The sequence below is a fragment of the Carcharhinus amblyrhynchos genome, chromosome 12, assembly GCF_965287045.1.
Source record: "Carcharhinus amblyrhynchos chromosome 12, sCarAmb.v2.hapA, whole genome shotgun sequence".
Lineage (NCBI taxonomy): Eukaryota > Metazoa > Chordata > Chondrichthyes > Carcharhiniformes > Carcharhinidae > Carcharhinus > Carcharhinus amblyrhynchos.
In genome coordinates, this window is record NC_137335.1 from 29,355,260 (window position 1) to 30,313,558 (window position 958,299).

At 43.1% G+C, this 958,299-nt stretch overlaps 5 protein-coding genes and 1 pseudogene across 17 annotated transcripts; 5 read left to right on the forward strand and 1 right to left on the reverse strand.

The window, feature by feature from the left end:
- Positions 1-5,625: 5,625 nt before the first annotated feature.
- On the forward strand, positions 5,626-202,865 carry LOC145350880 (zinc finger protein 292-like). 4 transcript variants are annotated; one of them, XM_080200293.1, is made up of 8 exons: positions 5,626-5,760; positions 70,460-70,614; positions 103,707-103,785; positions 132,912-133,047; positions 177,795-177,997; positions 180,645-180,781; positions 186,951-187,092; positions 195,626-202,865. In XM_080200293.1, the coding sequence occupies exons 1-8, from the start codon at positions 5,632-5,634 to the stop codon at positions 202,307-202,309; spliced, it is 7,665 nt and encodes a 2,554-aa protein (XP_080056419.1). In that variant the 5' UTR covers positions 5,626-5,631; the 3' UTR covers positions 202,310-202,865. The 4 variants fall into 4 exon arrangements, with proteins under 4 accessions (XP_080056419.1, XP_080056421.1, XP_080056420.1 ...); XM_080200295.1 differs by lacking the exons at positions 70,460-70,614; positions 177,795-177,997 and having other exon boundaries at positions 5,653-5,760; XM_080200294.1 differs by lacking the exons at positions 5,626-5,760; positions 177,795-177,997 and having other exon boundaries at positions 70,520-70,614.
- Positions 202,866-258,636: 55,771 nt separating this feature from the next.
- dop1a (DOP1 leucine zipper like protein A) lies at positions 258,637-555,602 on the forward strand. Of its 3 annotated transcripts, none has more exons than XM_080200297.1 (38): positions 258,637-258,799; positions 298,834-299,040; positions 302,568-302,749; positions 316,945-317,115; positions 332,062-332,251; positions 337,230-337,328; positions 339,265-339,364; positions 346,065-346,174; positions 352,274-352,385; positions 353,734-353,854; positions 357,545-357,664; positions 374,768-374,879; positions 379,304-379,333; positions 392,303-392,533; positions 394,991-395,600; positions 406,213-406,487; positions 408,669-408,821; positions 421,751-421,851; positions 423,196-423,455; positions 427,698-429,729; positions 454,147-454,258; positions 466,989-467,162; positions 474,381-474,506; positions 477,358-477,492; positions 478,682-478,737; positions 482,693-482,797; positions 491,734-491,800; positions 491,942-492,086; positions 493,597-493,676; positions 505,769-505,878; positions 507,665-507,814; positions 518,291-518,352; positions 529,401-529,553; positions 537,706-537,842; positions 540,938-540,993; positions 545,184-545,348; positions 548,629-548,758; positions 553,754-555,602. In XM_080200297.1, the coding sequence occupies exons 2-38, from the start codon at positions 298,903-298,905 to the stop codon at positions 554,060-554,062; spliced, it is 7,419 nt and encodes a 2,472-aa protein (XP_080056423.1). In that variant the 5' UTR covers positions 258,637-258,799; positions 298,834-298,902; the 3' UTR covers positions 554,063-555,602. The 3 variants fall into 3 exon arrangements, with proteins under 3 accessions (XP_080056423.1, XP_080056424.1, XP_080056425.1); XM_080200298.1 differs by having other exon boundaries at positions 346,092-346,174; XM_080200299.1 differs by lacking the exon at positions 379,304-379,333.
- On the forward strand, positions 399,127-399,416 carry LOC145350883 (large ribosomal subunit protein eL37-like; annotated as a pseudogene).
- Positions 555,603-558,505: 2,903 nt separating the features above from the next.
- pgm3 (phosphoglucomutase 3) lies at positions 558,506-686,948 on the reverse strand. 2 transcript variants are annotated; one of them, XM_080200308.1, is made up of 13 exons: positions 686,836-686,948; positions 669,164-669,372; positions 664,807-664,991; positions 639,907-639,974; positions 639,289-639,422; positions 630,484-630,679; positions 624,930-625,087; positions 619,856-619,939; positions 612,348-612,446; positions 592,162-592,281; positions 591,655-591,777; positions 582,972-583,145; positions 558,506-560,656 (listed from the first exon to the last, which is right to left on the reverse strand). In XM_080200308.1, exons 2-13 carry the CDS (start codon positions 669,368-669,370, stop codon positions 560,567-560,569), a joined length of 1,638 nt encoding a protein of 545 aa, XP_080056434.1. In that variant the 5' UTR covers positions 669,371-669,372; positions 686,836-686,948; the 3' UTR covers positions 558,506-560,566. The 2 variants fall into 2 exon arrangements, with proteins under 2 accessions (XP_080056434.1, XP_080056433.1); XM_080200307.1 differs by lacking the exon at positions 686,836-686,948 and adding an exon at positions 670,062-670,082.
- serac1 (serine active site containing 1) lies at positions 686,943-891,423 on the forward strand. Of its 6 annotated transcripts, none has more exons than XM_080200300.1 (16): positions 686,943-687,128; positions 699,290-699,326; positions 719,081-719,217; positions 747,358-747,447; positions 752,095-752,226; positions 769,796-769,914; positions 783,484-783,612; positions 791,575-791,688; positions 804,589-804,751; positions 805,039-805,189; positions 806,585-806,711; positions 811,748-811,848; positions 827,836-827,933; positions 857,350-857,532; positions 873,362-873,505; positions 890,756-891,423. In XM_080200300.1, exons 1-16 carry the CDS (start codon positions 687,038-687,040, stop codon positions 890,908-890,910), a joined length of 1,971 nt encoding a protein of 656 aa, XP_080056426.1. In that variant the 5' UTR covers positions 686,943-687,037; the 3' UTR covers positions 890,911-891,423. The 6 variants fall into 6 exon arrangements, with proteins under 6 accessions (XP_080056426.1, XP_080056428.1, XP_080056430.1 ...); XM_080200302.1 differs by having other exon boundaries at positions 719,084-719,217; XM_080200303.1 differs by lacking the exon at positions 719,081-719,217 and adding an exon at positions 698,836-698,954 and having other exon boundaries at positions 687,019-687,128.
- An 18,325-nt stretch (positions 891,424-909,748) lies between these two features.
- gtf2h5 (general transcription factor IIH, polypeptide 5) lies at positions 909,749-924,041 on the forward strand. Of its 2 annotated transcripts, none has more exons than XM_080199774.1 (3): positions 909,749-909,854; positions 920,402-920,524; positions 922,535-924,041. In XM_080199774.1, the coding sequence occupies exons 2-3, from the start codon at positions 920,490-920,492 to the stop codon at positions 922,713-922,715; spliced, it is 216 nt and encodes a 71-aa protein (XP_080055900.1). In that variant the 5' UTR covers positions 909,749-909,854; positions 920,402-920,489; the 3' UTR covers positions 922,716-924,041. The 2 variants fall into 2 exon arrangements, with proteins under 2 accessions (XP_080055900.1, XP_080055902.1); XM_080199776.1 differs by having other exon boundaries at positions 909,777-909,797.
- The last annotated feature ends 34,258 nt before the right edge of the window (positions 924,042-958,299 follow it).

Below are 958,299 nucleotides of genomic sequence, written 5' to 3' on the forward strand. Positions count from 1 at the left end.
GAAATGCTACTAGGGAAGCCCTTTGAGTCATTACTGATAGACTGGAGGAACTCAGGCTATATACTGGACAGAATAGGTGTGCACTTGATTACTTGCTGGCTAGATGGGGAGGGGTTTGTGCCATGGTAGAAGGAAAGTGTATATTGGGACTAGATGAGGTTACTATCAACCTGACCAACTATATAAATCAGATTGACCAGCAGTTGGGATCCATTAATGAGGGGAAAGGATGGGGACTATCTGGATGGCTTGGATGGTTAAAGCATGTGGGGCTGTATGTGATATTGATGAATATATGTATGTATGTATGAATTTATGTTCTTATGTATCTGTAGCGGAATCGGAGTTGTGAAATGTTTAATCGCTCAGATGATGACCGTACTGGGGACAGCAGGATTGAACTCAACCCACCGGATGATGCTGGCTAAAGACAAGGAAGAAGGGGACGAGGAATGTGAGCCGATGCTGGACGAGGAGGTAATGGCAGAAGCAAGGCAGGAAGTGGAAAGGGAGCTGAAGGATGAAGAAGATACACATGAACAATTGGACTTGGACTTAATGAGATTGCAATTGTAAATGGAATCGAGGAGCCTCAGCCAGCATCCATGGTTATCAGAGAGTGATAAAAGGGCGGAATGAGGATATAAAGGCCATAAGGTTTATGTATAGTTTGTAATCTCATGCTGTGAACATGCTGTCCTGCACGTATGCAGAAATGCAATTAATCACACTCTGTAGTCTCGCTGTACCTAATACCAAGTGTTCTAACTGTCATGTAAGGATTTATTGCGATGAAAGTGTGTACAGATTTGATTGGTTTTCAGAACATTATGAACTGTGCATGCAGCTATACTACTGCTCTATTGGTGTAAAAGAGTCAGGGACAAGTTGTAATAGGCTAATGCTCTGGAAGCCCGCCTACAGACTGGGATAAATGTTTGGAAAAGTAGAACAAAGGAGTTTAATTTTGCCTGGGTGTGCGGGACCACTGATGCCTGCCCACCCTAAGGAAAACTAGCTCCGATGTTGTGAAAGAATAAAGGTATAAATCTTCTATCCGGAGTTGACTTGATTATTATCAAACCAAGCCAAACGCAGAGCACCAAACCTTAGAAATTGTCAAGCCAGCTCTGCCATTTAATAAGATCATGGTGGATCTATTAGTAACCTCAAATCTGCATCCCACCTCCCGCGACAGTTTACCAAGAATCTGTTCACCACTTTAAAAATATTCAAAACCTCTATGTCCAGCAGTTTTTCAGAAAGACAATTCCAAAGACACTTGCCCCTCTGAATATAAAAATCACCTTATCTTCATTTTAAGTGGTGACCCCTTATTTTAAACATGACCCATAGTTCTAGATTCTCCAAGAGAAAACATTCTTTCCATATCCACCCTGTCAAAACTTCCCAGGGTCTCGATACTTTTTCAATCGAGTCACTTCTTACTCTTCTAAATTCCAGTGGATGTAAGTTTAACCTGCCCAATGTTTTTAGGTATTAGTCTGATAATTTTCTCTAAACTGTTTCCAATGCATTTATGTACTTCCTTAAAAAAGGTGACTAATACTGTACACAGTAATACAGATGTTGCTCAAATATATGGGTCAGATACTTTTTATACACTACACATAAAATATTCTATGCCCATTTTGAGCAAGAGGTCAGTGAGAACTGGCCTCCATCCTGGAAGCCTTGGCTGAACTTGTATCTGAGGTCACCACTGCAAATGTCAGAGCAGGTCAAAGGTCAACCAATGGAAAGCGACTGACCCGGATGGGGTAACCCAGACGAGCACTCAGATCCTGCACGGATCAACTGGCGGGGGTATTCGCTGACATCGTCAACCTCTCTTTACGACAATGCTTCAAGAGAACGACCACCATCCTAGTACCAAAGAAAAGCCAAGCAGCTTGCCTTAAAGACTATTGTCTAGTGGCTCTGACACCCATCATTATGAAGTGCTTCGAAAGACTAGTCATGGCACAAATCAATTCCAGTCTCCCTGACTGCTTGGATCCACTACAGTTCGCCTACCGCTGCACAAATCCACAGCAGACATCATCTTCTATGGCCCTGCGCTCAACCGTGGAACACTTAGATAACAAAGACTCTATGTCAGACCCCTATTTGTTGAGGACAGTTCAGCCTTCGACACCATTATTCCAATTAAAGTCATCTCCAAACTCCGTGGCCTCGGCTCCTCCTGCTGCATCTGGATCCTAATGTTCTAACCTACAGCTCACAATCAGTAAGGATAGGCAACAACATCTCCTCCATGATCATCCTCAACACCTGTGCTTCACAAAGCTGTGTACTCAGCCCCCTACTATACTCCTTACACACCTGTGACTGTGTGGCCAAATTCTCCTCCAACTCAATTTTCAAGTTTGCTGATGAGACAGCAGGTCGGATCTCAAACAATGACAAGACAGAGTACAGAGATGAGATAGAGAATCTGGTGAAGTGGTGCGGCAACAATAATCTCTCCCTCAATGTCAACAAAATGAAAAATTGACTTCAGGAAGTGTAGAGGAGATCATGCCCCGTCTACATCAATGGGAATGGAGTAGAAAGGGTCGAGAGCTTCAAGTCATTAGATGTCCAGATCACCAATAACCTGTCCTAGTCCTCCCATGTTGACACTATAGTTAAGAAGGTCTACCAATGCCTCTACTTTCTGAGAAGACTAAGGAAGTTTGGCATGTCAGCTACAACTCTCACCAACTTTTACAAATGCACCATAGAAAGTATTCTTTCTGGTTGTATCACAGCTTGGTATGGCTTCTGCTCTGCCCAAGTCCGCAAGGAACTACAAAAGGTTGTGAATGTAGCCCAACCTATCACGCAAACCAGCGTCCCATCCACTGACTCTGTCTATGCTTTCTGCTGCCTCAACAAAGCAGCCAGCATAATTAAGGACCCCATGTACCCCAGACATTCTCTCTTCTGCCTTCTTCCATCAGGAAAAAGATCCAAAAGTCTGAGGTCACGTGCCAAGCAACACAAGAACAGATTCTTTCCTGCTGCCATCAGACTTTTGAATGGACCTAGAATGCATTAAGTTGATCTTTCTCTCCACCCTAGCTATAACTGTAACACTACATTTTGCACTCTTTCATTTCCTTCTCAACGAATGGCATGCTTTGACTGTATAGCACGCAAGAAACAATACTGAATGCTAATACATGTGAAAATAGTAAATCAAAAGAAGTATTGGCCAGTTTGCCCACCAGGGAAATCTCTCTTGCTATTCTGGTGCTATGGCGTCCCTTAGATCAGCTCGAGAGGGCAAATGGACCTCAGTTTAATTTCAGACCGTTAGTGGGAGCAGGGAGTGCCCAGAGATCTGGCACTCAGAGGGATGTCAGAAACTAGGACTTTGCTGACTGCATATCAGATGACATGCCCCTGGGTTTGGTTGTCCCACAGTTGCTGGAGCTACATGAGCATCAGGAAGAAATGTCAGCATCCCTCTTTTGATTGTGAGGCCAACTGGAGGAATACTATTGCCTTCCTTCATAGGAAAAGGTGCCTTCGCTCTGAGGCAACCAGGCCAACTCTGCAAGGATAGTGTCCATAGGGGAGACCCTGGTGCAGGACATGCACCCCACAGCTGGGGAGTCCACTCCATGGATCAGGGCATTCACTTCATGGCTGAGGCATGAAGTGCAGGGCATCAATTGCAAGGCACAGGTGTGGCCATCCACTGCCTGAGACCATGGAACACATGTGATTCAATCCAAACTCATAAATATGAAGGAGGTATAACAGCAGTACACACCATCACCCGTGATGTAGTATCCTAGCTTGACCACCTTGATGTAAAATTATAATTGTTGCTCTAAACTCAACCATGCAAAAGAAGAAAGAAGACTGTTGATGTTGAAAACTTTCCCATCGAGTCGAAACTCAATCATGACCCCTTGTGGAAATTGATCAGAAATTAGTTTCATAATCAGGCTGTGGGAGATAGTGATGAGGGTTGGCACAGTCACTCAACTTTGTTTGATGTCCATTCAGATGCAAGAAAGCTCGGTCTCTGATCTATTGTAAATAATAGTTACTATCATACCATTATGCAAGTATGCAAGAGTTGTAGGAAAATAACAAATTTTGCTGGACATCCAAGTCTCGGAGGATTTCACAGAGTGGAATTGAGGTTCCTGTCAGATCAGTCATTATCTTATTATCATGATGGAGCGGACTTGAGAGGCCAAGTGGCCTAGTCCTGCTCCTATTTTAATAATTTGTACGTTCCAATGTACTTTCTAAAGGGCTTTACAATTGTTGAAGTCAAGAGCCTCTGACAGATCAATAAAGTCAAGTAGGAATCTGTTGGCTATCCAAAAATTGAGGATTACAACATATATGGGCAGGACAGCATTCCTGCAGAGATCAATAAAGCTAGTGGTTTACAAACATCTGGGAGAAAGACATCAACGGGGAGATGGGGACCCAGTGGTGTTATCATCAGACTAGTAATCCAGTGACGCAGTGTTCTGGGAACCTATATTAGAATCTCACCACGGCAGATGTGAAATTTTAATTCAATAAAAATTACGGAATTAAGAGTTTTTAATAATGACCATGAGACAATTGTCATTTGTTGTAAAAATCTATCTGGTTCACTAATGTTCTTATCTAGTCTGGCCTCCACACTGGTGACTCTAGACCCACAGCAATGTCGTGGACTCTTAAATGCCCTCAGAAATGTACGAGCAAGCCATTAAGTTCAAAGACAATTTGAGCAGTAAATACTGGCCCAGCTAGTGACGCCCACATCCCCTGAATGAATAAAAAAGACAGAATCTCCCGAATTTTTGACTGAGCTCGAACTTTATAAAAATCCACATTGCCGCTCAGATGAATATGCTGCTTTCGCAATACCACGAATACCAAGAATAGTGAATCAGTTTGTGGCAGAGGCAAACCATATATTGTGGGAAGATTCTCACGGAAAACCTTGAACTGCCATCTAGCCAACAACGAAGTCATACTTCCAGAGCCCAACGCGTTTGCCGATTTTCCGAGGGAGTTATAGGCACGACCTTTGCAGCTTGACAAATCCAAGCGTCCGGAACACAACGGTATAGCACTACCTGTGAAAAATAAAATATCCCATCCAAATTGTTGTTTTTGCAACCTGCTTCACTGATCTCACTATTTAAGTATCTCCCCACTATAACATTGCGAAGAATTATGTGCATTTGACAGATGTCATTCTTTTAGGGTGAACCCCAATCCATGTGGATGACAGGTATGGCCTAAATATGCATATTTAAAGTGCAACTACTGAAATGTAGGATAATTCAATCGGTTTATCACCTATTTGGAAATAAATCTGATCTCTGAAATTTAAGAGAAAAAAAACAGCTGTGTTAATATTACACACATTAACTCATGGCTGTCTTAGTCTATCAGACCTAGGTTACTGACCTTGCGCATTTCTCTTTCGCCGTCTTCGAACGAGCTCGCACCTGAGGAGAAGCCGCGCGCCAACTCACGTGATTCCGCCATCTTGACAGTTTATCCCGCCGCAACGTTCCAGGGAGACAAACCAATCAAAAGCGCGACGTCGCTTAGACGTCACTCAGTATGGCACGTAACGGGTATGAGCGCAGCAGCAAGATGGCGGACGAAGAGGTTGATGCGGACGTTAGAAACCTGACGGACAACCTCCGGGAGCTGGGCAACGAACTGCTGGAGCTTGGCGTGTCTGTGCAGTCGTCCGGGGATTACTGCCAGCGCTTCTGTCAGGTCAGTTGGCGTAGTCGGTGGGAGGGCCTTGGCGCCTTTAATTAGAGCAGTCTCCCCTCCTAATGTAGATGTATAAATCTATGCGGGCGGGTAGCGGCTCGCAGCATCGTCCCTCTTTGTTAATTACGGTGGGTTTTTTTTTGTCGACTGGCTTCTCGGAGTCGAGCTGCTGCTGCTTCTCTCGAATCCGCGCCTCTGATCTTCCTTTGTGTTTTCTTGAGGTGGCTATGTATGTTCGCTGTGCACGCAATGCCTTAAATATAAAAAAAGGCTGAAAACAGCAGAGTGTAAATATGGGAAGGGGGAGGGGAGGTGGTGGCGGCGGCGGCATGGGCTGGGCTGGAACACCGACAATACAGCTGATTGTATGTAACTCGTGGGTCCCAGAACCTCGCCCTCCCTTGCTTATCTGGCTTGGCCTATTTCTTTCCGGCGTGTTTAAAAAAAAATCGTATTGGTGTTACCTTGTAAAATTAGAGAAATGCATTTCATTTAGTGCTTTGATAACAGCCTAAGATTTTCCCGTCCCATTTTATTTATAATTCTGAAATAAGTTCCTGAACAGTAATATGCATTATTTAGTGTACTATCTTCTATCGGGCCATGTTAATTATTCCGTTACATAAGTGGTTAGAGAAGTATAATCTCAAATGTTTCAGCAATGGCAGCTGTATTTTTGAAGTGAAATGCCTCGATCTCCACGTACTTGATAAAATTTAAAATTGTGATATAATGTCTGTACAGTTAAGTAATGCGATTTTTATTTCATAACGGCTGTACTTTAGCCGTTTGTGCACTAGGTTATTTGGCCTGTATTGAAGATGTTTTGAAAAGTTTTCATATGTTGTCCAATAGTGGATTCCTAGAATGGTGTGATGAAGCTGTGTTTAATTTGAATCCTGTTTGAAATGATATGTCAATAGATGCAACTGTGAAAATTTGCTTTTTAAATCTCTGCTAGCCAGATGTGTATGAAATCACATTTTAAAGTTTTTGCGTAATAGAAACCAAGAAGTAATGAAACCTAAATGCTATGAGGTGTAAAGCATCATTTAGGTGAGAGAATGGTGCTGTTTCATTATAGACATTTTTAATGAACTATGTTAAAATAACCCATATGATTTTTTTCAAAAACCGAGAGCGCATCTGAACCATGCATTGAGTTGATTTATTGTCACATGTATTAACTATACAGTAAAATGTATTGTTTCTTGTGTGCTGTACAAAGCATACCGTTCACAGAAAAGGAAATGAGTGCAGAATGTAGTGTTACAGTCATAGCTAGGATGTAAAGATCAAATTAATGCAGGCTAGGTCCATTCAAAATCTGGCAGCAGGGAAGAAGCTGTTCTTGTGGTACTTGGTACATGACCTCAGACTTTTGACTTTTTCCCGATGGATGAAAGTGGAAGAGAGAATGTCCAGGGTGCATGGGGTTCTAAATTATGCTGGCTGCTTTGTCGAGGCAGCGGGAAGTATAGACAAAGTCAATGGTTGGGAGGCTGATTTGCATGATGGATTGGGCTACATTCATGATCTTTTGTAGTTCCTTGCAGTCTTGGGCAGAAAAGGAGCCATACCAAGCTGTGGTATGACCAGAAAGAATGCTTTTTATGCTGCATCTGTAAAAGTTGGTGAGTTGTAGCTGACATGCCAAATTTCTGTAATCTTAGAAAGTAGAAGCGTTGGTGGGCTTTCTTAACTGTTGTATTGGCATGGAGGGACATGGGCAGATTGTTGGTGATCTGGACACCTAAAACTTTGTCTCATTGATGTAGACAGGGGCATGTTTGCCAATGCTTCCTGAAGTTTGACAATCTCTTTTGTTTTGTTGACATTGAGGGAGAGATCATTTGTCACCGCACCAGATTCTCCTATCTGATTCCTGTATTTTGTCTCGTCATTGTTTGAGATCTGATGCAGTATGGTGATGATGTCAACAAACCTGAAAATCAAGTTGGAGGGCAATTTGGCCACGCTATCATAGGTGTATGAGGAGTACACTAGGGGGCTGAAACACAGCCTTCTGAGGCACCGGCATTGAGGATGATCGTGGAGGAGATATTGTTGCCGATCCTTACTGATTGTGGTAAGTGGTTTAGAAAGTTCTGGATCCAGTCACAGAGGTAGGAGCTGAGACCCAGACCACAGAGTTTGGAGATGGGTTTTATTGGGATAATGCTGAGTCATAAGAAATGGGAGCAGGAGTAGGCCATCTAGCCCTTCGAGCCTGCCCTGTCATTCAATAAGGTCATGGCTGATCTGAAGTGGATCAGTTCCACTTTCCTGCTTTCTCCCCATAACCCTTAATTCCCTTGTCTGTCAAAAACCTATGTACCTGTGACTTAAATATATTTAGCGAGGTAGCCTCCACCACTTCAACGGTGGAGGAATTCCAGAGATGCACCACCCTTTGAGTGAAGAAGTTGCTTCTCAACTCTGATCTAAACTGCCCTTATCTTGAGGCTGTGCCCTCTAGTCCTGCTATCCTTTCTAAGTGGGAAGAATCTCTCTACCTCTACCCTATCCATTCATTTCATTATCTTGTACGTTTCTATAAGATCCCCCTCATCCTTCTAAACTCCGAGTACAGACCCAGTCTATTTAGTCTCTCTTTATAGTCCAACCCCCTCCATCTCTGGTACCAGCCTAGTGAACCTCCTCTGCACTCCCTCCAAGGCCAAAGTAACCCGCGCAAGTGTGGCGACCAAAACTACCCACAGTACTCCAGCTGCAGCCTCACCAGCACCCTGTACAGTTGCAGCAAGACCTCCCTACTTTTATATTCTATCCCCCTCGCTATAAAGGCCAGCATTCCATTCGTCGTCTTGATCACCTGCACACTGGGTTTTTGCGACTCATGCACAAGGACCCCCAGGTCCCTCTGCATCGTAGCATGCTGCAGCTTTTCGACCTTTAAATAGTAATCCCTCCTCCTATTATTCCTGCCAAAGTGGATAACCTCACATTTGCTAACATACTCCATCTGCCAGGTCCTCGCCCACTTGCCCAACCTATCCAGATCCCTCTGCAGACTTTCCACACCCTCCGCGCAATTTGCTTTTCCACTCATCTTTGTGTCATAAATAGGAGTCTGACATGGGTGTCTTTGTTATCTCCGTATTCCAGGGTTGAATGCAGGGCCAGGAGGATGGCATCTGCTGTGGACCTGTTGCAGCGGTAGGCGAACTGTAGTGGATCCAGTCAGTCTGGGAGGCTGGAATTGATTCATGCCTTGGCTAGCCTTTCGAAGCACTACTAAATGATGGATGTCAGAACCACTGGAGGGTAGTCATTAAGGCACTCTGCTTGGCTTTTCTTTGGTACTAGGATGATGGTCATCGTCTTGAAGTAGTTAGGGACCTCAGATTGTTGTAAAGAGAGGTTGAAAATGTTTGTGAATAACCCTGCCAGCTGATCCATGTGGAATCTGAGTGCTTGTCTGGGTACCCCATCCGTTCTAGTTGCTTTCTTGGGTTGATCTTAGAAAGCTGCTCTGACCTCAGATACAGATTCATCCAAGGTTTCCAGGATGGAGGGCATCCTCTTTCTCAAAATGGGCATAGAATGCATTGAGCTCATCAGGAAAGGATGTATGGGAGCTGACAATTTTGTGCCTTCACCTTGTAGCTTGTCATGTCTTGCAGACCTTGCCATTGTTGGTGGAGGCCTGTGTGGCTAGCCTGGGACTCAGTCTTGGTCCAGTATTTTCTTTTGTTTAAAGCATTCATGCTTGTTGGAATTTTGAGTTGTTTTAGAACAGAACATTTTAGCACCAGCCAGAGAGCAAGCTATATTAGAGCTGGTAATATGCAATGAGACAGGGTTAATGAATGACCTCAGTGAACATGGAGCAATGATCATAGAATGATTGTATCCTGCTTCATTTTGAGGGAATGAGTATTTTAAACTTGACTAAGGGCAATTGAGGGCATGAAGACAGCATTGAATGAGAAATAAGGAAATCAGTTTAGAACAGTAAGTGATCTTATCAAAGCATACTAAATCCTGAGGGAATTTGACAGGACAGATGCTGAAAGGATGTTTAGCCTTGTAGCAGAAACTAGAACTGGGGAGCACAGTTTTTTTTAAAAAAAGTGTCTCCCATTTAAGATAGAGATGTGAATGTTTTTCTCTTGGGTAATGAATGAATGGAAGGGGGGGAGCTGTGGCAAAGGTAGATTATTGACTAATGAGTGTGTCAGGATTTGGTGGAATATGGAACTGAGGCTGCAGTCATATCAGCCATGATCTAATTCAGTGGCGGAGCGGGTTGAGGCCAAATGGCCTGCCAATTTATATGTTCACATTTAACGTGATAAAATATTTGACATCTGTATTTTAAGTGCAGGTGTAGGAAGTTTCGTGAGGTTTCATGTTGGGGAAAACTGCATTACATTCTCCCTTTATAGTATCATCCATATTTTGTCTCTGCTTTGTATCAGTTGTAAAATAGCCAAGATACTTGCTGTTTTTGTAGCAATTGCAGGATACGGTCCTCAAATGGCAGAAAATATCCATGTGATAAAATCAAATTTGACTTCTTTGGCCACTATAAACAGAAGTCTACTTTAAAATGGATGGAATTGTGGAATTCACTCCCCAAAACATTAAAGCTGGAATTCTGTGCAATAATATTTCTATATTCAGTCTTAAGAGTGACCTTGAGGTCTATACCTTCCCAGCGCAACTTGCAGCTATTATTCTGATATCAAGCGCTTGTTCCCTAACGACTGAAGTAGCTTTAATACTGAAAGAAGCACTGCACCATATATATTGGAAAGCAATTTATTGCAAGAAATGAAAGTGGAATTTGAATGTCAGATATGCAGCTGTGCCGAAAATCTGATGTTGCCCAGAATCGTGTGTATTTGTCAACCATTTATTGTATGATACATTATTTTTGTTCATCAGTATAAGGTTAACAATTCCAAGATACTTTATTAAAGAGAGAACTTTATTTTTTCTAAGCATTCATTTTATGGTTTAGGATACCATTAAAACATATATGCTGAATGGTTTAATAGATATTCCTTTATTTGAATACTCAGTCCATGTCATCTTCCCCCTTAGACTGAAATCAGTCAAGGGCATGCAAGTAGTCATTCACCGATGCAGGTCCCTCCATCCTTACCTATATGCAAAGAATTACCCAATTAATTTAGTTTTCTTTATTAGTTAATCCTTTCAGGACTGGATATCTTTTTAATACAGTTAATGGACTGGGGTAATCTATTTATTTAATGATACCACTGATCCACACACCAATCCGTTGGCTTAGTAAATTATGCACAGCCTCATAGACCAGATGAGGTCAACTCTTAAAAGCTCAAGAATCAGAAATTAAAGATTTGCAAAGTAAGTGTCCCGGGTCTTTTAGGCTACAACCCTGATTTTGAAAAAGGACACTGCTTCACTTAAGTACCTGCTTAAGTAAAAGCATACTCCAGTATAATCTAACATCCATTTTCAGCAGACCTATGACATACTTTGAATGGAAAAATGCTAAATGTCTTTTTTTTTAGTAGATGGCTACTAGTGTGGGAAACTGCAGTGTTCAATAATTTCAGTGAAATAGCATTTAGTAATTCCAGTGGTTTTCCTTCCATGAGAAAAGCACAATATCATGTGGCCATCACCTCAAGGTTACTACCATAGTCCATTTGACTGATGTTCATTTGCAGTCTGGCAATACCTCAGATTTGAAAACTTCATTCTTGTGTTCAAATTGCTGTTTGACTTGACAGTCACCGCCGTGTGCACCCCCCCCCCGCCTTTCTGTAACCTCCAGCTCTACAATCCTTTGAAATCTCTGCATCCTCTTGTTGTGCATCCCTGATTCCCAATACCCCAGATGCATTTTAGAACATAGAACATTACAGCGCAGTACAGGCCCTTCGGCCCTCGATGGTTCCACTGGTCGGCGCAACAATCTAATGACCCTCTAACCTAAACTATTCCAATGTTATTCATATGCCTATCCACTGACCATTTGAACGCCCTTAAAGTTGGCGAGTCCACAACTGCTGCAGGCAGGGCATTCCACGACCTTACTACCCTCTGAGTAAAGAACCTACCTCTGAAACCTGTCCTATAATTCCACCCCTTAATTTAAGGCTATGTCCCCTTGTGTTAGTCATCACTATCCGCGGTAAAAGGCTCTCACTGTCCACCCTATCCAATCCTTTGATCATCTTGTATGCCTCAATCAGGTCACCTCGTAACCTTCTTCTCTCCAATGAAAATAACCTCAAGTCCCTCAGCCTTTCCTCATAAGACCTTCCCACCATACCAGGCAACATCCTGGTCAACCTCCTCTGCACCTTTTCCAATGCCCCCATATCTTTCTTATAATGCGGCGACCAGAACTGCACGCAATACTCCAAGTGCGGCTGCACTAGAGTTTTGTACAGTTGTAACATGACCTCACAGCTCCAAAATTCAATCCCTCTACCAATAAAAGCTAACACATCGTACGCCTTCTTAACAACCTAATTTTCACCTGCCTGAGCTGAGTTCCCTCCCAAGACGCATTTGCGTCTGTTTCCTGCCCTCAAAATCTATCTCTTTGAGCAAGTTCCATTTAAGGAAATGCCCACAGGTATTTTTCATCACTGTCAACTCATTATAAAAATTGCAAAACAAATGACTTCAGGATAGTTCCTAATTGTATGGCATTCTGCAGGATTGCATTCCAAAAAAGAGCAAATTTTAGCTCGGTGGAAATCATTTGGGTTGCTTGCTCAGTGTGATTTCAAGCCAATTATAGTTTGTTTCCTTGCTTTTGTCATACTGGGATAGGAGCATAACAATTGATCTCATTATTTCAATAAAATATTTGAAATTATTCTACAGTAGATTTCATTGTTTGCCTATTCAAAAATAATCCACTTGGATAGGATGACTGAACATCCAATTTGTTAACAGGTCATATTTTGAAGCTGAGATCATCTTGATCTTGAGATGGCAAAATCACCAAACTTCATCCTAATTTTATGATTGTTACTGGAATTTCATAGAATCCCTATGGTGCAAAAAGAAGCCATTTGGTCCGTCTATGCTGCACCGTCGACAATCCCAATAGGTACTATCACCATAACCCCAAGTATTTACCCTGTTGATCCCCCTGACACTAAGGGATAATTGACCATGGTGAATCCACCTAACTCTCATCTTTGGACTGTTGGAGGAAACCCAATGCAGACATGGGAGAATGTGCAAACTCGCAGGCAGTTACCTGAGGTCAGAACTGAACCCTGGTCCCTGGCACTGGGACAGCTAACCACTGTGCTGTCATGTTGGCCATCGTAGTCTGACCTTTGTTTTTAAGCATGAATGCAGTGCAACAATTTTTCAGTGCTAGTGTGTATATTTCTCTACAGTTGCAAGGTTGGCCGATTGTTTAATTGATCCATTGGTAAGAGAGCTACTTGTTCTGTTTCTGTTGACTTGGTGTGAAAGATATCATAAACTGGTGCATATACCAGTCCTATGTTGAATGGATTTCAATATAAAATTTGATGCCATTATTCCTACAAGCAATGCTGGAGACTCTTGCTCAAAATTGTGTAAAGATAATACCAGCAACTGCAGGCCCATCAGTTTAACTTTGGGGAGTTCTCTAGAAATGGTAATTCAGGAGAAAATACAAGTCACTTGGGCAAATGCAGGTTAAGTAAGGAAAGACAGCATATTTTGTTAAAGACCAGTTGTATTTAACCTGCTTGAGTTTTGAGGAGGTAAGAAGATACTTGAAGGTAATGTGGCATATATGGACTTCCTAAAGAATTTGATACAGCACTGCAAAACAGACTTGACCAAAACTAGAGCTTACGGAATAAAAGGGGCAATAGCAACATGAATGAGATTGGCTAAATGACAGGAAAGAGAATAATGGTACATGATCGGACTGGGTGAAGGTTAATGCTGGAGTTCCCCAAGGTTCAGTGTTGGGACCCTGCTGTTGCTAACGTGTACAATTCAAAATTTGTAAATTGCATCTAATTTGGGAGAATTGTGAACTGAATTAGATAGTGTTAAATTTCAAAAGGAAATAGATTGGTGTAATGGACAGACAAGTGGCAGATATTTAATGCCGAGAAATTATTTTGCTTGAAAGCATAGAGAAATTATATATTTTTAAAAGGGATGCAGGACAGATTGAGCGTGTGGTTCATTCATACTGGTCCTCAGACTTTATAATTGGAAGCCTAGAGTACAAATAGCAGAAAATGATAAACCTGTATAGAATACTGTTTTCAGCTGGAATATTACCTCTAGTTCTGGGATTTTAGGCAGGACGTGCAGTCATCAGAGAGGCTGCAAAAAAGATCCGCAAGAATGAGGAACCTCAGTTACCCAAATAGATTGGAGAAACTGGGGCTATGCTCCTTGGAAAAGAGAAGGCTGAGGTATTCAAAATCATTAGGGTTATGAGCAGAGTTAATGGGGTCCAACTGTTCCCACTGGTGGAAAGATCGAGGACTAAAAATGAGGTATTGGCAAAAGAAGTAATAGTGACATGAGGAAAACCTTTTAACCAGTAAGCCATTAGGATCTGGAATGTATTATCTTTAGAATGTCGAGGATGCAGACACAATCATGGCTTCTAAAAAAAAATTTGGATTGTTATCTGAAAAGATTGTGGGGCTACAAGTCAAAGGCAGAGCAGTGGCACAAAGTGCATTGCTGTTGCAGAGAGCTGATACACACACTGCCTAGAGGGCAGTGACCACAATATGATAGAATTTACCTTGCAGTTTGAGAAGGGGGCATTGGAATTGGATATAACGGTGCTACAATTGAGTTAAGAAAACTACATGGCCATGAGGGAGTTGCTGGTCAGATTTGTTTGGAAAGGGAGCCTAGCAGGAAACGCTGTGGAGCAACAGTAGCAGGAGTTCTTGGGGATAATTCAGAAGGCACAACATAACGTGCTTCCTCTTCCTTGGAATGAATTTAGGGGGAGGATGAGGCAAGTCAGGAATAGCGCAAAAGCAAATGAAAGAACATTTTGAGAGGTGAGGAATAGTGGGAAGATTTTAAAAGCAAGCAGAAGACAACTGAAAACAATAAGGGTGGAAAAGATGAAATATGAGGGTAAGCTAGCTAATAGAAGATTGCTAGAGTTTTTTTTTTAAAGATATATGAAGGGCAAGAGTGGACATTGGACGGCTGGAAAATGAGGCAGGAGAACTAGTAATGGGGGACAAAGAAATGGCAGAGGAACTGAATGGGTACTTTGTAGCATCTTCACAATGGACGACGCTAGTAACATGTCAGAACTTCGAGAGTCGGGGGCAGAGATAAATGTAGTGACTATCATCAATGAAAAGGTGCTTAGGGAAGCTGAAAGATCTGAAGATGGATGAATCACCTGGACCAGAAAGACTACACCCCAGGATTCTGAAGGAGATAGCTGAGGAAATTGGGGAGGTATTGGTGATCTTTCAGGAATCCCGAGTCAGGGAAGGTCCCAGAGGACTGGAAAAAGGCTAGTCAAGATGGGAAATGATAAGCTAGTTAGCCTTCTGTCTAGGATCTTGGAGTCAATTATTAAGGATGAAGTTGCGGAGCATTTGAAAGTGCATGGTAAAATAGGGCTGAGTCAGCATGCCTTTATCAAAGGGAGGGTCATGTCTGACAAATCTGTTAGAATTCTTTGAGGGGATAATGAAATTAGACAAAGAAGAAACAATGGATGTGATTTATTTGGATTTCCAGAAAGCCTTTGACAAGGTCCCTTTATAGGATGCTGCTAAATAAGCTAAGAGCCAATGTTATTAGAGGCAAGGTACTGGCATAGATAGAAGTTTGGCTGACAGAAGGCAGAGAGTGGGGATAAGAGGGTCCTTTTCAGGATGGCAGCCGTGGTTAGGTGTTCCCCGGGGGTCAATGTTAGGACCACAACTTTTCACTATACACATTTAATGATCTGGAAGATGGAACTGAGGGCATGGCTGCTAAATTTGCAGACAATACAAAAATATGTAGAAGGACAGGTAGTGTTGAGAAAGAGGGAAGTCTGTAGAATGACTTGGAGGGGCTAGGAGAGTGGGCAAAGAAGTGGCAGATGGAATACAATATTGGCAAGTGTGAGATTATGCACTTTTCTAGGAAGAATAGAGCTGTAGACTATTTTCTAAGTGGGGAGAGGCTTCAGAAATCTGAGGCCCAAAGAGACAGGGAAGCCCTGGTTCAGGACTGTTGACCTTTAACATGCAGGTTCAGTTGGCAGTTAGGAAGGCAAATTCAATGTTAGCATTCATTTCTAGAGGGCTAGAATACAAGAGCAGTGATGCACTGCTGAGGCTGTACTCTGGTCAGACCCCATTTGGAATATTGTGAGCAGCTTTGGGCCCCATACCTTAGGGGGTCCAGAGGAGGTTCACAAGAATGATCCCTGGAATGAAGGGCTTATCATATAACAAGGGGTTGGTGACTCTGGAAACTCGGAGTTTAGAAGGATCGGGGGGGCGGATCTAAATGAAACTTAGAATACTTAGGTTTAAATAGAGTGGATGTGGAGAGGATGTTTCCAACAGTGCGAGGGACTAGAACTTGTGAGCAGAACTTCAGAGTAAAGGGACACTCCATTAAAACTGAGATGAGGAGGAATTTCAGCTGGAGGGTGGTGAATCTGTGGTGACCAGAGTGTTTTTAAGACAGATTCTTGATCAATAAGGGGATGAAGGCAAGGGGATGAAAATCTCATCAACCATGATTGAATGGCAGAGCAGACTTGATGGGCTAAATGAACTAATTCTGTTCCCATCTCTTATGAATCATAGAACCCTACAGTGCAGAAGAAAGTCGTTCAGCCCATCAATTCTGCACTGACCACAGGCCCTATCCCCATATGTTTACCCTAGCTAGTCTCCTGACACTCGGACAATTTAGCATGGCCAATCAACCTAACCTGTATATTTTGAGTGTAGGAGGAAACCCCCGCAGACACGGAGAATGTGCAAACTCCACACAGACAGTGACTGACCCCAGGTCCCTGGTGCTGTGGGTCAGCAGTGCTAACCACTGCCACCGTGCTGCCTCTGGTTATTGTTTTATGAAAGGCTGCCCTCTGTGTCATAGCCACTTTGATTTATGATTCTTTGATAAACATCCTCGTTTTCATAGTGCAGTTGAAATTCTATTTGACTGCTGATATATGGAGCTGGTTCTGTTTGATGCGGTGAAAATGTAATTATGATATTTTAGATTTTCATGCTAGAGCCTTTAGCAGTTTCCATGAACTGAAGCAGGTTTGTTAATTCTGTCCAGTCATTTGGAACTTTATTTCAAAAATGCATTTGAAAAGTTTTGCTCTCAATCTAAATTCCTATTCAAGTACCCTATTCAATAACTAGCAGTTATTGCACAAGTGTCTTATTTCACCTGTTGTTAAAAAAGTACAAATTGAGAGTAGGTCTTCTGAATAAATTAACCTGTTTGCTGCAGCATGGAAGAGGAAGATGGAAAGTGATGCAGAGAGTTGTGAATTTTACTTTGTGGTATTTTCTTGGATTCCACTTTAAATATTGCTGCTTATTATGAACACTGAATGATGTAATGAATGTTGTGTGAAATATAATTGAAGCCTGTGTGCTTGCAGTCGTTATTCAAACTTCCCTTCTATATAAAGGTATATGTATGTTTTATCGTTGGTATTTCAGAATCTCCAAGGGCAGGCGGTGGGTGGAGAGGGCGCAGGAAAGGAAAGAGGGAAGAGTAGAATTGCAGTAGTTCTAGGGATTTGTTTGTTCAAGGCATGAACTGATTTCAGAAAGATATGGTGCCTCCTTGCTTGAGTAATTGAAAATCACTGAGTGGTTGCAGGCTATTCTGTGAGGAAAAGATCAGCCAGTGTTTATGGTCCAGATTGGAACCGATGATGAGGGAGAAAATGTTGAGGTCTGTGAAGCAAAGTTTTGGAGTTAGGGATGGAAATTTTAAGAAACAAGGACCTCAATTTATTCTCTTCTTTACTACCAGTACCATGTGCTAGTGGGCATAGGTGCAGAAATATAGTGCAGGTGAATGAGGCTACAGAAGTGGTGCTTGAGTTAAGTTCTTAGGCAGAAAAGGACTCTCTGTACAAAATGGGCAGGTTGCATCTGATCAAAGCTGGTTCTCTTATATATACAAAAAACATGTGATGCATTGTGATGTCACTGCCAGGTGGTTTTTGTGGTTATGGATATATCCATGGTGCTGTTAAGGCATTCCAGTATTTGTGAAGGAATGGTATGTAACTTTGTGATGTTGCAAGGGGTGGTGTTCCTGTGTGATGCCTACCCTTGTCCTTCTGGATATTGGAGATCACAGGTTTAGAAGTTGCTGTCGAATAAACCTTGCTACAGTGCATCATGTAGATGATCTACACTGCTTTGTGGTGAAGGAAAGGCCAATCAAGCAGAGTGTTTTGTCCTTATTCAGGGTAGTGGAGAGTATTCCATCAGAAGAGAACAGGATGTTGGGAAAAACTCTCAGACCTGGCAGTATCTGTAACGAAAGAGAGAGTAAGAAGTCTCTCAACACCAGGTTTAAGTCCAACCAGTCTATTTGATAGTAATCCCACAAGCTTTCAGAAACGGTGTCCCTTCATCAGGTGCGTGGAAGGTTCTGATCAGAGAAGGGCATATAAAGTCTCTCACGGTTTACAAAATACTGATTAGAATGCAAGTTAACAAGCAGAGTTAACAGTCCTTGAACTAAAGGAGGGCAAATGTGTTAAATATTAAAATGAGAAATTGCAACAAAATGTGGCAATTTTAGAACAAATGATAGATGGCTTGATGTGGGAGGGGAATGGGAGTTTGGGTACTTTAAAAAGGGGTCGAAGATGGAAGAGAAAGGTCACAGTCTAAAGCTGCCAAACTCAATGTCATGTCCCAAGGCTCGCAATGTCCCTGGATCTGTAATATTTAGTTTTATTATTCTATCACGGTCCTCACTTGAGCCTTGTAGATAGTTATTGGACTTTGCGGAGTCGGAAGGTGAGTTACTGCAGAATGTCTAGGCTTTGAACTTGTAGCCAGTGTCTATAAGGCGAGTGTAGTTAAGTTTCTGGTTAGTGGTAGCACTTTTGATAGGGATTAGGTGATAATGCGGTCGTGTCCAGGGCATGTGGGTAGATTCTCTTGTTAGAGCACTACCTGGCACTTTGTTAGGAGGTTAATGAGTATGATTGGGTGAGGTGAAACTAATTTAGTTGGGAGAAGGGAACCAGAAAATAGTAGAAATGAAACCAGAGAATAGGGAGATGTGAACAGCAGTGTAATTCAAAATGTCCTAAAGTTGCAAGGATCAGATTAAGATAGCAAAAATGATGAAATATCAAATTGCATTTACAGTCTGTGATGTAACTGAAGTTGGTGAGCTACAGGCAAAAATTGCAGCATGGGATCATGATTAACTGACTGACTTGATTCAAGAAAGACCATGACAAGTTATCATCTATTCAGGAATGAGAGAGAAGATAAAAGGGGAAATAACAGTATTGATTTAAACATTACAATTCTAAATCATAAAGAAACCTGGTTTCAGTTGGAGAAAAGAAAAAGGGAAGCTACAGATTGCTGACAATTTTTTAAGTCTGAACAGTGAGACAAATGAATAAATATCAAAGATGTAACAAAAATGTTGTAATATCAAGATTAAGTGCCTTGATTTATGCTGGAGAATAAAGCAAGGTGCTGATGGTAGGGAAGAGAAGAATATTTGAACAAGGAGCACTTTCTCCCATCAGTGCATCCCCAACCCATCAAGGGGGGTAGCAGCTTTGAATCCCTGCCTGGAAATGAAATGGGCAAATGAAGTGTTACGGTAGGAAAACCTTTAGCTAATGATGCAGAAAGGGTGCAGAGGAGATTTACAAGGATGTTGCCTAGATTAGATAGCATGTCTTATGAGGATAGGTTGAGAGAGCTTGGTCTTTCCTCCTTGGAGAGACGAAGGATGAGGGATGACCTGGTAGAGGCGTATAAGATGTTGAGAGGTATTGATCGAGTGGATTCTCAGAGGCTTTTTCCCAGGGCTGAAATGATTGCAACAAGGGGACACAAGTTTAGGGTGTTAGGGAGTGGTACAGAGGAGATGTCAGGTATGTTTTTCACTCAGAGGCTGGTGGGTGAGTGGAATCGGCTGCTGGCAGTGGTGGTGGAAGCAGAGTTGATAAGGTGTTTTAAGAGACTTTTGGATAAGTACATGGAACTTAGAGGGTTATAGGTAAGCCTAGTAGGTAGGGACATGTTTGACGCAACTTGTGGGCCGAAGGGCTTGTTTGTGCTGTAGTGTTTCTGTATTTCTAAGAGCAGGCTCTGCATCCTGGAAGCCACTCATGAACCTGTATCTGAGGTCACCGTTGCAAATATCCAAGCAACCTTCGAAGGTCAACTTGTGGAAAGCGACTGGTTCAGATAGGGTACACAAACAAGCACTCAAATCCTGCTTGGACCAGCAGGTGGGGTATTTATAGACATCCTTAGCCCCTCTAAACCAATCTGAGGTCCCTATCTGCATCAAGAAGACATCATCCCAGTATCAAAAAAAAGCCAGGCAATGTGCCTTAATGATTATCACCCAGTGGCTCTGATATCCATCGTTATGAAGTGCTTCGAAAGGTTAGTCCTGGCATGAATCAATTCCAGCCTCCCAGGTTGTCTGGATCCACTGAAGTTTGCCTACTGCCACAACCCTGGAACACCTAGATAACAGTGACACCCATGCCAGACTCCTATTTATTGACTACAGCTCAGCCTTCAACACCATTATTCCAATGAAACCCATCCCCAAACTCCATGGCCTGGGGTTCAGCTAGATTCCTTCCTTTGAGACGGGATCCTGAACTTCCTAACCCACAGTTCACAATTCAATGTGCAACAGCACTGGTGCCCACAAGGCTGTGTCCTTAGCCCCTTTACTATACTGCTTGCATGTGTGACTGTGTAGTCAAATTCCCCTCCAACTCGATTTTCAAGTTTGCTGATGACATCACCATAGTGGGCCAGATCTCCAAACAGTGATGAGATGGAGATACAGGAATGAGAGAATCTGGTGAACTGGTGCGGCAACAATAATCTCTCCCTCAATGTCAACAAAGTGAAGCAGATGGTCATTGACTTATTGTTAAGCTCATTAATGCCTCTACTTTCTCAGAAGACTGAAGAAATTTGGCATGTCCACTGAGTCTGACTTTTACAGATGCACCATAGAAAATATTATTTCTTTTATTACAGCTCGGATATCACTCATCAGTCTCCCACCCACTGACATCTACATTTCCCACTGCCTTGGAAAAAAAACAGCCAGCATAATTAAGGACACCTGCACCCTGGGCTTTCTCTCTTCCACCATCTTCTCAAAAAAGATACAGAAGTCTGAGGTCATGTTCAAACCAACTCCAAGAACAGCTTCTTCCCTGCTGCTGTCAGACCTTTGAATAGACATACCTTGCATTATGTTCTTTCTCTGCATCCTAGCTGTGACTGTAAAACTAGATTCTGCACTCTCTCCTTCCTTCTAATGTACAGTGCACAAGAAATAATACTTTTCACTAATACATGTGACAATCAAAACAACTTTCTCTGGCAGCTTATTCCATAATATGCACTACCTTCTGCCTGAATAACTTAAAAGAATTTTTCCCTTTTTTTTTAAGTTTTCAATTCCTTTTTTCCCTAGGAAAAATCATAGAAACCCTACAATCAAAAAGTGGCCACTTGGCCCATCAAGTCTGCACCAACAACAATCCCGCCCTAGACCCTAGGCCCTATCCCTGTAACCCCAGATATTTACCCTGCTAATCCTTCTAACCTAAACATCCTGGAACACTAAGGAACAATTTAGCATAGTCAATATACCTAGCCTGCACATCTTTGGACTGGGAGGACGCGGAGGAAACCCATGCAGATATTGGGAGAATGTGCAAACTCCACACAGATGATGACCCCAGCTGGGAATCAAACCCAAGTTCCTGACGCTGAGGCAGCAGTGTTTGCCATCATGCCGCCCAACAGACTGTTCATCCTATCTTGTTTTCGGTTTCGGTCACCTTGCTATAGGAAAGATGCTAAACTGGAGAACACAGAAAAATTTACAAGGATGTTGCCAAGTTACAAGGGACTGAGTTATGAAGGGAGATTGGACAGTTTGGACTCTTGTGGGGTGATCTTTTGGAGGTGTATAAGATGAGAGGCATTGATAGGGTCAATGCACTCAGTCTTTTTCCTAGAGTTGGGAATCGAGGTACTCGAGGGCACAGGTTTAAGTTAAAAGGAGAAATTAATGGGAACCTGAGGAGCAACTTTTTTAAGTAGGCTGGTGTGTGTGTGGAATGAGCTGAGGCAGGGACATTGACAGCATTTCAAAAGATGTTTGGACAGATACGTGGATAGGGATGGTTTAGAGCAATATGGGCCAAATGCAGGCAAATGGAGTTAGCTTAGATGGGCATTTTGGTTGGCATGGAATACTTTGAGCTGAAGGGCCTGGCTCCATGTCTGTACACTTCAATAAGTTCACCCCTCATTCTATATTCCAAGGAATAAAGTCCTAGCCAAGAACAAGTACAGCACAGCACAGGAATGGGCTTTTTGGTCCTCCAGGCCTGTGCTGATCATGATGCCCTAACTAAACTTAAAATTATCCTTACTGGGTTCATATTCCTCCACTCCCTCCCTATTCATGTACCCACTCAGATGCCTCTTGTATGATGTGCCTGCTTCCACCACCACCTCTGGTAGCACTTTCCAGGCACCCACCACTTTCTGCATGCAATACTGCAAATGTGGCCTAACCAAGGTCTGCTCTGAGCCTCCATCTTTGCAGTGAAAACAATCCTAGTTTATTCAACACCCTCCTAGCCAACACTCTTGAGCAGGCAACATCCTGGTGAACCATATTTGAACTCTCAAGTTTCCACGTCCTCCTGATAGTATGGTGACCAGAACTCCAAATGCGGCCTAGCCAGGGTTTGATGCATTTGCAACATGATTTTTCAACTCCTGTACTCAATGCAGTAGCTGATGAAGGCAAGCATGACATATGCTTAATCACCTTGGCCACCTGTGATGCCACTTTTAAGGAACTTTGTGGACCTGCACACTCAGCACCTTCTGTTAATTTTTCTAAGGGTTCTATCATTTACAATATAATTCATACCTAAATCTCATACTCCAATTATGCATTAGCTTATATTTATCCAGATTAAACTCCATCTGTGCCCAAGTCTCCAATCTATCTATATCCTTTTGTATCCTCTGACAATCCCTAGCACGACCAGCAACTCCATCAATTTTCGTGTCATCTGCAAACTTCATAATCAGCCCACCCCTGCCAAAAACACACATTTCACTCCAAATTATTTATACATACTGTTTGTAGTAGAAGTCCCAGCACTGAGCCCTGTGGAACACCACCAGCTACAGATCTCCATTCTGCAAAACACCCTTCCACTGCTACTGTCTACTATAACGAAGCCAGTAGTGTATCCATCTAGCCAGCCCACCCCAAATCCTGTGATTTTAGTTTTTGTACCAGTCTGCCATGAGGCACCTTGTCAAATGCCTCAATAAAGTCCATGTAAACTGCATCCTCATCAATAATGTTTGTCACCTCTTCAAAAAAACTTAATCTTGTTGGTGGGAAATGACCTTCCCTGTACAAAACCATGCTGCTTGTCACTAACTAGTCCCTTTTCCTCCAAATGTGCACATATCCTGTCCCTCAGTGTCTTCTCCAAAAGATTCTCCACCATTGACATCAGGCTCACTGACCTATAATTTCCTGGATTATCCCTACTTGTTTTCTTAAATTAGGGAACAACTTTGAATATTCTCCAGTCCTCTGGAGCCTCACCTGTGGTCAGAGGATGTTGAAGTATCTGCTTCTTCCCCCACTGTTTCTTCCCTTGTCTCCCGCAGTAACCTTTGGATTGGTTCCATCCAGCCACATGAGCTTGTCTATCTTAATGCAATTTAGGATACTAACAGTTCCTCCTTCAATTATATTGATATTCTGTAGAGCGTCACACACCTAACCCGACTTCAGTATTCACTGTGTCCTTCTCCTTGTTGAATGCTGATACAAAGAACTCATTAAGGATTTGACCCACTTACCATGGCATAACTTCCCTCCATTCGTGTGCCCGCTGTTAGTCTTGCCCCTACTATATGCATAAAAAGCCTTGATTCTTCTTGACCCTGTTTGCTAAAGACATTTCATGGCCCCTTTTTAGCCCTACTAATTCCACATTGAAGTTATTTCCTACTTTCACTGTAGTCCTCACAGCTTTCAGTTTTTAGATACCTAGACGTATCATATGCCATAGACCTCTTTGATGTGCTTGCAATTTTCCTTGTCATCCATGGTTTCTGACTCCTGCCACTTCTATCCTTTTTTGCGGGACATCCTATACTGCAGTTCAATTAACTGGCCTTTAAAAGCCTCCCACGTGCCAGGTGTGGATTTGCCCTCAAATGGCCACTCCCAATTCCTGCCTAATTTGGATGTAACTGGCCCTTGCCCAATTAATCACTCTCATCTGAGGACCACTCTTGTCCTTATTAATGACTACCTGAAATTTTGTGGAATTATGGTCGCTAAGCCCAAAATGCTCCCCCTCTGAAACAGCTTGGCCAACCTCTATAACTCAGGCCCACTAGTCCTGGCCTGACCAAAACTGTACACAATACTGAAGTGCAGCCTCACTGACCATCTAAATAACATAATGTCTAACATATCTAACATAATGTCTCAACTCCTAAACTCAATGCCCTGACTGAAGGCCATTGTGCTAATCGCTTTAACACCCTGCCTACCTGTGACACTGCTTTCTACGAACTATGTATTTGTACTCCTGGGCCCCTCTGTTCCTCAACATTCCCCAGGGCCTTAACCATTCACTGAGTCTTACCCTGGTTTGACTTTCCAAAATGCACCACCTCACACTCGTCTGTATTGAAATCCATTTACCAATCCTCAGCTAATTTCCCTAACTGATCAAGATCCTCCTGTAATTTTTGATGACCTTTGCATCAATGATACCTCTTAATTTAGCATAATTCGCAAACTTACTAACCATGCCTTGTACTTTCACATACAAATCATTTGTATAATAAATACATTTTATTATATATAAGGGTCCCAACACCGATTCCCTGAGGCACACCATGCATCACAGGCCTCCAATCCGAGAAGCAACCATCGACCATCACCCTCTGCTTCCTACTATTTGAGCTAATTTTGAATCCAATTAGCTAGCTTTCCCTGGATGCTATGTAACCAAACCTTCCTGACTAGCTGCCACTTGAGGCCTTGCTAAAGGCCTTATAGACAACATCTACTACCCTATCTTCATCCATTCTTCTAAGAAGCAATACTACTTAGTTTTGGAGTTTAGAGCTTTGGAAAAGTTCAGACTGTTTTTGTGTTCAATGTCTCAAGTCCAAGACCCCATAAGGCAAAATAACATGTTGGAGGAAGAGACAATTAATAAGGAAGATTATGAAAAGTACAAAGGGAAATTAAAAAGTTGATGCAAGAGATGAAGAAGTTACAAGGAAAGATTAGTGGATGAGATAAAATCCTTTAGGGTTCAATTTAATAATCAATGTAAATGTCTTTTGAGAGAAAAAGTTAAACCCATTCAGGATGCGGAGAAATCTCGGCAGCAGAAATTAAAAGTATTAAATAAGAACTTTGTCCTCATAATGGAATTGGATGATATGAAGGTAATGAAGAAAATGTGCTAATCTCGTTAGTATTATTAAAAACGGCTTTTATGTGGTCTAGATGGAATGCATTCTAGGGTTGCTGAAGGAAGCAAGTTAAAAATATTGGAAGCATTAATCACAATCATCATTGGATGCACAGCTGGTTCAAGAGAGCTGGGTGTTTATTGATGACATGGAAAGAGAAACCTGGAAACCAGAGGCTATTCAGCCTAACTTTGGTTATGGGGAAGTTTTAAGAAGGTTATCAGAAACAAGAATATGCTTTCAGCTGCAAAGACATGGGTTAAGCAAGGAGGGCCAGCATGACAAGATGGACTATGTCTGACTAACTTGACTGAATTCTTTGAGGTAACAGTGGGGGTTGATCAAAAGTAATGTGTGTGTGTGTGCCATGCCAGTGTCTTTCATATCCCAAAAATATTTGGGAAAATAAAACTAAAATGTGTTGAAACATAACTGGTTTATTGGATAATACTCATATCCATCCATGTGATAAAAGTATTTACTCTGGGTAGTCTGCATTAACAAGGGGTCTGTGACGGAATAGGTAGGGTTCCTAACTCTACTCCAGAAGCTCTGAGTGCAAGTCTGAATTCAGTACTAGATGGACACTGAAGATAGGTTCATTAAGAGGCCAAAACAGATTTATTGTCAGCCTGTAAATCCTTCCAGTCTGATGGAAGGTGTTAAAAGCAAGAATGTTTTTTGGTCAGCCACACTGCAGAAAGCAGCTGTAAACCACTGCAATACTTCGCCACTCGTATGGGAGTCCATGGTTGCCAGTGCATGGTTTTGAAGGAGAAGGAGTTTGTATCAAAGGGCATGTGCAGGAGACAATATTGCTGCTAATTGTCTGAAATCTAGTGTAGAGTTACGACTAAACCAAAATTACATTCCTGCCACATGCTATACTTCAGTTATCTACATGGTAGAAACATTTCTTTTATGTTTTGCCTTTGTTTGTATGCTGTACCTTAATTGTTGTTGTCCAATTAAGCTTAGCGCTCAGCAAATCATTTCTGAATATCTAATTAGCCTGTTCACAGAGTTACTGAAGCACTTGAACCCTTCATTATTCTTGAAGCCCATTGATGTGTACTCACTAGTCACAGTGCATTTTGTTTAATTTGACCACAGCATAAGGGGTTCTAAAATCCCTTCAGGATTTTTTAAATGTCAAAATGGGTTATTTTTGTAGTTATAAAGTTTAGGGCTTGCAATAAATAGTTAAGAAAACTGATTGTAATTCCACTAAATTATTTGTGCATAACACCTAACGAAAAGGCTTGTGCAACTTCACTCTAAGCATGTAGGGAGTCATAAGACTCGAACTCAGAGGTTTTGAAAGAGTTGGCTGAGAGGGGACTTGATAAGTGTATTTGTCTAAGACTGTAAAACATATTAAAGAACAATATAATTGTGTACTGGGCTTCTGGCACAATGGTGGAAACACAAACCTGGAATTTGAACCTACTGAGTGGACAGTAGCATTTTCCTACATAGATGAGCGCGGGTAGACAAATGGTGTTTCTCGTTTTATATTTTGAATAAACATGTAAAAGAAAATATTTTCATCTTTTCCATTAATTGTTCTTGTGTAACCTGCTTGTAATTGAGGCAATTACTTGATTATTAGTTTGAGTATTGAGAGTTTCTGCTATCTTGTGAATGGGAACAAAATTTGTCTGATAGAATTTACTAATGCCCTATTTTATCAGACTGGTAGTGATAGTCCAGCTCATTGGCAAGTCATAAATTCAATGCATATTTGAGTTCATAAATGATCATTGGAAAAATATCAAACTGGGCTATTTTGTAGGACATTTTCACTATTGCTAATATTTTTTAAAATTCCATAAGTATAACTGCATATACAATGTTTGCACATGCATAATACTACCAGAGCTCGCCTGCAATCTCTCGTCACTGTCTCAATTTCAATTAGAATATGAGCCTAGTTAAGTCAAGCAATAAGACTATTAATGCATCATTAATAAGATTGGCATGTAAATATGAATAAAGTAATGGAAAATGAAAACCTAGCATGTAGCAGTGAATTAGTATTTTGAGAGCAAGGTTTCTTAACAAGTCAAGCAGTTATTTTACTGCAAAAACAAAAAATGCTAGAAAATCTCAGCAAGACTGCCAGCATCTGTGGGGAGAGAATGGAACCAATGTTTCGAGTCTAGATGACCCTTCATCAGAGTGTCTCAACTTGTCTCCTTCCAAACTTGCTGCACTTCGCTCTCTTGGGTCCAACCCTGACCTTGCATCAAACTTGCTGACGAGGGTGGTGCTGTTGCTATCTGGCGAATGGACTGCTACCTCGTAGATGCTGAGTGCCAACTCTCGGATGCTTCCTTCTACCTCCCCCTAGACCACGACCTGACTGCTGAATATCAAACCGCTGTTTCCAGGACAGCATGATCTCATCTGAGACCTTCCCTTTGTAGCCTCCAACCTCAATCTCCAAACCCTGGATAGCCTGTTTCTACCTCCTTCCCAAAATCCACAACCAGACTGCCCCAGTAGGCCCATGTCAATTTTGCTTCCAATTTCCACCCCTCTGTCACCTTCACGTGGAGCAAAAGGCTCTGACAAAGGGCCACCTAGACTCAACGTTGGCTTTATTCTCTCGACACAGATGCTGTCAGACCTGACATTTTCCAGCATTTCTTGTTTTTATTTCAGATTAAAAGTAAGTGTTTTACTTCTGTCTGTTTTAGTAGAGATGCAAGATGTCCTAAATCCTGCCCATGCAAACAAATTTTTGTTCAAGTAACCAATTGAATGTGGATCTAAGGTGGAGCAGTGTTTGAAGTCCGTTGTTGCTTAAACTGAAGTTTGTGGAGCATGTTTTGATAACATACACTAGAGTTTAGAAGAGTAAGGGACTTGATCGAAACCTTAAGATTTCTGTCTAGTATTATCTTCAAGATGGAGAGGATATTTCCTCTTGTTAGAATTTGGGGCCACTGTTTAAAAATAAGTGGTCACTCATTTAAGACACGTGAGGAGAAATTCTGAGGGTCATTAGTCTCTGGCACACTGTTCCTCAAAAGGGAGTGGAAGCAAAGTCTTTGATTAAGGCAAAAGTAGATAGATTCTTGATTAGCAAAGTGGTGAAAGGTTATAGGTAGGCAGGAATGTGGGTTTGAAGTTACAAGGATCAAAGCTGATCTATCAAGTGGTGGAGCAAGACGAGTGGTCTACTCTTCGTATTTTTATGTAACAAAATACTGGCATGCTCCAGTCAGTGAAGAGGAGAAAAAAGTTAATTTTTCAGCTCTGATCTTTTTCATCAAATAAGGAAAATTTAGAAATGGACTTTTTGATATGGAAAAGGAGAGGGGGAGAAGAAAATGGGGGAAAATCTGAAAGGTGGAGGCAGCAGAACTTGAATGACAAAGTTTTGTGGCTCAAAAGCCCAAGTGCACAAGAAATAGAAGCAGAATTAGGTCACCAGGTCCTTCTAGCCCATTGCACTATTCCGTACAATCACACCTGATCTGTGCCAGCACCAACTCCTTTTTGGTGCCATTTCCCCCATCACTCTCTTCCTTTATCTATCAAATACTTATCCATCTCTGCTTTGAATACTTCTAATGATCCAGCTTCCACACCTTTTTGGGGCAGCAAGTTAGAGATTCACCGTCAATGCAACTACGTTTTAAATGACCGCCCCTTTATCTTGTAGCTGTGTCCTCTTGTTCAAAACTCTTCCACTAATGAAAACATCTCTCAATCTACCCTGTCAAGCCCCATCAGGCTCTTATATGTTTGAAGAAGATCTTCCTAAACTCTCAAGGAATACAGACCCAGACTATTTTTAACCTGCCTTGATAGGACAACCCCCTCATCCCAGCATTACAACATTGTAATTGCCCTTATTGATGTTGAAGACACTGGTTATGGATCTATGGCATTCACCCTCACACTGTACCCTGAATTCTGTCATTGTGGTCACTACCCCCTAGGGGATCCTTGACCGCAAGATCCCTTGTTAATTTTTTTATTACAGAAAACCAAATCTAAAATTGCTTGTTCCCAAGTAGGTTCCACAACACAGTGCTCTAAAAAGCAATCCCTGATGCACTCCACAAATTCTCTTTCTGTACAACCCTTGCTGGTTTGATTTGTCTGCACAATATGCAGATTAAAATTTCCCATGATAATTGGAAATGGTAATGGATAAAGAAACAAAAGATGTGTCCAGATGATGTGTGAATGCGTTTGGCTAGATTGGAGCAGCTGCCCAATGTAAAGGGATTAAGAAGGAAACAACAAAAACCAAAGTAGTGAGGGGATATGATCTAGGTTTGTGAACTGAGTCCAGAAGGCACTAAATTGCCAGCATTAGGTATTGCTTCTCTTCTAAGCAATTCTTAAAGCTCTTAAAATCCAAGGTGCTCATTACTGAACAGGATATAAGAAACCATCTGTATGTTAACCAAGTAATGGTCAGTGTGATTTTAAACTATTTGCTATTGTACTGATGAGCAGCCTGAATGTCATGAGCTTAAGTTGCACCATGGCAAGTTACGAAATCAGTGAATTCTGCAATTTATATACTACACAAAGGAAGCTCTCTTTAAAATCTGTTATCTGCACCAGCAATAACACCAATATGAAAGTCCCAGACTGTTGATAAAATTCATCTTATACATAAATAGCTTCTGTGGGCTGAACCTGGCCTGTACGTGATTGCTGTGCCATTTTGGGTGAGTGACATTGTGTTGGTTTGGGGGGGGTCATGACTGCAAGCGTCACTTTAGGTTTTGTACCTCAATTTACATACTGTACGCTTTTCAAAATTCTCGAGTATAAAACTGCATACAAGTAGCAGTCTAAACTTTCATTGCCCTAAAGTAGATAAAATTCTGATAACAAGCTATGCTCACGTACCAGAGACTTACAAATCGTGGGCCTAGTTGAGAAAATAAAACTCGGAAATAATGCAAAATGTTGATTTTTTTTTTAAACTGTGTTGTAACTCTTGTCAAATCTAGAATTAAATGTCCATTTGTCACTGGAAATTCAAATCTCTACTCCGTCCTAAATGTAATAGGATTTGTACAACAGTTTATAGGGGAAGGGGAACAATCAGCTCTCGAGATGATGCATATGCATAAGGAGCCATAAGATGATGCAAAATTTATGTACCAGGCTTCATTCATCTCTGAAAAATTCTGAATAATTCAATCTATATTTTTCTCAAACTGCTGCTGTTGCCTTACAAATCCAGGGCTAATGTCTTTAGCGTAAGAGAAAAATGTCACTTATAGTACATTGAGTTAGTGACAGAAAAATAAGAATACTGATGTTGAATTAGCCATTGAATTGATTCGCAAATGTAGCGATTTCTTTAGTCAATTTCACAATACCAATTGTTTGTACTGATTATCCTTGGAGAATCACATGGAGCCATCTTTGCTGCAGTCATTCTACTGACTGCATGCAGGTGAAATGAAGGAGAGACAAAACCAGCTCTTCAATGTCCCAAAACATTTTACAGCTAATTAGTATTTTTTTGCCTACATTATACCAATGATTACAACTCAATGTTATCAAATGGCTCCTTATGCATATGTTTGTATAAGATGAGCTGGGCTTTGTCACCTATAATTATTTTGCAAACAGGGTGAAGAAATGACTGGAGTTTATTTTTGCAAATGGAAGTTGTAGTGGGGAATTCTATTTCGGTGGCCTGATTACTTTAGAAAAACTCAAAAGCAGCTTTATGTAAACTTTCACCAAGGTAAATGATTCAGTTATATTAAGCGTAATGAATTTATTTTGAAAAACTAGTTTATTAAAACATAGAAAATTCAAACATAACATGCTGAGATGAGGTTAAATATCGCATGCCACTGAGTAGATTTTTGAAATGACAAGCTTAAGACATCTGTGATTGATGAACTTACTCTAACAGTTCTCATTCTTTCAACATAACCGTATTACAACCTTAGATATGGTTAACCTGACGAGAACAAAGGGGCCTTGTGATTAGCTGTATTGTATCAGACTGCATGTGATCATAAGCATTGTAAAAGCTACATAAAGGGGGACTATCCTGTTGTTTGGCGCGCCTTTGCTACCTGACTCCCAGCACTGAGTAGAAGCTATGTAGCAAAAATTTGCCAGCTTGCATATGTAGGAATAAGAACTTTTTGAATCGGACAGCGGTTGGTGTTTGCCTTTGTAGCAAGGACGGAACAGTCTCGCGAAAATGAATCTAACAATACAGTTAGACGTACAAATTCTTCAGCCTCAGGGTGATCCAGGAGTCTAATGGCACAACGGTACCACAAAGCTATCTCCGTAGATCCCACTTTCTGTGCCAAAACACTAAACAATTATATACTTCTGATATCAAAAGTACAGCCCAGCAATTAGCTGCTTATGATTTTATTTTTCAGCATGTCAATCTGATCATGACAGTATTCTAAATCAAATTTGTGACCTGACACCTTAAATAATGGTTTGTCATTTGTTCATTTCTAACTATCAGAAGTTCATCCCTATCAAAAATGGCTTCCTGGTCACTAAGCAGTGCAAAACTTTGTTTGAATCAGCATTTCCCTAGCTTGTCAAGACTGTCTCGGGTCAGGCAAGGACCCTTTTCATCTGGCACTCTTCCCTGGCTGCAGTATGTTTAATTATGTTTCAAAAAAATGTTCCTTTTAATTGAAATATATCCTGAAGTAATGTGTGCATCTATTGTATTTCCAATACAAGTTGCACCTTTTTGTCAATGTTGCTGAGTCTTGTAATTTGTTGAAGCCACTGATAAAGGTAGACCTTGAGTTATAACACATTTCTTAAATTGTTTCATACTTTTAAATGATGTTTTTAACATTGTCAGCTATGTTTAATACATGCTAAACAAGTTAAACATGATTTCATTTAAACCTTAGAATGAGCTGTTTGTCCCTATGTTGGGTATGTTCAACTGTGTTCCTAACTGCTAAATTGTGCCTTTCTATCTCCTGGGTTGGCTGACTAATGTCTACATGTTCTATCTAAATTATTTCTTCACTAGTTTGCTGAGGAAGCTTCGTGGATGCAATTGACCAGGACAGAAGCACGCAAGGGGCTAATAATGAATTAATAACCTGTTTTTTTTTTAACATTTCTACATCTCTTCCACTAACTTCATCCTGTCCTTTTTTGTTTTCTTGCCTATTATTCCATTCTACCTTGGTGCTTGAGTTTTTTTTTTGCTGTAATATCGAGATAAAGTTGCGTTGTACAGTAGAAATTGAAAACGTGATGTAGTGAGACCAATAATCAGTAGTCTTCAGACTTGCTGCTCAAGAAAACATGTACAACTATGAACCATTTAGTCTTTATCGTTTTGGCCAAGTTGCATTGAACTCTTGACACTTCTCACTGACAGTGAAAGCTTGTTTGGTTCAATCATCCTTTTGAATTTTTGAATGGTCCTCGCATATATTAAGCTAATCTTTCTTTTCACCCTCTCAGTAACTGCAACCCTATATTCTATACTCCCTGCCTGGGGCTCAGCTCCTCCCTCTACAATTGAATCCTGAACTTCCTAACCTACAGACTACAGACTTCCTAACCTCAGTAAGAATAGGCAACATCTCCACAATCATCCTCAGCATTGGTGCCTCACAAGGCTCTGTCCTCAGCCCCTTACTATACTCCTTTTTATAGACCTATAACTGTGGCCAAATTCGTTCCCCCACCCCCCAAACTTGATTTTCAAGTTTGCTGATGACACCACTGTAGTGGGTCAGATCTCAAACAATGATGAGTCGGAGTACCGGAAAGAGAATCTGGTGAACTGGTGCAACACCAATAATTTCTCCCTCAATGTCAACAAAGCGAAGCAGATAGTCGTTGACTTCAGGAAGCATGAAGGACATGCCCCTGTTTACATCAATGGGGACGAAATACAAAATGTCAAGAGCATAAAGTTTTTAGGTGTCCAATTCTCCAACAACCCGTCCTGGTCCCCCTCATGCCGACACTATTGTTAAGAAAGCCCATTAATGCCTCTACTTTCTCAAGACTCAGGAGATTTGACATGCCCATTCTGACCCTTTCCAGCTTTTACAGATGCATCATAGGAAGCACTCTTTTTGGTTGTATCACAGTTTGGTGTGGCTCTTGCTCTATCCAAGACTGCAAGAAAGCATAAAGGGTTATGAATGAAGCTCAGTCCATCACTCAAACCTGCCTCACACCCTTTGACTCTGTCTACACTTACTGCTGCCTTGGAAAAGCAGCCAGCGTAATTAAGGACCCATGCACCTCAGTCATTCTCTCTTCTACATTCTTCCATTTGGGAAAAAGATACAAATACCTGAAGTCACATACCAACCAACTCGAGAACCGCTTCTTCCATGCTGCCTTCAGATCTTTGGACCTACCTTGTATTAAGTTGATCTTTCTCCAACAGCCTAGCTGTTACTGTAACACTACATTCTGCACTGTTTCCTTTTCTATGAATGGTATGCTTTGTATTGTGCACAAGAAACAATTCTTTTCATTGTACTCCAATGCACGTCACAAATCAAACCATCCACTTTGCTCAGGATAAAATAGAATCCAATTATTCTTAGAATCATGCCAGGGCAGCACAGCAGCACAGTGGTTAGCACTGCTGCTTCACAGCTCTGGGGACCTGGGTTCGATTCCAGGCTTGGGTCGCTGTCTGTGTGGAGTTTGCACATTCTCCTCATGTTTGCATGGATTTCCTCCGGGTGCTCTGGTTTCCTCCCACAGTCCAAAAATGTGTGGGTTAGGTTGATTGGCCATGCTAAAATTGCCCTTAGTGTCCTGAGATGTATAGGTTAGAGGGATTAGTTGGTAAATATGACAGGTAATGGGGGTAGGGCCTGGGTGGGATTGTGGTCAGTGCAGACTTGATGGGCTAAATGGCCTCTTTCTGTACTGTAGGGATTCTAAGTCATTGTCATACAGTGCAGAAGGAGGCCATTTGGCCCATTGAGTCTGCACCAACGACAATCGCAGCCAGACGTGTCCACGTAACCCCATGTATTTACCCTAGCTAGTCCTGCTGACGAGGGCAATTTTATCAGCAACCTGGCACTGTTAGTCACTGTGCCACCATGCTGTGCATGAAATAATATTGAATAATATCAAGCACCCAAGTAGTGAGTCTTCCAGAATGGAAAATATCTTGCACAGCTTACGTGGGTTACAAGCATTTCCCTTGGAGAGATCAGTAAGAGGGCATAGAATGAAAGTAATTAATTCAGTAGGATTACAGAGGAGCTGAGATATGTTTGTGTGTGATGGGGTCATAGAATTGTAGAAATCCTACAGTGTAGAAGGAGGCCATTGGGCTCACTGAGGTCTGCACTGATCACAATCCCATGCAGCCCCTATCCCCATAACCCCTGCACATTTACTGTACAAGGCTCCTTGACATTAAGTGGCAATTTAGCATAGCCAATCAACCTAACCTGCATATCTTTTAAACTGTTGGAGGAAACAGGAACACCCAGAGGAAACCCATGCAGACATGGGGAGAATGTGCAAACTCGTGTCATATGCTTACTGCCCTAAAAGGTGATAGAAGTCCAAATCCACTCATTGCGTTAAAAAAAACTTGGATATGCACTTGACATGCCATAACCTACAAGAGCTGAGCTTGAGTTTGAAAATGGAATTAATCTAGAAAGCTTTTTCAGCTGTCATACCATGAGCCGAATTGCTCCTGCTGCTTGTAAGTGAGTGTCCTTCCTCTGCAGCAAATATCTGACTTGGCATTAAACACGTGCTCTCCCCAGATCAGTGTTCATCTGGGAGACAGCAGTATTGAACAATTTGGTCATCTAAATTGTCCACAGATATGGGAATTTTTTTGATATGGTGCTAGACACTACGCAAACTATCATTCTTTGTAATTATCTCTCGGCCTTAAATTATCTGTTCTTGGGTCATTGCTTCACTTGTTATATAGCCTGTCAACACTTTGCACGCACTGAATTATACTTAACTGTTTGCATTTGTCTAATAGCACCTGTGATTACTTATAAAGACTTGTTATTCAACTGGCCTACACTGTCCATACTTTCGACACTCTTGATTACCTGTTAGTGTCGGGCTTTCATTACTCCGCCTTTATGTTCTGTGCCTGCGTGCTTCGTTCCACTTCACCTGACGAAGGAGCAGCACCCCCAAAAGCTTGTGATTTCAAATAAACCTGTTGGACTATAATCTGGTGTCATGTGACTTCTAATCTTATTAACAAAGTGGAAGGAGTCATCAACAGTTCATGAAGTGGCACTTAAACAGCTACAACCTGTTATTCACTGCTCAGTTTGAGTTTTGCCTGGGGCATTTGGCTCCTGACACCATTGCAACCATAGTCCAAACATAGATTAAAGGTGAGGTGATTAACCCTGGCATAATTGGTCATTCATGGGCCAGAAGGAGATCCATTTAGACTAACTCTATGCTGATTTTGTAGAGTAAACCAGTTGGTCCCATTCCCCTATGTTCTTCCTGTAGCTTTGCAGGTTGATTTTACTTGAGTGCCCATCCAGTTTGCTTTTTGAAATCACTGATTCTATGTTTCCACTACCATTGGCAGTAAGTTCTAAGTGCTCACTTAAATTAAGAAAAACCTCATTTTCCCCTCCATCTGTGTCCCTTGGACTTTGAAGCCTTAGAGGGGAGGGGAGGGAACAGTTTTCCTTGCCCACCTGATCTAAACTGGTCATAATTCTGTACGTCTCTGCCAAATCTTCCCTTGATTTCCTTGCTCCAATCCCAGCTTCTCCAATTTAACCTTGTAGCTAAAATGCCTTGCAAGTTTAAAAAGGTCTATTTTGATAAATTTAGACTCAATTTAATTTACAGAAAATGCTAGAAAATCAACAGGTCTGAAAACATTTGTGGAGAGAAAATAGAGCCAATGTCTTGAGTTTACTTGACCTGTCAGAGCTGACAGCAAAGAGAATCAGCAGAGATTCATAATTTGAAGGTTGGTGGGGAGGTGGGTGTGGAAGAGTACGAAGGGAATGTAAATGAGTATTCAGAGGACTGAGAAGGTGCTATTAAATAATCCAAATGTATAAATAGCAGAACAGGTGCAGCTTGTTAGGGGACTACATGGGAGAAGTGGGGGTGGTGGGTGCAGAAGGGGCGAGGAGAGCTGAAATGGAAAAAATGGAGGTGAGAAAGAAGGATGATGAAATGGATGAATAGAATGAAATGAAGTAAAATGGAAATGGATGAAGGAGGAGGGGAATGTTAGCAGTGGGTGGCACGGTAGCACAATGATTAGCACTGCTGCTTCACAGCCCCAGGGACCTCAGTTCGTTTCCTGGCTTGGGTCATTGTACATTCTCCTCGTGTCTGTGTGGCTTCCCTCTGGGTGCTCCGATTTCCTCTTTGTCCAAAGATGTGCGAATTAGGTTGATTGGCCATGCTAAAATTACCCCTTAGTGTTCTGAGATGCATAGGTTAGAGGGATTAGCAGGTAAATATGTAGTGATATGGAGACAGTGGGTGGGATTGTGGTCAGTACAGACTTAATGGGTCAAATGACCTCTTTCCACACTGTAGGGTTTCTATGATGAAAGTTCATGCTCTGAAGTTATTGACCTCCAAAGTTCAGTTCAGAAGGCTGTAAAAGTGCCCAATCGGAAGATGAGGTGCTGTTCCTTCAGTTTACTTTGGGGTTCTTTAGAACATTGCAAAAAGCCAAGGACGAACATGTGGGCAGGAGAGCAGGGAGTGAATTGAAGTGGTAAGTGACAGGAAGGGCAGGGTTCTGGTTGCAGATGGACCAAAGGTGTTCTGCAAAGCAGTCCCAGTCTAGGTTTGGTCTCCCTGGTGGAGAGTAGCCTGCATTGGGAGCAGTGAATGCAATAGACCAGGATGAAGGAGGTGTGTGTGAAGCACTGCTTCACCTGATAGGGGTGTTTCGGACCTGGGATGGTAAGCAGGAAGGAGGTAAAGGGGCAGGTGTTGCATAGAGTCAGAGGTTTCCATGCTGTACACACCTATGACTCTGCACCTTCCTGTGCAATCATAGAAGGTCAATCTGAGGCAGATGGTATGATAGAGGAGTGGACCAGGGTGTTTTGGAGAGAACAGTCCCAGAGGAATGCTGACAGGGATGAGGGGAAGATGCGTTGAGTCATGGTGTCATGCTCGAGATAGCTGAAATGGCAGAGGATAAGTTTTTAAAATGTGGGGACTGGTGGTGAAAAGTAAGGACTGGTTTTGGGAGGGGATGAGAGCAGTGGCCAGGGGGTGATTGGTTGAGAGCCCTGTCAACCACAGTGGGTGGAAAACCATAATCAAGGAAGATGCATCAGTAGCGCTGTTTTGGAAAGTGGCATCATCAGAATAAATGTGGCTGAGGCAGAGGAACTGAGAGAATGGGACAGGATCCTTACAGGATGTGTGAACAACCGTAGTCAAAGTAGTTGGGAGGAAGGTGGGAGCTGCTGGGCTTGTAATGGACAGTTTATCACCAGAAATGGAGATAGGTCACTTTGTTTCATCCTAGTCATTCATTATATCATCCATCTTTCTGGCTTACCACTTTTTCACTTTCAATTCCACTCTCCTTGCTGTCCCTCCGTCCCTCTCACAAACAATCTGCACTTCTGTTCTGCCATTCATGCATTCTGATCACTTAATGGATGCTTTTTTTAAGCAGCTTCTCAGCCCTCTACCTTCATTTTACATTCCCTTTATTGCAACCCCCCTCACCCATTCTCATGGTATATATCTCTGCTGATTCTCTTTGCTCCCAGCTCTGACAAAGAACCTAGACTTACCATTGGCTGTAATCTCTCCCCTTAGATGTTGTCAGACCTGCTGAGATTTTCTAGCATTTTCTGATTTTGTTTGATTCCAGTATCCAGTTTTTTACTTTTATCTTGATTTAATTTAGCTGTGCACAACCTAATTTCTGGTTCTTATTAACCCTTTTAACCTGCTTTCATTTGACAGAGCTGTAACCATCAGGCAAAGACTTGAGACACTGAATTAGAAAGTAATACCAAAGTGTATGCATTTATCGATTGCCTACAGCAAAAGAACAAAAATATGTGCTTCCCAACTAAATACTACAAAGTTTGCAACTTCAAACAGAACCCCCATACAGAAGAAGTGGAAAATCATCATCTCATGACAGGAATACTGTCCATGTCTTGGAAGGGCACTGCACTATCCATATCACTGTCCATATCAACGGGCATTTGATTTCTGTACTTGGATTCAATGCTACACTACTTGTTCTTGCATTGATAGGAATATTACCTCTACCTACAAGAGTTCACATTAGAGTCCATGATTACCAACATGATAGTTCCTGAAATCCTCTTTTATTACTCGTGCTAATATCACTCTGCATTTGATCTGAAGTTTTTATTCATGGCCAGTTGGTCACTAATATTATAAGAACATAAGAAATAGGAGCAGGAGTAGGCCATCTAGCCCTTCGAGCCTGCCCCGCCATTCAATAAGATCATGGCTGATCTGTTGTGACTCAGTTCCACATTCCCGCCCTCTCCCCATAACCCTTAATCCCCTTGCTTATCAAAAACCCATCAACCCGCGTCTTAAAAATATTTAGCGAGGCAGCCTCCACCACCTCAACGGGCAGAGAATTCCAGAGATTCACCACCCTTTTGAGTGAAGAAGTTCCTCCTCAACTTCGTTCTAAACCGTCCCCCCTTTATCTTGAGGCTGTGCCCTCTAGTCCTACTGTCCTTTCTGAGCAGGAAGAGTGTCTCCACCTCTATCCTATCCATCCCATTCGTCATCTTATATGTCTCAATGAGATCTCCCCTCATTCTTCTAAACTCTAACGAGTACAAGCCTAGTTTATTCAGCTTATTATATGGGTAAGTTTAATTGGACCTGGCCATTTGTGCACATTGGATTATTTCAAGGTATTGTCTTTATCTTGAACTAGACAGACTCCTTATTCATTAAAAAAACTTTACTGGACTGGCAGTGGACAGTGTGTTTTGATGGGGGCCTTGGTGGAATAATACAGTTGCTTCCCACAGAGATTCACCAGGTTTACTACTTAATTAGGTAGTTAATTGAGGTACTTCTAATAATCATCTGTTGCTGATTTGAGGTTATTTTTTTTAAAAGAATGCATAGTGTTACAAAATATTGTTAGTGGGTTTTCAAATCACAGACTTTAGATGAGGTATTATTACAAAATGTCAGCTTTATCTTGTTAGCCTTTTGCAGAAATACATGTGCTATAAAATCATTTAAAAATGGTTAAGTTAAATAGGATGACCTAAATCCTATTTAGAACCCATACCTGGCTACACCCTCATTTCTGCAAGCTTTATGATAAGTCTCCTATGTGCCCTGTCAAGGACCTGTCTTAAAGTAAGGTGACCAGAACTGGATGCAATATTCTAGTTGTGGCCAAACCAGAGAACTTTTAAGGTTCAGTATAAGACTTAATGCCTCTTTATAAAGCCAAGAACTTTCAACCATTGGATCTGGCATTGCTAGTTGGGCCAGCATTCATTTGCGTATTCCTAATTGCCCTGGAACTGAATAGCTTTCATAGGGCATATGGGTCAACCACCTGCTAAGGATAGCAGCTTTTCTTTCTTCAAGGGTATTAGTGAATTACACTAGTTGTTAGACATTTTAATTGACTTCAGATTTCACCATCTTCCATGGTGGAATTTGACCTTGGGTTTCTGGACTATTCATACAGTGGCAAGACCACTATGGCATCGCATCCCCATGATGATGCGTTTTACTAACTTCCAAGTCTTGCCACTTTTGAAAGATGTATGCACGTGCAACCTGAGGTCCTTCTGCCCTGGTAGTTCTTTAGAACTGTCATTTGAGATTTGCCTTTCCCTATACCTTCTGCCAAAATGTATCATTTTGTCCTCTGTATTAAATTCCAGCTGCCATTTGCCGGACTATACTAGTGCAATTAATTTCTAATGTCTTCACTGTTTGTTGCACCTCCCAGGCTTAGTATCAACAAATTTTACTGAATTCCAGTATTAATAAGTCTGACATCAAAAAGTAGTGGTACTATCACTGACACTTGGGGAGCACCACTATATTATCCAGTCTGAACAGCAATTATTTAAACAACATTGTTTACTGTCCTTAAGCCAATTGTGTTGCACACTGACTCTTCTGTTCCATGAGCCTCAATTTTATTAGCCAGCTTTTTGTGTGAAATTGTGTCGAACACTTTTTTTTAAATTCAGACAGCACACATTATGTTCCTGTCATCAACCTTCTGTTACTTTATATAAAAAAAATTCCCTTTAGCTGAGCACATTCCATCTTTTTACAAATCTGTGCTGGCTATCCTTAATGAATTTAAAACACCTCTGCCTTTTCATTCTCTCCACCTCTTTCCTCCTTCACCCCCCCGCCCCCAAAACCCTCCTACCAATTATTTCTAAAACCATGCCCACCATTGATAGAGTAACTGGCCTGCAGTTACACCCTCCTTAAACAGTGTCTCATTTGCCAATCTGCAATCCTCCGACATTTCCCCCATACTTAAGAAATACTGCAGTCTTCATTCTATTAGTGGCAGTCTGCATTCCTTCAGTGTGTTGTCACTTCGAGCAGTCACCAATTCAGGGTACCTATTTGAAAGCATACACATTCTGAAGACTACTATACTTCCTGTCTCTTCCTATTCTTACAGATGGCCATCATCTTCTATCCTGATTTGGGGTGCTTCCCTCCTAGAATGTATGATCCAGGAAACGCTCATCTTCCATGATACTTTGCAGTGACAGCAATTGCCTCATAAGCTTGAAAGCTACAGCTCTCAGATGCCCAACCCTTGGATGTCTGTCAAGGTGACATTTGACAGGCACCCAGAAGCTCTAACAAATTGAAATTAAAGGGAATCAGAAGACTCCACTGTTTGGAGCACCCCTGGCAAAAAAGAAAATGGTTGTATCCAATCTTGTGTGCCTCAACAGCCACACCTCTTTCAACTCAATACTCTACAGCTTTCTGGATTCAACATGAAGTTCAACAGCTTTGGACCATAACTGCTGCCTTTTTGCTTCTATGCAGACAGAGGCCATTTGGCCCATCGAGTCTGCACTAAAGAGCATCTTATCAAGGCCTGCCTTTGTAACCCTACACACTTAGCATGGCAAATCTACCCAACCTACATTGACAATAGCAGTGACTTGCTAACCACTTTCAATAGCAAGGATAGCATATGCCTATGAATGCCATGACCTGCAAGTTCTCCATACAGCACACCATCCTGGAACTATATAGCATCACTGTTTCCTGCCAACACAAGATGGTTGCAATACCTGTCTGTGCATATGCAGATATCTTATGAAAGCTGATCTTGTGCCCCCTCACTGGTGTGCTCTCCTCAAAGGATTTTGGGATGGTCCAGAACTACTGAGAAAGTTGATGCATTTTGGAAAGAACTAATGGATATTCTTCAGTTGGGTTTTTCCAATCTTAACTGTGACACTATAGGGTAATTTGCATTTATCCCATTGCTGCACCCAGCCTATCAAAATACTGTGGGTGTTTTGTCAAAAAAAAATTGGATTAAATTGAAAGCCAAGCCCAAAGTGAAAGCAAAAAAGGCTAAGAAAGCAGAGCAAGGAAAGAAGTGGAATAACCCCAAAGGCTCTTTTCAGAGCCACCCACGTCTTTGAGAAAAGAACTGGTCTTGTGATTGATACCTGTCCAGGCGCTGGGAGCAGATTTCAGATAGGGATGTTCTTTCCCTAACTCCATAATTCCTGATTCGCCACTATCTGTGCTACCCATGACCCCTCTCCCAATTTGCAATAGAACAGGTATATCTGTCTGTGTCTCTGGAAGTTGGTCCCCGTGCAGTCAAGTTTAACTTTTTCACAGATTCAGGGTAACGTGTTATGCTTGCCATTTTAGCTGGAAGGAAGTGTTGGTAAAATTCTCATATGTTTGGGAGGGGAGTTGCATGGGAATGGTTTTGAATTATTGTCACATGTATTAGCATACTGTGAAAAGTATTCTTGCATGCGATACAGGCAAAGCATACATACGTAAGGAAGGAAAGGAGCATGTACAGAATGTAGTATTATAATCATAGCTAGGGTGTAGAGAAAGATCAACTTAATGCGAAGTAAGTCCATTCAAAAGTCTTGACAGCAGAGAAAAGCTGTTCGAGTTGGTTGACACTTGTCCTCATTTGTATCTTTTCCCCAACAGAAGAAGGCAATATATGTCCGGGGTGCATTGGATTCTTAATTATGCTGGCTGCTTTTCCGAGGCAGTCGGAAGTGCAGACAGTGTCAGTGGGTGGGAGGCTGGTTTGCGTGATGGATTGGGCGACATTCACAATGTCTTTTGTAGTTTCTTGCAGTCTTGGACAGAGCAGGAGCCATACCAAGCCATGATACATCCAGAAAAAATGCTTTTTATGGTGCATCTGTAAAATTTGGTGGGAGTCATAGCTGACATACCACATTTCCTTTGTTTCCTGAGAAAGTAGAGGTGTTGGTGGGCCACTAACTATACTGTCTGTATGGAGGGATCAGGATGGATTGTTGATCTGGACACCTAAAAACCTGGAGCTTGTGGCCATTTCTATTTTGTCCCCATTGATGTTGACAGGCATGTCCTCCACTACGCTTCCTGAAGTCAATGACTATCTGCTTCGCTTTGTTGACATTGAGGGAAAGGTTATTGTCGTTGCACCAATTCACTAGATTCTCTATCTTTTTTCTGTACTCTGCCTTGTAATTGTTTGAGATCCAACCCCTACAGTGATGTCATTAGCAAACTTGAATCGAACTGGAGGGAAATTTGGCCATACGGTCAAATGTATGAAAATAAGGGGCTGGGGACATAGCCTTGTGGAGTACTGACACTGAGGGTGATTGTGGAGGTGGTGTTGTTGCCTATCCTTACTGTTTGTGGTCTGTAGGTTAGGAAGTCTAGGATCCAGTTGCAGAATGGAATAGAGGCTGGGATTGAAATGGAAGCGGGTGAGTTTGACCAGAGGAATAGAACTGTGCATGCATAGCGCTGGCAGCAAATGCAGCCCATCACCATTCATTTGCTGTTTGACTCAAAATCCTCTTACTCCCTGCCTAATAGCAGGTTTGGGTCGACATACACAATGTAGATGTTGAATTCAAATACCATTTTGGTTCCAGAGTTGTTCAAATTTGTCTCCACTGAGCATTGACTGCAAATGTGCTCTCCTTGTTTAAGTCCCTGAGGTGGACTTGGTTTTGTTGAGCTCTAGATCACCTTCGTTACAACTTGTACATAATGTTAGATTTCCAATGCTCTTTGTACCCACTATTTTTTGATGTTGCTGATTTTATGCTGGCTTGCTTCATTTTTTTAGCCATGAAGTTTCCAGACAATTAAAGCTTTACGTTTGCACTTGATTAGGTTCTGTATCTCTTGGTTTCGTTGAACAAGTCATAATGCTTCCTGATAGACACGAAGGACCCTTTGCAGGTCCTTGTTATGGCAGACTTTGAGTTCAACCAGAAACTATAGGCATAGTGTGGCAGCTGGTGGCTAGAGATTGGCAGTGAAAACATGTCTGAACTCGGCTACTTTGCTGGGATCTTGGGGGCTTGATGATTTTTCTCAGCCTTGCTGCTTTTTTGCCTTTATTGTTTTGGGGGCAAGCTGACTGAAGATTGGTACAGCAATCATCAGCGCCTTTCATGGCACAGGTAATGCAGTCTTTTGCTGAAACAGTAATGTGGTCAAGCAAATGCCAATGTTTTAAAAGTGGGTTTTGCCTTGAGGCATTGAGCTTGTCTCATAGAACAGGGTTTTGGTTAGCGTCACATTCTAGGTATTTCAAATGCATGAGGGCATGAGGGGCAAATGGTATGTTGGCCTTTAATGCAAAAGGGTTTGCATACCCGAGTAAGAATATATTGCTGCAGTTGTACAGAACAGTAGTGAGATTGCATGTAGAGTATTGTGTACTGCTTTTTGGTCTCTTTGCCTAAGAAAGGATATACTTACCACATAGGGTGTGCAACAAATGTTCACCAAATTGATTCCTGAGATTGCTGGTTTCTCCTAGAAGGAAAGATTGAGGCAACTGCATCTGTATTCTCCAGCGTTTAAGAGTAATATGTGATTTAATTGAAGCATGCAAAATCCTTAAAGGGCTCACCAGGGTTGATGCAGGGAGGATTTTTTTCCCCAAGCTGGGGGAGGTCATTGAGGAATTTCTTCAGGGTGATGAAACTTTGGAATTTTCTACTTCAGAGGACTGTGGAGGCTCTGTTTGAGTATGTATGTTTAAGACCTACACCAGAAGGTCTACAGTAGTTCAAGAAGGCAGGTCTTTGCCACCTTAAGGGCAGTTGAAAATGGGCGATCAATGTGACCAAGCCAGTGATGTCACATCCCTTCCAAAATGAAAAACTTGTGCAACAAAGGGAATGCACACAGTAATTCTGCAGCTCCAAGCTGATGATTGGGTAACAAATGGTTTCATTTTACAGACCCTTCACGTTTGTGATTTTGTTTTGTAGAATCATGGAGTTTGAAGATGAGTTTTTTTAGGAATAATGGTGTTAAAGGCTGAGCTATAGTCAATATAGGAATCTGACATAGGTGTCTTTGTTCTCTAGATGTTCTAGGGTTGAGTGCAGGACCAGGAAGATGGCATCAGCTGTGGACCTGCTGCTGAGGCAGTAGTCTAACTGCAGTGGGATCCAGGCAGTCCAGGAGACTAGAATTGATTAATGTCATGATCAGCCTTTCAAAGCACTTGATAATGAACCACCAGATGACAGTCATTAAGGCATGCTGCTTTAATACTGAGACGCTTATCATCTTCTTGAAGCAGTTAGGGATCTCAGATTGTTGTAAAGAGAGGTTGAAGATATCTGCACATTCTCCTGCCAGCTGATCCATGCAGGATCTGAGTGTTTGTCCGAGTACCCCATCTGGGCAGTCGCTTTCTGTGGATTTATCTTGAAGAAAGTTGCTCTGACATCTACGCTGGTGACCTCAGATACAGATTCAACCAAGGTTGTTGGGTAGTCGGGGGGGGGGGGGGGGGGGGGGGGGGAAACATGCTTTCACTTGACCCCTTGCTCAAAACAGGCATAGAATGCATTGAGCTCATTGGGGATGGATGAATTGGAGCCAGCAGTTTTTACATGTCTTCATCTTATAGCCTGTTGTGTCTTGCAGACCTCGTCATAGTCGGCGGGGGTCAGTGTGGCTAGTCTGGGACTCTAGCTTGGTCAGGATCATATCTGGCTTCCTTGAATAGGCCAGGGCCACTTGTATGCCTTAAACCTAGACTTCAAGAGTGGATATCCCCTTTTTCGTCCATGGTTTCCGGTTGGGAAATACATGGATTTGCTTCTTTTGACAGTTTTCTACACTCTTACTAATTAAGTCAGTTACTGTAGTAGCGTACTCGGGCTGGTCAGAGTTTTTAAAATATTGACCAGTCTACTGACTCCAAGCAGATCATCCAATTCCTCAGACCAACATTGCATGACTTTGTCAAGTATGTTTTCTTTTTATGCTTTTCTGTAACATTTGCCGGGTATGAAAACTGTGACAAGGCACAGTAATATTTTGCACTTTGATTTGTTTTAGTTGGGATTGAGGTTGGAGCAGTCAAAAAGAGGTGATGTGAACGTGGTTGCAGAAATAATTCAGCATTTCTAAAAACTTCTGGTCTTGCTATCCCCTACCTAGATCTGTTGGTTATAATTTTCTCCTTTTTACTACAGTAAATCACTAGAATATTAAGATGACTACAAATCTTGATTCAATATAAGCAAAACAACACTTGAAATGTGGTCCCCTTTTGGCTGATTTTGGAGTGCCAAAGAATTTTGTTTACACCAGGAAGCATTAGGGAACTGATCCTTCAGGAAACATACTAAAAATTTGGCATCAGAGGTGCTTTTTTCAAATTCACTTCCCAGACAGACATTAGAATTTAAATTTGAGAATTTGATCCCTCTTTATGTACTCTTGATGTATGTATCTCACAAATGGATGAGCAAGTTAAGTCACTCCTAGTGATGCGGTTGAATTCATTTTCTTTTTAAACAGAATTTGCTCTCTGTAAATGTAATTGCTTTTTTCATATTTTTGAAGTGGATGCTTTTAACCACATAATTTGGGAATTTGATTCCATTTTGTCTTGCAGTGACTCTGAATTTGAATTTTAAACTGAGGCAATTTATATAACTGGAGGATCATTTTTAGATTTTCCATTCTTCTGTGGATGGAAAATCTGGCATTGTTGAAGAATAGAGCAGATTAGTCATAAAATCAGAATAGATATTAATGAGGGTTTCTTAATTTTTACTGTTAATGATAAATATTACTTTTTGACTACATTAATCTGTACAAGCGTACAGAGAAATAAGAACCTATTCATCCCCTCAAGTCCCTCAAGTCTCCTTTGCCAATCAGATGGCTGGTCTGTTTCTTAACTCCACCTTGGTTCCTTCAACTTAATAAGGAAAACTTTAAAAATAGTAACGTTGTGTTTGAACACATGCCAGTGCAGAGATTCTTGTGCATAATTTTTGGCATGAACGTACTGCATATTTGGCAAAACGATGAATAACTCGAGCATTGTGCAAGCATTCCTCCAATGATAGTTATGGTTTTTAGCCCTGGACATTGTTGTGGGAGTTCCCCATGTAGTGTCCTAGCCATAATCATTTTCAGCTACTTCATCAATGACCTCCTTTCCGTCAGAAGTGAGGAACTATGGTAATGATTCCAGTGTTCCATTTGCAACTTTTCAAACTGAAAGATTCTGTACCTGCATGCAGAAAGAGCTGAGCAATATTCATACTTGGACTGATAAATGCTAAGTTTCACCATGCCACACAAGTGCCAGGCATTGACCATTCCCAGCAAGGGAAAAATGAACCAGATCTCCTTTGTATTCAATGGCATTACTATCACTGAAACCCCCTCCATTAACATCCTGAAGGTAACTATTGACTAGAAACTGAACTGGATAAGCCATATAAATATGGTGGCGACAAGAATAAATCAGAGGCTGAGTGTGGTGAGTAACTCATCTAGAGTGTACTGGAATACGCTGCACTTGCCTGGGTGAGTGCCGTTCCAGCAACACTGAAGAAACTCTACACCATCCAAGTTGAAGCAGCCAGGTCGGTTAGCACCCCATCCACAATCTTAGATATTCACTCCTTCCACCGTGGTGTTATGAACCCCACTGATACCCGCTCAGCTGTCCTCAAGGATAACTATAAACATTGGTTCTTATGTATATTTGTTTGGAATACAACCCTGTGTGGAACCAGTCCAATTGTTGTACAAACAATTAATAATATTTATTGAAAGAAAAAAATTACATGAAAGACTTGTCATTGTGCTTATTAAAGAACTAAACATACTGTTTTATCTGAAATTGCCTCGTTTCCAAAATATACCCATGTTCCCTGAACTGTGACCCATGTTCCCAAACAACCAATTTAGTAAATCTAAGTCAAATCTAGCTAATAGTTGGCACACACTACAGCTGAGATGACTAAGTCTTGGAAAATGTATTTTTCTGGTTCAGTGAAGGTATGAAACTGTATTTTGAGGACAATATCTGCAATCTGCTGTGGCTCTAAAGGACAGTTGGAAATGGCCACTGAAGATTAGATGAAGGTGGCTTGTCTGGATGGAAAACTTGCCTGCTATGCCAATGAGGGTACAAGCAGTTATTCTGTTTCAGTCAGTTTGATATTCCACCCCGTGGATTCGGCTGTCTACATCTCTCAGATTCCTTGCTCTTAAGTATCATTTGTATGGCCCTACAAATCTAGAACATAGAACAGTACAGCACAGTACTGGCCCATTGGCCCTTTTAATGTTGTGCTGAGCTATGTCCAAACCCAAGATGAAGCTATCCTACTCCCTATAATTCTGTGCTCCATGTGCCTCCTACATTAACTGTTTGAAAGTTCCTGAAGTGTCCGACTTCACTATCACACCAGACAGTGCATTCCACACCCCAACAACTGAGCGAATAATCTACCTCAGACATCCCTCCTATATCTCCCACCATGAACCTTTTATAGTTATGTTCCCTAGTAACAGCTACATCCACCCGAGGGAAATAGTCTCTGCACGTCGACTCTATTTATCCACCTCATCTTATAAACCTCTAAGTTGCCTCTCATCATCCTCTGCTTTAAAGAGAAAAGCCCCAGCTCCCTCAACCTTTCCTCATAAGATCTACCCTCCAAATCAGGCAGCATCCTGGTAAATCTCCTCTGTGCACTCTCCAATGCTTCCACATCCACCTTTATAGTGAGGTGACCAGAACTGAACACAATATTCCAAATGTGGTCTCACCAACATCCAGTATAGTTGCAGCATAACCCCACAGCTCTTAAACTCAAACCCCCTGTTAATAAACACTAACACACTCTAAGCCTTCTTCATGGCTCTGTTCACTTGAGTGGCAACCTTCAGAGATCTATAGAACATAGAACATTACAGCGCAGAACAGGCCCTTTGGCCCATGATGTTGCGCCGACCAGTTAAAAAGCAATGACCCTCTAACCTAAACCAATCCCTTTCCATCCATAAACCTATCCACGGATCTCTTAAACGCCCCCAAACTAGGCGCATCCACAACTGCAGCAGGCAGGGCATTCCAATCCCTCACCACCCTCTGGGTAAAGAACCTACCTCTGACATCCGTCCGATATCTACCCCCCCTTAATTTAAAGCCATGCCCCCTCGTGCTAGCTTTCTCCATCCGAGGAAAAAGGCTATCACTGTTCACCCCATCTAAACCTCTAATCATCTTGTATGTTTCAATAAGATCCCCTCTTAGCCGCCTTCTTTCTAGCAAAAACAACCCCAAATCCCTCAGTCTCTCCTCATAGGACCTCCCCTCCATACCAGGCAACATCCTGGTAAACCTCCCCTGCACCCTCTCCAAAGTCTCCACATCCTTCCTATAATGTGGGGACCAGAACTGCACACAATACTCCAAGTGCGGCCGCACCAGAGTTTTGTACAGTTGCAACATGACGCTGCAGCTCCTAAATTCAATCCCCCTACCAATAAACGCCAAGACACCGTATGCCTTCCTAACAACCCTATCTACTTGATTCCCAATTTTCAGGGATCTATGTACACATACACCTAGATCCCTCTGTTCATCCACACTATTCAGAGTCCTACCGTTAGCCCTATACTCTACACATGGGCTGAATGGCCTTCTGCACTCCAGGGACTCCACGACCCACAAGACTGACCGCCCGCTCTGGAAGGCCCCAACAGAGACCACAAGAACAAAAAAAAAATCCACCCCCATCCCTGCGGATGGTGGCTGTTGATACTTCAGAGGGTATTACAAGCTTCACATTACCATTCCGGCTGGGGGAGTCAGTTCATTGTTAGTTCTCTGGTATTATGATGATATTGTGGTTTTACAATGGGGTATCAGATTCCGCAAGGATGGGGGTGGATCCCTCCCCTGTTCCTGCAATCTCCACTGGAACCCCCCAGAACAAACAGCCAATCCCGTGGGCCACAGAATCCCCAAAGTACAGAAGGCCATTCAGCTCATTGAGTCTAGGCAGACCACAATCCCATAGAACACTACAGCACAAACAGGCCCTTCGGCCCACAAGTTGCACTGATCATATCCCTACCTACCAGGCCTAGCTATAACTCTCAATCCCATTAAATCCCATGTACTCATCCAGAAGTCTCTTAAAAGACCCCAGCGAGTTCGCCTCCACCACCACCGACGGCAGCCGATTCCATTCACTCACCACCCTCTGAGTGAAAAACTTACCCCTGACATCTCCTCTGTACCTACTCCCCAGCACCTTAAACCTGTGCCCTCTCCTAGCGACCATTTCAGCCCTGGGAAATAGCCCCCAAGAATCCACCCTATCTACGCCTCTCAACATCTTATAAACCTCTATCAGGTCGCCTCTCAATCTTCGTCTCTCCAGGGAGAAGAGACCGAGCTCCCTCAACCTATCTTCATAAGGCATGCCTCCCAATCCAGGCAACATCCTTGTAAATCCTTTTTGTTCTTGTAATCTCTATTGAAACCCTCCAGAACAAACAGTTAATCTTGTGTATCATAGAATCCCTAAAGTATGGAAGGAGGCCATTCAGCCCATTGAGTCTAGACAGGCCACAATCCCACCAGGCCCTATTCCTGCAATCCCACACATTTACCCTGCTAATCCCCTTAAATTGACACCAGGGTCAATTTAGCATAGCCAATCAACCGAACCCATACGTCTTTGGACTGTGGGAGGAAACTGGAGCATCCGGAGGAAACCCAGGCAAACACAAGGATAATGTGCATATAGTGACCCGAGGTCAGAATTGAACGTGGGTCCCTGGCACTGTGAGGCAGCAGTACTAACCACTGTGCCACCCTGTAGCAAGTAACCTGTAGCAGCCATTTTTTGGTTAGGCAGGCATTAATTTTAGCAAATGAATAAAGTTTTGAAACATTTTGGATTTCTTTTCCATAGAATAGAACCATAGAACCCTACAGTGCAGAAGGAGGCCCCTTGGCCCATCAAGTCTGCACTGACCACAATCCCACCCAGGCCCTACCCCCACATATTATTACCCACTAATCCCTCTAACCTACGCATCCCTGGACACTAAGGGGCAATTTTAGCATGGCCAATCAACCTAACCCCCACATCATTGGACTGTGGATATGAACCCCAAGATTTCTGTTCCTTCACATTCCTCAGAACCCTTTTGCAACTTTTATAAGACCCTTGTCAGACCCCCCTTGGAGTACTGTGTGCAGTTCTGGTTGCCTCACTACAGGGAAGGATGTGGAGGTTATTGAGAGGGTGCAGAGGAGATTTACAAGGATGTTGCCTGGATTGGGAGGCATGCCTTAGGTTGGGGGAGCTAGGTCTCTTCTCCCTGGAGAGATGAATGTTGAGAGGTGACCTGATAGAGCTTTATAAAATGTTGCGAGGAATAGATAGGGTGGATTCTTGGCTATTTCCCAGGGCTGAAATGGTCACAGGACACAGGTTTAAGGTGCTGGGAAGCAAGTACAGAGGAGATGTTAGGGGTAAGTTTTTCACTCAGGGTGGCGAGTGAGTCGAATCAGCTGCCGTCAGTGGTGGTAGAGGCAAACTCACTGGGGTCTTTTAAAAGACTTCTGGATGAGTATATGGGATTGGGAGATACAGATAGTTCTATGGTTTAGTCGGTATGGATGTGATCAGTGCAACTTGTGGGCCGAAGGGCCTGTTTGTGCTGTAGTGTTCTATGTTAACCCTGCCATTGACCCTGTAACCTGCATTCAAGTTTGTCCTACCAAAATGAATCGCCTCTCACTTATTAGGGTTAAACTCCATCTGCCACTTTTCGGCCCAGCTCTGCATCCTATCAATGTCTCTTTGCAGCCTGCGAGAGCCCTCTGTCTCATCCACTACTCCACCAATCTTGGTGTCATCAGCAAATTTACTAACCCACCCATTAATCCCCTATTCCAAGTCATTGATAAAAATCACAAATAGCAGAGGACCCAGCACTGATCCCTGTGGTACACTGGTGACTGGCCTCCAGTCTGAAAATTTTTCCTTCCACCACCACCCTCTGTCTTCTATGAGACACAGTAAAAAGTCTGACAACACCAGGTTTTAGTCCAACCTATTTATTTGATCAAATAAATAGGTTGGACTAAAACCTGGTGTTGTCAGACTTTTTACTGTGTTTACGCCAGTCCAACGCCGACATACCCACATCATGACTTCTATGAGACAGCCAGTTACTCACCCAATTGGCCAAATTTCCTTCTTTCCCATACCTTATCTTCGTGAGCCTACTGGGGGAACCTTGCCAAACGCCTTATTAAAATCATGTATATGACATCAATTGCTCTACCTTTGTCTACACACTTAGTTACCACCTCAAAGAATTCAATCAAATTCATGAGGCAGGACCTACCCCCCTCAAAACCGTGCTGACTATCCCAGATCATTCCAAATAGAATGATCTATGGTAAGCAATATTTCTGTTTGGGCAATTCACACAATTTCTCCTTATCTTGTTTCTTGCCTATTATTTCATTTTCATCGGAAGTTCACCTATTAACCGTAATTTCCCAAATTTCTAACAGGCAGCACTGCATTAATTGCAAGGTGCACTGCAGCAACTCTCAGGCCTCCATTAGCTCCTTGTACATCCTCGGCCTATACTACTGAGCAGAACAAGGACAGCAGAGACATGGACCACCACGTATGTGTTCCCCTCCAAGTCACATGCCATTCTGCCTTGGAATAACATCAGTTTCTTCACTATCACTGAAAATCCTGGAGCTCTTTCATTAGCATTTAAGCCTGCAGCAGTCATGAAGCTGGCTCACCACTGCCACCCCTAGGTCAATTAGAGATGAGCAATAAATGCTGGCATTGCTTGTAATGATGTGGAGATGCCAGTGTTGGACTGGGGTAAGAACAGCAAGAAGTCTCAACACCAGGTTAAAGTCCAACAGGTTTATTTGGTAGCACTGAGTGAAACAAGATAAGGAGAAATTGTGTGAATTGCCAAAACAGAAACATTGCTTACCATAGATCTTTCCATTTGGAAAGATCCAGGATAGTCACAAGCTTTGAGTGCTGCTCCTTCAGGTGAGTGGGAGTTCTGTCCACAAACAAAGCATATAAAGACACAATTCACAAAATAATGGTTGGAATGCGAGTCTTTACAGGTGATCAAGGTACAGACAGGCAATGTGAGTGGAGAGAGTCTTAAATATAGGTTAGAGAGATGTGTATTGTCTCTAGCCAAGACAGTTAGTGAGATTTTGCAAGCCCAGGCAAGTCGTGGGGGTTATAGATAGTGTGACATGAACCCAAGATCTGGGTTGAAGCCGCCCTCGTGTGCGGAACTTGCCTATCAGTTTCTGCTCAGCAATCCTGCGTCGTGTTGTGAAGTCGCCTTATAGAACTAAGTTAATTTGGGAACGTACTGCACTCGAGCAGAAAAGCTACAACATCTTCTCTGGAGCCTTCAACATGTCATCGATGAAGACAAACCATGGCCATCTCCACGACTTGCCTTCAAACAATTACACAACCTCAAACCATTGTCTGCAGCAAACTACCCAGCCTTCAGGAGAACAGAGACCATGACACCACACAACCCTGCCACAGCAACCTCTGCAAGACACGTACATACTCTTGCAACTTGGCCAACCTTGTTGACTGGATACGCTGCAGGAAAGGATGTCCTGAGGCATGGTATGTTGGGGAGAACATGCAGACACTATAACAACGGATGAATGAAAGCTGCTTGACAATCACCAGGCAAGAGTGTTCCCTTCCTGCTGGGAACATTTCAGCAGTCGCAGGCATTCAGCCTCTGATCTTCGGGTAAGCGTTCTCCAAGGTGGCCTTCACAACACATGACAATGCAGAATTGCTGAGCAGAAACTGTTAGCCAAGTTTCTCACATGCAGATGGCCTTAACCAGGATCTTGGGTTCATGACATGCTATCTGTAACCCCCACAATTTGCCTGGGCTTGCAAATTCTCTCAACTGTCTCTGGCTGGAGACAATACATGTCCCTTCAACCTGTGCATAACCCCCTCTCCAGTCACATTGTACTGTTTAGACTTGATTACCTGTAAAGATTTGCACTCCAACCATTTTGTAAATTGTCTTTATATGCCCTGTTTGTGAACAGAACTCCCACTCACCTGATGAAGGGGCAGCACTCTGAAAGCTTGTGGCTTGTGCTACCAAATAAACTGAACTTTACCCCAGTGTTGTGAGACTTCTTACACTGCTAGTTAATGCCATCTCTGAAATTTGAATTGGCATTGCATTTCATGTGGCCTCATCACAGTAATCAATGGCACCAAAATTCTTTTAAACTTGCAATCTTTGGTCAGACACCAGGTTGTACTGGCAGATGCAGTTTGGGAGCAATAACAATTTGTTTAAAGTAGACAAGTTTTGATATTTAAGGCACTAACGAAGTGACTAAAGCTGCAAGGTTCCACAGATTTGGATCAAATGAAAATAAAGTTTACAAGTTCAGAGAGTAAACCACTTACCCTGAATGTTGAAGTGTGAGCTATCCATGAATTAACAGGCAATTTGTGGTTGACCACACCATGTTGCAGAATAAATGGCAGATGTGACCTCAAACTCAATTCTGTGGGTTTCTCAACAACCCCCAAGACATTTGTCTCAGTGAGTCACCAACCTCACTGAAACTTAATCTTGAGAATTTCTAATCTCCACACTTTGCGTTTTCTCAAAGTCACTCCCACTCAGATGGCTTCAAAACACAACCCACTACGAAAGGTTTCAATCTCTCATTCCCAAGGTTCCTTGAGCATCTTCTGCAAACACAATTTCAAAACTTAGGTTATGCCAAGCAGAGCGCTGCTCCCTTGGTCATAACCTGATCTGAAATGTGATTGATCAGGTAATCTGACAATTTTATTGCGCTGTTCTCATTTTCTGCACTCACGCAGAGGGCTAATCCTCGACTGCAGAACATAAAATATGATGTGGAGATGTCAGTATTGGACTGCGGTAAGCGCAGCAAGAAGTCACACAACTTTAACCTGGTGTTGTGAGACTTCTTTCTGGGACATTAAAATCCCAGACTGCAAGTGCAGCTAGTTCTTGACTGGGGCATGTGCATGATTCATCAGGAATCAAGTCCTTGACCTCCAACTCAGCAAATTAAGTTTAGCTTTCATAAACTGAACTTTCCTACTACAGAGTGGCAAATCTCGGTTATGTTGCCAAGCATTTTAAAACACCACTATTGCATATAAGTGAGATTAATAGAACTGCATTAGAGGCAAAGAATTGATTGTGTTTCAAGTATGAATCCCATGATGTCATTCTATCCATTCCATTTACAAGTAGATGTAAAGTTGCCTGTCAACCAATGTTTATAAGTTCATTATTACATATGCTTGTTTTTGCCCAATATCCATTGATAAGTTTGGGTAATACAGATCTATCAATGTTAATTTTAAAATTAATCATAGATCTAGTGTGTAGTCTGCTTATCCCAATCTGTATGGAAGTTAAAATCCTCCATTAAAAGCATACTGCTATTGCTGCATGTTTGTCCAATCTCAACATTTATGCAAGCCATACATAGGGAGCCTATATATAACTCAGTCTTAAATGATTTTTCTACTTCAGTTCTACCCATAAAGTCACCACTGTCTGCTAATACCTCATTATTGTGGGCTTTAATGTCAGCCTTTTTAATTAATCACAACTTTACCCTTTTGAGTAACCAGACAAATGAGTTTCCTTAAATAGGTGTTTGAATACAACCTCCAGAGAGGACCATGGGAAGCTACGGTTCATATCCCTCTAGCTAGCCACAATGGCATACTCCAAGATACAAAGGCAATTAAAGTTTTCAAAATCGATGGTTTATGCTAATTGTAAATCTGAAAGAACTTCATAGTACAACTCATTTCTGTACTTGTGTATCACTCCCATTTTCCAGTTACAGATGTCTGCTTTATATGCTTAAGACAGACCAAGGCCATTAGTCTAGCAGTGAAAGCTCTTATAAGAAGACCTTTGCTCAGTCTGTGATTTTTTTTTAAACTTGTGATTATAAGCCCTTTCACTCATTGTATCATGTTATGGTGAAAATTATTTCATCCTTGATCACAAAGGCAGCTACACCCCCTCTATTTTTCCTTCTTTCCTATAGACTTTATAACATGGTATATTTAGTTATAGCCATGTTTCAGTAATAGAGGAACACTTTTCAGCTGATTGTCTCTTCTAAAACAACTCTAACTGCAACCAAACAGAAAATGAAATCTTAAACTCACTGGAAAGGACAAAAAACCTGTTCAAAGACCCATGACTGCCCTTCTAACAATGCAGGGCCATAAAAGTAAAAACAAGCAGCAATAAAAGGACATCTCCAGTCAAGCTGACAACAAATGACATCAGCTGAAGCTGAGAGCTGCAGAAATCATGATTTTTTTTTTGAAACCTTTCTTAATGGTATACTAACATCACACTAATCAAGATGTCAGCCAGCAATATGCATCAAAAGAGCATTATAACTATGTTCATTAAAAATTCTGCAGCAAAATAAAATAGATGAGAATGCAGGCAGTGAAGAGGATATAAAGATTTTACTGACGGATATAGGTAGGCTAGGAGAATAAATGCCATTTGCCAGATTTTGGCCCAGTGTAGATATGAAGTTGTCCATTTTAGTATTTAATAAAGGCAAATTATTGGCCTATGTAAATGGAAAGCAGTCTCAAAGCATCTGGGTGGCTATGTTCATGAATCAAAGTTGGTATGCAGGTGCAGGATGTGATGTTGGCAGTTATTGCAAAGGGACTGGAGTATAAAAGTGAAGAGTTGTTGCAATTATAGGATGTTGGTGAGACCATATCTGGAGTTGGTCTCCTTATTTGACAAAGGATATGATGGCATTGGAGGCAGTTTGGAGGACGTTTACCAGATTGATTCTGGGGATGAAAGCATTGACACATGAGGAAAAATTAAACAGTTTGAGCTTATACTTGAGTTTCAAACGATGAGGGGATCTGACTTAAAATTCCATATATTTAAAAGGGATTGATAAAGTAAATGTAGACCAAAAGTGCCCTCTTATGGGGCAAGCTGGAACAAGGTCACAGGTATGGGTCACAGGTATAGGTTGCAAGGCAGTAGATTTAAAACTGAAGGGGGAACTACTACTTTGCAGAGGGTGGTGAATTTGTGGAACTTTGTTGTACCATAGTGCAGTAAAGCCTGAATCGTTGAATGGTTTCAAGATGTTGAGTATATTTCTAATAATAAGCACTAATTAGTAGATAGGGCTTTAACCTAATTAGTGGGGGGGAGGGTGCAGGGGTAGGGGGAATTACAAAACCTGAAGTAAAGGAGAAGGTACGAGTGCAAGTTAATGTTGAGGACATTCCACTAATTAAAGGAGTAGGGGCACAGGAGAGGTTAGTAGCATTTCTACAAATAGAGTCCAGATAAAGGCTGGCATAAAGACACTTTACCTGAATTCACAAAGCATTTGAAACAAAGTGAATGAGCTGATGGCACAAATGGGTATGATCTAGTGGCCATTACAGAAATGTGGTTGCAGGGTGACCGGGACTGGGAACTGAATATCCAGGGGTATCAGAAATTTAGGAAGGATAGACAGGAGGAAAAAGGAGGTGGGGTAGCACTGTTAATAAAGGATAATATCAGGGCAGTAGTAAGAGAAGATATAGGGTCCAAAGAGCAAAACATGGAAGTGTTGTGGGTGGAGATAGTCACTGGTGGGTGTGGTCTATAGGTCCCCAAATAATTTTGAGGTGGGGTGAGCTATAAACGAGCAATAATTGCATGCAAAAACGGAACGGCGATAATTATGGGAGATTTTAATCTGCATATTGATTGACTCAAGTCGCATGCAGTGGGCTTGAAGAGTTCTTGGAATGCTGTGGGGAAAGGTTCCGTTACATAACGTTCAAGGAAACTATCTTAGATCTGGTACTCTGTATCGAGGCAGGTAGAATTAGGGATCTTCTTGTGAGGAATCTTCTTGGGATGAGTGATCACAATATGGTTGAATTTCTGATGCAGATTGAGGGTGAGAAAGTAGGGTCCCAAACCAGTGTCCTCTGCTTGAACAGAGGGGAGTATGATAAGATGAAGGTGGAATTAGCTAAAGTAGATTGGAGGCGCAGATTGGTTGGTAGGACAGCTGAGGAACAGTGGAGGATTTTTAAGGAGATATTTTTCGGTACTCAGCAGAAATATATTCCGATGGTAAAGAAGGACCCTAAGAAAAGGGATAACCAGCTGTGGATATCGAAGGAAGTAAAGGAGAGTATTAAATTAAAAACCAATGCATACAGAGTGGCTAAAAATAGTGGGGAATTAGATTGGGAAAGATTTTTAAAAAACAAAATGATTAAGAAAGCAATAAAGAAAGGAAAGAGTATGAAGCTAAACTAGCTCTAAATATAAAAAAGATAGTAAAAGTCTTTACAAATATATAAAGAGGAGGAGACTGGACCTTGGAGGACGAGGGGGGGATTTAACGATGGGTAACGAGGAAATGGCTGAGACTAAGTTTTTTTTTGTCTGCCTTCATGGAGGAGGACACAAGTAGCTTACCGAATATTAAAGAGAGGGGGTTAGCAGGAGATGAGGCCCTTAATACAATTACTGTTACTAGAGAGGTAGCGCTTGGTAGACTAACGGGACTGAAGGTAGACAAGTCCCCAGGACCGGATGGAATGCATCCCAGGGTTCGGAAAGAAATGGCAGAAGTAATAGCAGTTTTCTTAGTAATTATTTATTAAAATTCGCTGGACTCTGGGGACGTGCCAGTGGATTGGAAAATAGCTAATGTTACGCCGCTGTTTAAAAAAGGTAGCAGACAAAAGGCAGGGAACTACAGACCGGTTAGCTTAACGTCCATAATTGGAAAAATGCTAGAATCCATCATCAAAGAACAAATACCAGGACACCTAGAAAAGAACGATCTGATCAAACAGACGCAGCATGGATTCGTGAAGGGGAAGTCGTGTTTAACAAATTTATTGGATTTCTATGAAGATGTGACTAGTGAGACAGAGGGAAGCTGGTGGATGTGGTGTTTTTAGATTTCCAGAAGGTGTTCAATAAGGTGTGTCACAAAAGGTTGCTGCAGAAGGTTAGGGTACACGGAGTTGAGGGTAAAGTGTTAACATGGATTGAGGATTGGTTATCTAACAGGAAGCAGAGTTGGAATCAACAGATGCTTTTTGGGTTGGCAGTTGGTGACTAGTGGAGTGCCACAGGGATCGGTGCTGGGGCTTCAACTGTTTACCATATACGTAGACGATCTGGAGGAGAGGGCTGAATGTAGGGTAACAAAATTTGCTGATGACACGAAGATGAGTGGAAAGGCGAATTGCGTGGAGGACGCAGAAAGACTGCAGAGAGATCTGGATAGGCTGAGTGAGTGGGCAAGGACCTGGCAGATGGAGTATAACATTAGCAAATGTGAGGTTATCCACTTTGGTACAAATAGTAGTAGGAAGGAATAATATTTAAAGGGTGAAAAGCTGCAGCATGCTACTGTGCAGAGGGACCTGGGGGTCCTTGTGCACAAATCGCAAAAACTCAGTCTGCAGGTGCAGCAGGTGATCAAGAAGGCGAATGGGATGTTGGCCTTTATCACGAGAGGGATAGAATATAAAAGCAGGGAGGTCTTGCTGCAACTGTACAGGGCACTGGTGAGGCTGCAACTGGAGTACTGTGTGCAGTTTTGGTCCCCTCATTTGCGTAAGGATATATTGGCCTTGCAGAGAAGTTTCACCAGGCTGATACTGGAGATGAAGGGGTTAGCTTACAAGGAGAGATTGAATAGACTGGGCCTGTACTCGTTGGAGTTTAGAAGACTGATGGGGGGATCTTATAGAGACTTGCAAGGTAATGAAGGGGCTAGATAGGGTAGAGGTAGAGAGATTCTTTCCGCTTAGGAAAGGAAAACAACTAGAGGGCACAGTCTCAAAACAAGGGGGGTGCCGTTTAGAATGGAGTTGAGGAACTTCTTCACTCAAAGGGTGGTGAATCTCTGGAATTCTTTGCCCATTGAAGTGGTGGAGGCTACCTCGTTGAATATATTTAAGTCACGGGTAGATAGATTTCTGATAGACAAGTGAATTAAGGGTTATGAGGAGAAAACAGGAAAGTGGAACTGATCCACTTCAGATCAGGCATGATCTTATTGAATGGCGGGGCAGGCTTGAGGGGCTAGATGGCCTACTCCTGCTCTATTTCCTAGTTCTTATGTTCTAATTTTAAAAAAAAGGGGATGGGGCACCGGGCTGAGAGGTGGATTTTAGAAGGCTGAGGGGTGATCTTATAGAGACATAAGATAATGAAGGGGCTAGACAGGGCAGAGGCAGAGAGATTTTTTCCACTTAGAAAGGAAACAAGAACTAGAGGACACAGCCTCAAAGTAAGGGGGAGTCAGTTTAGAACAGAGTTGAGGAGGAACTTCTCTCTGAGGGTAGTAAATATAAGGGAATTAAGGGTGATGGGAAGCAGTTGGGTAAGTGGAACTGAACCACTTTTAGATCAGCCATAATCTTATTGAATGATGGGGCAGGCTCAAGCAACTAGCTGGCCTACTTCTATTTCTTATGTTCTTATGGATTTGAGATCAAGGAGAGATCAGCCTTGATCCGATTAAATAGCAGAGCAGGCTCTCAAGGTTGAATTTGCCTACCTCTCCTAATTTCTATATTCATGTTATACCTTATACCTTTATTGTTTCTTAACTCAGTGCATTTGCATATAGAATGTTTAACTTATCCTTCTGTTCTAGTGTTTTGCTTGTTTCCAATTTTTTTGCACACTGCTGATTTAATTACTTCATGTCATATTTAGTTTCTCTTCTTCCTGCAGTGCTTAAAGCACAAATACTAGCTGCACTCTACTTGCCCCTCTAGTTAGTGGTTTGAAAACAAATACCATTTATCCACCTGATTTCCCCTAATGAACAGTTTAAAGTCTTTGCCACATTTATCCTTTCTGCTAGGGTGCTAGTCCCAGCCTGATTCAGGCAAAGCCTGCATCAGGACACATCTTTCACATCATGTTCTGGTGCCAGTTTCCCATGAAACAGCTTTTCCAATCAATTCTTCTGTCCCTGATCTGCTTATTCCCCCTGCCAGTTTGCACACAGCAAGGGGAACAATTAGATTTAAACTGCTTATCCTGTTTTTAAATTAGCTCCTAGTTAGTGCTGTTTGGATCTTAGTGGTGATTCTGACATGGACCATAACCACCGATCTGGTCACTATCTAACTTGGAACTTCCAAGCACAAAATGGCTAGAACATTTCCTGTGTACAATAGTGATTATTCTTGTCTGCAGGCGGTGTAAACCTAATTAGCACTAATGCTGTGAACAACAAATTCCTGGAATGTATAAGGGACTTTTCTGGAGTAGTATGTTGAGGAACCAACTTGAAAAGGGGTAATTTTTGATTTGGTACTGTACAATGAGAAAAGGCTAAAAGAGTCTGTAGGGAAGAATACCCATATGAAATTTTACTTTGTACGTGATTTAGTTCAATCCAAAACTAGCAGCTTAAATCTAAATATTAGAAACTACAAAGGCATGAGAGACTAATTAGTTATGCTAGGTTTGGAAACCAGATTTAAAGGTATGATGATAGACAGGCAACGGTGGTATTTAAATAATTAATACATGGTTTACAAGAAATTCCCATTCCTTTGAGGCACTGAAACCTAGCAAGAAAGGTGATCCAACTATTGCTAACAAGGGAAGTTGTTTTACACTGGCAACTTTATATGCCTCTGCCCCCAAACTGTAATAAACTTGAAGGCTGGAAGCACTTTAGAATTCAGCAACGGATGACCTAGAAACTGATGGAGAAAATAGAATGTGGAGGTATACTAGTTACATACCTATAGAAATTTTTACAATCCACAAGTATTTTGGGGTTGTTGTGTTGCACAGTCACTTAGTCCAGTTGCATGTACAATTTGTGACAAAGATGTGCAGGTTAGGTTGATTAGTCATGCTAAATTGCCCCTTAGTGTCCTGAGAGGTGTAGGTTAAAGGTAAATATGTAGGGATATGGGGGTAGGGCCTGGGTGGAATTGTGGTCAGTGCAGACTTGATGGGCCAAATGGCCTCCTTCTGCACTATGGTGTTTCAATCTAGATCAAGCCTTTTGTAGAATTAACAGCTATTCGATAAACCTGCCTTGTATGCATCCAGCCATCCCCGTGGACTGCAACTCCACACTCTTATCCTGAAAGTGCAGTACATAACAGGATTTGAGATTTCACTTGGTAGTGTGGTCCCATCAACAATAAACAGCTGAGAGGAGCTGGTTGGCTAAGGACCATAGGCTATCCTGACAGACTCATCGAAGCACTTAATGTCATTTTTGTCAGCATAGGCTTGTATTTTATCTGACTCTTTGCTCTTGTCCTGCATCTCTCTCTCTGCATTGGACTGTGCTGTGGATGTTATAAGCAGGTTTTTTTGGCTGTGAACTTGTCATTTATATATGCTCTGTGTAACCTGTATCTTCAAGAAGTGCTCGATCTGTGTTTTCGTCAAACTAGTCCTGGTGCTTGCAATTGGTGGAACCGAGTATCTAGTACTACCCTGACAATTCTAAATCTTGGAATTTTGAGTTGCCAATCCAGCCCCTCCCTCAACTACGTCTGACTAGTATATCACAATTCCATGTATCAGTCATCACCCTTAACTCAACTGTTTTACTTGCAATACTCCTAGCATTAAAGTAGAGGCCGTCCAGCCTGGCTTTACTCTTGAGATGTAATACAGCTACACTCCCTCTCTAATTGTTTAGTTAGAACCATAGACAATTACAGCTCAAACAGGCCTTTTCGCCCTTCTTGTCTGTGCCAAACCATTTTTTTTTTGCCTAGTCCCACTGACCTGCAGTTGGACCATATCCCTCCACACCCCTCTCATCCATGAACCTGTCCAAGTTTTTCTTAAATGTTAAAAGTGACCCGCATTTACCACTTTATCTGGCAGCTCATTCCACACTCCCACCACTCTATGTAGAAGCCCCCCTAATATTCCCTTAAACTTTTCTACTTTCACCCTTAACGTATGCCCTCTGGTTTTTTCTCCCCTAGCCTCAGTGGAAAAAGCCAGCTTGCATTCACTCTATACCCATCAAAATCTTATACACCTCTCAAATCTCCAGGGAATGAAGTCCTAACCTATTCAATCTGTCTCTGTAACTCAGCTTCTCAAGTCCCGGCAACGTCCTTGTGAACCTTCTCTGCACTTTTCAACCTTATTTACATCCTTCCTGTAACTAGGTGACCAAAACTGTACACAATACTCTAAATTCAGCCTCACCAATGCCTTATACAACCTTACCATAAGACTTCAACTTTTATACTCGACACTCCAATTTATAAAGGCCAATGTAGCAAAAGCACTCTTTATGACCCTATTCACCTGTGCCACTTTTTGGGAACTCTGTACCTGTATTCCCAGATCCCTCTGTTCAACTGCACTCTTCAGAGTCCTACCACTTAACCTGTACGTTCTACTTTTGGTTTGTCCTTCCAAAGTGCAATACCTCTCAATTGTCTGCGTTAAATTCCATTTGCCATTTTACATACCTATAGAAGCTCTTTTGGATTTTCCTTCACACTGTCTGCCAAAGCAACCTCATGTCTTTTAGCCCTCCTGATTTCCCTCAAGTAGCTTCTTGCACTTTTTATGAGCATCTGATCTGTTCCTTGCTGCCTGTACATTTCATACAACTCTCTTCCTCTTAATCATTGTTACAATCTCCCTGGAGAACCGAGGTTCCTTATTCCTATTTACTTTGCCTTTAATCCTGACAGGAACATACAAATTCTGCATTCTCAAAATTTCTCCTTTTGAAGGCCTCCCACTTTCCATTTACATCCTTACCAGAGAATAGCCTGTGCCAATCCATGTTTCCCAGATACCTTCTCATTTCATCAAATTTGGTCTTTTTCCTGTTCAGAACTTCAACCGAGGACCAGATCTATCTTTATCCACGGTGAGGTTGAAACTAATGGCATTATGATCACTGGATCCAAAGTGTTCCCTCACATTCGCATCCATCACCTGCCCTATCTCATTTCCCAATAGGAGGTCCAATATCGCATCCTCTCTAGTTGGCATCTCTATATACTGATATAGAAAATTTTCCTGAATACGTTTTACAAACTCTACCCCATCTAAACTGTTAACAGTATGCGAGTCCCAATCTTTACGTATGATGATCAGTTGTATGATGCTGTGTCCCCTCCCCCAGCCGAATTAGTTTAAACTCCTCCCAAGAGCATGAGCAAAACATCCCACCAGGATGTTAATCCTACTGTAGCTTAGATGTTGCCCATCCCACTTCTTGGTCCATTCTTCTCCAGGAATGGTCCCAGTGATCCAGGAATCCCTCCAGCATTTGAAGCCATACATTCATCTGCACTATATTCTCCCATTTTTGTACTCGCTAACATCGCATGGAGTATCCAGGGATTACAACCCAAAAGGTCATTTTTTTTTTAAATCTACTGCCTAACACCCTGAATTCTTGATGCAAGATCTTATCCCTTTTTTTTTTCTTCCTGCATCAAGATGGATTGTGATATAGTTGATTCTGAGACCAGGGTCCTCAATCTCAATAAAGGTAACTATAATGCTATGATGCATGATGGACTGGGAAACATTACTGAAATGAAAGACAGTAGACAGGCATTTAAAGAATGAATAGCCGAACTACAGAAGTTTTGTTTCTATTTGATGGAAGAGTGGTAAGGAAATTGTGGCCACACGATGGCTTACAAGCAAAATTAGAGATGGTATCAGATTCGAGGGGGGAAAAGACATGCAAATTGGCAAGAAAAAGCAATAGACCTGAGGATTGGCAGCAGTTTAAAATTGAGGAAAGGAGGACAATGGGACTGATTAAGAAAGTAAAAATAGAGTATGAAAGTAAGCTAGTGGGGAACATAAAAACTGACTAAAAAATTTCTATAGCTATGTGAAGAGAAAATGATTAACAAAAATGAATGTAGGCCCCTTGCAGTCAAACAGAATTCATAATGGGGAATAAAGAAATGGTCAAGGAGTTAAATTTGTACTTTGGTCTTCTCAAAAGACATGAATAATGTACAGATGCTCAAAGTGAGGAGCTAAAGAAAATGAGCATTAGTAGAGAGATGGTTTTGCAGAAATTGTTGAGTTTGAAGGTGGATAAATCTCCAGGTCCTGATGGTCCCAGAGTATGTAAGTAAGTAGCCCTGGAAATAATAGATCCATTGGTGGTTATTTCCAAAATTGTTTGGACAGTGGACTGGCTCCTACAGATTGGAGGGTAGCTAATATAAGCCTGTTGTTTAAAAAGGAAGAAGAGGGAAAACTGGGACCTATAGTCCAGTGAGCTTAATGTCGATACTGGGAAGTTGGTCGAGTCCATTATCAAAGATTTCATAACTCGGCATTTGGAAGGTAGTGTTACATTTGGAAAAGGTCAGCATGGATTTATAAAAAGGGAAATTTGTGCTTGACGAATCCAGTGGAATTCTTTGAGGATGTAACTGGTAGAGTTGACTGAGGAGAGCCAATGGGTATGGTTTACTTAGACTTTCAGATGGCTTTCGACAAGGTCTCGCGTAATGGTCGACTATATAAAATTAAAGCATATGGGATTGCAGGTAATGTCTTAAGATGGATAGAAAGCTGGTTAGGAAGCAGAGAGTTGGCATAAATGGGCCATTTTCTGATTAGCAGTCAGTGATCAGTGTGGATCTGTGCTAGGACCCCAACTGTTAATCATTTATTAATGATTTAAAAGAGGGAACTGAATGATCATCTCTTAATTTGCAGATGATACAAAGTTGGGTGGGAGGGTGAGCTGAGGGAAAGATGCAGAGATGCTTCAGCATGATCCAGACAGGCTGTCTGTGTGGGCATATGCATGTTAGATGCAGTATAATGTATGGTTATCCAGTTTGGTAGCAATAATAGGGAAACAAATTATTACTTGAATAGATGTAAACAGAAGTTTACAGCATGGAAACACTCCTTTGGCCCAACTTCTCCGTGCCACCCTTTTCTTTAAAAACCCCTAAGCTAATCCCAATTGCCTGCATTTAGCCCATATCCCTCTATATCCATCGTACCCATGTAACTATCTAAATGGTTTTAAAAAGATAAAATTGTACCTGCCTCTACTACTACCTATAGCAGTTTGTTTCAGACATTCACCACTCTGTGGAAAAAATTGCCCCTCTGGACACTTTTTTTTTTGTATCACTCTCCTCTCTCCTTTTTAAACCTATGCCTTCTAGTTTTAGACTGCCCTACCTTTGGGAAAAAATATTGACTATCTATTTTGTCTACACCCCTCATTATTTTATAGAACTTTATAAGGTCACCTCTCAGCCTCCTGTGCTCCAGAGAGAAAAGTCCCAGTCTATTCAGCCTCCTCTTGTAACTCAATCCATCAAGTCCCGGTAGCATCCTAGTAAATATTTTCTGCACTCTTTCTAGTTTAATAATATCCTTCCTATAATAGGGTGACCAGAATTGTACACCAGTATTCCAAGTGTGGCCGTACCAATGTCTTGTACAACTTCAAGATGTCTCAACTCCTGTATTCAATGTTCTGACTGATTAAAAACCAAGCATGCCGAATGCCACCTTCACCACTCTGTCCACCTCAGCAGATACTCAGCAAGATCTTGGTGTCCTTGTGCATCAATCTCTCCAAAGGTAAGCATGCAGTAAAGAAGGCAAATGCTATATTGGCCTTCATAGCAAGAGGATTTGAGTATACAGAGAGGCATGTTTTGCTGCAATTGTATAGGGCACTGGTGAGGCCATACTTGGAGTACTGTGTGTAGTTTTAGTTTCCTTATCTGAGAAAGGATGTCCTTGCCTAAGAAGTTTTACCAGGCTGATTCTGAGGTGGCAGATCTGTCATATGAGGAGAGACACAGTAAGAAGTGTCACAACACCAGGTTAAAGTCCAACAGGTTTATTTAGTAGCACAACCCACTAGCTTTCAGAGTGCTGTCCCTTCATCAGGTGAGTGGGCATTCTGTTCCCAAACAGGGCACATAAAGTCACACACTCCACTTACAAAATTTCGGTTGGAATGCGAGTCTTTATAGGTAATTAAGTCTTGTAAAGTGAGTTTGTCTTTATGCCCGGTTAGTGAACACAACTCCCACTCACCTGACGAAGGGGCAGTGCTCCGAAAGCTAGTGGATTGTGTTACCAAATAAACCTGTTGGACTTTAACCTGGTGTTGTGAAACTTCTTACTGTGTTTAACCCAGTCCAATACCGGCATCCCCTCATCATATGAGGAGAGACCAAGCCAATTAGGATTTCTATTCAGTGGAGTTTACAAGAGTGAGGGGGGCATCTCATGAATCTTAAAAATATAACAGGGTTAGACAGGATAAATTCAGAAAGACTGTTCCTGATGGTAGGGGAGTCCAGAACTAGAGGTCATAGTTTGAGGGTAAGAGTTAAACCTTTTTACATAAGAACATAAATAGGAGCACTAGTAGGCCAACTAGCCCTTCGAGCCTGCCCCGCCATTCAATAAGATCATGGCTGATCTGTCGTGGCTCAGTTCCACATTCCCGCCCTCTCCCCATAACCCTTAATCCCCACTGTTATCAAAAACCCATCAACCCGTGTCTTAAAAATATTTAGACTGAAGTGAGAAAAAAATTCTTCCAGAGGGTAGTGATTGTGTGGGATTCACTATCATAGAATGCACTTGAGGCCAAAGCATTGTCTGATTTCAAGAAGAAATCCTATATAGCTCTTGGGGCTAAAGGAATTGGGGATATGGGTGTGGAAGAGGGGATCAGGATATTGAATCTGATCAGCCATGATCAAAATGAATGGTGGAGCAGGCTGAAGGGTTGAATGCTGAATGGCCTACTGCTAGTTTGTCATTGGTAACAACATGTACCACAATCTCTGCCCTTTTTCAATACCAGCAGAAGTCAGATCTGGCTCTTTAGCCTTGTCTTTACCGGGGACAGGCCCTTCAGCCCTCCAAGCCTGCAGCCAACCATTCCCTTCTGGGGACCGAATCCTTCTATTCCCATTCATGTATTTGTCCAGACGCCCCTGAAAACTGATTATCATATCTGCTTCCACTACCCCACCCCACCGCTGCAGTGAGTTCTAGGCACCCACCACCCTCTGTTTAAAAAAAAACCTCATACACCTTTAAACCTTGCCCATTGCATCTTAAACTTATGCCCCATACTAATTGACTCTTCCACCCTAGGAAAAAGCTTCTGACTATCAACTCTGTCCGTGCCCCTCAATCGTGTAGACTTCTATCGGGTCAGCTCTCAACCTCTGTCGTTCCAATGCGAACAAACCAAGTTTCTCCAGTCTTTACTCATAGCTAATGCCCTCCATACCATGCAACATTCTGGTAAGTCTTTTCTGTACCCTCTCCAAATCCTTCTAGTAGTGTGGTGGCCAGAATTGAACACTATATTCCAAGTGTGGCCTGACTGAGGTTCTATAAAGCTGCAACATGATATGCCAATTTTTAAACTCAGTGCCCCAGCCAAGGCAAACATGCTATTTGGATGAAGAAAGATTACAAATAAAGTACATTTAGAACTGAATGTAACTGATTTTGATATTCTAAGAGATATTGATTCTACTGTTTATGGACAGAATTTCCAAAAAAGATCCCTTGTTATAAGCAACGTCATGAAATTCTACAGACTACTAGCATTTAGATTGTAGCTTTTGATTTTGACAGGTGTTCAATTTCATCATGAGTGCTCTCTTTGAACAAATGACAGCTGCTGTAATAAATTTTGGGGGAAAATTGTTTTCTACTATCTTCATGGTAGATGCTGGAAATTCTATAGTGGTTCAGACAATGAAGGACTCCATGATTTCTGATTCTGAATAGCAGCAAGAGTCCACTCAGCCGTTTGTAAAGGAGAAATTGCTTGAAGACGTCCTGAAGTCAGTTGTACTTCAAATAGATTTATGGATCAAAGTGGAAAGCAAAATTGGGGTGGTGATCAACTGCAGATGAATCTCAGAAATAATGGAGAATTATTATAGTGCAAGGTGTTTCTGTAGTGACTCTAAATATCACCATGGAAAGAATTGTCCAAATATCAGGAATCCAGTATTTACAGCAACTCAAAGACGGTTCTGATGAGGATGAATGGCAAGAAAATATTGTTTTAATGACAGAAAATTAAGTTGACCTATGAGTATCTTGGTTGCTGATTTATTCAGTTGTGCTGACTGGATAATGATTGCACCTCAGCAGTGACGTCAGTTAGCTAAACTGTTATTTGGAAACCCTAGACAAAAACAAAAATAGTCAGAATATGAAAACACTATCTGCTTTTGATTCCAGAGTCATATTGTGAGATTGTGGGGTGGCCATGATAGTGGGACAAAGTCTCTGGGCAAATATAAAATTTGGCTAAATGTCCAAGATGAGGAACGATGATACAATGGTTAGCACTGCTGCCTCACAGCATCAGGACCCAGATTCAATTCTGACTGGGGTCACTGGTTGTGTGAAGTTTGTGCATTCTCCCGATACCTGTATGGGTTTCTTCCAATGCTCCGGTTTCCTCCCACAGTCCGAAGATGTGTGGGTTAGGTTGATTGGCCATGGTAAATTGCTTTAGTGTCAGGGGACTAGCAGGATGAACATGGGGGGATTGTGGTCAGTGCAGACGCAATGGGCTGCCTTTTAAATTCTTACCCCACTCGAGTAAAGACATTTCTCTTGAATCACCCATTGGATTAATTAGTGACTAGCTTATGCTTATGGCATCTTTTTGGTGACCCATAAGTGGAAACATTTTCTCTACCTTTTTGCCCTTTTTATAATCTCTCAGATGTTTATCAGATCACCCCTCAGTCTTTTCTTGAAAATCCCCATTTGTTCTCAGTCTTTCCTGATGAGTATAACATCTCAGATCAGATATTCTTGAATTTTTTTTACACCTTTTCCTCTATATAGCCTTTTCTATAACATGGTCACCAAATTTGTGCACAATACTTTCAGATATGACCTAACCAGGCTGTAAAGTTATTACCGCATGGAAGGAGGTCATTTTGTCCATTGGGACCATGTTGTAGAACAATCCAGTAAATCCCACTCCCCTGTTCTATTCTTGTAGCCCTGCAGTGTCCATCCAATTCCTTTCATCTCTGCTCCCACCATCCTGGTAGGTTACAAATTTGAAGCTATGACACTTATTGCGTTTTCCTAAAACAAAAATGAGATATGCATTTTGTATTTCTCTTATCTGTTGTGCAAATCAGACTTGTTGAAAGACATGTTTGAATTGTCAGAACATAACAGCTGATGTTGACGACTTCTATACCACAATGCCCTAAAATCACTTAAATTTTAACCTTTCATTACAGACACTCGTACAGTATGCTGGGAAGTGGAAAATCTCTGATGATCCTTTGCCTTTGTTGGAAGTATACACTGTGGCTATACAGAATTATTCCAAAGCACGGCCTTGTCTCACAGCTGAGTGTGAAAATGTATGCTTTGTACTTGATCGACTAGCATTGTAAGTTTTACCAGCAACTTAATTCTATGAAGGAAATTATGTAACTCATATTTGATGCATCGTATATGGGTAGAAAACTTTGGCTGAAATTTTATTCATTATGTTGAAAAGTCTTTGATTTTCCATTTTTGAACAACTTGGTTCTATGAAACATAATTTATACAAGAATGGGATATTTAGGATGAGAAAATGCGTGAGTCACCAGGTGTTGTACTTATACGCACGGTATGCTGCCCAAGAACATCCCATTTGACCCAACAGATTCAAGCCATTGTTCATGCTTCACACAAGCCACCTCCCATCCTTTCACTAAATTTTGCATTGTAACTGTTCTTCAGTTCCTGCTTGGGTCACTGTCTGTGTGGAGTTTGCACGTTCTCCCCGTGTCTGCATAAGTTTCCTCCGGGTGCTCCTGTATCGTCCCATTCTCCAAAAATGTGCAGGTTAGGTGGATTGGCCATGCTAAATTGTGCCTTGGTGTCAGGGGAACTGGCTGGGTTAAGTGCATGGGGTTGTGGGGATGGGGCCTAGGTGGGATTGTGTTTGGTGCTAAATGGCCTCCTGCACTGTAGGATTCTGATTTGCTTCAGCCACTCCGTGATACTGAGTTCCATGTTCTTATAATTTAATGTTTCTACTGAATTCCCTATCAAATTTCTTAGTGATAGCTTTATATTGGTGGATTCTAGTTATAATTCTCCGTAAGCATTTGCTTTCTTAGTCTATCAAAATCTTTCTCAATTTTAAAGACACCTGTTAGGTTACCATTTAGCCTCTTTTTCCTTGAGAGAAGATACCCAGCTTATCAATGCTTTCCTAAAATGTATATGTGCATTTCTGGTATCATCTGTGTAAATATTCTCTACACCATCACCTATGCCAATGTATTTTCATAATCTAGCGGCTAGAGCCTATTTGTTTAGCGTCACAAGTAGGCTTGCATTAACACTACAATGAAGTTGCTGTAAAAATCCCCTAGTCACCACACTCCAGCGCCTGTTTGGGTGCTGCATGCACTGTTATAACCAAGATTCCATTCAGGTGTATCATAACTTCCTTTCTTTTCAATTCTAACAAAGCGCATAGTTTTTTTTCACGGCCTTGCTAATCTTTTTGATGCATTTGAGTACTTTCACAAAACTGGTATGCAAGAATGTAACAATGATGACCAAAATTCAAATTCATTAAAACAAGCAAATAGCTTTAATTCTTCAACCTCCTAACAAACAGCAAAAACATTTTTTCAATGTAATGTTTACAACTTCATTGTAGCACCCTGTATTGTGTAACATTTCATCACTTGATGTGACCTTGAGCATTAAAATATTCAATTTTTCTAAAAGGCTTCTATGCTGATAGAACGCTGTTTGGAACTGTACCATGAACTGTACCATAAACTATCCTTATCTGATGTTAAATAAACATCTTTAAAAAATGTGCAATGCATGCATTATTCTAATAAGGGTGACATCAAGTGTCTTCCTCTTTTTTTGTGTTCATTAATTGGGTGTCATTATACTTCACTTTGCAAAATACTTCCAAAATTCAAATATCAGCTTGTGCATGCAACTTCAAGGCAATGTTCAGGATAGCATGCAAAAAATATAAAGTGATCTTAACTTTGATCAAATCGCATTATAATCATCTGAATGGAAATGCTCTCTAAAGGATGATGAGTCACTACTTTTAAAGGGAAGTAAACAGGGATAGTGGAGGATTCATTTTCACTCCTAGCTGATCCAATGACAACTGCACTAGGACACTGGCTGCAATGACTTATTATGGTTTGCCAGTCTTGTACCTTGTGTCACAAAAAACTGACTCCCTTTTTTCCCAAGATTATTGATTACCCTCTAGCCACATGGTTTTCCTATCCGATTGTTTCTTCTATCTTCTAATGAATTGTCATTATTGCATTAGAAGCTGTAGGAGTTTTTCAGAGACCTATGTATTATGCTGGCTCTCGTGAGAGATTTCTCTTTAATTACAGCTCAGCAAATACAAAGAACTCATGGAGACAGTAATTCTGGTTGAAGATTTGCCCAGATCCAGTTCACACCTGTGGGAGAATGGTCTTGGGGCAGCCCAAAAGTATTGTAAATTGCATGAATATCAGTATTGCAATTGTACATTTTTCAGAAATAATTTGCCCACCTACACTCTTCACCCTGACTGGATGAGCTAATGTTATAATGAATTATTTACCTAGGCCAATAACATTCTATGCTCTGGCAACATGAAAGTATGTAGGACAATAGAGTACAGAAGTTCTTGCCCACTGTCTCATAGCAACCTCGAATACTCAAGTCCATAGAGTTCAAAAGTTCCTTTTATCTATTGAGAAAATTTGATCACTCTATTCATTTGGCTGTTTTGGAATCCCTGGAACTGAGGCCCATGTTGACAGTCTTTTTCTACTTCACTTTAGTGGCGGTATTGTTTTCAAGAAGTATGGTTCTTTTTACTGAGCTATATCCCACCATGCCTTGGGGCAGTGTGTATTTGGCAAAGGTGTAGAGAATATTCAAAAATATGCAAATTCTTTAAGTGGCTGTGTTTCTGTGCAACAGTACCTTTGCAACTCCAGGTACTTCGTACTTTCTCCATACTATATTCACTCTCTAAATTAGTTTTGTCTTCATCTATTAGTCTTTTAATCCCAAGTTATCCTAAACCCTTCCAACAGAAGTTAATTTTTAAATGTCACATGGACATCTTTCTTTGGTAATTGTTGCAGTCTAGTTTTCAACACCAGAATATTGCTTCAGCGTGTGTAATATTATAGAATCATAGAAATCCTACAATGCAGAAAGAGGCCATTTGGCCCATTGAGTCAGCACCAACCACAACCCCACCCAGGCCCTACCCCCCCATATGTTTACCTGTTAATTTTAGCATAGCCAATCAACCTAACCTATATATCTTTGGACTGTGGGAGGAAACTGGAGTACCTGGAGGAAACCCACGCAGACACAAGGAATCTTATTTTGGAATACACAATATAACTATAAAATCATTAAAACAATGCTAATATATTTTACTCCATAGCAGATCCGTTTTAAATATAACCACTAAAATTTCTCCAATATTGCAAAATGTCCTTTTGTATTCTTGAGCTCCCTTTGTTCCTCTACTCTACCTTGAGTTGTATCTTCCAAGTAGTAATCCAAAATATACTAACTCAAATTTGTTAATATTCTTTGCTATTTGTCCATTCTGCAACTTGATTATTGTTCTGCTGTCATTTCTTGCAGTCCTTTTCACTCTAGACAATCGGACCCCACCACCAATTTGATGTAATCTGTAAATTTAGAAATTGTGTACTTTGATTCCAAAGTCCATGCAAGTTGAGAATAGCTGTGATCCAACACTGATTCTGTATGACACCACTTCCTAGCTGCTTCCATTCTGCATGATAATCCTTTATTCCCACTCAGCTAGCATACCATTCTGCTGTTTCAATCCTCTCTGCATTCTCTGACCTTATTTATTAGTGTATTTGGCCAATTTACTGGCAATCTTTTTGAAAATCCATTCAACTCCCATCAATCATCTTTTCCTACCTTAAAATCCAATTTTTCCCTTTTTGAAATCTACATTGATTTATTTATTTTTCTTTGAGATGTTTTATTATGTATTTAAGATTTGTTATTTTTTTCCTACCAGTGATATCACTGAATTACAATTCTGAGCCTAAAACTAGAAGCAGGAATAAATGCCTTGCGCCAGCCCCACCATTTAATAAGATCATGGCTGATCTGTTGCAACCTCAATTCCACATACCCACCTATCCCAAATAACTTTAAAATCCTTTTCACATCAGGAATTTATTTGGTCCTGCCTTAAATATATTCTAAGATTTGTTTCTACCACCATTGGAGGAAGAGTTCGAAAGACGCATGAGCTTTGAGTGAACATTTCTCCTTATCTTTGTCAATGACCCCTTATTTTAAAGTATGATGCCTACTTCCAGATTCCCCCACAAGAGGAAACATCCTTTCCACTTTCACCATATCTCAATGGTCCAGGATCTTGCCTGTTTCAATCAAGTCACCTTTTTTTTGCTCTAACCATTCAACCTGACCTGTGCAACCATTCTTTGTGAGACTATTCTACTTAGTGTAGTAAATCTTCTCTGAACTGCTTCCAAAGTATTTATATCCTTTAAATAGACCAATTCTATACACAGTGATGTGGAGTCATTAATGCCCTATATAAAAGAAAAGCCTCTCTACTTTTTGTATTCAATTCCCTAGCAATACAAAATGCTAGCTTTCCCAGTTGTTTGCTGTACTTGTATACCAATTTTTTTGATTCATGCACGAGGACATGCAGATTCCTGTGTTGGCATTCTAAACCAAACTTTTGACCCCTTCATCCAAGTCCTTAATATGAATTGTAAAAAAAAATTGAAGCCCCAGCACTGATCCCTGTGGTGCTCTGCCCATCAGGTTGTCAACCAGAAGATGACCCACTTTTGCCAATTGTTTCCTATTGTGCAAATGTTTTACAGCTACTCCATGCGCTTGTGTTTTCTACAATAGCCTTTGTGCCTTCTATAACTTCAATACACCTACTGGTTTCTCTTTATCCACAACACATTACTTGTTCAAAGAATTCCAATAAATTGGAAATGATTTCTCCCCCTCCGAAACAATGCTAACTCTACCTGATTATCTTGACTTCATCCTTGAATTATGCCCTACTGTAATAGTTTCTAACCTTTTTCCTATGACAGGTGTTGGCTAACTAACCTGCAATTTCTGGGGGTTTTTTGTCTGTCTCCCTTTTTGAATAAAGGATTACATTTGCTATTTCCAGTCAAATGGAATCTTCCCTGAATCTAGGGAATTTTGCAAAATTAAATATTAAATTTGATGAATCTCAAGCTGTTTCCAAGTGCCTAAGATGAAGTCTTATCAGGAGTCCCTCCCCACAACTTCTGATTCCTTTGTATCTTGTATAAGGAAGACTGATGCCAAATACTTCCATTTATCTGCCATCCCTCTATTTTCCATTATTAATTCCCCAGACTTTCTATAGATCCAAGGCTCACTTTTAACTTATTAAAAAATATCCATAGAAACTTGCCACTATTATGTTCTTCTCATTACTATTTGGCGTTCTTTATATTGCTTCTAATCTTCCAATCTGCCATCCAGCCTTGCACAGTCATTTGCGTTAAGTTTTTTCTATTCATTCATGAGATGTGGGTGTCATTGATGCATTCTAATTGCTCTTGAGAAGGTGGCAGTGAGCTATTGTCTTGTACCACTATTGTCTTGCAGTTCATGCAGAAAGATAATGAGTTGGAGGTCATGGTGCATGTTGGTGCCAACAATATAGGTGAAGTAAGGAATGAAGCTTTGCTTCAAGAGTTCAGCAGTAGACTAAAAAGCAGAACTTCAAAGGCTGCATTCCCTGTGGATTACTCCTGGTGCCACGATCTAACAAGTATAGAAATAGGAAAATAGGGCAGATGAATATGTGGCTTGAGTTGGTGCAGGAGGGAGTGTTTTAGATTCCTGCATTACTTGTATAATTTCTGGGGAAGGAGGGACATGCACAAATGTCTGCACCTGAAACATATTGGGGCCAACATCCTTACAGGTAGGTTTGCTGGTGCTGTTGAGAGGAGTTTAAACTAGTCTGGCATAGGAGGGACGCAGCATTGGTAAAATAGAGACACGTCATGCTATAGTAAAGGGGCAATTTTAGCATGTCCAATCAACCTAACCAGCACATCTGTGGGAGAAAACCAGAGCACCTGGCAGAAACCCACGTAGACACGAGGGGAATGTGCAAACTCCACACAGACAGAGACCCAAGCCGGGAATTGAACCCAGGTCCCTGGAGCTGTGAAGCAGTAGTGCTAAACACTGCTACTGTGCCGCCGTGCTGTAGTAAAGGAAACAAGTCAGAGTTCAGCTATGTTGAGTGTTGACAGCAAGGTAAGATTGGATGGCCTTTAATGCTAGGAGTGTAATATGCAAGACTGAGTTAAGGGTAGGGATGGACACATGGAAGTGTGATATTGTTGCCATCACAAACATATTGAAGGAAGAGCAGGACTAGCATCTCAACATTCCAAGGTATAAAATCTTTAGGTGAGACAGAGGAGGGTGTAAAAAAGGGAGTTGATGTAGCACTATTAATTAAGGAGTCAATGACAGAATAAGGAGAGATATCTTGGAGGGGTCTTCAAATGAGGCTTTTATGGGTGAAACTTATGAATATAAAGGAGACGAGCACCTTACAGGAATGTATCATAGACTCCCAAAGAGTCAGTGAGAAATAGAGGAGCAGATGTGTAGACAATTCTCTAAGAATAATTCTTACACAGATTCACAACCCTTTTGGGTGAAGAAATTCCTCCTCAACTTGGTCCAAATCTGCGCTCCCTTATTTTGAGGCTAGCCCCCTAATTCTAATTTCGCCCACCAGTGGAAACAACCTCCCTGCTTCTATCTTATCTATTCCCTTCATAATCTCAAATGTTTCTATAAGATCCCTCCTCGTTCTTCTAAATTCCAATGAGTATAGTCCCAGTCTCATCAATCTCTCCTCATTAGTAGAGATTTCAATTTCCCCAATGTAAATTGGGATAGTCATACTGTAAAGGGTTTGGAGGAGGTGGGAATTTTTAAATGTATTTTGGGGAATTTTTGTATCATGTGTAGAAGACCCAACAAGAGATGGTGCAGTGCTGGAACTGGTTCTGGCAAGCAGAACCAGACAATTGTTCAACATGGCAGGGGGAAAGCATCTTAACGATAACAACTACAATATGGTATGGTTCAAGTTTGTTATGGACAAGGAGAAAGACAGCTTTAGATTTGGGGGAGGCAGATTTTATTAAAATAAGGTGGGATCTGGCCAAAGTTGACTGGGAACAGCTTGTGGGAAAAGTCGACAGCAGAGCAGAGGTGGTGGGGGGGTATTCAAGAAGGAACTGGGGAGTGTACAGGTCCAGCATGCTCCTACATTTCCCATTATAGGGAACAAATTCAGGGGACCCTGGATGTCTGGGACAATTCAGAGCTGGATTAGGAAGAAGAGCAAGGTTCTTAGCAAGTCCAAAGGGAGCAATTCAGCTCTAACTCTAGAATAAAGGAAGTGGATGAGGGAACTTAAAGCAATTAGAGCAAAAAGGAGCATGAAAAAGGACTTGTGAACAAGATTAGGGACAATCCCAAGATATTCTCTAAATACATTAAGGGGAAGAGATTAACCAGGGAAAGAATAGGGCCCATAAGAGACAAAGGGGGCAATCTTGTGTGTGAACCGACAAGACATTGGAAGGGTGTTAAATGAAGACTTTGCATTGGTCATCACTCAGGAAAAGAAGAAAGTAGGTATAGAATTCAGGAAAAGAGACTGAGGGGAACTTACACAATTTGACATAAGAAATGAGGTATTGAAGACACTGAAGGGCTTAAAAATGGACAAATCTCCTGGCCTGGACAAATTGCATCCCAGGCTGCTGCGGGAGGCGAGGCAGGAAATTGCAGAGGCCCTGACATAATGTGAAGTACCAGAAGACTGGAGGGTGGCTACTTTTCAAGAAGGGTGGTAGAAATGAATCAGGAATTTACAATCCAGTGAGTCTCATGTCAGTGGTAGGGAAACAATTGGATAAAATTCTGAAATAGAAAATTAACCTCTACTTGGAAAGGCATGAGTTAATTAGGGATAGTCAACCTGGCTTTGTCAGAGGGGTTTGAGACAAATTTGAGAGAATTATTTTGAAAATATGATCGAGTGTTTGGATGGGGGAAGTGTAGTTGATGTAGTTTATATGGATGTTAGTAAAGCATTTGACATGGTCCCAAATGGGAGACTAATTGGGAAGGTTGAAGCACCTGGAATTTGGGGGAACTTGACAAGATGGATCGAAAATTGGCTTAGTAATGGGATACAAATGGAGGTGGTAGAAGGATGTTTTGGAGGCTGGTGTCCAGTGGCAAACCACAAGATTCAGTGCTGGAACTCTTGTTTGTTGTATACATAAATGATATAGGGCACTGGTGAGGCCGCAGCTGGAGTACTGTGTGCAGTTTTGGTCGCCGCACTTATGCAAGGATATTTTGGCCTTGGAGGGAGTGCAGAGGAGGTTTACTAGGCTGATGCCGGAGTTGAGGGGGTTGAACTATGAGGAGAAGCTGAATAAACTGGGCTTGTACTCGTTAGAGTTTAGAGGAATGAGGGGAGATCTCATTGAGACATATAAGATGATGAATGGGATGGATAGGATAGAGGTGGAGAGACACTTCCCGCTCAAAGGACAATAGACTAGGGGGCACAGCCTCAAGATAAAGTGGGGGAGCGGTTTAGAACGGAGTTGAGGAGGAACTTCTTCACTCAAAGGGTGGTGAATCTCTGGAATTCTCTGCCCATTGAAGTGGTGGAGGCTGCCTCGCTAAATATTTTTAAGACGCGGGTTGATGGGTTTTTGATAAGCGAGGGGATTAAGGGTTATGGGGAGAGGGCAGGAAAGTGGAACTGAGCCACAACAGATCAGCCATGATCTTATTGAATGGCGGGGCAGGCTCAAAGGGCTAGATGGCCCACTCCTGCTCCTATTTCTTATGTTCTTATATAGTGATAATGTGGGGAGAACAATAAAAGACATTAGAACTAGGAGCAGGAGTAGGCCATCTAGCCCCTTGGTGTCTGGATTACTAGTCCAGGGGCAATACCATTATGCCACCACATTCCCTTAAAGGTCCTATTCTGTTTATATTGTTCCTCAATCAATTAATTTCATTATTCCTCTTTGCCTTCCTAGTGTTTTTGCTGCTTTCCTAATCCAGAATTGCTCCCTTATGTTTTTGTTCGTCTATCCATGGAGTCCAATTAGTGTTTAATTTGTTCTTTCCATCACAGAGTACTTTTTTTTTCTCTAATCAGGGAAACATTTAAAAAGATGCTTTTTGTTCTACATTGTTGTTACCCATTTTATTTCCTCAGGTTCTAATCTCAGCCCTGAGCATTTCTCCAATCTGATTTTTGTCACATATATGCCTTCTTCTATCTTCCTCTTAAACATGCTAAATTATGGTGCTAATTTCTTGATTTTTTTTCCCTATGCTTATTTCTCTTAACTGCTCTGGCTCATTCTCCCATTCCTAGATCTAACAGCAAATCTTACCTTTTGTTGGACATCTTGCATACTTGGTTAGAAAGGAATTGATGCCCTTCGGCAACTCAGTTTCCCAGCTGCTCTTTCTGATTTAATATTGGGGAATCTCCTGAGTAATTTTTTTCTCTCATATTACACATCTGGTTTCTATTTTGTCACACTGACAGCTGCATTCCTTTTCCCATTGCCATTTTTATCCATAATAAGTATGGTGACTGTACTGTTTACCCTCTCTTTTTTTCTAGACGTGTTATACCTTGCAATACTTAATTCATACCCTAATTTTTCTGTAGCCATGTCTCAGTAATCTACTGTTATGTTCCCCAAATGAAAGATTGCCTCCAGCTCCCCTGTTTTGTTACGGACATAATAGACATTTCACTAATAGTATTTTCTTTTGCTTTGATTAATCAACTTTTTGAACTCCACTGTACTGATTTACATGGCATTAATGTTATCCCTTCCTATATTCTCTACCCTTGTTTTGTTTATATTTAAGATGCTTATGTTTTTTAATCCCTCCCCACTTACAGCACAATACTAACTTTTCCACCTCTCCCTTTACCTTTCTTCTTGGACATGGGATCTATCCTGGTTCAGCTGAGTCCATCCTACTGCTATGACTCCTTCCTGTCCCAGAATGGATACTAGTGTCCCATGAAAATACACCCCTGTTTCCCACACCTTTGTTCACTTGTTAATTTTTCTGATCTGTCTGCTTCCTTGCCAAATTTGCACGCAAACTGAGACAGTGAGCCATAGATTACACTGCCTTATTTTATTTGGGAGCCTAAATCCTAATATCCTTTCATCAGGACTTCCTCCCATTCCTACCTGTCCAACATAGATTGTTTGTTTCAGGATGGACCATGACAACTGTATTTATGGCACAACACCACCCCTCCACCCAAAATTCTCCTCCAGCCACCATGTTGTATTCCTTGGCATCAGTTAGGCAACACAGCTTTCAAGATTCTCATTCTTGTCTGCTGCAAATGCTTTTTGTCTCCCTGATTATAGAGATCCCTTTAACGACAACATTTTTGTTCTCTTCCCCAGTCTGGACAGTGTTCTGAGCCATTGGTGCTTTGGTTTGCAATATGTTGTCTTCCCTCTGCTCTCTCTTATCCTCACAGGTGGCGAGTACATTGTTCGTATTGTACAAGGCCAGTATCTATCCTCAAACTCTCCTTGAGCCTTGCTACCCAGCTCCCTGTTAGTCACTCTTGGACCTATGTTTCTTCTGCCTATATTCTGGATAAAATTGTCCAGAAATTACTCCCCCTCCCCTGTGTCAGTCTCCCTCCAATTTGTACTCCAGCTCGATGACTGAGCAGCAGGGATAAGAGACAGGGGCATCTGTAGATGTGTTGGCTTCATGCAAATTTTCACATTCTGCAATCCAAACAATCTGCTGGGCCATTTCTTAGATTAGCTTTATTTTAGTGAATTAAAGTATTTGTATTTATATTGAAGTAGCTTTAAATGGTTATGCTGTAAATTTTTTAATCTCAACAATGCAGAAGGAGGCCATTCAGCCTATCAAGTCTGCTCCAACTTTCCAACAGAGCATCGTACTCAGCACCCCACCCCACCCCACCCAAGCCCATGCATTTACCCCACTAATCCCCCTAACCCGACACACCCTGGGATACAATGGGACAATGTAGTATGGCTAATCCGCCTAACCTGTACATCTGTTTGGATTGTGGATGGAAACTGGAGCACTTGGAGGAAACCCATGCTGACACAGGGAATATATGTGTACTTCAAAGATACAGCAGCTCCCCCCTTAAAAAAGCTGGAATCGAACCAAGGTTCCTGGCATTGGGAGGAAGTGGTGCTAACTATTGTGCCACCATGGACCTGGTTTAAAATACTGCCCTACCTTAGAGGAAAAAAGATTTAAAACTTTAACTCACAATCCAATCACTTTCCTGCATTTAATTTTGCAAAATACATGCAAACTATTTCTTTCATATACCATCAGTTCTGTTAGTCAGGATGTTTATAAACTTGTATTGCCAGTATTTTCCATTTTTGAAATTTTTTTCAGCTGCATAACAAGCAGTGTTTTTTGGAAAATCTATGCATTTGCCATACCACTCTCAAACTTTTGCATAATATCTTGTCTCACCATGAGTAATGACACTAGTGTTACCAAAATAAGCATGGGCAATGTTCTGGCATTAGCAACTGATTGCATCTGCGTCCAGGCTGGATGGAATAACAGACCCCACAAGGTGGTGAAGGTGGGATGGGGCACGCAGTCAGGAAAAACAAAGCTCTGAAATAAAAGCAGACGTACTGGAAATGTGCCACATACAGGTCCAATAGAAATAAACATTTTGGACCTAACACTTTATCAGGGCTGTACAAAGGATTGTGCTATAGCGATTAGTATTCTTTAAAAAACTGATTTGCTCTATAATCTCTTGAAATTTGCAATTGTCACTTTATCGCCTGTTCTATCTTAAACTGGGTCAAATTACAGTGGGTCGGTATGTGCAATGCAATCTGTGTAGCTTGGCTAGGCTGCTGTACAACAATAGGGGAACTATTCTATCCCATCAGAATTTAAGATCAAAATCCACAAATGGTGGTTTTATTTGTTACATAATTGGAGTGAAACTGACACTCAGGGTTGGAAGCTAGGATCTATTTCTTGTTTTATGGCCCAGGTTAGTCATTTTAATTGTGATTTTGGAAAAAAATCTATTTTTATCAGCAAGTTGTTATTGCTGCTGTTCACAGTCTGGTAACACTGTTAGAAATTAGCTAATGCTAATTATAACTTTCTTTTCAGCCCCTCTTTTATATCCAATATGTTGGCTTGATATAACCAGCTCATAATATTTCTCAATGCCATTATTGCCTTAACTTTGTAGAGAGTTGTTTTGTGCAGAACAATCTTTAATTTAATCCACGGTTTGATATTAAAAAAATTGAGTATTAAAAACTCGACAGCCTGAAAGTTTTTAAAAGCATGATCTTGATTGTTTCATCATAATCTGGATGATCTTCAAAGCAATTATGTAAGGAATAAAATTTGGCTTTATTAAAGACAGCTGTTCAGCATATCCTAACAAAATCGAAATTTATTGTACAGAATTGCTGGCTAGTTAAATGCTGAATTACAAAGATTGAATCACAGTATGCATGACTTTTTAAACAAAAATGTAAAAGATAATTTTAACAGTTAACAGATTCTAGTATGTTCTCAACTTTTTTAAAAGAATGGACCTTGTATTAGGACTCAATTGCCACATCTCATTGTAGATTAATTTTGCATGTCACTTACACATTTGTAGTAGGTTTCTATGGAACGCAAATATGTCATAGATGGAGAGAGAAACCTTTTCCTTGCCATCATTGTATTTGAATACATGGTAGGAGTTGACCAGCATAGGGTTTATGTGTAAGAGTCCAATGTCAACAAAGATAATTGTACTTTAATAAATCTAAGCTTGCAGATTCTCCTCCTCTCCCTCATTTAACTTCCACTTTTAAACCATACCCTGTTTCAATTTACTTTAAAAATCTGGGACTTTTCGGAGTGAATGTAAAGTATTATTGTGCTTTTTAAGTTCTAGTTTCAATGGAAACTAGTCTGGTGATTGTTGCAGTTGGAGCCATTTCTTACACAACGTCATTCCACTGGCATAGATTGCGCAACATATTTGAATATCTGGTTACACACCATATTTGAAAAATGTTGCCTTTCCTCCAACTGTATACATATTCCTGCTTTTTAACTAAATTTTAGTCTGTTATGGTGTAGGAGGTATCAGTTTCAACTTCTGACTAAGTTGCTTAGTTTGTAAAGCCTTGATTTGAATTTAAAATTTTTAGAAACATAGATGATTTGTACGATATCGTTTGTCACCCAACCCTTTTGTTAGTTGGTCTCATGGACCCATCGTGCTTAAAACTACATGCTGGGCTACTTACAGCCTCAGTTTCAGTAACCCCTGTCACTCCTGGAAGTATGCTCTAAGCTCAGCTAATCCATTCACTGCAATTTGTTTCCAGGGTTTCATTTTCTTCCTCCTCAAGCTCCCTTCTCTTGGCCATGACCCACCGTTCATTTTCCCATTCTGCTTTCTTGCCCTTGTGCAAACCTCTGTTTCAATTTCATGCTCAGTGTTGCAAGGTGACATGCAATAGCTCTCACCGACTAATCCCAAAATGTTTTGCATCTATTTGCCTTTTGCATTTTACATGTCAAAGATAAAGGACAACTGTAGAAGTATGCCAATGATGTCATGTGTAAGAAACCTTGCAGATGATCAGCGAAAGAAACAAAAGAGAGGACTTACTGATGAGTAAAGCAATGAGACTGAGATGCAGACTTCACAAGGCGAACCACGTAGGAGATTCATGCAGAGATTTGGCATGCCTATTGGACAATGTAAAATAATTGGAAGACTGTAGCTTAAATGTACTGTTATCCAAGATGAAGATTATTTATTTATGATGGGGCTTTTCCCATGCAAACTTGGGCTAAAGGGGTTGACTTAAGATGCCTTCAAGATTTAAAGGGCTTTGAGCTAAATAGCATTGGATTGGTATGACCATACGAGGGGTCTCAAGTGTAAGATGTAGTGCAAGTGAAGAGGAGCCATTGAATGTAGATTTCAGCCAAATGGTTTGTTTGGTGCTCCACATTGGAACAGTAAATGTTTTGGGGATTTATTCAATATTGTTAACTTATTATTTCTAAAAGTGAGATGCTTGAAAGTGAGCCAGAGAGGAATAAAATGTGGGTGTGGTAGGAGAATAGACCATGGCCCAGAGAAGGGAGTAATGGCCATCTGAATCAAAATCCATGTAAAGACTGGGATTCCTGTGTTCAGACATGACTCTAGGAATGGCCGGGGCCAGAGGATGCAAAGAAGAAAGCAATCCAGAATATAGTTCCAGGTGCAGATGGTCAATTTTCAAAATCTTTGCCAGTGCTATCTTCACTAATTGAACATTCTACAGTTGTTTGGTAGGACAGAAATACAAAAAGAATTGGCCCATATTGTGTGGATGCTGATTAGAAATATCACCTACCCACCATCATATTTTACTGATTTTTTTAAAATTTGATTTATTGTCATGTGAAAAATATTATTTTTGCACACTATAAAAACAGAGCATGCTGTTCATATAGTACATGGGGAGAAGAAAAGAAGTGGGTGCAGAATGTAGTGTTACAGTCATAGCTTGGGTGTAGCGAAAGATCAAAATGCGAGGTAGGTCCATTCAAACATCTGGCAAAATGGAAGAAGTTGTTCTTGAGTCTGTTAATACGTGATCTCAGACTTTTCATCATCCAAATGGAAGAGAGTATGTTCGGAGTGTGTGGAGTCCTTGATTATGGTTTGATAAAGGCTTGGATACCAAAACATTTTGTATAATGGATTTATTACAATGGAGAATAAATTTTGGATACCAAAACATTTTGTATAATACAAAATTGTATCTTGGGGGCAGCATGGTAGCACAGTGGCTAGCACTGCTGCGTCATAGCTCCAGGGTCCTGGGGTCGATTCCCAGCTCGGGTCACTGTCTGTGTGGAGTTTGCACATTCTCCTCATGTCTGCATGGGTTTCCTCCCACAGTCCAAAGATGTGCGGGTTAAGTTAATTGGCCATGCTAAATTGCCCCTTAGTGTCCTGGGTTGTATAGGTTAGAGGGATTAGTTGGTAATATATGGGGGTAGGGCCTGGGTGGGATTGTGGTTGGTGCAGACTCGATGGGCTGAATGGCCTCCTTTCTGCAGTGTAGATTTCTATGATCTTTCTAATTCATTGTACTAGCTACGTTTCTAAAATTCCTGGTGATCATTTTATCCCTAGTTTTTTTTTCTCCTCAACCTCGCAGATATGGGTTTGAAGGAAAGAGCACTTTTCACGATGGCTGCATATCCCAATGTACTTTGTAGCCTATTCAGTGCTTTTGAATTGTAATCACTTGTGTAAGTAACAATTGGATCAGAGGACACTGGGAAAGCTGCCCTGAATAGGCTGTGGAGTCAGGTGTAGTCTTATCCCATCCAAAATAGAATGTACCTTCCCAGCACTGCACTGGATTGTGAGCTGAAGTCTTAGATTGAATCTTTGTTTGAAATTGAGACTCATGTCTGGTAATGCAAAGAGACAAACTGATTAAGCCCTGCTTGAGGAGGTGTATTGAATATTTTAATTGGGGGAAAACTAGGTTTAAGTTATCATTGTGTCTTGACCTCTTGAGATTGTAATTTGGTTGTGCTTCATGAAAATCTTTTGACCTCCAAAAAAAAGTTACTGGATCTAGAATTAGGGGATGCTATGGAGAAACATTTTAGAAAACAAATGCACAGAATTCAGTTAGGGTGGTTGAAGGTGGTTAAAATTCAGCTATAAATTTGGAATTCTGCTCATTTTGCCAGTGACAGTACTGATTTTTAATCAGTGAACAATGTAATATCTAAAATCTAAGCTGAGTATGGACAAAAGCTGAAAGCTTTCTGTGGTATATAGGTTAACCAGTGATATTCTGCATGACAGGACCATGTGGAACTCTGCAGATATAAAGTAGCTTCGATCATTTCCATCCATCTGCCCATGATGTCAGAGCTAAAGAGACATTAGGATACAGCATTTGCGAGTGATGGATTCTTTATTGCCTTCTCATCGAGAAGGAGAGGCAAACTGAAGAATTCCTAAGGTTTCTTCAGGTTGCTCTGCTCAATTGTGTACGTGATGTGGAGATGCTGGCATTGGACTGAAGTAAACACAGTAAGAAGTCTCAACACCAGGTTAAAGTCCAACAAGTTTACTTGATAGTAAACCCACAAGCTTTCGGAGACAACTTTCCACTCACCTGACAAAGGGGCAAACCCCGAAAGCTTGTGGGTTTACTATCAAATAAACTATTGGACTTTAACCTGGTACTGTGAGACTTTCTACAATTGAGTACAATCAGCCTTTTTGAAGGTATTTACAACTTCTAGCTAAGATAACTGTTTCTAGTCACGCACACCAGTAAATTATTTGCATATGATTAAGAAGTAGGCCCTAGACAATAGCTGTTTAATCATGTCCCGTCAGTAATGTCATAATCTTTAGTGGTAGATGGATGGAATGTCTGTTCAAACAATGGTCACAATTATGTCATTATTACATTTTTGGTGCTGTTAATAAGGACATTCAGCTGTGTCCTGTTGATAGATTATAGTGAAACATTCCCTTTGTGCTATCTGTTTCATGCACATGCAGAGACAGCCTGTCTACATTGAAAGTGCTGTTGCTGAGTGCTAATTTTCCTGGTCACCTGAATGGCCCTTGCTGAGCTCAGTTCTTGTCTCCCACAATAAAGCAGATCGCTGTTGAAATTTTGGATTTTGTTCAATACCTGTGTGCAAAATGAACTTGAACCAAATTAATTAAAGCCGTTGTGACATGTTGCATTTTATTCCTGGAATAAGACTCTAAGATTAGATTATATGGGATTTCAGTTCCATACACATGAACTTGCTGCATTTCCAAAATTAGATTACTAATTGCACGAGATATTTTGCTTCAAAATGCAAATTATGCTGAAAATTGTGGCATTGCATAACTGATACTGACTAAGTAGAGTAAATGGTGAATGAAAGGGAAAGCTCATAGAATCACTTTTTGTAAATTAGAGGAGTTGCTGGTAGTAGAGACGTTAAACTTTCCTACTTAACATCAGGGAGGATAAATTGATAACGTGCCCCTAAGATTTGTCTTCAGTTGCTTGACTTGTATTATTTTGAATGTAGTTGTCAACCTCAGATGCCACACACTCGCCTCACTGATAGGACTAAAACCATCTCATCACACCGCATAAATGTTCAACCCCTTTCCCTGTGCACCTCCCCCAAAATGCTGACTGTTCTGACATCGGTAAGACTGGAGCCAGGAATTCTGGAAGGGTGGCTGGGAAGGGGAGTGCAGGAGTAGATGAATACTATCCGTGGTGTTCACGGAGGTTGAAAATGGTTCCCCACCACACTGTCCCCCAACCCCCATACACTTTTGTGGGTTACAGAGTGCTTTGGCATTGTAGCTGGTTTTATACCTAATTTAAAAATCTAGTAAGTCTGTGGGGGGAAAAAAGACCATCATTCTGGTACAAAAGAAAAGCCAAACAGCGTGCCTTAACGATTTTTGTCTCATGGCCCTGATGTCCACCATTATGAAGTGCTTCAAAAGGTCAGTCATGGCACAAATCAATTCCAGCCTGGATCCACTATAGTTTGCCTACCAACGGAACAGGCCTACAAACGAACGCCATTTCCCTGGCCGTGCACCTGGAACACCTAGATAACAAAGACATCGGTATCACACTGATTTATTGACTACAGCTCAGCCCTCAGCACCATTATTCCTGTGAAACTCAACTCCAAACTTCGTGGCCTGGGCCTCGGCTCCTCCCTCTGCAACTAGATCCTGAACTTGCTAACCCACAGCCACAATCAGTAAGGATAGGCAATAGCACCTCCTCCACAATCATCCTCAACACTGGTACTCCAGAAGGTATGTCCTAAGCCCCCCTACTATACATGGTGGCATAGTGGTTAGCACTGCTGCCTCACAACACCAGGGACCTGGGTTGGTGTCCCAGCTTGGATCATTGTCTGTGTGGAGTTTGCACATTCTCCCAGTGTCTGTGTAGGTTTCCTCCAGGTGCTCCAGTTTCCTCCTACCTTCCAAAAATGTGACGGTTAGGTGAATTGGCCATGATGAATTCTCCCTCAGTGTACCTGAACAGGCGCGGGGGTATGGCAACTAGGGAATTTTCACAGTAACTTTGCAGTGTTAATGTAAACCTACTTGTAACTAAGAAATAAACTTTTTAACACCTATGACTATGTGGCCAAATTCCCCTCCACATGAATTTTCAAGTTTGCTGGTGACACCACGTAGTGGGTCGGATCTCCAATAATGATGAGACAGAGTAAAGGAATGAGAGAATCTGGTGAACTGGTGCGATGACAATAATATCTCCCTCAGTGTCACAAAATGAAGCAGATACTCATTGACTTCAAGAAGCATAGTGGAGAACATTCCCCTGTCTACATCAATGGGGATGAAGTAGAAATGGTCGAGAACTTCAAGTTTTTAGATGTCCAGATCACCAGGAACCTGTCTGGGCCCCTCCATGCCATAGTTAAGAAAGCCCACCAATGCCTCTACCTTCTCAGAGGACTAAGGAAATTTGGCATGTGAGCTACGACTCTCCAACTTTTACAGGTACGCCATAGAAAGCATTCTTTCTGGTTGTATCACAGCTTGGTATGGCTCCTGCTCTGCCCAAAATTGCAAGAAACTACAAAAAATCGTGAATGTCGCTCAATCCATTATGCAAACCAGCCGCCATTGACTCTGTCTACACTTCCCACTGCCTCGGAAAAGCAGCTAGCTTAATTAGGGACCCCATGCACCCCGGACATTCTCTCTTCCACCTTCTTCCGTTGAGAAAAAGATACAAAAGTCCAGGTCACGTGCCAACTGACTCTAGAACAGCTTCTTCCCTGTTGCCATCAGACTTCTGAATGGACTACCTCGCGTTAAGCTGATCTTTTTCTACATCTTAGCTATGACTGTAACACTACATTCTGCACTCTCATTTCCTTTCTTTATGGACAGTATTCTTTGTTTAGCATGCAAGAAACAATACTTTTCACTGTATGTAATACATGTGATAAATCAAAGGATGTGTGCAATGTAAACAGCCCTAATTTCCCTTGTTCTTGTCATCTGATTCTAGCTATCTGTATTGGAATCACCAGAGCAGTCTGAACAGAATAAAACTAGCAATGTACTGATGTGCATACATCAGAACTTCCCAAAGTCCTTAGGTGCATCAGCGACAAATTGAGTCTGAGGCCTCTCACCATACTGGAAGTGCATCTGGATTGCATGAAATGAGAATGAAAATTTTAAATATAGCTACTGAAAATAAACCAGAATGATAAAAATCACAGCTCAAAAGTTTTAGTTGGGAACGGTCAAGTATTGATTGCCAACAACGCTACATAGTGATGGAGAAACGTGGTACATTGTTGGTTGGGTTTTGAAGGACGGAAGTTGTGTTGAAGCACAGAACTTTGAAAGCTTTAATGTTTATCTATTACCAACAAACTTAGCTGCCTTAATTTCCTGAAATCCATTGTGGATAACTTACTTCAGGAAATATGTACTTGTGCATTAATGCATATTTACTTGTATTATTACAGATTATGTAATTTTAAATGAGGGGAACTAATATTTTAAAACATTGTACATGTGGGGTGATGTCTCCTCCTGAGACAAACCAAAATGTACTTGGTTATATCCTTTTTCCTCACATGGAAACATAGAAAATAGGAACAGGAGTAGGCCATTCAGCCTTTCGAGACTGCTCACCATTCATTTTGATTATGGCTGATCACCTAACTCAGTAACCTGATACCACCTTCCTCCCAAATCCTTTGATCCTCTTCACCCCAAAAGCTATGTCTAACTCATTCTTGAAAGTGTACAATGTTTTGGCCTCATCTTTGTGCTGGAAGCACTGGGTCAAAGCACTTTACAACAAATTAAGTGTAATCATATTGAATTGTAATAACTGTTGCAATTTGTGTACAACAGTTTGATAACCAGATAATCTGGTAGTAGATAAACCTTAAAATTATGATGTTAAGTATGGGATAAATATTGTCCTGGATATAAGCGATCACTCCACTGCTCTTCAAAATAGTGATGTGGAGATGCCGGTGTTGGACTGGGGTAAACACAGTAAGAGGTCTGAACGCCAGGTTTAAGTCAAAATAATGCCGTGGCGTTTTTTGCATCCATCCAAGCAGGCAACTGGGACCTTGGTTTAACATTTCACCGAAAACGTGACCTCACCAATGCAGTACTCTCTCAGCATTGCACATCAATGTTCAGGCCACCTTGATTTTTGTGCTCAAGTCCTGGAATGGAACTTGACCCCTGGGACTCAAGGTGAGAGTGCATATTTACTGACCCACAGTTAACACAAGTGCAGACGTTGTGAATTTGCGCACTTGAGCAAAAACATATCTTCATGCAACAAGTGAAGTATATCGTAAATCCAATCTCCTTTGAATTCTTCAGTTCTTCAATATTTAGTTTCATTTTGTTACAATCCCCATAGAGATTGTTAATAAGAACATAATAAGAACATAATAAATAGGAGCAGGAGTAGGCCATCTAGCCCTTCGAGCCTGCCCCGCCATTCAATAAGATCATGGCTGACCTGTCGTGGCTCAGTTCCACATTCCCGCCCTCTCCCCATAACCCTTAATCCCCTCTAATATTGAAAGAGAAATGTGAAATCCTTGTTATTTACTAAAAGGTTCCTCTGTTTAAAACAAATTTAATTTTATGATGAAAAGTCAAAAGTAAAGCCTACATTACTGAATAAATATTGTCTTGGGTGATACTGAAAAACGCAATAAAACATAGCTACAGATACTTCACATTAAGATCCTGAAACTCACCTCTTTTCCATTGTGACTTGCCCAGAAAGAATTTGGCCATTTAACAAGTTAATGCTTAACTTTCTTGGGACGAGCACCAAACATCTCTACAACTATCTTGAGATGTGGGACTTTTTTGTTTGAACTTCACTCAAATTGTGCTTTGTCTTAAAAAGAACATTAGAAACCCCCCTCGTTTCTAATAGTTCTGTTCTTCTGGTTGCAGCTGCTGCAAAATTCCTGGCAGATTTCTTTTCTCTGCCTAATTCTAAGGTGAGTGATTTTTCACTTTGAGATGTCGTCTTCTAGCTCCAAACTAGGCAATCTTCCAGCCTCCCCCTCCCTTGAATCCTATCCAAACTGAGTGAGTTACACCTGTATCCTGTGTGGTGAATAGTAGTTAGTATTTTCTCAGATTTAAGTGCAGGCCTAGCTAAGATTTATCTCTTTCATTCCCTCCTCCTGAGTGCTACAACTGTTTCCAAATTGCCTGCTTCAGTGATCAAGCGTACGGGTAAACTCCAGTTCTAAGACCTTATCTCAATGGTAGTGTGGAATACCTGGATGTTCCAGCCTAAAATCCACATTGATTAATTCTTAGCCAGACCTTTTGATTCTGAGACTCACATGAATAATTTAAATTTCTAATGGAGTCCAGGCAATTCTTCTGAAATTTACTGGCTCCACCCAGAAACTCCCTTTTTTAGAAACGTGTTTTTAGTTTCTTAATTCAGGGACTACATGACAAATTTAAATCCTTGTGAAGACAATTCAGCCAGAATAGAAATAGAACAGTGAGGCATCATGTGGAGTATTGTCTTGTTTCTATTCTATTCTATTAAAGTGGACACAGTTCTCCAGATGAGCCCTCACTAGTGTCTAATGCCCTACTAATAAAGCCCAAGATACAATATTTGATTTATTAACTGCTTTCTCAACACATCCTGCCACCTTCAGTGTCTTGTATATGAGTAGTCATAATGTGGAGATGCCAGCATTGGATTGGGGTAAACACAGTAAGAAGTCATACAGTACCAGGTTAAAGTCCAATAGGTTTATTTGGTAGCAAAAGCCACTAGCTTTCGGGGCTCTGCCCCTTCGTCAGGTGAGTGGGGAGTTCCGATCACAAGCAGGGTGTATAAAGACACGCACTCAGTTTACAGAATACTGATTAGAATGCGAGTCTTTACAGCTGATCAAGTCTTAAAGGTGCAGACAATGCGGGTGGAGATAGCATTAAGCACAGGTTAAAGAGATGTGTATTATCTCCAGACAGGACAGTAAGTGAGATATTGCAAGGACAGTAAGTGAGATTTTGCAAGCCCAGGCAAGTCATGGGGGTTACAAATAGTGTGACATGAACCTGAGACCCCAGTCAAGGCTGTCCTCATGTGGAACTTGGCTATCAGTCTCTGCTCAGCAACTCTGCGCTGTCATGTGTCGTGAAGGCCGCCTTGGAGAACACTTACCTGAAGATCAGAGGCTGAATGTCTGTGACTGCTGAATTGTTCGCCAACAGGAAGAGAACAGTCTTGCCTGGTGATTATCGAGCAGTGTTCATTCATCTGTTGTCTTGGCATCTGCGTGTTCTCCCTAGTGTACCATGCCATGGGACATCCTTTCCTGCAGTGTATCAGGTAGACAACGTTGGCCGAGTTGCAAGGGTATGTACCATGTACCTGGTGGATGGTGTTCTCACGTGAGATGATGGCATCCATGTCAATGATCCGGCGTGTCTTGCAGAGGTTGCTGAGGCAGGGTTGTGTGGTGTCATGGTCACTGTTCTCCTGAAGGCTGGGTAGTTTGCTGTGGACAGTGGTCTGTTTGAGGTTATGCGGTTGTTTTGAAGGCAAGAAGTGGGGCCTTGTTGAGATGTTCGTCTTCATCAATGACGTTGAAGACTCCGGAGATGATGTACCTTCTGAGGAGGTTGGTGCGGTTTTTCGCGTAGTGCGTCAGAACTGTCGATCGATGAGTCAAGCACCATCGTGAGGAGGGAGGGGGAATGGTATGCAAACCCCCAGATAACCTCAGGATGCTCCACTTCTCCAGCTTCCACCCTAAACACATTAAAGAAGCCATCCCCTGTGGACAAGCCCTGTCACAGGATCTGCTCAGATGAAGAGGATCACAACAGATATCTCCAGATGCTGAAAGATGCCCTCAGAAGAACAGGATATGGTGCTCATCAGTCGACAGTTCCGACACACCACAGTGAAAAACCGCACCAACCTCCTCAGAAGACAAACACGGGACATGGACAGAGTACCCTTCATCGTCCAGTACTTCCCCAGAGTGGAGAAGCTCCAACGTCTTCTCTGGAGTCTTCAACATATCATTGATGAAGACGAATGTCTCGAGGCCTCCACACCCCCCACTTCTTGCCTTCAAACAACTGCACAACATCAAACAGACCATTGTCCGCAGCAAACTACCCAGCCTTCAGAACAGTGACCACGACACCACACAACCCTGTCGCAGCAACCTCTGCAAGACATGCTGGAATCATCGACACGGATGCCGTCATCTTGCGTGAGAACACCATCCACCAGGTACACGGCACATACTCTTGCAACTCAGCCAACATTGTCTACCTGATACGTTGCAGGAAAGGATGTCCCAAGGCATGGTATGTTGGGGTAAACACACAGATGCTAAGACAATGGGTGAATGAACACCACTTGAAAATCACCAGACAAGCCTGTTCTCTTCCTGCTGAGGAACACTTCAGCGGTCACGGGCATTTGACCTTTGATCTTTGGGTAAGAGTTTTCCAAGGTAGCCTTCACGACACACGACAGCGCAGAGTCGCTGAGCAGAGACTGATAGCCAAGTTCCGCACACGAGGATGGCCTCAACCGGGATCTCGGGTTCATGTCACTATTTGTAACCCCCATGACTTGCCTAGGCTTGCAGAGTCTCGCTTATGGTCCTGTCTGGAGACAATACACATCTCTTTAACCTATGCTTAATGCTACCTCCACTTGCATTGCCTGTACCTTTAAGATTTGATTAGCTGCAGACTCGCACTGTAATCAGTATTCTGTAAACTGAGTGTATCCCTTTTATATGTCCTGTTTGTGATCAGAACTCCCCACTCACTTGACGAAGGGGCAGAGCCCCAAAAGCTGGTGGCATTTGCTACCAAATAAACCTGTTGGACTTTAACCTGGTGTTATGAGATTTCTTATATGTATATTTACACAAAGGTCCTCTGTTCCTGCACCTCTTAGAGTTTCTGCTTTTATACTTTCTCTCCATGTTCTTCTCTGCTTTGAACTTCATCTGCTACTTGTCTGCCCAACTCACCAACATGTTTTGAAGTTTTCAAGACTTTCCTCATCACAATTAACAACATTTCCAATCTTTGTATTATCTGCAAAATTTAAAATCATTCCTTGAATGTCACAGTCTAGGTCACTGACCCTAGTTGTGACTACTTTAAATTATCAAGTTGTTGTAAAATCAGTTTGTTTTAACCCTTATACAGTGGACAAATAACTGAGTAGACGTCTTATTAGAACAAACAATATTTATTTAAACCCACACAATCAATAGTCACCCATCCAACCAACAATAAGTTATCTTACAGAAAATACAAGACCTTGACTTGACTTTGTGACTGACAAGTACCCAAACAGATATTGGCCTTTATCTGTGTGCTGGTCTTGGTAGTTGTCTGTGTAGTTTGGTCCTTTGGTCTGGCATTCTGGCTGTCGTCTTTCTTCCTCCTTTCTTGGGTGTGGTGGCTCTCCTCTTGCTGGCGATGTTCACCATTGTTGTAGCTCGTTCGTGGGGTCAGAGAGAGATTCCTGGTTGTGCAGCGCCCTTTATACCCCATTTGGTTTCACACCCCTTTTTGGCCACTGCCAATCAATCAATCAGGTCTTGATCACCCTGATCGATAAAGAGTCCAATCAGGTGCTACCTCACTGATCTCTGGATGTGTCCCCAGCGGCCATGCCTGTAGGTGTTGTAGGCACATAGTCACATACCTTCCTCCTAAATAAGGATTCACGGTGCCCCTATGTCTGGCACACAACCCAGTGTGACCAGAAAGTCTCTTTCATCTTGGAGATGGCCCATATCCTGTTTATTCACTCACCAGGGTTGCAGCCTGTTTGTCTCTGTCTGTCTTTAAACTGCAGCCTGTCGGTTTAGTTTCTTGCCCAATTGTCCCAGAGTGCTTTACAAAACGCCATTTTAGCTGTCTCGTTTGGCTACAAAGTGACTATTGATTTTGTTGGAAATTATAGTTTACAGTAGTTTCTCTGTTACTGAAGTCAAATTAGCATGTAGTTGCCAGCTTAATCCTTGCACCCCTTTTGAAAAAGGGTGTAACATTGGCAAATCTCCAGTCCTCTGCACAACTCCTGTATCTAACGAAAACTGGAAGATAATTACTAGTGCCTTGGCAATTTCCACTGTCACATTGCTCAATATATCCCTCTGCATCTCATCTGGCCCTGGTACCTTATCGTTATAAATAAGAGTCTTTCTAACACCAACTCCTTCTCAATTGTAAATCCTTTGAGCGTACACTTTCCTCTGTCCCCTCTGCCTGGGTAGCATCCTCTTCCTTTGTAAAGACGGATGCAAAGTACTCACCTAAACCTCCGCTGTTTCTCCTGCCTCTATGAACAAATCCACTTTTTTATCTCTATATCTTTTTGCCACCCCCTTATTAGTTACATGCTTATAGAACATTTTTGTTTGCTCTCCTTGCTTTTTTTTACTTCACCTTTAGTCCTTCTATATTCAGTCTGATTCTCCAAAGTATTTTCTCTCTGACATCAGTCGTACGTGCACTTGTTCCCTTTCATCATCTCTCTCATCATGCATTGCGCTCTGGATTTTTGTACTACCCTTCCCCTTCAAGGCAATATACCTTGAAGTTGCCTGTAATTTTTTTTTGCTGAAAGGACATTTTTTTTCTGCCAATGCTAGATTCCAGTTCACTTGGTTTGGATGTAATCTCATTGCATTGAAGCTGGATTTGCCCCAATTAATTACCCTTGCTCTGGACTATTCCTTTCATTTCCAGTGGCCAACCTCAACCTTACTATCCCCTAAATGCTCTCCTACTGATACTTAATCCACTTGGGCCAACTCATTCCACAGAACCAGGTCCACCAGTCTTCTCAAACTGGAACTTTTTGGAATATGTTTTAATTCTTGCCCATTTTATAGTGTACTTGCAGGATTGTTCAGATCTGTAAATTCTAAGTATATATGCAAAGAATTTTACTATTTGACCTTTTCACCATCGACATAATAGAAAGTGACAGCTGCTGCCAGAAAAATAAAGCACGTGCTTGCTTCTGGCAGCATATCATATTCATTTTCTTCATGAAAGTCTTTTATGCTGGAATGTGAGTTTTCCCACAAATACGTACACACCTTGCACTCTGAAATACAGTAATAGCAAAATATGCCTTTTACTACTAAAGCAAAATATTTAGAACGTAAGAACTAGGAGCAGGAGTAGGCCAACTGGCCCCTCGAGCCTGCTCTGCCATTCAATAAAATCATGACTGATCTTTTCGTGGACTCAGCTCCACTTACCCGCCTGCTCACCATAACCCTTAATTCCTTTACTGTTCAAAAATTTATCTATCCTTGCCTTAAAAACATTCAATGAGGTAGCCTCAGCTGCTTCACTGTACAGGGAATCCCAGATTCGCAACCCTTTGTGTGAAGAAGTTTCTCCTCAACTCGGTCCTAAATCTGCTCCCCCTTATTTTGAGGCCATGCCACTTAGTTCTAGTTTCACCTGCCAGTGGAAACAACTTCCTTTCCTAATCTTACCTATTCCCTTCATAATCTTATATGTTTCCATAAGATCTCCCCTCATTCTTCTGAATTTCAATGAGTATAGCCCCAGTCTACTCGGTCTGTCTTCATAAGCCAACCCCCTCAACTCTGGAATCAACCGAGTGAATCTCCTCTGCACCCCCTTCAGTGCCAGTATATCCTTTCTCAAATAAGGAGACCAAAACTGTGCACAGTACTCAGAGACCTCACCAGCACCTTATACAGCTGCAACATAACCTCGCTGTTTTTAAACTCCGTCCCTCTAGCAATGAAGGACAAAATTCCTTTTGCCTTCTTAATTACCTGCTGCACCTGCAAACCAACTCCTTGTGATTCTTGCACAAGGACATCCAGGTCCTTCTGCATAGCAACATGCTGCAGTTTTTTACCATTTAAATAATTGTCCATTTTGCTGTTACTATTACTAAAATGGATGACCTCACATTTACCAACATTTTACTCCATCTGCCAGACCCTGACTCACTCACTTAAACTATCTGTATCCCTTTGCACACTTTCGGTGTCTTCTACACACTCTGCTCTGCCATTTGTTTTAGTATCACCTGCAAATTTTGACACACTACACTTAGTCCCCAACTTCAAATCATCTATGTAAATCGTAAACAATTGTGGTCCCAACACTGATCTCTGAGGCACACCACTAGTCACTGGCAACCAGAAAACGTCCATTTACCCCCACTCTTTGCATTCTGTTATTTAATCAATCCTCTGCCTATGCTAATACATTATAATACTGTGCATCTTTATCTTATGAGGCAGTCTTTGGTGCAGCACCTTGACAAATAAGGATCACTTGCAAGACTTCTTGAGAAAGTGAGAGGGCATGGGATCCAAGGGGCTGTTGCCTTGTAGATCCAGAACTGGCTTGACTGCAGAAGGCAGAGTGTGGTTGTAGAGTATTTTTCTGCATGGAGGTCGGCCACCAGTGGAGTGCCCCAGGGATCTGTTCTGGGACCCTTGCTGTTTATAATATTCATTAATGACCTTGATGAGGAAGTGGAGGGATGGGTTAGTGCTAACGACATGAAGGTTGGTGGTATTGTGGATAGTTTAGAGGGATGTCAGAAGTTGCAGTGTGACATAGATAGGATACAAGGCTGGGTGGAGAAGTGGCAGATGGACTTCAACCCAGATAAATGTGTAGTGGTCCATTTTGCCAGATCAAATGGGGTGAAAGAGTATAATATCAAGAGGAAGGCTCTTAGCAGTGTAGAGAATCAGAACGACCTTGGGGTCCGCGTCCATATAACTCTTAAATCGGCCTCAGAAGATGTGGTTAAGAAGTCATATGGTGTACTGGCCTTCATCAATCGAGGGATTGAGTTTAGGAGTCGGGAGAAAATACTGCAGCTTTATAAGACCCTAGTCAGACCCCTCATGGAGTACTGTGCTCAGTTCTGGTCGTCTCATTACAGGAAGGATGTGGAAGCTATTGAAAGGGTGCAGAGGAGATTTACAAGGATGTTGCCTGGATTGGGTGGCATGCCTTACATGGATAGGTTGCGGGAGCTCGGTCTTTTCTCCTTAGAGAGACGAAGGACGAGAGGTGACCTGATAGGAGTGTATGAGATGTTGAGTGGTATAGATCGGGTGGATTCTTAGAGGCTTTTTCCAAGGGCTGGAATGGTTGCTACAAGAGGACACAGGTTTAAAGTTCTTGGGAGTAGGTACAGAGGAGATATCGGGTAAGTTTTTCAGTCAGGCGGTAGTGGGTGAGTGGAATTGGCTGCCCTCGGTGGTGGAGGCAAAGTGGATGAGGTCTTTTAAGAGATTTCTGGATGAGTACGTGGGACTTAATAGGTTTGAGGGTTATAGGTAAGCCTGGTAGGTAGGGATATGATACGTGCAACTTGTGGGCTGAAGGGCCTCTTTGTGTTGTAGTTTTTCTATGTTCTAAATGCCTTCTAGAAATCCAGATACACTACATCGACAGGTTCCCCAGTGTCCACTGCGCATGTAATATTCTCAAAGAATTCCACCAAATTAGTCAAACATAACCTGCCCTTCATGAACCCGTGCTGCTTGTTTCCAGTGGGACAACTTATATCCAGATGTATCGCTATTTCTTCCTTGATGATAGATTCAAGCATTTCTCCTACTACAGAAGTTAAGCTAATCGGCCTGTGGTTACCCACCTTTTGTCTACCTCCATTTTTAAACAGTGGCGTCACATTTGCTGTTTTCCAATCTGTGGGAACCACCCTAGAGCCAGTGAATTTTGGTAAATCACTACTAGTGCATTTGCTATTTCCCCTGCCTTCGGATGCATTCCATCATGGCCGGGAGACTTGTCTACCTTTAGCCCCATTAGCTTGCCTGACTACCCCTCTCGTGATAGTAGTAATTTCTAAGTCCTCACCTGCCATAGCCGCCTTGTCGTCAATTTTTGGCATGTTATTTGTGTTTTCCACTGTGAAGATCGACACAGAATATCTCAGCCATTTTCTCATTTCCAGTTATTACACCCCTCTTCTCATCCTCTAAAGAATCAATATTTACTTTGGCCACTTTTTTTTCATTTTATGTATTTGTAGAAACTTTTGCTATCTTTTTGTATTCTGAGCTAGTTTACACTCATAATCCATTTTACTTTTCTTTATAGCATTTTTCTGTGGCTTTCTGTTGACCTTTAAAGGTTTCCCAATCCTCTAGTTTCCCACTAATGTTAGCACTTTGCATTTTCTTTCCATTTGATACCTTTATTTCCTTAGATATCCATGGCTGATTATCTCTTTTTCTACAGTCTTTCCTTATCACTGGCATATACATTTGCTGAGGACTGTGAAACATCACTTTGAAAGAACAAAGAACAACAAAAATTACAGCACTGGAACAGGTTCTTCAGCGTCCCAAGCCTGCACTGACCATGCTGTCCGACTGAACTAGACGCCCCTATCCTTCTGAGGACTATATGCCTCTATTCCCATCTTATTCTGAGATCCTGAAACCCCCCTATCCTTATTATGGGATCCTGAGTAGCAGGGATGAAAGTGAGGGGGGCATAGATGGGAACTGCAATGCACGGCATCGTGGGGGTGGAGCAGAGCAGGGTTTGAAATGCGTATACTTTAATGCGAGGAGTATTCGCAATAAAGTGGATGAACTTGCAGCGTGGATCAGTACCTGGAACTTTGATGTTGTGGCCATTTCAGAGACATGGATAGAGCAGGGACAGGAATGGTTGTTGCAGGTTCTGGGGTTCAAATGCTTCAGTCGGAGTAGAGAAGAAGGTGGGGGGGGGGAGGGGTAGCATTATTAGTCAAGGATTGTATCACAGTGTCAGAGAGGAAGTTTGATGAGGACTTGTCTGTTGAGGTAGTATGGGCTGAGATTAGAAATAGGAGAGGAGAGGTCACCCTGTTGGGAGTCTTTTATAGACCTCCTAAAAGTTCTAGAGAGGTTGAGGAAAGGATTGCGGAGACGATCCTGGATAGGAGTGAAAGTAATAGGGTAATTGTTATGGGGGACTTTAACTTTACTAATATTGATTGGAACAGCTATAGTTCTAGCTCATTAGAGGGGTCAGTTTTTGCACAAAGCGTGCAGGAAGGTTTTTTGACTCAGTATGTAGATAGGCCAACTAGACGTGAGGCTATATTGGATTTGGTGCTGGGAAATGAGCCAGACCAGGTGTTCGACTTGGAAGTTGGTGTGCATTTTGGTGATAGTGACCACAATTCGGTTACGTTCGCCTTAGTGATGGAAAGGGATACGCATGAACCTTGGGTCAGTAGTTTTAGCTGGGGGAAGGATAATTATGAGGCTATTAGGAGAGAATTAGGAAGCATAGGTTGGACTAGGAGACTACAAGGTCTGGGAATGTCCGAAATGTGGAGTTTTTTCAAGGAGCAGCTACTGCGAGTCCTTGATATGCATGTCCCTGTCAGGCAAGGAGGAAATGGTCGAGCTAGGGAACCGTGGTGCACTAAAAAAGTTGATTTGCTGGTTAAAAGGAAAAAGGAGGCTTATGTCAGGATGAGACTTGAGGGCTCAGGTAGTGCACTGGAAAGCTTTAGATTGGCTAGGAGGGAGTTAAAGAGTGAGTTAAGAAGAGCTAAAAGAGGGAACGAGAAGACTTTGGCTGATAGGATTAAGGAGAATCCTAAGGCGTTCTATAGATATGTTAAGAACAGAAGATTGGTTAGGGCAAGATTAGGGCCAGTTAGAGACAGCAGTGGGAAGTTGTGTGGAACCGGAAGAGATTGAAGAGGCATTGAACCAATATTTTTCTTCGGTATTCACGCAGGGAGACATAAATGTAGCAGTGGAGAACACTGGGTTACAGGGTTGTAAACTGGATAGTATTGCAGTTGATAAGGAGGATGTGCTAGATATTCTTGAGGGTTTGAAAATAGATAAGTCCCCTGGGCCGGACGGGATTTACCCTAGGATTCTCTGGGAGGCAAGAGAGGCGATTGCAGAGCCTCTGGCTCTGATCTTCAGGTCGTCGTTGGTCACAGGTGTAGTGCCAGAAGATTGGAGGATAGCGAATGTTGCTCCATTGTTTAAGAAGGGGAACAGACTTCCCCGGGAATTATACACCGGTGAGTCTTTCTTCTGTTGTGGGCAAGGTTTTAGAAAAAATTATTAGGGATAGGATTTATAGTTATTTGGAGAGTAATGAATTGATTGGAGATAGTCAGCATGGTTTTGTGGCGGGTAGGTCGTGTCTTACTAACCTTATTGAGTTTTTTGAGAAAGTGACCAAAGAGGTGGATGGGGGTAAGGCAGTTGACGTGGTATATATGGACTTTAGTAAGGCGTTTGATAAGGTTCACCATGGAAGGCTTCTGCAGAAAATGCAGATGTATGGGATTGAGGGTGATTTAGTTAATTGGATCAGGAATTGGCTAGCAGATAGGAGACAGAGGGTGGTGGTTGATGGTAAGTATTCATCATGGAGTTCGGTTACAAGTGGTGTGCCTCAGGGATCTGTTTTGGGGCCACTGCTGTTTGTAATTTTTATAAATGATCTGGATGAGGGTATAGTTGGGTGGATTAGTAAATTTGCTGATGACACCAAAGTCGGAGGTGTGGTAGATAGTGAGGAGGGGTGTCATAGTTTGCAGAGAGACTTGGACAAGTTGCAGAGCTGGGCCGAGAGGTGGCGGGTGGAGTTTAATGCGGAAAAGTGTGAGGTAATTCACTTTGGCAGGAATAACAGATGTGTAGAGTATAGGGCTAATGGTAGGACTCTGAATAGTGTGGATGAACGGAGGGATCTAGGTGTATGTGTACATAGATCCCTGAAAGTTGGGAATCAAGTAGATAAGGTTGTTAAGAAGGCATACGGTGTCTTGGCGTTTATTGGTAGGGGGATTGAATTTAGGAGCCGCAGTGTCATGTTGCAACTGTACAAAACTCTGGTGCGGCCGCACTTGGAGTATTGTGTGCAGTTCTGGTCCCCACATTATAGGAAGGATGTGGAGGCTTTGGAGAGGGTGCAGAGGAGGTTTACCAGGATGTTGCCTGGTATGGAGGGGAGGTCCTATGAGGAGAGACTGAGGGATTTGAGGTTGTTTTCGTTAGAAAGAAGGTGGCTAAGAGGGGACCTTATTGAAACATATAAGATGATTAGAGGTTTAGATAGGGTGGACAGTGATGACCTTTTTCCTCGGATGGAGAAAGCTAGCACGAGGGGGCATAGCTTTAAATTAAGGGGTGGTAGTTATAGGACGGATGTCAGAGGTAGGTTCTTTACCCAGAGGGTGGTGAGGGATTGGAATGCCCTGCCTGCTGCAGTTGTAAATGCGCCTAGTTTGGGGGCATTTAAGAGATCCGTGGATAGGTTTATGGATGGAAAGGGATTGGTTTAGGTTAGAGGGTCATTGCTTTTTAACTGGTCGGTGCAACATCGTGGGCCAAAGGGCCTGTTCTGCGCTGTAATGTTCTATGTTCTGTTCATGCATTTGTCAAGACGCCCCTTAAAAGTCACCACCGTATCCCCTTCCACTACCTCCCCGGCAACGAGTTCCAGGCAACCACCCTTTATAGTCTCCTTTGTTTAAGCATATGACACTGGAATTGATTTTACCTCCTTACGTTCCATCTGTATTTTAAATTCAACCATATTGTGATCGCTTCTTCCAAGAGTTCTCTAACTGTGAGTTCATTAATTATTCCTGTCTCATTACACAGGACCAGATCTAGGTTAGCTTGCTCCCTCGTAGGTTCCGTTACATAGTGTTCAAGGAAGCTATCATGGATACATTCTATGAACTCCATCTCAAGGCTGCATTGACCGACCTGGTTTGACCAATTGATATGTAGATTAAAATCCCCCATAATTGCAATACCATTTTAACATGCATCAGTTATTTCTTTGTTTATTTTATCCAATCTCAATAGAATGTCTTGTTAATAGCATTGTAGACAATTTATGCTTTTAATTGGGTATGACAGCAAGTGTCAATTTAGTGCATAAATCTTGAAGTATATAATTTATTCAAGGAACTTGGCATTAGTCGCTGCGTCTTTGGATTGTCACTATACACGATTTTTGTACGATAACTGCAGAAATAAGTTCAGAGCTGAGTGTTTTTGATGTATATGCAAAAATTTATCACAGCAGATTCTGTTGTATGAAATACATTTTAAAATTGTAATATTGTTATCCTTTATCCATTTCAGGAGCTGTACAGAGCTTTTGCTTTGCTTGCCTGATGAAGTGCCAGCCACACTGTGGGAACAGTTTCAAGCTTGTGTGCAGGTAAGTTGAACAATGTGACATGAAAGTAAGTGTTATTCATCCAACAGTCCAATATGTTTATTCCTGACAAAAACTGAGTGTAATGTCCACCCACCTATCTCAAAGTTTGCATGAGCAAGAGTGAAAACATAGAACAAAAATAGAAAATACTGAAAAACTCAGTAGGTATGGCAGCATCTGTGGAGAGAGCAAATAGAGTTAAGGTTTTGAGTCTGTGACTCTTCAAAGCTAAAGAAAAGCCACACTTGTGCAGTGATTGCTGCAAAGTGTAGTTTGATGGTTTCCCAATGTTTTAACACAGTAAGTCTCGGAACACCAGACTAAAGCTCAATAGGTTTATTTGGAATCACAAGCTTTCGAAGCACTATTCCTTCATCAGGTGATCACTGACACCTTGTCAGTAAATTGTAAGAGTTTATTAGGAATTCATTCAAACTATACACCAGCTTTTCAGTTTTGTTTGTCCTCTCTCCTCTTTCTCTGTGGGCCTTGCAGTCAAGATGTTGCCAGCTTTCCTTTCTGCAGATGTCTCCAGTCTTCCTGCCAATCTCTCTAGTCTATCTGCTGTTACACAGCAGTATTATTATTCCTAGAGTACGCCATTTATATCAATTGGCTAATTAAAAACATCACAAGGTAGCCAACACAATTGTTTCTAACCTCTGATCATGCAATGTGCACGAATTCATGTGGCCTTTGTCAAAGTTAGCTGAGAGCTGGGAATGTGCGTAACACATTCACTTTGTAATGTTGTAACATGATAAGCTTTCAGCAGGGTTCTTGTTGACACTTTATGGAAGAAGAATTAAGGAAGCAAAAGCTTATATTGCAAAATTATTTCCATCTATCTTTGGCCTCTTCCATCTCGGGAAGCAAGGTAGCTGGATTGACTGGACTTCCTCCTTTGACCTCAACATTAGGCACTTCCATTACCATCGTCCATCTTGGTGCGGTGACCTGAGAGACCCGGTTCATAGCTGATGAAGTACAAACCGCATAAGGGCATTTGATGATAAGCTTCTGACCCAAGACTGCACATGCTGTTGCCATGACAGTCATGCATGTAGCCTACACGGCCCTCATTTTTCCATTTACCTCAGTCTATCACTATGGCCTTGCGTGAGTAAACTGGTCATATATCGTCCTTTTTATGCACAAGCAAGATAAAGGGTCTTCCATTATCAGGGATTTGTCATGCTGGAGCAGTGCACAAGGCCTCTTTTCATTGCTGAAAAGCCTGTTTTTGTCCCTCATTCAGTTCTATTCCTTCCTTCGAATCCCATTTCGCTTTAAGGAGACCAGTGAATGGTTGTGCCAATTATGTGTATGAATCTACCCATAATTGCAGAGATCCAAAAATGTTCGTAATTCCTGAACCATGGTGGACTGTTTGGCAGCTCAAATAACGTCAGTATGGCCTTGAGTTACCTCCCTTTTGCCCAGAGATTTTAGTTTTAGTGACACAAGTAGCTTACATTAACACTGCAATTAAGTTATTGTGAAAATCCCCAAGTCGCCACACTCTGGCGCCTGTTGGGGTACACTGAAGGAGAATTTAGCACGGCCAGTGCACATAACCTGCACGTCTTTTGGGCTGTGGGAGAGAATCAGAGAACCAGGAGGAAACCCGTGCAGATACGGGGAGAACATGCAGACTTCTCACAGTCAGTGACCCAAGCTGGGAATTGAACCCGTGTCCCTGGCACTGTGAGGCAGCAAAGCCAACCACTGTGCTGCCCACCTATCCTCTGACCCAGATAAACAGCTTCCTCCTGAGCAATTTGGGCTTTACAAATGCTGCCTTATGGCCCTTCTGGTGCAAGTAGCCCAACAAAGGCTTCATGTCGCTCTTGTGCTGTTCTTCGGTCTCAGAGGCTAATAAGATATCATCTACACATTGACTAATCTGGTTATTATCCAATGGCATTTCTGAGGTGGTTTTTGCAATGCCATACCATTTGACTTGATTTATTATTGTCACATGTATTGCCATATAGTGATAAGTATTATTTCTTGCATGCTATACAGACAAAGCATACTGTTTCAAAAGGAAATGAGAGAGAGCAGAACTTAGTGTTACAGCTAGGGTGCAGAGGAAGATCAACTTAATACATGGTAAGTCCATTCAAAAGTCTGATGGCAGCAGGAAAGAAGCTGTTCTTGAGTCAGTTGGTACATGACCTCAGACTTTTGTACCTTTTTCCCGACAGAAGAAATCGGAAGAGAGAACGTCCGGGGTGCGTGAGGTCCTTAATTATGCTGGCTGCTTTGCCGAGGCAGAGGGAAGTGTGGGTAGAGTTAGTGGATGGGAGGCTGGTTTGCATGATGGATTGGGCGACATTTATGACCTTTTGTAATTTCTTGCGGTCTTGGACAGAACAGGAGCCATACCAATGATGCAACCAGAAGAATGCTTTCTATGGAGCATCTCTAAAAGTTGGTGAGAGTCGTAGCTGACGTGCCACATTTCTTTAGTCTTCTGAAAACGTAGAGGCATTGGCGGGCTTTCTTAACTTTGGTGTCGGCTTGGGAGCCTAGGACAGGTGGTTGGTGATCTGGATACCTAAAAACTTGAAGCTCTCAACCCTTTCTATTTTGTCCCTGTTGATGTAGAAATGTTTTCCTCTACGCTTCCTGAAGTCAATGACAATCTCCTTCATTTTGTTGACATTGAGGGAGAGATTATTGTCGTCCCACCAGTTCACCAGATTCTCTCTCATTCCTGTACTCTGTCTTGTCATTGTTTGAGATCTGTCCCACTATGATGGTGTTGTCAGCAAACTTGAAAATCGAATTGGAGGGGATTTTGGCCACAGTCATGGGTGTAAAAGAAGGATAGTAGGGGGCTGAGAACTCAGTCTTGTGGGCACTGATGTTGAGGATGATTGTGGAGCTGGTGTTGCCATATCCTTACTGATATGATAGACAGTTGGGGCTGTTGTGGAATCCCTGAGGGAGCCTAGTCCGTGTGTACTGTTGTTGCTCTATTGTAAAGGCAAACCAAGGCTGAATCTTAAGTGCAAAGGGAGCAGACCAAAAACCATAATAATTAACGAAAACCAGTAATATGACATTAAAGATGGTAGAAGGTTCGGCAGCCAAAGAGATTAATTTATCTATTTATTGATTAGCATTCATGTAATCTATCGTCAACCTTCAGGTTCTGTTGGCTTTCTTCACCAGCCATACAGAACTGTTGGATACACTGAGTTGTAATCAATATTCCTATCTCACCTAACTGATTCAGGATGAGCAGATTTCCATCTATAGATGTCTGGCTAATGAGATACTGGGAGGAGGAGTCCCAGTAAAGATTACTGAATCCATTTGTAACAGACCACAGTTATTTTTGTCCTTAGCCCAAACTGGTGTTCCTTCAGTTCGTCTTTCTCCAGGAGCCTGATATTCCAAGCGACTTTTCCCTTAGAGAAGCATAAAGCCAAATCCACCTGGGTGAGCACATCCATTCCCAGGGATGCCTGTGTGACTGATCCTACCCATACAGATGTCTCAATTCTGTGGTCCCAGCTGTAATGTCAGGGGAATTGTCTCTCACGTGTATCTGTTTCCCAGTTGCCCTCTTGCCCACATTTTATGATGTGGAGATGCCGGGGTTGAACTGGGGTGGGCACAGTAAGAAGTCTCATTACTCACCTGGTGAAGGAGGGGAGCGAAAAGTTCATGATTTCAAATTAAACTGCTGTTGAGACTACTTATCGTGCCCGCATTTTATTGCCACAGGAAAACCTGTGGTAACTCATCCCTGGATATTACTGTTAATTCTGCTCTTGTGTCCAATAAGCAATCCACTGATTCTTCACTTATCTTCACATTCACAAAGGCTGTTGGCTCGTTGTTGCAAGAGGGCCAACAGTGGTAAAGTGAGAGTAGGGGCTACTTGTTTTTTTTTTTGCTGCTTGCAAGGCATTGAGCTGTTTAAACTGCTCTATTAACTCATTTGGTTCGTCTTTAGTATTCTCTTCAGAAGTTGCGTTCTGCTTTCCCTTGCCTCTTCCCCGTGGTCGACATGTCTTTGCTCAATGATCTTCCTTTCCACAATTATGACATCAACCTGGGCATCTGTCATTGGTTGAATACACTGTCACTTGTGCAGCTCTAACATTCATAGCCATATCCATTCTAGCCGACTAAGGTTTGTAACTAGCTGAGTGTAAGTAGTATCTTCCTTTTCCCAAGCGGGTTTGTTAACTCTCAGCATTTTGGATGATTCTGATTTCTGGCCAGCTACAAACACTGATTATGAACACCATTAACACATTTCCATCTGTATTCTCTGGAGTTACTCCCCGAGTGCCTGAGTGCTCAAGCCAAGTTGTTCCAAGCTATTTTTCATAATCAGGTATTTGCTCACTTTCTGCTGACATGACGCTATTTTACTCCAGTCTGTTTTCCTTGGCATGTGCAGCATATACCACAATCTAATCTTATCTTCCCTCTAGATTCTCAGTCTTGACCCAATCTTCCCTCTACATCAATCAGTAAGTCCCACTCTTTCTGTCTGGAACCATAGAAGATAATATCTGCACGCCATCCAATGGATGAAGCCCATTAATTACTTTCAAGAGTTTCAACACATCCCACGTTTTTGCTCCACTTTTCTTGAGGTGAAGTATCTCCTTCATCCATTTATCAATCTTTTCAGTTGTCTTTTCTGCATCTGTTGTCCTTTTGAGAGTCAATCTTTACCCTCTTATACATCAAGGGAAATATATTCTTAGGTGTTTCCTCCTCTTCATTCTGAGTCCACCAAGGAAGAAGGCCCATCTCCCTTAAACGTCCCTTAGTTGTCTTGCCCCCCTGTTCTGTTCGTTCCAGAATAGGATACTGTTGTAGGTAAAATGATACCTCAGACTGTTAGTGAGTTAAAATACGGTGGTTTTTATTTCAAAACTGTGGTGTACGTTCCAGAATTTTGGGAGAAGTAGGACTATCAGACTTTTCATAGAACACAACACAAATGGGCATTTATACATCATGAGTCTTAGTGTCAATCGTGATTCCAAGTTTCCCATTCCGGCCAGAACTCTGGGTCTTCCTTGGTCGTGATACAGCCCCAATTTTAATCACAATTCACAGTCCAGCTGGCAGCTGCAGTCATGACATACGGTCACGATTCAAAACCTTTCTACAGCTGTACCGGCATCCCTGTCTTTGAAGGTACTTGTGCGATCGCGGCTATCCCAGCGGGAGTCTTCCTGTTAAAAGCCGGTATCGCGATCTGTCATCAGCGGTTGTCAAAAGCCGGTATCATAAACTACCAACTGTGTAACGATGTCTAACACAAGTAGGTAAGATTTACAAAGTCTACAAAATAACAGCTATATTAAATTATCTGTCTTTGTACAAATGAGAGTTAAAGCATGTAAGACATGAACAAATAACTTATATTAATGCCAGGAACAGTATAAGCTAAAAGCGATCAGCCATGAGGAAGGGTTATGTTTGTGACATATTCTAGGTACAAAATCTGTTCACCCTTTCCCTACTTCAGTACATTCTGGGAATAGATATTGATAGAGATTTACTGTGCTTCGTGATCACCAATCTTGTCTGCTAGTTTCTGACACTTCCCTCCTTCAGAGGGGTACATATTGCAGCTAATTGACCCTGGAATCCCTTAACCCTTCATTCTGATTCTGCACGACCTACAGTTTAGTTTTTCTGTCAAAGTTGACTCATCATGGTGAGGGATCAACGAATAGGGTCCTTTGTCGGGTAATCTTTTAGCTTTTCCTTATGCTTGCTTAATATCCAAGGTCCGCTGTCCATTGAAGGTCCCGTACTTCTGTTCAATTTTAGCGAATGTTTTTGGTAAATCAAAGTGCTGTTCTACAAACTCTTTCAGATGGTGCATCATTTCTTGTTCTGTTACCTCTGGAGGGGCAATGTCGCCTTTTCCATAGTAGGTAAGTGATTTTTACTATTCTTTCCTGTCATCTTTAACTCCGAGTAGTGGACTTAAAACGTTTGGGGTCAGAAGTGACTGTGGGCTAAACCTTAACTGAAAAGTGCATTTGGCATGGGGCCTCGAGCCAAAAGTCTGGATAAGATGTTCAGAGAAAATGGAATCACGCGAACTGCTGACTTAGTCACGTAACGGAGAAGAACCTTTGATAAGAGGAGTTCTTACCCCTCAGATGGGTCCGTGGGTGCTCCTCGATCAAGATCCGATCAGTGATCCTGCCGACCATGTCAGAATTGTTAGGTTCAAGAATTCACTGACACCTCATCAGTAAATCGTAAGAGTTTATTAGGAGTTCATCCAAAATGTACACCAGCTTTTCAGTTTTGTTTGCTTTCTTTGTCTCTCTCTCTCTCCGCCCCCCCCCTCTCTCTCTCTCCGCCCCCCCCTCTCTCTCTCTCCGCCCCCCCCCTCTCTCTCTCTCCGCCCCCCCCTCTCTCTCTCTCCGCCCCCCCCTCTCTCTCTCTCCGCCCCCCCTCTCTCTCTCCGCCCCCCCTCTCTCTCTCTCCGCCCCCCCTCTCTCTCTCTCCGCCCCCCCTCTCTCTCTCTCCGCCCCCCCTCTCTCTCTCTCCGCCCCCCCTCTCTCTCTCTCCGCCCCCCCTCTCTCTCTCTCCGCCCCCCCTCTCTCTCTCTCCGCCCCCCCTCTCTCTCTCTCCGCCCCCCCTCTCTCTCTCTCCGCCCCCCCTCTCTCTCTCTCCGCCCCCCCTCTCTCTCTCTCCGCCCCCCCTCTCTCTCTCTCCGCCCCCCCTCTCTCTCTCTCCGCCCCCCCTCTCTCTCTCTCCGCCCCCCCTCTCTCTCTCTCCGCCCCCCCTCTCTCTCTCTCCGCCCCCCCTCTCTCTCTCTCCGCCCCCCCTCTCTCTCTCTCCGCCCCCCCTCTCTCTCTCTCTCCGCCCCCCCTCTCTCTCTCTCCGCCCCCCCTCTCTCTCTCTCCGCCCCCCCTCTCTCTCTCTCCGCCCCCCCCTCTCTCTCTCCGCCCCCCCTCTCTCTCTCTCCGCCCCCCCTCTCTCTCTCTCCGCCCCCCCTCTCTCTCTCTCCGCCCCCCCTCTCTCTCTCTCCGCCCCCCCCTCTCTCTCTCCGCCCCCCCTCTCTCTCTCTCCGCCCCCCCTCTCTCTCTCTCCGCCCCCCCTCTCTCTCTCTCCGCCCCCCCTCTCTCTCTCTCCGCCCCCCCTCTCTCTCTCTCCGCCCCCCTCTCTCTCTCTCTCTCCGCCCCCCTCTCTCTCTCTCTCTCCGCCCCCCTCTCTCTCTCTCTCTCCGCCCCCCTCTCTCTCTCTCTCCGCCCCCCTCTCTCTCTCTCTCTCTCCGCCCCCCTCTCTCTCTCTCTCTCTCTCCGCCCCCCTCTCTCTCTCTCTCTCCGCCCCTCTCTCTCTCTCTCTCTCCGCCCCCCTCTCTCTCTCTCTCTCTCTCCGCCCCCCTCTCTCTCTCTCTCTCTCCGCCCCCCTCTCTCTCTCTCTCTCTCCGCCCCCCTCTCTCTCTCTCTCTCTCCGCCCCCCTCTCTCTCTCTCTCTCTCCGCCCCCCTCTCTCTCTCTCTCTCTCCGCCCCCCTCTCTCTCTCTCTCTCTCCGCCCCCCTCTCTCTCTCTCTCTCTCCGCCCCCCTCTCTCTCTCTCTCTCTCCGCCCCCCTCTCTCTCTCTCTCTCTCTCCGCCCCCCTCTCTCTCTCTCTCTCTCCGCCCCCCTCTCTCTCTCTCTCTCTCCGCCCCCCTCTCTCTCTCTCTCTCTCTCTCTCCGCCCACAAAACATAGAGACTAGCTGTAGTATAATCCAAAGTTCCCAACCTTTTCTATTCAAGGCATGCTTTTGTACTAGATCTTGAAGCTCACCACCTGTTTCTGAAATCCTACTAAAATTCATCAAAGCAATGTCTAATACAATTTTCATAAGTTTAAGTCCACAATGCAAGTCTCATCACCAGTTGCAAGTCAATACAATTTCTTTCCCTTAAAGATTTCAATTGTCTTCAGTTTTAAGTCTGCATTTCTCAATGTGCAAGTTCATACATGAAGTACTCTGAAAAGTAAACCAAAAATGTTAATGTGACGCTTGGGCCTGCCATTTGTGAGTAGAGTGTCTTGGGCAGGAATTTGTTACAAGACAACTCACTGGTCATGCTGCACTCACAGGTGCTTACTCCTTTTGCTTTTTTATACAGCCAGTTTGGAGAACACCAGTTGGCATAAGTAGGTTATGGGAAATGGTAAGAGTACTGCTATAACACAATCTGAAATAAATGGATACCAAATGTGTCCAGTGGCATCTCTACAAACTTCATTCTCAGTGTACAATCCGTCCAGAGCACTGCAAATTCCTCTTTTCTTTTAATAATTTCTTTGATTCAAAAGAACTAAATGGATCGCCTACCCAGTCAAAGTCTTCCATACTCATGGAGGGGAAGTAGCATTCAAACTTCTTGTATTTTAAGATGTGTGCAGATGTGGTTGTTTATGGTTTTGCCAGCAGCATTTGCCCATGCTAGCTTGACGTCTCAATCAACACAATGGCCACTTTTTTTTTCCAAAGAGCTGGTTTTGATCTGAAGCCCTGAGGTTTATTTGTGGCAGTCAATCTTCTCGTTTTCAGCTCGTTGAGATGACTGAATATATCTGAAAGATATGTAAGCATAGTGCACCAAGAATCCTATATTAAATCTTTTCTTGGCAATTTGAGCAGAGCCAAAAACTGTTATGGATTGCCTAAACACGAGAGGATCATTCACTGAGATAACCTCACACTTGTGTGTGCATGAGGAAACCTGGTACTCTGCTCCCATCTCTTCCACAAAATAATAAATAAGCATGATTTTGAAGGATGCGATTTTACATAATTCATAATTTTCACTATTGCTGTAGTTAAGTCAAACAACATTGTTTTAGCAAAAATGATTTCACAGTGCAGGATAATGGCTGACCTGGATATCAGGATTCTGTTCTTTCACTTTACTCATGAACCCTTTGACTTTTCCTGTTTGGAAGCTGTTCCATCAATGCTGATGGTATTGCACTTGGTCCAGTTAAGATTGCATTCCTCCAGATGAGATGAGTGGTTAAGGCAAAAGATTTCCTCTCTGGTCACATGACCAGGCAATTCTTGCAAAAGAAGAAATCCTCTTTGATAGAACCCCTGTCAACAAACATGATATTGGCTAAGAACTGGCAGGGTCTGCTAATATCTGTGGAATCATCAATGTGCAGGGCACATTTTCCACTCGTTTCTAATTTCATCTGTTCAATTTCAACTGACATTTCATCAGTGTGCTATTTTATTGTCAGGAAGAGGAACTTACTCGATTTCCTTAGCAGCACCAGCTCCCAGACTTACAGTGCTTTTGCGTGCCAGCAGAGTTAGGGTTCAGCAATGGTGTGCACTTTCTTTGATTTCACTGTGAATTCCCACCAGGCAATTCACCACCTGTGCATTATCCCTGAAACCTGTGCGTGCACAATCATTCATTGATTTTGCTTTGTGTTTTGTGTTCCAAGGTGCTTGAAGCATTGTATATCATTGCTGGAGAGTGAACAGTTTTGTAATCAAATGGAGCTTCAATGTACCTGCTGCCATTGCAATTTTGAAAGCTTCTTCCTGTAAATTGGGCATTCTGGAACAGGGCAAGAGGCATCACCAGTCCACTAAAGTCAAAGGCCAAATAGCTGTTGCTGTACAGTCTGTATGAACCTCACTTTTTTCTCATCAGGTTCTGTTGTTTCAACCATATCTGAATCAGGGCAGGATCCTTTCCTTTTCAAGAACTTAACCCATGGCAAACTGTAGATGAATACACCACCACACTACACAATAAATACTGTCAAGCATCAAAAGCACAATTTCAACTCTTTGGCCTTGTCAGCCAGAATACTGCTCAAAGGTATACCCTTGCTCCAATGTCCCACAACAGAGTTCTAACCTTCAGTTGCCTTCTCTGATCTTGGGGTTTCTTTGGAGATCTCATTGGTCACTAGGGCTTCTCCCAGCCTCATGTCACTTAAGGCTGCTCTTCACAGCACTTTCTCTAATTGGAACCTGTTTCTCCTCTTGGCTACAGTTTCTTAGCCCATTGTCTTCCCTGAACTTTTTTTTACTTTTACTGTGTCTCTCTCTCTTCTGGCCCCTTTCTCCCTCATCTTCCTGGGCTTTCATGCCCCTTTTGATGTTTGACTCTTTGCACAGGAGCACAGGACCTTTATCCTCAACTCTGAAGTTAGCAATGCCCAAGTTTTGATGAATTTCTGGCCTGTGCATGTACTAGCTGGAAACAGACTATATGTGTGCAGTTTGAAGCTTTTATGTTCATCAGGCCCAAAAGCAAATGAGTTGGTGAGGTTGATTGAGAAAAATTAATTCCAATGAAATGAGAAGCCCATAATCTTGAAATACAAGCTGGGCTGTTCAGGGGTGACATCAAAGGTACTTTACGTTATGGGGCAGTGAAAATCTGCAAAGTTCTCTCCCAGAAGGTGGTTGAGGCTAAATTAGTTGACTATTTCAAAACGGATCAATAGTTTTTTTTTTTGGCCAGGATATTGAGAATGACAGAATCAAGATAAGTAGATAGAGTAAAGTTCCAATAACCTAATTGAATGGTATTGATTAATTTGAGTCTACGATTGTCCCTTATTTACAGGATACCTGTAAAACTGAGTACTAGATTTAGTTTTATTTATAAAACACCTTACTATATACTTGCTGACTGGAGCGTAGGAACAGGAGTAGGTCATTCAGTCCCGTGAGGTTTTGCTCAATTAGATGATGACTGATTTGTATCTCATTTACCTAATTTGCCCCATATCCCTTGATACCTTTTGTGAAAATGTGCTTCCTGATTTCATTCCTAAATTACCTTGTTCTAATTTTAATGTTGTAGCCCCTTGTTCTGGATTCCCTCACGGACAGTGGGTATCATGGTGCCCTCACACTGCCAGAGACCCAGGTTTGATTCCGGCCTTGGGTGACTGTATGGAGTTTACACATTCTCCTCTTGTCTTTGGTTTCCTCTGGGTGCCTGGTTTCTTCCCACAATCCAAAGATATACAGGTTAGGTGGATTGGCCATGATTAATGTGCAGGGTTAGGACAGGGGATCAGGCCTTTGGTAGAGTGCTCTTTTGGAGGGTCAGTAGACCAAATGGCTCTTACCTATTGATGGGCCAAATGGCTCTTATCTATTGTAGCAATTCTATGAATAGATTATCTGTAGCTACTCTATCAAATTTCTTTAACATTTTAATGATCTCAGTTAGCTCACCTTCAACCTCCTAAATGTAAGAAAATGCAAGCCAACTTATGCAACCTGTCTTATAATGCAGCGCTTTGAGTTCCTGTATTATTCTGAAGAATCTGCACTAGTTCCACCACAAAGCCAGTACATCCTCCTTCAGTACTGTATTCGTTCTAGGGAATCCTGCATTGGTACAACTGAAACATCGTTTCGCTAGTTTTTAGTGATGTACATGAACACCTAAATCCTTTTCTTCCACAGTTCCTAGTTTCTCATAACAGCTACATTGCTTCAAATCCAGCTATCCAAAAATTGGCTGCCCAAAACCTGGTCTTTATTTTTAAAATGTGCCATGCGAGAATGTTAAGTACTATTAAACGAGCGAAAAAAATTTGCTTCAGGGAATCGCTGCATCTGTGCTGTGAGTGTGCCAGGTAATTATCGGCTTTGCCTGCCTGTCATTTCTTGCACTTGAATGGAGAGATGATGGGCGTGACCTTCACCTAACTCAGCTTGGAAACTTTCTCTTCAGTACTTTGGTGCTTCGGTGACCCGAAGTGATCAAAGTTGCTAAAGTAAAGGCTTTAGTGTGGCTGCCTTAGATTTCAACTTGATTGCTGTCAATCTTTATCTAATTGTATCGCAGCTATTGTGATATGCCTTGGGAGCTTTTTGCAAAAACTGGACTTAGTTTTGAGACATACTGCCTGTATTAGGAAATTATTCCAATTTGTCTGCCTTGTATCCAAAAGGGATGAAATCAAGCTTTCCCAAATTGATTTTCCATCTGCCAAAGTGTGCATGGTTTTAAATAAACACCAACTTAATGCTAGTCCAAAATACTACCCACAGCTTTTGATACATCACATCCATTTAGAACATCAAACATCAGACATCTTTGTGTGGGGTGGCAGTGGATGAACAAACAGCATTTGAGTAATCTGGTCCTTTACCCTCCATACGTTACACAGTGGGCTTAAATGCTTTCACTAGTCTGTCACGTGGTTATCGGAATTGCTCTGCCACTAGAGATGCTGGATAGAGAATTTTCCATAACACAAACCTGGATACCCATCTTGAGATGGGATGGGGGGAGGTAGCGGAGGAGGAGTAGCGTCTCCATGTTTGGGTGGGAGGAAAGAGAATTTGGAATGGTAGGAGGATTTCTAGAACTTGTTGAGGGTTGGCAGGCTCAAATCATATGGTATGGTGGTGACAGTGCTGGAATCATAGGCTCAGGAGTGGGGCTGGAAAGGAGATTTGGAAATGGGGATGGAGAGAATGGCATTTTCGATTCATCTGGTATTAACAGGTGGTGATGGCCTAGTGGCATTATCCTAGACTATTAATCCAGAAACTCAATTAATGTTCTGGGAATGTGGGTTTGAATCCTACCATGGCAGATGGCGGAATTTAAATTCAATAAAAAGCATCTAGCATTAAGAATATATTTAGGACCATGAAACCATTGTCAGTTGTCATTTAAAAAAAAAACCCATCTGGTTGCGAATGTTCATCTGGTTTGCTAATCTGCCATACTTACCTGGCCTGCATATGACTCCAGGGTCACAGCAATGTGGTTGACTCTCAACTGTCCCTCGTGAACAACTAGGGATGGGCAATAAATGCAGGCTGACCAGTGACCCCATGAATTAATGTTTTTTTGAAGTTGCCCTGCTAGTTCTAAGAACTAACAGTTCCACCTCCAGCAGTTGTTGGTCCAAAACTACAACTAAATATGCTGAACCACAGGAGTCCCACCTTTAAGGTAAAAATTACAACATATATTGAAGTTTATGGACATTCATTTCCACTGTGAGCACAAACATTAAAGTTTATTTATTAGTCACAAGTAATGCTTAGATTAATACTGCAATGAAGTTATTGTGAAATTCCTGTGAACATCTGAGCAAACCTCCTTGGATGCATCTGACCACAGTTGGCAACCCTATTCACAGTACATCAGTTACTGATGAACTACTAACAGATCCCTGCCAACCCACCCCTCCCTCCAGCAGCTGGATCATACATCCACATAGGGCCTCAAGATGCTTCACACGAGTGTTACCAACAAAATTTGGCAGTGAGCTGCATAGGAGATATTGGGGCATATGACCAAAAGCTTGGTCAAAGAGAAGCATCAAGGCTCTCTTAAAGGAGGATTAGAAACAGATTTTGAGGAAAAAATTCCAGAGCTAGGAACGAAAGCAGTTGAAGGCAGGAATATCAGTGATGGAGTATTTGAAATTGGATATGCATGAGACCAAGCTTGGAGTTATCACAGCAGTTTATGGAGCTAAAAAAGGGACAAAGTCATAGGAATTCAAAATGGATGAGAATTTTACAGTGCAGCATAATCATCTAGCGAGCAGAGGCTGAGAGTAAGAATACAAGCTGCATAGTTCAGATGTTAGCAATTGTAGGACATGGCAATAGGATCTCTGGAAAGGGATGTGCAGAAAATTCTACCTCAGTGAGATCTGCCTGACGCAGGTTCTGCAATTGCCATGTGCACATAAATTTAATCATAGAACAAGTGTAATAATGTGCGGTTTTAATCATCTAATAATTGAATAAATCAAATTAGCAAAGATGGCCTGAAAGATCAGTTCATTGTGTGCTTTTAAAACAAATATTCAGATTAATGCATTCTAGAGCCAAACAGGGAGCAGAAGGCCTGGTAATGTGTAATGAGACGGGATGAATTAATGACCTTCTAGTAAAGGAGTCTCTAGATAACAGTGATCATAAAAGATCACTTTCACATTCAGTGAGAAATCTGTTTTAAAGGCTAGCATCTTGAGCTTAAATAAAGACAATTGTAGGTTTTTTAAAAATTTTTGGGACGTGGGCATCGTCGGCTGACTGGCCAGCATTTATTGCCCATCCCTAGTTGCCAAAGGGCAGTTGAGAGTCAACCACAGTGCTGTGGCCCTGGAGTGATATGTAGGCCAGGCCAGGTAAGGATGGCCAATTTCCTTCCCTAAAGGACATTAGTGAACCAGATGGGTTTTTCCAACAATCGACAATGGTTTCATGGTTATAGTAGATTCTTAATTCTGGATATTTTTTATTTCAATTCACATTTTACCATCTGCCTTGGCAGGACTTGAACCAGGGTCCCCAGAACATTCGCTGAGTTTCTGAATTAATAGTCTAGCGATAATACCAGTAGGCCATGGTTTCCCCTTAATATGAAAACAGAATTGGCTAAGGTGGACTGTGAAGTTAGGTTTAAAAAGCAGGAACGTGAAGAAGCAATGGCAGGCATTTATATGGAGGTGTTTCTTTGAGAGTTATTCAATTGATAGGCTCTGAAAAGAATGCATCATCCATGTCTAAACAAGGGATCTGAGGATACAATGCAGTTGAAAGGCATGGTGCTTAGCACTGCTGCTTCACAGCACCAAGGACACCGGTGCAATTACAGCCTTAGATGATTGTCTAATTTGCACATTCTCCCCGTGTCAGTGTGAGCTTCCTCCCACAGTCGTCCTTTCTGTAGGTTTAGTAAATGCATGGAGTTATGTAAGTGGTGGTGGGTGGGCTTGGGTAAGTTACTCTTTCGGAGACTCGGTGCAAACTCGAGTTGAATGGCTGCCTTCTGCACTGGAGGGATTCTGTGGTTCTAAACAAAATTCATACTGAGAAGATCAGTACTCATCGAAAGAGGCTGGCACACCAGTTACACTATTGCCTCAAAGTGTAAGGGATCCGGGTTCAATTCTGGCCTGTGTGGCATTTGCACGTTCTCCCTGTGTCTGCGTGGGTTTCCTCCGGGTGCTCCAGTTTCTTCCCAGTCAGAAGGTGTACAGGGTAAGGTGGATTAACCATATTAGATTGTTCCTTTGTGTCCTAAAGTGTGTAGATTAGATGGAATAGCCATGGTGAATGTGTGGTGTTGCAGGGATATGGTGGGGCAGAGGGCATGAGTCAGTGTCATCTCGATAGGTTGGATGGCCATCTACTGAACTGCAGGGATTCTATTATTGGACAGATTTTACACCAGGTTAAAGTCCAACAGGTTTATTTGGTAGCAAAAGCCACTAGCTTTCGGAGCACTTGCCCCTTTGTCGGGTGAATGGGAGTTCTGTTCACAAACAGGGCATATAAAGACATAAACTCGATTTACAAAATAATGGTTGGAATGCAAATCTTTACAGGTAATTCAAGTCTTGGAGAGAGTGTTAAGCACAGGTTAAAGAGATGTGTATTGTCTCCAGACAGGACAGTAAGTGAGGTTTTGCAAGTCCAGGAAAGTCATGGGGGTTACAGTTGGTGTGACATGAACCCAAGAACCTGGTTGAGGCCTTCCCCGTGTGTGGAACTTGGCTATCAGTCTCTGCTCAGCGACTCTGCGCTGTCCTGTGTCGTGAAGGCGGCCTTGAGAACGCTTACCCGAAGATCAGAGGCCGAGCGCCCATGACTGCTGAAGTGTTTGCCAACAGAAAGAGAACAGTCTTGCCTGGTGATTGTCAAGCAGTGTTCGTTCATCCGTTGTCGTAGCATCAACATACACTACGAAGAACTTTAAAACAATCACTAGAGAAGTAATAATAAGAAAACAAATGGGTTGAAGGCTGACTGCTGGACCTGAAGGCTTAGGGTCTTAAAAGAAGGCCTTGCAGATACAATGGATACATTCGTTGTAATATTCCTAAATTCCCTGGGTTCTGGAAAGATTGGAAAACTGCAAATGTAGCACCTTTTCTCAAGAAAGGTGAGAGGTCGAAAACAGAAAACTAGAGGCCAATTAGCTTTATAATCTGTCATTGGAATATTTAGAAAGCCACATTACAATCAGCATGTTCTTATAAGAACATAAGAAACAGGAGCAGGAGTAGGCCATCTAGCCCCTCGAGCCTGCCCCGCCATTCAATAAGATCATGGCTGATCTGTCGAGGCTCAGTTCCACATTCCCGCCCTCTCCCCATAACCCTTAATCCCCTCGCTTATCAAAAACCCGTCAACCCGCGTCTTAAAAATATTTAGCGAGGAAGCCTCCACCACTTCAACGGGCCTTGAAAGAAAAAGCACATTTGTTGGGCAGTGCAGACCTGGAGAGTTGAAAGGCCTGTTCCTGTGCTGTAATTTCCTTTGTTCTTTGTTCTATATTTGACTAACTTATTAGTTCTTTGAGAAAGTAAGAAGTGGATAATAGGGAACCAGTGGATGAGGTTTTCAGATTTCCAAAAAGTATAAGTAAGGTGCCACGTAAAGTATCATGCAGTGTGTTAACACTTGCCGGGCTCCCGTAATTGGGGCAACAACTGCCACGTACTTGTGACTGTTAATGGGGCCTCGGATGGAATGTCTGCCCTAAACCACAGAGCCTTCCCAACTAAGAGGTGGCAGAGTGGAAGCTGCGACATCACTGAGATATGGGTCTAGTTCAGTTTTGGAAGCCCAGTCAGCAAGTTGGGCCATTGGGCCTGCTTCTGTGCTGTATATCCCTTTCCCTATGACTCTAAAAGCTCAGAGTGTTGGGGATAACATATTAAGATGGATCGAGTATTGTTTAGCTAACAAAGCAGAGAGTTAGGATAAATGGGTCATTCTTCAGATAGACAAACTCTACTTATGGAGTGCCACTGGGATTAATTCTGGGGCTTCAATTATTTGCACTATATTTGGAAGAATGGCAGCTAAATCTGATGATGATATAAAGATAGGCAAGCAAGTTGTGAAAAGGATATGGGTCTACAAAGGGATATAGGTTCATGAGTGGGCAAAAAATTAGTAGAAAGTGTGAAAATGTGAGCTTATCTACATTGGCAGGAAGAAAGGAAAAACAAAATATTTAATTGGAGAGACTGCAGAAATATGTGATACAGAGAAATCTGGGTGCCCTGCTACATGAATCTCAAAGCTAACATGCAGATACAGCAAATATTAAAGAGGCCAGTGGAATGTTACCCTTAATGTTAGCATAAAGGTAGGGAAATGTTGCTAAGCTGTACAAGGCCCTCATGAGACCACATCTGGAGTACTATGTGCAGTTTTGGCATCCTTACTTGAGGGATATAATTGCATTGGAGACAATTCAACGAAGGTTCACTAGGCTGATACCTGGCATTGAGGGGTTTGTCTTGTAAGGTAAGGTTGAGCATGTTAGGCCTATTCCCATTAGAAATTAGAAAAATGAAACATGATATTTTGAAACATGTAATCCTGACAAGGTGGATGTTGGGAAGATCTCCCTCTTATGGGAGAATCGATAAAGAGGGGCCGTTATTTTAAAAATAAGGGGTGTCCCGTTTAAGACGGATGAGGAGAACGGTCTTCCTGTCTGGGCCAATATACTTTAGAATTTGCATCCCTGAAAAGCTGTGGAGGCTGGGTCATTGAAAATGTTCAAAGCTGGGTAAGACAGACTTCTGATTGACGCAGGAGTCGGGGGTTTGGAGAACAGACAGAAAAAAGGAGTTATAGGCACAATTATATCAGCTGTGATCTTAATGGATGACGTTGTAGGCCGAATGGTCTGCTATATCTTATGACAAGGCCTTTTCAGCTACAGCATGGCAAGTGCATTGGTCAGTAATTATATAGTTATATTCTCTCTGTTATTAAAATTATACATGAATGATTTGTTAGTTTCCAATGAATAATCACAGTACAGATTGCTTCCATAATCATTTTGACTTGATTACAAAATCATTTGGCAATACAAACTATAACAGCTCATTTTAAGATGTAATCAGTGGAACAGCCTTTTGAGGGGGCTAAAGGCTCTAATATTATGTTCCTAACACAATTTTGTAATTTAACTGGAGTTAAATGGTACCTCTTTTCCACACTTCTTTGTAGTTTTTGATATATTTGTAAAGGATGCAGCTATTGCAACTTGCTCTTGTGTTGATGTGACCGCTAATTGTTTTAACACTGTCTCCTGTCAATGCATGATGGCCTCTGATCTGCACGTGTAGAAAACCAATGACATTATTTGCAATAGACGGTACTGATTGATCTTATTCGGATCCTGGATTACAACTTCCATCTACAGCATTTGCAGCTGTGGGGCTTCCTGGTGACAAGCTCAGGTTAATGAGAAGAGGCTTTGGGTCAGGGCGGCTCAGAAACTAAAACTCCAAAGACAGGATGTGGAGGTTGTAATCCAGAATCATGGCCATTAGCAGCGTCCCCTTCCTGATGCTGATGCCGCCCCCGCCCCCCAACTCACCCTCACCCCCACCCCCCCCACCCCCCAAATCGACTCAGAAAAGATGAGGTTTTTTTAATCACTGTCTTTATTAACTGTTTGATAAGTATCTCTGCTCCTGACAGCTGCCTACTCCATTGCTCACATTGACACTGGAATAAAACAGACCAATTGCTTAATTGGCCATTGATTTAGTATTTTGTACCATTTAAGTAACAACCATGTGAGAGAGGGCAGTTGCAATAAGAAAGTGCAAGCTGTGAAACTGCTTTCAATTCTCTACTAAAAAGGGCACAAACATGTTGCTACAAGTTGTATAAACCTATTTTTCACAAAATAGATGGCATTAAATTTGACTAAGTTAGTTAAAGACTCACTGTTGGGGAGTGTTGTTTGTTCAACATTTTTTTTTATAACAATGTTTTTTGTATTGGTGAAATGTTAATTTCTCTGCTTGTAGATCAGCAGCATTGCTTAAAATTGCCAACTAAAAGCATTGATTCATTTTTAAAAATTTGTCCTTTAGGAGTAATTTAGTTGATCGCCTTTGTCCTAAAAGTCCATTATAATTGAATCATATGGTCTAGAGAAGATGCAAAGTAATTTTGAGAAAAAGACACCCTTTGCAGGTGCTATGTGTTCTATTATAGCTCTATGCAGAATAATTACAGCAATCTGTGTTTCCAGACAACGGAAGTAGCAGCTGTATCCTGTTGCTATCAGGCAGCCAATGTATACTGCTGTTGGCATTTTAATCAGTTTCAAACCATTTTCTTCCATGTGTTTGATTAGATTTGTATGTTTCAGGCTGGAGATTTTGCTCCTATTGATGTATCTATTATTTATTACATATTGTCTGTTGTCTTGTGACTTGTTTAGCATTCAAAACTATCTTATCAATATTAGAATTTATAAATCAAAACCTTGTTTTGCATAATTAAGTGGTCTATGATAATTGTGATTGTGGGATTTTCCATTTTTACCATTGGCAGTAATGCTGATTTAATTTAATTGGCTTCCTGTTTGATATTACAGCCTTTATTTACTGTTTGGGAGTCGAACCAAAGCCACTACACTGAAAGCTATGCAGCTTGTAGAAGCAGGAGATTAACCCTTGTTCAATGAATACTGCAGGAGGGCATCCCAGGAGTGGCACTAGATGTGTCTAAAAATGAAGTGGTTACATTGTGCATTGTGGTTCTAGTGACATGTCTGCAATTGTGGCCAAGCTTACCCTGAATGCAGCAAAGGTTCTGAATAATAGTTGTTGTAACTGCTTCATGGAATAAAATGTATAGAGTTGCAGCAGAAAATCACAGCTGCTCAAACTACCAAACAACCTTCATGCCAAAATGAAGCGTTTACAGCGACAACAGCAGAAAATAAGCATCCATTTTGTCATAACAACAGAAACACCTATGGTAGTTTTCAAACATAGAACCATGCAGTTCCCTACAATAGTCTGTATACATATCCATGGCAACATAGATGATCTGGAGGAGAGGGCTGAGTGTAGGGTAACAAAATTTGCTGATGCCATGAAGATGAGTGGAAAAGCAAATTGCGTGGAAGGCGCAGAAAGTCTGCAGAGAGATCTGGATAGGCTAAGTGAGTAGGCGAGGCCCTGGCAGATAGAGGATAACATTAGCAATTGTGAGGTTATCCACTTTGCTAGAAATAATAATAGGAGGGATTATTATTTAAAGGGTGAAAAGCTGCAGCATGCTACAGTGCAGAGGGACCTGGGGATCCTTGTGCACGAATCGCAAAAACCCAGTTTGCAGGTGCAGCAGGTGATCAAGAAGGCGGTCTTTATAGTGAGGGGGATAGAATATAAAAGTAGGGAGGTCTTGCTGCAACTATACAGGGCACTGGTGAGGCCGCAACTGGAGTATTGTGTGCAGTTTTGGTCCCCGCATTTGCGAAAGGATATATTGGCCTTGGAGGGAGTACAGAGAAGGTTCACCAGGCTGATACCGGAGATGAGGGGGTTAGCTTATGAAGAGAGATTGACCAGACTGGGTCTGTACTCATTGCAGTTTAGAAGGCTGATGGGGGGGATCTTACAGAGACTTACAAGATAATGAAGGGGCTAGATAGGGTAGAGGTAGAGAGATTCTTCCCGCTTAGAAAGGATAGCAGAACTAGAGGGCACAGCCTCAGAATAAAGGGGCACTGTTTAGAATGGAGTTGAGGAACTTGTTCACTCAAAGGTTGGTGAATCTTTGGAATTCTCTGCCCATTGAAGTGGTGGAGGCTACCTCGTTGAATATATTTAAGTCACGGGTAGATAGATTACTGATAGACAAGAGAATTAAGGGGTTATGAGGAGAAAGCGGGAAAGTGGAACTGATTCACTTCAGATCAGCCATGATCTTACTGAATGGTGGGGCAGGCTTGAAGGGCTAGATGGCCTACTCCTGCTCCTAGTTCTTATGTTCTTATGCAACAGTTGGATGGAGTGAAACTGTGAATCGATGTGTGGAATAGGCATCCCAGCAACCCACATACACAGCTTATTGGTGTAGGGCATGTTCAGATCCCGTATGACCAGTAATTGAGGTGCTTGCGAAGAAATGGCAGCCAACTTGCAGTTATACCAGAAATCTAATGTCCTGATTTCTTTGCTTGTGTCTCAACAAACTATTCAAGGATCATGTTCACGCAAGATGGGTGTAGAAAAAACATTGAGTGGAAATATGCATGCTACCCCACTTAGTGTTTTGTCATTAAATTGTGAGATGCTATTGACACACAACTATCATCCATTTCTTGGAAAATGTGAATATCCAATTCAGTGGATGGAGAGGATGGTAATTTGTTGTGGAGAATGATTCTGAAACTGAAAGCATCACGTTTGATTCAGAGTGGGATTCTTTTGAATATACCAAAGTCAAGAGTGACACAAGATACGTTTGATGAATTCTTTCTGTTGGATTCTGAAGATGCTGAATTTTAAGCTTTTATGAAGTTGTAATTGTAAATTAATGAATTCCCTCATTACTAAAATGTGATGCATTAATTTGAATAAGTGGTGTTACACACTTTTTCACCATTCAAAATGGCACCAGCAGTCCACATTTAATACTGTGAACAAACTGACCCCTATTTCTGCAAGGATTTTTTTTCAGGCCTCAGAAGGTCAACTTAAATGCCTTGCTCTATGATGTTTATTTATTAAATTTTTTTATTCCATTCTTAAAGCTATAAAGCCAATGCGTAGTGTGGATTAGGCAAGCCTAAATCTATTCCCTCACTTGCTCCAAAAATCAAATTCAAATTGAATCCAATTAATGATTTCCACAAGAGAGACTTAGAAGATCCAAGCTGACAAGAAAAGACATTGCAGCTGATCTTGAGTTGATCTGTCTTTTACTAAGATCAAGCCTGTGATCATTGACTCTCCCCTGCTAGGCATTTATATTGCTGCTCAGGATTTTTTCCAATAAATGGACCAGTACCAAGCTAATTGACCTGTAATTACTTGTTTAATGGTGAAGGAATAAACCCTGGTACAATGCTAGCAATCCTCTAGTTATTTGGCACTGTACGCAACTAAAGCGGATTGGAAAATGATGGTCAGAGTTTCTGGTTTTCCTTCTGTTGTTTCTCTTAGCAGTCTCAAATGTCTTTTATTCAGGACTGATGATTTGTCTACTTTCAAGGATGTTAAACCCTGTAATGTTTTGCTCTCTTTCCCCCTCTCCATTTTTACACCACCCAATATTTCACACTCCTCAATGAAAAACATACATTTATTTCCAGTCTTTTTGAAGATGAAATGTTCAATGAATACTTATGTTCTTATGTTCTTAACTGTTACAGAGATGTTGGTGTGCAGCCTTTTTGTTTGTTACAATTGCTCCTTTCAAGTCACCAGGCCAAGCTTGAGTTCTAAATCAGCTGTTTATTACTAGCAAGGAGCCCAGTATGCCAAATGGTGGTGAGCCAAAGCCCTGAGTACAATTAAAAGGGTTGCATTTGTATAGGAGTTAGTTATGTCCACTCACACCTATTGTGGTTAAAAACCAATTTTGAACATCTGCATAATTATAATATCCCATCAGTGTAAAGGTTTGAATATGCCAGCTGATCTAATTTATTATCCTTCCAAGTTGTCCTTAACATCCCAGCTTGTGCCTATGTTTGTAGATGCAAATTATCTCTCCCATGTCCTGATGTCTGATTGAATGAATTCTTTGAGACTAGGAGTTTTTGTTAAATGAACAAACCTATATTCTGGGATTGTCTCCCTTGTCACTAGGCCTTGATGCTTATCTGGTTCTGCTTAATAAAGACTTGTAGTTTTTCTCATTTGCAGCTTGTGTGATTATTAATCTTTTCAGCAATCATGTCCACATCTTCCACTTCCCCACACAAGTTACCATTTTGGTCTCTAATTGACTCATCTGAATGATTACATTCAGATTCTTATGCTGTTTATTTGGATGTACTGTTCCCTGATCATGTTTAGCTGCAAGCAACAGCAGGAAATCTACTTTGAATTTGCCATCAGTTGCATCTTAAAGTAGCTGATGGGAGTTATCCAAACAAATCAATGATGGTTGTCACCAGCGTTTTCTTCTGTCACGGTGGGGGATCTACTGGAGATTTACTTGGTATTTGTCTGAAGTATTTCCAACAAAAGCACAATGTGACACTAAAATACTGAGCTTATGTTCTCAGCTGCATTTTTAAGTTGCTGAATATAAATATCTGGCCTACCAATCCATGAGACTCCAATCATCTTCAATGTGTTATAGTTAGAGATATGTGTAATAATGCAATAGACTGATACATTGCAGAATGATGAACAGGGAGCTACCAATTAGTTATGCAGTCAAGTATTCCCAATCTTTTGCATTCCATCAATGGATGGTAAGTAGATGCCAAGAAGGGAGGAACTCTTGACAATAATTCCATCTGCTATGATCACACTCATTGATAGCTGATTAAAGATTACCATTGCAATAGTGTGGGAGCAGGTTGCATGTTCATCTACTCACTGTTATTAGGATGTTGCATTGGAAAGAGCTAAAGGGAAGTAAGAGTTAATTTAAACAATGAAAGGCAAATGATGTATGCTAATACCCTTTAAAGCCCAAGAGCAGGTGAGGCTTAACATGTAATCGCGGTTCTCCATATATAGAAGCATTTTAAAAAGATTGCGAACATCCAGAGGAAATTCTGCTTGGTTTTTGAGAATAATCATAAACATGAAGTAATGTGAAAGCTAATGGGTACAGCTAATCCCACACTTTGCTATCACCATAGTAACGTTGATCATTTCAGAGATAATGTTGCCCTCAAGGTTATATTTTTACTAGTTCTTGCAGACTCAATGATTTCTTGGCCCCGTGAATATAGCTATTACTAAAATAATGGATTCTTTAAATCAGTGATTTTAATTTACCATGAATTCCCATGATGTTTGGTCTAAAAAGATATAATTTTTCAGACACTTTGTAAAGGTTTTTTGGAAAACAAACCGATGTGATTAATTATGTACTAGTAATTACTATGGTTCATTAATTCAAAGGCATCAGCGGGATTCTTTAGACTACATCTGTCAATTCTAATGGCCATTTCCTAGCCAGTCAACTGGCAAATGTGTGCCAAATGATCAATCATAATTTCGAGGAAGAATAACAAGCACATAACTCAATTTAAACTGGAAAAAAGTAGCAGAGTGGATTAATGGGCATCAGCAAAAATTGTCATTCTATCATCACCCACAAAGCCACCAGACTCTCCAGGCAGTGTTTTACGGCCTCGCTCCTCAAAACCGTAAAATCCTGCCTGAGGTCAACGGCCATTCCATGGTCCGCCCCTTGCCAGTACAAAGGCAAATTTAGTATTCTATCTGAAGATGAAAATTTGTGTTTGCCACCTGAATTAGACAATTAACATCACCCTTTTGTCACCTATAATGAAAAAAGAATGCGTGTAGATTGGTCTCAAATGGATAAAACAATGATGAAGTTTGACATACTAGCAATCAAACCATTACCAAGATTGCTTTATAACTGTCCTTATAAAGACCACTGTACATGAATTGATAGTTCACTGTTGTTCCATCTTGTATGGTGGATGTAACGAGATTAAAGCACAAAGCTCTCCCTAGAGCGAAGTTTCAGAACTGTGTTGTCATCCATACAAATGAACGTGGCTGCAAGAATTAACACAAGGTATGGAATTTGAGACCAAGAGGACTCTTGGGTGGTATGGTGGCACAATAGTTAGCACTGCTGTCTCACAGTACCAGAGATCATGGATCATCCTGCCCTTGAGTGACTTTGGAGTTCGCACGTTCTTCCTCGTATCTACATGGGTTTCCTCCAGTTGCTTCAGTTTCCACCCACAGTCCAAAGACATGCAAGTTAAGTTGATTAGCCGTGCTAAAAATTGCCTCCTGGAGTCACAAGATGTGTAGGTTAGCAGGTAAATACCTGGGGATACAACAATAGGGCCTGGTTAAGATGGTATGTCAGTGTCAGTGTAAACGCGATGGTCCGAGTGCCAGTTCCTGCACTGTAGGGATTCTATTCTATGACTGTATTTGTCTAGGACATGTTCAAATCCCATTTCATCAATGATGTAGTCAAGTGATGCAAGATTGGCCAACTCCATGGCAGTAATCCCCAGCAATCTTAATGTTTACCCCTTGGTTGTGTGTATATAAATGTCAAAGCCAGTATTTGAAAGATGCTGACCAACTGGATGTTGGAAGCAAAAAAAAAATTCAGAAGGGCAGAAATATGTCGGCACCCTCACTAGTAACTTGTGTTGATGAGCCATAGATGCACAAATTTCACATTATCAAAAATTCATTTCATTAACTAGGAAGATCTAAACAATGTTCTATATCCTGGTGACTGAGACCAGTTACTCCATGGTTCAGATGGTGATCAGTGATTTTGAAGAATTTTAATATAAAGTATTAATTTGTTATATGGTTTGTAATGTTTAAAAATGATAAATGTTACTGGCCAACAAGGGTTACCTGCTTTACATACTCTTGATTCAGCTCAACAGCCCAACAATTAATGGTTAGCATACTCTGAAATTCAGAAATGATGTCCCTAACTAGCTCTTGTGAAGAAATATCTTAGTTAAGAATGTGGGGGGGATAGAATTAGACTTAATATAAAAATGGCTTTATACAGTGAGCAATACTTTAAAACAGTTCAAAAGATCTTAACTGCCTTCAAAGCTAACCTTCCCCTTTTCTGCTGAACAATTTATGATATATTTTAAACTTTATAAAATGCCAGTAATCCTACACAATGTTTTGCTTTCTCTTGGTGTGTACTGAGATTGAAAACAGCTGGTTCTTTAGGCCTGGCTTTGTTCACATTGTTTTCTGGGAGTTCTAACTAGCTATTGCTGCCTTCTGCTGGGAAATCCAAACATGGATTTAAAAAAAAACTTACAAATATATCCCTCACATAGGTTTCAATCTCTCTTTAAATACATTCTTTGATCTCTCAATTGTCACCCAGTCTGCATCAGAATGCTGATTCTGAGAATACATTTTTTTAACTTTAGCCCTTAGTGAGTTTACTTTTTTAAATCTTTTCTTTACTTGTACCATTTTTACAACCTGCATATATTCTCCTTTACCCAAAACAACCTAATCAGATCTATTCCTGTTATTATCTCATGTAAACCTCTGAAGTCCTTTCTAGTCCATTACCATATAGTTTAGATTCTATCACACTCTCTTACTCATTGCCATACAAATTGCTTAAGAAATATGACAAGATATCATCAACAGAAAAATATTAGTTTTTGTTTTAATACACAGAATACATCTATTTCAAACTCAAAGCAAGTTGGGATTAAATTGAATTGTGGTTGAAACACTAAGATTATAAGTTTGAAAAATAAGGTCAGTCACAGAGGTATACAGGACAGAAAAGGACCTTTGGCGCATCATGTCCACGCAGATCAAAAGCAACATCTAACTATTCAATCCCATTTTTCAGCACTTGGCCCACAGCCTTGTATGCCTTGGCATCGCAAGTGTACGTCTATATACCAAAATGTCTGAACAAAATAGATGGAGAGAAACTGTTCCATTAGCAGAATGGTCAAGAACCAGAGGGTACTGATTTAAGGTAAATGGCAAAAAAATTAAACCTCTATCTCCAAGGAGATTGAAGGCAGTAGGCACAATGGAAACCACCACCTGCAAGGTGGCATGAGGAAAAGCATATTTTATATAGTGCGTAGATAATATCTGGGATGCAATGCCAAAAAGAGATTCAGGTAGATTCAATCGTGTCTTTCAAATAAGCATTAGATTAGAGATGGATAGAATCCCTACGGTGCTAAAGGAAGCAATTCGGCACATTGCATCTGCACCAACTCTCTGAAAAAGCGCTTCACTGAGGCCTAATCCACTGCCATGTCTTTGCAACCTCATGCATTGATCATCGCCAGTCCACCTACCTGCACATTTTTGGACACAAAGGGGCAATTTATAATGGCCAATCCACCCAACGTGCAAATCTTTGTACTGTGGGAGGATACTGGAAGCTCTGGAAGAAATCCATGCAGATGCTGAGAGAATCCCACACACCTGAGTCTCTGGTGCTGTGAGGCAGGTTGAATAATTACCTAAGACAATTGGCAAAACTATGGGGAAAACGATGTTGTGTAGAGCCAGCATGGACACTGAGCCAAATGGCATTCTGTGCTTAACCAAAGAGCAATTTTGCCCTTTAGTAACCTCAGTAAACATTGCAACTTTGAACACTTGTACTTTTGAATAATCTACCCATCAAAGAAACAGAAACCAATCACAATATTGAGATGATGTGTGATAAACATTAGAATTTATTACTTTTGGAGTAGTTTGAGGGGAGGTCTTCAAATGAACCTAGTTCCTTTAACATGTTAATTTTTGCCAGGTGGTTATTTCTTCTGGTATACTTAAGCAAGTTGCAGGTACATTAGCATGGTGATTGTTACTGTACGAGTAATCCAGAGCTGTGGGCTAAGATCCAGAGACATGAGTACAAATCCTACCACAACAGCTGTGAAGTTTAAATTTAGTCAAATAGATCGGGAATCAAAATCTAGTACTGTAATTGTGGCCATAAAACCACAAGACTTAGTTTTATTTCACTAATGTCTTGTAGGGAAGGAAATCTGCTGTCATTGCCTATTTTGGCCTCTGTGTCCAGAGCCACAGCTATGTGATTGACTCTTAGCTATCTTCTGAAATGACCGAGCAAGTTACTCAATAGTAGCAAACCACTACAAAAACATCTAAAGACCAGACAGACTACCTTGCATCAATATAATTATCAGGCACAGTAAAATCACACATCCAGGCATCCCTGCAGAATCCTCGCTGCTAAAATTTGGGACTATGCCAAAATTGGGAGAGTTTTAAGCCAATGTTCTAAATTCCTCCATTACCATCTTTGTGCATGCCCTGTCGCACCAAAGGGCCAGGTCACCAAAAGTGATGACATGTTACCTGTATTTGCCACTGCCTAAGCATCAGTAAACCCTCTGGGTGTTGGTTTAGTGGTAATGTCATTGGAATAATAATTCAGAGGCCTAGATTAATATTCTGGGAACATGGATTCAAATAACACCAAGACAGCTGCTGGAATTTAAATTCAGTTAATAAGTCTGGAATAAAAAAATAGTCTCAGTATTAATAATCATAAAACCATTATTGATCGTCATAAAACCTCAGCCACTATTGTCCTTTAAGGAAGGAAATCTGTCATCCTTACCTGGTCAGGCCTATATGTGACTCCAGAGCCACAGCAATGTGGTTGACTCTCAAATGCCCCCTGAAATGGAGGGCAATTAGGGATGGGCAATAAGTGCTGGTCCAGCCAGCGATGCCTAAGCTGTAAAAATGAATGAAAAGATAAATAGCCTAGCAAGCCACACGATTGTATCAAAGTCACTATAAAGTCTACAAAAAGGAATGAAACTAGACAAGTCATCTGCATCGATCTGGGCACCAGAAATGACAACTCCAAATCCAGCCCTGTTGTCCCTACAAAGTCCTTGCTGACCTCTGCATGCTTGTGCCAAAATTGGGAGAGCTCCCTCATAGACTAGTCAAGCAACAGCCTGACATAGTTACAATCACTGAATTGTACCTTGCAAATAATGGCCCAATGACAGGGCAGACCCATCAAAAGTGGTGCCATAATACTATACAGTCGTAAGAAATTGTGCTCCATGGCAGTTTGTAACATTCATTCTGATCCCTGCGGGGTAAAACATGGGTGAGGAAACCTCCTGCTGATTACCGCCTATAGTGCATGACTTTCCTCCTCCATTCGCTGCAATCTACCTGTTGCAGATGCATCTGTCCATAACAGTGTTGATCCTCTGCTCAGTCCTTGTGGAGACAAAGTTTTGTTTTCACATTGAGGATACCCTCCATTATGTTCGGTGGCACCACCACTGTGCTAAATGGAATAGGTTAGAACAGATACCACAACTCAAAACTGGGCATCCATGAGGTGTTGTGGGCCATCGGCAGCAAAATTCTACCTAACCACAACCTGTAACCTCGTCCTGATGTATCCCCTACCCTACCATTACCGTCAAGTCATGGGAATTAATCCTGGCTCAATGAAGAGTGCAGGAACAACACCAGGCATACCTAAAAATGAGTCGGTCTGGTGAAGCTATAACAGAGGACTGCTTGCGTGCTACATAGCAAACCACTTAATTTGCACCCCATCCATGGTTTTTCAGTATCACTTTACAAATATTATGAATTGTTTTTACAGGCAGCCCATAAAGTACTATCAGAATATGGGAACCCAGAACTTCAAATGCTTGCTGTACTTGCCCAGGAGGGTAGGGTATGGAAGAGCTCTGTACTTGACAGCATTTTCTCCCAGCAACCATTGGAACAGGAAAAAGGTAGGATATCAATGAAATAAACCTTGTAACTTAATTTTAATTTGCACCATGTTTTTCTAATTTGTTTACTGTGATGTGGTTTATTTGGTTAAAAACCATTAACTTGCCATCCAAAGGTTACCTTTGATAACTCGGTAACATTTGTAGTGTTTTCTTTGATTTTTGTGCTCATTGGTTTTTAAGTTTAAGATAATTTTAGTGTCACAAATAGGCTTACAGTAACTTCATTGCAGTGTTAATGTAAAAATCGCCTAGTCGCCACACTTCAGCATCTGTTTGGGTACATTGAAGGAGAATTTAGCATGGACAATGCACCTAACCAGAATTTCTTTCGAGCTGTGGGAGGAAACCGGCATTCCTGGAGGAAACCAATGTGCAGAATCTGCACAGTGACCCAAACCGGGAATCAAACCTAGGTCTGTGGCACTGAGGCAGCAGGGCTAACCACTGTGCTACTATGCCAGGGAAGGGGAAATAAAATACTTGATCATCAGCTTTGGAAGCTGAGTGTTTGCAAGCAAAGTACTTGGATCACAGGAAATTTGTTTGCAGATATAATGAGCAACAGGAGGGCAAATAACAACTCCTTACAAAGGAGTTGAAGCTAAAGAGTAAAGAAATATTACTAGAACAAAGAAAATTACCCCACAGGAACAGGCCCTTCAGCCCTCCAAGCCTGCGCACACTATGCTGCCGACTGAACTAAAACCCTTTACCCTTCCAGGGATCATACCCCTCTATTCCCATCCTATTCTTGTATTTGTCAAGACGTCCCTTAAAGTCACTACTATATCTGCTTTCACTACCTCCCCAACAAGTTCCAGGCACCCACTACTCTCTATGTAAAAAAAAACTGCCTCGTGCATCTCCTTTAAAACTTGCCCCTTGCACCTTAAACCTGTGCCCCCTAATAATTGACTCTTCCACCCTGGGAGAAACCTTCTGACTATCCACTCTGTCCAAGCTTCACATGATCTTGTAGACTTCTATCAGGTCGCTTCTCAACCTCCGAAGTTCCAGTGAGAACAAACCACGTTTCTCCAACCTCTCCTGATAGCTAATGCCCTCCATGCTAGGCAACATCCTGGTAAATCTTTTCTGTACTCTCTCTAAAGCCTCCATGTCCTTCTGGTAGTGTGGCGACCAGAATTGAACACTGTATTCCAAGTGCAGCCTAAGGTTCTATAAAGCTGCAACATGACTTGCCAATTTTTAAACTCAGTGCCCTGGCCGATGAAGGCAAGCATGCCATATGCCTTCTTGACTACGTTCTCCATTTGTGTTGCCACTTTCAGTGACCTGTGTATCTGTACACCTATCAATACTCTTAAGGGTTATGCCATTTACTGTATATTTCCTATCTGTATGAGACCTTCCAGAATTATTCATGTCCTTGGTGAGATCATACATGGGATGCATATAGCTTTGGACTCCTTAAATAAGGAAAGACATTCTTGCCCTGGAGGGATTACAAAAAGTTTCAATAGACTGGTTTCTGGAATGAGGGGTTTGTCCTATGTGGAGAAATTAGATAGACCTGCGAAAGCACTGAAATGCTGACTCCATGGAAATTTCCTAGGAAGTTTGAACTACCGCTGGGCAATCTTCCTCCTACATGGGGCCCACTGCAAAAGCCTCTGACTCTGATACGAGTTGGAGAATTTGTACTAGTCCATGTGAATTATCTGAATTGTTAACCAGGAAATGTTAGACAGTAAAATCATCCTAGTCTAACTCCTGAGTAAATTAAATTACCTTTGATCAGTAACACTATCCCACCTGACTACTGTACCTACCCGTAACCCTGCACACTTACCATGGATAATCCACCTAACCTACACATCTTTGCGCACTAAAGGACAATTTAGCATGGCCAATCTATCTAACCTGCATACCTTTGGACTGTGGGACGAAGCGGCCGGAGGAAATCCACACAGACCTGGAAGAATGTACAAACTCCACTCAGATAATCACCCAAGGCCAGAATTCCACCTTGCGTCCCTGGGTGCCACCACGCTTTTCAATTGCATAATGTCCTCAACTTCCTTAATTAGTCATGGATGATGTGCTCTTCTTAGAGCCTTTCTTTATCAATTGATTAATTCACAGTGAAAAATCTCCTTAAACATCTGCCATTGATTCTCTACCTTCCTACCCTTAACCTCTTTACAGTCCACTTTAGCCAACCCTGTTTTCACATTCCAGTAATTATCTTCATTTTAGCTCAAGACACTAGTTTTTAGACCAGATTTCTCATCCTCAAACTGAATGTGAAAATGATCTGTTATGATCACTGTCGTATTCAATTTTTTTGGTAAGTTCAAACTCACTGTTCTGATATCATTATCTTTCTAACTCTATTTTGCGTCTACTCTTGCATCCCCCTTATAATAGAGTGGAATTTTGCGCCATTCCTAGTGCACTGTCCCTAATTTCCATACAAGTTTAATATAGATTTGTTTGAAATCTATCTGGAATTGAACCCTGGAGACACTTGCTGTATGTTTTTTTTAATGGCTTTGTTACCTACATTAATTTCATTTTTTGAGATTTGTGTATTTCTATCTCTAAATTCTTTTAGTCATATACCACATTTAAACTCCTGTTTTCCAAGGAGAATGCAACCTGTTAATTTTTGCAACCAAATGCAATCTTACACTTTGCATATTAAAAATAATTTGCCAATTGTTAAGATATCAGAGCAGAAACTGCAAAGTATGTTACGAAGCCCGACTAGACCCCAACAGTTTTTCTATTTTGATATTGATGTGAGGATGAGATTTTCATCCCCAATTGTGATTCTAATGGCACATAGTTTTTATCAAAACAAATTTTATTTTAACTATAGTTTACACATAACAAATGAGTTGTAGAATCATAGACTCATACAGTGCTGAAGAAGGCCATTCGGCCCATTGTGTCTGCACCCAGTCCCAGCCAGGCACTATCCCCATAAGCCTGACACTAAGGGGCATTTTGGTGTGGCCAATCTGTGTAACCCACACACATTTGGACTGTGGGAGGAAACTCACGCAGACATGGGGAGAACGTGTAAACTCCACATAGTTAGTGATTCAAGCCGGGAATCGAACCCAGGTCCCTGGCACTGTGGGGCTGCAGTGCTAACCACTGTGCCACCATGAATTAGCTTAATTTTTACTAATTGAAATACTTAAACATGACAAGTTACTATTTTTGACTGCTAACCCATCTCTCTTAGTTCCAATTCAAGGAATATCCCTCTTAGACTTAAACTCTTCTTTAAAATCAGTTAGCAACACACTTACACTTGTGCTGGTAGATGGGCTACCAGTTTTTGAGCCTCCAGAAGATCTCTGGAGAGAGAGAGAGACTTATTTATTTTAGCAGGTACCAAACAGCAGCTTCCAGAGAGACAGAGACATCTTGCTACTTTCAGAATGAGGCAGAAACTGATTACTTTTTTCCCTGTAATTTTAGTTCCTTCCATTAACACATGACTGTCTCTGTTAATCAGTCTAATCAGAGCCTACTCTGAAAGCCCAGGGGAAGAACCAAAATAAATAAAGTTGCATTTACTCAGATTAAAACAAGCATTTCATTAGCTAAGATCAATTACTAGCTTGCATTCTCGGCATATGAGCTGCTGGTATGGACAAATTAGCACCATGTCAAACAACTGAATTTTAAACATACCTCCTACAATAAACATGATATAAATACATTTCTTAAAGCATGGTATCCTCTCTCCTCCCACCTTTTAAAAAAAATCAACCAACAATATGTAAGGGTGGCTTCATATTTTAAAAATCTATAATTCTCAAACCTCTGTATATTTCACATTTTATTAAATCCAAGCATACAAATGTAACAATAGTGTGATCCAGTTCAGTGTTTCTCTTCCAACATTGAACATTCCTTTTTCTTTGATCAACATTATAATAAATTAACAGCAACCACATTCTTTTTTTTTCTTGAGACACTGCTGTTGTTCAGCTGGTGCCTCTTTCTTTTCAGAGGTGAGCTTCAGTTCTTGATTCTGCTTTGATTCCAGGTTCGAGCTCAATTTTGTTGCCATAATTGTAAATTAATTCTGGTAATGTCCTCAGAGTTAGACAGGATTTGCAGGATAAAACTTTATGTTCAATGCAAACTGGCACAAATCACTTTGGATTTGCTTTTAATTGCCTTAGCTGAGTCCAACCAGCTCTTTTCATTTTGAGTCCCAAAATATCAAAATCTTTTGCAGAAGATTGAAACGCTCACAGACTTTGTCAAAGAGAGCACGTGTTCAGGGCCATCCAGAAGGGTCATTTTATCCCTGCTGCCTTTCTTGTTAACTGGCTTTAGTCCTTCTGTCAACTCCAACTCTTGCAAAATGGTATGCACAAAATTATTTTCCACGTCTTCCATTGTACATCTTTCTGTCCTAACGTGGTTTTTTAATTCCTTTTTGTTCTGGATCATCATAATCATTTCCTGCCTATTCTTTGGCAAAGATATATAGCAGATTGGCTTCTTTGGTGTCAGGATTTGTCATAATTATGGTTTTAGCGGTCATTTGGCAGTTGTGCTGTTGTGAAAACCACTGTAATTTACTTGAACAACAGCTATGAACAGTACTGTTTCTCTGGGTGTCCATGTCTATGCAAGCTGTTCAGATTCATTATCCCAGCAGTTAATTTGGAATGATGGTACAGGTTCATTAAACAATCTTACTCCATGTCATTGCCCTTTTCTTCTGCTTCTGGTAGTAAAATGCTTCTGATCCACGGTCTCCATCTTGAAATCACATATGACTGCTGACTGATCTACATTTTTCCTCTTGTAGATGTTAAGCTGTTGTTGACGGTCCTGCAGTTTATGCTCAGGTAATTTCAACAACTCAGGAACAGGCTTCAAACCAGGAGCTTTTCTTGCAACTGTCTCCACTTTCCTTATTCATATCCTCCTCCTGCTTTCCTTTCTTATCAAAATATCATTTGAGCATACTAACATAGGACACTGAGTTTTCCTTCCATCTAGTGTTCTTTATCAAAAATTCACCTCGCTCAATTTTCTTTTGATTTGATAAGGCCCACTAAAACTTCACTAAAGGTTCACCTACCACTGGTGATAAAATACTAATACCCTATCTCTGCTAACATAGCTACAAATTTTTTATTTCTTATCCGCTTCTTTTTCATAACTTGCCACTTTTAAATGCTGTCTAGACAACTCAGCAACACTAGTTAATCTCCCTAAAGGTTGACACAGTCCAACAATGTGGTCCCAGAATGCTGACTCACCAATTCCTCCTTGAACAATTTACATGGGCCTTTTAACTCATGACCAAAAGTCAATTCAAATGGACTGATTTTAGTCGGTTGATTAGGCACACCTCTAATTTCAAAGAGTACAAATTGAATTCCTTTATCCCAATCCTCTGAAGAATATTAACTATAAGCCCTTAACCTGGTACTTAAAGTTTGTTGCCACCGTTGCAATGCTGCCTACAATTCTGGATGGTATGCTGTTGATTTAAATTGCTTTACTCCTAAGCTATCCATAACTTCCCTGAATAACTTCAACATCAAAGTTGATCCTTGACTTGATTGGATTTCTATGGGTAGTCAGTGTATGGTAAAAAATTAAGTAATTCCTCTGCAATCCTTTGAGCTGTAATACTAGGTAATGGAGTAAGAACATAAGAAACGGGAGCAGGAGTCGGCCATCTAGCCCTTCGAGCCTGCCCCACCATTCAATAAGATCGTGGCTGATCTGAAGCGCATCAGTTCCACTTTCCCGCTTTCTCCCCATAACCCTTAGGTTTCCGATAGACAGGGGAATTATCTACCCGTGACTTAAATATATTCAGCGAGGTAGCCTCCACCACTTCAACGAGCAGAGAATTCCAGAGATTCACAACCCTTTGAAGAAGTTCTTCCTCAACTCTGATCTAAACTGCCCCCCCCCGCCAATCTTGCGGCTATGCCTTCTAGTTCTGCTACCCTTTCTAAGCGGGAAGAATCTCTACCTCTACCCTATCTATCCCCTTCATTATCTTATATGTCTCTATAAGATCCCCCCTCATCCTTCTAAACTCCAATGAGTAGAGACCCAGTCTATTTAGTCTCCCTTCATAGGCTAACCGCCTCATCTTCGGTATCAGCCTAGTGAACCTTCTCTGCACTCCCTCCTATATCCTTCTGCAAATGCAGCGACCAAAACTGCTCACGGTACTTCAGCTGCGGCCTCACCCGTACCCTGTACAGCTGCAGCAAGACCTCCCTGCTTTTATATTCTGTCCCCCTCGCTATAAAGGCCAACATTCCATTCGCCGCCTTGATCACCTGCTGCGCCTGCGGACTGGGTTTTTGTGACTCATGCACAAGGACCCCCAGGTTCCTCTGCACCGTAGCATGCTGCAGCTTTTCGCCTTTTAAATAATAATCCCTCCTACTATTATTTCTGCCAAAGTGGATAACCTCATACTTGCTAACATTATACTCCATCTGCCAGGTCCTTGCCCACTCGCTCAGCCTATCCAGATTCTCATCTGAATCTAGTAGATACATCCATTATGGTCAACAAATACTGATTCCTATTTTTTGTTTTAGGGAGAGTTGCCACTCAATCAAATAGGACCCTCATAAAAGATTCTTCAAATGCCAGAATGGGTATTAAGGGTGCTGGCTTGATTACTGCTTGAGGTTTTCATATTACTTGATGTGTGACATGTATGGCAAAATTCAACTACAGCCTTATGCAGTCCAGGCTAATAAAAATGTTTCTATATTTTTGCTTGAGTTTTCCTTATTTCTAAATAACCATATATACTACTGCAACATTACTTTTCTATAACCCACCGTTAATACAATTTAATGAATTTCTTCCCATTTTTCATCTACCTAAATACATAAAGGTCTTCAGTTCCTTTTAAGACATTGTTTTTAATTTAATAACACTCTGGTATGCATTGAGATTCTTCTTCTTGTATGCTTATTGGTGCAAATGCTTTATCTCTATTCCTTTCTGTTGTAATCCTGCCAACTTTCCCGAACTAACCTTGAGTGACTGTTTATGCAGAGTTTGCACATTCTCCCTGTGTCTGCATGGGTTTCTCCAAAGGCTCTGGTTTCTTCCCACAGTCCAGAGATGTGAGAGTTAGGTTGATTGGCCATACTAAATTGCTGCTTTGTGTCAGGGGGACTAGCTCGGGTAAATACATGAGGTTATGGGGATAGGATCTGAGTGGGATTGTGGTCAGTGCAAACTCAATGGGCCAAATGGCGCCTTCTGCACTGTAGGGTTCTGTTGTTCTATATTCACTTCATTCTCCATCTGTACTTGTTCTTTACCAACTATTTGGTTAAAAAAAAGGTTTCAGATAACTGAACCTCAGTGTCCTTATCTTTACTCTTTGATTTCTCCTGACTCAACCTGTGGCTTTGTCACCTTGTTTTCATACAGTTGGGATGATTTCTTTAGCACTTTGGTTTGATTTTCTGCTAACATTTCAACTACAGTAGGCATCACTCCCACCTGTTGTTATCCAGGATAAACTGTATCCCTAACAAAGGTAATTTCTCGATTACTCCTACCATCACTTAACTTTTCAATGGACTCTCCAAACTTATCTTACATCATGGAAAACTACTCTTCTCCATGTATGCAACACACTACCACCTTTTCTGGTAATATTCCTTCCAAACTGTATACTCTTCATCCCCATAACTCTTAAAATCTTCTCTTCTTGTACATATGAGTAAACCTTACCCACACAAATAACTCCTTTAAAGAGATCTGGTACTTGCTTATCAACCAATCCCTGACCAAGCTGTACATTCTTTTGTACTTCTTTGGCTTCAACCATAGTTTCCTTTGCTACTTTAACAAACCCCACTGGCTTATCCTGTTTTACCGCTCTGTCTTCCCAGTGCTTTTCTGAAGCCATCAACACTGTGATTTTATGTCCAACTTTATTACAATGAAAATATCTGAGGTTTTTTGTTTCTCTTCCACCTTCATATGTTTACTTTTTAATCTGAGATAAACTAACCTTACTATCCCCGAGATCCCCTTTTGCCACCTGAAAATTTCTCTATCCCAAGTTTCTGGCCTCACAGATTGAAATTGATGTTGAAATCCAAACCTTGATTTATGAACTAATTCATAATCATTTGCTATTTTTGCTGCTACTCTTACAGTTTTACTCTTTTGCACTTCTAATATTTCAAATTGCAATTTTCTTTCCAATTCTTGAAACTCTAATTCTCTGCCTTTATTGCTTTTACTTCTAATTCAAACTGTTTCATTTCCTTTTTCTTTTTTCCCTTGCCTTTACCTCTAATTCAAGTTAGAAATATTTCTTGTTGCAATTTAAACTGTTTCAATTTTAGTTGCATTCTGGCCAATTCCAATTCAGTGTATGTTTCTGGCATTTTTAAATGCCGAGCTATCGCTGCAATTATCTTGTCCTTCCTCACCCTTTCAGACAAATTCAACTTAAGCTTACTTGCAATCCAAAAGCTTTGTTAAACCTTTTGTTAAACCACTCTGAGTGACTTCTTCCACGCCAGGAAAACTTTAGCCATGGCAAGAGCCATTATTCCTATTTTAACTTACCGAATGCGACATCTGAAAAAAAAACACCCAGTGCTCAACACCAACTGTCTTGAGCTCAATAATCGTAAACCAAACGGAATTATAGTTTTTAATCCCATAAGAGCCCCCACATTTTGTTAGGGTACCAGAGCAGAAACCCCAAAAGCCTGACTCGACCACAACAGTTTTCCTATTTTAGCATTAGTGTGAGGATGAGGTGTTTCATTCCAGTTGTGATTCTATTAACACACTACGAAGCTTTTATTAAAAACTTTATTTTAATAATACAGTTTAACTATAATGAATGAATTAGCTAAACTTTTACCAATTGAAATACTTAAGAACATAAGAACATAAGAAATAGGAGCAGGAGTAGGCCATCTAGCCCTTCGAGCCTGCCCCGCCATTCAATAAGATCATGGCTGATCTGTTGTGGCTCAGTTCCACTTTCCCGCCCTCTCCCCATAACCCTTAATCCCCTCTCTTATCAAGAACCCATCAACCCGCTTCTTAAAAATATTTAGCGAGGCAGCCTCCACCACTTCAACGGGCAGAGAATTCCAGAGATTCACCACCCTTTGAGTGAAGAAGTTCCTCCTCAACTCCGTTCTAAACCGCCTCCCCTTTATCTTGAGGCTGTGCCCCCTAGTCCTACTGTCTTTTTTGAGCGGGAAGAGTCTCTCCACCTCTATCCTATCCATCCCATTCATCATCTTATACATCTCAATGAGATCTCCCCTCATTCTTCTAAACTCTAACGAGTACAAGCCTAGTTTATTCAGCCTCTCCTCATAGCTCAATCCCCTCAACTCCGGTATCAGCCTAGTAAACCTCCTCTGCACTCCCTCCAGGGCCAAAATATCCTTGCGCAGGTGCGGCGCCCAAAACATGATCATGATCAGTTACAATTTTTAATTGCTAACCCCTCTCTATTAGTTCCAATTCAAGCAATATTTCTCCTATAGACTTCAGCACATCTTCAAGATCAGTTAGCAACACACATGCTTATGTGCTAGTACATGGGCTACAGTCCTTGAATCTCCAGAGGACTACCGGAGAGGGACACTTATTTCTCTTAGCAGGTCCCAAACAGCAGCCTCCTGAGAGAGACAGAAACACCTCTTCTTTCAGGACCAGTCAGACTCACTACTTTTTTCCTTATAAGCTTAGCTTCCCCCCATTAACGCATGACTGCCTCTGTCAATCAACTTAATCAAAAGTCTACGCTGAAAGCCCAGGTGAAAAATCCAAATAAACAAAAATGTATTTACTCAGATTAAAACAAGCACCCCATTAGTTAAGATCAATTATCAGCCTGCATTCTTAGCATGTGAGCTGCCTAGTTCAGACAAATTGGCACCATGTCAAACAGCTGCATTTTAAACATATCCCTTACAAGAAACATGATTATAAATACATTTCTGAAAGGCACGGTATCATCACACGATGTATGTGCTTTGTATACTTTAGAATAAAGAAAATTACAGCACAGGAACAGGCCCTTCAGCCCTCCAAGCCTGCACCAACCATGTTAAAAACCCCTATTCTTCCAGAAAGAACAATAAAAAAGCTTCGGGTGTTATATGAAAGCTGCTTTTAAATGCAGGATTAATCGCTGTTAATATCTAATTTCGTGCTCCCAAGTAGCCTGTACTGAAGTGGTTAATTTTAACCAAAGTTTCTATGTCTAAAGTTGCAAATTACGATTACGTTTCCATTTTTGACCTTGTGCTTCAACAGTGACAGCAAATTCACCAGTAACAAATAGTTTATACAACAACCAAACAATGAGCACTTGAAATTCATTCCGAAGCAATACTGCAATCAGGTTTACAAGGCCTTCCCAAATTGCAGCATACCAGTTTAAAAAGATGTTTTTAAAATTTAGTTAATCTGTTTTCTTCAAATTGCTAAGTACTTTTATGATGGACTTGTATCATTAAAAACATTCTGTTCCAAGCTAGATTGGTTATAATTTTATGCATACATGGCAAAATTTTGCTCTACAACATTCCTCACGGTTCCCATCGGAAATCCTTCAGAAAGTGTGAAACTTTGATCAGTTGCTTTCCAGAATTTAGCATTTTGAATTTTAGAAAGCTCAGCAATTAACTGGTTTGTAATGCAACAAGTAGTTTTCAAATCACTCATCACCACCCACCCCTCCCCAATCACTGCAATGCACCTCAGTATCTACTCCACAATTGGGCATCATCTGCAAATTTTCAAGTTATACTTCAAATTACTGAGTCCAAATGTTTATGCACATAGTGAACAGTGAATGTTAATTAACATTTGCACATTTTCTGGGTGTGACGTGGTTCGCACCATTTAAAAGGGACCAGGAAGATTGCACACTGTTTTGTACTGGGTGCAAATCGGATTTTTAGCTTTGTACGCTATTTTCCTTGCTCACCACCATTTGCACCAGGCATGGTGAGGTCGTAAAATTCCACCCAATATCTTTAGACTGCCTGATGAAATGAAATGCAGCAACTAGTGTAAAATAGGGAAATCAACAGATCACCTAATATTGAAATGGAAGTGAAGCAAGCAATATGTAGCAAGATCTACACTGAGTGTAATACATAGAAAAATCATGGGAGCGTTCAATTTCTTCTAAATAAACTGGCAAAAAATTGGGAAAGGGATAAAGGGGAAAGGGAAACTTGAGTCTTCACAGTGTAAATAGGACTCTTAATATTTAAGCAAGGAATCACTAGGAAATGAATCATGGCAGATAGATGTTCCTCTAGGCCTTATCTATATAATAGTAATCACAACATAGTATGGGTTAAGATAAATTTTGAGGCATAAAAAACATAGGTTGGTAAAAAAGCTAATTTTGAGTGGATGAGAACAGAAAGAGACAAGATAAACAAAAAAAAAGCAGTGGAGGATACATAAGCAGAATGTATTTCTCAATCATCTTTTTAAGAACCAACTAGCCAATAATGAAACATCGCAGATGAATTAAGTGATAAGGATGAAAATGAAACTGATGCAAAGGGTTCACTCCAAGTATATAAACACAAGCGATGATGGCGAAAGGAAATATTAAGTGTTAGGAAAGGAGTTTTATAAAATGAAAAGGAAAGCATTATGAAAATAAATGAACCCCAAGCTTCTTGTGCACGCCACTGGCTGGGAAAAGGCTGCACACACGCAATTAAGCTTTTTTCGGGCTGGGTTCAGCCTTGCATGCCTGCTCAAACAAATGTTGGTCAGGCGATCTGATACACAGTACCTTTGCAGTGAATGTGCTCCAGGGAGCAAGACAAGGGAGGAGGAAAGGGATGTTATTCCAAACCAGGGAAGGGGACACAGAGGGGTTCCAGAAAAAAGTCCCAGGTGAAGGATAAAGGCAGAACACAGGAATAGGTTTAAAAAAACTCTGAATTCAAGAAAACTCTGCATGGTGCAGTATTTAAATGAAGCTGCCAGACCTGCTGAGACTTTCTCCTTGGGCATGAGAAAAGCTCTGTAAATCTGAGATGGAAGCCAAAGGTGATGATGCTGTTCTGAGGAAAGTTGGGGAAAAATACCCCTTTAGAGCAATGCTGTTCTGCCTAGCATGACCCAAAGATTTGCAATTGTGCGAGAAGAGTTTTTTTTAATTCACTTGTGGGACATGTGCATTGCTGGCTGGCCAGCATTTATTGCCCATTCTTGGTTGCCTGAGGGCAATGTGGAGTCAACCACATTGCTTGGCTATGGAGTCACTTGCAAGCCAGACCAGGTAAGGACTGCAGATTTCCTTGAAATGGTTTTATTGTCATCAGTAGATTCTTGATTCCAGATTTTTTTATGTTTTGAATTTAAATTCCACCATCTGGATTTGAACCCAGGTCCCTAGGACATTAGCTGAGTTTCTGGAATAATAGTCTATAATACCGCTAGGCCATTGCTTCCCCTCACGCTTAGTGTGAGATTAACTGGATTTCCATATCTTTAGTGAGCTTGGCATGCCACCACCCCCCTCCCCCTCCCGGAGGCTTCCCACCTCGCCACGTAACTTTGCGCCGGTGCCAATTAGTACAGGTCTAAGTGTGGCTCAGGCACAGCAGTAGCAAAGGAGAGTTAGGAGGTGAGTACTACTGAGTACCAACTCCAGTGGGGGAAGGGGTCAACTACTGCCATGGGGTGGGGGGATTGCATGGCCACAGGGGTTTGGGAGCTTGGGCTTGTCTGGGGGTCCACAGGTCTTGAGCCATGGCTGGCTTGGGGCTCATGTTGTGTGCATTCCCCCTGGCCGCTGAATGACCTCCAAGGGGTTGCATACGAGGTTGAGTCAAGTTCCAATTCACTAATGCCACATGGTTACCCTGACATTTATCTGCTGGACAGGCTAGATGTTTTATTGTGAGCATTCCATCCCAGGCCCATTCACAGGAACAAGCACCAAGTCTGGTAGCTGTCGTCCTTGTAGTGTTGACACCACTCTTCAGACTACATGAACTCTGCAGTGCTCCCTACAAGGCCACCTGTCACATGAAAGTCATGAGAGTGCTTCTTCAACTGTCATTCCCAGAAGCCAGACATCCAGGTGGGTGCATGCAAGTCTGAGCTTCAAGGGTTCCTAATAGGAACCCTCGCAGCCATCCTTATGCTCTATATGAACGCCTGAGTGTGGTCCCCAGTCAGTCACAGGCTGCAGGCAAAGGCCTGGGATCTCGGGGGTCCACACCTTGAGGTGAGGAGGACTATCCATCTGGAGGGGCAGACTCACGCCACACTAGTAAGACAAACAAGGCCAACCCAGGCTTGGGGCCACAGCAGGAGGTGAGGGGGCTGCTGGTTGGGGCCAGGATCCAGCCACCCATCAGCCTAAGGTGAGGGCCAGAGGACCTCAGAGACAGAGACCCGATTCTACGGGGCACACATGTCCTTCAGTGGGCTGCTGGACTCCATGTGCCGCTGCAGGAAACAGTGCAGCACTTGTGCCAAATTAGACTTGTGAAATGCTTGGTTTCATTGGTCAGAAATTGGAATGTCTTGTTGAAGTTATACGTGACATTGGTACGGCCATACTTGGAACACTGTGTGCAAGTCTAGTCACCCTATTATAGAAAAAATATTATTAAACTAGAAAGAGTGCAGAAAAGATTTACGAGGATGCTACTGGGATTTGATGGGTTGAGTTACAAGGAGAGGCTGGATCGACCATAAAACATTAGATAGAGGTCATGGATAGAGAGGTGGACTGGTGGTGTTGAGATGGCGGCGCGGGCTCGTTGGGCCGAAGGGCCTGTTTCCCGGGCTGATTTTGTTCTTTGACTGGGACTTTTTTCTCTGGAGCGTGGACGGTTGAGAGATGATCTTATAGAGGTCTATAAAATAATGAGGGGCACAGATCAGCTAGATAGTCAATATCTTTTTCCAAGGGTAGGGGAGTCTAAAACTAGAGGCATTGGTATAAGGAGAGAGGGGAGAGATGCAAAAGTGTCCAGAGGGATAATTTTTCTGGAGTGTGGTGAGTGTCTGGAACAAGCTGCCAGAGGTGGTAGTAGAGGCAGATACAGTTTTGTTTTTTAAAAAACTTTTAGATAGTTACATGGGTATAGAGGGATATGGGCCAAATGCGGGCAATTGGGATTAGTTTAGGGGTTTTAAGAAAAAAGCGGCATGGACAAGTTGGGTCGACAGGCCTGTTTCCATGCTGTAAATCTTTATGACTATGATTATAAATCCTTGCGGACCTAGCACCCCATTGCCATGAAAGTAATGGCAGCCCTAAACCTGTGTGTCCGGGTACTTCTAGGGCTCGAGCCAGGTCTACTGTGTCATCTTGTGGTCATCATTGGCATGCTTTTCGACGTGGACCAGGCCCAACAGGATGCCTGGGCTGCAGGCTTTTGCCGCTGTCACCAAGATGCCCCATGTGCAGGGGACTGTGGATGGCATGCATGTCGCCCTGAGGGCCCCATGGAATCAGTGAGTGCCCTTTATTAACAGGAAGGAACTCCACTCCATGAACGCCCAGATATTCTGTGACCACCTGCTGAATATCATGCATGTGTGCGCACACCACCCACTCGGGGATTGTGCACGATAGTTATACCTTCTAGAGCTTGGACATCACTGTGGTTTTGAGAACCACCCCAGGTTACAGAATGGTTCATGTTGGACAAGGGCTACCCGTTGCAGTCATGGCAGATGGCACTAATGTGAAGGCCTGAGACCAAGATAGAGACCTGTTAATATGAGGCCTATGCTGCCATCCAGTCCGTCGTTGAGCAGTGCATTGGGCTCCTGAAAAGATACAGTTCTGCTGCCTAGACCGCTCTGGCAGCGCTCTCCAGTTCAGTCCCGGAGGTTCTCCTGCATTGTCGTGGACTGCTGTACACTCCATAACCTGGCGCAGTAGCTAGGCGGAAAGGTGGATGCCCCTGCAGAGGAGAGGAACCATCAGAATGTGGAGGACAAAGCCAAGAAAGAGCTGAAGGGTGGAGGACAGGTGGCGGGAAGTGTTCAGAGGGCAGAACGGTGAGGGAGGCCATCATTACGGCAAAGTTCATACACTAGGAGGCATGGTGTCCTGCAGTTCCAATCCCCACCCCTGAAATAAAGCATGAAACCTGGCAGACCATGTGATGTGAACATAAGAAATAGGAGCAGGAGTAGGCCATCTAGCCCTTCGAGCCTGCCCCGCCATTCAGTAAGATCATGGCTGATCTGTCGTGGCTCAGCCATGATCTTATTGAATGGTGGGGCAGGCTGTGATTAATGTGACCTAGGCATTGAAAACAACAACAGCAAAATCAACCCTGTCAACCTATAAAGCCCTCCCTAGGTCTGGGATCTTGTGCCAAAATTGGGAGAGCTATCTCACAGACTAACCAAACAACAAATCAAGCACAGAGGGTGGTTACTGGGCAACAACGGGAACGTGCTTTATACACTCACAGTTCAGTTCCACAGCCCAGCTACCCAACCACACAGTCAACATGTTCTGAAATCCAGAAATTTATGTCCTCACCATCTTCTCGGGGGCAATTAGGAATAGACAATTAATGCTAGTCTAACCAGCTATATCCATATCCCATGAATCAATAAAAAAAATCCAAAAAGCCAGTTGCTGAAAGATAGAGTTCAAGAGCATTTCATAAGGTGCTAGATTAAAGATAGTTACAGAAAATAAAAGATGTAGGAGGTAACATTGCATGGATAGAAGATTGGCTAACTAACAGAAAAGAGTGGGCATCTGATAGCTGGGTAGCTCTTTTGGGAGCCAGGGTAGACACAATGGGCCAAATGGCCTCCTACTCTGCTGTAAAATTCTATGGTTCTATAAATGGGTCTTTTGCTGGCAGGAGGTAACAAAGTGTTCCACATGGGTCAGTGCATTTCAGCTTATTACAGCTTATACAAATGACTTGGATGATAAATTGTGAAGAGCACAAGGCTACAAAGGACTATAGAGAAGTTAAGTGAGTGGCCAAAGATCTGGCAAACGGAGTGTAATTTGGAAAATATGAAATGGTCCATTTTGGCAGAAAGAATAAAAAGTAATGTGAGAATCAGAGGGATCTGAGTGAGTGCATAAATCACAAAGCAGATTTATCAAATAATTAGGAAAACTAATAGAATATTATATTTTATTGTGAGGGGAATTAATTACCAAAGTAGAGAGGTTCTGCTTCAGTTATACAGGGTTCTGGTGAGTCTGTGTACAGGATTGGTCTCCTTATTTAAGAATATAATTTGGGAGGCACAGTGGTTAGCACTGCTGCCTCACAACGCCAGGGACCAGGTTCAATTTCTGGCTTGAGTCATTGTCTGTGTGGAATGTGCACTTTATCCCTTCGTCTGCATGGGTTTCCTACAGGTGCTCTGGTTTCCTTCCACAGTCCAATGATGTGTGGGTTAGGTTGATTAGACATGCTAAATTGCCCCTTCGTGTTGGGGGATTAGCAGGGTAAATGCTGGGTTTAAGAGGGATAGTGCCTGGGTGGGATTGTTGTCAGTGCAGACTCGATGGGCCGAATGGCCTCCTTCTGCACTGTGGGGATTCTATGACGATTCTGTGATGAAAAGTTGTCGATGTATAAGACTTCTAAGATCACTCCTAAGCTCCTAGGGAATAAAGCCCAAGTCTATCCTGCCTCCCCTTATAACTCAAATCATCAAGTCTCAGTAGCATCCTAGTAAATCTTATCAGCACTCTTTCTAGTTGTTTCCTCTTTGGTGGGAAAGTAGATTGTGTCTGAATGTCCACTTGTTCTCTACTCCTTTTGTTCTGAGTCTGTATCCAATAACATCAGAGGGAATCTTAACCTCTGAAAATGTGCACTTTATTTCTGCCATTTTCACAATAGCTACTAAAAAATTTATTAGCTTCTGGCCTTCACCTTTTGGCAATCATTCTCTGCAAGCGTTTTCTATTCCAGAAAATCAGTTGGTAAAGGAAAAAAGAGTCAATTTTTACATACTTTTCATCAGTATTTATTCAAATTTAGACAACAGTAATAGGCTGGAATTTTACCAGCCCACCTGATATGGGAATCCAAGAAAGCGAGGGGCGGAGCATGGGAAGTTCTGTTAACCTTGGGCGGGATTTTACAGTTTCAGGACAAGCAAAGCTATAAAATCCCACACAGAGTCAATTAAAGTTTCAAATTTATTTATTAATGTCACAAGTAGGCTTACATTAACACTGCAGTCTCCTAGGCACCATACTCGGGTGCCTGTTCGGGTACATCAAGGGAGAATTTAGTGTTTGATTATTGTCACACGTATTAACACACAGTAAAAAGTATTATTTCTTGCATGCTATACAGACAAAACATACCGTTCATAGAGAAGGAAACAGAGTGCAGAATGTAGGCGTACAGTCAGAGCTAGGGTGTAGAGAAAGATCAAATTAGTGCAAAGTAAGTCCATTCAAAAGTTTGACAGCAGCAGGGTAGAAGTTGTTCTTGAGTCGGTTGGTACATGACCTGAGACTTTTGTATCTTCCTACCAAAAGAAGAAGGTGGAAGAGAATGTGTGGGGCCCGTAATTATGCTGGCTGCTTTGCCAAGGCAGCAGGAAATGTAGACAGAGTCAATGATGGGAGGCTGGTTTGCATGATGGATTGGGCTACATTTCATGACCCCTTGCGGTCCTGGGCAGAGTAGGAGCCTTATCAAGAAAGAGTGCTTTCTATGGTGCATCTGTAAAAGTTGGTGAGAGTTGTAGCTGACATGCCAAATTTCCCTTGCCTTCTTAGAAAGTAAAGGTGTTAGTGGGCTTTCTTAACTATAGTGTCTTCATTGGGGGACTAAGACAGGTTGTTGGTGATCTGTGCACCTTAAAAACCCTTTCTACTTCGTGCCCCTGTCTATATCAATGGGGACATTCTCCTTAATTCTTCCTGAAGTCGATGACAATCTCCTTCGTTTTGTTGACATTGAGAGAGATTATTGTTGCCATACCAGTTCACCAGATTTTCTGTCTCATTCCTGTACTCTGTCTCCTCATTGTTTGAGATCCAACCCACTACTGTGGTGTTGTCAGCAAACTTAAATCAAATTGATGGGGAATTTGGCCACACAGTCATAGGTGTATAACGAGTGTAGTAGGGGGCTGAGAACACAGCCTTGTAGGGCAATGTTGAGGCTGATTATGGAGGAGGTGTTGTTGCCTTTCCTTACTGATTGTGATCTGTGAGTTAGGAAGTTCAGGATCCAGTCACAGAGGGAGGTGTTGAGGCCCAGGCAATGGAGTTTGGAGATGAGTTTTGAGAGAATAATAATGTTGAAGGCTGAGCTGTAGTCAATAAATAGGAGTCTAGGTGTTATCGAGGTGTTCCAGGGTTGAGTGCAGAGCCAGGGAAATGGCATCTGCTGCGGACCTGTTGCAGTGGTAGACAAACTGTAAATGGGTCCAGGCAGCCTGGGAGGCTGGAATTGATTCGTGCTATGACTAATCTTTCGAAGCACTTAAGAATGATGGATGTCAGAGCCACCGGCTGATAGTCATTAAGGCACGCTGCATGGTTTTTCTTAAGTACCAGGGTGATAGTCGTCGTCTTGAAGCAAATCGGGATCACAGATTGTTGTAGAGAGAGGTTGAAGATGTCTGTGAATATTTCCGCCAGCTGATCTGTGCAGGATCTGAGTGCATGTCCAGGTACCCCATCCGCGCCAGTTGCTTTCCATGAGTTGACCTTCAAGAAAGCTGGTCTGACAGCCTGCAGTGGTGACCCCAGATACAGGTTCGTCCAAGGTGGAGGGCATGCTCTTGCTGACCTCTTGCTCAAAATGAGTATAGAATGCATTGAGCTCATCAGAAATTGAGCTGTCAATTTTATATGCCTTCATTTTGTAGCCTGTTATGTCTTGCAGACCTCGCCATAGTTGGGGGCGGGGGCCAGTGTGGCTAGCCTGGGACTCTAGCTTGGTCTGGTATTGTCTTTTGGCATCTTTGGATCTCCTTGTATCATATCTGGCTTTCTTGTATAGGTCAGTGTTGCCTGACGTGAACACCTCAGACCTGGACTTGAGCAAGCAGTGGATATCCCTGTTCGTCCATGGTTTTTGGTTGGGGAACATACGTATTTGCTACTGCTACACACTTACTAATGAAGTCAGTTACCTTAATGGTGTACTCATTTAGGCTGGTTGCAGAGTTTTTAAATATTGACCAGTCCACTGACTCCAAGCTGCCCTGTAGGAGATCATCCGATTCCTCAGACCAACATTGCATGACTCTCTTTGGACTCTCCTGCTTTTGTTTCTGCCTGTCAGCTGGGAGCAGGAGCACACACTTGCCAAAGTGTGGGTGGGCAGTAGAGCAGTAGGCATGTTTGATATTTGTGTAGCAGTGGTCTAGGATGTTTGGGCATCTGGTGGAGCAGGAGACATGGTGGTGATAACTTGGTAGTATGCTCTTGAGCTTGGCCTGATTGAAGTCCCCGGCCACGATGAACAAGACCTCAGGATGTTTCATCTCAAGGCTATTCGTAGTGGTGTATATTTCATCCAGCGCGATCTTCACATCCACGTGGGGTGGGATGTAAATTGCCACCTGGATAATGGAGGTGAACTCCTATGGAAGGTAGTAGGGGCGGCATTTTAGCATAAAATATTCTAGGTACGGGGAGCAGAAAGTTGCCAGTGTTGCTAATCTAGGCACCACAAGTTGTTGATTAGGAAGCAGATCCCACCTCTAGCCTTGTTTGAGGCTGCTGTACGGTCCATTCGATGGATTGAGAAGCCGTCTGATTGGAGGGCACTGTCCGGTAAAGCAGGAGTGAGCCACATCGCCATGAAACAGAGTACACAGCAGTCCCTCAGTTCTCTTAGAACGTGAGTCTGGCTTTGAGTTCATTGAGCTTGTTTTCCAGCGACTGGACATTTACAAGGAGTAAGCTGGGGAGGGGGGGCTTTGGGACCACATTATTTCACTCTCACCTGCAGGCACGCATGTTTTCCACGCTACCTGGAGTGTCTGCTTCTTTCCGAGCCTGGGAGACGGTGAGAGTGGCTTGCAGTGTTGAGGATATGGCTGTGTCCAGTGAGTTTCTTCACTCTGGTTCGTGTGCGAATGGAGGATTTGTTGCCTTGCTTGCAGTTCGTGCGTTGGTAGGAACTGCAAGCCAATGCACCTAACCAGCACGACTTTCAGACTGAGAGGAAACCGGGGCACTCGGAGGAAACCCGCGCAAACAAAGGGAGAACACACAAACTCCACAGTCACCTGGGTCCCTGGCGCTGTGAGGCAGCAGTGCTAACCACTGTGCCAAGAAGGCTGTTCAGCCCTTTGAGTCCATGCTGGCCCTTTCTAAAGTGAGTGTGCATCTTCTAACTCCACCAAAACCACAGTTTGTCTGTCTATTTATACCTCTTGTTGCTGTGTCTATTTATAAGTTATGACCCAGAAGCAGTACACTCAGGAAATAGGTCCAGGGTAGGTCGAGACCAATGCTTTGTTCCTTTACTACCATTCCCACTCTCTTTGCTTTTTGTTTTATGACATCTTTGTAATTTAATCGCTGCTCCCCGCCTCCCCCCCCCCCCCACCCCACTCTCTATCCTATCTGTCATCTTCCCCTTCTGCTACACTTGACCTTCTTCCCTTTCTCAACTCCATAAAACCCACATACTTCTGCCTCTCTTCAGTTCCAAAGAATCATAACTGAGTGGACTCAAAACATTAACCTTGTTTCTATCGCACAGATTAGTTTTTTCAGCACTATTTTTATTTCAGATCTCCAGCATCCATATTATTTTGCTTTTATCTGACTAATCCAATGTTACCCTGGTCAATCTCCCATCCATCGTAAATTTCCAAAACCTTACTGCCACTATCCTGTTCTGAACCAAGTCTTCAGTCCATCATTCCCGCTTGTGCTTGTATTGATGTCTGATTCCTCAGAGCCTCAGATTTGAAATTCATATTCTTGTGTTTAACTTGACCATGGCCATGAACTGCCTTTCTATGTGACTACTTATGAGCATTCCACTTTCTCTCCCTACTTCCCCTCCCTCTGAGGTGTCTGCCTATGACCACTCTTGCATCACTCTTTCTTCACTCCACCATTGGCAGTGTACTTTTAGCTGACTAGATTCTCTATTCTGGTCTTCCACTTCTATACACTTCTTTGCCTTTGAATGTCAATCATGGCTCAGTTGGTAGCACGTCTGCCTGACTAATTCAAGTGCCATTCCAGGACCAAAACATCAAAATCTAACCTGGGACTCCAGCAGAGTATTAAAGGAGTACAGCACTATTGGAGGTGCCATCCCTTGGATGAAACTTCAAACCAAGGCGCTCTCTGCCCTTTCAGGTAAACGTGAAAGATCCCATGGCAATATTGCTGGCCAATGTTTATCACTCGATCAGTATCACAAAATGGATTATCTGGTCATTGCCACATAGTTTTTTGTGGGACCTGGATGTGTGCAAATTGATTGCCAGTTCCCACATAACAATTGTGACCACGTTTCAAAAGTACTTATTTGGTACTGAAGTTCTAATGGTTGAGAAGGCATTTTATGAATATTTGTCTTTAAAATCAACAACTTTGACAAATTTTGGAAGCTGTTTCTCATCTTTTGATCTTCGGTTTGGCCTCTCTAAGATATCATCTCTGAAATAGCAGGACTATTTTTGTAAATTAAATATATTTTAAGTATAAGTTGTCATTATCACCATTGATAGGCTCAAGTGAATGTTGGTAAATCACCATAGTTGCCATGCATTTCACAGGCAGATGGAAATTACTGGATGAAAATTGTGGGGAATGGCCAAGTCTTAAAAGAATACTTGTATGACATCCTTTTATAGTTGTACATCTGTCACATCACCATTTAAACCCTTTTTAAAAGTGTGACATTCAAGACATTGCACTTCTAAGTATGTTGTCTATAGAACAAAAAATTGTGACAAACTCAAATTAATAACTTATCTGTTATGGATTGTTGACTGGGCTGTGTATTGCTAAAATTTAAGCTAAATACATGACTCGTGAACTGTGTCCTGGTTCAAAGACATGACTTTTTTGACCAATTGATTGATATTAGATGGCTCAGCACCCCACTAGAAGGCTCTGACAAACCCAATACCACTCTGAAATACCAATGCCTCCATAAGACCAATTGTATATTTCTCAAAAACTTATTACCCACCTTTCCAATCTAGTAATCATAAATCAATCAATAACCATTCCTGTCACCAACTGCAGCCAATAACAGCTTACATCTTGACCTCATGGGATCTTATTTGTCCTTAGTTTTAGATGTTACCTCCCTCAGTTGCCCAGCAACGTAGCAAAAGGTTAGACAATATTCCCACAGACTTTCTCAGGATTTTCAGGTTTTCTCAGGGTTCTACTAGAAAATCCTTATTGTCTATCTTGCACCTGTGTTATCAGCTTTGAGCTATGTAGTCCTATTCATTGAGCTGGCATTAGAGCCATTTTGTTCCTAACATCTACTCATAATGTCCACATTCGATAGTCCATTATTCCTCAAAAACGTGGTTTCTTTTGGAATGCCTAATCCCATCAGACCTTGCTGTACCATGCCATTGGCTGAAGTTTTACAAAATACACTTTAAGAAATAATATGTTTAAATGAGTGTTATACAGCTTTAATTTAAACACTTTCCAAGCATCCCAGTTTAGTGAGACAAACAAGGACAGTAATTCAATTATTTCTTTACTTAACACTTCTAGTGTCAACTCAAACGTAAACAATTGCAACTCATGAATTCTTTACTGAACTTTAACTGAACATCAACTTTCAACTGAACTTTAACTCTTAAACTGCCTGTGAACTCTAACTGAACATCAATTTTAACTGTTTAACTGAAAATAGATACGACCGAGTTAGGAAAATCTTAACCAAGAAATAGCCTCTCTGTAGAATCAATTTTCTTCTCTCTGAAGTGTTCTTCAGGGTACAAGCTTTGTTGTGATGGTTAGTTTGTTCTGAGTCATTGCTGCCAAACAATGAACCAACGTGTTTAAAAAGGGTAGCAGGCAAAAGGCAGGGAATTATAGGCCGGTTAGTTTAACGTCTGTTGTAGGAAAAATGCTTGAATCCGTCTTCAAAGAAGAAATAGCGAGGCATCTTGAGAAGAATTGTTTGATAGAGCAGACACAGCACGGATTTGTTAAGGGGAAGTCGTGTCTGACGAATTTATTGGAATTCTATGAGGATGTGTCTAGTGTGGTGGACGGAGAGGAACGGGTAGATCTGGTGTTTCTCGATTTTCAGAAGGCGTTTGATAAGGTGCTGCACAAAAGGTTGTTACAGAAGGTTAGGGGGCATGGAGTTGGGGGTAAGGTGTCAGTGCGGATAGAGGATTGGCTGTCACATAGGAGGCAGAGAGTGGGTGTCAATGAGTGCTATTCGGATTGGCGGTTGGTGACCAGTGGAGTGCCCCAGGGATCGGTGCTGGGGCCTCAGCTATTTACCATTTACATAGATGATCCGGAGGAGGGAGCTGAGTGTAAGGTGTCGAAATTTGCTGATGACACAAAGATAAGTGGAAAAGCAAATTGTGCAGAGGGTGTAGAAAGTCTGCAGAGGGATCTAGATAGGCTGAGCGAGTGGGCGAGGACCTGGCAGATGGAATACAATGTTGGCAAGTGTGAGGTTATCCACTTTGGCAGGAATAATAGTAGGAAGGACTACTACTTACAGGGCAAAAAGCTGCAGCATGCCTCAGTGCAGAGGGACCTGGGGGTCCTTGTGCATGAGTCGCAGAAACCCAGCCTACAGGTGCAGCAGGTGGTCAGGAAGGCAAATGGGATGCTGGCCTTCATAGCGAGGGGGATTGAATATAAAAGTAGGGAGGTCTTGCTGCAACTGTACAGGGCACTAGTGAGGCCGCAGCTGGAATACTGTGTGCAGTTTTGGTCGCCGCACTTGGGCAAGGATATTTTGGCCTTGGAGGGAGTGCAGAGGAGGTTCACTAGGCTGATACCGGAGTTGAGGGGGTTGAGCTACGAGGAGAGGCTGAATAGACTGGGCTTGTACTCATTGGAGTTTAGAAAGATGAGGGGGAAATCTTATTGAGACATATAAGATGATGAAAGGGATGGATAGGGTAGAGGTGGAGAGGTTCTTCCCGCTCAGAAAGGACAGCTGGACTAGAGGGCACAGCCTCAAGATAAGGGGGGGGTTGCAGTTTAGAACAGAGTTGAGGAGGAACTTCTGCACTCAAAAGGTGGTGAATCTCTGGAATTCTCTGCCCGTTGAAGTGGTGGAGGCTACCTCGCTAAATATATTTAAGATGCGGGTAGGTAGGTTTTTGGTAGGCAAGGGAATTAAGGGTCCTGGGGAGAAAGCAGGAAAGTGGAACTGAGTCACTTCAGATCAGCCATGATCTTATTGAATGGCGGGGCAGGCTCGAAGGGCTAGATGGCCTACTCCTGCTCCTATTTCTTATGTTCTTATGTCTTTTATCCACGATTCTCCACTTGCTTCCAGAAGATTCTCTGTCATCCAGCCAACTGTGTAACCAGAAATCAATCACCTGGCTCAAACATCCAGTGAACCTACTTTTGAACGAAGCCATGATGCTAGGTTTATTATACATGTCCCATACATAGCAGCCATAAATTGGAACCATGATGTCTCAGTTAATGTAAGCAACTTCCCTGATCTGACCAACACAGGAAACTTCAGATCACAGCTCCCAGACCACAGCCTCTTTATGACCCGGTTTTAACCTATAAGTTGACCAAAATTCCCAGCATGCTTCACTCTCAGCCAGAATAGCCATTTTAAAGCTATTATTGCTATTGTTAAATCATTGTTGTAGCCATTATTTCTCTGTCCACAAGGACAATATTGTTATTTCAACAAACTGCCTTTTTACACTGACAGTCTCTTATTAGTACATTCTTTAATCTAAGATCATTCGCTCCATGTCAGTATTGTGTTAGTGTTTTAAACTCGTGATTATACATGTTTTCATTAGTGTAATTTGACCCCCTACAACATGAGCTTCATACCTGATGCTGTGAGGCAGCAATGCTAACCGCTGTGCCACTCTTGACTGAAATCATTTGCTTCAGTAAGTTGCTGTATTGCATCAATGGATAAAGCACTGTTATAGGGGATCATCAGTTGTCTTCATTCAATCCTAAATTGCCAGCCCTTTATTAAAAGACTATATGTGAAAGAATCAGAAGTAGCAGAAAATATAATGAAATAAAGAACAAGTAGAAAAATAAGCAATTGTGTTTCTTGATTTTCTTTTATAATGCTATCATTGATGAATTAAGTACTAATTTTACTGTCAAATTGATTAAATAATTAGGGTGATGAGAGTTGTAACTTACCCTACCATGTTATAATTATGGGGAGATGCCTGCAATAAAATTCCAAAAAACTAATATCAGTATGTTATTTAGTGTATGAAAAATAAACTTTTTTTTAGTGATCAGATAGCTTTTTTGTGCAAATGAGTATTACGGTCAACCACTGAGTTATAGAGCCATAACAGCATGAAATGAGGCTGTTGAGCTCGTCAAGTCCATGCCAGCTTTCTGTAGAGCAACCTAGTCAGTAGCCAAAGGGAGGTGGTGATGATTTGTCTCTCAAACTTGGAGCTAATATGGCATTCTAAGCTTTGTTGATTACTAGAGGCATTGTGGTGGTAAATTCCTCCCTTGACAGTGCTGCACCAACTATGACTTCAACAAGAGTTATTTACGTTTTAGGAAGTAGAGTATGTTTTTAAGAAGGAGTCTTTTTATAACTGAGATAAAGGAGGAAAGAAAATTGTATCTTTAACAAATAACTGGGAGGTAAATATTTTCTGACGCAAATGCGTGTTTTTTTATATTTTTATAACATGTTCTCAGGATGTTCCAAAGAACTTTGTTGCCAAACAGCTATTACTTTGAAATATAGCCACTGTTCTAATATGCCAAAATAATAAGGAATCTGATGTTAAAGTGGGTATGTTAGAATTACTTGAATCTTGAGCATGTTTTATAAAACAACAAATGTTACGTCAAGTCTCTTTACCAGTGAGAAGGGCAATATATTGACTTAGAATCATAGAAGTCCTACAGTGCCACAGCAAGCCATTCAGCCCATTGAGTTCTCCGACAGAGCATCCCACTGAGACCCTATCTCTGTAACCCCACATATTTACCCCACATATTTACCCCGCTAGCCTCCACTAACCTACACATCTTGGGACACTAAAGGGCATTTTAGCAAGGCCAATCCATCTAATCTGCACATCTTTAGATTGTGGGAGGAAACCATAGCACGAGGAAGAAACCCACACAGACACTGGGAGAACGTGCAGACTTAACATAGTCACCCAGGGCTGGAATTGAACCTAGGTCCCTGGCACTGAGAGGCAGCAGTGCTAACCACTCTGCCACTCTTGTTTGAAATCATTTGTTTCGGTAAATTGCTGAATTGCGTAAATGGATGAAGCACTGTCAAATTTAGGCTGCCAAGAAACTATGGTGAAACCATACTCTAACTTGATTGCTGTGAATATCTCCTGGGCAAATCATACATAAAAATACAAATGACTGTTTAGGGAATTATGTTGAGCAGGCAGGATAGTTGTGACAAAGCCCATTAATGAACAATAAGAAGCAGAGATGAAAACTACCAATGGAAAATCAGGAACTGCTGACCAGAGATGACTACAAAAGAAAAATATTGAATATTATCAAAATATTTTTGAAAATCGCACCTGTTGCTATCTTTGTTAATCATTCAAATATCTCATACAAGCCATATTTAAAAAATTCTCAAAAAACTTTTCAATTTAATTTTATGCCATTGCAAAAATGTAGATAATACTAGTTTAGAGATTGAACTCAACTCGTTCAGTTTACTTGGGTATATGATATTCTCACAACACTACCTGCTTGACTTTGGGAACAGTAGAATAAACACTATCAATGTGGTTAGGGTCATAAAATAAGAAGCAGACTGATAAATAAAGTGGACTAATAATTGATTTATAGTAATTACAGTCTTTACTAATTTTCCTTAATGTAGAAAATTTACGTTGTTAAAACATTGCAATCCAGGGCTTTTGAAAGCAGATCCTAGGTTGGATGGTGAATTGGCTGCATTCTCAGACAGGTGGTTGTCATTTAGTGCTTGTGACGCTTTGTAGGAAATGGTTACCAGTACAGCCCTGCAAGAACTGCTGTTCCGGTTGTTTCTCTTCATTTAATACCAATGATCAGGACAAAAGCCTTAATCCAGAAATTCATAAAAGATGAAAATTTGTTCTAAATCAGAACATTTGATAAAAGTAAATAAAAATGTGACCTAAGTGTGATGTAGAATTGAGCTTCCATCTGGCAGAAGATATTTAATGTAAATAAATGTAATATGATGAATTGTTTAGGGCTAACACCAAGCATGCATACCCTTGTAGCTCTGATTGATGCCTGCTGAGAAGGGGTAAACACTCCAACGTTATTATGTACAGGTCTCTACAGGCTCATGAGATTGTTGAGAGACTGTAGAGAAAAAAGTTGTAAAATCAAGGTACATAGCCAACATGATCCAATATAAAACAAAGAGCATCATAGTGGGCTTGTAGAAGAATGCATAAGTCTTGAATGCTGTATACAGGTCTGATTCAGAGAGAGAAGCTCAAATAGTCATAGAGGTTTACAGCATGAAAACAGGCCCTTTAGCCCAACTTGTCCATTCTGCCCATTTTTTTAACTACTAAGTTGGTCCCAATTGCCTGTGTTTGGCCCATATCCCTCTATACCCATCTTACCCACATAACTGTCTAAATGCTTTTTAAAAGACAAAATTGTACCCACCTTTACGACTACCTCTGGCAGCTTGTTCCAGTCACTCATCACCCTCTGTGTGAAAAAATTGCCCCTCTGGACACTTTTGTATCTTTCCCCTCTAACCTTAAACCTATGACCTCTAGTTTTTAGACCCCCCTAACTTTGGGAAAAGATGTTGACTATCCAGCTGATCTATGTTGCTCATTATTTTATAGACCTCTATAAGCTCTCACCTAAGCCTCCTATGCTCCAGGAAAAAAAGGTGCCAGTCTCTCCAGCCTCTCCTTTATAACTCAAACCATCACGACCCAATAGCATCCTAGTAAATTTTTTCTGCACTCTTTCTCGTTTAATAATATCCTTTCAATAATAGGATGACTAGAACTGTCTATTATATTCCAAATGTGGCCTTATTAATGTCTTGTACAACTTCAACAACATTCCAACTCCTGCATTCAGTGTTCTGACCAATAAAACCAAGCATGCTGAATGCCGCCTTCACCACTCTGTCCATCTGTGATTCCACTTTCAAGGAGCTGTGAACCTATATTCCTAGTTCTCTTTGTTCTATAACTCTCCCCAGTGCCCCATCATTAACAGGGTAAGTCTTGCCTTGATTCGATCTACCAAAATGTATCACCTCACATTTATCTAAATTAAACTGCATTTGGCCCACTGGCCCAATTGATCAAGATCCTGTTGCAAAGCTAAATAATCTTCTTCACTGTGCCACTAATCTTGATGTCATCTGCAAATTTACTAATCATGTCTCCTAAATTCTCATCCAAATTATTAATATAAATAACAAATAACAGTGGACCCAGCACCAATTCCTGAAGCACACTACTGGTCACAGGCCTCCAGTTCGAAAAACAACCCTCTATGATCACCCTGTCTTCTGTCATTAAGCCAATTTTGTATCCATTTGGCTACCCTGAATCCCATGAGATTTAATTTGATGCAACAACCTACCATGCAGGTGGTACCTTTTTAAAAGGCCTTGCTATAGTCCATGTAGACAACATCAACTGCACTGCCCTCATCTATCTTCTTGGTTACCCCTTTGAAATACTCAATCAAATTTGTGAGACATGATCTTCCACTCACAAAGCCATGCTGACTGTCCTTAATCAGTCCTTGTCTCTTAAATGCCTGTAGATCCTATCTCTCAACAACTTCTAACAACTTATCCACTACAGATGTTAGACTCACCAGCTTGTTGTTCCCAGGTTTTTCCCTGCAGTCATTCTTAAACAAAGGCACAACATTTGCCACCCTCCAATCTTCAGGCACCTCACCTGTGGCTGTCGATGATTCAAATATCTCTGCTAGGGAACCTGCAATTTCCTCCGCAGCCTCCCACAATGTACTGGGATTCACTTCTTCAGATCCTGGGGATTTATCTAGCTTGATGTGCTTTAAGACTTCCAGCGCCCTTTTTTCCTTAAGGCATCATTATTTATTTCCCCAAGTTCCCTAAAATCCATGCCTAATAATGGTTCAGAGGAGGGCCACCAGATTAAGGAACAGTCTTTGACCTGAAACTCTGTTTCTGTACACAGATGTTACCAGACTTGCTGAGTAATTTGAACATTTTCTGTTATTTAAGATTTCCAGCAGCTGTGCAGTATTTTACTTTTGTAACATCAGATTAATAGCTGATATAAACTAACTAACGGTGGTACAGTGGTTAGCACTGCTGCCCCACAGCGCAAAGGATCCAGGTTCAATTTTGGCCTCGGTTGCCGTCTGTGTGAAGTTTGCACATTCTTCCCATGTCTGTGTGGGTTTCCTCCAGGTGCTCCGGTTTCCCCTCAATCTAAAGTTATGTAGGTTAGGTGGATTGCCAATGCTAAATTGACCCTAGTGTCAGGAGCTTAGTGGGGTAAATATATGGGGTTATGGCATAGGGACTCGGTGGGATTGTGGTCGGTGCAGACTACGTGGGCTGAATGGCCTCCTTCTGCACTGGAGGATTCGATTCTGTTCTATGAAAATAATGCCTGTATCTTTCAGTATTTGCGAGCTGTGTAATGTTAAACTTGTCAGTTGAATGATCTCAGTAAATTTGCTGTGTTGCACCCATCAATGCTGGACAGCATTAGGTATTGGAAATCATACTTTAAATCCCAAATTACTCAGGAATGGTGCCAGAGGAAACCATAGAATCAATTTACTGTATAAAATACACCATATGTCTTTCAAGTCTACATCAGCATGGTCTTCGCAGTTGGTTTCTGATCTTAATTACCCTTCTGTTTGTTTCCATTTCCTTTTAATATTACTCTTTTTCAAGCAACTACTGAAATGCAGCTGTGACTCACCACTGAGAAACTTGTAGCTGCAGTGGGATTTAAAGACAATGATGTAAATTGCAAATTCCAGATGGTTCCAACTGTCTTCCCAGAATAGTTACCAGGAAAAATTAAAAGAACTAAAACCAGTTCTAACTCTAGGGAAACTAGTGCTGATTCTTATCTCTCACCTGTGACTGCCTGCCCCACAGGACTTCCCAACCCCCACTCTGACCCCACCCAACTGACAGCCTAACCATCCCCACCCCCTCCACTGACCATCTGACCTCAATACATTTACATTACTAAACATACCTTCTCCCTGGTTTCTCTGACCTTTAAATTTATCTACTATAAATTAGCTAGTGGTATTAAAAAAAGAGGGTGTGCCTGACTTGCTGTTGACTCTGCTGCCCTTAAGACAAGGCCTCAGGAACTTGCTGCTCTGAACATGCTTGCCCATGCTGAGTTAAAAGGTAAGGTGAGAAAGGAGTTCTGGAATTCCAGATAAATTAGGAGTGGATTGGTAATCCAACTCTCCCACTCTATGGACATTCAGGGCCAGTAAGGCGTTTACGTTAACCAAACCTACTGAACGGTAGAGATGCTGAAGTAAAGTTATTACTCTTTGGACAGCTGGGGCAGTATGCTCCCCACTGCATCTTTTGAAATAAGGATCTAAATAAGACAAGGATGATAAATTGTGAATGAATAAAGTAATTGGGTAGACTTTAAAATACAGACTAATTGGAGTCTAGTGATGCAAGAGAATCATAATTCTGTTTCTGAAAACAAATATTGGACTTGTCCAAAACAAGGTGGCCGGGGGGAGGGGTTGCTTAGCCCAACTGTTCATCAGTAAGCTGGCTGCCTTGAACTAAGAATATAATCAGCACATTGTTAGTGTTTTGTCTACAAGTAGTTATTCCAGTCACTTGGTTGAGTGCTGAGGCAGACTAAATAAAGTGGACATGTATGCAGCACCGCAGAGTGAATAGAATGGGGCACTTACACCAGTCGTTTCAATATACATTTCTAAAAGTTTAGTACTCCACCTTTTGGTAAGAAATGAGAATTGCAACAATATAAAACCGAAGAATTTGTTCCTGCTCAAACTCTGGCCAGCAGAATTTTGAATTCTTGTAAGATGAAGCTAAAGAGGGCCAGATGATTGTTGGTCTAATAACTCTAGAAATATCTGAGCAGATATGTGATCACCATATTGCTTGAAACTACACGAACAAGTTAAAACAGCCAATTAATGATCTGGCCAATGAATCAGACACCACCCTTTCAAGCAGTCCATTCCAGATTATAACAGTCTGCTGCATAAAGAAATACCCTCAATCTCCCCTTTGAGTGAAGTGGTACCACGGTGTAAAGTCTTAATTGACTAATTCTCTTTTAAAAATGATAGTGCTCTGTAGTCTCTTTCAGCCAGTAGCTTTATAGAACATAGAACATAGAACATTACAGCGCAGAACAGGCCCTTTGTTGTAGTCCATAATACAATAGTGCTATAAAAGTGCTATGTAAAGTTAATCAGGCTTGTTTTTTTGAGGCAGGGTTGAAGAGATTTGGTTTAAAACTAGAGTGTAGATGAATAGGAGGTGACTTGATCAAAGCCTAAGATCCAGAGGGGTATGGAAAGGTGGATTTTACAGTCAGCTGTTTACAGCATGGAAAAAGGCCCTTCGGTCCAACTTGTCAGTGCCGTCCTTTCCTTAAACCCCTAAGCCCGCCCCACTTGCCTGCATTTGGCCATATCCTTCTATACCCATCTTACTCATGTAACTGTCTAAATGCTTTTTAAAAGACAAAATTGTAACTGCCTCTACTGCTACCTCTGGCAGCTTGTTCCAGACACTCACCATCCTCTGTGTGAAAAAATTGCTGCTCATTTTTGGAGAGGATGTCTTTTATCAGAAAATCCAGAATGAAGGATGACTCATTTAAGTCAAGAAGAAATTGTTTCTCTGAGAGACGGGTCTCCAGAACTCTTCCTCAAAAGGCAGTGGAAGCAGACTCTGAATATTTTAAGGCAGAACTGGATAGATTCTGAATTACCGGGGGGCGGGGGGGGGGGGGGGGGGGGGCGGTGGTAAAAGGTTATCGGGGTTAAAATCATAGAAACCCTACAGTGCAGAAAGAGGCCCTTTGGCCCATCAAGTCTGCACCAACCACAATCCCACCCAGGCCCTACCCCAAATCCCTACATATTTTACCCACTAATCCCTCTAACCTATGCATCTCAGGACACTAATAGGCAATTTAACATGGCCAATCAACCTAACCGGCACATCATTGGACCTGGGAGAAAACTGGAGCACCCGGAGGAAACCCACGCAGACACGAGGAGCATGTGCAAACTCCACACAGATAGTGACCTGAGCCGGGAATCAAACCCAGATCCCTGGAGCTGTGAAGCAGCAGTGCTAACCACTGTGCTACCATGCCGCCCACAGAATATGGAATGGAAATTACATCATATCAGTCATGAAATTATTGAATGGTAGAGCAGGCTCTAGGGGTCACGTGGCCTGTTCCTGCTTCTAATTATGTTCCCATATGGCAAATGGCCAAAAGCTTGGTCAAAGCAATAGGATTTTTAAAAGGAGGAAGGAAATCAAGCAATGGAGAGGCTTAGGGAAGGAATTGAAGAGATAAGGGCCGTGACAACTGAAGGCAAGGCCACAGTGTTGGATTAATTAAGGGCAAACATGCTCAGAAGGCCAGAATTGGAGTTTTGTGGGTCTGGAGGAGATTACAGCAATAGGGATGGACTTGAAGGCAAGAAGGATATTTTAAAATTTAGGTATTGATTGATTGGGAGCCTGTGTAGGTCAGCAAGAAGTGTCGCAACACCAGGTTAAAGTCCAACAGGTTTATTTGGTAGCAAAAGCCACTAGCTTTTGGAGCACTTGCTGCTCCTTCGTCAGGTAAGTGGGAGTTGTGTTCACAAACAGGGCATATAAAGACAAAAATTCAATTTACAAAATAATGGTTGGAATGCGAGTCTTTACAGACAATGAGAATGGAGAGAGTTGAGCACAAAGGACGTGTATTGTCTCCAGCCAGAACAGTTAGTGAGATTTTGCAAGCCCATGCAAGTCGTGGGGGTTACAGATCGCAAGACATGAACCCAGGATCCCAGTTGAGGCCATCCTCGTGTGCGGAACTTGGCTATCAGTCTCTGCTCAGCGACTCTGCGTTGTCGTGTGTCATGAAGGTCGCCTTGGTGAACACTTACCCAAAGATCAGAGGCTGAATGCCCATGACCACTGAAATGTTCCCCAACAGGAAGAGAAAATTCCTGCCTGGTGATTGTCGAGCAATGTTCATTCATCCATTGTCGTAGCATCTGCATGGTCTGCCCAATGAACCATGCCTCAGGTCACACTAGCTGTAACCCCCACGACTTGCCTGGCCTTGCAAAATCTCATTAACTGTTCTATCTAGAGACAATACACATCTCTTTAACCTATGCTTAACTCTCTCTCTGCTCACATTGTCTGTACCTTTTAAGAGTTGATTACCTATAAAGACTTGCATTTCAATCATTATTTTGAAGATCAAGTTTATGTCTTTACATGCTCTGTCTGTGAATAGAACTCGCACTTACCTGACAAAGGAGCCGTGTTCTGAAAGCTAGTGGCTTTTGCTACCAAATAAACCTGTTGTACTTTAATCTGGTGTTGTGAGATTTCTTACTGTGCTTATCCCAGTCCAACGCCAACACCTCCACATTAGGTCAGCAAGCATAGGGGTGATGGGTGAATGGGACATGCCACAAGTAAGTTTTTGATGATCTTACATTCCATATGGTAGAATGTGGTAGACCGGCCGTAAATGCATTGGAGTAGTCAAGTTAAGAATTGACAAAGGCATAGACAAGTATTTCAGTAGCAGATGAACTGAGGTAGAAGTGAAATGAAACCATTATTCCTGTGCACTCAGGCCTCACCTTTTTTCCATTACACTGACTGTTACTGTTGTTTTCTGCTCTCATCTTTAATTTGAAATTACAAATTACTTTCAATTTCTGCCATTCTCTTACCTTGGTATGATCTGCTATCAATACACTATTGATCAGTGTGTGGCGATCATCTGAAGAGAATTGCTAGTTAATCATGTGACATTGATTGTACTATAAATAGAGACAGTTGGAACACTTTGAGGTCAGTGCATCTTGTAGGTTAGTACCACCGAGGATATGTTATGCAATAAACATGCTTGATTCTGAAAGATCTGACCATATTGATTCTTCCTCTATATCCCTTACTGTGAATCACTTCTGACTCTTCCTTTCCTTGAGTTATCTGTCTCCATTTCTGAGATAAGCTATCAAATAATATTCACTATGAACCCCCTGAATCCCAAAACCACCTCAATGTAAAGTCCAGAAGAATAAAGGAGCTGAATGTTATTTGAATGCAAAAAGCAGCAGCACAGAGGGATTTGGGAATCCATATGAATAAAACAAAGCTAAGTGATAGGAAAGGTAAATTAAATGTCAGCTTTTATTTCAAAAGGAATGGAATATAAAAATCGGGAAGTCTTGCTAAAACTAGTTAGACCACGTCTGGAATATTGTGGACAGTTTTGGTCTCCTTATCTAAGGAAAGATACACTGGCATTGGAGGCAATCCAGAAAGTTCACTGTCTGACCCTGAGTATGGAGGGATTTTCTTATGAGGAGAGATTGAGTAGGTTGGGCTTGTAATAGACAAATTTTTAATCAGTAAGGGAGGCCAGAGTTATGGGGATAAGGTGGAGAAATGGAGTTGAGGATAATCATCAGACTAGTCATGATTTTATTGAATGGCAGATCAGACTCCACTGCCCAAATGGCCTATTTCTGCTCCTACATTTTATGGTAACTGCACTTCCTCAGACTGTGGAAGCGTTCATTTACATTCTTTAAGTTTCTACATCTCTGTTGCATCTGTTCTAATGCTGCAGTCTTCCCTGCAAGCATTTGATCTTTCTTCCTTTTTCCTCAACCAAGCATTCACTCCTATCCTGATGCATAGGACCCCCAGTTATTTCTGTTCCATCCATGCACTTCTACTTTCATCCTCTCCCTCTTTCTAGTTCACTTGATTGATTGATTCAGGGATGAAGTTCTTGATGGAAGAGTGATGAAGCAGTTTAGGTCTATACTCACTTCATTTCAGAAGAACGAGAGGAGATCTAATTGAGATATATAAGATTGTTGCCCCTCGGATGCAGGATCAATTGATGTTACAGACAAAGACACTCAAACTCTCATTATCGTAAAACAATCTCCTTTATTTATTTACCTTACTTTTGTGGTAACTTAGTATCAAAACTCCACAATAAAAAGTATCAAAACTTCATTACATAATGTATTGAACCTTTTGTCTTACTTTTATTATGCAAAGTATCTAACCTCTAACCTACTTCATAATACAAAATGTATCCAAAAGGTATCAAAAGCTTCACAAAAAATATCCAAACTTATGACTTGACCGTGGTGAGGTGAAGTGATCAGACTCCCTCGGGATGAGTTTTATTCCAATGGCTCCAAGTCACAGGGCAGATTTTCTGGCTGCGCTTGCCCCAAAATTAGAAAATCCCATCCAAGGTCAACGGACCTTTTCATGGTCCGTATCCCACCCGCTACCGTCCTCACAGCACAGTGGTTCGCAGTGGTGCCTCACAGCATCAGGGACCTGGGTTCAATTCTGGCTTTGGGTCACTGTCTGTCTGGAGTTTGCATGTTCTCCCTGTGTCTGCATGGGTTTCCTCCAGGTGCTCTGATCTCCTCCCACAATCCAAAGATGTGCTGGTTAAGTTGATTGGCCACACTAAATTGCTGGGTTTTTTTCAGGGGGATTAGCAGGGTAAATACGTGGGGTTATGGGGATGAGCCCTGGGTTGGATTGTTATTGGTGCAGGCTAAATGGCTTCCTTCTGCATTGAATGGATTCTGTGATCTGCTGTGGCGGGCAGGGTAGAAAAATTCTGCCCCAGACTTAAGAATGGGGTCAAAAGTTATAGAGAAAAAGCAGGATTAGGCTACTCAGTTGGATGGTCAGCCATGGTTGTAACGAATAGCAAAACAGGCTCTAAGGGCCAAATGGCCTCTTCCTGTTCCTATCTTCTATGTTTCTATAAGAACATGAGAACTAGGAGCAGGAATAGGAGTAGGCAATTTAGCTCCTTGAACCTACGATTCAATACATGGCTGATCTCATCTTGGCCTCATCTCTAGCTTCTCCACTAAGCTTCTCCTGTAGTGGTAAGTCCTGCAGGTTATCACTCCCGATGTCTCTTTGACTTTACTAGCGCTGATCATGTTTCCAATCGTGTATTTGCAGGACAGGCACTAACCAACCTTTTTGGTCACAAATGCTCACTTGTGTCTCTCTCAGGGTCATATTTCTGTCAGGAACACAACGCATGGGTCTGTGTTCAATCACTGCCTGTTCAAGGCATAGTAACAGCCACTGTCCAATTAACTCCTGAGCCTGTTCTTTGATGATACGGAGGTAGCTTTTGTTTAACTGTCAGGGTACAAGATGTTAAGGGGAATGACAGGGTAGATGTAAGTAGGTGTTCCCTCTTGTTGGACATTCTAGAACGAGAGGCCATAGCTTTAGGCTTAGGAGTAGCAGACTTAAAGCAGAAAAGAGAGGAATTGCTTATTCAAAGGGTAGTGCTTCTCTGGAATTCTCTACTGGAGAATACAGTGGATGCCAGAACGCTAAACAAATTTGAGGACATAGGTTTATAATTAGTAGTGGGATGAAGGATTATGGGCAGGAGTGTGGAGATGAGGCCAAGATGAGATCAGCCATGTATTGAATCGTAGGTTCAAGGAGCTAAATTGCCTACTCCTACTCCTAGTTCTCATGTTCTTATAGAAACATAGAAGATAGGAGCAGGAAGAGGCCATTTGGCCCTTAGAGCCTATTTTGCTATTCATTACGGCCATGACTGATCATCCAATTGAGTAGCCTAATCCTGCTTTTTCTCCATAACCTTTGGCCCCATTCGCCACAAGTGCTATATCCACCTGCCTCTTGAATACATTCAATGTTTTGGCATCAACTACTTCCCATAGTAATGAATTCCACAGGCTCATCACTCTTTGGGCAAAGAAATGTCTTTTCACCTCCACCCTGAATGGTCTACTCCAGATTCTCAGACTGTGACTCCTGGTTCTGGACACACCCACCATCAGGAATATCCTCCCTGCATCTGCCTTGTCTAGTTCTGTTAGAATTTTATAAGTCTCTATCAGATCCTCCTCTTTCATCTGAACACGAACAAAAACAATCCTAACCTCGTCAATCTCTCCTCCATAGATCAGTTCTGCCATCCCCGGAATCAGCCTGCTAAACCTTCACTGTACTCCCTCAAGAGCAAGAACATCCTTCCTCAGAAAAGGAAACTAAAACTGCACACAACACTCTAGGTATGGCCTCACCAAAGCCCTCTATAATTGCAACAACAACGTCCCTGTTCCTGTATTCTATCTCTCGCAGTGAAGGCCAACATGCCATTTGCCACCTTTACTGCCTGCTGCACCTTTGTGCTTACCTTCAGTGACTGATGCACAAGAACACCTAGGTCCCGCTGCATACTTCCCTCTCCCAATTTACAGCCATTCAGGTAGTAATCTGCCTCCTTGTTTTTGCTTCCAAAGTGATTAACCTCACATTTATCTAAATTACACTGCATCTGCCATTGATTTGCCCACTCGCCTAATCTGTCCAGATCACTCTGAAGGATCCCTGCATCCTCGTCACAGTTCACCCTCCCACCCAACTTGGTATCATCTGCAAACTTTGAGATGTTACATTTTGTTTCCTCATCCAAATCATTAATATATATTGTGAATAGCTAGAGTCCCAGCACCAATTCCTGTGGCATCCCACTGGTTACTTACTGCCTGCCAATTTGAAAAGCACCCATTAATTCCTACTTTGTTTCCTCTCTGCTAACCAGTTTTCTATCCATTTCAGTACTCTTTCCCCCAATCCCATGCACTTTAATTTTGCACATATGTAACCATGATGGTGTTCCTTTATCCTTACCTTCCACCCCACCTGTCTATACATCTGATAGTCCATCCACTGCCATTTTTGCCATCTCAAGCATGATGCCGCCACCAAATGTACCTTTTCAGCATTCCATTGGGAACTGTCACTCTGTGACACCCTGCTGCTCTGCTCATCAAATCATCCCCTGCACCCCCTCTCCTTCCGATGAATCCTTCCATTCAAATGCAGGAGTTGCAACATCTAAACATTTGTCTCCTCCCTCAAGTCCTCCCTCATCATCAATCAAGGCCCTATACTCCTTCCAGATGAAACAGTTATTTACTTGTACTACTTCCTTTGTTAGTGTACTGTAGTCACTGCTCACAATGTGGCATACTCTACATTTGGGAGACCAAACACAGATTAAGTGACCACTTTGCTGAACACCCCAATTCCCTCTGCAAGCAAGACCTTCGGATTCCAGTTGCCTTTTGTTTTAATTTTCCACTTCAATTTGGCACTTCACACCTTCCAGACTCAACATTGAACTCAGTAGTTTCAAGTCATAACCACTGAATCCATTTTGTTTACTTTTTCTTTTGTATTGATAACAAAAGAAACATCAAAGTTTTTCATCTCGCAAACATGAAGACACTATGCAAAAGCACTAGTATAAGGGGAAAAGAACAATTTATAAGAATGCTGAGTGGTTGGCAAGTGGATCGCTAAAAGCGTGGGCATGGAGAATGCTCCAGGCAGTGCTTACTGACAACATGTGTGATTGGACAACATTTCCGAACTATTCCTCAGTGTGCTCAGAATTACGCTGACAATCAATTTAAGATGGTCAGTTGGGCTCAGTGTGGTGCATTACATGTATTGGAAGCTACATGTTAACACACAGGACCAAGTTCTTTGCAGACAAAAAGAACATGTGCGCACCTTACACTTGCTGAAGTAAGTGACAGCCATTTGCTGATTTCATTCTGAAGGCAATGCCTGAACCAATCTGGGTCAGCTACCTGGTTTAAATTTCAAACAATGCTTGGCAGTTAACTGTCAGTTCGGAGAGGATTGATGGCAACAGAATTAAAGGAGCGAGGCACAGAGCCCTATTTTACCATTTTGATTCTAAGTGCTGGACGAACTTGAAACTGGGAGTGTTTCCGATCTGACTTTAAGACCCGCCCTCAGGCACCTCCGTATGCACTCTGCCTGAAAAAATATTATTAGTGATTCCGAATTGTGCTGCACAAGCCTGTGGGCGGGGCTTAATGCATCTGAAATCCTGCAACTCCAATCGGCGCCACGAATTGCGCTTGTGCAGAAAAAAGTTAGAATGTGACTCCGCTGCCACATCATTCCCGGGCTGGATATTGCCTCCCCCTGGCCGTCCCAGACATTGCCCCACCCCCACAACATTAATGACCCCCTTATTCCCCACCCCCTCTGCCACCTAGACTGATCACATGCCCTTCCCCCTCACTGATCTCAGACAGAGTGGCAGCAGATCCTGCCCCCCCCTTCTCCCTCACTGATCTCGGGCAGAATGGCAGTGGACCCCTCGCTTCTTCCTCAGATGCTCAGCACTTATATCCTCACTAACTGGAGCGCCCGAATTGGACTTTTGTAGTGCATGGTCTGTTTCACTCCAATTCTGAATGGGCAAAGTGGTGGTAAAGGGGGAAAGGTTAAGTTGGGCGTGCAGCCCATTAAGTCAATTTAAATGAATGCAGTGTGGATAGTCACTGACTTAACTCAGCAACTACTCCATTCCAGTTCTGCACCTGTTTTGGATGCAGTCCCAATCATGGCTATTTTCAGGCCTTGGTAAAGGGGGAACTGGTGCAGAGGCTGGCGTGGATCAATCTACTCACCTTACACCCGACTTTATCAAGTTTTCGCACTCAAAGGGGCGCAGCTTGATGGTAAAATCAGGCCCACGTATCTTCGAGCTAACCTGGGGACCTGAAGGGTAAGTTAGTGGTCAGAAATTTAGTGGAATAGGGTAGAGGAAGTAAAGGTGGAACTTATGACTCTAATGCGCTCGGTGGGGACATAAAGGGAGAAAGGAGAAAATCCAGAGAAAGATGCAAGTCTAATTTTCAAAATACATTCCCTGATTGTACTTCAGGATGAAACTCTCCATTGGTTGGAATCATAGCTAGCACAGAGGAAGATTGTGGTTGTTGGTCAATCATCTCAGCTCTAGGACATTACTGCAGGGGTTCTTCAGTGTAGTGTCCTAGGCCCAACTATATTCAGCTGCTTCATCAATGACCTTACTTCCATTATAAGGTCAGAAGTGGGGATATTTGCGATCACTGTACAATGTTCAGCACCATTCGCCACTCCTCAATACTGAAGCAGTCCATGTACAAATGCAGCAAGACCTGGACAATATTCAGGTTTAAGCTGACAAGAGGCAAGTATCATTTGGGCCACACATGTGCCAGGCAATGCACACCTTCAACAAGGGAGAGATTCAAACCAACTCTCCTTGACATTCAATGGCACAACCATTGCAAAATTCCCCACTATCAGAATCCAGATGGCTACCATTTGAGCAGAAACTGAACTGGACTAGCCATATAAATATTGTGACTACAAGAGCAGGTCAGAAGGAAGACTCTTGCAGTGAGTAACTCACCTGATTCCTCAAAACCTGTCCACAATTTACAAAGCAGAAATCAGTATGTCTTAAAGCACTCTATAGGAAACAAATATTGCCTGGAAGAGAGCAACTCCAACTACTGTTCAAGCCAAAGCAGCCTATTTGATTGACATCCCATCCACAAACAGTCAGTCTTTCCCTTGATGCACAGTAGTGTGTAGCATCTACCAGATGCACTGCAGGAACTCTCAAGATTCCTTAGGCAGTACCTTCTAAACCCACAACAGTACCATTTAGAAGAGCCTATCCAACATACAGCCTACTCAGCCTTGTTACCCAGCCCATGTATTCAAAATGTCAGTAAGTGAACTTGAAAATTTTCCAAAGAACTGCCCCTCCAATCACAGTTTCCGGTGCCAGTTGCAGGGCTGCTGAGCGGGAATGGAGTGATTGCTGAGTGGAGTGAAGTCAGTGGCTATCGAACAGGGGAAGAGACCGACTGTTAATGGGAGAGGGGACTAGCAACTGGTTGGAGATGAAGACTAGCTGTTGATGGTGGAGGAAGACTGGCAGCTGGTGGGAGAGTGAGACTGGCTGCTGATTGGAGACTGAGACTCACTGTCACTCGTGGTGGGGGTGTGGAAGGAAAGAGATGCTGGCTGCTGGCATGTGAGAGAGGAAAGAGATCCCCAGTCTTAGGATTCACACACTCACTCACTGTCATACACCAACATGCTCACACAGTAGGTGAAGATAAATTAATGAGTACCAAGTGTGAGCTGGAAAAACATTGTTTGGCCCTCTTGTACTCTAATGGTCGTGTTTATTAATTACTCAATATTTTAAATGACCAATTTATTGTTTTGACATTGCTATATTTTGGCTGAGGATGTTTTTTTTTCCTTCATACCTCAACATTTTATTGATATTCATGTTTAATGTTGCACCAAACTTTAACTTTTTGAAATTTGCTCATTGGCCTCTTGAGTGGTTAAAAAAAATTGAAATGTGGCCCCTTGCAGAAGAAGGTTGAACAAACCTACCTAGAACGACAAGATCAGCAGACACCATCCCCTCCTAGCCTCTCACCATCCTGACGGTCATATATTGCCCCCTCTTCACTGTAAATGGGTCAAAATCCTTGAATTTCCTCCCTCACACTTCCATGGGTGTACCTACACCATGTGGACTGCAGCTGTTCAAGAAGGTAGCTCACCGCCACCACCTCGAGGGCAACTAGAGATGGGTAATAAATGCTGTCCTAGCCAGTGATTTACATCCCTTGAATGAATAAACAAATTTAAAAGTGCATTAAAATGAGCTCAGGAAGATGTAATTTTGATGCAGTGGATTAATATTAAATAAATCCCATCCTTAATGGCAGATCATTTAATATACAGCAGTGCTAATATAATGCTAACTGTCAGGGTTGGCTCAATGGCACCACTCATATTTTTGAGTCAGAAGATCATGTGAGCAAGCGCTCCTAATGAAGCTGTAATTTTCCATGGATAACTAAGGGCATACTGTCTTGTCAACAGTGTAATCCTGTGTGTGAGATGCTAAACAGAGGTCATGGCTGCACATTCAGATAGACACAGAGGGCTCCATGATGCTATTTGCTATTTTTGCCTACATAACACAATGACTATACTTGAAAGATATTTGTTTGCTACAAAGTGCTTTAAGACATACTGGTATAATGAAAAGTGCTATATAACTGCAAGTTTGTTATTCCTTTTCTGACTTTAATGTGTGACAGATGAGATTTCTCATCATACAATCATAAAATTCCTACAGTACAATAGGTGGCCCTTCAGCCCATCAGTCCTGCACTAATAACAATCCCAACCTATCCCCATAACCCCATATATTTACCCAGCTAATCCCCCTGAAACTAGAGTCAGTTTAGCATGTCCAGTCAGCCTAACCCATGCATCTTTGGACTGTAAGAAGAAACCCAAGCAGTGGTGGAGAGAACATGCAAACTCCACGTAGACAGTGACTCAAGCCGGGAATGCAGTCCAGGTCCTGGCACTGAGGCCAGTGCCGATATGTGCCACCATGCTGCCTTACTCGTCTACTCATGTTATGGCATTTACCTATTGAATTGCATCATCTTCAGTACTGTCACTCTGAGCAAGATCCTTGGCTGGTAGCTTTTTCTTTTCCAGCAGGTGGCTGTGTTATTACATTAGCTTCACCTACGTTATGCCTAACCAGCTTTTCCAGTGGCTGGTTCACATCAGATTAATGAATTTTTCTTCCTCAAATGAATTGGGCTCCAGTTTGTCATGTCAGTTTGGATTCTCTCAGGAAGCTTTTAAAATTGTTGAACACTTGTGCCAACCATCAAGACTAGGCCTGGGCCCTGTAAAGAAATGGCTGCCTTCTTTCATGCCTAAGGTTTCAGAGGGACATAGAATGATGAAATGGACAGAGACATGGATAATTAAATTTAATACAAAGCGTGAAATAATGCATTTGCTCAAAGATTGAGAGGCAATAGAAACTAAGTTGTACAATTTAATGGAGTGCAGGAATTGGGACTTGAGAGTTCATTTCCATAAATCTTTGAAGGTGATAGGGCCAGTTTAAAAGTCTGTTTCTGAGAAGGAAAGAGCACATGGAATCCTTGGCTTTATCAGGTGGAGTGCAAAACTGGAAAATAATGCTAACTCTAAAAGATTGGCTAGATTTGAATATTCTGCTCTGAAATATTCTGTTGAATTCAGGGCACCACACTATGGAAAGGATGTCCAGGTTTTAAAAATAGCGTAGCAGAGATTTGCTAGAATCGTGCCATGGGTGAAGTGATTCAATTATGTGAATGACTAGAGATACTGGGATTATTCTCCAGAGCGGACAAAGTTAAAAGGAGATTTGATAGAGGTGGTTAAAATTACAAAGGGTTTTTATAGAGTAATTAAGGTAAACTGTTTCCAATGTTAGAAGTGAAGATTGATAAAGGGAACGCAGTGGATGGTGTCTGTATAGTTTTTAAGAAAGCCTTGATGAAGTACCACATAAAAAGGCTAGTTAAAAAAACTGTCATGGAATAGGAGGGTTAGTGTCAGCTTAGGTTTTTGGACATGAGATGCAGGGGGTTAGAACAAAGAAAATTACAGCACAGAACAGGCCCTTCGACCTTCCAACCTTGCACAGACCATGCTGCCTGACATAACTAAAACCCCCTACCCTTCTGGGGACCATATCTCTCTATTCGTATCTTATTCATGTACTTGTCAAGACACCCCTTAAAAGTCACTACTGTTAAGGGAAATAAACTTGCACGATGACAAAGATAGAATGGAAGGATGTAACTGACTGGATTGCTCTGCAGAAAACCAGAATGGATTTGACGGGCCTAATGCCTCATCTGTCTTGCATGACTCTGAGAAGGGTCTAATTATAAGAAACAGATCTAAGGTGATTGACAAAAGGATCAGAGGCAACATGAGTTAGTGACTAATGATGACCTGAAATGCATGACCTGAAAGGGTAGTGAAAGCAGATTAACTACTTACTTTCAAAAGAGAAATGAATAAATACACGAAGGGAGAAAAAGCTACAGGGTTATGAGGAAAGGATAGGGATTAATTGAATACCTCTCGCAAAGAATTGGGACGTGTACGATGGGCCTTCAGTACTGTATCACAACGTGCTCGTGTTACAGGTTGGTTGTTGGTCTTTTGAATCATTTGACCATGCAAGCAGAATGTGTATTTAATTGCTTATTGTTAAAAGTAAAGAAACTGCATTTCTAACATGCTCTAGATTGATTATGTGTAAACTTATATTCCTTCTAATTTGTCAGTTATGCTGGACTCCAGCTTTTGATGTTTCATACAATTTTCCTGGTTACACTGCTTCAGGCATAGTATAGAAGAATGTAGATGGGTGGTTCAGCTGCAGACTAGGAGCTTGTAAAGGTGAGATGACAATAGTTTCAGAAACTTGTAGTCTATAAAATCATGTAAGTAAAAAAAAAATCTTTGAGGGTATTGATAGATTTATGATCTTTGCAGTGAATGAATTTCTGGTACAGGAAGGTCCTGCCCTCCTTGAAATGCGAATCCGACACCTCGTCAAAGGAAAGAGAATTGATCAGGCTACAAAGTTGGCAAAAGTTTGTGCAGAACATCCAGAAATTGGTACAAAGAGTATTTTTAAACAGATCTATCTTACCTGTCTCTGTACTGCATCATCCAGCGACATATTAATGGAAGAGGTAAGCATGGTCCAATTATTGATTCTGTTATGGTTTTGACAAAGTAAAGCTAGCCTAGTAATTTTATGAAAGATCTTTTTAAATGAAAACTGTATCTATGTTCTTTCAGGGACTTCCACATCTAGCAGTATTATTTCCAAACAGAATTTCAGTTGTGAGATATCTGCAGGCTGTCAACTAACAGTGGATGCTCTGATCATAATTTTCAAATCCTCACTGGATGAGGATTATTTAGAGAAATGCTAATGCTGTACCTTTGTTTAAAAATGAAGCAAGGAATAGACAGGATGGTATAGACCAATCAGTCTGTTCTCAGGAGGAGGCAAATGATTGAAATCAGTTCTGAGTGATTAGATAAACTGTTACTTCGGTACTGAATAATCAAGTACAGTTAGCATGGACTTGTTAAGGGAAGATAGTATCTGATCAACTTCATTGAAATTTTTGAGAAGGCTCCATCAAGTGCAATTGATGTGGACTGCATATATTTTAACAGCTTTTGACAAGATTCCACATGGTTTAAAAAAAACAAGACAGTGGGATCCAGAGGAATGTAAGCTGGCTTGATAGAAAATTGGCTGTGTTGCAGGAAAGAAAGGGTAATAGTTGACAGGTACTTTTGTGACCGGAAAACTGTTTCCGGTGGGGTTCTGCAGGGATCAGCATTATGTCCTCTGCTTTTTGTGGTATGTATTAGTGATTTGGACTTAAATGTAGGGGGCATAATCAAGTAGCCATTGATGATACAAAAATTGGCCACATGGTTGATGGGATATTAATGTACAGGTCAGGTGGGCAGAAAAGTGACAATGGAAATCAACTTGGTGATGCATTTGGGGATGTCAAGCAAGGCAAAGGAATACACAATAAATGTGAAAATATTTACGGTAATGAGGGGTTATTTTCCTTGGAACAGGGAGAGGTGGGGTATTATGGGGAGATTTGATTGAGATGTACAGAATGCTGAGGGGCCTGGACAGAGGAAGGGTCTGTTTACTTTAGTAGAGAGGTCAGGGAACATAGATTTAAGGCAATTGGTTGAAGGATTAGAATGAAACTGGGGATTTTTTTTTTCACCTAGAGGGTGGTATGCTCTGGAACTTCCTAACTGAAAGGCTAGGAGAGGTGCAAATCCTAAACTCATTTAAAAGGTATCTGTAACTTTCAGGAATCTACAGATCAGGTGCTTGAAAATGTGATTAGGCTGGGCAGCCCATTTTTCAGTAGGCACAGATGTGATGGGCAGAGTGGCCTCTTTCTACGCTATCAATTTTTCTACATTACCTAAAAATCTGAAAAGGATACATAGGGATGTGGGGAAAGTGAGGGAGTGGCAATATGTGAATTGCTCCTTAATGGGGCTGGCATAGACACAGTATCCAAATGGCTGCCTTTGATGGTATAATGGTTCCATTCTATGATATTTATTTTGAAGTTTAATACTAATGTTTATGTAAATAAAACTCAGCTGGCTGAGAAAAGGGCCCAGAGAAAGTAAGGGTCAGTAAATCATATACCTTTCCAGACAACTGTCATTCTCTGCAGCAAAGACTGCCATGCCAACTTCTGAGTCACACTGTGTGATGCATAATACAGAACTGACCACAACAGCATAAACCATCATCTTGCAAGGCTGTCACCCAGAAGTTAATTTTACATTGTTTCACCTCAAATAAAAGACCAAACAGAGTTCAACTACCAGAATCAATTAACAGTCAATTTGGCTTTTCCTACGTTGAGTTTTGTAGAGTACAATTGATGTATCTGAAAAAAAATGCCTGTGATGAAGGTTAGCTGTATCAGCACATCAAAAAAATGTTATTGTGATGTCTGCTCCCACTAGTGGATTTGGTCATCCTGGTTAGGTCAGGAATGTTCTCTCTCCTCCTGTCGTAATCTTCTCACAATAGATAGAGCTTTTCAAATCTTAATGCAATAGTAGAGTTTCATAATTGAAATGTGACAAAAGCAACTAAACCTCTGATATCTTCTACTAATGAAAATTAAACAAAGTCTAACACGAAGATGTCGAGGAACATAAGATGCCCTGCATGAGCTCACTGTGAAGCAAACTGTATGAACTGGAAGTGGACACAATACTATATTTTTTATTTTACCTTCTGAATGTGGTTATGATTCTGGGGAATGATTCCATGAATGACAGCGACTCTTCAGAACTCTTTGTGTGAATCAATTACCAAAATGCTATCGTTATAGCCAAGGCCAATATGAGACTGATGCTGGCCTTGCATGGTTCAGTCAGTGAGATGGAAATCACACTAAAGGTGTTCAGTGAGTCACGAAGAAAGTGGATTCATTGGCAGAGATAACATAGATTATCCACCTTAACTCTGTAATCTTGTATGTGTTCATTCTCTGCTCTTGAATGTCTCCTTCTACTCCACCCATGAACGTTGACTTCAGCTATCTTGGTCTGACGTTTTGCACTGTGTTCCTAAATTTATCCACCTTTTATAAGTGCGTTCAGAGGTGTCCCATAAGCCAATCTGTTTGATCTTAGTTGCCATCTTCTCCATCATGTTCAGTGGTGTTCCAGAATTTTGAAGATTTGTCTGTTCCTTTGCCTTGTTAGTCACTCCAGAAAATGTATTTTAATTGTAGTCTGCAAATTGTGTTTGTGTTTAAGATCTCAGCAGTTGACTGCAAGGATGCATTGGAGATGATATGCAACCTGGAGTCTGATGGCGAGGAGAACTTAGCCCTCATCTTATGCACAGCTTTCCTCACACGGCAGCTTCAGGAGGGAGATGTATACTGTGCATGGTGAGTCACCCTTCTCACCTGCTGGAGGTGAATTATGTGTTATTACAAGAGCATTTGCTAAACTAATCCGATTTTGTGTGGAGATTCACCTTGGGAGTATATGGTTCTCAAGCTACAACTGGAAGAAAGCTGATTTTTCATTTCCAGATGTCTGAACTTCTCAAAATTGTTTATGGAGATGCAGTCCCCTTTCTGTTGATGTTTTAGCAATGTCAGTATAACGGGGCTAACACTGTTATAATTTTCCTTTGATAACTATTGTGCTTGTTTGATGTGTGAACACTGAGAAAAGACATTTTTTCCATTTTAAATGTTCAGAATCAGCATCAAACACACTCTAGCATACTCAGATATAATGTCCTTACTCAGCTACAGCAGTGTGCCTTAGCTATCCTTAGAAGAACATTCCAAATCCACCATTGTGCACTATTCTTATGACTTCTCTGAGTGATGCTGCAGCAGCCTGCACCATAGTGTATAGTTTAATGCTATAAGCTGGATCACCCCCCACCAGAAGTGGTTAAAGACTTTCCAAACTCTCATCCATTTAGGCTTTGAGTCTAAGAAAAGCAACTACATGCTATCCCACTGTTTCACCAAGTTCTTGAACAGATCAAAACAAATGTGTGCAATTGACAAAAGGATAATTGATAGTATTGCAAGAGCAAAAGGGCATGATAATTAAAATGGTAGGTACGTTTTGAGGTCCTACAAGGAGTTTTGTTGAGACTTTTTGCTTTATATCAAATATATTTTCTTCAAAATATTCTAAATTAAAACTTTTGGTACTAACTTTCAGAAATTTGCTTTAGAGCCAGTTGTTAAAATAGTGATTTAATGTGATTTTGCTGTGTTTAATTTGTTCGTAAGCATTGGCTGGTTAACAGAAAAATGAATATTATTGGTACAGTTAAGTAGCTGAGTGTATCTGTGTAAAGAATTGCTTGTTAAGGATAACTTTGTAATAATGGAATTGTGCTGAGGTTTTGGGGCACAAGGAGTTGTGTCACTATCTCTGAGTTAGAAGTTCCAGGTTAAAGATCTACTCCAGGACTCAACCATGTTCAAAACATGGTTGAGTATCAACAATCCTTCCACCAATGGCATGTGGCAAGACCAAGATTCCTGGTCAGCCATATGATGAAAAGGAATCGGAGTTTCTATACCAGAGGTACTCAGACTGGGTTTTGCGACTGGGATTCTAAGTCTTGTATGTGTGCATTAATTATTCTGTCATTCAGCAAATACTTCCGAGTCTTAACTTTTTGTTATTGTTAATAGGAGCCCGCACTCAGAGACACTCCCTTATCTACTCTCACCTGCAGTTGACTGGTCTGAGTGGGCCCCAAGAAGAGCCAAAGGTTGGGGGGTGAGTGAGGCTGCAAGAGCCAAGGGCTGAAGAAGGGCAGGGGGTAGTCAGTGGAGAGCCAAGGCCAGGGGCATGGGTGGGGAGGTGATGTGGGACCGTGGGAGTTGGGATTTGGGGGGTGGGGGGGTTGGGGTTTGTGGAGGTGAAGAGCTGGAGCCCGCATGGCTGAGAGTTGGCTGCAGGAGGGTGGTGGTGTGGCTCGGTTAGGAAGAAGAGTCAGGTGAGAGTGGGCAAGGGAATGTATTTGAGCAATGTTGCCATTAAAAATGACGAAGAAGTAAGTCTTTGAAGTATTTGTTTATTTATTATTCATTTATTGTAATAAAGTAAGACGTAGCAGCATCTTTTTAAGTTTTTAAGTATGTTCGTACCTATTGCACAATTTTTTTTTGTGGTTTGGTTCTTCAATGTAATCAGGGTGTTGTCACAGGTCCCTTCAGTACTTTTTGGAGGTCAGAAGTATTCTGTGGCTTGAAAAGTTTGGGAAACTCTACACCGTCACTATCGAGGATGGTGGTGGAGGGAAAATTTTCAGGCCGGAGGCCTGTTACCAGCAGTGTACCACAGGGATCAGTGCTGGGTCCTCTGCTATTTGTGATTGTTTTTTGTCAGTGACTTGGAAGAGGGGACTGAAGGATGGGTTACTAAGTTTGCTGATGACACCAAGATTGGTGGAGTAGTGGATGAGACAGAGAGCTCTTGTAGGCTGCAAAGAGACATTGATAGGATGCAGAGCTGGTCCGAAAAGTGGCAGATGGAGTTTAAACCTGAAGTACGAGGCAGGACAAACTTGAATACAGATTACAGGGTCAATGGCAGGGTTCTGAGGAATGTAGAGGAACAGAGAGATCTTGGGGTTCATATCCACAGATCTCTGAAGGTTGCCACTCAAATGGATAGAACCGTGAAGAAGGCTTATATTATGTTAGCGTTTATTAATAGGGGGTTTGAGTTTTAAGAGCTGTGGGGTTATGCTGCATCTATACAGGACCTTGGTGAGACCACATTTGGAATATTGTTCTGGTCACCTCACTATAAGATGGACGTGGAAGCACTGGAGAGAGTGCAGAGGAGATTTACCAGGATGCTGCCTGGTTTGGAGGGTAGGTCTTATGAGGAAAGGTTGAGCGAGCTGGGGCTTTTCTCTTTAGAGCAGAGGAGGATGAGAGGTGACTTAATAGACGTTTATAAGATGATGAGGGGGATAGATACAGTGGACGTGCAGAAACTATTTCCTCGGGTGGATGTAGCTGTTATTGGGGGGCATAACTATAAGGTTCATGGTTCGGGATATAGGAGGCATGTCCAAGGTAGATTCTTCACTGAGTGGTTGAGGGGTGGAATGCACTGCCTGCTGTGATAGTGGAGTCGGACTCTTTAGGAACTTTCAAGCAGTTATTGGATAGGCACATGGAGCACACCAGAATGATGGGGAGTGGGATAGCTTGTTCTTGGGTTTGGACATAGCTCGGCACAACATCGAGGGCCGAAGGTGGGATAGCTTGATCTTGGGTTTGGACATAGCTCGGCACAACATCGAGGGCCAAAGGGCCTGTACTGTTCCATGTTCTATGTTTATCCATACCTCAGGCTACAATGTACATGTAGTTTACAGCAACTCAGTCTCTTTGGGGAGCTGTTGGGCTCAGTTGGTTGGACAGCCAGTTTGGGCCAGATTGATGCCAACAACATGGGAATTGATCTCTATTCTTACTGGGGTGGTTAAAAGACCTGCCTCTTTGCCCAACCCATAGTACAGAACAGAATGTTGTTCATCAGACTTAGCTCGAGCAGAAAACTGAAGAAGAATAATGCAAATGATTTGGTAGTGTTTAAGTGTGTTATACTAACACATGGGGAGGCAATCTTACTGCCTCGTCCCACTGGTTGATCGGGGTGGCAAGTTAAATTGGGTAAGAAGCAAAAAATCAAGTTTGTGCCTGGTTCTCATCTCTCATGATCTTGCTGGTCCTGTTTCAATGTGCATTAGCACATTTAAATGTAATTACGCCCATTGTGAGATGCATGATCAGCATGACCTGATCAGGGTAGCCATTATCCCACACAAAGTACTAATTTGCCCTAATTTGGCATCAAGCTTGCTGGCTCTGGACTAGTTAAGAGTTTGCCAATAAGGTCAATCTTCTAGCATGTGGAGATGTGCATTGCGATGCTGATATTGACTAGTGAGGATAGGCTTGAGTAGATTCCTCACATAACCAGTCAAGAAAAGGGAGCTCATTAGACTGTTCAATTTTACATGGGAATTTGAGTGCAGGATGAAGTACCTTTAAGATAATGAAGCTCTTGCGTGCAGTTGCAGATTCAAAGACAGCAAACATATCATCCATGTGTTGAAATATGGACAGGGTCCATTGACTTTTCATGAAAACATTTCCTGTGGAAACCAACAGAAATGTTAGCAAGAGCTCAGCCTAGAGGAGATCCCATGGCAGCACCCTCTATTTGAGCTTATATGGTGTGTTTAAAGCTGAACTCAATTGTAAGAGTTTCCAAGTTCATAAATTCAATAAATACAGATTCAGAAATGGCATTGTCTAGATTGCCAAAATATAAGAGCATCATGCAAATATCTATGGCTTCCTTGAATGGCACATTGGTGAGCAGGTTTGAAATATTGAACGAGCACATGAACACGACATTGCTATCGACATGCATGTTGTATCTAGATTTCACAAAGGTTAAGGAATCTTTCACTGTGAAAACTGATCCAGAACTGATTGCAGCAACTCACTCAACCATTTGGCTAATTCACAGATAAAATGGGGCACAATGGGGTATCACCTGTGTGTGCCTTGGGCCTCCATATCTGTCCTTTAGACATTGGAATATGTCTGGGCATTGTACCTTGCTTTAAAGTAAACAAAAGCATTGGAGACAGTAGTGCTCCATGGCAACGCCTCAAGTAATCTGTCTACTGCAAACTATCAACACTTTGCAATATAAATTGTTACTCCCATTCAAATTTAGTATTCTTCTGTCTGTCTTGAGTGAAAGACAAAAAACTTTTTTCCAGCAATTTCAATGTTGATAAATGTGCGGTCGCATATTTGAAGACTAAGGTGTTCACATATTGTTTGAATAAGAGTCAATAGGGTAGAGGAATAAGGTGATCCAGGGTAAAGATACGTATGATCTAAATTGTGACAGAAAGAACATAAAAAAGCAAAGCAAACCACTCGAGTTCATTACCAGATAAATTTGTGTATCTGTTGGTGAGACCACCCTTGGGAGTCCTGTGCACAGCTCAAGTCTCCATATAATATAAAGCGTACAGAATCTAGCTCCAAGAAGGTTTACAAGGATGATACCAGAACTAAGAGAATATCCGTGATAGGACAAATTGGGACACCTGTCTAGAAAAGATGCGGCTGAGGACTGAGTTGATAGTGACTTTTAAGATTATGAAAGGATTTAATACAGTAGAAAAATTGTTTCCACTTACATTTCTGCTAAAGGTCATGATTATAAAAATATCCTTAACAGAAATTTCAAGAGAGACTTCTTTACTTGGAGAGATGACAATATGGAATACACTACCACAAAGAGTAGTTGAACTGCATAGCATTGGTCAAGGGAGGATTTGTTACAGGTGTTCAAAATCATGAATAGTTCTGATAGAGTGATTGAAGAGAAATTGATAAAATGTTACTGACCAGAGGACTCAAATTTAAATTGACAAAAGAATTAGAGGTAACAAGTAGAAGCATTTTTTAAAAGAGAAGTACAGCAAGTTGATTTGATGCCTGGAAGTGTGGCAGAAACAGATCCAATAGGGAACCTCCAAAGGAAAATTGGGTAATATTTGAAAATAAGAGTACAGGGCTTTGGGGAATGAGCAGGGGATTAATAGCATAGATTTGCCAAAGAACACTGGGTTGAATGGCCTACTTCTGTGCTGCATCATTCTATAATTTCAAGGTGCATTTAAGGGAAAGTTACGTAAGCGCATGAAGGAAAAAGGAATAGAAAGATATGTAGATAGGATTAGAGGAATAGGGGTGGATGGAGGTTTGTGTAGCACATTCCAGTTTGATTGAATGGCCTGTTTTTTAATGCTACTGATGTTATGCAACCCAACTTAAGAACATAAATAGGAGCAGTAGGCCATTCAGCCTGCTCTACCACTTAATAAGATCGTGACTAATATGTTTATGGCCCTTAATTCCACATCCTGCCTCTGCTCCTGCCATATAACCCTAGACTTCATTGTGCCATTTTTAATTTGAAACAAATGATAGGGGGCAACAATCTCCATGGCTCACCTTGACCAGGGTCCACTTGCCAACAGCTCAGTTCCCTTTTCCCATGCATTATAAGTTGTTGCTCCCTCTGAAATTTGGCATTCTTGTGTCTGTCTTGATGAGTGCAAGATGAAAACTTTGGCCAGCATGTCTCTTTTTCCAACAATATTCCAAATCTGTAATTAATTAGCAACTATTTCTATTTGAAATTAATTTGGTAATTATTCAACCATTGAGTAATTTTATTAATGTCTTGTTAAATGTTGTCACATTCTTCCTCAGTGTAAACTACACCCTGCAATTTGGTGTCCACAAATTTTTTGTGATATTTCTGATTCCAGAGTCCAAATTTTTTAACCATATTGTAAAAAAAACTTTGGTCCCAATACTAATCCACTTTTGCAGCAATTGCTATCCTGAGTAGCCACTCTCTTCTGTTTTGTAGCCAATATGCTATCCATGTTCCTAGTTGTCCCCTGACTCCACATGGTCTGAACTTGTGAAATCAGTAACAGCTAAATACTTTTGATTTCAGGGAACTGACACTCTTCTGGAGCAAACTGCAGCAACGGGTGGAGTCTTCCACACAGATCTTTCTGGAGTGCTGTCGGCAGTTCTCTATGTTGTCCAAAACAGTTTATCATATTTTCTTTCTTATTAAAGTCATACAATCAGAGGTAGGAATAATCCTTTGTGCAAAGTTCCATTGCATGCTATGTTTGAGAACTAATTGTAACACATTTCTGATTTGAATGTATAACAGGGCAAGTATAGAAGTATGAGAGGAAAGAGCAAATCCTGGTGCTGTAAACTTGCCCATAATATCAACAGCTGAACATTTTTTTATTTCTGTCATGGGATGTGGGTGTCACTGGCTAAGCTAGCATTCATTGCCCACCTTGGCCTCGAAAAAGAGATCTTATATTCGTGCAAATGAGAGAATGTAATTAGAGGAAAGAGCTTACATTGATATAACACCTTTCACATTCTCAGGATTCCCCACAGCTAATGAATTTCTTTTGAAAGATTGTCACTTATTTTGTAAATATGTGCACACAGCAAGATCCCATAAGCAGCAATCTAGGTAAATGACCAATTTGGTGATTAATTCAGTTCTCAATTTGATAAATGTTGGTCAGAATACTGGGAAAACCTCACTGCTGTTCTTAAAAATCACAACTGGCCCTTTTTTAGTACATCTGGAGGGTAGCTAGGCTGATACTTTGACATCTGTTGGCTCCTGCAGTGCAGATCTCTCAGTACTGCACTGAAGTATCAGCTTAGACTGTGTTCCAATCCTAATGTAAGTTTTGAATCCACAGCCTGTAACTCAGGCTACCGTATTACCAAAGTTAACGCCAGACAGTCAACTACAAAATTGATTTTTCCCTTGTGAAGTTCATCACACTAATGATTAGGTAGGTTACCATAGTTTTGATCTGTTGTACTTGATATTACTGTTCAAAGTCAATAATTCCTCCTTAATTACCCTTGGAGATAATGGCTAACAAATAATAACTTCTGTTGCTATCACGGTGTGACAGTCACTGCAGTAGAAGCTGAGAAATGTTCAGCTTTTTAGTAAATCAAATTATAGATTTACTGGTATCAGAAACATTACATATATTAGTTCTGGGTTTGGATAAAAAAGGCAATATAACAACAAAGGCCCTTTGATCAATAAAGTATCTCACTATGAAACAATAAAGAGAAATCTGCAGTATTGCAAATCTCAGATATATGTTGAAGTACAAGGTGATACCATCAGCCTAAATAAGAGATTATTTATCAGAACCATTGAAGGGTGTACATGTACATTGGGCCCTAACTTCACTTAATGGCAATCAGCACCAGATTGCCACTCCATACCCACTTACCGTGCCAAATTTTGTCCATACCTGTCTCATCCAACCTTCTTGACTCAGGCTGGACAAGATCTAGGCAGCACAGAGATCACCAGGGCCCAGCATTATAGTGTAAAAGAATCGGAGAGAAGGCGTAGGTGCCCCCTTTTTTTAAGGCACTATAAATTACTCAACCTCAAGTTTCTCTCCAACTCCCATGTAAAATTCCACCATCTTTTCATGCAAAGTGTTCCAGATCCTGACAGTCTGTGATTAAGATCATAGTTCTTGGTCTTCCTTCCAGGTACTTTGCCAATGATTTTAAATTGGAGTGGCAGTCACTGTCCAATTGCTACTCTTCTCCTGCTTGTTTTTTTTAACACAGTGCCAGAGCTCTGCATTTCTCATCCGGATTTCTAAACCAGGCCTGTTCAGAAATATTGAGCATACTTGTTCCCCGAGCCCTCCTTCACAGTTCAGGATAATCAGGCAAAGCTTAGCTGCACCCCTTTTTTTAATGGTTCTAGCTGCATATTTTGGCAAGTTCTTTTTCTCACTAATACATTTAAATAACCTTTCACTGTGTTAGTGAATGAGTGTGAAGGAGGTAAGTAACTAAGTGGTAGAGTTCGATGGTAAGCCTAGGATATCAGCTGGGTGGGGTGATAGGATTGGGGTGGGGGAGGATGGTATTGGGGCGGCGGGATCACGAATGTCATTTGTATAGTTACCCAGGAGTTTTTTTTAAAGCTAATGTTTATTAGTCACAAGTAAAGCTTACATTAACACTGCAATGAAGCTACTGTGAAATTCCCCTAGTTGCCACAGCCCAGCACCTGTTCAAGTCAATGCACCTAACCAGCACGTCTTTCAGAATGTGAGAGGAAACCTGAGCACCTGGAGGTGCTCAGACATGGGGAGAATATGCAAACTCCACATAGACATTGACCCAAGCCAGGAATCGAACCCGGTTCCTGGTGCTGTGAAGCAGCAGTGCTAACCTGTGTTCTACCATGCCACCCCACTATGCTACCGTGCCGCCTCAGTCAAATATACAAAAAAACAAAGAAAAGTAAGCACAGGCACAGGCCCTTCAGCCCCCCAAACTTGTGCCGATTATGATGCCTGCCTATACTAAAACCATATGCATTATATCCTCCTATTCCTACCCTGTTCATGTATTCGTCCAGTTGCGCCTTTAAATGACGTTATTGTACCTACTCCCACCACCTCCCCAGGCAGTGCGTTCCAGATATTCACCACCCTTTGTGTAAAAAAAACTTACCTTGCGCATCTCCTCTGAACTTTACCCAAGCACTTTAAACCTATATCCCTTAGTATTTGACTTTTCTACCCTAGAAATGACTACCTGCTCTGTCCATGCCACTCATAATCTTGTAAACCTCTATCAGTTCAGCCCTCAAACTCCATTGTTCCAATGAGAACAAACCAAGTTTATCCAACTTCCCTCATAGCTAATACCTTCCAGACCAGTCAACATCCTCGTAAACCTCCTCTGTACCCCCTCCAAAGCATCCACATCCTTCTGGTAGTGAGCTGACCAGAATTGAACACAGTATTCTAAATGAAGTCTAACTAAGACTCTGTACAGCTGCAACATATTCCACCAATTTTTATACTCAATGCCCCAACCAATGAAGGCAAGCATGCCATTTGCTTTCTTGACTACCTTATCCACCTTCGTTGCCACTTTCAGTGATCAGTGAACATGTACGCCCAGATCTCTCTGCTGTCAACATTCCTAAGGTTTCTACCATTTACTGTATAATTCCTACATACATTGGACTTTCCAAAATGCATTATTTCACACTTGTCTGGATTAACCTCCATTTGCCATTTCTCCACCCAAGTCTGCAGCTGGTTTATATCTTGCTGTATCCTCTGACAATCCTCTTCACTATCCGCAACTCCATCAATTTTTGTGTTGTCTTCGAACTTATTAACCAGACCAGCTACGTTTTCCTTCAAATCATTTATATATACTACGAACAACAAAGGTTCCAGAATTGACCCTGTGGAACTACAAAGACATCATGAACACCGCTAGTCAGAACCTTCCATTCAGAAAAGCACTCTTCTTCTGCTACCCTCTGTTTTTTGTGGCCAAGATGTGGGTATGCCGGCGTTGGACTGGCGTAAACACAGTAAAAAGTCTGACAACACCAGGTTTTAGTCCAACCTATTTATTTGATAATATTCTCACAAGCTTTCGAGGGGTTGCCCTCTTCGTCAGGTGAATGGAGAGTTCTGGCCTCAGACAGAGCATATAAAGCACAGACAGTTTAGAGATTACTGATTAAAATGCGAATCCTTACACCTAACCTGCTGTTCAAGACCTGAAGTGGCTGACAATGTGAGTGGTAGGAGCACTGATCACAGTTTAAAGAGATGTGTATTGTCTCCAGACAGTACAGTAAGTGAGGTTTTAAGAAAGGATGTCCCGAAGCATGGTACATTGGGGAGACCATGCAGACGCTACGACAACAGATGAATGAACATCGCTCGACAGTCACCAGGCAAGACTGTTCCCTTCCTGTTGGCGAACACTTCAGTGGTCATGGGCATTCAGCCTCTGACCTTCGGGTAAGCATTCTCCAAGGCGGCCTTCACGACACACGACAGCGCAGAGTTGCTGAGCAGAGACTGATAGCCAAGTTCCGCACACATGAGGACGGTCTCAACAGGGATCTTGGGTTCATGTCGCACTATCTGTAACCCCCGTGACTTGCCTGGGTTTGCAAAACCTCACTTACTGTACTGTCTGGAGACAATACACATCTCTTTAAACTGTGATCAGTGCTCCTACCACTCACATTGTCAGCCACTTCAGGTCTTGAACAGCAGGTTAGGTGTAAGGATTCGCATTTTAATCAGTAATCTCTAAACTGTCTGTGCTTTATATGCTCTGTCTGAGGCCAGAACTCTCCATTCACCTGACGAAGAGGGCAACCCCTCGAAAGCTTGTGAGAATATTATCAAATAAATAGGTTGGACTAAAACCTGGTGTTGTCAGACTTTTTACTTTATTTTGTGGCCAAGCCAGTTCTGTATCCATCTTGCCAGGTCTCCTCTATTCCATGTGACTTCACCTTTAGTCCTAGTCTACCATAAGGTACCTTGTCAAAGGCTTTGCTGGAGTTTATGTATACAACATCCACTGCCTTTCCCTCATCTATCATCTTCATCACTTACTCAAAAAACACAACCTCCCCTTCACAAAACCATGCTGTCTATCACTAATAAGTCTATTTATTTCCAAATGTGAGTAAATCCTGTCCCTGAGAATCTTTTCCAATAATTGCCTGCCACTGACGTAAGGCTCACCAGCCTATAATTTCCTGGATTATCCCTGCTGCCCCTTTTAAACAATAGAACAACATTGGCTATCCTCCAGTCCTCTGTAACTTCATCTGTAGCCTTCTATCAAGGCTCCAGCAATCTGTACCCTTTCCTCTCTGTATTCTGGGTAGATCCAGTCAGGCCCTGGGAACTTATCTACTTTAATGTTTTTTAAGTCACCCAATACCACTACCTTTTTGATATTGACATGACCCAGAATATCCACATACCCTACCCTAGGCCCCTCATCCATCAAGCCCCTGTCTTTGGTGAATACTGAGGCAAAGTGTTCAGTTTAGTGTCTCGCCCATTTCCTCTGGTTCTATGCATAGATTACCTCCACTATCTTTGAGTGGACCAACCCTTTCCCAGGCTACCCTCTTGCCTTTAATGTCTCTGTTTATAAGCGAAAGAGATCACATTGCATAGTTTATTCCTCTCTAGATCCTCCTGAAAAACTTCTGGTAAGTGAGTCAGAACCTCAAGTCTCTGGGCAGAATTTTCCCTTCCCGCCAGCCACAGGGATCTTAGCAGGCAGGACCCGGACCACGCAAAGGTCCATTGATCTCAGGCAAGGTCTTGGGGCAAGCGCAGCTGGGAAATCCAACTCTTTAACACAGACTTGGATGCAGGGGAATAGCCCATCAGAAGTTGTAACTTCTCATGCAATTCCCATGGCTTACTTACCTTGGGACTTCCAATGCATCTGCCAGTTAAGCTTTGGGAAACAGCCATCCGGAGACCAGAATATCTGGGCCATGATGTCTAGTTACTGACCGCTTGGCAGAAGGAATAAGGTAGGGTCCTAACTTTTCCAAACTCTCTTCATAATTGAAATCCTTCATGCCCTGACGGCATTGTGATATATTTTCTGTCTAAGACTTTGCATCCTTATGGCCCAGTTGAGGCTGAACTCAGATTTATGATGTTCTTACGTGATCTCTTTGTGTTTATAAAGAGATATTAAATATTAAAACAATGATATTTCAGCCATCTTAACAACTTGCCCTGCCACCTTCAATGTCTTTTTGCTCATTTGCACTTTTCAGAACTGTACTATTGATATTATATTGTCTTTTCATGTTAGTATCCCAAAATGCATCACTTCATACAACTCTGCATTGAAATCCTTCTGCCATTTTGTTTTGCCCATGTTACCATCCCACCTTTGTCATTCTGAAGTTTAGATCAAATACTAGTGCAAATCACCTCCTGATCTGGAAAACATCCATTTGCCACCATGCCCTGCTTTCTGTTACTGACTCAATTTCATATTCATACCACTACATTCATTCTTAATTAATACCTTGTGTGGTGCTTTGTTGATGCCTTCCAGAAGACATATTTACAAATCTACTTTAATCAATAACAGTATTTATTACCTCGTAATAATACAATGAAATCAGCTAGGCACAATTTACCCTTCAATAAATGCATTTAGCCTATACTTGACTAACACTTGCTTTTCAAGGAGATGGTTTCTGAAAACTTGCTACCGCTGATGTTGGGCTGATGTCCTGACAGTTTCCTGGTTTATCCTACTCCCCTTTTCATCTCATTGCCAAATAAAGTCATTATCGGGTGAGAGATTTGCTCTAGTCTTGAAGTGATATTAATTTTACAGATTTGCCCATCAGCCATGAACAAATGGAGAGTAATTACTTTCAGTTTGGACGATCACTCCATAAATGATTTCCCCATGTTCCATATACAAGAAGGAATACTGTTGAATAAAGGTTTTTTCTATTAATAAATGTCTAACATTTTTTAAATGTTCAGTGAAATCAATTATAAGCATAGTTCAAACTGTTTTTACCTTTATGTGCCTTTTCAGAATGAGGGAGATAATGGCCTAATGACTTAACCACTAGACTATTAATCCATATTAATCCAAAAACTCAGCTAATGTTTTGAGGACCTGTTATCAAATCCTGCCATGGCAGGTGGTGGAATTTAAATTCAGTTTTTAAAAAAACTAGAATTAAGAATCTACTGATGACATTGAAACCATTGTCAATTGTCATAAAAACAGACCTTGTTCACCAATGTCCCTTAAGGAAGGAAATCTGCTGTCCTTACCCAGTCTAGCCTACATGTGACTGCAAGGCCACAGCAACGTTGTTAACTCTCAGTTGCCTTCTGGCAAGTAAGGATGGGCAATAAATGCTGACCGGCCAGCCATAACTTGTGTCCCACGATAAAAAATGGAAGTGAAATTTTTTTACTCATTAGCAAGTATACAACATTGATCATGGGTGAAAAGTAAATAGTGCTGACTGGAAGTTTTATACAGACTGTATGGAAAGGCACACACTAGTACAATGCATGGTAATCTTGAAAGAACTAGTGCCCTCGAAGATATAGTATACAAATCTCGCTGGTACTAAATCATTAACCGTGCCTGTAGAGGCTTTAAAAGAATGAGAAATCATGAATTGTGTACAGTTTTCATAAATTTGGATTGTATTTTCTTTGAATTTAAAAATGTGTGGAGAGAAGTTGGTTTAGCCTGGTTTTGTGCCATGAATTGACAGCAATAGCAATGCAATTGATAAGTTTATAAAAAGTTAAAGTGATGTGAGGACAACATTTTATCCAGGGCATGGTTGGGGTCTGGAACGAACTTTCCAAGGATGGTGGAGGCAAGTTTGATTGAGGTATTAAAAAAGGAATTGGATTGCAATCTGAAAAAAGAGAATGTGCAAAGTTATGGGGATAAGGCAGAGAAGTGGGACTAGAGAAAATGCTCATTTAGAGAGCCAGTGGCAGCCTCCTGCACTGTAAAGATTCTGTGATAATCAATGTGAACAGTAGCCCAAATGATCAGTAGAGTTGATTGAACAGGTACTTCCTGGTTTCTGGTGTTTGATATTCACCTGCACTTTAAACAATTGGCCTTTGAACAACTAGTTAGTTAGGTCTTCAGACCCTACTGCTCAGTGGACAGATTCTACTACCCCAGCTACTCAGAGTCTTAGTAATTTTATTTTTCCATTTATTTTCGTCCTAAAACCAATGTTCCTGAGCACACACTAATGCTTAAAAAGGCTAAGCTGCTCTGTGTGCTAGTTTAGGGCTGAAAATGAAGGGGAGGATTCAAGCACTAATGTTCTCAGCAGACTAACAGTGAGGATAATCTGGGTAGTACTTCGGCAGAGGTGATGTTGAGCTGCTGATGAATCGAATGTTCTGATCAACTGTTACAAAGTTTCCATGAGTCTTGAGCATTGTCTATTAGTACAGTCACTTGAGTTACACTAATTCCTACAGATTAATGATTAATAACCGAGACAGTTTCTTTCAACAAAGGGGATAATAACTAAAATGATTACTAAAATTAAAATGCACAGGCCACTAAAAAATGCAGTAATTTGATAATATACTTGAAAAAAGAAATAGTTGCAGAGTTATGGGGATGGGGAATTAACTGGCTAGCTCTGTCAACGAATCAAAAATGATATGCTCAGCCAAATGACCTCAGTGTGTGCAATGTGCTTCTGATCTAATATATAGCAGTGCAATGCAATAAATGGGCCATGTGCCACCAGCGTTCCCTATAACATGTGCCCACACAATAATCTTGACTGCCATGTAAAAAAAAAGTGCAAGATGCATATTCGTCGATGGCAGTTTTGACCACTCAGCATTGCTTACTTATTTGCATTTCTAACTGGTCCCAGTCTCAATGAACTGGATACAATAGTAGCCTCTAAGACCCAAGAATAAATGAGGACTTGCTACTACAGGCACAAGGAAAATTCAGTTTATATTACTAACTGTTGCCATGCTTTTGATATTGATTGTAGTTTTTGAATATACAAATTTGTTTTTGGACAGCATTTTGATTATTTTAAGCAGCTAATCACTATAAAACTGTACTAAGTTCATGCAAACAAGGTAAAAACTTAAATTTGTTTTCATCCATGAGTTCACATCCTGGTTATTATATCAAACCTGAGCAATGATTTATATTTAAGATATGATATCTTTATGTTTTACTTTACAGGCAGGGGAGGCTGGTCTTTCAGCTTGTATCGAACTCTGTGTAAGAGCACTGCGCATGGAATCAAATGAAAGTCCCACGGTGAAGACTTCAATTTGCAAGACAGTATCATGCTTGTTACCTGATTATTTAGAAGTCAGACGTGCATGCCAGCTTACCGAATTCCTGTTGGAACCTACAGTGGAAGCTTATTATGCAGTTGAGACTTTATACAACCAGCCAGACCAGAAGTATGATGATGAAAATGGTCCAATCCCTAACTCTCTGAGATGCGAACTCTTGCTCGTTTTAAAAACACATTGGCCCTTTGATCCTGAATTTTGGGATTGGAAGACTCTGAAACGCCACTGTCTTGCATTGATGGGAGAGGAAGCATCTATTGTGTCTTCCATAGATGAACTTAATGACAGTGACCTCTTTGATGAAAACAACGAGAACCATCTTGATGTTGCTACAAAAGAACATTCACTGAATGGACTCCCTAAGTTTTACAGTGATGTGATGAAAGTGCAAAACACTTCGTCTGCAGAAATTGGAATGAAGGTAAAAGATAAAATTGAGAAAGGTGTGGTATCTGCCAGATTTAAGAACTGGCAAGCCTATATGCAGTATTGTGTATTATGTGACCGAGAGTTTCTGGGACACCGAATTATCCGTCATGCTCAAACACACGTGAAGGAGGGAAACTATTACTGCCCTATATGTGCCAAAAGCTTTAAGAAAAAGGAGATTTTTGTTCCACATGTTACATTTCATATTAAGCAATCTTGTAAAGAACGACTAGCTTCTATCAAACCAAAAAGGAGAGTTGGAAGACCACCTAAGAACTTGCCTGACAGTATTGCAGGAAAAAAGCTGGCTGAAATAGACAAGCAGGAACATCGTCCAATTAAAAGGAACAGCCTATACAGTCAGGATTTTATAGTCTTCAGTGATAGTGATGGCTCTGATGATGAAGGCAAAGATAAATCTTACAAACCTGCAATCATGACGACACAAAAAGTGGACTGCACTGAAGATCACACCTGTCCTGTAACACACTGTACCAAATCTTTTAAATATTTTAAAAACTTAATTGCACATGTGAAAGGTCATGGTAATGATGAAGAAGCAAAGCAGTTCCTTAAAATGCAAAGTAATAAAGTTGTTTGTCAGTATTGTAGGAGACGCTTTGTTAGTGTTTCTCACCTTAATGAACATTTGCAAATTCATTGCGGCCCTAAACCCTATGTCTGTATACAACTGGAGTGTAATGCAAGCTTTGGTACATACTCTGAATTGGTAGGACACAGGAAAGAGCATGTACTGTTCAAAGCTAAATGCATGTTTCAGAACTGTGGAAGAATTTTTACTGAGTCCTATTTGTTGTACGATCATGAAGCACAGCATTATCACAATTCCTCATACACTTGCAAATTCTCAAACTGTGGAAATGTTTACTACTCCCAGAGTGAACTGCAAAAGCATGAGGTTGATCATGTCACACATGCTTGTGTGAAAATTGAAGTTGAAAATAGTTTACCTTTTGAAACAAGCCAGCTTGATGCCAATAGAGATGATCAGGTTAATCAATTATTACAAATAAAGATGAAAGATGAGCCATGCAATCAGCCTGACACTTACCAGAATGGCTTTGCTGTTGATTATGTTGCAAGTGAAACTGTTAAATCCAAATCCTCCATGTCTGAAGAATTAAATGCCTTACCATCTAGCGGAGAACAGAGTCATCTTCTTAAAGACACGTACTTTGGAGTAACTGTGAAGAGCGAAGGAGAGATGAGCATGAGTCTGACTCATGGTGTTTTGCCAAAAACGATGTTTAAAGGGGAGGGTACCCTTATTCCACCACAACCTTTAGAAACAAAACCAGGTGAAGCAACAAAAATGGTCCAAATGTTCGGTTGTAAGGTTCCTGGCTGTAATCGAAGCTATACTTCATCACGTAGTGTCAGCAAACACATCAAGGCTACTCACCCTGACTACTACGAAACACTGAAAAAACAGCGGAACACGTCAAAAGTCCAACGGGTTAAAAATCCTTTGAAATGTCAAAATCAGGAAGACTCTTCAAACCCATTGTGTTTTTCAAATGAGGAAAGCTTAAGCATGACACCTGAAAGCACCTTGAACACAGTAGATGCTATTTATCAGCAACCTGTTCCCAGTGTTTTAACTATTGAAAATGGAAATGTATCTCAATCCAGGAAGAAAAAACACACACACAATAAGCGTGCAAAATGGCCTGCAATCATTAAAGGTGACAAATTTATCTGTAGTAGGTGCTATAGGGAATTTACTAACCCCAAATCTCTTGGAGGTCATTTGTCACGACGTGCCATCTGTAAACCTTATGATAAAAAGGAAAGTTCTTCAGTTGTGAAGCAGAAGACTGGGCAGGCTTTATACAAAACAGAAAAGATTCTTTCACCGAGTTCATTTGTCCCTCAGGAACCTGACCCTCCCTGTGTCCCAGATACATTCTTGACTGGCGAAACATTCCTTCAATCATTGGAAATGGGGGACAGTGCAGCTTCATTTGCTGCTCATGAGCTTTTTCCACCAACACAGGAGAACAACTATAGTTCTGCTGTATTTGATCCAAACAAGACTCCCCAGGTCACTAGCCTTCCTGGGACATTTGAGACTGAAGTAATTCAGCAGACCTTTCAACCCAGATTTGGAACGGATGCTGTGGAGGACCACACAGCCAATATAACTATATCACAGGCACTAACAACTGTGTGTAGCCCAGGATCATTTGTGGCTGGTGAAGACATGTCACTCAGCACTGAGGTTCCACCAATATTAGATGCTGTTAAAAGCTCAAATACCTATTCGTCTTGTGAGCCCTTGCAGCAGGCTCTTGAATCCAGTTTTTGTACAGGAACAAGTTTTGTTGGCAATGAGATTCACCCTCAAAATTTGGAAAGCAGCTGTGAGCCAACTATATATTTTACCAATGGCACCCTGCCAGAGATTGATAGCAATCATAATTCATCTCACTCTGCAGACTTCAAGACACGAGATATAAGCATAGCTGAACTTTTGTTGGGCTTGCAAAATCTGAATTTGGAATATGATGAGAAGCTTTGCAGAAGTGGTGCACTGTGTCCTACTTCAAGTTCAGGGACACCAGCTGCTTCTATGAACATCTTGACACACACGCCAATGACTAATTGCACCAATAGTCCAAATATAATCAATCAGGGTTTGACAGATACGCAAACAAGTACATCACTGCAGGCTTCTGAAAATGACAAAGAACTGAAACTGAATCTCATTAAACCATTTATCTGTCAGGAAGGTGGTTGCATCTATAGTGCAATGACTAAAGACGCCCTGACCAATCATTATGTTAAAGTTCATCAGTATTCTAAAGAGCAGATAATGGAAATAAAGATGTATCAGACTAGATTTGCTCCATTTAGATGCCATGTTCCTAACTGCCAAAAAACATTTACAAGAAACTCTAATCTCCGAGCCCACTACCAATCGATGCATCAGGTAACACGGGAGGAGCTGGTAAAACTAAGAATTAAAAGAGCATACTGCAGAAAATCAGATGGTCATTATAAAGCTGTGGATACTGTTCCACCAATGCAGGAAATCAATTCTCAACCTAGAATGAATGGGTCACAAGAGAACGAATCCACAGAACTGCACAAATTGCAGCCAATAACTTCAGGACCTAATGAGATTAACTCAGAAATCAGTCTTCATTTGCATAGCACTCAGAACTCAAAGACTATACTGTATAATCATGGAATGTCACAGAGTGGCTCAGAGCTACTGGTGGGCCTGCAGAATTGCTCAGCATTACCAGCACAACTCCAAAATGATTTGGCCCAATCGGTAGTGCCACCGGATGCTTTGGTGCCAGCACCAGGGTCCCAGGATACCCGATTGCTACTGGCAGGGCCTCAGGATGCCTCTGTGTTGGCAGTTGAGCCGCACAGTGGCCTTGCGCCATCAGCAGGGTTGCAATCTGTCTCACCACTATTGGCATGGCCACATAATGTCTTGCTGCAATCGGTGAGGCCCCAAAATGTATCACCTATACCAGACGGGCTACAGGATGTGTCTCTGCTGTCAACAGTGCAACGATGTGTATCACCGTTACCATCAATGTCACAGGCTGTCTTGCTCCCAGAGGCTCAGGGTATCTCACCGTTAGTGTCAGGGCCACCGAATATTTCACTACTATCGTCAGGGCTGCAGGATGTCTCAATTGTGGCATTAGGGTCACAAGCCATCTCTGAAGTAGCAACCAAGTCAGCAGATAGCTCACTACTGCAGGGTCCCTCATCTGTGCCAGTAGTGATGAATGGCGCCTCGCCAGTGGCAGCAGGGCCGTGCGGCGCCTCGCCAGTGGCAGCAGGGCCGTGCGGCGCCTCGCCAGTGGCAGCAGGGCCGTGCGGCGCCTCGCCAGTGGCAGCAGGGCCGTGCGGCGCCTCGCCAGTGGCAGCAGGGCCGTGCGGCGCCTCGCCAGTGGCAGCAGGGCCACGTGACATCTCACTCCCTGCAGAATCACAAAAGGTTTTAGTATCTGAAGAAAGAACAAAAGATTCCTCTCTAGACCCACAAAGACCAGAAGGTGTCTTGGAGATGTCACCAGATGCATCAATGCAGAGAAGGAAAAGTGAAGATTTGAAGCAAGCTAAAAATGCTGCAGATACAGGAGAAAGAAAGTACAGGAAATCAATTACAAAAATAAAAACTGAATGTAAATTCAATAAATTTCACAAGCCTTACAGGTGTGTTCACAAGGGTTGCTCTGCAGCTTTCGCTATTCAACAAAACTTAATACTGCACTATCGAGCTGTGCACCAGTCTGACCAACAGCTGCTTCACACGCAGATCAAACAAGAAACCACCAAAAATGTCAATGTCCAAGTCAGAGAGTTCCGATGTCAGCTCGATGATTGCTGTAGAATTTTCCAAGGACTCACAGACCTAATTAAACACTATTCTGAACTTCACAGTCTCACTTTAGATGAAATGGGGAAAATAGTATCTTCCACCAGTGAGGGGAAGTTTAATTGTGACCAGGCTGATTGTGTATCTTCATTTACAGTTTTCTGGAGTTTTATTAAACACCTTCTGGTAGCTCATGGCTTAGATGTGGAAAGTCAGCAAAGCGATATGGATGCGACTTGTTTTAAATGTGATTGTGAAGGCTGTGATCGTACCTATGCCACTAGATCTAACCTTTTAAGACACATCTTTACAAAGCACAGAGAACTTCATCAATCTTATTTGATGAGACCCAGAAAAATCATAACAGACCAAGAAAACATTCCAAGAACAGCCAATTACGATGATCTGTCTGACGAAAAGAGCTATTTTGGACTTGAAGAAGTTAGTGAAAATGAAGACATCATAAACCAGGGTAAATCTAAACCCATATCAAAGGAATGTTTCACATCAGATAGCAAAGTTGTGAAAAGCAGTGAAATTGATGGGAATAAGTCTTGCAGCCCTAGAAAAGTTGCTAAGTGTACTCTTAAAAGTAAGGCTCAAGCCTTGGCCATATGTAGCAACAATTCTGCGAGAGAGCAATATCCATGCATGTTTCAGAATTGTTCATCAGTTGTTACCAGTGAACGCAGTCTAGTAAAACATTATAGGATTCATCACAAAATTTCCAATACATTTGTAAGTCAGTACCACGGTCATCTGATAACTTGCAGAAAATCTGCAAGTGTGCAAGGTAAAGCATCGAGTGAGTACGTAACCAAGCATGAAGAGGGATTGGTAGACAATGCTGTCAATGGTGTAGTGATTCAACAGCAGACCAAGCTAAGTGAAACTGAAGTTTTCAACGAGAAACTTGAGAATGATGACTCCTTCAAGACCACTGAAGGATTTTCAGAATTGTTTAATGCTAAACTGATTGATACCAGTACTTCTGCCTGCATTCAAACTGAACAGGAGGAGACAGTAGAGATGATTGCTGAGAGTAAAGTAACTGATGTAAGTAACTATCAGTCTTGTAAGAAAAGGCCAAATGGTCACCTGATCCTCACAGACACAGAAAAAGAATGCATACAGAGTAAAAAGAAAAGGAATTTAATGGAAAATCCTGAGCAGCTGTCGGAAGTTAATTCAGTCCAAATTCTTGATGAGAAAGAGGCTTCAACTCCAGTGCACATCTCATGTCCACACAAGACTCACCATCAAAAGCCTTTTGATTTGAGCACATTTAAACCCATGGGATTTGAATTCTCATTCCTAAAATTCCTTGAGGAATCTGCTCTAAAGCAAAAGAAAAAAGCTTTGTCTGATAAAGGTCCTTCTCACAGTCATACTGAAAAAAGAGCAGATCCTGGATTAACCTCGAGTGTAGTGTTAGGTGACAGGAACAGCTCATCAGCAAACCATCCTGTGAAAGATGACAAAACTTTAAGAGTTCCTATTGACCACATCAAACAGCCAGCTGAAGGTAGATTGAGCATGGGAACTACTGATCATCAAGCCCTTACTGATTTTGCTACTCCCTTGTCTCTCCACATTTTTAAAAACATAAAAATAATAATGGACAAGTCACATTCTGATTGTGTTGAGCTTGCTGAGAAGCAACTTCAACATATGCAACCCACAGTGGTGCTTAGTCGAGTAAAAGTAGACTTTAATATGCTGGCCCAAGTTAAAAGTGTAAAGGAAAGAATTGCTGTAAAGAGTACATAACTCTGTAACATCTACTGTATATATTGAAATAAGTAAGGGTAATTAGAAGCTTTATTTTGCTTTCATTTGGTCCTTGCTAGTAATCAAACCAAAAGGATGCCTTGTACATTTTAACAAAAGCATGTTTGTAAATGTCTAGTTTTTTTAGTTCTTTTTTTAAAAAACAAAAACTAATATGGCAGTAGCCATGTCCACTATATTCTACAGAATCCCTATGGGACAAAATTGTGGCACAGAACAATTGCTCTGTTTATGTAAAACAAATATGATAATCTGATGTCATACAGTTGTATATGGAAGAGGGGCTATTCTGATCTGATAGGCTGACTGTTATGGACGTATGTACATTCTGTTATTGACTTGGTAGATCAGCATTGCTGAAGCATGCTGCTGAAGATGCTGTACGATATAGCTTGACCTGTACTTTATCATTGTCTATATATTTAAAGAGATTGTATCCCGTTTACTACAAATTCTATCTACTACCGATCCATAAATATAAATTCTTTACAACATTGGACATCAGTATAATAAAAACATCTTGCAAAGCTCCAAATTGTTTTTATTTATTTCGTTAACCAAATTATGCAAAAGTTCGCCATCAGTTTTGGCACAACTTTGTAAACAATACTTGAATTGCATTTGTTTTTGGAGTGGGGTGGAGGAAATGTGTAGATATTTTGTATATAATTCATTATGTACTCCATGGGATACTCTCTCTCCTTACAACAACCCTTGAGAGTTTTAAGAACAAGCTCCAGGTAAACATTGTATAATAGCTAGGCTCTTTAACCTTTTGAAGAAATATCTAGTGAAGAAAACATTGCTTTTAAATAAATTCCTACTGAAAGATGCTCCCTAAGTAATCTTTTTCCAATGATGAAACAAAGACAGTGTTGGTACTGAGCCCCTTATTTATGCATTCAATATGATACTGTTGAAAACATTAAAAAAAAACTCTAAAGACATTTGATAGTTAAAGCTGAGGGCATAACTTTTGTGTAGAGTCAGTGCTGAAGACTAGATATACAGATATTTATATATTGACAACTTATGTGAAAAAAATGAATTCAGTTATAAAGATTAAAGTTTCACACTTTCAAATGTTGCTCTGCAATGGGAATTAGTTGACCTTTTGTGGGCACTGTTGTATATACAGTTTTATTGCTCTAGAGCTTTGTTAATGAAGTGCGTACATTTGAAGTTAATTGTTTTGCTTCTGAACTTAACCACCAGTATTCAGTGTCTGAATAATCATCAGTAGCAACTCAAGATATTAACCTGGCCGGTGTGAATTCGCACAGTTTTAATTGGTCAGTCTAGTATACATTGGAAACCAGCAGTGTGACAGCACACAGTCCATTTCATCAAACCAGAAGACTGTCTTTACTTGTACAACTGTACAATGCACCTTGCCAAAGGTTTATTCAAAACATAAACATGATACCCATTTTTTGTATTATGACAAAGTCTGTAATTGTGGGGAAACATTCCTTTCTTTTGTATACCAGTCTGTATAGTCTTCATTTATAGATTTGAATACAGTATTATTGTAAATACTGAAGTACGGTATTAATTTTAATTAGCATTTACATGAACCACTAGAATATAAAATTAGATGTCAATCTGAATAATGCTTTTGTTTTATTAAATTAATATAAAAACACAAAATAAATCTGTTTTAAAAAATAAGTTTAATATTGTTCTCCATTGTCAGATATTGATTTTTCTACTTGAAGTGCCAAAAAGGTCTTGATGTTTTAATTTGATACTTCATCATAAAAGGTTAATATTGCAGGTATGGCAAATGATTAGGAAAGCAAATTGAATGTTGTTGTTTATTGCAAGGGTGATGGAATATAAAAATAGGGAATTTTAGCTACAATTGTATAAGATGCTTGTGAGACAACATCTGGAGTACTATGCACATTTTTGGTCTCCTTACTTGAGAGAGGATATAATAGCATTGGAGCAGTCCATTTGACTGATTCCTGAAATGAAAGCATTTTCTTTTGAGGAAAGATTGGACAGATTGAGCTTGTATCCACTGGAGTTTGGAAGACAATCTTATTGAAGCACTGACGGAGTGGATACTGTAAGGATATTTTCCCTTGTAGTGGAAACTAGAACTGGGGGAGACAGCTTAAAATAGGGGGTCTCCCATTTAAGAGGGGGCTGAGGAGATTTTTTTTTTGAGGGTCGTTGGCCTGAGGAATTCTTTTCATCAGAGAGTGGTGGAGGTAAGGTCATTGAATATTTTTAAGGCTCAGAGATTCTTGATTGACAAGGAAGTTGTCATATATTGGGCAGACAGGAAATTGGAATTCAGCCATGTATGATTAAATGGCAGAGCAGGCTTGAGCAACTGATTCCTAGTTCATATGTTTATACTCTTTTACCTCTGACACAAACTTCCAAGAAATCAAACGAAGTCAAGAAGATTTGGTCTTAGCTACGGCTGCTTTGCAAGTTAAGTTGTACAAAATAAGATTGTTCAGTTCTTGAACAAGTCTTCATCTGGAATATATTACAGCATGCTGATTCAAATGAAATCATACAATCCCTACAGTACAGAAGAACACCACTGGCCCATTGACTGCACTGACTCTCTGACAATATTTATGCAGGCCCTATCTTTTTAACCCCACATATTTAACCTGCTAATCTCTTAACCTATACATCATGGGCAATTTAACACGGCCAATCCACCTAACCTGCTCATCTTTGGACTCATGGAGGAAACTGGAGCACCTGGAAGAAACCCATGCAGACATAGGGAGAACATGCAAACTCCGCATGGAATCAAACCCAGGTCACTGGCTCTGAGGCAGCAGTGCTAGCTACTGTGCCACCATGCTGCCCTGTCTACTCAGACAAAAATATGTGCCAGCTGAGTATGAATCAAAAATAATAGAAAAGGCCATGATCTGTATGTTCTCCACTCTTAAATTTTTTTGCCGCATTACTGCTGATATTACCAATATGTAAGGCTACCATTGTCATTAATAGTACAATCTGTGATACAGCTGACAAACCAGTCTAGTGTTCACCATTTTCCAGAAACCATACATCCTTACAAAGACACCTTAATTTGAAAGAATTAATTAAGGTGACAGATTGAAAATGATTTTGAAAGAGAGCAGTGACCAAGTTGAAGTACACATACAGGGTAACAAGAGTTTCAGTATTGCCAATTTGAAAAGTTTAGATTGACTTTACTCAAAATAACTTTAACAATTCCTCCAAACGTTTTCATGAAAGCAAAATTCTGGAGATGCTAGAAATACTCCTCCTAACCCTGATGAAAGGTCATCAACCTGAAACATCAACTGTTTCTCTTCACAGATATTGCCAGACGTGCTGGGTACTCAGCATTTTCAGATTTGTTTCTCTAAACTCTGTAATCACTAACAGTATGGTTCTCTTTCAGTTGGCTCTTTGTGATTGTGCTCACAACCCCTGGCATCACCTGCCCCAAAAATTTTAAGAACAATCATGCAACTACTCAAAAAGCCAGAAGAATAGCTTCTAATAGGCCTGAAATTGGATACTAGCAGGTGCTACTGAGAATTCAAAGCAGCAAAATTAAGTAATCAGAGGTGTGTGAATGGCGGCAGCGTAATGCGAGATGAGGACTTACCATCTGCCCTCCACCCAATTACAGACATGCTTTTTTTTTCCCCTTGGCCTTGTCTGTCTGAAAGCTGAAACATCTTGTAAGATCTTTCAGTCATTGGCCTGAAAGGTTAGTATTATGTTTCTTTTCTATTCCTCTCTGCACAGATGCTATCCAATTAGCTGGGCGTTTTTATTTGATTTATGACACCTGCAATGTTGTGCTTTCTGTTTTAACAATCACAGAGGTTGACTCTTAAATGATCAGGCAAACCACCTAGTTGTACAAGTCCCTATAAAGTCAACTGAACAGACACCCAATATCAACCTAGGCCAGCAATGACATTCCCAGTTATGTTGACTCTGCAAAGCCCATCTTAATACTGGGGGACTTGGAAGAGTTGTCCCACAGAGTGGCGAAGCAACAGCTTGATGTCTCAGATGCCAGTGTCACCTTTCTGGGCATGTCATGTGTCGCAGGCATAATGATGAACATCTACTTCCCTCCCTCGGCTGATGAAACAGCACTTTCCCATCTTGAGCACCAATTGGAAGAAACAGAGTGTGGTAAGATCACAGAATGTACTCTGGTTAGGGGACTTCAATGTGTATCACCAGAGGTGGCTTGGTAGCATCACTACTGACTGAGCTTGCCAAGTCCTGAATGACATAGCTATTGCGTCAGTGGTCAGTGGTGAAGGAATGAATGAAGGGAAAAGCTACTTGTCCTTGTCCTCACCAATTAGCCTGCTGCAAATGCATATCCATTGGTAATAGGAGTCACCACTAAACGGTCCTTTTCGAGGCAAACTCCCATTTTTGAATTAAGGATACATTCCACCATGAGTACTACTCGCGTTGTGCTAAATGAAATAAATTTTGAACAGACCTAGCAATTCAAAATTGGGCATCTGTGAGGCATAATGGACCATCAACAGCCGTAGCAGAACTGTATTCAGCCACAATCCATAACCTCATTCCCCACCATATTCTGTCTAAGACTACCATTACCATCAAGCCAGGAGATCAACCTGGTTCAATGAATTGATTTCAATAAATTAATTTTTAAAATTTAGTGTCACAAGTAGGCTTATATTAACACTGCAATGAAGTTACTGTGAAAATCCCCTGGTCGCCACACTTCGGCACCCGTCCGGGTACGCTGAGGAAGAATTTAATATGGCCCGTGCACCTGCATGGCCAGCATGTCTTTTGGACTGTGGGAAGAAATCGGAGCACCTGGAGGAAATGCATGCAGACATGGGAAGAACATGCAGACTTAGCACAGGCAACGACCCAAAGCGGAATTCGGATCTAGCTCCCTAGCTCTGTGAGGCAGCATCACCCATAAAAGGGCAGCAGGGGCACCAGGCATACCTAAAAATCTGGTGAAGGTAGAACATAGGTCTACTTGCACACTAAACAGCAGAAGCAGCTTGCAATAGAAAGAGCTACATGATCCCACAACCAAAGGATCAAATCTAAACTGTGCAGTCCTGCCACATCAGGTTGTGAATGGTGGTGGACATTAAACAGCTAACTGGGGGCGGAGGCTTCACAAATATCTCCATCAATAATCCCCCATTAGCAGTGCAAAAGACAAAGGTGAAGCTTTTGCAGCTATCTTCAGCCATATGTGCCATGTGGATGTTTCATCTCAGCTTCCTCCTGAGGTTCCCAAATATTACGACTTTGTTTCCCTTTGAGCAATTCCAAGAAATGTACTGTAGCCACAGTACCTATATGGTCTCATGTAGTTTCATGTCAATGATAGTCACCTCTGTTGCCCCCCCCCCCCACCCCAACAACTACAAAGAAATTGATAGTGGAAGATACAGGACACTACAAAGGTTATAGGCTGATGACATTCTGGTAGCAGTACTGAAGCTTTGTGCTCCAGAACTAACTGCACCCCTAGGCAAACTGTTCTGTGGCAGCCACAACACTGGCACCTAAACATCTATGTGGGAAAATTGCCTGGGTATGTCTTGTCCACAAAATGCATGACTAATCCAACTCTGCCAATTACTGCTCCATCAGTCCACTTGCAGTCACCAGCAAAGTGCTTACTTGCATTCAGTTTGAGTTCCACCAGGAATACTCAGCTCTTGACCTACTGCAGCTGTCGGCCAAACATGGACATAAAACTCAACTGGAGAGGTGAGAATGACTGCCCTTGGCATTAAGACAACAAACAGTGTGGCATCAAGGAACCCAAGTAAAACTGGAGCCAAAGGGGATCAGAAGAAACTCTCCACTAGTAGCAATCATTGCCTAGTACAAAGGAAGATGGTTGTGATTGTTGGAGGTCAATCATCTTGATTGACTGCAGGCATGGTGTCCTAGACCCAGGGGTGGTGTCCAAGGTCCAACCATATTCAGCTGCTGCTGCTTTAGTGACCTTGCCATTATAAGATCAGAAGTGGGGATGTTTGCTGAGGGTTGTGAAATGTTCAATACCGTTTACAATAGCTCAGACACTGAAATAGTATGTGTCCATAATGACCATCTCCCAGTAAGTGAGAATCTAACTACATTCCCTTTAATATTCAATGGCATCACCTTTGCTGAATCCCCATTATTAACACCCTGGGGGTTACTATTGACCAGAAACTGTACTAGACTAGCCATACAGATCCTGTTCTATAGGCACAGGTCAGAGGGTATGAATCCTTCAGTGAGTAACTCACTTCCTGATTCCCCAAAGCTGGCCTGAGCAGTGTTGTCCACTTCTCCAGTTTAATGCTCCTTCTGATGTCAAGTCCTGACTGGCACTGAATGCTGTCTTGCTACCATCAAATTTACCTCAACCTCTATAGAAAGCAAGTTTTACCACTAACTTCCAGTGCTTGCCTCAAACCTGAATCATTTTGGGTGGAATTAGATCCAAGCTGTCACCAGTCTTAATAAGAACATAAGAACATAAGAAATAGGAGCAGGAGTAGGCCATCTGGCCCTTCGAGCCTGCCCCGCCATTCAATAAGATCATGGCTGATCTGTCGTGGCTCAGTTCCACTTTCCCGCCCTCTCCCCATAACCCTTAATCCCCTCTCTTATCAAAAACCCATCAACCCGCTTCTTAAAAATATTTAGCGAGGCAGCCTCCACCACTTCAACGGGCAGAGAATTCCAGAGATTCACCACCCTTTGAGTGAAGAAGTTCCTCCTCAACTCCGTTCTGAACTGCCCCCCCTTTATCTTGAGGCTGTGCCCCCTAGTCCTACTGTCTTTTTTGAGCGGGAAGAGTCTTTCCACCTCTATCCTATCCATCCCATTCATCATCTTATACGTCTCAATGAGATCTCCCCTCATTCTTCTAAACTCTAACGAGTACAAGCCTAGTTTATTCAGCCTCTCCTCATAGCTCAACCCCCTCAACTCCGGTATCAGCCTAGTAAACCTCCTCTGCACTCCCTCCAAGGCCAAAATATCCTTGCGCAGGTGCGGCGCCCAAAACTGCACACAGTACTCCAGCTGCGGCCTCACCAATGCCCTATACAGCTGCAGCAAGACCTCCCTACTTTTATATTCAATCCCCCTCGCTATGAAGGCCAGCATCCCATTCGCCTTCCTGACCACCTGCTGCACCTGCAGGCTGGGTTTTTGCGACTCATGCACAAGGACCCCGAGGTCCCTCTGCACCGTCGCCTGCTGCAGTTTTTCGCCACGTAAGTAATAGTCCTTCCTACCATTCTTCCTACCAAAGTGGACCACCTCACACTTGCCAACATTAAATTCCATTTGCCATTTCCTGGCCCATTCGCCCAGCCTATCTAGATCCTTCTGCAGACTCTCCACACCCTCCGCACAATTTGCCTTTCCCCCAATCTTGGTGTCATCAGCAAATTTCGACAGATTAATGTTTCAAAGGTGATGTATGCCAAAGACACAACAGCACCACACCACCTCTGCGTATCTACTGGTTCAGGCTTTTGTAAGACCAGCTCTGATTGCGAATTTCAGATGAAAGTGTAAGCACTGGCACCTGTGGAGAATGCCATTGGATCATTCCAAATTTCTTGTTAATTCAAGATTGCTTATGACTTTAGACTACAAATTCTCATCTTTTTGGTCTGAGGAACTCTCATCATGTTAGGAACATTTCAAAGGCCTGAACCTTTGGCCTCCACCATCCTAATGTGCCCGCTGACTCCGACAGAAACAATACCAATTTATGCTGTTCATAGAATCAGCCCACTGAACCTGCACTGACAACAATCCCACTCGAGCTCTATCCCCAAAATCTCATGTATTTACCCTGCCACTTAGGTTGATTGGCCATGCTAAATTAACCCTAACATCGATCAAGTGTTGATTGGCAGCAGGTAGGATGAATGGAAGACCCATCTTGGAGAGCTGCTAGCCAATAAGATTTGTCAGCAGTCTCCAGTGGCCACCATTGCAGTAGCCATAAAAGGCACAACGGTAACAAGCCTAGGTCTAAGTCACTGAATCACAGACTTATTACGGCACAGAAGGAAGCCATTTAGCTCAGTCCTGCACCAGCTCTCCAAATCAGTATGATAATCTGGTGCCATTTCCTTGCCTTTGTTCTATTCACCATTTACATTGTTTCTATTCAATTAATTATCTCGTCCTCTTGAATATCTCAATTGAACCTGTCTCTACCATATTTCCAGGCAGTGTATTCTCGACCCAAACCACTCATGTAAAAGCTTGTTCCTGCATCACATTTGCTTCTTTTGCAAATCGTTTTAAATCTGTTCTTGATCCTTTTACAACTGGAAACAATTTATCCCTGAGTACTCTAGACCAGCCCCCTCATAATCTTCTTCTCTCCAAAGAGATCAGTCCCAACCTCTCCAATCTATCCTCATGACTGAAGTTTCTCATCCCATTCCTGAACCATTAGATCTCTTCTGCACTCTCTTCAATGCATTCACATTCTTACAATATTCCAGTTGAGGTTTAGGTAGTGTCTTCTATAAGTTCAGCATAACTTCCTTACTCATGTAGTCTATGCCCCTATTAATAAAGCCCAGAATACCATATGCTTTATGAACTACACCCTCCATCTGTCCTGCCACCTTCAATGATTTATGCACATCCCTCTACTGAAACATCTTAACAATTGTACTCTTTGTCTCTCAATGTTTTTCCTACCAAAATGCATCACCTCACATTTTTCCACATTGAATTTTGTCTGCCAGCTTTCTCCTACTCCATAGAATCCCTACAGTACAACTAATTTGTCTATTTTTTTTTTAAGTTTTGCACTGTCGTCTTCACAGTTTACAATGCTTCCAAGTTTTGAGTCATCTCTAAACTTTGAAATTGTCACCTGCATCTATCATCAATCTATATCAGGGAAAGCAAGGTTCCCAATACTGACCTCTGGGTCATTACCATTATAAACTGACCCGAAAAATACTGACCATTACTTTTTTAAAATAAGTTTTTCATCATTCATGGAATGCGGGCAAATGAATGTGACTAACTTCAGAGGGCATTTAAGATTAACCACATCACTGTGGATCTGAGTCACATGCAAGCCAGACCATGTAAGGATGGCAGATTTCCTTCCCTAAAGGACATTCGTGAACATGATGATTTTTAACAGCAATCACCAGGTTTTTATTGAATTCAAATTTCACCATCTGCCGTGATGGGATTCGAACCAAGGTCCCTGGACTTTTGTATTAGTCCAGTGAAAATACCACTACACCATTGCCTCCCGCACTCTCGTTCCTGTTCTTCAGCCACTTTTTTCTTTGTTCTTTGCTACTTTTGCATCCGCATTGCTACAGTCCCTTTTATTCCATGAGTTGTAACTTTTTTCACAAGTCCGTTGCATCAGGACAAGGAGGCCAGGTAAGTGGCAGAGATCCTGGAAGCAGAGGGTGGCGCATCCTACCCTTGGGAAATAGGGCAGGGCAAGTGACTGAGGTGAGGTGGGTGACCACTTTGGAACCAGTGACCATAGTTCTAATATTTTTAAATAGTTATGGAAAGTGGTCCACAGGTGCAAGTTCTAAATTGGGGCAAAATGAATTTTGATGGAATTAGGCAGGAGCTTGCAAAGGTTGACTGGAGTAGCTTGTTTGAGGGCAAAGGGACCCCCCCCCCCCCCAAACCTTCTGCGAATGGGAGGCTTTCAAAAGTGAAATAGCTAGAGTTCAGAGTCTATATGTTCCTGTTAGAGTGAAGGGCAAGGCCGTCAGGAGTCGGGAACCCTGGATGACAAAACATATTGAGGTTTTGGCCAGGAAAAAGGAGGCATGGCTCAGGTACAAGCAACTGGAATCAAGGGATCTCCTGGAGTTGTACAGGGGATACAAGAGCATACTCGAGAAGGAAATTGGGAGGGCAAAAAGGAGACATAAGATAGTTCGGCTGAGAGGATTACAGTGAATCCAAGAATAACTAGAGAGAGAGTAGATCTCTCAAGGACCAAAGTGGACACGTGATAGGTTGAGGGAGCTGGGAATCTTCTCCCTGGAGAGACAGGTTGAGAGGCGACGTGATAGAGGTTTATAAGATGTTGAGAGGAATAGATAGGGTGGATTCTCAGAGGCTATTTCCCAGGGATGAAATGGTCGCTACGAGAGGACACAGCTTTAAGGTGCGGGGAGGAAAGTACAGAAGTGATGTTAGTGGTAAGTTTTTCACTCAGAGGGTGGTGAGTGAATGGAATCGGCTGCCGTCGGTGGTGGTGGAGGCGAACTCGCTGGGGTCTTTTAAAAGACTTCTGGATGAGTACATGGGATCTAATGGGATTGGGGGTTATAGATAGGTCTATGGCTTAGTAGGTATAGAAGTGATCGGTGCAACTAGTGGGCCGAAGGGCCTGTTTGGGCTGTAGTGTTCTATGTTCAGGAGATGGGTGAGATTCTCAATGAATATTTCTCCTCTGTGATTACCGTGGAGAAAGACATGAAGGCTTGAGAACCTGGGAAAGTTAGTGGCGTATATTGGGGACTGGTCGCATAACAGTAAAAGAGGTATGGACGTATTAAAATATGAGAGTGGATGAATCTCCTGGCCCTGATCAGGTATATCCAGTAGCACTGCGTAAGGCTAGAGAAGAAATTGCGGGACCCCTGACTGAGTTATTTGCATCATCATTAGCCACAGCTGAGGTACCAGAAGACTGGAGGGTAGCAAATGTTGTGCACTTGTTTAAGAAGGGCTGCAAAGAAAAACCTGGGAATTATAGACTGATAAGCCTAACATCTGTGGTGGGTAAACTACTAGAGAGGATTCTGAGGGATAAGATATACAGGCATGTGGAAAGATAGGGTTTGATTAGGAGTAGTCAGCACACTTTGTGCAGGAGAGATCATGCCTTACAAATTTGTTGGAGCTCTTTGATGAAGTAACCAGGAAGGTTGATAAGGGAAAGATGGTAGATGTAGTCTATATAGACTTCAGTAAGGCTTTGATAAAGTTCCACATGGTAGGCTGTTCTGGAAGGTTAGATCACATGGAATCCAGGGAAAGCTGGCAAATTGGACATACAATTGGCTTGATGATGGAAAGCAGAGCGTTATGGTGGAAGAATGCTTATCGGATTGGAGGCCTGTGACTAGTGGTGTGCCTCAGCGGTCAACTCTGGGCCCGTTGCTGTTTGTTATCTCTATCAGCGATTTGGATGAGAATAAACAAGGCATGATCAGTAAGTTTGCAGATGACACTAAAATAGGTGGAATTGTAAACAGTGAGGAAGGTTATCAAAAATTGTAGCAGAATCTTGATCAACTGGGGAAGTGGACCAAGGAGTGGCAAATGGGGTTCAATACAGATAAATGTGAGGTGTCACATTTTGGAAAGTCAAATCATGGTGAATGGTAGGACCTTAGGAAGTATCATGGAACAGAGGGATCTTGGAGTTCAGGTGCACAGTTCTCTAAACGTGGAGTCACAGATCGGGCAGTGAAGAAGGCTTTTGGCACGCTAGCCTTCACCAGTCAGGGCATTGAGTGTAGAAGTTGGGAAGTTATGTTGCAGTTGTATGGGACATTGGTGAGGCTGCACATGGAGTATTGTGTTCAGTTTTAGTCACCTTGCTATAGGAAAGATGCAGAAGAGATTTACAAGGACGTTGCCAGGATTCAAGGGACTGAGTTATAGGGAGAGATTGGACAAGCTGGGACTTTTTTCTTTGGAGCGTAGGAGACTGTGGGGTGATCTTACAGAGGTGTATAAAATCATGAGAGGTGTAGATAGGGTGAATGCACGCAGTCTTTATCCCAGGACTGGGAAATCAAGAACTAGAGGGCGTAGGTTTAAGTTAAGAGGGGAAAGAATTAATGGTAACCTGAGGAACAACTTTTTTACACAGAGGGTGGTGCATATGTGGAATGAGCTGCCAGAGGAGGTGGTTGAGGCACAGACATTGACAACATTTAAACGGCATTTGGACAGATACACGGAAAGGAAAGATTTAGAGGGATATGGGCCAAATGTAGGCAAATAGGGTTAGCTTAGATGGGCTTTATGGTCGGCATGAACCAATTTGGACCAAAGGGCCTGTCTCTGTGCTATTCTCTGATTCTGTGAAGTGACGAAGGAGATGATGACATAGAAACATGGAACGTTGCAGCACAGTACAGGCCCTTTGGCCCTCAATGTTGTGCCGAGCTATGTCCAAACCCAAGATCCAGCTATCCCACTCCCTATCATTCTGGTGTGCTCCATGTGCTTATCCAATAACCGCTTGAACGTTCCTAAAGTGTCTGACTCCACTATCACAGCAGGCAGTCTATTCCACACCCCAACCACTCTCTGAGTGAAGAATCTACCTCGGACATCCCTCCTATATCTCCCACCATGAACCTTATGGTTATGTCCCGTAGTAACAGCTACATCCACCCGAGCAAATAGTCTCTGCATGTCCACTCTATCACTCTCTCTCATCATCTTATAAACCTCTATTAAGTTGCCTCTCATCCTCCTCCGCTCTAAGGAGAAAAGCCCCAGCTCCCTCAACCTTTCCTCATAAGACCTACCCTCCAAACCAGGCAGCATCCTGGTAAATCTCCTCTGCACTCTCTCCAATGCTTCCACATCCTTCTTATAGTGAGGTGACCAGAACAATATTCCAAATGTGGTCTCACCAACGTCCTGTATAGTTGCAGCATAACCCCACAGCTCTTAAACTCAAACCCCTGTTAATAAACGCAAACACACTTATAAGCCTTCTTCACGGCTCTATACACTTGAGTGGCAACCTTCAGAGATCTGTGGATATGAACCCCAAGATCTCTCAGTTCCTCCACATTCTTCAGAACCCTGCCGTTGACCCTGTAATCTGTATTCAAGTTTGTCCTACCAAAATGAATCACCTCGCCCTTATCAGGGTTAAACTCCATTTGCCACTTTTCGGCCCAGCTCTGCATCCTATCAATGTCTCTTTGCAGCCTGCAAGAGCCCTCCACCTCATCCACTACTCCAGAATCTTGGTGTCATCAGCAAATTTAGTCCCCTCTTCAGCCCCCTCTTCCAAGTCATTGATAAAAATTTCAAATTGCAGAGGACCCAGCACTGATCCCTGTGGTACACCGCTGGTAACTGGCCTCTAGTCTGAAATTTTTCCTCCACCACCACCCTCTGTCTTCTATGATACAGCCAGTTACTTATCCAATTGGCCAAATTCCCCTCTATCCCACACCTCCTTATCTTCTTCATGAACCTACCATGGGGAACCTTATCAAACGCCCTACTAAAATCCATCAACTGCTCTACCTTTGTCCACACACTTAGTTACCTTCTCAAAGAATTCAATCAAACTTGTGAGGCAGGACTTACCCCTCATGAAACCGTGCTGACTATCCCGGTAAGTCCTGACATAATCGTCCTGTCACTGAACTAGGAATCCAGATGCCTAGGCAAATCCTGTGGAAGCATGGGTTCAGAGCACACCGTGGCAGCAGGTGGAATTCAAATTCAATTAATAAAATCTTGAATATAAAGTTATGATAGTGATAACTGTAACCATGAAGCTATCATTGATTGTTATAAAAACCCATCTGATTCACTAATATCCTTTAGGGAAGGAAATCTGCCAGCCATGCCTGATCTGGCTTATATGTGACTCTAGACAAGCAATCTTAATTGCCTTCTGAAATGGCTTTGCAAGTCACTCAGTTCAAGGGAAATTAGGGTTGGGTAACAAATACTGGCCTTGTCAGCAACATCCGCATGAACAAATTATAAAAAGGTGGTGTAGCAGTCCTGATTAGGATAGACATTGTACTGTTGGAAAGAGGATGTCCTTTTGAGTGTTGGGATGGAGGCCATAGTTTAGAGAAACAAGAAACGGATGATCACCCAGTTGGTGGTTTTCTGTAGGCCTCTAAATAATGTGATGGAGGAACAAATCCACAGGGAAATCAGAGCTGTGCAACACCTATTTATTTTATTGAGGGAATAACATAAAGGGTAAAGAGGGGAAGGAATTACTGAAATGTGTTCAGTATGTTTTCAATCCAACTAGAAAGGAGGCATTGCTAGATCTGCTGCAGGGGAATGAAGTGGGTCAGCAGTCTGAGAGGGAACATTTAGGTAAGGGTGGTCATCATATTGTAAGCTTTAAACGAAGACTGCAGAAAAGCAATGAGCAATCTAAAGTGGAAGAGTAATAAGTTCAATAGAATGAGAAGAGATCTAGATGGGAAAAAAATGGAGCCAAAGGCTGACAGGAACAATGTAGCAGGACAATGAGTGATCATTAAAGAGATGTTTCAGGTACAGGTTAGGTACATTCCAGCAAAGATGAAAGATAGACAAACTAAAGCCAGAGCCCAAAGAGAAAATTTTTGGAAAATCTTATCACGCCTGGCAGCATCTGTAAGGAGAGAAAAGAGCTGATGTTTCGAGTCCAGAGTCTCTCCTTACAGATGCTGCCAGACCTGCTGAGATTTTCCAGCATTTTCTCTTTTGGTTTCAGGTTCCAGCATCCACAGTAATTTGATTTTATTAAAGCCAGAGCCCTTTGAATGATCAGGGCGATACAAATTATGATTAAACAAAAAGTGTATGAGACATATCAGGTGAGTTCTTCAAAGGAAAACCAAGGCAAATACAATAGGTTGAGAGGGAAAGTAAAGGGAAAAAAAACAAATGGCTAAAAGAAAAGCTAATAGAATGTCAATATGAAAGGGAAAAAAAATTCTACCAGCAGGTAAGCACTATGTGGATAGTAGGAGGTGGATTGGATTTTATAAGGGACAAAGAAGTTAATATATGCTTCCGGATGCAGGGAAAAGACTAGGATACTTGAGGAGTACTTTGTATTGATGTTTACTAAGGAAGAGGATGTTGACAAAATATCAGCAGAAACAGATGGTAGAGATAATGGCCCTGATTTTAATGACACAACCACCCGAGGCTCATAAGATCGAGCTCAAGGCCAACGGGGAGTGCCATTCTGTGAGCCTTACCCACCCTGATTTTGGAGTGGCCGTGCCAGTAAAATCAGGGCCAATGATTAGGGTGGAAATTGAAGGAGTAGGTACTGGAAAAGATGGCTATTCTCAGATTGGTGATGCTGCCTGGTTCAAATGGCTTGCATCTCAGGTTGCTGTCAGAATTGGAGATGGAGATGGTAGAAGGGCTTGCCGTAATTTTCTAATTTTTTCATATGCAGGGAGGTGCCAGAATGTTGGAGAGAGGAAATGTTGACACCATTATTGTAAGAAAGGACAGTTCTAGTCACCACAGACTCGTCAGTTTAACTTCAGTGGTGGGGAGGGTTTATTAACAATAAGCAAAGCAAAAGTCAGCAGGCAATTGAGTTAGTTGATTGGAGAGCCAACATGGATTTGCAAAAGACAAATTGTTCTTTACTAATCTAATTTTGATGAAGGCAGTGCATTGGATGCTTATATACATTTTAAGAAAGTGCCTGATAAAATATCACATGAAAGATTTGTTAACAAAGTTGTGGCTTTCGAAATAGGAGGACTCGCATCAGCTTGGATTTTAAAAATTAACTTGGGGCCATAAAACAGCAATTTATGAACCATAGAACCCCTACAGTGGAGAAGGAGGCCATTCAGCCTATCAAGCCTGCACCAACAACACCACTCAGGCCCTATCCCCTCAACCTATCTATTATCTATTTAATTATAGCTAAAGTGGTACTTGCTATGTTTTTCCTGTACTATAATGCTCATGTGAAGCCTACTGAAATGCTTCATTATGTTACAGGGCGGTACAAAAATATAAATTATTGATGGGAGAGGTTGGGAAACTTTGCAGCTTTTATTGATGTATAAAATGACTTAATATTGGAATGCAGACTTTACCCATGATACCAAACTTGGAGGAGTTGCAAATTGTGTGTATAATACAAATCACTCGGGAGGATTTAAACTAGTTTGGCAGGGGAAGTGGGACCCAAAACAGTAGGGAGATAGAAGAGAAGTTGAGGTCAGCGCAGAAGTTAAAGAGAGTACGTTGATTAGTAAAGACAGTATCAATAATCCTAATACTACACAGATCTGGCAAAAGCAAGGGAGAGATCTAGGGAAGTCCAGATTAAACTGCATTTATTTAAATACAAGAAGTCTGATGGACAAGGCAGATGAATTCAGGGCATGGATGGGTACGTGAGACTGGGATATTATAGCAATTACTGAAACATGGCTAAGGGAGGGACAGGACTGGCAGCTCAATGTCCCAGGGTACAGATAGTACAGAAAAGATAGAACAGGAGGGGGGGAGATGCACTTTTGATTAAGGAAAACATCATGGCAGTACTGAGAGGGGGTATATTCAAGGGTTCGCCCACTGAATCTATATGGGTAGAACTGAGAAATAAGAAGAGGAAATCACTTTGATGTTGTACTATAGGCCCCCAAATAGTCAGCAGGAAATTGAGGAGCAAATATGTAAGGAGATTACAAAAATCTCCATGAAAAATAAGGTGGGGAAAAGTAGTAGGGGATTTTAACTTTCCCAACATTGACTGGGACAGCTAATATATTAGCAGGTTGGATGGTGAGAAATATTGTTGAGTGTATTCAGGAGGAATTTCTCATTAAGAATGTGAATAGCCCAACTAAAGAGGGGGCAAAACTTGACCTCCTCTTAGGAAATAAGAAAAGGCAGGTGACACAAGTGTTGGTGAGGGATCACTTTGGGATCAGGGGCCATAATTCTATTAGTTTTAAGATAGCTATGGACTGTGATAGATCTGGCCCAAAAGTTAAAATTCTAAATTGGGGCAAGGCCAATTTTGATTATGTCAGGCAGGAACTTCCAATAGTAAATTAGGGCAGTCTCTGGGAAGGCAAAGGGACATCTGTTAAGTGGGAGGCTTTCAAAAGTGTGTTAATCAGGGTTCAGAGTAAGCACGTTCTTCTTCGAGTGAAAGACAAGGCTGGTAGAAGCAGGAAACCCTGGATATTTGAGTTATTGAGGCCCTGGTCAAGAAGAAGGAGGCATATGACATGCATAAGCGGCTGGGATCAAGTGATCCCTTGAAGAGTTAAGAGGGTGTAGGAGTAGAGTTAAGGGAGAAATCAGGAGGGCAAAAAGGGTCACAAGATTGTTTTGGCAGATAAGGCAAAGAGAATCCAAAGAGTTTCTACAAATATATAAAGGACAAAAGAGTAACGAGGGAGAGAATAGGGCCTCTTATGGATCAACAAGGTCAGCTGTGAGTGAATCCAAAAGAGATGGGTGAGATTCTAAATGAATATTTCTCATTGGTATTTACTGTTAAGAAAGGCATGGATGTTAGGGAACTTGGGGAAGTAGTGATATCTTGAGGAGTGTACGTATTACAGAGAAGGAGGTGCTCAAAGTCTTAAAGCGCATCAAGATGGATAAATCCTCAGAACCTGATGAAGTGTACCCCAGGACATTGTGGGAGGCTAGGGAGGAAATAGTAGGTCCCTAGCAGAGATATTTGAATCATTGATAGTCACAGGTGAGGTGCCTGAAGACTGGAGGCTGGTAAATGTTGTGCCTTTGTTTAAGAAGAGCTGAGGGAAAAACCTGGTGAGCCTCACATCTGTATTGGGTAAATTGTTAGAAGATATTTTGAGAGACAGGATCTACAGGCATTTAGAGATGCAAGGATTGATTAGGGACAGTTGGCATGGCTTTGTGAGTGGAAAATCATGTCTCACAAATTTGATTGCATGTTTTGAAGGGATAACCAAGAAGGTAGATCAGAATAGTGCAGTTGGACTTTAGCAAGGCATTTGACAACATACCACATCGTAGATTGTTGCACAAGGTTAAATTTCACAGGATCCAGGGTGAGGTAGCCAAATGGATTCAAAATTAGCTTGATGACAAAAGTGGTTGTGGAGGGTTGTTTTTCAAACTGGAGGCCTGTGGCCTCAGGGATCAGTGCTGGGCCCACCACCACTGTTATTTGTCTTTTATATTAATGATTTGGATGAGAATTTAGTAGGCGTGGTTAGTAAGTTTGCAAATGACACCAAGATTGGTGGCACAGTGAACAGTGAAGAAGGTTATCTAGGATTGCAATGGGATCTTGATCAATTGGGCCAGTGGGCTGACAAATGGCAGGGATGAAGTTTAATTTAGATAAGTGCGAGATGATGCATTTTGGTAAATTGAACCAGGGCAGTATTTACTCAGCTAATGGTAACATGTTGGGGAAAGTTATCAAACAAAGGGATCTCAGTGTACATGTTCACAGTTGCTTGAAAGTGGAGTCACAGGTGGAAAGAGTGGTAAAGAAGGCATTTGGCATGCTTGATTCCATCATTCAGAATTTTGAATACAGGAGTTGGGACACCTTGTTGAAGTTGTACAGTAAAAAGTCTGACAACACCAGGTTTTAGTCCAACCAATTTATTTGATAGTAAACTCACAGGCTTTCAAGGTTTCCCTCTTTGTCAGGTGAATGGAGAGTTCTGGCCTCGGATATTCACCTGACTCTCCATTCACCTGACGAAGAGGGAAACCCCGAAAGCTTGTGAGTTAACTATCAAATAAATCGGTTGGACTAAAACCTGGTGTTGTCAGACTTTTTACTGTGTTTACCCCAGTCCAACGCCGGCACATCCACATCATGACTACTATCGAAGTTGTACAAGACATTGGTAAAGTCACACTTGTGTACAGTTCTGGTCACTATTATAGAAAGAAATTTTTGAAATTCTTTCATGGGATATTGGTGTCGCTGGCTGACCAGCATTTATTGTCCATCCTAGTTTCCTTTGAGATGGCTGTGGTGAACTGCCTTCTTGAATTGCTGCAGTCCATGTTCTGCCGGTTGACCCACAATGCCATTAGGGAGGGAATTCCAGGATTTTGACCCAGTGACTGCAAAAGAATGGCAATATATTTCCAAGTCAGTCTGGTGAGTGGCTTGGAGGGGTACTGGCAGATGGTGGTATTCCCGTTTATCTGCTGCCCTTGTCCTTCTAGATGCAAGTGGTCATCTGACCTGCTCTTGTAACCACTGTGTTTATGTGGTGAGTCCAGTTGAGTTTCTGGTCAATAGTAACCTCAAGGATATTGACGGTGGGGGATTCAGTGATGGTTACACCATTGAATGTTAAGGGATCTCTTATTGGTGATGGTCATTGCCTGGCATTTGTGTGGCGCGAATGTTATTTGTTAGTGCAGGCTCAATGGGCCAAATGGCCTCCTCCTCCAGTGTAGGATTCTTTCATTCTACGAACAAGGTTTGCCAGAGGGAAATATATGAGATTTTATGTTCTACCTGGTAGCAGTCATTCCTTATTATTCCCATGAACATCTAAGAAGAATAGTTACGTTCAATTATGATGCTTCACGCAGTAGTCATGTAGCAGAGGATTATAAATAAATTTATCCTAAATGTGCGGGTTAGGTTGATTGGCCATGCTAAGAAATTGCCCCTTAGTGTGCAGGGTAGCGGGATTAGTGGTATAATATGTAGGGATATAGGGGTAGGGCCTGGGTGGGATTGTTTGGCTCAGACTTGATGGGTCGAAAGGCCTCTTTCTGCACTGTAGGGTTCTATGATTCTATAAGTTTTATTCAGAGGAATATGCTGCTGTATTTTTGATGGCACATTTAGTCTATTCCTAACTATGAAGTTATAATTATTGCTATTGTCAATTGGTAAGATTTGATTAGTTAAGTGATAATAATGCATAATCAAGTACTGAATTTTGTGTAATGTCATAACATAACAAAGGGTCCTCCCAAACTGGGTCAGTGAGATTATCAGGCTTAACTCACTGGAGCTTCTGAATCCGAGGTTTGTGGACTCAAGCTCATTTCAATACTTGAGAGCGTAATCTGGGCTGGCAGTTCAGGGTAGTACTGGGAACCTGCCACATTGCTGAAGGTGCAGTCTGTCAGATGTTTATTTTATTTATTATTGTCACAAGTAGGCTTACATTAATACTGAAATTAAGTTACTGTGAAAATCGCCTTGTCCCCCCACTCTGGGGCTTGTTCGGGTACATTGAGGGAGAATATAGCACGGCCAATGCATCTAACCAGCACATCGTTTGGAATGTGAAGCACCTGGAAGAATCCATGCAGACACTGGGAGAATGTGCAAACTCCACACAGACAGGGACCCAAGCTGGGAATCGAACCCAGGCCCCTGGTGCTGTAAGACAGCAGTGCTAACCATTGTGCTGCCCATGTAGGACATTAAACTAAGATTTGATTGCCCACTTAGATGGATGGAAAGGCACTTATTTGAAGAAGAAAATGGACGAGATTCTGTGGCCTTGTATGTGGCACTTATTTGAAGAAGAAAATGGACGAGATTCTGTGGCCTTGTATGTCCTGAAACCATAAAATCCCACCCAAGGCCAACAGACCTCCTATGCTAACTGTTGCAGTTCACTCACCCATGCGCAGTTTGAACGTTTGCCATTATTTATCCACCGTCATCCCTTTAAGTAATGTTTCTGGTTCTTGTCTTAATAATTTATAACTAATGGGGAACAACTGAAATCTTACTAGACTTACTGGCTCCATCAATAAACTAAAGGGGACCGTCTGTTTTTTTCAATGCCTCCATATCTATATTTCTAACCTCTAAGTAAACATGGAACAGCCTTTAAATTTTAATTATTTCGTGGGTGTTTGCCAAATTCTCAAATCCAGGTTGCTTGCTTGCTTTTTTCATATCTTGCAATTAAAAATTAAATTCTCAATCTAAAAGTTGTGATGTATTTTCATTCCCAACCTCTAAAATGTGACAACTTACAACATGGTAAGCATTTTAATAATTATCTTATCACATGCAATCCACATAACAGTCTCCCTATGGTTCACTAATCTGTTCATCTTGACAAGATTATATTGTTGAACCTGTAACTAGGAGTCATGATTCACTTGTGCTGTTTCCTAACCAATTCCTTCTCACAATTGTAATTCAAAGATTTTCTTATTCACAGAGGTTGGCAGGTTAAGAACTGATGCTGTAGCGTTCACTTTTCCAGTGCAGCTGATTTCACATGATGAGAGAGACGCATGGAGATTATTCAATCTCATAGGCGGTAGTGCAGAAGTCCAGCAGAAACAGCATAGCTGGGGTCAGGTTGTCAGCCTGGGCAGAGACCCTTTTCTGTACCGCTGCTGGGTGATGGTAAAGATGGTAGAATGAGGGTTTTTTCCAATACAACAAGGCAATATGACTGGTTATACAAGTCAGAGGATTCCATCTCACTTGACCCCATCTCTTCAAGGTGTCTTTGATAAGGGGGTGTATTCCCCATCAGTTGGCCTCTATCTACTTTCCTTTGAACTTGGTCTCTGCAGCCAATATGGGCTGTTAGTGCCACTTCAGAGATAACAATATGAGTTTCTGCGATACTCTCATATTAGCACTTACCCCCAAAGGGTACAGACAGACACGGCTTCAGCCATTTAACAGGGTCTTTGTCCAGTTTTATTTTTAATTTTAGAAACATTTAATGGTTTAGCCCCTGACTGAGAAGTGAGCACAAAGTGTATATTTAAAAGCACTTAATAGATTAATGTAGCTTTGATTTGCTTTTTGGTTTTGCAAGATAGTCATTTTAAACTTCAACTTATTAGTTTTTATGAAAAGTTAAATTAACTCTCATATAGTTTTGTTTCACCACTTTTCTCATTTCCTCACTGAAGAGACTGGTCCTTGCTGAGGTCTGGTGCCATGAGTGTAGGCAATTCAAGATGTCAACCTCGGAATCTCTGCAATGGCATTGTAATACACTAAAGAGTTTGGTAACCTACTGGAATGGTTATACATAACGTCTATATTTTAAAAATCTAGCATCTGTGAGTGTATTCGATCATCGTTTTACGTCATAAATTCCTGGAATCACATTTATAATTGTGCCAGGGATGTGGGACTTCAGTTAAGTGGGAAGGTGAGAAGTCTGAGGCTGTTCTCTTTGGAGCAGAGAAAGATGTATCTTCTGTTCCTGCTAGAGGTTCAGCTCGAGTCTAGAATTTTTAGAAGGATGACGATGATAAACGTAATAGAAAATGAAAAGTCTATGGCTTCAGGTTAAGGATTTGTGTTTTAAGAAAACTGTAAATTAGGAACATGTTTCCTAATAGGCATGGAATGATCTGCTTGGACATACTCAAACTTTACAATAGAATCCTAACAGTGCAGAAGGAGGCTGTTCGGCCCATTGACCCTGCACCTTTAGAAAGAACCTCAGCCTGACCCTCCCTTCTGCTCTATCCAGTAGCCCTTGCATTTACTGTGGCTAATCCACCCAACCTATACATCTTGGGACACTAAGGGGCAATTTAGCATGACCAATCCACCTAACCTGCATACCTTTGGACTATGGAAGGAAATTGGAGCACCAGAAGAAACCCACAGAGAACGTGCAAACCCCACACAGATGGTCACCTAAAGCCGGTATCAAATCATTGGCATTGCGAGGCAGCAGTGCTGACAAGCTTATGTGCCCAGGTCTTTGGGGTGGCACCTGAACCCAGAACAATCTGACACAAAGACAAAAATATCACTGTGTCTATGTTGAGACAACAAAACAAACAATATGTGGAAAGTGTGAAAAAACAGAAGTGTTAATGGAGAAGGGTGAAATGTCCTGGAACTTCATGCACCTTGACATCCCATATAGTCAAGAAATGTGTGTTCCTGTCTGGCAGTTGCTTTTCCTGGTCATATCGAATAAGCCGAGCAATAAGTGCGAGACTCTAGCCCACTTAACCAAACATGTGTCTTGGTGGTCGAACCTATAAGCTTAAGTGTCTCTCACTGTGTAGTTGTTGTGGGCACATTGCTCTCGACTCAATGTATGAATTCAGTGCTGTCCATTCTCTTACCCAACCGTTGGCCACTGTCATGAATGCTGCATCTGAATGGTCATGTGGTGGGCCATAGATCTGTTGAGCATGATTGGTAAGCAGTGTGATCTGCACTTCAGCAATTTCTAGTGATTAAATACAAAATAAATCCCTGACAGTTTCTCTAAAATCAACAAGTAACAATTTATTTATCTAACTAACACTGAACAAATTAACTAAACTATTAACAAACCAAATAAATCCCTTCTATTAATTATTCCTGAATAAAACAAGATTCTAATGGTATGTTGTTCCAATAAATCCAATTCACAGTCACTAACAAAAAATAGAATTTAGTTACTCTCTAAATTACAACCAGGTTTTGTGTTTTCTGGAATATTCTGGGCCTTCCCTGTCAATTCTTCTGTTTGGAACTTCTTTCTTTTTTGGTACCTTTGCTGTCTAGCTGGTGCTTTGAGCTGAGAGCTGTGACCTGTGGAAGATGGCAGTTGCTCTCACCTTTTTGTCCCACTGCCCTCTTCTTTTATAACTGCGATGATTATATTAATATTTCCCACAATAGGATGGGTCCTATGTTGTCAAAACCTTGATTTTGTCAGATTTAATTTAAATAGGTTCTTGGTCTCTAAGTACCTAATTCAAATTGATTAGCTAAATTCAATAAAAATCAAAAGTCTATTGGTAACACTGCTGCTTGGCCTTTTGCTACAAATGTTTCAGTTTGGAGCTCCTTAACTACTTGCAAAAAGCACCACCTTTTAAAGGGACCACACGATTCTTTTCCCCTTGCATTTTACAAACATCGATCTACAATTACTCTGATGAACTTACAACACTACACGCAACACTGAGGGCTTCATGGTGTCAGAGATTCCTCAATTCGCCAGGGTCAGCACTTCCCATGAGGCACAGTGACTGCATTACAGAGGGAACATGTCAATGGCTGGCACACAATTATTGTAATGTTCTCATCCTCAGGTTGTCCACGTCCATAGTGAGGTGACAAGTCATGAAGGCCACCATTCCTGAGTAAGACAGCCAGGTATCGTGGCTGAATGGCCTGCAGAGATTTACCTTTTAATATGCTGAAAGATCTTCACTTAAACAAACCTGATGTTTGAAGTTGTTTTTTCACAATGCTGAGATTTCCTGTGGCCAAGCTGGCCTGGAAACTATCAAAGGTATTAGGGGCAACGGCTTGTCTTCAACAGAAAGGAGTTGTTCATAGACTTTCTGAGTCAGTCTTCCTTATATGGGCATTGGAATCTAAACAATACGCACGTAAGGCTAAACATAATGGAGTCTGGCGTGACGAGTATTCAATGAATGGTAGAACACTGGGGAAGTTCTGTGGAACAAAGGAACTTTGGCATGTTTTGCCTACTCCTGCTCTTATGTTCTTAAGTAGTCAGCTTTACAATATTGCAGAGGCCCAAACAAGATCAACCTCTGTGCAAGGCCTTTTTCTGTCTTGCCTTTGATTCTGCCAACTACGAGGGATTGTGGAACATCCTCATCAGAAATTCATCACCATTCTCCATCTGCCCCATGATAACAGGCAAGCTGTCTCACCACAGACCCAATATCAGTACAAACTGGGGTGAAACAGGGCTGCCTTTTTCATCTTCCTCGCAGCAACACTCCATCCCATCACCTTGAACCTCCCCACTGGAGTGGAACAAACCTACTGGACAAGCCTAAACTGTTCAACTGCCAATGCCTCCAGGCCAGAACCAATACCACCCCAATATCATTGCACTGCAGTACGCAGACAACGGCTGTGTGTGTGTCCACTTAGAAAATGAACTACAACTATTGTTGATGCATTCACCAAGGCACATGAGAGAATGGGCCTCAGACTAAACAATTGGAAAACAAAGATTATCGACCAGCCCACTCCTGCCACACAAAACTAGCCACAACTATCAAGACTAACAGTGAGCTACTGGACAATGTGGATCATTTTCCACATGTCGGGAGCTCCCGCTCGGTGCTATGAGATCTCGACGGTGAAATCCAGCATCAATTTCAATGCACCAGTGCAGTCTTCAGACATCTGAGGCACAGAATATTCAAAGATTGAGATCTCAAATCCAGCACCACGTCCATGTTCTACAGAGTAGCCATGATCTCCACCTTCCTGTATGCTCAGAAACACAGGCATTAAACTGCAAATATCTCAAAATCTTGGATATCTCACTATCAATGTTGCCCCAGACCAATCCTGCAAATCCACTGACAGGATAGGTATAACAATGTGAGCATCCTCTCCCAGGCCAATATCTCCAGCACTGAGGCATTGGTAGTGCTGGACTAGCTGCAACGAGTGGGCCACATTGTCCGTATGCCCGACACAAGACTCCAGAATCTCTACACTGAGTTCCATAATGACATGCAATCACTAGGAGGGCAGAAGAAATGCTACAAGGGCACTCTGAAAGCCTCCCTAAATAAATGTAACATTCCCATCGACATGTGGGAATCTCTTGCCTTAGAAGGCAAAAATTGGAGAAGAAGCATCTGCACAGGTGCCAATCACCTCGAGTGTCACCAGGGGAGCATGGAAAGGCCAAGCATAAACAGCAAAAAGAGCATGCAGAATCCAGAGCACCCCATCCACATACCTCATCAAGCATCACATGCCAAACCTGTGGCAGAGTCTGTGGCAATAGTCCACAATTGGACCATTCAGCCACTGTAGTACCCACCTACCTAGAGTGGAGGCATCTTATCCTCAATCTTGAAAGACTGCCAAAGAAGAAGATTGTTGTTTAATGTGTCTTTCAGTTCAGGGGAAACTCTGAGCCTGTATGTCACAGCAGTTATTGCATTTAGATAAACCTCTGGGACCAGGCAGGGGTTATTGGCGTAGAGTTGTGGCCAAGACAGACCTTTGTATCTGTTTTGTCCAGGCGCTGTCCCAGAGCAGCAGTTCAATGACATCAGTAACCGAGGAGTCATAGAAATTTACAGCATGGAAACAGGCCCTTTGGCCCAACTTGTCCATGCCGCCCTTATTTTTTTTTTTCAAAACCTATAAGCCACTCCCAATTGCCTGCATTTGGCCCATATCCCCCTATACCCATCGTACCCATGTAACTATCTAAATGCTTTTTCAAAGATAAAATTGTACCTGTCTCTACGACTACCTCTGGCAGCTTGTTCTAGACACTCACACCCTATTTGGAAACAGTTTTCCTTTTTCTACCTTATCTAAGCCTGTCATAATCTTGACTACCTTTGTTAATTCTCCATGCAATATCCTTTGCTTCAAGGAGAATAATCCCAGCTTTTAAAAACCAAACCTTGCAGCTAAAATTCCTCAATTTTGGAACCATTCTGGTGAATTGCTCTGCGCTCTCTCATGGACGTGCACATCCATCCTAAAGTATGGTGATCAGAACTGGGCACAATTCTCTATTTATGATCTAACCAGAGCTTTAAGGGCTCAGCATAATTTACCTGTTTGTGTACTCCAGGGATACTCAAACTGAGGTCTACAGGGAAAACTATTTTAAGCGCATATGAACAAGTGCCAGAAGCCTACAGACAGACTTTTAGAAATCTCAGGAAGGCACCAGATCAGACATATATAGAATTTGAAAGAATCAAATAAATTAACTTTGATAGGTGGATAAAGCATTGAAAATAGACCAAACATGTGACGTTGCTAGTGAAACAGTTATTGTAGAAGAATTTAAAAAATCACTTCCCGAAGAAATGAGAACTCATGTGGGAGAGCAAAGCTGCAAATCCAGCAGGAGATTTTGTATTCATTCATCAATCAAGGTTTGGTTTTCAACATAAATTTCAATCATTGAGGGATAGAAACTGGGGAAAAGGGAAATCTGCGGGTGGTGAAGGCAAATTGGGTCTCGTTGGAGATAGTAAGAATAATTTGTCTCAGATTAAAAAGGAAATGTTTTAATTGCACTAAGGGTGGACACACCAAGTTGCAGTGTTGGCAGTTTAAGAGAAGCACTGGGAAGACAGACATGTTAAAGTGGGGTAAGTCAGCAAGATTTGTTAATTGGCAAAAGAAACAATGGTTAAAGCTGAAGAGGTGCAAAAGAATATACAGCCTATTCAGAGGTTGGTTGATAAGCAGGTTTCTGATACTTTCAAAGATTTTGTGGATATGATTTAGTCATTTAGTGGTGAAAGGAGTGGTGTTCTGTTCATAGAACATAGAACATTACAATGCAGAACAGGCCCTTCGGCCCACGATGTTGCGCCGACCAGTTAAAAAACCAATCCCTTTTCGTCCATAAACCTATCCACGGATCTCTTAAACGCCCCCAAACTAGTCGCATTTACAACTGCAGCAGGCAGGGCATTCCAATCCCTCACCACCCTCTGGGTAAAGAACCTACCCCTGACATCCGTCCTATAACTACCCCCCCTTAATTTAAAGCCATGCCCCCTCGTGCTAGCTTTCTCCATCCGAGGAAAAAGGCAAGGTAATGTTAGGCTGTCCAAAGTGGTTGGAGGAGTGAAAGAGAAATTACTTTTCTCAGGGATACAGTTTATACTGGATAATGATATAGCTGGATTACAGGTGGAAGTGATGCCTGCTGTGATTCCTGACTGTGTGATAACAAGATCACAGAGCCACAAGTTGAGACAGGAGGAGGAGAAATCAAGGAGTAAAGATAAGGTAATCTCAGTTATCAGAAACAATCTTTGATCAGGCGGCTGATAAAGAGCAAGAACAGGTGGAGGATGAAGCGAATAATTTTAGTTCAGAAAAGTTGGCAGAGTTATAACATAAAGACAAAGGTAAAGCAGTTGTATCAGAAAGCATGTAGAGAATGAGAATCAATGTTACTACTTTAGAAATAATGCCTTAATGAGGAAGTGGAGACCTTTACGTATTTAGGCAGATGAAAAATGGGCAAAAGTTCATCAAGTTGTATTATAGATAGGTTATAGAAAGCCAAATCCATATAAACTCAATCACGAAAGTTGGCGGAGGTTCATAAGGAGATTGAAAGCCTGCTTAAAAACAAGTAGGTTGCAGATAGCACATGATGTTCCAGTGGGAGGTTATTTAGGAGCAAAAATGCAAAAATGTTTTTATTGGCCTGGATTGCAAAAGGATGTGGTTGAATTTTGCCATACATGTCACATCAGGTAATAGGAAAACCTCAACCATTAATAAAACCAGCATCCTTATACCCATTCTGGCATTTCAGGAACCTCTTACTAGGATCCTAATTGGTTGTGTGTGACCGCCTGCCTAAAACAAAAAAAGGTATCAGTATTTGTTGACCATAATGATGTATCTACTAGATTTCCGTATTTTGCATTCCATTATGTAATATTACAGCTAAGAGGATTATAGAAGAGTTATATAGATTTTCTTTTACCAGATATGGACTGCCCACAGAAATCCAATCAGATTAAGGATCAAATTTTATATCACAGTTATTCAAGGAAGTTATAGATAGCTTAGGAGTAAAGCAATTTGAATCAACTGCTTATAATCCAGAATCACAAGGAGCATTGGAACATTGGCATCAAATGTTAAAGACCATTTTGAGGGTCTATAATCAGGATTATCCAGAGGATTGGGATAAATTAATTCCATTTGTACTTACTACAATTTGGAATGTACCAAATGGAACAACTAATTCAGTTCATTCAAATTGATTTTTGGTCATGGAATAAGAGGACGACTTAAATTAGTCAAGAGAAAATTGGTGAGTCAGCGTTCCAAGACTACATTGTTGGATTGTGCGTCAAGCTTTTGGGAGAGATTAACTACAGCTGGTGAATTGGCTAGGCAGCATTTAAAAGTGGCACAGCACGTGGTGAAAAAAGTAGATAAGAAATCAAAAATTTGTAGTTTCATTAGTGGGGAGAAAGTATTAATATTATTATCACTGCTTTATGAAACATTAAAAGCATGGTTTGTGGGCCTTATCAGATTGAGAGAAAATTAAGGAAGGTGAATTATTTGACATGAATACCAGATAGAAGGAAAACTCAGTGTATCATGTGAATATGATCAAATGGTATTTTGATAGGGAACGAAAGCAGAAGCAGGATGTGTTAATTGCTACACCTCAGAGTGAAGAAACAAATCCATATGATTCTAAATTTTACTTTCTCCAAATTACATGGACAATGAGGAAGTAATCAGAAATTGGAATAAATTACAGAGTTACTTTATGGAGGAAAATTGAAATGACCTAAAAGGTTATTGCAACACATAGAACTAATTACCCAAAGTAATTGTGTATGATATAGATATAGAAAATGTTGTTCCAATTAAGCAATGTCCATTAAAGTTGGTGGAGGTTCAGAAGGAGAATGAAAGTATGCTTAAAAATAACACAGAAGTACATTGCAGTGGTTGGAGTTCACCCATAATGATGGTGAAGTAGGGAAAGGGTTAATGAATTTTGTACCTAGAATATACCTCAAACATAACATTTCATCATGGCTGATCTTCCCAGGCTTATATTGCTCCTGGCATTAATATAAATTACTTGTTCATGTCTTTCGTTCTTTAACTCTCAAAAACAAATGGTCAGATGTGAATATAGATGGCCAGATGTGAATATAGATGGTCAAATGTGAATATAGATGGCCAGATGTGAATATAGATAGTCAGATGTGAATATACAGACAGATGGTCAGGTGTGAATGTTATTTGGCAGACATTGCAAGCCTTGCCTGTTTATGTTAATCATACAAGTAACTTCAAGGACAGAGATGCCGCAGCAGTTGTAGGCGTGGTAATTGAAGAAGGAAGATCAAAGATTTTGCCCGGAATTGGAAGTTTATGTCATACTTGTTACTAAGACTTATGATGTATAAATACCCACTTGTATTTGTGTTCCATGAGAAGTCTGATAGTCCATTCTGAAGAACCAGTTCTCCCAAAGTTCTGGAATAAAAACCAGAGCTTTGAAATGAAAACCACTGTGTTTTGACTCACTAGCAATCTCAGAGGTATTATTTTACCTACAACAATGGTACCAATATCAGATGGTACACAATGATTATGTGCGGATTATAGAAAAATCAATGCGATTACAAAGTCAAATTCATATCCTATTCCTCAACTGGAAGACTATATTGAAAAGGTGGGACAAGCAAACTTTATCACCAAACTGTATTTACTTAAAGGATACTGGCAAATATCTTCATCAGCGAAAGTAAAGGAAACTTTGCCTTTCATGACACTAAATGGTCTGTATCAATTTAAAGTCATGCCGTTTGGAATGAAGAGTGCACAAGCAACGTTCCCAAGGTCCTTTCTGGACTAAATAATTGTGCAGTATACATAGATGATTTGGTGGTTTTCAGTCAGATGTGTATGGAGATTTTGGAACATTTTAAAGAATTGTTTGTTCGACTCCAGGAGGTGGGCTTGGTGGTAAGACATGACTAAAAGTGAATGCAAAAGACACTCTTAAACCATAATATTAGATATAGACAGATGGCCCCACAGAATGTGTAGACAAAGGTTATCACAGAGTTCATAATACCATCAATGAGAAGTATTGAGATTTCTTGGCATGAGTGATTTATTTTTTTACAGGAAATTCATGCCAAATTTTCACAGTGTAGTTGCTCCACTGACTGAATGCTGAAAAAAACACAAACTTTCAGAAGATGTCTGAATGTCAGGAGACATTTGACAATCTATAAAATGTGCTGACCATTGCACTAATTTTGGTGACGCTGAATTGTGCAAAGAAATTCAAGATGGCCATTAGTGCATTGATGTGGATGTTGTGCTGTACTGTTACAAGAAAACAAAGGAAGAAAAGAAAGGCGTACAAAAGGTTCAGAGTGCTAGGAGATGTTAAGGATCTAGGGGAATATACAGGTTGTAGGAAGGAGCTTAAAAGGGAAATTAGGAGAGCCAGAAGGGGTCATGAGAAGGCCTTGGCGGGTAAGATTAAGGAGAATCCCAAGGCGTTCTACAAATATGTGAAGAGTAGAAGGATGAGAAGAGAAGGGGTAGGACCTATAAAAGGTGAAGGGGGAAAAGTCTGTGTGGAACTGGAAGAAATGGCAGAGGTGCTTAATGAATACTTTGCCTCGGTATTCACGGTGGAAAGTGATCTGGGAGGTTGTACTACAGGTTTGCAGTGGACTGAAAGGATTGAGTATGTGAGCGTTAAGAAAGGGGATGTGTTGGAACTTTTAAATTCTATCGAGATAGATAAGTCACCAGGACCGGATGGGATGTACCCCAGGTTACTGTGGGAGGTGAGGGAAGACGTTGCAGAGCCCCTGGCGATGGAGACGGGAGAGGTTCCGGAAGTTTGGAGGATTGCGGATGTGTTTCCTATTTTCAAGAAAGGGAACAGGGATAGCCCGGGAAATTACCGACCGGTGAGTCTAACCTCAGTGGTTAGTGAGTTGACGGAGAGGATACTGAGGGACAAGATTTATGAACATTTAGAGAAGTTTAGTATGATCAGAAATAGTCAGCACGGCTTTGTCAAGGGCAGGTCGTGCCTTACAAGCCTGAAAATGTGACTGAACACATTGACAAAGGAAGAGCGGTGGATGTGGTTTACATGGACTTCAGCAAGGCGTTTGATAAGGTCCCCCATGCAAGACTTCTTGAAAAGGTGAGAGGGCATGGGATCCGAGGGGCTGTTGCCTTGTGGATCCAGAACTGGCTTGCCTGCAGAAGGCAGAGAGTGGTTGTGGATGGGTCTTTTTCTGCATGGAGGTCAGTCACCAGTGGAGTGCCCCAGGGATCTGTTCTAGGACCCTTGCTGTTTGTCATTTTCATAAATGACCTGGATGAGGAAGTGGAGGGATCAGTTAGTAAGTTTGCCGACCACACGAAAGTTGGTGGTGTTGTGGATAGTCTGGAGGGATGTCAGAAGTTGCAGCGAGACATAGATAAGATGCAAGACTGGACGGAGAAGAGGCAGATGGACTTCAACATGGATAACTGTGTAGTTGTCCATTTTGGCAGGTCCAATGGGATGAAGGAGTACAATATCTAGGGTAGGACTTTTAGCAGTGTTGAGGGGCAGAAGGACCTTGGGGTCCGGGTCCATAGGACTCTTAAATTGGCCACGCAGGTGGAGAATGTGGTCAAGAAGGCATATGGTGTACTGGCCTTCATTAATCGAGGGATTGAGTTTAGGAGTCGGGAGGTAATGCTGCAACTTTATAGGACCCTTGTCAGACCCCACTTGAAGTATCATGTGCAGGTCTGGTCGCCTCACCACAAGAAGGATGTGGAAGCTATTGAGAGGGTGCAGAGGAGATCTACAAGGATGTTGCCTGGATTGGGAGGCATGCCTTATGAAGATAGGTTGAGGGAGCTAGGTCTCTTCTCCCTGGAGAGACGAAGATTGAGAGGCGACCTGATAGAGGTTTATAAAATGTTGAGAGGAATAGATAGGGTGGATTTTCAGAGGCTATTTCTCAGGGCTGAAATGGTCGCTACGAGAGGACACAGGTTTAAGGTGCTGGGGAGCAGGTACAGAGGAAATGTTAGTGGTAAGTTTTTCACTCAGAGGGTGGTGAGTGAGTGGAATCGGCTGCTGTTGGTGGTGGTAGAGGCGAACTCGCTGGGGTCTAGACTTCTGGATGAGTATATGGGATCTAATAGGATTGGGAGTTACAAATAGTTCTATGGCTTGGTAGGTATGGATATGATCAGCGCAACTTGTGGGCTGAAGGGCCTATTAGTGCTGTAGTGTTCTATGTTCTAAAACAAAAGGCTAATTTAAATATTTTTCAGAAGAAATATTTGACCATCAAGGAGGAGACATTGAGTTTGATATTAATATTGCAACATTTTAACATGCATGTTGCCAGTAATTAATCAGGGACAATTGTTTACACTGACCATAATCCACTGAAGTTTCTGGAGAAATTTAAAGATTATCCAGCCCACGCCCTATCACCTTAATCCCACATATTTACCCTGTTAATCTCCCTGATGCGAAGGAGCAATTGAGCATGGCCAATCAACCTAACTTGCATTTCTTTGGACTGTGGGAGGAAATAGTATAGGCATGTATAGGCAACAGGGAACAAATAAAATGCTTGAGGAGTATGAAGAGTGCAAGAAACTACTTAAGAAGGAAATCAGGAGGGCTAAAAGAAGATATGAGGTTACTTTAGCAGTCAAGGTGAAGGATGATCCTAAGAGCAAAAGGATAGTAAGGGATAAAATTTCACCTCTTGAAGATCAGAGTGGTTGGCTTTGTATGGAATCAAAAGAAATGGGGGAGATATTAAATGGGTTTTTTGCATCCGTATTTACTAAGGAAACTGGCATGGAGTCTACGGAAATAAGGCAAATAAGTAGGGAGGTCATGGAACCTATACAGATTAAAGGGGCTTGCTGTCTAGAGGTAAATCAGGGTCGATTAAATCCCCAGGACCAGACAGGGTATTTCCTAAGACCTTGAAGGGGACTAGTGTTGAAATTGCAGGGGCCTTGGCAGATATATTTAAAACCACGGGTGAGATGCCAGCTGATTGGAGAATAGCTTATGTTGTTCCATTGTTTAAAAAAGGCTCAAAAATCTGGGAAATTGTAGGCCAGTAAGTTTGACGTCAGTAGTATGTAAATTATTGGAAGGAGTACTAAGGGATAGGATCTACAAATACTTGGATGGACAAGGACTTGTTAGGGAGAGTCAACATGGCTTTGTGTGTGGTAGGTTTAACCAATCTATTAGAGTTTTTCGAGGAGGTTACCAGGAAAGTGGATGTTGTCTACATGGACTTCAGTAAGGCATTTGACAAGGTCCTGCATGGGAAGTTAATTAGGAAGGTTTAGTCGCTAGGTATACATGGAGAGGTAGTAAATTGGATTAGACACTGGCTCAATGGAAGAAGCCAGAGAGTGGTAGTGGCAGATTGCCTCTGAGTGGAGGCCTGTGATTAGTGGTGTGCCACAGGGATCAGTGCTGGGTCCATTGTTGATTGTCATCTATATCAATGATCTGGATGATAATGTGGTAAATTGGATCAGCAAATTTGCTGATGATACAAAGATTGGAAGTGTAGTGGGCAGAGAGAAAGGTTTTCAAAGCTTGCAGAGGGATTTGGACCAGCTAGAAAAATGGGCTGAAAAATAGCAGATGGAGTTTAAAGCAGACAAGTGTGAGGTATTGCACTTTGGAAGGACAAACCAAGGTAGAACATACAAGGTAAACGGTAGGACACTCAAGAGTGTCGTAGAACAGAGAGATCTGGGAATAGATACATAATTCCCTAAAAGTGGCGTCACAGGTAGATAGGGTCGTAAAGAGTGCTTTAGGAACATTGGCCTTTATAAATCAAAGTATTGAGTATAAGAGTTGGAACGTTATGGTGAGATTCTATAAGACATTGATGAGGCTGAATTCAGAGTATTGTGTACAGATTTGGTCACCTAATTACAGGTAGGATATCAATAAAGTAGAAAGAATGCAGAGAAGGTTTACAAGGATGTTGACAGGACTTGAGAAACTGAGTTACAGAGCAAGGTTGAATAGGTTTAGGACTTTATTCCCTGGAGCGTAGAAGAATGAGGGGTGATTTGATAGAGATGTATAAAATTATGATTGGCATAGATAGAGTGAATGCAGCAGGCTTTTTCCACTGAGACTAGGGGAGAAAAAAACTTGAGGACACGGGGTTGAGGGTGAAGGGGAAAACTTTAAAGGAAATATTGCGGGGGGGCGGTGGTTCTTTACACAGAAAGTGGTGGGAATGTGGAATAAGCTGCCAGATGAAGTGGTAAATGCGGGCTCACTTTTAACATTTAAGGACAGGTACATGGATGAGAGGGGTGTGGACGGATATGGTCCAGGTGCAGGTCAGTGGGACTAGGCAGAAAAATGGTTTGGCACAGCCAAGAAAGGCCAAAAGGCCTGTTTCTGTGCTGTAGTGTTCTATGGTTCTATGGAAACTGGAGCACCTGAAGGAAACCCACACAGACATGGGGAGAACATGCAAACTCCACACAGAGTCACCCAAGGCTAGAATTGAATATAGGCCCCTGGCGCTGTGAGACAGCAGTGTTAACCACTGTGCTACTATGCCACTCCACATTTACCGGTTCACATATATATTCAATTTAATATTAAAGATCTAGCAGCAATTCAGCTCAGGGATCCTGAAGTAGTGGTGATAGAATACATGTCTGGCATAGACAAGTTCAGGGCTTTCACTGGAAGTCCACATTGGCCCAATACAGACAGTACATACAGAAGGTCAACTTAATGGCTGAGGTCTCCAGTGGTCGCGGTGAAAACCTGATGGCTTCTGTGTACACAACAAACAACCATGAATATAAAAAATGTAATAGTATGTAAATGTTGCATAAACTCATTACTTCACTATAGCATTGAGTGAGATCTTTTTTTATTTACACATATATGTACATCTACATACATACATACACTCCAAGTGACCCATTCAGTTTTGAAGCAACACAGTGTCTGAAGAATGCATACAGTGCTATAGAGTGTTCCCCTTGTTGCCTTGACAGAGGTGGAGGCAGCCATCATTGCTTATCTGGCTATGAGGACCATAGCAGTTTACTTCCTCATAAGGCACCCATGGGAACACTCCCCACTCCATGCAGTAACTCTGCAGAGTCAGCCATTATGAATGAGTCCTGGACCACACATCATTCATCTGACAGAAAGATGGAGGATGGAGATATTCCTTCAGGAGCATCCTCAGCCCTTGTTGCGCATCCTCTCCAGTTACCTTTGGGCTATCTGTAGCAGTGTTCTTTTCATGTTCCACTGGTCTCTCAAACTCCACAGCTATCAGTACATGGGTTCAGCATTGTCTGTTCTTGGCTCTGAGTTGAATGGTCCACCCAGTACAGGACCCCACGCACCTCAGACATTCTCTCTTCCACCTTCTTCTATTGGGAAAAAAGCAAAAAGTCTGAGGTCACGTACCAGTCAACAGCTTCCCTGCTGCTGTCAAACTTTTGAATGGACCTACCTCACATTAAGTTGGACTTTCTCTACACCCTAGCTATGACTATAACACTACATTCTGCGCTGTCTTGTTTCTTTCCCTATGAACATTATGCTTTGTCTGTAGAGTGTACAAGTAACACTGTTGGACAATATGTGTGACAATGCCTTGAGACCATAGCTGTGCTGTTCTGAAACATTTGTAGAGCCTCAGGGAAGTTTGTAGGTGACCACACATCTCTTACTACAGGCCCAAATACTGATCCCTACCCAAACTGTGACTCCTGATGTCCTTCACTCAGGTCATCTCTTTAACTGTCCTCCCCCTCCAAGGAGGAATGTCCACAGATACCTCTGACTCAGGCACCTCCTCCAGCACACTAATGCTGTCTTCACCCAGTATCCCAAATCTAAAACTGAGCATGGAAGCACTGAAGTGCATTGGTGTCTGATGAGCTAGTCTGGGTATTTTGCTACTAACTCATAAATGCTTCTTCTTCCTGTTGCCTGAAGCACTGTGCAGCTCCAGGGGCTTTTATGCCTTGGCTAACTAACAGGAAGCAGGGAGTAGCAAAAAAGGGTTTTTTTTCTCAGATTGGAGGGCAGTAACTGCTGGAGTGCCACAGGGATCAGGTATGGAGGGGCTGCCAAATGAGGGAAGATTAAACACGTTGGGTCTGTGCTCATTGAGTTCAAAAGAATGAGAGACGATATGATTGAAATGTATAAGATTCTTCGGAGATTAGACAGGGTAAATGTTGGTCGGATATTTCCATTCATTCTAGAGTATAGGACCAGAGGGCATAGTCACAGAATAAATTGGTACTCATTTATGACAGATTTGTGAAAGAATTTCTTCTCTCAAAGAGTGGTGAATCTTTGTAATTCTTTACTCCAGGAAGCTGTGGAGTTTGAGTCCTTGAATATTTCAAGCTGAGATTGATAGGTCCTAGATCAGTAGGAGAGTTAAGGATTACTGAGGCAGAAAGGTTGACTCCGTGAGACCAGCCATGATCTTAACAAATGACAGAGTGGGATTGAAGGGCTGAATGGCCTACGCCTATTCCTATTTCTCATGGTCTTATGGTAAGACTGGGAATGGCCAGATGATTGCCCAATGTTTGGTCTCCTCTGGTCATGTTACAGGAAGAACAAAGAACAAAGAAAATTCCAGCACAGGAACAGGTTCTATAAACCTCAAACATGACTTGCTAATTTTTAAACTCAATGCCCCGGCTGATGAAGGCAAGCATGCCATGTGCCTTCTTGACTACCTTCTCCACCTGCATTGCCACTTTCAGTGACCTGTGTACTGTACACCCAGATTCCTCTGCCCATCAATACTCTTAAGGGTTCTGCCATTCACTGTATATTTCCTCTCTGTATTAGATCTTCCAAAATGCATTACCTCACATTTGTCCAGATTAAACTCAATCTGCCTTCTGCCTAAGTCTCCAACTGATCTATATCCTGCTGTATCCTCTGAGGAGCTTTAAAGTTTACTTATTTATTAAAGTGTCACAAGTAGGCTTACATTACACTGTAACGAAGTTACTGTGAAAATCCCCTTGTCACACTCTGGTGCCTGTTCGGGTACATTGAGGGAGAATTTGGTATAGCCAATGCACCAGCACTTTTTTCTGACTGTGGGAGGAAACTGGAGCACCCAGAGGAAACCCACGCAGAAATGGTGGGAACGTGCAGTCTCCACACTGATAGTGACCCACGCTGGGAATCAAACCCAGGTCCCTGGCACTATGAGGAGCAGTGCTAACCGTTGTGTGCTGTGCCACCCTCACTAATGCTTACTTAATAATGTCTGATTATAGTAAAAGGAGTCACAAGTGGACAGGCCAAACCTTAAACCAAATCCTTCAGTTTCATGTTCCATCCTCAACCCCAATGTATTTCAGAGTGCATTATCATTACTATTTCACTCAGCCTTCAAGATTCTAGGGGACTGTAGAGTTGAAGCCTGAGAGTGGGGAGTGCTGTTGAGCTGGGCTGCTGTGTCCACTTGTGGAGCTGTGCTGTGACCTGCTGCCTGCTCACTTAGCAGAATGCAATCAATTGCAGGACAGTATGGAGAGAGTTTAGTCCAGCATATTCCCCAGAATTGAGTCTTCGTGGGCAACAGATGAGGACAGCAATGGATTACACAATGGATTGGGGACTCATTGAGGATATTTTGCAGACTGTGCTGATTTTCCAGTGCAACAGTCTATTAGTCAATGATAACATCAGCAATGACAATGACAATATACTCTCACAGGTCAAAGCTCAGCCAACTGCTCATCACCTCACGAAGCATCTCTCAAACTCTCGTGGTATTAAGATCATGCTGGAGGCAGACCTTTATCAGCCCTAAGAATTGGATGGACCTACCTATGCACCCAACTCTATTTCTGCCACCAATTACGTCTCTACTCTGCTTTGAGAGACAGAAACTCTGACTGCAGCCCTGTCCAACTCATTGCAATCACATTCACTCAGGGAATGCGATTGCAATGTCAGGAAATGGCATGACTCCCTTATCTAGTTCTAAGCTGAAAATGTTCCCCTCCAAGCCGTATACCATCCCGACATGGGAGTATATCACCGTTCCTTCACTGGGTCAAAATCCTGGAACTGCTCCTTAACAGCACCATGGGCATACCTACACTAAATGGACTGTAGTAGTTTATGAAGGCAGCTCACCACCACCTACCCAAGGAAATTGGAATAGGGAAATAAATGCTGGTCTAGACAACGGTGCACATACTCCATGAACAAAAAAAGAAACAAAATCTGGCAAGTAATGTTTCTCCTGAATCTGATCAGCTCTGTCATTGACCTCCAGGAAGGTGTTGATGAACCTTGAGATGGGGATGCCATAGTATGACTGATTGTCAAATCACAGCAATGATAGGCTGTTCCCTCAGGGCTGATTGTCTTTGGTTCCTTGCACTTTAAAGGCTGGCAGGCCGCTTCTATCTCTTGCTGTACACTCTTACTCACCATCCATAATTGAATGGATATTGCGGAAGCAACTAACTAAATGGTCAGCTCTCACAGGGTCAGCATTACGTGATGATGTGCCACCGAGATCAGGAAAAGCCAGCACTTAGAATTAGGAATTCAGACATTTGAGTCTATTCCAGATGCAGTTATATCATATATCTTAACTCTTTCTACTCACTTGATTCCATATTCCTTAAGATTCTTACCTAAGTAAAATCTACTACTCTTTTCAACTGACAAATCTTCAACAAATTTCCACTTTTCTTCCTCTGTTGACTGCTTCCTGACATTGTGGTTTAGCTCTAATTTTAAGGTTAAGGTTAAGGTTACAAACACACAAAAGCAATACCATGACAAATACTTATATGAACAACACACAGGTAAAATGAAATACTTACAAACACAAGTACATTTACAAATAATACACAATGTAAACATATTGGTAAGTAATATGCAACTGCTCAGAAAGAACATAAAACATATAGAACATAGAACAGTATAGGCCCTTTGGCCCTCAATGTTGTGCCGAGCTATGTCCAAACCCAAGATCAAGCTATCCCACTCCCTATCATTCTGGTGTGCTCCATGTGCCTATCCAATAACCGCTTGAAAGCTCCTAAAGTGTCCGACTCCATTATCACAGCAGGCAATCTATTCCACACCCCAACCACTCTGAGTGAAGAATCTACCTTGGACATCCCTCCTATATCTCCCACCATGAACTTTATAGTTATCCCCCTAGAAACAACTGCATCTACCCAAGGAAATAGTGTCTGCACGTCCACTGTATCCATCCCCCTCATCATCTTGTAAACCTCTATTAAGTCACCTCTCATCCTCCTCCACTCTAAAGAGAAAAGATCCAGCTCCCTCAACCTTTCCTCATAAGACCTACCCTGCAAACCAGGCAGCATCCTGGTAAATCTCCTCTGCACTCTCTCCAATGCTTCCACATCCTTCTTATAGTGAGGTGACCAGAACTGAACACAATATTCCAAATGTGGTCTCAGCAACATCCAGTATGGTTGCAGCATAACCCCACGGCTCTTAAACTCAAGCCCCCTTTTAATAAACGCTAAAACATTATAAGCATTCTTCACGGCTCTATCCACTTGAGTGACAGCCTTCAGAGATCTGTGGATATGAACCCTAAGATCTCTCTGTCCCTCTACATTCCTCAGAACTCTGCCATTGACCCTGTAATCCGTATTCAAGTTTGTCCTACCAAAATGAATCACTTCGTACTTATCAGGGTTAAACTCCATCTGCCAATTTTCGGCCCAATTCTGCATCTTATCAATGTCTCTTTGCAGCCTACAACAGCCCTCCACCTCATCCACTACTCCACCAATCTTGGTGTCATCAGCAAATTTACTAACCCACTCTTCAGCCCCCTCTTCCAAGTCATTGATAAAAATCACAAATAGCAGAGGACCCAGCACTGATCCCTGTGGTACACCACTGGTAACTGGCCTCCAGTCTGAAAATTTTCCCTCCAACACCACGCTCTGTCTTCTATGAGACAGCCAGTTACTTATCCAGTCGGCCAAGTTTCCTTCTATCCCACACCTCCTTATCTTCTTCATGAGCCTCCCATGGGGAACCTTATCAAACGCCTTATTAAAATCCATGTACACGACAACAACTGCTCTACCTTCGTCTACACACTTAGTTACCTCCTCAAAGAATTCAATCAAATTTGTGAGGCAGGACGTACTCTTCACGAAACCATGCTGACTATCCCAGATTAAACTGCATCTTTCCAAATGATCACAAATCCTATCTCTCAGGACCCTTTCCATTAACTTACCGACAACCGAATTAAGACCAACTGCCTATAATTACCAGGGTCATTCCTATTTCCTTTCTTGAAGGGAGAAACAACATTTGCCACTCTCCAGTCCTCTGGCACAATCCCTGTGGGCAGTGATGACCCAAAGATCAAAGCTAAAGGCTCCGCAATCTCATCCTTTGCCTCCCATAGTATCCATCTGGCCCGGGGACTTATCCAACCTTAGCTTTTTCAAATTGCTAATACATCTTCCCTCAGAACCTCTACCCCCTCCATCCTATCAGCCTGTATCACACTCTCATCCTCAAAAACATGGCCTCTCTCCTTAGTGAACAATGAAGAAAAGTATTCATTCAACGCCTCACCTATCTCTTCTGACTCCATGCACAAGTTCCCACTACTATCCTTGACTGGCCCTAACCTCACCCTGGTCATTCTTTTATTTCTCACATAAGAGTAAAAAGCCTTGGGGTTTTCTTTTATCCGACCCGCCAAGGACTTCTCATGCCTCTTTCAAGCTCTCCTAAGCCCTTTCTTTAACTCATTCCTAGCTACCTTGTAACCCTCAAGCAATCCAACTGAACCTTGTTTTTTCATCCTTACATATGCTTCCTTTTTCCTCTTAACAAAACATTTAACCTCCTTTGTGAACATGGTTCCCTCACTCGGCCATTTCCTCCCTGCCTGCCAGGGACATACCTATCAAGGACTCGCAGTATTTGTTCCTTGAAAAAGATCCACTTTTCATTTGTGCCCATTCCTGACAGTTTCTATTCCCATCTTATGCTCCCTAATTGCATCATAATTACCCTTGCCCTGTCATGTGACCCTATCCCTCTCCATTGCAATAATGAAGGACACTGAATCGTGGTCACTATCTCCAAAGTGCTCTCCCACAAACAATTCTAACACTTGGCCCGGTTCATTACACAGTGCCAAGTCCAATGTGGCCCCACCGCTTGTCGGCTTATCCACATATTGTGTCAGGAAACTCTCCTGCACACACTGTACAAAAAGTGCCCCATCCAAACTATTCGACCTATAAAGGTTCCAATCAATATTTGGAAAGTTACAGTCACCCATGATAACTGTCCTGCAACCTCCACACCTATCCATAATCTGCTTTTGCCATTTCCTTCTCCACATCTCTATTACTATTTGGGGGCCTATAGAAAAGTCCTAACAACGTGACCGATACCCTTTCCTATCTCTAACTTCAGCCCATATTCTCTTCCTTTAACAACAAATGCCAAGATTCTATTTACCTTCCTTATTACTTGCTGGATCTGTATACTACATTTCTGTGATTCATGCACAAGAACACCCAGATCCTCCTGCAATAAAGCACTATTAAGTTTCTCTCCATTTAGATCATAATTTGCCTTTATATTTTTCCTACCAAAATGGATAATCTCATGCTTATCCATGTTAAACTCCATCTGTCAAATGTTGCCACATTCACTTAATCTATCCATATCCATTTTTAACTTTTTTATTTCATTATCGCAACTCATTATCCCACTTATTTTAGTGTCATCTTCAAATTTGGCTATGATATGTACTATCTCCATCCAAGTCATTCATATAGATTGTAAATAATTGGGCCCAAGGACCAAACTCTGTGGCTGATCCACTAGTTACATCTTGCCAACCTGAGAAAGAACCATTTATCCCATCCCAACTCGCTGCTTTCTGCAGTCCTCTATGCAAGCTAATAAATTGACTTAATCCCATGTGAACTAACCTTGTGTATTAACCTTTTGTGTAGCACCTTATCAAATGCCCTCTGGAAGTCCAGATACATGACATCAATAGGATCCCCATTATCCACTTCGCTTGTTACATCTTCAAAGAACTCAAGCAAATTAGTCAAACATGACTTACCTTCATTAAATCATGCTGACTCTGATGGATTGCATTTTGCCTTTCTAAATGTCTTACTAATACTTCTTGCTAATGGATTATAGCAATTTCCAAAAACAGATGTTAAACTAAATGGCTACAGTTTCCTATATTTCGCTCCCTCTCTTTTTGAATAAGGGCATTATTTAGTATTTTTCCTGCATCCATGGAATTTTGGAATATTGTAAACAATGGAACCAGTATCTCCAATGTCATTTCCTTTAAGACTCTGAGTTGTAGGCCATCAGGCCCTGAGAACTTGCCCGCTTTCAATCTCTATTGTTTACTCAGAACATTTTCCCTACTGACGATGAAGGGGAAGTCGTGTTTAACGAATTTATTGGATTTCTATGAGGATGTGACTAGTATGGTAGACAGAGGGGAACCGGTGGATGTGCTGTTTTTAGATTTCCAGAAGGCGTTCGATAAGGTGCCTCACAAAAGGTTGCTGCAAAAGGTTAGGGTGCACGGAGTGGGGGGTAAAGTGTTAGCATGGATTGAGGATTGGTTATCTAACAGGAAGCAGAGAGTTGGAATCAATGGGTGCTATTCTGGTTGGCAGTTGGTGACTAGTGGAGTGCCGCAGGGATCGGTGCTGGGGCCTCAACTGTTTACTATTTACATAGACGATCTGGAGGAGGGGGCTGAGTGTAGGGTAACAAAATTTGCTGATGACATGAAGATGAGTGGAAAAGCAAATTGCGTGGAAGGTGCAGAAAGTCTGCAGAGAGATCTGGATAGGCTGAGTGAGTGGGCGAGGACCTGGCAGATGGAGTATAACGTTAGCAAATGTGAGGTTATCCACTTTGGTAGAAATAATAATAGGAGGGATTATTATTTAAAGGGCAAAAAGCTGCAGCATGCTACTGTGCAGAGGGACCTGGGGGTCCTTGTGCACGAATCGCAAAAACCCAGTCTGCAGGTGCAGCAGGTGATCAAGAAGGCGAATGGAATGTTGGCCTTTATCGCGAGGGGGATAGAATATAAAAGCAGGGAGGTCTTGCTGCAACTGTACAGGGCACTGGTGAGGCCGCAGCTGGAGTACTGTGTGCGGTTTTGGTCCCCTTATTTGCGTAAGGATATATTGGCCTTGGAGGGAGTGCAGAGAAGGTTCACCAGGCTGATACCGGAGATGAGGGGGTTAGCTTATGAGGAGAGATTGAATAGACTGGGCCTGTACTCATTGGAGTTTAGAAGGCTGAGGGGGGGGGGATCTTATCGAGACTTACAAGATAATGAAGGGGCTAGATAGGGTAGAGGTAGAGACATTCTTCCTGCTTAGAAAGGATAGCAGAACTAGAGGGCACAGCCTCAAAATAAGGGGGGGATGCAGTTTAGAACAGAGTTGAGGAGGAACCTCTTCACTCAAAGGGTGGTGAATCTCTGGAATTCTCTGCCAATGGAAGTGGTGGAGGCTGCCTCGCTGAATGTATTTAAGTCAAGGGTAGATAGGTTTCTGATAGACAGGGGAATTAAGGGTTATGAGGAGAAAGCGGGAAAGTGGAACTGATCCACCTCAGATCAGCCATGATCTTATTGAATGGCGGGGCAGGCTCGAAGGGCTAGATGGCCTACTCCTGCTCCTATTTCTTATGTTCTTATGACAGTTCTAAGTTTCTCCCTTTCTGTAACCTTTGCATTTTCCGTTACTATTGGGGTAATACTCACGTCCTCCGCCTTAAAAACTGAGACAAAATAGTGATTTATGACATGGCTGCATCAGTTAACATGATTCTTTAACAGCTGTATCCTTAAAAGTTCAGTCAATATCAACTGGAGAATTCATGTTTAGAATTACAAATTTACAAAGGAGAGAAAAATTTTATAATTGGACATGTGTCGGTTCTAGTGACATACAAGGAGCAATGTGCAAAAATCATTGTAGTGAAGGGTTAAAAAGCAGCCTTCTTAGGAAGAAACTGTTAATAGCACTTAAGTAGCACTAAAGTTAGAATGAGCTTTCTCGTGTTGAAGTTGACAAACTGAGTCAAGGATACAGGTGAGTGAATGGGTTTAAAGAAACATGACCAGATTATTTCAGACTATGTCTTGTGTCCTGTGCTTTAAAGGAGAATGTAGAGCAAGAGCTGAAAAGACTAGAGACTGAGAACATTATCACTAAAGTAATCTACAGAGTAATTGAGCTACAGTACCAAGTCAGATGATTATAAAGGTAATAATTATAAATTATTAGGTACCAGAATGTAATCCATCTGATACTTTACCAAACATGTAGGATCTGTTTCGATTGTTGTCAGGAAGCATTTTTTTTCAAGTTAGATCTGACAGATGCCGATCTGCAACCTGATTTAGACAATGGGCCAAATATTATACGCTGAAAATGGGCCTGAACTGCACCCATGCTGATGTATTATTAGACACAATGGGTGGGATTTTCCCTACACTTGCTCCCAAAACTGGAAAATCCCACCCGAAGTCAACAGACCTATGCATAGTCCGCTCCCCCCAACCCCACCGCCCCGCCGCACCCCCCCCCCCCCCCCCCCCCGGCAGAAAATTGACCCTTTCCATGACATCAGCAGTTCCGACTGTTGTAAATGTTATCAGTCACTATTGGAAGTTATGGTTCTAAGTATATATCTTGCTGTTTTATAGATCAAATGAGTTTTTAGAAGTGTGCTTCATCTGCACTTCAGCCTGTTTGGTTTTAAGAAAATGGCATTAGTGTTCTCTGTGGAAGAAAATCTTCCAGTGGAGAGAGGACTTTGAGAAGCAGAGGGAGAAGGCTAGATCGTCAGGGGCAGGATGCATTGGAGATACATGGGGATGACAAACATGCGCAGACAAAGGAGCTAATGAAGGCAGGGCACAACAATCATGGAAGCACAGAACAAAATCTTATGCTTCCAATCAAATATTTAGGCAGAGAATGATTCATCTGCAAATGTATGAGACACAATGCTGAAGAACAGAGTCACAGTCTCTCTGTGAAATGCTGGCATGGGTGATAGCTTCCAACTACATGGGTGGCCACTCAGTGCCAATAATCATCAAGATCACTGTGGCGCTGAATTTCTTTATGATTGGGTCCTTTCAGGCTGCCTGTAGAGCCCTTAGTGACATTAGGCAATCTGCTGCACACTGCTATATTAAGGTCTTTACCATTGCAATGTCCCAAAGGGCAAGTCAGTATAATATATTCTCCATCGGCCGTCTCAGTCAATTTGAATGACTCAGAGGCTTTGCAGCTATTATGTAAGATTTCCCCAAGGATCAAAGAACAATAGCTGCACTCACATTGCCTGAAAGTAGCTTATAAAGAAGACAAATAATGTGTTGGCCTTCATAGCAAGAGGATTTGAGCACAGGAACAGGGATGCCTTGTTGCAATTATACAGGGTCTTGGTGAGATCACACCTGAAATATTGTGTGGAGCTTTGGTCTCCTTATCTAAGGAAGGATCTTCTTGCTATGGAGGGATGCAGAGAAGGTTTACCAGACTGATTCCTGGGATGGTGGGATTGACCTATGGGGAGGGATTGAATTGGTTAGGAGTATATTCACTAGAGGTTAGCAGGATGAGGCAGGAGATCACATTGAAAGTATAAAATTCTAACAGAACTAGACTGGGTAGATGCAAGAAGGACATTGCTGATGGTGGAGTGTCCAGAACTAAGGGTCACTGTCTAAGGATATAAGATAAACTATTTAGGATTGAGATAAGGAGAAATTTCTTCTCCCAAAGAATTTATTCTCACCTGCAGAATTCCCTACTACAGAAAGCAGCTGAAGCCTAAACATTAAGATAAATGCAAAATATGGCGGAGATTGGAATCTGAAATAAAAATAAAAAATGCTGGAAAATCTCAGCAGGTCTGACCGCATCTGTGGAGAGAGAATAGAGCCAATGTTTAGAGCCTGGATGACCCTTCTTTAGATCTAAAGACAAAGAGAATAGGACGAGATTTGTGTGAGCGTGAGGGAGAGATTGTGGGGGCTCAAATTGGTAGGAATGGCATGGACAAAAGGAATGTGAATGGTGATGATAAAAGCTGAGAATGGTGCTAAGAGCATCCATTAAGAGATTAGAATGTATGAATGGCAGAGCAAAGGTGCAGAGTTTCAAAGGATAACCTGAGGAATGTGACAATTGGCCCTGTTGGGTGGAGGGTGACTTGGAAGACAAGATGGAGAGCAAGATTACAGAAGTGGATAAACAAAAATAAGAATATAAAGTGGATGAATAAGATGAAAAGAAGAAATGAAATAAATAAATCATTCTGTGTGGGTGCAAGTTAAGTCCTTTTAACTCTCGCTAATCGAAGCTGATCTCGCCAGCACAACAGGGTTGTGAGGATAGCAAAGTGCTTTGCGTTTTATCCTCGCCCGCGATCTTCCCAGCTCACCACACTGATTGATTGGCAGTAAGATGAGGCCTTTTCAAGAAGCAGCTAGAGATAGCACTTGGGGCAAAGGGGATCAAAAAATACAGGGGAAAGGCAGGATCAGGCTATTGAATTGGGTGATCAGCCATGATCATAATGAATAGCGTTGCGGGCTCAAAGGGCCAAATGGACTCCATCTACTCCTATTTTCTATGTTTCAATGTTTCTTTCTCTGTCTGAATTGCTGATTCTGCTGTCAATTTCAATGTTTTTACCTGTTCAGTTAATTTTTCATTGCCAAGCTTCCCTTTTTTAAATTCTTATTCTCATGATTCAATTCTTCACAAGAGTTGCTCTTATTTTCCAATTGCTTTTTCATGGAGTTCAGCGTATTCTGCATTGTCTCATTACGTTCTCCTTCTTCACCCCATTTTGTCAATTTTTACCACTTTTTGTGTCAGTCATTAAGTTTGCTGTCAGTCATTTCATCTTGTTGTCTTAATGTCTTCTCTAATGCTTTAATTCTCTTTCTGATTCCTCTTTATGTTCAATAGTTCCTAGTTTATTTCCAAGACTTTAATTTATGTGCTTCCTCTGAGGAGAAATCATTATGTTCTTACTGTACATATACATTTCACAAGTGGAATCTTCATTTCTACTTACCTTAACTTCAGGCAAACCATTTTGTCTTCATTGTTGGTCAGGTCTGTCTCCCACGAAGTGTTGAGTTAGAATCATAGAACCCTACAGTGCAGAAAGAGGCCCTTTGGCCTATTAAGTCTGCACTGACCACAATCCCACGCAGGCCCTACCCCCATATCCTTACATATTTTAACTGCTAATCCCTCTAACCTATGCATCTCAGGACACCACGGGGCGATTTTAGCATAGTCAATCAACCTAACCCGCACATCTTTGGACTGCAGGAGGAAACTGGAGCACCCAGAGGAAACCCACACAGACACAAGGAGAATGTGCAAACTCCACAGAGGCAGTGACCCGAGCTGGTAATTGAACCCAGGTCCCTGGAGCTGTGAAGCCTCAGTGCTAACCACTGTGCGACCATGCCACCCCAATTGCCACCCCAGTTGTTTCCATTCTGAGATTCTCTTCCCGTAGGATCTTTCATCTCCCTCCTTCTGGAATCTTTCATTGCCTGTTCCTTCAGATTTTCATTGCTTATGGACTTTTTGAGAGTTTTCCTCTATCTGCAGTCTTCTCCAATTTTCCTGTCTGTAGCTATTTATTCCTTCTAGTCGTTGCCACTTTGCATGTATCACTTTGAATGAATTGCAGCTTTAATACATCTTTTTCACTCAGTTGTCAACAGCTGCTGACTTTCTCTCCGTGTTCTTTCCTGTACTTCTGGAGTTTTGGCGTGAATTTTTTGAATTTTTAAGACTTTCACTTTGGATGAAGGGAAGCCTTTTTAGCAATCTCTGGAGTTATTTTTTTCTTCTGGTCATTTGGAGAGTTCATTTTTTTCTTCATTTTCTTTTGTTTGATGTGCCAGTTTTATGTTGATTTCACTTGGAGATGTGCTCAAGGTCCCAAAGGACATTGTTTTTAAACTTGTTAACATGTCCTTTTTTAAAAAGGTTGAAAATTTCAGCTCTTTTGATTGAAGTCCATCAGAACAGCGATTACTGCCATGGATCCCTGCAGGTTTGCCCCTTTCCCCTGACATCGGGAACTTGTCATTTTAACTCCTTGATTTTCCTGTGCTTCAGGACACCACACTGCAGCTCTCTTGGGGCATTTTTTTTTAATTTGAAGTACTGCTTTCTGTGTTCTCTTTTATTTTTAATCAAACTTTGCAGTAGTTCTTTGCTTTTTAATTTCAGTTCTTTTTTTTACAATTAAAGACACAGCTTTTTCTTCGTAGAATTCTTTTTTCTTTTTTTCTACATGTTTTTTTCTTAACTTTTGACTGTACTGATCAATTAAGTCCCTTTCACCCGTTCCAACCTCTCCCCTTCCTAACTTTCTGCCCTTCGCTCCCTAACCCTGACATTGTCATCAAAGCTGCTGACAAAGGCATCTGTTGTCATCTGGTGGACTGACCTCTACCTCACAGAGGCTGAGCACCAACTCTCAGATACTTTCTCCTACCTCCCCCTGGACCATGACCACACCACTGAACATCAAGCCATTATCTTCAACACCATCACCGATCTCATTTCCTCTGGATGCCTTCCCACCAAATTCATAGTCTCCCAACCCTGGACAGCTCGCTTCTACCTACTTCCCAAAATCCACAAAAAGCACTGTCCTGGTAGGCCCATTGTGTCAGCACGCTGCTGCCCCACTGAACTTATTTCCCCTTACCTTGACTCCATCCTCGCTCCTTTGATCCATTCCCTCCCCACAAACACCCAGGATTCCTCTGATGCCCTGATGCTCTGATGCCATGCCCATATTGATAGCTTCCAGTTTGCAGACCCTAACCACCTCCTCTCTATTCACCACAGATGTGCTGTCTCTCTATACCTCCGTTTCACACCAGGATGGCCTGAGAGCTCTTTCTTGAAAAGAGGTCTGAACAATTCCCATCCACCACCACTCTCCTCCACCTGATTGAACTTGTGCTATCTCTCAACAACTTTTCCTTTAACTTATCCCACATTCTCCAAATCGAAGGGGTAGCAATGGGTGCCCCCATGGGTTCTAGCTACACTGACTTTTTATGGGGTACGTGGAACATTCCTTGTTCCAGGCCTACCCAGGTCCTCTCCCACAACTCCTTTACCGGTACATCGATGACTATTTTGATGCCACTTCACGCTCTCATCCAGACCTTGAAAAATTCATCAACTTTGCTTTGTTTCCACCCCTCCATCGCCTTCACCCAGTCTATCTCAGATCATTCCTTTACCTTCCTTGAACTTTCTGCCTCCATTTCCAGCAACAGACTATCTACCAATATCTATTACAAGCCCACTGACAGCTATCTGGACTACAGCTTTCCTTACGTCCTGTAAGGACTCCATCCCTTTCTTTCAGCTCCTTCACCTCCATCGCATTTGTTCCGAAGATGCCACCTTCCAAAGTGGTGCTTCTAATATGTGCTCCTTTTTTCTCAGCACTGGATTCCCACCTACAGTTGTCGACTGGGCCCTCAACAGCGTGTGGTCCATCTCCTGTGCCATGATCATCTTCCCCCCCCTCCCCCCCAGAACAAGAATAGAGTCCCTCTTGTTCTCACATTTCACCCCACCAGCCTCCGCATGCAAAGCATAATCCTCCACCATTTTTGCCAACTCCGGCATGATGCCACCATCAAACACATCTTCCCTTCACTCCCTCTGTCAGCATTCTGCAGAGACCGTTCCCCTGGGATAACCTAGTTCACTCCTTCACAATACTCAACACTTCTCCTGTCACTCATGGCACCTTCCCATGCAATCACAGAAGGTGTAACACCTGTCCCTTTACCTCTTCTATTCTCACCATCCAAGGTCCAAAACATTCATTCCAGGTTAAGCAGTGTTTCACTTGCACCCCTTTCAATTTGATGTGTTTGTATTCGCTGTTCCAAATGTTGCCTCCTCTATGGTGGAGAAACCAAGCTTGTACTGGGAGATCGCTTTGCTGAGCATCTTTGGTCCGTGCCATTTTAACACACAACGCTGCTCCCATACCCACATGTCTGTCCTTGGCCTGCTGCAATATTCCAGTGAAGCTCAACGCAAACTCGAGTAACAGCATCTCCTCTTCTGGCTATATACTTAGCAGCATTCCAATCCAACATTGAAGTCAATAACTTCAGATGATTTGCTCTACCCACCTCGTCCCCTTTGTTTTCGTTCTATTTTATTTAATTTTTTACTGTTCTCTACCTTCTTTTCCTTTACTGTCTTTCTTCATTTTTCTTTCCCCCAACTGTTTCCCCCTACTTATCTCCCTTCCCTTACCTTTTCTCGACCTTTGCTTCTCCTTTTCTAAACCTTACCTCTGTCCCATCCATCCCCCACCGCCCCCCCAACCCCCCCAAACATCTTCATTTTAGCTTATCTGCCATTTGGTCATTCACAACCTTTATTCTCTCTGAGGACAGTTATTAGCGATCTTTTCCCCTGGTTTCTGTGGCTATGACTCATCTTTTATTCCCTCATCCTGCAGTATAAATATCTCTCATTTTCTATGCCTTTCAACTTTGATAAAGGGTCATCTGGATTCGAAACATCAGTTCTTTTCTCTCCTTACAGATGCTGCCAGACCTGCCGAGATTTTTCAGCATTTTCTCATTTGGTTACCGATCAATTCAGGTTTGTTCCACATTCGTTCCTCAGTCTTTTCAATGTACTGAGCCACCAGGCTCATCTCTGAGTTTACAAGGTAAGTGGAGGTATGTTTTTTCATTTTGCCCACCTTTCTTGTGGATTCTGACCTGGGGCCTTACTGTGCTCTCTTTGTTGCCCACACATTTTATAACCGTCCGACTTTTCTGATTCTGGCAATATCTCAGTATTTCAAATGGAACTATTCACCTAAAGAAAGGCATTTTGGTGAGTACTTTTTTTCAGACTTTGATTAAACTAGAATACTCAAAGGCCAGAGGCAGTCTCATGATAATTTTACCCTCATTGCTAAATGTAATAATGCGCTTTCAGAGACTTCATTAGTAAAAGAAAAAGGATTCATTCATAAGAATTGTTCAGCAGTCTACTGCTGCATTTCCCCATTTAGGTCCCCACAAGTCTCTCTGCCAAAGAGAGGACTCCACCCTGTGGTGATTACCAACTCTGAGTCCCAGTTGGTCCCCCAAGCCAGGTGATCCTTACTCTGCTGTGTTGCCCGTAAAGGGCCAATCACCACAAATCATCACGAAAAGGATGAATTGTCAATTGATAAAGGCTGTGTTTTGTGGGAAACCTGAATGGTAGTTTCTGAAAGATACAGGTCACAATTTATGATCTTCAAGATCAATACTTAAGGATGTGTTTGACAAAGTGTCTCGCAAGAACTTATCTTTAGCGGCCAGGATTAGGTAAGGATATAGAAGACACAGTGAGTTAAAGTAGAATATTGTCAAGCGGTAGAAAAGGAGGTACCATTAGTATCTTAGCAATTATTGAAATGACCTGCTAGAGTATGCAAGAGAGTGAATAAAAATTCACAGAATTTGAAGACAACAGCTATTCATTGTGATAAGTAGGCATTCAAATTATGTTGACGGCTATGTTGAGGGGTTTGAGATTAATTGAACAACAGTTAGCAAAACTCTACATATCTTGCCTAATTTCTTTGCTGCTTATGACTTCCCTGAGGAAATTGTGTCCAATAACAGATCTCAGTTTTATTGAGGAGGGTTTAGTAAAGTTCATGAGAATGAACGGGGTAAAAGCGAGAGCTCCATCTATTAGCCTGCTTCAAATGGAACAGCAGAGCACATAGTACAAATTGTTAAGCCTTCTCTTGTTTAGAAAATGCTAGATACAAAGTTGAAGGACATCATGTTGTTGAATCGCCAAAACGGTGAAATTTTGTTTATTGTAATGCCTCGCTCATTCACACGGCAGAACACCAGCTGAATTGTTTTCTGAGAAGACAGTCAAGAGTAATGTTTCATAATTACTGAAGAGTTGAGTGGGAGAAAGAAGTCTATAGTTGAACCAGAAGGTTAAATTGAAAGATCATCACTGTAATAGCCTTGCCAAAGCCAATTCTCCAGTACAATACTGCTTTATTAAAGAAAAAGAAAGGCTGCATCTGTGGCTTATAACAAATCAAGACCTGTGCTCTGGACCTACATAATTTGCAGTCCAGACTGAGTATGGGTTTTAGCTCCCACCACTCAACAGGGAAACTTGTATTCATCAAAACCCACTGTGAGATCTACTAATGATGCCCTGTGTCCTTTGTTGAGTATAATGTCTCTCTTCCTGAAGGTCATTCAAAAGGGAAACTTGAATTCTATGAAGTCCATGGGGAGATCTATTAATGACACGTGTGTCCTTTGTGGCCACTATAACAATCATCATAAATGGAGCTATCCAGAAAAGTTGTGAAAATATATGGGCCTCTCACATATTTGGTCAAGATGTTCGTAGTGAAAAGGTTGGGTTTCTAGATATAGATCATGTTTAACTTCAAAAGTTCATAATCTTTGAGTTGAAAAGAATCAAATGGGTTGGATGATCTGATAGTGGGGGGTATGAGTGGCATATCAAGTAACCACAACACATAAAACCGGCTTGGATCCAAATCAGAGTCAGACAGACATGACTGAGGAAGTAGAAAATTCAATTATGTTCAAGGTCCTTGTCTAAGTTTTGGAAGTAGGGCTTTAGGAATAGGAAACAAGTGGTTAAGTTGAATTTGTAAATAAACGTAAAACAAAAACATGTAAATTGTATGGAATTTGAACATTGTGTAATGTTTTCATTAAGGAGCAAAGAGTGTAATAACACCCTCCTGAGGCCACTTGTATATGTATGCATATAAATCAAAATCAATATAAACATAAGAACATAAGAAATAGGAGCAGGAGTAGGCCATCGAGCCCTTCGAGCCTGCCCCGCCATTCAATAAGATCATGGCTGATCTGTCGTGTCTCAGTTCCACATTCCCGCCCTCTCCCCATAACCCTTAATCCCCTTGCCTATCAAAAACCTATCAACCCGCGTCTTAAAAATATTGAGCAAGGCAGCCTCCACCACTTCAACGGGCAGAGAATTCCAGAGATTCACCACCCTTTGAGTGAAGAAGTTCCTCCTCAACTCCATTCTAAACCACCCCCCCCTTATCTTGAGGCTGTGCCCTCTAGTCCTACTGTCCTTTCTGAGCGGGAAGAGCCTCTCCAACTCTATCCTATCCATCCCATTCAACATCTTATATGTCTCAATGAGATCTCCCCTCATTCTTCTAAACTCTAACGAGTACAAGCCTAGTTTATTCAGCCTCTCCTCATAGTTCAACCCCCTCAACTCCGGTATCAGCCTAGTAAACCTCCTCTGGACTCCCTCCAAGGCCAAAATATCCTTGTGTAAGTGCGGCGACCAAAACTGCACACAGTACTCCAGCTGCGGTCTCACCAGTGCCCTATACAGCTGCAGCAAGACCTTCCTACTTTTATATTCAATCCCCCTCGCTATGAAGGCCAGCATCCCATTTGCCTTCCTGACCACCTGCTGCACCTGTAGGCTGGGTTTTTGCGACTCATGCACAAGGACCCCGAGGTCCCTCTGCACCGTCGCATGCTGCAGTTTTTCGCCATGTAAGTAATAGTCCTTCCTACCATTATTCCTATCAAAGTGGACAACCTCACATTTGCCAACATTAAATTCCATTTGCCAGTTCCTGGCCCATTCGCCCAGCCTATCTAGATCCTTCTGCAGACTCTCCACACCCTCCGCACAATTTGCCGTTCCACCAATCTTGGTGTCATCAGCAAATTTCGACACTATACACTCAGTTCCCTCCTCCAGATCATCTATATAAATGGTAAATAGCTGAGGCCCCAGCACCGACCCCTGGGGCACTCCACTAGTCACCAACCACCAATCTGAATAGCACCCATTGACCCTGACTCTCTGCCTCCTATTTGACAGCCAATCCTCTATCCACACTAACACCCTACCCCCAACTCCATGTCCCCTGACCTTCTGTAATAACCTCTTGTGAGGCACCTTGTCAAACGCCTTCTGAAAATCAAGAAACACCACATCCACCGGCTCTCCTCTATCCACCGCCCTAGACACATCCTCATAGAACGCCAATAAATTTGTCAGACACGACTTCCCCTTAACGAAACCATGCTGCGTCTGCTCTATCAAACAATTCTCCTCAAGATGCCTCGTTATTTTCTCCTTGATCACGGATTCTAACATTTTACCTACAACAGATGTTAAACTAACCGGCCTATAATTCCCTGCCTTTTGCCTGCCACCCTTCTTAAACAACGGCGTAACATTAGCCGTTTTCCAATCTTCCGGCACTTCCCCGGAATCCAGCGACGTTTGGAAAATAATCACCATGGCATCCACTTTCACCTCCGCCATTTCTTTCAGAACCCTCGGATGCATTCCATCCGGTCCTGGGGACTTGTCCACAATCAGTCCCTCCAGTCTGTCGCGCGCTGCCTCTCTAGTAACAATAATGTCATTCAGGCCCTCCACTCCTACCATCTTTCCATCGCTAACACCCGGCAAATTATTCACGTCCTCCTCCGTGAAGACCAAAACAAAAAAGTTATTCAGGGCCTCAGCCATTTCCCCATCCCCTACCACTAAGTCCCCCCTCTCATCCTCTAAGGGTCCAACGTTCACCCTAGCCAGCCTCTTCCTTTTTATATATTTATACAAACTCTTGCTATCCTTTTTTATATTAAGCGCTAGCCCAGCTTCATAGTTTATCCTACCCTTCTTTATCAACTTCTTTGTCATTCTTTGTTGACATTTAAACCTCTCCCAATCCTCTTCTCGCCCACTACTCTTAGCTACTCTAAATGCATCCGCTTTCAATTTAACACTTTCCTTTACCTCCTTCGTTATCCACGGCTGATTATCTCTCCTCCGATCCTTTTTAACCATCGGAATAAATTTCTGCTGAGCACCAAGAAAGATCTCCTTAAAGATCCTCCACTGTTCCTCAGCAGACCTACCTTCCAACGCGCTCCCCCAGTCAACATTCGTCAATTCCTCTCTCATCCTATCGTACTCCCCTCTGTTCAGACAAAGGACACATGTCCGGGAACCCACTTTCTCCTCCTTCATCTGCATCAGAAACTCCACCATACAGTGATCACTCTTCCCAAGAGGATCCTTCACCACAAGGTCCCTAATTCTACCCGCCTCATTACATAACACCAGATCCAAGATAGCTCGCTCCCTCGTCGGCTCCAACACACACTGTTCAAGGAAACTATCCCGGCAGCATTCCAAGAACTCTTCCTCAAGCCCACCGCGTCCAGCATGGGTCGACCAATCAATATGTAGATTGAAATCCCCCATAATTATCGCTGTCCCATTCCTGCACGCCGCATTTATTTGCGCGTTAACAGCCCGCCCCACCTCCAGATCATTATTTGGGGGTCTATAGACGACACCCACCAGCGTCTTCCTCCCTTTGCTGTTCCTAATCTCCACCCACAACGATTCCATTTCCAGTTCAGTTGGGTACCAGAACTTAGTATGTCTGATTTGCCAAGATATCATTTTTTAAAATAGTTTGACTCATGATTTATTAAATGATCAGCTTGGCATTATGTTAATGTTACGAATTACTATTAAATGAAACACATTTATTTAAAGTAACAACCTGATTTTATTTTTGCGTGTTGTTCTTTTGTGATGAGGGAGGAATATGAGTTATTCTGTACTCAATGTGAATTATTCTGCTGCAGAATACTGTAGGAGGAAGAAACAACACCAAGCGGGTTTGTGCACCTTTCTCTCTCGGAACCAATGTTGAGATGCGAGTATTTGTGGGGATGCGGCGGCAGGAGGACAAGGGGGACGAGAGAGAGAGGTGTACATTGTCGCACTGGATGCTGGGTAGTTAAACTGAAGGCGGAATCGGGGAGAGGGAGCAGTCGGATTTCAGCCGGTTCTGGCTCCTCACTGCCTGCGATTTAATTCAGGAAGGAAGAGACAGCGTCTCCGCTTGTTATCATTGCAGTGGAGTAATGTTCCCGAGTGACAGACACATTTAGGAGCAACGGGCTGGTTATCAGCGGCAGGTAGTGAGCATTCCACTGTCAACAACTTGTCTTTATGGAGAGCCTTTAACGTCCCAAGGCGCTTCTTAAGAGCGTTCCTCTTCCCGTTCTTGCTGTGGTGTGGACATATAATAAAAGTTGGTCCTGGGCATCTTTCCTCATTGGTTCCTGCCTTCTGTATTCATCTAGTCTGCAAAGTTGGGACTTTGTAGTAATGCTGCATGCTATCCCTACAACAGCCCGCAACTCAAGATGTTAGCCCTGTCACGGCACTTGTGGGGTAAGGTGCTCCTTTGGGCAGGTGTGCTGGAAACGTGCAGATTCGGTGGATCATGACATTACGTAGCCTTCAATGCTGATTTATCACTGTCTGCCATTTTGGACCGTACAAGTCCTGTTATTGTCATCATCTCATTGCTCTCATCAGCTGCAGGATCGATCGCTTACCCTGCCCCATCTTCTTTGCCCCCAGTTAGCATTATTTCAAAGGATTGAAACCTTCAGTTGAGGCTATTGATATTCTTTTACTGATGCAGAATTAGTGGAACTACTGTGTTGATTATTACTGGAGGAGTTTGGCAAACTCACTGTGTTTGCAATAAAGTGGTACTAGATTTTGGCAAAGAGTCAGAGGAGTTATATGGCCTGTTATGTGAAAATCTGCTTCAGTAATGGGTATAGTTGTGTCCCTCAGGCTTCAGCACGACTTGGTTATAGATGGGCTATAGATACCAATTAGGAGAATCTGCATGCAGAGTGGAGTGCTCTCAAATGAAGAATCTCCCCATATAAGATCTTTAGAGAGCACTTACTGCTGTTGTATGAAGTGGAGGTGTATATGAGGTTGCCTCTGTTTCACTGAGGAGGAGAATGACTGAATTGTGCAACTTTGTAGCAGGGTATTCTGATCATCAAGACCACTGTGATTCTTAAGTTTCCACGTCAGCAGACTGTTCCAGTGGGAGTAGATGATATTGGCAACATTTCTGAATTCACTGTTAGTCACTGCATATCAAAATTTCTCATCTAATTCTTGGTGTTTTTTAAAGTTACTGAACTCTGGTTAATTTCAGACATTGAAAAATGCAGTAGTTTAGTTTGTGTCAATTTTTTTAAAGCTTTTGGCTTTGCTGGTTTAGCTCTTTAATTTGATCCCATCAATGACCAATTTAAAAACCAAATCATTACAAAATTTTGTTTTTCTGTGGTATTTTTGAGGAAGTGCTGGCGTTGCAATCTTTTTGACCAACCAAATAAACTAAAGCAAATTAGAAAGGGCAGCTCCCAAAAGAAGGGGAACCACCCGAAACACAGAACAAAGTAGAAAGGAAACTTGAAATATGAAATTAAAATGTGATTAAAGGGATTGATAATGCACCTCAGTGCTCTGAATGCACCCCAGCAGGCACGGAAGGTGTTAACAATGCCCTTGGACACTGCGTGCCCCCTCTCCAGATACACCCGGCCTCAAATATAGCTGTAGTAGAAGGACAGACAGTCGGGTTGGATAATCCCCTTGGTCACAGCCTGAATCTGTTTATAGCGAAATTTGCCAGGCATAAGAGCAGGTTCGTAGATCAGGACTGTGGGACTTAAGTGCAAACAAGTCATCAATAAAAGATTTTTGAGAAAACGAAAAAGGTTGTGCAGTCTAGTGCTGGTGACATCAGAATGTCTCAGTAAATTACTAAACTGAGCCATGTCAGGAGGGATCTTGGTTACCATGCATATTTAAGCAGCAAGATGGTTGAAGGACTTTCAGTTAATGACTGCATGTATGGCCTGCAATTAAAGCTTGAATCATTTGATTCAGAACTAGAATTTAATATTAGATCATCAATGTTAAAACTCTTAACCTCTGTTCAGAACTTTTAATGTGTTGCAATACAAGCATGACTTAATATTCTTACTGAGTTACATTTGTCTGTCTAATACTTGGAAAAGACTTGAATAACTGGACAAGATACCTATTCTATGAAACTACATAATTTCCTACTTGATGTTCTATTGTTTGAGCTGCACATTATATTGAAGCAACTCAATATAATGTTCTATAGACATGACCTTTCAGCAAAACAAAAGCACATTGGATTTTTCCTGAAGTTGCAATGGTAATTGCTTTAAATAGGCTTTTGAATATTTTTCATGAAGTATAGGTTAAGTTACATTCATTTACTTCCTTATGAGTCATTTAATTTTGTGTTGATTTGATTTGATTTGACTTGATCCTTATCTCTCTGCCATTAAGTATGAATTCTCATTAGGTGTAACTGGACTGTAGTATTATTTTGTGTTTAATTCATTCTAATGATTGCAGTTGATGATAGCATTGAAAAATTATTTTATCTTTTATTTTTGTGTTGGTGGTTATGAAAAGATAACAATTTCTAAGTAGGAAGAGTAGATTATTTATTCTAAGCAGCATCAGTTCTAGTATCAGTCACTTATTGTGATCCACTGGATAGGAAGATGATTTATGTCTAAACTGTGAAAATCCTGTTCGAATGTTACTAAATCATATACAACAGTAGCTAAAGGTGATATCACCTGCTTCTGCTACCCATTTTCTTTTTAATTGGTTCATGAAAAATGGACATACCTGACATTTGTTATCCAATCCCTAATTGCATGAGAAGGTGGTGGTGAGCTGAAACCTTGAACTACTGCAGTCCCAAGTTTCAGGACTTTGTCCCAACGACAAGTGAGGGAGTGGCAATATGGTTCCATGTCAGGATGGTGTGTGATTTGGAGGGGTACTCGCAAGTCGTGGTGTTCCAATGCATCTGCTGCTCTTGTTCTTCCAGATAGTAGAGGTCACAAGTTTGGAAGGTGTTGTCACAGGAGCTTTGGTAAATTGCCGCAATGCATCTTGTGTATAGTACACGTTGCTATTACTTTGGGCGTAGGATTACAGTTCTAGTTGTCCATAAATCAAAGATCAGATTAAACATTAACAGCATGGCTAACATATTACATTGGAACACCAATGTTTTCTTTCGGCTAATTATTTGTTTGGAATACTCCTTTTTCATTTGAGTCCTTTCAGAAAAGAGGATTATTGTTTAGTTTCCTATTCAGGTAAATAATTTTTGAAATTTACAGCTCTCTTCAGATTACATTTGAGAATGTTATATAATCCTTGAGTAGTAGATCTTGAACTTCAGTGGTTATCTTGGTATTGTTGGGCATTGTCCTCTAGTGAGCTGGCATACTCGTCATCCTTTTCTCTGGCCTGGTTGCAGCTTACTCGTGTCTGGTGACTCACCTTGTGAAATCCCATCTCTACAGTGTTCTCTAAAGTACATGCAGTGCTATTATGTGAGCTGGTGACAGCAAGTGTTATATTAGGTTACAGATGAAGAAATCAGAGGCTTGGTGTGACACTCTTCTTTCATGCTGAAGTTTCAGTGGCTGGCCAGGCGGCAACTCCTAGGTATCTGAAAGGGGAGAGTCGATGTGAGGGGAGGATTTGAAAGCTAGAAGTCCTCGGTCAAACCATCTGCAGCTTGCACTATATACCAGATCATTGGAAGAGCTTGGTGTGGGACTTCAGAAGGAGATAAAGAAGGAATGTACCATCTTAGTGTTCTTGGCAATGCAAGACTCAGTTACAGCTACAGCAAGGCACCATCTTCGCTAGAGGACTCAGGAAATGTAGTTTGCCTGTATCCTGCTGGCATCCTATTGTCCCCTGAGATTGCATATAAACTTTTCCTGCAAGAGAGAAAAGAATCTAAGCAAATCAATGAGCATGTTGCATTATATTTGGATAATGCACCTACCCTGGCTGTAAGACTGGCAGCATTGGTTAGTGTTTGAGGTTGAAGTAGAACATCTGATTGTTAGGCCTGAGCCCAGTTGCTGGTGGATGAATTACAATGCTGTGAGGCATTGAGCAGTGAGTAAGAATAGTGCTATGATGGGTAGGAAATGTCATGTGAAGATGCATTCACTGATAAAGGATAAAAAGAAAATTACAGCACAGGAACGGACACTTCGGCATGCCAAGCCTGCATCAACTATGCTGCCTGACTGAACTAAAACCCCCTATCCTTCTGGGGACCATATCTGTCTATTCCCATCCTGTTCACGTATTTGTCAAGATGCCCTTTACAAGTCACTATCATATCTGCTTCCAGCACGTCCCCCAGCAGAGAGTTCCAGGTACCTACCACCCTCTGTGTAAAAAAAAAACTTGTCTCGTACACCTCCTTTAAACCTTGTCCCTCACACCTTAAACTTGCCCTCGATCATTGAACTTCTTATGGCACAGCTGCCAGGTCTATGGGTGAGACACCAACAACTGACCTCCATGGTCACGTGCTCTCCAATTCCGTTCTCGCAGTGTGCCTCAAGGGCTTTCTGGTGCTCCCATCTTGTTATCCACTTCCATCACTAGTGCTTATGTCACAGCAGAAAATTTGGGAGCCTCTCTCTCATGTGTTGCCCCATTTGCTTTATTTGTCTGTTTAGCCTGCAGAATTATAGTAGCTGCTGCTGCATGCATTCAGCTCCTCAAGAGACAGGCTGCCTTTAAGATGTGTAGGCTAGCTTGCATATGTGCTAACCACATTTGCTCCTGCTGCTTCCATTGGTGCACTCTGAACCAGTCAGCAATGTGGGTTGTGCTTGGTTAGAGGCCAACATTTTGAGAGGAACCAGAGTTAAGTTTGTATGTAGACTGGACCAGGTAGCAGCTGCTTGTACTATGCTTTCCCCATGTCCAGGAACAGGCTTTCACAGAATTTTTCCATCGTTTTAATTGGTCTTGAAATGTGAAGGCTGAGGAGCTCTTATTTATCTCAGGAATTTGTATTTTTTTCTAACATTGGTGACAACGGTTCAGTTAAATTTGTAGAGTCAAGTTTAATAGAAACTATGGCGGGATGGTTAACAGTGAGGTTGCGTGTCCTGGTCACAGGAAGATATAAACGAGGTGGTCAAATGAGCAGATAAATGGCAGATGAAATTTAACCCTGAAAAATGTGAGGTGATACACTTAGGAATGAGTAATTTGAAATAGATGTACACTAGGAAATTCCGAAGAACAAAGGAACCTTGGTGTGATTGTCCATAGACTCTGAAGGCAGAAAGGCAGGTTAATAGGGTGGTGGAAAAGGCATATGGCACACTGGCCTATATCAGTTGGGATATGGATTACAAAAGCAGAGTGGTCATGATGGAATTGTATGGAAATTTGGTGAGACCACAGCTGGAGTACTGTGTGCAGTTTTGGTCACCACATTATAGGAAGGATATAATCGCACTGGAAGGGGTGCAGAGGAGATTTTTCAGGATGCTGCCTGGGATGGAACATTTAAGTTATAAAGAGAGGTTGGATAGGCTTGGGCTGTTTACTTTAGAGCAGAAAAGACTGAGGGCCGACCTGTCTGAGGTATTCAAGATTGAGAGGCATGAATAGGGAGCAGCTGAGCCCTATAGTTGAAGGGTCAGTTACAAGAAGACACAAGTTAAAAGTGAGGGATGGGAGTTTAGGGGGATTTGAGGAAAAATATTTTTACCCAGAGGATGGTATGGTCTGGAATGCACTGCAAGGGAGGACGGTGGAGGCGGGATGCCTCACATCCTTTAAAAAAGTATCTGGATGAGCGTATGGCACACCATAACATTCAAGGCTATGGGCCAAGTGCTGGCAAGTGGGATAAAGTGGGCAGATCAGGTCCTTTTATGCATTGATGCAGACTGGATGGCCGAAGGGCTCTTCTGCAATGCGGTATTCTGTGATACCTGTAATATTTTGCTGTGATTTGAAGTTTTTTTTGGGCTTGCTTTGCTCTTGATAATCTTGAAACATCTCTTTTTCTAATGTCTCTATTCTGTTTGAATTTTTTAAACTGTGAAATCAACTAACTATTTCCCATTGTTTTGTTTCTAAACTAATCATTGATACTGGTCTTTGATCTATTAGTTATTTTTGAACAAATTGGCTGTTTCAACACCAGATTACAAGGATGATACAAGAAGGTGTCATTCTGGGTTGAGAATTTTTTGGGACATGAGGGATTTCAGGAGAAGAATCTAATCTCCTAGTGGAATCTTGAATATCCAAAGTCCTGTTCTAACTGCTATAACCAGAAGTGACACAAAATAGCATGGATAAAATTAGTTGGCGTATGTCCTCTGAGAATTTCCTGAGCATACAAAAAATCAAGTCTGCGACTGGTATTCCATTGTAGTACAAAGGGAATATTGCAATGTCAGAGATTTAAGCAAACATTTAAGAACATAAGAAATAGGAGCAGGAGTAGGCCATCTGGCCCTTCAAGCCCGCCCCGCCATTCAATAAGATCATGGCTGATCTGTCGTGGCTCAGTTCCACTTTCCGGCCCTCTCCCCATAACCCTTAATCTCCTCTACTATCAAGAACCCATCAACCCGCTTCTTGAAAATATTTAGCGAGGCAGCCTCCACCACTTCAACGGGTAGAGAATTCCAGAGATTCACCACCCTTTGAGTGAAGAAGTTCCTCCTCAACTCCGTTCTAAAACGCCCCCCCTTTATCTTGAGGCTGTGCCCCCTAGTCCTACTGTCTTTTTTGAGCGGGAAGAGTCTCTCCACCTCTATCCTATCCATCCCATTCATCATCTTATACGTCTCAATGAGATCTCCCCTCATTCTTCTAAACTCCAACGAGTACAAGCCTAGTTTATTCAGCCTCTCCTCATAGCTCAACCCCCTCAACTCCGGTATCACTCCTCTGCACTCCCTCCAAGGCCAAAATATCTTTGCGCAGGTGCGGCGCCCAAAACCTGAGGATTGCACCTAGGTTGGATTTTGTATGAAAGGACCTGTCATAAACATTCAAGAATCAAACAGTTAAAACTAAGGTAACTTTGAGTACCAATAAACATAAAACATTTCTGATAATTATACCATCATAATAATACATTGCAATAATTAAACCAATGTACCCCCTTTTTCACCCTCCTCGTTTAATGTGAACAACACAGTTTGTCATCCCTACCATACAATGGCATCTAGTCTGGTATCTTTCTTGTGGAAATCCACAATAAGTAGTTAAGATGCTGGTCACTTAGCAAGGGTCAGAAGTAAGATTTATTGCAATTTAGTAGTGAAGATGTTTGTATGCACACAAGGTGAAGCCAAAAATGCAAATATTTTCTGTGTCGTCTTGTGGATATTTGAAAACTTAGTTACATTCACAGAAACAAAAAACTCATCAATTTTTCTTGAAGTTAATAGCTTAGAAATGTTCTGTTATTGGGTGATAGATTCATACAGCACAGAAACTTGCCCTTCAGTCCACCATGTCTATGCCATCCATCAAGTACCAATCCAGACTAATTCCATTTACTAGCGCTTGGATATGTTTTCCATTTTCATGATTATAGAGTGTTATAGGAACAATGGGTTGCAGTCAGGAAAGATTAAGTGCAACAAAGAATGAGCCTGGAAATTGATGTAGTTAATCAGGACTGTACATGACAGGCAAAACAGCATTTGATGTTCTGACCTTACTAAGTATTTGAATCTGAAAGGTGCCTGCAGCAATGCAGCATTCTCTCAGTACTGCACTGGAGCCTCGACTTTAGTTTCTCAAGTGGGATTTGAAATTGGAACCACCTGAGACAAAGTGTCACCAATAGAGCTGCAGCTGTCACAGGATTTCTGTTTTCCCATCCACCCTTGACAATGAGTGCCAGTGTTTAAAATGCACAGTTTGCTAGGATGCATTCATTAAGGTGGAAGGATCTGTTGAAAGAACACTAAGATTTCTTGTAGAACTCTCCAATCGTACATATCTTAGTATATACATCATTGCAGGGATTACAAGTTTTTTAATAGGTTATAGATGGATAATCATTCTAGTGGATAAAGACATTCTTTACTGTCTTAATATGTCAGTGCAGAACAGAAAATCCCCGGTTCAAATCTTGCTTTGTGCTGTTTGCTGCTCCAAACCAGGACAGCAGCAAGTTCTATATGTTACTTTCCTCAGAGTTATTAGAAGGAAAAGGAAGAAAGCTGGTGATTGAAAATGTGCATTGATTCTGGTTAGGACAGCAGCTGGCTAAAATGTGAAAAAACATTTAATATGCCAGCTTGCACATGAAGATTAGCCTACTTGAAACAAAATACTGAACGACCGCCAGTATAGTCATAGAGGTTTACAGCATGGAACCAGGCCCTTTGGCCCAACTTATCCATGCGCCCCTTTGTTTTTAATCACCTAGCTAATTCCAATTGCCCGTATTTGGCCCATATCCTTCTATACGCAATCTTACCCATGTAACTGTCTAAATGCTTTTTAAAAGACAAAATTGTACCCGCTTCTACTACCACCTCTGGCAGCTTGTTCCAGGCACTCACCACTGTCTGTTTGGAAAAAATTGCCCCTCTGGACCCTTTTGCATTTCTCCCCTCTCACCTTAAAGCTACGCCCTCTAGTTTTAGACTCCCCTACTTTTGGGAAAAGATACTGATTATCTTAAAATAAAATGGGCAGCACGGTAGCACAGTGGTTAGCACTGCTGCTTCACAGCTCCAGGGTCCTGGGTTCGATTCCCGGCTCGGGTCATTGTCTGTGTGGAGTTTGCACATTCTCCTTCTGTTTGCATGGGTTTCCTCTGGGTACTCCGGTTTCCTCCCACAGTCCAAAGATGTGCGGGTTAGGTTGATTGGCCATGCTCAGAAATTGCCCCTTAATGTCTAGGCATGTGTAGGTTAGCGGGATTAGTGGGTATAATGTGTATGGATATCGGGGTAGGCCCTGGGTGGGATTTTGTTCAGAGCAGACTCGATGGGCCGAAGGGCCTCTTTCTGCACTGTAGGGTTCTATGATTCTATCTAGCTGATCTGTGCCCCTCATTATTTTATACACCTCTGTAAGATCACCCCTTGGCCTCCTACGCTCCAGAGAAAAAAATCCCAGTCTATCCAACCCTTCCTCGAAACTCAAACCATCAAATCCCAGTAGTAACCTATAAATCTTTTCTGCGCTTTCTAGTTTAATGATATACTTCCTATAATAGGGTGACCAGAACTGTACACAGCATTCCAAGTGTGGTCTTATGATGTCTTGTACAACTTCAACAAGATATCCCAACTCCTGTATTGGATAGGTATATGGATAATATTGGAATAGTTTAGGTTAGAGGGTCATTAGATTGGTTCTACCGGTCGATGCAACATCGAGGGCCGAAGGGCCTGTACTGCACTGTAAGGTTCTATGTTCTATGTATTCAGTGTTCTGACCAATGAAACCAAGCATGCTGAATGCCTTTTTCATCACTCTGTCCACCTGTGACTCCGCTTTCAAGGAGCTATGAACCTGTACCCCTTGATCTCTTTGTTCTATAAGTCTCCCCAGTGCTCTACCATTAACTAAATCCTGCCCTAGTTCGATGTACCACAGTGCATCACCTCACATTTATCTAAATTAAACTCCATCTGCCATTCATCAGCCCACTGGCCCAAATGATCAAGATTCCGCTGCAATCCTCGATAACATCTGCCCACTATGCCACCATTAGCCAGTAGCTCTCAGCCAGAATCAATATCTTCAGGTAAGGAGATGAGAAAAGCGGGGAAACGTACAAGTTGACTTGGCTTTTCAAAAAGAAATTTGAAGCCCAAATCAAATGTAAGTTGAAGTTTTGAATTTCACTATATATGCTTGGAAAACTAAAATGCAAATTGAAACAGCAGTAATCTAGTAAGTATTCCTGAATGCACAGTTGAGCTGTGTTTCTCTCCATGCACCTCTACCTGTGCATTCCCATTCTTCAGGTGAACTGTGCATGATAAATGTTGTGGCAGGCTGAAGTGACATGCATGGACTCAGTTCTTTACCTTGAAGTCTGGCAGGAGCACTGTAGTTTTGTGTCAGAAGTGTGGCCCTTGTATATGAGGGAGTAAGGGAAAAGGGCCATGTGTTTCAGTGAAGCAAACCTGAACATTTTGTGTGTCCGTGGCTGGAGATGGAAGGGTTATTTAGATACTTCTGACAGTGGGATCATAAGGTAATTACTACCTTTGTAAGAATCAGGAGGAGGCCATTCGGTTCTTTAAGCCTGCTCCACCATTCGATAACAATCATAGCCTCCTTCTGCACTGTAGGATTCTATTTGGCCCATCGAGTCTGCAGCAGCCACAATCCCACCCAGGCCCTACCCCAATTACCCTATGCATTTACCCTAGCTAGTCCCCCTGAAACTAAGGGGCAATTTAGCATGGCCAATCCACTTAGAACATAGAACATAGAACATAGAACATTACAGCGCAGAACAGGCCCTTCGGCCCACGATGTTGCGCCGACCAGTTACAAAAACAATGACCCACTAGCCTATACCAATCCCTTTTCGTCCATAAACCTATCCAGAGATCTCTTAAACGCCCCCAAACTAGACGCATCTACAACTGCAGCAGGCAGGGCATTCCAATCCCTCACCACCCGCTGGGTAAAGAACCTACCCCTGACATCCGTCCTGTAGCTACCCCCCCTTAATTTAAAGTCATGCCCCCTCGTGCTAGCTTTCTCCATCCGAGGAAAAAGGCTATCACTATCCACCCTATCTAAACCCCTAATCATCTTATATGTTTCAATAAGATCCCCTCTTAGCCGCCTTCTTCCCAACGAAAACAACCCTAGATCCCTCAGTCTCTCCTCATAGGACCTCCCCACCATACCAGGCAACATCCTAGTAAACCTCCTCTGCACCCTCTCCAACGCCTCCACATCCTTCTTGTAATGCGGGGACCAGAACTGCACACAGTACTCCAAGTGCGGCCGCACTAGAGTAGTGTACAGTTGCAACATTACACTGCGACTCCTAAATTCAATCCCCCTACCAATAAACGCCAAGACACCGTACGCCTTCTTGACAACCTTATCTACTTGATTCCCAACTTTCAGGGATCTATGTACACACACACCTAGATCCCTCTGTTCATCCACACTATTCAAAGTCCTCCCGTTAGCCCTATACTCGACACATCTGTTGCTCCTACCAAAGTGAATTACCTCACACTTCTCCGCATTAAATTCCATCCGCCACCTCTCGGCCCAGCTCTGCAACCTATCTAAGTCTCCCTGCAGACTATGACACCCTTCCTCACAATCTACCACACCTCCAACTTTGGTGTCATCAGCAAATTTACTAATCCACCCAACTATACCCTCATCCAGATCATTAATAAAAATTACAAACAACAGTGGCCCCAAAACAGATCCCTGAGGCACACCACTCGTAACTGCACTCCATGATGAATATTTACCATCCACCACCACCCTCTGTCTCCTATCTGATAGCCAATTCCTGATCCAACTTCCTAGATTACCCACAATCCCATACATCTGCATTTTCTGCAGAAGCCTACCATGGTGAACCTTATCGAACGCCTTACTAAAATCCATGTATACCACGTCAACTGCCTTACCCCCATCCACCTCTTTGGTCACCTTCTCAAAAAACTCAATAAGGTTAGTAAGGCACGACCTACCTGCTACAAAACCATGCTGACTATTTCTAATCAATTCATTACACTCCAAATAACTATAAATCCTATCCCTAATAATTTTTTCTAAAACCTTGCCCACAACAGAAGTAAGACTCACCGGTCTATAATTCCCGGCAAAGTCTCTGTTCCCCTTCTTAAACAATGGGACAACATTCGCTATCCTCCAATCCTCCGGGACTACACCAGAGACCAATGACGACCTGAAGATCTGAGCCAGAGGCTCTGCAATCACTTAGCCCTTTGGACCATGGGAAGAAACTGGAGCATCCGTAGGAAACCCATGCAAACATGGGGAGAGTTTGCAAACTCTACACAGATAGTGATCCAAGCTGGGAATCGAACCCAGGTCCCTGTTGCTGAGGCAACTGTGTTAACCACTGTGCCACTGTACCATCCATTATGGTTGACCTCATTATGGTCTCAACTCCACTTTTCTGTTGTCCCCTCCCCCATGCCAGTGGTGTAGCTGCAGGCTGGATCAGTAATTTTGTGGGCAGACGTGGCCCACAGGCATTGCTTGCTTACATTGATATTAAGCCAAGGCCTCATCTTGTTAAGGTGGATGTAGAAGATTCCATGCCCAATATTTATCCCTCTATCAACATCACAAAAACAGGATATCTGGTTATTTCCACATTACTGTTTGTGGGAATTTGCTAAGCACAAATTATTTGCCATATTTCTTGAATTATGACAGTGACGAACATCAAAACTAATTCAGAATGTCCCAAAGAGCAAATGAAACATTTTTGAAGTGCATTCACAGTTGTAAGTTATAGAAGATGTGACAGTCTATTTGCAAACAAGGCCATAAAAATATCATTTCGCACATAGGGCCCTGTCCTTAGCAGACAGAAGGACATGTCCGTGCACTGGGCCTTTGTAAATCCAATCTTTCTTTCCCTTTCTGTATTTCGGTTTCTGTACCTGATTTGGTGTTGAATTCACCATTCTAATTTACACTTCCTTTTTCACATACTATACAGTTAATTTCACAATGCTTCAGTTTAGGACATACAGCTGTTGATCTATTCACATAGCAGGGATACACTGTTTCTATTTCATACTTCGAGCAATTTGGCATGGAGATTGATTATGTCTAACCAGTGGTGGACCAGTTACAGGAATTTTTGGACCAGTATTATTTACAAAAATGAAATAAAGTCCATCGAATTCTTGATTTTTATTTACAAATTCAGTGTTCTCAATGCGTTTGAAGATGTTTTTGTGATGTTCTGTATCTCACTTTATTTATCAAATTCAAAGAGTCGTTCTGATATTGTAGAGCTTGGGAAACATTTTTGATGTGACTTCTTCAGGTGTCACATTTAAATTTCTGTCTTTTTAACAAATTATACCAAAAGAGGCATTTTCTCATTTCTTTTTGAGTTTAGGGTTTATTTATCCTTGGAATTTGTTTGAGTTGTTGATTTTTGACTGACTTCAGAAAGGTATAGCCAGTAAATTAAAGATTTACTGCACTTTGACATAGCATTTTGAGTATTATGTGATGTAATGCATGCTGGTGTTTGATTAAAAGAGTATCTTCTGAATTTCCATGAAAAATGTCATTGAGAAAACTTAGATAAGAAGCAGGAGGAGGAGTTGGTAATTCAGTCATAGTCATTAAGCCTGCTCTGCCATTCATCCAATCATAGCTGATCCTCTACCTCAACTCCACCACTACCTTCTTGTGTCATCCCCATATCTCTTAATCCTCTGAATATTAAAAAATATGTGGATCTCAGTCATTGAGTATGGTCAAAAGAGAATGCGTGTCCACAGCTTTCTGAAGCAAACAATTCCAAAGATTCCCAACCCTTATTTATAAGTTTGCAAGTCTAGCTGAGATAGAACAAAAAGGGATCTCGAGTGCAAATACACCAATCACTAAATGTTGCATCACAGGAAGTTTAAAATGAAACTTAAAATAAAATGGGCGGCATGGTAGCACAGTGGTTAGCACTGTTGCTTTGCAGCTCCAGGGACCTGATTCGATTCCCAGCTCGCGTCACTGCCTGTGTGGAGTTTGCACATTCTCCTCATGTATGTGTGGGTTTAGAACATAGAACACTACAGCACAAACAGGCCCTTCGGCCCACGAGTTGCACCGATCACATCAACACCTATCTATAACCCCCAATCCCATAAAACCCCATATACTCATCCAGAAGTCTTTTAAAAGACCCCAGCGAGTTCGCCTCCACCACCACTGATGGCAGCCGATTCCACTCACTCACCACCCTCTGAGTGAAAAACTTACCCCTAACATCATTTCTGTTCTTTCCTCCCCGCACCTTAAATCTGTGTCCTCTCGTAGCGACCATTTCAACCCAGGGAAATAGCCTCTGAGAATCCACCCTATCCATTCCTCTCAACATTTTATAAACCTCTATCAGGTCGCCTCTCAACCTTCGTCTCTCCAGGGAAAAGAGACCCAGCTCCCTCAACCTAACTTCATAAGGCATGCCTCCCAGTCCAGGCAACATCCTTGTAAATCTCCTCTGTACCCTTTCAATAGCTTCTACGTCTTTCCTATAGTGAGGCGATCAGAACTGCGCACAGTACTCCAAATGAGGCCTGACAAGGGTCTTATAAAGTTGCAGCATTACCTCCCGACTCCTAAACTCAATCCCTCGATTAATGAAGGCCAGTACACCATACGCCTTCTTGACCACCTCTTCCACCTGCGAGGCCGATTTAAGAGTCCTGTGGACCCGGACCCCAAGATCCTTCTGCTCTTCAACACTTCTAAGACTCCTGCCCTTGATAGTGTACTCGTTCATCCCGTTGGTTCTGCCAAAATGGACGACTATGCATTTATCCGCGTTGAAGTCCATCTGCCACTTCTCCGCCCAGTCCTGCATCCTATCTATGTCCTGCTGCAACTTTTGACATCCTTCCAGACCATCCACAACACCACCGACCTTCGTGTCATCAGCGAACTTACTTACCCATCCCTCCACTTCCTCATCCAGGTCATTTACGAAAATGACAAACAGCAAGGGTCCTAGAACAGATCCCTGGGGCACTCCACTGGTGACTGACCTCCATTCAGAAAAAGACCCATCCCCAACCACTCTCTGCCTTCTGCAGGCAAGCCAGTTCTGGATCCACAAGGCCAAAGGCCCTTGGATCCCATGCCCTCTCACCTTCTCAAGAAGTCATGCATGGGGGACCTTATCAAACGCCTTGCTGAAGTCCATGTACACCACGTCCACGGCACTTCCTTCGTCAATGTGTTCAGTCACATTATCGAAGAACTCAACTAGGCTTGTAAGGCACGACCTGCCTTACAAGCAAGTTTCCTCCTGGTGCTCCGGTTTCCTCCCACAGTCCAAAGATGTGCGGGTTAGGTTGATTGGCCATGCTAAATTGCTCCTTAGTATCCTGAGATGCGTAGGTTAGAGGGATTAATGGGTAAAATATTTAGGGATATGGGGGTAGGGCCTGGGTGGGATTGTGGTTGGTGCAGACTCGATGGGCCTCTAACTGCACTGTAGGATTCTATAATTCTATGATTCTATGAAAACACTAGACCTTTGTTTCTAGAGGGATAGAATTAAAAAGTAGGGAAATTATGCTATTGTGTATCAAACCATATTTAGACCACACTTTAGATAATTCCCTGTAGATCTAGTCACCATAGAACATAGAACAGCACAGGCCTTTCGGCCCTCGATGTTGTGCCGAGCTACGTCCGAACCCAAGATCAAGCTATCCCACTCCCTATCATTCTGGTGTGCTCCATGTGCCTATCCAATAACCGCTTGAAAGTTCCTGAAGTGTCCAACTCCACCATCACAGCAGGCAGTGCGTTCCGCACCCCAACCACTCTGAGTAAAGAAATTACCTTGGACATCCCTCCTATATCTCCCACCATGAACCTTATAGTTGTGCCCCCTAGTAACAGCCACCTGAGGAAATAGTCTCTGCACGTCCATTCTATCTATCCCCCTCATCATCTTATAAACCTCTATTAAGTCACCTCTCATCCTCCTTTGCTCTAAAGAGAAAAGCCCCAGCTCCCTCAACCTTTCCTCATAAGACCTGCTTCCCAAACCATGCAGCGTCGTGGTAAATCTCCTCTGCATCCTCTCCAATGCTTCCACGTCCTCCTTATAGTGAGGTGACCAGAATTGCACACAATATTCCAAATGTGGTCACACCAAGGTCCTGTATAATTGCAGCATAACCCACGACTCTTAAACTCCAACCCCCTGTTAATACTTCAGTGGTCACGGGCATTCAGCCTCTGACCTTCGGGTAAGCGTTCTCCAAGGCGGCCTTCACGACACACGACAGCGCAGAGTGCTGAGCAGAGACTGATAGCCAAGTTCCACACACATGAGGACGGTCTCAACAGGGATCTTGGGTTCATGTCACACTATCTGTAACCCCCGTGACTTGCCTGGGTTTGCAAAACCTCACTCACTGTGCTGTCTGGAGACAATACACATCTCTTTAACCTGTGATCAGTGCTCCTTCCACACACATTGTCAGCCACTTTAGGACTTGAACAGCAGGTTAGGTGTAAAGATTCGCATTCTAATCAGTAATCTCTAAACTGTCTGTGCTTTATATGCTCTGTCCGAGGCCAGAACTCTCCATTCACCTGACAAAGAGGGAAACCTCGAAAGCTTGTGCATTTACTATCAAATAAATCGGTTGGACTAAAACCTGGTGTTGTCAGACTTTTTACAATAAATGCTAACACACTATAAGCCTTCTTCACGGCTCTATCCACTTCAGTGGCAACCTTCAGAGATCTGTAGATATGAATCCCAAGATCTCTGCTCCTCCACATTCCTCAGAACCCTGCCATGACCCTGTCATCCTTGACTGGCCCTAACCATCCTTGACTGGCCCTAACCATCCTTGACTGGCCCTAACCATCCTTGACTGGCCCTAACCATCCTTGACTGGCCCTAACCATGTTTTGAGAAAGATATAAAGCTACTGAAGAGGGCACAGAGTATTTACAAGGATGATACCAGAGCTGTGTTGTAGATGTCAGGAAAGGATTGATAGACTGGGTCTCTTTTTTTGACTTAAATGTGAGAATTTTAATCCTTGAAGAATACTCTGAGTTAAACTTAGAAAGCTACTTGAGAATTATCGTTATCCAATCAATCAGGATTCAGATGTGACAAATATGGTGGGATGTTGAGTTTTAACAAGAGTTTAAGATAGTGTATAACATTACTAATTATACTGCATCATCATGATGAGCAGCGAGCGCTGGTCCACATTAGGTAAGACAGCTAGCATGCACAAACAGCTGTTTCTCTTCAACTTCTCAATGCTTAGGTCCTCTCAACATCTGGAACCCCTCAGGAATATTTAACTGAAGTCTTCCTTCAGAGCCCTTGTCCACCAGCTACTGCACTGAACTATCCTAAAACTCCTTATTTTCAGGTGTGCAAGCCTGGATAGATTATTTACAAGGACTTTTGTTCCTATTTATATTTTAAAATAATCTTATCTGGTGTCAAGTTCTTTGTCCACATTTTGAGTTAACCTTTGGTGCCATTCAATCATTCATTAGTCCCTTAGGCCTTACTCACTTATTCTGGACTATTCTTCTTGTACCACTTCCTTATCCTTCAAGCTGTCTTTCCAAGACTAGTTCCATTCACTCAACATTCCATCTCTGGTGCCAGGTAACTCCATTACCTTTTAGAGAATGTTTGTCTCACCGACATTTACAATGACCATTCAGTGCAACTGTTATTACCCCGACCTGTCTGGTGGAATGAGCTATTCACTGCAGTTATGGTTAATTTTTGCACAAACTACTGGATATATGTACTTCAGCAAACACCTTGGGGCTCTTTCTTCAAATTAAGGGAAAATACTGGAATTGATTGTTAATAAAATTTTAGAATGGCACTTAGAAAATTTCAGCACAATCAGGCAGAGTCAATATGGTTTTGTGAAAAGGAAATCATGTTTGACTAATTTATTGAAATTCTGTGAGGACGCATGAATTGGCTTTAGGGGAACCTGTGAATGTGGTGTATTTAGATTTCTAGAAAATCCCTGATGCTACATCAAAAGTTATTACAAAATGTAAGAACTCATGGTGCAAGGGGTAACATATTAGCGTGGATAAAGGAGTGGTTTGCTAATTGAAAACAGAGCAGGCATAAGTGGTCCAAGATTTACCGTGAAGGGATCAATGCTGGGCCTCAATTATTTACAGTCTGTGACTGGGATGATGGGACTAAATGAATGATGGCTAATTTTCTGATGACAAAGATAGAAAGGAAAGTAGGTTGTGAACAGGATGTAAGGAGCCTACAAAGGAATAGCTAGGTTAAGTGGGCAAAAATTTGGCACAGTAAAATGTGGGAAAGTGTGAATTTGTCCACTTTGGCCAGAAGAATACAAGGGCATTATATTATCTAAGAGGGAGAGATTGCAGTACCCAGAGATATGGAAGGATCTGGGTGTTCTGCTATGTGAATCACAAAATGTTATTAAGCTGGTACACTAGTTGATTAGGAAGGCAAATGGAACAAGTTGTTTATTACAAGAAGAATAGAATACAAAAGTAGAGATGTTTTGCTGCTGTTGTATAGGGTATTGGTGAGACCACATGTGGGTTAACGTGTACAATATTGATTTCCTCTTTCAAGAAAGGGTGGCACCGCTGCCTCACAGTGCCAGGGACCCGGGTTCGATCCTGGCTTGGGTCATTGTGTGGAGTTTGCACATTCTTCCCATGTCTGTGTGGGTTTCCTCCCGTAGTCCAAAGATGTGTGGGTTGAGTGGATTGCCCATGCTAAATATCCCCTTGGAATCAGGGGAACTAGCTAGAGCAAATGCATGGGGTAATTGGGATAGGGCCTGGGTGGGATTGTGGTTGGTGCAGATTCGATGGGCTGAATGACCTCCTCCTGCACTATAGGGATTCTATGAACATAACTGTATTAAAAGTAGTTCAGAAAAGATTTACTTGACTGATTTCTGGGATGAGGGCTTTTCCTAAGAGGAGAGATTTGTGTATCCATTGGAGTTTAGAACATTGAAATATATAAAATCTTGAGATTTGACAAGGTGAATGCTCAAAGGATGTTTCCTCTTGTGGGACAGAGCTTACAAACAAGGGGTCTCCCATTTAAGAATGAGAATAGGAGGGTTTTTTCCCTGAAGGTCATGAATCTCTGGAGGCAGGGACATTTAATTTTTTTAAGGCTGAGTTATGTTCTTGATTGACAAGATGGTCAGAGGGTGTAAGGAATAGAAAGAAAAGTGAAATGGAGGCCATAATCAGACCAGCCATGATCTTACTGATTGGTGAAGTAGTTTCCAGAGGCCATATGACCTAATCCTGCTTCTAATTTGTGTGATTTCTCTAGCCTGGTTTTCATTATTTCCAGTAAAAATAAACTTAAAACACTAATCCAGACCTTCACCTATTTCAAGCTAATTTTATATGCACACATACATAATGGGCATAGACAGATTGCCCATTTGACATGGAGAAAAATCTTTTGACCACTCACTTTTAACCTTCTGTTAACCATGTCAGTTCTAGGTTATTGGTTTAATTGTTCAGTTGGGGGGAGGATGAGGTGGTGGGAAGAGGAGTTGTCCTGGGGGGGGGTGGGGGGGTAGAAGAGAGACAGGAGGAGTTCTCGGGGGAGGAGGAGAGGAGTTGTTCTAGTTCCAGTTGTATGGGGGGCTGGGTAAGGAATGGGGTTGGATATTTTACATTTTAATCTTTTTCCAAATTCAACTTGTCTCATACCTACCAACTTTGCTTTGTTTAGGCTTAAGACCACCATTTTGATCTTGAAATGTAACATTGTATCATATGACCATTCTTCCATAGAATTTGCCAGCATTTGTAATTAACAAAACAAGAATTGAAACTTAAATTTTGAGGCAAAGTAGTTGTTTCATTGTGTAACACTGAAGCTTCCGCTGCCCTTTTCAACTTTAAGCCTTGCTATTTAGCTTTTTCTAATTGTCACATCCCACCATATCCACAATTTCTGCTTCACCTCTGCTCTCTGTCTCTTCAGTTAAACTCCTGAGCATCTGCTTTCTGCTTCTTAGCATAATACAACATCAAAACCTCCTTCTATCCTCAAACTATTAATGCTGTTAGTCCAGTTAGGGAGAATCAAAAATCCCTGAAGTGCTCGTTTTTGACAAACGTTCACACCCATCCTCAAATGAGTTATTGCATTGCAACTATGCCTCCAACTGTTTATTTGAGACCTTTCAACCCGGTTTGTTCGCAACTGTAGCAGCCAGACTGCTCTATTGGAAATTATATCATATCGGATATCCTTCTTGATCTCTTTGTGGGCTTTGATACTGTTAAGCATTTCATTTACCTGCTCAGCAGTTCACATTCTAGGCACTTGTAACTCTTGGTTCTGCAACAAAGTCATTAAAACATTTCCAGTAGTTGTTTCTCTCTTGTCTGCAAGCCCACTTCTGCTGCAGCCCAAGCCTCTAAGCTTGGTTCCTTTCTCTATCACTTTTAGAAGCTACTGTTGGTATTGCCATCCAGAAACTTGGGGTCAGCTTTCAATTTCTGGCAATGTTGTCAGTCTTAATATTTTTACTTCATCCATTAACCTCAAAGCTGTTGTTACGATCTCTAATTGTCTGTCTGATGTTAATGTATTGTTAAACTTGAAGCAATCTTCTTTGGATCCTACCAGTTGGGTGTCTCTGGCTTTAACACAACTTGTCACATCCTGCATCGTCACTTGCACATATGATGTCCTTACTGAGTTTTGATTCCTTATGCAATAGGAGATTAGCTTTAAGATCCTGGGATCCTTATCCTTGCTTTCAAATCTTTATATGATTTTATCTCATCCTATCCTGGTCACCTATACATCATTTGTTCCTGCGACACTTACACCTGTTTTCTAAATTCTATTTTTGAGAGCCCCTTGACCTGTGGAATTTTCTACCTAAATCTGAGCTAGCTTCCTGCTTTCCATATCTTAATAACCCTCTGACAAATACATCTTGGATGGACTCCAAATTACCACTCTCCATAAATGAAAACACAACAATAATTTTATTGCCTGTATTCTAACTCATGCCATGTTCCCTCATCTATCACCCTTGTCCTCGCTGACATACATTGGTTCCTGGTTTGGTAATGCTTTTATTTTAAAAATTCTCATTCTTGTTTTCAAGTCCCATGGCTTTCCCTCTCCCCATCTCTGTAATCTCTTTCATCTCTACAATGATCCTAGATTTCTGTGCTCTTTCAGTTGCACACTTGAGTGCGTTTCCAATTTCTTTCACTCCACCAGTGGCAGTGCTCGGCCTGGATGATGGAATTTCCTCTGTAAATCTTTCCTCTCTAACTCACCTTTTTGGAGACTCCATAAAACCATTTCTTATCAAGCCTTTAATAACCTTTTCTCATATCATTATAATGCTCAATGTCATATTTTATCTGAAAATTCCTGTGACATTTAAACACATGTGCTCTATAAATGCAAGTTGTACTTTAGGCACTGGCTCTTTTTTTTCCGCTAAGCATCCTTTTTTACACTAATCATAAAACACTGTAACATCTTTTTTGTGAGTTTTCTCCATTCTCCTGTTTTTAACTGAAAACATATTTTTCTGGAAATGTTATGCAGGTTTGCACGTTAATACTTTTAGAATATCAATGTTTAATTATCTGACTTTGAAGCTTCTGTTGTCTGGCAGTTTCATTGCTATGTGGTAATTGCTGTCTGGTCTCAAATTATACAAAGAAGCCACAAACTAAAGAATTTGAAATGTTCCTACTGACCTGAAATAATGAGATCACAGTTTCACAATAAATGAACTTCCCTCTGCAAACTATTAGACAGTGGGCCATAACTTACAGCTAGCATTGGAAAGCGACGGTCCTGTATCAGTTAGAAGACTTTAATGCACACTTACTTGAAAACTGCACTGAAACTTCCATTCGCCAGAGCTACTTGGGATCTGCATCTGAAGTCCTTGTAGGCCCCCAGTGGAGTTCAGCTCTGGTGGATTTGAGGAGGCCACACTCTTTTCCTATTCTACTAGCTGCATATACTTTCCTACTATACTAGCTTGAAGAGGAGAGGAGGGCCTACCCCTCCATAGTCCTAACTTGAAAGTTATGGCCCAGTGTTTTCTTAGTTCTGTGTTGCAGGATAATAGGTGGTTTCAAAGAAAGAAAAGTCTCTGCTTGCAAGCCATTTTGGAGATCCACTCATCTGTGAGGGGTTAAGAATAACTTTTTTTGTCCATGAAAGCCTACAGCTGAAAGCAAATTGCTGCACAGAAACTGAAGTGCAAGGAAGCTGTTGTTTGGAGATTGTTGCACAGTACGCTGTTTTAATAAACTGGTTTGGATTGTGATTACTTCTGATGGGATTCAGCATTCATTTGTAAGTGATATTAGAATTTAGAGTCTAGTATTACATGAGTTTTCCTTTTCAAATGTTTTTATAATTTGGAATAAAAACCCTATGACAGATACATTTTGGGTGGATTCCTAATCACCACTCTCCATAAATGAAAACTCAACCATAATTTTATTGCCTGTATTCCAACTTGCACCATGCTCCCTTCTTCTATCACCCCTTTCCTCGCTGACTTGCATTGGCTCCTGGTCTCGTAATGCTTTTACTTTTCAAATTCTCGTCCTTGATTTCAAGTCTCCATGGCTTTCCCTCTCCCCATCTCTGTAACCTCTTTGACCTCCACAACCATCCTAGATCTATGTGCTTTCTCAATTCCATGTTCTAATATACTTCCGATTTCCTTCACTCCACTTGTGACAGTGCGAGGCTTGGGTGTTGGAATTTTCTCTGTAAACCTCTCCTCCTCTCTCATCCACCTTTTCAGAGACTCATAAAAACAAATAATGGAATAAACAGAATAAAAACCATTGATTTGTTTTAATAGCTGCATTGTCTCTGAAATTTGTTTTTGATCTACGGTATTTGTTCATATCTACGCAATGCAGTGGGTTATTTTGTGATGTCTGCATAAATTGCAAATGCTTTCAAGTGTGGGATCAGGTATCAGGTGCTATGATTAGTATGCATAATCTATCACCAACTGTTCCATTACTATCGTGACATATTGTGTTAAAATTGTAAGCAACGTTTAAACTACTCACCAAATGTTGCTACTGAGACCTTTTCTGATGTAGGTGGTTAGCCATAGTGGTAGCAGGAGTAGTGTGTGGTAGACTTTTTGGATGGTGTAAGACTGACTTGGTTAATACCTGATCCCGTCTGGTGTCAGATTCAGATGCAGTTTTGATGTTCTTCTCTCTGTTTTTGCTGTGATTGTGGAGTGCAATGGGGGTTTGAGGATTATCAGAAACTGTAAATGGAGTACACCAGTTCCATTATCAGAGTAAATGCTCAAATATCCTTTATCCATGATATGTTGCCATTTAAAGGTTTGGCCAACAGATGACGTAGGTAAGATTAATAGAAATAATAGGATGAAGTTGAGGTATGTGTACTGGCAGTGTTTTCAAAAGCAAACATTTCAAGATTGAGAAGTCTTGATTCTGTTGTTCATTTCCTGTATTGTGTGTGGCACGAGAGAGAGAAGAGCTGGAGGTGTTAGACGATATTCTGCATAATTTCAAATCGTTTGTCCACTTTTAGAATCATAAAAATGCAACACTGAAGGAGACCCTCTTGTGCCTGAGCCGCTTTTTTAATAGATTTATTATATAATCCAGAAAGCTAGTTGGTGAGGAATGGAATTGTTTTTTACACACTTATTTATTTGCTAAGGTATGTATTTCAAATACCTCCACCTTCTAACAGTTAGTCTGTTTCTATTTATAGTCCATTTTTATTTATTGGGGGGATGAGTGAATCTGCTGTTAATCTCCACCACTTGCAAACAATCAATATACAACTAACATAGCTGTGTAATTAATTTTATTCCCCTGCTTTTCCCCTATAGGCCTGCAAATTTTCTCCAAGTATTTATCTAATTCCCTCTCTTTCAAGCAGTGCATTCCACATCACAACAATATGTTGCTTCTGGTTCTTTAGTCAGCCATCTTGTATTCACTATGAAAGATTAACTTTTCCAACTGGTACTATTTTTTTCTGCTTAATCAGTGGAACAGCCTGAGGGTTTACTGAACCTGCCAGTATATAGAAGCTAAATTAATCTTGCTTAATATCATGCTGTTAATAAAGTCTGTGCTCCTCAGTCATTTTCCAAATTTGTTAATTCATCCCGCTTGCGGTGTCGGCAGCAGTTGTCCTCTGGTGAGTTAAGTTACTTGAAGCAGAAATTGAGTGGAAATATGCTGAGGTTATTTTTCTTTTAATTTGTTTGCTAATGGAGAAGGACAGTGACCATCAGAATTCCATTAAGTCACAATGTTCTGAAATTGAAATATATTCTCTCAGTTAATAATAAAAATGAACCTTAAATTTTAAGAGATAATACCTGATCATGTTTTACAGCAAATCTTCAGAATAATCCATTTTAAAAAGCCTTTTTGTTTTATTTTTATGCTGAAAAATGCATTTGATGCCTCTCAATTAAAATACAGTTCTATTGAAAATGCTTTACTCCTGGCGTATTGTCTGCAGGATGAAAGTCTGGGTATGTTGATGTAGTAAAAAGTCTGACAACACCAGGTTTTAGTCCAACCTATTTATTTGATAATATACTCGCAAGCTTTCGAGGGGTTACCCTCTTCGTCAGGTGAATGGAGAGTTCTGGCCTCAGACAGAGCATATAAAGCACAGACAGTTTAGAGATTACTGATTAAAATGCGAATCCTTACACCTAACCTGCTGTTCAAGACCTGAAGTGGCTGATAATGTGAGTGGTAGGAGCACTGATCACAGTTTAAAGAGATGTGTATTGTCTCCAGACAGTACAGTAAGTGAGGTTTTGCAAACCCAGGCAAGTCACGGGGGTTACAGATAGTGCGACATGAACCCAAGATCCCTGTTGAGACCGTCCTCATGTGTGCAGAACTTGGCTATCAGTCTCTGCTCAGCGACTCTGCGCTGTCGTGTGTTGTGAAGGCCGCCTTGGAGAATGCTTACCCGAAGGTCAGAGGCTGAATGCCCGTGACCACTGAAGTGTTCGCCAACAGGAAGGGAACAGTCTTGCCTGGTGACTGTCGAGCGATGTTCATTCATCCGTTGTCGTAGCGTCTGCATGGTCTCCCCAATGTACCATGCTTCGGGACATCCTTTCTTGCAACGTATCAGGTAGACAATGTTGGCCGAGTTGCAAGAGTATTTACCATGTACCTGGTGGATGGTATTCTCACGTGTGATGATGGTATCCATGTCGATGATCCGGCATGTCTTGCAGAGGTTGCTGTGACAGGGTTGTGTGGTATTGTGGTCACTGTTCTCCTGAAGGCTGGGTAGTTTGCTGCGAACAATGGTCTGTTTGAGGTTGTGTGGTTGTCTGAAAGCAAGAAGTGGGGGTGTGGGGAGGGCCCTGGCGAGATGTTCGTCTTCATCAATGATATGTTAAAGACTCCGGAGAAGATGCCCTCCCCACACACCCCCACTTCTTGCTTTCAGACAACCACACAACCTCAAACAGACCATTGTTCGCAGCAAACTACCCAGCCTTCAGGAGAACAGTGACCACAATACCACACAACCCTGTCACAGCAACCTCTGCAAGACATGCCGGATCATCGACATGGATACCATCATCACACGTGAGAATACCATCCACCAGGTACATGGTAAATACTCTTGCAACTCGGCCAACATTGTCTACCTGATACGTTGCAAGAAAGGATGTCCCGAAGCATGGTACATTGGGGAGACCATGCAGACGCTACGACAACGGATGAATGAACATCGCTCGACAGTCACCAGGCAAGACTGTTCCCTTCTGTTGGCGAACACTTCAGTGGTCACGGGCATTCAGCCTCTGACCTTCGGGTAAGCATTCTCCAAGGCGGCCTTCACAACACACGACAGCGCAGAGTCGCTGAGCAGAGACTGATAGCCAAGTTCTGCACACATGAGGACGGTCTCAACAGGGATCTTGGGTTCATGTCGCACTATCTGTAACCCCCGTGACTTGCCTGGGTTTGCAAAACCTCACTTACTGTACTGTCTGGAGACAATACACATCTCTTTAAACTGTGATCAGTGCTCCTACCACTCACATTATCAGCCACTTCAGGTCTTGAACAGCAGGTTAGGTGTAAGGATTCGCATTTTAATCAGTAATCTCTAAACTGTCTGTGCTTTATATGCTCTGTCTGAGGCCAGAACTCTCCATTCACCTGACGAAGAGGGTAACCCCTCGAAAGCTTGCGAGTATATTATCAAATAAATAGGTTGGACTAAAACCTGGTGTTGTCAGACTTTTTTACTGTGTTTACGCCAGTCCAACGCCGGCATACCCACATTATGTTGATGTACCCAGCAGTGTGCTAAAGGGCATTTTAAAAGCTGTTCTGTTAGCCTCATTAAAATGCTATTGAAATATTTGAGCTGGGGAGCTCTTCCCCTGAACTGGCTCTCTAAATGTTTCATTGTCCCCAAAACCGAATGACTTTCTACTCCATTGTCTTCTCTTGCACACATAACTGCCCTGAGCTCATTGTAGAAAGATTAATTAATTTATAAATAAACCTGTGCAGGTTTTTTTTTGCTTTCATGTGTTTACAATTTGCATTTATACACTACCATTAGTACAGTACAACACTCTAACAAGCTTCAATGGTGATAATTAGACAAAATTAACACTGAGCTAAATAATGAGAAGTGGCAAAAAATGTGTTGAATACAGCTTTCTCCTCAATTTCTGCATCCAGTCCAGGCCATGAGAAAATATTTCCTTCATGCATATGACTGCAAGGCCCTCATGGAATTTCTCTAACACCTGCTTCCTCAAAGGTGGTGAAATGATCACTCTGAGCTCCTATACAAGGCATCCTGACTGTATTGAAAACTCCAATCTCCTGGAGTAGTAGGGTTTCAGATTTGGTATTAGTTCTGAAGTCTTTCCTCGTAAAATCAAATCCATCACTTCTGTAAGTGCCTTCGTAGCACATGTGAAAGTTTTCTTTTCTTATTCTGACTGTCCCTTGGTTAATTTCTTCTTTCCAGGTGACTAGCAAGCATGTGACTGTAGTCCTAATATCCAGTTTTTAGTTGTGCGTTGGAGGCCTGATACAAGGGATTGCTCACCTACCTAGAAGTGACGTGTGTTGTCTGCTTTTTCAAAGTAGAAGATATTCCCATTTGAGCAGTCTAACAAACTGCCTGTTAGTGACGATCTTGAAAGTCCATCTGTGTTACAATGTAGATTTGGTACATAATGTGTAAGTATGTGCAGACAAAAGCGATATTCACTTTTGCATTGCATTTGCTGTAAATGATGGAATTCCCATGTATGATCAAAAATGGTAGTGAGCAATCAATAATGTAAACTCTCTTCCATACGCATTCAATTGTGGGCTTCCTTTCAAGCGAGTTCCACAGAAATGGTGATTTCAATGACCTTCAGCGGAGTAGGATTATTATTCTCAATTAACAGACATTTTGTGTTGCTTCACTATGAGACCGCAAACAAATCTGTCCCAAATAGTCATTCAGCATGCTCCCAAACTCAATATTCTGCAAGTCTTTTGAGCACTGGCATGAAGTGCATGGTTGACTCTCTCTCTCTCTCTCTTCTCCCCCCCCCCCCCCCCCCCCCAACACACACACACACACACACACACACACATACACACACACACACACACAGTGAAAATGTGCTTGTAGAATGTGCGCAATTGGCTTGTATATTTTAGTGCCAGGTCTATCAGGTTGCACTAAACTGTGGAGGAGATTAAAGGTTTTCCTGTCATCATGCTCAGGAAAATAGAGATTATAGTATCTTGAGCTGTTTTGTTTTCTGGTATAAAATAGTTAAAACACACAGTATAAAAGCTCCATCACTTCACATTTTCATCAAAAGGCCCCACAGTGCCAAAAACACCTGCCATTTTCTCACTTAAGCAGGTTTTCTGTACCCATGCTTCGCAATTTTCTAGCAGCAACTTCAATTTTCTTACACAGAAGGTACCTATTTAAGCTTCAGCCTGTTATTTATCATGGCAGAACTATCATTTGCTTGTATAGTTTGCTCACATGCCTGTTAGCCTCCTTAGCACGTAGGCAAGTATTTTTTATTCTGATCTTTCCTTGGTTAATTTCTTCTTTTTCAGGCGACTAGCAAGTACACATCTGTAGTCCTTGTTGCCAATTTTTGTTGTGCGTTGGAGATTGATACATGAGATACACTTGGTTGAAAATGAATGGAGCTTTATTAATAGTGTGTAACCTTTTCCATGGTTGCTGCTTCTCTCTGTTTCCCGCATCAGGTCTATTACATCACTTCTGGTGCATACGTTAATACAGCAGAGCTCCAGTGAGCTCTGGATAAATAAAAATAAATACAAATACATAACAGGTCTGAAACTGGAGTCCTTGTGCAGTTCTGGTCATCTCACTATAGGAAGGGTGTGCTTCCAAAGAGGAAATCAGAGCAGATTCACCAGGATCTCCAAATTTGAGGATGATACAAAGTTGGGTGGGAGGGTGAGCCATGAGGACAATGCACAGATGCTTCAGTGTGATCTGGACAGGCTGAGTGAGTTGACATATACATGGCAGATGCAGTATAATGTGGATAAATGTGAAGTCATCCACTTTGGTAGCAATAATTGGAAGGCAGATTATTATTTGAATGGGTATAAATTGAGAGAGGTGGATACTCAGTGAGACCTTGGTGTCCTCATGGATCAGTCATTGAAAGTAAGCTGTAGTACAGCAGGCAGCGAATAAAGCAAATGGTATGTAGGCCTTTATAGCGAGAGGATTTGAGTACAGGAATAGGAATGTTTTACTGCAATTGTATAGGGTGTTGGTGAGGCCACACCTAGAGTATTGTGTATAATTTTGGTGTCCTTATCTAAGGAAGAATGTCCTTGCTAAAGAGGGAATACAGCAAAGATTTACCTGGCTGATTCCTGGGATGGCAGGTCTGTCATATGAGCAGAGTCTAAGTCAGTTAGAATTATATTCACTGGAATTTAGACGAATGAGAGGAGATTTCATAGAAACTTAGAGAATTCTAAAAGGATTAGGCAGGGTGGATTCGGAAAGAATGTTCCTGATGTTTTGGGGGGGGGGGGGGCGGTGTGGTGGAGAGGAGGAGTCCAGAAGTAGGGGTTGTAGTTTGAGGATAAGGGGTAAATCTTTAAATCTGAGGTGAGGAGAAATTTCTTTGCCCAGAGAATGGTCAATGTGTGGAATTCAGAAAGTAGTTGAGGCCAAAATATTGGGTGTTTCAAGAAGAAATTAGATATAGCTCTTAGGGCTAAAGGGATATGGAGGGGTTGTGGGGGGGAGGGGGTGGTGGGAGGCAAGATCAGGATATTGGAATTGATGATCAGTCATGATCAAAATGAAAGATGGAGCAGGCTCAAATGGCTTACTCCTACTGTTTCCTATGTTGCCTGGAATGGTGCATTTGAACTATGAGGAGACTGGATAAGTTTGGATTGTTTTCTTTAGGCAGAGAAGACTGAGGGGGGGGGGCATGGACAGGGTGAGTAGAGTTCGAGGGGGCATAATTTTTGGGTAAAGGGCAGGGAATTTAAGAATAAAATCAATGAGGATGGTGAGAATCTGGAATACACCGCTTGGGAAGGGAGTGGAGACTGGAAATCTTTAAAATATATTTGGATGAGCACTTGAAACACGATAACATTCAAAGACATGGGACAAATGCTGGAAAATGGCATAAGCACTAGTGGTAGTTATTGTTGGTGCAGACTCGATGGGCTGAAGGCTCTTTTCTGCACTGTGCAACTGATCTTTGCCTATGACATATGCCAGAGTTGGAGGCATGCAGAATTGTCAAGCTGGAGAAGGTTGCAGATGGATATGAATATGAGACTGAGAATTTTGAAGTTGAGGCCTATAAGGATTAGAAGTCAGTGTAGGTCACAGACTACAATCATAGAATCCATACAGTGCAGAAAGACGCCATTCGATCCATCAAGTCTGCACTGACCACAATCCCACCCAGACCCTATTCTTGTAACCCCACATTTTTACCCTGCTAATCCCCAACACTAGGGTCAATTTAGCATGGCCATTCAACCTAACCTGCACATCTTTGGACTGTGGGAGGAAACCCCAGAGCACTCGGGGGAAACTCACCCAAACATGGGGAGAATGTGCAAACTCCACAAAGTGATCTGAAGCTGGAATTGAACCTGAAGAAAGCCTCAGTGGTTTGTGCAAATGATGATTTGTATCTATGCTCATTGGGAAAACATGTCCTTCTGCTCAGTGTGGAGAATGGGGTGCCCTGTGCTGAGGGTTACAGGCCTGACTCGGTGTGTGGGTCCAGGCACAGGGCGTACGGAGATTCCCTGATGCTGTGATACAGCAGTGCTAACCACTGTGCCAGCCTGCTGCTCAAATCAAAATAGGAACAGCAGGTTGTTGATTTGATTTATTATTGTCGCGTGTATTGAGATACAGTGAAAGTATCATTTCTTGCTCGCTGTACAGTCAAAACATGCTGTTCATAGAGCACATAGGAGAGAAGGAAAGTATAGGGTACAGGATATAATGTTGCAATTACAGATCGGATGAATGCACAGATAAGCTTAATATATAATAGGACCATTCAAAAGTCAGACACCAGGGAAGAAGCTGGTCTTGAGTTTGGTACGTGTTTTAAGATTCTTGCGTCTTTTTCTCGATAGAAGAAGGTGGAAGACAGTATGTATGGAATGCATGGGGTCCTTGATTATGCTGGCTTGATTTTTCCGAGGGAAGTGTAGATGCAGTCAATGGATGGGAGGCTGGTTTGTGCGATGGACTGGGTGTGTTCACAACTATTTGGAATTTCTTGCGGTCTTGGTCAGAGCAGAAGCCATACCAAGCTGTGATACATCCGGAAGGGATGCTTTCCATGATGCATCAGTAAAAATTGGTGAGAGTCATCGTAGACTCTCACCAATAGAGTCATAGGGTGGCAGAAGGGGTGGTGGAGTGGCACTGTTGATCAGGGATAGTGTCATGGCTACAGAGAAAGAGGATGTCGTGGAGGGATTGTCTACAGAATCTCTGTGGGTGGAAGTTAGGAACAGCAAAGGATCAAAAACTTTGCTGGGTGTATTCTATAGGCCGCCCAATAGTGACAGGGAAGTTGAAGTGCAAATAGGGAAACAGATTCTGGAGAGATGTTTTAATAACAGAGTTGTCGTGATGGGAGACTTCAATTTCCCAAACATCGACTGGAATATCCCTAGGGTAAGGGGTATAGATGGGGAGGAGTTTGTTAGGTGTGTTCAGGAAGGTTTCCTGACGCAGTATGTGGACAAGCCTACGAGGGGAGAGGCTGTACTTGACCTGGTACTGGCGAATGAACCAGGGCAGGTGATGGATCTTTCGGTAGGTGAGCATCTTGGAAATGGTGACCATAATTCTATCTCCTTCACAATTGCGTTGGAACGAGATAGGATCAGGCAGGCTAGGAAGGTGTTTGTCTGGGGTAAGGGGAGATACGAAGAAGTCAGGAAGTTACTTGGACAAATAAACTGGAAGGAGGCGTTCTTAGGGAAAAGTACCGAAGGAAGGTGGCAGATATTCAAGGAATGTGTGTCTGGAGCTCTGAATGACAACGTTCCGATGAGACGAGGGGGTTTTGGTGGGTCGAGGGAACCGTGGTGCACAAAGGAAGTGTTGAACCTAGTCAGGAAGAAAAGGAAGGTGTACAAGAGGTTCAGGGAATTAGGAGATGTTAAAGATCTTGAGGAGTATAAGGACTGTAGGAGGGAACTTAAAAGGGAAATTAGGAGAGCCAGAAGGGGTCATGAGAAGACCTTGGCGGGTAAGATTAAGGAGAATCCCAAGGCCTTCTATAAATATGTGAAAGGTAAAAGGATAAGAAGAGAAGGGATAGGACCTATAAAAGGTGAGGGGGGAAAGGTTTGTGTGGAACCAGAAGAAATGGCGGAGGTGCTTAACGAGTACTTCGCCTCAGTATTCACAGTGGAAGCCGATCTGGGAGATTTTGTTATGGATTTGCAGCAGAAGGAAAGGATTGAGTACGTGAATATTAAGGAGGAGGATGTGTTGGAACTTTTGAATTCTATCAAGGTAGATAAGTCGCCGGGACCAGATGGGATGTACCCCAGGATACTGTGGGAGGCGAGGGAAGAGATTGCAGAGCCCCTGGCGATGATCTTTGCGTTGTCAATGGAGACGGGAGAGGTTCCAGAGGATTGGAGGATTGCGGATGTAGTTCCTATTTTCAAGAAAGGGAACAGAGATAGCCCGGGAAATTACCGACCGGTGAGTCTGACCTCAGTGGTTCGTAAGCTGATGGAGAGGCTTCTGAGGGACAAGATTTACGAACATTTGGAGAGGTTTGACATGATCAGGAATAGTCAGCATGGATTTGTCAAGGGCAGGTCGTGCCTTACAAGCCTAGTTGAGTTCTTCGATAATGTGACTGAACACATTGACGAAGGAAGTGCCGTGGACGTAGTGTACATGGACTTCAGCAAGGCGTTTGATAAGGTCCCCCATGCAAGACTTCTTGAGAAGGTGAGAGGGCATGGGATCCAAGGGCCTTTGGCCTTTTGGATCCAGAACTGGCTTGCCTGCAGAAGGCAGAGAGTGGTTGTGGATGGGGCTTTTTCTGAATGGAGGTCAGTCAACAGCGGAGTGCCTCAAGGATCTGTTCTGGGACCCTTGTTGTTTGTCATTTTCATAAATGACCTGGATGAGGAAGCGGAGGGATGGGTAAGTAAGTTCGCTGATGACACAAAGGTCGGTGGTGTTGTGGATGATCTGGAAGGATGTCAAAAGTTGCAGCAGGACATAGATAGGATGCAGGACTGGGCGGAGAAGTGGCAGATGGACTTCAACGCGGATAGATGTGTAGTCGTCCATTTTGGCAGAACCAACGGGATGAACGAGTACACTATCAAGGGCAGAAGTCTGAGTAGTGTTGAGGAGCAGAAGGATCTTGGGGTCCGGGTCCACAGGACTCTTAAATCAGCCTCGCAGGTGGAGGAGGTGGTCAAGAAGGCGTATGGTGTACTGGCCTTCATTAATCGAGGGATTGAGTTTAGGAGTCGGGAGGTAATGCTGGAACTTTATAAGACCCTTGTCAGGCCTCATTTAGAGTATTGTGTGCAGTTCTGGTCGCCTCACTATAGGAAAGATGTAGAAGCTATTGAAAGGGTACAGAGGAGATTTACAAGGATGTTGCCTGGACTGGGAGGCATGCCTTATGAAGTTAGGTTGAGGGAGCTGGGACTCTTTTCCCTGGAGAGACGAAGGTTGAGAGGCGACCTGATAGAAGTTTACAAAATGTTGAGAGGAATAGATAGGGTGGACTCTCAGAGGCTATTTCCCCGGGTTGAAATGGTCGCTACGAGAGGACACAGATTTAAGGTGCGGGGAGGGAGGTTCAGAAGTGATGTTAGGGGTAAGTTTTTCACTCAGAGGGTGGTGAGTGAATGGAATCGGCTGCCGTCAGTGGTGGTGGAGGCGAACTCGCTGGGGTCTTTTAAAAGACTCCTGGATGAGTATATGGGGTTTAATGAGATTGAGGGTTATAGATAGGTCTGTAGGTTGGTAGGTGATGATGTGATCGGCGCAACTTGTGGGCCGAAGGGCCTGTTTGTGCTGTAGTGTTCTATGTTCTATGTTCTAGACATGCCAAATTTCCTTAGCCTTCTGAGAAAGTAGAGGCGTTGGTGGACTTCCTTAACTGTAGTGTTGGTATGGAGGGATCAGGGCAGATTGGTGATTTGAACATCTCAAAACCTGAAGCTGTCAACCATCGCCATTTCATCAGCATCAGAATGTAAACCACCACATTTGCTGAGGTCAATAACTATCTCCTTCACATTTTTACTCACATTGAGGGAGAGATTATTGTCGTTGTGCCACTTCAGTAGGTTCTCTCTCTTTCCTGTACTCTTTCATCATTGTTTGAGATCCGACCCACTACAGTGGTATCATCAGAAAATCTGTATATGGAGTTGGGGCAGAATTTGATCACGTAGTCATAAGTGTGTAAGGCGTATGGTAAAGGACTGAGGACACAGCTTATGGAGCTTAAGTTTATGGAGTGACCATCCTCAGGGATTCCTGTAAACATAGCTTAAAGGAAAAGACTTGGGTTCAGCAAGTCAATGCTGGGAAGGGCTTAGAGTAAGCTATGTTTATAGATAAATAGAATTTTGAGAGTATAAATCAGGATCTAAGTTGATTTAGATTTCAGATTGGTGACTGAAGTTAATCTTGTCACTTATGTCCAAATATAGATTTGCAAATGGTATGTTTAATATTCCAAACTGTTATCAAAGATGGTAAAAGCTTATGAATTTGGCATCTATATTCCTAAACTCAGTATAAACTTCTATTTTGTTGTAGCTATTGTTGCTGCTTTGATATACTGTACCAGTACTTTGTGTATAACAATAATGTCGAAGAATGAGTTTTGTGAACAAAATATTTTTTTCTAGCATGTTTTATAATTTATAGTTGGATACGACAGCAGTACTGTTGTAATAAGCTGATGGAATGTAGGTTTTGTTTAATCAGCAGCAACAAATAGTCCTACCTAGGCATTTAGCATTGCACACAGCTAAATCCCACAAACACCAATGTTGTGGTCATTTTTCCTCATACCAGTGACTGTTTCAAAAGTACCATTAGCTATGAAGCACTTTGGAACTTCTTGAAGTAATGAAGGACATCATATAGTTATAAATTTATAGAAGTGTTGGTGTATCAATAAGTAAGCAAGAAAATTATAAGTTGTACAGAAGAGATTTCTTCACAAAAATACAGCTGTGCTTTAAGCATTTCTGGACTTCTGATCTTTAACCAACTAGATATTGACTAGGATTTTATTCCTCATGTAAATCATATTTCAACTGTACAAATTATTTAAAAACTTTCATAACGGTGCAATTTGTTCCTGACATTGCGGATCTATTGGGACTAAAAGGAATTTATGAATAAGGTCTGTTCTACTCATTTTACTCGTATAGAACTTTGTGGATATATTACTGTGACTGTTTCATTACTTGATTGTGTGCCAAGCTGTATTAAGAAGGTGATGCACTTTTGTGAATTGTGATTGTGGACTAAACTGTCTGAAAATCAGAGGTTACAATAAAATTAAAAACAAAAATAAGCAAAAGTTTCTTGATTTTATGCTTTGAGGATGTTGAACATGTCGGCACTTAATGTAAAATCACTAGGGACTACAAACGAAGTAGGCAAAATGCTAAATTTATACAACCAGGTATTTAAAATATCTGTGTCTTGTTAGAATTGTTCAATGCGTGTACCATGTCCTTGAGTATTGTTTTTTCAGTTTTAATAACCAAAGATTGAAGGATGCAGAGAAAAACCGAGGCAGGTCTCTCAAGCTGAAAGGTAGAATTATAATGAAAGATTGAAGAGCTTTAGCTTTGGAAGGAGGCAACTGACATGTGACCTTGGAGAAGTTGGCAACAGCAGCTACTTGCATAGTACCTTCAATGTAATTAAATGGCCCAAATGCTTCACAACAGTAAACAAAAAGTATAACCCTGAACCAAACGAGGAGACATTAGGTCAGATGACCAAAACCTTGGTCAAAAAGTAGATTTAAAGGCATACTTTAAAAGAGGAAGACAAGATAGAGAGATAGAAGGAGGATATTCCAGAGCTTGAGACTGAGCCATTTGAAGGCATGGCCACCTGTGGTGGAACCATTAAAATTGGGGATGCAACTGTTAGCTTCAGGCTTGAGAATAAGGGGGCATGTGCTCAAGCTGGTGAAGACTAAATTTAAATATGACTTTGCACAAAGTGATCAGATAGACTGGGTTTTCAGATCATTTAGTGTAAACTAAAAGATCTTAGCATGTACAAGAAAATTGTAATTTGGCCTGGTGGAGAAGCAGAAAGCAAGTGTATTGCTATTCTGGATGTACGAGTATGCACAATTCTGGTTTCTATATATAAAAGCAGTGTAGAAGCACTGGAAAATAGTAGCCATGATGTCCGTTGAATGCAAAAAATCTAACAGCCTTGATTTTGCTCAATGATTGAACATTCAAAGCCCTCTATGGTAAAGAATTCTAAATAGTTGCCACCCTCCAAGTGGAAAAAATTCTCTTCACCTCAGTCCTAAATGAACAACACATTATCCAGAGACTAGGGTCCAGGATTTCCATGGAGTGGCAGTCGCCATCATGGGTTTCTTTAATGAGTGGCGTGGCAGCTCTCAGAGTCCTTTCTGTGCAGGGCAGCAGCATTAAAGGAAGAGAAACCACATCTCTCTTTACGGCATTGGTTGTCATAAAGCTGTAAGTTTAAAGGTCCCAGTCCTTGGAAAAGCCAGAAGGAGAAAAGTGGGTGAGGAGTTAGAGTGGTCAGCGGTGGGAGTCAGGTGGGGGGAGGGGGTAAAGTGGTTGGTCTGTCAGGTGAGTAGTTAGGTGGTGTGGGAGTAGTCAAGGGGTCAGGATGAACATAAGAACATAAGAAATAGGAGCAGGAGTAGGCCGTCTAGCCCTTCGAGTCTGCCCCGCCGCTCAATAAGATCATGGCTGATCTGAAGTGGCTCAGTTCCACTTTCCCGCTTTCTCCCCATAACCCTTAATCCCCTTGCCTACCAAAAACCTATCTACCCGCGTCTTAAATATATTTAGTGAGGTAGCCTCCATCACTTCAACTGGCAGAGAACTGGTTGGGATAGTAACTGGCAGAGAACTGGGTGGGATTGCAGTTGGGAATAGGATGAAGGTCAGTGCGGGTAGTCAGCAAGGCTGTGGGGGTTGTCTGAGAGTGGGGTGGAAGTTGGCAGGATGCCAACTTGAAGATGTAGTTGGAATGCAAGTTGGCCACATAGGCCAAAGGAACCTTGATTTGTTGTAGTGCATCTTGTAGATGGCATACACTGCTGCTACTGTGTGCTGGTGGTGGAGGGAGCGAATGTTTAAATTAGTGCTGAGATGTTGATCGGGATGTCTTGGATGGTGTTGAGTTTCTTGTGTTGTTGGAGCTGCATTTACCCAGATAAATGAGTATTCTATCACACTCCTGACTTTAGCATGAACATTAGTTGAAAATTGTCAGACTTTGGGGAGACAGGATGTGAGCCACTCATCTTGAGCTCTGACCAAGGGTCATCTAGACTCGAAACATTGGCTCTGTTCTCTCCCCACAGATGCTGCCAGGCATGCTGAGATATTCCAGCATTTTCTGGTTTTATGTGTGTGAACCACACATGTCAGGTTTCCCAATGCCTGACCTGCTTTTGTGGCCACAGTTCTTATGTGACTGGTCCAGTTCAATTTCTGGTCAAATGTAAACCTCAAGATGCTGGCAATTGGAAATTCAGCAATAGTAATGTCATTGTCATGAGGAGATGATTAGATTTCCCTGGAATTCGTCATTGCCTGGCACTTGTGTGATATGAATGTTATTTGCTACTGATCAGTCCAAGCCTGAATGTTGTCTAGGCCTTGCTGCATATGGACATGACTGCACAGTATCTGAGGAGTCACAAGTAGTGCTGAACATTGTGCAAACATCCTCACTTTTGACCTTCTGATAGAGGGAAGGTCAGTGATGAATCAGCTGAAGATGGTCAGGCTTAAGATATTCCCCTGAAGAACTTTTGCAATAATGTCCTGGGACTGAGATGATTGACCTCCAAAAACCACAGCCATCTTTCTTTGTGCTAGGTAGGACCTTAATCAAGTAGTGTGTTTTCTCCCTGATTGCCATTGACTCCAGTTTTGCCAGGGGTCTTTGCCACATTTGGTCAAACATTGCCTTGATTTCAAGGACAGATGGGATGAGTTCAGCTCTTTTATTCGTGTTTGGTTCAAGGTTGTAATGAGGCTGGTAATGGAGTGACCCAGGCAGAATCCAAACTGAGTATCAGTGGGCAGATTATTGCTGATCAAATGTTACTTGATCGCACTGTTGATGGAATGGAACCCAGGTCCTTGGAGCTGTGAGGCAGCAGTGCTAACCACTGTCTCGCCGAGTTGCCCCACATATAGTTCCCAGATGAAAATAAACTAAAGTTGGTCAACAAGGGTTGTGTGGGGAGGTTGCATTTAGGAGGGAATGGAGGTTGCATGGGGTGGGGGGGGGTGCGTGGGGATGGAGGTTGAAAGTTGTGTAGGGGGGGGAGATGAAAAGTTGAGTTGGGTGGGGAAATTTGTGTGGGGATGGAGGAAGGAGGAGAGTTGTGGGGGGGTGGGGGAGGTTATGGGGAGTGAAGGGGGAGGGTGTAGGGGGAGATTCCATAGAATCCGTACAGTGCTGAAAGAGGCCATTCGGCCATTGAGTCTGCATCAACTCTCCAAAAGAGCATCCCATTCAGATCCTTCCCTCCATCCAAACCTCATAACACCATGTCCCTGGTGCTTTGAGGCAGCCATGCTACCCATTGTGCCACCATGAGTTGGGGATGGAGGTAGGGAGATGGAAGATGAGAGGGGAAAAGGGCAAGAAATTGGGTAGGGAGAGTTGGGTGGGGAGGGAGTGCTGGGTGGAAGGCATAATTAAGGGGGAGGAGGGAGAGATAATTGGGGGTGGGGTGGGGAGGGTGGGATAGGTATTATCAAGGTTGGGGGATGACCCTTGAGAGAGGGGTTTTGGGGGATGAGGGTGAGACCCCTAAAGGTGTGGGGGCTTGGGTGTTTGGTGGTTGGTGTGCGATTGCTTTGATAACCTTGCAGCAGAGTTCTGAGAGTGGTTCTCCAGTGCATCTTTGGGCTGCTATCCCTGATTCGGTGTTGGAGAGCTTGGAAGTTATGGAGGAAAAATAATAAAAATCTGCCTAGCTCAAAGCAAGGGGTAAGACATCTATAGTGCTTGTAGGCAGTTAACTTGGAAGCAATCAATTTGGAACAGATAGCAAGAAAGCAACTGCCAAGACTGGGAATTAACTGTGGAACCAGCAACTCAGTAAGAGGCCTCACAACGCCAGGTTAAAGTCCAACAGGTTTATTTGGTAGCAAAATCCACTAGCTTTTGGAGTGCTGCTCCTTCGTCAGGTTCTCGTTACAAACAGGGCATATAAAGACTCAAACTCAATTTACAAAATAATGGTTGGAATGCGAATCTTTACAGGTAATCGAGTCTTAAAGATATAGACAGTGTGACTGGAGAGAGCGTTAAGCACAGATTAAAGAGATGTGTATAGTCTCCAAACAAGACAATTAGTGAGATTTTGCAAGCCCAGGCAAGTCATGGGGGTTACAAATAGTGTGACTGGAAATCCTTCCCTTCCCCCCCCCCCCCCCCCCCCCCAAATGCAACCTCCATCCCCTCCTAAATGCAACCTCCCTACACAACCCTTGTTGACCAACTTTAATTTATTTTGATCTGGGAACTATATGTGGGGCAACTCGGCAAGGCCGTCCTCATGTGCAGAACTTGACTATCAGTCTCTGCTCAGCGACTCTGCGTTGTCGCGTGTCACGAACTCTGCCTTGGAGAATGCTTACCCGAAGATCAGAGGCCAAATGCCCGTGACCATTGAAGTGTTCCCCAACAGGAAGAGGATAGTCTTGTCTGGTGGTTGTTGAGTGGTGTTCATTCATCTGTTGTTGTAGTGTCTGCACATCTCTTTAACCTGTGCTTAACGCTCTCTCCACTCACATTATCTGTACCTTTAAGACTTGATCACCCATGAAGATTCGCATTCCAACCGTTATTTTGTAAATTGAGTTTGTCTTTATATGCCCTGTTTGTGAACAGAACTCCCACTTACCTGATGAAGGAGCTGCGCTCCAAATTTTGCTACCAAATAAACCTGTTGGATTTTAACCTGGTGTTGTGAGACCTCTTGCTGTGTTTACCCCACTCCAACACCAGCATCTCCACATCATGAGAACCAACAACTGTGCAGAGGTTGTGGGAGCCTGAAGAGCCATTAGGAAGTCGGGGTATTACTGATGTTTAAATCTCCGTTCAAGAAGAAGGCTAAGTTTGAGCTGAGAACTTCACGGTCATGAGGTTTTGAAGAACATTTGGAGGATCACTTATCCAAAAAGCTGATGGAAGATCCTCGTGAAATTTCATATCTTGGAGAATAGTGGAACACTGAAGAGTAATCAGTAACTTCTAACATGTAGGTTTCCTCTGGGTGCTCCGGTTTCCTCCCACAGTCCAAAAATGTGCGGGTTTGGTTAATTGGCCAGGCTAAATTGCCCCTTAGTATCCTGAGATGCATAGGTAAGAGGGATTAATGGGTAAATATGTAGGGATGCAGGGGTGGGGCCAGCGTGGGATTGTGGTTGGTGTGGACTCAATGGGTCAAATGGCCTCTTTCTGCACTGTGGAGTTTCTATGATTCTAGGAGGCTGTCACGTAACTTGAATGGGTCACTAAAGGAGTAAAAGAACGTTTTAAGATTCTTGTAAATTGTTATCTTTGTGTCTAATTTTCAGATATGTATTAAATTTAAAACTGGGTTTTTCTTGCATTTACAAAATTGTGATTTTTTTTTCTTTTTCTCATCAGAGACTGATTTTTAAAAAAAATCAGGTAAATGATCTTTGAGTTTGGTCATCAGCTGCATGTTTAAGAAGGATGAACACGGAGGAACTGGAGTTACTGGGTGACTCCAAGTACAGAAATTACATAGCAGCGGTGGATAAAGCATTGAAAAGCTTCGAGTATTCCAGTGAATGGGCAGATCTAATATCAGCACTGGGTAAACTTAACAAGGTAATTGCAGAAAATGGGAATTCCTACAATTAAGTTAAATAAAAAGGGAATATTACTGCTCTGTATTTAAAATGCCTCTAATTTTACTGTTGAATATTACCTTGATGCATGTTAAAATATTACATAGTAAATCACCCAAGTTATGTGTGTTTCATATACTACAGAGCTTCACTATTCTACTAATTGGTTTGCTTCACCACTTTGTTCTGAAAATAACTTTTTTATTGGTCATTTACCAATATTTCTAAATGATCTATTCACCTAGGAGGCAAGTGTCTAAACCATGCACAGCATAATAAATGGGTTTAATTGGCTGATCTCTACAGTTTAATTAGAACTCCTTTTAATGTTAATCAGTATTAAAAAGGATTGTTGTAGTCATTTGAACAGGTTGTGTGCTGGCAGTTTGCTGAAGAGTGTAAGGCAAATACTATTCTGGGTTAACCAAAATTATGACATAACAACAGGATTTTCTAAATAATTGGGGAAAATGCATACTTGAATTACAAATTCAGTTTATGCTAATAAATTAGAAGTGGGTTGGGTACAATATTTCCTGTTTTTAAGGCAGGTACGCACCAAGGTCGTATTGCATCTAAAACAGACTTTTTGAAAGACTATTCCCTGGCCTATTTTCAGAAATATTGATGAGTGAATTCCAAAACTGGAGTTTTAAAAGTGAGATCAGTTAACATCTTGTGATTAAACTGATCATCAAACCTGATAGATCTTAGGGGGGATCTTATAGAGACATACAAGGTAATGAAGGGGATAGATAGGGTAGAGGTAGAGAGATTCTTCCCGCTTAGAAAGGATAGCAGGACTAGAGGGCACAGCCTCAAGATAAGGCGGGGGGGGGGAGGGAGTAGTTTAGAACGGAGTTGAGGAGGAACTTCTTCACTCAAAGGGTGGTGAATCTCTGGAATTCTCTGCCCATTGAAGTGGTGGAGGCTACCTCGCTAAATATATTTAAGTCACAGGTAGATAGGTTTCTGATAGACAGGGGAATTAAGGGTTATGGGGAGAAAGCGGGAAAGTGGAACTGATCCACTTCAGATCAGCCATGATCTTATTGAATGGTGGGGCAGGCTCGAAGGGCTAGATGGCCTACTCCGGCTCCTATTTCTTGTGTTCTTTTGTTCTTAAATTGCAACTACTGAAGTGTCTTGTATTTAAACTAACCTGCAAGCAGAGTAGTGATGTGGTAATTAGAAGAAAAAATAATGATTCTATCACTAATATTTTTTCAAGGGGCAAAACTTCCATCAAGGCTACATTACCATCGTCAATCATTATATTTATTTATCTGTGTATCTTATTAGAAACTTTAAGTGCATGCATATTTATTGTTCGTAACATTTTGTCCAATAGTAGTAAGTGTGTATTTTTAAAACCAAGTGTATAAAGAAACCAAGACAATCATTTAAACTATTTTGGGATAAACCAATTAAACAACTGAAGGACAAATTAAAGGAGCAGCCCCATACAGGGATACTGCATCAAACAAAAACAAATTTCAAAGGAAACTTAAAATGTTCAATCAAAACATGATTAAAGGGGTTGATAAACACCCAGCCCCCACAGTACCTACTGGACATGGAAAACCTCAGTGGTGGAGGCAAGTACTGCACGCACTGTCTCTCGAGACACCTAGCTGTGGATATAGCTGCAGTAGAGAGAAGACAGTTGTGGCTAACGATGCTGTTGATCGCCCACTATCTGGATCTGTTTATTGCAAGTTTGGCCAGTTGCAGGAGTTGGTTCATGAAGAGGTCCTTGTCCTTCCCCGCCCCTCTCCTCTCAGGGTAGCTGTAGATTAGGGGCATGGGACAGAAGTACAAACAAAATTGTAATAAAAGGTTTCCAAATAACTGATAAGGGGATGCGGTCTGTTACACCTTATGTAGACATGGTCCATGAATTCCATAAGGCTGCAAAAACTTAGATATGTGAACATACCTATGAGCAAACTTAAGCCATTTGGCCACTCAGACGCGCTCTGCCATTCAACAAGATCATTACTGATCTCTTCACCTTTGGACTTCATGAATGGACACATCTGTGGTTATATGGGACTGCTGTGTGACACCCTCCACCCTAGATCCCCCTTAATAATGGGGAGGACTCCTGCATAGAGAGACCACTACTGGTGAACTTTGCCACTGGGTGCTAAATGCCAACATGCTGAGGCTTGTCCAGACAACAGGCAGGGAAGTGAAGGGTATGCAGCAGCAGCCCACGCAAGAATCCCCTCTGTGATCCTCAGGGTGTGGAAGGAATTTATGCAAGGTGGTTTGAGGCCGATTTGAGATTCTGTCCAAGCAGGAGTGACAGTCATTTATGACATGCACTTCTGGGAGCAAAAAATAAACTGCCTTGCCACAATTTAGATTGTTTAGTCACAAAGGGGCACCCAGCAACACTTCATAGAACATAATGCCTTACGTAGCTGATCTTCATTTATTGTACTCAAGCTCAGTAAGCAATATCACAACTGATTGCCTTTGTCCCAAGTGGTTGTCTTTCCCTTTTTATGCAGCTGCTGAAGATCAGACCCAAATGCGCAGATGGCTGAGATAAAATTTTAGATATTATTTAAGAAGCGTAATGTGATACAATACCTTAATTTAGTGCTTATGTTGCAGGATGTAAATACCAATGAAGAGTAAAGTTTTTTTTTATTGTGCTCATTTATACCAAAAATTGTATCAAAGAAAGGGTTAGGTTGATTGGCCGTGCTAAATTGCCCCTTAGCGCCAGGGGATTGGCAGGATGAATACGTGGGGCTATGGGAATAGGGCATAGGTAAGTATCTGCCATCCCTTGCTTTGTTTGACCTGATTTCAGACCTGCACACTACATACAATAGAAGGGTCTTGCTGAGAACAGCTTTTAGTTTACTTTTGTTTTTAATCACATTGAAGCGTTTGAATTCTGTTTTGAATGTGCCTGTTGAAATCAAAAAGAGAAGATTAAACATGCATCTTTCATACTTTTAAGAAAACCAAGGATAGCTGCTTGGGGGAATGGATTTTGGGACAGAAAGATATTTGGTTTGCTAAAAATAATGGGGAAATCTATTCTTGAATTAGAAATTCAGTTTATGCTAGTGAATCAAATGGATTGGGTACATTACATCTTGTTTTAAGGCAAAAGATCTTATTGTATTAAAAAACTGCTTTTTAAAAACTGCTCTGTGGCCGGTTAATATGTGCCAAACCGGTATTCATTTCAAATTTGTTCACGTTGCTGCAAGTTTTATATCATTATATCTGTATCTGAAGGCACGTTGTCCATTGCCACTAGTCTCTTCTGCCAATGCCTCTGTTTCATTTTAAACACATTTTTTGCAACTTTCCCTAGTGATCTGCCCAACTTCTGAATTGTGAAGCATTATTGCGGTTTTTTTTAAATGTTGTGCAACCAAAGAAACAGCACTCAGCCTAGTCATTTGGATTTTGAAGCCCAGATTGCAGTCTGGGTATATAATATTCTGTAACTGATTATTAATTTTCATTTAATTACAGGTTTTACAGAATAATGCAAAGTACCAAGTTGTCCCGAAGAAGCTGACTATTGGTAAGCGGTTAGCCCAGTGTCTTCATCCAGCACTGCCCAGTGGTGTTCATCGAAAAGCGCTTGAAACCTATGAAATCATCTTTAAGATCATTGGCTCCAAAAGGCTGGCCAAAGACCTCTTCTTGTACAGGTGGGTTCTTTCTTAGTTACTTCTTAGAAAAAAATCATAGATGCATGTTTGAAAGCTACAATTGTATGAACAAAGTCACCAGATATCAAAAATTCCCCGCCGCCCCCGGCCCAATCCCCTCCTCGAAACAACGTTTTGGCCTCCACTACTTGCTGTGGTAGTGAATTCCACACATTCACCACTCTGGGTTAATACATTTCTCCTCACCTCAGTTCTAAACGGTTCACTGCTTATCCTGGAACTAAGACCCCTGTACTCGATTCCCACACCGTTCGGAATTCTCTTTCCAAATCTGCCCTGCATAATCCTGTTAGTCTTTTATAAGTTTCGATGAAATTTTCTTCAGTCTTCTAAGCTCCAATGAATATAATCCTAACTGACTTAGTCTCTCCTTATATGACAGTCCTGCCATCCCAGGAATCAGCCTAGTAAACCTCCTCAGCACTCCCTCTATAGTAAGGCCATCATCTTTCCTCAGATAAGAACACCAAAACTGCACATTGTACTCCAGGAGTGGCCTCGTCAATGCCCAGTACAATTGCAGTAAAACATCCCTGTTTCTATACTCAAATCCTTTCTCTATAAAGGCCAATACACCACTTCTCGTCTTTACTGCCTCCTGCCCAATTGACCATTCCATCTATATTTTGTAGCCTCACTGTTGATCACTTGGCCAATCTTGGTATCTTTTGCAAATTTACTAATCCTACCTCCCCATGTAGTCATCTATATTGTTTTGAATAATAGGGAACCTAGCACAGATCTTCTGGTATGCCACTGGATACTGGCTTCCAGTCGCTAACGCAGTCTTTTTCCATAGAGTTTACAGCATGGAAACAGGCCCTTTGGCCCAATTTGTCCATGTCACTCATATTTTACCATTAAGCTAGTCCCAATTGCCTGCATTTGGCCTATATCCCGCTTAACCAATCTTACCCTTGTAACTGCCTAAATGCTTTTTAAAAGACAAAATTGTACGCGCCTCTACTACTACCTCTAGGAGCTCGTTCCAGACACTCATCACCTTCTGTGTGGAAAATTGCCCCTTGGACCCTTTTGTATCTCTCCCCTATCACCTTAAACATATGTCATCTATTTTCAGATTCTCTTACCTTTGGGGAAAAGATGTTGACTTTCTACTTCATCTATGCCCCTTATTATTTCTTAGACATCAATAAGATCACCCCTTACCCTCCTACGCTCCAGGAAAAAGGTCTCGGTCTGTTGAGCTTTTTCCTATAACTCAAACTATCAAGTTCCAATAGCATCCTAGTAAATCTTTTCTGCATTCTTTCTAGTTTAATAATATTCTTTCTGTAATAGGGTGACCAGAACTGTATACAGTATTCCAAGTATGGCCTTACAATGTCTTGTGCAACTTCAACAAGACGTCCCAACTCCTGTATTCAAAACAAATCAATCAAATTCGTGAGATATGATTTTCCAGTCTCAAAGCCATTCTGACATTCCCTAATCAGCCCTTGTCTCTGACTCCTACAACTAAGCCAATTTTGAATCAACTTTTATAAAATGATCCTGTCTCCCATGAGCATTTGCCTTCTTTATAAATCTTCCATATGGAACCTTGTCAAAAGCTTTGCTGAAATCCATATAAACTACATCAACTGCACTATCCTTATCTATGCATCCAGTCATCTCCTAAAAAAAAATTCAATCAAATTGATTAGACATGACTTCCCTCTGACAAAGCCATGTTGGCTATCCCTAATCAAACCTTCCAGCAGGATATAGATAGGCTGGAAAATTGGGCGGAGAAATGGCAGATGGAATTTAATCCAGATAAATGTGAAGTGATGCATTTTGGTAGATCTAATGTAGGGGGGAGCTATACAATAAGTGGCAGAACCATCAGGAGTATAGACACACAGAGGGACCTGGGTGTGTAAGTCCACAGGTCCTTAAAGGTAGCAGCACAGGTGGAGAGGGTGGTGAAGAAAGCATATGGCATGCTTGCCTTTATTGGACGGGGCATAGAGTATAAAAGTTGGCGTATGATGTTGTAGCTATATAGAATGTTGGTTAGGCCACATTTGGAATACTGCATCCAGTTCTGGTCGCCACACTACCAGAAGGACATATAGGCTTTGGAGAGTGTACAGAAAAGGTTTACCAGGATGTTGCCTGGTATGGAGGGTCTTAGCTATGAGGAGAGATTGGGTAAACTGGGTTGTTCTCCCTGGGAAGAAGGAGGATGAGGGGCGACCTAATAGAGGTGTATAAAATTATGCAGGGCATAGATAGGGTGAGCAATGGGAAGCTTTTTCCCAGGTCGGCGGTGACAAGCACAAGGGGTCACAAGTTCAAGGTGAGGGGGGCAAGGTTCAACACAGATGTCAGGGGGACTTATTTTACACAGGGTGGTGGGAGCCTGGAATGCACTGCCAAGCAAGGTAGTTGAGGCGGACACGCTGGGATTGTTTAAGACTTATCTAGATAGCCACATGAACTGACTGGGAATAGAGGGATACAAACAAATGGTCTAGTTGGGCTCATGAGCGGCGCAGGCTTGTGGGGCCAAAGGGCCTGTTCCTGTGCTCTATTGTTCTTTGTTCTTGCCTCGCCAAGTGGAGACAGGTTCTCTCCTTCAGAATTTTCTCCAATTGTTTACCTATCACTGACCTGAGGTTCACTAGTCACTAGTTCCCTGGCTTGTACGTACAATAAAAAATCTCTCAACACCAGGTTAAAGTCCAACAGGTTTACTTGGTAGCACAAGCCACTAGCTTTCAGAGCGCTGCCCCTTCGTTAGGTGAGTGGGAGTTCTATTTACAAACAGGGCATATAAAAACACAAACTCAATTTACAAAATAATGGTTGGAATGCAAGTCTTTACAGGAAATCAAGTCTTAAAGGTACAGACAATGTGAGTGGAGAGAGGGTTAAGCCCAGGTTAAAGAGATGTGTATTGTCTCCAGCCAGGACAGTCAATGAGATTTTGCAAGCTCAGGCAAGTCGTGGGGGTTACAGGTAGTGTGACATGAACCCAAGATCCCAGTTGAGGCTGTTCTTGTGTGTGGAACTTGGCTATCGCTCTCTGCTCAGCGACTCTGTGCTGTCATGTGTTGTGAAGGCCGCCTTGGAGAACACTTACCTGACGATCAGAAGCCGAATGCCTGTGACTGCTGAGGTTTTCAACACTCTTGCCTGGTGATTGACGAGCACTATTCATTCATCCATTGTCGTAGCGTCTGCATGGTCTCCCCAATGTACCATGCCTCAGGACAACCTTTCCTGTATCAGGTAGACAACGTTGGCCGAGTTGCAAGTGTATGTATCGCGTACCTGGTGGATGGTGTACTCGTGAGATGATGGCGTCTGTGTTGATGATCCGGCATGTCTTGCAGAGGTTGCTGTGGCAGGGTTGCATGGTTTCGTGGTCACTGTTCTGAAGGCTGGGTAGTTTGCTGCGGACAATGGTCTGTTTGAGGTTGTGCAGTTGTTTGAAGGCCAGAAGTAGGGATAGCCTCAGCAAGATGTTCGTCTTCATCAATGACATGTTGAAGGCTCTGGAGAAGATGCTGTAGCTTCTCCACTCTGGGGAAGTACTGGATGACGAAGGATCCTCTGTCCGCCATGTCCCGTGTTTGTCTTCTGAGGGGGTCAGTGCAGTTTTTCGCTGTGGCACGTCAGAACAACCGATGAGTTAAGCGCCATATCCTGTTCTTATGAGGGCATCTTTCAGCATCTGGAGGTGTCTGTTGTGGTCCTCCTCATCTGAGTAGATTCTGTGTATACGGAGGGCTTGTCCATAGGGGATTGCTTCTTTAACGTGTTTACGGTGGAAGCTGGAGAAGTGGAGAATTGTGAGGTTATCCAGGGGCTTGCTGAGGTGACATCCTTGATGGGATGGGTGTGTTCAAGAATGTAACTGATTCTGGAGAGTAGTCCATGGTGAGTCTGATGATAGGGTGGAACTTGTTGATGTCATCATATAGTTTTTTTTCAGTGATTGTTCACCATAAGTCCAAAGGAAGGAAACATCATCGATGTATCTCGTATATAGCATCGGTTGAAGGTCCTGTGCAGTGAAGACGTCTTGTTCAAACCTGTGCATGAAGATGTTGGCATATTGAGGTGCAAATTTGGTTCCCATGGCTGCTCTGTGTGTCTGGATGAAGAACTGGTTGTTGAAGGTGAAGACATTGTGGTCCAGGATGAAGTGGATGAGTTTTAAAATTGCATCTGGAGATTAGCAGTTGCCGGCATTGAATACTGAGGCAGTTGTAGCAATGCCATTGTCGTGGGGGATGCTAGTGTAGAGTCCCGAGATATCCATTGTAACGAGGAGTGTTTCTGGTTCAGTTACTCCATGTGTGCTGAGTTTCTGTAGGAGGTCCATAGTGTCGTGACAAAAGCCTGGGGTTCTTTGTACACTGGATTTCAGGATGCCCTCAATGTAGCCGGAGAGGTTCTCACACAGGGTCCCATTGCCCGATACGAAGGGACGGCCGGGTGTGTTTCTCTTCTGTATCTTCGGGAGGCTGTAGAGATTCCAATGTGGGGAGTACGTGGGATGAGAGCACGGAGGGTGCTCTGAAGATCTGGATCAAAGGTCTTGATCTGCCTGAATTGACAGGTGCGTTCTTTGGTTGGATCTGCGGTTAGCTGCCTGTATTGTTCCCCATTGTTCAGTTGTCGGTACACTACTATGCAGTAATCCATTCTGTTCAGTTTGACAATGGGCTATCCTTTGTCTGCTGGTTTGATGACAATGTTGTGATCGGTCTTAAGAGCACAGGTGACGCTGCATTGTGCTTGGGTGATGTTCGGTGCTGTCTTGTGAGTGCGGCTGATGAATTTGGCATTGACGCACCTCCTGATGGCTTGGGCATACATGTCAAGTCAGGGTAATTGCTATCATGAGGAGTCCAATTCGACTCTTTCCTCTTCGGTTGCTGCACCGCGGATCTCTCTGTTGGCTGTTCCAGTTCATTGGCTGTCTCATTGTGTTCGCTGTTGGCCTCTTGGGGTTTGAGGAAGAACTCGCGCAGCCTCATTCGCCTGATGAATTCCTCCGTGCCTGCTGTGAGACTGATGGGATCTATTTTGGTGGTGGAGCAGAAACTGAGCCCTCAGCTGAGAATTTCGATTTCGTCTGGTTGAAGTGTGTAGTCAGACAAGTGAGTGTTCATTCACGTTGTCTGTACCTTTAAGACTTGATTACCTGTAAAGACTCGCATTCCAACCATTATTTTGTAAATTGAGTTTGTATCTTTATATGCCCTGTTTGTGAATAGAACTCCCACTCGCCTGATGAAGGGGCAACGCTCTGAAAGCTAGTGGCTTGTGCTACCAAATAAACCTGTCGGACTTTAACCTGGTATTGTGAGACTTCTGGCTGTGTTTACCCCAGTCCAAGTCTGGCATCTCCATTTATACTTGTTGTTCGTCCATCATCGTCAATGAGGACCACAACACCGTTAGTAATTCTGAGGCTCGATGTGATATGTCTGATGATGACTGATCAGGCCAATTCGGGCATGGAATGCCCTGGCACATGTTGGACAGACTAGTGTAGGCACTGTCGTTGTTGTGCTGGATGGCTCTGGACTTGCACAACTCGCCCTTAAATTGTGCTTCAGCAATGCACTTTGCTTCATAAGCTTGGCAGCGCCAGGTAGGGCGGTTTTATGCCAGCATTTCCCAGGTGGTCATGTCTATGTCAGGTGACTTCAGGGAGGCCTTAAGTTTGTCTTTGTAATGTTTGTTCTGCACGCCACACGAGCGTCTTCCAGCAGAGAGTTCCTCAAAAAGGAGCTGCTTGGGTATGCGCTCATCTGACATACGGATGATATGACCTGCCCACCGGGTCTGTGCTCTCATCAGCACACGTGTGGCCTGATGGTAGACTTGCTCTAGAGAGAATTTCAGTGTCTGGTACTTTGTCTTGCCATCTGATGTGAATTATTCTGTGAAGACAAGTCATGTGGAAATGATTGAGCTGTTTTGCATGCCTTCGATACACATTCCACGTTTCACAAGCATGCAGTAGGGTACTGAGTACCACGGTGCTGTAGACCTTCAGTTTTGTTGCTGGGCTGATTCCTTGCCTTTGCTATTCTGCAGTTAACTTCTGTATCAATAGTCAATGCTTGGGAGAGGGTGCTGCCAAGATAAGTGAACTGGTCTACTGCCTGTAGTTTTTGCCCTTTGATTGTGATTATGGGTTCTGTGTACGGCGCATGAGGAGCGGGCTGGTGTATTGACTTTGATCTTTTTAATGTTGATGGTGAGTCCAAAGTTGTTACAAGCCGTGGAAAATTTGTTCATACTGACTTGACAGCATATAGGGCGCAGTCATCGGCAAAGAGGAAGTCTCTCAGAACAGTCTCCTTCACTCTGGTAATAGCTTGAAGTCTCCTCAGGTTGAAGAGCTTCCCATCCACTCTGTACTTGAGGCTGACTCCAGCAACACTGTCCTGGAAGGCATCATTCAGCATGGCAGTAAACATCATGCTGAACAGCGTGGGTGTGAGCACACAGCCCTTGTCTGACACCATTGGTGACTGGGAATGCCTCAGAGGATTCTCCACCATCCAATACTTTGACCATCATGGAACTGGCGTACCATCTGAATGAATTTGGGGGGGCAGCCGAACTTTGACATGATCCTCCACAGGCCTTCTCGGCTGACAATGTCAAAGGCTTTCGCGAGGTCAACAAAGGTTGTGTAAAGCTCTTGATTCTGCTCCTGATCCTTCTCCTGAAGTTACTGCGCAGCAAAAATCATGTCAGTAATCCCTTGACCTTTGTGGAAGCCACACTGTGACTCTGGAAGCAGGTCCAGCTCCAGATGAGTGACCAGACGATTTAGCAGGACTCTTGCGAGGGTTTTTCCTGTGATGGAGAGCAGCGAGATTCCTCGGTGGTTGTCACATACTTGCCAATTGCCCTTCCTCTTGTAGAGGTTTACATTGGAAGTATCTTTAAGTTCCTCAGGAATGGATCCTTGCTTCCAAAAGGACTGGAACAACTCGGTGAGCTTCACGATAAATACAGGTTTATAGATCTCTGCGGGTATGGTATCTGCCCCTGGGGTTTTGCCACTGGATAGCTGGCTGACAGCTTTCATGACTTCGGCTACTACCGGTGGGTCATCCATGGCGCTGTTGATATCAACCTGGGGAACCCTGTCTATTGCCTCATCGTTAATAGATGACGGTCAGTTGAGGATGACTTCAAAGTGTTCAGCCCATCTCTGCAGGATCTGAGCCCTCTCTGTAATGAGAGTTGTACTGTCTGTACATCTTGGGGGATCTCGCAAGAGATTGAGGTCCGTAGAGAGCGTTGAGGGCTTCATAGAACCATTTCAAGTTGTTTCTGTCAGCGTATCCCTATATTTCATCCGCCTTGACGCTCAGCCAGGCATCCTGCATTTTACACAGTTTATTCTGGACTGCCCTGCAAGCATTTTTCTTGGCAGCTGATGCTGGGTCGTTCTGACAGGCCCGATGAAGACGGTGCTTTTCAACAAGTAGAGCCTCTATCTCCTCATCATACCAGTCATACTGCTTGTGGGTAGAGGGCCCAAGCATCTTCAGTGCAAATGAATGGACTGCATCCCTGAAGCATTCCCAGTTGTCCTCAGTGCTGCCTGCGAGATTTTGGTCAGCAAGCTTGATTTCTAAGTCTTCAGCCAGCTATGCTGGGGTTTTTTAGCTTGGCCGCATTGATTCCTTTCATAACCTTGCTTCCTTGTGGTCGCCTCTTGGGTCTGATGTGGAGCCTCATTTTGGAGTCTGTGATCTGTCCAGCAGTCAGCATCACACATGACCTTGGTCACTCTGACATCCTGCCTGTCTTTTCTCCTGACAATGACATAGTTGATAAGAAGCCAATGCTTATACGTACGACCCTTCTTAAATAGCAGAACCATATTAGCTGTTCTTCAGTCCTCTGGCATCTCTCCCATGGCGAGAGAGGAATTAAAAATTTGGGTAGGGGTTTCTCCAATATCCTTCCTTGCCTCCCCCAGCAGCTTGGGACACAATTAATCCGGCTTGGAGATTTGTCCACTTTCAAGCCTGTCAACACCTCTGATATCTCTTCACTCCCTATGTTAATTTGCTCAAGAACCTTGCAATTTCTTTTACTAAGTTAAATTTCTTCATCCTCATTCTCTTGGGTGAATGTGATATGAAGTATTCCATCAACACTGTACCATTCTCTGGCTCCACCCATAGATTTTCCACTTGGCCCCTAATTGGTCCTACCCTTCCCCTGGTTAACCACTTCCCATTGATGTACGTGTTGAATATCTTGGGATTTTCCCCACCTTTACCAGCTAGAGCTTTCTTATATGCCCACTTTGCTCTCCTAATTGCTTTCTTAAGCTCGCCCTGTACTTTCGTACTTCACTATGGACTCTGCTAATTCGCTCCCCTTGTACCTGCTCAAAGCTCCTTTTTCCTTCTCATCCTTTCCTGAATATCTCTGGTCTTCCATGGTTTTCTGGGCTTGATACTTCTTTCTATTAGCCTAGAGGGAGCATGTTGGGCCTGTACCCTTCCCACAAGTAGCTGTTCCTAGTCTACCGTGGCCAGATCCTGCTTATTTTACCAAAATCTTTTTTGTAACTTGTCTATTTCTTTTTCCATAACAACCTTCAATTGTACTATGCTGTATGCTATGATTACAATCAATAAAATGCCCCCCCACCACCACCACCCGAACCTTTGAATCTATCATCAAGGGAGAAATAGCAAAACACCGGGATAGAAATTGTCTCATTTGGCAGATACAGCATGGGTTCATGAAAGACAGATCATGTTTAAGTAATTTACTGGAATTCTTTGAGGTCATTATGAGCGCCTTGGACAACGGGGAATCAGTGGATGTGGCGTACCTGTATTTCCAGTACGCATTCGACAAGGTGCCACTTCAAAGGCTACTACCTAAGATAAAGGTGTATGGCATTACGGGTAATATATTAGCATGGATAGAGAATTGGTTAATTAACAAAAAGCAAAGAACGGAGATAAATGAGTGTTTTTCTGATTGGCAATCAGTGACTAGCGGTGTCCCTAATGGATCAGTGTTGGGATTGTTTACAATTTACATAGATAATTTGGAGTTGGGGACCAAGTGTAGTATGTCAAAGTTCACAGATGACACTAAGATGGTTGGTAAAGCAAAGTGTGTAGAGGACACCGAAAGTCTGCAGAAGGATATGGATTAAGTGAGTGGGCAATGGTCGGCAGCTAGAGTTCAGTGTTAGTAAGTATGAGGTCATCCGTTTTGGTAGGAGTAACAGCAAAATAGACTTTATTTAAATGGTAAAAAAATTTGCAGCATGCTGCTGTGCAGAAGGACCTGGGTGTCCTCCTGCATGAATCGCAAAAGTTGGTTTGCAGGTGCAGCAGGTAATTAAGAAAGCAAATGGAATTTTGTCTTTCATTGCTAGAGGGATGGAGTTTAAAAACAGAGAGGTTAAGTTGCAGCTGTTTAAGATGCTGGTGAGACCGTACCTGGAGTACTGTGTACTGTTTTGGTCTCCTTATTTGAGAAAGGATGTAATGACACTGGAGGGAGCGCAGAGGAGATTCACTAGACTGATTCCAGAGCTGAGAGAGTTGACTTATGAGGAGAGACTGAATAGACTGCAACTGTACTCGTTGGAATTTAGAAGAATGAGGGGGGATCTTTTAGAAAATATAAAATTATGAAGGGAATAGGTAAGATACAAGCAGGGAGGTTATTTCCACTGGTGGGTGAAATTAGAACTAGGGGGTAAAGCCTCAAAATAAGGGAGAGCAGATTTAGGACTGAGTTGAGGAGGAACTTCTTCACCCAAAGGATTGTGAATCTCTGAAATTCCCCGCTTCGTGAAGTAGTTGAGGCTACCTCATTGAATGTTTTAAAGCAAAGAGAAATCTTTGAACAATAACGGAGTTAAGGGTTATGGTGAGCGGGTGGATAAGTGGAGCTGAGTCCATGAAAAGATCAGCCATGATCTTATTTAATGGCGGAGCAGGCTCAAGGTGCCAGATGGCCTACTTCTGCTCCTCGGTCTTATGAAGCACCTGTCCTGTTTCATTCCCCAGTGTTGGGTCCAGCAATGTCCTGTCCCTTGTTAGACCCTCTACATATTGACCTAAAAAGTTCTCCTGTACACATTTCAAGAAACTCTTAACACTTGGACACAAAATTGGCTTGATGACAGAAGCCAGAGTGTAGTTTTCAAACTGGAGGCCTATGATCAGCGGTGTGCCTTAGGGATCAGTGCTGGGTCCACTGTTATTTGTCATTTATATTAATGATTTTGATGAGAATATAGAAGGTATGGTTAGTAAGTTTGCAAATGACACCAAGATTGGTGGCATAGTGGAGAGTGAAGAAGGTTATCTTGGATTGCAATGGGATCTTGATCAAGTGAGCCAGTGGGCTGACGAATGGCAGAGTTTAATTTACGTAACTGCAAGGTGATGCGTTTTGGTAGATTGAACCAGGGCAGGGCTTACTCAGTTAATGGTAGGTTGCTGGGGAGAGTTACAGAATGAAGAGATCTAGGGGTACATGTTCACAGCTCCTTAAAAGTAGAGTCACAGGTGGACAGTGTGATGAAGAAGGCATTCGGCATGCTTGGTTCTATTGGTCAGAACATTGAATACAGGAGTTGGGGCGTCTTGTTGAAGTTGTACAAGACATTGGTAAGGCCACACTTGGAATACTGTGGCACCCTATTATAGAAAGGATATTATTAAACTAGAAAGACTACAGAAAAGATTTACTAGGATGCTACCGGGACTTGATGGTTTGAGTTATAAGGAGAGGCTGGATAGACTGGGACTTTTCTCTCTGGAGCGTAGAAGACTGAGGGGGTGACCTTCTAGCAGTCTATAAAACAATGAGGGGCACAGATCAGCTAGATAGTCAATATCTTTTCCCAAAGATAGGGGAGTCTAAAACTAGAGGGCATAGACTTAAGGTGAGAGGGGAGGGATACAAAAGTGTCCAGAGGTGCAATTGTTTCACACACAGGGTGGTGAGTGTCTGGGAACAAGCTGCTGGAGGTAGTAGTAGAGGCGGGTACAATTTTGACTTTTAAAAAGCATTTAGACAGTTACATGGGTAAGATGGGTACAGAGGGATATGGGCCAAAGGTGGGCAATTGGGACTAGCTTTGGGGTTTAAAAAAAAGGGCAGCATGGATAAGTTGAGCGAAAGGACCTGTTTCCACGTTGTCAATCTCTGTGACTCTATGACTGTAAAACTATGTCGATCCCAATTAATGTCACAGAAAGTTAAAATCATCTAATATAATTACCCTATTCCTAATGTTTTTACACACCTCTGCAAATCCTGCACATATTACTCAATTTCCTGCTGACTGCCTGGGAATCTGTAATAAATGCTGAGCAATTTATTCCCTGTTTTTATTCCTAAGCTCTATCCACAAAGCTTCCTTTGATTTCCCCCACCAAAATATCATCCCTTTACTGCAGTAATTGATTCCTTAATTAAGAATGCAATGCCTCTTCCCACTTTGCCCCTTCTTCCCTGTCTCGCCTGAATATTCTACATCCTGGAATGTTGAGCTGCCAGTCCCATCCCGCCCTCAACCACATCTCTGCGATGGCGACTATATCACAATTTCCAGTGTGAATCCTCACTCTTAACTCATCTGTTTTATCTGTAATACTCTTGGCATTAAAGAAGAAGCCATCCTGCCGTGTCTTATTCTCTTGGAACTTAGGACAGTAGTACCCCCTCTAACTTGATTTGTTTTACTGTAAGATGCTCTTACCCTATTCTGCTAACAGTCTATATCACCCTCCACTTCCAAATTAGTTTAAGCTCCTTCCAAAAGCACCAGTAAATTCACTGCCAAGGATGTTAATCCTGCTACGGTTCAGATGTAGACTGTCCTGCTTGAACAAGTGCCGCCTTCCCCAGAATCGATCCCAGTGATCTAGGTATCTAAAACCCTCCCACCTGCACCAACTCTTAAGCCAGCATTCAGCTCTGCTGTTCTCCTATTTCTGTGCTTGTTAACAAATGCACTAATCTTAGAATTACAACCTGAATAGTCCTTTTTAGTCAACAGCCTAAATCCCTGAATTCTTGATGCAAGACCTCATCACTCTTTCCATCTATGTCACTGGTACCAACATGCACCATGACCTCTGCCTTATCACACTCTCCCCTCAGGATGCTCTGGGGCCATTCAGTAACATCCCTGACCCTGGCAGTTGAGGGCCAGAGTAGCACCTGTCTGTTCCCCTGACTATAGAGTCGTCTATTATTAGCTCTATTATGCCCTTTCTGTATGACAGGCTGCTTATGGTGCCAGAAGTTTGGCTTTGTCTGCACTCCTTGGAGGAACCAGTGTCTTCCAACATGGAGTACTGATTTGTGAGCGGGACTCCTAAACTACCTGCCTATTTCTCTTGGACTGCCTGGTGGTCACCTATTCCTTTCCTTCCTCAGCTGTGATGTAACCACCTCTCTAAATGTGTTATCCATAATGCTCTCACACTTACAATTGCTCCACCTGTCACCAGCTGCCATTCCAGCTCTGAAATCCAAGCTTCTGGGAGTTGTAGCTGAACGGACTTCCCGTACACATGTTGGTCCTGGACTCTGGAAATGTGCCCAGATTCCCACATTTTCTTCTATAATTGTTTAAAATTTGGTATTTGCTTTTGTTCTGATGAGTGCATGATTTTTTTTATCAATAACTAGTATATTAAACAAGTAATTTGAGTGTAAAATGTTGCATGTGATACATTGTTGCATCTGGTCTTATCAAAGTTGATTATTTAACACTACATAATCACCTAATTTTGGCTCATTTTAAAATTATAATAGTTGTGAGAATGATGATGTACTGTTTCTGAAACTCTGCCAGCAGCCAGTGGTTGCACATAGTACCAGGAAACAATGTTTACAGCATAGAAAGATGCCTTCAACCCATTGTGTCCATGCCAGCTCTCTGCAAGAGCAATTCAACTAATCCCTCTATCTGCTTTTTCTCCATAGCCCTCCAATTGTTTTTTTTTCTCTTCAGGTAATTAATCAGTTTACTTTTCAAAGTCACAATTGATTCTGCCTCCATCACTATAATTGCATTCTAATTCTAACCATTTGTTAGCGCATCAGCAATTTCCACCCATTTGTTCCTCAGTATCCTTGATCTAAATTAAGCCAGATTATAAAAGCCAATGCTGTTTATAGCCTAGAAAGTTTAAGTTTATTTATTAGTGTCCCAAGTAGCTTTACATTAACATTCAAATGAAGTTACGAGGAAATTCCCCAGTTGCCACACGCCGGCACCTGTTTCTCCTGAGAAAGAATTTAGCATGGCCACTGTACCTAGCCAGCAAATCTTTCAGACTGTGGGAGGAAACTGGATCACCCGGAGGAAACCCACCAGACACTGGGAGAATTTGCAAATTCCGTGCAGTGACCCAAATGGAATGAAACCTAGGTCCCTGGTGCTGTAAGGCAGCCGTGCTTGCCACTGTGCTGCCCTGTTGGTGAATGATTTAGCAAATCTTTACTGGAGTAAATCTGTATTTTACACAGTGATGTTACATGGAGACTCCACCTAATCTCATAACCATCATTTAACTTGGTGCCTTTTAAAAGGTACAAATGAATTGTCAGTTCATGCCCACCAGCTGCTTACAATCAAACAATTGCAGTATAATTAACAACTGCAATGTCTTAAAAATCCAGTTGATTCATTTGGGAAGGAATCTGATATTGCGACCCAGTCAAACCCAAATATAATTCCAGTTCCATATGATGCAGTTGGTTCTTGATGGCCTCTGAAGCCACTCGCGCAAAAACAGCTGCTATCAAGAAAAAGATCTTTTCAGCACAACTGAGTGATCGGAAGTAAATACAGCATTGGCAACACCACCCACAACATTCATTCAATGCGATCAATTAGAATTAGATCAATTTTCCAGCTGTGGGTTCCTACCAACAAAAAGTATTCTTGTGTGGATGCTCATTTCACATTCTGATTGATTGTAACACCCTTTACATTGAAGTAACCTGGTGGTATTCTGTTTCTATGCTCCCTAATGAAATTTGGTTGTATAATAGAAGCGCAGAAAGGTGGAAGGTGGCTGTAGAAACTGTATTTCTAGCAGGAGTTGGTGCCTTCAGGAGACGGGTGAAAAATTGATTCTGAATGTCTGAAAATTATTTTATTCTTTCCTCAGTTCTGGCCTTTTCCCTCTGCTTGCCAATGCAGCCATGTCTGTTAAACCTGTGCTGTTGAGCTTGTATGAAGTCTATTTCTTGCCTCTGGGTAAAACTCTGAAGCCAGGACTGCAAGGACTACTGACTGGAGTGTTGCCTGGCTTGGAAGAAGGTTCTGAGTACTATGACAGGTGAGTAGACAGTTGTTTGCTGCATGTATGTATCTGTAATTCAGGGGGACAAAAACCTTGGAGATGAACAGTGAAGGTATTTGCAAGTTGCCGGTTTAGTCACATTGAGTTATTCAAGTTCATTTTGGAAGCTTTTTAATAGTAAATAAACGCTAAACATATAATCAGTATAGATCATTACATGTCATTAATTGTGACTTTTGTATGATAAGTTGTATTAATATTTTAGTATTTGGAGTAAATTTATTTTTAAGACTATATAAGCTAAAGTATAATTTGATGAGCAGTAACTGTAAATAAATATTGCAACTTCCATTTTAAATTTAACAGTGAATTTTATCACTTCATTGTTGGTTAAGTTTCCTATCAATTTAAAAGACATTAGGCTAATCTCTAACCTCTGCAGGGGTCTGTTTAATCTCAGGAGAGAGAGACACTGTGCCTCCACATTTCCAAGAAATAGTGTAGATTCACGTTTGAATATAGATTTTTTTTAATTTCTCTGGATGTGGGCAATGCTGTTTATTGGTCATTCCTAGTTGTCTTAAGGAGGAGGAGTTAGATCACATTCCATTACGTTCCCACTAAGGATGGCAGGGAGCCATCAAAGTGCTAACAACATATTTCCTAAAGAGAGTTCTATGGAGTAGTAAAATTGTGCACACTTGATTGATGTTTCCTTGTGTTGACAGGAGGTGATGCTAATAGAAGTTTCAATGTTTATTATGGTTCTTTGTCACCACTGTTTCTGCTTTTTATTCCCCCCCCCCCCACTACAGTAGAATAGTGGCTATGTTAGTGGACAATCCAAAAGATGCTGGAATCATTCAGCAGATCTAGCAACATCTGTAGTGTTATAAAGAGTTATTGTTTCAGGTCAACAATCTTTAATCAGGATTGTAATCCAGAGGTCTGGACTAATAATCCAGAAAAGTAAATTCAAATTCTATTAGAATTGAATTCCGTTTTCAGTTGCTTTGTAAGTAGGCGTGACAATGAAGCTGTCGGGATTATCATAAAATTCCTATTGCTTTCAAGGGAAGGAAACCTATTGTCCTTCTCTAGCCAGGCTGTAGATCTGGATCAGTCTGATTGACTCTTAACTGTTCTCTGAAATGGCCAACCGAACCACTCTAATCCATTGATCTGATCGTCAGTGAAAATGGCTTGTGTTTGAATCACTGCTCTTTGAGCTAACCAAGTCCTGAAGGACATAGTTGTCAGACTGGGCAGGCAGCGAGAGAACTAATATGTGGGAAAAATTCACTTAACCTCTATCTTGGCAATCTATCTGTCATAGATGCATTTGTCATGCCAATTTGGGTAGGCTTCATCAGAGGATCTCCCATGTCTTAGATTAGTATGCTTTTAGCCAGTGTTGCCTACCGGTTGCTTCTGGTTGAGAAACCAACCACTTTTTCAGTTTCTCGTAGGACAGTTTTCAACTATTCCTATTGGATTAATATCACTGTCCAGACTGCTTTGACAAAGGGTCATCTGGACTCGAAACATCAGCTCTTTTCTCTCCTTGCAGATGCTGCCAGGCCTGCTGAGATTTTCTAGCATGTTCTTTTTTGGTTTCACTGCCCAGAGTAGTTCCCTGTCTTCAAGCTTGTTCTGGCATCCTCTTTTTACTCCTGATAGAGCCTATGGATTTGTTAGTGGGCTTTTTCTTTTATGTTGGCCCCAAAGATATATTCTATAAGGTGCCAGTGCTGTGGGCATGGATATCTTGAGGTATCTTAAATTTAGCTTTATGCTGCAGTAGGAATTAGTGATGCTCTGCAGAATTCTAACAGAAGTTAACCACTGTTGTTAACAATTATCAATGCTGTGTCTGTTTAAGACCGCTTGCCAATGCCCTTGATTGTGCCCAAATCTTTTGTTGAAATATCCAGTTATGATGAGCTTATACTTTGCATCAACCTTCAGTAGAAGCCTTTTTTAGTTACTATTGTACACTTGGGAGGAAGATGTATGCTAATAATGGTGGAGAACTGGTTGTTCTGGATTGGTAGCTGTTGAGATGGGAGTTGATTAGGAAAATCAATGGGGCAGAATGGAGTCTTTGATCATGAGTCCAAACCTGAGAAGTGTCATTCATATTTATCTTTTACTGACCAAAGTACATGACTTGTTCCATGTTCTGCCAGTTATCCTTGGTCTATGAAATGAACATCACTTTCTGACAGAATACAAATGGGAGACGGGATCCTTCTGCACCATCGTTGAGATCTGAATATGAAATTGTAGGCACCCCTAAAATTTTTAGATGGCGCAGCAGTGATCATAAATCAAAAAGTCCATCCAGAACCAATATCCTGAGCACTTTGGTCTTACTGTTATCCTCAAGGGAACGGCAGTGCAGTATCAACCATGATTATGATGAAATTATAATCCATCACAGATCAGCATTGACAGCAACACTCTCTCAATACAGTAGAACAGTTTTCCTATCCGGGTGGCATTGTCTCAAATGATGCCATTGTTAACAAAGACAAATAGTTGACTATCAAGCCTACTGCTTTTTTGGCTGCTTCTCAAAGTGTGCCTGGCAAAACCATTCAGTATGCATCACTACCAAAGCTCAAGCCGACAGAGTGGTTGTCATTACCATCTTCTTGTAGGGATCAGAATCATGGGTTCTGTGAAGAAAACAAATGTGACTGCTCAAGGACTTCCATCTGTGCTGTCTTAAATCCATCATAAACATCAGTTGGCAGGTTTTTAAAAAAATTATTCAATGGAATGTGGGCGTTACTGACTAGGCCAGCATTTATTACTCATCCCTAATTGCCTCTGAGAAAGTGATGATGAGCCACCACCTTGAACCACTGAATTCATGCAGTGTAATGACATCCACAATGAAGGGAGTTCCACAATTTTGACTCAGTGACAGTGAAGGAGTTTTGATATACTTCTGTGGTAATGTGTGGTTTGGAGGGGAACTTACAGGTGGTAGTGTTCCTATGTATTTGGTCTTTGAGGTGGTAGAGATCACAAGTTTGGAAGGTGCTGTTAAAGGAGCCTTGGTGAGCTGCTGCAGTGCATCTTGTAGACGGTACACGCTGCTGCCACCCTGTCAGTGCTGGGGGGAGTGAATGTTGAAAGTGTGGATAAGAACATAAGAACATAAGAAATAGGAGCAGGAGTAGGCCATCTGGCCCTTCGAGCCTGCCCCGCCATTCAATAAGATCATGGCTGATCTGTCGTGGCTCAGTTCCACTTTCCCGCCCTCTCCCCATAACCCTTAATCCCCTCTCTTATCAAAAACCCATCAACCCGCTTCTTAAAAATATTTAGCGAGGCAGCCTCCACCACTTCAACGGGCAGAGAATTCCAGAGATTCACCACCCTTTGAGTGAAGAAGTTCCTCCTCAACTCCGTTCTGAACTGCCCCCCCTTTATCTTGAGGCTGTGCCCCCTAGTCCTACTGTCTTTTTTGAGCGGGAAGAGTCTTTCCACCTCTATCCTATCCATCCCATTCATCATCTTATACGTCTCAATGAGATCTCCCCTCATTCTTCTAAACTCTAACGAGTACAAGCCTAGTTTATTCAGCCTCTCCTCATAGCTCAACCCCCTCAACTCCGGTATCAGCCTAGTAAACCTCCTCTGCACTCCCTCCAAGGCCAAAATATCCTTGCGCAGGTGCGGCGCCCAAAACTGCACACAGTACTCCAGCTGCGGCCTCACCAATGCCCTATACAGCTGCAGCAAGACCTCCCTACTTTTATATTCAATCCCCCTCGCTATGAAGGCCAGCATCCCATTCGCCTTCCTGACCACCTGCTGCACCTGCAGGCTGGGTTTTTGCGACTCATGCACAAGGACTCCGAGGTCCCTCTGCACCGTCGCCTGCTGCAGTTTTTCGCCACGTAAGTAATAGTCCTTCCTACCATTCTTCCTACCAAAGTGGACCACCTCACACTTGCCAACATTAAATTCCATTTGCCATTTCCTGGCCCATTCGCCCAGCCTATCTAGATCCTTCTGCAGACTCTCCACACCCTCCGCACAATTTGCCTTTCCCCCAATCTTGGTGTCATCAGCAAATTTTGACACCCTACACTCGGTTCCCTCCTCCAGATCATCTATATAAATGGTAAATAGCTGAGGCCCCAGCACCGACCCCTGGGGCACCCCACTAGTCACCAACCGCCAATCCGAATAGCACCCATTGACCCCCACTCTCTGCCTCCTATTTGACAACCAATCCTCTATCCACGCTAACACCCTACCCCCAACTCCATGTCCTCTGACCTTCTGCAGTAACCTCTTGTGAGGTACCTTATCAAACGCCTTCTGAAAATCCAGAAAGACCACATCCACCGGCTCTCCTCTATCCACCGCCCTAGACACATCCTCATAGAACTCCAGTAAATTGGTCAGACACGACTTCCCTTTAATGAAACCGTGTTGCGTCTGCCCTATCAAGCAATTCCCTTCAAGATGCCTCGCAATTTCCTCCTTAATGACGGATTCTAACATTTTACCTACCACAGACGTTAAACTAACCGGCCTGTAATTCCCCGCCTTTTGCCTGGCACCCTTCTTAAACAACGGCGTAACATTAGCCGTTTTCCAATCCTCCGGCACTTCCCGGAATCCAGCGACGTCTGGAAAATAACCACCAAGGCATCCACTATCACCTCCGCCATTTCTTTCAGAACCCTCGGATGCATTCCATCCGGTCCTGGGGACTTGTCCACAATCAGCCCCTCCAGTCTGTCGCGCACCACCTCTCTAGTAACAGTAATGTCATTAAGACCCTCCAGTCCTACCACCTTTCCATCGCTAACACCCGGCAAATTATTCACGTCCTCCTCCGTGAAGACAGAAACAAAAAAGTTATTTAAGACCTTAGCCATATCCCCATCCCCTACCACTAGGTCCCCTTTCTCATCCGCTAAGGGACCAACGTTCACCCTAGCCAGCCTCTTCCTTTTTATATATTTATAAAAACTCTTGCTATCCTTTTTTATATTAAGTGCTAGCCCAGCTTCATAGCTTCTTCTACCCTCCTTTATCAACTTTTTTGTCAATCTTTGTTGACATTTAAACCTTTCCCAATCCTCTTCTCGCCCACTGCTCTTAGCTACTCTAAATTCCTCCGCTTTTAATTTAACACTTTCCTTCACCTCCTTCGTTATCCACGGCTTATTACCTCTCTTCCTACTGTCCTTTTTAACCATCGGAATAAATTTCTGCTGAGCACCAAGAAAGATCTCCTTAAAGATCCTCCACTGCTCCTCAGCAGACCTACCTTCCAACGCGCTCCCCCAGTCCACATTCGCCAATTCTTCTCTCATCCTACCATACTCCCCTCTATTCAAACAAAGGACACGTGTCCGGGAACCCACTTTCTCCTCCTCCATCTGCACCAGAAACTCCACCATACAATGATCACTCTCTCCAAGAGGATCCTTCACCTCAAGGTCCCTAATTCTACCCGCCTCATTACATAGCACCAGATCCAAGATAGCTCGCTAATGGGGTGCTAATAAAGCAGGATGCTTTCTCTTGGATGGTGGAGCTGCTTTCATCCAGGCAAGTGGAAAGTATTCTATCACACATCTTGTAGTTGACCAGGCCTTAAGATCAAGAGATGAGTTACTGAGTGCCAAATTCCCAGCCTCTGACCTGCTCTTGTAGCCACAGAATTTATATGGTTGTCCACTTTAGTTTCTGGGCACCAGTAATGCCATGCTGTTGATAGTGGAGGATTCAGTGTTGGTAATATCAATGACTGTCAAGGTGAGATGTTTGGATTCTCTCCTGTTGTAGAGGATCATTGCCCGGCACTTGTGTGGTGCGAATGTTGCTTGCCACTTAAGTCCTTAGCAGAATCGATCTTCCCAACATTGAATATCTTCTAATGCAATATCAATTAAGCGGGCAGGACACGCGTCATGCATGGAGGATTCCAGAATGCCAAAAGCCTTGCTTTATGGTAATCTATGATCGGTGCTCCCACCAGTGGATCCGGGCCGTGCTCCCACCAGTGGATCCGGGCCCTGCTCCCACCAGTGGATCCGGGCAATCCTGTGCAGGACTGCCAAATCTAATTGAAAAGTGTGGTGTGCAGTTTATCAACAAGTGGAAAGAGGCTTCTTAAAAGCTCTCATTCTCAATGATGGTGGAACCTACTTTGAGCGCATAAGTCTAATCTGAGGTGTTTGCAACCATCTTCAGCTGAGAAAATGATGCATCTTGACCTCCACCGCCATCACAGATGCCTATCTTCAACCAATTTGATTCCCCATCTGATTTGAAGAAATGGCTAAGCATGCGGAAACAAAGACTATGAGCTCCAATAACATCTCAACTTATGCTTCGGACTAGCTGTCCCTCCGGCCAAACTTCTGGTATAGCTCTGACATTGGCATCTATCCAACCGTGGAAAATTGCTCAGGTATTTTGTTCACAAGTAGCAGGGCAAGTCCAATTTGACTAATTACCATCCCATCAGCCTGCCCACAATAATCAGCAAAGTGATAGGAAGTTGTTTTAACAGTGCTATCAAGCTTCACTTATCAATAACAAACTGTGCACTGTGTTCAGTTGGGTACCAACAGGACTACTTGGTTCAAATATGAACAAAAGTGCTGAATTCCAGAGATGTGAGCTGAGACCCATCAATGCAACATTTGACTTCATACGACATCAAGGAATTCTATTAAAACTGAAGTCAGTTGGGATTGGGGAAAACTCCTTACTGGTTGGAGTCATATTTAACACAAGGGAAGATGGTTGTTGAAGGCTGATCAGTTCAGCCCCAAGGCATACTGCAGATGTTTCTTGGCCAATGACAAGCCCAATCATCCTTGGATGCTTCATCAATGATGTTACACAGTCAGAAGCGAAGAAATTGCTTATGTGTTCAGATCTACTCATGATTCCTCACATGATGAACTAGTTCATTTTCTCATGGAACAGGGTATGAATAACTTCCAGATTTTGGACTGCTTACCAATGACAATCAGTCAAACCATCTTCTTGTGCTTGTTTTACCTAAATTCAAGCTAGCTTCTTCACCATGTCTAGATACAAGATTCTCTTCAGAAATGCAATTCTCCATGCGCTTGCTTTCAATATAAAAATAATATAGCATCAATGTCTAATTTGGCTCTCAGCAATATATGTATATTTTCTCAAAATATCCTTGTTCAATCAATTGCACTGTAGTGAGCCAGTAGTTCTGATTTTTCAATGGCATTACTATCGTCAAATCCACCACCATCAATGTTCTGGGTCACTATTGGTCAGGACCCAAAAGGATCGACCACATGAATACTTTGGCTACAGAAGTAAATCAGAGGCTGATTCCCTAAAGCGTTTCATAGCACAGGATTAGGTCACATAGCCTTGCAAACCTATCCCACCATTTACAGCAAAAATGTTTGATCTGACTCCTAATTCCATCTATATGGATAACAAAATGTATCAAGTTCAAATTTAAAACTTACACTTTTGTTGTCTGGAAATTAGACACTGACCAGTTTGCACTAAAACTCATTTACCCAGGTGCTATTACTTGTGAAACAAACAAAGGACAAGAATCGATTTGCAGTTACTCAATTTTATTAATAAATGCTTATCATGAAAACTCTACAAAAACAGCTCTCAGATCTCACAATAACTTAATGCTTTCTGCTATCTGTTTGAGATTTCTGGTACTACTCATGTCAATGAACTTGACCGAGCTGCTGAGTTCTGTTGTCTCTCGGGCTCAGGGTAATGTTCGCGAAGATTGGTCTCATATGTCATCTTCCATCACCACTGGGTTTCTGCCTAGTCTTCGTTGTAGGTTGAGTTGCGTTTTCGCTGGGGTGGCCTCCAGATGTTGCCTTCTCTTTGCGCCCTTCTGGAAGGTTTGCTTGCTTCCAGCCAATGAAGCTACTGGGTGTTGTCACAGCACATAATGGAATTGCCGATTCCATATATGGAAGACGCCAGCCCCCTTTGTGTCCATCTTTGGGTGCCCAGGGTGCACATAGCCCCTTTCTATTTAAGGCAACACTAGGAATCCGAGGCGCCAGAGAGTTTGACCGGTACTGGGGAATACACAAATACTATCCTTATTTGGTAGGGCTAAGCACCTCCACCTCCAGCTTCCAGGACAAGGTCAGAATTGCCCTTGCTCAGCTTTGACCTGTGTTTGTGTTCAAACTTGGCTTGTCTGAATCCCCGTCAGGCCTGGCTGTGGCAGCTGTTGAGTGCTGTTTAATTTGGATTGTCTAATTCTGTCGCAGGCCCAATTGCTCAGGCCATTGGCCACTTGGCACGGTTTGATCTGGTATCAATTGCAGTTTGTGGAAATGAGTTCCAAACATCATCTACTATTATGTGATGCAGTGTTTCCTAATGTTACTTCTGAGAGATCTGATCCTAATTTTTAAAGAATGCTCCCAAGTCTTGGACTCCCCAATCAGTGGAAATAGATTGTTTTCTCTGTGCTAGCTGTTCCCTTTGATAGCTTCAAAGCTTCTATTAAATCCACCTTGAATTTTCAAATTCTAGGGAATTCTGGTTTACATAAACTTATAGTTTACCTCATGGAATCCAAATTACATTCTGGTAAACCAATGATGCACTGTCACAAATTCCACTATATTCCACCCACGGCATGTTGCCCAGAATTTCTCGTCATGCTACCAGGTGTGGTCCACAAAGTTCCATGAACATAGTACAAATCTAAAAAAGGTTAGTGGTCGAAGATTGGACAGATTTTAGGAGTCGGCAAATAATGACAACAACAATAAAACTCACGAAAGTAGTCATAAAAGTTTTACAGCACAGCAAGAAGCCCTTTGGCCGATCATATCTGTTCCAATCATCAAGCATCTATGTATTCTAATCCCGTTCCACAGCCATGTAGCCATGGTATTTCAAGTGCTTGTCTAACTGCTTCTTTCTCACAAGTTGAATTTTAAAATAAAAAAGGAAATCTCAGATTATCTGTACATATTTTTTGATAGGAAATGTCATTGTTATCTGTGTGATAACAAAAGGAGGGAATCTTTATTCTGAGGTTCAGTCTTTTTGTAAGTACAAGTTATGCTGAGTTTTGGGAAAAAAGAATATGATACATTTAGGCTGATTTGAGTGATGGGGAGTGAAGGAAGAAGGATACAAAGTTAATTAGAAATTCCAAAATAGAAATTTTTGGGTAGCAATGGGAGTGAGAGGTACCCACTGGTTCCTAATATTTTAAAGAGTATGTTGGCATGCATTTCTTGTTTCCATCATATTTTACACACAATGCTCAGCTTATCACTTAAGTACAGGCACAATTAAACAAATTTATTCTGAGAAAATTTCTGGCAGCAAACTGCCAAGAACAATCATTACAAATAGTGAAATTCAAAATAATTGATTGTACGTAGAAAACTGGCATATTGGCATATAGGCAATGGAGCAACCTTAAAACACTAGATACTTCTGAGTTGTGAACTGAACAGTACGTTCTACAATTTCTTGTGCAAATAATAATTAAATTCTGATCCTCTTATGCCTTTAAGGGATATGGGAATAGTGCAGGAAATTGGGATCAAAATATACAGGAAGGGCAGATGAGTATCGAGAGCCCCCCAAAAATTCCGGAAAATTCAATCATGGATTGAAGTCATGAAAGAAAGTTTGCTCCACCTCAGTAAATGGGAGAAGCAGAGGGTAGGATTTTCCCAAAAAATTCTTAAGTATCAAATTCGCATAAAAACTGGAGTAAAGCAAGCTGGCTTTTTCAGTGAGAGTTTCAAAATGAATCTCCCACACTCTGTACACCAGTGTGATTCACTCCAAAAACCAGTGGGCGGGACTTATTCCTGCTGGAGAGTCCAACAGCATACTGCTAAGTACGCCACTGCGCATGCACTGATCTTTCAGCACCAAGATCGGCTCATGTGCACTAGCTCCTGCCTGCCAGCCTCCTAATTGCTGGCCAGCCCCCCACAACTCCAGCATCACCAGCCATGCAATGAACCCCCCCCCCCCCCCCCCCCCCCCCATTGACGCAATTGCTGGCCTCCCTCCCTCCCCCACTGATCCCAACTGCAGTGTGGCAGCAGGACCAGCCCACTGCACCCATTAGGCACTGCCTCATGCCTGGCAGGCATTGCCAAGATGGCACTTTGCCCCTTCAGCAGTGCTGGGACCACAGGCCAGCATTGCCAATGTAGCAATGCCCAGGGAGCACCTCCTATTTGCCCGACCCTCTTGGGGGGGCCTCGATTTTCCGCCTTTTCTCCACCTTCACTCCAGTGGGAGTAAACTCCTGGTTTTGTGTATGTGTGTGTGTGTGTGTGTGTGTGTGTGTGTGTGTGTGTGTGTGTGTGTGTGTGTGTGTCGGTGGGGGGTGGGGGGGGTGGAATGGGGGGCAGGTGAGCGGTGGTGGATAGAAGAGGCTAACGGGCCCCGAGGTTTCAGTCCCGGGCCTGCTAATGCTATCTAAATAGCATATCACTGAGCTGCTACGAGCTGATGGTGCCAGAAATCGGCACTGGAAGATGCATGGAGGCGCAGATGCCCAGCCTAAATCGGCCACAGCTAGAGTCTCCTGGCCCACTGAAAAAGCAGCACAGTGGGATGGGAGAATCACCTCCAAAATCTATGAGAAGCTGCTGCTCCTCCAGTCACAGATTCAGTCTCGCCTGATCTTACTGCTCCTCCAGAAATAGAGTCTGTGTTTTGAGACAGCGGCAAGGGTGGGAGACCCAGGAGAATAGTTTCCCAAACTATTGCTCAGTGGGAACAGAGGATTCTGGCAAAAGTCAGCAGGCCTGGTAGTATCTGTAGGGTGAGAAAACAAGAGTTAATGTTTCAAGTCCAGTTGGTTCTTCAGCAGAAGTGTTCTGTGGAAAAGCCAAATGGTCTCGAAACATTAACTCTGGTTTCTCTCCCTGCAGATACTGCTAGACTTGCTGGCTTTTTCCAGCATCCTCTGTTCTTGCCCAGATTCCAGCGTCCACGGAATTTTGCTTATTTTGTTGCTCAATGGGGAGAAGTTTCTAGGGAAATACTGTCTCATCGAGCAACCATTTGGGGAAAAGAAATTGCAGTCTGGAGCCTGGGTGGACCAGAATGCAATTGAGACAGTTAACTGAAAACACAAGTGAATCTGTCAGTCAATCTGTTGCAATAACTCCATCTCTGATTGTCTGTGACTGTGAACAGCCTTATCACAGATTGGTGGGTAGCTCTGAAAAGAGCCTTTGGATTATTAAATTTATATTTTGTTCACTCTATGCTGGGCTAGCTACATTTGCAGTAAGAAAGCACCTTTACCTTCCTCTGGACCTGGCTTGGACCCCTTGCTCTCACTCTGGTAACTCCCAATCTGGACCCTGTCCCTGGGAGAAACTCTAGGTGGGATATCCCAAGCTCAAGCCCCCACTTCTATCTCAACCTCAACTCCCAAGTCCTGAATGAATGAATTAACTGTGGGAGTGATTGCAACAGCTTTGCAAAAAGGCCCAAGTACCAAGGCTTTGCATGCCTAGCAGAATCTGTGTAGCTGGTCTGCACAATGGTTGGAGTCAAACTTAACCACTTTTAAAATAAATCATCATTATTTTACTGGTGCATTTACAGTTGGGTAAAAAAAAATGCACAGGAAGAAAATGAATCACTGGAAATGATTATTCTTATTTATTCAAATTATACATTTAGATTTTGTAATGGTAGATCTTGCTAAATTCATGAAAATGGAAAGTGACAGAAGATGAGAAGGACTGCACTACCATATGGGGATGGGATTGAAAAAGTTATTGAGTGAAGTGCCTTGGAGTCACACAGATAATCTACACAGATAATCTGGATTGAGTTTTGGTGCTAGTGAACTAAGTTTAAAGATGGGGGACCAGAAGGTATTGTTAGGAGGCTTCAAAGACTTAGCAACAAAGCAGTATTTAGATCAGAGTAACTTGATTCATTACAATAACCTAAATAAACATTGCGTTTTTAACATAGTCAAATGTTCCAAGGCTCTTCAGAGGAGCATTTAATATGTGAGCCACAGAACAGGTTGTAGGTCAAATGGCCAAAATCTTGGTGAAAGAAAAGAGAAAATGATGGAAAATCTCAGCAGTTTGGCAGCATCTGTAAGGAGAGACAAGAGCTGATGTTTCGAGTCCAGATGACCCATTGTCAAAGCTTTGACTCAAAATGTCAGCTCTTTTCTCTCCTTACAGATGCTGCCAAACCTGATGAGATTTTCCAGCATTTTCTCTTTTGGTTTCAGATTCCAGCATCCGCAGTAATTTGCTTTTTAGCTTAATGAGAGAGGCAGATTTTAACAAGTGTCTTAAAGAGAGAAAGTGAGGCAGAAAAGCAGAGAGGTGCAGGGAGTGTCTTTCAGAACTTAGGGTTTAGCCAACTGAAAGCATTGCCACCAGTGGTGGAACAGTTAAAATTGGGGAGTTTAAAATGAAACTTTTAAAATCAAGACAGGTGCCGGAGTGTGGCGACGAGGGAATTTTCACAGAAACTTCATTACAGTTTAATGTAAGCCGACTTGTGACACTAATAAATAAACTTAAATGATGCTCGTTTGGGAGCCAGTGTAGATCAGTGTGATGGGTAATGGAAAAAGAAACTTTCTGTGAGTTGAGGCATGAGCAGCAGACTTTTGGATGATCTAAAGTTTACAGAGCGTAGAATACAAGAGACCAGCCAGGACTATGTTGTATTAGTCAAGTCTGCATCTAATGAAGCATTAGTGAGGATTGTTTCTTAGTTAAAAGATTCAATAATATACATCTTATCGTATTCATCTAAAGAAGGAATACACAAAAATAAATTTCAACATAATTAAAGACAATACAAAAATTCAACATACACGGCTACACCACCTAATAAATGAATTGGTGAGAATGGAAAAGGTAAAATGAAAACCAAAAGGAGCCACCAAAAAACAAAAAGTAATCACAAAAAAATCTCAAGAAGAGTCCTCAGGGAAATCATTGACCCACAGCAAAAAGGAAGAGTTGAGAAAGAAAGTCTGCAAATATCTTGTGAATGACCTCCCTACTCTAGAAAATCTGCAAATATCTTGTAGAATGACCTACTCTAGTGTCCTTTGGTTCTCCATTTAATTAATGAATGGCTGTGGCCTTGAAAGGTCACATCCTGAAGGATAAATCATTCTTTTTTACATGCAGTCACCCTCTTGTATTTACAAAACAGTATATTAACTGGTCTAACATGAGAGGGGCCATGGAAGATCTTAAGCCACTGCAATTCCATTTTTATGATGGGGTGAGGAATATTGAATGCTCCCTGTATATGGCCATGATAAAGTATTTATTGAAAATTTTTTGCAGTCCATTCAGTGAAAAGTACTTCTATCACTTTGTTATTCTCATTTCGTATTGCACTGGCAGGATTAAGGAGGGCAAAAAGGGGTCACGAAAAATTATTCACCAGCAGGATTAAGGAAAATCCCAAGGCTTTTTATACATGTATAAAGAGCAAGAGCATAGCCAGGGAGAGAGTTGGCTCACTCAAGAACACGGGAGGGAATCTATACATGGAGCCAGAGGAAATTGCAAGGTATTAAATGAATACTTTCATTATTCACCAAAGAGAAGGACTTGGTGAATATGAATCTGGGAATTGATGTGTAGGTAATCTGAGTCATGTCGAGATCAAGAAGGAGGAGATATTGGGGTTCTTGAGAAACATTAAGATATACAAGACCCCAGGGCCCGAGGGAACATACCCCAAAATACTGAGACAAGGGAGGAAATTTCTGGGGCCTTGAGAGAAATCTTTGTATCCTGACTGGCTACAGGGGAGGTCCCAGAGGCTTGGAGAATAGCCAATGTTTAGCCTTTGTTTAAGAAAGGTAGCAAAGAATATTCCAGGTAATTACAGGCCGCTGAGCCTTACATCATAGAATCCTACAGTGCGGAAGGATGCCATTCTACCATCGAGTCTGCACCGACCACAATCCCACCCAGGCCCCATCCCATAACCCCATATATTTACCCAGGCTAGTCCCCTAACACCAAGGGTCAATTTAGCATGGCCAATCCACCTAACCTGCACATCTTTAGACTGTGGGACAAAACCCACGCAAACACGGGGAGAATGTGCAGACTCCACACGGATGGTGACCCAAGCTGGGAATCGAACTCTGGTCCCTGGCTCTGTGAGGCACCAGTGCTAGTCACTGTGCCACCATGAAATTATTGGAAAGGATCCTTCGAGACAGGATTTACTCCTACTTGGAAATAAGTGGATGTATTAGCAAGAGGCAACATGGTTTTTTGAAGGGGGGGAGTCATGTCTCACTAACTTGTTCGAGTTTTTTGGGGAAGTGACGAAGATGATTGAGGGTAGGGCAGAGGATGTTATCTATGTGGACTTCAGTAAGGCCTTTGACAAGATCCCTCATGGCAGACTGGTGCAGAAGGTGAAGTTGCATAGGTTCGGAGGTGAGCTGGCAAAATATGTACAGAACTGGCTCGGTTATAGAACAATAAGAAGTCTCACAACACCAGGTTAAAGTCCAACAGGTTTATTTGGTAGCACAAGCTACAAGCTTTTGGAGCATCGCCCCCTCATCAGGTGAGTGGGTGTTCTGTTCACAAACAGGGCATATATAGATACAAACTCAACTTACAAGATAATGGCAAATCTCATCTGTTCTCTTTGGCTATCACTCCAAATCTCTGTTCATAAGTTACAGTGATGATGTGGATGTGCCGGCGTTGGACTGGGGTAAACACAGTAAAAAGTCTGACAACACCAGGTTTAGTTGGACTAAAACCTGGTGTTGTCAGACTTTTTACATAAGTTACAGAACAAATTAGATTTATCTAGTTGTGTCCAATAACATTTCTAGAAAGAGTTATGAACTAAAAAGTTTGGTTACTTTTGATGAATAAAATTGTTGAAAGGAACGTATATAAAATTATTTAAATTGTATTTCTTTGTATACAGAGCAAACACATTGCTGGAGAAAGTTGCAGCTGCAGTGGAGCAGTCTGCATTTTACAGTGCCCTTTGGGGGAGTATTCTGACCAGCCCTACTGTGCGGTTACCAGGGATCACCTATGTTCTTGCCCATCTGAATCGGAAACTTTCTATGGAGGACCAACTTTATATTATTGGCAGTGACATTGAACTGATGGTACTGAGCTTTTTATATTAGTATGTAAATCCTTCTCTACTTAAATCAGTTAATCTAATCAAATGAAGTTTAAAACCTAAAGTAAGTATATTTAGTTTCAAGATGAGTATTTGCTGTAACTTTTCTCAAACTTTCTGCCATGAATTCTCTTTTAAATCTCTTATGTGAAACCTGTGAAATTATATGTGAGAAATTGGATACCCTGAAAAGGTAATTGGAATAGCATTCTTTTGGGCAGCACAGTGACACGATGGTTAGCACTGTTGCCTCACAGAATCAGGGACTTGGGTTCAATTCTGGGTGACTGTCTGTGTGGAGTTTGCACATTCTCCCCGTATCTGCATGGTTTTCTTCCAGGTGCTCAGGTTTCCTCGCACAGTCCAGAAATGTGCGGGTTGGGTGGATTGGCTATAGTAAAATTGTCCCTTTAGTGTCCTAAAATGTGTAGGTTAAATAGATTAGTCATAGCAAATGTGTGATAAATGGAAATAAGATGGCGGTGAGGGCCTGGTTAAGATATTCTGTCAGAAAGTTTGTGCAGACTTCATGGGCTGAATGGCCTCCTTCTGCATTGTAGGGATTCTGTGATTACTTTTATAAGGAAGAAGCATGGCATATGGGCGGCATGGTAGCACAGTGGTTAGCACTGCTGCTTCACAGCTCCAGGGACCTGGGTTCGATTCCTGGCTTGGGTCACTGTCTGTGTGGAGTTTGCACATTCCCTTCATGTCTGCGTGGGTTTACTCCGGTTTCTTCCCACAGTCCAAAGATGTGCGGGTTAGGTTGATTAGCCATGCTAATAAAATTGCCCCTTAGTGTCCTGAGATACCAGGTTAGAGGGATTAATGGGTAAAATATTAGGGATATGGGGGTAGGGCCTGGGTGGGATTGTGGTCAGTGCAGACTTGATGGGCCGAATGGCCTTTTCCTGTACTGTAGGGCTTCTATGATTTCTATGAAGAACTTGCAACTTGCTTGCAGCTATCAGAATTAAAATACCTTTATTCTGATGAGAATTGCTCATTGAGCAATGGGGCTTGTTACCATAGAACAGTATAGCACAGAAGCAAGCTGTTTGGTCTGTTGTGCCGTTGCAACTCTCTGAAAGAGCTACTAATTAATTTTACTTTGCTAATTTTTTCAGAGTACTGCAATCCTTCCTGTACAAGTATATATCTATTCCTTTTTGGAAGTTGTTCTTCAATCTCCTTCCACCAATCTTTCATGCAGCACATTCCAGATCATAACATATAAACAAAATTCTCTATCTCCCACAGTTAAGAGACTTCAAAAATGCAGTTGTCCATCTATATTCAACCTCCCCATGATACATTGTAATCTGTGGTTAGAATGTGTCAGCGTCATTTGGGTGCAGACTCCTCCCTCAAAGCCTTGTGTTCTGCCTTTTAACTGCTTCAGCAATCTTTGACCATTTTGTTCTGAGAGATTTGCCTCCTTTTTCGTTTATTAATTGTTGCTAGCCAGAAGTCTGCTGGTGTCTAAGCTTCTTGGAGCCCCACAATGATGTTTGCTCATTGCAGTCATTGATGTTAAATTCACTAAATCCAAAATGGATTATTAATGTTCACCCATTAGTCCAGCTCAGTGGTAAACTATGGTGCACAAGAATTGACACTCGAGAATAATGGGACTTTATTGCAGAATAGAAGTATTGATATGAAAGAAAAATATAATTTTATGGCAGTGCAGGAATTGTTAGAAGAACAATGGAGGGAGATGAAATTCCATGCAGGGGCTTTGGGATACAATATCATAGTACATGAGCAATGGTACAAAAAGACAATGGAGGTGCAACATCATAGTGTATTGTGATATTGTTCCCTTCTTCCTAGTGCTGTGGATGTCTGTACTTAAAGCAGTTACAGAATATTGCATAACGTTCTGAAAAAGGCTTCCTTTCTTTGGATATAGCATAGTAAGTGTGAGGTGACCAAATATCTTTAAAATATTTTCGTAATATTATTGACTAAGTGAATCATGAATGACTCCAGGAGTAATGTTTTAAGTAGTGAAATTATGATAAATAATTGTATCAAGCATTTACTGTGAAAATATTTTGGATGGGTTGATTTGTATGACTAGGGATGATAAGTTCCAGCCTGGGCACAATTTTGAAGTCTGTTTTAGTGATCTGATCACTCTGTTTAGAGGTACTTAACCATACTTAGATTTAGCAGGGGTACTTCAATCAATAACAACTTGTATTTAATGTAATGAAATGTCCCGAGATCTCCACAAGGGCTATATAAAGATAAAATATGAAACCATACTCTGAAAGGAGATACTAGGGCAAATAACTAAACACTTAGTTTTGAGGAGCATTTTAAAGGAAGAAAGTTTAGAGAGAGAATTCCAGAGTTTAGGGCATGGGCGGCGAAAGCGCAGCCACCAATAGTGGAATGATTAAAATAGGAGATGCTAAGGAGGCCAGGATTAAGAGAGTGTTATTATCTTGGAGGGTTTGGGGCTAAAGGAGCTTACAGAAATAGGGAGAAATAGAGTTGTACTGTACAGAAAAGGCCCATCGGCCCATTGAATCCACAATAAGCATAACTTCCACTGAAGCCACGCTAATCCCATTTTCCATTGCTTGTGCTTGAATGTTATGATATTTCAATTGCTTGTTGAAATACTGGTTGTAAGGTTTCTGGCATCCGCTACCTTCCCAGGCAATGATTCCAGGTTCTCACCACGAGTGAAAACATTTTTCTCAAATCCCCTCTGAATCTAATGCCCCTCACTTTAAAACTATGTCCCCTCGTGATTGACCCCTCATCCAAGGGGAGAGCAAGACCATGAAGGAATGCTCAAACAAAGCTTGAGAACTCAGGAGGCATAGTTAGTAAGTTGCAGATGACATCAAGATCAGCGGCATCGTGGATAGTGAAAAGATAATCTAGGATTGTGATGGGATCTTGATCAATTGGACCAACAGACTGACAACTGGTAGATGGAGTTTAACTTAGATAAATGTGAGGTGATTATTTTGGTAGATCAAATCAGAACATATTTAATGGCAGGGCATCGGGGAGAGTTGTAGAACAAAGAGATCTCGGGGTACAGGTTCATAGCTGCTTGAAAAGTGGATTCACAGGTGGATAGGGTGGTGAAGATGGCACAGGCCATGCTTATTTTCATTGGTCAGAACATTGAATACAGGATTTGAAATTGTTAAAGTTGTACAAGACATTGGAAAGGCCACACTTGGAATACTGTGGCACCCTATTATAGAAAGGATATTATTAAACTAGAAAGAGTGCAGAAAAAAAGGATGCTATCAGGACTAGATGGTTTGAGTTATAAGGAGAGGCTCGATAGGCTGGGACTTTTTTCTCTGGAGCGTAGGAGGCTTAGGGCTGATCTTGTAGAGGTCTATAAAATAATGACGGGCACAGGTCAGCTAGATAGTCAATATCTTTTCCCAAAAGTAGGGAAGCCTAAAACTAGAGGTTTAAGGTGAGAGGGAAGAGATACAAAAGGATCCAGAGGGGCATTTTTTTTCTGTCAAAGGGTGGTGAGTGTCTGAAACAAACTACCAGAGGTAGTAGTAGAGGTGGGTATAATTTTATCTTTGGTTGAAGTCATTAGGTTACATTTTAGCTTCATTTGGAGCAATTTTTAACAGCGGCATCTTCGCCTTTTGGCTAAGATGCAAACGAGATCAAGCCTTGGAGGAGGAGCCATGCCTAACTCCAATCAGCTTGAATCATGTAGATCAAGCTCAAGACAGGAGATGAGAGCCCTGTCTTGTCAGCTTGGTTCGGGAGTGTCTCAACTTGTTGAACTCTGAATTGGACTTGATTTGATTGAATTGGAATTTTAAAAAAATAATTTAGACAGCTGTATGGGTAAGATGGTATAGAGGGATATGGGCCAAACATGGGCAATAAGGACTGGCTTAGTGGTTAAAAAGAAGGGCGGCATGGACAAGTTGGACCGAAGGGCCTGTTTCCATACAGTAAACCCGTATGACTCTATAACTTTATAAGATGGAGCTATTGTAGCTCTATGAGCACAAGGATGATAGGTAAATGGAATTTTGGTACAATTTAGGATATAGATAAGTGTTTTGGATAATTTCAAATTTACAGAGGATGGAATGTAAGAGGTTGGATAGGAGTGCTTTAGGATAGATGTGGAGAAGTAAATGAAAAACATGGGTGAGGGTTTCAGCGGTAGATGAAATGAGGTGCGGATGGAAAGTTGGCATGAATACGTGGTTGACCTTTCATCTTATGGTCAAGTGTGAATACTCTAGTTCAACTTCACATTTGCCAGGGAAGAGAATAGGATTGGTGGCCAGGGCTTCCCCAATATTTCATTGGAGGAAATTTCAGCTCATCCAGTACCAGATGTCAAAGTTGTCTGAAATGTGGAAACAATGGAATGATCAGTGAAGCGATTGAAGAGCTGGGTGTCAGCAGCGTTAAACAGTTTCATATTTTCAAACTCAAGTGATTTTGGAGCAGCAAGTAGATGTGAAGTTTTTAGGGGACTGTTCATAGGTCCTTGGGGAACATGAAAGTTAAATGCGTGGAAACGGAAGAGAAATCATTGTAAACAATCCCCTGGTTATGGTTAAATAAATAAAACTGGAACCAGGTAAGTGGAGTTCCACCCATCTGGCAGATAGGCGAAACGTTTTGGGGGTGTGATGAAACATGTCAAAAATGGTAGACTGGTTGAGGAGAACTTGTTCTCCTTGCTTAGGAAGAATCTGGAATGGTCTGGCTGAGATGAAGAACTGAGCATTAAGTGAAAAACTGTTGTGAATCCAGACTATGACACTCCTTGTGGCAGTTTGATTGGTGTGTAGGACAGGTCAGCTTTGATTTCTGAATATTTTGGCAGTTGGCTTCATTTATCGGAACCTAGTTGATTTTTAATCCAGATTGGCTTAGAATGTTTTAACTTAAAAGGCTCCACTAATCTATCTGTTCTTTGTTAAATTTTGTAGGTTGAAGCAGTCAGTGTTTCAGTCCAGGACTCCAGTGCCCTGGTGCAGAGGAGCACCTTGGATCTCATTCTATTCTGCTTCCCTTTTCATCTCTTTCAGGTATAAACACTATACTGAAAAATCTAGAAATTTAACCTATGCAGTCTTGCACATAGTTGTAACATGAAGGATATTCAGCTTGCATCATAGAACTTCACAGAAAAATATATTTGACCAGCACGCAAAGCACGATGTACTTAGACTCATTACCCTGCCCTTTTCCTATATTCTTTTTAAAAAGAGACTGTTACTTGTAAACGAGGAAACCTCTAAGTGATGTGGGTTTATTACTATTTGACAGAGTAGAAGTGAAATATTAGTATTATTTTCATGAACCTAAAATTTGTTGCCCTGAATAAAATGGTTCTAAATGATGCCCCATCATGCAAAATTTCATTTTGATTGGTTTAGTGATTCCCTGGACTGTGGCACCCAGTGCTGTTGAATTAGGGTAATGGATGTCATGTTGGAATAAAAATAATTGGTAACAATGTTTTGCAGCTTATAATTCCATCATTCTAGGCCAAAGACATGCAAGAAACAAATTAAACAAATACAAAAAGTGCTGATAAATCTTATTGTGGATACTGTGTATGCTAAAAAGGATAAAATCTCTAACCCAGATGGATTGCATCCACAAATATTGAAAGAAGTTAGGAAAGATAGTAAAGGCACTATTATATATCTGTAGAGACTCATAAGAAAGGGACTAATGGCAGGGCACTGGCAAAGAGCTTATGTGATTACTATAATTAAAGAAGAAATTAGATATAGCTCTTGGGGCTAAAGGGATCAAGAGATATGGAAAGGAGGAGGGATCAGAATATTGAATTTAATTATGTAAGTTAATGGCAGAATTGGCTCAAAGGGCTGAATGGCCTACTCCTTGTTTCAATGTTTCTGTGTTACTATAATTAAAATGGAAGATGACACAAGCCTAGGGAATTTTATAGCTTAACCTTGGGTGATAGGAAAGATACTGGGAGGTTTACTCAAAGATGTAATGTAAAAACATCTGGAAGATGTAAATAAAGTAATTACACTGCTTGACCAACCCTACTGTATTCCTTGAAAAAGTAACAAAGAGCACAAATACAGAAATTAAAGAAGTGTGTAACCAACTTTAACATAGATTGGGAGAGGCAGACAAGGAACTGTGGAGTGTTTCTGAGATAATTTCCTTCAGTAATATGTCCTGGAAGCAACAAGGCAACAATCAATATTATATCCATGTCAGAATAGAGAAAGCTGAATGGTAACTGAGAGATTGGAAATACAAGATAGCTACTAACAATTCAATGGGGAGTTTGGTGGAAATTTATTTCTCCAGAAGGTTAAGAACGTGCAACAAGCTACCACAAGGAGTGGTCTAGGTAAATTGCTGATTCACTTAATAGGAAGTTAGATAAATGCAAGAGGAAGAAAAGAATAGAATATGTTTGAATGCACATGGGCAAGAGAAAACTTGTGTAGCAGTGACCAGTTGGTTGAATGGCCTCTTCTTGTGCCATAGACATGTAGTAGTTTGGATTTTGATTTTCTTAAACTTTGAAATGCAGTCAGTGTTTTGGAGGTCATAGCGGGTTACTTTGCAATTGGCCAAGTCCCACAAACAACAATTAGACTCCACAATCATTAGATTTGCTTGTTAAGGCTGAGAAAAGATTTTTTGACAAGAATAGTGTCATCAGATCTTGAATATTTACCTGAGCTGGCAAAGAGGGCCAGTTAATGTATCATCTGAAGAACAGAACCTCCAAAAATTCTAATTTCCAGTTTTTCAACAGAATGTTATCCTAGATTAAGTGCTCAGGCTTAAACATGCAGCCAAGATCATGAGAGTCAATTAGTAGGAGAAAGAAATCTGTAAAGATAGCAACATGGATACAAAAAAAATCTTTTGAGCCCTTTGAATTTGAAGCTAGGTCTGGGAAAGCCACAACCATCTTGTAGCATCCCTTCCAGGTTCAATAAAAATGTTTCTTCTAATTTTTAGGTCACTCGCCCAGATATGATACAGATCCTGTCTGCAGCTTTACATGTAGTACTACGGCGAGATATGTCTCTCAACCGTAGACTTTATGCATGGCTTCTTGGTGAGTTAGGATCATTCTAATATGCACATACTTAAAATGGCAAATGCATTTAGCTCACATGCTAGTTTAAATTCATATAGAGATATAATGCTTATTGAGGGAAAAGTTTGTAGTTCAAGGAATATTTCATTACTCGAATAATCCATTCTTAAAGCACTCTATCATAGTTTTGCCTTTTATGACACCGAAGCAGGCCATTCAACTCATTGAGTCCATGCTGACTCCCCATGGAACAATCCAGTCAGTCCTTCTCTCCTTTTCTCATTCTCAGTAACTCCTGTGAGTTTATTTTCTTCAAGTGGCCATCTAATTCCCTTTCAAAATTATTGATTGTTTCTGCATCCACCCTTGTGGACAGAGCTCCAGGTTAATTTGCTGCATAAAAAAAGTCCCTCCAATAACCCTGCATCTCTTACTCAAACTTTATTCCCTAGTTATTGTACTATCAGCTAATGGAATCAGTATTTCCGTATCTACCTTAATTAAGCATACCTTTTCCACACATCTATCAATTCTCTCTTCAATCCACTTTGTTCCAAGGAGAACAACCCCAGCTTTCAAATCTAACCTTGCAATTAAAATTCCCCCATCCCTGGAATTATTCCGGTAATTTTCCTCTGCACCCTCTTGAGGATCTCACTAAAGTGTGGAGACCAGAATTGGGTGTGATAGTTGTGGCCTAACCAGATCTTTACAAATGTTCATCATAAGTTTCCTGGTTTTTGTACTCAGTGAAACTCAAAATCCTATATGCTTTGCTAACCGTTCTTTTAATATGCCTTGTCACCTTCAAAGATCGATAAACATTCACTCTCAGATCACTTTGTCTCTGCACACACTCTTTTGGACTATGCCGTTAATGTTGAATTACAAGGTTTACGATGCAGTTTGTTTGCCTAAATGTAGCAAATGCATATCTGGAATATATTGTACAATACAGCATATACCTCTTAAGTGGAAAGTTTGTCGTGCACAATGGTAAGGTTTTTGAATGGTATGTATAGTAGCTGTAATTAACTTGAGCAAGATTTTCTCAGTTCTTGCCTCTGACCATAATTAGAATGTTACCTATAAACTTAGTTAAAAGATGTCCACAACTTTGTTCAGAAAATGACTGATACCCAACACACAGAAGTTTTAATGTATTATATGGACTGTAGTCTATTTGTGAAGACAATGTTATAACTGTGTGTCTCTCGCACACTTATCTCTGTTGGTCCTCTGAGGACCTATCCTTGGCTCCTTTCTATTTCTTATCTGAAAATACATGTATACTAATGGAAAAAGAGAAAATGCTGGAAAATCTCAGCAGATCTGGCAGCATCTGTAAGGAGAGAAAAGAGCTGACATTTTGAGTCCAGATGACCCTTTGTCAAAGCAATGGCACCCAGCCCTACCTTAGGCAGCACCTCTCAACTCATTCACCTGAGTCCAAATTGTAGGACTGCTTGTATGACACCCATTATAAGATATCTTCAGTTTTTTGGAAGACCAGAACCAAATGTTGGTGTGTGCCATAAATTTTGTTGCCTACCCAGGACTCCATCCCTCTCCCTGGTATCTGTTTGAGGCTGAACCAGATTTTCACAACCTTGTTATGTTTGAATTCAATGAGCTTCTGACAAGATATTTGTACAAACATTGAGACCACTTATTTCAACCCCAATAGCCGTCTGAGACCTCCAGCTCATCATCTGCTTCCATTACTTCTATATTGACTATTCCAGTATTCCTGGCCCGCCTCCCACATTCTACCCCTTGCAATTTGATGTAATCTTAAATTTTGCTCCCACTTCCTAACTGGTACCAAATCCTGTTTAGCTGCTTATGTGGCTTTTGCTTAAGCAATACCTTAAACTTTCAAATCCTGAAACTTTTTTCCAAATCCATCTGTGGCTCTCCCGTTCCAATCTCTGTACTCTCCTCCAGCACCACATCTTTCCAGGATATTTGCGTTCCTCTAATTCTGGCCTATTGGGCATCCCCAATTTTAGTCCTCTGCCATTGGTGGTCACATTTTCAGTTATCTAGGCCCTTAGGTCTGGAATTCTGTCCATATACCTTGCCATTTCTCTATCATGCTTTCTCCTTCAAGACGCTCCTTAAAACCTATCTCTCATAAAGCTTCTGATAATCAATGTGGCTCATTGATATTTTATTGTATAGAGATCCTGTGAAGTACCTTGAGACATTTAATCATGCTAAAGGTGCCATTGTTATGATCCCCATGAAGTTCAACAAGTCAAATGGACCAAATTTACTGATATGATCCCAAAGAAAACCAATGGATAAAATTTCACTTTTTTATAATTGTAGCAACCAAACCAAAATCATCATAAAGTAAACATGAATTAACATGCAAATCACAATGAATATATTATAAGTTATGCATTAAATAACGGATATAATAAAGATAGTTCTCAGGTTTATAGAACAAACAAAGAACAATACAGCACAGGAAACAGGCCCTCGGCCCTCCAAGCCTGTGCCGATCATTGATCCAACTAGACCATTCGTTTGTATCCCTCCTCTCCCAATCTGTTCATGTGGCTATCCAGATAAGTCTTAAACAATCCCAGCGTGTCCACCTCCATCACCCTGCTTGGCAGTGCATTCCAGGCCCTCACCACCCTCTGTGTAAAATACGTCCCTCTGATATCTGAGTTAAACCTCGCCCCCCTCACCTTGAACTTGTGATCCCTTGTGTTCGTCGCCTCCGACCTGGGAAAAATCTTCCCACTGTTCACCCTATCTATGACCTTCATAATTTTATACACCTCTTATTATGTCTCCTCTCATTCTGTGTCTTTCCAGGGTGAACAACCCCAGTTTACCCAATCTCTCCTCATAGCTAAGACCCTCCATACCAGGCAACAGCCTGGTAAACCTTTTCTATACTCTCTCCAAAGCCTCCACGTCCTTCTGGTAGTGTGGTGACCAGAACTGGACGCAGTATTCCGAATGTGGCCTAACCAACGTTCTATACAGCTGTAACATCAGACGCCAATTTGTATACTCTATGCCCCATCTATAAAGGCAAGCATGCCATATGCCTTCTTCACCACCTTCTCCACCTATGATGCCACCTTCAAGGATCTGTGGACTTGCACACCCAGGTCCCTCTGTGTGTCTATACTCTTGATGGTTCTGCCGTTTATTGTATAGCTCCCCCCTACAATAGTTATACCAAAATGCATCACTTCACATTTATCTGGATTAAATTCCATCTGCCATTTCTCCACCCAATTTTTCAGCCTATCTATATCCTGCTGTATTCTCTGACAATGTTCATTGCTGTCTTCAAGTCCAGCCAACTTTGTGTTGTCCGTAAACTTACAGATCACACCTTCTTCCAAATCATTTATGTATATCACAAATAGCAGAGGTCCCAGTACAGAGCCCTGCGGAACACCACTAGTCACAGAACCCCCAGCTGGAAAAAGACCCTTCCACTGCTACCCTCTGTCTTCTGTGGCAAAGCCAGTTCTCCACCCATCTAGCCACCCCTCCTTTTATCCCATGAGATTTAACCTTTTGCACCAACCTGCCATGAAGGACTTTGTCAAACGCTTTACTAAAATCCATATAGACGACATCCATGGCTCTTCCCTTGTCAACCATTTTTGTCAGCTCTCAAAAACCTCCACCAAATTTGTGGGGCATGACCTCCTCCTTACAAAACCATGCTGTCTGTCACTAATGAGGCAGTACACAGCACAATACTGAAAGAGGCAAGGGAAGAAATTGCTGAGGCCTTGAGAGAAATCTTTGTATCCTCACTGGCCACAGGGGAGGTCACACAGTAAGACGAAGGAGCAGTGAGTGCTCCGAAAGCTAGTGGCTTTTGCTATCGAATAAACCTGTTGGACTTTAACCTAGTGTTGTGAGACTTCTTACTGTGTTTACCTCAGTCCAATGCCAGCATCTCCACTACAGGGGAGGTCTCAGAAGATTGGAGAATAGTCAATGTTGTTCTTTTTGTTTAAGAAGGGTAGCAAGAATGATCCAGGTAATTATAGGCCGGTGAGCCTTACATTGGTGGTAGGGAAATTATTGGAGAAGGTTCTTCAAAACAGGATTTATTCCCACTTGGAAGTAAGTGAGAGGCAACATTATTTTGTGAAGGGGAGTTTGTGTCACACGAACTTGATTGAGCTTTTTGAGGAAGTGACGAAGATGATTAAGGGAAGGGCAGTGTATGTTGTCTACGTGGAGTTCAGTAAGGTCTTTTGACAAGGTCCCTCATGGCAGACTGGTGCAGAAGGTGAAGTCGCATGGGATCAGAGGTGAGCTGGCAAGGTGGATACAAAACTGGCTCAGTCAAAGAAGACAGAGGGTAACAGTGGAAGGGTGCGTTTCTGAATGGAGGGCTATGACAAGTGGTGTTCCTCAGGGATCAGTGCTGAGACCTTTGGTGTTTGGAATATATATATATATATATATATATATAAATGATTTGGAGGAAAACGTAACTGGATTGATTAAGTTTGTGGATGAAACAAAGGTTAGTGGATTTGCAGATAGTGATGAGGACCATCAGAGGATACAGAATATAGATCAGTTGGAGACTTGGGCGGAGAGATAGCAGATGGAGTTTAATCCGGACAAATGTGAGGTAATGAATTTTGGAAGGCCTAATACAGATAGGAAATATACAGCAAATGGCATTGATAGACAAAGGGATCTGGGTGTACAGGGTCACTGAAAGTGGCAATGCAGGTGGAGAAGGTAGTCAAGAAGGCATATGGCATGCTTGCCTTCATCTGCCGGGATATTGAGTTTAAAAATTGGCAAATCATGTTGCAGCTTTATAGAACCTTAGTTAGGCCGCATTTGGAATATAGTGTTCAATTCTGGTAGCCACATGACCAGAAGAATGTGGAGGCTTTGGAGAGGGTATAGAAAAGACTTAACAGGATGTTGCCTGTTATGGAGGGCATTAGCTATGAGGAGAGGTTGGAGAAACTTGGTTTGTTCTCACTGGAGCAATGGAGGTTGAAGGAAGACTGATAGAAGTCTACAAGATTATGAGAGGCAAGAACAGAGTGGATAGTCAGAAGCTTTTTCCCAGGGTGGAAGAGTCAATTACTAAGGGGCATGGGTTTAAGGTGCGAGGGGCAAGGTTTAAAGGAGAGGTACAAGCCAGATTTTTTACACAGAGTAGTGGGCGCCTGGACTCATTGCCAGGGGAGGTAGTGGAAGTGGATGTGGTAGTGACTTTTAAGGGGCATCTTTTCAAGTACATGAAAGGATGGGAATAGAGGGATATGATCCATGGGAGGGGAGGGGGTTTTAGTTAAGTCAGGTGGTGTGGTCGGTGCAGGCTTGGAGGGCCGAAGGGCCTGTTCCTGTGCTGTAATTTTCTTTGTTCTTTATGTGGCCTTTAATGTTAAAATCCTTCAAAACTCTGACCTTCCTCGGGTAGAATTCCAGTTCCATTCCTTCACAGATTTAGCCACCAATTCTCATCAGACAGCAACACATCTCCAACTGACTTCCATGGGTGCAATCTTCAACAAAATGGCACATTTATCCAGAACCTCTTCACCTCTGCTTGTGATGGTCTTGATGGTGTGGATCCACCAACTTTTACCTTTATCCAAACCTTCTGTGACACACCTGGTTCTGGTCAGTTAGTTACGTAGCAACCTAATTTTTGTCTAATGTCCACTCCCAGATCTAGTAATTGTGTTGTTCTCCAAATAGGCTCTCAACTAGAGAAGCTAGCCTCAGATTGGATGAGCTGGAAACAGCACAAAACTCAAACTTCTATAGATCAGCAGGACCTACTGTGGAATCCCTGGAAGGCTGAAACCCAGTTTGAGAATATCTGAAATAGATGTTAATTGTATAATATGCGCAACTGCTTTTATGCAATTTATTTTAATGCCTATAAAGATAATGAATGTTTTACCGCAGAAGAGTAGTAAATGTAAATAATTAATGTTTACTATCTTGTCTCCATGATAGTTAGCCACCTCATTGTTTTTAAACTTGTTGCAGTGGTTATATCTTGCATTCAGGCTGAAAGTTTCTCATTTTTTTGTAACCATTGAGTGTGCATATTATGTTTAATTTTTTTATATATTGAAAGATTTGCGTAGTACCTTTCACGACCTCCAGATATCTCAATGTGCCTTGCATACAATGAAGTACTTTGCTGTTGTAGTGTAGGAAATGTAGCAGCACTCAAAAACAGTAATTGGATAATAACCCAGATAATCTACTTTGCCTATAATGTTGTTTGAGAAATAAATATTGTCCAGGAGACTCCAGTTCTAAGAAAACAGTGCCATGAGACCTTTTATGTCCACCTGAAGACCAGAAGTTCTATTTGGAAGATGGCTCCTCTGACAGTGGAGCACATCTTCAGTACAGTGCTTCCTCAGTCTTGATTTTTGTGCTGAAGTTCTGGGGTAGGACCCATTCAAGGCACATGTGCTATCAATTGAGCCATGGTCAATGACTGAAAACGCAGAGTGAGTTTCAATGTTATTTTAATTTGTAAAAAGCCAAAATTTGTGTAAAATAGATTATTATTGATTAACAAAATATTTGTGACTCCTCTTTTGCTTTCTTTAAATGGATTATCATTTGGTAAGTAAAAAAAAATTGAAAAATAGTTAAGTGCAATAATAGCCAACTAAATACAGATTTTGTTTGAGTGCATGTTCAAATCTGTGTTTTTCAATTTATTTAGGATTCGATAACAATGGTTGTGTCATAGGCCCCAGAAGCACCAGGCATAGCAATCCTGAAGAACATGCAATCTATTATTTTAATACCTTTTCCAAGAATCTCCTGATTCAGGTACACTAGTTATTCCAATCTTTGTAGATTTTTGTCACTCTATAGTTTTCTGCATTAAGATTTGTAACTGGCTGACTTTATCTGGTAAAGGTAATTTGGGGTCATTCAAATAATTTGTGGTTAAAATGTAACATTCTTGGAAGCATGTTCAACAAAGGAATGATCCAGCTATGATTAAATGTTCAAAGCAAATTAGCAACCTAAAGATAAGTGAACATTTAGAAAGTAATGACCAAAATTTAACAAGGTTCATGTTGAAATTGGATGGGAAAATGTTATATCAAAAATCAAGGTGTTCAATTGGGAATTAATAGTTTCATAGTGGACCAGAAGTAAGAAAGGTTTAAATAAAGTACAGATTTGAAAGAAGCATCTACTGGAAGTCGAGGGATTGCATTAAAGCATAAACTTCCATGAATAGAGATGAGAACAAAATTGGCATTAAAGAAAAGCCTATGATAGATGTGTGGAGAATGAGGGTGGTGGGTGATGATAGAAAACCGAAGCAACGTAAATACGTGTGGAAATGGGAAATCAAGAAAAGATTAGAGGCCAGGTGTGAATAGCAAGGCATAGAAAAGAATTAAGGATCTAGGTAATATTTGCAATCTTATCCTAGATCTTAAGAGACTTGTGTGCATCATCACATTTAACACTTCCTGGTGCTGTCTTTTGGTTCAGATATCAAATCAATGTCTCATTTCTTAGGTATGTGCGTGAAGGTTTATGATGTGGAGATGCCGGCGTTGGACTGGGGTAAACACAGTAAAAAGTCACAGAACACTAGGTTAAAGTCCAACAAGTTTATTTGGTAGCACAAGCCACTAGCTTTGAGTGCTGTCCCTTCATTGGGTGAATGGGAGTTCTATTCACAAACAGGGCATATAAAGACACAAACTCAATTTACAAAATAATGGTTGGTATGCGAGCCGTTACAGGTAATCAAGTCAATGTACAGGCAATGTGAGTGAACACAATGAAAATAGGTGGGAGGAGGGTCCATATTCTCAACTTGTGCTCAGGATGCAGACAGCTGTGAAACTCTGCCAAGCAGACGAGACAGAGGAACTATGCCATCTACATGCACACCAAGAACAGGAAACTTGAGAAACTCAGCATCACTGTCAGCAGCAACCAAGCCCCCCGATACCATAGTAGAAAACAGCACCACTGCAGGGAAGTCTATTTTCAACTTGTCAGGTTGCACACTTCAGCCAGGTGAAATCGAAGTTCTCAGCCAAGGGTTCAATTTCTGCCCCACCACCAAAATAGACCCCATCAGTCTTGCAGCAGGCACAGAGGAATTTATCAGGCGAATGAGGCTGCGGGAATTCTTCCACAAACCCCAACAGGCCAACAGCGAACACAATGAGACAGCCAGTGAACTGGCACAGCCGACAGATGTGCGGTGCAGCAACCGAAGAGGCAAGAGTTGAATTGGACTCCTCTGGAAGGCCGCTGCTTTCGACTTGATATGTACATCTAAGCCATCAGGAGGTACATCAATGCCAGAATCATCAGCTGCACTCACAAGGCAGCTCTGAACATCACCCAAGCACAACGCAACACCATCCGCACTGTCAAGACTAACCGCAGCATTGTCTTCAAGCCAGCACACAAAGGAGAGGCCGTTGTCACACTGAACAGAATGGATTACTGCAATGAAGTGTACCGATAACTGAACAACGAAGAACATTGCAGACAATTCCAATCAAAGAACACACCCTTTAACTCAACAGAGCCTTGATCCTGACCTTCAAAGCACCCTTCGTGGTCTCATCTGACGTATTCCCTGCATTGGAGATTTCTATTGCCTCCTGAAGATACACAAGGCAAACACATCCGGCCGTCCCATTGTATCGGGCAATGGACCCTGTGGAAGAATCTCTCCGGCTACGACGAGGGCATCCTGAAACCCATTGCACAAAGTGCCCCCAGCTTTTGTCACGACGCTACGGACTTCTTACAGAAACTCAGCATTCCTCGTTACAGTGGATGTCTTGGCACTCTACACTAGCATTCCCCATGATGATGGCATTGCTGTAACTGCCTCAGTACTCAACGCCGACAACTGCCAATCTCCAGATGCAATTTTACAACTCATCCGCTTCATCCTGGACCACAATGTCTTCACTTTCAACAAGCAGATGCACGGACAGCCATAGGTATCAAATTTGCACCTCAATATGCCAGCATCTTCTCGTACAGGTTAGAACAAGACCTCTTCACTCCAGAGGACCGATGCTATACTCTAGATACATCGATGATGTTTTCTTCCTTTGGACTCATGGTGAACAATCACTGAAAAATACTATATGATAACGTCAACAAGTTCCATTCCACCATCAGACTCACCATGAACTACTCTCTGGAATCGGTTGCACATATTCCTGGACATGCATCTCCATCAAGGACTGTCACCTCAGCAAGCCCATGGATAACCTCACAATGCTCCACTTCTCCAGCTTCCACCCTAAAAACGTTAAGGAAGCCATCCCCTACAGACAAGCTCTCCGTATACTCAGGACCTGCTCAGATGAGGAGGATCGCAACTGACACCTCCAGACGTTAAAGATGCAGAACAGGATATGGCACTTGACTCATTGATCGACAGTTCTGACATGCCATGACGAAAAACTGCACCAACCACCTCAGAAGACAAACATGGGACACAGTGGGCAGAGTACCCTCCATCATCCAGTACTTCCCCAGAGCTGAGAAACTACGACATCTTCTCCAGAACCTTCAACATGTCATCGATGAAGACGAACATCTTGCCAAGGCCATCCCCACACCCCCACTTCTTGCCTCCAAACAACCACACAACCCCAAACAGACCATTGTCCGCGGCAAACTACCCAGCCTTCAGGAGAACAGTGATCACGACACCACACAACACTGCCACAGCAACCTCTGCAAGACGTGCCATATCATCGACAGGATGCCATCATCTCACATGAGAACACCATTCACCTGGTACACACTACATACACTTGCAACTAGGCCAATGTTGTCTACCTGATACGTTGCAGAGAAATATGTCCCGAGGCATGGTACACTGGGGAGACCATGCAGATGTTACGACAACGGATGAATGAACACCGCTTGATGATCACTAGGCAGGAGTGTTCTCTTCCCGTTGGGGAACACTTCAGCGCCACGGGCATTCGGCCTCTGATCTTTGGAAAAGCATTCTCCAAGGCAGCCTTCAGGACACACGACAGCGCAGAGTCGCTGAGCAGGGACTGATAGCCAAGTTCCACACACATGAGGACAGCCTCAACCAGGATCTTGGGTTCATGTCACACTATCTGTAACCCCCACGATTTGCCTGGACTTGCAAAATCTGACTAACTGCTCTGGCTGGAAGCAATACACATCTCTTTAACCTGTGCTTAACGCTCTCTCCACTCACATTGTCTGTACCTTTTAAGACTTCTTTACCTGTAAAGACTCACATTCCAACCATTATTTTGTGAATTGAGTTTGTGTCATTATATGCTTTGTGGGAATAGAACTCCCACTCAACTGATGAAGGGGCAGCGCTCTGAAAACTAGTGGCTTGTGCTAACAAATTAACCCTTTTGACTTTAACCTGGTGTTGTGAGACTTTTAACTGTGTCAAGGTTTACACAGCACTAATAAAAAAAGAGGATTTCTCCCAATATCTGAGCTAACATCACTAAAACACATTATCCGACCATGTATCTGACAGTTGGTTGTGGGACCATACTATGTGCAAATTGGCTGCTGTGTTTCCCCATATTACAATAGACATTACAACTGAGGTGTGTTTGAAGTGGGGTTGGGGAGGGGAATGTTGGGACAGAATTCCACAAGAACCTGGAGTCTGTGGCAATTTAATCCCACCACCCAGTTAGAATGAAACTTCTGGGTTTGGTGTAAATGTGCGACAATAGGCATGCAACTAACCTATATGAGACAATCGCGATGCCAATCCAAGGACAAGACTTTGGAGAAATGAACACATCAAACTGAGAGGATGATGTTTCAACACAATTGAGGACCGTTCCTTGATTTAATGATCCATTGCTTGATGCACTTCTGTGTGCAGTTAGGCATTTGTATGTGCAATAAGGCATCAGAATGAGGTACTTCTCCCCAGCAACGAGAGGAAGAAATGTGTTCCTGCAACAAAGAAGCTGCAGCTAGATATGGCCGAGGATATAACAGTAGGAGCGTAGTGCCGTGCTCTCTACATCAATGCAGGAAGCACTCAGGTGAGGCATATACAGTTGAGTTTTACCTGTTGTGCGCATGACCTCCTCCACTTCCCCAACCATTACCACCACTGCCCCATAGCCTGTCCTGTCACTTGTCATGTCACTCCTCCCATCTACTTAGTTTACAATGCACAAATCACTGTTCAATTCTTTCACGTTCCCATGTATCCATTCACTGTTGCCACTGACTTTGATGTTTTTACAATTTCCCAGTCACCATTCACTCATGAGAAAATCAGTGACATTTAGCACCCGTGATTGTTGGAGTCAGCTACCTGGTGACAAAATTAAGTATCAGAGACCCACATGCCATACACCACTCAGTCATGTTGACTTTGTTTTACCAATAAGTGAAATATGATTGTCTTCATAATGGTGAAGTTGCCTTATTAATGTAAATTCATATTTTTATCTTATCTAGGGTCTTCATCTGTAAAGCAACAGTTGTTGGACCTCCTGAATGTGAATCCTCAGAGGAACTGATTTTTTCTGAGTGTACACTCTTGCAAGACTTGTATTTACCATGCACCCGCAGAGATATTTGCACTTCACTCTGTTCACATATACAAATGGTTTGAGATGGGGAGGGAGGGGGCTGTTTACCTAGTGATTCACAGTTTGCAAGTGAGCAAGAAAAGACAGGGCTGGTAAGGTCAGCTGTGGAGAGCATAGGTGGGATTTTCTGGAAATTCCCACCTGAGGTCAACATGGTCCACTCCCCACTCACTACGATTCCCTTGGCGGACGGGAAAATTCTGGTTTATGTGTCAAATGGTGCAGACCTCTGTGTCTGCAGGAGGGTGAATTTATTCAGTTCTGAACAGTTAAATAACTTAAGGCAACTTTCGAACCGCTTAGGGTAATTGCATCAATGGATGCAATTTATAAGGCTATTGGAAAAGAGTGGGTTATTTTCAAAACTGTCTTACTTATTGTGATTGGCCTCCATTGAATCCACGTTATCAGAAGCTGCCAGGAGAGACTTTGCAGCAGCTTTTCACCATAGTCCTGATTTCACCTGATTTGAACCAGAATCATGCCAGTGAAGCTCCATGAATTCCGTTTAAATTAAATAAAGTACTTGAATTTCAATTTTATTTAAAAAGTACTCTTATGTTGGTGATTCATCTTTCATTTAACACACATTTATACTGAAGTGTGTCATCTGTGACCATATAATAGCTTTTGCTCTGATTACGAGAGTTCAGTGGATAAGTGTAATTAGGTCTGAAGCACATAACTTATTACTCCAGGCACAAGGTTCCTGAGTTTGAATTATATGAAGTCCACCGATAGAATCCTCATGGTGAGCGTGAACAAAGTGTTTTGAAGAAATCTGAACAGGTAGTTACAATCACAGCAACTAGGGGTAGACAATAAATATTACGTTGTCAGTGACACCTACACCCCACCCCATCTGTCAAGTTAATGTGCTTCAAAACCACTAGAGTCATAGATTCATACAGTGCAGAAAAGGCCCTTTGGCCCATCAAGCCTGTATCGACAATAAGTACCACTAAGGGCAGGCTAATTCAATTTTCCTGCACTTAACCCATATCTTGACCTCCATAGTTATTCCTGAAAAAATTTTGCTTAAATATTGTTTTGGCTGTTGAAACTTAACAAAGCGAACAAATCTGCGTCTGTCATAGTTAATTTTCCCAGAATTGAATATTAAAGCTTACGTTTCAAATTGAGGCCGAGCTTGCAACTGTTCCTTGGCTTTTTTTAACCTGTTCTCATTAACTACCCAGTTTTTAGCTTTTATAGAAAAACCTGTATTCAGCATTTTTACCATACAAGTTGAATCAATTAATTTTATTTCTTCCCCTTCCTTTTCACTGCCTTTCCTTAGGCTATGGTGGGAATTTTACAAGGAAAAGGATGTGGAGAAGAAGAAAGGACACCATTACATGATCTGAAACCTTTTCGCATTCTCATTAGTCTTCTGGACAAACCAGAATTAGGTACAGTATGATGGACGGAAAAACTATTGCATTGTTAGACAGGTAGGGGTGGGAGCAAGAGCAAGACTGGTGGTAGTTGGGGGAAACACAATAAGAAGATTTCTTACTGTGCTTACTCCAGTCCATCACTGGCATCTCCACACACATGGTGACTAGGGGGCACAGTGGAATGGGAGAGGCAATCAGCAGAGTAGAGGTTGAAGGACTCCAGCTTCTCCTGGCCAATAAGGAGTGCTGTTCTTGAGCTGACAGCTTTCTGGCGTACCATTAAACTGATTCTGTGGCAGTTTCAAATTAAGTTGAGCTCCAATTTGCACCTGATTTGAATATCATAGAATCCTACAGTGCACAAGGAGGCCATTCGGCCCATTGATTCTACACTGACCACATGTGCATGAATATGTTAATGAAGTGCCTCATATTTTAACATGATACTTGCACAACACATAACAATGAATGCATGAATGCCAGCTTGAAGAGTTTTCCAGTTCTTTTGAAAGAACAAATCCATATCCCCACTGTTTGCCTGTAAACCCTGCAAGTTCCTCACCTTCAAGTACCGGCATAAACTCCTGTGGAATTGTTTATGCAATCAAGTTCTACCATCTTTTCAGGTGGAGCACTCCAGATTCTAATAACAATTTGAGTGAAAGTATTTCTTCTTCAAATCTTTTGCCAATGTTTTTAAATGTGTAGTTTAAAACTTCTAGTAACTGCTCCACTTACAAGGATGGCTAAATTTTCTGTGTGTTCTATCAAAATCTCTTGTGATCTTGAAAATTTCTGTTAGGTCATGTCTTAACTTTCTCTGCTCCAAGGAGAACAGTCCAACATGTTTGGACTAGCTGATTTTTTTTTTCTAATCTGTTTTGAGAAGATTTCTTGATCAACATTTCTTGATCAACTACTGCATTATTATGTAATAGTAACTGACATCAAAGTCTGGCAAGTCTTGCAATTTTAAAATTTGTCTGCATTTCCATGTTATATATAAACTTAAAATTTTAAAGTTGTTGAAATAGCTAAATATATTGCTGCCAGCACACTTGTGCAAGTGCCTACCGCAAAAGGATGCTTATGAAGAAAAAGCTTTTTATTCTATGCCTTCTTCCTTAGAACTGGTGCTTTGGACTTCTACCCTCCATGGTGTAACCAATATTTTCTATGTGGTAATGCACTGTTGTTATGTAGTCTGATGTACTGCATAGGTTAAAATGATTCCACAGTTACTGCCATTTTACATCTGCGAATGGTACAGTAAGCTATTTTTTCAACAGGCATTGTTTCCTCCCTAATAATATACTTCTCATAATTAGTTGAGAATTTAGAGTTGATATTGTCATTCTAGGACCAGCAATCTTGGAGGATGTACTTATAGAAGTTTTCAGAACATTGCATTCACAGTGCAAAGCTGAACTGAATCTGAAAACTCAACCTTCTTACTGCAAAGACCACACCCAGTTAAGCAGGTATATTAACTTAATTCTATTTTTATTATCTAAAGGAAGAGAGATGTAATTATTATTTCGTACTCCTCTATACTTGAGATGTATTGTGGAGCATAAAATTTCAGTTTTTGCCTGTTGGAGATGCAATACACCTACTACCTTGCAATTGCATGCTTTTCAAATACAGCACTATACAGAATAATTAATCATGTCCATTTACACCTAATTCACATACTCGATTTTTTAATCAAGCCAAGTGTAATAATTTGGTGTTTGAATGATAGGTAGATAAGCTAGTGGTAATTTTACCACTAGGCCTAGCAAGTTACTCAATTGAACGACATTAAAGAATGGGCAATACATCCTGGCTTTGCCAACGATACCCTATAAAATAAACTTGGGTTTTGTTATGTTGAATTAGAGAGTAAAATTACATTAAGGTCCGAATCTTCCTAGCAGTGGAAATGCTCTCGATCCTTCATTGCCATATGTATCTTCCAGGATTTTCTGACCCCGGCAGTTACAGAAATGCAAATGGCAGAGTCACCTAGTGAAGTTCGTCAGACCATAGTAGAATTGGGGGAACGATAAGACATATCCCCTTTTTACTACAATAACTGCCATGTTTTGCGTGGTAAGTTTCAAGATCTTTGAATATGGGTTGAAAATGAGTGAGTTGGGGAGGAGGTACGTCGATGAGGGTAGTAGTATCTAAGGGTTAGTTTGATCAGGGGTATGAAGGGAAGAAATCAATTCTGGTGGGGGAGGAAGGAATCATGTGGTTAGGTTGGTGGCATAGTTGAGTCTGGTTAGGTGGGTAGTCTGAAGATGGTCAGGGCAGAGCTATTTGGGTGTTCAGGGTGGGTAGGGTCAGGTTTAGTCAAGGAATAGTTGGGTGGTTGAGGTTTATTGGATTGAGTTGCAGGGATTAGTTGGATTCAATCTGGGGGGAAGGGCAGAGCAGGGTTGGGGATTGGGGAGGGTGTTGGTCTGGGTTGGGTGCTAGTCACGTCAGGCTTTTGGGGCAGGATGATGACGGGGGGGTGGTGTTCAATTTGGAGTTACCTAGGTGTTAGACTAGGGTAATTATCCAGCTAAGTACTATGGATGTCTTTCTAGTCTCTGTTCCAAATGGCCCCAGACAGCAGATGAATTGTCCATCAGAAGTTTCAACTTCTTCGTTCATCAATTCTAAGTCCGGTCTCCAATGATCTGGGGATCAGAAGATTTGTCTTTATGTATCCTAATATGTTTAAACTGCCACTGAGTCTACTGCTGCTTTTGAAGAAAAATGTAATTCATAAGTGTGCAAAACTCAACAGCACAGTAAATAGTCTAGGACATGGGTCTGCAGCTTGTGGCTCCATAAGGACTCATTGCAACTGATCTTGAAAAGTCAAACCCGTTTTGTTGTTAATTAACTGGCATGTTTTGTCATTTTAAACTTCTGTTAACATTTTACTTGCCGAAGTATCGTTCTATTAACAATTTTTTTATGATAACCTTATTAAAATTTTATTGAAATGTGTCTCTGCCATATTTTTTAATATTATTGGCATTGAGGGGTAGCAGCGTTACAGCTCTTTAGATGTTACTTTTTTGACTGACTAAATTTAGAAAATGTTATTCAGGTCCATACTCTAAAAAGTATATTGGTACAATGTTAACAGGAATATCTTGAGGCAACATTCACCATACATTTTGTATATATCTCCACTTCAAATGTTTAGAACATGGATGGAGAACTTCTGGCGAAGTATCAAATTGAGTTGAGCCCCAGGGCCTAGGACCCTTGCTGTTTGTCATTTTCGTAAATGACCTGGATGAGGAAGTGGAGGGATGGGTTGGTAAGTTTGCCAACAGCACGAAGGTTGGTGGTGTTGTAGATAGTCTGGAGGGATGTCAGAAGTTGCAGCGATACATGGATAGGATGCAAGACTGGGCGGAGAAGTGGCAGATGGACTTCAACGTGGATAAATGTGTAGTGGTCCATTTTGGCAGGTCCAGTGGGATGAAGGGGTATAATATCAAGGGTAGGACTCTTAGCAGTGTAGAGGATCAGGTCCATAGGACTTTTAAATCAGCCTTGCAGGTGGAGGATATGGATAAGAAGGCGTATGGTGTACTAGCCTTCATTAATAGAGGGATTGAGTTTAGAAGTCGGGAGGTAATGCTGCAACTTTATAAGACCCTTGTCAGACCCCACTTGGTGTACTGTGTGCAGTTCTGGTTGCCTCACTACAAGAAGGATGTGGAAGCTATTGAAAGGGTACAGAGGAGATTTACAAGGATGTTGCCTGGATTGGGTGGCATGCCTTATGAGGATAGGTTGAGGGAGCTAGGTCTTCCTGGAGAGACAAAGGACGAGAGGCGACCTGTTAGAGGTTTATAAGATGTTGAGAGGTATAGATAGGGTGGATTCTCTGAGGCTATGTCCCAGGGCTGAATTGGTCACTACGAGAGGACACAGGTTTAAGGTGCTGGGGAGTAGGTACAGAGGAGATGTCAGGGGTAGGTTTTTCACTGAGGGTGGTGGGTGAGTGGAATTGGCTGCCATTGGTGGTGTGTGGAGGCAAACTCGCTGGGGTCTTTTAAGAGACTTCTGGATGAGTACATGGGATTTAATGGGATTGAGGGTTATAGATAGGACTGGTAGGTAGGGACATGATCGGCGCAACTTGTGGGCTGAAGGGCTTGTTTGTGCTGTGGTGTTCTATGTTCTTAATAATTTCTATGAATTTCTCACCTTGCATACTCGATGCATTTGCACACTTCACAACCTATTAGGTAAATTGTGTCCTGTGTTCTGAATCTGAATTGTGTCAATAGAACATCAGGCTCTCAAATTTTCTGAAAATTCCTTTTATAAATGATTTGAAGATTAGGGAGTTTTAAACAAGCCTCAAGTCAATAGTTGTCAGTTGACAGCATGCAGATTCAGTGCAATGTGGATTCTATTCCAGCTCAAGGACGTGAAATATCTAGTAGAAATATCCTAAGGTACTTCACAGGAGCATTATCAAACAAAATTTGACATGAAGCCAAATGACTTATTAGTAACATAAAACTTGTCCCAAAAGTTAGGTTTTAAGGACCACCTGAAGGAGGCAAGGGTGGTAGAGAGATTAGAGGAGAAATTTCAGGTTTTAATATCTAGGCAACTGAAGCCACATCCATCAGTGACAAAGTAATTCAAAATTGGGGGTGTGTAGAAAACCAGATTTGGAGGAGTGCAGGGATCTCCAGAGGGTTGCAGATTTGGAAGTGAATGGTGACTGTGGGGCCGTGTTAAGTGAGACATGCGGTAATTTGAAAACAGGAATGAGAATTTTAAATTTTAAAACATTGTTATTAGCGCAGGGTGAACAGGACCTGTTGTTAATTAAGATACAAACAATCCATGTAATAAGTTACAGTGCACCATTCCTTCAGGTCTAAAATTTAGATTCAGATCTAACCGATCCCTTCATGCATTTATCCTGTATCGGAGAATATCCTGTTGATTCCTATCTGGTATCATCACTGTTGGATGAAAGCTTTGAAATATAATTTTAACTGACAAGTGTAATTTTTTGATTATAATGCAAGTTAGAAATAAAATGGTTTTTTGTTATAAATTTTCAAAATAATAAGATATAAAACATTTACATTTTTCAATAATATGACCTTTTCAAACCAGGCACAATATTGATTATTTTGCTTTTTTTTCAGTAAAATGCGAGAGAACAAGAAGACTTCAGAGCTAATTAAAACTGCAAATCTTCTCTTCAATTCTTTTGAACCATATTATATGTGGGATTATATAGCTCGTTGGTTTGAGGAATGTTGTAGGTAAGTGATACTGCCTTGCATTAATCATATTGCAGTAATTCTTGAAACAGGTAGGCCAGTTTTTGAGCAATTTTTAAGACTTGGCAGCTTTTTGAGAATGTAGGATTTTATGTATAGTCTACTAAATGTTATTTGACACATTTTTCAAATGTTGTTAAGATAGGCAAATAATTGGATCCTTCAATTTTTTGAAATGCAAAATCATAGAGTCATAGAGTTTACAGAATGGAAACAGGCCTTTTGGGCCAACTTATCCATGCTGCCCTTTTTTAAACCCCAAAGCTAGTCCCAATTGCCAGCATTTGGCCCATATCCCTCTCTACCCATCGTACCTATGTAACTATATAAATGCTTTTTAAAAGACAAAATTGTACCCGCCTCTACTACTGCCCCTGGCAGCTTGTTCCAGATACCCTCCACCTTCTGTATGAAAAGATTGCCCCTCTGGACATTTTTGTATCCCTCCCCTGTTATCCTTATCCCTCTAGTTTTAGATTCCCTTACCTTTGGGGAAATATATTGACTATCTGGCTGATCTATGCCTCTCATTATGTTATAGACCTCTGTAAGATTACCCCTCAGCCTTCTACGCTCCAGAGGAAAAATGTCCCCGTCTATACAGCCCCTCCTTATAACTCAAACCATCAAGTCCTGGGAGCATCCTAGTAAATCTCTTCTGTACTCTTTCTAGCTCAATAATGTCCTTTCTGTAATAGGGTGACCAGAACTATACACAGTATTCCAAGTGTGGCTGTACCAATGTCTTGTACAATTTCAACAAGGTGTCCCAACTCCTGTATTCAATGTTCTGACCAATGAAACCAAGCAGTGATTTAATAACAACTGATGTGAGATAACCTATTGGAAATTATTTACCTATTACTACTGCATTTCATAAAATCGTAGGATGATTATAGCACAGAAGTAGGCTATTCAATCTGTTGAGTCCATGTTGATTGTCTGCAAGAGCATTTTAGCCAGAACCACTCCTCTGCCCTTTTCCCACAATCCTGCAAAAAATGTTTTCTGTTCAAGTATTTGCCTCATCCCCTTTTGAAAATGCTGGGGTTCTGGACCAGAAGCACAAATCATGTTAGGAAGCAATTCTGGACCGCAGGAAGTTTTCTATTTTGGCATAAACGTGGGTATAGGATGCTTAAGTCCAGGAGTAGTCCTGCTAGCAAATTAGGATCTTTTATGGTGAAACAAACTTAATTTAATAACACAGTTTAAGTACAACTAACAAATGAAGCGGCTTAACTAACAGTTGAACAACAGCTAAAAAGTGAAAGGAAATAACTTAATTTCTAATTTATCACTATGTCTATTCCAAATAAGCAACATTCTCTTATAGATTTAAGATTACACTTAAAGTTAGCAACCATAAATGTACTTGCTATGAGGCGTGTAGATAGTCTTGAAACTGTGTGAGAGAGTCTTTGAGTTTCAGAGAAGCTTGCAGACCTCTGTGTAGAGCAAACCCCAGCCAGAACTGAGAACTATTTCTCTTCTACAAACCTCGCACTTCCCCTTAGTCACATCATCACACGACTCTGTCAGTCAACCTAATTAAAAACTTCAGGGGAAATCTTCACCTACAAACAAAAGTTCATTAACACTGTTCTAGGTGGTTACATGGCTAAAATGAGAAATTATTCTACTCTCCCAACATTTGAGCTGCATTTCTCCCGGATATACTGATTGCCTGTAAAACAAACATTCCCCTTAAACATTAAAAAAAACAAGATATTTATCTATAGCAAGTACTATCATCACAAAAGTCATGATTGAATCTACCTCCACTAACCTTCCAGGCAGTGCATTCCAAATCATAATCACTCTCTTCCTAAGAAAGTTTCCTCATTTTGTCTTTTAGCTCTTGCTAGTTACTTTAAACATGCATCGTGTTTTTGACTGTGAATGAGAACTGTTTTTATCTACTCTGTCTAGACTCCTCACTATTTTAAATACCTCTCCTATCAACCTTCACTGCTCGAAGAAGAAAAACTAGATCCTCCAATCTATTTGTGCAACAGGAGTCACTCATCCTTGGAACCATTCTTGTAAATCTTTTCTGCATCCTTTTTAGAGACTTTACACACTTCCTAAAATATGATGTCTTGAATTGGACACACTATTCCATTTGAGGCCAATGTTTTATAAAAGTTCTTTGTAACTTCTTCTTTTGTACTTTATGCCACTGTTTATAAAGCCCATGAATCCAGCATGCTTCTTTAACCACTTTATCAACCTGTCCTGCCACCATTAGTAATTATTGCACCTTTACCCATAGATTGCTTTGTTTCAGCACCTCTTATTTAGAATTGTACCCTTTGTTAAATTCATTTATGGGATGTGGGCATCGCTAACTAGACCAGCATTTATTGCCCATCCCATTTGCCCTTTAGAAGGTAGGGTGAGCTACCTTCCTGAACTGCTGCAGTTCCCGAAGTGCACGTACTACCACAGTACTGTTAAGGATGGAGCTCCAGGATTTTGACTAACTACAGTGAAGGATCAGTGATAGATTTCCAAGTCAGGATGGTGACAGACTTGGAGGGCAATCTCCAGATGGTGATGTTCCTAGGTATCTGCTGCTCTGTCCTTCTAGATGGTTGTGGGTTTGGAAGGTGCTGCCAGTTCCTGCAGTGCACCTTGTATATAGTACACATGGTTGCCACTCTTTGTCGGTGATGGAGGGATCCAATGTTTGTGGAAGGAGCAGCAATGAAGTGGGCTATTTTGTCCTGAATGGTGTCAACATTCTTTGTTGGAGCTTATATTGCATCTCCATTTTCCTCTGCATGAAATTTCATCTGTCATATGCCTGCCAATTTTACAAGTTTTTGTCCTCTTAAAAAAGACTTTTGTCTTCCTCACTGCTTAATATGTTTCCAAGTTTGGTGAAATTGTTTGCTGCATACCCAAGTCTGGATCATTAATATTGTGCTCAAAAAGAGCAGCAGTTTTAACTTTGACTCTGGGAAATCCCACTATACATCTTCTGAAAACAACTATTCACCTTTATTCTCTGTTTCCTGTTCTTCAGTTAATTTTGTATTCATGTTCACGGCTTCTTTTATTCCATGGGCTTCGACTTTGCCGACACACTTATTACATGCTGACACACTTATTACGTGCTGACACACTTATTACATTCCAACATCAAATGCGTTTTGGAAATCAATAAATATTGCACCAACTACACTGCCCTTATCAACTCTCTTTGTTGCTTCGTCAAAAAGCTCAGCTAAGTTTTCAATTTGATTGAAGTCTGTGCTTCTTAATTCACACTAGACCAAATAATTGCTAGTCTTGTTTTTGATTACTGTTTCTAAAAGCTACTGCATTACCATAGTTAAATTGATCGGCCTTAATTGCTAGATTTACTGTTGCATCCAGTTTTTGAACATTAGTAATTCTTTAGATGCACTCCTATTTCCATGGAGGGTTGGAATATTATGACCAATAAAATTTCAGACCCTAGTTTCCCTCCAAAAACCCAGGATTTATTTCATTTGCACTTGGTGACTAATTTACTTTAACTATAGCCAGTTCAGAATCTTATCTATCAATTCTTTGCCCTACCAGTATCTCAACTACCTCCTCTTCCACAGTAACTTTGGCAGTATCTTCTTCCTTGGAAAAGGCCAGTTTGAAATACAAATTTAGTATCCCCACTGCCTCCATGTCTAGACCTCCTTTACAACTCCACAGCACCTCTGATTACCCACCTACTAGACACAACTTTTACCCCTGTTATAAAGGGTGCAAGGGATAAGCCAGAAAACTGAGTCAATTCAGAAGATATGGGCAGGGTTTCAATGTGTCCTTTGTCTCTGTCTTCTCCAAGGAGAGGAATGATGCAGATATTCTAGTTGAAGAGGAGGAATGTAAAATATAAGATATAATAAGCTTGGTGAGAGAGGACATATTGGAAGGACAGGTCCCCTTGAAGATGGATAAATCACCAGGACTAGATAGATTGTATCCCAGGCTGTTGAAGGAAGTCAGGGGGGAAATAGAGGATGCTCTGAGGATTATTTTCCAAGCCTTACTAGATACAGTGAGGTACCAAAAGATTGAAGGTCTAAGAGCGTTATCATTATTTAAAAAGGGTGCGAGGGATAAACCAGAAAACTGAAGGCTGGTTCATCTGAATTCAGTATTGGCCAAGCTATTGAAAGTAATTTTGAGAAACAGGATAAACTGTCACTCAGACACAGATTGATCAGAGATAATCAGCATGGTTTTGTTAGGGCAAGATTATATCTTATTAACTTGATTGAATTTTTTGAGGAAGTAACAAGGAGGATTGGTGAAGGTAGAGCAGTGGTTATTGTCTACATGCATATTTAGTAAGGCATTTTACAAGGTCTTGCATGGCAGACTAGTCAGAAAAGTGAAATTTCATGGGATACAAGGGAAGTTGGCAGTTGGATCCAAAATTGACTCATTGACAGGCAACAAAGAGTGATGGTCGATGGAAGTTTTTGCAAATGGAAAACAGTTTCCAATGGTCTTCCACAGGGCTCAGTGTAGGGACCCTTGTTGTTTGTTATATAAATTAAAGATTTTAAACATAAGTGTAGGTGTATGACTGGGAATTTTACAGGTAACACAAAATCGACTGTGTAGTCAACTCCAGAATGTTTTGGTTGGAATGGGCAGAAAAATGGCAAATGGAATTCAGTCTGGAAAAGTATGAAATAATGCATTTAGGGAGAGCAAAGGAAAACTGGATAAACAAGAAGATATTGAGAGGGATTGAGGCAATAAATTCATGTCTTACCACCTTCAACGACCTGTGGACAAGAAAGCATATGAAATGCTTTCCTTTATTAGGTGAGATATTTAATACAAAAGCAGGGATATAATGGTGGAACTGTAAAAATGTCAGGTCACAGCTGGAATTGTGTGTACAGTTCTGGTCACCACATTCTAGGAAGGACATAATTACTCTGGAGAGAGTGCAGAGGAGATTTACAAGAATGTTGCAAGAGCTTGAAAATTGCAACTATGTGGAAAGTTTGGGAGAGCTGGGATTGTTCTCCTTAGAACAGGAGGGACTAAGACAGGACCTAATTGAGCTGTAGAAGATTGTGAGGGGCCTAAACAGGGTAGACAGGAAAGATTCATTTCCCTTAACTGAGGGGCCAGTTATCAGGTGACATAGATTTAAGGTGATTGGTAGAGGGATTAGAGGGAAATGAAGAAAACCTGTTTCACACAGAGGGCAGTGGGCGCCTGGAATTCACTGCCTAAGTTGGTGTTTGAGGCTGAAATGCTCAACTCATTTGAAAGGATCTGAATCTGAAGTGCTATAAACTGCAAAGTTATGGGTCAGGTGCTGGACAACGGGATTAAAATGAGTGGCTAGTTTATTTTTTTTGGCTGGCACAGACAATGGGATGAATGGCCTCTTTCTGCACCATAACCTTTCTGTGGTTCTATGGTTTAGATCCACAGACTTTCCTAGTGCTCTCTTATTGCCCCTTTAATTTTCATCTTCACTTTTGTTTTGAACTTTCTGTATTTGGCTTGGTTTTCACTTGATCAACCGGACATCAGCCACACACTTATTTTTCTTTTTGTCTTGGTATGTATCTATTTGACATCCAGGTGGCACTGGTTTTGGTTTCCCCCTCATGACCTAAACTGCCCCCAAACCAATTGGTGTCTCTGCCAATCTTTGACCCCGCCTTACCTGTGTGAAATCTGCACTCTTCTTGCTGAAGTAGGCCCTCCTTCAGTTTTTTTAACTCTAGATTGCCCCTTGCCCTTTCTCACAATTAATTGAAACCTCATGCTACTATGATCACAGTTCCCTAAATGTACCTGTATTGGCACTTGCTCTACTTTATTCATGTGTGGGGTGTCAGGGTGGGAGAACCTGTCGTGTTCTTTTCAGGGCAATTTGTCCACCCTTTGTCCCCACCTGGCATCAGCCCTCATCGGTGGCTCCCCACAGCTGTTTGCATGCGACAGCGGCCACACCCCAGGCAATGGCTTCGACAAGCCAGCTAAACCAGGTGAGGATAGGGAGATGTCTATCCCAGCATGTGAAGACAGACTCCAGCGGATTGAGCGGACGGGACCAATGGAAAGCCCAACAGTCAAGAAGGCGGTCTCTGCAAGCGTTGTGGAACGCCAAGGGCAGGACAAGACACAGAAGACGTATTGGTCATCTACTGCGCCTAGTTCCATCTCCAGCCATCTTGACTCTTGTCTTGCCGCTGGATCCAGATGGGAATTGGGAAGAGAGAGTGAGGCTGAGGCTGACGCTGTGCAACTCTCCCTCACTTCACGCCAAGTCAAGCGCTAGTCTCGACACCATCATCATCATTGTCCTGTTCAACCCTTGAAGTCCTGTGGCAATGGGCGAGCGATGAAGCAGCAGGTACGGATATATTGTGAGCTGTAGTCATGGACCTGCACATAGGTGACTCAGTTCTAATGGTTGTTTTCCGCTGACCGAAGCAGCAGTGAAACAGCATCTACCTGGGCGACTGAGCAGTCCTCTTCAGGAACGTACTGCTCACCTCCGTAGAATGAGGAAGGGGCCAGAAAAGGTGCCCTAAACATTACCTGCTTCACTACACACTGGCCAGTTTACTGCGGCTGGCAGGAATCCCACCTTGCAGTCGAACAAACAAAATAGAACAAGGTGATCCTGCTCACCATTGGCACTTGGAATGTGCACACGCTTTTGGACAACCCTACAGCAGACATACCAGAGAGAAGAACAGCCTTAGTTGCCAGAGAGCTTGCAAGATATAATATTGATATTGACATAGAAACCCTACAGTGAAGAAAGAGGCCATTTGACCCACCGAGTCTGCACCGACAACAATCCCACCCAGGCCCTATCCCCGTACCCCTACATTTTTACCTGCTAATCCCTCTAAGCTATGCATCCCAGGGCATTAAGGGGCAATTTAGCTTGGTCGATCCACCTAACACTCACATCTTTGGACTGTGGGAGGAAACGGGAGCACCTGGAGGAAACCCAGGCAGACATGGGGAGAATGTGCAAATTCCGCACAGATAGACCTGAGCCGGGAATTGAACCCAGGTCCCTGGAACTGTAAAGTAACAGTGCTAACTACTATGCTACCATGCTGCCCTGAGTGAAACTTGTCTTGCCAACGTAGGTCAATTGACTGAAACTGGAGGTGGATACACTTTTTTCTGGAGCGGTTGTGGCAGCGATGAGCGTCGTGATGCTGGAGTTGGATTTGCCGTCAGGAGACACATTGTTCGGAAACTTGCTAGTCTACCCAAGGGTGTGAACAACTGGCTTATGACATTACAGCTTCTGCTACAGAACAGAAGTCCAGCCACCCTGATCAGCGCCTATGCCCCAACAGTGAACAACCCGGATAAGATGAAAGACAAGTCCTACGAAGAAGTAGACGCCCTACTATCAGCAGTGAGCAGTACCGACAAGCTGATCTTGGCGATTTCGGCGCAAGAGTAAGGTGTGACTCTGCAATCTGGCAGGGAGTCATTGGGAGGCATGGAGTGGGCAACTGTAACAGTAACAGCCTGCTCTTAGTGAAGACCTGTGCAGCACATGACTTCCTCATCACCAACACAACCTTCCGTCTGGAGGAGGGAACCGAGTGTATGGTGTCGAAATTTGCTGATGACACCAAGATTGGTGGAACGGCAAATTGTGCGGAGGGTGTGGAAAGTCTGCAGAAGGATCTAGATAGGCTGGGCGAATGGGCCAGGAACTGGCAAATGGAATTTAATGTTGGCAAGTGTGAAGTTGTCCACTTTGGTAGGAATAATGGTAGGAAGGACTATTACTTACATGGCGAAAAACTGCAGCAGGCGACGGTGCAGAGGGACCTCGGGGTCCTTGTGCATGAGTCGCAAAAACCCAGCCTGCAGGTGCAGCAGGTGGTCAGGAAGGCGAATGGGATGCTGGCCTTCATAGCGAGGGGGATTGATTATAAAAGTAGGGAGGTCTTGCTGCAACTGTACAGGGCACTGGTGAGGCCACAGCTGGAGTACTGTGTGCAGTTTTGGTTGCCGCACTTACGCAAGGATATTTTGGCCTTGGAGGGAGTGCAGAGGAGGTTTACTAGGCTGATACCAGAGTTGAGGGGGTTGAACTATGAGGAGAGGCTGAATAAACTAGGCTTGTACTCGTTGGAGTTTAGAAGAATGAGGGGAGATCTCATTGAGACATATAAGATGATGAATGGGATGGATAGGTTAGAGGTGGAGAGGCTCTTCCCGCTCAGAAAAGACAGTAGGACTAGAGGGCACAGCCTCAAGATAAGGGGGGGGCGGTTTAGAATGGAGTTGAGGAGGAACTTCTTCACTCAAAGGGTGGTGAATCTCTGGAATTCTCTGCCCGTTGAGGTGGTGGAGGCTGCCTCGCTAAATATATTTAAGACGCGGGTTGATAGGTTTTTGATAGGCAAGGGGATTAAGGGTTATGGGGAGAGGGCGGGAATGTGGAACTGAGACACGACAGATCAGCCATGATCTTATTGAATGGCGGGGCAGGCTCGAAGGGCTAGATGGCCTACTCCTGCTCCTATTTCTTATGTACTTATGTCTGCCTATCCGTAACAAGACCTACTGGATGCACCCACCCACCCCCCCCAGCAATGGCAGCATGTCGACTATGTCATTGTCAGGAGAAAAGACAGGCAGGATGTCAGAGTGACCAAGGCCATGTGTGGTGCTGACCACTGGACAGATCACGGGCTCATTGTTTCCAAAATGACGCTCCGCATCAGACCCAAGAGGCAACCGCAAGAAAGCAAGGTTATGAAAAGAATCAATAGAATCAGTGCGGCCATGCTAAGGAACCCCAGCATAGCTTCAGCACTGGCTGAAGACTTAGAAATCAAGCTTGCTGACCTACCCCTCGCAGGCAACACTGAGGACGACTGGGAATGCTTCAGGGATGCTGTCCATCATCTGCACTGAAGATGATGGACAGCCCTCTACCCGCAAGCAACGTGACTGGTTTGATGAGAATGATGAGGAGAGATACAGGCTCTACTTGTTGAAGAGCACCACCTTCATCGGACCGGTCAGAACGACCCATCATCAGCTGCCAAGAAAAATGCTTTTACCAGTGCTCGTAGGACAGTCCAGAATAAACTCTGTAAAATGCAGGATGCCTGGCTGAGTACCAAGGCAGATGAAAAACAAGGGTACACTGACAGAAATGACTTGAAATGGTTCTATGAAGTCCTCAACACTCTCTACAGACCTCAATCTCTCAGGGGTTACCCCCTCCTGAGTACAGATGGTATAACTCTCATTACGGAGAGGGCTGAGATCCTACAGAGATGGGCTGAACACTTTGAAGCCATCCTCAACCAACCATCATCTATTAACGATGAGGCAATAGACAGGATTCCTCAAATAGATATTGACAGCGCCATGGATGACCCACTGGTAGTAGCCGAAGTCACGAAAGCTGTCAGCCAGCTATCCAGTGGCAAAGCCCCAGGGACAGATGCCATACCCACAGAGATCTACAAAGCTGCTGGTCCTGTACTTACCAAGAAGTTCACCGAGTTGTTCCAGTTCTTTCGGAAGCAAGGATCCATTCTTCAGGAACTTAGATGTTTCTATCGTACATCTCTAGAAGAGGAAGGGCAATTGGCAAGTATGCGACAACCACTGAGGAATTTTGCTACTCTCCATCACAGGAAAAACTCTCGCAAGAGTCCTGCTAAATCGTCTGGTCACTCATCAGGAGCTGGGCCCGCTTCCAATGTGGCTTCTGTAACGGTCGAGGGACTATTGACATGATTTTTGCTGCGCGCCAACTTCAGGAGAAGTGTCAGGAGCAGAATCACGAGCTGTACGCAACTTCTTCACCTTGTGAATCAAGTCAAGTTTGGTTGGCCCCCCCCCCCAACCCTGTTCATTCAGATGGTACGCCAGTTCCATGATGGCCAGAGTACTGGATGGCAGAGAATCCTCTGAGGCATTCCCAGTCGCCAATGGTGTCAAACAGGGCTGTGTGCTCGCACCCACTCTGTTCAGCATGATGTTTACTGCCATGCTGAATGATGCCTTCCAGGACAGGGTTGCTGGAATCAGCCTCAAGTACAGAGTGGATGGGAAGCTCTTCAACCTGAGGAGACTTCAAGCAATTATCAAAGTGAAGGAGACTGTTCTGAGAGACTTCCTCTTTGCCGAACACTGTGCCCTGTATGCGGAGATGCAAGTCAGTATGGACAAATTTTCCACAGGTTGTGACAACTTTGGACACACCATCAACATCAAAAAGACCGAAGTCATGCACCGTACACAGAACCCATAATCACAGAGGGCAACACCCTCTCCCAAGCAGTGACTATTGATATCGAAGTTAACTGCAGAATAGCAAAGGCAAGTTCTACTTTTGGTAGACCGCACTCCTCTGTATGGGAACGTCGAGGAATCAGCTCAGCAACAAAACAAAGTCTACAGTGCCGCGGCACTCACTCCCCTCCTGTATGGCTGTGAAGTGTGGACTGTGTATCGAGGGCATGCAGAACAGCTCAATCATTTCCACATGACTTGTCGTCGCAGAATAATTCGCATCAGATGGCAAGACAAAGTACCAGACACTGAAGCTCTCTCTAGAGCAAGTCTACTATCAGTCCACACACTGCTGATGAGAGCAGTGGGCGGGTCATGTCATCCGTATGTCAGATGAGCGCATACCCAAGCAGCTCCTTTTTGGGGAACTCTCTGCTGGAAGATGCTCACGTGGAAGGCAGAAGAAACTTTACAAAGACACACTCGAGGCCTCCCTGAAGTCGCCTGACATAGACATGACCATCTGGGAAACACTGACACAAAACCGCCCTACCTGGCGCTGCCTCATCGACAAGGGCTACCAAGCTTACGAAACAAGGTGTATTGCTGAAGCACAACTTAAGTGTGAGCTACACAAGTCCAGAGCCACCAGCACAACAACTACAGTGCCTACACAAGTCTGCCCAATATGTGCCGGGATATTCTGTGCCCGAATTGCCCTGATCAGTCATCTGCGGACATACCGCATCCAGCCTCAAAATGACTAATGGTGTCGATGTCCTCATCAATGATGGACGAACAATAACAAATTTATTCATCTCATTCCCCAGGATCAAGTCCAGTGAGGCTCCTTGCCTCGTTGGGCTAGAAATTTACTGATCAAAAATGGTCTGACAATACCTCAGGAATTCTCTCTCCTCTCTTCCCACCCCCAATTTCGTGCTAATTTATTCATTAATTATGCATTGGCAAATTTCTCTCCAAATTATGTGGCAGGTTGGGAACTAATTTGTCCGCCCTCCTGTCACCCAGTGGGCTCCAGAGTTAGGGTGTCATATTTAAATGCAACTGCCTAAAACTAATGCTGAAACTGTGCTGCTTTAAGTTGGTAATTAAGCACTGCTGTCCCCAGTTGGGGAAGGATTAGGAAATCATTATAAACCAGGTCACGCTGGGCGTCTGGGAGGAAGTGGGAGAGTCTGACTTTACTTTGATGTCTTGAAAATAAATTTGTTTTAAAGAACAGAGTAGCTTCAGTCTCATTTTCCCTCAACATACAATTACTGGATTTATCGCTTGAAACATACTGCAGTGCAGGAAGAGGATGAATGATGTCATCCGCTCTGCAAGGGTAAGTCAACCTTCTGCTCACTCCAATCTCTCATTCTGGCATCATGCATTCAAAGAGCTGCACTGCTCAAGGATCTCGCACAATATTAGTGGGGGGAGCAAATCACTACTGATTGTTTATGGCACTTTAGCATTACCAGCATTTCATCTATCATGCTGCACAAACTCTATTCCCAGCCCAATTTTCAGACTGGAGGCCAGTTACCAGTGGTGTATCACAGGGATCAGTGCTGGATCCTCTTATATTTGTGATTTTTATCAATGACTTGGAAGAGGGGGCTGAAGGGTGGGTTACTAAATTTGCTGATGACACCAAGATTGGTGGAGTAGTGGATGAGGTGGAGGGCTCTTACACGCTGCAAAGAGACATTGATAGGATGCAAAGTTGGGCCGAAAAGTGGCAGATGGAGTTTAACCCTGTTAAGAGCGGTGATTCATTTTGGTAGGACAAACTTGAATGCGGATTACAGGGTCAATGGCAGGATTCTGAGGAATGTGGAGGAACAGAGAGATCTTGGGGTACGTATCCACAGATCTCTGAAGGCTGTCACTCAAGTGGATAGAGCCGTGAAGAAGGCTTGCAGTGTGTTAGCATTTATTAACGGGGTTTGAGTTTAAGAGCCGTGGGGTTATGCTGCAACTATACCGGATGTTGGTGAGACCACATTTGGAATATTGTGTTCAGTTCTGGTCACCTCACTATAAGAAGGATGTGGAAGCATTGGAGAGAGTGCAGAGGAGACTTACCAGGATGCTGCCTGGTTTGCAGGGTAGGTCTTATGAGGAAAGGTTGAGGGAACTGGGGCTTTTCTCTTCAGAGCAGAGGAGGATGAGAGGTGGCTTAATAGAGCTTTATAAGATGATGAGGGGGATAGATAGAGTGGACGTGCACAAACTATTTCCTCGGGTGGATGTAGGTGTTACTAGGGGGCATAACTATAAGGTTCGTGGTGGGAGATATAGGAGGGATGTCCGAGGTAGATTCTTTACTCAGAGTGGTTGGAGTGTGGAATGCACTGCCTGCTGTGATAGTGGAGTTGGACACTTTAGGAACTTTATAGCGGTTATTGGATAGGCACATGGAGCACACCAGAATGATAGGGAGTGGGATAGCTTGATCTTGGGTTTGGACATAGCTCAGCACAGCATTGAGGGCTGAAGGGCCTGTACTGTGCTGTACTGTTCTGTTTTCTATGATATGTTTCTATGTTTCATACTGGGGAGGGCACAGCACACAGTTGACATGCATTCCTCCCATCTTCTTCCCCCATCTGTTCTCACCCAGCAGAGCTCCAAGTGCTTCTCTATCCAGGCCAAATTTGTGCATAACAAGAGGGAGAGATCCTAGACCAGAGGAGGGAGAGCAGATATTGTGGACCTCACTAAATTCGGGGCAGATGCCACCAAGTTGACAGAGGACAGGGACCGCTCCTCTGGGGAAGGCGAGATCAGCCTTTCCCAGCAAGCCCATATGGATGAGCTGTCAATGCGTACATCCCGTCCTGATATTGTCAGTGAGCGAGTTACAATGTTATATTCAATCTGTTTGTGAGCGAAATCGATCTGCTGAATCCTCCTGGCACTAGCAGGTCCATGAGCACACGGGAGCACACGCATGCACACACATGCACATTGAGATGCAAAATAAGCCCCTGTTTCCAAGCAACTTCAGACCAGAAAGCTGAAGATCCATTCGAAGTAGACCTTTCACTGTATTCACCTGCACTCTAGGCGGGTTCTACTTGTAGTGTAAGCTCAATATCACATTACGAGGAACACCTCGCCAACCTGTCTCCACAGCAGTCAGAGGCAATAGCAGCCCAGGTCTTGAGCATGCAGAGGTCTGTTAGAGAACTGGCACCCATTGAGTCAGATGATGTGCCTTGGGAAATGACCATGTCAAAGATGCTGGAGATGCAATGCAAAATCAGGTAGAGTTGCGAGGGGAAGTTAGTAGACCAGAGCAAAGGGTAGAGGAATCCGTCTGTGCTCTGTTTGATGCTGTGGCTTTGACAGGCAACTGTTTCGAAGTCCCCTTGGGAAGACGGTGATTGGTTCAGATACTTGCGCTCTGGCCTGCACTCCATCATTATTGGCATTGATCAGCCCCATCAGTGGCTAGGTGGGGTGAGACCGGCAGCCGGACATCTTGGGCCAACTACCTAAGGGACCCAGTATGTTCAGGCAATTCCAATCCCCTCTGCCTATGACCCCATCATCTCCAGCTGTACAGGCTGAGGACGGTGCACATCAGGACACTAAAGTAGGCCAGAGTACCCCAGCTCCCGACTCTCTGGAGACAGCTGCCAGGATCATCAGAGGCAACAGGACTTGCTATTCAGCAGGCTGCCTTCACCTCTGCTACAAATGTCAGGGATGCATCTGGGTGAAAAAGTTACAAAGTTTTGGCAACACTGTGGTGGCGGGTGATCAATTAATGTAAATACCATGCACCTTTGTGAATATATTAGCTGTCCATAAGAATGATGTTTTCATTTGAAAGCGTCATGCATGTGCATCTATATGCCCTCTTTATTGCAGGGGTGGTCCATGTTCCCACTTGGTGTTCACCTCCCTTTGTGAGCCACACATTCACATTGTGTAGCTGACTGTTTCTCTATCCTTGTGTTATGTCAGGGAAATGTAACAAATCTTTACTGAAGCACCTGCAAAATGCACTAGCAACCATAATCCTTACAAGACAACATGGAGTTAGGCAACCTCAGTAGCCTTGACAGGTTAGCTATAATTGTCTCACCAAATGAGAAGGCTGTCTTCATTGGTAGTGCCAAAGCATAGGACCTACAACCAGGATGCTTCTCCAACCATCAGTGTCCACGGATGGTGACCATTGCATCAAGTCTATTGATGCAGTGTCTCCGCTGCTATGGCAACTATCATTTCCGAGAGCATATCACTGACCTTTCCAATGAATAGAGCCTAGTGATTCATAAAGTTTAAAGATGCAAGGTTGAATACTGAGATTGCTGTTGTTTGCATTGGTTGTAAAGGCCTTTCAGTACTAGCATAGCAATAAGGACAGAAAGCATGTAAATGTGTCCCATTGCCTGCAATCGTGTGACTATCAGTATGTCACAGGAACATTTTCCAAGTTATATTTGAAGGCATTCTCATGTGAAAGCAGGCCCTCATCTTCCTCTTCAGATTCATGCTGCTCTTCGTCCAAGGAGTTCTCAGACTCTTTTGTGCCCTCTTTTGAAATGTCAGGTTGTGAAAGGCACAACACACCATGATGATACAGGACACCCTCTCTGGAGAGTACTGCAGAGACCCACCTGAAGCTCCGTGCATCAGAAGCACGTCTTCAGGATGCCAGTGGTTTGCTCTTTGGATCTTGTTGCCTTATGCGCTTCATTATATCCTCTGACTTAAGAGGATGACACATTGGTGTGATGAGCCATTGTTTGAGTCAGTACTCCTGATTTCCAAACAGCCAACACTAGATTCACTAGACCTTTCTAATATGAGGCCTCTGAAGGAGTGCCTCGGATGTATGAGCCAGAGTACCTGGCACAAACATGCATGATGTGCTTCTAATTGCACACCAGTTGAATGTTGGAGTGGAACCTTTTCCTATTAATAAACACCAGGTGTTGCATGGTGCTGTGTGCGCAATTGATTGCTTTCTGTAGCATGGCTCACAACCCAAGGACTGATTTTGTCCTTGCATCTTGACTATCAGGTGTACTAAGCCTTACCACTGACTTCAGTCTCACTCACTGGCTACTTGGCCCAGACCAGGATCTATGATTGTCTTTCTCTTAATTCTCCCTTTCCTTTTTGATTACTGACGACACCGTATTTCTCTCCTCTCCCCTTCCATTAGTCTCTGTGCAACCCCATCCCTCATTTGTAAGCCTTTCCCACGCCCTGCCCTTCATGACTCTGTGCAAGCCTTACCCTCTTGTGCCACACTAATTCAGCCTTCCCTCCTAGCACACAGTCTACGTACATCCCTTCCAATTGTATTCCTGTTCCACCCACTATTGTATTTGTGTTCCAGTCTTTAAGGCTCCAGCTTCCCCATCCTCATTTTCCCCTCTGCTGACATTGTTTTCCACCATTGCTCATTGCCCCTCTGCATTTCTCTTCTCCCCCCCCCCCCCCCCCCCCCCCGACCTCCTGAGTATTTCTAGCATTTTCTATTTTATTTCAGATTTCCAGCATCTGCAGTGTTTTGCCTTTGCTCTTCCATATCTGTCCCACTAGTAAGTGGACTATAAAATATACCCAGTGGTGTTACTGCACCTCATTTTTATTTCTTAGCTATAATCAAACTGATTCTGTCCTTCATCACTTCTGGACATGTGCTTCTCCAGCACTGCAATATTCTTAATCAACACTGCCAATTCTCCCCTTTTTCCTTCCTTCCCATATTTTCCTGAACACCCTAAATCCATGATTGTTTAGTGCCAGGTATCAGTTATCATATGCTGATATGACTATTTGTGCCTATAGCTTACCAACTTTATTTACCACACTTCCTGCAAACTTACTTTTAGATCTTTTTGAATTCCCTCTTCATCTAATCCCACCTAATACCATATTTCTCATTCCAGTGCTCTTTGTGTAACTTTGTATAGCTTGTTTCCTCATACTGTTGCTACTTGTGCCTGTACTCTGCCAAATTAGATGAAACGTTTGTGCTGGGTTTTAATCAGCAAATGAAAATTATTACATAATTTTTATGTACAGCATCCTGAAAAAGTACTTTCAAAATCTGACTTTTTCATGAATACCAGGATAAAGGAAAAATATGAGCAAGTGGTGCAATCTTAAGATTATCTTAAGAAATTACTCATTTTATTTTGTTACGAAAAAGCAAATCATTGACTTTTAATAAGTGCAGCAGAAATTATGTATCTTGGAGTATGATAGGTTACATTGTGTAGTACTGAATCATAGAATCATAGAACCCTACAGTGCATAAAGAGGCCCATCGAGTCTGCACCAAACATAGAACATTACAGTGCAGAACAGGCCCTTCGGCCCACGATGTTGCGCCGACCAGTTAAAAAACAATGACCCTCTAACCTAAACCAATCCCTTTCCATCCATAAACCTATCCACGGATCTCTTAAACGCCCCCAAACTAGGCGATCCCACACAGGCCCTACCCCCATATCCCTACATATTATACCCTCTGATCCCTCTAACCTATGCATCCCTGGACACTAAGGGGCAATTTCTTGCTGCTAATTTACTACTAATTATGTACAGAGTCATTTTGTGCAATTCCGTAGTTTTCATTAAAATAACTTAAAAATTGGTTGGAAAGGATATTCTCGACGAGAGAGAGTTCTTGGAATTAACAAGGCTTCAGATTTGTGGAAAACTACCCATATGTTTTATTTAGTTGTTTATAACTGACTATGCCGAAAGTTTGTGAAAATCAACCTGACATTCATGTAGACTGCTATATTATATATTTTCCTTCCTCATTAGGAGAACACTGAATGCAAGATTGCAGGCTTCACCTCAAGGCAAGGAAATGTCAGAGTACTCTCTGCCTGAATTCTGTCTCTTAGTTGACTTCCTATTGGACATTGTGTCATTGGTAAGGATTTTCCCCAATTAGTCTCAGTAATTGACAGTTACCATCTGAGCAAAGAATGATAAAGATTACAAACATTGTACATTGTAACCTCATGACTTGAGGAAAAGAACACTTTTTGGGTTTTTCATCGAGGAGTATTCCTCTAAGTTTTAGTAACATCAATGTAGTTAATTCTGTCCAAAGTTCAACATTATGATCTTAGTGACTAAAAACATTGGATTTTCCTCAATAAATTGTCAATAATTGGTGGATGAAAAAGAAGTTTAAGAAAAATATGCATTTGAATCATGATCTGTCGAAAAACGTTAAATTCAGACTTCAATAAATTATAAATGGCAAATGCGAAGGTTTAAATTTGGTAGCATGTGATAAACCTTTCTGAATTAGCAGAAACTGCTCAAGAAGAATGGATGATGTTTGTTTCAACAAATGGAAATAATTGAAGGTATGATTGCAAGGTATCAATTATAGATAAAGTATGCAAGAGAGAGAAGGTGGCAGGTATTCGTGGTATTGTTTCCAAAAATATCTGCAACCTTCTCTTTCTTTTATATTTTGACTTGATAAATGATTTACACTTTAAATGCTGCTGTTCCAGAAACCAAGTATAACAAAACTTTGCCATTCAGCGCACTACTGTTGCCAAGAATGGTGATATGGAAGATAACCCAAATCACAAAGCTGTAGTCGCATGTTACTGTTTTTATAACATAATGGGAGCATTTTATTTTGATTGCTTATTTTGAATATCCCAATTGTACAAATTGCTGATAACAAAGAGCAAAGAGTGCAATTTTGTTGAGTTACATATGATTTTCAATGGCATTCTGCTGTGTTCATTTGTGCATTGCACCAAGCCAAGTAAAGAAAGTATGAACCAAGTGTTATTAGAAAACATGATTACTTACTTTGTGGATGATTATTTGAAGATCTTGTGAACAAGGTTGTACTAGAGAGAATAATGGGTAACAGTTATTTTATGCACTGGAAGGCAATAGCAGTGGGGATAAGTAGCAATATTTTCCTTGATCTGTATTAATGATCTAGATTTGGGTATGGATGGTATTGTGATGACTGTGAACTGTCTGGAGAACAGTGATAGACTTCTAAAGGGTTTGGCAGGCTGGTGGAATGGGTGGACATGTGGCAGATGAAATTTAATACAATAAAATGTGAATTTATATATTTTAAGAGGAAGGGCAATAAAAGGCAATATACAATAAAGGATGCAAGTCTAAAGAGAGTGCAAGAACAGAGACCTGGGGTGTATGCACAAACTAGTAAAGGTGGCAGGGAGGGTTGAGAAAGCATACAGACTTTAATAATAAATGCCCAGGGTACAAGAGTAAGGAGTATACGGTGAACTTTTATGAAATACTGGTTTGGCATCAACTGGAATTATGTCCAATTTTGGGCTCCACAATTAGGAATGATTTGAAGGCATTTCAGAGAGCGGAGAAAGGGAGTATAGTGTGGAGCAGACTAAACTGTAGCTTTCAGAGGGAATTTGATAATTAACTGAAAGATTTGCAGAGCTTTGTGAAAAAGATGAGTGTTGAACTGGCTACTTTGGTACTGAAGAGAGCTGGTACGGACATGAAGGAACAAATGGCCATCTCCCCTTCTCTTCCCATTCTTTTATTCAAAGTCATTGCTGGAAAAAGAGACATTCTGTTGGAGCATTTCATCTTTCACTCATCAGGCCAGATTTCAGAATGGCAAATTCCAAAGGGAACAATTAGTTATGTGGCACAAGAAAAATCTGCTGATTTGTTGGCAAGTTGACTCTGGTCAAGACAATGCCACAGCAAATGCATGAGGGAACTACTGCCCCCTATGCTTCTGTTTATTCAAAAAATGTACAACACCTGGATATATTTTTTTCCCTGCAGAGCACAAGTCTCTGAATATGTAACTTCTAATAAGCACCAATGAGATATATTAGGAGTTTGACTGATTTATGTAGTAGTTAGAAATTTACAGTAACATTCTGTTGGTGGAAAACACCACTTATGTTGCCACTGCATGGTAGCGGTATGAAATGTCTAGCTTCACTTGTCGCTCAAATATTTGAGAAAATTTACCCATCCAGAATAATTTGAGATCGATTGGCCAGTTTTCATGTGGTGGCCTTTGTTCCATTCATGAGTATACACGATATGTGATGAGCAATGATCTGATTGGGATAGCCATCAGGATATTCTGCCTGTAATACAAATGAGTAATATGCTATGTGAATTTCTGTGCTGGTGTGATGTCAGACACATAAGACATATATCCCAGCAACTGGAGCAGTGACAAACAGCACATCATGTCAGCTGTTTGCAATAAATGGAGAGTACTGATTCTACTTGACCAATCTGTGCTTTCAAAATTCAGAACATAATGCCTATCGTTAGATGTAATTTTGTGATTGAGTAGCAGTTGCTGGACAGTCCTGAATGTGCTCAGAAGCACTAACAACCAATTTGATTGTTGGGTTGCAACGTATCCAGTTTGATTGCTAGAAACCATATATATTTATATGTGGGGACCTTCCCTTTGCAGGCAAAAGAAATATGTCCAGATATTGCACCTTTTTCAAAAGGGGACAGTAGCTCCTTGGTGCATTTGCCATGGCAGCATTTTGAACAATCGGAGCTGACTTACCGACCTCTGTTATCACGCAGTATACATTTTTGTTTCCTTTTGAAATTTGGCATTATTATGTCTGTCCTGATGAGTGCATGCCAGCATGTTCTAAACCACCAAAATTCTAAGTTAGCTGAACATGATTAGCTTTTAAGAAAACTGCTGACTTTCCTTGATTAATCCACACTCGTCCAGATGATTTGTATCTGGGGTTGTCATTTTTGAAAGCTTTCCAGCTATTGAGATTAAACTGACTTGGCCTACAGTTATTGGGTTTATCTTTACACCTTTCTGATTGATCAAGGGTGCAATATTTTGGAATTCTGCAGTCCAACTGCACCATAAGGTGATTCAGAAGATAACTAGTAACGCTTCTCTAATTTCTTTCCTTCCCTCAGTGCTCTTAGATGCATCCCATATGCTCCTGCTGATGTATAAGTTCAAGTATAACCAGTTTATTCTAATGCCTCCTTCCATCAATTTTAGCCAGTCCAGTATTTTAACTATCTTCTCTTTCATCATAGTTTGAGCTTAGTAAAGACCGATATGAGGTACTTGTTTACTACCTCAGTCTGTCTTCTTGGCGATAGCCCCTTTGCAATCCCTAATCAGTTTCATCCCTCCTGTTACTATCCTTTCCTATGGCCTACAGAAGACTTTTGGATTACCTTTTTATGTCAACTGCATGTCTTTTTTAATCTCTTCTTATGCCTCTCGTTTCTTTTTCCATATCCGTCATTTCTTCTTCCACATCCCCTCTGAGACTTCTATATTCAGCCAGGTTCTCGCTTGCATCATCAACCTCCTGGCACCTTCATAAGCACCTTATGCTTTCTTTTTCGTCATCAAGGGAGCTCTGGCTTTATTCACTCTATCTGTTCCTTTTGGGATTATAGCTTGACTGTACCTATATCATCTCCTCCTTAAAGGCAGCCCACTGTTCCTTTACTGTTTTGCTTGGCAAACTTTGATTCATATGCCAAATCTGTTCTCATTCTACTGAAAGTGATCCTGAATATTGTTACTCCAGATTGATCCTTGCCCTTTTCCATAACTAGCCATAAAATTAAGATTCTATGGTCACTGTTCCCCAAGTGTTTCCCTACTGACAATTGATCCAGTTAACCCAGCGTATTCCCACCCTTACCAGAACAGAAGTGCTGCCTAGCTCATTGGGCAGGAAACATTCTGATCAAGAAAATTCTTTCAAACCCACCCTTGAAGATGTTGACTCCTAGTTTGGATGTTTCCATGATAATGATTTAATTGTGCTACCCTGGCCTATTCCCCACTATTCATATATATACCTTGACAGTGAGCGTGAGAAGGTTAATCCAATAATCAAATTAAAATTGACAGGAATATGATTATTTTTGATTGGGAATCGAGCATTAAGGGAAAAGTGCATTTAAAGATGTATCACTCAGATATTTATCATGTATTTGCTTTTTTGGCACCTTCATTTTGTTGTAGCACAATATATATTTGCACAATATAGCAAAGGGCTTTTCTGTCTATTTTTAATACCTCCTTCACATCTGCAACTAATGACTGCTGATTTTTCTAAATCAGTCAGAATTAAATGTGTTCTTGTGTGTCATAGGATATCAGAGATAAGAGTGCATGGCACAATACTGACTTTGAAAGTGGAATGAGTTCAAGGGAGGGGCAAGAGAGGAAGCAAGAAGTGCAAATTGCAGGGAGTTGTTCAGGAGTGCTTCAAATTTCTATTCCCTTGCTGTCCTCGAAGTGTGACAACTTTTTTTGTAAACCTCTGCTTTCTTTTTTTAAAGCCTACTCGAAGTATGAGAGTACTTTGTCAGGTATGGGATTCAAATTGTCATATCACATCATCTAATCTTTCTGCTTGCTCATTTAATAAAACAGTTATACCATTGCATGCATTTCTGGAATGAGTTTGGGGGATCCAACATATTCAAGAACTATGTGCCATTCAATTTATTTTTATCTGTACAATATACTAGCTTTTTATTTTCACCAACAGCCACTTGCATATATATAGTGCCTTTTAAATTAAGGTGTCCCAAGGTGCAAAGCAAGCATTGTTATAAAATACATTCTTGATGCCAAGCCACGGAAAGGGTTACCAGAGCATGTGAACATAAGCTTGGTTGAAGAGCAATTTAAAGGAAGAGAGCAAGATTGGAATCGAAAGTTCAACATAGCTGTTCCAATTGTAAGCAACCAAAATCAGAGTGATGCAAGAGACTAGAATTTGTGGAGAGCTGAAATCTCAGAAGCTTTTATGTAGCTGAAAAAAGGTTAGATTTGGAAGGAGTGAATCCATGAAGGAATTTGAAAACAAGGATGAGTATATCTAAATTGAGGTATTGTTATACAGAGATCCAATGTAGGCCACAAAACACATGGGTAATGACAGTAACAAGAGTTGAAATATGGACAGCAGAATTTTGGATCAGCACACACTTATGCCAGGTGGAATTTGGGATGCCAGCAACAAGAGCATTGTCACATCTAGAGGTAACAGTGATGTGTGTGATAGATGAGCAGGTCAGAGGCTGGGAATTCTATGGCAAGTAATTCACTCCTGACTTCCCAAAGTCTGTCCACTGCCTACAAGACACAAGTCAGGAATATGGTGGAATACTTTCCATTTGCTTGGATGGGTGCAGGTCCAACGACACTCAAGAAACTCTACACTATGCAAAGCAAAGCAGCTTGCTTGATGAGCACTCTACCCACTGCCATAATTATTCATTGTCTCCATCATCAGTACGCTGTGGCAAAAAGATTTACAAGATGCTTTGCAACAACATGCCAAAGATTCTTTGACAGCACCTTCCAAACTCTCAACCTCTATCACCTGAAAGCTTCCAATCACATATATACATCACCAAAGTTGACTACTTATAACTCCGTAACACTACCTTTTTTTTTCTAAGTTCATCAGGAGGTTCCAGGTGTTTGACCCAGCTACAGTGAAAGAATGGAAACGCCATCACTTTCAAATCCCCTTCCAAGACACATAGCATCCTGACATGGAACTAGGCTGTCACTGAGTCAAAAACTTGAAACGTTGTTCCTTGTGGCATTTTTGGTGTACCTACACCATTTGGACTTCAGTGGTTGAAGAAGACGGCTTGCACCACATCCCAAGGGAAATTAAGAAACTTTGGCCAGGGAGCAAAGTTTGTGGCAGGAGCCAAACCTGCCAATCGTTTTTCTATTTAGTTGCTGGAAATTTCTGCTGATGCATTATTAGATGTCAGGCAAGCAGTGTGCTGAATCAGCGACAGTGGAGGAGCCAAGCAAGGTCGTGGTGAAATAAAGCTTAGTGATGTCAGGATAAATGCAGAACCTGATGTTATGGTTTCAGATTATATCAGAACGGGGCAGCATGAATATGAGAAATAGGAGGTAGCCAAGTGATTGAAAGATAGATATTCAGGAGGCTGAAGTGGTGAATTTAATGAAACTATGTTGCTCAGTTGCTATTGAGTTTGCTTGCAAAACCAATTTGTTTGTGTAATTGTTTAAGATAGTATTTGCAGGTATGTACCAATATTAGTTCCAAACGTAATAGATTTAAAATAACATCTTATTAATCAGACTTGGTAATAGAAAAATACACGCTTACAGCGAGTTTAGTATTTTTCTGGAGTTTAAAAAAGCGTGGCCTTCATTTACACGTTTTTGAAATGAAAGTTGAGCTTCAGTAACCTTTCTCTATGCCAAATCTCTCATTTATACAAGCATTGTTGATTGCTTTGAGCTGATTTTTATGCTGCTTATAGCATGCCTTCAAAAGTTTTTCATCTTAATGTAAATGTATTGCTTTCCTGTTGCTTAAGGCATCTTTAAGAAAATTTATAATGATTTTCATATGGCTACATCCTATCTCACCCCAGTGGAAAATCTCATACTTTATTGATCTCTTTTGATAATGCTTGTAATTTATAAATATATATACTTGGCCATTTCTAAGGTTTGTGAAGAGTCGATAATCATCAATGACTAACATACTTGAGAACTCTGATGTGTTATGTCAGTATTGTATATTTTTGTATTGTACAAAAATAAATCCAATGTACTATGGAATCTCATTGCAACAAACTAGCCCAATGTAAACAATTTTGGAACTAATCTATGACCTTAACTTTGTAAATTTCTTGAAATGTGCACAGGAGAACTTTTTAGAGCAACATGTAGAGGGCCTAACAAGGGAAGGAGCTGTACTGGATCTAATTCTGGGGAATGAAGTCAGACAGCTGATTGAGATGGTGGGAGCGGAACACTTTAGTGATAGCAACACAATGTAGGCCAATTAAGCTTGTTATGGACAAAGAAATAGACAAGTCACAAAATAAATGTTTTGGACTTGGGGGAGAGCAGGAGCCGGCCAAGGTAGACTGGGAACAGCTACTGGTGGGGGAATCCACTGAAGAGCAGTGGGGGGGCATCCAAAAAGGAAATGGAGAGGGTACCAGCCTAGTATGTTCCCTTTAAGGTGATAGGAAGGAGCAACAAGTCCAAAGAACCATGAATGACCAAGAGAAGGAAACGAAAGTTGTTTGCAGATACAAGGGGAGAAAAACAACAGAGACATTAGTGAAGTACAGAAGGTACAGGATGGAGCTTAAGAAAGCAAAACATTTAAGGGACATCTTGACAAATACATGAAGGTGTTTGACAAGGTGTCTCACAAGAGGTTATTACAGAAGGTCAGGGGGCATGGAGTTGGGGGTGGGGTGTTAGCGTGGATAGAGGATTGGCTGTCAAATAGGAGGCAGAGAGTGGGGGTCAATGGGTGCTATTCGGATTGGCGGTTGGTGACTAGTGGAGTGCCCCAGGGGTCGGTGCTGGGGCCTCAGCTATTTACCATTTATACAGATGATCTGGAGGAGGGAACCGAGTGTATGGTGTCGAAATTTGCAGGTGACACCAAGATTGGTGGAACGGCAAATTGTGCAGAGGGTGTGGAGAGTCTGCAGAAGGATCTAGATAGGCTGGGCGAATGGGCCAGGAACTGGCAAATGGAATTTAATGTTGGCAAATGTGAGGGTGTCCACTTTGGTAGGAAGGACTATTACTTATGTGGCGAAAAACTGCAGCATGCGACGATGCAGAGGGACCTTGGGGTCCTTGTGCATGAGTTGCAAAAACCCAGCCTACAGGTACAGCAGGTGGTCAGGAAGGCGAATGGGATGCTGGCCTTCATAGCGAGGGGGATTGAATATAAAAGTAGGGAGGTCTTGCTGCAGCTGTATAGGGCACTGGTGAGGCCGCAGCTGGAGTACTGTGTGCAGTTTTGGTTGCCGCACTTACGCAAGGATATTTTGGCCTTGGAGGGAGTGCAGAGGAGGTTTACTAGGCTGATTCCGGAGTTGAGGGGGTTGAACTATGAAGAGAGGCTGAATAAACTAGGCTTGTACTCGTTAGAGTTTAGAAGAATGAGGGGAGATCTCAGTGGGACATATAAGATGTTGAATGGGATGGATAGGATAGAGGTGGAGAGGCTCTTCCCGCTCAGAAAGGACAGTAGGACCAGAGGGCACAGCCTCAAGATAAAGGAGGGGGGGGGGGGGTTTAGAACGGAGTTGAGGAGGAACTTCTTCACTCAAAGGGTGGTGAATCTCTGGAATTCTCTGCCCGTTGAAGTGGTGGAGGCTGCCTCGCTCAATATTTTTAAGACGCAGGTTGATAGGTTTTTGATAGGATTAAGGGTTATGGGGAGAGGGCGGGAATGTGGAACTGAGCCACGACAGATCAGCCATGATCTTATTGAATGGCGGGGCAGGCTCGAAGGGCTAGATGGCCTACTCCTGCTCCTATTTCTTATGTTCTTATGAGTAGAGGGATATGGTGCCCAAAAGAGAGTAGGGGTTTTAGTTCGGACAGGCAGCATGGTCAATGCAGGCCAAAAGGCCTGTTCCTGTGCTGTAATTTTCTTCGTTCTTTGTAATTAGGAGAGCAGAGAGGAGATATGAGAAAGCACTGGCAAATCCTAAGAGTTTCCACAAGTATATCAATGGGAAGAGGATAACTAGGGAAAGAATGGGGTCCATTAAAGACTAAGGGGCAATTGGTGGGTGGAGCCAGAGGACAGTGTTAAACAAATACTTCACATCTGTTTTCACCCAAGAGAATGATAATGAAGGTATTGAATTCAGGGAGAGAGTGCAAGGTTCTTGAGTAAATTGACACGGGGAAGGACAAGATATCGGAGTTGTCAGCAAGCTTAAAAGTGGACAAATCTCCGTGTCCAGATGAATCGTGTCCCAGGCTGCCGTGGGAGCCAAGGGTGGAGATTGCAGGGATTCTGACACAAAAATTTTTAATTCCTCTTTGGCCGTGGGGGAAATGTCAGAGAACTGAAGAACAGCTAATATGGGTCCGCTTTTTAAGAAGGGTTGTAAAGATAAGCCAAGGAACTACAGACCAGTGAGTCTCATGTCAGTGGTAGGGAAAGTATTGGAGAAAATTCTGAAGGAGACCATCTATCTCTACTATAGTCAGCATGACTTTGTCAGAGGGAGCTAATTAATTTGATTGAATGTTTGAAGAAGTGACCAGGTGTGTAGTTGAGGATAGATCAGTTGATGTCGTCTATATGGATTTCAGTAAAACCTTTTGAGAAGGTTCCACATGGGAGACTGGTAAATAAGGCAAATGTACATGGTATACAGGGTAATTTGATTGGCTCAATTATGGGAGACAAAGTGATGACAAAAGATTATTTTAGTGACTGGAAGCCAGCGTCCAGTGGTGTATAGCATGGAAACAGGCCCTTCGGCTCAACTTGTCCGTGTTGCCTTTTTTTAAAACCCCTAAGATGGTCCCAATTGCCTGCATTTGGTTCATATCCCTCTATACCCATCTTATCCATTTAACTGTCTAAATGCATTTTAAAAGACAAAATTGTACCCACTACTATTACTACCTCTGGCAGCTTGTTCCAGACACTCACCACCCTCTGTGTGAAAAAATTGCCCCTCTGGACACTTTTGTATCTCTCCCCTCTCACCTTAAATCTATGCCTTCTAGTTTTAGACTTCTCTACCTTTGGGAAAAGATATTGATTATCTAGCTGATCTGTGCCCCTCGTTATGTTATAGACCTCTATAAGATCACCCCTCAGCCTTCTACGCTCCAGAGAAAAAAGTCCCAGTCTATCCAGCCTCTCCATATAACTCAAATCATCAAGACCTGGTAGCATCCTAGTAAATCTTTTCTGCACTCTTTCTAGTTTAATAATATCCTTTCTATAATAGGGTGACCAGAACTGTACATAGTATTCCAAGCGTGGTTGTACCAATGTGTTGTACAATTTCAAGATGACGCCCCAACTCCTGTATTTAATGTTCTGACCAATGAAACAAGCATGTTGAATGTCTTCTGCACCTGTGACTCCACTTTTAAGGAGCTATGAACATGTAACCCTAGATCTCTTTGTTCTGTAACTCTGCCCAACGCCCTACCATTAAGTGAGTAAGTCCTGCCCTGGTTCAATCTACCAAAATGCTTCACCTCACATTTATCTAAATTAAACTCCATCTGCCCGTCATTCGTCAGCCTGCTAACCCAATTGATCAAGGCCCCATTGCAATTGGAGATAATCTTCTTCACTGTCCACTATGCCACCAATCTTGGTGTCATCTGCAAACTTACTAACCATGCCTCCTATATTCTCATTCAATTCATTAATATATATGACAAATAACAGTGGACCCAGCACTGATCCCGGAGGCACATCGCTGGTCTCAGGCCTCCAGTTCGAAAAACAACCCTCTACAACCACTTTCTGGCTTCTATCATCTTCATGCTGGCATCTCCACATTCTGTCATCAAACCAATTTTATATCCATTTAGCTACCTCACCCTGGATCCCGTGAGATCGGAACAAAGTGAATGAGCTGGTGGCGCAGATCAGCACAAATGGATATGATCTGGTGGCCATTACAGAGACGTGGTTGCAGGGTGACAGGGACTGGGAGCTGAATGTCCAGGGGTATCAAGTGTTTAGGGAGGATAGACAGGAGGAAAAAGGGGGAGGGGTAGCTCTGCTGATTTAAGGATAGTATCAGGGTGGTAGTAAGGGAAGATATAGGCGCCAAAGAGCAGAACGTGGAATCGTTGTGGGTGGAGGTAAGGAACAGCAAGGGAAGATGCTGGTGGGTGTGGTCTATGGGCCCCCAAATAATGACCTGGAGGTGGGGCGGGCTATAAATACACAAATAAATGATGCGTGCAGGAATGGAATGGTGATAATTATGGGGGATTTCAATCTACATATTGATTGGTTGACCCATGTTGGACATGGTGGGCTTGAGGAAGAGTTTTGGAATGCTGCCGGGATAGTTTCCTTGAACAGTGTGTGCTGGAGCCGACAAGGGAGCGAGCTATCTTAGATCTGGCGTTACGTAATGAGGCAGGTAGAATTAGGGACCTTGTTGTGAGGGATCCGCTTGGGAAGAGTGACCATTGTATGCTGGAGTTTTTGATGCAGATGGAGGATGAAAAAGTAGGATCCCAGACCTGTGTCCTTTGTTTGAACAGAGGGGAGTACGATAGGATGAGAGAGGAATTGGCGAATGTAGATTGGGGGAGCGGATTGGGCGGTAGGACTGCTGAGGAACAGTGGAGGATCTTTAAGGAGATCTTTCTTGGTGCTCAGCAGAAATTTATTCCGATGGTAAAGAAGGATCGTAGGAAAAGAGATAATCAGCCGTGGATAACGAAGGAGATAAAGGAGAGTATTAAATTAAAAGCTGATGCGTTTAGAGTGGCTAAAAGTAGTGGGCGAATAGAGGATTGGGAGAGGTTTAAATATCAACAAAGAATGACAAAGAAGTTGATAAAGAAAGGAAGGATAGACTATGAATCTAAGCTAGCGCTAAATATAAAAAAGGATAGTAAGAGTTTTTATAAATATATAAAGAGGAGGAGGCTGGCTAGGGTGAATGTTGGACCCTTAGAGAATGAGAGGGGGGATTTAGTGGTGGGGGATGAGGAAATGGCTGAGGCCTTGAATAAGTTTTTTTGCTTTGATCTTCACGGAGGAGGACGCGAATAGTTTGCTGGGTATTAACGATGGAAAGATGGTAGGAGTTGAGGACTTGAATGAGATCATTGTCACTAGAGAGGTAGTGCTTGACAGACTAGAGGGACTGATGGTGGACAAGTCCCCAGGACCGGATGGAATGCATCCCAGGGTTCTGAAGGAAATGGCGGAGGTGATAGTGGATGTCTTGGTGATTATTTTCCAAACCTCGCTGGATTCCGGGGAAGTGCCAGAAGATTGGAAAATGGCTAATGTTACGCCGCTGTTTAAAAAGGGTAGCAGACAAAAGGCAGGGAATTATAGGCTGGTTAGTTTAACGTCTGTTGTTGGAAAAATGCTTGAATCCGTCATCAAAGAAGAAATAGCGAGGCATCTTGAGAAGAATTGTTTGATAGAGCAGACACAGTACGGATTCATTAAGGGGAAGTCGTGTCTGATGAACATTGGAATTCTATGAGGATGTGTCTAGTGCGGTGGACGGAGGAGAACCGGTGGATGTGGTGTTTCTCGATTTTCAGAAGGCGTTTGATAAGGTGCTGCACAAAAGGTTGTTACAGAAGGTTAGGGGGCATGGAGTTGGGGGTAAGGTGTTAGCGTGGATAGAGAATTGGCTGTCAAATAGGAGGCAGAGAGTGGGTGTCAATGGGTGCTATTTGGATTGGCGGTTGGTGACTAGTGGAGTGCCCAAGGGATCGGTGCTGGGGCCTCAGCTATTTATCATTTATATAGATGATCTGGAGGAGGGAGCTGAGTGTAAGGTGTCGAAATTTGCTGATGACACAAAGATAAGTGGAAAAGCAAATTGTGCGGAGGGTGTAGAAAGTCTGCAGAGGGATCTAGATAGGCTGAGCGAGTGGGTGAGGACCTGGCAGATGGAATACAAGGTTGGCAAGTGTGAGGTTATCCACTTTGGCAGGAATAATAGTAGGAAGGACTACTACTTACAGGGCGAAAAGCTGCAGCATGCTACGGTGCAGAGGGACCTGGGGGTCCTTGTGCATGAGTCGCAAAAACCCAGCCTACAGGTGCCGCAGGTGGTCAGGAAGGCAAATGGGATGCTGGCCTTCATAGCGAGGGGGATTGAATATAAAAGTAGGGAGGCCTTGCTGCAACTGTACAGGGTACTGGTGAGGCCGCAGCTGGAGTACTGTGTGCAGTTTTGGTCGCCGCACTTGGGCAAGGATATTTTGGCCTTGGAGGGAGTGCAGAGGAGGTTCACTAGGCTGATACCGGAGTTGAGGGGGTTGAGCTATGAAGAGAGGCTGAATAGACTGGGCTTGTACTCGTTGGAGTTTAGAAGGATGAGGGGGGTATCTTATTGAGACATATAAGATGATGAAGGGGATGGATAGGGTAGAAGTGGAGAGGTTCTTCCCGCTCAGAAAGGACAGCAGGACTAGAGGGCACAGCCTCAAGATAAGGGGGGTGCAGTTTAGAACAGAGTTGAGGAGGAACTTCTTCACTCAAAGGGTGGTGAATCTCTGGAATTCTCTGCCTGTTGAAGTGGTGGAGGCTACCTTGTTAAATATATTTAAGATGCGGGTAGATAGGTTTTTGGTAGGCAAGGGAATTAAGGGTTATGGGGAGAAAGCGGGAAAGTGGAACTGAGCCACTTCAGATCAGCCATGATCTTGTTGAATGGCGGGGCAGGCTCAAAGGGCTAGATGGCCTACTCCTGCTCCTATTTCTTATGTTCTTATTTGACCTTATGCAACAATCCACCATGCGGTACCTTGTCAAAGAGCTTGCTAGAATCCACGTAGGCAACGTCGGACTGCACTGCCCTCATCTACCTTCTTGGTTACCCCTTCAAAAAACTCAGTTAAATTTGTGAGACATGATTTTCCACTCACAAAGCCATGCTGCCTGTCCTTAATCAGTCCTTGCATCTCTGAATGCCTGGAGATCCTGTCTTTCAAAATACCTTCCAACAACTTACCCACTACAGATGTGAGGCTCACTGGCTTGTAATTCCAAGGCTTTTCTCTGCAGCCCTTTTTAAACAAAGGCACAACATTTGTCATCCTCCAATCTTCAAGCATGTTACCTGTGACTATCAATGATCCAAACATCACTGCTGGGGGACCTGCGATTTCCTCCCTGGCCACCCACAATGTCCTGGGATACACTTCATCAGGTCCCAGGGATTTATCTACCTTGATGTGCTTTAAGACTTCCAGCACCTCCTTTTCTGTAATATGTACACTTCTCAAGACATCACTATTTCCCCAAGTTCACTAACACCCTTGCTTTTCTCAACAGTAAATACTGATGAGAAATATTCATTTAGAATCTTGCTCATCTCTTGTAGATCCGCACACAGATGACCTTGTTGACCCTCAAGAGGCCCTATTCTCTCCCTCGTTACTCTTTTTCCCTTTATATATTTGTAGAAGCTCTTTGGATTCTCCTTTGCCTTATCTGCCAAAACAATCTTGTGTCCCCTTTTTGCCCTTCTGATTTCTCTTTTAACTCTACTCCTACACCCCCTATACTCTTCAAGGAATTCACTTGATCCCAACTGCCCCTATGCATGTCATATGCCTCCTTATTCTTCTTGACCAGGGCCTCAGTATCCTGAGTCATCCAGGGTTCCCTACTTTTACCAGCCTTGTCCTTCACTCTAACAGGAATGTAGTTACCCTGAACCTTGGTTAACACACTTTTGAAAGCCTTCCACTTACCAGATGTCCCTTTGCCTTCCCACAAACTTCCCCAATTAACTTTTGAAAGTTCCTGCCTGATACCATCAAAATTGGCATTGCCCCAGTTTAGAATTTTAACTTTTGGGCCAGACCTATCATTCCCCAAATCTATCTTAAAATTAATAGAATTATGGTCATTGGTCCCAAAGTGATCCCTCACTAACACTTCTGTCACCTGTCCTTCCTTATTTCTCAAGAGGAGGTCAAGTTTTTTCCCCCTCTCTCGTCAGGCCACCACATGCTGAATGAGAAATTCCCCCTGAATACACTCAACAAATTTCTCTCCACCCAATCACAGGGATCTGTGCTGGGTCTATTACTCGTAATTTATATAAAGAATAAGGAGGCATATGACATGCATAGGGGCAGTTGGGATCAAGTGAATTCCTTGAAGAGTATAGGGGGTGTAGGAGTAGAGTTAAGAGAGAAATCAGAAGGGCAAAAAGGGGACACAAGATTGTTTTGGCAGATAAGGCAAAGGAGAATCCAAAGAGCTTCTACAAATATATAAAGGGAAAAAGAGTAACGAGGGAGAGAATAGGGCCTCTTGAGGGTCAACAAGGTCATCTGTGTGCGGATCTACAAGAGATGAGCAAGATTCTAAATGAATATTTCTCATCAGTATTTACTGTTGAGAAAAGCAAGGGTGTTAGTGAACTTGGGGAAATAGTGATGTCTTGAGAAGTGTACATATTACAGAAAAGGAGGTGCTGGAAGTCTTAAAGCACATCAAGGTAGATAAATCCCTGGGACCTGATGACTCTGTGGAGGATAGGATTACTAAGTTTGCAGATGACACAAAGATTGGCCAGGTGGTTAACAGTTGACTTGGGCTATAAGAAGATATAGACGGAATAGCCAAATGGACAGATAAGTAGCAGATGAAATTTAACCCTGAAAAGTGTGAGCTGATACACTTTGGAATGAGTAATTTGACACAGAAGTATTCAACGAACCATATGACAAGTTCTGTGCAGCAAAGGGACTTTGGTGTATTTATCCATAGATCTCTGAAGACAGAAAAACATGTTAGGATAGGGAAATAGGCAAATGGGGCACTTGCCTTTATCAACTGAGGCATAGATTACGGAAGAAGGGAGCCATGTTGGAGTTGTGTAGAACCACAGTTTCTAGGCCACAGCTGGAAAAGAGTGTGCAGTTCTGGTTGGCACATTATAGGAAGGATGTGATTACACCGGAGGGGCTGCAGAGGAGATTCACCAGGATGCTGCCTGGGATGGAACATTTGAGTTAGGAAGAAAGATTGTATAGACTTGGGTTAATTTTATTGGAAAAGATGGGGGCGACCTGATCAAGGTGCACAAGTTTGAGCGGCATGGGCACAATGGATAAGATGCAGCTATTCCCCTTATTTTAAGGGCCAGTCACAAAGGGGACAAAGTTCAAAGTGAGGGGCAGGAAGTTTTTTAGGGGGGGGGTGGGTTGCGAGGAAAAACTACTTTTACCCAGAGGGTGGTAACAGTCTGGAATGCATTACCTGGGAGGGTGTTCAAGGCTAGTTACCTCTCATCCTTTAAAAGTACCTCAATGAGCACTTGCCATGTTATAATATTCAAAGCTATGGGCTCAGTGCTGGTAAATTGGATTAGGTGGGAGGTTTGCAGACTCAATGGACCGAACGGCCTCTCTTGCATTGCATGATTCTATGGTTTCAAAACCCAATGAGAATTAGTTTCATTTGCACAAGGGCTTTGGTGATCTCCCAAAGATTAGTAATTGATGCTTTTGACCCTTGATTGTCCAGCTGTGTAGACTTTAGTTGTCTTTAAGGTGACCCATATTTATGATAGCCTGAATTCTTGAGGAACATTGATATTCACGAGTGTTTACTACATGCTTATGTGAACATAATTTGTTTTACAAGCTTGTTATAAGGAACTTGAGTTCTATGGACATTGACTGTCATGGCGAGTGCTAGAGTTGTGTAGTACCTTTATTTTACTTCCAAGATTGATGTAAAGTGCAACAGTTTGTTTGTGAAGACTTGAAGTAATGGCCCTTTTAAAGTTTATTACTTTCTGATACTGGAATAGTTCTGCACCAAAAACATGCTACTGGTTTATCTGGGATGTAGAATTAAGACCATTTCTCTAAACAATCTCCTTGCCCAATACCTCTGCCATTTGAAGATGATAAAGATTTGATATACTCTAAATGTTTGGGATCTCTGTTTAACGTAGGATCTATCTTGGTTGAAAAGTTCTCATGGAAGGCCATTGACCTAAAATGATGGGCATGATCTTATCAGCTCACTATCCCGATCAACTGGTGCAGTGAACTGGTAAGATTGCATGTGAGGCTAAAATCCAGTTCATGCTGGGCACAGGCCAATTGGCTTCGCCGGCCCTGTTTTGCTGGTGATGCAAAGCTGATTTGCATGGGATTGAATATATCGCTCTGGCGAGAATCACTGCTGGTCTCCACCCGCAGAGACCAGGCGTGATGGCCTGGTGGGGGGAATTGGAGGCCATTGTAGCCCCAGGTGGTCAGGAGCATATCTGGGCAGTGTCCACCTGGCACCCTGGCAGTACCTGTTGGGCACCATAAATATGCCAGGGCAGTGTTATGGGTGTGAGCTGAGTGCAGGTGGGGTTATGACTGGGGTTGGGTTGGATATGCACAGTGTTTATGCAGGAGGAGTTTGCAAAGTGGAGGGGCATAAGGAGTCCACCAAGGGACTCATTAGAAGTGTACTGTTGCACCGATGCTGGTGATCCCTTTATTGTTAACGGGAGAGAACACTTAAAATTTGTTCGGGAAAATTCCACCTGTTAATTCTTATTCTCTCCTCATAAATGCTGCCAGCCTTGCTGAGTATTTCCAGCATTTCAGTTCATAATTTAATATATTTATAGTTGCATTTGCTAATTGCATTTATTTTGGAGATAAAATCAGTATTCCTGTTTAAAACAGCAACTATTAATCCACCAGTTTGTTTCTGCTATGTCTGCATAGTCAGTTTGAATGCAAAAAGACCTTGAGGGTAATATTACTTTTGCCTGTGTTGCACTTATTCCCATTAGGAGACCTACATTGAGATTCAAACTGAACATTTGCCCCAGTTGTTGCTACGGATGATATCTGGTCTGACAAGCCATCTACAGGCTTTATGTCTCTCTGAACTCACTGACTGCTTAAAACTGTGCTCGAAAATACTGAGTAGAGTGCAGCCACCCTTGTTGTCACCTGGGGCAGAGTGCAAATTGCATTTTCCAGGAAATGCCAGCTTTGTCCAACAGAAGGAAGAGAAAAAGGTACACTTTTCTTTTGTGATTTGATGTAGTGTTAATTAAGTGTTACTTTGTTTTTAATTCATTTAGTGGATATGGATGTCGCTGACTATGCCAGCATTTATTGCCCATCTCCTTTTACCATTGAGAAAGAGGTAGTGAGCTGCCACCTTGAACTGTGGTATAAGTACATCCACAGGGCTGTTAGGGAGGAAGTTCCAGGATTTTGACCCAGCAACAATGAAGGATTGGCCAAATATTTCCAGGTCTGGGTGATGAGGGGAACTTGCAAGTAATGGTGTGTCCAATGCCCTTGTCTGTTTAGATGGAAGCAATCATGAGTTTGGATGGTATTGTCTAAGGAGCATTGGTGAGTTCCTTCAGTGCCTCTTGTAGATGGTACACACTGCTGCCGCTGTTCAGCAGTGGTGGAGGGAATGTGGCACCCCATTCATAAACAATCAAGTGGGCTGCTTTGTCCTGGATGGTGCAGATCTTCTTGAGTGTTGTTGGAGCTGCACTCATCCAAACAAGTGGAGAACATGCCATCACGCTTCTGACTTGCGCCTTGTAGGCTTTGGAGAATTTGGAGGTGACTTAGGGTGAATCCCTACCATCTGACCTGCTCTTGTATCCTCAGTATTTATATGATTAATCCAATTCAATTTCTGATCAAATGTTGGAGATTTTACCTTTTTTTCCATTTCGTGACCCCATTATCCAAAACAAATACAAGACATGTCATGGTTAGATACTGAACTATGAGCAGGATTAAACTAAGGACCGTGGTCAACTCCCTGACATTAAAAATTCTACAAATGATATTTCAAACTAACTAAATAGAACATTTACACCTTAAGATTTTCTTACCAATTTTCAGGAACAGAGCAGGAATCCAAATGGTTTCCCTTTTGCAACCAACCAAACTGGCAGTGGGGCTGATGGTAGCAAACTTCATAGAATCAAAGAAGAATCAAAGAACCCTACAGTGCAGAAAGAGGCCCTTCGGCCCATCGAGTCTGCATCGAACACAATCCCACTCAGGCCCTACCCCTATATCCCTACATATTTTACCCATTAATCCCTCTAACGTACGCATCCCATGACACTAAGGGGCAATTTCTTAACGTGGCCCATCAACCTACCCGCACATCTTTGGACTGTGGGAGGAAACCGGAGTACCCACAGGAAACCCACACGGACACGAAGAGAATGTACAAACTCCACAGAGACAGTGGCCCGAGCCGGGAATCAAATCCAGGTCCCTGGAGCTGTGAAGCAGCAGTGCTAACCACTGTGCTACCGTGCTGCCACCCTTCTTGCTCTCCCAGTTGAGAGATTTAATACCTCAGAATTTTCCTCCTGGTTGGATAGATCAGCAACTGAGTAAAGCTGTTAAGCTCTAAAGAAACCACAAGGTATCTTTCTATGATTTCTTTGTTTTATTTAAGGGCAGGGTATATCTGGAAGGAGCTTCTATTTTTGTTAACACATTTTTATTGGAAGAGATAAAATATTTGACAGAATTTCTTTCATGGGTTATGTCCCAGATCGTCATAGAAAACATTGCAGAGGGTGATGCGGGAGGGGAGGAAAGGATAAGAAGGAGAATGGAACATGTGATTTTGGAATAGTTTGGTACACCAGCTGGGAAACCAAATTTTAGGTTCAAAGTTAAAATACTGCAACTTTTTAAAAAATTCATTCATAGGACATGGGCATCAATGGTTGGCCAGCATTTATTGCCCATTCCTATTTGCCCTTGAGAAGGTGGTGGTGAGCTGCCTTCTTGAAATACTGATGCAACTAAGTGGCTTGCTAGGCCATTTCACAGGGCAGTTGAGAGGCAACCACATTGCTCTGGCTCTGGAGTCACATGTAGGCCAGACTAGGTAAGGACGGCAGATTTCTTTCCCTAAAGGATATGAGTGAACCGGATGGGTTTTTCTGACAATCAACAATGGTTTCATGATCATCAATAGATTCTTAATTCAAATTCAAATTCCACCACTGGGATTCGAACCAGGGTCTCCAGAACATTAATTGAGTTTTTGGATTAATTAATACTACTAGGCCATCACCTAGCTGCCTCAAGTCTGAAATATAAACAAAAACTGCTGAAAATACTGAACAGAACGCTGCCATTTTTTGCTCAAGTTATTATTTATTTGTCAATTATACTGGTGTGGTTCTGTTTGCATCGTTTCCATGTGGGCAAAACCAAGAAAGAACATGCTGATGCATATAATTATTTGTATAAATGGAAGCACTTCAAGGAAAAATGCCATCTTGTCCCTTTAAGATCTTAGCTGTATAACTTTTGCAGTGACATGTCTCATCTTGATACAGTTGAAGTATCTTCCAATGAACTCTTGCGTTTCAGAAATGGGGTTTTAGAATATTAATTTTCATTGCAGAGTTGAATCAATTGGAATCATTACCGTTTTTCTTAGGATTTTCATCTTTCGTCTTTTTAATTAGGTTTCATCAGTCAACCTTGGGGCTTCTGGTGATGTGTTTGAAGATGGTGAAAATCCTCCTAGCAGTCAGTCGTCTGAAAGTGGTTTCACGGAATTTGTGCAGTATCAGGCAGACAAAATTGATGATATTGACAAAGTGCTAGGTGAGGGTCAGGATTCAGGGTCATTGCCACAGGGCAGCACTTCTTCAGAAGTAGAAACTGCTTCCACTATTGGGTCAGAGGACACTGTGGTATCGATATCACAAGCAGGTAAAGTGGCTGTGCCTGCGGGGACTTCTGCTCAAAAGACAACAATGCAGTACTGCCTGGAATACTTTGAACAGTTTTTGACACAGTTTATAATTCTTTATATCATTCCCAATGAAGTTATTTGCCAGGCATTTGCAGTAGGATTCCATATGGACCTGTGCAGAAGCCAGGTGGAGGACCATGAACTTAGCGGCAAAGGCGATGCAACATTTCAGGCAACAGAGCAACTGCAGAATTCTAAAGATCACAATCATGCATTCGCTGCTGCCTGTCAACTTTTTTTTGAGTGTTCCAGCTTTCCTGTTTACTTTGCGGAGGGAAATCTAGCCTCTTCACCTCAAGGCAACAAATCAGAAACTGGTAAGTTCTCATGCATGCAAAGTGAGAATATGTTTTTATGCTATTCGACTATTGTACGAAAATGTTCCTTCTGAGTAGTGAACTTTCACCTAATTGTTTCCAATTGTATAAACTGCAATTAGTGTTTGATTCAAAGTGTTAACTCTACATCACTTAAGAGGAGATTAGAAAATTTTCAATTGTGGAATTGTTACAGTGCAGGAGGAGGCCATTTAGCCCATCGTCTCTGCAAGGCTTTCTGCAAGAGTAGTTCACGTAGTGCCATTTCCCTGCTTTTCCAGGTAGCCATTTCCTCTTGAGATAATAATTGAGTCCTCATTTGAAAGCTACAATTGAAACAGTTTCCATAACACTCAGCCAGTGCATTTCTGATCCTGATGACTTGTGTAAATCGTCATCCTCAGGTTCTCTATCCTCCCAACAATGGGAATGGTTTTTCACTATCTACCCTGTTCAGTACACAAAATTGATTTGTTTGTGCATTCAGTGCACCTTGACTGTAACTTAGTAAATAAGCTCATCTGTTTCTACCCAAAATAAATGGAATCAGTTAGGACAATATTACAGGCAATTTTGAAATTAACATTAATACAAACAGTTAGCATTTTGGACCCATTTATGTCTGTTTCAAATATGGTTATTTTAAGTGGCAATGACTATATGAGACAAAATGCATTCTGTATTTCAATTATTACTGTTATTCCTTCAGGTGGTGACTGTGAGCGCTGGATTGCTCATGTTTGAGTTATTTATAGCTGAGATTCAATTTACATTATTGCTGAATAATTTCAATTCTCCAAAAAGGCACAAGGTCTGTAAGATCAGATAGATAAAACAATGTAATATCTAACCAAATGTAATTTTTCTAGAACATATTTGTGAAGAAATATTTTCTGCTGATTGTCATAATTTTATTTGTTGAAAACATTCACTGATTACACTGTGATTTTCTGTTTAGTTAAGCTGCTTGCAATACATTCAACAACTTAATTAAAATAGAGCAGCTTGAATTTTAGGCAAGTGCAGTAAACAAACTTTGAAGTGCAACAGAACTTCAGTTTGCACGAATATTCAATTTCATTAAAGTTGTTAGGGAGATGGTAGTCATATATTTGGTTATGTTATCTGATTATAAGTATCCATGTGCCTATCTTATTTGTGCATTTAACTTCTTGCTTTTGCTGTTATATTTCTCTTTTCATGTCTCATCTGAACACACTGTCATAACACTGCTCAGGCAGAGTGCTCTGTAGCAAACGTATGAAAATTGTGAAAGTAACTGCAGCATCAAGAGATTCACTAATGCACAGGAACCATATGCACAACCCTTAATGCAGCAATTAAAAGAAACCTGATGTAGATAAATGAACTCTGAATTTTTAAACCCCAACCGGCGTATTCCAATGATGAGTCGAAACAACCAATGTCGAGCAACATAGAAACATGGTTAATAAACTTCCAGCCAATCTAATTTTCAAAAATATAGGGGAAAGCTGTCAACTGAAGATATGCTGCTGCCATCAATTTGAAAAACCCAGCAGGGCTGTAGACGAGGAGTAACTATTCCCTCTCTATTCTAATGTGAGAAGTCACTAATTCTTTAGAAACCATGGCAATTAATGCTGACCTGTTACTACCGAATGAATCAATTAAAACAAGTGGTATTGATCCTGCCTCCAAAAAGAGATCTCATACTTGGCAACAGATGGTGTAATATTTTAGGAATATTGGATTAATAAAGTGGCACATAACATATACATATAACATGAGAATAATCACACACAGGTCCCTTATCCCTGTATGCACTGTGCTGATCAAATGAAGGTTAAAATCTTTTTTTAATTTAGTTTATTAGTGTCATAAGTAGGCTTACATTAACCCTACAATGAAGTTACTGTGAAAATCCCCTAGTTGCCACACTCTGGCACCTGTTCAAGTACATTGACGGAGAATTTAGCATAGCCAATGCACCTAACCAGCGCATCTTTTGGATTGTGGGAGGAAACCGGAGCACCCAGAGGAAACCCACACAGACATAGAGAGAACGTGCAGACTCTGCACAGAAAGTGTCCCAAGCTGGGAATTGAACCCGGATCCCTGGCACGTTGAGGCAGCAATGCTAATCACTGTGTCACCATGCCACAGTGTTCATTTGTTCATGGAATTTGAGAGTCATTGACAACACCATTGCTGTTCATCTCTAATGGCCCTTCAAAGGGCGGTGGTGAAAGAAAATCTTGAATTGTGCAGTTCATGTGACGTAGGGTCATGCATAGTGCTGTTAGGTAGGGAGTACCAGGATTTTGACCCAGCAACACTGAAAAGAAACAGTGATATATTTTCAACTCAGGATGGTGGTAGACTAAGTGGAACTTTCAGCTGTGATTGTGTTCCTGTGCACTTGCTGTCCTTGTTCTTCTAGGTTGGATGTTGCTGTTGAAGAAGCCATGGTGTTTTGTAGGTAGAACTCTCAGATGCTACAGTATACAATTATGAGTAAACGAAGGTCTAAAATGGTAGGTGGGGCACTAAGCAAGCATTTTGCTTTTCCTTGCATTTTGTTGGACTTCTAGAATTTTGTTGGAGTTACATTCAAGATAAGTGGATCACATCCTGACATGCATCTTTTAAATGGTGGAAAGGCTTTGGGGAGTTAGGAGTTGAGTTACACATTACCAAATAACTAGTTTCTGACTTGCTTTTGTAGTCACTGTATTTATCTGGTAGGTTTCTCACTTGTGGTGACCTTTAGGATGTTGATGGTGGAGGATTTGGTGATGCCAATGCCATTGAATGTCAAGGGGTGGTAATTAGAGTCCCTCTTGTTGCTGATGTTTGGCGCTAAGTCACTGCCCTGAGGATTTCCTGAAGTTATGTCCACAAAGAACAGAGAGCTCGATAATTGCTGAATTTCAAGATCATCCAGACTCTGGATATAGGCATCAGTACAATGAAAAAGTTAAAGATAGCAAGAATGAAGATGAAAGCACTCAGCAGAAGACAGGATTGGAACAGTAATAATGGCAAATGAACTGAAGGAATGCCAGGAGCTTCAGGTGTGACTCAAAACATCTTCTTCATATGATGAACTGCCCAGAGCCTAAAAGCAGGTCTTCAAAGTGATACATAACATGCACAATTGTGAGGCTAAAGAAGGTGACAACAATCAATCAGAAGGGTACTAGTCGCAAGGAGCTTTAGTTTGGCGATTGCGTGTCTCAGATGCAGACTCATTGAACTGTGTAATTGCTTGTATATTGACAATATGTGGAACAAAATAAAAACAGAAAATGCAGGATAAACTCAGGTCCGGCAGCATCTGCGGAGAGAGAGAGACAGAATTAAAGCCTTAGCTCATATTGACTTTTTATTTTATATATCCATGTTATCTTGCTTTAATTGGATGTGGAACAGCTTGGTTAAAATGTTACCTTCATTCACTTAGTAGTGAGGATCAAAGCAATATTGAAGGGTGTGGAAGTCTGCTAGTTTTAGGTTTGGTGTTGACAACAAATTAAAGGTGTTAATGACAAAGGGAACATCTTCATTTGGTAAAAGGCAGAACAAGACCCCCACCCTTTCTCAGCGATGTGGGGCTAAAGCATTTCATCTACAGAAAACAACCTGCAATAAATGTGCCTATCTTGCTAAGGGAGGAAGTGTAACTGAAGTACTAAGACCACAAGGAGAGAAACAACTGGTATAGTCTGCATGAGGTGCCTGAAGGTTGTGTACTACCAATTCAGGAATGGATTTGGCGAAGGGACCACCCTGAAGCCCCAATGTCCCACAGTGGCTTCTTCCTGCAATGCATAAACTACCACCATATCTACACAAGTAAAGCTATGGTTTGGATATATTAAAAAAGAGTAGTGATTCCATACAAAATAGCTGGAGCAAACCACTTTATATCAGTACTGCTGTAATCTGCAGTGAGTTAACCTTGCTGACGAGTAAGTCTTTTATAAAAAAAAGGCACAAACGGAACTGGGCGTGGAACATGGTAAGATAATTGTTTCTGGAAAGTCAGTGGATCTGCAGTTTATTCGATCATGCATTCCTCTAACAGTGCCTGATATTTCTGATTAGCATATTAGGGAAATAAAAGTGACATCAGGTGATAATCAGAGAAGAAAAAATTGCCTTAAAGGTATAGACTATTTGCTCACCATTCTTGTCAAAGATTAATATTCCTGCTAAAAAATTTGGGCATGGTTGGTGAATAGTAAATGAGATTCATAGAAGAGATTAATGCAAAGTGTGAAATCTGTGAGAAGCATTGGAGGATGACACCACATTCTAATATAAGCCTTCCATTGGCGTGTGACTTTGGGTTGCGATCATGCTTTAGTTTCTGACCACCCATGTAGAGTTGCAATGACATTATGAATATGTTTTAGAGAAATTCAATGCAAGCCACCAAGTGCTACAGTAGTCCGTCAACTTTGTCACATTTTAAAGGGTCTGAGCCAAGGCGCAGAAGGATGGGGCTTGTGTGGCACAAGAGATGTCAAGCGTGGATGAAATTACGAGGTGTAGTTGTTAAGCAGTTAATTTGCTATGTATTGAACAGCATTGGGGATAGCACTTAACCCTATTATAGTCTGTTGGCCAGTCTTCTCCAAGCATTTTTCCCTAGTCTGAGATGGATTCCAAATCATTTGTAGCACAGGAACGTTTCAACAACTGAGCTCACCCAGCTCTAAGCGTAGACCAGCGTGCCACACTTGTGAAGTCAAGCAACACCACACATATCTTTGTTCTTTTGGAAGCCGTTTTTGATATAGATATAGCTGAGTGCCAGAACTAGATCATGTGCTGTGCCCCTTGTGGAAACCAGCTTGGTTGACATTCAAGATAGTCTCCACCTCCAGAGATATACATTGCAGAATAATTTGTACAAAGATCTTGAAAGTAGTGAAATTGGTTGATAGTTAGTCGCTAGTGTGAGATTTTTTCTGGGTTTTGGTATGGCACAACGTTAGGAGTGAATTTGAGATAATGATTTTTGTGTAGAACTGAACCAGCCAGGCGCAAGCACAAGGGCCAGATTGTTTCATGACTTCTGGTGCAATGATGTCATATCCCACTGCTTTACTACATTTCATGTTGGGCTGCTCCAAGGCAGCAGATCAGGTTCCAACACTTCTGACTGGAATGAATGAAATTGAGCCTTGCATTGTTTCCTCCCATCTGGCATGACATACAGCATTGAAAGGCTTGATGAAGTAGTCTGCAATGGCAGAGTTAAGAACATAAGAACATAAGAAATAGGAGCAGGAGTAGGCCATCTAGCCCTTCGAGCCTGCCCCGCCATTCAATAAGATCATGGCTGATCTGTCGTGGCTCAGTTCCACCTTCCCGCCCTCTCCCCATAACCCTTAATCCCCTCTCTTATCAAAAACCCATCAACCCGCGTCTTAAAAATATTTAGCGAGGTAGCCTCCACCACTTCAACGGGCAGAGAATTCCAGAGATTCACCACCCTTTGAGTGAAGAAGTTGTTGCCCAGCATCTGGTCCAGTTTAAGCGTACACTAACGACATGAAGCACTAGGCTACTCTCGAACATCCAAGAGCAGCCATTGTACGACCCATCGCGTGTATGCCCCTCGTTGGACAACAAGGCGGACTAACTTAAAACCTGTGAATTAAAAGAAAAAAACATTAGTATCATTCCACATCCTTATACATTACCAGGGACGTCCCAATGCTAATGAACCTTATTTAAAACAATCTCCTATATCCTCCCATCTCCGACCCACTCATGTGCCTGTCTAAGTAACTCTTAAACAACTCCAGCGTGCCTGCCTCCACCACCTTGCTTGGCAGAGCATTCCATACCCCCACTACCCTCTGTGAAAAACCTCCCTCTAATTGTAGCTGTACCTCCCTCTAATTTATAAACCTCCCTCTGTTATACCTCTCCCCCCTCACCCTAAGCCCGTGGCCCCTCATACTGTGCGTTTCTAACATAGGAAATAGCTTACCTCTGTTTAGTCTATCTATACCCTTCATAATCTTCTATACCTCTATTAGATCCCCCCTCAGTCACCGTCTTTCAAGGGAAAACAGCCCCAATTTGCTCAATCTTTCCTTATAACCCAGTCCTTCCATACCAGGCAACATCCTGGTAAACCACCTCTGCACTCTCTCCAGGGTCTCCACATCCTTCCGGTAGTAAGGCGACCAGAACTGGACACAGTACTCCAAATGCGGCCTAACCAACGTTCTATACAACTGCAACATTAGACTCCAGCTCTTACACTCTATACCCCTTTCTATAAAGGCTATACCACAGGCTTTCTTCACAACCTTCTCCACCTGTACTGCCACCTTCAAAGACTTGTGCACTTGCACCCCCAGGTCCTGCTGTGTTTCTGTACTCTTTATAGGCTTACCCTTTATCATATAACTCCCCCCTACATTATTCTGGCCAAAATGCATCACCTCACATTTATCCGGATTAAACTCCATTTGCCATATATCTGCCCAATATACCAGCCTGTGTATATCCTGTTGTATTGCCAGACACTGCTCCTCACTGCCCGCCAATCCAGCCATCTTAGTGTCATCTGCAAATTTGCTGATCACACCACTTACTCCCTCTTCCAAGTCATTTATATATACTACAAAAAGAAGAGGTCCCACTACTGAGCCCTGCGGCACACCACTAGTGACAGACCTCCAGCTAGAAAAGGACCCTTCCACTACTACTCTGTCTCCTCTTAGCAAGCCAGTTCTCAACCCATCTAGATACCTGGCCTTGTATCCCATGAGCCTTAATCTTTTCAACCAACCTACCATGAGGGACTTTGTCAAACGCCTTACTGAAATCCATATAGACGACATAAGAACATAAGAACATAAGAAATAGGAGCAGGAGTAGGCCATCCAGCCCTTCGAGCCTGCCCCGCCATTCAATAAGATCATGGCTGATCTGTCGCTGCTCAGTTCCACTTTCCCGCCCTCTCCCCATAACCCTTAATCCCCTCTCCTATCAAAAACCCATCAACGGCTCATCCTTCGTCGACTGTTTTTGTCACCTCCTCAAAAAATTCTACCAGATTCGTAAGGCAAGACTTCCCCTTTACAAAGCCATGCTGCATATCCCTAATCAGATCGCAACGCTCTAAGTACTCATTCATCCTATCCCTAAGAATCCTCTCCATCAACTTGCCTACCACTGACGTCATACTCACCGGCCTATAGTTACCAGGGTTATCCCTCCTACCCTTTTTAAACAACAGTACCACGTTCGCTATCCTCCAGTCCTCTGGGACCTCACCTGTGTCCAAAGAAGAGACAAAAATTTGCGTCAGAGGCCCAGCAATTTCATCTCTCGCCTCCTTAAGCAGCCTAGGATAAATGCCATCGGGCCCCAGAGATTTATCAGTTTTAATGCTATCTAAAAGCCCAAACACTTCCTCCCTCGTAATGGATCATTCCTTCAACTGGTCTACAGCTCCCTCGAAGACTGTACCAGACATCAAGCCCCTCTCCTTCGTGAATACCGATGAAAAGTATTCATTCAGGATGTCCCCCGTTCCCTCGGACTCTAAGCACAATTCCCCTCCTCTGTCCCTGAGAGGACCGATTTTTTTTTTTCCCCTAGCCACCCTTTTGTTCCTAACATAGGAGTAAAATGCCTTTGGATTTTCCTTAATCCTACCTGCCAAAGCCATTTCATGCCCCCTTTTTGCCCTCCTAACTTCCCTTTTGAGATCCCTCCTACTGTCTCTGTACTCCTCCACCGCTCCCTCTGTTCCCAGTTGCTTAGACCTAACATACGCCTCTCGTTTCTTCCTGACCAAGTTCTCAATATCTCTAGTAATCCACGGCTCTCTAATCCTACCTTTCCCATCCTTCCTCTTAACCGGTACGTGTCTTTCCTGCAACCATTTCAGTTTTCCCTTGAAAGATTCCCACATGCCTAACGTGGACTTGCCCTCCAACAGCCTACCCCAGTCTGTATCCCTAAGCTCCTGCCTAATCTGGCTGTATCTAGCCTTCCCCCAATTTAGCACCCTCCCCTTAGGGCAGCACTCATCCCTTTTCATTAGTATCCTAAATTAGACAGACTTGTGGTCACTATTAGCCACATGTTCACCTACTGCAACCTCAACCACCTGACCTGGCTCATTGCCCAAAACTAAATCCAGTATAGCCCCCTCTCTAGTCGGGCTATCTACATACTGGTCCAAGGACCCTTCCAGCACACATCTTACGAATTCCTCCCCGTCGGAAACCCCAGCTCTAGGCACCTTCCAATCCACCCCAGGGAGATTAAAATCTCCCACTGCAACAACCCTGTTCTTCCTACACTTATCCAAAATGTCTCACGTATACCCTCTTCCACTGCCTGCAGGCTGTCGGGCGGTCTGTAGTACACCCCTAGCATAGTAATCGCTCCCTTCCTATTCCTCAACTCCACCCACAGAGACTCAATTCCTAACCCCTCTACATTATCCTCCCTCTGCACCGCTGTGATCTGCTCCCTAACTAACAGCGCCACTCCCCCTCCCTGTTTTCGACCCTCCCCTGTCATACCTAAAACACTTATACCCAGGAATATTTAGTTGCCAGTCCTGTCCTTCCTTTAACCACGTCTCCGTCACTGCCACCACATCTAAATTCCTTGCAAGCATTAAGGCCTTAAGTTCATCCGCTTTACCCGCCACACTCCTCGCATTAAAACAGATGCACTGAAGACCCACAGGCCCACTCGGATCATCCTCCTCCTGGGAGATTTTTGTCTCATCTAGACTTGCCCTGTCACCCAACTTGCTCCTAATCCCAGTGCCTGTTGAGCTATCTGTCTCCTCCCCACCCCGCCTCCATATTAGTTTAAACCCTGCTGAAACACTCCAGCTAACCTCCCAGCTAAAATATTTGTGCCCTTCCCATTTAAATGTTCCCCATCCCACTTGTACAGGTGCCCTTCCCTCACAAAGACTTCCCAATGTTCTACAAAAGTAAAACCCTCTGTCCTGTACCAACCCTTCAGCCACACATTCAGCTGTAGCATCTCGTTATTCTTAGCTCCGCTATTACTGGGCATTGGCAGCAGCCCAGAGAATGCCACCCTGGAGGCCCTGCATCTCAGCCTGGCCCCCAACTCCCTGAACTGCCTACGTATATTCCCCCCCTGCTCTTCCTTCCCACGTCCTTCTCTCCTGTGTGTATAATTACATCAGCCTGGGTCCCTTGGCCCTTCAAAATTCCCTCTACCCTCTCCGACACATCCTGTACCCCTGCTCCAGGGAGGCAGACTACCATCCCGCTTTTGCCCACAGAACCGCCTATCAATTCCTTTAACCCTCCCATTCCCCCACCACTATCTCACATCCAGCCCCCTTCCTTCCCCTCTGAGGCATTCTGGTCTTCCTCTCTTGCCCTTTCTACTCCAGCTGTCACCTTACCCCTGATATTTTGGGAGACTACCTCTGGGGTAGTCTTAGTACCATGACTCCTCTTTTTCCCCTTCCTAACAGTAACCCACCCATCTCCCCACAAGGCTCTGGGATCTCCACGTGACCATGGTTCCTATTCGTTATTGCCTTGTTCTCCCTGACTGAAAATAAATCTTCCAGACGCAGCTCTAATTGCCTAACCTGGGCCCTCAAATGTTGCAACTCCAAACATTTGGTACACGTGGACTTTCGGGAGAAGGATGGGGGTGTTAGTTAAGTCGGGCAGCATAGTCGGTGCAGGTTTGGAGGGCCGAAGGGCCTGCCCCTGTGCTGTAATTTTCTTTGTTTTTTGTTCTAATGTATAAATTCTGCTAGTAATCATCATGAATATAAGAAGTCACTTTATCTTGTCATAAAATGCATTTTCATTGTAAATCTAAAATCATTGAACCGTAGATCACCACAGCACAGAAACAGCCTTTTGGCCCATCTTGGCTGTGCTGGACCATTTTTCTGCCTAGTCCCCTGGACCATATCCCTCCATACCCCTCTCATGCATGTACCTGTCCAAGTTTTTCTTAGAAGTGAGCCCGCATTCACCACTTTGGCTTAAAAGATACTTAAAAGGTATTAAAAGAATCAGGAAGCACCAAATGGCTGTGGTGCTGGGCCAAGCGAAGCTTTCAAGACAGAGTTTTGTTGTGTTGTAATCTTACTCTTAAAGATCTAAGAACTAATTGTTATGTGAATCTATGGTGCCACATTCATGGTAGTGCTGGAGTCATGTAACCATATATCCATTTATCAATGCACTTGCCTCATGGCGAATTGTGAGAAATACATTTGATGAAGCTTCAACATTTTGAGTCTAGAAGCCAAAGCATAGATTTATGTTAAATAAGGTCATTCAGGGGTTTGGAGCTAAGATGATGTTTCAGAGGAATGTTAATATCTTTATGCTGATTTTGCGTAAGTAGCACACTTTAAGTATATTACTTGTACATTGCATATTATTTCTCTGCAGAAGGGAGAAACTCTAATATTACCTGGCCAATTGTAGGTGAACAAGATTACTTGTTCCTCGTTGTATTAGCATCACATGAACAGTTAAGATAATGTACCTGACAACTTGTTGTGTCATCTTTCAGTTTTTACATCATTCATTTGGTAATCTTAAAATTTTAATTTTGATTTCTTTAGATTTTGATCAGGTAAAGCCCCCAATCTGGCTCCAGACTCTCATGACTGCCTGCTGTTTTGCCAGTGATTTCAGCATTCAGAGTATTGCCATTTCACTGGTGCTAGACTTAGTTGGTTTAACTCAGTCAGTTGCTGCTGTTAGTGGAGAAAACCTGAACCATCTTGAGCCAGCACAGCCCAGGAGTCCAAGCCAGGGAACAGTGGCTGTCGTCATCATGCCACCACTTACACAAGGAAACCTCAAGTATATGACTCAAAATACCGAATTTTTCAAGGTGAGTACAGTAAATACAAGGTGAGAACTAGTTTTGGTAAAAGGTCACAACCTGAAACAGTGACTCAGTTTCTCGCTCCACAATGATGCATTAGGTTGGCTGCTGAATATTTCCATCATTTTCTGTGTTTATTACTTAACAATACACTATTACTTTTGCATATGTGGATAAATATATTCTACAGATTGTAAAATGGATTCACAAATGAGCAGCTACCGTTTTTTCCTAATTTGAAAATCTTGTTAGAGTCTGGATAATTGGTTAATGCCTTGAACCTATAAATGTTAGGAAATTACTGCCTTGCATCTCTTTCTGGCTGTGAACAGTGAGACACAGAACACAGTAATACAGATGCTTTCTGTAAAGTAGTGGGGCAATAAATGTCTGCAAGAAACTTGGGGGGGATTCTCACATCCTGCTGCACGGATTGTGTAGCACAGTGGGCTGGGAGACTCGAGCAGAGGCCGATTTGCGTATTCCCCGCTGGGAGCCATTGCTTCCGTGAGTCTCCAGCAGCTGGATTTCTGACACTGTCAGCTCCATGCCAGAAATCGCCATGGAGCTGGGTCGGGCACCAGCGGATGAGGGGTGCCCCCTAGGCATTGCCAGCCTGGGGGTATCAGCCTTGGCCCCTGGCATTATCCAAGGGGCAAAGTGCCAATGCTCAGGGAGCACCTTGGCACTGCTCACCAGGTAGTGCCAAAGAGGTAGGGTCTCTGGGAGACCGATTGGTGTGGGTGGGGGTGGGTACCGCTGCCATTTTGCACTCAGGCTGAGTGTCAGAGGGAGGGAGATCAGCGGTCGGGGCTGGATATCAGATGGTGGGAGGGGATTCAGCCTGCTGGCCGGGTTGGGGCTGTGGGGAGGGTGGTTGGGGCTACCAGGAACAGTTTTAGGGGAGGTGGGCACCTCCAGGTGGGCCAGGGGTGGGGGCAGTGGGGGGGAACGATGCAAGTGTTGGGCTGGCCAACGATGGGGGGGCCGACAGTGTGGCCTACTGCGCATTCACGAATCTCGGCACTGACAGATTGGTACGTGCACAATGGCCCGCTCAACACTATGCTGCTGGCCTCACTTGCGGAAATAGGCCCTGCCCACTGACTTTCAGTGTGATTTACATCGTGCACTAAAGTGAAGCTCCCACTGAAAAAACCTAGTGTGCTTTACTCCAGATTTTACATGAATCTGACACTTAGAATTTTTATCCCCCACTGGAGTGCAGCATTGAACAGTTGCAAATTGTCCAGTAAGCTAGCCCATTGATTTGGAGAGCTTATCCAGTTGAACTTTTGAATTGAAATAGTCTGGTCATAACTGCTTTTGTTATGTTCACCTTAATGTGAAAAACAGCTTAACAATTCATATTTGGCATTATTTCATGAGTTTGTGGAGCTTGCTATCAAGGAAGCATTGGTGTGAACGACATGAATATCTTGTCTAAATTACAAAGGAATGCTATTGTGCATTCCTGGGAGTTGTAACTACAAGGCATAGGACAGCAAAAATTGGCTCGTGTATAGATAATCCTGTTCTGATAACTTTTAGATGTGGCTAAGATGGCTGGATCCAACACAGCATCTATGAAAAATACAAATTTATAACTGAAATTAAAAGAAATTTGAGTCTAAGGATGCATTATCATTAATAGCTATTGACATTGATGCAGATTCTAGCAAGGAATTTATGTATATAGTCACAGTATTGGTTATGTGCAAGCAAATTGATTTATGGCGAGGTGGAGACAGAGAGGTGTAGTGGTAATGACTAGTAATTCAGAGGTAGGACTGTGCTCTGAGGGCATAGTTCAATCCTGCCATAGCAGCTGGTGGGATTTTAATTAATAAATTCAAAGAATAGATCAGCTCAGTACCTTTTTGAGGCCAATTAGAAATGGACAGCAAAAGTTATCGTTGCCTGCAATGCCTACATTCCATGAAAGAATATATTTTAAAAATTGAATAGTGCCACTGGGGCAGGGCTAGCAGCAATGAAATGGAATAAATAATCTCATCTCCAGAAATTTCTGTACATATGATCCTACTGTGAAGTTAATTTCAAAAATAGTGTACTGCACCAACCATGCTTACGCTGTGAACATCCAGTCAAAAGAGAGTGTTAATTTTGTGCACAAAATTAATAATTAGAATATAATTATCAATTTTTTGTTTCCTTCTATTAAAGCAAGTGGCAGTGATACTTTGGAACCAGCTTGGAGATAAAACTCCACAGCATTATCAGAGAAGTGTGGAACTATTTTACCAACTGCATAATCTCGTCCCATCTTCTACCATCTGCGAAGATGTCATTAGTCAGCAACTCTTGCACAAAGATAAGGTATGAGCATATGTGTAGCGAATTGGGAATTTTTATTGTTGTCAGACATGCATGAGATAATCATATGCCCTATACGGAGCTCACCACTACAGAATTTGCTGCTTTTGAAAATCCATGGCCAAAACAGTATTGTGAACTAGAAATTGGACTTTTTTTAATCAGATACAATATTAAAGTCTTCAAAATGGTGGGTGGGATGTGTGCGCACGGTTCCAATAGGAACAGCAGTACTTATTATATTGGTCAAGATAAAAATACACTCTTTACCCATATCTAAAGGAGAAGATTTATTCTTTGCATTTTAAAATAAAGAGCTAATGCTTGCTTGAGACCTCTGCTCAAACATTAGTTTGTCTTGAGGCAACTGGTACCACAAAACAACTACAGTAAAAAAGGCATGGTTTAGCTGAATGTGGATCTGGGAAGAGTAATTTCTAGACCTGTACCTTGATTATTTATAATATATTTTAATAGAGGGAGGTAATGATGTAGTGGTAAAGTCAATGGGCTAGTAACCCAGAGGCCCAGAAAAATGCCCTGGGACAATCCCACCACAATAGTTGGTGGAAATTAAATTCAATTAATAAATCTGGAATTTTTTTTAAAAAAAGCTGGTCTCAGTTAACCTCATGGTGACCATGAAACCATCATCAAGTGTCTTCTATCTTTACCTGGCTTGGTCTACATGTGAGTCCAGACCAACAGACTCTTAAAGTCCTCTGAAATGGCCTGTCAAGCCACTGAATTGTATTAAACTACCAAAAAGGAATGAATCAACCTAGGGACCGGGAATAGCACATCCAGCCTTGCCGACCCTGCAAAGTCCTCCTTAATAACATCTGGGAATTGTACCAAAGTTGAGAGAGCTGTCGCCCAGACGAGTCACGCAGCAGCCTGACATAGTCTTACTCATCCACAGAGACAACGTCCCACATACCACCACATACGAGAATCCTCAACATTGAGTCTGGAATCTCTGAAATCTCATGGCATCAGGTCAGATGTGGGCGAGGAAACGCCTTACTGATTACAACCTATTTCACCCCCCATCCCTGTATCAGCACTCCTCCCTATTGAGCATTAATTGGAAGAAACATGGAGGGTGCAAAAGGCACAGAATGTAGTACACTGGATTGGGAACTTAAATGTGCATCACTGAGAGTGATTCAGCAGCAACGCTGTTTGAGTCCTGAAGAGCATAGCTGGTAGACTAGGTCTGCGGCGGGTGATGAGAGAAACAACAAGAGGGAACAACCCACTTGACCTCATGTTCAGTAATCTTCCTTTCTCATGTGCATCTGTCCATGAAAGTAATGATAGGACTAACTTCTGCACAGTTCTTGTAGAGACGAAGTCCTGTCACGTTGAAAATATCCTCCATCGTGTTGTATGGCACTACAACCATGCTAAATGGTATAGATTTTGAACAAATCTAGCAACTCTAAATTGGGAATTTCTGAGTTGCTTTTGGCTATCATCATTGGTAATCAAATTTGTATTCAGCCACAATCTATAACCTCGTGACCTGGCATATTCCACTACCATTACCATTAAATTGGGGGATCAACCCTAGTTTAACGCAGTGTGCAGAAGGGCATGCCAGGAGTAGAACAAGGCATACCTAAAAATGAGACAGCAACCAGAATACAGGGCTACTTGCAAGCAAAACAGCATGCAATACACGGAGCTAAGCAATCTCAACTAACAAATCAGAACTAAACTTTGCGGTCCTGTCACATCCAGTTGTGAATGTTGGTGGACAATTGAACAATGAATCAGGGGATGAGGCTCCACAAATATCTTCATCCTCCATGATGGGGGAGCCCAGCACATCTGTGCAAATAACAAGCCTGAAGCATTTTCAGCAATCTTCAGCCAGAAAGGATGATCCATCTTGGTGGTCTCCTTGGGATCTCAGCATTACGTATGCCAGTTTTCAGCCGATTTGATTCACTCCATGTGACATCAAAAAATGGCTGATGGCACTGAATGCTGCAAAAGTTGTGGACCGTGCCAACAATTTGTGTCAAGTCCTTGCCCCTAACCAAGCTATTCCAGTAAAGCTATAACACTGGCTTTTACCTGACAATGTGAAAAATTGCTCAGGCAGGTTCTGTCCACAAAAAGCAGGAGAAATCCAAACTGGCCAAGTTCCACTGCATCAGCCTGGACTTAGTGTCAGCTAAGTAATGGAAGGGGTCATCCACTTGATTCCTGATCTCATCACAGCCTTTGTCCAAACATGGACAAATGAGCTGGGCTCAAGAGCAGAGGTGAAAATTCTGTCTTAACATCAACGCAACTTTTGACCAAATGTGGCATCAAGCAGCCCTTGCAAAACTGAAAACAATGAGAATCAAGGGAAATTGCTCTACAAATGTGGGCAGCATGGTGACAGTGGTTAGCACTGCTGCCTCTCAGCGCCAGGAACCTGTGTTTAATTCCGGCCTTGGGTGACTGTCTGTGTGGAGTCTGCATATTCTCCCCATGTCTGCGTTTTCTCTGGTTTCCTCCCACCGTTCAAACATGTGCAGGTTAAGTTGATTGGCTGTTCTAAATTCCCCTTTAGTGTCAGGGGGATGGCCAGAATAAATACATAGTGTTATGGGGATAGGGTGTGGGTGGGGTTACGTCAATGCAGGTTTGTTGGGCCAAATGGCCTCCTCCTCTGAAGGGATTTTATGATTCTATGGTTGTGGTTGTTTGAGGTCAATCAACTCAGTCTCAGAACATCATTCTAGGGCTACTATCTTTAACTACGTCATCATGATGTCAGATGTGGGGATGTTTGCTGATCATTCATGACTCCTCCAATTCTGAATTCTTAGAAAGGAAAACAAAACTAGAGGGCACAGCCTCAAAATAAGGGTGGGGGTGGCAGGTTAGAACAGAGCTGAGGAGGAACTTCTTCACTTAAAGGGTTGTGAATCTTTGGAATTCTCTGCCCATTAAAGTGGTGGAGGTTACCTCGTTGAATATATTTAAGTCATGGGTAGATAGATTTCTGATAGATGAGGGAATTAAGGGTTATGGGGAGAAAGCGGGAAAGTGGAACTGATCCACTTCAGATCAGCCATGATCTTGTTGAATGGTGGGGCAGGCTCGAAGGGCTAGATGGCCTACTTCTGCTCCTATTTCTTACGTTCTTATGTTCTGAAGTATTCCATGTCCATATGAAGTAAGACCTAGACCAGATTCAGTTATGTGCTGATGTGGCAAGTAACATTTATGCCATACAAGTGCCAAGCAATGACCACCTTCAACAAAGAATTTTAACAATCTCGTCTTGACATTTTAGTGGCATTATCATCGCTGAATCCGTTGCTATCAACATGGGGGGGGGGAACGCCGGGAGTCATTGATCAGAAACTGAACTGGACCACCATGTATATGTTGTGGCTACAAGTGCAGGTCAGAGGCTGGGAACTTGGTGGTGAGTAACCCACCTCTGATTCAGCAAAGCTAGTCCAGATGTCAAGAGTGCAATGCAATACTCACCACTTCCCTGGGTGGGAGCTGCCCAGCAATATTTTTGAAGCTTGGTGTTATCCAGGACAGAGCGGCCAGCTTGATTGGCATCCCATCCACTACTTAAAATTTCTCCACCACAGCGCATAGTGGTGGCAGTGTGTACCAACTTACAAGATGCTTTACAGTAACTCCCCAAGGCTCCTTCAGCAGCACCTTCCCAATAGTGCAACCTCTATCACTAGAAGGACAAAGACACAGGAACATCAAGACCTGTAAGTTTCCTTTCAAGCCACACACTATCCTGACTTGGAACTATATTGCTGTTCCTTCACTGTTGCTGGGTCAAAATCCTGGAACTTGCTTTCTAACAGCACTGTGGGTGTACCTGCAATGCATGTGCTGCAGTGACTCAAAAAGGAGGCTCACCACCACTTTTTTTGAGGGAAAGCTGGACTGGTCAATGAAGTCCATGTCCTGTGAAAGAGTGGGGAAAAAGATGGTTTTACAATAAAAATGCACATTGCTTGCTGAATCTTCAGATGCCTATCTTTGGAAGTTGGTCCCTTCCTAAGAGTAATAGGTCAGTTTTCTGAATAAAAAATTGTGAAATTTCAAGAAATGCTTAAATCATAGTGTTTTACACCACAGAAAGAGGCCATTCAGTCTGTCCTATTCCTCATGGAGCAGCCCAGTCAGTCCATTTCCCTGATCTAATCCCCAGCCCTGTAAGTTTATTTGCTTCATCCAGTTTCCTTTTGTAAGTATTGATTGTCTACACTTTCACAGAATAGAGTCTCTACAGTACAGAAGGAGGCCATTTCGCCCATCAAATCTGCACCGATCACAATCCCACTCGGGATCCCCATAACCCCTCTTATTTACCCTGCTAATCCAATTTATCAAGAGTCAATTTATCATGGCCAATCCACCTAACCTGCACATCTTTGCAGCGTGGGAGGAAACTGGAGCACCCAGAGGAAACCCACGCAGACAGGGAGAATGTGCAGGTTCCACACAGACAGTCACCTGAGACAGGAATTGAATCCAGATCCCTAATACTGAGTGGCAGCAGTACATAACATAAGAACATAAGAAATAGGAGCAGGAGTAGGCCATCTAGCCCCTCAAGCCTGCCCCGCCATTCAGTAAGATCATGGCTGATCTGAAGTGCCTCAGTTCCACTTTCCCGCTTTCTCCCCATAACCCTTTATCCCCTTGCCTACCAAAAACCTATCTACCCCTGTCTTTAATATATTTAGCGAGGTAGCCTCCACCACTTCAACGGGCAGAGAATTCCAGAGATTCACCACCCTTTGAGTGAAGAAGTTCCTCCTTAACTCTGTTCTAAACTGCACCCCCCCCCCCCCCCATCTTGAGGCTGTGCCCTCTAGTCCTGCTATCATTTCTGAGCGGGAAGACTCTCTCTACCTCTACCCTATCCATCCCCTTCATCATCATCTACGTCTCTATAAGATCCCCCCTCATCCTTCTAAACTCCAACGAGTATAAGCCCAGTCTATTCAGCCTCTCTTCATAGTTCAACCCCCTCAACTCCAGTATCAGCCTAGTGAACCTCCTCTGCACTCCCTCCAAGGCCAAAATATCCTCGTGCAAGTGCGGCGACCAAAACTGCACACAGTACTCCAGCTGCGGCCTCACCAGTGCCCTGTACAGTTGCAGCAAGACCTCCCTGCTTTTATATTCAGTCCCCCTTGCTATGAAGGCCAGCATCCCATTTGCCTTCCTGATCACCTGCTGCACCTGTAGGCTGGGTTTTTGCGACTCATGCACAAGGACCCCCAGGTCCTTCTGCACTGTAGCATGCTGCAGCTTTTCGCCCTTTAAATAGTAATCCTACCTACTATTATTCCTGCCAAAGTGGATAACCTCACTTGCTAACATTATACTCCATCTGCCAGGTCCTCGCCCACTCGCTCAGCCTATCTAGATCCCTCTGCAGACTTTCCACACCCTCCGCACAATTTGCTTTTCCACTTATCTTTGTGTCATCCAGTGTGCAACCATGCTGACCCATTCCTTGTGGGCAGTGAATTCGAGGTGATTAACATTCACTGTGTAGAGAAGTTCTTTCTCACATCCTCCCTGCCTCTCTTGCCAAAAGCCTTGCATCTCTGTCCCTAGTCCCAGTATCATCCGTTAATGTGAACAAGTCAATATTATCTAAACCTCTTATAAGTTTTGCATCTCATCAAAACTCTGTCTCCTGTGCTCCATGGGGAGCAACTCCAGTTCCTCCAGCCTAACTTGGTAGCTAAAATCCCCCATTACTGAACTGTTTTGGTGAATCTCCTCCAAACTCTGTCATGAACCCTGACAGAACTAAAAATAATATTTTATTTGTTGTCTAACCATAGCTTTTTCCAGGCTCAACTTAACCACCTTTCTTTTGTGTTCATTCCTCTTATTTATGAGACACGCAATCCCATGAATTTTGCTAACTGCTCTTGATGTGTCCTGACACCTGCAAAAATTTATGCCCATGCAACCCCAGGACCCCTTGTCTCTGAACAGTCTTTAGAATTATGTGATTAAGCCTGTATTGCTTCTCCCTATTATTTCAGTCAAAATGCCATATACTTTATATTAAATTCCATCTGCTGTTTGTCTGCCCATTCTGCTAGCCAATTTATGGTTTGCTACTGTATCTAGGCTTGTACTCGTTAGAGTTTAGAAGAATGAGGGGAGATCTCATTGAGACGTATAAGATGATGAATGGGATGGATAGGATAGAGGTGGAAAGACTCTTCCCGCTCAAAAAAGACAGTAGGACTAGGGGGCACAGCCTCAAGATAAAGGGGGGGCGGTTCAGAACGGAGTTGAGGAGGAACTTCTTCACTCAAAGGGTGGTGAATCTCTGGAATTCTCTGCCCGTTGAAGTGGTGGAGGCTGCCTCGCTAAATATTTTTAAGAAGCGGGTTGATGGGTTTTTGATAAGAGAGGGGATTAAGGGTTATGGGGAGAGGGCGGGAAAGTGGAACTGAGCCACGACAGATCAGCCATGATCTTATTGAATGGCGGGGCAGGCTCGAAGGGCCAGATGGCCTACTCCTGCTCCTATTTCTTATGTTCTTATGTTCTTATCATTGGCAATTTTTGATGTATTACTCTATATTCCAATATCCAACTCATTTTTATCAAAGCAGCAGCAGTTCTTGCACCTATCATTCTTGCACCTCACTCTTAAGGAGCACCACTGCCTGCAATCATCCACTCTGGGGAAAAAAAAACATTAATTACCACTCATTGATTTCATAAAAAAGATCCTTTCTACCCTTCAAGCCTGCTCCACCATTGAATATGATCATGGCTGATCCTCTATCTCAATTCTACATTCCCACACTCTCCTAATACCCCTTGATGTCTTTAGAGTCTAGAAATCTATCGTTAAATACATTTAGTGACTTGGTCTCAACAGCCTTCTGTGGTACAGAATTCCACAGTTTCAGCAGCCTCTGTGTGAAGACATTTCTCCTCATCTCAGTTCTAAGTGGCTTACCCTGTATCCTGAAACCATTTTCTAGTATCCTGAAACTTTTCTTGGTCCTCCGCTGTCAGATGAGACAACATCCCTGCATCCAATCTGTCCAGCCCTCTCAGAATTTCAGTGGGATCTCTCATTTTTCTAAACTATAGTGAATTCAGGCTCAGTTGACCCAATGTCTCCTCATATGACAATCGTACCATTCCAGGAATCAGCCTGCTGAACTATTGCTGTACTCCCTCTCTGGCAGATATATCCTTTCTTGGATAAGGAGACCAAAATTGCAGACAGTACTCAGGCGTGGTCTCCCAAGGCCCTGTAGGCTGTAATAAGACATCCATGCTCCTGTACTCAGGTCCTCTTGCAATGAAAGCCAACATACCATTTGCCTAACTGTTTGCAGCAGCTTCATGCTTTCTTTCAGTGATTGGTATGAGGGCACCTTTTCTGCAGCAACATTTCCCAATCTATCATCATTTAAATAATACCCTACGTTTTTGTTTTTCCTTCTGAAGTAGGCAATTTCCCATTTATCCATGTTATACCGCTTCTGCCTTGTATTTGTCCACTCACTTGTCAAAACTATCTTGAAGCCTCTTAAAATTCTCAGCATTTACATTCCCACCAAGTTTTCATCTCAAAGCTAATTTTTTATTGAAGCTGAAACTGACCCTCCAATTCCATGAGCCAAAATTTTGGTGACCAACTTTTATGTTATGTTGTCAAGTGCTTTCTTAAACTTTAATTAGATTAATCAAGCATGACCTGGCTTTTATAGATTCATGTTGGCTCTCCTTAATTAACTCAAATCTCTCCATGTGCCCTTTGATACTTATTTCCCTTATTATTGTTTTGAATACCTTGCTCACTTCTGATGTTAAAGTTGCGGGGACTGCCTTTACACTTTTCTTGATTAAGGGTATCAGTCGCCACAAGGATCAGTTCTGGAATCACTGGAAAGGTAAGTTGTGGGGAGGACACAGAGGCTGCAAAGAGATACATCAGCTTAAGTGAATGGGCAGCAAGATGGTAGATTTTTTGATTTGATTTATTATTGTCACATGTATTAACATTCAATGAAAAGTACTGTGTTGTGCGCTATACAGACAAAACATACCATTCATAGAGGAGGAAATGAGAGTGCAGAATGCAGTATAACAGTCATAGCTAGGGTAGAGAGAAAAATCAACTTAATGCAAAGTAAGTCCATTCAAAAGTTCGACAACAGCAAGGAAGAAGCTGTTCTTGAGTCGGTTGGTACGTGACCCCAGACTTTTGTGTCTTTTTCCCCGAAGGAAGAAGATGGAAGAGAGAATGTCCAGGGTGCGTAGGGTCCTTAATAATGCTGGCTGCTTTGTCGAGGCAATGGGAAGTGTAAATAGAGTCAGTGGATTGGGCCACATTCAGTACCTTTTGTAGTTCCTTGTGGTCCTTGCAGTGCAGGAGCCATACCAAGCTGTGATACGATCCAGAAAGAATACTTTCTATGGTGCATTTGTAAAATTTGGTGAGAGTTATAGCTGACATGCCAAATATCCTTAGTCTTCTGAGAAAATAAAGGCATTGGTGGGCTTTCTTAACTATAGTGTAGGACAGGTTGTTGGTGATCTGGACACTCGAAGTTCTCAATCTGTTCTATTTCATCCCCACTGATGTAGACAGGGGCACGTTCTCCTTTACACTTCCTGAAGTTGATGACAATCTCCTTTGTTTTGTTAACATTTGAGGGAAGGATTATTAAGGGAGAGATGGAGTATAATGTAGGGAAATGTGAAGTTATTCATTTTGATAATACAAGTGCAATTATATTGTTTTTCTTCTTGTTTAAGAGAATTGTTTAAATTTTTGGATTTGTTATGCAGGCAGCCAGTATGTCATGAAAACATTTAACTCGAGTGTGAAAGCAAGTTAAGAACTAATTTTCAGCTAGGAATTTGTTACTTAGAGCTAATGGACTTTTGTGCGTACAAGAAGTTTCCTAGGATTTCTAATTAAAGCTAATAGAATCATGTGAGAAACTGGGTTATAGCAGAAAGAAAGGAACTTTTGCAGTTCTAGCTGAGAGTCTGCTGAAGACTGAGGTCCACAAGTAGCGTTGTGACAAGTGGCGTTCCTCGGGGATCAGTGCTGGGACCTTTGCTGTTTGTAATATATGTAAATGATTTGGAGGAAAATATAACTGCTTTGATTAGTAAGTTTGCTAATAACACAAAGGTTGGTGGATTTACGGGTAGTGCTGAGGACGACCAGAGGATGTAGCAGGATATAGACCGGTTGGAGACTTGGGCAGAGAGATGGCAGATGGAGATTAATCCAGACGAATATGAGGTAATGCATTTTGGAAGGTCTAATGCAGATAGGAAATATAGTAAATGGCAGAATCCTTAAGAGGATTCAGAGAGATCTGGGTGTACAGGTGCACAGGTCACTGAAAATGGCAATGCAGGTGGAGAAGGTAGTCAAGAAGGCATACAGCATGCTTCCTTTCATCGGCCAGAGCATTGAGTTTAAAAATTGGCATGTCATGTAGAAGCTTTATAGAACCTTAGTTAGGCCGCGCTTGGAATATAGTGTTCAATTCTGGTCGCCACCCTACCAGAAGGATGTGGAGGCTTTGGAGAGGGTACAGAAAAGACTTACCAGGATGTTGCCTGGTATGGAGGGCATTAACTATGAGGAGAAGTTGGAGAAACTTGATTTGTTCTCACTGCAACGATGGAGGTTGAGGGGCGACCCTGAATGAAGTCTACAAGATGATGAGAGGCATGGACAGAGTGGATAGTCAGAAGCCTTTTCTCAGTTACTAGGGGGCACAGCTTTAAGGTGCGAAGGGCAATGTTTAAAGGAGATGTATGAGGCAGATATTTTACGCAGTGGTGGGTGTCTGAAACTTCCTGCCGGGGAGATAGTGGAAGTGGATACAATGGTGGCTTTTAAGAGGTGTCTTGACAAATATGTGAATAGAATAGGAATAGAGGGATGTAGTCCCTGGAAGGGTAGGAGGTTTTAGTTAAGTCAGACAGTATGGTCAGTACTGGGTTGGAGAGCTGAAGGGCCTCTTCCTGTGCTGTAGGTTTCTTTGTTCTTTGTACAAGCTGCTCTAAAACTAATTTTCTCTCTGAAAGCTTCAATACTGTTAACAGAATTTATAGCAAGTATATTTAACTATATTTTACAGTTGCTAACTATTTAAAATGGCATTTAAGTCTCTCGGAGGAACATTGTTTGTTTGGAACCAAAGCAGTTACAAAGTAGAAAGTAAACTTGCTTTCTTTTATTTTTACATATTGGTCATTTGTTAATAGTTAAGCTACTTCATTTGTTAGTTATATTTAAACTGTTATTAAATAAAGTTTGTTTTACAATAAAAGATCCCTAATTTGTCAGTGGAATCATTCCTGGCAGGAAGTATCCTTTCCTCACATTTATGTCAAAATCGAAAAATGATTGGGGACTAGTCTGGTATCCTAATATAGCTTGGGGTTCTGGTCCAGCACCCTAACAATGTCCAGAGAGACTTGGGTGTGTTCATACAAGAAATGCATAAAGTTACATACAGGTATAACAAGCAATTAGAAAGGCAAATGGAATGATGGCCTTTATTGCGAAGGGCTTGGATTTGATGAATAAAGTTTTGCTAGAATTGTACAGGATTTTGGTGGGATCACATTTGGAATATCATATGTAGTTTTGGTCTCTATTTTTAAGAAAATATGCACTTGCATTGGAGGTGATACAATGAATGTCACAAGACAATCTAAGAACAGTTGGTCTGTTTTTGCAGGAGTTTAGAAGAAAGAGAAGTGATCTCATCGAAATCTGAGAAATTCTGAAAGGGCTTCATAGGGTAGATACTAAGTGATTGTTTCTACAGGTTCGGGAAACTGAAAAGCAAGAACACGCCCTCAGGATAAAGAACCAATCCATTAGGACTGAGATGAAGAGAAATTACTTCACTAAAAGAGCTGTAAATCTTTGGAGTTCTCCATCTCAGAGGGTTGTGGGTGCTTGATATTGAATAAACATAAAACTGGGATGAACAGATTTTGGTGTCTCAAGGAATCAAGGGATATGAGAAACAGCAAGAAAAAAGAGTCCATGATAAGCCATGATTGTGTAGAATGGTGGAGCATGCACTCCCACCCCCTCACTTTGTCTCTGTCTGTCTGTCTCTCTCTCATCCACAAATGCAGCGCACGCATGCACATGTGTGCACACACAGTCCATGGATGTACATACGCACACAGACTCACTGCATGTATCGCCCTACATGCACCCCTCACCACGTGGAAGCATTCCTGTGCATGCCTCTCCTGCATGTGCATACCCCACCCATGAACATGAGCTCACCTCTCCCCCCCCACCCCAAGACTCTCACTCCATCCACACAGACTCATACACACGTACCCCATCCCCCCACACGCACACAATCCATAGGAAATGGGCAGAAGTAGGGCATTCAGCACTTCAAATCTGCTCCAATGTTCATTTGCTGTCTGTTTGTGTTTCGAGCTCTGTATTCCCATCTACTCCCCAATAACCTTTCGATTCCATTGCTTAGACATAATCAATCTACTGCTGCCTTAAAAATATTCAATGAACCCACTTCCACCATCTTGTGAGGCAGAGTTCCAAAGTCACACAACCCTTTGAGAGAAAAAAAAATCTCATCTTCGTCCTACAAGAATGACTCCTAATTTTAAAACAATACCCCCTAATTCTGAACACACCCACAAGAGGAAACATCCTTTCCACTTGTCAAGTCCATTCAGGACCTTGTATATTCCAATCAAGTCATCTCTTACTCTTCTAAATTGCAGTGGAAACAAGCCCAGGCTGTCCAACCTATCATTAGACAGCCCAGTCATTCCAGGTATCAATGTAATAAACCACCTATGAACTGTCTTCAATGCATTTACATCCTTCGTTAAATAAGGAGACCAAAATTGCGCATACAATTTGAGATGTGGTCATACACCAATGTACTATATAACTAAGACATAACATCCTTATTTTTATGTTCAATTCATCTTGTAATAAAAGAGAGAATTCCATTAGCTGCCTTGACAACATGCTGTATCTGTACACTAGCTTTTTGTGATGCATTCACTAGATTCCCAAGTCCCTCTGCACCTCAGAATTCTGCAGTCAGTGTCCGTTTAAGTAATATTATGCTTTTTATTCTTCCTGCCAAAGTGAATAATTTCACATTTTTCCACACTGTATTCCCCTCCCCCCCAGCTCATATATGCAGGACTCTGCTTGTTGCCTACTTCCTGTTTTCTGCCAGCCAATCTTCTATCCAGGCTGATATGTTGTGCACTACGCTGAGCTTTTATTTTTAGCAATAACCTTTGATGTGGCACCTTATCCAATGCCTTCTGGAATCAAAGTACTGTACATCTACAGGCTCCCCTTTGTCCATAGCACATTGTTCCTTCAAAGAATTCTAATAATTACTGGACATTATGGAAATTGTTCGGTGGTGTTTTTGACCATTCCTTCCCCTGCTTAAAATTCTGGTGGACATTGTTGGCTTCAATGAGAGAAAATATTCATTTTCTCATGCAAATTTTTAGTTTAACTAATACTTTTTCCAGTCCAGTGTTGAAGCATTAAGAATACAACCAAAACTAAATGTCTGATTTGAATTGTATAAGATCCTGAATGGACTTGAGAGGGTAGATGCAGGAATTTTTTTCTGAGAGTCATTAGACTATGGAATTTTCAGAGAGTGGGGAAGTCTGATTTGTTTAATTTGTTTTGATAGACAAGACTCAAGGTTATGGGTTATTGTGGACAGGGGATGGAGGGAGATACAAAGTGGAATTAAAATTGAAGCTACAAGATCAGCCACGATATTGAATGGCAGAACAGTCTGAAAGGCTAATTGGCCCACTCCTGTTACTAAGTCTTCTGTTCCTATGTTTGAAATTGTGCTCGTCTTTTATTGTAGAAAATGCGTATGGAGGCACATGTCAATTTTTCAGTACTTTGGCACATTACTCGAGACCTTCTTATCAACAAGTCTTCCTCTTTTAATCGCACTTTTGACAGGTATGTTGTGCAATAAATCTTCTGAAGCCTGATTTGATACATTTGTGGAACAGTGAAAGACTTTTCGGAATATTCCTTGAGATTTAATACAACGGGCACAGATGAGTTCTGTTCGATCTCTGAAAGGAATAATCTTGATAATTTTTTGTATTTTTTTTAAAATAGTCATTTCTCGTTCCAAATTTATTTTTTGAAATGGAGTTTAGAATTATTGATGTTTGTGGTTTGTAATTTAAGGGCTGGTATTTGTTATACTCAGGCTTTCACAAAACTAAATGTGTTACTAAATTTTGATGTTCACGCAGAGGCTGGGATTCTCCAGCTCTCTATGATTGGCTTTCTGGTGATGGAGGCAAGTTGCTCTTGACACCAATGAGATCTTCTGGTCCCACTGAAGTCATTGGCCATTTGTGTTGTTTGCTAGTGCACTGCAGGGGAACCCGCCACCTGATGGCAGACCTGCCTGTCACCAGAAAACTTGTCTTTGAAAGTACTTGGACCAAAACCAGTTGTGAATGTTTTCTTTTACGAGGAGTCTTTCACTGGAATTTTTGCTGTACAACAGGAATGATAACTTGGGGATAAACTTTGTTGAAGCTAGATCTCAGAAAATTTGCTCAGCTGTACAGAGTTCATTACCTGCCATGGTTGAGTTGTAGATAGGCAAGCAGTTGCTACAGAAACCAGTTAGAAATTGTGGTGTATTGTCAAAAGGATAGTAATAATACAATTGCAATTTACTTGGGAGTTGAGGAAAACCTAGCATTTGACTACTATAAGTAGTATTTAGAGATGTTTGTGTATTGTTAAAAGGATGAGCAAGGACCACTATCCTTGGGGAGACATAGTAAGCATTAATTTGCTTACTAGAATAGAAAGTTGTTCAAGATTTCATGAGAATTCAGCACAGCCAATCCACCTAACCAGCACGTCTTTGGAGTGTGGGAGGAAACTGAAGCACCCGGAGGATGTCCACACAAACACAGCGAATGTGCAGACTCCTCACAGTGACCCAAGCTGGGAATCGATCCCAGCTTCCTGGCGCTGTGAGGTAGCAGTCCTAACCACTGATCGTAATCTCTCAGTGCATAAAGAAATCGTTCCTCATGACACCTTAGCTTCTTATACCAATTATGTCAAATCTATGCCCTCTGTTCTCCACCCTTCCACCAACAGGAACAGTTTCTTCCTTAATTACAACATCCTTTTTGGTGAGAGCTGGCCATTAGCTATGACTTGCAGCTGGATTCTAAGTCATTTTTAAATCTCTGACGGTCACTGGACCATTTGGATGTTTGCAAGGTATAACTATGTTTAAATTTCTGTGAATTGTTGTTTTTGCAGGTCTCTTTTCATAATGCTTGATAGCCTGAGCAGCATGGATGGCTCCATCTGTTCAGTGGCTCAGGCTTGGCTGAACCAATGTATCCAGAGACATGACATTGCAAGGATCCTTGAGCCACTGCTTCTACTGCTGCTCCATCCAAAAACTCAGCGTATCTCTGTGCAACGAATGCAAGTAGAGAGGCACATAAGTAAATCCAAAAGTACACCTATTGAAGATGATGCCGTTAATTACTTGCGAGGAATTAATGGGGTAGATGGTGAGTAAATATCCAGTTATTGAAAAGTCAGATTATTGACATACTTTGAATTTTATTTAATTCTGTCACTATTAGTGATAGTGACCTTTTGTGCTGGGTGAATTCAAACTATTCTGAAGTGTAAGCTAATCCCTGCTTGCATTAAAATCCCCTTGAAACCCCTCTCTCTAATGTTACCTGAGGTGCTTTCCTGTAATCCTATGCTTGCTCAGGTTTAATTCGCAACTGTGAAGCTTTTTAGCACTTTTTCTTCTGAAAAGAAAGGCTTGGTGCCTGACTCATCAGAACAGATGCAAAAATACCAAATTTCATAGTCAGCCACAGTTTATATTACGTGAAAAAAACAATGGTGATTGGTTGGCAAGTCAATGCTGGTCAAGACATTATTACAATGGAAGAATGCACTAGGGAGATATTGCCTTCCACGCTTTTGTTCAATTCAAAGGTGCAATATCTGGACATGTTTCTGTTGCCTGCAGAGGACAGGACATGATGTTCCCTTTGAAATTAACATTACATGCATCTGTCTTGATGAGTGCAAGATGAACAATTTTAACAGCGTTTTTCAGCAATACTCAAGTTCTGTATCTTCTGTTTAGTGGTATTTGTGATGTAGCGATGCCGGCATTGGATTGGGGTAACATAAGAACTAGGAGCAGGAGTAGGCCATCTAGCCCTTCGAGCCTGCCCCACCATTCAATAAGATCATGGCTGATCTGTCGTGGCTCAGTTCCACATTCCCGCCCTCTCCCCATAACCCTTAATCCCCTCGCTTATCAAAAACCCATCAACCCGCGTCTTAAAAATATTTAGCGAGGCAGCCTCCACCACTTCAACGGGCAGAGAATTCCAGAGATTCACCACCCTTCGAGTGAAGAAGTTCCTCCTCAACTCCGTTCTAAACTGCCCCCCCTTTATCTTGAGGCTGTAGCCCCTAGTCCTACTGTCCTTTCTGAGCGGGAAGAGTCTCTCCACCTCTATCCTATCCATCCCATTCATCATCTTATATGTCTCAATGAGATCTCCCCTCATTCTTCTAAACTCTAACGAGTACAAGTCTCACAACACCATGTTAGAGTCCAACTAGTTTATTTGATAGTAATCTTACAAGCTTTTGGAAATGGTGTCCCTTCATCAGGTGTGTGGAAGGTTGTGATCAGAGAAGGGCATATAAAGTCACACACAGTTTACAGAATACTGATTAGAATGCAAGTCTTTACAGCTAACCTGCTATTCGAGTCTTAAAGATGCAGACAATGTGAGTGGAGATAGTATTAGCATAGGTTAAAGAGATGTGTATTGTCTCCAGACAGGACAGTAAGTGAGATTTTTACAAGCCCAGGCAAGTCATGGGGGTTACAGATAGTGTGACATGAGGCTGTGCTCATGTGTGCGGAACTTGGCTATCAGTCTCTGCTCAGCAACTCTGCGCTGCTGTGCGTCGTGAAAGCCGCATTGGAGAACGCTTACCCGAAGATCAGAGACCGAATGCCCGTGACTGCTGAAGTGTTCGCCAACAGGATGGGAACAGTCTTGCCTGGTGATTGTCGAGTGATGTTCATTCATCTGTTGTCGTAGCATCTGCATGGTCTCCCCAGTGTACCATGCTTCAGGACATCCTTTCCTGCAGCGTATTAAGTAGACTTCTCCAAGGCAGCCTTCACGACACACGACAGCACAGAGTCGCTGAGCAGAGACTGATAGCCAAGTTCCACACACATGAGCACGGCCTCAACCGGAATCTTGGGCTCATGTCGCACTATCTGTAACCCCCATGACTTGCCTGGACTTGTAAAATCTCACTTACTGTACTGTCTGGAGACAATACACATCTCTTTAACTTATGCCTACTGCTTTCTCCACTCACATTGCAACTTTAAGACTTGAATAGCAGGTTAGCTGTAAAGACTTGCATTCTAATCAGTATTCTGTAAACTGTGTGTGACTTTATATGCCCTTCTCTGATCAGAACCTTGCACACACCTGATGAAGGAACACTGTTTCCGAAAGCTTGTAAGATTACTATCACATAAACTGGTTGGACTCTGACCTGGTGTTGTGAGACTTCTGAAAGTGGTATTTAGAACATAGAACACTACAGCACAAACAGGCCCTTCGGCCCACTAGTTGCGCCGATCACTTCTATACCTACTAAGCCATTGACCTATCTATAACCCCCAATCCCATTAGATCCCATATACTCACCCAGAAGTCTTTTAAAAGACCCCAGCGAGTTCGCCTCCACCACCACCGACGGCAGCCGATTCCATTCACTCACCACTCTGAGTGAAAAAGTTACCCCTAACACCTCCTCTGTACTGGCTTCCCTGCACCTTAAATCTGTGTCCTCTCGTAGCGACCATTTCAGCCCTGGGAAATAGCCTCCGAGAATCCACCCTATCTATTCCTCTCAATGTCTTATAAACCTCTATCAGGTCGCCTCTCAACCTTCGTCTCTCCAGGGAGAAGAGTCCCAGCTCCCTCAACCTACCTTCATAAGGCATGCCTCCCAATCCAGGCAACATCCTTGTAAATCTCCTCTGCACCCTTTCAATAGCTTCCACGTCCTTCCTATAGTGAGGCGACCAGAACGGCACACAGTACTCCAAGTGGGGTCTGACAAGGGTCCTATAAAGTTGCAGCATTACCTCCCGACTCCTAAACTCAGTCCCTCAATTAATGAAGGCCAGTACACCATACGCCTTCTTGACCACACCCTCCACCTGCGAGGCCGATTTAAGAGTCCTATGGACCCGGACCCCAAGATCCCTCTGCTCTTCAACACAGCTAAGACTCCTACCCTTGATATTGTATTCCTTCATCCCATTGGTCCTGCCAAAATGGACCACTACACATTTCTCTGCGTTGAAGTCCATCTGCCACTTCTCTGCCCAGTCTTGCATCCTATCTAAGTCCCGCTGCAACTTCTGACATCCCTCCAGACTGTCCACAACACCACCAACCTTCGTATCGTCTGCGAACTTGCTAACCCATCCCTCCACTTCCTCATCCAGGTCATTTATGAAAATGACAAACAGCAAGGGTCCTAGAACAGATCCCTGGGGCACTCCACTGGTGACCGACCTCCATGCAGAAAAAGACCCATCCACAACCACTCTCTGCCTTCTGCAGGCAAGCCAGTTCTGGATCCACAAGGCCAAAGCCCCCTGGATCCCATGCCCTCTCACCTTCTCAATAAGTCTTGCATGGGGGACCTTATCAAACGCCCTATTGAAGTCCATGTAAACCACGTCTACCGGTCTTTCTTCATCAATGTGCTCAGTCACATTGTCAAAGAACTCAACTAGGCTCGTGAGGCACGATCTGCCTTTGACAAAACCATGTTGACTATTTCTGATCATTCTAAACTACTCCAAATGCTCATAAATCTTGTCCCTCAGAAGCCTCTCCATCAACTTACCAACCACTGAGGTCAGACTCACCGGTCGGTAATTTCCCGGGCTATCCGTGTTCCCTTTCTTGAAAATAGGAACCACATCTGCAATCCTCTGGAACCTCTCCCGCCTCCATCGACGACGCAAAGATCATCGCCAGGGGCTCTGCAATCACTTCCCTCACCTCCCACAGTAACCTGGGGTACATCCCATCTGGTCCCGGCAACTTGTCTATCTTGATAGAGTTTAAAAGTTCTAACACATCCTCTTCCTTAACATCCACATACTCAATCTTTTCAGACTGCCGCAAACCTGTAGTACAACCTCCCAGATCACTTTCCACCGTGAATACCGAGGCAAAGTACTCATTAAGCACCTCTGCCATTTCTTCCGGTTCCACACAGACTTCTCCCCCTTCACCTTTTATAGGTCCTACCCCTTCTCTTCTCATCCTTTTACTTTTTACATATTTGTAGAAAGCCTTGGGATTCTCCTTAATCTTACCTGCCAAGGCCTTCTCATGACCCCTTCTGGCTCTCCTAATTCCCTTTTTCCTTTTTCGTTCAGAATGAAAGGGCTAAGCAGGGAAAAATACTTTCAAAAATCTGAAGGTTTCTCCCAGTTGGTTATCACACACTTTACAGTTGAAGATTGTTATCTATTTTTGTCTGAGGTGTTCAGTTTGCAGACAAAAAATAAACCTAATTTGTTGGAATTGGCAAGGATTCAATAATAATTCTAATGGGTAGTATTTGTATTCCTAAATTATTATTAGTGTTAGAGCTTGTTAACAACCTTGACTTAAGAAAATCATGGTTAACTTTCTTTTTGGTATCATTTATCCCAGTTTTTGGACACCTATTCTTTGACTCTGGAAAACACCCAACTTCTAAAGGAACTATTAGTAAACATTTAGGTGCAGAAGAAATGGAGAACTTCAGTTTTACAGTAAACCCTCTGAGTGACAGGTTGTCTATGCTGAGCACAAGTAGTGAAACCCTACCATTTGGAGTTTCAGACTTCGACCTACAGGAGCAACACACAGAAATCCTACATAGTTCAGAATCTGGCTGTTCCCAGTCCTCAACAGGAGATAACAGCAGTTATGAGGCAGAACCATTAGGTATGGGCAGACCTACGACTAATGTGAATTCACAGATTTGGTCAGAAGATTCAGTGGATGTTATTGTGCAGCAAGTGGTTTCACATTTGATCAACAGTGTTGTGGATGGACTGAAAGACAAGTCTGAATCTCTAGTGTGTCAGGTTCCAGCTGAGAGTGAAACCAATGTACTCGGGTCAAGTGTCAGCATACCATCAGTAGAGTGTTCTTTTCAAAATGAAAGTAAAAGCCTGCATGTTAGAAGTTCCATGAATGGAATGATTAAGTGTAACAGTCCTGAAAGTGTGTTATCTTCAACTGATGATGGCATTGGGACCATGTCTGGAAGCTTAAGTAGACCCAAATCTTCACCATCAATTACAATATCTGAAGATCCTTCATCTAAATACAGTCTCTCTGCAGAAGAGATGCAGTCATTAAAGAAAAGCCCTACTGGTAACCATTTAGGACTCCAAGGCAAAATGATGGAGAAACCACCTGACAAAGAACTTGGTATCAAAGATTTTCCTAAACCACCTGGTGCAAAGCCCAAAGTAAAAGTAAACAAAAAGAAGGAAGATGATAAGAAGAAGGCACAGAATGAAAAAATGAAACCACCTAATGTGTCATTTGGTGATAGCTTGGACCTAGAGAACTGGTACAGCTGTGGTGAAGGTGAAATTTCCGAAATTGAGAGTGATATTGGATCTCCAGGAATCTGGAAAACTTCAAAATTTCATATTCATCCTTTATACCAGCATGTTTTGCTTTATCTTCAAGTGTGTGACTCCACAAGGGCTTTACATGCTCTGTCTGCTATTGAATCTATCTTGAAAGCAAATCCAGTTGGATTTGTGAGTGCCATTTCCACCACTAGTGTAAATAATACCTACACTCCACAGCTCTCTCTACTCCAGAATCTGATGGCCAGGCACCGAATTTCTGTCATGGGCAGGGACTTTTACAGTCACATTCCGCTTGATTCTAGCCATGCTTTCCGTAGTTCAATGTACATAGAAATTATTATCTCTCTCTGCTTGTACTTTATGAGAAGCTATTATCCAGCCCATGTAAAAGTGACTCAACAGGACCTTTCTGGAAATCAAAATTTACAGATTGTGAGCATACAGATCCTCACCTTACTTTTTACTGAATTGGCAAAAGTGACTGAAAGTTCAGCCAAAGGCTTTGCCAGCTTTATCTCTGACATGTTGCTGAAATGCAAAGTTCAGAAGGTAGTCCTTCATTGCTTGCTTTCCTCTGTCTTCAGCGCACAGAAGTGGCACTATCTGAGAACAGCTGGAAAGAATGTAATGGCCATCGAAGAGGGGTTATCTGAGGATAGTATCATCAACTTTTCAGCAGATGAAATTGACAATTGCAACACATTGCAGGCTCAGTTGCTAAAGCTGGTGCAGCGTTTGATTGTCTTGGAGCACAGAGTGATGGTTGCATCTGAAGATAGTGAGACAGGATATGAATTTGTCACCTCTGACCTAGAGAATAGTAATCCACAACAGCCTTTAACTTCCTTACAGTATCTGCACTCCCAACCAATTACTTCTCAGGGAATGTTCATCTCTGCTGTAATTAAGGCATTAAATCAACCCTTTTCCTGTAAAATGGACTCTCAGTGGATTGGGTTGATAACATCAACCCTTCCATATATGGGAAAAGTACTGCAAAAGATGGTGACAGCTGTGACATTACAACTTTGCCGAAATTTGGACAATCTAATCCATCAGTATAAATATGAATCTGGAATGTCGAACAGCAGGTATGTACTGTTAAAATTCTTGACTTGTTTTGTTATGTTTAATTACTTCTGGTAAGCATCAGTCTTTATTCCGCACATTGTGAATTCAGTTTAGTAGGTTCTGGTGAAAACTACCTGCTGAGCACAAAAATTAAAATGCTGCCCTATAAGGGTAGATGTTGCGTAAAGCCACCTTATCCAATTTACCAGTTCATTTTTTATTCAGTTAAGAATTATAATTACATTCAGAGTATTAGACATTGAAGACAAAGTCTAATTTTTGTAATAAACAGAAAATGCCGAAAATACTTAACAGATTAGGTAGCATTAGCAGAAAGAGAAGCAGTCAATGTTCTGGGTCCGTAATGCTTCATTAGTAATGGAACATGTTGTGGATGTTAGGATTTTAAACAAGTACAGAGGTAAAGAAGAGGTAGGAGTTAGAATATTACTTAAATGAAGATCAGAATCATTATCAAAATCGCTTTCTGGAAAAAATGGGAGCTGTGGTTATGATCTGAAGTTGTACAACTCGATGTTGATTCTGGAATGTTATGAAATTCCTAATTGAAAAATGATTGTAGCAGAAGTGTGAGAACAGGAGTAGACTGATTCATCCCTCAAGCCTTACCTTGTCTTTTCACACTCCTGTACTGTTCCCTCTGGTGTTCCCCAATGATGTCCTTCGTCCCCTGCTTTTTCTCATCTGCATATTGCCCTTCCACATACAATCCCAGTTGATGTTATAAGTGGACAGGAAGATCCCAGAATAGAATCCTGGCTCAAAAGACTGTAACTTTTACTTTTGTTAGAAAACATGGAAGAGTCACTGGACTGAAATAGAAACAGCATTGTGGCCTGGCAGCATTTGTGGTGAGAGAAACAGAATTAATGTTTCAAGTCTAATGTGATTTTTGTTCAGAACTGGGGAGTGGTTAAAACATGATGGGTTTTATTTTTCTTTTATTTATTCATGGGACATGGGTGTCTCTGGCTGGGCCAGCATTTTTTGCCCATCCCTAATTACCCTTGAAGGGACAGTTAAGAGTCAGCTACGTTGCTGTAGACTGGAATCATGCGTAAGCCAGTTCAGGTAAGGATAGCAGATTTCCTCCCTTAAAGGACAGTAGTGAACCACATGGGTTTTTTGACAATCAACAATAGTTTTGTGGTCACCATTAGATTTTTAATTCCAAATTTCACAACCTGCAATTGCAGAACTTGAACCTGGGACCCCAAGCATTACCTTTAGTATCTGGATTACTAGTCCAGTGACAATACCACTATGCCACCACCTCCCCTATGCTGTTGAAAAGGGGGAGAGGGACACATGAAGCAAAGAGAAGGTTGGCGATCTGTTGGAGGTGTGTGGGCTGTTTGTTGTACCTGTAAAACCTCATATATTTTTGCCCAATTTACTTAGTCAAAAGTTTACCGCAGTGCCCTTATTTGCAAAATGGACAAAGTAAAGGTTCAATAAGTTTATTAATAATAATGCTATTAACCCTTAAAATACCCACATAAAACATGAGGATGCCTCAGATTCAAGTGTGCTACCTGCAGAGATGATTTGGTTGAACTGCAGGCCTGATTCTCCGAGTCCCTCTGGTCCATCGTCACGAGGGTGAGTCGCGATGCTTTCTCCTTCTCTTCCGGATGGTCAAGATTGCCTTCCTTGCTGAGTCTTTGCTCCTGGTGTGTCTGAGATGTGTACCTTTATCCCCCTCCCTCCCTGCCTTTCCAGAAACTTCTCTGGCTTCCAGCCAATGAGTTCTCGGGGTGAGGGGGAAGTGCTCCAATAGAGTCACAGAGGTCGACAACGTGGAAACAGGCCCTTTGGCTCAATTTGTACATGCTGCCCTTTTTATTTAAAACCCTGAAGCTGGTTCCAGTTGTCCGCAATTGGCTTATATCCCTCTATACCCATTTTACCCCTATAACTCTCCAAATGCTTTTTAAAAGATAAAGTTGTACCTGCCTCTACTACTACCTCTGGCAGTTTATTCCAGACACTCACCACCTTCTGTGTGAAAAAATTGCCCCTCTGGGCACTTTTGTATCTCTCCCCTTAAACCTATGCCCTCTAGTTTTAGACTCCCCTATCTTTGGGAAAAGATATTGACTATCTGGCTGATCTATGCCCCTTAATTTATAGACCTCTACATGCCCAGCTCAAGCTTCTATGCTCCAGAGAAAAAAATCCCAGTCTATCCAGCCTCTCCTTATAACTCAAACCATCAAATCCTGTAGCTCCCTAGTAAATCTTTTCTGCACTCTTTCTAGCTTAATAACTAGACCAGAACTGTACACAGTATTCCAAGTGTGGCCGTACCAATGTCTTGTACAACTTTAACAAGACGTCTCAACTCCTGTGTTCGACGTTCTGACCAATGAAACCAAGCATGCTGAATGCCTTCTTCACCACTCTGCCCACCTGTGACTCCACTTTCAAGGAGCTATGAACCTGTACCCGTAGACCTCTTTGTTCTGTAACTCTCCCCAACGCCCTACCATTAACTGAGTTAGTCCTGCCTTAGTTCAATCTACCGAAATGCATTACCTCGCATTTATCTAAATTAAATTCCATCCGCCATTCTTCAGCCCACTGGCCCAATTGATCAAGACCCTGTTGCAATCGGAGAAACCTTTCTCACTGTCCATTATGCCACCAATCTTGGTGTCATCTGCAAACTTACTAACTATGCCTCCTACATTCTCACCCAAATCATTAATATAAATAACAAATAACAGTGGGCCCAGCACTGACCCCTGAGGCACACTGCTGGTCACGGGCCTCCAATTTGAAAACCCAGTGGGTTTCTTGATATCTGCCTGATAGGACACCAGGGCCTGCCCCCCAGGTGTCCACCTCCATGGTGGTGTTTACATGTAACATATTGCAATGTAAGATAACTGCAGGAAGCCTGGCCCAATCTAGGCTTCTAACATCATCTTCTAACAATAGGCCAGTGCATTTCAGTGGGTTGTGATGATCTCCTGCTGGATCTCAATGGAGTGCAGGATCTTTGGGTGATTTATGGAACAGGCCGAGACCTGTTTCTGTGTCTTTGTATATTTGACCTTAGTCAAGTCTGACCTACCTGAGCTTTAACTGTGTTTGATTTTAATATGCTCAATGCTTTAATTTGGGATATCCAATTGGCTTAAAGCTAGGCCCTGATTATATCACCGCAGTGTGGCAAGTGGGTGTGAGCATGGGCACAGCGAGTGAGTGCATGTGCGCACGGTATTTGATTTGATTTATTATTGTCATGTATTAACATACAATGAAAAGTATTGTTTCTTGCGTGCTATACAGACAAAACATACCGTTCATAGAGAAGGAAACAAGAGAGTGCAGAATGTAGTGTTACAGTCATAGCTAGGATGTAGAGAAAGATCAACTTAATGCAAGGTAAGTCCGTTCAAAAGTCTGACAGCAGCTGGGAAGAAGCTGTTCAAGTTGGTTGGTACGTGACCTCAGACTTTTGTATCTTTTTCCCGAATGAAGAAGGTGGAAGAGAGAATGTCTGGAGTCCGTGGTCCTTAATTATGCTGGCTGCTTTTCTGAGGCAGTGGGAAGCGTGGACAGAGTCAATAGATGGGAAGGTGGTTTGCATGATGGATTGGGCTACATTCACGACCTTTTATAGTTCTTTGCGGTCTTGCATTGCAGGAGCCGTACCAAGTTGTGATACAACCAGAAAGAATGCTTTCTATGGTGCATCTGTAAACGTTGGTGAGAGTTGTAGCTGACATGCCAAATTTCCTTAGTCTTCTGAGAAAGTAGAGGCGTTTGTGGGCTTTCTTAACTATAGTGTCAGCATGGGGGGAATCAAGACAGGTTGTTGGTGATTTGGACACCTAAAAACTTGAAGCTCTCGACCCTTTCTACTTTATCCCCATTGATGTAGACAGGAGCATGTTCTCCTTTACACTTCCTGAAGTTGCAGGAGCATGTTGTCCTTTACACTTCCTGAAGTTGATGACAATCTCCTTTGTTTAGTTGACATTGAGGGAGAGATTACCGTTGCTGCACCTGTTCACCAAAATTTCTATTTCATTCTTGTACTCTGTCTCGTCGTTGTTTGAGATCTGACCCACTGCAGTGGTATCGTCAGCAAACTTGAAAATCGAATTGAAGGGGAATTTGGCTGCATAGGCATGTAAGGAGAATAGTAGGGGGCTGAGAACACAGCCTTGTGGGGCATCAGTGTTGAGGATGATTGTGGAGGAGGTGTTGTTGCCTATCCTTACTGATTGTGGTCTGTGAGTTAGGAAGTTCAGGATCCAGTTGCAGAGGGAGGAGCCGAGGCCTAGGCCACGGAGATTGGAGATAAGTTTCGTGGGAACAAACGTGTTGAAGGCTGAGCTGTAGCCAATAAATAGGAGTCTGACATAGGTGTCCTTGTTATCTAGGCATTCCAGGGTTGAGGGCAGGGCCAGGGAAATGGCATCTGTTCTGGACCTGTTGACGTAGTAGGCAATCTGTAGTGGATCCATGTAGTCCAGGAGGCTGAAGTTGATTCATGCCATGACTAACCTTTCAAACAACTTCATAATAATGGATGTCAGAGCCACTGGTCAGTAGTCATTAAGACACGCTGCTTGGTTTTCCTTAGATACCAGGATGATGGTTGCCTTCTTGAAGCAAATAGGGATCTCAGATTGTTGTAAAAAGAGATTAAAGATGTCTGTGAATACCTCCCAGCTGATCCACGCAGGACATGAATGCACGTCTGGGTACCTCATCTAGGCTAATTGCTTTCTATGGTTTGGCCTTCAAGAAAGCTGCTCTGACATCTGCAGTGGTAACCCCAGATGCAGGTTTATCCCGGGCTTCCAGGGTGGAGGGCATGATCTCGCTGACCACTTGCTCAAAATGGGCTTGGAATATATTGAGCTCATCAGGGAGGGGTGCGTTGAAGCTGGTGATTTTATATGCCTTCATCTTGTAGCCTGTTATGTCTTGTAGACCTTGCCATAGTCGGTGGGGATCTTGGTGGCTAGCCTGGGACTCTAGCTTGGTCTGGTATTGTCTTTTGGCATCTTTGATGGATCTACTTGGATTGTATCTGGCTTCCTTGTATAGCTGTGCCACCTAACATGAGTGCCTCAGATCTGGACTTCAGGAAACAGTGAATATTCCCTGTTCATCCATGGTTTCCGATTGGGGAACAGATGGATTTTGCTTCTTCGGTACACAGTCTTCTACACATTTAACTAAAGAAGTCAGTTACTGTCATGGCATGCTCGTTCAGGCTGGTTGCAGAGTTTTAAATACTGACCAGTCCACTGACTCCAAGCAGCTCTGTAGGAGATCGTCCAATTCCTCAGACCAACATTGCACGATTCTCTTTGATGGATCCTCCCAGTTCAGCTTTTGCTTGTCAGCTGGGAGCAGGAGCACAGCCTTGTGGTCTGATTTGCCAAAGTGTGGGTGGGCAATTAAGTGGTAAGCATGTTTGATATTTATGTGGCAATGGTCTAGGATGTTTGGACCTCTGGTGGAGCAGGAAATGTTAGTGATAACATGGTAGTATTCTCTTGAGCTTGGCCTAATTGAAGACCCTGCCACAATGTCTCAAGGCTATTCGTAGTGGTATATATTTTGTCCAGCGCAATCTCCACATCCGCATGGGGTGGGATGTAAAGGGCCATCAGGATAACAGTGGTGAAATCTGTTAGGTAGGTAGGGGCGGCATTTTAGCGTCAGGTATTCTAGATCTGGCGAGCAGAAAGTTCAGTAAGAAGTCTCTCAACACCAGGTTAAAGTCCAACAAGTTTATTTGATAGTAAACCCACAAGCTTTCGGAACACTGTTCCTTCGTCAGGTGAGTGGAAAGTTCTGATCAGGGCATATAAAGGCACACACAGTTTACAGAATACTGATTAGAATGCGAGTCTTTACAGCTAATGTGCTATTCAAGTCAAACACACAGTGTGAGTGGAGATAGCATTAAGCATAGGTTAAAGAGATGTGTATTGTCTCCAGACAGGACAGTAAGTGAGATGTTACAAGTTCAGGCAAGTCATGGGGGTTACAGATTGTGTGACATGAACCCAAGATCCCGGTTGAGGCTGTCCTCGTGTTCGGAACTTGGCTGACAGTCTCTGCTCAGTGACTCTGCGCTGTCGTGTGTCATGAAGGCCGAGTTGGAGAACGCTTACTGAAGATCAAAGGCCGAATGTCTGTGACTGCTGAAGTGTTTGCCAACAGGAAGGGAACAGTCTTGCCTGGTGATTGGTGAGCGGTGTTTGTTCATCCGTTGTCGTAGAGCCTGCATGGTCTCCCCAGTGTACCATGCTTCGGGACATCCTTTCCTGCAGTGTATTAGGTAAACAATGTTGGCCGAGTTGCAAGAGTATGTGCCGTGTACCTGGTGGATAGTGTTCTCACGGGAGATGATGTCATCCATGTTGACGATCCGCATGTCTTGCAAAGGTTGCTGTTGCAATGTTGTGTGGTGTTGTGGTCACTGTTCTCCTGAAGTCTGGGTAGTTTGCTGCGAACAATGGTCTGTTTGGGGTTGTGCAGTTGTTTGAAGGCAAGAAGTGGGGGTGTGGAGGTGGCCCTGGCAAGATGCAATGACATGTTGAAGACTCCAGAGAAGATGTTGTAGCTTCTCCGCTCCAGGGAAGTACTGGACGACGAAGGATACTCTGTCCATTGTGTCCTGTGTTTGTCTTCTGAGGAGGTCGGTGTGGCACATCGGAAATGTCGATCTATGAGTCGAGCGCCATATCTTGTTCTTATGAGAGCATCTTTCAGCGCCTGGAGGTGTCTGTTGCGATCCTCCTCATCTGACCAGATCCTGTGTATGTGGCGGGCTTGTCCATAGGGGATGTCTTCTTTAATGTGTTTAGGATGGAAGTTGGAGAAGTGGAGCATCGTGAGGTTATCTGTGGGCTTGCGGTATGGTGAGGTGCTGAGATGACTGTCCTTGATGGAGATGCGTGTATCCAAGAATGCAACCGATTCCGGAGAATAGTCCATGGTGAGTCTGATGGTGGGATGGAACTTGTTGATGTCATCATATAGTTGTTTTAGTAATTGTTCATCATGAGTTCAAAGAAAGAAAATGTCTTCAATGTATCTAGTATATAGCATCAGTTGAAGGTCCTGTGCTGTGAAGAAGTCTCGTTTGAACCTGTGCATGAAGATGTTGGCATATTGAGGTGTGAATTTAGTCCCCATGGCTATTCCATGTCTGTGGTCCCCATGGCTGTGGGAGTTCTTCCACAAACCCCAAGAGGCCAACAGCAAACACAATGAGGCAGCCAACGATCTGGAACAGCCGACAGAGATCCGCAATGCAGCAGCCAAAGAGGAAAGAGTCCATTTGGACCAAATTCGCACCATCAGATGAGGAGGATCGCAACAGACACCCCTAAATGCTGAAAGATGCCCTCATAAGATCAGGAAATGGTGCTCGACTCATCGATCGACAGTTCCAATGCGCCACAGCGAAAAACCGCAGCGACCTCCTCAGAAGACAAACACGGGACACGGTGGCCAGAGTATCCTTCATCGTCCAGTAATTCCCCGGAGCGGGGAAGCTACGACATCTTCTCTGGAGTCTTCAACATGTCATCGATGAAGGCGAACATCTCGCCAGGGCCATCCCCACACCCCCACTTCTTGCCTTCAAACAACCACGCAACCTCAAACAGGCCATTGTTCGCAGCAAACTACCCAGCCTTAAGGAGAACAGTGACCATGAAACCACACAACCCTGCCACAGCAACCTCTGCAAGACAAGCCGGATCGTCAACATGGATGACATCATCTCCCGTGAGAACACCATCCACCAGGTACACGGTGCATACTCTTGCAACTTGGCCAACGTTGTTTACCTAATATGCTGCTGGAAAGGCTGTCCCAGAGCATGGTACACTGGGGAGACCATGCAGATGCTACGACAATGGATGAATGAACACCGCTCAACAATCACCAGGCAAGACCAAGTGTTCCTTTCCTGTTGGCGAACACTTCAGCGGTCATTGGCATTCGGCCTCTGATCTTCAGGTAAGAGTTCTCCCAGGCAGCCTTCACGACACACAACAGCACAGGGTCACTGAGCAGAGACTGATAGCCAAGTTCCGAACACATGAGGACGGCCTCAACCGGGATCTTGGGTTCATATCACACAACCTGTAACCCCCATGACTTGTCTGAACTTGTAACATCTCACTTACTGTCCTGCCTGGAGACAATACACATCTCTTTAACCTATGCTTAATGCTATCTCCACTCACATTATCTGCGTCTTTAATAGACTTGAATAAGACTTTAGTCTTATTCTTGAATAGAATTGAATAGAATAAGACTTTAATAAGACTTGAATAGCAGATTAGCTGTAAAGACTCACTTTCTAGTCAGTATTCTGTAAACTGTGTGTACCTTTATATGCCCTGAACAGAACCTTCCACTCGCCTGACAAAGGAACAGCGTTCTGAAAGCTTGTGGGTTTACTATCCAATAAACTTGTTAAACTTTAACCTGATGTTGTGAGTCTTAGTGTGTTTACCTCAGTCCAATGCCAGCATCTCCGCGCACGTGTGTGTGTGTGTGTGTGTGTGTGTGTGTCCGTGTTAAGGGGTTCCGTGATCAGAAACACTTTTGGGAAACACTGGGTTGAGATTGAAAGCAGATAGTTACTCTGTTGTCAAGAAGAGTAGCAAGCCTGAAAACTGGAATGAGTTCACTAAGAAAGAAGAAATACAAATTCAAGTTAATAGAGCTTCTGTAAGTATGTAAAAAGGAAGACGGCAGTGGAAATATGCATGAGTGAATTAGAGGCTTAGAAAGGAAAATTATAAAGAGAAAGAATGGAAAAGGCAAGTGCAAATACCTTTTATCTGTCTTCACATTAGACATTGGGAAATCAGAAATTATGGGGAACAAGAAACCCAGTGCAGTGATGGGCAATCTGGACTAGTGAGAGGATCGCCTGAGTAGCCCTCCTTCAACTCAGTGGGCCGCAAGATTGAAATCGGGCTTGTTCATTAACCATGACCCCGTGAATAAGATTAAGTATATTTAATACATGCCAAAAATTTCATAAGTTTGAAAAAATGCTTAATCATTTATATCTTAATCGTACTATCATGAACTTCAAATCATTAAAAACAAAACATATACTTATGCTTTGGATGCAATGGGAACGCAAGCCTCTCTCAGTCCAGGTTGTGCAAAATTAGTATGCACCACACTTCACTTGCCCTTGCTTTTACATGCGAATTGTTTCAGTCATACCAATTATAAAAAAAATTACACAGTTGGAATAACTGGAATGTGGCAAACCTCTGCATAGGCAGTGGTCAACAAATTGTTGCATGGGTCACACTGGGAACCCAAATGGGCCACATGTGGCCCCTAGGCAGCAGGTTGTCTATCACTGGACTAGTGAAAATGAGGAGCTTGAAATAAATGATATAAGAAAAGAAATTGTACTGAAGAAATTAAATATCCTTGAAAAATCCCAAGAACATGATGGCCTGCACTGTAAAGTTTTAAAAGTAGTTGCTGCAGAGAAATTTGGTTGTGATTGCCCAAATTTCCTAGATTCTGGAAAGGAGAAAAGGAACAGGGAACTGCAGACTATAGTTAGCTTGATACAATCATTGAATTGTTATGGCTCATTATGTCTGTCCAAAAGAGCATCAATGCTTAGTGTCACTCTCCTGTCTTTTCCCTGTATCCCTATCCATTGTTTTTATTCAAATTACCTAATGCCGTCTTAAATGCCTCGATTTAACTTGCTTCCACAATACTTCCTGGCAGTGCATTACAGATTTAAATCACTCACTGTGTGAAGAAGTTTTTTTCTCAATCGTGTTTGCTTATTTTGCATATCACTTTAAATCTGTGCTCTCTTGTTCTTGATCCTTTTACATGCTGGAACAGTTCTCCCTATCTATTGTGTCCTGCTCCATCATGATCTCTATCAGATTTCCTCTTGGCTACCTTCTCTCCAAGCAGAGCAGTCCAAACTTCACCAATCCTCAACTGAAATTTTTCATCCATGGAACCTTCTTGTAGGCCTCTTGTGCACTCTCCAGTATATTCACATCCTTCCTGTAGTGTGGAACCCAGAACTGTGCATACTATTCCAGCTGAGGTCTATCTAGTGACTTGAATAAGTTCACCATAACCTCCTAGTTCTTCTATATCCCTACTAATAAAGTCCAGAAGATTAACTATATCCTTCACTAATAAATCTCTGCACCTGTCCTACTACCTTCAGTGAGCTAAGCATATGTATGGCCAGGTCCTCTGCTCCTCCATCTCCTTAAGAATTTATTTTATTTTATTTTGTTTGTCCATGTTCTTCCTACCAAGTTGCACCATCCCATATTTCTTTGTCGTGAACTTCATCTGCCCATTCCATCAATTTGTTTGCGCCTTCTTGCGGTTCTACACATCTTCACAGTTTACAGTGTTGCACGTTTCATGTTATCCGTGAACTTTGAAATTGTCCACTGTAAACCAAGGTCTAGATCATTAATATGTAACAGGAAAAGCAAGAGTCCCAACATTGAACTGTGGGGGACTCCACCACAAACCTTCTTTCAACCTGAAAAATATCCATTGATCATTGCTGCTATTTTCCTATTACTCCACTAATTTTTTAACCATGTTGCTACTGTCCCTGTATCAGAAAAAAATTGGATTTCATTATCAAGAGAGTAGTAACAGGGCAATAAGAAAATCATCATATGATTCAGCCGAGTTAGTGTAATTTAACGAGAGAGAAATCAAATTTAAATTACTTCTTGAGGGTGTAACTAGCAGGGTGGTTAACTGGGAACAAGTAGATTTAGTATATTTGGATTTTCAAAAGAATCTGATCAGTTGAGTTCTACATTATATTGGTTCTATTAAATACAAACTTGGTGGTTTGGTGAGTGAGGAATTATGCAATGAAGGAAGAGATGCCTTCCTGATGTGCTTTAAAAAAGCTGTCTGAGAGAGGCACCGAGTGTAAGTGAGAGCTCAAGTCCAGGAAAATTAATTAAATTTAATAATTTGAATTTGATTTTTTCTTAACGAATGGACAAACAGCTGAAAGCTGTTGCTTGCAATTCCTATACCATCTGAGAATTTCACAGCACGGTGTCTTAGAGGACCATGTGTAGGAAATGTCTCCAGCATTTTTAAGCTCCAACTCAGCATTTTCTAACTCGAGGGGCAGCTGCAGTCACAGCATGAAGTGGGCTTTAAGATCCTTGGACTGTAGTTTCCAGTAGGTGTCCATCACACAGGAAGTGACAGTTCAGAAAGTAAGTACAGAATGTATGCCTCTTGAACATTTGAGACTTCTTGAAAATTTGAGACTTCTTGAAATGTAGTCCAAATCATGGCAAAAATCGGCAAGGGACTGCATGGGATCAAACTGCAGACTAGTTATTTTGGAGATTCCATATCTGCGGGACAGGTAGGTGTATCTGTAACTGTCATTTTCAGTCCCACGTTGAATGTTATCTGTCTGGTGCTAGAGTAAAGGATATTGTGCAGAGGATACAGAACATTTTGCAGGTATGAGGGAGTGAGCCAGAAGCCATGGTAGTGGGGACCAGCAAACTGGTGACGGGTAGGTATCAAAGTCCCATGGTCAGACTTTAAGGAACAAGTTTAATAGTACCCCTAAAGTCATCCACAAAAATGAGCAGAAGTACAAAGAGAGGCTTAATGTATAAGAACATAAGAAATAGGAGCAGGAGTAGGCCATCTGGCCCTTCGAGCCTGCCCCGCCATTCAGTAAGGTCATGGCTGATCTGTCGTGGCTCAGTTCCACATTCCCGCCCTCTCCCCATAACCCTTAATCCCCTCTCTTATCAAAAACCCATCAACCCGCATCTTAAAAGTATTTAGCGAGGTAGCCTCCACCACTTCAACGGGCAGAGAATTCCAGAGATTCACCACCCTTTGAGTGAAGAAGTTCTTCCTCAACTCCGTTCTAAACCGCCCCCCCTTTATTTTGAGGCTGTGCCCCCTAGTCCTACTGTCCTTTCTGAGCAGGAAGAGCCTCTCCACCTCTATCCTATCCATCCCATTCATCATCTTATACATCTCAATGAGATCTCCCCTCATTCTTCTAAACTCTAACGAGTACAAGCCTAGTTTATTCAGCCTCTCCTCATAGCTCAACCCCCTCAACTCCGGCATCAGCCTAGTAAACCTCCTCTGCACTCCCTCCAAGGCCAAAATATCCTTGCGTAAGTACGGCGCCCAAAACTGCACACAGTACTCCAGCTGCGGCCTCACCAATGCCCTATATAGCCGCAGCAAGACCTCCCTACTTTTATATTCAATCCCCCTCGCTATGAAGGCCAGCACCCCATTCGCCTTCCTGACCACCTGCTGCACCTGAAAGTTGGGTTTTTGCAACTCATGCACAAGGACCCCGAGGTCCCTCTGCACCGTCGCCTGCTGCAGTTTTTCTCCACGTAAGTAATAATCCTTCCTACCATTATTCCTGTGGCTTCAAGCTTGGTGTAATAGGAGGGGTTTTGCACTTTTAGATGTATTGAGACCAGTCCTGGGGCAGTCGGCAATAATTTGAAGAGGAGACATTGCATTCAACAGAGCTAGGATCACTGCCGTCAAGCGGTTGACTGGTGAGTTCACTGAGTTAAGTTTAAACTAGAGTGACAGATGGTGTTGCAGCAATATATGAGTAGAAAGGAGGAATAAAGTGGGTGTTGACTAGAAAAGGAAGTAGTACCATAAAGGAGCAGACTAAGAAGGATTACGAGAAATATAAAGGAGATTTGAATGCATGTATGCAAATACACATATTGCAGTGAATTTAGAAACAGAAAAAAAGACAAGGAGTCAACAACTTGGCTCTTCGAGTCTGCCTTCTCATTCATTAAGATCATGGCTAATCATCCAACTCAAAAGCAAGATCCTTTGACTCCCTTGGCTCAAGAGCTGTATTTAACCCCTTGAAAACATACATTGTTTCGGTTTCACCTGTTTCCTGTGATGGCGAATTCCACAGGCTCACCACTTTGTGGGTGAAAAGATTTCTCTTCATTTCAGTTCTAAAAGGGCTATGTCCTTAGTCTCTGATCCCTGGTTCTGGATTTCCCTGAACTCCAGCAAATATAATCCTAATCGACTCAGTCTCTCCTCATACTTCAGTCAGGTAAACCTTCACTGAACTACCTCTACAGCAAGAGCATTCTTCCTCAGATAAGGAGATCAAAACTGCACTCCATGTTCCAGTTGGGCCCTATATAATTGGAGCAAGACATCCCTGCTCTTGTATTTGAATCCTCTCGCTATAAATGCCAACATACCATTTAGTGGCTTTACCACCTGCTGCACCCACATCTTATCTCCAGGGACTGGTGTATGAGGACACCTAGGTCTTGTTGCACATTCTTCTCTCAATTTATAGCCCAAAAGGAGAAGAGGTGGAGCAGAATAGGTCAGGAGAGATTAAATGATTAAATGACAAAACTTTTATGGAACACAAAATAGTGATAATGTGGTATTAAAAATAAAGCTTTGGTCCAGAGTAAGTGCTAATAGTAACAGTTTGTCTTGTATTCCGTAACATTTTTATCATTTAATCTCTCCTGCTCTCTAACCTTCCCTTTGACCTACTTTGCTTCACCTACCTCTGTGGCCCCCATTTTTCAACAGCATAAAGCCTGTCACATTGCTACCTATCTCCTGCTCTGAAGAAAAGTCATAATTAACTTTGGTATTTTCCAGACCTTCCTGCTGACAAATCTGACAGGTTCTGCCGAAGGCGATGCTCCCTTCCACCATATCAGGTTCCCTGGCTTCATAGCCATTGACTTCGGGACCAGAAGATCCTGCCAGCAGCCAATGGCAAGCTACCACTGGAACATCTGCTGCAGTGGAGTTGGAAAATCCCAGCCCCTCTTTCTCTTTCCATAGATGCTAAAAGAGCTGCTGAATTTTTCAAAACCTTGTTTTTATTACAATTCATTAACTTAGTATAAGGACTAAGGGGAGTAAAATTAAGTATTTTGATCAAATAAAAACAGGAAAACAAAGCTTAAAATTAAGCCAGAATGAAAGCAAAACACTGTGCTGGAGATCTGACATTAAAGACATTAAATGCTGGAAAAACTCACAGGCCTACAGCATCTAGGGAGAATATCAGCGATATGGCTTCAAGTCTGTATGACTTTTCAGAGCTTAAAGTGGTCAAAACGTGGATTTTATACTGCTTAAGAGCAGGTGGAGCAAAATAGAAAGTCAGGGATAGGTGGGAGTGAGGAGAGAATTAACAAAGATGTCATGGAGCATAAGCCAAGGGGAGTGTTAATGGTCACCCTCCCTTCCTGTCACTTACCATTTGAACTCTGTCTTGCTTTCATGCCAACAAGCCTGTCATTGGACTGCCGCAATGTTCCAATGAAGCCCAACACAAAATGGAGGAAGAGCGCTTCCTCTTCCGATCATAGACTTTGCAGCCTTCTGGACTTAACGTTGAGTACAATAACTTGAGGCCATAAAATCTCTTACCCCATCTTGGGCCCATGTTTGAATCCAGTTTTTTGTCCCAATGTTTTCCCCCGTTCCTTCACAAGGCCATTTGTCACTTGTTCCTAAGTTATGAATTCAGAGCGCTGACCTTGTTCTGCTATTAACCTATTTTGCTCTTTTACCTTTACACCACTATCAGCACCTTCTTTAGTCTTTAACACTACCATTAACATTTGTGTTCCTTGGCATTTTTGTGAAATTGCTCATCCCCCATGATCTATCCATGACCTTTTGTTTTGCTCCACCTGTTTCATTCCCTCTTAAATACTAAAAATTGAATCACATTTCTCGTTAACTCTGAAGAAACGTCGTACAGACTCATGACTGTAAGTCTCTCTCTCCACAGGTGCTGCCACACCTGAGTAATTCCAGCATTTTCTCTTTTTATTTAAACTTAAGCCAATTTTTGACAGTTATTAACAGAACAAAGTCAATGTATAATTCTTCTTGTTGGAACCCTTAACAAGTTGAACAAAAACAGAATCTCCACCTGTCCTTGTGCAAATTCATCAGCATATGTATTCAGAGAGAAAGTTGTTTGTGTAGCACCTCCTTAAGCTCCAGAAGCTATGTTGATACCCTGGAGGCAGACAATAGTGCTGCCCAATTTGCATGACCTCCATGTGTTTCTACAGTGATAACTTGCAGAGGGGCAGGTAATGGCTTGCACCACTGCCTGCCCAGGGGCATTGAAGTAAGTCTGTTATGGAAACAAATTTCTCCCACTTAGTGCAAAATGTGGGACCTCACTACAATGTTGCCTTTGTTGAGTCATGATGTTTAACCATAGAATAAAAGCATAGAACTCTTACAATGCAGAAGGAGGCCATCTGGCCTACTCAGTCTGCATCAACTCAGGCTCTCACACCCAGGCTCTCCTCTTCATCCTATCCTCTTAACTCCACACATTTATCATGGCTAATCCACTGAAGTTGCACATCTTTGGACTACAGTAGGTAACAGGAGCACCTGAAGGAAACTACAAATATATAAAGGGCAAAAGAGTAACTAGGGAGAGAGTAGGACCTCTTAAGGATCAACAAGGTCATCTATGTACTGATCCACAAGAGATGGGTGAGATCCTAAATGAATATTGCTCACCAGTATTTACTGTTGAGAAAAGCATGGATGTTAGGGTACTTGGAGAAATAAATAGTGATGTCTTGTACACATTACAGAGAAGGAGGCGCTGGCACATCAAGGTAGATATATCCCCGGGACCGGATAAAATGTATTGCAGGGCATTGTGGGAGGCTAGGGAGGAAATTGTGGGTCCCCAACACAACAATGACAGCCACATTTGAGATGCCTGAAGATTGGAGGGCAGCAAATATTATGCCTTTGTTTAAGAAGGACTGCACGCAAAAGCCTGGGAATTACAGGCTGCTGAGCCTTGTAGTGTGTACGTTGTTAAAAGGCATTCTGAGAGAAAGATCTGCAGGCATCTAGTGAGGCAAGAACTGATTAGGACAGTCAGCATGGCTTTGTGAGTGGAAAATCATACCTCTCAAATATGGTTGACTTTTTTGAGGGATAACCAAGAAGGTACATGAGTGCAGTGCAGTTGACGTTGTCTGCATGGACTTTAGCAAGGCCTTTGACAAGGTACCACATGGTAGGTTGCTGCATAAGGTTAAATCTCACGGGATCCAGGATGAGGTAGCCAATTGGATACGAAATTGGCTTGATGACAAAAGACAGGATAGTTGTAGGGGGTTGTTTTTCAAACTAGAGGCCTGCGACCAGCAGTGTGCCTCAGGGATTGGTGCTGGGTCCACTGTTGTTTGTTATTTATATTAGTGATTTTGATGAGAATTTAGGAGGCATGGTTAGTAAATTTGGAGATGACACCAAGCTTGGTGGCATAGTGGACAGTGAAGAAGGTCACCTAGGATTGCAACGGGATCTTGATCAATTGGGTAGATGATTGGTAGATCGAATTCAAATTAGATGAATGTGAGGTGATACATTTTGGTAGATTGAATCAGGGCAGGACCTACCCAGTTAATGGTAGGGTGCTGGGGAGAACTAGAAAACAAAAAGATCTAGGGGTACAGGTTCATAGCTGATTGAAAATGGAGTTCACAGGTGGATAGGGTGGTGAAGATGGCATAAGACGTGCTTGTTTTCTTTGGTCAGAACATTGAATACAGGAATTGGGACATGTTGTTGAAGTTGTACAAGAGACTAGTAAGGCCACACTTGGAATACTGTGTACAGTTCTGGTCACCTTATTATGGAAAGGATATTGTTAAACTAGAAAGAGTGCAGAAAAGATTTACTATTACTGGGACTTGATGGTTTGAGTTACAAGGCTGGATAGAAACAAAGAACATTACAGGACAGGAACAGGCCCTTTGGCCCTCAGTATAGTGCCGAGCTACGTCCAATCCCAAGATCAAGCTATCCCACTCCCTATAATTCTGGTGTGCTCCATGTGCCTGTCCAATAACTGCTTGAAAGTTCCTAAAGCGTCTGACTCCACTATCACAGCAGGCAATCCATTCCACACCCCAACCACTCTCTGAGTAAAGAATCTACCTCAGACATCCCTCCTATATCTCCCACCTTATAGCTATGGGACCTAGTAACAGCTGCATCCACCTGAGGAAATAGTCTCTGCACACTATCAATCTCTCTCATCATCTTATAAACCTCTATCAAGTAGCTTCTCATCCTCCTCCGCTCCAAAGAGAAAAGCCCCAGCTCCTTCAACCTCTCCTCCAAACCAGGCAGCATCCTGGTAAATCTCCTCTGCAATCTCGCCAATGCTTCCACATCCTCCATATAGTGAGGTGACCAGAACTGCACATAATATTCCAAATGTGGTCTCACCAACGTCCGGTATAGATGCAGCATAACACCACGGCTCTTAAACTCAAACCCCCTGTTAATAATCGCTAACATGCTATAAGCCGCCTTCACGGCTCTATCCACTTGAGTGGCAATCTTCAGAGATCTGTGGATATGAACCCCAAGATCTCTCTGTCCCTCCACATTCCTCAGAACCCTGCCATTGACCCTGTAATCTGCATTCAAGTTTGTCCTACCAAAATGAATCACTTTACACTTATCAGAGTTAAACTCCATCTGCCACTTTTCGGCCCAGCTCTGCATCCTGTCAATGTCTCTTTGCAACCTGCAAGAGCCCTCCACCTCATCCACTACTCCACCAATCTTGGTGTCATCAGCAAATTATTAATCCACCCTTTAGTCCCCTCTTCCAAGTCATTGATAAAAATCACAAATAGCAGAGGACCTAGCACTGATCCCTGTGGTACACTGCTGGTAACTGGCCTCCAGCCTGAAAATTTTCCTTTCACCACCACCCTCTGTCTTCTATGATACAGCCAGTTACTTATCCAATCGGCCAAATTTCCTTCTATCCCACACATCCATATTTTCTTCATGAGCCCACCATGGGGAACCTTATCAAACACCTTACTAAAATCCATGTATACAACATCAACTGCTCTACCTTCGTCCACACACTTAGTTACCTCCTCAAAGAATTCAATCAAATTTATGAGGCAGGACTTACCCCCCACAAAACTATGCTGACTATCCCGGATTAAACTGCATCTTTCCAAATGGTCATAAAACCTATCTCTCAGGACCCTTTCCATTAACTTACCGACCACTGAAGTAAGACTAACTGGCCTATAATTACCAGGGTCATTCCTATTTCCTCTCTTGAAGAGAGGAACAACATTTGCCACTCTCCAGTCCTCTGGCACGATCCCCGTGGACAGCGAGGACCCAAAGATCAAAGCTAAAGTCTCCGCAATCTCATCCCTTGCTGCCTCAGATACATCCTAGGATGTATCCCATCTGGCTCAGGGGACTTATCCACCCTCAGGTTTTTCAAAACCGCTAATACAACTTCCCTCAGAACATCTACCTCCTCCATCCTATCAACCTGTATCATGCACTCCTCAAAAACATGGCCCCTCCTTAGTGAACACTGAAGAAAAGTATTCATTCAATGCCTTACCTATCTCTTCTTACTCCATGCACAAGTTCCCTCTACTTTCCTTGACTGGCCCTAACCTCACCCTGGTCATTCTTTTATTTCTCACATAAAAGTAAAAAGCCTTGGGTTTTTTATCTGACCCGCCAAGGACTTCTTATGCCCCCTCCTATCTCTCCTAAGCCCTTTCTTTAACTTATTCCCCCGCATATCTGTATTGAATCTTGACTCCCTTACCTTGAGCTTGTGACCCCTTGTGTTTGTCATTTCTGTCCTGGGAAAAAGCTTCCAACTGTTCACCCTATCTGTGTCCTTCATAATTATATAAACTTCTATTAGGTCGCCCCCTCACCCTCCATCTTTCCAGGGAGAACAACTCTAGTTTACTCAGTCTCACCTCATAGCTAATACCTTCTATACCAGGCAACATCCTGGTAAACCTTTTTTGCCCTCTCTCCAAAGCCTTCACATCCTTCTGGTAGTGTGGCAACCAGAACTGGACACAGTATTCCAATTGTGGCCTAATCAATGTTCTATATAACTGCAACATCATATGCTAACTTTTATACTCTATGCCCTGTCCAATAAAGACAAGCAGGCCATGTGCCTTCTTCACCAGCTTTTCCACCTGTGCTGCCACGTTTAAGGATTTGTGGACTTGCACACCCAAATCCCTCTGTGTGTCTATACTCCTGATGGTTCTGCATTAGATCTACCAAAATGCATCACTTTGCATTTATCTGGATTAAATTCCATCTGCCATTTCTCTGCCCAATTTTCCAGCCTATCTATATCCTGCTGTAATTTCTGACAATGTTCATCACTATCTGCAACTCCAGCAATCTTTGTGTCATCCACAAACTTACTAATCAGACGAGCTACATCATCTTTCAAATCATTTATATATATATATATCTCAACAGCAGAGGCTCCAATACAGAGCCCTGTGGAACACCACAAGTCACAGACCTCCAATCAGAAAAAGACCCCTCCACTGCTACCCTCTGTCTTCTGTGGCCAAGCCAGTTCTGTACCCATCTAGCTAGTTCACCTTTGATCCCATGAGATTTGGCCTCTTGCACCAGGCTGCCATGAGGGACCTTTAGAACATAGAACACTACAGCACAAACAGGCCCTTCGGCCCACGAGTTGCGCCGAACACATCAACACCTACCAACCTACAGACCTATCTATAACCCTCAATCTCATTAAACCCCATATACTCATCCAGAAGTCTTTTAAAAGACCCCAGCGAGTTCGCCTCCACCACCACTGATGGCAGCCGATTCCATTCACTCACCACCCTCTGAGTGAAAAACTTACCCCTAACATCACTTCTGAACTTCCCTCCTTGCACCTTAAATCTGTGTCCTCTCGTAACAACCATTTCAACCCGGGGAAATAGCCTCTGAGAGTCCACCCTATCTATTCCTCTCAACATTTTGTAAACTTGAATCAGGTCGCCTCTCAACCTTCGTCTCTCCAGGGAAAAGAGTCCCAGCTCCCTCAACCTAACTTCATAAGGCATGCCTCCCAGTCCAGGCAACATCCTTGTAAATCTCCTCTGTACCCTCTCAATAGCTTCTACATCTTTCCTATAGTGAGGCGACCAGAACTGCGCACAATACTCTAAATGAGGCCTGACAAGGGTCTTATAAAGTTGCAGCATTACCTCCCGACTCCTAAACTCAATCCCTCGATTAATGAAGGCCAGTACACCATACGCCTTCTTGACCACCTCCTCCACCTGCGAGGCCGATTTAAGAGTCCTGTGGACCCGGACCCCTAGATCCTTCTGCTCTTCAACACTACTCAGACTTCTGCCCTTGATAGTGTACTCGTTCATCCCGTTGGTTCTGCCAAAATGGACGACTACACATTTATCCGCGTTGAGGTCCATCTGCCACTTCTCCGCCCAGTCCTGCATCCTATCTATGTCCTGCTGCAACTTTTTCCATCCTTCCAGACCATCCACAACACCACCGACCTTAGTGTCATCAGCGAACTTACTTACCCATCCCTCCACTTCCTCATCCAGGTCATTTATGAAAATGACAAACAACAAGGGTCCCAGAACAGATCCTTGAGGCACTCCGCTGGTGACTGACCTCCATTCAGAAAAAGCCCCATCCACAACCACTCTCTGCCTTCTGCAGGCAAGCCGATTCTGGATCCACAAGGCCAAAGGCCCTTGGATCCCATGCCCTCTCACCTTCTCAAGAAGTCTTGCATGGGGGACCTTATCAAACGCCTTGCTGAAGTCCATGTACACTACGTCCACGGCACTTCCTTCGTCAATGTGTTCAGTCACATTATCGAAGAACTCAACTAGGCTTGTAAGGCACGACCTGCCCTTGACAAATCCATGCTGACTATTCCTGATCATGTCAAACCTCTCCAAATGTTCGTACTGTTTAGACTGACAAATGTTTAGACTGACATCTTTTTCCCTGGAGCATAGGAGGCTTAGGGGCGACCTTAGGACTTTGAATCCTTGCAGTATAGAAAGAGGACATTCGGCCCATCGAGTCTGCACTGACCACAATCCCATCCAGGCCTTACCCCCATATCCCCCTACTAATCCCTCTAATCTGTGCATCTCAGGACACTAAGGAGCAATTTTAGCATAGCCAATCAATCTAACCTGCACATCTTTGGACTGTGGGAGGAAACTGGAGCACCCAGAGGAAATCCATGCAGACACGAGGAGAATGTGCAAACTCCACACAGACAGTGACCCAAGCCGTGAATTGAGCCCAGGTCCCTGGAGCTGTGAAGCAGCAGTGCTAACCACTGTGCTGCCGTGCCGCCCTTATAGAGGTCTCTAAAATAATGAGTGGCATAGATAAGGTAGATTGTCAACATTCTTTCCTAAAGGTAGGGGAATCTAAAACTGGAGGGCATAGGTTTAAGGTGAGAGGGAAAAGACACAAAAGGGTCCAGAGGGGCAATTTTTTTACTCAGACAATGGTGAGTGTCTGGAATGAGCTGCCAGAGGTAGGTAGTAGAAGCAGGTACGGTTTTGTCTTTTAAAAAGCAGTTGGACAGTTACATAGGTAACACGAGTATAGCGAGGTATAGGCCAAATATGGGCAATTGGGACTAGCTTAGCAGTAAAAACTGAGTGGCGTGGACAAGTTGGGCTGAACAGCCTTTTTCCATGTTGTAAACCTCTATGACTCAGAAAACCCACGCAGACAATGCTACACACAATCAGTGAAATCACACAGGGTCTGAGATACCAATCTAACAACTTGCCCCCTGCATATCTGATGAACAGAGGCACATTCCAGATAATGGCAACAGTCAGAAGGTCACCTGAGAGCAGATGAAAAAAGATGTACAAGTGTGAAGCTTCAAAGTAATGAAGTCCGAGGAAAGAATTTGTTAAAAATAAGAAAGGGAGATTGGAAATTTGCTTTCAGCACGAAGGTGAAGCAGGTAAAAGGAAGTGTGCGAAGAGGTATCGGGTATTCGGATGGAACAAGAAAATTGAGATAATGATGACAATTGGTGTAGTTGATGGACTGGAGAATGAAAGGTTAGAAGTAAGCTAAAAACTTTTTTCTTTGGATCCAATCATGGAGGGTGCCAAAAGTCAAGAACTGCTGAGGGGAAAACATTTATTTGATATGAGAAAACAGAGGGATCCAGGTGGGGGAAGCAGCTTCAGCATCATGGATGATCTGATGTGTCTGTGGTGCTTTGGATGTTGGATCATTTAGAGTTTGTCATTAGGAAGGAGAGTTTTAGAATTATTATCACTCACTAGCTTTTTGTCAGGGACTGGTTTTAATCTTGTTTCAACTATAAGTAGGGTTTCTTCCCAAATACAATTAAATTCTAAAGCGCTTTCTAACACCAGATGTGGTGAGACCGCTCCAGATGCGAACAGTACCTAATGCTGATCAAAGATTTGAGAAAAGAGGCTGCACTTGCACTGTGTGCTGTCGATGCAAAAAAAAACATTCTGGATACTTGGCAGGGGGATAGGAACTAAGCAAACATGAGAGAGTAAAAGAAGGTGCACATAAACTGGAGGAGGCATATACCACTAGAGGAGGAAATAGTTAAATACCAGGTAGGATCAGTGGAAGCCGGAATGCAATAACGTTTGCTGTGCATCTGATGAATGCATGGAGTATGATCAAGAAGTTTGATAAGCTCCAGGTACAAATGGCCACAAATAGGATGTTGTAGTGATAACAGAGACCTGATTGAATGATCAGCAGGAAGCAGAGAATAGGGATAATTGTGCATTTTCAAGTTGGCACTGCAACTCGTGTAACATTGCTGTGCCTCAGTTATTTAGAATCTTAATTAATTGGATGAAAAGACCAAGGGTATTGTATCCATTTTCACTGACAATACAAAGCTAGCTGAAAATAAGTTACGAGAAAGACGCAGATGTTTCAAAGAAGCTAACTGAGCAAGAAAAAAGATAATCATTTAGGACTGAAATGAGGAGAAATTTCTTCATTTAGAGGATGGTGTATCTTTGAAATTGTCTGGCCCAGAAGGTTGTGAATGCTTCATTGCTTAATGTATTTAAGGCTGAAATATTTATTTGGTCTCTCACAGAATCAAAGAATATGAGGAATGGGCTGGAAAGTGGAGTTGAGGCAGAAGATCAGAATGATCATATTGAATAGAGGAGCAGGCTCGTATGATCCACTATTACCTCATTTCTTGAAATTATATGTCAATAAGTGCAGAGTACTATCAAGACTGAAAGTGAGATAAAAGTTTATGGCTACATCATAAAATCCCTACAGTGCAGAAAGAGGTTATTCGGCCTATCAAATTTGCACCAACAGAGCATCCCAGCCAGGCCCTATTCCTGTAACCCCATGTATTTACCTGCTAATCCCCCCAACCCACACATCTCTGAACACTAAGGGGCAATTTAGCATGGTCAATCCATCTAACCTGCCGATCTTTTGGACTGTGGGAGGAAACCAGAGCACCTGGAGGAACCTACGAGGACATGGGAGAACTTACAAACTCCACACAGTCACCCACGGTTGAAATTGAACCCGGGTGTCTGGCACTGTGAGGTAGCCACAGTGCCAGCCATGATCCCTTGCTTTGATTTTAAAAATCTTTGGATTGTCAAACCAATTGAATAATCAAAGAGTAGAGGAGGTCCATATTTGAGAAATGCCAAAATCTTAAATTTAGAATAGAAGAGATATATGTTTTCCACCAGCTTCATTATTGCACAAATGCGTTGCACAAAGTTAGTAAGATGTGGGGAACAAACTTCTTAATGTAACAACTTTCACATATGTGACCCTTGGGGGAAAAAAACTTACCTAGCAATGGATCTTGATTTCAAAAGAGGATATAAGTCATGGGTCGGAGGGGTATGCTTGGAGCAGTGGAATAATGAGTGAAGTTCAAAGTCATGAGCATAGCTGTAGCAATAGATAATTCAAAAATTTAGCTATTATAAAAGCTGACTTACTCTGGATGACTTTTCTCTGACAAAGAGTCATCCAGACTTGATACGTTGGTTCTATTCTCTCTCCACAGATGCTGTCAAACCTGCTGAGATTTTCTAGCATCTTCTGTTTTTGTTTCAAATCCCAGGTTCTGCAGTGAATTGCTTTTATCTTTATTTATGTTCAGTTCCTTGGGTTGTAGCAAAAACAAGATATCATTTGTATCTTAGTTACTGAAATATTTACTAAATGTAATGGATTGAAATTAAGATCTACTACTAGATATTGATACATTTCCAAAACTAAAGTAACAATTGGGCTGGGATTGAATATCAGCAGCCAATGAGTGTAGTGTCATAACAACCCCAGTGTAACCTGATACTGATTCAAGCTTGTAATTTAGTACAATTGTAGCAGTGTTTGTCTTGGTGTTTTCGAAGTAGTAGCCCACAATAAACTTTTAATCCATTTTTTCTGATTTTATAAAGGCCCATTTGGATGGCTGTGAGCATTGGCCCAGACATGATCCTCACTCTTCTTGAAGGAATGACCACAATTATTCACTACTGTTTGTTAGATCCTTCCATACAATACCACCAGGTGAGTTACAGATTCAGTTACTGGTGTTTTGTAAGCATGCAAAAAAGAGTTATTGGCACAAAATGGAGAAAAAAATGGGGCACTAGAGATTGGGATTAAAAATATGAAGGCAAAGAAAAAAATGGAGCCCGAAATACAGGGAAAGAAAATGGCAGTGTTAAGAATTGCAGGAAACTGATGTTTTCTTGGCGGCATGAGTTCGATTTCAGTGTTGGGTAATTATATGGAGTCTGCACATTCACCCCATGTTTGCATGGGTTTCCTTTGAGTGCTTTGGTTTCCTTCCACAGTCCAAAGATATGCAGGTTGGATGGATTGGCTGTTTAATTTCCCCTTTGTGATAAGATGATGTGTACATCAGGTGGATTGGCCACTATAAATGCGTGGGGTTATGGGGATAGGGCAGAAGGATGGGCCTACATGGAATGTTCTTTTGGAGAACTGGTGCAGACTTGATGGGCCGGGTGGCTTCCTTCTGCACTGTTGGGATTCTGTGGTTCAATTTTTACTTGCATCTAGACAAAGTTTGAGTACCAAAGCATTATTTTACTATCTAACTAGTTTGGGAGCACATTTCTTTTCATATTTCTAAGTTTATTTAGAGAAATACTCCATTGAAGAGGGAGTATTAACTCAAACAGTAGGATCCTTGAACTTGTTGATCTTTTCTTTCCTTGATGTTATCAGAATCAGGGTGTGAAATTCAGGTAGCGACACTACAGAAGCCAGTTGCCCTCCTGGGCATGCGCATGATGCCATCAATCACTTCTGGCACATTCTTGAAATGGGTACTTGCATAGGCATCTCCTGTGCTCACTGGAAGCATTGGAACTGATGATATTATGATGCAGTGCCACTGATGGTTGTCACCTCCTTCAACTCGCCCTTAAGCCCCACAGCACAGAGAGGGCAACCTGACCAGTGGCCGTAGAGGTCAATTTTTACACTTTTGGGTCCTTCCATGTGGGAGCAGGAACAGCAGCAACAATATAGAACACAGAACACTACGGCACAAACAGGCCCTTCGGCCCACAAGTTGCGCTGATCATATCCCTACCTACTAGGCTTACCTATAACCCTCAATCCTATTAAGTCCCATGTACTCATCCAGAAGTCTCTTAAAAGACCCTATCGAATTTGTCTCCACCACCACTGACGGCAGCCGATTCCACTCACCCGCCACCCTCAGTGAAAAACTTACCCCTGACATCTCCTCTGTACCTACTCCCCACCACCTCAAACCTGTGTCCTCTCGTAGCAACCATTTCAGCTGTGGGAAAAAGCCTCTGAGAATCCACCCGATCTATACCTCTCATCATCTTATACGTGTCTATCAGGTCACCTCTCATCCTTCGTCTCTCCGAGGAGAAAAGACTGAGCTCCCTCAACCTATCCTCATAAGGCAAGCCACCCAATCCAGGCAACATCCATGTAAATCTCCTCTGCACCCTTTTAATAGCTTCCACATCCCTCCTGTAATGAGGCGACCAGAACTGAGCACACTACTCCAAGCGGGGTCTGACTAGGGTCTTTATAAAGCTGCAGCATTATAAAGCTCCTAAACTCAATCCCTCGATTGATGAAGGCCAGTACACCATACGCCTTCTTAATCACATCCTCTACCTGCGAGGCCGATTTAAGAGTCCTGTGGGCCCGGATCCCAAGGTCCTTCTGTTCCTCTACACTGCTAAGAGTCTTACCCTTGATATTATACTCCTTCATCCCGTTTGACGTGACAAAATGGACCAGTACACACTTATCCAGGTTGAAGTCCATCTGCCACTTCTCTGCCAGTCTTGCATCCTATCTATGTCACGCTGCAACTTCTGACATCCCTCCAAACTATCCACATCACCACCAACCTTTGTGTCGTTGGCAAACTTACCAACCCATCCCTCCACTTCCTCATCCAGGTCATTTATGAAAATTACAAACAGCAAGGGTCCCAGAACAGATCCCTGGGGCACTCCACTGGTGACCAACCACCATGCAGAAAAAGACCCATCTACAACCACTCTCTGCCTTCTGCGGGCAAGCCAGTTCTGGATCTACAAGGCAACAGCCCCTTGGATCCCATGCCCTTTTACTTTCTCAAGAAGCCTTGCATGGAGGACCTTATTGAATGCCTTGTTGAAGTCCATATAAACCACATCTACTGCTCTTCCTTTGTCAATGTGTTTAGTCACATTTTCAAAGAACTCAACCAGGCTCGTAAGGCATGATCTGCCTTTGATGAAGCTGTGCTGACTATTTTTGAGCATACTGAACTTCTCTAAATGTTCATAAATCCAGTCCCTCAGGATCTTCTCCATCAGCTTACCAACCACTGAGGTTAGACTCACTGGTTGGTAACTTCCTGGGCTATCTCTATTTCCTTTCTTGAATATAGGAACTACATCCGCAATCCTCCGGAACCTCTCCCATCTCCATTGATAACACAAAGATCATCGCCAGGGGCTCTGCAATCTCTTCCCTCGTCTCCCACAGTAACCTGGGGTACATCCCATCTGGTCCCGGCGACTTATCTATCTTGTTGCTTTAAAACAATATGCTTTCCATTGCAGCATCTGGGAGGTCATCTACTCCTGAAGAGGGCAGTTCATTGTCATTTCACTAAGGAAGGACAAACAGGATGAAAAGGCTCAGATAGTGAGATTTCTCTTGGTGCAGAGTAGCAGGAACAGCATAAGAAATAGTGATAGGAGTAGGCTATTCAGCCTCTCGAACCTGCTCCGCCCAGCATACAAAAGGATCATGGTTGATCCGACATTTCTCACATCCGTTTTCATGCCTTTTCCCTGTAACCCTTGATTCCCTTGCTATTCAAAAATCTATCTATCTCAATCTTAAATATACACAAGGACTCTGACCCCGTTGCTCTCTGTGGCAAGGAGTTCCGAAGAGAAGACTCTGAACCTTCTGAGAGAAATTCCTCCTCATCTCAGTCTTAAATTGGCCCCTTTTATTCTGAGATTATGCCCTCTGGTCCTAGACTGTCCCATGAAGAGAAACATCCCCTCAGCGTTTACCTGTCAAGCCCCTTAAGAATCCTGTATGTTTGAATGAGATCACCTCTTATCCTTCTAAATTTCAATGAGCAGTGTCCTAACCTCAAGAAAATTCCTCCATACTGGGGAATCATCTGAATGAACCTTCTCTGATCTGCTTCTGTTGTTGGGGGGTTTTCTTTTGAGGTTGTGTATTGCTAAAACTTAAGCTAAATACAAAGACTCGCAAACTCAGTATCCTCATTCAAAGATGTGTCTTTGTTTGACCAATAGATATTGGGAAAGAGATGCAGAAAGAATTCCAACTTCTTAAGTTACATCACATGAGCACTGTTGATGTACCATTTTCAAAGCTTTGTATTCCCTGCCCAATCTGTCATACAGACTGGATGGTTCAGTTACAATAATACTCATCATTTACCTTGGCCAAAAGCATTCTATCTCTTGGCATAATTAGGAATTCATTATCTAATTGGACCCAGAAACCCTTCCTTTATCGCTTAGCAACCTACTTATGCACATCAGACTGATGTCAGAGCATAACACTTGATAAGGAGTCATTTTTCTTGTCTGGCCGGCCATTCCTTTATCAGCAAAAGCTAAATACTTCCATTTGTTGCAATTGCACTTGAACATTCTAATCACTTATTATCTCAGCAATTCTCCAGTTGATTTCACTTGTCTGATTTCACTTTTCCCCGTTACGCCGAGGGGCAATTGCTTTTGACCAAGGCTCACAAATATCTGTAAAACTACATTTCAAAGTTACAACACTTGTTAAAATCCATTACTGTGGTTAATGAACAATACCTTTGCATAATTTATGAAGGAGGCACATCATGATACCTTTGGCATATATAAGGCACATTATAGTCCCTAACTAATCTATTTTGGCTTAAAAATCCCTTCAGCAGGGATTTCAGTATCCTCTGCTACAGCCTCCAATGAAATAAGGCGACCCAAACTGCTCACAGTATTCCAGATGTGGTCACACGAGTACCTTGTACAATTGCAGCAAGACTTCCCTTGTCTTGTATTCCAACCACTTTGAATAAGGGCCAGCAATTCATTAGGCTTTCTGTTTACCTGTCGCACCAGTGTGCTAATTTTCTGTGTTTTGTGCACAAGTACTCCCAAGTCTCTTTGTGTTCCAGTTTTTCTCCAATTAAATAATATTGTTCTTTTATTGTCTCTTCCAAATGAGTAATGCTAGTATATGAGCTGATCCATGTAAATGTTAGATCCAACAATGGTGCTTCCATGTATGGGATTGCAGTCCCTCTTCCTCTTGGGTTTTTTCCAGCTTGGCCTTGGCTGACTATTTGTGTGGAGTTTGCAGATTCCCCCGGTGTCTGCATGGGTTTGAAGAAACAAGTGGGCCCTCTGCGGCTGTTTATAGGGCCACGTGCAGATGAGGTGTTTTTAACTTATTTGACAGGCGTACTGTGTGCAGTTTTGGTCGCCGCACTTACGCAAGGATATTTTGGCCTAGGAGGGAGCGCAGAGGAGGTTTACTAGGCTGATACCGGAGTTGAGGGGGTTGAGCTATGAGGAGAGGCTGAATAAACTAGGCTTGTACTCGTTAGAGTTTAGAAGAATGAGGGGAGATCTCATTGAGACATGTAAGATGATGAATGGGATGGATAGGATAGAAGTGGAGAGACTCTTCCCGCTCAGAAAGAACAGTAGGATTAGGGGGCACAGCCTCAAGATAAAGGGGGGGGTGGTTTAGAACGGAGTTGAGGAGGAACTTCTTCACTGAAAGGTTGGTGAATCTCTGGAATTCTCTGCCCGTTGAAGTGGTGAAGGCTGCCTCGCTAAATATTTTTAAGACACGGGTTGATGGGTTTTTGATAAGCGAGGGGATTAAGGGTTATGGGGAGAGGGCGGGAATGTGGAACTGAGCCACGACAGATCAGCCATGATCTTATTGAATGGCGGGGCAGGCTCAAAGGGCTAGATGGCCTACTCCTGCTCCTATTTCTTATGTTCTTATATTAGAGTAATACTAGAATGCACAAAACCGTGGGAGTGACAGATACCACTAGAATAGAAAACAGTAAGTTAACGGAAAGAGTCGAAATAAGGCAAAAAATAATGAATTCTAAGTTAGACTTTTACTGGGGAGGTGCCAGAGGACTGGAGAATTGCAAATGTTGTGCCTTTGATCCAAAAAGGTTATGAAGATAAACACTAGCAACTACAGGCCAGTCAATTTAACTTCAGTGGTGGGTGAGCTTCTAGAAACAATTAGATAGAATAGAATTAATGATCACATGGAAAAATGTGGGTTGATTAGGAAGAGCTTGGAAAATAATGTTCAACTAATTTGCTGAAGTTTTTTGAGGAGTTAACTGAAATGGCCAATGAAGGTAATACTGCTCATGTGGTGTACATGGACTTTCAGAAGGCATTCAATACAGTACCACACAACTGACTTATGACAAAAGTTATAGCTCATAGAATAAAGGGAACAATAGGTAAGTGCGTACAGAATTGACTGTGTAATTGAAAACAATATTAATCAATGTTACTATGCTTCTTTGATTTGTTTTCGTTAGCATTTGCGCTCTCAGTAATTTTCAAGAGTTTTTTACATATTTGGTCGTGGGATGTGGGCATTACTGACAAAGCCACCATTTATTGCACAACCCTAATTACCCTTGAAGGTGATGATGAATTAAAATGGAGTTACGTTGGAAAATAGTTTGCAGCATGTTGTTATAATCCCTAGGTAGTTTCACATACATAATCCAGCAAGGTCACATTCTGTTATTCATGTGGACTTCACTCTGTAATACAGACACTAACTGCATTACAGACACTAACCCCCTAATACAGAAGGACTGGAAGAAACTATTTGGTTTAGAGACTTTGCATTCGCTAAATTAAAAAAAATCCAGAAAAGCTAAAATACTGAGGTCACTTTTGTGATTTTATACAAATACGTTGGTCCACAACCTTGATGTAATAGAATGTAAGCAAAGTGAAAATTAATGTGAGTAATTATTACTCACATTAATTTTGAGGAATTATTATTTACCATTTATATAGATGATCTGGAGGAGGGAACCGAGTGCAGGGTGTCGAAATTTGCTGATGACACCAAGATTGGGGGAAAGGCAAATTGTGCGGAGGGTGTGGAGAGTCTGCAGAAGGATCTAGATAGGCTGGGCGAATGGGCCAGGAAATGGCAAATGGAATTTAATGTTGGCAAGTGTGAGGTGGTCCACTTTGGTAGGAAGAATGGTAGGAAGGACTATTACTTACGTGGCGAAAAACTGCAGCAGGCGACGGTGCAGAGGGACCTCGGGGTCCTTGTGCATGAGTCGCAAAAACCCAGCTTGCAGGTGCAGCAGGTGGTCAGGAAGGCGAATGGGATGCTGGCCTTCATAGCGAGGGGGATTGAATATAAAAGTAGGGAGGTCTTGCTGCAGCTGTATAGGGCATTGGTGAGGCCGCAGCTGGAGTACTGTGTGCAGTTTTGGGCGCCGCACCTGCGCAAGGATATTTTGGCCCTGGAGGGAGTGCAGAGGAGGTTTACTAGGCTGATACCGGAGTTGAGGGGATTGAGCTATGAGGAGAGGCTGAATAAACTAGGCTTGTACTCGTTAGAGTTTAGAAGAATGAGGGGAGATCTCATTGAGACGTATAAGATGATGAATGGGATGGATAGGATAGAGGTTGAGAGACTCTTCCCGCTCAAAAAAGACAGTAGGACTAGGGGGCACAGCCTCAAGATAAAGGGGAGGCGGTTTAGAACGGAGTTGAGGGGGAACTTCTTCACTCAAAGGGTGGTGAATCTCTGGAATTCTCTGCCCGTTGAAGTGGTGGAGGCTGCCTCGCTAAATATTTTTAAGAAGCGGGTTGATGGGTTCTTGATAAGAGAGGGGATTAAGGGTTATGGGGAGAGGGCAGGAAAGTGGAACTGAGCCACAACAGATCAGCCATGATCTTATTGAATGGCGGGGCAGGCTCGAAGGGCTAGATGGCCTACTCCTGCTCCTATTTCTTATGTTCTTATGTACTCAAACCATTTGAGTAATAATTCCACCTATTTACAGTGCCCTGTAATTATTTGCATTTCACTACAGTTCGTTAAAGTGCTCAAATTACACAATGCCTTGTCACCAAATGTTTTCAGACTTTTTTGTGTTAAGCCACTCCAATTGTTGATTATTTATTGAGAAAGTGTTAGCGAAAGGGGTAAGAAGGAGGAGGAATTTCTGAAATGTGTTTAGACAACACACCAGCATGTTCCTGTTCCATCTAGAAATCGAGCATTGCTGCATTTGGTACTGGAGAATGAAGTGGATCAAATTGACCAGGTGTTGATGGGGGAACACCTGCTCATAGAATTCCTCAGTGCAGAAGGAGCTGTTTGGCCCATCAAGTCTGCACCAACTCTCTGAAAGAGAATCTTACCCCTGCCCTATCCCCGTAACCCCATGCGGTTACCATTGCTAATCCACCTAACCTTCACACCTCTGGACTGTGGGAAAAATGTGTAAACTGTTTACAGACAATCGCCCAAGGCCAGAATTGAATCTGGGACCCTGGCGCTGTGAGGCAGCAGTGCTGCCACCATGCTGCCCTGGGCTGACATAGGTAAGATTAAATTGGAGAAATGTAACTGTGCGGGAAAATGTAAACAGGCCATCAGAGTGATAGGATAAATGGCGAATTAATTTCCTGTGGCAAAAATTTTGACTCGAAAAATTACAAGTTTTAGTGCTGAATATTCTGAGATAAAATATGCCCGGGGTTGGCCGTTTGAATTTGCATAATATTACAGCCCTGGATTGTATCATAAAATTGAGGCTGCTAATTCGAAAGTGTAAGAACAATTTAAAATCAGTTGTCTAAATTGGAAGAGGGTTAATTTCAATGGGATGAGGAAGATCCAAGCAGGATAAAATGAAACCAAAAATTGTAAAGGACCAAAGGTAGGGAAGTCTTAAACTAGAGGGCATAAGTTTAAGGTGAGAGGGGAGAGATACAAAAGAGTCCAGAGGGGCAATTTTTTTCACACAGACAGTGTTAAGTCTCTGGAACGAGCTGCCAGAGGTTGTAGTAGAGATGGGTACAATTTTGTCTGTTAAAAATCATTTAGACAGTTACATAGGTAACATGGATATAGAGGGATGTGGGCCAAAAGCAGACAATTGGGACTAGCTTAGGGGTTTAAAGAAAAATACCATGGACAAGTTGAGCTGAAGGGCCTGTTTTCAGGCTGTAAACCTCTGTGACTCTAATAATGGGCGATTTTTAAGGAAGGGATGGTTCAGATATATTCTGGGTGCATTCTAGTAAGGGCAAAAGGACAACAAATCCAGGTATTCTTTGATGACAAGGAAGATGAAGAATATGATGAAACAAAAAAGTCTGATGCATGCCAGGTGGATTCTTCAAGCAAGTATCATGTCAAATGCAATAGTTGAGAGGATAAGGAAAATAAAACTGGCAGAGAATGTAAAAATATGATAGCAGTTAACTTCAAAGGGAACCCTAAGTTATTTTGCTAGCATGTAAGTAATAGTACAAAGAGTAATTGTAATAGGACAAAGAGTGAAATATGCTTGGGGGTGCAAGATAATGCTGAAATATTTAATAAGCACATTGTGTTAGTGTTTACTAAATACTAAAAAGAGCTAAATATAAATTCCAAGTTAATGGTGTGGTTGAGGAATGGGTTCCTAGAATCACACTCATGTACTGCAGTGTGACAGTGGCATGAAGGAGCACTGCAGAAGCACCTCTGCATCATTTGAATGCAAAAGAGGACCAGCAAACAAATGCGTGTCCTTTTTGAAGCTAGTTCCACAAGCATTCAGGCAAAAGCTCTGTAAAATCAACTTTGGTCGCTGAACAGTGTCTGGTTATTGCCCCTGCCAAGCCCTGTTTTCTCGGTTCTTAAATGGCCAATATTTCAGAGGAAGGCAAAGAAAATGCTGCAAAGGTTCTATAGCTCTCCTTGAAGTACAGTAGCATTAATTGGGGAGAAGCTTGCTACCAATCATTCAGAGTGTCAACAGCTTTTCCGTTGAGCTGCATTATGTTTTGAGTTGTAACCGTGCCGACACTATGGTTAAGAAAGACCACGAACACCTCTACTTTCTCAGAAGACGAAGGGTATTTGGCATGTCAGTTACGACTCTCACCAACTTTTATAGATGCACCATAGAAAGCATTCTTTCTGGTTGTATCATGGCTTGGCATGACTCCTGCTCTACCCAAGACGGCAAGAAACTACGAAAGGTCATGATTATATTCATGAATGAATGAATTCATCATGCAAACCAGTCTCCCATCCATTGACACTATCTACACTTCCCACTGCCTCAGCAAAGCAGCGAGCATAATTGAGGACCCCATGCACCCTGGACGTTCTGTCTTCCACCTTCTTCCGTTGGGAGAAAGATACAAAAGTCTGAGGTCATGCTGTTGTTTGTCCATCGTCATCGATGAGGACCTCGACACCATTAGTCATTTTGAGGCTGGTTGCGGTGTGCCTGAAGATGACTGATCAGGCCAATTCGGGCACAGAATGTCCTGGCACATATTGGACAGACTTGTGTAGACACTGTAGTTGTTGTGCTGGTGGCTCTGGACTTGCGCAGCTCGCGCTTAAGTTGTGCTTCAGCAATGCACCTTGCTTCGTGAGCTTGATGGCCTTTGTGGATGAGGCAGCGCCAGGTAGGGCAGTTTTGTGCCAGCGTTTCCCAGGTGGTCGTGTCAATGTCAAGCAACTTCAGGGAGGCTTTGAGTGTGTCTTTGAAATGTTTCTTCTGCCGTCCATGTGAGCGTCTTCCAGCAGAGAGTTCCCCAAAAAGGAGCTGCTTGGATATGAGCTCATCTGACATACGGATGACATGAATTGCCCACTGGGTCTGCGCTCTTATCAGCAGTGTGTGGACTGATGGTAGACTTGCTCTAGAGAGAACTTCAGTGTCTGGTACTTTGTCTTGCCACCTGATGCGTAATGTTCTGCGTAGACAAGTCATGTGGAAATGATTGAGCTGTCTTGCATGCCTTCGATACACAGCCCACATTTCACAGGCATACAGGAGGATAGTGAGTACCACGGTGCTGTAGACCTTCAGTTTTGTTGCTGGGCTGATTCCTCGACGTTCTCATACAGTGGAGCATCTACCAAAAGCAGAACTTGCCTTTGGGGCGTCTATGGGGTGTCAGGGAGGGGTAATAGCTTTGGTGGGGGAACGTGCTGCGCCCTTTCAGGGCAATTTGTCCATCCTTTGTCTCCACCTGGCACTCAGCTCTCACCTGTGGCTCCCAGTAGCTGTTTGCATGCGACAGCGGCCACACCCTGGGCAACGGCCTCGACAAGCCAGCTAAACCTGGTGAGGGTAGCAGACAGGTCTCAACCCTCAGTGAGATGGGGAGATGCCTATCCCAGCATGTGAAGACAGAGTCCGGCGGATTGAGCAGAAGAGACCAATGGAAGGTCCAATGGTCAAGAAGGCGGTCTTTGCAAGCGTCGTGGAACACGAAGAGCAGGACAAGACACAGAAGACATCCTGGTCATCCACTGCGCCTAGTCCCACCTCCAGCCATCTTGACTCTTGTCTTGCCACTGGGTCTAGATGGGAATTGGGAAGAGTGAGTGAGGCTGAGCTGGGCAACTCTCCCTGAGGTCATGTACCAGCCAACTCAAGAACAGTTTCCCTGCTGCCATCAGATTTTTGAATGGACCTACCTTGCATTAAGTTGATTTTTCTCTGCACTTTAGCTATAACTATAACACTACATTCTGCACTCTGTTATTTCCTCCTCTATGAATGGTATGCTTTGTCTGAATGGCATCCAAAGAACAATATTTTTCTCTATGTGGTAATATATGTGACAATAATAAATCAAAAACCTCAATAATGAGGCAGAGTAGTGGCAGGAAAGAAGAAAAAGGAAGCAAATACAGCACTCTGGATCCCACCATCTCTTGGGACGTTCTGCCCAATGTACTGAAAGATATACAGATTGAGAATCGGCTTATGACGCTTATGGCAGAAGCTTACAACCCTGAGTAGATGTCATCCTTGAATCATGGGAAGCTTTGTGGTATAGGAAATACTGGGAAATCTGGCTATAATTAAAGTGGATAAGTTGCCTGGTCCAGATTGCTTGCGTCCCAGGTTTCCAAATGAAGTGAAGTTGAGATAATCGAAAGGCTTTCTATATTATTCCAATCTTTCCTCGATGAAGGGCAGGTGCCTGAGAATTGAAGAGTGACAAATGTGACATCCTTATCAAGAAGGGCCATAATGATGTTCTAGTAACTACAGGCCAGTTAGTTTAACATCTGTAGTGGGTAAAACTGTAGAAACAATATTCCAGTTTTAAAAAAAATCAGCAGGCACTCTGAGTTTAGGGAGAGCCAGCATGAATTTATAAAAGGCGGATTGATGCTGAAAATTAATGAAAGAAATTTAAAGAATATTGTTTATATGTATTTTAAAAGATCTTTTAACAAAAGTAGCACATGCAAGGCTAGAATTATAGCTCATGAAGTAAGAGTGTCACTGTCTGCTTGGATTAAAAAATTAGCCTTAAAACAGAAAATTAGTTGTGGTAAATAGTTATTTTTCAGATGGTGGCCAGTAGAGTTTCCCAAGGAGTAGGAGCACAGTTGTCAGCAATCAAGAAGGAATGGTAAAGCAAAGAGAAAGACAATCATAGTCCCTGGTCTGGGGCCAAGTCGTCAGCATTCCAGAATGAAGTCAGTCCTGATGCTTTGTGGTTCATGCTACAGGACTTTGCATGGTATGCATGTTGTAGTCCAGCTCCAGGAGGGACAATGGTTGTGTGACCTGTTGGGAGAAGGCACAGCTTAGTGTGCAGAGTGTGGTCACAGGCTTAAAGTTGCAACCATGGTCTTTTCTGTCTTGGTACTGGACTTCAGATGGGGTGGTCAAGCTAAGGAGAAGCATCTGTAGCTTGTAAAGGGCAAGAGGTAATGCAGAGGAGGTATGTGAAACTTTCCTCAGTATGTGTCCGTGCATATAGCCTCGATGTAAGAAGAGATAAAGTCCACATTGGGCAGAAGGATATCTACGGTAATGGGTTCAGGTGGCAGGATTGGAATATTGATCACAATGACCATGGAATCCAGATTATTGGAAGAGGCTGGAGAATAATGGGAAGCATCTCTATCTGCTCTTTGGAATGGTCCAGGAAGTTTGGAGGAACAGTGAACATTACGGAGGGAGAGTCAGAGTAAAATCTGAGCACCACCACCTTGTAAAGTTGAAATTATGGTCCAGCCAGAAACAAAACTAGAAATGAAAATATATGTTAATCAAACTGATCATCTCCTAAAAAAATAGATAATCTCGTTTTAAAAAATTATGCAATAAACTAATTAATTTGCTGTGACATTGGATGTAAGATTGATTACCAGGTGACTCAGATGAGAGGCAGCTTATCAGAACCAAGGTCTGCAAACTTGATCCAGTTCCCATTCCAAAACTAATTCCAGTATAAACTTGTATATCCATATTTATAATCAAAATTGCCCAAGTCAACTTACACCCTCTTACCATTGACAGTTCTGCATACCTCCACCAGGGAGGAGAGAGTGTTACAGCAAGATAGGTTTGTGCTGGCAATTGTAATTATAAATATGATCATAAGAATTTATAATGCCAAGTGTGCATGAACATTTTTAATTTATTTAATTGATAATTATCAATATTCCCTATTTTCAGCTGATGGTTACGGTGGACCAGAAATATTTGTCTGAAGCGAGAAATGGAATTCTTTTTATCTTGTGTACCATCATGTCTTCTGTGAGCCTGCTATGGGGAATTTTACAGGTTGCAGACTCAACTGAGAGAACCATAGCTGCGTCTGCTGTTACTATCAACCTGGGTTCCACAAAGGTAAGTGCTGAATTTCCAATGCCATTATGAAAAGAGGCAGCCAAAACAGGAGCAAGCCGATTTTTGTGTCGGCAGCATGTATTGATTAGAGTTAAATGACCCTATGAAATGGTAATTATGGAAAAGTCTGTAGTTTAGCTTCTTACAAAATTTATAGATTCTGTTCACTTACCTAGAAGCATATATTTTGTATGTTTGTCTTTTGATTTGATGACTGTCACATGTATTGGGATACCATGAAAAGTATTGTTGTGTTATACAGACAAAATGTACCTTACTGTACATGAGGAGAAGGAAAGGATACAGAATATAGTGTTACATTCACAGCTGGAGTGCAGAGAAAAATCAGCTTACTTTATGGTAGGTCCATTTAACAGCCTGATGGCAGCAGTGAAGAAGCTGTTCTTGAGTCGGTTGGTACATTATCTCAAACTGATGGGAGAAAGGTGGAAGAGAGTATGCCTGTGGTGCGTGGAGTCCTTGATTATGTTGGCTGCTTTTCCAAGGCAGCAGGAAGTATAGATAGAGTCATAGAGGTTTACGGCATGGAAACAACCCTTCAGCCTGACTTGTCCATGCTGCCCTCTTTTTTTTTAAACCCTTAAGCTACTCCCAGTTGCCCCCATTTGCCCCACATCCCTCCATACCCATCTTATCCATGTAACTATCTAAATGCTTCTTAAAAGACAAAATTGTAACATATGGCCATTCCGGAGACATGGATGGAGTAGGGAAAGGAATGTTGCAGGTTCCAGGGTTTAGATATTTCAGTAAGATAAGAGTAGGTGGTAAAAGAGGGGAAGGTGTGGCACTGTTAGTCAGGACAGTATTATGGTGGCAGAAAGGACGTTTGATGAGGACTCGTCTACTGAGGTAGTATGGGCTGAGGTTAGAAACAGAAAAGGAAAGGTCACCCTATTGGGAGTTTTCTGTAGGTCTCCGAAAAGTTCCAGAGATGTAGAGGAAAGGATTGCAAAGATGATTCTTGATAGGAGTGAAAGTCACAGGATAGTTGTTATGGGGGATTTTAACTTTACAAATATTGACTGGAAAAGCTATAGCTTGAGTACTTTAGATGGGTCAGTTTTTGTCCAATGTGTGCAGGAGGGTTTCCTGACACAGTATGTAGATAGACCAACAAGAGGCGATGCCACATTGGATTTGGTACTGGCTAATGAACCAGGCTGGGTGTTAGATTTGGAAGTAGGTGAGCACTTTGGTGATAGCAACCATAATTCGATTACATTTACTTTAGCGATGGAAAGGGATAGATATATACCACAGGGCAAGAGTTATAGCTGGGGGAAAGGAAAATATGATGCGATTAGGCAAGATTTAGGATGCATAGGATGGGGAAGAAATCTGCAGGGGATGGGTACAATTGAAATGTGGAGCTTGTTCAAGGAACAACTACTGCTTGTCCTTGAGAAATATGTACCTGTCAGACAGGGAGCAAGTGTCCGAGCGAGGGAACTGTGGTTTACTAAAGAAGTTGAATCTCTTGTGAAGAGGAAGAAGGGGACTTACGTCAAGGTGAGACATGATGGCTCAGTTAGGGCGCTTGAGACTTACAAGTTAACCAGGAAGGACCTAAAGAGAGAGCTAAGAAAAACCGGGAGGAAACATGAGAAGTTTTTAGCAGGTAGGATTAAGGAAAACCCTAATGCTTTCTATAGGTATGTCAGGAATAAAAGAATGACTACGGGTAAGATTTAGGGCCAGTCAAGGATAGTAGTAGGAAGTTGTGCATGGAGTCCAAAGAGATAGGAGAGGTGCTAAATAAATATCTTTTTGTCAGTATTCACACAGGAAAAAGACAATGTTTTTGAAGAGAATACTGAGATACAGGCTATGAGAGCAGACGGAATTGAGGTTATAAGGAGGAATTCTGGAAAGTGTGAAAATAGATAAGTCCTCTGGGTCAGATTCTCTGGGGAACTAGGGAGTCCATCAACATTTTCCATTCTATCTGCCATCTTGTTTTTCCTGTCAAAGTGGATAACTTCCCTCTTATCCACATTATCATAGGATCTCTACTACACAGAAGAGGACCATTTGGCCCATTGAGTCTGCACCAATTCTCTAACAGAGCATCTTATGCAGGCCCTAACTGCGTAACCCCACATATTTACCCTGCTAATTTTCCTAGCCTATACCGCCATCCTAGCATCGCCAATCCGCCTAACTCACACATCTTCGGACTGTGGGATGAAACCGGAGCATCTGAAGGAAAACAGGATGGCAGATAGAATGGAAAATGTTGATGTTCAAAGGGAGCTGAATGTTATTGCACACCAATCACTGAAAGCAAGCATGCATGTGCAACAAGTGGTTAGGAAGGCAAATGGTATGTTGGCCTTCACAACAAGAGGATTTGAGCATGAGCACAGATGTCTTACACAGACATGGGGAGAACTTGCAAACTCCATTCAGATAGTCACCCGAGGCCAGAACTGAATCTGAGTCTCGGGCACTGTGGCGCCGTGCCACCCTTAATGTTGAGAAAATGGGACCTGCATGAATAATCTCAGCCAGTATGGGAATTAAACCTGCACTGTTGCCATTGCTCTGCATCACAAAGCAGCTGTCCATCCAACTGAGATAACCAACCCCATCATATTATGTGTATAATTGCATCTGCCATATTTTTTGCCCACTCGCTCCAATTGCCTTGAAGCTCATTAATATCCTCCTCACCATTCGCACTCCCACCAAGTTTTGTGTCCTCAGCGAACTTCGAAATATCACATTTGGTTCCCTCATCCAAATCATTAATGTATGTTATGAATAGCTGGAGCCTAAGCACTGATCTCTGCGGTATCCAATTAGCCATTCTGAGAAAGATCAATTAACTCCTACTTTCTGTTTCCTGTCTGCCAACGAATTCTGAGTCCATGCCAGTATATTACCCCCAATCCCATGTGTTTTAATTTTGCACACTAATCATTTCTGTGGGACTTTACCAGAAGCTTTCTAGAAATTCAAATGCATGCATCCACTGGTTTACCATTTCTACTAGTTGCATCCTCAAAAAATTCCAGTAGATTTGTCAAGCATGATTTCCCTTTCATAAATCCATGTTACTTTGTCTAATCCTGTTGATGTTGTCTATGTGTCCTATTACCACATCCTTTATAATAGACCCAGCACTTGCCCCACTTCTGAGTTTGAATGTGGGTGGGGGCTGAGTTGCTTTTTAGAAGGTGTAACTGTAGGTAAGGTTGATAGGAATTTGGAATGGGAAGGTAGTTGGATTAGGCAGTTTGATTTGATTTATTATTGTCACATGTATTAACATACAGTGAAAAGTATTGTTTCTTGCATGCTATACAGACAAAACATAGAGAAGGAAATGAGAGTATGCAGAACGTAGTGTTACAGTCATAGCTAGGGTGTAGAGAAAGATCAAGTTAATGCAAGATAAGTCCATTCAAAAGTCTGACAGCAGCAGCAGCTGTTCTTGAATCGGTTGATAGGTGACCTCAGACTTCTGTATCTTTTTCCCAAAGAAAGAAGGTGGAAGAGAGAATACCCAGGGTGTGTGAGGTTTGTAATTACGCTGTCTGCTTTGCTGAGGCAGTGGGAAGTATAGACCGAGTCAGTGGATGGGAGGCTGGTTTGCATGATGATTGGGCTACATTCACGACTTTTGTAGTTTGTGGTCTTGATTAGAGCAGGAGCCCATATCAAGTTGTTATAAAGACAGAAAGAATGCTTTCTATGGTGCAACTGTAAAAGTTGGTGAGAGTTACAGCTGAAATGTCAAATTTCTTTAGCCTTCTGAGAAAGTAAAGGCGTTGGTGGGCTTTCTAACTATAGTGTCGGCATGGTTATTGGTAATCTAGGTACCTAAAAACTTGAAGCTCTCGACCTTTTCTACTTTGTCATCAACTTCAGGAAGCATAAAGGAGAACATGCTCCTGTCTACATCAATGGGGACATTCTCCTTCGTTTTGTTGATCCAGTTCACCAGATTCTCTATCTCATTCCTGTGCTGTCTCATCATTATTTGAGATCCGTCTCGCTATGGTGATGTTGTCAGCAAACTTGAAAATCGAATTGGAGGGAAATTTGGCCACACAGTCATAGGTGTATAAGTATAGTAGGGGACTGAGAACGCAGCCGTCTAGGACACTGGTGTTGAGGATGATCATGGAGGAAATGTTATTGCCAATTTTTACTGATTCTGGTCTGTGAGTTAGGAAGTTCAGGATCCAGTTGCAGAGGGAGGAGCTGAGGCCCAGGCCACGGACTTTGGAGGTGAGTTTTGTGGAAATAATAGTGTTGAAGGCTGAGCAGTAGTCAATAAATAGAAGTCTGACATAGGTGAAATTCCTATTGTGAGACCCAGCACAGTTCAGTCGGGGGCATGGGTAGTGTTGTGAAGTTGGGTAGAATAATTGTAGATTGGTGTTTGTAAAATTGTAAAAAGCTCGGAAGAAAGCATTGCATAGTCTCTTTAAAAGGTGGTGCTTTTTCTGTGTTTAGAGCTTAGAGTTAAAACAAAATGCAAGCATTCAAGAGCCCCAAACTGACACATTTGTATCGAAAAGCCAAGCAGCAGTTTTTAATAAGACAGCAGGCTTTTGAATTTAACCAATCATTGTGAATTAGGCACTTAGACGCCAAGAACTTATTAAATTTAAATCTGATGGTTTGACAATCTAGGACCAATCCTAGGAAATATTGATGTGTCATCACAGGTATGAAAGAAGAGGGCAGTGGGACAAAAAGGAAAGAGCAACTGCCACATTCCTCAGCTCCAGTTCAAAGCACCATCTAGATAGCAAAGGTACTAAAGAAGAAAGAAGTTCCAGTCTCAAGAATCAACAGGGAAGGCCCAGAATGTGCCGGAAGACACAAAACATAGTTGCAATTTAAAGAGTAACTAAATTCTATATTTTAATGATTGGGATTGTATTTATTGGAACACCATACCATTAGAATCTTGTTTAATTCAGTTTGTTAATAGTTTAGTTGATTTGTTCACGGTTAGTTAGATAAATTGTGTTGATTTTAGAGCGTCAGGGACTTATTTTGTATTTAACCACGAGAAGTTGCTGAAGCGCAGTGACACGACCTGACGTACTTTCTACAGATTACTTCCGTTTGGGCGTTTTGGTGTTATTTCTCAGAGGGGGAATCAACCTCCGCTTTATGCAGTAGTCAGATTGGGGGTGTGGGTGGCCAGGATAGAAGTTAGGTGAGGGGATGGCAATGTGGATTCTGCTGCTAATCAATTATCTAGACCAAACATTAAACAGTAGGACCATATTAGAATCAATATCTGAGTAAGTATTATGCATCTAGCTCAAACCTCTGACCCCAAGAAAAGCATCAGAGAAATTCTCATAGGCTGATCGGAAATTTCCTGGACAATTATCATATGGGTAAGAACTTCCAATGGGTCCCAAAGCAGAACAGTAACATGCAAATGATCAACATTCACTAACGTTGGCACTGTAAGATCGAGGCCAACATGTTTGGGAATGATTGGATTTAAGTGACTGAATAGGAATAGTGCAGAGGATTTATTTTTGACAAGGGACCTTTTTTTACAATTTTGATTCAAAATGCCGAGCGGATTTGAAACTGGGAGTGTTTCAAATCCGACTTTTAGACCTGTTCTCAAGCGGTCCCACACACACTCTGCCTGAAAAAGTATCAACATTTTCAAATCATGCTGCACAAGCCTGTGGGTGGGGCTAATGTGCCCAGAAACCTGCAGCTCTGATCAGTGCCTCCAACTGTGCATGCACAGGGTAAAAAAACATAGAATGCGGCTCCCCTGCCACATCAAACTCGGGCTGGATAATACCTCCCCTGGCCCCCACAGACAATGCCCCACCCCCACAACATTACTGACCTCCTTATCCACACCCCCATCACCCAGACTGATCGTGCTCCCCCCCCCCCCTCCCCCCCCGCCCTTGCCCCTCTGATCACAGGCAGAGTGGCAGCGGATGCCCCCTTTCCTCCTCACTGATCTCAGGCAGAGTGGCGGTGGATCCCCCCGTCCCCAACCGGTCCCTGTTTCGGCCGCAGTTCCGATCACAGCCATTTTCTGGGCTTGATGAAGGAGGAACTAGCACGGAGGTGGTCTCGGGTTGTGCTACTTGCCTCTCAGATCGCGCTTCTTGCCAAAAGCTGGCGCAACCTGATGGTAAAATCAGGCCCAAAGTAAATGATAAGGATTTGGCAGACAGTGATGAGCAAATTACATTAGTCATTCATTACTGTAACACTTGCCACAGACCTTTTGTGAGCTTTTGCACTAGAACTTGTAGTGATTAAAATCCAGAATAGTGCAGCTTCCTCAACAGCAGATATTGGACCTTTACATACAGGGATTGTTCATCTATTTAACAATTGGATTGAAGAATCCTTGCTGAGATAGTTGGAATCTAAACCAGGAAATGTAAATTACAAGTGCAAGTTAAATCAAACATGTATTGAAACTAAAATAAAGTAAAGAAAGATGGAATTGAGAGGCAGAAAAAATGTGAGATAAAAATTGATCATTTTAAACATTTTTAACTAAAAGCGAGACTCCATTGTCTGCTAATTTTCAGTGCCAAAGAAGTTGTTTAGCAATAATTAAGACTTAATTACATTCTTAAAAATTCACTTAAAGTAGACTGGGCAAGCTCTTTTTTTCTAATGAGTTCAATAGATTTTAATATCTTGTGGGTAAGTCCTTCAGCTGTACATAATTGTGCATGTTTCGTTGTCAAGTTTCTCAACAAGATACTCACTTCTGGCTTTTGGAGAAGCAGGGTAGCATCTTTGTGTTTTAAAAATGTTTTTTATTCTGTCATGGAATATTAGTGTCACTGACGAGACTAGCATTTGTTGCCCGTTACTTAATGTGCAATTGATTTATTCTTTAATATAAGTTTTGTAAACCTTACTATTGTGTTGAATCTGCCATGATTGCAGTTTGCAGCACTAGCTTTTAACTGTACTTAACTGGCCTGCATTTTAACGCTTCTCTCTGGTATTTTCCAAATGTTTAATCTTGTAACTTTTATAAAGCTAAAATAAATGGCTATAGACGAAAATGAAATGAATATCTGATGAACTTTGCTCTTTTTTCACAATATATAATCAATTCAGAAATGCAGGATCATTCAGTTGTTTCAGATATCTGATTGTGATTTGTTTCCTTGTATTGATTATTATTAGTCAAATCTCTGTTCTTCATTCCTCCCTGACCAGAGTCTTCGACAACAGATTTTAGAGCTCTTGGGTCCCATCTCAATGAACCATGGTGTACACTTCATGGCTGCTATTGCTTTTGTCTGGAATGAGAGGAGAGGGAACACGAGCACCACCAGAAACAAAGTAAGGTTCATCTCCTTTGCGGAGTGATGTTTGCAGTGGAATTATGTTTTCTGTATTTGGTTGTCAAAACTACTGAATGCCATTCCCACCAAGATGGACTTCATCGTCATTGGCTAATTGTTACAAACAGAATTCGAGAACATAAATAGAACAGAAGTATACCATTTAGCCCATTGAGTCTGTTCTGCCACTCGATAAGATTGTGACCAATCTGTTATGGTCTTAATGCCAGTTCCTTGTCTGTACTCCATTACTCTTGATTCTCTTGTTAATAAAAAATCAGTCTAACTCAGCTTTGAATATATTCAATGACCCAGTCTCCTCTGATCTCTGTGGAAGAAAATTCCAAAGGTTAACAATCTTTTGAGAGAAGAAACTGCCCCCCTGACCATGTGTCTATCATTTAAGACATTCAAACTGTGCTCCCTAGTTCTAAATTCTCCCATGAGAGGAAATTTTCTCTCAACGTTTACCCTGTCAAGTCTGCTCAGAATTTTACATATTTCAGTAAAATCACTTCTCATTCTTCTAAACTCCAAGAAGTATACACAATTCCTTCATCCCAGGAGTCAGCCAAGTGAACCTTCTCAGCTTCCAATGCAAATACATCCTTCCTTAAGTAAGGAGACCAAAACTGTACACAGTGCTGAAGTGCAGTCTTGCCACTGCACTAAGATTTCCCTACATTTATCTTTGAGTCCCCTTGCAATAAAGGCTAACATTCCATTTGTCTTTCTAATAACCTGCCATGCCTGATGTACTTGTACAGCAAAGCTCTTAATTACCTGTGAGTGTTGAGCTATCGTCACTGTACCTATATATTCTGTGCCTGCGCGTCTCTCTCCACTTCACCTGGCGAAGGAGCAGCACTCTGACAGCTTGTGATTTCAAATAAACGTGTTGGACTATAACCTGGTGTCATGTGACCTGTCATCTTGTCCACCCCAGTCCAACACCGGCATCTCCACATATTGAAAATCCATATACACCACATCAACTGTATTACCCTTATTAACCTTCTCTGTTACTTCCTCAAAAAACTCCAGCAAGTTAGTTAAACATGGCTTTTCCTTAATAAATCCATGCTGGCTTTCCTTAATTATCATAGTGACTATTGAGTTTATCCTGAACTGTAGTTTCCAGAAATTTCCCTACCGTCGATGTCAAACAAACTGGCCTGTAGCTGCTGACATTATCCTTGCACCCCATTTTGAACAAGGGGTGTAACATTTGCAGTTCTCCAGTCTTCTGGCTCCATGCCCTAAGGAAGACTGGAATTATCACTGGTGCTCTCTAATTTCTACTCTCACTTCCCTCAGTAGCCCTGAATGCATTTATTACTTTCAGGAAAGAGAGCCTTTCTAACACCACCTCCCTCTCCATTGTAAATCTTCTAGTGTGCCAGTTACCTTCTCTCTCATTTTGGCCTGGGTAGCATCTTCTTCCTTTGTAAAAACAGTTCATTCAATAATATTCTGCTTTTCTGTTCTTCTTGCACATCTGGGCAGCCTTGCATTTGCCACATTATTTCACCTATCTGTGTCCATTTGCAAGCTCTGTACCCTCCCCACAGCTTGCTTTCCTACGTACCATTGTATCATCTGAAAATTTGGCCACAACAGTTTATCCCTTATTGAAGTCGTCAATATACATCATAAATAGTTGAGGTCCTAACTCTGCTCCCTGCTGCACTCCACTGAATACAGTTTGTCAACTGTAAAATTATCTATTTATCCTCACTCTCTGGTTCCTGTTAGTTAGCCAATCCTCTATTCATGTTAATATATCACTCCCAACACCATGAGCTTTGAGCTGGAATTCTCCCGTCTCACATGTCCTGCTACTGGCAAGACCGGACAATATGGCAATCAACTAAATCCCCATTCACAACAGTGGGATCAAGAATCCCAGCTGCAGGCGAGGTAGGCAAATTCTGCTCTTGTCTTTTGCATGGCACTTCATTGAATCCTCTTGGAATCCAGTACATTTGGTGCATTGGAATCGGCAACCTTTGGTCTATTATGTTCCTTATTTTTGTCATCCTGTGTGTTTTGTCATAGGTTCAAAAGGTTACTGCACCATTTTAAAATTTGCACAGTATGCTGCACTGATCAATAAAAGGAAAAGTGATCATGATTATTTTAAGTTCTCTTCCATCCCCACCTGCTTTTCTACCATTCTTGGGCCTGCTTTTTATATCTTCTACTGTTAAGACAGATACAAAATTCTTGTTCAAAGCCTGTGCACCATTTTAAAATTTACACGATAAATTATATATTGCACTGATCAATAAGGGGATCAAGAAAATGGCAATGACTTTTTTGGACTTGTGAGAAAATGTTCTCAAGCAGCCAACATGAGACCTGCCAAATGTTTGCCTAAAAAAATCAGTTTGGTCACGTGACAGTTTAAAAACATTGCCCTGCTCATGTAGCGATCTGAACATTAGTATCTTAAAAACAGGAGCCAATTCATCAAAGAGAAACTTTAAATCATTTACGTCAAGTTGATTGGCTTTGTTGTTTAACTGATTCTAGAGACTGAGGAGCCTTGTTGCACAATTTGTGAAATGCTTACCAAACATCCCAAAATGGCATGCAGTTGATGGGCACTTGTCATGTTGTTTTCTCTTGTTTGCCCTAAACTATAACTTCACTCTGGCCAGTGTATTATTCTGATTTCATTTCAATTAGAATGTGCCCGATTTCCTTTGCTTGTTAAATTCAGTAAGCACCATACCTTTGGTTGAATGGTATCTTGTCAAGCTATACTGTGGTGATTGGTTTTCTGTAAGATTGATTTATTTAAGAGCATTTGAAGATCAAGTATTGACGTTACAATTTATTTAAAGGTTATTCCTGTACCCTGTCCTGAACAGTTGTTGTTGGTGGAACTAGTGCGCTCTATTAGTGTAATGAGGGCAGAGACTGTTATGCAGACAGTGAAGGAAGTGTTGAAACAGCCACCAGCCTCAACCAAAGAAAAGGTATGTTGAGTATCAATTGCAAAAGAGTTAGTACTGTTTAATTGTTATTTATTTTGTTACTGTTTGCGTCTAATTTGAACCATTACTTGTACCATGTTTTAATATCAATCAGAAACTGGCTATAGTCAAAAACCATAGCCATCATATCAGTACTTTGGATTAATGAAACATTTATTTATTATTAATGAAACATTAATGAAGACATTTATTTTTCTCTGACTACATGTGAATTTTGTCACCTTAAATGACACAACTACCTATTCTTTGCCTTCCCTTACAAGATAACCAATAGCAATCCTTATAAAATTGAAATCATGTGCACATAGTGTGCAGTCTTATTCACAGTAATCCTAATTAGTTATTCTTTTGTGCTTATAAAAGACCTCTGAGATGTGTTCCTTTCCATTAAAGGTTTTAAATGGCTTGAAGTTTTTAGTAAGATGTCTGTTGATCCTTTCACATTTCACTCTGTTTGATAGTTCTTTGTGAATTCTGAAGCATACATCATACCAAAAACACACAATGTTCGACATGCTCAGCAGGCAGTATCTGTGAATTGAGAAACTGAGTTAATATTTCACATCAGTAACTTTTCATCAGAACTGGATGTTGGAGATTTAAATGTTTTCGGACAAATACTGAGACAAATATGGGGTGAGGGTATGGTGGAAGATGGGAGTGATTAGATTGTGAAAGGGATCATCACATAAGGAAAAACAGTGGTGATGAAAGAAGTAAAAAAAAAGGTCTCAAGAAACTCTTAATGACAACAGAACCATTTCCAGCTTCTGTTATCCAAAAAGAAACCGTGATTCGGAAACAGAAAAGTGATTGGTTGGTGAATATTTCTCTCTTTTCTCTCTCTCTGAACTGCAGAATTTGCTTAAACTAAGGGACATGACGTTATATTTTCAATGGATAATAGTGAATTAATAATCAGAATTTAAGCCCAAAGCATGTCCAGAGACATTAAAAGAAATAGATTCTTTTTCTTATCTGCATGGAGATTCTTTAGTAATTGAGTGCAGTGTGCTACTCTCCTGTATAGTGGAGCACCTGTGGGCACTGCAGACAATGTAAAAACATGTGACAGTCAGTGTGTGGTGATGACCAAAGATTACTTGTTAAAAATATAAGAACATTCTATTTAAAATTAAACAATTTGTCTTACAAGTACTTTATGTTTCAGAAACAGCTCCCACTGGAAGTTTGTATGCTGCAGTTTTTCTATGCATATGTACAAAGGTAAGCTGCTTTAATTGTGCTGTGTATGTAATATCCAGAACGTCCCATCACAGTCGGTGGCATGCAAATCAGTTTGCCTGTTGCAAAACTTTAATCCAGTCTGATTAAGCCATATGAAAATCAAGAGTTTTAAAAAGATAAAGCAATAAAAGCAATGTATCTGGATTATGTGTCTGAATATGGTGACATCATGATCATGTTAATAGATCAGTAGTTCTGGGAAATTCAAATTCAATTGATAACATAAAATCTGGCATAAAAATGTGGTTCAGTTACAATAATCATGAAACCTATCCAGTTCAATATTCTCCTTTAGAGAAGGAAATCTGCTGTACTCATCTGATTGTGCCTCTCTAACTCTAGAACCAGAGCAAAACTATTGACTTTTAACTGCTTTCTGAAATTGTCTGACAAGCCATCATATTCAAGAGTGGCTGAGCATCACCTTCTCAAGGGCAATTAAGGATGAGCAATAAATGCCAGCAGCACCTATATCAACAATATATTTAATTTTTAAATAAACACAAAATGCTCAAAAAACTCAGCTGGTCTGGCAGCAGCTGTGGAGAGAGAAGCAGAGTTAACACTTTTGAGTCTGTATGACTCTTCAGAGCTAAAAAGGGGAAGAAATGTGATGGATTTTATACTGTTAAGAGGAGTGGAGCAGTTGGAGCTAAATAGAAGGTCATGATTCAATGTTAGGTCCAAAAGGCTGTAAAGCCTGATTGGAAGATGCAGTACTGTTCCTCCAGTCTGCAATGGACTTCACTTGAACAATGTGTGGATGTGAGCGCAAAATTGAAAGTTGAACTGGCAAGCAACAGGGTCATGCTAATGTAGTATAAAAGTGTGTGTGTGTGTGTGTGTGTGTGTGTGTGTGTGTGTGTGTGTGTGTGTGTGAGTGAGAGAGAGAGGGGGGGGTGGTGGGGGGAGGGCAGTTTGAAAGGGATTTCAGCAAAGAGAGGGGTTAAAAGTACCCCTCAAAAATTTTCAAAAAATGAATAAAATTTATTGATGATACTAGAAGTGTAGTGGTCCATTTTGGCAGGACCAATGGGATGCAGGAGTACAATATCAAGGGTAGGAGTCTTAGATGTGTTGAAGAGCAGAAGGATCTTGGGGTCCGGGTCCACAGGACTCTTAAATCGGCCTCACAGGTGGAGGATGTGGTCAAGAAGGCGTATGGTGTACTGGCCTTCATTAATCGAGGGATTGAGTTTAGGAGTCGAGAGGTAATGCTGCAACTTTATAAGACCCTGGTCAGACCCCACTTGGAGTACTGTGCGCCGTTCTGGTCGCCTCAGAATGGACGTGGAAGATATTGAGAGGGTGCAAGGATGTGGAAGCTATTGAGAGGGTGCAGAGGCGATTTACAAGGATGTTGCCTGGATTGGGAGGCATGCCTTATGAATATAGGTTGAGGGAGCTAGGTCTCTTCTCCCTGGAGAGACGAAGGTTGAGAGGCGATCTGATAGAGGTTTATAAAATGTTAAGAGGAATAGATAGGGTGGATTCTCGGAGGCTATTTCCCAGGGCTGAAATGGTCGCTACGAGAGGATACAGGTTTAAGGTGCAGGGAAGCAAGTACAGAGGAGATGTTAGGGGTAAGTTTTTCACTCAGAGGGTGGTGAATGAGTGGAATCAGCTGCCGTCGGTGGTGGTGGAGGCGAACTCGCTGCGGTCTTTTAAAAGACTTCTGGATGAGTACATGGGATCTAATGGGATTGGGAGTTACAGATAGTTCTGTGGCTTGGTAGGCATAGATGCGATCGGTGCAACTTGTGGGCCGAAGGGCCTGTTTGTGCTGTAGTGTTCTATGTTCTAAATGTGAGATGTTACATTTTACTAAAACAATAGGGACAGGAAAGGTACACTACAAGGCACAGGTCAGAAGCATGTAGAGGACAGGAGGACGTGAGGGTTCAAACGAAGAGAATAGTTAGTAAAGCATATAGGATCTTGAGCTTCATTAACAGTGGCTTTGAGTACAATGCAGGGAAGTTAAGATGAACATTTATAAAGTTTTGATCAGGCCATCACTAGAATATTCCATCCAGTTTTCATCATCACACTTTAAGAAGGATGCAAGGATCCTGGTGCAGAGGAGATTTATCAGAATAGTTCTAGGGATGAAAAACTTTAGGTACAAGGTTAGGTTTGTGAAGTTGGGGTTATTTTCCCTGAAACAAAGCTGATCAAGGAGAGATGTGATAGAGGTGTACAAAATTTCGACAGGTTCAGATAGGGTGAATGAGGAAAACTTGTTCTATTAGCTGATCATACAAGGGCTAGGAACAGATTTCAGATTTTGGGCAAGAAATGTGAGGGAGATGTGAGAAAGAACATTTTTGTGCAGTGTGTGGTAATCACCTGAAACTTGCTACCTGAGAGTGTGGTGGTAGTGGAGACAATGAATGATTTCAAAGGGAAATTGGAAGGCAGTTGAAAGAAAAAAAACTTATGGATGTAGAGCAGTGGATTGGGATAATTTGGATTGTTCTGCAGAGATCTTTCGAAGACTCAATGATTATAGATAGGGTGAGCAGTAGGAAGCTTTTTCCCAGAGCAGAAATGACAATTACAAGGAGGCACATGTTCAAGCTAATGGGGGAAAGGCCCAGTTGAGATGTGCAGGGGGAAATTTTTTACACAGTGGATGGTGGGGGCCTGAAATGCATTGCCAAGTGAAGTGGTTGAGGCAGACACATTAGCGCCATTGAAGACCTATCTGAATAGGCACATGAACAGACAGGGAATAGAGGGATTTCAGTAGTTGGCCTAGATAGGGCAATGTGATCGGCGCAGGCTTGGAGGGCCGAAGGACCTGCTCCTGTGCTATATTCTTCTTTGTTCAAATGGCCTTTTGTGCTATAATAATGGATACTCTATACTCCAAGAATATCCAAAGATTTATTTTTATAGAAACATACAGCAAAAGGATAACTGAAGAAATATCAGGACCAAGTGGGGACCATAAGGGTAACCTGTATGTGGTGGCAAAAGACGTATGTATGGATCTCAATGAAAACTTTGAGCCTAGTTTCACAAATGAGAGTGATGATACAAAAATTGGAATGTGGGAGGGGAATTATGAAATCTGATTAAATTAGCATAATGAGGGAGGGAATATTAAGACATAACATCTTTGAAAGTGGATAAATCCGAGACCTGGTTGAAACATACCTTGTGCTGTTAAGGGTCGCCAGTGAAGATTTAGCAGAACCCCAACCGTCATTTTTGAACCCTGCCTTTGCCAGAAGACTGGAGGGCTGTTAATATTCCCATTATTGTTATAATTTCTGTAGAGACTGCTAATATTTAGAAAGGGATTTGAATTTTTAGCATTCATAGTCGATTGGTGTTTTTGTGACTGGAGAACTATAAGTTTTAAGTGTTTAATCTAAAAGGTTTTGGACCAAGAATCAGAAAGTGGGATTAGGCTGGATTGCTCCTTGTCAATAAGTGTTGAAACAATGTGGGAAATATCTTCCTTTCATGATCTAATTTTTTTATGATTCTATTGAAGAGAAGTGTTTCTTATGTAACAGTCAGTGGAGATACCCATGCAGAAAATAAATGAAGTATCTGATGATTGCTATTTGTATGGTTTTACAATCAGTACTGTGTGACAGTGGATCATAATTTGGCTACCGATTGTCTTTGCATGTCTGTTGCTGCCTTATTACAGATGTTTTACTGAAAAGAATCAGTAACTGAAGGCTGGGTAATTCCAGTAGGAGGGAAGGAAAATATATGTTGTTGCTGCTGTCTGTTAATCTGCTAACAGCACTGATACAGGTTGTCTAATATTTCTTGGCAGCTGGTAAGACCCTACTGGGAAAAGGAGGGAAGTTATCCCATGTAAAGTTCAACATAAAATAGGAATATTTTTTGATTATAAACTGTACTGTTTTAAAAAAAAAGCTTTCTTACTTGACTGGCCTTCTTTTCACAGGATTTCAGTGCAGAATTTGGTAGACAGCTGGCCATCTCTTTTGACGTTGCTGAAAGATTCTGTTCAATTGTATCTACCACCACCTGCACAATTCCTCATCCTTGGGTAAGAAGGCTACTGAAATTCTTAAGGGCAGGAGGAGCAGAGAGGCAGAATCTGTATTCTTATGATGGAATAATTCAACATGGACTTTAAGGTTGTTTATAAATGCAGTGTATTAGAGTGCAGTGACTACAGGCTTCTGACACATGAAGTGGAATTGTCCGTTTTTTTTTCTAAATATGGCGGTGGGTGCTCCTGGTGGTGTCATTCCCAAAATGGTGTGAAATTGTGTTCAATTCAGCACTTGATGCCTCATTAATTATGCACGAGCAAATATCCTTCTGGTGGGTTTGAAGGTCCAGGTGCTATGTTTTATACATCAGTGTAACACGCTCATATCACTGTCTCCAGCCCACTTGTCTTCATGAGACATTGCAAGGTGCCAGTAACCGAGAGATAAAAGGCTAGCAGTCTGGAAGAAGTCTGCGCCCTCTTGCAACCACACCACGATTCAAGGTATCTCAGTGCAAAAGCATGCTCTGTACCCCAAGGAGGCTTCGGGAAGCACAGCATCCTCACCTCCCAAGCCTTGGAGGCTGTTTCCCTGGAAATCAGTACGGCTGGCAGATCAGAAGTGCTGTGCAGTGCAGGAGGTGTATAAACTCATCTGTACTGCCAGTTCTCCCCAAATGCCCTCCAGCGTCAGACACTTAGCATGGCATCATGTACCCAAGCAGCTACTGTCTTCTTGCAACTCTCACAACCACTAGCGGGAAACACATATCAACATTCTTGGAGAATTTCACGTCAACATCCCATCTATCACATTGCCCATGCTCCATCTTCTAGCCCTTTTTGTGGAGGACTCACCACACACAGGGGACATATGTTTCACCCAATTTCTGCTCTGATCGCATGTCATTTTTTTCATTTTCATGCAGGGCAAGCTGGCACACAACTAACGTGAGCAAGCTCAGATTGGGGAGGGGATGGCAGAGATCATTGTCCTCACAGAATTCGAGGAGAGTCCAGCCAAATTGCCTGGGGAGGAGAGGAATCATTTCTGTGCCAGCGCAGAGATTGGTCTCTTTTAACAGTCTAGTAGTACTGATCTCAGCCCCATAACTACATTAAATCCTCAAATTAATAGTGAGTCAAATGGACTTTGAAACAGCTTCAATTCATCCACTCAAACTGTCATTTAGTTCTCACAGACACAAACAAATTGAGGCCATTTATTGCAGCTGAACAACATACCAAGTCCCCCAGAATATGACTGAAAACGAAAGCTCACAAGGAACTGTCACAGCACTCACCCACACCCACACCCACACGCACCAGCACATAAATGGGAACAAATTGGATTGGTTATACCTGGGCAGGACTGGGACTGATGTCCTAGGGGGAGTGTTCGCTAGAGCGGTTGGGGAGGGTTTAAACTAATATGCCAGGGGGTCGGAACCTACGTAAGGGGTCCGTGAACAAGGGAGCAAGGACAAAATGTGGGGAAAAGCTTCCAATTACATTAAAAATCAAGAAAAAAGTTAAAAGGAAGAACTCAGGAGATGTTATTAATGGTAGTGTTACAGTTCAAAAAGAAGGTACAAAAATTAGCATAAGAGCACTTTATCTGAATGCTCATGGCATTCGAAACAACATAAATGAGTTGACAGAACAAATCATTGCAAACAAGTATGATTTGGTGGCCATTACAGAGACATGGTTGCAGGATGGTCACGACTGGGAATTAAACATCCAGGGGTATCAGACTGTTCGGAGGGACTGACAGGAAGGTAAAGGAGGTGGTGTAGCTCTGATATTTAAGGATAACATCAGGACGAGATGATATAGGTTCTAGTGAGAGATGATATAGTTTCTATGGGGAAAAAAAGGTTGAATCCATTTGGGTGGAAATTAGAAATAGCAAGGAGAAAGTCACTGATAGGAGTAGTCTATAGGCCACCAAATAATGATATCATGGTGGGGTGAGAAATAAAGAAATGACTGCATGTAAAAATGGTACGGCAGTTATCATGGGGGATTTTAATCTACATATCAATTGGCCAAGGCAGCCTTGAGGAGACGTTGATAGAATGTATCCGTGATAACTTCCTTGAACAGTATGTAATGGATGTGGAAGCTATTGAGAGGGTGCAAGGATGTGGAAGCTATTGAGAGGGTGCAGAGGAGATTTACAAGGATGTTGCCTGGATTGGGAGGCATGCCTTATGAAGATAGGTTGAGGGAACTAGGTCTCTTGTCCCTGGAGAGACGAAGATTGAGAGGCGACCTGATAGAGGTTTATAAAATGTTGAGAGGAATAGATAGGGTGGATTCTCGGAGGCTATTTCCCAGGGCTGAAATGGTCGCTACGAGACGACACAGGTTTAAGGTGCTGGGAAACAAGTGCAGAGGCGGTTAGGGGTAAGTTTTTCACTCAGAGGGTGGTGAGCAAGTGGAATTGGCTGCCGTCGGTGGTGGTAGAGGCAAACTCACTGCGGTCTTTTAAAAGACTTCTGGATGAGTATATGGGATCTAATGGCATCGGAAGTTACAGATAGTTCTGTAGCTTGATAGGTATAAATGGGATTGGCGCAACTTGTGGGCTGAAGGGCCTGTTTGTGCTGTAGTGTTCTATGTTCTATGGAACCGATAGGGGAGCAAGCTATCCTAGATCTGGTCCTGTATAATGAGACAGGAATAATTAATGATCGTGCAGTTACAGATCCTCTTGGAAGAAGCGATTACAGTATGGTTGAATTTAAAATACAGATGGAGCATGAGAAAGTAAAATCCAATACCATTATCTTGTGCTTAAACAAAGGAGACTATAAAGGGATGAGGGAGGAGTTGGCTAAGGTAGACTGGGAACATAAACTTTATGATGGGACAATTGAGGAACAGTGGAGGATTTTCAAAGTGATGTTTCACAGTGCTCAGCAAAAATATATACCAGTGATAAGGAAGGACTGTAGAAAAAGAGATAATCAGCCATGGATATCTAAGGAAATAAAGCAGGATATCAAATTGAAAGAAAATGCATACAAAGTGGCAAGGATTAGTGGGAACCTAGAGGACTGAAATCTTTAAAGATCAGCAGCTAGCCACGAAAAAGGCTATAAAGAAAGGTAATAAGGATTATGAGAGTAAACTAGCTCAGAATATAAAAACAGCAAAATTTTCTACAAATATATAAAACGAAAAAGAGTGGCAAAAGTAAACATTGGTCCTTTAGAGGACATGAAGGGGGACGTAGTGACTGGAAATGAGAAAATGGCTGAGGTATTGAACAGATATTGTATCAGACTTCACAGTGGAAGACACAAATAACATGCCAAAAATTGATGACAGGAAGGCTATGGCAGGTGAGAACCTAGAAACTTGTTATCAAGAAAGAGGTAGTGTTGGACACGTTAATGGGGCTAAAGATAGACAAGTCTCCTGGTCCTGATGGAATGCATCCCAGGATACTAAATGAGAGATGGTGGGAGAAATAGCAAATGCACTAGTGGTAATTTACCAAAGTTCGCTGGACCCTGGGGTGGTTCCCGCAGATTGGAAAACAGCAAGTGTGATGCCATTGTTTAAAAAAGGAGGTAGACAAAAGGCAGGTAACTATAGGCTAGTTAGCTTAACTTCTGTAGTAGAGAAAATGCTTGAATTATCATCAAGGAAGAAATAGCGAGATATCTGGATATAAGTTAGGGGTGAGTTTTTCACTCAGAGGGTGGTGAGTGAGTGGAATTGGCTGCCGTCGGTGGTGGTAGAGGCGAACTTGCTGGGGTCTTTTAAAAGACTTCTGGATGAGTATATGGGATCTAATGGCATTGGGAGTTACAGATAGTTCTGTGGCTTGGTAGGTATGGATGTGATTGGCGCAACTTGTGGGCCGAAGGGCCTGTTTGTGCTGTAGTGTTCTATGTTCTAAATTGTCCCATTGGTAAGACACAGCTTGGGTTCATGAAGGGAAGGTCATGTTTGACTAATTTGGTGGAATTCTTTGAGAACATTACATGTGCAGTGGACAGTGGGGAACTTGTGGATGTGGTGTATCTGGATTTCCAAAAGGCATTTGACAAGGTGCCCTGCCAAAGACTGCTATATAAGAAAAAGGTGCACAGTGTTATAGGTAATGTATTAGCATGAGTAGAAGATTGGTTAACTAACAAAGCAAAGAGTGGGAGTAAATGCGTTTTTTCTGGTTGATGATTAGTCACTCGTGGTGTGCCTCAGGGATCAGCGTTGGGATCGCAACTGTTTACGATTTACATAGATGATTTGGAGTTGGGGACCAAGTGTAGTGTGTCAAAACTCGCAGATGACATTAAGATGGGTGGAAGAGCAAAGTGTGCAGAGGACGCTGGAAGTCTGCAAAGGGATATAGATAATCTAAGTGAGTGGGTGAGGGTCTGGCAGATGGAGTACAATATTGGTAAATGTGAGGTCATCCGTTTTTGTAGGAATAACAGCAAAATGGACTATTATTTAAATGGTAAAAAATTGCAGCATGTTGCTGTGCAGAGGGACCTGGGTATCCTTGTGCAGGAATCTCAAGGAGTTTGTTTGCAGATGCAGCAGGTAATTAAGAAGGCAAATGGAATGTTGTCCTTCATTGCTAGAGGGATGGAGTTTAAAAACAGCGAGACTATGTTGCAGCTGTATAAGGTGCTGGTGACGCCATACCTGGAATACCGTGTATGTTTTGGCCTCCTTACTTCAGAAAGGATATACTGGCAATGGAGGGGGTGCAGAGGAGATTCACTGGGTTGATTCCGGAGTTGAGAGGGTTGGCTTATGAGGACAGCCTGAGTAGATTGGACTACACTCATTGGAATTCAGAAGAATGAAGGGAGATCTTAGGGAATAGATAGGATAGAAACAGGGAAGTTGTTTCCACTGGCGGGTGAAGCTAGAACTAGGGGGCATAGCCTCAAAATAAGGGGAAGCAGATTTAGGACTCCTTCACAGAAAGAGTTGTGAATCTGTGGAATTTCCTGCCCAGTGAAGCAGTTGAGGCTACCTCATTGAATGTTTTTAAGGCAAGAATAGATAAATTTTTGAACTGTAATGGTTATGGTGAGTGGACAGGTAAGTGGAGCTGAGTTCACAAAAAGATCAGCCATGATCTTATTGAATGGCAGAGCAGGCTCGAGGGACCAAATGGCCTACTCCTGCTCCAATTTCTTAATGTGCTTATGTTCTTATAGTTAGACACCTTGGTGTGGCTGAGCTCTAGATTAGATTTGGGGTCACTTACTGGAGAACACCACACAGCCCCATCCTCCCAGCAGTTATAGGCAGGCACAGCCCAGGTATCTGGCACTTGGAGGGCTACTGGAGACCAACCACCTGCTCAGTACTAGTCAGCCTCTGGAAGTGGAGGATCACTGTGGAGATTCAGTGGCATGCAACCTGGAACATCAGGTAGAGATTCAAGTTACTCAGCCTACCAGAGTGAAAGGTGGAGGAATCCATCTGCATTCTGTCTGGTGTTGCGACCTGTTAAAAAGCTATGAGATTATGAGGGGCATGGACAAAGTGGATAGTCAGGATGGAAGAGTCAGTTACTAGAGGAAACAGGTTTAAGGTGCGAGGGGCTAGGTTTAAGGGAGATGTACGAGGCAGATTTTTTACACAGTGTAGAGGGTGCCTGGAACTCGTTGCCAGAGGGGTAGTGGAAGTGGATATGGTAGTGATTTTTGAGGGGTGTCTTAACAAATACATGAATAGGATGGAAATAGAGGCATGTGGTCCCCGGAAGGTAGGGGTTTTAGTTAAGTCGGACAGCATGGTCGATGCAGTCTTGGAAGGCTGAAGGGCCTGTGCTGTAATTTTCTTTGTTCTTTGTTCTAACGGTGCAGAAGGAGGCCATTTGGCCCATCGTGTCTGCACTGGCTCCCCAACAGAGCATCCCATCTGACCTTTTGCCTGTAACCCACATATTTACCCCGCTAATCCAATCGTCCCAATCTACACATTCTGGGATATTGACAGGCAATTTAGCATGGCCAGTTCACCTAATCTGCACATCTATGGACTGTGGGAAGACCAAGATCATCCAGAAGAAACTCATGCAGACAAGGGGAGAATATGCAAACTCCACAGTCACCCAAGGCTGGGATTAAACCTGACTCCCTGGCATTGTGGAGCAGCAGTACTACCTACTGAGCTACCATGCCACCTTGTTGGGATCCAGCTTCCCAGCCTCTGATTTCCTTCTGCTTTCCAGCGTGTCTGTTCATCCTTTTCCCAATGCCTTGCACAGTTCTCATTCCACATTGTCCCCCTTGTGTTTGCTCTTCAACGCCCCCACCACTGCCCTTGCATAGCCCTCCAACTACCTTATACCCCTTGAGGGGAAGATTATTGTTATTTGCTCTTCAACGCCCCCACCACTGCCCTTGCATAGCCCTCCAACTACCTTATACCCCTTGAGGGGAAGATTATTGTTATTTGCTCTTCAACGCCCCCACCACTGCCCTTGCATAGCCCTCCAACTACCTTATACCCCTTGTCTTCATCAAACACCCCCTAACCTGCACCCCACTCTCAATTGAACTTTGGTCCCTGGCGGAGCTCTGTAGCTGTCCATAAGGGTAATGGTATATGGCACTGAGAAGAGAAGACCCTTGCACTCCTCAACCCCAGGGATAGTACTGATTTGATTTGATTTATTATTGTCACAGGTATTAACATATAACGAAAAGTATTGTTTCTTGCCCACTGTACAGACAAAACATACCGTTCATAGAGAAGAAAATGAAAGTGCAGAATGTAGTGTTACAATCATAGCTAGGGTGTAGAGAAAGGTCAGCTTACTGTAAGATGAGTCCATTCAAAAGTCTGACAGGAACAGGGAAGAAGCTGTTCTTGGGTCAATTGGTACGTGACCTTAGGCTTTTGTATCTTTTTCCCAGCGGAAGAAAGTGGAAGAGGGAATGTCCAGGGTGCATGAGGTCCTTAATTATGCTGGCTGCTTTGCCGAGGCACTGAGACGTATAGACAGAGTTAATGAATGAGAGGCTGGTTTGCGTGATGGATTGGGCTACGTTTACGATCTTTTGGAGTTCCTTGCGGTCTTGGGCAGAGCAGGAGCCATACCAAACTGTGATAGAACCAGAAAGAATACTTCCTATGGTGCATCTGTAAAAGTTAGCGAAAATTGTAACTGACATGCCAAGTTTCCTTAGTCTTCTGAAAAAGTAGAGGTGTTGGTGGGCTTTCAAAACTACAGTGTTAGCATGGGGGGACCAGGACAGGTTATTGGTGATTTGGACACCTAAAAACTTGAAGCTCTGAACCCTTCTACTTCGTCCCCAATGGTGTAGACAGGGGCGTGTTCTCCTTTACGCTTCTTGAAGTCAATCATAATTTCCTTTGTTTGTTGACATTGAGGGGAAGATTATTGTTGCCGCACCAGTTCACCAGATTCTCTATCTCATTCCTGTACTCTATCTCATCATTGTTTGCAATCTGACCCACTACAGTGGTGTCGTCAGCAAACTTGAAAATTGAATTGAAGGGGAATTTGGCCGCACAGTCATAGGTATATAAGGATTGTAGCAGGGCACTGAGAACACAGCCTTGTGTACTGTTCCGAGTCAATGAAACAGGGGAGTCCATGAGTCCAGTAGCACACAACTGTATGTCAAGTCCAGTTTGCATAGTCCTGGAGGACACGATCCAGTCCGCACCAGCAGATTGGCATTCAACAGAACAGGAGCAAAAGTATTATGGCAGGTAGGTTATCTATGTTACGAACTGAGGTCAGACTTGTGCACACCATTCGTTCGAAAGTGAGTTTGACCGGCATAATTTCCTGCTGGCTTGACTCATGATTGGCAGGCCTGACGTGATTCTGGTGAGCAGCTGTTTCAATGAGTATTCATGAGGCGCAAATGGCATTCACACCACCAGGCAGTGGGAAAACTGACCTGCCATTTAACCTACTACTTGCAAATTGTTTTTACGCCAGGGTTTTTTGACTTTTGGGCTCCCACCCCCACCAACCCACATAGCAGAATTTCATTCATTGTTATTTTGGAGTTGCTGTCTGCCTGAAAGCAATGGAGTAAGAAGTCTCACAAACCAGGTTAAAGTCCAACTGGTTTATTTGGTAGTAAACGCCTAGCTTTCAGAACTCTGTTCCTTCGTCAGGAGCAGAACTCTCCACTCACCTGACGAAGGAACAGCATTCCAAAAGCTAGTGGCGTTTACTAACAAATAAACCTGTTGGACTTTACCCTGGTGTTGTGAGACTTCTTACTGTGTTTACTCCAGTTCAACGCCAACATCTCCACATCCTGAAAGCAATGGACCCAGAGCTGGCAACTGAGCATTCATTTCATTGCTTAACTGTTTGGCTCAGGCTGTCAATTATTCAGAAAAATTGTTGGGGAAGGGAGAATAGTGTGAAATCAAACCATCCAGAGGTGACTACTATTCAAATGCTATGTGAATTGGGGAATTATAAACTAGTTAGGTTCAGCTCAGTGACATAGGAAATGCTTGACCCTGCTTTCGATGCTCATCTAAATGATGTGGAAGACATAAGAGCTAATCAAATTGTTCAAAAGCAATTGTATGCCTCGCAATTTCATCGTGATTCTTTGAAGCGGTAACTAATCTATCGCTTTAGATCTGTTACATCTGTTAGATATAGAGTCATAATGTATTTATAAGGTGTTTATACTCTATTATCAAATTTATAAAGGTAAAATAGCAAGTTAGAATGAAAAAATTATCAAAAATACAGTCCTTACAATTCCAGAGAAGAATTACAGGTGATATATGTAGCTGCTATTGAAGATCGATCTCTTAAACAACCAAGGCAAATTAATTGACTATTCAACCTACTTATTAGACCTTGGTTTTTTCCCTTCCCTACAATAAAAAAAACTACATATCAAAAATAATTGAATAGCTGCCAAATTCTTTTGGATTTTCCATTGATATGGAAGCATTTTTAACACTAGTTTGTTCTTGACTTGTGACTTCAGAGTACTTAATGAGTTCATCATGAAAAATCCCAACCTGGAAAACAAAAAGGACCAAAGAGACCTTCAGGTAAGAGTAATTTTATTTGATAAATCTGCTTTGTTCTCTATCAATTATTTACTTGATGAATGAATGATAAATCAGTCTTATTGCATTTATATTATGCTAATGAGTGACATGTGTGGCCTATTCATGTCTTTCATTTTCTAGGATATCACCCATAAGATAGTGGAGGCCATTGGCACCATTGCAGGCTCCTCTTTGGAGCAAACCACTTGGCTAAGGAGGAACCTAGAAGTGAAGGCTTCTCCACAAATTCTAGTAGAAGGAAGCAACATGGAAAGAGATGTTGAAGGTGAGACTCATTCTAATAGCTATGTGAAGGCACCTACCAAAACCATTATTGGAACAGAAATTTTAAAGTAGTGTTTGGATAAAATGCTTATCATGCTTAACTAGGGAGGCATTAAACACTGTAAAAATAGCTTTTACCAGCTCTCCTATAAGTAGGAAGTAATCTTCAGTGTCTACTGAAGAACCTGCCTACTAACATAACCGTATTGCATAAAATGGATTCCAACCATGTCATGTTCATAAATAAGTGTACCTTTCATCTCCAAGAGTAAAATGGTTATTCTCAACTTGGAACTAAATTAGTTTGAGATACTTTTTTAAAATTAATTTGTGGGGTGCAGGCGTTGATGGCTAGGTCAATATTTATTGCAATGTAATTCAAATGTAAGTAATGTCCTTTAAATATGAAAATTATTTTAAGCAATGAAATAAATAAATTTTGCAATCAATGATGAACTAACCATGCCAGCCATTCAGCCTGCATACAGCTGCCCACAGACTTTGTAGCTTTTTCCAATGCATAGGTCATAAAGGATTTGGAAGTGGACATTATATAAATGATTTGGATGTGGTGACCAAATGTAATATTTTTAAATTTGCTGATGACACAAAACTAGGTGTGAATATAAGTTGTGATGAGGATGTAAGGAGGCATCAATGGACTTGGATAGTCTAAATGAATGAGCAAGAACGTGGCAGATGGAATATAACATCAGTGTGAAATAATCCACTTTGGTAGAAAAAAAACAGGTCGAGTATTTCTTAAATATGAGCGTTTGGGAAATGTTGATGTTCAAAGGTTGTCCTTGTTCGTGAGTCACAAAAACTAGCAAGCAGTTGGGAAGGCAAATGACATATTGGCCTCATCGCAAGGGGATTTGAGCTCTGGAGTAAAGATATCTTGTTGCACTTGCATAGAGCATTTTAAGACTATACCTTGAGCATTGTGTACAGTCTCCATATCTAAGGAAGGATGTATTTACCAAGTAGAAATGTAATAGAGGTTCACAAGACTAATCCCTGGAATGGCAGGATTGTTTTATGAGGAGAGATTGGGGGGGTTTAATAAAGGTTGAATATTAATGAATAAATTCATTAGCTCTTCTAATAATATCCATGATTGTGACCACTGCAGTGCACAGAGCGTGGGAGATTTGGGTTTGAACTTACACTGGAAAAACAACTGTGATTACACCATACAGGGAATTGTGATCAAAAGAAGCCGCAACATATCTCTGTAATCAATTGCATTGGAGAATTACTACCGAGACAGGCAGTCTAAACCAGAGCGTGTAAATTAGAATGTTTATTTCAGTATAAGGTCATGCACAGAAAGCAAAATAGAGAAATAAACAAATCCTTGCAGCTAAAATGATACTGAATGTCAATAAATAAATTAAAAATACTAGAGGAAATCCTACAGTATTTACTGGTTTTAATTGTGTTTCATTAAATTCTCAACCCAAAAGATTTTCTAGTTGTTAATCATTTGATCTTTTTGACCTATCCAGATATGTTAACCCCTGTGATTGAGACGGCCAGTATCACACCTTCTGTGTACAGTGTACATGCACTGACCTTATTAGCGGAGGTATGGAAACTCTACACATTACTTAAATATTTGTTCTCTTCACGACTTACATATTCCATTAACAGTTGGATCATAGTATAAATACTCATGGAGTCATTGCAGAGGCTCCTGCTGTCTGACAAATTTACTGGAGTTCTATGAGGATGTGTCTAGGGCGGTGGATAGAGGAGAGCCGGTGGATGTGGTCTTTCTGGATTTTCAGAAGGCGTTTGATAAGGTACCTCACAAGAGGTTACTGCAGAAGGTCAGAGGACATGGAGTTGGGGGTAGGGTGTTAGCGTGGATAGAGGATTGGTTGTCAAATAGGAAGCAGAGAGTGGGGGTCAATGGGTGCTATTCGGATTGGCGGTTGGTGACTAGTGGGGTGCCCCAGGGGTCGGTGCTGGGGCCTCAGCTATTTACAATTTATATAGATGATCTGGAGGAGGGAACCGAGTGTAGGGTGTCGAAATTTGCTGATGACACCAAGATTGGGGGAAAGGCAAATTGTGCGGAGGGTGTGGAGAGTCTGCAGAAGGATCTAGATAGGCTGGGCGAATGGGCCAGGAAATGGCAAATGGAATTTAATGTTGGCAAGTGTGAGGTGGTCCACTTTGGTAGGAAGAATGGTAGGAAGGACTATTACTTACGTGGCGAAAAACTGCAGCAGGCGACGGTGCAGAGGGACCTCGGGGTCCTTGTGCATGAGTCGCAAAAACCCAGCCTGCAGGTGCAGCAGGTGGTCGGGAAGGCGAATGGGATGCTGGCCTTCATAGCGAGGGGGATTGAATATAAAAGTAGGGAGGTCTTGCTGCAGCTGTGTAGGGCATTGGTGAGGCCGCAGCTGGAGTACTGTGTGCAGTTTTGGGCGCCGCACCTGCGCAAGGATATTTTGGCCTTGGAGGGAGTGCAGAGGAGGTTTACTAGGCTGATACCGGAGTTGAGGGGGTTGAGCTATGAGGAGAGGCTGAATAAACTAGGCTTGTACTCGTTAGAGTTTAGAAGAATGAGGGGAGATCTCATTGAGACGTATAAGATGATGAATGGATGGATAGGATAGAGGTGGAGAGACTCTTCCTGCTCAAAAAAGACAGTAGGATTAGGGGGCACAGCCTCAAGATAAAGGGGGGGCGGTTTAGAACGGAGTTGAGGAGGAACTTCTTCACTCAAAGGGTGGTGAATCTCTGGAATTCTCTGCCCGTTGAAGTGGTGGAGGCTGCCTCGCTAAATATTTTTAAGAAGCGGGTTGATGGGTTTTTGATAAGAGAGGGGATTAAGGGTTATGGGGAGAGGGCGGGAAAGTGGAACTGAGCCACGACAGATCAGCCAATATCTTATTGAATGGCGGGGCAGGCTCGAAGGGCCAGATGGCCTACTCCTGCTCCTATTTCTTATGTTCTTATGTTATTTATCTTTTACCGATTTTGCACAATGGACTAAATCTTAAGATGTCCAAAGCAGAGAAATTTAGACTTAAATCAGTGATGAACATCGGGACTCTGCGGAACTCCTGATATTTTGATTGTTTTTTTTTTAAGTTTGACCCCGGTTTGACCCCGGAAGTAGTTGCGAGGGCACTCGGGTCGCGTTTTTTTTTACCCGACTATAAATTAGACCGGAGGGGTTTCCCGATACTCTACACGGGTAGAGTATCCCAGCCCTCCCCCCTCCCCTAACCTAAAAAAAAGAGAGAGAGAGAGGGGCTCTGTCTGAGAGCTGGTAAGACTGCTTTTGTTTTTGTGTGTGCTGTAAGTGCTTTGGCTCACAGGGCCAAAGAGATAAGGTAAGTTGTAAGTTTTTTTTTTCCTTTTTTCCTTTGGGTTGCTATAAGGGGTAAATATGAGTGTGAGACCTGTATGTTGTTGCCAATGCAACATGTGGGAGGTCTTGGAGGCTCCTGGCCTGCCAGACATCCACACCTGTGCTCGGTGTGTGGAGTTGCAGGCCCTACGAAACCAGGTTAAGGAGCTGCAAATGCAGCTCGAGGACCTTCGGCTAGTTAGGGAGAGTGAGGACGTTATAGAAAGGAGCTACCAGCAGGTAGTCACACCAGGGCAACGGGATGAGGGCACTTGGGTTACCATTAGGAAGGGGAAAACACGGGTGATGGGGAGCACTCCGGTGGATGTCCCCCTTCAAAATAAGTACTCTGGCCTGAGTACTACTGGGGGGGACAGCTCATCTGAGGGAGGAAGCGATGGCCAGCTCTCTGGAGCTGAGCCAGTGAGCCAAAAAATCAAAAAGGGAAGCAGAAAGGTAGTATTAATAGGGGACTCCACAGTGAGGGGCGCAGACAGGCGTTTTTGTGGACGTAGAAGGGAGTCGCGGATGGTGGTTTGTCTCCCTGGGGCTGGGATCCAGGATGTCTCTGGGCGGGTCCCAGACATCCTGAAAGGGGAGGGTGAGGAACCGGAGGTAGTAGTACATATAGGTACTACTGATGTAGGTAAGAAGAGGGAGGCACTTGTGAAAAAGGACTATAGGGAACTGGGTAGGCAGCTGAGGAAGAGAAAAGCGAAGGTAGTAATCTCAGGATTGCTGCCTGTGCCAAGGGAGAATGAGGGAAGAAATGAAATGAGGTGGAGGGTGAATGCGTGGCTGAGGGACTGGTGTAGAGGGCAGGGATTTCGGTTCCTAGATCACTGGGACCTCTTTAGGGGTAGGTGGGACCTCTATAGTAGGGACGGGTGGCACTTAAATACCAGGGGGACTAGTATCTTGGCGGGAAGACTGGCTAAGGCTACCGGGGGGACTTTAAACTAGAAAGGATGGGGGGAGGGAACTGTGTTGGGGAAACTGGGACGGAGGAGGTTCGCTCCCAGGTAGGGGAGGACCGCAGGCAGTATGCGAGGGAGGTTAGACAGGTGGTGGAGATGGGAAATGCCCAGACTGAGGGGCTGAAGTGTATATATTTTAATGCAAGGAGTATAGTGAATAAGGTAGATGAGCTTAGGGCGTGGATAGCTGTTTGGGATTGTGATGTGGTGGCCATTACGGAGACTTGGATGTCTCAGGGACAGGACTGGGTACTTCAGGTGCCAGGCTTCAGGTGCTTCAGGAAGGACAGGGAGGGTGGCAGAAGGGATGGTGGCGTGGCACTGTTGATCAGGGATAGTGTCATGGCTACAGAGAAAGAGGATGTCGTGGAGGGATTGTCTACAGAATCTCTGTGGGTGGAAGTTAGGAACAGCAAAGGGTCGAAAACTTTGCTGGGTGTAATCTATAGGCCGCCCAATAGTGACAGGGAAGTTGAAGTGCAAATAGGGAAACAGATTCTGGAGAGATGTTTTAATAACAGAGTTGTCGTGATGGGAGACTTCAATTTCCCAAACATCGACTGGAATATCCCTAGGGTAAGGGGTATAGATGGGGAGGAGTTTGTTAGGTGTGTTCAGGAGGGTTTCCTGACGCAGTATGTGGACAAGCCTACGAGGGGAGAGGCTGTACTTGACCTGGTACTGGCGAATGAACCAGGGCAGGTGACGGATCTTTCGGTAGGAGAGCATCTTGGATATGGTGACCATAATTCTATCTCCTTCACAATTGCGTTGGAACGAGATAGGATCAGGCAGGCTAGGAAGGTGTTTGTCTGGGGTAAGGGGAGATACGAAGAAGTCAGGAAGTTACTTGGACAAATAAACTGGAAGGAGGCGTTCTTAGGGAAAAGTACCGAAGGAAGGTGGCAGATATTCAAGGAATGTGTGTCTGGAGCTCTGAATGACAACGTTCCGATGAGACGAGGGGGTTTTGGTGGGTCGAGGGAACCGTGGTGCACAAAGGATGTGTTGAACCTAGTCAGGAAGAAAAGGAAGGTGTACAAGAGGTTCAGGGAATTAGGAGATGTTAAAGATCTTGAGGAGTATAAGGACTGTAGGAGGGAACTTAAAAGGGAAATTAGGAGAGCCAGAAGGGGTCATGAGAAGACCTTGGCGAGTAAGATTAAGGAGAATCCCAAGGCCTTCTATAAATATGTGAAAGGTAAAAGGATAAGAAGAGAAGGGATAGGACCGATAAAAGGTGAGGGGGGAAAGGTTTGTGTGGAACCAGAAGAAATGGCGGAGGTGCTTAACGAGTACTTCGCCTCAGTATTCACGGTGGAAGCCGATCTGGGAGATTTTGTTATGGATTTGCAGCAGATGGAAAGGATTGAGTACGTGAATATTAAGGAGGAGGATGTGTTGGAACTTTTGAATTCTATCAAGGTAGATAAGTCGCCGGGACCAGATGGGATGTACCCCAGGATACTGTGGGAGGCGAGGGAAGAGATTGCAGAACCCCTGGCGATGATCTTTGCGTCGTCAATGGAGACGGGAGAGGTTCCAGAGGATTGGAGGATTGCGGATGTAGTTCCTATTTTTAAGAAAGGGAACAGAGATAGCCCGGGAAATTACCGACCGGTGAGTCTGACCTCAGTGGTTGGTAAGCTGATGGAGAGGCTTCTGAGGGACAAGATTTACGAACATTTGGAGAGGTTTGACATGATCAGGAATAGTCAGCATGGATTTGTCAAGGGCAGGTCGTGCCTTACAAGCCTAGTTGAGTTCTTCGATAATGTGACTGAACACATTGACGAAGGAAGTGCCGTGGACGTAGTGTACATGGACTTCAGCAAGGCGTTTGATAAGGTCCCCCATGCAAGACTTCTTGAGAAGGTGAGAGGGCATGGGATCCAAGGGCCTTTGGCCTTGTGGATCCAGAACTGGCTTGCCTGCAGAAGGCAGAGAGTGGTTGTGGATGGGGCTTTTTCTGAATGGAGGTCAGTCACCAGCGGAGTGCCTCAAGGATCTGTTCTGGGACCCTTGTTGTTTGTCATTTTCATAAATGACCTGGATGAGGAAGTGGAGGGATGGGTAAGTAAGTTCGCTGATGACACGAAGGTCGGTGGTGTTGTGGATGATCTGGAAGGATGGCAAAAGTTGCAGCAGGACATAGATAGGATGCAGGACTGGGCGGAGAAGTGGCAGATGGACTTCAACGCGGATAAATGTGTTGTCGTCCATTTTGGCAGAACCAACGGGATGAACGAGTACACTATTAAGGGCAGAAGTCTGAGTAGTGTTGAGGAGCAGAAGGATCTTGGGGTCCGGGTCCACAGGACTCTTAAATCGGCCTCGCAGGTGGAGGAGGTGGTCAAGAAGGCGTATGGTGTACTGGCCTTCATTAATCGAGGGATTGAGTTTAGGAGTCGGGAGGTAATGCTGGAACTTTATAAGACCCTTGTCAGGCCTCATTTGGAGTATTGTGCGCAGTTCTGGTCGCCTCACTATAGGAAAGATGTAGAAGCTATTGAAAGGGTGCAGAGGAGATTTACAAGGATGTTGCCTGGACTGGGAGGCATGCCTTATGAAGTTAGGTTGAGGGAGCTGGGACTCTTTTCCCTGGAGAGACGAAGGTTGAGAGGCGACCTGATAGAAGTTTACAAAATGTTGAGAGGAATAGATAGGGTGGACTCTCAGAGGCTATTTCCCCGGTTTGAAATGGTCGCTACGAGAGGACACAGATTTAAGGTGCGGGGAGGGAGGTTCAGAAGTGATGTTAGGGGTAAGTTTTTCACTCAGAGGGTGGTGAGTGAATGGAATCGGCTGCCGTCAGTGGTGGTGGAGGCGAACTCGCTGGGGTCTTTTAAAAGACTTCTGGATGAGTATATGGGGTTTAATGAGATTGAGGGTTATAGATAGGTCTGTAGGTTGGTAGGTGATGTGGTCGGCGCAACTTGTGGGCCGAAGGGCCTGTTTGTGCTGTAGTGTTCTATGTTCTATGTTCTATGTTCTATGTGCAGCACATGAACTGAAATTGCCTGGGAAGTATAAATTTTCAATACCTCACTGACTGTGCTACCTAGAACCCTCCTCAAAATTCTCCATCATTGAGCTCAGGGTTGATGGGACAGATAAATGGGATATGTCTGCATCTAAAGCCGCTACCTGAATGCATGTAGAATTTGATACAAAACAGATGAAATCATAGCTCAAATGAGAAATAAATTATTACAATCTGATAGCCATTGCAGAGACATGCCTGTGGAATGACGTAGATTGGGCTCTGAATATTGAAAGGTATAGGACGTTTAGGAAGGTCAGAAATCTAGGAATAGGTAAAGGGATGGCTCTGTTAGTTAACGTATTAGTTCCATGGAGATGATGACCTAAGTTCAGGAAACTAGGATGTAGAAATGGTTTGGGTTGAGATGAGAAATTATAAAGGTGAGAAGTCACTTGTTGTCATGATGTACTGATACAATGGGACAGATTAGAAAGGAAGAAACAATGGGTGTTCGTTAGAAGTGTATGGGGATTATCATGGGAGATTTTAACCTACAGAGTGGAAATATCATATGGGCAAAGGTAGCCTTGAATTTTTTTGGGATAGCTTCTTAAAACATCAGGCACGAACCAGGAAACAAGCTATACCAGACCTGGTATTGAACAATGATAGAGGATTAATTAATGATCTCATAGTGAAGGTGTCCCTAGGTAGCAGTGATCACAATACGATTGAACTTTATATTCAGTTTGAGGGAGAGAAGTGTGTGTCTATGACTAGTATTTTAAATTTAAAGAAGGGCAATTATGAGGGCCTGAAAACAAAGCTAGCTATAATGAACTGGCAAATTAGATTAATGGATGGTTCAATAGAACTGCAGTAGCAGATAGTTAAAGGGATATTTCAGAATATACAAAATAGATATATTCTAATAAAGAAATGTTCCAAAAGGAGCACTCGCCATCTGTGGTTAACTAAACAAGTTAAAGATAGTATCAAATTCATGTAAGGATGGGTAGCAGATCAGAAGATTGGACAGAATATAAAAAATAGCGAATGATTAAAAGATTAATAAGAGAAAAAATAGAGTACGAGAGAAGGCTGGCTGAAAATATGAAGTCTGAGAGTAAGAGTTGAGAAAGGTTTGAACTAAAATGACAGGAGGATGGGAACCTATGCAAAGAGTCAGAGAAGGGTAAAACAAGGATAAGAACAAAAGACAGAATAGGGAATAAAAAAAAGATAGAGAAATCAAGGGCCAGAATCAAACTGGACCATAGTGAAAAATAATGGAAACAGGACATTGTTAAAATGAGGAGCTTTAAGTTTTTGTGCCTAAATGGATGGAGGCTTTGCAATAAAATAGATGAATAAATTCAGCAAATAGATGTTAAAGGGTATGATATAGTTGGGATTACAAAGGTATGGCTGCAGGGTGACCAGGGATGGGAAATGAACATTCACGGATATTCAGTATTTAGGAAGGTCAGACAAAAAGGAAAAAGTGATGGACTTGCACTGCTGGTTAAATAGGAAATTAACACAAAGGATATTAGGTCCAACAATGTGGAATCGGTATGGATAGAGCTTACAAACATTAAGGGGCAAAAAACAATAGTGGAGATTGTAAATAGACACTTGAACTGTGGTAATGTTAGGTGTGCCATTAAACAGGAGATTAGAGACACATGCGATCAAGGAGTATCTGTAATTATTGATTAATCTGCATATAGATTGGGCAAATCAAATTAATAACAATATCATTGAGGAGGAATTTCTGGATTGAGTACTGGATGGTTCCTTGGACTAATACATTGAGGAACCAACTAGAGGACAGGCCATCCTCGACTGGGTATTGTGTAATGAGAAAGTAATAATTGGCAATCTAGTTGTACGAGGCCCTTGGGGGATGAGTGAAGATAATGTAATAGAATTCTTTATGAACATGGAGAGTAATGTAGTAGATTGAGATTCCTGAATCTAAGTAAACAAAAGACTGATTGTATGAGGCAGAGTTGGTTATGATGGATTGGTGAATGTTACTTAAAGGCACAGTGGTTAGTATGCTTCCTGACAACACCAGGGACCCAGATTCAATTCCAGAATTGGGTGACTGTCTTTGTGGACTTTGCACATTCCCCCTGTGCCTGTGTGAGTTTTCTCTGGGTGCTCCAGTTTCCTCCCACAGTCCAAAAATGTGCAAGTTAGGTGGTTTGACCGTGGTAAATTGTCCTTTAGCATCCCAACATTATGTAGGTTAGATGGATTAGCCATGATAAATATGTGGGGATAGAGTTGGGGAGAGGGCCTGGGTAACATACTCTGTCAGAGAGTTGGTGCAGACTCGGTGGGTTGAATGGTCTCCTTCTTCACTGTATGGATACAATAGATTTTAAAAGGATGATGGTGGAAAGGCAATGGCAAACAATCAAAAGGAGCGTGGATGAACTGCAACAATTATACATTTCTGTCACGTGCATAAGTAAACCTGGAAAGATGGCCAAACCATGGCTTACAAAGGAAATTAGAGATGGTATTATATTTAAGAAAGAGGCATACAAATTGACCAGAAAAAAAAACAGACCTGAGGATTGGGAGTACTTTAGAATTTATCAAAGGAGGACCAAGGGATTGGTTGAGATGGGGAAAATAGAAAATAAGCTCGCAGGGAACATAAAATTGACTGTAAAAGTATGTCAAGAGAAAAAGATTGGTGAAGACAAATATGGGCTCCTTACAGTCAGAAACGGGAATTTACAATGGGGAACAAAGAATGCTGACCAACTAAATACATACTTTGGTTCGATCTTCACAAAGGAAGACACAAATAACATACCAGAAATGTTGGGGAACACGATGAGAGGGAGGAACTGAAGGAAATCAGCATTAATAGGGAAATGGTGTTTAAGAAATTGATGGGATTGAAGGCCAATAATCCCCAAGGCTTGATAATCTACATCCCAGAGTACTTAAAGAAATAGCGGATGCATTGTGGTCATCTTCTAAGATTCTGTAGACTCTGGAATGGTTCCTTCAGAATGTATAATTGTAGCTAATGTAACCCCATAATTTAAAAAGGGAGATAGAGAGAAAACAGGAAAACATAGACCAGTCAGTGTGACATTGATAATGGGAAAAATACTCAAGTCCATTATAAAAGATTTAATATTAGAGCACTTGAAAAACGGTGGTAGAATCAGACAGAGTCAGCATAGATTTACGAAAAGGAAATGATTAGTGATCATCTTCCAAGATTCTATAGACTCCAGAACAGTTCCTACAGATTGGAAGGTAGCTAATGTAATCCCATAATTTAAAAAGGGAGAGAGAGAGAGAAAACAGGGAATTATAGACTCGTCAGCCTGGCTTTGGTAGTGCGGCAAAATGCTACCATCCATTATAAATGACTTGATAACAGAGCACTTGGAAAATAGTGGTAGAATCAGATAGAGTCAGCATGAATTTAAGAAAGGCTACCATCATTTGGTAGCAAAAAAGGAAAGCAGCTTATTATCTGAATGACTGACTATGGATTGAGGGGAATGTCATTGCTTGCCACTTGGAAAAAGACCCGTTTATTCTTACTCTTTGTTTCCTGTCTGTCAACCAGTTTTCTAACCACTTCAATATCTACTATCCCCCCCCACCCCCAGTCTCATGAGCTTTAATTTTATATGCTAATTTCTTATATGGGACCTTACTATAAGCCTTCTGAAAATCCAAATAAGCCATTTCTACTGGCTCCCTAATCAACTTCTACTAGTTTTATCCTCCAAGAACTCCATTGCATCTAGAGTCTTTATCTAGCCCCTTCCAGTAAACAATGTGTTATCACTTCCATATGAGGTTTTCATGCAGCCTTGTCGGAGTCGAGTTTCCCTTTGCCTTCATTTGTTATTCATCTGCACCCGCCTCCTGGCCCTTTTGCGTGCCATTGCAAGCCCTCACCCATTGTCCCTTCCTTTTTTTTTACATGGCCTTTTTTCCACATTGCCACATTGTCCTCAGTTGGCTGGTTGATAGAATTCCACTCATTGAAACTGAAAGCTACCCACCCACCAAACTTGTAGCAGCTCATTCTGCTTACAATCTGCACTCCATTTTCTCATATTGGCAGTGGATCAGTTCACCTATCTTGGCAGCACCCTCTCCCAAGCAGTGACTGTTGATACAGAAGTTAACTGCAGAATAGCACAGACAAGTTCTGCATTTGGTAGACTGCGCCCCACCGAATGGGAACGTTGAGGAATCAGCCCAGCAACAAAACTGAAGATCTACAACGTCGTGGTACTCGCTACCCTCCTGTACGCCTGTGAAACGTGGACTGTATTTTGAAGGCATGCAAGACAGCTCAATCATTTTCACGTGACTTGCCTTCGCAGAATATTACTCATTAGATGGCAAGACAAAGTACCAGACACTGAAGTTCTCTCCAGAGCAAGTCCACCATCAGTCCACACACTGCTGATGAGAGTGCAGACCCGGTGCACAGGTCATGTCATCCGTATGTCAGACGAGTGCATACCCAAGCAGCTCCTTTTTGGGGAACTCTCTGCTGGAAGACGCTCGCGTGGAGGGCAGAATAAACGTTACAAAGACGCACTTGAGGCCTCCCTGAAGTTGCTTGACATTGACACGACCGCCTGGGAAACGCTGGCACAAAATTGTCCTACCTGGCGCTGCCTCATCCACAAAGGCTGGTCAAGCTTACGAAGCAAGGTGCATTGCTGAAGCACCTCCAGCAAGCAGCTGCGCAAGTCCAGAGTCACTAGCACAACAACTACACTGTCTACACAAGTCTGTCCAATATGTGCCAGGACATTCCGACCCGAATTGGCCTGATCAGCCATCTTCGGACACACCGTATCCAGCCTCAAAATGACTAATGATGTCAAGGTCATCATTGACAACGATGGATGAACAACAACTAGAGCTCATTCTGCTTACAATCTGCACTCCATTTTCTCATATTGCTTCTGGTCCTTCCATCACTTTAAATCTGTGTGGTATGGTTATTGACCCTTCAGGCATTGAAAAAGGCTTTTTATTTATTCAATCTAAAGTCACTGTGATTTTCAACATTTTTATCACATCTCTTCTGTTCCAAAGAAACAGCCACAGCTTGCCCAGTTTAACATATAGCTGTATTCCCTCATTCCTGGATCCATTCTCATAAATCTTTTTATACCCTTTCCATATCCTTTCTGTCTTTCCTAAAGTGGTGCCCAGTTTTGTTGTGGCTGAACTACTGTTTTATGAAAGTTTAGCATAACTTCCTGGTTTTTCTATTCTATGCCTCCAAAAGCCAAAGATCCCATATACTTTATTAACTGTTTTGTTAACTTGTCCTGTACTCTTCAGAATTTTGACTGTAAATTTCCCAGAGTTCTGTTTCTTCTTGCATACCCTCTAAAATTGTACCATTTAGCAATCTTCCTACTAAAACGTATTACTTCTCACTCTTCTACATTGACTATTCCCTTTTCCAACACAGAATGCTCAGGCCAATTATCTACAATCATCATAGAATCCCCACAGTGCATACGGAGACCGTCCAACCTATCGAGTCTGCACTGGCCACAATCTTATCTAGGCCCTAGCCCCACATATTCACTGTGCTAATCCCCTGACACTATGGTCAAATTAGCATGGCCAATCAACCTAACACTCATATCTTTGGTGTGTGGGAGGAAAGCGGAGCACCAAGAAGAAACCCACAGAGACATGGCGAGAATGTGCAAACTCCACACAGACAATAACCTGAGGTCAGAATTGAACCGGGTCCCTGGCACTGTGCGGTAGCAGTGCTAACTGTGCCAATCGTGGAACTAACTCAGTGCAGAACAATCTTGAAACTTAGTGGCCTCTTTGGCTGTGTTATTGACTGCATCAGCTTACTCAGCTACCAGTGGAGCTCCAAAGAAACATCAATTAAACAAATATTATTAGCAATATTTGAAACCTTTCCAAAAATTAGTGGATACTCTTGGATAAATACAACTTGGAATCTCAATGTAATTGTCTGGGAAGTGCCTTAATGTCTGGATTTCCTGGTTGTCTTCATTTATTTGGCCTCTTCAAAACCTGGCGAAATTCTCAATGAATATTTCCCTCGATGCATGGTACTTTAAATCCCCACTTTACTGAGAATTTAAATCATTGGAGCAATGTAGAATGTATTTAAATGTTTTATTTTTAAATTTTTCAAAATATATTTTGTTATATTTTTATTCCGTTGACATGAAGAGAATCCACTTTTTTGGGCTGTTCTGAAATCTGGTATTTAATGGAATTTTGATGAAACATTACGGTGTACTTTAGTGAAGTGTGCATGTTCCCCTCTCATTTAGGTTTTGGCTCACCTTTTGGACATGGTATTCCACAGTGATGAAAAGGAAAAAGTTATTCCATTACTTGTTAACATTATGTATTACGTGGTGCCTTACCTTCGCAATCACAGGTAGTTGACAAACTCTACTTTGGAATGTAATTTCAATTTTATTCCTTACATTTAAAATGTATGACTAGATTGCTTTGTGCAGTTCTATTCCAAATGCGAAGCATTGCACTGCTGGAAATCTGAAATAAATCTGTTGGAAATACACAGCAGGTCTGATAGCATCTGTGGAGAGAGAGAAACAGTCAATATTTCAAGTCAGTGATCCTTTACAGACAGATCCCCATTCCTATTCAATTCTGCCTAGAAAAAACTCAACTTCTGCAAGACTTGCACCACGCAAAGCAAATATTTCACCTTCTGTGTATGTTGAAGGAGAGATTTAAGAACGTGTTGAGTACTTCCCATACATTATTCAACTTATGGCAGCAGATTTCTGAAGAAAAGGGCCTCCTTAATTCAACACAAGTCTTAGGGATGGATTTTCCAGGAGTTGGAGATACTCCACAGATATTTAAAAATGGTGGCTAGAGCCCAGTTCTGGAATTCCTGGAGCCATTACAAGATGGTCGTGGTGACTTCTTGTAAGCTGTTCCTGCTTGTAAAAGAATCAAGAATGAGAGGATATAGATTTTAAGTGATTTGCAAAAGAAACAAAAAGAATGTGAGGAAAATCCTTTTCATAGAACTAGTGTTTCGGGTTTGGAATGCACTACCTGGAAGTGTGGTGGAGGCAGGTTTAATCAAGATATTCAAAAGGGCTTTAGATGATTATTTGAGTAGAAATCATGAACAGGAGTACAAGAAAATGGCAATTGAATGGCACTAAGTCATGATGCTTAACTACAGAGCTGATGTAGACATGCTTTCACTCATTCCACTCTGTAACGATTCTGTGAAGTTCAAAATAGACCTGCTGCCCATTTCCCATATTCACTATTTTTAGTGAGTCACTCATAGGAATTAAACTTAGAATTAGTATTTTATAGATTCTGAAATATGTCAGGTAGATTTTGTAGTTTTTATGTAAACTCTGAAGCCATTTTTCTTTGGTGGTTGAATGAGGCTAAAATTCCTATTCTTTGTAAGTTTTTGTTTCCTTCTTCTGCACACTGGAAGAATAAACTGCCTGATTGTTCTTTAGACATGCTGCACAGTCAGCCAATTGAAAGCTGTGCTGGACTAATCCTTCATTTGTCTTCTGTTTCATGTCCAGCATGACAGCACATTTAGGTTTGGAAACTCAGTGTGTCGATTACAGATATGCACTACTAATCCAGTGTCCAATGCTGCAAGTCTTTGTGTTTCACTGTGCTGCCAAAATATCTAAAAATAAAGTTAGATTTATGTGTATTAAGGACTTGGTTGAAAGATGCTTGCATGTTATTTGCAAGCTTTCTGCTTAGCAACAGTTTGTGTTAAGTTTAACTCAGTGCATTCAAAAAAAATCAATTTTTAGTAAAATTCAGATATGCTTAAATTTACATGTGTAATTGTTACAACACATGCAATAATTACCTTGTTTTCTTTAGGTAAAGTGTCCCTAAGAATTGCCTTTTTATTGTCAAATATTTGACTCTGACACCGGCACAGCCTCGATGATCACTTGTTTCACTTTTATTCTGTATGTATTGAAATCTGTACAATTTGAACTGGAATTCAGTACATTTAATTAATTCTGTTTGGTCTTGAAGACAAGATCGAGCAAGACAGCTGGTGATTGTCCTGGTGTTATTGGAATCTCTGTTAGAAATCCCTATCTTTTCTATGGCTGCCTCTAAAATGAGATTTTCTGTTTTATTCAGTAAAAGCTATTAGACAGCTTTGCTAAAATGTGCTTTTCTTCTAGTGCCCACAATGCTCCAAGTTACCGAGCATGTGTACAATTGGTAAGCAGTCTGAGTGGCTACCAATATACCAGACGGGCTTGGAAAAAAGAAGCATTTGATCTTTTTATGGACCCTAACTTCTTCCATATGGATGCATCTTGCGTTAGTCAGTAAGTTGTTTATGTGGCTAGCAGTTTATTTATCATATTTCTGGAAGAACAAAATCTATTCTGTTGTTACCAAGTTAGTTCTTATAGCAAGAATATACTTTAGCAGGAAAGGAAAAGCAGGTTGAGTTGAATGGTGTGGCCTAGTTGATGATTTCCAGCCTATGTAGATAACTTAATTAGTTAATTTTAGCAAGTTATTCGTTGGTTCTTAAAATTCCAGCGATCAGTTTAAAAATAGGGGAGCTGGAAGTTAGATGAAAAACAGATTCTAACAAAGGGTAATATTCCATGGCATATATTATCAGGAAAACCAGTAAAACAAGGTTGAGAACCATGTTCAGGGGATGGTCTTTTCAATTTCTGGAGAGAGGCGAAATCGAGGTATATAAAGAACTGTGTGTTGAAGGATAAACGAAGTTCTTACTGGATCAGTTGCAAGTTGGAAAAAAGGTTGTATTCATGTCAAATTATTACCCTTCTGAATTGGTAGGGTGGTTGGTTGGGCATTGCAAATTGAAAGATAAACTGAAGTTTCTTTTCTGATTCATTGCAGATATTTGGTGAACAGTGTACAGAACCACAAGTAGAATTTTCAGGCTATGAAATGTCAGTCAAATTTATAGGAAACTTCATTATTTTGGGGTTGGTAAAAGTGATGTGGGCTACATCTCAACCATGCAGCATCGTGAGAAAAGCTATTTATAAAGAGGCAGATTATTTTAAACTAGCTGTTAGGAGGGAGAAATCAACTTGAACTTTAGATGATCAAAAGTTAGACAGTAGAAAGTGAAAGCAACATAGTGTAAATCCAGATAAATTAACCAAACATAGAGACAAAATAAAGGAAGAAAGGTAGGTCCTGTTAACTGCTGACGCCTGAATGTTTGAGACGTTTAGAATATATCGGATCATACAGTCATTACGGTGCAACAGGAGGCCATTCAGCCCATTGCGACCACCCAAGTCTCTGTAGAGCAGTTCAGACAACCCCATTCCCCTGTTTACTTGAGTAAGAAGTATCAAAATTGGCATGAAGAGTACAATTCACCTCAGACGATGAGAATTAATTTAAAATTCAAGAATGCAAATGGGAATTGATTAAAAATACACAAATGTTTGAGAATGATAGGAAGGAGACTAGTGTATGCCAGGATCCTGCTTAAGCTAACTTGTGTCTAGACCTGGGTCTTGTAAACAAGTAGTGTAAGATCTAGGGCCTTGAGATAAGTAAATTTACAAGTAAATTTGAAACAGTTTATCAATCTTTTGAAGATGGAAATTTCAAAGGAATAGGGAGTGAACAATAAAGAATAACAGGGAAATAAGGCTAAGCTATCACGATTGGAGAAAATGGAACTAATTTAAAGCTTTAATGTGGAGGAAGCACAATCTTAAAAAGTTGGCTCCAAAATGGAAGAGTTACTCAGTTAAAAAAGCAATAAAGATTATACAAAATCCACAGGGAGAAGGAAGGGCTGTTCTGTATCAAAAATTATATATATTAGTTAAATAAGCTAAAAGAATATCAAGACATTTATAATTAAGTTGTTGGGAAAGTGAGTGGAATGTTATCACTCATTGCAAGGGAATTGAATACAATAGAGAGGTTATGCTCCAGTTATACAGAGTACTGATGAGATCACATCTGGAGTATTGTGTACATCATTGGTCACCCTACTTAAGGAAGGATGTTGGAAGTCCAGAGAGGATTTATCAAACTAATTCTTGCAATGGGTGTGTTTCCTTGTGAGGAAAGGTTGGAAAGTTAGATGATCTGGAGGAGGGAACCGAGTGTAGGGTGTCGAAATTTGCTGATGACACCAAGATTGGGGGAAAGGCAAATTGTGTGGAGGGTGTGGAGAGTCTGCAGAAGGATCTAGATAGGCTGGGCGAATGGGCCAGGAAATGGCAAATGGAATTTAATGTTGGCAAGTGTGAGGTGGTCCACTTTGGTAGGAAGAATGGTAGGAAGGACTATTACTTACGTGGCAAAAAACTGCAGCAGGCGACGGTGCAGAGGGACCTCGGGGTCCTTGTGCATGAGTCGCAAAAACCCAGCCTGCAGGTGCAGCAGGTGGTCAGGAAGGCGAATGGGATGCTGGCCTTCATAGCGAGGGGGATTGAATATAAAAGTAGGGAGGTCTTGCTGCAGCTGTATAGGGCATTGGTGAGGCCGCAGCTGGAGTACTGTGTGCAGTTTTGGGCGCCGCACCTGCGCAAGGATATTTTGGCCTTGGAGGGAGTGCAGAGGAGGTTTACTAGGCTGATACCGGAGTTGAGGGGGTTGAGCTATGAGGAGAGGCTGAATAAACTAGGCTTGTACTCGTTAGAGTTTAGAAGAATGAGGGGAGATCTCATTGAGACGTATAAGATGATGAATGGGATGGATAGGATAGAGGTGGAAAGACTCTTCCCGCTCAAAAAAGACAGTAGGACTAGGGGGCACAGCCTCAAGATAAAGGGGGGGCGGTTCAGAACGGAGTTGAGGAGGAACTTCTTCACTCAAAGGGTGGTGAATCTCTGGAATTCTCTGCCCGTTGAAGTGGTGGAGGCTGCCTCGCTAAATATTTTTAAGAAGCGGGTTGATGGGTTTTTGATAAGAGAGGGGATTAAGGGTTATGGGGAGAGGGCGGGAAAGTGGAACTGAGCCACGACAGATCAGCCATGATCTTATTGAATGGCGGGGCAGGCTCGAAGGGCCAGATGGCCTACTCCTGCTCCTATTTCTTATGTTCTTATGTTCTTATGAAAGGTTAGAACATAGAACAGTACAGCACAATACAGGCCTTCGGCCCTCGATGTTGTGCCGTGCTATGACCAAACCGAAAATCAAACTATCCCACTCCCTATCACTCTGGTGTACTCTGTGCCTATCCAATAACTGCTTGAAAGTTCCTAAAGTGTCCGACTCCACTATCACAGCAGGCAGTGCATTCCACGCCCCAGCCACTCTCTGAGTAAAGAGTCTACCTTGGACATCCCTCCTATGTCTTCCACCATGAACATTATAGTTATTCCTCCTAGTAATAGCTACATCCACTTGAGAAAATAATCTCTGCAACCCCTCATCGTCTTTTAAACCTCTATTAAGTCGCCTCTTATCCTCCTCCACTCCAAAGAGAAAAGCCCCAGCTCCCTCAACCTTTCCTCATAAGACCTACGCTCCAAATCAGGCAGCATCCTGGTAAATCTCCTCTGCACTCTCTCCAATGCTTCCACATCCTCCTTAAAGTGAGGTGACCAGAACTGCACGCAATATTCCAAATGTGGTCTCACCAATGTCCGGTATAGTTGCAGCATAACCCCTTGACTCTTAAACTCAAACCCCCTGTTTATAAACGCTAACATACTATAAGCCTTCTTCACGGTTCTATCCACTTCAGGCAACCTTCAGAAATTTGTGGATATGAACTGCAAGATCTCTCTGCTCCTCCACATTTCTCAGAACCCTATCATTGACTCTGTAATCCACATTCAAGTTTGTCCTACCAAAATGAGTCTCTTCGCACTTATCAGGGTTAAACTCCATCTGCCACTTTTTTGCCCAGCTCTGCATGCTATCAATGTCTCTTTGCAGCCTACAAGAGCCCGCCACCTCATCCACTACTCCATCAATCTTGGTGTCATCAGCAAATTTACTAACCTCCCCTTCAGCCCCCTCTTCCATCACAAATAGCAGAGGACCCAGCACTGATCCCTGTGGTACACTGCTGGTAACTGGCCTCCAGTTCAAAATTTTCCTTCTGTCTTCTATGAGACAGTCAGTTTCTTATCCAATTGGCCAAATTTCCTTCTATCTCACACCACCTTACTTTCTTCATGAGCATACCCTGGGGAACCTTATTAAACGCCTTACTAAAATCCATGTGTATGACATCAACTGCTCTACCTTCATCCATACACTTAGTTACCTCCTCAAAGAATTCAATGAAATTTGTGAGACAGGACTTACCCCTCATGAAACCTTGCTGACTATCCCTGATTAAACTGCATCTTTCCAAATGGTCATAAATCCTATCTCTCAGGACCCTTTCCATTAACTTACCAACCACAGAAGTAAGACTAACTGGCCTATAATTACCAAGGCCGTTCCTATTTCCTTTCTTGAAGAGAAGAACAACATTGGGGGCGGCATGATAGCACGGTGGTTAGCACTGCTGCTTCACAGCTCCAGGGACCAATTCCTGGCTCATGTCACTGCCTGTGCGGAGTTTGCACATTCTTCTCGTGTCTGAGTGGGTTTCCTCCAGGTGCTCTGGTTTGCTCCCACAGTCCAAAGATGTGCGGGTTAGGTTGATTGGCGATGCTAAAAAATTGCCCCTTAGTGTACTAGGATGCTTGGGTTAGAGGGATTAGTGGGTAAAATATGTAAGGATATGGGGGTAACGCTGGGTGGGATTGTGGTCGGTGCAGACTTGATGGGCCGAAGGGCCTCTTTCTGCACTGCAGGGTTCTATGATTCGCCACTCTCCAGTCCTCTGGCATAATCCCCATGGACAGTGAGGATCCAAAAATCAAAGCTAAAGGCTCTGCAATCTCATCCCTTGCCTCCCAAAGTATCCTAGGATGCATCCCATCTAGCCCAGGAGACTTATCGACCCTCAGGTTTTTCAAAATTGCTAACACATCTTCCCTCAGAATATCTACTTTCTCCATTCTATCAGCCTGTATCACTCACTCATCCTCAAAAACATGGCCCCTCTCCTTAGTGAACAATGAAGAAAAGCATTCATTCAACGCCCCACCTATCTCCTCTGACTCCATGCGCAGGTTGCCATCACTATCCTTGACTGGCCCTAACCTCACCCTGGTCATTCTTTTACTTCTCATAAGAGTAAAAAGCCTTGGGGTTTTCTTTTATATGACCCGCCAAGGACTTCTCATGCCCTCTCCTAGCTCTCCTAAGCTCTTTTTTTAAACTTATTCCTAACTACCTTGTAACCCTCAAGCGACCCAACTGAACCTTGTTTTTTCATCCTTACATATGCTTCCTTTTTCCTCTTGACAAGTCATTCAACATCCTTTGTGTACCATGGTTCCCTCACTTCGCCATTTCCTCCCTGCCTACCAGGGACATACCTATCAAGGACATGCAGTATTTGTTCCTTGAAAAAGATCCACTTTTCATTTGTGCCCATTCCTGACAGTTTCTATTCCTATCTTATGCTCTCCAATTCTTGTCTAATTGCATCATAATTACCCCTGCCCCAATTATAAACCTTGCCCTGTCGTGTGACCCTATCCCTCTCCATTGCAATAAGGAAGGACACTGAATTGTGGTCACTATCTCCAAAGTGCTCTTCCACAAACAAATCTAACGCTTGGCCCGGTTCATTACACAGTGCCAAGTCCAATGTGGCCCCACCTCTTGTCGGCTTATCCGCATATTGTCAGGAAACTCTCCTGCACACAGTGTACAAAAAGTGTCCCATCTGAACTATTTGACCTATAAAGGTTCCAATCAATATTTGGAAAGTTAAAGTCACCCATGATAACTACCCTGTGACCTCCACACCTATCCATAATCTGCTTTTGCCATTTCCTCTTCCACATCTCTGTTACTATTTGGGGGCCTATAGAAAACTCCTAACAACGTGACCGATACCCTTTCCTATCTCTCACTTTAGCCCATATTACCTCAATAGGTAGATCGCCCTTGAAATGCCTTTTAGCAGCTGTTAAACTATTAACAATGCTACTCCTCCACCCCTTTTACCACCTTCCCTACTCTTACTGAAACATCTATATCCCGGAACAGCCAACAACCATTCCTGTCCTTGTTCTAACCATAGAACCATAGAAAATTACAGCTCAGAAACAGGCCTTTTGGCCCTTCTTGTCCGTGCTGAACCATTTTTTTTTGCCTAGTCCCACTGACCTGCACTTGGACCATATCCCTCCACACCCCTCTCATCCATGAATCCATCCAAGTTTTTCTTAAACGTTAAAAGTGACCTCGCATTTACCACTGTATTCGGCAGCTCATTCCACACTCCCACCACACTCTGCGTGAAGAAGCCCCCACACCACCGCCCCCCCATATTCCTTTTAAACTTTTCTCCTTTCACCCTTAACCCATGCCCTCTGGTTTTTATTCTCCTCTAGCCTCAGTGGAAAAAGCCTGCTTGCGTTCACTCTATCTATACCCATCAAAATCTTATACGCCTCTATCAAATCTCGCCTCATTCTTCTACGCTCCAGGGAATAAAGTCCTAACCTATTCAATCTCTCTCTGTAACTCAGCTTCTCAAGTCCCGGCAACATCCTTGTGAACCTTCTCTGCACTCTTTGAACCTTGTTTACATCCTTCCTGTAACAAGGTGACCAAAACTGTACGCAATACTCTAAATTCGGCCTCATCAATGCCTTATTTAACCGTACCATAACACTCCAACTTTTACACTCGATACTCCAATTTTTAAAGGCCAGTGTACCAAAAGCACTCTTTATGACTCTATCCACCTGTGACATCACTTTTAGGGAATTCTGTATTCCCAGATCCCTCTGTTCAACTTCACTCTTCAGAGTCCTACCATTTAGCCTGTACGTTCTACTTTGGTTTGTCCTTCCAAAGTGCAATACCTCACACTTATCTGCGATAAATTCCATTTGCCATTTTTCAGCCCATTTTTCTAGTTGGTCCAAGTCCCTCTGCAAGCTTTGAAAACCTTCCTCATTGTCCACTACACCTCCAACCTTTGTAACATCAGCAAATTTGCTGACCCAATTTACCACATTATCATCCAGATCATTGATATAGATGACAAACAACAATGGACCCAACACCGATCTCTGTGGCACTCCACTAGTCACAGGCCTCCACTCAGAGAAGCAATCCTCCACAACTGCTCCCTGGCTTCTTCCATTGAGCCACTGTCTAATCCAATTTACAGCCTCCCCATCTATACCTAGCGACTGAACCTCCCTAACTAACCTCCCATGAGGGACCTTGTCAAAGGCCTTGCTGAAATCTAGGTAGACAACATACACCGCCTTCCCTTCATCCACTTTCCTGGCGACCTCCTCAAAAAACTCTAATAGATTGGTCAAACATGACCTACCACACACAAAGCCATGTTGACTCTCCCTAATAAGTCCCTGTCTATCCAAATATTTGTAGATCCTATCCCTTATCACACCTTCCAATAACTTGCCAACCACCGACGTCAAACTTACTGGCCTGTAATTTCCAGGATTTCTCTTGGAACCTTTTTTAAACAACGGAACAACATGAGCCACCCTCCAATCATCCGGCACCTCCCCTGTGAAATTGACTACGTCTCCATAATGGCCACAACATCATAGTCCCAAGTACCAATCCATGCTCCAAGTTCACCTACCGTATTCCTGATGCTCCTTGCATTGAAGTAGATACACTTCAACCCACCATCCTGTCGGCTTGTAAACTTCTGTGACCTTGATACCCTCCTCAGTACCCCATGACCCTCACTGGCTTTTGGACTACAGTTCATTTTTCCATCCCCCTGACAAATTAGTTTAAACCCCCCAAATTTCCGTCCCAGGATATTGGTGCCCCTCTGGTTTAGGTGCAAGCCGTCCTGTTAGTACAGGTCCCACCTTCCCCAGAATGTGCTCCAATTATCCAAGTAAATGAAACACTCTCTCCTACACCATCCCTGCCACCACATGTTAACCTGCACTCTCTCCCTGTTCCTCAACTCACTAGCACGTGGCACCGGCAACAAACCAGAGATGACAACATGCTTTGTCCTGGCTCTCAGCTTTCCATCCTAGCTCCCTAAATTCCTGTTTTAAATTCCCATCCCTTCTCCTACCTGGGATGGGATGTACCCCAGGTTACTGTGGGAGGTGAGGGAAGTGATTGCAGGCCCCTGGCGATGATCTTTGCGTCGTCGATGGAGACGGGAGAGTTCCGGAGGATTGTGGATGTGGTTCCTATTTTCAAGAAAGGGAACAGGGATAGCCCAGGAAATTACCGACTGGTGAGTCTGACCTCAGTGGTTGGTAAGTTGATGGAGAGGATTCTGAGGGACAAGATTTATGAGCATTTAGAGAAGTTTAGAATGATCAGAAATAGTCAGCACGGCTTTGTCAAGAGCAGGTTGTGCCTTACAAGCTGACTTGAGTTATTTGAAAATGTGACTGAACACGTTGACGAAGGAAGAGCGGTGGATGTGGTTTACATGGGCTTCAGCAAGGCGTTTGATAAGGTCCCCCATGTAAGACTTCTTGAGAAGGTGAGAGGGCATGGTATCCAAGGGGCTTTGGCCTTGTGGATCCAGAACTGGCTTGCCTGCAGAAGGCAGAGAGTGGTTGTGGATGGGTCTTTTTCTGCATGGAGGTCAGTCACCAGTGGAGTGCCCCAGGGATCTGTTCTAGGACTCTTGCTGTTTGTCATTTCCATAAATGACCTGGATGAGGAAGTGGAGGGATGGGTTAGCAAGTTCGCCGACGATACGAAGGTTGGTGGTGTTGTGGATAGTCTGGAGGGAAGTCAGAAGTTGCAGCGTGACATAGATAAGATGCAAGACTGGGCGGAGAAGTGGCAGATGGACTTCAACACGGATAAATGTGTAGTGGTCCATTTTGGCAGGACCAATGGGATGAAGGAGTACAATATCAAGGGTGGGAGTCTTAGCTGTGTTGAAGAGCAGAAGGATCTTGGGATCTGGGTCCATAGGACTCTTAAATCGGCCTCGCAGGTGGAGGATGTGGTCAAGAAGGCGTATGGTGTACTGGCCTTCGTTAATCAAGGGATTGAGTTTAGGAGTCGGGAGGTAATGCTGCAACTTTATAAGACCCTTGTCAGACCCCACTTGGAGTACCGTGCGCAGTTCTGGTCGCCTCACTACAGGAAGGATGTGGAAGCTATTGAGAGGGTGCAGAGGAGATTTACAAGGATGTTGCCTGGATTGGGAGGCATGCCTTATGAAGATAGGTTGAGGGAGCTAGGTCTCTTCTGCCTGGAGAGACGAAGATTGAGAGGCGACCTGATAGAGGTTTATAAAATGTTGAGAGGAATAGATAGGGTGGATTCTCGGAGGCTATTTCCCAGGGCTGAAATGGTCGCTACGAGAGGACACAGGTTTAAGGTGCTGGGAAGCAAGTACAGAGGAGATGTTAGGGGTAAGTTTTTCACTCAGAGGGTGGTGAGTGAGTGGAATCGGCTGCCGTCGGTGGTGGTAGAGGCGAACTCGCTGGGGTCTTCTAAAAGACTTTGGGATGAGTATATGGGATTTAATGGAGTTACAGATAGTTCTAGGTATAGACGTGATCGGTGCAACTTCTGGGCCAAAGGGCCTGTTTGTGCTGCAATGTTCTATGTACCTACGTCATTGGTACCGATGTGCACCGCAACCTGCGACTGATCCCCCTCCCCCTTCAGGATCTTGAAAACATGGTCTGAGACATCACGGACTGTTGCACCCAGGAGGTAACATGCCATCCGTGAGTCTCTGTTGCTGCCGCGGAATCTCCTAACTGTCCCCCTAACCATCGTGTCCCCAGTCACGATTGTTCTCCTGCTCTCCCCCTTTCCCTTCTCGGGTACAGGGATGGACTTAGTGCTGGAGATCTGGTCGCTCTGGCCTACCAGAGTGACTGGATACCAGGATGGTAACTGCTAGAATTTAGAAGAGTAAGAGGTGTCTTGATTAAAACCACATGAGATCCTGCAGGGTCTTTACAGGTTGAATGTGGAAAGGATTTTTCCTCTTGTGGAGAATCTAGAACTAGAGGTTACTGTTTAAAAATAAGGAGTCACCCATTTAGAACAGAAATGAGACAAAATTCTTTCACTCGAGGGACATGAATCTTTGGAACACTCTTCCTGAAAAGATATGGAAGCAGAGTCTTTGAATATTTTAAAGACAGAGGAGGTTTGATTCTTGGTAACTGGGATTCTATGCTTCCCGCTGACTCGGCAAAGCAGCCAGCATAATTTACTTGTAAGTTTACTTGTCTAGAGGCCGTAGATCTTACACTAGTTGTTTACAAGATCAGGCCTAGACACAAATTAGCCTGAGCAGGATCCTGGTATACAGTAGTCTCTTTTCTACCATTCTCAAAAATTTGTGTATTTTTAATCAACTCCCATTTGCATTCTTGAACTCATGTGGTTTTCATCAAGTTACCTGTTACTCTTCTAATTCTAGCAGATACCATCCTAACCTTTCCAACCTTTCATCACAAGGCAACACACCCATTGCAGGAATTAGTCTGATAAATCCTCTCTGGACTTCTAACATCCTTCCTTAAGTAGGGTGATAGGTTATCAGCAGTAGGCAATTGGCAGGAAGTAGATTTGAAGTTACCATCAGATCAGACTTGATTTTATCTCAAGGTGGAGCAGACTTGAGGGACTGAATGGCCTACTCATGCTCTTTTGTATGTTTGTATTTTATCTTGTTGTGTTGATTAAATGGTATCTGACCTCAACTCTAGGATCTTTTATTCATCAGTAGGTTTACTAGATTTTGTGTTTCAAACCTGCAGTTGGAGAGCCATCATAGATCACTTGATGACCCATGACAAAACCACGTTCAGGGATCTCATGAGTAAGTATTGGTATCCGTTACTATTTCTGTCCATTCCTACGTGCATACTTGTTTGCTTTTGTTTGACTAGTTTTAGTTGTCACAGCCTTACTGTATCTATTGCAAATATTTTTGTATTCCATAAAATGGTTTTAAGGCATGCTGAACAAAGTGTTGTTAGTTAACGAGTTAATATGATTTTTGATTTGATTTATTGTCACATGTACTAACATACAGTGAAAAATATTGTTTCTTGCGCACTATACAGACAAAGCATACTGTTCATAGAGGAGGAAATGAGAGAGTGCAGAATGTAGTGTTATAGTCATAGATAGGGTGTAGAGAAAGATCAACTTAATGCAAGATAGGTCCATTCAAGATTCTGATTGCAGCAGGGAAGAAGCTGTTCTTGAGTCGATTGGTACATGACCTCAGACTTTTGTATCCTTTTCCTGAAGGAAGAAGATGAAAGAGAGAATGTCTGCGGTGCGTGAGGTCCTTAATTATGCTGGGTGCTTTGCTAAGCAGCGGCAAGTGTAGACAGAGTCAATGTATGGGAGGTTGGTTTGTGTGATGGATTCAATGGAATCTATGTCCATGACCTTTAGTAGTTCCTAGCAGTCTTGGGCAGAGCAGGAGCCATACCAAGCTGTGGTGCAACTTGGTGCATCTGTAAAAGTTGGTGAGAGTTGTAACTGATGTGTCAAATTTCCTTAGTCTTCTGAAAAAGTAGAGGCGATGGTGGGCTTTCTTAATTGGCATGGGGGGACTAGGGCAGGTTATTGGTGATCTGGACACCTAAAAACTTGAAGCTCTCGAATCGTTTCTATTTCGCCCCTGTTGATGTATACAGGGACCTGTTCTCTACTATGCTTCCTGAAGTCAATGACAATCTGCTTCATTTTGTTGACATTCAGGCAGAGATTATTATCGTTGCACCAGTTCACCGGATTCTCTATCTTATTCCTGCACTCCCCTCATTGTTTGAGATCCGATCCGTTACGGTGGTGTCATCAGCAAACTTGCAAATTGAATTATTAGAGGAGAACGCCTCCTCCACAATCATGCTCGATACCAGTGCCCCACAAGGCTGTGTTCTCAACCCCCTACTATACTTAGACACCTATGATTGTGTGGTCAAATTCCCCTCTAATTCAATTTTCAAGTTTGCGTGATGACACCACCGTAATGGGTCGGATCTCAAACAACGAGACAGAATACAGGAATGAGATAGAGAATCTGGTTAACCGATGCGGCAACAATGATCTCTCCCTCAATGTCAACAAATGAAGGAGATTGTCATCAACTTCAGGAATCATAAAGGAGAACACGCCACGTCATTGAGGACGAAGTAGAAAGGGTCGAGAGCTTCAAGTTTTTAGGTGCCCAGATCACCAATAACCTTCTAGTCCCCCCATGCCATCACTGTAGTTAAGAAAGCCCGCCATCGCTTCTACTTTCTCAGAAGACTAAGGAAATTTGGCATGTCAGCTATGACTCTCGCCAACTTTTACAGATGCACCATAGAAAGCATTCCTTCTGGTTGTATCATAGCTTAGTATGGCTCTGCTCTCAAGACCGCAAGGAACTACAAAAGGTTGTGAATGTAGCCCAATCCATCACGCAAACCAGGTTCCCATCCATTGACTTTATCTTCACTTCCCATTGCCTCAGCAAAGCAGCCAGCGTAATTAAGGACCCCATGCACCCCTGACATTGTCTTTTCCACCTTTTTCCGTTAGGAAGAAGATACAAAATTCTGAGGTCATGTACCAACTGACTCAAGAACGGCTTCTTCCCTGCTGCTGTCAGACCTTTGAATGGACTTATCTTGCATTAAGTTGATCTTTCTCCACACCCTAGTTATGACTGTAACACTACATTCTGCACTCTCTTGATTCCTTCTCTATGAACGGTATATTTTGTATAGCACATAAAAAAAAATACTTTTCACTGTATGTTAATACATATGACGATAATAAATCAAATCAAAAAAAAAAATTTGGCCACACATTCATAGGTATATAAGGAGTATAGTAGGGGGCTGAGAACACAGCCTTGTGGAGCAGCAGTGTTGAGGATAATTGTGGAGGAGCTGTTGTTGCCTGTCCTTTTGATTGTGATCTGTGAGTTAGGAAGTTCAGGATCCAGTTGCAAAGGGAGGAGCCAAGGCCCAGGCCATAGAGTTTGAAGGTGTGTTTTGTAGGAATAATGGGGTTGAAGGCTGAGCTGTAGCCAATAAATAGGAGTCTGACATAAGTGTCTTTGTTATCTGGGTGTTCCAGGGTTGAGTGCAGGGCTAGGGAAATGGCATCTGCTGTGGCCCTGTTGCGGTGGTAGGTGAACTGTAGTGGATCCAGGCAGTCCTGGGGGTCTGGAATTGATTCATGTCATGACTAACCTTTCAAAGCACTTCAGAATGATGGATGTCAGCCACTGGACGATAGTCATTAAGGCACGCTGCTAGGCTTTTCTTTGGTACTGGGATGATGGTCATTTTTTTTTGAAGCAGATAGGGACCTCAGATTGTTATAAAGAGAGGTTGAAGATGTCTGCAAATACCCCTGCTAGCTGATCCTTGCAGGATCTGAGTGCTTACCAGGGTAACCCATCCAGGCCAGTCGCTTTCTGTGAGTTGACCTTTGAGAAAGTTGCTCTGATATCTGCAATGATGACCTCAGACACAGATTCATCCAAGGTTTCCAGGGTGGAGGGCATGCTCTTGCTGATCTCATGCTCAAAACGGGCATAGAATACATTAAGCTCATCAGAGAAGGGTATGTTGGAGTTGGCAATTTTACGTGCCTTCAACTTGCAGCCTGTAATGTCTTGCAGACCTAGCTATAGTCAGCGGGGGTCTGTGTGGCTAGCCTGGGACTCTAGCTTGGCCCGGTATTGTCTTTTGGCATCTTTGATGGATCTCTTTAGATCGCATCTGGCTTTCTTGTATAGGTCAGGGTCACCTGACTTGAATGCCTCAGACCTGGACTTCAGCAAGCAGTGAATATCCCTGATAATCCATGGTTTCCGGTTGGGAAACATGCGTATTTGCTTTTTCAGCAGGCAGTCTTCTACACGTTTACTAATGAATTCAGTACAGTAGTGGTGTACTCATTCAGGCTGGTCACAGAGTTTTTAAATACTGACCAGTCCACTGACTCTAAGCAGTCCCATAGGAGATCATCTGATTCCTCAGACCAACATTGCACAACTTCCTTTGATGGATTCTCCCACTTCAGTTTTTGCTTGTAAGCTGAGAGCAGGAGCACAGCCTTGTGGTCTGATTTGTCAAAGTGTGGGTGGGCAATAGAGCGGTAGGTATGTTTGATATTTGTGTAGCAGTGGTGTAGGATATTTGGGTTTCTGGTAGTAAGCTGTAGAGCTTGGCCTGATTGTGGCTGGGGACTTCAATGAACAAAACCTCGGGACATTTCGTCTCAAGGCTATTAATAGTGGTCTGCGACATGTTCCCCCACCAGAGGTACTTCCCCTCCCTGACACCCCATGCCCCCAGTATGGACAAATTTTCCACGGCTTGTGACAACTTTGGACTCACCATCAACATTAAAAAGACCGAAGTCATGCACCAGCCTGCTCATCATGCACCGTACACAGAACCCATAATCACAATCAAAGGGCAGAAACTAAAGGCAGTGGACCAGTTCACTTATCTTGGCAGCACCCTCTCCCAAGCAGTGACTCTTGATACAGAAGTTAACTGTAGAATAGCAAAGGCAAGTTCTTTTGGTAGACTGCGCTCCGCTGTATGGGAACGTTGAGGAATCAGCCCAGCAACAAAACTGAAGGTCTACAGCACCATGGTACTCACTACCCTCTTGTATGCCTGTGAAACGTGGACTGTGTATCGAAGGCATGCAAGACAGCTCAATCATTTCCACATGACTTGTCTTCACAGACTATTGCGCATCAGATGGCAAGACGAAGTACCAGACACTGAAGTTCTCTCTGGAGCAAGTGCACACGCTGCTGATGAGAGCGCAGACCCGTGGGCAGGTCATATCATCCGTGTGCCAGATGAGCGCATACCCAAGCAGCTCTTTTTTTGGGGAACTCTCTGCTGGAAGACACTCGCATAGAGGGCAGAAGAAACATTACAAAGACACACTCGAGGCCTCCCTGAAGTCGCTTAACATAGACATGACCACCTGGGAAACGCTGGCGCAAAACTGTCCTACCTGGCGTTGCCTCATCCACAAGGGCTGTCAAACTTATGAAGCAAGGTGTATTGCTGAAGCACAACTTAAGCACAAGCTGCGCAAGTCCAGAGCCACCAGCACAACAACTACAGTGCTTACACAAGTCTGTCCAATATGTGCCAGGACGTTCCACGCTCAAATTGGCTTGATCAGTCATCTTCGGACAGATCGCATCCAGCCTCAAAATGACTAATAGTGTCGAGGTCCTCATCGATGATGATGGATAACCATATTTCGTCCAGCTCAATCTTCACGTCCGCATGGGGTGGGATGTAAACTGCCGTCAGGATAATGGAGGTGAACTCCCATGGAAGGTAGTAGGGGCATTTTAGCATCAGGTATTCTCGGTCCAGGGAGATGAAACTCATCAGTGTTGCTATGTTTAAGCATCACGAGGTGAGTTAATATTAGCGCAAGATACAACTATATTTTTTCTTATCTGAATATGTAGATTTTATGATGAGCAGCTTTTAAGAAATTTGAACAAAGTAATGTTAATGAAGTTTGGCGTTAGTTATCTTGACTGTTTAATTTGAAATTCTTATTCTATTATATGTACAATTTTGATTGTCATTTTTGAAATTGTTATTGGGCCTATAGTTTGTGGATCTGAGCCTTAGGCCAGGTGAGATTTTCTTGGTGTTTGTACCTTGCCTCCTTTTTTTACACATCTGTAAATGTTGATCTCTATTCCATTTTGTCTTTTAATTTGCCTTTTTTGCCCTCTCTGTCTATATTACACTTCCAGTGGTGCTTTTTCTCTCCAATTTTCCAGGCTGAGTTTTGTTATCAATAGATCTCTGCGCTGAAGCTGACACTCCAATATCAGATAGCACTTGCAGTAAGGAGCTTACCTTTTCCAATATTGAGGGAGACTTTTGTCAGTCAAATATGGAATGATTAGAACATAAATGCAACTGCTAGAAAATGTTAATTTCTAATGCTAACAAAGAGACCATTTGAAATTGTTTTTGTTAATTCCTGTAAGATCCTATATGCTAATATCTGCTGTCACATTTTAGGACCTTTGCATGTGAGCACCAAGGTGGTACATTTTGGTTAGAGGATTAAGATGAATGTGCAGATATTTGGATAATAAGAGTTTAAAAGATGTAGAAAAACAAAGGTATCCAGCAATATAGGTACACAGAACACTAGGAATGGTGATGCAAGTTAATATTATAAAAAATCAAAGCATTGGGTTGAAATACTCAAGCAGATCTGGCAGCACCTGTGCAGAGAGCAATGCCTGGGATTCTCAGCCTTTGGTTTGAGCGGGCTGGAAAGCCAATGTGGGGTGAGAATCCAACAGGAGTCCACACCAATGACATAATGGGATTCCCACCATGAAAGTTCAGGAACTCCATTACCATATTTTTGCATCTCATTTGTGGGCTTCCCCTCCCTGATCCCCTCACCAATCTCCTCCCCAATTTTAGGATCTCCCTCCCCAGCAGGGTTTACAATAGGTCTGGACCAACAAGGACCTGGCAAATGACCCCCACTGAGAGCACAGTGTTCACTACAGGCCCAGGGGGAAGAGGATCATCCCTGTATCATAGTATCATAGCAGTGTCCAGGCACTGGCCAACATGATATCATGGGACCCCATCTAAGACTTTTTTCACTGGCAGGTAAAGACAGCAGTGGAACGCCAGTTTTCCTATCTGAGTTGATACTTAGTCAAAATATAACATTCTGCCCACCATTTCAAATTGAGTATGACTTCTTTAGAAGCCAGAATTTATATTAACCTTGGAAGAACCTTGGTTTAGACTATACTTTAGTACAATACAAAGCAGATTTCTAGGACTGCATTTTAATTGGGGTCAGGAATTGGACTTGAGGATTCGTTCCACGTCTCAATCATACAAGGCTTGCTTTAGACACGTCCATTTCAAAGCTGCAGTCAATTAGAGGTCAAGGATGGCTTGCCATTCAATCATACAAGCTGTCAATGATGGAGGCCCTCTAACTTTCTCAAATTGGCATTCAATATGAGGATAGAGATGGAGAGAAGCGCAAGAAGTTAGTTTTATTCTTAAAAATGACATAGCTGTCAGGCCATAATTTTCAAGGGGCAAACCCTCCTGGGTCACCGCAACTGCCAGCAAGCATTATGGATCTGAAGGGGTGGATATGGGTTCCCTCAGTTGGTCCATTGTGCTTTCTGCCTGAGCCCACAACAACATGGTCCAGACGACTATGGGCTGTCTGCATAGCTGACTGGAAATTCCAGTTTGTGTGCAATGAGGCTTCTATTGGCCCTTTAATTAAATCTAATTGGCTGCTTGCTGATGGTGGGCAATCAGTCTGATCCTGAGCCAGCCTCTTCGAAAATGACTTGAGATAGGGGTTTTACCAGTGGACTGGCATGGAGCGGACACCAAATTGCACACCACTTCCCTCCAATCTGGACCCTCTTTTCAAAGTCCAGCTCCAAGTTGCCATACTACGAAAAGGATATAAGACACAGAAGAAGATACAGAAAGATTAAAGAGTTTGGGGCTCTTTTCTCAAAAATGCAGGAGACTGAAGAATGATGTATTAGAGGTATTCAAAATTAGGAAGGAATTTGATAGGACAGGCATTGCATGGGAGTCTAAAATTAGGGGCCTTAAATCTAGGGCGATCACTACTAAATCTACTAAGGGCGGCATGGTGGCATAGTAGTTGGCACTGCTGCCTCACAGCACCAGGGATCCAGGTTTGATTCCAGCTCAGGTAACCATATGGAGTTTGCACATTCTTCCCATGTCTGCATGGATTCCTCTGGGTGCTCAGGTTTCCAACCACAGTCCAAAGATGTGCAGGGTAGATGGATTGCTCATGCTGAATTGCCTTAGTGTCCCAAGATGTGTAGGTTAGAGATGGATGAGCCATGGTAAGTGCATGGGGTTACATGGGTAGGGCAAGGCAGAATGCCTTGATAAGATACTCTGTCAGAGTTGGTGCAGACCCAATGGGCTGAATGGCCTTTTCTGGACTGTAGGGATTCTATGACTCTATGTAGTATGCTCAGTACACTCAGTAACACCCTTAGCTATGTGTTAGAACATAGAACATAGAACATTACAGCGCAGAACAGGCCCTTCGGCCCACGATGTTGCGTCGACCAGCTTTTTAAAAAAAAACAACACTAACCCACTAATCTAAACCAATCCCATTTCGTCCATAAACCTATCCACAGATCTCTTAAACGCCCCCAAACTAGGCGCATTTACAACTGCAGCTGGCAGGGCATTCCAGTCCCTCACCACCCTCTGGGTAAAGAACCTACCCCTGACATCAGTCCTATAACTACCCCCCCTTAATTTAAAGCCGTGCCCCCTCGTGCTAGCTTTCTCCATCCTAGGAAAAAGGCTATCACTATCCACCCTGTCTAAACCTCTAATCATCTTATATGTTTCAATAAGGTCCCCTCTTAGCCGCCTTCTTTCCAGCGAAAACAACCCCAAATCTCTCAGTCTCTCCTCATAGGATCTCCCCTCCATACCAGGCAACATCCTGGTAAACCTCCTCTGCACCCTCTCCAAAGCCTCTACATCCTTCCTGTGATGTGGGGACCAGAACTGCACACAATACTCCAAGTGCGGCCGCACCAGAGTTGTGTACAGTTGCATCATGACGCTGCATCTGTGTTGGATTCTGGAAGCAGAAGCAGCTTATGTACTTGATGTTGTTGGTTGCATTCCCCAAGTCTGTTTAACAAACTTCTCTTACTACTGATGCTGTTGTAATGCAGCAGAGTGCAGAAGCAAACTGTGTCCTTAAGTTCATCATTAGCTAAAATGTGGAGATGCCAGTGTTGGTTTGGGGTGGACAAGATGACAGATCACACGACACCAGGTTATAGTCCAACAGGTTTGTTTGAAATCACAAGTTTTCGAGAGCCGCTCCTTTGTCAGCCCCTTTACCTGACAAAGGAGTGGCGCTGCAAAAGCTTATGATTGCAAATAAAACTGTTGGACTATAACCTGGTGTTGTGCGACGTCTCGGCTAAAATGTGAGCATTGATTAAGTTCATTAATGGATAAGGTAAAAGTAACAGATGAAGACCTAAATACCTTATAAACAAGAACTATTGAAGCAAACTACATTACCTAAGGCCTGAAAATCTCTTGTTTTTTCCTTTTACGTCAAGCATTCAAAATAAATCCATTCAATAAGATCATGGTTGATCTGTCGTGTCTCAGTTCCACATTCCCGCCCTCTCCCCATAACCCTTAATCCCCTTGCCTATCAAAAACCTATCAACCTGCGTCTTAAATATATTTAGCGAGGCAGCCTCCACCACTTCAACGGGCAGAGAATTCCAGAGATTCACCACCCTTTGAGTGAAGAAGTTCCTCCTCAACTCCGTTCTAAACCGCCCCCTCTTTATCTTGAGGCCGTGCCCCCTAGTCCTACTGTCCTTTCTGAGCGGGAAGAGTCTCTCCACCTCTATCCTATCCATCCCATTCATCATCTTATATGTCTCAATGAGATCTCCCCTCATTTTTCTAAACTCTAACAAATACAAGCCTAGTTTATTCAGCCTCTCCTCATAGTTCAACCCCCTCAACTCTGGTATCAGCCTAGTAAACCTCCTCTGCACTCCCTTCAAGGCCAAAATATCCTTGTGTAAGTGCGGCGACCAAAACTGCACACAGTACTCCAGCTGCGGCCTCACCAGTGCCCCATACAGCTGCAGCAAGACCTCCCTACTTTTATATTCAATCCCCCTCGCTATGAAGGCCAGCATCCCATTCGCCTTCCTGACCACCTGCTGCACCTGTAGGCTGGGTTTTTGCGACTCATGCACAAGGACCCCAAGGTCCCTCTGCACCGTCACATGCTGCAGTTTTTCGCCATGTAAGTAGTAGTCCTTCCTACCATTATTCCTACCAAAGTGGACAACCTCACATTTGCCAACATTAAATTCCATTTGCCAGTTCCTGGCCCATTCGCCCAGCCTACCTAGATCCTTCTGCGGACTCTCCACACCCTCTGCACAATTTGCCGTTCCACCAATCTTGGTGTCATCAGCAAATTCCGACACCATACACTCGGTTCCCTCCTCCAGATCATCTATATAAATGGTGAATAGCTGAGGCCCCAGCACCGACCCCTGGGGCACTCCACTAGTCACCAACCGCCAATCCGAACAGCACCCATTGACCCCCACTCTCTGCCTCCTATTTGACAGCCAATCCTCTATCCACGCTAACACCCTACCCCCAACTCCATGCCCCTTGACCTTCTGTAACAACCTCTTGTGAGGCACCTTGTCAAACGCCTTCTGAAAATCAAGAAACACCACATCCACTGGCTCTCCTCTATCCACCGCCCTAGACACATCCTCATAGAACTCCAATAAATTCGTCAGACACGACTTCCCCTTAACGAAACCGTGCTGCGTCTGCTCTATCAAACAATTCTCTTCAAGATGCCTCGCTATTTTCTCCTTGATCACGGATTCTAACATTTTACCTACAACAGACGTTAAACTAACCAGCCTATAATTCCCTGCCTTTTGCTTGCCACCCTTCTTAAACAATGGCGTAACTTTAGCCGTTTTCCAATCTTCCGGCACTTCCCCGGAATCCGGCGATGTTTGGAAAATAATCACCAAGGCATCCACTATCACCTCCGCCATTTCTTTCAGAACCCTCGGATGCATTCCATCCGGTCCTGGTGACTTGTCCACAATCAGTCCCTCCAGTCAGTCGAGCACCGCCTCTCTAGTAACAATAATGTCATTCAGGCCCTCCACTCCTACCATCTTTCCATCGCTAACCCGTCAAATTATTCAAGGCCTCAGCCATTTCCCCATCCCCTACCACTAAGTCCCCCCTCTCATCCTTTAAGGGTCCAACGTTCACCCTAGCCAGCCTTTTCCTTTTTATATATTTATAAAAACTCTTGCTATCCTTTTTTATATTAAGCGCTAGCCCAGCTTCATAGTTTATCCTACCCTTCTTTACCAACTTCTTTGTCATTCTTTGTTGACATTTCAACCTCTCCCAATCCTCGTCTTGCCCACTACTCTTATCTACTCTAAACGCATCCGCTTTTAATTTAACACTTTCCTTTACCTCCTTCGTTATCCACGGCTGATTAACCATCGGAATAAATTTCTGCTGAGCACCAAGAAAGATCTCCTTAAAGATCCTCCACTGTTCCTCAGCAGACCTACCTTCCAACATGCTCCCCCAATCAACATTCGCCAATTCCTCTCTCATCCTACTGTACTCCCCTCTGTTCAAACAAAGGACACGTGTCCAGGAACCCACTTCCTCCTCCTCCATCTGCATCAGAAACTCCAACATACAATGATCACTCTTCCCAAGAGGATCCTTCACCACAAGGTCCCTAATTCTACCCGCCTCATTACATAACACCAGATCCAAGATAGCTCGCTCCCTCGTCGGTTCCAACACACACTGTTCAAGGAAACTATCCCGGCAGCAATTTGTTGATAAAACTGGATGTTGAAAACTGTGGTTTCTTTTTACAAAAGTAATAAGAGTTAGTTTTAAAGATATTTAGTTACCAAGAAGTGGAAGAAAATAATGATATTTCAGTGAAACAGGATCTGAAGTTGCACCACGTTCTTGTTGATAAGAGCACTTTAGCTGTTAGTGAAATGGACATAGATTGATGAACTAATATAAATTGTTAGCAATATTCAGCAGTCAGAGCAAGGAACAAAGTTAATATTTTGGATCAATAACCTTTCATCAGGACTCAGAAGCTGATGAAAGTTAATGACATAAAACTTTAAGCAAACATCTGAATAAACATTGGTGTAGGGACTTGTAATGTATCTGAGACATTTTCTTGACCTGGTTCTGGTTTTCACTCCGACAGCTCGAGTTGCTGTTGCACAGAGCAGCTCACTCAACCTGTTTGCTAGCCGTGAGGCAGAACTGGAACAGCGCGCAATGCTTCTAAAAAGACTGGCCTTTGCTATTTTTAGCAGTGAAGTGGATCAGTACCAGAAGTATCTGCCAGACATACAAGGTTGGTAACACCATTTAAATGTGTAGTCATGGTCAGGCAGCTTGCACAGAAAATGTCAACCCAGTAAAACATCTATGATTATCAGTCAACCTCATAAACCCTGTTAAAAGAAGTCCATGCTCCTGGTGATTAGTTGAAACGTTTTAATTCAAATGATGTGTAACTATGGGAATAACTGCCCTTCTAACATTACAAAGCAGAAGAAAGTGTTATTTAAGACACTGAAGTAGGCTATTTTGACCAAAAGACCCAGGTCAGGCATTGTAGTACTCCTGAGCACCTTCAGTCCTTTTCCTTCTAACCTGATCACCACCAACATCCACCCTCCGCCCCCCCGGCATTCTTCCATACCTTAGTCCTTCACATGCTTATCTGGTGTCCCTATTCGCCTCAACAACTCTCTCAGGTAGCAGTATCCTCTTTCTATCTACTCACTGTGTAGTTTCTCCTGAATTTCCTATTTAATTTATTAGTGATTAACTTATATTTATGATCATGCTTTGAAATAACAATGCCTCCATGTCAACCTTATTTCACTTTCACAATCTCTAATCATGTCACCCTCCTCTAGAAAAAAGAGCACCAGCTATATCCAAACTTTCCTAACTGCTATAATCTGGATCTAGCATAATTCCTCTGCATATTTTTGCAGTTTCTCCATTAGCTCCATATTACTTTTTCTAATATTTTTCACTTTTATTTTTGCAGAATTGAACAGCAGTGCTGTCTGTGGTTACTTTCTGCCTTATTAACTTGCATCACTGCTTTCAGTGAGCTGTATTTGTATCTATACTTCCAGATCTTTCAGTTCCTTCATTATTGTTTTCAAAGAATATGCAATTTCTTTTCACCAAAATGTATTTCTTTGCATTTATTATATAAAAGTCCATTTGTCAATTAAATTCTGCAAGTTTATTGCTATGTTTTGTCACAGTCATTCTATATATTAACCACACACTCCAGTCAACATTTTAAAATGTTCCCAACTGCTATTCCGTCGCTTTATCAGTATTATTTTCTAGTTTATTCCCCTTGTTCCATTCTCATCCCCTTTAGTATCAATATTTTCTTCCAATTTCTCACATTAGTCTTTAATCTTTATCTTACACTTTATTCTGCATTGTTGAAAAAAGAGACTCATTGTCAAAGATTTTTGGCATATAGAGTTATAGGGTTGTACGGCACAGAAGAGACCCTTTGGCCCATCAAGTCTGCACTGACAATAATTGCAGTAAGAAGTCTCACAACACCAGGTTAAAATCCAACAGGTTTGTTTGGTAGCACAAGCCACTAGCTTTCAGAGCGCTGCTCCTTCATCAGGTGAATGGGATTTCAATTCACAAACAGGGCAATATAAAGACACAAACTCAATTTACAAAATAATGGTTAGAATGCGAGTCTTTACAGGTCATCACGTCTTAAAGGTACAGACAATGTGAGTGGAGAGAGGGTTAAACACAAGTTAACGAGATGTGTATTGTCTCCAGCCAGGACAGTAGTGAGATTTTGCAAGCCCAGGCAAGTTGTAGGGGTTACAGATAGTCTGACATGAACCCAAGATCCTGGTCGAGGCTATCCTCGTGTGCGGAACTTGGCTATCAGTTTCTGCTCAGTGATTCTGTGTTGTCGCGTGTCATGAAGGCCACCTTGCAGAACGTTTACCCGAAGATCAAAGGCTGAATGCCCGTGACTGCTGAAGTGTTCCCTGACAGGAAGAGAACACTCCTGCCTGGTGATCGTTGAGCGGTGTTCATTCATCCGTCGTTGTAGCATCTGCATGGTCTCCCCAGTGTACCATGCCTCGGGACATCCTTTCCTACAGCGTATCATGTAGACAATGTTGGCCGAGTCGCAAGATAAACACAGGATCTGCTGAGATGAGGAGGACTGCAACAGACACCTACAGATTCCGAAAGACGTCCTCATAAGAACAGGATATGGCGCTCGACTCATTGATCAACTTGCACGATAACCTCTTGCGTGTGACTTTGTCAAAAGCTTTCTGAAAGTTCAAATATGTCAAAGATACAAAGAACAACACAGCACGGGAAACAGGCCCTTCGGCCCAACGAGCCCGCGCCGCCGTCCTACTATCTCAGTGACCTATTCATGATTTTAGTCTACGCCTAACGTGCGAGGATCAGGGAGGTCCAATTTAGGGACAATTTTAGTACCCAATCAATCAGCCTAAAAGCACATCTTTGGGGGATGTGGGAGGAAACCGGAGCACCCGGAGGAAACCCACGCAACCACGGGGAGAACGTGCAAACTCCCACAGACACAGGCCCAAATCCATGTGTCCGCACAGCAACAGAGATAGTCTCTGAGCTGTCATGTTGCCCTCGAGATGGTCCAGTTTAAGCACACTAACGACATGAAGCAATAGGCAACTCCCGAAGCAACATCCAAGAGCAGCCCACTACAACCTGCCGCCTGCATGCCCCTTGCTGGACTTAAATGCCTGTGGAGACAAAAAAATTCATTATTAAACAGGCAAAGACTAACATTCCTGAGGCAAAACGTATTCCCAAGCCTACAATGTTCAGTAAGGCCTACTATATCCCCCTATATGTAGCCCGCTCATATGGCTGTCTAAGTGACTCTTAAACAACCCTAGCGTGCCTGCTTCCACCACCTTACTCGGCAGTGCATTCCACACCCCCACTACCCTTTGCGTGAAAAACTGCCCTCTAATATTTGTCTTATACCTAGCCCCCCTCACCCTAAGCCCGTGACCCCTCGTTCTATCCATTTCTTGTAGCGGAAAAAGCTTACCACCATTTACTCTATCTATCCCCTTCATAATCTTATAAACCTCTATTAGATCCCCCCTCAGCCGACGTCTCTCAAGGGAAAACAGCCCAAGTTCATCCAATCTTTCCTCGTAAGACAGCCCTTCCATACCAGGCAACATCCTGGTAAATCTCCTCTGCACTCTCTCCAGGATCTCTACATCCTTCCGGTAGTACGGCGACCAGAACTGGACGCAGTACTCCAAGTGAGGCCTAACCAACGTTCTATACAACTGCAACATCAAACTCCTACTCTTATATTCTATACCTCTTCCTATGAAGGCTAACATACCATACGCTTTCCTCATCACATTCTGCACCTGTACCGACACCTTCAGGGACTTATGCACTTGCACCCCCAGGTCTCTCTGCGTATCTATACTCCGGATAGTTCTACCTTTTATCGTATAACTCCCCTCCACATTATTCCGGCCAAAGTGCATCACCTCGCATTTCTCCGGATTAAATTCCATTTGCCATCTATCTGCCCAATCTACCAGCCTGTCTATGTCCTGTTGCATTGCCAGGCACTGCTCCTCAGTACCCGCCAATCCAACCATCTTGGTGTCATCAGCAAATTTGCTGATCACACCACCTACCCCCTCTTCCAAGTCATTAATATATACCACAAATAGAAGAGGTCCAAGTACCGAGCCCTGCGGCACACCACTGGTGACAGGCCTCCAATTGGAAAAGGAGCCTTCCACTACTACTCGCTGTCTCCTCCTCCCAAGCCAGTTCTCCACCCATCTACATACCTGGCCTTGTATCCCATGAGCCTTCACCTTTTCTATCAGCCTACCATGAGGGACCTTGTCAAACGCCTTACTGAAATCCATATAGACAACATCAACGGCTTGTCCTTCGTCAACCGTTTTTGTCACCTCTTCAAAAAATTCCACTAGATTCGTAAGGCATGACCTCCCTGTAACGAAGCCATGCTGCGTATCCCTGATCAGATTGCAGCGCTCCAGATGTTCATACATCCTATCCTTGAGGATCCTCTCCATTAGCTTGCCTATAACTGAAGTCAAGCTCACCGGCCTATAATTCCCTGGGTTATCCCTCTGACCCTTCTTAAACAACGGTACTACATTTGCAATGCGCCAATCCTCTGGGACCTCACCTGTGTCCAAAGAAGAGACAAAGATTTGCGTCAGAGGCCCAGCAATTTCATCCCTCACCTCCCTTAACAGCCTGGGATAGATGCCATCAGGCCCTGGAGATTTATCCGTCTTTATACTGTCTAAGAGTCCCAACACTTCTTCCCTCGTGATGACTATATCCCTCAACGGATCCTCAAACTCCTCAAGCACAGCACCAGACATCAGGCCCCTCTCCTGCGTGAATACCGACGCAAAGTATTCATTCAGGATCTCCCCCATTCCCCCAGGCTCCAAGCATAGTTCCCCTCCTCTGTCCCTGAGAGGGCCAATCTTCCCTCTAACCATCCTTTTATTTCTAACATAGGAGTAAAATGCCTTAGGATTTTCTTTAATCCTACCCACCAAAGCCATTTCATGGCCCCTTTTTGCCTTTCTGATGCCCCTTTTAAGTTCTCTCCTACATTCTCTGTATTCTTCTAACGCTATCTCTGTCCTCAAATGCCTAGATCTAATGTACGCCTCCCTCTTCCTCCTGACCAGGTCCTCAATATCCCTAGTTACCCACGGCTCTCTAATCCTACCCTTCCCATCCTTCCTCTTGACTGGCACGTGCCTTTCCTGCAAAGATTTTAGTTTTCCCTTGAGAGACTCCCACATACCCAGCGTCGACCTGCCATCAAGCAGCTTACCCCAGTCCGTATCTTTAAGATCCTGCCTAATCCGGTTGTATCTAGCCCTCCCCCAGTTTAACACCCTCCCCTTAGGACAGGCTTCATCTTTATCCATTAATATCTTAAACCAGACAGAGTTGTGGTCACTGTTAGCCACCTGCTCTCCTACTTCAACGTCAACCACCTGCCCAGGCTCATTCCCCAGAACCAAGTCCAGTATAGCCCCCTCCCTGGTCGGGCTATCCACATACTGCTCCAGGGATCCTTCCATTACACACTGTACAAATTCCTCCCCGTCAGCACCCTCTGATCTTGGCACCTTCCAGTCTACCCCGGGGAGATTAAAATCTCCCACTACCACCACCCTATTCTTCCTGCACTTATCTAGAATGTCCCTGCTTATCCCTTCTTCCACAGCCCTCAGGCTGTTGGGCGGTCTGTAGTACACACCCAACATAGTAACATCTCCCTTCCTATTCCTCAACTCCACCCATAGTGACTCGATTCCTATATCCTCTATTCCTCCCTCCCTCTGCACTGCTATGATGCAATCCTTAACTAACAACGCCACTCCCCCACCTCTCTGCGACCCTCCCCTATCACGCCTGAAGCACTTATACCCGGGAACATTCAACTGCCAGTCCTGCCCTTCCTTTAACCAAGTCTCTGTCACCGCCACCACTTCCAACTTCCTTTCGAACATTATTGCCTTCAGTTCATCTGTTTTGCCAGTCACACTCCTAGCATTGAAACACATGCACCGAAGACACTCAGAAACAATCTGATCCTTCTTCCTACCCTCCGGGCTTACCCTATCCCCAATCCCAGTTCCGTCCACATCCCCACCCCCCCTCCATATTAGTTTAAACACTGCCGAAACACTCCAGCTAACCTTCCAGCTAAGATATGCACACCCTTCCCAGTTAACTGTACCCCATCCCTCTTATATATTTGCCCCTCTTTCATAAAGACTTCCCAATGGTCTACGAATCTAAAACCCTCTGCCCTACACCAACCCTTCAACCACGCATTGAGTTGGAGTATCTCATTATTTCTAGCCCTGCTAGCCCCAGGCACCGGCAGCAGCCCAGAGAACGCCACCCTGGAGGCCCTACATTTCAGCCTAGCCCCCAACTCCCTGAACTGCCTACGTATGCCCCCCCTGCACTTTGTTCCTACATCCTTCTCTCCTATGTGCACTATCACATCAGACTTGGTCCCTCCACCCTTCAAAATTCCCTCTACCCTTTCTGAAACATCCTGTACCCCTGCCCCAGGGAGGCAGACTACCATCCTGGATTCCCGCTTTTGCCCACAGAACCGCCTGTCAATCCCTTTGACTCTCCCATCCCCCACCACTATCTCACACCCTGCACTCTTCCCTTCCTCCGAGGTATTCTGATCTCCCTCCCTTGCCTTCTCTACCCCAGCTGTCACCCCACCCTTGATATTCCGGGATAATTCCTCTGGGGCGGTCCTAGTGCCACGACTCCTTTTCTTTTTGCTCTTCCTAACTGTGACCCATCCGTCTCTCCTCCCAGGTCCTGGTATCTGCTCAGTGTTACTGTCCCTATCCATTATTTCCTCATTTTCCCTAACTAAAAACATATCCTCCAGCCTCAGTTCCAACTGCCTCACCCGGGCCCTTAATCTCTGCACCTCTAGACATTTCCCGCATATGTGGGCTTTCGGGAGATGCGCTGTCTCCAGAAATGTCCACATATGACAACGAACACAGTGAACACGTGTAACCCTAGACCCTGCCATTATGTTTGCCCCCTATTAAGTTGTCCTATTAATTCCTGTTACCAAGCCTACTCTCGCCCAAGCCCAGTGAGCTTAAGCCCTTTTACCTCTCACTCTGCTTCCCGCCTCACTCCGCTGCCCGCTCCCGACGCTGCCCGCTATCTACCTTGGCCTTCTTTTTATACTCCCGCTCTCCCTTCCCAGCAGCCCCCGCGCCTATCTCCCGCTACGGAGCGCCAAAATAATCAAAAAACCCTCTCGAACTAGAATTAAGTCAAAATATAGTAATTACAATGCAGCACACTCACCAAAAGGCAGCCACTCGTCGAAATCACAGCTCCAGAGAACAGTGAGGTGGATCGACTGACTCCCTTTGTCAACTCTATTAGTTATATCTTCAAAGAATTCTAGAAGATTTGTCAGGCATGATTTCCCCTTCATAAATCCATGATGACTCTACCTGGTCCTGCCCCTGCTTTCTAAATGTTCTGCTATAATGGATTTGAGAATTTTTCCCACTACCTACGTTAGACTTAGGGTCTATAATTTTCTGTTTTCTCTCTACCTTCTTTTTGAATATTGGAGTGACATTAGCTACCCTCCAATCTGCAGGGGCTATTCCAGAGTCTAGAGAGCCCTGGAAGATGATCACCAATACATCCACTATTTCTAGAGCCATTTCCTTAAGTACTCTGGGATGTAGATTATCAGCCCTGGGGATTTATCCACCTTCAATCCCATTAATTTTCCCAGCACAATTTCTCTTCACCGCAATTCTGAAAGGTTTACCCCTTATCCTCAGACTATGACCTCTAGTTTTGGACAGTCATTCAGACTGGTAAGATAAAATGCTCTGGGTGTGGAGATGCCGGCGTTGGACTGGGGTAAACACAGTAAGAAGTCTTACAATACCAGGTTAAAGTCCAACAGGTTTATTTAGTAGCAAAAGCCACTAGCTTTTGGAGTGCTGCTTCTTCGTCAGGTAACTGGGAGTTCTGTTCACAAACGGGGCATATAAAGACACAAATTCAATTTGCAGAATAATGGTTGGAATGCGAGTCTTTACAGGTAATTAAGTCTTAAAAGTACAGACAATGTGAGTGGAGAGAGCATTAAGCACTGGTTAGAGATATGTATTGTCTCCAGACAGGACAATTAATGAGATTTTGCAAGCCCAGGCAAGTTGTGGGGGTTTCAGATAGTGCGACATGAACCCAAGATCCCAGTTGGGGCCACCCTCGTGTGCAGAACTTGGCTCTCAGTTTCTGCTCAGCAACTCAGCGTTGTTGTGTGTCATGAACGCTTACCCGAAGATCAGAGGCTGAATGCCTGTGACCGCTGAAGTGTTCCCCAATGGAAACAGGACACTCTTGTCGAGCAGTGTTCAGTCATCTGTTGTTGTAGCGTCTGCATGGTCTCCCCAAGATACCATGCTTCGGGACATCTTTTCTGCAGCATATCAGGTAGACAATGTTGTGGCTTTTGCTGCCAAATAAATCTGTTGGACTTTAACCTGGTGTTGTGAGACTCCTTACTAATGCCCTGGGGACATGAATTTAAATCCCACTAAAGTTGAAGGTGAAATTTAAATACAATTATTAATAAATCTGAAATTGAAAGTTAGTCTCAGTAATGGTGACCATGAAACTATCATTGATTATTATAAAAACCCCATCTGGTTCAGTGACAGGACCCAGGGAAGGAAATCTGCTGTCCTTCCTGGTCTGGCAAATGCTTCGTACTAAACAAATTATCCTATAGATGATAAATATTTGGTGTATGTAAATCATAAATTTGTGGGGTTTTTAATTGATCTTTTCATTTTTCACCATTTCAGAACGTCTGGTAGAAAGTCTGCGTCTACCACAGGTTCCCACACTTCATGCTCAGGTGTTCCTCTTTTTCCGGGTGTTGTTGTTACGGATGTCTCCACGCCATCTCACCTCATTATGGCCCACTATGATCACAGAACTGGTAAGCTGACTAGAGGTCATCCATCTAAGTTTTTTGGGTTGTATTGGGTATAATTGCCATTGCTCAGTTTACATTAATCTTGTCAAAACGTAATTTTAAAAGAATCCAGCGTCTGATTTCCTCCAAACCATACACCACCCTGATTTTGAATGGTATCACCACTATTATTGGACCAGAATCCTAGGACTCTATTTCTAACAGGGCTGTAAATGGTTCTAGAAAGTGACTCGCCACCACCATAAGAGAAGTTGAAAATGGGCAACAAATTGCCAACAATGCCAACATCCATGGAAGGAAAAAATTCTATGCTCCTTGAATTTTTAGAATTCTCCCACAGGATTTGAGTATCACTGGCCAGGTCACCATTTATTGTCCATGCCTTTCCAAGATATTGACTTTGTGACAGTGAAGGAATGGCAATGTAGTTCCAAGTCAGGATGATGTTTGGCTTGGAAGGGAACATGAAGGTGTTGATGTTCCCATGCATCTGCTGTCTTCCTCTAGGTGGTAGAGGTCATGGGTTCGGAAGGTGCTGTAGTAAGAGCTTTGATGAGTTGCTGAGTGCATCTTGTAAATGGTACACAGTATTGTGTTGTGGGCCTGTGGTGGAGAGAGCAGATATTGAAGTGGGCTATTTTGCCCAGATGATATTCAAACTTATTGAATGTTACTGATTCATTCAGGAAAGAAATCTCTCAACACCAGGTTAAAGTAAAACTGGTGTATTTGATAGCATGAGCTTTCGGAGCGCTGCCCCTTCATCAGTTGAGTGGAGGATTGGGTTCACAAACAGGGTATATAGAGAGACAGACTCAATTTACAAGATAATGGTTGGAATGCAAGTCTTAACATGTAATCAAGTCTTTACAGGTGCAGACAATGCGAGTGGAGAGGGTTAAGTACAGGTTAAAGAGATGTGAATTGTCTCAACCCAGGACAGTTTGTTAAAATTTGCAAGCCCAGAAAGTCGTGGGGGTCACAGGTAGCGTGACATGAATCCAAGATCCCAGTTGAGGCCATCCTCGTGTGCAGAACTTGGCTATTAGTTCCTGCTCGGCGATTCTGCATTGTCATGTGTCTTGAGGACACTTACCCGAAGATCAGAGGCTGAATGCCCTTGACTGCTGAAATGTTCCCCAACTCCTTCCTGATGCCCGAGCAGAAACAGATTAGGACAAATGTTGCCCTTGCCAGCATCATCCACATCCCATGAAAGAATAAAAGACTGTCTTCTCCGTTGTTTAAGAAGGGTGCCAGGCAAAAGGCAGGGAATTATAGGCCGGTTAGTTTAACGTCTGTGGTAGGTAAAATGTTAGAATCCGTCATTAAGGAGGAAATTGCGAGGCATCTTGAAGGGAATTGCTTGATAGGGCAGACGCAACACGGTTTCATTAAAGGGAAGTCGTGTCTGACAAATTTACTGGAGTTCTATGAGGATGTGTCTAGGGCAGTGGATAGAGGAGAGCCGGTGGATGTGGTCTTTCTGGATTTTCAGAAGGCGTTTGACAAGGTACCTCACAAGAGGTTATTGCAGAAGGTCAGGGGACATGGAGTTGGGGGTAGGGTGTTAGCGTGGATAGAGGATTGGTTGTCAAATAGGAGGCAGAGAGTGGGGGTCAATGGGTGCTATTCGGATTGGCGGTTGGTGACTAGCGGGGTGCCCCAGGGGTCGGTGCTGGGGCCTCAGCTATGTACCATTTATATAGATGATCTGGAGGAGGGAACCGAGTGTAGGGTGTCGAAATTTGCTGATGACACCAAGATTGGGGGAAAGGCAAATTGTGCGGAGGGTGTGGAGAGTCTGCAGAAGGATCTAGATAGGCTGGGCGAATGGGCCAGGAAATGGCAAATGGAATTTAATGTTGGCAAGTGTGAGGTGGTCCACTTTGGTAGGAAGAATGGTAGGAAGGACTATTACTTACGTGGCGAAAAACTGCAGCAGGCGACGGTGCAGAGGGACCTCGGGGTCCTTGTGCATGAGTCACAAAAACCCAGCTTGCAGGTGCAGCAGGTGGTCAGGAAGGCGAATGGGATGCTGGCCTTCATAGCGAGGGGGATTGAATATAAAAGTAGGGAGGTCTTGCTGCAACTGTACAGGGCATTGGTGAGGCCGCAGCTGGAGTACTGTGTGCAGTTTTGGGCGCCGCACCTGCGCAAGGATATTTTGGCCCTGGAGGGAGTGCAGAGGAGGTTTACTAGGCTGATACCGGAGTTGAGGGGGTTGAGCTATGCGGAGAGGCTGAATAAACTAGGCTTGTACTCGTTAGAGTTTAGAAGAATGAGGGGAGATCTCATTGAGATGTATGAGATGATGAATGGGATGGATAGGATAGAGGTGGAGAGACTCTTCCCGCTCAAAAAAGACAGTAGGACTAGGGGGCACAGCCTCAAGATAAAGGGGAGGCGGTTTAGAACGGAGTTGAGGAGGAACTTCTTCACTCAAAGGGTGGTGAATCTCTGGAATTCTCTGCCCGTTGAAGTGGTGGAGGCTGCCTCGCTAAATATTTTTAAGAAGCGGGTTGATGGGTTCTTGATAAGAGAGGGGATTAAGGGTTATGGGGAGAGGGCGGGAAAGTGGAACTGAGCCACGACAGATCAGCCATGATCTTATTGAATGGCGGGGCAGGCTCGAAGGGCTAGATGGCCTACTCCTCCTATTTCTTATGTTCATATATAGTATAATGTCATGGTGAGAACCTATCTGTGAATGCCTCTGCTCTGACTGCATATTTTTGTCTCAATTTTCGATCCTTTCTCTCTAATTAAAGAGAAAAGCCTGCAGTGCTTTGTGAAGGAGAGATGCTTCTTCTTCTATGCTCATCCTGTGTTGAATGCAAACCCTCCTCCTCTCTTTATCATGAGGTATTTCTGCTGCGTAGTGACTTGCCGGCAGGGTGTGTTGTTTCAATGACTAATCAGGAATCTCCCATTCTTAAGGTTAGCAGATTGATTATCATGTCTGTTTCATGAACATCTGGCTCAGAGCTGGAGCACTACCTACTGAGGCACAGCACTTCCCTTGGGAAGATAGCAATGTGTTTTATCTATTCGATTTTAAGTAATTACACTGACTGTCGTCTTCTCATTTCCTAAAGGTGCAAGTATTTTTGCTGATTGAACAGGAATTGACGGCAGATGAAGACATGTCAAGGTAAAGGGTTCCTCAGACCATCATTGCAAAGTAGCTGCAATTTCCCAAATTGAGTTCCTGATCTCTCTTGTTGGGGGAATGGGCTGTTTGTTTTTCCATTGGGACAGTGGGAAAACATAGCATGCATGGGCTGTTTTTGCTCAGTTCAAATTGAACATGTGACACTGAAGCACTTTGCTGCAAGAATGCCTTGAAATAAGAAATATCAGCTTCAGCTTTCAACCTTTTATGCACTGATCCCTTCGGAATTGCTTTACTGAACTTTCAAACTCTGTGTCTGGAACTTTCCCACTTGTGTGAACTTTGATTTGGACTTTACTAGTGATTAGTGCTGAATTACTTGAATTGAAAATCCAAGTTCACAGAATCGAGGAATTGTTACAACGCAGAACGAGGCCTTTTGGCCCATTATGGAGTTAAGAAGGGCTAGAAGAGGGCATGAGATGACTTTGGCTGATAGGATTAAGGAGAATCCTAAGGCGTTCTATAGGTATGTCAAGAACAGAAGGTTGGTTAGGGCAAAATTAGGGCCAGTTACAGACAGTAGGGGGAAGTTGTGTGTGGAACCGGAAGAGATTGGAGAGGCATTGAACCATTATTTCTCTTCGGTGTTCACGCAGGACGATATGAATGTAGCTGAGGAGGTCACTGGGGTGAAGGGGTGTAAAATAGAAAGTATTGCAGTTGATACAGAGGATGTGTTGGATATTCTAGAAGGGTTAAAAATAGATAAGTCCCCTGGTCCAGACGGGATTTACCCTAGGATTCTATGGGAGGCAAGAGAGGTGATTGCAGAGCCACTGGCTCTGATCTTCAGGTCGTCGTTGGTCTCTGGTATAGTACCGGAAGATTGGAGGACAGCGAATGTTGTCCCATTGTTTAAGAAGGGGAACAGAGACTTCCCTGGGAATTATAGACCAGTGAGTCTTACTTCTGTAGTGGGCAAGGTTTTAGAAAGAATTATTAGGGATAGGATTTATAGTTATTTGGAGAGTAATGAATTGATTAGAGATAGTCAGCATGGTTTTGTAGCGGGAAGGTCGTGCCTTACTAACCTTATTGAGTTCTTTGAGAAGGTGACCAAAGAGGTGGATGGGGGTAAGGCAGTAGACGTGGTATATGTGGATTTTAGTAAGGCGTTTGATAAGGTTCACCATGGTATGCTTCTGCAGAAAATGCAGATGTATGGGATTGGTGGTAATTTAGGTACTTGGATCAGGAATTGGTTAGCAGATAGGAGACAGAGGGTGGTGGTTGATGGTAATTATTCATCATGGAGTTCGGTTACAAGCGGTGTGCCTCAGGGATCTGTTTTGGGGCCACTGCTGTTTGTAATCTTTATTAATGATCTGGATGAGGGTATAGTTGGGTGGATTAGTAAGTTTGCTGATGACACCAAAGTCGGAGGTGTGGTAGATTGTGAGGAAGGGTGTCGAAGTTTGCAGGGTGACTTGGACAGGTTGCAGAGCTGGGCCGCGAGGTGGCGGATGGAGTTTAATGCGGAGAAGTGTGAGGTAATCCATTTCGGTAGGAATAACAGATGTGTTGAGTATAGGGCTAACGGGAGGACTTTGAATAGAGTGGAGGAGCAGAGGGATCTAGGTGTATGTGTACATAGATCCCTGAAAGTTGGGAATCAAGTAGATAAGGTTGTTAAGAAGGCGTACGGTGTCTTGGCATTTATTGGTAGGGGGATTGAATTTCGGAGTCGCAGCGTCATGTTGCAACTGTACACAACTCTGGTGCGGCCGCACTTGGAGTACTGTGTGCAGTTCTGGTCCCCACATTACAGGAAGGATGTGGAGGCTTTGGAGAGGGTGCAGAGGAGGTTTACCAGGATGTTGCCTGGTATGCAGGGGAGGTCCTATGAGGAGAGACTGAGGGATTTGGGGTTGTTTTCACTGGAAAGAAGGCGGCTAAGAGGGGATCTTATAGAAACATATAAGATGATTAGAGGTTTAGATAGGGTGGATGGTGATAGCCTGTTTCCTCGGATGGAGAAAGCTAGCACGAGGGGGCATGGCTTTAAATTAAGGGGGGGTAGTTATAGGGCGGATGTCAGGGGCAGGTTCTTTACCCAGAGGGTGGTGAGGGACTGGAATGCCCTGCCTGCTGCAGTTGTAAATGCGCCTAGTTTGGGGGCGTTTAAGAGATTGGTGGATAGGTTTATGGACGAAAAGGGATTGGTTTAGATTAGTGGGTCAATGTTTTTTTTTAAAAATAAGACTGGTCGGCGCAACATTGTGGGCCGAAGGGCCTGTTCCGCGCTGTAATGTTCTATGTTCTATGTCTGCACCAGCTCTCTAAATAAGCACCATGGCTGATGCCATCCCACCCTGCCTTTTCCCCATATTCCTGCACATCGTTTTATTCAAGTGAGCATCTAATGCCCACTTGAGTGCCTGAATTGAGCCTGCCTCCACCAGACTTCCAGACAGTTTTTTCCAGACCTGAACCACTCGCTGTCTGAAAACGATTTTTCTCGCTTCACATTTGCTTCCTTTGCAATTCACTTTAAATCTGTGCACGTCGTTCTTTATCCTTTTATACGTGGGAACACGTTCTCTCTATTTAATCTGTCCAGCCCCCTCATGACTTTGATTATCTCTATCAAATCTCCTCTTAACTGCCTTGTCTTCAAGGAGAACAGTCCCAACCTTTCAACCTATCTTCATGACAGAAGTTTTTCATCCCTGGAACCATTCTTATAATATAACCTCTTCCGCACTCTATTACGTTTACGTTCCCCCATAGTTTGGCATCCAGAGCTGGACACACTACCCATCTGTGGTCTAACTAATGTCTCAAGTTCAGCATAACCTCCTTGCCCCTATTAATTACGCCCAGAATGCTATACACTTTATTAACTGCTGTTTTTAGCTAGCCTGTCACCTTCAATGATCGATGTACATCTACATCCAAGCTCCTCTGCTCCTGCACCCCTCTAAGAATTGTACTATTTATTTTATATGGTCTTTCCATGTTCTTCCTACCAAAATGCATCACCTCACACTTCTCTGCATTCAACTTCACCTGCTACCTGTCTGCTCACTCCACCAACTTGTCAGTCCTTTGGAAATTCTACACTATCCTCTTCACAATTTACAATGCTTCCAAGTTTTGTGCCATCCAAAATCTTTTAAATTGTCCCCTGCATATTGAGGTCTAGATCATTAATGTATATCAGGAAAAGCACGGGTCCCAAAACCAACCCCAAGTTCATCAGAACCTCAAATTCCAAATTTCTCTCAGTCAAATCTTATACTACATAATTTGTCAGCCCCTACTAAATTTGACTGAAGTGCCCTTAGTGTTAGCAAGAATTTTTTAAATAATTGAACTTTAACTGCACAAGCTGCAGACTCACTCCCACACTAGGCCTTGTTTGCACTTTGTCTCCTCTTTCTAAGTATGGACTGTATTTACACTTATGGGTCCTGCAATCAGCAATAATATTTTCCTTAAATTCCAAGACCAAAGTTTTCTAGAAAAAAAAACAAAAATTAATGGAGAAACCATTTATCCTCTTATTATTTTGGAAGAAGCCATGTTTAAAAAACAGAATGTGAATCACATTGTTCAGAACCACTTTAGAGGTGATTTTATATAAGTTTTGTTTTTCTTTAAGTAACAAAGCAGGATTTGATTAAGGGAAAGTTCCAGAATGAGGACCATCCCACCAGAATTTCACCATTTGGTTACCATCCCTGGTTGGTGCAGCCATTGTGGTTTCCGAATATGACTCTTCATCTGGGGCCTCAGTTGAATACAGACCAGAATGACTAATGTGCTAGTCCTGTATTAGAAGTACTGGAAAAATCTGTATCTGGTTCCTCATGGGCATGTAGCACGATGGTGGCACCAGTTGGGTGTAAATTGACAATCTTAAGACTGGCTATTTAAAATTTCAAGGTATATATGCGGTAGTAGATATGGCTTTAAGGTTGAAGTAACAGCTAACATTGAGCACAGCAAGTGGATGTTTTACTCTTTAGTCACACTGTGCTCGAATGCTTCATGTCCACACTGAGTGACGTGTTTGCTTTTTTAAAAAGCCTCTAAATACGTAGCACTGGATGTATAGGCCAGCACTTTCTCAAAAGGCCCTTATCTACAAACTTTTACTTACAAATAATGTACCAAAATACAGAGTAAGCATTTACCATTGTTAACCGACTTATCCATTTCAGAACTGCTGGACCATCAGTCTCTGGCTTGGAAACGACCTACATGGGAGGTAATGGGTTCTCCACCTCCTACAACAACCAACGGTGGCTTGGCCTGTACCTATCTGCATGCAAATTCCTGGATTTGGCTTTGACCTTGCCGTCTGAAAACCTTCCCCAATTTCAGATGTAAGTGAAAGGAGATGTTGTTTCCACCAAACATAGAATCTAGTCTGAAGTTGCTACTGTTATTGTGGTGATTTCTCAGTGTTCTTTTCCAGATCAAGAAAGAGGAGAAAAACATTGAAAATATTTGAGTGCAAGACATCATTCTTTAATCATTGTTTTTTGACAAATGTTGTAGGTAAGGTATCTTGTATACAAGGAGTTCTCACTTAAAGTTGTGAATTGCATTCTTAAAAATCACAACTTTATGTGAAGCAACTTTAAATGAATGATGGATTCCAACTGGAATCAATGTTAAAGCCAGAGTTAGATTCCTGTGGACATTTGTCACCCGGAAAAACTAATGTACAAATTGAAAAACACAGTGTGTAGTACTCTGAATTCCTAGCTTAAATAAATCATTAAATATAAAAGAAATACAATACATGGTATAATTTAAAAAATTATGCTCACCTCAGTCATTTTAGATTGACCAGGTTCCATCTCATGGCAGAAGATGGTTGGTGCAGGAAGCTGCTTAAAGCCTGGGATTATGACTAACCTTCTGCCATAGATGAAGTCAGGAGCTTCAGTTCAGAGCTGGAACCAGGATTGGAACAGCTGAAAATAGAACCTGGTAAGAACCAAGGGTGAGAGACAGAGCTGGCAAGCAATGCTGGCAGGAGCAGGCAGGGGAGCAATGCTAAAAACAAGAGGGGGAGCAGAAATGGCCAGAGAGTAACATTTGTGAGGAAGGCAGGCCAGAGAGCAGTGTTGATGAGGGAGGCAGGCCAGAGAAACAGGGCATTTAAAGACACAAACTCAATTTACAAAATAATGGTTGGTTCCAATCATTATTTTGTAAATTGAGTTTGTATCTTTATGTGCCTTGTTTGTGAACAGAACTCCCACTCACCTGATGAAGGGGCAGCGCTCTGAAACCTACTGGCTTGTGCTACCAAATAAACCTGTTGAACTTTAACCTGGTGTTGTGAGACTTCGTACAGTGGGAGGGAGGCCATAGTCTGTCTTGTGCATGTTTTGCCTCTTTTTTTAAACACTCCCTTTGTGTGCAGTTTTGGGCGCCGTACTTACGCAAGGATATTTTGGTCTTGGAGGGAGTGCAGAGGAGGTTTACTAGGCTGATGCCAGAGTTGAAGGGGTTGAGCTATGAGGAGAGGCTGAATAAACTAGGCTTGTACTCGTTAGAGCTTAGAAGAATGAGGGGAGATCTCATTGAGACATATAAGATGATGAATGGGATGGATAGGATAGAGGTGAAGAGACTCTTCCCGCTCAGAAAGGACAGTAGGACTAGGGGGCACAGCCTCAAGATAAAGGGGAGGGGGGGTGCGGTTTAGAACGGAGTTGAGGAAGAACTTCTTCACTCAAAGGGTGGTGAATCTCTGGAATTCTCTGCCCGTTGAAGTGGTGGAGGCTACCTCGCTAAATATTTTTAAGACGCGGGTTGATGGGTTTTTGATAAGAGAGGGGATTAAGGGTTATGGGGAGAGGACGGGAATGTGGAACTGAGCCACGACAGATCAGCCATGATCTTATTGAATGGCGGGGCAGGCTCGAAGGGCTAGATGGCCTACTCCTGCTCCTATTTCTTATGTTAAACATATAAGATGATTAGAGGTTTAGATAGGGTGGATAGTGATAGCCTTTTTCCTCTGATGGAGAAATCTAGCACGAGGGGGCATGGCTTTAAATTAAGGGGTGGTAGTTATAGGACGGATGTCAGGGGTAGGTTCTTTACCCAGAGGGTGGTGAGGGATTGGAATGCCCTGCCTGCTGCAGTTGTAAATGCACCTAGTTTGGGGGCGTTTAAGAGATCCGTGGATAGGTTTATGGACGAGAAGGGATTGGTTTAGGTTAGTGGGTCATTGTTTTGTAACTGGTCGGCGCAACATCGTGGGCCGAAGGGCCTGTTCTGCGCTGTAATGTTCTATGTTCTATGTTCTTATGTTCTGTTTACATCTTTATCGCTATGGTTAAAGTTTTTTGAAAAATGAATCAAAATTAAGTAAGGGCTTAAACAAACAGAAAATGCTGGAAAATCTCAGCAGCTCTGACAGCATCTGTGGAAAGAGGCGGGGATGGTGCAAGGAGAACTGGAATGGAGAAAGAAGGATGATGAAAATGAATGAATGAGATGAAAAGAAAAAAGAAAATGAAATTAAAAAATGGAAATGGGGTGAAAATACAGGAAAGAGTTTGTGCTCTGAAGTTGTTGAACTCAATGTTCAATCCAGAGGGCTGTAAAGTACCCAATCAGAAAAATGAGGTGCTGTTCCTCCAGTTTGCGTTGGGGTTCACTGGAACATTGCAGAAGGACAACGATGGACATGTGGACAGGAGAGCAGGATGGTGTGTTGAAGCGACAAGAGAGAGAAATATTTGGGTCCTGCTTGTGGATAGACCAAAGGTGTTCACCAAAGCAGTCACTCAATCTGCGTTTGGTGTCTTTGATGCAGAGCAGACCGCATTGGGATCAGTGAACGCAATACATCAGATTGAAGGAGGTGCATAGAATCCTGCAGTGCAGAAGGAAGCCGTTTGGCCCATCGAGTCTGCACAACCCCACCCAGGCCCTATCCCCATAACCCCATGCATTTACCCTAGCTAGTCCCCTTGACACAAAGGGGCAATTTAGCATGGCCAATCCACCTAACCCACACATCTTTGGATAGGTGCATGTGAAGCGCTGCTTTACCTGAAAGGGGTGTTTAGGATCTGGGATGGTAAGCAGGGAGGACGTAAAGGGGCAGGTGTTGCACTTTTTAGGATTGCACGGAAAGGAACCATGAGCAGGGCGTGAGGTACAAAGAACAACACAGCATGGGAAACAGACCCTTCGGCCCAACAAGCCCGCGCTGTCATTTCAACATTGTGAGTCCCCTCTCCACCCATGACCCTTGTCTACGCTTATGGCACTCCACATTGGAGACCAGATTGAGGGGAGACTAAGTTAGGGACAATTTGGGACAGTTAGAAAAGCAGAATATTTTTTGCATGGTGAAAGTTTAGGAAATGTTGATATTAAGGGATCTGGGCCCCTTGCAAATGAATCCAGAAAGTTAACATTCATGTACGGCAAGCAATTGTGAAGTATTTAGTATGTGAGTCTTTATTAAAATTGAGTTGACGTATAAGAGAAAGGTGATTACTGGAATTGTGTTGGGCTTTGGTGAGGTGACACTGAAAATATTGTCTTTGACTTGGTGGATGCTTTTGAAACATGTTTAAAGTATTGCAACTGCATAAAAACAACAAACTTAAAATCACTCTATATGTTTAGGTATCGTTGGGCTTTCATTCCAGAAGTTTCTGATGATTCAGGGCTGGAGGTTCGCAGACAAGGAACACATCAAAGAGAATTTAAGCCTTATGTAGTTCGGTTGGCCAAACTGCTGAGGAAACGAACAAAGGTATTTTCTTTCCTCTGTCTCTAATTGCCTCTTTACTCCAACTTTCTCAAATGAAGAAAGGTATTTTCTTTGTCTCCACTTGCCACTTTACTCCAACTTTCTCAAAGGCATTGACTTCTTGCCTGGGTATATTTCAATAGACAGTAGCTCAGACAAATGGTCAATATTCATATGTGACTATCAGTAGACTAGTTAGTCGCCAGGCTTGAGTACCATCCAGGTTCAAGGCTGAGTGAACTAGTAAATTCACTGAGCTATCTGGGAACCCAAATCCAACGGTCTTGCACGCAGTCTTCCAGTTTGCAGATATACGATGATCAATTATTTTAACCTACAGTCTATAATGTTTCAAAGATGTAGCTTCATGAGTGTCATAATAGGGAGAAGGTGTCAGAGAAACTAAAGATGAGAAGAATTGACAAAAGTTATTGATCAACTGCTATGTGAAATTTAAACAGCTACATGGGTACAGAACATTGTGGCTGCAGATTACATAGTGTTTACAATACAGAAAAGTGATTAATATTCAGCAAACAATAACTTGCAGTTATACAAGAATTTTCACATAGTTGTTAAAATAACAAGGTGCTTCACTGTGGCAAAATTTAAAAATAGATACCAAGCCAAAGGTATTAGAAGCAGTATTTGCAAGCATGGGGGCCAGGAAAACAAACTGAAGACACAACCACTAATGGTAGGACAAAGGAAGTGAGAGAATGCAATAAAGGCTGGAGTCAGAGAAACTGGGAGTAACCAGATGGGAGAGAGTAATTAATGTATTATTCAGGGCAAGAGCCTCAAAACGTGGAGGTGAGGAGGTGGTTGAGTAAATCAACTACGGAATGGCCACCACATAAGCGTTGTGGGGACTTCATATTGAGGACACCTCCATCATATTAAGTGGTGATATCACCTTGCTAAATGGGAGAGATTCAGAACAGATATGGCAGCTCACAACTGGGCATCCATGACATGCAGTAGGCCACCAGCAGTTGCAGAATTGTATTTAGCCACAGTCTGTAAGCTTGTGGCCTGGCATAGCCCTCATTTCTACAATTACCATCAAGCCAGGGATCTCACTCAGATTCAATGAATAGTTCAGAAAGCCATGCCAGGCACACCTAAAAATGAGGTGCCAGCCATACAAAGCTACAATCAGGATTACATGCATTCTGAAGAACACAAGCAGCATGTTATAGAAAAATCTAAATAATTGTATAACTAATGGATTAGATCAAAGCCACATCTAACTGGGAATCCACAAACATCCCCATCTTAATAATGATGGAACCCAGCATGTGAGTACAAAAGACAAAATTGTTCAACCACCTTCAGCCAGAAGTGATAAGGGGATGATCCGTCTTTGCTTCCTACTGCAGTATCCAGCAACACTTTGCAAATATTCAGTTAATTTGATTAACTGCAAATGATGTCATAACAGCTGAAAGGCTATGCAACCCGACAACAACCAGCTGTAGTACTGCAAATTTGACTCCAGTCAGTGTAGCTACAACTCTAGCAACTACCTGGAAAACAGCCTCGACCATAAAAAAACAGCAATCCATTCTGGCCAATTACTGCCCCATCAGTCCATTCTCAAATCAGTAGGCAAAGTGAGGGAAGGTGATATCAACACTGCTATTTAGTAGCACTTACACAGCAATAATTTGTTCTTCAGTGCTCAGTTTGAATTGCACCAGAACCACTCAGCTTCAGCCCTCATTAAAAACGTATTCCAAATGTGGACAAAAGAGGTGAGGCAATTTCAGTGAGAAAAGTGTGACTGGAATAACAGAATATTTTAGAAAATAAAAAAGAGAGGAGCAATGGCTGCACAGTAAACTAGCAGTACACCACTGCTATGCAGTTTGGTTACATATGGGCCAGAATTTTCAGGTGTGAAATCAGAAAACATTTTGACACAGGATAATTGAAATTTGGAATTCTTTTGCACAAAGAACAATTAACACTGAATTATAAATTTCCGATCTGAGATTGATTTTCTTTTGTTATGCAAAGGGATATGGGGCAAAGGTGAGTGCATGGAGAAGTTGTAGATCAGCCATTAGGCCGCACTTGGAGTGCAGTTCTGGTCCACGCATTACAAGAAGGATGTGGAGGCGTTGGAGAGGGTGCAGAGGAGGTTTACTAGGATGTTGCCTGGTATGGTGGGGAGGTCCTATGAGGAGAGACTGAGGGATCTAGGGTTGTTTTCGTTGGAAAGAAGGCGGCTAAGAGGGGATCTTATTGAAACATATAAGATGATTAGAGGTTTAGATAGGGTGGATAGTGATAGCCTTTTTCCTCGGATGGAGAAAGCTAGCACGAGGGGGCATGGCTTTAAATTAAGGGGGGGTAGCTACAGGACGGATGTCAGGGGTAGGTTCTTTACCCAGCGGGTGGTGAGGGATTGGAATGCCCTGCCTGCTGCAGTTGTAAATGCGTCTAGTTTGGGGGCGTTTAAGAGATCTCTGGATAGGTTTATGGACGAAAAGGGATTGGTATAGGCTAGTGGGTCATTGTTTTTGTAACTGGTCGGCGCAACATCGTGGGCCGAAGGGCCTGTTCTGCGCTGTAATGTTCTATGTTCTATATGTTCTATAATCTCATTGACTGGAAGCAAACAAGCTTGGAGTTTTCTGATTTCTTTGCTCCTGTTGTAGGAAAGTTGTTGGAAAAAATTCTTAGGGATAGGATGTATATGCATTTGGAGCGTTGCAATCTGAATAGGGATACACAACATGGCTTTAAGGGGAGGTCTTGCCTTACGAATCTGGTCGAATTTTTTGAGGAGGTGACAAAAACGGTTGACGATGGACGAGCCGTTGATGTCGTCTATATGTATTTCAGTAAGGCGTTTGACAAAGTCCCTCACGGTAGGCTGGTATAAAAGGTTAAGGCTCATGGGATACAGGGACAGGTATCTAGATGGATTGAAAACTGGCTAGGCAACAGGAGACAGAGTAGTAGTGGAAGGGTCCTTTTCTAGCTGGAGGTCTGTCACCAGTGGTGTGCCGCAGGGCTCAGTACTGGGACCTCTTCTATTCGTAATATATAAACGACTTGGAAGAGGGCTACGTGGTGTGATCAGCAAGTTTGGAGATGACACAAAGATGGTAGGATTGGCGGATAGTGAGGAGGAGTGTCAGGTGACACAGCAGGATATAGATAGGCTGGTATATTGGGCAGATAGATGGCAGATGGAATTTAATCCTGATAAATGCGAGGTGATGCATTTTGGAAGGAATAATGTAGAGAGGAGTTGCATGATAAAGGGTAGACCAATTAAGAGTATAGAAATGCAGAGGGACCTGGGAGTGCAAGTGCACAAGTCTCTGAAGGTGGCAACCCAGGTGGAGAAGGTTGTGAAGAAAGCTTATGGTATGCTAGCCTTTATAGGAATGGGTATAGAGTGTAAGAGCTGGCGTCTAATGCTACAGTTGTACAGAACACATTTGTTAGACCACATTTGGAGTACTGCGTCCAGTTCTAGTCACCTTACTACCGGAAGGATGTGGAGACCCTGGAGAGAGTGCAGAGGAGGTTTACCAGGGTGCTGCCTGGTATGGAAGGACTGGGTTATGAGGAAAGATTGGGTAAACTGGGGCTCTTTTCCTTAGAAAGACGGAGATTAAGGGGGGATCGGATAGAGGTGTATAAAATAATGAAGGGTATAGATCGAGTAAACAGTGGCAGGCTTTTTCCTAGATTGGAGACAAATATCACGAGGGGCCACGAGCTTAGGGTGAGGGGGGCGAGGTATAATTTGGATGCTAGAGGGAGGTTTTTCACACAGAGGGTCGTGGGGGTATGGAATGCACTACCAAGTAAGGTGGTAGAGGCAGGCACGCTGGACTTGTTTAAGGTTTACTTAGATAGGCACGTGAGTGAAACAGGGATAGAGGGTTATAGGAGACAGTTTTAAATAAGGATCAGAGCCTCGGGACGTTCCTGGAAATCTAATGCTACATGTGTTGATGTTTTGTCTCTTTTACTCTGCAGGTACGTCGGTCCACCTTGTTGTCTAATGAGGGGCATGCACACAGTGGGTTGTGCATGGGCTGCTCTTGGATGTTTTGAGAGTGGCCTAGTACTTCGCATCGTTTGTGCATGCTTAAAACTGGACCAGCAGATGGGCACCACAACAGCTCAGTGACTATCACTGCTAGCTGTGCAGATACATGGATTTGGGCCAGTGTCTGTGGGAGTTTGCGCATTCTCCCTGTGGTTATGTGGGTTTCCTCCGGGTGCTCTGGTTTCCTCCCACACCCCAAAGATGTGCTCTTAGGCTGATTGGTGTAACAAATTGTCTCTAAATTATTCTTCCCTTAATCTGGTTTTCAAGGGGGGTACCATAAGCATAGACATAGGTCAAGAGTGGAGTAGGAAAAACACATGGTGGCGCGGGCTCATTGGGCCCAAGAGCCTGTTTCCCGTGCTGTGTTGTTCTTTGTTGTTTGACACATTGAACTTTAGCCTAGCAGAAATGAGCAAACTGTGTGCTAACTTGCACCAAATCCCATTCTTCTATCTCCCTTTTGCTTGTTGACCTACATTGAGAATTTTAAAATCAAGTGTTTTTTAACCAACTAGTGTTGTTTTCAGTTTCCTCCCTATCTGTGCAATTTCCTCCTGCCCTACAACTCTTTTAGCTCTCTGTACTCCTCCAATTCTGGCCTTCAGAGCAACTCTTGCTATTTGACTCACTCCAACATTGGGTTCTATAATTTCAGTTGCCTAAGTCTTAAGCTCTGGAGTTCCCTCTCTCTTCCTCTGTTAAGGCATTCCTTCAATCCTAGGACTTTGACCAAGATTTCAATCATAGGCCCTTAATATGTGCTTCTGTGGCACAGTGTGAATATTGTTATGAAACTTATGAAATACAATTCAAAATTCAATATCTGCATTCTGGAAAAGTTCGATTGTTGTATTTGTCAATCTTAATCATGAATAACTGGTATCTAATTCATGGCAGAATTTTGTGTTTGTTTACAGAAAAATCCAGAGGATGACAACTCAGGGAGGACACTAGTTTGGGAACCAGGTCATCTGCTGCTGACGGTTTACACCATTCGCAGTATCGAACAACTGCTTCCTTTCTTTAACGTACTTAGTCAGTTTTTCTCCAACAAAATCTCCAGCAGGTTTACTGGATCATCCGGGAGCCCAGTCCTGCACATAAACTCATTTTCAAACAAAGACTTGAAAACTGAGAACCAGAAAACATTCTGGAGCAAAGCCAGGCAAAAAATAGAGGAAGTGCTTGAGAAAGATTTCCTGGAAGGAGTTATAAAAACACAATAGTATCCCAGTGAACGTAGTGTCACTCGAGCAAATCTTCTGCAATATGTACATTTTTGTTTGTATTTAAATAAGGAACTCATTTCAAGGATGTAATTATATTAAATTTTATTTCTACAGATTGTGTCCTGAATACTGAATTTGGTTTTGTCAGGTATTGTTGGCTCATATTGATTATGGTGCCTAAAATGTATTATTCTATTTGGTTCTAAATAACTGCATTCATGATAAATTCTAATGTGATGACCCATTATTAAATGTTGCAGTAGTTATTATGTGTATCGTTGGTGTACAATGTAATCCATTGCAGTGAAGCAGAACAGAATGGGTCTTGAGCCAGCATGTTCTTTGTAATGTGAAAGGTGTGGTGAGAAGGCAAAAAAAAAAGCAAAAGGAGTGAAGATGGAGGTTCAAGGCACTCAGTGAAATGTTAAGATCTTGTTTAATCTTTCATGGAAGCATTTATTCCCCATCTCTAATTGCCCTTCTTGAGTTACTGCAGTTCCAGTGCTTTGGGTACACCCAAAGTGCATATTAGATAGAGGATTCCAGGATTTTGACCCAGGAAGAAAACCTAATCTCTGAGCTCCAGGATTCCCAGCACCCCACCCCTCTGACCACACTCCCTTCTGACTGAGCCTGACTACCACTGGACTCTCCACTGAACACCCAACCAGTCCCAAATACCCAAACCCCTGATCACCTGAACCATCTTCAGCAAACATTCCCGCTTGTGACCATATGGCGAGGTCATTGATGAAGCAAAACTGATAAGTGACACTACCCTGAGGAACACCAGCGATAATTTTATTCACTTGTACAAACTCCATGATACGTTTTATTCATTAAAAGGTCTTGTAGGCAGAAGTGACTAAAGACTAACTGTCTTCCCAGTACTCCCCTTTTACCCTGGAGACCAATAACTTGATGCATTTTTTTTTCAAACAACCCCAGCTGTACAGCAAGGCATCCATTTTTTCAAATATATCAGATATTGCCTGGAATTTCACCCTCTCCGATCAAAAAAAACCCTTTTAAAACTAGAGGGCTTTTTACTTGCTTGTCTTCCTGCACCAGCACTTCAGTCTCTAATTCTGTTGTTGCTTTACTCCAGCCTTTTCATATTCCAAATGTGAGAATCCACTATGGACTTTTTCTCCTACATTGTGTCCTTACAAAACAAAATCCTGACTTGCTGCCAATTTTCTTCCTGTAATAACCCATCTTTGGTGGGGATTTTTACAAAAAAAGTTTCCACATGTAGATCATAGAACCTTACAGTGCAGAAAGAGACCCTTCAGTCCATTGAGTCTGCACTGAGCACAATCCCATCCAGGCCCTATCCCATATCCCTACATGTTATACCCACTAATCCCTAACCTACGCATCCCTGGACACTTAAGGGGCAATTTCTTAGCATAGCCAATCAACCTAACCCACACATCTTTGGACTGTGGAAGGAAACCAGTGTACCTGGAGGAAACCCACACAGACATGAGGAGAATGTGCAAGTAGACACAGTGACCCAAGCCAGGAATCAAAGCCAGGAATCAAACCCAGGACCCTCGAGCTGTGACGCAGCAGTGCTACTGTGCCGCCCCTAGATTTAAACTAACAAGTTCTATTGAAAATCTTTTCTGCTCAGAGAACAAAGTAAAACAGCAGTCTCTGCAAACAGCTGAATGACATTACCATCAAATCATGTGATTAGTTCTTAAAGCAACCTGCAACCATTTTAAATCTACAACAGCTTTCAAAATTGTTCCTTAGAACAGTGCGAGTATTATGTAATGTTACAAGATTAATGACCTTAGTGTAAAGGCCTGCTAGGTAGCAGTGATTGAATGTTGCATCTAGTTTGAAAGGAAGAAGTGCGTCTAAGGCTGCTATTTTGAATCTGAATAAGGGCAACTATGTGGGCATGAAAGCTGAACTGAACTGGAAAATTAGGTGAAGGAACAGGTCAAAAGAAAAACAGTGGTGGATATTTTAGAAAAGTCACCATCCGTGGTTAACTAAATAAAAGCATTGAACTGAAGGAAAAAACGTAACTGTTCAAAGATGAATGATTGGAAGGTTAATCAAGAGAATGAGGAAGCTAGCTAGAAGTGTAAAAGATAGCAAGCATTTCTACAGGTATTTAAACAGGAGAAGAGTAAGGAAAGTTAGGAAATAGAGCATGCATGATTGGCAGGAAGGCATGGTTTCTAAATTTGCAAACGATGTAAAGATAGGTAGAGAAGTATGTTGAGAAGTATGTTGTGAAGCTTATCAGTTGCCTCTTGCAGGCAATCAGAATAGGCAGGAGATTAAACTTAGCAGAGATGGGTGGTGATAGTCTATTCCTTCTGTCAAATGCATCAGTATTAGGGGGAACTAAAGGGCAGGGAGATTCATGTACATAGATCTTGGAAGGAGTCAGACATATATTGAGAAAGTAGAAAGCGTATGGAATTCAGGCTTCTTGGGAAGAAGTATTGAACACCTACATAGGCAAATTCCACTAAACCCTCAATAAAATTATGGCCTAATCACAACTTAAGTATTGTGCGTAAGTCTGTTCATCACTTTAGGGAGAATATGAAGGTCCTTGAGACAGTGTAGCGACCTGAATAGTTCCAGTGATGAGGGATCATGGAAAGGAGATTTAATAGCAGTGTATCAGGGAATGAAATGTTTAGATAAGGAGGATGGGGAAAATATATTCCTATTTGCTGAGGAACTAGAAAAAAAACAAATCTAAGGTCTTGACTCTGGAAATGTGTACACTAAAGTTTTTTTAGGCAACAAGTGGTAGTGATCTAGACGTTGCTACCTATGAGGATTGTGGATCAGCACAAGGGAAATAAACTTGCAAGGCTTTCGGGAGAGTGGGGTGCATGGTAATGATTGGACTACCTTCTCTCTCCATTTTATATTATTTAATGCTGAACTGTGATTCGTTATCACGCTCAAGGCGTCTTTGTCCTGGATTCATTAAAGCAATAAAATCCCTATAGTCTAGGAGGCCATTTGGCCCATCAACAATCCCACCCAGGCCCTAGCCTCAAAGTTCACATATTTACCCCTGCTAATGCCCCAGACACTAAGGGGCAACTTAGCATAGCCAAGCTGCCTAACCTGTATAGCTTTGCAATCTGGAAGGACACGTACACAGAATGTGCAAAACTTTAATTGTGTCAAGCTTTACATGAGTTTTTCCCCAGTTGCAGTTATGCAAGCAAGTGGAGAGTATTCCTTTACACAGCTGACTTGTATAGATAGTGGACAGGTTCTGTGGAGTCAGATGAATTATTTGCCGCAGAATTCCAACTATCTGACCTAGTCCTGTAGCCACAGTACAACTGGTCCATTGAGTTCTGATCAGTTTGGCAATGGTAATGCTGTGGAATAACAAAGCATTCTCATCTGGGAGAGAACTTGTATAGCATGAATGTTATACAAGTTCTCTGTCAGATGAGAATGCTTTGTTTTTCCACAGCATTACCATCAGTTTCAGCCCAAGCGTGAATATGGGCTAGGTCTTGTTGTTGTATGTGGAAATGACTTGCTTTATCTAAGAAATCACAAAACATACTGAACACTGTGTAAACCCATCAGTGAACATCTCCACCTCTCACCTTACGAGAATTAGGAAAATCATTGAAGAAGATGGTTGAGTACAACGCAGGGCAGCTCCTACAGCAAATGTTGAGATAGTCATTGTGGTTTACAGCATGGAAACAGGCCCTTTGGCCCAACTTGTCCATGCCGCTCTTTCTTTTTTAAAACCCCTAAGCTAATCCCAATTGCCTGCATTTGGCCCAAATCCCTCTATACCCATGTAATAATCTAAATGCTTTTTAAAAGACAAAATTGTAACTGCATCTACTACTACCTCTGGCAGCTTGTTCCAAATACTCAACACCCTCTGTGAAAACTCCCCTCTCACCTTAAACTTGCCTTCTAGTTTTAGACTCCCCCACCCTTGGGGAAAAGATGATCAGCTTCAAACAATCACAACAATCCCTTTATGCTTTGTAAGAATCCAAGTAATGGTGATCTCTCACCCCTACTCAATTCTCATAGAATTCAATTTTTCTAGCATTGCTTGATGAAATGCGATCTTTATGTCCATGGCACATTAACCTCACTTCTGGTCTAGAACTTGAGGGTGAGCAGGTGCTTCTTAATAGATTTGTTGGTGAACACTAGTGATGGTGGTAATTGTCCACAAAAAAACAGTAATTTGCGTAGGTGATTTTCCACATTGTCAGCTAGATGCCACTTAGTGTAGTGAAATAACTTCTTTATCATATATTCACTTTGTGTTTGTTGACAGTACATCATACAAGAGTAACCTAAGATTTTCATTGTTTATAATCAGATTAAATGGGTTAAAACAAAAGTCCTCTGTAACACTTTGCAGAACAACAGAACCTCAAACAAATATAGCCTTCTACAATGTCCTGATAATCATCTCTTTAATAGCAGGTCTGCAACAAATTTAAATCACAATTTCATGATGAGATTACATTAATGTGGAAGGAGAATATAAGCTGATGTGCAAAACTTTCAACAAACTTTTTAACTCTCAGTTACATTAATTAATGAACATTCATTAGTGACAATTAGCTTATCTGCTAAGCAGATAGATGACTGATGAGCTTTTGAAATGTGACAGAGACAAAACAGAAAATAATTAGAAACTACAATTATTTCTGTGTACCAGGTCTGAAAAAATTAAACTTGTTGGGCAAAGATGATCATATTCATTCTCAATCTTTGCCCCTGACCAACTGGTGACAAACATTAATTTACCATTTGTTAAGTAGCTAGAAAATGTACATACAATAAACAGTTTACAGAATTCGTTTTACGCTCTGTTTTGCTAGAGTTTTTACGTTGTATGAATTTCTCTCCCCACCTCCTTCCTAACAGTGTTATCAACATATAAAAATGATCTGCATCAACTGGCAAAATAAATCCGATGGCACTTTGTTTTAATTATGCATGTAGTGCAAATATATTCATTGTTCAAAGCAAGACTTTCATCTATACCTCTGTTCTACCATTCATACACAGATGCTCTGACCACCTTTCTCAGCTTTCATCATCACCATTTACATTCTCTTTGTACAATTAAAGCCCCCACCCACCTAGTATAAATCTTGTCTAGTTTGCTTTCAGTTCTGACAGTCATCCAGACTCAATGTTAGCTCTATTCTCTCTCCATAGATGTTGTCAGAGCTGCTGAGTTTTTCCAGCATTTTCTGATTTTCTTTAATTCACATAACTTAGTGCTGTTTGTGGAAATTTGACTACATTACAACAATACTCAAAGTACTGTGATAAGGGTCAGATTTCTTTTTGTGATAGCAATTTAATAATAAATATTAGCCAGGACACAATCACCACATACCTGCATGTTTAGTAAAGTAAAATTCCGAGTTTGCAAGTTAAGGAGTATCTTTTCAGGTGAGTCTCGTGCAAAAATCAGAGCACCTAGGTCTTGTAACATTTCAGGTATCATATTTACCTTGAGGTAGTTGTTTCAGCAACCCCTGAACCCTTCATAACAAAAAACTGCAGCTAACAGACACCACCCCCTTCCATGAGGCAAGCAAGAAAGCAGGGCCTGGAGAAGCTGGTACAGCCTGCTTGACCAATAATTGGTCGCTTGTAGACTGCCAGAACAGCAGCAATGAACAAAACCTTCTCTGGACACGTGAAGCAGAGCAAACAGTAATGCTGGTGGGGGATTGTAGTGGATATTAGGAAAATCATTAGGAAGAATTCCAATCCTTTTCAAAGTCAAAAAAAGTCTCATCCTCAACTTTACAAGATTCCAGGGCTTTTTTCAATGGCTTTGAGCCTTTGATGGAAAATTCCATGACATTCCAGTTTTTCCGCAGCCTGCAAGAACCTGGCTAACTCACCTGCTCTCCTTTAAAATTGTGTAGACATGATGCTAGAATTGTGAAGGGGAACCTTTCAATAAGGATAGTGTCTCTTAATTTAACATGCCATCCAAAATATGACACAGTGCCACACTCCCTCAGCTCTGCACTGCAGTTCAGTTTCTGACTTGTGTTCAAGTCCCGGAATAGACTTAAAACTACAACCTCCTAACTCTCAGATTTGAGTGGGTGATTAACATCTCAAGCATGGATATATTGTTACTTTACAAGACCATTCAAACTGCAGCTAATTACATTAAATAAATCCACAAAATATTGTGAAACTTTGCAGCACATAATGCTTATTGTGCATCCTGCTTTTGCTTAGTGTTTTTTCATTAGCTGCATTCATATTCAGTTCACAAAAAACTATTGATCAATATCAAATTTCAAAATCGGCACTTCTCAATAGTGAAAACTATTACTACTTGTTTGCATGTTAAGCTTTAAAGAAATACAAATTCCAGTCACCAATCCCCAATGCCACCACAAAAGTGTCTTGAATGTAGTCTTAATTTAAGGCCCAAAGATTCCACATGGACACATTCACCATTTGTTTTGTTTTTCCTTAACAAAACAACTTCGGTTCCTCTCCTACTCCTCCAGCCAATTTGTACACAACAAGGCTGACTTCATGTGCCAGAGTATCTGCATTAGCCTGCAAAACAAATAAACTGCATTTAACAAGCTGTAAAAATAATTCATTCAATTTATAATTTGTAACTTCCATATCTGATAGAATAAGTGCATTATGTACATTACGGTGACTGAAATATATTGAAACTTTCTTCAGGCTCTAAGTATAGGCAGCAACAGGACATCCACTGTAATCAATCATTCTCAAATTGAGTCAATTGTACATGATTGCTCCAAAAAAATAGGGTGATAATAGTAGGAGAACATAACTTTCCCAATATTGGCCACACAGTCAAACGAGCCATCTAAAATGGCGATTTGTAAAGCACTCTGGGACAACTGGACAAGAACTAAGATGACAAGCTGCAGCCTAAAAGAGTAACAGGTTGCAACCTAGTTGAATGAAACACAAGATATGGATCATCTCCAGGACAAAAGAGACTTTTTGGTCAAACTGGGTTGTTTACCAGACATCAGAACGCCGTAACCCCTTATTTGGGAGGGAGGTGTGAACCCTACGTGCCTCCAGCACCTGCAGACATGGTCTCCCCCTGACCCCATGAACGAGCTACAACAATTGTGACCATCACCAGCGATGACCAGCACGAGGAGAGCCACCACACCTGAGAAGCAAGGAAGACCAGAGCCAGAGTGCCAAACCAGACCAAAGGACCAGACTATGCAGAGGACGACCAAGACAAGCACACAGATAAAGGCCAACATCTGCTTGGGTTCTTGCCAGTCACGCAAAGTTAAGTCAGGGTCTTGTATTGAACTTGAACTCTCGTATTTTCTGTAAAGAAAACTTATTGTTGGTTGGGTGGGTGATTATTGTCTTAAATAAATATTGTAGTAACAAAATGTCTACTCGTAGTTATTTGTCCACTGTATAAGGATTAAAATAGACCGTGTGGCAGACACAACAATTGGCAACTCTGCCAGGACATCGACAAGAAGCAACTCTGTTGCTCCAATATCAAATCCCGCAGAATCTAGAGCCAACAGGTGTAAACTCCTTTGGATAAATAACTGCTTTCCAGAAGCTGTTTATTGTGCACGCATTGTCACTAACAAGGAGGATAGGGTAAACTCCGCAGGTTTACATTAGGATCTGGAGGGATTAGGACCGGAACATAGCCCAATGCTGTACCCACAGTCCAATCAACTCCCTACTCTTTGTTGTTGAATATAGAATGGCAGGAAACTGCACAGAGACAGTGTCCCATATGGGAAGCAAAAATCAGAGAATTTATTAAGAAAGGGTGGCCTGTATGGGCACAATCTTGTGCCAATACTAAGACGGGACCGGGATCCCTAAGGCAGAAGTATTGGGATGATCTAAGGAAAGTTCAGGGAAAATGGGCAGCTAAAAGTGAGAAAGAAATTGCCATTGTGAGTTGCTTAGGATAGCTGCTAGGAACACAGTTCGTAAGGAACTGGAGGAATTGAAGTGAGAACAGGAGAAAAAGGATAAGGAGATTAAGAAACTAAAGGAACAACAGGAGAGGATGGAGCAGATAAGAGTCAAAAAGGACGGAGAGATGGATGAATTAAGGAGAGCCAACCAGACAAATTTATTACACCTGGGCAATTTTCAAACCCAGTATGAGAAAGCCTACCAAGTCATCCTGCGCGCTGTCTTGGCCAAAGGTGAAGCTGAGCAGGCAGTAGCACAACTAGAAGCTAAGTGCACTGATCTGCAGGTGCAATAAAGACGTTACATCAAGCCAGTAAAGAACAGACAGGCAACCGCTGACCACTCCAAACGCCAACGAGAAATTTCACGGCTGGAATCCCTATTATCAGTTCAGAACAGATTTGTGTGTACCTTTAGGATGGTAGAAGCAGAGGAGATAGAGAATGCGGATTGGGGAGAGTTAAAGGAGAATGCTAGACTTCACGTCACACAAATCGAGGGTTGGGTCCACCACCATCTTTCCCAGGGGAAATCATACCCACTACACCCCCAGATTCACCTCCAGTACTGAGGCATCCAGCGACAACTGAATGTCAGGTAGGAGAGTCTCAGGCCCCAGCTGTTACATATACAACCCTGTTTATGGTGGCACAATTGGCCAAAATCGCAAATAAGATCACAACCTTTAAGCCATCAGTTGATCCACACAGTTTCTGAGAGGATGTTGGGCAGCAGAAGATAAAGCATGGGCTAGATAAAAGGGAAGAGGTGAAGCTGATAGTCATGTGCTTAAGCAAGTCTGTACAGTCTGCCCTGCCAGCCCCTCAAAATGTCGGGGAAGGAACCTTAAACAAAATTAAGGAAGCGATACTGACCGCGATAGGGTTTAATAAAAGGGATCCTGTAGATGGGTTAAATAAATGTAGACAGCGGAAAGGGGAACATCCGACTGCCTTTGCTGGTCGTTTATGGATCCACTTCATGGGAGTATATGGGGAATTACATCGGGCTAGATTGAATGAAGTTGATTCATCCAAATGGGCTAGCATATTAGTCTTGCACACCACAGAGGAAGGCAAGATAGCCTGCGCTAATTTTGACCCCGCAGAGACCACACACAATGAAGCATGGGTTCTCTGACACTTAGCTCGAGTCTAGGAACTGGAAGTTCAGCAAGCCCCAATGTCACAGTCAGAGAGGGAGGCGAGAATGCTTCTGGTGAGGGCTAGCCAGGGTCCAGTATGGAGAAACAAGGGTAGAGGAGATCACCAATACCAGAGAAATACAGCTCCACCTTTCACAGCAGCCCCCGGGAGAGACAGAGGACATGTTTTAATTGTGGGCAGCCAGGACACTTCGTTTGAGATTGTAGGAGACCGCCACCACCATATACACTTTCCCCGAGACGACCAGGACCACCGATTCCACTAATTAGGGCAGCTCCTAGGTACGAGAGAGAACACCGCCCGCCACCGATGGAAGGTCCCGGTCACCCCATGCATACCATAAGCACGAGCCCATCACTGTATCCAACTGCCCCGCCTATGGAACCCTAGATTGACGGTGCAAGGCCTCCCCAACCTGGATCTATATCAGCAGATGGGATAGTGTAGGGAGACCCTTAGTTAACAGAATTCTTTTGGGATACCGGAGGCTCCCGAACTATCTTAAATGTAAAAACGGACATCCCTTGGCCAACGACAGGCACAATTACGCTCAGCAGATTCACAGGACACATGCAGTGGGGATGCATTACAAGTCCTGTACAGGTCCATCTAGGTAACAGGGTGCAAAACCATCTGGTAGTGTTAGTTGACCTTCCCCCAAGCGCTGAACACATCCTGGGGTCCGATTATATGAATAAATGTAATCTTTCATTCAATCCAACTAATCGATGCATTTGGCAGATGGCTACAATTAGCAGAGCACCAATCATCCCAGTCGGGACCTATGCTAATAGAGTCAGCACAATAGGGGAATTCTGGTTTGATCCCTTAATGATTAGCAGTGATCCAGCCATCAGGGAGGTGCTTCAAAGAAACAATGGGGTGTTCGCGCAGCATAAACATGGTTGTGGCCAGATACCTGGGGAGGTGTTAATTGAAGGGTCGGATCCGAAACCACAGAGACAATACAGTTTCTGCAGACAGGCAGAGGGGGAGGTAGCCAAAGTAACTGATAGTCTATTACAGCAGCGGGTGTTGAGATGAGTGGATTCCACTAATAATGCGCCGATGCGGCCTGTGAAGAAGGTAGATGGATCATAGAGGTTAACAGTTGGCTACCGGAAATTAAATAAGGTTACCCTTCTCAAGGCCCCCACAGTAGCCACAAGTCCCGTCATCACGATGAGACAGGGAGTCCAGAGAAAGTTTTTCATGGTACTAGATATTAGTAATAGCTTCTGGTCCATCCCTTTAAACTGGTGTTGCCAGTACAAGTTTGCCTTTACCTTCCAAGGACAGCAATACACTTGGACTTGCTTACCACAGGGTTTCCATAATTCTCCGTCCATCTTTCACAGGCGACTAGCTACCAGACTAGAAAAGTTTTCCCGACCCGAGTGCTTGGTCCAATATATAGATGATTTATTGTTACCGACTAACACCAAAGAGGAGCATATAACATTGCTGGATGAATTACTCGCACTGCTCCACTCATTAGGCTGCAAAGTCAAACTGAAAAAGACCCAAATTTTGCAACCCCAGTTTATATACCTAGGAACAGTGATTACGCATAGGAAGAGGGAGATTGAACAGAAAAGGCCAGACTCCATAGTGCACCTTCCACTACCCCGAGATGGGAGTGCCCTCCGATCTTTCCTAGGTCTAATAGGATACTGTCGGAACCAAACTTCACCACCAAGGCAGCCCCACTTTCCGAATTGCTAAAGAAAAACACAACTTGGAAGTGGACTGTGCAGCTTCCAGCTGCAGTAACTGAATTAAAACGTGCCCTCACCACAGTGCCAGCCTTACTAATCCCAGACCCACTACATGCCTTAGAAGTTGCAGTTACCAACCCCACACTTTCAGCAGTATTATTACAAGAAACATATGGTAGACCAGGCCCAGTAGTCTATGTCTTATTAGACGCAGTCAAACAAGGCTTCTCCGGGTGTGAACGACACCTGCTTGCGATATTTTGGGCCATGCAGCACTTCGCCTATATCACCGGACTGAACTCAATAGCCGTCCTCACTGAACACACCCCAACCCAGCTTCTGCTGGATGGCCGTCTAAAAGATGGCTCAGTAAGCCAGGTCCTCGCTGCCTGTTGGACACTACTACTGCAGGGTAGGGACATCACTGTAAAGCGAACTAAAGTGCCCATGTTCCTGGAAGATAATTTAAATTATGGGGGAGATTCGCATGAGTGTCAGGTTATAGCCACAAAGGACCCCACAAGTTCGTTTATTTCAAAACGACAGGAGAGACGATCAGGGACAAAACAAACAGTTACCCAATGGACAGACTCAGCCATGAGAATCTACGTAGACCAGAACCACAGGATGTGGCCTTTATGTAGAACATCAACAGGGACTAATAGAACTCATCCTCAAACTACCCAGCCATTTGAGTGCTCAAGCTGCCGAACTAGCAGCAGTCGCATATGTAGTGAGTCACCCAGACCTATTTCCAACCCCTGACAACATACATTCTGATAGTACGTATGTGTGCAACAGCCTGACTGAGTTCCTACCATTATGGGAAGCCAGAGGCTTCGTATCTGCAGACGGAAAGCCTCAATCATCAGCCCCCTTATTAAAATAGGTTCTGCAGGCCACCAAAGGGCGCACATATGGTATCATTAGCCCAGCGGGTGTTTACATGATAGGGTCTTCCCCGCAGCATAGAGTCCGACCAAGGGATGTATTTCACCGGGCTGGTGATGCAGAACATTATGGCTATGTTTGGCATCAAGCAGAAATTCCATATCATCTACCATCCACAATCCAGTGGAATTGTAGAGTGCATGAACTGCACACTTAAAGGGATCATTTGAAAGACAGTGCAGCAAAACAAAACATGGGATACAGTGCATCCCTTTGCCCTCATGATGGTATGTAACACCGTTTCCAGTTCTACAGGATTCACCCCCATATATTAAATGACTGGCCGACCTATGAGGGGAGCTGAATATTTATTGGGGTTGACTTAACTGAACCCGCTGTCACAGCGCTCATCCACGAGAAAGCCATCCAGCAGATAACCAAAAACATTAAAGCAGCCCAGTTAGCTGTGGCTGTCCGATTAGGAGTTAAAAAGAAACACAGCAAGGCAATATTTCGATAAAAGGGTATACCCAGTAGAATATACAGTTGGCCAGCAGGTGATGATTTCCCTCTACAACCCCAGTTCTTTCTTGTCCCCGAGATATGCAGGTCTGCACACCACCATTGACAAAATAAACCCCTCAATGTATAAAGTCCTAATTGCCAATGGGAAAACGGGTTGGTTCCATGTCAATCGACTGAAAGCTTACGGGACTCAGAATAATCACTTCCACTATCTCTCATTAGAGATGGGGAGGGTGACACTAGACCTCACCCAGGAAATATATTTCCCCAGACACCTTCTCATCCACTTTCAGGTTCAGACTAGACCCTTACCCCCACCACACTACAGCTCAAGCCTTGTGCACACCTAAAGTGCCCCTAGGGTTACTGATCAACCCAGTCATAACAGGAGACTTGCGCACCCTAGAGGATTGGCACAATTCACCAGATATTGCTCTCGCAGCATTATGGACTCTCCCATACACATAAGACTCAACAGCCCCAGACCCAACAGCGAGGCTCTGACTGAACAACACTGGGTTATTTTGATGGGGAAATCCAATGCTGCATCCTCCACATGGATAAGGGACCAGACACATAGGTTAATTAGACTGAGACGCGAGGATAAAGGACCCCTGAACCTTGATTCAAATGTAAACCCCAAAGTGCAGTCCACAAACAGTCACAGGTATGGAAACCAGGTGAGGAGATAATGATAGAGCCCCATGAGACAAATGATTCAAAAGATGAGTCTCTGTTGGGCAACGGGTTAACAAAAATGCTGAATGAAGGAGTCTAAGATGCTCCAGATTTTGACATTCAGCTTACAAGTACAGACTGATGTAAAGTACAAGAATCTCTGATGGAAGCACCAGTCTACAAGCATACTGCTAGTACGATTAACCAGGTTACTTATATAATTCGATGCCAATTCTTTCACCAGTTTTCTCCAGTTAAGACAACATTGAGCAAATTATACATATCTTTGGGCAGCTACACTACATTTTAAAATCTTTGAGGCAGATCTGCTAAATTTTAACATTCAAGACAGTTATGCTAAATTTTAATGTCATTGAGGGAGCTGTGCTAAATTTTAAAATCTTCAAGGCGATTGACCTACATTCTCAACAGGAAATGAAATAAACAAAACTCTTACAGTGCAAAAGCCTGGTACAATATGCGGCTGCTCTGCATTCCAAGTGACAATGAGGATTTTATTTCCAGTGTTCTAATAACAGAAGAACCATCTCTTTATCCCTAATGTTAAAGGGACACATTTTCAACTCTTAGAAGCATTTTTTACACATGGCTCGCTTTCAAACTCCAACACGCTTATAGAACAGACACTTCTTTAGGTCCTTACAGACTGACTCCAGTGCTGTTTGAATCCCTATAGTTAATGATGACAGCTGCTAGACTAAAACTGGCTGACTTGATTTTGCTGGCCAGTTAAATAAGCTCTTTCTGACAACCCCACGACTCATCTATTCATCGATCTGAACAAAAAATTGCTCCATAGTGCTCCACAATTAGAATTTAAAAAATTACGACATACAAGCCACACTTGAGATACCCGGGTCCTCCTGACCACACCGCTCTCAAATAAGTGTTCAAAGAAAAAGGGGGGAGAAGTGGACACTTTAAATATATGTATATACATCAAATATTAGATGCAGTAACAGCAGAAAATACATTGATTTTCTCAGGACAGTGATGGACGACAACAGAGATGCAACCTACGATCCATCTCATCGGACTTATGGGAATAAGCACATACGGCACTCCAAACAAGGTGAACTTGTGGTATCCAGGTTATTTATGGTTTGCCCTACCTGATGTGGAGGAAGGTGAGGAGGGTGTATTATGGGTGCACCCCAGGAAGAGTATAATGTTTGGGTGTAACAACCAGTGACTGGTATACAAAAAACCAAATGGCAGTTCAACTGAATATTATCTGAGTGTCACCATAGCAGGGGATTGGTGGGGATTTTCAAATAATGGGTGCCCTGAAATTGGATGTCTGGCCAACAGCCCAGAAAAAGGATTAGAGCTCAGGCAGCAGTGCCCCGGGACACTCAGAGGAGAACTTTGCATTGTATGAAATAAGAACTGGGTGGAAGCCAACCCCAGAGCAATCCCACTCAATTTGTCCTGAAGCCTGGACCACAGAATGGATTGATATTAAAACACACAGGGAAAATCTTGTATGACATAATTCACCATAAATTGGTACCTGTGGTGGTGGATAGAGCTGGGATCCAACTGCCAGAGTGGTGCTCTCCCCAATTTAAGAAATTATATCTCCACTTAACTCACAGTCTGTTAGAATGCAAGGTAGGAATGGATGAAAGACAGGAAAGATCCAGGAGGGAGTTAGTCAATGACATGGCCACAGCATATGGGGCAGGGGAGCAAACATCAACGCCCCTGATTTAGCTGATTTGGACAATAAACTTAGTGTCTGTTTAACCTGTTGGGTCAGAACTCTAAGTTCCATCAAACGAGGACAATCAGCAAGATGCTGAAGGGGAACTGACTGGGAACACAGCCAGCAGCTACATGGTAGCTGTCTTAGAAGGACATGCCAAGACAATCAATCAAATTATCAGGGAAAAATTAGGAGGATGATGACCAACAGAACCAGACTTTATGTAGTTCATACGGACAGTGAATGATAGAACAGCTAAGGAAAAACCTAGAGCAGTGGACAGGTTCCGTCTTGGATTAGTGATGAACAGATGGAACATTTATTTATGGGTAAAAAATACCGAGTTATCTGGCTGCCAGATGATCAAAAGTCTGGTTCAATGACGACTGCAAAGGAACTCCAGGGAAAGCCCTGGGAATGATATTAGGGTTCCCCATACTCACTGGCGACAAGGTTGGACTGAGGGTCTTTGAAGTGGAGAATACAGGGATTATCCATGAGGATATCTGGATAGGGTACAATAGCACTTTACCGTACGCAGTGGAGAAAGGAGGAAGGCTCATAGGCACTACTCTGGACAGATGTTAGCAAATTGACGAAATAATTGTATGTCCGTACCCAGTTTACTTAAATCAGCATGCACTGTGTGGCTTCAGAACACACAATGACCTAAATTGCTCAGTAGAAGCTCGTGGCCTGGACACAGACATAACTCAGTATCTCCTTGCTTCCTTGTAAGCTACCTGTCTCACCACCTCCCTGAAACAATATCAGTATGGCACGGCACATTGTAAAATTACTAACACTACATTCTGCATCAAACCAGACATACCAGCCAGGGTGGACCTCATTCAACTAATAGACATTCATAAGAAGAAGAGAGTAGATTTTAATGCCACTGCCGAGCTCCGAAAGACTTTAGGGGAGTACCATGAGAAATAGGACACAAGCCTAAAACTCCAGCCAGAGGAATTGAACCTGATTCAGGCAAAATTGGCTACAGCCCACAGAACCTTCACCAAAGTAGTACAGCCTAGGGCTGAGGGTCTGGACGGGGAGGAATTTGTAAGATGTGGACTGGAAGGGTCTTTGGAGCAGTATGTAGCTAGCCCGACTAGAGAGGGGGCTATACTGGATTTAGTTCTGGGAAATGAGCCTGGTCAGGTGATCGAGGTTGCAGTAGATGAACATGTGGCAAACATGTCTACTTCAGGATACTAATGGGAAAAGATGAGTACTGTCCAAAGGGGAGGGTGCTAAATTGGGGGAAGGCTAGATACAGCCAGATTAGCCAGGAATTTACAGATACTGATTGGGAGGAGGTTGTTTGAGGGTAAATCCATGTTCGGCATGTGGGAGTCTTTTAAGGGACAGTTGAAACGGGTGCAAGAGAGACATATGCCGGTTAAGAGGAGGGATGGGAAAGGTGGGATCAGGGAGCCATGGATAACTAGGGAGATTGAGGACTTGGTCAGGAGGAAAAGAGAGGCGTATGTTAGGTCTAAGCAACTGGGAACAGAGAGAGCATTGGAGGAATACAGAGAGAGTAGGAGGGAGCTTAAAATGGGGAGTTAGAAGGGCAAAAAGAGGGCATGAAATGGTCTTGGCAGACAGGATCAAGGAAAATCCAAAAACATTTTACTCCTATGTCAGGAATAAAAGGGTGGTTAGAGGAAAAATTGGTCCTCTTAGGGACAGAGGAGGGGAACTATGCCTAGAATCCGAGGGAATGGGGGAGATCCTGAATGAATACTTTGCGTCAGTATTCACGAAGGAGAGGGACCTGTTGTCAGGTACTGTCTTGGAGGGAGTTGTAGACCCGTTAGAGGAAATATCTATTACAAGGGAGGAAGTGTTAGGGTTTTTAGGTAGTATTAAAACTGATTAATCTCCGGGACCTGATGGCATTTATCCTAGGCTGCTTAGGGAGACGAGGGATGAAATTGCTGGGCCTCTGACGCAAATCTTTGTCTCTTCTTTGGACACAGGTGAGGTCCCAGAGGACTGGAGGACAGCGAATGTGGTACTGTTGTTTAAAAAGGGTAGTAGGGATAACCTGGGTAATCATAGGCCAGTGAGTTTGACGTCAGTGGTAGGGAAGTTGTTGGAAAGGATTCTTAGCGATAGGATGTATAAGCATTTAGACTGTGGCAACTTGATTAGTGACAGGCAGCATGGATTTGTTAAGGGGAGGTCGTGCCTTGCGAATCCGGTAGAACTTTTTTTGAGGAGGTGACAAAAACGGTCAACGAAGGACGAGCCATGGATGTCGTCTACATGGATTTCAGTAAGGCGTTTGACAAAGTCCCTCATGGTAGGTTGGTGGAAAGGGTTAAGGCTCATGGGATACAAGGACAGATATCTAGATGGATTAAGAACTGGCTTGGTAATAGGAGACACAGAGTAGTAGTGGAAGGGTCCTTTTCTAGCTGGAGGTCTGTTACTAATGGTGTGCTGCAGGGCTCAGTACTGGGACCTTTGTTATTTGTAATATACATAAATGACTTGGAAGAGGGAGTAGGTGGTGTAATCAGCAAGTTTGCAGGTGATACGAAGATGGCTGGACTTGCTGATAGTGAGGAGCAGTGTCAGGCAATACAGCAGGATATAGATAGGCTGGTATATTGGGCAGAAAAAATGGCAGATGGAATTTAATCCAGATAAATGCGAGGTGATGCATTTCGGAACAAAGAATGTAGGGGGGAGTTACACGATAAATGGTAGGCCTATTAAGAGTACAGAAACACAGAGGGACGAGTCCTTGAAGGTGGCAGTACAGGTGGAGAAGGTGACGAAGAAGGCCTATGGTATGCTTGCCTTTATAGGGAGGGGTATAGAATTATAAAAGCTGGTGTCTAATGTTGCAGTTGGTTCGCCCGCATTTGGAGTACTGCATCCAGTTCTGGTCGCCTTACTACCAGAAGGACGTGGAGACCCTGGAGAGGGTGCAGAGGAGGTTTACCAGGATGTTGCCTGGTATGGAAGGCCTGAGCTACGAGGAAATATTGGGCAAACTGGGGCTGTTCTCCTTAGAAAGGCAGAGGATGAGGGGAGATCTAATAGAGGTGTACAAGTTTATGAAGGGTATAGATAAAGTGAACGGTGGTAAGCTTTTTCCTAGGTTGGGTACAATAACTACGAGGGGCCACGGGCTTAGGTTTGGGGGGGCGGGCACAAGGTATAACTCGGATGTTAGAGGGAGGTTTTTCCTCACAGAGGGTGGTGGGGGCTTGGAATGCACTGCCCAGTAGGGTGGTGGAGGCAGGCATGCTGGGGTTGTTTAAGGCTTACTTAGACAGGCACACAAGCGGACTAGCGATGGAGGGATACAGGAGACTTTTCTAAATAAAGATCAAGAGCTTTGGGACGTCCCTGGGAATCAACTGATTCCTATGGACCTTCCAAAATATTTCATGGCTCACTTGCTTTATTTCTGCACTTCTGGGGATTCCGTAAATGTCTAAGTTTTGCATGTTTATTGATGTCTTTTCTTTCACTTCACAGGTGATTCGATCCACCTTGCTGACCAACAAGAGGCATACACGCGGTGGGTCGTGTGATGGCTGCTCTTGGATGTTGCATCGAGAATTGCCTAGTGCTTCATGTCGTTCGTGTACACTTAAACTGGACCATCTGACAGGCAACACGACAGCTCAGTGACTATCACTGTTTGCTGTGCAGATACATGGATTTGGGCCGGTGTCTGTGCGAGTTTGCACATTTTCCCCGTGATTGCATGGGTTTTCTCCGGGTGCTCCGGTTTCCTCCCACATCACAAAAAACGTGCTCTTAGGCTGATTGGTGTAACAAATTGTCCCTAAATTAGTCTTCCCTCAATCTTCCCCAATAGGTGTAGACAAAGATCATGGGTAGAGGAGGGCACTCAATGTTAAAATGGCGGCACGGGCTCGTTGGGCCGAAGGGCCTGTTTCCCGCGCTATGTTGTTCTTTGTTCTTAGACCCAAGAGGTGAAAAGGCGGATTAAAGAAATTAAAGTCATCTCTTGGTGGGATGACCATTGGAACTAGGGTCAAACATCCAAATCCACCCATTTGTTCGTATAACGTCACACCTGGCGGTAGTACTGATTTGTTCACCCTGGTATACCTAATCATCCTCACAGACCAATTCAGCCGATGGAAAAAGAGATCACCCGGAGGCAGAAAGTATGGTCCGCCCTTGAACCATGGTCCCCTCTAATTCAGTAGAGCAATGTTGACAAGAAGCCTGCCATTTTGCGATTTGTACTAATGAGCCATTGAAAAGAAATGTGCCTCAGATCTGTGAATACTTAATTCCAATGTTTGCTTGAATATTGGTTTATAATTAGCTTATTGTAGTAATGGTGTTTGAAATATCTGATTGTCTGTATTTGTGGGTAATTAGCTTATTATAATAATGGAGTTTAGAATATGTGGTTGTTTGTATTTGTAGATGACTATAGCTTCTGGAATATGTTGTAGGAATGTATTATTACTCTGCATGTCAATGCCTGGGCCTTACTTGACTGTTGTGTGACTGGGGAATTCCTGACAGATACTGGTCCTGAATTTGTGATCCATCACGTTTCGCGTTCAGGATCAAAAGGGGGGACTGTGGCCAAACAGGCCATCTAAAATGGCAATTTGTAAAACACTCGGACTCTTTTGTACAGAAAGTTGGTTAGGCCGCATTTGGAGTACTGCGTCCAGTTCTGGTCGCCTTACTACCGGAAGAACGTGGAGACTCTGGAGAGAGTGCAGAGGAGGTTTACCAGGATGTTGCCTGGTATGGAAGGACTGGGGTATGAGGAAAGATTGAAGAAATTGGGGCTCTTTTCCCTTGAAAGACGCTGACTGAGGGGGGGATCTAATAGAGGTATATAAGATTATGAAGGGTATAGATAGAGTAAACAGAGGTAAGCTATTTCCTGTGATAGAGACACGTAGGACAAGGGGCCATGGACTTAAGGTGAGGAGGGAGAGGTACAACACAAATATTAGAGTGAGGTTTTTCACACAGAGGGTAGTGGGGGTATGGAATGCTCTGCCAAGTAAGGTGGTGGAGGCAAACACACTAGAGTCATTTAAGAGTAACTTAGACAGGCACATGACTGGGTTGAAGATGGGTGGATATAGGAGATTGTTTTAAATAAGGGTCATTAGCATTGGGGCATCCCTGGTAATGTAAATGGATATGGTATGATAATTTTTTTTCTCTTTTCATTCACAGGTTTTAAGTCGGTCCGCCTCATGTCCAACGAGGGGCATACACGCGATGGATCGTACTGGGGCTGTTCGAGATTGGCCTAGTGCTTCATGTCGTTAGTGTGTGCCTAAACTGGACAAGGTACAGGGCAAGACGACAGCTCAGTGACTATCGCTGATTGCTGTGCAGACACATGGATTTGGGCCGGTGTCTGTGGGAGTTCGCGCATTCTCCCCGTGCTTGTGTGGGTTTTCTCCGGGTGCTCCGGTTTCCTCCCACACCCCAAAGATGTGCTGTTAGGCTGATTGGCAGGAATAAATTGTCCCTAAATCAGATTCCCTCAATCTGGATGGCCATGAAACATTAGACAGGGGTCGTGGGTGGAGGGGGGGACTGGTGGTGTTGAGATGGCAGCGTGGGCTCGTTGGGCCAAAGGGCCTGTTTCCCGGGCTGATTTTGTTCTTTGACAACTGGGCAAGAACTAAAATGACAGGCTGCAACCCAAATGAGTGAATACACAGGATATGGGTCATCTCCAGGCCAAAAGAGACTTTATGGTCAAACTGGGTTGTTTACCAGACATAAGGGCACCGTAACCCCTTATTTGGGAGGGAGGTGTGAATCCTACGTGCCCCCAACACCAGTAGACATGGCCATTGGGAACACACCCAGAGATTGGTGTGGCAGCAGCCAATTGGACTTTATCGATCAAGGTGATCAAGTCCTGATCGATTGATTGGCAATGGCCAAAAGGAGCACAAAACCCAATGGGGTATAAAGGGTGCTGCACAACCAAGAATCTTTCTCCCTGACCCCACAAATGAGCTACAGCACTGGTGACCATCGCCAGCAACGATCAGCACAAGGAGAGCCACCACACCTAAGAAGGAAGGAAGACCAGAGCCAGAGTGCCAGATCCAAGGACCAGACTACACAGAGGACGACCGAGATCATTGCACAGATAAAAGCCAATATCTGCTTGGGTACTCGCCAGTCACACAAAGTTAAATCAAGGTCTTGTATCGGACTCTCGTATTTTCTGTAAAGATAACTTATTGTTGGTTGGGTGGGTGATTATTGATTGTGTGTCTTAAATAAAACTTGGTTGTACTAACAACACATCTACTTGTAGTTACTTGTCCACCGTATAAGGATTAAAACAGACTGTGCAGCAGGCACAACAACTGGGACAGCCATAGTATTAGGGGCTTGGATGGAGAAAAATTTGTTGAGTGCATTCAGGAGGAATTTCTCATTTAGTATTTGAATGGCCCAACTAGAAAGGGTGCAAACCTTGACCACCTTTTGGGAAATAAGGAAAGGCAGGTGACAGAAGTGTTAGTGAGGAATCATTTTGGTACCAGTGACCATAGTTCCATTAGCTTTAAGATAGCTATAGAGAATGACGGTTCTGGCCCAAATGTAAAAATTCTAAATTGGGGAAAGGCCAATTTTGACGTATTAGACAGGAGCTTTCATAAGTTGACTGGGGAGTCCGTTGGCAGGTAAAGGGATGTCTGGTAAGTGGTAGGCTTTCAAAACTGTGTTAATTATGGTTCAAGGTAAGTACATTTCTGCAAGTCTGGTAGAAGTTGGGAACTCTGGATGATTTGGGATATTGAGGCTCTGGTCACGGAGAACAAGGAGGAGGCATATGACATGCATAGGCAGCTGGGATTAAGTGGATCCCTTGAAGAGTATAGAAGCTGTCAGATAGAGTTAAGGGAGAAATCAGGAGGGCAGAAAGGTACACGAGATTGCTTTGGCAGATAAGCTAAAGGAGGATCCAGAGCTTCAACAAATACATAAAGGGCAAAAGAGTAACTAGGGAAAGAATAGGACCTCTTAAGGATCAACAAGGTCATCTATGTGCAAAGCCATGAGGCCCTAAATAAATATTTCTTATTGTATTTACTGTTGAGAAAAGCATGGATGTCAGGGAACTTGGGGAAATAAACAGTGATGTACATATTACAAAGGTAAGTTGTGCTGCAAGTTTTAAAGTGCACCAAGGTAGATAAATCCCCAGGATCTGATGAAGTGTATTCAAGGATGTTGTGGGGAGCTGGAGAGGAAATTGCAGATCCCCTACCAGAGATATTGGAATCGACAGCCACAGGTGAGGTGCCTGAAGATTGGAGGGTGGCAAATATTGAACCTTTGTTTAAGAAGGGCTGCATGAAAAGGCTTGGGACTACAGGCCTGTGAGCCTCATATGTGTAGTGGGCAAGTTGTTAGGAGGTATTCTAAGAGACAGAATCTACAGGCATTTAGAGTGGCAAGGATTGATTAGGGACAGTCAGCATGGCTTTGAGTGGGAGACTATGTCTCACGAATTTGATTTGAGTTCTTTTTTGAAGGGGTAACCAAGAAGGTGGCTGAGGGCAGTGTCGTCAACTTTGTCTACAAGGACTTTAGCTAGGCCTTTGACAGGGTACCGCATGGTAGGTTGTTGCATAAGGTTAAATCTCATGGGATCCAGGGTGTGGTAGCCAATTGGATATAAAATTGGCTTAATGAAAAAAGACTGTGTGGTTGTAGAGGGTTGTTTTTCAACTGGAGTCCTGTGACAAGTGGTATGCCTCAGGGATCGGTGTTGGGTCCACTGTTATTTGTCATTTATGTTAATGATTATATTAATGAATTTAGGAGGCAGTAAGTTTGCAGATGACACCAAAATTGGTAGCATAGTGGGCAATAAAGAAGGTTATCTGGGATTGTAATGTGATCTTGATCAATTGGGCCAGTGGGCTGCTGAATGGTAGATGGAGTTTAATTTAGATAACTGTGAGGTGATGCATTTTGGCAGATAAACTAGGGCAGGACTTATTCAGCTAATAGTAGAACACTGGGGACAGTTATAAACAACGAGATCTAGGGGTACAGGTTTATATTTCCTTAAAGGGGAATCACAGGTGGACAGGATGGTGAAGGCAGCATTCGGCATGCTTGGTTTCACTGGTCAGAACATTGAACACAGGTGTTGAACATCTTGTTAAAGTTGTACAATGATGTGGATATGCCGGCATTGGACTGGGATAAACATAGTAAAAACACAGTGATTCACCTGAAGAAGGGGGAAACCTCGAAAGCTAGTGAGTTTACTATCAAGTAAATCGGTTGGACTTAAACCTGGTGTTGTCAGACTTTTTACAAAGTTGTACAAGACATGGGTGAGGCCACGCTTGGAATACTGTGTACAGTTGTGTGCTATTAAGGAAAGGATATTAAACCAGAAAGAGTGCAGAAAAGATTTACTAAGATGCTACTGGAACTTGATGGTTTACATTATAAGGAGAGGCTAGATAGACTGGGGCTTTTTTTTCCCTGGAGTGTAGGAGGCTTAGGGGTGATCTTAGAGGTCTGTAAAATAATGAGGGGCAAACTAGACAGCATAAGTTTAAGATGAGAAGGGAGAAATACAAATGGATTCACAGAAACAATTTCTTCACACAGGGGGTGGTGGTGAGTGTCTGGAATGAGCTGCCAGAGGTAGTAGTAAAGGCAGGTACAATTTTGTCTTTTAAAAAGCGTTTAAACAGTTACATGGGTAAAATTGGTATAGGGGATATGGGCTAAATGCAGGCAGTTGGGGCTAGCTTAATAGTAAACACTGGTAGCATGGACAAGTTGGGCTGAAGTGTCGCTTTCTACACTGTAAACCTCTGTGACTAAGTTATTTCTGCAGATCCACAAATAAAATGCAAACACCACACTCTGGATTATGAAGAATCCACACAACTTGCAATGTAGCCCTCATGCAGATCATATGAAAACACTGCTCCAAAATCAAATGAATTGTTCAGTACATACGGATATTTCCTCAGCTCACTCGGGTGTTAAAAAATAGTTGACAGAACGGAGGAATGGGGCATAATGACAAGGTAATATGCATTTCCCTTTGCTCCATGAGGTTTAATTTAAGCATATTTTCATTATTTTTCCTGTCTGTCAACTAATATCTTGTGTCTATAAGTGCAAACGCATATGATTTTGTTCATAAAACTTTGAGAAATACCCAGAAGCTGATTTCAGAAGGATGCTGTGGTAACAGACCCCAACACCTCTGCCTGCCCTGATGCTACTCGTGCTGGCAGAGAAACAAATCGCTCAGGTAAGGGAGCTGCCTAAGCATGAAGATGTTTACAGAGGCACTGGACTAGCTCAAGAATATCATTGTTAAGTTGACCCATAGAATTGGAATACAATTCAGACACCACGGGATTTTCAGAGTAATTTCATTACAGTGTGAATGTAGGTCTACTTGTGACTAATAAATAAACTTTAAACTTTATTTTAATTTGGCTCGCAAACATTTTTTTTCATGCTGTCCCCACTTTTAGCAAACCATTCCTTTCTTCCCTCTATCTTGGATGGAGCTTTCAATCTGTGGCATTAAAACACAAAGATCGATATGTTGATGACATCTTTGCATCATTTCAATCGATTATGAAAAGATTGCCGCCCCAAACCACCCCACCAACTTTTTCAGATACTTTGCATTTTTAAATTTGTGGAACAGGTACATCGCTGGTTGGCCAGCATTCATTGCCTACCCCTAGTTGTCCTTGAGAAGGTAGTGGTGAGCTGCCTTCTTGAAACACTGATACAACTGAGTGGCTTGGTAGGCCTTTTTAGAGGGCAATTGAGGGTCAATCATATTGCTGTAGCTCTAGGATTACATGTAGATCAGACCAGGTAAGGACAGCAGATTTCCTTCTCTAAAGGACATATATTCATCATGGAGTACAGTTACGAGTGGTGTGCCTCAGGGATCTGTTTTGGGGCCACTGTTGTTTGTGATTTTTATTAATGATCTGGATGAGGGTATAGTTGGGTGGATTAGTAAATTTGCTGATGACACCAAAGTTGGAGGTGTGGTAGATTGTGAGGAAGGGTGTCATAGTCTGCAGGGAGACTTAGATAGGTTGCAGAGCTGGGCCTAGAGGTGGCGGATGGAATTTAATGCGGAGAAGTGTGAGGTAATTCACTTTGGTAGGAGCAACAGATGTGTCGAGTATAGGGCTAACGGGAGGACTTTGAATAGTGTGGATGAACAGAGGGATCTAGGTGTGTGTGTACATAGATCCCTGAAAGTTGGGAATCAAGTAGATAAGGTTGTTAAGAAGGCGTACGGTGTCTTGGCGTTTATTGGTAGGGGGATTGAATTTAGGAGTCGCAGTGTAATGTTGCAACTGTACACTACTCTAGTGCGGCCGCACTTGGAGTACTGTGTGCAGTTCTGGTCCCCGCATTACAAGAAGGATGTGGAGGCGTTGGAGAGGGTGCAGAGGAGGTTTACTAGGATGTTGCCTGGTATGGTGGGGAGGTCCTATGAGGAGAGACTGAGGGATTTAGGGTTGTTTTCGTTGGAAAGAAGGCGGCTAAGAGGGGATCTTATTGAAACATATAAGATGATTAGAGGTTTAGATAGGGTGGATAGTGATAGCCTTTTTCCTCGGATGGAGAAAGCTAGCACGAGGGGGCACGGCTTTAAATTAAGGGGGGGTAGCTACAGGACGGATGTCAGGGGTAGGTTCTTTACCCAGCGGGTGGTGAGGGATTGGAATGCCCTGCTTGCTGCAGTTGTAAATGCGTCTAGTTTGGGGGCGTTTAAGAGATCTCTGGATAGGTTTATGGACGAAAAGGGATTGGTATAGGCTAGTGGGTCATTGTTTTTGTAACTGGTCGGCGCAACATCGTGGGCCGAAGGGCCTGTTCTGCGCTGTAATGTTCTATGTTCTATGTTCTATAGTGAACCAGATGGGCTTTTCCTGACAACTGACAATGGTTTCATGGTCATCACTAGGTTCTTAATTCTAGGTATATTTTATTGAAATAATATCCACCTCTACAGCGGTGGGATTCGAACTCGGTTCCCCAGAACATTAGCTGACTTTCTGGTTTAATAGTCTAGCAATAATGCCACTAGGCCATCGCTTCCCCTTATATGCTTCTGAGTGGAGGCCTGTGACTAGTGGTGTGCCGCAGGGATTGGTGTTGGGTCCATTGTTGTCTGTCATCTATATCAATGATCTGGATGATAATGTGGCAAACTGGATCAGCAAATTTGCTGATGATACAAAGATTGGAGGTGTAGTGAACAGTGAGGAAGGTTTTCAAAGCTTGCAGAGGGATTTGGACCAAGTAGAAAAATGGGCTGAAAAATGGCAAATGGAATTTAACGCAGGCAAGTGTGAGGTATTGCACTTTGGAAGGACAATCTGTATGGCCATAAAACATTAGACAGGGGTCGTGGGTAGAGAGGTGGACTGGTGGTGTTGGGGTGGCGGCGCGGTCTCGTTGGGCCGAAGGGCCTGTTTCCCGGGCTGATCTTTGTTCAAACCAAAGTAGAACGTACAGGCTAAATGGTAGGACTCTGAAGAGTGCAGATGAACAGAGGGATCTGGGAATACAGGTACAGAATTCCCTAAATGTGACGTCATAGGTGTATGAGGGTCGTAAAGAGTGCTTTTGGTACACTGGCCTTAATAAATCGGAGTATCGAGTATAAAAGTTGGAGTGTTATGGTAAGGTTATATAAGGCATTGGTGAGACCAAATTTAGAGTACTGTGTACAAGTTTTGGTCACCTAGTTACAGGAAGGATGTAAATAAGGTTGAAAGAGTGCAGAGAAGGTTCATGAGGATGTTGCTGGGACTTGAGAAGCTGAGTTACAAACAGAGATTGAATAGGTTAGGATTTTATTCCCTGGAGCATAGAAGAATAAGGGGAGATTTGATAGAGGTGTATAAGATTTTGATGGGTATAGATAGAGTGAATGCAAGCAGGCTTTTTCCACTGAAGCTAGGGGAGAAAAAAAACTAGAGCACATAGGTTAAGGGTGAAAGGAGAAAAGTTTAAAGGGAATATTAAGGGGGGCTTCTTCACGCAGAGAGTGGTGGGAGTGTGGAATGAGCTGCCAGATAAAGTGGTAAATGCGGGGTCACTTTTAACATTTAAGAAAAACTTGGACAGGTTCATGGATGAGAGGGGTGTGGAGGGACATGGTCCAAATGCAGGTCAGTGGGACTAGGCAAAAAATGGTTCAGCACAGACAAAAAAGGCCTGTTTCTGAGCTGTAAATTTTCTATGGTTCTATATGACCCTCAGTTCCCTGCACTTCCCTTACACTCATCTATTGATGCATTTTTGACTCCAGCCCCAACTATGAAAGGAGTTATATTTATTTTGCATGATAAAATTCGCTCTTTATAGTCCTGTTACCAACTGTAAAGACCTTATGGGAGCAAGTCTTAAGTGAGGAATTCACAGATGAGACTGGGATACAGAATTATATTGCATTCATTCCTCATTCAACAATGTGTAACTTAATGCAACATACTCAGCTGACTAAAGCATATAAGATTTATCAAGATACTGATCCCACCTGTGACAGGTGTCATCAGGCCTCTACCACCGTGATACTTACTTGTTGGTCTTGCCCATCCTTATAGTTACTGGACTGACATCTTTAAAATTATTTCTGAAATATTACAAACATCCACTGACACAGTTCCACAGTACTTTTTGGTGCATTTCCAACAACCCTTCCATTGGCCAAATAAAGAACTGATTTCATAGCCGTGTGACTCTTCTGACAAGATGTTTAATTTTACTTAGATGGAAGTTGGGCGCTCCTCCACCCCACTCCCACTACATTAAATTGGAACAAATAAGGTGCACACAACATGGCCCTACCACAAAATCTTACAAGATTTGGCTACCATTCTTAGCACATGCCGAGACATTACAACTCACCATAGTAGATAAGCCTGTTGCTTTCTTTTTACATCAAAAATTCTTACTGTTTCTCCTGCCTCCCATTCTATTTCTGTTTACTAAAATTAACTTGTGTTGATTTGGAGGGGACATTGTACACAAAGTTGATTCTTCTCTGTGATCATTGGCTTTATATTGTTCTCTCTCATCTCTGCATCACAAGACATTATTACAAACTGATCTTTATATTTTGCATTTTTCTCTGGAAAATCTTAACATAACAAAAATATTGACAGCTATACTCAAAGTTGAAATATATCTATTTGATGTATAGATCAAATCCCAATTTAAACTTGGGATAAGTTTAAATCCCGATTTAATCTTCACTGGCGAGAGTTAGAGTTATATTCCCTACCAGTTACATTCTTTTGGTTTTACTATCCAAATGGAGTGAATATCTGAAGGCTCCAGAGATTGAACTAAATTTCATTCAGTTTCACTCTAAATTTCACTCAGAAGGTGGTGGGTGAGCGGAATCAGCTGCCTTCGGTGGCGGTGGAGGCGAATTCATTAGGGTCTTTTAAGAGACTTCTGGATGAGTACATGGGATTTAATAGGATTCAGGGTTATAGGTAGGCCTAGTAGGTAGGGATATGATCAGCGCAACTTGTGGGCTGAAGGGCCTGTTTGTGCTGCAGTTTTTCTATGTTCTACGTTCTGTTTTCATGCATAAGTTTGTATAACAGATGGTGGACCTGAGTTAGCAGAAAAGAGGGAGTTTTCAAAATGTTGCATCTTCTTGTATATTGAGCAGGTATAACAACGGATTTCGAATCAGGTCAAATCTGTGTTGATTTTCTGCTACAGTTTCACATTCAACAAACTTGATTGGTAGTTTATTATCTCATTTGAATAGCCTGTTTCATCCTTCTACCCAGGATTAAGTGGACAAGTGCGAACTCGAGCGAGCCATGTGAATTTCAGTAAGTCAGTCAGAACCAACCTGCTCTCCACAACCAAGTGATGCTATATAACCTAATGTTGTATAGAAAATCACAACTTGGTTTGCAGGCAATGAAGGCTTACCTGTGAGTATGACTCCTGACAGGAAACATGAGAACTATCTGATAAAGTCTGAAATTGTACTACACCTTCCAATGGAGTTGAGTAGTGGTCAGACACACCTGGGTGACCTAGGTGGCTCTAACTAAAGCAACGGCAGAATGACATTTCTCTTACCGTCATCCATAACTAGGGTTACAGATATTTAAACTGAAGCAATTGATTTTCAGCGTCTTACTCACCTGTGTGTCAGCTTCAGCATACACTCTGACCACATCTTCTGTGCCCGATGGACGCACAAATGCTCGAGACAGATTATATTTCTTCACCAGAGCATCAATGTTTTGCTGCAGCCCTGCAGGGGACACTGTTCGCCTTTCAGCATCCACCGTGACAATGGCTTGTCTATCAGCCACCTAGTACAAACATTAACAAAAAGGAATGTTTGGACCACATACATTTTTGTGAAATAGGGCTCAATTCTTTTAAGCACACATCTTAAGTTCAAGTAAAAAAACGCTTCGTTAAAGTTAGAGAAAATAACTTCTACGTTTTGACAAAGGTATGATACAAAGCTCAGACATTTTAAAATCAATTACAATTTACCCTCAATAACTCTCAATCTTGTCATAAAATTATGACGAATCTAGGAGTTCTAAGATGACATTTTCAGAGCCTAGTTAAACTAATATGTTAATATATATGTTGTTGGGTAAGTTGATCAGTGAGGTTCAGTAGTAACATTGATTCAAAGTCATGGGTTCGAGTCACATTGTAGGAATTGAGCACAATGCTGGATGACCCAAGACGCTAAATTGTCAAAAGCATTTTTGTTTTAAATGAGACATAACATTATATGTAAAGGTGGTTTAAAAAAATGATCCCATGTTCTATTTGAAGAGAAGCAGGAAGCTCTTGTAAAGTTTTGGCCAATATTTCTTCTTAACAAAACAAACAGATTAATTAGTAATTTTGTTCATTGTCATTTGTGGGGGCCTTACCATGCATTGTACTTTACTTACATATCAATGATGACCGCAGTTTTTTTAAAAGTAAATCATTGATTGTACAATGCTTTGGGTCATTCAGATAATATTAATTATGTAATGAGCATTGGATTCAGTAAATTCATGATCTATGGCATCCATTCTTTCTCCAAATAAAAGTCTAATTCCACTGAAATCACAACCTAAGTTACAGCTAAAAGGAAATGATATTCATACATAGTCTCTTTGGTTGCTCAGAAGTGTCTGCAAGCACTTTCCAACATAGCAAGCTGGGAAGATAGTGCCCAAATCTGGGAGAGGGTGTGTAGATTGTTTGAGTCATATTGAGATCAAAAGTGATGTGGTATTGGGGTTCTGAGAAATATTAAGGTAGACAAGTTCTCCAGGATCTGATGAGACATACCCCAAAGTACTGAGAGGAGCAAGGGAGGAAACTGCTGGGGCTTTGAGAGAAATCTTCGTATCCTCACTAGCTATAGGGAAGACCCCGGAGGATTGGAGAATATCCAATGTTGTTCCTTTGTTTAAGAACATAAGAAACAGGAAGGTAACAAGGGTAATGAAGGTAACAAGAATAATCCAGGTAATTACAGGCCGGTGAGCCTTACATCAGTGGTAGGGAAATTATTGGAGGATTCTTCAAGACAGGATTTACTCCCACTTGGAAATAAGTGAACGTATTAGTGAGTGGTAACATGGCTTTGTGAAGGGGAATCCTGTCTCACTAACTTGATGATTGATGAAGGAAGGGCAGTGCATGTTGTCTACATGGACTTCAATAAGGCCTTTGACAAGGTTCCTCATGGCAGACTAGTGCAGAAGGTGAAGTTGCATAGGATCAAGGTGAGTTGGCAAAGTGGATACAGAACTGGCTCAGTCATAGAAGATAGAGGGTAACAGATATGTTTCTGAATGGAGGGCTGTGACAAGTGACATTCCTCAGCGATCAGTGCTGGGAACTTGCTGTTTATATATACATACATACACGTGATTTGGACGAAAATGTAACTGGTTTGATTAGTAAGTTGCAGATGACACAAAGGTTGGCGGATTTGCAGATAACAATGAGGACCATCAGAGGATACAGCAGGATATAGATCAGTTGGAGGCTTGGGCGGAGAGACAGCAGATGAAGTTTAATCCGACAAATGTGAGGTAATGCATTTTGGAAGGTCTAATACAGATAGGAAATGTACAATAAATGGGAGAACAGGTACACAGGTCATTGAAACTGGTAATGCAGGTGAAGAAGGTAGTCAAGAAGGCATATGGCATGCTTGCCTTCATTGGCCAGAGCAATGAGTTTAAAAATTGGCAAGTCATGTTGCAGCTTTATAGAACTTTAGTTAGTCCACACTTGGAACATAGCGTTCAATTCGCCACACTACGAGAAAGATATGGAGGCTTTGGAGAGAGTACAGAAAAGATTTATCAGGATGTTGCCTGGTATGGAGGGTATTAGTTACGAGGAGAGGTTGGAGAAACTTGGTTTGTTCTCACTGGAACAATGGAGGTTGAGGGGCGACCTGACAAAAGTCTACAAGATTATGAAGGGCACGGACTGAGTGGATAGTCAGTAGCTTTTTCCCAGGATGGAAGAATCAATTACCAGGGGGCATAGATTTAAACTGCGAGGGGCAAAGTTTAAAGGAGATGCACGTGGCAAGTTTTTTTACATGCTGAGTGCTGAGTGCCTGGAACTCGCTGCCAGGGGAGGTAGTAGAATCAGATACGAGAGTGAGTTTTAAAGGGTGTCTGGACAAATACATGAATAGGATGGGAATAGAGGGATATGACCCCTGAAAGGGTAGGGGGTTTTAGTTCAGTGGGGCAGCATAGTTGGTGCAGACTTGGAAGGCCAAAGGTCCTGTTCCTGTGGTGTAATTTTATTTTTCTTTGTCGAGGGGTAGAATTCCAGAGCTTCAGCCCTTGATGTAAGGGGAAGCTGATGCAATTTTTTGAGAAAGCGGGCTGACAGAGCGGGAAATCGAGAAGTGAAATATGCTGTATAAACGCTTTGCAGGGGCAGGTGCTTAAAAACAAGTATGAAATCAGTTGCTCGCAGTCAAAGTAGTCATGGGTTGGGTATGATAAAGAAACGGTTACTGCGAACCGTAAAAAGGAGGAATAGGCGCCAAAGATAGAACAAGGGAAGAGAGATGTAGGAGGGTGAAGCTAGCTGAGCAGTTCACGATAAGGGAGCGTGGAAACCAAGGACAGAACTAGCTGAGTAGTTCACGATAAGGAAGCGCGGCACAGGAGCCAATTAGCAAGGGAAGGGAGATGTATGATAAACTGCATGGGCATATAAGGCAGAATCATGTATTGTGTGTGTGTGTGTACCTGCGGGACTGCACCCTTTCTTGCAAGATTGAATAAACTGACGTAGAATGACTCCGCCGTGTCTTTGATTTCAAGAGCAGGGGGGGAAAGGGAAGTGGGATCGGTGTCCCCAGAGGTGTCTCTTTGGATGGGCTCGACGGTTGAAACCTAACGGTGACAACTAAGCCGATCGAGTTCCCCCCCAAGGATTGAGTCAGTTGCTCGGGTGTAATCCATACAAACTGACTGGCCTCGGGTTGGGTACCTCCTACTTCTCACACATTGAGAGCTGAAGCCAAAACCATCAATGGTGGAGTAATTAAAACTGAAGAATGCTGAAGAGACCAGACCCAAGTGCTTTAGAAGATCACAGAGATAGAAAGGGTTAAGGCTTCGATGGGATGTGAAAACAAGGAGAATTATTTCATAATCAACCTATTGCTTAATGAGGATCCAATGTAGATCAGTGAGCACAGGGGTGATAAATGGTAAACAGGGCTTGGTATGAATTAAGATACATTTGCGCTGCAGAAGTTTGCATAGCCTCAAGATTTGAACATAAGAAATAGAAGCAGGAGTATGCCATCTAGCCCTTCGAGCCTGCCCCACCATTCAATAAGATCATGGCTGATCTGAAGTGGATCAGTTCCACTTTCCCGCTTTCTCCCCATAACTCAATTCACTTGTCTATCAGAGATCTATCTACCTGTGACTTAAATATATTCAGCGAGGTAGCCTCCACCACTTCAATGGGCAGAGAATTCCAGAGATTCACCACCCTTTGAGTGAAGAAGTTCCTCCTCAACTCTGTTCTAAACTGTCCTCCCCCCCAACTTATTTTGAGGCTGTGCCCTCTAGTTCTGCTATCCTTTCTAAGCGGGAAGAATCTCTCTACCTCTACCCTATCTAGCCCCTTCATTACCTTGTAAGTCTCTATAAGATCCTCCCTCAGCCTTCTAAACTCTAACGAGTACAGACCCAGTCTATTCAATCTCTCTTCATAAGCTAACCCCCTCATTTCTGGTATCAGCCTGGTGAACCTTCTCTGTACTCCCTCCAAGGCCAATATATCCTTTCGCAAATGCAGGGACCAAAACTGCACTCAGTACTCCAGTTGCAGCCTCACCAGTACCCTGTACAGTTGCAGCAAGACCTCCCTGCTTTTATATTCTATCCCCCTCGCTATAAAGGCCAACATTCCATTTGCCTTCTTGATCACCTGCTGCACCCGCAGACTGAGTTTTTGTGACTCGTGCACAAGGACCCCCAGGTCCCTCTGCACTGTAATATGCTGCAGCTTTTCACCCTTTAAATAATAATCCCTCCTACTATTATTTCTATCAAAATGGATAACCTCACATTTGCTAACGTTATACTCCATCTGTCAGGTCCTCGCTCATTCACTCAGCCTATTCAGATCTCTCTGTAGACTTTTCGCGCCTTCCACGCAATTCGCTTTTCCACTCATCTTCATGTCATCAGCAAATTTTGTTCCCCTACACTCAGCCCCCTCCTACAGATTGTCTATGTAAATGGTAAACAGTTGAGGCCCCAGCACCGATCCCTGCGGCACTCCACTAGTCACCAACTGCCAACCAGAAAAGCACCCATTGATTCCAACTCTCTGCTTCCTGTTAGCCAACCAATCCTTTATCCGCGCTAACACCTTACCCCCAACTCCATGCAACCTAACCTTTTGCAGCAACCTTTTGTGAGCCACCTTATCAAACGCCTTCTGGAAATCTAAGAACAGCACATCCACCGGTTCTCCTCTGTCTACCATACTAGTCACATGCTCAGAAATCCAATAAAATTCATTGAACACAACTTCCCCTTCACGAATCCATGCTGCATCTGCTTGATCAAACCATTCTTTTCTAGGTGTCTTGCTATTTCTTCTTTGATGATGGATTCTAGCATTTTTCCAACTACGGACGTTAAGCTAACTGGCCTATAATTCCCTGCCTTTCGTCTGCTACCTTTTTTAAACAGCAGCGTAACATTAGCCGTTTTCCAATATTCTGGCACTTCCCCAGAGTCCAGCGAATTTTGATAAATAATTACTAAGGCATCTGCTATCACCTCTGCCATTTCTTTCAGAACCCTGGAATACATTCCATCCGGTCCCAGGGACTTGTCTACCTTCAGTCCTGTTAGTCTACCAAGCACTACCTCTCTAGTGACAGCAATGGTATTAAGGACCTCATCTCCTACCATCCTCCTATCTTTAATACTCGGCAAGCTATTTGTATCCTCCTCCATGAAGACCGACACAAAAAACTGATTTAAAGCCTCAGCCATTTCCTCGTTACCCAGTGCTAAATCCCCCCTCTCGTCCTCCAAGGGTCCAACATTCGGACAGTGGATCACAGAAGGTCAGCAAATAGAATAGTCATGTCCATAGGTAACTAAGAGAGGATAACTATTTCAACAGCAAATGAACTGAGGCAGGGACACAGTTGTGCAATAATACAGAAATTGATATATTTGATATTAGTGGTATGGTGGGAGACTCAGAATCCCTACAGTGCAGAAAAAGACCAGTCTGTTGAGTCTGTACCAACTCTTCGACAGAGCATCTTACCCCGCCGTATTCCCAAAACTCCATGTATTTACCCTGATAATCCTCCTAACCTAAACATCCTGGGAACAGGGGCAATTTAGTGTGGCCAATGCACCTAACCTGCACATTTTTGGACTGTGGCAGGAAACCGGAGTACCTGAAGGAAACTCACACAGACATGGGAAGAACACGCAAACTTAAAACAGACGGTCACCCAAGGCCAGATTTGAATACTGCAGCAGAACTAACAGTGCCGCTCATCTCAGAATCAAATATGACACCAAGTTTGTGAACCTGGTTCAGCATCATAAGGATGAAGTTGTTGGCTAGGAATACAACTTGTGACAAATATCAAAGGCAACATCTTCAATCTTTCCAATGCTTGGGATAGAATTTCTGTTCATCTAATACAGCATGTCAGAACTGAGTGTCAGCAGCATACATGTGGAAATTGGCCCCTAGTTTTGATATTGTCGTCAAGGGGCAACATCAACTATGAGGCACAAATAGGCAAGGATAGAGTTGAGAACCTTACTAAAGGGACTGATGAGAGAATAGGCATATTTGAAGAACATGTGCATGAACTGCAACAATTATTCAATCCTGTCTGGCACAAAAATAAACAAGGAAAGATGGCTCAATTTTGGTCTACCAAAGATAATACTAAATTAAAAGAGGAGGCATATAAAATGTCAGAAAAAGTAGCAAGCCTGAGGGTTGGGAATGTTTTTGAATTTAGCAAAAGAGAACAAAAAAAAATTGATCATGCGGGGGAAATAAGAGCATGAGAGTAAAATTGCAGGGAACTTGGCAAGAAATGACAGAATTGAATAAATAGTTTGGCTGTTTTCACAAAATTGGCATAAATAACCTCCCGGAAACGTTAGAGAACTAAGGGAACTAGTGAGAGGGCAGAATTGAAGGAAATCAGTATTAATAAGAAAATGGTGCTGGGGAAATTAATGGCATTTAGGGTTGACAAATCACCAGGGCCTGATAATCAACATCCCAGAATATTAAAGGAAATGGCACTGGAAACACTGGATACATTGGTGGTCATCCTCCAAAATTCTATAGAATCTGGAACAGTTTCTACAGATTGGATGGTGATGAATGTAACCCTACTATTTAAAAAAGGGAGAGGAAAAGGGAGAATTACAGGCCATTTAACCTGACATCTGTAGTGGGGAAGATGCTAGAGTCCATTATAAAACATAAAATCACAGCATTTGGAAAGAACTAATGGAATTGGACAAAGCCAGTCTGGTTTTATAAAAGGCAAATCACGTTTAACAAATTTACGGGAGTTTTCTGAGGATGTAATTAGTACAACAGATAAGGGAGGACCAGTTCATGTGGCGTACTGGACTTTCAGAAGATTTGATAAGGTTCTTCAGAGATTAGTGGACAAAATAAAAGCAAATGGGGTAAAGAGCAGTGTATTGGCATGGATCAAGAATTGTTTGGCAGACAGGAAACACGGAGGGGGAATAAATGGGTCTTTTTCCGAGTGGCAAGCAGCAATTAATGGGGTACCGCAGGGATCAGTGCTTGGGCTCCAGCTGTTCACAACATATACAAATAACGTGGTGAGGGAACCAGGTACAACATTTCAAACTTTGCTGACAACACAGAACTGGGCAAAATTAAAAGTTTTGAGCAGAAAGCAAGGAGGCTTAAAGGGGATTTAGACAAGTTGAGTGAGTGGGCAAACTCATGGCAGATGCAATATCAAGTGGCTAAATGTGAAGTTATATACTTCAGTGTGAAAAACAGAAGAGTATTGTTTAAAGGTGATATATTGGGAAGTGCAGATATACAAAAGGGATCCAGATGTCCTTGTACATAAGTAAATGAAAATGTAGAGACAGGTGCAGCAAGCAATTACGGAGTCAAGTGATATGTTGGCTTTCACTGCAACAGAATGAATCCAGAATTAGCAATGTCGTACTGCAGTTATACAGGGCCTTGGTGAGACCACACCCAGAGTATTGTATGCAGTTTGCAATGTACAATATACAGGATATACTTGCCATAGAGGGGGTGCAGCGAAGGTTCACTAGGCTGATACCAGGATTGGTGAGACTGTCCTATGAGGAGAATAAGGTTCGACTAGACCTGTGGTCACTAGAGTTCAGAAGGATGAAAGGGAATCTGATTGAACATATATAATTCTAACAGAGCTGACAGACTAGATGTAGGGAGGATGTTGTCCCTGGTTGGGGAATCTAGGACCAGGATACAGTTTCAGGCTACTGCGCAGACTATTTAGGACTGAGGAGGAAAAACGTCTTCACTCAGTGTAGAGAACGTGTGGAATTCTCTACCACAGAAGGCTGCAGAGATTAAGGCACAAATGTATTCAAGAAAGAGACAGGTAAGTTTTTCAGATTTTAATGACTTTGGGGAGAAAATAGGAATAAGGCATTGAGGTAGAGGATCAGCCATGACCATACTAAATGATGGAGCAGACTTGAAGGGTCAAATGGCCTATTCCTACTCATAGTTGCTATGTTTTTAACATAAGAAATAAGAGGCGGTCGAGAATAAATTCTTGGGAGGATACAGATCAAACATATAGCCTCTTTCACAACCTCTTTATGTCTTAAAACGAACTAAGAACTTTCAAGTAAATGCAGTCTTAATGTAGCAAAATGCTGCAGTCAATTTGTGCAAAGCTGTATGAAAAGTAATGAGATAATGACTAAATAGTCTGTTCAAATGGACATTATGCAACCTCTTCTGATCTTGTTGTCCATCTGAGGTGGCAGAGATTTAACCTCTCATCTACAAAAAGTGCAGTATTCCTTCAATGTTGCACTGATTGGTGAGAACCTAGATTTTGCACTCCAGTTTGTGAAATGAATCTTGAACCCACAACATTCAAATTTATAGCTGACAGTAGCTACCACAGTCGTGATGGACACAACGAGGTATGTAGATTCAACCCTCTACCACCGCTTCCCACCTTTTGAATGGTTGCTTCAAAGCTTCTAATCTTGTACGTGACTGTGTAAAAAAAAATTGGCTCACCTTCACTTTCAGCTGCCGGTTGGGAAGGTCAGTGTAAATGAAATCCCACTGCTGGATAGTGAAGCCCTTAATGGACAAGATGGCCTCTATTGTCAGCAAGTCTGACAGAGCATCCCCCACAGTCTGTAAATTCAGAATTAAAGTTCAAAATAAACGCAGTGTGTAATGGATCTGCCTGCTTAATCCTGTAGATTTTCCCAAAGGAAAGCATGGTCGAGAATATCCCTTTATACTTATATTATTAGCATTAGTCACTTTCCATAGGAATTAATGAAAATCTCTAGCTATACCAAACTAGATTTCATCAACAGCTGACACTCATTGAACTCTTTAATAGCCTAATGGGGAGTATCATATGAATATCAGTAACTTCTGCTGAGAGTCAGTCCAGGTTTCTCTTTTGCTCAAGTACTAATAAGGAGCAGATTATTATTATGCTGTCCATCAAGAGGTATTAGAAAGGTGTACTGATGAATTTGTTAAGCAGTGCGCACACACTTTACCCACCTGGTTGATTAGATCAATTGTATTTTCAAGCATTTTAGCTGCATTGCTTTTCTCTCCCAGTTGGTTTTTGTCCTGAGCCAGCTGTCTGATTTTATTCTCAGCTGTCTTACTGAAGAGTACCTTAAAAAGGGGAAAAATAGGGACAGGCATTTTCAGGTTTACAATATGGTATTCTCAACTCCAAGAATAAAATTTTAAAGACATGATTTCTACCAGTCAACTGAGGGATGTCCTTCCAATCACTAGTATTTCTCAATTTCTCCCCAAAATGATGCAAGGACTAGTTTTTATAAACTTAACCTCCTGTTGCTTATAAAATGCTGATTTAGGTCACCAGCAAAAACAAAACTCATTTTTCTTCGTTAATTACATTTTTATTGATGAATTCTTCATTTCATACAAAAAACAACAAATTCTCAAAGACTGGTACAGTAGAGTCATGGAGGTATATAGCACAGAAAAAGGCCTTTCAGCCTGTTGCGTCTTCACCCAAGACAAAGCACCCAACCATTCTAATCCCAATTTCCAGGATTTGATACATAACCTTGCATGCATCACATCGCAAATGCACATCTAAATATTTCTTAAATGTTATGAGTGTCTCTGCCTCCACGACCCTTTCAGACAATGAGTTCCAGCTCCTGCCACTCTCTGGATGAAGAAGTTTTTCTTCAAATCCGCTCTAAACTTCCAGCCCCCAACCTTAAATCTGTGCTCCCTGGTCATTGATCCCTCCACCAAAAAGAAAGGTTTCTTCTTGTCTTATCTATTCGCCTCAATTTTATACATCTCAATTACGTCCCCTCTGCTGCTAGGAAAACAACCCCAAACTATCCAATCACTATTCATAATTAAAACTCTCCAGCTCAGGCAACATCCAGATAAATCTCCTCTACACCCTTTCTAATGCTACCATGTCCCTCCTAGAATGCGGATTCCAGAATACAGAATTCTCTAGCTGTGGCCTAACCAATGTTTTACATAATTCCAGAATAACTCCCTATTTTTAAATTCTATGCCTTGGTTAATAAAGACAAGTATACCATATGCCTTCTTAACACTTTATCCACTCGTCCTACCACCTTTGTGTACATGCACACCAAAGTCCCTCTGATCCATCCCACGGTCCTGTCATTCATCATGTATTCCCTTGGCTTGTTTGTCTTGCCCAAGTGCATCAGCTCATACTTATTTGGATTGAATTCCATTTATCAGCTCAGCTCGTCAATTTCCCTCTGTAATCTCAGTCTATCCTCATCACTATTTACCATCCTACCAACTTTTGTATCACCTGTGATCTTACTAATCAATCCTCCTACGTTCAAGTCTAAATCGTTTATATAAGCCACAAACAGCAAGGGCCCCAAAACTGATCCCTGTGGGACCTCACAGGATCTTCCAGTCAGAAAAACTCCCCTCAACCGTCACCCTTTGCTTCCTGCCACTCAACCAATTCTGGATTTCTAGAGTCATGGAGATTTACAGCATCAAAAGAGGCCCTTCCGCCCACTTGTCCATGCCACCAAGTTGTTACCATTAAGGTAGTCCCAATTGCCTGGGTTTGGTCCATATCACTCTATACCAATCTAACCCATGTAACTGTCTAGAGTCAGAGGTTTACAGCATGAAAACAGGCCCTTCAGCTCAAATTGTCCATGTCACCCTTTTTTAAAATGACCAAGCTAGTCCCAATTTCCCACACTTGGCCCATATCCCTCGATAGCCACCTTACTCATGTAACTGTTCAAATACTTTTTAAAAGACAAAATTGTACCTGCCTCTAGCAGCTTGTTCCAGATACTCACCACCCTATGTGTGAAAGAATTGCCCTCTGGACCCTTTAATATCCCTCCCCTCTGATCTTAAACCTATGTTCTCTAGTTTTAGTCTCCCACCTTTGGGAAAAGATATTGATTATCTAGCTAATCTATGCCCCTCATGATTTTGTAGGCCTCTATAAGATTACCTCTAAGCTTTCTATGATCTACAGAAAAAAGTCCCAGTATATCCAGCCTCTCCTTACAACTCACACCAAATCCTGGTAGCATCCCAGTAAATCTTTTCTGCAATCTTTCTAGTTTAATAATATCATTTCTACAATAGGTTGACCAGACTGTACACAGTATTCCAAGTGTGGCCTTACCAATGTCTTGTACAACTTCAAAAAGACATCTCAACTCCTGTATTCAATGCCCTGACCAATGAAACCAAGCATGCCAAATGCTGCCTTCACCTCTCTGTCTACCTGTGACTCCACTTTCAATGAACTATGAACATGTAACCCTAGATCTCTTTGTTCTACAAATCTCCCCAACAACCTGCCATTAACTGTGTAAGTCCTGCCCTGGTTCAATTTTCCAAAATGCATCACATTGCCTTCATTCAAATTAAACTCAATCTGCCATTTGTCAGCCCACTGGCCCAATTGATCAAGATCCCGTTGCAATCTCAGATAACCTTCCTCACTGTCCACTATGCCACCAATCTTGATGTCATCTGCCAACTTACTAACCATGCCTCCTTTGTTCTCATCCAAATCATTAATATAAATTACAAATAACATTGGACCCAACAACGATCCCTGAGGCACACTGCTAGTCACAGGCTTCCAGTTTTAAAAACAACCTTCTACAAGCACCCTCTGTCGTCTGTCATCAAGCTAATTTTGTCTCCATTTGGCTACATCACCCTGGATCCTGTGAGTTTGAATCTTATGCAACACCCTACCATGCGGTAGGTTGTCAAAGGCCTTGCTAAAGACCATGTAGACAACATCAACCGCACTGCCCTCATCTACCTTCTTCGTCACCCCTTCAAAAAACTTAATCAAATTTGTGAGACATGATTTTCCGCTCACAAAGCCATGCTGATTGTCCCTAATCAGTCCTTGCCTCTCTAAATGCCTGTAGATTATGTCTCTCAGAATATCTTCTAACAACTTACCCACTACACATATGAGGCCCACTGGCCTGGAGTTCCCAGGTTTTTCCCTGCAGCCCTTTTTAAACAAAGGCACAACGATGCCATCCTCCAATCTTCAGGCATCTCACCTGTAGCTGTCGATGACTCAAATATCTCTGCTAGGGCACCTGCAAATTCCTTCCTACCTCCCACAACGTCCTGATGAAATACATTTCATCAGGTCCCAGGGATGTATCTACCTTTATGCGCTTTAAGACTTTCAGCACCTCCTTCTCTGTTATATATACATTCCTCAAGGCATCACTACTTCCTTCCCCAACAACCATGCCTTTCTCAACAGTAAATGCTGTTCAGAAATTTAGGATCTCACCCATCTCTTGTGGTTCCGCACACAGATGACCTTGTTGCTCATTAAGAGGCCCTACTCTCTCCCTTGTTACTCTTTTGCCTTTTATGTATTTGTAGAATCTCTTTGGATTATCCTTTGCCTTATCTGCCAAAGATGTCCCCTTTCTGCCCTCCTGATTTCTCTCAACTCTATTTCTATACCCTCTAAACTCTTCAAGGGATCCACTTGATCCCAGCTGCCAATGAATGTTATGTGCCTCCTTCTTCTTCTTGACCAGGGCCTCGATACCCCGAGTCATCCAGGATTCGCTGCTTTTACCAGCCTTGTCGTTCACTCCAGGAGGAATGTGCTTACCCTGAATCCTGGTTAACAGAGTTTTGAAAGTCTCCCACTTACCAGACATCCCTTTGCTTGCTAACAGATTCCTTCCAAATAACTTCTGAAAGTTCCTGTCTGATACCATCAAAATGCCATTGGCCTTACCCCAATTTAGAATTTTAACTTTTGGGCCAGACCTATTGTTCTTAGCTATCTTAAAGCTAATGGAATATGGCCAAAGTGATCCCTCACTAACATTTTTGTCACCTGATCTTCTTTATTTCCCAACAGGAAGTCAAGTTTTGCCCCCTCTCTAGTCGGACCATCCACACACTGAATGGGAAATTCCTCCCGAATACATTCAACAAATTTCTTTCCACCCAACCTTCTAATACTATGGATGTCCCAGTCAATGTTGGGAAAGTTAAAATCCGCTTCTATTACCATTCTACTTTTCTTAGAGATATATGTAATCTCCTTACATATTTGCTCCTCAATTTCCCACTATTTGGCAGCCTAAAGTACAACTCTATTAAAGTGATTCCCCCCTTCTTATTTCTCAGTTCTACCCATATAGACTTAGTGGGCGAACCCTCGGATATATCTCCTTTCAGTACTGCCGTGATGTTTTCCCTAATCAAAAGTGCATCTCCCCCTCCCCTCTTACCTGCTGTTCTATCTTTCCTGTTGCATCTCTACCCTGGAATATTGAGCTGCCAGTCCTGTCCCTCCCTTAGTCATGTTTCAGTAATAGCTATAATATCCCAGTCCCATGAACCCAACAATGCCCTGAATTCAGCTGCCTTGCCCCTAGGGCCCCTTGCAATGAAATAAATGCAGTTTAATCTGGACTTCCCTTGCTCTCTGCTCTGCTTTTGCCTGACTTGTCAAAATAGTGTCAGTAATCCAAATGCTAGACTATTTAGTGTGCTCTCTTTAACTTGTGTGCTGTCTTCAACCTTCTCTTCCATCTCCCGACTGCTTTGGGTCTCACCTCCCTACCAAACTAATTCAAACCCTCAAGTGGCTCTAACAAATCTCCCTGCCAGGGTGTTAGACCCCTCCAGTTCAAGTGTAACTCATCCCTCTTGAACAGGTCACTTCTTCCCCAGAAGAGATCCCAATGATCCACAAATCTATATCCCTGTCCCCTGCACCAGCTCTCAATCCACGCATTTATCTACCTAATCCTCTTATTCCTACTCTCACTAGCACATAGCACCTACACTAGTCCAGAAATTACTTCCTTTAAGGTCCTGCACTTTAGCCTTCTGCCTAACTCTCAATATCCACTCTTCAGGACCTCATCTCTTTCCTGATCTATGTCGTTGGTACCAATATGTAGAATGACTTCTGGCTGCTCACCCTCCCCCCTAAAGAATGTCCTGCAACCACTCAGATGTTCTTGACCCTGACACCAGGGAAGCAACACACCATTCTGGTGTCTCGATTGCAACCACAGAAACGTCTGTCTGTGCCTCCATCTAGCGAGTCCCCTATTACTAGTGCTCGCTTGCTCTTTGTCCAACCCTGCTCAATAAAAGAACCAGGTGTGATATCACAGGCCTGGCTGCTGCTGGTTTCTTCCCGAGAGGCTATCCCCCTCAACAGTATCCGAAATGATATACCTGCTTGAAAGTGGAATAGCCACAGGAGACTCCTGCACTACCTTCATGCCTCTCCTGGTAGTCACCCGTCTACCTGACTGAACTTTAGGTATAACAACCTCCCCGTAACTATCATACTCTCTGCCCCCTTTAGTGCCGCAGTGTGTCCATCTGCTGCTCCAACCAAACAAGGTGATCTGTGAAGAGCTGCAGCTAGACACACTTCCTAGAGACAAAATTGTCAGGGAGACTAGATTGCTTTCCTGATTTCCTACATCTGACAGGAGGCAGAGGTGATAGTAGATGCCTTAGTGATTATTTACCAAACTTCGCTGGGGAAGTGCCAGAAGATTGGAAAACGGCTAATGTTACGCCCCTGTTTAAAAAAGGTAGCAGGCAAAAGGCAGAGAATTATAGGCCAGTTAGTTTAATGTCAGTAGTTGGAAAAATGCTTGAATCCGTCATCAAAGAAGAAATAGCGAGGCACCTAGAAAAGAATGGTTTGATAGAGCAGGCGCAGCATGGATTCGTTAAGGGGAAGTCGTGTTTCACGAATTTATTGGATTTCTATGAGGATGTGACTAGTGCAGTAGACAGAGGGGAACCAATGGATGTGGTGTTTCTCGATTTTCAAAAGGCGTTTGATAAGGTGCCTCACAAAAGGTTGCTACAGAAGGTTAGAGGACATGGAGTTGGGGGTAAGGTGTTAGCGTGGATAGAGGATTGGTTGTCTAATAGGAAGCAGAGAGTTGGTATCAATGGGTGCTATTCTGATTGGCGGTTGGTGACTAGTGGAGTGCTGCAGGGATCGATGCTGGCGCCTCAGCTATTTACCATTTACATAGATGATCTTGAGGAGGGGGCTGAGTGTAGGGTAACGAAATTTGCTGATGACACAAAGATGAGTGGAAAAGCAAATTGCGTGGAGGGTGTGGAAAGTCTGCAGAGGGATCTGGATAGGCTGAGCGAGTGGGCGAGGACCTGGCAGATGGAGTATAATGTTAGCAAGTGTGAGGTTATCCACTTTGGCAGAAATAATAGTAGGAGGGATTACTATTTAAAGGGCGAAAAGCTGCAGCATGCTACGGTGCAGAGGGACCTGGGGGTCGTTGTGCATGAGTCACAAAAACCCAGTCTGCAGGTGCAGCAGGTGATCAAGAAGGCAAATGGAACGCTGGCCTTTATAGCGAGGGGGATAGAATATAAAAGCAGGGAGGTCTTGCTGCAACCGTACAGGGTACTGGTGAGGCCGCAGCTGGAGTACTGTGTGCAGTTTTGGTCGCCGCACTTGCGCAAGGATATTTTGGCCTTGGAGGGAGTGCAGAGGAGGTTCACTAGGCTGATACTGGAGATGAGGGTGTTGGACTATGAAGAGACTAAATAGACTGGGTCTGTACTCGTCGGAGTTTAGAAGGATGAGGGGGGATCTTATAAAGACGTATAAGACAATGAAAGGGATGGATAGGGTGGAGGTAGAGAGATTCTTCCCACTCAGAAAGGACAGCAGGACTAGAGGGCACAACCTCAAGATAAGGGGGGGAGCAGTTTAGAACGGAGTTGAGGAGGAACTTCTTCGCTCGAAGGGTGGTGAATCTCTGCCCATTGAAGTGGTAGAGGCTACCTCGCTAAATATATTTAAGTCATGGGTAGATAGGTCTTTGACAGACAAGGGAATTAAGGGTTATGGGGAGAAAGCGGGAAAGTGGAACTGATCCACTTCAGATCAGCCATGATCTTATTGAACGGCGGGGCAGGCTCAAAGGGCTAGATGGCCTACTCCTGCTCCTATTTCTTATGTTCTTAGGAGGAGCATACCATACATTGATAAGGGCAGTATGAAAGGTAAGGGGATACCTTTATCCCCTTACCTCAACTCACCCTTCCCTTAGTTTGTGGTCCTCACTGTGACTTTTTTTAATTCCAATTCAATCCAATCAAGTCCAATTCAGAGTCTCAACAAGTTGAGACATTCCCGATCCAAGCTGACAAGACAGGACTCTCACCTCCTGTCTTGGGCTTGATCTACATGACCCAAGCTAATTGGAGTAGACATAGCTCCTCCTCCAAGGCTTGATCTCATTTGCATCCTAGCCAAAAGGCCCAGATGCCGCTTTTAAAAATTGCTTCAAATGAAGCTGAAATGTAATTTAATGACTTCAACCAAACACACCAACCCTAGTTTCTAGGGTTTAGCTGTCCCTTTACAACAGCTCCTCCACAGCCCACCTTCTGATAGCAGTGACTGCGCCTATGCAAATCTTCCCTGGAACAGCCAGTGTTGCCATTCTACTATCCTCTGCTTGACGGTTGCCTTCATTTGAACACCCTCTGTGTCTTCCAGATGTCCATCTTCTAGGAGCAGTTACTGCACCAACGCAAATCTTCCCTGCAACAACCAATCAGCATTGCCACTCTACTGGATGGTTGCCTTCACTCGAATACAGAGGGTGTCTTCTGGAATTCCACCTTTTGGTATCAGTGCTCTTCAAAAGACAAAATTATATCCAATTCTAGTACTATCTCTGGCAACTCGTTCAAGACTCTTACCACCCTCGGAGTGAAAAAATCGTCCTTCAGGATCTTTCCCCTCTCACCTTAAAACTATGCCCTCTAGTTTTGGATTCCCCTACCGGTAGGAAAAGATGTTGACTATCTACCTTATCTATCCCCTCATTATTTTATACAACTCTACAAGATCATCCCCAAGTCTCCAACGCTCAAGGAAAAAAGTCCCAGTCCTTCCAGCCTCTCCTTATGACTCAAGTCCTGGTAGCATCTTAGTAAATCTTTTCCGCACTCTCTCTGGTTTAATTATTTTTTTAATAGGGTGACAAGAATTGTGCAAAGTATTCCGAGTGTCTTCTGCAACTTCAAAAAGATGTCCCAACTCCTGTATTCAATGTTCTGACCAATGAAACCAAGCATACGAATTCCTTCTTCACCACCCTATTCAACTGTGACTCCAATTTCAAAGAGCTATGAACCTGTACCGAGAGATCTTTTTGTTCTATGACTTTCCCCAACGCCCTACTATTAACAAAGTAAGTCCTACCTGGTTCAATCTACCAAAATGCATCACCTTGCCTTTATCTAAATTAAACTCCATCTGTCATTCATCAGCTCACTGGCGCAATGGCACTCAACTCTGGAACACCTAGATAATAAGGACACCTATGTCAGACTTCCATTTACTGACTACAGCTCAGCTTTCAACACCACTACTACAAAATTCATCTTCAAACTCTATGACCTGGAGCTTGGCTCCTCCCTCTGTGACTGAATCCTGAACTTCCTAACCTACAGACCGCAATCACTAACGACAGTCAACAACACCTTCTCCACAGTCATCCTCAACACCAGTGGCCCACAAGGCTGTGTTCTCAGCCCCCTTCTATACTTCTTATACACCTATAACTGTGTGGCCAAATTCCCTTCCAACTCGATTTTCAAGTTTGCTGATGACACCATCGTAGTGGGCCAGATCTCAAACAATGGCAAGACGGAGTACAGGAATGCGATAGAGAATCTGGTGAACTGATGGGGCGACAATAATCACTCTCTCAATGTCAACAAAACGAAGGAGATTGTCATTGACTTCAGGGAGTGTAGAGGAGAACGTGCCACCGACTACATTAGTGGGGACGAAGTAGAAATAGTCAAGAGCTTCAAGTTCTTAGGTGCCCAGATCATCAACAACCTGTCCTGGTCCCTCCATGCCAACACTATAATTGAGAAAGCCCACCTAGCCTCTACTGTCTCAGAAGACTAAGGAAATTTGGCATGTGCAATACAACTCTCACCAACTTAGTTGTATTACAGCTTGGCATGGCTCATGCTCTATCCAAGACTGCAAGAAACTACAAAGGGTTGTGAATGAAGCCCAGTTCGTCACACAAACTAGCCTACCATCCATTGACTCTGTCTACAATTCCTGCTGCCTCGAAAAAGCAGCCAGCATAATCAAAGACCCCATGCATCCCGAACATACTCTCTTTCATGTTCTTCCACCGGGAAAAAGTTACAGAAGTCCAAGGGCATGTATCAACCGACTCAGCTTCTTCCCATAGAAGCATAAAAAATTACAGCTCAAGAACAGGCTTTTTAGCCCTTCTTGTCTGTGCCGAGCCATTTTTTGTCTCATCCCACTGACCTGCACTTGGACCATATCCTTCCACACACCTCTCATCCATGTATCCGTCCAAGTTTTTCTGAAATGTTAAAAGTGACCCCGCATTTACCACTTTATCCGGCGGCTCATTCCACACTCCCACCACTCTCTGCAAGAAGCAGCCCCCTAGTATTCCCTTTAAACTTTTCTCCTTTCACCCTTAACCCATGCCCTCTGGTTTTTTTCTCCCCTAGCCTCAGTAGAAAAAGCCTTGCTTCCCTGTTGCCTTCAGATTTTTGAATGTACCTACCTTGCACTAAGTTGATCTTTCGCTAAACCTTAGGCATGACTGTAGCAATACATTCTGCACTCTTCTTCCTTCTCTATGAACAGATGCCGCGTCTGTGTAGCGTGCAAGAAACAATACTTTTCACTGTATACTAATACATGAGACAATAATAAATTAAATTAAAGATCCTATTGCAATCCAAGATAAGGTTCTTCACTGTCCATTATGCCACCAATCTTGATGTCATCTGCAAACCATTAACCATGCCTCCTAAATTCTCACCCAAATCATTAATATAAATGACAAGTAAGTGGACCCAGCACTGATCCATGAAGCACACTGCTGGTAACAGGCTTCCAGTTGGAAAAACAACCCCCTACAACCATTCTCTGTCTTCTGTCATCTAGCTAATTTTGTATCCAATTGGCTATCTCACCCTGGATCCCGTGAGTTTTAATCTAATGCAACAACCTACCAATCTGTGGTCGGTACCTTGTCAAAGGCTTTGCTAAAGTCCACGTAGACAACATCGGACTGCACTGCCCTCATCTACCTTCTTGGTTACCCCTCCAAAAGACAAAATCAAATTCGTGAGACATGATCTCCCACTCAAAGCCTTGCCGACTGTCCCTAATCAGTCCTTGCCTCTCTGAATGCCTGTAGATCCTGTCTCTCAGAATACCTTCTAACAATTTACTCACTACAGACGTTAGGCTCACCAGCCTGTAGATCCACTCTCCAACCTTCAGGCACCTCACCTGTGGCTGTCGATGATTCAAAGTCTCTGCGAGGGGACCCACAATTTGCTGCCTAGCCTCCCACAATGTCTTGGGATACACTTCATCGGGTCCCAGGGATTTATCTACCTTGATGTGCTTTCAGACTTCCAGCATCTCCTTCTCTGCAGGATGTACATTCTTCAAGACATCACTATTTATTTCCCCAAGTTCTCTAACATCCATGCCTTTCCCAACAGTAAATACTAATGAGAAATATTCATTTAGGATCTCACCTATCTCTTGTTGATCCACACATAGATGACCTTGTTGATCCTTAAGAGGTTCTATTCTTTCCCTAGTTACTTTTTCGCCTTTTATGTATTTGGAGAAGCTTTTTGGATTCTCTTTTGCCTTATCTGCAAAGCAATCTCATGTCCTATTTTTGCCCTCCTGATTTCTTTCTCAAGACTACTGTGACACCCCTGACATTCTTCATGGGATCTACTTGATCCCAGATGCGTATGCATGTCACATGGCTCCTTCTTCTTTTTGACCAGGGCCTCAACATCCTGAGTCATCCAGGGTTCCCTACTTCTACAAGGGTTGCCCTTCACTCTAAAAGGAATGTGCTTACTCTGAAACCTCGTTAACACAGATTTGAAAGCCTCCCACTTATCAGGTGTCCCTGTGCCTGCCAACAGACTCCCCCAATGAATGTTCCTGTCTAATACCATTAAAATGGGCTTTGCCAGAATTTAGAATTTTAACTTTTGGGTAAGACCTGTCATTCTCCATAGCTAGCTTAAAACTAATGGAATTATGGTCACCGGTCCCAAAGTGATCCCTCACCAACACTTCCGTCACCTACTTTTCCTAATTTCCCAAGGAGGGAAGTTTTGCCCCCTCTCTGGTTAGACCATCCACATACTGAATAAGAAATTCCTCCTGAATACACTCAACAGATGTCTCTCCATCCAAGCCTCAAATGCCAGAGTTGTCCCAGTCGATATTGAGGAAATTTAAGTCCCCTACTATTACCAAACCATTTTTCTTGGAGTTATCTGTAATCCAATTTACCACAGTTGTGTGTGCCTTTATATGTCTTTCTCTGATCAGAACCTTCCACACACCTGACGAAGGAACACCGTTTCCGAAAGCTTGTGGGATTACTATCAAATAAACTGGTTGGACTTAAACCTGGTGTTGTGAGACTTCTTACTGTGGCAGACAGGAAGCAGAGAATGGGAATAAATGTGTCCTTTTCAGATTGGTAGGAGTGATTAGTGGGGTACAGCAGGGTTCAGTGCTGGGACCAGAGTTATTCACACTACACATTAATGACTTGGACGAAGAAACTGAATGCAATATCTCCAAATCTGCAGACGGTGCTAAGATGGGTGGCAGCATGTACTATGAGGAGGATGTTAAAAGGCTACAGAGTGGCTTGGACAGGCTGGTTGAGTGGACAAATTTTTGGCAAATGCAATATAATGTGGATAATTGTAAAGTTATCCACTTTGGTGGCAAGAACCGGAAGGAAGGTTATTATCTGAATGGTGGCAGTTTAGGAAAAGAAACAGTGCAATATGACCTGGATGTTGTGGTGGAACAGTCGCTGAAGGTTGGCATGCTGGTACAGCAGGCGGTGAGGAAAGCCAACGGCACGTTGGCCTTCATAGCAAGAGGATTCAAATATAGGAGTAAGGATGTCTTGCTACAGTTATACAGGGCCTTGGTGAAGCCACACCTTGAGTATTGTGTGCAGTTTTGAGGAAAGACATTCTTGCTATTGAGGGGATCCAGCTAAGGTTCACCAGACTGATTCCTGGAATGGCAGGAGTGACATAAGACAGACTGGGTCAACTGGGCTTGTACTCACTGGAATTTAGAAGAATGAGGAGGAATTTCATAGAAACATATAAAATATGTTTTATATGTTGGGTATGAAACATATGTTTTATGTTGAGTACTACCCGAGATGGTAACGTACATAGGCACAACGGCTTTGTCTCCCAAAACTATTATGTTAGTTCTAGGCCTGTTCACTTAGAGAGGACGGGCAAACATATTCTACAGCCGTCAAGCAGTTCTGGATATTGGACTGAATGCACACAACTTGCATTCAAGCAGGAATGATCTAATCTCTGACAAAGCCAGATCACCAGGACCAGTGTTGCTAACATGCCCAGCCAGAAGTCGACGCAGATCGCGATGAGAACGTAAACAAAAATGGGGTAAGTGAGCTGGCTAAAAAGTGCTCCTCAGAAAACCTTCCAAGTGTTTTCCTGACCGACGTTCGGTCACTGGTAAATAAAATGGATGAGATCAGTCTAAGACTCACCTCACAGAAAAGGATAAAAGGACTGCTGTGTTATGATCTTCACGGAGACCTGGCTAAAAAACAATATCCCCGATGCTGCTATCAAACTAGCTGGACTTATAGTCTATCGCTCCGATCGAACAGTTGACTCCGGTAAGTGCAAAGGTGGTGGATTGTGCACTTATATTAACAATGCTTGGTACACAAACTCGAGATGCTGTTCTGCTGATCTGGAATTCCTCATGGTGAAATGTAGGGCTTTCTACTCGGTTATGGAATTTACAGTTATCATCACCGTGGTGTATATTCCACCACATGCTAATGCTAAATTAGCACTGAAAGACCTACACAGTGCCATTAACAAATTACAAACCACACACCCAGACAGAGCATTCATTGTGGCAGGAGACTTTAATCAAGCCAATCTCAAGACTGTGCTGCCAAAATTCCACCAGAATATCTCCTGCAAGAGGTGTGAACACACTGAACCATGTTTATACTAACATGGTGGACACATATAAGGCCATACTCTGCCGCCATCTTGGGCAGTTGGACCACCTTTCTTTGCTCCTAGTCCCTGCATCTAAACTTCTCATTAAACAAATTAAATCATCTGTGGGGACAGTCAAAGTATGGCCACAGGGTGCCTTCAACAAACTTCAGAACTGCTCTGAACACACTGACTGGAATATGTTTGCTCGGGAAGCCACACTGGACTCTCACAAAGGCATTAAGAGCATGTATCCAGAGTCTTACTCTGCATAAAAGCAATACCCCCGATTGTGAGAGAATGTCATATCTCACAAGAACATTCCAACATTCTCCAACCAAAAACCTTGAACGAATGGGGAAGTCCATTTGCTGCTGAAAACACACGATATAGCATTCAAATCTGGCGACGTTGTGGCCATAATGTAGAGATGCCGGCGTTGGACTGGGGTAAACACAGTAAGAAGTCTCACAACACCAGATTAAAGTCCAACCAATTTATTTGATAGTAATCCTATCACTATCACTGGATTACTATCAAATAAATTGGTTGGACTTTAACCTGGTGTTGAGAGACTTCTTACAACATTGTGGCCTACCATGCAGCTAGGTCTAATCTGAAAATAAGCGTCAGGTATGCCAAATGTAACCACAAACTACAGGCTGAGGACCATTTCCACAACAATACAGACCCCGGTGCACGTGGGAAGGCATTCAATCCATCGCAGATTACGAAAGCAAATACATTCGCCCCCTGACCAACGATGCCTCCCTCCCTCATGAGCTCAACAACCTCTATCTCCGCTTTGACATGGATAACAAGGAACTAGCCACTAAGGCCTCACTACCACCAGATAACCAGGTGCTCACTGTCTACTTCCGATATAAGGGTTACTCTATGCAGAGTGAGCACTTGCAAGGCTGCTGGCCCAGATGGCATTCCTGGATGGATAATCAGAGCATATGCTGATCAGTTGGCTGAGGTTATTACTGACATCTTCAACCTGTCACTGGCCCAGGCAATGGTCCCCATATGCTTCAAATGCACACCCATTGTTCCCATGCCAATTGAATGTGACGAGCTTGAATGACTACCACCCTATTGTAGTCATCCTCATAATAATGAACTGCTTCGAGAGATTGGTCCTGGCTCATGTAAAAGCCCATGTTCCTGCCAACCTCAACTAGCACCAGTTTGCCTATCATGCAAACAGGTCAACGGAAGATGCTTTTTCTTTTCACTCTGACCCATTTGGAAGGCAAGAGCACCTATGTTAGAATGCTATTCGTTGTCGACAACTCAGCATTTAACATCATCATCCCCACCACACTTGTCCACAAACTCCATAGCCTACGAGTCAACACCTTCCTCTGTAATTGGATCCTGGACTTCCTAAGCAACAGGCCTCAGTCAGTTAGGATAGATAACCTCACTTCCCCCACCCTAATCCTGAGTACTGGGCTCCACAAGGATGTATGCTGAGCCCCATTCTCTACTCCCTCATCACCTGCGACTGCGTGCTTGTCCATGACACCAATACCATCATCAAGTTCGCAAACACTATGATGGTAAGTTTGATCACTAATAACAACCAGTCAGCCTACAGGGAGGAGATCCAACATCTGGCAATGTGGGATGCTGGATACAACCTGGTCCTCAACACTAAAACCACCAAAGAACTCATTGTAGACTTCAGGAAGTCCAGAGGCAGCACACACACACCCCCATTTACATCAATTGGGGTAGAGGTGGAAAGGGTCTGCAGCTTCAAGTTCCTGAGCATCCACATCACAAAGAACCTCTCATGGTCTCTCAACTCCACCTCCCTGGTGGAGAAAGCTCAACAGCCTGAGGAGGCAAAAGAGAGCCAATCTGTGCCCCCAGCTTCTCTCAAATTTCTACTGCTGCAAAATAAAGGGCATCTTGTCAAACCGCATTATGGTGTGGTATGACAGTTGCTCCATTTCTGACTGGAAAGCTTTGCAGCAAGTAGTCAAAACAGCCTATTACGTCATCAGCACTCGGCTACCTGCCATCCAGGACATTTATCACAAACACTGTCTGTGGAGATCTCTTAGCATCACCAGAGATCCCACCCATCCTAGCCACAGATTGTTTGCCGTCCCCCCACACTGTCATCTGGGAGGCGCTACAGATGCATTTGAGCCTGTACGACCAGACTCAAGAACAGCTTTTTCCCAGAACTGTTCCCTATCTGAACTCCATCCTTTAAAGTATTCCCAGGCGATGGTCATTGTGCAATATGCATGTATACACTTAATGAGTATTGGCACTATTTATGACTACTGCATTTGTGTTTTTTTTTGCATCTTGGAAGCCTGCAAGCTCACTTTTCATTGTATAATGCACAAATACAAATACAATGACAAAAAGATGAATTGAATTGAAAAAATCCTGATGTGACTGGACAGCCTAGATGCAGGAAGAATGTTCCTGATGTTGGGGAAGTCCAGAACTAGGGGTCACAGTCTAAGAATAAGGGATAAACCATTCAGGACTGAGATGAGGAAGAACTTCTTCAGTCTAGACTTGTGAACCTGTGGAATTCTCTACCACAGAAACCTGTTCGGGCCAGTTCATTAGATATGTTCAAAAGGGAGCTGGACATGGCCCTTGTGGCTAAAGGGATCAAGGGGTATAGAGAGAAAGCGGGAGTGGGATATTGAAAGTATCCATGATCATATTGAATGGTGGTGCAGGCTCAAAAGGACTGAATGGCCTACTCTTATTTCCTGCTTTTCAAAAGATTGGCTACCACTGATAACGTTTGCAGTGATCTCCTGCCTTCAAGAGCACCAGGTCCAGGGACTACTCTCCAAGCACATCACCATGTTGAAGGCCCAGCTCAAACCTGGGTGCTTCCAAATGTACTTTTTCAGAATCATAGAGGTTTATAGTATGGAAACAGGCCCTTCGGCCCAACTTGTCCACGCCACTTTTTTTTTAAAACCCCAAAGCTAATCCCAATTGCCTGCATTTGACTCATATCCCTCTATATCCATCTTACCCATGTAACTGTCTAAACGCTTTTTAAAAGACAAAATTGTACCTGTCTCTACTACTACCTCTGGCAGCTTGTTCCAGATACTCACCACCCTCAGTGTGAAAAACTGCCTCTCCGGACACTTTTGTATCTCTCCCCTCTCACCTTAAACCTATGCCCTCTAGTTTTAGACTTCCCTATCTTTGGGAAAAGATACTGACTATCTAGCTGATCTATGTCCCTCATTATTTTATAGGCCTCTATAAGATCAACTCTGTTTTCTACGCTCCAGAAAAAAAAGTCCCAGTCTATCCAGCCTCTCCTTATAACTCAAGCCATCAAGTCCCAGTGGCATCCTAGTAAATCTTTTGATTCTTTCTAGTTTAATAATATCCTTTCTATAACAGCGTAACCAAAACTGTACACAGTATTCCAATGTGGCCTTACCAATGTCTTGTACAACTCCAACAAGATGTCCCAACTCATGTATTCAATGCTCTGACCAACGAAACCAAGCGTGCTGAATGCCTTCTTTACCACTCTGTCCACTTGTGACTCCACTTATGAACATACCACTAGATCTCCCTGTCTGTAATTCTCATGATGTGGATATGCTGGCGTTGGACTGGGGTAAACACAGTAAAAAGTCTGACAACACCAGGTTTCAGTCCAACCAATTTATTTGATAGTAAATTCGCTAGCTTTCGGGTTAGCCCCTTTGTCAGGTGAATGGAGAGTTCTGGCCTCAGACAGAGCATATAAAGCACAGACAGTTTACAGATTACTGATTAGAATGCGAATCTTTACACCTAACCTGCTGTTCAAGTCTTAAAGTGGCTAACAATGTGTGTGGAAGGAGCACTGATCACAGGTTAAAGAGATGTGTATTGTCTCCAGACAGTAGAACATAGAACATTACAGCGCAGAACAGGCCCTTCAGCCCACGATGTTGCGCTGACCAGCTTTTTAAAAAAAAAACACTAACCCACTAATCTAAACCAATCCCATTTCGTCCATAAGCCTATCCACAGATCTCTTAAACACGCCCAAACTAGGCGCATTTACAACTGCAGCTGGCAGGGCATTCCAGTCCCTCACCACCCTCTGGGTAAAGAACCTACCCCTGACATCAGTCCTATAACTACCCCCCCTTAATTTAAAGCCGTGCCCCCTCGTGCTAGCTTTCTCCATCCTAGGAAAAAGGCTATCACTATCCACCCTGTCTAAACCTCTAATCATCTTATATGTTTCAATAAGGTCCCCTCTTAGCCGCCTTCTTTCCAGCGAAAACAACCCCAAATCTCTCAGTCTCTCCTCATAGGATCTCCCCTCCATACCATAGTGTGAGGTTTTGCAAAGCCAGGCAAGTCACGAGGGTTACAGATAGTGCGACATGAACCCAAGATCCCTGTTGAGACCGTCCTCATGTGTGCAGAACTTGGCCATCAGTCTCTGTTCAGCGACTCTGTGCTGTCGTGTGTCGTGAAGGCCGCCTTGGAGAATGCTTACCCGAAGGTCAGAGGCTGAATGCCCATGACCACTGAAGTGTTCGCCAACAGGAAGGGAACAGTCTTGCCTGGTGATTGTCAAGCGACGTCCATTCATCCGTTGTCGTAGCGTCTGCATGGTCTCCCCAATGTACCATGCTTCGGGACATCCTTTCCTGCAACGTATCGTGTAGACAATGTTGGCCGAGTTGCAAGAGTATTTACCACGTACCTGGTGGATGGTATTCTCACGTGTGATGACAGCATCCATGTGAGAATACCATCCACCAGGCACACGGTAAATACTCTTGCAACTCGACCAACATTGTCTACCTGATACGTTGCCGGAAAGGATGTCCCGAAGCATGGTACATTGGGGAGACCATGCAGACGCTACGACAACGGATGAACGAACATCGCTCGACAATCACCAGGCAAGACTGTTCCCTTCCTGTTGGCGAACACTTCAGTGGTCACGGGCATTCAGCCTCTGACCTTCGGGTAAGCATTCTCTGAGGTGGCCTTCACAACACACGACAGCGCAGAGTCGCTGAGCAGAGACTGATTGCCAAGTTCCGCACACATGAGGACAGTCTCAACAGGGATCTTGGGTTCATGTCGCACTATCTGTAACCCCCGTGACTTGCCTGGCTTTGCAAAACCTCACTCACTGTACTGTCTGGAGACAATACACATCTCTTTAACCTGTGATCAGTGCTCCTTCCACACACATTGTTAGCCACTTTAAGACTTGAACAGCAGGTCAGGTGTAAAGATCCGCATTCTAATCAGTAATCTGTAAACGGTCTGTGCTTTATATGCTCTGTCTGAGGCCAGAACTCTCCATTCACCTGACGGAGGGGCTAACCCGAAAGCTAGTGAATTTACTACCAAATAAATCGGTTGGACTGAAACCTGGTGTTGTCAGACTTTTTTCTGTAATTCTCCCCAGCGCCTTACCTTTAACTAAGTCCTGCCCTGGTTCAATCTACCATAATGCATCACCTCATATTTCTTTAAACTCCATCTACAATTTGTCAGCCCACTAGCTCAATTGATCAAGAGGAGCATTTATTGAGGACTTTTCAGATACTCCTTGGCATTCTGTCATCAGTATTTACCAAAAATGAATTCACATTACAGGAGGGATGTGATAGCATTGGAAAGAATGCAGAAGATATTGAATGGGCTGGAAAGTTTTAGTTGTGAACAGAGATTGGATAGGGTTGTTTTGCTTGGCGTAGGGGGAGACATGATTGAAATGTATAAAATAATTTGGGGCATAGAGAGACAGGAAGAAAATTCCCTCTTGGTAGAGGGATCAATTACTCGGAGGAATAAATCAAGGTAAAGGGCAGGAAGTTTAGAGGATACTTGAAAAAAATCTTTTTCACCCAGAGGATGGTGAAGTCTGGAACGCACTGCCTGAAGGGTGGTGGAGGCAGAGACACTCGTAACATTTTAGTATTTAGGTGTGCACTTACAATGCCAAGGGTAAAAGACTATGGGCCAAATGCTGGAAAATGGGATTAGAATAGTTAGGTGGCTTGTCTTTTTCCAGCACAGACACAAAGGGTTAATGGACCTTTTTACTGTGCTGTATACTCTATGACATAGCACAGAGTATATATTTCAGTATAAAGTGATAATGAGACATTTATCAGGATTAAAAAAAGGATTTACAAACAAGCAGTGCCAGAGTTCATGGAAACACAACTATTCCTGCGCTCACATCACTAGATCGCCACACTAATTTTTCTATTGAGTTTGAATATCTTTTATATTGTTACAAAGAAATACTACATCTTCATGTCTTCAAAGCATCCAACTGAAAATGGGATTAAATTAATAATGGTAGATTCCACAATGATTAAATGCACCTTTCTGTGAGTGTTACAATATTATCTGAGAAAAAGTTAACCCAGAGACTTGCATATGACATCTAGTGATTTCAAGATTTTTCATTATCTTCAACTGCCTCTGCCATCTGATAGGTTGCTAAGGTAAATAAACATGTTATTTCTATTTCCACTATAAATACAGAATGCAGTGAATATGTCTTACGTCACAGCAAGCTGATTAAATTAAAATTTAAAATATTAAAATTTCAAATACAAAAAACTAATCTCCACAAGGTATACAGAGGACATATGACCTTCTTTGGGAATGCATTGTCATGTACTTGCTGCTAACAGGTAAAGTGCTTTGTCCTTTATCACCTCACCCTAACCATGACCAAACCACAGATAAATGAGCAGTCAGGCATCCAAGCTCTAGGACTAGGCAATGTTTCCCTGACTACTAAAGAAAAGTCCTGTATAAAGAACAGTCCTGCTAACTGTTTCCAATATTTTTCTCTGGAAGAATGCACTCTTTTCACTTCAACCAAATAAACAATAATTTGGGGAAAGTAGCAAAAAAAAAACAGAACGTGTGATGTCAACCTATATGGCTACAATTTAAATCTTATTTATTTCATAAATTCAATCTTTAATCAATAGCAAAGATAGTCTTTCAAAATATCATGAATACTTCACTAAAACAGACCAGCAGACATTCAAACTGTCACTCACTGTGCCATGGCCGTTTGCTTCAAAATAAACCCCAACATCAAATTCCTGAGCTTTATGGTGCAAATATTTCACTCCCGTATTCACACAGTACACAGGAACCTAAGAAAAACAATAACAAACATTAGAAATCAGACAACAGATGCAGGCATGTCAATATTGTATTGTCAATACAAACACTTCATTTGTTTGCTGATACTTAAGTGCCATACAACACAGAAATAGGCCCTTTGGTCCACCATGTCTACGCCAACCATCAAATACGAATCTATACTAATCCTATTTACAAGCACTTAGGGCTATCTACATACTGGCACAAAAAGCTCTCTGGAAGCACTTTAAAAATTCCAACCTGACTATTTTTTCACACAAAGGCGATTCCAGTTAATATTGGTGAAGTTAAAATCCCCTACTACTACAACCCTATTCCTGTTAAACCTCTGGATTTGCCTTCATATCTGCTCCTCTATTTCCATCTGATTGCTGGGAGACCTGTAGTATAATCCCAAAGTGATTACACCTTTTTTATTTTTAAGCTCCATCCATATGGCCTCATTTGAAGAGTCTTCTAAAATATCCTCCCTCATTACTGCAATGACTCTTATCAATAATGCAATGCTACCTCCACTCTTAACATAGAATGTGAAGATTTCTTATCAGATATCTTCATAATCTCATTGACCACAAGCAAGGTTCTAGAGGACTGGAGAATAATCACTGATGGTCCCTTGTTTAAGAAAGCAAGCAGGGATAACCCAGGAAATCAGAGGCTGGTGAGTCTGACGTCACGGGTGGGGAAGATACTGAGGGACAGGATACGTACACATTTGGAAGAAAACGGACTCGTTAGTGACAGGCAACATGATTTTATAGGGGAAGGTCATGTCTCACCAACTTGGTTAAGTTTTTTTTGAAGAGTTGACAAAGATAATTGATGAGGGAAGGGCTGTGAATGTAGTTTACATGGACTTTAAGGCATTTGACAAGGTACCACATGGCAGACTGGTACAAAAATTTAAGTCACATGGGTTTCAGGGTAGGATCACTAGATGAATACAAAACTGGTTTGGTCATAGAAAAGACAACAGCGGTGGAAGGGTGTTTTTCAGAATGGAGATCTGACGCTAATGGTGTTCCACAGGGATCAGTACTGGGACCGCTATTGTTTGTAGTATATATAAACTATCTGGAGGAAAATGTGGAGGGTCTGATCTGTTAAGTTTGCAGATGACACAAAGATTGGAGGAGTTGCTGATAGTGCTGGAGATTGCCAGTGGATACACAAGATTACAGATAAATTGGAGAATCGGACATTGAATTGGCAGATGGAGTTTAATCCGGACAAAACGGCTAATGTTACGCTGTTGTTTAAGAAGGGAGGCAGGCAAAAAGCAGGGAATCATAGGCCGGTTAGTTTAACGTCTGTTGTAGGTAAAATGTTAGAATCCGTGATCAAGGACAAAATAGCGAGGCATCTTGAGGAGAATTGTTTGATAGAGCAGACGCAGCACGGTTTCGTTAAGGGGAAGTCGTGTCTGACAAATTTATTGGAGTTCTATGAGGATGTGTCTAGGGCGGTGGATAGAGGAGAGCCGGTAGATGTGATGTTTCTTGATTTTCAGAAGGCGTTTGATAAGGTACCTCTCAAGAGGTTATTACAGAAGGTTAGGGGGCATGGAGTTGGGGGTAGGGTGTTAGTGTGGATAGGGGATTGGCTGTCAAATAGGAGGCAGAGAGTGGGGGTCAATGGGTGCTATTCGGATTGGCGGTTGGTGACTAGTGGAGTGCCCCAGGGATCGGTGCTGGGGCCTCAGCTATTTACCATTTATATAGATGATCTGGAGGAGGGAACCGAGCGTATGGTGTCGAAATTTGCTGATGACACCAAGATTGGTGGAACGGCAAATTGTGCGGAGGGTGTGGAAAGACTGCAGAAGGATCTAGATAGGCTGGGCGAATGGGCCAGGAACTGGCAAATGGAATTTAACGTTAGCAAGTGTGAAGTTGTCCACTTTGGTAGGAAGAATGGTAGGAAGGACTATTATTTACATGGCGAGAAACTGCGGCATGCAACGGTGCAGAGGGACCTCGGGGTCCTGGTGCATGAGTCGCAAAAATCCAGCCTACAGGTGCAGCAGGTGGTCAGGAAGGCAAATTGGATGCTGGCCTTTATAGCGAGGGAGATTGAATATAAAAGTAGGGAGGTCTTGCTGCAACTGTACAGGGCACTGGTGAGGCCGCAGCTGGAGTACTGTGTGCAGTTTTGGTCGCCGCACTTACGCAAGGATATTTTGGCCTTGGAGGGAGTGCAGAGGAGGTTTACTAGGCTGATATCGGAGTTGAGGGGGTTGAACTATGAGGAGAGGCTGAATAAACTAGGCTTGTACTCGTTAGAGTTTAGAAGAATGAGGGGAGATCTCATTGAGACATATAAGATGATGAATGGGATGGTTAGGATAGAGGTGGGGAGGCTCTTCCCGCTCAGAAAGGATAGTAGGACTAGAGGGCACAGCCTCAAGATGGCGGGGGGGGGGGGTGCGGTTTAGAACAGAGTTGAGGAGGAACTTCTTCACTCAAAGGGTGGTGAATCTCTGGAATTCTCTGCCCGTTGAACTGGTGCTGGCTGCCTCGCTAAATATATTTAAGATGCGGGTTGATAGGTTTTTGATAGGCAAGAGGATTAAGGGGAGAGGGCGGGAAAGTGGAACTGAGCCACGACAGATCAGCCATGATCTTATTGAATGGCGGGGCAGGCTCGAAGGGCTAGATGGCCTACTCCTGCTCCTATTTCTCATGTTCTTAAATGCAAGTTGGTGGACTTTGAAGGACCAAATTTAGGTGTAAATTATACTGTAAATTGCAGAACCCTTATGAACATTAACATACAAAGGAATCTGGAAATGCAGGTCCACAATTCCCTACAAGTGCAGCTCAGATGGCAAGGTGATTTCGAAGACGTATGGCATGCTTGTCTTTGTTAGCCAGGGCACCGAGTGCAAGAGTTGGGAAATCATATTGCAGCTATAGAAAACCTTGGTTAGGCCATATTTGGAGTAATGCACTTCTGGTCACCACACTACCAGAAGTGGAACCTTTGCAGAGAGTGCAAAGAAGGTTCACCAAGATGTTGCCTGGTCTTGAGGGTGTTGGCTATAAGGACAGGTTGAATAAAGTAAGATTGTTTTCACTGGAAAGATGGAGACTGAGGAAAGACCTGATAGAAGTCTACAAAATTATGAGAGGCATAGACAGGGTGGATAGTCAGAGGCTTTTCCGTAGGGTGGAACTGTCAATTACAAGGGGGCACAGAGCAAGGTAAGAGGGAGAAGTTTAAAGGGGGATGTGCAGGGAAGGTTTTTCCACGCAGAGAGTGGTGGCTGAGTGGAACACGCCCACCAAAAGGTGCTAGTGGAAACAGGTACATTAGCAACATTTAAGTGGCATCTGGATGGGTACATGAATAGTGAAGGAATAAGGGGATACAGCCTGAGTAAGGGAAGGTTTTTTTTTAAGTTTAATTAGGGTGCTATGAGTGGCACAGGCTTGGAGGGCTAGAGGGCCTATTTCTGTGCTGTACTTTGTGTGTTCTTACATCCCTCCCAGCACACCTGAAACTTCTATACTTTGGAAAATTAAGTTGCCAGTCTTGTCATTCTTGCACCATGTCTCCATGATTGCAACAATATCATACTTCCACACACTGATCTATGCTCGTAAGTTCATCTGCCTTACCAGAGAGTCTCCTACCATTAAAATAGATTGTTTAGCCTTCCAATCCTCCCTTGCATCTTATCATGCCCATATCTTCTCTGCCTGTTGGACTGACCTAGCTTTCCTTAATATTTGACTGAACTTCACTCCCAACTGTCCATCCATTCTGTGCCCCATCCTCCTGCCAAAATAGTTTAGAACCTCCCTGATAGCATGATCAAATCTCCCAGCAACGATACTGAACCTGCTCTGGTTCAGGTACAAACCATCCAGAAAGTGTCCCAATGATCCAAAAATCTAAAGCCCTCCCACCTACATCATCCCTTTAGCCATGCATTCTTCTGACCCATTTTCCTGTTCATGTATTCAGTAGTGTGTGGTACTGTAAGTAATCCAGAGATTACAACATTAGCAGTCCTGTTCTCTATTCTACTATAGAACTCCCCAAATTCCTGTTGCAGGACTTCATTCCTTTCTCTACCCACATTGTTGGTGCCACAGCCACTGGCCGTTCACTCTCCCCCTTCAGAATGCTCTGCAGCCACTCAGACATCCCTGACCCTGGCACTAGGGGGGCAGCTTACCATTCAAGAGTCTCGTTTGCAGTCACAGAAACGCATGTTGGCTCCTCTTAAAATCGAGTCACCGATCACTAAAGCTCTCCCGGTGTTTTTCCTTTCGAGTAGGTGAAATCAACTTTCCCAACATTAACTGGGATAGACACAGCATTAAGGGCTTGTATGGAGTGGATTTCTTGAAAAGTGTGCTGGCAAACTTATTAGGCCAAAATGCAGATGGTCCAACAAGGAAAGAAGCTGTGCTAGACCTAATTCTGAGGAATGAAGCCAGGCAGGTGATTGTAGGGGAACATTTTAGTGACCACAAGATGGTAGATTTAAGCTTTTTTAAAAAATTATTTTACCCCATCCTTAAAGATACAAAGCCAATGCTCAGAATGGATCAGGCAAATCCAAATCCATTACATGCTTGCTCCAAAAAACAGATTCAAAATTCCAACTGAATCCAATTCATCGTCCCCATAAGACAGATAAACAAGATCCAAGCTGACAAGATAAGGCATTGCCATCTTGGGCTTGACCTGACGCTCGATCTTAGCCAAACGGCTGAGAAATGGATCTGGCCAAGGTAGAGTGGGAACAACTACCAGTGAGTGGGGAAATCTACAAAAGAGCAATGGGGACACATTCAAAAAGAAAATGGAGAGGATACAAGCCCAGCATGTTCCCTCCAGGGAGATAGGAAGGAGTAATGAATCTAGAGAACCATGGATGACCAAAGACATTCAAAATTCGATGAGAAGAAAAAGAAAGGCTTTTAGTAGGTACAAGGGGAGAAATGCGGAGGCACTAGTAAAGTACAGGGTAGAACTTAAGAAAGCAATTACAAAAGCAGAGAAGGGATAGGAGAAAGCTCTGGCTGTAAAAATAGGGAAAATCGCAAGATCTTCTCAAGTATATCAATGGGAAGAGGATAAATAGAGGAGATGGGCCCATCAGGGACCAAGGGGGCAATCTGTGGAGCTAAAGGACAGTGATAGAGTGTTGAATGATTACTTCACATCCGTCTTCATCCAAGATAATGACAATGAATGTATGGAATTCAGGGAAAGAGCCTGCAAGGTTCTACAGCAAATTGACATAGGGAAGGACATTGGAGGTGTTGGCAGACTTAAAAAGTAGACAAAATCTCAAGGTCCAGATAAATTGTGCCACAGGCTGCTGTGGAAGGCAAGGAAGGAGATTGCAGGGGCTCTGACGCTATTTTTTAAATTCCTCTCTGGCTAAGAGGGAGGTAAGAAGTCTCACACCAGGTTAAAGTCCAACAGGTTTATTTGGTAGTAAACACCACTAGCTTTCGGTACGCTGTTCCTTCGTCAGATGAGCGGAGAGTTCTCCACTCACCTGACAAAGGAACAACATTCCGAAAGCTTGTGGCATTTACTACCAAATAAACCTGTTGGACTTTAACCTGGTGTTGTGAAACTTCTTACTGTGTTTACCCCAGTCCAATGCCAGCTTCTCCACATTAACAGGGAGATGCCAGAGGAAAGGAGAACAGCTAATGAGATTCTGCTATTTAAGTAGGGCTGTAGAGATAAGCCAGGGAGCTACAGACCAGTGAGTCTAATGTCAATGGTAGGGAAACTATAGGAGAAAATTCTAAAGGAGAGCATCTATCTCCACTTAAAGAGGCTGGGCTTGATCAGGGATAGTCAGCGTGGCTTCATCTGAGGGAGGTCATGCCAAAAAAAACTGACTCAATTTTTTGAGGAGGTGACCAGTGTAATATATGTAAATAATGTTTGTTGGAGTTTGGGGTGCGTACTGCCCCTTTAAAAATGCAGGTCAGGTGACTGCACCTGCACAAGCTTACCTTGTGGTTCAGTAGGCACTGTAAGTTGATAGGTATATACATAACAACCAGCCGTACAGATGAGGGCAGTTGATGTAGTTTATAAAGGATTTCAGCAAAGCCTTTGACAAGGTCCCACATGGCAGACTTATAAAGATGCACATGGAATATAGGATAATTTGGTACAATGGATTCAAAATTGGCTCAGTTGTAGGAAAAAGTGAGGGTGACGACAGAAGGCTGGTTTGATGACTGAAAGTCCAGTGGCATACCACAGGGATCTTTGCTGGGTCCCCTATTATTCATTATTTATATAACCAACATGTGTGGGGTAGGATTAGTAAATTTGCTGATGACACAAAGATTGGCTGGTGGCTAACAACGAATGCCTTAAAGGTACAAGAAGATATAGACGGGATGGTCAAGTGGGCAGGTAAGTGACAGATGGAATTTAACCCTGTGAGTATGAGGTGATACACTTTGGAAGGCGTAATTTTACATGGGAGTATTCAATGAACAGTAGGACACTAAGAAGTGCAGTGGAATAAAGGGACCTTGGTGTATTTGTCTATAGATCTCTAAAGGCACAAGGGATGTTAGTAAGGTAGTGAAAGGCATATAGGGCCTTTATCAAAGGAGGCATAGATTACAAAAGCAAGAAATCATGTTGGAAGTTGCAAAGAACCTATTTGTGGCCACAGCTAGAATACTGTGTGCAGTTCTGGTGACCAATGATAGGAAGAATGTGATTGCACTGGAGTTGGTGTAAAGGAGATGCACCAGAATGCTGCCTGGAATGGAACATTTAAGTTATGAAGAAAGGTTCAATAAGATTGAGTTGTTTTCACTGGAGCAGAGAAGACTGAGGGCGACCTGATGCAGGTGTGCAAGATTATGAGAGATATGAACAGGGTGGATAGAGAGCAGCTGTTCCCCTTCATTGAAAGGTTAGTCACTAGGGACATAGGTTTAAGGTGAGGGGCAAGAGGTTTAGGGTGGATGAGTGGAAAAACCATTTTACCCAGAGGGTGGTGGCAGTCTAGAATGTGCTGCCTGTGAGGGTGGTGGAGGCAAATTGCCTCACATCCTTTAAAAAGCACCTAGATGAGCACTTGGTATATCACAACATTCAAGGCTATGGACCAAGTGTTGGTAAATGCGATTAGATGGAAGGTCAGCTGTTTCTCACATATTGATGCGCACTCAATCACCAAAGGGCCTCTTCTGCACAGTATCATTCTTTGTTGTGCAGCAAAGCCAATCATGGTGCCACAAACTTAACTTGCTTTGTGCTGTTCATGGCTACACTGATTATTGGAACTCTGTCCAGTAAAGTTACACATTAAGATAATTAAATATAAAATATGTCATAAGCAACTTTTGAAACTATTAAAAATCATAAAATAATTCAGTCTCAATTGTACTACCTTCATGACCTCTTCCATGTACTTTGTTGAGCTTCCATTAGCATAGGCAGTCTGCACTACTGCTATCTGCAAGTCCAAATCTGCCTAAGCAATAAAAGGACAACAATTAGGTGCACCTGAGAGACAATTCAAGAGATTTGTTCACTGCTCATAATCACTGCTTTGTTCCACTGTTGGATGAGCCCTTTAATCACACCATGTTTAATTTACAGGACAAGGGCATTGATGCTACAGTTCTAGCACAAATATATACCATTTACTTGGTAATTCTTGAAGCAAAAGAAAAAGTCAAAATTAACAACAATAAATCTTGGAATGACAATGTCATGGACAAGGGAAAAACATTTTCTGCTAGCAATATTCTACCCAAGTAGGATCTTAAACGAAAAAGGCCTTTGACTTCTTTACTGCAAAGCAGCTTTGGAAAGTCTTCCAGAGATTTTGACGTCCAGCAAAATTTGTTTCTATCTTATGACTCCAGTATTTTGGGACGACAACAAAACCGTCCTTTGCAATCATAGAATCTTACAGAGCAGGAGACAGCCATTCACCCCATCAAGGCTGCACCGACTACAGTCCCACCCTGGCCCTATCCCCATAATCCCAAGCATTTACCCGAGCTGGTTGCCTTGACGCCAAGGGGAAATTTAGCATGGCCAATCCACCTAACCCATCCATCTTTGAATAGTGGGAGGAAACCAAAGCACCTGGAGGAAACCCATGCAGACACAGGGAAAACGTGCAAACTCCAAACAGACAGTGATCCAAGGCTGGAACTGAACCTGGGTTCTTGATGCTGTGAGACAGCAGTGCTAGCCACTGTGCCACCCCAAACAGTAAACTCGATATGGCTCTTCGCCCCTATCATTTTTGTAAAGCAGGTACCAAAAGCATCAGTCTGAACTGGTTTGGGTTACACAGGAAATGGTTACTTAAATAAAATAATGGAATCAGACACAATCACAGACAAGCTGGTGAGTCACCCTAGTCCTGGCTCTCCTCTTGTTGAGATTGAAAAACCTGCTGCCGAGTCAATATTCAATCATGATCCTTGGGGAATTTGGTCACAAATGAGTTCCACGACCACACAGACAGCTGAGGTAGATAGCGAACAGAGTTGGTACAATCATACATCTTTGCTTGACACCTGTCTGGGTACAGGACAGCTCAAACACCAATCCATTATCCAAAATCAAACCAAGTCCAAAGATGTGCAGGTTAGATTGATTGGCCATGTTAAATTGCCCCTTAGTGTCAGGGGCACTGGCTGGGGTAAATGCATGGGGTTATGGAGATAGGGTCTGGGTGGGATTGAGGTCAGTGCAGACTAGATGGGCTGAATGGTCTCCTTCTACACTGCAGAATTCTTTGATTCTATGATTAAAAAGTCAGACTGAAATACTGGAGTCACAAGATAGAAACAAGTTTTGCTGGATATCAAAATCTCTGGAAGACTTTCTGATGCTGCTTTACATAAAGCCTTTGACAGATCAATAAAAGGCTATGTATTGCTCTTTGCGCTGTACCAGGCCCTTTCTTATTCCACAAATCTAAAGGAAAAGATCAAAAAAAAAGGACTCTCCTGGATGGCCAAAGACCACATTGGATTTTGGGAAAGACTTCTTCACTGACTTGCAGGAAGCACTTCAGAAAGGTTCATGTGAGAATCTTTCCGTAGTGGTCAGAAGGGATCTACCTCCATAGATCAATAAAGTGATTCATTACACTTCTTGAGAGGTGAAACAATGATGCTACTGTGGAAGTCAGCAGCGTGTATCTCTTCTCCCCAGTTACTGTTAAAAGCTCTGAGACTTTGAGCAAGCGTTCAGGCCAGCTTTATAGATCTCAGCAGGAATGCTGGCTGGACCACATAATGGAATTAGGCAAACTTAACAGGACAAATGGCTCAAGTGAATACAATGGAAAGATTTTATGCCACAGAAATCAGACTAAATGAAATGGAAATTATAGGGCCTCTTAAAAGTGACACTGAGGATGACAAATTCACTCTTTAAGTATGAACCAGAGCCCTCTGTGCAGAACGTTTGTGTGCATTGGCCAAGAAAATACATCAGTGGAATGCAAAAATAACTCGTTTAACACCTTTAACCCAAGTTCCAAATCAGCCCAGATGCAAAAAAGATATACATATATTAAAAAAAATTATCCTTTCATGGGATATGAATTTATTGCTCGGCCCTAATTGCCCTAGAACTAAGTCGCTTGCTAGGCCATTCAGAGGGTAGTTATCACGCTACTATGGAACTGGAGTTATAAATCGGCCAGATCAGGTAAGGATGAGAGATTGCCTTCCCTAAAAAGACATTAGTTAACCAGATGGATTTTTACAATAATTGATGATAGTTTCATGGCCAATATTACTGAGACTAGCTTTTAATTCCAGACTTTTAATTGAATTTAAATTGCACCACAGTGGGATTTTAACCTGTGTTTTCTAGGGCATTAACCTGGGCCGCTGAATTGCTAGCAGACTACGTTACCTCTACACCATTGTGTTCCCCCTAATTGCAAATATTGAGAACAGTGATGGGGACTTCAAGAGGACATGATATTATAGCATGGTTAAAGCACAGAAGGGGGCCATTCAACATGCTGTGTTTATGCTGGCTCTCTACAAGAGCAACTCACCAAGTCCCACTTCCCTGCTATTTCCCTTGTAATGTGGAGATGCCGGCATTGGACTGGGGTAAGCACAGTATCAAGTCTCACAATACCAGGTTAAAGTCCGACAGGTTTATTTGGCAGCACTAGCTTTTGGAGTCTCAGGTTCCTTCATCAGCTGGATGTTCACAAACAGGGCATATATAAACACAAATTCAAGTCACAAGATAATGGTTGGAATGCGAGTCTTTACAGGTAATCAAGTCTTTACAGGTGCAGACAATGCAACTCATCAACAAGTTCCATGCCACCATCAGACTCACCATGGACTACTCTCCGGAATCGGTTGCACTCTTGGACACACATCTCCATCAAGGATGGTCACTCCAGCACTTCACTGTACTGTGAGCCCACAGATAACTTCATGATGCTCCACTTCTCTAGCTTCCATCCCAAACACGTTAATGAAGTCATCCCCTACAGACAAGCCCTCTGTACACACAGGGTCTGCTCAGATGAGGAGGATCGCAGCAGCCACCTATAGACGCTGAAAGGCGCCCTCATTAGAGCAGGATATGGCACTCAACTCATCGATCAACAATTCCAACATGCCACAACGAAAAATTGCACCAACTTCCTCAGAAGACAAACATGAGACACAGCGAACAAGGTACCCTTCGTTGTGCAGTACTTCCCCGAAGAGGAGAAGCTATGACATCTTCTCCGGGGCCTTCAACATGTCATTGATGAAGACAAACATCTCGCCAAGGTCATCCCCTACACCCCGACTTCTTGCTTTCAAACAACCGCACAATCTCAAACAGACCATTGTCCGCAGCAAACTACCCAGCCTTCAGGAGAAGGGTGACCATGGCACCACACAACCCTGCCACAGTAACCTCTGTAAGACATGCCGAATCATCAACATGGATGCCATCATCTCATGTGAGATCACCATCCACCAAGTACATATTCTTGCGAATTGGGTAACGTTGTCTACCTGATACGCTGCAGGAAAGGATGTCCCGAGGCATGGTACATTGAGGAGACCATGCAGAGACTCCAACAACGGATAAATGAACACCGCTTGACAATCACCAGGAAGGAGTGTTCCCTTCCAGTCAGAAAACACTTCAGCAGTCATCAGCATTCAGCCTCTGATCTTCAGTTAAGCATTCTCCAAGGCGGCCTTCACAACACACAACGCAGAATCACAGCAGAAACTGATAGCCAAGTTCCACACACGAGGACGGCCTCAACCGGAATCTTGGATTCATGTCCCACCACCTGTAACCCCCCACAACTTGCCTGGGCTTGCAAAATCTCTAACTGTCCTGGCTGGAGACAATACACCCCTCCTTAAGCTGTGCTTGGCCCTCTCTCCACTCACAATATCAGTACCTTTAAGACTTCGATTACCTGTAAAGACACGCATTCCAACCATTATCTTGTAAATTGAATTTGTATCTGTTTATGCCCTGTTTGTGAACACAGCTCTTCACTCACCTGATAAATGAACCTGAGACTCCAAAAGCTAGTGCTGCCAAATAAACCTGTTGGATTTTAACCTAGTGTTGTGAGACTTCTTACTATGATTTTCCCTGTAGTCCTGCAGGTCATTGCAATGGGGAACACGGTAGCACAATGGTTAGCACTGCTGCCTCAGGCCAGGGACCTGGGTTCGATTCAGCTTCAGGTGACTATGTGGAGTTTGCAAGTTCTCCCCATGTCTGTATAGGTTTCTTCTGGGTGCTCAGGTTTCCTCCTACAGTCTAAAGATGTGCAGGTTAGGTTGATTGGCCATGCTAACTGGACCCTTAGTATCCAAAGATGTTTTATGTTAAGGGGATTGGCAGAGTAAATATGCAGGGTGTTGGTGCAGACTCAAGTGGGCCAAATGACCTCCCTCTGCACTATAGGGACCCTATGATTTTATGTAGGAGATTAATTTTATTGTAGAGAAGGATGAAACAATTCATTTTGGTAGGAGAACAAAGAGTGGCAATGTAAAATAAAGGAGGTGCACGAACAGAGACCTGGAGTTGTATGCTGAAGGTTGCAATGCAGGTTCAGAAAGTGGCTAAAAATTTGTATTTTAAAAAATTATATTGTATGCATTTATAAATTGGAAGCATAGGATACAAAGACAAGGAAGTTATGATTAATCTTTACACAGCCTTGGTTTGGCCTCAACTGCAGTAACATGTCCAACTCAGGACATCACATTTTAGTTAGGAAGAATGTGTCGGCTTAGAGAGGGTGCGGAGAATAGTTCGAGGAATTTGCTTCTTTCACCAATTACTTTGATATTTTAGGTGTAGATCTTTCTAACAGACAATCCTGATGAAGGGCCCACACAAACATGAACACGTCTGCTCTCTCCACAGATGCTGATTTTCCCAGTGATATTTATTATATCAACATGGTAAGATGACATATAGGAACATTTTACCTTGGCAAGAAGCTCCTTTAGAAATATAGTAATTAAAGTTGCAATCTTATCTCCGTCAAGAAGATGAAAACATCCAGATTCATTGATGTAATAGTACACAATTCTGTCTGCATCACCATCAAACGAGCAGCTACGTTCATTTACTTTCATGTGTAAGCCTGCAGCAATTGAGAATGTGGTTATTATTTTCCTGATTATTAGGGTAGCAAATAAGCAGAAACTACCCTTTTCAATTGCAATGCAGCCTATAAAGGCTATCAACAAAACGCAACCACCTTTTCGTAAAACTCAAGCTGAAATAAAAACAGAAAATGCTAGAAATACTCAGCAGGTCTGGCAGCACCTGTGGAGTTAGAAACAAAGTTAACATTTCAGGTCAAGGAACTTTCTTCAGAACTTCAGGTCAAGAATAGTTCTCCGGGATATTGTTGTTCAGACAAGACACTTTCTTTTTCCTAGAAATTCAATATGCCCTGAGAAGCAGAATTTGTTTCTAATAATGGAGTTGAAGCAAAGTCAACACAAAGTAGGAACATGTTGAAGTTTAACAAGTAAGCTTTCAAAGTGTCACAACCAAGCTAGTAGCAGCTCATAAGTGAGAGCTCATCTTAGTTTATGCGAACACTATGTAAATAATATGAACTGCCAGTTCTGCAGACATGCATGCTGAACCTGCAATCAACTAACCTCATTGAATGTTTTTAAGGCAAGCATAGATAAAGGAAATAAGGGTTGTAGTGAGCGGGCAGATAAGTGGAGCTGAGTCCACAAAAAGATCAGCCATGATCTTACTGAATGGCGCAGCAATCTTGAGGGCCTATGCCTGCTCCTAGTTTTTATGTTCTTGGATTCCTCAGTCATATCAGGACCCAGAGAAGATGACACACTGGACAAACTCAAACTCTGAATTTAGTTTACTCATACAAGTAGCAAAAGGAATAAAAGTTATATGCTGTTCTCCTTGCATCACGGATAGTCACTAAAGCAGAAATGATCTTGGATAACTCATTACTGGAAGATTATAGAAAAAGTTCTCCAAGATGACATTGGGGATGGAAAACAATACTTATGAAGAAAGACTGGACGTGTTGGGTCTATTTCCATGGACGAGAGAGGGAGGTGGAAAGGATAATCATGAGCATTAGGGTGAATAGGGAAAGTTTACTTCCTCTGATTTGGGAATTAGCAATGTCACACACTTGTTACAGCACAGAAGGAGGTAATTCCGCCAATTGCCCTAGACACCCCCACCACCAGGAACATCCTTCTTGCACCTACGCTGTTCAATCCTGTTAGAATTTTCTAGGTTTCTATGAGATCCCCTTCATTCCTCTGAACTCAAGCTAATATCATTCTAACTGACTCAATCTCTCTTCATATATCAGTCCTGCCATTCCAGGAATCATCTGGTAAACCTTCTTTGCATTCCCTCTAAAGCAATACATTCTTCCTCAGATAAGGAGGCCAAAACTACATACAATATTCCAGGTGTGGTCTCACCAAGCCCAGTATAATTGCAGCAAGACATAGAATCATAAAATCTCTATAGTGCAGAAGCAGCTCATTCAGCCCATCAAGCCTGCACTGGCAACAATCCCACCCAGGCCCAGGCCCACATATTTACCCTGCTAATTCTCTTGACACTAAGCGTCAATTTAGCATGGCCAATTAACCCAACCTGCACATCTTTGGACTGTGGAAGGAAATCAGAACACCCGGAGGAAACCCACGCAGACATGGGGAGAACATGCAAACTCCACATAGACCCAAGACCGGACCTGAAGTTGAGTTGCTGGCCTGTGAAGCAGCAGTACTGCCCTGTGCGGCACCAGTCCTGCTCCTGCACTTGAATCCTCTCACTATGAAGGCTAACATACAACTTGCTTTTTTTACTGTCCACTGCAACTATATGCTTATGCCCAGTGACTGGTGTCCAGGGGCACCCAAGGCTTGTTGCACATTCCCCTGTCCTAATTTATGGCCAAATAGTAATCTGCTTTCTCATTTTTGCTACCAAAGGGGATAGCCTCACATTTATCCAAATTATATGCATTTGCCATTCATTTGCCCACTCAACTTATCCATATCACACTGAAGGATCTCTGCATCCTCTTCACAGCTCACCCTCCCACTCAGCTTTGTGTTAACTGCAAATTTGGAGACATTTCATTTAGTTCCCTCAGCTAAATCATTAACATGTATAGTGAATAGCTAGGGTCTCAGCACTGACCCCTGCGGTACCCCACTAGTCACTGACTGCCATTTGAAAAAATGGCCGTTTATTCCTACTCTGTTTCCTGCCTGTCAACCAGTTTTCTATCCATCTCAGTACATCACCCCAATCCCAGGCGCTTTAATTTTACACTAATCTCTAATGTGGGTCTCTGCTGAAAGCCATCATAGGAATTAGGAGCAGATAGTCGGCAAATTCAACCCTTCGCGCCTGCTCTGCCATTCAATCAGATCATGACTGGTCTCTCCCTGCTCTCAAATCCACCTCCCCACCTGTTCTCCATATCCCTTTTTTTTTAAATTAGAAATATCTTCTTGAAACCATTCAACAATTGCCACACTAGGGGGCAGCGAATTCACCAGCCTGTGACAGAAGTAGTTCCTCCTCATCTCAGTTTTAAATCTACTGCCCCTCAACCTAGTGAATAGCTGGGGTCCTCCTGTTGACCTCTTCGACAAGGTGACCTCTTGTTCAAAATCGCCCCGCAAAAGGAAGCATTTGGTCTACATTTACTTTATCAATCCTTTTAAAATTTTATATACCTCGTTCAGACCCCCTCTCATTCTTTTAAACGCCAGAAAGTAAGAACCCAAAGTGTTTAATCTCTCCTAATTTGTCAACTCTTTCATCCCTGGAATCAAGTTGGTGAACATCCTCTGAACTGCCTCCAATGCTACCTCATCCTTCTTCAAATAAGGAGAAGGAAACTGAACACAGTACTTGAGGTGTGGTCTCACCAATATTCTGTACAACTGTAACAGCACTTATCTATTCTTGTACTCCAATCCCTTTGCAATAAATGCCAACATTCCATTTGCCTTTTTAATACATACTGCACCTACATACCAACTTTTCGCAATTCATGAACATGGACACCCGGACCCCTCTGCCTGGATGCATTTTGAAGCTGTTTTCTATTTAGGTAATAAATTTGCCTTTATTTTTTTTCTGCCAAAATGTATAATCTCACACTTTTCCACATTAAACTCCATCTGTAAAATTTTGACACATTCTCTTAGCCTATCTATAGCCAACTGTAAAGTCTTTATATTCTCTTCACTGCCTGCTTTTCCACCTATTTTTTGCACCATCCACAAATTTGGCTGTGTTACACTCTATCCCTGCTTGCAGATCATTTATATAGATTGTAAACAGTTGCGGTCTGAGGACTGACCCCTCTGGCACTCCGCTAGTTACATTTCACCAGCATTTATCCTGTCCCTCTGCTTTTTGTCGGTCAGTGACTCCTCAATCCAATCTAGTACGCTACATCCAATCCCCTGCAATCTCAGCTTCTGGATCACCCTTTTATGTGGCACCTTGTCAAATGCCTTCTGGAAATCCAGATATACCATATCCACAACTTTCCCCACTATCCACCTTGCTGATTATGTCCTCAAAAGGACTCAAGCAAATTTGTCAATCATGACTTACCCTTCATAAAACCATGCTGACAGTGGTGGATTGAGCTTTGTCTTTCCAAATGCTCATTCATCTCCTTCTTAATGATTTATTTCTGCAACTTCCCCACCACAGATGTCACAGTAACATCCCATACTTTCCTATTTTTTTGCCCCTCTCCCTTTTTGAATAGGGTATCACATCAGCATGTTTTCAATCCACCAGAACTTGCTAGAATCCAAGGAATTCTGAAATATCACAACCAACATATCCACTATCTCTGTAGGCAGCTCATAGGGTGCAAGCCATCAGGTCCTGGAGACTATCTGCCTTTAATTCCACTAGTTTATTCAATACCTTCTCCCTAGTGATAACTATTGCACCAAGTTCCTCTGCATTAACTAGTTTTTAGAAAATCTTCATTATTCTCGACTGTGGAGAGGAGCAAAATATTGGTTCAATGCTCCCCACGGAAACCTCACCAGTATTGTCCTGAGCTCTAAGGGGCCAACATTTACTTTAGCTATTCTCTTCCTCTTTATATACTTACAAAAGCTTTTGACTTCTATGTTTTGCCAAAGTTCTGCTTTCACAAAGGGTCATCTGGACTTGAAACGTCAGCTCTTTCCTCTTCTTATAGATGCTACCAGACCTGCAGAAATTTTCCGCATTTTCTCTTTTGACTTCTGCGTTTTGCTTTTTAGTAGTTTCCTTTCATGGTTCACCTTTTGATATATTCTTTGTAGCCTTTTGCTGAACTTCAAAATTCCCCCACTCCTCAAGCTTACAACTAGCTGTTGCAGTTTAGTATACCCTAGTTTTTGCCTTTATGTCCTTGCTGACTTCCTTGTCTAGCCATGGAATGTTTTTCTTGCTTTTACAATTTCTCTTCCTCTCAGGAATACACTTTAATTGAGAGGTATTTAATATCTCCCTGAACATCTGTCATTGTTCCTCAACTGTCCTGCTCTCAATTATTTATGCCCAGTTTACTTGGGTCAACTCTTTCCTCAGGCATGAATAATTACCTCTGTCCAATGCTAAAACTCTAGTATGGCATTCTGTCTTCTCTCGCTCAATCCGAATCTGAAATTCTAGCATGCTGTGATCACTGTTGAAGAAGATCTTTAACAACAAGACTATTTATCAATCCTTCTTCATTACATCATTCTAAATCTAAAACAGTCTGCTGCTTGGTTGGTTCAATAACATATTGCTCTAAGAAACAATCTCTCATGCACTCTATGAAATCTCCCTCAAGGCTACCTTTGCCAATTTGATTAATCCAGTCAAAATACATATTAAAATCATCCATTACTCCCACTGTGCCCTTCTCATAAGCCCTTATTATGTTGTGGTTTATACTATGTCCCACTTCGGAAGCAGTGCTCGGGGGCCTGTAAATTACTCTTATCAAGATTTTTTTTCCTTGGGTTTTTATCATTAACTCTACTAGTTAAATCTTCACAGATTTCAAGTAGATTGGTCAAACATGAGTTTCCCTTCATAAATCCATGCTCTGTCTGACCCTGTCACTGTTTAAGTCTTTTGCTATAAAACCTTTGATGACAGATTCTAAAATTTTTCCCACTACTATCATCAGGCTTACCAATCTATAATTCTGTTCTCTCAGAAACTCAATAATATTTAAGAAGCATTTAAATATTCACTGGAAAATTTGATTAATATAGTCAAATCTTTGTTGACCAGAGTGGACACAATGGGCCAAAGGGCCTCCTCTGAGCTATAAATGCCTATGAAGCTCTGAATTTAAAGGAAAATGACAACAAGTCTTTCAATCCAAGAAATATTGCATGGTTAGAAAACAGGGCACAAGCATGTGTAGCTAAATGTCCTCTTCCGCTGTAAAACTGTAATGATTCATTAAATTTAATATAAGCTTTCCATTCCATTACTTGCCTTGTGGTGGCTTCTGTTGAACCTTAACAAAATCTGCTCCACAGAGGTGGTTGAGTTTGCCACTTGTACCATCATTATACACCTTCAACAGCAGCTTCTTCTCAAGGTAAAGCTCCAATTCCTGAAGCTTCAGTGCGCCAATACCATTTGCACCATCCACATTTAATTGTCGCAATTCCTCTGGATGGCAAGTTGACTGTGGAAAGAGAGAATACCAAATCACATCGGTAGAAAGTGTTTGAGGTAGATTACATACAAACACGTTTAAGCAACAATATCAATACAGTCTTGGTCCTTATCAATAATCCTCACTGAAATATGTGCAGTAAATTAATCACGTCTTCAACATCATTTTAAATTGTTAAATCATTAACAGCTGGGATGATAAGAACATAAGAACATAAGAACATAAGAAATAGGAGCAGGAGTAGGCCATCTAGCCCTTCGAGCCTGCCCCGCCATTCAATAAGATCATGGCTGATCTGTCGTGGCTCAGTTCCACTTTCCCGCCCTCTCCCCATAACCCTTAATCCCTTCTCTTATCAAAAACCCATCAACCCGCTTCTTAAAAATATTTAGCGAGGCAGCCTCCACCACTTCAACGGGCAGAGAATTCCAGAGATTCACCACCCTTTGAGTGAAGAAGTTCCTCCTCAACTCCGTTCTAAACCGCCTCCCCTTTATCTTGAGGCTGTGCCCCCTAGTCCTACTGTCTTTTTTGAGCGGGAAGAGTCTCTCCACCTCTATCCTATCCATCCCATTCATCATCTTATACGTCTCAATGAGATCTCCCCTCATTCTTCTAAACTCTAACGAGTACAAGCCTAGTTTATTCAGCCTCTCCTCATAGCTCAATCCCCTCAACTCCGGTATCAGCCTAGTAAACCTCCTCTGCACTCCCTCCAGGGCCAAAATATCCTTGCGCAGGTGCGGCGCCCAAAACTGAAATCACATCATGCTTAAACAGCAACTAATGTATAGCTGAACACTGAGAAGGGAATTTTAGTCTGTTGTCTGTCGACACTCAAAGTCATGACCAGTGTTCAACATTCATATTATATCACTTAATGCAGCCATTCACGAAAAAGCTGATGAGCGTCCTGGACAGTTTGTGCATCATATGGATGAAATATCTCTTGCAACAAGAGTTGAGTGAGACTGGCCGGGAATAAAGGCTGGGAAGCAAAGCAAGCCTGGGGCCAGCTGCCAAAGTCAGGAGTCAATAAAACGAAGGAGGGATAAAGAGCTTGGTGGATCAGAACAGATTGCCCACATTGGAAAAAGCAGAAAAAAATTGAAACTGAGAAAGTAGGTAAATGACTGATCGGTGAGTATTTCTCTTTTTACTCTCTCTAAATGAGGGCTTTTATTTAAACTAGAAGATGGAAAATTTAACATATTTAATCAGTCTAAGTGAAATACTAGAAAGAGTATTGATCGAGCATTCAAGCATTGATCGAAATTAATAGCTTAAATAAGATACTGGGCATGATCTTACAGCCAGCCAAATCTCTGTTCACTGAGCAGGATGAGAAAATTCCACCAGTGTGATCAGTGGTAAGATTCTGGCCATTAATGAGATTCCAGACAACCAAAACCTGTGCTTCTGGGATAGATGTGGTTCCCCCCCCAAAGGCACAGCATAAAGAATGCTTCCAGCAGCATAAGCTCAAGATATCTATCAAGGAAGCTGGGAATTTCCTGGATTCTACTCTCAAACCAGAACTTAATCTGTTATTGCAGGTTTATCTTGAGATTCACTGCCTTCTTATTCTAGAAAGAGATCTTGCTGGATGCAGTGATATTTTGTTCAAAAACATTTTTTCTTTATAAGTAATCAGCATGTGCACAAGACCAAGACATGGCTGGAGCCACTCCAAAACATTTCACAATAATTTCCTCTCAGTGAGTTACATCACTGTAGCATGGTTTCTTATGCACATACTTAGTAGCTATCATTAGAATTAGTCCTTTACATTCTAATATACACACTTGCTCCTACACTTTCGCCCAAAGTCTCTTTTTACTAGGGAAAGTCTCTTTATTAGTTTCACCTGTCCTCCCAAATGAGTGCAAGCTCCTTCTGAGGTAGATGGGAATCCTGTTGCTCAGAGGTCAATTCATAGAGGCTGTCATTCCTGGTTTGCCTCGTTTGTACGTCTGCAGATATAACACTGTCTTTAATGTTCGGAGTATCTTACCTATGCTCTTAATGGTTCTCTGTCCATTGAAATTAAGGTAGAGCCGGTCCTTCAAATTATGCCTAACTGTGCCTTGACCAAATACATCTAAATTTCTGTAACTTCTCGACTACCATACTTGTAGAGTTCTGGTATCTGATACATAATCTCTCTCTCTCCTCAAAGAATCTTTGAGCACAATGCCTCTGGTTAAATGTGCAAACTTGACTCCCTCGATAGGCTACCTCCCAACTCAATCATGGTCTCCCACTGTGACATTAAAAGAAAGTTGGGTCATTAGTCCACAGCCCATTTGAAGCTCACATGTAATGGTGTGGAGTGATAGCCAAGTAGAGCTGGCTCAAATTCACCATTCTTCCTTAGTGGAGCTTTTGCAGCACACGCTTCTCACTCAGGCACAGGGTATTTTGGGAGCTTGTGGTATGCACAAATCTATACAACACTGCAAATGATTGGAAGCATCCTTTGGCAAATTCTTGATCATTATTAAGATGACAACATCTGGAATCCTAAGTGTGGAGGACATTTTCTTTAAGAGGTAATAACAAGTCATAGGTGAAGTATGTAGCTTTTGCAGGTGTACCCAGCAGGAATAATAGTCAACTTAAAGAAGTACTTTCCCTTTCTAGTCAAACAAATCCATGCCAAGGCATTCCCAAGGGCTTGAGCAGAAAGGAGAGAAGTAGTAGATTTTTCTGCTCCTGTATGTGAATGGCATACGTGACAAAGTTAGAGACCATCCATTCAATAGTGTGTAATATTCCTGGACACCATAATGACTACTGTGCCCTGGCTCAACACTTGGTTATGCTAAGATGCACGACGTCTTTGATGGGTCTTCGGGAGCACTTTCAGACAGACAGCTATCAGCACCACAATCTTTGCATTATATACCAGGGGGTCATTTAAGATGCTAAAATGGTGACGCAGTTTGAAATATTTCAAGATGGGGTTGCTTGGAATGTATTTTAACCAACCATAAAGGCAGTACGTACAAATCTACATGTAGCATGAGTGAATCTAGAATTCACCTTCATCTTCATGGGTAGAGAGGTGGTGTTGATATGGCGTTGAGATGGCAGCGTGGGCTTGTTAGGCCGAAGGGCCTGTTTCCCAGGCTGATTTTGTTCTTTGTATCTTCCCTTTGAGCCATACATAAATTGAGCAATTTCTGATCCACTGCCAATGAATATTTGACAGTAAAAGCCATGAAGGCTTCAATTTCTGCTATTAAAGTTTTATTCACCTGTAGTGGTTAAGTAGTGGGTATCCTGGATAAAAATTGGCCAGAGTCTGAAATTTACCCTGTATGTACTCAGTGATAGCATCACATCACACAAAAGTCACTGAAGCCTGGATGGCATCTTTGCAATTTATTGTGTGTGCAGCAGGGTTACTAATGGCTTATGATCAATCTTAAACAGTACATAATCAGAGAATTTTTCACATGCCAAACTGCTGCAAGATCTTCCTTTTCGATAAACACATAGCACTGTTAAGTCTCAGTTAAATGACCTGGAGTCATAGTAGACAGGTTTTTTGCTTACCGCTACTATGGACCAGGAATTGCACTACACCCAGCCCCACTGCAGATACATTAGTTGCCACAACTGTGGGATCATAGTCAGCTAAGATCTCTGAAATGTTAGCATCATTTTGACAGTTTGAATAACTGCTGCAAGATTTCAGTGGTGACCAGGGCCATTAAAGTTGAGAGATTTCAGCAGAAAGTAGGCTGTTAAGGAAAGGGAGTGTGCTCAGGTATAAGCCAGATACATTCCAAGAAGGGTGAAAAGTAAGGGGAAACCAAAGACACAATTCCTTGATGTGTGTGTGTGTGTGTGTGTGTGTGTGTGTGTGTGTGTGTGTGAGAGAGAATGAGAATATGATGAAGCAAGAAAGGTGAATTTAAGACTGAGATGGTAAATGAAGGGATAAACATAACTGGCAAGGAAAGAATACAGGAATAGAATAGAATAGAATCATAGAAACCCTACAATACAGAAAGAGGCCACTCAGCCCATCGAGTCTGCACGACCACAATCCCAACCAGGTCCTACCCCACATTCCTACATATTTACCCACTAATCCCTCTAACCTATACGTCTCAGGATACGAAGGGCAACTTTAGCATGGCCAGTCAACCTAACCTGCACATCTTTGGACTGCAATTAACATAAAAGAAAATCCAAAAATCTTCCACAGGCATGTAAATAGTAAACAAGCAATATATGTTTAGTGGTGTAGGACATGGCTAGAATACCTAATGAACATTTTATACACATTTACTCAGGAATTGCATATTGAAAATGCTGATAGAAATAAGATAATGGGGAAGAGAAAATTGATAGGCAGGGTGTATAAGAAAGACTTGTTATCCTTAGAATGGATAAATTCTCTGGCATTCAGAATAAAGTCTAAAATTTGACAATGATACCAAACTTGGAGGTGTGACAAACAATAAGATACCAACTGACTACAACAGGACATAGTTAGGCCAGTAGAATGACTGCCACCAGGCAGATGGAATTTAATGTAGAGTAATGGGAGGTGATGGTTACTGTGCAAAGGGATAGAGGCAATTTGGAACTAATGTCACAGTTCTGAAGGGCAAGCAGAGCCAGAGGGGCACAAGAATCATGTGCATAGATCACTAAAGGCAAGAGAGACTATTTAGCAAAGCATTTGGATCTTGGGCTTCATAAAAATAAAAAGATGGAGGTTATGCAAATGCTTGCAAAGCACCGGTTAGTCCACAACTAGAGTACTGTGTTTTCTGGTCACATTTTTTATAACAAATGTGAGGAATCTTGAGAAAAAATTTTACAGGATGAGGGATTTAAATGATAAGATTTCATAGGACAGTTATATTGGTTTTCCTTAGAGCAAAGGATAGAGGTACACAAGATTTTGACAGGTTTAGATAAGGCAGAGAGTGAAGCTGCTCTCGTTAGCTGATGGTACAAAGACTAAGGCAAAGACTGGGGGAGTGGGGTTGGGGCAAGAGATGTTATGTAGTCACATTTTGCACAGGAGACCTCCATTTGGCTTGTCAACTCTATGCTGCCTCTCTGGTAATGGTCATGAGGGGATTTTGGTGTACAATTTTTGCATAAAAATTTTCCTCCTCAAATCTCCACTGCAGGAGGCATAACTTCTAAAAAAACACAAGTGGCAGTAGTTAGGTTCTCTCTTACTGGAGATGGTCTTTTTACACATGCATGGAGATGAGCGCACAAGACACTGAACATTTTTAAGTTTATTTTTGTATGTTTGTATCTGCTAAATTTTTTTGTGGTTTAACTCTTCAATATGATAATTTTTCTTAGGGATTTCATCAATACTCTTGGGAGATCACAATAATTCTGTACCTGGAAATGTTTGCAAAATCCTGTCTTTACTATAATCAATAAAACACAAATATAACTTTTTCATCTCTATGGTTCATTACAAAGCACGTATAGCATAACTGTTCCTAAATCTTCTATAAAGCCACATAGTGAAGGGCTGAAATTTTTGATATTTTCTCATTCCTGACCCTTTTTATCAGTACTCAAAGATCAACCTCAGTTAACACCACTCATCAGGCTGATTATTGAACGTGTAATGGAGTTCACATTCAATGCCCCTGGGGTTTTGGTGTCCATTCATCTGCGCGACAATCGCCAGGCAGAAGTGTTCCCTGAACACTTCAGCAGTCAAGGGCATTTAGCCTCCTATCTTTGGGTCAGTGTTCTCCAAGGCGGCCTTCAAGACACACGACAATGCAGAATTGCCAAGCAGAAACTGATACCCAAGTTCCACTGCCTGAGGACAGCCTCAACTGGGATCTTAGGTTCATGTCAAACTACACCATTTGGCCTGGGCTTGCAAAATCCTACTCATTGTCTTGACCTGAGACAATTCACACCTCTTTAACCTGTGATTATCCTTCTCTCATCTCACACTGCCTGTACCTGTTAAGACTTGATTACCTGAGAAGACTTGCATTCCAACCATTATCTTGCAATTATCTTTGTCTACACATGCCATGTTTGTGAAACCTACCTCTCCACTCATCTCATGAAAGAACAGCGCGCCAAAAACTCATGATTCCAAATAAACCTGTTGGACTTTAACCTTGTGTTGTGAGACTTCTTACTGTTCTCAAATAAACTTATGTATTCAGCCAATCCTGCAAGCTCTTGGTCCCTTTCCATAACTTCCCTGTGTTTCCCTTTGATGAATCTGCAGACTTTTCCTTTCAAGCCCTTAATGTCTTTATGCATTGTTCTCGAGTCTGTTTTTCAGTTCCTTCACATCCTTTGTTCAACCTTTTCCCTTCAACATATTTGTTTTCTTTTTCCAATCATCTATTATATACCAGATTAATATTGACTCCAGCCTTTTGCTATTCCAAAGCTTGCCCATAACGCTCACAGTCCATTAAGTTACTGAAGCACAAACATGTGCAGAAACATGAAATAACAATTGTCATTCCAACTGGATAATATACTTGATCATTCTAGCCAAAGAGAATGCATGTGCCAGTATACCTACAATTGATTGTTATTCTAGCCTTTGCTTGGCATAATCTCCTGTACTGCAGTTTGCTGAAAAGTTTAACAATTATTTCAGTGTTGCACAATTCCAGATGCAAAGTGACATATTTATACACAGTGCCAGAAATTTTCAAGATCCAGTCAGATGCTATTGAGGAGACAATTGTTCTGGTTTCTGAAAAACTAGCTTGATTATGTTAAGATTAATGGAAACCAAATGTTTATACATTTCTTCAAAAGGTTTTTAGGAGAAACACCTGCATAATTATAAAGCAATTTCTGCTTCTCTATACCACAAGAATAATCATTTCAGGCAAGTCCAGAATCAGTTCCCAAACTGATTTTGTCTGTATCCCTGAGATACCAAGTGGAGCACATATACACAGCAATTTGGGATCTATTAACTGTTATCTTAATGCTGAGAAAGTGGATGCTTCCATTCATTCTGAAAACTTAAAAAAATGTACATGAGTGCACAATGTGTATCCATGTTTAATGCAGACAAGTGTGAGGTATTGCACTTTGGAAAGACAAACCAAAGTAGAACATACAGGCTAAAATGGTAGGACACTCAAGAGTGTAGTGGAACAGAGGGATCTGGGAACACAGATACATGGTTCCCTAAAAGTGGTGTCACAGGTAGATAGGGTTGTAAAGAGTGCTTTTGGAACATCGGCTTTTATAAATCAAAGTATTGAGTATAAGAGTTGGAATGTTATGGTGAGGTTGTGTAAGACATTGGTGAGGCCAAATTTAGAGTATTGTGTACAGTTTTGGTCACCTAATTACAGGAAGGATATTAATTAGGTTGAAAGAGTGCAGAGAAGGTTTACAAAGGATGTTGCTGGGACTTGAGAAACTGAGTTACAGAGAAAGGTTGAAAAGGTTACGACTTTATTCCCTGGAGCATAGAAGAACGAGGGGAGATTTGATAAAGGTGTATAAAATTATGATGGGTATTGATAGAATGAATGCAAACAGGCATTTTTTCACTGAGGCTAGGGGAGAAAAAAAACTAGAGGACATGGGTTAAGGGTGAAGGAGGAAAAGTTTAAAAGGAATATTGGGGGGGGGGGGCTTCTTCACACAGAGTGGTGGGAGTGTGGAATGAGCTGCCACATGACGTGGTAAATGCAGGCTCACTTTTAACATTTAAGAAAAACTTGGACAGGTACATGGATGAGAGGGGTGTGGAGGGATATGGTCCAGGTGCAGGTCAGTGGGACTAGGTAAAAAAATGGTTCGGCACAGCCAAGAAAGGCCAAAGGGCCTGTTTCTGTGCTGTAGTATTTTATGGTTCTATATTAGTAGAGTATGATATTTTTAAAAATTAATTCCCGAAAGAACATTTTATGACTAATTGACAATGGTTTCATGGTTATCATTAATTAGACTTTTAATTCTAGACTCTCTTTTACTGAATTCAAATTTCACCATCTGCTGTGGTGGAATTTAAACCCACGTTCCCAGACCATTGCCCTGAATCTTGGATTACCAGTCCAACAAAAATAATACCACCATGACACCACCTTCCCCTAAGTTAGGTAGATATTAGAACAGGTATCTTACAGCTCTGAATGAAACATAAATTGATAGCACAGTGTAACCAAAGCCAAGGGAGAGTCATATTGGCTTTAGAATGCTGTCTGTTTCCCTTTTCACAAGACGTTCCAGACCAGATGAATTTTTCCAGAATTTTGTCAACCAAAGCAGTACTATTCCATGACATGTTGATTATACTGGACCAGTAAAGGTCATATTCTTTGACATTATGCACTGTTATTGCAAATCAAAACAAACTGCTATTGATCAGAAAAGCAGGGATAGTGTCATTTGGCCTTTTTTTTTAAGGACAGATGTTGGCCTCTTTTAAGGATAATGTCACTTGGGAACAGCACTAGATTAAGTAATAATTGATTTATATTGAGCAAATTGTTACAACACCTGCATGATTGTTAAAGGATAATCCTTCCTGTGTAGTACAGAATTTAGTTTTTTCTGATGTCTCCAATACGGTATTCTTTTTAGCCTCAAAATTGTCTTCCTATAGATAATAAATATACCTGCTTAGTCAAGGCAATAAAAGCCTGAGAAAGTTTCCGATAGTATCCTTCAACTGTAGCAGTCCCATATTGCTCCATGGTATTACAACAGCAGACCATATAATGCAGCTGTGGGGTGCTTACAAGGCCATAGTCTACAACAAAAAATCATATAATTTAACATTAACACCTCAGTAATATCATCCTCCCGATTTTAGCTTTGTCACTTGCTGGGAAATTCAAGATCACAACACAAGATGGCTCCCCATGTAAAATTGAGATAGCATAACATGATCCCAATTGCTTTTTAGAAGGGACTTTGAAACAAACTGACAATAGTATTTACAAAGAACAGTGTGATTGGTTGAATGTTTTATATGAATCTCAAGTAACAGCAGCCATAACCAGTTGGGATATTATCAAATTCTGACACTCAAGCGTGTCAACCACTGTGTGTCAACATTGTGAATGATACACAAGTATTTGCACCTTTAAGTCATTATACAGTGTATACACATGTTCATTGGTATGCTAGTGCTAAACTTTAGTATAAACATTCCTCGTGTTTGGATACCAGTAAATACAGGCATCAAGATCAGTTTCCGAAAATACAGTTGCTATCCTGATTTTGGCACGTACCTTGATAAGTTCCACCTAAGGCAGTCACCCCATCAATAACAGCCTGGACAAGTTTTAGACTACTGGGCCTGAAATTAAAATACATACAGAGTACAAAATTACAGGTTCTGAACAGTGACACACAAACAATATGCATAATACCCAGCAATACCTTGCATTGAAGATGCTAACCATTTAAAGCTTCTGAAAACACACTTTTTTTATTGCCACACAATGAGACAAAAAATTATTAATTGTTTACAAAATAATGCATTGTAGAGATGAATTCAGCACAAATCCAATAAAGGGCGTCCTTGCTGCTATGATACCTGCTGGAGCATTACAATCTCACAACACCAAATCGTGTTAGCAGAGGTCAACAGATGCCTTTACACTGCAAGCTCAGTGCAGTGGAGAGGGGTTGAACATGGATTGCACATGCACTTGTAAGCTATGGGGGATACATACACAGAGGCTCGGTCGGTGGGAGGATTTGCTTGTGCTTTTAGACTCAGTCAGGGATCGATTGCGGGGACAGCACACTCCTACATTTGCAGCAGTCAGGAGCACACACACTCTCAAAGGTTCAGTTTTTTTAAAAAAAATTAATTTACAGGAACTAAGTGCACCTAAGCCACCATTTCCCATAGACAAAAGACCCTTTTCAGAGGTTTAACACAGCACAGACTAATGCTCACGTGATACTGGGATTGAGGTTGTTTGTTGAATTCTGCAGTCCAACGCTCTTGAGACTCAGAACAGTTTGAAGATGAAGATTTGAAAACAGTTTCCCTAAACACCAGAGAAACTCTGGCCCAGTCCCCGACAACAGCTGATTTTTTCTTCATGAAGGCAATTTTTTCACAAAGAGGGTGGTGAGTGTCTGGAACAAGCTACCAGAGGTAGTAGTAGAGGTGGGTACAGTTTTGTCTTTTAAAAAGCATTTAGACAGTTACATGGATAAGAGGTTTTTAGGAATATGGGCCAAACATAGGCAATTGGGACTAGCTTAGGGGCTTAAAAAAAAGGCGGCATGGACATGTTGGGCCAAAGGGCCTGTTTCCATGCTGTGGATCTCTATGACTGTATGACTCTAAGACAAAACCTTGCTTTATTTGTTGTCCATCCTCCAATTTGTTTTAAATTCAATCGTGGGATGTAAGTGTTGCTGGCTGGGCCAGCATTTACCCTTGAACTGAGTGGCTTGCTACATCATTTCAACAGGCACTTTAAGAGTCAACCACATTGCTGTGGCTCTGGAGTCACATGCAAGCCAGGCCAAATTAAGATGGCAGATTTCTTTCCCTGAAGGACATTAGTGAACCAGATAGATTTTTATGACAATCAGCAGTGATTTGATTATTAGACTTTAATTCCATATTTTTACTGAATTCAAATTTCAACATCTGCTGTGTTGGGATTCGAAACTTGATCCTTGGAGCATCGCCTGGGTATCTTGAATTATCGCTAGTCCAATGACTCAGGGTAGGTGGTGGCACAGTGGTATTTTCACTACAATTTTCATTAGCGAAGCAGTTGTTTTTTTAATGTCCTTTAGGGGAAGAAATCTTAACTGGTCTGGCCTGCACGTGACTCCAGATCCACAGCAACGTGGTTGACTCTCAAATGCCTTCTAAAACGGGCAATGGGGTGGCCCAGCCAGCAATGCTGCTGCCCAGTAAATGATTTTGTCAAAACGTACTAATACTGGTATGCCATGAAGCATCTTCTTGAAGCACTGCAGTTCCTGTGGTGTAGACACATGCACAATACTTTTAAGGAGGGAATTCCAAGGTTTTGGCCCACTTTCGACAGTGAAAGGATGGTAATGTTGGATGGTGGGTGACATGTGGGTGGGGGGCAATTTCTAGGTGGTGCTGTGCCAATGCATCTGATGCCTTTGTCCTTCTAGATCCATTTGTTTACTAATGGAGAAGGATGATGTAGGGATAAAAAGCAGAGAGGGGGAACTATGAATTAGCATTGAGGCAGAGGTTTTAGCGGGTTTAAAAATGGATAAATCTCCCAGCCCAGGTGAGATGCATCCTAGAAAGACTGACTGATCAAGGTAAGAGCCCATGGAATTTGACAAATTGGATCCAACATTAGCTTACTGACAGGGGGTGATGGTTGAAGGCTGTTTTTGTGACTGGAAGCCTATGTCCATTGCTGAGTCCCTTGCTGTTTGTAATGTATATGATGATCCAGATGGGAATGTGGGAGGGAATGATCAGTAAATTTGCAGGTGACACGAAAATTGGTAGTGTGGTAAATAGCAAGGAGGAAAGCCTTAGATTACAAGGCGCTGAAAGCTGGTCAGATGTGCTGAACCATGGGAAATGGAATTTAATCCTGTTAAGTGTGAAGTGATGCATTTTGAAAGGACTAGAACATAATAAGAACATAAGAACATAAGAAATAGGAGCAGGAGTAAGCCATCTAGACCTTCGAGCCTGCCCCGCCATTCAATAAGATCATGGCTGATCTGTCATGGCTCAGTTCCACATTCCCGCCCTCTCCCCACAACCCTTAATCCCCTCGTTCATCAAAAACCCATCAACCCGCGTCTTAAAAATATTGAGCGAGGCAGCCTCCACCACTTCAACGGGCAGAGAATTCCAGAGATTCACCACCCTTTCAGTGAAGAAGTTCTTCCTCAACTCCGTTCTAAACTGCCCCCCCTTCATCTTGAGGCTGTGCCCCCTAGTCCTACTGTCCTTTCTGAGCGGGAAGAGCCTCTCCACCTCTATCCTATCCATCCCATTCATCATCTTATACGTCTCAATGAGATCTCCCCTCACTAACGAGTACAAGCTTAGTTTATTCAGCCTCTCCTCATAGCTCAATCCCCTCAACTCTGGTATCAGCCTAGTAAACCTCCTCTGCACTCCCTCCAAGGCCAAAATATCCTTGCGTAAGTGCGGCGACCAAAACTGCACACAGTACTCCAGCTGCAGCCTCACCAATGCCCTATACAGCTGCAGCAAGACCTCCCTACTTTTATATTCAATCCCCCTCGCTATGAAGGCCAGCATCCCATTCGCCTTCCTGACCACCTGCTGCACCTGCAGGCTGGGTTTTTGCGACTCATGCACAAGGACCCCGAGGTCCCTCTGCACCGTCGCCTGCTGCAGTTTTTCACCCCGTAAGTAAGTCCTTCCTACCATTATTCCTACCAAAGTGGACCACCTCGCACTTGCCAACATTAAATTCCATTTGCCAGTTCCTGGCCCATTCGCCCAGCCTATCTAGATCCTTCTGCAGACTCTCCACACCCTCTGCGCAATTTGCCGTTCCACCAATCTTGGTGTCATCAGCAAATTTCGACACCATACACTCGGTTCCCTCCTCCAGATCATCTATATAAATGGTAAATAGCTGAGGCCCCAGCACCGACCCCTGGGGCACTCCACCAGTCACCAACCGCCAATCCGATTGGCACCCATTAATCCCCACTCTAACAAGGCAAAAGAATACACAATGAATGTAGGACAACAGGAAGTACAGAGGACAAGGTGGTACAGGTCCAAAAATCCCTGAAGGCTGCAGGACAGATAGATAAGGTGGTTAAAAAGGCATATGAGATACTTGCCTTTATCAACTGAGGCATGGAACATCAGAACAGGGAGGCTATGATGGAATTAGACTACAGTGTACAGTTCGGGTACCCAGACTGCAGGAAAGAAGTGATTGCACTAGAAAGGGTGCAGAGGACATTCACCAAGATGTTGCCTGGGCTGAAATGTTTCAGCTATGAAGAGGCTGGTTATGTTGGGTTGATCTCCTTAGAGCAGAGAAAGCTGAGGGCTGACCTAATTGAGGTGTACAAAATTATGAGGGACATAGATAGAGTAAATAGGAAGAAACTTTTCCCCTTTCTGCTTCATGGCACTACATAAATAGTCATTTTATGCAAGTCCAGAGTCATAGTTTCCAAACTGATTTTGTATGTATTCCTGAGACACTAAGTGAAGCACACATCCACAGCAATTTGAGATCTATTAACTTGCTTTATGTGGTCTCAGTGCTGAGAAAGTGAATGCTTCCATTAACACTCTGAAAACTTAAAAAATCTGCATGCGTGCACAATATTTCTTCATGTCAGTAGAACATGATTTTTAAAAAAACTTATTTCCTAAAGAACATTACTGACTAACTGACAATGATTTCATGGTCATCATTAATTAGGTTTTTAATTCTAGATTTTTTTTTACTGAATTCAAATTTCACCATCTGCTGTGGCGGGATTTGAATCTGGGTCCCCAGACCATTGTCCTGGATCTTGGATTACTAGTCCAGCAAAAAAAAAAATCAGGCAAGTATTAGAACATGCATCTTACAGCACTGAATGAATCACAGATTGGTAGTACAGTAACCAAAGCCAAAGGAGAGTCATATTGGACTTGAAATGCTGTCTGTTTCTCTTTCCACAGATGCTGCCAGACCAGCTGAGTTTTTCTAGCATTTTGATTTTATTTTAATCAAGGCACTAGAGAGGATAGAAGATGTTGCCTGGGATGGAGCATTTGTGCTAAAAGGAGACACTAAATAAGTTTGAATTGTTTTCTCTAGAGCAGAGAAAGCTGAAGGGGGACATGATTGAGGTATTTAGATTACAAGGGATATGGACAGGGTAAGTAGGGAGCAGTTGTTCCCCTTGGTTGAGGGTTTAATCATGGAGGGGGCATAGTTTTAGGGTAAGGGGCAAGAGATTCAGAGGGGATTTGAGAAAAAGAAATTCACTCAGGGGAATCTGGAATGCACTGCCTGGACAACCTAAAAATAATTTGGATGAGCACGTGAAACATACCATTCAAGGATATGGGACAAGTGCAGGAAAAAGGGATTAGCTTGCCTTTGCTGGTAGTTGTCACTGCAGATTCAATGAGCCAAAGGGCCTTTTCTGTGCTGTATGACTCTGACCTAGTAGAGGAGTCAATAGCCAGAGGGCATAGATTTAAGGTGAGGGGCAGGACAATTGAGGAAAATCTTTTTTCACCTAAAAGATGGTGAAATCTGGAACTCACTGTCTGAAAGGGTGATTTAGGTGGGAACCCTCAACATGCAAGAAGCATTTAAATGAGCAACTGAAATGTCATAGCATACAAGGTTATGGACCAAGTGCTGGAAGATGAGATTAGAATAGATAGGTGTATGATGGCTGGTGCACGCACAATGGGCCAAAGGGCCTTTTGCCATACTGTAAAATTTTGATGACTCTAAGGTAGTGGCTAAGATTTTGGAAGTTATGAAGTCTTGATGAGTTCCTGCAGTGGATCTTTTAGATAGTACACTCTGCTGCCAATGTGCGGTGGTGGTAGAGAGTGAGTGTTCAGGAAAGGCATGCCAATCAAGCAACTGCTTTGTCCTGCGTGGTGTCAAGCTTGTAATTTTTGACAGAGATGCACTCATCCATGATGGAGAGTGTTCCATCAGACTCTTCTTGTTGTTGACTGTCACCAGCTGGCACTTACGTGGAACAAGTATTACTTGCCACTTGTCAGCCCAAGCCTGGATATTGTCTATGCCTTGCTGCATTTTGACATGGACTGCTTCAGTATCTGAGAAGTCATGATGGTGCACAGCATTATGCAATTACCAATGAAGACCTGCAGTTCTGACTTTATGATGGGTGGCAGGAAGGTCTTTGATTAAGTAGCTGAAATGGTCAATTCCAGTTTCGTCAGTATTCACTCAGGAAAAAGACAATGTTGTCGAGGAGAATACTGAGATACAGGCTATTAGACTAGATGGGATTGAGGTTCATAAGGAGGAGGTGTTAGCAATTCTGGAAAGTATGAAAATAGATAAGTCCCCTGGGCCAGATGGGATTTATCCTAGGATTCTCTGGGAGGCTAGGGAGGGGATTGCAGCGCCTCTGGCTTTGATCTTTAGGTCATCATTGTCTACAGGAACAGTGCCAGAAGACTGGAGGATAGCAAATGTCCCCTTGTTCAAGAAGGTGCGTAGAGACAGCCCTGGTAATTATAGACCAGTGAGCTTTACTTCTGTTGTGGGCAAAGCTTTGGAAAGGATTATAAGAGTTAGGACTTATAATCATCTAGAAAGGAATAATTTGATCAGGGATAGTCAACACAGTTTTGTGAAGGGTAGGTCGTGCCTCACAAACCTTACTGAGTTCTTTGAGAAGATGAGCAAAAAGCTGGATGAGGGTAAAGCAGTTGATGTGGTGTATATGGATTTCAGTAAAGCGTTTGACAAGGTTCTCCACAGTAAGCTATTGCAGAAGATACGAAGGCATGGGATTGAGGGTGATTTAGCAGTTTGGATCATAAATTGGCTAGCTGTAAGAAGACAGAGGATGGGTGGTTGATGGGAGATGTTCATCCTGGAGTTCAGTTACTAGTGGTATACCGCAAGGATCTGTTTTGGGACCACTGCCCCAAATGACCTGGATGACAGCATAGAAGGATGGGTTAGTAAATGTGCGGATGACACTAAAGTCGGTGGAGTTGTGGACAGTGCAGAAGGATGTTGCAGGTTACAGAGGGACATAGATAAGCTGCAGAGCTGGACTGAAGAGTGGCAAATGGAGTTTAATGTGGAAAAGTGTGAAGTGATTCACTTTGGAAGGAGTAACAGGAATACAGAATACTGGGCTAACGGTAAGATACTTGGTAGTGTGGATGAGCAGAGAGATCTCGGTGTCCATGTGTATAGATCCCTGAAAGTTGGCACCCAGGTTGATAGGGTTGTTAAAAAGGCGTACAGTGCGTTAGCTTTTATTGGTAGAGAGATTGAGTTTCGGAGCCATGAGGTCATGTTGCAACTGTACAAAACTCTGGTGCAGCCGCACTTGGACTACTGCGTACAGTTCTGGCTGCCTCATTATAGGAAGGATGTGAAGCATTAGAAAGGGTGCAGAGGAAATTTACCAGGATGTTGCCTGGCATGGTGGGAAGGTCTTATGAGAAAAGGCTGAGGGACTTGAGGCTGTTTTCATTAGAGTTAAGAGGTGACTTAATAGAGGCATATTAGATAATCAAAGGATTAGATAGGGTGACAGTGAGGGCTTTTTTCCTCGGATGGAGATGGCTAACATGAGGGGACATAGCTTTAAATTGAGGGGTGATAGATATCGGACAAATGTCAGAGGTAGGTTCTTTACTCAGTAGTAAGGGCATGGAATGCCCTGCCTGCAACAGTAATGGACTTGCCAACATTAAGGGCATTTAAATGGTCATTGGATTAACATATGGATGATATTGGAGTAGTGCAGATTAGAAAGCTTTAGATTGGTTTCACAGGTCGGCGCAACATCGAGGACCGAAGGGCTGTACTGTGCTGTAATGTTCTATGTTCTATTTCTTGATATCAGTGGAGTGAATCAAATTGGCTAAAGACTGATATCCGTGACGCTGGGGATCTCTAAAGGAGATTGAGATGGATCATCTCCTCCATACTTATGGCTGAAGACAGTTGCAAATGCTTCACTAACTTTTACACTAACTGGGCTGTTCCATCATTGAGGATGGGGATATTTGTGGAGTCTGTGAACATGCGTTCTAAACTATCCCACGTAGCACAATGGCAATGCCAATGGTGACGTCCTCAATGTGAGGATGGGACTTCACATCCAGAAGGACTGTGCTGTGGTCTCTCCCGCTAATACTGTCATGGACAGATGCATTTGCAGCAGGCAGATCAGTAAGGATAATGTCAAGTATGTTTTCCCTTCTTTTTGGTTTCCTCATCATCTAGCAGCTATGTCCTTTAGGACTTGGCCAGCTGGGTATGTGGTGGCACTACTAAGCCATTCAGTATTGAACACTGAAATGCCCCACCTTGAGTACATTTTGCACTCTTGCAACATTCAGTGCTTCCTCCAAGTGATATTCAACATGGAGAGGTACTGAATCAGCAGTTGGGGGGGGGGGTGGTCGGAATGCAGTATCAGCAGGAAGTTGCTGCTGTTTGACTTGATGCCATGAGACTCATTGTTCTCCGGAGCAGTGTACCTGGTGGCTGTGGTGAGTGTTTGATTTTACTTTAAAAGCTTTTGACTGCATTTCCGGTTCGTGGGGTTTTTGTGAGTACTTTTCATTTCCATAGCGGAAGTCAGGCGAGGGGCTAGTCGGGAAGGGAGAGCAGGGGGTATAAAAAGGCAGTAATAGACAGCGGGCAGGGTCGAGAGTGGGAGCAGAGTGAGAGCTATGAGGGCTTTGGCTCACTGGGCTTAGGCAAGGTGAGTTGCTGGTTCCATCTTTCCCGTGTTCCATTTCGGTATATATAATTCCAAGGGAGGTCAGGACATGGCAGGGGCTACGGGGAGATGCTTTAGCTGTGTTAGGTGCCACATGTGGGAGTTCTTGGAGGCATCACGTCTCCCGAAGGCCCACGTCTGCGTCAAGTGTTTAGAGCTGCAGCGTTTGAGGGCCCGGGTCAGGCAACTAGAGCTGCGTTTAGAGGATGCATTTCTGGTCAGGGAGAATGAGGAGTTTCTGGCTATGAACCATGGACAAGTGGAGGTCCCAGGGCCTGGGGGACAGGACGGGTGGGTAACTGTTAGGAGGAGGAAGAAGAAGAAGAAGAAGAAGACGACGAAGAAGAAGAAGAAGAAGAAGACGACGACGACGAAGAAGACGACGACGACGACGACGAAGACGACGAAGAAGACGACGACGACGAAGAAGACGACGACGACGACGAAGACGACGACGACGACGAAGACGACGACGACGACGAAGACGACGACGACGAAGAAGACGACGATGACGAAGAAGAAGACGACGACGACGACGAAGAAGACGACGACGAAGACGACGACGAAGAAGACGACAAAGAGTCCTGGTCCAAAGACCACCCCAGTGGCCCCCCAAAAGGCATCGACAGGGGTACAAAAGGAATGTCAGGAGGGTCAGAATGCCTCAGAGGGAAGGAAGGGGGCTGGCAATGAGATAGTGTTGGGGGATGGGAGGGTCAAAGGAATTGATAGGGGGTTCTGATGGCAAAAGCATGACTCCAGGATAGTAGTCTGCCTCCCTGGAGCAGGGGTACAGGACGTATCAGAGAGGATAGAGGGAATTTTGAAGGGTGAGGGGACCCAGGCTGATGTAATTATACACACAGGAGAAAAGGACACAGGGGGATGTACGTAGGCAATTTAGGGAGTTGGGGGCCAAGCTGAAGAGCAGGGCCTCCAGGGTGGCATTCTCTGGGCTACTGCCTAGTAACAGCAGGGCTAGGAATAATGAGATCATGCAGCTGAATGCATGGCTGAGGGATTGGTGCAAGGTAGTGGGCTTTACTTTTGTCGATCACTGGGAAATATTTGTGAGAGAAGGGCACCTGTACAGGAGGGATAGGGAACATTTGAATGGGAGGGGGACAAATATCTTAGCTGGGAGGTTAGCTGGAGTGTTTCGGCAGGGTTTAGACTAATATGGGGGGGGGGGGGGGGAGGATGAGACTGATAGCTTATTAGGCTCTGGGATCGGGAGCGAGTTGGGTGACAGAGTAGGTTTGGTTGAAAGGAAAATTATCAGGGGAAATGAAGATCCAAGAGGGCCTGGAGGGTTGGATTGCGTCTGTTTTAATGCGAGGAGTGTAACGGGTAAAACGGATGAGTTTAGGGCCTTGATGTTCGTGAGGAATTTAGATGTGGTGGCAGTGACGGAGACGTGGTTAAAGGAAGGGCAGGACTGGCAGCTGAATATTCCTGGGTATAAGTGTTTTAGGTGTGACACAGGAGGGTTGAAGAGAGGTGGTGGGTGGCGTTGTTAGTTAAGGAGCACATCACAGCCGTGCAGAGGGAGGACAAAATGGAGGAGTTAGGGATTTGAGTCGCTGTGGGTGGAGTTGAGGAATAGGAAGGGAGCGATTACTGTGCTAGGGGTGTACTATAGGCCACCCAACAGCCCAAGGGCAGTGGAGGAAGGCATTTATAAAGACATTTTAGATAGGTGCACAAAGAATAGGGTGGTTGTAGTGGATGACTTTAATCTTCCTGGAATGGATTGGAAGGTGTCTAGAGCTGGGGATACGGATGGGGAGGAATTTGTAAAATGTGTGCTGGAAGGATCCTTGGAGCAGTACGTAACTAGCCTGACTAGGGAGGGGGCTATACTGGATTTAGTTTTGGGTAACGAGCCTGTGCAGGTGGTTGAGGTTGCAGTAGGCGAACATGTGGCTAACAGTGACCACAAGTCTGTCTACTTTAGGATAAAAATGGAAAAGGATGAGTGCCGTCCGAAGGGGAGGGTGCTGAACTGGGGGAAGGCGAGCTATAGCCGGATTAGGAAGGAGCTGAAGGACACTGATTGGGAGAGGCTGTTAACGGGCAAGTCCACGGTTGGCAAGTGGGAGGCTTTCAAGGGCAAACTGATAATGTTGCAGGAAAGGCATGTGCCGGTAAAGAGGAAGGATGGGAAAGGAAGGATGGGAAAGGCAGGATCAGAGAGCCGTGGATTACAGGGGATATTGAGGACTTGGTCAGGAAGAGGAGAGCGGCATATGTTAGGTCTAAACAACTGGGAACGGAGAGCGCGCTGGAGGAATATAGAGAGAGCAGGAGGGAGCTTAAAAGGGGAGTTAGAAGGGCGAAAAGGGGGCATGAAATTGCTTTGGCTGACAGGATTAAGGAAAATCCAAAGGCATTTTACTCATATTAGGAACAAGAGGGTGATTGGAGGGAAAATAGGTCCTCTTAGGGACAAAGGAGGGGAACTATGCATTCAGTCTGAGGGAATGGGGGAGATCCTGAATGAATACTTTGCATCGGTATTCATGAAGGGGAGGGGCTTGGTGTCTTGTAATGCCTTGGAGGGAGCTGTAGATGAGTTGAAGGAGAATTCCATTACGAGGGAGGAAGTATTAGGGTTTTTAGAAGGCATAAAAACTGATAAAGCTCTGGGGCCTGATGGCATTTATCCCAGGCTGCTTAGGGAGGTGAAAGATGAAATTGCTGGGCCTCTGATGCAAATTTTTGTCTCTTCTTTGGACACAGGTGAGGTCCCAGAGGACTGGAGGATAGCTAATGTGGTACCGCTGTTTAAAAAGGGCAGTAGGGATAACCCTGGTAATTATAGGCCGGTGAGTTTGACATCAGTGGTAGGAAAATTGTTGGAGAAAATTGTTAGGGATAGGGTGTATAAGTATTTGGAGCGTTGCGATCTGATTAGGGATACACAACATGGCTTGTTCAGGAGAGGTCTTGCCTTACGAATCTGGTAGAATTTTTTGAGGTGACAAAAACGGTTGACGATGGGCGAGCCGTTGATGTCATCTATATGGATTTCAGTAAGGCGTTTGACAAAGTCCCTCACGGTAGGCTGGTAGAAAAGGTTAAGGCACATGGGATACAGGGACAGGTATCTAGATGGATTGAAAACTGGCTAGGCAACAGGAGACAGTAGTAGTGGAAGGGTCCTTTTCAAGCTGGAGGTCTGTCACCAGAGGTGTGCCGCAGGGCTCTGTACTGGGACCTCCTCTACATAATATATATAAACGACTTGGAAGAGGGCGTACGTGGTGTGATCAGCAAGTTTGCAGATGACACCAAGATGGCAGGATTGGCGGATAGTGAGGAAGATTGTCAGGTGACACAGCAGGATATAGATAGGCTAGTATGCTGGGCAGATAGTTGGCAGATGGAATTTAATCCTGACAAATGCGAGGTGGTGCATTTTGGAAGGAATAATGCAGGGAGGAGTTACATGATAAAAGGTAGACCAATTAAGAGTATAGAAATGCAGAGGGACTTGGGAGTGCAAGTGCACAAGTCTCTGAAGGTGACAACCCAGGTGGAGAAGGTTGCGAAGAAAGCTTATGGAATGCTAGCCTTTATAGGAAGGGGTATAGAGTATAAGAGCTGGCGTCTCATGCTTCAGTTGTACAGAACGTTGGTTAGGCCGCATTTGGAGTACTGCGTCCAGTTCTGGTCACCTTACTACCGGAAGGACATGGAGACCCTGGAGAGTGCGCAGAGGAGGTTTACCAGGATGCTGCCTGGTATGGAAGGACTGGGATATGACGAAAGATTGGGTAAACTGGGGCTTTTCTCCTTAGAAAGATGGAGATTAAGGGGGGGATCTGATAGAGGTGTATAAAATAATGAAGGGTATAGATAGAGTCAACAGTGGCAGGCTTTTTCCTAGATTGGAAACAAATATCACAAGGGGTCACGAGCTAAGGGTGAGGGGGGAGATGTATAATTTGGATACTAGAGGGAGGTTTTTCCACACAGAGGGTCGTGGGGGTATGGAATGCGCTACCAAGTAAGGTGGTGGAGGCAGGCATGCTGGACTTGTTTAAGGTTTACTTAGATAGGCACATGAGTGACACAGGGATGGAGGGTTATAGGCGACAGTTTTAAAAAGGGTCAGAGCCTCGGGACGATACTGGAAATGTAATACTACAATGTTAATGTTTTGTCTCTTTTAATCCACAGGTGTGATGGTCCACCTTGTTGTCTAAAGAGGGGCATGCACATGGTGGGTCGTGCGTGGGCTGCTCTTGGATGTTTCGAGAGTGGCCTAGTACTTCACGTCACGGTGTGTGCTTAAACCTGGACCAGCAGATGGGCACCACATTAGCTCAGTGACTATCACTGCTAGCTGTGCAGATACATGGATTTGGGCCAGTGTCTGTGGGAGTTTGCGCATTCTCCCTGTGGTTGCGTGGGTTTCCTCCGGGTGCTCCGGTTTCCTCCCACACCCCAAAGAAGTGCTCTTAGGCTGATTGGTGTAACAAATTGACCCTACACTATTCTCCCCTGAATCTGGTTACAATAGGGGTACCATTCGCATACACACGGGTCAAGGTAGGTGAAGGAAAATGCTTTGTTAAGATGGCGGTGCGGGTTCGTTGGGCCGAAGGGCCTGTTTCCCGTGCTGGGTTGTTCTTTGTCTTTAAGGGGTTCAGAGTCGATGTTGAGACTCGCTGGGCAACTTCCTCCAACTGCCATCTTTGAAGTCAGGGAGAACGTTTATTGAGAAGGAGGTGCATTCACTGGTTCAGTCAGAGCACCAATTTGCAACGCCTACATACGCACTGCTATTGCCCTACTAGCTGTATTCTGTAGGCCTATAATGGGAACAAAAAACAAAGAACAACCCAGCACGGGAAACAGGCCCTTCGGCCCAATGAGCCCACGCCGCCATCTTAAAGCATTTTCCTACATCTACCTTGCCCCGTGTGTTTGCGAATGGTACCCATATTGTAACCAGATTCAGGGGAGAATAGTGTAGGGACAATTTGGTACACCAATCAGCCTAAGAGCACATCTTTGGGGTGTGGGAGGAAACCGGAGCACCCGGAGGAAACCCACGCAACCACAGGGAGAATGCGCAAATTCCCACAGACACCGGCCCAAATCCATGTATCTGCACAGCTAGCAGCGATAGTCACTGAGCTAATGTGGTGCCTATCTGCTGGTCCAGGTTTAAGCACACACAATGACGTGAAGTACTAGGCCAGTCTCGAAACATCCAAGAGCAGCCCACACACGACCCACGATGTGCATGCCCCTCTTTAGACAACAAGGTGGACCGACACACCTGCGGATTAAAAGAGACAAAACGTTAACATGTAGCATTACATTTCCAGTATCGTCCCGAGGCTCTGACCCTTTTTAAAACCGTCTCCCATAACCCTCCATCCCTGTTTCACTCATGTGCCTAAGTAAACCTTAAACAAGTCCAGCGTGCCTGCCTCCACCACCTTACTTGGTCGTGCATTCCATACCCCCACGACCCTCTGTGTGAAAAAGGAACACAGGAAGGAACCGGAGGAGCAAATTTTCAGAGAAATTACAAAGACATGCATGAACCGTAAAGCAGCTCTGATTGATGAAGCACCTGCTAGTCAGGTGCTAGTTTTTGTTTACCCGTTCACTCCCTTGGTGCTACAGGAGGAGGAATCTCACTGGAGCACAGTATAAATATTTCTCAGTCTTTCTGAAGAGTTAGTACGGTTAGTCCGGAGTTGAGGGGGTTGAACTGTGAAGAGAGGCTGAATAAACTAGGCTTGTACTCGTTAGAGTTTAGAAGAATGTGGGGAGATCTCATTGAGACATGTAAGATGATGAATGGGATGGATAGGATAGAGGTGGAGAGGCTCTTCCCGCTCAGTAAGGACAGTAGGACTAGAGGGCACAGCCTCAAGATAAAGTGGGGGGGGGGGAGTGGTTTAGAACGGAGTTGAGGAGGAACTTCTTCACTCGAAGGGTGATGAATCTCTGGAATTCTCTGCCCGTTGAAGTGGTGGAGGCTGCCTGGCTAAATATATTTAAGATGCGGGTTGATAGGTTTTTGATAGGCAAGGGGATTAAGGGTTATGGGGAGAGGGCGGGAAAGTGGAACTGAGCCACGACAGATCAGCCATGATCTTACTGAATGGCGGGGCAGGCTCGAGGGGCTAGATGGCCGACTCCTGCTCCTATTTCTTATGTTCATTTTCTGGTTAATTTTTAGGTGGGACGGGGCGGGGTGCTGGCAAGGTGAGTGTGGAGGTGGGCGGGGCAGGGGGTGGACGATATGGTTGGGCGCTCCCCCACCACCCCTCCTGCATCCCGGGTAATTCCTTCTCTGCGACCCCTGCCCGCCCATCACCCCTACCCACGATCCCACTGCCCACGCACCCCTCCATCCGCGGCAATCCTAACTGCCCGCTCCCCAACCTCAACCCCCCGGCAAGCCCGCACACCAGCTCCCATCCCCAACTCCCCTGTGTCCGGTGATCCTACCCATCCACCCCACCTCACCCCCAGCAATCCTGCCCGCCCGCCCTCCCCATCCCCAATTGTCCTGTCCACTCCTGTGCTCCCATCCGTGGCGCTCCCAACCATCAGCTCCCCAATAACTCCCCCCCCCATACCCAGCAATCCCTCCCACCCCCACCTCACCCCCCCAGCAATCCTGCCTGCCTCCACTCTACCCCCCCATCCTCGACTATCCCCCCCAACTGCCATCCTTTCCTCGTGATCCCGCTTGCTCCTCCCCCTCCCTGGAGTTACTGCCAGCCTCCCCCTCCTCCTTCTGCCCATCCCCACCTCACCCCCTCCCCAACGATCATGTTCACCCTACCCCGCTCCATCCCATCCTCAGTGAATCACAGCCCCCCTCTACCCTGGCGATCCCACTCCCCCACACGCCCAGCAATGCCATCTGCCCACTCCCCTGCATCCCCAGTAATCTCATCCGTTCTCTCCCTGCATCCCCGTCGATCCTGCCCCAAATTCTGGTGTGAATTACACAGTAAATCGCTGAATACCTCGGAGTACTGACATGTGGAGGGATCTGAGAGAACAGGTCCCAGATCCCTGCAAGTGGCATCTTGTGTTCATGTCAGACTATTTGTAACGCCCATGACTTGCAACATCTCACTTATTATCCTGTCTGGAGGCAATACATAGCTCTTTAACATATGCTTAATGCTGTCGACACTCACATTGTCTGCACCTTTAAGACTTGATTAGCTGTAAAGACTCGCATTCTAATCAGTACTTTGTAAACTGAGTGTGTGTCTTTGTATACCCTGTTTGTGATCAGAACTCCCCACTCACCTGACGAAGGGGCAGAGCCCCGAAAGCTAGTGGCATTTGCTACCAAATAAGCCTACTGGACTTTAACCTGGTGTTGTGAGACTTCTTACTGTGTTTACCCAGTCCAACGCCTGCATCTCCACATCATATATAAATTGTGCACAGAATCATTTCAGATTTCCAGCACCTGCAGTATTTTGCTTTTGCTTTGGTAATCCAGAGATACAATGTCCCGGGTCATGATGGAATTTAAAGTCAATTCATAAAATCTGGAATTGAAAGCGAGTCTCAGTAATTGTACACAGAGGACTGGGGGCCAATTTGGGACCAAAAATGCATGGAAGCAGATGGCATGGCTCAGATCTAAATGAGCTTGTTCTTTTTTGTTTAAGAAGGAAGAAGCTACCAAAATAATTGTGAAACAAGAGGTAGCTGAGATAATTGATGGGCTAAAAAGTTATAAAGATGAGGTATGAGAAAGGTTGGTTGTACTTTAAGTTGATATGTCAATAGAACGAGATAGAATGCATCCTACGTTGTTGAGGAAAGTAAGGTGGCAATTTGTGGAGGCACTGGCTAAATTTCCCATCCTTATAGAGGAGGGGTGGTTCCAAAGCACTGGAGAATTGTTAACGTTATATCCACCTTCAAAGATTTACAAGAATAAACCCAGCAACTACAGGCCAGTCAGTATAAATGTTAATAGCCAGAAAGTTTTAGAAACAATAATTTGGGATAAAATTGGGCAAGTGTGGATTAATTAAGGAAAGCCTGAACAGATATGATAAAAGTAAATCATATTTAACTTGAATGATTTTTGGGTGTGATGAGAGAGAGTTAGAGAGAGACATGTGGTTAATATGGACTTCCAAAATGTATTTGATAGTGTTATACGATAGGCTTCTGAGCTGAAGTCCATGAAATAAAAGTGGTACTTGCATTATGAATATGAAACTGACTGAAAGACAGGAAAAAGAGAGCAGTGATGAATGGATGTTATTTGGACTAAAAGAGGGTATAGGGTGATCCCCAGGGGTAGGGGTTGATATTAGAACCAATTCTTACCTGCAAATAGCACAAAACTTGGAAATAAAGTTAACAGAGAGAAGGATGCCTGACATACTTCAAGAGGGCATATACAGGCTGATGAAATAGGCAGATGGAATCTAGGACAAAGAAGTGCAAAGTGATACATTTTGGTTTGAAAAACAAGGACAGTCAATATGAACTAAAAAGTACAGTTCTAAAAAGGGTCCAAGAATAGAGAGGCCAATATATGTGCATAAACCATTGAAAGCAGCATGAAAATTTGAGAAAGCAATCAAAAAGCATGTGGGATCCTGAGATTTACAAATTATGAAAACAGAAAGTTTTCAGTTGTACAGAACTTTGATCTGATCCTATCAGAGTTTGGGTTCCAAGTCTCAGGAAAGATTGGACTGGGAAGGGGTACAGAAAGATTTATTTGAGTGACATCAGGTTTTACAAGGCTAAATTATGGCAAAAGGTTGCATAAAAGCTGTTTAAAGGTTTTCATGGTGGGAACACTAACATTAAGTTAAATTTATGGTTATACCATGTAAAATTTTATAATGAAAATTATTAATTTTGTATTAAGAGTTCAAAAAAGAGTGAAGGTGCAATCAAATAGAAGGTATTTAAAATGATTGTGGGATTGGATAGTTTTATTGCTCCATCTATCCTATTTCCTCTAAATCCAGAATCTAGAACAAGAAGGTTTAATCTGAAAATTTGAGCCTGCCATTCAGGAGTGAAATCAGAAAGCACTTTTCCAGAACATTCCCTTAAAAGACTGTGAATGCTGGATACTCTAATATTTAAGACAGAATCACAGAGCTGTTGCAGCAAATCAATCCACTGTGTCTGTGCTGGTTCTCCAAATGAATGTTTCACTTCTCACCATTCCCCTCCCTCCATCTTCTTCCTTTTCATACAATTATCCAATTCCCTCTTGAATGTCTCAATTAAACCTGTCTCCACCACATTTAACATTCTAAATCTTAACCACTTGGTACTTGAAAGGTTTTTCATTTCACCATTGACTATTTTGCAAAGTTCCCTAAATCTTTGCCTCTCATTTTTGATATTTTCACGAGTGGAAACAATTTGTCCCCCTCTATTCTTTTCAGCTCCCTTATGATTTTGAACATCTCTATCAAGTCTCATCAGTCTTCTCTTCTCCAAGCAAAAGAGTGCCAACTTTTCTAGCTTAGGTGGAACCAGTTTTTTAAAAATACGCATTTAACATAACTTCCATGCTCTTGGATTGTATGGTCTATTAATAATTATGCAGGCTCCTTTACATCTACATCCCTTCAGAGTTGTATCCTTTATTTGATGTTATCACTCAGTGTTCTTCCCATCAAAATGAATCACTTTGTTGAACTTCATCTGCCACCTATCCACCCATCCCACTAATTTGCCCACATCATTTTGAAATTCCACATTATCATCCTCCTCAATTCACAATGCTTCCAAGTTTTGTATCAATTGCAACTTTCAAACTTGTGCCCTGCATACCAAATATATATAAAACAGCAAAAATTTCAACACTGACCCCTGAGGAATGCCACAATAAACTTCCTTCCAGTTCAAAAACACCCATTAACTACAGCCAAGTGTATCCACATTGCTACTGTCCCTCTTATTCAATAACCTATAACTTTGCTCACAATTTTGTTACACAGCACTGTATCAAATGTCTGTACCCAAATCATCATCATTACAATCATCAGCCCTCTTGGTTACCACCTCAAAAATTTCTGACTAGTTAGTCAAACATGATTTTCCCATATCTATGTTAGCTTTCCTTAATTAACCCAAATTTGTCCATGTAACGAATTATTAATTTCATCCCACATGATTGTTTTTAGAAGTTTCCCATCCACCAAAGTTAAACTTACTGGCCTGAAGGCTTACCTTTACACCCTCTTTTGCACAAGGATGTACCATTTACAATTCCCCATTCCTCTGGTACCATCCTAGAGTTTAAAGCCATGAAAATAATGGCTCGTATCTCTGCAATCTCCACTCACTTCCCTTGGACGCATCTCATTTGGTCCTGGAGCCTTTTCAACTTGTAGCCAAACAGGCCATCTAAAATGGCGTTTTGTAAAGCACTCTGGGACAACTGGGCAAGAAACTAAACCGACAGGCTGCAGTTTAAAGACAGACAAACAGGCTGCAACCCTGACGAGTGAATACACAGGATATGGGCCATCTCCAGGATGAAAGAGACTTTCTGGTCACACTGGGTTGTGTGCCAGACGTAAAGGCACCGTGAATCCTTATTTAGGAGGAAGGTAATGTGACCTATGTGCCTACAACACATACAGGCATGGCCGCCAGGGACACACCCAGAGATCGGTGTGGTAACACCTGATTGGACTCTTATCGATCAGGGTGATCAAGTCCGGATCGATTGATTGGCAATGGCCAAAAAAAAGGGCGTGAAACCAAACAGGGTATAAAGGATGCTGCACAACCAGGAATCTCTCTCTCTCTCTGATCCCACGAATGAGCTACAACAATGGTGAACATCACCAGCAAGAGGAGAGCCACCACACCCAAGAAGGAAGAAAGAGAGACTACAGCCAGAATGCTAGACCAGAGCAAAGGACCAAACTACACAGACAACTACCAAGACCAGCACACAGATAAAGGCCAGTATCTGTTTGGGTATTTGTCAGTCACACAAAGTTAAGTCAAGGTCTTGTATTGTACTTGAATTCTAGCATTTCTGTAAGATAACTTATTGTTGGTCGGGTGGGTGATTATTGATTGTGTGGGTTTAATTAAATATTGTTTGTACTAATAAGACGTCTACTCAAAGTTATTTGTCCATCGTATAAGGGTTAAAACAGGCTGATTTTTACAACAAACTTTTAAGTGCAGACAGACTATCCAATCATCCTCCTCAATTTTAAATCCTTCAAGTGTCTGATCTTTCATCATGAGCTGTGCAGCATCTTCTTCCTTGGTAAAGACAGGTGCAAAATATTCATTTCATGCCTCTGCTATGCCCTCCATGTGTAAATCCCCGAATTAGCCCCACTCCTCCTTTTACCATCTTTTTACTATTAAATGCTGACAGAAGATTTTGGGATTACATTTTATGTTCACTGCCAGTTTCTTTACATGTTCTCTCTTTGCTTCCTTTTTCACTTTGCAACCTTCCAAATTCAGCCTGGTTCTCAATTGTATTACCCACCCAACATCTACAATAATACACCTTTTCTCAACCTCCATCACTTTCATCAAGGGAGTTCTGCATTTGTTTGCCTTTCATTTCCCCTTGATTTTCTTGCCAACTTTTTTGATTCTAACTTATCTGACCCAGATCCATCAAAGATTTGCTTTCTCCCAGTTAATTATCCTTACTCCAGTTTGTTGTCCTTTGCCAACCAAAACTTTATGATACAATGATCACAATTTCCCAAATGTTCCCTGACACTTAATCTACTTGGCCTGCCAGACTCCCAAGAATCAGGTCTAGTGTTCCATCATTTCTCGTTGAAATGAAAAAAAAACTGCTATATATTTTCCTGAATACACCAGGAATATTTGCCTTTCTCACCGTTTACACCACTATAGTCCCAGCTATCCTTCAATGATTAAGGTCCCCCATTACAACTATTTGATGGTTCTTGCAGCTGTGTAATTCCCTTGCAAATCTGTTGCTCTATGCCTTTCCTATTAGTTGGTGGTTTATTGATTGCACTGAACAACGTACCCACTCCTTTCCTGGTCCTTAGTTCTAGCCAGATACATTCTGTCCTCAACCCTTCTGGCACATCTACTCTCCCTAGCATTGTAATATTCTGCTTAATAACTGCCATCTTTACTGAACACCTTGTACCTAAGAATATTTAATATCCAGTCCTGCCTTTGAACCACATCTCTGCTATAGCCATGACAAACAGCAATGTAAGAAATCTCACAACACCAGGTTAAAGTCCAACAGGTTTATTTGGCAGCACTAGCTTTCAGAGTCTCAGGCTCCTTCATCAGGCAATGAGAACTTGTGTTCTCAAACAGGGCATATAAAGACTCTGAAAACTAGTGCTGCCAAATAAACCTGCTGGACTTTAATCTGGTGTTGTGAGACTTGTTACTGTGCTTACCCCAGTCCAATGCCAGCAACTCCACATAATAAATGTCAATTACAGAATTGTTAGGAAATCACCAATCTTATTTACCCCACTACATTCACAGGCATGCACAGTAAGAACATAAGAAGTAGGAGCAGGAGTGGGCCATCTAGCCCTTCGAGCCTCCCCCGCCATTCAATAAGATCATGGCTGATCTGAAGTGGATCAGTTCCACTTTCCCGCTTTCTCCCCATAACCCTTGATTCCCTTGTCTGTCAAAAACCTATCTGCCCGTGACTTAAATATATTTAGCGTGGTAGCCTCCACCACTTCAATGGGCAGAGAATTCCAGAGATTTACCACTCTTTGAGTGAAGAAGTTCCTCCTCAACTTCGTTCTAAACTGCTCCCCCCCTTATCTTGAGGTTGTGCCCTCTAGTCCTGCTGTCCTTTCTGAGCAGGAAGAATCTCTCTACCTCTACCCTATCCATCCTGTTCATTATCTTATACGTCTCTACAAGATCCCCCCTCATCCTTCTAAGCTCCAACGAGTACAGACCCAGTCTATTTAGTCTCTCTTCATAGTCCAACCCCCTCATCTCCGGTATCAGCCTAGTGAACCTCCTCTGCACTCCCTCCAAGGCCAAAATATCCTTGCGCAAGTGCGGCGACCAAAACTGCACACAGTACTCCAGCTGCAGCCTTACCAGTACCCTGTACAGTTGCAGCAAGACCTCCCTGCTTTTATATTCTATCCCCCTCGCTATAAAGGCCAGCATTCCATTTGCCTTCTTGATCACCTGCTAAACCTGCAGATTGGGTTTTTTCGCCTCGTGCACAACGACCCCCAGGTCCCTCTGCACTGTAGCATGCTGCAGCTTTTCGCCCTTTAAATAGTAATCCCTCCTACTATTATTTCTGCCAAAGTGGATAACCTCACACTTACTAACATTATACTCCATCTGCCAGGTCCTCGCCCACTCGCTCAGCCTATCCAGATCCCTCTACAGACTTTCCACACCCTCCGCGCAATTTGCTTTTCCATTCATCTTTGTGTTGTCAGCAAATTTCGTCACCCTACACTCAGCCCCCTCCTCCAGATCATAAGAACATAAGAAATAGGAGCAGGAGTAGGCCATCTGGCCCTTCGAGCCTGCCCCGCCATTCAATAAGATCATGGCTGATCTGTCGTGGCTCAGTTCCACTTTCCCGCCCTCTCCCCATAACCCTTAATCCCCTCTCTTATCAAAAACCCATCAACCCGCTTCTTAAAAATATTTAGCGAGGCAGCCTCCACCACTTCAACGGGCAGAGAATTCCAGAGATTCACCACCCTTTGAGTGAAGAAGTTCCTCCTCAACTCCGTTCTAAATGGTCAATAGCTGAGGCCCCAGCACCGATCCCTGCGGCACTCCACTCGTCACCATCCGCCAATCAGAATAGCACCCACTGATACCAACTCTCTGCCTCCTATTAGACAACCAATCCTTTATCCATGCTAACACCTTACCCCCAACTCCATGCACCCTAACCTTCTGAAGCAACCTTTTGTGAGGCACCTTATCAAACGCCTTTTGAAAATCGAGAAACACCACATCCACCGGTTCCCCTCTGTCTACCGCACTAGTCACATCCTCATAGAAATCCAATAAATTCGTCAAACTTTGATTGAGGTTTTATTACTTTCTCTCTTCCTCTGAACCCACCTAATAACTTCTATTTCTTACTGTAGTACTATACAGTATTCTATACAACTCAGTATTCCTCTCTGATATTACCCCGGGTTTCCCTATCAAAATGGAGATGAATAAACTTTTTATTAGGTAATGATCCACATGTGATTCTGCAGTACAACATATCAGAGCATCAGTGCACCACTAAATAGAATTTCCCTCACGTTAATTTAATTTCAGCCACATACGCTAACTCAAGGAAGAACTCACACAAGTAAATTTCAAGTGATTAGAAAGAACATGTTGTGCCTTAGGTCTTTTTGACCCCCTTTCAAGAGGTTTTGAAAAAAAAAAGTTACTTTGAATGTTGGATTTTTGAGGCACTTAGGTCAAGGGACCAAAAATGGAGATTACTTTCCATAAATATTAAACAGCAGCCTAACTTAGTAATTAAAAGGACACCAGACATTCATTGTGTTTCAAATTCCTTTGATTTTTACACAGAGGGTGGTGAATGTCTGGAACACGCTGCCCAGGAAGATGGTAGGAGTAGGAACAATAACAGCATTTAAGGGCAATTTGATGAACACATGAATAGGATAGGAATGGAAGGATATATGATTTTAGTTTAGGTAGACATCATGATCGGCACAGGCTTAGAGGACCAAACGGCCTGTTCCTGTGTTGTACTGTTGTTTGGTCTTTGACTCCCCCCCACCCATATGAAACTGGTATGGTGAATAGGCATTCCTGTGTTAATTGGAACGCTGCAAGGATTCTTACTAAATGAAAACAGCCAGTGGATAGTTAGAAACCAAGTTTCCTCCAAGAAACACAGCAATTGGTAACGTACTGTATGCTGAAATATACTCGACTTGCCACTCAAAACATCCAGTTCAAGTGAGACTGAGCTTCAAACCCCAATCAATGCAAAAGCGCAAGCACTGGGCAGAGTGGGAAAATGTGTAGCTGTGATGGAGCAGCAGCACGCTGAAACAGGGAATGTGTGAAAGGAGGGACAATGAGAAATTGGGAAAATGAAGGCAGTACATGGTAAGAAGGATGGAAGGCAAGGGGACAGAGTGTTTCAGTTGAGGATTGTGCTCTAGATTGATTAGTCAAGGGTTGTGCAAAGAGAAAGACATGAGAGAATTCCCTGGCAGCTAGTGACAGAGGGGCTGAGCTGGATGCAAGCTCAGTCTGCTTGCCACCTTTGGATTAGAGCAAAACTCAGGAGGCCTTCCCATTCAAAAGCTCTCAACTGACCCAACACTCAACCACAAGCCAAAATGGACCAGAAAGGCTCACAGCTAATAATGGACACAAACCCAGAGGACACAGTCCATCATGCTTATCTGAAGCTGATCAATGGATTCAATCTCTGTAGGCAATTCTTTCTGACAGGCAGACTTATGATGTAAATTAGATTATTCATCATACATATTATGCATCATGTTCAATGAAATTTAGCATTAATTGAACCTCATGCACCAGACTCATTGAAGCTTCTAGGTTAATGTACGAGACCAAATCATGAGATTTGCATTTTTATGTTTTGCCAGATGAACGGATTTTCAAACACTGTTTATGATCTCAAATTCTACCCACCTATTCATCTATTTTTCTGAAAACGAGACTCTGGTGTCAAGAAAGGGGAGTCAACAATCCAGTTCAGGAATGCATGAGAAGGTGGGGGATGTGTGAGCATAGAGACAGAAGTACATTGAAAACAACAGGAGATGGAAAGCAACCTTCTAGGAAAGAATGGGGTAATTAGCAATATTGTTCTCTCGACTACTCGTGCATCCATAATCGCAGAAAATTGAAATGTACTGCTCTTGGATATAAACTGTCTTCTGCTTCATGAAAGTTCAGTGACTTTTGAAGTGCGGCCCATGAACAAAAATGGACAGCCAAGGGGGTTTTCAATCTGCCCAGTACAAAAGAAGGTATCATTAGTTAGAAGTCAGCTTTTTAAACCAAGCAAGGCAAATAATGGGCAGGTATGGTATATTCTTTAATTGGTATTATGGTGCAATCAAATTAAGACCAGTCATCATGGCTGCTACGTATTTTCACTTAATTATGATATTATAGATGTAATGATTCATCTTGCCATTTATTCAGCCTGCATTTTAAAAGATTGTTGTACATGTGCGAATACCTGGCTTAGAACAAACAGAATTTGATGTGTTAATTTAATTATGATATTATTGATATAATGATTCATCTCACCAAATATTCGTTCAACCTGCATTTTAAAAATTGTTGTACACGTGTGAGTACTGGCTTAAAACAAACAGAATTTGATGAATTTCCTATTTCAGTGTGAAACAGGACAGCGCTACGAATTAAGTATTCAATACTAGTTTTAGGCATTTGATAAGATGAGCAGATATCACAGAAGCAAGAAGCTGACAACTAATTACCAATTTTGAAGTCTCCTTGCTTAATACCTTTCAATAATTCTGCATATAAAATTACCAGCATGTTTTATACAGACATAACAAACAAAACTGAAAACAATCAAATACAAGTTAACTAAACAGAACCTTCTTCTCAACCCCACAAATTGAGAAATAAATTATGCTCTTTTCATCCCTGTTACATTTATATTTTAAAACCACAACACATACCGTGTATCTCTGCCAAGGACAATCTGAGCAATTTCCTGCAAGTTCACGGACTCCTTCTCAAGAATATTGGTAAAGGCAGATTTCAGATCCGGTTCTTCTGCATTTGCTAGCTGTGTGGCATATACTTCCCATTCAGATGCAAGCATTTCTCCTAAAGGATCAACCAATTTCACTCCATTGACTTCCTGTAATGGATAACAAATTTAAGACAGCATTGTACATGCAAAGGGTCCAGATGGTTTTACAAACTCTCTTGATCTGTGGTCAACTGACTGACAATGTATACTGGGACTGCTCATTGCTGTCAATATCCCACACAATATAATTAGCAAAAAAATGGTAAAGAGTGGGGACAAATAAGGACCAAAAACTAGATTTATGCATGGAGGTAAAAAGCATAGTTGAGGTACTAAGTCAATTCTTAGCATCTGACCATGTCAGGGAAGATGTTGCCAAGCTGCTCATGAAAGAGCAATTAGTTAAAGTATTGGATAGCAAAAAAGTAAAACATTAGAAAGGATTCCTGTACTTAAAAGTTGATAAGCCATGAGGACCAAACGGATCCATCCAAGGATACTGAGGGAAGTATGAGTAGAAATTGCAGAGGCACTGCCCAGAATCATCCAATTTTCCTTTGATACAGGAGTGGTGCCAGTGCACTGGAGAACTGCAGATGCTTCACCACTGTTCAAGAAAGAAGGATGCAACGTAAACCCAACAACAACAGTTCGGTTTATCCTGTGGTGAGAAAGCATTTTAAAATGAATACCTGGAATAAAATTAACAGTCACTTTAACAAACCTATATTAATTAAACAAAGTCAGGGCAAATTATGCTACCTTGATTCGAGTTTCTTTGAAGAGATACAAGGTCTAGTGGGGTGCCCCAGGGGTCGGTGCTGGGGCCTCAGCTATTTACCATTTATATAGATGATCTGGAGGAGGAAACCGAGTGTAGGGTGTCGAAATTTGCTGATGACACCAAGATTGGGGGAAAGGCAAATTGTGCGGAGGGTGTGGAGAGTCTGCAGAAGGATCTGGATAGGCTGGGCGAATGGGCCAGGAAATGGCAAATGGAATTTAATGTTGGCAAGTGTGAGGTGGTCCACTTTGGTAGGAAGGACTATTACTTACGTGGCGAAAAACTGCAGCAGGCGACGGTGCAGAGGGACCTTGGGGTCCTTGTGCATGAGTCGCAAAAACCCAGCTTGCAGGTGCAGCAGGTGGTCAGGAAGGCGAATGGGATGCTGGCCTTCATAGCGAGGGGGATTGAATATAAAAGTAGGGAGGTCTTGCTGCAGCTGTATAGGGCATTGGTGAGGCCGCAGCTGGAGTACTGTGTGCAGTTTTGGGCGCCGCACCTGCGCAAGGATATTTTGGCCTTGGAGGGAGTGCAGAGGAGGTTTACTAGGCTGATACCGGAGTTGAGGGGGTTGAGCTATGAGGAGAGGCTGAATAAACTAGGCTTGTACTCGTTAGAGTTTAGAAGAATGAGGGGAGATCTCATTGAGACGTAGAAGATGATGAATGGGATGGATAGGATAGAGGTGGAGAGACTCTTCCCGCTCAAAAAAGACAGTAGGACTAGGGGGCACAGCCTCAAGATAAAGGGGGGGCGGTTTAGAACGGAGTTGAGGAGGAACTTCTTCACTCAAAGGGTGGTGAATCTCTGGAATTCTCTGCCCGTTGAAGTGGTGGAGGCTGCCTCGCTAAATATTTTTAAGAAGCGGGTTGATGGGTTTTTGATAAGAGAGGGGATTAAGGGTTATGGGGAGAGGGCGGGAAAGTGGAACTGAGCCACGACAGATCAGCCATGATCTTATTGAATGGTGGGGCAGGCTCGAAGGGCCAGATGGCCTACTCCTGCTCCTATTTCTTATGTCTTTGATGAGATAACAGGCAATGCAGCTGATATACATGGACTTAAAGAAAACATCTGATAAAGCACTACGTAACAAAGTCCACAGAACAAGAGCAAGAGCGACAGCATTCACAAAGTTTCCAGAGTGACAGGAAGAGTTTTGATGTTTTCAGAACAGAGAATAGTATACAGTGGTGCTCAGCGTTGTATGGCGCAGAAAAGGCCCTTAGGCCCATTGAGTCTGCACTAACAATAATTGCCACTAAAGTCACGCTAATCCCATTTTCCAATACCATTGAATGTTGTGATAATTCAAATGCTCAATAAAATACTTTTTAAAGATTATAATAAATGGCCTCCACAATCTCCCCATGCAGTGCAAGAGGTCACTATTAAAACTATTGTTTTCTTGTTATCTACTAATGATCTAGCCTCTGGAGTGGAGGGAACAAAAGTTGTAAGAATTGTGAATTGTGAGATTAGTGACAAAGACTGGTGGAATGGGCAAAATTGTGGCAGATACTTAAGGCAGAGAAGTGTGAAGTGATACATTTTGGTAGAAGTGCAAGGAGAGGCAATATAAAAAAGGATATAATTTTATAGAGAGTGCATGAACAGAGGTTTGAGGGCATTTATTTAGGCCTCAACCAGAATAACGTGCGCAATTCTGGGCATTGCACTTTTACGAAGGATATGAAGGCTGTGAGTAGATGAAGGATTCAGTTATATCAATAGATTAGAGAAGGTAGGGCAGTTCTCTAAGAGGTGATCAAAGATGTGCTCAAAAGAATAATGGATGAATTAGATAGGAGAAATTGATCTTTTTGGGATAGGGTCAAGAACCAGAGGATACTGAATAAACGTGAATGGCAAAAGAAACACAACATGAGCAAAAACATTTTTAACGTGGTTAGAATCTGAATTGCACTGCCTGTAATTCAGGTAGAACCAGACTCAATCATAGCTTTGAAATGAAATTTGAATATTTGCTCTTGCAAACTGCTGGTACAAACACCAAATCAGAAGACCGCCTTCTAAAATGCAACTGTTCCATGATACTGATTTTAAAAAAAATCATGTTTTTACTTCGCAAGTCACAGTGCTTGACATAAGTATTTCCAGCATTTCCGACTGAAGCCAACCAAATCCACAAAAATATTCAACTCTTCCTCAACCACATGATCCGCTAGACATGAGGGAAATGACAGCAAATGACGGAAGGAAAAAGGAGAAGTGAACAATATGCAAAATTTGAGAAATTTCAAACATTCAAGACAATAAACAGTGTCAATTCATTCAGAAGGCAGTTTTGGAAATTTTGGTTATTTTGACATGAAAGCATAGATGTTCAAATTTATATTTATTTATATTCAAATCCTGCCACCAAGTTAATTTTAGCTGTCAATGGATTAGACTGAACAAAAGACATTCAACTATGGGGCTCATACAACTAACCCAAGGAGTGCTCACACCCAAATTCTAAACGCAACAATAAAGAATACAACACACCAGCTCAATTTGTTAACATTTCAGTACCCTGTTCATTTACCAATTGCAGCTGCTCCTGCTACAATCTATGTTGAAATCAGTTAATGTTTCACAAAGCAAGGAAACAATTGTTTTGGATACCTATTTGATACTTACCATATGGTGCACTTCTCTGCTAACCAGCAGGAAGCTCCAGCATCTCAAGACATGCTTTTGTTGTCCACTTTTGAAAAATGCAAATACAAATTACGCTGTCACATTATTAGGACAGAATCAATATAAATGAACGTATGACTCTGAAGCGCAGGGGCATTTATTCTATTCATTCGTGGGAAATGGGCATTGCTGGATGGCCAACATTTATTAACCATCCCAGTTGCCCCTCAACTGAGTGGCTTGTTTGGCCATTTCAGAGGGCATTTAAAGTCAACAACATGGTTATGGATTTGGAGTCACATGTAGGCCAGACCAGGTAAGGACAGCAGATTTCCTTACCTAATGGACATCAGTGAACCAGATGGGTTTTTTCCAACAATCGACAATGATTTCCTGGTCATCAGTAGATTCTTAATTCAATATTTTATTCATTGAATTCAAATTTCACCATCCTGTGATGGGATTCAAACCCGGGTCTCCAGAACCTGGAGAATCACAATTATTGCTATGAAGCAGTGTAATTTGTTTCCTAACGCCTTTAAATGTTCAAATCTGCCTCACTAAATTGGATTGCAAATGTGGTCAGTGTGCACAGATTACACCATCAGAATACAATACTTAGGTGAGGCTGCATCTGGAGAGAGAAACATTCAGGCCCATGACTTTTCAACAAAAATGGGAAAAGTTGGAAATGTGAAAAACAGTTAGGAAAAGGCTTTATGTGCAACTGGTCTTTTCTATCTTCATTTCAATCTGTTTGTAAATCTTAGTTTCTTCTTTTGACTGACTAGCTGACAAGTGTAAAATTAGAATTAATTACTCAATGGAAAATTAACTTTCCATTCGATCTTACTTCTGGATTATGGGAGGCTGTGACCATTACGCCAATGGTAGATTTGGTTTTCTTGGACCGCAACACTGCCAGCAAGCCCACACGATACATCACATGATCGAGGTGATCAGCTTTTGCACGGAACCCTGCTGTTCCGTATTGAAGAACCAGTCCAACAGGTTTAGGATGAAGTCCAGAAATTGATACCACTTCTTGAAGACAAGCCATACCTGTTAAAAGAAAAGCCATTGAGGTAAGTACTTTGAGAGGAGACTGCAAGGCTGTACCAATACTATGATTTCTAGGGGAAAGGGAGTTGCGAGTTACGAGGCGAGGGCGAGGGGGCGGCGAGGGCGAGGGGGCGGCGAGGGCGAGGGGGCGGCGAGGGCGAGGGGGCGGCGAGGGCGAGGGGGCGGCGAGGGCGAGGGGGAGTTGCGAGGGCGAGGGAGAGGGAGGGAGTTGCGAGGGGAGGGGAGTTGCGAGGGGAGAGGGGGAGGGGGAGAGTTTGGCGGGACGAGGTTGGGGGCGGGGGGGACAAAAGCAGGCCTCAGGCTCGGTGCAGGGTCTGGGACTCGAGCCAGCGTTCGGGCTCTTTCCTCATTCCGGTCAACCGTGTCTCCGTGAGCAGCCGGCTCTACCATCGGCGCCCACTTCCCAGCCAGGCCATTTGTTCCCCGATCAATTTGCAATAAAATATCATGCAACCCCTTCGGTCGGTGTGACACGTTGTCTCTCCCTTTGACATCCTTTTGGCTGCCAATGTGCGCTTCCGGTCAGAGGCCACGCTTATCCTGAGCACCTGGGGGTGGGGTGGGTGTCGGGGTGGGTGTCGGGGGTCGGGGTGAGGGTGGGTGTCGGGGGTCGGGGTGGGGTGGGTGTCGGGGGTCGGGGTGGGGGTGTCGGGGTCGGTCTCTCTCACCGCGGTCACGGAAGCCGCTCATACTGCTGCTTCTTTCCACCACGCATGCGCAAAGTGGCCATTTGATCAGATGATGATCGTCATCTCTGCGTTGTCAGACTTACTTCTTCTTATGTGACAACTGAACCGTTCGACTTCTTCAAGCAATATAGTAGGAGATTTGTCGTACGAGGATGAAAGGAATTTAAGATGAGAGTCTGGAACTCACTACCTTAAAGGATAGTCGAGGCAGAAACTCTCGTAACAGTTCAAAAGTACTTAGGTTCTTTAAATACAAATAAGATACAAGGCTAAAAATCAAGAAGTGGAAAGTGGGATCAAGTTGCATGAATTTCAATTGGCGTGAACGCGTTACAACTGAAAGCCTGACTGTAATATATTTAAATCAAATCAATATAGGGCATGGAGGCAAGTTGTGATAATACAGCTGTCACAGCTTTTATCTCCGTACAGACACTAGATCATTTTGTGGTTCACACGGATCAGTCCCACACAACTGTGCGCTTTCGAACTCGTTCTTTGGTGCGTATGCTGTTGTCGTTAGTGTGATCGTAGTAGTGCAATTGAGATGGATATATAACCAAAAGAGAAAATGCTGCAAAATCTCAGATCTAGCAGTATCTGTAAGGAGAGAAAAGATTTGACGTCGAGTCCAGATGATCCTTTGTCAAAGCTGAAAGGGACAGAAAGTGGGGAATATTTACACTGTAGGATGAGGAAATGAAAGGTGAGTCATAGCCACGAAGACAAGGGGAAAGGCTGCCAATAGCAGTCCATTGAATAGAAGGTGTAAATGGCCAAACGTCAGAGAAGCTGTGACAGATGAAAATGTGACCGGAGGGGGGAGATGGGTGGTAGAAAGGTAAAATTGAGAAAAAAAAGGGAACAATGTAAGGAAAGGGGGATGAAATAAGGGGAAAACTGAGAGAAAAGAAAAATAAAGACAATAAAGAAAGATAGAGAACAATTAAAGATGTTCAGCATCCACATTAATTTGCTTATATTTGTGTTTAAGAAGAATATTTAAGAAATTAGCTTAATGCCCCAAGTTGTTTCTGAGGCAACCTCTAATACGTCACTGGAGCACGACGACTCCTTGTGTTAAGCCATTCCAAGCATATTACAAGACCAGAGCAGAATCAGGCCACTCAGCCCACTGAGTCTGCTCCGCCATATCTTTTTCCTCATCCCCATTCTCCTGCCTTTTCCCCATAACCCCGATCCCCTTCTTCATCAAGAACTTATCTATCTCTGTCTTAAAGACACTGAATGACCTGGCCTCCACAGCCTTCTGCGGCAAAGAGTTCCACAGATTTACCTCTCTCTGGCTGAAGAAATTCCTCCTCATCTCTGTTTTAAAGGATTGTCCCTTTAGCCTGAGGTTGTGCCCTCTGGTTCTAGTTTTTCTTACTAATGGAAACATCCTCTCCACATCCACTCGATCCAGGCCTCGCAGTATCCTGTAAGTTTCAACAAGATTCCCACCTCATCCTTAAACTCCAACTACTAAAGACCCAGAGTCCTCAACCTTTCCTCTAAATTCAATCTTTTACTCTCATTCAAAGAGTCATAGAAGTTTGGAGCATGGAAACAGTTCCTTTGGCCTAACTTGTCCACGCTGCCCGGTTTTTTAAAACTCCTAAATGTGAGAAACGCAGCTCACAGTCAAACAATTTAGTCAAGTCAAGTTCTGAAGGAGCAAGGTATTTTGTTTAACGTTCTTGCAAGACCGGGTGTCCAAAAAAATAGGCACACCTTACATCGATTTGCAACACATTTTTATACTTTTTTACAAGCATTGTAATGGCTTTGCAATGTGTTGTTCTCCCCTAATTGGTGGTCCCTGTCCCATCTATGTGTTGTCATTCCCTTATTGGCTCAAGGTGCCCCAAGTTGCCATCCCCTCTACTCCCCATCTAACAGTGTCTCCTGTTGTCACAAGAGTGCATTAGTAAACTCATCCGTCTTACCTAACACTGTTACATGTCCAGTTCAGATCAGCGGTAATCAGTCTTTTGCCAACTTAATCACTGCTGTCCCGACTATCTCAGTGACCTTTTTCCCCTTTTATGCTCAGTTGTAGAAACAACACATCTTGTATACCATTTGCTTTTACAACCTGGACCTCGTACATTCCTTCAGGATGTGGTGTATGCTTCACCACACCACACATCTGGTGTTATTCCTACACCACAGGCAGTTTCTTTATTGTCCCTGACTATTGCTCTGTTAGCAGCAGCGAATTTTATGTCCTATGTTTGTGACTAAAATCACAGTTGTTTCCATAATGTGGGTTATCAATGTGCCTGACTATATCCAGTCTACCTAACTTTAGGCTATTTTTCTATGGTGTACAGATATATGTGTTAACAGCATCTTTACCTGTTGCTCACACTAAACTAATCCTAATTGCCTGCATTTGGCCCATATCCCTCTACACCCATCGTACCCACGTAACTATCTAAATGCTTTTTAAAAGATAAAATTGTAACCACCTCTACTACTACCTCTGGCAGCTTGATCGACACTCACCACCCTCTGTGTGAAACAATTGCCCCTCTGGACACTTTTGTATCTCTCCCCTCTCACCTTAAACCTATACCCTCTAGTTTTAGACACCCCTATCTTTGGGAAAAGATATTCACTTCTACTAACTGATCAATATTCTATTGATATCTACCTTGTCTATGCTCCTCATTATTTTATAGGCCTCTATAAGGTCACCCCTCAGCTTCCTACGCTCCAGAGAAAAAAAGTCCCAGTCTATTCAGCCTCTCCTTATAACTCAATCCATCAAGTCCTGGTAGCATCCTAGTAAATCTTTTCTGCACTCTTCCTAGCTTAATAATATCTTTTCTAGTGTGGCCTTACCAATGTCTTGTACAACTTCAACAAGACATCCCAACTCCTGTATTCAATGTTCTGACTGATGAAACCAAGCATGCCGAATGCCTTCTTCACCACCCTGTCCATCTGTGGCTCCACTTTTGAGGAGCTATGAACATGCACCCCCAATCTCTTTGTTTTGTAATCCTCCTCAACGCCCCACCATTATCTGATTAAGTCCTGCCCTGGTTCAATCTACCAAAATGCATTACCTCGCATTTGTCTAAATTAAACTCCATCTGCCATTCATCAGCCCAATTGATCAAGATGGTGCTGCAATTGGAGATACCTTCCTGTCCACCATGTCATCAATCTTGGTGTCATCTGCAAACTTACTAACCATGCATAGGGCATTGGTGAGGCCGCAGCTGGGGTACTGTGTGCAGTTTTGGGCGCTGTACTTACGCAAGGATATTTTGGCCTTGGAGGGAGTGCAGAGGAGGTTTACTAGGCTGATACTGGAGTTGAGGGGGTTGAGCTAATGAGGAGAGGCTGAATAAACTAGGCTTGTACTCGTTAGAGTTTAGAAGAATGAGGGGAGATCTCATTGAGACGTATAAGATGATGAATGGGATGGATAGGATAGAGGTGGAGAGACTCTTCCCGCTCAGAAAGGATAGTAGGACTAGGGGGCACAGCCTCAAGATAAAGGGGGGGCGGTTTAGAATGGAGTTGAGGAGGAACTTCTTCACTCAAAGGGTGGTGAATCTCTGGAATTCCCTGCCCATTGAAGTGGTGGAGGCTACCTCGCTAAATATTTTTAAGACGTGGGTTGATGGGTTTTTGATAAGAGAGGGGATTAAGGGTTATGGGGAGAGGGCGGGAATGTGGAACTGAGCCATGACAGATCATGATGTGGGTATGCCGGCGTTGGACTGGCGTAAACACAGTAAAAAGTCTGACAACACCAGGTTTTAGTCCAACCTATTTATTTGATAATATTCTCACTAGCTTTCGAGGGGACAGCCTCTTCGTCAGGTGAATGGAGAGTTCTCTCCATTCACCTGACGAAGAGGCTGTCCCCTCGAAAGCTAGTGAGAATATTATCAAATAAATAGGTTGGACTAAAACCTGGTGTTGTCAGACTTTTTACCATGACAGATCAGCCATGATCTTATTGAATGGCGGGGCAGGCTCGAGGGGCTAGATGGCCTACTCCTGCTCCTATTTCTTATGTTCTTATGCTCCCTATATTTTCAGACAAATCATTAATATAAATGACAAATAACTTGCGCCCAGCGCTGATCCCTGAGGCACACCGCTGGTCACAGGCCTCCAGTTTGAAAAACAACTCTCTACAAATACCCTGACAGAAGCCAATTTTGTAACCATTTAGATACTTCACCTTGTCAGGTACCTAAATACCATCCTATGCTTTTAAAACTCAGCTCTTTTAAACTCTGCAACAATGCTTTAATTCAATCTCTTAACATTACATTCTGCACTCTCTTCTTTCCTTCTCTACGTACATTATACTTTATCTGTATAGCAAGCAAGAGACAATACTTTTCACTGTGTACTAATCCATGACAATAATAAATAAAAAAAAGCAGTCAATGTACCTTGTCAGAAGTGCAACTCAGATGCTGGGTGAGCAGGACAATGACTCATTTTAGCCTTGCAAGTGGTAATGTTAATTAGAGTTTAGTGACTTCTGTTTACTTAAGTTCCCCAGGGATTTTGGATTGGAGTGATTGGCAGCATCATGAGATGTTGTGTTTATGTGCAGTCCTGGGTCTGTAGCAGAGAACAAAAGGCTTTTCACGGTGCAGAAGAGGCCTTTTAGTCCATTGAGTTTGCACCAACACATGAAAAGCATCTGATCACCTTTACTAGCAATTGGCCCATAGTCTTGAATGTTACGATGTGTCAAGTGCTCATCCAGGAACTCATTAAAGAATATGAGACAACCCAATTCCACCACCCCCCCCCAGACTGTGCATTCCAGGCTGTCAATACGCTCTGGGTAAAAAAAATTCCTCACACCCTCCCCCATCCCCAACACCTCCTGTCCCTCGTCTTGAACTTGTGTCCTCTTGTGCTCCCTATGCACCCATACATGTATCTCATAATCTTGTAAAATTCAGTCTTTTCTGCTCCAATGAAGACAATCCAAGTCGATTCAACCTTGATTCCTAACTTAAATGTTCCAAGCCAATGGAACAACCGCAGTGGATCTCCTCTGCAATCCCTCCAGTGCAATCACATGCTTCCTACAATGTGGCAACCAGAACTACACACAGTACTCCAGCTGTGGTATCACCAACATGATCTCCCTCCTTGTGATCTATGCCTTGATTGATAAAGGCCATTTTTCCCAATCTGGGAATATGCCTTGACTATTTGAAGGCAGCCCATTTTTCAGATACAATTTTTCCCACCAATCTTTCATTTCAATCTAACTGGCCTAACTCTATTCTTGCCCCATTGAATTCAGTTCTCCCCCAGTTAATTATTTATATTCTGAATTGCCTATTAACCTTTTACATCATTATCATCCTAAACCTTACAATACAATGATCACCATCTCTGAAGTATTCCCCTTTGGATACTTGATCTACTTGGCCTACCTCATTTCCAAGAAACATGTCAAATTGTGCATCCACACTTGTTGGATTGGAGAAATACAGTTGTAGAAAATTTTCCTGAACACAATTAAGGAACTTTTGCCTCTCTCTGCCCTTTACACTACAATTACCACAGTCTGCCTTTGGGTAATTAAAGACCCCCATTATAATTACTCTGGAATGTTTGCATCTCTCTAATTTCCCTGCAGATTTGTTCTTCCACATCCTTCTCACTAGATAGTGGTCCATAGCAATCTAATTGTTCCTTTAGCCAAATTGATTTTGTCATTGAACCCTCTGGAACATCCTCTTTCTTCAGCACTACAAATGCTCTTCTTGACCAATACCGCCATCCCTCCTTCTTTCCTACCTTTTCTGAGCAATTTGTGACCAAGAATAATTAACTCAGTCCTGCCTTTCCTTGAACCACAACATCATATTTCCACAACGTAATCTGCATCTTCAACTCCTCGATTTTGTTTGCTATGCACCATGCATATACATACATGTAAAAATCAAGTAGCTTTGATTTTGATGTCATCACTTTCTCCTTTACTCCACCTTCACCAAGAAACTTACTATTCTCTTTTTTTTAATTCATTCATAGGACATGGGTGTCACTGACTGGCCAGCATTTATTGCCCATCCCTTGTTGCCCTTGAGAAGGAGGTGGTGAGCTGCCTTCTTGAATCACTGCAGTCCATGTTTTGTGGGTTGACCCACAATGTTGTTAGATTGGGAATTCCAGGATTTTGACTCAGCGACTGCGAAGGAACAGTAATATAGTTCCAGGATGGTGAGTGGCTTAGAGGGGAACTTGCAGATGGTGGTGTTCCCATTTATCTGCTGCCCTTATCCTTCTAGATGGAAGTGGTCGTGGGTTTGGAAGGTGCTGTCTAAGGATCTTTGGTGAATTGCTGAATTGCAGCAGTGCACTGCTGCTACTGAGTGTAGGTGGTAGAGGGATTGTATGTTAGTAGATGTGCCAATCAAGTGGGCTGCTTTGTCCTGGATGGTGTCAAGCTTCTTGTGTTGTTGGAGCTGCATCCATCCAGGCAAGTGGAGAGTAGTCCATCATACTCCTGACTTGTGCCTTGTAGATGATAGACAGGCTTTGGGGAGCAGGAGGTGAGTTACTCACCGCTGTTCCCCAAGCCTCTGACCTGCTCTTGTAGCCCCTGTGTTTATGTGGTGAGTCCAGTTGAGTTTCTGGTCAATGGTAACCCCAAGTACGTTGACAGTGGGGGAATTTAGTGATGGTTACACCATTGAATGTCAAGGGGCAATGATTAGAGTGTGTCTTATTGGTGATGGTCATTGCCTGGAATTTGTGTGGCGCGAATGTTACTTGCCACTTGTCAGCCCAAGCCTGGATATTGTCCAAATCTTGTTGCTTCATTATCTGAGGAATCGCGAATAGTGCTGAACATTGGCAAACATCCCTACTTCTGACCTTATGACAGAGGGAAGGTCATTGATGAAGCAGCTGAAGATTATTGAGCCTAGGACACTACCCCGAGGGACTCCTGTAGATTTGTTCTGGAGCTGAGATGGCTAGCCCTCCACAACCACAACCATCTTCCTACGTACCAAGTATGATTCGAACCAGAGTTTGCCCCCTGATACCCATTGATTCCAATTTTGCTAAGGCTCCTTGATGCCACACTCAATCAAATGTGGCCTTTGATGTCAAGGACTGTCACTCTCACCTCACTTCTAGAATTCAATTTTTTTGTCCATGCTTGAACCAAGTGCTTCACTTAGTTCTTTCTGCCCCACAAAGTATTTTGTGCATCCTGGTACTCGTCCCTAATATTTCCTCTTGGTTCCCACACCTTTGCTGAGTTAGTTTAAAACTCCTCTGACTTCACTAGCAAAACACCTCAGAAATATTTCAGTCCCAGCTCTGTTTAGGTACCACCTGTCTGCCTTGTGCGATACCCGAGAGCCAGTTCCAATGTCCCTGCAACCTAAAGCCCTCCCACCTGCACCATCTTTCCAGCCACACTTTAGAATTATAGAATCCCTGCAGTGCAGAAAGAGACTATTCGATCCATCGAGCATGCACCGACAACAATCCTGCACCAGCCTTAACCCCATGTATTTACCCTTCTAATCCCCCTGACATAAGGGGCAATTTAGCATGGTCAATCCACCTAAACCACACGTCTTTGGACTGTGGGGGGAAACCAGAGCACCCGGAGATACGGGGAGGACGTGCATATTCCGCACGACAGTGATCCAAGCCAGGAATTGAATCTGGGTACCTGATGCTGTAAGGCAGTAGTGCTAACCACTGTGCCACCATGCCACCCCTATGCCGTATGCCTTCTTCTTCCTATTCTTCTATTTCTGTACTCAGTTGCACGTGGTTCAGAGAGTAATCCAGAGGCTAAATTGGAGGCCCTGCTTGCTAATTTTCTATCGAGCTCTCTAAATTCTGATTGCAGACACCATCTTCCTTCCTACTTAAGTCATTGGTAGGAATGTGGACCACGACCTCTGGCTATTCACCTTCCCCCAGAAGATTGTCCTGCAGCCTCTCTGTGTCATCCTGGGCCTGGCACCAGGGTGGCAACATACCATCCTAGAGTCACATCTGCAGTCACAGAAACACCTATCTGTTCCCAAAATAATAAATCTCTGATCACTGTTGCTCTCCCATCCTCTTCCTCCCTTCATGTACATCCAAGTGACTTGTGGTGCCACACACCTGGCTCTGACTGAGGAACTAGAACCCTCACCAGCTTCCAAAATGGAAAACTGATTTCTGAGCATCTGCCTAGTTCTCTTGTGTGATGCATGTTGGGGCATGTTCCTTTAAGAAAGCAGGTCAGGTGATCCAGAACACAAGCTCCACCCTGGGTGGAGCCTTGTGACTGAGGAAGATTGAGAGCTTCCAGAAATTTGGGGGTGAACGTACAAAATGACTCCTGAGGCAAGGAGACGTTTGTCCAGGAACCGGCGTCCTCCAGATAGACTGATTATGTGTTTGTAGACATTTAAGGGGACATTGATATTGTATTTCATAGTTCATGTTCTTATATACAGTTGAAATGCGTACTTATATGTTTGGTTCAATTATATAAATGTGTTAAAAATGAGGGGGTCTGAATAAGAGGGAACGAGTGTTATAAATGTTGAGGCATGCCCCTTTAAAGTGAATGGGTCAGGTGATCCAGGACACAAGTTCCACCCTGGGTGGTGCTTGCCAAACCAGTCTTGTGCTGACAATGCCCGAGGTACAACATATTAGTAAATAGTTCTACTTAGCTTACCTCCATTTACTTCAAAGTCTTTTATTAATCCATAAATAGACCTCATACATAATATCTTGGACTAAAACAGAAAATGATGGAAAATCTCAGCAAGTCTGACAGCATCTGTGGGGAGAAAATGGAGCCAATGTTTTGAGTCTAGATGACGCTTCGTCAGAGCTGAGAGCAAAGTGAATCAGCAGAGATTCATACTATTGGGGTGGGGGTAGTATGGGATTGTACAAAGGGAATGTAAATGAGGATAGAGAAGGCTGAGAACGTGCTAGGAGTGTCCATTAAGTGATCAGAATGCGAGAATGGCAGAACACAGGTACAGATTGTTAAAGAACTACCTGAAGATTGTGATAGTTGTACTGAAGTGGGGAGGGGGACGTGGAAAGGAGGAGAGCTGGAATGGAAAATGAATGTATGAAACAAAATAAATGGAAATGGGGTGAAGGCTTAGCGCTAACTCTAACGCTTTTTCCTACCTCCCCCTGGACCATGTCTCAACGAATGAACATCAAGCCACTGTTCTCAGACTGCCAATGACCTCATCTCTTCCAAAGATCTTCCCTTTACAGTCTCCAACTAGTATGTCTTCCTTCTTCCTCAATCATGGTTTTCTACTCATTGTGGTTGACAGGGCTGATCTATTGCATTCGCTGTTGCCAATGCGATTACTCTACACTGAAGAGACCAAACTGGGTTACCGCTTTGCAGAACGCCTGTGGTATGTCTGCAAGCAGGACCCAGACCTTCCTCTCGCTTGCCACCTCAACACACCACCCTGTACTCCTGTCCACATGTCTGTCCTTGGACTTTCCCCCAACGCAAACTGGAGGAATAGCACCTCATCCTTCAATTGGACACCTAACAGCCTTTTGAACTGAACATTAAGTTCAACAACTCGGGGATGAACGCTCTCTCTACCTTCACCTCATTTCCATTTATTTTATTTCATCTCATTCATCCATTTTATCATCCTTCTTTCTCACTTCTCCATTTCAGCTCTCCCCTCCATACAGCAACCTTCCCACCCTCCCACATTCGTCGGGTAGTTCTTCAACAATTTGTACTCTGATCTGCCATTCTCACATTCTGATCACTTGATAGACACTCAGCACATTCTCAGCTTTCTGTATCCTCATTTACATTCCTGTTGTCCAATCATCTTTGCTCTCAGCTTCTATGAAGAGTCATCTGGATCGGAAGGTTGGCTCTATTCTCTCCCTACAGATGCTGCCAGACCTGCTGAGATTTTCCAGCATTTTGTATGTTAACCACTCTCAGCCTCAGGATGCATCACAGTGACTCCAGCTACTGTTCAAGCTCTGAACACCAAAACTCACATTTCTATTGCTGACAGCACTTCCTGCATTTGGTCATCTAGGACATCGGAAGTGTCCATGACTTTGCATATAACACAAGATGTACATTCCACTTGACTGAGATGCCCTGCATGTCTTAACTTTATTCTACTTTGGATTACCTGACTATTTTGGCTGTAACCTTCCTTTAATCTAGCTGCTGTTTTTTTTTTAAGCACACTGAGTACTTACTAGCCAATGACCTTACTAGTTTCCTGTGTTATCATAGAATTCCTACAGTGCAGAAGTTGGCCATTTGGCCCATGAAGTCTATACCGACCACTGTCCCACCCAGGCCCTATCTCCATGACTCTACTTATTTACCTTACTAGTCACTCTGATACTAATGGGCAATTTAGCATGGCCAATCTTACAGACACACCTTTGGACTGTGGGAGGAAACCAGAGCACCTGGAGGAAACCCACACAGACATGGGGAGAATGTGCAAACTCCACACAGACAGTGACCCAAGCCCGGAATCAAACCCGGGGCCCTGGTGCTGTGAGGCAGCAGTGCCAACCATTGTGCCACCATCCTACCCTAACCACTGTGCTGCCCTGCATGCGCGTTGTCATGGTTGCTTTATTTTCCCACTGTTGCTTCGTTCACCAAATAATTGGCCTCCTCTTTGCAGCAGGTTAAGAGCACTTCTTGAAGCTGAGAAAGTCAAAAAGCGAAAAAGCATCCCCCTTCCCCTTGCACCAAATTCCCAAGTATGTTCATTCAGTCTGTGTCTCACTCAGGCCTAGGTCTCCTTCACTAATTGTGCATCACTCACTGATTCCAATTTATTTGGCCCAGGTTCATTTTTACCCCGTTGAATTTGACCTTTGCCAGTTATTTATTATTCTTACACTGAATTGTTCTTTGCACTTCTCTATAGCCAGCCAAAACCTCATGATGCAATGATTACCTATGTTTTCCTATTAACACTTGATCCAATTGGCCCATCTCATTTCAAGAACCAAGTTTAACAATTCCTCCATTCTCATTGAACTGGACAAATACAGCTGTTGAAAAATTTCCTGAAAATGCTCTTGGAGCTCTTGCCCTTTTTGCCCTTTACACTGCTGCTATCCCAGACAGAAATTGAAAAAATAAAGTTCTATATCATAACTTGTTTAACATTTTTGCACTTTTCTGTAATTTCTTTGCAAATCTGTTCCTCTAAATCCTTCCCGCTAGTTGGTGGCCAATAGACTAGACCAAGATATGTAATTGCATCTTAGCCAAGTAGATTCTATCCTTGACCCATCGGGTCATCCTTATTCTCCAGTGCTGCATTGCTGTTCTTAAATCAACAGTCTCACCTCTTCTTTTTTTCTAGTCCTGAACATGCTTTATCTGGAAACGTTTAACACCCAGACCTGCCCTTCTTTCAGCCAGATCTCTGTTTTAGCCACAGCAGCATATTTCCACATGGCAATCTGCACCTGTAATTCACCAATCTTATTTCCCATACTCCCACATCCACAGTAACCATTTATTACTTTATTGCTTTCTCCTGTACTCTGAACCCTAACTATTAACTTACTGTTGCTTATTTTAGTGCGATCTAACTATCCCAGTATTATGGGCACCTCGTATTCCTTTCTGAAATTACCTCCTGTTTCCCCACACTCATACTTTTAGTCTGGTTCATCTATCACCTGTGCTCATTGAGCTATACCAACTCACGGTTTAGCAACACTCAATTTTAAGGTATTCATTCTTGTTTTCAAATCCCTCCATGGTCTCCCTAACTCTAATGTTCTCCAGCCATATAATCCTCAGATCTTTGCACTCCTTTAATCTGACTTCTTACGCATTGCTATTTCATTTGTCCCTCTATTGCTCACAGTGCTTTTGACTACCATGTGCTCCTTAAACCCTATCTCTTGACTAAACTTCTGTCCTAATGTGGCTCAGTATCAAATTCTGTTGCGAATATTTCTATGAAGTGCTTTGACATATTAAAGATAACATATAAATCTTACTGTTACAGACAGGATGGGGACTAATTTAAACAATCCATTTTTCCTCTCGCTACGTCCATAATAGAAAGGCGTTTTGGATTATTGGTGGTGTATTTTCCCCAAGCCTTGAATTTGGAATGTTTCAATTCTCTATGAATAATTTGTAGAGCAAATTTGGGGTAAAACAAAATAGGAGGATTGGTTTACTTCACAGACACAAAATGCAGGGAAGGGTTTCACAACATCCATTCCTTTTGCACTCATACAATGAAACAGGTACAGGGCCAGACCACAATAAAAAATATATGTTTGGTTCACGTAAATCTAGAACCAAAGGTCTAATGGAGTGTTTCTTCCAAGAGTAGGTTGGTTGGCTGTCACAGGGTTATCAGTTTTTTCAGAAGTGAGGGAAGAAGGCATGTAGAGTTGAATTAGGCTTGAAGGCACCATTCACAATGTTCCAGTAGTTATAGAAAGGTAGAAAAGAAAAGGGCTACTATAAAATTGATGTGGGTATGCCGGCGTTGGACTGGCGTAAACACAGTAAAAAGTCTGACAACACCAGGTTTTAATCCAACCGATTTATTTGATAGTAAACGCACAAGCTTTCGGGGTTAGTCCCTTCGTTAGGTGAATGGAGAGTTCTGAACTCTCCATTCACCTGACGAAGGGACTAACCCCGAAAGCTTGTGCGTTTACTATCAAATAAATCGGTTGGATTAAAACCTGGTGTTGTCAGACTTTTTACTGTCCTATAAAATTGCCAGACTCTGCTAGGGTTTTTGTTTAATCAACTTAGATGTAGAATTAACTTTTTTAATGGGGAGTAAGTTTATTAGTAATTGTAAATAGGTGTTTTAAATAGTTTGTAGTTTTAAAGGTACATATAAGAACATAAGAAATAGGAGCAGGAGTAGGCCATCTAGCCCCTCGAGCCTGCCCCGCCATTCAATAAGATCATGGCTGATCTGTCGTGGCTCAGTTCCACTATTAACTTGTAATACCTTTTATTAGTCCATACAAATAAATATATCTTCTATCCAATTTAGAAAGAAATTTAGTTGCACAGTTACAGAGTGCCCCTTTGATTCTAAACATATGTTACATACATTTTTTTAAAAGCACCCAACTGTTGAAATCACAAGGCCATAAAGGAGACTTAATTGCCTCACCAGACACTTTATCGGAAACAACTGATACAAGAGTGAGTTTTGATGAAGCTGCTTTCACAGTTTCTAATCAAAACAGAGTCAGAAAGATATTAATGTTTTAGCTAACAAAAGAGTTATGGTAGGGGACTTAGTGGGAATTGACCAGGATTAATGGTAACATGATGATACCCGTTTTAATTGTAGATAGTGATAAAAAGCTCAGTCACTGAACTGATAAGCAATATATATGTGTGTTTCATTATGTTGGCAATAAACAAAATTTATCATGGCTACAATTGGGAAATATCCTGAAGGCAAGATGAGTTGACCACATCTCTTAAAGATTCAGTTAACTTCACTGACAAGACCACAAAATACTTTTGTATGCCGCCTTTATCAATTAAAGGATGTCCATGTGAGACTGTTTTAGTGAAGATGCATTGTGAGGCTGCTATCAAAAATAGAGACATGAAGTCTAACTAAGAGACTAGAGCGCAGTAAGAAATCTCACAACACCAGATTAAAGTCAACATCCAACGCTGGCATCTCCACGTCAGAGACAAGAGGACAGGCTTAGGGATGATATATTGGGGTATCCCACAACGTATCGTGATCTCATGCATCAGAGTGGTTCAGTATTTTTTCTATTGGATCAATACATAAAGTCATTTGTAACACTTCTGATTGGATTGTGTCCAACTGACTGTAAGCTGCAGAATTTTATAAACCAGGATGATTTTCTTTGTCCAGTGGAGTGGTGTCACTGACCCATTGACTCCTCCCCTTGCTAGCAAGTAAAATAATGACAATCTGTTGGTTAAGTCTCTTGTGTTAACGTATACTTGTGTTAAAGTCAAACTCGGAAGTCGAGATTTCGACATAGTTCACAATGTAGATGAAGGCCAGACAATTGTACTTGTACGTTATATCACATTGGCAAGGTTTACAACAGGTTCACCCAAACATAAACCTATCATGGAGATCCCCCTGTGAGTATAGCCCCCAGGGGAGAGGCTCATGGCCAGGCAATGCCGTAGTACTGCCCCCAGTATAGGTTGGCACTCCTCTATAGGGAGCCTCACATGCAGTGACTCATTTATTTGTGATGGAGGGGGAGGGGGTGGGTGTTGGAGAGGTGGGGATGCCATCAATGACTTTTTAGGGGGGAGGGGACATCCAATGCTGGCAATGGGTGTTTGGGATGGGGAAAGGATCTAATACTGGCAATGACTGTTTTGGGGCGGAGGGTGAGCGGGGGGAGTGAGGGTCATAAGAATCTGCTGGGGGGTGCAGATGATGTCTGTTTGGCGGTTGGGAGCCCCTGAGATCTCTGTGGTATATTAAGGGAGAGTTTCTTTGTCTGACCCAGGCACCCTTCCCACCTTAGTGCAGTTGGTTTTGCCAACATGTTTAGGCTTTGCCCTGCAACATGACAGCATGAAACACCCACCCCTGCCCCCCCTGCAGCCCCCCCGCCACCCCCCCCTCAACCTCCTCCCCGCCCCCTCATCTATTCCTCTCAGTATATTACCATTTTTTGTGTATTCTCCAGAACTGTTTGACCCCCTCCCCCCCAAATGCATTATCTCACATTATCAGAGTTGAACTCCACCTACCACTTTCCTGCCCACTCCACCAACCCATTTGTATCATTTTGGAGCTTACACTATCCACTACATGGCCAATTTTTATGTCATCGGCAAATTTCGCAATATTCTGCAAATTTCGTGCCCCCCTTATTCAAATCCAAATCATTATACATAAAACAAACAGGGATCCCAAATACCTGAGCCCTGTGGAACACCAGTTGAAACAGATTTTCATTCACAAGGGCAGCCATCGAACATTACTCATTGTTTCCTGTTACCAAACCAACTTTGAATCCAATTCATCACATTACCTTGTATCTTATGGGCTTTTACTTTTTTTGACCAGTCTACCATGTGGGAATTTTTAAATACCTTACTAAAATCCATGTAGACAACATCCACTGCATTACCCTCCTTGATCCACCCAGTCACTTCTTCAAAGATATCAACAAACTGCAGCTGCGCATAATTCAATGGAAGCCATCCTTGTAACTAGGAGTTTTATGGTCCTTGACTCTCTTCTAGGTCTGCTTTAATCAGGACCTATAATTTTCTCAGAGTTTTCCATGAGTGACTGAGTATAGTGTATGTGATTATTAACCCTTTCAAGGAACAAAGGGATAATGGTGTACATGTACATAGGTCCTTGAAGGTGGCAGCATAAGTAGATAGGGTGATGAAGAAGACATATGGAATGCTTGCCTTCATTTGCCAGGGCATAAAATATAGGAGCAGAGAGGTCTTGGTACAACCTTATAAAACATTTGTTAGGCCACAGATGGAATATTGTGTGCAGTTCTGGTCACCATGTTATGAGAAGGACAGAATTGCACTGGAGAGGGTACAGAGGAGATTCACAATAATGTTGCCTGGGATGGAAAGTTTCAGTTATGAGGAGACTTGGTTTGTTTTTCCGGTGGGGGATTTGATAGACGTATACAAAATTGAGAAGCAGAAAGGGTAGATGGTGAGAATTTTTTTCCCCATGGCAGTGGTGTCTAAAACCAGAGGGGCATAGGTTTAAGGTGAGGAGTACATTGTTTAGAATTTGAGTTGATTTAATAACATACAGTGAAAAGTATTGTTTCTTGCATGCTATGTAGACAAAACATGCCGTTCATAGAGAAGAAAGCAGAATATGGTGTTACAGTCATAACTAGGGTGTAGAGAAAGATAAACGTAATTCAAAAGTCTGACAGCAACAGGGAAGAAGCTGTTCGTGAGTCAGTTGATGCGTGGGGTCCTTAATTATGCTGGCTGCTTTGCTGAGGCAGCCGGAAATGTAGACAGTGTCAATGGATGGGAGGGGATCTGAGATAAAGATTTTTTAACCCAAAGGGTGGTGGAAAGATGGAACATGCTACTTGAGGGTGGTGGTCTCTTTTAAGGGCAAATCAAATAAACAAACTCAAGTTAAATCAGGACAAAGTAAAAGGGGCAGCTCCCCAAAAGGAAGGGGAACAGCACAAACAAAAACAAAGTACAAAGAAAACTTAAGAAGTGTCAAATTAAAATGTGATTAATAGGCTCAATAATGCACCCCAGCCTCTGCGGTGCCCAACGGGTGCCGAACGTGTCAACCACGCCTGTGGACACCATGTACACCCTCTCCAAGGACACCTGGCTGCGAACGTAGCCGCGGTAGAGGGGCAGACAGTCAGGATGGCCTGAGGGTGGTGGAGACAGGTTCTCTCATAACATTAAAAAAGCGTATGGCGGAGTACTTAAATTGCTAAAGCATTGTAGCCTCTGGACCAAATGCTGATAAATGGGATTGGTATAGATTGGTATTTGATAATCGACGTAGACATGGACGGAAGGGCCTGTTTCTGTATTGTATGATTTTACAACATCAATAATGAAACCCACTGACATTAACGTAACGTTAAAGACTTGTCACTTTAAAATTTTTTTTTAACGCGAAACAGGCGGAAATGACTACAAGTTTCAGGTGTTTAAATCTCTCTTTGAATCCATGGGTTTAATTCGGATTTCTACCTGGGATAGGATGGGTTTCTTAATTTCCTGTACTTGAACCATCAACTCGCTCCCTTGCTCTTCATTGAGTCGCCTTATCCAGCGACAACTTGAAGTTGACGCCTCCACGTTCGGACGAGCCGTGCTGGCTTGCGCCGTCGCATTACGTTGCTCCGGCTTATGCGCGTGAGGAAGATGCGGAGTGGCCGGTAGCAGCTTCGCCATGTCGCTGAGGGCTCGCTGGATCTGCTGCTCCAGGGCTCTGGCTTTGCCAGGCCCTGTCACCAAAGGCTACATCCGTTGGAGGCGTGTCAGTAAGAGAGACTTTCGTTTTGTTTACTGCTTTTTAAAATGGACCCGCGGGGGGAATTTTATATTAAAAAAAAATTAAGCTTGATACGCACTTGACGTTTAACTTGAAAAAGGCTTGACGTTTTAAAAACTAAATCAAATACCACTTGTTCTGTGGCTGAAATGTGATGTTTTAATTGTGACAGGACGTAAATGTGATAACTAAAGGAAGTATTATTGACAAGGCTTTTAAGTGTTAATCTGTGTTTATATGGCCTTGTATTTAGCAAAATGTGCTTCACCAAATCATGGCTATAGAACAAACAAATAATTCGGCCTATACTGTCTCTTAGTGACGTGTGTCAGCCGTGACTCAGGTGGTAGCATATTATCATATTTGCCTCTGAATCGCAGGGTTCATGTCCATTGCTTGGATTTTAGCGCAAAAGTGCAGCACCTGTCTTCCAACTGAGACGTTAAACCGAGGCCCTATGTAAAATATTCTACGGTTTCATTTCTCTACTTCATCCAAGCTGTTTCCTTCAGTCATGTCAATCTCACTTCTGTAGGAACCATCCACAAGTATGTCACAGTCCTCTGGAAACTACTTTAATTCCTCTCTGTTCCAGCTGTTCTCAGGGATAGGACGTAATTTACTATTATTGAATGTGGATATCTGAGTCATTTGTCTTAATACTGAAAAACTAATCTGCTGGGTGCTTCCTTTTGCCACAAGGTTGAAGACCACAAAAGATTTTCTACTAGTTTCAACCTCAATAATTTTCCAGTTTTTCCCTCATGAAATACAAACTGAGATTAAGCCCCACCTGCATTCCAGGCAGCAAATAATTAAGTTAACTTTTTCTCTGCTTACAGTGTGGGCTCTCTAACTGTCTCTTACTTTAGTTGTCATCTCCCAGTGAGTTACAAATACACATCAGGTCCAAGCTGCCATTAGCCCTGTTAGATAAACTGAAACCAGAGAACTTCCCTAAACTCATCAATCGCTATGATATTTAGCATGCTTAGGAATGCTTTATCAGGCCCTTTGGGTTAATTATCCCTCATTTCACTAAATTTCACCGAATAGTGGGGTGAGGGATGTTGTGATAAGTTAAAGGGAGAGGGCAAAGCAAGAGAGCAGGGGAGCAATAAGAGTAACAATGATCAGAACATAGCAGGAAGGGATATAGCGTACAAGACCGTGCCAACAGATGCATCTAGAGATTGCAAAAATAGTAAAAATACAACTAAAGACTCTGTATTGGAATGTGTTTCACTCAGGGCTGCAATGTCAATGTTGTATCTTGCAAGCTGTGTGGCAACTAAGGCTGTTCTTCTCTCTGGTCTGTTGCTGTAGGGTTGTTTAAAAGCATGCACACGTTCCAAGGGCCAATGGTGAGCTGCATCACCTTGCGTTTTATTTTGTTTGTTCAACTACAAGGTGGAATCCCCGCCAGCCGCGATAAATTGGCCAGGGTGTAGTGAAGCAGGCAATGTTTTTAGGGCGCCTTTTCTAGTCCCTTCTTCATTCTATTGAGATGAGCAATGCGTTCCTGAAGAGGACTGCTCAGCTGGCCACGTAGATGCTGAGTTTCACTACTGCTTCGGTCAGCGGAAAACGACCATTAGACCTCAGCCGCCTGTGCAGATCCATGACTACACCTGCTGCTTCATCGCTCATCCCTCACCACAGGACCTCAAAGGTTGAACAGGACGATGATGATGATGATGGTGTCAAGACTAGCGCTTAACTTGTCTTGCCAATGTTGGCCAGTTGACTGAAACTGGAGGTGGATACACTTTTTTTTCTGGAGCAGTCATGGCAGCGATGAGCGTCATGATGCTGAAGTTGGATTCGCCTTCAAGAGTCACCTTGTTCGGAAACTCACTGGTCTACCCAAGAGTTGTGACATTACAGTTTCCACTGCAGAACAGAAGTCAAGCCACCCTGATCAGTGCCTATGCCCCCACAATGAACAACCAGGACGAGATGAAAGACAAGTTCTACAAAGAACTAGACGCCCTACTATCAGCAGCGAGCAGTACCGACAAGCTGATCTTGCTTGACGATTTCAATGCAAGAGTGGTGCGTGACTCTGCAGTCTGGCAAGGAGTCATTGGAAGGCATGGAGTGGACAAGTGTAACAGTAACGGCCTACTCTTAACAAAAGCCTGTGCAGCACACGACCTCCGCATCACCAACACAACGTTCCATCTGCCTACCCGTAACAAGACTTCCTGGATACACATACACCCCCACCTCCTCTAAGCATTGCAGCATTGGCATCTTATTGACTATTGTCATTGTTAGGAGAAAAGACAGGCAGGATGTCAGAGTGACCAAGTCCATGTGTGGTGCTGACTGCTGAACAGATCACAAGCTCATTGTCTCCAAAATGAAGCTCCACATCAGACACAAGAGGCGACCCACAAGGATGCAAGATTATGAAAAGAGTCAATGCAGCCAAGCTAGAGAACCTCAGCATAGCTTCAGCACTGGCTGAAGACTTAGAAATCAAGCTTGCTGACCTACACCTCGCAGGCAGCGCTGAGGACAACTGGGAACGCTTCAGGGATGCTGTCCATTCACCTGCACTGAAGATGCTCGGGCCCTCTACCTGCAAGCAACATGACTGGTTCGATGAGAATGATGAGGCTGTAGTTGTTGAAAAGCACCGTCTTCATTGGGCCTGTCAGAATGACGATCAGCTGCCAAGAAAAATGCTTTTACCAGTGCTCACAGGACAGTCCAGAATAAACTGCGTAAAATGTAGGATGCCTGGCTGAGCGCCAAGGCAGATGAAATACAAGAATACGCTGACAGAAATGACTTGAAATGGTTCTATGAAGCCCTCAACACTGTCTACAGACCTCAATCTCTTGGGAGCTCCCCCCTCCTGAGTACAGATGATACAACTCTCATTGCAGAGAGGGCTCAGATTCTGCAGAGAAGGCCTGATCACTTTGAAGCCATCCTCAACTGACCGACATCTATTAACAATGAGGCAATAGACAGGATTCCCCAGGTCGATATCAACAGCGCCATGGATGACCCACCAGTAGTAGCCAAAGTCACAAAAGCTGTCAGCCAGCTATCCAGTGGCAAAGCCCCAGGGGCAGATGCCATACCCACAGAGATCTACAAAGCTGCTGGTCCTGTACTTATCGAGAAGCTCACTGAGTTGTTCCCGTTCTTTTGGAAACGAGGATCCATTCCTCAGGAACTTAAAAGATGTTTCTATCATACACCTCTACAAGAGGAAGGGCAATTGGCAAGTATGTGACAACCACCGAGGAACCTCGCTGCTCTCCATCACAGGAAAAACCCTCGTAAGAGTCCTGCTAAACGTCTGGTCACTCATCTGGAGTTGGGCCTGCTTCCAGAATCACAGCGTGGCTTCTGCAAAGGTTGCGGGACTATTGGCATGATTTTTGCTGTGCGCCAACTTCAGAAAAAGTGTCAGGAACAGAATCGTGAGCTCTACACAACCTTTGTTGACCTCGCAAAAGCCTTTGACGCTGTCAGTCAACAAGTCCTGTGGAGGATTATGTTGAAGTCCAGCTGCCCCCCCAAATTCATTGAGATGGTACGCCAGTTCCATGATGGCATGGCCAGAGTACTGGATGGCGGAAAATCCTCTGAGGCATTCTCAGTCACCACTGGTGTCAAACAGGGCTGTGTGCTCACACCCACACTGTTCAACATGATGTTTACTGCCATGCTGAATGATCCCTTCCAGGACAGTGTTGCTGGAATCAGCCTCAAGTACAGAGTGGATGGGAAGCTCTTCAACCTGAGGAGACTTCAAGCTATTACCAGAGTGAAGGAAACCATTCTGAGAGACTTCCTCTTTGCTGATGACTGCGCTTGTATACTGGCTCAGAGCCAGAGATGCAAGTCAGCATGGACAAATTTTCCACGGCTTGTGACAACTTTGGACTCACCATCAACATTAAAAAGACCGAAGTCATGCACCAGCCTGCTCCTCATGCACCGTGCACAGAACACGTAATCACAACTAAAGAGCAGAAACTACAGGCAGAGGACCAGTTCACTTATCTTGGCAGCATCCTCTTCCAAGCAGTGACTATTGATATAGAAGTTAACTGCAGAATACTTTGGTCCACTTTGGTAGGAATAGTGGGAGGAAGGACTATTACTTACGTGGCGAAAAACTGCAGCAGGTGACGGTGCAGAGGGACCTCAGGGTCCTTGTGCATGAGTCGCAAAAACCCAGCCTGCAGGTGCAGCAGGTGGTTAGGAAGGCTAATGGGATGCTGGCCTTCATAGCGAGGGGGATTGAATATAAAAGTAGGGAGGTCTTGCTGCAGCTGTATAGGGCATTGGTGAGGCCGCAGCTGGAGTACTGTGTGCAGTTTTGGTCGCCGCACTTACGCAAGGATATTTTGGCCTTGGAGGGAGTGCAGAGGAGGTTTACTAGGCTGATACCAGAGTTGAGGGGGTTGAGCTATGAGGAGAGGCTGAATAAACTAGGCTTGTGCTCGTTAGAGTTTAGAAGAATGAGGGGAGATCTCATTGAGACACATAAGATGATGAATGGGATGGATAGGATAGAGGTGGAAAGACTCTTCCCGCTCAGAAAGGACAGTAGGACTAGGGGGCACAGCCTCAAGATAAAGGGGGGTGCGGTTTAGAACGGAGTTGAGGAGGAACTTCTTCACTCAAAGGGTGGTGAATCTCTGGAATTCTCTGCCCGTTGAGGTGGTGGAGGCTTCCTCGCTAAATATTTTTAAGACGCGGGTTGACGGGTTTTTGATAAGCGAGGGGATTAAGGGTTATGGGGAGAGGGCGGGAATGTGGAACTGAGCCACGACAGATCAGCCATGACCTTATTGAATGGCGGGGCAGGCTCAAAGGGCTAGATGGCCTACTCCTGCTCCTATTTCTTATGTTCTTATGTTCTAATAGCAAAGGCAAGTTCTGCTTTCGGCAAACTGCGCCCCACTGTATGGGAACGTCGAGGAATCAGCTCAGCGACAAAGCTGAAGGTCTGTAGCGCCGCGGCACTCACTACCCTCCTGTATGGCTGTGAAACGTGGACTGTGTATCAGAGGCACGCAAGACAGATCAATCATTTCCATTTGTCTTCGCAGAATATTATGCATCAGATGGCAAGACAAAGTACCAGACACTGAAGTTCTTTCTAGAACAAGTCTACCATCAGTCCACACACTGCTGATGAGAGTGTAGACCCGGTGGGCAGGTCATGTCATCCGTATGTCAGACAAGCGCATACCCAAGCAGCTCCTTTTTGGGGAACTCTCTGCTGGAAGATGCTTGTATGGAGGGCAGAAGAAACGTTGCAAAGACATGCTCAAGGCCTCCCTGAAGTTGCTTGACATAGACATGACACCTGGGAAATGCTGGCACAGAACTGCTCTACCTGGCGCTGCATCATCCGCAAGGCCGGTGAAGCTTGCAAAGCAAGGTACGATGTTGAAGCACAGCTGAAGCGCGAGCTGCGCAAGTCCAGGGCCACCAGCGCAACAACTACAGTGCTTGCACAAATCTGTCCAATATGTGCCAGGACATTCTGTGCCTGAATTGGCCTAATCAGTCATCTTCACACCGCGTCCAGTCTCAAAATGACTAATGATATCGAGGTCCTCATAACGACGATGGACGAATGACATTGGAATGCATACAGCATTTGTGATAAAATAGATGAATTGTCAGTTCAAATAATTACTGTAACATGGCTGCAAGATGATAAAGGCTGGAACCTCAACATTCTCAACCTGATGTTTTGGAAGGACAAAGTTAGGAAAAAGTGGAGGGAGTAGTACTAAAATTAGTACAATAAAGAGAGATTACAAAGAAAATTATAGCACAAGAGCAGGCCCTTTGGCCCTCCAAGCCTGCACCGACCATGCTGCCAACTGAACTAAAACTCCCCTACCCTTCCAGGGACTAATTCCCATCCTATTCATGTATTTGTCAAAATGCCCCTTAAAAAGTCACTATCGTATCTGTTTCCACTACCTCCCCTGGCAGCAAGTTCCAGGCACGCACCACCTCTATAAAAAAAGAACAAATCTGCCTTTTTAAATCTTGCCCCTTGCACCTTAAACCTATGTCCTCTAGTAATTGACTCTTCCACCTTGTGAAAAACCTTCTGACTATCCATTCTGTCCACGACCCTCATAATCTTGTAGACGTCTATCAGGTTGCCCTCATCTTCCGTCATTCCAGTGAGAACAAACCAAATTTCTCCAACCTCTCCTCACAGCTAATGCCCTCCATACCAGGCAACACCCTGTTAAACCAAAAGAGAAAATGTTGGAAAATCTCAGCAGGTCTGGCGGCATCTGTAAGGAGAGGATAGAGCTGACATTTCAAGTCCAGATGACCCTTTTGTCAAAGCTAAAATGGTTAGAAAGTGGGAGATACTTGTATTGCAAGGTGAGGGAGTGAAAGATGAGTCATAGCCATGGAAACCAGCTAATAGCTGTCCACAGAGAGAGTAAAGGGTGTGAACGGCCAAATGGCAGAGAGCTAAAATGGGGATTGGGTGGGGGGAGGGAGGGGTGATTGGATGGGACAAAGGTAAGATTTAGAAAAAGAGAAACAAAGGGACAGAAGGTATTCTTATCACACCCTGAAAGCTACACTCAGTTCCATGCGTTGCCACATGAAGACACTGGGCATTTCTCTCCAGCAACATTGTCTTACTCAAATCTGTCTTTGTCCAGTTTCATTTCATCCTCCACACTCCCCCCACCTCCTTTGCTTCTCCTTTTTTAAATCTTACCTCTGTCCCATCCATTCTGCCCTCCCCTCCCCAACACACCCTTTATTCTCTCTGTAGACAGCTATTAGCTGGTTTCCATGGTTCCTGTGGCTGTGACTCATCTTTCACTCTCTCACCCTGCAGTATAAATGTCACCCACTTTCTATGCCCCTTAGCTTTGACAAAGGGTCATCTGGACTCAACATCAGCTCTTTTCTCTCCTTACAGATGCTGCCAGACCTGCTGAGATTTCCCAGCATTTTCTCTTTTGGTTTCAGATTCCAGCATCCACAGTAATTTGCTTTTAACATCCCGGTAAATCTTTCCTGTACCCTCTCCAAAGCCTCCACATCCTTCTGATAGTATGGCAACCAGAATTGAACACTATATTTCAAGTGTGGCCCAACTGAGGTTCTATAAAGCTGCAACCTGACTTGCCAATTTTTAAACTCAATGCCCTAGCTGATGAAGGCAAGCATGCCAAGTGCCTTCTAGACTACCTTCTCCACCCACGTTACCACTTTCAGTGACCTGTGTACCTGTACACCCAGATCCCTGTATCACTAATTTAAGAGTTCTGCCATTTACTGTATATTTCCCATCTGTATTAGACCTTCCAAAATGCATTACCTCACACTTATCCAGATTAAACTCCATCTGCCATCTCTCCGCCCAAGTCTCCAACCGATCTACACCCTACTGTATTCTCTGATGGGCCTTATTGCTATCCACAATTCCACCAACCTTTGAGTCATCGACAAACTTACTAATCAAACCAGTTACATTTTCCTCCAAATCATTTAATATATATTACGGACAGCAAAGGTCCCAGCACTGATCCGTGTGAAACGCCTCTTGTCACAGCTCTCCATTCAGAAATGCATCCCTCCACTGCCACCCTCTGTCTTCTACGATCGAGCCAGTTCTGTATCCATCTTGCCAGCTCACCTCTGATCCCGTACAATTTCACCTTCTGTACTGGTCTGCCATTAGCTCAGATCTAAAGAACAAGAATCAGTTTGGTTAGAGATAGAAAGGAACAAATGCAAAAAGCCACTGTGAGAATAGTTTATAGGTCCCTAACAACTACACTGTGGGACAGCAGGGCTGGCACAGTGGCCCAATGGTCATCACTACTACCTCACAGCACCAGGAACCCAGTTTCAATTCCAGCCTTCAGTGACTTCTTCCTGTGTCTACATGGATTTCTTCTGGGTGCTCCAGTTTTCTCCCACACTCCAAAGACATACAGATTAGGTTGATTGGCTATACTAAATTGACCCTCAGTGTCGGGAGATTAGCAGGGTAAATATGTGGGGTTGCGGGGAAAGGGCCTGAACAGGATTGTTGTCAGTACTGGTTTAATGGGCTGAATGGCCTCCTCTTGCACTGTAGGGATTCTGTGATATACAGGAAGAAATAATGTGGATTGTAAGAAATGACTAATGATAATTGATTTTTAATCTACCTCTATGCTGGATGAATCAGATTGGCAAGGGTAACCTGGAAGATGAAACCATAGAGACTTTGGGACAGTTTCTTCAAGCAGCAACAAGAGAGCAGGCTATTCTAGGTCTGGTAATGTGCAATAAATCATGATTAATTAATGACCCCTTAGTGAAGGCATCCCTAGGTAGCACTGATTATAATAATTGAATTCTGCATTCAGTTTTAGTTGGTCCAAGACTTGGGTTTTGAATTAAATAAGGGTGTGACGACAAAGCTGGCTAAGATGAACTGAAAATGAGTTTAAGGGATAGATCAGTGTAGATGGAGTGACAAACATTTAATGAGTTATTTCATTACACTCAGCAAAGATACATTCCAGTCACAGAGAAAGATCTGTGGCTAACTAAGGAAGTCAAAGATAAAATCAAATTGGAAGAAGATGTGTACAATTCTGCAAAAGTGAATGAGAAGATTGAACAGAACATAATAACACAAAAAGATGACAAATAAGCAAGGAGAAAGTAGACTGAGAGAAAACTAGCCAGAAGTACAAGACAGATAGTAAGAGTTTCTACAGGCATTCAGAAAGGAGAAGACTAAATGAATATCACCCCTCTAGAGTGTGAGTCTGGGATATTATTAATGGAAAATAAAGGAATAATGAATGAATTCTTGAACAGGGGTGTGATATTTGCCAATCCTCTAGTACCTTTCCCATATCTGGGAAAGACTGGAAGAATATGGCGAACTTTTCCGCTATCTCGATCTCCTGATTAGTTTACTTGAATGTTTTAACCCTCATGGGAGGATTGAAGAGAATACTGCATTTGATGCAATAAGCATAGACTATAGGAAAGATCCCATATTATCAGAAACGTTATCCATATGATTTTGTGAAAATGACAACTACCAAAAGTCTGGTTAACAAAAGTGAGACTTATAGGAAGTTCAGTTTCGGCTTGGATTTTAAAAATTGCGTTTAAGACAGAAAACACCACGTCATAGTACATGGGTGTTTTTCAGACTAGAGGAAAGTAAAGGTTGCTGTTCCCCCAGAGTTCAATGCTAGGACCAATGCTTTTTGACATATGTGACTTGGAAGACTCAGAGTAAAACTTCAAAATATGCTGATGATATCAAACTTGGAAGTGTGGCAAACAGTGAAGATAATACTAATCAACTACAACAAGACCAGTAGGCCAACAAGTAAGTGGCAGAGGGAATTTAGTACAAAGAAATGTGAAATGATGCATTTTGGCAGGAAGAATAGTAAATTCGTCTTTTTTCATTGTTTCACGGAGGTGGGCTTCACTCTCTAAGTCTGCTTTTGTTGCCCATGTCTGATTGCCCTTGAGGGCATGGTGCTGAGTCATCTTTTGAACTACTACAATCAAGGATACATCCATAGTGCAGTTTGGGAGGCAGTTCCGGGATTTTGGCCCAGCAACAATGAAGGAACTTGCACGCCGTTATGTTTCCATACATCAATCGCCTTCCTCCTCCTAGGTGTTAGGAGGTGAATTGATGTAGTTTCAAAGAGAGTGTTGGGACAGAGGCACCTGGCATGTGCACAGTGGTATGGCATATCCTGAGAGCAATTAGCAAGCCTGATCTATTCTGGTGAAAGGTTATTGACCTGTACTGGCTACACTTTTCAAACCTCACTAGATACAGACTTGAGGTAGAAAATGACTGAAAAATTGCAAATATCACATCCTTTGTTCAGGAGGAGGTTTAAGGATAAAAGGGTTTTCTTTGGTGCTGAGGGGTTATCTTATAGAGGTCTATAAAGTAATGAGGAGCATAGATCAGCTAGATAGTCAATGTCTTTTCCCAAGGATAGGGAAGTCTAAAACTAGAGGTCATAGGTTTAAGCTGAGAGGGGAGGGATACAAAAGAATCCAGAGGGACAATTTTTTTCACGCAGAGGTGGTTGAGTGTCTGGAACAAGCTGCCAGAGTTGTAGTAGAGGCGGGTACAATTTGTATTTTAAAAAGCGTTTAGCCAATTACATGGGTAAGATGAGTACGGGGGAAATGGGCTAAATGCAGGCAATTGGGACTAGCTTAGGGGTTTAAAAAAACAAAAGGGCGGCATGGATGAGTTGGGCTGAAGGGCCAGTTTCCACGCTGTAAACCTCTGACTCTATAAGCCCAGCAGCCACAGGCTAGTCAATTTAACCGAAATGATTGGGGAAGCTTTTTGAAATGATGATTCGAATCAAAATGAACAATTACGCAGCAATTAATAATCTGAAAATGCAGATTAATTAAGGACTGTCAGCACAGATTTGTTGTGGACAGATCGTGTTTAATTAACCTGCCTGAGCTTTTTTAAATGAGGTAATGAGAGGGTTGGTGAGGGTGATGGGACTGATACAAGGACTTGCAAATGGCATTTGATAAAGTGCCACATAATAGGATTTTGTGAGCAAGGTCAGAGAATACAAAAAAGATCAGCGGTCGATCATATAGTCTGCTGTGCCTGCTCTGCCATTCAGTAAGATAATGGCTGAACTTGGGCTTCAACCCCACTTTCCCACCATCTTATCCCTTGATTCTCTGAAACCAAGAATCTAGCTATCTTAACCTGTAATAACCTTATCTTTTGTCACAAATCAATCTCTGTTTAAAGTGAGTTCTGAACATGATTCAGCAGCTAGAGTACAGATCAGCCTTGAGTCCTTTGACTTCTAGTCTGAGTGGAGCCAGCTGGTTTTAAACCCACACTGCTGCTGCCCTATTGGGCAAGCCTCTACTCAGCTAATAAGGGAGCTTGCATTCTACAAGGACCATGGGGAGAGATGGTCCCTGGTGACCCTCATAACATCACCCTTAAATGTTTTTAGTGATGGAGCATCTAAACCTTCTGGGGTAGAGAAATCCAAAGATTTAAAGTGAAGTATTTTCTCTGCTGCTCAATGATAAATGATGGGAGTTTTATACTGAGACTGTGCCTTCATGTTTTAGATTCCCCGACCTGTGGAAACAGTTTCTTAATGTCTACCCTACCAAGCCCTTTCAGAATCCTTTATATTTCAATGAAGTCGCCTCTTATTCTTTTAAACTCCAGAGAATAAAGGCCCAGTTTACTCAGCTTCTCATCATAGGGCAACTACCCCTTTCAGGGACTAATTTAGTGAAGCTTCCATGTACCACCTCCACTGCAAGCAATGAGTCAGTAGCAACATTGATATGAAATTACTGAGTGACAGGAAATCGAGTGTAGTTGTTTTTCTGGACTGAAAGAAGGTTTAGAATGGAATTCACCAGAGATTGGTGTTGGCACCACTGCTTTTCTTGATAGGTATTAATGATCTAGACTTTGGTGTACAGTGCACAATTACAAATTTACAGATTTTATTGGTTACGTAAAACATGGAAAACTTGTGAACTTGAGGAAAATAGTGTTAAAGTGCAAAAGGATAAGTGGCAGGCCAAAGTTAATTTGACAGTATAAGAGTACAAAGTATAATCCACTGGTTGAGCTGCAACTGGAGTAATGTATTAATTTCTGGACACTTTAGGAAGATTGTGAAGACATCAGAAAGAGTGCATTCACAATAGTTCTAGAGATGAGCAACTTCATGTACATGGGTAATTTGGAGAAGCCAGAGCTGTTATGTTTGGAGAAAGAAAGGTTAAGGTAAGATTTGACTGTGGTATTCAAAATCATCAAGGATCAGGGAAGAGTAAATAGGGAGATGATGTTCCTGTTAGCTGAAGGATTGAAAACCAGAGAGAAAACATTTCTAAGTGTTGTTAGGATCTGGAATGCACTGCTTGCAAGTGTGGCCGAATGTCATCTTCTATGCCTTAAACATTCAAATCAATCCTTCGTTAGCAAGCTTCGTTATTGATACCAAATTTGTTCTCTTCACAACATAGATTGTGCCTATCTGCTTTGTTCCTGACCTGAAGATAGTACTTATCTCCTGAATTTAGTGTTCTAATATTCTTTCACTTTTTCTATTTTGGCAGGGAAAATTGGAAAGTATGCTGGACCAGTTATTGTGGGGTAAGTTTTTGAATGATCAGTTAATCATATTTGAATAGTTTATTTTTATTTCCTCCTTGGGATGTGAGTTTCACTCATAAGGCTAACATTTATTATCCAACCCAAATTACCCTTGAGAATGTGATGCTGAACCGCCTTCTTGAACCACTACAATCCATGTGGTGAAGGTATTCTCACAATGTTATTGGACAGGGAATTCTTGGATTTTGACAAAGTGGCAGTGAGGAACAGGTGATAAATTTCCAAGTCAGGATGGGAAGGGAGATGCAGGTGTTTGTGTTCCCATGCCTTGCTACCTTGGTCCTTCCAGTTGGTAGAGGTCACAGGTTTGGTAAGTGCTTTCAAAGGAGGCTTAGTGAGGTGCTGCAATGCATTTTGTAGATGTAGATGGGATGCCAAAAAAGTAGCTGCCTTTGTCTTAGATGGGCTCAAGCTTCTGAGTGTTGTTAGTGTTACTGGGCTGGACAGATCTTTGGGGTTTGAACCTTTGTGGAGTGGCTCACAAAATCGGTGAGGGGGGGGGAGTTCATGGCTGGTGGTGTTCTGTTGGAAGTCTCTCAACACCAGGTTAAAGTCCAACAGGTTTATTTGGTAGCAAATGCCACTAGCTTTCGGAGCGCTGCTCCTTCGTCACGTGAGTGGGAGTTCTGTTCACAAACAGGGCATAAAGGAGACACAAACTCAATTTACGGAATAATGATTTGGAGTTCGAGTCCTTATAGCTAATCAAGCCTTTAAAGGTGCAGACAGTGTGAGTGGAGAGAGGGTTAAGCACAGGTTAAAGAGATGTGTATTGTCTCCAGCCAGGACAGTTAGTGAGATTTTGCAAGTCCAGGCAAGTCATGGGGGTTACAGATAGTGTGACATGAATCCAAGATCCCATTTGAGGCCGTGTGCAGAACTTGGCTATCAGCCTTTACTCAGCGACTCTGCGTTGTCGTGTATCGTGAAGGCCACCTTGGAGAACGCTAGCCCGAAGATCAGAGGCCGAATGCCCGTGACCACTGAAGTGTTCCCCAACAGGGAGAGAACAGTCTTGCCTGGTGATTGTCGAGCGGTGTTCATTCATCCGGTGTCGTAGCGTCTGCCTGGTCTCCCCAATGTACCATACCTCAGGACATCCTTTCCTGCAGCAGGTAGACAGCATTGGCTGAGTTGCAAGAGTATGTGCCGTGTACCTGGTAGATGGTGTTCTTACGTGAGATGATGGCATCCGTGTCGATGATCCGGAACGCCTTGCAGTGGTTGCTGTGGCAGGGTTGCGTGGTGTCGTGGTCACTGTTCTGCTGAAGCTGAGTAGTTTGCTGCAGACAATGGTCTGTTTGAGGTTGTGCGGTTGTTTCAAGGCAAGAAGTGGGAGTGTGGGGATAGCTTGGCGAGATGTTCGCCTTCATCAATGACATGTTGAAGGCTCTGGAGGTGATGTCATAGCTTCTCTGCTCCGGGGAAGTACTGGACGACGAAGGGTACTCTGTCTGCCGTGTCCCATGTTTGTCTTCTGAGGAGGTCGACACAGAGTCGCTGAGCAGAGGCTGATAGCCAAAGTTCTGCACACGAGGATGGCCTCAACCGGGATCTTGGGTTCATGTCACACTATCTGTAACCTTCATGGCTTACCTGGACCTGCAAAATCTCACTAACTGTCCTGTCCGGAGACAATACACATCTCTTTAACCTGTGCTAAATGCTCTCTCCACTCACGTTGTCTGTACCTTTTAAAACTTGCTTAGCTGAAAGGACTCACATTCCAATCATTATCAATTGAGTTTGTGTCTTTTATATGCCCTGTTTGTGAACAGAACTCCCACTTGCCTGACAAAGGAGCAGCACTTCGAAAGCTAGTGGCATTTGCTACCAAATAAACCTGCTGGACTTTAACCTGGTGTTGTGAGACTTCTTACTGTGTTTACCCCAGTGCAATGCTGGCATCTCCACATCGTGTCCTGTTGGGTCGGGGGGTTGTTAGAGAGAAGGGTAGGGGGATGGGGTGTAGGGAGGGTGGTTGTGTTGGAGGTTGGGGGAGGTCAGTACAATAGTTACCCAGAAATTAGAAGTGGGTTTATTTTTACTAATCTTTTCTGGGTAACTAGTCCTGTGGGATAGTCTGAGCCATCCAAAGTTTGCAATTTAAATCATACTTTTGATGGTTCCTGGTTCAGGGCAATTGCTCATCAGAAGCCTGAACTTCCTGTGCAATGGCCATGCAATACTTACATGGAACATATGGGGTGGGAGAGTTCCTCAGCCCGTCTTTGGGGTACCCCTGCCAGATACAGGCCTTGATCTGTCAGAAAATGAAGGGATTGTGGGGTGTGGGTTAGAATACGGAGCTGAAGCTCAAGATCAGCCATGGTCATATTGTATAGTGCAGCAGGCTCGACAGGTCATGTGGTGGTCTCCTCTTATTTCTTGTGTTCTTCTATTCTCTAATTTTGCTTGCACTTTATCAAAGGCCTTTTTTAAAGTCTGTACACCACATTACAAAGAAAGAACAAAGAAGTTTACAGTACAGGAACAGGCCATTCGACCCTCCAAACCTGCACTGACCATGCTGCCCGACTGAACTAAAATCCCCCACCCTTCCAGGGACCATATCCCTTGTTCCCATCCTATTCATGTATTGTCCAGATGCCCCTTAAAATTTTCTATCATATCTGCTTCTGCCATCACCTCCCCTGGCAGCAAGTTCCAGGCACCCACCACCCTCTGCGTGGAAAAATAAATGAAATTTGCCTCGTACATCTCCTTTAAGCCTGCCTCTCGTGCCTTAACTGTACGGCCCAACTAATTGCCTCTTCCGCGCTGGGAAAAAGTTTCTCGTTATCCACTCTGTTCATGCCCCTCATACTCTTGTAGATGTCTATCAGGTCACCCCTCAACCTCTGTCATTCCAGTGAAAACAAACAAACTTCCTCCAAACTCTCCTCGTAGCTAATGCCCTCCATACTAGGCAACATCCTGGTAAATCTTTTCTGTATCCTGTCCAAAGTCTCCTCGTCCTTCTTGTAGTGTGGCGATCAGAATTGAACATTATATTCCAAGTGTATTTTCATGTATTATTATTTTATATATAAAAATATATTATTTTCGTGTGTCCCAGACAGATGTAAGGCTTGTTTTCGTGTGTCCCAGACAGATGTAAGGCTTGTTTTCGTGTGTCCCAGACAGATGTAAGGCTTGTTTTCGTGTGTCCCAGACAGATGTAAGGCTTGTTTTCGTGTGTCCCAGACAGATGTAAGGCTTGTTTTCGTGTGTCCCAGACAGATGTAAGGCTTGTTTTCGTGTGTCCCAGACAGATGTAAGGCTTGTTTTCGTGTGTCCCAGACAGATGTAAGGCTTGTTTTCGTGTGTCCCAGACAGATGTAAGGCTTGTTTTCGTGTGTCCCAGACAGATGTAAGGCTTGTTTTCGTGTGTCCCAGACAGATGTAAGGCTTGTTTTCGTGTGTCCCAGACAGATGTAAGGCTTGTTTTCGTGTGTCCCAGACAGATGTAAGGCTTGTTTTCGTGTGTCCCAGACAGATGTAAGGCTTGTTTTCGTGTGTCCCAGACAGATGTAAGGCTTGTTTTCGTGTGTCCCAGACAGATGTAAGGCTTGTTTTCGTGTGTCCCAGACAGATGTAAGGCTTGTTTTCGTGTGTCCCAGACAGATGTAAGGCTTGTTTTCGTGTGTCCCAGACAGATGTAAGGCTTGTTTTCGTGTGTCCCAGACAGATGTAAGGCTTGTTTTCGTGTGTCCCAGACAGATGTAAGGCTTGTTTTCGTGTGTCCCAGACAGATGTAAGGCTTGTTTTCGTGTGTCCCAGACAGATGTAAGGCTTGTTTTCGTGTGTCCCAGACAGATGTAAGGCTTGTTTTCGTGTGTCCCAGACAGATGTAAGGCTTGTCTTCGTGTGTCCCAGACAGATGTAAGGCTTGTCTTCGTGTGTCCCAGACAGATGTAAGGCTTGTCTTCGTGTGTCCCAGACAGATGTAAGGCTTGTCTTCGTGTGTCCCAGACAGATGTAAGGCTTGTCTTCGTGTGTCCCAGACAGATGTAAGGCTTGTCTTCGTGTGTCCCAGACAGATGTAAGGCTTGTCTTCGTGTGTCCCAGACAGATGTAAGGCTTGTCTTCGTGTGTCCCAGACAGATGTAAGGCTTGTCTTCGTGTGTCCCAGACAGATGTAAGGCTTGTCTTCGTGTGTCCCAGACAGATGTAAGGCTTGTCTTCGTGTGTCCCAGACAGATGTAAGGCTTGTCTTCGTGTGTCCCAGACAGATGTAAGGCTTGTCTTCATGTTTAGATTAGTGGGTTAGTGTTGTTGTTTTTGTTTTTTAAAAGCTGGTCGGCGCAACATCGTGGGCCGAAGGGCCTGTTCTGCGCTGTTATGTTCTATTAAGTGTGGCGTAATTAAGGTTGTATAAAGCTGCAACATGACTTGCCAATGTTTAAACTCAGTCCCTGGCCAATGAAGACAAGCATACCTTGTGCCTTCTTGACTACATTCTTCATCTATGTTGCCATTTTCAGTGACCAGTGTACCATTACACCCAGGATCTTTTGGGGGAGGGGCAGTGTTCATTGGAGGTAATGTCATTGAATGACAAAGGTTAGTTTTTTTTTGGAGTCCGACACTTTTGTGGTGTGAAAGTTCCTGATCAGCCCCAGCCTCAATGTTGTTCCAGTCTTGCTATCATGGGTACAGACTACATTAGTCATAGAGGTTTACAGCGTGGAAACAGGCCCTTCAACCCAACTTGTCTATGCTGCCCTTTTTTAAAAAAACCCCTAAACTAATCCCAATGGCCTGCATTTGGCCCATATCCCTTTATACCCATGTAACTAGCTTTTTAAAAGACAAAATTGCTTTTTAAAAGACAAAATTGTACCCGCCTCTACTGCTACCTCTGGCAGCTTGTTCCAGACACTCACCACCATCTGTGCGAAAAGATTGCCCCTCTGGACAATTTTGTATCTCTCCCCCTCACCTTAAACCTATGCCTGCTAGTTTCAGACTCCCCTGCCTTTGGGAAAAGATATTGACTATTTAGCTAATCTGTGCCCCTCATTATTTTATAGACCACTATAAAATCACCCCTCAGCCTCCTACATTCCAGAAAAATAAATCCCAGTCTTTCCAGCCTCTCCTTATAACTCAAGCCATCAAGTCCTGGTAGCATCCTAGTAAATCTTTTCTGCATTTTTTCTAATTTAATAATACCCTTTTCATAAAAGGATGACCAGAATTGCACACAGTATTCCAAGTGTGGCCTTATCAATGTCCTGTACAATTTCAACAAGACATTCCAACTCTTGTATTCAAGTGTTCTGACCAATGAAACCAAGCATGCCGAATGTCGCCTTCACCACTGTCCGCCTGTGACTCCACTTTCAAGGAGCTATGAACACGTACTGCTAGATCTCCCTCTGCACTGGATCTTGAACTTCCTAACCCACAGACCGCAATGAGTAAGGGTAGGCAACAACACCATCTTCACGATCATCCTCGACATCGGTGCCCCACAAGGCTGTGGCCTCAGCCCCCTACTATACTACTTATACAACAATGATTTTGTGGCCAAGTTCCCCTCCAGTTCAATTTTCAAGTTTGACGACACCACCATAGTGGTTGGATCTCAAACAATGACAAGACACAGTACGGGAAACAGAGAATCTGGTGAACTGATGCGACAACAATAATCTCTCGCTGAATGTCAACAAAATGAAGGAGATAGTTATTGACTTTGTGGCTGCATGGTGGCACAGTGGTTAGCACTGCTGCCTCACATGCCAGGCACCCAGGTTCAATTCTTGGCTTGGATCACTGTCTGTCTGTGCAGACTCTGCATGTTCTCCCAATGACTGTGTGGGTTTCCCCCAGGTGCTCCAATTTTCCTCCCACAGTCCGGAAGTTGTGCTGGTTAAGTGCGTTGAACAAAGAACAAAAACAGCCCGGGAAACAGGCCCTTCGGCCCAACGAGCCCATGCCGCCATCTTAACACTACCAGTCCCCCCCTCCACCCATGACCCTTATCTATTGTTTTATGGCCATCCACATTGAGGGAAACTAATTTAGGGACAATTTATTACTGCCAGTCAGCCAAATAGCACATCTTTGGGGTGTGGGAGGAAACCGAAGCACCTGGAGAAAACCCATGCAAGCACGGGGAGAATGCACAGACTCCCACAGACACTGGCCCAAATCCATGTGTCTGCACAGCAATCAGTGATAGTCACTGAGCTGTCATCTTGCCCAGTATCTGGTCCAGTTTAAGCACACACTAACGACATGAAGCACTAGGCCAATCTCGAACAACCAAGAGCAGCCCAAGTACGACCCATCGCGTGTATGCCCCTCGTTGGACAACAAGGCGGACCGACTTAAAACCTGTGAATGAAAAGAGAAAAAAAAACATTGTTATAGAACATAGAACAGGCCCTTCGGCCCACGATGTTGCGCCGACCAGTTACAAAAACAATGACCCACTAGCCTATACCAATCCCTTTTCGTCCATAAACCTATCCAGAGATCTCTTAAACGCCCCCAAACTAGACGCATTTATCATTTATCATTATTTATTTATTTATTATTATTTATTATTTATTATTATTTATCATTATCGTACCATTATCACTGGGCATGCTAAATTCTCCCTCGGTGTCCCTCAGCAGTGCCGGCGTGTGGCAACTAGGGGATTTTCCCAGTAACTTCATTGCAGTATTAATGTGACACTAATAGATAAACTGGGCGGCACAGTGGCACAGTTGTTAGCACTGCTGCCTCAGTGCCAAGGTCCCGGGTTCAATTCCGGCTTCAGGTCACTATCTGTGTGGAGTTTGCACATTCTCCCCATGTCTGTGTGGGTTTCCTCCCACACTCCAAAGATGTAAAGATTAGGTGGATTGGCTATGCTAAACGGATCCTAGAGTCAGGGGAATTAGCAGGGTAAATATGTGGGGTTACAGGAATAGGGCCTAGGTGGGATTGTGGTTGGTGCAGACTCAAAGGCCCAAATGGCCTCCTTCTGCAGTGTAAGGATCCTATCATTCAGGAGGCATAGTGGAGAGGATTTGTCCCTGTCTACATCAATAGGGATGAAGTAGAAATAGTCAAGAGCTTCAGGTTTTTAGGTGTCCAGATCACCAACAGACTCTCCTGATTCCACCCCCCCCCCCACCCCATGCTGACATTATAATTAAGAAAGCCCACCAGCGCCTCTATTTTCTCAAGACTAAGGAAATTTGGCCTGTCAGCTATGACTCTCACCAGCTTTTACAGATGCACCATAGAAAGCATTCTTTTTGGTTGTACCACAGCATGGTATGGTTCCTGCTCTACCCAAGACCGCAAGAAACTGCAAAAGGTCATGGATATAGCCCAATCCAGCGCGCAAACCAGCCTCCCATCCATTGACTCTGTCTATACTTCCTGCTGCCTTGGCAAAGCAGCCAGCATAATTAAGGACCCCATGCACCCCAGATATATTCTCTTCCACCACCTCCCATCAGGAAAAAGACACAGAAATCTGAGGTCATGTACCAGCCAACTCAAGAACAGCTTCTTCCTGCTGCCATCAGACTTTTGAAAGGACATACCTCACACTCGGTTGATCTCTGTCTGTATCCTAGCTATGACCGTAACACCACATTCTCCACTCCTCTTTTTTTCTTTCTCAATGAACTCTGTTTTGCCTGTATAGCGAGCAAGATACGACACTTTTCACTGTATACTAATACACGTGACAATAAATCAAACCAAATTGGTCAGATTGAATTTGTCCTTTTTTGTGGTCAGGAAGTGAAGGCAAGTGTCCAGGTGAGGGCAGCCAAGCAGCAAAGATGATTGGCAGTTGCAGATCATGTTTGCATAAGTGTGACCGGATGGTTTGTGGAAGAACTGCTGTGAAGGGACAGTTAAATCCCAAACACTACTGCAGTGTTTCCTTCCCTACCTCCACCTCTAACCAAAAAAAAAGTCGGCAGCAGGAGGACTACAATCAAGAAAGAGATGAGATCAGATTCTTTGATCCTTTTACCTGTATAAGGGCAATATGGCAGCTAGGGCAGTGGCATGCTCCTCCTGCCAGATGTGGGCAATTAGGGAGCAATCTAATCTCCCTGACAACTTTGGCTACAGGAAGTGTGTCCAATTGCAGCTCCTCACAGACTGCATTGTTCGATTGGAGCAGTAGGTGGATGCACTGCAGAGCATACAAGAGGCAGAGAGTGTGATTGACACTAGTTACAGGGAGGTTGTCACACTACATATTCAGACAGGTAGATGGGTGACCTCCAGGAGAGGCAGGCAGGTAGTGCAGGAATCTCCTGTGCCTATTTCCCTTTCAAATAGTCATATGTTTTGGATACTGTTGAGGGGGATAGCCTGTCAGGGGAGATACCAGCTGCAACCAGGCCTGTGACATCACAGCTGGGACAGGGTCGGGCAAAGAGCAAGTGAGCAGTAGTAATAGGGGACTCGCTAATTAGAGGCACAGATAGGTGCTTCTGTGGCTGCAATTGAGACTCCAGGGTGGTGTGTTGCCCCCCTGATGCCAGGGTCAAGGATGTCTCTGAGTCTCAGGACATTCTTAAGGGGGAGGGTGAGCAGCCAGAGGTCATTGTACACATTGGTACCAACGACATAGGTAGGAAAAGGGATGAAGTCCTGAAATATGAATATAGAGAGTTAGGCGGAATGCTGAAGTGCAGGACCTCAAAGGTAGTAATTTCAGGACTACTACCGCTGCCACATGCTAGTAAGAGTATAAATAGCAGGATTAGGCAGATGAATGTGTGGCTTGAGAGCTGGTGCAGGGATTTTGATTTTTGGATCATTGGGATCTTTTCTGGGGAAGGGCTCATCTGAACTGGAGGGGGATTAACATCCTGGCGGGGAGATTTGCTAGAGCCACTCAGGAGGGTTTAAACTAGTTTGACAGGGGGGTGGGATCCAAAGCAGTAGGGAGATAGAAGGGAAGTTTGAGACAGAAGTTAGAGAGCACGTTAAGTAGTAAAGGCAGTGTCAGTAATCCTAGTACCAGACAGATCAGGCAAAAGCAAGACAGCGAGCAAGGGAAGTTCAGATTAAACTGCGTTTATTTCAATGCAAGAGGCCTGACGGGCAAGGCAGATGAATTCAGGGCGTGGATGGGTATGTGGGACTGGGATATAATAACAATTACTGAAACAGGGCTAAGAGAGGATTGGCAGCTCAATGTTCCAGGGTACAGATGCTATAGGAAAGATAGAACAGAAGGCAAGAGAGGAGGGAGAGTTGCACTTTTGGTTAAGGAAAGCATCACAGCCATATTAAGAGGGGATATATCTGAGGGTTCGGCCACTGAGTTTATATGGGTAGAACTGAGAAATAAGAAGGGGAAATCATTTTGATAGGGTTGTGCTTTAGGTCCCCAAATAGTTGGCAGGAAATTGAGGAGCAAATATGTAAGGAAATTACGGATGGCTCCAAGAAAAATAGGTCAGAAATGGTCGGAAATTTTAACTTTCCCAACGTTGACTGGGACAGCCATAGTATTAGAGGATTGGAGAGAGAGAAGTTTGCTGAGTGTATTCAGGAGGAATTTCTCATTCAGTATGTGGATAGCTCGAGTAGAGAGGGGGCAAAACTTGACCTCCTCTTTGAGAAATAAGGAAAGGCAGGTGACAGAAGTGTTAGTGAGGGATCACTTTGGGACCGGTGACCATTATTCTATTAGTTTTAAGATAGCTATGGAGAATGATAGGTCTGGTCCAAAAGTTAAAATTCTAAATTGGGGCATGGCCAATTTTGATGCTATCGACAGGGGAGGAACTTTCAGAAGTTGGTTGGGGGAGTCTGTAGGAAGGCAAAGGGATGTCTGGTAAGTGGCACACATTCAAAAGTGTGTTAACCAGGGTGCAGGGTAAACACATTCTTCTTAGAATGAAGGGCAAGGCTGGCAGAAGTTGGGAACCCTGGATGACTCGGGATATTGAGGCCCTGGTCAAGAAGAAGAAAGAGGCACATGATGTGCATAGGCAGCTGGGATCAAATGAATCCCTTGAAGATATAGGGGGTGAAGAAGGCATTCGGTACGCTTGGTTTCATTGGTCAAAACGTTGAATACAAGAGTTGGAATGTCTTGTTGGAATGTCTTGTTGTAATTGTGCAAGACATTGGTAAGGCCACATTTGGAATACTGTGTGCAATTCTGGTCACCCTATTATAGAAAGAATATTATTAAACTAGAAAGAAGTGTGAAAAAGATTTATTAGGGTGCTACTGGGACTTGATGGATTGAGTTACAAGGAGAGACTGGACATACTGGGACTTTTTTCTCTGGAGTGTAGAAGGCTGAGGGGTGATTTTATAGAGGTCTATAAAATAATGAGGGGTATAGATGAGCTAGATAGCCAATATCATTTCCCAAAGGTAGGGAAGTCGAAACTCGAGATTTACCATAGGTTTAAGGTAGAGGGGAGAGATACAAAAGTGTCCAGAGGGGCAATTTTTTTCACACAGGGTGGTGAGTAGTAGTAGAGGTGGGTACAATTTTGCCTTTTAAAAAGCATTTAGATACATGGATATAATGGGCATGGCGGATCTGGGCCAAATGCGGGCAATTGGGATAAGCTTAGAGCTTTTTAAAAAAGGTGGTGTGGACAAGTTGGGCTGAAGAGCCTAGTTCCATGCTGCATACCTCTATGACTCTATGACTTACATTTTCCAGATATTAAATAGATACCAGTGTTGTAGCTGCACTGCAATGCACAGTAAGAACATAAGAAATAGGAGCAGGAGCAGGAGTAGGCCAACTAGCCCTTCGAGCCTGCCCCGCCATTCAATAAGATCACGGCTGATCTGTCGTGGCTCAGTTCCACATTCCCGCCCTCTCCCCATAACCCTTAATCCCCTCTCTCATCAAAAACCCATCAACCCGCCTCTTAAAAATATTTAGCGAGGCAGCCTCCACCACTTCAACGGGCAGAGAATTCCAGAGATTCACCACCCTTTGAGTGAAGAAGTTCCTCCTCAACTCTGTTCTAAACCGCCCCCCCTTTATCTTGAGGCTATGCCCCCTAGTCCTACTATCCTTTCTGAGCGGGAAGAGTCTCTCCACCTCTATCCTATCCATCCCATTCATCATCTTATACGTCTCAATGAGATCTCCCCTCATTCTTCTAAACTCTAACGAGTACAAGCCTAATCTATTCAGCCTCTCCTCATAGCTCAACCCCTCAACTCCGGCATCAGCCTAGTAAACCTCCTCTGCACTCCCTCCAAGGCTAAAATATCCTTGCGTAAGTACGGTGCCCAAAACTGCACACAGTACTCCAGCTGCGGCCTCAGCAATGCCCTATACAGCTGCAGCAAGACCTCCCTACTTTTATATTCAATCCCCCTCGCAATGAAGGCCAGCATCCCATTCGCCTTCCTGACCACCTGCTGCACCTGCAAGCTGGGTTTTTGCGACTCATGCACAAGGACCCCGAGGTCCCTCTGCACCGTCGCCTGCTGCAGTTTTTCTTCACGTAAGTAATAATCCTTCCTACCATTATTCCTACCAAAGTGGACCACCTCGCACTTACCAACATTAAATTCCATTTGCCATTTCCTGGCCCATTTGCCCAGCCTATCTAGATCCTTCTGTAGACTCTCCCCACCCTCCGCACAATTTGCCTTTCCACCAATTTTGGTGTCATCAGCAAATTTCGACACCCTACACTCAGTTCCCTCCTCCAGATCTTCTATATAAATGGTAAATAGCTGAGGCCCCAGCACTGACCCCTGGGGCACTCCACTAGTCACCATCCGCCAATCCGAATAGCACCCATTGACCCCCACTCTCTGCCTCCTATTTGACAACCAGTCCTCTATCCACGCTAACACCCTACCCCCAACTCCATGCCCCCTGACCTTCTGCAATAACCTCCTGTGAGGTACTTTGTCAAACGCCTTCTGAAAATCCAGAAAGACCACATCCACCGGCTCTCCTCTATCCACCGCCCTAGACACATCCTCATAGAACTCCAGTAAATTTGTCAGACACGACTTCCCTTTAAGGAGACCGTGCTGCGTCTGCTCTATCAAGCAATTCCCCTCAAGATGCCTCGCTATTTCCTCCTTGATGACGGATTCTAACATTTTACCTACAACTGACGTTAAACTAACAGGCCTATAATTTCCCGCCTTTTGCCTGGCACCCTTCTTAAACAACAGCGTAACATTAGCCGTTTTCCAATCTTCCGGCACTTCCCCGGAATCCAGCGACGTCTGGAAAATAACCACCAAGACATCCACTATCACCTCCGCCATTTCTTTCAGGACCCTCGGATGCATTCCATCCGGTCCTGGGGACTTGTCCACAATCAGCCCCTCCAGTCTGTCGAGCACCACCTCTCTAGTAACAGTAATGTCATCGAGACCCTCCAGTCCTACCACCTTCCATCTCTAACATCCGGCAAATTATTCACGTCCTCCTCCTCAGTAGCGTAAAAGTAGCACCTCTCAGGTGATATTGCTACACTGTTTGGCTCATCCTACATTGGTCTTCATTTTCCCCGAGGCTCCAAGTAGTTGTTTGTGTGTGATAGCAACCATACCTTAGTAAACTGCATTGATGGGTGGGCCAAATCAGGTGAGGATCACCATTGGGTCTCCTACCATCTGCGACTTAGGATTTTGTTTATCCTGGCATGTGAAGATTCATTCCAGCAGATTGGAAGGATGAGATCAATTTAAGGTAAAACATTCTTGAATGTGGGTCAACACCATGTTGTGGTAAGTGTAGAGCTCAACAAGACACCTATTAATAGTTAACAGACATGTGAGAAGACTTGCTCTAGTTGCTAGAGAGCTTGAGCAGGTACAATGTCCAGAATTCTATTCTCAGCAAGATACTTCTCATTGAGGAAGGTCAGTTCAAAGAACAGGTGAAGGTTGCACATTCCTTTGCAGTGGCTGTGGAAAAGAAGAATGGTGTGATGCTGCATAGTTTTTGTTCTCATAAAACATTAACGAATAGACATGCCTTCCCAAGATCATTAACTTGTCTTCGCTTCTTAATTATTACTGTGCCATTGTCAGTCAGTGACCCAAGCTGAAAATCAAACCCAGGTCCCTGGCACTGAGGCAGCAGTGCCAACCACGGTGTCACCATGCTGCTCATTTTAAGGGGCATTTTACCATGGCCACGCATCTTTGGACATCTTGTATGCATCAAGTTTGGTCCAGTTTTCAATTAAGTGATCCAGAAACTACTGGAAGAGAAACTTCATCTCTATAGGATTTACCTCCATGACAAGTCATTACTATTTGAGCACATTGCAAATGGAAATGTTCTCGAGACTGTTCAGTACAAGCCCAGAGATATGCAAGACACTTGGCTGAATTAGAAAGTAGGTGAATGGCGGTCATATGATGACCACAAAGAGTGAATTAAATTCTGTGGTGTTCTGAGATCTGTCTACTGGTTCATTACCAACCCTCAATGCCAGCAGATCAACACTGCTCACAAAAAAAGCCCAAATTCTAGAAAGATGGACGTCCTCAATGGGCATTCATCCATCAGTGAAGGAACAATCAACAGATTGAAATTGAATATTCTCTTGATGGCCCTCCCATGCAGTTAGGAACCAAGAACACACATAAACTCCTGACAATTGGTAAAGCTCCAGGACCTGATATTCCACATGAGGCCTACAAGATTGGAGGTGAATGCCTGGTCAAATGCTTACTGAACTCTTTCAGTCTTGATGAAATCAAGTAGACATCTGGCAAGGATACGAAATTGCCTCCATTGTCCCAAACAGAAAGGGACTGGCTAATTTTGCAATAGTCAAGGAGGAATCTCTTTCTTCTCTGTCCTGGCCATACCAGCGATGGAGAGGAAAGAGATTCCTCCATGCTTATTGCAAAATTAACTAGTTCCTTTCTGTTTGGGGCAATACCTTTCCTAGAATCTTTCTGAACTGAACTGCTTAGTGTCTTGTCCTAGATCTGCTGCTAGTGAGTCAGTGCAGCTTCGGAAGAGGGTTGAGGAACCGCTGATATCGGGTTTGCAGTTAGGTAGCTACAGGAAAAATGCCAAGAATGGATCTTCACGTCATGTAAAGGTCCCTCCAATTCAATTTTCAAGTTTGCTGATAGTGGGTCGAATCTCAAACAATGATGGGACAGAGTACAAGAATGAGATTGAGAATCTGGTGAATTGGTGCAGCAACAATAATCTCTCCCTCAATGTCAACAAAACGAAGGAGATTGTCATCAACTTCAGGAAGCATAAAGAAGAACATGCCCCTGTCTACATCAACGGGGATGAAATAGAAAGGGTTGAGAGTTTTCGGTGTCCAAATCACCAGCAAGCTGTCCTGGTCCCCCCCATGCTGGTGCCATAGTTACGAAAGCCTATCGGTGCCTCTACTTTCTCAGAAGACTAAGGATATTTGGCATGTCAGCTACAACGCTCACCAACTTTACAGATGCATCATAGAAAGCATTCTTTTTGGTTGTATCATAGCTTGATATGGCCCCAGGTCTGCCAAAGACCACAACGAACTACAAAAGATCGTGAATGTAGCCTAATCCATCACACAAACCAGCCTCCCATCCATTGACTCTGTCTACACTTCCCGCTGCCTCGATAAAGCAGCAGGATAATTAAGGACCCTGCGCACCCTGGACATTGTCTCTTCCATCTTCTTCCTCCGGGAAAAAGATAGAAAAGTCTGAGGTCACATACCAACCAACTCAAGAACAGCTTCTTCCCTGCTGCTGTCGGACTTTTGAATGGATTTACCTTGCATTAAGTTGGTCTTTCTCTATGCCCTAACTATGACTATAACACTACATTCTTCACTCTCTCATTTCCTTCTCTATGAACAGTGTATTTTGTCTGTGTAGCGTGAAATAAACAATACTTTCCACTGTATGTTAATACATGTGACAATAATAAATCAAATCAAAGTTTGTTTCAAAGGCTTTCCTCAGGTCAACAATCAGCTTTGAGACCTTTGGCAGTAATGAAGAATTTGGCTGGTCTGAGATATTCACAAAATGGTTTGACAGCATGCTTAACTAATGGAGATAAACAGGGCTGCCAACCCTCCTATATATTTTCCTCCACTATGCTCTTCAGTGCCTTCCATGATGGTGATTCTGACAACAATATTAGATGTTCGAGTACACTATTAAGGGCAGAAGTCTGAGTAGTGTTGAGGAGCAGAAGGATCTTGGGGTCCGGGTCCACAGGACTCTTAAATCGGCCTCGCAGGTGGAGGAGGTGGTCAAGAAGGCGTATGGTGTACTGGCCTTCATTAATCGAGGGATTGAGTTTAGGAGTCGGGAGGTAATGCTGGAACTTTATAAGACCCTTGTCAGGCCTCATTTGGAGTATTGTGCGCAGTTCTGGTCGCCTCACTATAGGAAAGATGTAGAAGCTATTGAAAGGGTGCAGAGGAGATTTACAAGGATGTTGCCTGGACTGGGAGGCATGCCTTATGAAGTTAGGTTGAGGGAGCTGGGACTCTTTTCCCTGGAGAGACGAAGGTTGAGAGGCGACCTGATAGAAGTTTACAAAATGTTGAGAGGAATAGATAGGGTGGACTCTCAGAGGCTATTTCCCCGGTTTGAAATGGTCGCTACGAGAGGACACAGATTTAAGGTGCGGGGAGGGAGGTTCAGAAGTGATGTTAGGGGTAAGTTTTTCACTCAGAGGGTGGTGAGTGAATGGAATCGGCTGCCGTCAGTGGTGGTGGAGGCGAACTCGCTGGGGTCTTTTAAAAGACTTCTGGATGAGTATATGGGGTTTAATGAGATTGAGGGTTATAGATAGGTCTGTAGGTTGGTAGGTGATGTGGTCGGCGCAACTTGTGGGCCGAAGGGCCTGTTTGTGCTGTAGTGTTCTATGTTCTATGTTCTATGTTCTATGTTGCATTGAGGGTATCTGCTCAATCTGAGATGACGCCAAGGCAATGACCAAGGTCTCCAAGGGCATAACTTTGTGATTTCCTGTTTGCTGATGGCAGTGCATGACCTGTTCACTCAGAGCAGAACATGCAGTGTACCATGGAGGTGTTCTCCAATGCACGGAACAACTTCAACCTTTTATGATCAGTATAAAGAAAATTGAATTACCCAACCTACTCAATATCTTGAGTCCAAAGTTTCAGTCCATGACCAGAACCTGTCAGCAGTGAATAAATTCTCTTAAGCAGCATAATCTTTCCAGCTGTTTATGTTGACGACAACACACCCAAGATTTACCAAAGTGTGTTCACCCTTTAGCAGACTTCAAACATCCGTCTGCAAAGTGAGAGTCTGTAAAACAATAGTCCTTCTCACTCTGTTCTACACTTGTGTGTGCAAATGTCATGCCAAAAAGTTCAACCATTTCATTTAAAAGCATCTGAAGATCAAATGCCAGGGCAAAATACCAGGCACTGAGGTTCTCAATTGAGCTGGCATGAGATAGTCATAACTGATGCCAGCCACGCTGACAGAATATCTGATACTTGCTTACTGAAGTGCATCTTCTTGGAAGAGCTTCAATTTGGGTGCACACTCATGATTATAGGAAGCACCACAAGGATGCTCTGAAGGCTCCACTTAAGAGTTTTGATATCGACTTTGAGAACTGGGAAAATCTCTCTTAGTATTGCAGTTCTGATACAGCGATCAGAATTAAAACATTGCGACCTCCTTTAAAAGTAAGTAGATTTCAGAGGCAGAAAGAAAACTGAACTCAACAAAGAGAAATTCAGTTGTTTGTAGTATCGTGTCCTAATTGCTGCAGAACCTTCCAAGTGCAGATTGACCTTGGCAGACACTGACTCATCCACTGATGATGAAAAGCTGTACTGGAACAGTTTAGCAAAGGCCACAGCTAGGTCTGGTGTACAAGGGAAAGCATAGTGGTATAGTGATTAGCACTGCTGCCTCACAGCGCCAGCAAACCAGGTTCAGTTCCCACTCGGGTCACTGTATGGAATTTGCTGTGTCTGCGTGGATTTCCTCCGGTGCTCCAGTTCCCTCCCACAGTCCAAAGATGTGCAGGCTAGGTTAATTGGCCATGCTAAATTAACCCGTGCATTGGGGGATTAGCAGGATATATATGAGGGGTTATGGGAATAGGGCCTGCGTGGGATTGTCGTTGGTGCAGACTCAATGGGCTGAATGGCCTCTTCCTGCACTGTAGGGATTTTATGATTTTAAGTCTTCAGTGCTGCATCTGGGATGTTGTTGGGGTCCATAGCCTTTATTGTATACAATGTCTTCTGCCTTTTCTTAATATCACATGCAATAAATTGAATTGTCTGAAGACTGGCACCTATGATAGTGGGGACCTCGGAGGCCCAAGATGAGTCATCAATTCAGCACTTGTATTAGCTTGCTGGCTTCACCATCATTGAGGTTGGGGATATTTTTGGAAACGACCCCTCTCTCTAGTTACTTGTTTAATTCTCTGTCACCATTCATGACTGGATGCAGCAAGACCAGAGGGACATCTGGGATCAGAGGTGAACTGGCAAGGTGGATACAAAACTGACTCGGTCAAAGAAGAAAGAGGGTAGCAGTGGAACAGTGTGTTTCTGAATGGAAGGCTGTGTCGAGTGGTGTTCCTCAAGGGTCAGTGCTGGGACCTTTGCTGTTTGTAATAATATATAAATGATTGGAGGAAAATGTAACTGGATTGATTAGTAAGTTTGCAGTTGGCGAAAAGGTTGGTGGATTTGCGGATAGCGATGAGGACCATCAGAGGGTACAGCCGGATATAGACCAGTTGGAGACTTGGGCGGAGAGGTGACAGATGGAGTTTAATCTGGACAAATGTGAGGTAATGCATTTTGGAAGGTCTAATACAGAGAGGAAATAGATAGTAAATGGCAGAACCCTTAGGAGTATTGATAGGCAAAGAGATCTGGGTAGACAGGTCACTGAAAGTGGCAATGCAGGTGGAGAAGGCATACAGCTTGCTTGCCTTCATCTGCAGGGGTATTGAGTTTATAAATTGGCAAGTCATGTTGATGCATTATAGAACCTTAGTGAGGTTGCATTTGGAAAATAGTGTTCAGTTCTGGTCACCACATTACCAGAAGGATGTGGAGGCTTTGGAGAGGGTACAGAAAAGATTTACCAGGATGTTGCCTGATATGGAGGGCATTAGCTATGAGGAGAGGTTGGAGAAACTTTGTTTGTTCTCACTGGAGATATGGAGGTTGAGGGGAGGTTGATAGAAGTCTACAAGATTATGAGAGGCATGGACAGAGTGGATAGTCAGGGTGGCACGGTAGCACAGTTCCAGGGACCTGGGTTCGATTCCTGGCTTGGGTCACTGTCTTTGTGGAGTTTGCACTTTCCCTTCGTGTCTGTGTGGGTTTCCTCCAGGTGCTCCAGTTTTCTCCCACAGTCCAAAGATGTACAAAGAACAAAGAACAACCCAGCACGGGAAACAGGCCCTTCGGCCCAACGAGCCCGCGCCGCCGCATCGCCCTACACCTATTCTACCCTGCATGTCTACGAATGGGACCCTACTCATGTGTACGGGTTAGGTTGATTGGCTATGCTAAAAAATTGCCCTTAGTGCCCAGAGATGCATATGTTAGAGGGATTAGTGGGTAAATATGTAGGGATATGGGAGTAGGGCCTGGGTGGGATGGTGGTCGGTGCGGACTCGATGGGCCAAATGGCCTCTTTCTGTACTGTAGGGAGTCTAAGATTCTTCCACGATTCTTTTTCCCAGCGTGGAAGAGTCAATTACTAGGGATATAGGTTTAAGGTGCAAGGGGCAAGTTTTAAAAGAGATGTAAGAGGCAGATCTTTTTACACAGAAAATGGTGGGTGCCTGGAGGAGATAGTGGAAGCGGATGTGGTAGTGACTTTTAAGAGGCGTCTTGACAAGTACATGAATGAGATGGGAATAGAGGGATATGGTCCCTGGAAGCGTAGGATTTTTTAGATAAGTTGGGCAGCATGGTTAGTGCAGGCTTGGAGGGCCGAAGAGCCTGTTCCTGTGCTGTAATTTTTTTGTTCTTTGACTGCAGATCTTTGATCTAATGTACTTTGTTCTGTATGTAGCACACTGCTTCTGCTGTTTAGTGTGCATATTGTCCTATGTTGTGATTCATCAGGTTAGCTTTGGCTGGTGATGTTCTTGACATGCTTTCGAACACTTATCATGGGATAAAAGTTCATTCCCTGGCTTGACAAAATTGTAGAATGAGGGATAAGCCAAACCATGAGGTTACACACAGATTATGGTTGATCTCCATTCTACTGCTACTGGTTGCTCTCATTGCCTTGTGGATGCCCAGGTTTGATTTGCAAGGTCTGTTCTGAAAAGATGTATCTATAACAGATAAATTGGGGGTGAGGTCAGGGGGGTTTTCAGACTTGTTTGTTCTGCCACCGTCTCCTGCAGCCCTGTCTAGAAGATGTCCTTGAGAACTGAGCCATCTTGCTCAGCGGCAGTGCTATGAAGCTACTCGTAGTGATGAATGTTGAAGTCCTTCACCCAGTATATTCTATGCCTTGAAAATTTTGACTTCTTTCTATGTATTGGGATAATACTGAAGCACATAGAACTCAAGTCTGCAATAATTTCCTTGGGCCTGGATCTCCAAACACTGAAGGACCATTTGAGTTTGTTGCATTGTCAAGAATGTAATTGAGTTTATAGAAAGCAAGATATAGGTATAGAAAGCTATTACAAATAGATTGGACGATAAAGTGAACATTGAAAAGAGTAATCTTAAACTTTTTTTTGCAGTTATTGAAATGAATTAATCTGTCTTTTCTAGCAGCTGGATATTTATTACCTATGAAATCCTGGCACTGGGAGAGAATGTGACCCTTAACACACAGGCTATAGAACAAGAGAAATTGAAATCATATATCTATGTGTACACCATTCCACTAGAACAGCAAGGATTGGAGGGTGAGTCCGACCATTTACATTAAGTTTATTCCTCTGTTTTTAAACTGAGAGTCTTATACAGCCTTTCCATGATAAGTATAGGAGAGCATGCCAAGAACATCACCAGCCAAAACTAAGAATGAGTTACCAACCCGATGAAACTACAACACAATAATATACTTGTTTAAACAACAGAAGCAGTATGCTATGTCAAAATGAAATGCATTAGATCATAACTCTGCAGTCCTACTGCATCCAGTCATAAATGGTGATGGGCAATTGAACAACTAACTAGATAAAGGAGGAGACTACAAAAACATCACTATCCTCAGTGATGGTGGAGCCAGCAAACTAATACAAAAGACAGTGTTAATATTTACATCCATGGACCTTCTAAATTCTGAACCATAGCGTCACACATATAATTGTAGAAGACAATTTTCATTAAGGTAAAAGACATAACAGGATTTTTATAAATATAAGTTTGGTAACATCAAGGATTTCATCCTTTTTTGAGCATCTAAGATCTATGGAGCCTAGGTTATATTATATTAAACTCATGGGAGGCAGTGATGTAGTGGTATGGTTGGTGGACTAGCAATCCAGAGACCCAGTGTAATACTTTGGGGACCGGAGTTCAAATCCCACCATGGCAGATGGTGAAATTTATACTTAATAAAAATCTCCAATTGAAAGTTGAATGATGACCATGGAACCATTGTTGATTGTCATTAAAAATTCATCTGGCTTAGTCATGTCCTTCAGGAAAGGAAACCACTCATCCTCACTTGGCCTGGCTACATGTGATTTGATTCATTATTGTCATTTGTATTAATGTACAATGAAAAGTATTGTTTCTTGTGTGCTGTACAAAGCATACAGTTCATAGAGAAGGAAAGGAGGGTGCAGAACATGGTGTTACTGTCAGAACTAGGTTGGAGAGAAAGATCAACTTAATATAAGATGGGTCCATTCAAAACTCTGGCAGCAGGGAAGAAGCTGTTCTTGAGTCGGTTGATACATGACCTCAGACTTTTGTATCTTTTCCCCGACGGAAGAAGGCGGAAGAGAGAATGTCCGGAGTGCGTGATCTCCTTAATTATGCTAGCTGCTTCTCTGAGGCAGTGGGAAGTGAATAGGAGACTGGTTTGCATGATGGACTGGATGTTGTTCATTGGGCTACATTCACAACCCTTTGTAGTTCCTTGCAGGCTTGGTCAGAGCAGGAGCCATACCAAACTGTGATATGTCATGTTGCAACTGTACAAAACTCTGGTGCGGCTGCACTTGGAGTATTGTGTGCAGTTCTGGTCCCCACATTATAGGAAGGATGTGGAGGCTTTGGAGAGGGTGCAGAGGAGGTTTACCAGGATGTTGCCTGGTATGGAGGGGAGGTCCTATGAGGAGAGACTGAGGGATTTGAGGTTGTTTTCGTTAGAAGGCAGCTAAGAGGGGACCTTATTGAAACATATAAGATGATTAGAGGTTTAGATAGGGTGGACAGTGATAGCCTTTTTCCTCGGATGGAGAAAGCTAGCACGAGGGGGCATAGCTTTAAATTAAGGGGTGGTAGTTATAGGACGGATGTGAGGGGTAGGTTCTTTACCCAGAGGGTGGTGAGGGATTGGAATGCCCTGCCTGCTGCAGTTGTAAATGCGCCTAGTTTGGGGGCGTTTAAGAGATCCGTGGATAGGTTTATGGATGGTAAGGGTTTGGTTTAGGTTAGAGGGTCATTGTTTTTTAACTGGTCGGCGCAACATCGTGGGCTGAAGGGCCTGTTCTGTGCTGTTATGTTCTATATCAAGAAAGGATGCTTTCTGTGGTGCATCTGTAAAAGTTGGTGAGAGTCATAGCAGACATGCCAAATTTCTTTAGCCTACTGAGAAAGTAGGGGCATTGATGGGTTTTCTTCACTATATCTTCGGTATGGAGGGACCAGGACAGATTGCTGGTGATCTGGATACCTACAAACCTGAAGCTATCGACCATTTTCATTTCATTCCCATTGATATAGACAGGGGCGTGTCCTCCACTGCAGCTCCTGAAGTCAATGACTATCTTCTTCGTTTTACGTAGAATCCCTACAGTGCAGAAGGGAGACATTTCGCCCAACAAGCCTGCACTGTCAATAATACCACCCAGGCCTTTCCCTGTAACTTTACATCGAGGATTTTCACAATAACTTCATTGCAGTGTTAATGTAAGCGTACTTGTGACTAAGAAATAAAGTTTACTTTATTTACAAGCTAATCTAAGAGGCAACTTAGTATGGCCAATCAATCTAACCCACACATGTTTGGACTGAGAGGAAACCAGAGCACCCGGAGGAAACCCATGCAGACATGGGGAGAATATATAAAGTCTACATAGACAATCACCTGAAGCCGGTATTGAACCTGTTCCCTGGTGCCGTGAGGCAACAATGCTAACCACTGTGCCACCATGCTGCCTTACTAACATTTACTTATTGACATTGAGCGAGAGATTATTGTTGTTGCACCAGTTCACCAGACTCTCTCTCTTTCCTGTAGTCTGTCTCATCATTGAACAAAGAAAATTACAGCACAAGGAACAGGCCCTTTGGCCCTCCAAACCGGCATTGACCATGCTGCCCAATTGAACTAAAACCTCCTGCCTTTCTGAGACCATATCACTCCATTCCCATCCTATTCATGTATTTGTCCAGACGCTCCTTAAAAGTCACTATCGTATCTGCTTCCACTACCTTCCTCGACAACAAGTTCCAGGCACCCACCACTCTTTGTGTAAAAAGAAAACTCCTGCCTTGTACACCTCCTTTAAACCTTGCCCCTTTCACCTTAAACTTATGCCCCCTTGTAATTGACTTTTCCACCCTGGGAATAAGCTTCTGACTATCCACTCTGTCCATATCCTTCATAATCTTGTAGACTTCTATCAGGTCGCCCCTCCATCGTTCCAGTGAGAACAAACCTCTTCAACCTCCCCTCGTAGCTAATGCCCTCCATACCAGGCAACATCCTGGTAAATCTTTTCTATACCCTTGCCAAAGCCTTCACATCCTTCTGGTAGTGTGGTGACCAGAATTGAGCATTATATTCCAAGTGCAGCTGAACCAAGGTTCTATAAAGCTGTAATATGACTTGCCAATTTTTAAATTCGATACCCTGGCCGATGAAGGTAAGCGTGCTGCGTGCTTTCTTGACTACCTTTTCCACCTGCTTTACAACATTCAGTGACCTGTGTACCTAGACACACAGATCCCTCTGCTTGTCAATACTCTTAAGGTTCTGCCATTTACTGTATATTTCCTATCTGTATTAGACCTTGCAAAATGCATTACCACACATTTGTCCAGATTAAACTCCATCTGCCATCTCTCCGCCCAAGTCTCTAACCAATCTGTGTATCCTGCTGTATCCTCTGATGGTCCTCATCGTCATCCACAAAACCACCAACCTTTGTGTTGTCCACAAACTTACTAATCAAACCCGTGACATTTTCCTCTCAATCATTTATATGTGTATATACAATATATATTATTACAAACTGGAAAGGTCCCAGCAGTTCCCTGAGAAGCGCCACTTGTCACAGCCCGTCATTCAGAAATGCACCCTTCCACTGCTACCCTCTGTCTTCTATGACCCAGTAAGAAGTCTCACAACACCAAGTTAAAGTCCAACAGGTTTATTTGGCAGCACTCGCTTTCAGAGTCTCCAGCTCCTTTATCAAGTGAGTGAGGACTTGTACTCATAAACAGGCCATATAAAAACACAAATTCAATTTAGAAGATGATGGTTGGAATGTGAGCCTTTACACGTAATCAAGTCTTTACAGGTACAGACAATGTGAGCACAGAGAAGGCGAAGCACAGGTTAAAGAGGTGTGTATTATCTCCAGCCAGGACAGTTAATGAGATTTTGTAAGCCCAGGCAAGTTGTGGGGGTTACAGATAGTGTGACTTGAGGCCATTTTCACGTGTGCAGAACTTGGCTATCAGTCTCTGCTCAGCAACTCTGCTGTTACGTGTCGCGAAGGCCCAAAGATTAGAGGCCGTATGCCCGTAACTGCTGATGTATTCCCCAACAGGGATAGAACACTCTGGCCTGATGATTGTTGAGCGGTGTTTATTCATCCGTTGTCGTAGCATCTGCATGGTCTCGCCAATGTACCATGCCTTGGGACATCCTTTCCTGCAGCATATCAGGTATGATGTGGATATGCCGACGTTGGACTGGGGTAAACACAGTAAAAAGTCTGACAACACCAGGTTTCAGTCCAACCGATTTATTTGATAGTAAATTCACTAGCTTTCGGGTTAGCCCGTTCGTCAGGTGAATGGAGAGTTCTGCCTTAGACAGAGCATATAAAGCACAGACAGTTTACAGATTACTGATTAGAATGCGAATCTTTACACCTAACCTGCTGTTCAAGTCCTAAAGTGGCTAACAATGTGTGTGGAAGGAGCACTGATCACAGGTTAAAGAGATGTGTATTGTCTCCAGACAGTACAGTGAGTGAGGTTTCGCAAAGCCAAGCAAGTCACAGGGGTTACAGATAGTGCAACATGAACCCAAGATCCCTGTTGAGACCGTCCTCATGTGTGCGGAACTTGGCTATCAGTCTCTGCTCAGCGACTCTGCGCTGTCGTGTGTCGTGAAGGCCGCCTTGGAGAATGCTTACCCGAAGGTCAGAGGCTGAATGCCCATGACCACTGAAGTGTTCGCCAACAGGAAGGGAACAGTCTTGCCTGGTGATTGTCGAGCGATGTTCATTCATCCGTTGTCGTAGCGTCTGCATGGTCTCCCCGATGTACCATGCTTCGGGACATCCTTTCCTGCAACGTATCAGGTAGACAATGTTGGCCGAGTTGCAAGAGTATTTACCGTGTACCTGGTAGATGGTATTCTCACGTGTGATGGATGCTATCATCACAGCCTCAAGATAAGAGGGGTGCAGTTTAGAACAGAGTTGAGGAGGAACTTCTTCACTCAAAGGGTGCTGAATCTCTGGAATTCTCTGCCCGTTGAAGTGGTGGAGGCTACCTCGCTAAATATATTTAAGACACGGGTAGATAGGTTTTTGGTAGGCAAGGGAATTAAGGGTTATGGGGAGAAAGCGGGAAAGTGGAACTGAGCCACTTCAGATCAGCCATGATCTTATTGAATGGCGGGGCAGGCTCAAAGGGCTAGATGGCCTACTCCTGCTCCTAATTATGTTCTTATGACAAAGGGTACTCTGTCCACCATGTCCCGTGTTTGTCTTAGGAGGTCAGTGCAGTTTTTCGTTGTGGCGCGTCGGAACTGTCGATTGATGATTCGAGTGCCATATCCTGTTCTTATGAGGGCACCTTTCAGCGTCTGAAGGTGTCTGTTGTGATCCTCCTCATCTGAGCAGATCCTGTGTAAATGGAGGGCTTGTCCGTAGGGATGGCTTCTTTAACATATTTAGGGTGGAAGCTGGAGAAGTGGAGCATCGTGAGGTTATCCATGGGCTTGCGGTACAGTGAAGTACTGAGGTGACCGTCCTTAATGGAGATGTGTGTGTCCAAGAATGCAACCAATTCCGGAAAGTAGTCCATGGTGAGTCTGATGGTGGGATGGAACTTGTTGACGTCATCATATAGTTGTTTCAGTGATTGTTCACCATAAGTCCAAAGGAAGAAAATATCATCGATGCATCTAGTGTATAGCATCAGTTGAAACTCCTGTGCGGTGAAGAAGTCTTGTTCGAACTTGTGCACAAAGATGTTGGCGTATCGAGGTGCGAATTTGGTCCCCATGGCTGTTCCAGAGCAGAGAAGCTACGATATCTTCTTCGGAGCCTTCAAAGTGTCATTAATGAAGACGAACGTCTCACCAAGGCCACCCCACACCCCTACTTCTTGCCTTCAAACAACCGCACAACCTCAAACAGACCATTGTCCGCAGCCTTCATGAGAGCAGTAATCACGACAACCCTGCCACAGCAACCTCTGCAAGACGTGCTGGATCATCAACATGGATTGTGTTTTCACGTGATGATGGCATCCACCAGATATACGGTACATAATCCTTGCGACTCAGCCAACGTTGTCTGCCTGATATGCTGCAGGAAAGGATGTCCCGAGGCATGATACATTAGGGAGGCCATGCAGATGCTACAACAACGGATGAATGAACACAGCTTGGGTTTCCTTTGGGTGCTCCGGTTTCCTCCCACAGTCCAAAGATGTATGGGTTAGGTTGATTGGCCGTGCTAAAAATTCCCTCTTAGTGTCCTGGGATGTGTAGGTTAGAGGGCTTAGCAGGTAAATGTGTAGGGATATGGGGATAAAGCCTGGGTGGGACTGTGGTCGGTGCAGACTCGATGGGCTGAAGAGCCTCTTTCTGCAATGTAGGGTTCTATGAGCTATGACAATCATCAGGCAAGACTGTTCTCTTGTTGGGGAACACTTCAGAGGTCACGGGCATTCAGCCTCTGAACTTCGGGTAAGCGTTCTCCAAGGCGACCTTCAGTGACCCACGACAGTGCAGAGTCGCTGAGCAGAGACTGATAGCCAAGTTCCAAACACATGAGGACATCCTCAACCGGGATCTTGGGTTAATGTCACACTATCTGTAACCCCCATGACCAGCCTGGACTTGCAAAATCTCAGTAACTGTCCTGTCTGGAGATAATACACATCTCTTTAACCTGTGCTTGGCCTTCTCTGCTCCCACATTGTCTGCACCTTTACGACTTGATTAGCTGTAAAGACTCACATTCCAATCATTATTCTGTAAATTGAGTTTGTGCCTTTATATATTTTGTTTGTGAACAGAACTCCCACTCACCTGACGAAGGAACAGTGCTCCAAAAGCTAGTACTGTTTGCTACCAAATAAACCTGTTGGACTTTAACCTGGTGTTGTGCGACTTCTTACTGTGTTTACTGCAGTCCAACACCAGCATCTCCACATCATGACTTCCCCTGCAGCCAGTGAGGACACAGATTTCTCTCAAGGCTCCAGCAATTTCCTCCCTTGCCTCTCTGTGTTCTGGGATATATCCCATCATCAGACCCTGGGAACTTGTCTATTTCAATGCTTCTCAAGAAGCCCAATACATCCTTTTTGAGCTCAACATGACTCAAACTATCTACACACCCTTTCCCAGTCTCATCATCCACTAAGTCCTTCTCTTTGGTGCATATTGATGCAAAGTACTCACCCATTTCCTCTGGTTTCACACCTAGATTCACTCCCTTATCCTTGAGTGGGCCAACCCTTTCCCTGGCTATCCCCTTGCTCTTTATATATGTATAAAAAGTCTTTGGAGTTTCCTTAATCCTGCTGGCCAGTGATTTTTCATGACCTCTTTCAGCTCTCCTTACTCTTTGCTTAACTTTCTTTCTACTTTCCTCGTATGCCACACTTGCTTCGTGTGTTCCCAGCCTCCTAGCTTTGACAGATGCTTCCTTTTTCTCTTTGACTAGGCTCACAATATATCTTGTTATCCAAAAGTTCCCAAAATTCACCAAAACTATCCTTCATCCTTACAGGAATGTGCCGGTCCTGAATCCCTATCAACTTGCACTTCAAAGCCTCCCACATGCCAGAAGCCCAATACAGGAAGTGTTGAATGGTCTTATCTGCTTCGTCATGTAAAGTCCTCTCTCAAACCCTTCAATATCAAACTCTCAATTTGGCATCGTGCTCTTCACTGATCTCTCCACATCCGTGGCAGCATAGTGGTATAGTGGTTAGCACTGCTGCCTTACAGCGCCATGGACCCGGGTTCAATTCTGGCCTCGGGTCACTGTCTGCGTGGGTTTCCTCTGGGTGCTCCTGTTTCCTCCCACAGTCCAAAGATGTGAAAGTTAGGTTGATTGGCCGTGCTAAATTGACCCTAGTATCAGGAGGATTAGGGAAATATGTGGTGTAGGTGGGTCTAAGTAGAATTGTGGTCAGTGCAGATTCGATGCGCCGAATGGCCTCCTTCTGCACTGTAGGGATCCTATGATCCATTAGTAGAAGACACATTAATATCAATTCTATAATGGAAATTTGTTTCACCACCATCCCATTTTATGCTGTTCACACTTTATTCTCTGGTCCTTCTGGGGAGGGCTCAGTACATATACATGATATGCATTTCACTCAACCTCTGGTCTATACCCTCTGATCACATGCCTTTCTTTCATACAGGCTTAACTAGCACACAACAAGTGAGACAGAGGCCAGCCTGGGGTGGTTTGGCCAAGATAAATTTAAAAAGGCTGAAGCTGACCTTGCTGAGGAGGACAGTGACCTTCTTGTTGAGAAGAGGAGATGTCCTTTCCCAACCACCTCAGTACAGGTCACAGCTCCATCACTTTGGATATAGCTTCAGCTCATCAAAAACTCGCTTCTTTATTTTTGGGCATGAGCAAATCAAGGCCACCCACATAAGTCACCAACAGTCCGAGCCCCCAGAGGACATCCAAGGACAAGGAGGCTCGTGAACCATCACAAAGCTCATCATCACCCTCCATCAGAGCAGAGACACACACTTTGCTGGGGTATAGCTATAGATTAGACCTGGAGTCCTCTGAAGAAGATCTCATTGGCATGTCTCTGCAGCAGTCAGTGTCACAGACAGCCCAGGTCTCAGGCACTCACAAGGCTGTTGGAGGTCCACCATCTCTCAGTCCCAGTAGATGATGAGGCTCTGGAAGCGGCTGCAAGCTAAATGGTGGAGATGCAATGGCAGGCACCTGAGGTCCGAGGGTCATTCAGCAAACTTGAGCGAATATTGAAGGAGTCCAGCATGTTCTGTCTGAGGTAGTGGCTTTGACATGGAAGCACCTTAATGCCACCATGGGTAGATTGGCAAATACCGAGGAGATCTTGGTCCAGATTTATGCTCGGTCCTGCACTCCATGGCACACACTCTGGTGGACACCATCAAGATATAGTTGAGCAACCAGAACTGCACATAGTACTCCAGTTGTGGCCTAACCAGTATTTTATACATTTTCTATTCATTTGTGGGACATGGATGTCACTGGGTGGGCAGCATTTATCGCCTATCTCTAGTTGCCTGAGGTCAGTTGAGAATCTACCACATTGCTGTGGCTCTGGGGTCACATGTAGGCCAGACCAGGTAAGGGTAGCAGATTCCCTTCCTTAAAGGATGTTTGTGAACCAGATTTTTTTTTCAACAATAGCTTCATAGTCATCAGTAGATTCTTAATTCCAGACGTTTTTTAGTGAATTCAGATTCCATTAGCTGCCATGTCAGGATTCAAACCCAGATCCCCAAAACATTAGCTGAGTTTCTGGATTAATAATCTAGCAATCATACTATCAGGCTATGACCTCAGCAGCTTTCTAGACTTTTAGATGAGCTCTCATTCTCCTCCAATACACCCTCTGGCAAGAATTCACCTCTGCAAGATGGTGAAGGGCAGATAGTGAAGTACACAGCAGTCATGTGGGAAAGACTCTCCAGAGCTGAGCGGTCCAGACATCTGAAGGGCATCTTATGAAGGTGTGAGTGACAATTTCTAAGGTTCGGCGCCCTGCATTTGGCTTGGTTTGATAATAATCAAGTCAACCCCGGATAGAAGATTTATACCTTTATTCTTTTACGACGCCGGAGCTAATTTTCCTTAGGATGGGCAGGCATCAGTGGTCCCGCACACCCAGGCAAAACTAAACTCCTTTGTTCTACTTTTCCAAACATTTATCCCAGTCTGTAGGCGGGCTTCCAGAGCATTAGCCTATTACAACTTGTCCCTGTCTCTTTTACACCAATAGAGCGGTAGTATAGCTGCATGCACAGTTCATAATGTTCTGAAAACCAATCAAATCTGTACACACTCTCATCGCGATAAATCCTTACACGACAGTTAAAACACTTGGTACTAGGTACAGCTAGACTACAGAGTGTGATTAATGGCACTTCTGCATACGTGCAGGACAGCGTGCTCACAGCATGAGATTGCAAACTATACATAAACTTTATGGCTTTTATGTTCTCATGAGCATTGTTGTACCTCACCTCAGCTTGAGTCAGAAGGCAATACACCAGAGTTAAGTGGGTAGTCTTTATTCACCTGCAGAAGTTCTGGCCCCTCAGAAATCCTAATCACTGGGAAGTGACAACTCCCAGGGTCACATGCACACGTGCAGGATGTGCTTGCAAAGGTCACACATCAGTTGCACATTGATGGTAGCCCTTTAGGTTTATAAACATTTGGGGCTGCAGTCAGGAAGCCCATTTAGTCACATGGGTGCAATCTGTTGCACCCGATTGGCTGCAAAGCTGGTGAACCTTTGAGCCTCACTATCCTCATCCAGAGCAAACCCTTCTATAAAAGACATTGGTGACCTCCTTTATGCAGTGAAGTGCTGTGTACTGAGGTGCCTCATTGGTCTCCTTTTGACACCTTGAATGTCTTCATGAATGTTATGTATTTAAGCAGTTGCATGCTTGCTTTAAGAGCAGGTCATACGATTAAATGCCAATATCTTTGGGGTGTTTCAGAGATTCCTGCTTTTGGTTTCAGTTTATACTCTGTACAGGCAAAGTCCCTTTCAATAAATTTGAAATATTTTGAACCTATGTGTGCAAAGCACATGTTTTATTTTTGTTTAATATCCACAACCCCTAACGGTGTTAGGAAATTACAATGAAGAATGTGGCATATGGGATGTATGAGATCTTTAGACATTCACAGGTGTACCCAGTACTCATTCTCACTTTTCAACAATAAACACTTAGTGTGGTGAGTTGCCTCTGCTATCTGGTTCTCTCGTCCTCACTTTTCTGTTCATGTTCAAGGTTCTCTTGACTATGTTCCCCAGATGATGCCTCATGTTGGAGCTGCAAGTGTTGACATGTCTTCCTCATTGAATGACGACTCTGCGAAATGCAGCATTGAACACTGAATCCATTAGTTCTTTTGCCTTCTCTCTGAAAGTAAACATCGAAGACAATAATGGTTAAAGGGTACAGAAAAGGAAGCTGTGATTTGAAGACCTATGGGAGATGTGGGGCTGCACAGCTTTGGGTACTTTCATAGCATTGAGTGTAATTTCTAGAAACTAATTGAACTTAACTTCCAATTGTGTTCATTGGAGACTGTTTCGTGTAAGAAAAAACGCAGTGGCGGCAGCGGCGATGTGTCACAGATTTGAGTCCAGGCTCTGGTTGTGTACTGCTTGGGGAAAACCGTGTGGAAAAGCCTGGGGTGAGTGGCCCTGGACCACGAACGGGCAACCCTGTAGGGGTTTTGAGATGACTCCCTCAGGTGATGAGCTGTTCCAGCATACTAGAGTGAATGCTGTGCAACATGAATCCCATGATATCATGTTTATCAGTGGTTACAAAAAGCATGGCACCTGTAGTTAAACTGCAGTAACTTAATTCACAAGGTTGAATGTTTTTACACTTGTTTTCCTTTGCCCAATGATCTTTGAATTTAGAAAGCACAACTGCTTATTTTAAATGCTAGGGTGGTTTATGGTTTCACGGCAGTAATTATTCAACTTTTAATGTCTTGCATCATTGGCTTAAGAGCCCATATGGTGTTTCTCCCTTCAAATGTAAATGTGATGCTGAGACCAAGTCATATGATGAGCTAGTGTCCAGAGTTCAGCTTGTGGTAGTGATGGAAAGGTGGTAGGACTGGAGGGTCTCAATGACATTATTGTTACTAGAGAGGCGGTGCTCGACAGACTGGAGGGACTGATTGTGGACAGGTCACCAGGACCAGATGGAATGCATCCGAGGGTTCTGAAAGAAATGGCAGAGGTGATAGTGGATGCCTTGGTGGTTATTTTCCAGACGTCGCTGGATTCTGGGGAAGTGCCGGAAGATTGGAAAGTGGCTAGTGTTACGCCGTTGTTTAAGAAGGGTGCCAGGCAAAAGGCAGGGAATTATAGGCCGGTTAGTTTAACGCCTGTTGTAGGTAAAATGTTAGAATCCGTCATCAAGGAGGAAATAGCGAGGCATCTTGAGGGGAATTGCTTGATAGAGCAGACGCAGCACGGTTTCGTTAAGGGGAAGTCGTGTCTGACAAATTTATTGGAGTTCTATGAAGATGTGTCTAGGGTGGTGGATAGAGGAGAGCCGGTGGATGTGGGTGGTCTTGATTTTCAGAAGGTGTTTGACAAGGTACCTCAAGAGGTTATTGCAGAAGGTCAGGGGGCATGGAGTTGGGGGTAGTGTGTTAGCGTGGATAGAGGATTTGTTGTCAAATAGGAGGCAGAGAGTGGGGGTTAATGGGTGCTATTCGGATTGGCGGTTTGTGACTAGTGGAGTGCCCCAGGGGTCGGTGCTGGGGCCTCAGCTATTTACCATTTATATAGATGATCTGGAGGAGGGAACCAAGTGTAGGGTGTCGAAATTTGCTGATGACACCAAGATTGGGGGAACGGCAAATTGTGCGGAGGGTGTGGAGAGTCTGCAGAAGGATCTAGATAGGCTGGGCGAATGGGCCAGGAAATGGCAAATGGAATTTAATGTTGGCAAGTGCGAGGTGGTCCACTTTGGTAGGAATAATGGTAGGAAGGACTATTACTTACGGGGTGAAAAACTGCAGCAGGCGACGGTGCAGAGGGACCTCGGGGTCCTTGTGCATGAGTCGCAAAAACCCACCCTGCAGGTGCAGCAGGTGGTCAGGAAGGCTAATGGGATGCTGGCCTTCATCGCAAGGGGGATTGAATATAAAAGTAGGGAGGTCTTGCTGCAGCTGTATAGGGCACTGGTGAGGCCGCAGCTGGAGTACTGTGTGCAGTTTTGGTTGCCGCACTTACACAAGGATATTTTGGCCTTGGAGGGAGTGCAGAGGAGGTTTACTAGGCTGATACCGGCGTTGAGGGGGTTGAGCTATGAGGAGAGGCTGAATAAACTAGGCTTGTACTCGTTAGAGTTTAGAAGAATGAGGGGAGATCTCATTGAGATGTATAAAATGATGAATGGGATGGATAGGATAGAGGTGGAGAGGCTATTCCTGCTCAGAAAGGACAGTAGGACTAGGGGGCACAGCCTCAAGATAAAGGGGGGTGCGGTTTAGAACGGAGTTGAGGAGGAACTTCTTCACTCAAAGGGTGGTGAATCTCTGGAATTCTCTGCCCGTTGAGGTGGTGGAGGCTGCCTCGCTAAATATTTTTAAGACGCGGGTTGATGGGTTTTTGATAAGCGAGGGGATTAAGGGTTATGGGGAGAGGGTGGGAATGTGGAACTGAGCCACGACAGATTAGCCATGATCTTATTGAATGGCGGGGCAGGCTCGAAGGGCTGGATGGCCTACTCCTGCTCCTATTTCTTATGTTCTTAAAGTCATACTGGGTTGACATACCTTGATTATTTGACTAATGTCTTTAACCACAAAAAAAGGAAAACATGTATCTGATGAAGTCTTTACCCTTGGACATTAGCATGTATGTAGAGGTGTGCAATATTCCATTCCAGAGATGTGACATCTGGAGCCCTGTGGGGGTGATTAGGTAAATGTAATGATGAAACCAAAGTAACTCTGCACTCCATTCTTTGAAGTGCTGTACCAATAACTTTCAGTTGCTTGTGGTCAATGAGTAGAATCCATTTAACCAGTAATGCATGGCATTTATTATTAACCCATGCCCTTCACTGATGGGTGGCAGATATAATGCACCTGTGCCATCTTCATTATTTTCTTCACTCTCCATGGCTGCATTCTAACTTTGGACTCTGTCGATGTTGAGACTTTGATGTGAGCTATTGAATTCTGTGTGTGTCTCCAACAATGCTGAATTAAATTATTGGTTTTCTGTTACTTCCTTCGCAATGAGGTCTCTCTCCTTTGTAACTGAGCTGTAGAACATAAGAACTAGGAACAGGAGTAGACTATCTGGCCCCTCAAGACTGCTCCGCCTTTCAATAAGACCTTTTCTGTGGACTCAGCTCCACTTACCTGCCCGCTCACCATAACCCTTGATTCGTTTACTGTTCAAAAATTTATCTATCCTTGCCTTAAAAACATTCAATGAGGTAGCCTCAACTGCTTCACTGGGTAGGGAATTCCACAGATTCACAACCCTTTGTGTGAAGAAATTCCTCCTCAAGTTAGTCCTAAATCTGCTGTGCCTTATTTTGAGGTCATGCCCCCAAGTTCTAGTTTCATTCGCCAGTGGAAACAACTTCCCTGCTTCGATCTTATCCATTCCCTTTCTAATCTTATATGTTTCTATAAGATCTTGTTGAAGTCTTGACTTCCAAGTTTGACTTTAACACAAGCACACATTAACACAAGATACTTAACCGACAGATTGTCTTCATTTTACTTGCTAGCAAGGGGAGGAGTCTTGACACTGCATCGGTGACACCACTCCACCAGACAAAGAAAATCATCCTGGTTTATACAATTCTGCAGCTCACAGTCAGTTGGACACAATCCAATCAAAAGTGTTACAAATGACATACTTTACGTATTAATCCAATAGGAAAAAATACTGAACCATCCTAGTCTATGAGATCATGATATAAGAACATAAGAACATAAGAAATAGGAGCAGGAGTAGGCCATCTGGCCCTTCGAGCCTGCCCCGCCATTCAATAAGATCATGGCTGATCTGTCGTGGCTCAGTTCCACTTTCCCGCCCTCTCCCCATAACCCTTAATCCCCTCTCTTATCAAAAACCCATCAACCCGCTTCTTAAAAATATTTAGCGAGGCAGCCTCCACCACTTCAACGGGCAGAGAATTCCAGAGATTCACCACCCTTTGAGTGAAGAAGTTCCTCCTCAACTCCGTTCTGAACTGCCCCCCCTTTATCTTGAGGCTGTGCCCCCTAGTCCTACTGTCTTTTTTGAGCGGGAAGAGTCTTTCCACCTCTATCCTATCCATCCCATTCATCATCTTATACTTCTCAATGAGATCTCCCCTCATTCTTCTAAACTCTAACGAGTACAAGCCTAGTTTATTCAGCCTCTCCTCATAGCTCAACCCCCTCAACTCCGGTATCAGCCTAGTAAACCTCCTCTGCACTCCCTCCAAGGCCAAAATATCTTTGCGCAGGTGCGGCGCCCAAAACTGCACACAGTACTCCAGCTGCGGCCTCACCAATGCCCTATACAGCTGCAGCAAGACCTCCCTACTTTTATATTCAATCCCCCTCGCTATGAAGGCCAGCATCCCATTCGCCTTCCTGACCACCTGCTGCACCTGCAGGCTGGGTTTTTGCGACTCATGCACAAGGACCCCGAGGTCCCTCTGCACCGTCGCCTGCTGCAGTTTTTCGCCACGTAAGTAATAGTCCTTCCTACCATTCTTCCTACCAAAGTGGACCACCTCACACTTGCCAACATTAAATTCCATTTGCCATTTCCTGGCCCATTCGCCCAGCCTATCTAGATCCTTCTGCAGACTCTCCACACCCTCCGCACAATTTGCCTTTCCCCCAATCTTGGTGTCATCAGCAAATTTCGACACCCTACACTCGGTTCCCTCCTCCAGATCATCTATATAAATGGTAAATAGCTGAGGCCCCAGCACCGACCCCTGGGGCACCCCACTAGTCACCAACCGCCAATCCGAATAGCACCCATTGACCCCCACTCTCTGCCTCCTATTTGACAACCAATCCTCTATCCACGCTAACACCCTACCCCCAACTCCATGTCCTCTGACCTTCTGCAGTAACCTCTTGTGAGGTACCTTATCAAATGCCTTCTGAAAATCCAGAAAGACCACATCCACCGGCTCTCCTCTATCCACCGCCCTAGACACATCCTCATAGAACTCCAGTAAATTGGTCAGACACGACTTCCCTTTAATGAAACCGTGTTGCGTCTGCCCTATCAAGCAATTCCCTTCAAGATGCCTCGCAATTTCCTCCTTAATGACGGATTCTAACATTTTACCTACCACAGACGTTAAACTAACCGGCCTGTAATTCCCCGCCTTTTGCCTGGCACCCTTCTTAAACAACGGCGTAACATTAGCCGTTTTCCAATCCTCCGGCACTTCCCCGGAATCCAGCGACGTCTGGAAAATAACCACCAAGGCATCCACTATCACCTCCGCCATTTCTTTCAGAACCCTCGGATGCATTCCATCCGGTCCTGGGGACTTGTCCACAATCAGCCCCTCCAGTCTGTCGCGCACCACCTCTCTAGTAACAGTAATGTCATTAAGACCCTCCAGTCCTACCACCTTTCCATCGCTAACACCCGGCAAATTATTCACGTCCTCCTCCGTGAAGACAGAAACAAAAAAGTTATTTAAGACCTGAGCCATATCCCCATCCCCTACCACTAGGTCCCCTTTCTCATCCGCTAAGGGACCAACGTTCACCCTAGCCAGCCTCTTCCTTTTTATATATTTATAAAAACTCTTGCTATCCTTTTTTATATTAAGTGCTAGCCCAGCTTCATAGCTTCTTCTACCCTCCTTTATCAACTTTTTTGTCAATCTTTGTTGACATTTAAACCTTTCCCAATCCTCTTCTCGCCCACTGCTCTTAGCTACTCTAAATTCCTCCGCTTTTAATTTAACACTTTCCTTCACCTCCTTCGTTATCCACGGCTTATTACCTCTCTTCCTACTGTCCTTTTTAACCATCGGAATAAATTTCTGCTGAGCACCAAGAAAGATCTCCTTAAAGATCCTCCACTGCTCCTCAGCAGACCTACCTTCCAACGCGCTCCCCCAGTCCACATTCGCCAATTCTTCTCTCATCCTACCATACTCCCCTCTATTCAAACAAAGGACACGTGTCCGGGAACCCACTTTCTCCTCCTCCATCTGCAACAGAAACTCCACCATACAATGATCACTCTCTCCAAGAGGATCCTTCACCTCAAGGTCCCTAATTCTACCCGCCTCATTACATAGCACCAGATCCAAGATAGCTCGCTCCCTCGTCGGCTCCAACACACACTGTTCCAGGAAACTATCCCGGCAGCATTCCAAGAACTCCTCCTCGAGCCCACCTCGTCCAACATGGGTCGACCAATCAATATGCAGATTGAAATCCCCCATAACTACTGCCGTCCCATTCCTGCACGCCGCACTTATTTGCGCGTTAACAGCCCGCCCCACCTCCAGATCATTATTCGGGGGCCTATAGACGACACCCACCAGCGTCTTCCTCCCTTTGCTGTTCCTAATCTCCACCCACAACGATTCCACGTTCTGCTCTTTGGCTCCGATATCATCCCTTGCTACCACCTTGATGCTGTCCTTAATCAGCAGAGCTACGCCACCCCCTCTTTCCTCCTGCCTATCCTTCCTAAACACTTGATAGCCCTGTACATTCATCTCCCAGTCCCTGTCACCTTGCAGCCACGTCTCTGTAATGGCCACCAGATCGTATCCATTTGTGTCGATCTGCGCCACCAGCTCATCCACTTTATTCCGAATGCTTCGTGCATTCAGATAAAGCGCTTTCATCCCAGCCTTCTTCTGGACCCTATTTGCCGTAACGCCACCACTTGGGACATCCTCAGCCTCTTCCCTTACCTGTACCCTATCCTTAACTGTAGACCTCCTAACATCACCTACCCTCGCACCCTCCCCCCCCCTAATTAGTTTAAAGCCCTGTCTACAGTTCTCTTTACTCGATTCGCCAGCACTCTGGTCCCAGCACGATTCAGACCAACCCCATCCCGTCCGAACAAGTCCCACCTACCCCAATACTGGTGCCAATGCCCCATAAATTCAAACCCATTCCTCCCACACCAATCTCTGAGCCACCCATTCACTTCCTTTATCCTGTCAACCCTACGCCCGTCTGCACTCGGTTCAGGCAGTAGCCCAGAGAAGACCACCTTGTCGGTTCTACTTTTTAATTCCATTCCCAGCTTCTCATACTCCCTCCCCAGATCCTCATCTTGTGGAATATCCCGATATATCATCCCTAAGCCTGTTCTCCAGTCTCTTAGTAAGGACAGAAGAGCAGCAAGCGCTCCGAAAGCTAGTGGCGTTTGCTACCAAATAAACCCATTAGACTTTAACTTGGTGTTGTAAGACTTCTTACCGTGTTTACCCCAGTCCAACGCCGGCATCTCCACATCATGGCTACTGTAGTCAGACATCATGTCTCTATTTTGATAGCAGCCTTACAAAGCATCCTTACTAAAACAGTCTCATATGGGCATCTTTTAATTGATAAAGGGGTATCTACAAAAGCCATTCGTATTTTGTGGCCTTGTCAGTGAAGTTAACAGAACCTCTAAGGGATGTGGTCAACTCATCTTGCCTTCTGGATATTTCCCAATTATCATAGAACCCCACAGTGCAGAAAGAGGCCCTTCAACCCATTGAGTCTGCACTGACCATAAATCCCACCCAGGCCCTACCCCCATATCCCTACACATTTTACCCGCAAATCCCTCTAACTAACCTAAGCATCCTAGTACACTAAGGGGCAATTTTAGCATAGCCAATCAACCTCACCCGCACATCTTTGGACTGTGGGAGGAAACCGGAGCACCCAGAGGAAATCCACACAGACACAAGGAGAATGTGCAAACTCCACACAGACAGTGACCCCCAAGCCAGGAATCAAACTCCGGTCCATGGAGCTGTGAAGCAGTAGTGCTAACCACTATGCTACCATGCTGCCCAAATTATAGCCCTGATGAGTTTTGTTTATTGCCAACTTAACGAAACACACGTATATATTGCTTATCAATTCAATGACTGAGCTTTTTATCACTATCTACAATTAAAAGGGTATCATCTTGTTACCATTAATCCTTGTCAGTTCCCACTAAGTCCCCTACCATAACTTTGTTAGTTAAAACATTAATATCTTTCTGACTCTGTTTTGATTAGAAACTGAAAGCAGCTTCATTAAAGCTCACTCTTGTGTTAGTTGTTTCTGATAAGGTGTCTGGTGAGGCAATTAAGTCTCCTTTATGGCCTTGTGATTCCAATAGTTGGGTGCTTTAAAGGAATGTATCTAACATATGTTTGGTATCAAAGGGACACTCTGTAACTATGCATCAAAGTTTCTTTGTTTAATTTCTAAAAATGTATAGAGGATATAGTGAATATAGTGAAGATATAAAGTGAATTCTGCATCTAAGTTGATCAGACAAAAACCCTAGCAGAGTCTGCCAATCTTATAGTAGCCCTTTTCTTTGCTATCTTTCTACATTCCCTCCTCTTTGTCCATCTCAAGGGCAACAATTTCAATCTGACCGAATCTTGTGAAGTCTCTTCATTTCCTCGTCTACTGCATTCTCTGAGAGTTCTGAAGTTGTTACTGTCATCATAGTGGCTGCAGTTCCTGGAATAACTGCATTTCCAAGCCGTGCACAGTAACGCTTTATCATGGCAAATACCAGACATGGGCTAATCATATTTCTGGCTGTTATCTTTACCCTATGTACTAGGGACTTACCATTGCTCCTAACCATCCCTCCGCTCAACCAAAAATTCCCCAAGAATCTGGTTCCTTAAATCTCCTTGTGGATATGGTCCACTAAGCTACCTATTTCCTCAGAATGGTCCAGGATGTATGTGCAGCATTCAGACCCTATTCTAACACATGTCCCACCCTTTTCAGCTAAAATAAAATCTAGGGTCATCCTGTTCTGCAGAGTCACTGTTCTTTGGCTGTCATTTCATCACTTAACCCTTTTTATAACTTTTGTAGTATCATTTGCCACCACTTCTCATAATTTAGCTAATTTTTACTGTTTTGACTGAGGTAAATCCCACTCTGATAGAGGGGAAAAAGGATAGAGAAGAATTGTTGTTTCTGTAAGGGCTTGTTTAGACCGATTAAAGCGGGTGATGTGCTGGGGAGGGCAAATGATGGCTATAAGGTATTACATATCCCAAGTAACATGACCCTTCCCAATTTAATGATAATCAGGGATATGCTTTATGTTCCATTTAAGGTTCGTAAACTGATATCATTTCTTTCAGTTACAATGTTTGCAGATGTGAAGATCAGTGCATGGTTACACTTACTTATTCCTGCATTCCACCCATCTATGTGTATACTGACCAGACAGATTTTCCCATTGGGTCTTCCTAGTCCTGTTGTGTTAATAAGGAACAAGACTTGGGGCTTCTGAGGAAGGTTACAATTAGGTTGGAACCATCCCTTAGATTTGTTCATATTATATCCAGCTGATTCCCAAAGTTCCTTGCTATCTCTTATTCCTTCCTTAAGGAGTACTATTGTTGTTCAATTTTGGGCGACCTTTTCTGATTCAGCCACCATTTCACTCTTTCTGATTCATTGAAAGGAATTTGTCTTAAAGGAATATCTACCTTCGCATGTGTCAGTACATGTGTACACACCATATAGCTGGAAGCGTTGATATCCTTGGCATAGGTCTATGACATGTGCATGAAGATATTTTTGTGCAATTCAGACAATACAGGTATTATAAATGTCGCAAGAAAATAGTCTCTGTTCTATATTTACATGTACCTTTAAAACCACAAAGTATTTAAAACACCTCATTACAATTACTAACAAAGTTGTTGCCCATTGATAAAGTGAATTCTGCATCAAAGTTGATTTAACAAAAACCCTGGCAGAGTCTGCCAATTTTATAGTAGCCCTTTTTTCTATTTTTCTACAGTCTGCCCTCATTCTTCTGAATTCCAATGAATATAGCCCCAGTCTACTCAGTCTCTCCTCATAAGTCCAGGCGTGGCCTTGCTAGCACCCTATACAGCTGCAACATAACCTTGCTGTTTAAACTCCGTCCCCCTAGCAATGAAGGACAAAATTCCATTTGCCTTCTTAATTACCTGCTGCACCTGCAAACCAACTCCTTGTGATTCTTCCACGAGGACATCCAGGTCTCTGCACAGCAGCATTCTACAATTTTTTTTAACCATTTACCATTTAAATAATAGTCCATTTTGCTGTTATTCCCACCAAAATGGGTGACCTCACATTTACCAACGTTGAACTCCATCTGTCAGACCCTCGCCCACTCACTTAGATTATCTATATCCCTTTGCAGACTTTCAGCATCCTCTGCACACTTTGCTCTGCCACTTATCTTGGGGACATCTGCAAATTTTGACACACTACACTTGGTCCCCCAACTCCAAATCATCTACGTAAATCGTAAACAATTGCAGTCCCAACACTGATCCCTGAGGCACACCACTAGTCACTGATTGCTAACCAGAAAAACACCCATTTACCTGCACTCTCTGCTTTCTGTTAGTTAACCAATCCTCTATCCATGCTAATACATTACCCGTAACACCATGCACCTTTATCTTACGCTGTGGTCTTTGGTGCAACACCTCGTCAAATGCCTTCTGAAAATCCAGATGCACCACATCCACAGATTCTCCATTGTTCACTGCGCATATAATGTTCTCCAAGAATTCCACGAAATTAGTCAAACATAGCCTTCCCTTCATGAACCCATGCTGCATCTTACGAATGGGACAATTTGTACCCAGATGTCTTGCTATTCCTTGATGGAACGTGGTGGAGGCTGCCTCGCTAAATATATTTAAGACGCGCGGGTAGATAGGTTTTTGGTAGGCAAAGGGATTAAGGGTTACGGGGAGAAGGCGGGAAAGTGGAACTGAACCACTTCAGATCAGCCATGATCTTATTGAATGGCGGGGCAGGTTCGAGGGGCTAGGTGGCCTACTCCTGCTCCTATTTCTTTATGTTCTTATGTTGATGATGGATTCAAGCATTTTTCCTACTACAAAAGTTAAGCTAATTGGCCTATAGTTACCCGCCTTTTATGTACCTCCTTTTTTAAACAGTGGTGTCACATTTGCTATTTTCCAATCAGTGGGAACCACCCCAGAGTCCAGCAAATTTTGTTAAATTACTACTAGTGCATTTGCTATTTCCGCTGCCATCTCTTTTAGTACCCTGGGTTGCATTCCATCAGGACCAGGAGACTTGTCTATCTTTAGCCCCCATTAGCTTGCCCAACACTACCTCTTTCGTGATAATAGTTTCTAGGTCCTCACCTGCTATAGCCTTCCTGTCATCAATTTTTGGCAGGTTATTTGTGTCTTCCACTGTAAAGACTGACACAAAATACCTGTTTCAATACCTTAGTCATTTTCTCATTTCCAGTTATTACATCTCCCTTCTCATCTTCTAAAAGACCAATATATACTTTAGCCACTCTGTTTCGTTTTATGTTTTTGTACAAACTTTTGCTATCTTTTTATATTCTAAGCTAGTTTACTCTCATCTTTTCTTTATAGCTTTTCTTGTGGCTTTCTGTTCAACTTTAAATATTTCTCAGACCTCTAGTTTGCCACTATGTCTGCCTTTTCTTTCAATTTGATACCCTCCTGAGCTGTAACTGAGCTGGATCCTGCCCAACACCAACGTTGTGAGAAGGCACCCACTAGCTCAGCTTACTGTCTCATGCCTCCCAGACAAAACTGATCTTACTTCCGTTTTTACACAATGTCGTTGTTCTGGGACCTTAAGAGGGTGCTGCTGGCCCCTCTACTTCAGCACTGAGTTCAACCCTCGTCCACTCAATGTTCTCATGACTCCAATGTAATTGGCACCTCGTGTTATTCTCTAGCCTTCCCCGACTAGTACTGGATCTCACCATCATGGTGACAGACATTCGGATGGCCTTCCCACCTCTGACCCCATCGCCTGTGAAATACACGTGCCACACATGGACCTGTGCACACACTACCTGGAGATTTCATGTACAGAGGTGAACCCTACCCTTGTGAGAGCTAATGTATTATGTATTCCCTATCTACAGGCGGCACATGCCCCCAGTCACCATCACCATTCCCTCTGCAGCCCAGTACAGAGTCTGCCAAGCCCAGGGGAATCAACTGTAAGACAACACTGTGCATTTTCCCTGTGGAGAACACAGCCCTTGCCCCTGTCTGCAGCTGGGTGCTTCCAATAATTGCTTCCACTGCGTGCCTCTGTACTTCTGCCCTATCTCTAATTTCTGACGGTGAGGCCCATATAACCCCAGTTCTCAATGTCATTTGTGACTCCTTTCCATTTCACAACAGGAACCTCTGCACTCTATGACTCCTGTTTGCGTGGTCTTGAACTAAAAGGGAACTGTGATGTATATCCCTTTTCCAAAGAGGATTAAGGACAACAGTGATGCTCCCAAACCACACTATCTTCAACTTCTGACTGTTGGTGTGAGCCATCCCGAATGTGCCTTGCTAATGACTATCCCTCCCAGTTGGGCTAAATGACCCATTTCTTTGCTGTACATTTTAGTAATTTTCCTTATTTACTGGTCCTTTTTTTGAGTTCAAATTACTTTATATAGTTGGCAACAGGATTTTAAATGAAGTATTATGGGGCTGGTTGGTCTGGCACCTCTTAGCAACCTTCCATCTCGAGAAGATTGTTCATTACATGGGGATCAACTCCATCTTTGGTATAGCCTAATGTGGCTCAAAGCCCCACTCGGGTATGTTTGTCTCTTGTTGCATTTGCTGTAGAGAAACATAATGGACTGAAAAGGTTCAGGTTTTCCTGGCCTCTGTTTTCACTAGACCATGGACTTAGTCAGCCATTCAGCTGTGCTTTCCATTTCTGCTTGCCTCTTCCAACGCTTCTTCAAACAGTAAGCCTCCAGAGCTTATGGCTGTCAGCAACTTCCTCCCAATTGTCAATGCCGATGTCCACCATCTTCATATCTCACTTGCACATGTCCGAGTCGTAGAGGCACGGATGACCAGCAGATTGTGACCCAGTGACTGGTTTACCATACAACAAGTCATTGCGTATACAGCCATTTCTAGCTGTATGCATCAGATGAGTATGGCCAAACCAATGCAGATTAGTCATTGGTTTAGCAATGAGCATGCACTGATGGAATTAACACTTCAGAACCTCTGAGCTGATGACCTACTAAGCAATGCCAAGAATACATTTGAAATGGCAAAGGTAGAAACTGTTCAGCATTTTCTCCTGCCTAGCATGTGTTTTTCAAGCCTCACTAATGTAGAGGGGTGCACTGAAGATGCAGGCTTGGTTGTGTCAACAACAGTGTTTTCATGATAGTCATAAGAGTCATGAGGTTTACAGCACAGAAACAGGCCCTTAAGCCCAACTTGTCCATGCTGCCTTTTTTTTTTAGAACCTCAAAGCTAATCCCAATTGCCCACATTTGGCCCATATCGCTCTATACCCATCGTACCCATGTAACTGTCTAAATGCTTTTTAAAAGACAAAATTGTACCCACCTCTGCTACTACCTCTGACAGCTTGTTCCAGACACTCAACACCATCTGTGTGAAAAAATTGCCCCTCTGGACACTTGTACAGCCCCCCTCTCACCTTTAACCTATGACCTCTAGTTTTAGACTCCCCTACCTTTGGGAAAAGATATTGTATATCTAGCTGATCTATGCCCCTCGTTATTTTATTGACCTCTGTAAAATCAGCCCTCAGCCTTCTACACTCCGGAGAAAACAATCCCAGACTATCCAACCTCTCCTTATACCTGAAACCATCAAGTCCCAGTAGCATCCTAGTAAATCTTTTATGCACTCTTTCTAGTTTAATAATATCCTTTCTATAATTGGGTGACCAGAATTGCACTAAGTATTCCAAGTGAGGCCTTACCAATGTCTTGTACAACTTCAACAGGACATTCCAACAAGACATTCAATGTTTTCCATTGTAAATTTGATACAGAGTACTCATTGCGTATTTTAGACTTGCTCTCTGATGCTACCTGTATATTATCTTTTTTATCCCTAATCAACTCCACCCTGCTTCATCCTCACTGTTTATCATTTACATGATGGTAGATGATTTTTAGATTCCCTTTTATGTTCGCTGTTATTTTATTCCCTCATTTGCCACTCTTAATTTCCTCTTCCCTTCTCCTCTCACTCTATTGTTGATGGCCTGGTTCTCACTTGAAGAATTCACTTGAACTGCATCATACATAGAACATAACAGCGCAGAACAAGCCCTTCGGCGCACGATGTTGCACCGACCAGTTAAAAAACAATGACCGTCTAACCTAAACCAATCCCTTTCCATCCATAAACCTATCCACAGATCTCTTAAACGCCCCCAAACTAGGCGCATTTACAACTGCAGCAGGCAGGGCATTCCAATCCCTCACCACCCTCTGGGTAAAGAACCTACCCCTCACATCCATCCTATAACTACCCCCCCCTTAATTTAAAGCCATGCCCCCTCGTGCTAGCTTTCTCCATCCGAGGAAAAAGGCTATCACTGTCCACCCTATCTAAACCTCTAATCATCTTATATGTTTCAATAAGATCCCCTCTTAGCCGCCTTCTTTCTAACGAAAACAACCCCAAATCCCTCAGTCTCTCCTCATAGGACTTCCCCTCCATACCAGGCAACATCCTGGTAAACCTCCTCTGCACCCTCTCCAAAGCCTCCACATCCTTCCTATAATGTGGGGACCAGAACTGCGCACAATACTCCAAGTGCGGCCGCACTAGAGTTGTGTACAGTTGCAACATGATGCTGCGGCTCCTAAATTCAGTCCCCCTACCAATAAACGCCAAGACACCGTATGCCTTCTTAACAACCTTATCTACTTGATTCCCAACTTTCAGGGATCTACGTACACATACACCTAGATCCCTCTGCTCATCCACACTATTCAGAGTCCTCCCATTAGCCCTATACTCGACACATCTGTTATTCCTACCAAAGTGAATTACCTCACACTTTTCCGCATTAAACTCCATCTGCCACCTCTCGGCCCAGCTCTGCAACCTGTCCAAGTCTCCCTGCAAACTATGACACCCTTCCTCACTATCTACCACACCTCCGACTTTGGTGTCATCAACAAATTTACTAATCCACCCAACTATACCCTCATCCAGATCATTAATAAAAATTACAAACAGCAGTGGCCCCAAAACAGATCCCTGAGGCACACCACTCGTAACTGAACTCCATGACAAATACTTACCATCAACCACCACCCTCTGTCTCCTATCTGCTAGCCAATTCCTGATCCAATTACCTAGATTACCCCCAATCCCATACATCTGCATTTTCTGCAGAAGCCTTCCATGGTGAACCTTATCAAATGCCTTACTAAAGTCCATATATACCACGTCAACTGCCTTACCCCCATACACCTCTTTGGTCACTTTCTCAAAAAACTCAATAAGGTTAGTAAGGCACGACCTACCCGCTACAAAACCATGCTGACTATCTCCAATCAATTCATTACTCTCCAAATAACTATAAACCCTATCCCTAATAATTTTTTCTAAAACCTTACCCACAACAGAAGTAAGACTCACCGGTCTATAATTCCCGGGGAAGTCTCTGTTCCCCTTCTTAAACAATGGGACAACATTCACTATCCTCCAATCTTCCGGTACTATACCTGAGACCAACGACGACCTGAAGATCAGAGCCAGAGGCTCTGCAATCGCCTCTCTTGCCTCCCAGAGAATCCTAGGGTAAATCCCGTCCGGCCCAGGGGACTTATCTATTTTCAAACCCTCAAGAATATCTAGCACATCCTCCTTATCAACTGCAATACTGTCTAGTTTACACCCCTGCAACCCAGTGTTCTCCTCAGCTACATTCATGTCCCCCTGCTTGAACACCGAAGAGAAATATTGGTTCAATGCCTCTCCAATCTCTTCCGGTTCCACACACACCTTCCCTCTGCTGTCTGTAACTGGCCCTAATCTTGCCCTAACCAACCTTCTGTTCTTAACATACCTATAGAACGCCTTAGGATTCTCCTTAATCCTATCAGCCAAAGTCTTCTCATGTCCTCTTTTAGCCCTTCTTAACTCACTCTTCAACTCCCTCCTAGCCAATCTAAAGCTCTCTAGTGCACTACCTGAGCCCTCACGTCTCATCCGAACATAAGCCTCCTTTTCCTTTTTAACCAGCGAATCAACTTCATTAGTGCACCATGGTTCCCTAGCTCGACCAATTCCTCCTTGCCTGACAGGGACATACCTATCAAGGACTCGCAGTAGCTGCTCCTTGAAAAAACTCCACATTTCGGACGTTCCCAGTCCCTGTAGTCTCCTAGTCCAACCTATGCTTCCTAATTCTCTCCTAATAGCCTCATAATTACCCTTCCCCCAGCTAAAACTACTGACCCTAGGTTCATGCCTATCCCTTTCCATCACTAAGGTGAACGTAACCGAATTGTGGTCACTATCACCAAAATGCACACCAACTTCCAAGCCTAGCACCTGGTCTGGCTCATTTCCCAGCACCAAATCCAATATAGCCTCACCTCTAGTTGGCCTGTCTACATACTGAGTCAAAAAACCTTCCTGCACGCTTTGTACAAAAAAATCCTCTTTTTTGTTTCATCATATTCTTTATCTTCCTTGTCATCAAATGCTTTTGTTCCCTGACTTTTACCCTTGTTGGAATATACTTAGCCCATACCTGAAACATCTCCCCCTTAAGGATCTCCCATTTCTTCAATTAGAGATTTCCTGTTGGCCTTTGGTTCTATTTTCCCCTGACTAGATCCTCTCTTGTCTCATTAAAATTAGCCCACTTCTCATTTAAGGTTCTACTTTAAATTGTTCCCTTGATTTTTATTTATCCAAACTACATGCTGTGTGAAACTGTTAAGGGATTGAGGGGTTGGAATAAATTTCCTTTTCTTTAATAATTTATTTAACTTAATAAAAGAAAAATTCTTCCAACTATTCTTGCCCTCAAAATGAAATGCAAATTTGATTTAAAAAATTCTAGCAGGAGTTAGATCAGTTACTGATTTTTGCTTAGCTTGATATTTTAGGTCACCATTAATTAATGGTGGCTCTTTGAGAATCATGACACACCTTGTAACCACAAGGTGTTAGGTAGGGAATTGCAAGATTTTGGACCAGTAGCAATGAAGCAACAGTCCTATTGCCCAATTCTTGGATTTGAGTGGAATATGAAGGTAATTTTTCTCTAATACTTGTAGCACTTATCTCTCAGTGACGGTGCTCATGGAGCTTGAAGGTTCTGTCACATCTTGGTAAATTTCAACATTGATTCTTATTTTTAAAACTGAAAGTGGTCGTCAAAAGTTCTAACGGATTTGACAGGTGGATAGCTCTGTATATTGATTAACTTCATGCCAGAATTAACTGTAGTGTGTTTTAATATTCAATTTTATTAACAGTATTTTTAATTTTTATTCCTTTGTACACTTTTTCAGCTGATTATGCAGTTTTTATATTTGATTATCTGCTCCATTCTTAAGGCCCATGTGCTGTTTGTAATATGTTGATTTTTGGTTTTGCTATATTTCAGGAATTACAAACAAGGCCAGGAAAGAACTGCACAGAGCAATTAAAAGACTGATGCAAGTCACAGCCAAGATGTTTTCATGGCCACTGGATGGTCAGTAAGTCTTAAAATTTCCATTGTTAGTGAGAATAGAGTCAAAATACTGGAAGCACATAAACCAGTTTGACCTCTGGTCATTATGGTCGAATTTTATGTGAGGCGGATGGAAAGTTGCCTGGAGGTGTTGTGGGAAAATTACCACCGGAGCCACACTGGAGGTTCAATAATACAGCTTTATTTCGGACACGGAGCTTTGGGGAGAAAGCACTGGTGCTCCGCAGTACTTGACAGCTACCTTCTCAATAATATGATAGGAGTGGTTCATTTTTATACTTTTCAGACAATGGATAGTCTGGACATTAGCCATTTAACACATCATTATAGTTGAGTAGGATCAGTAGTTTAACACATTGTTACAGTTCAACATATGTAGACATTGGCATTTAGCATCACATTGTTTCATAGAATGAATACATTTCCTCGATCAGTGACTATCAATTACTTAGTTTTGGTCTGTACAGTTTGGTCTATATAGTTTTGGTCTTAGTAAATTTGCTGATGACACCAAAGTCGGAGGTGTGGTAGATAGTGAGGAGGGCTGTCATAGTTTACAGAGAGACTTGGACAAGTTGCAGAGCTGGGCTGAGAGGTGGCAGATGGAGTTTAATGCAGAAAAGTGTAAGGTAATTCACTTTGGCAGGAATAACAGATATGTAGAGTATAGGGCTAACGGTAGGACTCTGAATAGTGTTGATGAACAGAGGGATCTAGGTGTATGTGTACATAGATCCCTGAAAGTTGGGAATCAAGTAGATAAGGTTGTTAAGAAGGCATACGGTGTCTTGGCGTTTATTGGTAGGGGGATTGAATTTAGGAGCCGCAGCATCATGTTGCAACTGTACAAAACTGTGGTGTGGCCACACTTGGAGTATTGTGTGCAGTTCTGGTCCCCATATTATAGGAAGGATGTGGAGGCATTGGAGAGGGTGCAGAGGAGGTTTACCAGGATGTTGCCTGGTATGGAGGGGAGGTCCTATGAGGAGAGACTGAGGGATTTGAGGTTGTTTTCGTTAGAAAGAAGGCGGCTAAGAGGGGACCTTATTGAAACATATAAGATGATTAGAGGTTTAGATAGGGTGGACAGTGATAGCCTTTTTCCTCGGATGGAGAAAGCTAGCACGAGGGGGCATAGCTTTAAATTAAGGGGTGGTAGTTATAGGATGGATGTGAGGGGTAGGTTCTTTACCCAGAGGGTAGTGAGGGATTGGAATGCCCTGCCTGCTGCAGTTGTAAATGCGCCTAGTTTGGGGGCGTTTAAGAGATCTGTGGATAGGTTTATGGATGGAAAGGGATTGGTTTAGGTTAGAGGGTCATTGCTTTTTAATTGGTCGGCGCAACATCGTGGGCCAAAGGGCCTGTTCTGCGCTGTTATGTTCTATGTTCTATATACATACGGTAATTGGTTTTCCTTCATTTATGTATTCCCGGTCCCATTTATGGCTAACCTCTTTATCAGGTGTTATTGTCCTGAGTCTGTCCTTATCTTTAAAGTGCCTCAAGTTCTTACAGGCTTCCTGCAGTATTTGTTTTCTGCATTTTTAACTTAAAAAAACTGTCTGTGCTGAATGTTTTAATTTCAAGTAGCTGTCTGCACTAAAGTCAGTGCCTGCTTAATGTCTCTTTCTCAGGTAACCATTTTATGTGCCAGGCCACCATTTTGTGTGTCAGGTACCCATCTTTACGATTATCCCCACTTCAAGGGTGCCACTTGTTTTCTCAAAATCAACTATTAGGATTTCATCTGATTAAGGAGGTAGTAAAATGTAATTTTACAGACCACTTTGGATTTAATGGTAAGCATGCAGAGATGTGGAGATGATGGCGTTGGACTGGGGTAACCACAGCAAAAAGTCTCACAACACCAGGTTAAAGTCTAACAGGTTTATTTGGCAGCACTAGCTTTCGGAGTCTCAAGATCCTTCATCAAGTGAGTGAGGACTTGTGCTATCATAGTGAGGTAGGTACTCACTCAGCTGATGAAGGAGCTTGAGACTCCTCTGAAAGCTAGTGCTGCCAAATAAACCTGTTGGACTTTAACCTGGTGTTGTGAGACTTCTTACTAAGCATGCAGAGGACAGAGGAAGATTGGAGGTTAGCGAATGTTGTCCCATTGTTTAAGAAGGGGAACAGAGACTTCCCAGGGAATTATAGACCGGTGAGTCTCACTTCTGTTGTGGGCAAGGTTTTAGAAAAAATTATTAGGGATAGGATTTATAGTTATTTGTAGAGTAATGAATTGATTGGAGATAGTCAGCATGTTTTTTGAAAAAGTGACCAAAGAGGTGGATGGGGGTAAGGCAGTTGACGTGGTATATATGGATTTTAGTAAGGCGTTTGATAAGGTTCACCATGGTAGGCTTCTGCAGAAAATGCAGATGTATGGGATTGAGGGTAATCTAGGAAATTGGATCAGGAATTGGCTAGCAGATAGGAGACAGAGGGTGGTGGTTGATGGTAAATATTCGTCATGGAGTTCGGTTACGAGTGGTGTGCCTCAGGGATCTGTTTTGGGGCCACTGCTGTTTGTAATTTTTATTAATGATCTGGATGAGGGTATAGTTGGGTGGATTAGTAAATTTGCTGATGACACCAAAGTCGGAGGTGTGGTAGATAGTGAGGAAGGGTGTCATAGTTTGCAGGGAGTCTTGGACAGGTTGCAGAGCTGGGCCGAGAGGTGGCGGATGGAGTTTAATGCGGAGAAGTGTGAGGTAATTCACTTTGGTAGGAATAACAGATGTGTCGAGTATAGGGCTAACGGGAGGACTTTGAATAGTGTGGATGAACAGAGGGATCTAGGTGTATGTGTACATAGATCCCTGAAAGTTGGGAATCAAGTAGATAAGGTTGTTAAGAAGGCATACGGTGTCTTGGCGTTTATTGGTAGGGGGATTGAATTTAGGAGTCGCAGCGTCATGTTGCAACTGTACACAACTCTAGTGCGGCCGCACTTGGAGTACTGTGTGCAGTTCTGATCCCCACATTACAGGAAGGATGTGGAGGCTTTGGAGAGGGTGCAGAGGAGGTTTACCAGGATGTTGCCTGGTATGGAGGGGAGGTCCTATGAGGAGAGACTGAGGGATTTGGGGTTGTTTTCGCTGGAAAGAAGGCGGCTAAGAGGGGATCTTATTGAAACATATAAGATGATTAGAGGTTTAGATAGGGTGGACAGTGATAGCCTTTTTCCTCGGATGGAGAAAGCTAGCACGAGGGGGCATGGCGCAACATCGTGGGCCGAAGGGCCTGTTCTGCGCTGTAATGTTCTATGTTCGATGTTCTATGGGACTTTGGAGCCTGGGCAGATTTTAAACTGTGACTTTGGGCATCATTCATTCAAGAATAGTGTAACTAGGAGCATAACTTGAGAGGGGAGAGGTGCAAGCATGTGGACTGGGACAACAGCAATCTCTTGGTCATCTATAGGGGAAGTGGCAGAACAATAAAGAGGGGACGACGAGCAGACACTATCACAGAGGAGGAGGTACCCGGTGGATAGAATACATAGACAAACAGAGTTACCCGCAGATGTCAGAGCAGCATTATTGCCGAAGATCTTAAACTGAGATCTCGTCAGCACTAATCCCATTTTTTTGGTCACTTATGGGATTTAGCAGCCATTACGGGATTTGTGCCCGTGATCAACGGAGCCACTAAATTGTAGCTGTCAGGGCGATTTTCCAAAAATAATTCGAAGTTTCAAATGGGTGGGAAAACAGGAGGTTTTCAGTGAGTTGAGTCTCAGTTATTTATGGCACTTTGGGCAATGCAGAGGCTGTCAGGAGATTCATCACTAGACTCCTGATTGCTGGCCCCACCACTAGCCCCGCCCCCAACCCAACCACACCCCCATGCCCAGTGAACACTGCCAGGGTCCCAGGCTGGCAATGCCTGGGTGGCAGGCTGGACCTCCCCTCTTTCTCCTGGCCTGTTAGGGGGACCTCAATGGCCTCTGGTCCCACTGGCGAGGCCATCACATCTGGTCCCTGTTGCTGGGAGCAGCTCTGATCTTCGCTCGTGTGGACTTCCACCAGTGAGGTGGGAAGGCCAAATAAGCATCAACGATAGTGTCTGAGCTGGCTAAACACATTGAAGTGAACTAATGAGTATTTAAATTAGCCTTGCGCCCTTCCTTGGTGAGAGTCTGATCATGTCATAAAAGTGGCCCAGAAAGATTGTGACCTGCCGGATGTTGGGCGCAAACCCAATTTCTTTTGCCTCCCTTTCAAATTTCCTGCCCCACTGTGCTGGTTGAGTAGCATAGTGGGGTGGCAAAATCGTGCCCGTTGTCTTTCAAATTATGTTGTATGTGCAATTTAGTTTGATTTTTATTCGGATCAGATGAGTTTTGATCCTGTCATTGAAGTTGTTCCTCCCTGGATCCTGTGCACAGACTTTGAGCTATTTTCTTTTCTAAGGTGGAATTCTGAATTGAATACTTTGATAGCTTTGAATTAAGTTCCACTCTGTCACCACTGTAGGATGAATAGGACCCACTCACTGTTTTGTTCAACCTGTTGCTTTGCTTCAATAACTGTTTTTTATGAAAATGAAAACTACAGAATGTTAATGGGTTGCAGATTATGTCTTCAAATATCTGACTGATCTTTGCAAATGCTTAATTTTCATGTTATTTCTGTTTTGCAGAACATTACATGAGACTAGATGTGGAAGACCATGAGTCTGATTTGTGGTCTCTTCTAAAACAGACTCAATCTACAATTAAACCAGTACGTGTGCAAGCTGTAAAGGAACTGGCAAAGAAGCATCACTGGCATGGTAAAAAAAAAAGCAACCAGATGTCCAAATTTAAGCAGCAAACAGTTAAACCAATTTTGTCATTGTTAATTTGCCATTAAGCACTCAACTTCCTACATATCCAGAGTTAGCAAAGAATTTACACCTAATGTAGTTTGGAGAATGAACCAAGTTTACAAAATAGAAGTGGACAGTTCAACATAACTTGCATTTATATGGTTCCTTCAACGTCATAAATGTAGCCTATCTTTCCTGGCATAATTCTGAGTGATTTTGTGGTACTCTTATCAAAAGTTAAAGCTTTAGCTAGCATGACAAAGAAAGCCTGCGCTTTCTGCCAAGTAAGGAGCAAGTAAGCCAGTTTAGTAAGTTCAATCTTAATTCCCAGTAGGCATGCAATATTATTGAGATCTTGAACAAAACTGGTGTAAGAAATAATATTTGTACTAACGCAAGGTTATTTTTCCTGATGGTGAGTTAAAAATATAGCAGTGTTGAAAATTTCAGCTTCATTATAGATGCTCACAAATTAAAACTGAGGCTAACTCCCAATCTTTCACACTGGAACATCCCCCCCACACCCCCTCCCCCCTGCAAACTCCCCCTTCAACCTTCAACTCAATCTGACTCAGCCCCCAACCTATTCTTCTTGACCCAACAATCCTCTTGCACATCTACATATGAGGTGACAGGTGGAGATGGTTGCAGTTGGGTAGGGTGGCAAGAGGGTAAGGTATGTAAGGGGGTGGTTGAATCAAGAGAGGTAGTTAGGTCGGGAGCAATCAGATTGGGTTGAGGATGGAGTGGGAGGTTCAGTATGTGATTGAGAGTGAGCCTTAGTTTAAAACTGTCTCACATTTCCTGGATAACTATCCAGATAAACCCCACAGAACTGTCCAAAGTCTCAGACTACACTCCAAGTTGGAAACTTGTGGAGGACCTCTGAAGGCCAGGGCATTTCCCATTGGAAGTTCAAACCTTCTGGGCAATTATCATGAGGATCAGCAAATCATAACTTCTACTGGGTCATGAAGGCATGTTGGATTATGTGTCTAGTCTCCAACAATCCAGAAACGCCACCGGTAGCCCCTTATCCTGCTGCAGCCTCTGGCCCAGGTTGTTCTTGCTGCAGTCGTACATCTCCCTCCAGGCTCTAATGTGAAATCCACTATTCCTTTGGGGGAGAAGAGGAGAGAGAAAATCTGTGAGGTTATGTATCCCAGTCCCCTCACTCCCTTCCAGCAACCCGTGTCCTCGTGGGTCTAGACACTGGCAACCCAACACCAGCACTGGTGCCATGTACCATCTCATTAGGCTGCTGATATTCATCATGGGGGTACAGCGAGCATACGGGTTCTCCATTGGGAACTCCTGAAGCATAGAGACATAGAAACTAGAAGCAGGAGTAAACCATTTATCCCTTTGAGCCTGTTCCACCCTATATTCCTTGATCCCTTTAGCCCCAAAAGCTATATATAATTTCTTCTTGAAATTAGACAATGTTTAGGCCTGAACTGCTTTCTGTGGTAGTGAATTCCACACATTCACCACTCTCATGCCAGCCTCCTTACTCAGGCCCCAACCCCTTGGCAGGGTGTCTGGTGGACACTGCTAAGTGTGCCAGGTGGGTACTGCCTAAAGGGTACTGCCTGGCCATGCCTCTGAACTCCTGGGGGCTTCAGTGGTCTCTGAGCGCTCCCAACATGACCAGCATGCATGGTCTTCGCTAATAGAGTCCAGCTGATTTGTGCCTCTCTGCTGGAGAGGTGGGAACATACCGAGAGGGGGAACGATGAAATCATTCATACGAGGGGAAATCAAGCCAATCTAATGCTAATCAGCCTCACACCCTTTCTGGATGTGATCTGTTTTGCAGCAGTAGAAAGGTGCCAGGGCAATTGTAAACCGTTTGGCACCAGGTGCGTAACAGATTTTTAGGTTCACGTGCTATTTTTCGGGATTGGCATGATCTGCGCCAGGCATAACAATGTTGGAAAATCTCCACTGTAGAATCAGTTTTAAATAAGAAATAGCAGAGGAAATAAGTCAATGGTTTGAATAGTTTATAGTCCCTTTGATTATACACTGATTTATACACTGTGGACAGTGTATAAATCAAGAAATAATGAACATCAAAACATAAGAAATAGGAGCAGGAGTAGGCCATCTAGCCCTTCAAGCCTGCCCTGCCATTCAATAAGATCATGGCTGATCTGAAGTGGATCAGTTCCACTTTCCCGCTTTCTCCCCATAACCCTTAATTCCCTTGTCTATCAAAAACCTATCTACCTGTGACTTAAATATATTTAGCGAGGTAGCCTCCACCACTTCAACGGGCAGAGAATTCCAGAGATTCACCACCCTTTGAGTGAAGAAGTTCCTCCTCAACTCCGATCTAAACTGTCCCCCCGCCATCTTGAGGCTGTGCCCTCTAGTCCTGCTATCCTTTCTAAGTGGGAAGAATCTCTACCTCTACCCTATCCATCCCGTTCATTATCTATAAGATCCCCCCTCATCCTTCTAAACTCCAACGAGTACAGACCCAGTCTATTTAGTCTCTCTTCATAGTCCAACCCCCTCATCTCCGGTATCAGCCTAGTGAACCTCCTCTGCACTCCCTCCAAGGCCAAAATATCCTTCTGCAAGTGTGGCGACCAAAACTGCACACACTACTCCAGCTGCGGCCTCACCAGTACCCTGTACAGTTGCAGCAAGACCTCCCTGCTTTTATATTCTATCCCCCTCGCTATAAAGGCCAGCATTCCATTCGCCTTCTTGATCACCTGCTGCACCTGCAGACTGGGTTTTTGCGACTCATGCACAAGGGCCCCCAGGTACCTCTGCGCTGTAGCATGCTGCAGCTTTTCGTCCTTTAAATAGTAATCCCTCCTACTATTATTTCTGCCAAAGTGGATAACCTCACACTTGCTAACATTATACTCCATCTGCCAGGTCCTCGCCCACTCGCTCAGCCCATCCAGATCCCTCTGCAGACTTTCCACACCCTCCGCGCAATTTGCTTTACCACTCATCTTCGTGTCATCAGCAAATTTTGTCACCCTACACTCAGCCCCCTCCTCCAGATCATCTATATAAATGGTAAATAGCTGAGGCCCCAACACCAATCCCTGCAGCACTCCACTAGTCACCAACTGCCAATCAGAATAGCACCCATTGATACCAACTCTCTGCTTCCTATTAGACAACCAATCCTCTATCCACGCTAACACCTTACCCCCAACTCCATGCACCATAACCTTCTGTAGCAACCTTTTATGAGGCACCTTATCAAACGCCTTTTGAAAATCTAGAAACACCACATCCACCAGTTCCTCTCTGTCTACCGCACTAGTCACATCCTCATAGAAATCCAATAAATTCGTCAAACACGACTTCCTCTTAACGAATCCGTGCTGTGTCTGCTCTAACAAACCATTGCTTTCTAGGTATCTCGCTATTTCTTCTTTGATGACGGATTCAAGCATTTTTCCAACTACAGACGTTAAACTAACCAGCCTATAATTCCCTGCCTTTTGTCTGCTACCTTTTTTAAACAGCAGCATAACATTAGTTGTTTTCCAATCTTCCGGCACTTCCCCGGAATCCAGTGAATTTTGGTAAATAATCACTAAGGCATCCACTATCACCTCTGCCATTTCCTTCAGAACTCTGGGATGCACTCCATCTGGTTCTGGGGACTTGTCCACCTTCAGTCGCATTAGTCTATCAAGCACTACCTCGCTAGTGACAGTAATCGCATTCAGGCCCTCAACTCCTACCATCCTTCTATCTTTAATATCCAGCAAACTATTCGTGTCCTCCTCTGCGAAGACCGAGGCAAAAAACTTATTTAAAGCCTGAACCATTTCCTCATCTCCCACCACTAAAACCCCCCTCTCATCCTCTAAGGGTCCAACATTCACTCTAGCCAGCCTTCTCTTCTTTATATATTTGTAAAAACTCTTACTGTCCTTTTTTATATTTAATGCTAGTTTAGCTTCATAGTCTATCCTTCCTTTCTTTATCAACTTCTTAGTCATTCTTAGTTGATTTTTAAACCTTTCCCAATCTTCTAATTGCCCACTACTTTTAGCCACTCTGAACGCATCAGCTTTTAATTTAATACTCTCCTTTATTTCCTTCGATAACCATGAAGACCTTGAGAAAGGAAGATCTTAATCATTATAAAAGTATGATGAATCAAATTAGAAAATTTGAAAAGCATGAAAGATAAATTTGTAAATTTTCCATTTTTGAGATTTGGGTTGGAATTTCCCAACGTCATACTGCTTCAGCAAGAGTGAAGGATTTGGTGTTTAGCCAAATCTCCATTTACTGCAGAGAACCCCAACAGTGGGCAAAGTCAGAGTATCCTGGCTTAAGTGCAATTGTGGGAAACCTGACGGCGCTTTTTTTACTGGCCAGAATGGCTGGATCCCATGCCAGAAACTGTGCTTGGAATATCGTTATTATGCACGAGTCAATTTCCATTCTGAATCTCCTGGCAGGCTGGCAGCAGCTGTATTATTCTAAAAAACTTTTGTGATTGCGCACTATAGTTGCATTCTTCTAAACAAAATTTAAAGTGTCATAAAAGTCTGAAAACCTTTCTTTCAGCAAGCTTGACCATGCAATCTTCCTACCAGTGAATTTATTTGACAGCAGGGAGATGCACACCTGTGGTGGTGGGAGAAAATCACCTCTCCTACCACCCCACTCCCCCCACACCCCATTGCATATCTCCCCTGTGGGGAGCTGCAGGGTGGATAAAGGAGAACTATAGATGTCATGTATTTGGATTTCCAGAAAGCATTCAGTGGCATAAAAGGTCACTAAACAATGTAAGAGCTCATGGTTTGTGGGGTGATATGTAGTCTGGACAGAAGACTATTTCCTATTAGTTTGCCAGAGGCAAGATATGTAAGTAATTTTTAGTAAACTATAACTAGTTGAGTGCTGCAGGGATCAGTGCTGCAACTTCAACTATTTGCAATCTATATTAATGACTTTGATAAACAGGATCGTAGCCAAGGGTCAGCTAGACTCAAAATGCTGGCTCTATTCTCTCTCCACAGATGCTGTCTGACCTTCTGAGATTTTCTAGCATTTTCTATTTTAGAATCATGGTCAAGCTCGCTGATGATGATGAGTAGGAAATTGTGAGGAGGATACAATGAGTGCAAATTTACACCATGTCCGTTGCGAGTGCAAATGGCAACTTGGCACAAAATCTTATGAGAATCAAAAATGAGATTCTTGCCAGTGACATCAGAAAGGGCGGGAATATAATTTCAATACATCGTACTATAATTAGTATGTTTCCCCACTACAACATTCCCCCGTCACATCAGCGAGGTTGACAGTTGCATTTTAAAAAACGTGAAGCAGACAAGGGGAATGTGCAAGGAGGCATAGATAAATATAGCCCCCAGGGAAGAGAGGTGTGCTCAGCTATTGCCAGGGGTAGGCTCTCTGGGGTGCTCTATTCGGGGAAGGATTGCTGTGGTGCTTGTGTGGGGTGTGGGTGGCATAAAAGTAGGGAAGTCTTGCTTCAACTGTACTGGGCATTGATGAGACCCCATTTGGAGGACTGTGTAGAATTTTGAGCTCCTTTTGTAGGAAACAATATTGCCTTGAAAGTAGTTCAAAGAAAGTTCACTTCCTTGTGGACCTATATTCATTGGAGTTTGAATAATAAGAGAAAATCTTATTGAAGTGTAAAAGATTGTTTCGGGACAAAAGCATATTACTGCTGGAATCTAGAACAGAAGATGCTGGAAAATCTCAGCCGGTCTTACAGCATCTATGGAGGGAGAACAGAAGTTTTGAGTCAGAATGACTCTTTGTCAGACTGTTATGACAAAGAGTCATCAAAATCCTGAGGGGACTTGACAGGGTAGATGCTGAAGAAATGTTACCGCTCGTGGGGAAACCAAGCAATTTCAAAATGACAGATCTCCTATTTAAGATGGAGATGAAGAAAAATGTCAACTGGAAGGGTTGTTAATCTTTGCAGTGCTCTTCCACAGAGAGCAGTGGTGACTGGCTCATTGAATATATTGAAGGCTGAGTTTGATTGACAAGTGTGTCAAACATTATAGGGAATTGGCAAGAAAGATGAATTTAGACCACGTATCATCCATTACCTTATTGAGTGGCAAAGCAAGCTTGATGGGCTAAATGGCCTGCTGTTCCTATTTCTCAAGATGGTGGAAGCCCATGCATGTGTTTAAAATGGCAATGGACCTAAAATTGACTAGGGGACAGTAAACAAGTACACAAATATACTGGTAAAATGGCAGATATGTGAGAGATGAAACTTAATGTAGAGAAATGTGAAGTGAAAAATCAAGAGAGCAAATGTGAAGGGTTGTTAAAGGGTGGACGAATAGGATTCGCAAACAGGAGTCTTTGAAGGCAGCAGGACATATTGATGCAATAGTTCAAGTCTTAGGGAACCTTGGCCTTATAAAGGAACAAAATTATGGTGAACCTTTATAAAAATTGCTGGTTATGCTTCAGTGATGTGGTTGTGTCCAATTCAGGGTACCACACTTTACAAAAGTTGGAAAGGTTAAAAGGAGATTTACTATAATGGTACCAGTTATGAGGGACTTTGGTTATGTGGAGAAATTGGAATTATTAGAATCATAGAATCCATACAATGCAGAAGGAGGCCTTTCAGCCCATCGAGCAATCACTGACAACAATCCCACCCAGGCCTTAGCTACGTAACCCCACGTATTTACCCAAGTCCCCTTGACACGAAGGGGCAATTTAGCGTGACCAATCAGCCTAACCCACATATCTTTGGAATGTGGGAAGAAACTGGAGCACCTGGAGGAAATCTACAGAGACATGGGGAGAATGTGAAAACTCCACACAGTCACCTGAGGCCAGTATTGAACCTAGGTAGCAGTACTAACCACTGCGCCACTGTACCACCCTTGGAGAAGGTTACGGGGCAATTTAATAGATGCATTTGAAATGGTGAAGGGATTTCATAGAGTAGATAGGGAAAAAATTCTTCCACTTAAAAGGGGGTTGTTACCAGATCTCTCAGATATACTATAATTAGCAAAAAATCCAGTATGGGGCTGAAGAGAAATTTCTTTTTGCAGTGAATTGTTTTAAGTTTTTCAAGTTTATTTATTAGTGTCACTAATAGGCTTACTTTAACACTGCAATAATGTTACTGTGAAAACTCCTTAGTCACCACACTCTGGTGCCAGTTCGAGTATACTGAGGGAGAATTTTAGCGCAGCCAGTGCACCTAACTAGCGTGTCTTTCAGACTGTGGGAGGAAATCGAAGCATCCAGTGGAAACCCATGTAGACAGAGGGAGAATGTACAGACTGCACACAGACGATGACCCAATCCAAGCAGCAGTGCTATCACTATGCCACCGTGACATGTTATGGTTTGGAATCCATTGCCTGAAATGGAGCTGTCAGCAGACTCGGATGTAATTTTTAAAAGGTTAAAGACGTGAAAAGTAGAAACTCGAGTGGCTATGTGGAAAACAGAAATGGAGGATTGGATAAGTGCAGCTCCAACAACAGTTGAGAAATTTGACATCATCCAGGACACCTTGGTGGCATTCCATCTGCAAACATTCACTTCCTCCATCACTGGTACACGGTGGCAGTAGTGTGTACCATCAAAAAGATGCACTGCAGCAATTCATCAAGGCCCCTGAAATAGTAATGTCCAAACCCACAACCACTACCATCTAGAAGGACAAGGGCAGCAGACACTTGGGACACTGCTGTAATGTATTTAAAAGGATTGCAAGGCTGCTTCAAGAGCTAATCACATGATTTAATATTGTGATTTGGTTGTGTGCTCAGGCTGCTGTTTTCTTTCTGTTTTATATTTGATGTGGCTCTTCAATAAAACCTGTTATATGTTTATTTGAATCTATGGGCACGACCTGACTGGCTCACAAAGCTCCGAGCTGTCATAAAAACTGACAAGATTTGGAAGATTGCAGTGCTAAACTTGCCCAAAAAACTGGTGTGGGAAACTCCTGTTTTCAGACTTAACATAACATTCAGGGAAATGGCTCAAGTGCTGGAAATGGGAATAGTGTGCCTTTAACGGTAGTTGTTGTCGCTGCAGATTTGATGGACCAAAGGGGCTTTTCCACACTGTATGACTCTATGACTTTCAATATGTTTGGGATGGTTGTACCCTATTGACAGAGTGTGGGAAGATGACATGGGTAACTCACTGAAAATTCTGTTAGGAGAGCCTAGGTTTGACAGGGACGCCAGCTGTAGAGTGTTTGGGAGCCATTGAACAGATGCCCCGATTTCTCAGTGCATTGGGGATCTCCTGCCGCGCACCTCCCCCTTCCAAATCATGACCATTGCACTCGGTCCCCATTGGTGGGGACCATGAGGTGATTCTCGTTGGCGAAACCTCTCATCAGTGAGGGAGGAAAATGCCCAGGAAGCTGGAAATGGCTGTGCTGGACACATGTTAGTGCCGTGCAAATTTAAATTGACTGTGTCCAGATATGCCAGCGAAACAGGGCTGAGAAGATGGCTTTCAGTGGAAGAGTCTATGGTTCTATGGTAAACATGCTATTCAAAAAGGGAAGCAGAGAGAAAACAAGGAACAAAAGACCAGTGAGCCTAACATCAGTTTTGGGGAAGTTGCTGGAGTTCATCATCAATGATTTCATAGCTCAGCATCAGACAAAGTCAGCATGGATTTACAAAGGGGAAATCTATGCTGGACAAATCTATTGCAATTCTTTGAAGATGTAACTAGTAGGGATTACCAAGGAGAACTAGTGGATGTAGTTTATTTAGATTTTCAAAAGGCTTTTAAAAACATTTCACATAGCAGACTACTAAGTTAAAGCGCATGGGATTGTGAGTAGAGTCTTGAGATGGGTAGAAAGCTGGTTAGCAGACAGGAAGCAGAGAGTTGACATAAATGGGTCTTTTTCTGAATGGTAGGCAGTGATTAGTGGGGTACTGCAGATATCTGTGCTAGGATCCTTACTGTTCAGTTTAACCTCCCAAATATTAATATACAATAGAAGATGAAACTAATATTTTATCGCCAAATTTGCATATGATACACAGTTGGCTGGGAGGGTGAGCTCTGAGCAGGCTGCATAGATGCTTCAGTGTGATTTGGACAGGTTGAATGAATGGGCATATTGCAAGGCAGATGCAGTATAATGTGGATAAATGTGGGGTTATCTACTTTGGTAGCAATGATCGGAAGACAGATTGTTATTTGAATGGGTATAAATTGAGAGGTGGATCAGCAAGATCTGAGTGGCGTGGTGGCACAGTGGTTAGCACTGCTGCCTCACAACACCAGGAACTAAAGTTCAATTCCGAGCTTGAGTCAATGCCTGTGTGGAGTCTGCATGTTCTCCCTGTGTCTGCCTGGGTTTCCTCCAGGTGCTCCAGTTTTCTCCCACAGTCCAAAAGACGTGCGGGTTAGGTTGATTGGCCATGCTAAAATTGCCCCTTAGTATCCTGGGATGCTTAGGTTAGAGGGATTAGTGGGTAAATGTGTAGGGATATAGGGGTAGGGGCCTGGGTGGGATTGTGGTCGGTGCAGACTCGATGGGCTGAAGGACCTCCTTCTGCACTGAAGGGTTCTATGATTCACTATATCGATGGTTCTATGATTCTATGATTCACGTGCTGGTTAGGTGCATTGGCCCTGCTAAATTCACCCCCAGTGACTAAACAGGCATTGGAGTGTGGAAACTAGGGGATTTTCATAGTAACTTCATTGCAGTGTTAATGCAAGCCAATTTGTGACAAATAGATAAACTTTAAACCCTTGCTGTCCTCGTGCATAAGTTGCTGAAATTAAGCACACAAGTACAGCAGGCAGTAAAAAAGGAAAATGAAGTTAGCCTTCATTGCAAGAGGATTTGAGTATAGGAATAGGGATGTTTTATTGTGATTGTACAAACAGGATGTTGGTGAGGCCTTGAGTGTTGGAGAGTTTTGCTGTCCTTATCTGAGAAAGGATGTCCTTGCTACAGAGGGAGTGTAACAAAGACCTGCCATCCCAAAAATCAGCCTGGTAAACCTATCATATGAGCAGAGACCCAGTTGGTTAGGATTATATCCTCTGGACTTTAGAGGAATGAGAGGGGATCTTATACAAACCTAAAATTCTAACAGGATTAGAAAGGGTAGGTTCAGAAAGTGTTCTCAATGGTGGGGAGGAGTTCAGTTTGAGGATAAGGGACAAATCTTTTAGGACTAAGGTGAGGAGAAATTTCTTCACTTCAGAGCAAGTAGTGAATCTGAGGAATTCACCACCACAGAAAGTAGTTGAGGCTAAAATGTTGTGCAATTTCAAGAAGAAATTAGATTTGACTATGACATAGCTCTTGGGGTAAAGGGATCAAGGGATATTCACGGAAGACAGGATCAGGATACTGAATTTGATGATCAACCATGATCAAAATGAATGGCAGAGCAGAGTTGAAGGGCCTAATCTTGCTTCTGGTTCCTTTGTGCTAGGTATGACCGGTGGGGTGTTTGCTTCTGCTTCCCCGCCTGCCCGCCAACTGCCCCTTACCTTGTGGCCTCATTGAGAATACAGTCAGTCAAATGCCCTACAGGCAGCCACTTTCACTTCAAGAGTTGAGCTCTTTTATCAACATCTGGACCAAAACTGATGTGCTCCAGAAGCGAGTGGTAGGTCATTAAGCAAGTAAGTACTGCTTGATAACACCAATGACCACTTCGCTGACAATTGAGTGCATTGACCGATAGGCTGGTTTTGTCAACGGGACACACCCAGTCAATTTTCCACACTGCAGTGTCGATGCCAGCACTGTAGTTGTACAAGAAGGGTTTAGGGATGTGGTTAGTTCTGGTGCACAAGTCTTTTCATTACCATTACTGGAATGTTGTCAGGGAACAAAGCCTTTGAAATCAATATAGTATCCAATGTTTTCAGTTCATAGAATCCCTACAGAGCAGAATGAAGCCATTTGGCCCATCAAGTGTGCACCAACCACCATCCCACCTATCCCCACAACTCTTGCTAACCACCAAGACGAATGAAATTAGCTGAAGACTGGCATCTGTGATGTTGGGGATCTCAGGCGGACTTAGCACTTGGCTTGGTTGCAGATATTTCAGCCTTGTCTCTTGCATTGGTGTGCTGGGCATTCCAATCAATAAGGATGAGGTATTGTGAAGGCTCCTTCTCCTCCCATTAGTTGTTTAATTGGCAAACATCATTTTGGATTAGATCTGACAAGACTGTAGAGCTTCAATTGGTTGTAGGATCGCATAACTTGACATCTAATTTTTAAGTATGCCTGAACCACAGAGAGCCTAGAGTGCAGAAAGGCCATTTGGCCCATTGAGTCTGCACCGATCATAATCCCACCCAGGCCCTACCCCCATATTCCTCCATATTTACCTGTTAATCCCTCTAACCTACGCATCTCAGGACACTAAGGGCAATTTTAGCATGGCCAATCAACCTAACCCACACATCTTTGGACTGTGGGAGGAAACCAGTGCACCCAGAGGGAACCCACATAGACACGAGGAGAATATGCAAACTCCACACAGACAGTGACCCAAGCCAGGAATCGAACCCAGGACCCTGGAGTTGTGAAGCGGCAGTGCTAATCACTGTGCTACCATGCCGCCCACAGCCTGCTGCTGCTCCTGAAGTGCTTTCCTGCACTCTTCATTGAGCCAGTGTTGATCCCCTGGCTTGATGATAATGGTGATATGAGGGATTTTCTGGTCCGTGAGGTTACAGACTGTGGTCACATACAGTTCTGCTATGGCAGGTGGCCCACAATGCCTCACGGATGCCCAGTTCAGTTGCTATACCTATTTGCGATCATGTTATTTAGCACAGTGCCATGCAACATGAATGAGGGCATTCTTACTATCTCCACGAGGACTGTGCAATGATTGCTACTACCAATGCTGTCATGGTCTGCTGCTACATTTTTTACAGGCAGATTCTCTGACAAGAGGAAACACCCTCTCCATATCCACTCTGGCTATATTGCTCAGGATCTTAAAGGTTTCAAATAATCAGCTCTTGTTCCTCTAAATGCTGAGGGACACAAACCTAATCTTTCTTCAAAGACGACTTGCCTGTTTCGTGTATTAATCTAGTAAACCTTTTCTGAACTGCTTCTAACGTACTTGCTTATTTTCTTCTAATGCATTTATATATTTTCTTAAAGTACCAATACTACACGCACTACTCCAGATGTGGTCTCATCAGTGCCTTCCCTATACAGCTGAAGCATAACAAGTGTAATCAATGCCCCTCACAATAAATGATGCTATGCTATAAGTGAATAAAAGTCACATAAATGTCTTATGTATATTCAACAGTTACTCCCAGTCAAATTTTATTTTTGCAAAGCAGTACCTGGAACACAAGTCATCTTGGGATAGGGTTTTGAAATCTGATTCACTTAAGCAAACCTATTGTGGAACAAGACATGTGATTACTTATTGCTAACTATAAGTAATGGGATACAACTTACTTATAGTTATTTTCTGAGCTTACCTTCTTTGGGAGAGGTTCTTCATTAGTCATTCTGCTATCTGAAAGAAAGTTTATAAATATTATAATCTACACAGTCACAGAATTGTTACAGCACATAAGGAAACCATTTGACCAATTGCATCTGTATCAGCTCTCTGAATGAGCACCTCACACCAATACAGAATTGTTACAGCACAGAAGGAGACCATTTGACCCATTGTGTCTGTATCTGAACCAACTGTCTGAACAAGCATCTCACCTAGTAAACCTGCACATTCTTCCTTTTCAGGTCCAATTCCTCTTCGAATGCCTACACTGCACTCTCAACAAAGGGAAAAAACAGCCCGGGAAACAGGCCCTTCGGCCCAACGAGCCCGTGCTGCCATTTTAACATTACCAGTCCCCCCTCCACCCATGACCCTTATCTATGCTTATGGCATTCCACATTGAGGGAAAACTAATTTAGGGACAATTTATTACCTCCACTCAGCCTAATAGCACATCTTTGGGGTGTGGGAGGACCCGGAGAAAACCCACGCAAGCACGGGGAGAATGCGCAAACTCCCACAGACACTGGCCCAAATCCATGTGTCTGCACAGCAAACAGTGATAGTCACTGAGCTGTCGTGTTGCCCAGCATCTGGTCCAGTTTAAGCGTACACTAACGACATGAAGTACTAGGCTATTCTCGGACATCCAAGAGCAGCCCTCGTACGACCCATCGCATGTGTGCCCCTCGTTGGACAACAAGGCGGACCGACTCAAAACCTGTGAATTAAAAGAGAAAGACATTAGTTTCATTCCACATCCTTATACATTACCAGGGACGTCCCAATGCTAATGAACCTTATTTAAAACAATCTCCTATATCCTTCCATCTCCAACCCACTCGTGCCTGTCTAAGTAACTCTTAAACAATTCCAGCGTGCCTGCCTCCTCCACCTTGCTTGGCAGAGCATTCCATACCCCCACTACCCTCTGTGTGAAAAACCTCCCAAGGCAGTGCATGCCAAACCCTAACCACTCGTCTTGAGAAAAACATTTCCTTCATGTGACTTCTGCTTCCTTTGCCAATTACAGATCCAAGCCCTCTCTATTCTTGAATGGGAAAATTTTCTTCCCACACACTGTACAGGCCTTGAATGATTTTGAATACATTTATTAAACTCTTCTCAACCTTTGGCAAAGTATGCTAGTTAAGTAAAACATTGATTATACATTTGGAAAAACTCATCCAATTCTAGTCGCTGTACTACCAGGAGGACGTGGAGGCTTTGGAGGGAGTACAGGAAAGGTTTGACCAGGATGTTGCCTGGTACAGAGGGTATTAGCTATGAGGAGAGGCTGGAGAAACTTGGTCCATTCTCACTAGAATGATGGAGGGTGAGGGTGACCTGATCGAAGTCTACAAGATGAGTGGCGTGGACAGAGTGGATAGTCAGAAGCTTTTTCTCCAGGTGCAGGAGTCAATTACTAGGGGGCATAGGTTTAAGGTGCGAGAGGCAACGTTTAAAGGAGATGCATGAGGCAAGTTTTATTTTAAAACACAGAGGGTGGTGGGTGCCTGGAACTTGCTGCCGGGGGAGGCATTGAAGCAGATATGATAGTGAGTTTTAAGGGGCATCTGGACAAATACATGAATAGGATAGGAATAGAGAAATATGGTTCCCGGAAGGGTAGGGGGTTTTAGTTTAGTTGGGCAGCATGGTTGGTGCAGGCTTGGAGGGCCGAGGAGCCTGTTCCTGTGTTGTAATTGTCTTTGTTCTTTGAGAGATTGAATAAACTGAGATTGTTCTCTCTGGAAAGACAGAGGCTGAGGGGCAACCTAATAGAAGTTTATAAAATTATGAGGGGCATAGATTGGTGGGGGCCTGGAATGCATGCCAAGTGAAGTGGTTGAGGCAAACACGTTAGTGACATTTAGGACTTATCTGGATAAATACATGAACAGGCAGGAATAGAGGGATACAAGCAGTTGGTCTAGATAGGAAAACATGATGGTTGCAGGCTTGGTGGGCCAAAGGGCATGTTCCTGTATTGTTCCGTTTTGTTTTTTATTCTTTTCTCTAAAGGAAACAGTCCTAACTGCTCTAATCTACCTTAAATGGAGTTCGTCAACCTTGGAACCATTAGGAACCTTCCTTCAACCCTCTAATGCCATCATATCCTCCCTAAAGTTCAGCAGACAGAACTGGATGCAAAATTCTGGCCAAGATTTTTGCTTTAATAACTTTTCACTCAACCTGCCCTGTCATCTTCCATGACTCCAATCTTTCTAGTCCTCCACCCTCTCATGGAAGAAGCCAGAGAGTGGTTGAGGAGGATTGCCTCTCTAAGTGGAGGCCTGTAACTAATGGTGTGCCGCAGGGATCGGTGTTGGGTCCATTGTTTGTCATCTATATCGATGATCTGGATGATAATGTGGTAAATTGGATCAGCAAATTTGCTGACGATACAAAGATTGGAGGTGTAGTGGACAGTGAGGAAGGTTTTCAAAGCTTGCAGAGGGATTTGGACCGACTAGAAAAAGGGGCTGAAAAATGGCAAATGGAATTTAACGCAGACAAGTGTGAGGTATTGCACTTTGGAAGGACAAACCAAAGTAGAATGAAGGGTAAATGGTAAGACTGTGAAGAGTGCAGCTGAACAGAGGAATCTGGGAATACAGGTACAGAATTCCCTAAAAGTGACGTCACAGGTGGATAGGATTGTAAAGAGTGCTTTTGGTATATTGGCCTTTATAAATCAGGGTATCGAGTATAAAAGTTGGAGTGTTATGGTAAGGTTGTATAAGGCATTGGTGAGACCGAATTTAGAATATTGTGTACAGCTTTGGTCACCTAGTTACAGGAAGGATGTAAATAAGGTTGAAAGAGTGCAGAGAAGGTTCATGAGGATGTTGCTGGGACTTGAGAAGCTGAGTTACAGAGAGAGATTGAATAGGTTAGGACTTTATGCCCTGGAGTGTAGAAGAATAAGGGGAGATTTGATAGAGGTGTACAAGATTTTGATGGGAATAGATAGAGTGAATGCAAGCAGGCTTTTTCCACTGAGCTAGGGGAAAAAAAAACAGAGGGCATGGGTTAAGGGTGAAAGGAGAAAGGTTTAAAGGGAATATTAGGGGGGACTTCTTCACACAGAGAGTGGTGGGGCTGTGGAATGAGCTGCCTGATAAAGTGGTAAATGCGGGATCACTTCTAACATTTAAGAAAAACTTGGACGGGTTCATGGATGAGAGGGATGTGGAGGGATATGGTCCAAGTGCAGGTCAGTGGGACTAGGTAAAAAATGGCAGACAGGAAGGGCCAAAAGGCCTGTTTCTGAGCTGTAATTTCCTATGGTTCTATTAATCATAGAAATGCTACAGTGCAGAAGGAGGCCATTCGGCCCGTTGAGTCTGCACCGACCAGAATCCCACCCAGGCCCTACCCCCATATCCCTACATATTTACCCGGTAATACCTCTAACCTATGCATCTCATGACTCTAAGGGGCAATTTTCAGCCTGGCCAATCAACCTAACCCACACATCTTTGGACTGTGGGAGGAAACCGTAGCACCTGGAGAATGTGCAAACTCCACACAGATAGTGACCCAAGCTGTGAGTCAAATCCAGGTCCCTGGAGCTGTGAAGCAGCAGTGCTAACTACTGTTGCTACCATGCCCGGCATGAAGACCTCACGCCCTAAGTTCCCGAACAGAAAGTTCATGCAAACCACAGCTCTTGTTTCTGTGCAAAACTCACAACCTCTAACATTGTTACAACTGCCACTTAGAAGCTCCCCTCCAAGCCATCACCATCCTGTCTTGAAAATATATCGCCATTCCTTCATTGTCACTAGGTTGGAATCCTAGTACTCCCACCCTAACAGCACTGTGAATGTACTATACGTGATGTGGGGATGCCAGCATTGGACTGAGAGAAACACAGTAAGAATTCTCACAATACCGGGTTACAGTCCAACAGGTTTAATTGGGAGCAAAAGCTACTAGCTTTCGGAGCATTGGCTGCCCCTTCATCAGGTGAATGGGAATTCTAATCGCAAACAGGGCATATAAAGACACAAACTCAATTTACAGAATAATGATTGGAATGCGATTCTTTACAGCTAAGCAAGTCTTAAAGGTACAGATAATGTAAGTGAAGAGAGAGAGTTAAGCACAGGTTGAAGAGATGTGTATTGTCTCCAGACAGGACAGTTAGTGAGATTTTGCAAGTCCAGGCAAGTTGTGGAGTTACAGATAGTGTAAAATGAACCCAGGATCCCGGTTGAGGCCGTCCTCGTATGCAGAACTTGGCTATCAGTCTCTGCTCAGCGATTCTGTGCTGTCATGTGTCGTGAAGACTGCCTTGGAGAATGCTTAACCTGAAGATCAGAGGCCAAAAGTTCATGTCACACTATCTGTAACCCCCACGACTTGCCTGGACTTGTAGAATCTCACTAACTGCCCTGTCTGGAGATAATACACATCTCTTTATCCTGTGCTTAACGCTCTGTCCACTCTCATTGTCTGTACCTTTAAGACTTGATTAGCTGTAAAGAATCGCATTTCAAACATTATTCTGTAAATTGAGTTTTTGTCTTTATATGCCTGTTTGTGATTAGAACTCCCACCCACCTGATGAAGGGGCAGCCTGCGCTCCAAAAGCTAGTGGCTTTTGCTACCAAATAAACCTGTTGGACTTTAACTTGGTGTTGTGAGACTTCCGCACTGCACTATACCACAAGGACTGCAACAGTTCAAGAAAGTAACTCATCACCACTTTCTCAAGGGCAATTAGAGATGGCATAGCCAGTGATGCCAAAACATTCTGTAAACTCTTTTTTTAAAAATTGTTAGTGCTTCCAAAGAGGAGGCATGGACATGATGAGTCAAATTACCTCCTGCTGTGCTGTCTAGTGGATGAGTTCTTATTCAGATAAATAATGTAATGTCTTATAAATGATCGTCATTTTAACTTCACATTTGTTCAAAAGATTAGTTCAGTAGATAGGCAAGAGTTAATAATTTCACAAAGTATTAGTATTAATTTCAGAAAGTATGTAAATTTTCTTTATTTGCAGATTACCAATATAGAACTCTGGCCCAGGCATGTGATCAGAAAACTAGCATTGGGCTAGCCAGATCTCAAGATGTTGACCTTCGTTTTTTTTTACACCCTCCTTTACCAAAAGTAATTGAGGTTAGTAAAACCATTTTTTTTTGTTTTAGATTTAATTTTCCATAAAGTGATGACATTTATGTGTAATTAACTTGACGTGCATTTATGTCCCAACGGGAATGTTGGTGTGAAGCAGTTTCTGTTCACTATGACATTGAGAGTTTAGTACTTTCCAGAATTCAAAGTCATTAGGATTACGAGAAAAGTAGAGTGAAACTCCTAGGAGAGAGTACCACTCCTATTTGTTGTTTCAGCCCACAGTTTTAGAACTGCTGCTAAAGGATATCCATGAGACGTTGTAACCATATAAGTATTAAGTGAAGAAAGATCCTGATTATTTGCACTGTCAAGATATTAAACAGTTGGGTCGTTTTCCATCTGGCACACCCTGTTCCTCAATGGTACATAAGGGTGGATATTGCCAGAATCCAAATCATTTCATGGCGCATGTTTAGAGGAGGGGGGGGCCTGCAGGAAACGCCTGGGAACTACAGACCGATGAGCCTGACATTTATAGTGGATAAGTTGTTATTCCAAGAGACAGGATCCACAGCATTTAGAGAGGTAAGGACTGATTTGGGACAGTCAGCGTGGCTTGGCTTTGTGAGTGTGAGATCGTGTCTCACAAATCTGATTGAGTTTTTTGAAGGGACAACCAAGAAGGTAGATGAGGGCAATACAGTTGATGTTGCCTACGTGGACATCAGCAAGGCCTTTGACAAGGTATCATGGTAGGTTGTTGCATTAGGTTAAATCTCATGGGATCCAGGGTGAGGTAGGCAAATGCAATTAAAATTGGCTTGATGGCAGAAGATAGTGTGTTGATGGAGGGTTGTTTTTCAAACTGGAGGGCTGTGACCAATGGTGTGCCTCAGGGATCGGTGCTGGGGGGCAGGTGGGGAGGGGGGGGTTTCTTTTTGGTAGGGATCAGTGCTGGGTCCATTGCTCTTTGTCATTTGGATTAATGATTTGGATGAGGACTTAGGAGGCATGGTTAGTAAGTTTGCAGATGACACCAAGATTGGTGACATAGTGAACAGTGAAGAAGGTTATCTAGGTTTGCAATGGGATCTTGATCAATTGGACCAGTGGGCTGATGAATGCAGATGAAGTTTAATTTAGATAAATGCGTGGTAATGCATTTTGGTAGATCTAACTAGGGCAGGACGTACTTAGTTAATGATAGGATGCTGGGGGAAAGTTGTAGAACAAAGAAATGTAGGGGTACATGTTCATAGCTCCTTGGAGGTGGAGTCACAGGTGGACAAAGTGGTGAAGAAGGCATTTGGCATGCTTGGTTTCATTGGTAAGAACATTGAATACTGGAGTTGTTGAAGTTGTATGAGACATGGGTGAGACCAGACTTGAAATACCGTGTATAGTTCTGGTCACATTTTAGAAATGATATCATTAAACTGAAAAGAGTGAAGAGAAGTTTTACTAGGATGCTACTGGGACTTAATGGTTTGAGTTGTAAGGAGAGGCTGGATTAACCTGGAGCATAGGACACCTAGAGCTGTACTCATAGAGGTTTATAACATAATAAGGGACATAGATCAGCTAGGTAGTCAACATCTTATCCAAAAGATAGGGGAGTCTAAAACTGGAGGGCATAGGTTTAAAGTGAGAGGGGAGAGATGTAAAAAGGTCCAGGGGGGCATTTTTTTTCACACCAAGGGTAGTGTCAGGAATGAGCTGCCAGAGGTGGTACAATTTTGTCTTTTAAAAAGCATTTAGACAGTTACATGGGTAAGATGGGTATAAAGAGATAGGGGCCAAACATAGGCAATTGGGACCAGCTTAGTAGTTTAAAAAAAAGGGCAGCATGGACAGGTTGGGCCAAAGGGCCTATTTACATGCTGTAAACCTCTATGACTCTATAAATCATCAAGTCCTATATCCTGCTTTCAGATCTAAAGCCAATTGTGTTATTGCTCTAAGTCTTCAATTGAGTTTTATCTTACAAATGTACTTCATGAAATACATTTGCATAAAAGAATTTTAATAAATTAATTTCTTAAATATTGGTCTTCACCTGCAGTGCAACTACCCTACATATATCAAAAAGAACATGAAGTGCTGTGTGCTTTTTGTGGCTGTCACAGTTTAGAATTGAAACAGAACATGGAAACATAAATAACCTGCCTAGGCTTTTCAAGTCACATGACTGGATTGCCTCTGAAGGTTTTCTTGTGTAAGAAAAAAATACAGCACACTGAGAAGTTCATTTGAGAGAGTTCATTTTGTGTTCCTGGCACCAGATCTGCTGTCATTGGCTGGCTTAGTCTACATTCATAAAAACTTAAAACCGGAAGTAGGCTATTTAGCCCTTTAAGCCTGCTCTGCTCAACAGTGCTTAGCATGGGATATGAAACCAAGCCACTTAGATCAAGAGTCTCATGCTGTAGTGACTGAATTAACCAAGCATGCTAAATTGCAATCACAAGCTTCAGAGAGAATTGAACTCAGTGCCTGATTTATGAAGCTAGTGCTCTAACTTCTGAGCTATGGAACCAATCGCTTGAAGAATAAGCAGTTTCTGGGTGACCAACCTTGTGCTTAACAACTGAATATGCTAACCAATTGCTCCATAGATGCAGCTGATCAAAAACAGTTTGTTACTGTTCTGTATACTGAGCCAGGGGGGCAGAAGGAATTGCAGTCATTCTTCTGCAGCCCAGATCTTCAATTCCAGACTTCCCACAAAACACCTGGCTTAATCTTGTAAAAATTGGCATTGACGAATTGCGGAGGCACTGATCCGTAACTTTGCAGTCTTCCCTAGACTCAGCAGTGGTATCAGAAGTTTGGAAAATTGCATATAAGAACGTAAGAACATAAGAAATAGGAGCAGGAGTAGGCCATCTAGCCCTTCAAGCCTGCCCCGCCATTCAATAAGATCATGGCTGATCTGTCGTGGCTCAGTTCCACATTCCCGCCCTCTCCCCATAACCCTTAATCCCCTCGTTCATCAAAAACCCATCAACCCGCGTCTTAAAAATATTTAGCGAGGCAGCCTCCACCACTTCAACGGGCAGAGAATTCCAGAGATTCACCACCCTTTGAAGAAGTTCCTCCTCAACTCCGTTCTAAACCACCCCCCCTTTATGTTGAGGCTGTGCCCCCTAGTCCTACTGTCCTTTCTGAGCAGGAAGAGTCTCTCCACCTCTATCCTATCCATCCCATTCATCATCTTATATGTCTCAATGAGATCTCCCCTCATTCTTCTAAACTCTAACGAGTACAAGCCTAGTTTATTCAGCCTCTCCTCATAGCTCAACCCCCTCAACTCCGGCATCAGCCTAGTAAACCTCCTCTGCACTCCCTCCAAGGCCAAAATATCCTTGCGTAAGTACGGCGACCAAAACTGCACACAGTACTCCAGCTGTGGCCTCACCAGTGCCCTATACAGCTGCAGCAAGACCTCCCTACTTTTATATTCAATCCCCCTCGCTATGAAGGCCAGCATCCCATTAGCCTTCCTGACCACCTGCTGCACCTGCAGGCTGGGTTTTTGCGACTCATGCACAAGGACCCCGAGGTCCCTCTGCATCGTCGCCTGCTGCAGTTTTTTGCCACGTAAGTAATAGTCCTTCCTACCATTATTCCTACCAAAGTGGACCACCTCGCACTTGCCAACATTAAATTCCATTTGCCAGTTCCTGGCTCATTTGCCAGCCTATCTAGATCCTTCTGCAGACTCTCCACATCCTCTGCGCAATTTGCCGTTCCACCAATCTTGGTGTCATCAGCAAATTTCGACACCATACACTCGGTTCCCTCCTCCAGATCATCTATATAAATGGTAAATAGCCGAGGCCCCAGCACCGACCCCTGGGGCACTCCACTAGTCACCAACCGCCAATCCGAATAGCACCCATTAACCCCCACTCTCTGCCTCCTATTTGACAACGAATCCTCTATCCACGCTAACACACTACCCCCAACTCCATGCCCCCTTACCTTCTGCAATAACCTCTTGTGAGGTACCTTGTCAAACGCCTTCTGAAAATCAAGAAAGACCACATCCACCAGCTCTCCTATATCCACCGCCCTAGACACATCCTCATAGAACTCCAATAAATTTGTCAGACACGACTTCCCCTTAACGAAACCGTGCTGCGTCTGCTCTATCAAGCAATTCCCCTCAAGATGCCTCGCTATTTCATCCTTGATGACGGATTCTAACATTTTACCTACAACAGATGTTAAACTAACCGGCCTATAATTCCCTGTCCTTTGCCTGCCACCCTTCTTAAACAACGGCGTAACATTAGCCATTTTCCAATCTTCCGGCACTTCCCCGGAATCCAGCGAAGTTTGGAAAATAACCACCACGGCATCCACTATCACCTCCGCCATTTCTTTCAGAATCCTCGGATGCATTCCATCCGGTCCTGGGGACTTGTCCACAATCAGTCCCTCCAGTCTGTCGATCACCGCCTCTCTAGTAACAGTAATGTCATTGAGACCCTCCAGTCCTACCACCTTTCCACCGCTAACACCCGGCAAATTATTCACCACCTCCTCCGTGAAGACCGAAACAAAAAAGTTATTCAAGACCTCAGCCATTTCCCCATCCCCTACCACTAAGTCTCATCCTCTAAGGGTCCAACGTTCACCCTAGTCAGCCTCTTCCTTTTTATATATTTATTAAAACTCTTGCTATCCTTTTTTATATTAAGCGCTAGCCCAGCTTCATAGTTTCTCCTACCCTTCTTTATCAACTTCTTTGTCAATCTTTGTTGACATTTAAACCTCTCCCAATCCTCTTCTCGCCCGCTACTCTTAGCTACTCTAAACGCCTCCGCTTTTAATTTAACACTTTCCTTCACCTCCTTCATTATCCACGGCTTATTACCTCTCCTCCTACGGTCCTTTTTGACCATCGGAATAAATTTCTGCTGAGCACCAAGAAAGATCTCCTTAAAGATCCTCCACTGCTCCTCAGCAGACCTACCTTCCAACGCGCTCCCTAGTCAACATTCGCCAATTCTTCTCTCATCCTACCGTACTCCCCTCTGTTCAAACAAAGGACGCGTGTCCGGGAACCCACTTTCTCCTCCTCCATCTGCACCAGAAACTCCACCATACAATGATCACTCTCCCCAAGAGGATCCTTCACCACAAGGTCCCTAATTCTACCCGCCTCATTACATAACACCAGATCCAAGATAGCTCGCTCCCTCGTTGGCTCCAACACACACTGTTCAAGGAAACTATCCCGGCAGCATTCCAAGAACTCCTCCTCGAGCCCACCGCGTCCAACATGGGTCGACCAATCAATATGTAGATTGAAATCCCCCATAATTATCGCCGTTCCATTCCTGCACGCCGCACTGATTTGTGTGTTAACGGCCCGCCCCTCCTCCAGATCATTATTCGGGGGCCTATAGACGACACCCACCAGCGTCTTCCTCCCTTTGCTGTTCCTAATCTCCACCCACAACGATTCCACTGTCTGCTCTTTGGTTCCTATATCATCCCTTGCTACCACCCTGATGCTATCCTTAATCAGCAGAGCCACGCCCCCCCACTTTTTCCTCCCACCTATCCTTCCTAAACACTTGATACCCCTGGACATTCAGCTCCCAGTCCCTGTCACCTTGCAGCCACGTCTCTGTAATGGCCACCAAATCATATCCATTTGTGCTGATCTGCGCCACCAGCTCATCCACTTTATTCCGAATGCTTCGTGCATTCAGATAAAGTGCCTTCATCCCAGCCTTCACCTGGACCCTATTTGCCAGAACGCCACCAACCATACTCACGCCCCCTACTCCCTTTATTATTGGGACATCCTCGGCCTCTTCCCTTACCTGTACCCTCTCCTTAACTTTAGACCCTGTAACGTCACCTACCCTCGCGCGCACACACACCAACCCCCCCCCCCATTAGTTTAAAGCCCTGTCTACAGTCCTATTTACATGATTCGCCAGGACTGTGGTCCCAGCACGGTTCAGACCAACCCCATCCCACCCGAACAGGTCCCACCTACCCCAATACTGATGCCAATGCCCCATAAATTCAAACCCATTCCTCCCACACCAATCCCTGAGCCACCCATTCACTTCCTTAATCTTATCAACCTTACACCCGTCTGCACTCGGTTCAGGCAGTAGCCCAGAGATAACCACCTTGTCGGTTCTACTTTTTAATTCCATTCCCAGCTTTTCATACTCCCTCCCCAGATCCTCAGTTCGCATTTTGCCTACGTCGTTGGCACCCACATGTACCACAACGACCGGATTCTCACCCTCCCACTCCAGGTTCCTCTGCAGCCCAGATGTGACATCCCGGACCCGAGCACCAGGCAGACAACACACCCTTCTGTGCACTTTGTCATTGTGACAAAGGACAGTGTCAATACCCTTAACCCCACTATCTCCAATTACTACTATGTTTCTTTTCACCTCTTTGCTTATATCCTGCGTCTGCATCACTGTACTGTGTGCAGTTTGCTCACCAACCTCACCTCCCTCATTCTCGTCCAGACTGGAAGCAAGAACCTCAAACCTGTTATGCAGATTGAGAGGCTGAGGCATCCGCTCCCCACCCTCCTTGCTCCGCTCCCCACCCTCCTTGCTCCGCTCCCCACCCTCCTTGCTCCTCTCAGCAGCCCCCTCTTGTTCCTGACCCTTAGAGTTAGCCAGTCTAGGGGGGGTGGATGTCACTTGCACCCCATTGACAATGGCACCCTGTCTCCCCCTGATGAACCTCAGTGCCTGTAGCTCAGAGGCCAGCTCATCTACTTTGAGCTGGAGCTCCTCCAGCAACCTGCACTTACTGCAGACATGGTCACTGGGAAGGACCCTGGGGTCCACCAGCTCCCACATCATACAGAAACAACACATCACATGCCCCTCCATTATTCACTGTAGTAATATTGAAAATTTCAACACGGACTTGCCTGACCCTTTTTCTCCCTAGCCCTTTTGCTCCTAAGCCCTAGTAGCTCACTCTGCTTCCCTCTCACTCCGCTGCCCACTCCGACGCTGCCCGCTGTCTACACCAGGCCTCCTTTTAAACCTGGCGCTGTTTTAAAGCCTGCTCCCCACAACTCCCTGCTATCCACTCCCTTGGAATTCTTAAAGCAGTAGCCTTGATGGTTGGGAAGCTTCTAGATATACTTTAGGTCAAAGTTAATTGTCAGTTGGGGCAAGTGCACTTTAAGGAAACTCAGCACAGATTAATTAAGGGAAAATTATGTAAAACTAGCCTGCTGGAGACTTTTGATAAGGTGATACAAAGTCGTGTGAGCTGTGAGGAGGATGCAGAGATGCTTCAGTGTTATTTGGACAAGTTGAGATGCATATAATGCAGGTGAATGTGAGATTTAGTTGTTCATCCATCGTCGTCAATGAGGACCTCGACACCATTAGTCATTTTGAGGCTGGACATGGTGTGTCCAAAGATGACTGATCAGGCCAATTCAGGCATGGAATGTCCTGGCACGTATTGGACAGACTTGTGTAGGCACTGTAGTTGTTGTGCTGGTGGCTCTGGACTTTCGCAACTCGCGCTTAAGTTGTGCTTCAGCAATGCACCTTGCTTCATAAGCTTGACAGCGCTTGTGAATGAGGCAGCACCAGGTAGGGCGGTTTTGTGCCAGCGATTCCCAGATGGTCTCTATGTCAGGTGATTCAGGGAGGCCTTGAGTGTGTCTTTGCTTGTGAGTGTCTACCTGCAGAGAGTTCCCCAAAAAGGAGTTACTTGGGTATGTGCTCGTCCAGCATACCGATGACATGACCTGCCCATCGGGTCTTGCTCTGATCAGCAGTGTGTGGAGTGATGGTGGACTTGCTCTAGAGAGAACTTCAGTGTCTGGTACTTGCTATCTGATGCGTAATATTCTGCAAAGGCAAGTCATGTGGAAATGATTGAGCTGTCTTGCATGCCTTCGATACACAGTCCACGTTTCACAGGCATACAGGAGGGTAGTAAATACCACGGCTCTGTAGACCTTCAGTTTTGTTGCTGGGCTGACTCCTCGACGTTCCCATATAGTGGAGTGCAGTCTACTGAAGGCAGAACTTGCCTTTGCTATTCTGCAGTTAACTTCTGTATCAATAGTTACTGCTCGGGAGAGAGTGCTGCCAAGATAAGTGAACTGGTCTACTGCCTGTAGTTTTTGCCCTTTGATTGTGATTATGGGTTCTGTGTACAGTGCATGAGGAGCAGGCTGGTGCATGACTTCGGTCTTTTTAATATTGATGGTGAGTCCAAAGTTGTCACAAGCCATGGAAAATTTGTCCATACTGACTTGCATCTCTGGCTCTGAGCCAGCATACAGGGCGCAGTCATCAGCAAAGAGGAAATCTCAGAACAGTCTCTTTCACTTTGGTAATAGCTTGAAGTCTCCTCAGGTTGAAGAGCTTCCCATCCACTCTGTACTTGAGGCTGATTCCAGCAACACTGTCCTGGAAGGCATAATTCAGCAAGGCAGTAAACATCATGCTGAACGGCGTGGGTGTGAGCACACAGCCCTGTTTGATGCCATTGGTGACTCAGAATGCCTCAGAGGATTCTCTGCCATTCAGTACTCTGGCCATCATGCCATCATGGAACTAGCATACCATCTGAATGAATTTGGGGGGGGCAGCTGAACTTTAACATGATCTTCCACAGGCCTTGTCGGCTGACAGTGTCGAAGGCTTTTGCGAGGTCAACAAAGGTTGTATGGAACTTGCAATTCTACTCCTGACACTTTTCCTGAAGTTGGCACGCTTCCAAACTGTGGAAGCAGGCCCAGTTCCAAATGAGTGACCAGACAATTTAGCAGGACTCTTGCGAGGGTTTTTACTGTGATGGAGAGCAGCGAGATTCCTCGGTGGTTGTTGCATACTTGCCAATTGCCCTCCCTCTTGAAGAGGTGTACGATGGAAGCATCTTTAAGCTCCTGAGGAATGGATCCTTGCTTCCAAAAGGACCAGAACAACTCGATGAGCTTCTCAGTAAGTAAGGACCAGCAGCTTTGTAAATCTCTGCAGGTATGGCATTTGCCCCTGGGGCTTTGCCACTGGCTAGCTGGCTGACAGCTTTCGTGACTTCGGCTACTAACGGTGGGTCATCCATGGCACTGTTGATATTGACCTGGGGAATCTGGTCTATTGCCTTATTGTTAATAGATGATGGTCGGTTGACGACGGATTCAGAACGTTCAGCCCTTCTCTGCAGGATCTGAGCCCTCTCTGTAATGAGAGTTGTACCATCTGTACTCAGGAGGGGGGAGCTCCCAAGAGATTGAGGTCCGTAGAGAGTGTTGAGGGCTTCATAGAACCGTTTCAAGTCGTTTCTGTCAGTGTATCCCTGTATTTCATCTGCCTTGGCGCTCAGCCAGGCATCCTGCATTTTACGCAGTTTATTCTGGACTGTCCTGCGAGCACTGGTAAAAGCATTTTTCTTGGCAGCTGATTTTGGATCGTTCTGATAGGCCCAATGAAGATGGTGCTTTTCAACAAGTAGAGCCTGTATCTCTCCTCATCATTCTCATCAAATCAGTCATGCTGCTTGCGGGTAGAGGGCACGAGCATCTTCAGTGCAGATGAATGGACAGCATCCCTGAAGCGTTCCCAGTCATCCTCAGCGCTTGCCTGCAAAGTGTAAGTCAGCAAGCTTGATTTCTAAGTCTTTAGCCAGTGCTGAAGCTATGCTGGGGTTCTTTAGCTTGGCTGCATTGATTCTTTTCATAACCTTGCTTCCTTGTGTCGCCTCTTGGGTCTGATGCGGAGCCTCACTTTGGAGACAATGAGCCTGTGATCTGTCCAGCAGTCAGAACCACACATGGCCTTGGTCACTCTGACATCCTGCCTGTCTTTTTTCCTGACAATGACATAGTTGATAAGATGCCAATGCTTAGAGCAGGGGTGCACCCAGGAAGTCTTGTTACAGGTAGGCAGACGGAAGGTTATGTTGGTGATGAGGAGTCATGTGCTGCACAGGTCTTTATTAAGATTAGGCCGTTACTGTTATGCTTGCCCACTCCATGCCTCCCAATGACTCCCTGTCAAATTGCAGAGTCACACCCTACTCTTGCATTGAAATCGCCAAGCAAGATCAGCTTGTTGGTACTGCTCACTGCTGATAGTAGGGTGTCTAGTTCTTCATAGGATTTGTCTTTCATCTCGTTTGGGTTGTTCGTTGTGGGGGCATAGGTGCTGATCAGGGTGACTTGACTTTCACTGGTTAAATGGTGCATTCTCTTAAAAGATATCTGAAGCTGGCAGGTTGAAGAGCTGCTGTCTCCTCGAGACTTGAGAGGTGGCAGTTGCTGTCTCCTGTTTTTGCATTCTTTTTTATACCTGTGATGACCTATCCATTTTTCTATGATCAAATTGGTCTGATTTTGTCAACACTATCAAATTTAAAGATTGTAGGTTTCCAGTAGCTGAGTGTCTGCTTTAAATTGATCGGGCAAAATTTAAAAAAAACAGGTTGTCCTGTCAAAACTACTCCTTGACTTTTTGATACAAAATGTTTCAGCTTGGATTCTGTGTACTTTGCATCTTAAACCTCCAAGCATTGAAACAAACACCAGCTTCTAAAAGAATCACACAATGTTTTCCCCCCTCCTAGCATTTTTACAAATTTTTACATCTTTATCAACATCAAATTCCAACTTCACAAACTCAACTTTGCAACAGTGGATATTGCAGCAGCACTGGCTACAACTTTCCAATCCTCCTTAGATATGGGGTGGTGCTAGATGATCGGAGAATTGCAGTCTCACACTTTTATTCGAAAAAGGTGTGCAGTTAAACTGAACAACTATAGCTAATCAGTTTAGCTCTGTTGGTGGGAAATGTTTTTGATAAGTTTTTGGGACAAAAATTAATAGTCATTTGGACAAATGTGAATTAATTCTGGAAAGCCTGAGTTGATTTGTTAAAGGCAAATCATGTTGAACTAACTTGATTGAGTTATTTAATGAGTTAGCAGAAAGGGATGATGAGGGTCATTCAGTTGATATGATGTATATGGACTACCAAAAGGCGGTTTATAAAGTGCCAAATAATAAATTTGTCAACGAAGTTGAAGTGTGGAATAAAATGAACAGTGAAAGGTTGGCCATTAATTTGACAGAATGAGAAAAAACAGACTATAGTTTTAAACGGTTGTTTTTCAGATTGAGGAAGGTTTGAGCTGGGGTTGCCCAGGGACTAAGACTAATGCTTTTCTAGCTGCATTTTAGTGACCTACTCTTGGATGTATAGAGTATAATTTTCTGATGACACCAAATTTGAAAGTGTTTTTTTTTAAAAATAAGACTGGTCGGCGCAACATTGTGGGCCGAAGGGCCTGTTCCGCGCTGTAATGTTCTATGTTCTATGAACAGGAGAACAGTGATAAGCTTCATCAGGACATGCATCAGCAGGTGGTATAGGTAGAGACTTGGCAGATGAGATGGAATGCAGACAAGTGTGAAGTGATACATTTTGGTAGAAAGTCGTATGAAACAAGGCATAGTCATAAAAGGGAGTGCAGGACCAGTGAGACCATGTGTAGTATATATGCAGTGATCATCGATGGTAGCAAGGCAGATTGATTGATAAAATGGTTAAAATGGCGTACATGGGGCCCTGGGGTGTATAGAGGCTTAAAGTTCAAAAATATAGTTCTTAAACATATTTATAAAACTCTGGTTAGGCCTCAATTGAAGTATCATGTCCAATTCTGGACACTTCTCTTTAGGAAGGATGTGAGTCTTTAGAAAAAGTGCAGAAAAGATTGTTGGGAATATTTCCAGGGATGGGGACTTCGGTTACATGGATCATTTGGAGAAACTGCATTTACTTTCCTTAGAAAATAGAGGGTTGAGAGGTGATTTGATAAAGATGTTCGAAATCAGGATGGGTCTTAGACAAAGTAGATACCAAGAAACTTCCATTGGTGGAAGGGGCAAGAACCAGATGGCACCGATTTAAGATGAATATATAAAGGATTAAAGGTGCCATGAGGTAAAACCTTGTATACCATGAGTGATTAGGACCTAGAATGCACTATCTGAGTTTGCATTGGAGGTAAATAGAATTGTGGCTTTAAAAAGAGAATTAGATTGGCGTGAAAATTTTCAGGACTATGGGAAAGGAGGGCAGAGAGGAAAGGTGAGATTAGCTGAGTTGCCCTTGCAGAGAGCAGACATTCATTCAGTAGGCCAAATGTCCTCTCACTGTCCTGCAACCATTTTGTAAGTCTCATGACAGGCCATATGGACTCTTGAGCCGCCTTTGTCAATGATGAACTTACGGCTAATTGTCTGCTTCAACAGCCCTTTCCTGTCCATTCCCCATATCCTTTGATTCTCTGAGAGACCAAAACATCCAGCTTTCTCAGATACAAATAATCACCATAATGGAACATCCACTAGCCTGTGGGGTAGGGAATTCCAGAGATTAACAATACTCCTAAATAGTCAATTCTTCATCCTGAGACCATGCCCCCATGTTGCTGATTCCCCAGCTAGAAAAATCTTAGTGTCGATCCAAAGACCCTTTAGAACCTTGTTTGTTGGGGAAATGAAAAAATATTGTTTAGAACGAACATGGGGAAAGGGCTCAAAGTCATCATTATGCAGATGCTCATACATTTATGGGGATCGGGCATGGGTGGGATTCTATGATCAGTTAGCGGTTACAGCAAATCCATAAGATATTGTTTGTGTCATGGGGCATTGTGATATCAGATAACTGGGAAACTCCCATCTCTCCAATGACACTGGTCTTGTAGTCTGCCTCTCAGTTATCAGTGAAAATTACTGGATAGCCATTGTCTATCTGTCCCTGGAATTCTATGCTGTCTGCTGAAAGGAGAGGAAGCAGAGATTATGAGTGTGAGAAATAGATTGTGCAGGGAGGATGAATGGTAAAATCTATGGAACCTGGCCATGACAGATAGGTGTGAGAGGACAATAAGGTGACTGTATCAGTGTTGGCTCTTCAGATGGGAATATGAGGTTATGCCGAGAAAGAGAGAGAGAGCAGTGAGTGGAGTGCAAGATGTGTTGCTTTAAGACATACTGCACAGCAGAATACTGTGAAAGGCAGAGTCTGGAGGCCAGCATTTGAATATGGGATGCCAATCATCTTTCCTGTCCTTATTTCTTTAGCTGCTTTTAGCCATACCTGTTTGATTTGAGAGGCTGGCCTTTTCCTCCTGTCAGTGGTGGACAAAACTTATGTTCTGACATACATAGCCTGCAGTATTCATTCATGTCCTTCAGGGAAGCATGAGAGAACCAATGGTAAGGAGAAGTTTTCCCACATTCCCAATTGGATCCATCCTTCTACTTGCCCTATGCTATGTGGCAGACTTACAATGGAGCCATTCTGACCATATGCAACCCTCACCCAACTCCACCCCAACCATGCCAAAAGTAGATCAATTCATGTAAAAATTCTGCAGATAAACTCAGTGTGAGAACCTGAAGGTTATGTATAATTGATTTTTGTATCATGGCTGTGAGCAACACTGAACAACAATTGTGAACAACTAGAATTGATTTTTGTGTCATTGCAGTGAGCAACACAACAACAATTGTGAACAATTATATAAAAATCATGTCCTGTTCTCATGTTTATTTCCTATTTGTAGAACTCCTGCATTGAAGATGAGCTAAGGTGTCTGCTGGCCTCCCTACCACAATCTGAAGTGGATCAGTGCGTTCAGTACTTTACTTCTCTTGCTCTACGAGAAAGTAATCAGTCTTTGTCAGCGCAGAGGGTAAGCTTCAAAGATCCAGTTCTATGCTGTCATCCTTTTGCAACTTTGCTGGAAAATTTACTACTTTAGGACAAGATGATATCTGGTTTTAGTTGTTTATTAAGGCTTACAACTCCCTAATGGCCTGGAGTTACACCATTGCATCAGCAATTGTGCAATCCCTAATAGATGAGGTTAAACTGTTTTAAGCTCTGACACGCAACTTGAAATAATTTCTTTGTGCCAGCCTGGCTCAGGAAGTACAAGGAGTCAAGCTGTAATTATGACTTAACATGTAGGGGTGGCATAGTGGCACAGTGGTTAGCACCGCTGCCTTACCCAGGGGATAGGGCCTGGGTGGGATTGGTGCAGACTTAATGGGCTGAATGGCCTCTTTCGGTACTGTAGGGATTCTATGAAAAATTCTATTCTACGAAAAATCCCAGCATGCTTAGCTCTCAATGAGAATAGCCATTTTAAAACCACTATTGCCATTACTTTGTTAAATCATTGTAGCAGCCTTTCTTTCTCCATCCACATACCTACCTGTACTGACACTTTCAAGTATTTATATATTTAGGTCTGTCTGTTCACCCCAAATCAATATGGTTTTTCACAGTCATATAGATGTTGCAGTCCAAATTCGAGGACACAAGTTTTTTAAAAAAAAACAGAGAATTTATCGAGTCCATTGCCTATATCTTTTTCTTAACCAACCAGTAAAAGTAGGTGAACAGGATATTTGTCTCGTTATAGTTTGTCATACTGTACCATAAACAAAACGTACACTGAGTTTGCCTACATAGTGTCACACCATATGAAAGGAAGCCATTCACCTCATCAAATCTATACTGGCTTTTTGTAGACTAATCCAGTGACCCCTATTCCCATGGCTCAGCAAATTTATTTCCCACAATTGCCAGTCTGATTGCTGGCATAGTGGACAGTGAAAAAGGTTATCTAGGAATGCAATGGGATCTTGATCAATTGGGCCAATGGACTGATGAATAGCAGATGAATTTAATTTAGATAAATGCGAGGTGATGCATTTTGGTAGATCGAACCAGGGCAGGACTTACTCAGTTATGATAGGGCACTGGGGAGAGTTATAGAACAAAAACATCTAGTGATACAGGTTCATAACTCTTGAAACTGGAGTCAGGCTCCAACACACCCCTCCCTGATGAGCTCAATGCATCCTACACCCATTTTGAGCAAGAAGTCAGTGAGAGCATGCTCTCCACCTTGGAAGACCTGGATGAACCTGTATCTGGGGTCACCACTGCAGATGTCACAGTAGTTTTCTGGAAGGTCAGCCCAAGGAAAGCGAATGGCCCAGATGGAATACCCAGATGAGGACTCAGACCCTGCGCAGATCAGCTGGCAGGGTTATTCACAGACATCTTCAACCTCTTTTTACAACAATCTGAGGTCCTGATCTGCTTTAAGAAGATGACCATCCTTCTGCTACCTAGGAAGAACCAAGCAGCATCCCTTAATGACTATCGGCCAGTGGCTCTGACATCATCATGAAGTCCTTTGAAAGGCTAATCATGACACGAATCAGTTCCAGCCTCCCGAAACTACCTGGATCCACTACAGTTTGCTATCGCCGCAACAGGTCCACAGCAGACGCCATTTGCCTGATCTTGTACTCAATTCTGGAACACCTAGATAACAAAGACATCTATGTCAAATTCCAATTTATTGATTACAGCTCAACCTTCAACACCATTATTCTCACGAAACTCACCTCCAAACTCTGTGGCCTGGGCCTGGGCCTCAGCTCCTCCCTTTGCGACTGGATCCTGAATTTCCTAACTCACAGACCGCAATCAGTGAGGATAGGCAACAATACCTCCTCCATGATCATCCTCAACGCCGATGCCTCACAAGGATGTGTTCCCAGTCCCCTACTATACATCTATACACCTATGGCTGTGTAGCCAAATTCCCTCCAACTGACGTGATTTTCCCATTTGCTGATGACACCAGTGCAATGGGTCGGAACTCAAACAATGTGCAACAGAGTACAGCAGTGAGATAGAGAATCTGATGAACTGGTGCAGTGACAATAATCTCTCCCTCAATGTCAACAAAATGAAGAAAATTGTCATTGATTTCAGGAAGCATAAAGGAGAACGTGCCTCTATCTACATCAATGGGGACAAAGTAGAAAGGGTCAAGAGTTTTGAGTTTTTAGGTGTCCAGATCACCAACAACCTGTCCTGGTCCCCCCCATGCTGACACTATAGTCTAGAGGCGTTGGTGAACTTTCTTCTTTCTCAGAAGACTCAGGAAATTTGGCATGTCAACTCTCTCCAACTTTTACAGATGCACCATAGAAAGCATTCTTTCTGGTTGCATCACAGCTTGGTATGCCTCCTGCTCTCCCAAGACCACAAGAAACTACAAAAGGTCATGAATGTAGTCCAATCCATCGTGCAAACCAACCTCTCATCCATTGACTATGACTTCCCGCTGCCTCGGCAAAGCAGCCAGCATAATTAAGGACCCCACGCATCCTAGACATTCTTTCTTCCATCATCTTCCATCGGGAAAAAGATGCAAAAGTCTGAGGTCATGTACCGGCCAACTCAAGAACTTCTTTTTCTCTGCTGCCATCAGACTTTTGAAAGGACCTACCTTGCATTAAATTGATCTTTTTCTGCACCCTAGCTATACCTGTAACACTACATTCTGCACTCTCTCGTTCCCTTCTCTATGAATGGTATACTTTGTGTAGCGCGCAAGGAACAATACTTTTCACTATATGCTAATAAATCAAATCAAATCATAGTTGGACAGAGTGGTGAAAAAGGCATTTGGCATGCTTGGTTTCATTGGCCAGAACACTGAATAAAGGAGTTGGGATGTCTTGTTGAAGTTATACAAGACATTGGTAAGGCCAAACTTGGAATACTGTGCATAGTTCTGGTCACCCTATTATAGAAAGGATGTTATTATTATTACAACCAAAAAGAGTGCAGAAAAGTTTTACTAGGATGCTACTGGGATTGATGGTTTGAGTTGTAAGGATAGGCCTTTTTCCCCTGGAGCATAGGAGACTTAAGGGTGATCTTAAGGAGGCCTATAAAATAATGAGGGGCATAGATAGAATAGTTAGTCAATATCTTTTCCCATCGGTAGAGGAGAATAAAACTAGAAGGTTTAAGGTGAAAGGGGAAAGATACAAAAGGGTCCAGAGGGGCGATTTTTTTCATACACTCAGTTGTGAGTGTCAGGAACTAGATGCCGGAAGTAGTAGTACAGCCGGGTACAATTTTGTCTTTTAATAAGTATTTACACAGTTAGGTGGATAAGAGTGGTATAGAGGGACATGGGCCAAACACCAGCAATTGGGACTAGCTTAATGGTAAAAACTGGGCGGCATGGACAAATTGGGCCGCAGGGCCTGTTTTCTTGCTGTAAAACTCTATGACTCTATTTCAACAGAGTCCAGATAATGTTGTGTTAGAAGATTCAGTTGTTAGGGAAACAGACATTTCTGTAACGGTCATTCTGAGTCTCTCATGGTGTATTGCCTCTCTGGTGCCAGAGTAAAGGATATCACTGAGAGCCTGTGGAATATTCTGCAGTAGGATGAGAGTAAACCAATAGTTGTTGTATACATGTTACCAACAAGAGGGCAGGTATTGGGATCCTATGGTCATATTTTTAAGAGTTAGAGAGGAAGTTGTATCTTCAAGGTAGTAATCTCTAGAATACAGCTGCTATCATGCACTCATGAAAATAAAAGTAGGAAGATACAGAGAATCAGTGCATGGGTTAAGACATGTTGCAAGGGGGAAGGATTCAGATGCTCCCCAATCCAGGCAACATCCTTGTAAATTTCCTCTGCACCCTTTCTATGGCTTCCACATCCTTCCTGTAATGAGGCAACCAGAACTGAGCACAGTACTCCAAGTGGGGTCTGACCGGGGTCATATATAGCTGCAACATTATCTCTTGACTCCTAACCTCAATTCCTCGATTGATGAAGGCCAGTACACCACACGCCTTCTTAACCACAGTTTCAACCTGAGCAGCTGTTTTGAGCATCCTATGAACTCAGACCCCAAGATCTTTCTGATCTTCCACGCTGCCAAGAGTCCTACCATTAATATTGTATTCTGCCATCCTATTTGACCTGCCAGAATGAACCACTTCACATTCATTTGGCTGAACTCCATCTGCCACTTCTCCGCCCAGTCTTGTGTCCTATCAATGTCTCGCTGCAACTTCTGACATCCCTCCACACTATCCACAACACCTCCAACCTTTGTGTCATCAGCAAACTTACCAACCCATCCCTCCACTTCATCATCCAGGTCATTTATAAAAATCACAAAGAGTAAGGGTCCCAGAACAGATCCCTAGGGCACTCCACTGCTGACCGACCTCCATGCAGAATATGACCCATCTATAACCACTCTTTGCCTTTTGTGGGCAAGCCAGTTCTGGATCCACAAAGCAATGTCCCCTTGGATCCCATGCCCCCTCACTTTCTCAATAAGCCTTGCAGGGGGTACCTTATCAAATGAATTGCTGAAGTCCACATATACTACGTCTACTGCTCTTCCTACATCAATGTGTTTAGTCACATCTTCAAAAAATTCAATCAGGCTCGTAACGCATGATCTGCCTTTGACAAAGCCTTGCTGACTATTCTTGATCATATTATACCTCTCCAAATGTCAATAAATCCTGCCTCTCAGGATCTTCATCAACTTACCAACCACTTATGTTAGACTCACTGGTCTATAATTTCCAGACTATCTCTACTCCCTTTGTTGAATAAAGGAACAACATCCGCAATCCTCCGGAACCTGACCCGACTCCATTGATGATGCAAAGATCGTCACCAGAGACTCAGCAATCTCCTCCCTTGCCTCCCACAATAGCCTGAAGTACATCCCATCCAGTCCCGGCGACTTACCTAACTTGATGCTTTTCAAAAGCTCCAATACATCCTCTTTCTTAATATCTACATGCTCAAGCTTTTCTGCCCACTGCAAGTCTGCACTACAACCACCAAGATCCTTTTCCATAGTGAATACTGAAGTAAAGTATTCATTAAGTACCTCTGCTATTTCTTCCAGTTCCATACAAACTTTCCCATCGTCATACTTGATAGGTCCTATTCGTTCACGTCTTATCCTCTTGCTCTTCACACACTTGTAGAATGCCTTGGGGCTTTCCTTAACCCTCCTGCCACGGCCTTCTCATGACCCCATCTGGCTCTCCTAATTTCCTTCTTAAGATCCTTCCTATTAGCCGTATACTCTTCTAGATCTCTAACATTACCTAGCTCTCTGAACCTTTTGTAAGCTTTTCTTTTCTCCTTGACTAGATTTATTACAGCCTTTGTACACCATGGTTCCTGTAACCTGCCATAACTTCCCTGTCTCATTGGAATGTTGCTATACAAAATTCCAGCAAATATTCCCTGAAAATTTGCCACATTTCTTCCGTACATCTCCCTGAGAAAGCCTCTTTCCAATTTATGCCTCTAATTTCCTGCCTGATAGCCTCATAATTCCCCTTTCTCCAGTTAAACACTTTTCTAACTTGTCTGACCCTACTCTCTCCAATGCTAGTGTAAATGAGACAGAATTATGATCAGTACTCCAAAACGCTCTCCCACTGAGAGACCTGACACCTGACCAGGTACATTTCCCAATGCCAAATCAAGTACAGCTTTTCCTTGTAGGCTTATCCACATACTGTGTCAAGAAACTCTCCTGAACACACCTAACAAACTCCTCCCCATCTAAACCTCTTACCCTTGGGAGATTCTAATCAATATTTAGGAAATTAAAATCTCCCATCACGACAACTCTTATTATTACACCTTTCCAGGATCTGCTTCCCAATCTGCTCCTCAACATCCCTGTTATTATTGGGTGGCCTATAGAAAATACCCAGTAAAGTTATTCACTCCTTCCTGTTCCTAACCTCCACCTGCAGAGACTCTGTAGAGAATCCCTCCATGGCGTCCATCTTTTCTACAGCCGTGACACTATCTCTGATCAACAGTGCCGCTCCCCCACCTCTTTTGCCTCCCTCCCTTTACCTTCTGAAACATCTGAAACCTGGCACTTGAAGTAACCAGTCCTGTTCTGAGTCATCCAAGTCTCTGTAATGGCCACCAGATCACATTTTCAAGTAGTGATCCTCGCTTTAAGCTCATCCACTTTGTTCACAACACTCCTTGTGTTAAAATAGACACATCTCAAACCTTCGGTCTGAGCGCTTCCCTTCTCTATCACCTGCCTATCCTCCCTCTCACACTCACATGTCGAGAAGCTTTCTCTATTTGTGAGCTAACCTCCTCTCTCCCAGTCACTTCAATTCGATTCCCACCCCACAACATTTCTAGATTAAACTCTTCCCAGTAGCCTTAGCAAACCTCCCCGCCAGGATATTGGTCCCCCTGGGATTCAAGTGCCACCTGTCCTTTTTGTACAGGTCACACCTGTCCCAAAAGAGGCCACAATGATCCAGAAACCTGAATCCCTGCCCCCTGCTCCAATCCCTTAGCCATGCATTTATCTTCCACCTCATTCCATTCCTACTCTCACTGTCTCGTGGCACAGGCAGTAATCCCGAGATTACTACCTTTGCAGTCCTTCTTCTCAACTCCCTTCCTAACTCCCTATATTCTTCTTTCAGGACCTCTTCCCTTTTTTTACCTATGGCATTGGTACCAAAATGTACCGTGACCTCTGGCTGTTCTCCCTCCCACTTCAGGATATCTTGGACACGATCAGAAACATCCCAGAACCTGGCACCAGGGAGGCAAACTACCATCCGAGTTTCTTGACTGCGTCCGCAGAATTGCCTGTCTGACCTCCTCACTATAGAGTCCCCTATCACTACTGCCTTCCTCCTCCTTTCCCTACCCTTCTGAGCCACAGTGCTGGACTCTGTGCCAGAGGCACCACCACTGTTGCTTCCCCAGGTAGGCTGTCCCCCCCCAACAGTACTCAAACAGGAGTACTTATTGTTAAGGGGCGTAGCCACTGTGTACTCTTTCGTACCTGACCTTTCCCCTTCCCCTTCCTAATCGTGACCCACTTGTCTGCCTCCCATGGCTCCAGTGTGACCACCTGCCTGTAACTCCTCTCTATCACTTCCTCACTCTCCCTGACCAGACAAAAGTGTTGATTCATCATTGCCTTAGCTTCTGTATGGTCTCCCAATGTACCAGGCCTCAGGACATCCTTTCCTGCTTTCTCCACTCTCACAGTCCTCTGGAAACAATACACATCTCTTTAACCTGTGCTTAATGCTCTCTCCAGTCACATTGTCTGTACCTTTAAGACTTGATTACCTGTAAAGACTCGCATTCCAGCTATTATTTTGTAAATTGAATTTGTTGTCTTTATATGCCCTGTTTGTGCACAGAACTCCCACTTACCTGACGGAGGGGCAGCGCTCCGAAAGCTAGTGGCTTTTGCTACCAAATAAACCTGTTGAATTTTAACCCAGTGTTGTGAGACGTCTTACTGTGTTTACCCGAGTCCAACGCTAGCATCTCCACATCATTGTGGCATAAGCAGGTATAATTTGACTTTACCTGCTCATACACATAATTGCTACAAACATTTTGCAGAAACATTTATCGTTCATAGGGAACCCAAAGGGGTCATCGTGGCACTCTGCAGTATTTGTATTTTGGATTTTCCACTCAGTTTCTGACCCTATCAAAGCCATTCTGGGGTAATGCTAAGCAGGAAGGAAGATAATTTGGTGAGAAAGTCGGCACCCAGCTTCCTGAGATGTATGGGAGAAGATACTTGCATAGATCACCTTTATTTTCTAATTTAAATGATGCAAAGTGCTTCATGATTCAAGAGCAACATGCATAAAGATACAGGATTCATTTTTTTAAAAAGCTATATTGTATTAGAAGAGAATGCTATGGCATTACGGGTGCATAGAGGACCTGACTCTTGTTATGTATTTTTTTTGTTTCAGGGAGGCTTGTGGTGTTTTGGGGGAAATGGGCTTCCTTACGCACAGAATCTAAGTTCTGTTCCATCTGAAAAGGTTGAATCATTTTGTCTGCAAGCCCTTGCTAAACATTCTAAGGTAACTTTTTTTTTGTTAAGGCTCTGAACCAAAATATTTCATTTTCTCGAGTTAAAACGCTTCTATTTATATGTGTGATGATCTTGGTAATTAACAATTGAACATTCCACTATCTAAATTATCTGTCATCAAGCAATGTGTGAATGATTAATAAATAGAATGGAAGAATAAGAGAAGTTATCTATTTGTTATATTATTTGAATTTCTTTTGAGCCTGGATTAATTTCATACCAGTGCTCAATAGTTCACAAGTACAGTTGCACATTGAAGGAATATGAGCTTGAGGCTAATAAACATTAGGGTCTGCAGCCATAGGTCCCGTATAGCCACATGAGTGCAGTCTATTGTATCCTGAATTCTTGAGGAGCCTGAGATAGCTGCAAAGCCAGTAAATATTTGAGCCTGGTTATCCTCTTCCAGAGCAAACCTGGCATAATAATGGGCTTTCCTGTAAAGGACACCGGTGACCTCATTTATACAGCAATGGAGAGATGCCATACAAATCCCCTGTTGATCCCTGGAAAGAAACCCAGAGGCAGAGAAATTGAGCCCTGCCATCGCCATAAAAGCAACTGGCAGGGGAAAGCCTTCAGCCTTATGGGCGTCAGGTTGTCATGAAGAATGTGGCATTTAATGTACAAGATTGCGTGACAAACGCAGGCATGTCTGGCGCTGCTTCACATTCTTTTTAAGTAGAAGCCAAATTGATGATAAACCCTCAGTCAGGCAAGTCATCTCCACTATCTGGATCTCTGCTTTTCCCCCTCCTGTTCATGCTTTGGCTCTCCTTGACCGTGTCCTCCAGGTTTCTCCCAGATTCACCTCCTCCATTGAATGAGTTCTTTGAGAAAAGCAGCATCAAACCTGGATCCATTCGTCCTTTTGCCTGCTCTCTGAAATTAAAGATCCATGAAAACTATGATTAAAGGATGCGGAAAGGGAAGCTGTGATTTAGAAACCAATTGGAAATGTCAGGCTGCACAGCTTTGACAGCTTTATTTGCATTGTGCCTGATGCAGCTTAAATCCTCTGATGCTAATACACACATTGAGGTGACCAAGATGTCATTCCAAATATTAGACACCTGCAGCCCTCTGTGAGATGATAGGGTGTGAATAAGATGATTAAACTAGAATAACTCTGTGCTCCATTCTTTGAAGCAAACTGAGGTCTTGCAGAGTGAACGTGAGGAGTTATGCAGAAGGTTAAAAAGCAGGACCTCAAGGGACTCATGGAACTCTATGGATCATCCCCGGTGCCATGTGCTAGTAAGAGTAGGAATAGGGAGGAGAGGGCAGATGAATGGGCGGCTGAGGAGTTGGTACAGGGGACATGGATTCAGATTTTTGGAGCATGGGAACTCTTCTGGGGCAGAGGTGACCTGTGTAAGAGGGATGGGTTGCACCTGAACTGGAGGGGGCCAATGTACTGGCAGGGCGATTTTCTAAAGCTACTCAGGAGGATTTAAACTAGTCTGGCCGAGATATGAGACCCTAAAGAGTATTGAGACAAAAGGAGATGTAGAGGTTAATGCAGAATTTAAAGCGAGCAAGTTAAATAGACAAGACAAAAGTTTAAAGTTTATTTATTAGTCACAAATAGGCTTACATTAACACTGCAATGAAGTTACTGTGATAATCTCCAAGTTGCCACACTCCGCCACCTGTTCAGGTACACTGAGGGAGAATTTAGCACTGCCAGTGCACCTAATCAGCACATCTTTAATGTTGTGGGAGGAAACTGGAGCACTCAGAGGAAACTCATACGGACGCAAGGAGAACATGCAAACCGCACACAGACAATGAGCCAAGCCGGGAATCAAACCCAGGTCCCTGGCACTGTGAGGCAGAAAGAAATCCCACAACACCAGCTTGAAGTCCAACAAGTTTATTTGTAATAAATGCCCCAAGCTTTTGGAACTGGCTGTCCGTTCGTCAGGTGGCTGAGTGTTTGGATCATAAACAGGGCACAAAGACTCAATTTACATGCATAATGATTGGAATGTGAGTCTTTACACCTAATCAATTCTTAAAGGTACAGACAATGTGAGTGGAGACAGCTTTAAGCACAGGTTAAAGAGGTGTGTATTGTTTCCATACAGAAAAGTTAGTGAGATTTTGCAAGCGCAGGCAAGTTGTGGGGGTTACAGATAGTGTGACATGAACCCAAGATCCCGGTTGAGCCTGTTCTCACGTGTGTGGAACTAGGCTATTAGTTTCTGCTCAGTGACTCTGCACTGTTGTGTGTCGTGAAGGCCGCCTTGGAGAATGCTTACCCGAAGGTCAGAGGCCGAATGCCCATCACCGCCGAAGTGTTCCCCAACAGAAAGAGAACAGTCTTGCCTGGTGATTATCAAGCGGTGTTCATTCATCCATTGTTGTAACGTCTGCATGGTTTCCCCAACATACCAAGTCTCGGGACATCCTTTCCTGCAGCGTATCAGGTAGACAACATTGGCCGAGTTGCAAGAGTATGTACCATGTACCTGGTGGATGATGTTCTCGTGTGAGATGATGGCATCTATGTCGATGATCCGGCACATCTTAGAGGCTGCTATGGTAGGGTTGTGTGGTGTCGTGGTCATTGTTCTCCTGAAGGCTGGGTAATTTGCTGCGAACAATGGTCTGTTTTGAGGTTGTGCGATTGTTTGAAGGCAAGAAGTGGGGGTGTGGGGGTAGGCTTGGCAAGGTGTTCGTCTTCATCAATGACCTGCTGAAGACTCCTGAGAAGATGTCGTAGCTTCTCTGCTTCAGAGAAGTACTGGACGACAAAGGGTACTCTGTCCACCATGTCCCGTGTTTGTCTTCTGAGGAGGTTGGTGCGGTTTTTGGCTGTGGCGCGTCGGAACTGTCGATCAATGAGTCAAGCACCATATCCTGTTCTTATGAGGGCATCTTTCAGAGTCTGGGAGGTTCTGTTGCGATCCTCCTCATCTGAGCAGGTCCTGTGTATGCGGAGGGCTTGTCCATAGGGGATGGCTTGTTTAATGAGCTTAGGGTGGAAGCTGGAGAAGTGGAGCATTGTGAGGTTATCCGTGGGCTTGCGGTACAGTGAGGTGCTGAGGTGACCATCCTTAATAGAGATGCGTGTGTCCAAGAATGTAACCAATTCTGGAGAGTAGTCCATGATGAGTCTGATGGTGGGATGGAACTTGTTGATGTCATCAGTGTTTCGGTGACTGTTTGCCATGAGTCCAAAGGAAGAAAATGACTTTGATGTATCTAGTGAATAGCATTGGTTGAAGGTCCTGTGCGGTGAAGAAGGCTTGTTCAAACCAGTGCATGAAGATGTTGGTATATTGAGGTGCGAATTTGGTCCCCATGGCTGTTCCATGTGTCTGGATGAAGAACTGGTTGTTGAAGGTGAAGACATTGTGGGCTAGGGTGAAGCGGATGAGTTGTAAAATTGCACCTGGAAACTGGCACTTGTCAGCATTGAGTACTGAGGCAGTTGCAGTAATGCCAACGTCGTGAGGGAAGTTCGTGTAGAGAGCCGAGCAGTGCTAACCACTGTGTCACCGTGCCTACAGGCGGGAGCATTGGCAGGGATCAGGGAAGACTAATGAATTAAACTGTATTTATTTCAATGCAAAAGGCCTGACAGGTAAGGGAGATGAACTCAGGGCATGGGTAGGTACATGGAACTGGGATGTCATAATTTACAAAACATGGCTGATGGAGGAACAGGACTGGCAGCTTAGTGTTCTGGGGTGCAAATGCTACAGGAAGTATAGAAGGGGAGACAAGAGAGGAGGCGGAGTTGCATTTTTGATTAGGATGAACATCATGACAATATGTAGAGAGGATATTCCTGAGGGATTGTCCAGTGAGGATATAAGGGTGGAATTGTGAAATAAGAAGGGGGTGATCACTTTGATAGGATTTTTCTATAGGTCCCCCAGTAGTCAGTGGGAAATTGAAGAGCAAATACGTAGGGAGATCGCAAATAGCTACAAGAATATTGGTGCTGTAATCATGGGGGATTTTAATTTTCCAAACATCAACTGGGATTGTCAAAGTATTAAAGGGTTTGGATGGGGAGAAATTTGTGTGTTCAGGAAAAATTTCTGAAACAATATGTAAATAGCCCTACTAGAGAACGTGCAAAACTCTTGGGAAATAAGGCAGGACGAGCGATGGCAGTATTAGTGGGGGAGCACTTTGGGATCAGTGACCATAATTCTGGGATAGGTCTGGTCCATAAGTTAAAATTCTAAATTGGGGCAAGCCAATTTTAATGATATTAGTCAGGAACGTGCAAAAGTTGACTGTGGGAGGCTGTTCACAGACAAGGAAACATCTGGCAAGCTTTCAGAAGTGAGGTAATGAGAGTTCAGGCAAGCATGTTTCTGTTGATGTGAAGGGCAAGGCTGGCAGGAGTAGGGAACATTGGAGACAAGAGACATTGAGGCTCAGGTCACTAAAGAGAAGGAAGCATATGTCAGGTATTGGCAACTAAGGTCAAGTGAATCCCTTGATGAGTACGGGGGTGTGGGAGTACACTTAAAAGGGAAATCAGGAGGGCAAAAAGGGGGCGAAGACTAGGAATTAATGAGTGCTTTTCAAATTGGCAGGCAGTAACTAATGGAGTGCCACAGGGATCGGTGCTGAGACCCAGCTATTCGCATTATATATATTAATGATTTGGATGAGGGAACAAAATGTAACACCTCAAAGTTTGCAGGTGATACCAAGTTGGGTGGGAGGGCGAACTGTGACAAGGGTGCAGAGATCCTTCAGAATGATCTGGACAGGTTGGGCGAGTGGGCAAATCAATGGCAGATGCACTACAATTTGGTAAATGGTACGTTATTCACTTTGGAAACAAAAACAAGAAAGCAGATTACTACCTGAATGGCTGTAAATTGGGAGGGGGAGTGTGCAGCAGGACCTGAATATCCTTGTGTTCCAATCACTGAAGGTAAGCATGCAGGTGCAGCAAGCGGTAAAGAAGGCAAATGGTATGTCCGTCTTCATTGTGAGAGATTTCGAGAACAAGAGCAGGGATGTGTTGCAATTATACAAGGCTTTGGTGAGGCCACACCTAGAGTATTGTGTGCAGTTTTGGTCTCCTTTTCTGAGGAAGGATGGTCTTGCTCTTGAGGGACTACCAGGCTGATCCTGGGGATCGCAGGACTGATGTATGAGGAGGGATTGACTAGGTTAGGATTGTTTTCCCTGGAGTTCAGACAAATGAAGGGCGATCTCATAGAGACTTAAAATTCTAACAAAACTAGACAGGGTAGATGCAGGGAGGATGTTCCTGATGGTGGGGAAGTCCAGAACCAGGGGTCACAGTCTAAGGATTCAGGGTAGACCATTTAGGATGGAGGTGAGGAGACATTTCTTCACCCAGGAGTGGTGAGCCTATGGAATTCATTACCACAGAAGTAGTTGATGCCAAAACACTGAATGTATTCAATACGGGTGAATGGGATCAAAAGTTATTGGGGAAAAAGCAGGATTAGGCTATTGAGTTGGACGATCTGCCATGATCGTAAGAATGGCTGAGCAGGCTTGAAAGGCCAAATGGCCTCCTCCAGCTCCTACCTTCGATGTTTCAGTACATAAAATAGCTTTGGCAGCTAAGTAAAGCAGAATCCAAAGAGATTCTACAAGTATAATAAAAGAGTAATTAGGGAGAGAATGGGAGCCCTTAAAAGATCAGTGAGGTTAGCTATGTGTAGAGAAGCAGGAAATAAGTGAGACCCCAAAAGAAGATTTCTCATCCATATTTACAGCAAAGACATGAAAGCTAGGGAACTCAGGGAAGTAAATAGTCTTGTCTTGAAAAGCATCCACTTAACATAAGAAGAGGTGCTGAAGATCTTAAAATACGTAAAAGTTGATAAATCCCCAGGACTTGATCAAGTGTATCCCAGAATATACAAAAACAAAGAACAAAATCAGCCTGGGAAACAGGCCCTTCGGTCCAACGAGCCCACGCCGCCATCTCAACACCACCAGTTCACCTCTCTACCCATGACCCCTATCTAATGTTTTATGGCCATCCAGATTGAGGGAAACTGATTTAGGGACAATTTATTCCTGCCAATCAGCCTAACAGCACATCTTTGGGGTGTGGGAGGAAACCGGAGCACCCGGAGAAAACCCACACAAGCACGGGGAGAATGCGCAAACTCCCACAGACACCGGCCCAAATCCATGTGTCTGCACAGCAATCAGCGATAGTCACCGAGCTATCGTCTTGCCCAGTATCTTGTCCAGTTTAGGCACCCACTAACGACTTGAAGCACTAGCCAATCTCGAACAACCAAGAGCAGCCCCAGTACGGCCCATCGCGTGTATGCCCCTCATTGGACACGAGGTGGACCGACTTAAAACCAGTCACCAGTACACTGCTCCAGAGAACAATGAGTGGGAAGCGACGGAAGAAATGATGGGGCCCTAGCAAAGATATTTGTATCATCAACAGGCATTTGTACATTCTTTCCTTGTCTACGTGGGTTTCTTCCAACCCCAAAGATGTGCAGGTTAGGTTGATTGGCCATGCTAAATTGCCCCTTAGTGTCCCGGGATGCGTTGGTTAGAGGGATTAGTGGGGTAAATATACGGGGTTTTGGCGGGGGGGGGGGGGAGCGGTGATGGGGTAGGGCCTAGGTGGGAGTGTTATAGGTCAGAGTCGATGGGCTGAATGACCTCCTCCTGGACTATAGGGTTTCTATGATTCTATGAATTACAGACTGGTGAGCCCAAAGTCAGCAGTGGGTAAGTTGTTGGAGGGGACTCTGATTAGGGATAGTTAGCATGGCTTTGTGTGTAGAAAGTTGTGTTTTACAAATTTGAGTTTTTTTGAAGGGGAGACCAAAATAATAGATGAAGGCAGTGTGGTAAACGTTGCCTACATAGACTTTAGCAAGATCATTGACAAGGTACTGCATGGTAGACTGGTCAGTAAGATTAAATCATTTGGGACCCAAGGAGAACTAACCAATTGGATTCAAAATTGGCTTGTGTTAGTAGAGGATTGTTTTTCAGACTGGAGGCCTGTGACCAGTGGTGTACTGCAGGGATTGCTGTTGGGTCCACTGTTGTTTGTCGTTTATAGAAACAGTCCGGATGGGAATAAAGGAGGCATGGCTAGTAAGTTTGCAGATGACATCAAAATTGCTGATGCTGTGGACAGTGAAGAAGGTTATCTAAGACTACAATGGGATATTGATTAACTGGGCCAGTGGGTCAAGGAGTGGCAGGTGGAATTTAATTCAGGTAAATGTGAGGTGTTGCATTTTGGTAAGACAGATCAGAGCAGGACTTGCACACTTAATGATGGGGCTCTGAGGAGTCTTGTTGTGATGTGGAGATGCAGTCTTGTCAAACAGAGTTCTTTTGGTGCAGGTACATAGTTCCTTAAAAGTGGCGTCACAAGTTGACAGGTGGTGAAGAAGGTGTTTTAGGCACACTTGCCTTCATCAGTCAAAGCATTGAGTACAGGAATATGTTACAACTGGACAAGACATTAAGGCCACGTTTGAAGTTCAGCAGAGAATTCCAGTTGCCCTGCTATAAGAAGGGTGTTATTAAACTGGAAAGGGTGCAAAAAAGATTTACAAGGAGGTTATCGAGTCTGGAAGGTTTGAATTATAAGGAAAGGATGGATAGGTTGGGACTTTTTTTCCTGGAGCGTAGGAGGCTGAGCGGTGACAATATAGAGGTTTATGAAATCATGAGGGCCATGGATAAGGTGAGTAGCTAAGGTTTTTGCCTCAGGGTAGGGGAGTCTAAACCTAGAGGGCATAGGTTTAAGGTGAGAGGGGAAAGATTTAAAAGGGACCTGAGGGAGCAACTTGTTACACAGAGGGTGGTGCATATATGAATTGAGCTGCCAGAGAAGGTAGTAGCGGCAGGTACAATTATAATATTTAAAAGACATTTGGACAGGTACATCGATAGGAAAAGTTTAGAGGGATATGGGCCAAGCACAGGCAAATGGGAGTAGTTCCATTTAGGAAACCTGGTTGGCATGACAAGTTGGTCAAAGGGCCTAGTTCCATGCTGTGTATTTCTAAGACGCTATGGCATGTTAATGACCTTTCAGTTATTCATGATCAATGAATGGAAGTGATGAATGACATTTATTGTGAACCCATGACTTCACTTCATTGATGGAATAGCAGAAATATTGCAGCTGTTCCCCCTTCACTATTGCCTGCATTCATCAAGGCTGCATTCCTACCTTATACTCTTCGATGTTGCAACTTTGATGTGAAGCTAGTGATTTCTGTCTATCCCTTTAACAATGCTAAAGGAAAAGATTGGCTTTCAGTTGTTCCTCGGCCAATGATGTGCCTCTCCTTCATAACTGATCTGGATCCTGTCCACTGTGGTGACACCAACAAGTGATAGTACATCCCTATAGCCCAAAATGATATCCCTCCCACACTGCCTGATACCCCTGACGGACAGAAGTGATGTTTTTTCTTTATTCATTTATGGGACATGGCTGGCCAGCATTTATTGCCCATCCCAAGTTGCCCGAGGGCAGTTGAGAGTCAACCACATTGCTGTGACTCTGGAGTCACATGTAGGTCAGACCAGGTGAGGATGGCAGATCTCCTTACCTGAAAGAACCAGATGGGTTTTTCCAACAATTGACGATGGTTTCATGGTCATTAATAGACTCTTAATTCCAAATATTTTTTATTTTTTGTTGGACACCATTGCTCTGGGATTTCAAAATGGTGATGCTACAGCTTTACTTTAGTTACTTCAGATCAAAATTCAATGCTCCCTCCCTCACTGTCCTTTTGGTTTGATTTGACTTATTATTGTCACATATTGGTATACAATAAAATGTATTGTTTCTTGCATGCTATACAGACAAAGCATACCTTTCATAGAATACTTAGAGAAGAAGGACAAGAGAGGATGCAGCATGTAGTATTACAGTCATAGCTAGGACGTATAGAAAGATCAACTTAATATAAGATAGGTCCATTCAAAAGTCTGATGGCAGCAGAGAAAAAGCTGTTCTTCAGTCAGTTGGTATATGATCACTTGTTCCTGTCACAACAGTGGACAGGATCCAGATCAGTTATGAAGGAGAGGCACATCGTTGCCCAAAAACTTTTGTATCTTTTTGTTGATGGAGGATGGTGGACGAGAGTATGTCTGGTATGCATGGGGTCCATGATTCTGCTGGCTGTTTTTCTAGGCAGCAGGAAGTGTAGACAGAGTCAATGAATGACAGGCTGGTTTGCATGATGGTCTGGGCTACATTCACATTTGTAGTTTCTTGCAGTCTTGGTCAGAGCAGGAGCCATACGAAGTTGTGATACATCCGGAAAGGACACTTTCTATGGTGCGTCCGTAAAAGTTGGTGAGAGTCATCGCGGACATGCTAAATTTCCATATCCTCCTGAGAAATTAGAGGCGTTGCTTGGCTTTCTGAACTATAGCATCGGCATGGAGAGACCACGACAGGTTGTTGATGATCTGGACACCTAGAAACTAGAAGCTCTTGACCATTTACATTTCATCCCTGCTGATGTAGGCAGGGGCAAATCCTCTCTACTGCACTTCCTGAAGTTGATGACTATCTCCTTTGTTTACTGACATGGAGGGAGAGCTTATTGTTGTTGTACCAATTCACCAGATTCCCTCTCTGTTTCCTGTATTCTGTCTCTTCATTTTTTGATGTCCGACCCACTAGGGTGGTGTCATCAGCAAACTTGAAAATGGAGTTGGAGGGGAATTTGGCCACACCGTCATAGGTGTAACATGGAAATTAGAAGCAAGAGTAGGCTACTCGGCCTACTTGAACATAGCTGATCATCAAATTCAATATCCTGGTTTTCCCCCCCCCCCCCATATCCTTTGATCCTTTTAGTCCCAGGGAATGGATCTAATTTATTCTTGAAATCAGACAACAAAGAACAAAGAAAGCTACAGCGCAGGAACAGGCCCTTTGGCCCTCCAAGCCTGCACCAACTTAACTAAAGTCCATGCTGCCCGACTTAACTAAAACTGAAATTACATAAATAATGATTGGAATGCGAGCCTTTACAGCTAATCAAGTCTTAAAGGTACAGACAGTGTGAGGGGAGAGAGCATTAAGCACAGGTTAAAAAGATGTGTATTGTTTCCAGACAGTTAGTGAGATTTTGCAAGCGCAGGCAAGTCGTGGGCGTTACAGCTAGTGTAATATGAACCTAACATCTGGTTGAGGTCGCCCTCGTGTGCGGAACGTAGCTATCAATCTCTGCTCAGCGACTCTGCGTTGTCGTGTGCCATGAAGGCCGCCTTGGAGAACGTTTACCCGAAGATCAGAGGCCAAATGCCCGTAACCGCTGAAGTGTTCCCCAACAGGAAGAGAACACTCTTGCCTGGTGATTGTCAGGCAGTGTTCATTCATCCATTGTCATAATGTCTGCGTGGTCTCCCCAGTGTACCATGCCTTGGGACATCCTTTCCTGCAGCGTATCAGGTAGACAACGTTGGCCGAGTTGCAAGAGTTATGTACCGTGTACCTGGTGGATGGTGTTCTCACGTGAGATGATGGCATCCGTGTTGATGATCTAGCACATCTTGCAGAGGTTGCTGTGGCAGGGTTGTGTGATGTTGTGGTCACTGTTCTCCTGAAGGCTGGGTAGTTTGCTACGGACAATGGTCTGTTTGAGGTTGCGCGATTGTTTGAAGGCAAGAAGTGGGGGTGGCCTTGGCAAGATGTTCATCTTCGTCAATGACATGCTGAAGGCTCCGGAGAAGATGTCGTAGCTTCTCCGCTCCAGGGAAGTACTGCACGACGAAAGGTGCTCTGTCTGCTGTGTCCCATGTTTGACTTCTGAGGAGATTGGTGTGGTTTTTTGCTGTGGTGCGTCAAAACTATTGAGTGCCATATCCTGTTTTTCTTGCCTTCAAACAACCGCACAACCTCAAACAGACCATTGTCTGCAGCAAACTACCCAGCCTTCAGGAGAACAGCTTCTTTCGGGGTGTAACAAGTTCTTGAGCTTAAGTACAACTGTCAAAATACTGTCGGGGCCCATAGTCTTTGCGGTGCCTTCAGCTGTTTCTTGATATTACGTGAAGTGAATTAGATTGGCTGAAACCTGACATCCATGATGCAGGGGACCTTCAGTGGAGGGCAAGATGGATCATCCACTCACAGGGCATAGCTTGGGATTGTTGATAGTGATAGCTAGGACATCATCTGTAAGGCAAAAATCCATGAACATGATTGTGTCTAGCTGTTGCTGTGAAATGGAATTTTGGCACACCTTCCCATGATGTTAGTTTGGAGGACTTTGCAAGGTTAACAGGTCTGAGTTTGCTGTTGTTACTTCCGGTACCAAAGTCGATACAGGGTCATTTAATTTGTTTTGGGCTTTTTAGTGGTTTGATAAAACTGAATGGATTGCTAGGCAATTTCAGAGTGCGTTTAAGAGTCAACCTGGAGTCACATGTTAGTCAGTCCATGCCAGACCAACAGATTTCCTCCCCTAAAGTGATCCAGATGGGTTTTTATGACAATGGTTTCATAGTCATCATGAGCCTTTTAGTTCCCAATTTTTATTGATTGAATTCGAATTCCACCATCTGCTGCGGTGGTATTGAAAGTCACGTCCCTGGGATTACTAATCCAATGACAATGCCACTACGCTGCCACCTCTATTCAATTACACTATTTAAATTTTAAAATAGAATCCATGCAGTGCTGAAGGAGGCCATTCGGCCCATCGAGTCCACCCCACCAACAATCCCGCCCAGGCCATACCCCATAACCCCATGTATTTACCCTGCTAATCCCCCTAACCTACACATCCTGGGACACTAAGGGGCAATTTGGCATGGCCTATCAACCTAACCCGCACATCTTTGGAGTATGGGAGAAACCTGAGCACCTGGAGGAAACCCACGCAGATATGGGGAGAATATACAAACTCCACACAGTCACCCAAGGCCAGAATTAATCCCAGGTCCCTGGTGCTGTGAGGCAGCAGTGCTAACCACTGTGCCACCATGCTGCCCAGTGAGGAATACAATTCAATTTGTCATAGAAGGTAAGTTTAAAGGGATGAGCTTTAAATTTAAATATAGAACCTTGAATCAAAAAGACTATTGCATCTTTATTTTGGCATGCTCTGATTCGTATCTTTTTTCTTTGTTTGTTGCTTACTTTAACGAAGAGAGTGGTTTTTAATGCTACCTGATCTGTTTATGAATTGTGCCTTGTCAACTCAAAAATGTAATAATCAAAACAAATTTTAGCCCCATTTCATAAGCTTCATATACTCAAATATCAATTAATTCTTATAAAAGATAATTTTCCGCTGATAATTTTCCACCCCACCCCAAAATGTTGAAAAGTTGATTCTGACCAAATTTTGCCCTTTTGGGTTATCCACAAATACATTTTCTTTGTGTTCTTTGCCATTTTACCAACAGAACTGTAACTGCCATTGCTTTGTTCCTGTATCGCTGTGATATTTGTGTGACATCTCTTTTGCATAGCTGCTGCTTTAAAATAATCTCTTCTAATTCTATGCTAGTGGCTGTTTCTGATTTTATATCAGCAACAGTAGTTTTCATGAGGAAATGTTGCGATTTCAGTGTTAGAATGCTGAAAGAGCATGGCAGAAGATGTAATCAGAATGTTTTATTTTTGGTGTTTTTGTTGGGACCCACTGTCAGCTGGAACCAAGAAAGAACACATGAGATTGTATTACAGGAATCCTTATAAAGGATCCCCATTGTTTCCATTATGAAATAGATAAGTTTTTTACTACTATATCAATGCAAGTGTAATTAATTTGTTTTTGAAAAGTGGTATCTTTTTTCAGTAGTATTTGTCATTTTGCATTGTGATGCTATCTCTACAATATTTGTACAAATTTCTTTAACCTAAAATAACTTTCTCTTTAACTGGCATTAATACTAGGTTCCAAGCCACTGTGACAAGATTGTAATGAATGGAGGTCTGCAATTGCTTCAGAAAATATACCAGCTGCGTCATGATTCTCAGAAAATTCAAAGAAATATCATTCGGACAATTGGAAATTTGGCTTTACATGAACACCTTCACTTAGCCATAGCTCAATCAGGTGAAGTGAAAGCATTATATGTCATATTTCCTGATTATTATGAAAGAATGAAGATTAGTCTAACACTTTATACAGCTTATGTAATTGTGAGAAGGCTATATCCTTTCTTTTATTATAGCTGTTCATAATCAATTTCCACTAAGTGTTATCAGCATATTCAAGTTATTGTTTATCCACTGACTTCAAAATATTGTGAAGGCATTAATGTTGTTGAATACGTCATTCGTACTGAAAAGGTGACAGTTTATGAAATATGTAATCTAAGGTACAAGATTATTTAATTATAGGATGGATCGGTATGCTAGCGGAAGCAATGAAATCACCACATGTTATTCAGGCTTCACATGCAGCAAGAGCCTTGGCTAATCTTGATAGGGACACTGTGAAGGAGAAGTATGAGGACGGTGTATATATTCTTCATCCTCAGCATAGGAGCAGGTAAATGGACGTTGAAATGCTCTTTGTTCTTTGGAAATAATTAACACACAAACAACAGAAAAGTTATTTAATAAACTGACCTTGTAAGAACATTATTCCTGCCATTTTACCTTCAGTTGTGTAACTTATTAGCTTTGTAAGTTAGTCTATTTAGTCCAGTATTCTAACACACAGTCCCTTCAAGCACAGACCAAATCTTAGTGCACAGGATCTGTAAATTTTTTTCTTTTTTGGTATTATAATGTGATGGTGTGGGTTTCCTCCGGCTTCCTTCCACAGTCCAAAGATGTGCGGATTAGGTGGATTGGCCATGCTAAATTTCCCCGTAGTGTCAGGGAGACTAGGTAGGGTAAATGCATGGTGTTATGGGAATAGGTCCTGGGTGGGATTGTGGTCGGTGGTCGATAGGCCAAATGGCCACTTTCTGCACTGTAGGGATTCTATGATTCTGTGATACCTTGATGTATCACTTCTGTCTCTGCATCAAATTCCCAACATAACACAACATAACAACTTAACTGTCCTTGGATCATTTTGTGACTCCTCGCTTTCTTGGGGTGATTGGAAGGCTATGGAAATCCCCTCCACAATTCTCAGTCCTTACCCTTACCCTTGAACGCAAGCCATCCGGACTTAATTTTTTTTTTACTTTATTCCAATCCAATCAAGTCAAATTAAAGCCAATTCAGAGTCCCAACAAGTTGGGACATTCCCGATCCAAGCTGACGAGACAGGGCTCTCACCACCTGTCTTGGGCTTGATCTACATGATCCAAGCTGATTGGAGTAGGTGTAGCTCCTCCTCCAAGGCTTGATCTAATTTGCATCTTAGCCAAAAGGCTGAGATGCCGCTTTAAAAAATTGCTTCAAATGAAGCTGAAATGTAACCTAATGACTTCAACCAAGTGCAGCATGTCGATACTACACTTGATTTTAGCCAAAAGGCCTAGAAGCTTCACTCCAGCCTAATTACTTATCCAATCTAAGCGTAATCAATCTTTCCAATACTTTCCACCCATCAATTTTTCAGCCCCACCATCTCTCTCCTCGTGAGACTTGGTCCCTATTAAACACCAATGCAAAATACTAAATAGGTATTCTGGACATGCATTTTGAGGTACATATAAAATAAAAAGGTTTTACTCTTTTTCCCTGCTTCAAATTTTGAAATTATTTATTTTCCTGAGCTTCAAATTTACTTTCGTTAAATATACTTGCAGAGTCTGCATTGTTGCTGGGTTTCTAATAACTTTTCCAATTCTGACAAACCTCACAGTAAAAATTTGAGATTATTTTGTTCAATCAGTCTCAGCTTTTTTTCATAACTGCCAAATGTTCTGCAGCCTTTCTGCATGTTACAGAAGAGTACAGACCCTGATCTATTTTTTGTGTACAGTCAGCCAATAAAAGCGGATGTTCTTTTTATCCACGGTCTGTTGGGAGCAGCTTTTAAAACATGGCGGCAGAAGGACCTCAGTGATATGGAAGATAAAGATACCAATTATACAGAATGTTGGCCAAAGGTATTGATAAAATCTGCCTGAACTATTTTGATTGTGATCCTTCTTATTGTGATCAGCTTTTTATTATACTTAACCCAACTGTAAATGTAGAAACTTATTTGTGATTATCACAGAATTGTACAGTATAGAGGAAGTTATTCAGCTGATCGCTTTTATGCTGGTTCTTCGTAATAATCCTACTTCTCAACCCTTTCCTCATAGCCTTGTAATTTTTCCCCCATCAACTATTGCATTTCGTTTTGAAAGTTATTGTTAAGTCTGCTTCCTCCAGACTTTCAAGCAATTGGACAAATTATAAGAACATAATAAGAACATAAGAAATAGGAGCAGGACTAGGCCATCTAGCCCTTCGAGCCTGCCCCGCCATTCAATAAGATCATGGCTGATCTGTCGTGGCTCAGTTCCACATTCCCGTCCTCTCCCCATAACCCTTAATCCCCTCTCTTATCAAAAACCCATCAACCCGCGTCTTAAAAATATTTAGCGAGGTAGCCTCCACCACTTCAATGGGCAGAGAATTCCAGAGATTCATCACCCTTTGAGTGAAGAAGTTCTTCCTCAACTCCGTTCTAAACCGCCCCCCCCTTTATCTTGAGGCTGTGCCCCCTAGTCCTACTGTCCTTTCTGAGCGGGAAGAGTCTCTCCACCTCTATCCTATCCATCCCATTCATCATCTTATATGTCTCAATGAGATCTCCCCTCATTCTTCTAAACTCTAACGAGTACAAGCCTAGTTTATTCAGCCTCTCCTCATAGCTCAACCCCCTCAACTCCGGCATCAGCCTAGTAAACCTCCTCTGCACTCCCTCCAAGGCCAAAATATCCTTGCGTAAGTACGGCGCCCAAAACTGCACACAGTACTCCAGCCGCAGCAAGACCTCCCTACTTTTATATTCAATCCCCCTCGCTATGAAGGCCAGCATCCCATTCGCCTTCCTGACCACCTGCAAGCTGGGTTTTTGCGACTCATGCACAAGGACCCCGAGGTCCCTCTGCACCGTCGCCTGCTGCAGTTTTTCGCCACGTAAGTAATAATCCTTCCTACCATTATTCCTACCAAAGTGGACCACCTCGCACTTGCCAACATTAAATTCCATTTGCCAGTTCCTGGCCCATTCGCCCAGCCTATCTAGATCCTTCTGTAGACTCTCCACACCCTCCGCACAATTTGCCGTTCCACCAATCTTGGTGCCATCAGCAAATTTCGACACCATACACTCGGTTCCCTCCTCCAGATCATCTATATAAATGGTAAATAGCTGAGGCCCCAGCACCAACCCCTGGGGCACTCCACTAGTCACCAACCGCCAATCCGAATAGCACCCATTGACCCCCACTCTCTGCCTCCTATTTGACAACCAATCCTCTATCCACGCTAACACCCTACCCCCAACTCCATGTTCCCTGACCTTCTGCAATAACCTCTTGTGAGGTACCTTGTCAAACGCCTTCTGAAAATCAAGAAAGACCACATCCACCAGCTCTCCTTTATCCACCGCCCTAGACACATCCTCATAGAACTCCAGTAAATTTGTCAGACACGACTTCCCTTATTTTATTATTTTCAAAATCAGTATTATATTCACTTATTATTTATTCATCATGAAATTTTCCAAGGACCTAAGAGTGCCAAAAGGAGCTGGTACTGTGTAGTTGAAGTATTAAAAAATCTATGCATCCACTACCGATGAAAAGTAAAACAAAGTGAACTATTCCTTTCCAAGATCAACTCAAACATTTCATTGGTGAAAGATCTCTTTATCATTGAGCCTCATTCACTCATGAAATGAACAGTGTTCAATTGTTATATTATTCTGTAAAGCAAACTATACTGTGATCTGGGTGAAAATAACTCCACTTTGGATTGATGGCAATGAATTAGAGTAAATCCATATTAAAAGGCTTGTGTCTTAGAGGCATTCTTGCAATATGAAGAGGTTTATCAAAGTGTTTTGACATTCTCATATATGTACAGTTACATTATTTTTGAACAGAAAGGACAGGAAGCTCAAATAAAATTGTTATTTGTCCACGATCGGAATTCAAGTGAATTCAGGTTCTTTTCTACTATCACACTTTCTTAGAATTATGCCATTGAGACATTAATTAAACTATTCAGTGATGGATTTTTTATTTTCTATCCTAAATCTGGTAACTCTCATATGAAAACTTCCAAGCGAATGCCTACCTGCAGACCCACTCCAGAACCCCTAACCTCAGTGGAGGCAGTACCAGCAGAGATGTGTCATGCAGCATCTAATCGACCACAGATCACCCTGTTTATTAAATGATCGGAATGTTGAATGGCAGAACAGAGGTACATATTGTTAAGGGACCACCTTAGGAATGTAGCAGTTGCCCGAAGGAGGGTCAGGGGTGGGGTAGGGGAGGTTGTTGGAGACAAGCTGGAGAGCAAATTTGATGAAGTGGAAAACAGAAGAATAAAAAGTTATAAAAATTGATGAATGAGATAAAGGAAGAAATGAATCTCATTCATCCATTTTTGTAACTTTTTATGCTTCTATTCTTTCACTTCACCAAATTCACTCTTTAGTCTCCCCCTGTAGTTTCTTAACGATCTATACCTCTGTTCTGCCATTCACACATTCTAATCACTTAATGGATGCCTTTAGCACTTTTCATAGCTCTTATCATCACTATTTACATTTCCTTTGTCCAATTATAGCCCCTGCCCCCAAAATCCCAAGCCTCACAATATAATTCTTGTCTGATACTCTTTGCTCTCAACTGTGATGAAGAGTCACCCAGACTCGAAACATAGAGCCAGATTTTACCATTTTCATTTGAAGCGCTGAATCTGGGCGCAATTCAGATCTTGCCCTTATACGCACTTAGCCTGGGAAAAAAATCACAAGTCTGAATTGCACTGTGGGTGGGGCTTGTCATGCTTGAAACAATTGGAGCAATTAGAAAATAATTGAAAATTGCACCACTGTCACATCGCTTCTGGGCTGCAAAAAGCAAATAAAATGGTCCAGGAGTGATGGCCCCCACAAACATCACCCCCACCCCTACAACATAACTTACCCCCTTATCCACCCATCCCCCCCACTACACAGATCAACCGCAACCTTCTGCCCCCTTTCCCTCCCACTGATTGCCTGCAGAATGGTAGTGGACTTCTCCTGCACCCCCCCCCCTGCCCAACCACCACCACCCAGATCCATCTGGCCTCCCCCTCCCACACCCATCCACCAGTGATACATCTGACCCACCCCCTCCAACCAGAAAATGATCGGGCTTCCCTTCTCCCGCCCTTCCCCTCACCAGAGAATGATCTACCTGCCTCTGCCCCTCCCCCCACATCAGATAACAATCTGGCCTCCCTCTGACACCCCCCCCCGCCCAAACCAGGAAGCGATCTGTCCTCCCTGCCCCCATCCACCAGAGATACATCTGACCTGCCTCCTCCACCGCCCACCCCCCCTCCCCACCAAAGAATGATTGGGCCCACCTCCTCATCCCCCCACCACCGATCTGAGTCAGAGAGCCATTGGAAGTGCTGAACTTACCTCTTCAGCAGTTGGAGCACCCAAAACAGACCTTTTGCCAGCATAGATTCGGCACAAACGTGATGGTAAAGGGGGAAATGCTAATAAAGTTGGGTAGGCAGTTCACTATTTCAGTTTAAATGCATGCAAATACATTTAAATTGCCATTGCACCCGTTTTGGGCACAAATTGGATCTCGGCCATTCCCGGGCCTTGGTAAAGTGGGCATTTGCCTGGGTGTGGATCACGTTAATGGCCTCACGCCAGACCTTGCCACATTTTCGCACCCAAAAATGGGCACAATGTAATGGTAAAATCGGGCTCATAGGCTCCAATATTTCTCCACAGATGCTGTCAGACCTGCTGAGATTTTCCAGCATTTTTCTGTTTTTGTTTCAGATACCAGAATCTGCAGTATTTTGCGAATATCTCCAGAATATCTGTTTTCAAATTTCCAGCATTGCAGTATTTTGTTTTTGTAAACTTCTGGGGTATACTTTCAGTTTCTTGATGTTTTTCTGTTATATCTTTGAGTAAAGATTCCATTATCTTTCCTATCACTAATGTTAAGTTATAGCTCCAGATCTGTAACTTGCTGGACTTCCATCCGAAACTCAGCTGCTGTTATCTTCATTCCCGTTCACCATAACCCCTGTGCTCACTGAGTTACATTGGCTCTTACTCTGGCAATACAGCAATTTTAAAACTCTCATTCTTATTTTCAAATCCTTTTATACCTTTCCCTCCCTATTTCCATAACTCCTGTAGCTTTACAATTCTCCAAGATCTCAGCTAGTAGGGGGCATAGGTTTAAGGTGCGAGAGGCAAGTTTTAAAAGAGATGTATGAGGCAGATTTTTACACTGAGAGTGGTGGTGCCTGGAACCCGTTGCAGGAGGAGGTAGTGGAAGCGGATACGGTAGTGACTTTTAAAGGGCGTCTTGACAAGTACATGAATAGGAAGCGTAGGGGGTTTTAGTTAAGTTGGGCAGCATGGTCAGTGCAGGCTTGAAGGACCGAAGGGCCTATTGCCGTGCTGTAATTTTCTTCGTTCTTTATTCTTTGTATTGGTACATTTCTTTTGAGCATTCCCCATTTCCCTTGCTCCATCATTAACAGCCAAACCTTGAAATACCTATATCCTTAATCACTCTACCTCTCCTCCTTTAAGAAGTTATTGTAATTTAAGACATGAAGCATCATTCTCTATTGCAAACATATTAGCTCGAGCCAAATTTACTTCGAAGTGGAGCAAGAAGTGCTGTTGAGCAGCAGTCAGCAGATTTCATCGGATCATGTTCTAGAATTTCTGTTATCTTCATTTTAGATATTTGCTTTATTGCCCTTGTAGGCTTAATGGCAGGCAAAACTGCTGATAAATGTTAACTTTTATTAAACATTCTTCTAACTACGTACAGGATAAGGCCATTTGTAGTGATTGTGAATTTAGACGTCATTTTAAATATTTTCTGTGATAGTCCTTCTCTTTTGCTTTAATATTTCTGTATTGCTGATTTGCATTCAGACTTGGTTGGCTGCAGACTGTCCCAGTTTAAGGATATTATCAGTGGAGTATGACAGTCATCTTAGCGACTGGAGATCCAAGTGCCCTGTAGAGAACGAAAGGTACACACTTGATCTTTCTTCAAGTCCGTACAATATTTTATTATATCTATGGTATAAATAAATAACAATTTGATAAGAAAATTAGCATTTATGTAGAGTGATATCATGTTCTGATGAGACAGTCTTCACTCTTGATTAAGTCAATTGTAGCAGTCAATTTACATAAGGGAAAATGAATGCCTGGATAATCTTTTGGTAGTGTGGTTAAGGAAGGAAACTAAAAAAGCTTTCTACACTTCTTTGTATATTGTTATTAAGATCATTTAAAAAATCTTGGATAGAATCTTCTGGCCATTCATGCCAGTGGGATCTTCTGGTTCCACTGCAGTGAACAGCGAACAGCAGTCTGAGTACCAAATTCTTGGTTCTCGCTTATAGCAGCAGCGTTGTGTGAACAGCTGGTAAGATCGCGCCCCTCATCTAAAAAACAGCAAGCATGATCTTACAAGCTCAATTGGCCAAATTTTCAGAAAGGCAAAGTGGTAAGATTGGACGAGAAACATGCTTGGCTTCTGACCTCCCCTGACTGTACTGGCTGTTTTGCTGGCAAAATTGGCTTTGCATTCAGAAAGGCACGAAGCCCTGGACGCTATCACCTGGGCTCATTTACCTTAAGAAAGTTATCTCCAATTGCAACGGGATCTTGATCATTTGGTCCAGTGGACCAACAGATGGCAGATGGAGTTTAATTTAGACAAATGCAAGGTGATGCATGTTGCTAGATTGAACCAGGGAAGGACTTACTCAGTTAATGGTAGGGCATTGGGGAAAGTTACAGAACAAAGTGATCTAGGAATACATGTTCATAGCTCCTTCAAAGTGGAGTCACAGGGGGACAGAGTGGTGAAGAAGGCATTCGGCATGCTTGGTTTCATTGGTCAGAACGTTGAATGCAGGAGTTGGGACGTCTCATTGAAGTTGTACAAGACATGGGTACGGTCACACATGGAATACTTGGAATAAAATAATGAGGGGCTTAGACAAGGTAAATAGTTAATATCTTTTCCCAAAGATAGGGAAGTCTAAAACTAGAGGGCATAGGTTTAAGGTGAGAGGGGAGAGATACAAAAGTGTCCAGAGGGGCAGTTTTTTCACACAAAGGGTGGTGAGTGTCTGAAGCAAGCTGCCCGAGGTGGTAGTAGAGGCAGGTACAATTTTGTCTTTTTAAAAGCATTCAGATTGTTACATGGGTACGATCGATATAGAGGGATATGGGCCAATGCGGGCAGTTGGGATTAGCTTAGGGTTTTTTTTTTAAAAAGGTCAGCACGGACAAGATGTTTCTGTGCTGTAAACCTCTATGACTCTATGGCAGTTGCCCTGTGACTCTGGGCGTCATGCTGTAGGCCATGTGGCGGGTGACACAGAGCCACCAACTAGTCCTAATTCCCCCCAGAGCCCAGCCCCAGGATCAGCAGAGGAGGTATTCTCCCCGGGCTCTTTTTCCCTGGTTTCTGGGTCTGAGAGCAGCAGCGGCTCTGTCCCAGACTCCTGGGCAACCCATAAGTCCGAAGAATCCTCGGCCCAAGGATGGGGGCGCCCAGCATCACAGGTAGGGATAGAGAGGGGAGACCTTCCTCACCACCATCACTCAAGGACCCAAACAATGGGGTGCTGCCGCAGTCCCCCAGGAGACTAAAAGGGAACTCCTCTGGGGTGCTGAAATGCACCTGGTGGAACAGGATCACAGGGGCTCCACTCTCACCTGGCCCTGGGGACTCCCGCTTGGAGGACTGCAGCAGCATGTCTTTTTGATTTTTTTTCTTGACCCCATTCTGGGCACACACACACACACCCACAATGCCCAGACCCAGGAACCCACGCACCCACGACACAGGGCCCAGCACAGGATGCTGACACGGAGGAAGGCCGAAGGTATCACTGCAGGGTTTGGAGGCAGAAGGTTGCTACCTGAATGAGAAGACGCCAGAGGTTACCGCCATTCTCAAGTGGGAGATGCAGAACCTCGGCAGAGACCCGGTGCAGTCAGTTTCCCAGAAGAACTGCACGAGGGTTTTCAGCATATTGGTGACAAAGCCAGGGGCAGGGTCAAAGTGACCAGCCAATACCACAGCATGGAGGCAGTCAACTGGTTCATGACAAGAACTCGCGCTCTATAGGACAGCACTCAGAGCAGTCCCGTCCAATGACTCAGGCGGGCGGAGACTTTGGCCTCCAGCTCCCACCAGTTCTCCGGCCTGGATTCCTCGGCTGGGCAGAGGTGGACCCCCAGGTAGAACAAAGAACAACACAGCACGGGAAACAGGCCCTTTTCGGCCTAACGAGCCCACAGCGCCATTTTAACATGGTGAGTGCCCTCCTCTACCTATGACCTTTGTCTACGCCTATTGGGGAAGATTGAGGGAAGACTAATTTAGGGACAATTTGTTACACCAATCAGCCTAAGAGCACGTTTTTGGGGTGTGGGAGGAAACCGGAGCACCCAGAGAAAACCCACGCAATCACGGGGAGAATGTGCAAACTCCCGCAGACACTGGCCCAAATCCATGTATCTGCACAGCAAACAGTGATAGTCGCTGAGCTGTCATGTTGCCCATCAGATGGTCCAGTTTAAGCGTACACGAACGACGTGAAGCACTAGGCAACTCTCAGAGCAACATCCAAGAGCAGCCCTCGCACAACCCACCGCGTGTATGCCCCTTGTTGGACAACAAGGCGGACTGAATCACCTGTGAAGTAAAAGAAAAGACATCAATAAACATGCAAAACTTAGACAGACATTTACGGAATCCCCAGAAGCTCAGAAGTAAGACAAATGAGCCATGAAATATGTTGGAAGGTCTGTAGGAATCAGTTGATTCCCAGGGATGTCCCAAGGCTCTTGATCTTTATTTAGAACAGTCTCCTGTATCCCCCCATCTCTAGTCCACTCATGTGTCTATCTAAGTAAGCCTTAAACAACTCTAGCGTGCCTGCCTCCACCACCCTACTTGGCAGTGCATTCCAGGCCCCCACCACCCTCTGTGTGAAAAGCCTCCCTCTAACATCCAAATTATACCTCGCCCCCCCTCACCCTAAGCCCGTGGCCCCTCGTAATTTTTGTATCCAACCTAGGAAAAAGCTTACCTCTTTTCACTCTATCTATACCCTTCATAATCTTATACACCTCTATTAGATCTCCCCTCATTCTCCGCCTTTCTAAGGAGAACAGCCCCAATTTGCCCAATCTCTCCTCGTAACTCAGTCCTTCCATACCAGGCAGCATCCTGGTAAACCTCCTCTGCACCCTCTCCGGGGTCTGCACGTCCTTCCGGTAGTAAGGCGACCAGAACTGGACGCAGTACTCCAAATGCGGGCGAACCAACGTTTGCTGGTTCTGCTCCAGGTGAAAGGCCTGAGCTCCTCTGGAAGGGGTTCTGTCTCCCACGGACCGACCAGGAGTCTGGAACACTTGGCACAGTTGATCCTGGCAGAGGACGCAGCAGAGTACACCACCTGGCATTCTCGCATTCTCCACAGGTCAGCTGGGTCCGTGAACATGAGCACATCATTGCATAAGCCGACAGGAACACCCCTACATCCGTGCTGCGAAGAGCCAAACCCAACAACCTCCTCCGCAAGAGGCGCAGGAATGGCTCCACACATGTAAAATAGAGTTGGCCGGTCAAGGGGCCGGGGTGCCGTCAGGGAGCCGTTAACCTTACCTAGACACTCTGTGGCAGAGTACAGTAATCGGACCCAGGCAACAAAATGCGTCCCAAACCCAAATGCCCGCAGAGTTCCGAGTAAATACTCGTGCTCCACCCTGTCAAACACCTTCTCCTGATCAAGTGATAAGAAGGTGCTCGACATTCCAGCCCTCTGGGAATGGTGTATCAGGTCCCGAACTAGATGGAGGTTGTCATGAATCGACCTGCCCGGGACCGTATAGAACTGGTCAGGGTGGATCATGTGGTCCAGCACAGATCCAAGGCGTGAAAATAAATGCCCTGGAAAAGACCCCAAGTTGTTTCGTGATCATTTTAAAAGGTGGCAGATCCTTGAGAGGGGTAGGGGCTCTGGCTGCAACCATACCCGCACAGTGTCGCTGTCGCCATAGTCAAGAATGGGTGCTACGCCCATCCCAAAACTGCCCAGATGTACTGCAGGGTGTATTTGTCATGTCTTATCCATGTGGCGGAGTGAGGGGGAGATTTCAGGGAGGATTGGGTGAAGAGCCTCTCTGTCCTTTATAGTCGGGGGTGGAAATGCCGACGTTGTACTAGGGTAAACACAGTAAGAAGTCTCACAACACAAACTTAAAGTCCAACTGATTTATTTGGTAGCAAACGCCACTAGCTTTCGGGGCTCTGTCCCTTCGTCAGGTGAGTGGGGAGTTCTGATCACAAACAGAGCATATAAAGGCACACACTCAATTTACAGAATACTGATTAGAATGCGAGTCTTCATAGCTAATCAAGCCTTAAAGGTGCAGACAGTGAGAGTGGAGATAGCATTAAGCATAGGTTAAAGAGATGTGCATTGGGGCAGACAGTCGGTATGGACGACCCTGTTGATTGAAGGACCTATTGATGGCGCGTCTCGCCAGGCCCAGGAGCAGGTTCACGAGGAGGTCGCCACCCCGATCTGCCCCTCTCCGCACCATAGATTAGGAGCGTGGGACTGAAGTGCTAACAAAACATCAGTGAAAGGTGTTTGAGAAAACCAAAAAAGGTGTGCAGCCTATAACACAGGATGTAGACATTGTCCACGGATTCCACAAGGCCACAGAAGGGACAGTCCTGGGAGCCTGTGAACCAGAAAAAACTACGATTGTACAGCACTGCTGCATGCAACGTGCTCCACGTCAGGTCCCCAAGATAATTAGGGGAAATCCCTCCATAGAGACACCTCCACTAGAGAGCTCCACTGCCCCCAGCAAGCCAACCTCAGCCTGGCTGAAGTCATCACAGGTAACTACCACTAAAGTCATGCTAATTCCATTTTCCACCACTTGTTGATTGTCATAAAATCCCATCTAATCCTATAGGGAAGGAAATCTACTGTCCTTACCTAGGGCCTGATTTTACCATCAAGTTGTGTCCGTTTTCGGCCACAAAAACTTTGTAAAATCGAGCATGAAGCAAGTAACGCGATCCATGCCGGCCTTCGTGCTGCCAAGACCTGAAAATGGCCGCGATTGGGACTGTGCCCAAAATGGGTGCGATGGCAATTCAAATGCATTTGCGTGCATTTAAATTGACTTAATGGCCCAACTTTGGCACTTCCCCCTTTGCAAAGCGGCCTCCACGACACACGACAATGCAGAGTCGCTGAGCAGAGACTGTTAGCCAAGTTCCGCACACATGAGGATGGCCTCAACCAGGATCTTGGGTTCATGTCGCACTTTCTAACCCTCACGACCTGCCTAGACTTGCAAAATCTCACTAACGGTCCTGTCTGGAGACAATATACGTCTCTTTAAGCTGTGCTTAATGCTCTCTCTGCTCACATTGTCTGTACCTTTAAGACTTGATTACCTGTAAAGACTCACATTCCAATCGTTATTTTGTAAATTGAGTTTGTGTCTTTATATGCCCTGTTTGTGAATAGAACTCCCACTCACCTGACGAAGGGGCAGCACTCCGAAAGCTAGTGGCTTTTGCTTCCAAATAAACCTGTTGGACTTTAACCTAATGTTGTGAGACTACTTACTGGAATTATTTCAAGACATCCTGGTACTTGAATCCTTTCGCTATGAAGGCCAACATACCATTTGCCTCTTTTACTATCTACTGCACCTGCATGCTTACCTTCAGTGACTGTTATACAAGAACACCCAGTTCTTGTTGCATTTTCCTTTCTCCTAATTTATGGCTATTCACATAATTATATGAATTCCTATTTTGCTACCGAAATGAATAACTTTACATTTATCAAAATTATACTGCATTTGCCCTTCATTTGCCACTCACTCAGCTCGTCCAAAATCACACTAAAGGATTTCTGCATCCTCCTCCGGCTCACACTCCCATCCTGTCAACCTGGGTCTAGGTTCATTTTAGAATAGAGACATCAGGTCTGGAGCTGTTTGTCTGCCTGCATTTTTAATGAGATTTTACAGTTCTGGAAGGGAAGTCAAAAGAGGGTAGAATTAAAAGCTGTGCTGTTACCTAGCAACGGGATCAGAGTGGGAAACCCATAGAAACATAACAGCAGTTTTAGTTCTGTTAGATGTAGCATTCCACAGAGAGTGCCAAAACAGACAGGACATGAAAAGGAACAGAGAGAAGTTCAAAGCTAAAGAAGATGGTTCCAAAAACCAGTGAGGTCCCTAAGTCAAGCAACAAGCAAAGGGATTATGAATAGATCCTGGTAGATAAAATCAAGAATGAGGAGCAGAAGAAAGCTCCAAGTTTAAAGAGGAGAGTTGCAGGAAGCAGACTTAAAGCAAAAGAGACTTGTGAGAAGCCAGAAGATCTGAGGAGACAGCCAGTGGTGGCTGACTCCTTACTATGGGCTTGTGAAGCAGTAGTATTCTCTTAGTACTGATGAATATTTGAGAGAATGTATGGAAGGTGAAGCTTGAATACATGTGGTGATCTAAGGAAGAGGAATTTAGAAACATAGAAGATAGAAGAAGGCCATTTTGCCCTTCGAACCTGCTCCACCAGTCATCACAATCATGGCTAGTCATCCAACTCAATAGCCTAACCCTGCTTTCTCTGCGTAGCTTTTGATCCCATTCATCCCAAGTGCTATATCTAGTGGCCTCTTGAATGCATTCAATGTTTTGGCATCAAATACTTCCTATGGTAATGAATTCCACAGGCTCACCATTCCTTGAGTAAAAAAAATCTCCTCATCTCCGTCCTAAATGGTGTACTGTGAATCCTCAGACCTTCTGCTGCACAGGAGGTTTCTGTCCTCCCTGAGCTCACCTTAGGGCACCTGCGTGTTACGGTGTGACAGGTGTACCGCCCCAGTCAAAGTCCCCACCTGATGTGGAACACACCCACTATCGGGAACATCCTCCCTGCATCTACCCTGTTTAGGCCTGTTAGAATTTTATAAGTCTCTATGAGATCCCCCCTCATTTATCTGAATTCCAGTGAAAACAATCCTGACCTTGTCAGTATATACATCAGTCCCGCCATCCCTGGAATCAGTCTGGTAAACCTTCGCTGCACTTCCTCAAGAGCAATAACATCCTTCCTCAGAAAAGGAAACCAAAACTGCCCACAATACTCTAGCTGTGGCCTCACCAAGGTTCTGTATAATTGCAACAACACATCCCTGTTCCTGTACTCGAAACCTCTCACAATGAAGGCCATCATACCATTTGCCATCTTTACTGCCTGCTGCACCTGAATGCTTACCTTCAGTGACTGGTGCACAAGAACACCCAGTTCCCACTGCACACTCCCCTCTCCCAATTTATACCCATTCAGGTAGTAATCCACTTTCTTGTTTTTGCTTCCAAAGTGAATAACGTCACATTTATCCAAATTGTAGTGCATCTGCCATTGATTTGCCCACTCACCCAACCTAGGAAAGACGTAGAAGCTATTGAAAGGGTACAGAGGAGATTTACAAGGATGTTTCCTGGACTGGGAGGCATGCCTTATGAAGTTAGGTTGAGGGAGCTGGGTCTCTTTTCCCTGGAGAGAAGAAGGTTGAGAGGCGACCTGATAGAGGTTTATAAAATGTTGAGAAGAATGGATAGGGTGGATTCTCAGAGGCTATTTCCCCGGGTTGAAATGGTCGCTACGAGAGGACACAGATTTAAGGTGCGGGGAGGAAAGTACAGAAGTGATGTTAGGGGTAAGTTTTTCACTCAGAGGGTGGTGAGTGAGTGGAATCGACTGCCGTCAGTGGTGGTGGAGGCGAACTCGCTGGGGTCTTTTAAAAGACTTCTGGATGAGTATATGGGGTTTTATGGGATTGGGGGTTATAGATAGGTGTCGATGTGATCGGCGCAACTCGTGGGCCGAAGGGCCTGTTTGTGCTGTAGTGTTCTATGTTCTATGTTCTGTCCAGATCATGCTGAGGGATCTCTGCATCCTCATCACAGCTCAATCTCCCACCAATTTGGTATCATCTGCAAACTTTTGAGATGTTACATTTTGTTCCCTTGTCCAGATCATTAGTATAGATTGTGAATAGCTGAAGGTCCAAGGTCCAGCACTGATCCCTGTGGTACCTCACTAGTTACTGCCTGCCAATTTGAAAAGGACCCATTAATTCGTACTCTGTTTTCTCTCTGTCAACCAGTTTTCTATCCATCTCAATACACTTCCCCCAATCCCATACACTTTAATCTTGCACAAGAATCTTTTATGCAGGACTTTGTCAAATGCTTTCTGAAAGTCCAAATATATCACATCGATTGGCTCCCCCTTGTCAACTCTACTAGTTACATCTTCAAAGAATTCCAACAGATTTGTTAGGTATAATTTCTCCTTCATAAATCCGTGCTGACTGTCTGATCCTGCCACTACTTTCTACATGCTCTGCTATGAAGTCCTTGACAATGGATTTGAGAATTTTCCCCACTGCCGATATTAGGCTTGCTGGCCTATGATTCCCTGTTTTCTCTCTACCTCTTTTTGAATATTGGAACAACATTTGCTACCCTCCAAACTGCAGGGACTGTTCCAGAGTCTACGGAATCCTGGAAGATGACCACCAATGCATCCGCCATTTCTAGAGCCGCTTCTTTAAGTACTCTGAGATGTAGATTATCAGGACCTGGAGATTTATCTGTCTTCAATCTCATTAATTTTTCCAGCACCATTTTTCTCCTAATATTGATCTCCCTCAGTTCTTCCCTCTCACTAAATCTTGCGTTCTCCAACATTTCTTGTATCTGCTCTGTGTCCCCTTTTGTGAAGACAGAACCAAAGTATATATACAGTTGCTCAGCCATTTCTTTGACCCCTATTAAATATTCCCCCATTTCTGTTTGTAGGGGCCCAACATTTGTCTTCATCAAGAGAACAAGCCATCTTAGACAGGGTACTATGTAATGAGAAGGGAAACATTGCCACTGAAGACCCTTTGGGGATGAGCGATCATAAATGAGAGAACCCTTTTATCAAGATGGAGAGTGAAGTTGCTGATTTGGAGACTAGGGTGTTGAATCTTAACAAAGGAAACTATGAAGATATGAGCCATGAGTTGGCCTTGATAGATTGGGGAGAGTTACTTAAAGGGATGACAGTGGATAGGCAATGGCAAACATTCAAAGGAACGCATGGGGGAACTGCAGGAACTGTTTATTCCTCTTTCTCTTCACATATCTGTAGAAACTCTTAGTGTCAGTCTATGTTCCCTGCAAGTTACTCTTGTATTTTCCCCTTCTTAATCAATCCTTTGGTCCTCCTTTACTGAATTCTAAACTGCTCCCAATCCTCAGAGCTATTATTTTTCTTGGCCATCTGTATGCTTCTCCCTTGGATTGGAAACAATCTCTAATTTCCTTTGTAAACCATGGACTGGCCCTCTTACTCATTTCACTTTTGTGCCAAACAGGAATAAACAGTTCCCCCCATGCGTTCCTTTGAACGTTTGTTATTGCCTATCCATTGTCATCCCTTTAAGTAACTCTTCCCAATCTATCAAGGCCAACTCACAGCTCATATCTTCATAGTTTCCTTTATTAAGATTCAACACCCTAGTCTCCAAATCAGCAACTTCACTCTCCATCTTGCTAAAAGAATTCTATCATTTATGGTCGCTCATCCCCAAAGGGCCTCACACAATTAGATTGGCAATGATTCCCTTCTCATTACATAGTACTCAGTCTAAGATGGCTTGTTCTTTAATTGGTTCCTCCACATATTGGTCAAGAAAACCGTCCCACGTACACTCCAGGAATCCCCCCTCAATAGCATTGTGAGTAATTTGATTTGCCCAATCTATGTGCAGATTAACATTAGCCATGATCACTGATATTCCCTTATAGCATGCATCTCTAATTTCATGTTTAATGCCATTCCCAACATCACCACTGCAATTTGGAGGTCTACATATTGTGATAATTTCATCTTTAACCAGCAGTGTCACTCCACCACCTTATCCTTTATGCCTGTCCTTCCCAAATACTGAATACCCTGGGACATTCAGTTCTCATCCATGGTCACCCTACAGCCATGTCTCCTTAATCCCAATCATATTGTACCTGTTTACATTTATCTGCGCGATTAGTTCATCCACTTTATTGCAAATGCTCCACGCATTAAGGCACAGAGCCTTTAATCGTGTCGTCTTAACATTGTCTCACTCCCAATACTTTTCTCTGAAGCCTTGTTTGAACTTTGTTCTTGGTTTCCCTGCCTATCACTTTTCTTATTCCCTTTTCTACCTTTTGGTTTTGTCCTTGCTCCTTCCTTCTCCGACTCCTTACGTAAGTTCCCATCCCCTGGCATTTAGTTTAAACCCTCCCCAACAGTTCTAGCAAGCAGTCCCCATGCTGCCCAGATGCAACCCATCAATTTTTATAGATCCCATCCCCTCCAGAACTAGTCTGATGTCCCAGGAATCTAAAACTCTCCCCCAACACCATCACTTCAGCCACATATTCATCCAATATTTCCTGTCATTTCTACTCATGACTAGCACGTGGCACCAGTAATAATCCTGAGATCACTACCTTTGAAGTATGATTTCTTAACTTTCTTCCTGGCTCCCTGTATTTTGCTTTTAGGAACTCATCTCTTCTTTTACCTATGTTGTTTGTACCGATGTGTACCACGACCACTTGCTGTTCACCCTCCCCCTCCAAAATGTCTTGTACCTGCTCCAAGACATCGTTGATCCGAACACCAGGGAGGCAACATACTGTCCTGGAATCTTACTTGTGGCCACAGGAATGCATGTCTATTCCCCTTACAATTGAGTCTCCTATAACTATTGTACTGACGTACTTTTTACTCCTCCCCTCTGCAGCAAATCCAACCATGGTGCAATGAGTTTGACTGCTGCTGCTTTCCCCTGAGTGATCATTCCCCTCAACAGATATGTGTTTAGTATATGTGTTTTGCAGGGGAATGGTCACTGGAGATTCCCGTACTACCTGCCTACCTCTCTTGCTCTGTCTGGTGGTTACCTTTTCCCTTCTTGCCTGCGGAGTCTGAGCCTGCAGTGTGACCCTCTCCCCATATGTGCTATCAACAATACTCTCTGACTTGTAGATGCTCCACAGTGTCTCCAACCGCTGTTCTAGCTCTGAAACTCGAGCTTCCAGGAGCTGTAGCTGGAGACACTTCCTGCATGCATGCTGACCTGGGGGACTGGAACTGTCCCCAACCTATATGGAGCAAGAGGACCAAACCACGGCTTGGAGCTCTCCTGTCACGTCTTATCCTTATAAGTTAAACTTTTGAAAGATATTTTATTTCAGATTATATCCAATTCTCTAGGGCCTTTCTTTGTTGCTTCTTGTTACTACCGAATTTCACCTTTACAAACTATAAACCATGGAAATTACACGGAAACACTATTGCAGCGTACAACAACAACTACAATGCCAAGAGAAAATAAAACTATTTACCACTCACCAGACAATCACTTACCTACTGGCTGTGACAGCATGGTTCAATTCCCTTCTACCTCTCAATTGCCCTCGAGTCTCCCTCACAGGTCCGCCTCACTGTTCCTCTCAAAGATGAGCACCTCTGTACCCTCAGCACCAAATTCCCATTCAACTCCAAGTTTCCAGTACTCTCACTTTGGCTGAAATCTCACTCTGGCTGACCGGTTGTGCATAAGTTCACTGGTCAGAAGGAGAGACTGAAACACTGGAGGTGGATCCTTGTTGAAGATGTCCAAGTGAAAGTGTAATTTGGGAGGACATTCCAAAGTGAATTCTTCAAAAGGGGAGATTGGAAACTCAAGTTAAAAGACAGAGCTTTTGTGAGACTAATTGGATCAATGTGTGACCAACATTTAGAGGGAGTTGATGAGAGATCCATAGCATCTATTAGGGGTGGTATCTGTAACTTGGTTTCGGAGTGTGGGGTGTCTAGTCACAGGCCGTCCTTTGGTTTACTGGAATATTTACTCACTGTGAACGTTAGCATGTAAGATAAATTTTGCAACTTGTTTTATCCTTACAAATATGTGTATATATGTTAAGACATAGTTTTCGATGAAGGAGTGGTGTAATATAGTTAATCTTTTCCTGGTTAAGTGCTTTATTCTTAAAGGTTCATCAGCAGTCTCTGTGACTCAGTTCAGTAACTGCCTCTGCGTTTCTAAATTTAAAAAAAGTTAGGATCTATCAAACTGGGTTCCACCCTGGAATCTGATTTGTCCAGTAGCAACACCAGCTGGGATTGTAACAACTTTATAAGATTCCTTAATTTGTCACTTAATTTAACAGAAGTCATTTTTAAGTTTTAGTGTTGATTTGTGGAAATTTCTACATTATACATATAGAAATTTTTAGCTTTTAATCCATTTTCCAGACGTCGCTGGATTCCGGGGAAGTGCCGGATGATTGGAAAACGGCTAATGTTACGCCGTTGTTTAAGAAGGGTGCCAGGCAAAAGGTGGGGAATTATAGGCCGGTTAGTTTAACGTCTGTGGTAGGTAAAATGTTAGAATCTGTCATTAAGGACGAAATTGCGAGGCATCTTGAAGGGAATTGCTTGATAGTAAAAAGTCTGACAACACCAGGTTTTAGTCCAACCTATTTATTTGATAATATACTCACAAGCTTTCGAGGGACACCCTCTTCTTCAGGTGAATGGAGAGTTCTGGCCTCAGACAGAGCATATAAAGCACAGACAGTTTAGAGATTACTGATTAGAATGCGAATCTTTACACCTAACCTGCTGTTCAAGACCTGAAGTGGCTGATAATGTGAGTGGAAGGAGCACTGATCACAGTTTAAAGAGATGTGTATTGTCTCCAGACAGTACAGTAAGTGAGGTTTTGCAAACCCAGGCAAGTCACGGGGGTTACAGATAGTGCGACATGAACCCAAGATCCCTGTTAAGACCGTCCTCATGTGTGCGGAACTTGGCTATCAGTCTCTGTTCAGCGACTCTGCGCTGTCGTGTGTCATGAAGGCCACCTTGGAGAATGCTTACCCGAAGGTCAGAGGCTGAATGCCCGTGACCACTGAAGTGTTCGCCAACAGGAAGGGAACAGTCTTGCCTGGTGACTGTCGAGCGATGTTCATTCATCCGTTGTCGTAGCGTCTGCATGGTCTCCCCAATGTACCATGCTTCGGGACATCCTTTCTTGCAACGTATCAGGTAGACAATGTTGGCCGAGTTGCAAGAGTATTTACCATGTACCTGATGGACGGTATTCTCACGTGTGATGATGGTATCCATGTCGATGATCGGGCATGTCTTGCAGAGGTTGCTGTGGCAGGGTTGTGTGGTATTGTGGTCACTGTTCTCCTGAAGGCTGGGTAGTTTGCTGCGAACAATGGTCTGTTTGAGGTTGTGTGGTTGTCTGAAAGCAAGAAGTGGGGGTGTGGGGATGGCCCTGGCGAGATGTTCGTCTTCATCAATGATATGTTGAAGACTCCGGAGAAGATGTCGTAGCTTCTCCGCTCCGGGGAAGTACTGGACGACGAAGGGTACTCTGTCCACTGTGTCCTGTGTTTGCCTTCTGAGGAGATCGGTGCGGTTTTTCGCTTCGTCGTCCAGTACTTCCCCGGAGCGGAGAAGCTACGACATCTTCTCCGGAGTCTTCAACATATCATTGATGAAGACGAACATCTCGCCAGGGCCATCCCCACACCCCCACTTCTTGCTTTCAGACCACCACACAACCTCAAACAGACCATTGTTCGCAGCAAACTACCCAGCCTTCAGGAGAACAGTGACCACAATACCACACAACCCTGCCACAGCAACCTCTGCAAGACATGCCGGATCATCGACATGGATACCATCATCACACGTGAGAATACCGTCCATCAGGTACATGGTAAATACTCTTGCAACTCGGCCAACATTGTCTACCTGATACGTTGCAAGAAAGGATGTCCCGAAGCATGGTACATTGGGGAGACCATGCAGACGCTACGACAACGGATGAATGAACATCGCTCGACAGTCACCAGGCAAGACTGTTCCCTTCCTGTTGGCGAACACTTCAGTGGTCACGGGCATTCAGCCTCTGACCTTCGGGTAAGCATTCTCCAAGGCGGCCTTCATGACACACGACAGCGCAGAGTCGCTGAACAGAGACTGATAGCCAAGTTCCGCACACATGAGGACGGTCTTAACAGGGATCTTGGGTTCATGTCGCACTATCTGTAACCCCCGTGACTTGCCTGGGTTTGCAAAACCTCACTTACTGTACTGTCTGGAGACAATACACATCTCTTTAAACTGTGATCAGTGCTCCTTCCACTCACATTATCAGCCACTTCAGGTCTTGAACAGCAAGTTAGGTGTAAAGATTCGCATTCTAATCAGTAATCTCTAAACTGTCTGTGCTTTATATGCTCTGTCTGAGGCCAGAACTCTCCATTCACCTGAAGAAGAGGGTGTCCCTCGAAAGCTTGTGAGTATATTATCAAATAAATAGGTTGGACTAAAACCTGGTGTTGTCAGACTTTTTACTGTGTTTACGCCAGTCCAACGCCGGCATACCCACATCATAATTGCTTGATAGAGCAGACGCAGCACGGTTTCATTAAAGGGAAGTCGTGTCTGACAAATTTACTGGAGTTCTATGAGGATGTGTCTAGGGCGGTGGATAGAGGAGAGCCGGTGGATGTGGTCTTTCTAGATTTTCAGAAGGCGTTTGACAAAGTACCTCACAAGAGGTTATTGCAGAAGGTCGAGGGACATGGAGTTGGGGGTAGGGTGTTAGCGTGGATAAAGGATTGGTTGTCAAATAGGAGGCAGAGAGTGGGGGTCAACGGGTGCTATTCGGATTGGCGGATGGTGACTAGTGGAGTGCCCCAGGGGTCGGTGCTGGGGCCTCAGCTTTTTACCATTTATATAGATGATCTGGAGGAGGGAACCGAGTATAGGGTGTCGAAATTTGCTGATGACACCAAGATTGGGGGAACAGCAAATTGTGCGGAGGGTGTGGAGAGTCTGCAGAAGGTTCTAGATAGGCTGGGCGAATGGGCCAGGAAATGGCAAATGGAATTTAATGTTGGCAAGTGTGAGGTGGTCCACTTTGGTGGGAAGAATGGTAGGAAGGACTATTACTTCCATGGCGAAAAACTGCAGCAGGCGACGGTGCAGAGAGACCTCGGGGTCCTTGTGCATGAGTCGCAAAAACCCAGCTTGCAGGTGCAGCAGGTGGTCAGGAAGGTGAATGGGATGCTGGCCTTCATCGCGAGGGGGATTGAATATAAAAGTAGGGAGGTCTTGCTGCAGCTGTATAGGGCATTGGTGAGGCCGCAGCTGGAGTACTGTGTGCATTTTTGGGCGCCACACCTGCGCAAAGATATTTTGGCCTTGGAGGGAGTGCAGAGGAGGTTTACTAGGCTGATACCGGAGTTGAGGGGGTTGAGCTATGAGGAGAGGCTGAATAAACTGGGCTTGTACTCGTTAGAGTTTAGAAGAATGAGGGGAGATCTCATTGAGACGTATAAGATGATGAATGGGATGGATAGGATAGAGGTGGAGAGACTCTTCCCGCTCAAAAAAGACAGTAGGACTAGGGGGCACAGCCTCAAGATAAAGCGGGGGGTGGTTTAGAACGGAGTTGAGGAGGAACTTCTTCACTCAAAGGGTGGTGAATCTCTGGAATTCTCTGCCCGTTGAAGTGGTGGAGGCTGCCTCGCTAAATATTTTTAAGACGCGGGTTGATGGGTTTTTGATAAGAGGAGGGGATTAAGGGTTATGGGGAGAGGGCGGGAAAGTGGAACTGAGCAGCGACAGATTAGCCATGATCTTATTGAATGGCGGGGCAGGCTCGAAGGGCTAGATGGCCTACTCCTGCTCCTATTTCTTATGTTCTTATGTTTCTTAAAATTTAGAAACACACTTAGATTTTAAGTTAGCATGAACTAACAGCTGTAATGAAACTTGACTTGTCTTACTTTTTGTTTTTATCCAGGAAATCTTTGGCTTACAGGGCACGGGAGCTGCTGACTAAACTGAAAGCTGCAGGTGTTGGGGATAGGCCAGTGGTGTGGATAGCACATAGTATGGGAGGTAAGAACTTTACAAAAGCAGACAGTTTCCCATCTGTCTCTTTTCTATGATTGCCACTTGATGGAAAATATTTCTGTACCTGCATTAGAACCCACTTAATTATATTATTTGGAGTAATATACCACATTTAGGAGGTCATTTGCTACAACACAAGTGCTATTTCTGTGGTGAAGCTTTTCCATTAATTCCATTTCTCTTCTCTTTCCCCATGGCTTCATATTTATTTTTCTATTCAAATCTTACCCAATTCTATCCTGGATGCTACTTTTGAATATACTTCCACCATAGTTTCAGGCAGTGCATTCCAGATCACAGTACTTTGCTGTGTAGAAATTGTTTCCTTATGTCACTTCTGATTCATTTGGCAATCATCTAAAATCTATGTTCTGCCACTGGACGTGGTTTTCTCAAAATCATTTATTAAACCTTTTAATCTCTCTATTCTACTCTAGGAGAACAATCCTGGCTTCTCTAATTCTTCTGCATAACTTAGGAAAGTAAGAACAGGAGTAGACCACTTAGCCCTTCAGGCCAGTTCCATATTATGGCTGATTTGTGAGCTAACTTGACAAGCCTTTGCCCCATATCCCAAAAGATCTCGAAATGAACCATTAAAGCACATTAAACCTGGCACATATGCAAAAGGTTTTCTTCTGGTGAACTCTTGAGCATTCACTTGATATTTGTCATCCAACTCATACCACCAAGACAGACAAAACCGCATTTGTTGTTTCATCTGCAGAGAAATACATTAGTTCCCTAGACTCAGTGCAGAATTCTCCTCAAGAAAACAGTGAGATTTCTGTTGTAAAGGTCAGTTCAATTCAGTTTGCAATTCAACCACACCTGAAAATGTTTTTGCAGTCTGGAGAGATACTCATTAAATTCACCTTTTTTTTTTGGAGTGGAAACATAAGAACATAAGAACATAAGAAATAGGAGCAGGAGTAGGCCATCTAGCCCTTCGAGCCTGCCCCGCCATTCAATAAGATCATGGCTGATCTGTCGTGGCTCAGTTCCACTTTCCCGCCCTCTCCCCATAACCCTTAATCCCTTCTCTTATCAAAAACCCATCAACCCGCTTCTTAAAAATATTTAGCGAGGCAGCCTCCACCACTTCAACGGGCAGAGAATTCCAGAGATTCACCACCCTTTGAGTGAAGAAGTTCCTCCTCAACTCCGTTCTAAACCGCCTCCCCTTTATCTTGAGGCTGTGCCCCCTAGTCCTACTGTCTTTTTTGAGCGGGAAGAGTCTCTCCACCTCTATCCTATCCATCCCATTCATCATCTTATACGTCTCAATGAGATCTCCCCTCATTCTTCTAAACTCTAACGAGTACAAGCCTAGTTTATTCAGCCTCTCCTCATAGCTCAATCCCCTCAACTCCGGTATCAGCCTAGTAAACCTCCTCTGCACTCCCTCCAGGGCCAAAATATCCTTGCGCAGGTGCGGCGCCCAAAACTGCACACAGTACTCCAGCTGCGGCCTCACCAATGCCCTATACAGCTGCAGCAAGACCTCCCTACTTTTATATTCAATCCCCCTCGCTATGAAGGCCAGCATCCCATTCGCCTTCCTGACCACCTGCTGCACCTGCAAGCTGGGTTTTTGCGATTCATGCACAAGGACCCCGAGGTCCCTCTGCACCGTCGCCTGCTGCAGTTTTTCGCCACGTAAGTAATAGTCCTTCCTACCATTCTTCCTACCAAAGTAGGAAGCTAAAGCACAAACAAGGCCAGCTCCTCATAAAAGGGTGCCCAGATCTCCAGTCAACCCAACAGAACCTCACTCCCTGTCTTGCTAACTAAGACCTCACCTCCTTTCACTCCCTGGCACTAGACCACCACCACTCACTGATATCAGTACCTCTTCCTCTCTAGTGAGTGATACTCTGCTATGGGATCACCAAAGCCCCTGCAATTGAGGTGCCCCGCTCTTGGGGGCCCCCCCTTCAGAAGCCCCAAATGCCCCCCCCTCCCCCCCGTTGACCCCCATGGGCCCCCATTCAACCTTCCCCCCCTTGGCACTACAAACTTGGTGCAATGGCAATGGCATCCTGGCACTGCTTCCTGTACCATGGCAGTGTGAGGGCACTACACAGCTACTTGGATGCATCAATGGCCTCTGAACCCCCCAGGGTGGCCATTACGCCTGCTCTCTATTTGTGAAGACGAGTGCAGATTCATGCCAGGTTTCACTGCCCTCCAGAATCGGAGCTCCCAGGACAGGAAGAATCCAGTTTTAAAGCGATAAAGCATATTTAAATGGGGAGTAAATATGCCCTCACTGGAGACGATCTGTGCTTGGGCCATGTGGGGCAAGAGAATCCAACCCTCAGTCTCTCAGTAGCCTTAGAACCATAGCAATGCGATGAGAGAAACGATGGCGCTGGGGTGCGAGGAAGCATGATCTACAGGTGTCACAATAGACATACCTGGAGTGCAGTTGCAAAGAGAGAACTTCAAAACTCCAACTGGAAGGGGTTATTTTTAGATTCCTTTCTGCCGGTTGGAATTTACTATGTGTGCTTAGCAGGGGAGGGGCTGTGGGTTTCAGCTCTGTCTTTTTTCACCCAAGAAAAGGCAAATTAAAGTGGGAAGCAGGAGCCACTGAGCTCCTGCTGCAAATTGCAAGCTGGTACTTCTACTTTTGGATTTTTTTTTCACAGCTAGAGCTCTGTGAGAGGCATGTTGGAAGTTGCAGTTCAGCCTGGAACCATCTAGTAGTTTTTTCACTCAGTCAGGTGTGAATTGGTTTAGGGTGGGGGGTAACCCAGAGAAGAACTCCTGTGTCATAAAAACTGCAGGTGTCAGATCAACCTGGGGACACTGTGCAGTTTATTTTTTCAGCTAAGGGTGAATTAAAGCAAGGGAGAAGAGTTGCAACCTGCAGCTCGGCTGGGAACCCTTTGCTGCTTCTGTTCACCCAGTTAAGGGTGAAGTAAGGTGAAAAGCAATCCAAGTAAAAACTCTGGTAGATCAAACAGCGAGACAGCTTGATATGTGGATCATGAAATACTGCCCCAGGCTGGAGGAAATGGATGAGCCCATGGATGCTGGAACAGGCAAAATGGCAGGAGGCAAACCAAAATGGAAGAGTGGGATCACAGGGGCAGAGGGGATTGTTTCCCCACCACATTCTCCTGGAGGGGTTCCTGAAGAGAGATGCTGAGCGAAAGGACAGGGGAGGCTATTATGGATGCCACGCAAAGATTGGACAGTAAGTTGGACCAGATGACCACTGAGTTGCAGGCCAAGATAAACGAGCTGAGAGAGGAGCTCGGATCACCTGTAAAATCTCTCCAAGGTGTCACCATCGCCCATGAGAACTGCTTGAAGGAGCTTTGAGGACTTGGAAGCATTTAGTGGAAACACTATCTCCGAGCTGATGAGCCAAATTACTCATTTGACATCGGAGGTTAAGTCCTTAAGGGAGAAATGTGATGACATGGAAGGACGTCAAAGATGAAATAACATCCATCTGATAGGCCTTCTGGAGGGAATCAAGGACTCAAGTATCACAGACTTTGTCGCCTGGTATTGAGAATGTGCTGGAACTTGAGGATGAGCCCCTTCTGGATCACGCACACCAAGTGTTACGGGCAAAGCCCAGATCGGGAGAAGCTCTTCAGCCCATTACGAAACAGAATCCTGCGGCAAGCAGCACAGGCTACCACTCTGAGGTACCAAGAAAATAAGCTGTTGATATTTCTAGATTTTACCCTGGCGGGAACAAGGAGAAAGGCGGCCTTCACCGATGGCAAATTACTTCTGTGGACTGTCCTAGGGTCAGGTTTGGGCTTCGCTTTCCAGCCAGCTTGCAGATTACTCTCAAAATTGGAATCAAGCACAAAGTACGTGGATCTATTGTTGGCGATGAAATTTGTGAAGCAGACTTTTAAATTGGGAGACCGCACGGCGGATGTAAACCGATATTCGTTTTTTATGAACCTGCATGCTTTACCCGGATCGAATTGTCGGCCAGGAAAGGGTAATGGATTTGCAACAGTTAGCCTAAGTGTTAAGTGTTTGATATTTCCACAAACCTTTACAGGTTGTAGCACCTGTGACCATGATGAGAATGAAGGTGGAGATCGTGTTCCACGCAGAGTGCTGTGAAGGCGCCGTGATAAGGAAGTGTTGGAGGCACAGGTACCCTGTTTAGGAAGGCGCATGCAGGGGGAGGAGGGATGCTGTGTTTGCGGGTTTGGTCTGTGTGGGTGTTTTTGTGTCTTCTTTGCTATATCTTTTTCTCTCTGTGGGTGTGGTTTGGCCTCTTTCAAGCCCATCCTTCCTTCCTCATGGTTGGTTCCCTGTGGGGGGTGGGGCCCTGGGATTGGCATCTGCAAATGTCAGCGGTTGGGGGGAGACTCCCCAGTGAAGTGGGATATCAGGCTACTGTTAGGAATGTGGGATGCTGGCTAGGCTGCCTTTATGCTCTGACCTTGGAGTGATCAAGTTCACTAGCCGGAATGTCTGGTTGAACGTGTTAAGATATTTCAGCATCTTCGACAACTGGGTACCCAAATTGCATTCTTCCAAGAGATCCACCTCAGGCCAGTGGATTATTTTAGACTCCGTAGAGGATGGGGGTGGTGTCAATGCTTTCACTCAACTTTTCACACCAAGGTACGGGGGGTGCAATCCTTATCCACAAGTCTTTACCCTAGTAGTAACCAATGTCATTTCTGACTCAAATGGCTGATACGTCATTGTCATGACGTATCCTGGTGTTAGCCAATGTATATGCCCCAAACTGGGACTCCGAAAACTTTTTCCGATCGTTTTATGCACTACTTCCAGATTTGAATTCACATCGTTTGACACTGGGCAGAGATTTCAACTGTTGGATCCTGCCCTGGACAGCTCCTTCTCCAGGACTGCTGTATCTTCCAAGTCAGTAGAAATTATTAAATCATTTCTCACGCGATACGCGGTGTCAGACCCATGGAGGTTTCTTAACCCAACTAATGGGAATATTTTTTTTCACCTGTCCACTGAACATATTCACGTATGGATTATTTTGTGGTAGATAATAAGTTGCTTCTGACTTTGTGTTCATGCTCATATGAAACTATTGTAATCTTGGACCATGTTCCCTTGACAATGGCCTTGGTAGTGGGGAGGAGGGTGGGCCTCCATACGCCTTGGCAATTCAATACTTGTCTGCTCTCTGATGGTGAATTTGTTAGATTTCCGTTAACCCAGATCAATGATTTCTTAGAGTTTAATGATGCTTCGGAAGTCTCGAAGCAACTTATGGAAGAGATTGAAGGCTTATTTAAGGGGCCAAATCTTATCTTATTCGGCACACAAGGCAAAGCAGAGAGGCAGGAGGTTATCAGAATTGCTGGAGCGTATCGCCTAAGTTGATGCCATGTACACTGTGGGCCTGTCACCAGAGATATATAAGGAAAGTTGACTACTACAAGCGGAGTTTGAGACCTTGTTCCTCAAGTCAAGCAGAAGAGATGCTGTTCAAATCTAAATATAAACATGGGGACAAGGCAAGCAAGCTACTAGCTCATCAGTTATGCCAGTTCTCCACCAAAAGTCTAATACCACAAATGGAGACTGCAAATGAGGTCTCTACTGATCTACAGCGAGTAAATGAACTGTTTAGGGGCTTTTACTCAACCCTCTATAGTTTGGAGATTACCGCCAATGAGGTGGACTTTCAGGAGTTCTTTGGGGCACTGACTCTTCCCTTGGTGGACAGGGGAGAGGCAGGGCACTTGGAGAAACAAATTGACATTAAAGCAATTGTTAGGACAGCCATAACTTTGTCGAGTGGGAAATGTCCGGCACCAGATGGCTACCACATCGAATTCTACAAAAAATTTATGGATAGATTGGCTCCCCTGCTACTCAGCATGACCAATGAATCATATGAGAACTGCCCTCTCCCACAGACTTTGCGGCAAGCAACAATTTCGCTTATCCATGGATAGAATATGGACCTGCAAATCTGAAGCTTCTATAAACTGATTTTGTTGCTGAATGTGGATCTCAAACTGATCTCTAAGATTCTGGCCATTTGCTTGGAGAACATTCTGCCCTGTATCATATTGCCTGAGCAGACTGGGTTCATTAAAAATGATGAGCTTGAATATTCGGCAGCTGTTTAACATTATGCCTGCCACCTCCAAACTATCACAGATGTTGATCTCGCTGAATGCTGAAAAAGCATTTGATCGGGTGAACAAAGAACAAAGAAAATTACGGCATAGGAACAGGCCCTTCAGCCCTCCAAGCAACCAAACGTGCTGCCCGACTGAACTAAAACCCCCTATCCTTCCAGGGACCATATCCTTCTATTCACATCCTATTCATGTATTTGTCAAGACGCCCCTTAAAAGTCACTATCGTATCCGTTTCCACTACGTCCTCCGGCAACGAGTTCCAGGCACCCACTCCTCTCTGTGTAAAAAATCTGTCTCGTACATCTCCTTTACACCTTGTCCCTCTCACCTTAAACCTGTGCCCCTAGTAATTGATTCTTCCACTCTGGGAAAAGCTTCTGACTATCCACTCTGTCCATGCCTCTCATAATCTTGTAGACTTCTATCAGCCCCTCAACCTCTGTCACTCCAGTGAGAACAAACGAAGTTTCCCTTGGTTGGATGGAGTGGGATTATTTATTTTATGCTCTCGGGAGGTTTGGGTTCGGCTCAAAACTCATCTCCTGGATCAAAATACTTTGATCTGCCCCTCTAGCCTCAGTCCGGACAAGCATTGTGGATTCAGCTTTTTTCTCTTTGTCCCTGGGCACTAGGAAAAGATGCCCTCTCTGCCCCCTGTTATTTGCCACTGCTATTGAACCTCTTTGCAACAGCAAATGAGTGATGGGAATTGGTCAGGAGGAAATCGAGCAGAGGGTATCATTATATGCTGCTGACTTATTATTGTATGTCAGCAACCTGTCCAACTTGATACCCGAAGTCTTATCTATACTAGAGAGGTTTGGTCATGTTTCGGGATACAAGCTTAATTTGAATAAGAGTAAGCTCCTTTCTTTGAAGGCTGTGGCTCGTAGCCTTTCGCTCCACACCCTACCTTTCAAGATTGTCATTCGGCAGTTTACTTATTTGGGAATACAAGTGACTAGCAAATTTAATGGGCTCTTTGGAGCTAACTGTATTCCACTCATGGGGCAGACGGACCAGGACCTCAAATGTTGGTCCATCCTCCCATTATCCTTAACAGCTTGTGTCAATGCGGTGAAGATGAAAATACTACCTTCATTTTTATCTCTTTTAATGAATCCCGGTGTAACAAAGAACAAAGGAAATTACAGCACAGGAACAGACCCTTTGGCCCTCCAAGCATGCACTGACCATGCTACCCAATTTAACTAAAACCCCTTACCCTTCCGGGGATCATATCCCTCCATTCCCATCCTATTCATGTATTTGTCAAGACGGTCCTTAAAAGTCACAATTATATCTGCTTCGACTACCTCCCCGGCAATGGGCTCCAGGCTTCCACTACCCTCTGTGTAAAAAATCTGCCTCGTACGTCTCCTTTAAACCTTGCCCCATGCACCTTAAACATGGGCCCCCTAGTAATTGACTCTTCCACCCTAGGAAAAAGCTTCTGACTATCCACTCTGTCCATGCCTCTCATAACCTTGTAAACTTCTATCAGGTCTCCCCTCAACTTCAGTTGTTCCAGTGAGAACAAACCAAGTTTCTCCAACGTTTCCTCGTAGCTGTTGGCCTCCATACCAGGCAACAGCCTGGTAAATCTTTTCTGTACCCTCTCCAAAGCCTCCATATCCTTCTGGTAGTGTGGCGACCAGAATTGAACACTATATTCCAAGTGCGGCCTCACTAAGGTTCTATAAAGCTGCAACATGACTTGCCAATTTTTAAACTCAATAATGCGGCCGATGAAGGCAAGCATGCCTTATGCCTTCTTGATTACCTTCTCCACCTGCATTGCCACTTTCAGTGACCTGTGTATCTGTATACCCAGGCCCCTTTGCCTATCAATATTCTTCAGGGTTCTGCCATTTACTGTGTATTTCCAATTTGTATTAGACCTTCCAAAATGAATTAACTCACATTTGTCCGGATTAAACTCCATCTGTCACCTCTCCGTCCAAGTCTCCAACTGATATCTATATCCTACTGTATCCTCTGATGGCCTTCATCGCTATCTGCAAATCCACCAACCTTTGTGTCGTCGGCAAACTTACTAATCAATCCAGTTATGTTTTCCTTCAAATTATTTATATATATTACAAACAGCAAAGGTCCCAGCACTGATCCCTGAGGATGCCGCTTGTCACAACCCTCCATTCAGAAACACACCCTTCCACTGCTACCCTCTGTCTTCTTTGACCGAGCCAGTTTTGTATCCACGCTGTCAGCTCACCTCTGATCCCATGCAACTTCACCTTTTGCACCAGTCTGCCATGAGGGACCTTGTCAAAAGTCTTACTAAAGTCCATGTGGTCAAAGAGCAAAGAACAAAATCAGCCCGGGAAACAGGCCCTTTGGCCCAACGAGCCCGTGCTGCCATCTCAACACCACCAGTCCCCCTCTCCACCCACGACCCCTGTCCAATGTTTTATGGCCATCCTGATTGAGGGAATCTGATTTAGGGACAATTTATTCCTGCCAATCAGCCTAACAGCACATCTTTGGGGTGTGGGAGGAAACCGGAGCACCTGGAGAAAACCCACGCAAGCACGGGGAGAATGCGCAAACTCCCACAGACACCGGCCCAAATCCATGTGTCTGCACAGCAATCAGCGATAGTCACTGAGCTGTCATCTTGCCCAGTATCTTGTCCAGTTTAGGCACATACTAACGACATGAAGCACTAGGCCAATCTCGAACAACCAAGAGCAGCCCCAGTACGACCCATCGCGTGTATGCCCCTCGGACACGAGGCGGACCGACTTAAAACCTGTGAATGAAAAGAGAAAAAAACATTATTATCATACCATATCCATTTACATTACCAGGGACGCCCCAATGCTAATGACCCTTATTTAAAACAATCTCCTATATCCACCCATCTCCAACCCAGTCATGTGCCTGTCTAAGTTACTCTTAAATGACTCTAGTGTGTTTGCCTCCACCACCTTACTTGGCAGAGCATTCCATACCCCCACTACCCTCTGTGTGAAAAACCTCCCTCTAATATCTGTGTTGTATCTCTCCCACCTCACCTTAAGTCCATGGCCCCTTGTCCTACGTGTCTCTATCACAGGAAATAGCTTACCTCTGTTTACTCTGTCTATACCCTTCATAATCTTATATACCTCTATTAGATCCCCCCCTCAGTCGGCGTCTTTCAAGGGAAAAGAGCCCCAATTTCTTCAATCTTTCCTCATACCCTAGTCCTTCTATACCAGGCAACATCCTGGTAAACCTCCTCTGCACTTTCTCCAGAGTCTCCACGTTCCTTCAACATCCACTTCTCTACCCTCATCAATCATTTTTGTTACTTCCTCAAAAAACTCTTATCAAGTTAATGAGACACGACCTCCCCTTCACAAAACTGTGGTGCCTCTCACTAATATGTCCACTTATATCCAAGTGGGAATAAATCTTGTTTCAAAGAATCCTCTCCAATAATTTCCCTACCGCTGATGTAAGGCTTACTGGCCTGTAATTACCTGGATTATTCTTGCTACCATTCTTAAACAAAGGAACAATATTGGCTACTCTCCAATCCTCTGGGACCTTTCCTATAATATGAAGATGCCGGCATTGGACTGGGGTAAGAACAGTAAGAAGCCTCACAACACCAGGTTAAAGTCAACAGGTTTATTTGGTAGCACAAGCTACAAGTTTTCAGAGCGCTGCTCCTTCATCAGCCAAGTGGGAGTTCTGTTCACAAACAGGCCATATAAAGACACAAACTCAATTTACAAAATATTGGTTGGAATGCAAGTCTTTAAAGGTAATCAAGTCTTAAAGGTACAGACAATGTGAATGGAGAGAGGGTTAAGCACAGGTTAAAGAGATGTGTATTGTCTCCAGCCAGGACAGTTAGTGAGATTTTGCCAGCCGAGCCAAATCATGGGGGTTACAGATGGTGTGACATGAACCCAAGATCCTGGTTGAGGCCGTCCTCATGTGCACAGAACTTGGCTATCAGTTTCTGCTCAGCGATTTTGTGTTGCGTATCATGAAAGCCGCTTTGGAGAACACTTACCTGAAGATCAGAGGCCGAATGCCCGTGACCGCTGAAGTGTTCCCCAACAGGAAGAGAACACTCCTGCCTTGTGATTGTCGAGGGGTGTTTATTCATCCATTGTTGTAGCGTCTGCATGATTTCCCCAGTCTACCATGCATTGGGACAACCTTTCCTACAGCGTATCACACTCCTGACTTGCCTCGAGACAATAAGCAGGTTTTTAAAAAGTTCATTCATGGGACATGGGCGCCACTGACTGGCTGGCATTTATTGCCCATCCCTAGTTGCTCTTGAGAAGGTGGCGGTGAGCTGCCTTCTTGAATTGCTGCAGTCCGTATTCTGTGGGTTGACCCACAGTGCCGTTGGGGAGGGAATTCCAGGTTTTTGACTGCAAAGGAACAGTGATATATTTCAGAGTCAGGACAGTGAGTGGCTTGGAGGGGAACTCGGGGTGGTGGTGTTCCTATGTATCTGCTGCCCTTGTCCTTCTAGATGGAAGTGGTCGTGGTTTTGGAAGTTGCTGTCTAAGGATCTTTGGTGAATTGTTGCAGTGCATCTTGTAAACAGTACACACTGCTGCTGCTGAGCGTTAGTGGTGGAGGGAGTGGATGTTTGTGGATGTGGTGCCAATCAAGCAGGCTGCTTTGTCCAAAATGGTGTCAAGCTTCTTGACTGTTGTTGGAGCTGCACCTATCTAGGCAAGTGGGGAGTATTTCTTCATGCTCCTGACTTGTGTTTTGTAGATGGTGGATAGCTTTGGGGAGTCAGGAGGTGAGTTACTCGCCACTGTATTCCTAGCCTCTAACCTGCTCTTGTCGCCACTGTGTTTGAGTTTCTGGTCAATGGTAACCTCAAGGACGTTGACAGTGGGGGATTCAGTGATGGTTACACCATTGAATGTCAAGAAGCAGTGTCTCTTATTTGTGATGGTAATTGCCTAGCATTTGTGTGACATCAGTGTTACTTGCCACTTGTCAGCCCAAGCCTGGATATTGCCCAGATCTTGCTGCATTTGAACATGGACTGTTTCAGTATCTGAGGAGTCGTGAATGGTGGTGAACATTGTGCAATCATCAGTGAACATCCCCATTTCTGACCTTATGGCGGAGTGGAGGTCATTGATAAAGCAGCTGAAGATTGTTGGGCCTAGGACACTACCCTAAGGGAATCCTGCAGAGATGTCCTGGAGCTGAGATGATTGACCCTCCCCAACCAAAACCATTGTCTTATGTACTAGGTATGACTTCAACTAGTGGAGTGTTTGCCCTCTGATACCCATTGATTCCAGTTTCACTAGGGCTCTTTGATGCCACATTTGCTCAAATGCAACCTTGAAGTCAAGGGCTGTCACTGTCACCTCACCTCTAGAATTCTGCTCTTTCATCCATTTTTGAACTAAAAGCGAGTAGTGGGAGTTGGTGATTGTTAAATGTAATCTCGCTCTCAGGACCAGGATGCAGTGAAACAAGATATGTAATCCCTTCACACAAGCAGTCAAGGAGCCTGTTCTGCGCTGTTATGTTCTATGTTCTATGTACAAGCTGCACACATTCACCATATCAGTTCACTCACCTGTCAACACTGCAAGAGTTATCCCACAGACTAGTCAAACAACAGCTTAATACTTAATATGAGTCGTATTCATGTAATGATACCTTACAGACAATGCCCAAAACACCAACCCTGAGTATGTACTGTCCTACCAGCAGGACAGACACAGCCAAGGCGGCAGCACGGTGGTAAACGATTAACATAGAACACTACAGCACAAACAGGCCCTTCGGCCCACGAGTTGCGCCAATCACATCAACACCTACCAATCCATAGACCTATCTATAACCCCCAATCCCATTAAATCCCATATACTCATCCAGAAGTCTTTTAAAAGACCCCAGCGAGTTCGCCTCCACCACCACTGACGGCAGCCGATTCCATTCACTCACCACCCTCTGAGTGAAAAACTTACCCCTAACATCACTTCTATACTTGCCTCCCCGCACCTTAAATCTGTGACCTCTCGTAGCAACCATTTCAACCCGGGGAAATAGCCTCTGAGAATCCACCCTATCTATTCCTCTCAACATTTTATAAACTTCTATCAGGTCGCCTCTCAACCTTCGTCTCTCCAGGGAGAAGAGTCCCAGCTCCCTCAACCTAACTTCATAAGGCATGCCTCCCAGTCCAGGCAACATCCTTGTAAATCTCCTCTGTACCCTTTCAATAGCTTCCACGTCCTTCCTGTAGTGAGGCGACCAGAACTGCGCACAGTACTCCAAGTGAGGCCTGACAAGGGTCTTATAAAGTTGCAGCATTACCTCCCGATTCCTAAACTCAATCCCTCGATTAACGAAGGCCAGTACACCATACGCCTTCTTGACCACATCCTCCACCTGCGAGGCCGATTTAAGAGTCCTGTGGACCCGGACCCCAAGATCCTTCTGCTCTTCAACACTTCTAAGACTCCTGCCCTTGATAGTGTACTCGTTCATCCCATTGGTCCTGCCAAAATGGACGACTACGCATTTATCCGCGTTGAAGTCCATCTGCCACTTCTCCGCCCAGTCCTGCATCCTATTTATGTCCTGCTGCAACTTCTGACATCCTTCCAGACCATCCACAACACCACCGACCTTCGTGTCATCAGCGAACTTACTTACCCATCCCTCCACTTCCTCATCCAGGTCATTTATGAAAATGACAAACAGCAAGGGTCCTAGAACAGATCCCTGGGGCACTCCACTGGTGACTGACCTCCATGCAGAAAAAGACCCATCCACAACCACTCTCTGCCTTCTTCAGGCAAGCCAGTTCTGGATCCACAAGGCCAAAGCCCCTTGGATCCCATGCCCTCTCACCTTCTCAAGAAGTCTTGCATGGGGGACCTTATCAAACGCCTTGCTGAAATCCACGTACACCACGTCCACTGCACTTCCTTCGTCAATGTGTTCAGTCACATTTTCGAAGAACTCAACTAGGCTCGTAAGGCACGACCTGCCCTTGACAAAACCATGCTGACTATTTCTGATCATGTCAAACCTCTCCAAATGCTCGTAGATCTTGTCCCTCAGAAGCCTCTCCATCAGCTTACCAACCACTGAGGTCAGACTCACCGGTTGGTAATTTCCCGGGCTATCTCTGTTCCCTTTCTTGAAAATAGGAACCACATCCGCAATCCTCCAATCTTCTGGAACCTCTCCCGTCTCCATTGACGACGCAAAGATCATCGCCAGGGGCTCTGCAATCACCTCCCTCACCTCCCACAGTATCCTGGGGTACATGCCATCTGGTCCTGGCGACTTATCTATCTTGATAGAATTCAAAAGTTCTAACACACCCTCTTCCTTAATATCCACGTACTCAATCTTTTCCATCTGCTGCAAATCCGTAGCAAAATCTCCCAGATCAGTTTCCACTGTGAATACTGAGGCAAAGTACTCATTAAGCACCTCTGCCATTTCTTCTGGTTCCACACAGACCTTTCCCCCTTCACCTTTTATAGGTCCTATCCCTTCTCTTCTCATCCTTTTACTTTTCACATATTTATAGAAGGCCTTGGGATTCTCCTTAGTCTTACCCGCCAAGGCCTTCTCATGACCCCTTCTGGCTCTCCTAATTTCCCTTTTAAGCTCCTCTCTACAATCCTTATACTCCTCAAGATCCTTAACATCTCCTAGCTCCCTGAACCTTTTGTACACCTTCCTTTTCCTCCTGACTAGGTTCACCACAGCCTTCGTGCACCACGGTTCCCGCGACCTACCAAAACCTCCTTGTCTCATCGGAACGTTGTCATGCAGAGCTCCAGACAAACATTCCTTGAATATCCGCCACCTTCCTTCGGTACTTTTCCCTAAGAACGCCTCCTTCCAGTTTATTTGTCCAATTAACTTCCTGACGTCTTCGTATTTCCCCTTACTCCAGACAAACACCTTCCTAGCCTGCCTGATCCTATCTCGTTCCAATGCAATTGTGAAGGAGATAGAATTATGATCACCATTCCCAAGATGCTCTCCTACCGAGAGATCCGTCACCTGTCCTGGTTCATTCGCTAGTACCAGGTCAAGTACAGCCTCTCCTCTCGTAGGCTTATCCACGTACTGTGTCAGGAAACCTTCCTGAACACACCTAACAAACTCCTCCCCATCCAAACCCCTTACCCTTGGGATATTCCAATCGATGTTTGGGAAATTGAAGTCTCCCATCACGACAACTCTGTTATTACTACAACTCTCTAGAATCTGTTTCCCTATCTGCACCTCAACTTCCCTGTCACTATTGGGCGGCCTATAGAATACACCCAGCAAAGTTTTTGACCCTTTGCTTCCACCCACAGAGACTCCATAGATAGTCCCTCCACGGCATCCTCCTTCTCTGCAGCCATGACACTGTCCCTGATCAACAGTGCCACTCCACCACCTCTTTTGCCTCCCTCCCTGTCCTTCCTGAAGCATCTGAATCCTGGCACCTGAAGTACCCAGTCCTGTCCCTGAGACATCCAAGTCTCCGTAATGGCCACCACATCACATTCCCCAGCAGCAATCCATGCCCTAAGCTCATCTACCTTATTCACTACACTCCTGGCGTTAAAATAGATACACTTCAGCCCCTCAGTCTGGACATTTCCCTTCTCCACCCCCTGTCTAACCTCCCTCTCATACTGCCTGCAGTCCTTCCCTACCTGGGAGCTAACCTCCTCAGTCCCAGTCTCCCCATCACAATTCCCTCCCCCCATTGAGTGGGAATTGCCGCTCAGTCCTCAACATTGACTCTGGACCCCATGCAGTTTAATAGCATCAGGTCAAACATGGGCAAGGAACTCCCCTGCTGAAATCCACCTACTGGCCTTCCTCAGCTGATAAATCAGTACTCCTCCATTTTGAACACTATTTGAAAAAAATACTGAGTGTGGTAAGGGCAAATAACTCTGGATAGGTTCATCAATGCTTAATCATCAAGAGTAGCTCAGTAACTTCTTAACTGACCAAGCTGGCTGAAGAGACATATTTGTGGACATATCTGCCAGTCTTGGCCTGAGGCAGGTGGTGAGGGCACCAACAAGAGGGGAAAAAACAATTACGTAGGAACATGGAGCTTAGGAGCAGAAGTAGGACATTCAGTTCTTCGAGCCTGCTCTGCCATCTAACTTTACTTTCCTGTCTGCCCTGCATAACCCCTAACTCCTGTGTCTATCAAAAATCTGTTTGGAATAAACTTAATACCCAAACTCTATTGCTTTCTGTAATTCTGTATTCCAGTGACCCTCTAAGAGAAAAAAATTCTCCTCATCTCCATCTGACAAAGAGGGATCTTTTATTCTTAAACTGTGTCCCCCCCCATTCTAGTTTCCTCCATAAGTAGGAACATCCTTTCGATCCCCTCAGAACCATGTATGTTTTAATGATGATAACCTCTCATTCTTCTAAACTCAAATGGGTATAGGCCCAATCTGTTTAACCTTTCTTCATACGATAAACCCCTCATCCAGGGTTTGAGCTGGGAGAACCTTCTCTGAACTGCTTTTAATACAATTGAATTTTTTTCAAATGATGAAACCAAAACTGTTCACTATGTTGCACAAGGTCCAGTACAGCTGCAGCAAAATATTATTTTTATATTTATTTCCCTTGCAATTAGTGCCAACATTCCATTTGCTTTCTTAATCATTTGCAGTATGTGGATACTAACTTTTTGTGATTGATGTTTCAGGACATTCAGATCCCTCTGCAGCACTTAGTTTTACAATCTCTGTCCATTTAAATAATGTCATTGTTTCTCTTCCTGCACTAATGGTGCACAACCAGACATTCATCTGATTCCGTAGTTCCCATTGCTGTTTTTTTCTTGGGGCAGGTATCACCAAACGTTTATTGATTGAGGGACACCATGCTGCATCAAGAACAGCTGACCAGGAATCTCCCCTGCTCTTATCACCTGCAGGATTTAGCAGGTTATGGTCAACCTGTTGACCTCATTACAGATACACATTTCTTGACCATCAGGTCATAGTGGTTTACAGCATGAAAACAGGCCCTTTGGCCCAATTTGTCCATGCCGCCCTTTTTTAAACTCCTAAGCTAATCCCAATTGCCCGCATTTGACCATCTTACTCATGTAACTGTCTAAATGCTTTTTAAAAGACAAAATTATACCCGCCTGTTACCTCTGGCAGCTTGTTCCAGACACTCACCACCGTCTGTGAAAAAATTACCCCCCTGGACACTTCTGTATCTCTCCCCTCTCACCTTAAGCCTATGCCCACTAGTTTTAGACTCCCCTACCTTTGGGAAAAAATATTGACTATCCAGCTGATCTGTGCCACTCATTATTTTATGGACCTCTATAAGATCAACCCTCAGCCTTCTACGCTCCAGAGAAATAAGTCCCAATCTATCTAGCCTCTCCTTATAACTCAAAGCATCAAATCCCGGTAGCATCCTAGTAACCCTCTTCTGCACTCTTTCTAGTTTAATATCCTTTCTACAATCTTTCTGTCATCTGCAAAGTTACTAATCAGACCACCTGCATTCTCCTCCAAATCATTTATTTATATCAGTGAGAATAACATCTTATTACTCTGCGACTCTGTCTTCTATGAGTGGCAGTGAGGGGGCCATCCTGTAATGGGGACTGAGGGGTTGAGGGAGACATTCCTTAATGGAGAGAGGTGATGAGGGAGACTCTCTGTAATTGGGGGTTGGGGATTGAGAGATATCTGTACTCGGAGGGAGGGGACACAGGCAACTGTAATTGGGGCGGGCGTGGGTCGGATATTCTGTAATCGATGGGAGAGGGTGAGAGGTGCACTCTGTAATCAGGAGTGAGGGGGACTCTCTGTAATGCGGGGGGAGGGCGGTGAGGGAAACGCTCTGTAATCGGGTTGAGGGGGTCACTCTGCAATTGGGGGGAGGGTGTGAGAGATACTCTGTAATCGGGGGGAGGGGGGAAGGGGACACTCTGTAATTGGCGGAGAGGGCAAGGGGGCACTTTGTAATCAGGAGAGGGGATGTGAGACTCTCTGTAATGAAGGAGATGGGATGAGGTGCACGCTTTGTAATGGGGGAGTGAGTGAGGTGGACACTTTAATGAGGGGCAGAGGGTGAGGGGAACACTAATCGGGGTAAGGGGGTGAGGAGGAGACTGTGTTGGGACGTCTTGTTAAAGTTGTACAAGACATTGGGAAGGCCAATTCTGGTCACCCTACTATAGAAAGGATATTACTAAACTAGAAAGTGTGCAGAAAAGATGTACTGGATGCTACCGGGACTTGATATATTGAGTTATAAGGAAAGGCTGAATAGATTGGGACTTTTTTCTCTGGAGCGTAGGAGGCTGAGGAGAGACCTTATAGAGGTCTATAAAATAATGAGGGGCATAGATCAGCTAGATAGTCAATGTCATTTCCCAAAGGTAGGGGAATCTAAAACTAGAGGGCATAGGTTTAAGGTGAGAGGAGAGAGATACAAAAGTGTCCAGAGGGGCAATTTTTTCACACAGACGATGGTGAGTGTCTGGAACAAGCTGCCAGAGGTAGTAGTAAAGACGGATACAATTTTATCTTTTAGAAAGCATTTAGATAGTTACATGGGTACGATGGGTATAGAGGGATATGGGCCAAATGTGGGCAATTGGGATTAGCTGAGGGTTTTTAAAAAAAAGGGCAGCATGGACAAGTTGGTCCGAAAGGCCTGTTTCCATGCTATAAATCTCTATGATTCTATAATAGAGTGACCAGAACTGTATACAGTATTCTAAGTGTGGCCTTACCAATGTCTTGTACAACTTCAACAAAAAGTCCCAACTCCTGTATTCAATCTTCTGACCAATGAAACCAAGCATGCTGAATGCTTTCTTCACCACTCTGTCCACCTGTGACTACTTTCAAGGAGCTATGAATATGTACCCCTCGATCTCTTTGTTCTGTAACTCTTCCCGTTGCCACCTCATTAACTGAGTAAGTCCTGCCTGGTTCAGTCTACCAAAATGCATCACCTCGCATTTATCTAAATTAAACTCCATCTGCCATTTGTCAGCTCACTGGCCCAATTGATCAAAATCCCCTGTTGCAATTGGAGATAACTTTCTTTACAGTCCACTATGCCACCAATCTCGGTGTTGTCTGCAAACTTACTAACCATGCCTCTTAGGCGTCCTGAAGTGGGACTCAAACCCAGATCTTCTGGTTCAGGCAGGACGCTACCCTGCGCCACAATTTCTTCCTTTTAAATATGGACAAGTTAACATGTTCCTCCCTAATAATTCATGACATATTTTTGTCCACACACTTACCCTGTCTGTATCCCTTTTCAGGTTCTCTACCTCCTCTTGACAACTTATTTTCCTTCCTCTCTTGGTGTCATTGTCAAATTTAGATACCGTATTAGACCTCGTCCTCATCAATCTATTTGTCACTGATGCATCTATCGATTACAGTATAGGTAGGAGTGACAACTACAAAGCCCTTGTGAAGGGGAAGTCCTATCTTCGCACTGAGGATACTCTACAGCATGTTAAGTGGCACCACCACTGTACGAATTAGGATATGGTGTGGAGATGCCAGCATTGGACTGAGGTGGGCACAGTAGGAAGTCTCACAACACCAGGTTAAAGTCAAACAGATTTATTTGGAATCATGAGCTTTTGGAGCGCTGCTCTTTCCTCAGGTTAGTGGAGAGTTAGATACACAAACATGGCATATATAGACAGACGCAATTGCAAAATAATGGTTGGAATGCATGTCTTTCCAGGTAATCAAGTCTTTGCGGGTACAGCCAATGCAAGTGGAGGGAGGGATAATCGCAGGTTAAAGAGTTGTGAATTATCTCAAGCGAGGACAGTTAGTAGGATTTTGCAAACCTAGGCCAAATGGTGTCGGTTTCATGCAATGTGATATGAGCCCAAGATCCCAGTTGAGGCCGTCCTCATGTATGTGGAACCTAGCTATCAGTTTCTACTCGGTGATTCTGTGTTGTATGTCTTGAAGGGCGCCTTGGAGAACGCTTACCGAAGATCGGAGACTGAATGCCCTTGATTGCTGAAGTGTTCCCCGACAGGAAGGCAGCACTCCTGTCTGGTGATTGTCGTGCAATGTCCATTCATCCATTGTCATAGTGTCTGCATAGTCTCGCCAATGTACCATGCCTCGGGACATTCTGTGTTGCAGAGTACGAGGTATACAATGTTGACTGAGTCGCATTAGTATGCACCATGGACCTGGTGGGTGGTGTTCTCACATGTGATGGTATCCATGTTGTTGATCTGACAAATCTTGCAGAGGTTGCCGTTTTAGGTTTGTATGGTGTCGTGGTCACTGTTCTCCTGAAGGCTGAGCAGTTTACTGCGAACAATGGTCTGTTTGAGGTTGTGCGGTTGTTTGAAGGCAAGTCGTGGGGGGTGTGGGGATGGCCTTGACAGATGTTCATCTTCATCAATAACGTGTTGAAGGCTCTGAAGAAGATGTCATAGTTTCTCCGTTCCAGAGAAGTACTGGACGACGAAGGATACTCTGTCGATAGCGTCTTATGTTTGTCTTCTGAGGAGGTCGATGTGGTTTTCTGCTGTGGCACATTGGAACTGTCAATCAATGAGTTGAGCGCCATAACCCGTTCTTACGAGAGTGTCCTTCAGGCCTGTAGGTGTCTGCATGCGTTCCTCCTCATCAGAGCAAATCCTGTGTATACAGAGGGCTTGTCCATAGGGAATGACTTCAACGTGTTCAGGGTGGAAGCTGGAGAAGTGGAGCATCTTGAGGTTATCTGTAGGCTTGTGTTAGAATGAAGTGTTGAGGTGATCGTCCTTGATGGAGATGTGTGTATCGAAGAATGCAACCATTTCTGGAGAGTAGTCGATGGTGAGTCGCATGGTGGGATGGAACTTGTTGATGTCATCATGTAGTCATTTCAGTGATTCCTTGCCATAAGTCCAAAGGAAGAAAATGCCATCGATGTATCTAGTATATCGTGTCAATTGAAGGTCCTGTGTGGTGAAGAGGTCTTGTTCGAACTTGTGCATAAAATGTTGGCGTATTGAGGTACAGATTTGGTCCCCATAAATGTTCTGTGTGTCTGGATGAAGAACTGGCTGTTGAAGGTGAAGATGTTGTGGTCCAGGATGAAGAATTGCATCTGGAGATTGGCAGTTGTCAGTGTTGAGTACTGAGGCTGTTGCAGCGATGCCATCATCATGGGAGATGCTGTTGTAGAATGTTGAGATGTCCATTGTGACGAGGAGTGTTCCTGGTTCAACTAGTCCATGGGTGCTGAGTTTCTGTAGAAGTCAGTAGTGTCGTGATGGGGTTCCATGTACGATGGGTTTCAGGATGTCCTTGACGTAGCCAGAGAGGTTCTCACACAAGATCCCATTGCCTGATACAATGGGACAGCCGGATGTGTTGATCTTATATATCTTTGGGAGGCAGTAGAGATCTCCAATGTGGGGAGTACATGAGATGAGAACATGGAGGGTGCTCTGAAGGTCCGGATTAAAGGTCTTGATCAGTCTGTTGAGTTGGCAGAGGATATGCAGGTCCTCAAGAGCCTGAGTGACCATTTCTGCCACCCGCTGTCCCCACCTGCAGGCTATGATCAGCCAGTTCCTGGTCCCAACAAGCTTCCCTTGTTCTACTCCTGTGGCCTCGAACCTTAGAACATAGAACATTACAGCACAGAACAGGCCCTTCGGCCCACGATGTTGCGCCGACCAGTTAAAAAGCAATGACCCTCTAACCTAAACCAAACCCTTTCCATCCATAAACCTATCCGCGGATCTCTTAAACGCCCCCAAACTAGGCGCATTTACAACTGCAGCAGGCAGGGCATTCCAATCCCTCACCACCCTCTGGGTAAAGAACCTACCCCTCACATCCGTCCTATAACTACCACCCCTTAATTTAAAGCTATGCCCCCTCGTGCTAGCTTTCTCCATCCGAGGAAAAAGGCTATCACTGTCCACCCTATCTAAACCTCTAATCATCTTATATGTTTCAATAAGGTCCCCTCTTAGCTGCCTTCTTTCTAACGAAAACAACCTCAAATCCCTCAGTCTCTCCTCATAGGATCTCCCCTCCATACCAGGCAACATCCTGGTAAACCTCCTCTGCACCCTCTCCAAAGCCTCCACATCCTTCCTATAATGTGGGGACCAGAACTGCACACAATACTCCAAGTGCAGCCGCACCAGAGTCTTGTACAGTTGCAACATGACGCTGCGGCTCCTATATTCAATCCCCCTACCAATAAACGCCAAGACACCGTATGCCTTCCTAACAACCCTATCTACTTGATTCCCAACTTTCAGGGATCTATGTACACATACACCTAGATCCCTCTGTTCATCCACACTATTCAGAGTCCTACCGTTAGCCCTATACTCTACACATCTGTTATTCCTGTCAAAGTGAATTACCTCACACTTTTCCACATTAAACTCCATCTGCCACCTCTCGGCCCAGCTCTGCAACTTGTCCAAGTCCCCCTGTAAACTAAGACACCCTTCCTCACTATCTACCACACCTCCGACTTTGGTGTCATCTGCAAATTTACTAATCCACCCAACTATACCCTCATCCAGATCATTTATAAAAATTACAAACAGCAGTGGCCCCAAAACAGATCCCTGAGGCACACCACTCGTAACTGAACTCCATGACGAATACTTACCATCAACCACCACCCTCTGTCTCCTATCCACCAGCCAATTCCTGATCCAATTACCTAAATCGCCCTCAATCCCATACATCTGCATTTTCTGCAGAAGCCTTCCATGGTGAACCTTATCAAACGCCTTACTAAAGTCCATATATACCACGTCAACTGCCTTACCCCCATCCACCTCTTTGATCACTTTCTCAAAAAACTCAATAAGGTTAGTAAGGCACGACCTACCCTCCACAAAACCATGCTGACTATCTCCAATCAATTCATTACTCTCCAAATAACTATAAATCCTATCCCTAATAATTTTTTCTAAAACCTTGCCCACAACAGAAGTGAGACTCACCGGTCTATAATTCCCGGGGAAGTCTCTGTTCCCCTTCTTAAACAATGGGACAACATTCGCTATCCTCCAATCTTCTGGCACTATACCTGTGACCAACGACGACCTGAAGATCAGAGCCAGAGGCTCTGCAATCGCCTCTCTTGCCTCCCAGAGAATCCTAGGGTAAATCCCGTCCGGCCCAGGGGACTTATCTATTTTCAAACCCTCAAGAATATCTAGCACATCCTCCTTATCAACTGCAATACTGTCCAGTTTACACCCCTGTAACCCAGTGTTCTCCACGGCTACATTTATGTCCCCCTGCGTGAACACCGAAGAGAAATATTGGTTCAATGCCTCTCCAATCTCTTCCGGCTCCACACACAAATTCCCACTGCTGTCTCTAACTGGCCCCAATCTTGCCCTAACCAACTTTCTGTTCTTAACATATCTATAGAACGCCTTAGGATTCTCCTTAATCCTATCAGCCAAAGTCTTCTCATGTCCTCTTTTAGCCCTTCTTAACTCACTCTTTAACTCCCTCCTAGCCAATCTAAAGCTTTCTAGTGCACTACCTGAGCCCTCAAGTTTCATCCGGACATAAGCCTCCTTTTTCTTTTTAACCAGCGAACCAACTTTCTTAGTGCACCACGGCTCCCTAGCTCGACCAATTCCTCCTTGCCTGACAGGGACATATCAAGGACTCGCAGTAGCTGCTCCTTGAAAAAACTCCACATTTTGGACGTTCCGAGACCCTGTAGTCTCCTAGTCCAACCTATGCTTCCTAATTCTCTCCTAATAGCCTCATAATTACCCTTCCCCCAGCTAAAACTACTGACCCGAGTTTCATGCCTATCCCTTTCCATCACTAAGGTGAACGTAACCGAATTGTGGTCACTATCACCAAAATGCACCCCAACTTCCAAGTCTAGCACCTGGTCTGGCTCATTTCCCAGCACCAATTCCAATATAGCCTCACCGCTTGTTGGCCTATCAACATACTGAGTCAAAAAACCTTCCTGCACGCTTTGCACAAAAACTGACCCCTCTAATGAGCTAGAGCTATAGCTATTCCAATCAATATTAGTAAAGTTAAAGTCCCCCATAACAATTACCCTATTACTTTCACTCCTATCCAGGATCGTCTCCGCAATCCTTTCCTCAACCTCTCTCAAACTTTTAGGAGGTCTATAAAAGACTCCCAACAGAGTGACCTCCCCTCTCCTAACCTTGCCTGGCCTTGTCCTTCAGCCGCCACTGCAGTAACAAGAATGGCTTCCACCTCTGCTGGCTCCACTCCAAAATCCATCTCTGCTCAAGTGGGTGAGATCAGGAAGGACAGAGACAGTCCGGGTCCCTCAATCTATCCCAGCACCTGTGCCCCCGTGACTCTGGATGCCGTCATCGAGACACCATCCCCGCTGTCATCCACCACTACAATGGGCTCCGACAGCTGACACATTATTGCCATGATGGCCATGGGCACTGCCCACGCCCCCTCATGGTCGCCAGTCACCTCCCAAATGGTTGTACCATCCCTTCACATGATGCGACATGCTGCATCCTGCACCTCCAGTGCAATATGTAGTTACTGATGTGTGGTGTGAGCGTGTTTCCCCAGATGGCCAGCCCCCAAAGTACAGACCTTTGATGTCACAGGCTGTTGCCGGTAATATGTGGCAGACCAGGATTGCATTCAGACGCTCACGTAGAGCATAAGGGTGGCCACGAGGAGGTCCCCATTGGGAACCCTTGAAGCATAGATCTGCCTGGCCATCTGGTGCACTGTCTTCCAGGAATGGCATGCAAGAGACAGATGGTGAGAAGCATCCTCGTGACTTTCAGGTGATGAGTGGCAATTGTAGGAAGCACTGTTGAGTTCATGTGGCGTGAGGAGCCATTTTAACACCTGCAGAACTCCTGTGATTGGGGCAACAGCTGCCAGGCCTGTTGCTTGTTTCTGTTAGTGGGGCCTGGAATGGAATGTCAGCAATAAACCACAGAGCCTGTCCAGGCCAGATGGCAGAGTAACCCTGCAACATTGGTGGGGATGGGACTCGACCTTGTATGCAACCCTTCGGGGTCATTCAGCGGCCATAGGGAATGCATGCGAAAGAAGCCCCAAGCCAGTGGCGACTCCTGCTTTGTGGACCCCAGACAAGCCCAAGCCCTCCCCCAGATCCCAGACAAGTCCAAGCCGCCCCATTCCCCATTCCCAAACAAACCCCCCACCCTATCCCACACTGTGGCAGCGTCTCCTCTGCCCTGGTCTCCTCACACACCAAAGGTTGGTTCTCTGTGGTACACACCTCCTAGGTCTCCGTCGTTATTGCCTGCCTGAGCCACACTTCTAAAGACCTGTACTAATTAGGAATTGGGAAGCCTCCGGGAGGGGGGACGATTGCTTGCCAAGCTCGCCAGTGATATTGAAATCCTGTCAATCCCATGCTAATAAGTCTCGCACCCAGAAGTGGTTTGCACCAGTCGAAAGTGGCTGGAAAGATTGCCAACCTTTTGATGCCTGCTTCAAATCTGATTTTTAGCTTTGCATGTTTTTTTCCCAACTCGCCGCCATTTATGCCAGATATGGTGAGGTGGTAGAATCCCACCCTACCGTTTTACTTCTGTTTTTTAATTCAGTCCTTAACTTCTCATTCTCCCTTAGCCCAACCTCTTCCTTACAAAGAACAAAGAAAATTATAGCACAGGAACAGGCTCTTTGGCCTTCCAAGCCTGCACCGACCATGCTACCCGGCTGAATTAAAATCCCTTACCTTTCTGGGGACCATATTCCTCCATTCCCATAACATATTTGTCCAGACGCCTCTTAAAAGTCACTATTGTATCCGCTTCCACTACCTCCCCCTGCAGCGAGTTTCAGGCACTCACCACCCTTTGTGTAAGAAAAAACGTGCCTGTATATCTCCCTTAGCCTTGCTCCTCGCACCTTAAACCTGTGCCCCCAGTAATTGACTCTTCCACCCTGGGAAAAACCTTCTGGCTATCCATTCTGTCCATGCCTCTCATAATCTTGTAGACTTCTATCAGGTTGCCCATCAATCACCATCGTTCCAGTGAGAACAAACCAAGTTTCTCCAACCTCTCCTAGCTAATTCCCTCCATACCAGTCAACATCCTGGTAAACCTTTTCTGTACCCTCTCCAAACCTCCACGTCCTTCTGGTAGTGTGGCGACCAGAACTGAACACTATATGCCAAGTGCTACCTAACTAACGTTCTATAAAGCTGCAACATGACTTGACAACTTTTAAACTCTGTCCAGGCCAATGAAGGCAAGCATGCCATATGCCTTGTTGACTACCTTTTCCATCTGCATTGCCACTTTCAGTGACCTGTGTATCTGTACACCCAGATCCCTCTGCCCATCAATAATCTTAAGGGTTCTGCCATTTACTACATATTTCCTATTTGTATTAGGCTTTCCAAAATGCATTATCTCACGTTTGTCCAGATTAAACTCCATCTGCCATCTCTCCAGCCAAGCCTCCAATCCCGATCTATATCCTGCTACATCCTCTGACGGTCCTCATCACTATCCGCAAATCTACCAACCTTTGTGTCATCTGCAAACTTACTAATCAAACCAGTTACATTTTCTTCCAAATCATTTATATATATATTACAAACAGCAAAGGTCCCAGCACTGATCCTTGAGGAACGCCACTTTTCACAGCCTTCCATTCAGAAACTCACCCTTCCACTGCTACCTTCTGTCTTCTTTGACCGAGTACAAAGTCTTCAAAAGTGGCTTTTGCTATCAAATAAACCTGTTGGACTTTAACCTGGTGTTGTGAGACTTCTTACTGTGTTTACCCAGTCCAACACCAGTATCTCCACATCACTTTTTTGACTGAGCCAGTTCTGTATCCACGTAGCTAGCTCACCTCTGATCCCATGCAACTTCACCTTCTGCACCAGTCTGCCATGAGGGTCAAAGGCTTTACTGAAGTCCATGTAGACAACATACTGCCTTACCATCATCAACCATCTTTGTCACCTCCTCGAAAAACTCAATCAAATTAATGAGACACGACCTCCCCTTCACAAAACCATGTTGTCTCTCGCTGATACATCCATTTATTTCCAGGAAGGAATAAGTTCTGTCTCGAAGAATCCTCTCTAATAATTTCCCTACCACTGATGTAATTACCTGGATTATTCTTAGTACCCTTCTTAAACAAAGGAACAACATTGGCTATTCTCCAATTTCTGGGACCTCCTCTGTATCCAGTACAGATACAAAGATCTCTTTCAAGGCCCCAGCAATTTCCTCCCTTTCCTCTCTCAGTATTCTGGGGTATATCCCATCATCCCTGTGGACTTGTCTTCCTAAATGTTTCTCAAGTACCCCAATATCTCTTTTTTGATTTGTTAGTACAATCTGTGTCATTGGTATCTAGACCATGATAACTGATACTTCATTTCCTACTACAAATTCCCCTCCAGCCTTGAGCAGATCTCCTGAACCCTGACACTAGGCAGACATGCAGCCTTTTGATTTGTGCACCAACCCCTCTCTCCCAACCCCAATCTTTATTTTGTTTAATTTAGCTAATTTATTTTCAAGTTTGGAAATATCAGTCAACTGTTGTCTATATTTATATCAAGTAGTTTAACAAGTTTAACTAAATGTAATTAAATATTTATATCACCCCAATACCACTTTAAAACACTGCCCATGTTTAGAGGAATAAAATTTTAAAAACTCACCAATCACTTACCTGCTTGCCTAATTTAAACCTTGAATACTCAGCAGTTAATGGAAGCAGCAAATTCCCACTTTCACCAAATTCGCAAGTTAGCACTCATACCTTGTCGTGCTCAGGTCTTGGCACACCCTTCACAACAATCAGGATGGAGTACAGCGGAGTAGACAATTTTAGCAGGCCCACTTGCTTACAGTGACTAAAAATGTCAAGTGAAATCTTTATTTGCTTTCCTAATTTGTTTTTGCTGGTATTTTAAGAATCAAATTTCCTGCATGTTCAACAAGTGTTCTTCCATATGCTTAAATTTATTTCTTAGTTAGAAATGCTCATGAAGTTGGTAAATAAGATGCATCATGTTGGATCAAGAGAACTATTGTTTGGGAGCACTGCAGTGCCTGAACTTTTGGGGGAATTTGTTGGGGCAAGAGAAAGATGCAGGTGGAAATGATGAGGGTTGTGGACCTACAGTTCGGCTGACTTGGATTGTGGGTCATGGGATTTAGTAGTATGGAGATGGAAATGCTAAACTTTTTCAATATACAACTATTTTAAAGATTAATGGCACTAAAATGAGTGATCCTGACATTTGACAGTAATATGTTCATGACCCTCTGGCTTTGGATGATTAAGAATAATGGGTTTTAACAGCAACACTGAGACAGTCATGGGCTTCGGCAACACTAAGGATATGGGTCTGGTTAGAAAGCACTAGAGTTGGAATTGTAGAGATTGGGTAAACCCCCTGATGCCTTCATCATAGAGCCATAAAGCACAGAAAAGGCCCTTTGGTCCCTGGAGTCTGCACTGACAATGTCTACCACTGAAGTCACACTGATCCCATTTTCCAACACCTGTCCCATATCCTTGAATGTTATGATATTTCAAAGTGATCATTCAAATATGTTTTAAAGGTTTTAACGTTTCTGACCTCCACTACCTCCCCAGGCAGTGCATTCCAGATTCTCATCATCCTCTGAGTGATTTTTTTTCTCTCAAATCCCCTCTGAGTCTCCTGTCACTTGCCCTAAAACTATTGGTTTAGGTTAGAGGGTCATTGTTTTTTTAACTGGTTGGCGCAACATCGTGGGCCGAAGGGCCTGTTCTGCGCTGTGGTGTTCTATGTTCTATGTTCCCTTGTGATTGACCTCTCAACTAAGGGGAACAGCTACTTCCTATCCACTCTGCTCATAATTTTATGTCCCTCTGTGTACTCCTCAACCTTCTCTGCACAAAAGAAAACAATCCAAGCCTGTGCAATCTCTCCTTATAGCTCAAATGCTCCATCCCAGGCAACATCCTAGTGAATCTCCTCTGTATCCTTCCAGTGCAATCACATCCTTCCTATAATGAGGTGACCAGAACTGCACACAGTTCGCCAGCTGCGGCCTAACCAATGTTTGGTACAGTTCCAACATTTATCTCCCTGCTCTTAAACTCTGTGCCATGACTGATAAAAGCAAGTATCCCATCTGCATTCTTTACTATCCTATTCACCTGTTCTGCCACCTTCAGGGATCATGTGAATAAGTACCTCAAGATCCATCTGTTCCACTGAGCTTTCTAGTGCTCTGCCATTCAATAAATATTCCCTTGTCTTCCTGCTTCCAAAGTCCGTTACTTTTTCCAAAGTACATAACCTCGCACTTACCAGGATTAAATAGCAACTGCCACAGCTCTGCCCATCTGACCAGCCCATCTATATCTTCCTGTAACCTTTGACCTTCTTCACTATTAAACTCCCTACCAATCTTGGTGTCATCTGCAAACTTGCTATCATTTCCCCCATATTATCATCAATATCATTTATGTATATAAAAAACAAGAAGGGACCCTGCATTGAACTTTGCGGTATACCAGTGGGCGCCAGCTCCCAGTCACCCAAACAGCTCTCTATCACAACCCGTTGTATCCTATTACTAAGCCAGTTTTGGATTCATTTCACCAAGTTTTCTTGAATTCCATGTACTTCAACCTTCTCAGTCAGTCTCATATGTCCTTGTTGAAGGCTTTGCTAAAATCCACATGAATTGCATGAACTGCACTTCCCTCATCCATACACTCAATCACATTTTTGAAAAATTTATTAAGAATGACCTCCCTCTGACAAAGCCATACTGACTATCCTAATCAATCCATGCCTTTCCAAGTGGAGATTAATTCTCTTCTTCAGAATTTTCTGCAATAGTGTCCCTACCACTGACATGAAACTCACTGGGTCTGTAATTTCCTGGTTCATCTCTACTATCCTTTTTGAAAAGTGAAACCATATTAGCCAACCTCCAGTCCTCTGGCACTTCATTCGTGACCAGAGAGGAATTAAAAATTTGCGTCAGAGTTCCTGCAGTTTCCTGCCTCGCCTCCCACTGTAACCTGGGGTGCAATTCATCGGGGCCTGGGGATTTGTCCAGTACATTTAGTGCATTTACTAGTGCAACTGATACATTTACTTATATCAATGGTCTGGGCTGGATACATTTGAGTTTAACTACTTTGCTGGAATATTAATCATTCTTGTCAAGTTTGATGTCTTTGCATTTAGCTAATATGATCTTTCCATTTCAGGCTTGCTGGTCAAAAAGATGCTTTTAGATGCTTCAGAGGATCCCGAAATGAGGTCAGTGGTTCAGAATACCCAAGGGATTGTATTTTACAGTGTACCCCACTCTGGATCTCGCTTAGCAGAGTACTCTGTTAGTGCTCGTTTTCTGCTGTTTCCCTCTGTTGAAGTCAAGGAACTTAGCAAGGGTAAGATTGGCTTATCTGATCAACTCAATCTTCTGCCTGTCTATCATTCATTTTGTACGTCACTTCACCTTTGAATTTTGTATGGGACTTGATTGTTTATTTTTCTCTGCATCTACTTTAAAAATATGCCAAGGTCAAAACTATCCTGTAGTTCCATGACCAAAGCATTTTCAGTGAGGGTTGAGGAGCTGTGATGACTTTACCATTTAACAGAACTGATATTTTTTCCAAGGTTGTTTCTCATTCTCAATCTCTTTCTGCAATCTAAACACCTGAGTTCCGAGTCTAAGAACTTTCAGAACTCAGGCGCAGAAAATAAGGGAGAATAAACTAAACCAAGAGTAGAGCAACAGAAAATACACTTGGCAGACCTATTGAAAAATAAACAAAATTAAACCTAACCAGAATGCCATTAGTGAAAATGTCAAGAGACCGTGGTTACCAAAAAGGGAATACTGAATTCTGTATTCCAGCAATTCAAAATCTGAGGATACTGGATAGAACATTTAGGTCTGAGGGGGAGAAATGACTTTTCCCAGAGAGTGGTGAACCTGTGGAATTCACTACCACAAAGAGCAACTGAGGCCAAAACATTATATGTTTTCAAGACGAAGCCAGATATAGCTCTTGGGGCTTAGGGGATCAAAGGTTTGGGCGGAAAGCAGGAACAGTGACCAAGTTGGATGATCAGCCATGATCACCATGAATAGCAGAGTTGGCTTAAAGGGCCAAATGTTTCTATGAAAGAACATAAGAACATAAGAAATAGGAGCAGGAGTAGGTCATCTAGCCCCTCGAGCCTGCCCTGCCATTCAATAAGCTCATGACTGATCTGAAAGTGGTTCAGTTCTGCCTGCTCCCCATAACTCTTAATTCCCTTATTGATCAGAAAGCTATCTACCTGTGACTTAAACATATTCAACGAGGTAGCCTCCACCGCTTCAATGGGCAGAGAATTCCAGAGATTCACTAGCCTCTGAGAGAAGAAGTTCCTCCTCAACTCTGTTCTAAACTGACTCCCTCTTATTTTGAGACTGTGTCCTCTAGTTCTTGTTCCCTTTGTAAGTAGAAAGAATCTCTCTACCCTATCTATCCCCTTCATTATCTTATATGTCTCTATCACCCCTTAGCCTTCTAAACTCCAACAAGTACAGGCCCAATCTACTCAATCTCACCTCATAAGCTAACCCCCTCATCTCCGGTATCAACCTGGTGAACCTTCTCTGTACTCCCTCCAAGGCCAATATAGCCTTTCGCAAATAAGGGGACCAAAATTGCACATAGTACTCTAGTTGCGGCCTCACCAGTACCTTGTACAATTGCAGCAAGACCTCCCTGCTTTTATATTCTATCCCCCTCGCAATAAAGGCCAACATTCCATTTGCCTTCTTGATCACCTGCTGCACCTGAGTTTTTGCGATTCATGCACAAGGACCCCCAGGTCCCTCTGTACAGTAGCATGTTGTAATTTTTCACCATTTAAATAATAGTCTATTTTACTATTATTCCTTCCAAAGTGGATAACCTCACACTTGCCAACGTTATACTCCATCTGCCAGATCCTCGCCCACTCTCAGCCTATCCAAATCTTTCTGCAGACTTTCCACGTCCTCCACGCAATTCGCTTTCCCACTCATCTTTGTGTCATTAGCAAACTTTGTTCCCCTACACTCGGTCCCCTTCTCCAGATTGTCTATGTATATGGTAAACAGTTGAGGCCCCAGCAGCAACCCTTGCGGCACGCCACTAGTCACCAACTGCCAACCAGAAAAACACACATTTATTCTAACTCTCTGCTTCCTGTTAGATAGCCAATCCTCAATCCACACTAACACTTTACCCCCAACTCCATGTACCTTAATCTTCTGCAGCAACCTTTTGTGAGGCACCTTATCAAACACCTTATGGAAATCTAAAACCACCACATCCACCGGTTCCCCTCTGTCAACCGCACTCATTACATCTTCATAAAAATCCAGTAAATTTGTCAAACACGACTTTCCCTTCACGAATCCGTGCTGTGTCTGCTTGATCGAACCATTCTTTTCCAGGTGTCCTGCTATTTCTTCTTTAATGATGGATTGTAGCATTTTCCCAACTACGGACGTTAAGCTAACCAGCCTGTAGTTACCCGCCTTTTGTCTACTCCGTTTTTTAAACAGCAGCATAATATTAACTGTTTTCCAATCAGCCGGCACTTCCCCAGAGTCCAGCGAATTTTGGTAAATTACTACTAATGTATCTGCTATTACTTCTGCCATTTCTTTCAGTACCCTGGGATGCATTCCATCCGAGCCCGGAGACTTGTCTACCTTTAGTCCCATTAGTCTACCAAGCACTACCTCTTTAGTAATAGTAACCGTTTTAAGGACCTCAACCTCTACAGTCCCATGACCATTAATGTTCAATAAGCTATTTATGTCCTCCACTGTGAAGACCAACACAAAAAACTTGTTTAAGGCCTCGGCTATTTCCTTGTTTCCCATTATTAAATCCCCCTCCTCGTCTTCTAAGGGTCCAACGTTTACTTTAGCCACTCTTTTCCTTTTTATATATTTGTAAAAACTTTTACTGTCAGCTTTTATATTTTGCGCTAGTTTAGTTTCATAATCTATCTTGCCTTTCTTTATCGCTTTCTTAGTTGTTTGTTTTTTAAAGCTTTCCCAACCTTCTAATTCCCCACTAGTTTTGGCCACTCTGTATGCATCAGTTTTTAATTTAATACTCATTTATTTCCTTCGTTAGTTTGGTCTGGAAGGATGTCAGAAGTTGCAGCAGGACATAAATAGGATGCAGGACTGGGCGGAGAAGTGGCAGATGGACTTCAACGCGGATAAATGCGTAGTCGTCCATTTTGGCAGAACCAACGGGATGAACGAGTACACCATCAAGGGCAGGAGTCTTAGTAGTGTTGAAGAGCAGAAGGATCTTGGGGTCCGGGTCCACAGGACTCTTAAATCGGCCTCACAGGTGGAAGAGGTGGTCAAGAAGGCGTATGGTGTACTGGCCTTCATTAATCGAGGGATTGAGTTTAGGAGTCGGGAGGTAATGCTGCAACTTTATAAGACCCTTGTCAGGCCTCATTTGGAGTACTGTGCGCAGTTCTGGTCGCCTCACTATAGGAAAGACGTAGAAGCTATTGAAAGGGTACAGAGGAGATTTACAAGGATGTTTCCTGGACTGGGAGGCATGCCTTATGAAGTTAGGTTGAGGGAGCTGGGTCTCTTTTCCCTGGAGAGACGAAGGTTGAGAGGCGACCTGATAGAGGTTTATAAAATGTTGAGAGGAATGGATAGGGTGGATTCTCAGAGGCTATTTCCCCGGGTTGAAATGGTCGCTACCAGAGGACACAGATTTAAGGTGCGGGGAGGAAAGTACAGAAGTGATGTTAGGGGTAAGTTTTTCACTCAGAGGGTGGTGAGTGAGTGGAATCGGCTGCCGTCAGTGGTGGTGGAGGCGAACTCGCTGGGGTCTTTTAAAAGACTTCTGGATGAGTATATGGGGTTTTATGGGATTGGGGGTTATAGATAGGTGTTGATGTGATCGGCGCAACTTGTGGGCCGAAGGGCCTGTTTGTGCTGTAGTGTTCTATGTTCTATGTTATCCACGGCTGGTTATCCCTTTTCTTACATTCCTTCTTTATCACAGGAGTATATTTTCGCTGAGGACTGAGAAAAATCTTAAAAATCCTCAGCTGTCCTACCAACTAGTCTGCGCTCCCAGTCTACATTTGCCAATTCCGCCCTCATCCTATCGTACTCCCCTCTGTTCAAGCAGAGGACCCTGGTTTGGGACCATACTTTCTCACCCTCCATCTGTATGTTTGTTCGTAAGGATGGTTTTAGTAACCATCAGTCAGTTAGTTTAACACCAGTGATGGATGATTTTTAGAAATAATACTCAGGAGAGAAAATCACAGGGTGCTCAAGGTGGAGGGACCCACAGGGTGCTCAAGGTGAAGGGGTTTACCTGGTGGTTTGCCCACATGATGTGGCCCCTGCCCACTGCTGTTTGAATGCCAGTAGCAGAACAATGAAATTCTTAAATGGAGGATGCAGGAGTGGAGGAGAGAATGGAATGGAGGAGGTCACAGGAATAAGAGGAGTAAGGAATGTTGAAGGAGTAGGGAATTAGGAAGGATTAAGGAGCATTGAAGAAGAAAGGGAAGGAGCGAAGGAGAATGCAGGAGTGGGGATAGAGGACAAGTGAGGGAGGGTGCCAGAGTAGGATGGGAGGAAGAAATATGGGGAAAGGGGAATGTCCAGATGATTGTGCAAGGGGAGGGACTTGTGTCAATGTCAGCCTCCTGGGAAGAAAATTGAGAATGGTACTAGAAAAAAGAAATTGTGAGCGGGGCTGAGGGAGTCGTGGGATGGGAGGGTAAGGGTGTGTTCTAAGCAGTAAAAGAGGCAGCAAGGGTGGTCAGTGGAGACTCGTAAGCAGTCATGGACCCTGGGAGTGGGAAGAAGGTGGTTGGGGAGGTCAATGTGGATGGGTTGGGATATTCAGGAAGGTAGGAAATTTGCATATTGACCTGAATATTGTTGAAGGAGAAGAGTAGGGGCTGAAGGATAAAGAAGACGAGATAGAAGGTTATGCCAGGGTGGGTAATAAGATGGAAAGGACATAGGTGACAGGGGGAGCTGATCACAAATCTTATGATCACTATCTTCACAAAAGGTATGTAATTGTGGCTATGTGTTGGATGGACACAGGAGCTGCGTGGGAGTGGATGGGCAGAGATGCTGTCAGCTCAGATGGATAACTGAAAGAGAACCCCTATAGGCAGCAGAGCAAATCTTGGGCCACTCAGATGAGTTGAAGGTTGGAAGATCTGCCGGTGTGGGGAAGTGTTTCCGCGAGGCTGTGAAAGGCCCTGCCACAGACACTTCTCTCTCCAGAATCACTCATGGCATGGCTGCATTCAGTTAGACAGCGAGTATTGGATAAGGAGGACTTTGTGAAGACAATATAGTGAAGCTAAAAGATAACAGATACAGTGCAAATGTAGATACAGTTACATATTAGACAGCGATTGTATTCACCTGTGCAATCATTTGTGCTCAAAAAGACTTTGTTTTTCTAGGCCTGTGACTATACCTATGTGCTTCTGGGACATCTGCAGCCTGTGGAGTTGTCAGTTCTGTTGCCTTTAATGACTTTAGTGGCTGTCTTCTGGAGAGCTGATGGCCCCAGCTTGCTTTGGCTTTCCACTGATGGACGAGCTGCATTCTTTGTAGTGACAGAGGACGATGCTGTAGGGGTCAAAGGCTGAGGGATTCAGAGGGAGTGGACAACCTCTGAAAGTTCTCGGTGTATGAACAGCTGCTGCTCCTCCTCCCTTTGGTGCTTGAGGACCCCAGCCTGACTGCTTAAGGGGAAGGTGCACGCACACGTGTGCACGCACACGCATACACACACACACACACACACACACACACACACACATGCGGATTTTGAGGTGTCCAGATTCCTTTTCACATTAGAACATAGAAACTACAGCACAAACAGGCCTTTCGGCCCCCAAGTTGCGTTGATCATATCCCTACCTATTAGGCCTATCTATAACCGTCAATCCCATTAAATCCCATGTACTCATCCAGAAGCCTCTTAAAAGACCCCAACAAGTTCACCTCCACCACCACCGACAGCAGCCGATTCCACTCACCCACCGCCCTCTGAGTGAAAAACTTATCCCTGACATCTCCTCTGTACCTACTCCCCAGCACCTTAAACCTGTGTCCTCTTGTAGCGACCATTTCAGCCCTGGGAAAAAGCCTCTGAGAATCAACCCAATCTATACCTCAACATCTTATAAACTTCTATCAGGTCACCTCTAATCCTTCGTCTCTCCAGGGATAAAAGACCTAGCTCCCTCAACCTATCCTCATAAGGCATGCCACCCAATCCAGGCAACATCCTTGTAAACCTCCTCTGCACCCTTTCAATAGCTTCCACATCTTTCTTGTAATGAGGCGACCAGAACTGCGCACAGTACTCCAAGTGGGGTCTGACTAGGGTCTTATGAAGCTGCAGCATTATCTCCCAACTCCTAAACTCAATCCCTCGATTAATGAAGGCTAGTACACCATATGCCTTCTTGACCACATCCTCCACCTGTGAGGCCGATTTAAGAGTCCTGTGGACCTGGACCCCAAGGTCCTTCTGATCCTCTACACTGCTAAGAGTCTTACCCTTGATATTGTATTCCTTCATCCCATTGGACCTGTCAAAATGGACCAGTACACATTTATCCAGGCTGCAGTCCATCTGCCACTTCTCCGCTCATTCTTGCATCCTATCTATATCACGCTGCAACTTCTGACTTCCCGCTAGTCAGTACACAACACCACCAACCTTCATGTCATCTGCAGACTTACCAACCCATCCCTCCACTTCCTCATCCAGGTCATTTATGAAAATTACAAACAGCAAAGGTCCCAGTACAGATCCCTGGGGCACTTCACTGGTGACCGACCTCCATGCAGAAAAAGACCCATCCACAACCACTCTCTGCCTTCTGTGGACAAGCCAGTTCTTGACCCACAAGGCAATAGCCCCTTGGATCCCATGCCCTCTCATTTTCCCAAGAAGTCTTGCATGGGGGACCTTATCGAACGCCTTGCTGAAGTCCATATAAACCACATCTACTGCTCTTCCTTCATCAATGTGTTTAGTCACATTTTCAAAGAACTCAACCAGGCTCGTAAGGCATGACCTGTCCTTGACAAAGCCATGCTGACTACTTTTGATCGTACTAAACTTCTCTAAATGTTCATAAATCCTGTCCCTCAGGACCCTGTCCATCAACTCACCAACCACTGAGGTTAGGTTCACCGGTCGGTAATTTCCTAGGCTATCCCTGTTCCCTTCCTTGAATATAGGAACTACATCCGCAATCCTCCCATCCTCCGGAACCTGTCCCGTCTCCATTGACGACGCAAAGACCATCGCCAGAGGCTCTGCAATCTTTTCCCTCGCCTCCCACAGTAACCTGGGGTACATCCCATCCAGCCCTGGCAACTTATCTATCTTGACACTATTCAATAGTTCCAACACATTCACTTTCTTAACGTCCACGTACTCAATCTTTTCAGTCAGCAGCAAATCTGCAGTACAGCCACCCAGATCATTTTCCACCGTGAATACTAAGGTAAAAGTATTCATTAAGCACCTCTGCTGTTTCTATCGGTTCCGCACAAACTTTTCCCCCTTCACCTTTTATAGGTCCTATTCCTTCACATCTCATCCTTTTACTCTTCACATATTTGTAGAACGCCTTGGGGTTCTCTTTAATCTTACCCGCCAAGGCCTTCTCATGACCTCTTCTGGCTCTCCTAATTTCCTTTTTAAGCTCCTTCCTACAAACTGTATACTCCTCTAGATCCTTAACATCTCCTAGTTCTCTGAACCTTCTGTACGCGTTTCTTGTCTTTTTGACTAGGTTCATTACAACCTTCATGCACCACGGTTCCCGTAACCTACCGTAACCTCCCTGTCTCATCGGAACGTTGTCGTGCAGAGCTCCAGACAAACATTCCCTGAAAATCCGCCACCTTCCTTCGGTACTTTTCCCCAAGAATACCTCCTTCCAATTTATTCGTCTAATTTCCTGCCTGATGGCTTCATATTTCCCTTTACTCCAGATAAACACTTTCCTAGCCTGCCTGATCCTATCTCTTTCCAATGCTATCGTGAAGGAGTTGTCCTTGAAGTAACTCGCTTGTGGTAATGGTGATGAAGTGCAGGTCTGCTCACATCTCCAATAGAAACTGATTATTCTGCTGGACAAGAACCGTCAAGGTGTCAGCCGTCTTCCCCTTGGAGACCTTGATGGGTGGACATGTTTGGAACACATTATCGGAGAGCAGGCAGATGGACTCTTCCAACTTGCATGCCACTTTGTTGATGGCATCTTTGTTGATTGCTCTTCCTGAGACTCCTCTGCCCCCTCCTGACGTTCTGCTATACGTTGGAAGGCCAATTCCAGAGGCTCATTATCACTCTGGGACCTTTGTAGATGTTTCTTCCCTAGGTGTCCTCCAAGAGTCAAGATGCTCGGCTGAAACTGTCCCCTCCCAATGTAGACACGGTGACCACCAGATTGTACAGCCCCCTTCTGAACTAGCTCTACAACCCATTGCCGTGTGTGTTCCTTAGCTAGTGGAGGATGCAAGTGAGCACTGTGATGCCTCTAACATGTAGAGCTCTTTTCTTCCACACCTTCTTGACTCCTTTCTGGAGTGGTCTGGGGTCCTCTCCCTTTGAATTTAGTCTCTTCCTGGAGGCATACGTAAATTGGAGGATTGCATTCTGGATTATTCCTCATTTTTCCCCCCTTCTAACGTGGTGGCAAGTCATCACTTGTGCAAAATGGGCAGAGGTTATGGACCAGAACCCTCCAGAGTACCGAGCACATCCACATGCAAGAGGAAGGCTCAGAAGTGCACGTGACGTGGAGGGTACTTACACTCTCTGTACCTACACCTGTCCTCCCCAACCACCTCATCCATGTACTGTCCCATGTCTGCTGAAGGGTGAAGGAGGTAAAGTGGCCTGGATTGAAGTGGGGCTGAGAGGCAGGACATGCTTTGCCACTGGCTCTTGGGCCATGACATTTTTGAGTCTTTGATTATAGATTGGGTGGCCATGGCTGAATATTACCTTGGCAGCGAGAATGAGGCTTTTCACTGCGGCATTGTGTGTGAATGAGGGAAGTGCAATTGATGTAGTTTATATGAATTTTAGCAAAGCCTTTGACACGATCCCACATGGGAGACTGATTGAGAAGATTGAAGCACTTGGAATTCAGAGAAACTTGGTGAGATGGATCCAAAAGTGGTTTAGTAATAGGACACAAAATGTGGTGGGAGAAGGCTGTTTGAGTGACTGGAGGCTGGTGTCCAATGGTGTACCACACAGTTCTTTGCTGACTCCCTTACTGTTTGCTATAAACATAAATGCTATAGATGATAATGTAGGGGAAAAGATAAGCAAGTTTGGTAGGGTGGTTAATAGAAGAAGAAGGTTTAGGTTATTAGAAGATATAGATGGCTTGGTCAGATGGGCAGAGCAGTGGCAATGCCATTAAACCCTGATAAGTGCGAGGTGATGCATATGGGGCACTTGTTTTTATCAGTCGTGGCATAGAGTACAAGAGCAAGAAGCTAATGTTGGAGTTGTATAGCTAATGTTGGAGTTGTATAGAATGCTAGTTAGGCCCCAGCTGGAGAACTGTGTGCTGTTCTGGTCACCTCACTACAGGAAGGATGTGCTTGCAGTAGAAGGGTACAGAGGAGATTCGCCAGAATGTGCCTGGGATGGGATATCTGAGCTATAAGGAGAAACTGGATATGCTTTGGATTGTTTTCTTTCGGCTGATGGGGACATGATTGAGATGTGTAAGATTATGACAGGTATGAGCAGGTGATTAGGAAGCAGCTAATCCCTTTGATTGGGGTATCAATCATGAAGGGGAATTGTTTTAGTGTGGCACTTAATGCCAAACATTTACATTCATGGGTTTCTCACTGTTGGTTTCTGATTCGCCCGCCCTACCATCATCCCAGTGCTGCAGTCGTCAGGGCACTCAATTTAAAAACCATCCCATTGCACAACAGCAACCCTTAACAGATTGCTGGGAAGTGATGGCTGCCAAGAAATCAAACTCCCCCAAGTTTTTGGATGCCTCTCTGGAGAGACTACTTGATGCTGACCCAACATGATGCACTGCACCTGTGCTCAGGAAGAAAACTACACAGCAAGGTGATGAATCAAACATGGGAGGCAGTGCTCAGCTTTAATGCCCTGCAGAAGACAGTCATCCAGCAAGATGCATAATCTTCTCCATTCTGCCAGGATAAGTCACTCCTCTCATCACTCTCAACTCACACACCCATCACACATCCAGAGATTTCACTCAGTGCCAGCTCAAGATCATGTACTTGGCCACACATATCTTCATCTCCCGCATCCTCATTACCTCAGTGCCACTCACCATCCACACATGCCAGGCATCCTTATCCTCTGCCCTGGCACACATCACGCTTACACTCTTTCCATCTCTTTTGATGAAGGTGCTCACACACAAGAGAGAGAGAGAGAGATTCCAGACAGTTGGAGGGATGCCATAGCTGAAAGCCCTCACAGATTTTGAGGAGAGAGCCATCCAGCTGGTCGAGGATGGTATCGACCACTCTTGTGCTGTTGGTGAGTTCAGTGGGGATAAACTAAGCGAGGATCCAGCACTGCAACATTAATCAACCAACAATGCTGAGATTCATACCTCCTTTTTCTCAGTACATGCCATGCACTAATGGACTCTCCTTTCTTTTGCAAACACATCTGGGAAGCAGCCAAGGGAATCCACCAGCCAGATCCTCGACTCCAGCCCCAGCTGCAGCATAGAGAAGGGATCCACAAACCCTGAAATAGAAGAAACGTCACAGTGCTCACCCACATCCTCCATCAGCCCAGAAACAAGCACCTCAGCAGCACTTAGTTTTAGAATAGCCTCGGGGTCACAGTCTGGTCAGCACATCACACTATTTGGTCCACAGCAGAAGGAGGCATGGAGATCCCAGGGTGCAGGCACTAGGAGGTTTGTGGAGACCAGGAATCCACAGAGTCCTAGTCAGATGACGTGTCTCTGGACTCGGTTATGACTCAATTGCGGGAACTCCAAAGGCAAGGGAGAGAAAATCAGAAAGAAATGTCTGGTACATTCCTTGAATTAAAAGGCTCCATGGAGGAGTCTGTTTTTCTTATACCTGAGGTGTTTATGCGGACACTCTAACGCAATGAGACCAACAGTGCCATGGTGGCAAATGCCGTAGAGACCTCGGTCCAAGACTTTGTCCTGCACTGCTGAGGATGGTGCAGATTGTCGAGCTCACTTCAGCTGCCTCTTTATCATAAGGAGGAAGCTTGGGGCCCTCAGAAGCTTCGATTGGGAGGAAGATTTGCTGGTGCACAATCCAGAGCCATCCAACCAACTGACTCCAAGAATGTCCCATTCAGAGAACCACAGAATCCTTGTGGTGCAGAAGGAGGCCATCCAGCCTATTGAGTCTGCATTGATTCTCTGAAAAAGCATTCCACCTAATCCCTCCCTTCCGCCCTATCCCCATAATCCTGTGGATTTATCACGGCTAATCCTCTCAACCTACTCATCTTTACCATCCAAGTTCTATCTTCCTATGACTGTCTCTACTCCAGCTCCACAGGGAAAGAGGATGGCACTGCCACACAGGGCTCTGAAAGCTGGCCAAGGCCCTTCAGGTCTTGGCCCTCCAGAGGACGCCTGCCAAGGTCATCACAATGTGGATATGCCAGTGTTGGACTGGGGTAAACACAGTAAAAAGTCTGACAACACCAGGTTTAAGTCCAACCAATTTATTTGATAGTAAACACACAGCTTTCGAGGTTACCCCCTTCATCAGGTGAATGGAGAGTTCTTAACCAAGGTCATCACAGACAACAGGGCATGGCAGACAGTAGGCTGCCTCCAGGTGGATGTTGTGGATGCTCCAAGACCAAGCAGCAAGATTAGAAAGGACTGTGTCCCTGTAATTCTGAAGTAAAAACCTGCCCCTTGCACAAGATAAAGGCAGGGTGTTCAGTTCAGGGCTTTCTCCATCTGCTTTACGCAAGGTTCTCAACACATTGATGGCTGTATCAGTCATGCCTGTATCTTGTAGGAAATGAGGATGTCTCTCACAATGTACAAGCTAGTGTCACTCAGTCCAATCATTGTCCTGGTGTGCTCTCTCAACTTTGAGGTGTGGTTGCCCCAGCCCCCTCCCATCCTATCTGCTTATGCCTCCGGCTCCCTTAAGGGTGCAGCTCACAAAGGATGCTGTAGGATCAGAAGAGATAAAACATTTCCTGCTGCATCACATGCTATGACCTGGTCATTGAGGAAAACAAGTTGCCATCAGCCAGATTGGAGTCAGACATTCATAAAGCTCTGTGAGGACCATCCCCACTTCAAGTCATCATCATCCTCCTGGAATGTAGTGACTATGAGCAATCACTGTGTCCCATGACAAGGAGCCTTATCACAGAGGGTGTGTGTTGCAATCAGACAGATAGGAGAACAATGCTTATAGAAACCATTTGAAGATAATGGGATGTCCTCACTGAATATCCCAATCAGCCCTCATGAATCTAGTAGCAATGACTGCGCCCCAAATTTACTTTCCTTGTCTAGACATAACTATTGCCTTATTGCCAACATTCTCTGGAGAATCTACTTGCCTCATCCCTTGTTGCACCATCAGGTTGTATACGGTGCAGTAGGTGCCCACAATGCATGACACCCTCTGCAGATTATATTGCAGGGCTCCACCAGACCAGTCCAGGCACTAAGAATCTTGTCTTCAACCAATGGTCTGCTCTACCAAAGTGCAAGTTGCAGCATGAGATTGTCTCAGCTGTAACCTGCAGCCTCCGCACAAGCATCATTATCCATATCCTCAGTGGGCAGCCCTTGTTCCCAAGGAACAAACCTTGTAGACCCTGAAATATGTCAGGGATCTGAGAGCAGCTCAGAATGTAGTGCACACTCTAGAAATTGAGCACATATCTAGAGAATACATTTGATGTTTACTGACAGGAAGCCCTTGCAGTTCACGAAGTTCACAGCTTGATGCCTCAGAGCTTTGAGTGTCATGTAATTGCAGTCGATGGCACATTGCACCAATGGAAAACCAAAGATCTGCACAAAGCTCATTGCTTGCACCCTGGTTTGCCCGATCCCAGTTGAAACACACAAAGTTGTGCACCCTGTCAAGGATTGCAACTATCATCTTTGGATGCGTTTGTGTGCAAAACGCCATAGAGGTCACCTGTGGAGTCCTTGAAGGAGCCACTTGCGTAGGAATTGAGCACCGTAGTCACTTTCAGTGACAATGGTAGTGGATGCCCTTCAAGTCCCTGTGGCATCAAATCCTGCAGAAGGTGGCAGGTGTGACCAGCCAGTTCCTTGGACATGTGTACTCTTTGGTGACACTGGTTCTCCAACATCTGCAGGTAAGTTAGATGCTACCTGCATACCTGGGTCTAGCGAAGCACCTCTAAGCGATTGCTGTCTGGGGGGTCATACTCTGTGTGCAAAGCAGGCTCTGCCACACCTTCCCTTCCATGATTCTCTTCTGCCTTTGGCGAGTCAAGGCACCTCCATTGACATCATCATCTGCCTATTTGCGAGAAGAATGACAGTGAGATCACCAATTTGCATGTTCCATATGTTCTCCTCACTGCTATATCAAAGACAAAGACGTAATGGTTAGCATTTGTCTCCTAAGGACCACCCTTCGTCTAGTCATCATCTGAAGCTTCCTCTTAAGGCCCACTGACTCATGTCTAGGCCACAACATTGGTAGCCAGTTCTTACTTCGCATTCGCATAGGAATGTTTTGCTGCAATTGTATAGCGTGTTGGTGGGGCCTTATCTGGAGTATTGTGTGCAGTTTTGGTGTCCTTATCTGAGGAAAGATGTCCTTGCTATAGAGGGAGTACAGCAAAGGTTTACTAGGCTGATTACTGGGATGACAGGTTTGTCATATGAGGAAAGACTAAGTCATTTAGGATTATGTTCACTGGAGTTTAGATGAGTGAGTGGAAATCTATGGAAACTTATAAAATTCTAACAGGATTAGACAGGGTAGATTCAGAAAGAATGTTCCCATGGTGGGGGAGTCCAGAACTAGGGTTTATAGTTTGAGGATGAGGCATAAACGTTTCAGAACTGAGAAATTTCTTCACCCAGAGGGTGGTGATGTGTGGAATTCACTACCACAGAATGTGGTTGAGGCCAAAATGTCTGATTTCAAGAAGAAATTAGATATAGCGTTTGGGGCTAAAGGGATACAGATACTGAATTTAGTAATCAGAAGTGATCAAAATAAACTGCGGAGAAGGCTCAAAGGACCAAACGGCCTATTCCTGCTTCTAGTTTCTATATTTCTGCTTTGGCAACATCCTACAATGCCCTTGCCTCACACCACATAACCAAGTGGCCATACCTTTGGCCACCCTACTATACCCTGAGTTCTCATCTAAGGCATAGGCATTGTCTAAGTGTTCACTCCATGGCCTTGCGTTCACCCTGGTCTATTGATGGCATTTGTCAATACCAACTTCTTCAAGAAGCCAAAGATGTCATCCCAGCTTCCCTCGAGTGTCACTCCAGGCTCCCTCAGAGACAACCCCCCCGATTACTCAGAGCACTCTACGAGCGCTGCGTTTATTTCTGAGCTCTCCTTTTAAAGCCAGTCGTGCTTCACGCTGTTGTGACATCACGCCACCGTGGATGGATATTTTGACAGACAACATCATTGCAGTGTATAGACTCAAGAATGATGTCCCCGATGCTGAACAATAGGAAACGTGGCTCGCCACTGACAGTGCAAGGGACAATCATGGTAATCTTTCACACCAATATAAAACGCATCTTTGAATATTTTCCACTCTCTTCACCTGATCTGCCCAATGCAAACAGGAGCGGAAAATCCCAGTCTTAGTCCAAGATGGGAGAAGTCCACTCTCAATCACGTAATGGGCGCGATATTACCATCTCAGCGTGGTGAGCCAGGAAAATAGCACGGGTGGCCAAAAATGGACCAAATCAGTTTCCAGTCCTCCCAGGCTCTCTTTATGCCCAGAAAGAGCATGAAGCCTATTAACATAAAAATTATGCAATTTAAAAGCACTTATCTGGTTCAGCAGGTCTGCTACCACCCTCCCGGATGCTTTCGCCTTCAACAGTGAGACATCATGTTGACGAGAATCATTTTGCAGTAATGGAGATCAGGCACCATGGCAATGCTGGGGATTCAGAGCCCATTGAAGCCCCTGGGTGGTAGGGCACCTGGACGGGTAGTGCCTATCGGGCAGTGCCAGCCTGGCAGGGCCACCTGGCACCCTGATGGTGACCCAGTGCTGGGGCAGTGCAAAGGATTGGGCCTGAATGGGAATGGGGCTATGATGGGGGTGTGACATGTTCAATGACGAGGACGCTTATGCAGGGGAGAGCTCCACAAGGCAGCTAGTTAGCAGCAGGGAAGCACTGCAAGGGTGGTAGTATTCAGTGGGGAGCTCTGTAAGGAGGGTGGTCATGGAGTGAGTAGGGCGTGCAGAGGGTGATTGAGACAGGGCAGGTGCACAAGGAGACAGAGAGTCCTGATGCTCCGAAGCCAGCATTTTGTTTTGATGTGGTGGGGGGTGTGACAGTGCCACCAATGTAGCAGGAGGTGGAGGGGGGTAATTTCTGATGTCTGTTGGGGGAGGGTGGGAGCAGGAGTCCTGGTTCAATAGTAGATCGGAGCGCCCTGTGCAATGACACCTGAGCACTTTGAAGCCCCCTGACCCCATTGGACAAATCTCCCAGCTACCAGACAATTGCAGTTCCAAGCTCACACCAAATATTGAAGTGAAACACTCCCATTTTCACGTCGTTATGACACTTGAATTTTTTAGGAAATTCCACCTAATGACTTGCAAAAGATTAAAAGTTAAAACAGAGAATGGGAGGAAATGTGCAAACCTGAAGTAAAGGGTTTAAAATATTATTTTATTATTAATATTATTTTTGTTGAATTACATTAATGTAGTAATAAAGATGCTTCTGACAGTTTAGTAGCTTAATTACTGGAATTCTAATTGGTTGTTTAATTTCAAATGTATGGTAAGAAGTTCCACAGCTCCAGGAATTCCTTTTGTAGCCGATGTTAAACCATAACAATAATACTTATCCCTTAAAACTACAATTTCATAAGGATTATCATCAACTTTTTATTTACCTTTCTTAATAAATGTTTTCTTGTAGATTCACCTGCTTTGAGAGAACTGAACAATAACTTTGTCAAGCTGGTGCAGGAACATGAAGTCAACGTACTGAGTTTTGGGGAAATGTTACCAACCTACATTGGCAGTATGATCAAACTGCATGTGGTACCTCCAATGTCAGCAGGTATAGTATACCTCAGACTAGCGAGACGATCCATGAGAGCCACTTCCCATTCCCTTGATCATATTCCCACTAAATCACCCAACATTGCTTCCTGGCCCTCATGTTAGTTGATACTGTGAATGTTTCTCTCACCTCAGGAACTGTCCCCATCTCATTCAAATTCTCTGCTATCACCCCTTGATTCCTCTGTCCTTGTAAACTACCTCAATCTCCTTGTCTTATCCAGGAGTCTTGTCACCTCCCAAGCTTGTGTACATCTTTCCCAAACTGTATATTTGGATCCTTTCAAACAATTTTCTATTCTCTCCAGTATTGAAAATGGCTCTTGATGAGTCTAATGGCCCCCATCTGTGCTGTCATGATTCCAAGGGCAGAATGTTACGATCCCCCCCCTGGTGGTTTTGCAGCCCTCAAAACTGTGCCCTGACCTGGCCATAATTTTACCTCGGGCAATTTAAAGAAAGCTATTAGCACAGACAATGTGGAATCTGTATGGGTCGAATTAAGAAACACCAAAGTCACGGACCACCAAGCTGTGGTGGTAATGTTGGTAATAATAGCAGACAGGAAATGAGAAATGCATGTGATAAAGGAACATCTGTGATTATGGGTGACTTTAATTTGCATAAAGATTGGGTGAGTCAAATTAGTCACAGTACAGTGGTTTTCTGGACCAATGCATTGAGAAACCAACAAGGGAACAGGCCTTCCTGGACTGGATATTGTGATTGAGAAACAACTAGTTAGCAGTCTAGTTGTGAGTAAACCCTTGGGGATGAGTGACCATAATATGATAGAATACTTTATCAATATGGATAGTGAGATAACTGATACTCAGACCAGGGCCCTAAAAGTAACTATGATGGTATGAGTTACTATGATGGACTGGGAAAAATTACTGAAAGAAAGGACAGTGGACAGGCAATGGCAGGCATTCGAGGAACAAATAGGTTAACTCCTAACATTGTTTATTCCTATTTGGTGCAAGAGTGGAAGGGGAACTGTGGCCAAACCGTGGCTTACAAGGGAAATTTGAGATGGTATTAAATTCAAAGAAATAAACAGATTGGAAAGATAAATCAATGGACCTGAGGATTGGGAGCCCTTTAAAGTTCAGCAAAGGCAGACCAAGAGGTTAAATAAGAAGGGAAGAATAGTGTATGAAAGTAAGCTAGTAGGGAATATATAAACTGATTGTAAAAGTTTTTACAGTTATGTAAAAAGAAAATAATTGTGTAGCACAGTGGTTAGCACTGTTGCCTCATGGTGAAAGGAACCCAGGTTCAATTCTGGCCTCAAGTCACTGTCAGTGTCAAGTTTGCACGTTCTTTCTGTGTCTGCATGGGTTTCCTCTGAGTGCCCTGGTTTCCACCCACTCTCCAAAGATGTGTAGATTAGGTGGATTAGGCATACTTAATTGCCCCTTAGGTAAATACGTGGGGTTATGTGGATGGGGCCTGGGTGGGGTTGTGGTCGGTGCAGACACGATGGATCAAATGGCTTCCTGCACTATAGGGCTTCTATGAATTGACAAAAAAAAATGTAAGCTCCTTACAGTCAAATGGGGGAATTCAGAATGAGGGAAAAGGAAATGGCTGAGGAAATAAATTTGTACTTTGCTTCTGCCTTCACAAAGGAAGACATAAATAATATACCAGAGGTTCTGAGAAACACAAGTTTTAGTGAGGAGCTGAAGGAATTTAGTATTACTAGAGAAATGGTTTTGGGGAAATTAATGGGATTGAAGGTAGATACATCTCCAGGCCTGATAACCTTCATCCCAGAGTACTTAACGAAGTGACTCCAGAAATGGTAGATCCATTGGTGGTCATTCTACAAAATTCTTTAGACTCTGGAATGGTTCCTACATATTGGAGGGTACCTAATGTAAATAAGCTATTCAAAAAGAGAGGTAGAGAGAAAACAGGGAACTGTAGACCAGTGAGCCTAACATCAGTAGTAGGGAAGTTACTAGAGTCCATTATGAAGGATTTCATAGCACAGGATTTGGAAAGCAGTGGTATAATCAGACAGAGTCAATATGGATTTATGAAAGGGAAATTATGCTTGACAAATGTACTGGAATTCTTTGAGGATGTAACTAGTAGAGTTGACCAGGGAGAATTGAGGGATGTGGTTTATTTAGACTTTTAGAAGGAATTTGCAAAGTCTCACATAACAAATTATCATGTAAAGTTAAAGTGGATGGAATTGCATATATTGTCTTGAGGTGGTGAGAAAGCTGGTTTAGCAGACAAGAAGCAAAGAGTTGGAATAAATGGGTTTTTTATGATTGGCAGGCAGTGACTAGTCAGATGCTGCAGGGATCTGTGCTAGGACCTCAACTATTTACATTATATATTAATGATTTGAACGAGGGAGCAAAATGTATTATCTCCAAAGTTGCAGATGATACAAAGTTGGGTGGGAAGGTGAGCTGTGAGGAGGATACAGAGATGCTTGAGTGTGATTTGGACAGGCTGAGTGAGCGGGCATATAAGAACATAAGAAGTAGGAGCAGGAGTAGGCCATCTGGCCCTTCGAGCCTGCGCTGCCATTCAATAAGATCATGGCTGATCTGAAGTGGCTCAGTTCCACTTTCCCGCTTTCTCCCCATAACCCTTAATTCCCTTGCCTACCAAAAACCTATCTACCCGTGACTTAAATATATTTAGCGAGGTAGCCTCCACCACATCAACGGGCAGAGAATTCCAGAGATTCACCACCCTTTGAGTGAAGAAGTTCCTCCTCAACTCCAATCTAAACTGCCCCCCCTTACCTTGAGGCTGTGCCCTCTAGTCTGAGCGGGAAGAATCTCTCTACCTCTACCCAATCCATCCCCTTCATTATCTTATACGCCTCTATAAGATCCCCCCTCATCCTTCCAAACTCCAACGAGTACAGACCCAGCCTATTTAGTCTCTCTTCATAGTCCAACCCCCTCATCTCCGGTATCAGCCTAGTGAACCTCCTCTACACTCCCTCCAAGGCCAAAATATCCTTGCGCAAGTGCGGCGACCAAAACTGCACACAGTACTCCAGCTGCAGCCTCACCAGTACCCTGTACAGTCGCAGCAAGACCTCCCTACTTTTATATTCTATCCCCCTCGCTATAAAGGCCAGCATCCCATTCACCTTCTTGATCACCTGCTGCACCTGCAGACTGGGTTTTTGCGTCTCATGCACAAGGACCCCCAGGTCCCTCTGCACCATAGCATACTGCAGCTTTTCGCCCTTTAAATAGTAATCCCTCCTACTATTATTCCTGCCAAAGTGGATAACCTCACACTTGCTAACATTATACTCCATCTGCCAGGTCCTCGCCTACTCGCTCAACCTATCTAGATCCTTCTGCAGACTTTCCACACCCTCCGCACAATTTGCTTTTCCACTCATCTTTGTGTCATCAGCAAATTTCGACACCCTACACTCAGCCCCCTCCTCCAGATCATCTATATAAATGGTAAATAGCTGAGGCCCCAGCACCGATCCCTGCGGCACTCCACTAGTCTCCAACCGCCAATCAGAATAGCACCCATTGATACCAACTCTCTGCCTCCTATTAGACAGCCAATCCTCTATCCACGCTAACACCTTACCCCCAACTCCATGCCCCCTAACCTTTTGAAGCAACTTTTTGTGCGGCACCTAATTAAACGCCTTCTGAAAATCAAGAAACACCACATCCACCGGTTCCCCTCTGTCTACCGCAGTAGTCACATCCTCATAGAATTCCAATAAATTTGTCAAACACGACTTCCCCTTAATGAATCCGTGATGCATCTGCTCTATCAAACAATTCTTCTCTAGGTACCTCGCTATTTCTTCTTTGATGACGGATTCCAGCATTTTTCCAACAACAGACGTTAAACTAACCGGCCTATAATTCCCTGCCTTTTGCCTGCTACCTTTTTTAAACAGCGGCGTAATATTAGCCATTTTCCAATCTTCCGGCACTTCCCCGGAACCCAGCGAAGTTTGGTAAATAATCACTAAGGCATCTACTATCACCTCTGCCATTTGCCATCTGCATGGCAACACGCAATGTACTGTGGATAAATGTAAAATTATCCACTTCAGTAGCAAAAATAGAAAGGCATATTATTTGAATAGGTGTAAGTTGAGAGACGGGGATACTCAGTGTGACCTTGGTGTCCTCATTGCATAAGTTGCTAAAAGTGCACAGGTGCAGCAGGCAGTAAAGAAGACAAATGGTATGTTGGCCTTTAAAGTGAGAGGATTTGAGTATAAAAATAGGGATGTTTTACTGAAATTGTATAGGGCATTGATGAAGCCGCACCTGGAGTATTGTGTGCAGTTTTGGTGTCCTTATCTGAAGAAGAATTTCCTTGCTATGGAGAAAGTTTGGCAGACATTTACCAGGTTGATTCCTGGGATGACAGGTCTGCCATATGAGGAGAGACCAAGTTGGTTACAATTATATTCATTGGAGTTTAGAAGAGTGAGAGGGGATCTTATAGAAATTTATAAAATTCTAACAGGATTAGACGGTAATTATTATCAATGTAGACTTGATGGACCAAAATGTCTTTCTGCGCTGTACGATTCTACAACTATGACTTTATAGTGTTAACCTCGAGTTATGCTGAAAAATGAGACAGGTTGTTAAAACTTTTCATGTTGTACTCATTAGAACAGATGCAAGAATGCCAAATTTTGAAGGGAACAGCAGTCAATACTGCATGAGAAAAGAATGCTGATGATTTGACAAGTAGACTCTGTTAAGTTATGACACTGCCATGGAGAATCTACATGGAACTACTGCCCCCCATACTTTTGTTCAATTTTAAAAAGTCTGAATGCTTGGACATTTCTCTTTTGGTTGCCGATAACAAGTGCCTGTGTATGTTAATTTAGTAAACATAAGTGAGCCACATTACGAGTCTGATAATCTCAAATTAGTTGTTAATGCACTCAGGGATTGTTCAGCAAGTGCTGTTCAATTGCAGAATCACATTTAACATTAAATATTATATTCTGAGTTTTGTAAGCACAGGCTGGTTGACTACATTCAGCACTCTTCACATAGCCATAGGGACATACCATCAAAGGGACATGCTGTTTGATACAATCCATTAGTTACAGGACATATGGCCTACATCACTGGCATTGCATCGGCCCTAAAATATACAACGTTATCAATTTGTGTGGTGTATAGAACGTCTTTTTGGCTTGGCAGTAGCACCCTGTTAGTGGAATATATCACTCATGTTGCTACTGCATACCAGCAGTGTGAAGTAGCTAGCTTCACCAGTTCCTCAAATTAAACAAAAACGTGGGGGCCAATAGTTCTCTGGTGCATTCTATGGCAGTGCCTCAGCCAATCAGAATCAATTTGCCGACCAATTAACATCCTTTTCTCATGTTTGCTTAGAATTTGGCATTCTTACGTTTGGACTGATGAGTGCAGGATGAAAAGGTTTGAGAGTATGCCTCTTTTTCAGCAATACTCAAATAAAGTTTTAGATATTATGATGCAACAAGTAAAGGATGCTTATGATAAATACCAGATTCATAGTTCAGTCAAGGGTTAAGCTGAATACAAAAGATAAAATGGAGAACCGACAAAGTTTTTTAAAAAAAGGAGAAATGGGGTGGATGAAAATAGATTAGCATATAAAATAAAAATATTTTAGAAGCATAGAAATATTAAAAGGGTAGCCAAAGGAAGGATGAGGCCAATTAGCAACCAAAGGGTGATTTTTATTGAGGCAAAAGTCAATCAAGAATCTATCTAACTCAACTTTAAAAATAGTCAGTGTCCTTGTTTCCACTGTTCTTTGGAGAAGAGAATTCTACAGACTAAGACTCTTTTGGCGTTCATTGCAAGAGGACTTGAGTACAGGAGCAAGGCTGTCTTACTGCAGCTGTACAGGACCTTAGTGAGATCACACTTGGAGTATTCTGTGCAGTTTTGGTCTCCTTGCCTAGAAAGGACATGCTTGCCATAGAGAGAGTACAGCGAAGGTTCACCAGATTAATTCTTGAGATGGCAGGATTATAGTATAAGGAGGTATTGGATCGCCCAGGTCTTTATTCACTCAAGTTTAGAAGAATGAGAAGGGATCTCGTTGAAATGTATAAAATTCTGCTGAGGTTGGAAAGACTGGATGCAGGGATGTTGTTTGCTCCGGCTGAGGGTCTAGAACAAGGAATCACAGTCTCAGAATACAGGGTGAGATAAGATTTAGGACCGAGATGAGAAGAAACCTTTTCACTCAGAAGATGGTGAACGTGTGGCATTCTCTACCACAGAAGGCTGTGGAGACCAAGTCACTGAATATATTTAAGAAGGAAATAGACAGATTTCTAGACTTTAAAGGCATCAAGGGATATGAGGCGAGTGCGGAAGTTTGGCATTGAGATGGAAGATCAACTATTAGTATATTGAATGGCAGAACAGGCTTAGAGAGCCAAGTGACCTACTGTTCTATTTTCCATGTTTCTCTGAGTTAATAAAATTTCTCCACATCTGCGTCTTAAATGTGAGACTTATTTTGAACTGTGCCTCTCTCATAATGGGGAAGTCAGCATCCATCCTGTCAAGTCTCCTCATGATCTTCTAAACCCCATTGGATGTAGGCCCAACTTTTTCCCACTAGATAATCCCTTCATCCCATGAATAAGTTGTGTGAACCTTCTCTGAACTGCTTCTAATGTAATTATACCCTTTCCTAACTAATGAGATCAAAATTGTTCACTTGCTGTATCTCCATACTAACCTTTTATGATTCATATCGAAACCCGTGTACCACTGTTTAACTAAGTACTGTTTTTCTATTCTTCCTAACATATTCCCACATTATACTTCACCTACCAAAATATTTACCCATTCATATAACCGTTCTCTATCCCTTGCAGCCTCCTTATGCCTGCCTCATAACTTACTCTCCTATATGCCTTTGTGTCGTCAACAAAATTAAGAACCATACATTTAGTCCCTTAATCCAAGTCATTGCTGTAGATTGTAAATAGTTGAGACATTAATCCCTGTGGCACTTCACTCACCTGACGAAGGGGCAGCAAGCACTTCAAAAGCTAGTGGCTAGTGTCTCAACTATTTACAATCTACAGCAATGACTTGGATTAAGGGATCAGATGTATGGTTCTTAATTTCGCTGACGACGCAAAGGTATATAGGAGAGTAAGTTATGAGGAAGGCATAAGGAGTCTGCAAAGGGATGGAGAACGGTTATATGAATGGGTAAATATTTTGGTAGGTGGAGTATAATGTGGGAAAATCTACTGGTTTTTGCTACCAAATAAACCTGTTAGAGTTTAACCTGGTGCTATGAGACTTCTTACTGTGTGCAGTCCACTAGTTACAGCTTGATGGTCCATTTATTTCTACACTCTGCTTCCTGTTAACTATGATGTGGATATGCCGGCATTGGACTGGGGTAAACACAGTAAAAAGTCTGACAACACCAGGTTTTAGTCCAACTGATTTATTTGATAGTAAACTCACAAGCTTTCGGGTTAGCCCCTTCGTCAGGTGAATGGAGAGTTCTGGCCTCAGACAGAGCATATAAAGCACAGACAGTTTAGAGATTACTGATTAGAATGCGATCACCTGACGAAGGGGCTAACCCGAAAGCTTGTGAGTTTACTATCAAATAAATCGGTTGGACTAAAACCTGGTGTTGTCAGACTTTTCCCTGTTAACTAATCAGTCCTCTATCCATGGAACATTTTGCTTTACAAGATTTTTACTTTTCTGCTTTATTCTTCTACCGAGTTGATGACTGTTGAGCAAGGTGCATTGCTTTATTAAATGCTCTATCAACATGCCCTACCACCTTCAATGACTTACATATACACCGGGTTCTCTTTGTTCCTGTACCTCTGAAAGTTTCTCCCTTTATTTTTCACAGTCTCTCCACATTGTCCCTGCTAAAATTAATCACTTCACACTTCTCTGCATTGAACTTCATCTGCCATTTGTCTACCCAATCCACCAACTTGTTTATGTCCTTTTGAAGTTTAAGATGATCTTCATCATGGTTGATAATGCTTCCAATCTTCGTATCATTGACAAATTTTGAAGTCATACCCTATACCTACAATCTAGGTCATTAATATATATCAGGAACATCAAGGGTCACAACACTACGGAACTTCACAACACAGCTTTCTTCAATCTGAAAAACAACTTTGCACTATTCCTATTGATTTGATTTGATTTATTATTGTCACATGTATTAACATACAGTGAAAAGTATTGTTCCTTGTTTCTATACAGTCAAAGCATATAGTTCATAGAGAAGGAAACGAGAGAGTACAGAATGTGGTGTTACAGTCATAGCTAGGGTGTAGAGAAAGATCAACTTAATGCAAGAAAGTCCATTCAAAAGTCTGACAGTAGCAGAGAAGAAGCTGTTCTTGAGTCGGTTGGTATATGACCTCAGAATTTTGTATCTTTTCCCTGACGGAAGAAGGTGGAAGAGAGAATGTCTGGGGTGTGTAGCGTTCTTAATTATGCTGACTGCTTTGCCGAGGCAGTGGGAAATGTAGAAGAGTCAGTGGATGGGAGGCTGGTTTGCATGATGCATTGGGCTGCATTCATAACTTTTTGGTCTTGGGCAGAGCAGGAGCCATACCAAGTTATGATAGAACCAGAAAAAATGTTTTCTATGGTGCATCTGGAAAACTTGATGAATGTCATAGCTGACATACTAAATTTCCTTAGTCTGAGAAAGTAGAGCCATTGATGGGCTTTCTTAACTATAGTGTCGGCATGGGGGGCTTAGAACAGGTTGTTGGTGATCTGGACACCTAAAAACGTGAAGCTTTTGACCCTTTCTACTTCGTCCCCATTGACATAGATGAACATGTATGCATGTTCTCCAATACACTTCCTGAAGTTGATGACAATCTCCTTCGTTTGTTGACATTGAGGGAGAGATTATTGTTGCCGCACCAGTTCACCAGACTCTCTGTCTCATTCCTGTACTCTGTCTCGTCACTGTTTGAGATCCAAGCCACTACAGTGGTGCATCAGCAAACTTGAAAATCGAATTGGAGGAGAATTTGGCCACACAGTCATAGGTGTATAAGGATATAGTAGGGGGCTGAGAACACAGCCTTGTGGGGCAGTAGTGTTGAGGATGATCATGGAGGAGGTTTTGTTGCCTAGTCTTACTAATTACAGTCTGTGGGTTAGGAAGTTCAGGATCTAGTTGCAGAGGGAGGTGCCAAGGCCCAGAACACAAAGTTTGGAGATAAGTTTTATGGGAATAATGATGTTGAAGGCTGAGCAGTAGTCAATAAATAGGAGTCTGACATAGGTATACTTTTATCTTGGTATTCCAGGGTTGAGTGCATGGCCAGGGAGATGGTGTCTGCTATGGACCTGTTGCGGCGGTAGACAAACTGTAGTGGATCCAGGTAGTCTGGGAGGCTGGAATTGATTCATGCATGACTAGCTTTTTGAAGCACTTCATAATGATGGATGTCAGAGCCACCAGCCGATAGTCATTAAGGCACACTGTTTGGTTTTTCTTAGGTACTGGGATGATGGATTCCAATCTATATTTGGAAGTTTCTCTGTTATAATTATTCCTGTAATTTCTTTGCAGATTTATTATTCTATATCCTGCATCCCTTCCACTAGTGGTGGTCTATATATCTCACCAATCAATGTTATTGCACCTTTTTCTATTCTTCACCTTAGTCAGAGAGATGACATCCTTAACCCTTCTAGCGCATTCTCCCTCTGCAATACTGGTCACTGTCTTACCACCTTGTCCCACCCCCATCGATTAGCATGGCGAGGTGGGAAAATAGCGTGTGGTGTGAAAAGTTAGTATTGTGCCTGGCGTCACACAGTTTCCAATCTTCCCAGCCATTTTTTCCAGTTGTGAACCGTTTTGTGCCCAAAATAGGTGCCAAAGTGGTCCAGGCAGTAAAACTGCATCTTCAGGAGCCCGATGCCTGCTCGGCAAAGGATCAGCACGTGCGCCCTCACTGCCATTGCCATCGTCTCCCAGGCCCCATTGCCATCCTGACCCCTGGGTCATCGCCTGTCCTGGAGGAAAGAAATGATGCTCCTCTCTTTGAAAGCATCCAGCAGATGGCCCCGCTTTCTCTCCAAAAACATTGTTGCTGCTCTTCATGGTGCCATCTTCTTGGCATAACTGACACTGAGTCCATCGTTAGTGCTTATATGGAGCTGCCCCTTGTTAACGCCGTACAACTGTGGCCACTTTGAGTGAGTCAAGTACCCGGAGCGTCCATGCTGGCGTGAATCGCATTGAGGCTCTTTCATTGCACTAAGTGTCAAAATATTGCAGTGCGGGTACATTGAAAAAACTGGTGTGATTCAGACTTTTATGACATTTTAGAATTTTTTTGATCAATACTGTCACTTGCCCCCTCCCATCTACTCTCTTTTCTTCCACACCTGTCTCTCCAAAAAGACATCCACGAATATTTACTGTCCAGTCCTGCCGTCTTGGAGCCATATCTCCGTAATAACAATTATATCATAGTTCCATGAATTAGCCTGTGCCTGCAGTTCATCAATATTATTAACCACATTCCTTGCATTCACATACATGCACAGTAATCCTGGTTTAGGCTTTTTGACTTCCCCTGTTACTCTGACTCTATCTAATGACTTACTATTGCTCACTTTAGTTTTATCAAACTCTCCAAGTAGTCTGTTTCCCTCTCTGGTATATCCTCCTAATCAGTTAATGAATGTCTACTTACAATTTCCAGTTTTTCTCTCCTTTTGGAATTTCCCCTCAATGTCCTAATCCCCTCCTAGTGACAAAGATGTATGTATAAGATTTTAGTATTTAGAGTCTTTCCTTCCTACAAAACACTAAGCTCTTTGAATACCCAATGTTCTCTCATTGTGTTTTCCCTTGTGAGTTTCAGGAAGTTCTGTACGCATAGTTAAAGGCAAAATCCCTGGTTAAAAGAATGAATAATTAGCGTTTCACATATTTAAATAATCAACATTCTTGTCCCATACACTGAAGATTACATTCAGCTGACAATTTCTGCTCTTTCAATCAGTCATCCCTTGTTCCTTCAAAGACAGGGATGGTCACTCTCGTAGTAAATCACAGAAACTGATGTTCCAGTACAAGTAGTGTTATTCCACTGATCGTACCAATAGCAATAAGAAAATTTAGCTTAAAATATTTACAACAGAGGATCACTGATAACAACGAGGCAACAGTAAGCATATCACATAAGAAGAAAACTAGGATTTAGATACTACTATTCAAAACCTCAGGATATTCCAAATTGTATTATAGCCAGTTATCTGTGATGTAGTGTAGAAATTCTTTCAAACTCAATATTCCCCTCCGTGTAGGCAGATTTTGTCAGGGTATAAAAGCAACAGCGTTATTGTGGTGGGAGATTTTAATTTCCCCTATATTGACTGGAACTCAGTGCTGGGGCATGGATGGTACAGAGTTTGAAAGGAGCATCCAGGAAGGCTTCCTGAAACAGTATGTAGATAGTCCAACTAGGGAAGGGGCCATACTGGACCTGGTATTGGGGAATGAGCCCAGCCAGGTAGTCGATGTTTCAGTAGGGGAGCAGTTCAGGAACAGTGACCATAATTCAGTAAGCTTTAAGGTACTGATAGAGAAAGATAAGTGACCACAATTCAGTAAGCTTTAAGGTACTGATGGATAAAGATAAGGTGCTAAATTAGGGGAAGGCTAATCACAACAATATTAGGGAGGAACTGAAGAATGTAGATTGGGGGCAGATGTTTGAGGGCAAATTAACATCTGGCATGTGGGAGGCTTTCAAGTGTAAGTTGATAGGGATTCAGTACGGCACGTTCCTGTAAGGATGAAGGATAAGTATGGCAAGTTTTGGGAACTTTGAATAACGAGAGATATTGTGAGCCTAGTCAAAGAGTAAAAGAAAGCATTTGTCAAAGCTAGGAGGCTGGGACCACACAAAGCAAGTATGGAATGCAAGGAAAGTAGGAAGAAACTTAAGCAAGGAGTAAGAAGAACTAAAGGGGGTCATGAAAAAGCATTGGCCAGCAGAATTAAGGAAAATTCCAAGGCTTTTTATACATATATAAAGAGCAAGAGGGCAGCCACGGAGAGGATTGACCCACTCAAGGACAAGGGAGGGAATCTGTGTGTGAAGCCAGAGGAAATGGGCGAGGTATTAAATGAGTACTTTGTGTCAGTGTTCACCAAAGAGAGGACTTGGCGGATGATGAGTCTGGGAAAGGATATGTAGATAGTTTGAGTCATGTTGAGATCAAAAAGGAGGTATTGGGGTTCTTGAGAAACATCAAGGTAGACAAGTCTCCAGGGCTTAATGGGATATACCCCAGAATACAGAAAGAGGCAAGAGAGGAAATTGCTGGGCCCTGAGAGCAATCTTTGTATCCTCACTAGCTACAGGGGAGATCATGATATGGAGATGCTGGCATTGGACTGGGGTAAACACAGTAAGAAGTCTCACAACACCAGGTTAAAGTCCAACAGGTTTATTTGGTAGTAAACGCCACTAGCTTTGGGAATGCTGTTCCTTCGTCAGGTGAGTGGAGAGTTCTGACAATACAGTAAATGAGTACCGAACTCTCCACTCACCTGACGAAGGAACAGCATTCCGAAAACTAGTGGCATTTACTACCAAGTAAACCTGTCGAGTTTTAACCTGGTGTTGAGAGACTTCTTACAGGGGAGGTCCCAGAGGATTGGAAAATGGCCAGTGTTGTTCTCTTGTTTAAGAAAGGTAGCAAGAATAATCCAGGTAATTACAGGCCAGTACATCAGTGAGCCTTACATCAGTGATAGGGAAATTATTGGAGAGGGTTCTTCAAGACAGGATTTATTCCCACTTGGAAATAAGTGGACGTATTAGTGAGAGACAACATGGTTTTGTGAAGGGGAGGTAGTTCTCACGAACTTGATCGAGTTTTTCGAGGAAATGACGAAGACGATTGATGAGTGTAGGGCAGTGGATGTTGTCTACATGGACTTCAGTAAGGCCTTTGACAAGGTGCCTCATGGCAGACTGATACAGAAATGAAGTCGCATGGGATCAGAGATGAGCTGGCAAGGTGAATACAAAACTGGTTTAGTTGAAGAAGGTAGTAAGAAGTCTCACAACATCAGGTTAAAGTACAACAGGTTTATTTGGTAGTAAATGCCACTAGCTTTCAACGCCACTCAGTCAAAGAAGACAGAGGGTAGCAGTGGAAAAGTGCATTTCTGAATGGAGGGCTGTGACAAGTGGTGTTCCTGAGGGATCAGTGCTGGGACCTTTGCTGTTTGTAATATATATAAATGATTTGGAGCAAAATGTAACTGGATTGATTAGTAAGTTTGCGGACTACACAAAGATTGGTGGATTTGCGGATAGTGATGAGGATACAGTAGGATATAGATCAGTTGGAGACTTGGGCAGAGAGTAGGCAGATGGCGTTTAATCCAAACAAATGTGAGGTAATGCATTTTGGAAGGTCTAATACAGATAGGAAATATAGAGTAAATGGCAGAGCCCTTCGGAGTATTGATAGGCAAAGGAATCTGGGTGTACAGGTACACAGGTCACTGAAAGTGGCAATGCAGGTGGAGATGGTAGTCAAGAAGGCACGTGGCATACTTACCTTCATTGGCTGGGGCATTGAGTCTAAAAATTGGTAAATCATGTTGTAGAACCTTAGTGAGGCCGCACTTGGAACATAGTGTTCAATTCTGGTCACCACGCTACCAGAAGGATGTGGAGGCTTTGGAGAGGGTACAGAAAAGCTTTACCAGGATGTTGCCTGGTATGGAGACCATTAGCTATGAGGAGAGGTTGAAGAAACTTGCTTTGTTCTCATTGGAGCGATGGAGGTTGAGGGGAGACCTGATAGAAGTCTACAAGATTGAGGGATATGGATGGAGTGGATAGTCAGAAGCTTTTTCCCAGGGTGGAAGAGTCAATTACTAGAGGGCATAGGTTTAAAGTGCAAGGGGCAAGTTTTAAGAGACGTATAAGGCAGATCTTTTTACACAGAGAGTGGTGGGTGCCTGGAACTCGTTGCTGGGGAAGGTAGTGGAAGAAGATACAGTAGTGACTTTTAAGGGGCGTCTTGACAAGTACATGAATGAGATGGGAATAGAGGGATATGGTCCCCGGAGGCGTAAGGGCTTTTAGTTAAGTCAGGCAGCGTGGTCGGTGTAGGCATGGAAGGCTGAAGGGCCTGTTCCTGTGCTGTAATTTTCTTTGTTCTTTATTTGTACAACATTCCTTCACTTTTATTTATGATTGGTACAAAATCTTGTTTGTTCAAGATTTTGAATGTTTTTCTTCAAACTGATCTTTGGATCAGAATTCCTGCAGTTTAATGGTTGCAAATCAATCATGGAATTCAATGGAAAGAGTGCAATGAGTGAGAATTAAGTACTCATAAGAACATAAGAAATAGGAGCAGGAGTAGGCCATCTAGCCCCTCGAGCCTGCCCCGCCATTCAGTAAGATCATGGCTGATCTGTCGTGGCTCAGTTCCACATTCCCGCCCTCTCCCCATAACCCTTAATCCCCTTGCCTGTCAAAAACCTATCAACCCGCGTCTTAAAAATATTGAGCGAGGCAGCCTCCATCACTTCAACGGGCAGAGAATTCCAGAGATTCACCACCCTTTGAGTGAAGAAGTTCCTCCTCAACTCCGTTCTAAACCGCCCCCCTTTATCTTGAGTCTGTGCCCTCTAGTCCTACTGTCCTTTCTGAGTCGGAAGAGCCTCTTCACCTCTATCCTATCCATCCCATTCAACATCTTATACGTCTCAATGAGATCTCCCCTCATTCTTCTAAACTCTAACGAGTACAAGCCTAGTTTATTCAGCCTCTCCTCATAGTTCAACCCCCTCAACTCCGGAATCAGCCTAGTAAACCTCCTCTGCACTCCCTCCAAGGCCAAAATATCCTTGCGTAAGTGCGGCGACCAAAACTGCACACAGTACTCCAGCTGCGGCCTCACCAGTGCCCTATACGACTGCAGCAAGACCTCCCTACTTTTATATTCAATCCCCCTCGCTATGAAGGCCAGCATCCCATTCGCCTTCCTGACCACCTGCTGCACCTGCAGGCTGGGTTTTTGTGACTCATGCACAAGGACCCCGAGGTCCCTCTGCACCGTCGCATGCTGCAGTTTTTCGCCCCGTAAGTAATAGTCCTTCCTACCATTATTCCTACCAAAGTGGACAACCTCACATTTGCCAACATTAAATTCCATTTGCCAATTCCTGGCCCATTCGCCCAGCCTATCTAGATCCTTCTGCAGACTCTCCACACCCTCCGCACAATTTGCCGTTCCTTCAATCTTGGTGTCATCAGCAAATTTCGACACCATACACTTGGTTCCCTCCTCCAGATCATCTATATAAATGGTAAATAGCTGAGGCCCCAGCACCGACCCCTGGGGCACTCCACTAGTCACCAACCGCCAATCCGAATAGCACCCATTGACCCCCACTCTCTGCCTCCTATTTGACAGCCAATCCTCTATCCACGCTAACACCCTACCCCCAACTCCATGCCCCCTGACCTTCTGTAATAACCTCTTGTGAGGCACCTTGTCAAACGCCTTCTGAAAATCAAGAAACACCACATCCACCGGCTCTCCTCTATCCACCGCCCTAGACACATCCTCATAGAACTCCAATAAATTCGTCAGACACGATTTCCCCTTAACGAAACCATGCTGCGTCTGCTCTACCAAACAATTCTCCTCAAGATGCCTCGCTATTTTCTCCTTGGTCACGGATTCTAACATCTTACCTACCACAGACGTTAAACTAACCGGCCTATAATTCCCCGCCTTTTGCCTGCCACCCTTCTTAAACAACGGCGTAACATTAGCCGTTTTCCAATCTTCCGGCACTTCCCTGGAATCCAGCGACGTTTGGAAAATAATCACCAAGGCATCCACTATCACCTCCAATATAAGTTAAGAATATACCATTAATTTAAAACTGAGTTGTTGTTGTTCATTTGTTCCTTTCATTGTGCCGTGGGAAACATAAATTGAACAGTTGAGAAAATTGAGGAACACTTCGATATGCAGCTTTAATTTAAACACCTTCCAAGCATTCCACTTTAAGGACAATAATTCAATTATTTCTTTATTTAACACTTCTAGTACCAACTCAAACATAAACAATTGCAACTCATTAACTCTTTACTGAACTTAGCTAACTGAACATCAACTTTCAACTGAACTTTAACTCTTAAACTGCATGCTAACTCTAATTGAACATCAATTTTAACTATTAAACTGAAACTAGATACTGCCGAGTTAGGAAAACCCTGGCCAAGAAATATCCTCAATGTAGAATCGATTTTATCCTCTCTGAAGCAATCTTCAAGGTACAAGCTTTATTGCGTTGATTGATCTTTTCTGAGTTATTGCTGCCAAACAAAGAACTCACATGTCTTTTATCCACAATCCTCCACATGCTTCCAGAAGATTCTCTGTCATCCAGCCAATTGTGTAATCAGAGATTGATCACCTGGCTCAAACATCCAGTGAAATTATTTTTGAATGAAGCCATGACACTTAGCTCATTTTACATGTCCTATACATAACAGCCATAAATCGGAGCCATAATGTATCAGTTAATGTAAACAACTTCCCTGATCTGACCAACCCAGGAAGCTTCAAATCGTAGCTCTCAGACCAGAGCCTCTTTTTGACCTGCATCTGGTTTTAATCTATAAATTGACCAAATTCCCAGCATTCTTCACTCTGAGCCAGAATAGCCATTTTAAAGCCACTATTGTCAACGTTGTTATTAAATCATTGTTGCAGCCTCTCTTCCTCCGTCTACAACTTGTTCCTGTACCTTATATTTTCAGTCACTTTAAGTTAGTCTGTAGAAAAAGACTGTTGCACCCCAGATTAACAGGGTGTGAGTTCACATATTTAGTTCTCACCCTGAGCCATCACACTGTGAGGAGCTGTCGTTACTCCTGAAATCAAGTGTTTTTTTATTGGAAAGGGAAAAGAAAATTAGTAGGTGCCATACTGAAGTACTTGTGTGTAGTTTTTAAAACCAAGCTTCAAATTGGCATTGGGAAAGACCATTTTGCACCTTCCTGGTTTGGTTGACTCAGTTTTAGATAATGTAGTTTTCTTACCAACTGAAGGTAGTGATGAGACCTTATTTTTGTCATCAGGTGACAGTTCTGTTACTTTAATGGAATCTGCACAATTACACATTATAAATTTAGATTTTAATTGTTTTTCAGACCTGGGAATTGGGGATTTTATTCCCTTGGACGTTAATCATCTAAACATTTGCAAACCTGGAAGCAGAGATTCCTTCCTTTATCAGCGGAGTCTGAAATTTATAAAAGATGCCCTGGCAAAAGAACTCAAAAAAGATGAATCAAGATCTCACTAAGCAGCCGTACTTTAGTGAGCAAATCCTACTTTACATGGTATTTTATGGCGATGTGTTCCTCAAGTAAACAAAAATGAAAAAGCCAGTGCTTGCTACATTTTAGGATTATACTAAAAATTGTGGTATATAATAAATAAAACAATATATAAACATTTGTAATATTATTATAGGTCCACAAAAGACAATCTGCTAATGCACAAATAACTATTTTGTTTAAAGGATATAATTTTTTTATAAAAGAACTGTATTTCAAAATCTATGTTTAATGAAACTGGTTATTTATTTATTACTGACAGTTTGCTTTGCAACCTCTCAATTAATTTAACCTTACACTTTGGGTTTACATGAAAGGCAACACTCCTGTCTTGCAGTAATGTCAAAACTTGATTAACCAAATTTACGCAAAAACTTTTACTGGTTTTCCACTGTTAATGCTTTTTGCTTTGCCTAATAATGGGACATGGTACCATGGTATATCACAATTATGCAATAAATGGTCCAACATTGAAGACACTAACGTGTTTATTGAAATATTTGCCAGGTTTGTGTGTTGGGTTGTAAAGCCAATCTTGCTTTATTTGGAATGATTTTGTTTTACTTAATAATAGTGAAGACAAAGAAAGGCCCACTTTGTGATTGTCTTGAGCCAACATTTGAAGAATCACAACATCACAAGATTGCATTGCAGATGGTTTTTTCCCCAGTGGAAGATGCCTTGACATCATTTATTTTCAAAACAAATATTAAATTTGAAAACTCATGTTTTTGAAGGTTCTGATCTTTTAAAAGAATTCCCTGAAGAGTTTCATAAGTAGTTAAGTGCTTTTATGTAATCATAAAAAAGTGATCAGGAGATAAATAAATGCAAATATTAGAGACTGTAGATACTAAATGATGACCAGAAACAGTTTGTGGTAATGTAAATACCATTAGAGAGAAATTTTTGGGATAGCAGTGGATACTGTAAGTGGAAATATTAGCAGTGGCATCATGTAAACATAGAAGTGAGTGGAAGACAAAGATGTTCCGTGGGAGCACTGAAGAGAGGCTGCGATTTGCGAGTGGAGAGCTTGTGGGTGAGTACAGCGACTTTTTCTTTCTTTTAAAAACTAACTTTGTTTTAGTGGGGTTTTTTTGCTTGCTTTAAATTTTACCCCGGAAGTAGTTGCTAGGGCACTCGGGTCAAGTTTTTTTTTCACCTTTAAAAGTTTACTCACCTCGGGGATCCGGCCTCATTGTTCCGTGGGAGCACTGAAGAGAGGCTGCGATTTGCGAGTGGAGAGCTTGTGGGTGAGTACAGCGACTTTTTCTTTCTTTTAAAAACTAACTTTGTTTTAGTGGGGTTTTTTTTGCTTGCTTTAAATTTTACCCCGGAAGTAGTTGCTAGGGCACTCGGGTCAAGTTTTTTTTTCACCCTACTATAAATTAGACCGGAGGGGATTCCCGATACTCTACGTAGGTAGAGTATCCCAGCCCTCCCCCCTCCTCTAACCTAAAAAAGAGAGAGAGAGGCTCTGACTGAGAGCAGGTAAGACTGCTTTTGTTTTTGTGTGTGCTGTAAGGGCTTTGGCTCACAGGGCCAAAGAGATAAGGTAAGTTATAAGTTTTTTTTTACTTTTTCCTCTGGGTTGCTAAAAGGGGCAAGTATGGGTGTGAGACCTGTATGTTGTTGCCAATGCAACATGTGGGAGGTCTTGGAGGCTCCTGGTCTACCAGATGTCCACACCTGTGCTCGGTGTGTGGAGCTGCAGACCCTACGGAACCAGGTTAAGGAGCTGCAAATGCAGCTCGAGGACCTTCGGCTCATTCAGGAGAGTGAGGAGGTTATAGATAGGAGCTATCAGCAAGTAGTCACATCAGGGCAACGGGAAGAGGGCACTTGGGTAACTATTAGGAAGGGGAAACCTCGGGTGATGGAGAGCACACCGGTGGATGTCCCCCTTCAAAATAAGTACTCCGGCCTGAGTACTACTGGGGGGGACAGCTCATCTGAGGGAGGAAGCGGTGGCCAGGTCTCTGGAGCTGGGCCAGTAAGTCAAAAAATTAAAAAAGAGAGCAGAAAGGTAGTGCTAATAGGGGACTCCACAGTGAGGGGGGCGGACAGGCGTTTTTGTGGATGTAGACGGGAGTCGCGGATGGTGGTTTGTCTCCCTGGGGCTGGGATTCGGGATGTCTCTGGGCGTGTCCCAGACATCCTGAAAGGGGAGGGTGAGGAACCAGAGGTTGTAGTGCATATAGGTACTACTGACGTAGGCAAGAAGAGGGAGGCAATCGTGAAAAGGGACTATAGGAAACTGGGTAGGCAGCTGAGGAAGAAAAAAGCGAAGGTGGTAATCTCAGGATTGCTGCCTGTGCCACGGGAGAATGAGGGAAGAAATGGAATGAGGTGGAGGCTGAATGCGTGGCTGAGGGACTGGTGCAGAGGGCAGGGATTTCAGTTCCTAGATCACTGGGACCTCTTTAGGGGTAGGTGGGACCTGTACAGTAAAGACGGGTGGCACTTAAATCCCAGGGGGACTAATATCTTGGGAAGACTGGCTAAGGCTACCGGGGGGACTTTAAACTAGAAAGGATGGGGGGAGGGAATTGTGATGGGGAGACTGGGACGGAGGAGGTTAGCTCCCAGGTAGGGGAGGACTGCAGGCAGTATGAGAGGGAGGTTAGACAGGGTTTGGAGAAGGGAAATGCCCAAACTGAGGGGCTGAAGTGTATATATTTTAATGCAAGGAGTGTAGTGAATAAGGTAGATGAGCTTAGGGCATGGATTGCTGCTTGGGAATGTGATGTGGTGGCCATTACGGAGACTTGGATGTCTCAGGGACAGGACTGGGTACTTCAGGTGCCAGGTTTCAGATGCTTCAGGAAGGACAGGGAGGGTGGCAGAAGAGGTGGTGGAGTGGCACTGTTGATCAGGGACAGTGTCATGGCTGCAGAGAAGGAGGATGCCGTGGAGGGACTATCTACAGAGTCTCTGTGGGTGGAAGTTACGGACAGCAAAGGGTCGAAAACTTTGCTGGGTGTATTCTATAGGCCGCCCAATAGTGACAGGGAAGTTGAGGTGCAGATAGGGAAACAGATTCTGGAGAGATGTATTAATAACAGAGTTGTCGTGATGGGAGACTTCAATTTCCCAAACATCGACTGGAATATCCCTAGGGTAAGGGGTTTGGATGGGGAGGAGTTTGTTAGGTGTGTTCAGGAAGGTTTCCTGACACAATATGTGGATAAGCCTACGAGGGGAGAGGCTGTACTTGACCTGGTACTGGCGAATGAACCAGGGCAGGTGATGGATCTCTCGGTAGGAGAGCATCTTGGGACTGGTGACCATAATTCTATCTCCTTCACAATTGCATTGGAACGAGATAGGATCAGGCAGGCTAGGAAGGTGTTTGTCTGGAGTAAGGGGAGATACGAAGAAGTCAGGAAGTTACTTGGACAAATAAACTGGAAGGAGGCATTCTTAGGGAAAAGTACCGAAGGAAGGTGGCGGATATTCAAGGAATGTTTGTCTGGAGCTCTGCATGACAACGTTCCGATGAGACAAGGAGGTTTTGGTAGGTCGCGGGAACCGTGGTGCACGAAGGCTGTGTTGAACCTAGTCAGGAGGAAAAGGAAGGTGTACAAAAGGTTCAGGGAACTAGGAGATGTTAAGGATCTTGAGGAGTATAAGGACTGTAGAAAGGAGCTTAAAAGGGAAATTAGGAGAGCCAGAAGGGGTCGTGAGAAGACCTTGGCGGGTAAGATTAAGGAGAATCCCAAGGCCTTCTATAAATATGTGAAAGGTAAAAGGATGAGAAGAGAAGGGATAGGACCTATAAAAGGTGAAGGGGGAAAGGTCTGTGTGGAACCAGAAGAAATGGCAGAGGTGCTTAATGAGTACTTTGCCTCAGTATTCACGATGGAAACTGATCTGGGAGATTTTGCTACAGATTTGCAGCAGATGGAAAAGATTGAGTATGTGGACATTAAGGAGGAGGATGTGTTAGAACTTTTGAATTCTATCAAGATAGATAAGTCGCCGGGACCAGATGGGATCTACCCCAGGATACTGTGGGAGGCGAGGGAAGTGATTGCAGAGCCCCTGGCGATGATCTTTGCGTCGTCAATGGAGACGGGAGAGGTTCCGGAAGATTGGAGGATTGCAGATGTAGTTCCTATTTTCAAGAAAGGGAACAGAGATAGCCCGGGAAATTACCGACCGGTGAGTCTGACCTCAGTGGTTGGTAAGCTGATGGAGAGGCTTCTGAGGGACAAGATTTACGAGCATTTGGAGAGGTTTGACATGATCAGAAATAGTCAGCATGGATTTGTCAAGGGCAAGTCGTGCCTTACAAGCCTAGTTGAGTTCTTCGATAATGTGACTGAACACATTGACGAAGGAAGTGCAGTGGACGTGGTGTACATGGACTTCAGCAAGGCGTTTGATAAGGTCCCCCATGCAAGACTTCTTGAGAAGGTGAGAGGGCATGGGATCCAAGGGGCTTTGGCCTTGTGGATCCAGAACTGGCTTGCCTGCAGAAGGCAGAGAGTGGTTGTGGATGGGTCTTTTTCAGCATGGAGGTCAGTCACCAGTGGAGTGCCCCAGGGATCTGTTCTAGGACCCTTGCTGTTTGTCATTTTCATAAATGACCTGGATGAGGAAGTGGAGGGATGGGTAAGTAAGTTCGCTGATGACACGAAGGTCGGTGGTGTTGTGGATGGTCTGGAAGGATGTCAAAAGTTGCAGCAGGACATAAATAGGATGCAGGACTGGGCGGAGAAGTGGCAGATGGACTTCAACGTGGATAAATGTGTAGTCGTCCATTTTGGCAGAACCAACGGGATGAACGAGTACACTATCAAGGGCAGGAGTCTTAGCTGTGTTGAAGAGCAGAAGGATCTTGGGGTCCGGGTCCAGAGGACTCTTAAATCGGCCTCGCAGGTGGAGGATGTGGTCAAGAAGGTGTATGGTGTACTGGCCTTCATTAATCGAGGGATTGAGTTTAGGAATCGGGAGGTAATGCTGCAACTTTATAAGACCCTTGTCAGGCCTCATTTGGAGTACTGTGCGCAGTTCTGGTCGCCTCACTATAGGAAAGACGTAGAAGCTATTGAAAGGTTACAGAGGAGATTTACAAGGATGTTGCCTGGACTGGGAGGCATGCCTTATGAAGTTAGGTTGAGGGAGTTGGGACTCTTCTCCCTGGAGAGACGAAGGTTGAGAGGCGACCTGATAGAAGTTTATAAAATGTTGAGAGGAATAGATAGGGTGGATTCTCAGAGGCTATTTCCCCAGGTTGAAATGGTTGCTACGAGAGGACACAGATTTAAGGTGCAGGGAGGTAAGTACAGAAGTGATGTTAGGGGTAAGTTTTTCACTCAGAGGGTGGTGAGTGAATGGAATCGGCTGCCGTTAGTGGTGGTGGAGGCGAACTCGCTGGAGTCTTTTAAAAGACTTCTGGATGAGTATATGGGGTTTAATGGGATTGGGGGTTATAGATAGGTCTATAGATTGGTAGGTGTTGATGTGATTGGTGCAACTCGTGGGCCGAAGGGCCTGTTTGTGCTGTAGTGTTCTATGTTCTATGAAATGCAGTTAGGGAGTAGGGTTTATTTTAAGAAAGAGTGAGCTCTGTAGCTAGATGTAGAACTGGTTTTACAAATGAAAAATTATATAATACATATTGCTAGGATGACTGTCATACAATCATAGAGGTTTACAGCATGGAAACAGGCCCTTTGGCCCAACGTGAACCTGCAGTGGCCCTGGCAGACATATTTAAAATGTCAGTATTCACGGGGGAGGTGCCGGATGATTGGAGGGTGGCTCATGTTGTTCCGTTGTTTAAAAAAAGTTCCAAAAGAAATCCAGGAAATTATAGGCCAATAAGTTTGACATCGGTTTCAGGCAAGTTATTGGAAGGTGTGATGAGGGATAGTATCGACAAATATTTGGATAGACAGGGACTTATTAGGGAGAGTCAACATGGCTTTGTGTGTGGTAGGTCATGTTTGACCAATCTATTAGAGTTTTTCAAGGAGGTTACCAGGAAAGTGAATGAAGGGAAGGCGGTGGATGTTGTGTACTTGGATTTCAGCAAGGCCTTTGATAAGGTCCCTCATGGGAGATTAGTTAGGAAGGTTCAGTCGCTAGGTATACATGAGGAGGTAGTAAATTGGATTAGACACTGGCTCAATGGAAGAAGCCAGAGAGTAGTTGTGAAGGATTGCTTCTCTGAGTGGAGGCCAGTGACGAGTGGTATGCCACAGAGATCAATGTTGGGTCCATTGTTGTTTGTCATCTATATCGATGATCTGGATGATAATGTGGTAAATTGGATCAGCAAATTTGCTGATGATATAAAGATTGGAGGTGTAGTGGACAGTGAGGAAGGTTTTCAAAGCTTGCAGAGGAGGTTGGAGCAACGACAAAAATGGGCTGAAAAATGGCAAATGGAATTTAACACAGACAAGTGTGAGGTATTGCACTTTGGAAGGACAAGCCAAAGTAGAACATACAGGCTAAATGGTAGACTCTGAAGAGTGCAGTTGAACGGAGGGATCTGGGAATACAGGTACAGAATTCCCTAAAAGTGGCATCACAGGTGGATAGGGTCGTAAAGAGTGCTTTTGGTATATTGGCCTTTATAAATCGGAGTATGGACTGTAAAAGTTGGAGTGTTATGGTAAGGTTGTATAAGGCATTGGTGAGGCCGAATTTAGAGTATTGTGTACAGTTTTGGTCACCTAGTTACAGGAAGGATGTAAATAAGGTTGAAAGAGTGCAGAGAAGGTTCACAAGGATGTTGCTGGGACTTGAGAAGCTGAGTTACAGAGAGAGATTGAATAGGTTAGGACTTTATGCCCTGGAGCGTAGAAGAACGAGGGGAGATTTAATAGAGATTTTGATGGGTATAGATAGAGTGAATGGAAGCAGGCTTTTTCCACTGAGGCTAGGGGAGAAAAAAGCCAGAGGGCATGGGTTAACATAGAACATAGAACACTACAGCACAAACAGGCCCTTCGGCCCACGAGTTGCGCCGATCACATCAACACCTATCTATAACCCCCAATCCCATAAAACCCCATATACTCATCCAGAAGTCTTTTAAAAGACCCCAGCGAGTTCGCCTCCACCACCACTGACGGCAGCCGATTCCATTCACTCACCACCCTCTGAGTGAAAAACTTACCCCTAACATCCCTAACACCCTACCCCTATCCCTACCCCTAACACCCCTACAAGGATGTTGCCTGGACTGGGAGGCATGCCTTATGAAGTTAGGTTGAGGGAGCTGGGACTCTTTTCCCTGGAGAGACAAAGGTTGAGAGGCGACCTGATAGAAGTTTACAAAATGTTGAGAGGAATGGATAGGGTGGACTCTCAGAGGCTATTTCCCCGGGTTGAAATGGTCGCTACGAGAGGACACAGATTTAGGGTGCGGGGAGGGAGGTTCAGAGGTGATGTTAGGGGTAAGTTTTTCACTCAGAGGGTGGTGAGTGAATGGAATCGGCTGCCGTCAGTGGTGGTGGAGGCGAACTCACTGGGGTCTTTTAAAAGACTCCTGGATGAGTATATGGGGTTTAATGAGATTGAGGGTTATAGATAGGTCTGTAGGTTGGTAGGTGATGATGTGATCGGCGCAACTTGTGGGCCGAAGGGCCTGTTTGTGCTGTAGTGTTCTATGTTCTATGTTCTATGTTCTATCACTTCTGTACTTTCCTCCCCGCACCTTAAACCTGTGTCCTCTCATAGCGACCATTTCAACCCGGGGAAATAGCCTCTGAGAATCCACCCTATCTATTCCTCTCAGGGTTAAGGGTGAAAGGAGAAAAGTTTAAAGGGAATATTGGGGGTGGGGGGGGGGGGGGTGCTGCTTCATGCAGAGAGTGGTGGGAGTGTGGAATGAGCTGCCGGATAAAGTGGTAAATACAGGGTCACTTCTAACATTTAAGAAAAACTTGGACGGGTTCATGGATGAGAGGGGTGTGCAGGTCAGTGGGACTAGGCAAAAAATGGTTCAGCACAAACAAGAAGGGCCAAAAGGCCTGTTTCTGAGCTGTAGTTTTCTATGGTGTCCGTGCTGCCCTTATTTTTATAAAAGCCCCTAAACTAATCCCAATTGCCCACATTTGGCCCATATCCCTCTATACCCCTCGTACTATGTAACTAAATGCTTTTTAAAAGATAAAATTGTACCCGCCTATACTACTACCTCTGACAGCTTGTTCCAGACACTCACCACCCTCTGTGTGAAAAAATTGCCCCTCTGGACACTTTTGTATCTCTCCCCTCTCACCTTAAACATTTTGTATTCATTTAGATACCTCACCCTGGACCCCGTGAGATTTAACTTTATGCAACAACCTACCATGTGGTACCTTGTCAAAGGCCTTGCTAAAGTCTAAGTGGACAACATCAACTGCATTGCCCTCATCTATTTTCTTGGTTACCCCTTCAAAAAATTTAATCAAATTTGTGAAACATGATTTTCCACCCATAAAGCCATGCTGTCTGTAATCAGTCCTTGCATCTCTAAATGCCTGTAGATCCTGTCTCTCAAAATACCTTCCAACAATTTACCCACCACATATGTGAGGCTCACTGGCCTGTAGTTCCCAGGCTTTTCCCTGCAGCCCTTTTTAAACAAAGGCACAACATTTGTCACCCTCCAATCTACAGGCACCTCACCCATGACTATCAATGATTCAAATATCTTGGCTAGGGGACCCGCAATTTCCTCCCTAGTTTCCCACAATGTCCTGGGATATACCTCATCAGGTCCTGCAGATTTATCTACCTTGATGTGCTTTAAGACTTCCAGCATCTCCTTCTCTGTAATATGTACACTCCTCAAGACGTCAATGTTTAATTCCCCAAGTTCCCAAACATCCATGCTTTTCTCAACAGTAAATACTGATGAGAAATATTCATTTAGGATCTCACCCATCTCTTGTGGATCCAAGCATAAATTACCTTGTTGACCCTTAAGAGGCCCTACTCTCTCCCTTGTTACTCTTTTGCCCTTTATGCATTTGTAGAAGCTCTTTGGATTCTCTTTGTTAAAGTAGATGGAAAGTTAGCAAAGGCATCAGTAATAAGAAGGCTTAAGTTCCAGATCAATTCTACACTGAATTCCTATTTTGAAACAAGACACTGTGTGCCCATTACCAAATGGAAGTTATCAATTTTTTTTCTTGGATTCAATCCTGCAAGAGATGATACCTCAAGGATATTAAAAGATATTTGATTACCGCTTCAGGCTTATCTTAAACTCTATAACCAAACATACAACTGTGGTTAAAACAATATCTGATCAGGAAGAGTACTGTTATGATGACCACAAAGACCATGGGGGGGATAATCTGTAGGTCTACCCATGCACTTCATGGAATATGAGCTGCCTTACTGAATGAGCAGAGGGTCACCCAATGGAAACAGTCTGTGCGGATTTTTAAGCATGTGACTTTTCATGGATCAGCATTGTTGGTCCTAAGGTGAAGACTACCTGATTGTAAGCTGTGGAAGCAGCCTTTTCCTTTGGTGCACAATAAAGGGTATTGGTGACATTAAACTGGCGAATGACTGAATTATTATATTGGCAACAAGGAGAAAATGTACTTTTTCCCTCCACCTTTGCCTCCAGACAACCCCTGAATGTCAAGAATTTCTCAGGTAAGAAAAATTATGCCTCTTTGGAAACTTGAGCCATTGAGGAAGACTGGGCCCAATAATTACTTCTCCTGTGCTAACAACATTGAGGGAGACGAAAAGCAAAAGGTGATATTGCTAAGTTATTGGCTAGATTAGGGAAATAGCTGAACACTGTGAACTTGGATCCCCTCTTGATGAAATGTTACGGGACAGTACGTGGCATAAACATCCTAACCATCCAAAAGAAGTGGTTGTATAGTGTAGTATTAATTTACGTCTACTTGTGACGCTTAATGAAGTTACTGTGACAGTCCCCTAATTGCCCAAACTCTGGCGCCTGTTCGAGTACACCGAGAGAGAATTTAGCATAGCCAATGCACTTAACCAGCACATCTTTCAAACTGTGGCCGAAACAGAGGAAACCCATGGAACCAGAGGAAATGGGCAAGATACTAAATTAATACTATTCACCAAAGAGAAGGACTTGGTGGATGAGGAACCTAGGGCAGAGTATGTAGATATTCTGGGTCATGTCAATATCAAAAAGGAGGTGGTGTTGGGCATCTTAAAAAGCAGTAAAATAGATAAGTCTCCAGAGTCTGATGGAATCTATCTCAGAATACTGAGGGAGGCGAGAGCGGAAATTGCTAGGGCCTTGACAGAAATCTTTGTATCCTCATTGGCTACAAGTGAAGTTCCAGAGGAGTGGAGAATAGCAAATGTTCCATTGTTTAAAAAAAAATCCAGGAAATTATAGGCTGGTAAGCAGATGGATAAGGTGGTCTAGAAGGCATAAAAATTGGCAGGTCCTGTTGCAGCTGTACAGAACCTGAGTCATTTGGAATATTGTATATAATTCTGGTCACCACACTACCAGAAGGATGTGGATGTTTTGGAGAGGGTACAGAAGAGGTTTACCAGGATGTTGCATGGTCTGGAGGTCATTAGCTATGAGGAGAGATGGGATAAACTTAGTTTGTTCTCACTGGAACGACAGAAATTGAGTGGTGACCCGATAGAGGTTTACAAGATTATAAATTGCATGGACAGAGTGGAGAATGGTCTTCCTGTGGTAGAAAAGTCAAGTACTAGGGGACATCGGTTAAATAGGGGCAAAGTTTAGAGGAGATGTGCAAGGCAGATTTTTTTACACCAACGGTGGTGAATGTCTGGAACGCGGTGCCCAGGAAGGTGGTGGGACCAGGTACAATAGCGGCATTTAAGGGGCAACTAGACAAATGCATGAATAGGATGGGAATGGAAAGATACTCCATAAGTGCATACAGTTTTAGTTTAGCAGGCATCATGATCGGCGCAGGCTTGGAAGGCCGATGGGCATGTCCCTGTGCTGTACTGTTCTTTGTTCTTTGATCCAAAGGAGCATCATGGATCAAAACTTTTAGGTGTTTTGCCTGAGACTAGCAGTTGTCTCACCTATCATAAAATGATAGCATCCATTATATGGGATTTCTTTGGTTCTTGAGTTCCATGCTATGACCTCTGTTGCTAATTTCCTCTTGTGCATTTTTCTCTCAACTCCTTTTACCCTTTATTCACATCTTCATGCTCTAACTTCAGTTCCTTCACCACTTGCTGGTGAATGTTTTACTGTTTCTTGCCCCAATAAATATCCTAGCTGTTCCATCTTTTTCATTGTGGTTGTTCTTTTATCCTTAGCTTTGATATAGCTAGGTTGCTCCTCATTAAGATTAGGATTGTGAGCATGAGTTCTTGGCTAAGTTTATCCAACTTTTTTCTCTTCACTCTTACTTCTTCTGCTGCGGCAGCTCATACAGCACAGGAACAGGCCCTTCAGCCCACCAACCCTGTGCCAATTACAATGTCCTAACTAGACCAACCACCTGTATCCCTCTATTTCCCCGCGTGTTCATCCAGGTAAGTCTTAAATGCTGCTAATATGTCTGCTTCAATCACCCCAATTGGCAGTACATTCCAGGCCCCCATCACCCTCTTGTGTAAAAAACCTCCCCCCAACATCTCTAATGAACATTTTCCTGCTTGCTTTGAACTTGTGCCCCCTTGTAATTGTCATTTCTGCCCTGGGAAAAAGCTTCCAACTGTTCACCTATTTATGCCTCTTATAATTTTATAAACTTCTATCAGGTCGCCTCTCAGCCTCTGTCTTTCCAGGGACAACAATTCCAGTTGATTGAATCTCTCCTCATAGCTAATACCCTCCATACCAGACATCCTGGTAAACCTTTTCTGTACTCCCCCCAAAGCCACCTCGTTCTTCTGGTACCGTGGCCACCAGAATTGAACACAGTATTCCAAACATTGGCTTAACCAATGTCTTATATAACTAGCGTAATTTGCCAACTTTTAGACTCAGTGCCCTGGCCAGTGAAGGCAAGCATATCATATGCTTTTTTCACCACCTTTTCCATCTGTGCTGCCACTGATCTATGGATCTGTACTCCTGGATTTCTTTGTGTGTCTATGCTCCTGATGGTTTTGCTATTTATTTTATAGCTCCCACCTAAATTGGATCTACCAAAATGCTTCACCTCACATTTTACTTTCTGACTGATTGTGACTTTATTGTTTGCTTGTAATTCAAGGAACTACTTGTTATAATGTGAAAGATGTACGGGTTAGGTTGATGGCCGTGGTAAATCCCCTCTAGTGTTGGAGAATTAGCAGGGTAAATGCATGGGGTTGCAGGAATAGGGCCTGGGTGGGATTGTGGTCAGTACAGACCCGAGGGGCCAAATTGCCTCCTTTTGTACTGCAGGGATTCTATGATTCAAAAGGATAGGATGCAATGGAGCATTGCTTTAGCTCTTCATTTAGTCTTTTAGTGTCTTTTGTTGCCCCCTCTTCTTGGGAGTTTTCGGTGCTCTATTTTTAAGGTCTATCAGTGCCCTCCTTCTGGGGTCTGTTTCCTTAAGACAACATACCATGTGGCTACTAATCCTACAATAAATTGTTTCCAGAAATTTGTCCACCACTGATGCTAAACTGACTGGCCTATAACTGCTGGGGCTAACCTTACAACCTTTTTTTGAACAAGAGTGACAATTCTCCAGTCCTCTGGCACCTCCTTGATTCTAGTGAAGACTGAAAGATTATGGTTAGTGCCCTACAATTTCCACTCTCGCTTCCTTCAAAATCCTTGGATGCAACTCATCTGGTCCTGGTGCCGTGTCAACTTTGAGTACCAGCAGTCTATTCAACACTTTCTCCTTATCAATTTTGCACCTTCCAAGGACAGAGTTTCCTCATCTGTCACCATGTTCTGGGAAGTATCTATCTCCTTGGCAAAGATAGATGCAAAGTATTCATTTACATCATCCATGCCCCTAGCCTCTATATATAATTTCCCTTTTACTTCCCAAATTGGCCCTACTCTATCTTTACTACCCTTTTATTGTTTAAATGACTGCAATTCGCCTTTATGTTAGCAGCCTGCTTTCCTGGCATGGGACTAGTACAATGTTCTTATTGTTGTAGTTAAAACTATTGTTCCCCTCAAGTAGCCAGACAAAGTCAGAGTGGTTTTCAGATGATTTATTGATAACTGCAGCTACAGGACTCTGATCCAATCTTTAAGACCAGTCAGCGTGCAGAATTCAGAACTACACAATTATAGTTGCAAATTTGATTACAAGTAATTAGCATATACCAATCAAAGTATCAGAGTTATCACTATCCACTCAGTTATTGATTTAGGTACATTTATTAAAACCAATCACAATCACCTTACACTTGCCTGATTATAATATCCAGTCAGTGTAAAGTTTTAATTGTATCAATAGTCAAATGTCCCAGCTGTGTCTGAATGTCAGGACACAAATCATTCCAATGTCTGGTTTAATGGCCTTTCCCCAGACTAAAACTCATTATTTTCCTCTCTTATCTGGAAGAATAATTGTTCTTTGTAAAGCAGCTTTACTATCCTGGTACGCCTGTCTCTGCTAATAACTGTGTGCAGGCTTTTTTGGTTTTAACCCTTTCACTGATCAAAGTTGCAAAGATGATATGGCTACAATTCTCCTCCCTATTAGTATGGCTATTATTCCCCCCCTCAATCTCTCTTTGCTTCGCTAATGTGTTGTTTCACCTCCCTTCTGGGCCTTCAGCGCCAGTTTTAAAAGGAGGACTGGTGTAGACAGCGGGCAGCATCGGAGCGGGCAGCGGAGTGAGTGGGAAGCAGAGTGAGCTATTAGGGCTTAAGATCAAAAGGGCTTGAGAGCAAAGGAGCCAGGTAAGTTCGTGTGGAAATTTTCGTGAATAATGGAGGGGCATGTGATGTGTTGTTTCTGTATGATGTGGGAACTGGTGGACCCAAGCGTACTTCCCAGTGACCATGTCTGCAGTAAGTGCAGGTTGCTGGAGGAGCTCCAGCTCAAGGTAGATGAGCTGGCCTCTGAGCTACAGACACTGAGGCTCATCAGGGGGAGGGAGGGTGCCATTGTCAATGGGGAGCAAGTGACATCCATCCCCCCTGGACTGGCTAAATCTAAGGGTCAGCTGCTGAGAGGAGGAAGCGGGGTGGGGAGAGGAGGCCTCAGCCTCTCAATCTGCATAACAGGTTTGAGGTTCTTGCTTCCAGTCTGGACGAGGACGAGGGAGGTGAGGTCGGTGAGCAAACTGCACACGGTACAGTGATGCAGCAGGGCATAGGCAAGAAGGTGAAAAGGAACGTAGTTGTAATTGGGGATAGTGGAGTGAAGGGTATTGACACTGTCCTTTGTCACAATGACAAAGTGCACAGAAGGGTGTGTTGTCTGCCTGGTGCTCAGGTCCGGGATGTCACAGCTGGGCTGCAGAGGAACCTGGAGTGGGAGGGTGAGAATCCGGTCGTTGTGGTACATGTGGGTGCCAACAACATAGGCAAAATGCGAACTGAGGATCTGGGGAGGGAGTATGAAAAGCTGGGAATGGAATTAAAAAGTAAAACCGACAAGGTGGTTATCTCTGGGCTACTGCCTGAACCGAGTGCAGACGGGCTGTAGGGTTGACAGGATTAAGGAAGTGAATGGGTGGCTCAGGGATTGGTGTGGGAGGAATGGGTTTGAATTTATAGGGCATTGGCATCAGTATTGGGGTATGTGGGACCTGTTCGAGCGGGATGGGGTGGGTCTGAACCGTGCTGGGACCAGAGTCCTGGCAAATCATGTAAAGAGGACTGTAGACAGGGCTTTAAACTAATTAGGGGGGGGAGGGTGCGAGGGTAGGTGACATTAAGAGGCCTAAAGTTAAGGAGAGGGTACAGGTAAGGGTAGAGGCTGAGGATGTCCCAATAATAAAGGGAGTGGGGGGGCGTGAATATGGTTGGTGGCGTTCCGGCAAATAGGGTCCAGGTGAAGGCTGGGATGAAGGCACTTTATCTGAATACGCGAAGCATTCAGAATAAAGTGGATGAGCTGATGGCGCAGATCGGCACAAATGGATATGATCTGGTGGCCATTACAGAGACGTGGCTGCAAGATGACAGGGACTGGGCGCTGAATGTCCAGGGGTATCAAGTGTTTAGGAAGGATAGGCGGGAGGGAAAAGGGGGGGGGTGTAGCTCTGCTGATTAAGGATAGCATCAGGGTGATAGCAAGGGATGATATTGGAGCCAAAGAGCAGAAAGTGGAATCGTTGTGGGTAGAGATTAGGAACAGCAAAGGGAGGAAGACGCTGGTGGGTGTCATCTGTAGGCCCCCGAATAATGATCTGGAGGTGGGGCGGACTGTTAACACGCAAATAAGTGCGGCGTGCAGGAATGGGATGGCCGTAGTTATGGGGGGTTTCAATCTACATATTGATTGGTCGACCCATGTTGGACGCGGTGGGCTCGAGGAGGAGTTCTTGGAATGCTGCCGGGATAGTTTCCTTGAACAGTGTGTGTTGGAGCCGACGAGGGAGCGAGCTGTCTTGGATCTGGTGCTATGTAATGAGGCGGGTAGAATCAGGGACCTTGCGGTGAAGGATCCTCTTGGGGAGAGTGATCATTGTATGGTGGAGTTTCTGGTGCAGATGGAGGAGGACAAAGTGGGTTCCCGGACACGTGTCCTTTGTTTGAACAGAGGGGAGTACGGTAGGATGAGAGAGGAATTGGCGAATGTGGACTGGGGGAGCACGTTGGAAGGTAGGTCTGCTGAGGAGCAGTGGAGGATCTTTAAGGAGATCTTTCTTGGTGCTCAACAGAAATTTATTCCGATGGTCAAAAAGGACCGTAGGAGGAGGGGTAATAAGCCGTGGATAACGAAGGAGGTGAAGGAAAGTGTTAAATTAAAAGCGGAGGCGTTTAGAGTAGCTAAGAGTAGTGGGCGAGAAGAGGATTGGGAGAGGTTTAAATGTCAACAAAGATTATCAATTTCTTTGTCAAAGAAGGGTAGGAGAAACTATGAAGCTGGGCTAGCGCTTAATATAAAAAAGGATAGCAAGAGTTTTTATAAGTATATAAAAAGGAAGAGGCTGGCTAGGGTGAACGTTGGACCCTTAGAGGATGAGAAGGGGGACTTAGTGGTAGGGGATGGGGAAATGGCTGAGGTCTTGAATAACTTATTTGTTTCGGTCTTCACGGAGGAGGACGTGAATAATTTGCCGGGTGTTAGAGATGGAAAGGTGGTAGGACTGGAGGGTCTCGATGACATTACTGTTACTAGAGAGGCGGTGCTCGACAGACTGGAGGGGCTGATTATGGACAAGTCCCCAGGACCGGATGGAATGCATCCGAGGGTTCTGAAAGAAATGGCAGAGGTGATAGTGGATGCCTTGGTGGTTATTTTCCAGATGTCGCTGGATTCCGGGGAAGTGCCGGAAGATTGGAAAGCGGCTAATGTTACGCCGTTGTTTAAGAAGGGTGCCAGGCAAAAGGCGGGGAATTATAGGCCGGTTAGTTTAACGTCTGTTGTAGGTAAAATGTTAGAATCCGTCATCAAGGAGGAAATAGCAAGGCATCTTGAGGGGAATTGCTTGATAGAGCAGGCGCAGCACGGTTTCGTTAAGGGGAAGTCGTGTCTGACGAATTTACTGGAGTTCTATGAGGATGTGTCTAGGGCGGTGGATAGAGGAGAGCCGGTGGATGTGGTCTTTCTTGATTTTCAGAAGGTGTTTGACAAGGTACCTCACAAGAGGTTATTGCAGAAGGTCAGGGGGCATGGAGTTGGGGGTAGGGTGTTAGCGTGGATAGAGGATTGGCTGTCAAATAGGAGGCAGAGAGTGGGGGTCAATGGGTGCTATTCGGATTGGTGGTTGGTGACAAGTGGAGTGCCTCGGGTTGGTGCTGGGGCCTCAGCTATTTACCATTTATATAGATGATCTGGAGGAGGGAACCGAGTGTATGGTGTCGAAATTTGCTGATGACACCAAGATTGGAGGAACGGCAAATTGTGCGGAGGGTGTGGAGAGTCTGCAGAAGGATCTAGATAGGCTGGGCGAATGGGCCAGGAACTGGCAAATGGAATTTAATGTTGGCAATTGCGAGGTGGTCCACTTTGGTAGGAATAATGGTAGGAAGGACTATTACTTACGTGGAGAAAAACTGCAGCATGCAACGGTGCAGAGGGACCTCGGGGTCCTTGTGCATGAGTCGCAAAAACCCAGCTTGCAGGTGCAGCAGGTGGTCAGGAAGGCGAATGGGATGCTGGCCTTCATAGCGAGGGGGATTGAATATAAAAGTAGGGAGGTCTTGCTGCGGCTATATAGGGCATTGGTGAGGCCGCAGCTGGAGTACTGTGTGCAGTTTTGGTCGCCGCACTTACGCAAGGATATTTTGGCCTTGGAGGGAGTGCAGAGGAGGTTTACTAGGCTGATACCGGAGTTGAGGGGGTTGAACTATGAGGAGAGGCTGAATAAACTAGGCTTGTACTCGTTAGAGTTTAGAGAAATGAGGGGAGATCTCATTGAGACGTATAAGATGTTGAATGGGACGGATAGGATAGAGGTGGAGAGGCTCTTCCCGCTCAGAAAGGACAGTAGGACTAGAGGGCACAGCCTCAAGATAAAGGGGGTGCGGTTTAGAACGGAGTTGAGGAGGAACTTCTTCACTCAAAGCGTGGTGAATCTCTGGAATTCTCTGCCTGTTGAAGTGGTGGAGGCTGCCTCGCTAAATATTTTTAAGACGCGGGTTGATAGGTTTTTGATAGGCAAGGGGATTAAGGGTTATGGGGAGAGGGCGGGAATGTGGAACTGAGCAGCGACAGATCAGCCATGATCTTATTGAATGGTGGGACAGGCTCGAGGGGCTAGATGGCCTATTCCTGCTCCTATTTCTTATGTTCTTATTATGTTCTTATGAGAGGGGCCCGGGATAGTTCTGGTGGTGGTTGGGTGGGGGGATCAGTGGGTCAGTAATGTTGTGGGATGCGGCAATGTCTGTGGAGGCCAGGGGGAGACATTATTCAGCCTGGATGAGCCAAAGGGTAGGGGAACTGCATTCCATTTTTTTTCTGCGCTTGTGCAGTTGGAGCTGCCGATTTGAACGGTGGGATTTTGGGTGTGTTATGCCCTGCCCACAGGGTTGAGCAGTACAATTCAGGCTCCAGGGAGAGTGTTTATGGGGGTGCCTGAGCACAGGTCTGAAAGTTGGATCTGAAACACTCCCAGATTCAAGTCCGCCCAACACTTAGAATCAAAATGGTAAAATAAGGCCCATTCTCTCCTCAGTACTTGCAGCTTTTAACATTCCAAATGGAAATCATAGAATCAGATCCGGCCCCAAACACCTTAAAAGCGAGTTTTCCTCAGACTGTTATTCATCTCGTTTCAAATTTATCCCGTCCGCCCGGCTTTCTCCACTGTCAACAACAGCGCCCCGAAATATGACCAGCCGGAGATGACAGAGTGGAAATCATCCCGACTCCAGGGAAGAAGCGCCCTAACTCTATTCTAAACAAAATAAATAAATGCATATGCTAGAAGTCTGAAATTTTAAAAACAATGTTAATTCTAGTTCCCTCCCCACAAACTCCGCCCGGAGCCGCTGAGCTTTTCCACTAATTTTTTCGATCCCGAATTTTATCAATGAAACCTCGCAAATTGATTGGGTTGTGATTCCAACGGCCTGACCAATCCAGAGTCAACCTGTGTCTGACGACCCTGTGAGCCTGACCAATCCAGAGCCAGTCTGTCTCTGACGGCCCGGTGGGTCTGACCAATCCAGAGCCAGTCTGTCTCTGACGGCCCGGTGGGTCTGACCAATCCAGAGCCAGTCTGTCTCTGACGGCCCCGTGGGTCTGACCAGTCAAAGTTCGAGTTTGCCTCATGTGGTATCTCCCAGAGTGCTGAGCGTTTGGAAGTAAGAATGGCTGTTCTAATTTGAAGAGGTTTGAGCGAGGACTTTTTTTTGCAAATGGTAAAATATGCGCGAGTGTTTTTTGGTGTCGCTCTGTAATAAACTAATCTTTACTTAATATATGGTGTGGAGTTGTCGGCGTTGGACTGTAGGCACGTAAGTAGTCTCACAACACCAGCTTAAATTCCAACAAGTTTATTTGGTAGCACAAGCTTTCGGAGCGCTGCCCCTTCGTCAGGTGAGTTCAGGATTTGTTTCACAAACAGGGCATATGTAGACACAAGTTCAATTACAACTTAATGGTTGGAATGTGAGTCTTAAGAACATAAGAAATAGGAGCAGGAGTAGGCCGTCTAGCCCTTCGAGCCTGCCCCGCCATTCAATAAGATCATGGCTGATCTGTCGTGGCTCAGTTCCACATTCCCGCCCTCTCCCCATAACCCTTAATCCCCTCTCTTATCAAAAACCCATCAACCCGCGTCTTAAAAATATTTAGCAAGGCAGCCTCCACCACTTCAACAGGCAGAGAATTCCAGAGATTCACCACCCTTTGAGTGAAGAAGTTCCTCCTCAACTCCGTTCTAAACCGCACCCCCTTTATCTTGAGGCTGTGCCCTCTAGTCCTACTGTCCTTTCTGAGCGGGAAGAGTCTCTCCACCTCTATCCTATCCATCCCATTCATCATCTTATACGTCTCAATGAGATCTCCCCTCATTCTTCTGAACTCTAACGAGTACAAGCCTAGTTTATTCAGCCTCTCCTCATAACTCAATCCCCTCAACTCCGGTATCAGCCTAGTAAACCTCCTCTGCACTCCCTCCAAGGCCAAAATATCTTTGCGCAGGTGCGGCACCCAAAACTGCACACAGTACTCCAGCTGCGGCCTCACCAATGCCCTATACAGCTGCAGCAAGACCTCCCTACTTTTATATTCAATCCCCCTCGCTATGAAGGCCAGCATCCCATTCGCCTTCCTGACCACCTGCTGCACCTGCAAGCTGGGTTTTTGCGACTCATGCACAAGGACCCCGAGGTCCCTCTGCACCGTCGCCTGCTGCAGCTTTTCGCCACGTAAGTAATAGTCCTTCCTACCATTATTCCTACCAAAGTGGATCACCTCACGCTTGCCAACATTAAATTCTATTTGCCATTTCCTGGCCCATTCGCCCAGCCTATCTAGATCCTTCTGCAGATTCTCCACACCCTCCGCACAATTTGCCGTTCCCCCCAATCTTGGTGTCAACAGCAAGTAGGTAATCAAGTCTTTACAGGTGCAGACAGTGTGAGTGGAGAGAGGGTTAAGCACGGGTTAAAGAGATGTGAATTGTCTCCAGCCAGGACAGTTAGTGAGATTTTGCAAGCCCAGGCAAGTCGTGGGAGTTACAGACAGTGTGAAATGAACTCAAGATCCCAGTTGAGGCTGTCCTCGTGTGCAGAACTTAGCTATCAGTTTCTGCTCAGCAATTCTGCTTTATTGTGTGTTGTGAAGGCCACAGATAACCTCATGATGCTCCACCTCCAGTTTCCATCCTAATCATGTTAGAGAAGCCATCCACTACAAACAAGCCCTCTGTATACACAGGATCTGCTCAGATGAGGAGGATCACAACAGGCACCTACAGACGCTGAAAGATGCCCTTGTAAGAAAAGGATATAGCGCTCAACTCATCGATCAAGAGTTCTGATGCGCCACGGTGAAAAACCGCACCAACCTCCTCCGAAGACAAACATGGGACACGGTGCACCAACCTCCTCCGAAGACAAACATGGGACACGGTGCCCTTTGTTGTCCAGTACTTCGTCAGAGCGGAAAAGCTACGACATCTCCAGACCCTTCAACATGTTATCGATGGAAATGAACATCTCGTCAAGGCCATCCCCACTTCTTGCTTTCAAACAGCCCCTTGTCCGCATCAAACTATCCAGCCTTTACGAGAACAGTGACTACGACACCATACAACGCTGCCACAGCAACCTTTGCAAGATGTGCTGCATCATCGACATGGATGCCATCATCTCATAACAAAGAACAAAATCAGCCTGGGAAACAGGCCCTTCGGCCCAACAAGCCCACGCTGCCATCTCAACACCACCTCTCTACCCATGACCCCTATCTCATGTGAGAACACCACCCACCAGATACATTCTCTTGCGACTCAGCCCAAATTGTCTACTGATACACTGCAGAAAAGGATGTTCTGAGGCATGGTACATTGGTGGGACCATGCAAATGCTATAACAACGGATGAATAGACACTGCTCAACAATCACCAACAGGAGTGTTCCCTTCCTGTCGGGAAACACTTTAGCAGTCAAGGGCATTCAGCTTCTGAAATTCAGGTAAGTGTTTTCCAAGGCGGCCTTCACGACAAACGACAACACAGAATAGCTGAGGAGAAACCGATAGCCAAGTTCTGCAGACACGAGGACAGCCTCAACCGGGATCTTGGGTTCATGTCACACTATCTGTACCCCCCACGACTTGCCTGGGCTTGTAAAATCACACAAACTGTCTGGGTTGGAGACAATTCACACCTCTTTAACCTGTGCTTAACCCTCTCACCACTCACATTGTCTGCACCTGTAAAGACTTGATTACCTGTTAAGACTTGCATTTCCAACCATTATCTTGTAATTGAGTTTGTATCTATATATGCCCTGTTTGTGAAACAAATCCTGAACTCACCTGATGAAGGGGCAATGCTCCGGAAGCTTGTGCTACCAAATAAACTTGTTGGACTTTAATGTGGTATTATGAGACTACTTACTTAATATAAAAACATGTTTTGTAGAAGGGTTGTTTAAACTTGAAACATTAACTATGTTTTTCTGCACAGATGCTGCTTATCCAGCATTTTCTATTTTTATTAATATGATTGGTCTTCACATTGCCATCTAGATAAGTGTCCCAGCTCCAGTGTGATTTTTTGAAAATTTGTAATGCTAATCACTCATTCAGATGCACATCATTCAGACATTATCCTTAAGAGATTTATTTATACACACATCCAATAATTAGTAGTTGAACTCATTGGGTTAGGGTTTAATAAGGGGAGATTTGAACATGCCCCAAATAAGCAACATTTTTGTGTATGATCCTCCTGGTCTTAAATTCCACACCTATGATCAATAAAGAAGGAGCAAAGAACACTGAGGGGAGATTTGGTAGAGGTGTACAAGATTAGGACCGGTTTAGATGACGTAGACATAAAAGTGAAGGCACAAGGGCCAGGGAACACAGATTTAAGATTTTAGGCGGGGGTGTGAAAACGTTTTTTAATAGTGACCTGGAACTCGATGTCTACAAGAATGCAATATGGATAAATGTTTTCAAAAGGGAATTCTATGGGCATTTGAGGGAAATGAATTTGTGGGGCTCTGGAGGTGGAGCATGGAGATGGGACTCTTTGGATTAGACTACAGAGAGGTAGATGGATTTGATGCTTCTGTCCATTGATGTTATAACTGAGATTACTCAAACATTACTGTGTTTTTAAAAATGTAAATAATATTTATAAGTAACTGCAATTCAGCGATTGTCGCTGGGTGCTGAACCTTGTCAATCTGGGATGGAATCATAGAATCCCTACAGTGCAGAAAGAGGCCGTTTGGCCCATTGAGCCAACAGTCCCACCCAGTCCCTATCCCTATAACCCCACATATTTACTGTGCTAATGTCTCTGACACTGAGGGGTAATTTATCATGGCCAATCAACCTAACCCACACATCCTCAAATTCTGCTTCTCTCTTTCTGGGTTTGCTTCGTAAGTGATATTATTGAACTGAAATCAGAGTGACCCTTAGACCATATTTGTTCAATATTTGTGTGCCAAAGAAGGAGAAAAAGATGAATTCATACTGCTGCAAGGTTCATTTTTATTGATGTGAAGACGTTTATATTGATGTGCAATATATCACAAAAATAAAAGATAAATTTTACAGATTCAACTCTGCTGCAGTACTCAATGTTAAGTCTTTAGTACAAGTTTCTTCATGCCATTTTGTATTAATTGTTTTATTGAGCCAGAGTCATCCAGGTTTGTGTTTCTATTTTACTGCCAGTAAGAAAAAATAATTTTCTTTCCTTTTCATCCTTGGGGTGTGGATGTTATTGGCAAGGCCAGAATTTATTTCCAATCCCTGTTTTTTTTCTGTTTAGCCTGTGAAGGTTTGATACAGAGTAGTTAGATGAGTCACTTCAGAGTTGTTCAGATTGACTGAGGTTTAAAGATGCATATAGGTCAGATGGACAGCATTCTTCCCTGTAGAAGGTCAATTGGATACTTTATGATAAGCCAATAGCTTCATGGTTTCTTTTTATTTCTAGACTTTCAAACTGAATTCAATTTTCTAAACTATCATGGCATTCTCTAGATTACAAGTGCAGGTTTATTAGCCCAATAAGATGGCCATAAAACACTTATACCCAACTCCTATTGTATTTTATAACAGCAAGAATTGCTGGGAGTTAGTTTCCTGCAGCAGCCAGAGATAATTTTTGGCTTTGTAGATTCAGAATTAGTTTTTAAAACAGATGTTTGTTTATGAATTATTGTATTGATAATCCTGTAAGTGATTAATATGAGTATCTTAGTGTCAATAAGAGATTGTGAGAAATTGGAGTAGTTTGCTTTTGGAACAGTGTGGCCTCAATTTTACCACCCTCACCTGCAAACAGACAGGACAGGGTTATGATCAAAGCAAAATACTATGGATGCTGGAATCTGAAACAAAAGCAGAAAATGCTGGAAAATCTCAGCAATCTCACAGTATCCGTGAAGAGAGAATAGAGCCAATGTTTTGAGTCTCGATGACCCTTTGTCAGAACTGAGAGCGAAGAGAATCAGTGGAGATTTATACTATGAAGTTGTGTGGTGGGATGGAATAGGACAAAGGGAATGTAAATGAGGATGCAGAAGGCGAAGAAGCTGCTAAATAGTGTCCAGTAAGTGATCAGAATGCGTGAAAAAAGGCTTCAACAATTCCCATAAACCACCACCACTCATCCTACTTTCTCCAAATCAAAAGAGTAGCAATGGATACCCACATGGGTCCTAGCTACTTTGACTTTTTATTAGGTATGTGGAACAGATCTTGTTCCGGGTCTATCCAGGTCCCCTCCCATTACTCCTTTCCAATACATCAATGGCTATTTTGATGCTATTCATGCTCTCATCCAGACCTTGAAAAGTTCATCAACTTCGCTTCCAGTTTCCTCCTCCACCACCACCACCCCCGCCATCGCCTTCACCTGGTCCATCTCAGATGCTTCCCTTCCCTCCCTTGACCTTTCTGTCTCCGTTTCCGGCAATAGACTATCTACCAATACCCCTTACAAGTCCACTGACTTCCACAGCTATCTGGATTACAGCTCTTCGCACCTCACATCCTGTAAGGACTCCATCCCTATCTCTCAGCTCCTTCACCTCCATTGCATTTGATCCGATGATGCCACTTCCCAAAGCCGTGCTTCAAAATGTGCTCCCCATCTACAGTTGTTGACAGGGCCCTCAGCAGTGAGCACCACAACCCTCAGACCCTCCCAGAACAAGAATAAAGTCTTGTTAGAACATAGAAAATCTGCAGCACGAACAGGCCCTTCAGCCCACAGGTTGAGCCAAACATGTCCTTACTTGCAAGGGTTACCTATAACCCTCTATCCTACCAAGTCCCGTGTACTTATCCAAAAGTCTCTTAAAGGACCCTATCAAATCCACCTCCATCACTACTGCTGGCAGCCGATTCCATGCACCCACCACCCTCTGAGTGAAAAACTTACTCCTGACATCTCTTCTGAACCTACTCCCCAGCACCCTAAACGTGTCATCTTGTGGCAACCATTTCAACCCTTGGAAAAAGCCTCTGAGAATCCACTCAATCCTCTCAACATCTTATACACCTCTATTAGGTTAGCTGTCATCCTTCGTCTCTCCAAGGAGAAAAGACTGAGCTCTTTCAACCTATCCATATGAGGCATGCCACCTAATCTAGGCAACATCCTTGTAAATCTCCTCTACACCCTTTCTATGACTTCCACATCCTTCCTGTAATGAGGCAACCAGAACTGAGCACAGTATTCCAAGTGGGGTCTGACCAGGATCTTATACAGCTGCAGCATTATCTCCCGACTCCTAAACTCAATTCCTCGATTGATGAAGGCCAGTACACCATACGACTTCTTAACCACATCCTCTACCTGTGAAGCTGATTTGAGCGACCTATGAATCCAGACCCCAAGATCCTTCTGATCTTCCACACTGCTAAGAGTCTTACCCTTAATATTATATTCCTTCATCCCATTTGACCTGCCAAAATGAACCACCACACACTTATCTGGGTTGAAGTCCATCAGCCACTTCTCCGCCCAGTCTTGCATCCTATCTGTGTCTCGTTGCAACCTCTGACACCCCTCCAAACTATCCACAACACCTCCAACCTCATCGGCAGACTTGCCAACCCATTCCTCCTCTTCCTCATCCAGGTCATTTATAAAAATCACAAACAGCAAGTGTCCCAGAACGGATCCCTGGGGCTCTCCACTGGTGACCGACCTCTGTGCAAAAAAAGACCCATCTACAACCACTACTTGCCTTCTGTGGGCAAGCCAGTTCTGGATCCACAAAGCAATGTCCCCTTGGATCCCATGCCGCCTCACTTTCACAATAAGTCTTGCATGGGGGACCTTATCGAACGCCTTGCTGAAGTCCATATAAACCACATCTACCGCCCATCCTTCATCAATATGTTTAGTCACATCTTTAAGAAACTCAACCAGGCTTGTAAGGCATGATCTGCCTTTGACAAAGCCGTGCTGACTATTTTTGATCATACTATACCTCTCCAAATGTTCATAAATCCTGTCTCTCAGGATCTTCTCCATCAACTTACCAACCACTGAGGTTAGACTCACCGGTTGATAATTTTGGCCATTTTGTGTTCAGAACCGGGCTATCTCTTCTCCCTTTCTTGAATAGAGGAACCACATCTGCAATCCTCTGGAACCACTCCCGTCTCCATTGGTGACACAAAGATCATCGCCAGAGGCTCTGCAATCTTTTCCCTCATCTCCCACAGTAACTTGGGGTACATCCCTTCCGGTCCCGGTCTCACATTTCACTTCACAAGCCTCTGCGTGTAAAGCATAATCCTCGACCATTTTGCCAACTCCAGCGTGATGCCATCACTAAACACATCTTCCCTTCACTCCCTCTATCAACATTCTGCAGAGACTGTTCCTTCCGGATAACCTACTCCATTTCTCCACTATACCCAACACCTCTCCTGTCATTCATGGCACCTTCCCATGCAGTCATGGAAGGTGTAACACCTGTCCCATTATCTCTTCTATGCTTATCATCCAAGGTCCAAAACATTCATTCCAGATTAAGCAGCATTTCACTTGCACTTTTTCAATTTGATGTACTGCATTCACTGCTCCCAATATGGTCTCCTCTATATCAGAGAGACCAAGTGTAGATTGCTTTGCTGAGCACCGTCGGTCTGTGCCCAGTCAGGACTCTGACCTTCCGGTTGCTTGCCATTTTAACACACCATCCTGCTCCCATGCCCACATGTCTTTCCTTGGGTTTGCTGCAATGTTCCAGTGAAGTTCAACGCAAACTGAAGGAACAACACCACGTCTCCTGGCAAGGCACTTTACACTTTCCAGTCTCAACAACGAATTCAACAACTTCAATTTACCCTACTTTGGCCCCCTTTGTTTTCATTCTATTTAATTTTTACTGTTTCTTTTTTTTATTTCTTTATTGTCTTTTTTCTTCTGCCCCCACTCTTCCCCCCCACTTCATCTCCCCTTACCTTTCCTCCTCCCCACTTCTTTCTACATTCTATGTCTGTACTATTCCCCCCACCTCCCAGACATCTTCATCTGACACAGCTTACAGCTTCTCTGCCATTTGGCCATTCACACCCTTTATTCTCTCTGTGGACAGCTATTAGCAATTTTTCCTCTGGTTTCTATGGCTAAGATTCATCTTCCATTTCCTCCCACTTCCCCAGTATATCCTCCACTTTCTATGCCTCTTTGACAAAGGGTCATCTGAACTCAAAACGTCAGGTCTTTTCTCCTTACAGGTGCTGCCAGACCTGCTGAGGTTTTCCAGCATTTTCTCTTTTGGTGCCACATTTCTCAGGCAGCCCTTAACAGTCTGCATCGCTGTTCTGCCATTCACGCATTCTCATCACTTAATGGACAGTTTCTAGAACCTTCTCAGTCTTCTGGCGGGTGGCACGATGACACAGTGGTTAGCACTGCTGCTTCACAGCTCCAGGGACTTGGGTTCGATTTCTGGCTTGGGTCACTGTCTGTGTGGAGTTTGCACATTCTGCTGTGTCTGTGTGGGTTTCTTCCAGGTGCTCCAGTTTCCTCCCACAGTCCAAATGTTGTGGGTTAGGTGGATTGCTCATGCAAAATTGCCCTTTAATGTGAGGGGGACTAGCTAGGGCAAATGCATGGCGTTGTGGGGATAGAGCTTGGGTGGGACTGTCGTCAGTGCATGCTCAGTGGACTGAATGGCCGCTTTCTGCACTGTAGGATTCTATGATTCTGTATCCTCATTTACATGCCCTTTGTTCCATTGCACCCCCCGCCCCCCACATTGTATAAATCTCCGCTGATTCTCTGCTCTCTGTTCTGACAAAGGATCATCAAGACTCAATGTTGGCTCTATTCTCTCCCTACAGATGCTGTCAGACTTCCTGAGATTTTCCAGCTTTTCTGTTTTTGTTATTGAGGGGGTTATGGGTGAATTTAAACTAATTCCACTCCTGCTCCTTTCAATTTTTAAATGCAGAAATCGAGCTATGAGTGTGGCACTTGCAAAAGGCAATTGAGGGCTTAATTAACATACCAAGTCATAGCCTTGTGATATAGTCAGTGCCGCAACTTAAATTTAAAAGATTGGGCCTTCTGTCCAATTACTGTAGGATTTATTGCTGGTTTTATTGACACATCCCTGAGGGCTGGAAGTTCTTTCCAAAAACCCTAACGACACTGTCAACCTCTTCAAGCGCCCACTAGCTTGCACCTTCAGATGTGCCAGCTGCCTCCTCCTCTTCACCCTTCTTTCAGTCCCAACTAAATTTGTCATTGATTAACGTCTGTTCATTGCAAATAAAATTAAGTTATTTTTAAAACTAATTTACATATGAGAATGCAATTTCCTATTATAGTTTGACTAATTTTAGTTGTGTTTCAAAAAAAGATAAACCAAAATTTTCATACAGTCTACCATGTCAATTTGAACTCTGAAAAGCATCCAGCAGAATAGTTAACCTCTTATACTATGGTTACACAATATGTCAAGAGTATTTTGCACAATACCACTAACCTAGTTTTAGGTTGTTATAGATGTAAACTGTGTAGTACTGAAGGCAGTTTACAGTGATGCATTGACAGTTGTTATAATCCAGAAACTCCAAGGATTTTTATGAAGTCAGCCTATGTCATAAGTATTGCACTTTGAATTTGATGTGGATAAGCACTAGATGCTTCACTGTTGGTATAATTAAAAGGACCCACTAGGGAGCTTCTACCAAGCAAAGTTATTTAAGAATACGTTAACATATAATAACACAATTCGCAATAACTTTCACAGCAATCATGATACTGTATATACCTTAACAGCTAAGAGCACTGTTCCAACCAAACAAACCCCTACAAATGCACCAAACAAACCCCTACAAATGGACACAAAGACCATTTTCAGTCTGGAGTCCAAATAGCTTCTAACTAGCCAACAGCCAAACTGAAAGTAAGCTGTTAGATTTCTCCTGTAAGGGAAAAAACTGTCCAAAAGGCACCTGACTTGTCAATCAGTCACAAATCAACAATTCCCAAAAGGGTCATAAACTTCAGAACAATGCATTAGGCCCAGATTAAAAACAAAAAATATGCCTATTATATGTCCTTAGCAACAATAAAAGAACATTGGCTCCCACAGCTCGAAGCACATAACGTTAAAAAAAGGGTTGCTACAAACTGTAGGGAACATCACCAAGACCAGGACAGCTGGGGTATTAAGGGCACAGTGGTTAGCAGTGCTACCTCACAGCGGCAGGGACCGGGTTTAATTCTGGCCTTGGTTCGCTGTCTGTGTAGAATTTGCATGTTCTCCCTGTGTCTGCATGGGTTTCTTCCGGGTGTTCTGGCTTCCTCCCACAGTCCAAAGATGTGCAGATTAAGTTGATTGGCCATGCTAAATTGACCCTACTGTCAGGGGGATTAGCAGAGTAAATATGTAAGGTTACAGGAATGGGGTGTGGGTGGGATTGTGGTTGGTACAAACTCGATAACCTAAATGGCCGCCTCCTGCACTGTAGGGACTCTATGAAAATTACATTTCTTAAAGGCACAGTAGCATCACACAGTATTACCCAAACAGTAGAATTACACATTTAGCTTTTCTGGAGAGATATCTATATGAGGGATATCTCTGGACCAAGTCTGAATAGAGAAGTTTGAAGAACTTGTAGTCTTTTACAGATTTTTTTGTAAGTGCATATTCTGGTTAGAAATTAGCAACTGTGTTTGAAGTTTTTTTTGGAAATTAAATGTGTTTTATAATGTCTGTAAATTTTGTTTCAGATATTCTTTATCTCTGAAGGCTTTGGTTTCTGTGTGGTTCGTATGATCAACAGTGACTTTTGTCAATCACCTTGAAGTTTCATTAAAGATGGTTAATGTCTCAAAAGGAGTTCTTATTGAATGGTAAGCACTTTTTCTGGATTCCTGAAAGAAACCACACAGTAGATAACAATTAGTCAATACTGTGCAAGATAACGCGGCAGAATAACTACCAGATAAAACTTCCATTATGAAAATCTATCAAGGTTATGCCAAATTTCCATGGAGCAATCCAGTTAGTCTTATTTTCCTGTCCTTTCCTCATAAGCATTAATTCAGTTTGCATTTGAAATCAGCTTCCACTTCTGCCACCATAGAAACATAGAAAATAGGTGCAGAAGTAGGCCATTTGGCCCTTCAAGTCTGCACTACCATTCAATATGATCATGGCTGATCATGCACTTTCAAATCCCAGTCCCACTTTCTCTCCATGCCCCTTGATCTCTTTAGCTGCAAGGGTCAAATCCAGCTCCATCTTGAACATACCTAATGAACTGGCCTCAACAGCTTTCTGTGGTCGAGAATTCCACGGGTTCACAACTCTCTGAGTGAAGAAGTTCTTCCTCATCTCAGTCCTGAATGGTTTATCCCTTATTCTTTGACTGTGACCCCTAGTTCTGCACTTCCCAAACATTCTTCCTGGATCTAGCCAGTCCAGTCCCATCAGGATTTTATATGTTTCTGAGATCTCTGGTATCCTCTTAAGTGAAGACAGATCCAAAGTATTTGTTCAGCTGGTCTGCCATCTCTTTGTTGCCCGTTATGAATTCACCTGATCCTAACTGTAAGAAACCTCCATTTGTCTTCACCAGTCTTTTTCTTTTCACATATCTACAGAAGCTTTTGCAGTCAGTTTTTAAGTTTTCTGCAAGCTTACACTCGTATTCTATTTTTCCCTTCTGAATTAAACCCTTTGTGTCCTTCTCTGCTGAATTTTAAATTTCTCTAGTCCTCAGGTTTGCTGCTTTTTCAGGCCAATTTATATACCTCCTCTTTGGCTTTAACACTATCCCTGATTTCCATTGTTATCCATGGTAGAAGCATCTTCCCAGTTTTATTCTTACGCCAGACAGGAATGTACAGTTGTTGAAGTTCATCCATGTGCTCTTTAAATGTTTGCCATTGCCTATCCGCTGTCAAACTCTTAAGTAGAACGTAGAACATTACAGCGCAGTACAGGCCCTTCGGCCCTCGATGTTGCACCGACCAGTGGAACCAATCTAATGACCCTCTAACCTAAATAAATAAATATCCTTTGCCAGCTTATCCTAGCCAATGGACATCTCGTACCATCAAAGTTAGCTTTAGTTAAGTTCAAGGCCCTAGTCTCATACTTAACTGTATCACTCTCCAGAAAATATAGTTTACATTTACTAGTGCTATCTGACCTGGGTGGCACAGTGGTTGGCACTGCTGCCTTACAGCGCCAGGGACCTGAGTTTGATTCCTGGCTAAGGTCACTGCCTGTGTAAAGTTTGCTCATTCTCCTCATGTCTGCATGGGTTTCCTCCGGGTGCTCCAGTTTCCTCCCACAGTCCAAAGATGTGTGGGTTAGGTGGATTGGCCGTGTTAAATTGTCCCTTAGTGTCAGGGGGACTAGCTAGGGTAAATGTATGGAGATAGGGCCTGGGTGAGATTATGGGTGGTGCAGATGGGCCAAATGGCCTCCTTCTGCAGTATGGGATTCTATGATTTGATTTAACCTCTGACTCCCAGATTAGGTGACTCAATCACATACATATCTGACACCCTCAAAACCACGCAACATCCTGATGAACGTTTGCACTCTCTCCAAAGCTTCCACGTCCTTCTGGTAGTGTGTGACCAGAGCTGCACGCAATACTCCAAATGCGGCCTAACCAAGGTTTTATGTAGCTAATTGATGAGAATCTTTCTCCACTGTAATGGAAACTGGTTTATGCAATATTTGTACACACTACTCGTGTTGTAAATTTGTACAATTAACTTACAGAGAAGCACCATAATATTTGTTCACAGATTGCAGTATCTTTTCTGTGCTAAAGGTGAATTGTTGCATACTGAATTGCCTGCTTTTAATATTGTTACATTTCCTCTCAATTTTTCTTTTTGTAGTGACCCAGCTATGAAGCAATTTTTGCTGTACCTGGATGAAACAAATGCTTTGGGAAAAAAATTCATAATTCAAGACCTGGATGAAACTCATCTATTTGTCCTGGCTGAGGTGGTCCATATCTTACAAGAAAAAGTTGGAGACCTAATGGATCAAAACTCATTTCCAATATTGCAGAAATGATAAAATGGCAGATTTAAATGCCAGACACATTTCTTAACATTGCAGATTAATGACCAACAGATAACCTAGCAAAGTGATCGGCGCAAGTTTAACAGATCACCTGATATTAAGAACTAAATTTTCTGGTTTAAAAAAATTTTGATGCATAAACATTTCCCAAACATCATGGATTTTTACTAGCTGAATTATTTTTACCAGAAGATGGTGACAAAAAAAGACTTAATTTGGTTTGCTGATATGTATTTTACTCCAGACCAGCCCAATGATGTTTACATATATGAACAGAAGGAGTGGAAAGTCCATTTAGCAGACCAAGTTGTTCCTTCAGAAGACTTTGCCATAAAATCTGCTTTGCCCATCAAACCATCTTTATTCATGTAACTGAATTCCTAAAATAAACAAAACTCCAGAATATTCATTTATCTCTGCATCCCACCACTTTCAGCAAATGATTGTGAATCACAACAATTTTCTTGTTTACATTTGCTGAGGACACCCTGTTCGCAAATACATATTCAAATTGGTCTACCAATTTTTAAAGTGTATTTGTACCCCTTATATGCATCACCAGCAAATTCTATATTAGAATGGGTATTCCTGTTGAATACTCCTGTTGGAGTAATACACATAGATGGGAACCCAGATAGACACCTCCCAGTCTGCACCAGTTACTATCTCAAGACTAAGCTTTCTTCATTTATTATGTGATTCTTATTACCAGCTCATTTTTAGATAATCTGTAATTTACCATTAACTACATAAATCCTTGAAAAACAAAATTAGCTATTAAATAATTACAGTGTTAAGTCTTTAAGGATACATTCCAGTTGTAAGAGTATATTTGTTTTCCATAATCTCTATTGCACAATAAGAAAATTCTGTATCCCCATCGATGTTAAAGCTCTATTAGCACGCATTTTAATTTGGAGATCACAATTTACAGCAAAATCCAAGGAAATAGACAAAGCACTCCATGCATATTGAATAACACATTTGGACTCCTTGCAGGTACTTATTGCCATTGTCACTTGACCTTAGCGTTTATTTAATGAGGTTGACTTGTACATAAATGGTAAATCTGTTTTTTTGGCACCAGAATAGACTAGTTGACCTACAAATGAACCTGTTCCCACCCCTTCCTGCTTCTGCTTATACATTTCCTGAATCCATCATGTTGAAATGCAGCGTGACTATATGAATTCAATCATAACACAAGGAAACTTAAAATGTATAGTTACATGAATAAAGATAATTTACAACTTTAAGGTAAAAGATTTATTGAAAGTGTTGAATTTACAATAAAGAACATTTAAATTTTTCATTCTAGATATTAACAGTCTTGCCATTTTACCTGAACTGTAAAAATACCAGTGGTATCTAGTGGTCAAAACTTGGTAGGTGGCATCTGTACATTGAATTACATCAGCTCTGAGGGTTGGCACGTTAGTTTTGAGGGGTCTTGTCATTCACAAATTTGAGGCAAGAGCAGTGACAGAGACTAAAAGCACCTCAAAAAACGATAAAAATTGGGTGAACATTTAAAAAGAATCGGAATCATATCAATAAATGAATGTTAACTAGACGTGCACAATTTTGATTTGAAAGCAGAAGCTTGAGTTTTTATAAACTTATATGTGCAGTTAGTTAAAGATCAACCTTCCCCATGTTTGATCTCAGTTGGCTGGATAGCTGATTAATGATGCAGAGTGATAATAGCATGGGTTCAACTCCCATATCGGCTGAGCTTATTCATGAAGGTCTACCTTCTGAAACTTGCCCCTCGCCTAAGGTGTGATGATCCTCAGGTTAAATCATAACTGGTCAGCTCTGCCCCTCAGAGAAGAGCAGTCTATGGTCATCTGGGCATATGACGACTACCTTTACTTCATTCGCTTATAAGAAACACAGCGTGTTTGTGAATATGACATCCTGGGTTTATTGTATAAGTTGTGGAATTTTGCACGTATGCCCTCACTCAGAGTTTACAAGCAGCAGAAGCTGTCGGGGAACATCCAAATAGAATCAGGATGCCTCTTCACAGACAGGAAGAAAATATGTTGTATTTCAAGCTGTACAGCATTGCATACCACCCTGTGGTTTCAGCAGGAAGTGATGTGGGTATGCCGGCGTTGGACTGGCATAAACACAGTGAAAAGTCTGACAACACCAGGTTTTAGTCCAACCGACAATCACCAGGCAAGACTGTTCCCTTCCTGTTGGCGAACACTTCAGTGGTCACGGGCATTCAGCCTCTGACCTTCGGGTAAGCATTCTCCAAGGTGGCCTTCACGACACACGACAGCGCAGAGTCACTGAACAGACTGATAGCCAAGTCCCGCACACATGAGGACGGTCTCAACAGGGATCTTGGGTTCATGTCGCACTATCTGTAACCCCCGTGACTTGCCTGGGTTTGCAAAACCTCACTTACTGTACTGTCTGGAGACAATACACATCTCTGTAACCTGTGATCAGTGCTCCTTCCACTCACAGCAGGTTAGGTGTAAGGATTTGCATTCTAATCAGTAATCTCTAAACTGTCTGTGCTTTATATGCTCTGTCTGAGGCCAGAACTTTCCATTCACCTGACGAAGAGGGAAACCTTGAAAGCTTGTGAGTCTATTATCAAATAAATCGGTTGGACTAAAACCTGGTGTTATCAGACTTTTTACTGTGTTCAGCAGGAAAGCCAGGTACAGTCTACTTCCTCAGTTGGTCTGCAGTTGTTTAACTGTATTGGGAGGAGGAGACAGTCTTAAGAAATGGAGGTTCATTTAAAATTGAGATTGAAATAATTGAATCTGAACAGCCAAGATTTGATTGGCCCTTTAAAACAGTAACCGCTAGTTCTAGATTTTCCCACAAGAGGAAACATCCTTCCTACATCTACGCTATCAATGCCCTTCAGGATCTTATATGTTTCAATCAAGTTGCCTCATACTCTTCTAAACTCCAGCTGATACAGACTTAGAGGGCCATCACCGAGACTCGCGCACCACACGGTGAACACACTGGCCTCCACTACTGGAAGGGTCAGGTGACACCAGAACTTCTGGAGCTCAGTCCAGCTATAACGCTATCCCATGGAGTGACCCAGGGGCCCATTGGTGCCCAGAGGGAGGAGGAAGTGCTGCAGCGTATGCCAGGTCCTTCCACCCAGGAGACTGGAACCATCGTTAGGCCTTCCAGCTCCCCTCTTCCTGACACCAGGGCATCTCAAGGGAACTAGATGAACAGGGTGACATGAATATATCTGTGATGCCAGAAAGTTAGCCAGGGTCCTCCAGGTCCCAGCCTTGCAAGTGACACCCGCCAAGGAATATCACCGTGACATACCCAGAATCCTCTGGACACTGAAACCATACTACCACCAAGCAGCTGTTCCTTCCCCTCACCTCTCCCCCCACCCCTAGGGCATTGCAATAGATGGTGTTGCTGCCCGTCTCCGCCCAGCCATGGGCTCAGACGCTGGTGTGCAGTCAAAGAACAGGTAAGAGTCAGACTTGTGTAGCACCAGGGCAGCATCACATCACACTGTCATCACACTCCCTGCCTGGATCAGTAACTCGTTAACCCAGCCAACCTAGGCCCATCACCCTGGCATAATGTCAATGGGACCCATGGCAGGAGGTGTGGACAAGGGTTGGGGGAGGGGTGGAGTTTGCAGCTGGTGGATTGCAGGCCCACTGGTCGGAGAACCTTGTGAATATGAGGGCCTCCCACCTTGCCCTGCCCTGCCAAAACCATGCTCTGACTCCTCCATCACCTAGTCCTCCTCCACATCCTCCTGGGTCCCCTTCTCCCAGGGGCATCTGACTGGTTGCTCTCCTCCTCCAAAAAGGAGCTGCGCCAGCTTGTGTAATGTACAGCAGATCACCATAATGCATGAAACTCTTGGCTGCACTGGAGAGCCCCGCCAGAACGGCCCAGTCAACGGAACCACATCTTTTCGAGACTGATACATCACTTAACAATAGGCCTGGTGGCAGTGTGGGACTCATTGTATTGGGTCTCCGCCTCAGACTCTAACCACCTCCCTGGCACCATCAACCAAATCCTCAGTGGGTGGTCCTTGTCCCCCAGGAGCCATCCCAGCAGCCTGGGCTGGTCTTAGAAGAGGCTGGGGATGACAAAGCTCAGCAAGCTGAAACTATTGTGCACACTGTCTGGATGGCATTCACACACATGTATGAAGTTTATCTTGTGGTTGCAGATCATCTGAACATTCAGGGAGTGGAAACTCTTTCTGTTTACAAAGTGCAGTGTCTGACCTTTAGGGGATCACAGGGTGACATGCGTGCAATCATTTGTCCCTGTATGTTTGGCATGCTGGCAATGGCAGCAAAGCCTGCAGCCTGGATTTCATGCTGAGCCTGTCCCAGGTAAAAAGGAGGCACTTAGCCAGCCTGGTGGAACAGAACAACCTTCACCTCGCAGACATTCTCATGGACCAGGAACTGGGTAATCCCACAGAGGTCCCCGCTGACAGCGTGGAAGAACTGGTAGCATAAATGTTGAGAACCGCCGTGACTTACACTGCCACCAGGAGTGGATGTCTCGAGCTGACCTTGCACGTGCCGTGTCTTCTTCCATTTGATTTGATTTATTATTGTCACGTGTATTAATACACTGTGGAAAGTATTTTTTTTGCACACTATACAAAGCATACCATATGTTGATGTCATATACATGGATTTTAGTAAGGTGTTTGATAAAGTTCCCCATGGTAGGCTCATGAAGAAAGTAAGGAGGTGTGAGATAGAGGGAAATTTGGCCAATTGGATAAGTAACTGGCTGTCTCGTAGAAGTCAGAAGGTGGTGGTGAAGGGAAAATTTTCAGACTGGAGACTAGTTACCAGTGGTGTACCACAGGGATCAGTGCTGGATCCTCTGCTGTTTGTGATTTTTATCAATGATTTGGAGGAGGGGGCTGAAGAGTGGGTCAGTAAATTTACTGATGACACCAAGCTTGGTGGAGTAGTGGATGAGGTGGAGGGTTCTTGTAGGCTGCAACGGGACATTGATAGGATGCAGAGCTGGGCCAAAAAGTGGCAGATGGAGTTTAACCCTGATAAGTGCGAGGTGATTCATTTTGGTAGGACAAACTTGAATGCGGATTACAGGAGCAACGGCAGGGTCCTGACATATGCGGAGGAACAAAGAGGTCTTGGGATTCATAGCACAGATCTCCGAAAGTTGCCGCTCAAGTGGTTAGAGCTGTGAAGAAGGCCTATGGTGTGTTAGTGTTTATTATGATGTGGGTTATAGTGGGTTACTTAGTGTTTATTAACAGGGGTTTTGAGTTTAAGAACCGTGGGGTTATGCTGCAACTGTACAGGACCTTGGTGAGAGCACATTTGGAATATTGTGTTCAGTTCTGGTCACCTTACTATAGAAAGGATGTGGAAGCATTGGAGAGAGTGCAGAGGAGGTTTACCAGGATGCTGCCTGGTTTGGAGAGTAGGTCTCATAAAGAAAGGTTGAGGGAGTTGGGGCTTTTCTCTTTAGAGTGGAGGTGGATGAGAGGTGACTTAATAGAGGTTTATAAGATGATGAGGGGGATAGATAGAGTGGACATTCAGAGCCTATTTCCTCAGATGGATGTAACTGTTACTAGGGGCATAACTATAAGGTTCATGGTGGGAGATATAGGAGGGATGTCCAAGTAGGTTCTTTACTTAGAGAGTGGTTGGGGTGTGGAATGCGCTGCCTGCTGTGATATTGGAGTTGGACACTTTAGGAACTTTCAAGCAGTTATTGGATAGGCACATGGAACACACCAGAATGATAGAGAGTGGGGTAGCTTGATCTTGGTTTCGGACAAAGCTCGGCACAACATCGAGGTAGAGAGATTCTTCCCACTCAGAAAGGACAGCAGGACTAGCAGGCACAGCCTCAAGATAAAGGGGGGGTGCAGTTTAGAACAGTGTTGAAGAGGAACTTCTTCACTCAAAGGGTGGTGAATCTCTGGAATTCTCTGCCCGTTGAAGTGGTGGAGGCTACCTCGCTAAATATATTTAAGTCACGGGTAGATAGGTTTTGGGTAGGCAAGGGAATTACGGGTTATGGGGAGAAAGCGAGAAAATGGAACTGAGCCACTTCAGATAAGCCATGATCTTATTGAATGGCGGGGCAGGCTCGAAGGGCTAGATGGCATACTCCTGCTCCTATTTCTTATGTTCTTATGAGGGCTGAAGGGCCTGTACTGCTGTACTGTTCTATGTTCTATGTTCTATCTGTATGTAGAGAAGGAAAGAAGAGAATGCAGAGCTAGGGTGTAGAGAAAAATCTACTTTCTAAGAGGTAGATTCATTCAAGTGTCTGATGGCAGCAAGAAAGAAGCTATTTTAGAGTCAGTGGGTACATTTCCTGAGACCTTTGTACCTTTTTCTCAATGGAAGGTGGAAGAGAGTATGTCCATGGTACGTGGAATCCTTGATTATGCTGCTTTTCTGAGGCAGCGAACAGAGTCAGTGCATGGAAGGCTGGTTTGCGTGATGGACTGGACTTCATTCATGACCCTTTGTAGTTTTTTGTGGTCTTGGTCAGAGCAGAAGCCATTCCAAGCTGTGATACAGCCACGAAGAATGCTTTCTATGGTGCATCTGTAAAGGTTGGTGAGAGTCATAACGGACTTGCCAGATTTCCTTAGCCTCCTGAGAAAGTAAAGGTGCTGGTAGGCTTTCTAAACTATAGCATTGGAATGGAGGGGTCAGGACAGGTTGTTGGTGATCTGGACATCTAGAAATGTGAAGCTCGTTAACATTTCCATTTCATCCCCATTGATGTAGACAGGGGCACATCCTCCAATACGCTTTCTGAAATCAATGACTGTCTCCTTCATTTTGTTGACATTGAGGGAGAGATTATTGTCATCACACCAGTTCACCAGATTCTCTATTTGTTTCCTGTACTCTATCTCATCATTGTTTGAGATCTGACCCACTATGGTTTTGTCATCAGCGAACTTGAAAATCAAGTTGGAGGGGAATATAGTAAGGGGCTGAGGACACAGCCTTGTATAGCTCTGTTGTTGAGGATGATCACAGAAAGTTGGTAACTTTACTGATTGCAGTATGTGGGTTAGGAAGTCTAGGATCCAGTCATAAGAACCTAAGAACTCAGAGCAGGAGTAGGCCATCTGGCCCCTCGAGCCTGCTCTGCCATTCAATAAGATCATGGCTGATCTTTTAGTGGACTCAGCTCCACTTACCCGCCTGCTCACCATAACCCTTAATTCCTTTACTGTTCAAAAACCTTTGCCTTAAATATATTGCCTTAAATATATTCAATGATGTAGCCTCGACTGCTTCACTGGACAGGCAATTCCACAGATTCACAACCCTTTGTTGTGACTGCAAAACAGTCTGTTTTAATCCTTTAATGGTAGTCAAATAAGTGCAAGTAGAAGTCTGGTTAATTCAATCAATATTTATTTAAGACAATCAATAATCACCTACCCAACCAACAATAACTTATCTTACAGGAAATACTAGAGATCAAGTCCAATACAAACCTTGACTTCACTTTGTGTGACTTTGGCCTTTATCTGTGCACTGGTCTCAGTAAGTCTAGTCTTTTGGTCTGGTCTGGCACTCTGGCTCTGGTGTTCCTTCCTTCTCGGGTGTGGTGGTCCTCCTCGTGCTGGTTGTCACTGACGATGGTCACTGGTGTTGTAGCTCATTCGCGGGGTCAAAGAGAGCAGGAGATTCTTGATTGCACAGCACCCTTTATACTCCATTGGGTTTCGCGCTTCTTGTGGCCATTGCCAATTAATTGATCAGGACTTGATCACCCTGATCAATAAAGCCCAATCGGGTGCTGCCACACCAATCTCTGGGTGTGTCCCCAACACCCATGCCTGCAGGTGCTGGGGGCATGTAGAGTTCACACTTCCCTCCCAAATAAGGGGTCACAGCACCCTTATGTCTGGTAAACAACCCAGTTTGACCAGAAAGTCTCTTTTGTCCTGGAGATGATCCCATATCCTGTGTATTCACTCATCTGGGTTGCAGCCTGTTTACCTCTGTCTTTTAGGCTTCAGCCTGTCATTTTAGTTCTTGCCAATTGTGCCAGAGTGCTTTACACGTTGCCATTTTAGATGACCTGTTTGGCCACAGCCCCCCTCTTTGATCCTGAACGCGAAGCGTGATGGATCACAAACTCAGGACCAGTATCTGTGAGGAATTCCCCAGTCACACAACAGTCAAGTAAGTCCCAGGCATTGACATGCAGAGTAATAATACATTCCTACAACATATTCCAGAAGTTACAGAAATAGCCCTCTTCAAATACAAACAACCACATATTCTAAACTCCATTATTACAGTAAGCTAGTTACCCACAAATACAGGCAATCAGATATTTCAAACACCATTACTACAATAAACTACTTATAAATCAACATTCAAACAAACACTGGAATAAAGTATTCGCAGATCTGAGGCACATTTTGGTAGTAGAATTTCCAGTGGCTCATTAGTACAAATCGCAAAATGGCAGGCTTCCTGTAAACATTGCTCTGCTGAATTAGAGGGGACCATGGTTCAAGGGCGGACCATACCTTCTGCCTCTGGGTGATCTCTTTTTCCATTTGCTGAATTGGACTGTGAGGATGATTAGGTATACCAGGACGAACAAAATCAGTACTACCGCCAGGTGTGACATTATGTGACCAAATGGATGGATTTGGATGTTTGAGCCCCAGTTCCAAAGGTCATCCCACCAAGAGGTGACTTTAATTTCTTTAATCCTCCTTTTCACCTCTTGAGTCTGCTGTACTACTTTGGTGAAGATTCTGTGGGCTGTAGCCAATTTTGCCCGAATCAGGTTCAATTTTTCTGACAGGAGTTTTAGGCTTGTGTCCTATTTCTCATGGTACTCCCCTCGAGTCTGTTGGAACTCATCAGTGGCATTCAAATCTACCCTCTCCCTCTTACAAATGTCTATTAGTTGAATGAGACCCACCTTGGCTGGTATGTCTGGTTTGATAATGTGGAGATGCTGGCATTGGACTGGGGTAAACACAGTAAGAAGTCTCACAACACCAGGTTAAAGTCCAATAAGCTTATTTGGTAGCAAAATCCACTCGCTTTTGGAGTGCTGCTCCTTCGTCAGGTAAGTGGGAGTTCTATTCACAAACGGGGCATATGAAGGCACACACTCAATTTACAAAATAATGATTAGAATGTGAGTCTTTACAAGTAATCAAGTCTTAAAGGTACGGACAATGTGAGTGGAGAGAGCATTAAGCACAGGTAGAGAGATGTGTATTGTTTCCAGACAGGAGAGTTAGTGAGATTTTGCAAGCCCAGATAAATTGTTGGGATTACAGGTAGTGTGACATGAACCAAGATCCTGGTTGAGGCCATCCTTATGTGTGCAGAACTTGGCTATATAGTGTTGTGAGACTTCTTACTATGTCTGGTTTGATACAGAATGTAATGTTACAATGTGTTGTGCCACACTGATATTGTTTCAGGGAGGTGGTGAGACAGCATCTCCTGCTCCTTTGTAAGCTACCCGAGTTATGTCTGTGTCCAGGCTACAAGCTTCTACTGAGCAATTTAGGCTAGCGTTTGTTCTGAAGCTCATTTAAGTAAACTGGGTACGGACATACGATTATTTCGTCAGTTTGCTGACATCTATCCAGAGTAGTGCTTAGGAGCCCCCTTTCTCCGCTGCGTATGGTAAAATGTCATTGTGCCCTATCCAGATATCCTCCTGGAATGTTCCTGTATTTTCCACTTCAAAGACCCTCAGACCGACCTGGTCATCAGTGATTATGGGGGCCCTTAATATCATTCCCAGGGATTTCCCTGGAGTCCTTTGCAGTTGCCATTGAACCAGACTTTGGTCAACTATCGCATCTGGCAGCCAGATAAGTCAGGGTGTTTCTTACCCGTAAATAAATGTTCCATCTGTTCGTCACTAATCCAAGATGGAACCTGTCCACTGCGCATCTGCTGTAGGCTTTTCCTTAGCTGTTCTATCATTCACTGTCCATATGCACTACATAAAGTCTGGTTCTGTTGTTGGTCATCATCCTCCTAATTTTTCCCTGATAATTTGATTGATTGTCTTGGCATGTCTTCTAACACAGCTACCATGTAGCTGCTGGCTGTGTTCCCAGTCAGTTCCCCTTCAGCATCTTGCTGATTGTCTTGATTGATGGAACTTAGTGTCTGTTTAACCTGTTGGGTCAGAACTCTAAGTTTATTGTCCAAATCAGCTAAATCAAGGGCGTTAATGTTTGCTCCCCTGCCCCATATGCTGTGGCCATGTCATTGACTAACTCCATCCTGGATCTTTCCTGTCTTTCATCCATTCCTACCTTGCATTCTAACAGACTGTGAGTTAAGTGGAGATATAATTTCTTAAATTGGGGAGAGCACCACTCTGGCAGTTGGATCCCAGCTCTATCCACCACCACAGGTACCAATTTATGGTGAATTATGTCATACAAGATTTTCCCTGTGTGTTTTAATATCAATCCATTCTGTGGTCCAGGCTTCAGGACAAATTGAGTGGGATTGCTCTGAGGTTGGCTTCCACCCAGTTCTTATTTCATACAATGCAAAGTTCTCCTCTGAGTGTCCCGGGGCACTGCTGCCTGAGCTCTAATCCTTTTTCTGGGCTGTTGGCCAGACATCCAATTTCAGGGCACCCATTATTTGAAAATCCCCACCAATCCCCTGCTATGGTGACACTCAGATAATATTCAGTTGAACTGCCATTTGGTTTTTTTATATCAGCCCCTGGTTGTTACACCCAAACATTATACTCTTCCCGGGGTGCACCCATAATACACCCTCCTCACCTTCCTCCACATCAGGTAGGGCAAACCATAAATAACCTGGATACCACAAGTTCACCTTGTTTGGAGTGCCGTATGTGCTTATTCCGAAGATAAGTCCGATGAGATGGATCGTAGGTTGCATCTCTGTTGTCGTCCATCACTGTCCTGAGAAAATCAATGTATTTTCCGCTGTTACCGCATCTAAGATGTCAGAGAGGAAGTTTGATGAGGACTTGTCTGTTGAGGTAGTATGGGCAGAGATTAGAAATAGGAGAGGAGAGGTCACCCTGTTGGGAGTCTTTTATAGACCTCCTAAAAGTTCTAGAGAGGTTGAGGAAAGGATTGCAGAGACGATCCTGGTTAGGAGTGAAAGTAATAGGGTAATTGTTATGGGGGACTTTAACTTTACTAATATTGATTGGAATTGCTATAGCTCTAGCTTGTTAGAGGGGTCAGTTTTTGTACAAAGCGTGCAGGAGGGTTTTTTGACTCAGTATGTAGATAGGCCAACTAGAGGTGAGGCTATATTGGATTTGGTGCTGGGAAATGAGCCAGACCAGGTGTTAGACTTGGAAGTTGGTGTGCATTTTGGTGATAGTGACCACAGTTTGGTTACGTTCACCTTAGTGATGGAAAGGGATAGGCATGAACCTCGGGTCAGTAGTTTTAGCTGGGGGAAGGGTAATTATGAGGCTATTAGGAGAGAATTACGAAGCATAGGTTGGACTAGGAGAGTACAGGGACTGGGAACGTCTGAAATGTGGAGTTTTTTCAAGGAGCAGCTACTGAGAGTCCTTGATAGGTATGTCCCTGTCAGACAAGGAGGAATTGGTAGAGCTAGGGAACCGTGGTGCGCTAAAAAAGTTGATTCGTTGGTTAAAAAGAAAAAGGAGGCTTATGTTCGGATGAGACTTGAGGGCTCAGGTAGTGCACTAGAAAGCTTTAGATTGGCTAGGAGGGAGTTGAAGAGTGAGTTAAGAAGGGCTAAAAGAGGACATGAGAAGACCTTGGCTGATAGGATCAAGGAGAATCCTAAGGCATTCTGTAGGTATGTTAAGAACAGAAGGTTGGTTAGGGCAAGATTAGGGCCAGTTACAGACAGCAGAGGGAAGTTGTGTGTGGAACCGGAAGAGATTGGAGAGGCATTGAACAAATATTTCTCTTCGGTGTTCACGCATGGGGACATGAATGTAGCTGAGGAGAACACTGGGTTGCAGGGGTGTAAACTAGACAGTATTGCAGTTGATAAGGGGGATGTGCTGGATATTCTCGAGGGTTTGAAAATAGATAAGTCCCCTGGTCCGGACGGGATTTACCCTAGGATTCTCTGGGAGGCAAGAGAGGCGATTGCAGAGCCTCTGGCTCTGATCTTCAGGTCGTCGTTGGCCTCTGGTATAGTACCGGAAGATTGGAGGATAGCGAATGTTGTCCCATTGTTTAAGAAGGGGAACAGAGACTTCCCCGGGAATTATAGACCGGTGAGTCTTACTTCTGTTGTGGGCAAGGTTTTAGAAAAAATTATTAGGGATAGGATTTATAGTTATTTGGAGAGTAATGAATTGATTGGAGATAGTCAGCATGGTTTTGTAGCGGGTAAGTCGTGCCTTACTAACCTTATTGAGTTTTTTGAGAAAGTGACCAAAGAAGTGGATGGGGGTAAGGCAGTTGACGTGGTATATATGGATTTTAGTAAGGCGTTTGATAAGGTTCACCATGGTAGGCTTCTGCAGAAAATGCAGATGTATGGGATTGAGGGTAATCTAGGAAATTGGATCAGGAATTGGCTAGCAGATAGGAGACAGAGGGTGGTGGTTGATGGTAAATATTCGTCATGGAGTCCAGTTACGAGTGGTGTGCCTCAGGGATCTGTTTTGGGGCCACTGCTGTTTGTAATTTTTATTAATGATCTGGATGAGGGTATAGTTGGGTGGATTAGTAAATTTGCTGATGACACCAAAGTCGGCGGTGTGGTAGATTGTGAGGAAGGGTGTCATAGTTTACAGAGAGACTTGGACAGGTTGCAGAGCTGGGCCGAGAGATGGCGGATGGAGTTTAATGCGGAGAAGTGTGAGGTAATTCACTTTGGTAGGAATAACAGATGTGTCGAGTATAGGGCTAACGGGAGGACTCTGAATAGTGTGGATGAACAGAGGGATCTAGGTGTATGTGTACATAGATCCCTGAAAGTTGGGAATCAAGTAGATAAGGTTGTTAAGAAGGCATACGGTGTCTTGGCGTTTATTGGTAGGGGGATTGAATTTAGGAGCCGCAGCGTCATGTTGCAACTGTACACAACTCTGGTGCGGCCGCACTTGGAGTATTGTGTGCAGTTCTGGTCCCCACATTATAGGAAGGATGTGGAGGCTTTGGAGAGGGTGCAGAGGAAGTTTGCCAGGATGTTGCCTAGTATGGAGGGGAGGTCCTATGAAGAGAGACTGAGGGATTTGGGGTTGTTTTCATTAGAAAGAAGGCGGCTAAGAGGGGATCTTATTGAAACATATAAGACGATTAGAGGTTTAGATAGGGTGGACAGTGATAGCCTTTTTCCTCGGATGGAGAAAGCTAGCACGAGGGGGCATGGCTTTAAATTAAGGGGTGGTAGATATAGGACGGATGTCAGGGGTAAGTTCTTTACCCAGAGGGTGGTGAGGGATTGGAATGCCCTGCCTGCTGCAGTTGTAAATGCGCCTAGTTTGGGGGCGTTTAAGAGATCCGTGGATAGTTTTATGGATGAAAAGGGATTGGTTTAGGTTAGAGGGTCATTGTTTTTTTTAACTGGTTGGCACAACATCGTGGGCCAAAGGGCCTGTTCTGCGCTGTAATGTTCTATGTTCTGTGTTCTAATATTTGATGTATATACATATATTTAAAGTGTCCACTTCTCCCCCTTTTTTTTTGAACACTTATTTGAGAGCGGTGTGGTCAGGAGGACCCGGGTATCTCAAGTGTGGCTTGTATGTCGTAATTTTTAAAATTCTAATTGTGGAGCACTATGGAGCAATTTTTTGTTCAGATCGATGAATAGATGAGTCGTGGGGTTGTCAGAAAGAGCTTATTTAACTGGCCAGCAAAATCAAGTCAGCCAGTTTTAGTCTAGCAGCTGTCATCATTAACTATAGGGATTCAAACAGCACTGGAGTCAGTCTGTAAGGACCTAAAGAAGTGTCTGTTCTATAAGCGTGTTGGAGTTTGAAAGCGAGCCACGTGTAAAAAATGCTTCTAAGAGTTGAAAATGTGTCCCTTTAACATTAGGGATAAAGAGATGGTTCTTCTGTTATTAGAACACTGGAAATAAAATCCTCATTGTCACTTGGAATGCAGAGCAGCCGCATATTGTACCAGGCTTTTGCACTGTAAGAGTTTTGTTTATTTCATTTCCTGTTGAGAATGTAGCTCAGTCACCTTGAAGATTTTAAAATTTAGCACAGCTCCCTCAATGACATTAAAATTTAGCATAACTGTCTTGAATGTTAAAATTTAGCAGATCTGCCTCAAAGATTTTAAAATGTAGTGTAGCTGCCCAAAGATATGTATAATTTACTCAATGTTGTCTTAACTGGAGAAAACTGGTGAAAGAATTGGCATCGAATTATATAAGTAACCTGGTTAATCATACTAGCAGTATGCTTGTAGACTGGTGCTTCCATCAGAGATTCTTGTACTTTACATCAGTCTGTACTTGTAAGCTGAATGTCAAAATCTGGAGCATCTTAGATTCCTTCATTCAGCATTTTTTTAACCTGTTGCCCAACAGAGACTCATCTTTTGAATCATTTGTCTCATGGGGCTCTATCATTATCTCCTCACCTGGTTTCCATACCTGTGACTGTTTGTGGACTGCACTTTGGGGTTTACATTTGAATCAAGGTTCAGGGGTCCTTTATCCTCGCGTCTCAGTCTAATTAACCCATGTGTCTGGTCCCTTATCCATGTGGAGGATGCAGCATCGGGTTTCCCCATCAAAATAACCCAGTGTTGTTCAGTCAGAGCCTTGCTGTTGGGTCTGGGGCTGTTAAGTCTTCTGTGTATGGGAGAGTCCATAATGCTGCAAGAGCAATATCTGGTGAATTGTGCCAATCCTCTAGGGTGCGCAAGTCTCCTGTTATAACTGGGTTGATCAGTAACCCTAGGGGCACTTCAGGTGTGCACAAGGCTTGAGCTGTAGTGTGGTGGGGGTAAGGGTCTAGTCTGAACCTGAAAGTGGATGAGAAGGTGTCTGGGGAAATATATTTCCTGGGTGAGGTCTAGTGTCACCCTCCCCATCTCTAATGAGAGATAGCGGAAGTGATTATTCTGAGTTTCATAAGCTTTCAGTCAATTGATGAGGAACCAACCCATTTTCCCATTGGTGATTAGGACTTTAAATACTGAGGGGCTTATTTTGTCGGTGATGGTGTGCAGACCTGCATATCTCAGGGACAAGAAAGAACTGGGGCTGTAGAGGGAAATCATTACTTGTTGGCTGACTGTATGTTCTACTGGGTGAATCATTTTATTGAAATGCGCCTTGCTGTGTTTCTTTTTAACTCCTAATTGGACAGCTGTGGCTAACTGGGCTGCTTTAATGTATTCTGTTATTTGCTGGACGGCTTTCTCGTGGGTGAGCGCTGTGATAGCAGGTTCAGTTAAGTCAATCCCAATAAATATTCAACTCCCCTCATAGGTCAGCCAGTCATTAATGGTACCAAACACTGTTTCCAGTTCTACTGGATACACCCCCTGGTTTGGTTCATGCGCTGTACGATTCCACTGGATTGTGGATGGTAGATGATATGGAATTTCTGCTTGATGCCAAACATCGCCATAATGTTCTGCATCACCTGCCCGGTGAAATGTGTCCCTTGGTCGGTCTCTCTGCTGTGGGGAAGACCCCATGATGTAAACACCCACTGGGCTAATATCGCTGCAGTGGCTTTGACCCATTTGGTGTCTATTATTACCAGGATGTATTTAAATCCATTCCTACACGGCAGCAGAGGGCCGATGTAATCAATTTGGAGATTTGACCAGGGGCCTTCTACTGGGCATATGTGCCTTAGGTCTGCTTTTCTGGCATATCTATCGGAGTTGTTCTGGGCACAAATTAAACAATTGTCGATATAATGGGCAACATCATCGTGCAGTTCAACCCACCAACATAATTCTTTTAATCTCTCAATTGTTGTCTCTATGCCCTGATGTCTATGTCCGTCATGGTACTGGTGGATGAGCTGATTTCTCTCCTGGGTAGGGACTTCGTACGTACCTGCCTTTAACATCAAACCATCCTGAATCTGTATTTTGTCCTTCCATTTCTCCTATGGGGCTGGGTAGACTCCTAAAATTTGTTTTAGGGAACTGTCAGTGCGTTGTGCCTGGACCAGGTCACCTATATTCGTTTGGAAAATGGTCACAGTGTTTACTCGCTCGCCTACAGGTGGCTGCCAAAACTGTCCCATACAAGCACTGGCTTTGGCTAATGCAGTCATGATGTGGATATGCCAGCGTTGGACTGGGATAAACACAGTAAAAAGTCTGACAAGACCAGGTTTTAGTCCAACCGATTTATTTGAAGTAAACTCACTAGCTTTCAGGGTTAGTCCCTTCGTCAGGTGAATGGAGAGTTCTGGCCTCGGACAGAGCATATAAAGCACAGACAGTTTACAGATTACTGATTAGAATGCGAATCTTTACACCGAACCTGCTGTTCAAGTCTTAAAGTGGCCGACAATGTGAGTGGGAGGAGCACTGATCACAGGTTAAAGAGATGTGTATTGTCTCACAGATAGTGCACATCATGACTACTATCGACACCGCAAACTGCCGGATCCAAGTGGAAAGGATCTCCAAGAAGATTGCGCATATTGACGCAGACATCAAGTTTTTACAGAGGTCAAGAAAGCAGACAAGATACCAAAAGGACTACAGATCACAAACCCACTCAGGGCAACCTATAACACAGACTACGCTGAGAGACTTTGCTGTTGCACCTCTCTCACACTCCTCAACCACCTCACACACCAGCTTTACAGCAAACACTGCACCCTGGAAACTAAAATGGAATACACATTCTCAACTTGCGCTCAGGACACAGACCAACTGCAAAGCTCTGCCAAGCAGATGAGACAAAGAAACTACACCACCTACATGCACACCAGAAACAGGAAACTTGAAAAACTCTGCATCACCATCAGCAACAACCAAGCCTGCCCCGGCACCACAGTAGAAAACAGCACTACCGCAGGGAGGTCCATTGTCAACTTGTTGGACTACACACTTCAATCAGATGAAATCGAAGCTCTCAGCCGAGAGCTCAATTTCTGCCCCACCACCAAAATGAACCCCATCAGTCTCGCAGCAGACACAGAGGAATTCATCAGGCGAATGAGGCTGCGGGAGTTTTTCCACAAACACCAACAGGCCAACAGCGAACACAATGAGACAGCCGATGAACCAGAACAGCTGACAGAGAGATCCGCAGTGCAACAACCTAAGAGGAAGGAGTCCAATTGGATTCCTCCGGAAGGCCGCTGCCCTCGACTGGACTTGTATACCCAAACTATCAGGAGGTGCGTTAACACCAGATTCATCAGCCGCACTCACAAGACAGCCCCGAACATCACCCAAGCACAACGCAATGCCATCCACGCTCTCAAGACCAACCGCAACATTGTCATCAAACCAGCAGACAAAGGAGGGGCCATCGTCATACTGAACAGAACAGATTACTGTAAAGAAGTGTACCAAGAACTAAACAATGAGGAACACTACAGACGGTTACCCACAGATCCGACCAAAGAACACACTCGTCAACTCAACAATCTGAACAAGACCTTTGATCTGGACCTTCAGTCTCTGTGCTCTCATCCCATGTACTCCCCGTGTTGGAGATCTCTACTGCCTCCCAAAGATACACAAGGCAAACACACCCGGCCGTCCCATCATATCAGGCAATGGGACTCTGTGTGAGAACCTCTCCGGCTACGTTGAGAGCATCCTGAAACCCATTGTACAAAGAACCCTTAGCTTTTGTCGTGACACTACGGACTTCCTACAGAAACTCAGCACACATGGAGCAGTTGAACCAGGGACGCTCCTCGTCACAATGGATGTCTCGGCGCTCTACACCAACATCCCCCACAACAATGGCATTGCTGCGACTGCCTCAGTACTCAGTGCCGACAACTGCCAGTTTCCAGATGCAATTTTACAACTCATCCACTTTATCCTGGACCACAATGTCTTCATCTTCAACAACCAGTTTTTCATCCAGACACACGGAACAGCCATGGGGACGAAATTCACACCTCAGTATGCCAACATCTTCATGATGTGGATATGAGTTTACTATCAAATAAATCGGTTGGACTTAAACCTGGTGTTGTCAGACTTTTTACAATATCTTCATGCACAGGTTTGAACAAGACTTCTTCACCTCACAGAATCTTCAACCGATGCTATACACTAGATACATCGATGACATTTTCTTCCTTTGGCCTCATGGAGAACAATCACTGAAACAACTATATGATAATATCAACAAGTTCCATCCCACCATCAGACTCACCATGGACTATTCCCCAGAATCAGTTGCATTCTTGGACACACGCATCTCCATCAAGGACGGTCGCCTCAGCACCTCACTGTACCGCAAGCCCACAGATAACCTCACAATGCTCCACTTCTCCAGCTTCCACCCTAAACATGTTAAAGAAGCCATCCCCTACGGACAAGCCCTCCGTATACACAGGATTTGCTCAGATGAGGAAGATCTTGACAGACACCACCAGACGCTGAAAGATGCCCTCATAAGAACAGGATATGGTGCTCGACTCATACATCGACAGTTCCGATGTGCCACAGCAAAAAACCGCACTGATCTCCTCAGAAGACAAACATGGGACATGGTGGACAGAATACCCTTCGTCGTCCAGTAATTCCCCGGAGCGGAGAAGCTACGGCATCCTCTCCAGAGTCTTCAACATATCATTGATGAAGACGAACATCTCGCCAGGGCCATCCCCACACCCCCACTTCTTGCTTTCAGACAACCACAAAACCTCAAACAGACCATCGTTCGCAGCAAACTACCCAGCCTTCAGGAGAACAGTGACCACAATACCACACAACCCTGCCACAGCAACCTCTGCAAGACATGCCGGATCATCGACACGGATACCATCATCACACGTGAGAATACCATCCACCAGGTACACGGTAAATACTCTTGCAACTCGGCCAACGTTGTCTACCTGATACGTTGCAAGAAAGAATGTCCCGAAGCATGGTACATTGGGGAGACCATGCAGACGCTACGACAACGGATGAATGAACATCGCTCGACAATCACCAGGCAAGACTGTTCCCTTCCTGTTGGCGAACACTTCAGTGGTCATGGGCATTCAGCCTCTGACCTTCGGGTAAGCATTCTCCTAGGCGGCCTTCACGACACGACAGCGCAGAGTCGCTGAGCAGAGACTGATAGCCAAGTTCCGCACACATGAGGACGGTCTCAACAAGGATCTTGGGTTCATGTTGCACTATCTGTAACCCCCGTGACTTGCCTGGGTTTGCAAAACCTCACTCACTGTACTGTCTGGAGACAATACACATCTCTGTAACCTGTGATCAGTGCTCCTTCCACTCACATTGTCGGCCACTTTAGGACTTGAACAGCAGGTTAGGTGTAAAGATTTGCATTCTAATCAGTAATCTGTAAACTGCCTGTGCTTTATATGCTCTGTCTGAGACCAGAACTCTCCATTCACCTGACGAAAGGACTAACCCCGAAAGCTAGTGAGTTTACTATCAAATAAATCGGTTGAACTTAAACCTGGTGTTGTCAGACTTTTTACTTTGGCTAATGCATCAGCCTTCCAGTTACCAGATGGGGAGGTCCTATGAGGAGAGACTGAGGGATTTGGGGTTGTTTTCATTAGAAAGAAGGCGGCTAAGAGGGGATCTTATTGAAACATATAAGATGATTAGAGGTTTAGATAGGGTGGACAGTGATAGCCTTTTTCCTCGGATGGAGAAAGCTAGCACGAGGGGGCATAGCTTTAAATTAAGGGGTGGTAGTTATAGGACGGATGTCAGAGGTAGGTTCTTTACCCAGAGGGTGGTGAGGGATTGGAATGCCCTGCCTGCTGCAGTTGTAGATGCACCTAGTTTGGGGGCATTTAAGAGATCCATGGATAGGTTTATGGATGGAAAGGGATTGGTTTAGGTTAGAGGGTCATTGCTTTTTTAATTGGTCGGCGCAACATCATGGGCCGAAGGGCCTGTTCTGCGCTGTAATGTTCTATGTTCTATGGTGGCTTCTAACCTTAATAATCCCATATGTGCGCCCTTTGATGGCCTGCAGAACATATTTTAATAAGGGGCTGACGGTAGGGGGCTTTACGTCCACAGATACGAAGCCTCTGGCTTCCCATAATGGTAGGAACTCAGTCAGGCTGTTGCACACATACGTACTATTGGAGTGTATGTTGTCAGGGGTTGGAAATAGGTCTGGGTGGCTCACTACATATGCAACTGCTCCTAGTTCGGCAGCTTGAGCACTCAAATGGCTGGGTAGTTTGAGGATGAGTTCTATTAGTCCCTCTTGATTTTCCACATAAAGGCCACATCCTGTGATTCTGGTCCCATTCTCTACGGTGGATGAACCATCTACACGAGTCTGTCCGTTGGGTGGCTGCCTGTTTTGTCCTTGATCGTCTCTCCTGTTGTTTCGGGATAAACAGACACGTGAGGTCCTTTGTGGCTATAACCTGACACTCATGCGGATTTCTCTCATAATTTAAATTATCTGCCAGGAACATGGGCACTTTAGTTCGCTTTACAGTGATGTCCCTACCCTGCAGTAGTAGTGTCCAACAGGCAGCGAGGACCTGGCTTACTGAGCCATCTTTTAGACGGCCATCCAGCAGAAGCTGGGTTGGGGTGTGTTCAGTGAGGACAGCTATTGAGTTCAGTCCGGTGATATGGGCGAAGTGCTGTATGGCCCAAAATATCGCAAGCAGGTGTCGTTCACACCCGGAGAAGCCTTGTTTGACTGGATCTAAGCCTCTACCATGTGTTTCTTGTAATAATACTGTTGAAAGTGTGGGGTCAGTAGCTGCAACTTCTAAGGCATGTAGTGGGTCAGGGATTAGTAAGGCTGGCACTGTGGTGAGGGCACGTTTTAATTCAGTTACTGCAGCTGGAAGCTGCACAGTCCACTTCCAAGTTGCGTTTTTCTTTAGCAATTCGGAAAGTGGGGCTGCCTTGGTGGTGAAGTTTGGTTCCGACAGTATCCTATTAGACCTAGGAAAGATCGGAGGGCACTCCCATCTCGGGGTAGTGGAAGATGCACTACGGAGTCTGGCCTTTTCTGTTCAACCTCCCTCTTCCTATGCGTAATCACTGTTCCTAGGTATATAAACTGGGGTTGCAAAATTTGGGTCTTTTTCAGTTTGACTTTGCAGCCTAATGAGTGGAGCAGTGCGAGTAATTCATCCAGCAATGTTGTATGCTCCTCTTTGGTGTTAGTCGGTAACAATAAATCATCTATATATTGGACCAAGCACTCGAGTCGGGAAAACTTTTCTAGTCTGGTAGCTAGTCGCCTGTGAAAGATGGACGGGGAATTATGGAAACCCTGTGGTAAGCAAGTCCAAGTGTATTGCTGTCCTTGGAAGGTAAAGGCAAACTTGTACTGGCAACACCAGTTTAAAGGGATGGACCAGAAGCTGTTACTAATATCTAGTACCATGAAAAACTTTCTCTGGACTCCCTGTCTCATCATGGTGACAGGACTTGTAACTACTATGGGGGCTGAGTAGAGTAACCTTATTTAACTCCTGGTAGTTGACCATTAATCTCCATGATCCATCTACCTTCTTCACAGGCCACATCGACGCATTATTAGCGGAAGCCACTCATCTCAACACCTGCTGCTGTAATAGACTATCAGTTACTTTGGCTACCTCCCCCTCTGCCTGTCTGCAGAAACTGTATTGTCTCTGTGGTTTCGGATCCGACCCTTCAATTAACACCTCCCCAGGTATCTGGCCACAATCATGTTTATGCTGCGCGAACACCCCATTGTTTCTTTGAAGCACCTCCCTGATGGCTGGATCACTGCTAATCATTAAGGGATCAAACCAGAATTCCCCTATTGTGCTGACTCTATTAGCATAGGTCCCGACTGGGATGATTGGTGCTCTGCTAATTGTAGCCATCTGCCAAATGCATCGATTAGTTGGATCGAATGAAAGATTACATTTTTTCATCTAATCGTACCCCAGGATGTGTTCAGCGCTTGGGGGAAGGTCAACTAACACTACCAGATGGTCACACACCGTGTTACCTAGATGGACCTGTACAGGGGCTGTAATGTGCCCCTCCTGCATGAGTCCTGTGAATCCACTGAGTGTAATTGTGCCTGTCATTGGCCAAGGGATGTTTGTTTTCAATTTTGATACATTTAGGGTAGTTTGGGTATCCCAAAGGAATTCTACGAAGTGGCCTCTTACCTCGCTGTTAACTAGGGGTCCTATGCTATCCCACCTGGTGTTAAGATCCAGGTTGGGGAGGCCTTGCACTGTCAATCTAAAGTTCCATAGGCGGGGCAGTTGGATACAGTGATGGGCTCGTGCTTATGGTATGCATGGGGTGACCGGGACCTTCCATCGGTGGCGGGCGGTGTTCTCTCTTGTACCTAGGAGCTGCTCTAACTGGTGGAGCCAGTGGTCCTGGTAGTCTCGGGGACCGTGTATATGGTGGTGGCGGTCTCCTACAATCTCGGGTGAAGTGCCCTGGCTGCCTGCAATGAAAACATGTTTCTCTATCTCTCCCTGGGGCTGCTGTCTAAGGCAGAGCTGTGCCTCTCTGGTATTGGTGATCCCCTCAACCCTTGTTTCTCCATGCTGGACACTGGCTAGCCCTTATCGGAAGCATTCTTGCCTCCCTTTCTGACTGTGGCATTGGGGCTCCTTGAACTTCCTGTTCCTAGACTCGAGCTGTTCCTAGATTGAGTTTAGGAGTCGGGAGGTAATGCTGCAACTTTATAAGACCCTTGTCAGTTCCCACTTGGAGTACTGTGCGCAGTTCTGGTCGCCTCACTACAAGAAGGATGTGGAAGCTATTGAGAAGGTACAGAGGAGATTTACAAGGATGTTGCCTGGATTGGGAGGCATGCCTTATGAAGGTAGGTTGAGGGAGCTAGGACTCTTCTGCCTGGAGAGACAAAGGTTGAGAGGCGACCTGATAAAGGTTTATAATATGTTGAGAGGAATAGATAGGGTGGATTCTCGGAGGCTATTTCCCAGGGCTGAAATGGTCGCTACGAGAGGACACAGATTTAAGGTGCTGGGAAGCAAGTACAGAGGAGATGTTAGGGGTAGGTTTTTCACTCAGAGGGTGGTGAGTGAGTGGAATCGGCTGCCGTTGGTGGTGGTAGAGGCGAACTCGCTGGGGTCTTTTAAAAGACTTCTGGATGAGTATATGGGATCTAATGGGATTGGGAGTTATAGATAGTTCTATGGCTTAGTATCAGTGCAACTTGTGGGCCAAAGGGCCTGTTTGTGCTGTAGTGTTCTATGTTCTATGAGCTAAGGGTCTGAGAACTCATGTTTCATTGTGTGTGGTCTCTGCGGGGTCAAAATTAGTGCAGGCTTTCTTGCCTTCCTCTGTGGTGTGCAAGACTAATGTGCTAACCCATTTGGATAAATCAGCTTCATTCAATCTAGCCCAATCTAATTCCCCATATACTCTCGTGAAGTGGATCCATAAACTGCCGGCAAAAGCAGTTGGATGTTCCCCTTTCCTCTGTCTACATTTATTTAAGGAGAACCAACTAGGTAAATTTGTTACATCTGGGCAATTTTCAAACCCAGTATGAGAGAGCCTACCAATATACACAGCGCGCTTAGCTAAAGGTGAAGTCAAGCAGACAGTAGCACGATTGGAAGCCAAGTGCACTGATCTGCAGGGTACAATAAAAGTGCTACATCAAGCCAGTAAAGAACAGAGATAGGCAACCGCTGACCACCCCAAATGCCAGTGAGAAATTTCACAGCTGGAATCCCTACTATCAGTTCAGAATGGATTTATGTGTACCTTTGGGATGGTAGAAGCAGAGGAAATAGAGAATGCAGATTGGGGAGAGTTAAAGGAGAATGCTAGACTTTATGTAGGAATAATGGTAGGAAGGACTATTACTTACGGGGCGAGAAACTGCAGCAGGCGACGGTGCAGAGGGACCTCGGGGTCCTTGTGCATGAGTCGCAAAAACCCAGCTTGCAGGTGCAGCAGGTGGTCAGGAAGGCGAATGGGATGCTGGCCTTCATAGCGAGGGGGATTGAATATAAAAGTAGGGAGGTCTTGCTGCAGCTGTATAGCGCATTGGTGAGGCCGCAGCTGGAGTACTGTGTGCAGTTTTGGGCGCCGCACCTGCGCAAAGATATTTTGGCCTTGGAGGGAGTGCAGAGGAGGTTTACTAGGCTGATACCGGAGTTGAGGGGGTTGAGCTATGAGGAGAGGCTGAATAAACTGGGCTTGTACTCGTTAGAGTTTAGAAGAATGAGGGGAGATCTCATTGAGACGTATAAGATGATGAATGGGATGGATAGGATAGAGGTGGAGAGACTCTTCCCGCTCAAAAAAGACAGTAGGACTAGGGGGCACAGCCTCAAGATAAAGGGGGGGCGGTTTAGAACAGAGTTGAGGAGGAACTTCTTCACTCAAAGGGTGGTGAATCTCTGGAATTCTCTGCCCGTTGAAGTGGTGGAGGCTGCCTCGCTAAATATTTTTAAGAAGCGGGTTGATGGGTTTTTGATAAGAGAGGGGATTAAGAGTTTTGGGGAGAGGGCGGGAAAGTGGAACTGAGCCACGACAGATCAGCCATGATCTTATTGAATGGCGGGGCAGGCTCGAAGGGCTAGATGGCCTACTCCTGCTCCTATTTCTTATGTTCTTATGTTCTTAAACCGAGGATTGGGATCCATCTACAGGATCCCCTTTATTAAATCCTACCGTGGCCAATATCAATTCCGTAATTTCGTTTAACGTTCCTTCTCCAACATTTTGACGGGCTGGCAGGGCAGACCAGACAGACATGACTATCAACTTCACCTCTTCCCTTTTATCTAGTCCATGCTTTATCTTCTGCTGCCTAACATCCTCGCTGAAACTGTGGATCAACTGATGGCTCAAAGGTTGTGATCTTATTTGCGATTTCGGCCAATTGTGCCACCATAAATGGGGTTGTATACGGGGCCTGAGACTCTCCTACCTGACGTTCAGTTGTCACTGGGTGCATCGGTATTGGAGGTGAATCTGAGGGCCCAGTGGGTATGATTTCCTCTGGGAAAGATGGTGGTGGACCCCAATCCTCAGTTTGTGTCACATAACATCTAGCATTCTCCTTTAACTCTCCCCAATCTGCATTCTCTATGTCCTCTGCTTCTACCATCCCAAAGGTTCACATAAATCCATTCTGAACCGATAATAGGGATTCCAGCCATGAAATTTCTTGTTGGCATTTGGGGTGGTCAGCGGTTGCCTGTCTCTGTTCTTTACTGGCTTGATGTAGCACTTTTATTGCTACCTGCAGATCAGTGCACTTGGCTTCCAATCGTGCTACTGTCTGCTCAGCTTCATCTCTAGCTAAGCACGCTGAGTATCTTGGTTTGGCTCTATCATACTGGGTTTGAAAATTGCCCAGATGTAACAATTTACCTAGTTAGTTCTCCTTAATTCATCTACCTCTCTGTTCTTTTTGACTCTTATCTGCTCTATCCTCTCTTGCTGTTGTTCTTTTAGTTTCTTAATCTCCTCCTCCTTCTCGGTTCTTATTTGTTCTATCCTCTCCTGCTGCTGTTCCCTTAGTTTCTTGATCTCCTCCTCTTTTCCCTCCTGTGCCTGCTTCGATTCCTCCAGTTCCTTATGGACTGTGTTTAATTCTTTTTCTGTTCCTAGCAGCTATCCTAAGCAGCTCACAATGGCAATTTCTTTCTCACTTCTGGCTGCCCATTTTCCCTGAAGTTTCCTCAGATCATCCCAATACTTCTGCTCCAGGGATCCTGGTCCCGTCTCAGTATTGGCACAAGATTCTGCCCATAGGGGCTACCCTTTCTTCTTAATAAATTCCCTGATTTTCGTTTCCCATATGGGACACTTCTCTGTCTCTGTGCTATTTCCTGTCATTCTATATTCAACAACAAGGGGTAGGGAGTTGACTGGACTGCAGGTACGGCCTTGGGCTGTGTTCTGGTCCTAATCCCTCCGGATTCTAATGCAAACCTATGGAGTTTACCCTATCCTCCTTGTTAGCAACAATGCATGCACAATAAACAATTTCCCAAAAGCAGTTATTTGTCCAATAAGGAGTTTACACCTGTTGGCCCTGAGTTTTAAATCATGGTTTAATATAGATTCTGCAGGATTCGATATTGGAGCAACAAAGTTATTTCTTGTTGATGTCCCGGCAGAGTCGCCAATTGTTGTGTCTGCCGCATAGTCTGTTTTAACTCTTATACGGTGGACAAATAAGTGCGAGTAGCCGTCTGGTTTGTTCAATCAATATTTATTTAAGACCCACCCAACCAATAATAAGTTATCTTACAGAAAATACTAAAGTTCAAGTCCAACACGAGATCTTGACTTAAGTTTGCATGAATGGCAAGTACCCAAGCAGATATTGGCCTTCATCTGTGTGCTGGTCTCGGTCGTACCCTGCATAGTCCAGTCCTTTGGTTTGGTCTGGCACTCTGGCTCTGGTCTTCCTTCCTTCTCAGGTGTGGTGGCTCTCCTCGTGCTGGTCGTCGCTGATGATGATTACTGGTGTTGTAGCTCATTTGTGGGGTCAGAGAGAGAGAGAGATTCTTGATTGTGTAGCACCCTTTATACCCCATTGGATTTCACGCCACAAGAATGACCACCATGTTATTGCTCCATGCCAAAATCTATGATCTTTGCTTTCAGCCAAGTTGAAAGGGTGGGAGGGGAAGAAATGCCACGTGTCCCAAATGAGTGTGGATGGTAGTGTTACAGGGTTGTCACAGTGTATTTAAAACTGTTGTCCCATCAAGTAGCCAGTCAAAGTTGCAGAGTTGTTTCAAAATGAGTTTTATTAAAAGACTTTAGCTATAGCACTCTAACCATTGTCATTCAGAACCAGTCAGAGTGAAAGATTTAGAAATACATAGGCAATTATAGTTTCAACTTCGATTACAAGTAATTAGCACATACCAATCACAATCACCTCACATTTGCTTAATTATGATACCCAATCAGCGTGAGGTTTTTAGTTGCATCAATTGGATATTGTTTTCAACTTAATTATAATATCCGATCTATGTTTCTGTATTTCTATCTTTAATCTTCCCAGTTATGTCTGGATGTTAGAGCAAGGAAGGTAGATGATTGTAGGGCCTCTTTTACTTGGTCAAAGGCTTTCCTCTGAGAATCTTACCATTGCCAACATTGATGTTCTTTTAGAAGTCAGTGTAAAGGTGTCAAAATGATGAACAGTTTTGGTTAAAAAATGGCCATAGTAGTTGATCATCCCTAAGAAGGACTTCAACTCTTTTTAAGTTCTTTATTGATAGCCTGAAGACTGGGGTAAAAGAGGACTAAGGAGAGAATAAAGAGAGAGAAAATACACTACAAGGGCAAAGTTGCAAGGAATATAAAAGCTGACAATAAGAGCTTCTTTAAATACATTGAAAGGAAGAGAGTGGTCAAAGTGAACATAGGCCCCTTGGAAAATGAATCTGGGGAGATAGTTATGGGGAACAAGGAAATGGCAGAGGATATTTTGCATCAGTCTTTACAGTGGAACATACTTTAAACATCTATTCATCTGTCAACATCCTTATTCAAAAAGAGAGGAAGGCAAAAAAACAGGTAATTATAGGCTAATTTGCCTAACATCTATTGTTGGAAAAATGTTGGAATCAATTATTAAGGAAGTAATAGCAGCACATTGGGAAATCACAATCTAATCAAGCAGAGTCAGCATGGCTTCATGAAAGGAATTTGTGTCTGACTAACTTACTAGAGTTTTTCGTGGAAGTCTCAACTAGAATAGGTAGAGGGGAAACAGTAGATGTGTTATATTTGGACTTCCAGAAAGGCTTGACAAGATTTCTCACAAAAGGTTAAGTTATAAGTTAAGAGCCCATGCTGTTGGAGGTAGTAAATATGGATAGAGAATTGGCTAATGGGCAGGAAACAGTGAGTGAGGATAAGGGGTTCTTTTGCACATTGGCAGCCTGTAACCAGTGGGGTTCCACAGTGATCAGTGCTGGGACTGCAACTGTTTACAATGTGTATTAATGACTTGGAGAAAGGAAGCAAATGTACTGTAGCCAATTTTGCAAACGACTCAAAATATCTGGAAAGGTAATGTGCAAGACGGATACAGACAGTTTACAAAGAGATATTGATAATTAAGTAAGTGAGCAAAAGTTGGCAAATGGAGTAGAATATGGGAAAATGTGAAGAAACCTAGCACACAGGTGCAGCAGGTAATCAGGAAGGCTAATGTTGGCTATTACTTTAAGGAGGTTGGAATATAAGCGCAGTCTTGCTGCAACTGTACAAAATTAGTGAGACCACATCTGGAGTACTATGAGCGGGTTTTGGTCTCCTTATTTAAGGAAAGATGTTATTTCATTAGAGATGGTTCAGAGAACGTTTACTAGGATGGAGGGATTTTCTTATGAGGAAAGGTTGGGATACTATGCATTAGAACTTAGAAAAATGCAAGGCGATGTCATTGAAACATATAGGATTTTTAAGGGACTTGACAGGGCAAATGCTGAGAGGATGTACATGGGAGAGTCTAGGACCAGAGAGAATAGTCTCAGAGCAAACAGGTGTCAATGTAAGACTGAGATGAGCAGGAATTTCTTCTCTCAGCAGTTTGGGAGTCTTTGGAGCTCCTTGCCACAGAAAGCTGTGAGGGCAGAGTCCCTGTGTATATTTAAGGCTCAGATAGATAGATTTTTGATCAGTAAGGGAATCAACGGTTACAGGGAAAGGGTTGGAAAGTGGACATGAGGAATGTCAGATCAGCCAAGATCTACTGAATGGCAGAACAGCTCAAGGGGCCTATTCCTTGTCCTATTTCTTATTGGTCCCCAGTACCTTCAGTATCCTCCCTCCCACTGTACACTTTGGCAGTTTTGCTGTGATATTGCTGAGCTTCATATGTTGCAGACCTCCTTGAAAATACTTGTGGTTTATTCACTTATTACCATGGCCAAAGAGCTTGTACTGACCTCCATAGTTAATGGACGCCCAAAATCATAAGAGTGATTTCAACTTTACAATGTTGAGCTTATAAGCTTTGGACTTCTCTTCCAAATCTTCCTCAATCTTTTTCACTGGAGTCTTTGTTTTGTTTTCAGGAAACTCAACGGTGTCTATTTGACTCTCCATCTGGCTTGTATGTGGTTCTTCCGATTACATCTTAAACAAATGAACTCTACATTTGCACCTATCTTGGGGATGGTCTCCCTCACATTGATAACACTCATTAAACTCTTGTGGCTGATGATTTCTTTTCCTTCTCTCAGGCTCTGCTGGGCCCTCACTTTGAGTGGCTGTTGTTTCCTGCCAAATTTGATTCATCTCGCTATTTACACTGCGCAGTTGAAAAGCATTCTGTTCAGCACTTTGAGTCAATTGAGCCGAATTCAATTGCTTTACTTCTCTGTATTTTAGTTTCTGCCAGAAACCTCTTCTTGCTGGTCAAATTGTCAATACCGCATACAAGATAATCATGCCTGGGAGGGGCTCATATTAGACTTGATATGGGGGAATGAGCCAGGTCAGGGATCGATGTTTCAGTGGGAGAGCATTTTGGGCTTAGCGGCCATAATTCCATAAGATTTTGGGTAATTATGGATAAGGACAAAAGTGGCCCCTGGATGAGAGTGCTTAATTGGGCAAGGGCCAAATACGTCCAAATTAGACAGGAACTGGGGAATGTGGATTGGGAGCAACTATTTGAGGACAAATCCACGCCTGGCATGATGGAGGCTTTGAACAAAGAACAAAGAAAATGACAGCACAGGAACAGGCCCTTTGGCCCTCCAAGCCTGCATGGACCATGCTGCCCGACTTAACTAAAACCCTCTTCTCTTCCGGGGACCATATCCCTCTACTCCCATCCTATTCATGCACTTGTCTAGACATCCTTTAAAAGGCACTACCGTATCCGCTTCCATCACCTTCAACGAATTCCAGGCACCCACTACTTTCTGTGTAAAAAATCTGCCTCATACATCTCCTTTAAACCTTGCCCCTCTCACCTTAAACCTATGCCCTCTAGTAATTGATTCTTCCACCCTGGGAAAAAGCTTCTGACTATCCACTCTGTCCATGTCTCTCATAATCTTGTATACTTCTATCAGGTCTCTACTCAACCTCCGTCGCTGTAGTGAGAACAAACCAAATTTCTCCAACCTCTCCTCATAGCTAATGCCCTCCAAACCAAGCAACATCCTGGTAAATCTTTTCTGTACCCTCTCCAAAGCCTCCATATCCTTCTGGTAGTGTGGCGACCAGAATTGAACACTATATTCTAAGTGTGGCCTAACTAATGTTCAATAAAGCTGCAACATGACTTGCCAATTTTTAAACCCCAGCCGATGAAGGCAAACATGCCGTATGCCTTCTTGACTACTTTCTCCACCAGCAAAGGGATTTGGGTGTGTACCTGCACACCCAGATCCCTTTGCCTATCAATACTCTTAAGGGTTCTGTCATTTACTGTACATTTCCTATCTGTATTGGACATTCCAAAATGAATTAACTCACATTTGTCTGGATTAAACTCTATCTGCCATCTTTCTGCCCAAGTCTCCAACTGATCTATATCCTGCTGTCTCCTCTGATGTCGTCATTGCTATCCGCAAATCCACCAACCTTTGTGTCGTCCACAAACTTACTAATCAAACCAGTTACATTTTCCTCCAAATCATTTATATATATTACAAACAGCAAAGGTCCCAGCACAGATCCCTGAGGAACATCACTTGCCATAGCCCTCCATTCAGAAACACACCTTTCCAGTGCTACCCTCTGTCTTCTTCGACCAAGCCAGTTTTGTATCCAAGTGCTGGACAGACATATTCCTACAAAAATGAAGGATAGAGAAGGCAATATTCGAGAACCACGGATGACAAGGGAAATTGTAAGCCTAGTCAAAAGGAAAAAGGAAGCATACAATAGGTCTAGGCATCTAAAAACTGACAAAGCCCTTAAGGAATACAGTGAAAGTGGGAAGGAACTTAGATACAGAATTAGGAGAACTAAAAGGGGCCATGGAATGCCTTTAGCAAACAGGGCCAAGGAGAATCCCCAGGCTTTTTATGCATATATTCGGAGCAAGAGGGTAGCAAGAGAAAGAGTAGGCCCACTCAAGGACAATGGAGGGAAGTTATGTGTGGAGCCACAGGAAATGGGTGAGATCCTTAATGAGCACTTTGTACCCAGTCACCAAGGAGAAGGAAGTGATGGATTTGAGGTCAGGGACAGGGGTGTGAACATTCGAAAGAATGTCAATATATCGAAGGAGGAAGTGTTGGGTATCCTAATTTGCATTAAGATAGACAAGTACCCAGGGCCAGATGGGGTCAATCCCAGGTTACTGCAGGAGATAAGGGAAGAAATAGCTGCATCTTAACAGATTTCATCTGATCCTCTTTGACCACTGTTGAGAGCTATTCTCCAGAAGACTGGAGAATAGTCAATGTTGTTTCTTTGTTCAAAAAAGGAAGCAGGGATAATCCAGCAAATTATAGGCTGGTGAGCCTTACATGAGTAGTGGGGAAGCTTTTGGAGAAGATACTGAGGGACAAGATAAATGCACATTGGAAGAAAATGGACAAGTTAGTGACAGGCAACCTGGTTTTGTACAGGGAATGTCATGTCTCACTAACATGATTTGAGTTTTTTGAAGAGATGATAAAGGCAATTGATGAAGGAAGAGCTGTGGCTGTAGTTTATATGGAGTTTAGCAAGGCATTTGATAAGGTCCCACATGGCAGATTGGTACAAAAACTAAAATCACATTGGATTCAGGTTGGGCTGGCTAGATGGATACAGAGCTGGCTTGAAGACAAAGTAGAGATGGAAGGGTGTTTCTCAGAATGAAGATCTGTAGCTAGTGATGTTTGCAGGGATCAGTGCTGGAACCTCTGTTATTTATAGTAGATGTAAATGATCTGGAGGAAAATGTGTGATCTGATTAGTAAATTTGCAGATGACACAAAAATTGGTAGAGATGCTGATAGTGCCGGGGATTGTCAGAGGATACAACAGGATATAGATAGATTGAAGAGTTGGGCACAGATATGGCACATAGACTTTAATCCAGACAAATGTGAGGTGATGCATTTTGGAGGATCAAACTTAGGTGTGAATTATACTGTAAATAGGAATCCCTAGGAACATTAACATACAAAGAGATCTGGGCTTGCAGGTCTGCAGTTCCCTAAAAGTGACGAACAAGTAGCTAAAGTGATGAAGATGGCACATGGCACACTTGTCTTCATAAGCCGGGTCATTGAGTACGAGAGTTGGGAAATCATATTGCAGCAATATAAAACCTTGGTTAGGCCACATTTGGAGTATTGCGTGCAGTTCTGGTCTCTATACTACCAGAAGGACATGGAATCTTTAGAGAGAGAACAAAGGAGGCTCGCCAGGATGTTGCCTGTCCTCAAGGGTGTTCACAATATGGAAAGGTTAAATAAACGCAGATTGTTTTTACTGAATAGTTGGAGGCTGAGGAGAGAGCTGATAGATGTCTACAAAATTATGACAGAAATGGACAAAGTGGATGGTCAAGGGGCACAGGTTTGTTAGCGCGTGTGGGCGAAACGACCACTACGGACTCAGGGTGAAGTTCAATAACGGCACAGCTTTATTTTCTTTACATCGACGGAGAAGCACAGTCAGGACATACAATTGGACTGTCCCCAAAGTGCTCTAAAGACTCCCCCACAAGGGTTTACAGTAATACCTGAACTTCACATTTCAAATGCGAAGCCTTTATATCAGCCATCCTGTTTCGATGTTTTCGAGTGTTGGAGCAATTGTTTTAAGCGTGTGTTAATTGTTTTTGTCTGGTTGGTTATCAATGGTCTAGAATCTCTGGGGTTTGAACCATAGGTGTGTTATTGATCTTGAGGGGCCAAGGACTCTTCCTTAACAGTGTTAATTTTAGGTGACTCCATGGGTTGTTTGACTGGTTTAGAAGTGCTGATTTTGATGGGGTGGGGATGTGTTCTTTAATTTAGTTCCTGTAGGTGCCATCCTGTCCAATTTCCCTTATGTGCTAGCCCTCATTTGCATTCTAAAAGCATGGTCTTGCCTATTGATCAGTGTCTGTTACTTTGTGATTTTAGTGGAGGGCTCTGAGGATAGCTTTAGTTTGCTTCCATTTTGTGTGCCCAATTTCATAAAATTTGTTGTCCGATAACAGGTTCAACATGAAAGGGGGAAAATTTAAGGGAGAAGAGTGGGAAATTTTTCATGCAGAGAATGGTGGGTGCCTGGAATGTGCTGCCAGGGAGAGTGGTGGAAGCAGGCACATTAGCAACATTTAAGAGACATCAAAATGGGTACATGAACAGAGAGGGAATAGAGGGATACAGACCGAGTAAGGGCATCATGATTGGCACGGGCTTGGAGGGTTGGAGGCCTATTCCTGTACAGTACTTTTCTTTGTTCTTTGAGATAACACAACAAGGAATCCTTGAATCACAACGGTTTGATTTATTGAAGGAAAGTTAAACTATATACAAACAAACTCCGTACGGATACAGATCTAGTCCCACCAATTCCCAGGCTCATACAAAAGATTCCCTTCTATCAGGACCCATGCCCTAACACCTGATAGGTGTGGTTTGCACGCTTCTTTCATAGCCTCTTAAAGAGGCTATGTTACCACATTCCTCTCCCTTTTAGGTTCCCATGAATTCATACAAAAAAACCTCTTAAATACAGATATATACAGTCAAAATAGAATCTTAAAAATCTTCAAATTCCCCTGTTTATTGTAGTCAGAAACAGGGGGATTTATTATGGTGAGCAAAGAAATGGCTGACCAACTAAATACATACTTTGGTCTGTCTTAATAAAGGACGACACAAATGACATGCCAGAAATATTGGGGAACACAGGGTTTAGTGAGAGGGAGGAACTGAAGGAAATCATTATTAGTAGAGAAATGGTGTTGGGGAAGTTTATGGGATTGAAAACCAATAAATCCCCAGGGCCTGATAATCTACATAATAAGGAAATAGCCCTAGATTTGGTGGATGCATTGGTGGTCATCTTCCAAGATTCTACAGATTTTGGAACAATTCCTACAGATTAGAGGGTAGCCAATGTAACTAAAGGACACTTTGGTAGTGAAAGCAGGAAGGCAGATTATCTGAATGGCTATAGATTGAGAGAGGGGCATATGCAATGAGGCCTGGGTGCCTTGTACTCCAGTCACTGAAAGTAAGTGTGTGGCTGCCGCAGGGGGTGAAGACAGCAATTGGTATGTGGGCCTTCATGGTGAGAAGATTCAAATACAGGAACAGGGATGCCTTGCTGCAGTTATACAGAGCCTCAGTGGAATATTGTATGTACTTTTGATCTCTTTACCTGAGGAAGGATGTTCTTGCCATAGAGAAAGTGCAGTGAAGGTTTACCAGATTGAATCCTGGGATGACAGCACTGACCTATGAGGAGAGACAGTCAATTATATTCGCTGGTGTTTAGAAGAATGAAGGAGTGGATCTCATAAAAACCTATAAAATGCTATCAGGATGAGATAAGATAGATGTAGGGAGGATGTTCCTAATGGCAGGGGAGTCCAGAACCAGGAGTTACAGTTTGAGGATATAGCAATGAGGAGAAATTCATTCACCCAGAGAGTGGTGAGCCTGTGGAACTCTACCACAGGAATAAGTCGAGGCCAGAACATGGTTTTCAAGAAGGACTTAAGATTACTCTTGGGGCTAAAGAGATCAAAAGATATGGGGGAAAGTGGGAATAACTTACTGAATGGGTGATCAGCCATGATTATAATAAAAGGCTTGAAGGACCTAGTGGCCTACTCCTGCTCTTATTTTGTACGTTTCTGAGAAAGGTAAATGTAGGACAACTAAATCCAGGGTTTCTTGGATGACAAGAGAGATAGAGGTAAAGATGAAAAGGAAGAAGTGCATGTAGAACAGCTGTCAAATAGAAAATACAATGGTGTATCTGGCTGAATATAGAAGGACTAGAGAGCAAGCAAAAAAACTAATCAGAAAAGCAAGGAGAGAGCATGACAAGAGATTGGCAGCTAACATAAAACAGAATCCAAAGGTCATTTGTAAGCTTGTAAGTAATAAAAGACTGGCAAAAGAAAGAGTAGGGCCAATTAGGGATAAAAAAAGGTAACTTGAATGTGGAGGCCTGAGAAATAGTAGTGGCATTAAATGAATACTTTGCATCTGTTTTTCCAAAGAAAGAGAATGCTACCCAGGCTGAGGTGAGAGGATGTAACTTGTACATCAGTAGAATTTACAGTTGAGGAAAGAGGTATTAGGCTACCTTTACTGAAAAACAGATAAAGTTCCAGGACCAGATAAGATACATCCAAGGGTAGTGGGGGAAGTGAGAATCAAAATTGCAGAGGCACTCATGAAAATCTTCCAGTCTTCTTTAGAGAAAGGCGGTGCCAAGGACTGAAGAATTGCGAATGTTACATCCTTTTTCAAAATGTTGTACAAGGATAAAGCCCGTCAGTTTGATTTTAGCAGTAGGGAA

What these genes read in the sequence shown, in the direction of transcription:
- LOC145350880 (XM_080200293.1), top strand. Translation starts at nt 5,632, where the DNA reads ATGGCGGACGAAGAGGTTGATGCGGACGTTAGAAACCTGACGGACAAC. An exon ending in AGTTTCAAGCTTGTGTGCAG is followed by an intron (nt 103,786 to 132,911) that starts GTAAGTTGAACA and finishes TTGTTTTTACAG; the next exon opens with GCAGCCCATAAAGTACTATC. An exon ending in GCGACATATTAATGGAAGAG is followed by an intron (nt 177,998 to 180,644) that starts GTAAGCATGGTC and finishes TTTGTGTTTAAG; the next exon opens with ATCTCAGCAGTTGACTGCAA.
- dop1a (XM_080200297.1), top strand. Translation starts at nt 298,903, where the DNA reads ATGAACACGGAGGAACTGGAGTTACTGGGTGACTCCAAGTACAGAAAT. An exon ending in GCAGTGACATTGAACTGATG is followed by an intron (nt 332,252 to 337,229) that starts GTACTGAGCTTT and finishes TAAATTTTGTAG; the next exon opens with GTTGAAGCAGTCAGTGTTTC. An exon ending in TTTAATCGCACTTTTGACAG is followed by an intron (nt 421,852 to 423,195) that starts GTATGTTGTGCA and finishes TTGTTTTTGCAG; the next exon opens with GTCTCTTTTCATAATGCTTG.
- pgm3 (XM_080200308.1), bottom strand. Translation starts at nt 669,370, where the DNA reads ATGGCTTGTCTTCAAGAAGTGGTATCAATTTCTGGACTTCATCCTAAA. An exon ending in TAAAGGAGCTTCTTGCCAAG is followed by an intron (nt 619,940 to 624,929) that starts GTAAAATGTTCC and finishes TTTATTGCTTAG; the next exon opens with GCAGATTTGGACTTGCAGAT. An exon ending in ACCGGCAGCTGAAAGTGAAG is followed by an intron (nt 583,146 to 591,654) that starts GTGAGCCAATTT and finishes TGTTTGTACTAG; the next exon opens with GTGGCTGATAGACAAGCCAT.
- serac1 (XM_080200300.1), top strand. Translation starts at nt 687,038, where the DNA reads ATGTCGCTGAGGGCTCGCTGGATCTGCTGCTCCAGGGCTCTGGCTTTG. An exon ending in CATCCGTTGGAGGCGTGTCA is followed by an intron (nt 687,129 to 699,289) that starts GTAAGAGAGACT and finishes CTATTTTGGCAG; the next exon opens with GGAAAATTGGAAAGTATGCT. An exon ending in CTTTACCAAAAGTAATTGAG is followed by an intron (nt 769,915 to 783,483) that starts GTTAGTAAAACC and finishes TCCTATTTGTAG; the next exon opens with AACTCCTGCATTGAAGATGA.
- gtf2h5 (XM_080199774.1), top strand. Translation starts at nt 920,490, where the DNA reads ATGGTTAATGTCTCAAAAGGAGTTCTTATTGAATG. An exon ending in AAAGGAGTTCTTATTGAATG is followed by an intron (nt 920,525 to 922,534) that starts GTAAGCACTTTT and finishes TTCTTTTTGTAG; the next exon opens with TGACCCAGCTATGAAGCAAT.